General features: G+C 40.7%; 180 protein-coding genes, 5 long non-coding RNA genes and 4 other non-coding genes across 340 annotated transcripts in view; 99 read left to right on the top strand and 90 right to left on the bottom strand.

The window, feature by feature from the left end:
* The window catches only part of SPoCk (secretory pathway calcium atpase), a 57,920-nt gene extending 11,054 nt beyond the window's left edge, over window positions 1–46,866 (bottom strand). Inside the window, exons 1-2 of one of the 3 annotated variants that reach the window (XM_089467530.1) lie at window positions 46,684–46,866; window positions 45,685–46,127 (exon numbers count right to left, since the gene is read on the bottom strand). In XM_089467530.1, the coding sequence (XP_089323656.1) occupies window positions 45,685–46,068 (384 nt within the window). In that variant the 5' untranslated portion in view covers window positions 46,069–46,127; window positions 46,684–46,866. Of the gene's footprint in view, window positions 1–3,068; window positions 3,132–3,542; window positions 3,837–4,742; window positions 4,874–45,684; window positions 46,128–46,683 lie in introns of those variants that run through there. The other 2 variants (XM_089467532.1, XM_089467531.1) reach the window with 2 other exon arrangements.
* LOC149269186 (uncharacterized) lies at window positions 40,228–43,948 on the top strand. Of its 10 annotated transcripts, none has more exons than XR_016269834.1 (6): window positions 40,228–40,310; window positions 40,766–40,871; window positions 40,976–42,081; window positions 43,200–43,298; window positions 43,361–43,510; window positions 43,574–43,948. It is a non-coding gene; the product is annotated as an uncharacterized LOC149269186 (long non-coding RNA). The 10 variants fall into 10 exon arrangements; XR_016269831.1 differs by having other exon boundaries at window positions 40,959–42,081; XR_016269835.1 differs by having other exon boundaries at window positions 40,239–40,258; window positions 40,959–42,081.
* A 622-nt stretch (window positions 46,867–47,488) lies between the features above and the next one.
* LOC108620422 (ras-GEF domain-containing family member 1B) lies at window positions 47,489–54,697 on the bottom strand. Its single transcript, XM_089467537.1, has 5 exons — window positions 53,618–54,697; window positions 49,487–51,118; window positions 48,905–49,048; window positions 48,638–48,840; window positions 47,489–48,569 (listed from the first exon to the last, which is right to left on the bottom strand). Exons 2-5 carry the CDS (start codon window positions 51,017–51,019, stop codon window positions 48,257–48,259), a joined length of 2,193 nt encoding a protein of 730 aa, XP_089323663.1. The 5' UTR covers window positions 51,020–51,118; window positions 53,618–54,697; the 3' UTR covers window positions 47,489–48,256.
* A 159-nt stretch (window positions 54,698–54,856) lies between these two features.
* Window positions 54,857–58,161, top strand: l(3)04053 (lethal (3) 04053). The gene is made up of 4 exons (XM_089467538.1): window positions 54,857–56,108; window positions 56,163–56,953; window positions 57,021–57,226; window positions 57,305–58,161. Exons 1-4 carry the CDS (start codon window positions 55,262–55,264, stop codon window positions 57,420–57,422), a joined length of 1,962 nt encoding a protein of 653 aa, XP_089323664.1. The 5' UTR covers window positions 54,857–55,261; the 3' UTR covers window positions 57,423–58,161.
* A 447-nt stretch (window positions 58,162–58,608) lies between these two features.
* On the top strand, window positions 58,609–64,316 carry LOC149269185 (alanine--glyoxylate aminotransferase 2, mitochondrial). 2 transcript variants are annotated; one of them, XM_089467541.1, is made up of 4 exons: window positions 58,609–58,887; window positions 61,465–61,774; window positions 61,843–62,920; window positions 63,813–64,316. In XM_089467541.1, exons 1-4 carry the CDS (start codon window positions 58,866–58,868, stop codon window positions 63,957–63,959), a joined length of 1,557 nt encoding a protein of 518 aa, XP_089323667.1. In that variant the 5' UTR covers window positions 58,609–58,865; the 3' UTR covers window positions 63,960–64,316. The 2 variants fall into 2 exon arrangements, with proteins under 2 accessions (XP_089323667.1, XP_089323668.1); XM_089467542.1 differs by lacking the exon at window positions 63,813–64,316 and adding an exon at window positions 63,382–63,625.
* LOC149269183 (uncharacterized) lies at window positions 63,987–72,685 on the bottom strand. The gene is made up of 4 exons (XM_089467544.1): window positions 71,354–72,685; window positions 66,669–66,792; window positions 65,137–65,298; window positions 63,987–64,628 (listed from the first exon to the last, which is right to left on the bottom strand). The coding sequence occupies exons 1-4, from the start codon at window positions 72,154–72,156 to the stop codon at window positions 64,509–64,511; spliced, it is 1,209 nt and encodes a 402-aa protein (XP_089323670.1). The 5' UTR covers window positions 72,157–72,685; the 3' UTR covers window positions 63,987–64,508.
* On the bottom strand, window positions 69,229–71,124 carry LOC149269184 (xaa-Pro aminopeptidase 3). Its single transcript, XM_089467540.1, has one exon. The coding sequence runs from the start codon at window positions 70,984–70,986 to the stop codon at window positions 69,391–69,393; it is 1,596 nt and encodes a 531-aa protein (XP_089323666.1). The 5' UTR covers window positions 70,987–71,124; the 3' UTR covers window positions 69,229–69,390.
* Window positions 72,686–72,814: 129 nt separating the features above from the next.
* On the bottom strand, window positions 72,815–74,212 carry LOC108612340 (transcription elongation factor, mitochondrial). The gene is made up of 2 exons (XM_018005219.2): window positions 73,867–74,212; window positions 72,815–73,812 (listed from the first exon to the last, which is right to left on the bottom strand). The coding sequence occupies exons 1-2, from the start codon at window positions 74,058–74,060 to the stop codon at window positions 72,885–72,887; spliced, it is 1,122 nt and encodes a 373-aa protein (XP_017860708.2). The 5' UTR covers window positions 74,061–74,212; the 3' UTR covers window positions 72,815–72,884.
* Window positions 74,213–74,321: 109 nt separating this feature from the next.
* GXIVsPLA2 (phospholipase A2 group XII) lies at window positions 74,322–75,327 on the top strand. Its single transcript, XM_018005217.2, has 2 exons — window positions 74,322–74,571; window positions 74,648–75,327. Exons 1-2 carry the CDS (start codon window positions 74,322–74,324, stop codon window positions 75,082–75,084), a joined length of 687 nt encoding a protein of 228 aa, XP_017860706.2. The 3' UTR covers window positions 75,085–75,327.
* Window positions 75,328–75,420: 93 nt separating this feature from the next.
* Window positions 75,421–77,363, top strand: elgi (E3 ubiquitin-protein ligase NRDP1 elgi). Of its 2 annotated transcripts, none has more exons than XM_089467553.1 (5): window positions 75,421–75,648; window positions 75,713–75,855; window positions 75,912–76,356; window positions 76,427–76,592; window positions 76,665–77,363. In XM_089467553.1, the coding sequence occupies exons 1-5, from the start codon at window positions 75,559–75,561 to the stop codon at window positions 76,766–76,768; spliced, it is 948 nt and encodes a 315-aa protein (XP_089323679.1). In that variant the 5' UTR covers window positions 75,421–75,558; the 3' UTR covers window positions 76,769–77,363. The 2 variants fall into 2 exon arrangements, with proteins under 2 accessions (XP_089323679.1, XP_089323678.1); XM_089467552.1 differs by having other exon boundaries at window positions 76,650–77,363.
* Window positions 77,364–77,653: 290 nt separating this feature from the next.
* On the top strand, window positions 77,654–79,025 carry LOC149269182 (uncharacterized). Its single transcript, XM_089467557.1, has 2 exons — window positions 77,654–78,058; window positions 78,125–79,025. Exons 1-2 carry the CDS (start codon window positions 77,950–77,952, stop codon window positions 78,757–78,759), a joined length of 744 nt encoding a protein of 247 aa, XP_089323683.1. The 5' UTR covers window positions 77,654–77,949; the 3' UTR covers window positions 78,760–79,025.
* Brr2 (U5 small nuclear ribonucleoprotein l(3)72Ab) lies at window positions 79,002–86,038 on the bottom strand. Its single transcript, XM_089467524.1, has 7 exons — window positions 85,858–86,038; window positions 85,067–85,762; window positions 83,645–85,009; window positions 80,199–83,577; window positions 79,962–80,136; window positions 79,613–79,895; window positions 79,002–79,552 (listed from the first exon to the last, which is right to left on the bottom strand). Exons 1-7 carry the CDS (start codon window positions 85,900–85,902, stop codon window positions 79,067–79,069), a joined length of 6,429 nt encoding a protein of 2,142 aa, XP_089323650.1. The 5' UTR covers window positions 85,903–86,038; the 3' UTR covers window positions 79,002–79,066.
* A 75-nt stretch (window positions 86,039–86,113) lies between these two features.
* LOC108612554 (SPRY domain-containing SOCS box protein 3) lies at window positions 86,114–88,083 on the top strand. Its single transcript, XM_018005476.2, has 3 exons — window positions 86,114–86,620; window positions 86,906–87,467; window positions 87,882–88,083. Exons 1-3 carry the CDS (start codon window positions 86,294–86,296, stop codon window positions 88,019–88,021), a joined length of 1,029 nt encoding a protein of 342 aa, XP_017860965.1. The 5' UTR covers window positions 86,114–86,293; the 3' UTR covers window positions 88,022–88,083.
* A 104-nt stretch (window positions 88,084–88,187) lies between these two features.
* On the bottom strand, window positions 88,188–100,192 carry brm (ATP-dependent helicase brm). The gene is made up of 7 exons (XM_089467525.1): window positions 100,037–100,192; window positions 99,427–99,757; window positions 99,280–99,362; window positions 92,009–93,460; window positions 90,256–91,942; window positions 89,403–90,194; window positions 88,188–89,332 (listed from the first exon to the last, which is right to left on the bottom strand). Exons 2-7 carry the CDS (start codon window positions 99,701–99,703, stop codon window positions 88,458–88,460), a joined length of 5,166 nt encoding a protein of 1,721 aa, XP_089323651.1. The 5' UTR covers window positions 99,704–99,757; window positions 100,037–100,192; the 3' UTR covers window positions 88,188–88,457.
* LOC149269181 (inositol monophosphatase 1-like) lies at window positions 93,645–94,806 on the top strand. Its single transcript, XM_089467554.1, has 2 exons — window positions 93,645–94,363; window positions 94,439–94,806. The coding sequence occupies exons 1-2, from the start codon at window positions 93,780–93,782 to the stop codon at window positions 94,716–94,718; spliced, it is 864 nt and encodes a 287-aa protein (XP_089323680.1). The 5' UTR covers window positions 93,645–93,779; the 3' UTR covers window positions 94,719–94,806.
* On the top strand, window positions 95,277–96,464 carry LOC149269180 (uncharacterized). The gene is made up of 3 exons (XM_089467555.1): window positions 95,277–95,797; window positions 95,977–96,080; window positions 96,158–96,464. Exons 1-3 carry the CDS (start codon window positions 95,321–95,323, stop codon window positions 96,426–96,428), a joined length of 852 nt encoding a protein of 283 aa, XP_089323681.1. The 5' UTR covers window positions 95,277–95,320; the 3' UTR covers window positions 96,429–96,464.
* Window positions 96,879–98,039, top strand: LOC108612561 (inositol monophosphatase 1). Its single transcript, XM_018005488.2, has 2 exons — window positions 96,879–97,639; window positions 97,693–98,039. Exons 1-2 carry the CDS (start codon window positions 97,068–97,070, stop codon window positions 97,967–97,969), a joined length of 849 nt encoding a protein of 282 aa, XP_017860977.2. The 5' UTR covers window positions 96,879–97,067; the 3' UTR covers window positions 97,970–98,039.
* Window positions 98,021–99,414, top strand: LOC108612559 (inositol monophosphatase ttx-7-like). 2 transcript variants are annotated; one of them, XM_018005487.2, is made up of 4 exons: window positions 98,021–98,165; window positions 98,231–98,730; window positions 98,786–98,889; window positions 98,983–99,414. In XM_018005487.2, exons 2-4 carry the CDS (start codon window positions 98,251–98,253, stop codon window positions 99,251–99,253), a joined length of 855 nt encoding a protein of 284 aa, XP_017860976.2. In that variant the 5' UTR covers window positions 98,021–98,165; window positions 98,231–98,250; the 3' UTR covers window positions 99,254–99,414. The 2 variants fall into 2 exon arrangements, with proteins under 2 accessions (XP_017860976.2, XP_017860975.2); XM_018005486.2 differs by lacking the exon at window positions 98,021–98,165 and having other exon boundaries at window positions 98,194–98,730.
* Window positions 100,193–100,311: 119 nt separating the features above from the next.
* On the top strand, window positions 100,312–101,469 carry Arl1 (ADP ribosylation factor-like 1). The gene is made up of 3 exons (XM_018005214.2): window positions 100,312–100,496; window positions 100,643–100,859; window positions 100,946–101,469. Exons 1-3 carry the CDS (start codon window positions 100,493–100,495, stop codon window positions 101,265–101,267), a joined length of 543 nt encoding a protein of 180 aa, XP_017860703.2. The 5' UTR covers window positions 100,312–100,492; the 3' UTR covers window positions 101,268–101,469.
* Window positions 101,405–104,953, bottom strand: PolD1 (DNA polymerase delta 1, catalytic subunit). The gene is made up of 2 exons (XM_089467529.1): window positions 104,757–104,953; window positions 101,405–104,700 (listed from the first exon to the last, which is right to left on the bottom strand). The coding sequence occupies exons 1-2, from the start codon at window positions 104,816–104,818 to the stop codon at window positions 101,484–101,486; spliced, it is 3,279 nt and encodes a 1,092-aa protein (XP_089323655.1). The 5' UTR covers window positions 104,819–104,953; the 3' UTR covers window positions 101,405–101,483.
* Window positions 104,954–105,157: 204 nt separating this feature from the next.
* Window positions 105,158–108,613, top strand: Hip14 (palmitoyltransferase Hip14). Its single transcript, XM_089467539.1, has 4 exons — window positions 105,158–106,022; window positions 106,471–107,145; window positions 107,206–107,485; window positions 107,551–108,613. Exons 1-4 carry the CDS (start codon window positions 105,459–105,461, stop codon window positions 107,949–107,951), a joined length of 1,920 nt encoding a protein of 639 aa, XP_089323665.1. The 5' UTR covers window positions 105,158–105,458; the 3' UTR covers window positions 107,952–108,613.
* Window positions 108,614–109,891: 1,278 nt separating this feature from the next.
* On the bottom strand, window positions 109,892–123,148 carry hzg (CTD small phosphatase herzog). 2 transcript variants are annotated; one of them, XM_089467549.1, is made up of 6 exons: window positions 122,689–123,148; window positions 122,233–122,402; window positions 113,985–114,217; window positions 113,737–113,918; window positions 112,975–113,128; window positions 109,892–112,917 (listed from the first exon to the last, which is right to left on the bottom strand). In XM_089467549.1, exons 2-6 carry the CDS (start codon window positions 122,306–122,308, stop codon window positions 112,552–112,554), a joined length of 1,011 nt encoding a protein of 336 aa, XP_089323675.1. In that variant the 5' UTR covers window positions 122,309–122,402; window positions 122,689–123,148; the 3' UTR covers window positions 109,892–112,551. The 2 variants fall into 2 exon arrangements, with proteins under 2 accessions (XP_089323675.1, XP_089323674.1); XM_089467548.1 differs by having other exon boundaries at window positions 113,985–114,220; window positions 122,689–123,145.
* A 133-nt stretch (window positions 123,149–123,281) lies between these two features.
* On the top strand, window positions 123,282–123,949 carry LOC149269178 (coiled-coil-helix-coiled-coil-helix domain-containing protein 7). Its single transcript, XM_089467560.1, has 3 exons — window positions 123,282–123,591; window positions 123,644–123,742; window positions 123,800–123,949. Exons 1-3 carry the CDS (start codon window positions 123,547–123,549, stop codon window positions 123,908–123,910), a joined length of 255 nt encoding a protein of 84 aa, XP_089323686.1. The 5' UTR covers window positions 123,282–123,546; the 3' UTR covers window positions 123,911–123,949.
* On the bottom strand, window positions 123,905–124,799 carry LOC108612210 (distal membrane arm assembly component 2). The gene has a single exon (XM_018005084.2). It carries the CDS (start codon window positions 124,797–124,799, stop codon window positions 123,951–123,953), a length of 849 nt encoding a protein of 282 aa, XP_017860573.2. The 3' UTR covers window positions 123,905–123,950.
* Window positions 124,800–124,949: 150 nt separating this feature from the next.
* Window positions 124,950–130,471, top strand: Pitslre (cyclin dependent kinase 11B pitslre). 3 transcript variants are annotated; one of them, XM_018005462.2, is made up of 3 exons: window positions 124,950–125,284; window positions 127,373–129,710; window positions 129,775–130,471. In XM_018005462.2, exons 1-3 carry the CDS (start codon window positions 125,220–125,222, stop codon window positions 130,312–130,314), a joined length of 2,943 nt encoding a protein of 980 aa, XP_017860951.2. In that variant the 5' UTR covers window positions 124,950–125,219; the 3' UTR covers window positions 130,315–130,471. The 3 variants fall into 3 exon arrangements, with proteins under 3 accessions (XP_017860951.2, XP_089323659.1, XP_089323660.1); XM_089467533.1 differs by lacking the exon at window positions 124,950–125,284 and adding an exon at window positions 125,949–126,252; XM_089467534.1 differs by lacking the exon at window positions 124,950–125,284 and adding an exon at window positions 125,949–126,260.
* Pex16 (peroxisomal biogenesis factor 16) lies at window positions 130,399–131,819 on the bottom strand. The gene is made up of 2 exons (XM_089467547.1): window positions 131,605–131,819; window positions 130,399–131,531 (listed from the first exon to the last, which is right to left on the bottom strand). The coding sequence occupies exons 1-2, from the start codon at window positions 131,717–131,719 to the stop codon at window positions 130,624–130,626; spliced, it is 1,023 nt and encodes a 340-aa protein (XP_089323673.1). The 5' UTR covers window positions 131,720–131,819; the 3' UTR covers window positions 130,399–130,623.
* A 95-nt stretch (window positions 131,820–131,914) lies between these two features.
* On the bottom strand, window positions 131,915–137,594 carry tzn (hydroxyacylglutathione hydrolase tenzing norgay). Of its 4 annotated transcripts, none has more exons than XM_089467551.1 (2): window positions 137,490–137,594; window positions 131,915–132,803 (listed from the first exon to the last, which is right to left on the bottom strand). In XM_089467551.1, exon 2 carries the CDS (start codon window positions 132,769–132,771, stop codon window positions 131,956–131,958), a length of 816 nt encoding a protein of 271 aa, XP_089323677.1. In that variant the 5' UTR covers window positions 132,772–132,803; window positions 137,490–137,594; the 3' UTR covers window positions 131,915–131,955. The 4 variants fall into 4 exon arrangements, with proteins under 4 accessions (XP_089323677.1, XP_017860970.1, XP_017860968.1 ...); XM_018005481.2 differs by lacking the exon at window positions 137,490–137,594 and adding an exon at window positions 133,162–133,316; XM_018005479.2 differs by lacking the exon at window positions 137,490–137,594 and adding an exon at window positions 132,925–133,291.
* Window positions 133,609–134,906, top strand: LOC108612566 (uncharacterized). The gene has a single exon (XM_018005494.2). It carries the CDS (start codon window positions 133,641–133,643, stop codon window positions 134,685–134,687), a length of 1,047 nt encoding a protein of 348 aa, XP_017860983.2. The 5' UTR covers window positions 133,609–133,640; the 3' UTR covers window positions 134,688–134,906.
* Window positions 137,595–138,828: 1,234 nt separating the features above from the next.
* On the top strand, window positions 138,829–142,911 carry Six4 (homeobox protein six4). Its single transcript, XM_089467545.1, has 4 exons — window positions 138,829–139,273; window positions 141,095–141,516; window positions 141,580–142,097; window positions 142,637–142,911. Exons 1-4 carry the CDS (start codon window positions 139,114–139,116, stop codon window positions 142,734–142,736), a joined length of 1,200 nt encoding a protein of 399 aa, XP_089323671.1. The 5' UTR covers window positions 138,829–139,113; the 3' UTR covers window positions 142,737–142,911.
* A 98-nt stretch (window positions 142,912–143,009) lies between these two features.
* Window positions 143,010–144,982, top strand: LOC149269177 (trafficking protein particle complex subunit 12). The gene is made up of 5 exons (XM_089467543.1): window positions 143,010–143,146; window positions 143,215–143,575; window positions 143,634–144,218; window positions 144,277–144,452; window positions 144,512–144,982. The coding sequence occupies exons 2-5, from the start codon at window positions 143,252–143,254 to the stop codon at window positions 144,891–144,893; spliced, it is 1,467 nt and encodes a 488-aa protein (XP_089323669.1). The 5' UTR covers window positions 143,010–143,146; window positions 143,215–143,251; the 3' UTR covers window positions 144,894–144,982.
* A 241-nt stretch (window positions 144,983–145,223) lies between these two features.
* Window positions 145,224–150,721, top strand: Pcif1 (Phosphorylated CTD-interacting factor 1). Its single transcript, XM_089467535.1, has 5 exons — window positions 145,224–145,402; window positions 146,514–148,355; window positions 148,419–148,544; window positions 148,614–148,742; window positions 148,799–150,721. The coding sequence occupies exons 2-5, from the start codon at window positions 146,521–146,523 to the stop codon at window positions 149,487–149,489; spliced, it is 2,781 nt and encodes a 926-aa protein (XP_089323661.1). The 5' UTR covers window positions 145,224–145,402; window positions 146,514–146,520; the 3' UTR covers window positions 149,490–150,721.
* Window positions 145,631–146,516, bottom strand: LOC149269176 (uncharacterized). The gene is made up of 2 exons (XR_016269840.1): window positions 146,217–146,516; window positions 145,631–146,150 (listed from the first exon to the last, which is right to left on the bottom strand). It is a non-coding gene; the product is annotated as an uncharacterized LOC149269176 (long non-coding RNA).
* On the bottom strand, window positions 150,703–152,093 carry Pex14 (peroxisomal biogenesis factor 14). The gene is made up of 3 exons (XM_089467556.1): window positions 151,841–152,093; window positions 151,481–151,768; window positions 150,703–151,419 (listed from the first exon to the last, which is right to left on the bottom strand). The coding sequence occupies exons 1-3, from the start codon at window positions 151,958–151,960 to the stop codon at window positions 150,985–150,987; spliced, it is 843 nt and encodes a 280-aa protein (XP_089323682.1). The 5' UTR covers window positions 151,961–152,093; the 3' UTR covers window positions 150,703–150,984.
* A 180-nt stretch (window positions 152,094–152,273) lies between these two features.
* mib1 (E3 ubiquitin-protein ligase mind bomb 1) lies at window positions 152,274–158,582 on the top strand. 2 transcript variants are annotated; one of them, XM_089467526.1, is made up of 5 exons: window positions 152,274–152,929; window positions 154,815–156,071; window positions 156,138–156,593; window positions 156,659–158,188; window positions 158,250–158,582. In XM_089467526.1, the coding sequence occupies exons 1-5, from the start codon at window positions 152,672–152,674 to the stop codon at window positions 158,388–158,390; spliced, it is 3,642 nt and encodes a 1,213-aa protein (XP_089323652.1). In that variant the 5' UTR covers window positions 152,274–152,671; the 3' UTR covers window positions 158,391–158,582. The 2 variants fall into 2 exon arrangements, with proteins under 2 accessions (XP_089323652.1, XP_089323654.1); XM_089467528.1 differs by lacking the exon at window positions 152,274–152,929 and adding an exon at window positions 154,614–154,711.
* On the bottom strand, window positions 158,508–159,997 carry mRpS31 (mitochondrial ribosomal protein S31). Its single transcript, XM_089467546.1, has 3 exons — window positions 159,838–159,997; window positions 159,304–159,774; window positions 158,508–159,250 (listed from the first exon to the last, which is right to left on the bottom strand). Exons 1-3 carry the CDS (start codon window positions 159,873–159,875, stop codon window positions 158,599–158,601), a joined length of 1,161 nt encoding a protein of 386 aa, XP_089323672.1. The 5' UTR covers window positions 159,876–159,997; the 3' UTR covers window positions 158,508–158,598.
* A 19-nt stretch (window positions 159,998–160,016) lies between these two features.
* Window positions 160,017–161,381, top strand: LOC108612584 (vacuolar protein sorting-associated protein 26C). Its single transcript, XM_018005516.2, has 3 exons — window positions 160,017–160,218; window positions 160,275–161,031; window positions 161,088–161,381. The coding sequence occupies exons 1-3, from the start codon at window positions 160,153–160,155 to the stop codon at window positions 161,207–161,209; spliced, it is 945 nt and encodes a 314-aa protein (XP_017861005.2). The 5' UTR covers window positions 160,017–160,152; the 3' UTR covers window positions 161,210–161,381.
* Window positions 161,382–182,042: 20,661 nt separating this feature from the next.
* Window positions 182,043–200,122, bottom strand: LOC108612586 (uncharacterized). The gene is made up of 3 exons (XM_089466515.1): window positions 199,700–200,122; window positions 191,764–192,037; window positions 182,043–184,132 (listed from the first exon to the last, which is right to left on the bottom strand). Exons 2-3 carry the CDS (start codon window positions 191,861–191,863, stop codon window positions 182,985–182,987), a joined length of 1,248 nt encoding a protein of 415 aa, XP_089322641.1. The 5' UTR covers window positions 191,864–192,037; window positions 199,700–200,122; the 3' UTR covers window positions 182,043–182,984.
* Window positions 189,282–191,985, top strand: Gr77a (Gustatory receptor 77a). Its single transcript, XM_089466514.1, has 2 exons — window positions 189,282–190,801; window positions 191,490–191,985. The coding sequence occupies exons 1-2, from the start codon at window positions 189,683–189,685 to the stop codon at window positions 191,649–191,651; spliced, it is 1,281 nt and encodes a 426-aa protein (XP_089322640.1). The 5' UTR covers window positions 189,282–189,682; the 3' UTR covers window positions 191,652–191,985.
* Window positions 200,123–211,453: 11,331 nt separating the features above from the next.
* cmpy (crimpy) lies at window positions 211,454–217,085 on the top strand. The gene is made up of 5 exons (XM_089467230.1): window positions 211,454–211,687; window positions 214,362–214,916; window positions 215,050–215,180; window positions 216,066–216,262; window positions 216,373–217,085. Exons 2-5 carry the CDS (start codon window positions 214,471–214,473, stop codon window positions 216,511–216,513), a joined length of 915 nt encoding a protein of 304 aa, XP_089323356.1. The 5' UTR covers window positions 211,454–211,687; window positions 214,362–214,470; the 3' UTR covers window positions 216,514–217,085.
* Window positions 217,086–218,014: 929 nt separating this feature from the next.
* LOC108612333 (uncharacterized) lies at window positions 218,015–218,754 on the bottom strand. The gene is made up of 3 exons (XM_018005212.2): window positions 218,680–218,754; window positions 218,304–218,627; window positions 218,015–218,242 (listed from the first exon to the last, which is right to left on the bottom strand). Exons 1-3 carry the CDS (start codon window positions 218,743–218,745, stop codon window positions 218,093–218,095), a joined length of 540 nt encoding a protein of 179 aa, XP_017860701.1. The 5' UTR covers window positions 218,746–218,754; the 3' UTR covers window positions 218,015–218,092.
* A 507-nt stretch (window positions 218,755–219,261) lies between these two features.
* Window positions 219,262–219,936, bottom strand: LOC108612332 (uncharacterized). Its single transcript, XM_018005211.1, has 3 exons — window positions 219,871–219,936; window positions 219,479–219,805; window positions 219,262–219,411 (listed from the first exon to the last, which is right to left on the bottom strand). The coding sequence occupies exons 1-3, from the start codon at window positions 219,934–219,936 to the stop codon at window positions 219,262–219,264; spliced, it is 543 nt and encodes a 180-aa protein (XP_017860700.1).
* A 472-nt stretch (window positions 219,937–220,408) lies between these two features.
* On the bottom strand, window positions 220,409–221,459 carry LOC108612331 (uncharacterized). Its single transcript, XM_018005210.2, has 3 exons — window positions 221,205–221,459; window positions 220,824–221,150; window positions 220,409–220,758 (listed from the first exon to the last, which is right to left on the bottom strand). The coding sequence occupies exons 1-3, from the start codon at window positions 221,271–221,273 to the stop codon at window positions 220,609–220,611; spliced, it is 546 nt and encodes a 181-aa protein (XP_017860699.1). The 5' UTR covers window positions 221,274–221,459; the 3' UTR covers window positions 220,409–220,608.
* A 15,126-nt stretch (window positions 221,460–236,585) lies between these two features.
* On the top strand, window positions 236,586–242,269 carry kni (knirps). 2 transcript variants are annotated; one of them, XM_018005468.2, is made up of 3 exons: window positions 236,586–239,046; window positions 239,988–240,065; window positions 240,185–242,269. In XM_018005468.2, the coding sequence occupies exons 2-3, from the start codon at window positions 239,988–239,990 to the stop codon at window positions 241,613–241,615; spliced, it is 1,509 nt and encodes a 502-aa protein (XP_017860957.1). In that variant the 5' UTR covers window positions 236,586–239,046; the 3' UTR covers window positions 241,616–242,269. The 2 variants fall into 2 exon arrangements, with proteins under 2 accessions (XP_017860957.1, XP_017860956.1); XM_018005467.2 differs by lacking the exon at window positions 236,586–239,046 and adding an exon at window positions 239,113–239,747.
* Window positions 242,270–302,985: 60,716 nt separating this feature from the next.
* Window positions 302,986–306,771, bottom strand: LOC108612330 (uncharacterized). The gene is made up of 3 exons (XM_089468021.1): window positions 306,495–306,771; window positions 305,436–306,438; window positions 302,986–305,365 (listed from the first exon to the last, which is right to left on the bottom strand). Exons 1-3 carry the CDS (start codon window positions 306,568–306,570, stop codon window positions 303,148–303,150), a joined length of 3,297 nt encoding a protein of 1,098 aa, XP_089324147.1. The 5' UTR covers window positions 306,571–306,771; the 3' UTR covers window positions 302,986–303,147.
* Window positions 306,772–319,669: 12,898 nt separating this feature from the next.
* On the bottom strand, window positions 319,670–324,262 carry LOC149269172 (uncharacterized). The gene is made up of 2 exons (XM_089466994.1): window positions 323,887–324,262; window positions 319,670–320,634 (listed from the first exon to the last, which is right to left on the bottom strand). Exons 1-2 carry the CDS (start codon window positions 324,133–324,135, stop codon window positions 320,536–320,538), a joined length of 348 nt encoding a protein of 115 aa, XP_089323120.1. The 5' UTR covers window positions 324,136–324,262; the 3' UTR covers window positions 319,670–320,535.
* Window positions 324,263–325,724: 1,462 nt separating this feature from the next.
* On the top strand, window positions 325,725–355,259 carry knrl (knirps-like). Of its 5 annotated transcripts, none has more exons than XM_089466621.1 (5): window positions 325,725–327,110; window positions 327,252–327,637; window positions 329,770–329,868; window positions 348,857–348,934; window positions 351,898–355,259. In XM_089466621.1, exons 3-5 carry the CDS (start codon window positions 329,842–329,844, stop codon window positions 353,794–353,796), a joined length of 2,004 nt encoding a protein of 667 aa, XP_089322747.1. In that variant the 5' UTR covers window positions 325,725–327,110; window positions 327,252–327,637; window positions 329,770–329,841; the 3' UTR covers window positions 353,797–355,259. The 5 variants fall into 5 exon arrangements, with proteins under 5 accessions (XP_089322747.1, XP_089322746.1, XP_089322748.1 ...); XM_089466620.1 differs by having other exon boundaries at window positions 327,241–327,637; XM_089466622.1 differs by lacking the exon at window positions 327,252–327,637.
* Window positions 355,260–414,860: 59,601 nt separating this feature from the next.
* LOC149269171 (uncharacterized) lies at window positions 414,861–416,871 on the bottom strand. The gene is made up of 3 exons (XR_016270100.1): window positions 416,524–416,871; window positions 415,193–416,397; window positions 414,861–415,115 (listed from the first exon to the last, which is right to left on the bottom strand). It is a non-coding gene; the product is annotated as an uncharacterized LOC149269171 (long non-coding RNA).
* Window positions 415,613–435,971, top strand: Rcd2 (Reduction in Cnn dots 2). Its single transcript, XM_018008106.2, has 4 exons — window positions 415,613–415,754; window positions 417,344–417,504; window positions 429,387–429,434; window positions 434,131–435,971. The coding sequence occupies exons 2-4, from the start codon at window positions 417,441–417,443 to the stop codon at window positions 435,429–435,431; spliced, it is 1,413 nt and encodes a 470-aa protein (XP_017863595.2). The 5' UTR covers window positions 415,613–415,754; window positions 417,344–417,440; the 3' UTR covers window positions 435,432–435,971.
* Nubp2 (NUBP iron-sulfur cluster assembly factor 2) lies at window positions 435,468–437,103 on the bottom strand. The gene is made up of 3 exons (XM_018008108.2): window positions 436,911–437,103; window positions 436,404–436,846; window positions 435,468–436,265 (listed from the first exon to the last, which is right to left on the bottom strand). Exons 1-3 carry the CDS (start codon window positions 437,019–437,021, stop codon window positions 436,025–436,027), a joined length of 795 nt encoding a protein of 264 aa, XP_017863597.1. The 5' UTR covers window positions 437,022–437,103; the 3' UTR covers window positions 435,468–436,024.
* A 200-nt stretch (window positions 437,104–437,303) lies between these two features.
* Pss (phosphatidylserine synthase 1 homolog l(3)77CDf) lies at window positions 437,304–440,777 on the top strand. The gene is made up of 6 exons (XM_018008105.2): window positions 437,304–438,002; window positions 438,945–439,203; window positions 439,262–439,827; window positions 439,888–440,098; window positions 440,177–440,270; window positions 440,586–440,777. The coding sequence occupies exons 1-6, from the start codon at window positions 437,692–437,694 to the stop codon at window positions 440,621–440,623; spliced, it is 1,479 nt and encodes a 492-aa protein (XP_017863594.1). The 5' UTR covers window positions 437,304–437,691; the 3' UTR covers window positions 440,624–440,777.
* A 136-nt stretch (window positions 440,778–440,913) lies between these two features.
* Window positions 440,914–441,924, bottom strand: LOC108614157 (vesicle transport protein SFT2A). Its single transcript, XM_018008115.2, has 4 exons — window positions 441,784–441,924; window positions 441,414–441,583; window positions 441,240–441,357; window positions 440,914–441,142 (listed from the first exon to the last, which is right to left on the bottom strand). Exons 1-4 carry the CDS (start codon window positions 441,853–441,855, stop codon window positions 441,011–441,013), a joined length of 492 nt encoding a protein of 163 aa, XP_017863604.1. The 5' UTR covers window positions 441,856–441,924; the 3' UTR covers window positions 440,914–441,010.
* Window positions 441,925–442,118: 194 nt separating this feature from the next.
* mTerf3 (mitochondrial transcription termination factor 3) lies at window positions 442,119–443,256 on the top strand. Its single transcript, XM_018008107.2, has 2 exons — window positions 442,119–442,911; window positions 442,978–443,256. Exons 1-2 carry the CDS (start codon window positions 442,119–442,121, stop codon window positions 443,253–443,255), a joined length of 1,071 nt encoding a protein of 356 aa, XP_017863596.1. The 3' UTR covers window position 443,256.
* Window positions 443,257–443,401: 145 nt separating this feature from the next.
* On the top strand, window positions 443,402–447,943 carry BNIP3 (BCL2 interacting protein 3). Of its 2 annotated transcripts, none has more exons than XM_018008110.2 (5): window positions 443,402–443,937; window positions 446,324–446,595; window positions 446,675–446,751; window positions 446,836–447,006; window positions 447,080–447,943. In XM_018008110.2, the coding sequence occupies exons 1-5, from the start codon at window positions 443,898–443,900 to the stop codon at window positions 447,129–447,131; spliced, it is 612 nt and encodes a 203-aa protein (XP_017863599.1). In that variant the 5' UTR covers window positions 443,402–443,897; the 3' UTR covers window positions 447,132–447,943. The 2 variants fall into 2 exon arrangements, with proteins under 2 accessions (XP_017863599.1, XP_017863600.1); XM_018008111.2 differs by lacking the exon at window positions 443,402–443,937 and adding an exon at window positions 445,256–445,286.
* Window positions 447,944–448,625: 682 nt separating this feature from the next.
* On the bottom strand, window positions 448,626–456,842 carry LOC108613490 (uncharacterized). Of its 8 annotated transcripts, none has more exons than XM_018006987.2 (5): window positions 455,403–456,691; window positions 452,002–452,808; window positions 450,469–450,911; window positions 449,862–450,398; window positions 448,626–449,761 (listed from the first exon to the last, which is right to left on the bottom strand). In XM_018006987.2, the coding sequence occupies exons 1-5, from the start codon at window positions 456,409–456,411 to the stop codon at window positions 449,177–449,179; spliced, it is 3,381 nt and encodes a 1,126-aa protein (XP_017862476.1). In that variant the 5' UTR covers window positions 456,412–456,691; the 3' UTR covers window positions 448,626–449,176. The 8 variants fall into 8 exon arrangements, with proteins under 8 accessions (XP_017862476.1, XP_017862480.1, XP_017862478.1 ...); XM_018006991.2 differs by lacking the exon at window positions 455,403–456,691 and adding an exon at window positions 453,227–455,326; XM_018006989.2 differs by lacking the exon at window positions 455,403–456,691 and adding an exon at window positions 452,889–453,208.
* A 96-nt stretch (window positions 456,843–456,938) lies between these two features.
* On the bottom strand, window positions 456,939–458,677 carry ND-39 (NADH:ubiquinone oxidoreductase subunit 39). Its single transcript, XM_018007004.2, has 4 exons — window positions 458,479–458,677; window positions 457,927–458,380; window positions 457,508–457,873; window positions 456,939–457,446 (listed from the first exon to the last, which is right to left on the bottom strand). The coding sequence occupies exons 1-4, from the start codon at window positions 458,516–458,518 to the stop codon at window positions 457,053–457,055; spliced, it is 1,254 nt and encodes a 417-aa protein (XP_017862493.1). The 5' UTR covers window positions 458,519–458,677; the 3' UTR covers window positions 456,939–457,052.
* Window positions 458,678–458,912: 235 nt separating this feature from the next.
* Window positions 458,913–469,273, top strand: ZnT77C (Zinc transporter 77C). 8 transcript variants are annotated; one of them, XM_089469092.1, is made up of 5 exons: window positions 458,974–459,192; window positions 459,845–460,079; window positions 464,983–465,224; window positions 467,230–467,944; window positions 468,379–469,273. In XM_089469092.1, exons 3-5 carry the CDS (start codon window positions 465,036–465,038, stop codon window positions 468,948–468,950), a joined length of 1,476 nt encoding a protein of 491 aa, XP_089325218.1. In that variant the 5' UTR covers window positions 458,974–459,192; window positions 459,845–460,079; window positions 464,983–465,035; the 3' UTR covers window positions 468,951–469,273. The 8 variants fall into 8 exon arrangements, with proteins under 8 accessions (XP_017862489.2, XP_089325218.1, XP_089325217.1 ...); XM_089469091.1 differs by having other exon boundaries at window positions 458,974–459,356; XM_089469094.1 differs by adding an exon at window positions 464,814–464,939 and having other exon boundaries at window positions 458,974–460,079; window positions 464,995–465,224.
* Window positions 469,212–471,471, bottom strand: isoQC (iso Glutaminyl cyclase). Of its 2 annotated transcripts, none has more exons than XM_018007010.2 (2): window positions 471,200–471,471; window positions 469,212–470,478 (listed from the first exon to the last, which is right to left on the bottom strand). In XM_018007010.2, the coding sequence occupies exons 1-2, from the start codon at window positions 471,329–471,331 to the stop codon at window positions 469,528–469,530; spliced, it is 1,083 nt and encodes a 360-aa protein (XP_017862499.1). In that variant the 5' UTR covers window positions 471,332–471,471; the 3' UTR covers window positions 469,212–469,527. The 2 variants fall into 2 exon arrangements, with proteins under 2 accessions (XP_017862499.1, XP_017862498.1); XM_018007009.2 differs by lacking the exon at window positions 471,200–471,471 and adding an exon at window positions 470,564–470,961.
* Window positions 471,472–471,522: 51 nt separating this feature from the next.
* On the bottom strand, window positions 471,523–472,348 carry LOC108613504 (vacuolar ATPase assembly integral membrane protein VMA21 homolog). 2 transcript variants are annotated; one of them, XM_089469103.1, is made up of 3 exons: window positions 472,218–472,348; window positions 471,984–472,073; window positions 471,523–471,918 (listed from the first exon to the last, which is right to left on the bottom strand). In XM_089469103.1, the coding sequence occupies exons 1-3, from the start codon at window positions 472,221–472,223 to the stop codon at window positions 471,679–471,681; spliced, it is 336 nt and encodes a 111-aa protein (XP_089325229.1). In that variant the 5' UTR covers window positions 472,224–472,348; the 3' UTR covers window positions 471,523–471,678. The 2 variants fall into 2 exon arrangements, with proteins under 2 accessions (XP_089325229.1, XP_017862505.1); XM_018007016.2 differs by lacking the exon at window positions 472,218–472,348 and adding an exon at window positions 472,148–472,202.
* A 61-nt stretch (window positions 472,349–472,409) lies between these two features.
* LOC108613502 (uncharacterized) lies at window positions 472,410–477,053 on the top strand. Of its 2 annotated transcripts, none has more exons than XM_018007013.2 (3): window positions 472,410–473,180; window positions 474,797–475,009; window positions 476,646–477,053. In XM_018007013.2, the coding sequence occupies exons 1-3, from the start codon at window positions 472,745–472,747 to the stop codon at window positions 476,831–476,833; spliced, it is 837 nt and encodes a 278-aa protein (XP_017862502.1). In that variant the 5' UTR covers window positions 472,410–472,744; the 3' UTR covers window positions 476,834–477,053. The 2 variants fall into 2 exon arrangements, with proteins under 2 accessions (XP_017862502.1, XP_017862503.1); XM_018007014.2 differs by having other exon boundaries at window positions 472,412–473,180; window positions 474,797–475,035.
* A 306-nt stretch (window positions 477,054–477,359) lies between these two features.
* Window positions 477,360–479,551, bottom strand: Tdh (L-threonine dehydrogenase). The gene is made up of 6 exons (XM_018007011.2): window positions 479,103–479,551; window positions 478,779–479,028; window positions 478,588–478,714; window positions 478,346–478,493; window positions 477,923–478,028; window positions 477,360–477,864 (listed from the first exon to the last, which is right to left on the bottom strand). Exons 1-6 carry the CDS (start codon window positions 479,215–479,217, stop codon window positions 477,543–477,545), a joined length of 1,068 nt encoding a protein of 355 aa, XP_017862500.1. The 5' UTR covers window positions 479,218–479,551; the 3' UTR covers window positions 477,360–477,542.
* A 775-nt stretch (window positions 479,552–480,326) lies between these two features.
* Window positions 480,327–491,449, top strand: atk (artichoke). Of its 2 annotated transcripts, XM_089469063.1 has the most exons (5): window positions 480,327–482,738; window positions 486,511–486,708; window positions 486,760–489,259; window positions 489,326–489,449; window positions 489,516–491,449. In XM_089469063.1, the coding sequence occupies exons 2-5, from the start codon at window positions 486,581–486,583 to the stop codon at window positions 491,414–491,416; spliced, it is 4,653 nt and encodes a 1,550-aa protein (XP_089325189.1). In that variant the 5' UTR covers window positions 480,327–482,738; window positions 486,511–486,580; the 3' UTR covers window positions 491,417–491,449. The 2 variants fall into 2 exon arrangements, with proteins under 2 accessions (XP_089325189.1, XP_017862473.1); XM_018006984.2 differs by lacking the exon at window positions 480,327–482,738 and having other exon boundaries at window positions 485,355–486,708.
* Window positions 483,865–485,279, bottom strand: mag (magro). The gene is made up of 2 exons (XM_018007005.2): window positions 484,412–485,279; window positions 483,865–484,344 (listed from the first exon to the last, which is right to left on the bottom strand). Exons 1-2 carry the CDS (start codon window positions 485,228–485,230, stop codon window positions 483,958–483,960), a joined length of 1,206 nt encoding a protein of 401 aa, XP_017862494.1. The 5' UTR covers window positions 485,231–485,279; the 3' UTR covers window positions 483,865–483,957.
* Window positions 491,443–503,880, bottom strand: LOC108613503 (uncharacterized). Of its 3 annotated transcripts, none has more exons than XM_089469101.1 (8): window positions 503,728–503,880; window positions 499,327–499,742; window positions 499,040–499,156; window positions 495,622–495,747; window positions 492,247–494,725; window positions 492,000–492,060; window positions 491,746–491,812; window positions 491,443–491,563 (listed from the first exon to the last, which is right to left on the bottom strand). In XM_089469101.1, exons 2-5 carry the CDS (start codon window positions 499,598–499,600, stop codon window positions 494,625–494,627), a joined length of 618 nt encoding a protein of 205 aa, XP_089325227.1. In that variant the 5' UTR covers window positions 499,601–499,742; window positions 503,728–503,880; the 3' UTR covers window positions 491,443–491,563; window positions 491,746–491,812; window positions 492,000–492,060; window positions 492,247–494,624. The 3 variants fall into 3 exon arrangements, with proteins under 3 accessions (XP_089325227.1, XP_089325226.1, XP_017862504.1); XM_089469100.1 differs by lacking the exon at window positions 503,728–503,880 and adding an exon at window positions 500,022–500,495; XM_018007015.2 differs by lacking the exon at window positions 503,728–503,880 and adding an exon at window positions 500,090–500,495.
* On the bottom strand, window positions 491,629–491,714 carry LOC149269170 (small nucleolar RNA Me18S-Um1356). The gene has a single exon (XR_016270141.1). It is a non-coding gene; the product is annotated as a small nucleolar RNA Me18S-Um1356 (small nucleolar RNA).
* On the bottom strand, window positions 491,878–491,964 carry LOC149269169 (small nucleolar RNA Me18S-Um1356). Its single transcript, XR_016270142.1, has one exon. It is a non-coding gene; the product is annotated as a small nucleolar RNA Me18S-Um1356 (small nucleolar RNA).
* On the top strand, window positions 492,829–494,486 carry LOC108613497 (uncharacterized). Its single transcript, XM_018007006.2, has 2 exons — window positions 492,829–493,553; window positions 493,610–494,486. The coding sequence occupies exons 1-2, from the start codon at window positions 492,829–492,831 to the stop codon at window positions 494,055–494,057; spliced, it is 1,173 nt and encodes a 390-aa protein (XP_017862495.1). The 3' UTR covers window positions 494,058–494,486.
* A 2,315-nt stretch (window positions 503,881–506,195) lies between the features above and the next one.
* On the top strand, window positions 506,196–507,954 carry Hpd (4-hydroxyphenylpyruvate dioxygenase). Its single transcript, XM_018007007.2, has 5 exons — window positions 506,196–506,346; window positions 506,561–506,587; window positions 506,650–507,033; window positions 507,101–507,754; window positions 507,812–507,954. The coding sequence occupies exons 1-5, from the start codon at window positions 506,344–506,346 to the stop codon at window positions 507,884–507,886; spliced, it is 1,143 nt and encodes a 380-aa protein (XP_017862496.1). The 5' UTR covers window positions 506,196–506,343; the 3' UTR covers window positions 507,887–507,954.
* Window positions 507,163–509,724, bottom strand: CtIP (CTBP-interacting protein). Of its 2 annotated transcripts, XR_016270099.1 has the most exons (5): window positions 509,583–509,724; window positions 508,891–509,527; window positions 508,218–508,824; window positions 507,677–508,159; window positions 507,163–507,605 (listed from the first exon to the last, which is right to left on the bottom strand). XR_016270099.1 is itself a non-coding variant. In XM_018007001.2 (4 exons), the coding sequence occupies exons 1-4, from the start codon at window positions 509,668–509,670 to the stop codon at window positions 507,965–507,967; spliced, it is 1,527 nt and encodes a 508-aa protein (XP_017862490.1). In that variant the 5' UTR covers window positions 509,671–509,724; the 3' UTR covers window positions 507,163–507,964. The 2 variants fall into 2 exon arrangements, 1 of the variants encoding a protein (XP_017862490.1); XM_018007001.2 differs by having other exon boundaries at window positions 507,163–508,159.
* Window positions 509,725–509,736: 12 nt separating this feature from the next.
* mRpL15 (mitochondrial ribosomal protein L15) lies at window positions 509,737–510,926 on the top strand. The gene is made up of 3 exons (XM_018007012.2): window positions 509,737–509,874; window positions 509,939–510,043; window positions 510,117–510,926. The coding sequence occupies exons 2-3, from the start codon at window positions 509,939–509,941 to the stop codon at window positions 510,873–510,875; spliced, it is 864 nt and encodes a 287-aa protein (XP_017862501.1). The 5' UTR covers window positions 509,737–509,874; the 3' UTR covers window positions 510,876–510,926.
* Window positions 510,879–513,609, bottom strand: Psn (presenilin). 4 transcript variants are annotated; one of them, XM_018006994.2, is made up of 8 exons: window positions 513,450–513,609; window positions 513,110–513,373; window positions 512,813–513,051; window positions 512,321–512,751; window positions 512,158–512,256; window positions 511,790–512,104; window positions 511,334–511,498; window positions 510,879–511,269 (listed from the first exon to the last, which is right to left on the bottom strand). In XM_018006994.2, the coding sequence occupies exons 2-8, from the start codon at window positions 513,293–513,295 to the stop codon at window positions 511,001–511,003; spliced, it is 1,704 nt and encodes a 567-aa protein (XP_017862483.1). In that variant the 5' UTR covers window positions 513,296–513,373; window positions 513,450–513,609; the 3' UTR covers window positions 510,879–511,000. The 4 variants fall into 4 exon arrangements, with proteins under 4 accessions (XP_017862483.1, XP_017862484.1, XP_017862482.1 ...); XM_018006995.2 differs by having other exon boundaries at window positions 513,110–513,370; window positions 513,450–513,607; XM_018006993.2 differs by having other exon boundaries at window positions 513,110–513,542.
* A 137-nt stretch (window positions 513,610–513,746) lies between these two features.
* On the top strand, window positions 513,747–521,314 carry Glg1 (Golgi apparatus protein 1). 2 transcript variants are annotated; one of them, XM_018008493.2, is made up of 6 exons: window positions 513,747–514,876; window positions 514,932–516,141; window positions 516,196–516,587; window positions 516,698–517,066; window positions 520,290–520,659; window positions 520,735–521,314. In XM_018008493.2, the coding sequence occupies exons 1-6, from the start codon at window positions 514,133–514,135 to the stop codon at window positions 521,010–521,012; spliced, it is 3,363 nt and encodes a 1,120-aa protein (XP_017863982.1). In that variant the 5' UTR covers window positions 513,747–514,132; the 3' UTR covers window positions 521,013–521,314. The 2 variants fall into 2 exon arrangements, with proteins under 2 accessions (XP_017863982.1, XP_017863983.1); XM_018008494.2 differs by having other exon boundaries at window positions 513,748–514,876; window positions 516,196–516,575.
* On the bottom strand, window positions 516,596–520,160 carry Est-Q (Esterase Q). Of its 2 annotated transcripts, XR_016270098.1 has the most exons (6): window positions 519,744–520,160; window positions 519,490–519,633; window positions 518,360–519,011; window positions 518,114–518,304; window positions 516,890–518,047; window positions 516,596–516,816 (listed from the first exon to the last, which is right to left on the bottom strand). XR_016270098.1 is itself a non-coding variant. In XM_018008495.2 (5 exons), exons 1-5 carry the CDS (start codon window positions 520,143–520,145, stop codon window positions 517,613–517,615), a joined length of 1,824 nt encoding a protein of 607 aa, XP_017863984.2. In that variant the 5' UTR covers window positions 520,146–520,160; the 3' UTR covers window positions 516,596–517,612. The 2 variants fall into 2 exon arrangements, 1 of the variants encoding a protein (XP_017863984.2); XM_018008495.2 differs by having other exon boundaries at window positions 516,596–518,047.
* A 112-nt stretch (window positions 521,315–521,426) lies between the features above and the next one.
* Window positions 521,427–524,778, top strand: Hr78 (Hormone-receptor-like in 78). 5 transcript variants are annotated; one of them, XM_089469086.1, is made up of 5 exons: window positions 521,427–521,584; window positions 521,656–521,820; window positions 521,905–522,243; window positions 522,998–523,321; window positions 523,384–524,778. In XM_089469086.1, the coding sequence occupies exons 2-5, from the start codon at window positions 521,787–521,789 to the stop codon at window positions 524,589–524,591; spliced, it is 1,905 nt and encodes a 634-aa protein (XP_089325212.1). In that variant the 5' UTR covers window positions 521,427–521,584; window positions 521,656–521,786; the 3' UTR covers window positions 524,592–524,778. The 5 variants fall into 5 exon arrangements, with proteins under 5 accessions (XP_089325212.1, XP_089325213.1, XP_017864260.1 ...); XM_089469087.1 differs by having other exon boundaries at window positions 521,430–521,584; window positions 521,653–521,820; XM_089469089.1 differs by having other exon boundaries at window positions 521,455–521,584; window positions 521,669–521,820.
* Window positions 524,779–524,922: 144 nt separating this feature from the next.
* LOC108614733 (protein PBDC1) lies at window positions 524,923–525,769 on the bottom strand. The gene is made up of 3 exons (XM_018008976.2): window positions 525,609–525,769; window positions 525,443–525,550; window positions 524,923–525,377 (listed from the first exon to the last, which is right to left on the bottom strand). The coding sequence occupies exons 1-3, from the start codon at window positions 525,618–525,620 to the stop codon at window positions 525,006–525,008; spliced, it is 492 nt and encodes a 163-aa protein (XP_017864465.1). The 5' UTR covers window positions 525,621–525,769; the 3' UTR covers window positions 524,923–525,005.
* Window positions 525,770–525,878: 109 nt separating this feature from the next.
* Window positions 525,879–527,210, top strand: LOC108614732 (uncharacterized). Its single transcript, XM_018008975.2, has 2 exons — window positions 525,879–526,121; window positions 526,215–527,210. Exons 1-2 carry the CDS (start codon window positions 525,998–526,000, stop codon window positions 527,135–527,137), a joined length of 1,047 nt encoding a protein of 348 aa, XP_017864464.1. The 5' UTR covers window positions 525,879–525,997; the 3' UTR covers window positions 527,138–527,210.
* A 102-nt stretch (window positions 527,211–527,312) lies between these two features.
* LOC108614070 (receptor-type guanylate cyclase Gyc76C-like) lies at window positions 527,313–568,757 on the top strand. Of its 17 annotated transcripts, none has more exons than XM_089469067.1 (18): window positions 527,313–527,448; window positions 530,597–531,003; window positions 544,241–544,554; window positions 561,314–561,536; window positions 561,965–562,162; window positions 562,352–562,417; window positions 562,655–562,867; window positions 562,931–563,085; window positions 563,149–563,371; window positions 563,442–563,613; window positions 563,686–563,846; window positions 563,963–564,253; window positions 564,315–564,647; window positions 564,717–564,882; window positions 564,955–565,264; window positions 565,333–565,561; window positions 565,626–565,790; window positions 565,858–568,757. In XM_089469067.1, exons 4-18 carry the CDS (start codon window positions 561,372–561,374, stop codon window positions 567,649–567,651), a joined length of 4,641 nt encoding a protein of 1,546 aa, XP_089325193.1. In that variant the 5' UTR covers window positions 527,313–527,448; window positions 530,597–531,003; window positions 544,241–544,554; window positions 561,314–561,371; the 3' UTR covers window positions 567,652–568,757. The 17 variants fall into 17 exon arrangements, with proteins under 17 accessions (XP_089325193.1, XP_089325201.1, XP_089325205.1 ...); XM_089469075.1 differs by having other exon boundaries at window positions 527,329–527,418; XM_089469079.1 differs by having other exon boundaries at window positions 527,342–527,418; window positions 530,601–531,003.
* LOC108614073 (uncharacterized) lies at window positions 558,211–559,766 on the bottom strand. The gene is made up of 2 exons (XM_018007991.2): window positions 559,457–559,766; window positions 558,211–559,380 (listed from the first exon to the last, which is right to left on the bottom strand). Exon 2 carries the CDS (start codon window positions 559,338–559,340, stop codon window positions 558,543–558,545), a length of 798 nt encoding a protein of 265 aa, XP_017863480.1. The 5' UTR covers window positions 559,341–559,380; window positions 559,457–559,766; the 3' UTR covers window positions 558,211–558,542.
* A 279-nt stretch (window positions 568,758–569,036) lies between the features above and the next one.
* On the bottom strand, window positions 569,037–592,899 carry gogo (thrombospondin-1 like protein golden goal). Its single transcript, XM_018007989.2, has 10 exons — window positions 592,395–592,899; window positions 582,093–582,550; window positions 579,420–580,742; window positions 579,106–579,236; window positions 575,628–575,858; window positions 575,239–575,563; window positions 575,013–575,180; window positions 574,455–574,731; window positions 573,936–574,386; window positions 569,037–573,874 (listed from the first exon to the last, which is right to left on the bottom strand). Exons 2-10 carry the CDS (start codon window positions 582,262–582,264, stop codon window positions 572,990–572,992), a joined length of 3,963 nt encoding a protein of 1,320 aa, XP_017863478.1. The 5' UTR covers window positions 582,265–582,550; window positions 592,395–592,899; the 3' UTR covers window positions 569,037–572,989.
* LOC108614072 (cilia- and flagella-associated protein 157) lies at window positions 575,959–578,039 on the bottom strand. The gene has a single exon (XM_018007990.2). It carries the CDS (start codon window positions 577,855–577,857, stop codon window positions 576,058–576,060), a length of 1,800 nt encoding a protein of 599 aa, XP_017863479.1. The 5' UTR covers window positions 577,858–578,039; the 3' UTR covers window positions 575,959–576,057.
* A 989-nt stretch (window positions 592,900–593,888) lies between the features above and the next one.
* Window positions 593,889–600,627, top strand: Toll-9 (toll-like receptor 9). 3 transcript variants are annotated; one of them, XM_089468970.1, is made up of 6 exons: window positions 593,890–594,791; window positions 597,621–597,851; window positions 597,942–598,175; window positions 598,272–599,890; window positions 599,953–600,080; window positions 600,161–600,626. In XM_089468970.1, the coding sequence occupies exons 1-6, from the start codon at window positions 594,458–594,460 to the stop codon at window positions 600,384–600,386; spliced, it is 2,772 nt and encodes a 923-aa protein (XP_089325096.1). In that variant the 5' UTR covers window positions 593,890–594,457; the 3' UTR covers window positions 600,387–600,626. The 3 variants fall into 3 exon arrangements, with proteins under 3 accessions (XP_017864395.1, XP_089325096.1, XP_089325097.1); XM_018008906.2 differs by lacking the exon at window positions 597,942–598,175 and having other exon boundaries at window positions 593,889–594,791; window positions 600,161–600,627; XM_089468971.1 differs by lacking the exon at window positions 593,890–594,791 and having other exon boundaries at window positions 597,715–597,851; window positions 597,923–598,175; window positions 600,161–600,627.
* LOC149269168 (uncharacterized) lies at window positions 595,196–597,431 on the bottom strand. The gene has a single exon (XM_089468973.1). The coding sequence runs from the start codon at window positions 597,358–597,360 to the stop codon at window positions 595,291–595,293; it is 2,070 nt and encodes a 689-aa protein (XP_089325099.1). The 5' UTR covers window positions 597,361–597,431; the 3' UTR covers window positions 595,196–595,290.
* A 40-nt stretch (window positions 600,628–600,667) lies between the features above and the next one.
* On the top strand, window positions 600,668–602,373 carry Prim2 (DNA primase subunit 2). The gene has a single exon (XM_018008972.2). It carries the CDS (start codon window positions 600,745–600,747, stop codon window positions 602,344–602,346), a length of 1,602 nt encoding a protein of 533 aa, XP_017864461.1. The 5' UTR covers window positions 600,668–600,744; the 3' UTR covers window positions 602,347–602,373.
* A 30-nt stretch (window positions 602,374–602,403) lies between these two features.
* Window positions 602,404–604,213, bottom strand: LOC108612329 (vitellogenin-1-like). Of its 3 annotated transcripts, XM_089468979.1 has the most exons (5): window positions 604,051–604,213; window positions 603,688–603,843; window positions 603,341–603,600; window positions 603,146–603,281; window positions 602,404–603,091 (listed from the first exon to the last, which is right to left on the bottom strand). In XM_089468979.1, exons 2-5 carry the CDS (start codon window positions 603,830–603,832, stop codon window positions 602,523–602,525), a joined length of 1,110 nt encoding a protein of 369 aa, XP_089325105.1. In that variant the 5' UTR covers window positions 603,833–603,843; window positions 604,051–604,213; the 3' UTR covers window positions 602,404–602,522. The 3 variants fall into 3 exon arrangements, with proteins under 3 accessions (XP_089325105.1, XP_089325104.1, XP_089325106.1); XM_089468978.1 differs by lacking the exon at window positions 604,051–604,213 and having other exon boundaries at window positions 603,688–604,002; XM_089468980.1 differs by lacking the exon at window positions 604,051–604,213 and having other exon boundaries at window positions 603,341–603,623; window positions 603,688–603,827.
* A 56-nt stretch (window positions 604,214–604,269) lies between these two features.
* LOC108612778 (phospholipase A1-like) lies at window positions 604,270–605,601 on the bottom strand. The gene is made up of 4 exons (XM_018005777.2): window positions 605,436–605,601; window positions 605,122–605,381; window positions 604,930–605,065; window positions 604,270–604,863 (listed from the first exon to the last, which is right to left on the bottom strand). Exons 1-4 carry the CDS (start codon window positions 605,599–605,601, stop codon window positions 604,316–604,318), a joined length of 1,110 nt encoding a protein of 369 aa, XP_017861266.1. The 3' UTR covers window positions 604,270–604,315.
* An 88-nt stretch (window positions 605,602–605,689) lies between these two features.
* On the bottom strand, window positions 605,690–607,283 carry kin17 (kin17 DNA and RNA binding protein). The gene is made up of 2 exons (XM_018008952.2): window positions 606,137–607,283; window positions 605,690–606,072 (listed from the first exon to the last, which is right to left on the bottom strand). Exons 1-2 carry the CDS (start codon window positions 607,106–607,108, stop codon window positions 605,872–605,874), a joined length of 1,173 nt encoding a protein of 390 aa, XP_017864441.1. The 5' UTR covers window positions 607,109–607,283; the 3' UTR covers window positions 605,690–605,871.
* Window positions 607,284–607,362: 79 nt separating this feature from the next.
* Window positions 607,363–610,450, top strand: LOC108614365 (cysteine sulfinic acid decarboxylase). The gene is made up of 4 exons (XM_018008461.2): window positions 607,363–608,155; window positions 608,392–608,579; window positions 608,636–609,608; window positions 609,663–610,450. The coding sequence occupies exons 1-4, from the start codon at window positions 607,973–607,975 to the stop codon at window positions 609,840–609,842; spliced, it is 1,524 nt and encodes a 507-aa protein (XP_017863950.1). The 5' UTR covers window positions 607,363–607,972; the 3' UTR covers window positions 609,843–610,450.
* eRF1 (eukaryotic release factor 1) lies at window positions 609,938–615,935 on the bottom strand. 4 transcript variants are annotated; one of them, XM_018008462.2, is made up of 8 exons: window positions 615,776–615,935; window positions 614,922–615,241; window positions 613,439–613,614; window positions 612,905–613,374; window positions 612,504–612,659; window positions 612,231–612,428; window positions 612,017–612,164; window positions 609,938–610,309 (listed from the first exon to the last, which is right to left on the bottom strand). In XM_018008462.2, the coding sequence occupies exons 2-8, from the start codon at window positions 615,005–615,007 to the stop codon at window positions 610,227–610,229; spliced, it is 1,317 nt and encodes a 438-aa protein (XP_017863951.1). In that variant the 5' UTR covers window positions 615,008–615,241; window positions 615,776–615,935; the 3' UTR covers window positions 609,938–610,226. The 4 variants fall into 4 exon arrangements, with proteins under 4 accessions (XP_017863951.1, XP_089325103.1, XP_089325102.1 ...); XM_089468977.1 differs by having other exon boundaries at window positions 614,922–615,117; window positions 615,776–615,900; XM_089468976.1 differs by lacking the exon at window positions 615,776–615,935 and adding an exon at window positions 615,432–615,565.
* Window positions 615,468–618,039, top strand: Rbbp5 (retinoblastoma binding protein 5). 2 transcript variants are annotated; one of them, XM_018008738.2, is made up of 8 exons: window positions 615,468–615,607; window positions 616,022–616,119; window positions 616,182–616,402; window positions 616,465–616,671; window positions 616,775–616,956; window positions 617,019–617,138; window positions 617,192–617,820; window positions 617,890–618,039. In XM_018008738.2, the coding sequence occupies exons 2-8, from the start codon at window positions 616,101–616,103 to the stop codon at window positions 617,976–617,978; spliced, it is 1,467 nt and encodes a 488-aa protein (XP_017864227.1). In that variant the 5' UTR covers window positions 615,468–615,607; window positions 616,022–616,100; the 3' UTR covers window positions 617,979–618,039. The 2 variants fall into 2 exon arrangements, with proteins under 2 accessions (XP_017864227.1, XP_089325100.1); XM_089468974.1 differs by having other exon boundaries at window positions 615,551–615,684.
* LOC108614565 (serine protease inhibitor 77Ba-like) lies at window positions 617,986–620,289 on the bottom strand. The gene is made up of 6 exons (XM_018008739.2): window positions 620,166–620,289; window positions 619,704–619,982; window positions 619,132–619,549; window positions 618,796–619,066; window positions 618,365–618,733; window positions 617,986–618,307 (listed from the first exon to the last, which is right to left on the bottom strand). Exons 2-6 carry the CDS (start codon window positions 619,714–619,716, stop codon window positions 618,041–618,043), a joined length of 1,338 nt encoding a protein of 445 aa, XP_017864228.1. The 5' UTR covers window positions 619,717–619,982; window positions 620,166–620,289; the 3' UTR covers window positions 617,986–618,040.
* Window positions 620,290–621,222: 933 nt separating this feature from the next.
* On the top strand, window positions 621,223–629,295 carry Ugt50B3 (UDP-glycosyltransferase family 50 member B3). 2 transcript variants are annotated; one of them, XM_018008827.2, is made up of 6 exons: window positions 621,223–621,527; window positions 626,606–626,746; window positions 627,188–627,371; window positions 627,433–627,729; window positions 627,792–628,579; window positions 628,650–629,295. In XM_018008827.2, exons 2-6 carry the CDS (start codon window positions 626,610–626,612, stop codon window positions 628,810–628,812), a joined length of 1,569 nt encoding a protein of 522 aa, XP_017864316.1. In that variant the 5' UTR covers window positions 621,223–621,527; window positions 626,606–626,609; the 3' UTR covers window positions 628,813–629,295. The 2 variants fall into 2 exon arrangements, with proteins under 2 accessions (XP_017864316.1, XP_089322976.1); XM_089466850.1 differs by lacking the exon at window positions 621,223–621,527 and adding an exon at window positions 624,204–626,478.
* Window positions 629,276–630,100, bottom strand: CRIF (growth arrest and DNA damage-inducible proteins-interacting protein CRIF). Its single transcript, XM_018008831.2, has one exon. The coding sequence runs from the start codon at window positions 630,077–630,079 to the stop codon at window positions 629,384–629,386; it is 696 nt and encodes a 231-aa protein (XP_017864320.1). The 5' UTR covers window positions 630,080–630,100; the 3' UTR covers window positions 629,276–629,383.
* A 128-nt stretch (window positions 630,101–630,228) lies between these two features.
* Window positions 630,229–631,380, bottom strand: Csas (CMP-sialic acid synthase). Its single transcript, XM_018008829.2, has 5 exons — window positions 631,222–631,380; window positions 630,929–631,119; window positions 630,654–630,858; window positions 630,436–630,603; window positions 630,229–630,367 (listed from the first exon to the last, which is right to left on the bottom strand). Exons 1-5 carry the CDS (start codon window positions 631,311–631,313, stop codon window positions 630,271–630,273), a joined length of 753 nt encoding a protein of 250 aa, XP_017864318.2. The 5' UTR covers window positions 631,314–631,380; the 3' UTR covers window positions 630,229–630,270.
* Window positions 631,381–631,888: 508 nt separating this feature from the next.
* fln (flightin) lies at window positions 631,889–633,562 on the bottom strand. 2 transcript variants are annotated; one of them, XM_018005773.2, is made up of 4 exons: window positions 633,438–633,562; window positions 632,699–632,962; window positions 632,468–632,623; window positions 631,889–632,409 (listed from the first exon to the last, which is right to left on the bottom strand). In XM_018005773.2, the coding sequence occupies exons 2-4, from the start codon at window positions 632,956–632,958 to the stop codon at window positions 632,274–632,276; spliced, it is 552 nt and encodes a 183-aa protein (XP_017861262.1). In that variant the 5' UTR covers window positions 632,959–632,962; window positions 633,438–633,562; the 3' UTR covers window positions 631,889–632,273. The 2 variants fall into 2 exon arrangements, with proteins under 2 accessions (XP_017861262.1, XP_089322977.1); XM_089466851.1 differs by lacking the exon at window positions 633,438–633,562 and adding an exon at window positions 633,383–633,405.
* A 585-nt stretch (window positions 633,563–634,147) lies between these two features.
* On the top strand, window positions 634,148–640,450 carry Hip1 (Huntingtin interacting protein 1). The gene is made up of 8 exons (XM_018008552.2): window positions 634,148–634,380; window positions 635,141–635,562; window positions 635,624–636,375; window positions 636,440–636,549; window positions 636,618–637,151; window positions 637,216–637,651; window positions 637,710–638,111; window positions 638,178–640,450. Exons 1-8 carry the CDS (start codon window positions 634,345–634,347, stop codon window positions 638,663–638,665), a joined length of 3,180 nt encoding a protein of 1,059 aa, XP_017864041.1. The 5' UTR covers window positions 634,148–634,344; the 3' UTR covers window positions 638,666–640,450.
* LOC108614430 (cardiolipin-specific deacylase, mitochondrial) lies at window positions 638,851–641,771 on the bottom strand. 3 transcript variants are annotated; one of them, XM_089468738.1, is made up of 7 exons: window positions 641,747–641,771; window positions 640,529–640,796; window positions 640,353–640,465; window positions 640,151–640,289; window positions 639,976–640,065; window positions 639,018–639,718; window positions 638,851–638,956 (listed from the first exon to the last, which is right to left on the bottom strand). In XM_089468738.1, the coding sequence occupies exons 2-7, from the start codon at window positions 640,646–640,648 to the stop codon at window positions 638,872–638,874; spliced, it is 1,248 nt and encodes a 415-aa protein (XP_089324864.1). In that variant the 5' UTR covers window positions 640,649–640,796; window positions 641,747–641,771; the 3' UTR covers window positions 638,851–638,871. The 3 variants fall into 3 exon arrangements, with proteins under 3 accessions (XP_089324864.1, XP_017864039.1, XP_089324863.1); XM_018008550.2 differs by lacking the exon at window positions 641,747–641,771 and adding an exon at window positions 641,413–641,638; XM_089468737.1 differs by lacking the exon at window positions 641,747–641,771 and adding an exon at window positions 641,066–641,344.
* Window positions 641,772–641,878: 107 nt separating this feature from the next.
* Window positions 641,879–643,171, top strand: LOC108612674 (uncharacterized). Its single transcript, XM_018005629.2, has 4 exons — window positions 641,879–642,064; window positions 642,350–642,555; window positions 642,619–642,886; window positions 642,953–643,171. The coding sequence occupies exons 1-4, from the start codon at window positions 642,004–642,006 to the stop codon at window positions 643,138–643,140; spliced, it is 723 nt and encodes a 240-aa protein (XP_017861118.1). The 5' UTR covers window positions 641,879–642,003; the 3' UTR covers window positions 643,141–643,171.
* A 1,645-nt stretch (window positions 643,172–644,816) lies between these two features.
* Klc (kinesin light chain) lies at window positions 644,817–648,004 on the top strand. Of its 3 annotated transcripts, XM_018007711.2 has the most exons (7): window positions 644,817–644,971; window positions 645,089–645,715; window positions 645,835–645,955; window positions 646,017–646,496; window positions 646,717–647,019; window positions 647,088–647,155; window positions 647,278–648,004. In XM_018007711.2, coding segments are annotated over exons 1-7 (1,701 nt in total). In that variant the 5' UTR covers window positions 644,817–644,870; the 3' UTR covers window positions 647,279–648,004. The 3 variants fall into 3 exon arrangements, with proteins under 3 accessions (XP_017863200.2, XP_017863201.2, XP_017863202.1); XM_018007712.2 differs by lacking the exon at window positions 647,088–647,155; XM_018007713.2 differs by lacking the exon at window positions 644,817–644,971 and having other exon boundaries at window positions 645,114–645,715.
* Vps13D (vacuolar protein sorting 13D) lies at window positions 647,812–662,305 on the bottom strand. 2 transcript variants are annotated; one of them, XM_089468733.1, is made up of 19 exons: window positions 661,768–662,305; window positions 660,916–661,706; window positions 659,797–660,861; window positions 658,788–659,731; window positions 657,630–657,766; window positions 657,433–657,570; window positions 656,762–657,374; window positions 656,571–656,699; window positions 656,139–656,499; window positions 655,309–656,077; window positions 654,994–655,246; window positions 654,787–654,931; window positions 651,360–654,725; window positions 651,088–651,300; window positions 650,157–651,020; window positions 649,786–650,094; window positions 649,225–649,722; window positions 648,039–649,151; window positions 647,812–647,953 (listed from the first exon to the last, which is right to left on the bottom strand). In XM_089468733.1, the coding sequence occupies exons 1-19, from the start codon at window positions 661,862–661,864 to the stop codon at window positions 647,894–647,896; spliced, it is 11,865 nt and encodes a 3,954-aa protein (XP_089324859.1). In that variant the 5' UTR covers window positions 661,865–662,305; the 3' UTR covers window positions 647,812–647,893. The 2 variants fall into 2 exon arrangements, with proteins under 2 accessions (XP_089324859.1, XP_089324860.1); XM_089468734.1 differs by lacking the exons at window positions 658,788–659,731; window positions 659,797–660,861; window positions 660,916–661,706; window positions 661,768–662,305 and adding an exon at window positions 658,209–658,278.
* An 86-nt stretch (window positions 662,306–662,391) lies between these two features.
* ND-ACP (NADH dehydrogenase (ubiquinone) acyl carrier protein) lies at window positions 662,392–663,815 on the top strand. Of its 4 annotated transcripts, XM_089468742.1 has the most exons (5): window positions 662,392–662,551; window positions 662,626–662,781; window positions 663,065–663,151; window positions 663,242–663,370; window positions 663,530–663,815. In XM_089468742.1, exons 2-5 carry the CDS (start codon window positions 662,638–662,640, stop codon window positions 663,707–663,709), a joined length of 540 nt encoding a protein of 179 aa, XP_089324868.1. In that variant the 5' UTR covers window positions 662,392–662,551; window positions 662,626–662,637; the 3' UTR covers window positions 663,710–663,815. The 4 variants fall into 4 exon arrangements, with proteins under 4 accessions (XP_089324868.1, XP_089324867.1, XP_017863206.1 ...); XM_089468741.1 differs by lacking the exon at window positions 663,242–663,370 and having other exon boundaries at window positions 663,065–663,166; XM_018007717.2 differs by lacking the exon at window positions 663,242–663,370 and having other exon boundaries at window positions 663,059–663,166.
* msd5 (mitotic spindle density 5) lies at window positions 663,766–664,791 on the bottom strand. Its single transcript, XM_018007715.2, has one exon. It carries the CDS (start codon window positions 664,701–664,703, stop codon window positions 663,960–663,962), a length of 744 nt encoding a protein of 247 aa, XP_017863204.1. The 5' UTR covers window positions 664,704–664,791; the 3' UTR covers window positions 663,766–663,959.
* Window positions 664,792–664,857: 66 nt separating this feature from the next.
* Window positions 664,858–666,207, bottom strand: LOC108613919 (uncharacterized). Its single transcript, XM_018007714.2, has 3 exons — window positions 666,053–666,207; window positions 665,224–665,991; window positions 664,858–665,162 (listed from the first exon to the last, which is right to left on the bottom strand). The coding sequence occupies exons 1-3, from the start codon at window positions 666,059–666,061 to the stop codon at window positions 664,947–664,949; spliced, it is 993 nt and encodes a 330-aa protein (XP_017863203.1). The 5' UTR covers window positions 666,062–666,207; the 3' UTR covers window positions 664,858–664,946.
* Window positions 666,208–666,252: 45 nt separating this feature from the next.
* Window positions 666,253–670,865, top strand: Hmbs (porphobilinogen deaminase-like protein l(3)02640). Of its 3 annotated transcripts, XM_018007709.2 has the most exons (4): window positions 666,253–666,623; window positions 667,465–667,537; window positions 668,639–668,908; window positions 668,966–670,865. In XM_018007709.2, the coding sequence occupies exons 1-4, from the start codon at window positions 666,570–666,572 to the stop codon at window positions 670,465–670,467; spliced, it is 1,899 nt and encodes a 632-aa protein (XP_017863198.1). In that variant the 5' UTR covers window positions 666,253–666,569; the 3' UTR covers window positions 670,468–670,865. The 3 variants fall into 3 exon arrangements, with proteins under 3 accessions (XP_017863198.1, XP_089324861.1, XP_089324862.1); XM_089468735.1 differs by lacking the exons at window positions 666,253–666,623; window positions 667,465–667,537 and adding an exon at window positions 668,057–668,202; XM_089468736.1 differs by lacking the exons at window positions 666,253–666,623; window positions 667,465–667,537 and adding an exon at window positions 668,305–668,578.
* Window positions 670,681–673,651, bottom strand: indra (zinc finger protein indra). The gene is made up of 3 exons (XM_018007706.2): window positions 673,422–673,651; window positions 671,073–673,336; window positions 670,681–671,012 (listed from the first exon to the last, which is right to left on the bottom strand). The coding sequence occupies exons 1-2, from the start codon at window positions 673,560–673,562 to the stop codon at window positions 671,078–671,080; spliced, it is 2,400 nt and encodes a 799-aa protein (XP_017863195.1). The 5' UTR covers window positions 673,563–673,651; the 3' UTR covers window positions 670,681–671,012; window positions 671,073–671,077.
* A 7,117-nt stretch (window positions 673,652–680,768) lies between these two features.
* LOC108613427 (uncharacterized) lies at window positions 680,769–708,653 on the top strand. 4 transcript variants are annotated; one of them, XM_018006876.2, is made up of 5 exons: window positions 680,771–681,104; window positions 688,329–688,677; window positions 707,436–707,696; window positions 707,782–708,196; window positions 708,277–708,653. In XM_018006876.2, the coding sequence occupies exons 2-5, from the start codon at window positions 688,657–688,659 to the stop codon at window positions 708,303–708,305; spliced, it is 726 nt and encodes a 241-aa protein (XP_017862365.1). In that variant the 5' UTR covers window positions 680,771–681,104; window positions 688,329–688,656; the 3' UTR covers window positions 708,306–708,653. The 4 variants fall into 4 exon arrangements, with proteins under 4 accessions (XP_089324223.1, XP_017862365.1, XP_017862366.1 ...); XM_089468097.1 differs by lacking the exon at window positions 688,329–688,677 and having other exon boundaries at window positions 680,769–681,104; XM_018006877.2 differs by lacking the exons at window positions 680,771–681,104; window positions 688,329–688,677 and adding an exon at window positions 700,259–706,269.
* On the bottom strand, window positions 698,610–710,603 carry nudC (nuclear distribution C, dynein complex regulator). The gene is made up of 5 exons (XM_018006875.2): window positions 710,373–710,603; window positions 709,872–710,155; window positions 709,615–709,810; window positions 698,922–699,319; window positions 698,610–698,855 (listed from the first exon to the last, which is right to left on the bottom strand). The coding sequence occupies exons 1-5, from the start codon at window positions 710,445–710,447 to the stop codon at window positions 698,804–698,806; spliced, it is 1,005 nt and encodes a 334-aa protein (XP_017862364.1). The 5' UTR covers window positions 710,448–710,603; the 3' UTR covers window positions 698,610–698,803.
* A 343-nt stretch (window positions 710,604–710,946) lies between these two features.
* Window positions 710,947–729,762, top strand: LOC108613420 (uncharacterized). Of its 3 annotated transcripts, none has more exons than XM_089468093.1 (14): window positions 710,947–711,071; window positions 718,889–719,383; window positions 719,464–719,591; window positions 722,082–723,168; window positions 723,534–723,697; window positions 723,756–724,919; window positions 724,985–725,115; window positions 725,181–725,539; window positions 725,604–725,749; window positions 726,446–726,555; window positions 726,611–726,744; window positions 726,807–728,626; window positions 728,687–729,345; window positions 729,408–729,762. In XM_089468093.1, exons 2-14 carry the CDS (start codon window positions 719,078–719,080, stop codon window positions 729,551–729,553), a joined length of 6,354 nt encoding a protein of 2,117 aa, XP_089324219.1. In that variant the 5' UTR covers window positions 710,947–711,071; window positions 718,889–719,077; the 3' UTR covers window positions 729,554–729,762. The 3 variants fall into 3 exon arrangements, with proteins under 3 accessions (XP_089324219.1, XP_017862352.1, XP_089324218.1); XM_018006863.2 differs by having other exon boundaries at window positions 710,986–711,190; XM_089468092.1 differs by lacking the exon at window positions 710,947–711,071 and adding an exon at window positions 718,531–718,695.
* Window positions 729,763–730,615: 853 nt separating this feature from the next.
* Window positions 730,616–732,326, top strand: eIF3e (eukaryotic translation initiation factor 3 subunit e). Its single transcript, XM_018006874.2, has 3 exons — window positions 730,616–730,841; window positions 730,934–731,326; window positions 731,381–732,326. Exons 1-3 carry the CDS (start codon window positions 730,752–730,754, stop codon window positions 732,200–732,202), a joined length of 1,305 nt encoding a protein of 434 aa, XP_017862363.1. The 5' UTR covers window positions 730,616–730,751; the 3' UTR covers window positions 732,203–732,326.
* A 46-nt stretch (window positions 732,327–732,372) lies between these two features.
* LOC108613423 (acetyl-coenzyme A transporter 1) lies at window positions 732,373–735,227 on the bottom strand. Of its 2 annotated transcripts, XM_089468096.1 has the most exons (4): window positions 735,170–735,227; window positions 734,304–734,525; window positions 732,843–734,236; window positions 732,373–732,777 (listed from the first exon to the last, which is right to left on the bottom strand). In XM_089468096.1, exons 3-4 carry the CDS (start codon window positions 734,226–734,228, stop codon window positions 732,589–732,591), a joined length of 1,575 nt encoding a protein of 524 aa, XP_089324222.1. In that variant the 5' UTR covers window positions 734,229–734,236; window positions 734,304–734,525; window positions 735,170–735,227; the 3' UTR covers window positions 732,373–732,588. The 2 variants fall into 2 exon arrangements, with proteins under 2 accessions (XP_089324222.1, XP_017862362.1); XM_018006873.2 differs by lacking the exon at window positions 735,170–735,227 and having other exon boundaries at window positions 734,304–734,676.
* A 192-nt stretch (window positions 735,228–735,419) lies between these two features.
* On the bottom strand, window positions 735,420–737,187 carry LOC108613428 (cold shock domain-containing protein CG9705). 3 transcript variants are annotated; one of them, XM_089468099.1, is made up of 5 exons: window positions 737,049–737,187; window positions 736,846–736,928; window positions 736,484–736,632; window positions 736,178–736,300; window positions 735,420–736,105 (listed from the first exon to the last, which is right to left on the bottom strand). In XM_089468099.1, the coding sequence occupies exons 3-5, from the start codon at window positions 736,615–736,617 to the stop codon at window positions 735,934–735,936; spliced, it is 429 nt and encodes a 142-aa protein (XP_089324225.1). In that variant the 5' UTR covers window positions 736,618–736,632; window positions 736,846–736,928; window positions 737,049–737,187; the 3' UTR covers window positions 735,420–735,933. The 3 variants fall into 3 exon arrangements, with proteins under 3 accessions (XP_089324225.1, XP_089324226.1, XP_017862368.1); XM_089468100.1 differs by lacking the exon at window positions 736,846–736,928; XM_018006879.2 differs by having other exon boundaries at window positions 736,484–736,769; window positions 736,846–737,176.
* Window positions 737,188–737,250: 63 nt separating this feature from the next.
* Window positions 737,251–739,726, top strand: mus302 (mutagen-sensitive 302). Its single transcript, XM_018006872.2, has 2 exons — window positions 737,251–738,928; window positions 738,986–739,726. Exons 1-2 carry the CDS (start codon window positions 737,428–737,430, stop codon window positions 739,537–739,539), a joined length of 2,055 nt encoding a protein of 684 aa, XP_017862361.1. The 5' UTR covers window positions 737,251–737,427; the 3' UTR covers window positions 739,540–739,726.
* Window positions 739,727–740,489: 763 nt separating this feature from the next.
* Window positions 740,490–768,077, bottom strand: Nrt (Neurotactin). Of its 3 annotated transcripts, none has more exons than XM_089468095.1 (3): window positions 767,800–768,077; window positions 742,968–743,645; window positions 740,490–742,909 (listed from the first exon to the last, which is right to left on the bottom strand). In XM_089468095.1, exons 2-3 carry the CDS (start codon window positions 743,581–743,583, stop codon window positions 740,967–740,969), a joined length of 2,559 nt encoding a protein of 852 aa, XP_089324221.1. In that variant the 5' UTR covers window positions 743,584–743,645; window positions 767,800–768,077; the 3' UTR covers window positions 740,490–740,966. The 3 variants fall into 3 exon arrangements, with proteins under 3 accessions (XP_089324221.1, XP_017862359.1, XP_089324220.1); XM_018006870.2 differs by lacking the exon at window positions 767,800–768,077 and adding an exon at window positions 752,150–752,607; XM_089468094.1 differs by lacking the exon at window positions 767,800–768,077 and adding an exon at window positions 743,717–743,873.
* A 195-nt stretch (window positions 768,078–768,272) lies between these two features.
* LOC149269167 (uncharacterized) lies at window positions 768,273–770,064 on the top strand. The gene is made up of 2 exons (XR_016269946.1): window positions 768,273–769,043; window positions 769,130–770,064. It is a non-coding gene; the product is annotated as an uncharacterized LOC149269167 (long non-coding RNA).
* A 4,990-nt stretch (window positions 770,065–775,054) lies between these two features.
* On the bottom strand, window positions 775,055–780,272 carry LOC108612985 (myrosinase 1). Its single transcript, XM_018006131.2, has 4 exons — window positions 779,949–780,272; window positions 779,015–779,216; window positions 776,005–776,898; window positions 775,055–775,722 (listed from the first exon to the last, which is right to left on the bottom strand). The coding sequence occupies exons 1-4, from the start codon at window positions 780,020–780,022 to the stop codon at window positions 775,225–775,227; spliced, it is 1,668 nt and encodes a 555-aa protein (XP_017861620.1). The 5' UTR covers window positions 780,023–780,272; the 3' UTR covers window positions 775,055–775,224.
* A 2,192-nt stretch (window positions 780,273–782,464) lies between these two features.
* Window positions 782,465–784,789, top strand: Dbp73D (putative ATP-dependent RNA helicase Dbp73D). The gene is made up of 3 exons (XM_018006125.2): window positions 782,465–782,623; window positions 782,683–783,521; window positions 783,580–784,789. Exons 1-3 carry the CDS (start codon window positions 782,601–782,603, stop codon window positions 784,728–784,730), a joined length of 2,013 nt encoding a protein of 670 aa, XP_017861614.1. The 5' UTR covers window positions 782,465–782,600; the 3' UTR covers window positions 784,731–784,789.
* A 693-nt stretch (window positions 784,790–785,482) lies between these two features.
* PGRP-SB1 (Peptidoglycan recognition protein SB1) lies at window positions 785,483–786,484 on the top strand. Its single transcript, XM_018006149.2, has 2 exons — window positions 785,483–785,604; window positions 785,679–786,484. Exons 1-2 carry the CDS (start codon window positions 785,553–785,555, stop codon window positions 786,200–786,202), a joined length of 576 nt encoding a protein of 191 aa, XP_017861638.1. The 5' UTR covers window positions 785,483–785,552; the 3' UTR covers window positions 786,203–786,484.
* A 703-nt stretch (window positions 786,485–787,187) lies between these two features.
* Window positions 787,188–787,792, top strand: LOC108613003 (uncharacterized). The gene is made up of 2 exons (XM_018006155.2): window positions 787,188–787,274; window positions 787,332–787,792. Exons 1-2 carry the CDS (start codon window positions 787,266–787,268, stop codon window positions 787,650–787,652), a joined length of 330 nt encoding a protein of 109 aa, XP_017861644.1. The 5' UTR covers window positions 787,188–787,265; the 3' UTR covers window positions 787,653–787,792.
* A 52-nt stretch (window positions 787,793–787,844) lies between these two features.
* On the bottom strand, window positions 787,845–788,651 carry LOC108612328 (uncharacterized). The gene is made up of 2 exons (XM_018005206.2): window positions 788,382–788,651; window positions 787,845–788,203 (listed from the first exon to the last, which is right to left on the bottom strand). The coding sequence occupies exons 1-2, from the start codon at window positions 788,391–788,393 to the stop codon at window positions 787,901–787,903; spliced, it is 315 nt and encodes a 104-aa protein (XP_017860695.1). The 5' UTR covers window positions 788,394–788,651; the 3' UTR covers window positions 787,845–787,900.
* A 142-nt stretch (window positions 788,652–788,793) lies between these two features.
* On the bottom strand, window positions 788,794–798,889 carry Dab (DAB adaptor protein). Its single transcript, XM_018006119.2, has 9 exons — window positions 798,349–798,889; window positions 797,597–798,246; window positions 796,818–797,535; window positions 795,624–795,899; window positions 792,452–795,560; window positions 792,295–792,389; window positions 791,449–792,135; window positions 791,255–791,384; window positions 788,794–791,192 (listed from the first exon to the last, which is right to left on the bottom strand). The coding sequence occupies exons 1-9, from the start codon at window positions 798,458–798,460 to the stop codon at window positions 790,118–790,120; spliced, it is 6,852 nt and encodes a 2,283-aa protein (XP_017861608.1). The 5' UTR covers window positions 798,461–798,889; the 3' UTR covers window positions 788,794–790,117.
* A 1,830-nt stretch (window positions 798,890–800,719) lies between these two features.
* On the top strand, window positions 800,720–826,935 carry Lasp (LIM and SH3 domain protein Lasp). Of its 5 annotated transcripts, XM_089467180.1 has the most exons (8): window positions 800,720–800,851; window positions 801,138–801,435; window positions 817,103–817,197; window positions 824,023–824,155; window positions 824,274–824,409; window positions 825,143–826,303; window positions 826,480–826,694; window positions 826,756–826,935. In XM_089467180.1, the coding sequence occupies exons 2-8, from the start codon at window positions 801,367–801,369 to the stop codon at window positions 826,933–826,935; spliced, it is 1,989 nt and encodes a 662-aa protein (XP_089323306.1). In that variant the 5' UTR covers window positions 800,720–800,851; window positions 801,138–801,366. The 5 variants fall into 5 exon arrangements, with proteins under 5 accessions (XP_089323306.1, XP_017861617.1, XP_017861616.1 ...); XM_018006128.2 differs by having other exon boundaries at window positions 800,720–801,435; window positions 825,206–826,303; XM_018006127.2 differs by having other exon boundaries at window positions 800,720–801,435.
* A 6-nt stretch (window positions 826,936–826,941) lies between these two features.
* Window positions 826,942–828,932, top strand: LOC108613002 (uncharacterized). The gene has a single exon (XM_089467193.1). The coding sequence runs from the start codon at window positions 826,942–826,944 to the stop codon at window positions 827,314–827,316; it is 375 nt and encodes a 124-aa protein (XP_089323319.1). The 3' UTR covers window positions 827,317–828,932.
* A 206-nt stretch (window positions 828,933–829,138) lies between these two features.
* On the bottom strand, window positions 829,139–831,579 carry LOC108612982 (uncharacterized). Its single transcript, XM_018006124.2, has 3 exons — window positions 829,928–831,579; window positions 829,506–829,876; window positions 829,139–829,453 (listed from the first exon to the last, which is right to left on the bottom strand). The coding sequence occupies exons 1-3, from the start codon at window positions 831,374–831,376 to the stop codon at window positions 829,237–829,239; spliced, it is 2,037 nt and encodes a 678-aa protein (XP_017861613.1). The 5' UTR covers window positions 831,377–831,579; the 3' UTR covers window positions 829,139–829,236.
* Window positions 831,580–831,603: 24 nt separating this feature from the next.
* Window positions 831,604–832,945, top strand: zetaCOP (COPI coat complex subunit zeta). The gene is made up of 4 exons (XM_018006150.2): window positions 831,604–831,763; window positions 831,827–832,194; window positions 832,252–832,342; window positions 832,654–832,945. The coding sequence occupies exons 1-4, from the start codon at window positions 831,704–831,706 to the stop codon at window positions 832,699–832,701; spliced, it is 567 nt and encodes a 188-aa protein (XP_017861639.1). The 5' UTR covers window positions 831,604–831,703; the 3' UTR covers window positions 832,702–832,945.
* A 1,643-nt stretch (window positions 832,946–834,588) lies between these two features.
* On the top strand, window positions 834,589–841,138 carry Galphaf (G protein alpha subunit f). 4 transcript variants are annotated; one of them, XM_018006138.2, is made up of 5 exons: window positions 834,589–834,731; window positions 838,872–839,066; window positions 839,134–839,302; window positions 840,049–840,146; window positions 840,215–841,138. In XM_018006138.2, the coding sequence occupies exons 1-5, from the start codon at window positions 834,709–834,711 to the stop codon at window positions 840,921–840,923; spliced, it is 1,194 nt and encodes a 397-aa protein (XP_017861627.1). In that variant the 5' UTR covers window positions 834,589–834,708; the 3' UTR covers window positions 840,924–841,138. The 4 variants fall into 4 exon arrangements, with proteins under 4 accessions (XP_017861627.1, XP_089323310.1, XP_017861628.1 ...); XM_089467184.1 differs by lacking the exon at window positions 834,589–834,731 and adding an exon at window positions 835,940–836,158 and having other exon boundaries at window positions 840,215–841,137; XM_018006139.2 differs by lacking the exon at window positions 834,589–834,731 and adding an exon at window positions 836,869–836,900.
* A 4,974-nt stretch (window positions 841,139–846,112) lies between these two features.
* Window positions 846,113–849,717, bottom strand: PGRP-LD (Peptidoglycan recognition protein LD). Its single transcript, XM_018006146.2, has 4 exons — window positions 849,576–849,717; window positions 849,075–849,359; window positions 848,437–848,615; window positions 846,113–848,373 (listed from the first exon to the last, which is right to left on the bottom strand). Exons 1-4 carry the CDS (start codon window positions 849,595–849,597, stop codon window positions 848,032–848,034), a joined length of 828 nt encoding a protein of 275 aa, XP_017861635.1. The 5' UTR covers window positions 849,598–849,717; the 3' UTR covers window positions 846,113–848,031.
* On the top strand, window positions 846,748–848,010 carry Cralbp (Cellular retinaldehyde binding protein). The gene has a single exon (XM_018006142.2). It carries the CDS (start codon window positions 846,748–846,750, stop codon window positions 847,729–847,731), a length of 984 nt encoding a protein of 327 aa, XP_017861631.1. The 3' UTR covers window positions 847,732–848,010.
* Window positions 849,718–850,001: 284 nt separating the features above from the next.
* Window positions 850,002–851,537, bottom strand: Pmi (Transmembrane protein Pmi). Of its 2 annotated transcripts, none has more exons than XM_018006151.2 (4): window positions 851,398–851,537; window positions 850,945–851,093; window positions 850,699–850,883; window positions 850,002–850,643 (listed from the first exon to the last, which is right to left on the bottom strand). In XM_018006151.2, the coding sequence occupies exons 1-4, from the start codon at window positions 851,418–851,420 to the stop codon at window positions 850,476–850,478; spliced, it is 525 nt and encodes a 174-aa protein (XP_017861640.1). In that variant the 5' UTR covers window positions 851,421–851,537; the 3' UTR covers window positions 850,002–850,475. The 2 variants fall into 2 exon arrangements, with proteins under 2 accessions (XP_017861640.1, XP_017861641.1); XM_018006152.2 differs by having other exon boundaries at window positions 851,369–851,509.
* Myt1 (protein kinase, membrane associated tyrosine/threonine 1) lies at window positions 851,471–854,102 on the top strand. Its single transcript, XM_018006134.2, has 6 exons — window positions 851,471–851,612; window positions 851,671–851,904; window positions 851,999–852,908; window positions 852,971–853,116; window positions 853,179–853,564; window positions 853,627–854,102. Exons 2-6 carry the CDS (start codon window positions 851,842–851,844, stop codon window positions 853,772–853,774), a joined length of 1,653 nt encoding a protein of 550 aa, XP_017861623.1. The 5' UTR covers window positions 851,471–851,612; window positions 851,671–851,841; the 3' UTR covers window positions 853,775–854,102.
* Window positions 854,103–854,303: 201 nt separating this feature from the next.
* vito (nucleolar protein viriato) lies at window positions 854,304–855,399 on the top strand. The gene is made up of 2 exons (XM_018006147.2): window positions 854,304–854,463; window positions 854,523–855,399. The coding sequence occupies exons 1-2, from the start codon at window positions 854,408–854,410 to the stop codon at window positions 855,253–855,255; spliced, it is 789 nt and encodes a 262-aa protein (XP_017861636.1). The 5' UTR covers window positions 854,304–854,407; the 3' UTR covers window positions 855,256–855,399.
* Window positions 855,400–855,491: 92 nt separating this feature from the next.
* On the bottom strand, window positions 855,492–863,117 carry scny (ubiquitin specific peptidase 36). 3 transcript variants are annotated; one of them, XR_001915797.2, is made up of 5 exons: window positions 861,796–863,117; window positions 859,630–860,399; window positions 857,669–859,558; window positions 856,995–857,312; window positions 856,412–856,550 (listed from the first exon to the last, which is right to left on the bottom strand). XR_001915797.2 is itself a non-coding variant. In XM_018006120.2 (4 exons), exons 1-4 carry the CDS (start codon window positions 862,199–862,201, stop codon window positions 856,167–856,169), a joined length of 3,450 nt encoding a protein of 1,149 aa, XP_017861609.1. In that variant the 5' UTR covers window positions 862,202–863,117; the 3' UTR covers window positions 855,492–856,166. The 3 variants fall into 3 exon arrangements, 2 of the variants coding, with proteins under 2 accessions (XP_017861609.1, XP_089323281.1); XM_018006120.2 differs by lacking the exon at window positions 856,995–857,312 and having other exon boundaries at window positions 855,492–856,550; XM_089467155.1 differs by lacking the exons at window positions 856,995–857,312; window positions 861,796–863,117 and adding an exon at window positions 860,714–861,401 and having other exon boundaries at window positions 855,492–856,550.
* A 60-nt stretch (window positions 863,118–863,177) lies between these two features.
* On the top strand, window positions 863,178–867,323 carry LOC108612986 (TOM1-like protein 2). 3 transcript variants are annotated; one of them, XM_089467181.1, is made up of 6 exons: window positions 863,178–863,390; window positions 864,813–865,264; window positions 865,328–866,046; window positions 866,114–866,276; window positions 866,464–866,514; window positions 866,704–867,323. In XM_089467181.1, the coding sequence occupies exons 1-6, from the start codon at window positions 863,324–863,326 to the stop codon at window positions 866,893–866,895; spliced, it is 1,644 nt and encodes a 547-aa protein (XP_089323307.1). In that variant the 5' UTR covers window positions 863,178–863,323; the 3' UTR covers window positions 866,896–867,323. The 3 variants fall into 3 exon arrangements, with proteins under 3 accessions (XP_089323307.1, XP_017861621.1, XP_017861622.1); XM_018006132.2 differs by having other exon boundaries at window positions 866,114–866,285; XM_018006133.2 differs by lacking the exon at window positions 866,464–866,514 and having other exon boundaries at window positions 866,114–866,285.
* A 44-nt stretch (window positions 867,324–867,367) lies between these two features.
* LOC108612997 (uncharacterized) lies at window positions 867,368–868,287 on the bottom strand. Its single transcript, XM_018006148.2, has one exon. It carries the CDS (start codon window positions 868,228–868,230, stop codon window positions 867,484–867,486), a length of 747 nt encoding a protein of 248 aa, XP_017861637.1. The 5' UTR covers window positions 868,231–868,287; the 3' UTR covers window positions 867,368–867,483.
* Window positions 868,288–868,379: 92 nt separating this feature from the next.
* On the top strand, window positions 868,380–869,276 carry ghi (ghiberti). The gene is made up of 3 exons (XM_018006156.2): window positions 868,380–868,517; window positions 868,665–868,710; window positions 868,809–869,276. Exons 1-3 carry the CDS (start codon window positions 868,464–868,466, stop codon window positions 868,952–868,954), a joined length of 246 nt encoding a protein of 81 aa, XP_017861645.1. The 5' UTR covers window positions 868,380–868,463; the 3' UTR covers window positions 868,955–869,276.
* Window positions 869,277–869,370: 94 nt separating this feature from the next.
* On the bottom strand, window positions 869,371–872,741 carry phol (pleiohomeotic like). Its single transcript, XM_018006123.2, has 2 exons — window positions 872,357–872,741; window positions 869,371–872,304 (listed from the first exon to the last, which is right to left on the bottom strand). The coding sequence occupies exon 2, from the start codon at window positions 872,153–872,155 to the stop codon at window positions 870,038–870,040; it is 2,118 nt and encodes a 705-aa protein (XP_017861612.1). The 5' UTR covers window positions 872,156–872,304; window positions 872,357–872,741; the 3' UTR covers window positions 869,371–870,037.
* Window positions 872,742–872,960: 219 nt separating this feature from the next.
* LOC108612991 (SAC3 domain-containing protein 1) lies at window positions 872,961–874,342 on the bottom strand. The gene is made up of 4 exons (XM_018006140.2): window positions 874,203–874,342; window positions 873,975–874,148; window positions 873,377–873,922; window positions 872,961–873,289 (listed from the first exon to the last, which is right to left on the bottom strand). Exons 1-4 carry the CDS (start codon window positions 874,265–874,267, stop codon window positions 873,007–873,009), a joined length of 1,068 nt encoding a protein of 355 aa, XP_017861629.1. The 5' UTR covers window positions 874,268–874,342; the 3' UTR covers window positions 872,961–873,006.
* Window positions 874,343–874,417: 75 nt separating this feature from the next.
* On the top strand, window positions 874,418–876,034 carry LOC108612989 (GDP-D-glucose phosphorylase 1). The gene is made up of 3 exons (XM_018006137.2): window positions 874,418–874,780; window positions 874,837–875,533; window positions 875,599–876,034. The coding sequence occupies exons 1-3, from the start codon at window positions 874,418–874,420 to the stop codon at window positions 875,742–875,744; spliced, it is 1,206 nt and encodes a 401-aa protein (XP_017861626.1). The 3' UTR covers window positions 875,745–876,034.
* On the bottom strand, window positions 875,750–877,193 carry LOC108612988 (queuine tRNA-ribosyltransferase accessory subunit 2). Its single transcript, XM_018006136.2, has 2 exons — window positions 876,051–877,193; window positions 875,750–875,990 (listed from the first exon to the last, which is right to left on the bottom strand). Exons 1-2 carry the CDS (start codon window positions 877,106–877,108, stop codon window positions 875,798–875,800), a joined length of 1,251 nt encoding a protein of 416 aa, XP_017861625.1. The 5' UTR covers window positions 877,109–877,193; the 3' UTR covers window positions 875,750–875,797.
* A 285-nt stretch (window positions 877,194–877,478) lies between these two features.
* Window positions 877,479–892,640, top strand: LOC108612980 (uncharacterized). 6 transcript variants are annotated; one of them, XM_089467175.1, is made up of 8 exons: window positions 877,479–877,900; window positions 878,488–881,542; window positions 886,326–886,495; window positions 886,566–886,639; window positions 888,813–889,315; window positions 889,587–889,756; window positions 889,825–889,904; window positions 890,057–892,640. In XM_089467175.1, exons 2-8 carry the CDS (start codon window positions 880,301–880,303, stop codon window positions 890,230–890,232), a joined length of 2,415 nt encoding a protein of 804 aa, XP_089323301.1. In that variant the 5' UTR covers window positions 877,479–877,900; window positions 878,488–880,300; the 3' UTR covers window positions 890,233–892,640. The 6 variants fall into 6 exon arrangements, 4 of the variants coding, with proteins under 4 accessions (XP_089323301.1, XP_089323299.1, XP_089323302.1 ...); XM_089467173.1 differs by having other exon boundaries at window positions 889,825–889,913; XM_089467174.1 differs by lacking the exon at window positions 877,479–877,900 and adding an exon at window positions 878,308–878,424 and having other exon boundaries at window positions 889,825–889,913.
* Uch-L5 (ubiquitin carboxy-terminal hydrolase L5) lies at window positions 891,167–892,743 on the bottom strand. Its single transcript, XM_018006145.2, has 3 exons — window positions 892,542–892,743; window positions 891,681–892,423; window positions 891,167–891,617 (listed from the first exon to the last, which is right to left on the bottom strand). The coding sequence occupies exons 1-3, from the start codon at window positions 892,615–892,617 to the stop codon at window positions 891,462–891,464; spliced, it is 975 nt and encodes a 324-aa protein (XP_017861634.1). The 5' UTR covers window positions 892,618–892,743; the 3' UTR covers window positions 891,167–891,461.
* Window positions 892,744–892,852: 109 nt separating this feature from the next.
* On the top strand, window positions 892,853–902,770 carry Jarid2 (Jumonji, AT rich interactive domain 2). The gene is made up of 4 exons (XM_089467152.1): window positions 892,853–893,604; window positions 894,235–901,135; window positions 901,204–901,362; window positions 901,427–902,770. The coding sequence occupies exons 1-4, from the start codon at window positions 893,486–893,488 to the stop codon at window positions 901,736–901,738; spliced, it is 7,491 nt and encodes a 2,496-aa protein (XP_089323278.1). The 5' UTR covers window positions 892,853–893,485; the 3' UTR covers window positions 901,739–902,770.
* On the bottom strand, window positions 902,673–904,231 carry pall (F-box protein pallbearer). Its single transcript, XM_018006141.2, has 3 exons — window positions 904,092–904,231; window positions 903,891–904,018; window positions 902,673–903,832 (listed from the first exon to the last, which is right to left on the bottom strand). The coding sequence occupies exons 1-3, from the start codon at window positions 904,173–904,175 to the stop codon at window positions 902,989–902,991; spliced, it is 1,056 nt and encodes a 351-aa protein (XP_017861630.1). The 5' UTR covers window positions 904,176–904,231; the 3' UTR covers window positions 902,673–902,988.
* Window positions 904,232–904,447: 216 nt separating this feature from the next.
* Window positions 904,448–907,066, top strand: mei-P22 (meiotic P22). The gene has a single exon (XM_018005689.2). It carries the CDS (start codon window positions 904,448–904,450, stop codon window positions 905,798–905,800), a length of 1,353 nt encoding a protein of 450 aa, XP_017861178.2. The 3' UTR covers window positions 905,801–907,066.
* On the bottom strand, window positions 905,782–909,859 carry Cdc27 (cell division cycle protein 27). Its single transcript, XM_018007171.2, has 3 exons — window positions 909,243–909,859; window positions 909,089–909,164; window positions 905,782–909,019 (listed from the first exon to the last, which is right to left on the bottom strand). Exons 1-3 carry the CDS (start codon window positions 909,264–909,266, stop codon window positions 906,342–906,344), a joined length of 2,778 nt encoding a protein of 925 aa, XP_017862660.1. The 5' UTR covers window positions 909,267–909,859; the 3' UTR covers window positions 905,782–906,341.
* A 109-nt stretch (window positions 909,860–909,968) lies between these two features.
* On the bottom strand, window positions 909,969–911,058 carry MED4 (mediator complex subunit 4). Its single transcript, XM_018007163.2, has 2 exons — window positions 910,689–911,058; window positions 909,969–910,604 (listed from the first exon to the last, which is right to left on the bottom strand). Exons 1-2 carry the CDS (start codon window positions 910,923–910,925, stop codon window positions 910,056–910,058), a joined length of 786 nt encoding a protein of 261 aa, XP_017862652.1. The 5' UTR covers window positions 910,926–911,058; the 3' UTR covers window positions 909,969–910,055.
* A 42-nt stretch (window positions 911,059–911,100) lies between these two features.
* Window positions 911,101–919,118, top strand: hob (bridge-like lipid transfer protein family member hobbit). Its single transcript, XM_018007157.2, has 10 exons — window positions 911,101–911,346; window positions 911,418–911,544; window positions 911,610–912,137; window positions 912,200–912,475; window positions 912,540–912,683; window positions 912,746–914,805; window positions 914,863–915,343; window positions 915,397–916,435; window positions 916,492–918,590; window positions 918,655–919,118. The coding sequence occupies exons 1-10, from the start codon at window positions 911,297–911,299 to the stop codon at window positions 918,724–918,726; spliced, it is 6,876 nt and encodes a 2,291-aa protein (XP_017862646.1). The 5' UTR covers window positions 911,101–911,296; the 3' UTR covers window positions 918,727–919,118.
* gry (trafficking protein particle complex subunit 11 gry) lies at window positions 918,689–932,431 on the bottom strand. Its single transcript, XM_018007159.2, has 10 exons — window positions 931,416–932,431; window positions 931,127–931,357; window positions 930,631–931,059; window positions 930,168–930,566; window positions 929,679–930,101; window positions 929,427–929,602; window positions 920,450–920,952; window positions 919,573–920,397; window positions 919,314–919,508; window positions 918,689–919,239 (listed from the first exon to the last, which is right to left on the bottom strand). The coding sequence occupies exons 1-10, from the start codon at window positions 932,165–932,167 to the stop codon at window positions 919,213–919,215; spliced, it is 3,960 nt and encodes a 1,319-aa protein (XP_017862648.1). The 5' UTR covers window positions 932,168–932,431; the 3' UTR covers window positions 918,689–919,212.
* On the top strand, window positions 921,357–922,259 carry LOC108613606 (trypsin beta). The gene has a single exon (XM_018007167.2). It carries the CDS (start codon window positions 921,395–921,397, stop codon window positions 922,175–922,177), a length of 783 nt encoding a protein of 260 aa, XP_017862656.1. The 5' UTR covers window positions 921,357–921,394; the 3' UTR covers window positions 922,178–922,259.
* LOC149269166 (uncharacterized) lies at window positions 922,343–923,632 on the top strand. Its single transcript, XM_089467182.1, has one exon. It carries the CDS (start codon window positions 922,343–922,345, stop codon window positions 923,582–923,584), a length of 1,242 nt encoding a protein of 413 aa, XP_089323308.1. The 3' UTR covers window positions 923,585–923,632.
* Window positions 923,897–924,756, top strand: LOC108613607 (seminase). The gene has a single exon (XM_018007168.2). It carries the CDS (start codon window positions 923,946–923,948, stop codon window positions 924,708–924,710), a length of 765 nt encoding a protein of 254 aa, XP_017862657.1. The 5' UTR covers window positions 923,897–923,945; the 3' UTR covers window positions 924,711–924,756.
* Window positions 924,814–925,689, top strand: LOC108613603 (trypsin-like). The gene has a single exon (XM_018007162.2). It carries the CDS (start codon window positions 924,836–924,838, stop codon window positions 925,607–925,609), a length of 774 nt encoding a protein of 257 aa, XP_017862651.2. The 5' UTR covers window positions 924,814–924,835; the 3' UTR covers window positions 925,610–925,689.
* LOC108613605 (uncharacterized) lies at window positions 925,827–926,872 on the top strand. Its single transcript, XM_018007165.2, has one exon. It carries the CDS (start codon window positions 926,046–926,048, stop codon window positions 926,829–926,831), a length of 786 nt encoding a protein of 261 aa, XP_017862654.1. The 5' UTR covers window positions 925,827–926,045; the 3' UTR covers window positions 926,832–926,872.
* On the top strand, window positions 926,995–928,214 carry LOC149269165 (trypsin-1). The gene has a single exon (XM_089467189.1). It carries the CDS (start codon window positions 927,080–927,082, stop codon window positions 927,851–927,853), a length of 774 nt encoding a protein of 257 aa, XP_089323315.1. The 5' UTR covers window positions 926,995–927,079; the 3' UTR covers window positions 927,854–928,214.
* Window positions 928,388–929,356, top strand: LOC108612208 (seminase). The gene has a single exon (XM_018005083.2). The coding sequence runs from the start codon at window positions 928,516–928,518 to the stop codon at window positions 929,305–929,307; it is 792 nt and encodes a 263-aa protein (XP_017860572.2). The 5' UTR covers window positions 928,388–928,515; the 3' UTR covers window positions 929,308–929,356.
* A 14-nt stretch (window positions 932,432–932,445) lies between the features above and the next one.
* Window positions 932,446–933,671, top strand: LOC108613609 (stress-associated endoplasmic reticulum protein 2). The gene is made up of 3 exons (XM_018007170.2): window positions 932,446–932,585; window positions 932,662–932,772; window positions 933,077–933,671. Exons 2-3 carry the CDS (start codon window positions 932,689–932,691, stop codon window positions 933,185–933,187), a joined length of 195 nt encoding a protein of 64 aa, XP_017862659.1. The 5' UTR covers window positions 932,446–932,585; window positions 932,662–932,688; the 3' UTR covers window positions 933,188–933,671.
* A 281-nt stretch (window positions 933,672–933,952) lies between these two features.
* On the top strand, window positions 933,953–934,538 carry LOC108613608 (UPF0235 protein C15orf40 homolog). The gene has a single exon (XM_018007169.2). The coding sequence runs from the start codon at window positions 934,093–934,095 to the stop codon at window positions 934,504–934,506; it is 414 nt and encodes a 137-aa protein (XP_017862658.1). The 5' UTR covers window positions 933,953–934,092; the 3' UTR covers window positions 934,507–934,538.
* Window positions 934,537–938,286, bottom strand: Hsp83 (Heat shock protein 83). The gene is made up of 2 exons (XM_018007160.2): window positions 938,106–938,286; window positions 934,537–937,120 (listed from the first exon to the last, which is right to left on the bottom strand). Exon 2 carries the CDS (start codon window positions 937,118–937,120, stop codon window positions 934,967–934,969), a length of 2,154 nt encoding a protein of 717 aa, XP_017862649.1. The 5' UTR covers window positions 938,106–938,286; the 3' UTR covers window positions 934,537–934,966.
* Window positions 938,287–938,603: 317 nt separating this feature from the next.
* On the top strand, window positions 938,604–939,816 carry LOC108613602 (uncharacterized). The gene has a single exon (XM_018007161.2). The coding sequence runs from the start codon at window positions 938,797–938,799 to the stop codon at window positions 939,814–939,816; it is 1,020 nt and encodes a 339-aa protein (XP_017862650.1). The 5' UTR covers window positions 938,604–938,796.
* A 228-nt stretch (window positions 939,817–940,044) lies between these two features.
* Window positions 940,045–943,119, top strand: LOC108612326 (uncharacterized). 3 transcript variants are annotated; one of them, XM_089467158.1, is made up of 6 exons: window positions 940,045–940,186; window positions 940,243–940,455; window positions 940,510–940,719; window positions 940,779–940,830; window positions 942,613–942,751; window positions 942,812–943,119. In XM_089467158.1, the coding sequence occupies exons 1-6, from the start codon at window positions 940,160–940,162 to the stop codon at window positions 942,930–942,932; spliced, it is 762 nt and encodes a 253-aa protein (XP_089323284.1). In that variant the 5' UTR covers window positions 940,045–940,159; the 3' UTR covers window positions 942,933–943,119. The 3 variants fall into 3 exon arrangements, with proteins under 3 accessions (XP_089323284.1, XP_089323283.1, XP_089323282.1); XM_089467157.1 differs by having other exon boundaries at window positions 941,683–942,751; XM_089467156.1 differs by having other exon boundaries at window positions 940,779–942,751.
* On the bottom strand, window positions 940,180–944,004 carry LOC149269164 (uncharacterized). Its single transcript, XM_089467192.1, has 4 exons — window positions 943,869–944,004; window positions 943,684–943,804; window positions 943,428–943,620; window positions 940,180–943,364 (listed from the first exon to the last, which is right to left on the bottom strand). Exons 1-4 carry the CDS (start codon window positions 943,974–943,976, stop codon window positions 943,247–943,249), a joined length of 540 nt encoding a protein of 179 aa, XP_089323318.1. The 5' UTR covers window positions 943,977–944,004; the 3' UTR covers window positions 940,180–943,246.
* A 1,408-nt stretch (window positions 944,005–945,412) lies between these two features.
* Girdin (protein girdin) lies at window positions 945,413–952,508 on the bottom strand. 6 transcript variants are annotated; one of them, XR_016269771.1, is made up of 12 exons: window positions 951,995–952,508; window positions 950,671–951,407; window positions 950,532–950,613; window positions 950,275–950,471; window positions 948,167–950,213; window positions 947,864–948,102; window positions 947,731–947,806; window positions 947,506–947,669; window positions 947,085–947,189; window positions 946,521–946,910; window positions 945,670–945,739; window positions 945,413–945,605 (listed from the first exon to the last, which is right to left on the bottom strand). XR_016269771.1 is itself a non-coding variant. In XM_089467154.1 (11 exons), the coding sequence occupies exons 1-11, from the start codon at window positions 952,061–952,063 to the stop codon at window positions 945,727–945,729; spliced, it is 4,119 nt and encodes a 1,372-aa protein (XP_089323280.1). In that variant the 5' UTR covers window positions 952,064–952,508; the 3' UTR covers window positions 945,601–945,726. The 6 variants fall into 6 exon arrangements, 5 of the variants coding, with proteins under 5 accessions (XP_089323280.1, XP_017864139.1, XP_017864140.1 ...); XM_089467154.1 differs by having other exon boundaries at window positions 945,601–945,739; XM_018008650.2 differs by lacking the exons at window positions 945,413–945,605; window positions 945,670–945,739 and having other exon boundaries at window positions 945,793–946,910.
* A 116-nt stretch (window positions 952,509–952,624) lies between these two features.
* Window positions 952,625–958,923, top strand: MnM (myomesin and myosin binding protein). The gene is made up of 3 exons (XM_018008756.2): window positions 952,625–953,142; window positions 953,923–956,109; window positions 956,166–958,923. Exons 1-3 carry the CDS (start codon window positions 953,067–953,069, stop codon window positions 958,220–958,222), a joined length of 4,320 nt encoding a protein of 1,439 aa, XP_017864245.1. The 5' UTR covers window positions 952,625–953,066; the 3' UTR covers window positions 958,223–958,923.
* Window positions 958,924–958,958: 35 nt separating this feature from the next.
* On the top strand, window positions 958,959–959,983 carry LOC108612659 (protein G12). The gene has a single exon (XM_018005611.2). The coding sequence runs from the start codon at window positions 959,103–959,105 to the stop codon at window positions 959,880–959,882; it is 780 nt and encodes a 259-aa protein (XP_017861100.2). The 5' UTR covers window positions 958,959–959,102; the 3' UTR covers window positions 959,883–959,983.
* A 348-nt stretch (window positions 959,984–960,331) lies between these two features.
* On the bottom strand, window positions 960,332–962,663 carry LOC108614468 (uncharacterized). The gene is made up of 3 exons (XM_018008609.2): window positions 962,526–962,663; window positions 960,712–960,898; window positions 960,332–960,645 (listed from the first exon to the last, which is right to left on the bottom strand). Exons 2-3 carry the CDS (start codon window positions 960,886–960,888, stop codon window positions 960,472–960,474), a joined length of 351 nt encoding a protein of 116 aa, XP_017864098.1. The 5' UTR covers window positions 960,889–960,898; window positions 962,526–962,663; the 3' UTR covers window positions 960,332–960,471.
* On the bottom strand, window positions 960,926–962,656 carry LOC108614464 (tRNA (guanine(37)-N(1))-methyltransferase). The gene is made up of 2 exons (XM_018008602.2): window positions 962,526–962,656; window positions 960,926–962,463 (listed from the first exon to the last, which is right to left on the bottom strand). Exon 2 carries the CDS (start codon window positions 962,382–962,384, stop codon window positions 960,969–960,971), a length of 1,416 nt encoding a protein of 471 aa, XP_017864091.1. The 5' UTR covers window positions 962,385–962,463; window positions 962,526–962,656; the 3' UTR covers window positions 960,926–960,968.
* On the top strand, window positions 962,658–964,269 carry Tsen54 (tRNA splicing endonuclease subunit 54). Its single transcript, XM_018008603.2, has 4 exons — window positions 962,658–962,713; window positions 962,764–962,879; window positions 962,945–963,132; window positions 963,198–964,269. Exons 1-4 carry the CDS (start codon window positions 962,658–962,660, stop codon window positions 964,008–964,010), a joined length of 1,173 nt encoding a protein of 390 aa, XP_017864092.1. The 3' UTR covers window positions 964,011–964,269.
* LOC108614467 (adenylate kinase 1-like) lies at window positions 964,082–965,248 on the top strand. Of its 2 annotated transcripts, XM_089467191.1 has the most exons (5): window positions 964,082–964,222; window positions 964,277–964,396; window positions 964,449–964,591; window positions 964,651–964,979; window positions 965,039–965,248. In XM_089467191.1, exons 1-4 carry the CDS (start codon window positions 964,220–964,222, stop codon window positions 964,949–964,951), a joined length of 567 nt encoding a protein of 188 aa, XP_089323317.1. In that variant the 5' UTR covers window positions 964,082–964,219; the 3' UTR covers window positions 964,952–964,979; window positions 965,039–965,248. The 2 variants fall into 2 exon arrangements, with proteins under 2 accessions (XP_089323317.1, XP_017864096.1); XM_018008607.2 differs by lacking the exon at window positions 965,039–965,248 and having other exon boundaries at window positions 964,651–965,025.
* On the top strand, window positions 965,164–970,030 carry LOC108614466 (Adenylate kinase 1). 3 transcript variants are annotated; one of them, XM_018008605.2, is made up of 5 exons: window positions 965,164–965,408; window positions 968,633–968,716; window positions 969,020–969,142; window positions 969,218–969,595; window positions 969,672–970,030. In XM_018008605.2, exons 1-5 carry the CDS (start codon window positions 965,406–965,408, stop codon window positions 969,768–969,770), a joined length of 687 nt encoding a protein of 228 aa, XP_017864094.1. In that variant the 5' UTR covers window positions 965,164–965,405; the 3' UTR covers window positions 969,771–970,030. The 3 variants fall into 3 exon arrangements, with proteins under 3 accessions (XP_017864094.1, XP_017864095.1, XP_017864093.1); XM_018008604.2 differs by lacking the exon at window positions 965,164–965,408 and adding an exon at window positions 968,496–968,546; XM_018008606.2 differs by lacking the exon at window positions 968,633–968,716 and having other exon boundaries at window positions 965,165–965,408.
* On the bottom strand, window positions 967,912–974,315 carry LOC108614719 (brachyurin). Of its 4 annotated transcripts, XM_089467186.1 has the most exons (3): window positions 971,047–974,315; window positions 968,945–970,988; window positions 967,912–968,823 (listed from the first exon to the last, which is right to left on the bottom strand). In XM_089467186.1, exon 1 carries the CDS (start codon window positions 972,983–972,985, stop codon window positions 972,050–972,052), a length of 936 nt encoding a protein of 311 aa, XP_089323312.1. In that variant the 5' UTR covers window positions 972,986–974,315; the 3' UTR covers window positions 967,912–968,823; window positions 968,945–970,988; window positions 971,047–972,049. The 4 variants fall into 4 exon arrangements, with proteins under 4 accessions (XP_089323312.1, XP_089323311.1, XP_089323313.1 ...); XM_089467185.1 differs by having other exon boundaries at window positions 967,912–970,988; XM_089467187.1 differs by having other exon boundaries at window positions 967,912–970,983.
* A 2,765-nt stretch (window positions 974,316–977,080) lies between these two features.
* On the top strand, window positions 977,081–978,572 carry thoc6 (THO complex subunit 6). The gene is made up of 2 exons (XM_018006755.2): window positions 977,081–977,419; window positions 977,474–978,572. Exons 1-2 carry the CDS (start codon window positions 977,307–977,309, stop codon window positions 978,414–978,416), a joined length of 1,056 nt encoding a protein of 351 aa, XP_017862244.1. The 5' UTR covers window positions 977,081–977,306; the 3' UTR covers window positions 978,417–978,572.
* ZC3H3 (Zinc finger CCCH domain-containing protein 3) lies at window positions 978,487–980,830 on the bottom strand. The gene is made up of 4 exons (XM_018006754.2): window positions 979,942–980,830; window positions 979,342–979,878; window positions 979,086–979,281; window positions 978,487–979,030 (listed from the first exon to the last, which is right to left on the bottom strand). The coding sequence occupies exons 1-4, from the start codon at window positions 980,658–980,660 to the stop codon at window positions 978,632–978,634; spliced, it is 1,851 nt and encodes a 616-aa protein (XP_017862243.1). The 5' UTR covers window positions 980,661–980,830; the 3' UTR covers window positions 978,487–978,631.
* Window positions 980,831–980,848: 18 nt separating this feature from the next.
* Pus7 (pseudouridine synthase 7) lies at window positions 980,849–983,802 on the top strand. The gene is made up of 5 exons (XM_018006751.2): window positions 980,849–981,058; window positions 981,111–981,298; window positions 981,357–981,647; window positions 981,706–981,808; window positions 981,880–983,802. The coding sequence occupies exons 1-5, from the start codon at window positions 980,922–980,924 to the stop codon at window positions 983,216–983,218; spliced, it is 2,058 nt and encodes a 685-aa protein (XP_017862240.1). The 5' UTR covers window positions 980,849–980,921; the 3' UTR covers window positions 983,219–983,802.
* LOC108613349 (uncharacterized) lies at window positions 983,523–988,897 on the top strand. 4 transcript variants are annotated; one of them, XM_089467179.1, is made up of 7 exons: window positions 983,523–983,664; window positions 985,260–985,394; window positions 985,457–986,517; window positions 986,579–987,105; window positions 987,181–987,233; window positions 987,293–987,394; window positions 987,459–988,897. In XM_089467179.1, exons 2-7 carry the CDS (start codon window positions 985,318–985,320, stop codon window positions 987,703–987,705), a joined length of 2,067 nt encoding a protein of 688 aa, XP_089323305.1. In that variant the 5' UTR covers window positions 983,523–983,664; window positions 985,260–985,317; the 3' UTR covers window positions 987,706–988,897. The 4 variants fall into 4 exon arrangements, with proteins under 4 accessions (XP_089323305.1, XP_089323304.1, XP_089323303.1 ...); XM_089467178.1 differs by having other exon boundaries at window positions 986,579–987,233; window positions 987,462–988,897; XM_089467177.1 differs by having other exon boundaries at window positions 986,579–987,233.
* LOC108613362 (uncharacterized) lies at window positions 984,344–985,153 on the bottom strand. Its single transcript, XM_018006763.2, has 2 exons — window positions 984,910–985,153; window positions 984,344–984,847 (listed from the first exon to the last, which is right to left on the bottom strand). Exons 1-2 carry the CDS (start codon window positions 985,064–985,066, stop codon window positions 984,369–984,371), a joined length of 636 nt encoding a protein of 211 aa, XP_017862252.1. The 5' UTR covers window positions 985,067–985,153; the 3' UTR covers window positions 984,344–984,368.
* A 213-nt stretch (window positions 988,898–989,110) lies between the features above and the next one.
* GstO3 (Glutathione S transferase O3) lies at window positions 989,111–990,334 on the top strand. Its single transcript, XM_018006760.2, has 2 exons — window positions 989,111–989,351; window positions 989,510–990,334. The coding sequence occupies exons 1-2, from the start codon at window positions 989,324–989,326 to the stop codon at window positions 990,205–990,207; spliced, it is 726 nt and encodes a 241-aa protein (XP_017862249.1). The 5' UTR covers window positions 989,111–989,323; the 3' UTR covers window positions 990,208–990,334.
* Window positions 990,335–990,484: 150 nt separating this feature from the next.
* On the top strand, window positions 990,485–991,447 carry se (sepia). The gene is made up of 3 exons (XM_018006758.2): window positions 990,485–990,589; window positions 990,640–991,208; window positions 991,263–991,447. The coding sequence occupies exons 1-3, from the start codon at window positions 990,562–990,564 to the stop codon at window positions 991,395–991,397; spliced, it is 732 nt and encodes a 243-aa protein (XP_017862247.1). The 5' UTR covers window positions 990,485–990,561; the 3' UTR covers window positions 991,398–991,447.
* A 78-nt stretch (window positions 991,448–991,525) lies between these two features.
* Window positions 991,526–992,650, bottom strand: GstO2 (Glutathione S transferase O2). The gene is made up of 2 exons (XM_018006757.2): window positions 992,461–992,650; window positions 991,526–992,315 (listed from the first exon to the last, which is right to left on the bottom strand). Exons 1-2 carry the CDS (start codon window positions 992,486–992,488, stop codon window positions 991,588–991,590), a joined length of 756 nt encoding a protein of 251 aa, XP_017862246.1. The 5' UTR covers window positions 992,489–992,650; the 3' UTR covers window positions 991,526–991,587.
* Window positions 992,651–993,236: 586 nt separating this feature from the next.
* Window positions 993,237–1,024,060, bottom strand: Oatp74D (Organic anion transporting polypeptide 74D). Of its 15 annotated transcripts, none has more exons than XM_089467167.1 (9): window positions 1,023,957–1,024,060; window positions 1,022,162–1,022,344; window positions 1,004,989–1,005,032; window positions 994,724–996,516; window positions 994,305–994,668; window positions 994,048–994,235; window positions 993,843–993,986; window positions 993,577–993,753; window positions 993,237–993,518 (listed from the first exon to the last, which is right to left on the bottom strand). In XM_089467167.1, exons 4-9 carry the CDS (start codon window positions 996,165–996,167, stop codon window positions 993,340–993,342), a joined length of 2,496 nt encoding a protein of 831 aa, XP_089323293.1. In that variant the 5' UTR covers window positions 996,168–996,516; window positions 1,004,989–1,005,032; window positions 1,022,162–1,022,344; window positions 1,023,957–1,024,060; the 3' UTR covers window positions 993,237–993,339. The 15 variants fall into 15 exon arrangements, with proteins under 15 accessions (XP_089323293.1, XP_089323289.1, XP_089323287.1 ...); XM_089467163.1 differs by having other exon boundaries at window positions 1,022,162–1,022,467; window positions 1,023,957–1,024,057; XM_089467161.1 differs by having other exon boundaries at window positions 1,022,162–1,022,707; window positions 1,023,957–1,024,049.
* Window positions 1,013,725–1,014,330, bottom strand: edin (elevated during infection). Its single transcript, XM_089467194.1, has one exon. The coding sequence runs from the start codon at window positions 1,014,111–1,014,113 to the stop codon at window positions 1,013,787–1,013,789; it is 327 nt and encodes a 108-aa protein (XP_089323320.1). The 5' UTR covers window positions 1,014,114–1,014,330; the 3' UTR covers window positions 1,013,725–1,013,786.
* Window positions 1,024,061–1,031,615: 7,555 nt separating the features above from the next.
* Window positions 1,031,616–1,032,602, top strand: LOC108613361 (uncharacterized). Its single transcript, XM_018006762.2, has one exon. The coding sequence runs from the start codon at window positions 1,031,797–1,031,799 to the stop codon at window positions 1,032,445–1,032,447; it is 651 nt and encodes a 216-aa protein (XP_017862251.1). The 5' UTR covers window positions 1,031,616–1,031,796; the 3' UTR covers window positions 1,032,448–1,032,602.
* A 199-nt stretch (window positions 1,032,603–1,032,801) lies between these two features.
* LOC108613368 (uncharacterized) lies at window positions 1,032,802–1,034,496 on the bottom strand. The gene is made up of 2 exons (XM_018006769.2): window positions 1,034,037–1,034,496; window positions 1,032,802–1,033,950 (listed from the first exon to the last, which is right to left on the bottom strand). The coding sequence occupies exon 1, from the start codon at window positions 1,034,255–1,034,257 to the stop codon at window positions 1,034,093–1,034,095; it is 165 nt and encodes a 54-aa protein (XP_017862258.1). The 5' UTR covers window positions 1,034,258–1,034,496; the 3' UTR covers window positions 1,032,802–1,033,950; window positions 1,034,037–1,034,092.
* A 147-nt stretch (window positions 1,034,497–1,034,643) lies between these two features.
* On the bottom strand, window positions 1,034,644–1,035,452 carry UQCR-Q (Ubiquinol-cytochrome c reductase ubiquinone-binding protein). Its single transcript, XM_018006768.2, has 3 exons — window positions 1,035,311–1,035,452; window positions 1,034,870–1,035,052; window positions 1,034,644–1,034,812 (listed from the first exon to the last, which is right to left on the bottom strand). The coding sequence occupies exons 2-3, from the start codon at window positions 1,035,042–1,035,044 to the stop codon at window positions 1,034,718–1,034,720; spliced, it is 270 nt and encodes an 89-aa protein (XP_017862257.1). The 5' UTR covers window positions 1,035,045–1,035,052; window positions 1,035,311–1,035,452; the 3' UTR covers window positions 1,034,644–1,034,717.
* Window positions 1,035,453–1,035,477: 25 nt separating this feature from the next.
* Pfdn4 (prefoldin subunit 4) lies at window positions 1,035,478–1,036,163 on the top strand. Its single transcript, XM_018006765.2, has 2 exons — window positions 1,035,478–1,035,619; window positions 1,035,734–1,036,163. Exons 1-2 carry the CDS (start codon window positions 1,035,575–1,035,577, stop codon window positions 1,036,097–1,036,099), a joined length of 411 nt encoding a protein of 136 aa, XP_017862254.1. The 5' UTR covers window positions 1,035,478–1,035,574; the 3' UTR covers window positions 1,036,100–1,036,163.
* Window positions 1,036,128–1,037,047, bottom strand: Membrin (golgi SNAP receptor complex member 2). Its single transcript, XM_018006761.2, has 2 exons — window positions 1,036,764–1,037,047; window positions 1,036,128–1,036,706 (listed from the first exon to the last, which is right to left on the bottom strand). The coding sequence occupies exons 1-2, from the start codon at window positions 1,036,898–1,036,900 to the stop codon at window positions 1,036,193–1,036,195; spliced, it is 651 nt and encodes a 216-aa protein (XP_017862250.1). The 5' UTR covers window positions 1,036,901–1,037,047; the 3' UTR covers window positions 1,036,128–1,036,192.
* A 19-nt stretch (window positions 1,037,048–1,037,066) lies between these two features.
* Uev1A (Ubiquitin-conjugating enzyme variant 1A) lies at window positions 1,037,067–1,040,461 on the top strand. 2 transcript variants are annotated; one of them, XM_018006764.2, is made up of 4 exons: window positions 1,037,067–1,037,226; window positions 1,038,228–1,038,370; window positions 1,039,200–1,039,325; window positions 1,039,393–1,040,461. In XM_018006764.2, the coding sequence occupies exons 1-4, from the start codon at window positions 1,037,199–1,037,201 to the stop codon at window positions 1,039,531–1,039,533; spliced, it is 438 nt and encodes a 145-aa protein (XP_017862253.1). In that variant the 5' UTR covers window positions 1,037,067–1,037,198; the 3' UTR covers window positions 1,039,534–1,040,461. The 2 variants fall into 2 exon arrangements, with proteins under 2 accessions (XP_017862253.1, XP_089325418.1); XM_089469292.1 differs by lacking the exon at window positions 1,037,067–1,037,226 and adding an exon at window positions 1,037,791–1,037,957.
* Window positions 1,040,462–1,041,037: 576 nt separating this feature from the next.
* On the bottom strand, window positions 1,041,038–1,043,051 carry Cyt-c1 (Cytochrome c1). Its single transcript, XM_018006756.2, has 6 exons — window positions 1,042,857–1,043,051; window positions 1,042,552–1,042,599; window positions 1,042,258–1,042,406; window positions 1,042,061–1,042,193; window positions 1,041,712–1,042,005; window positions 1,041,038–1,041,647 (listed from the first exon to the last, which is right to left on the bottom strand). The coding sequence occupies exons 1-6, from the start codon at window positions 1,042,926–1,042,928 to the stop codon at window positions 1,041,420–1,041,422; spliced, it is 924 nt and encodes a 307-aa protein (XP_017862245.1). The 5' UTR covers window positions 1,042,929–1,043,051; the 3' UTR covers window positions 1,041,038–1,041,419.
* Window positions 1,043,052–1,043,469: 418 nt separating this feature from the next.
* On the top strand, window positions 1,043,470–1,046,065 carry Klp64D (kinesin-like protein 64D). Its single transcript, XM_018006752.2, has one exon. The coding sequence runs from the start codon at window positions 1,043,652–1,043,654 to the stop codon at window positions 1,045,695–1,045,697; it is 2,046 nt and encodes a 681-aa protein (XP_017862241.1). The 5' UTR covers window positions 1,043,470–1,043,651; the 3' UTR covers window positions 1,045,698–1,046,065.
* A 129-nt stretch (window positions 1,046,066–1,046,194) lies between these two features.
* On the top strand, window positions 1,046,195–1,046,267 carry TRNAV-UAC (transfer RNA valine (anticodon UAC)). Its single transcript has one exon. It is a non-coding gene; the product is annotated as a tRNA-Val (tRNA).
* Window positions 1,046,268–1,046,518: 251 nt separating this feature from the next.
* On the bottom strand, window positions 1,046,519–1,046,591 carry TRNAV-UAC (transfer RNA valine (anticodon UAC)). Its single transcript has one exon. It is a non-coding gene; the product is annotated as a tRNA-Val (tRNA).
* Window positions 1,046,592–1,047,952: 1,361 nt separating this feature from the next.
* Window positions 1,047,953–1,058,469, top strand: LOC149269163 (uncharacterized). Its single transcript, XR_016269681.1, has 3 exons — window positions 1,047,953–1,048,664; window positions 1,056,923–1,056,980; window positions 1,058,254–1,058,469. It is a non-coding gene; the product is annotated as an uncharacterized LOC149269163 (long non-coding RNA).
* A 182-nt stretch (window positions 1,058,470–1,058,651) lies between these two features.
* On the top strand, window positions 1,058,652–1,061,296 carry lama (phospholipase B domain containing lamina ancestor). Its single transcript, XM_018006753.2, has 3 exons — window positions 1,058,652–1,059,050; window positions 1,059,114–1,059,230; window positions 1,059,330–1,061,296. The coding sequence occupies exons 1-3, from the start codon at window positions 1,058,791–1,058,793 to the stop codon at window positions 1,060,951–1,060,953; spliced, it is 2,001 nt and encodes a 666-aa protein (XP_017862242.1). The 5' UTR covers window positions 1,058,652–1,058,790; the 3' UTR covers window positions 1,060,954–1,061,296.
* The last annotated feature ends 28,054 nt before the right edge of the window (window positions 1,061,297–1,089,350 follow it).

The following is a 1,089,350-nucleotide window of genomic DNA, read 5'->3' as shown; positions in this document are numbered from 1 at the left end:
GTCTCCGACTGCAGCTGTCATGTCCAGCAGGAGTTGGCGTCAGTTAAATTGCCACCCACTCGTGATTTCGACAAGCAAATGGCTGAATACGTGACTTCCTGGCATTAAAAACATTTCTTATTTTAATTCCATTTTTTGTGCTCTTCATATTTTTTCATAGATGTCGCTCCCTTTTTTCCCCCCAAAAAAAAAGGGGTATTGAGTTTATCTCTGCACTGCCCGCACCCACAATAAATTCAAATTGTCCACACATGAGTGTGTGTGCGTGTGTGTGTGTGTGAGTGCGTGTGCAGGTCGTAAATTTTAGTCACTCCGTGTGCAGGCAACCAAAGCAGCCAATGTGATATGCAGCTGTGCTGGGAACTTTCAGGACCTTCCAGCTTTGCGGTTGCGTTTTAATTTCGAGTACTCTCAGATTTGGTTGAGGTTTTATTGCACCTCTGCTGCGAAACGCACAATAAAATATTTAACTAGATTGGGAATACGCAACTACTAGCTATGCATAACTTCGTTGTAAAGGAATTTTTTTTTATTTTAGAGTTTATAGAGCCGCTTCCCTCTTAACCCACTCGGCAAGTGAAACTTTCAACTGAATCCCTCATAAAGTCAGAGCTCTGTGGGCACTCGATTAGTAGCCAGGCCAGACCCAAGGGATTGCATTTATCTATTTACTGAATGCAGCAGCATTTCATTATGAACTAACTATGAAAACTATGCGGTGTGCGTTTTAATTAAAATGCAATTTTAGATTGCCTCCAGCCAAATATACTCAAAAGCGAAGCAAATGAGTTGTAATTAAAGCGCTCGCTGCTCCAAGCGCATTCTGCTCGCCAATTAGAATATTCCCAATTACAGTTAAATAATTTATATTAATTAAGGCCAACAATATAATGGCCAGTAATATATAGCCTATTCATTAATAATAATAATACATATAAATATGAATAAGATGATTTTTTGTTCGCTCTAAAATAATTATAGTGATTTTTAAGTCTATTGGGTTTTGTTAAATTAATTTCACGTGCCACAAAAATTGTAGGACTCGCATTTCAAGCGAATTCTGAGTGGAAGTTATTATCGGACAGGTTTATTTGGGTTTCATACATCATTTAATCGTATGAATTGTGCTGCTAAAGCGCAAGCAAAATACTCTAAACTAACTACAGTCAAGCTGTGCTAAGATGGCCAGGATAAAATATGTTTTAAAATTAACAAAATAGGTTTACAAACAATTTTAAATATTCTAAATAAAAAAAAAAAAAATAAGTAAAATTGTTGAGATAAGTTTGGCAAAAATTAGGCAAGTCTTTAAAATACTTGAAATAAATATCGTAAATAAATACAAGCAATAAAAATAAAAATAAAAATAAATAATATAAATAAAAATAAATAATATAAATAAAAATAAATAATATAAAAATAAAAATAACTTTTATTGAAGCTGCACTGTTTGCTACTATTTATTTAATTCACTGTTTTGTTTGGCTATGTGAGCGTGACTTTAAAAGTACTTGGCCAATTGGAATATTTCAAGCAGATAATTGCGAAATTAAATTTGCATTTTGGAGAATTTAGCTGCTGGTTTTATCAGATTGCCAATGCTCCATTTCTACCCGCAGCGCAATTCCATCAACAAGTCAAGTGGCCCAACCGAATTTTAGCTCGCGGGCAGCAATAAATTAAAATGCCAACCAGAGACAGCCTCCGGCTACATATGAAAATAGAATGATATATTGTTGGGGCAAGAGTTGATGTTGACTCTTTACACATGATATTTACTTTACCCTTTAACACACTATAAAAGGGAACAATATTTTGGCAAATTTCACGCAATTTAGGTTAATCTAGAAAGTTTTATAAATCTGCCTTTTATAATGGATTACAATAACAATAGCTTAATGGACAATCTCATTATCCCTGGAGTATACTAATCAAATTGACTAAATTATATAGTTCAGCAAATGCTGATATAATACTATGTTACCCAGATAACTATAGCCTTCTATAACCTTCTCTCCAATCTCATGAAACATAGACTGCTTTGGTTTCTTATTCAGCAGCTGACTGTAGTTATTTTTAACAGAAGATTAATGCATTTAGTTATTAATATTATAAAAATAAAAATAAAACATAGTCTTTTTATCTACTCCGACTATACGTTATTTATGAGAATATGTCACGCTCAGGTGTGGTGTTAAAGACCTCACGTATGCACTTAGTTTACACTGCACAAAATTTGACTTGGACTTGTCTTGTGCAGGTTTTCCGTCCCTTACTCTTACTCTTTTAGCCCGCATTGAACTTTGCGCTCTTGACAGTTGCCCGCCCACCTTTGCTATGCCGCAGCTGACCTTTACTTGGTTTCTCTAATACTTTTCTGTGTGTAATCAACTGTCATATACACAAAAAAAAAAAAAAAAAAAAAAATTAAAAAAAAAAAAAAAAAAACTAGTTAAAGCTATCTAGTCTTGCGTAGCTCCCAAGGTAAATATGTACTTAGTTGCGGGTCTGCGTTTTCACTGGAATTGAGTAATACAAATGCTCCATAAACATTGTAAAGTTGAAAGAGGTGTTTAGCCTAGTAGTACAAATAATAAAAGTACAAAAATAAACTCAATGACTTAGAATTATATAACAGTGAATGAATATCTTTTTCGTTGCCATTAGACATTAAAAATTGTCTTTCATTAATAAATTGTTAATGCCATTTAGCTAATTCATTTTACAGCTTTTCTATCAGCCATTCTCTTGCAATCTGTACCAGCCGGTTCCAATCCTCTTCCCACTGCCTTTCTACGTAAACAATCGATTAGCATACAAACTATAAAATCACTAAATAGAACCTTTTACGTTTGAATACTCTCCCAATGATTTGTCGAGCTGATTAGCAATGCTAAATTATAATGATTCCCAACTGAAATTAAGGCGCATGCAAACACGTGTCGTCGGGCAAAATAAAACCCAGTAGTTCCCCAGAACAGAAAAAACTCACTCTCTAATGACGGGACGTATACAATGTGATTGATCATCATATTAATTTATCTTTATTCTATGGATATATCTTATACCTGATCATCATCAATGTAGATGCTTATGGTACGTCTCGTTCTAAGCATCTTGCAAAGCTGATCCAAGTAAAGCTCTAAAAATACACATGTGATAGCAATATCTGATTGATAACCCGTTCACCATTTGACCAACATAATATTGAGCACCATAACCAAGACATAAACAAGACGAGTGTAAACGACTAGGTGATACCCAGCAAACAGTTTGGAATCACTGCTTTGGATATGATAATTTAAAATTTTTGAATTTATAGGTAAGGAAAACAAAAAACTTTGATAATTTAAAATACAATTTTTGGGTGAAGTATTTGGAGACAGAAAGAGCTGAGATAGAGTATATAAGAAGTAGACATACATAGATGAAGATATACTTTATATCAAATGATTACAAAGTATTCGATTCAAGTATAAACAATAACCAACACCAATAACTAGTAACCAATAACGAGTAACCAAATATTAAATGCCACTTACGTCGGACGTATTGATGACAATCATTTTGAGATAAAGCAGAAACGATGACGTCGATGAGATGAATTGTTATCATTAGTGCGGGTTCCGGACCCACTCACTCGACATTTAACAAATGTAGGCGACACCACAAAAATAGCACGCTAATCAAAACTTTGCCTCTTGCCCAGGGGCCCTGTGTCGAGGGTAGTTTTTACTCTTTATCAGTATTTATTTGTTTAATTGTGAGAGAGCTTTGGTCACGCGCGAGATGCGAACATGAATAATAATATCGTATAAAAGGTGCATATGCATCTACTATAAATATACATAGGTATAAAGAGAGTTTTTTTTTTTTCAATATTATTTATATGTATGTATATACATATATAAATATTATATTTTACACAAGTGTCGTAAGTAGCAGCAGGCAATTCTTCGGAAACAATGCTAATAATACGCTTCCATATTTAATTTGACGTAATGGATATTGATATGCATGTTGAAGGCTTGCTATGTTTCATGGCAATGAAATATAAAGGCGAATAGAGACACATATAATTTTCAAATATATTCAAAAATATATTGGCAATGCAACATCTAAATAACAATGGAATTCTTTATGAACGCTTTTCTTATCATTGATCTCAGCAAAAAAAAAAAAAAAAAAATCGATAAGAAAATATAAAATAGATTTGAATCAGGCGACGTCGTGGGTCATTGACAGCTCTCAAAAAGCACACGTATGTACATTGATATTTATAAACGCCTATCGCATTATTATTCATCAATTTCATGTTAAGAGTTTCACTTCTATGAGAAAGCTCAGGGCGCAGTAAATAACATTGTGTTCTTGTACGCTAAATTGGAACACGCCACTAAGAATGTTGCCAATAAGACAAAATGTAGACTCACTCCAATTGGAGCGATCAGCAGCATGCCGTGGTATGCCAGCTGAAGATATGCACACACACATAAATATTTAGATATACATATAAACACACATCACATCGGAATGGAACATATGTATGTAAGGTATTTATGTATGCATCGTTCAGTGACGTCACGTTTCAGAAGAATTGTGCGAATGCTTTTCTTCTTGAGGAGTATTTACAGAAAACGTTAACGTGGCGGGTTAAGCGAATTCAAACTGTTGCTTTTTATCATTTGTATGAACCACTTTTATTTTAGATGAACGTTAGTTGACTTGGCACAGGAGTTTACACTTTGTTATCTTATGCTGATGCTGATGGGTTAAATTTTGTTTGAGGAACGCAGCCGGCGTTGCAATTGAGAGGCTCCGAACACGACTAAGCAAACATTTACCTATTGTCAGACAATAAAGCGGAAAACGTTGCTATAAAATTGAATTGATGTTTTCTCTGATGGGAGTACATATTTGTGATAAATGGCTGGGAGATACGATATGTGCAGGTATGTAAGTATGTACATGACAGGTAGAAATAGCCAGATAGAACGAGCGACAATCATGGACAACAACAAATAGCGGCATAAAAACAACGAAGAGAGCAGCCAGACAGACAGCTATACATTATAGAGAGCAGAGAGAGCGAGAGCAACACACAAAGAGCGCGCGCTTCAGACGTTGTCGGTTTTTTTACTCACGCGACGAATGGAATATGAAATACCACTTGAAGCACTCGACGGAATTCAATAGCTTGTTTTCTCAATTCGATTTGTAATGCACTTTCTTTTGCGTTACCTATATTTGATTGTTTTTTGTTTAATACTTGGCACCACGCAGTCCACAAAAAACGAAATCACGAATTATAATTCAGCAAAGGAAATGTGTACCACGTACAACACACAACGGCAGCAAATATCGAACTGAGGCGGCAAAGCTGACATGTCAAGAGCATAGCAGCTGGAGCATGAGAGCGATAGAGATGGAGAGGCACTGTGTGAGCGAACGTGGCAACAAGAAGAACGCGCGCAAATTAAGTGAGCGCAGAGAGCCTAAAAAGCACGCGTGCATTGGTAATGAACACTTTAAATTTGCAAGCAAAATTAACGAGCGCACAATCGAATGGTTAATGTAATTGAAATTGATAAACATACATAAACTAATTATTTGTATATATATATTTATAACTTTATGTTATATTATTTTCTTAATAGATTTTTTGTAGGCAAGCAGAACGTGTTTTTGCAGCAGAAATAACACAATATATACCACTGTAAGAAGGCAAATGCTGGTAATATTTCCGCAGGTAGTTCAGAGCAAAAGAAAACGAGAGAGCAAGAGCGATAGTAAGGGACGCCGCTCGGAGAATAAATCCACCGAAAAATGCAAATAAAAAGAAATCAGCAAAAAGAGCGAGAGACCGTGGGAGAGAGAGCAAGAGAGCGGATATTTTCATTAAAATGATCACCAACACATATTTAAAGCATTTAAAAGCGTGGAGCGCTGCGACTCGCGACACTCAGCAATCTTATTGGAATACATTGTTTGTTTAAGTTAGTTGGACCGTGTCTGAGTATGGGTCAAGTTCAAGAGATAATAAAACAATTATCGAGTTGTGAATCGGAAGTTGTATACGCATATAAATCGGCGAATGCCAGATTATTACCAGTTTTGATTACAATTGTTTTGCCTTATCTAATTGTTCAATTCGTAAAATATGACATTTCTCTGGACTCGTCAAACAGTTTCTCATTGTTGCACTGCAAATTCTAATTAGCATGCAATTTGAACCTAGATTTCTATCCCATAGACAGCTACATGTGTTTATGTATTATGCAAAAATACAAAAACAATACAATAATTAAATTTTAAAAAATTGTAAAGATCTTTCAATTTCCCAGTTGGTAATATAAGAAAATCTTTAAGTTCGGACTGACTACAAAACTAAACGCAAGTCATTAGTGGAACTCTGTGCACCCTTTTCCTGTTGTCAACCTGAGCAGCAAAGAGGTCTACACTTGTTGATTAATGCTACAAGCACTTTTTACCCATCCCCTCGCGACTCACAACAAAGTTTTGTGGCTGTTTCGTTTTTCTTTGAGTGCGCAAATAATTAGGAAAATTTTAATCATGCTAATCAACTCAGGTACTTTCTCAGGACAAACCCAACCCAACCCAACCAAACTCAACTCAACTCCTTCCAAGTTTGCTTGAGTTTTTTCTTATTATTTTTCATCTTGCAATCCTATTTGCCGGTAAGCTTTTTACGAGGCACTTTTCATGATGCTGGGCGGAAAACAACTTTGACTAATGATGCTGTCTCGACGGACGATTTTCTCGCTCTACTCCTCCCTCACTTCCTCTCTCGTTCTGCCTTTCTCTTAGAGAGACAATAATAGGACAGCATCGTGAGGTCAAAGGCAGTTGCCACAAACTGTTGGCGCTTCTTGCAAGTCATTATTAATGTATGTCGTTTACGAGGGATCCTGCAGGATGCTACTGGAATTTGGGGGCTTGGAAGAAGCGTAGGAGCGGTTGCAGCAGGTGGTATCTGTCCCTGCTTCTACACTAAAGTTGTGTTGCGCTAAGTTGCAACCATTTCTATTGCCACCAAAGGACGCTTTTTGAGCATAGCTGCAACAATTTCCGGCATCAATTGCCACAACAAGGCACAGTGGTAAATAATGTAGCTGTAGTGTATTCTATATGCATTTATCAGAGCTAAAATTTAATAAAATATGTAAATAACCAAAGAACTTCAACTGAAATTGAAGATAAGAAATTGAAGAAGATAATATAAAATATTTTATTAGAAAATAATAAATTGAAGAAGATAATTAGAATATAATAGCTATCATTATACATGTGTATACAAAAGCTTGTTGTAAGAATTATAGATTAATCACCTAAAAAAAATCTAATTAAAAGTAAATAATAATTTTACATTTCTCAGTTATAAAAAAATTATGTAAACTAATAAACTTATTAAATCTGATTTGATATTTAATATAATATGATAATATATATTTAAAAAAAAATGGGTTATAAAAAAAATTAAATTAATAATAAACTTATTATTTTTATATAATAAATTAATAGTTTCTTTTTGAACTTACTTAAGATTGTATCATAGTATGACAAAAATGATTCAAGACTTTTAAAAGTTGGCTTATTAAATTGAAAATCAAAAGATCCATTGAACAAAATTTTCAATAAACATTTGAAACGGGTAGAAAAAAGTATATTAAATGCTTCGCATTATTAATAATAAACTCTCTTTGAAAATTAAATTTAAAACTTAGTTCTTTAGTTCGCCTTGCCACAGCCAGAGATCTGAAGTAAACCTCTTTGATTGGTTGCCTGGCGACGACTGTCAACAAGGATTGTCTTCAGTGAGCTGCTTACGAGTTTCAGCTGTGGCCAGAAGTTTGCTTTTGTTTTGAGCTTAATTGAAATAAACTAAGTTTGTCTTTAATTGGCATACATATTTAATGGTCATAATGAGAATTGAAAGAGCAGCACAGCTCATAGAGTGAAGCAAAGGCATAGCCAAATCCCACACACACACACACACTCACACACACGTGCAGTAAATCAATTGGCTAGATTGCGAATGCATTTGTGTTGACAGTTGTCAAGCATTTTCTAGCTCAATAGCTGCAATCAGAGCTGGCACTCGAAATTGGAATTGTTTATTTCTGCCTCTGTTTGCGGCTCGGGGCTCTGGCTGAAAAATGCCAATCGTTCACATACTATATATTGTCCTGCTGACAGTTAGCCCGCCTGGCTGCCATCAGCCGTATTGCTATTGCCATTGCCATTGCCGAAATTTGATTTTCGATCCCCAAAAATCACACTTCAATGCATTCGTTGACACTTCAACGAGCCACAAGCAGCCTCGTTTGTTGTGCAATTCAATTCAATTTCCAGCTAGAGTCTCTGGCCTGTCTGTCCGCCTCTCTGCCTGTCTGTCTAGCTGTCTATCTGGCTATCCCCCTGCTTAGTTTCGCTCATTGCTGGCCAAATTATGCGGCATCGCATTTCACGACCAGAAACCATTTGTCTATTCACAAGCTGTTGCATTACGCACATTCGCATTTGATTGCGCTGAGACCTGCTGATTGAAACGCAATCAATGTGGTCCAAGAGATAAGGCTAAGCGGAAATTCTAGAGAAAATGTTCTGATTAGATATTTGGCTGAGGCCAATAAGATTGCGAAACGTTCTCTAAGAGTAGCCGAAGCGCTTTTATTTCTCAGGGTCTTGAAACTTAAAGGAAAGCAGAAAAGCTTTCTGCTTGATTAATTCAGTACAAACTACTATATAATAATAATAATATAATAAATAATTTAGTGAAATCTTTTGCAGACTCACACGATTATCTTTCACTTGCTTTATAGTCTAATTGATTCCAGCTCTAATCAATCATATTCAAGCTCCACTTTAGCTCCAATTTAAAGAGCCGAAAACTTTGTTATCGCTGCAGCACATCAAATCGCATTTTTAGCCACTAAATCACCCAAAAAATGAGAGAAAAAAATAGAACAAATGGCTACTAGACGAGACGCATACATCATCCGAATGTAATCGTTCACAGTGCCTCCGAAAAGCTAACGTGCACTCTGGTGCCCCCAAAACGTAAATGCCCCTGCGGTCCGAACTATGCGTTACTTAATGGTCAAGAGCGAGGCACACTCTGCTAGCCCTGTGGCATAACAAATGGCGAACAAGTGCGCCCATTATTCTAGCCCCCGAAACTGTGAACGTGGATCCATGGAGCTTGTGGCATTCAGTTTATTTTGTTTGCGTAGCAAATGTCGTGTAAAAGCTGAAAATTGTTGAAGCGCCCCAAGAATCATCAGCTACAGCAGTAGCTGTGGCAGAGGCAGAGGAAGACGCAGTGGCAGTGGCAGCATCAGTCGTGGCCAAAACTACTCAAAATTTTGAGCTGACTAACGAGCTTAACGGAAATGCAAAAGAAAATGCAAAAAAAAAAATAAAGGAAAATTAAGCTGGAAATTTGTTAAAAGAGCGCGTAGAATAAAAATAAAGTGTGCAAAAATTGATTTGGTGTTCAATAGAAATACGAGTAGATCAAAAGTTGAGGCCAGGGCAAATAGTCCTGCTAAAGATATCGAAGCGATGAATAGCTAAAAATCTACATAAATAAAAAGAGAATGAAAATGAGAATGAGCATGATGAAAGGAAAACTTGTAATGCAAAGAAAATTAAATTAAATTTTGCGAGAGCGACACTTGGCAAATACACATAAATAATGAATGAATTTTTGCGCCCTTAATCTGAGCCACAAAACATGATTTGGAATTGTGAACAACTCATAAATTGTCAATGCATTCAAGGAATTTGAGCACTGTTAACTTTTTAAGAGCAGAAATGATTTATATATTAATATTAAATATGATGTGCAGGAAATGACTGTCATGTTTATATATATATGTATATATCAATATCTTGACAGATACCTTTCTTGACATATCGCTTTCCAAAGCTCTCACATTAACAATGGGAACTTTGTTAAGCTGCTGCTTTATGTTTGTTAAGCAGCTTATTCTAATGGGGCAGCAACTGCAGTGCCCTCAGCTCATGTTGCGGCACTTGCCACATTTTCTGCGCCATTAAATGCAGCTCAGAGCCAAGAGGTTAAAGCCAAAGCCAAATAGAGGCATGTTTGGCTAAATGCCTACAGGCAGCTATATATTCTTTTCTTTTTTAAGAGCATTTTTTGTTTTGCTTTGGAGCTTGTTTTTCTCAAATCAAAACCAAAACCCAATTGCTGGCAATTCACATGTAAATGCAAACAAATTCAATGCTTTGATTTGCCGTCCAATTTGTTAGCAAGTTGCTGCCAGATTTGTATGCATGACTGCAACAGCCTGCAGTAGGGCTTGGCGCCACAGCCGTTACGATAAAGGGCTTACGATAAGAGGGGCTACGATCAAAATAAAACCTGCAATTCTTGAATAGGCAACAAACTAGAGGGGGAAACTCTAAACGATTCATAGTACATAATTTTAAATGATACACAATAAAAAATAAGAAATTCGTTATAATAAATAATAAATAAAGATTACTTATTACTTTCTAACTATAATAATTATTAAATATTTAATCTAAAAATGTCATAAATAACCTATTTTATATCTATCGGAGATAAAGAAAAATAAATTAATTCGAAATAAACGTACATTAAATAATAAATAATCAAAAACCTAAATAATTAATATACAATAATAATAATAAACAAAATAATAAGTATATAAAATAATATAATAAATAATAAGTAACAAATAAATAAATAAATAATAAAATAAATAAATAAATAAATAATAAAATAAATAAACTACAATAACAGGAAAATATTGTACAAAATACATATACATCAAATCCAATAAATGTTAAAAATATATATTAAAAAATTGGTAAACGTTTACCGCATATTTCTCTCTCATCGAATTTCTAAATAAAATTCAAATTAAACACTTATTCATTTATGAATACAGTGCAAATTTATTTAAAAAATAAACTTCTTCATGAATATATATGGCAGATTTCCCGAATACTGAAATGCCGAAGCACACAAATTTGCATTAAAAGAGAGGAAGGAAAATATAGAAATGCAGTTGAAATATGTATGAAAGCTAAAATATATGTATATATATGTGCATATATAGTGTGTAGCTCAGTGCCTCTGCCTGCCTGCCTCTGACGCTGCCTGCCTCTGCCTCTACCTCTGCCTGCCTTGCTTGATTGTGTGTGAGCTAGGAGAAAAAATGTTTTAAAATGCGGGCTGTTCCTGAGTGCCAGGGCAATTACATGCAACTTCCCTTCTCTCTGTTTCTCTTTTTAAGTGTTCCCATTCTTTGGCAAACTATTTGTTGGCTTTTTCGACCACCTACCTACCTACCTTTCGGGCTGCACTTTATGCAAGCATAATAAATTTGTGAACCTTGCTTTGTTTTACGACACATTTTTCCGTGCTGCGCTCGCCTACTATAAAGGGTGTCGACGAATTGAGTGAGTTTTGGTTGCGGTGAAAGCAATGAGGTGCTTTAAGGAGTTTCTAAACTCGCCATGGAGTATTGTAGAGGGTCTCTCTCTCTCTTTCTTTCTAGTTAGATCTTAAGATATGCTTAATAAAATATTTCATAAAGTTGATCTTTAGCTCTATGCACTTCTCATGCATAAATGTGAGGCCTTTTAAATGTCACCTCTCTTTATCAGAAAGTAATATCGCCTCTCTATACAATTCTCATATCCATACTACCTTCCTGTAAAATTACTCTGTGCAATTGTTTTGTTCATCAAAACATCAGACAGCTCTTTACACAATTCCCATCTCTATATATTACATTTCTATGCCACTTTCTCTAAACTGTCAAACACCTCTCTATGCAATTCTCATGCATCTTTGTAAGCATTCAAGCAGCATTAGCCCAATAAAAAGGATTCATCTTATATCATCAGTTTTGTTATCTAATCATGCGCTTCCAGCTGACTAGACACCCATTATACTTGGGGTTTTACAATGCGCGCGCACACATGCACAGACGCGCACACACGTAAGCATTAATTCGCATTTAGTTTTCTTGTCATTTTGTGCACTGCTCGTTGCTTTCTTTTGTGAGAGACCTTCAAATTACAAAGCCCGACCCAGCACAATGTCATAATTACACTTACTATTTGTTAGGGTTATGTGTGTGTGTGTGCGAGTCGCACTCTCTCTGTCTCTCTCTCTCTCTTTCTGTATGTGCAGAATGCACTGCTTAAAGCTGAACCGACTGTTCCATCGATGGGCAAACATGTTGAAAGCAAACGTTGAACACTCAAAATGAGAAACAATAATGGATTGCAATGGATTGTATTTACATATGGATTTGCCAGCCAGCCAGCCAGCCAGCCAGCCATAGGGAGAGCAGTTTCGATATTGCACAATGCATCGCACTAAGTGGATGGGAATCGAAGCTTTAGACGCTGCACAGTAACTAGAGGCAGTCGCAAAGACCCCGCCCACTAGTCGCCGCACTAGTAATGGAAACGAATAAATCTTGAATGCCTCAAATATTTGCTATATGCGACGCTGTCATGTGTGTTGAACAGACTGTTGCACGGATGCTAGACCCAGACTAGGGTGCTGTAAAACAAATTTCTATACAACACTCTGTGTAGAGACGAGAGAGGGAGAGAGAGAGAGAAATAAAAGAAATCACCAAGTTACAGTTGCCGTTGCCGTTGCTAGTGCGAGGCATTCAGCACCATTATAATAGTTTGCAGCGCCTTCAGCACGAACTGCTGAGAGAAAGGAAGAGACGGAGACGGAGCGTGGACTTAAACTCACTTTGACACTCGAGAGCCGCAACGAGATAAAAATGGCTGCGAGTCCAGGCAGAGCAGCCAGAGCAGCCAAGCACCCAGCCAGACGTTGCCTTGTCTGGAGCTGCACAAGATGGTGGGCGTAGGTGTTAGGAGACAACAACACGCATTGCATGCAAACAGCGAACTTTCTGCGTGCTCTTAAAATAATATATAAAATATGCATTGCAAGAGCTAAACTAGATAACGGCATAATATGATATTGCGCATACGCCCCATGGCCAGCTGCAAATAGCATAATCTGCTTAAAGCTAAAGCGATATCAGTTACAGCAAAAAGGCGTAAACCGAGAGCTGAACTTAATCTTTAAGATCAGCATATGTATTGTGTATAACGATATACAATATTATTAATATTATTATTGTATGATTATTATTAATATGGATATGGTCCACTAATTATACAGTTTATTAAACTGATTTTATTAAAAGAATTCTATAGCATTTAAGCACATTAAAAGAGCATTTAAAGTTACAGCAAACATTTTGTTTATATTTACTGAATTTCAAACCTTTAAGTGTAAAAAATATTTCAATAAGAAACGGATTGTAGGAGAAATCAGTAAGAGATTCGGCTTCTCATTTAAATCAAATGCAACTGGACTTAGTCAAAGCTTAAAGATTACTAAGCTGCCGCCCTCAGAAACAGCTTATGTTGACATTCTCTCCCATCTGCCACTCATTATCCAATTACATCAATTGGAGGTCTCGTCAATTTTCAGCTGAGGTTATAGAGCCAATGGCAGGAGCAAATTTCTGTCATAGCGCTGTCAATGCAAATCAAGACATGGACCACGCCCACGTTGCATTATTCTTTTTGCTGGCTGTCGATTTTTGTGGCAATCTGTTGCGAAAACACAACGAAACGAATCGAAACGAACGGAATGTTGATAAAACACAAATGCTAAACGAAGTTGCCTGAAAAATGCAAAGCGGACGATTGTTGTTCCTGCCTGCTGGCATTGTCTGTTGCAAGCTTCATTAGATGCACGTATCCTGGAGCAGCAGGAAGAGGGGGAGGAGGAGGCGCAGCAGGAGTAGGAGCAGCATCAGCAGGAGGAGTGGGAGAAACAGCAGGAGAAGGAGGAGTAGAAGTAACAGCAGAAGGGGTGGGACTAGCATCAGCAGGAGCAAGAGGAGTAGGAGGGCCAGCAGCAGCAGCAGGAGTAGGAACAGCCTCAGCAGGAAGAGTAGGAGGAGCAGCAGCTGGAGGAAGAGGAGCAGCAACAGCAGAAGGAATGGGACCAGCATCAGCAGGAGGAGTAGGAGTAGGAGCAGCAGCAGAATATAGAGGGAGCCACAATTGTACGAGCACAAGTCAAGCGGCACTAATAGATGTGGCATTCAAATTTATTTCCAATGTATGTGCCAGAGGCAGTGGCACACTCAAAGTCGCAGTCGCAGTCGCAGTCGCAGTCGAAGGGAGTTCGAGGGAACGAACAGAAGCTGCAGCTGCGTGACACTTAAGTGACAATTTAGACGACACACGAGGGAGCCAAAACATGTAAATTCCAATTGTGCGACGGCATAATGCACACTGTACAGTAAAACTATTTAAGCAGAGCAGTTAGAGACACTAAATTGTCACATGAGACACCACAACGAGTGCTGGAAATTGGCATGAAGAGAAATGCTCAAAGGAGAGTATTTGCTATAGAAGGAAACAGAAGTTCAGTTCTCTGATTTCTATTAGGTATTCAAGTGTCATCAGTATAGCCATAATTACAGCATTATACATATAATAGAGTCAGATGCGCGACAGACAATGGAGATAGCATGAAAATTCAAACGTAATTTACGATCATTTATTCAAAGGGGCACAAAAACTTTACAAAAGCCCAACAAATCCACACATTCCCAGCTCACACAAAGCACACCATGTGAATAAAAAACAATTCTCTCTCTAAACTGTAAATTTAATTAATTAAGAGTATGTTCAAGTGCAAACAGCAGCCAAAGCGACAAAGCAAAATGGCAAAAAAAAAAAAAAAAAAAACTGACAACAGACAATAGAGAACACAGCAACAACAACAAAAATAACAACAAAATATTGACAAAGTTTTCCAACTCCGATAACTTTTTCTCACAGCTAAACTCCATAGAGCACAATAATTGCAGCCCGAAAAGGAAGTGAAATCAGCTCGAAAGCCAACAGCAACAGCAGCAGCAGCAGTTGAATTGATATATTACGTATACGCCGCGTGCGACATACAGAAAATTGTGTATTAAACGAATGAAAGCAAAGCGTGAGACACAAACGAAAATGTATATAAGAAGCGGATTCATTAAATTGAAAAGAAATGTAAATATAAACAGGTATATATACAAAAAAAAAAATTATCAATTTGAACTTAAAAAAAAATTATATTTTTATAATATATAATACCTGTTTTTAAATACCTTTTTTAAATAATTTTTTTGTATTATTTTATATGTACATAAAATCAAGTTTTGTTTACGAGTATGAAAATCCAATATGGAGTTTAGCTTGGGGCAAATGCGAGTCGTTAAACAAATGAGCATGGTTTATTTTGGCTTTGGCCAGCTTAAAATTTTTGTTTAAGGATATGAGATATAAATTGAAATATGTATTAAATTAATACCAGTCTGGCTATAAAAAAAAAAAAAAATTAATATAAACAAATACTGCAAAATTGTATAATTATATATATTTTCTCCCTGTTCTTAATAAATAGTAAATTTGAAAAAATCAGCTATGGTACATATAAATAAAAGTAAATATATGCAAAGTATATATTTATATGCAGATATATATAAAATTACAAATTTATATTCCTAACAACAAACTAACAAACCATTAAGTTCCTTCTTCAAGTCAACTGAATTGCAATAATCGCTGAGCTCGGCCCGCAAGCGTGAATATGAAAATTTTATTATGCTCTGTGTTAAATGCTCGCACACACTTTATTATTGAATGTTAAATGGCATTGAAATTATTTAATAATCGTATTGGGGCCAGCATATGGTGAGCGAAATCAGGAAGTGAAATGAAATTGGAAATTGCAGTTGCAGTTGCAGTTGCAGTTGCACAGAGTGATAATTTACATATAATTGAGTTCAGTTCTTATTGGAATTGTATCTGCATGAGCGTGTGTGTTTGCATCCTCTGTGTGCTCGTTTCGGTGTGTGCGCTTGCGTATGTGTGTGTGCTGTTATCATGGCTGGGCTGAACGACATTTATATGCATTCGTTTGTTCTGTGCGTGTAAAATGAAAATTTATGCACACTTAATGGTCGCCTCTGCCGGCAGCAGCAGCAGCAGCAGTGGCTGCCCAGCCACGCCCTCAATACGCCCGTAGACGCAGACGCTGCCACGCCCACAGACTCTGTTGAATGCACTCGTTAACAGAGCAACCTCTCAACTGCTACAGCTATGCAGTGTCCGACGTGTTTCGCTGTCCGCTTTCAAATGAATTATGCTTCTTTTCGTTTGGTTCTTTTTTTGTTACTATTTCTCTGTCTGTCCATCTCACTCACATGGCTCAATCTATCTCTTTCGCACACGCACACATATTTGCAGTTGAATTGGCATTTTTCTTTGCGGTTTGTCGCATTTTAACATATAAATTCGTGACAGGAAAGTTGATGATGAATGCGGACATTAAATTAAGTTGAGATTTCAGTAATATACATATGTATGTATGTGCATAAATTCCATATATACCGAAGACATATAGGAATATTGTGAGTGTTACCTCGAGTAGAACTTTCAAGTCTTTTGCGAGGCAACTAGTCAGGGGTTGCTCGCCTTATTGCCTTGACAAACTTTGGCTAATGGAATGCCAACTAGAGATTTGTGGCACAAAAGAGCACAGAAAATATAGTAAATGAAAAAGAGTAAAGATTTTATATAAGAATTTTAGCTTTATGTTAAATAATATTATGCTAAATATACTTAATTTATGCTCGAAACTTTGTGGAAAAGAGCTCAAACAAGTTGAAACAATGTTTGGGCCACGTCAAGCAACTCGAAATAGAAGTGAACTGAAAAAAACAAAAAGAAATGCAGTACTTCAATTTGTTTTTTCCTTTCTGAAATAAACAAGTTGATGCCAAAGAAAGTTCTCAAAGCTAACCGTGAAAATGCGAAAATAGAAAAATGCGAGCGTTTCAAGTGAAATAAACTGTAGTTTGAGCACAAACGTGAAGTTTGCCATATTATGCTTATTGAAAACTTATGGCAAAATGAAAATTCGCCGACAAAACTGAACCATAAGCAAACAATCAAAATCATAAAAATAATAATATTGGCGAATTCCTTTTCCTCAATGGAAAAACTTGAGCATTTCGTTGCTCGTAAAACTATGCATTGTTATAGACTGTGAAAAAGCTTGCGCCAGGAAAGGTCCAATCATGAGGAAAAAAATAAAGGCCAAATATAAATTGAGTTCTTCGACTTTAAAAGAGAACTGCAACTACACGCCATTTCGTGCTCGCTCAGTTGTTGCTATTGCAAGCGAAAATTCCAATAAGGGAGAACATTCTAGGCAAATACATATTTAGTTGTTGAAGTCGGAAGAGAATTGAGCTGCCATTGAGCGTCAGCTGTGAGTTGGCTTGTCTAGCAGTTAGCGCCATCTGTTGCTAGTTAGCTGAAGCTTAGAGGGAGCTAAAAGAGAGACTGAATGAAACAGATGAAGTCGTGTATAAAGATGTATGCAAAAGGCAGTTCTCAATTATATTGAGTTGAACTCAGAAGAGAAAGATCATGAAATGCCAGCAGTCTAGCAGTTAGCGCCATCTGTTGCCAGGTTGCTGAAGCGTAGAGGGAACTTGAACTCGAAAACGACAAGCTCTCAACTAAGACAATAAAGTAAGCTTTCAATTAAACAATGTTTTGATTATCTAAATATATATAAAATATATAACAAAAATATTTTTAATAGAAGTATTTTATTATCAAATATCAAAAATGCACTTTGATAAAATACAAACTATTATTGCATATCAAAATACAATCTAACTTAATATAAACTGAGTGGGACGTAAATATTTGACAAAACAACGGCCATCAAATAAAATTAAATAACATAAATGTAGTAAATGAAAAGCTTTTGTAACACATATTAGACAACATGTTAGCCAGCATATCAGCTAATTTAATTTAATTTTTTTTCTGAGTTATGCGCCAATATTCGTTTAATTTTTCAATTAGTAAAATAAACAAAAATGCCAGAGCGCATAATAGAGGAATCGACAAGCACATTGTAGGCACACACACACATTCACAATGGCATTGTTGTGCGTGTGTGTGTGTTTTTAATTACATTAAATGTTTGCTTTGGCAGGAAAACCCAAAAAATAAAACAAGCTAGAGAGAAAAGTAAAACTAAGCAACAAAATTGTAATCAAATATTGAAAATACATGAAACAATTTTTGTATGTTTGACAAAAATTATTTATGAGTTTTGATTTCAGTTTAGATTTACGAACAATAAAAATAGAGAATGAAATCTAGATTATATTTTGGTATTTGAAACTAAATTAAATTATATTAAAAATTAATACAAATTTTATAAATAAAGAAAAAATAAATAAATAAAATAAATAATAAATAAATGAATTAAATAATATAATTTAAATCAAAATCACAATACAATAATTTTAATTATAAATTAAACACAAAGCTAGTTGAGCTTTGACAGCGAATGTAAATATTTTAAATATCTAAAATTTAATAATTGCAAAAAAAAAAAAAACAAAAACAGAATTGTATGCATATATATATAATTAATTAATTAATTTTTTTCAACTATTTAACTTTAATTATTTATTATGCTGCAGCTTAATCAATTTGACCTGCAGTAGCTCAGATTTCAATTTGTATTTTAAGCTCTGTACTACTTAAAATTCTTTAATATTCGGCACACATACATATATATGTATACAAGTATATACACATAATTTACATGCGCCTCTCTATTGTAATGCGAAATGTGCATCTGTGTTAATTATTTGCACATTCATCAAACAAAAGTGCGCAACCGCAATTCAGAATTTATTCAATTTTAATTGTTTTCCTGTGCTGCATTAATTTTTAATGCACGCATCGATAAACAGGACAAAAAAACCCTTATTTGTATATTAATATTGAAAAGAAATTATGATTATAAAAAAATAAATTTATTGACATTTACTGTCAGCGTTGCTCATTTAATTAGTTGGGTAGAATCTGACAGCTATTGAAGGGAAAAAGCGTAAATTGATGGCACAACAAAGACATTATTTAAATAAATTGCAGCAGGCAGTTAATTATAATCGAATTTTAAAAAATAAAATAAAATAAAACTTAATTTGAAGGTAAAAATATTTAAGAAATTACAAACTTTAACAAGAATTTTTTGCAGCTTTAAGAAATCATCCTAGTGAAATTAGCAGAGATAAGAAACGAGTGCGCACCCTGGCCGAAAATTCAGGTCAATGCATTTCAAGTAGAACCCCAAAAAGGTGGAAGAAACCCTAGTTTCAAAATAAAATTCACAAATGCTTAGACCCAACTCGGCTGATGAGGCAGCAAAACACGTTAACGATGCACTCGGAAAAACAACAGAGATGAAGCCGAACGAGCAGAGTTAGGATTTGTTGAAATGGAGGCGGACTGTGAACTGTGCGGATAGAGGAGAGTGGGGGCAGGAGGAGGAGGAGGTTAGCTGCATGTAGTTCTTAGCCACTTACATCATCGAGCACACAAGTTTGCAACTCCATAAAATTTTCTTTTCACATGCAGGCTGCCATGAAAGCCGTTAAGTGCCCCATGAGCGGCTCCGGCAAGTTTTCCATTTAGCAGGCGGCAAAGCCGCAAAAGTAATATGCCCGAGCTAAAGCCGAGCGAAACGTGGCTCAGTCGAGTGTTGATTTAAAGGCGGAACAGCAGCAAGGAGCTGAGCTGAGAGCTGAACGCTGAGCTGAGCCAAAAACACCGAGCCAACAACTTGGGCGTAGTTAAACAAAAGAGACTTTGCCGGCAAAAACTGACTAAGCAAAATCAATATTGATGTTCATTCAATTGAAATTGAACCGAAGGTGCTAGAAGCGAAGCGAAGGGCAATTTATACAACAAAAGACACACTCGAGTTGTGTTGTCCGTTGAAGGAGCAAAACTCTGACAAGTCGATTGAAGTGCCTCAAGAAACATTTGTTAATTTTCTAAAGCAGTTCATTAAAGAATCAGCAACAGCAAACTTCCGCCCCAACACAATCATAATCATAATCTAACAGCAGAAAAATGATGTAGCAACTAATGTTACTTGGTGTAGAAAGCGGCTCATTTGAGTTCAGTTGGCTAAGGAAGCTGAGGAGTTGTTGCAATATGATTGATTACGTATGATAACCGCAGGAGTTATAAGAAATTAATATTACATCAGTTTAAGCTCACCCAAAACTCTCATCTTTAGCTTGTTTAAATGGGCTAGCAAAACACAGCTAAGCTTCTTAGCATTGACAATATTTTCTTCTATAGTTCAGCGTTGATTTTCATGGATTTGTTGAAAGTTGGCAACTTTTAATTAAGTTGCTGCACTCATCACCTGCACAACTTGGGCTTCGCTATGTTTTCGATATGCCCTAACCCCGAAGCCTTGCTCTCACTCCCACTCCCATCCACTCCCTCCAACTCTCTCTTTCTCTCTCTGTCTCACTCATTAGCACAGCATTCATCAAGTGTGGAAAACGGCTAAAGAAATTGTTAAGTAAATCTAGTCAAGAAACTTTCACGCAATAAAAAAAAAATGAAAATAAAAGCTACAATATAATCGAAAAACTTTTTAATGTAGCAAACATTTTCTTTTTTTCTTGGCACGTCCCAGCGCTGGCATAAAACTATGTTAGAAACTAAGGATTTTACTCTTTTTCACACTCCTTTTTTCTGCTCCCACCCTATCCCTTTTTTCTTTCTCTCTATCTCTTACAGTCTCTTTCTCTTGTTATCTGTGTATGCATTGCCTGCATGCACAAAGGTCGCATGCGCTTTAACTAATTTAACATATCCGACTGAGTCAGCTCTCGTTTTAAACCTAATAATTTGAGCAGCTCTGCTGTTAATGAGCAGACAACATATGTGATAGGCTAACGGTTACCCTGTACCATAATTAAATTAGTTAGAATTTATAATATCATATATACTATGTAGTGGGCCAATGGTAATTAGGGGGATAGTACTATAGTTAACTATTGATATCAAACTATTAGATTATTCCGATACCTAAGTATAAGGCTAGCTAACTATAGAGCTATTTCCTTTAATTCCTCTTTGCCTACTATAATATGTATAAATGTCTCACAAATATCGCGTGTTGTAAAGCAAAACAAAGCAGTATGTTCCCTAACAACATAGCGTCCTATTATTATTACTTCTTAGTATACTCAAATTAGCACTCAATGAGAGTGAGACAAGTATTCTAGCTGTTGCTAAACGAGGTAACGGGAATTGCTTAGACGAAATGAGATGGCATGCATAAAGTTCGGTGGGTGTTATTTCTTGGGTTCGAGTCGATATAAATAGAGAGCAACGGAAATGGCGAAGCTCAACAAGACAGAGAACTTGTTATAGAGCACGATTGTACAAGCCTTTACTTCAAAATATGATAAACACATATACAGTCGATATTTATCGATATTTCATACATATAATATGCAGTTTATAATTGAATATATAGCTAGACTTCTATTCAAATTCATATTATATGCATTCATATAATCTCATAAGCATCTTATTCAAGAATAAAAAGCTTCAATTAGCGTGCACAAATTTGGCTTCGCGTAATTAAAAATCGCTGCTTTGCCAAGTAATCAATTTATGCTTATAAACTATAGAAATTGTTGGCAATAAAAGTTGGCTTTGCGCTGCTGTCACTTTTCCAGCCAATTGAACAAGTCACAAACTTCAGCCACGAGTGCTGCAGGGGCGGTTATGCTTGTGCCTCTGTCTGTGTCTGGGTATGTGTCTGTGTCGCTGCTGTGTTGGCTTAAATGCCCTTACAAGGAATAAAGTATATATAGGATATATTAGGAAATACGAAGAAGCTTTATAGCATATATAGATATATAGTATATATAGTTATATAACATACAATATATTAATTTAAACATTTTTATAAGAGCAGCAAACTATAGCTGTAAGAGTGGGACAGCCGCTACAATAGTTCTGATTATGAGTCATTAATTAAACAAAGACTTTGTGAAAATGAAAAAAATTGCAAATCGAATATTCAGACTCAGTTACATTCCTAAAAAAGGTTTCAAATTCTGTTATGGCTCCACTTGAAAAACTCGAAAATATCAAAAAAAGAGTATTCACATTTATATATACACTCTTTGTAGCCTCATAGACTGCAAAAAGAGTGGATATTAAAGAGAATATATGATAGTTTAAAAAAATAGAGTATACATATTCTGCGGCCTTCCCTGACTTACTTCACCTTTATGTGCTCTGCCCGCCTCTCTTCAATTTTTGCATATTACAACAAAGAAGGGCATTCATATTCTCATATGGCTCCTCTCATAATCTCATGTTGTCTTTTTGTGTGTTCTTTATGTTGTTTTGTTAATTATTTTTGGTGTGAAATATGCCTTGGGGCTGGCTTAATAATGATTGCTTTGCTTACTTTACCAATGGCAAAGGAACTTTTTTTTACCTGCTCTGCGCAGCGTATACAGGGTGTCTTTGTTGCTCTACATGTTTTTAATATGATTTTCTTTTTCGCATACTCAAATTAATTGCTTGTGGCATATGCAAAGGGAATTTACGTTTGTACATACCTGCAATAAAAGAGAAAAAGAAAAACGTTAATATTATGAGTATTTAGCCGGAATGAAGAAATTCTTTTGATATATGATTTACATAGGTGGGTGTAGGAGACACCCTTTAGGGCGTCTTAGTTTAGGCCAAAAAAGCAATGTTCAATTATGCCAAATGAGCAACAATTAAGTTAATTGGTTTAACGTGTTGCTATGCAGCCTCCGCACACCCAGAGAAAAAAGTGAAAACGTTGAAAATTATGAGCGAGTGGCTGGTGCTGTTGGCTTTAGCTAGTTATATGTCGAATGGGCCACACGTGCAGCTAATGAATGAATTTAATTTATGCTCTAAAATTATGCCAGGACACGCTCCAACAATGGCTCGCTGCCTGCCTGCCTCTCTGCCTCGCCTGCCTTGCTATAAACACCCCAAGCAAATTAGTGAAACGAACTTTTGTCTCTTCCATCACAGTCACATGGCAAATTGACTCAAGTTTCACACACACACACACACACACACACAGAGAGGCGGAGACAGAGTCTCTGGCTTACCTCCATGGAATTTGCCTTTGCCCTCTCATCATCGTTGCCATCCATGGATTTTGTTGTCTCTAGCAAAGCGGTTTGGTTGGCACGGACACTGTTCGCCTTGGCGTCCATGTGGCTGGGATCTCGCCGATTGCGCAAGAGACTTGTCGTTTCCGGTATTTCGTCCTGCGGATCCACTGGATCCAGATCACTGAGTGGCATGAGAGCCGGACAAACAACTCGTGAGATATGCAACTTTTGTGGAGGCATTGTCCTATAGCACAACTTTAATTTGAAGTAAAATACAATGTGCCCCTAAAACGGGCTAACAAAACTCAATCAGTGTGGAACGCAGCGTGCGTTGAACTGCATGAGGAAAGTGTCAAACGGGGCCAACTGGCCACGCCCACACGCATGCCATGTCCTGATAATGGACATTAAATGGCGAATATGTCGTCTGGCCATAAATAAGTTGATTAACGCTGCCTGAAGAGCGGGCCCCAGCTGTACTTAGAGGCAAGGGCTCCTGCACGGCTGCGTTGTCCTGCTCGAGGTAATGAAATTAACGCTGCTCAATGGTATGGGCCAATAGAATGGGTTTTATTTTCTGTCTAATTTATTACCAGCTATATGGGGAGCAAGGCAATGCGGCACTTGCCAGATAAGCGCTCTAAATTAGATAGACTTTGAGGCAACTTAACAATGTTAACAGTGCATGAGCTGGTTATAAAAGGGACAGAACTGTGGCTATTTGGGAAACTCTGATTGATGTAAGTGACTTTCACACTTGTAATTTGATAGGAGAGGGAGAAATGTGTCTATATAAAAGAAAGGGAAAATGAGAACAATTTTCTATAAAGTTGATCTACATACATAAAATATATATCTCTATAGATGTTCTATTTATATATATTATTATATATAGAATCTCAATATATTTGCTAAAAACAGCAATTTTTTCAGTTTCTAGTTATACAATAAATATTATTGTTTATTATTTATTTAATAATAATGCTGTATAGTAAATATAAGCTTTACACTGCTCAACAAAATTTGATGAAAACATAAGCCAAGAATTAGGTTTTTAACTATAGAGTTACAATAACATAAGAACTTGTTGTAATGGACACTCTTTGGTATATATAATAAATAATAAAGTTACGAAAGACCACAAAAAGAGATTGATCCACGGTTGACTGACCCTCGTCTAGATTTTGACAAGAGCTTAAAGTTTCAAAGAAGCAGCATTTGTTTTACCTCTTTTAGTTTACCTTATTCGAATGGTCATGAATTCGTTGAAATAACTGGATAGCTCTGGTTTAATGGAAATTTTATGGCATTTCATTAAAATTCAACACTTAAAAATCTATAAGGAATAAAAAACTGTTCAACTGGTTTATTTTATGCCCTATCTATATATCTACCTATCGTATAAATTGTTTCCTCTATATGTTGCCTATCTACACTATCCTAATTGTAGGTTCTATACCTAACATTTCAACATACGTCTCATTTAGGCTATTTAATAAATTGAATTTAAACCAACACACTTGCAAATTAATTCAACCCAAACACGCATACATACACACACCCAAATATATATAAATTCACACTCACACAACTACACACACAGAGACCTAAAGCTTTCACACAAAATGCGAAACATAACCGCAAAGCAGCTCAAAAGATATGCGAACCACAGACAGAAGACGCAAATGCACCACGTTGAATTTTGCGGTGACAGCGACAAGCAGCATACCAAAAGACAACAACATAGCAACAACAACAAATACTACAATAACAACAGCAACAACAATTAAAGCACTTTACAGCATTGTGCTCTAGGCCCGTGCCAAATCCTTTTCCCATTCGATACCAGAGCAAAATGAGTCGCAACGCAACGAAATATTGAGACAATTAAATTGTCAGCGAATTTTCCACAAATGCGATACAAAAGCACGCATTTAGAGATGTGCTAAAGTCGTGTTTGTTCGGCGAGTAAATATATATATATATATATATATATATAAATTTGCCTCTACTCTAATTACACTGCGAGTTCTTAAGATAATAAATATTTACTTTAAATTTGGTCACATTATTTATCTAGCGGCTCACACTGACAAGTATTTCGTGCCTCGTGCTTCGTGTCACGCTCGACACGCCCTCATCTCTGACCAAAATGACTGCCAGGTGAGGCGGTTAATCGGTGATGCAGTTGTAGTTAGTTTTGGGCGTCAACCACAATGCTCATACTCCACGTGACCACGCCCCTTGCCCTTTGAGCACGCCCCCTCGACCCCGCTCACAATTCGACAGTCGTCGCAGTTGGCGTTACATAAGTTATTTATTGGAATTTGAGTGTCATTGAGTACAAACTGCTCCCAGGCATTGGGTAGCTCCATATGTATGCATACCGAATGCCGATTGCAAACCGCAACTCTTTGAGGTTAGAGAGAGAGAGAGAGAAGGGACTGAGAGTGAGCGAGATATGACCCCGAGCTTAAATGACAAACACTATGGCTGATTGCATGCTGGCAACTAGCGATATCCAATTGGATTTGAGAGGTGGGCGTTATTTACGATTCGTTTGCTCACATTGTAAACACCACACGCACACACACACACACACGCAGAGCTTCGCTTCAAAGGTTCATAAATAACCGACGCCAACTGATTTTGCCATAAACAAAGCAAATCAAGTCAAGTAAACAAATTAGAGAAAAGTTATCGTTTCTTCAAGAATAAAATTTAGTTGAGCTGAGTTAAGGCTATGGTAATGGCTGTGCTATAATATAATATATTATTTATGAAGAAGAAGAGAACTTAAATATATATATATATATATATATATATATATATATATATATATATATATAATTTTTGTATATCATATATATAAACATATTTTATCCACAGGACCAGCAGCTGCTCCTTGAAAGTTTAGCTAGAAAATTTGCAAGCGCCTCGGAGTATGCAACAATTTTCTTAAGCCAAAACTTTCAAGCAAAGCCAAAATCCAGGTCTTAACCTTACACCTGTAACTAATTGCATTTGCAACGTAATGCAATATATGCAGAAATATTTAGCTTAAATTACATTTGAGTTTGTGTTAGGTGCTTGGGTCTTTATCTAAATATTAACTGGCTGCTGTCCAGAGATATGCAACTCAACTCGAGTTTATGAAAATAACTGATGCCAGAGTATCTGCATAACTGTCAGCTGCAGCACACACACACACACATAGACACACACAGACACTCACACAGATGCGGACACCTTCACATAGTTGTCGGAAAATTCCACTTTTAACTTGCAGTTTTTGCAATTTTCGCATGCATTAGACAGAGACTCGCTGTCCATGAGTCCACTCGAGTGGGAATCGGGCATTGGCTGGGCGGGTGGTTCTGGGGCGGGTTCTCTGGCTCAGCAGGAGCAGCAGCACGAAACATAAGCTCTGCTAATGTCTGTCAGCGGCATACCGCACGCAGTCTAGGAAACAGATACAAATTTGGTTAGCAGACAGCCAAACCAACCAGCCCAGTCCAGCTCAGGCCAGAGAGTCACGGGAATCTGCTTCAGTTCGTGTCCGGGCAGCCGCAGCATGTGGGCGAACTTTGCATAATATTTGGCTACATTTTTGCTCGGCAGAAGTTGCCGAAATAGCAAACAGTCTCAGCTACACACACACACAAATAAACATATGTAAACATTTATATAGATACATGCATCAATGTGTGTGTGTGTGTGTGTGAATTTCATTTATGAACTCTAGATTAACAATTTTTGTATCACGTGCCTTCAAATTGTTTGTGAATTGCATGTTTTAGCTATCTTTACGTTCATAGAACTCGTTTTTAACTAATTTTGCATTCATTTTTTTCCTCTGGTTAACCAGACTGCACTACTGAGTTTCCACTGTAGCTCCGATTTCACTCGCTATGTTGGCTTTTGAATCTAAATTGGAAAACTTTTGATGAGCTGCAGCAAAAAAGTGAGGAGAAATATCTAGCCAAAATTCTCAAATGGAGAATTGTTGGCATTGAATTACCCTTTTATCTGGAGTTGGTTTCAATATAATTATTTATGTTTTATTTTATTTGATACTCTACTCAATTTGATATGTAATCTGCATTTTCTCTCTCTCTCTCTCTATGGTTAATTATTTATATTTTATTAATTTCTTTCCAGGCATTTTGTGGAATTTTTTTTTGTATCATATCTTTGACTTGTTATGCTCCCTCTTCATATGTGCAGGGTATACAAAAAATATAATTCTATATTTATGACGGGTTTTCAGCATTGCGCTAGCCAGCGGCGCAGCAAATTTTTGCTTTCATTTGAAACTAGAAAAAACAGCTAAAAATAGCCAACAATAACAGCCATAGAGCTATGTATAAATATAGAGTTTGTATGCAATAAGATTCTACTCAACCGACCACACCCACATTTCCCAATTGAAACTTTTACCCAAGAAGAATTTTCTGTATTTAGAATCTGAATATTTTTTGTAAAATTCATCATCTGTGCTGTCTGTTCTAATGCATATTGTGTGTCAAAACACATCAAACCACAAATGTGCGACAATTTCCATGAAAATCCAACGCACACACACACACTTATACACCTGAGCTTAACATTGCAGCTACATTTGCTGTCATCTTTCGTCAAGTTGCGCATCAATAAAATTTCGCTAGTCAATGGAAAGTCAAAATTCTCAAATGGAGAATTGTTGGCATTGAATTACCCTTTTATCTGGAGTTGGTTTCAATATAATTATTTATGTTTTATTTTATTTGATACTCTACTCAATTTGATATGTAATCTGCATTTTCTCTCTCTCTCTCTCTATGGTTAATTATTTATATTTTATTAATTTCTTTCCAGGCATTTTGTGGAATTTTTTTTTGTATCATATCTTTGACTTGTTATGCTCCCTCTTCATATGTGCAGGGTATACAAAAAATATAATTCTATATTTATGACGGGTTTTCAGCATTGCGCTAGCCAGCGGCGCAGCAAATTTTTGCTTTCATTTGAAACTAGAAAAAACAGCTAAAAATAGCCAACAATAACAGCCATAGAGCTATGTATAAATATAGAGTTTGTATGCAATAAGATTCTACTCAACCGACCACACCCACATTTCCCAATTGAAACTTTTACCCAAGAAGAATTTTCTGTATTTAGAATCTGAATATTTTTTGTAAAATTCATCATCTGTGCTGTCTGTTCTAATGCATATTGTGTGTCAAAACACATCAAACCACAAATGTGCGACAATTTCCATGAAAATCCAACGCACACACACACACTTATACACCTGAGCTTAACATTGCAGCTACATTTGCTGTCATCTTTCGTCAAGTTGCGCATCAATAAAATTTCGCTAGTCAATGGAATTTACGTGGGCTTGGCAGCTGCTGATAAGGCACACACAGTTGCCGAAAGGGAGGGCGAGTGTGTGGGAGAGAGAGAGACAATACAATACCCTTTCTCATATTGACATTAGCAAAGCCCCTGCCAGACAACGGGCAACGTGGAAGCTCGGAAAACTGCTGTGACAGGCTAAAAATGTTGCCGAGCTTTGAAACTTGGTTGGGGCCCCATTTCTGTGGAAAGGAGGAGGGGGCTACATATGGCCACGTAGTTGGGCTTAGCCTGCCTGTTGCTGTTGCTCTCCACTGTTGTCCACTCGGTGCTCCATTTTAATTGTTTTGCAGTTGGCCAACGTTCGCCTACGGCACTCTGCACTATTCTAATCGGAATTCAGTCTCTCGAAATGTTTTTCCACATTTTCTTTTGCCAGCACATTTTCCAACAGGAGTTGGGCAAACGCTTTGTTGTCGCACTTGTAGTTGTGGTCATAACTACATATTGCACATGTTGCTATCGTTGCTCAAAAATAGAGAGAGAGAGAGAGAGAGCAGCTAAAAAAATGAAACAAAAATTATTGTCTGTGGTTCGTGTGGCTTGCGGCGCAATAGGCGAGAACTATATTTGAAAATTTTCAACGTGCTCGCATTATAATATTTGCTTTTATGGCATGGCGCTGGATTCAAGACTCGCTTCAAATGCAATCAGCGTGAAAGCAATTTGGCATTGCCAGAGCCAAGCGGCGCACCACTAATTGGCAAACTGCAAAAATTGTGGTGTCATCAATTAATTTAATGAAAATATAATTAAATGACACAAATTGGGCGAGAGAGGGAGAGAGGCAGAGAGTGGCATGCTAACCTAGTCGAGCATGTTGCAGTCGTGTCACGACACGCAACCATCTCTATGGCGCACGTATGCTGCGCTTGTGTGATAAGACCTAAAAAACATTATCAGAGGAAGTCCAGTCAGGCTGCTCTCCAATTGTCTGTGTGTGTGTGAGTGTGCGTGTGTCAACGAAAAGCAAATACTGCCGCCAGAGGGTTTCCATTAGAGAACAGCAGATGCTGCCAGTCCCCACCCATACGACATGGCTGGCCTCGTGCTTTAGGCCTGTTTTCGTTGGCCACAACCACACGAAAATTTTATACAGGTTTTATTTTTTAATCCGGGCAGTGTCTACGGCCCGTAAAAGCAGCCGTAAGTTGCAGCTAATCCATGTAGGAGTCCCTGACAGCATTGCCAGCCCATTGTTAAGGTCAACAACAACCCATTGACAGACAAGAGATCGTGAGTGAGACAGTGGGAGAGGGGGAGTGGGAGGGACCGAGAGAGCTGCTTGGACTTTTATGTTTGACAAGCCGTTTTTTTAATATTTATATATAAGAGGTTTAGGGCTTTCCATCTTCACCTGAACGTCGCATCGCCAACGTCACGGCACAGTGCAAATATTTATTTTATTCCTTTGGCTGCAGCAACAGCCGCACATCAAACAGAAATTCCCCCGACTTGGTAAATGTTAGTAAAAATATTTGATGCGCTCGCTCTGCACACGCGCAGCGAAACTTTAATTGGAAGCCAAAGCGAAACTTCACAACTGAAGCACCTTGAGCAAATGGAGCTGCGAAGCTCTTAGAGCGACATTTAAATAAACATACAGCAATTGTTTCTGCTTTAATTAAATTATTTTGTCTCTCAGTTTATTTTATTTTTTATTTTTATTTTTTTCATTACTTAAACGCCTCTGACAAGACATTCACTAGTATTAGTTAAAAGTTGGTTTTCTTTACAGTTTTTTAGTGTAACTTTAGATTTTAGTAATAGTAGTAATATTATAAACTTAAATTTATTTAAATAATTTTGGATATTTCTCTATCTGTAGATCAGATTTTTGAATGCATTTTGTAATGATAAATTTATTTTTCTCTCATAGTTTCTATTTACTAGCTTTTTTTTTCTTTCTACAACTTATCATTATTGCTTCACATTTTCTAATTTCTGCGCATTTTTTCCGTGTTGGCTTTCATTTCAAACTCATATAGTTCCTTAATTCTATTCCAATATTCCCATTATCGTTGTTTCAATTCCATTTTTTACATCATACTTCATTATTGATGTATGCAAATATTGTTTCATTTTTCTCATGTTCTTATGCAGAAGAGAGTACTATAATGATTCTTTCAGCTCTTTCTGTGGTTATCCCAATACCAAATATTTTTCTGCATTCTTTCCAAGAACATGATACATAATATAAGAATTATACTGTTTCATTTTACTGTTCCTCTGGTACAACAAGAGAACGTATACTGAAATTGAATACTTAGTCTCTTATGATGATAATAGCTTAATGCTTTAATAGAGTTTCATTCCGCTTTTTTTCTACGTAGCATATTCACAGCTTTCTAGGTGAGAGAACACGATGGGCTCTGTATTCGAACCTCTTGTATTTGATACGCATACTACAAAAAAGCAACAATGGCAATTGGAATTGAATCCTCTCTCCCATCTTTTAGTTGCTCTTGATTTCAATGCATCCATTTACGAAATTATTTCGTTCGATTTTTGGGCAAGGAAAATCCTTTTGTTTATTATGCGCATTCATTTCTATGGGTAATATCAAAAATTGGTAATATTTTACAAACGATTTCATCAGGCACATAATTTATGATAAACAATTAGTTAATTAATGATTTATGGTTACGATAAGAATTTAAAATTAGCAAATGGACTGTTGATCAAGTTTTATAATGCACTGATTAACGCTTACAGACAGAGCGTAAAATTCAAATGAAATTTAATTTCATAATGGATTATTGCAGCTGCAGCAACACAAACAACAACAACAACAGCAACAGCACAGAGGGCAAATATTTACAGTGCCTCACTGTGGGCCATGCATATGTATATAGTGCCTGTTTCATAACAATCGTCAATTGAGCTCTTGGCAAGTTCCTCAATCAATTAAAACAATATAACTGCAAAAGGACGTATGTGTGAGTCAATATGAGTGCCTGTTGGCCTTTCATTGAGTGTAAGTGAAGTGGCGGGTGGATGGCAACCGAAAAATATGAAAACGGGGACACATAGACCTTGACAATGCGCACAATGAAATGAATGAAAGTTCAAAATGGTTCTGACAGCTTTCACGAGAGCTGCGTGCGTCATTTACTGCGCTCACTGTGTCTGTATGTGTGTGTGTGTGAATGTGTGGGTGCACGAGGCAGATTAACAAGGCGAACGAGTAAGAGGGCGGCAACCGAGCTGGCAATGCGACGGCAAACTGAACATTTTTTAATTAATTTATGTCACAGCTCCGACTGCAAACAAACAAAAAGGTGCAGCATATCAACATGGCAAACACAATCAATGGGCAGCAGCAGCAGCAGCACACAAACTTGCGATTCTGGCACACGTCAGCTACCTGTCTCCCTCTCATACACACATGGACTCCCTCTCTCTCTCTCTCTCTCTAGCTGACTTGTTGCCTTTCTCTCAAAATCACTCTTTTACTCGCTCTCTCACTCCCTCTTTAGTATTTGACAAATCATAGAAAATCAATTCCGCTGTAAATTTACGTATTGTATTGACTTTTGGATACCCTGTGTAACATATGGGAAAGGGCTATGACACACTTGCAGAAATGCATAGCATTATTAAAGAGAAACAATAATAGACAAACTATTATATTAGTTAACAATATTGACAAAATAAAGCAACAACCTTAATTTATCGAGTCGCTTTCAATTAAACAATTTCTTAGAGAAATTTGCAAGTTTAATTTAATTTAATATAATTAATTTAATATTTTTTTAAAATTAAAAAGCATAAAAATTACACTTAATTAAAAGAAAAAAGTTTTGAAAAAAAAAATATTGTTTTAAAATTTAATAAAAACAGTATTTAAATGAAAATTTAAAAAATAAAATAAAATAAACTAAATTTAAATTTATAAAATAAATAAAAAGCATAAATTTGGCATTTAATTAAAAATATACAAAATATACAACAAAAATATACAAAACTGAGTAAACTAAGATCTCATATTAGTTGCAACACAAAACATACCAATTGCATCTACATCATTCCCTGTTACAGAGTATTATTTAGTCAGGTGCACCCTTGAACTAATTTATTCTAGTTGCGACAGAACCAAACTTCAACGATTGGTGTGTTGCTCTCTGAGCCTCTGGGACAATTCCCGATAGCAAACATGGAAATCTTTGGTCCAATAAAATATTTATGCACCGGTCCGTAGATTTGACCCAATCAACAAGAACAACAACATCAGCAGCAGCAACAACAACAACAATCACAATATGAAAACATTTGTCCAGGCCAAAATCAATTGCAGTTAAAGTTCATGTTTGTCTTTCGTTAGTAAAATAGAAATTCTTTAGTTTTGCCAAGTTGATTGCTTGCATATGAAATAAATTGGATTTAAGAGAGCTTGAAATTTTAATTTGATATTCAAATGGGAAAAGCAAACAAAACTCAAAATTGATGCAATAATTTGCATACGAGAGAAATGCAGCCAAATTTATTGAATTTACCTTTAATAAAAGTGCAATTCAAATGAAATTCTCTGCTCAGTAATTGCCACTAGAGTGGAGACTCATTGCGACGTTTCGGCATCTCGAGTGCTTAACTTGTGCGCTTCGAGAGCGTTAAATAAGCCAAATTATGAACAGCATTTTGGCCAAAAGAGCGGGCGACGCTAAAGTGTCAACTGAAGGGCAGTTGGCCATGGCTTGAAGAGAGACTTTGATTGAACATTGAATTGTATAGAAAAGTTTATGCGCTTGTTAGTTTGCTGTTGCCTATTTATAGAGTTAACAAAGCTACTGTCACTGCCAATGCCAATGCCAATGCCAGGAGCCACGTTAAGTATACGCCCCGTGCCGCATGAGTTGACCAGAAATGGACACAGCTGCGCATTTCCAGTGGACTTATAATGGGAACTATGAAATGTCAAGCATTTTTTATGCAATGTGCGTCATTTCATATACTCCTTACTCTTACTCTCTCTCTCTCTCTCTCAATTTCTCTCATACGCACTCCCAAATGTCATTTGAAGTGACAGCTGTCATTTGCCTCATTCACTTGTGAAGCGATACACTCTGACAATTTTTACATGTGACAAGCTCGACACATCTCTCACAATTTGATTGAAGCTATTTAAATAAGATCTAAAAAAATATTGCAGATTTATTAAAATTAAAAATGAATAAATGCATGCTGTACTAATTGGACTTTGCTTTTTTTTTTGCGCCCAAAGAAGTGTATATTTATTTTATTTTTATAATTAAGAAGTATTTTCTAGCTAGAAAGCTGACCGCTCAAATATCATTAGATATATAAGATATAGAAGTGAAACTAAAACATTCTAAGTTTAGCTTCAATCATATATATATATTTTTTTTGTAATTATAAATACAACATCCTATTTTTAGAGATTAGTTATTCACTTCAGGAGGAAAGGATTGTAGGTTTCCATATTTTGATATACAATACCTTTAAAAGGATATAAACTGCAATTTTAGCTGCTCATCAAATAATTTTAGAATCTCTATTTGAGGTATCAAAGAGATATAAAAGTCGTTGAGTTTTTGTTCATTTGATACTAAAGAAACTAAAGTTTAAGTCAAAAATTTTCTGAGATTAGGCAAGACACATTCTGTTTTTACGAAAAAACAACTCAGTTATTAATTAAGTTATAAAATTAGAAACTTCATGTGTTCACTATAGCATCTCCTGCTAAGCAAAGACCAAGCTGGTAAGAAGCACAATGAAGTCATAAAGATGTTATACAAGTTTTCTAATATAGTTGTTAGGTTTCAGAGCTTGGTGAAAATGCAGTAACTTACAAAATGAAATACTTTCATTTAAGATGGAATAAAAATATCATATAAATATATAGAGCAAAAGGGGGGCAGCCAAACTAAACTAAACCCTTTCTTTTCGGCAACAAAATGTTAGCTAAACTTTTAAACTTTTTTAAACCCGAACATTTAGAAGCCTGACAAATTCAGCATGAGTCCAGTTGACCATTCTAGCCCAGTTGACCCACATTCGTGTTGTTTGGACCACAAAAAAAAAAAAACTAAATCACAAAATTCTGTGAAAAATGTATAAAATAGTCGCTGGGCAGCTTAAAGCAGGCGTGATAAATGTGCACTTAAATCCCTCGAATAGCATGAAATGAACGGGCCCGAAGTAGGTTGCCATGGCTATAAAGCCTGTTGCCATCGTGGCATTTAAATTAGTTGGCCATGTTTTATAAACCTTAACGCATCATTTAGTAGGATTTGCTTGGCGCTTGGAGCTGAAGCTGGAGCCTCGTGCTAATAGAGGAGCCGATGAAGCAGCAGAAGTCCAGCGGGATGTTTTCCACTGTGTGGGGACCGAGGGGGGTCAAAGTGCATAATCCGCTTAACGCGCGGCGGTGCCAACAAACAAAGCGCAAATGAAGCAAAAGAAAGTTGAGTGCGAAGCCAGTGAAGCTCTTAATGTTCGTTTGTCCAGGATTCGTGAGCTGTGAGCTGTGAGCTGAGTGCTACAACAACAACAACAACCACAACGAAGACAAATAACAATAACAACGTTGCCATAGCAACAGCTTCAATCATTTTTCACGTATAACGCAATTGCATTTGGCTGCCACGCCCACTTGACACTTGGCAACTATTAATTTTCCATTAGCCTGCGACGCCAAGCTCACAAAATGTCAATCAAAATTATTTCCAGCTTGTCATAACATTGCCATATGCCATATGCCATAGCTTTAGCTGCTCCATCCAGCAGCTGCTGCTGCTGCTGCTCCGCCTCCTGCTCCTCCTTTGGATGCAATGAAAATTGCCTTTGCCATGTGAAAAATGTATTATTTTGCTGGCCCTCTCCACTGCCACTGGACACAATCAATGTTGTCTCCACTGCCAACAAGTTTTTCCTCCCTTGGACCTGTCATTAAAACTGTCAAAGTAAGCATGGTAGGGGAAAAACTGGAAAATTCTCTGTGACACTTGCAGCTGTTTCCTCAACGACTTGACACTCAGCCGCCGACTGTCTTTAGTTGCAGCAAATGTCCTTTACGGCTGTCCACAAGCCATTTGATATGTGGGCGTGGCTGGGCTGTGCTCCGCTTGAATGTTCACAGTTATGACTTTAATATTCGTTATGGCAACCATTCATTCACCCGGAAAACTCATTTTCAACCATGCCAAGACAATTTGTGCGCTAGTCGTCAAGACAGCAGGCAAATGAAGGCGGAAGGGGTAAACGATAAGACTTATATATAAAAGTTATCGTCGAAGTTGATTTCAACATTAAAATGTGATAACATTGTGGATGAATGATATGTGGGCGTGTAACAAAGTATATGAAATGGAATTATGAAGGGCTTGAACTAAGCATTAATGTTGCTATATTTATATAATCATGTCAAATCTCTGATAATAATCAAGTAGAGAGAGGGGCTCATTTGATTATCATCATCATAGCTCACAAATAACTGAGGAACGTTGCTCGATGTCTGCAAATGAGTGTATTTTGCTAACACTCTGAGAAGAAACTAAGAGAGCAACCGATTGCTTCGGTTCTTTAACGAGCTCGAACGCTCTGGGGGTTTTCCCGAGGATATTCTGTATGTCTTGGTATACGAGAGTTCCGTTCGCTAAGTACATTAGCTATTCGTTACCTAGTCTCATAGTCCGAGCGTCGATCGTATTACTCCCTAATTGATGTTCGTGAAAAGAGCGAGAGTCAGACGAACAGGTCAACTCAGGGCGCTCGAGCCAAGACCGAAACGAAAAGAAACGAAGAGTTCGCTCAGAGCGAGATGGATTTCTTTTCGGTTGCTTAAGAGCGAAGCTATGATCAATATATACATATATATACCCTATATTGATAATCGAAAAATCTACGATAATAGTCAAGACAAATTCAGAGTTTTAGCAGCATTAAAAATGAACAGATTCCATAGAGAAATTATTTATAACTTAATCGATTGTATTTTTTATTTATCGATAATAATTATTTGTATTTGATAGCTACAAAATATATTTATTTATATTATACTTTGTAAAGTAGTGGAACTCAGTTAAATATAGATATTAGTAAATTATATCTGGTATTTTAAATATTTTTTAAAAAACCAATACATAATAAATTATTTTAGCATTAAAAGAAAGTGTCGCTCGAAATGTGTATAAATATTTATATATCCATTTATTCTTACTTTAAATAAAAAATCGAATATTTATGCAAAAATAAAATTAAAAGACTCACGTTAAATCAGAGTGCACTTTATAAAAACAACAGTTATAGACCTTTGTGCTTTTGTTAATATATGCAAATGTTGAATTTGTTTTATTTGCTGTGCACTTCCTCTTAAATAAATACAACATTTTTTAGCATAATACTTATGTGTGTGTGTGTGCACCGATTTTATATTCACTCGCATTGTTAAGTAGGCAACAGAATGTTTTCAAGTTTCACGCAAAAAAGGTGAAAAATTAAATTTGTTCGAAATGACTGTCACACACACAAAAAATTTAATACACAGAAAAAACAGAGCAAATACATATGCTTTTAGGTTGCGCTTATAAAAAGTACACATTGATTACGTCGATTGGCAGATACCCTGCTTTTACGAAATATTAGTTAAATAAAAATTATTGAGGAAATCGAAATCAAATTAAAGTGAAGCTAATTGCTAAAATTAAAATATTTTAAAAATATACAATTTATTTATTAATTATATACAAAAATAATAAAGTAAGTTATAATTTACTTGATTAATATTTTTTTATTATTTACAAATTTAGAAAAATATATATTCTATGAATTTAATTTAAACAAAATATTTCGAAATGCTTAAAAATTATTTTTTAATGTTTGAAAAATACTTTTTATGTTAAGTATTGGTATTTGGGATTTTATAAAATTAGAAAATATTGTTTAGCTATTTTTAAAGTAATTTTACATATTCAAATGATATATATAATTTTTTTTATGTAAATAAAAATTAAATTAAAATTTTATATTAGTATGTTTATAGGATTTAGAATTTTCAAATTTTTTTTACCACAGCTCTCTGTATAAATACACTCTAATAAATTGTAAAAATCCATACACACAAGTTCTATCAACCCCATTTGTGAGCATAGCTCAGGGCTATAGAGAAACCAGAGAATGTCACAACAAAGCTTTGGTGCCCAAAAAAAAAAAAAAAAAAAAAAAAAAATAGAGAAAAAAGAGAGAAACGCATCTGGGGGGCTCTTTTAGAGCAGATTTGCCACTTGTTGTAGCATGTGGCTGTTCCTACTGTTGTTGTTGTGGTTGTTGTTGCTGCTGTTGTTGTTTGTTATATGGTTGCCAGCCTTGCTTGCCACATCGTTATATGAGTTGCCTGCTGCTTCAGTAGCGCCGCTTGCTGCTCTTACTTTTCAATCGACCATTTTTGCATGTTTACAAGGCAAAGGCAAAGGCAAAGCTAAAGCCAATGGCAGTGGCAAAGGCAAAGGCAGCACCGAAGGCAATAGGAACAACTCCTGCCGTGCTTAGTCCTTTACATATTGCTTCCATACCTTTTTTTTGGCTTCTTTTATGAACGGAAGTTTTTGCCTTTCGGCTCTGTTGCCGCTGCTCCTGTCGACTCGCTGTGCTTACTTCCTGTTGATTGTATTGTTTATGATGGCACATGGAGCTCAGCTCAACAACTATCCATGAATCATAGCTCCAGTCATACACACACACGCACACACATTGTTCCCATAACTGTCATTGGCCTGTGGCGCCATTGATGCGGCAGCTGCTGTTGCCGACTGCAGACAAAATGATGTTTAAAGACCTTTTGGCTCCCTTTAATTGGCGTCACAGTCAGCGTCACAGTTATAATGTTAAATATTATGGTAATTATGTTGGCATTAAGCAGACATTAACACGTATACGCCATGTTGCCGGCATTAGCATGTATACGCCCGGTTGCCAGTCGGCAGTTGCCAGCGGAAGAGTTGGCAAATTCCAAGCGCCACATTCTCGAACCCCTCTCACTCCATTCAGCTGGCAGCAGGAACCTCTTGCCATTCCTTTGAACTCTGATTTCATGCAAAATGTTAACAAAATTGTTGGCCTTGGCTTTTTGGCTCTTTCCCTTACAGTTTTATACCCAGCAAAAAAATAGCTAAGCGAAGTTTGATTAATGTGCGCAAGAATCAGTAACAGTTGCAAAATGGAATTTCTCTATGAAAATATATATGAATAACGAAATTGCAGGGTATCTAGCGTCGGGCAAGAAAACTTTTCGTTGAACTTTTCTGTGGTGCGCGTTAGGTTATTTCTATGTGGTTCTTCTAACCGACATTTAGTGGCTTTTGTGCTCTTTTGGGTTCTTTGGCATTTTGCGCCCAATTATTTCAATTTGTTAAATTGTTAAGCCAAACTGGTGAGCTGAGCAAACTGGATAGAATAATAGTTGTGGGGTATTAGAATTTAATTAAAAAGGTGTAAAAACTAAGAATTATCAGATGATGAGATGGGAATATGTGAAACACTTTTTAAACTTCATTTATGATAAATGCGTAATACTCTGATTAACCAACACCAAAAACAGATCTATAAAACCATAAACGAAACACACTTAAAACAAAGTTAAATCATTTGAACAAAACTTTTATCCAACTAAAAACTGGATAAAAAGCGAGCTAAATATATGAAAACAAAGTTTTGACAGCAATGCGCAGCAAATGTGTTAAAAATCGAATCAAAAACTAGAGTGAAAAACGCCAAAAAGCTTTTCGGAACGATTTACCAGACTCCCGTAACTTCTGTGATTATGGCAAGAAGGCGTGGCAACATTATAATAAGCCGTGAAATAAAATGCAAATTTCGCACATCACAATTGGGCGACAACAATTGCAACACATGCAGCAACAGCAGCAGCCAGCAGAAGAGGAAGAGGAGAAGCGGGGGAGCAGAGCAAAGTTTGGGGGGAAAGTTAGCAACAAATGGAACATGAAATTGTGAAACAAACTTTTGCTCAACGCCTGCAGGATGCGAGCGACTAGTTAACAATTTGGCCAACTGGCGGACGATTGCCTTTTTGCTATGATTTTTTTTCTTATTTATTAACAATTAAAAGTGCAAATTATGTTTGCCAAAGTCACAGACGAATAAATTTTACAATTTCAAACTTTAACTAGATTTAAACAAAAGAGTTGCAGATAATAATAAATCAAATATAATAATTGAATACAAGAAAACAAGTAGAGAGACGGCTTCTGAACCCTTCGAGGTACTGATAGTTCAATACTAAGAAAAACAGCACACACACACACACACACACACACACACACACACACACACACACACACACACACACACACACACACACACACACATGCACGCACACACACACACATGCACGCACACACACAGTCTCATGAGGCATATGCCTGTATATCTATCCCTCTCTCTGTCTGCCTGCCTGTCTCTCTGTCTCTCTGAAGAACTACAGAAGATCACTCAAGTTGTCTATATGTATGCAGCAGTACTCATTTGGTATTTATATTTGAGTAAACCGAAGCTAGAATGCTCGTAGCAACAGAGAGTACTCCCATTGGTCACTCAGAGATCGTCTGCAACGACCTGTCGTCGGGCTTAACATTTGAGCACGATTCAGTCGTAAAGTGAAAGAGAGGACTCAGTCGCCCTATATAAAGGGCAGCAGCTGCAGCATTTCTTCAGTCGCCCAGGCCTAGTGAAGTGAAGTGGGTGTGATCATTCAGCTACGCATTAAAGACTTGGAGGAAATACCTCGAGGCAAGACTTTTACGGAGAAACTACTTCACGGAAAGACTTAGAGGAAATACTCATAGGGAATACTTAAAGACTTAGAGGAAATACTTATAGGGAATACTTAAAGACTTAGAGGAAATACTTTGAGGCAAGACTTTATTAAAAAGACTTATACGGAGAAAATACTTCACGGAAATACTTATAGGAAATACTTATAGGGAATACTTATAGGAAATACTTATAGGAAATACTTAGAGGAAAGATTTTACTGTAAAGACTTAGAGGCATGTCGTAGAGGAAACACTTAGAGAAAAGACAGAAGAATAACATAGAAGATATGCTGATTTTCCATTTGCAATGGGAAAAGAATATAAAAAATACTAGGACCATGCAAATCCTCAATAAATTCTGCTATTGCCGTGACATCTATCGTTATTCATATATAGGTTAATTTTAAATTCCATCCCATACATTTTCAGGACATTTCAAGGCAGATTATAAATAAGGTTGCCGATGCACAGCCAGAGCATAATATAATGCACCTTTGATAGTATATGTACATATAGATTATAAGGATGTCAAAAGGTATATATATTTCTAGACATATATATATATATATATGTATGTATGTACGTATGTATATCTAAAATCTTTGCTCTGCTTCGCTTACAGAATTAACATCCTTTCAGGCTATGCAAATTGTATTAAAACACTGAGCTGAAGACGCTGTAGCACTTTATTGTCTCTCCGTTGCTTTGGCTTTGGCTTTGGCGTGTTTCAGTGTTAATTAGTGTCGACACGTCGCGTCGCCCTCACTCGCACTCCAGGTCCTTAGTATAATGCACATTATATAGCGATGATATTATTATATGTTAGTTTGTGTAATGCGCTTAAATGCAGAGCAGAGCGGATCAGGCCACAGCAGGCGTTTGCACACGAAGCTGGTAGCTGCAGTACCGTTAGCTATAAGACCGGTTGATAAATATCCTCCGCTCCGAGCATTATAAATTCATGTGGCACAAAGCGTTTGCTGCATTTATTTTGCATGTCACAAATGCCAAAAAAAAAAGGAAAGCAAAAAACAAAAGCCCAAACGGCTCGCAAAGGCGAGAGGCGACAGCACAATGCCGACGCACCACGCCCCCACCTCACGCCCATTGGCAAACGCCACAGAAAGCACTTGCCACGCCCCTTTTGTATGCTGCTGCCGCTGCTGCTAGTGCTGCTGTTGATGTTTTTGCATTGTGTTTACTAAAATAAACAAACAAAAGGGAAGCTAAAGCTGTAGCTGAAGCCGAACGAACGGCCAGTGGAGCGCCCCAATGAAGCCCAGCACGTAGTCCGTATGCACAGGGCGTATGCGTGTTGTGGCAGCTGGAACATGCAACGTGCCAGCAACAACGAGGACAACAACGAGGATTGCAGACCAAAACGCCCAGAATGTAGGTTAGATTGCAGCCGGTTTAGCCGAGGCGCTCTCTCATTCATAATGAGCCGCACTTGATGCGAGCCACATTTGAGCCAGGGGCCAAAGCATAAATTAATTGGTTAGTTCACATACACACGCACACACACACATTCACACTGACACACTAGCACAAAGCAAATGAGAACAGGGACAAGGTGGCAAATAGTGCCATAAAGCAAGATATTTAAAGCGCCTACTGAGATAGGAATGCAAATAGAGAAACAGAGTTTGCTCCACTTTCTGAGGGAGTTCGCTTTCTAAAGAAATGGAATTTAATGCATAGAGATGCAAATATTGGAATAATGCGATATTTGTATAGAAGCAGAGGCAAGTTCTTCATTGGGCTTCAATTTGAAATATATATATACGACATATTCCAATGAAAAATTCATTTGATTTAGTATTATATATATATAGTTATACATAAAAGTGAAGTATTGGTATATAATAATAAAAGCCCTACTCAAATCATATTCATTTACAATAAATATTTATATATTTCATATTTCGAATTGGCTTTTTGGAAATTACAAAGTTCAAGTTCATCTTCTACTTTTTTTTTTTTTTTTTTTTATGAGCAGAAAAAAATAACACGCTACAATTAATTAGATAGGTCAAGCATCACTCATCATTAAATTGACTCAACTGCGCTGTTTCTAGCTGCTGCGATAAGAAAATATTGCAAACGAACTATGAAAATTCCCATTGACAACAAACGCCAAAGTGGAAATATGAATTCCAATTTCACAACACCTACACAATAATACATATTTACATGTAATACATATATATATTTTATATATGTCTTATCAACACTGATATGCATATATGTAAAGCATATATAATCTTTCATTTTACAACAAATTTGTTTAACAATAAATTAAGAAAAATCCCATTAATTGCCTTTAATTGCTTACATTAACGAATATGTAATACGCTTTTATAAAATAATATATTTAAAGCAATTCAAATGAAATATAATTGAATAAATCAATTTGAAATTGATGTAATCTCAACTTTTTATATTCTTGTACATAAGACATATACAAACAAAAGAAATATAAGGAATGCAAAAGAATCTAAGGCATCTGCTTAGAGCAAGAGAGATCAAATCCACAGAAAGTAAAGAACGATATTTAATAGTTATTTGCGAACTATTAAAAAAATTAATATAAATATAGTAATTTTAGTTTTGACATGTATAAGATAATATACGCTTGATAAGTTATTTTAGTATATTTTCTCTAACAATATTTTTATATACCAAAAACATATATATTGGTTTAAGCCGACTCATATGTGATTTCGTATTTATAAATAGTTTTTTAAGAAATTTTAAATTCTGCCTTAGTTTATTTCTGAAACAATTTGATCCTCAAAATCCCTTATTTATTTATTTTTGAGTACTTGCTATATTATTTATTTACTTAATTACTATAATTCAGTGCTTCGACTACATAAAGCTGCCAATAGTGAGTGTATATAAAACTGTGTCCAAGGGTCCCCGACAGACGCCAAAGCGATAAGCTATTCGTATATATAAGGTACATACATACATACATAAATATATACCACACAAGTATATACTAAATACTATTTTATGTAGATTACAAATAAATGCGCTGTAAAGAATATGCATATAAAACGAAAATCGTTCGCAGCTCGAGCTGCAGTTGAAGTTAATCGGGAAACTTAAGCAGAATGAAGATTAAAGTCGCATTATTTCTAATAATCGCCTCGATTGCACTGGCCAGCGGTAAGTCCTATAGACATTATGATGGTACATAAATGGGAAAACTAATATGCGCTCTTTTAATAGGTTTTCGAATGCCCGACTGTCCGCATTGGAGTAAATGTTGGAAGGATTACAAAGCTGGACGAATTATTTACTAGATGTAAAATTCGAAAATTCTCTATTTATTTATCACAAAATATGTGTGTGCGTGCGTGTCGAGTTGTATATGTAGTGCCTAGAAATGTCAACAGGATCGGAACTCTCTACATAGAGTAAATAAACAGTTTATTAATCGAAATGGAAATGAATGCAGCCAAATGAGTCATTTAAATCGTTTTCCATTAGGCTTATGTGCTTAATTAAGCGTTAAGGCTATTAGAGCGAAACTTTTGAGGACCAAATAACAAATTTTCCACGCTGAATGTCCAATAAAATAAAGCTTAATGCAAAATAAATAAATATCTGTGCTATGTTACCACTAATTGAACGCACGCATATGCACATGTATATGGATATATGTATGTATGTATATATGTGTATCTACTGCGTAATCCTCTAACAGTGCTTTTCACATGATTCGAACACGCAATGCAAAAATACAAATAATCTGCAATTGGCCTGACAGACTTATCAAAAGATTTTCTACCCCCCACACATTTTCGCAGAGTTTGGCTATAAGTCGTACGAACATGCATAGAGAAATTGATTATCCTATAATTGGGAAATGGCAAAGGAATTGTTAAATAATTGCTCTTAAGAGCATTGCAATAGAAGAAACCTATGCATAAGATTAATTTTTCTTTAAGGCTTTAAGGCTAAGATCTAGAAAAACCTCATCGTACCTCTAAAATTATTTAAGCATAAATAATAAATATGCTCGCAATATACATATATATAATCTCCACAATTCAAATTTCTCATCTATAAGTCTCACTTGTCTGCAGGAAATAACCCAAATCTATTCCAAGCCCAGGTTAAGCTTTATCTGCATAGTGACGCCCCCGTCCGCTAGATAGCGCCACAAAACACACACACGTGCCACAATTTTCCGGCCTTTTCCCATTATGGGGTAGGTTGAACTGAATTTTAAAATGCAGTGTATACTCACATCTGCTATGATTGACATGGGCTTGACGCATTATTGATTGAGCTGTATAAATGTGTGCGTGTGTTTGTGTGTGTGGGGAAAAGCTGAGCTGCGCTAGAAGTATATTCATAGGCTGACATTAAGGTAAATATACGCATACATATTAAGTTAATGGCCAGGTGTGAATGCCTTGTCATTAAGTACGCACAAATGCCGTCCATAACTTATGTATATAGCTAAGACTTGGGTAAATGAATAATAGATAGCTACGCCTATTGATTTTCAGATTACACTGTGAGAAAACAAAAGCTAAATAGGCCGAGCTATTTCTTGAATATTTTATATATTTTTGGTGTAAATAAAACTAACTAGATTAAGGTTTATTAAGCCCAAGTTTAAATTATTCTACATTTAGTTAGTTACCCAATAACAAGTAATCAATTGAGCTTACATACAATTCCCACAGTGTATGCAACCTGCTTTAAAGATAAGCGGCGCGAAAGCCAACTTATATAAACCTCAGCGCATGGCCAACCAACCAAGCAGCCCACCAGCCCAGCCACCCAAAATGTCCACGCACACGTAAAAACCGTGGACCTCACAAAAACATTTTAAGTAGATGTCATTACGCTTTTGCCTCGCCGTCAAACGACTTGGGGAACAACATAAATCCATTAACATCAGCGCATTAAACGTGATTTCCCTTCGAATTGCTAAAGTCTGGCAACGCTTTACCTTTGTTTGAGTTTGACTAACTATTTAAACAATAGCAACGACTTCTGAACTCTTGGTTCAGGTGCGCTAACTTTACCTTTTAAAAATGCATGAATATTTGTTTCTTTGTTGTCTTATTGATTTTCTTGCCGTGTAACATTGTCGATTTTTCGTATTTTTCTTTAGATTTCCTATTGTGATTTGTAAAAGCAATTTGCTTTTGTGTACATTTCATTGTAGCAAAAGAGGATATTTTAAAGGACTAGTGTACAATTTAATTATTATTCTAGATAAACTGCGTCTTTTGTGTCCCTTGACAATTTACTTTGTACCTAATTTGATCACTGCAGTGCACTGATCAAAACTTAGCTATCGATAATGATTGTGGACTTACCTCGATAACACTATCACTGCCGAGTCCGCAGATCTTGTTCTTGTTGTTGTACAACCGCTGCTCCACTTGCTGCTGCTTGCGCTGTTTGCGCTGCTTACGTGTGGCCAGACGCAGTCCGCCGCCGCTGCCGCCACCGCTGCCGTCGCCGCCGCCACCCAACACCTGCGCTGCAATAACAATTTCGTCGTCTTCGTCGTCGTCGTCAGCGCCGGCGTCGACGTCGTCGTCGTCGTCGTTTAGTACTAAACCAGCAGGTGGCGTGCCACTCAAATTAAACTCATCGACATCGATATCGGCCGCTGTGTCCGGCAGCAAATCTAAATCACTTTGAAAGCTCAGATCCAAATCTTGGGGCAATTTTGCATACTTTTGATTATTTTTCATTGTTGCTGTTTATTTGTATGGGCTGCGTTGCATGAGTCATGCCATGTGCAGTTAATGTCCTACGAGAAAGGACACTGTTATCGGGTTATCGTCTTGATTTGTTATTGTTGCAGTTCGCGCGTTGCTTTCGTTGCTATTTTACAAACACACACACTCCCACATTCACACGTACTTGCAAACACATTCAAACACACACACATTTACCAATATGAACATGAACCAAAACAAAAATGAGCACAATCGATTTTTCCGTCTTGTCGCTGCGTTCTCTTTGTTTTTGCCCCACTACGAGCGATAACAACAACTACAACAACAGGTTCTTGTTTTAGCTGCACTCCAATGCAACAAATTGGGCGCAAGTCGTTGACTACACAACACAATCGTCCTGCTCTGCTTGTTGGAAAACCTTGGCGGCACCCTTTCACCTCTCTCTTGCTACGTAATTAACACAAACAAACAAACGCACACACACGCACGCAATTACTCATCAAATTGCAATTGCACTTTACAATGTCAAACACGCTCTCACTTACACATACAGTCACACATTACATACACACAATCAAGCAGTCAAGCAACTTCGCGATTGAAATTCAATTTGATGCACTTTAGTACTCGGTTCAGTTTCCAATTAGATTGTTGTATGCGCTTTTCCGACTTCAATTTTCATTTACTTTTCACCGTCAAGACGTCTGCACGCCACAAAATCGCGTCGCGTATAAAGCACAGCGCCAATGCCGATGCCGTTGCCGCTATTCCCTTATGTCTGTCACTGTGTGCGAATTCGTTTGTGTGCGTGCATATATGATGTAGGGGCTGTATTTGGGGTAAAAAGTTATCGAGTCAAATTTTATCACATCTGGCAGCGCTGTTTATCGTACTTGGTATGCACAGCAGGCAGCTTTTGTCATGTAGCATGCCTAAAAATGAGCCGTAACGCTATTTCGAATTCAAAAGCAAATATGCTGGCTAAATATATATGAATATTAATAAATTAAAACACATTTTAGACGTTGTATTATGAGAATGGCTTTTGATCAGTTGATTTATTCAAAGCATTTTTTTTATCGAATATGTTGGATTTTGTTTTGTCGATTTAGTCCCTTTATAGTTAATATCGTAGAGATATCCATACACATACCATACTATATATAATTGTTTTTGTATTTTTGTTTTCTTTTGAATCATATAAGTTTGTATACTTATATATTGTATTTGTAGTTTCCTTGAATAAAAATTAAATCTTAAAAAGGATAAGCATCATTGTAGCTACCACAAGGTGTACTTTTTGTTTTTGTTGTTGCTGTTTCTCTTATACGTAGATAGAAAACATTTGTTTGTTTGTTTGTTTTGTGTTAATTATGCTGCATGGCTAATAATTGTTCATAAATGTTGAAGCTTCAAAGACAAAAGCGTCGTCGAATGAATCGAATATTTAAAACTGATTTAATTTAGCTATAAAATTGTGTAAATATATAAATATAAATACTGTTCACTTACAAAATAACACGCATACACGCAAGTTTGTCATATGTGGTCAAAATAAATTATCGACATAGTATATATATATATAATACGACATAAATATGATTTGTTTTCCCTTCCAATATTACATGAATTGAAATTAAATAGAGAATATAAATAAGTTGCGGCAATTAAATGCTTTAAGTACATACATTCATTTCGTTTCGCTTCGCTTTATCTGCTTAATTTTTAATGTTTGCTTAGTTTAATTAATTAAAAATTAATTACTGGCAACATTCTGGAGATGCTTCGCGTTTCATAAAATATATTTCGTTCTTTTTTTTTTTTTTTTTTTTTGTTATGGCACATGCGCCACTTTGAGTTGGAAAATAGAAATGAAATCAGTTTGGGTGAGAAGAATATTTAAGTTAGGTCGTTTCCAAAGTCAGTTAATTGCAGAATATAGATTTGGGGATGTTTAGATTGTTTAGTGTTAAGGCAACTGACTTTAAAAGTCATTGTCCAGCTTAAAAAGGGGCAGCGGCGCATGCGTCTTGTCTGAACTAATTGCTGAGCTTAGCCTAAACAATTCTCAACTTTCTCGTCTTAAAATTTATAATCGACTTATGTAAAAAAGTAAGTTTACAAAAAAAAGTAAAACATGGCAAGCGCTTAAGCGTAACTTAAATTAAGTCTGTGTAAAGTCTAAATAGCTAAGATTCAACTATTGCTGATGTTGGTGTTGTTGTTGCTGTTGTTGTTGTTGTTGTTGTTCCTGCAATTGTTGCATCAATTGCTGCTTCGTTTCGGCTTTCACAGTTTTGTAGCGATCCTTCTCCTCAGTATTCTCGGGCGGCTCACACTCAAACGATGCAATCGCGAGCGTATTCTCATTGAGCACCGCATTATGCTGCAGGTAGGCAATTACATTCGGCAATTTCTCAAATGGACAAATGACTTTCTTCCACTCATTGAACTCCATCACTTGTTTGGCGAGTTGTGAGCATTTCTCAAAGTTGATATGATTGTTTGGCAAACTGCAAGCGAAATTAAAGAGAATAGATAATTCGATTTCTCTTGTCGTTTAGTTAGCTAAGCTAATTACCGATTCGAGCAGCCTTCGTTCAAAAAGTATAAATCCTTAACAAATAAACTAAAAAATGGAATGATTATGCGTTCGCGTTCCTCTGTGGCGCCCTCGGAGCGCCACATTGCAGCTTTAAGCGTCGAGCGATAACTGTTGAAATTCGATGTTGGATCCATTTGATGTTCCAGCACGGAGAATTTTGCCGATTGCACTTTAGACCACTGCAAGAGGAGAAAACGAGTTAGACGTTTGCTGAATGCAGTTTGCAATTCTTCAAGAACTTGCCGTCTTTTTAAGTCGGCCAATGGGCGCGAGATTTAGGCCAGCTATAATGGCCATCAGACTGTTGAAGTTGCCAATGTTGAAGCACTCGCGTGCCGTCTCAATCCAGTATTCGATAATACGCACGCGCTGCTTCTTCTTCGGATACTGTGAAAGTAAAGGAATAAACATTATAAATAGGCTAAGAAACATTAAGAAAAACTGGCTATAATCTAAATAAAAATCGCATAGAAGGGCTGTTCATTCTATATTTAAATATCTCATATTTAAGCCGATTCTAATTCATCCTAACTCATTTATATATATACATATTTTTTGACAATTCCAACATCTTAGCTGTTTAGGAAGAAATCCTTATTGATTTTCACATATTTCTTTCTTTTACTATTCCTTTTTTAGCCTTTTTGCAATTGAATTTCATTTTTATGGCTTTGCGCTGGGTAAACATAATTCCATACGTTTATGGCCGGGCATCATTTTCATTTACATTTTCATCCCCTGCCAGCAGCGCATCCAATCATTTTAAGCACTCCCTAATCTCCCCCAAGCCCCACCCAGTAACCACAGGCCACCCACTCCACCCACCTTAACAATTTCGCTGGCCGTCAAATAGCTGAGGCGATTGAACCATTGAACATACGATTCCAAATTGCGTGTCTTCTTCATATCATTCAATGAGGAGCTGCCCGCCGTCGCATCATTTGAAGCTGTGATTGTGTTGCCCATGCCCATGCCCATGCCAGTGCCCGCGGCCTTGGCTTGCTGCTGCTGATAATCCTTGGCAAAGGCCTGTACAAACTCCTCGGGTCCAATGTGCGACAGGCGCTCCAACTCGATGGCCGTTAGCTGATGCGCCAAATGCTCACAGCTGGGACACAAGTCCATGATGCCGAACACCTCGTCGGGCTGCGGAGTGCTCGAGGCGGAGTTGCTGCCGCTGTTAGTCGAGTTGCCGCTGCTGCTGGCCGAGCCGCCGCCCCCGCTGCCGCCTCCGCTCGTCGATAAACCGTTAGTGGTGTGGCCACTGCCCGATGATGATGTATGGGAGCTGCCTAGAAACGTTTGAAACGGATTGTGCAAATGTAGATGATGCTGATGATGATGATGCAACTGATGCTGGTGGTGCATCTGCTGTTGTGACTGCTGCTGTTGGTGCTGGTGCGACTGTTGTTCGATGGCCTCGTTGTTGAGCAGCTGCAGAAATTCCTCGTACTGCTCCAGATCCTTGAGCCGCGCCACGAGCAACTGCAGGATGCGCGACACCTGCTTGCCCAGCGAGTTGTCAATGTACACGCATTTTCTGGCCAAGATGCGCACCTGTTGCATCAGGCGCTCATCCCGAAAGTCATACGGAAAGATCTCAATCCATTCGGAGAGCAAGCGTATGCAATGCTGCGCCGATCGCTGTGTCAAAGTTCGCTGCTGCGGTTTTGGCTCCAACTCCAGCTCCTGGCCCTGGCCCTGCCCCTGTCCAGCCGCTGCTCCAGCTGCGGCCGATCCTTTGCGCTGTGTCAGCGGCGAGGCAGAGTTCAAGTGCAGCGGCAACGACGGCGGCTGGGCAACAGCCTCGTCAACCACATCGCCCGCCGGCTGCTGCTGCAGCTCCCAGTTGCTGGAGATCTGGGCGAGCAGCTCGTACGGCCGAATGAACAGGCGTCCACTCAACAGAAATGCAAACAGAAAATTGTGCTCCGGATAGTAGTCGTGCGTGGGCACCATGTGCAGGATGAGCGACTGCAGTGTGCCGGAGTGCAGCTTGCCCTCGCAGTAGACCAGATGCCCCTCCTTCGGTTCCTTGCTGAGGGCCACGGGTTTGCTTTGCTGCGGCGGGCCATAGCTGAGCGGCCGCTCCGGCAGCTGCGATTTCTCCACGTGCGAACTGTCCCGACGGTGGGTAGCCAAGGTTTTGGCCACAATGCCAATGCCGCTGCCGGCGCTGCTGTTGCTCCGCTGTGTCTTCAGGTCCGGCAAAGTCTTGTGTGTCGTCGTCGTCGTTGTTGCTGTTGCAATAGTTGTTCCCGTTTTGGGCTTGAGATTGAGATTGATGTTGGCGCTGCCAGTGCTGCCACTGCGGCCATTTGTGGCACTATTGATGCCGCCGTTGCTCGACGACGACATTTGAATCCCGACGCTGTCTGCCTCTCGGTCTCTGCTTCCACTGCTGACTGCCAGGCGACTCTCCTATGCATGCGCCGCCTTCGCTGGCAGCGTCAAGAGCTGTGTGAATAGAGAATGCAGAATTATCTATTATTCCAATAAGAAAGAGTACACAGTTGGACTCATTTCCAATAGGAAAAAGGGACATTGTGTAGGAATCCATAGAAAGGAATAGAAAACAAAATGACAGCAAATTGGAATTGGAATTGGCAATTGGCAAATGACAAAAGACAAACGAATACCTGAACAATTAATAGTCCTTAGCAATTAGTCAACTGTCAAAGCGAAAGGCCAGACCAGGTGCAAAAGGTGTGGAATGTAATTTTAACCCTTTTCACTAATCTGCTTTTCCCACATGCCACATTCTTAAATTCAATGCTATTTTAAATGATCTAAAGTCGTTGAAGAAATCATTCATTGCTTAAAGTTTTAATACAATACAGTTTAATATAATTAAAAGCAAATCACATGACATATGGCAGATGTTTTTTATAATTTAAATCTGTTTTTTAGCTTTTACAGAATCAAGACATGCATATAATATTATTTTTGAAACTGCTTAGGCTTTAATGGACTTTGATTTGCTTAAAAGCTTTTATATTATACATTCTAAGTAAACTCTAGTTTAAGCTAAATAGGTCAAAAGCTACGCTAGTAACATATGATGATTCAGAGCTTACAAGTGCTTTAGCTTTAACTGAATCCTGGTTTTTATACCAGCTATATATGATATATATGTATATGTATATGTATAGATCAATAAAATATCAAGCGGATTTTATTCACATTTTATAGAAAAATCAAAGTTCATTAAAGCACTGTAAAACATCTAAAAATAACATAAAAACTCAAAGTTCTACTTATGAAAAGCGCCGAGGAAAGCTAGACTAAACCAAGAAAGAGCGAGACAGCAAGATGCACATTAAAAAAGTAAGACAATTTGTAAAGAAGACACTATTGAGGCTGCATATAAATACATATGTATATAGAAAACACGTCAAAACGTTATAGTGAAAACTGGAAAAGTGTCGCTCGAAAGCAATTCATAGAAAATAGGAAATAACTCGTAAATGTTGGCTATTGATTGCTGAATGCGACACTTAATCACGTAAGCACAACCCACACAAAGACAGCAGCTCTAAGAAAGCCAGTTCAAATAGACGACTTGTAAATACCATATATAATAAAATAATCATTTATGATTAAGTTAAAATAAATTACTATAATATAAATGTATGCCGATTTTGATAATTTGATTTAGATAGAAAACAAAATGTTAACAAAAAAAAAATGTTATTTCCTTTATATGGGAATTTCTCAGCTTAAACTAAAAATATATCTATATTCAATTATTAACTCTTTAGCTTCTATATTATCTAAAATACTCTTAGATAATATATTTTATTTAAAATATATGTATATACTCTATATAAGATAATACTGTCAATCCATCTTTAGCATGTTACAAACCCTCCCATTCTACTCAATCTACCCTCCTCACACACATTTACTATAAACATATAGGGTACTAAACGAAAACACCTTTCCAACTTCACCCACTCCCCCGCAAATTATGGCTCGCCTAAGAGCGGCGGCCAATCCAAAGAAAAGATAATGAAACCATAATGCTTCGTGTAGTATAAACTTTTAATTTCCAGCTGCTTATCAAAGTGAACGAATTAGAAGGCAAGGGAAAACACGAGAATTACTAATATTAATTAACAGCACAATAACCAAAAACACAAGAAATAAAAGAAAGAAACAACAGCGGAAATAGGTCAACAAATTGCTCTGAAGGGTTCCACCGTAACCCTTCAGAGCAATTTGTTGACCTATTTGGGGGTTGGGGGCGACGGATGAAGCTAAATGTTAATTGAATTACCAGCCAAAAGAAGACGCCACAAGGTTGGGCCAAAGGTGCAAAAGAATATAAGCACCAAGACATCTACACCCCACCGCCCAAAAGCCACCCACCCACCTCGGCACAGTTCGATTTTCACTTTTCTTGGCGTATTGCAAGGGCAAGGGGCAATTATTAACTTGTGGGCCAAAACAGAAATCAATTTCGAATGCGGTAGAAGCAAATTAAAATCTATATTTATATCGTTTACACTATATGTGCATATATATGTGTGTGTGTGTATAAAAACAACAAATGAGTGGAATGCACGACGCAGCAGCGAATGCCATAAAAGCTTAAAACAACAACAACTGTAAAAACAAGAACAACATCAGGCAAAGCAAAGCGCACCATAATTTGTATACAAAAGCGGAACAGTGGAAAGGGACGGGCACGGCAATGACAGACACAGCAGCAGCAGCAGCAGCAGCCGCAGTCGCAACAGAAGGCGAAGCAGAAGTGTAGACAAGTCAATAAATGGGGCCGTGGCCAGGTGGCTGCTGCTGCTGCTAAGTTGAATAGAAGAGAATGAAACAACCCCACAGAAAAAATAATATAAAATAAAACGCACAGAGAGTCACGGATGGATGCATGGATGCATGGATGGAAGGATGAATGGATAGGTACTTGAATTTAGCCGGGTCCTAATTGGAACTTACCTGCCTGCTGCAGTCGCTGAAGCAGCTCCGTTGCATTTTATTTAAAATGCGCTCTTTTATTAATTAAATATAATTTGGCACACACGCACACGGAGGAGAGCTCAAAAGAGTATATTTAGCTGCTCCTGATCACTAATACATTGTCATCAATTGATCCGCGCTCTCTTTCGCTCTTGTACTCCAGAGAGTGAGCTTGCATGGAAAGCTGATCACTAATACAAATACATTTTCACTAATAGGTCCTCCTCTTACTATCTTTCTCGCTCTCTCTGTGTTTACTGCATCGAAATCAGGACAGCGTGTGCATAGTAGTAGCAAAAGGGGCGCTGCCTAACGAAAGTGGAACACACGACGATGCTGCTGCTGCAGCGCGGCCGGTCGCTCGGTCGGAGGGGTTAGTTTGTGTGTTTGCAAAAACAATTTACAATACGCGAAAGGTGAGCGTTGTGTTGTATTGCTTTGCGTCGCGTCGCGTCGTTTTAGCTCTTGCTCTCACCACCTTTGGTACGCGCTGTCACCCCCGCAGCCTGAACGACAGACCAAGTCGCTGTCGCATATGGCGGCCACCTTTTGCGTTTTTCGTTTGGTCAGCGCAAATATAAAACACAGTCTGTTATTTATATGTGTGTATTGTACGATTTGCGTACGTTTTTACTTTTTGAGCACACGACGTTTTGTAGTTTTGTTTAAAATGCGTCTTTTGCATACGATATTATATTGACGACGTTTTTTGTATGTATTTGTATGCATGTGTGTATATGTATGTATGTCTGTATGTTGTGCGCCGACCGGTTTGTTTGCTACGCAGAATTTTCTTTTCCACTTTCTTTACGCCGCCCTTGCACTGTTTTTGTTATTTTTATGTTTGCTTATTAGATTCGTGTTAATTTGTATACACTGAACGTTCACTTTTTTATATTATTTACATAAAACATTCACGTTTGCCTTTCGCTTTTTATTACATTAATTATGCATATATTGCGCCAATTAGCAACGTTTATACCCGACTCGCCGTTCTCCTCGGAAGCAATAGGCAAGGAGTGCGAAGACAAAACAAAAACCACGAGAGCGGTGTGATCGTACACTGGTAACGAAAAAATCAAAAATATAAGTCAGTGCTAGTATTTTCTACACATCTTGGTCACTCCGAATATTACAAAAGTATCATCAATAGAGATGAGACGTGGGTGATAGATAATTGTAACAAACTAACATTTGTAACTGAACTTATGCAACATTTATTAAAATTTAACAAATATATGACCAGTACAAATCAGACAGAAACACACTATTTTCTAATTTCTTAAGTTTTTACAAATTTATTACACTTTGTTTCATTTTTATTACAAACAATTTGAATTTTGGTTGCTTCCTTTGCGCTCATTAAGAAAACCCATCGATACGTTAGTCTCGACCCATCGATAACAGAAAAAGAATGCAGAATATCGTTTGTGCCCAGCTCTAAGCAACAAAAACTTTAGTGAAAAGTCGGCAGAGAAATGCAACGCCAAATTAACTAAATTTGCAGCGAAAACAAATACAGAATCCCATAAAAAGTATACACAACAGGGGCACAAGGAGAGCATAGTTTACTCAAACCACTGGCGACGGAATTCAGTGACTAACGGTGGCTGCAACATTTAAATGGCCAATGGCAATGGGAACAATATCAATACGGACGATGCTGCCGCTGCTGCCAATACAGCCACAGCTGCACAGGAGCAACAGCACCTGACCGGCGATGGCAATGGAGCCTGCGGCGATGCCAAGCTGCCGGCAAGTACGCGTAGCGACAATGTCAACGACCTGGTGGCAGACTTATGGCTAAATGGCAGCGCCAGCAGCTCTAGTCGTGGTGATTACACAAATATACGGGCCACGACTGGTTCGGCGACAATGATTGCCACAGCAGCAACAGCAGCCGCAGCGCCCCCAGCTGCAACAGCAGCTGCAACAGCAACAGCGAGTGCAACAAACTGCACTAATGCCACCGCCTCCGCCTCTTCCTCATCCACATCAACATTTTCCTTCAAGCACTTTCTCAACAGCAGCGGCACAATTACAGCGCCAAGCAGCACAGTCACATCCCTTGATGCAACGGGCGGCACGAGTGCCTGCAGCAGCAGTAGCAGCGGCAGCAACACAAATGCAAGCTCAACGTCAACCGCTGCGCTACAAACGTCAACGGGCGCCAGGCCAAAGGTACCACAATCTGCATCCGTGAGCCATATGCAGCCGGATTTGAATGGCAGCGCCACCTCTAAGATGAAGCGTTCGCCACGGTTCAGCTCCTTCGACTCGCAGGCGAGTCTGGCCGAGTATGCAGCGTGTGGCGGAAGTGGCAACAGCTCCAGCTCGACACGGCTACGTCCGGATCTGCGGCTGGAGGTGGAGCGCAGTGGCATCATGCTGGATGATGATGATGACTACGAGCACTTGGGCCTAGCCCAGGTGCGGAACAGTCGCTTGTACGATGACCGCGTCGACGATGGTAAGTTGCTTGCATAAGAATGGAGGAAGATTCTCAATATATTTTCTTTTTTAGATATATTTCCTTCATCATCGTCGAGCTTGCACGCGGCGGCCAGCAATTCGCGCTATGTGCCGCGATCCTATTCCAGCTACGATATGCCGCCGCATGCTGCCTGCGCTGCCGCTGCTGCTGCGTCGCCTCGGCGTCGACCTGCTTTGCGTCCGAATCGCTTGGTTCTGGCTTCGGCTTCACCCAAAATGAAGCTCGATCTGCCGCTGGACACGTCAAACGTGGCTGGCGCCGCATCGGCTCTACCCGACTTTGTGCAGGATCATTTGCCGGACTCGTGGTGCCAGGAGGCGCATCTCAGTTCGCCACCCAACTCGCCTTTAGGCGCTGCCGAGGCGCCCAGCTGTAGCAGCGCCATGGGTGGCGGCAATGGTGGTGCTCTGCTCTTGCCCGCTGCCGCAACCGCTGGTCTGCCCAACACTTCAACGATGCAATCCGCCGGCGATGCGACTGGCTCTACGGTTAAAATGCTGCCCGATTTTCTGTCTGACGGTCCCATTCTGCACTCGTCACAGCGCATGGCGGATGTGGCCATTGGGCTGCCCTCGAATTCCATAGATTCCCCGCCCCAGGAATCGGATGGTGGTGTGTCCTGCACGCTGCGTCAGGAGAACGAGCGGCTGCTGCGCGAACTGCAAGAGATGCGTGTGGAGCTGAATGCGCAAACGCGTCGAGCTCAGGACTATGAGCAGCAGTTGCTGGCTGTGGGCGATGCACGAAGACGTGAAACGTTGGCGGCCACAGCACAAACTCAGAATACGCAACGTTTACGGCGACAGGTGGCACAGCTGGAGGTAGATATGAATGATAACCATGGAAAGAAATTTTTACTTATATATATTTAAATGCATTCCTTTAAAGGCTGAGCTTTTCGAGCTGCGACACAATAGTGATCAGCTAACGGCTGGCGCCGCAGGCGCTGCGGGAGCAGCAGCTGTTGGTGGGGCTTCGGTGATAACACCAGGCAGCAGCCACAGCAGCAGCAGCAACACATCGCGTCCGTCCAGAACACATCAATTATCGCGCGATTTACTGCGAGCTGCGGACAATGCTGAGCAGAATTTGAGGTCAGTTTTGATTAAGTTTGCTGAAATCAATAGCATAGCTAATGTCTCTCTGTCTCTCTCTCCCTCTCTTTATCATAGGCAACTGTTGGCTGGCGTGGATAATCTGCGTCAAATGGCGGCCAGCTTGGAGCCGTCGACAGCGGCAGCAGCCACGCCTCATAGCCCCAATTCGGATCAGTACAGCGAGTTTAATTAGAAACTTTCATTTGGGTGCAGTTGTTGATGATGATTATGATGTTAATAACGATGAGATGATGCTGATGCTGTGTGTGTATGTGTGTTTGTGTGCTTTTTACTCAAAATTTATTCAGTTTTGTTATTCATAAGCCGCCCAACCAACACCACCTAGCGCTTGTTTTTAGCAACCGAAAATAACCTTTTTATATCGAGCTATAAATATATATACATCTACATTTGAAAGTCTATATACAAATAACTCGTGGCATCTGTGAGGGAATCGAATGGCAATTGAAGGAGCATCAAAGCGCAGACTTGTGATGTTGATTGAAAAAACGGATATAAGAATATTTATATACATAAATTATACTATATAAAAGTGTAATATATATATATTTTATTGTGTTATATGAATAACAAATGTTTATATATATATATGAAACACAAAGAAGGAAACTATCAATAATAATAATAATAATAATGCAATTGTAAATTAGCGCTATATGCAAAATCAGCAAATTAACTAAATACACTCGGCACAGTTGTATTTCGGAACGCGAAATGCGAAATTCAATTCAAATCTGCTAACAAGGGAATTCATTCAAAATAATACCTTTCCCAAATATACATAAATAATATATTTTGTTAAAAACAAAAAATTATGATACAAAATAAATAACAAACAACAAGGAATCTGTGCACCTGTGTTCGTAGTTTGTGCTTCATCCAACAAATGAAATAAAATTGTGAGAAACAAATTTTAATATTGTTTTATTTTTTTATTATAAAAATTTTAAGTTAAAATATCTTTTGAAATTTTATTTTTAATATCAGTGTATTAATAGGAATTTATTTAGTATATTTTTTAGTATTCCGATTGCCGTTGAAATTCAATTTAAAATTCCCTTACCTTTATGTAAGAGTAAGAATTGCAATTCTCTCTTCCCACATTCGCCGTCTCTTGTAACATGTAAACGAAAATGAGTATGAGTATGTGTCTTAGTTTCATATACCATATTCCTGTGAAAGCTCATACAAAGATCTCAGCCTTGACATTGCGCGAGCGTCCAATAGATAACAAATCTCCACACACACACACACACACACACTCCCTCTCTCGCTCTCCCCCTTTCTTTCATCTGCTTCCCATGTTCCAACCGATTGAGGACTGTTCACTATTCCAATGACTGCGGACCGCGGCTTTTTCAATTCCACTTAGTTTAGTTGAGGCTCTGTCGTCGTTGAGTGCGCACCGCTTCCACTCGTATAGTGCGAGATCGGCGACTAGAAAAGTAAGAGGAAAAGAACTGTTTTACACAGCTCCTAGGCGAAGGTGCAAAACAGAATAGTGAAAGAAAAAACTGGACAAGGCAATTAATCAGGAAGTGCGGTGTTAGTTTTGCAATATTTTTATAAATAAATAGGAAGTCTTCCCAACTGGAAATTATAGAATATATTTAACATGATGTCGAAGAGATTATTGGGTAAGTGCAAAATGGAATATGCTTAAATATGTAATACTATATAAGAGGCACAAGAAATTAATATTACTGTTCGTATTTCTTTAATCAAAATTCTAATTGCTAATCTTTAAATCTATTTATATCGTTCATATATTAATATGGGTCAACTGATTATTATTCATTATAAATATGATTTAATTGTTCTATTTTCGGTGCTAAATTTGTTTTATTTTTTATTATGACGTCAAAAAAGTGCTTATCAGCATCTTCATTCAACTTTCTTATGTAAATGTGTGTTTTTTTTTTAACATATACTTATGTTTATTGCTAATATTAAAAGCAATAAATAGCAAACGAACTTAAATTATTAAAAATGTAAATAAAATAAAATAATATAAAAATAAATAAAAAAAAGTATATAAAAATTAAAATATATATTAAATATTTAGAAAAAAGGCATAAAATAATAAAGTATTAAGTTTTTTTTTTTATATATATATATATATATAAACAATAAATACTAATTTTTTATTTTATTTATTTTTTCTTAATATAAATTTTGTTTAATTGGTTTATTTCTTTTTTTTTTTTTTTTTTTTTTTTGATGTATGTTAATTTATTAGTTTTTTAATGTTCTTTGTTTCTATTTATTTTAAATATTTAACATAACAAATTTTGCTGCTTTCACCTGTGCAGCTTTTCCTGCACAAGTATTTAAATTGAAGTTAAATGTAGATATGTTTGTTGACCTTCCCGTTGCGCCTATGGCAATGGCAATGACCGCCCCATTCGGAACTGCGCACAAGAAATACGAAACTTGATGTGCGACTTGCCAAACACCCTGCAATCCCAATGCCAACTAAAGATTCGGTTCTAATCACGCCTGTTCGCGTGGACAGAGTGACTGATAAGAGCTCTAAGCTGATAATAGGCAGGTGTTTAAATGATAAGAGCAGAGCAGAGCTGAGTGGCTGGAGGCAGAGATAATATAGAGATAACTTTTAATATTGGGTTCACCTATGCAGGGGGTCTAACGCTTATCACATTGCGCACTTCATTATAATCGGCAACTGTTAAGTGAGGCCGGAGCTGGCATCGTGTTGCTGGGGAGGTGGCGCCTCATATCGCATGTTTTTTTATGGTACCTTTGTAATTAATGTGGCTGTATGTCATATTCAGAGTCTGGTAAGGGTATTCACTAGTTTACCGGCCAAATTCTCTGACGCCTTTCAATTGACAGCAACAAAGTTTACACTTTCTATAGGCGTTTAAATTAAATTAAATTTAAAGTTTCAATTAAATGAACTTCGTTAAGCAACTCAAATCTGAACCCAACAAGAAAAACCAGAAGAAGAAAAACAACAACAAATAGAACTGTGCGCCTTAATCAATAATTAATTGTGTTCAATTACCTGACAATAATAAATAAATGCAACCAGTTATATTTGAGCAACCCACTCGTTATTCTATGCATAAAGGCGATAGTATATAAACATATACAATATTTATATTTATATTTATGGAAATCGGATACTGCGCCTCAGTTAAATTCCAGCCAAACAAATGGTTTCGGTTGCACTGTCTCGATCTTCGTTTACGTTTTCTACGTAACTATTTGCATTCTTAGACGTTGCATTCATTTGCATATACCTACTATAGACTATTTAGACTATATAAGCTATATAGACTATATATGTGGAATTGCTTGAGCTGCTGTCTATTCAAATTTAATCAAATGTCACGTGTTTCAAAGCCTTTTATAATGCCATAACTGATCTCACGCTTGAACTAGCTGAAAGTATTACGAGAGATTGGGCAGATTGTGTTTTCTATGGTCTATTGAAACTAGAAAAAATTGTATAGGGCAACAGATTGTGCAGTGGGAACAGATTTAGATATTTCTTAATTATTTTCATTACAAATTATTTATTTTAAAAATATGGGTAAAAATTAGGAATTAGAGTATCGCTAATAAATAAGTAAATATAATTTATAAAAAAAATTAATTAATAATATTATATAAATTTATTGACTTTAAACAAATTTATAAATTATTATAATTTTATATGAATATTTTTCAATTAATTCTAGTTTTTAATTTTTATTTAATATTTATTTTTATTTAATTTGATAAATTGATTGACTTTAAATAAAGTACAAAATGCTAATAAAAATAATTGAAGCTAAAATAAATCAGATACATATATTTATAAATTATTATAATCTCTTTTTTTGAACAAGCCCAAGCTTAAATTAATTTAAAAACTATATTTTTCAATTAATACTAGTTTTTAATTTTTATTTAATTTGATAAATTTATTGACTTTAAATAAAGTACAAAATGCTAATAAAAATAATTGAAGCTAAAATAAATCAAATATATTTATTCATTATTATAATCTTATTTTTTGAACAAGCCCAAGCTTAAATTAATTTAAGAGCTATATTTTTCAATTAATTCTGGCTTTTAATTTTTATTTAATATTTATTTTTATTTATTTTGTTATGCACTTCAGTATATTATATATTATACAATGGAATTATAAACCTCTATATTCTCTATATTCTCTTCTCCACCTCCCATTGATCTACTTGCAGCTCAGACAACATGCAACATGCTGATCCGCTGCAGCTCGACGCTGCACTCGAAGGCAGCGCCCGCCGTGATGTCCCAGCTGCAGAGCGAGATGCCCCAATCTGATCATCGTCCGGCTGCATACACTGGGCCCAGCTACGAGCGTATACTGGAGACTCGCAAGAACCACCTGACGCCAAACCTGTTGGCGCACTTCAAGAAGCCGCTGGTCATCCATGCGGGCCACATGCAGTGGCTGTACGATCACGAGGGTCGTCGCTATCTGGACATGTTTGGCGGCATCGTAACCGTCTCCGTGGGTCACTGCCATCCGTAAGCTGAAGCAGGCTGTCTTCAATCTATGATGCTATATTGATGCCCTAATCCTTTCATCATTCCAGCAAAGTGAACCAGGCGCTGAGCGAGCAAATGTCGAGGCTCTGGCACACGACCAACATCTACATGCATCCCAAGATCCACGAGTATGCGGAACGGCTGACGGCCAAGTTTCCGGGCAAGCTGAAGGCCGTGTGCTTCGTCAACTCCGGCTCGGAGGCGAACGACTTGGCCATGCTGATGGCGCGTCTGCACACGGGCAACCAGGACATCCTGACCTTCCGCAATGCCTACCATGGCATGTCGCCCTATACGATGGGATTGACGGCTCACTCGACGTGGCGCTATCCGCTGCCCGGTGTCAACAATGGCATACTGCATGTCATGAATCCCGATCCCTACCAGGGCATCTGGGGCGGCTCCGCCTGCCGGGACTCACCTGTGCAAACCACTCGCAGCTGCAGCTGCCCGCCGAACGAGTGCCAGGCCGGAGTGAACTACTACAACGAGCTGGAGCAGACCTTCAAGTACTCGCTGCCGCGGGGCAAGGTGGCCGCCATGTTTGCCGAGTCGATCCAGGGTGTCGGCGGCACCGTGCAGTTCCCCAAGGGCTATCTGAAGCGGGCGGCGGACCTGGTGCACGCCAATGGCGGGCTCATCGTGGCGGACGAGGTGCAAACGGGCTTCGGCCGCACGGGCGATCACTTCTGGGGCTTCGAGGCGCACGGCTACATGCCCGACATTGTCACCATGGCCAAGGGCATTGGCAACGGCTTCCCACTGGCCGCCGTTGTCACCACGCCGGAGATTGCCGCCAGCCTGGGCATGGCGCTGCATTTCAATACCTACGGCGGCAACCCCATGGCCAGTGCCGTGGGCATATCCGTGCTGGATGTGATCGAGGAGGAGCAACTGCAGCGCAACTCCCTGGAGGTGGGCACCTACTTCCTCAACTGCCTCGAGGAGCTGCAGCAGCGCTACGAACTGATTGGCGATGTGCGCGGCAAGGGCTTGATGATTGGCGTGGAGCTCGTCAGCGATCGGGAGACGCGTGCTCCACTCGCTGCGCCGCATGTGCTGGACATTTGGGAGACGTGCAAGGATATGGGCGTGCTCTTTGGCCGTGGCGGACTGCATGGCAATGTAAGTTCTAAAAGTCTGGCAGCGCCAAAGGATTAATGTGTGTCTTATACTTGATCATTTAACGGCTTTACTTTAGCACTAATACATACATATTAATCTGTGTGCATGTGGCAAGTCGCGGCACTCTGGCAACGCCAGACTATTAAGTCGGCTGCGCCTACTTGCATTGTTTGTCTTATACTAGATCATCATATAGCTTTACTTTAACACTAATATAGATCATCTTACTGCTTGAATTTAGTACTTATATTAGCTAGTACTACTACTACTACTAATTAGCAGAAGAGAAGCAAGTTCTGTCTCTCAAAAATCGTAGCTTATCTTATACCTTGCTCATCCAATACTACCTCATCTTAACGTTATCACTTCCTCCTACATACATATCTAATACGTATTATCTTTTTGCTCCTCTTCCCGATTCGCTGCTCCTCTCATGCATCGTACCACAAAACCCTTTGCAGGTGCTGCGCATTAAGCCACCCATGTGCATTAATCGTGCCGATGTCAAATTTGCTGTGGATGTGCTGGGTCAAGCTATAGAGGATTCATTGGCCACCCACAAATAGTCAACGAAATACCGAGTCGAATTGGCACTTGACTAGATGAGAAGACTTAATCCCCCAACAGAATGCATTTATAGATTATAGACTTTATATTGAAAATTTCCTTACGTAATAAAGAGAAAGTAATTTTAATTACCTAAAATACATTTTACACATCATCTATGTGAAATATGCACTTTAATCTAATCTCCAAGCACCTTTTGGGTTTCTCTTCTAACTCATGTTCATACGCAAGTTTCCTAACTGCAAGTATGTATGACCTTATATCTACTGCCACCATTTCTTGATCTATTATTAATACTAACAATTTCGTTTTTCTTATTCCACAGGTTCTCAGCTTTAGGCCGCCCCTTTGCCTCAGCCACGAGGATGTGGAGCTCACGCTGAGTATCCTGGAAACAGTTTTCGTTGAGCATATGAACAAAAGGCCACGCGGCTGGCGAACTATAACAAGTCCGAGCCGTGACATGCATTAGCCATTACCATTAATATAATAACAATAATTATTACTTCTATATATATATTATTTATTACTTACAAAACTAGTTCAATATAATTGAGCATAATTTCAATGGATTCATTTAGAGAGCACAAATCGACTTGAAATGCAAACTGAGAGCATTTTACATTCCAATAACTCTGAGCGAGGCATCAATTTTTAATTTAAATGTAAAATTCATGTACAATATATGTGTGTATGTATGTATATGAACTGTAAATATTGTATGTATATATATGTAGATACTTTAGGCACAGCATTTGTCACTAAAATAGTTGTCAACTCTTTTTTAAGTATAATTCTTATACATAGCTATGTATGTATATTTGCGACATTTCTTTTGGTATTTCTTTCATTTGTAATTTGTAATTTACTAAACTAGATACTAAATAATTTAATTGGCTTGCTAAACAATCTAAAAATAAGATCTTTACATTAATTAATTAACACAATTCCTATTCGCATCATCAGCAGACTCCATCGTCAACTCTAGTTGTTGCTGTTGAGTCGGGCTGTTCTCCTTTTGCTATACTTGTATATCGATGGGTTTGCCGTCGTTCTCATAGTCCGAGTTTAGCAAAGTCTCCGAGAGTTCCTTGCGCGCCTTTTGCACCACCCAAAACATCAGAGCAACGCCACAAATTACCTAAAATAAAGAAGGGGAAATAACATATTTAATAAAAAAATTTAAATAATAATATGAAAATAAAACATATATATATTTCATTTAATTTTAAAGCCCTATACCATATATTAAATTTCCAGGCATTTGGCCGCCACAGAGTATAAGACTTTAAAGCACAGCAGTAGAAGACATAAAAAGCATTGCCTACTTTCAGGCTGCACGAGAAATTCGTGCATTTTCTTGGAATTGATTGCGTCAAGCCACATTTATAATTTAAAGGCAACTTTATGCACTTTTGTGCAATCACCTTCAAGTCATGGAAAATTCTCAACTTAATTTAGCACGCAAGACTATTTTTACCCCCATTATGCAAACAAAATCAATAATTCTTGTGTAACTGAAAGCACAACTAGCTGAAGGTAAACAAACAATACTATATATATATATATATATATATATATATATATATATATATATATATATATATATATATATATATATATATATATACATATATGGAGCAGCTCACCTCGATCACAAAACTAACGTAGCCCGTCACTTTGGTATTGTGATCATTGAGCACCTCGTGCATCGAACGCAGCGTGGAGCCCAGATAAACATTTATCGTTTGAGCAGGCAACAGACCCAGAAATGTGGCCAAATGATAGTCGCGAGCCTTAATGGAACTGATCTGTAAAATAAAATGCATAAGAAATTAGAATGTGTTTATAATCAAAAATATATAAAATATTTGAGTATTATATGAGCATACAGAAAAAGCTGAATATTAATATGAATGAAAAATAATAGGAAATATTCAAAGCAAACATTTATATATAAAAATATGCACACATAATTGCTTATACAAATATTAAAAAAAAAAAATGTAATAAAATCTTGTAAAATTATACAAAAAAAAAAATATTTGCACAATTTTATATTAAAAAAAATTCTATTACGTTGTTTACGAACAATGTTCCTGTCAGTTTAAGCGAATGCGTATAAGACCTTAAAATGTTGCCTACTTTTAGGGCTAACTAAATATTATCGTAGTTACTGGCTGGAAACAGCTAGAGAAGAACGAAAAACTAATGAAACGAATTAAACTATTGCCTAAATAAGATTTTTTTTTTTTATTTTTTTAATATCAAAAATATACTTTTATAAAAATTTAATATTAGTTATTGATCAAAAGAACTTAAAAAAAAAAAAAAACAAATAATAAGTCAAGTTAGTTATTTCTTAATCTCTATATTACTATCTAGTACACTAAAATGAAATGTAATTATATTCCACTTAAAATTCAACTAATTTCATATTTTTTTAATTACTCGTATGACGTATGTATGACAAATAGCTCTGAATTTGTACAGCTTTTGGCTGAACAATAACACCTGTTTAGAAAATTTCAAGTTCAATTTCTCATTCAACTCTCAGCTGTATTTATTGTAGTTAACATTTGTTTTTATTTACTTTGCATTATTTTTGTTGTATTTATTTGTGTTTCTACGGCTGGCAGCAGTTAAAATTGTGCCCCTCTGTATGCCAATGGTCGTCAATGTGACTAATGAAACAGTGTGAAGAGTGACGAATGCAATATATATACATATATTACATTTGGCACGCTTTGATCGAATCTTGATTCAATGCAAAAACTTTCCAAAATGTACGTATTTAAAGCAGCATTTCTTTATATATTTCAGTACAAATTCGTGAACACGTAAAACTTCTCTGCGAACGCATTTCGAGTGAGTAAACAGCTGAATAACTGAATAAATACACGGCAAAAGTCGCCAGAAACAAAGAAGCTTTACTATGCCGATTGAATATATATATATATTTGAGTTTCTATATATATGCATGTACATATGCATATGTACACAGTTGCTCGTCCCTGACTGATAGTCGCTCAAATAAAAATACATAATATATGCTACATGAAACATATGTTCGAGTGCGCAGGTCAAAGACGAACAAATTATAAAATACCCGAGAATTGAGAGTGGGTCTGATACCATTTCCCATCATATCATCGTGAAGTCTAATCGTAGATCAACTTACTCCAAAGATGACGTTCTGCAGTCCGAATGGTATGGGCGTTAGACGCGTAAAGAGCACCACTCGAAACGCTTTGGGTCCAGATATCACGCGCAGTATAGCTCGTCCAGTCTCATTTTTGATCAGTCTGAAAATAGCCGCAAGCAAACAGATGAAGCAATTAAATTAGATTAGAAGACATATGCAAAATGACAACATAAAATATAGTATATAGATATATATGTATATATTATATATATGTGTGCGTTTAGAGTGACAGAGTGCCTTTATTTTAAATAGACTTGATAATTGATAAAAAATAAAAAATTAAATATAAAAATAAAAATAAAAATAAAAATAAAAATATAAATATAAATATAAATATAAATATAAATATAAATATAAATATAAATATAAATATAAATATAAATATAAATATAAATATAAATATAAATATAAATATAAATATAAATATAAATATAAATATAAATATAAATATAAATATAAATATAAATATAAATATAAATATAAATATAAATATAAATATAAATATAAATATAAGTCAAGGTATTTCTACTAGATCACCCACCTGTCTAACTAGTTGCTCTACTCAAATCAAAGTTAAACCAGTTGCAAATTCAGTTTCGCCTCACGGCAGACTCGATTTCGGTTATCATTTAAGTGAAATGCTTTTTGTAATTCAAACTTCTGCTCTATAGGGAAACATGGCTACTTGGAAAGGTAAACAGTGCTTATCGGATTAGCATTAAGCAATATAATTTGCTTTCCGCATGAATAGGCAAGTAAACTGCTACTTGTCTCGACACCTGTCAATTATTCATGCATTTCCCTGTGTGCGTGTGTGTATGTGTGTTTATAGAGGTAATCAGAGTTCGATTTGAGTCCATCAACTGACAGTCGGTTAGCCAACCTATCATCAACTGGCTATACCCAAAATCAAATTGCCCACATTTGGGCCATTTAGTGGTCTGGTCTGCCCGGGTTGGGTCTGCCCGGTAATTTATGATTGCTCAATTTATTAGCCAATTGCCTGATACGATCTGCAGTCAATGTGGGGTGTGTGCTATTAGCTACCACATACATATTGTATATATGTATATATCAGTAAACAGTATTTATAATTATAATAATGTTGTTATAATCATAATTACTCGACTGGCACATACTCTGCAATTGATGTCAGTAAATCAATTGAACTCTGTTAGCCTAAAATAATTATTATGTTCTGTCATATCTCATTTCCGCTATAACGAGGGTTAATTATGAATTAAGGGGTGGCTAGTCGGGTGTGCCTGACTAGGAGTTAACCTGGAAACACATTGTTACTAATATATAATCATATATTTATTTTTAGCCTTGCCCTCCCCACAATGATATTCATTATTGTTACTGTCATTAATCATTTTTCTTATCATTAATCATTTTTATTATCATTATCATTATTACCAAACTTATTCATTGCCATGGTCATTATTATCAGTTCTAAGCAGTCGCATAAACTCATATTTACATTCTTATCATTACATTGTCATTATCATTGTCATTATTATTACCATAATTATTTATTACAATCATCATTATTATTGTATAATCAATCTCCCCTGTTTCTTCCAGTACAGTATATCTTTGCAGTTACCTTAATAATTACTCAATGGACATATTGCAATTATTTCAATAAACTATGAAATGCAGCCAATAAAAGCATACATACAGTTATTTATAGCTATTCACCGCGAAACTTTTGTGAACTGATAAAGCAATTGAAAAGCCATGAAGCAGTGAAGACCTGAAGCCATTCAGTTGGCTACGGAAGCCAACGCATGTCAGCGTTAAATATATTTGGAAAGCTCCAAAATTGATAAGGCACACATACAAATGCATGTATATGTGTGGAAATCTATATATGTATGCATATATAATATGTGTGCAGAACTAAGCAGCCGACTTGGGTTGGGCTGCGTCGCATTGGGGAGCACATGGAAAGTAAATTAGCTTAATTAACACATTTATTCAATTATCAACAAGTTTTTCTGTGTGAAGCTGTGATAATTATGGGAACTTAGAGGTAACGTCGATACATATATACTATATTTATTCTGAACTGATATAGATAGATGACATGTTGAAATGAGCTGTAGCTAAAGAGACATAGACTTCAAATTGCGCTAATATTTGCGCAAAACTGATGAAACTTGAGTGAGAGAGGAGGGGAGGAGCCAAAGCCACAATATACTTATTTATAGTACTCGTAGCTAAACGTTATATACATCAAATAGGTATAAATTATTCAGACCTAATGATATTTGACTTGAACTTAGAGCTGAGTAATCCATCGTTCTCCTAGACTTTATATTCTCTCCATAGTATTCAGTTTTCCTAGCGCTTAATTATATCAATTTATTTGCGTATTACAGAGCGTTATATGGGGATTACTTCTGTTTACTGATAACTACTGATTAACCTTCATGAATCGTACATTTTATCAGTTAGTATTTTAACATTATTTTTGATGTTTCATAAAATATCTTTTCATTAGGCTACTCAATGATTGAACACTCTGGTATTTCTCTATCTGGAAAAGTTAAATTCAATATTTAATTTATAGCGCGTAAGCTTGTCCTAAAACAGTTCAAGTCGCAATATACATACATACGTTATATATACAATACATTTCTGTAGACAACAGGCCAATACACAATTTGGAAATAATTAATAAATCGTTCTTTCAGTTTGCCAACTTGGAGCGCTTGCTACTGTCGCGTAGCTCCTCCACGTCGCGGGCAATGGACACACAGCCGTCGGTGAGCAGTTCGACATCGTGATTGTCCTTGATGTGAACACAATCGTTGAGGATGCAGACGAGGCCACGGAACTCCGGATAGGCTTGCAGGCAGTCACTCGGTATAACGACCGACAGCTGCAGCGAGATGACGTTGCCGGGCATCAGCTTATAGTTGAGCATTTGGTCCTGATTGACCTCGCAGTCCAAGCCCACATGCTTGATGAGCGTGGAGAAGCAAGTGAATCGAGTTACGGACTTATAGCTGCCCGGCCGACGCATCAGGTTGTCCGGCAGCACACGCATTTTCTGCAGATGTGCTGCCAGCAGGATGAGGAACGTGGCATGCAGTTCCCGGGGAGTGCGCACAATGCTCCTCTTGTTGCTCATCAGCAGGCACAGCTTAGAGCGGATCTCGAGCAGCATGTTGTAGAGCACCTTCTGCGGCGGCGAGAAGCGTCCAAGGATGGGCCAATATCTGGCCAAGCCCCCGTGGTAGCCCGCGTATTGACAGGCTCCGTCCATTAGCCACACATTGCCCAGGCCGGCCGTCAGCTTCGGTGCATAGGGCAGCTCCTGGTAGGCGTGGCGCTGGCGACACTTCTCATCGAAGAGCAAACCAATTTCGTGTTTGCCCTGGTAGGGCTCATGCTCCATAATCACCTCCTGCATCGATTCGGAAGCTATCAAGTTGGCACGCCGTATAGCAGTCAGCTCCCGCTTGGTCTTAACGCTGCGCACGCATTGCATCATGTGGCGAGGACAATCGATGTTCAGCTTCAGGTCATAGGCGAGCTCCTTGACCAGCTGAGTCAATCGACTCGCATCCTTGGTGTACCACAATTTCGCGCTAATATTGTGAAGCTTGCGGTACAGCGTCTCCTTGAAGGCCGACAGCGGCAGCACCTTGTCCACATTGAAGCGCTGGCAGGCATAAGTCGTCAGCGTAGGATCTATATATTCTCGCTCCTCCGGCTGGAAGAGTAACGCGCGCAGCTCCATCAGGCGATTACGCACTAGCACGAGCACCATGTCGGGCAACAGGCAATCGCAGAGGTATGCGAATTCGGCCAGCTGTCGAACCGGCTGACCATAAATGGATCTAACGCCTGCTATGATCAGGGCATGGGTGTTGCCGCGCCTGCGCTCCGAATGGCTCAGTCTGTCCATGACGGCCCAGCGATGATGGGCGACCTCCTTTGGTATCATCACCTCTATGCGATTCGGATCGTCTTTCGTATAGTCGGTAGTTCGCCATTTGATTGGCGGCTGACGTTGCCGCAGCTCAGCCACCGAAAGCGGATTCATCATCTTGGCAAATTCCGAATCTTCCATGCTGACGGGCTCTGGCGGCGGAGCTGGAGCTGGTGCTGGTGCTGGAACCTGGATAGGAGCTGGTTCCGGTGCAGGCACGGGAGACGGCGCCGGGGGAGGCGCCGATTGCATAAGTTCACAAAGTTTTTCATTACAAAGTTGACTCTGCGGCAACAAAAAATTGACCCAGGGTCGGAAACCTTTGAATTTTGGCAATGCACGAAACATGATTTATAAAAATAAAATATGATAATAAATAATCTTAATATAAATATGGCAACTTTTTAAAATTTTAACATAGAATGAATACAAATGACAAGACAAACTGAACATTAGTTCAGCCGGAAGTTGTATTGCTACCAAGCAGGCTTTGCAAGGGTATGCTCGACTAGATAGGTGCCCTAGCAAAGTAAGCGAGCTTACGAGCTGATTGATTGTGTAGATATCCTATGCTATAATTGACATAAATCAATTCTCCTTCTGCTCAGTTATACAGGCCTTTGGCAGGTGCGGAAGCCAGGTGAGCTTATGAGCTTGCTCGACTAGCGAGACATCCTGTACAATAATGAACAATAACAAGTTTCAATCTACTCACTTATGCACTGCGATGCGGTGCCGGCAGCTTCTTATGGTGAGATGAGCTATGGCTATGCCCACATTAGCGCCAAGTAGTACCGTTAGCCAGCCGCGCCACCAGCCGAACAGGTAGCCAGCGGTTATCAGCAGCACAAGGTAGCCCACGACAACGGGGAAGCTGACAAGCGTAAAGAGCGCCATGAAGATGATGAAGATGATCCAGTGATTCTGCGTTTCGATCCAGAAGAGCAACTGCTTGGCATAGTTGCGCGTCAGGTAGCCAACGACGAGGATGAGACCCAGCAGGGCAATGGGCACCAAGTAGCTGAGGTACCAGTTGCGCATGATGAATGCGTGCGCACGCAGCCAGCAGGAATTGCGGCGCAAATAGGCGGCGCAGGAGGACGAGGAAGAGGAGGAGGTGGTGCGAGTGTGACTGCGTCGATTGTTGGTGCTGCTGCCAGCGCTGGGATTCACAATGAGAAACGCATCACGTTCGCTGCTCTCCTCAATGGCATTCTCTGCACAGCTGTTGCCATCGGCTGCCGTCAATGGAATATCCAGGTCGCAGCTGGTGCTGACGTTGGCTTCCAGTGGAAAGCGTATGCCTGTGCCGTCGTAGCTGTTGCTCTTTATTAGCTGCGGGCAGTTGCCGGAAACGGCGACTGAGCCTATTCCGTGTACCAGGGAATCATCCATAGTTGTTTTTTGTTTGTATTTGTGCATGTTGTTGGCATATCTGAAGTTGTTTTTATTACTATTTATATTGCTAATGTTGTTGTTGTTGTAGTTCAGTTCCAGTGTTCCTACAGAGGCGCTCATTTTTCAGGCTTGGAATGTGCCCAAAAAAAATGTAGCATTCACAGTTATTGTTTGTATATCCCCTTTCTTCCCCCTTTCGCATGTTTTATTGGCACTTCATTTTCTCTTTCACTTCGCATTGTTTTGCTGCTGTCACTCTAAGAAATTTCACTTTTACATGCATGTGTATGTATATATGTGTGTGTGAATATGTTATAAATAAATAGATAAATACACAACTCGCAAATAGGCCGCCAACGATGCCCTTTTTCACTCATACACAGCGCATTCGCTTAATTTATTTCAATAACAAATTTAGCTTTTATTTCCATTAATTGAATTAAATAAAAAATACTTTCAATTAAATCACTATCATTGGCTTTTTGCTATGAAATTCGAACGGGTTTTTACAAATTTTAAAACAAATAATTTAAAATGCATTCACAATTTGCCTTTAAGTCTACGAAGTTTTTGTTGCAACTAGACAGACAAACGGCCTAAGCGCCGACACGTCCAACTACGTCGAAACGAAATAACAAACTAAAAGCTGCAGTGTGACCGCAACCCACAAGTACTAAAACCTCAGAAAATACATAATATATAAATGGACAATAATGTATGCGCCGAAGCTTGAATACTCTTTTTAAACAGATGGTAAGAATATAGAAACCAATTTCAATTCAATTAAAAGTTTATATACATATATTTTTAACAAACACCTAATATACATATATAACAAAATTACTATTTTATTCCAGTTCCTGTTCGCTGGGTAGCTTCTTGGAGTTCCGCGATACACTTGCAATGCTCACCTGATCCCGCAGAACCACAAGGCGGAGAAAAGCCAAATTTAACAGAAAAGCCTGCCCAAGCAGCTCCCTTTGATAGCGCTCAACCTTGGAGTACATTGTGCGCAAATCTGAAGGAAACTGCACTTGATTTTGCAGATTACTCTGTTCGTCTTGATCTCGATAATCCTCCATATTATAGTACGTCCGCATCATGCCAAGAATTGTTTCCTCTGAGGAAACGCGTTCAGTTCCCACCAGATGATTGAAAAGGCGTGCGGTAAGAAAGCGACGAAGGTAAAAGACGTTTGTTTTGCTCTCGTCGGAACTGGTGCGCGACATCAAAGCGTAGCTTAGCATCGAAGTGACTTGCGCCTTCTGGATGTTCACATTCTGTTGGTCAATGCTGCCGGGATTGCTGCTGGCCTGTGCCATTTGTGGGTTCTCCAGGACATAGCAATCAGCTTGGGGTATTTGATGAGCGACATAAAGGCAACGGCGCACAAGTTCGACCAGATGTAATTTCTTGTCGTTTATTTCGTGATGCTGCCAGTGAGTCAGCAGACTAGGTGAGTATTTAGTCTGTGGCAATTCCAGCCTTGCCCAACTAACGCTCGTAACTCCTATCCGCACTCCAACAGTGGACGAAATGCGCAGCCTTTGCTGCTCATCTAAAGCTGGTGTAATAAATGGCGCTGTCCGGGAAGCCTTTGTAGTTTTAGTGCCACTCGAAGCACTGGGCGCCGGTTCCAGCAAACTTTTATAAAACTTGGTAACCACCTTTAAGCCAAAGCCATCAATGAGGAATATATCACTTAGCTCCCGCAGTGGACCGTTTCGCGTCTTCCAGTTGTTCAGTTTGTTAACACGCGCTTTTGTTATATCATATCTAAAAAGAAAGACAGTAACTAAACTATATTTTTTTAATTTGCTAAATACAAACCTTACTAGTTGCTCAGCACCTTGTTGGTTTATTGCATTTAGAATAAGCTTGCTCTGCTCCTCTGTATAAGGCGGCAACTCCAACGGCGGCTCTGCATCTTCAATTATAGGTTCTGCAGGTGGTTGTTTTCCCAATTGCCTAACAAAATTTGCACTTACCGCACACAGCCTACGTTTTATATTAAAAGCAAGCATTATTTAATTCAAGAGTATATAAAAAAAAAAGCAATTCAAAAATGTAATTATGCAAAGCGAACAGGTTGATTGTTAATAATGCTAGGAGTGTGACCAGCCAAAAAAAAAATATTCCAAAATACAAGCAGCTGATCACAGCTGGTGCAGCCAAACAGCTGTTGGCAGCATCCGAATTTTAGGAAACTTAAATAGTTAGTAAACACGCAGTACTGTCTAGGTGTGTTACATACTCTGAAAGTCGGTGCAAAAATTAAATTCACAATGCAGTTTTCCTGGATGAAGCTGGCTATTTATTTGCTAACATTTTTGACATACGCCTATTCTGGTTATGGATCGAGCACAATTGTGCATCTAAGAGATGCAATTATAGCGGCTGAGGCACTTTTCGGCGACGTCTTCAAGAATTTCATCACAATTGTGCGTAAATTTCGTACCGTACATGAGGTATTCGATGCTGCCGTCGAGGAAAACTGTGTATTTCAGTGCCCAGTGCCCGAAGGTGGCGGAACGGGTAAGTAGTTGACGTACACATAGATATTATTATGTAAATGAGATAGCCTTATACTGACGTGTTGTTTGTCTTTCAGCGCCGCGCGCAGTGCAAAATAAGTTCTATGTGCCCACCGCTGATGGCTGCGGTTCTTTGGGTCTGAGAATTAGTACGGAATACCTACCCGCCGTCGAAATGGAAGCATGCTGCAATGCGCATGATATTTGCTACGATACTTGCAATAGCGATAAGGAGCTGTGCGACTTGGATTTCAAGCGTTGTTTATACAGATACTGTGACAGCTATGAAAAATCTATTGCCAGTGATCTAATGATGAAAGGCTGTAAAGCGGCCGCTAAGATGCTATTCACAGGCACCTTGACATTAGGCTGTAAATCTTACTTGGATTCGCAGCAACGCTCATGTTATTGTCCTCCTAGCAAACCAAGTAACTTCAATGGCAACAAGTACACGAATAGCAAGGAAAAACAGCAGAGGCAGAAGTACGGTTGGAAGGACCGTAACGAAATCTAGCACTTAGATAAATATGTTATTTGTTGTTAATAAGTTCATGTTAGTTTTTAGTTATGGTTGTACTTTTTTACCATTTTGACGAATTTTCCTAGCCTAATACCATAGCTAGCAAAGACTCAGTATTTGTTTACAGCGCAGATTTCATGTTTAAAAATGTATAATTTATGATTCAAGCAAAACCTACAAGTTGGCTGAGCATTATGTTAAAAATAAAGAAATTATTTTTAAATTTGGCTCGTTAAATCGGTATTTCTATATAAGGGTCATAGTTATCGATATTTTTGGGCTCAAGACAATAATAAATTCGTTATCGATTCGTCGATTAATTGCTACATATTTTGTCGTTTGCAGCACTACACTGAAACTCTAATTGCATTAACCAGCACTAAAACAACACAAGCGCAGCAAAAAAAAGATTTTGCAACAAACTGAACAAATTTTTTAATGTAGGTTGTCATTTGAAAATTGTTTGCAATGGGCTATGATGTCAATCGCTTTCAAGGCGAAGTAGACGAAGAGCTAACATGTCCCATATGCTCAGGTGTTCTCGAAGATCCACTACAGGTTTGACAATAACTACACTACAACGAAAAACACATTTCATTTTGAGTCTCAAATTATTCCACAGGCGGTCATGTGCGAGCACGCCTTCTGTCGTGGCTGCATAAATGAATGGCTGACACGCCAGCCCACATGCCCAGTTGATCGTAATGCCCTAACTACTGCAAATCTGCGAGCTGTGCCGCGCATATTGCGCAACTTGTTGTCCAGGTAACTATTTTACACGACTCTTGTTTTTCATACCCAACTAATGAGCGTTTTTACAGGCTCTCGATTACCTGTGACAATGCGCCTTATGGCTGCACAGCTGTGTTGAAGTTGGATGCCTACAATTCGCATTTGGAAGACTGCGTGCACAATCCAAAGCGTCCATTTCCCTGCGAAAAAGGCTGTGGCTTTGACATACCCAAGGACGAGCTCAAGGATCATAACTGTGTGCGTGAGCTGCGTGTGTTGATTGTGAAGCAAACAGAGCAAATAGGCCAACTGAAAACGGAAATAACCGATCAGCAGCTAACTATCAATGAATTGAAGCGAGAACTGCAGCTATTTAAAGATTTTATGCGTGCCATGCGCGTCTCAAATCCGGCAATGCGCGCGATTGCTGATCAAATGGAACGTGATGAAGTGATACGATGGAGCAGCGCTTTAGCCAGAGCGCGTGTTACACGCTGGGGCGGCATGATTTCCACTCCCGATGATGCACTGCAGGTAAATGAGTGAATAATTAATGATAGCAGTTAAAATTGTATATATGTATTAATATGCAACGGTCTTACAGCTGATGATTAAGCGTGCTTTATCGGAGTCTGGTTGCCCGCCACATATACTGGATAGCTTAATGGAGAACTGCCACGAGCGACGCTGGCCCCGTGGCCTCAGCTCTTTAGAAACGCGCCAAAACAATCGACGCATCTATGACAATTATGTATGCAGACGCATACCAGGTGAGTTTGCGTGGCAATTAAATTAATTAGTTAAACAGTGTCCCTGACTAAACAAAGGCTTTGTGATTGCAGGTAAACAGGCAGTGCTTGTGCTGAGCTGTGACAACGTGCACATGACTGAGGATGTGATGGTCGAGCCGGGTCTGGTTATGATCTTTGCGCATGGAATCGAGTAATCGAGTTTCTCATGCGGCAGCTACATTCAACTAATTAGTAACTAAATACTTAATTGTATATCAAACAGTGCTCAGTTTTGTTGTTTTCTCGAAATAATGCATATACCTAAGCATCAACACACTCATACACATACAAACACACAGACACGCACACACCCACACATTTGTCATATTAATCATTTTAGCATTAATATTAACTCGAATGCACTCTCAGAACTAAAAGCAAACAAAATACAAACCATTCAGCGCCTCATGACGACTTTCAAGTTGTAGTAAAGAAATTTATATAGAACTTTGTTCCCCCACAAACAAAACCACATGTCGTTTATGATGTATTTGCACATACGCACATGTATACCCTCGCACATGTCTGTGTTTGTGGTAATCATATTTTTGTAATTAAGCGATCTCAGCAAACAAACTTTTGTTATTGTTCTCTTCAATTTCGCTGGATGCATTCAATTTGTGTCTCTTATATAATTGTGGCTTTTATTTAAGAAACTTAAATAATTTACTTAATGTGTAATTAAATTAAAAGAAATTTTAAGTATTCCATATTTTTATCAAATAAAACAGAATCTCAAGTGTAAGCAAATTGTATTTGACTTTGTTTAGCTCAGCTGCGCAATCGCATTAAAAAAGTTTATTGGGTTGCATTATCTCAGCTTTACGTTGCCCCCACGCACACACTCACACACATCCCAGCACACACAAGAGTTCTGGGCATCATCTGTTCCCGAAAAGGAAATCCAATAAGTCGCCTAACCAATGCAACAGTAACAACGATATCAAACTGGTTCCTGTCTGAGCTTTGAAAAAAAAAAAAAAGAACCACAAACCGGTTTCGGCTTTCGTAGACATGTTTTTTGTTTTGTGCGACTCATTATACAAACAATTGTTTAAATGATTTGTCTTCTGCGTGTCGACGCTGTTTTGCTTTCTTACATATGCCAGAAATCGATTAACGTATGCGCAGATTAGCCAAAATTTAAATATCAATAGCGGTTTTAGCACTTCCCGCCGTCAGGGGGCGCCCCCTGGCGCTTGAAAAGTGAGAGTATCAGTGGAATAAACCGCAATCAGCGCGCTCAGCTTCCAACAGTTGTCTACGCATCGCCGTTGCGTTCGGACGTGCCGTTGGAGTATTCAAAAAGTTTTCACCGCAATCGTTTAATAACGCCATGAATTTGTCAATTTGTATGCTAATCTTTGCGGCCGTTTGCCTTGCTGCGACGTCGGCAACGACACAGCTGAGGCAACGCAACGAGAAGCAGGTTCTGGAGGAATTGCGTAAATATCAAAAACTAATCAATTCCTATTGAATAACAATACTAATTGATGTGTTCGATCGCACAGCTCGAAAGGGCGCTACCATCGAGGAGGTTGTGCTCGAGTCTAATCTGCACATCAGGCCCAAGGCACGACAGAACGTGAGACGTGTTCGATCGCTGCTGGATGAGACACTAAATGAAATCTATGCGGCGCACAAGCGAGTGAAGCGTCAGGGACGCTTCCGTGGTGGATTTGGCAGCAACTCGCAAGTTGACACAAGGGCAGGCGGGGCTTTGAGTGGCGTCAATGTGGGTGCTAATCGTTATGGCGGCACTGCCGGCGCCAATGTCAACTTCCAGCCATTTGGTCCCTTGGGCCCCAACGGCTACAACCAGGAACAGACAGCCTCCAATGGTGCAGCGAGTAGCAACTTCAACGATCGCTTCAATTCCGGCTCATCGGCGGCCAATGCTCAGGCCCAGGGCTTCCAGTCGCAAAGTAATCTTGGCTCTTTCGGCGCCTCCTCCACCAGCACGGCCACTCAATCGCAAAACTTGAGTCCATTCGGTAACAGCAACTCCGCCGGTGCCTCCCACAGCCAAGTCTTCAAACTCCCCAACGGCCAGACCATCAATTTCGCCTCCACCAACAATTTCGCCAATAGCGGCTTTGGTAACACCGCCGGCAGCCATGGTGGAGCGGTCTCTGTGACAGGTTAATGACATTAATATTATACGAAAATGTTGTGCAACTATGTGGAATCGATGTCCAATTTCTACTCTTCTAACACCTGGGGCACTTTCGAATTTTTTTGCAAAATTATTAACAAAAGAAACTGGAAACTGGAATTGCCCACACACACACACACACGCACACACGTAACAGCATATACAACTTATTTGCTTACCAATTAGTGGCCATTAACCGGAGTCTGCCAACTCCGAAATATATCGCATGTCAATTTGATTAAAATGTTTGAGCTTTAGTTTTATTATTGTTTGTTTATGATATCGGCTTAATCGTAACTTAGTCGGATTCGCTTTCGCTCTCTGATTGGAAATCGCCCACTTCAATGGAGAATGTGTACTCCTGATCGCATCCCAGGTATGAATCGCTCATGTAGTACAGCGTATAATCGTGCTTGCCTGGACTGGGCGCCACAAAGTCCAGCTTGACTTTGGCCTTTTGCTGCAGCGTCAGGCGTTTGATGGAGAGAAGCGAATTGGTCTTTGGATCACCGATGACCACCCACCAGCCCTCCTCGCGCTTCTGCGGGAAGAATGGCGCTATAACCGGGCCGGTAACCTCATCCTCACGCTCCAGCTGCACCACCACATTAACTGTGGATCCAGAATTGATGCGATCCTTATCAACAACCTCGTAGTTGAGCTCGATGTTGGGATAGCGATTGCAGAAGCGTGCCACATCGGCCATTTGCACATCGGACAACTGCAGCAGACGTGTGCGATCCTCGTCCTCCAGCTCCATTATGTCGAAAACAGTTTCAATTTTCTGCAAGCATATCAAATGAGAATTAACAGAGATCCAAATTTACTTCTTTCTTAATCTTACCTTTTCTGTGCAGCGTTTTATGATATCAGCATTGAAGTGTGGCAGCTGCCGCAAGTACGAATCCTTGCTCCACATAGCCTGCGTAACCATTTGAGCCAGTTCCATGGCAGCCACAGCTGGCGATAGCCAGCCATTGGAGCTCAGCACATCCACACAGGCCTGTATCAGGCGTATAGCTTTGCTGAGTATCTGCTCCGTGTCACCCTGAAGCTCTGGACCCAACTGCAGACGCGAGAGATGGGCTTGAAGCAACAAGTTGGTCTTAATGTGAGGATCATTGAATCTGCAAGGAATTGAAAGTACATTTAATGAAAAATAGAAGCAAAATTAATTATATTCCAGTATTTACTTGGGTGCTGTTTCATTGGGTCCAGTTAGCTTGTTGGGCAAGCGCTGGGAGAGCGTGCGCAGAACCTGCTCCTCGTGGTGCCGCACTACAACATCCTCATACTCCGCTGCCGATGAAATGATCTCCAACAGGCCTCGCACTTTGGTCTTGCTGTTAAGCGACAAACTGAAGAGCTCTGCAAGAAATTGTTTTAGGATTAGACAGGATTACTAAAGAGAAAACAAACTTAGATCGTACCTATAGTTGTATAGTTGATGTAGTAGTAGGCGGCAATCATGCCCAGATTCAATGGCAACGTATCCATGTCATCCTCAACGCTTATGCACTTGGATTGCTCCAGATCGCTGAGCGTGTTCTCCACAAGCTCCGACAGATGATCGGATAAATGGCGATGCGTCACACCCTGTAGATTGTAGTAGTTGGGATTCTGGGTTAGTCTTCGATAGAGGAATGTCCACGTTAGATAATCGACGGCATCCTGTTTGTTCTCAATGGTTTTGGTGACCACCTCGGCATTGAAATGATCGTGCAAACGGTGATCCAAATGGCTTTCGATCGGCAGAGGCTCGTTGATGAATTTCTTGAAGAAATCCTTCTTGGAACTCTGACACATCAGCACGCACTTAGCATCCGCATCCTCGTTGGGTCTATTGGCGCGTCCAATCATTTGGAGGACATCCGTAATGGGATAGTCTTCGTACGAATGATTTTTGCCATTGTAGAACTGGGTGTCCATGACAATAACAAGATGTGCCGAAATGCTCATGCCCCAACAGAGATCCCGAGAGACAACGGCCAGCTGCACAGCGCCCGAATCGAAGAGCTGCTCGACCAGGCGATGATCTGAGGCAGACAAGCCCTCGTGTAGATAAGCAACGCCCTGAGCCAGCGTCTCCTTCAACGTTTTGTCCGACATGCGCTCGAGGAAGGGCTGGATATCGTCCTCCTCGGCATGGAAGAACCGATTCGGCTGCAGATCCGAGGCAGCATACGTCAGTATATCGATGGCTGTGAGGCGCGCCTGTTTGCGCGATGATACAAATACAATTACGGGTTTATGCGGGCTGTACTTGAGTATGGCATTGTACACGGGCTTGGACATGGTTGCAATGCGTGTGGCATTGTGGGTGACATTGAAGCCCTGTATGTGCAGCTCCAGAGGTATGGGTCGTACGCTCGGATGAAAGTTGAACGTGGCATTGGGATTGCAGCCGAGCCACTGGGCCACATCGCGAGCATCTGTCAACGAGGCGGAGAGGGCCACGATGCGAATCTGCTTTTCAATTTGGGAGCTGATATAACGCATGCGCGAGCAGACGATCTCCATGACGGGACCCTCCTCGCCGCCCACCAGCTGCAGTTCATCGACAATGAAGAGATTGATCTGCTGCACATTCTTACGCTGCTTCCAGCGACGCGACAGCACGTCCCACTTGTCCGCGGTGGTTATAATCAATTGTCCCTTGGCAATGAGCTTAAGATCCGTGCCCGTTTCGCCAGTCAGTTTGACCACCTTGATATCCAGACTGCCAAACTTGGCATGCCAGTCGGCGAAGACCAGATCGGCCAGCGCCTCTTGGGACACCAGATAGACGCAACGTCCTTCGCTGCTCTGGCTAAACAAGCGCATGATGGCAAATTCGGCAATGGTCATCTTGCCAGATCCCGTTGGAGCACCCACAAAGACATTCTCATCGCTGTTGTAGACGGCGTTGAAGACCTGCGTCTGGATGGGATTGAACTGCGGGAAACGTTGCGAATAGAATGCCTCGAACTTGGGCTGGCGCAAAGCGCTAATGGGCAGCGGCTGCAAGTCCAGCAGTTCCGTTGGTGGCATGTTCTTCTCGGGCAAAATGAGATGCCTGAAGGACACGGGCAGCTGTGTTTCGGCTCCTATCCAGCGATCGGAGACAATGCGTAGAAAATATTGTGGGGGCAAAGGCTCAAAAACTGGCACAAAGAACTTCAGCTGATGCTCATCCTGTGCATACTTCTGTTTGAGCAAGAAGAATTCATGATGCAATATCAGCTCCGAGTCCACATCCTCAATCAACACCCAGAAACCTTCCGATTGCCCGTGCACCTTTTCATCCCACTGAAAATCGGGGGTTATTGTTAGCTCCACGCGCAGCGTTGATCGCGTTATGGGCTGGATGTGCGTAGACAGCTCGAGTTTGGGAAACTGATGCACGAATTTGTGTATGGTCTTGCCCAGCTTGGGCACACGTATCAGCTCGCCCAGCTCATGCGGCTCCAGGTCGTACAGACGCTGCCAAGGAAAGTGTTTCTTCTCTAGCTTCTTCGCGATTTCATCAGGCATCTTCTTGAATTGGCGCAACGGCGTCATCGACTGCCACATGCGACGATCAATCATCTTGCACAGCGTCAGCGTTTTATCCGCCAACTGCGCCCAGCCACGCGTCAGCACAATCTCGAAGATGGCGCGCATTAGACGGGCAGCCGATTGTGTGATGAATACCATGTCAGACATCAAGGCGAAACCCTCCAGCTTGAGCTGAGAGATGTACGCCTGCAGCAGCACATTCACCTTGGCGCTGTGCTCCTCAATGGATTCCTTGATGGGTATGGGCACTCGCTCCATAAGCTTCTGCAGCTCCAGTTTCTCCTCCTCGCGTACAGAGATGTGCTTGAACTCCGACGACAAAGAAAACACACGGAATAACTCGATTTCACTCAGAGTTTGCTTTAGCAACTGATTGTAGGTCAACATTGTCTCATGGGTCAGGTAATAGTGGGATGCAATGCGGCCCAGATCCGTGACCTGGAAGTGGCCCGTCTTGCGGTCGTATTTGATCAAGCCACTGCGTTCCAGACTACAGGCAGCCGTATGCAGCAAATCCGCGCGATGCTGCTCCAGTAGCGGATCTGCTTTGATCGCATCATGCGAAACGCCATACAACGTGGGATTGCGAAGCATGCGTATGTAGAGGTATGTATAGCCCAGCCAATTGACTGCATCCTGCAGATGTTGCACGGTGCCAAGCACAATCTCAGCATTCAGCATGTCCGGCAACTTGGAAATGAACTGCGATTCAATGGGCAGCTGCTGATTGAGCAGCGATAGATAAAACTGCAGCTCGCTGTGGTTCGTAATGAGTATGCCCTCGCCCTTGGTGTCATACTGTGGCCGACCGGCACGTCCCAACATCTGCAGCACATCCAAGGCGCTCAACTCCACCCAGCGGCCCTTCTCCGGATTGTACACTTGTGTGCCCTTGATGATGACCGTGTGGGCGGGCAAATTCACACCCCAAGCCAAGGTGGCCGTCGACACCAGCACCTGAATATGCCGATCAGCAAAGAGATCCTCAACTAGCGTACGATCCACGCGCGTCATGCCAGCATGATGTATGGCAAAACCATATGGCAGCAATTCCTTTAGCTCTGTATTCTTCACCTGCTCCGCCTCGGTACGCAGCACTTCCATGCTGGCCGAGCCCTCGCGCAGAAAACTGCCCAGCGTGTCCTGCTCGAGGCACATGTCGCGCACTGCACGCGCCGTCTTGCCCGTCTCTTTGCGGGAGTGCACAAAGACTAGCACCTGGTTGCGACCAGCATGCTCCATGGTCTTTTCATACACGATCTCGTTCATGACCTGTGTGGAAATAAGAGATCATTATATTAACTGGAATTCTATTTTTTTTATAGAGTTTGACACGCACCTGGAATCGCTTCAAAGCCTTCTTCTCGGTCACACCAATATACTGTTGCTCCAGCGCCACCGGTCGATAGCTGTTGTCGAAATAGAAGAGACCCTTGTCGGGCTTCACACGCAGAAATGTGGCCACGTCCTGGTAGTTGGGCAGCGTGGCAGACAGACCAACCAGACGCACATCCTCCTGAGTGGTCTCAATGTTGCGTATGGTACGTGCCACGAGCGCCTCAAGCACCGGTCCACGCTCGTCGTGCAACAAATGGATCTCATCAATGATGACCAAACGCACCAGGCTCACAAATGTCCGCTCGCCACCCTTGCGTGTGATGATATCCCACTTCTCAGGTGTGCACACGATCACCTGTGTTGCGGCAATTTGCTCTCGCGTTAGCTGATGATCACCCGTCAACTCAGAGACAGTCAGATTGTAGCAGGCCAGACGGCGTCCGAAGTTTCCTACCATTTCCTGTACCAGAGATTTCATGGGTGCCACATAGATGATTTTGAAGTCTTGTGCATTGATGGTTCCATCCTCGTTTATATGCTTGCCAATCTCCCGCATCATTGTGAGTAAGGCGACATTCGTTTTACCTGCACCAGTAGGGGCACAAAGCAGCATATTCTCATCGCTGTCCAAAGCGGCTTTGTAGAGCCGGCTCTGAATGCGATTCAAGGTCTTGAAGCCATCGAACACTGGCTGAACATACTTGGGCAATTTGTCAATCGGCTGCAGCTCCTCGTCCGCCTCGAAGGGAACTTGCTTGAGAGCGGGCACATGCACCTCCTCGTATCCCTTGCGCTGCTTGCGATAACTGCCGTCGGGCAGCTGGCAACGCTTGTTGGCCATGAAATGCGAGCCCTGGGTAAAGGCTAGCTCATCCAGTTCCAGCAGTTGGCGTACACCAGGCACTTGACCAGCAGCAGCGGCTCCACCATCGTCAGCATCGCCCTTGCCACGCTTGTTGGCTCGCGCATCCGCCTCCTCCTGCTCATCGGCCTTGCCAGTGTCCAGCTGACGCAATATTTTTGCCAGCGCCGTATTGCCACGCATCTTTTCCCGTATGCGCTGCCTCTCGCTATCTGTTTGTGCGGACGCTAACATGGTACAGTAGAGTATCATCTGACGATTCAATTTCAGTTGCTTAATGAAGTCAAAGCAATCGTAGCCCAGCAGCAGAACCAACTGATTCTCACAGTCGCGTTCATCGGCGGCATCCTTTAGTATCTTGAGGACATCGGCAGCTTTGCTCTGGGAAACCATCGCATCCTTGTAGTACTTGCTGAGGCAGCGCTGCAGCCAGTAGGCATCAATGTCCAATGGATGCAGCGAACGATCCTTCTTTACATTACTTGCAGCCTCCTCGCTGGCGAGCTGTAAATTAAAATAATAAATGTATGTTTTAATATAAGCATAATTAATGCTACTTACATTTTCGGCGTGCAGTGTATGATCAATGCGCGCTTCTTCGCCCTCATCCTGTGCATCGTCGTCACGTATCTCGCCATACATATCATTGTCACTCTCCTCTTCAGACTCCTCGAACTGTACATTAATGCCGTAAGTATCATCAATTTGCTCATCATTATTGGTAGCTGCCGTCAGAGCATTCACTGCATCGCTGCCGAAGTCGGTGATTTTCTTGCCAAGATTCACGAGCAGGGCAAAGCGTTCATCTGTCACTTCACCTAGCAAACTGTCCACCTCCCGTTTGCGATCGCGATCTTTAAGCCGCTCATTTTTAAGCACAGCCAAAATTTCATCTGCAGCGCCACATAAAATGTCGCGTGGCTGATCGCCCAGTGCCTCCTGTATGAAACTCAATAGCACCTCGTAGGTCTGACGAGTCTCCTGCGTCTTTGGGCGATAGACAATGCCTACCATTTCATCAATACCCTCTGATAGCAATGTGGCGCCCTTCATGCGCTCAAAATCGTACTGCGCCTCGTCACGCTTTTGACGCTTGACTTTGCGCTCCTCCGTTTTTTCCGGCTTTGTACGCTGATAGCGATCACCCATGCGAGTGCCATCCAATTTGCCCACCAGAGAGCACACCTCGCCGGTGGCTTCATCACGACGCGGACGCTCGATGAGACGTACATCAGCTTGCAGCACAAGATTCGAGTTCTGTATGGAAGAGAATAGAAATTAAGAAACATTTTTCGGCAAACGTTTACCGCATGTGGTGGCCGCTTTTCTTCCTTTTATTTTTTAATACTTACCGCCTTGTACTCATACTGCAATTGACGTGCTGCGGCGTCCGCCATATTTGTTTAGCTAGTTGTTATCGTTTTAAGTGCCGGATTAACTTATTTTTGCAATTTTAAAGCGGCAAAAATACTTTTTTCGCTGTTTATTGGCTGGCTTTGCGATAAAGATGTATTCGAATCGATAATAATTAGTTATTGATATCGATTATTCATATACATCGATAAGAGTTGTGTTTATTGAGTTCCTTTTTTTCAACACTAGTTTTGCTCTTCGCTCTGGTCACATTGTGTCCATGCAGAAGTAAACAAAACAAACGACGCTCACTCTCTTGAATTTGTAATTTATTGAGCTACAAATCGATAAGCAAATCAGTTGTATTGCAACCTCGTTAGTGAGTGGATCGTTTACGAGAGTGAATAAATTTGAAGACAATATATACATATCAAAATGCTGCCGCTACCGAGTACCGATCAGGATCTACGCTGTCCTGGTTTTTGCGATTGTCGTTTTCCCAGCTGTATCGATGTAGCCAACCACAAAGGAAACATTCCCGATCTGGTCACGTGTCGCTGCGGTGAGGACAGTGGTAATGGCCTGGAGTGGCAGTGGCATCACACAGAAGATTCCGATGCCCAAGTCATAGGCAGAGACATCGTCTTTCATCCCACCTACAGTCAGGGAACGGCCATTGTGCGTGGCGAACAGCCGCTGCAACAGGACAAAGTTCATTTCTGGGAAATGCGTGTAATTACAGTGCTGGCTGGTACTGATGTGGTAAGTTCTAGTGCATTGGCAACTGCATCAAAAGGGATTCAAATAGCTCGGGAGATAAGCGCCACTTAAAAAGATAACACAGCTGTAACGCACTTGACACAGTCCGCCTGTCTCTCGGCATGAGGAAATCTGTGGTGCATAGTGAGTGATGAGTGAGAGCTGATAAGCCAGTTGTGTATTCCTATTTTAACTCGGCCGCCCGGTTTATGAAAAGGTCAATGCAAACGTAATAATTCCACTCGGTTACTATTTATTTGTCTTTCCCTCTCTCTTAATATTTTCTAGATGTTTGGCATAGGCACCGATAGTGTTAATCTGAAACAATTCAAATTCCATTTCGTCTCGGCGCTGGGCACCAATGCCCAATCCTGGGGCTATTCCTACAACGGTAAAATCCAGCATTGTGGCGATCAGTTGCCGTATGGTCAAAAGTTTTCCCAGGGCTGCTTGGTAGGCATCTATCTGGATCGCACACGTGGTCATTTGGAATTCTTTTTGAATCGTCGCTCGCTCGGAGTGGCCTACACGAACATACCAACAGACCCGCATGTCAAAATCTATCCCATGGTCTGCTCAACAGCTGCTAAGTCTGTCATTCGCTTGATTAACTCCACCTCTCAGGCGGCAACGCTGCAGCTGCGCGCATTCGAATCACTTGCTAAGCAGCCGCAAAAACTCGATGAGCTGCGTCAAATGCCTGGCCTGAAAAGAATTATGCAATCATATTGGTTTCTAGCCCCTCCCGTGCGCTACTCCAGATGCTCTACAAATCTGGACTTGGATTTGTGCGATGAGGCGGTACTTTCCAGCTCCAAGCTACGTTTGGGCAGAAAACAAAAATATAGAGGTAAGTTTATTAATTAACTTTCAAAATTAATCATGCTCAAAGAAATCTTTTCGTAAAGCTCTTAATTCGTTCTCTCTGTTTACATCAAATATTTGATAAAACCAAAAAGTATCTCTTATCACTTGTAATTTAACAACTAAAGATAAATGAAGCAAAACAAACTGACTCTAATCGTATTTTTGCCAAAGTTCTCTAAGTAAACTGGAAGATATAAGTTATATACATATATGTATATGTATGTATGTATGTATATATAAGTATGTGTCACCGTACCCCTTCAATTATCTAGAGTTTATTTCAAGCTATGACCTAAATACTTGCCTTTGTCTAAGCCTGAAGATTGTTGTCCGCGCCCTTATTCAATTGCCATTTAATTAAACATATATTATATATATATACATATTTTTTTTTTAGAAACTGATGATGTCAACATCGATGAGGATCTCTACGCGAATGCGCACAAAATTCCGGTGCGCCGCAATGACAGCGGCGATGAGGAGTATGTCTCATCCATTCACGAGTTCTGTGATGAATATTTTCACTATTTGTTGTAGTTGAATATCGGCTTTGAACTTATTATTATATATAAATATATATATACATATTTTGTATTGCATTTCCTAAAATTACAATGTATTTTTGGCAAATACTATTTTGGTTTTTTCTATGTTTTGTAAATTCCAGTAGATTTGTTTTTGTTTTTCTATAAAGACAGTCCGGTTTATTTAGGACAGACTGTGGATTTATTTTAAAAGTATTTGCTTTAAATATATGTGAATATATCATTGTGTTTTTTTGTATGTGCGAAAAACTGTTGAAAGTTTCATTATTGCAATGCTGACGGGATTTGGGATTGGGATACGTGGGGGCTGTGACGCTTGGAGTGGGGTGAACTGAATTGGGGCGTGGCTAAAAGAACTTAAAGTAAACTAAATGTTAGTTAAACTCGGCACCGTTCGATGCTCGTTTGAAAATGACGCCCAGTGGCAGCTAGTCCATGTCGTCGTCATCGTCATCCGAAATGGTGTACTTCTTTTGAGCGCGCTTCCGACGCGTCTGCTTCTTAGAAGTGGTCGCTGCACCACTGGCCACCGAGGCAGCTGCTGAGGATTGTGTGGGCGTGGCTGGCGCACTGGCCAGCGATTTATTAAGTTTTAGCTTCATTTTAACGGCCGCCGCAGATGTGGTGGCTATCTCCTCATCATCGGAACCATCATCGCCATCGTCGTCGTCATTGTCCGAATTATCGGAGCCACCGGCGCCCCCGCCATTGCCATGAGCATCACCAGTGTTCTCGCCAGCGGCCACAGCAGCCGCGTCCGCAGCCGCCGTAACTCTTTGCCGTGCACTGACAAAAATCTTTTGCAACGCTATAGAATCGAGATAGATCAGCGACGCCTCCTCATTGTAGATTTGCGCATTCTGGCAGAGCTGCATAAAGTCCTTCTCCAGCTCATTGAGATCCGCATATTTACAGTCCTCGATGCGCTGCAGTATTTTCTTAATGTCCACCGGCCGCTTGATAATATCATAATAGTCGGGCAGCCGTTGTCGCGAGGGTAGCTTCATAAATGGCTCAGACAGCGTGCGACCATCCTGCGTGTGCTTGATGACAGCGCTCATGATCTTGTGCATTTGCTTCTTGGACCGCTTGTCCAAGTTCTGGCGGCGTCTGCGCTTCAATATGAGTGAATCATCATCGGATTCGTCTTTCCGATTCTTGCGCTTGCGACGCTTGCGCTTGGAGTCGAGATCCTCCTCTTCCTCTTCATCGAATTCAGCGCCATCATCGATAGCCTTCAGCCATTCCTTTTCGGTCAAGCTGTCCGTATAGTCAACTTCCTTGCGCTGTCGTGATCCACGACCTACAAATGCAAGTAAAAGAATTAGTTTACTTTTCTTTATACATACATATAAAAAGGTATATCAACTTACCCAATATGGTATCCTCATCATATTGGTAATGGAAACGCTCCACCTCGTCGTCATCCTTGGTCAGCCAGTCGGGCAACTCAGACTCGTCGATGAGACGTTCTCTGCCCGGATGTATTTCCTCATCCTCTTTCTTTCGTTCAATATCCATTTTCTTGAATATTTCAATTTCCTCTTCACTGCGCGCTATCATCATATTAATCATCTCATCATCTGGCACCTCGTTCTCCTCCTCCTCCTCGTTATCGTCCTGATGCAAAATTGTTTGCAAGAATTGCTGACGCTCACTTCCCGTAGATTTCTGATCGAACATGCCCGCCTGAATGACTTTCTCGTCCATGTTCAGCTTATACCGGGCCGCGGCCAAAATGCGCTCCTCCACCGAATTAACCGTCATGAGACGCAGCACACGCACCTCATTACGCTGACCGATACGATGGGCACGATCCTGTGCCTGCAGATCCTGATGCGGATTCCAATCGGAATCGAATATGACCACTGTGTCGGCTGTCTGCAAATTCAAGCCGAGGCCACCAGCGCGTGTGGACAGCAAGAAGACAAAGTAATCAGAGCCCTTTGCATTAAATTTACGCAGCAGTTCGCCACGATCCTCGGCCTTGGTGGTACCGTCCAGACGCAAGTAGCCAAACTGGCGCCAACTCAAGTAATCCTCAATAATGGTCATGCACTGGGTCATCTGACAGAAGAGCAACACGCGATGATTGGTTGCTTTCAGCTTGGGCAAGATGCGATCAAGCAGCTCGAATTTACCCGACACACGATACAGATCGGGTCCTGCAAAGCAAGCCAAATGTATAGCGAAACTGCTGATAAAAAAATATAGGGGAATATTTACCTGAAACGACGCCATGTCCTCCAGTATGATCGCAGTACTTCTCCTCGATGTGCTGGAACATGAATGGATGATTGCAGAGCTTACGCAGCTGGACGATGGTGTTCATCAGAGCCTTGGCACCGCCCTTGCCATGCTTGCCCTTCTCGGAGCCATCGGTGAGCAGGACGCCCTTACTCTGCATGTGCTTGTAGAGCACTCGCTGCAATGCGGACATATCGCACTTGATAATGTACTCGACCTTGTCGGGCAGCTGGTGCTCCACCTCCTTTTTGAGACGACGCAGCAGGAAGGGACGCAACACCTTGTGCAAACGTCGAATGATCAAAATGGTTTCCTCCTCATTCAGCTCGACCTTCTCGCCGGTGGTGGCGAACGGTGCATTGAACCACTGCTCAAATGTGGAGCACGACTTGAAAATCGAAGGTAGCAAAAAGTTAAGCAACGCCCAGAGCTCGGGCAGCTTATTCTGCAGTGGTGTGCCCGTAAGGAGCAGCCGATAAGGCGCTATGTAGTGCGTGTTGAGCACCTGCGTCAATTTGCAATGATGATTCTTCATGCGATGGCCCTCATCGATAATCATGTACTTCCATTGAATCTTGGCCAGCACCGCCTTATCCTTGATCACATACTCGTATGTGGTGAGCAGCACATTGAATTTGGTGGCTCTCATTTGATTCTGGAGCAGACGACGGCCCTGTGGACTGCCCTTATAGCTGACCACGCCTACGGCAGGCGCCCACTTCTCGAACTCCAGCACCCAATTGGGCAGAGTTGAGAGCGGTACAATGATTAGGTATGGACCCATAACCTTTTTGCGGTCCATTAAATAGGTGACCAGAGAAATTGTTTGGATGGTTTTGCCCAGACCCATCTCATCGGCCAAAATGCCATTCAAATTGTTATTGTAGAGCGAAACGAGCCATTCCAGACCCTTCAATTGATACTCCTTAAGCTGACCATTGACCATAATACTGGCCTGCTCGGTGACCTTTTCGTGCACGGTATGGGCAATGCTGTAATAGGTTTGCTCCTCAGTGCGATATTCATCGTCCTCCACTTTCACCTGATTGATCAAATCATTGGCGCCCGCCTCACCTGGCTGCGCAGATTTATCTGTAGCATCCTCAGATCCCTCGGCAGCGGCATTACGCTCCTGCGGCTGCTCCTCGAGCTTTGGTTTCGGCTTCTTCTCGGGCGACTCGTCATTGTCATCATCATCGTCATCAATCCAATCCCAGCCCGGGTGCATGTTGAGCCAGCGATGTAAATGCTTGAGCATTGGTGCATCATCCCCTGTTAGCTTCTTGCCGCTGCATTGCTCTACGACATGGACGCGCATATCGGCTGCAATACTGCTCTCATCAATATTGACATATTCGCCGCTCATCAACAGCTCCTTTTTGTATTGCTGCAGACGCTTGCCCTCCTCCTCCTTCTTCTTCATCTGGTCGTCCTTATGCTGCTTCACCATCTGGGTGAGGTTGCTAATGTATTCGTCTGTCTGCGACAGCAGGAATGCTAAACGTTTGTCCTTCTTTTGATCAATCAGCTTGCGGTAGCCCTCCTCATCCTCGGCCATCAGACGACGCATACGCTCCTTCTCAATGCGCTCCTGTTCCTTCTTCTGTTCACGCTCCGCATTCGCATGGTAATTCATCACCGACTTGTTCATGCGCGCCAACTGAGCCTGCAAATGGACAATTAAGATTTCATCATCAGAGCACAGCTTCGCCCATGTCTTCTATGCACTCACCTTATTGTTGCGATGATATTCACGCAGATCCTTGCCATGCTGCAGCACAGCAGACAAGAACTCAAGATGCTTCTGCCTACGTTTGCGTTCTGCCTCGAGCTTTTGTTGCTTCTCTAGCTTCTCGGTGGCGCGTGCCTCTCGCAGGCCTTGGCGCTTGGTGCGCTTGTAGAACTTCATGTTGATGGCCGTCTCCAGTGTGGTGTCTCGCCTGGTGCACTGCACAATTTCCATGCGCAACTGGCGCTGGAAATTCAGAACACGCAGTGCCCGCAGCTCAATGGCCGCCTGCAGGCGCAGATCCTCGGACATGGTAGCCGGCAGACGTTGCAGCTCCTGCATGCGCAGCGAAATGCGAGCAGCTATGCGATTCTCACGCTCCTGCAGCAACGTGATGGGATCGAGGCCCACCGGCTTGGCCACAGTGGTCACACGATTCGGCTTGGGCATCGGCTGTTGCTGTCCGGGCGGTGCACCTGGCCGTGGCGGGCCCGGAGGCGCCACTTGACTGCCAGGCAGGCACGGAGCTGCAGGCCGAATGCCCTGCGCCTGCATGGGCGTCGCTGGTATCAGCGGCGGTCCACCTGCAGGGCCCATCGACAGCGGCTTACCGCCATTATGCTGCTGATGCTGCATTTGCTCAGGCGGTGGCTGCAGCGGCAATTGTTGCTGTTGTTGTTGCTGCTGCTGTTGTTGTTGTTGTTGCTGTTGCTGCAATTGCTGCTGCTGCTGTTGTTGTTGTTGTTGTTGGTGCTGTTGCTGCTGCTGTTGTTGCTGCTGCTGTTGCTGTTGCTGCTGTTGTTGTTGTTGTTGCTGTTGCTGCTGTTGGATCTGTTGTTGCTGCTGCTGCGGCGTTGGTGGTGCACCGCCAATTAGCGGAGGCTGCGGCTGCAACGGTTGTCCCTGCATATGCGGCGGAGGCGCTGGCTGCATTTTCTGGCCCGGCACAGGCGGCCCATATGGACTAGCTGGTGGTGTAGAGCATTGAGGCGGTGTGCCCGTTGAGGGCGGCTGCTGCGCTTGCATCGGCTGCGGACCCGCATGCGGCCCACCCGGTGGCGGTCCACCAGGCATACCCGGCGGTCCTATGGGCTGCGGAGGCTGTTGCTGCTGCTGTTGCTGTTGCTGCTGCTGTTGTTGCTGCTGTTGCTGCTGCTGCTGCTGTGCCGCCTGCAGAGCCTGCTGCATCTGCATGGAAATGGGCTTGTTGCGCGACAGCAAGCGATAGGCCGTAATCTGAGTGCGCAGCAGGTTCACCTGAGAAGTACTAAGATGCTGATGCTTGGAGGTGGCACGCATGGCCAAAAGTTGCGAGTATCGTGGATCTTCCTGCATGCCCTTCTCCTCCATCGAGTCGATGGCTCGCTGCAGAGCATGCAGATTCTCTTGCCCAGAACGTTCGGGCGGACCACCGGGCGGGCCACCAGGCGGACCCTGACCACCCTGTGGAGGACCCTGAAAAGACAAAAATTTTATATATGAATGAGGGAATCAAAATATGTTAATTTATATATGTTAATGTTACCACAAGAAACTGTATATCATATATAATCATATAGAGCATTCAAAAGTCATTATCTAATATCCAAAGAGTCTCCCTTTGTTTTCAATTTGTAAGCCAAGTAAACAGAAAGCTTTTGGTATCTCAGTTGCTCAGTTGAGCGAATTTCTAGTCACGGCTGAGTGAGAAACTCGTTTTGTGACTACTCAGTGCAAATTCAGTTCTCGACGACAGCTGACGAAGCATCCAAAAACTCCGACTCAAAGGCAAACAATGACAGCAAACAAAAGCGATATCGAGGAGCTGTACAAGTTCATCTATCCGCTGGCTGTTAGAGCAGGTGAAATACTGTTCGAGGGCTATCAGAATGCGGGCAAAAAGTTTACACTGAAGCGTAACGAGTTCCACAACGTAGTCACCGACTACGACAATGAAATAGAGGAGTTCCTGATGAGCAGCATACTGGCCAGCTATCCGGAGCACAAGTTCATTGGCGAGGAGGATACGCACAAGAACAACAATATAACGAAGGAGCTAACAGATGCGCCCACCTGGATCATAGATCCCATCGATGGGACCTCCAATTTCATTAAACAAATCCCACACGTATCCGTTTCCATTGGCCTCTCAATCAATAAGCAAATCGTGCTGGGAGTTGTGAATAATCCAGCCCAGGGCAAGCTCTACACAGCCAAGCTGGGACAAGGTGCCTTCTGCAATGGTGAGCCCATTCATGTGAGCAATTGTGAGCGTCTGAACGATGCTAATGTTGCCTATGAGGTGTGTTTGCTGCACGAGCCAACGATAAGGAACAAACACATTAAGCGCATCTACTATGTGGGCTCACAGGCGAGACGGTGTGTAGAGCTGTGTATCACTCCTAACAATCTAATCTATATTCAATTTATATTTCTTGCTCCTCTTCTTATCAGTTTGATTGGCTATTCAGCTGTGGTGGATTCCCTCTGCATGGTCGCCGCCGGCAACTTGGACGCCTTTCACATTGAGGATATGTACCCCTGGGACTGTGCTGCTGGCTATTTGCTGATACACGAAGCCGGCGGCGTTGTTACCCATCCCTATGGGGGGCCCTTTGACATTATGAAGCCAGATCTGATTTGTGCCGGCACAGAAGCACTGAGATTGCAAATTGAAACTCTTATACGCAAGGCAGACCAAGCCAAGTCTGTGGGAGGTGAAGAGGATGTTTGAATATATATTTTAAATTGCTATTGACAATAAAAAGGTATGCAATTAATAACGAATGAACCAATAAATGTATATATGTATATTCTATCGATCTCAATTACTCTTTTACTTGAAACATCTCTCATCTTATACATTCCATACAACAATTATTAAGTTGATTGTTAATTGTTAAAATTTAACTTGAAGTGTGTCATCAAATCGTATAATAAACTTTCCACTCCTTATCAATTGCGTTCTATAAATATATCCAAAATAAAGTCTAATTGTTCAACTGGCTGCTTTAAATACCCTACCATATATTATGTTGATTAATTGACGTCTTATCAACTGACCCCATTTTACATTGTCTGAAGCTTAATTACAGATTTAAAAGGAGATGTTGACAGGGTAATCAAGTCGTAGATTAAAATTATCTTTTATTCTTGTCTATAATCTTGTTAAGAACTCAGCAAGAATCAACATGATTCTACACATATTAAAGTTCAAAGTTTCACGTCGACTAAAAGAGCTTTTTGGCAAGCTTTTGCAAGCTGCCTGTTCACAGCTCAATTAGATATACAAATTTCAGTGGTTAGCATCAGTTGGTCGAGTGCAAAGCGAAAAAAATGAGCTCAATGTCTGAGTCAAAATTGCAGAAGTATTACGAAGTGGCGCTGGACTTGGTGAAGCAATGCGGGCCCCTGCTAATGGAGGGCTACAAAAAGCCCAAAACTGATTTTACTGTTAAGAAAGACTTCTATGATCTGGTCACTGTGTATGACAAACAGATTGAGGATTTCCTAACGGAGGGCTTGCTAAAGGCCTTTCCCGAGTCGCTAATCATCGGCGAAGAAGAATCGGCAACTAGCAAACGCGACGCCGAGTTAACTGATGCACCCACCTGGATCATCGATCCCATTGATGGCACCACAAATTTCGTCCATCGCATACCACATTGCTGCATTTCGGTGGGTCTGACCATCAACAAGGAGCTCGTTGTGGGCATCATCTATAATCCGCCGGGTAATGAATTGTTCTCGGCATGGAAAGGGCACGGCCCCTACCTCAACGGCCAGCGCATACACACTTCCAAAGTGACTACGGTAAGTGCTCTCCCATTATCTAATTGCCGAAAAAGAAAAACCCACAATCATCGTGATAACACAGAAATGTTGGTGTCAATGACAATTTCAAATCATTTGATGTTTGCTTGCACCTGCAAATCATAAAGAAGACTTTGCGGTAAACACGCTGAGACTCAAAGCTCTTTTGTGTTCTTTAGATAAATCAAGCTGTGGTCGCCCTAGAAATCTCAGTCATACATGCAGCTGCTGTCAGAGATAAGAATATCAAACGACTTTACAAGTTGGGCTCAAATGCCACAGCGTAAGTAAAGAGAAAGAGAGCGAGAGAGAGAGAGAGAGAGGAGAGCATAAAAAACACTCATACTTTACAATTTACAGCACCCGCAGCTTTGGTAGCGGAGCCCTTGCTCTTTGCTATGTGGCAACGGGACAATGTGATGCCTATCACGTTGATGATCTGCAGCCCTGGGATATTGCAGCTGGCGCTGTTATTTTAACAGAGGCAGGCGGCTCTATATACCATACCAAAGGTGGCAAATTCAATGTTATGAAGCCCGATTTGGCATGCGCCGGCACAGATGAATTGGCCAAGAGTGTGATAAGTCTCATTGCAGAAGCTGATCAAATAACAGAATATACATTCAAGTAAATTAACTGGAAATAAAAACTATTATTCATGTGAACATTCTAAGATGCATTCAAAGAACAAATTAATGCAGGTGCATTCAAGCAATTGTAAAAACTGAAATAAAAATAATCCTGATATAAAAATATATAAATTGATTAATGGCGAAATCGAAATGAGACTATTTAGTGAATGTCTTGAGAAAAATAATTAGTTAAATAAACTCAAGCTTGGTTGGGCAAAGGTCGCAATAGATAGTCTTATCTAGTATAAAAGAATTGTAAATTTATTTACATATATAATATATAGTATCCGTCAATTGAAACCAGTTTCATTCCGCGAATAGTTCGACTACCCTGTACAATATAGAGACATTGTATGTTAAAGATAATGAAATGTCTATTTGTAGTTGTCAGATGCGATAAAACGCAGTCAACAGATTTCAATTGCCAGTTCATCTGTGGAACTCTCCGTCATCATATGCAAGAGTTTTTTATTGAGCGCATCAAGAAAAACTCAAAGTAAACAAATGCGAGTGAGTGCTAAAGCAAAAGCGATGCGAGCATCATTGTCCGGTTTCAGTCGGGAGCTGATGTCCGTGCAGTAACAACGCATATCGCAAGCTCTATAACAGGTCTTTACAAACATTCGTCAGCTGTCAATATGTTAACGGAAATTGAGGAATTGTATAACTTCATTTACCCGCTGGCGCAGCGCGCAGGCGATATACTGATCGAGGGCTACAATCGCACGGAGAAGAATGTGGACATTAAGGGCGCATTCTATGATGTGGTCACCGACTATGACAACAAGATCGAGGAGTTTCTGATGGGCGAAATCTTAGCCAAATACCCGTATCACAAGTTCATTGGCGAAGAGGACACGGCCAAGAATAATAATGTCTCTAAAGAGCTGACAGATGCGCCCACTTGGATCATCGATCCCATTGACGGCACCTCCAATTTCATTAAACAAATCCCACACGTTTGTGTCTCGATCGGGCTGGCAATCAATAAGCAAATCGTGCTGGGCATTGTGAATAATCCAGCCCAGGGCAAGCTCTATACAGCGAAACTGGGTCAAGGCGCCTTCTGCAATGGCAAGCCCATTCATGTGAGCGAATGTGAGCGCTTGCGGGATGCCAATGTGGCCTATGAGGTGTCCCTGTTGCATGTGCATAATGTGGCTAACAAGCATATCAAACGCATCTACCATGTGGGATTGCATGCCAGACGGTAAGCGAGTAATATCTTTTAATATCTTTTAAACTAGTTGAAATATTCGCCAGCTTGTTGGCCTACTCCTGTGTCGTGGATGAGCTCTGCATGGTGGCTGCCGGCAATTTGGATGCCTTTTATATTGAGGACATGTATCCTTGGGATTGTGCCGCTGGCTCATTGCTGGTGAGTGAGGCAGGCGGAGTAGTCACACATCCCTTCGGAGGACCTTTCGATATTATGAAACCAGATTTGATTTGTGCCGGCACCGAAAAATTGCGCAAAGAAATCGAGAACCTGCTCCGCAAAGCAGATCAGGAGCGCTCTGTTGGCGGCACTGACCCTTAGAATCTACTCAAAATATATTTATAAAACCCGTTCAACAAATAAAGTTCTGACGAAAAAAAAGCTTCAGTAATTATTTAGTTGTTATCTGTTTGCATTGCAGAGCTTCTTGAAAGCGAAAGCTCTGCAAGCTTTTTGATCAAAACAGTAGATAAACTAACGGAGCTGATTAGTTGTGCTATAGACAGCAAATCCTACCGTAAGTCGCACTTTACGATCGCTCTAGCATGGGCCGACAAATATTTACTTATTTATATGCTTTAGCTTTTTTACAGCTTGTCAACATGGCCCAGAATACGAAAGAAACAAAGATTAAGGAGTATTATGATGTTGCTGTAGACTTGGTTACCAAATGTGGACCCATATTTATGGAGGGCTACAATAAAAGCAAAAAGGAGGTCATGGTGAAAGAATCCTTCTTCGACTTTGTCACCGTCTACGATCAGCAAATTGAAGAACAGCTAACCGAGAACCTGCTGAAAGCCTTCCCAGAATCCGTTTTTATAGGCGAGGAAACATTGGCGGGCAAAAAGAAGCTGCCAGAGCTGACAGATGCGCCCACTTGGATCATAGATCCCATCGATGGCACCACCAACTACATACACCGGCTGCCGCATTGCGGCATTTCGGTAGCATTAGCCATTGATAAGGAGCTGGTGATAGGCATTATCTATAATCCCGTAGACAACGAGCTATACTCGACGAGGAAAGGTCATGGCGCTTTTCTAAATGGTGAACCTATTCAAGTGACCGGTGCAACAGAGGTATGATAAATCATTTGAAAACCCTATAAAAAGTTAAGTATCACTAAAATTTCAGATGTCTAGTGCAGTGGTTGGACTTGAAATTACTTTGGTCAATGTGCCTCAATTGCGTGATCGGTGTCTGAAACGTGCCTACAAACTGGGCTCTGGGGCTGCTGGGTAAGCTATCTTTAGAACTATAATATAATATATATGCAATTCAACAATATACATATATATAATTATATTGTCTATTGTCTGCTTAAACAATAGCACGCGATGCTTGGCCAGCGCCGCATTGTCTCTGGCGTATGTGGCAAAGGGCACATTGGATGTCTATCACGTGGACTATCTAAAGCCTTGGGATGTAGCTGCTGGCGTTTTGCTTGTACGTGAAGCTGGCGGTGTGGTACATAACACAAATGGCAGTGCATTCAATATAATGAAACCAAATCTTGTGGCTGCCGGCACAGAGTCGCTTGCCCAGGCGGCAATTCAACTGATCGAGCAGGCGGATCATATCAAGGACTACAAATTCACATAGTTAAGAATGTTATATAGTGCACTTACGTTGGGCGGCATGCCGTGCGTTTGATAGCCAAGTGGAGACATATTCGGTCCAGTTGGTGGCATTTGCATGCCCATATGAGGTGCTGAATATAATTGTAAACAGTTATTAAATGTCTCAACAGAATTACTAAAGAATTTTACGCATACTCATGCCCTGATGATGCGGTGGCATATGATGTACTGGGGGACCTTGACCGGGTGGTCCGTGCTGCATGGGATGGCCATACGGTCCAGCTGGATGACCCGGCGGTGGAGGCCCTTGCATGTGGGGTGCACCGGGCGGTGGCCCTTGAGGCGGTCCTTGGGGCGGCTGGTGCGGATAGGGACTGTGCGGCGAGGGCGCAGGACTCTGAGATGGCGGCGCCATGGGGCTGGGTGCTTGTGGTGGCGGCATCGGACTATTCGCCGGCGAGGGCGAGGCCATTTCGCTGCGTTTTCTGTGTGTTCGTTTTGCACTGGCTTGGCCTTAAAATGTTAGCTAAAAAGTTGTGCAAATATAAAAATACGATATATTCGCTTAAATGTTAGCATTTCATTGCTCTACGTTTTGCGCAAAGTCCATTTAAATGTATATAAACTGTATATGTAATCGGTTTTTGGCTTTTGTTGCTCTCACTCTCCCTCACCGCACACACACTTTATTTGCACATGGCTTAAAATTCTTATAAAAAGCATCAGTGGCGCTTATCTACAGCGTTTCAGACACTCGTCATACTATCAGGCAGCATATTGCACAATATTTAAACCGAAATTTTACCTATTTGCACAATTTGAATGCGTTTTAGGTCTCTCGATTTTCACACTTTTTATTTGACGATAGACGCGACAATGGCGGACGTCTCTGTATAACAAAATACAAACTGTGGCAACCCTATGCACCGGCAAAGACTGGTTGCGTTCAGCATGAACATTTTAATTCCATATTCATTTAGAAGATCGTATCATATCATAAAAAGTTAGAAAAATTTATATAATTGAATACCATTTCAAGATTAAATTCCCAAATTAACTATTTGTAATACAAATATTTTTGTTGTGCTGAACGTATGCGATGACACGTCATGTTTACGTCACCGGTGAATGGCAAATTTTTTGTCATCTAGTGAAAACAAGAGCAGAATTTCGTTGGAAAAGCGAAATAACATAATTAGTTAGTTATTATTAATACTTAAGCATTTAGAGGCACTTAGTACGCTGCAATCGAGCTTTAATCATGGGTAGGTGATCCCCTTCAACGGTAGCATGGCTGAACATCTATATACATATATACATATATGTATGATTCTCGTTTATCTCGTCTGTCGCCTGTCATTAAAGTCACCACCTATAAATTTTTTTTCTTACATATATTCTTGTATTGCAGGTGGGGTGCTTAGCTATTTTCGCGGTCTGCTTGGTTCCCGGGAGATGCGTATTTTAATATTGGGCCTTGATGGCGCCGGAAAAACAACAATATTATACAGGCTACAGGTCGGTGAGGTGGTCACAACGATACCCACAATCGGCTTCAACGTGGAGCAGGTCACATACAAAAACCTTAAGTTCCAGGTCTGGGACTTGGGAGGACAAACAAGTATTAGGTGATTGATTATTTAATATATGTATAATATGAAACAAATTCGTTCTAGACAAATTTATGGAAACATCTGTTTTCTTTTTATTGCAGACCTTATTGGCGTTGTTATTATAGCAATACAGATGCCATTATTTATGTGGTCGATTCGGCGGACCGTGATCGCATAGGCATTTCGAAAGATGAGCTGCTGTACATGCTGCGCGAGGAGGAGCTCGCCGGCGCGATACTCGTCGTGCTTGCCAACAAACAGGATATGGAGGGCTGTATGACCGTGGCTGAAGTGTATCATGCGTTAGGTTTAGAGAATCTTAAGAATCGCACATTTCAAATATTCAAAACGTCGGCCACCAAAGGCGAGGGTCTGGATCAGGCAATGGACTGGCTATCCAATACACTCCAAGCTCGCAAATAGTCATGTCCCCTGCCGCTCCCGACGTCCCAAATGAGCCTGCCCCCTTGTAAAATTGTCCAAAGTGTCACCCAGAGATAGTTGGAAGATCTATAACGCTTGCGCAAATATCCAAACACACACATACACACACACATGCATACATATACACAATTTTGTAATAACTTCTAGTAATATAATTATTAAATTATAGGTTTATAATGTATGTGAAACAATCAACTACCATTCGGGCAGTCCGAAGCGCTGCACGCGTCCTTGCTGTGTGCTCAGGTCCATGCGCACCTTCTGCCGCATATAGAAAATGGGACAATCCCGATTCGAGCAGATGACCTCCTCATGCAGTGAGCCCTGACAACGCTGACACTCGGTCCACAGGCGGGAAAAGGTCTCCTCCAAGCCCCGCTTGGCTGCCAGTTCCTTCTGATAGAGCTCGCTCATCTTGGGCTCACAGTGTGGGCACAATGCCCTATCCTCATAGCCTTTGGGCATGAGGGATTTGCAGCCGATACACGAAGCCTTTTTGGTCATAAAGCCTGCCAGTCCACCCACTTTGGAGGTGACCACAGTGCGTGTGCGCGTGTGTTCGCCCTTGAGCAACACGGATTCCGCCTTGTCCCCTAATATAGGCTCGAAGATGCGAAGCAATGGCTTCGATAGCTGCTGCTCCAAATAATAATTGGCATCGATAGGCACGCTATTCTCCAGCACATAGAGCGGATCCTCTGCCTTTTGATATGCTGGGGTATTTTTGGCTGCTGCACAAATCACATACGGCACTCGATCGCCCAGTTTGGGCGCTGTGCCCGCATCGCGTTTCTTCATCTTAGCTGCCAGCTCCACATGCGCCTGCTTGGCTGCATAATCCGTTTTGGCCAACTCCTTGGTTATGACCAACTGAGATATATCTATGCGATTGCATAGCAGATCCGCAATTACCTGCTTGGCATAGTCCACAGCGCCGTCGGGATCTCGTTCGATGAGCAGCTTCTGCAGGCACGAATTCATCAAATTGGCCACCAATGGCGAGTTATCCCGACGCACTGTCTCAATGCCCTTGCAATCCATTTTGTCGTATTTGTCCGGCTTGGTGAAGTAGAGACCCGCATAGCGTTTCTTGTTAATCAACAGATAGGGATAGTAGACCTTCTCGAACTCCAGCTTGATTGGCCGCACAAACTTCGAGCTAACCAAATCAGCAGCCTCCCTGCCCAGCTCCATGCTGCGCTCCAGAGTCTTCACACCAAAGTTAACCATGACGGAATCTGTGTCGCCATAAATAACAAATGCATCATTTTCATATCCATTTGCACGTGTATAATGTGACTCTACTTCATTTTTGGTCAGCTCAATCATGGTGCGTCCGTAAGCGGTGACGCTGCCAGAGATTTCCAGGCAGGGTAATTTGCCAACCTGGGCGCCAGTGAAGCCATAAACCGAATTTGCAGAGATTTTCAGCGCCAACTGCCGGCCATCCAGCACTTGACGCTTGAACGGATCCTGTTCCACTTTCAGATCATTCTTGGCGCGCTTACGAGCCGCCAGCAAAGACTCCAGAATCTCTGGCAACAATCCGCGTCTCAATTCAGCTTTCACAAACAAATTATTAGCAGGTGTGCGCTCCACCTGATCATCGCTCAAGCCCAGCTTGTCCTTGGCGCCGGGCAACAACAGCGTGGTGTAGCACAAATTGTGGGCCATCATTATACTCGGATATAGCGAGGCGAAATCGAGTGTACTAATGGGATCTGCATAGTAGCCCCGCTTCGGCTCTATAACCGTTGCGCCCTCGTACTGCTCATCGGAGCCGCTGGACGTATACGATGGCATGATGAAGCCACGTGTCTTGGCTTTGCGCAACAGCTGGCTGAGCACCTTGATTTGCTGGCCACGCGTGAGCAAGGACTCAAGTGGAACACCTGTGACACGCGCCATTTCCATATAGTTAACAATGGCCATCAGCTTGCCGAGCAGCCGCAGGGGCAAATAGGCATCCTTCAAGCAATACATGGCCAAACGGCGGCGTGTCTGCTCATCCCCATTCTGTAGGTCTGTAATAATACTATGATGCACATCCTCCTTTTGCTCCTGCAGGAAATGATAGCTGACAGCGTTCAGCGTATACGAGCGCAATTTGTAATCCCGGAGCAGCACGAAGAACAAGTCAAACGGCACTCGGCCCTCGAAGTTGACGTATTGATTCTCGCGTCGACCCATTTGCTTAGACTGCAACACCTGCTCCTTGATGACCGAACGGATGTTCTTGATGCGTCCCAAATACTCAAAGTTCTTCACCTTCAAGTGGGCAGCGCGGTTCAGTAGATATGGGACGTCAAAGTTGTTAATGTTATAGCCGGTTAGAATGTCGGGATCCACTTCTCTTACGAAGGCCGCCCACTTGTCCAGCAGCTGCGTCTCCTGGGCAAAGCACAGCACCTGGCTGCCTATGATGGGCGCACACTCCTTTAAGGTGAACACATTCCTAATGAAGGGCTCCGTTTCGCCCTGTCGGATCACCATGTTGGCTATCTGTATGACCGGATCCACTTTCGCTTCCGGAAAGATGCCTTTGCGTCCGGCGCATTCAATATCGAAGCTGAGTATACGCAAAGGCGCCACTTTGGACCATTCGCCTTCAGGCTCATGCGATATAAACTGGTCGTAGGCAACGTCCACTTCCAGCTGGCAACGAGATTCGGGCGCTGGTTTGGAGTTCCGTCCGCGTAGTCGCCAAACACCAGGAGGCAGCTCAATCCAATTACAGCCGACGACCTGTGTGTCCACCATAAAGCGTATATCGAAGTCGATGTTGTTCTCGAAGGCACGACAGTCCTGGAAATCGAAGGAGCTCATGATGATCGTCGTTTTGAGCAGCCTTGAGGCGGCGGCCACAAATCGAGGCAGTGTAACGGTAATCTTGATGTAAGTCTGTTTGGCATCGCCCTGATAGCCATGTATATTAAGTCGCTGTACTAGCTCCACGGCAAGTACGGCCTCCTGTACATTGTCCTTGTTGCTTCGCATGTCGGCGATCACCTTCTTACCCAGCGCTTCGTGCAGCTCCGCGCAGTGCCGCTCCTCGAAGTTGCTCGGCGCAACTATATAGAAATATGGACAGAAGCCATGCACGTGACAGCACACAGAGTTGCCCTCCATGGTGACGCCGAACATGCGGACTACCGGCACTGGGCCTAGCTGGGCGCCCGGCATGCCTGGCAGCGGTTGCCCCACATAGTTCTCCACGTCCAGCTGCTGAAAGATTAGCCTGTCTTCGGCTGGATTCAGCTGAGGAGGAGGCGCACGAGACCAGCGTTCGCTTGTTTGTTGGTTCTCAGGTCCCTCGCCCAGCAACTGTGTTTGATCTAGATCGTCCATTGCCTCAAATGCAGCCAGTTCCGATTCAAATCCACCGCCCATGTCGTCGTCATCATCGTAGGTCCTAGATATTTCATTACAGTTTATTTAGGGTTTTATACGTTAATCTTAATAGTTTACCTGGGCTTTTTAGAATGTCCATTGGACACACCATTTCCATTAAATTTGCGTTTGGCATCCATGCTGCCAGCCTTGTATAACTTATAAACAATAATCTAAGAAATTCGCAATTTGTTGCAAAAAAAAAAAACAAAGAAACGCGGTAACTGCGCGGGATAATCAGAAGATATAACAACTGTTTAATTTACAACAGATTGGCAGCTCTTTCTCTTGTGGTATTTTTAAAGCTTTGTGCATTTCATATTACAATGATAATGTAAATTAGTGAGCATTGAATTTGGCGAAATAAATAATTTAAAGTTAAGATTAAATTATATATATAGGCGAAATAAAAATAATTGTATTTTGTTATGCATGATTTGGTATTTATAATATACATCTGATGCAAGTTTCATATGTGCGCAGTATTTTCGTCGAATATATCAACGGTCACACCGATCAGCAGCAGATATTTTCGTATGTAAAACGCATTAAAAACTTATAATAGTGTAAATATTCTAGAGTTCAAATGTGTGTCTATGTTTGTTCCTTAGTTGCATAAATGAACAGCGGCTGGCAATAATACGCAGCAAAATGCTCGACCTGTGAAAATCAACTGAATACCTTCATTCACCTGGCGGGGGTGTGTATGTGTGTGTGTGTTTGTGGGGGATGTTAAGTGAATCACATTCACAATCACACAATTAAAAAAACGCTGCAAAAATGTACCAAAGCGCCTGCAATGCAGCCACAACTGGCTCGTGTGTGCCCGGTGCTGGCAATCAAATGGATACCGATCGTCAGGCGGCACTGATAGCCCAACAGCCACCCACAGCGCCCGTGGAGCCTGACTACAGTGGCTTCGATATCGTTAAGGCCACACAGTATGGTGCGATAGCACGTGTCCGGGAGCTGGTCGAATCTGGCTGGGATGTCAATCAGCCTGACAGTGAAACGGTGACGCTACTCCATTGGGCAGCCATTAACAATCGCAGAGATATTATACGATATTTTCTGGAAAAAGGCGCCACTGTGGATGCCGTTGGCGGTGAACTCAACGCTACCCCGCTACATTGGGCCACACGGCAGGGTCACCTGGGGGCTGTTGTGCTGCTCATGGCGGCAGGTGCAGATCCGCGCATACGCGATGCAGAGGGCTGCTCCTGCATACACATTGCTGCACAATTTGCACACACTGCCTTGGTGGCCTACTTCATAGCCAAGGGAGTGGATCCGGACTTGCAGGATCGAGGCGGCATGACGGCACTCATGTGGGCTGCCTGGAAGGTGAGTGAAGATATCGATTAAATCAATTTAAAATAAAAGAAAATTGAATTTTCCCCAGCTATCAATAAAATATTAAAGGAATTCTTCCTTTTTATTATAAAAACTTTAATATTTATAAATCCCATTGATTAATTATATTATTTGTAATAACTAAATACTACATAGTATACTTTTGTTAAAATGTTTTTTTTTTTATTTTTATTTTTGGTCTGAAGTGAAAAATATGTTAATTGAAGTATTTAATTATTATGTATATTTATATTACTTTTTTTGTATGTATTTGTGTATATATTAATTTTTTGATAATTTTGAGAATGTCGTGAATTTACACTGTCGAGCAAAACAGCTGTTGAAAACAGATGCTTCCTTGTTTTTCCATACCTTATCAATGTGCCTTACCCTTATTGAACTGAAAGTATTTATAAATATTTTTGTTATCTTGTAACAGGTATGTGCTCTGGATCCTGTGCGGCTGCTGCTCACGCTGGGCGCCAATCCCGCCATGGTTGACTACACACATGGCAATACGGCATTGCACTGGGCAATATTGGCGCGCAATTCCACGGCCATTTCCACGTTGGTGCTGAAGTCGAAAGCTTCGCTGGATGTGCCTAATTTGCGTGCCGAGACGCCGCTTTCGATGCTGGAAGCACAGGCCGGTGCCATCTGGATTGGCGCCAAGGTAATGGATCGGGTCAAAGAGGCAGCATTGACGTCTCAGCAGCGACGATCTCTCGTCTCAAAGCTACGCCATGACAAACGCTTGCGCTGGTGGTCGATGGTCGCCTGTCCATTTACAGCCTTCTATCTGGCTGGCATCGTCTTCACTATCAACACGCTGTACATTATCAAATTTTTCCTGCTGGGTTGCCTGTATGCCATATTCCATACCATTGGCAAAACGCTATTCGATGAGCATCTGATGGCGCTGCTGCCGCTGTCCGTTTATCTTGCGACCAAGGCCTGGTTCTATGTCACCTGGCTGATGTATATCGATGATGCTGTGTCCCTGGCAAATACTGTGTGCTTCCTTATCAGTTCGCTGGCGCTTTGGGTATGCTTTCTAAAGTCTTGGAAGGGTGATCCGGGCATTATACGACCCACCAGAGAGCAGCGATTCAAGGTATGAATAAATCAATTATTTTAAAGACCCTATATATATATTTATATATTTCTTATATAGACGATAATTGAACTCTCGGAACGCGGTGGAATTGGCTTCGAGCCCGCCTCCTTCTGCTCGGGCTGCCTGGTACGGCGTCCCATACGCTCGAAGCACTGCTCCGTGTGCGATCGCTGTGTAGCACGCTTCGATCATCATTGTCCCTGGGTGGGCAACTGCATTGGTCTCAAAAATCACAGCTACTTCATGGGCTTTCTCTGGATGCTATTGATTATGTGCGGCTGGATGCTCTACGGCGGCTCCAAGTTCTATGTGAACGAGTGTAATGTGCACTTTGACGGTAGCTATATTTAAACAATTGCCACTTTAAATATGATAAATTATTAACATATTCTCTATTTCTAGATTTCCTTGCCGCCATGCGGGCCATTGGCAATTGCAATGCCTGGGTGGGCTGGGTCATGGGCAATGCCTTGCTGCACATGTCCTGGGTCATATTGCTCACCGTTTGCCAGACGTATCAGGTGGTTTGCCTCGGCATGACCACCAATGAGCGCATGAATCGTGGTCGCTACCGTCACTTCCAGGCAAAGGGCGGACAGAGCCCGTTTACGCGTGGACCGCTACTCAATTTAATTGACTTCCTGGAATGCAGTTGCTTTGGCTTGGTGCAGCCGCGACGCATCGATTGGATGAACTACTATGACTACGATGCCCAGGTGCATCAGACAATTGAAAAGGAGCCGCTGCTGCGTGCCGAAGGTGCCGATGCCGATGGACTGATCGGGGATCATCAGTATGTGTAGGACAAATCCTATCGGGATGCGAAGACGCTTCAAATGCCCATTGCGCATGTCTAACAACGATTCGTGTGCTTATAACAAAAAGACAATGCTTTAGATTTATATATACATATATATTTATATATATGCCCACCCGATTAGCTTCGTATTATTATGTTTTTTAGTGATTTGTAATTGGAACGCGCTGCTGCAAACACAACGATTTAATAACAACAATATATAAAGACAAAAGACAGAAGCGTCGTCGCTGACCGATATCGGATCCAGTCAATGGGGCCTTTATGATCCCACACACAAACAAACAACTACGTACATTTATTGTGCATGTATTTTACCTGTAATTACTAAACTTTGTACATTTTTCAGCACATTTCTTAATTTAAATCACACACAAATCTTTTTGAACTTCACTCTCAAGTATTTGTTATACCAAAACAAAAAAAAAAATACAAAAAATGCAAAAAAGAAAAACCGAACAAAATATGTAACTAATGCAACAAAATCAAAACAAAAGAGAACATGGAAATTATTTAAAAATGAGTGCAATACTTTAAACTTTTAATTTACACACAATTCAAATTTCTAAAAAAAAAAAATAAGCGCACAGTTGAAAACAAAAACAAAATACGAAACTTTAAATAAACAAATGTATTACAATTTATAAATGATGTGTATTCAAGAAGCAAGATTAAAGTAACATGAAATTCTAGCAGTTGCCTTTGTGTTAGCTTGGTTCGCCAATGTTGAAGCAACTAAAAAACCAAAAAGAACAAACACCAAACAAATACTTTAATTATAGATATATATATATATACATATATGTGGCAAAAACAAAGCGATTTGCATACTTAATGGAAACTTCAATTCTAAACGCGACCCAATTCAATATGCACTAGTCTAGTCAGCAATCATTTAAGTAAAATGTTATAGTGCAACAACAACAACCGACATATAAACAATATTGCATATTACAATATACTAAATATACATATTTATATATATATAGAGAAGGATATATACATATTATATACATATAGTTATGAAATTATGTACACCTACGATCCAAGTATCAAATGAAGGAATTTCTTTAAGTCCAGCAACCTGACAACAAAAATTCAACGCGTAGCTAACAAATATAGATATATCTCTATATATACATATATATGAAGATTGTAACACGTTACTTAAATGCATTTAAATTTAATTAACAAATTGAAAATATATATATACACTATATATGTGGATCACCTAAAGAACAATTTCAACTAAATAATTAATATGTAATATGTATGTAATAATTCAAACAAAAAACACAATTTTCGATGTATTTTGTATTTAAGATTATACAGAAACTTTCACTCTGCGGTTTGCTACCAAAAGTTATTTGTTAAACGATTTTTTTTTATAAATTCTTTTGCTTGCATTGTTAGACGAAAGAAAAATGTGTAAAGAAACGCTTTTAAACAAGACTACAAAGAATTATATAATAAATTACTTCAAACAAGGCGATAAACCCTAAACAAATGAACTTAATCGAAAAACGAATAACAAAAAAAAAATGAGAACATCAATTTGCCTATGTCTTTAGTTTAGCCACTAAGTTCAAGACAAGATATGTGTATTAAATAGTATGTAGAATGAAATGAAATACAGTGCGAGGTGTAATGTGTAACAATGTGCGTTAAAATTTAAATAATAATAAATAGAACTTTATTCCAAATTCCAAAATGAACAAATATGCGAATTCTTATTTTTGTTCCTCAGGAAAATGGATCGGGTCGGGAATATATATACTCTATGGGGTCTGCCACGCCACCATTGCTATCTTTACCTAAATTTATTATTGCTTAAAAAATCTTCAAACATTCTCAGGCATTCAAAAAGTGAATGCAGATTCCATAAAAAAAAATATAATAAAATATAGTTCAATAAAATTCAGTGTCTTGATTTTTTTTTGGGTTTTAATGATTTTGCTTTTCTTCTTTTTTTTTTGTTGTTTAATTTTTTGATGACATAATATTGTAGATTTAAATTGGTTTTGTTTGTTGCATTTTTTCATTCATTTTTTTCTCGACAAATATGCGTTACATTTATTATAGGCTCGTTTTAAAAATAGATTTTTATTTGTTTACTTCATGATAAATTAAGTTTTATATATATATTTATTTTTTTGTTTTATAAATAATTATTATTCACGTTTTTGTTTTGTTTGTTAAGTGTAAACCAGTTTTAATATATATATACATATATTTATACATATAAATAAATATATATATATATATGCATTACTTTTATTTATATCGCATTTTATACTTAAATTTTGCTTGTAATTAGTTTGCTAATGTTAATTACAATTTGTTTTTTTTTTTTCTTTTATTTTTTTTTTTAGCAGCAGGTGTAAATGATATACAATATTATGAATTGATATATGATTTGCTTTTTGCTCTTTAAGTGGTCAATTTACTTGCTTCCATGCAAATCATATGATGAGAATTAATGCGCGTTTACAACGTGCTGAATTTAATTTCTTGTCGGTTAAAATTATATAAAAGCTTACGCACTAGAAATGTTTTTGCAAAAACTAGTTGAGAATTAGAGTGTACGTGTGTGTGTGTGTGTAGACTGAAATTTTGCGATCGGAAAGCCGTGTCGGCACTGGTCGGTGTGCTATATATATATATATATATATATATATATATATATATATATATATATATATATATATATATATATATATATATATATATATATATATATATATATATATATATATTGTGTGGGTCTTTCATCTGTCAACGGTATATAGTCGCATCTACATATATATAATTATATATATTTGATATTTAGGTGGGTTGCGGCATAGCCAGCTTGAGCTTGAATATAAGTGTTATACATAGATACATATACATATATATATATATATATTTAATATATGCCCGTTAGCTCTCATTTTTGGTCGGAAATGTTATCATCAATTGCCTGCACAGTGAACACGAAAAGATATCGCACGGCACATTAAAATTAAGGTTTAGCTCGAAGTAGTAGAAAGAAATATTGCAATGCGTTTCATAAGCGCACTTGATAAAGGAAAAGCAAAATAATAATTAGAGATATATAAATATATATGTAAATATGTGTGTATAAATGTTTAAGTGTTTATAGAAAGCCTTAAAACAAAATCTGTGAAAAACTGCATTCATACGCAAATCAATATCAAGTAGCTTAATTAGTTTGCGTTTTTGTTTGTTTTCTTTGATTCGAGGAACTTGGCTCACAAATATTTTGTTAGATACCCTAAACACGGTCTGTAGTTGAGTCTTTGAAGCTGATGGATATGTTTTGTGCATGTTTTTTGTTTTTGTTTTTGTTTTTAACTTTGATAATGTGAGAAACCTTTATTAATTGTGCTTTGAATGATGCAAGCATAACATGATATTGTGCAACGTATAAACGCAGAATTTCGCAGCTAACTGCGTTCATGCCGCAGACTTTGGATGCCGCAACAAGTGGCAAACGCTTCCATTTTGATTTCATATAAAAATTTCTATTAATTGCAACCTGTGTGTGTGTGTATGTGTATGTGTGTTTGCCCTTGTTGTGCATGTGTTATAAAATAAAATTACGTTTATGCCAAGCTTGTTCTGTATGCGTAATCACGAAATCCAAACACTCGCATAAACGTGTTCATAAATTTACGAAATATTTTATACATGCCTTAAGCTTAAGCAAAGTGTGTATACAGAGGCTTAATCTATACTTTTATATATATATATAATTTTATATATAAGTTGTGTATACATAAATTGTTTTTTATTTTTATTTCTTTTAGTACACGTAAATTATTTTTTTTTTGCATTTGCTTTAAGTAGTTTTTTTTTTTGCTTTTTCAATTTTCTTTTTAATAAAAAATATATATAAATATATGCTATTTTGAATTTGATTTTATCTCTCTGCCCATATGTATAGTTATTCTTTTTTTTTTTTTATTTCTTTTGTATTAGATCTGTTTAGCTTGCTTAGTTTTGTCCCTTTTTGTTTTTTTGTTTGTTATATATATATATGGTGTATATAAAAGTTCAATGATTATTAGTTATACATAGATATTTATGTATATATATATATATAAAGATTAGAAGTGGGGGGATACCCAGTAGATTGGGTAAGCGTGGCCTAACTTTGCTTTTTGTTTTGCTAAAAAAAAATACACACGCACACACATACGTAAAAAACAAATAACAAAGCAAAGAACCAAAACAAAATATAATAATTATAAAAAAATTAAATAAATAACAAATGTGCATTGTAAATAGTTTTAAAAAATAAAAACTAGAGCTTAGTCTAGAAAAAGAGGCGTTACATTGCAATGCCATAAAAAAGGATTTCTCGTTAATATATATATTTTAGTTGTATTTTTTTTTTTTTTTTTTTTTTTTTTTTTTAGAAATGTTGCTATTGTGTCTGTGTGTGTGTGTCTTGGCGCGTGGTTATGTATTATTTTTCATGTTTTTTTTTTCTTGCAGGCTTTTTGCTTGGTTGCTTTAGCTTGGTCTCGTAATATGTATAAACTTTATCATATATTTATAAACATTAATTCCCACTGATGTTACGTCTTCTGCAGCAGCTCGCTCTGTGGGCTGGGCGGACTTGATAGCTGCTGCTGCTGCTGTGTTTGCTGTTGCTGCTGTTGTGCGGCATTCAGCATGGTCGGTGCAGACAGTGTGCTCGCCTGTGTAATAACTGTTGTGGCAGAGATGGTCTGTTGCTGCTGCTGTTGTTGTTGTTGCTGCTGCTGTTGCTGCTGCTGCTGCTGTTGTGGCACCTGCTGCTGGCTTGTTTGATTGTTCAGCGGCTGGTTTGAATTGCAGAGCACCGAATAGACGGAATCAACTTTGCTTAGCTTCTCAAAGAGCGGGATCAGCTCACGCAGTTCACAGTCTGTGACATCGTCGAACCAGGACTTGACGGGAACCTAAAGTGCATCAATTGAGTAATTAAGATGCATTTAAAATGCCGCATGCTGACTTACCGCATTGTCAGGATGAAAGATGTAACTGGCCGGTGAATTATCAACAATGACAATCTTCTGTAAATCCCTACCCAAACGATTCAGATCCTTAATGTAATTACCCCTGTAATAAACGCATGATTCCCTAAACAGTCTTGCGCGAAACACATTCCACCTGCAAAGCAAATTAGATTAGATTAGTTACATATTTTTACATGTTGACAATATATATTATTTCCAATAACTTGTCTTCGAATAGAGAATTGCATTCTTTTCTATATCTGTTCATTTCGATTATATTTATTTTCTTTTCATTTCTTGGCGTTTGCATTTCTATGTTTTCTTATCAATCATAACCACAGTTCTGTTCGTGCTTTATCTTGATTTTTAGCAGATCGCTATCCGAACCGCCAAAGTCATTTTAATTGCGGTCATTGCAAAGCTCTACAATATCATATCTGTCAGCTTATTTTAATCTATGTGATATGATTTGTATGCTCGTTCTTGAAATCACGAAGGGTATGTTGGGTATGTCTGTAGATACTGATAGTTGGGGAATATATAAATACGTGTTTATATGTAATAATTACTGATCCAAATGAATGTATACTTGTGTAAAGTTGAATATATATGTACTTGAATAGTTACACCATTCTAAACCATAATAGATTGGGAATAACTCGACATTCTCATCTGAATACATAAATGTGATCTTCAATATTATTCGAATAGATAAATCTCTATAAAATATTTTTGGCATTTCTTAATAATTATAATACTTACTTATCTAGCAGATCGGCAACAGGATCTGCATATTTGGCTAGTGATGCTGTAAACAAAACGCACTCGTACAGTTCACCCATCTTTTGCAGAAATTCATCGACATGGGGTCGCTTCAGCACATAAACCTGATGTATGGTGCCATCGATTTCCACTGGTACTATGAAATCGGCATTAGGTATAGGCTATAAAAGATAAGTAGAGAGGGATATATTAGTAGCTCTACATAAGAGAGACCTTCTTGACTTTACCTTAAAACTACTGTGCACTAGAGTTTCGTCCAAATCGATGACCATACACTTTTTATGCATATCGGAGTGCCTAATTTGAGGTAGTAGGTACCTTTGTTGGTCCGGTAGGGGCGGCGGTGTTGTCGAACCGTCGATCTGTGTGCCATTCTGGTTTGTTTTCGTTCGATTTCGTCGCCAACAGCAGAGTAAAGACTGTAGAATTCCTCGTTTTTGTGGCTTTAAACGATCCACATCTTCTGTAAGTTAAAATATATGTTTAAATATAGAAAATGTTGTATAAGATAATTAACAATTAGGTTTGCTCTTGTAGGGCTATATAGAATTTATATATAAATACTGTTTAAATTTAAAAAATAACACCCTTTTTTTGGGTTCTATTTAAAGTGGGGATAATAAAAATAAAATCAAAGTGAAATTGCTAAACAAGTAATTATAGATTTGCTAAAGCTACCTGCTTGAGCAGGCAATTAACTGTTGCCTATATTTATAACAGCTACAGTCTTGCTGTGCTATATTTATAACAGCTACAGTTTATCTTTACTACATATATATAGTATATAACAAATAGAGTTAATCTGTGCTACACCTGTACTACCTACATATATACCAGTCAAAATTAGCTAGCTCTGTGCTACAGCTGTACTAATCTATATAACAAATTACAGTTACACTCAAATTTCTCAAGTACACCCCTTTTATTTGGCAATTTGTCTACGTCTAAGGCTATATTTAAACCTTGCTAAAAAAGTCGCTCAAGGTCGCGCCTAACAACTTTGATCGACCAATTAATGCGGCCTATAATAATATATATGTATGTATGTATGTATGTATGTATGTATGTATGTGTACTCAAATATATTCATAAAAGCGAAAAGTATATATGCATATAGATAAAGAAATCAGCATGTAAATGGCTCGTTGTCTTAAAATAGAAAACTCAAATGAAATGAAATGAAATTTATATGTGGCAAAAAGGAAAAACCCACTGCGACATATGTGCGACGGGCTCTTCAGGGGCTGCTGGGGAGTGAGGGGGTTGCAGCGGTTATATAGTCGCAACTGAAGTATATGTGCATGCGTTTAATCGATGGAAAATGCTATTGCTATAATTGCACACACAGACACGCACACACACACACACATACGCGTGCAAACACACTCGTGCATAGACAGCCCCAAGAGACACGCACAGTTAAGAAGGTCGCCGATTGACCTTTAAGCCCCGAATGGTTAGCGCCTCAGGTGTGGGCGCCACGCCCTCTCCGCCCCATCGGGTCCACCCCTAAGCAAAGTCAACTGCATTTGTATCTCCTCTCTACCCCTCTCCACTTCTACTTCGTCTACTTCTGCTGCTTCTGCCTCTTGCTAGTTGCTGTGTGGGGCACAAAGAAAATGGATTTCAAACAGCACTCGAGCTGTTTGCAACAGCACAGCGCATGTAGCTTGTGGCATGTGGCATGCGGCACGTTGCAGCAAGGATTGCAGCAACAGCAGCAGCCGCAGCAGCAGCAGCTAAGCCAGACATTAAGACGCGTGCTTAGTTCAATGAACCGTTAGCTAGCGAAAAGCTGAGCACCATTAGCAATCCGAGCACCGCCCCCTCCCCCTCCTCATGCCCCATTTACAAAAAGGGGGCCGACATTGTGAAGTGCAACTGTACCTGAATATTTGATGAGCGAACGTCGACAGCATAATGAAAGCCCAGACTAACTGCTCAACAAAGAGCTGAGAGCATTTTAAAGACACACACACACACACACAGACGTACACACGCACACACCTGTGCTTATTAGCCAGGTGAAAGGTGAAACGCCCCGCACTTAAAGAAACATATTTTATCATAACTTTACATAAAAAGGATGGCGCGAATCGTTGGCAATTTGTCGCCTACTTGTTGAGCAACATTTCGTATGCCTATTGATACTGGCAATACACACACACACACACACACACACATACACTTGTATATCCCCATATATTTATATTTAGGTCTGTGGGCTCTGCTCCTGCTCCCGCTCCGCGACTGATGCGCACGCCCATCACACGAAGCGCTTTAGCTGCGCATTGAAGCAGAGCCTAACCCCTAAGTCCCCTTCGCGCTAGACACCCACCCGCCCCTGGCCACATCCCTCATCTGGCGGCCTTTGTCCTATTTTTAAGGCTTTAAATTGAATTATTGACTTTGCAGGCTGTGCGTGGGCCTCCCCTTCTTTTTTCTGATTTGCCTGTTTTTTATGTCATCTTTGTTTATTTTGGTTCTGGCACATTTATAGCTCCACTTTATGATCGCAATTTGTCCATCAGTTTTAAATAGATTCCAAATTTGGCATTCAGCCGAACGTAATAATCGCCAGATGAAATAAATAAGATTCAAATCTGTGAGTGGGTACATCAAATGTGAAATGCTCCGGTCACGAATTCCGTGTCTTTGCCGGCTTTTATTTTATTTATTTATTTATTTTTATTTTTTCATTTCTTTTGCTTCAAGTGGTGCCATATAAAAAGCTAAGCTCTTTAAAAGTTCAAAACAAAAAATGAGTAAAAATATTTAATATATAGAATTAAATAATTTACATTTCATATACACGTAAATTGATTGGGCCAAGGTTGTACTCCTTATAAGTATATATAAGCATGTAAAATTATATATATGACATCATATGTTATCATAAAACAGTTGAGCCTATATAAATCTTTTAGAGACTTGAATATTCTTGAACCTAAGAAATTTATTGCGGCTTGTTTTCATTCAAAAATTGTGTTTTTCATTTCGCCCCTTTTATATACTCATTCGACAAGTAAAAAGAGTATATTCCTTTTATGTGAATTATTTTCCCTTTTTTGAAAGTAGCGAAATTTAGTACTTGGAACATATAATCTAATCCCTATATGCATGAAAAAACGATACAAAGTATATCTGATATAGCAAAGAGAACGAGTATTATTCAGAATTAACAAATTCCCGTGTTTCCATAAATGCTCTACCATGTGATTTTCATAGCATTGTAGATTCCATTCAATTTCTATTAATTTTAAATTTTTATTATTATTTTAATTCATTTATATATAACTTATTTCTGTACGGTCTACACTCGGTTTTAATTAAAGCTCTGCCTATTGCAATTACTCAGTCAGCCCTTTCACTTCCTTCTGCCTTTCTATACGCATTTTATGAATTAGTTTGAGCCTTTACACAATTAGAGCGTAATTATTTTCAGATTTGTTCTACTTATGCACATGTTTTCAACAGAAAACAGCAGCTGCCTGCATCTGTGGCTCGTGCATAGAATTAAATAAATTGAGATTTATGTAATGAGCATGAAAGCAAAAGTGATTTAGTCGAGTATGCTCGACTCAGAAATACGCTATATATATACTTTTCCCCTTTTACTAATTCTATACTATTCAGTTTATGAAGACTCTTAACTTGTGTTTGCTCTATAAGTACAGCCATCATCCTTCACTGCTAATTGGTTAATCTATATGCAATTTGTGCAGAGTATTTCGAGTGCATTCATTTATGTTAATCTGCTATCTGAAATCCGCAGCAGACTGTTAAACGACCTTACGCGTCAATTGGGAAATATATTTTCACATTTAAAGCTTGCCGACGCGAAATGGCAATGAAAATGACAAACTTTTCTTTTGTTTTTGTTTCATTATTAATTATATTTCATATATATATGCATATATATAGAGAGAGGGAGAGATATATGGAACTATATAGATATGCACGGTGCAAGTGTGTACTTTGATAATTAATTGAAACTCAAATATAAAAGCAAGAATGAATTAAAGTCATATAATAGCTACAAAGGAGGAAACTAGAGAGAAAGAGAGAGTAGGGAAGATAGTGTGAGAGAGCACGCCCTAACTTTAAACATTTGTGCTGTCCCTTATCTAATCGCGTTCACAATGTTTGTTATCTTCCGCTCATACATATGATATCATTTTCCAGTTCTTTTGCGCGCTGGCCTTAAATGTTGAACGGCTCGACCTTCAGCATATTTCTCGTTGGCTAACAAAAACAAGTAAGAAAGCTCTAGTCGAGACTGCTCGACTACGAGATCCCCTGAACCCTTGGAGCAATAGATATTTCAATAATTTTTCGCGTCTTTTAGCTTACACAAGAAACACGCACACACACACACAGGCACGTACGCACACACAGGCATACATACACACACACACACGCATACATACACAAACGCATACACACACACATACACATAACCACACACATATACACACACATACACAAACACATACACACACAAGCACCCACGCATAAACACGCATGGGCTGCAGTGTGCGCTTACTATGAGAACTTAATTGTTTAATAACTTTTTTTATGGACGTACGATCTTCATGAAACTTTCAGATTATGATTATAACATGGATATGCATGTAATTGCCAAAGCACAAGTCTCTAGTATTTGAAATACGCTTTTTACAAAAGTGATGGTGAGGGGGTGAATTTAAGGGTGGGGGGTAAATTTTAACAAAAACCGAAATTGTATAAATTGCATGTAAGCATACATTAAAAATTTGGAGACTCTAGCAATAAAGGTGTAGAAGATATAATTTTATAACTGGTTTTCGATAAGGTTTTTTATCGATAAAAAAAGATCGGGATGAGTTATCGAATTTTAATGATAAACTTGATATGCGCGCTGTAATTACGGACATTTTAAAAAAAAATTGAAGTCTCTAGCTCTTATATCTTCTGAAATCGACGCGTTCATACATACGGACAGACGGACAGACGGACAGACGGACAGACGGACAGACAGACGGACAGGGCCAAATCAACTCAGCTCGTCGCCCTGATCAAGAATATATATACTTTGTGGGGTCTGCCACGCCTCCTTCTCCCTGTTACATACATTTCAACAAAACCATTATACCCTGATTTCCCATTGAAAATGGGTTCAGGGTATAAAAAAAAAAAAAATATATATATATATATGTTTTGGCGACCTGTAAACAGTTTCTTTTCATTTCTGTTTTTTTTTTTTCCTTCTTTCTGTCCGCTCAACTTTTGCACGTGATATTTGCACACCTGTCACACAAAAGAAATGCGAGAGAGCCAGCGCACAATATTGGGGGTCGACTCTCAGGGGAAGCTGAAAAGCTGAAAGCTGGCGACCCTTTTGTTGCATTCACACACAAAGATGTCGGCTATTTGGGGGTTGGAATTAGCAAATCCCCCACGCAAAGGTCAATGAACCAGTGCCTGTCGCCATCGCCGCCCCTTTTTGTTTTTTAACCAGATAGTATTCCGCTATAGTTCCTTTTATTCAACTGTTGAATGGATCCAACCAGAGCGCCAAAAATAAATTAATTATTGCTTTTTCAGCTGAATATATACATACATCCATCAAAGTGTATATATAGATGGATAGATAGCTGTATCTATATAGGAAATGTGTTGCTACTGAGGCCATCAAAATATTTCTCTTTTCTGTTTTTTTTTTTTTTTTTTTTTTTTTTTTTCTATTTTGCACAGCATATATTCTGCTCATGGTTATATATCTATATGTATACAAAATCTGTATAAATATTTGTTTATTAATATTATGTATATTTCTTTTTAATAACTGCACGAATACATATATATCGAAACTATTTTAACGTCCAAAGCAAAAAATAAATAAAAGAAAAACAGATATATAGATAAAGAAAATGCTCAACGAGCAGTGAAAAGATTTTACTAATTAGTTTGCACTTAGCATTGAAAAAAAATACAAAAAATATGTCTAGTATAATTAAATAAAATGATATATAAATGTCTATTTCTTTTGCTGTTCTTTACAATGTTTAAGATTTTATATGCAATAAATATTATTAATCAATTTAAACTTTTATATAAAATAAAAAATCAATTAAAATTAAATCAATTATACATTTTACATAATATTTCAAGCTCATTCTCTAACTTCTCCCTAATGTGAATATTATTTATGTCACAACACCATACTCATATTTTATTTAACATGTCGAAACCTAATTGCAATATTAGACTATTCTATTTTTTTTTTCATTCTATTTTTTTTTTTTTCATATCTATCTAAACATTTAATTATTTCTTGGCGAATTGTTAGCATTTCATTAACTGGTTTATATGAACAAATGTTTGACCTAACTGGTAAGCCAAATAGTTATTGCAAACAGTGTTGCCCATCACTCAATTGCACGCTCTCTTTATCTCTCTGTCACACACACACACATACTCAAGAGAGAGAGCCAACGCAATAGACTTATTTTTGTCTGTTGATGCACACTATGAAAAACAATTCGCAATAGCTTAATTATAATAATTATTCGTTATCTATTAAAAATTTAATTACAAATAATAAAATTATATACGTTTTGTGAACTTTGCATTAACACCTTTGCCTTAGACAAGAAAAAAAAACTAATGCTTATATACACATATAGACAATATATATATTTATGAATGATTTATTTAATTTCAAAAGGGCAAAATAAGCTTTTGCTGATGTATGTTTGTGTGCGTGCGTAAGTCATTTGCTTTGCTTGGAAGACCTTGGGAAATTGAAAATCACAGACAATCCCAGAGCTACTATATAGCGAAAAATGAGATACTAGAGTGTTTGCCCATAAAAACAAAATATATGTATGTATGTGTGTGTCTATATAAATATTTAAGCACTTAGGCGGCACCCACACTCACAAATAAAAAGTATTAAAAAAAAAAAAAAAAAAGAACAAGAACAAAAAAAAACAGCAACAACATATTTCATCTGTTGCCGGTTCTAATGCTCTGCACCTTCTCACACCCACACATGCCAAATAAAAAGAAAGAAACGAAATAAAAAGAAACGTAGCAATTACTGAGAGACAGCTGTGTGGCATTGATGACGTCGTCGCAGCTCTTATTGTCATAAAGCTCAACAAGTCGAAAGAGGGAAGAAAAGGCCTACAATACACACACATACACGCGCACTAGCATATCTGTATATGCACACGGAAGTGTGTCCCATTAAAGATAAATATTTGAGTTTCAGTTTGAGCTGACTTGGCAGCACTGTCAAAAACGACTCAAAAGCAAAACGAGCAAACTTATTAAGCTAGAAACGAGAGATGTATATTAGCACCTAACCGCAACATTTTTTAAATGTATGTGTTTTATATACACAAATATAATTATATACATACATTGTATATATATATTTGTAATGTATGATTGTTCGGTCAGTTTTTTTTTGTTTTTTTGCGACCGCAGATTAGATTAAATTTTGTTGTTACTTTAAGAAGGCGCAAGTCTCGAGTCGTCTTGCCGGGGCCCCGCCTCGCACTTTATGCGCTCTACTCTGCCGTTGCAGCAGAAATAAAAAGAAATATAAAAGCACACACACACGCTCCTATAAATATACATACATACCTATATATACGCGTGTATATAACTAAAGGCAAACAACACACATACATGCGCACATTCATATGTGCGAGTATGCAACTTTTTTCTTTTTACTTTTTGCTCTCTTTCTTTAGACAAAATTGTGCTCTCTGCAGTTTTCATTCAAGCTTTTTTTTTTTCTTTTTGTGAGCTACGCTTTGTTAATCGTCTGTTGCTTTGTTTGTTTGTTTGTTTTCACGAAAAGTAGTCAATACCGGTTTCGCCCTCTTCCTCTCGCACTTCTTATCTTAATTGTGAATAGTGTGCAATTTAATTGCGGTTTCAATTGTTTTTGTTTCTGCTATCCCTCTCACTCTCTGACTCTATCTCCCTTTGCCGTCTTTCCCGCCGTCCTACCAAGCGGACATGCAAAGGCAGTTAATGTATCGCAATTTGCAATTTGTTCTGCCGTTGATTTTTGCTGTTCGCGTGCACTGGGCAGATGCATGACGTCACATTTGATTACAGGTGGCGCTCTGAGAGTTGCAAGTTGCGACGTCAGAAGCTAGCAGCAAGTGGTTAGATCATTCACAATAGGCCAGAAAACAGCTGCGCATAAACATGCAAACATGCACACACACACAAACACACACATACATACATACATACAGTTTGTGTGCGAGACAGTGAGAGAGCAATACTATAGCTATCGGAGTAAGCTGGTTTGGGGTGGAGGAGCTTCAATAATTGCTAAGGTCAGAGGGGTGGCCACTTGTCCTTTAAGTATTTTTATTTCGTCTTTGTTGTGACGCCGTTTGGGCTGTCGCATGACTCATTGGACTCTCATACTTTCATAGTTTAAGCGTGTGTGCTGTTGTCTCTTACCTCCTTTGTCGCTTGGATAGACATTCAATTGTTCATCATCGCGGGAAACTTGTGTTATTATTGATGTTGCATCCATTACACAGCGTGTTGCAAGCTGAACACTCCTCTGCTTTAATCCAAATAAAGTCTACAGGTCGAAGTTGCAAAAAAGCGTTTATTTGTAAATTTAGCTGCACAAAATAATACACATACACATTATATTAATACATATTTTTTTTGCACACATTTTCCTTAGAAAACTTCATGTTTTCTTTATATAGAAACAACACACAATTATATACACATATGCAAGCATGCATGTACGTGTGTGTGTTTGTGTAGCGCAGACTGCGACGTCGACTGCGACTGCGACTGTTGCCTGTGCCAGACAGTGGAATTTTACAATTACGCTTTGACAGCCTCATTCGTTGGTTTCGTCGTCGCAGAATGCAAATGATTTTCCCTCGCGATATTCACCTTTTGCAGCTTTACATGTAGAAATGCACTTTCGCCTTTCGTTACTTTATTAAAAAAATTAATTAGAAATGTATTAAAAATACAACGGAACTCAGCATAAAATCAGTTTCTTTTCTTGCACTGTTGTTTGGGCACATTCTTTATTTTTCTTGGCGTCTACTTTTTGCACGCAGCTTCTTGGCGTTTTATTTATAACGCACTCACTCGACACACACACAAACAAACGCAAACACACAACACACACGCACACTTGCATTTATACAGCACACAGGCACTGCTATTTGCTTCGATTTTCTCAATTGCTTGCTCTCGTTATGGTAGTTTATTTCGATATCGCACTCATTTTGAGTATTCATTAATTATTTAATATTAATTGTATTCAAAACTCCGCGCAAAAAAACAAAACGTGTGCTCATCGAAAAAAATGTAGCAAGACTGGCTTTAAGTGTTGTCACCATAAGCGGACGAAACTAGAAATAGAGCTGCCAGACACAATAAAATGTAAACGAAATGTTATTAACAGCGACGAGGGCTGGAGTAGCTTAACATCTATCACTAACCAGAGAATCTATTAATTGAATTAAATTTTTTTTTTTTATTAAGAATGGGACAATAAGAAGATTTCTAAATTTTTAAATTATACAATAAGGGCAAAAATATAGTATTACTTTATTTTTTTAGGTTTTTTTTCTTCAATATTGCCAAAATATCTTGGTCTTGTAAGAACTAAATGAACGGCACTCGAAAGTTCAGTTCCATAAAACTTAGTCCGAATGATTTTGTGTAACTAGTGCCCGGTTGACAACCGGCTATGAAACAAAAATAACTTTATATAATATTATCAAAATTAATTAAAAGATGCCGCGCAATCCCAATGCCGAACGTGATAATCCCTGCTTAAAAGTAAGCAAATCGGTAAAGTGGTATATACAGATATAAATAACTATAATTGCAGGAGCAAGAGCTGTCTTTCAAATGCCTAAACAAAAACAATTTTGACCGGGATAAATGCGAGGTCTACTTCGCTAATTACAATAATTGCAAAGAGTTTTGGGTAAGTTCTCAAACCGAACAAATCCTGTTGAACAGAAACTAATGAAATTCTCTGCAGAACAAAGTACGCTCCGATCGCAGAGCACAAGGAATTGTACCCTATTTACCGCCCGTTGAGGAGCGCGCGGAGATAAAGGCTGATTACATGAAAACCAAACCAAAATTGTGATATATAAATAACAAATGATAAAAAGTATATTTCAACAAAGTTAAATTTTGCTATGTATAGTATCAGCTGCCATGACTTTCAGTGGCGGCATCGCTAACTCCAACATGGCAACAGATAATTCCATTTCGAGAGATTGCTTCGGATCATCGATAATGAGAAGCTTCAATTGGGGCAAGCGGTAGAGGCAGGCTAATCCTCGATGCGTAATCGATGTATTTGATATATCCAGTACTTCCAAGTGCGGGTAATCGCCACCAGAAATGCGATCCAAGCACCAGTCATCGAATGGCTTTACGTTGTGCAGGGATAGAAATTTAAGATGCTCCAAACTCCGTAAATTCTCCAAGCCCTCGTAGTACAACTGCATGTTATCGCAGCGAAGCGCTTCGAGCTTATAATTAGCATTAAATTTATTTGGCAAATTAAATTCCCCATCCTCTGAAGCGCGATGCCACCGCTTGTCGTTTAAGAACTTGGCTGCACCTCCTCGATAAAGTACGAAATGGGCCGCGGCCAATTCGGGCCCGAGAATCTTATGGCGTTCGGGCACATATTGTTGCATATGTCGTTCGATTCGCTCCTGGCGTTTGGTCCACCATTTCTTTATGCTCTTCGGACTCAGATCGATGGGCCGTTGCATCATGACAATGAAATCTGATGTTTGCTCTGAATTGGCGAACAGTTTCAATTTGCTATTCCAGTCCTCGGGACGATCACCGATCGGAGTTCTCCAACTAAGTTTTTGTTTGTCTTGTGCGATCTGCTGACGAATCCTTTTTACAGTGGCACTCACTTCTTCCTCTGAATTGTGGCTGGGCAATGTGCTCGTATAGCGATACGCAAGGTGGGCACCTGACTGCAGCCTTCTTAATCGCATTGACAAATACATAACTAGATTATTTAACAAATTTTGTTGTAGTCAATTCAACAATAATATTCCGAAAAACTACTTGCACAAAACGTAGTCAGCTGAGTGAACAGCTGGATCTTAACTTTCAAATGATGTGGCAACGTCTAGCAGACGCCATTTTTTCCTGTCTTATGCAGCCCTGGCCGACTGCGTGAAAAAACGTTTGTGCTATTGCAAACGTTTGTAATCATTTTTAATAAGAAAAACTTGTACAATTCCACCGAAAACTCAACTGAAGGTCACATAAATGTGCAGAAAGTGCTCGCCAATCATTTTGGCATAAAGCGTGCAGGAAGTTTGCATTCAAGCTGCTGGAAATTTGCTGGTGAATCAGCATCTATACGCGGAGGCAAAGGCAGCGTCTTCTAATTAATATCTACACGCGAATCAAAACGCAATATGGTTAATACATCTGGCAGTGAAGATGGTCAGCTGCGCAGCCCCAATGACGGACACTATATCAGGTGTGTAAAATGTTATATATATTATACATATGTATGTATATGTATACATATATTGAAAAGCACATCAAATTGTTGCTGCATACACATACATACGCACGCACGGAGAACACGAATACATTCACATGCATGCGCGCGTGTTGCTATGTGTGTTTGTGTGTGTGTGTGGGAGCTACCGTATTAAGTGCGACCACTAAACCAATTTTCTATTTGAAAGCGTTATTTTCTGATGTTTATTTACGAACAAAAAAAAAAAAATGAAAAACTTTAAAACATAACATTCATGTAAACAAAAAACACACGATTTACTGATCAAGAGGTGGCGCATTCAGCAAGTCCGCTTGTCTGCGTACAAAGAAAACAAAGACAATGATTCCAATTTCGATTTATGTAGCTCTCGAAAGTAATTTCTGTGACGTACACAGAAAAAAAAATTTACATTTGCAACACCTGTAGATCAGTCAATAGTGTACGTTCTCACACCTACATATCCTTTTTTTCGCTTGCTTATCATATGTACAGTATATAATGTACAAATTTGCATCCCGTATACTCTGCTACCCAAATGTTAAACAATAACAACCAAAAATAAATCCAATTTATTGACATTACCATAATTTTTGCATATGTACCGTTTAATTGACTTGAGTTTTTTCGTTGCAAATAGGCCAAAAAGTGTGTACTTGTCCCAAAATGACCGAGGCGCGCGATGGCCAACAACTAAAACTAAACTTAAAATAAAAACAAAAATAAATACAAAAAACAAAAAATTACAAATAATTATAAAAAATGAACGCAAGATATGAAATTCAAATTTAAAGTGTGCCCAGCAGCTCAAGTGTGTAAAATGGCAAATCCACAGCGAACAGCAGGCCCAGGATATGGCCAACTTCTCAAACCCAATATGAAATGACTCAAGAAAATGCCTTTAAATGGCACAAAGACAGACGAGAGAGAGTGAAGATCGTAAGGTCTGGCGGTAAATCGAATACAACTTTCTGTTCAATAACAATGCTAATGCCTTTCCAAGTCCTGTTATCTATATACGCATTCTTATACATATATAGATCTCTAAATCTTTGTCTTTTGTCCCACGCATTTCAAAAAAAAAGTTTTTAAATATATTTCTAGCAGAGTTTGCAGTCGTAAGTTTACATTTTACAGCCCATCGGAATTTCAACTCAATGCCCCAAGGGAATTGTTTGTTAACCAATTGCCAATGTTCAAATGGGGTTGGCCGGACAGGTAAGTACATAAAACAGTGGAATCTTGAATAACTCATTATTATGCCATGTTTAATATGAATAATATTAATTTCTTCAACTTTTTACCAACTTATGGCGGATATAGTAAATGGTTAAAAGGTTTGACTTCTTAAGCGAACATGATGAATCTGGGATCTCTTCAAGCTGAAACTTCACTGATATATTGAAGAAGAATTTTTACAGTGCTTGAAGCTTTTTAATTTCATCCGTAGCCAATGTATTATTAGCCATTATTATTAGTATCTTTCATCTCGATTTTTAGATATATTTATATATATATTTCATATGTCTGCTTTATGTATTTAAACTTCTTGGTCTTTATTCCTTAACTTTTAAATGTTCAACAAGATGTTTCACAATATATCTATTAAATCCCTTAGGTTTCGTAGGTAAGATCTGTAATATGAGTATTATTCAAGGATTCCACTGTATTAATATATACAACTAATGAATGCACATCTACAACTTCGTATTATTTGCTAATATACTACACCGCAAGTTGTTTATTGTTTTTCTTTGATTATTGTCAATTTCCACCCAATGTTCAAGCAGTAATGCGCTCTTCCATTATTGGGGCCTTGAGACTTGAAGCTGAGCTGGGCAACGTAAAATGTAATCAACGACTAGCAAAGCACTGCAACAACATCAGTCAATCGACAACAACTTGAGTGACAAGAACAGCAAACAGTGTCAGAGCGCGCCTCGTGGCATCTTCTTCAATTCAGAAACTGGTTGCACACTTTCGGGAAAAACAACGATAAATTCAATAATTCATGCAATTGGCGTCAAAGTTTGTGTAAAATGTATTTTGTCTTTTCTCTTTTAGCGGCGAAGATGACCACGACGCTGATGCCCTTTACATACAACCGCCACAGGCTGTCAGCAGTCAGGGACGAGACGCTGCGAGTTCGCGGCGAGAGAAGAAAAAGCATTCACGGGACCGGCGCCACAAGGAGCGCAGCAGCCTGGAGGAGCGGGAGCGAGAACGTGAACGAGAGCGGGAGCGTGAAAGGGAGCGCTATGAGTATCGAGGATCTCGTGAGGATCTGGAACAACGTTATCATCAGCACCATCAACAGCATCGCAGTGAACGAGCCAAACATCATCTGAGCCACGCCTATCAATATCAGCAACAGCTCCCCTTGCCGCCGCCTCCCCAGAGCTATGTCCATCACCATCATCATCAACAGCAATTAATGAGCTTATCCCGTGCTGGGGCGCGTGCCGAATACTATCATAGCAGCCGGCATATCAATTACGTAGAAGTGGAGCAGCCGCCGTTACCATCTCAGCGTCGCTCCAGCAAACATAGCTACGAGCAGCCGAAGGATGCTGAGAGCTTGGAACAGGATCTGCGCTCACGACTGCTCAGCAAGCGGCACAAATACGTTAAAGACTATGAGATGGAGGAAAACTACGAGCAACAACATTCACATAGTCGCCGCAAGGAGCGGGAATCTCGGCACAGCAGCCACAGTCACAAACTGCGCCACGGTCAGGTCATCGAGCTGCTGGACAGTCCCGAGTCAGGAGCAGTGCCGCATCAGTCACATCATCGTAGCAAGCAAAGACGTGCTGAGATCGAGGAAGCCGCCGATCCTGTGCAACATCATCGCACAGTTTCTACTGATCCAGAGCTGCTGGCACGACGAGAGAAAATCTTGGCTGCCGAGCGTGAGAATCGCAAGCGCAAGCAAATTGCACGCGAGGAGCTGGAGGCGCGTCGGGAGCAACTGCTACGTGAACGCAATGAGCACAGCGATGCACTCAGTCCCAGCGCTGTGGCAGCCAGTGTAACCGCTGGGCTTAATCCTGTCAAGCGCAAGCAAAAAATGAAACTAGAAGAGGAGTCCTACGAGCATCGAAAACGAAGCAAGCAGCAGTCGGGCGAGGAAAACAAGCGGCAAGAGAAGCCAGCCGAAGATGGCACCGAAGAGAGCGACGACAGTGACTCCGATGAGGAGGACGAAGACGAGGACAGTGGCAGCGAGGAGAGTGCCAGCGACTCGGCAGAGAGTGCTGAGAGCAGCTACGAACAGCAGCCACACAAGAAAAACAAGAGAAAAAACCCCCAACCCGACGATGATGACGATGTGCCACTGCCAGATAGTCCACTGAGTGTGGGCGCTCTTTACAAGTCGCCGAAGCAAAGACCTCGCTCACGCTCCGCCAGCTCCAAGAGCTCGGCGCATAGCCACAGCAGTGCAGCCAGCAGCAAGAGTCGTCACAGCAGTCGAAGTCATAGCAGTCGCAGTCGATCCCGTTCCCGTTCGCCTATCAGTAGCGGGGAGGACCAACAGCGCTCACGTAGCAGCAGCACGCGCAGCGAGGAGCGCGGCATGGCCCAACAGCAGCAGCAACAGCAGCCGCAGCCGCTGGATAGTAGTGAGACCAGCACTGAAGAGAAGTTGTCAAAGGCACCTGTTGAGGATTTGCCGCCATGTGATGACAAGGGTGTGCCGCTGCCCAACTATTATCCGGGCGTGCAGGGCTGCCGTTCGGTAGAAGAGTTCCAGTGCCTCAATCGCATCGAGGAGGGCACCTACGGCGTTGTCTACCGCGCCAAGGACAAACGCACCAACGAAATAGTCGCCTTGAAGCGTCTGAAAATGGAAAAGGAGAAGGAAGGCTTTCCCATAACATCGCTTCGAGAGATCAATACGCTGCTAAAGGGCCAGCATCCGAATATTGTGACGGTGCGTGAGATTGTCGTTGGTTCCAATATGGACAAAATATTTATTGTTATGGACTATGTGGAGCACGATCTCAAATCGCTGATGGAAACGATGAAGCAGCGCAAGCAGAGCTTCTTTCCGGGCGAGGTGAAATGTCTGGCCCAACAGCTGCTGCTCGCTGTCGCCCATCTGCACGACAATTGGATACTGCATCGTGACCTGAAGACCTCCAATCTTTTGCTCTCCCACAAGGGGATACTCAAGGTGGGTGATTTTGGCTTGGCACGCGAGTACGGCTCGCCTTTGAAGAAGTATACCTCCTTGGTGGTCACGCTGTGGTATCGAGCACCAGAACTGTTGCTCTGCTCACCGGAATACTCGACACCCATAGACGTGTGGTCTGTAGGCTGCATTTTTGCCGAATTTTTACTAATGGCGCCGCTCTTTCCGGGCAAATCTGAAATCGATGAGCTCAATCGCATCTTTAAGGTAAGAGAATGTAGTTTAGCAATGCAATGCATTTATTATTAATTGATTCTATTCCCTTTCATAGGAACTCGGCACACCCAACGAAAAGATCTGGCCAGGGTATTCGGAGCTGCCGGCCGTTAAAAATATGCTGAGCCAGAACTCACAGTTCACGGATTATCCGGTGTCACAGCTGCGTAAACATTTCCAGGACAAAACATCAGATGCGGGACTTGGACTGCTGCAGGGCCTGCTCACATATGATCCAAAACAAAGACTGACTGCTGATGCGGCGCTTAAGCATGGCTACTTTAAGGAGCTACCCCTACCCATCGATCCATCCATGTTTCCCACTTGGCCAGCCAAGAGCGAGCTGGGCGCACGCAAGGCGCAGGCATCGTCTCCAAAGCCACCATCCGGTGGCTCGCAATTCAAGCAGCTGGGCCGTGATGAGCCCATGCCAACGGCCACAGCTGGTGGTGGAGCTGGTGCTAAGCTCGCCTCCGGGATCATCACTGGCAACAAGAAGAGCGGGGCAACGGCGGCCAGCACAGGATTTGTACTGAATGCGGGTCTGACGCAACGGCAGCTGGCAATGGGTCCCGGCTTCAGTCTGAAGTTCTGAGACCGATTTGTGTGTGGTGTGTACAACAGATTCGTAGCCAATTTGAATAATTGTTATGTATAGTTTAGCGTGTAAGATGAAAAATGAGGAAACAAAAGATATCGTTTTAATGTATGTGTACAAATATTGTTCCAAATATAATTTAAAAGCCATACAATCACACAACGCACTATAAATAATCACCATGTAAACCAGAATTGATCCATTCATTAAGAGAAAGTTCTTCCATATCATTCACCAATTGCTGATCCATCCATTAATAACTTTGTGTCCTTAGCCTAATATGGAATACTTGTTGCATGCAGAGCCTCAAGTGGACCACAGGTAGAAGTAGGTGTTCTGCCATTGTGGCACGTATTCCTTCAGAGGTCCGACAACCACTTTGGCAATGGGCACATGCTGTGCCACAAAGCCCAAAATTCGTTCGATTCGCGTCTTACTGTACTTATCGTAAAATGGACTTCGTACGAGGAAGTACAAAAGATTAATGCAGCGCCGGCTTAGCTCCAATTTCTGCTGCTTGGACATCAAGTGGCGGTGCTGGCGATACAGATGTACGCTATATAAATCCATGGAAAGCGCTATTATGTACTGCTTCCAGCTGCGCTGCCCAAACAAGCCCATGGCCGCCAAATGGACGAGCGGCTTGGCTATGTACAAGTACTCCGCCTGCAGCAGTTCGCGCGGTATTTGTGTCTTGGCTGCATCCGCATTGTCCACATGCAATTTGAAGTCGCGATATTGAATGGGCGGTGCGCCCTCGACTTTGCGTATGAGGCGACCTGAACGCTTCAGCTTAAACGTTATGGAATGCTCCGACTGGGGCACACTGTCAGCTGCTGCGGCGTCGGCTTTGCGCTGCTTGCTCAGCGCACGTCGATTTACAGCTGCGATGGGCGGTGACGTGATTATGTCAGATGTGGAATGCTTCAGTAAAAATAAACGGCCAGCTGCCTTGCACACTTGTATGAGCGCTATCACCAGCCATTTGCCCGTTTGACCAAACAGGCGGCGCGCTGATATCTCGATAAACACTTCACAATATTCGAGCGTCGTCAGTGTGACCTTTAGACGGTAGCAGAGGCCGGACTGCAGCCGGAGTACGGCGTTCTCGTTGGCGCCACGTGCCTTTTCGATAATGCGATCGTTGTAGAACACCAGCATATTGGATAAGGTGTATACTAATTCGGAGAGGACATTGGAGTTCGATATGCGACCTAATAAAATCAGAAATTGCATCACCAATCCATAAAAAAATAAATTGTTTGCTTATAAATGTTAAAACTTTACCTGCCACAAAGTAGGAGACCCATTTGGCCGTTGTCTCAAAGTCGCCCACCACATCTGGATTTTTGGCCACCCATGCCTCGTAGGACTTAAGTAAGCCTTTTAGCTGGTCCATCATAGAAAGAAAAACACCTCGTCTATAGAGAAAACAAATTCAATTGCCGCTGCTTTGTTTCCTTCTATTGCACTGAAAATACAACAAAACAGTGTCATTCGCCCCGATGCAAGTATTTTCGATAAGTACCTAAGCTATCGAAATTACCATCGATATCTTTAACACCTTTGGCGCTATTCTTATAAGAAAACATACAACTTGTGCTCTTTATCAAGTAAAACGTTTAATATATTTCAAATTTAAGCTTTAAAGTTATCCTTTTCCTTGCGCAAAGCTTCCATGGTGCCAATGGGATTTGCCGAAATGCCAGCATGATTCTGCACGGTAGCCTCATGCACGCGCATAAAAGGATTCCACAATTTCTCCTCGCCAATGGTCGATGGAACTGTTGGGTCTTTGGTTGCGCGGCGCAACTTGGCCCATTCAATGCGATTCTGTACATTTTTATTGTCCGGCTCCACATGACGAGCGAAACTCATGTTCTGCAGCGTATACTCATGGCCGCAAAAGACTTTTGTATCATCCGGCAAAGCCGAAAGCTTAGCACACAAAGCATCATACATCTCCTCCGGTGTGCCCTCAAAAAAGCGACCACAGCCGCCTTGGAAGAGTGTGTCGCCAGTGAAAACTGCGCCAGCCTCATTGCTATTTGTAGCTGTGACATAATAGCAAATGTGGCCGCTGGTATGACAGGGAGTCGACAAGCAGCGCACCTTGAGGGTGCCAATGGTGAATGTTTCATCCTGGCAAACTTTGTGATTCATTGCTCCAATACGTTCATCACCGCCATAGACCTCCAGTTTACCATCCCACATCTTGACCAAGCGCTCATTGCCGCCAGCATGATCCCAGTGATGGTGAGTAGTCAGAACTTTGTTTAGCTTCACATTCGATTCTTTCACTGTCTTGATGACCAGCTCTGGATCCACGGGATCTACGACAGCTGCTTCTTTTGTCTTGCTATCCACAATCAGATACATATAGTTATCCTGTAGAGCAGGCAGGATTTTCACCTGCATGCTGTCCAGCGTGACATCTTCCAAAGAGCTATGCATGCCTCTTAATCCAACTGTTCTCAATTTTTGTACTGCGAAAAAATTAAATATATGTATATACATATATATGGATTAGTTATTGTAATCAAAGTGGCTGCATGCACATTAAACAGATATATATGCTGATTAGATTAGGAGACAAAAAAAGATTACAATTGACGCGAGACAATAACGGGACAACCAGACACCGCTTTAATGATCCAGCACCAGCACCAGGGGACGCACTAACTGCAGCTCCGTGCGCAGTTAATTTGGACAAACCTCGAAAGTAGTAGGAAGTCAATTGGGTTTCAATGTTTCTCCAGACTGACGAAAACATTTAGGCGCTTCAATTTTGATTATCTTTTATTGCTCGTTAACCTAAGGCACAGGATGATGATGCTTATTTACAGTTAAATATGTATGTCACCAGGAAAGTGCCGGAACACTTGATAATATATATATAATGTATATGTGTAGAGTAGCTGTTTTTTTCCTACGAGCAGCTGTCACCTTCGAAGCTTCAACTACTTCGATGCCACAACTATCGATAAGTTATAGCTAAACGCAATATAGTGATGAAATGTAAACCGATTACTTTTTCAATTGGCGCGTTAAATTAAACACTTAATTTATTAAGCTTATTTAATGTGGAGGTTGTAGATATATAAAGTGTGATAAATTGAGCAATTTTTCAGAGAAAATCTATAAGATATCGTTTGAGCAATTAATTTTAAAGAAACTTTGAGTTCTAAGTGCTGTACTTCTCCATACGTATTGCAATTATTCTCAAGAAACAACAAGGCTTCCTATTGCTACACAAGCTGTGCTTCTTCAATCAGTTTCCTGTTTAGCATATTTGTTTTACTATATTCAATAACAAGCTGGGAATGTCTGATGCTGCTGAGATCAATTCGACGCAGTCGCATACCCAATTGATTGAAGTGCAGGTGCATCATGTGGGTGTTACAGCCAAATTGCAATCGCCTTTAAAGAAGTTACTGCCCCAGTTGAGCAGCTCAACGGATACGGAAATCTACCAGCATCCGAAATCTAAGTACAACATGTTTGAAAACGAGGGACAAGGCGACACAACAGCAACGAACACAACTGGGCTATCGAGTCCGCCGTGTGTGCTCTACGAAATGCATGCGGAGCCAGAGAAACGTGTCTCCAAGCCGAATCGCATTGAGTTCCAACGCTACTCGAGGAGCAAGTGCACCCGCATAACGGTGCCGCCGCGCAAACGTGCAACTAGACCACAACCATATGGGTCCAAAGCAAAGGAAATGCAAGAGCCGAAACATCATCATTCGAAGCAGCTGTGTCAGGAGCATCGTCCTGGCTTTCTGGAACGCCTGATGGCCTCGCTGGACAACATGTGCAAGTGCCAGCCTCAGCATGCTCACAGCATCATCGACGATCTGCCCTCGCCGAAGTGGAACAAAAAGGCCGCCGCTCGACACACTTGCATCGGCATCTATCCCTTTGAGCACGGCTGCGCCGACTACTTGAGCACCACGGATACGCATCCCAAGATTAATTCAATTGTCCTGGCAGATCGAGCCACGACATATGCCACACACTTTTGGGCCGAGTTCTTTGGACTGCTGCACATTGCCGTCGCCTTCGTGGTGTCCTTTCTGCTGCAATCCTACCGATTCCTGCTCTACTCTCTGGTCAACACTCTGATTGTGGGTCTTCTCCACACGACCTCCGATTATTTGGTCAAGCCCTTCTTGACGGTGATCTTCAATGGTTTCCTCCAGCCGCCGATGATATTTTTGTATAACATCATGTGCTCGCTGCGCGATATATTAGAGCCCCTCGCCGAGACATTGGCTCACTTTATCAAGCCATTGGCCACACTGGGCTCCAGCCTGAGGCTGATCCATGTCAACTATCGCAATGTGCGTCGCTTTAGCAAGGATGTGTGAGCCGTTCCTTCATTTGTTTTTAATTATTTTGTATCAAATTGTTCTCAAATGTTAAAGAAGTTTAGTTGTTGCTTTAAATTTGCTCTCTGCTGTTTCATTTTATAACGTTTCGCTTGGCATTGCCCACTGTTTCATTCCACTTGGTTCCGGCTACGGTAGGAGGAGCCTGTGCTATCAACCCTCAGGCAGCTTGCTCTCCCAGCTGTCGCTGTCGCTGCTCTCGCACCCAGCAACAGGATTATATTGGACATACCTTGTTCCGCTGCTGCAACACAATCTTACGCACATAGATATATAGAAATCGGATCGGGTTACATTGTTTGCTTCGCTTGTTCATGGAACTGTGCAACCATAACGACCTGGTTGCCCAGCTCTGCCCTCACTCCCGCTCCAGCTCCAGCTCCCTTTCCCTCTCTCACTCCTCTGCTAAGGGTGGTTCGAGCTCAGTTGGGTTTGAGCTCAATTACGTTGAATGAAACATTTATGATTTATTTGCTCATTTCGTGGCTGCGAGCGCACAGGGGGCAATGCCCAACATATGCCCACTATAGCCAACGCCTCTGATTGTTTTAAAGCGACTAATTATATCCCACGAGAGTTTTCTGATATCCTTAATAATTCACAATTTTTGCGCCTAATGAAGCACATTAAGAAAGTTGTAAAAAATAATGAATGCATACAAAAATCTGTTTTCTAAATTTTAAAAACATATATTAATGTATATATTATATTATAATTTAATATAGATAAGCCGAATATTGTAAATTAAATAACGACGATATTACTTAGTAACATGAACTATATATAAATACTAAATTGAAATTATATTTACTTGCAAAATATTTATTATATATATATATTTTTTTACACTACTTAAAATGTTGAGAATATAAATTTAAATATATATTCTATATAATTTTTTTTTTAATTTTAAACAGAGAACCCCATTTTTATATAAATCTAAAATATTAAAAAAATATATAAATATATTTCCTCAGCGAATTTCTTTCTAGCAGCTGCTCTTATTAGCAGTTTTGTTTCCGCATTCACTTTGCTTTAAAAAAAAAATTCGAAAGAATTGGCCAAAACTCCTAATCAATTGAAAAGATCTAGAAAATGATATTTATCAATGGATTATAGGTGCTCTAGTTTCCGTGAATCACTCCCGAGGCCTTCTTTTCACGTTTCACAATGAAATTCTTGGCAAAGGTGTAACCCCATCCAACATCTATATATATATACATATGTACGGCTCCTATAATTTTAGCTTATGCTAGTATACAAATACTAGAAAAACAATTCAAGTTTCGCTCTGTATACAAATAATTGATAGTTTTAAGTGTGGAAAAAGTTTTATTTGTTATTTGAGTAAATGGAAACCTCAAGAGCCAACGACGCTTCATTAATGAGAACTAATAAGATTGTTGTGAGAGAGAGTGTGTGTGTGTAGTCCATTGACTAAGGATCATCTTACAGCGAGCATATATAGATAGTCACAGCCACACAACCCTTGCCAGCCAATTAGCTTTAGACTCTGACTATATCTGAACATATGTTGGCTCGAGACCTGAACATTGATTGATTTCCGTAACTAATTGGTGCACGATTTTCCATTTGAGTGAAAACTGAAGAATATTAATTGGACTTTCGCTCTGTCTTCCTGCCTCTACGCGCTATAAATACATGAAGCTGGTCCACTAATACTCGAGGAACATTTCTATTGAACAATTGTTGACAAGGTGCGAAAATCAGGTTGCTACACGGCACAATAGAAATGCGTTTGCCCATTATTGTGCGATCGACAAGCGGATAAAGGATGCTGCACAGAAGATCAGACATTGTGACTACAGTTCATGAATGGGATAGACAACAGCAACAGCAGCAGCAGCAGCCACATAAATGACAAAACACTTTGCAGACACATTTGTTGGGAATTTTGGGATTAGAGCTGTTTAAGCTGTTTTCCAGTGGGTTTGTCGCTCCATTTATCTGGGCTACGGATTATGATGTCGCACAGGTTATTTCTGTTTAAGGATTGCGTTGGCTAACAGCATGACGTTAGCTAAATTCTACAGCAAATGTTTATGTATCTCATTGTTCCTCTTTGCCAGAAGTTAAGCAATTTGTGTGCACTCGAGTAAAATGACAATGGACTTGGGTTATATAAGAAGTTGGTAGTAAAACGTTTTGAATATTTATATGTATTGGGCTAGAGATTTATGAAACTAAAGGGTGTCACATGACAAAGGGAAAGAGATTAGCCTAGATCAACTTAAGAGTTGGATAAATATTTTTTATGATACATATTTACATAATTTATACATATACTGTAAAAACTACTTATATATATGTCTGTACGTATATACATACAAATATACCCAACAGATCCTCGGTTCTCACTTGTAAATGCATTCTGTGTGCCCGCCTGCATTCAGTAGCTTTAAAACGAACCGGACACCGAGGCAGGCAGGCAGGCAAAAAAAAAAAAACAGAAGCTTTTTTGCTACGCTCGGCAAAACACAATAGTGTGGGAATCAAGGCGCGTCGCTTCGCATGGCTTGAAAAACTTGTTATTGGGCATTGCTTGGCAGCTAAGTCCTGACACGTGATTGCCATAATCAAATAAACAATATTAGCTTAATGCGATTACAAGCCTCTCTTTGCGGTCAATTAGCGGACAACAACACCCACCCAATAGTCTTTACTCCTTTTCTGCTGCCGTCGATATATGAATGTAGCTAGGTCAGCTGCCGTTCAAACAGCATGATATCGTTGATCCGTGTCACCCGTTACATAACTCACGTGTGTATATGTATTATACAATTAGCATAATATCTTATTCTGATTTTCGTAATGGGAGCTGCTCCTGTGACGCAATTTGACTTCTGGAGATGGCCACTTGCAATTCTTTTAATTAGGTGGCAATATCTTTAGATTAACAAGTTCATTTGAACAAAAGCTAGTGTCAAAGAAATAACTATCGATAGTCACATCCTTATTCTGACAAGTTCAAATGAACAGCGAATAAATCTGGCTGCTCTTAAGCTTCATTTTTAGCCACCTCAAAAAGATACTTATTGAAAATAAGAAATGCACCTGTGTTGCTGTCAACGTGCAGGCCGCGTGTTCCTCAATTTATGCGCCCCTTTGGATTGATCGCTCAATGCTATAAAGCTGATGCTGTGTCAAATTGAAAACTCCCGTGTGAGCTGAAATTGGGACAGGCTCGGGGATTTGGTTGTGTGTGACGAAATTGTCAACCCTCCTAATATCAGTCCTAATGAATTCTTTCCAACAACAACAAATATGTTGTTGCTGCTGCTGCTGCCGCTGGCAACCATTGTTTAGCCTTTTTGTGGATTTGCTGCTGTTGTCACCTTTGTCATGTCACTATTTTATCACACCATTTGAAGTGGCGCACACCGATTTTAATGCCTGTGAATGAGAGGAACAATTTTGTAATTGAAATTTGATGCCATTAGATGACAAATGACAAAGACAGCAGCAGCAGCACCAGCAGCAGCAGAAGCAACATTTTTTGCAGCCCCTTTATCAGTCTGTCCGTCCGTCTGTCTATCTATTTGTCTGTGCAGTTCAGTTTTGTTGCCTGCTGTTGCTGTGCGGGGCATCAAATTGCATCGCGTTTTTGGTGACTTTAACAACTGATTTTATATGCAAACTCTAACAAAAATAGCATTTAGCAATGCTAAAGAAATTTGATGTAAATTCTAAGAAATGCACACGGCATTCATCAGCTACCACCATTGAGACGCAAACGAGGTCAACATGTTTTATTTTTCAATTGAAATGTTCACGTTAAGCATTAGATAACATAATGCAATACAGCTTAACAGACGCACACAGACACGCACACACACCCATACAGCTGTGCATGTGTACATAGTCAGGTTTGGCTGGCCTGTTATTGGCAAGCATTGAAAATGGCGCCTGCTATGGCTAGGCAACGCCCATCGTGCAGGACAAGCCAAATGCGAATAAGCCACCCCTAATTAGCGTGCTCACGCACAGCAACCAACTCACACACACACACACAGTCACACATATACGTGCAGCCAGCAGGCCCTTTTACAACGTTTCGTTTCCAAACGTTTCAGGCACAGGCAGCAACAGTCGCCGACGCAGCCTTGAATGCAGTTCCATTTCATTCGTCAACGCGAGCGTCGCGCGCTCTCTCTTTGCCACTTGCAGTTGAGTTTGAAAAGCGAAAGCGTCGCGTTGCTATCAACGGGAAGAAATATATTTGAGAAAAGACCAAGGAAAAAACTGTTAGAATATTACCAAAATTTACAAAAGTGTTTTAATAAGTGAAAATAGTGTGCTAAAATTAAATTTTAACAAGTAAATGATTTAGTTAAATAGTCATATATATATTTGATTGAAAACTGTTCAAGTTCAGCTTTCAAATATGTTCGAAAAGAATATGGATAGCACAAATCTCTCGGTGTCCATCAACGGAGACCTGGACTCGACCAGCTCCGCCGGCACAGCATCCGATCATTCCGCCGTGCAGCACGACAATATTAGCTCGCCCATGGCCTACGGCTCGCTCTTTCTGCCAAATGCTGGTAAGCCAATTTATCAGTTAAGGCAAGCATATATATATATATATATATATAGATCGGATTACATGAAACAGGCGTCAATAAGGCGCTGCATAAACAATTACCATCGGAGACTCTTGTTTTTTTTATGTTTTAATGCTAATTTCCTTTTTTGCTGAAGATTTCACATTTCTCAGACACTGAATGAGCTTCGGAAATGCAATATAATATATACATACATAGCAATTGCATAAATTATTGCCATCAGTCAAATAGGTAAATTGATCTAGGCATTTGCATTCTTCTGGGATAAATATTTGCATAGACATTGTTTTACAATTGAAAAAAAAAAATCGAGAATATTTAAACTAGGATTGTTTTAGAATAGTTGGCAGCACATTTTTGGAAATTCTTTTTATGAAACTTTATAGAATAAGAAGAGAATAAAGAAGAGTACAGCCATAATATGATTTACTTACTTTTACTTACTTTTTAAATAAATAAAAAAAATTGTTTAATCCATTATTTAACAATTAGTTTTCAAGTTTGTTTGATAACAATTAACAAAGAAACCAAAGGCTCTTTGTTTTATGAAAAGTTTCTCATCTAAGCTCATTAAGGTCCTCTCTATACAATTCCTTAGCATTCAAAGTTTGAGTAAATTTCTAAATTCAATTACTCAATTACTTAATTATTTCATATTCAAATATGTTTAGGAATTCAATATTTTCAATATGTTTCTTTAAACTCCAATTCGACTGCGCAGTATTTACATTGGCTTTTGGCATTCCTTGGCGTACTTTCCACTCATTAAACAAAAACACAACTCAATTGTTTTATAATATATTTACATAGCACTAATTATGCATATACAAATCAATATGCATACATGTATGCGCATATTTATGTATATAAGGTGGTATCAGATATCGTTGTATATATGTATGTATATACATATTTTGCATGATGTCTCTTTCTGGTCTATATGGTATTGTTTGCTATGTCTGAAGTCTGAGGTCTGAGGTGTCGAAAGTCAGAATTTTGATTAGTCACATGCAATTCGTAGGCCACGAGGGGAGTCCAAATTCAAGTGGGCTGTGGGAGAGTTGAAGGGGAGTTGAAGGGGAGTAGGAGAAGCCGAGCTATTGCTGAACAGCAAAGTAGCACGTGAGAATGAATTCTCTTGCGTCAATATGTAATGTGTAGATGGAAAACATAAAAAACATAAACACTTAATGGTAAAAAAATATTTAAATAATTTTCACACGTGCCATTTCAATTTTTCGATTATGAATTGGGGAAGTTCTGCGATAAAACTGAAAATATTAATAGAGAAATATAACATTCAAAAGTTCCATTGAGAATGAGAAAGAAATAGAGTGTGAGAGAGAGTGAGGAATAGAGAGAAGGAGAAGGAGAGAGAGAGGGAGAGTCAGTGTGTGTAAGAGTGAGAAAGAGAGGGAAGAAATATTATTGTAAAAAGATCAATTTAGAGAAAGACAAAGTAGGTAGTGAGAGAAAGAGGGAGAGAGAGAGAGATAGAAAGCGGGAGCGAAAGAGATGTCTCACTAAGATTATTTCTACACTCCCTTCGCACTCTAACTATCCATTGAAATTAAATTATATATTTACATTTTTTAGTGTTTTAATAATCGACATATTCATTAATAATTTTTAATCTTTGTCTAAGGAAAACAAAAGGAAAGTCAGAGTAATTATAGACGATACAAATATATATAAATATTTTTGTCTGCTTAATATTATCATATTTCTCAAAATAAATCCCTTTTAATTGACCGTATTTAAAAATCTCTAATCTCATCTCATCTGCTCTATTTATTTCAGGTTACCGTGGCAACATTTCGTGCAAAACAGTTTTGCAGCTGGACAAATTCGCGCCGTATGAGGCAAGTGAAAAGGATTTGATTGAGCGTCGCTTTCAGGACATCACGAATGACTATGACAAGTCGCCGCCGCCCACAGCATCCACGACGCCCACGCACTATCCCACGCTGAACAGCATCATCTTCGAGAACGGCAGCAGCAGCCTGGGCGATCTCAATGGGAACACCAAGTCGGATGGCCTCTGCGGCGGCCTGCAGCGCGGATCCGCAGGCTTGGGCGGCGACGGTGGCGGTGGTGGTGGCGGCCTAGGTGGTGCATCGAGTGGCGGACATCTCATCTCGAATCTGACTGCGGCGCATAATATGTCCGCCGTTGGCAGCTTTCCCATTGATGCCAAGATGCTGCAGTTCTCCACAGATCAGGTGAGTGGGAGATGGATGATAGCCAAAGGAACGTCAGTTGAATATCCGTTTACTCCGTTACAGATTCAGTGCATGTGTGAGGCACTGCAGCAGAAGGGCGACATCGAGAAGCTGACAAACTTCCTTTGCAGCCTGCCACCCAGCGAGTTCTTCAAGACGAACGAGAGCGTGCTGCGGGCACGCGCCATGGTGGCCTACAATCTGGGCCAGTTCCACGAGCTGTACAGCCTGCTGGAGACGCACTGCTTCTCGATCAAGTACCATGTGGACCTCCAGAACCTGTGGTTCAAGGCGCACTACAAGGAGGCGGAAAAGGTGCGCGGCCGTCCGCTCGGCGCCGTGGACAAATATCGATTGCGCAAAAAGTATCCGCTGCCAAAGACCATCTGGGATGGTGAGGAGACAGTCTATTGCTTCAAGGAGAAGTCACGCAACGCCCTCAAGGATTGCTATCTAACGAATCGCTATCCCACGCCCGACGAAAAGAAAACGCTGGCCAAGAAAACGGGCCTCACGCTCACCCAAGTCTCCAATTGGTTCAAGAATCGCCGGCAAAGGGATCGCACACCACAGCAAAGATCGTAAGTATATCGAGTATTCTTTTATATGCATATATATGTTTTCTATGTCGCCCAGAAACTAATTACAATATGTTTTCCACATAACTCGTAAAACAATTCATGTTTCTCTCGCACTCGCTCTCGAAAACCAATTCAATTGTTTTTCAAAAATTGGCATTTAAAAATTCGTTTAAGTGACCGTAAAACACTTGCCTCGGCATCGAAGTCCCAATTCGAGTTCCCTTACGGTTCGCCACGGTCCGATGCCATTTTTTTTCGTTTTTTTTTTTTTACTTAAAGGGCACTTGAGCGTGTTTTATGTCCAATTTTGCAGCTCCTTTTACCCTATTTATAGACGGGCACTGGTCGCCAACGTTGCCCGTTGCCCATTGCCTGGTGCCCGTTACTCGAATGCGCATGCGTGTAGCATGTGCCTCAATTGTTGCCGCATGCCCCGCTGTGTTTGATCACTTACAGGCGTCAAATTCCATACACTCTCTAACACACGCACACACACACACATGCACACATTTAAATATATATTTTTCTTCTCTTTACAGTGATATAATGCTGCCTGTGGGTCAATTGGATGCGAACGGTTTCCCGCGCATGTTCAACGCCCCCAGCTATTATCCCGAATCCATTTTCAATGGACAGTAGAGTGAAGAATGTGGCAAATGCGCAGGCGCTGCTTTGTAAATACATCAGTTTTAATGTTACATTTTTGGGTCATCAAATGACGTTATGTTTCTAGTTTTTAATTTGCTTTATATTACTGTACAATAATAATAATGCAATTGCAATAAATAAATATAGAAAAAAAACAATGTTTAAATTTATAACGTCTTTTTATTGGGCTGGGCAGCACTAGACTCATTTTTAGTGTGCTATAAAAATAAAAAGTATCGATAGCTCTTGTATAAAATTGTATAAGAGTAATTTAAATTTGAATTGTAGATAAGTAGCAATAGAATCGTATAAATAAAAATTCGAATTATATTATATAAATTTGAGACAGAAATTCTTGTTTGAATAAAAAAAAAAAAAAAGTGCAGTGTGACCGTTGCAATGTAAACTAACAGTTTAAAATAGAGCAACAAATCGATTAGATATTCATCGGTTTTCGATTGTGTTGCAGGTGCTGAAAAAAACACAATAAACGTATCGACCACGGAATGACAAATAACTCAAACGGACGACTAAGCGAATATTTCGCCAACGATCCGCCCAGCTTTTTTGATGAGCTGACAAACAATAAATCCAAGCCCAAGGATATGCAGCCAGCAAGCACCGCTGAGCCAACCAACAGTAACAATATGCTGGGCAGCACATTTACGGGCAGCTTTCAGCCTCCTGAATACGTAGAAACAGCTGAGGCTGATGAGCCTATAAAAGTGAGCGATGAGGTGAGAAACCTGTGGCAGCTGCCCACACCAAATGAAGCGGGCAAGCAGGCAGCACATCTGATTATGCCAGGCATACACATAGCTAACGATTTGGTAAGTAATAAGTGTAAACATAACAAATATATCGAACTGTTTATACATTTTATTGCAGCCCGATCCCATTTGTATAGCCGTAACTCAACATTTAGGAGAAGCTGAATTGCAGCAACGTAAAATTCTCGCAGTTGAAGATGTGACGCAAGATGAGCGAGGAATACGTACATTAATAAATGCTGGCTGCTTTCGTGCGGCGGTCAATCTAACAGGTAGACTGCTCACCATCTATGGCCAGGGCTATGGTCGTGCTGGTCAGCCAGCGAAACATTCGCCGCATTCGCTTCAATTGTGGTTTACGCGCCTCGCATTGCTGGCCAAGCTGGGGGAATACGAGCTACTGCAGGCAGAGGCTGAACCATTTGGTCAACTAAATGCACCCGATGTCTTTTACGAGTATTATCCAGAGATGTACAAAGGCAAACATGGCTCCATTGCATGCTTCTCGTTCCGCCTGCTCTTGGCTGAGCTGCCTATTTATCTAGGCAAACCTCATCTAGCGCTGGATCGCCTGTCTGAGCTGCATGTCATAAGCAATGAAATCAAGGAGCATTACGACAGATTAAAGAACATAAATGCAGCAGAATTTTGGCAGCGAAGAGCCGAACGCGTGCTGCAATCAATTATCAATTGCGCTTTAATGGTAAGTCAGAAAATGTGGAGCTTTATAGAGATTCATTTAAAATTCCCCTTTATTATAGATGAAGAAATTTAGTATGATTGATGACATTATGGGTGGAATGCTGTTAACACGCTCTACGCTTAGCAAAGAGGAACAACGCGCTTTGTATTCAGCTTGGGGCCGCATTTATCTACAAATCGGAGATATTTTTGGGGCGGAACAAAAATTTGCTGTCTCTCGACGGCTGCGTGAGATGTAAGTGGCATTTATTTGTAGAAATTATCGTTGATAATATTTAAACTTGACTTTTGCAGTAATATGTCGCCTGATTTGCGAGATCTGGTCGACAAGGGTCTCATAGCTGTAGCCAAAAATGATTTCCCCGAGGCTTATCTCATATTTCAAAAGGCGCTACACTTGGACTCCGGCAATACGATGATATTAAACAATATGGGCGTATGCTTGCTGTATGCTGGCAAACTGAAAGACGCAATTAATTTATATGAACGTGCAATCAATTTAAATCCACAAAAGTCATTGAATGAAAGTTTACTAGTGAATTTATCAACATTGTATGAATTGGAATCGAATAATTCCAAGGCGAAAAAGTTGAATTTGCTACGTTTGATAAACAGATATAAGCCGGATCTCAATATAAGTGTAGAAATTTGCCTTAAATTGCAGGCAACAAATTAGTTACAAATATATGTATATGTAAATACTGTTGGTAAACATTCCACAACTCCATCCAGAATGAATAAAATTCAACCTGAAATTGTACAGTATTTCAAAGATACCACATATTGTATTCATAAATTGATATTACGTGCTGGTATTTTAATTACTGTATCAAGTCATCAACTTATCGATATTTGAGAATGTCAACAGTCGAAAGTTTAATGTACAGACAATTAAGCTCAAAATATAATCTGAATAATTTATTTTTTTCAAGTTATAATTATCATTTAGCCAAACTTTTACAGCTCATGTTTACTTTTAATACATTTGCGATATGTTCTTCCACCAGTTATTACAACACTTACCAGGTCTGGTCACACTTAGCTGGTGAAGTATCTTTGGAAGAAGAGTTTTTCAGGAATTTATTTATAAAACATAAATAATCGTATCAAATAATTACGTACATACGTTATAAATGTTTGGAAACACGTTGTTGGTGTTTTGTATAATAGGATAGTTGAAAATAGGTGAGTTTAGTGGCATTTAAACGCGATTGAAATATGACCATACGAAACAGCAGCAAGCAGCAGCAAGGCGTAGTTTATATTGATGTGGTTGAAAAGAAAGTGTAGAGAAATTTTCGGTGCAGTCACAATGTTGTTTATAAATCTATACAAACGACAAATGCCGAATGGTATGCATGCGCGCCAAAAATGTTGTGTAGCGCCAAGCAATAAACAAAAATAAAATATCAATTTTATGAAATTTTTCTTTTATATATAGCTGCAATTAGTGTGTTCTGTGTTTTGATGGAAAAAGCGCGCCATTATTTCAGTGCCTGGCATGACGTAGCCATGAAACCGCAGAGTAGCACTTGAATGTTGTTAGTGCATTTTTTTTTTTTTCATAAGTCATCGGAATTGTTTATGGCAAGTAATGCAATCGTTATTAGTGTGTGTGTGTGAGCCTGTGCGTGTATGTGAATTGCAGCAACAAAGTTGCCTGCAAATAATTTTTTGTATATTTTTATTTGTGCGGTGCGCATACGCTAGGTACACGCTCGTCAAAACATACACAAGCAGGCAGAAAATCTCTATTCTTTTGCAATTTGTTTTGATTTCTCATTCGTGCCTGTCGTAATGGCTCTCCCTCTCGCTGTCGCTCTCACTTGGCCGTTCTCTCGCTCTCCCTCTCTGTCTCTCTCGCTCTCTCGTAGTTTGTTGCTCACAAGAAAACATGCGCGTCGCTCTCGTTTTATAGCACAAGCAAAAGCTCCTGTTGATTGGTGGAGTTTATTAGGGGAATGCGTGCTTACGCTCACTAGTAACGGCATATTTATACTAATGTATATGTGTACGCATCTATGCGTCATATTTATGACGATCCTGCTGTTCGGCCACTTGCGCGTACTCTCCGGCTTGCGTTGCTGCTTCGCTGAGTGTTTCTTGCCGACTAGTTTCCGTTAAGCTGGAGCCCAAGTATTTCAATGCTTGCCAGACTAGCAGCTGCAGGCGCTCTCACATCTGATACACGCGCGCACGCTCTCGCTCTCTCCCTCTCGCGATTGAAAAACGTAAACAAGAGCTGTAAATAATGTTAAGGTGTGTGTGCGTGTTTCTTTTTATTTTGGTTTTGCAGAGCTCAAATGGCTGCGAACAACAGCAACATGCACAATTTGGGAGCGCTGCAGGTGCCGCCGTCGGTGATCGCCTCCACCGGCTCAGTGGGCTCCATGATGCAGCCGAGCACCAGTGCTCAGAGTGCCTGGGATCACTTGACGGCGAGTGCCTCTAATAATATGACACCGTCGCCTACATCGTCGACGGCAACAACAACGGCAGCAGCCGCGTCTACATCGGACGCAGCTGGACACATGATGAGCGCTGGTAGCTCACCGGTGCCCAGCTGCTCGTCACCATCGACGCCGACAAAATCACATCATGCGCCACCCACGCTGGAGGCAATGGCTCACACGCCGCAGGGCCCACCCACTCTCGGACCTGGTGGCTATGGAGAGGAGTTGACAGGCGAACTTGTTAATCAGGGGTGGCGTAAGTTCTGGTCAAAACGTGAGAATCGACCGTACTACTGGAACAAGGTCACTGGCGAATCGCTGTGGGAAATGCCAGGCGCACGTCCCTTTGATCCACTTACGGATCCGTTGGGCATCTGCCATGGTGGTGTTGGCGGTGTTGGTGGCCCAACGCCCATGACGCCTCATCAGCAGCAACATCATCATTTGAAGCGTCGACCCTCGGATGACATGCACATACACCCGCACCCGCACCATCAACAGCTGCAGCAGCACCCCATGGGTCCGCATGGCGGGCCTCCCATGAAGAAGTTTGTGCTGGCTGGTCCCTGGGATCTGGAGGTGTGCACCAATGCAGTGATTGTTGAGCGCCCACCCACGTTACTGCCGCAGCCGCACCCAGAGATCGAGGCTTTACGCGCTGCTTTTACCATGAAGCTGCTCAAGACATATGAGGATCTTTGCATGCGCAGGGAGAACATCAAGGCGCCGCGGGACTCCTTCAATCGCTGGCTCATGGAACGAAAGGTCATAGACACCGGCTGCGATCCGTTGCTGCCCAGCAACTGCGTGCCTGAAATCTCCAGTTCCATGTATCGGGAGATTATGGCCGATATACCCATCAAGATAGTCAAGCCCAAGTTCACGGGCGACGCACGCAAGCAACTGTCACGATATGCCGAGGCGGCCAAACAGATCATCGAGTCGCGCTCAGCGCCGGCGGAGTCCAAGAAGGTTGTCAAGTGGAATGTGGAGGATACATTTCAATGGCTGCGCCGTACAGTGGGTGCCAGCTATGAGGATTTCCAGGATCGTTTGGCGCATCTGAAGCGCCAATGCGAGCCCCATTTGGTGGAGACGGTTAAAAGTTCCGTGGAGACATTATGCGTTAAGATCTACCATCTGTCAGCGGAGCATGCACGTAAGATACGGGAACGTCATTTGCAGCTGCTCAAGGAGCATGGCATACCGGAACCAACGCCGCCACCGCCGCCGCCCCACCTGAAAAAGGTGTGGTGCTATCCCATACAGTTTGCAGTGCCCTCGCCTCGTATGCCGGCCATTGAATATCTGCAGGATCGTGATCATATGATCATTAAGTATACGCCTGCGACCATTAATCAGCCGGATGCGCAATACATCAACCTCACCTATCTCCAAAAGCTGGAACAGCTTTATCGTCACAATTGCTTCGACGACAAGAAGTTTGATCTGTTCATTGGCCGGGTGTGGTGTCTGCTTAAACGCTACCAGACCTTCCTGGGTAATGCCTTAAACTCATCCCAGGAGGCGGAGCTCACACAGGCCGCGCTGCCAGTGCCCGTCTTTGAGTGCCTGCACAGGCATTTCGGTGTTAGCTTTGAATGCTTTGCATCGCCATTCAATTCCTATTTTCGGCAATATTGCTCAGCATTTGCGGATACGGATGCGTACTTCGGTTCCAGAGGGTAAGTCATATAACGGTTTCTGCGTAATGTGGTTCAATTTCAATAACAATATTATTCTTGTAGACCATTTTTGGACTTTAAGCCTGTGTCCGGTTCCTTCCAAGTGAATCCGCCGCATTGCGAGGAACTTATGGATGCCTGCCTTTTGCATATTGATAAATTGCTTACCGATTCCATGGAACCTTTGAGGTAGCTTGATTTATTTTAATAAATATTCCTTCTGTATATTTATAAACTTTTGTCTTAATCCACTCACAGCTTCATTGTATTTCTGCCTGAGTGGAAGAGTATATCGAAGCTGGAGGAGAGCATGTACAAGCGCCGTTCAATGGTTGTGCTGGGCATGGCGCACGAATATCGACATGGCTATCAGCACATGATGCAAAAGTATGTGGATTATAAAATATATAAATATAAATATTTACTTCATGCACTCCCAACAGGTCTGAGGTGCTCATTAAGTGCATGCAGGGCACTCAAGTGGTTTGGCTGCAGAATAGCGCCGGCTATGCTCGCTGGGGACCCAATGAGAATCGTGTTGAGGCACTACGTGAAGCTTTTCGGCCACAACGTGATCGTGAGCGCGAGCGTGCGGCTGCTGCAGCCGCTGCCACTGGCAGCAATTCCAATCACCAGCAACAGCAACAGCAGTCGCCGCCGTCTTCAACGCCGCAATCAACGGCCTCGTCGTCTGTTGCCACACCGACACCTGCCACGCCCACAACAGCAAATAACATTAATAGCACATCGGCAGCTGTGACCGTTGCCATCACAACGAGCTCCAACAGCATCGGCAGTCCCGTATCCATAACGTCTTCCGTGCTGACGCCCCTGTCGCCGCACACTCCGACGGGAACACCATCGCAATTTCCGCTGACCATAAGCAATACGAGCAGCAGCAGCAATTTGGTAGCCGCCTCGCCAACGATGAGCGTCCAAAGCGACTGCTCATCGCCGTCATCGTCGACGATGTCGTTGTCGCCTGCCCCAGCCTCAGGCGGTTATCCGGATGGTGGCACCACAGCAGCGGCGGCTGCTGTTAGCATTACGGCAACGGCCAGCACTTCGGCTGCATCGACATTTGGACCAACAACTAGCATTAGTAGTACGGCGGTCATCAATTCAGCTGTTTAGAGATGGAAAGGAAACCAATTATTGTAAACTATTCGTCTAAATTCTTTAAGCTAACAGTGCACCATGGGGCTAAGTACCACTATTGTGTTTCCTTTGAATTAGCTATTATATTTTAGGCATAATTCTTTAATTGTATAAAGCGAGGAACTTCACTGTTTAAGACTTTTGACTAATCTAAACAAAAGCCAGTTTCTTGAAAGTCAAGTTTATCTTATCCGAGTGCCCTCGAAATTAATGGTTACAAGTTTAAAGTTGAATAATTGTATATATGTTTTTTATTAATTAATAATTATAAATAGCTGATACTTAACTACGGCCTGGCTGTTGTTAATCATTGCAATTGATCCCGAACAAGGACCAAGCTGGCCCCACATACTAAGCAGAAGGTTCAGTTATGCATACAAAGTATGGGTAGAATGGGCTCCACTTATTATTGATGATTGTAATTAAACAAATTAATTGTTTTCCAAACCCTTTAATACGACAACTAAAACAAACACACATACACATGAAATAAAAATCACGCACTGGCACAGATTTTTCATTCCGTGCTGCACCTTAACTTTATATATAATATATGAGTAAGCCCCAAACAATCTTTTGTGAGACTATAAACGTATAATTTAGGATTATAACTTAAAGCAAAACTAATTTATCGTATGTACAAATCGATAAAAATCTTTAAAATAAGTAGTTGAAAAAAAGATATAAATATACATAAATATAACGGATCGTGCAGAGAACCAAATTTGTAATAAAAAAGAAAGCAAAACAAAAGCAAATGCTACGCACCGCACAATGAACATAATATATAGTATACCTAAAATGGGTTTATCACAACAGAATCTATTGGTAGACCTTGAAACCAAACCTCATTCAGCTCTTGAATGTTCATTAAAGCTGCCAATGGAAGCCATCGTGAATATGCCTAATACATTTTAATGGGAATTTAGCCAATTTAATAGAAACGTAGAAAAAATAACAAAACAAAAAAGTAATAAAAAATAATAAGAATCGGCAACTTTAGATAAAAATTTAATTCTAACTATAAGTTTAACAATATCAACTAAGCTGAACTATCACCCGGCCACTCCAAAAACAACCCCAACACACACCACCCCTCTACCGAATTCAATACGTTAGCCTTTTTTAAAAATACCCTCTTAATTAATAAACCCGGCGCTCATGTCGCATAGATTAACAAATTGCATAATTAAAGTTTTTTTCAATTATTCAAACCTCTTTTTATTATATATATATATTGTATATATTTTTATGTGTATTTTATCTTTTGGTAGCAATTATGGATATGGATAATAGCCTTTGAAAATTAAACCTGAATACTACTAAAAATCTGCAAACCGTCTATCTGATATTCATTCAATGTACACTGGTTACAACTAAAGCATCAAATAATTCATATACAAAATCTATCAATATGTATATATAGCCAGACTACATCGGCTATATATGAAAAGCCTTTTCTTCATAGTCATTACATGATCTCTAAGCTAGAATCACTGTTTTTGGTAACCACCTCTGTTTCGGACGAGCCGGAACCAGAGCCAGCATCATCGGGCTTATCATTGTCATCCGACTGGCTATTGTTACTATGGCGATGGTGATGGGGCGAGCTAGCCAACTGCCAGGCAGGTATAGAGGGCACTGAAATGGGCTGTACGGGTCCCGGAAATTGTTTACGATTCAGCAATAGCCCCTTAATGGCGTCCAAATCACAGCGAAAATTGTTGAATTCGCGAGTCATATGTTGGGTCTGCTCCTTCTGTTGTAGCGTAATCATGTCCTTAACCAATGTGATTTCGTTGTTAAGTGCGTCGGTGCGTACTTCCACCTTTTTGTCAATATCTGCCAAAGCCTCCTCAACTGGTTTCTTCTTTGGCTTACCAAAGAGAAATGGTGCAATGAATTTCTGTAAAGATATTTAGCACAATTAGAGTGTGTTACGATATTAACTATAATCTATTACTCACGCGCCAGAATAAGTAAAGGGCATAGACGAATCCGCTAAATAACGCAGCAGTGTGCAGAATTTCCCGAAGTCGGCCGAGAGCTGTTTGTTTTGGCTGCACCGCCAGTTGAGAGCCAATATTTATGACAGTATTGGGATTGTTTGGATCTTGGGTAAAGACACCGGCTCGCTCACAAGCCAATTGTATCTCATGCGCAGTTAGACCTTTGGACCTCAGAAACTGCTGCTTTTGGACGAGTGATGTGTGGCGAACTTTCGTGTTTTGTAAAAAGCTAACAGCTGTGGTTATCTACCGATTTAAGGTTAGAGATTAGACAAAGTCGAATAGAATTGCTTTGAATGCTTGCTTAAGACTATTTACCAGCGATTCACGCGGTTCCAGTACCTCACCGTCGACAGCATTCGGATTGTAATCCTGTACAGTGGCGCTAGTTGTGGTTGTTACGGTTGTGTCACCCGTGTCTGTATTGCTGTTAGACATTTTAATGTTTACGCTTAATTCAATTTTGTTTCTTTGGACAGAAAACCCAAATGCTAGTGCAGCAAGGGGCTTTGTGCTAGGAATGACGAGTGCAACACAACAGAATAATATATCGAATTAGTCGTCGATATATTTGTACTGAGTCTATCGAAAATCATAATTAATAAATGACACAAATGGAGAAATTAATTATTATTGCTTGCTTTAAATCGTTTTTGTATGTAATGTTTTAATTAAAAATATTTATTTATTCACTTTTTTGAAAATATCGATGAATATATATATGAAATGTTGCAAGTGGTGAAATAATGTTGTGTGACATTCTTCGGTCAGGTGGCAGCACTTTACAATTTCAGATGGCAACTGTCGGGCAGTAGTCACAATTTTAATTATCGTTTTACACTATTTCTTTTATATTTTTATAATCTGCAATTCCGTTAAAATTCGCTGCGTTTTTAATAAATAGACAGTTTATTAAAAGTATCCATGATTTGCATTTCTTGATTACCGTGGCGTAGCGCTTACGTGTTGCGTTGGACATTCAGTGTGCATTGGAATGCAATTGTTTGTGTGCCAGCAGCGAACTTGTTAGCTGGCAACGCTGCTTGCACTCGCTAAAATCTACATGACATTTTTTGTGTGTGTGTCCCAAGGAAAAAGTGAAGAAAAGCAAAAATAATAATTGCAGGGCCCTAACATAGACACGCGACAATGTCTTGTGCCGCAACCTTATCGGCGGCCAAAGATTCAACAAATGCTGCTGCAAGTGGTTCTTCATCCTCTGCCACATCTGTGGGTGTGGTAGTCAGTGGAGGCAGCACTGTAACTGCAGGTGTGGGTAACGGTGGCAGTGGCAGTGGCAGCGGTGGCAGTGGCGCTGGCTCAGCTGCAGCAGTCGCTCGACGTTTTTCCATGGAGGGAGTTGGTGCGCGTGTGATTCGTGGCCCGGACTGGAAATGGAACAAACAGGTGAGTTGCGAGCTGTGAGATGTCATGTTGAGATTTGTAGTTGCAGAAGATCAAGCCAACTGTTAGTAGATAGCATTGGCACTTCACTAAACTGGAACATGTTCAGTTGTGTCTTAGCTCTTACTTACAACGTTTAATTGCATGAATGTGGCCCTGAATTATGCATATGTAACTAGCTGAAAACCAAACTCGCAGAGAAAACAAGTAAGAAAGCTCTAGTCGAGACTGCTCGACTACGAGATCCCCTGAACCCTTGGAGCAATAGATATTTCAATAATTTTTCGCGTCTTTCAGCTTACACAAGAAACACGCACACACACACAGGCATACATATACACACACGCATACAGACACACACACACGCATACATACACAAACGCATACACACACATACACATACACACACACATACACAAACACATACACACACACATACACAAACACATACACACACAAGCACCCACGCATAAACACGCATGGGCTGCAGTGTGCGCTTACTATGAGAACTTAATTGTTTAATAACTTTTTTTATGGACGTACGATCTTCATGAAACTTTCAGATTATGATTATAACATGGATATGCATGTAATTGCCAAAGCACAAGTCTCTAGTATTTGAAATACGCTTTTTACAAAAGTGAGGGTGAGGGGGTGAATTTAAGGGTGGGGGGTAAATTTTAACAAAAACCGAAATTGTATAAATTGCATATAAGCATACATTAAAAATTTGGAGACTCTAGCAATAAAGGTGTAGAAGATATAATTTTATAACTGGTTTTCGATAAGGTTTTTTATCGATAAAAAAAGATCGGGATGAGTTATCGAATTTTAATGATAAACTTGATATGCGCGCTGTAATTACGGACATTTTAAAAAAAATTTGAAGTCTCTAGCTCTTATATCTTCTGAAATCGACGCGTTCATACATACGGACAGACGGACAGACGGACAGACGGACAGACAGACGGACAGGGCCAAATCAACTCAGCTCGTCACCCTGATCAAGAATATATATACTTTGTGGGGTCTGCCACGCCTCCTTCTCCCTGTTACATACATTTCAACAAAACCATTATACCCTGATTTCCCATTGAAAATGGGTTCAGGGTATAAAAAGAGATAGAAAGTTCCAGAATGGGAGGGGGCGAGACAGAGGCCATTTGGGCATTGTCTGAAAGCTTACGGTGATTGAGTTCAATTTTAATTGGCCCGAAATTGTTATTTTTTTCACTAGGAAACTGTTAAGGCATTAGTTATACATATGTAAATATATTTATATGCCTATGTATTAATATTTAAGTGGAAAAGGTTCAGTAATTAACCTATACATTTATTTTAATTTACTATTCACAGTAAATGAAAATACTATAAAGAGTGAAACAAAAAATGAAATAAATATTTTATTTTGAGAAATCATGCATTGGATCCTAACTGATTGCTCAACTTTTAATATATGTTTAGATTTCATTATAAATAAAATATAATGCATATTAATAGATCTTAAGCCGAGTATCACCCATTTAAGTTAGGGCATTTGAGGTGCGCATTCATAGCTTATCAGCCGTTGGTGTTGATTTGTTATGTTTTCAATTAAATTGATGTTGACCTGGAATAAGGTGGCTTTTGGGTGTGATTTGAAGATCGTTTAACTGATTGTGGAACGCACTGAGTGCACCCTTAATAGTTAACAGTTAGTAGATTGTGCACGGCTGAGTATTGAACAGCCTTTTGGGTGGTATCGGGCAAATGCGATTCAATTATAATTTTCGTGTTGTGATTAGCGTGAGTCGAGATGAGCGAGTCGAATTGAATGTGGATGGCGTAAGCTCGAGCTGTTGGAATGAAAAAGTAAATGTTTGTTTTTTTTTTTTTTACTTTGTTGCAGGATGGTGGCGAGGGGCACGTGGGCACTGTGCGCAACTTTGAGTCGGCCGAGGAGGTGGTCGTTGTCTGGGACAATGGCACGGCCGCCAATTATCGCTGTGCCGGCGCCTATGATCTGCGCATATTGGACAGCGCTCCGACGGGCGTTAAGCATGAGGGCACCATGTGCGATACCTGCAGACAACAGCCAATCTTTGGCATACGCTGGAAGTGTGCCGAGTGCATTAATTACGACGTCTGCTCCATTTGCTATCATGGCGACAAGCATCATTTGCGTCATCGTTTCTATCGGATCAGCACGCCGGGCGGAGATCGTACCATGGTGGAGCCACGCCGCAAGTCCAAGAAGGTGCTGGTGCGCGGCATCTTTCCAGGTGCTCGTGTGGTGCGCGGTGTGGACTGGCAGTGGGAGGATCAGGATGGCGGTGTTGGACGCCGTGGGAAGGTGAATGAGATTCAGGACTGGTCGTCTGCATCGCCCCGCTCAGCGGCCTATGTGATCTGGGATAATGGCTCAAAGAATCTGTATCGCGTGGGTTTCGAGGGCATGGCGGATCTTAAAGTGGTCAACGATGCCAAGGGCAGCAATGTTTATCGTGATCATTTGCCGCTGCTCGGCGAGAATGGGCCTGGCAAGGGGCCACATGGCTTTCAAATCGGGGACAAGGTCACTGTGGATCTGGATCTGGAGATTGTGCAATCGCTGCAGCATGGACATGGCGGCTGGACAGATGGCATGTTCGAGTGCCTGAGCAATGCGGGCATGGTCGTGGGCATCGATGAGGATCACGACATTGTTGTTGCCTACAATTCGGGAAATCGTTGGACCTTCAACCCGGCTGTGCTGACTAAGGTGTCCTCGCCAACCACTGCACCGCCGGAGTTCCAAGTTGGTGACATTGTCAAGATTTGTTCGGATGTGGAGAGCATTAAAATACTGCAGCGTGGCCATGGCGAATGGGCCGATGCCATGCAATTGACCCTGGGCAAAATTGGACGCGTTCAGCAGGTGTATCACGATAATGACCTAAAGGTAGAGGTGGGCAACACCTCTTGGACCTACAATCCACTGGCAGTCTCGAAAGTGGTCTCCACCAGCGGCGCCGGCACTGGCGTTGCAACAACGGCCGATGGCAACTGTGCCCCAATCATACCTAGTGGCGAACGCCTCTCTGCGATTCTCAAGAAACTCTTTGAGCCCAATGTCTCCGGCGATGCTACCGAAGAGTTTGTCAAGGCAGCAGCCAATGGATTTGCAGTAAGTTAACTATGCATATTTTACTTCCAATATCCATAATGCTAATTTTTTCTCCTCCCTTTGCAGGCACGCTGTGAGGAGTATTTGGCTGGTGCAGCACAGCCTTCGACGTCCAGCGCAGCGGCAGCCGCAGCTGCAGGCAGTCCGAGCGGCGGCCCTGTCCCGGAGGTGAATGTGAACGGTGTCTTTGCGGGTCACACGGCGTTGCAGGCGGCGAGCCAAAATGGTCACATTGAGGTGATTCAAGTGCTGCTGAGGCACTCTGTCGATGTGGAGATTGAGGACAAGGACGGCGATCGGGCAGTGCATCATGCGGCCTTTGGCGACGAAGCAGCCGTAATTGAAATTCTGGCTAAAGCTGGAGCGGATCTGAATGCGCGTAATAAACGTCGCCAGACGTCACTGCACATTGCCGTGAATAAGGGGCATCTGAATGTGGTGAAGACGCTGCTCACGCTGGGCTGTCATCCCAGCTTGCAGGACTCCGAGGGCGATACGCCACTCCATGACGCCATATCAAAGGTAGAAAGAAATATTTATAATATACATGTATATGGGTCTTCATATAAATATCTTCTCTTTTGCAGGAGCATGATGAGATGCTGTCGCTGCTGCTGGACTTTGGAGCTGACATCACGCTGAACAACAACAATGGATTCAATGCGCTGCATCATGCCGCTCTCAAAGGCAATCCCAGCGCCATGAAGATATTATTGACCAAAACGAATCGTCCCTGGATTGTCGAGGAGAAAAAGGACGACGGCTACACTGCATTACATTTGGCTGCACTCAACAATCATGTGGAAATAGCCGAACTATTGGTTCACATGGGCAAAGCGAATATGGACAGACAGAATGTGAACCAGCAGACGGCGCTGCATTTGGCCGTTGAGCGGCAGCATGTGCAGATCGTTAAGCTGCTGGTGCAGGACGGCGCCGATTTGAATATAGCCGATAAGGATGGCGATACGCCGCTGCATGAGGCACTGCGCCATCATACACTGTCGCAGTTAAAGCAGCTGCAGGATGTTGAGGGCTTTGGCAAGCTACTGATGGGTCTACGCAATGCAAACAACAAAAAGGCATCCGCATCCATTGCCTGCTTTCTGGCGGCTAACGGTGCTGATTTAACGCTCAAGAATCGAAAAATGCAAACACCGCTGGACCTGTGTCCAGATCCGAATCTCTGCAAGACGCTACTCAAGTGCTACAACGAGCGTAAAACCGATGATGCCGAGCTGCCGGGCAATGTGGCTGGCACGAGTCTCAATGCACGCGCGCGTGCTCAAAGCGCTGCGGCAGCTGGAAGTGGAGCTGGTATGCACCAGTCGGCCACGGCAAATATTCCACTCAACACTGTTGCCTCGGGCAGTGCCTTCGGGCTGAACGGGCTCAGTCAGGATATGGCGCAATCGTTGCACGTGGAGAGCAGCAGCAGCAAAAACACGACCGCAGGCGGTGGCTGCGTTGGCAGCATCAGCAACAACAACAACAAGGTCACCAGCGTGGAGGAGTGCCTGGTCTGCTCGGATGCCAAGCGGGACACAGTGTTCAAGCCTTGCGGCCATGTGAGTTGCTGCGAGACTTGTGCTCCGCGTGTGAAGAAGTGCCTCATCTGCCGCGAGACTGTGACCTCACGTGAGAAAATCGACGAGTGCGTCGTCTGCTCGGACAGACGTGCTGCCGTCTTCTTTCGTCCCTGCGGCCACATGGTGGCCTGTGAGCACTGCAGTGCGTTGATGAAGAAGTGCGTCCTCTGCCGCACCCAAATCGATGAAATGCTCTCATATACGCACTGCTGCGGCGGTGCGGGTCCAGTCGAAAAGGTTTATGTGGCCGGCACAGTCTGCTTGACCGCGCCCGAGGAGAAGCTTCTGGAGCCGGCGTGTGTGAACACCTCTGGCCATAGCGTGGCCATGAACAACACGGTGGTCACTCCAGTGGCTGGCAGCAGCAATCAGTTGAATAGCCAGAATAACATATTAAATGCTGCAGCAGCTGCAAATCTCTCGAATTTACCAACGGGCATGGCCGCACCTGCTGCAGGCGCTGTTAACAATTTCCAAATGGACGATGTGCAAAAGCTGAAGCAACAGCTACAAGACATAAAGGAGCAGGTGAGTCAATTACTTACATATTCTCATTATCATTATATTAATGACAAATATATGCTTGCAGACCATGTGCCCCGTTTGCTTTGACCGGATTAAGAATATGGTCTTTCTCTGTGGCCATGGCACCTGCCAGATGTGCGGCGATCAAATCGAAGGATGCCCCATTTGTCGCAAAACGGTGGAGAAACGCATTCTGCTATTCTGAAGCACAATATATTGATATCCATTATTAATGGCACACATTCCGCGCACAGTCCCCGGGCACATTAGCGTGCGAATCGGCCTTAAATTAAGTATTATTTAGATGAAATGTACACTCGAATACATTATACTCATTTTTTCGAAAATATCGTCTTATAAAGCGAAATAAAATATAAATATATATTTTTAAAAAATATTTCACGCCATCCAAATTAAGTTGTTATCTTCTTAACATTATCGCTGCCCTCCTTGCTAATCAGATCTTTCAAAATGTCCTTTTTGGCCTGGAAGTAATCGCGGAACCAGAGAATGTGTTCCTTTTTTTCTTGTGCCGTCACGTAGGGATTCTTGGAGAGACCCACGCACACCAGCTCCATGAAGTGACGAATGGGCCCTTTATTGGGGCACCAGCCCTCCAAATGCTGCTCCAGAAATATATGCTCCGAGAAGTCAACGTTAACCTCCTCCTGCATATCTTGTTCGTTGTCAATGGGAAAACGCCAAACTTTTCCTTGATTCGTCCATTGAATCATCTGCTCAAAATAGTTTGCCGGTGGATGTGCTGCATGTAGTTTCAGTTCATGATCGTTTAGCATAGACCATGTGGAAAGGATGTCTGGCGATTCCTGAAGTTTGACATCACCTTTAGTGAAAATTCCCAAAGGCTCGCCGCCATACAAATTGACACTGCCCGAGAAGGTCTCCGCCTCGCGTTTAACATGTCGCTGCGGGCGACGTGAAGTGAAGTCCCCGCCCGAGGACCTAGAGCGCGATGCCAAGGTGCGACGCACATACTCGCCACGGGTGGGCTCCTGCTGCTGTGGTTGTTGCCGACGATCGATTTTCATGCCCACAATCAATTCGCTGAAAACGAAAAGTTTTTAGTATAAATTCTAATATTTTGAAAACAGCCTTACCTCAAGTTCAGATCTTTTTCTCCACCGGCAGCTCCTGCTGATTGATTCTTGTCCTCGCCTTGTGTTATATCTGATCCGCCCTCGGCATTGTGTCCCAACAGCTTCGCCAACAATTCGGATTCCGTTTGCTTTTTCTCATTCTCGTTTGTGCCTAACATGCTGGCAATATTCTTAGCTGCTGTAATAACATTATTTGTTGCAGTATCTTGTTTTATTGCCTCCCGACGTCTGCGATTCGCATCTCCGGGACGAGGAAATTCCGTGCTAGTCAGCTGATCCGATTGCGTTTGCATTGTGCCCAATAAGCGATTCAATCGTTGCGCCGCTGTTTCTGTAGTTTTCTCTTCAGGCTTTCGCTGCTTCTTTGTTCGTTTCTCATCGTCAGAGGAGGATGAACCGTCATCGTCTTTTGACTGGGAAGAACTGGAGTAGCTAAGAATTCCCACGTTTTTGGTAGTCGGCAGGAATGCACTGTAAATACCAATGCGATTATAACATTTTCCAATATGTTGTTTTCATTAAAGCATCACATACCGTAGACTTAGCTTTTGTGTATTCCGTAAAGCCAACATTTTTGATAATTTCTTTGATAACAATATAAAAATACGATGCAAAAACTTTTCCAAGCACCTTGCGCTCGCGTAACAATAATAAGCCGGAGCAAAATGAAAAAATATGGCAGCGCTGACATTGTTTATCGAACTTATCGATTACCTGTATCCGATATCGATATATTCCTTATTATTATTCCCTTTTCTTTGGCAATAAAAGTTTTACAATGAATGTAAACAAACAACGTCATAAGTTGTAATCAATGCCGTTTAATTAATTTAAGTTCATTTACTCAAGATGAGTGGAAATGCCTTTAACTTTGAAATCAAGCTCAAACGTGAAAACAAAGTGTATTATGAAAATGTGCGTAGGTAAACAATACCAAACTGTTACTCAACTAATTCAATTTTATTTACTAGGAGATGCTCGTAGGCTGCGTGCAGTTTCAGTGTCCGACTGAAACCAAGCACGATGGAATACTACTCACATTGGACGGCGTCGTAAATCTACAGTTAAGTAGCAAAACAGTTGGCCTCTTCGATGCCTTCTACAACTCGGTGAAGCCCATCACTTTGCTACAGAATAGTCTGGAGCTCTCTGCTCCGGGCAAACTAAGTGCCGGCAATTCCGAATTCCATTTTGAACTTCCTTTGGTTTGCAAGAAGGAGCCACGAAGACTATACGAAACATATCACGGCGTCTTTATCAGCATCAACTATCAGCTTAAATGCGATGTGAATGTGAAACGCAATTTCCTAGGCAAATCGTTACAGAAAGTTCAACAATTCTGTATACAATATAAGCCAGTTCCGTTGGGTGATGAGGCAACTAAATCTGTGCCATTCAGTCTGACAATGAGCAATGTCAAGGAACGTGTAACGATGCCCAGGTTTTTAATTACTGGTCGTTTGGACAGCTTAGAATCGTGTGTCACGACTCCTATAACAGGCAGCTTAACCGTGCAACATACTGAGGCACCGATAAAGTCAATTGAATTACAGCTAGTACGTGTGGAGACTTGTGGTTGTGACGAGGGCTACTCCAAGGATGCCACTGAAGTGCAGACTATACAAATTGCCGATGGCAATGTCATACCCAAACTGGAAATACCAATATACATGGTGCTCCCGCGTTTATTTACCTGTCCCACTCTTTTAACCAAGAACTTTAAAATTGGTAAGCTTATAGTCTACAGTTTCTATTATAAATATAATGTATGTAAATACTTGCAGAGTTCGAGCTTAATTTAGTGGTGTTGTTCAAGGAGGAGCACACAGTTAGCGAAAACTTTAAAATTGTCTTAAAACGCGCTTCAGGTCCTCTGCCTAGCAAAATAACAACAGCTGGCCGCTGAACAGCATCGAATAATATTCAAATACTACTATATAGAATACTGCTTAGGGCTAGTTATTTTTGACTAGACCTCAAATGAGTGGAGTGAATAGCATATAGTTTCCAAATTGTAAGCAATATATGCTCTATATCTCGAAACGTCAATGAAAATAAATAGTTAACTATCAACTAAACTAATTTTAAAGATTGCGCGTGTACTTAGCGTTGCCACCTAGTTAACAATCTGCAACTGAAAAACGACCTAAAAAATGACAAGAAAAGCACTCTCAATTTCCTTCCGGTGGCCAAATAACAAAAAACGGAAAGATTTTTGAATGTCCTTAGAATCACATTGATGCTGATGAGTAAATAATAGCTTTTTCTTTTAATATTTTCAATATTGCTCTGTTACGTTTAGCATGTGCAGGTAAGTATTTATGTAACAGTAATTCCCTATTTTACTTTGCTCGAATGCCGCCATCTTTTGTTTTCAACTTGATTATTATCTTTCAATTTACAACAGCTGCCAAAACAAACTTTACCTAAGGCATTTTTACTGAAATAATATTCGAGTGTGTCTGTGTGTGTATTACTATACTATAAATGGATATATATTTTTTTGGGAGCTTTAAGATAGCACCTTCATTATTATTCTTATATTTCGAGATGCTGATGCTGCTGGTGCTGCGACCGGTAAGTGCATATCAATTTCCTGCTTTGCCTCGCTGCAAAAACTTTAAATCTTTAATAATATACATATATACATACATATGTGTGTTTGAGTGTGCCTTCATCGTGCGGTTGTATTGCTGCTCCCACTCCCACATACATACATATAAGTATAGCTTTTTATGTCTGTGCTGGTAAGCTATATGCACATGTACATATATATACATACTTTCCCACCTACCGACAAATATAAATTACTTAGCATACATGCACAGACATACTTACAAATATATATATAATGGCGTGTTCTCTTATTTTTAGGGTGTTACAAGTGTAAGACAAGTATTTCGGCCAGCTCTTTTACATTCGATATACTTTGTATAAATATTGCAAACTACACACATACCCATTTACAGGCATATACATATATATGTATGTGAAGCCAACGCAAATTTCAAGTTCACTAAATTATGTACATACATGCACATATATTGTAGGTACACACACAAATATACACATACCCATACACATGCCCATACATACATATATTTGTTCTACTTGGCGGCGTAACTTTCATCCAGTGTTGCCAGCTTTTGAGCTCCGAAATAAGTTGAATTGTGGATAAAATAGAGCCAAAACAGGAAATATAGGGAAAATGCTGAATTAGCGGGCTAGATGAATATTGAAAAAAAAAAGTACGACAAGTTTAACAATTAATTTGCAGTAACACGTAGGCTAGTATTTCCTCTAAGTATTTCCTCTTTAATGTTTAGCTGAACGATCACTTCACACACACTTCACTTCACTTACAGTGCACTACACGACTGACCCCCACCAGACCTGGGCGACTGAAAAATGCTGCGGCTGCTGCCCTTTATATAAGCAGACTTTCAACGACTAAGTCCTCTCTTTCACATATCGACTCAATCGCGCTCGAATGTTCAGCCCGACGCCAGGTAGGGGTCGTGTTAAATAGCTTATGTACATTAATATGTATAATTAATATTAGACAGCAGTTTCTTCTGTTAAGGACTAGAACTAGTCTTGGGGACTAGGAATTCTCCATGAATTGCACACTACTTTAAAATAGGCTAAATTTGGCCTGAAATAGGCTAAACTCGCAGCACTGCTTTCATCCATAAAGAAAGCCACACACATACCCTCACACTCACACACACTGTCATGCACACAAACGTATTTATTTAAGACAAATAAAAAGGAGGAAAAAAAACTGTTGCTTTCGCCTGCTGGGCTGACTGGTAGTAAAGGTAAGTGTGTGGTGTTAGTGTGTGTGTATGTGAGTATGTGAGGCTTCAAACTGAAATTGAGTTGAGAAGCTGCTGATTCTTATTCACTGGCGGCAGTTCAGTTCTGCAATTTGTGTGTCACCAAATGTACCACTAACAAAGGCACAAACTTTTTTGAGACTCTTGTTGTAATTTTTTGTCATCTTGTTGCTCTGTTTGCTGCTTGTGTTTGCTTCTGTTGAAATAAATGGAAGGACACTTTGGGCATCAACTTTTAAAGTAATATTCGCTCGCACCCACAATTCTGCACCGGGGCCCCGACCCCCCTGCAAATAGAAAGTTTTCACACCAAATGTTGCCAACATGGCTGCTGCCTTGTACACAGATTTCGATATTAGTTGCCATTGTTCATGGGCAGCACTGGCAGCTGTCAAACACTTGATTGTATGTATGTGTTTGTGTGTGTGTGCAGACTGTGGAATTGGGTTTAGCATTAAAGTGCCGTCACGTCGTATAATTGATTTAAAATTAGCACATCGCCTGCAAATTTAAATTGTTTACATGTGCCTGGGGACAGCTGGTGCTGCCATTGCTGCTGCTGCCGCTGCTGCCATGTGGGTGTATGTGTGTGTGTGTGTTTATGCATGTTTAATGAACATGCTGCTACTGTTCCCGCCAGGGTTGCTGTAATCGCATTTCAATATGCTATGTAACCCAAGCCGTGTCCCGTTGCGAGCTGCTCATCGCTTCCGCCTCTTCACTCGCCGGCAGAGGGAGGGGACGTTGTGGACGTAGCCAACGCAACGCAACGGAACGCAACGTAATGCTGCAGACCACCTCGTTCCTCCTGGGTCGCTTGCAGCGGCAATTTTAGTTTGTACGGCAAACTTTTCATAGCTTCTCTGACCCGTAAACGAGGTCAACGCAAAAAAACATTTTGAAAAATTCATATGCAAACGTATTTTCAGTTGCACTTGCACAGGTGCCAGATTGCAAAAAACTGAAAATTCCCCTTTCAAGTGCCCGGGCCATAGAACAACTTTTTAATGGCCGCACATTTTAATAGGTGTGTGGCTCAGGGTTACATCGACTCTCCTCCCTCTCGTTCGCTCGGTCCAATTTGCTGCTAAAACTATGTTTCAAAGAAATTAAATTAACTGTAAATAATTGATGTGCATGTGTGTGTACGCAACAGCTAACAGCTAAAGCCAACGTAATACATACTGTTATCGTAAGGTAGAAGCAATTAATTGGTAGCAGCTGTTACGTTAACAGTGACTATGTTGCACATCATGTAATGTTATTGAACTGGCGACAAAGGAGATGGTTGAATGCTGCAGTTACGTGAATATCAACTATGTTGCCTACACCTATCAAATGCTAATGAGCTGAGGAGCGCATTGCCTAGCGTCGGGCAATATAACGTAACATCTAACTAATTGAAAGAAGCACTAAGTATTACGATAGCAGCAACTATGTTTCATGAAATGTGATGTTATTGAGATGGCGATAGAGTTATGTAAAATTAAGGTAGCTATTATATACATACATATGTATATGCTGTTCATTAACATTTATTATGTTGCATATATACATTAAAAATAAATTGAGCTAGCGTTAACGCATTGTAAAGTAACGTAATTTAACGTAACGTTAAAAACGCAACGTAATTTAACGTAACGTTATTTAACTCAACGTTTTTTAACGTAACGTTATTTAACGCAACGTTTTTTAACGTAACGTTATTTCACGTAACGTAATTTAAATTACCGTTTTTTAACGTAACATAATTTAACGCAATGTTACGACGTAATTCAGCGTATCGTAACGCAGTGGGGCATAATTGAACGTAACGTAATATTACGTAATTTAACGAAACGTGACGTAATGTAACGCAAGGTAACGTTACGTAGCATTGCGTTACGTTATATTACGTTATTCTGCCGTACATTAAGTCACGCACCATACCGCAATGTAGTACAAAGCAAGGCAATGTAACGTAACGCCATGTAACGTAATTAACGTAACGGAATGGGGCGTAACGTACCGTTAGTTGACTGTCAAATCAATCAATTATTGAGCGTTGCCATTCCGCTGTTGAACCGTTTTGCATGGCTAACGGCGGCTTTCCGCCTTTTTAACTGTGCTGCAGACGAAGCTAATTCCACAGTGCATTAGCTAATTGTTTGGCCGCAGCTCGTGCGGAAGTTTCTTGCTTTCAGCTCAAAGTGAAACATTTTTACGTTTCAAGATAAGCGTCGGACCATTGACCATTGAACCTGTAAACCCCTAGCTCAGATTAAGTGGAGCTATCCTCTCGCACCCTCTCTATCTCTCTCTCACTCTCTCTCCCCTCATGCGAAATAAAACTTTTGACTAAACCTGGTGTTGCTAATTGTCGGCCCAGTCCCCCCGGTGCCCTCCACCATCGCCCATCGGCCAGCGCCAAACTAGAAGCCCATGAGTAATTAGGGTCTGGATTAGGTACTGCCTACGCTCTAATAAATTTTGTGCCTAAAGGCCATACCCGGATCCCGTCCAGCGTACGTCCGGGGCGTTGCCCGCAATGTGCACAGGCCAGCAGCGGCGGATGGCGGATGGCAGAATGGGGCGACAGGTGAGCTGGGGATCAGGACAACATCGTCGCAGCTCGTATTATGCCATCTCGCGTCCGTTGTCGCTGATGTACGTACGTGTTTCGGCGTGCTTCCGTGATAATTTCAAACTTTTGCACCAATTATGTGCACGGCAGCGCCGATTCTCTACGTCTATGTGGAAGCTCTACCTTTCCTGCCTTTGTGTGTATGGGTGTGTGTGTGTGTGTGTGTGTGTGTGTGTGCGATGCCTTCGTTTTGTGTGCCTGTAGTTTATGCTCATTACGTGAGTGCTGCGCGCAGCAAACTCACAAATTGCTGTACAAGAAACGTTGCCGTTGGCATAACATAGAGCAAAGGCACACACACACGCACACAACTATGCACACACACACACACACACACACACACATACACCTGAGCAGAAATGCAAAGGAATTATTTTAGCTTTTGCAGCGCATTTTCGAATTTAATTTTCAGGTTAACTGCGCGCCTCACCCAAAAAACTTTCAGCTTTCATCCAGCTATTCCACGTGGCGTATACGCGCTTTTATTTTGTATTTTTTTTTTTTTGTATTTTTTATTTTCATTGCCCATTTCCATCTCGGACAGCCGCGAGGGGCGCTCATTAAGTAGCGTACAGCGCTGGCAGTTAAAAATTAACCATCATAAAACTGTCAAAAGTTTAGCACTTTTTAATTAATTGTCGACTTCATCTTGTGCACTTTTTGCCGTTGATGCTTCAATTCCGAGTGCAGAAATATGAACTTAACCCAAACGGCAGCAACAGCTGCTGCTGCTGCGGGGGCTCCAGTTGCTGCTGTTGTTGCTGTTGCTGTTGCTATTGTTGTTGCTGTGTGCAAAAGGGACTGAACAGAATTACAGCTAAAAAGACTTGTGCTCAAGTGGTTTTGTTTTATTGGTCTTAAAAATGTTGACATGTTTGTAGAATATTTAACAAAATAAAGAATGTAAAAAGATTGTTTTTATTTAAAGACTTGAGATTAAGCAGATAACATAAAAAAGTATGATAAATTTGGATTGGAGTATAAAACTCAACTTTAAATGTTATAAAAATGTTAATAATAAATAAAAGTAAATGGAATGCTGTCGAGCATGCTCGACTGGAAGATACTGTGTAAAATAAACTTAGTAACTTGTTGATAGTTGTCTTTTGGACCTACAATGATATTTATAAAACATAAACTTTAACCATTTTAGACTGCCTTAAGCTATCACTATAGACTTCTCTAAACTTCTGTAAATAAACTAACCTACAGTACACAGATTTCTAGTCATATAATCTAATAAGACTTCAATCGACCACGTTTGTCTCTCCAAATGATCTTAAAGGTAGACATACTCTTATATAGACAATCGCATAGTTCTTCTATTTGCATACTCTTATACAGCTTCTACCGTAGACCTATGCTCCTATACAAAAGATCTTATACAGATAGTCACAGACGAATACGCTTTTAATTATAATCCCAATCCTATGTGTATATTTGTATATACTATCTATATACTCTTATACTTATAATCATATTTTCGTATAAGCTCTCTGACGTATACTCTTATAATATATAGTCTTATACAAGTATATACTCTTATACACAGACATCCAAAACATATTCTAACCATCTGTTTGCTAACTTCCTCGAATTGCCCTCGTTTTGATGCGTTGCAGCTATGCGTGGCATCTGCTTAGCTACCCAGTCCAGCCCAGCCCCGGCCAACCCCGACCAGCCCCGCCCATTCGCTATTCGCTATAACTTGACATATAATTAAGGCACTTGCCAGCGTCTGTGCATGTTCTCGGTATGCTCTGTTTAAGAGCTGATATAAAAAGTTAAGTTCCGCTCGACGCGCTTCCAAATGTTGACACTTGAATATTTTTCGAGGCTTGTTTACCTTCTGGACATTTCCTGGCTAACATCCTGCGGCTCCTGCAACAGCAATAGCAACAGCAGCAGCATCAGCTCAGCACGTGCAGGTTTGCTGAAAGAAAAAAGAAATATATAAAACGTATTACCATGCCTAGGAGATTACTTTAAGCGCTCTTGGTCTAGACAAACAGGCAGACGGACGGACGCGGAGACGGCGAATAGTCAGGGCAGAGCACAGAAATGAAAAAATGGAATAAAATGGAATGAAAATTCCTTCGTTTGTGGCGTCTTTTATGGTTTATAGTTTACGTTTTTCCATTTGCTTACAATTGTCGGCACGGAATTGCATAAACTATCAGGCGGAGAAGGAAAAAAACAGGAGTAGGTGCACGGTGCAGGAGCAGAAGTAGAGCGCAGGAGGTAGAAGATGGACAAGCAATTGGCGAACGAGCAGCAGGAGGAATATTAAGACTGCACCGTTTCCTATTCCTGCGCCGGCTGGTACTTCTCCTATTAGCAAGAGAAGTAGCAGAGTAGCACCAGAAGCATTGAACAGGATCAGAAAACAGTACAGCAGTACTATTGTAGTTGGCTGAGGGTCTGGAGGATGAGGAGGAGCAGCAGCAGGAGCAGGAGCTGGGAGCAACAGAAACGGCAGCTGCAGCAGCAGCAGCAGCAGCTGTTGCAGAAGCAGCCCACAGGGAACCGGAAGCGGGTAGCTGGAGCAGAAATTGGTCTACAGGCAAAGTTTGTGTCGCATTTTCATTGGAGCTCAAACTGTGAGCTGCCACGGCGGAATATATAGTTACATTTTGTTTGTTTGTTTGTTTACTTCAAAATTGTAAATGGATTAGCCGGGCTGAGTGAGCGAACGACTGAGCGAACGAGTGTGCAGCAAGTCTGACAAATTGAATTTGTTAGCCTCCAAAGCGATGAGAAGTTTTCGAAAACTTTTGCTTGCATGGTTGAGGATATCGGACGTGGATAGCAACATGGATAGCATGTTAGAGCTGGCTCCTATCGCCATAAGCTCCAGCCACACAGCAAACTTTTGCAGCGAAAGTGTTGCAAAATAAATTGCACTACGACTAAAGGTGGCCGGGAGGCAAAAACTGGATGGAAAGAGCTTAAGTGGCAAACACACACCATGACTGGCTGACTGAGTGATGCAACTACTGGCAAGCAGCCATCAATAGTTGGGTTCAGCTAAGAAATAGCTGAAACAAATAGGTGATTAAGTTGCAGCTGACGATTGTGCAGGTGTAGCTAAGTTATTTGAGTGCAAGAATTCAAATGGAATGCATCTCGCAACATCTGCTTAAAGCTATTAATTGAAATGTTATTAATGTACATATTACATTAATTACAGTGATTTATGTTAAACTATAGTGAAAGTTAAAATAACATTTATAGCAAAATTGGTGCATTTGCTTAATGTTAACATAACTCACCAAATTCAACTTAAAGTGCAGTCCATTGATATATAACTCACCACTTATGAAACTCACCACTTTGAATTTTAATTATTTCCCATCGAAACGTACATAACTCACCAAATAAAATTAAAAGTTCACCATACTAAATTTAAAGTGTTACCTATCTTGTTTTAGCTGCAAGCCTAGCTTATGCAGCTTTATGTCGTTATTGGACATTAATTAAATTATCGAGTAGACATTCAATTTAAAATGGCTGTTCATTTCACAAAGGTTACTTAAGCAAATAAATTAAATCATATCTTAATGTTAATCGCTTTAGTTATCTACATATAGGTATGTCCATTCCAAATCATCTCACCTGATGCGACAGATTTGTAATTAAATTTTGCATTTTTCTAGTACAACCATTCCGCTTACACTGTTGCCCTTACCGATCAAGATAACTACACATACTCTATATTTACTTTGCTACCCATGCCATGCTTTGCATCATGTAAATCCCTCTCTCAACACAAATGTAATTAAATGAAAGTGTTACCCATCATATAATTTTTATTGCTGCTCGCCTAGTCCCAATTAGGTTGTACAGAATGTTGCCCTTTGCCCGTGTCAAACGCATAACTCAACGCAAATGCAATTAAATGTAAGCCATTAATTTAATTATCATTTCCGCAAGCGTAGAGTTTAATATTGCCCATTGCCCATTGCCCAAAGGCGGTAATTCAATTAGATGTGGCCGATGTACTGTAGCAGGAATCTCTTTAAAGTGCTGCCCATCATTATTTACTCTCTTGGCCAGTTAACTGATTTGATAAATAGCTTTTCGTAATCGCAGCCAAGTGAATATGTTCGCTCGGCATGCTCAAGCTGTTGCCCAAAATCGGCTAATTTGTATTACTAAATTATTAGCACGTACATCACATAATCTACAATATATGCTCCGTTGCTACCGACCACGTCCCGACACTTTTTTAAACCCTTTTGCTAGTTATGTTAAATCCATGTAACGACCACTCGGCCCCCCATTTCCCCCCCTCCACGTCTCTATGTCATTTACATTATTATGATGAGATGCAAATCTCGTTAAAGGACACTTCAGTCACTCCCCTCAGTCGAGGCAGCTGAGCTGCTCCGGCTGCCGGCTGCTGCTGCTGCTGTTGCTGCTGCTGGCTGCTTTGTTGCTCTGTTGTTGCTTTTGTTGGCTGGTCCTTTTGCCATACTTCAATATGTGTGCCATATGCCCCAGTCTGGTGAGCGCGCCATCCGCAACCATGGATGCAGACGTGTGTGTGTGTGAGTGTGTGTGTGTGTGTTATTCTTATGCAAATTACATTTCCTGTGTTTGAGCTACAGCTTGTAGATACATATGTATGTGTGCCCTGTTATTTTGTATTCTATGTAAGTGTGCGTGTGTTCTTATTTTGCATGCACACACACACACACACACAGACGCTCACACATATATTTAGTTCAAAAAATATTATACAATTCTTTTGAAAAAGTCAACGACAAACAGGCCAAAGCTCATAAATGTATGCCGCGCGCTCGCTTTCTCTCTCTCTCTCTCTCTCTTTCTCTATCTCTCTCTCCCTCTCTCGCTCTGTTATTCTTCAGCTGCCCTCGTGCCGCCTCTGTCCCTTTCACACACACTTGCTGAGTGCATATTTGTGTCCTGTTATGACATATTTGTTGCTGGCGTCGAGTTTGCTTAGCATCTGATTTGCATTTGTAAACTTTACTATGTGTCATGTGTCCATTTGTTTTGTTAGCATTTTTGCAGATTTACGTATCAGTGGCAGGCATAGACCAACACACACATACACACATGTACATGTACATATAGATTCCCGCAAGCCTGAATGCCACACGCTGCGTCATTTCCCACAGGCTGTGCGATGGGTTCACCTTTGAGGTTATGGCCGCACACGTGCGCATTTTCATTTTGATTTCCATTTTCATTTTCATTTTTATTTTTATTTGAAACTCATTAGTTGCTAGAGCATTTTATCATTGCTGATGATGCTGGCTCAGCATGCTGCTGATAGATACACTTGCCAAAAGCAGGCACCGTGTAATATATCATATATGTGTGTATTTGTATATATAACGGTAATCAAGCTAGCTAGCTTATATAACGGCACTTTAGCTTAAATAAACTTCAAGCTCCACTAGTTTTGCCATCAGGCGAAATTAAGTTACGGCCTAATCAACTTGGGGTGTTAATTGAGTTAGCAGCCAAGTCGAGTTGTATAAGAGTCGAGCGCCAGCGAGTGTATAAGAGTTTCGTTGCCTCGCCTAGGTTAATGGCTGTGCGGCAGCACGTCTGACAATTGGGAAATTGGAAGTTAAAACCATTAAATAAATGAGCGTCACACAAGAGTCACCGCAGAATCACATTGCCAGTGGATGCTGTAGCAGCAGCAGCAGGAGCAGGAGTAGCAATCGCAGCAGCAGCAGTCGCAGCAGCAGGAGCAGGAGCAGCAGTCACAGCAGCTATTTGGCATTTTTATCTTTTTCGATTTGCACAGTCATTCAATAACCCGCCCAATTCGGGTTGGGTTCGGGTTTCGGGTTTCGGGTCTGGGACTTGGGCTCCTTTTCGGGGACTTTGTTTTGGGTGGGCCATTTCTGATTTGGTAACGCACTTGCCACAAAGGACGAACAGACGAACGGACGACCAGGCGAACAGACGGACGGAACGGATGGGCGGGCAAACAGGATGGCCTGTTTGAAAGTCAACAGTTTTAACCTAATCACAGTGGATTTTATTGCCTTCGCCGTCAAATCGATACGAGCGCGCCCCCAAGTCGCTACGGCAATTGTGGAGCGCCACAGGATGTGAATGTCCTGAAAGTCTAAAGAATCATTAGGACCGTAGCGCTAGTGCTGCGTAAGAATTTTCGAATTTTCGGGTGCGTTAAGTGCTGGCCGCCCGCCCCCAGGCCAAAGCTGAGCTGGAGCCGAGCCACGCGGAAGGGTGCCGCATGTCGTAAGCACCCAATGTTATTTATCTCTAGATTAAATGGATTTGTGTGCAAAATTGTCTATTTAACTCAGCAACTCTGCAACTCTGCTGTGGCTGCTGCCGTTGAGGAAGCTAGTTCATTGTTTGACTGCTCGAGCAACGTTCACCATTTTGATTGAGTTTCGAGCTCAGAGCTGAGAGCTGGGAGCTTGACAAGGCGCAGCGAAGGCAATCTGGACGTGAGTGGATGAGGTTTTCCATGGGAAGTGTAGCTTAACGCTTTACAATTTGCTGGTTTTAAAGGCAATTAGAACTGACAAGTGCCTGTCGATTGATTTGGATTGGACAGCGTTCGGCTTTTGTCAAATGGTTGGCCCCAAAACACGTTCATTGCATTCTATAGAGCTAGCTGAGTGGCTGTCCGTCCCACCGTCCACTTGCCTATTTGTGTGTGTGTGCACAGCCATTGAGTGCTTGTCAACCAAGTTGGCAATGGCGTGGCCCACTTTCGCTTGGCTGTGCCCCATTTTAACAACTATTTCTATTTGTGACAGGGCTTTGATTAAAGCAGCAAAGCAAAGGATAGCGCGATTAACTTTAAGCTATTGGTTTGAGTCCCTGTGATTGGCAAGCGCTGCTTGTCAAGAAACACTATCCACTATGCGATCCTTTGAAACATAAAACCTTATCCGATTCACCTTGCAGCAAAACGGTCTTAAGAGCTACTTAACAAGTATTTGTACTAGCCAGGGGCTAGATAGGTGTCCGCTAGCTGTTTATTGTTTTTATTTATTTGCTCTTGATGTAGAATAACTTATTTGGGGGTATATGAATAGGGCGGCAGGATGTCAGGCAGGATGAGGATTCTCTTTCTACTTCCTCAAGAGATACTTCTACGTTTTATTCATCCTTTGCTTATCCTACTTATTCTAAGAAGTGCCAACTCGTCCTTTATCCTTCTTACCCTACCAACACTGCTCTTCTTGCTCTATACTTCATTTAATACATATCCTTGTCAATCTCTATAAATGCCTCCCACGCTTGTTTCAGCCTTCACATTTTCATCCTTTGTCTAAACATACTTTGCTCCCACTCAACCGGCTTCGGCTCCACTGCCCTATTTATTCCACAACTTCTTTTCTTTTTACTTCTCACTCCCCTTCTTCCTTTCCCCCTACAGATCTACCTTGATTTCCTGAGAATCGCATAGAGCAGCAATATCTTGAAATAATAAATTTATGCAACCATAATTGTCTATGGCAGACAACAATGAAACGCTTAGCAATAACCTTCATATTTCTTGTTTCCTTTCTCTTCCTTTCTCTCTCTTCTTTCCTCTCTCCCTGTCTGTCTCTCTTCCTCTCGCTACACAAGCGATCCAATTGCAATCTTAATGTGAAAATCGTTTTACAGTCGGTCAGAGTTCGCTTTTCGGTAGTCATCGATGACCCGAACAATCGTTGCCAACCTCTCGATTACAGTGCAATGAAACTTTCTCAGTCTCTGCACACGCACACATACACACAAAGAAAGAGAGAGACAGAGAGAGAGAGAGAGAGAGAGCGAGAGACGAACCCATCAGGCCAATGGCCATTCACAATAGACGCCGTTAAAGCTCAGCTTACAGCTTACAGTGGTCATACGCACACACACACACACACACAAACTGACTGAACTCGCACACAATGGGGCCTTTTGGTTGGGGCAATTTAAAATAATAGTCTAATAAAGTTACTTAGCTGGCGCGCAGCTGATTAGGTTGCCACTAGATGCGGCAAGAGTTTTCCACTCTGTGGCGCATCCCCCATCTTAAAGCCAATTTTCCCCAATTTTATTATTGCGCTTTTTCCAGTCGGACAGCCAGGCCACAATAGCTGTACTATCTCAGCCTAGAACCAACAAGAATTTGATAGGCTTCTGGAGCAGTGACTGTGAAATACCCTGCAAAAATATGGGGAGTCGAAGGCATGTTGAACTGTTGAGTGAAGTTAAATGTGACTTGGGTTATATTTTTTGATAGGAATATGAAGAGTTGAAGGTGGAGAGAAGCCGAAATATAATATGGTGGAAAGCTTAATAATAGCTTATATTTATGTATATAACTGATTGATAAATTAAATATATAGATTGACAAACATTTAATCTAATTATATTACTATTAAATATTTATTATAAAACTTTATGATAGGTACTTGACTGTACCATAACTAAAACAAACTATATTCTTAGAAATTCTACAATATATGCCCTATATGTATGATATTATATTTTCTATATATCCTATCTCTTTAATATGCAGCTCTCTTTGCTTTACCAGAATACAAAAATTCTTAAAGTAAATTCCAATTAATTATGCATGTGAATATACCTTGTCATTCGATTGGCATTACAGGGTATGTTGGCGTTGATTCGTTTGCTGGCGCGGTCGTTTGGGTAATGCGCCGCGTGCCTCCACTGCCGGCGATGGCCTTTTTGTGCTTATGGGTGAGAAATGCTTTCTTTATGTATTAATAGTACTCCCTTCTGCACTCGAGCGCCAGTGGGGGCGTATGCGCGCCGCGCCTCTGTCGGCGAGTGTGGGGGATCACCGAGCACATTTATACCGTGGAATGACTTTAGTGTTGTATCACGTAGTAAATAATTCCTTTGTGGCGTTGTCTTGGTTGGCTTACGGCTTACGGCTTACGGGTTTCGGTTTTTTGGCTTTCAGCTTTGACTGCCTGCCCCCTGCCCTGCTCTGCCCTATGCCTGTCCTATTCACCGTTGCAGCCGCCAACCTGGTCTAGCTAGGGCCCTGGCCTGGGTGGTTGGGTTTTTGGTTTGAGACGTCTGCTTTTATTGTTACGTGGCAAATACAACATAAAAGCGAACGTGTAAATGTTATTTCTTGATTTATTTTAGTGGTGCATGCAGATGCTTATGCCACCAATTTTTAAGGTTTTCGCTTTAGTACATAATACACACACACTCACACACACACATACACAGATAGATTGCTATACAAATCGTTGTACAAAATCAGAGAACGACATCGACCTACAAAATATAAAAATTCTGCTTACCTTGCACAAATATTTATATACAGATGTATGTACATATATACATAGGTATATGTACATTCGGTTGCTACATCACATAAAATTACACGTGTGTACCGTCTGTGCGTGTGTGGGTGTGCGGCTGTCTGTGTTTGACATTGTTGAGTTTGGCAAATTCTCGTTGCTTTGGTATTTTTCATTCTTTTACTTGCCCACGAAGCTAAAAGAGTATATTGGATCTCTGCAGTGTTCGTCGATTGGTCTCTTTGTTGTTTCGTTTGTCCACTTCTGTCTGATTGTCCGAGGGCCATCTGTTTGTTCGTTTGTCTGTTTGTTCGTTCGTCTGTCTGTTCGTCTATCCGTCTATCTGTCAGTCCCTTCTATTTGTCGAACCACCTGTCCTCCTGGCCCACTTTTCCTTCGTCTTTCCGCCTGTCTGTCCACCTGTCGGATTGTCAATCTATTGCTCCGTCCAACCATCTGTCTATCCGTCTATCTGCCTGCTCTTACCCTCGTCTAAACAGAGCTCTACAATTTTGTAGCTACTAAAATATATATGGTATCTATTTTATCATATAGTCTTAAAGGTATATTTAAAATTAATTACCTTAATAATCTTAATTTAGCCATTTTCTCATTGTGAACAAGTATTAGAGCAGTCGATATTGCCCAACTGCAACTCAAGTTGATTTTTTCTCTCTTTGTTTTCATTATTATTATTTTCTTTTTATTTAGCATCTGCTGAACATTTTGTAATATTTTCTTCGTTTATCCACAATGTGTATTAAAATCTTGTGACGTCTGCTATAATGCCCATAATTTTGTAATTTCCTATTTTTAGCTACGGGCATTTAAACCAAATTTACTTATGCAGATAAAACTGCGTGCAGAGTTTCCTGGATTTTAATTACAATCGAAATGCGAATATAAATTCAAGATTTTGTGTGAAAATATTTGGCAGAATGCTTCAAATGAATTTTTATATTAATTATAGCTTAAAGTGCATTGGAAAATTTAATTCGCATTGCAAATTAAATACAAATTATTCATATTATTTTATTTATTATTTAAATAAATTATGAAATGAAAGTCAATAAATAATGAGTTCAATCAAATTTGAATTTAATATAAATTTTAAATAATTTAATTTAAAAACATTTTTTTTTTTCGTTTGATAAAATGTTGAAACACTTCACATATATTTCATTTCAATTTAATTTATGCCTAATATACATATATGTAATAAAATTCCAATTATATTCATAAAATCCCAAATGAATATATTCATTAAAATTGAATTTATTTTGCTTTTTTTTGTTGTAAAACTCATTTGGGAAATGCCTCAATTTAATTGAAAATAATATAATATTCAGTCGTTCACAATTATAATGGCTGTCAGCTTTATTTGCTGTATACATTTGAATTTCTTGTAAATTCAATCCACTTCTAGGGTATCTTGGGCCCATTCCAATCTCTTAGCTCTGCTCCCCCCATTTACACATTTACCTTGTTGGAGAGCAAATATTTTTCTTGGATGCAAAAGATTTAACGTACAATATTTGCGTTTGCTCTCAGCTCTCGTAAACGTACGCCACTCCAAAAATATTATATGTATATGCTATGCATATGTGTTTTTTTTATACCCTATAACAATAAAAACAAAATGCGCAAACATATAAAAGGCGACGAAAGGGTATCATAAAGTTCCATATAAAAGTCGGATGTCCAACATTTATGCATGCCATAAATATTTATATTATTAATCGCCTCACTCCCACTCGCATCTTAATTGCGTTTATCTATCTGGAAGCTGCAATATTTATTATTGTTATTAATTTGCTTAAGCGCGTGAAATACGTAATTAAAGGAAATATTTTGTATTTATGAGTCTTGTTTTGTTGTTGTTGTAGGTTAATATTTTCTTAAATGGATAAGAAACATTTTTGTTTTTATTATACTTGTAAATTGTATATTTTATTCTTTTTTACCTAAAATGAAATCTGAACTTGAAAAGAGAAATAGAATGTGAATATGGAAATAATAATAATTTAATAGAATTTATTTCATATAGAATTCATGGCTAGATTTTCTGACAAACTGCAGATTATTTAAAATATATATACATTTTTATTTAAATATATTTTAGCTATATTAAAAATAATTTAAATTTATTTAAAAACATATATTTATGATATAAATTAAATTAAAAAAAAAAAATAATAAAATAAACATGCAATGAATTTTTATTTATTATATATGTTTAGAAATTATAGCTATATGTAGCTATTTAAATATATATATTTAAAAAATTTTTAAAACTCTATTTTATTTGATTTATAATTTTATTTAATTGATTAAAATTTAATTTAATTTTATAATAATATTCAAATAATAATTTAATATTAAGCAAGATCTTGTTTTCTGATTATGAATACTTATAAATTAAATCCTGAGCTCAGCCAAGCTCTCGCTTCAGGCCAGCACTTCATATTAGTTATTCTACTCCCCTGGGTAGGGTATCTGCCAGGTCGGTGGTGTCTGCTGTCGTGCTTGTTCATTGGACGCGTTTGGTTTTCATGTTGTGTCTGTTGTGCCTGTTGACGCAAATTGCCAAAATTGCCTGTGGTTGTGTTTACATGGCGAATGTAACAGACAAGTGACAGCAGCACGCACCAAATTCAAATAAAAGCCAATGCCAATGCCTGGCCAGGATACCAGGCTGAGTGTAAAAGTGGGTGGCTCGGGGGGGCTGAGGCTGGGATGACTTGGGTGGTTGCCAGCAATCGTGCGTTACATTATTTAATTCTGACATGTGCTTGAGGTTTGGCTCTAACTGTGTGCGAGTGTGAGTGTATGTCTGTGTGTGTGTGTCTATCTGTGTTAGCCAATTCAAATTTAGGCTAATATACCTTTGATATATGCCTGCAGCAGATACATATTGTATATAAATATTGTAAATATATGCATACATATATAATATATATATAGCTAGATCTACATGCTGTAGATATATCATGCATTCATCAAATAGAAATCCCCAGCTTTGATGATTGATTTATTGCCTATCAATACAAATTTATTTTGTTTTGACTCACAGTTGAGAGAATATTTTTCAATCTTAAAGTTTTTCTTAAGTTCCTTTTGCTTTTGTCGAGGCTTTCATAGTTTTGTTGTTGTTGTTGTTGTGCCCATCTTGAGACACGAATTTAATTGCTTCGACAATTCGCATTTGCTTTTCATTTTGTGCGTCTCCTTGCAGCTCCTTTGCTTTCTTTTCACTCCACTCTGTGAATGGCATTCAGCATTCAGGATCCAGCATTTAGCATTCAGCTGAGTCTGCCCGATGCCGATAGTCCTTTGCATATATACATTTCACAGCATCAATGACTCGTATACTCGTGCTGTCGGAGCAGAGCTGGGTATACGAGATATCCTTTCACTTCAAATTTATCGTATTCCTTATATATTTGATTGCATCTACTTGATTACACGTATTTGTTTAGCAACTTTTCATCTCGCTCTCGTCGTCGAGCTCTGCTCTGCTCTGCTCGGCATTGGCATTGTCTTTAAATCATTTTGGTTCGAGCATTTTATAGTCGTTCTCTTGCCAGTTTACTCCCTTTTCAAGTAACTCATTCAGTCGCTATCCTTTCGCTCTGCGATACGTTTAACTGTCAATGCCCTGGATTTAGGAAGAGCTGAAATTTGGGTGGCTTTGTTTGTTTATTTTTAGAGATGCCTAAGAATTTATTTCTTGAGTTTGTTTTTATATTTAAACGGCATTTATATTATATAGGTATAAAAAATTAATAAATAAATAAATCAAAAAAATTTTATCTAAATTATAAAATAAATATTTATTTTAAAAAATCGTTAGAAATAATTTAGTAAAATTCAAAATTTTAAAATATTTAATAGGAATTGTAAAAAAAAATATTTATTAAAAAAAATCATTTGACATATTTGTTGTACACATTTAAGACTTTTAAATATTTAATAAGAATTATGAAAAAAAAAAAAAACAAAAACAAAAACAATATAAAAAATCAATAATATATTCCAATATAATATTCTATATAAATGTAGATTCTAAATGCTTTCAAATTCACTTAAAAATGTTTGCCGAAAATTATAAAAATATTGAAGGACAATAAATTTTTAAGGTTACCATATTCTATCATCTTCAAACATTAAATTTATTTCCTGCCTCTATTTAAAGGCTTTACTCAAATATTATTTAGATCTCATATTCACAGCTCTCATTTTACATCAGCAGAGCATCAGATCGTTCATCATTAGACTCTCCCACTCATTCGGACTTGTTGTTTATACACACATATACATTATACATTCTTTTTTTGAAAAGCTTAGCACTGGACACACTCTCTTCAAGGGGTTGCGTTGGCCCTTATCAAACGCTCAGCTCTGGGCAGTCGCTGTTCCACCTTTTTTGCAGTTTTTGCCCTTTCAGTCTTGTGTTCATCTTTTGCGAGTTTTTCTATCTGCAGCCCCAATAAATCTACCATCGCATATCTTAGGGCTCGCTCGTGTTTTTACAGCATCAACAAAATAACTCAAAGTGTCATCTGAGCTCTTGAAGTCTATTGTTGTTCAGCCATTGTTATTGTTCAGCTTTTGTTAGTGGGGCAGGTCCGTCTGAGTGTTTGGGTGGTTGGGTGGTGTCCCCTTCCGGGCTCAGTTTTGAAGCTATTTGCCCCGCAGCTGTTTGCCATTGCTTATCCGTATACAAAACGTTAACGCTTTGAGGCTCGACAATCGTTAGGCGTAACACGTGTAACCTTTGTAACAATGCGAGTATTTGCCTTGCTTTCAGCAAAATTGTTGCGATTGGTCCTTACGCCTATCTGAACAAAAGTCGGGCACCCAACCCCTAACCCCAACCCCAGTTCCAGTCCCACTTTGTTTGAGCTTGCTCTCAAACCGGAAGCAACATTTTTATTAGGTGAGTCTTGCTGCTTCTTCTTCTTCTTCTAGTTGTTCTTCTTCTTCTTCTCCGCCTTCGTGTCGTTCGGAGCGACACGGCACCTACTAGTCCCGACGTTTGTAAATCACTATGCTAGTCAATGAGTGGGCGGCCAAGGGGACGAAGAGGCGTTGCAGCTACTCAAGTGCACACATATATATATATATATATATATATATAGAAATATATACCAACTTCTCTCTCTCTCTCTCTCGCTTCTTCTCTCCTTTTCGCTCGCTGCGTGTATTTTATTCATGACATTTTAGGCTTTGATAACAATCTAAGCAAAATGTACGACATTGTTGGGTTCTCCATCTTGAAGAGCCCCTGATGTGCTCTCTGTGTGAGTGCCACTATGTGTATGTATGGGTGTGTATGTATTTATGTATGTGTGTGTGTGCGCGTTGAGGTGTATGGCGCCCACGCAACCCTCAATTCCCTTGGCACCTTTATGTATTTTGTATTTGATATTTCGCATCCCATACCGACCCGCCCACTGCCCACTTCAACGGTTTTATTTTCCTTCTTACTTTCTGCTCTCTCTTCCTCTCACTCTCTTTTATTTATTTTTTTTTTTTTTTTTGAGTGCCCCGATGCCAATGCATAGAAATTATTATATATTATAAATCATATGATGCCATCACATTATGCCCAGCCATACAATTTCCCATAATCGTCAAGGACCTACGCCAGCTGCCATTGGCTCTGGGGAAATTTTTTGTTGCTTTGTTTTGTTTTTTAAGTCAAATCATTTGTGGCCTTGATTTCGAGCGAGCTCCAGAAAAGGGACACGGCTGATGCGTGACACGAGCGAGCGTAACAGCTGAGCAATATATTTAGGTTTAACTTTAAGAATTTGTGTAAGATATGATATTCAGGAAATGCTGTAAGTATTGGGAAGAGAAAATATAAGAGGAGCAGAGAATCATTTTCATGGATAAGCTGAATGTATATGGATAAGTTTTCATAGTCTCTGGGAAATATAAGTAATAGTGACGTATTCCCCTAGCGTTGCTTAGAGAATCTTATATATTTAGCTTTTCAAGTTTTCCGAATTTGTTCATTTTTCTTCTTAGTTTTAAAAATTTGAAGAAATCATTTTTCAAATCCTAGACAATATGTTATGCTTAATCCCTGTAGATCTTAACTATGCTATGTTAACTGATTTTGTTTAAAATTATTCTTAATCAGAATGAAGATGAAGACATTAGAGGCAGTCAGTCAAAACTTTTATTGATCTTAGCAGATTCTAACTAAGCTATTGAAAAATGTAGTAAAGGTTTATTAACGAGAGTTTCATTTAATTATGGGGCCACAGCTCAATCAAAATAGTCTTGAAACTCATCACCAATCTGATTAGCATTACTATAGTAAAACTGTAAACTAAGTGTTATGAAAACAGAGAAAGGAATTACTTTAGACATTCTTAGCTCTACAAATTTAAAAGATGAATACCTCAATTTTAGGGAGTAAATATATGTATATAGTAAAATATAATAAATAATTTAAATTGTATATGCATATCTCCATACAAGTCTACTGTCTGCATATCCATGCAAAACTCCAATTAAATGAAAATCTTCATTGCATAATTGAAATTTCTTGGAGCTGTACGCAAAAATCCCGCAAACCGCTGTATAAAATGAAATGAAATAAATGAAAATTTAATTATTTATAAAATACATTTTAAGGGGCAAATGCAATACTTACGTCCAAGCGGGTAGTCAAAGAGACAGAGAGAGAGAGCAAGAGAGAGAGGGAGAAGGAGTGGGAGGCAAGACACATTATGCACGCTGAGTGCACACACTCGATGCTAATTATTGCTTGCATTGTATTGTTTGTTATTGATTGATTAATGCAATTCCTGCTTGTTTACTTACCATATACAAGCCGCACACGAATTCGAATTCGAATGCGTTTTCGACTGCGAATGCAAATGTTGAATTCACGTATCAATGAACCCACAGAAATTGGCCATAAAGTGATTCAGCTCAGGATGGACGCGGGCGTTGCAATAAGAAGTTCAATGTGGATTGGCATGATTCGCAATTGCTGATTCGGATTGTTTTTATTTTTTATTTCGACTTTAAAGATAATAATTATGGTATGGTATGGTACTACATTAACGGCAACGATCAGCAGCTGTACATACATATATATCTATATATATACATATGTAAACATTGATTGATACATTTGCAATACTTTTGATAGCTTGCCTGCTCTTCTTCTTATTATTATTATTATTTTTTTTTTTTATGGTTTTTCTTTATAGCATTTGTTTATAACATAAACTTATTAACAAATATCACATAGATATTCTAGCTTAGCTGCTAACTTAATTCGTCTAACGTTTAACGAACGGATATTTCATTTTGCTTTTCATTTAGTTTTAGTTTTTCGATTGTTTGTGAATCATTTTGAGTTTAGTTTCCAACTTGTTGTTGTTTTATATATATATATATATATTTTTGTTTTGCTTTAAATATGTTTTGGCATTTTAGTTCGTGCATTATAATAATAAAACATTGGTGTGCTTAATACTATCCATCCAATTCGATGTACATACATACATATATACAACAAGTTCCTTCGTCTTGTTTACTTTCTATATGCTTTATATATATATATAAATTTTATAACTTCAATTTACAATTTCTTGTTAGGTGTTTTCGATTTTATAGTAACTTTTGTTTGCGCGTAATTTCATAAGAATACTTTGCTTTTGCGTCGGCGTATGTCTGCATGGAAGTGAGGGTGAAATTAAAATGAGATCTTTTAGATACCAAAACAACAAAATATATAGATATATATCTATGGTAATCAAATAATAATAATAGTATTAAAAAAAAAACAAAATTTCTAGTTAATAGTTTTTGCTTGCTATGAAAAGTTGCATTTGAATTGTTTCTCTTTCCCTTTCTCTATTTCATGTTTTGCTTTGCTTTATTCTGCTTCTTCTACTCTTTCGCTTTCTAGACCTTGTCATCAAAGTTGGAGACGGGCCTGTAGGAACGCTGTTTGGCCAGCAGACGCCTTATATACAAGTACTCGGACAATGATATGAGGGTGAGCACTACAATTGCAATGTGCTTAACATTGTTGGGCAAATTATCCCGTTGCACGACCTCCACAACTTTGGGAAAGTCGGGCGGCTGGCAGGGCGGAGCTGAGGCGTCCACCCGGGGAAAGTCGATTAGTTCAGCATTTGGTGTGGCGCTCGGACGACTGGCGGTGCTGCTGCTGGTGGTTGTGGTGGTGCTGCTGACGATAATCTCATCTGCCAGCGGCACCACAGGCAATTCAGTTTCAGTTTCAGTTTCAGCTTCTGTGTCAGTGTCGGCATCGGCATCGGAATCGGTATCTGTTTCTGGCTGTGCTGGCTCCTCGTGGTCGTAGCCATAGCCGTCGTCATAGTTGCTGGGCTTCTCGTGGGGCATGGGCGCACCCTTGGGCCAGCAGACGGGACAGCAGTGGTCCTTGATCATCACCTGACGCTCGCTGGGGCAATTGACATGGGCACAGAGCGGTATCACGCACTTCTGTTCGCCCTTTACGCACTCGCACTGATAGCAGCCGTCCTTCCAGCTGTCGCCGTCCTTGAAGTACATGTTCAGGTTCTTTGACTCGCAGATGGCATTCTTGCCCTCGTCACAGCTCTGCTGGCAAATGCGCGCCCCGGAGTTGCACAGACAGCGCTGGCAGCTCTGCAGCCAGTAATAGTTCGTGTTTCGCACGTCCGAACAGTTGGGCTCCGGCTTGCATTCGTACTTGCCACAGCAGTGGCCCGGCGTGTTCATATCCTCCGGCTGCAGCTCGACCACAACCTCGCCCTCCTCCGTGTTGCAGCCGGGTATGTTGTAGCACGTCTTGCACATGCACTTCTTGGACAGACAACAGAGGGCGAACAGCTCGTCCGGCACCTGGCTGCTGTTGTAGACACTGCGCTCCGTTGTCTCCATTGCCCCGCTGGGGCTGCCGCCGACCGCATTCGAGCTCAACAGATTCACGGCGCTTATCTCGCGCATCTCCCGTATAGCGCTGTCCTCCGGGCACTCCATGTCCGCATCAGCCGGACATTGTATGGGATCACAGAGCTGCGGTATGGGCCTCCAGTCCATCTCTGTAAAAAATACAAAAAAAAAAAAAGAAAGAAATTCAAATAAATATTGAGCGAACTTTTTTATGAGCCGTTGACAAAATCACGTATTTTCTTTTTTAAATAAATCGATGGACATGGCATGACTGATGCAATAAATAAAAGCTGTTCACGTATTCCGCGAATGAGACTTTACACGAAACATGCTTAAATCCTTAAAAACGTTATGCCCGTATACGGGCGCAGAGCTTTATGTATTAAATAGAGGCTGAAAGTGCTTTAAGTAATAGTAGTCGAGTTAATTTATTAAAGCGATTTCTATGGAGATATATATAGGGGTATAGTCGTATAAACAGAGGTATTATAGAGTTATACTTATATATACATATGAACCGAAGGACCCAGTAGGCATTGTTTCATTTTAAGTTATAAACTCCAACGTCTAATAAATAAATGGAGAATGGTCAGAATTGGTTTAGGAAGAGCTAAGCAAGTCCAGAAAAACTAATACTGAGCAAGGTTTTGCTTCAATAATAAGCAAATTCTTAAGAGAAATGCTTGATAAATTAGCTAAGGATTATATAAGGATTTTTCGAGATGTTCTATACACAGAGCAAATATCAAATATTATCTATCTAATATAATAATATGAATTTCATATTTATGTTCAAAATCAAAATTTTAGTTTTAGTTGATATTGAAGCCTGTTACAAAGGCAGCAGAAGGCGTGGCAGTTTTCATAATATATAAATATATATTAGGGCTGCACTCTATTTGTTCTGGTATTTAAGAGCACGCTTAGCTTATGCTTGACACAGTAGAAACTACTCTAATCTCTCTCTAAATGATCGAGTGGTGCAACAAGTTCAGACTCGACTCTAGAGTTCGAGCTCGACCCCGAGCTCAAACTAGACTAGGAATTCGGATATAAAGGCGAGCCAGTTGCTATACGACTTCAGTCGTATTCCTGATCATCTGCTGTGAAGTCACATCCATCATTTTTTTGTGTGTGGAGCAAATATTTAAATAGTTGATAATTATAATGATATTCTTAACTTAATTGTTATTTTAAGAAATTGTTCAACAATACATATAAATAAATAACATTAAAATAATTATTTAATATTAATTATAGTATTATTTATAATCATAGGATAATGAGTTCTATGCTAATAATATTTATGCTAATCATCATTATATAAATAGATTATGTTAGAGTAATCATCATAGTGTAAGGGCGCTCATTATCAGTTTGTGAGAAAGACACCTCTTAGTAAAGCACTGACTAAATCCTAAGTAAATAAGTTTCAGTTAATATATGGGAGAATAAATATGATATTTATCATTATAATAAATTATATTGGTATAATAATTATATGTTAAAAATCTTACTCACAACAGAAAATCTGAAGAGCAGAAAATCTGGCCACATCGTAAGACTGAATTAATTAGAAATTAATTCTGTCCCTTTCTCCCTCTCCTTCTTTTCCTATATCTTTCTATTATTACATTTCAAGACTTTGTATAGACTTTGTTATTATATTTTCCACTTTTTTCTATTCATCACAAGAGTCTGTCCTCTGTAGCCGCATTTGCCTCTATTTAAAGACCTTTTTGCGCACTCTGTGTATTTTAGCCCAATTTAAGTTCATTCACCGGAAAACGCTTATACAAAAGGTACGCACACACACACACACACACATTAACTGATAAGATACACAGCTCTATTGACATCCTTTTTCTTCAGGTTATACATTTTTACACTAGACTGCAAATTCAATGTGCATATATAATTATAAGTTAACAAGAAATTCGCAGCTTTCTTCGTGTCGCGTTATCTCTAATTGAATCGACAATGTCTGTGGCTGCTCCCTCTCTCTCCCTCTCTCTCTCTTTCTCTCTCTACTATCTCTTGTCTCCTGTAGATGTGTGTGTGTGTGCTGGTTGCTTATGTACCCTTTGGCAACCTTTCACTAAAGTCTCGCGTTTACCTTTACACTCAGCCGCACTTTTGTTTGCCAATTGGGTTTGGCAGCTGCGAAACTTTGCGGCTTCCTTTGAGCTCAAGTTAATTTGTCATTTTCACTCGCCCATATAATGGGAATTCCATTTAACTTTTCACTTTTTTACTGCTGTTCTTAAAATTTTCTTTTCTTTTTATTTTGATTATTTTTTTTTTATTTTATTTTTATTTTTTTTTTTTATTTATTTATTTTTTTTTTTCAGTTTCTGCTCTTTGTTTCCTGCAAGTTTTTCACGCTGAAAACAATGAACTTTGCCCTATAGCCAATTCAAAAGTAAATATCTTATATAAAAATCGACTTGATTTGCGCGCAAGTGGAAAGCTTCACAAAGCTTGCACAAATTAGGAGCCACGGAGTCACTATCCCGCTCCCCCCTCTCTCCTTGCTGGCACTACGTTTGATGTACAGCGGAAAATTCACTGAACTTCTCTTCAGCTCCCCCCCTTCCCTTTCTCTTACCCACTCTCTCTTTGAGTGGCCTTCAACAACTTTCTTACACTTTATTTAATTAAAGATTTTTTTTCTCCTAATTTCTTCTTCTTCATCTTCATTTTCATCTTCTTTTTTTCTGTTTTTTTGTTAACTTTTTAGATTTTGTCGGTTTGCTGTCGTCGGGTCTTATCAGCGGGTCCAGCTTAGACAGTTGGGACACTTGTTCACCGCTCTCACATTTTGTATTGAGTGCGCGATTTGACTTTGAAGTGAAGCGCCAGCCGGCCAAGACTGGGGCAGGGGCGTGGGCGGGTGGGGGGTTTAAGGGGAAATAGCACTTTGGTTTTAGAAGTTTTTGTGTGCTGCACGTACACACATATACATATACATAGATAGTTTGGAATAGTTTTGTATTGGGCCATGCTCGACTAATGGATGTCAAGTTGAAGCAGAAGAAGGGTGTGTAAAAATAAGGCTATAATATACAGAGTAAACTATTTTTAATAGGTTTAAGATTGGGGAAATATCTTTATCAGTTACAAGCTATTCATACATACAAATATACAGATGTTTATCGAATTATTTCGATTCGAGTTAATGAAACAACACAAATGCATATATTACAGGGTATCTCAAGCAGAGCATATTGCATATATACTGACAGACTATTTCCATCCGATTTGAGCTCATTCCAAATGCAGGCTTCATAAACCCCCTGTTCAAGCACTCTTCATATTTACAGGGTATCTCAAGCAGGCCATATTGGACACAAAATACAGTTTCAATGGCGCTGCTAAGCGAAACAGCGTAAAATGTGAATGAATTAGCAGTCAGAGTGTGAGACTGCAATGCCAAACAACTGTCAGACTAACTAGTCAGACAGTCAACTAGTCATCCAGCCATTCAGTCAGGCAGTCAGGCAGTCAAACAGCCGAGGAGCTGCACAGGAGCAGGCTAAACCACGCCAAGCCAGGCCAATCCAAGTCGAGACAGGACTCAGCGCAGTCATATAACCAAGATAAAAACCGCACACTCGACGACTATAGAGGGTAGGGCAGAGAGCAGTAGTGACAGTGAGAGAGAGAGAGATGGGGAGGGGGAGGGCAATGAGGGCTGCAGAGTGAGGCGACTGGAGTGGAAGAGAGGAAGTGAGGGCAATAACAGGACAAAGCACACAGAAAGTTGCTGCAACATGGACATATTTTTTGTTGTATTTTTTTTTCCGTTTCTCCAACATTTTTTTAAACAATTTTTTTTTGTTGCTCCCCTTTTTGTTGTTGTTGCTTTTGTTCGCTCTCTGCAAAAACTTATAAACAGCGTGGAAAGTTTACCATAAAGGCTAAAGTACATATACAACTCGAGTGTTTTGCATTTTATGTTGCATGAAAAAGAAAAAGGGGGGAAAACTCTTTAAAGCGAAAACTTTTTTAATAACACAACGACAAACGCAGAGAACGACAACGTTTTGTAGTTTTGCTAAGGGGCACATTTTTCACCCACAAAAGTCACTTCAGACCCCGGATTCCAGACCGAACCAAACCAAACCAAACCAAGCCAAAACAAGCCAAACCAAGCGAAGCCAAACCGTACCGAACCCCGAACCGCCGAACTGTGGCACAAATTTAAATTGTTAGTTTATCTTTTGACACTGATTGGACTCACGATTTAAAAAGAAAAGAAATGAAAAGAAAATAAACGAAATGAAATGAAATGAGAAAGCATGCCTTCGCAGACAGCTGAAAGCCTGGTAGCTTAATGCTCAGCATACCTGAGAATTTCTGGATTGGCATGTAATCAGCGGAAAGTTGCGCCAAGCTCTGTCAGATTAGGCTAATCTAGATGACTGACGGCATCAAGAGTTCTTAAGAAATCGCAGATTTTGCTTTGAAGCATTCACAGCAAAGATAAGACTTACGAAAACTACTGTGGATATATGCATATGTATAGAAAGTTGATGCGAGACTAGCTGAAGATAGCAACAAATTATTCTTAAATGGAAAATTTCATTTAAAAATGTAGTATCATGCTTATTAAATAATTTTAATTTTTAAATTTAATTTTACAAATGTTTAAGGTATTTAAATTACTTAAAAGATTTATACAATTTAAATCAAGAAAATGTTATTATATATGGAATCGTTTTTAAAGAACTTGCGTATAATATATCTCCTATTTCGAGTCCTTCTAAATTAAAGCTCTTACATAAGTATTATTCATCTAAATATATTCCCAATTCTTGCCTCTCGTATAGAATATGTAAACTTTTATCACTCTTTCTTTCTTTCTCTCTTCCTCTCTTTCTCCCTCCTTCCTTCTCCCTCTCTCCCTTTCTTTTCTCTGCCCCTCTTTCGTTTTTCATTGCGCGATAATCGCGCATTTCAAAACTCCATAAACTATTGTTCTCATATTACTCATATTTTGCTTACAATCCCATTCATTGTTCTCATTTCCTTTTGCTCTATAAGCTTAATTCTTAGGCTAACATAAATATTTATGTATTTATTATTTGGTTTATCTTTAATTATCGCCGCTTTAACAAGGTTTAGTCAAGGTTGCGAGTCTCATTACACAAAGGAGTTAACCAAGCTGCTGAGCTGATTTTTCACCCTTTTATATGCACTAAGTGAAGGTATTACAGTTTTGACAGAAATAATGTGATATATATAAATAATATATATAAGTATCTATAAATATAATTCTACAGACTAAATCAAGCCTCACTATCTTCTACAAGACATCAGCTTAAGCTGACTCTAATATTTTTCCCTATAATGGAAATGCCCTCAAAGAGCATTTAATCTTCGATCTGTTTGCAGTTGAAACTTGTTTCTTGTTTGATATTTCATAGAATCCTTTTGTTTCAGGGCCGCCTCGTGGTTGCTCGTTGCGCTGTGCTGGCTCTGGCTCCGGCTCTGGCTGAGTGAAGGCAACGCCTGGGCTAAGTGGAATTCAATCAGGCTAATAGCCATGGCCAGATAATCGTGATTCAATTATGACAACGCATAGCTTGACAGCAGGAGCACAAAAGCAGCAGCAACAGCAGGAGTAGCAGCAGCAGCAGCAGCAGCAGTTAGTCCGAGTAGCTCGATTCAGTTTGTGGCGTTTAGTGTTCGTAGTTATGTTGCTGCTGCAATTGCTAACGAGTGGCACGCTGCGTGTTTTGCACCTGCTGAGCCAGCTCTTGGGCCTGACTGCCGCCTCCTGGCAGATGCTCAGCGGACGTGTGGGCGTGGGCGTGGCGCCTGCCAAGTGCGAGTGCTATTGGCGCCTGCATGGCTGTCTGGTGTTGTTGTTTGTGCTCGGCTTCTCTCCGGTTGCCATGTGGATGGTGATCACACGCATGGATTTCCTGCGCCAGAATCACTTGCTGCTCATGGTCGGCTGCCATCGATATGCGCTGCTGCTGGGCTCAGCTGTGCTCACGCTCTACCGGCACACGAGCCGTCAGTGTCGCCTTATCGCCTTGGCAAATAAGCTGCTTTGGTGTTGCCGCCAGCTGTTCATGCTGCTGCACACGTCCCGGCTGCAGAGCTCCGCCCACCGGCTGCACACGCGTGACCATTTGACAATTTACGCCCTGGCCGTCTCCATAGCCTGCTCCTGCAGCTACACCGTGTTCCTGCTGCGCTTCGATGTCGAGGCCCATCGCAGCTCCCTGTTTTTCTGCGCCGTGCTCTTCGTCTACGTCTGCCAGCTCTGTCTCCAGCTGAGCTTGGCACTCTATTTGCTGGCTCTGCTGCTAATTAGCCATCTGTCGCATCATTGCAATCTCCTTCTGGCTCAACTGCTGGCCGATGCCGTGCACAGCCATGCGGCTTTGTTTACACGCTGCCTGCCCCATCGCCAGCACTTGTTGGACTCGCAGCAGCGCTGGCTCGCGCTGGAGCTGTGGCGTCTGCTGCGCCTGCATCGCCAGCTGCTGAGGCTCAGCCTGCGGCTCTGCTCGCTCCACAACGTTCAGCTGGTCCTATTTGTGATTTTCGTAGCCGTCGAGAGCATTATGCATTCCTTTTTCAGCTACTTTGTGACCTTCAGCAACTGGTGGCTGCGCAAATTTCATGAGCCTGCCCCATGGAATGTCGAGGCGACGGTCTTCAATGTAGCTGTCTTCGTCCAGCTCACTCTAGTCATTGGCCACACGCATCGACTCCAGCAGATCTTTCGGAAAACGCGTTACATATTCAGTGCGGGCGTGAAGGATGTGCCCATAGACTGCAGCAAGGCTCTTAGCCAAACGGTGGGTAAAATTCCAAAAATATGTATATATAGTATAGAAAATATTGGCTTTTGAACTATTATAGAAAATATATTATTATATATGCACTGCTTTCATAATATAACATTTATTTGTTTCACATATTTCTTTATAATTTTTATTATATATATTAGAGATTTTTTTTAGGTTTAAAAAGATATATCTCATTAACGAACAGTCCGATTTAAGTGAAATACATTTTGTTAGATAATAATATTAAACGATTAAATTCGCAAATTTTTCTTGAATACACTTTTTTATTATTTTTCAAGAAAATATAAAAAAGTGTGCCAAATGTGTTTTTCTAAACACAAATGTATTATAAGTATTCTTATATATATATAAATATATACAGCTACTTTAATATGAGCATATACTTAATAATAGAACAAGCGCATATTCTACTGATTCATAGAGCAGTTTGATAAGGAATATAAAGTACATATGGATATATTATATATACCATTACAAATAGTTTAAACACGTAATCACCCTGTCTGTAGATATATATGTATAGCTATAGCTATGTGAGTACTTGTAAATATATTCATATCTATATAGATCAGTTTTAATACATGTATACATATATATAACCTAAGCCCCTTACTACTTCATCTTTATGAAGTATCTTTATATATAAAACATCAATTTCATATTCTGCTCTTTGCAGCTACATCTCTACGGATTACAATTGCAGGTGAACGAACGCGTTTTCCACCTGTTGGCCTGCGGTCTCTTCAAGCTGAACAATAGCCTCTTATTTGGCATAGTGCAAACAATTATAATGTACACAATAATACTCATACAATTTGATAAGATCATGAACAGATAGCCGCAATGAAAAAATAATGATGTTTGCACAGATCGAGACATATTTACATATAGAGATAAATATATACATCTGAGTACAATTTAAACCTGAGGCAAATATTTGGCAGACTTACGTGTCGTTGCGCTGACGACATTCAGCTGGTTCCCGGTATAGATTAGCAGGCTGATGGTTATTAACAGGTGCTCGCACCTGGACTTGTGCAGCTTCAGCATTTTCTCTATGGATTTATGATGTGCTCGCGCTCTGCCGATATCCTCGACTCAATCAATTTAGCCTTGAAGCCGCGCCGTATGAGAATCAACTGTATGTATGTATATGTATATATATTTATATACGTTTGGTTTTTATTGCAAAATCAAAACCAATTGAATTTCGTTGTATTTCATCTGAAAAGAAAGGAGAGGAAATAAAAAATTAATTGTCAAATACAAAAAAAGAAAAAAATGTTTACGCCGTAGTTTTATTCACTTTAAATGGACAACAGAGTGAGCACAAAAATATAATATAGATGAAATACCCTAACCAAAGATGGATATTTCGCTTTGATTGGGTTATTCAGTGAGAACAGTGGAATTTGTAGTTGATTTAATTAAGCTGTAATAATTTGCTGCTTGGCTTGAACTAGTATTTTAGTTAGGGTATGTAGTGGGCTATTATACAATATATTATGTATTTCTATACTAATCCACTTTTTCCCTATATGTAGTCTTTATATTATATATTTGTATACAGGGCATCTATAAGCTGATTTGAAAATATGAAAATGTGTAAATATTTAATGTGAACTGCTTTTGCCTTGAGTTTTTTCTTCAAGTGATCAAAAAACGTTTATGGACCGCGTCTTTCTTCAGAGTCTCGAGGCTGAACTATTTTTTACATCAGACCTTTCTCTCCAACATAAATATAAACATTTTATTTATTTATTTTTTATTCACATTAACTGAAAACAAAAATGCATTTGAATATGTCTTTTTATTTTACAAAGTTTGGAGGTATACAAAAATGTTGTTTGTAAAAAGCCCTAAAATATATATGTATATCTTTGTATATATACTTATATGCTATATACATATATGTCTTCTATATATATCTACCTATATATCGAGCTATATCTTTATCTTCTATCTTCCTTTAATTTATCTATACATATATCTATTTCTGCTTTTCTGTAACTTTACTTGAGCTCAACACTGTTAGCAGTAGAAATATTTGTAGAAATATAATGGAATCTTTTCAGGATCATGGGTTATTGTAATTTAATTATAAATATATTTTTTATATATTTTTTTAAGCCAGCAACTTTTACGTTCAATCTTTAAGCTTTAAATCAACCATAAAAATTTGGATTTTGATAACAAACAATTGATAATATATGTATATTAAATTTATAGCCTTTGAAACCCACTCTGAGTACCAACTTTATGCTTCAGTTCCGTTTCTAACTTATATAAACATGCATTGGATTGTTGAACTGAAACTTTGCCCATGGAATTGACGACAATATATAGTCATAGCATATAACATCTATCTGATGTAAAGTGCTCTGAGTTCCTGCCCGGCAGAGTGTTTGTCTTTCGACCTGCCGCTGATAAGTGTTTAGTGCTGTTTTTATTTATTTTAATTTAATTGCAGTACAAAACAAGGCAGTAAACACACCGAGAAGCGTTACTAAGTCACAGGCGGACGGCCGGCCGGCCGGCGGGTCGATCGAGCGGAGGAGCGGGGGAGCAGAGGAGCGGACAAGCGGTCGGTCCAGCAGACGAGGCTGTTGTATCACTGCTATAAATAGCAACCTTTTTTGGATTTGTGCGAATAGTTTTAATGACCGGAGGCAACCCGAAAGCAAAACCCAGCAACTGGGTAAACACACACACACACATACACACACACACACGCACACACGCAGGCACACACACATTTCACTCTCATGATACTGGCGTATCTCGTTCGAGATGCCGCAAAAACAAAAACTGAAAACTGAAAAGTGTTTTTGGGGGCCCCCAAGTGGCAGCAAAGGCAAGGCAGAAGCTGATAAACGTGCCACATGCGGCATGGGACGAGTTTCAGGTAGTGTCTCAGGTTGAGATTGTGGCTCGCATTAATTTTGTTGCCTCTGCGGCATTTCGTGGGGCTCACAATCAAGTGAACAGAATGAAACGAACGGCGGGACAGATGGACAGACGAACGGACGAACGGACGGACAAACGAATCGTGGGTTATCTTCTTTTCATGCTGCATTCAATCAAATGCTAAAATGATTGAAAGACTTCTCCATGCAATTGATGATAGTGGGAAGAAGAGTCTGTGTGTGCGACAGAGAGAGGGAGTGAGAGAGAGAGAGAGAGAGAGAGAGGTAGAGAAGGAGGGTGAATCAGTAAAAGATGCTCGTTTAATGAAGAGACCAGACTATTCAAATGCTTTCAATCAACTGTTGAAATGATTGGGCAACGAACGAATGCAACTGGGGCTAGAGGTTGAAAGATTAGAGATAAATGTTTTCTCGAGAGCTATCTTTGTATTCTAGTAAAGAGTAGACTATAGAGAATAGTAAAGAGTAGACTATAGAGAATAGAGTAAGTATTTAGTGTTAAATGCTTTTACTCAAATGCTGATAAAATTGAAGAACGTCAGAGAAAAGTGTGAAATTTTTCTTCTTTGAAATGCACTTTCTAGTTGTAAATGGAAATGTTTTCAACCTATTGAAAAATATGGAAATAGTTGTGCTCATTGAAAATTTAGAGAGTTGTAGCTTTTCTCTCTCTTTGGCTCATCCTTCAATTCAATTGCTTTCAATAAAATCTTCAAATAATGAAAGAAAACCCATATGCACTTCCCTCAACTGAAAAGCCCATTAAGGAGAGTAAACAAGTTTGAATTCACTTGTTATGCGAAAAAAGAGAAAGGCGTTTCGGTAGGCTTTCAATCAAATGATTGAAGGACAAACACTGACAGTTGCTACAATTGATGAATCCACTTGAAGGTGACAAAGCTATTCTAGTCCACCTGCAGGCTACCTTAAAAGTCTAGCTGAAACTTTTGCTTTACATGAGCGTGAGCAAGAGAATGGGAATGGGAATGAGTATGAGAATGAGAACTGCGTGAATACAATTGAAAACTATCAATCATGCAGTTAATCGAATTGTTAATTAATCAACAACAATGACGATTGCACACTTCCGACTGCCAGTGAATGAAATGCGAATGAAATGCTGCTGCCCATAGAAAAGTATAATAAATTGTTTCGATGGTGTCGGTGTCGGTATCGGTATCGGTATCTGTATCGGTTTCGGTCTGTTTTGTGGTCACCGGATTCGAGTGTCTCTGAGCTGGATGCCCATTGCGGTTCGATTCTTTTTTTTTTTTATTATTATTTCAATTCAATGCACCGCTTGCATCAGCTCTAAATATTGACGAAATTGATGACTCGATTTAGATTATGACTATGTATAGAATTGCGATTGTGATGCATGACGGGCTCGTTCAGTATATTTGTTTACCGCATCGAGTTAAGGGTATGACGATAGACTGTTCAATTTGCCTGAAATGTGGTCTATAAACAGCGCCGTAGAGTCATAATTCGATAAAAATATTCTCTTTCCAAATTGGCATAATCAATGAATTGTTTACACATTTTCCGCCAGACAATTTACGTTTAAACATAAACAATTTAGCGAACTCTGCTGAACCCATGTTCTACGAATAAAACAGTTTTTAATTAACTCAAAAGGATTTTTCGTTTACAATATCCAAAAATTATAGCCGGTATTCCAGAAATTCGCTAGTTTATTTTATATTTATATGGAAAACGCGAATTCAGTGAGGTAAGAATTTTATAGCTGAACATTATTAGCATTCCTGATTTTTAAATCTTTCCATTTCTTGCAAAATGTATTCAGATTTGTGAATGATATATTCATACTACATTTTTGAGACTTCTAATTCGAATTATTTTTAATCAAACAAATTTGTTTAAACTTATATTTTAAATTTTAGATTTTTTAAAATATTTCAAGAATTTCTTGACAATATAAATTGCCAAAATAAATTGGAATAATTAATTCAAACTCTGTTGAACTCAATCAAGCTTTAATAGCTGAAACGTTTTATTTCATTTATATAGAATCAAATTTGATTTAACTTTTTTCTGTGTTTGAGTTTTATATTTATTAAATACTACATGGACAATATATTGCCAAAAAAAAAAAAAAAATAATCATAAAGCGAACTCTGCTGAATTGAAAGCTTTTAATTTATGTTTAAACAAACCTTTTTGTGATTTATTAAAGAAGGCATTATTCTATAAACTTTTGGAAATTTTGGAGCAACATTCTTTTTAGAAGAAATATTATAAAATATCTTGGAATGAACAAGAGTTTGTAGTAGTTTTATGTAGCTGAAACAAATCAATTTTGATTTATACAGTTTGTTGGCTAAATTGAGCAAAACTTGCCTAAAATATTTGCAGCTAAATTTTCGGCGGAAAATATAATGGGAAAACTTTTCATAATGTGGCGGAAATTGTAGACAAATTTTGTTATATGAGAGTTCAATTATGCGCTTAACTTGGCTTTCTCTTAACCCAACTGCATGCTCTCTGTCTCCTTCCCCCCTCTCTCTCCTTCGCAACACTCCGCAAACTTTCTTATCCAATACACCTTTTCCCATACTCTTTGTCTTTTGGGGCTTGGGCTTTGCTTTTCCATCCAACTATCTAATGGACACATATTTACTCATACTTATTTCCAGCTAATATTTCTGTTTGCACCAGGTGTACTTATGTACGGTACGCGAAACTGTAATCTGTATTTGTGTGTGTGTTTCATTCTCGACCTCTCTTACTGTCCCCTATTTGTCTCTCTCTCTCTCTCTCGCTCGTTGTCTCTCTTTATCGCTCTTGTTTTCTCTTTCACTCTCTCAACATATTTGTGTAGATGACTAAGGTTTGATAGCACTTGAGCTCTACGTAGTACACTTCGTTTCGCTCTGAGGTCTTGAGCGCTATGTTGTCTGCTTAAAAATTAACAACAACAACAGGAACAACTGCTACAGCTACAAAAACAACCACAACAACAACAACAACGATCTATGAGCATAATGGAGCTTTGTAGCCGACAGCGATAAGTACTTGCGTCTGCTGTTTGCGCCGTCTGTTCCCTCGCTTACTCTCCATCTCTATCTCTCTCACTCGCTCGGGCTTTCGCTCTCTCTGCCCACCCACCCTCTCCTAACAGCCTGCTTCAACACTTGGCGTTTCATAGTCAAGACTTTGGCAGCATTTTTTTCGTATTTACTTTTTTGCTTTTTTCTTTTTTTTTTTTTTTTGTAAGTAAGTTTTTACCTCGAAAGCAAGATGAGCTTTATGATTGCCATAAATTTCACTTGAATGCGAAATCTGATGCATCTATTTCATGCCTTCGCTTTGCGCTTTTTAACTGTTGTTGTTGCTGTTCTTTTTTGTGCTTTTGTTGTTGTTGTTGCTGTTGCTGTTTTGTTTTGTTATTTATCTTGAGATGCTACACATGCAAAACAGCAGCAGCGACGTCGAAGTTGACGGTCTTCGCTCTTATGCAAGTGTGTGTACATATGTATGTGTGAGCGAGTGAGTGTGTGTGTGTGCATGTGTGCTGGCGTATTTACTCGTGTTCGCGTACAATAATTTCACGTTCAACAACTTTTGGCTTTTTTGATGAGCCAGCAGCAAAAGCAAAGGCAGCAACAGCAGCACCACTTGAAAGAGCAGGCGAGAGGGTGGCAGCTGCTGGGTAAGAGGGTGTGCATCTGTGTGTGTGTGCTGCTGCTGCTGCTGCTGCGGCTCGACTGTTGCCATAGCTACCGCAGCAAATTAAGTTCGTCATCTCTTTTGCACGCATTGCAACCGGGCCAAAACATAGGCAGCGCTTTGGGCTCTGGGCTGGCCGGCTCATCGGTTATGCTCTAGACATTTTGCCTTGGTCTGTGTGGATCCGATCGCCCCTAAATACATACATACATACACTTGCAGCTGGGCATAATTGCTTTCCTTTCAACTTTGCAGCAACGGCGCAGTGCGAATTGTAAGCCAGAAGAGACTTATCTGATTGCTTATATCAATAAGATAGCCGAGTTGATAGGAATGTATGGCTGTGCGTGAATTGCCATAGATAAAAATATAAGACGTTAATACCAGTAGTAGCTCAGCAGCGCTATGTAAATATCAGTCTGATGTCATCCAAAGGTTAAAACAGGGCAATATCTTTTACATTGCACGGTAAGCTAATTAGCTCTACACACACAGACACACTTATGTATATAGATATAGAAAACCTTTGTTTGCGTTATCTAAAGCTTTTGCCGGAAACAAGAGAGGACCCAAACACAGGGATATTATCTCAGCGAAGAGGGAAATTTATTTAAAAATTTAAATATTTATAATAATTTGTTATCAGACTCTGAACGTCTGAAGATCATTTATCATCACTTGAGAAGGGTTGCCAAAATTCCAAAAACAGAACAGCAGCCGTTGATTGGCAGCGGGCAATGCAAATCTTGAATTTATATAATTAATCATATTAATATAATCGGATTAAGCGCCGATCGCCAATTTAATATGCGCTTAAACCTTAGCTGACACTTTCAATTGATATCAACTTATGTATGTCTCAGTTAGAGTTTTATTTTCGACCTTTACTCTGCCAAAAAATAAGAAGAACAAGAAGAGGAATTTACCGCGCAAAGAGTATGAAAGCTTCGACTCTTACGCGGAGAGTAAGCTTTACTTTCTTGTTGTTGGTGTTTTTGCAGTTATTTTTTGCTGTTCTGTTTTGTATTTGCTCTGGTTTCTGCGACGGCTCAGCTTACTTGGCAGCCATGAAAACCGCCGCCACCTCTGCCTCTGCCACTGCCGATGGCGATGCTGCTGCTGCTGCTGCTGTTGCTGCTACTCCACTCAACTAGTTCACGCTTTACGCTTTAATAGAGTTCCATTGCTCATTTTTGGTACTTTCGGATAATGCGACCACAGCATACGCACGTACACACTCCCAAGCTCACACATGCATACACACACCCAAAGATACATACAATTATTCGATCATTGCTCGTTTATTGAGCGATATATTTATTTGCTTCCACCTTTTACGCATGTCGCTTTGCGCTTTTAACCTTGATTTTGTGTAAACAAAATACAAAAACACACACACACATACATACATACACAGCTGTGCAGCATATTTTCATTTGAATGTATGCGTACCGCTGCTGCTGCTAAGCTAAAAATTTAAAAACTTTTGGTTTTGTGTGCGTTTTTCATATGTGTGTCTCTCTCTCTCCCTCTCTCTGTGGTGTACAATTGAATGTTTGTGTGCGTTTGTTTAGTTTCTCGTTTACTGTACATTTATTAAGTTACCTATTTATAATTTGTTTATTATTTAGCGAAATGCCAATGAATAATGTTTAAATATAGTTGGCGACCAAAAATCAAATCAAAATGAATGAAATGGAATGGAACGGAACTGGAAACCTTAGCTCCATAATATAAACAACATATTTCTGTTTCTTTTAGCTTAGTTTTTCTTATTTCTTATTTGTTTTTGTTAATACACAATCACACACAAACACACCTACATACACACAGTGACTATGTGACGTTATGCGCTGCGCTATGCTCATTTAATTTTCTGTGATATTATTAGATATGCTCTATCTTATCTAAATAGCATACAGTTATGTCTCTCTGCATGCGAGTGTGTGTGTGTGTGTTTATACGTCTGCCTTACTATCCAAGGCCCCAGCGCACTAGAGAATCAATAGAAAAAGAGCTAATGTTGGCTTATATAATCGGCTATAATATGTGCATAGAGAGCACAACATTTATAAGGTGCGGGAGCCCTTCACTTTGCTAACTGTGCGGCGACTGTGCCCATGATTTAGACGCAAACGTAAAATGCCATCTCACTTATACACTTATACTTATATAGATTATGTGCACAATCTGTGTGGAATGTGGCTGTGGTAGCGGGGGCCGGAGTCAAAGAGAGGGAGAGAGAGAGGTAACGAAACGCTCTACACACCTGCCACGTAAATTTTGTAAGCTCTCCCAATATTCAGAGCATAAATATCGTTTCTTTTGTATGTTCGCTTCTCCGCTGCTGCGCCCGACGACTTCACATGCTGCGGCTCACGGCTTCTGTGGCTCTGTGCAGTTTATTCACTTTGCACCTCTATATTACACCTTCTTTTATTAATATTACTATTTTCTTTGCTTGCGCGCTTTTATTTTATTTTTCGCTCTCGCGTCACTGCACTTTCTATATTTTGTGTAGTTGCTAGATTACATTTAGTTACGTTTCTTTATATTTTGTTTGCTGTAGTAGATCTTAGAGCATCTCTCTGCTGTCTCACATCACATCACAGCGCTCACTGACACCGACTGGTCCAAAATTCTTGTGCTCGTGCCCCTTTTGGCTATCACTCGGTAACTAAACCGTTCAAGTTTGCGACATACAATTTTAAGCTCGTCGAGTTGCCCGTCCTCTGCTCGACGCTCGACGTTCGACGTTCGACTTTCGTTGTTCGACGCTCAATGCTCAGCTCTCAACGTTCGACGCTCGACGTGATGATCGCGTGGCGGCAGCGCACAGTGGTTGCGCCTCAAGCTTTGAGCGCACAAAAATTGCTGTCAAGCTTTTTGCATAGGTCAACGGCAGCGAGCTTCTTGCTGCGTCGCAGACGACGCAGAGCAGAGTAGAAAACAATAATAACACAGCTTAGTCAAACGTCAGCTGATCGCCCACTGTGAGCCGGTTTTTGCGCTCTCCTCCACTCATCCACTCCCCCACTCGTTCGCTCTTTCACTCTTTCGCTCCCATTATAAGTGGTCAGTGCCGGCTAACCGGCTACTAGCCGGCAACCTGTGCCCTCACTCTCTCGTGCTCTCACGTTCGCACTTACTCTCTCGCCCGTTACGCTCTTCAGCTGAAAGCTCCCGTGAGCTTCGGATAAACAAAACATTGCATGCATAATTAAGTGTGGACGTTTGTATATACATACATACATATGTACACATGTATTTATGTATTTCTGTATGTAGCTGTGCCTTTGTGTATGTAGGCAATTCTTTTTGGCAAACTCTTAACATGCGTCGCAAACAATTTTCGAGCACGCCATAAATTTTCACACACAACACTCAAAAATGGTGCCGCTAAGGAATTTTTTTGGTGTGCGTTGAGTGGTGCATCACACGCACTCGTCACGTGCATTCATTTCATTTCATTCCATTTCCATTCGAATTCCACGACCGATCGATCAATTACACTCATATATACATGCATATTAAAAGATCGTTGCCTTCATTGCCGATTTCCAGGCCAAGGCGTGTGTGAAATGCAAATGCAAAATGCAAAATGCAAAAATACAAATGCTGCATATCACGCCAACAACAGCAACACCAACACCCTCGCCCTGCCGGATTACTGTACCGAAGAATTACAATCGAATATGCATATTTTAATGTTTTCCTTGGCATTTGCCACAAGTGCCTGCAGAGCGCGTTCAGGTGACTAATTGAGCAGATCAAATCGCCCACAATGACTAATCGTTAGGTGTTGTCATGGCGCAAAAATAAAGCTAGCTACAAATCCGATATGGCAATATGAAGATGTTCTCAACTGTGAGGGATTGAGCATGGCTTGATTAAGATAGATGATGAGTGTCTAGAGAGTAATGCAAGTAAATATTCTATAGAGATTTGCAATAAATGAAGATTAACTAGAATATTTGAGACATTGTAGAAGGTTTCCTAATATCCCATTCGAATCCAGCATTCCAGAAACCCATACAAAAACCATATTCCCGTTTCTTGTTTACAGAATATTCCCTTCCCCTTGTTAGCCTGTGGGCCTAGCTTGATTGATAAGCTATGCTTCATTCATAATTGATACTTAATATGCCTGCCAATAAATAGTTCTCTGCGCAATGATAATAATAATAATAATAATCATAATGAAAATATTAATGATTGAGCTATTGAGGGCATTTGTTATTGTTAATGTCCGACGATTTTGTCAAGTTTCGTTATGGTTATTGTTGAGTTGTTATGATCTGATAATGGCGCTCAGTTGTATTGTAGCTTAGCTCTGGTGTGGCGCCCCCACTGCCCCGCCCTAGTTCGGCTACAATTGCCGTTATATCCATAGTTTATTTCATTGTGCATTTGGCTTAACAATTTTCATGGTCAGTTGCCTCCGGTGCGACATAAACTGCCACAGATAACAGCAAAAAGGCAGCCAAATCCGTATAATGAAATAAAAAGACATAGCCAAATAAAGCGACGACAAGACGACGTTGGCGAGAGGAGGACGGGGTGACAGGGTGACGGGGCGAGAGGACGACAGGGTGACAGCAAAGCCAAAATGAATAGCAGCAACAATAGCAACAGCAACAACAACAACAACATCGATTTCACTTTAACGAGCTTGTAATGTCCCTAAGACGAGAGTAGTATATAAAAAGCGTTATGTATACGCCATGTGTGCCACGCTCAGCTCGACTGCTGGGTGTATCACAGTGTCTTAGTCTCTGTTTCTTCGTGTCTGGCTGTGCATGTGTATGTGTGTGTGTGAATGAAAACTTTGCTGAGCTGCTGTCACATCCTAATAGGATAATAACGAGCCAAGGCAAGCGAAAGTTGTTGCGCCTGCAACTTCCAAATAAAATATGTAGCCAAACAATAAACGATGATAAGGGGCCAAAGAACGTGTCGTTCGCTCAGCCTTTTCCCACCAACACACCCAGAGAGAAGAGAACGAAATGAGAAATGAAGAAGCGAAAACACCAAAGAGCAACGCCTCAATCTCATCCCTGCAGTCATTATATGCCAGTTCACTTAGATGCCGCCGAATTGGTTGCTGGCTGCTGGCTGCTGGCTTGTCCGAAAGGACAACGCCCGCTACAGAAACTGATAAGCAAACGACTTGCGGCAAAGTGCGCGTATAATGCCCAGCCTAGATCCATTCCATAAAGAAAAACACAACTCGGTACTGCAGCGGGTCATGGATGACTGCATAATGCTCGCGCGCTGGCAGAAATGCTAGGGGATCTATGCTTGAGCATTGGCCTAGACTGGTCAACCTAGACTGGTTAACCTAGACCAATCAGCCTATGCGAATTGCAAGACTCTACACAACTTGTATTTAATTAAAATTCACAACTCTACATAAATAACTCAATTTTCCATATTAGCTTGCGCAATCCCATATACTCGCCTCGCTACGCCGAGCGAGCATGAGAAAAAGTCCCTGAAGTGAATGGGATGCGATGCGATGGGATGCGATGCGGCTTTTCCACTTGCCCATATGGTGGGTTAGGCGGGGTTGGGCGTGCGATGTTGTTGTTGATGTTGATGTTGATGTTGGCGTAGTTGGAAGCCGGATAGGCGTTGCTTGTAGCTGCCAAATGGTAATTTATGGGCGGTACGCAGCCAAACGGGTAGGCGGCTTTAAAACGGTTCCCTAAATCGCAGTTCGGTACGGCGCTCGACTGCCGGCTGCTGGCTGCTGTTGCTGCTGCTGCATACCAATGCCAAATTGAATTTGGCCAGGGATAAAGCAGCGCGAACGAATGTCTCTTTAGCGGCCCAAATCCTATTTGTACATCATCTCAAAGGTGGCTTTAAAGGATAAACTGCAAAGTGGGAATTGACTACGGCAACTGGCTAAGGCTTTGTAGAGCTGTTTTGTATCTAAACGCCCCGCTGGAACTACTACAAATATATCCAACTATATGATGCATAGCAAATTGCCAAGTGTTGAATTGTGGAATGTGGGTGTTATGGATGGACGAGGATAAGGTGTAATTTGCAGGGTACTTTTTGGGATAGGACTGCAAATTGGCATTTGAATGGGAAAGTGAGGGGGTTAGCTTGGCTCAGATGAAATATTACTCAGAATATAAGGCGAGACCTAGTTGGTTATCTATAGAGTAATATTTCGTTTGTAATCTAGAAAGTCTAGGCTATCTTTGTATATGGATCAACTGGGAAACAGCTTTTAAGGAAATACCGCTAATTCAGTTATCTCTTATTACAGATTTTTGCGGATAGACGTGATAGGACTTTGGTTTCGATGTATTACTTTTTTGTATAGCTATAGCAGCTAGTTAACTCTTCTATCTCGGAAGTCTGTGAGCTGTTTTAACGGAATCAACTAGAAAGCATAGACCCAATGGCCTCTAGACCTGATAGCAGTTTCGGTAAGCTCAATAAGTTTTATTATTTAATATTTAAGAGCATATATTTTCCATCTTTTTTTCAGTTTTCCATAGAGAACACCTGATGAGTCTTCATTCTTCACTCAACTCAACTCTTCAGCTGCTTAGAGCAAGCAAACCCGTTCAAGTTTTCCCTCGAGCTTGAGTAAAGTCTTGAAACTCACGGATAAATCTGTGAATTACACAGTTAACTCTAATGAGCGCATTTTATCGATACTTGTCTTCTTCTTCTGCTGCTGCTGTTGCTCGCTTCCTTTTTATTAAGAAACCCAACAGATTTGCTAGTGATTACTGGTTTTCCCACCCACACTCAAGGCGGCCCATAGACATCCGCATGGTAGTGTGAGTGAGTGTGAGTGAGAGATGAAGGCGAAAATCATCTCGACAGCTGAACAAACAAGTCATAATTTGACGAGGAAATCGCTGCCATTGCTGCGCATCCTGCTTCCTGCTGCCTCCACAATTTTCCTGTGTGTATCGTCCCTTTTTTTTTCTACTGCCGTCATTTAGCCGTTAGGAAAACCCCTAAACGTTCATTGTTCAAAAATCCAAAAAGGAGTTATTTCTCTAGTCCCACACACACACACACAAACACTCCCCCCCCCCCCCCCCCCCCACACACACACGCATGTGGCAATCCGTAGCACTCACATCTTCATTTCCCTATCCTGTTCATCAGCTAGCAAAATGTCGCTCATTTATTTTGATTACCTTTTGCAGAGCGGGTAAAATGCCAACAGATTTTTCTCTCTTACTCGATGCGTTTTTCATTTCTTCATTACGTTTTATTTTCCAGAGCATACACTTTTAATATACCCTGTCCATTTGTGGATCATCTGGACGAGTCCGATGAGTCCAAGGGGGGCGGATTTCTATTTGGCTTAGTTGTTCGGCTGCTGCTGCTTCTTCTTCTGTCTTCTGGCCAACTTGAATTTTAGTTAAGAGCTGAATCATGGCCATCAGCGTTGATGAGCTCTATTCCCCGGTGACACTTTTCGCTTCGTACAAATTTAGTGTGGCAAATTTAGCACACAGACACACACACAGAGAGAGAGGGAGGAGAGAGGGAGGGAGGCGGAGACACGCGCCACAATGGGCAATGGGCAATAATAAAGTTGCTAGAGTTGAGCGAGGATCCTTGTTGGCTCGTCTCGTCCTGTCTGGGGGTCCATGTTTCCGTTTCGTCTTGACTTTTGTTTGCCATTCTTGCCAAAACGAAATTCCATTATGAATCCTTGCTCATTGTTTTGTGCAATGTCGGTTTGTGGGTTTATCAAGGGCGTGTCGTTCCGTTCCGTACCGGGAGCTCCTGGTTGCTACGGCATACCCATTCCATTCGCTTACACAAAATTAATATTACAATTTTTGCGCTGTCGACTTTCGTTCGCTGGCCCGGTAATGGGTCCGGACCGGGACCGGGACCGGCAGCGGCAGCGGCAGCGGCAGTGGCAGTGGCTGTGGGACCGTGGTAGGGGCAGGAGACGGTGTCTGTCATAAGAGGCGAAATTATTTCAGAAAGCATATTTCAAAATGAAATTTTCTTGCGGCTTTTTGCTAAAACAAATGTTTGGCCTGGCCGGAGCGACGCCTGGCCGGCCGTGCCTTGGCTCTGGTTGGGTGAATCGAGCCTGTTTTATAATGAAATAAATTTCATTTGCTCATTGAGTCGACAAGCCTGCTTGGCCGACATGTGTGGCCAGGCATGAAGACGTTGTGGAATTTGCATGCATGTTGCTTGTGCCAACCACCAACGCCACCAACGCCACCAACACCACTAGCACCACCGAAAGTGGGACGCATTAGGACGGACTTTCAGTTTGTGGCCAGGCGTGTGCTCAGCGTCGCATTCAAGGTATTAGGTTATGGCCGAAATGAAATATGACAAGCCTGACAAAAGGACGGCATCTATTGCCCACACACATGTCGCCTGTCCCAGCAGCAATGAAACGTGCAACAGCAGCAGTTACGGCAGCAGCAGCAGCAGCAGCAAAACCACTGGCAGTGGCAGCAACACCCAATAGCAAATATTTTGGCTCATGTTGCGCACTATCGCTGGCTATAACAAAAAGGAGAACATCCCTACGTCCTCCGCACCCTTACCCTGTTCAGCTATCGCAGCTGTCCGACTGACTGTGCATTAAATGCCACTCTGGCAGCCAGTTCGCTTTAGCTTCACTCATTTCCAGGACGCTGGCTATGTGGATGACGGCTGCAAGGATGAGGACGAGCACGAGGACGCAGACGAGGGCGAGGGCGAGGGCGAGGACGAGGACGAGGACGACTATGACGATGATGTTCCAAGTCCGTCGAGAAATGCTCCCCTCGCTCCTTTCGCTCCGTTCGCATGAAGTGAAGCCAAATGCTGAAGCAGCAGCAGCAGGCATTGCATATTTTTCAGCTTGTGTCGTCGTTGCGTCAGCGTCATCATTATACCCTGTAGCAGTGAAGGGGGTAGGCAGGGGGTATCATAAATGAAACATATGAAATATGCTCGAGGCGTATATTTGCTAAACCAAATTTCAGAAGCAGAAGAAGCATCCAAGCAAGTATGAAATATGCTTGAGGAATAACATTTGTATAAAGTATTGAAGGAGTTGGAGAACATACTCTTTGGGGTAGTCTGAAATATTTAGTATATATATAAATATAAAATATAAGACCTGAAATATAAAAAAAAAAATATTAAATGTAAATGATTAAAAAAAAAAATAATAAATATAGAATATAAATATAAAACATGAAATATAAAAAATAAAATATAAAATATAAAATATAATATATGAAATGAAAAATATAAAGTATAAAATATAAAATGTAAATTATAAAATATAAAATATAATATATGAAATGCAAAATATAAAGAATAAAATATAAAATGTAAGTATAAAATATAAAATGTAAATTATAAAATATAAAATACATATATAAAATATAATATGAAATATGATATATAAAATACAAAAAATAATATATATTAAACAGTAAAATAAACAATATAAAAAAATAAACAAGTAAGAAAGCTCCAGTCGAGACTGCTCGACTAGGAGATACCCTGAACCCTCCAAGCTGATATTCTAATCATTCTGCACTTCTTTTATGCACACATACATACACATGCATCCACACGCACGCATAAGCCTGCGCTCTGCTAACTGCGCAGTAAGCAGCGACTGCGCTTGGGCTGCGCTGCAGTGTGGGCAATATTATGAGAATTTATTTGTTAAATAATTTCTTTTGTAGACATACGATCTTAATGAAACTTTTAGAGCGTAATCATATGGTGAATATGTGTGTATATTCCAAAGCCCAAGTCTCTAGTATTTGAAATACGCTTTTTACAAAAGTGAGGGTGAGGGGGTGAATTTAAGGGTGGGGGGTAAATTTTAACAAAAACCGAAATTGTATAAATTGCATATAAGCATACAATAAAAATTTGGAGACTCTAGCAATAAAGGTGTAGAAGATATAATTTTATAACTGGTTTTCGATAAGGTTTTTTATCGATAAAAAAAGATCGGGATGAGTTATCGATTTTTAATGATAAACTTGATATGCGCGCTGTAATTACGGACATTTTAAAAGAAATTTGAAGTCTCTAGCTCTTATATCTTCTGAAATCGACGCGTTCATACATACGGACAGACGGACAGACGGACAGACGGACAGACGGACGGACGGACAGACGGACAGACAGACGGACAGGGCCAAATCAACTCAGCTCGTCACCCTGATCAAGAATATATATACTTTGTGGGGTCTGCCACGCCTCCTTCTCCCTGTTACATACATTTCAACAAAACCATTATACCCTGATTTCCCATTTTCAATGGGTTCAGGGTATAAAAATATGTATATATATATAAGAAAATAAAATATAAAAAATAAAATTTTAAATGCAAAATACAAAAAAATCAAATATATTCAGAGCGTCTATCACATCTTCCATCAACAGTTCGAGCGAAATTCCCTCGAGAATTGCCATGAATATCCCCACACTTATTCGAAATTCGACAAATTGAAGCTCATTATGAAGCTTTCAGTTTTCATTTCATGTTCGTAATCAAAAATATTGCTAAGTAGTTTGTGGCTTATCATTGGAAAATTGCTTTTATTTCACCTATAAATAAACTCGGTTCGCCTTTGAAAATCTCTGGTCGAGAGCTATTGAAGCATAGGAGATTTTGCGTTGCTTTGAAGGCAATCAAAGCGTATCTTAGCGGCTGGCACACTCGAGTGGAGACTGCCAACTTGTCTTAAAGATAAACAAGTCGACATTTTGACAACCTAAATACGTGCTGGCAGCAGGATGCGGCTAATGTGGCACTGGATATGGCTGGAGCTCTGCACTGTTTTATGGAAAACTTCATCAGCTTTCCGCAAATAATTGAAATCAACTTTGGACTTTAAGTTTGGTTTTGCCTGCAATTTATATGTAAATTTGATTAAGCAAACACTGCAAGGCAGTTAGTTGGCTTCGCCTTGATCCCAAATCCCCTACCCCTGCCTCTACCCCTACCCCTACCCATCCCTCTCTCACACTCACTCGTCCCGCTTCTTCGCTTCTTTTAGCTTGTCGTAAGTAATTGAAAGAAAAAATATGCATTTGACCAGCGTCGTCCTTTCGCTTAACTAATGTAATTTAAAATGGACGAGTGGCAAATTACTTGCCCTTAAAAACGCGCTGGCCCGCATATCCCAACACTAAATCCCCCTCGCCTCTGCCACGCCCCTCGACTGGCATTGCGTAAATTGCCCAGCGCAAATCCCTTGAAAACAAAAATTGTTAAAATAAATTGTGTGGGCACTCGCAAATTGGTTTGGCTTTATGCTTGGCTTCATTTGTAATTCAAATGTTTTTTTTTTCGCGAGTGTTTGTTTAATGCGAACAACGCGATCTGGCAACGCCGCGGATCGTTGGGAGTGTTGGTAATATGCAACAAGAATTTCTGCTCATTATTCACAACATAATTAGTATTCATAGAAATATGCTAGCTGCCGCCTTTCTATGCGATTCGTTAAAGTTTAATGAAAGCTACAAGGATAGAGGAATTGCAAAAGGTAGATAATGAGCAATGGAAAAATTACAAAAACGGGGGAGAGATGCAGGAAATGAGTGGGAAAGAGTGAGCCAGAGAGAACCAGAGTGATAGATCGAGTGAGAGTTAGAAGGATAGATTGTGAGAGAGAGAATGGCAAAGAGAGAGACGAAAGTACACAAAACATCGGAGGGAGAGGGTGGGAGAATGACAGAGCGAGATAATGAATTTTAGAGATAATGTATAAACATTGAGATCAATAGAGATGACTAAAAATATGTAAAGAGTTTTACAATTGAGAGAACAAGTCGAGAAGCAAAATCGTCACAGGGAGAGAGAAGGAAAAAATAGGCATAGAATTCTTTAATACTATGGTGGTGGTAGAGAGAAAGAAATAGAATCATAGAGAGACTGTGGGCTAAAGGGAAAATGATATTATAAAGAGCGAGAAATATTACTTTAGAAAGACAGAGATGGAAACATATATAATTAATGGGTGAGGTAGACAGATATGAAGAGAGAGAGAGAGAGATTGTAAGCAATAATAATAAAAATGAATATAATGCTATAATAATAATAGGATTACATGAAAATCGCATAGAAGAGTGCTCTGCGAAACACATACAATTATACATACATAGATACGCACAGGGAAATCACTGACACAAATCAAACAGGGTACAAAAATGAGCACGCCATGACTAATTGCAGGGTACAGCGGGCTCGGTTCCTTGGCTAAAGATTAAGTTATTCAATTTCAGCAATATAATTATGTATCAAAATTAATTATGCATGCCCCTTTGTAAATAGATTTGTTTCGCTCACAATTCACGATTCACTGTCTCGTCTAGACTTCAGCCCAAGATCCTCATTAGCCGAGCTGTCCGGGCAGCCGACACATTCATCCAATTAGTGGAAGATGCTCGAAAAGTGAAACAATAAATGCCACGAAAAAATAATTCAAGCTTAAAAGCATAGCTCCCCCATACCGCCCCATAGGAGAGAGCAGAACAGAGAGAGGGAGGAGAGTGAAAAGTGGAGATGCCCAAGAGCCAAGAGCCCGAAGCCAAGAGCAGCTCATGCTTGGTAATCAAGCCACTTAGGTTCTATAAAAAATAGATCATAATTCCGTAAGTTACACCCGCCGGCAATATGCAAAGAAATGTATTCCTCTCTACTTATACATATACAAATTTTTTGTTGGTGCTAACAGGAAAAACTGGCTAATAAAACTGTCATCAAAAAGTTGTAAAGCAATGAATGCTCAAGAAAGTGGAATATAACAATTCAGCAATTGAGAAAGTGAAAAATCTGGAGGCAGAAAAAGTTTCTGCCAGAATGTTTTAATAAATAATCGTAAATTTATGCTACACACACACTCACACACACGAACACACACACAAAGTGAATGAGATTTACATTGAAAAGAAAAGTTCATCCGCATTGAATCTTGTTGCACATTGCTTTGCACTCTATCAATTTGTGCTCAAGTAACTGCATATACCCTACACACACACGCATATTGAAAGTGTATGTGTGTGTGTGTGTGTGTATTTATGGATTTTTATTTTGGCATTTTTCGTTCTTGTTCGTTTCTTTGTTATTGTTGTTTAAAAAGTTTGCGCCACTCATAATTCCCGATTGCTCTTTTGTTCAATTGCAAGCGAGTGGCTAAGTGGGGCGAGTGATGGCGGGTGGGAGGGAGGGGAGGCTGGTGGAAAAAGGGGGCCAGAAGCAGCAGCCCGTATCGCCAAGTTGTTTTACGCAACATTTGCTGTGGCCAAGAAGCCCCAAAAGACCAAAAGACCAAAAGACCAAAAGACCAAGAGCCAAGCAGCGAACGAGCAAAGCCCAATGCCAACTTCGACTCGAGATGGCTCGAACGGCTGTTTTCCTTTAGATAGATATATACACATGCATATATACAGAGATATAGATATATATATGTTTGTATATTCTTGCTTCCTTTTTTTCGCTAATTGGAAAAGTTGCAAGTTGTGCGGGCTGCGGCATGTGGGTAAGCCACATAACCGCTCAGATGTTTTCAAGTCCTGAATATCCTAGTGACTGGACGTCCATGCGGCTTTTATGGCATTCGCAATGCTTATTAGCAGCTGACACGGCGTCAAAGTTTATAAAGCATCAGATTTTACACTCGTAATTGCCCATTAGCGTACACTGTCCTACAAAATAGCTAACTCTATGTGTGTGCTAGTGTGTGTGTGTGTTGTGATGTGCCTTAAGCTGCGTCTTCCTGCGCTTTATGCCACTGTAATTACAATAACTGAATGACTTATATTTTGAGGCAAAATGCTTGGCACATCCGTCTGCTGCGTCTGATAATTTTGCCTTCCAGGCTTGACACCAGCCACCCAACCACCCAACCACCCACTCACCGCCAGCCAGATTCAGTTGCTGCTGAGAGTGCGCCGGCGCACAGAGCGCGGCTCGTATACTGGGAAATTGTTGGTCGTTGGCGAAAATGTCCTCGCACAGGACACGACAGGAGGACCAACTGGCAAAAGGTGTTCCGTTGGGCTAGTCAGTCGACTGCCACAAATGGCCGCGTGCGGCAGACAAAAGCGCATAAAAAATTCATGAGCCAAAAGTGCGTCATTATTAAGCAAACGACGAACATCATCATCGCCATCATCGTCATCAACAGAGCGTCGCAGGTCGTCAGAATCGAACGTTGAGCGGCCAATGAACGGCTTTCGAATACCCAAAACATAGAGCTAGTCGAATCTAGCCGCCAAGGTGGGTGTGTGTGTGTGTGTGAGTGAGTGTGTGAGAGACTTGACTTTCAGCTTGTTTAGTTTTTGGTTTAAAAAACAAAAATTGGAAAATGTGAAATGTGCAAACACACACACACACACACACACACGCTCACAAATTGAATGGCAAATCGAAAAGTGCTTGACAAACGAGTGGAAAAAAAATGAAGAGAAAAAGAAAAACACACGAACAACAAGCAGAATAACAATAAATGGGACAACATTTCAAGTGTGTGCTGGTGTGTGTGTGTGTGTGTGAGTGTGCGGTCAAAGGCAATACAAATACACAAGTGCTTTGGCACTCTAAACACAAATAAATATACTCACATTGTACATGCTATATGTACATATATATATATATATATATCCGTTTATATCTAGTATATATGCTCTGTATAAACCAAAAGCAAATGTTGATTATTTGACCATTCGATTCGGCGCAAGTAAACCGCATTAAGTCCGCCAACTAACATCGATTGTCCCTGAAACATATTGAAGTATCTTTGACTATGGTCAAACCCAAATTCAGTTTTTCATTTTCCGTTGCATACTTTGCGGCGCTGCTGGAAATTCATTTTGTTGAAATATCCTTTCTAGCTGCCGCTCGCTGAGCTGTCTAACGCATAAATACTATTAAAACTTTAAATTTTGTTTATATTTTGTTTTGATTTTGCTTTGCTTTTTTTTTTTTTTTTTTTTTTTTTTTTTTTTTAAATAAAAGTTGGTTTAATGTAGAGTTAATTTTTACGAAACAAAAAAATGTTTATTTTTGTGTTTAAGGCGAGAGTTTATGTATGTGCATGTGTGTGTGTGTGTGTGTGTGTGTGTGCCACAACAATACCACAATCACATATGTAAATTAAATGAAATTTCCGTAATTTATTCGCATGGAATTAATTGAATTCAACAAAAATTGCATTCGCTGTCCGAATGTGCAGCACATTTTTAAATGACATATGCTTAATTGAATGAAAATATACATTTATATATATATATATATAAATATATTTTCGATATTCATAAATGACAAATATAAGTTTTCATGCATAAACACATTTAAATTAAATTAAGAGCTAGTTAAACTTCAGTTGATTTAAAATAACGTGGCGGAAAAATATGTAAATAAAATATTCATATTGAAATTATTAAAACATATTATAGAAGCTGTAAATAGAGTTAAAAATTAGAAATGAAATTAGCTACAGTTTTTAAGCAACTTAATGGATTAATTATTAAGCCCAGTAGCTAATGAAGCCCTGCTAATGAATTGTATCAGCATTACATATAGCTAAGCTGGAAGGTCGGGCTCATAAAAAGCCCTAATAGAGTGATATTATTGACATATTTTTTTGTATATATTTTTTAGGATTTACGTTGACACTTTTAGTGTCAATTTTATATTTTCGTGGTAATAAATAACAATAGAAATAAATTAAATAAAAAGTTCAATAAAATATTATATTACTTTAAGTTTATGTTGATCTCCATGTTGACACTCTTTTATGTGTTACTTAAACAATTTTTTTTATAAAAAATATAAATCTTAAAAATTATATAAAAAATAATTAATTAAATAAATCATTGCATAAAATAATTAAATTATTCAATAATTAAATAAATTTAATTTTTGTATAAAATAAATATTATAATATTACCTTAACACTAAATTTTCATTCAGCACTATTATTTAGTGCTTTGTTCATTAGCTATTTATTAACTTATATCAATAAGCTTTAATCAGCCTAGAAGCCTTAGTTGGCTATTTTATCTAGACTAGGTGGACGTAACAGACTTTATAAACGAAATGAATTATAATATATTTATATTTGCCTGCTAACTCAGCTAAGGTAATAACAAGAAGGCAGCAAACTTCAAAAATAAATTCTCAATGACAGCATAAAATTGTGCAACACAGGAATATGGCTCAAGGTCTAGCATAGCAAAGAATATGCTCAAAATTCTATCATAGTCGGACTCTAAATCAGTACAAAGTAAACAAAGTTTGGACTTGTAATAGAACGCGACTCTATCGCGCTCTCTCTCTCTCTCTCTCTCTCTCTTTCTCTGTGTATTTAAATGAGCTCGACTGTCGTCAGCAGCTTTAAGTAGAACTTCAGTTTTGTTTACATCTTTTTGCCATGCAAAACCAAATGAATAATGAAGGAAATAATATCTCAAACAATTCGCTTGAAAGACGAGCGCACGTCGCTCTCTTCAAAAGTTTCGTGAAACAATTTCAGTTTAAATATTCTTCTAGGAATTCTGGGTAATAATTAGGCATTATGCGCACATGCAAATCAAATAAATCAAATCAATCTCAATTTACACAAGCAATTGATGGTCAACTGTAATTAAACACAATTAGCTCGGTCGAACGAAAGTGTTTTGGCCATTCAGCTGCCGCAATGAGAAAGTGAAAAGGCCGACAAAAATATGAACAGCTGAACCAAAAGCAGCAAACAGAAAAACAAAACACAATAAGAGTGGGTAGAACAAAGTATGCTTAGTTGTAATGCGGTAAAATTAGGGAGAATGTCGCTGGCCGAAAAACGGCAAATGCCATGCGGCCGTTACATAAAAGCCCATTAAAGCCCCGGCCACTGGGCGTGGCATAGTTTATGGCATTTTAATCATTTAACAACGCTTTTGGTTTGCAGTCAACATGCAAATTGCTGGGCGAGCAACCGAACAAAACGAACAGAGCGAACAGAGCGAACAGAGCGAAGCGAAACCAGCGCCAGAAACACAATAAAAAATTGCCTATAAATGGGCGGAAGAGCAGAGTCCGATGGGAGCGACGCAGGTGGTGCTGTCGGAGGCGTAGCTGCGGCATTGGGTGGCAGGAATTTAGTCGCACGCACAAGGACAACAACGGCGAAACGAAGGACAACAGACAGTGGCAGCAGCAGCAGCAGCAGCAGCAGCGGCAGCGGCAGCGGCAGAGGCAGCGGCAGCGGCAGCGGCAGGGCACTCAAACAGAACAACAAAGCGAAACTTCCGCATAGGATGCGACGAAACGGAAGTTATTTTGGCCATTTGAACGCACGGATCTATCTCATCTATCTGTGCTGCTATCTGCTGCTGATAATGGCAGCAGCTGGCAGCAACAATGTGGTAAATGGACTCAAATGCTACTGCAATCCAAAGGAATGCGATGTTATACGCGCACTCGACTGCCCCGGCAAGGGCCTAATGCTCTGGGATCCATGCCAGTAAGTTGAATGGCCCAACCCATTCATCCATACATCCATACATCCATACATCCACATCCATATATCATTCATTTAATGTGCATCGATATTCGCATACGTAATCTGTGTTCTCTGTTCTGCCCTCTGCTCACAGATGCTGTCGCATTTGCGCCAAAACTCTGGGCGAATCCTGCGGCGGACCCGGCGGCTTTTCCGGCCAATGCGAGCCGCCCCTGCAGTGTGTCACCAAACTGCCCATTAGCAGCGGCCTGGGCGTCTGCATGGGTAAGCATCTATGACATATCCTATTGACTCGCAAATGTACATATATATATGAATATCTAATGGGCATATGCGCCGGCACGCAACGGGTTAATGTGCATGCCATTTTGGCTAATCGCCTGGAGCAGTTGGCCAAGTCTTCCATTTGACCAAATTGAATGTCATTACTTGAGCAGCGGGAGGTCTATGTTGATCTGAATTGCAGAGTGAATATGAGTTGGGAATAATATTATTTCATTTGTCTGGGCTAAATTGGTATCTATTAGAGACTAAGCTTTGTTAGAGTCCAGAGTTGACAGCTTGATGAGATCTGAGTGAATATTGTGGATATGTCAAAATGCTAGCATTAAGCTTATCTTAGACACATTTAGTAATTATATACGCCACGCCCCTAGTAGGCGTATAGCAATATAATTCATATTCTATAGATCCTAGCCTTCTCATCCGTATCAGATTTTAAGTCTTTAGCTTCGATAGCAATGAAATTCTTTGCAGTCATACGAACAGACCTCAAAGTGAACACTTAATAAAGTCTATAGGCACTTTTAAACAATAGTGGGTTGCATAAAAGGTTCAACTTAATAGAATTGTATAAATCTGCATGCGTAAATAAAGTGCAACAAATTTCAGTCAAGCACTAAAACTGTTGTGATAGGAAAATGCAAAATGCAAAATGCAAATGAAATTTGCAGTGGGCGCAGGCAGGACAATGGAGGCAGGGAGCAGGAGGTTTAAATTAAAATTATTATATATGTATGTATGTGCGATATAATCAGATTTAAATGAGGCGAAATGCTGTTGAAATCGAATGATTTTGCAGCATTTATATTTGATAAATCATATATTAAATGCTGGCTTTTGACGTGGTCAATAATTTATTTGTGACAGACCTGCAACACCTGACGGCGCTCACCTTTAATCAGCTCAGCAACTGCACGCAGGAGGAGTCGATTGTGCTGGAGCCGGGCTGCGAAATAACCAACAAGCGCTGCCAATGCTGGCCCACAATGCGCACCTGTCTCAGCCAATTGTCCAGCGATGGCGGCTCACCGAGCGATTCACGTTGGCATTTCAAGAATCTCGAGGTAAGCCACATATATATATATGTATATATGTATATTTATATACATGTTGATTCATATAATGAAATTTCCATTAATATTAAATCATTGATTTATTTATTAATTACGCACAGGACTGCCAATTAAATTTGCAAAATCTAATTAAAATCGAACAGGAATTCGATGAAGACTATAAAATCTCACCGAGCAAATTCACATACAAAAAGCTGCGCAGAAAGCGAAAATCGCTGAGGAAGCGACTGTGGGTGAAATGATTGCCAAGCATAAATGAGCAATTGCTACACGATTATTTAACAATAATAATTAGCATTATTATTATTGCTCCATTTTCATGTGCAGCATCATTTTGGAGAATGGCGACAGTTCGCATGCCATATAAACGTCCCTCTTTCACATAAATACAATTCTTGTACAGATACTAATGCTTAATTCTATGACATGTGGCTAATATAAATACAATACGATAATAAAGAGCATATACATATACATTATAAATATATAAATAAATATATATTATATATACACGCACATGCTTGCATGCGTGCATGTGACATGTGGCTATTGTATGTAATCCCTAAGGCATTTGTTACTTTATTGTTTTTAACAAAACAATTTGTGCGCATACATAATGTATTATACATTGCAAATTTCTATTCCTAAACTAAAGACAGGAAAAAACGAGAGAAAAACAAAATTACAAATACACAAATACCTAAACAATAAATTTAAAGCATTTTACGAGTGTTGTTGCTTTCAAGAATAATCCGATTATGGAGAAGCATCGAAATATATATATACATGTATACATATATAAATGGCCAACAAATTGATGTGTTTTTCTTTTAGTTTGGGCGTGCTTTGTTAGTTGGCCAAAAGCCAATACTTAAGTCATCATTGCTGCTATTTGAATTACCCGCCCTGTTGACTGTTGACTGCTATGCTAACCGTTTCGTTACCCGTTTGACTTGTTGACATTGAAATTTGCATTGAGGCACTGCACTGTAACTTCGTATTTTATTGCATACTTTTAGGCACTTTATATTATTGAACTGAATCGAGAGCGCATTTGAATGTGATTAATGCGAGCTATTACGTAGACATAAGAACAAGATCGATTGTGGCGTTTCAGGATTGTATAGTTGTGTATTTCATAGAGATGATGCTACTACGTACTCACTTCATAAGCTAGACAGTTTTTGCAAAGGCCACCAGCCAAGTGCGATAATCCATGACAATGAAAGTACTTTTGAGTTATACACCGGTGCTTTTATAGACTTAAATGAAGCCATTATTTTCAATCTTAATTATATATAGCATCTTTAACTGATGTTTAATGCATCACTAGGTTTTCGAAAATTGCTTAACACTTTAATTCAAATTTGAATTGGTTAAATTACTTTTGCCGCCTAGCTGTTGCTATGTTACGCTCGGACCGGTTAACATATAGTCTTTTTACAGCACTGATGTAAATGCTGCAATTCTCTGCACCGCAGCCTGGATGATGTCGACGATTTAGAATTGTAAAAAATGATATAAAACACAATATATTTGTTTAGTTTTAACTTTAAATGTTATCAAAGTTATTGTTGCTATATTGTTGATAATAAACAATCACTTATAGCAACTTTGAATTATGCGGCAGAATTTAATGTATATTCGCAGTGCTCTTAAGCTGACTGCTATGAGACTAATTTAGTATTTGAGCATTTTGACAGCAGCTATAGAAACGGTTAACATGATTTGCAGGTCAATTTGCCTCAGCGTTTATTGCATTTTCTTGAAATCAATTTTCAGAATTTAAATTAAAATGAAAATTGGTTCAGCAAGCACATTTTAATAGATTGTGCTGGCAACAAAGAAGATTATTGCCACAACATTATCATCTTTCAGTATTTTCAATGTAATGCGAAAGGTGAACTCGGGCACAGCTGGTGGATAATCATCCGCTTGGACCGTATAGTTGCGAATTTCGAAGAGTTTGTTCTGTTCTTTTGCAAATTGGAATATTATAATTGCTTAGGATATAGTGAATTGGAGTACTTACGCCAGGTATTGGACACTTTTTTGGCAAATTGCTGTGCTGTTGAATACGTTTGTACAACTTTCCATACATATTATCGTTATACATCAATTTGAGGTATTTGCAGCCATCGACTTGGTTGTTGCCCAATTTAATTATACTGTTGTCCGATTTGATAATGTCCACATAAAAGTGGATATTAAATTTCGACACTGTTTTGACGAGTATGAAGCGCGCAGATAACATAGGTTCGGGGCGCCTCCTATGAATAATACAGGTCAACTCCTTGCCATAGGAGGGATCAACTAATATACAAGTCAAATTGGCAAGATCAATGGTAAGGTTGCGCTGTGGAATCATATTGATATGAAAGCAGTTGAACTAGGATAACGAAACTCACCTTGGCCTGAGCCATGCCCAATGAAGTCACACAACCTATCAGGTATATCCAAGCCCGATAATTCATGATGCTACAGTTATACTTCAATCGACGAAAGCTGCTTCATAACCGCTTTTATATACAAAAATGGTAATAAACTCATTTGCTGCGCTTAATTATAATGTCATCAATAAAGAAATGATATGTTAATTGCATATTTAATATATATGAACTATTCAGTTTAATGGGTTCTATTAACCATATAAAATTTGAATGCTTCATTAGTTTTGTAAAAAACGTTAATTCGTTAAAGTGCTACTGCTTTAAAGCTGACTGCTAAGACACACGTCATCCGTTTCATACACAGTCCTTGAACCGGTTACAGTTTTACATACAGCTCACATGTTAATGCTGTAACAATTCGCTGCACCACAGCCTCAATGCCGCCAATTCAAAATTAAGTTCAAAATGCAATGGGCAATGTAACTAATCAGTCCTCTAATAAATAATCAAAAAATAATAAAAACTCATTAGCAATGCTTGTAGTTCCGCACATAAATATGCATAAAGATTTACATATATATTTTGAAGGAATTACTCATTTTAATACCGAGCTGACGCCACAATGAGAACATCGGCCAGTGCTTGTTTGAGTCGAAAGAATGTGGCCTTGACCTGGAATGTCAAGGCAGGCATAGCCATGGGAATATTTTCCAGCGTAATTGTATAGTTGCGCACCTCGTAGAGTATGTTCTGTAATTAGATTTCAACTAAATTATTATATTAATTTCATTAATTGAGTTAGTTGCACAAAACTTACGGGTTGAATGGGACATTCTCTGGGCAAATTGCTGGCTTTGAAAAGTGTCTCAAAGATGCCGCTTTGGAATTTCTTCTTACACGCTGAGCTCAGATACTGGCAGCCATCGAGTTTGACATGCTGTATGTTTATCTTAGAGTTATCCTTTTTGATAATGTCAAAATCAACCATCAGATTGAACTGCTCAATCGCTTCGCTCAGACTGAAGCGCGCACTCAACATTGCCTCGCCGCTCTTCTTGTTGCTGCTGCAGCTCAATTCGGGCAACAGTGAAGGAATAAAACTCGAGCAGCTAAAATTCCTGATTTGAATTATAACAGGACGTCGCTGTAACAGAAATTACTATAATTACTTGACGTAGAGGGAGAGAGCGAGAGAGCAAGGAGTCTTACCTTAGCCTGGCTGGTAGCCGGCACAGCGACCACTACTAGCAGCCAGAGCCAAATTTGCTTGTTCATGATTATTTCAAAATATTCATGAGAATTCGCGTGTTTTATACCAATAAATTTAATGAACTTTTAATTTGTTTTGACTGGAAAAAGATTTACTAGAGAATCAATGGATTAATTTGTTGAGCATTTTTGATTTATAGATTATTTATATATTTGTTGATTCGATATTTGGAATTTGTATTTATAATATAATTTTGCTATTTGAATGTTGACCTCGTTGGATTTTGGATATTGGGAAATGGGAATTGATTGTCAAAAGGTTTCGATTTAGAGTAAAAGTGAGCTATTAGTTAAATCATTGCATGTGCGTCTCTTCATGGCAGCTGGTGATAGAGAAAGTCTTATTTGGAAAACATTTTCTGTACTGGAATAATTTATTTAATTTTAAAGAACAATATATTTAATATTTAATATTATTTAATATATTTAGGTATTTATGTAGAGAACAGAAGCCTGTCCATATACAGAAAACGCCTGATATAATGGATAGAGTCAAATGAACATTAAATATTCATATTTTAATTAGATAAACTAGATAATTAATAGTTCAGAGCCAAGAACTCAGATTCCAGATTTAAAATCAGACAAAAGCCAAAGCCATAAGCATTTATAATTCAGCTCATGAATATGAATTTATATTATGTATCATATATGCCTTTGCTTGGGCAAGGGCTCATTTCAATACTTGGCCGAAGCCTCTAGGAAAACATCGCCAAAAAGTTGTTTGGCTCGAAATAGTTTTAGCTTGAAGTTGAATGTCAGAGTAGGCAGAGCCATGGGAATTCTGTCCAGAGTAATTGTATAGTTGCGTATGGTGTAGACCTTGTTCTAGAAATAGATTCGAGTGAACAACATTACGGAGATGAGCATTATAATCTTCATCGACTACTTACGGCTAGGAATGGACATGCTTTTGGAAAATTGCTATTTTCGAAAATTCTTTCATAGACTTCGCCAAGAAGTTTGTTCTTGGAGGCTGAGTTGAACTGCTGACAGCCATCGAGCTTGGCATGCATGAGGCTAATCCTCGAATTATCCTTTTTGACAATGTCAAAGTCAACCTGGAGACTGAGCTCCTCCACTGGCTGAGTCACCAAGAGGCTCACATACATGCTGGCCTGGCCGCGTACTTTGCTGCTGCTGCAGTTGAATTCAGGCATGAGCGATGGCAGCATCGACACGCAGGTAAAGTTTTTAATTTGAATTGTCAAAGGACGATTCTGAAATGCAAATTGATTAGCAGAGCGAGCTAATGGAAGTGGAAGGAGCCTTACCTTAGCCGGGCTGGCAGCTAGCAGAGCGATCATCGCCAACAGCAGCAAGGGCCAACATTCGTTCAACATGATTCTCTTTGCGAGAATCAACGCGAGTTCCGCATTTTATAGCAAATGTTCTAATGGGCTTTTAATGTGTTTTGTCTGAAAAAGGAAATATTCAAATAATTTGCTGCGCGTTTTGCTGGCATTTCTTATCTAAAATATTAATTTATTATTTGATTTGTAATCTAGTCTAAAATTGTCAATTAATAAACTGTGTTGAGTATAGTATGTGATGCTGATTATAGAATTGAGATATTAAAATGGGCGTTTCTCTTCTTGATTAAGTAATTTATTGGAATGCTTGAATTATGCCATACACACAGACTTCGTAATGCAATTTTTATGGTTATAATTAATGTTGTATATGCATTTATAAAATAAAATTAAAATAAAAATAAATAAATAAATAATTTAATATTAAAATTTAGCTTTTATCTTAAATTGAAATGAATTGACGTTTTATTATTAAACCTATAAAAGTCGCTTAAATAAATACATTAAAGGGCCATTATGCTTTGCCTCAATTCGCCGCACCACAACCTCAATTGATGCTATGTCGGCTTCAGCTATTTTTATGTTGCCTACTATTAGGCAGTTGAATTTTCAGCATGCGAGATGTATTTTAATCGCCATTGATTATAGTGAATATAGATGTTTGATGATCAATATTAAAAAAACACCAATAGTCTGCAAATGCTTATTTTTATTTTTTTTTTGTAACTCATCTGCAAGCTCTACGTATTCGGGCCAACAAAAGTACTGTTGCTTAGGGCTCAATGAGTTGATTTTCTGAGCCAAGCTGGAAGTCAAGTGGGGTCAGCTGTGCTGAAGATCTGAGATCTACTTCGGCGCTTAAGTGTTCTGAAGTGCTGGCGGTATTGAAATCGTTCGGTTCGTTTATTGAGTTGTTATACTTTTTATACTTTGGGCTGTTGCGCTTGGAGTGCGTTACAAATGATGTAGCGCGCACCTTAGTGGAGCAAACAAAAGCAATTAGACGCCGTCTTTTGACAGGCTGAATGAAATAGTTTGCGCTTGCGAGCCGGCGATCGAGTTGGAGATTGAGATTGAGATTGAGATGAAGGATTGAGGAATGAGGAATGCCAAAGAAACAGGCGTTTATCAACTGGCCACATCGGACAGGTCGATGTCGATGTGGATGTGGATGTGGATGTCTAACTGCCAATGAGCCGGGGGGGACTACTGTGGCTGAGCGCCGTACAAACAATGTGTGGGGAACTCGAGTGGGGATGGCAATACAAAGAGGTGTTAAAAAATTCTACTTTTTATGCTCTTAATATGCTTTGATGGACATTTGCGATATAATGAAAAATGTTTTTATGCCTCGAGGCATTGTTTTTTTTCTCTAAAAAGTTTATTTTAATTTTAACTGTTTTCTATCTCGTTGTTGCTGTTGTTGGTTTTGTTGTATTTATTCCCTTTGGCCCGCCCCACGCCTATTGTCTCAGTTGTTTGACAAGCGATGCGTACAAATCAAAGCAGAGCCAACGAGCTGGACAGCAGCGCGTCGCGCCACGAATCTCTGGCTCGTTTGATTAATAGCCGCACAATTGATATGTTAAGTGGTAAATTACGCCATTGGCACGCAAATGTGTCGGGCCTGTTCGGGATTGCTGTTTGTTTAAGGCGCCGCTAAGGGGACAGCCTACTGAACGATCTTGATCTCAAAGTGATTCAATTTTGAATGGAGAAAGTTGAACAGCAGCCGCACAATTATTCAATTACTTATGTCCAACAGGGCTCCACTGTGGGTGGAACTCGATTTCATTGAGCTTTTCTTTGACCAATGGAAACTCCATCGGCTAGAGCAGCTGCTGCTGCTGCTGCTGCTGCTTAAATTAAAGGCCATTAGTCCAATTTTAACACGCTATTGGGCAGCAGCAGCAACAGCAGCAACAACAACAACAACTGCTAACTACTTTACATTTTATGGCCTCATTTATATTATTTAATAAAAAAGCAAATCAAGTTGAAATCCATTAAAATCTCTTCCATATACATTCCCAATACAATGGGCAATGTCATTAAATTTTTGCCACGCCGTTAAAAATTAAAAGAAAAGAAAAAAAAAGTGGAAAAACAAAAACAAAAGCCAAAGCCGAATTCTCTGATGTGTTATAAAAATCATTTAAATGTCGCGATCGCCATAGAGTTTTATGGAAGCCCATGCGATCGATCTGCCCGCTGAATGCTCAACTAAAATGATTTAATTTCGAAACGTGTCGTGCACATTTGATGATCGATTTCTGTACAATCTGAACGGGTATCGATTGCCATTGTATTGATTTTATATATAAATTGGATATATATATACATATGTATATATTTAGACATGATATGGAATCGAATTTAGAAATGACACCTTTCGCAGACTGACGTAAATAAATTTTATTCTTCTTCTTTCCTATTGTTATTGTTAATTTAATATAAAGTTTTTACTATTAGCTGAACAAATTGTTTATTCTTTTCTTTTAATTTGTATATTCATTATTTTAAGCCAGTTTATTTTATTGTTATTGTTACGAATTTAATATGAAGTTTATGGTTTCAGCATAAGAATTTATTTTCTTTCTATATATATTAAATTTATATTTTTTATTTAACTGTCAGCTTTTGGTGCTAGCATAATAATTTGTGTATTTTTTAGATTTATTTAATTTATATATATTTTATTTTTTGTTTGTTTATTTAGTGAACAAAAAAGTTTTTTTTTTTGTGGCAAGTTTCATCTGCATAACAAAAAAAAAAAATTTTTTTTTTAAATATATTTAATTTATATTTATTAGTTAACAGTAAGCTTATGGCTATAGCTCGATATTTTTATTATATATATTTAAATTTTTATTATCTTGAATTGAAACATAAATCTATGCTCTCAGCTTAACAATTTGTTTTCAATTTATTTATTTATTTTTATTTATTTATTTATTTATTTTTTATATTTATGAACTGTATTTTTTAGCAGCTTTTGCTCTCTGCATGTCAAAGAGCCTTCAACTGATGCTTATCACAGAAATAAGATTTAGTACTCCAATTGGCAATTCAGTTTTGTCTAGGCTGCCCTTATTTCCAATTCATTTAATGAAATTCTCAGCGCAGCCCATAAATAAAACTGTGGCAAATTCTCTAAGCAACTTGTTGAAGTGTCATAAATAAAGCAAGAGGAGCCAAAGCCAAAGCCAAAGCCAAAGCAAAGACAGCGAGCCTTGGTGCACAAAGCGCTTCAAGTGTTTGTCATTTAATAAACTACACACATCTGCAGAGTTGAGTGTGTGTGTGTGTGTGTTGTTGTTGTTGCTGTTGCTGTTCTGCCTGCCGATTGCTGTTATATGATTTCATATATCATCAACATACGCGTCGTAGCATAGGGCCCCGTCTCTGTCTACAGCGCCTATCCCTCTCGCCCCGCTCTTCCCTTCTCTTTCTCCACCTCTCTCGCTCTCGCGGGAACAACTTGTTGAGCATTGCGCAGGCGTGCGGCATTTAGTTCAGGCTGTCCGCGTGCGCCTCTTGTTGTATTTTTTGATAACATTTTATTGTCCGCTTTATAAATTATTGGCGTTTGCATCGTTCCCAGTTGTCCGCGGGCAGGGCGGCAGGGCGGCAGGGGGCGGGCCCTGCGGCGGGATTGGACCAAAAAAGTATCCTTTTACGTGCACATTTTTTGGTATGCAGCGTGTGTCCAAATTTGTGCAGCGCAAATAAATACTAAAGTATATATACTTTACTTAGAGAGCCGTTCAGTTTGAGTTCCGTTTGGGCTCGGCTCGCAGTTCGACTGCGTGTGCGTGTGTGTGTGTGTGCGTGTATGTGTGTTGGGCTGTGCGCGTGTTTTGGCCTTTTAGGGCTTGTCGCCCAACATCAAATTGAGTGTTGTTCTCATTGCTGTGGCTATTATTGTTGTTGTTGTTGTTGGTAGTGTGAAAGTTGCTTTAAATATCGAGCTGGACACTGCAACAGCAACAGCAACAGCAACGAGCTGCCAACAAATCAAACCATTTATGTCCAAACCTCGATCGCAGCTCACAGGCCTTCGCATTCATCATCGTCAAGTAGCAGCAGTGCCTCCACAAATTCAGTCCGAAGTGCTGAAGGTGCTCCCTGCACCTGTCTGAACTTGAGAGCTGTCCTTCAATTATATAGCACACCCGCTGTGCTCTACTGGAACTCCAAGTCCCTCAGTCTCTCCCTCTCTCTCTCTGTTTTTCTCTCTCTGTCTATCTGGAGCCCTCTTCTAACTGGAGTCCATAGTACAATTGCAGCTCATATACACTGCTAGAAGTTTGGAGCTGTAGCGTTTTAATGTCGACTCTGTCTGGTATTTCAATCATACCTAAAAAAGAGAGAAAGAAACGCGAGCTCATATCTCATATGAGACTCACGGCGCATGATCAATCGAAATGATATAATTATATCCCAGAGCCAGAGCCAGAGCCAGAGCTACAGCCACAGCCTCAGCCAGAGCGCTTGGGCTCTGTGTAAATTGATATCAACAAATTACGCGAAAAAATTTCAAAAATATTAACGAATGTGAATGATATAATGATGAGATGACGATTGTGGAATACACTGAACGAAAAGAAAGGGAGGGAGAGGAAAAATAAAGAGGAATGGATAGAGAGAGAGAGAGAGAGAGAGAGACAGAGAGGGAGAGAGATAGAGAGAGAGAGAGAGGGAGGGAGAGAGAGGGAGAAAGAGAGAATGAAGGAAATTATAGATGTATGATTATATTATTATATATATTATTAAATACGTGTGTTTCCTCAAAATGAAAGTAAAATTAAAATTAAATATGAAAAAAATATAAAAATTATAATAATAAAATAAAAATATGAATATTTACTTACATCCAAAAATTTCTTGAAGATTTGATATTTTGATATTTATGAGCACTATAAATATCTAACTGAAAAACTAAAAAAATCTTCTCTTCGTCTCAGCTGTTGGACTGTTCCAGCTTTTCAGTATAATATTTTCGACTCACATTTAATTCGCCCTCTCTCTCTAGTTTACTTGTAATTTCTTTCAGTGTATTGTCGTCCCTAATTATGCCCAATTTAAAAAGGGTTAATTAAGGCACAAAACGCAGCACACGAAATGTCCCCATCCGGGGCGTTATTAATATGCGACATTTCTGATATCTTTTTGCCCCCAGACAGACATGCTGAAGACACAGAAAGAGAGAGAGAGAGAGTGAGAGAGTCCTTCTGTGGGCTCAATGCTACAGAATATATACAATAATTACATACAGCATTTGTCATAACACCAGATATGGACACAATGTTTGCGCTTGGCGCGAATGGCCAACAGATCGCGGCCCAGCACCGAACTATGCGACAAATGTACGCAAAAAATTGTAAATATCATCATCGACAAGATCGTCCCATCGTCAACAGCAGCAGCAGAGGAAGCAGCTGAAGATTGGGGGAGGAGGCTGATGCGGATGCCTATGGGCTAAAATGATGGGCATTTTATAAATAAAACAAAATCATAAATGATGCGCTTGGCCCAGAGGCAAGGACAGCCCCGGTAGCAGCCTCGACAGTTCGTTCCTTCTTCGGGCCTCGGCGGGGCTTTTTTCGGGGTGCTATAATAATTACAGCTGGAACGTTGGGGCCTTGGGGCCATTGGGTAGACATTTCGCGCCGGAATTCGGAGCATTGTGTCATATTTAATACAGAAATTTTAATTAAACATAATTTGTAAGGAGTGCACGTTCGCCTCTTCCCCCCACAGCCTCCTCCTTCGGCATCTGCCAGCCACCTCCTCCTCTAGCTCCTGCATATCGTGCTAGATGCTCGCATGTCTGCGAATGTTCTCCAGTTGTTTGCCTTTGATTGCTCTGCGTTGATAGCTTTGCCTTACGCTCGAATAGAGTAATTTATAGCACTAAATGGTCTCCATGCCGGCCCATGTCCAGGCCCACATCGTATGACAGCAACTTGTGTCTAGCATTCCCAGAGAATGCCTTTGATCGTATCGCAGTTCATCGATTGAGCGATAACAACTGTAAGACGTCTGAAGAGCTCGAGCAACTAACTCTTTAAATATTCATTTACAGCTCTGTATATAAGTATATATACATATATATAACTTAGTCCATCTTTATGTTAGACTACCCCATTGCCAGCATGTACAGAGTATCCAATAGGTCGAGGGAACTGCCCTATCAGCCAGCTCTGCTTGCAGCCTGGGTGCGTCTCGTTCGTAGCTCCAATGTGTGTGATTTTTTTCAAATGATTTGAACTAGTTCACAATGTTGACCCTTCCTGGCTAGCCGGCTTCATTGGGCTGGCCCCACATTTTGTCTGGCTGCCTACCAGATTGAGCTGGGCTTTGGTTCGGTTTGGTTGGCTCAACGCCTGCGGCCGCATTACATTTGCAAGACAACAATGGGCATTTGGCATTGGCAACTGCAGCGGCGTTGGGCGTTTTTATTTTTACAGATATTGTTTACTATTTTCGCAAAAGAGTTGGCCAGCCACAGCTCCAGCTCCAGCTACAGCTACAGCTCCAGCTCCAGCTTGGGGTCCAGCTCGTTTCAGGTTGTGCTCGGCTGTGCCCTCTCATTGTTGTGCGGCTGCTCCAATCATCATTTTTGTAGATATTCGCTTGGTGATATATTTTGGGTGAGCGCTTCCGGCAAATCGGCGCAGTGAAAGGTCAACTTGCGGCCAGGAGAAGCTGTAGCTGTAGCTGTAGCTGAAGCTGAAGCCAACTTCTGCATACTGCTGCGGCTGCTGCCAGGGAGCTTGAGATTCGTGTGGCAGCCAAATAAACAAATCAAAGTGAGCAAATGTTTTGTTTCTGCCCTCCCCCTACCCCCCTCTCTCTATCACTCACTCTCTTTCCCTCTCTCTCTCTCTCCCTGTTTCTCTACATCTTTGTGGCATTGTGTTTTGTGGTATGTGCTCAATTTTCTATAACATATTTGATCGGCGCGATCTTTGCGATCGCCTGACTTTCCATTTTCCACTTTTCCAACTTCGTGTGTGTGAGAAAAACTTATCGAGCCGTTGCTATCGATGCCGCCGAACGAGCCCAGCCAAGTGGAGCTACAGCCTCAAATTAAGCTCAGGTGACCAAAGGCCAACGAGCTGACAAACCTTGGAATTTCAACCGCACGATCGCAGTGCAAAACGGTCACGGATTAGAGCAATGCAGTGCCATATGACAGCGGCTCACAGATAAAACGCTTTGACATGCCATTTCCAGATCATTAATTGCCGATCTCCAGTTTTCAGCGAGCTGAACTGTCCGGCAATGGAATTTTGGAGGCAACTGATCAATGTTTGATTTTTCACATGATTCTCATTAGAGATCCTTTTGATCGAGTTGATCTAGCGAGGCATCTGAGTTGACTGATATACATATAACTGATCATATATCCTGTTGATCCATAAAACAGCTGATCTACAAATGCTTGTCAGCTGTGGTAAAGGCAGCCAGATGTTTCCTGCTCCAACTACCCTACCCAATCCTACTCTCTGTATAGCATTTCTCTGAGCTATATAGTCAACGATCAGCATCTAATGCTCGCATGTCTAACAGCTCTCCTCAGTGTCTAACTAAACCAAATCCTGCCTTAGACTACACAACCCACACACACACCCACACACACACACAGAGGCCAGAAGCATCAAACAATGATCACGAGTGGTGCGGGTGCGGTTGCCATCGCTGCCCAGTTGCCAGTTGCATAGATCGATGCTGCCTGCTTTCTGATCATAGTCAGCTAAGGCTTGAGAGTTTCATTCGGCTTGGTTTTGGCTTGGCTTCGAACGCCCTAAGGGCGTTGCGATTGAACTTGTTCCACATTTTGATTGTAATGCCGTTAGAGAGGCGCAAAAGGAGAAGGAGAGAGAGAGAGACAGAGAGACCGATATCTGTATGGGAAAGCTGGGGAGGGCAAGACAAATATGATTTTCAATTTGCTGTGATCGCTTTCACAAGATTTGCATTCCGTTTAGCCCCGGCTGACCATTAAACACTTGCGCCGTTGTAGTCAAAGTTCAATTGGAGTTCAACTGGGAAGAGCCTGGCATCAGAGAGCATAGAGCAGCGCCTAGCAGAACAGCGTTTTGATGGCCCATTAAATCGTCAAATGGAAACCGCTGCGAGTACTCCAGTTGAAAACTGCAGCGCCACAAATCAAAATATTTATAGCCCCGGCCAAGCAGAGCCGAATGAGTTGCGGCTAATGAGTCTCTACCTCCCTCTCTCCCTCTCTCTCTCTGTCTCTCATTCAGCACTCAGAGCTGTAGGTGCTCGATATACCACCCAAGTTGAAGACGCTCTGTCCGACTGAGATGCACCGCATAAATAGCCACAAAGTGTGTCGTAAATGTCGTCGCGATCATATAATCATTTCAGTGCGGAGAATGGGAATGTGATTGAGGGCAGGACGGGGGGAGAGGGGGGGGAGAGATCATCCAGTTTATCAGGCGCTGTACAAAATGCAAATTTTTAAGTATATAAACTGCTAGAACAAGTGCAAGAGCTGTCGGCCCAGCCGAAAGTCCAACTGTAACTGTGCATCCATTTAGACCATTTCCAGTCCCATTCCCAGTCCCATCCCAGAGCCATTGCCAGTCCGATCGCCGGAGTCAACTGTTGTGTACACTTTGGAGTTTATGTGCTTGGCATTGCGAAATGCGTTCGCATGCACATTTGAATCAATCGTTCAGTCGGATTGAAATTGCGGATTCCGATTTTTATGATTCGTTCGGACCGGTTGGGGAGCGACCACCGAGATGCGCCCTGTCTCAGACTCTGGCTCCGGCTCTGTCTCTGTCTCTGAGTCTCGCTCTGTGGCTTTGGCTTTGAGCTGCACTGCACTGATATCATTCGGTCTGGTGACATTTAGCATCGCTAATTCATGCCAAATCACCCAGAGATTATGTTCATAAGCACACATTACGATTACACGTTTATTATAATTTAGGAGTTTACGAAGTAATGGCTACGCGCTTCGCTTTGCATGGCTGATGGCGAGAGGCAGAGAGAGAGAGAAGGAGAGAGGGAGGGAGGGAGGGAGTTAGACGTGTCTTAGGTACCTGTGCGGCCTGGGAAAGCGTGTGACAGAGTCACCGCCAGAGATCACTTAGTATATTTATAGATTAGCGACCCAAAAAGGAGCCAAGGGAAAGTTGAACACACAAAGTGCTAGCTGCTAGCCACTTGATGGTTCAGGGAATAAAGATAACCAAGACTTGGGCATCCAAGGAAACTACTCTCCAGTACAGCGCTCAGCTGAGTAATGGAGTGCAGATTTGGCAAGGGAAAGCTGAGACCAAGAGACTCCAAGCTGAGTTGCTGATGTGATATTGGAGCAATGTTTTCTGATGGACAAGTGAGAGATTAGACATGCCAAGGAGGCGAAAGATGAAAGCTTTGCTTGGCTAAGACTAGGTGAAGAGGGCAAGGAAAAAAAGATAAGGAAATTGATCTAAAATTGTTTTGAAAATAGTTTATATGGCTTTTAATCTAAGGACAGTGAAATGGTAGATAGGAAATAAAGTTTAAAGTGAAAGCTAAAGGATTTTTAATATACATTATGGTATGTATATATTATGATATTAATCAAAGGGCATTTGGGGATCTTAAGATGAACTTTTATATATAAGAAATACTCATTAGATTTAAGATAAATAATAAAAGAAACTCATTTGAGAAATTAAACAAGAAGAAAGATCTCTTTGGGCCAGATAGCATAGACCTATGGAAGTAAAGGCTGAGCTCTCTTTCAGAGTAATAAGAAGTGATTCAAGAGGAATATGAGTCTCATGGCTTTTACTTCCAGCAGCTGTTTAGCAGTCAGGTGAACTCAGGCCATAAAAAGGATCTCTTTGGGTGAAATTGAGGGGGTTACTTAAGTGGCAGCGCATGTGGAGTCGTTTGAAGTTCGTTGTGCTCGTTTGTGACATGCGCGTGGTTCCACCAATCAAGACAACAAACGATCCTCACATCAAGCGCTGCGACTGAAACTCAAACGGTCGACTCGGGTCTTTGGCAGTGTTGCAGTTGGAGCTGGAGTTGGAGTTGAAGTGCGTCTGCTGCTGCTGTTGTTGTTGTTGTTGTCGTTTGGCTGGTTAGACTGCGCACTAATTGAGCATTTAAATGCAAGGTAATTACTTCTCTAACACCTTCATCAGTGGAACGTCAGTCAATCGGCGGCCTTTGATGCCCACTGCAAATTAGCATATAAATTGTCCCGTGTGAACATTAACTCAAATGACATGTGAGTTTGTCAAAGAGCCGCTGCGAATGCCGCACCAAAAGCTGGCGGAAGAGAGCACCAGGACATGATATGGTGAAAAATCTCGCTGCTCCATCATTAGCATAGCGAACGTGCAACTAATTGAAAATGGAACAGAACAGAACAGTACACGACCAACTCATGAATGGCGCTGCCGAGCCACAACTGAATAGAATCGAACGGCGTCTGGCATTCTAATGCCACTCTCCAGTCTATCCAAAAGAAGAAGAAGACGGTTTTGGTAAACCCCTAAATCCTAACAAGCGGCGCCAGCCAGACGTCATTATGGCCCCTTACTTGTAGCCCTCGAGTTGCATTCGAAATGCGTCCAAGAGGGCAATCAATTAATTAGGCATTAAAACAGTTACACGCTTAGACGCCCAAATCCAACTGCCGCCCGCCCCCCGCCTTCTGGTGGTGCGCCCTCTGTGGGCGAGTTTTTTGACCCTCAGCTGGGCGGCAGGAAATGCAGCGCGTTCTGAATGCCAAGGCGTAGCCTCAACGATCGTCAACAATTGATGGTTCTTCTTCGTCGTTCGAGTCACTCGAGTCGTTGGATCGTTGGATCGTTGCACAAATGCGCTTTGCATAACTGAGTAATTCGTGGCAACTGGCGTTATGCACTTGTTGCCTTACCAATGCCCATTGGCACTGGCCGCCGATCTAAGATCGGTTGGGTGGGCGGCGGGCATGCATCCGGTCAGTTTTGAGCAGCTATACACACACACACACACACACACACCAATGTATTTATATATTGTGACTGGAGAGTGTTGCTATAGCGGGCATAGAAGAAGATCATAACCATTGATAAGTGAATTCGAATTTATTCATCATAATTCATAATCGGTGCGCGTGGCCCACCTACGCAGTTAGGCTGATTCAAATTGCTTTGCACCTGATCGACTATTTTGAGGAATTGTAATTACCTCGAACTGTCTAATTGTTCCCAAGCCGGATATCGAACTGATGCGCATTTCGTGAGAGTCTATTAATAATTAATTTGCCTACACATGCTATAATATATATGGACTTTTATTATTTTGCTAAGAAATGTAGTTTATAAATGCTCATTAGGCAATCAGATTAGCGCAGCAAAGTCGTGATCGATTATTGTCTCTAATTTTAGTCTATAATATATAAAATGAGATTATGTGAGAAATAGTCACGAATTAAGATGGATGAGTTAGATGATCTTCATCAATTGAATGCTAAGGATTTCCCCGTATTGATCGTCTCACATAACAATTTTCGATATTGTATATTATTATTATTGTATAATGTATAAAATGATCTACAGAAATGGAACAGCAAAGATTTTAACGGAATTTTGAATTCAATCAAAATAAATTTAATTCTAAGAATTTGGTGCTATACTTGAGATTGCTCGTTTAGATAGCCTTCATGTACGATCTGCAGTTTCTCTTATAGAATTCAATAAAAATAAACTACAATAGTGGAAATCTCAAGATTATGTGCTATAATTGGCATTCCATTGTATTGCTCATCTTCAATTACGATCTCACATACGATGTTCGTAGTTTGATCACTTTCAATTACGATCAACGATCTATGCGATGATATTTGCATACTTGGTAGTAAACCGCAAGATGTGCGCTCACTGAGGGACTTTCCCAGCGATCTGTTCATTGACTACGTTATTTCCCGTTGGCTTAACTTGCGTGCGGTTTAGATAGATTATCGAGCATTAGACGGGGATCAGCAGCTCGTGTTTTGGCCTGTGTTTGGCCCGTACGACTTGTGCAATTTTTGTAAATTCCAAAGCCAGGATCTAATCAAACAAGTCCCAGACAGCCGAGCCGCAGACCGAGTCGCTTTTCAGCGGATTTAATTGAGATCAGTGCATGAGAGAGCGAAAGTGTGTGAAAAACCGCGAGAGCAGTTGGAAATTCTACACGGCGACAAAACAGATCACAGCTTCGACTTCCGCTAGTTGGTTTTGCCCAGTCAAAATACATTTAACTCCATCTAATCTGCAACATGTGGGTACTGATCGCACTTGGTATATTAAGATATCGTTAGCTAGCCACATGATCTGATCCGTGGGAAGTTTGCCATGGCTTGCTCTGCTTGGCGGTCTGCTGCTAAATCAGTGGAAACTCCATCAACAGTTCCAGAGATTTGCTTGAACAAGCAAAGGGCTAAAGGTCGAACTCATCGACGAAATTTATGCAAATTCCTTGAACGATAAACATATTTCCTGACAGACCAAATGTCATAATTGTATCGTAATTATTATTAATGCTGTCATGCGCGATTATAAATTTCCATCTGCCATCGATGTTTGCCAAAAATATTACGTGCTGTGTTCAACCCCTTCTTTGTTCCCTAAATAGCTGAATAGCTCTATAGGCCGTTTGTTATCTGCGATCAATAATCATAATTGTCATTTGCATAATTTCATAATTTCATTTCATAATTCCAATTCAATACAAACGATGGGACAGTGCGATGATATAATGTTCGGATGCGACGTGTCTCTCTATAAATCGAATGCTTTCAACTAAATTCTTCTTCAGCTTCTTCTTCTTCTTCTACTTCTACTTCTATAGAGCACTAATAAACGAAAGCCATATATCATTGGCCAGGGCAAACCAGTTTATTCTATATAAAACATGCTCAGCGTAATGAACACATTACCCAACACAATTAAACATAGGACATTTGTCAGTTGCGTAACCGATCGAGCAACTTATCGAATTCTGATATCTTGCGAAATTGACCAAACAAGTCTTATCTACGGGCGATTTTTCGATACGAATTTCTTGCAAAAGGTGCGGCCAGGATGACTTCACAAATCAGCTGTAAAAAGGTGCAAAAATAAATGTAAATTAGCTGGCATCTAAAAATTAATTTAATTTTTATAAAAAGCAATGAAAAATAATTTTATGAGCATTTATGCAGTATAATTTTTAATTATCTATACAAACATAATATCAGTCAATATAAAGCTATATGTTGGGCCATAAAAGTGTGCATGAAATTATGAATATATGAATGAGAAATGAGGAACATGATGAGGGCATAAATTGAATATCTCTGAGAATCTAAACTAAAGAATCTTAGGAGCTGGCAATAAAAAAAAGGCATAGATCAAAGCAGAGAATGGGAAGATTCTATAATGGAAACTTAAGGAAACTTAAAAATATTATTTAATATATATTAATATAATTATATAGAGAAGAGTTCTATATATTTATATCTATGTCTCATATATCTCCCCTTTCTCAACCTGCATTTGTACTATGATCAACAATTAGCTAAGTTTTTACATTTATATATAATAATATTATGGCAATAGCCATATATTTATATGGAGAAGAGTTCTATATATTTATATCTATATGTCCTATATCTCCCCTTTCTCAACCTGCATTTGTACTATGATCAACAATTAGCTAAGTTTTTACATTTTGCATTTATAGCTCAGGTTCATTAACTTTATGACGGCGCACGTTCGCACATTAACTAAGGCACCTCGGCGAATATTTCAATATTCCATTTAGCTACTGCCTCTCGAGCTGCAACAAATGTTATGGCCTACATGAGTGAGCCATAGCGACGGCGTCTATATAATATTTGTTTGGAACTTGATAAGTCATTGCAATTAATGAATAAATTAACATTGTTCGCTTGACTAACAACAACAACTTCAAGAAATCTAAAAAAAAAAAAGACGATGCGATGATGCATTGGCTGCGACGGAGTCTAAGCGGTTATTCGCTAATGGCCAGGTTAAGAGCAGTTGCCGCCGGTCAACAAAAATGATATATTGTAAAATTGTCTATAAGCCGTCAGGTCTTATCTTTGTGGACCAAAATGGTATATCAAATGAATGTTAGCGCATAGCCAAATGCAAATTATTCACACATAATTACAATAACAAAGCTGACAAAACGCAAGACAGCCAAACAAAGCATTGAAACAAACAAACAGAGTTTGAAAACAAGAAATGACAGCAAAATATTTAAGGCAGAGGATTCGATACGCTTGCCGATGATGATTTTTGTATAGATGGAAAGTTTAAAGCGATAATGAAAGGAAGTTCAATACCTTTTTTAAAGTTTCTTAATGGAAATTTATCTGAATATAGTATATAAATTTTGGTATGCTTTAGATGATATAAGTTACTTATAATAGAGATATACAACAAACAGTCAGGTATTCAAAGTCGCTCTCTCTATGCTCTTACATAGTTAATATACCCGATTTCAGCTAGTGTATGGCAAGAGCAAAGTAACTGAGCAATCATACAACGAGCTGCTAAATCAAAAATATGCAAATCGCAACGAGAGCCACACGAGCTCAGCGCGAGCTACAACAAACAGCCACAGATACAGATACACCTATAGATACAGATACAGTTGTAGATACAGATACAAAGTGTGTTGATTGATATGTGCTGTTGTTATATGGCCATTTGGCCAAATGATGCAATCAAACTATGTAAATGCGAACGGGTTGACATTTTGACTTTTTGTTCAGCTCAGGTAACATGCGATCAGTGAGATCGTCGATCGTCGATCGTCGAGTCGGGATCTCAGTTAGTGTTACGGCAGTAGGCCTAATGTATGGCCAATCGCCAAGTCGCCTTTAGTAGCTGCCTGCTAGCCACTTCCGATATTTTCTCGCACTCGCTTTTTTACATTTTTTATGGCCAATTAAAAAGTTGACTTTTTTGTAACCGTAAAGTCAAAAAGTCAACGCAAATTGTTTTTTAGCAGTTTTTTTTAGCACTAGAAGCTATATACATATTTATTTGCTCGCAGAGGGCTGAGTGCGAGCGTGTCCTTGATTTATTTCTAGTGAATTCCAAACGCATTTTTTACGCAACTCTCTAGGGCAATTGACTTTTTTATGGACGCTACCAGAACGTATGCTTAACGGTAATTTCGTGTTGCTGCAAACAAAAAATGATGGAAAAAGACTGGCAGTAGAACCGTAAAAAGTGCAAGCCATATGCAGTTCGGGCAAGGAGTCAGTCATCCCTTTTCCACTTAAGCGGAAAGTGTGAGCTCGAGTGTGGCTCGGGTTAGTCGACCTGCTCGACTTTTTATGGTTCCGCTGACTTTATGACTCTGGCTCGGACTTGAGCTGACTGTCTCGCTATTTTTTTAGGCCAATTCTTGCGGCTACCTAAGCACGCGATTCTGTTACCTAATCGCAGGATCAGCATACCTAAGCTGCCGATTATCCTAGGATCATAATTATGATGAGCCAGCCCGTCGACGCGCCGTGCTACGCGTTCAACTCGACAAACAACGATTCGCGAGTTCCAGAACACAAAAACTCGTACCGCTATTTCAGCAATTTTTTTGTGAGAGTGTGTGTGTGGGTGAATGTGTCTGTGTGCGTGTGTGGTGCATGCAAAAAACTTAAGCCGGGGGATTAAACCGGATTAAAAGTCACAATGTCGCACCGTTTGTCCTTATTTTGCAGTTTTTTGTCGCTCTTTCCTTTCGGGCTAACTAATTACTTGGGAAAATTACCCATTTGCTGTGGAAATTCGCGAAATTTGTCTAAAGAATTTCTTCAATTTTTTATTATTATTGTGTGCGAGCGGGACAGAAAATAGCGGAGAGGACAAAAAAACGAACGAACGGGCAAAAGTCAGTTAAATTGAATCGATTAGAAAAAAATGAAGCTGCAAGGTCATTGAGCACATCTGAGAAGTGTCCTCAGTTCTGGGTTCTATATTTTGACTTTTTACTCTGCAAGCCTTTGTCACATTTACGTGGAACATGCAATTCGTTTTGTTTGATGCAATTTCCATTTTTTATGGCCAGAAGCGGCGGCCGGCCGACCCGCTGCTGAGGTAATCATGCCAGGAGTTCAGAGTTGGGTAACTACCGAAAAAATATTTCTAGGAACAAGAAGAGCTGCTAAGACTTAAGTTCTTTGTATGAGCATGTATTAGTTAACATTTACTGACAGCGTATAATAACATGCAGAGCTTTAAGCTCGCACGTGTGCGTGTGCCAAAGCTCCTCTCCCACAATTGATCAATTCTCTGCTTGTATGTATTTTGCCTCTTCTTTACAAAGTCCATTTTGGTTTCACACATTTATTGTGTTCTGGTGCTTGCCGAACAATGGGTAGACATAAAAGGGTTAATGTGCGTATCGCTGCCAGGTAGTAGCTCCGTTGCCCAAAGCAAATATATAATAAAGGTGCATAAAAAGAGTTAACTGATCCTTTGTAAAGAGTGAGAAGAGAAAGGGTCGGGTTGAGTTTGGGAAAGGGTTGTTTCGCTGCCAGCAATAAAACTGAAAAAGTCAATTGATAATAATGAAGAGTTAATTTCAGTAGTTGCAATGGCAAAAGAGTTATTATGGGCTGTAAATAACGGTAGATAATATGGAGAATTTATAGAAAATTTATCAGAAATTTTAAGACGTCGAGACAATTTATGATAGGCGTAAGTTTTGGCACACTCAGACGAAACAATTACTCCATATTGAACGCCTTCTTCCTCTAGTTATATGTGAATATATACATATACATATGTATACATGTGCTTGTACATACATAAATATAGCCCACCTCTCATATAAATTAACAACTTCAACTGTTGATGGCTCCGCCCATGCTAAATAAAATGAGCAACTGTTAAAAATGAAGTCAATGGCTCTGTGTGTGTGTATGTGAGAGAGTGTGAGTGTGCGAGAAAGCTTAGCTGCCCTTAACGTGTGAGTTTTAATAAATAACCGAATAACGAATAATATCAGAGCAATGCAAATTGAGCGAGCTCCAACAAAGAGCGTGCGCGCACGAGTGAGCGCGAGAGTGCGAGAGAGACGGCTGACAGCTGAGCTGAGCTGAGCTGCGCGCCTCATTCATTCAAGAGACTAACAGAGCAGCTAACAGCGCCTTAACAGTCACTCAGGTAAACTGTTGTTGTGAGAGCGCTGCACAATTGAGTGAACTCTGGCTGTTGCTGTTGTTGTTGCTGTTACAGTTGGTGGTGGTTTTAAATGCATGAGCACGATCGAGTCAGATGCTGAGACTGTGATTTATCAGAGAGAGAGACTACAAAACTCGTTGCTACTTCTGGTGGTTAGTGTGTGAGAGTGTATGTGTGTGTGTTTGGAGTACTGCTAACTGCCGTTGCATGTGTGTGTGTATATAGACACTGGGAGTTAGCCAACCGAGCGACACACAGAAATGCTTCTTGCCAGCGACGAGTCTGAGCAAGAAATCAGTCGTCAGCTAGTAGCCCAGGTGTGAGTTACACACATCGTGAGTACAGAGCGCGTTGCGTGTATCTTAAGCCGAAGCAAGCAAAAACAGTTACAGTTCAGCGAGTGTCAGTCACCAATCAAATACAAAAACCACAAACAGACAGAGACTGATCCACAAAGATCAAACCGTGCTAAACGAAAAAGCAAAAAGTGTTGTGAATAGTTTAACTTAAACCTAACGAACTGCCACGTGCAATTAAAAAGTCATCAGCTATAAAAAACACAAACACACACAGAAAACCCAACGGAACCCAAGGTAAGTTCGCAAGATCAAATCAAGAGGAAAAACGCGCCCACACCCAAAGTCAATTCACGTTTTCTATTCTTGTGTTTGTCTTCTGTTTTTTTTTTTTTTTTTTTTTTTTGGCTGAGCCGACGGCATATTTTATGAGCCCTGTTTGCACTACTTTGATTTTTTACTATTTCATGCGAAAAAAATAAAACAAACACCCACACACACATACAGAGAGAGTTCAGTGCAGGCGAACATCTTTTTTTAAATTTTATGATTTTTATTTTGGGCGCAAAAAAATTGCCAACATATTTTTATGACACAACGTCAAGGTCCTAGGACTCTCTACATATTTTTTTAGGCATAATGACTTCATGTAAAAAGAAAACGAACGAAAAAAAAACAACAACAAGAGTTTCTACCTGCACAAATAGGGTTGCATAATCCCCGGCAGCTTAAGTTTTTTGCCTGCCCACGCAGCTGATCGTAAAAAAATACGCAAACAGTCGCCTTGCAAACTATTTCCTATAAATTCTCGGGCTGGACACGGTTCGAGCATCAGTCGCACAGCAGCACAGCGAACGAACAGAACGCGGAAAACGTAACGAAAAGTGCCGGAAAATCGCAGAACACGCACAGCTATTCGCAAAGAAAACAAAACCCAACACAATTACAAATCGCAATCGATCAGAATTGGCTAGCTGCCAAAGATGGTGTTCAACTTGGTTAGTTTACACACAGCGCTAAATGGATTATTATTTATAAAAAAAATAAAATACAACAACAAAAAAGTGCAACAAATTGAGAATGAAATGAGCAAAACTGGAAATCTGCCCGCAGTGAATTCAAGCAACGCTTTCATTCTGATAACTCTTTCATTAGCAACTGCTCAAGTGCCTCAGCTTCCTCTCCCTCTCTTCAATGGACTTAACTAACTATCTCTCTCTCTGTCTCTTGCTTTACAGATGAATCAAACGTGCAAAGTGTGCGGTGAGCCCGCAGCGGGCTTTCATTTTGGCGCCTTTACCTGCGAGGGCTGCAAGGTAAGTTCGCTCTCCACCCCACACACACACAGCCACACACTCAACTGTGTTTAGCTTCCTTAACACTTTTGACTAATTCCAACTTTCCCTCTTCCCCACTCTCTCTCTCTCATCTGCAGTCCTTCTTCGGCCGCTCATACAACAACATCAGCACCATCAGCGAGTGCAAGAACGATGGCAAGTGCATCATTGACAAGAAGAACCGCACCACATGCAAGGCCTGCCGCTTGCGCAAGTGCTACAACGTGGGCATGTCCAAGGGCGGCTCGCGCTACGGACGCCGCTCCAATTGGTTCAAGATCCATTGCCTGCTGCAGGAGCACGAACAGGCGGCCGCCGCCGCTGCCGGCAAGGCGCCTGGCCATGCCACTGGCTCGCCCATGAGCTCACCCGGATTTGGTGATCTGGCCGCACATCTGCAGCAGCAGCAACAGCAGCATCAGCAGCAACAGCAACACCAGCAGCAGCAGCATCAACAGCGTCATCCCCACTTGCCACCGCTGCTCGGCTATCCCGGCTACCATTTGCCCGAGCACTTTGGAGCACGCCATCCCGCAGATGCTGCCGCTGCCGCCGCCGCGCTGCCCTTCTTCAGCATGATGGCCACGCCACAGTCAGCGTTCCAGCTGCCGCCGCATCTGCTCTTCCCGGGCTATCATGCCAGCGCCGCGGCGGCCGCTGCTGCGGATGCTGCCTACCGGCAGGAGATGTACAAGCATCGCCAGAGCGTCGACTCTGCCGCCTCGGCCGACTCACAGAGCCGTTATACGCCGCCCACTGCTGTCCGCCAGCAGCATCAGCAGCAGCATCCACAGCCAGCGGCGTCGCCCATTGACGTCTGCCTGGGCGCCGACGATGACGTGCAGTCGCAGCACAGCCTCACGCTCAGCCACAGCCTCAGCCACAGCCACAGTCACAGCGCCAGCCTCAGCCACAGTCAGAGTCCACACACCATACACACGCCAGTTGCCATACGTGCCACGCCGCCCGAGCCAGAGGCCGAGCAGCTGCTGCCAGTCGCGGCTGCGTCCATTTCCATCTCCGCCTCCAACTGCAGCACCCACTCGAACAGCGCCTCGCCCACACCGACCAGCAAATCGCAGAGCAGCAGCCCGCTGAGCTTCACAGCCAAGATGCAATCACTTTCACCTGTCTCGGTGTGCTCCATTGGCGGCGAGACAGTCACAGCGGCCGCAGCCGCCGCCGCCGCCGCTGCCGCCCAAGACGGCCCCATGGACCTGAGCATGAAAACGTCGCGCAGCTCGGTGCACAGCTTCAATGACAGCGACGTGTGCAGTCTGCAGGATGAGCACGAGACGGCGCCGCGTCGCAAGTTTTGCCAGCTGGAGGCCGAGTGCAGCGCGGCGCACACCAGCAACAGTTGCAGCAGCCACAGCAGCAGTCACAGCAACAGCTCCACATCTTCCACAGAGGCCGCGGTGGCCGTCAAGCGGCAGAAGCTCAACGCCATTGGCGGTGACTCGCCGCCGTTTGGTGGTTTCGCTATGACCCACAATGCGGCCAGCGCCATGCGCTTTGTCTGTGTCTAGTGTGGTTTGCTTGGTGGGTGGAGCCAAAGAGGCAATCAACTCATTTGCCTCGTCGTCGCTGCCGCTGTCGCTGCTGTTGTTGTTGTTGTTATTTTTTTATCTATTTGTTTTGCTGGTGCTGTTGTTGTTGTTGTAGTTTTTTCGTGTGCGGTTTGAATTCGATTTGCGCTGTCGAAATTGAACATTTTATGGACAGGTTTGAGAGCTGCGCCTGCGCTTAGAGTGTTAGACAGAGACAGCTAGTTGCCGCACACACGCACACGAAGACACACACACACACACACACACACACACAGAAAATTGAGCTCGAATCCAAAAATTATTTTTACTACATGAAAATGAGAAAAGTTTTTAAAGTTTTTGTTCAACAGTCGCTAATTGTAAATATGTTTTCCAAATCTTAATCACTCTTAATCACAAATTGTATTTTATAGCAACAGCCCCCCTCCAAAAAAAAAAAAAAAAAAATCAAAAAACATAAACAAACCCAACCCACCTTAAGAGAAGAGCCCTCAATGTATTGTACATAAATTTGTTTAGTCTTAGTTTGATTTTATTATTGTATTAAGTATTCTATTTTAGCTCTTAGTATTTGTCCTAAAGATTGGCGTTTCAATAGATGCAAGCAAAATAAATTAATATGAAAATAATATATATATATTTGATCTTTTATTATCGATGGAGAAATCGGTTTTCAGCTGGGATCCTTGGGCTATCAATACAAAATTGGGGCTGAAAAATATGAAATCAAGTAAAATTTTGCTGACCAACCACAACTTGGCATTTGGATATATATATCTGAAAGCAAAGATGGAACTACATATCAATTTATGAATTGACAAATATCTGCATGAAACTAAACTGATGATGCGACTATGAATTGAACTCTTAAACTCTTAAGGTTTTTTTTTTTTTTTTTTTTCCTATTTTAAAGCTAAATTATTATATATAATATTTTTTATTCTATAGCATTATTATTATTATTATTATTTTTTAATAATACACTTTATATTTATTGTTTGATTATCTGAATAATTTTTCAAAATATATTTCCAACTTCCTTTATATTTTACTTTGAGAATAGCTCTTGGAAAATTTCGTTTTATTTATTTGGAATAATTTGAAATTTATTTAATATTTTATCATAAGATTTTTGGTGTCTTTTTTCTATATTTATAATTTAAATAATTTGTTCAGTATTCTGGATTAATTCATAAAAAAGGTATATTGTTATTCATATATAGATTATTTATCAATTCCAAAGCATTTGCTGTCAAAATTCTATTAGCCTTTTATAGCTGCCATATTGGTGCGATGCGCTATGATGCGATCAAGTCCATTCCAGAATTGATTGCCACGCGGCGAGTTTACTTTGTACTCAAATCGTGGCGTTTGTATCTGAGACACGGGCGACAAATGGGGCGTGGCTAGGTGCTCGGTGCTCGATGCTAGGGGATCGGGGATCGGAGATCGGGGCTGGCGTTGTCAACGCCAAATCGGTTGGCATAAATTCATCAACGTAGCGACCGAAACATTTGTTGCAACTCGATCGACGATCGTGGATGGGCAATGGACAATGGACGATGGGCGATAATAAAACCGATATAGTAATGCTTAAGTGTCGGTCGGCCGTCTAATGCAATGATTGCTGTAAATTAAAAATGCCACAAATGTTACGCACAGATATTTGTCGTAAGGCCCCACTGCTTGATATGCTGGGGCCAGCAATTGAGGGCCTAGAGCCAGAGAGCCAGACAGAACGTACACTGAAAGAAATGGAGGAGAACGAAATCCAATTATATATGAGAAATTTTATTTATTTTATTTATTTTATATTTCATATTTTATAGCCAGCATACACTGAGAGAAAACACAAAATCAGAAGTAGAGAGGATTTCAGGCGCAGTTCCTTTCTCCTTTGCTGAGAAAAGTATATACTTGGAGAGTCTGAGGATTGGGGAAGAAAAGGAAAACGAAGAATGAAAATATTGTACACTTAAGATAATTTACAAATCGTATCATATAGAGCTATAAACTTAAGGCGATTACTAACAAGAAATCCTCTCAGTGTATGTGGCTGGCCGTCTGGCTTATATGGGCTACTTGATGTTCGCGCTGAGCCCGAAATAGAGGCCTATAGACCGACTGACTGCCAGCGCTGACCACGTGCTGCTTCAAATAATAAACTTTATATTAACACATACAAAAGTCATACGCTTCGACGTTGGGCAGAATTTTAATCACTTAATTAGGCAGTCGTCGGACAGCCGAACAGTGGAACAGTCGCCCCCGAACTTTGTTTATGGCCTGCCCCAGACCATAACCAACCAAAGCGGCCAATGATGAATGGTACGAAAACTATGCAGGATCGGACAAACCGACAAGTTGGAGCGATCGACCGATCGAGCGATCGAGCGATCAAACTGCCTGCAAAAATATCGTTTACGAGCTTTGTAAAATGTGGCTATGTCAGAAAAGTTGACGCCTTAACGGACGACAATAAACAATGAACTGAACCCGAGAGAGCAACGCATGTCATCAATATGCATGATGAGCAGCTCGGGAGCGGGACCAGGGCGGGGTGGGCAGAGCCAGCAGCGCACGCCATTGTGCGTTTTGTTTTTGTTTTTTTTTTTGCCTTTTTTTCTTGGTCTTAACTGCCGCCCGATCGCATTCCGATGTGTGTTTTGTCGTCATTGTTTCTAAATTTATTTTTATAGTTTATTAAACAGTCTATAGTGAGCCACAAAGCCAGCCAAAATTATACGCCAAGTGCAGTGTGACGAATCCGTAATAAATACCCTGGCAAACATCAAGTGAAGCAAGGCGACGCAATTGAGAAATAATTGATTGAAATAGTTAATATGTTTATATATACACAATATATACACAACAAATAAAGCTACAAATTTCACTCTGAGCCGATTCTTTTGTCTTAACATAAATAAAGCTTGTCCATTTAACGACTTTTTAATCAATTTTGTTGGAAATAGAGCTATATATCAAGTCACAGCTGTACGAAATGTATAGCTAGGCAAGTTCGTTGCCTAAGTCTTTTGTGTCCATGGTAGTGTTTTCTCTTTCTCTCTGTTGTTTCGTTGCTTCAGCTGTCAAACTGAAAAAGTGGTTCATTTGTATCGTTGCTCCAATCTCTCCAATCAAAAAGCCATTTAGAGAACAAAAGACAAACATAATAAAATCGATGCGACATGGAAACAAAAAAATACAAAAAGAAAAACTAAAAACAAAAACAAAAAAAAAATGAAAAGTATAACATTTCAAAATTTTATTGACTGTCAAAATGCAGGCGCCAAAAATGCACTGAGACAAAATAAATGTATTGGAGGAAGCAGAAAATCGAAAAGAAGCGGGTCCGATCATATTACGTGGCCCATTGGCGCCAGACGGCGAAACGCTGGGCCTCAACTCCAACCTTTAGAGCGTTGAGAGGCATTTAAACGCTTTAAGATGCTTTATTATGTATGCGCCATGAGAGATGCATTATTAATAGAGTTACGACTGAGAGACGGAGCTATCTAGCCGTATAAATATATACACGTTATATGCCAGTTGGGCTGGGCGGGGCATGCAGGGCGGAGTTATGAGCACATCTTTAAAAATAGTGCAGCAGCAGCAGCAGCAGCAGCAGCAGCAGCAGCAACTGTTGCCAGTCGATAGTTAGTTGGGGAACGTGTGCTTATTATAAATTATATATTTAATTGCGCTTGGCGCGCAGCTCTTCTAATGCATCATCCAATCAATTGCCGTTAAGAATTTGCATTTGAAACAGACGGCGTACGAAAAAATTATTGACAGACGATAATGGAAACATGTTTTTAATGAGAAATTATGCAAAACATGATTGGGTCCATAGCTTGGCTTCACAACATTCCTTTCAGCTCCGACGCTCGCTGCTGTGTCCGGTAGCGGCCTTAATTACTGTCCATAGCTTCCTATCGACTATGGCAATGGCCGTAGTGTTTGTCTATACAGTTTCCATATGCCATGTTGGGGCGTGTTACGCTGTCGGACAAATGGTCAAAACAAACTAAGTATATGGATGGTATGTCATATCTTTTTGTAGACAGCTGCCAGCAGCAACTGAGTGTGTGTGTGTAAGTGTGTGTGCTGAAGAGGCGAGATCGTATTATTAAGATAAAACTCAAGTTAATGCCAAGCAAGTGTCAGCCAGACAATGCAGGAAGCAATTGTTATATAATATGCATAATTGCCATTGAGGCAGAATGAAAACTGAAAACTGAAAACGAAATCGTATATAAAAATGATCTCTATGCTAGCCCGACTGACTTTAACCTCCAATTAAGATTCGTAATCTCGAGTGTAAATAGCTCGATATGAACTTATTAGAATTACATTTATATATCGCTTAAATGAAATCCATAAAACTTCTCTCATTAAAGCTAACTCTTGTCAATTCCATGTAATAGCTTAAGCTGCTTTACAGTCGGCCTATCGCTGCTTGAGATATCACACACACACACACACACACATGCACATACGCACACGCACATCAAATTGAGTTAGTGCATTTGAATGCCATCAAAAGCTATCAAGTAACGGTCAGTTCCATTGTTTCACAGCCAAACGGCCAGGGGAACTGGCATTAACCCATTTAAGGGCAGCCGCAAGTTAAGCAAACACCGGACCGCAATCTGGGAACGATCTTTATTGATTTTGGATGGCCAACGAGAGAAAAAAGAAGAAGATGAAGTAAACTTGACTCCATGCAGCGGCGCTTGGCTCACACGATGTCCGAGTGCAGGAGGAGTTGGCTTTGCTTTGGCTTTTCTCTGCCTCCCCCTCTTCGTCTTCTTCTTCTTGCACTTTGTGGCTTGGGCTGGCGCTGGTAATTAGTGATCTGGTGCACTTGATATCCAGCTTAATTTAAACATTTCGTACACACCCAGAGCCAAGCGCACGCACTCCAAATCTCTGACTCTGACTCTGGCTTTGGCTTTGGCTTTGGCTTTTGCTCGGTCTTTGCAGCTGCCAGCTGCCAGTCACAGTTCGCAGTTCGCAGTTCCCAAGTTGCTTGTTGTTTTTGGTTTTATTTTTATTTATTTTTTCTCTTTTTCTTTTGCTCTGCCCTAGCCCTTTCGAGCTGCGTGCAGCGCATGCCATTCGCTTGTTGCTGTTGTTGTTGTTGTTGTTGGCCCGTTCGCCGTGTTCTCGTTTAAACGTTTATTTAACTTAAACGAACTTTGCGTGTCGATTAAAATGCAGCGATTAAGGTACGCGATGCTCAACGTTACCAACAGATCTCAGGCAGAGGCAGCTCTACACTCTGCTGCCTCCTGCCTCCTGCCTCCTGCCTCCTGCTGCCACCTCCAGCCTCCTCCCAGAGTCTCTTGTGTCTTGATCATTGCTTGGCTCGACTTCAGTGCGTGTCCAGTGAACTTACGGGTCAAGCTCAAGTCAAGCTCTTACGCATGCCAAGCTGGCCGCATTAGCAGCATCCATCCGTATACTCTGTATCTGTGAATGTATCTGTATCTGTATCCGCTTTGCTTTTGACCTGCGCGTAAATCCTTTAGTTTGACTTTCTCTCTACGCGCAGAGCAGAGCCCACTCTTAACGACAAATTTGCCCATTGTTCTGGCTGATGATGTCCTTTTGTCTTCTTCTTGTTCTTGTGTTACTGTTTGTATCTGTGTTTGTGTCCGTGCAGGGCCCCCCTGGAACGCAACAGGACCACAGACCGCACACGGCTGCTAGCAGCACCACAAATATTAATTTGTGCTTCCAGCACCTTTCGAACGATGCTCCTAACGAGTCCACACACAAGCGAGATGCTTATCGCAATCGTATTGTCGATCTGGCCATTTGCTTGTGTTTTTGTATTTTTTTTCTGTCTTTTTTTAGTGTTCGCCTTATCTTGTTGGCCTTTGGTTTAGTTTTGGTAACGAAATTAGATTTTGAGGCCCTGTGGTCCACAAGTGATTTTGATAGCTCGTAAAGAACTCAAAAATTGCTTTTTCCCAGTTTACGGGAATCGCGTCGCTGGTAACCCAACACTCGGAGGCTAACGACCACCGCAGCAGGAGCCGATCGCTCGACAAAAATTTATGTTGTAGCTCATTAAATTAGTGTAAATGTGGGCAAAGAGTGGGGGCAGGCATTAGAGTGGTTAGAGGGAGGGTAGAGGGAGTCCCTGAGCAGCTGTTGTCGCAGGTGGCAAAGGCTTGAGCAATTGTGCTTCATTAGGCCAGCCAAACTTCTCATATATGTGTGTGTGTGTGTGTGTCTGTGTGTGTCGCCCCGCTAAAATAAGAGAAAAGGAAAAGGAGAACACCTTGGCCCAGCAATCAGCGGCTCTGACACTTAAAGCTTCTTCAGCAGCTCGCAACACTTAGCCGAACGAGGCACGGTTTATTGTATGGTTAACTGATATGCTTAGTGCACGTATTAAGACCAAGCAGCCAGCAGCCAGCAGCCAGCAGCAGCCAGCAGCCAGCCAGAGAGGCTGGAAGCTGTGCAGCAGTGTCACTGTCAATGTCATTTAGCTGGCAAGCAAGCAGCCGACCCAACCAGGCCACATGCACTTCTTGGCCTGGCTGCAGTCAGCCCCAGCTCGAATCTCTCAGCTGCAGCCGCACAGATCGTGTGATCCATTACCAAACGTGCGCGATCGTTTGCGCCTGTGTTAAGTGATATTTTTTTGTACTTCTTTCCAACGAATACCCTAACTGCAAAGAGCTCGGCTCAATTGTCAAGCAGATGATCACAGTTTGCTTTTTTTTGGGGGCAATCGAAGTGAATATTGAGCAGAGCATTTGGCATTCGTCTTGCATATGCAGATTTATAGCTGTGCAGCAGTGCAGCTTACAGTTCTTCGGCTCTTTTCTGCATTGACATTTGGTAAATATTGCCAAGGCTCAGCACACAGCATGAGTCGAGCCCTGGCAGAGCCAGCGTGCCATTGTTTGAGAGTCGTCTCTCCAGAGCAAGCTGAGTGCATGCGGACTTGGCTGCTGGCTGCCAATGACTTGATTTGATTTTTATACTTGACTTTGGTCTTTTCATATGCAGAGCTGCAGATCGGCAACCCAAAAGCCATGCCCGCGGCACGAAAGAGTGGGAGAGAGAGAGAGAGAGAGATAGTGGGAGGGAGAGAGAGGGCGGCAGAGTGAGCCAGAGCCAGAGGCACTCAATCAAGCCGCCTTTAGCCGGGAATTGTTTGTCTAGCGCACTTCGCTCGGCAACTCAGCACCTACTCCGGCACTTGTGGCCCTCGTCATCAGCCGAGGGCCGTTGATGTTGCTGCGGCTTAAACTCCTCGGCACATTCTAATTAACTGCTCTAGCTGGTCAACACAAACGCGAGCAGCGAGCGTTTTGTTTAGCTGGCTTTTAACTTTTTAACTCCTGCGCTGTGTGCCCTTTTGTTGTTCTTGTTATTGTTGTTGTCGTTGTGTATGCCCTATAGTCATAAAATAGTATCATAGGGTGTATACGACTAGCACCTATGCATTTCTTGTTTAATTTGCCATCAACTGTTTCTTGGTTCTTTAAATGACTCACGTCTGTCTGTTTCTTTGCCTGGCCCACTTGGTTGCAGGGTATCTTTTCGCTTATCATCTGCACTCTAGCTTTTTCCACATTTTTTTTTATGACACTCAAAGTGACCGACACGACGCGTCGCACAATAAACTCCTTTCATGCCCATGGCACCAGCTTGTTAGGCGGGATTCCTGTTTGGTTTCTGGACAGCCTCCGCCCTTTCAGCCCATTGCCCATTGCCCATCGGCCTAGGCATCACTCTGTCTGTCCGTCCGTCCGTCTCTCTGTCCGGTCCGGTCTGTTTGCACAACATGATCTGGGCGAGAGTGCGGCTTATTAGACCAACTTGGGCCACGTATTGTTTGCCAACCATTTGGTAAGGATGCGCGCCGCGTCGGTCAGTTGAAAAACGAAAAGCGAAAACAACAACAGCAACAACAACAAAAATCAAGCCGTTCGCCGACAAAACTATTTGACAAATGCAAACAATTTTCAGTGCCTACCGCACTGGGTTTTCCAAGTAAAAAAATAGTTTTTCCTAGCTTGTTATTAGAACACTTTTTGAACTGCTTTTAACCCGTTTTTGTTGTTTTATTTCCCAGCCGAAAAGGCCACTTAGGCACGAAACGAATCAGCGTTCAACTTCAACCCAAATCGCGTCGCCTTCTCCTTCCCCTCCTCCGACTCCTGCCCCGACTCCGACTACAGCGACGACTTCGACTCCGACTCCGTGTCGGATCTGTCTTGGTGCGTTATGATGTAATATGGCTTTTTGACTTTTGTAGACATGATAAAATACAAAACGTTGCGTGGCAGTTATATTGGCTAATGGCCTGAGCGGCCTTTTAGACCATTTGTGAGTGAAGGTGTCAGTGAGGCGCGAGCTGGCTTCAATGAATGCGCACCAGACGCTTCGATGTCGGCGCGGTGCCAGATCAAAGCCAACCAAAAAGAGCTCTTGTTCTTGGCGATGGTGGCGGTGGTGCTGGTGGTGCTGGTGGTGCTGCGATTGACCACTCGGCCAGTGCCCGTTGTGGTGCATATGCATTTGTTGTTGTTGTTGCAAGTGCCTCAATAATAATGATCCATTTGTCTGAGTCTATTAGCCTTGGAGATGGATGCATCTGCGTTGTATCTGTCTCTGTATCTGTATCTATCTCTATCTGTATCTGTATCTGTATCTGTATCTGTATCTGTATCTGTATCTGTATCTGTATCTGTATCTGTATCTGTATCTGTATCTGTATCTGTATCTGTATCTGTATCTGTATCTGTATCTGTATCTGTATCTGTATCTGTATCTGTATCTGTATCTGTATCTGTATCTGTATCTGTATCTCTATCTCTATCTCTATCTCTATCTCTATCTCTATCTCTATCTGTATCTATCAGCAATGTTTATTCTAGGGTTCGGCTTTTCCAGTAATGCCCATCTTCAGGCCTCATGCAAGTGCATTTGTTTATTGCGAACAGACGTTTGCATAATTCACGCAAAATGTGAAGGGAAAAGGCAACCAGGAGCCGCGCCCTGTTTTAAGTTTGGTTTGTGCCCTGCGCATGTCTAGAAGTTGTCCATTGATTGCTAGCCTCGGCGGGCGCCTCGCTTCGCCGCTCGAGCTGTAGGTGTAATTTGTATGCACGGATGTGCGTGGTGACATGTGCTTTATATATAATTTAGAGTTGTATGCTACCGTTGCAAGTTCGAGTGGCTGGTTCGTGCCGCGTCTTGGCGTGCTTTGGCCGCTGGCCAATAAAGCGGGCCCGAGTCGAGGTGCGACCAAGTTCGCTGCCTAAGTCTTTTGTTTTATTCGCTGGAATTGGCGACTCATTTCCGCAGTTAAACGACTGTGGCATGCTAGTTTTATGTATACGCATTATCAACGGGATCAACCAGCGAGCGCTTCAAACATCTCGAGCCAACAGCGAATAAGCATATATACGGATAAAAAAAATAAAATAAAAACAGGTGCAAAATCGGTAGCCAGTCGATATAGCTCGATATCAGCGACAACAACAGATGCCGAACTGCTGACTGCCGACTGCTGGCTGGCTGAGAAATGCGTGCAACTTGTGGCATGTTGAGACTGCGTAAGACGACAGCAGCAACGACAACAATCGACGGCCCGCTACCGGTGGGACAGTGCGGACAGCGCGGACAGCGGACGGCGGACAGCGGCCAGCCAACCATTTACAAGGCAATTAAATGCCAAGCATAACAATCGCAATCATTTGGGCTGAGTTTGACCCTTGAGAGATTGTTGCGCAGAAAGGGGAGCTAAATGGCTAAATGGTACGGTGGGAGGAGGATGTGGGGATGCGAGAGATCTTTGGCTCTTATCAAATGCGGTCTATCGGTTTCACATTGCCCCATTTGACAAACAATTAAAAACGATTTAAGAAAGTAAAAACGCCCCATTGCCAGAGTGTGAATGGGCACAGCGGCAGCAAATGAAAACTGAAACAACGAGACCCAAAAGCGAAGCGAAAAGACTACCGCATCCCATGTTAATTAGCTGCCTAGGCGCCAGTCTACCAGCTCCCGCTGCAGCTCCAGCTCCAAGTGGTTGTACAATTAAAACGTGATCAGGCAGCAGCTACAAATTTGTCCGACACGCAAAATGTCGTTGCGTTGTTATTTAGCTCTCTCACCCGGCCCTCCGCCTCCTGCCTACTGCCTACTGCCTACTGCATACTGTCTCCTGCCTTTGTGAGTGCATGGCACAGCAATTGTTGCATTGGTTTTTTGGATTTGGTGGATTTGTTTTCGGGCTGATTCGATTCCCAGACATGGCCCTAAAAATAAAACTAGTTTTGCATACATAAACGGCCATGCGACGCCGCCGCCGCCAACAGTCTGAACTACTTCCCTAGGGAGCGACACAGACGGGGCAGCCTGCCGGCCTTAAAGTGTACCACAGTCCGTGGATCAGCAGGGAGGGTGCCCGCAGACATGGATGTGGACGAGTGGCGTCAGTGGTCGAACCATTTATGAATTGTTAAACGCCGCTTAAAAAGAAAACGAGGCAAGTGCAACAACTTGTCAGGGCGTAGACAAACGAAGACAAGACGAGACGAGTTGAGTCGAGAGTCCGAGACGTTCTTTATTAGCTTTTTATTGCTAGCAATCGAATAATTGTTAAGGGTTTCTCTCACCACGGCTGTTGGCCAAATGTCATCGCATCCGGTGCCCTGCCTCGCGCTCGAGCCGAATTAGTATTCTAAGTTGATGACTCCAACTGCAACGGCAACTGCAGCTCCGTCTATCAGCGTGTAAAAAGTGCCAGTTGCATAGGTCTATTGGCCAAGGGGTAAGGGGTAAGGGGCAGGGGCAGGGGCAGAGGCAAGGTTCGGGCCATGGCCAAGCAGTTGGCTGCATTGATTTGAGTACCTGATTCGTATGCATTATTATCATTAATATTTCTGTCGTTCATTCATGGCACTGGGCAAATTTATGGCCATTGACAATCAGTTAGGACTATCGGATATCTGGGGTAATAATTTCTAATGTTGCTACAGCACGAACAGCTGTTGCTGTTGTTGTTGCTATTGCCATCGTCTGTCGTCTGTCGTCTGCCCGCGAGGATGCAACACAGAGTTTTTATTGGATGACAGCGAGCTGAAAGGAAGTTGCAGCGGGAGGGGAGCCCAACCTAGCCTCGCCTAGCCCAGTCTAGCCTAGGGCACCTTGCGCTTCCGCTGCAACATATGACGATGCTTGGAAGTGAGTGCAGAGCAATAAGATCGATAGCCAACTTTGGACAGCAGATGAGTTGAGCCGTGACAAAGTGTTGCATCTGTGTAAGACACATAAAAAGATGGGAAGCTCCAGAAAAAACCATCACAGAGATGCGAACAAAAGAAAACATTTGAATCGACGACATTAGCATGAGGAAAAACTGAAAGCAGGAAAGAAAGCGGAAGGTGAGAAGATAGACTTGTAATTCTTGAACAAAAAATGTAGATATACTATTTAGTAGGAGGATGACAGATCCACAGCAAATAGATTGTTTATAGCTGGATGACAGACTCTTAAAGAAATGCCGGAGAAAAGGGAGCAGTATATGTGTATATATCGTATATATGGCAATTTCTTTATAAATAGCCCTCTTTTGTTCCACTCTCAGTGCGTAATACGGAGAAAAGCAATTCAGAGCACGAGCGCGACGAGCAAACATTGACATGATTCATCATTCGATGGCATTGTCATGATTTTGTCCGAGGTTCATTGTCTGCTCTGAAGTCGGTCTCAAGCCGCGTCTGAGCCTAATTGAAAGCGCCTCAATGGCGAAGCACACTCGCACACCCATACATATGCCAGATCCCAGCCGAGCCCAACCAATTCCATAAAAATTAGCTCAAAGATATGCGCAAAAAAGTGGGAAATATGCCCGAAAGCGAGGTTAAAGAAAAATATTATTCTTAACCAGCGACCGCAATATTTAGCCAAAGTGTCTCGAGCTTAAGTCGCCCCAGAGCCACCGCGCTTACGCAGAGCCCAGAGCACAGACCCAAGTGCCCGAGTGCCCAAAGCCTAACGCGAACTCCTTAAGCGGTGCTCCCCCGCCAACAACAAAAAACTTGAGTAAACAAACAGCAACGAGCTGAAATCAATTTCGAGTTCGAGCTACTTAGATATTTGTGACCGCAGAGCAAAGTAAATATAGGTGCATGATGAACGCTGAAATACCCTGTACATGTAAAAGTCAAGAGAAAAATGCTAAAGAAATGAAAGATTTCCAGAGAGAGAGAGAGAGATAGATAATTGATGAAGTTTATAGAATTTGATATACCCTCTCTGTCGGCTGCCTAAAGGGTAAACTGAGTTGGAATTGGACTTGAGCTTCAGTCAAGTCTCACATACCCGCTCAGTCAGCTGCTAATACAGTTATCAGAGTTCAGCGAATCGAGAGCTCTACAAATGAATTTGCTCTTATATATAGGCATGATATAATTTGTGGTATCCCAGCTTATTACGGACATGATCATGGCTAGTAGCTGCACGAGCTGTTGACACCTCGCCTCGCACTGATTAGTCATGGAATTTCTTGTGGTTTTTAAAGCGATCTATTGATATTTGCTGCAATGTTGATTTCTAGCTAAAGTGGGGGGCCTTTACCTTAACACAGTTGCCAGGCATACTTAGATAGTTGAGGGCTGCGAGTGGCTATTAAAATCGAACGCTCCAGCAATTTTTAGATTTTTGATGATATTAATAATGTGATTGGACAGAGTATAAAAGTAATGACGATACGATGCGATATGAGAGCGGCTTAAGGCAATTAATTGTATAATAATAATAAATGTTCAATGTGGAGCTTTGGGCAAAATTACTGAAGCGTCGACAATAACTTCCCTAACTTGACCTTCAAATATGGGGAGCAAGTCATTAGCGACTGAGCGAGCGAGCGAACGATAAACAGACAGCCAGACGGACTGCTGAACAATGCACAATTTCAGTTTCTGTGTCACTGAAAATACAAAAGTACAAAAAATAGAAAAAATAAATATAAACAAAAATCACACAAGTCAGCCAACTATAGCCAAGTCGTGGGGCATAATTGCCCAGCAGTTGAAGGTGGCAGTGGCATGGCAACGGGGGGGCAGCGGGCGGCGGAAAGCAGGGAACAGCAGAGCTGCGAGTGCAACGTCAATTGCCACAGTCTGTCAATTGCTCGGCCTGGCGTGTGCCTCACTTTAAGCGGGTGAAATTGGGCGCTTGACTTCGGATTGTGCGACCTTACAGTGGGGCAGCACAGCAACAGCAACAGCAACAACAACAACAACAGCGCATACAATTACAAACAATTGCAGAGGAAACAGCCTTGATAGGCATCTGACTTGAAATAATCTAGCAAATGTCGTTGCATCATAATCGTCCATGGAGCTATGGCCAGAGCTCTTGGCTCTTGGCTCTTGGCTTGGCACACTTCTAGATTGCATTGTTTTTTCTAAGACGTTCGACTCATTGGGCCTAAGCACATGCGCATGACAAACTTAACAAGCACACACACACACACACACAAGATTGGCGCCGTTCTTTTGTCTTATTGTTTATGCCTCAACAAAATACGTACAAATTAAAAGAGAAAAACAAAAAATGATTTAAAATTTTTTTTCTGGGTTAATTTTCATGTTTTTTTCTTCATTTATTTGTTTTCGAATACGATTTTCAGCAGCTTTGCTGTCAAGGTTGGAATAATTTTGTGAAAATGCTTGGCGGAAAATTAATAAACACACACACACACACGCATTGACACTCATTATGCGCGCTAGCACTGTCGCCAAACAAAAGACTTAGGCAACGAACTTGATGCGTTTTCAATTCTTTAATTTTTATTTTCTGGCAGCAAATTTATAACAACTTATTTTCGTGGAAATTCTTAGATGAAAATTCGCCCAAAAAACATGCACACAAAAACCACAAAGAACCAAAAATAAAAAATAAAAAAGTAGAAAAACTGTCAACCTGGCGCCAGGCTCGGCCAGCAGAGACCACACAAATGGCCACCTGATCGGAATCGGTAGGTGCGAGCTGTGCAAGTGATCTATTTACGATATTATGTCTTTATGTTCGACAAGCGAAGAGTCAACACACAGGCAGACTGCGGTACAGACACACAGCTGTGAGCACGTCTTTTGTTAGGCAGAAACGGTAGGTGGGCACCCGAGTCAAACAATTAGCTGGCTTCTTCATCTGCTGCTCTCTCGCTTTGTGCGTTTGCTGTGTGTGCTGTGTGCAAGTACATAAATCAATTCTAAGCTGTGTTCTTATAGGGCGCAGCAAATAAATCTCAACTGCGAATCTTTATTTCTTCATTTGTTCGTCCTCCTCTCTTTTTTTGTGGTTCAACTCACCAATCATATTTAGCTAACCGGAAATGGCGCATAACTCACAAAAGGAAATGCGCATATCCTTTCGTTTTGACATTTCTTTGACTTCATAATTTTTCTGTTGAGGTCTTCGTTTCTGTTTTATTCTTGTCCTCCCATAATCAATGCAGTTTCCATGCAGCTCGTCAACGGCGATTAATCTAACTTAAAGTTTGCTCACGCTTCGTACGTGATGAGACTGTGGCTCAAACAATGCAGAGCCAGTGAGAGAGAGAGAGAGAGAGAGAGAGGCAGAGAGAGAGAGAGAGGGAGAGAGGTCCTTTTTCAAACCGTCAATCTGCTTTTGGGCCAGACTTTATCTTTATTAAGAATTTCAGTAGCCCTACGCATAATGTTGATATCTTGATTCGATTCAATTGTGATTGTGTGTGTGTGTCTTTCTCTCTCTCACTCTCTCTCTCTCTCTGTCTCTGTCTCTCTCCCTCTCACCGTGTGTGTGTGTAATCATATGCATGCATTTTGATTTGTCTTGCTTTTCAGTTATTTGTGCTGCATGCTAATGCTCTCAGCTCAGTGCTGTACTCAACGGAACGGAAGCACATTGGGGACAATGACATTCATGTTTGTCTGTTTGCCTTTGCTTGCAAAAAGCAGAAAAAGACGAAGCAGCAAATGAACAGAAAAACAAATTTCTCCAGCTGAACTCTGACCGCTCTGTCCCAGCTGGCACTGTGGGCCGTGTATTCAAATTTGTCAAAACGGATTATCGCCCATTTTCACCAACGGCCAACAGGCCTGGCTAGTATTTAGACGAACCCATTAACCGGCCACCTGATAGACAATGCGGGCTGACGGGTGTGAAGGGGCTGAGGGGGCTGCGTGGGGCTCTAAATGCTCATCGCATGAAAAATTATCATCGACACCCAAAGCCGGCTGCTAGGCCAGTGCACAATGGAACGGAACGGTGCCAAGCCGGGTGCTCAAGCATGTTGATAATTTGAGTAACCGAATGGCAACACATGACCACAGACAGGCCCAGACTCTCTAGCCAACGAGCTGAAGAACTGAAGCGCTAAGGAGCAGGCAGTCCAAGTCCAAGTCGAGCTTAAGATGACATACAATCATATTAAAAATGGTTGCCGTTTTATTTGCAATGTTTTCAGGTGACCTCTTGCGTTGTACCCAGCTCCGCACGGCCACTCAACGGGGTATGCATGGCCAGCAGCATGGCTAGCTGTTGATTTCGAATATATTTATGGTATAGGTATGGGAGCCTCTTAGAGGGCATCTCACGGTTCATCAATTGCTGCTGCCTTTGGCTGGCAGTGCCCACCACAGCGTTGCATGGCATTATTAATAATGGCCAAGTCTGTGCCGTTGTTGTCTGAATGGTGACCACCGCCAAAGCAAAACGAGCCCAAGATTCCCACTCGACCGACCGAACGGACCGAACCGACCGAGCCGACCTCGCCAAAGCAGTTTCAAATGCGACTCAATGCAATTTTATTAACGCAACGACAAATGATCCCCGAGCCGGACACTCTCTGTGTAGCCCGAGAAGTGAAGGCTGTGTATGTGTGTGTGTGTGTGTGCGTGGGGGGGCGCAGTCAGTCGCTGTGTAAGTCTGCCCGGGCACCTGGGAGACCCTATTAAAATTGAAAATGTCGCGAGATCACTTATCAGACGTAATAAAAATGGTGCTTTTAAAAAACAATTTGGCTTTTGGAGCGACTCGACAGGAGAGAGACGCGAGCAGCAGCCGCTGGGGGCAGCAGCCATTGTAATTTATATCAGGTCTGTGCGTAGAGGACGCAATTTAGGACGCTTAGCAGGAGCAGCAGCAGCAGCAGCAGGAGGAGGAGCAGGCTGGGAATTGGAGTGTAAGGGCGTTTGGTATTTATGGCAAACGGTTAACGGTTAACGAATTTAGCAACATTTTCTAGCCACTTTCTTTGAGCCAAAACTCCCACGCATTCATTGAGAGAGCTGATAGAGGTGGGGAGAGAACGCAGAGAAGGAGATTGAAGCGAGCGAGGTCAATGTTTTGTTTTGTTTTTAGTTCGTTTGTTCTATCGGAGCTGCTTTGGCCAGGTGCTAACTACTCGACAAATCCGAAATGTAAACAAACTTGTCCAGATGCTCTTCTAATTTGAATTCCCACAAATGAAAGCTTACGCCTCCCGCCACTGGCTCCCATATGCCGCGGCCATTGTTTAGGGTTTAATAAACGTCTAAATCATACTTTTGTGATGCATGTGCTAAAGACAAACGAATGGCCAAGCCACGGGAACTGCGAGCGGGTCACAGCCAACCTGTGGGCGCGGCTCGGCTGTCGCTCGTGTGTGGTCCGCCATTCGTCTGGGCTGATGACTTCCAAACTAGACAGCAAATTGTGTCAATGAAAATATAGAAATTAAACAAACGCGTGCTATGCATATGGAATCGTTCGTGCGGGGTTGGAGGGGGAATCAACTGGGCTCTGTGGGAAATGCAAGTAACAACTGAGCTTTTTGTTGAACTATAATCAAATTTGAGCCATTTATGGCTGGAAACTATTTCCTTTATGGAGTATGCAAATTTTAGAACACTTTATTTTGGCTCGAATGAAACAGAATAATTAATTCCATAAATATATTAAGGACTAGAAAATTAATAAATAATGCTGTACAAAATATTTTTATAATTACATTTTTATTATTATATTGTTTTTATTTATAGCTAAAAATTAAAAAAAATATATATATGAATAAAAATATTTAATAATACTATTATATTATTAATTTTTTTTTTTAAATTTATCATTAGATTTGAATTCAATATATTATAATAAATATATTATAATAAAAGATAAAAAAATTATATTTTTATTTATTTATTGCATTAAATACAGTGTACATAGTTAGCTAAAATATTATATATAAATTACTAAAAACTAAAAAATTAAAATAAAAAATGCTATAAATAATCAAAAAATATATTTTAGGTATTTGTAATAATTTTATAAAGTTAATAATAATGAAAATAATTAATTTTAATAAAAGTATAAAAATGGAAAATAAGTTAATTTAAAAATGATTTAAGGTATAATCATAAATTTTTATAATAATTAAATTGAAATGTTATCTTTCTTAGTAACTTTTCTCCGTGTGATTCAAATTTGTTCTTTAGAATTTTGTCTAGCACCTAAATTTCTGTTGTTAATTTATTTCCAAGGAACTATTCTTACCTGATACTTGATGATTATAGCCAATCGAGCATGTTTAACTTTAAATCCCCTTTTGCTGCCTGCTGCTTATTCAGGAGATTGGCATTAGTTGAGATCACTTATTTTATGGTTCCAATTAAAGTATCTATTGCTCTTCACACACGGTTGGCATTTCAGTTGAATAACTCGGTAAATGATTCGACGCGTCGTTAGTTGGCTGCATTTGCAATTTCAATTCAATTAAGCAGTTGCATCGATTGTGGGATAGATCCGGCTCGAGCTAAAGTTCAATTTTAATATTCTTAGATTACATATTTTTGCCATTGTTTCAGAGAGTTTTCAGAGCTGGAATTGCCCACTGGGAAATCGCATGGCCCAGCTAAACTAGTTTAGCAATCACTTGGGCATGACTAAGTGCCTTAAATGCATACAAAATTCCTGGACAGACTGGCATTGCTCGGCCCCTGCCCCAGCCCCTTCGCCCCGTGCTCGACTATCTTAATTAAGCGAAGATGATGTTGAGCGACAATTACGTGACCTGCTGAGTGCCGCAGTGTGTGTTCTGCCCAGGTGTGAAGCGCTGCAAGTGCTTTGCCAAATCATGCAAATCATTATCTACTGCATTTTATGGTTCCAATAAAAATATTAGCCAAGCTGCTCTGTTCGGTTCGGTGTATTTGTAGCTCATTTATTAATATTTTTGCCGCAATCGCACGTAATTTCTAAACTTACAACTGCCGCTGTACACCGCAAATGCGATTTCCGGGCGACGCGCCCGCTGGCCACTGCCTCTCGTTGCCCGCCTCCCCTTTGGCGTCGCCAAGCAACCATCCGCTGGTGCCACTGCACCTAGGCCTGAGTCGCACTCGTATCTCGCCGGGCTTGCACACATTGTTAACGTCATTCACTGCCTGAAATATCAAGCGTGAGAAAATCTATTATTATCTATCGCTCGATGTGTGTAGCCCAGCTTAAGCTACAGCTATAGCTACAGCTACAGCTACAACTACAGCTACAGCTTCTAATGCCAGTCGCTCCAAACGGAACTAGACGGCAGCACGTAGGGACTGTTGGGATTGGGAGCGGGAGATGACATAGCGACGACGTCATCGGCTAATGGGCTCGACCAGAGCTAGCTAGCAGCATGTGTGGGGGAGTTTTCAATTGCATGATCAGGGTCTGCGTGTATGTATGTGTGCATGTATTTAATTAATGCAGCTTACAAATTATAGAGCGTATTCTGTGAACAAAACTCGATCACACACGAGCTGCTATATGGCGCAGCGCATGAGAAACACGCAAAACTTTGAACTTGAGCTGTATTTGACTTAAAGCTTACACTAATATAAGACATGCTTAGTTTGTGTGGATGACTATTAAGAAATATATGTGGTATATTGCCTGACTATTTTAGTTGACATATTTAAGTATAGCAAGCCAAAGGGAATAATTTAGTGAACATCACAAAGCTGTTTGGTGATATAAACATTCAATTTGATTATATTATAAAAGTTCGAAATCTAAAATGTATTTTATCGTAGCTTCACATACCTAAAACTTAATAAATTTTAAGCAATCATGATGAAAATCTTAAAATAAAGTAATGGGTTTAATGATTTTATATAGCTACCAAAAGATTTTCAGATATTTTAATTTTTAATTTTTTTTTTTTTTTTTACAATAAAAGTTATGAAACAAATTTTAATGCAAGCAGCTTACTTATTGATGAGCAATTTTTGTGTCTTTTAATTTAGTGAATACTATTATTAATCTTAGATACTGGCTTACAGACATACATATACGTTAGAATAGGCAAAATAAATAATATATATATTAAAAAATATATGAAATATAAATATAAAATTCTATAAATTAACCAAAAATCTTGGGAGCTCTGAATAGAAATAATAATTATTATTATTTTTTTATTATTAGTTTTTTTTTTTTTTTTACAAATAATACTTAGCTAAAGCACAAATTATCTTATTTATATACATATTTGTATATATTTTAGTTTTTATATATTTTTAGCTGTCATATTTTTATCTGCTGCAACATGAAGACATCTCTGGTTAGTTTTACCTATTGAAGACTCTTTGTGCCAGTTAAGAAATTCATTCATATTCACTAACAGTTCAACGGCTAACAATTAATGGCCACAATTGTTAATTATTCAACAATTGACGCCCTTTTCTTGCGTTAGGTTATGGCTTTGGTGGAGTTGGTGGCATAAGATTTATAAATAGTGACATGAGTGAATTGATTGAGTGTGGCAATGATCTCATTACAATTAAATGCACGAGAGTTGCATGTGCAACTCGAGCTGAAATTGAAATCAATTTCATTTAAAAACCACTTAGGCCCACCCCCAAGTCTGGCTGGCTGGCTGGCTGGCTGCGGCTCTCTGAAGTGACAAAGTGCGGCCTGGGCCAACTTGTTAGCATATGTTAATTAAAGCGGGCGAGCGAACGAGCCAGCCGAGTCAAGATCTAAGCCTGCTGCCTGCTGCCTGCTGCCAAAGACTTAGTGACTTATGGGACCGGGTCTTGGCAGTCATATAACTTCATTTTGCAACTGCGACGGCGACGGCTGCGACTGCGACTGCTGCTGCTGCTGCTGCTGTCAATGCAAATGCCAATAGATACTCGCTCGCATGTATCTTTCAGATACAATTCGATTTGCGCCCAATTTCAACGCCTCAACTGCTTTAGCCGAGATAAATCAACGCGGCGAGTGACTCACTGACTGCAACACATGTATCTCAAAGATACAGTATCTCAATCTGTGTCTCACTGCGCGTATGTGTGTGCCACAGATTTGACTTTAACGATTTTCTATAATAATTTTTCAATACTGTGGGCCGCACAACAAAATGCAACTGATTTGTAATGCATAATGCGGCTATGAACCTCTATTGATTTATTTCCATGCATAATTCGCTCATAAACATTGTGGGTGAACTGTCAGCAACTGTGCAACATCCATATACACTGCCAGAAAATACGTAAGGGGTGTTCCTAAGTAATTGAGTTATATATATAAATTAGTTAGAGCAGATAAAAGTTAGACTAAATTGGAGCTCTCTTTATATTTTTTTTCTCTCAAATTCTTTTCTCTTCAAACTGGCCTTGCTCTATGAAATTTGTCCAAGTGTAGCCGCTCAGCTGCTGTTGATATTTGAACTTAATTGGCTGTTTGCGTGCAGGGCTCTGGATTTCACGTATTTGGAGCAGGAAGCGCCCCAAAAGTGAAATTAGAAGCGTTTGCCAGCCATTGTGGCCCGCTGCCTGTTCCCATAGTGCATGAGAAAGAGCCTCGGCTGGCCGAACGTAATTTGGCTGGCCTTTTCGGCCACAGAGGTGCTCGATAGCAGGAGCTGCTACTTACTACTACCGTGGGAGCTATTTAGCTCTCTTTGGGGGCGCTGGGGGCGCTGGGGGCCACTGCTTCCGCTGCTACAATTTCAGCTTCGGCTTTTGGTAACATTGCGATGGCGTGACCACCGAGTCGAGTGGCTCCAATTCGAGTGTCGAGTGTCGATGTCGACACTTGGCTCACTAAATATCTGCTGTGGCACCTCTCCCACCTCTGCTTACCATCACTGGACTGGCAATGGCGATGGCGATAACAGTTTTGCGCCCATGGCGTTGACGTTTTGCACTTATTTATACCAAGGCGCTGTTAACTGGGCCCAGAGACTCGCTGGCTGGAGCTGTGGCTGTGGCAGCGACTGCGATTGGAATCTGTTTACCTTCCCTTTTTTTCTGTGTTGGCAGCAGAATTATGGCTGTCATCAGCCGTGCAGTTGACATAAACACTCACTGCCCGCAGGGGGTCGACTTGCCTGCTGCCCGACTCCTGCTGCCTGCTGTCCGCTGTCCGCTGCCAGTTTGGCTGGAACCCTTTTGTTCATCATCTGTTGGCCATTTGCATGCCCTGCACGCAGCGTTGAGCCTATAAAGCGTTAACAGAGCTGCCTTTTGGGGCCTGCCTCAGTGGTTTATCAGCGCACAACTAGGCCTTAAAATATGCTTTTAATCACATTTCCGTTGTGTGTCTCTGTGGCTGTTGCCTCAACAAATAATTCCACACGAAACTAAAGTAAATCATTTGGAAATTTATGTGCCACCGAAGCGGGCCAACGGGCAGATGGGAGACTAGAAAATATCCTGTAAACTGTGCGGGGCTTGAGCTCGACTGCGTTCAAGTGAGATAAATACAGAGAGTCCTGGCAATTCGAATAGAATTGATTTTGCATTGAGCACTTATATTATATATATATATATCTGGATCATCTCTCATTTTGCTCTCATATATTTTCTGTATATTAAAACTATATACCTTTGATTTGGCTACAGGGTATAGAAATGATGAACGAACGTACGCACGTCTCTGCTTTTAGTATCTAAAGAGTGTGTGTGAGCGAGAGAGTTAGAGATAGTGAGTGAGTCTACTCTATAGAGCGATCTCATCAATATGCGCGCCACATTTGTTTTATAAAATCCATAATTGGTTCTACTGTACTTACGCACTGTGTGTGCGCCCCGTACTTGCTTGCTTATGTATTTGTATTATGATACACAAACAATCGAGACACTTATGGTCAACACTTTAGAGCCAGATTTGGGCCGCCGCTGCTGCTGCTGCTGCTGTTGCTGCTGCTGTTAGCTGCTGCTAGCTGCTTGCTGGCCAAAGCCAAAACATCAAGTGGCTCACAAGAGCCAATGACCCAACTGGCGATCAGCGAGTCGCTTTGGGGCCTCATTCGCGCCCCTATTTGCTTAGGTCGCCAAAAATGGGGCTGGCATACGCATAAATATCAAAGTAAGACATATGATTTCTGACTATATAGACGGCCCATATATATGTATATCATATATATATGTATTTATATGTATATATCCGACTGCTCGACTCGGCTTCGCTCATTTGTGCTTCATTTTATTTGTGGTACGTGTTTGGGATCGCCAATGAGGCGAATCTCGTGGATGCGGCCGTTTGTTGTCCACTTGGATTCGTATTCGTATTCGTATTCGATTCGATTTGATTTTTGGGCATGCTATGTATTGCTATATGGATGGCGTTGCAAAACCTTTCTGTCAATTGTCGTTCGGGCTTTTGCTTATTGGTACAATTATGAAGTTTAATAGACGCCGTTATTGTTGTAAATCAAAGCACATTGTGACACTTATGACAACTAAAGTAGCTCACATAACCGTATACACGGGCGTATTGAAATGCGTGTCGATCGTCCAGCTCAATTGTGCGCTGTTTATGGTAATGAAATCGATAGCCTGACAATCCGCCGCTTGAGTAATTTACAATGCGACCATTTGCCAGGCCCAAAACCAGGTCAATATATTGCTTCATGTGAGAGTTCTAAAGGGAAGGGAAGGAAACCTCCAGAGAAATCGCACTGAAGTTTGAGGAGATTTAAATTCGATTTATTATTAAATATTTTAAAATACTAAAGTAGAGATTATTTCAAATATGAGTGAGAGAGAGAGAGAGAGAGAGAGAAAGAAAGAGAGAGACAGAAAAGGAGAGTGACAGAGAGAGAGAGGGTAGATAGTGGGAGAGAGGCGTCCTTAAACTTCTAGAAAAATTGCGTTTTATTTATTTATTTTTTTCAATTTAATTTACTATTGAATATTTATAAATGCAAAAGTTGAAAATCTTCAGTGTACGTGAGAGAGAGAGAGAGAGAGAGAGAGAGAGAGAGAGAGAGAGAGAGAGAGAGAGAGAGAGAGAGAGAGAGAATGAGAATGTGCGTTTTCTCAAGGCAGCGTAAAAGAAAAAAACACATAAATTTATGATTAAATATTTATAAATATATTCATATTCAAAATATTCTTGATTGAGATAAAAAGCTGCAGCTTTGGTTTTTTTATTGATTAATTTTTTTAATAGCATCTCTTATGATATTTAAATAGAATCCGACTAGGTTCTTTCCCCCGCTAGATAACAAGTTCCTGTTAATTGGTTTTCCCCGATAAAAAATTGCGCTTATTCATAATAATAGCAAACATCTAAAAATTATTACTTAGCATGCTTTTTTGATACCCTCTAAAAATGTTATATACATTCACGATAAAGTACATCAAGTGAAGCACATCAGCATCATTTCACACTTGGACAGCATTCAAAAGTTTACTTTGTATATCAGCTCCTAGCCTCACCCATACATAGCGTATTCACTCTTCGTTCGCCTTCTATTCAATCTATTTTTGCGCTCTCCCACGCAGTTGTATTGTATTCCCTGCATAAGAATTTGGTTTGCCAATTAATCACAACTGGCGCTTGGCCAAAATCGAATCAAGCGATTGATGGTCAGGTCAGCTTCCAGCCGTCATCCATCATGGACGCATTTGTCAGAGGTCACCCAGAAAAGGCCACACACACGCAAACACACACAACGGCATGCAGACAGGTGAGATCAGGTTGCTGGGTGTGTGTTACCTGCCTTATCCACATAATTGATGTCTTACTTTTTCACAATTTTGCTACAATTTTCAATTGGAAATTGAGCGTGCGAATTTCGAAACCCTAATTATGGGATGAGACGCTGTGTGTCTGTGTGTGTGTCCAGCTTCCCAATTGTGCGTGTGTATTTCCGCCGGAATTAAACACATCTTTTAGCATTTCTCTGTGTGTTTTGGACTCTTCTGCACTTTGTTTTTGGCACTTGCCGCCGGCGTCACACATCAACCGACATTAAATTCGGTTAATCCCCTTATATATGTCGGAGGGTTGGACAGAACGTGGGCGTCAACGGAAGTGAGTGCTGGGGCCACCTAGACAGCTTAGCAGCATTTCTCTCCCTCTCTCTCTTCCTGTCTTTCTCTGAGCTGTTGTAATAGATCTAATGAAGTTATTATGGCTCGGTTAGCTGAGTGGATTATTTCTACACTGCCTTCTGCTCAGCCGAATGGGGAGTAAATATCGTTTAGAGGCAACTGTCGAATCGTCAGTATTGAGGCTTGAGTACCGTCTGCCGACTGCCGACTGCGGACTACCGAATCACGATTAAGCAGTTGCTGCTTCCATTTACATGCAAACACATTCAATGGGCTGGCAATGTTTTTAAGGAATTCCAGTAGCAAATTGTTGCGTGCGGGCCACATTTGCACAGTCACAGATGCAATATCTTTCTATCTATAGCTAAGCCAACAGCAAACAGCATCAGCAACGGCAACAACAACTGCACCTGACATTTTACGCGCGGGGGAGCCCGGGCATCAATTGTCCACGATGTCGACGTCGTCGTCGTCTTTGTCGCTTTTGGAAATTTTTGCGCAAAAATACTCAAATTAAATTCCAATTCATTGAGGGGCACACATACACACACACACACACACTCAGCAGCAGCAGCAGAGCAGCAGAGTCGAGCAAAAGAAAAAGTAGCAATTGCCTGGCATGTATTTGAGAATTGCATAGGAAGGCGGCACTCGAATCGTAGCTGAAGCTGCAAACTGCTTACAATGCGCCATGCTCAACATTAACATAAAACAAATTATTCCAACGTGACTTAGCCATAAATGAATGAGCGTCGTCTACGACTCGAGTTTGGATTGGTTTCCTTTCTGCTCGCATCGGCATTTAGAATTTCTTAAAAACCAAACAAATGCCCTGAATGCGGCCCTAGGCCTAGTTTTATATACAGCAATGTTGGCTATCAACTATGTAGGCAATCACTCTTTCATACACTCGGGAAATGCACTTTTCCAAGTTACGATGAATTTATTGGCAAGTTTGCTTGAAGATTGTCTTATGAATGTAAGAGCAACTTCTGTACAAGAAAATCAACTAGTATACAAATGCTATAACACATAAAATGGAAATTATAATTTAATATTTTTTATATGTTATATATAATATAATATAATATTAAAAATATATAAAAATTAAATGAATTCAAGCAATATATATTTTTTCAGAATTAAAAATGTGTTTCTGTGTAATATTAAAATATTTATTTATAATATTTTTATTTATTAATTTCTTTTTGTAATTTTTCAATTAGTGAATTAAGAGGATCTTTTGGTATATATGTGTATATATTATTATTATAATTATTTTAGCCTTTAATTTAAAATTAATTTTATTTGCTTAAAATCTTTTGGTGCTCGATCCATTGCATAAATTATAAGTAAGTTTGTCTTATTTTTAACACAAAAATAATATGTTTTTTGGTTTACTTTATAAAGTGTTAATTTAAATATACTTTGTATTCAATCGTTTTTGCTTTTATAATAAAATTGATTTGGTATTTTCATAATTTTCACTTTTATGATTAAAGATTTCAAGAAATTTCATTTGATCTATTTAAGTACATATTGTTTTTTTTTTTTTTTAATTTTATTAATAATTTATACCTCTATATTTAATGGACAACTATTTATCTAGCTTGTCTTTACCAAAATATTAAACAAAAAATTGTATCGCTTTGGCTGAAAGGATCCAACTCGAGATCTCAGAGGAAATACCAAATAAATATTCACCATACACAACATTTCATTAAAATAAATAATGCATAAAAAATACTCTTCAATTCTTTAGACATTCAGCTACATATAGAATTTATATTAGAGTACTACCAATTCGAATAGACATTATCAGTCAATATACTCTTGTTTAATAACTGCAGCCATGTTATATCACCTTGTGACATGACATCACAACAGAGGCTCAACGGAGGGCAGTCAGGAAGGCAATGCAAGGCATGGCAGGCCGAGAACGAGGCCTCGATCTGTGCCTCTGGACTGTGGATTGAAACTGCGGCACGTACGTCACGATATGAAAAAAAAAAAAATCGGATAAATGCAGGAAAAAATCGGCAAATATGTGCATTAAATGTGCATTGGCATTAATCGATGATGCTGAACGGTCGTCACTGGCAACGTACAGGAATATATATATATATATATATATATATGTATAAATGTATTTATATGTGTATATATATGTGTAACATGTGTGTATATAGCTCGTATAACTGTTAGCCGCACAATATCGGTCATGTTCCAGTTGCCCGTTGCCCGTTGCATCCACCTCTGACTCGGCGGGTGCACCACCGTCGCCAGCTACGTGCAAGGCACCACACAAGCCACCAATGTTAAATAATTTATAAATTTTTGTTGATTATTTGTGCGATCTGAGCGCCGCAACTCTGAACTTCACGTACCACACAGACGCCAGTAAGAGAGAGATAGAGATAGAGGGAGAGGGAGAGCGAGTATTGGCCCCTAAACTGTGCCGTTCGTTGTGTACCGTTGACTCCGCAGGTAAAGGACTCTATGGCACAATTGCATGCATTAGCATGCACAATTAGTCAGCCGAGACTCTGGATTTGTCGTGATGCAAACAACTCCAAAGCGTAGCACAATTGACCGACTACTGTTATTCTTTCATCAGCAGCACAAACAGGATGAGGCAGAGGACCGCTCAGGATCTGGGCAGGATCATTGCCATATAGCCGTGCAGGTGCTAAATTGCTGTCTCATTACGTGACAGCACAATAACAAGCCGATCGCCGTAATTGGCAGCCCAATCGCACAGTTATCTTAGACTGGGTCGGGATCTGGTTTCGTGGTTGTGTGGTCTCGCTCACTCTCTCTCTCTGACTCTCTCCCTGTGTGTGTGTGTGCCTTTCAAATCAAAGGCAACGCTGTCCACTATTTAGCCAGAGGAGCTGCTGCTGCTGAGTGTAAACAGCGGCAGGCGGCAAAAACCGACAACAGACAGCGGAAAACGGGCAACGGGCAGCCAACAACCAAACAAGCCAAACAGCCAAAGATTGCCGGCGATCGGCGGCTTGTTGTCCTAATAATTGTGTAAACAACAATGACGCGTACGCTTCTCTCCTCAATTGAAGCCACTCTGCGGCACTCTTCCTCCGGCTAAGGCTGTGGCTGAGGCTGAGGCTAAGGCGAGTGGGCAAACACCCAGAGCTGGCGCGGCTTTCTTTTAACTTGGCCAAGAGGCATGCCGTCAGTCGCTCGCTCGCTCGTTAGCCAGCCAGCTCGCTCACTCGCCTCGGCTCGATGGCTAGAACCAAATGCATTTGTCTGCCAGTTAGAGTTTGGCTAATTTCTGTGCAGCTGCGGTGGCCGGCACTTCGGGCCTCTTTGGGCCACTTTGGGCCACTTTGGTCGCAGCTTACTTCTTGAGCAATTCAAATACATAGTAATAACAATAATAACAAATACTAATGGTGAACAAATACGGCTGGCCATAATCCTCACACACACACTGCCGCCGCTGATCATTAAAAAGTGTTGGTCATTCGGTTGGCTCTGTTCAAACATAAACCTCGTCGGTTTCACAATTCAAACAAGTGTTTCAGTTGCAGTTGCTGACATAACTGTTCAATCTAATGCAGAAGTGCTAAACTTCAAACGCCTCTAGCCGACTGCCCCAACCCCCCCTCCCCGCCCAACGCCCTTCGAATCGAACTTAAGTGCATTGGCGAACACTCATTTCGCTTGGGAACTTTGACGGCGGCCACGCCCAGTTGTCATTGCCTTCTGATTGCCAATTGCATGATTAAGCTATTACGCTCGATACTTCCGTTCAGCTAGCTCAAGATCTATCGAGAAGCACTCAGCTCGTACATGATCACAGCTAATCGTGTGTGTGCTCCTTATCTGATCTTGTTGTACATTCACAATAGGTCGAGGCGCAAAACCACAATAATTTTTATTGAATTTATGCAAACAATCGAAATGCCAATTGATGATCAACCGGAATCTTTTCCCAATTCTTGTAAAACTGTAAAAGAACATTAGTCAGAGTAACGCGAGAATTTTCTTGTTCTTTCCCGCCAATAAAAATATGAAAATGATATATGAGGTAAATATGCGGGAAATATCCTCGGTGATATCCGGCTTAGAGCTGTTGGCTCTAACAGCTTTTACAGCTTTCGTTGGCTTTGCACGCACGCGCATAAATCTCTCACATTCAAAAGCCATCAAACGCTAGACAAAATATCCAAAATTGTCGCTTCAACTACTTTCGAATAATTTTTGAATAGTATTTATACATTTTCAATGCAAGGCGCAATTTCCTGTCGTAAATATTGAAAATTGTGGGCCAAAGCCAAGCCCAGTCCAGCAGTCGCGGCCACAGCCTAATAGCTTCATTACCACTTCATAAAGTCACGTTATTATTACGCTCGGCTGTCAGTGCGCCTTAACATATATTGTATTGAAGGTACTCCGATTGACATGCGATCGATGTCGATGTCGATGTCGATGTCGATGTTCAATTTCGTTACATCGCTTGCATCTGCCAATTTCAAAGCCAACTGACAGCCCAATAATTGAGATGTGCTGCACAAGAACAACACTCACACACACACACACACATACATTCTCACACAAGCACACATATAACTTTTAGTGCTATAGAAACTTTTAGACATATCATTTATGGCTGTGGTTATTATGCAAAACTTGTTCGTTCGGCCAATGCATTCATCAAACTCTGAGCAACGGACACACACGCCAAGTTATTGAACTCACCGACCAAGCGACCGACCGACCGACCGAGCGGGCCGACATTCGGCAATCGAACAGGTCGCCAGGCAGTTGGACATGTGTCAGAAGAAAGCTTTGGGGCGGCATTTCACAAAAACCAAAAACCAAAATCGAAAAATCGAAAAAAAGCAATACTGAAATAAAATACAATTTGGCTGATGTAACTGTAAACAAAGAGGCCCAAAAAGCGCACTTGATACCCTGTAGAAGTGCATAGAGAACGAGGTAGTTCTTCTAGAAGAAGTCAATGATAGAGATAGAGACAAAGAATTGCCTTTACCTCTGTTTCTAGCTCTGCCTATGTCTTTGCCTTTGCCTGGGAATTTGCCTTTGCATTTGTGCCTGCCTCTGTCTCTCTCTGCCTATGACTTTGCCTTTGCCTTTTCTTCAGCCTCTACTTTTACCTTTCCCTTTGCTTTTGCCTTTGTCTCTGTCCCAGCCTCTACTCCTGCCTCTGCCTATTTCTTTGCCGTTTTCTCTGCATTTGCCCTTGCCTCCACCTTTGCATCAGTCTTTGCCTTTGTTTTTACCTCTGCCTTTGCCTCCCATCACAGGGTATTCGTTAGTCGAGCCACTACAGCCACTTTTACATTATTCTTTCAATTTTGTTAATGAAAATATTGTATGAAAATGTATAAATAAAATATGCTGTCCGTTTATGCTAATTTTGATTCTTTTGGGCCGTCAATTAAATGCACATTTCGTATGGCCGCCATGCACTTTGCCATGCACAGAGCGAACAAGAAATTAATATGCATCGGAGGAGCTTTCCATTGATTCCCATTGAGCAGCGTTTGACCGTTGTTTGGCTGTGCACAGGAAATGAAGCATAAAAATGCATGTAGAAATATTTAAAATTTTATATTTGTAATTATATGCACAGCGCACACTCCGCTTACATCGATTTTAATAGCCAACTGTATCTAAATCTGAATACAAGTACGATACGTACGCCCCCGCCGTACGGCCTGAGCCGGAGCTAAGCTTTATTTAATTTCAATTTTAATTTTCGGGCTGGGCGTGGAGAGGCCATAGCTTGACTCAATTCCCACATTAAAGCAGCGCCAAACGATTCGCAAGGCAAGTTTTGTGATTCGGCTCAATGACACGAGCTGCACCATAGAAAGTTGATCGATGGACAAATACGCTGTAGAAAACTAATCGATCGATGGTCGATTGAAAATGGGCCAGCTAATCGAGACGCTGGGAAAGTTTCCTGCCTGTTTGCTCTGTTTGATTGATAGAGGCAGCGAGTTGCCAAATGGCATATGCTGTATTTACATATTTCAAATAAAACTAGACTTTGGTATATGCTCTATACTCAAATCAGAGACTGAGCAAGATTTACAAGTTCTCTAAATATATTTAGGATATTTTTTAGAAGCAGTCATGCAGTCTATATACCCCATGAAATCGTTAGCAAATTGTTGTAGTACTTTGCATAGCATCTTTAATCACGTTTTTATTGTTTGTTGCACAAATGAAAACGAAAATTCCCGACTCGAAGCATTAACACCAGACACAGAGCCAGAGTCAGAGTCAGAGCCAGAGTCAGAGCCAGGTCTACCAATTATAGCCATTGACCAAGTTGTCTTGATTGGCCTTACATTGCTCGTAATTGTGTTTGTTGCTGTTGCTGCTGTTGTTGTTGTTGTTGTTGTGGCAGATGTCTTGTATTATTTGGTGGGTGGTGTAAAAGAGCTGAATAATGATTGCTGCGAATGGCATCGATGATGGATCATGGGAAATAATTCGTAAGTCCTATATGAAATTTGTGCACAAATCTAAAGCGCAGCAGACCACACACACACACACACACACATCGAGGAGATGAAGTCCCACAGCAAAGCTTTGCAGCCAAGTGCTAACTGAATTGATCAACAGTAAATGCCTGTTACTTAGCCATTACCATTTCGGCATAATTAAAATGCAATCGTCGACAAGCCCCAGGGGTAAAACAATGCAAAGAGAGAAAGAGCTAAAGAGAGTCGAATATTGAATGCTCTATGGAAGAGTTTACAGTAAACAGACGAGAGATGCGATTAGAGTTGACATCCATATAACACTTTGTGGATCTGTTTTATGTCTCAATGAAAGAGTTTTTAAGTTGGCCTGCTGAATGCGATATGTGGCATAGCCATAGTAAAATAGAATCCATTTAGCTGTATGCACATTCGATACGCTTGTTGCGCGCTTTTTATCGATGAATTGTCTAAATTATCACACACAACAGACACCAAATACAATGCACAACACAATACACAACAGCGCGCTACACACAAAACAACAATTGACACTAACAACAAAAATTATCAACAACTGATTGCCTAAGCAAACAGTCAAACAGTGAAGCAGTGAAGCAGCCAAACAGCCCAAAAGAGATCCCAAACATAAAAGGCATACTTAACACTTTTTGGAGCCCAACAAACAAGCAGGCAGCAGTCGGGGTCAGCAGGGGGAGCATCACACATGCCTTATAGATTGGCATTTGTTTCAGCAACGCACGAGTTGAGCCCGGCGACGGCGACGGCGGCAGCCAACAAGAGTTTGCGCATTGATTTAAATTAACTTTTGTGGCTGTTGTTGTTGTTGTTACCCCTTTTTTTTTATAGTTTTTTGGCTCTGGGTGTTAATTTCTAGTGACAATAAGGCTACACAATAGCCGGCAGATGGGGTACAAATTGTAGTTGAACTGATTTAGCATAAGTTAACTGTAAGTGGCACACAAAGAATTCATTGACATTTCAGCTGCGACGAAAGGCGAGAGAAAAAACAAAAGACTTAGGCAACGAACTTGCGTAGAACTCATATATTATTTAGCAGCTGCCAGCGATTGCCATTTGTTAAGTGACGCTGGCTATCATTAGGCATTAAATAATATATTTTCGGTTGCAATCAATTAAACGATATTCTCGATTCTCGATCACAGCGGGTGGCCGACATTCGGTGTCTCGTTAGGCGTTGCGGCCATAACAATTCTATTTCGACAAATAAAGTTATTATATGTATATGACGTTATTATTAAATGCAAAAAAAAAAGAGAAATAATAATAAATAAATAAATAAATAGATACATGTATAAATATATGTATGTGCTTATATATGTATCGCTGCATAAATCAACAACAATCGCGTACTCAGAATTCAAACATAGGTGTGAATTAGTCGTAATGACATCATTGAACTTTAACTTGCCAACTTGCTCAGTTGGCCCCATAGCCATACACGTGTATGTCACTGTGTGCGAGTGTGCATGTGTGTGTGTGTGTATTAACTGAAGCTTGGCTGCAACACACCTTATACAACAAATAAATTGTATATCGCAATTACTGGCTGGAATAGTAGAGCTGGCCTAGACGATTAGATTTCCTGCAATAAGAATAAATGTTCGCTCTCTGTCTCTCTCTCTATCTATGTTCGCTCACCCTCTCCCTCTCTTTATTTCCTACAGTCCAAGTAAATTAAATATTAAACCTATATGAAGCAAGAAAGCATTTCTTTTCAGCATTCTCGCAGTCAAGAGATTTATCCAATATCTATACTTAGTTTTTCATAATATACTATTTTAATAGAGAAGACTTTATAGTTAACTAAAACTACAAGCAGTTGTCTTCACAATATAATTTATGTATAATTTAAAATATTTTTTTCTTTTACAAATATATCGCCTTTTAAATTTATTGATCAACAAATCAAATCTGTGCTTGGGCATACCCATTTTCTCAACACGAACAGGGTATCGAAAGCAATAGCTCAAAACGTCAATTCAACAAAATTTATATGTGCAACTATTATGGCAACAGCGCGTCGATCGCTTTCAATCAGGCTGGCTTTATCAAAATGTAAATGCGTTCAATTTATAATTGTCTAACTGTAGACCCGCCTAATGTTGAAACAAATTTCTGTGAATTCTGACGTGCGATCTACATTGCAAATTGACGGATTGATAGGTTTTTCGCTAATTGATTTAATGACTGAGTTCCGTGGAAACAGGTGCTAAGTGAGGATTCATTCGGAATTGATTATGACACCGAAAGTGCCAAGTGATGCAATTGTGAGTTCGCCTTTCCCAGATTCTCTACAGATCGAATAGATGATATATGGGCCCAATAGCGGCCAGGCGAGAGCCAGTTCCTAATTGACTTTGCATTGAATAGAACAATAGCAAATCGATGCTACTGGCGATAAGAAATCGTCTGCCACATACAAATCTATATGCATATATACCTAGTTGTATTGAATAGATATAAAGGCGTAGCTAAAGCTGCAGCCGTGTCACCAGCGAGATCCTTTTATAATGCAAATCTCTGCAGATATCATTAATATATTCGGACTATTGTTCGGACGATTTATGAGAGCCCGAGGCTCTGCCACAGACTGTTACAATTAAAAGATAAACGGGCACTTTGCATTGGAAACGCACCGCTAAGCATTTATGAATACATATTGTGGCCTACAATGGATGGATGCTGTAGGAGCCGGGCTGCCCGACTGCCGGACTGCCGGACTGCCCGACGAACTGCTTTCACGTTAATAGAAACCGGTTAAAATGCATTTTGTGTAACAATGTGTCAACAAATAATATGAATAGGTGTGGAAAACAAATGTAAGAAAATGTTGGCATTAGAAGGCTTGTCTGTGACCACCTGCCCGGCTGCCCTCCTGCCTGGGCTGCTCCCCATTGGGAGCAGCAGACGAAACGAGATGCTGAAGAAGAGGAAGAGCCAGCCAGCTAAACATTTCAATTTTAATTAAGCATGATAAATGATTTCACTTGGACGCATAAATCTCTTTTACAGTCGCGATGAAACAATGAAGTTCCTTTGTCTGGGCCACGCTTCGAACGTAAATTTGTTCGCTGCAGAGCAGTTTTCAGTTGTTGCCTTCTGCCTTTTGGCGTTTCTCGGGGTCCCCAATACAATGATAAGGGCCATTGAAGCTGTGAAGAAAATTGATTTGAAATTAATGCAAGAATTTGTTATAGAAAAAATAACAAGCTCGCCTTTGAATCGGTCGAGAAAAAGCTGTTACGAGTCAATAAGCCAGCGATTTGAATTGATATCGTTTAAAGAAATATCTATGTGTGTGCCCAAATACCGAATAGACGACGAAAAGAGTCGCTTTAATAAATATGCATGCGGCAAATGAACCAAACCTGATCGCCGACAAATCTTCATCTCAATTGCAACAACAGCAGCAACAACAACAAGGGTCACAGCACATCTAGCTCGTAAATATATATTTACAAAGTAGTTTTCGGTATAGATAACCAAAATGTTTATAGCACTTAACGATTTTGTTATCGCCCCAACTATAACGGATGCTACACGGAGAAATAGCTAGTAGTTTCATACGGAACCAGGCAATATAATAGATAAACTAAGTAGACATTGATTTTGGTATTCTTGGAAATAATATATAGTATATGTTAATAATTTCCTAAAGGTAGAATTAGTTTAATATGTATGCTGCATACCCTGTGTGTTGTAGAAAGGGGTATATTGTTTCCATTGATGTGACCTCGTTTGTTCATGATCTAAGCCTTGGATCTTAGTGATGGCTGATGTATTTACCAACTGATCTCTGAGATACTTAAGAGATACTCAAATCAGACATATTTTATAGACCCTATGGGTTGTTACGAAGTGTACGTTCTTTTTGGAATTGAGAAGCAGGCATTGCTTACTGGTCTATTGATCTTGATATAAATTAGTCTTGTCCGTATGTCTTCCACACTCACTTCAGCCACTTCCATATGAATCCTTAGAGTTTCTTTAGAGACTGTCATATACATATGATCTAGCTCTTGACATTCTTGTCCTATTGCTTGCTGTAAATCAGCAATGTCTTAGCTACTCTCTAATATCTTTAAGATTCTCTCCATTTCCATTTTATTCTGCGAAAACCAACTCTTGAATCTTTGATAAGGCTTATTGTAATAGGAGATCTCCCAGTCATTGACTTTATAGGATAGCTCCCAGTCGCTGGCCGCTACTTCTAGCTCCCTTAATTGTTTTAGTTTAATTTCATGGCGAACATTTTACGCTTTGCAGGATGACAAAGTCGAAGATTGCTGCTTGAATGTGCGCAGGCATTCCAGAGATGTTGCCCAAGGTTTCCGGATAATGGCACTCGCTGCAGATACTTTTTATATGGCCAAGATGTGGTCGGCTCTGGGATGCTCGGATGCTGGGATGTTGAGCAGACGTAAGTGCTAATAAATTGTAATACAAATACATTAAAACTAAAGACTAATTAAATGACTGTACTTAAGCGGCGAATGGACTTGAAGCAGGCGACTTAATCGCCAACTGAAGAAGTCGCCACAGCCTCCGGGGGCCAACTTATGGCGTAATCTATCTCAGTGTGTGCGTGTGTGTGTGTGTGTGTGTCTGTGTGCTCCGCTTTTTGCTGCACTGAGCCGAGATGGAGTTCAGGCCGGGCCAGCCTTTTGTGGTCATTAATTCGCACTTAATATGCTTTTTATGGCTCGGCCAGGTCCATTTGCAACGGTGCGAGGTTATGTGTGCAAAACAATTATTCCGCAATTAAACAGTTTGCACTTTGCAAACGCAGTCAGAGCCGCATTGCCCCGCAGACAGATGGACAGCCGGCCAGCCGGCCAGCCAGCATACATATTAATGAAGGCGCTGCTGCTGTGCCCCTTTCCCCTGGGAAAGCTCACTGAACAAATCACTTAAGCGGCAACAGGCAACGCACAACAGGCAACTGGCAACTGGCAACAGGCAACTGGCAACAGGCAACAGTGCTGGCCAACAGCCAAGAGGCATGTTGCAACCTCGTCGTCGTCACCCAGAGGCAAATGACCACCATGCAGCAGCCGCGACAATGCGACGACTGCGTGTTTTTCTCTCTCTAGTTTGCGTTATCAAAAGGGAGTGTTAAATATGTTGCAAGCTCAGCAGCAAGTCTGTCTGGCTGTCCTTGCCACCCCATCCCCCATCCCACCCCCTCTCCATTCTAATTGCTTGCCACACATCTGGAGCTGGCTACGCCTGAATGTGGCCTGGTTTTGTTGGCCTTTAACGGCTGGTCATCATTGCTGGCCATCAGCTCTTGCTGGTGTATGCGTGTGTGTGTGTGTAACTTAGCATTGTTTTACAGCCTCTTCATCTTATTTCTTACTTTTTTTTGTGGCAATTATTCACTTAAAGCATCAGGCATCAAGTGTCATGCTGAATTGCAAGAGCGAGCAGCGAGCAGCGAGCAGCGAATTGTCGAGCTGAGCAGTTTAGCACATATTTGAGATCGGCCTAAGAGACAGCTGTGATGAGCTGTAAGCTTAAGTAAATTTAACCGAATAAAGTGCTTTATATGTTTCTAAACATATATATAAATCTATTATTTGTTTCATATAATATAAGCAAGAGAAATAGGTCTTGCATATTTATTTCATATATTAGTATATATTAATTTATAAATAATTAAGTAGAACAGAACTAGTGTGTTCTAATGTATACCGAAATTGATTAAAAATAAAGTACTCGATAATAATAATAATAATTATATATATAAATGAAAGAATGAATTTATGAACTAATTAATAAATAATTAACTATTAAACTTTTATATATTATATTATAATATGATAATAATAATAATATATATATTATAATAATAATGCACCATATATAATATATGCTGAATGCCAAGCTTCATCTTTAAACATTTCCTTGTTTATTCTATTCAACTGCCAAATACATCCACAACTTCTTTTATATAGCGGCCTTTCTAGAGTATAAATATTTCTAAGAGTATTTAAATGAAAGTCTCGGAGCTTCATCTCTGAGCTCTGAGCTTATACTGGCACAGCTTATATAGTAAAGTGATCTCTGAAATTCCTTATTAGCATCTCAGCACTCTCTCTCTCTCTCCATTTATATGAACTTACATACTATAGACTATTTCTATAGCTCTCTCCCTCCCTCTCTGTCATCTCATCTCATATAATCATACAACATAACATACTATATTTCTAAAGCTCTCTCTCTCTCTCTCTCTCTCTCTCTCTCATCTCATGTCATCATCCATACCAACTAATACGCCCTTGCAGATCTGCCCTACAGCCGACGAATGTCGCCTTGGCTCAATGCAGCTAAATGCTTTGGGAGCATTTATGACAAAATCGAAAACGTAATAAAAAGAGTGGAGACAAAAAAAAAAAAAAAAAAAAAAAAAACAAAAAACAAAAAAAAAACAAAAAACAAAAAAACGGGCATGGCATGCCCTGACCTGGCCTTTAATTCCGGCAATTGTTCTATTAATAAAGTAATTCCAAAACGATTAAGAGCAGCGGCGGAGACAAACTGCACTGAAACTCTGCATTCCGTGATGAATGCCGTGCGTTTCGCCTCGGCCGGCCGTGGCCGGCATGGCTGGATGGTTGATGGCTTCGCTGGCAACTCATTTGGACATTTATAGCTCGCCAAGATGAGTGGTCACAAATGCGTGGCAGATACATCCAGCAGCCAGCAGTTCGCAGTTCGCAGTCCGGCTGCTGCGGTGAACTTTTACGAGGGGGTAAGCTTTTCGCCAACAGTTATAAATCACTTGAGGCTGCTGCGGTGGCCAACAGTTGCACACCCACACACACACACATATATACACATATGCATAGGCGACGCTTTCCTTGGCTGACGTTGCGGCGCCATAAATTTAATTTGAAATTAATTTTTTTGCTGCTGCGGCTGCTGCTGTTGCTGGCGAATGGGGCAGCTACCAGAGGCAGCCTACTCTATGCCACAGTGTTGCACAAATGGCTGGGTCATCAAAATGCTAAGCTATGTAAATGATAAGCACAATGCACGAGCTGCTCAGCCCCCAACACTGCAGCCAAGGCAGAGGCAGAGGCAGAGACTGAAGCAGGGGCAGACGCAGAGAGACTGAGGCTGAGAGACTTTGGCTTATTTTTGCACGCCAACTAAATATGGTAAGGCACGCATTTGTTGTAAAATGCAAAATTGAATATCGAGTGCAGGAGTTGGGCGAACAGCAACAACAACAAAAACAACAGCCATGAGCCGAAACGAAGTAGAAGCCAAAGTCAGAGTCGGCGGAAGCTGGCTGCATGAGCAGCGACTGCTTTTGGGGCTTTTGGTAATTATGAGCAATGCACTCGATAAAAAATTGAAGTTTTCATTTCGCGAAAGTTGCTGCCACATTTGAATGCCCAAAATGTGGCAGGCCGAACCGGACCGAAACATTTATTGTTCCGCCCGTTAAGGCAAGAAGCGCAACAACAACGGCCGAAAACAAAAGACGTCGCGACGTCGCTGGCTGCAAGTGGAGCCAAAGGCGACCGCAAGGGCATGCGAACTAAATTTCTTACAATTATGAGCGATCCCTCCGAAAAGGATGGAGGGGGGAGGGAGGGAGGGGGGTCAGCAAGATGATGAAGCAACTGGGCAAACGGTAGCAGTAACCGCAACAAAACAATCGAGCTGCATGTGGGAGGTCCTGCAACAGTTGCAACAGTTGCAGTTGCAACTGCTACTGCTACTGCAACCCCACATAATGACAACAACAACAGCAACAACAACAACAACAACCGCAATGGCCATGCCAAGATAGACCACCAGGTGAGCATTGGCTTTGCATGCAAATTTCCCTCAATGGCAGGCGACAAACTTACGAATTGCTCATGTCAATGCACGCTACGGGCAGCGGGTGCCGGCTGGTGGTGCTGGTGGGTGGGTGGTGCGACTGGTGGCGATGCGCAGGAAATGGGCGCCACGATCATAATCTCTATGGGAAGCTGTTGCAGAAAGTAGCAGCTACTGCTGCTGCTCCTCCTGCTCCTGCTTTCCTATGCTGATTGGCATTAATAATGGATTATCACGATCATGTGGCTATGGGGTGTATGGAAATATCGAGCGAGAACAACAGCAGCAGCTACTACGAATTTTGCTTTCCTTAACAGCAGTTATTGCTTTTTGGATTTTTTTTCTTTGTTTTTTTTTTTATTCATATCGTGCGATCATCAAATAATGTGAACGTGTGATCAACGCTTCGGCCGTTGGGCTGTTGGGCTGGGAGCGCTCTGGCACTCGGGCGCTCAGCGTTCTCTCTGCCTCGTGTGTTACACTAACTTATTTATGCGAAATATTTTGAAATCGTGTTTGGCAGTGTGCAGCGTGCGCTCGATCGGACAGAAGGCACAACTGGACAGCGAGCCAAGCGCACTGGGCCCAAACTCTCATACGTGGCTCACTCGGTCCCGGCCTCGGTCAACAGCATCGTCATCGTCTTCATCTTCATTTTGGTACCAAGCTTAAGCTGCAGCCACAGAAGAAGCAGCAGCAGCACCACCAAAAAACAACGTGACCCTCTTTTTGCGCCTGTAGATCACGAATTATTCAGAATTTTTGTTATTCTCTTTGCTTTTTTTTTATGTACTCTTTAAGTGGGGCATGTTCAATAGTTATTGAAGGTTGGGCTGAGAAAGAGATAGCAAATGTATAAGCTTATATTAGAGCCATTTTCAATTCACTAAATATTTATGAAAATTAGATTAGTCAAATATTATAAAAAAATTTTAAGCTTTAAGAACGTAAAGAGACTATAAATAATTTTAATAATATACTAATTTTTCTTAATTATAATAAGTTATACTTATTATACTTAATTATTTAATATAAATGAATTTATTTTTTTATATTTTTCAAATTTGATAATAATAGTTTAACTATTTTTATATTTCATATTACTATTATAATATATATTAATTTATTTTAATTTTTATTAATTAATAATTCTTTTTTTTTTTTAATTATTTATTATGTTTAAATTTTTGGATATTACATGATATTTATTATTTTATATATTTTTTATTCATTTATAATATTAAATTTTTGTTATTTCATGAATGTTTTTTCATGTATATATATTTTATTGAAATATTTAGTATATATTATAAAAGATTTATTTATTTTATTATTTTTAACAAATTTGTATAATGTTATTAAGTTATATTTTTTTTTTTGTATATTTTACTATTTTAATATTAATTGATTCTATATTCTTATTCTATATTCTTATTTTGATATTTTTTTATTATTTATCGCATATTTTATTAAATTTTTAAAAATTATATTTCAAATATTTTTGTCTACTTTTTGGGTCCACTACTCTATTTTGTTCTGTATAAATAAAAGTACATATATATATGTTTTAGAAAAATCTGATCATAAAATTCTTTTTAGAATCAATCTAAAGTGCATAAAAAGTTCGTATGAATCTTTACATTCCTTGCATTTATATGTGCACATACATACATAAATATATATATATTTGTTGTTGTTATTTTTTGGACTTGGATATTTGTAGCTCTTGATGTTGTTGTTGTTGTTATTGTTGTGCGCTTCTGCTGTGCTTTTGCATTTTAAGCGCTGTTCGCAAAATGCTTTTGGCTTGTTATGAGTCATGTGAAAGCGCCAAAAAGAAGATTTCGAGTCGAAGTGGAGCTCGAAGTCGAAGTCGAAGTCGGAGCTTGAGTTGGAGTCAAAGGCAAAGTCAAAGAAGTCGAAGGCAAAGATTTTAGCTAGCGAGCGAACGAGCGAGCCAGATTTTTGGCTGATTGTGAAAATTATGTTTGCTCTGAGTGCAGCGGACACACGAGGACAACAACAACAACAGCCACAGCAACATGAGCTGCAGGTTCATGTGGCGGTGAAAGGCTACCATCATCATCATAAGCAGCAGCAGCAGCAACAGCAACAACAACTGCAGCAGCAGCAACAGCAACAAAAATGTTGCAGGTCCGAGGCCTAATCATCATTACCATTGTTATTAACATGATTATCTGCATTATGCGCCAGGCCCCAAGAGCAAGTTGAAAGTTCAGAGACGGCGTTTAAGCATGATTATGAATTGGGTCAACGTGCGGTCGCCTCTGCCAATGTTTCAGCTGCCTTCTGCATCTTCTTTCTTCTGTTGTTGCGGCCTGCTCAATTATGCCAAAGTTAGCTGCATGCGTTTGGGCCCAAATGGTTTTTGGCATTGGTATTGGCCAAAACGAAGGCCTGCCAGCCAAATCAAATGAAAATGAGACGTATCGCAAAAATGCAAGTCCGAGCAGCGCTACGATTGACAGGTGACATTTGAGCTAGCCTAATCCAGCCCTGACTCTCTCACTCTGTCTCTCTCTCTCTCTCCATCTCTTTCTTTTCATCTCTCTTGTTCCGCTCTCACACACACACCCGCTGTATAAGGCGCTGTGGCCGATGAATCTCTGTGGAAACGTGTCTCGCTATTGATGCGGCTTATTATATGCAAATTTGAACCACGCAAAACAACGATCCGCAGCGAATGTCCCCAGCCAGGAACAGACCGAATCCGTGTGCTGCCCATAAAGAACAAATGTCAGCCAGGCGGTACACATTCACATATCTGCTGCACGGATACTCTGTGCCAAGTGGGGTATGGGTGTGTTAGAAGTAGGATAATACAAAAAGCTAAGGGGTCTGAAGAGAGCTATAAAGAAACTAGCTTTAATAATTGTTGCTTACAATTTTTAAATAATTTTACATCCAAATCCACGTACACAAACTATTGTAATATTTGTTTTATTTTATTATTGTAACCAATTTTTTTCTACTTAGATAAATAATGATTTAATATAATTCTAGGAAGTTTATATTACCATATATATATATATATATATATGGTAATATAAACTTCCTAGAATTATATTAAATCATTATTTATCTAAGTAGAAAAAAATTGGTTACAATAATAAAATAAAACAAATATTACAATAGTTTGTGTACGTGGATTTGGATGTAAAATTATTTAAATAAAATAAAATTATTTAAATATATATATATATATATATATATATATTTTTTTTTTTTTTTTTTTTTGTTATTATATATATATTTTTTTTTTTGGTTTAAAATATTTATTATTATTTTTGTATGTAGGAGAATTATTTATATATAATCTATTGAACTTATTTAATTTATTAACTTTTTTAATTTTATATTTATATATTCCTTTTTTATATAAACTGATTGTAGAAAAATAAAAAAAAATTAATTTTATATTTATATAAATTATTTTATAAAGAAATTTTATTTATTCTTTATTCATATATTTTAAATTTATAATGAACCAATATTGACATGTTATTTAAATTAATATTTATGTAAACTGTTTAATGAAATTAAGCTAATATATGTATAAAAAATTTAATGAAAAATATTAGTAAAATAAATCAATTGTCCTGCTCAAATTTCCATTAAATGGATTTATTTAAAGAGTATTTAAATGTTTGTCAAATTTCCAGCTCTGCTCTGCTGCTTTTCTAGCCTGCGTAAATTCACAAAATATTGACACCGTGTCGCGGCCGACTTGACAGTGATCGAAATGTGTCTTGGCTAGCAACAACAACAACAACAACAACAACAACAACAACAACGACAATCGGCAACGGCATAGGGACAAAAGTAGCATTGCTTGGCCTCTTCTTCTTCTTCTTCTACTTGTTGTTGTTGTTCGTTTTGCTGTTGCTTTTCAGCAATTGCGGGCGGTTTGTTTGTGACGTTTGCCTAACAAGAAGAAAATTGCTGCAATTCTTTACAAGTTTGAGCGGCAGCAGTCGCTGGCCACGTCCAGTTGGGCCATTCCCATGGCCGAGGCGATCCGCTCGGACTGCTCCTGTTAGCCCGCGCCAGAGGTTTTGGCCACTTCAATGCGTTCGCCATGCGTTTGTCATGCCAAAAGTGTAGTAAATTGTGTTGCACTTAAGTCAACACATGCGACGGCATTTGTGCTGTGCCTGTGGCCTGGCTTAGAGCCGATCTCAGTGCCATGGCCCAACTGATTTAGCCAATTTGCATGTGGGGAACGAGTCCGCGTTGCAGGGCTCGAAATAGAAAGAGCAGAAAAACAGATTTCTGCGCTCTATTTTGACTTTGATAGATGTCTGTCAGTTGGCTTTGTTGTGCATGTGTGTGTGTGTGTGTGTGTGTGTGTGAGGAGATGTGAACGATATGATTATGTGTGGGATCATGGGAATCATTCAACCGGAATTGGACTTTTGCCCGACAATGGAAAGCTAAATATTGATAATTGAAAGAGCTACTCGAGTCGAATAACCATAGAACTTGAATAATGTTTACAAATATTAAATCCTTTTCTATACATCTAAATGTTAGCTTATAGTCTTGTGTGAATTATTTATTAATAGAGTCGATTAGTCACAGAGTTTCTCAAGCAGACCTTAAATATTTATAAAAAAATATTAAATCTTTTTCTTTCACATCTCATTTGAAGGGATAATGAATTTTACAGCTTGATCTACTTATTAAAAGCAGTTCACTCACTGCAGTTCTCAGGGAGATTCCTAAGAATAGATCTAATATTTTCAGCAAATATTAATATATTTTCTATGAGTTAGTTAATTCCCTGGCTTGAACTATTTCCTTGAAGGGAATTAATTGAGTCGAATACTGCTAGAGGTTCTCAAGCGGATCTTAAATATTTTTTTTGTTTAAATATAAAAACTTATTCTATTAAATCTACATTATTCCACTTTTCTGTGAATTTTATTTGCTTAACTATGCCGCAATGAGGTCAGTTGCTCTGGCCAAGTCCTGACCTCTGGCTTGTGGCAAGCTAGGGCTCATTATGAGCCCAAAATGAATGCAAAGCGGCTGCATTAATGTCACATCGTTCCACTGGGCATCCACTGGGCAATTAAGTGTGCTGCGTGCCACTCCGGCTGGCTGCCTCAGCTGGCTGTCCGTGCTGTCTGGCTATGTAAACTTTTCCTGCTGCTGCCTATCAGCTGGTTTGTAGGTTGCTTATCATGCCGCCACACTCTCACTATTCAACAGCCGCTTCTCTCTGCATGTATGGGTGTGTGTGTGTGTGTGTGTGTTTGTTGTGTGTCGTTGCACAAAATTTGCAATTATAATTTTGCGCCTTCAGAGTCGCCGAGTCGCCGAGCCGCTGAGAGTGCGCGAGACTCTGTGGCGGTACTTTTTGAGCTTTTGCGGCTTTGACTCTTTCAGATGGTTTCAGACGCTGCCGCAACGATTAAATCTCTTACTTTGAGTTGGTCCACGTTCTGGGGTCCAGCTAGCCAGCCAGCTAGCCAGCCTGCCAGCCAGCCCACAGAGCGTAGTTCAACAATTGAATTTTTTAAGTCTAAGCCGCAGCATGTAGCATCCAGTCCAGCCCCCCATTTGGTTAGCTAGTCCTTTGCATGTCTCGGAGTACCCCAGAGACTCCCTCAAAGCCGCCACAAGCGCAGCTAATTGGATTTCTCTCCTGGGAGAGCCAGTTCGCCTGGCCCCAGCTCCGACTACGTAAACCATATCGATAATGTCTTGATCAGACAGCAGTCGCCGTCGCCGTCGCCGTTGCCGTCGCAGTCTAAGCTCCTCGTCTGTGGCCAAATTGTAATAGTAAAGCACACGGCAAGAAATTGTGGCATCTCTCATGGCAGCTAGCTCAGCTTAGCTCACTAATACACTCACAGCTATCTACACAGTGAGCTCGAGCTCTGCTCATCTCTATTGTGAACTTTTTGTTGGGGGTGCGTGCCTGATGTACAGCAAAAGGTTACAAAGCAATTATAAGGCACTCTCAGTGTATGTGTGTGTGTGTGTGTGTGTCTGTTATGATTCTCTTAGCATATGTGCGCGGCCAGAGCAGATCTCGGACAGCATCTCTCATGTAACCGCGACACGACGACCTCTTTGAATATTAAGGCAAGCCAGACAGCTGGGCAGGCGCAGGCCCAGGCCAAGTTTGGGTCTCAGACCTCCACAGACTGGAGTACGTTGTTGTTGTTGTTGTTGTTGCCTGTGTATATTTTTTTTCTTTTTGTAATCTACGCTATAATCATGCACTGAGCAAATTCGCATAGCCGCCCATTATTCCACCCACTTTTTTTTTTGGCTCGAGTGCAAAGCGTAGCATTCAGTTGTTGTTGTTGTTTTTATTGCAGCAAAATACACTTAATTTTGGCCTTTTTGCCGCAATTCAAGCATTTCACATGGCTGCTCTCCCTCCATCTCTCTTTCTCTCTTGTATCAATCGATCGGCGGCTCAGCGTCTCAGCGCCGCAAGATGATCTACATTAAGAGAGAGATTTTGCAGCAGCAGCAGCCAGTTCACTCTGCACACAGATCCAGCATCCAGCATCCCAGCATTCAGGCAGGCGCTTGCCGATTCACATCCAACTGCAAGTCTCGGCCCGACCTTTTGCTGTAACCGCCCGGGTCTCGGTGGGCGTGTCCTGTTGCTGAACCGCTCAGTGCGCCAGGCCTTGGTACAGTTTTAAGTAATTGCATTATGTTTAAGTTGTACAGATTTTTTATGCTTATTTTTTCATTTTTCGTTCAGCATTTTGTGGAGCAGAGCGCGGCAATCGATGTTTACCTTGAGGTACGAGAGTAGGAGGAGGTTTTCGATTTGCAGACACTTCAGTGGGCTAAGCAAACAGCATTAAAGTCGACAAGATATTCTCGAAATCTAGCTCGAGCCTTCAGAGATGATTTCATTTAAGCAGTAATTTATATGCTCGGCTATGGCGATACCCTGTTAATGGCATCGATTCGGTAATAATGAGAGCAATTCCAGCTCTTTAAGCAACAAGAATGAGAAGAGAAGAAGAGATGCCACAGCGAGTGGCATAATCAAAATGCAGCATTAAACAGCTCAGAATTTGGTCGTTCTTTTAATTCCCAGACCCCCCACAAATCGTTCAGACTAATTAAAACGCATATTACGAATGCCATTAACATGACAGCGAACACAGCGCCATCGAACAGGCTATAAAACGGCGGACAGAGCCTAATGACCAGAATCAGAATCTGAATCTGAGACAGAAACAGAAACAGAATCAGAATCGGAGTCAGAATCGAGTTCTCCGAGAACGATTCAAATCAATGTGCATATTTCGAAATCATTTCGAATGTGGCTCGCACACAGAGGTCGAGACTTGGGGCTACTGCAAAATTGCTTGGCCAGATATTTAATCCAATTAACCAAAAGCTGAAGCGACAACAGAGCCAGCACGAGAGGGAGAAGGAGAGGCAGATGGAGATAGAGAGGCAGAGCATTGAAAATTATCGAAATCAGTTAACCCACACAACAGTGCTCTGGCGAGATATTGTCACTAATGAGTTATGAGGCGCAGACGACATAGGAGCGAACCCAGCGGCAACCTGCAACCAGCTACAGGCAACCGGCAGCAGGCAGCAGGCAACGTGCAACGTGCAACAGCTGCAGCCAGCAACTGACTGACTGTTGAACATTTTAAACCATAACATTTTATTAACATAATAAAATCAAAATTATCAACAAAGTCGTCAATGTCGACGACGAAGTCGAGACGAAACTGAAACTGACAAAGTTGAGCGATCAAGTGATAAATGAAAGACTGAGACATATCCTGTGAAAAACTAATGGAATCAAGAGGCGCTGAGGATATACGAAAATAGTAGAGAGCATGAAGAAAGCTAGAAATGAAACATATGTATATATAATACAAGTGAAGTGAAGAAATATTGACTTGTGTTAACAAATATATAAAAATACATAAAATAAATAATTAATAAAAAAAATACTTAAACTCAATAATAAATATAAAAATATTTAATATAAACAATAAATTTTAAAATATAAAAAAAATCTAATGAAAATACTTCTTTTTTTTTTTAATTAAGCGTTTTTTAATATGTTGATAAAATTTCATAATAATTAGATTAATTTGTATATACAAATATATTTTTATTTTTCATTATAATATAAATATATAAATTTAATAAAAATATACAACTGAATTTATAAACATTTTTTATTCTCATAAGTTTAAGTAACTTTAATAATTTTTTTCTTATTTATCATTCGTTTCTTAATAAATAAATAATGAAATATGTAAATAAATAATAAATAACCAATTAATTAATACAGAAAAATTATTTTAACTTTTTTTATTTATTTATTATTTATTATTTTTGTATTATTAATTTAAATTTTATTTTAACTTTGATTATTTATTATTATTTATATTTTTGTATTATTAATTTAAATATTAAAATTATTTTAACTTTGATTATTTATTATTTTTGTATTATTAATTTAAATTTTATTTTTACTTTGATTATTCATTTATTATTTATATTTTTGTAATATTAATTTAAATATTAAAATTATTTTAAGTTTAATTATTTATCTATTGTTATTATTATTATTTTTATAATTATTTATTTGACTTGTACACCTCTCATATGACTCTTGAGTCTTTTTCTGCATTTTCCCATTCTTTTCCAGGGTATTACGAAATGAAAATGAGACAAGTTTTGGAGCAGTAACGAGCAGTGAGCTCACTGATTGGCATCTTCTGCCATCTAGGTATATCTGTATATATGTGTGTATGTGTGTATCTGTAACTGTGCAGCTGGCCTAAACTGTGTGCAGCCAACTAACTCAAAGAATAATAGCTGAAAAATTTGTATTGGATTTGGAATTAAATTTCGTAGCGCCAGCGGCTGAGTGTGCATATAATATAATATGTAGTAAATGGCCGCATTTATGTCTAAAGAGAAAAGTTAACTGGCCCACACACTCATTGTCAGCCCAGCGCCGTTCAGACAATATTTTTTGATAGTTTAGAGTGTGGTCCGCAGACAGGTCCATATCTCTCTGGGCAGGCACACAGACACAGACACAGACACAGATACAGACACAGCCACAGACAGAGTCACAGCCTCAGCCACATAATGTGCGCCTCATGGGGCGCTGTGGCTGCTCTGTGGAGGAGAATTATGATTTACTATAATGAAGCGTTATATTGTCAGCCGATAAGCATCTCTCAGACGCTGGGCTCGCCAGCTATCGTAAACCTGATGAGTTGTTATAGATTTTTAAACAGAGTTCAATAATCGTAGCTCGCCGAAGTGAATTTCATCTGAAATTAACGCCCAATGCGCATTTTTCTCTCGTAGTCGTCGTCGTCATCATTGTCGTCGTCTTCCTCTTGCTCGCTCTCTCTCTCGCTCTCGCTCTCTCTCTTTCTCCGTGTTTTCTCTCAGTCAGCGCATTGCTCATAAATTTTATTATGAACTTCAACTTGGCTGTCTGTGCACATACGAACTCACTCTCCCGTTGAGCACCCAGATCGATGCGATGCGATGCGCTGCGATGCTCATAAACAACATGCAGAAATTACTTGTTTAAAATTTGTCACACCATTAGTAAAAAAATCGGCGGCGAAAGGACCTCGCTGTGTCCAGATCCCCTACCAGTTCCACATACACATCCACATTCACATCCCAGTTTCAGTTCGACTGATGCAGCTCCAGCTTCAGCTTCATCTTCAGCTCCCCAGCCGTTGCCTTGTTTGCTCTTGATTTTATCAACCGCAAAACATCTACTCAAGTGTCAGTGTCACTCGCACAGCGGGCGGGCGGCGACGGCCGATGCGCGCTGAGGACCCTGGACCATCCCAGGCGTTGAAAAATGAAGAACAGACGGACCGGACGCACCAGACAGTTCACGAAATAACAACAAAACAAACATCTTTAAAAAGGTGCCAAACACTAAATACTCTAGCAAAAACAAACGGTATAAATATTTAGTCCGAAATTTGCAGAAAAATATGTAGACAAGAGCATAGATAAAATATTTAAAAATCATAAACGAATTCAAATTTAAATTGTATTAAAAATTAATAAAATTAATAATTAAACTTTAATTTAAGTTATTTTAAAAATAATATTAAAATTTTTTTAAAAATAAGTTTATATATAATTATTAAATATATATATAAAATATATTTAAAATTTGAAATACTTTCAAATGCATTTACATACGAAATTTGTATACACTAAAAGTTTATCATAGAGCAGAAATCTATTTATATTTCCATCCAAGCAGAAACTCTACATACTCTACATTTAATGAAAGTAAGTAGAAACTTGATTAAAATACCTTTGCACCTCTTTTTTATGTCTTCATCCTGTTTATAAAATATTCATATACATCAACAGCAAAATGCTAACACATCTCATATGCAAATACCATGTTCCAACTTTCATCATCAATTTCAAATACCCTTGACAACAAAGTGTATATAAAATGCCAAAATGCTTGCTTTTCGCGTCTCTGCATTGCGGAGTCAGCGTCGAACTTTATCCATATAATGAAAACACCCTCAACTTAAGTGCATAATTTATAACGAAACGAGGCAGCGAGACAATGAAAAGGTTGAAATACCAAGCAGTTCGAGCCTTGGAATTGGACTTGGAGTTGATGCTGCGAGCTGTGGCTGGACCGGGGCCAGTTTCTGTTTCTGTTTCGGTTTCTGTTTGTGTGTGTTAATAAATTTCTTAATAAAACATGCAAATTCAAATGCATTTATCTAGATCAGCCAAAAGCGACAAAATTTTACGCTCATACCATTTATCAGAACGATTCGCATAATTTTTTTGGCACACGTCTCAACTGAGCTGAGGTTGGGTAGGGCAACAGCTACGCAGCCCTGGACTCGACCAGCAACTGGCTGTCTGTCTGTTTGTCTGTCTGTTTGGCTGGCTGGCCAAAGGAAACCAGTTGAACTCAATAAATATTTTGACTCTTGACAAATGCCCTGAACAATGCCAACAATGCCAATGCCAACCCGACGGCCGAGGGCCAAGCTAACAGTTAACCAGGGGCGTTGCCTAACCGCAAAGATCCCATAAATATATCAGAGAACTCAGCTAAGGGAAGTTTTTCGCCAATTGTGCCAATTGGTTTGAGCGCACAAATTGCGTTAAGTAGGAGGGCAAACAAAAGGCAATTTGTGTACAAGAAAAAAAAAAAAAAAATTGTTATGCTGAAAACATGAGAAATCGCACAAGGATTGCCAAATGGGTGGACACACGATTTGGTTTATAATCGGGGATGACTTAAAGAATAAATTTCAACTATGGCAAGGGAAAAGAAATTCCAATCCAAGTCTAAATAATTATATATGAATACAATGATAGGGTATTCCCAGGCTTAACTGAAACTGACTGGCGCAGCGAATCGTTTTTATTCTCTTTCTCTTAAGACTGAGATATTCGAATGGCAGCTACGATCTTTAGCTCTTTAGCCATGAGCATCACATCTCGGAGCATTTAATATTCCAAATCAAATAGTTCTCAAATCAGTTTACAAAGCAACGCAGCCATATGCGCAGTATGCTTTAAATAAATGGAACTAAATAAATGATTTGAGCTGTCGAGTTGAGTCGAGTCGCGTCGACCAGTTCTCAGCTCTCTATAATGTGTAAACTTCACGGAGCATTGGATATTATCGGTAAGCAATTATTAGTTCACACAAGCATAAAACGTTTATAACATTTCCGCATAAACTTAACACCCGTCAAATATTATGAATTTAACAAACAAAACTCAGATCGAATGCATTTGCATATTTCGTATGACAAACGCTGCGGTGGGTCTCCACTCTGGATGCTGGCCGGGCCTATGGCCGATGGTCGAGATGCGTCTCTTCAAATACGAGGCTCGCTTAGCGTGAACTGAAAAGCGTGTTAATTTTCACTGTGCATTTATTGTGGCCATATATGAGTATATATACCATATGCCATATGCCATATGCTGTATGCTATATGGGGTCGTGGCAGCGAGGGGAGTTTAGCAAGCAAATCGAACGTCTTATGTTAATGGGCGGCTCTCGGTCCCCGCCCCAAAGTTTCACCGTTGTGCTGTAAAGCTGTTAATTAATACCATCAAAAATAAATATTAAAGAGAAAAAATGAAGAAATGTACCGAAAAACCAGATGAGACGAAAAGAAGGACCACACAAACGTATTTGATTCCCACCAAGCCAGTTTGTTGCCTATTTAAGTCTTTTGTTTTACGAATGCACTTGTCGCTGTCGCTGGCACGACTTCACTTGCTGCCCGAATATTTGAGTATTTTGATTTTCGCTAGCCCCCACTCGTTGCGCTGATTGATTCTCCAAAGAGCTGCCACTCCTGCAGTGCCCGGACATGGGCAGGAAGCATAATGAAGATGCTGACTATTGAATACACTAAGCGAAATGAGACTCACTCATAAAAGAGAAGTTTTATTTGTATGCCATATATCAACACAATATTCTTTAAGTAAGAGTATTCAGAGTATGTGTTGAAATTCCATAAAATGTAAACGAAAATGCGAACAAGCTGAGGCAGGTTTGCATCATTTGTGGAGTTATCAATCACACATAGAAATTTTTGTTTTTTTTTTTTTTCGAACATTAGATGAAGCGCGAGTTTGACTCCGACTACGCCTGGGCCGAATGTTAGTCATTAATTATGCGACGACTGATCCAACAGATCCAACAGCTACAGCTGGAACGCAGGCATCAAGCACAAGACTCATCATCGTCAATATTGACAGGCAGCGAACCGCACGAACAACATGTTCTTTAAACTTTAGCCTTGAAATGGCAGCAGCAGCAGCGGCAGCCGGAGCAGCAGCATCACAGTTTGCACATTTAGTATTATTATATCTACGGAAAAAAAAAACAAAAAAAAAAAAAAAAACAATTTCTATTTAATTTTTAAATTTTTTGTTTCGGTTTTGTTTGTTGATGCAGCAGGGTCTAGAGAAGCAGGTCTTACCGGGTCTTAGACTCTTCGACGGTTATTCACATAATTGTTGATAGTTTTTGTTGCTGTTGCTGTTGGCTTGTTTATATTTAATTGCTAAAAACTATAATTCTGTCAAGTTTATTATGAAAATAATTATAATGCACGTTCTCTGTTGTTGTTGTTGGCGTTCTTAGTGTTGTTTGTGGTGCCATTGTACGACCAAGTTTATCTAAGTGCGCATATCTTAAGATTTTCTGTCAAAACAATGGTCGTGGCTTGCCTGATTTAGCGTTATAATTACCCCAGACGTCTCTGCACAACAAAAAACATCAAATCACACACACACACACACACAGACAGTTAGATATATAAATTCTTTGTAAAGTTTTGTAAAGAACTTGTCCATTGGGTCATTGGGTTAGTGTTAAGTCATTTTCATTGAAATTAACAAACACTAAGGAAAAAAAAAACAGACAACGGTTTAAGTGCCAGAAAGTGAGTCTTAAGTTGACATACTTAGGCATTTTGTAGGCAATAAAATTGAGTCAGGAATTTGATTTAGAATTGGAATAAAGCAAGCAGCTGAGCTAGTTTATGGCAAAGCAGTTTAAGCTATTGATTACCTTAACTTTTTATTGGACTTACAAATCGATGGAAAATAAGTAAAGTTTTATATCGAATTAAGCAGAGTTAATGTACATTTATGAAATATGAATTATATTAAAATTCATTACTATTTATTAATACTTTATAACAGTAAATATTATTCTTCTCTACCCTTTCAGCTGCTTGGGCCACACTCCAAGGCAGCTCGCAGAGTTAAAGCTCTCAATATTTTTATATTGCCTATAAAAATACTAAAAATACTACATAGTATTTGGTTTGGCATTTCAAAATTCCTCCCATCCGTCCCTTCAGAGAAGTAATTTAATTGCCGTGGACCTTCTTAAAAATCTGTCTGCTAAGGAACAATTGCTAAGATTGAGTTTATATTGAATAAGCAGCTCGCTGAGGCAAAGTTCTCAATATATGGTATATTGCAAAAAAAAAAAAAAAAAAATACTAAAAACACAAACTAGTATTTGGTTTGCTCTTTTAAAATTCCTCTTTTCTATCCCTTTAAACTAGTAATTTAATTGTCGTAGACTTTCTTTAAAACCTGTCTTCTAAGGAAAAATTGTTAAGATTGAGTTTATATTGAATAAGCAGCTCGCTGAGGCAAAGTTCTCAATATATGCTATATTGCAAATAAAAAATACTAAAAAATATTTGGTTTGATCTTTCAAAATTCCTCCCTTCCGTCCCTTCAGGCAAGTAATTTAATTGTCGTAGCCTTCTTAAAAATCTGTCTTCTAAGGAAAAAGTGTTAAGATTGAATTTATATAGAATAGGCAGCTCGCTGAGTCAAAGTTCTCAATATATGGTATATTGCAAATAAAAAACACTAAAAAAAATACTAAAAATACGAAATAATATTTGGTTTGACCTTTCAAATTCCTCCTTTCCGTCCCTTTAAACTACTAATTTAATTGTCGTAGACTTTCTTCAAAATCTGTCTTCTAAGGAACAATTGTTAAGATTGAGTTTATATTGAATAAGCAGCTCGCTGAGGCAAAGTTCTCAATATATGGTATATTGCGAATAAAAATACTAAAAAAATACTGAAAATATTAAGTAATATTTGGTTTGACCTTTTAAAATTCCTCCTTTCCGTCCCTTTAAACTAGTAATTTAATTGTCGTAGACCTTCTCAAAATCTGTCTTCTGAGGAACAATTGTTAAGATTGAGTTCATATTGAATAAGCACCTCGCTGAGGTAAAGCTCTCAATACATGGTATATTGCAAATAAAAAATACTAAAAAAATACTAAATAATATTTGGTTTGACCTTTCAAAATTCCTCCCTTCCGTCCCTTCAGGCAAGTAATTTAATTGCCGTAGACCTTCTTAAAAATCTGTCTTCTAAGGAACAATTGTTAAGATTGAGTTTATATTGAATAAGCACCTCGCTGAGGCAAAGTTCTCAATATATGGTATATTGCAAATAAAAAATACTAAAAAGATACTAAATAATATTTGGTTTGACCTTTCAAAATTCCTCCCTTTCGTCCCTTCAGGCAAGTAATTTAATTACCGTAGACCTTCTTAAAAATCTGTCTTCTAAGGAACAATTGTTAAGATTGAGTTTATATTGAATAAGCAGCTCGCTGAGGCAAAGTTCTCAATATATGGTATATTGCAAATAAAAATACTAAAAAATACTAAATAATATTTGGTTTGACCATTCAAAATTCCTCATTTCCGTCCCTTCAGACAAGTAATTTAATTGTCGTAGACTTTCTACAAAATCTGTCTTCTAAGGAACAATTGTTAAGATTGAGTTTATATTGAATAAGCAGCTCGCTGAGGCAAAGTTCTCAATATATGGTATATTGCAAATAAAAATACTAAAAAATACTAAATAATATTTGGTTTGACCTTTCAAAATTCCTCCCTTCCGTCCCTTCAGACAAGTAATTTAATTGTCGTAGACTTTCTACAAAATCTGTCTTCTAAGGAACAATTGTTAAGATTGAGTTTATATTGAATAAGCAGCTCGCTGAGGCAAAGTTCTCAATATATGGTAATTGCAAATAAAAAATACTAAAAAAATACTAAATAATATTTGGTTTGCCCTTTCAAAATTCCTCCCTTCCGTCCCTTCAGACAAGTAATTTAATTGTCGTAGACTTTCTACAAAATCTGTCTTCTAAGGAACAATTGTTAAGATTGAGTTTATATTGAATAAGCAGCTCGCTGAGGCAAAGTTCTCAATATATGGTATATTGCAAATAAAAAATACTGAAAAAAAATACTAATAATACTAAATAATATTTTGGTTTGACCTTTCAAAATTCCTCCCTTTCGTCCCTTCAGGCAAGTAATTTAATTGCCGTAGACCTTCTAAAAAATCTGTCTTCTAAGGAACAATTGTTAAGATTGAGTTTATATTGAATAAGCAGCTCGCTGAGGCAAAGTTCTCAATATATGGTATATTGCAAATAAAAAATACTAAAAAAATACTAATAATACTAAATAATATTTGGTTTGACCTTTCAAAATTCCTCCCTTTCGTCCCTTCAGACAAGTAAGTAATTTAATTGTCGTAGACTTTCTTTAAAATCTGTCTTCTAAGGAACGTTTGTAAAAATTGAGTTGATATTAAATAAGCAGCTCGCTGAGTCAAAGTTCTCAATATATAGTATATTGCAAATAAAAATACTAAAAAATACTAAAAATACTAAATATTATTTTGATTGCTTATTGTTAAGTAATTCAATTTCCGTAAACCATTTTTAAAATCTGTCCTCTAAGGAACAATTGTTAAGATTGACAAATATATAGTATATTGCCTGCAAATATTTCTGTACCTATAGAAATACACAGTTAAATACTTTGCCTTTTTGGAAACTTTTTCTGTATTTCTTCAGTCTGTTTAGTGAAACAATTCAATTTCCGTTGAGCAAATGTTCACTTCCTTTTCAAATTTCAAACTAAACTAAGCCCCATATCAGGCAATTAGCGCCTTTTAACGCTTGATCAGTGAATGCTGTAGTCAGTGGACCACAGGCAGAGATTGGTATACCACACCTAATGAATGTGAAAGTGTGTGTGTGTGAGTCTAGGTTAGTTGTGTCTGCATGCCATAAATCTCAAATCCCATGAAACGCAACAAATTAACATTATTAAAATTTGGTTTCGACACATAAAACAAAAGAGCCCAAACAAATAATAATATTTTGATGTTATTTGGACTAAACTAGCAAACGCATGTGTTAACTGCGGAAGTAAACGTTAGCAACTGTCCACTCTCTCTCACTCACACTCTCTATCTTTCTCTTTCTCTCTCTGTGAGTTTACAAGGAAATGCGAAAGGCAAATGCAGTGGGAAACTTGCAGTGGCAGTTGGTGAAAAGTCTTGCACAACTTGGGGAAAATTCAGCGTCGAGCCGTAAAACGTGTCATTTGATGATGTAGAGGAAAAGGCAAAGCATTTGCCATACTGTTTACTTTTTATCGTGCTATAAAATCTACACTCTTTTGATGCCGTTGCCTGCCTTTACTCAACAAACAATTTACGATTGATAATAAATCATTGCCGAGATCTAACTCTGTGTGCCCCGAAACTCAACCAAAAATCAAAAATGAAATCCTGATGCACTAATTCATTTTTTATTAACGCCCCGAGCCGAAATGTGAAAAAGAGAACAAGACGAGCCAGCAGAGCTCTCAACTTATATATATTTATAATCAATAACAAGGCTCGACTGCTGGCACAGTTGGAAATCAGGACAGCAATAAAAAGTGAACAACATTTTGGGCTGGGAAACAGACTCTCATCTAAATAAAAATTTATTTTTCCTTAGTTTTGATGTTTATATGACTGCGATAACTGTGAGTCTCATGCTCGACGGGGCTACACAAAAGAGGCAAGAGACAATGTGATGGGTCCTTTCGGACAGCGCATTGTCTTCGATGGGCACAAGTAGAATATAGGTTGGGCAGGCTCAAGCCTAGTTGGCTGAGTGATAAATTGCTGGCCAGACGCCAGGAATTGTTATGAACTGTTTATGCCCAGCTGGGCAGCTGAGGGCAAACGTAACGCCCGCCGATTAATAGAGGGAGGACTACCCGGTTGTTGCTGTTTTTGTTGTTGGAAATGCGTACAGTTGCTGCATCTGTATCTATCAGAGCTCAATCAAAGTCTTTTCACACCTTCGGGCGACTTATCGCACGTATCGATCAATCGATCGATCGAGCCCAGAGTGATGTCAGCAGACCCGAGTCCCGCATTGCTGCTGAATTGAAATCGGAATTGGGACTGGGATTGTGCAACAGCAACCATAACAATCGTATTAATCGTGCAATAGCAAATTAATGCAAGGCATTGTAAGGCCCGACACGATTCCTGTTAGTAACGCTGATTAGGATCTAGCCGGGGCCTCACGCACACCGCACAAGCATCTCCACACACATTAATGTGTCAACATGTGCGATAAGTCCGCATCCAGCGACAGAACACACAGTAGTTGTCGCTGCTCGCTGGTAGCCCACAAATACAAATAATTCTGATGTCTAGTTCCTGGTAGCGAGATAATGTGTACAAAAGATACGATAAGGATCGCACACACACACACACACATATGCGATTCGTGCGAATGTCACTGCGACCACAACAATGTGCGCATAATGAGTGTAGAGACTGTGGCAGAGTTCTGCCAGCAGCCAGCAGGATCTCAGCACAGATATCAGCAGAGAGAGAGAGAGAGAGAGCGAGAGAGAGAGAGAGAACTCCCGTGAGCCTAATTCTCAAAGTCATAAACTACACTTTTTTTGTGTCCGTCTCTCAATTTGGAATGCCTCCGTTTGGCATGCTACATAAATCTTTTGGGGCAGGACATGCGCTTGAGGAAAATTTCATTGTTGGATTTTTATTGCAATATGCAAATGGTTTGTTTGCCTCGATTTCCACTTCTCAGCCCAGGCTGACCTTCAACCCCTCCGCGCTTAAAGCATGCGGTTGACCGCATTCTCAGCAGCAAAAAGGGTTGCATTCAGCTCTGCCTCGACTCAGTTTCTTGCTCTGCGCACTAACAACTTGATTAGAGAAACTTGCCGTACATTATTCTTGATTAAGTCACATTAATTATGATAATGATGACGACTGTCTCGAATCGGAAAGAGAACCAGACTCGGGGTTCTTCTAAAGAGCGACGCAGGCAATTGAAACGGGAACAGGATATTGTTTGACTTCAAGGTCCAGACAATGCAGCGACGTGTGCGCGAATAAAAAATGAGCACAACAGCAGCAGCAGCAGCATCAAAAAAACGACCATAAAAACAGAGAATAGAGAAGCAAAGAATTATATCTCTCTATATATATAGGTAAATGTGCGTGTGTGATAAATGTCAACTTCCTGCTCAGCATCCGACACGCCTGAACTGCCCTAGCTGGCTGGCTGACTACTGGCTGACTGGCTGATGACTTCATCAGTAGGCCATCTAGATTATATACGGAAGTTATCTAATAACGGCTGACACTTTTAATCCTTTTATGAAATTAATCAAGTGTGGCCATGAAAGATCCCAAATAAGGAAAAAAAAGAGAAAACAATAAAGGAGACTCCGAATTGGGCAGCTGCCAACTGCAGATGCAATTGACTCGCTATTGAGTTTGACTTGGATAATTGTTAAAAAAGAGAGAGAATAAAAGAGACTGATAGAGAGGGTGGCATATAGAAAAAGTAAAAATTGATTTTGCGAGAGTTGCTATAAATATAGTTTATAGTAGATGCCTTTGGTAAACTCCTTCCTTTGCTCATGATTTTCAAAAAGCAGAAATCAGACTTAATATCAGTTCAATAAGTCTTAACCAAAGGATGGCAAAGATATGTATATAGTGGATAGGTCAGTAAAATATGAATCGATTACATATAAATATATTAAAATAAAATAAAATTATAATGCCTTGAAATAATAAGAAATGTAAAATTCCTGTTTTATCAAAGCGAAGATTTGGCTAATTTCACATAAGAGAGAAACAGAAATAAAGCGAGAGGCTGTGTGAATGTGTGTGTGAGAGAGAGGGGGAGAGAGAAGAAGAAGAGATTGATTTTTCAATAAGCTGTTTTACTATTGCGAAAATAAAATTATGTAAAAGCCTTCAAAGCGTAGCTTTCAATCATCAAGAAAGAAAGATAGAGAAAGATGGATATGACATAGAACAGAGCTAAGAGCAGAATAAATAAGAATCTTCTCTGATAAATTTGCTAAAAATATATGTTGAACTAAGAACCTAACAATCGTTCTTAGTTCAACATGATTATTCCTCTCTCTCTCTCTCTCGTTCAGCGCCCAGACTTGATAAGACTGACTCAATTACTAGCAATATTAAGAAATTATGCAAAATAGTATATGAAAACAACAGAAGAGATACCTTTCAAAATGTATTTGAAAAAAGTTTAAGTAAAAAAACTTTTGTCAAAACTCATTCATATCCAAACCGAATTCGAAGCACTGCACTCAGAGGTCAATAGCCAAGCGAGCATGTTACAAATTGATTGATTAAATGCTATATAAAGATTACGAAAAAAATGGAGAAAACTCATAAAATGCAATTTCAATTATTCAACTCACATGATAAGCGAGAGACATTCATAAATTAACCATAAGCCAGACGAAAAATCGAAGGAAAAAAAAATAAATCAAGTAACGAAGTTCAAAAATTTATGGACATTCATTGATCAGTGCATGAAGTTTTATGCTTTATGTTGTGTCGTATGTGATTTCCGTTCGGGAACTGCGCTAGGTGGGCTAGAGTCATCAAAAAAAAAAAAAAATACACAGACACAAAAAACAAAAAAGTAGAAGAATAGAGAAAGAAAACTAACTGAAAATCAAACTAGAAATGCAGACTGCATACTAAAACAATGGAAATAACCGTTTTTCCAGCCAGCTGCTACCGACACAGTGGGCACTCGCTATAGTTGAAATGACAAATGAACTGAGGCGGATCATGAGAGCGACTACTGACAGTAGGCAGAAAGTTGTCAAAACAAATGGCTAAAGGCAAAGCGGATCAACTCAACTCAACTCAGCTCAGCTCAGAAATAACAATTCGAAAACAGTTGCCGAAAATGTGCAAAACTACTTGAACTAACCGTTGATCTTGAATGCCGTCCTGCGAATCATTAATCATGGCTCATCATGCAAAAAAAAAAAAGAGCATCAGGAATAGTTAACGCTTAGCTGAGCCAGAGACGCGCAGAGCTGAAGTCGCCTCAAATTGGGCAGCTTCTTGATCGATTTAGCAGGAGTCGAGCACCTAAATGCCCACTTCAGAGTTTCTATTGATTATGTCGCCGCATTGTCATTAATTATGCCTTTGTTTGGGCCTGGCTGTCACTTTTGTGGTTCAAAAACGAAGAGAACTATACAAACTCGAGTGCAAGAACATTTTCAACGGGTTAAGAGCTAACCGAAAATCTAGGTAGCGAATGCCTAATGCTTATGAATTTCTAATGTTGCGTCATTAATCAACCAGTCAAAAGGTGTTTTGATTTTGGCATACGTTCAAGGCAGTCCAAAACCCAAACAATTGACATGCACACACACACACGCTCAGGCACACACACACGCACTCACATGACATTGGACCGCGTTTGCAACTTCCAGCTACTTGCAACATGCAATCGCAGAAAATGTTGTGCCAAAGCGAAACTAGAACACGAATGAGAACTTTTTTCGTAGTTTATTTCAGTTGGCAATGTTGTGTATGTTGGGCGCTTTGTTTGGCCAAGAAGAATGGGAGAACTCCGAAACGAACCTAAGGTCAGCCGTAATAGGTTCGAGGCACTGAGCCATTGAACTTGTTGGGTAGCACCTTGGCTTCGTTTCGGGTAGCTAGAGAGCTTGCATTAGCACATGCTATTAATTCTTCAGCGCATTGCATTGTTATAAGCCACTCAAGACAGTTCCCGGCGACAGACGGACGGACAGTTCGACAGTTGTTAACAAGCTGCCAAAAGTTGAGGTGAGAATGAGCCTAGCAGCGAGACACCCACCAGTCCCAAGGCAGCCAGAGACGTGCTGCTGCTGCCTTTACAGGGTATCTGCTGGGCGGGTTCGTCTACTGGCAGCACGCACAAAGTGCGTTAATTAACAGAAAATATGCTGCGCCCACTTGGTAACTGCAGCCGAAGGACTGCAACGCCCCACAGCAGCATTCAAATAGCCTGGCTATAGCTGGCCCTACCCCTACCCCTACCCCTACACCCTGTCCCATATATGATGCTATAGACTATGCCTTCGGCTTATTATTTACGATTTTTCGCATAAATTTACGCGAACGCTCGTAAAACTGCGTGAAATACGACATTTTGAGTTCTGTGAAAGTGTAACACGAACGAACTGACTCGAGATTGGCATCCGAGATCCGAGACTGGCAGCAGGAGCGGCAGAGTGGGGGAGTGGGGGAGGCCTGAAGACCTGCAACTGAACCTGGAGCTGAAGCTGAACCTGCGCACAAGGCTGTTCGCTGATCGAAGCGTGTGTGAGCGCTAACTCACCATGAACAATAAGCCAGCATCTCAGTGATTTGTAGCTTTCAGCGTTAACCTGGCAACAATGTTGCTAATAGATGTTGCTAAGCTGCCGACACCAACACCAACACCAACACCGACACGCAGACACCCAAAACGCTGAGCAACAAAAGCTCTAAAGTTCCTTTCGTCATGCCCTGGCTGACAAAAAGCTGCAGCTGCTCGATGTGAGTCTTAAGCTTTTGAGTTCCAGCATTTTAAGTAAATAAGCAAATTGAATTTGACAGAAAGTTAAAAACTTTTCTTTCCTTCACTTTACTCTGGCATAAATTAGAATTAATTTATTTAAGGAATTTTAAAACTGTGAAGGTTGTCTTAAAATTCCTTAAAATTAATTAATTTTATTAGTTTATCTCTGTTCCAAAGTTAAGTTCATTTCACTCTAGCTTTAAGAAATTAAGAGGGGAAATATTTCTTTTATACGTTTTGAAAATCTCTTTTCCTTTAAGAAATTTTTAACCAACCTTCAAAATAGTTCACACAACTTTTCTTAATTAATTTTCATTTCAATAAATTTTAAATTCATTGTTTTTGCTACTCAACTTCTTTATATTTTCATCTACATTTTTTTTTTTGTGCCTTTTCCAATTATACATATTATTACTTTTGTTTAAAAAATTGATTGTGTTTTTTTCTTCTTTTTTCGGTTTGTGCCTTTGCTAGAAATACATTTTCGTGTCAAGTTATGGACTCTAATATTTAATCGTCCGCCAGGTCGCCCACTGTGAGCGTGGCTGGGGGCGCTGTGGCCGCTGCTGCGGTCACACTGAAGGGCAGACCGTGCTGCGTGGCCGAGGCCCAGCTGCGGCGTGGTAGTATCCGGCCGAAGTTGAAGTACTTCTGCCTCAGCTTATCCTTTATTTCGTCCTCGTTCATGATGGCGCTAGCCTCGCGAAAGTTGAGGAAAATGCGACCCTTTTCATCCGTTTTGATGGGCAGAATTTCGGTGCAGACATTGCGCGCTTTCAGCAGGAAACCCTCCTCCTCCTGGGTAGTGCTGATGAGCGCCGCACCGTCACCCTGGCACAGTTGAGCCTCGGGCAGCACGACCACGGTGTCCAGGCGCGAGTCCATGGACTGGGAGCGCGGCGGCTTGGCCACATGGTTCTTCTTCTTACGCAGGCAGAAGGGATCCCGATCGCTGGCCTTAACATACTGCACCACCGGCCGATTGACGCCCCACTTGGGGCGATCGTCCATTTTGTGGCCATCCTTGTCCTTGCCCTGATTCTTCCTGTTCTTGTCCTTCTCCTTCTCCTTGTCCTTGGTCTTCGCCTTGAACGTGGTCGTCGTCGTCGTAGTGGTGGTCGTCGTTGTCTCGTGGTCCTTCTCCGCCGCCGACTCCTTCGCCGGCTGTGTTTGGGTCTTCGACGTCTGCGTCGTGGTCGTGGTGGACACCTCGCGCTTCAGCAGCACCTTGTAGAAGTTGTCGTGGAACAGACACAGATCGCAGTTGAGCGGCAGCTCCGTCTGGGTCTCCACATCCGCTTGCAGAGCGCCCTCAGTGGCTCGCCTCAGCCTGTTCGCCGACTCGCCGGCTGCAGCAGGAGTCTTCACTGGGATCAGCGCCAGTTTGTCCTGCTCGGCTGGCTGTCGCGCAATATCCACCTCCAGGGAATCGGGCGAGAAGAAGCCGCTGGCCGTCTCCAGGGCAGTGCGCCCCGAGCGTGTCGTGTGCAGCAGTTCCTCATCCTCCTCCTTCTCCGCCTGGTAGCCATCCTCGGTGCAGATCGAGGTCTCCGTGCGCTGCGTCATGGTCGCCTTGGAGTAGCTCCGCTCCGTGCTGGCCGGCGGCGGCACCGGCGCCGGCTGCTGCATGAAGTACGTGGCAATCTGCAGATTCCCAATGGCATTCTGCAGTCCGAATATGTCCGTGGTCACGGGCAGCGGGATCAGTGTGGCTGGCTGCATGAGCAGCGCCAAGTTCTCCTTCTCCTCGACAGAGCTCGTCAGCTTCGCCTTCGTCTTCCCGGGTGACTCCTTGGCAGCGCCCTCTGTTGTCTCTGAGGTCGGTTGCTTGATGGGCTTCGTGATGGTGCGCCTCAGATTGATGGGTGTGCCAATGAGCACCTTCTCCTCGGAGACCACAGCTGGTGGAGCAGCAGCTGCTGCTGCTGGTGGTGGTGCTGCTGCTGCTGCTGCTGGAGGAGGAGGAGGCGGCGCTGCACGCGGCGTATGACTCTCTGCATCCGCTGCATGCTCTAGTTGCTCCTCAACAATCTCTTCCTCTTCCACGGAGAGCACCTGCAGCAGCTCCGGCCTGTCGGCCTGCTCCTGGCTCTGGGCTCGCTCGCGGTTCTTGCGCTTCTTTTGCTTCTCCATTTTGGCGGCCACCTCTGCCTTGGCAATGGCATCTAGCATCGCCTGCTGCTTCTTGCGCTGCGCTTCCTCGCGCTCCAGCATCTGGCGACGCTCGTGCTCCAGTCGCTCCTGCTCCAGTTGCTTCTGCCTGCGCATGCGCTGCTCCTCCAGCTGCTCCTCCTGCCTGTGCCGCTCCAGCTCCCACTTGCGTATCAGCTCGCGCTCCTGCAGCTGCTTCTTGATCGCATTGTGATACTCGGCCGCCTTCCGCCGCTTGTCCATGCGCTCGGCCAGCGTGTGCGCGTCAAGCGGCGCATTCTGCCCGCGCAGATAAGTGGAGGATGAGTGCACCGACTGCGCATCGTCCTCGCTGTCCTTGAGATCGTGCATGCCACGATTCAGCCAACCCGCCGGCACCGCCACCGCCACCGGCTGCTGCCCGTTGTAGTTGGCCCAGCGGGCGCGCTCCCGATCCCGATCTCGATCCCGCTCCTGCACATAGTAGTCCCCCTGCTCGCAGCTGTTGCTGATGTGCACCTGGTAGGTGTTCGACGTGGACACGTCGCGACTGAGACTCACGTTGGAGCAGGTCGACGGAGCGGCCACATAACAGCAGCTGCTCAATTGGAGAGAAGCCCATTAGCCTCCACTCGAACTTGGTTAGATTCTAGGAGTTCGCTACTCACCTGTCTGCCAGGTAGCCATCGGCTGCCAGTGGCTCATAGCTGTGGCGCTGTGCAGCCCCACGGCGCGTCGGCTTGGACGCTTGAGCACCAGCAGTGGGCGTGGGCGTAGCCATGGGCAGGGGCTGGGGTAGGGGCATGGCCGCCCCCTGTATCGATCGCCTCAAACGCGAGGCGTTGCCAACGCTCTCCTCGGTCTGGCTGGCGCTGCCCATCCCACTAATGCTCCCATTTTGGCTGGCTGCATCGTTGTACCAAATGTCGGGCGTGTGTGTGTTCTTGGGCGTGTCGCTCAGATAGCCGGAAGTGTCCTCTTCCTGGCAACCAACTGGCGCTTGGCTCCCATTCGGATTGTTTAATCGATGTGGCATGTTGGCGTTGCCGGGATCAATGTTTGTTCCCTTCACGTTGCCATTGACTTGGCCAAGTTGATTGGCCGCTTTTAGCTGCTGCTGCTGTTGTCCCTGTTGCCTGCGCCCTGCCTGATACTCCCGCTGCCTGATTGTGGGTAAACTGGGACTCCTTAGCCTGTGCTGCTGCTGGTGCTGCTGCTGCTGCTGCGGAGGGTGTTGCATGCGCCCTTTGGCCGTTTGCAGCGCCGTGGGCACCAGCTCCACGTAGCGGCCGGGTGGCGCCTGCAGCTGTCTCTCGGACATGCCGGGCGCATAGCTGCCACGCCGCTGACGCCTGTACAGCAATTCATCGTCCTCAAAGTCCGCATCGGCATCCACGTCCAGCTCGTCCATGTAGCGCTCCACCTGGTTCATGTAGTCCTCGCTGCGCTGCCGCTGCACTGGGCGATAGTCCGTGGCGGGCTGCGGCCGCACAATCAACTGCATGGGTGGAGCGGGCGGCTGGCGGGCGTGGCTGGAGGTCTGGTTCGAGGAGCTCTGGCTGAGATCCAGATTGGAGTAGTACGTGCGTATGGAGGTGCGCTCGATCTTGTGGTGCGAGGTGGATGAGGTGTGCTGATGGTGGTACAGCTCATCCATGCGCGCTATCTCCTCTGCCAAGAGAAGACACCGTTAGGAGCTGCTCTCACGGAGGCTGCACTGCACTCACCTCTTTCCTTGGCCCATTGCTGCTTCTTCAAGTCCAGCAACCTATGCGTTTGTCTAGCTTCCGGACCCGTAATCATGTCTATTCACCTAGTTCATTGCACCTGAGAGAGTGAGAGAGAGAGAGAATTGACGTCACTGGAGTTGGACACCACGACGGGACAAGGCTAAGGCGAACACTAAATGCGAACAACTCAACGAAATTCCATCAAACTCGCGACACTGAGCCAAAATTCGATTTGTTTTGCATTGGAATGCCCTGCCAAACGTCGCCCTGGCAACGTGGCACGTGTAAACAAATGGGGAATATGTCCGAAACAGCTCGAATACAACTGTATACCCTTTCTGAAATCAGCTTAGCTAAGGAGAAGTTCAGGTAATTTTATTAAAAATCAATTAAGTTTGTGCTAGACAAATACGAGTTAGGGTTAGTCTACTCCCTCCCACTCCCACACATATATCACCGCCACCTCCACTTTCAGAATCGATATACCCCATGGCAAGTGCATGGCTAAACTTCCTCAATGACTGTGACGGGGCTAAAAGTCCTTGCACTCCACGCGCAGTGGGTTAATGCAATCAGGTGAGCCTCGCGTGCGAATCGCTCATTGTCTGTGAGTTTCGGAAGGTTCGTACACCCCTAAAAATATACGCAAATGGGCTACACAAATAGACATTTGAATAAATTAAGGGTGGAGAGACTTGAGAATGGGCCAGCGCCGTTAACTGTTTATTGATTGGTCGAAATTCGTTAGCCATGCAAATAATTTCCTTGGGCTGGGCAGCAACAAGTCAGGCCGGCCAAGTCAGTGGCCTTATCAACTGGATCAGTGAGTAGAAAGGCCAAATGCGTAGGTGTCAGATGCGGAACGTCCTTCGTTCGTGCCCAAAGAATGCAACTCGATTAAGAGGGTACAACCTACCTACCTCTACCTACCTCGGCCTACCTACCAGAGCGTCTCTGAACAGAAAACTTTATTTCCCATGGTCAAATAGAAATGGCCAAAGATAAAAGGAAGAAATATCTCATAACCCATTTTCCATAAACATACATAAACCACAAAAGCCACAGCAAAAGTTAACCAGACTCATTGTTGTTGTTGTTGCTGTTGTTGCTGTTGTTGTTTGGGTTGCTTGTGTTGTTGTTGCTGTTGGGTCTGGTTTATACGCGTGGGCGTAGAAATCACTGCCAGTCAAAAGGTCATGTTATGATCTTGAGCGAACTATGTGTCTAAGTCCAACGATGACGCTGAGGAGCATGGGAGCCCGAGCTCAGCTCAAGCGATTGCAGTTGCAGCAACACAACACACAACAACAACAACAACAGCAATGGAGATCAAAGACACAGAGCAAAAAGAGCAGAGCAAAACGGATCAGTGTAGAGCGAAACTGCGGATGGTACGGCAATCAAGAAATCCCACTTGATACAAGTGCATTTATAAGACATTATAATGAGTTTTTATAAACTTAAACAGGGTCGCTCATCGCTCGTCGGTCGTCGCTCGTCGCTGCCTTAGGGCGTCACTTAACTAGACTTGAACTTGGACAGGCTCTTGACTCGGGCACTGCGCAGCATTGATCATGGCTGAAGATGATAATTGCTATGAGCTAGGTCAGCAGCCAGACAGTTGGGCAAGCGCAGCGTATGTCACCAATCCACTCTTACCCATAGAAAGTGATCAGTGATCAGCAATCAGTGATCAGCGATCAGTGATTAGTGATCGGTGATCAGTGATCAGTGTGACCAGTGATCGGGCTAAAAATAATCGTGTCTTATGGCAACCATTTAGTCAGCAATTTTCATACATCTTGGCAAAAGATTTCACTCGGTGTCCGAGCGTTCGGGCCAATTGAACGATCAGCAATCATTCGATCGCTCTATCGATCGATCGATCGATCGATCGTTTGTTCGTTCGATGTATCATTTAGTGTGTAACCTCAATACGGCGATCAATAAACAAACAAGCCAAATGCCTAATAATTGTAATTTACCATATTTTTGTCGACTATATGACGATCATAGACGAACCAAACACGATCGGTGGGTGCCCCGTGGCAGAGTGGAAGTGGGAGTGGGAGTGGAAGTGGAACTGGGAGCGAGTGCCAGGGCAGCTCTCTCGGGCAAGTCGCAGAGCCAACACTCGTAGCTTCGATGGGCAATACATATTGATCAAAATTGATGATGTTGACACGAACTTTGAACGAGCTCCAAACAAGCGATGATGACTCTACGATCGGCAAGCACTGTCTACCTCGCTGACGACGACGACGACGTCGACGTCGACTCCACTCCACCTGCTTCTCTTTCAGCTGCAACGATGTTGTTGTTGTTTTCTGTAGTCTTCAAGGGTTTCTTGCCGATATTTTTAAATCGTTGAACGATTTTCCCAAGTGTTTTTCGATTAAGCAACAACAATAACAACTCTATGAATTCTCAAGTGAGAGTATCACACAATCGATACATCATACACTTATCAGCCAGACTCGAGCAGCGCAACTATTCGATAGCTGAAATTTAAGCTAATTGAAGACGGCTCGGCTCGCTGGGCTCTTCAATTCCATTTGACATTTGCCGTTTGTGCTTGTGTTTGTGTTTCTTTTGAACGGGTTCAAGTGTTTCTCTTTCTGAAGCATTTAATTGTTCAGATGACACTTTTGGCTTTTGTCTAGGCAACAGAATTTCTGGCAATACAAATTTGTGGCGGTTTTTCTTTAGCGTGTTGCAATCGAAGCGCGTTCTCTTCGTAACTTTCAATTAATGTAGTTAGTCTCCATCGTTGCCAAAAATGGTTAGCCAGACAAAACGTTCCGAGACGTTCACAACAACAACAACAATAACAATGACAACAAGCAATCTGACCAACTGTCTGCTGGTCACATTGTAGCGCCAACACTCGCCAACAACTGTCAGGTGTTTAGATGCCTACCTCATAGCTCTCTCTCTCTCTCTCTCTCTCTGTCTCTCACGCTCTCGCTCTGGATCTCTCTGTCTATCTCTCTCTCTGTTTCTGTCTAGCGCCACGAGTCGCATTAGTCTAAGACTTAAATGGAGTTTAAGCACTTGGGCAGTCAGCTTGTAATGCTGTAAGATTAGAGTCTGAGAGACCTTGACTCATGTTATATAGAGGGGCAGAAACGAAGTGATGCAATAATCCTTTAGCCTTTTCTCAGCTAAGAGCTCTTTTAGCAATTGAATTAATAAATAAAAAATACTTAAATATTCCCATAAATATGTTTGAGGCGCTGCTATTATGTTCATAAATTTCTTTGTTGGACTCCTATATAACAAAAAGCTAAAATTATTTTTTTTTTTTTTAATTTTATTTATATTGTATCTGAAACAAACCCCCTATAAATCACTGCATTTATTGATCTAAACTATCCTCACATAGATTGCTCAAGGGAACCTTAATGAATAGTTTTCGAAATTCCGTAACATTATTGCAAATGCCATAATCGAAATTCTCCTGGCAATCTCAATCGGTTTTAATAACACTCTACTCAACTATGTATTCTCTCTTCAGCTTCCACATCTCTTCGTATTCAATATGTGCAGAAATGTGCTGAAGTGCAACCAGAGTTCGGTTCAAAGTTGTTGCAGCTTGTTGCAGCTTGTAATTGTTGCCACTCGTCGTTGTCGCTGATTGTCAGTGGGGCTGTTGCTGCTGCTGCTGTTGCTGCTGCTGTTGTCCTCTCTGGCTGACAACATGCTACACTTTGGTCACTATAATGAGCCGTAATTAGTGCTGATGTGTGGACAACTCAGATGCCTTGGCTAACTATTCGCCATGATAGGCCGCGTGTGAAAATTTGCGCGCTTTTTGATAATTGCGACAAAGCGCTGTGAGTCGTAGCTAACTGAATGTTGTTGTTGTTGGTTGCAGTTGTTGTTGTTGTTGTTGTTGTTGTTGCTAGTGATCGTTGGCGGCTCGCTGACATGGCCATGCATCAACGTCGGTGTCGCAGACGTCTGGCTAAATGAAAGGAAAACTGATTAGCCTTGACAAGTTCAAATTGTTTGGCGTAGGGTTGGGATTGGAAACGCGTTGAGTGAAAGCGTTTGGGGGGCCGGTGAATAAAATCTCTTTTCCCCAAAATAAAAAGAAAAACCATGTAAGAGACACAAGCACAAAAAAAAAAAAAAAAAAAACGAAAGAAAAACAAAATATCAAAATGTCCACTGATTGCCAGCGCTTGTCGTACGGCCAGACAGTCAGACAGCCAGCCAGTTGGCTAACGGTTAATACAGTCCATCATTATCAGCCACCAACACCGCCTAGCAGTAAAAGAAATGCGTTGCAGCAACAAGCAGAACAACTGCAACTGCAACAGCAACAGCAACTGCAACTGCAACAGCTCTAAGGTCAGTTAGAGACCAAAAAATTGTTGTGCACACACACGGCGGCAGCCTAAAAAAAATATTCTCACAAGGCTGCTTGCGGCTCAGTGCGGCTGGTTCTGCTGGCCACCGTCCGTCGTCCATGCAGTCTCAGTCTCAGTCTCAGGCTCAGCCTCAACCTCAGCCAGAGCCTGCAACATGAAACAGGTGTGGCACATCGCGTCTACAATGCGCATCGTAACTACACACACACACACACGAACACACCAGGCCGGGCCAAAGCCAAAAACTGGGAGGCTGCCCCAGCCGTTTTGGCCAGGCCATCTCTGCGGCTTGACTCCATCTGAAGCAGTAAGTGTGCACTGAGCGAAATATTTCATATGTTTATGACAAGTTTTTCTTTTTTGGAAGATTGAGAAGCCAAAGAGAATTCTTGCTGCGATAAATATTTAATCTGATGAGTATATAACTAAACAGCTCTAGATTGTAGAATGATGTAGAGAATTAATATAAAGAAAAGTAATATAAATTAATTATGAAAATGTAATTATGAATTAAAATGTCATTTAAATGCGCAATTCTAAATTATTAAAAATATATAATAATAAAAATAAATGAAATAATTAAAATATTATATAAATAATAATAAATATAATTTTAATAAATATATATATAAATAAAATATATTATGAAATGTATTATATTAATATTCAATAACAAATGTATTACAAAATATTTAATAATAATAAAAAATTAATATTTAATAATAAATATATAACAAAATAATTAATTAAAATATATATCATTCAATTATATAAAATATATAGTATAAATAGAATACATATAATAATAAAAAATTCAACTATATTTAACAATAATGTTTTACATTTTTTAATTGATATAAGAAATCGATTGAATAAAAAATTTCCAAGTTATGACCCTAAAAAAATATTCGAATGTATTTGAAATATTTTAGACTGAAATAAAATGAGTAATGCTTAGAAATATTATAATAAAAATAATAAAAGCACAAAAACAAAACAAACAAAAAAAGTAGATTCATGAACATTATTGATTATGATTCATAGAAAGAATTTGTATAAATTAATTTAATGCAAAAACATTTAAATATTTGTTGACGAATAAATGAGAAGAACTGAGCTTACCTAAAATTATATATGGAATATACAATATTCATTTTAACAATTAAATTAACAAGATATATTTACTCCTATTCTGCTTATTAACTTTTTATTATTTTCTTTTTTATTAACTGCCATTTCCATATATTAAGTCCAATATTTTGCTCTAGCATTTTTAGGGACACACCAAAAATATTTGTAGTGTTCCTTTGGCGACGCTTTTACCGCACGTTCGTTATTTTTTCGCAATTTTTGAGGTCACAATATGCCCGACGACGACGACGATGATCATCGCTGGAAATCTGAGGCCGGGTCTCTGGCTGGGTCTCTGGCTGTTGAGGTTTGTTGTTTGTCGCCTTAATGAAACACGCGACATACGCTTACACACATGGCTGGCCAGCGCTGAATGTGGGCACTCGGCCTGGTCTAGTCCGGCAATAGCAGCAGCAACAACAACAGCAGCAGCAGCAGCAGTATGTTGTAGTAGTACACACACACACACAGGCACACACACACATGGCACTCTCAACTTTGACCCGGGTCAGGCCAACTGCAAGCTGAAATTATGTAGCATGGGGAGGCATGGAGCGTTGCGCGAAATTAAAAAGATAACTCAGATGTGAAAACAATTGATAGTCACAGATATTGAGCTTTGACAGCCCAAGCGATAGACAATGCATGATAATTTTCTAGTTTTTCCTCTGCTGCTTCTTCGCCGTCGCCGTCGTCGTCGTCATCCTCTGCATCTGCAGCGTAGCGTCTTCTTCATCAATTCTTGCGTAAAGTCAATTAAGGTTAGATGCCATGAAGATGAAGGCTTCAAGATGCAGCCAGGAACAAGTCTTCGTCGACATTTGAACTGCTCAACTGCTCAGCTTGGCCATATTTGGACACTAAGTGGGCATTTTAAAGCAAACCAGATGCCAATTCACCCAAGTATTTTGGTTTCTGCTCTGGCCTGGTAATCGTATTCCTACTTATCGCTAGAGGCTGTTAAACGAACTGTCTTTGAACTGCGCATTCACTTCGTGTGATGTGTTTTGTTTTGCTTTGCTTGGCTTTACTTTTTATTTGTATTTTTATTTTTTTTTTTTTTTTCTCTTCTCTGATTTCGGCTTTTAATGATTGATGGCCGTGTTGCATTGTTGTGTATCCGAAGTTTGAGCTAATTTATAACAACAACAACGACAGCAACAGCAACAGCAACAGAGATTGGCTAACTGAACGACTCCGCGCATCATCAAGCAATTTGTATGCCTCGCTGTCAATATGGAATCAAAAATATTGAACGATCCTTTTGTTTGGCTCGTTTTGATTGGGCGTTTTTTGTATATTTGTATTTGTTGCACTTATTGTATTTGTTGCTACACCTTCAAAAGCGGAAATCCCATCAACAATGCGTCGTCAACTCTGATGAGTAATGATTGGAAAGTGGCTGCAGGGATCAGCGAGTGACGGGCGGGGCGACGAGAGGCGAGAGGCGAGAGGCGAAAGGCGAGAGAGACAGCTTCAAAGTCAAGCTGTGCAAAAAAAGAAGAAGAACAACAACAGCAGCAGCAAACAATGTATATAATAATAAAAAGAGGAGAGTAAACGGTCGTTGCTACCCCTCAGACACTTTACACCTTCGATGATCCGTCATAACTTTTAACACATGATATAATTTCGTTGCATTGTGTCTGCAGGATCGCATTCTGTCTATCTGTCTGCCTCTATCTCTCTCTCTTCTCGCTTGTAAACATGATTGATGAGGGCCCACAGCTCCATCCCCCTGCAGCTCCCTCTGGCATCACATCTCATTTGCCAGCTATCTGGATCTTTCGCTCCGTCTCTCTCTCTTGAAATTAGTACAACAAACTGTCAATGATCTGTAATTGCGTTCTCAATCATACAAATGGGTCTGAGGTCGTTTTGTGTTCTCTTTAATTCAAAATGTTTTGTGCAAAAATAAAAAAATATACTATTAAATTAAAAATACCAAAAATAAAAAATAAAAAAAAATAATAATACTAATTGAAGTGCCATAGTCGGCTATGTGGAACTAGGAAATAGTTTAACTTCCTTAACGTATTTGAAGAACCTCTAATCTTTGATTTAAAATTTTCTAATATTTTATAATAATATTTTGGCAGTTTTTGAAGTAATTTTGCTTATAAATAAAATATATTTTATTTAAATTTAATGTATTTTTAGTAGAAAACTTGCTTTTTCAAGCGTTAACCCTGGTCTGAAATCGAGCTTATAGATGCTTGTATAGATCAGTGCCTCATATACCATATAGAAATAAGCCTAAGTTATCACAGCCATAGTTGGGTTTTTCCTATTTTACTTAAATACTTTTCTTTTAAGTTTAAAAAACTATCATACTCCGATTGCCCAGTTTCAATGAGTTCAAGCTATAAATAAAATATTCATCAAATTAATTTCAAATGCTGACAAGAAATTCGTGATTTAAGAAAAACACTTTTAGCTCGAATACCCTGCAATATATATGTTTATGAATAGATAGACAAGACTAGGGCATGCTGATCTATATATATTTATAAATTTATATTAATATATACTATGTAAACAGCTCATATAATTTCCACTCCACACTCATCTCTCATATTTCACTTGCTTTATTCAACCTCTTCGTTCTCTCCAGGGTATCTCGCTGAGCAGCCATCTCACCTGCTCTGTCCCGTTTCGCTGCCGAGTGGCGCCCCAAAATGTTTTCGTTCGTTTTCAATCGCTGATGCACCACAATGATAAGAAATCTAATTGATTAGCCTTTTGTTTCAGTTCGGTGTGTTTGTTTGTGTGTTGTTCTCGTTACCGATTCGGCTGATGCTGTTTGCTCACCTTTCAATATTGAAACTATTTCGATGTTTTCAATTCCCACGCCAAGTCATCATATACAAAACATTTGATTTATTATTGAAGGGGAGAAAAAGAGAAAATATATCATAACGTGCTTATAACTGATTGGATCTCGTACATTGCGTTCGTTTCCATCAGAGTTTTTTTTTTCAAATTTTATTTTTGGGTCAATGTCTGGGGCAGCAGTGACTGGACACAGACACTCCGAGTGGATGCTATTTGTACTGCTGCTTGGGCCTCTGACGATTTTTGGGCTAAGCAATGCGGAAATTCAGCTAATACGCAGGTGTTAGCTACCGCCCCGTTAATAACTCGTTGGCCCGCATGATATATGAGCTATGGAAATAAATCCACGGCATGACCTCAGCTATCAAACTTCACACGAAACGTAAATTTATCACCCCAATGCCCCCGAGCCCCAAGTCCCAAATCCCAAACAAAGCGCCCAAGCGCTGCGCTCCAATAGCAGCGCAGGCTTAACTCATCGCACGGCTCATTAACAAGAAGCTGCCTCTTGTGGCTTATGAATAATCAGTTTATTAATCAATGTGCCGCATGATTGCAAATAAACGATGATGCTATTATAATGATCGCACTATTACGGATTACAAATAAATATATTTATCTATAAGTATATGTGTATACTATATGTATGTGTGTTTGTATTGATTTACACTTGCCCAACTTGCTCTCCAATGCCTCGTCACGAAGCTGCTGACCTACAGAAAGCCCATGAAGAGGCTTGAATGGCGTACGATTTTCATAGTTCTCGACATATATTTATATATGTATGTATGTATATATATATTTTATTGAGTTGTGTAAATTTCTAATTTATTTCATTTATTTTCAGGCAAGTTTTATCTCTGCTGCCACATCAATCTGCACATGCCACAAAATGCTTGCCCCGTTCTCAAATTTGTTATACGCTGGCAATTAAGTTGTATTTTAGCTGCTGCTGCTGCTGCTGCTACTCCTGCTGCTGTTGACCCTCACGCTTGGTCACTCAATTAGCTGGCCACACACCAAGTCGTTGCCCTTCTCCCTCCCTCTCACTCGTTCTCTGTCCCTCGCGATCCTGGGCTGCCAAACAGCTGTTGCCGCTGCCCATCAAATGCTGCCGTCAACACTTGGGTCTGAAAATTAAATTTATGATGGCCAGTGGGCGTGGCCAGGCAAAGGGCATCATTAAAATCGACACAAAAAAAAGCAAAAAAAAAAAGAATGGAAAATATAGAAAAAGATTTACAACAAAATGCAAACAAAACTGTCTAAGCCAAAAGATCATAGCAGGATGAGCGATGCGAGACGTGCGTGTGTCATGCGTGTGCGTGTGTGAGTGTAGTTTAAATAAAAATCAAAAACATAAATAGAGAGAGAGAGAGAGAGAGAGGGAGAATTAGAATAACAATTGGCATTAGCCGTCGCCAGGCCTAAACAAGCAACCCCCACAGCCCGCACAAATGTCTATTTGCTGCATTTAGAGCGCTCACGCGCGTAATTAGGAGTTGCCCAGGCTCAAGAGCCTGGCCAACAAGCCGATGCTGGCCAAGAGCTGTGGCTAAGCCGTTGTGCGTCGACTTAGAGAAAAGTCGTTGGATTTCCGTAACCGCAACTACGGCCGGACAAAAGGCCAAACAAAAAGCCAGCAAAAGGCTTATTTAAATGTGCATTAGACGTGCGTCCGTTTGGCCTGCTGCTGCTGCTCCTGCGGCTGGCTAAGTCCTGTCACATGTCAACAATTCTTTTTCTACTCTTTTTTCCCAAAACAGAACGCAGTTCAAACTTCCTGCCGGCGATTAGGAAGTGCTCGTAGACTAACGAAATTAGTCGTCTGCTTTTCCTCTTTCGTTTTTGGGAAATTTCGTTGTGAGTCGGAACATATGTTGCGCACAGTTGGCATCCTGGCAAGTCCTGCCGCAATTTCATGCTCACTCACACGGTACTTAAAGTGTGCTGCAGCGTGTCCGCTAAACAAACAGGCCCATAAATATCTCGATATCTCTCCTACTCCGACTGCTACTCCTACTCCTGCTACAGACATTTTGATACAGTCATTAGGCCACCAGCGTTTGCAAGGGCTACCGAAATACCAAAAACCAAAGATCGATCGATCGACCGATCGACCGACCGAGTGATCCCCTGCCCACAGTCTTGTCTCTCGCTTAATTACCCAGCATGTCTGAAATTAGGCTGTCATCATCATTTAGTATGAGTTAGGAGCAGGCACTCTATAGCACTAACCCTGCCCAAGGTTTCTACAACTTTATTTATTTATTTGTTGTTGTTGAGGGAATTCTTTCGTTTAACTGTCAGCTGAAAGGCTGACTGAGCAGGCACAAAGTACTTGAGATATATTTATATTTATCCATATGAAGTCAACTGGGATGATGATAATAATTTTAAGAATGAAAACAAATATCATTTAAATTATATAAATAAAAAGTAAGTTAGAAGTGAGTGAGAAGGTGTAATTAAACTCTATATTTTTTAATTGTTTATTTAAAATGATATCTGATGTGATCCTTACATATAAAAATATTTTTTTACATTAAAAAAAATTAAATAAATAGAAAATTTATATTGATGCAAATACTTTTTAAGTAATCATAAGAATGAGATATTCTTATATAAATTTAATAATATATCTAGACACATTAAATAAGAATATTTAATTAATTTATATAATATAATAAAAAATAATTAAATAAAAATTTATATTACTTGATAAGAATTTTAGATTTTAGAATTAGATATTGGCATTGAATATTTGAAATATATATTTTTTTTAATTATTAAAAAAAAATATATATATAAATATATATGAAAAAATATTTCTTTCTATATTTTTTTAGAATTAAATTTGAATTTTATTTATTTATTTTTTTTTTTTCTTTCATAGCATATTCTCTCCTTAAATAACTATAAACATTAATTCATGAAGCTATACCTCACTCTTTGTTATTTTTTACCTACAGAGCCGAAATCAACTCGATTACTGTGCACTACATGAACTCTGTTGATCACAATATTTAGCACGCATAAACGTGACGATTTTGCAATCATTATTAATAGATGCCAAGCTTATATATGTGTGTATATATATTATAATCGTTTATAGTAGACAACGACGACACACCCAAAAGTGCATCTCTTTCAAGACGATCGCAACTGAAACTGCATTTGCGACTGTCATTAACAGCATTTAAAACAAAAAACAAAAATAAATAAGAAAAATAAGAAAAATGAGAAAAAAATATAAATAATTTGCATTTGCTATAAACAATAAGGCATTTAAGCGTTTTCAGCTTTGTGCCCGTACAAATGGCCGTAGATGAAGCCATCCGATGCATTGGAGGAGTTCTGAATGCAAAAGCAATACAAAAATGGAGCTCGAACCGATCGATCGACGAGTGACTGGGCAACTGGGCAAGTGTTGAGGCAGCGCTCGAGCTGCATCACGATTTAGCTTTATTGACTGACACACACACACACACACACATACACAGAGAGACAGGCATTTTTTATATATATTTTCTATATTCTTAGCATAAAATATATAAAGAAAAAAATCTTATTAAAATTTTATTGCAGCAAAATGGAAACAGCGCGCGAAAAGCTGCGGCTAAAAACGGAATTCGTGCGCATCAACAGCTTCAATTTGTTGTTGTTGCTGTTGCTGTTGTTGTTTGTTGCATCTTTTGTCTAGCGGAACACCTGCTAAAGTCAAGCGATGACGTCCCAGCCACAGCTTGCAGCTGTTGTGTGATGCATCCGAGGCAGACGTGGAGTCAACTCAGCTCAGCTCAGCTCAACTCGGCTCGGCTCAGCCCAAGTTGAAGCCAAGTCGAGTCAAGACAAGTCAGAGGCAGCGTCGACCTTCTTACCGCCCGTCCAAGCTGAAACCGCCCCTCGACAAAGGCCGCATACGACCTTAGTCATTTGTCAGCCAACAGCCAAACCAGCTGGGAACCGCTGCTGCTGCTGCTGCTGCTGCTGCTGCTGCTGCTGCTGCCGCTGCTGCTGCTGCTGCTGCTGGTGGCACTTTCTTGGAGCAAGATCAAGCCTATATGGCAGAGCAGCAGTGCTGCAATGCCTAACTAAATATCATTGGGTCAAGTTCAGCGCTGCGCACATTTAAAACAATATTTTCTCAAAAGACCTTTCAAATTGTAAATATGCATATATGTATGGGTGTGTGTGTGTGTGCCTAGAATACCCTGTAAACTTATAGAAAGGCGGATATGATTGCAGCATTGAGCTGCTTTATTGGAAGTACTTCACTATTTAGGTACTCTCAATGATATATAAGAGATGCAGAAGATTTAGTTGAGCCACACGATATAATAGAGAGAGGATTAAGAGAGAACAGGGAGAAAAAGACAAAACAGTGACTAAGAAAGAAAAGAAAGATCTAGATGAATTGCAGGAGAGAGAAAGGGAACAAAACTGGAACTAAATGCCAAAATGGAGAATGGAGAATAAATGAAATGAGGAGGAAGAAGAAAGTAAACGAGTGATAGTGAATGAGACAGATATATATATATACTCGTCTATACAGGAATAAAGGACCGAGCGATATTGGGGTGTCAATAGGCATAACAGATAGAGAGAACTGAGAGAGAAATAGAGAGAGAGAGAGAGAGAGAGAGAGAGAGAGAGTGAGTGAGCTGAAGTGATTAGATAATCACTGAGTATCCAATAGTCGTACACTCATTTTATTTTTCATACCATCTGCATTTAAGCGGTGAAAATTTAATTCATATTTTCGTTGAATTGCAGCCGCTTTTCGATTTGATTTATGAATTTCCATGTGGTTTATTATCGAACGCCTCTTTGTGGCACCATTTGGTAGTCATGGTCTATGATTCATTTCAAGCTGATCTCTGATGCCGGCAGAGAGACAGTGAGTAAGAGGCTGTGAGCTCTAAACTCTGTGCTCTGTGCTGCTTGCAGGTGCTGAAGAGACGCCCCATTTTGAAGCTCCAGGTCCTCAAACATTGGGCTTTTATTGCCATTGCGGCGCGGCGACTTTCTCACATCGTAAAATTCATAATGAAGTGGAAAGAGTGAGAAGGCAAGACTAACACATGCCCTGTAAAGTAAAAGCAAATGTACACCTAATAAATGAATACGCTAAGAGGAGAGCGGATATAGCTGGCCCTTACTTCTATCAATACCCTAACTTTTCATTTACCGAGATCAATCAAGAGTATACCCCACCCACTATCAGTTGAGCTCATCTACTGCTTACAGGGTATCAATAGCAGCCCATAGCATAGATCACAATTAGGCCCCGAGGCGGACTTTTGGCATTTGGGGAATAAGTCCATATAGCTGATAGAATGTGGGATTGAACCAGGCTCTCTCGCTCACTCTCTCGCTCGCTCCCTCACACATTTCTCACAATCAGCTGTGAAAAGTCTTTTCATTTATGACCCACTAAAAACAACAAGTGAACCGAACTGAGCCAGGCCGAAACTTGACTTATTTCACAGCCTCGTTTCGTTCGCTCGAATGTCGAATGTGAAGTTCATTTGTTTAGTTATGGATTTAATGTACGTCCATTATGCATAAATTCACGAAATTCCATAGAGTCGCGCATAAGGAGAGCAGCACACAGAGCTTGGGCTTTGTTCGGGCCAGCTTCGTGGTCCATTTGCCAGCTTAAGGTGTTAATAACAATCACAAAGACGTTACAATTACGCATTGAAATCGGTTCGAGTCCGAGTTGGAGTTGGAGTTGGAGCTAGAGTCGGTTGTGTGATGTCAACGGCGTGAAGGTTCCCACAGAGTTCGAGCTTGAAAGAGAAGAAAATAAGAGTGTTGAACAACTGTTGAATTGGTGTTTAGGCGCGTCTCTTTCGTTTTATGACCGCCCAATTTTGGTCCATATGCCCCAACAATGCGCAACTTTTGTGTTAGCCAAATGAAAATTTAGATGGAGATGGAAATGGAAATGGGCTCCCATCAGATGGGGCTGTGCACGGAAGCTGTTCTAGCCGCGCAGACTCTGTGGCCAGACAATAATATTCAATATTATGTGAACCGGTTGTGACCATAAAATGTGGAATAAGCCAAGCTTTCGGGCATCTAAATGTTTTGTCATAGCCAAATGGAGATTTGTTAGTAAATGTCTTCGCTCTTTTTGGAGCAATTTGTTCGGCCACACTCAATCCGATCTATCAATTTATCAATGTCCAAACGCATTGACACACACAAATTAATTTGATTAAATTCAAATTCGCACCACTACAAACTGGAAACTGGAAAATCTCTGTTCACAAAGCGAAACTTGAACAGAAAAGAAATCCCCCACATCCAAATGAAACCAAAAAAAAAAAAAACTGAAAAAAAAACTAAATAAAATCAACTTTTGTCCCAAGTGGTTCACATTTTTCATAGATCGCATATATACGAATATGTGTTTGTGTATGCAGGAAATTAACATTTCTGTCTTTTGGATTTGATTTGATTTTTATTTTGTATTTGTATCTCGTGTGTTTTTGCTGTTTTCGGCTTCGGCTTCGGTTTCGGTTTTCATTATTGGCATGCGCGACCCCTAAGGGTCAAATATGATTTGGTTTCGAGTTTTTATGTGGCACGCTCTGCCCGCTGATGTCTTTCGAAAAAAACCAATCGATACCAAAACAGATCAACGATCTCATTTGCATACGGCATATGGCATACGGCACAAAGCTGCCAAATGTGAAACATGCCAAAGAGCATCCAAATGCCGCAAGGTGGAAATCAATTTCTGGGGCTTTCAATCAAAATCAGAAATGGAAAAAAATGTATAAATACCAACAACAACTACAACAACAACGACAACCGAAACCTGTGGCATTTTGGCACAACGAGCAGCAAATGTTTGCACTAGTAGAGTGGGGCAGACGTAAGAGATACCCTGTAGAAGCAGGAATGGAAAAGAGGTGCTAAATAATTTGATTGATCAACATTATTATATATCGATTAATCATATTGAGCAATGATATTCAGGAAATGAATTTATTAAAAAGTTTATTGAATAAATAGATAATGAAAAATACAGTAAAATAATTTATTAATTAAATATAACTATGAATAAGTATATGATAAGATATATGATAAAGATATATAGATGAGGACAGGAGCTTAAATATGAACACGAATAAGGAAAAGAATGTGAAATAAGATATAAATAGAGAGAAGAATAAGGGTAAGGATAAGAATAAGGATATAGATAGATATGCATATTGATTTTAAATACGTAAATGCTAATCGGATCGGAGTATATGATTGCATGTTTATTTAATAATTTATTTTAAAATATGTATTAACAAAACTAGAGTCAATTTAGAGAGAAAAAAATACGGATATGGATATAAAAATATATGCAGATGGATGTGAATAAACTGTATTCAATAAAGACATAATTAAACATATGAATATATGTATAGATTTGGGTAATGATATTGACATGGATATGCAGGTAAAGATAATGAAATAATATGAATAAAATGAATATAAACATATAAAGTTAGATGTGGAAAAAAATATATCCATGTATCCATGTGAATACGGAAATGATATATACATATGGAAGTACATAATATTTGATATGCATATTTTTAAGTATTCACTATAAGAAATACATCAATAGTTGAAAGTCTATAAAAATATGTTTATACACTTCTCGGCCGCCCCCTCATTAGCATTCGCGCTTTCCAGGGTATAATTGAGACGAGTAAACTGTGTAAGTGAATGATTGGCTCTGGTTGGCAGACAAACGAACAAATCGAACGCATAAATTAGTCAGAAATAAGCGCGAAAACGTGTTTTAAATTTTTGTTTTCATTTCACGCGCGCATCTCCAATGCAAAAAGAACGAAACAAAACGAAAACGAGCCGAAACCGAAATCGAATCGAAACGAGATGAGACGAGACGAGACGAGACGAAATCAACGACGAACGCTCATGTCAGTATTTGTCAAAGTTTTTGGCAGTGATTAATGCATTTATAATTAATTTATTGTATACACACACACACACACACACACAGTGAGAGAGGGGCACACACACAGACACACGAATACACTCTCAGTTATGCTGCTGGCTGAGAGCAAACATTTGCCGACTATTCTCTGGCAACATGACACAAGCTCGAAATGCCTTGGGCCCCCCCCCCCCTTGCTCTCTCTCCCCTCTCTCCATATCTCTTTCTTTTCTGCAAGCCTTTAACCTAATTTCATCCGAAATATTTATATTGAGCAGCAGCCGAAATGATTGATGATTGCTGATTGATGCAGGACAATGGGCACACACACACACACACACTCACTCACACAGAGACAGTGAACATTTTCGCAAAGTCACTTCAACGGGCGGCGGCAAAATGTTTGAGGCGCGTTTTGTGAGGATCTGAGCAAAAGTCACATACATTAGAACGCATTAAAGTGTAACCAAAAAGGGGCGAGTCCAACGGCAAGACGCAGTTGCACGTTCCATTGTATGTGGCAATTGTGTGCCAAAGGATGCGCGACTATTTCTGCAGAAGAAACTGCAGCAGCAGCAGCAGCAGCAGCAGCAGCATCCGAGGCAGCAGCACCATAACAAACAAATCAAGCAAACAATTGCAAGGGATTATCTGTTGCTCAGCATGGATTAGCCAGCACATGAGGGCACACACAGTACACTCACACACACACACACACACACACACTCATGCCATATGCAAATGCCACAAACTGTTTGAGAAATTAAAGCATGAAATTTCTGTCAAAGGCAACCAAAACGAATGCTCTATTGTGGGAGTGTGTGTGTGTGTGTGTGTGTGGGTGTGTGGGTGTGTGGGTGTTGGCCAGTCAATAAAAAGGAACTGAAAAAAGGTAGCTCACAGGGCAACCGCAAGAGCAACCGCAGCGCCGAAAATCACAGAGAACTCGCTGCGACTCCTTGTAATGGGTTTAAACACCCCGTTTTCCTTCTGACCAAAACTCACTCGGAGCGAGCGTCCTCAATTCTCAGTTCTCAGTTCTCAGTTTCGATTTCCGTTTCGATTTCGGGGCGTTTACCTTGAGAGCAGCCCGCCCGTATTTGACTTCTATGCCGGATTGCGACCCTTTCTCAAAGGGTTTCGACAACAAACAGATGATAACGAGTTTCGGGTTTTCGACTGTTTCAACATCGTAAAACTCAACAAATTGGATTAACTTCTGTGGAGTATAGCTTGGCTCAGTTAGTGGAAATATTATGGGATGCTGATGCGTAGATGCGTAGTCGACTCTGCTGCTGGCGTCACGCCCATAATGAAACAAGAACATCTGCAAATGTGAAAGAAATTTGACTTTTGTCAGAATGTGAAAATGGGAGAAAACAAAGGAAAATCTGTCAATTGAAGAATTGACTGATACATTGTATGTATTCAAATGTTGATAAAAGGCAAGGTTAAAAAATAATGATAACAATAAAATATAATGATAATTATAAATGAGCTTTTCTCATTACATATCTTTGGCTAAATTGAAATCTGGTTTTGGCTGATTGTCTTCATAAACAGCCGCATAGCCGATAAATATGAACGAGTTGCTGCTATATTCAAGACTTGAGTGGCGATTGGCCGATGTGGCATGTCGAGGCAGGTTAGGCTGAACAAGTGTTTCGAGTGTTTCAAGTGCTTCGAGTGTTTCTAGTGCTGCTCACAATGCAACTAATATCATAAAATGTCTTATGGCTATCAACAGATAACGCATTTAACGATCACTGCTATGACAACTTGACAACTGCAAATGGCTAAAAAGATGGCGTGAGCTGGCGCCAGACGAGGGCGGACGGGCAGGCGGGTGGGCGGTCGGGTGGTCAGTGCGATGCGATGTCAATTTAACACCGTTAGCAATGCGGGGAAGTTGACCCAAACTAACTGACTAACGAACTAACTAGCTAACTAACTAACAAACTCGCGTGAGTGTTGCCCCAGCCAACGGCAATTGAATCCAGTTCGTGCGCATGCAAAAACAAAACACACACAAAAAGCAGAGCTTAGGCCAAAGGGGGCGAGTGGGGAGAGCAGGGGGTGCCAACACACAAGTATCGATCGATACATGGCAACAGTTGTGCCGCATAAATAGACCACGCCCACGTGCGACAGCTACACTCACATACACACACGCACACTTAGGCGATCAGTCGTCACTCTCGTTGCTATATATGTTGAGTGCATGTATGTGTGTGCGTGTGTTTTGCTCTGCATTGGTCAATGAAATGAGTAAATAAGTTCGCGTTCACTCGAGCAAAGCGGCGCTATATAGTGCGCACTCTTTCTGTCCAACGCTCCGACAGCTGCTCTTCATATTTATAGACCGAACAAAACGAACAGGCAAGCGATCGTGCTGTCTCGCCTGCATGCACGCCCGAGTGTGCTCGTGTGTGAGTGCGCTGTTATACTGGTTTATAACCGGGTGCTCCGATTGTGTTAATCGAGCCAATCAAATGTCGTAACGCTTGCGCAGCCAGAGAGAGCAGAGAGCGAGAGCGCACTGCTGCTGCTACTCAGCTGTTAACGAAGCAAATACAAAATGGAGTGAGAGCGAGTGCGCGCATGAGCTGTGTGTTCGGCTGTATTGAGTGAGTTTCGGACAGAGTGTATATATGTTAAGCGTTTACAGCGCACTGTTAACTGCTAAAAGTGCTCAAAGTTGCTCACTCTCTCGCTTCTCTCTCTCGCACTCGCTCTCTCTATGTGTATATCGCTCTCTGAGTGGTTGTTCATATGTTCTCTATCGTGGGTCCCAGCACCGTTAGAGAGCACGTCGGCTGCTGCTTCTTCTTCGGTTTGTTTGTCTTTTGATGAGACAACCAGTTTGTAGTTTTTGTTTATAGCAGTAGCTTCTTCTCATTGTGGTTGTTGTTGTGGCTGTCGTTGTCGTTGCTGCTGCCGTATGGTAGCCGAAGCCGAAGCCCAGGCTGTCGCTTCGTATTCGCGCCGTTGATTGCAAAGCATCTCAGTGCTCGTGAGCATTTTGCAGAGGCCTCCGCAGCAGCAGCAACAACAGCAGCAGCCGTCGTTGCCGTTGCCGTTGCCTTTGCCGTTGTCGTTGTCGTAGCCGCTACCAGGTGCGGTGTTCGGTATTTTCGTACCCAGAGCATTTTGCAGAACTGTTTAACATCAGTCTTTAGTGATAGCTCGCGCTTCTTGCTCGCACGCTCGAATCGCATGTCGCACGCTCGCACGCTGCGTCGTCGGCTTTTTACAGAAACACCAGAAAGAAACGATTGCAAATTGTAACGTGCGTTCATCGATCGAGACTTCGATTACTCTCGTATATCGTCTATCGTATATCGTATATCGGCTATCGTTTATCGGCTTACAATCCCCCGCCCAAAGTATGCAAAGTGACCCAATAACAACTCAATTCACAGTTAACAAGTTAATCTAGAGTGCTATATTGCCGCAAGTGCTATACTTTTCACACCTCTCTCACACACATACACACACGCGCGCACACACACACATGAGAGGCATAAAAAAGAAAACAGAGGCGCGCGCTTGTTCGCCATTTGCCCAACTCAAGTCCAAGTGCCTTTTCACCACATAAAGGTGTGGCCTAAAGTCAAACAACAACAACAACAACAGCAACAACACGACAACAAATGCATCTTGAGAGTCAACTGAACAACAAGTCAACTAAAACTCATCTTTCACTATGTTCTATATAAATTAGACGGCAGCAAATTGAATAAACACACACACACACACACATACATACTCGTGCAGAGAGTGTGTTATATACACACACTCGCACACACTCGTAAATACAGGGAGCGTAACGAGCGCGTGTTTGTGTCGTTTATAGAGTTTCAGCTACGGTATATAATGCATGTATATCAATGTACATATTGCTGAGCTCTACGCTCGTCTAAAGTTCTAAAAGTCAAGTGCAATTTAGCAACGACAAGCAACAACAACAACAAATGCTAAAATACTGTACGCTTAAGTGACGTTTTATTGGCGCAAGGTGAAAAAAAAAAAAATAGTAATAATAAAACTAAAATAAAAATAGAAATAAACGAGCGAGGAGAGTTTACAATGTGCACACATAACAAACAACTTAAATGATTTTTCGAACCAAAAAAAAAGCAACAACAGCAACAACAACAAACAACAATAATATAGGAAATATAACAAAAAAGATAACAAACTGCAGCCTCAGTGCACTATGAAAATTTGTAACTGAAACACGTGAAAAATCGAGAGACGGAAAGCCGCACGGAATCTCTATTCAAATTTGGATTAAACAAAGTAATTTCAACTCTTTGGCTTCTTTTTTTTTTGGCTTTTGCGGGCAGTTCAAAGGCGTTGATAAGGTATGAGATTTTATGTACAATTTCTGAATCTCTTTTTTTTTCGTTGTTGTTTTATTTTTATGGAGATGCTAAATAGAACTTGAGTCTGTGGATCATTCATAATTTGCTAGAAAAGAATGGGAAGAGTGGAGAAAAAGTCTTTGAAAGCTGCTATCAGCCTCGGCTATTAACATAACCATAAGAGTTCGGGCCAAGTTCTGAGCGTTGACTTTTGATTGGCAGTTTAATGGATGCGGCTGCGATACGAATGAAACATACCTGAGACACATTCATCATACGTATAAAAGTCGAGATGGCATAAAAATTCAAACATGTGAATTTCATTAACGCACAAATTCAGTATTCAGAAAACAACCAAAAGTCGACAAAGACAAAAGACAGACGCAAGCGGGAGAAGATGGCGAGCAGAGATAAAGCATACAAAATTGACTGACGATTGTGGGGCCCATACGGGCCGAGTTGGTGAGAAAGTTTTCCGTTTTGTTGGACAGTGCACTTTTTAGTATGCCCATAAAAGCAACAACAAACCAACAACAGCAACAACAACAACAACAATAAGAACTAAAATCGACAAGGGCAGGCAAATAAACTTTACGACTATATAACAGAATCAATGTAAGCCAAAGCACATACACTGAGCGAAACTAGAGCTAAATGTACTTGAATATATGAGCTGAATCGAATTGGAATAATTTTATGAATTTACAAATTTATATATACAGCAAAATATTATTGTTTACATTTGCTTATTTTATCTCTTTTAAATAGATTTCTGAAAACTTCATTTATAGCTCATCTCAGCTATCAATTAACAGCTCAGCTGTGATCTCGTTTTTTATTGGATCTATAAAAATATCTTGGTAAATTTATTATTTGTATATAGTTTTTATATTTGCCAATAGGTCAGCTCTCTCTCTCTCTCTCAGCGCACATTCAGTCTATGTTTTCTTGCAGTGTACTGCAGCTCATGTTTGCTCTATAGTGTAAACAGCGTGTAAAGCTTTATTTGCTTGAATTTGTTACACAAAACTTGGAACTGTCTCTCGACTAGCCTAGAATTGCAATCAAAGAATTTTGCCAGTCGTCGATGACTGCGATGCCGCATGTTGCTTTTGCATGTGCCGCAAATATTGACAATTGCCCCACTGTCATAACAAGCGTGATGATTTTTCGGTATCTTATGTTCCACAAAGTGTGCACTTAACATGCTCTGCAATCGCTGTGTCGAGTGGGTATATGTGTTCTATAAGCTTTGACTTAGATAAGCGACAGCAAATGGTTAGGGAATATTATAGATATAAAATATTCATATATGAATAGAGTTATATATAAAGGAGCAGATCACACTTACAATGCAATCCTACAGAATAAAGCCTTTTACAGAGTCCTACGGAAGAATGGAAGACTCAGACTGGGTTATGGAAGTTTTGCTGTTAATATTGTAGTAATACATTATATAGGAAATTAAGTATAAACTTAAACAATAATGATACCTGAGGTTACGAAAATGCTCTCCATAGACTCTCATTCGATTTTAGCTAAATTTTTATAATCTAAGCTCTAAGTTATCTACGCAAATTGAAATACAGATTTGAAAGGTTTTACTGGAATTTTACTAAGCTCGTTCAAGGACTTCCGTTCATCTAGAATGTTACCTATATGAACCCAAGTTTGTTATCGAAGTCATCAGCTTGGCTAGCAGCTATTTACCTAACTTTAACATATGAATCCTGCATTACCGATTAACTTACAGCACATTAAAAAAGAATCATTTTCACTTTTAATGATTTTGCTATGATGATAGTTTTAAGCCAAAAAGTTCGTTGCCTAAGTCATTCGCATTTACGCAAACTTCCAGCTAGGTTTGTCATATCAGGTCAATAGCATTACAGGGTAGCCCTTAGCACAATCAATTGCAAACAGCTTCATATTGATGATTTTTAGAGCTGTGCCAAAAAAAGTTCGTTGCTTAAGTCTTTTGTTTGACTGCTAGCTTCTAGTTGAAGCACAGCAAATCGATTGTTGGCCAGGTGTTTAGACTGGCTGCTGCACGACAAATTAACACATCAAGGTCGCTATTGCCAGTTGCTAAGCAGTTGCAACTGTTGCATTTGCTGTCGCTGTAGCTGCTGCATCCTTGGCAAGGCAAGCCGGAAGACAACAATTGGCGTTTCCTATTGCAGCAGAGTTAGGCAAAGTGTGAAAGTATTTAGTACAAAGGTGTTAATTTGTGCACATATTAAATGGAAATGCTGCAACACCTGTTGGCCCCATCAGGTGCTGGCCAGAGATCAGTGCAGGACCAGCGCCAGGGCCAGACAAGGCCAACTGACCGACTCCCTGATGCTCTGATTCAAACTCGCCTGCGCCACGCAATCCGGAACAGCGTCTTTAAGGCAAACGAGCGGCATTAATTGCGACTTTATGGGTGCAGCAGCATTTGCATTCTGTATTGCCATAAATATTGAAATTATGTTTATTAGTTTAAGCTCGACTATATGCCAAATGGCAGCAGCTACAGCCTTCGCTTATCATTGAAATTTATTTATTCATGTTCCCCTCTCTCTCTTTCTCTTTGTTTGTCTCTCTCGCAGCACACACACACATACACACACACGCACATACACACGTCCTGAGCGCACAGGCTGAGCGCATTAGCAGCTACCATGATGAATCAGGATAATCCGTATGCGGTAAGTCAAACTGCGAAATTTCCATATAATTTATGCTGACTTTATAGCAAGTCTGCTTACCTGCGTCTACCTGTAAGCTCGGCCGTAAAACGTCGCATATTTTAACACAAAGGCAGCGCTTGATAAATGCAGAGCGCCAAAATAAACGATAAAAACAAATAAGCAGGACAGCCCAAAGTTGTTCGAATATCAGATACCCTATACCTGAATGATAATGCTAGAGCTGTAGCTCTCTTTCTGTAGTCTTGTAGGCAAGTGCTACAAACTCCTTGTTAAAGTCGAGAGCTCGCCTTTGTTAGCGTATTTTTAACGAGCTCAAAGACTAGCCAAAACTCATTTAAAATCAGATAAAAGATTTTTACGAGCTCCGTAGCCCACAAAACAAATCAAAGGCGAACTTAAATTTTTGATATTTTTCACGTGCCTCTGATAACAGATAAAATGTCGAAAAAAATATACGCAGCGTTTCACTCGATATTATTGATAAGACAAGGCAATGCCCAATGTAAATGTAAATCGATATACAAATCGATATCCAAATCGAAAGCAAAAACAAAAGAGCTTCCGCATCGCGCATCACGCAATTGGGCGCAGAAATTTGTTTGAGTTATGAGCTTTTGGCAGTCCGTGCATAATTACCCAACATTTATGGTGGGGAGAGGAAAAATTCATAATAAAATCATATGAAATACAAATTAAACATACACAGTAAACGAAAAAAAAAAAAAAAAAAAAACTCTGGGCTAAACCAGTTTATACAACAACTTGAGGCGAAAATATTTAAATGATGTCATAATTTTTAGAAAAAAAAAAACATCATATAAATATAATAATCATAATACAAACTACACACATGCACACACACACACACACATACGCGCGCTTCAATGCTGTTCGATCTTCATAAACGGCAGCTGAGTTCGCTTCACCTGTTTCATATATTTATTTTTTATTTTTATTTTTTGTCTCCCTCTTTTAGACTCCATGTCAACTTAAATTAATGCAGATCAATTAGTTAATATTATTAAGCGTCTCTAATGCCAAAAACTGCGTATTTTAAATAGATTTCTATAAAAGAGAGATAGAGGGAGAGAAAAAGAGAGAGAGAGAAAATGTCTCGAATGGGGGATAGAAACGGCACGTAAGTTGTTGCTAACATGGCACTAAATGTCAATATTTGAATATTAAATTTTATTTAAGTGCGTTTTTTACGATCTTAAGCCGATTTTCGTATACTCGAAAAACAGTCGGCGGCCCCTAGAAACGAGGTTGGCCCCAAGAGGCGGCACCCGTCGTAGTGTTAATTAGCTGAAATGTGAGACAATAAACTAAATGTTTGATTTAAACGCCATCGCCCCGCTCGTCCCGCTCGCACAGCATCCACCAATCTGTCCGAGCAATTAAATCAAAATGGAGCTTATGATATATGAGACAAATGGGCGGAGATAAATGAATTACTGCTTGGCCTATAATTTGTGCTATAAACTCACTTCTGACTAGGTAATCGGAATTCGTATACTCGCGGATTAGCAAAAGCTAAAGAAGCATAATAATTATTGAGAAATGAATTTCCGCAAAGTCTATTAACTGGTAAATTAATCAGGAAATAGGTAAAATATTTATATATCATATATTAAAAAATAAATAAATTAAATGAAGTGAAAAACAAATAAAATAAAATATGAAAAAAACATAAATATATTAAAATCATAGCTTGCAAAAAACTGTTAACACTTTTTCGTTGTCTGCAAAAAAGTGTCTTTCAGTGACACAGGCAAAAAATACTCAGACAGAAAGTGTTTTTGTCGCGTCTGGCTTAGCTCTCTCGCGCTCTGAGGGAGATAGTTGTTTCTGTTTTCGTTTCCTCAAGTCAAACACTGATCGTTTGCTTGAGTTAAATGAAGTAACGGTAAGTTGCGTTTGTATGGGTAATCACGCGCGATTGCTGCGTTCTTTTTGTATGTATGTATGCGTGTATTTACATGCACACGAAGGCAAAAACATTTTCTGCTGAGTTTGTTAGTCAAAGTGTTTCTTGCTGAGAGGCTTTGTGTGAGAGAAAATCGTGTTAGTTTTACGCGACACTCATGTGAGTGCGTCACACGAATGAGTCATCGCACTGCGTCTGAGCGAAACAGATGCTGAAGAAAAACAGAGAGTGACGCTCAGAGAGAGACGTGTCTACACAATTTTTTTTGAGTATGATGCGAGAAAGAGAATAAACGAAAAAACGCTCAACTCTCATTTGCAAGCTCTGATTAAAATCATAAATATATTAAAGAAAAATTAAGGTATAACGAATTATAATAATATATTAAATACTAATACTACAAATTTAATCAATCATTATGTTATAATCTTTCATGTTATACATAACACACCAAGCTTAGATAGCCAGTCTTTTATTTAAGGTTAGCTTTTATTTTTTATCAATTCTAGCTTGCAAATAAAAAGTAATTACATATATTAGACACCACAAAATTAATTCATGTACTAACGGAGCACTTCCTTAAAGGCAAGCCCGCACTTAATATTCGGATATACCCACGTTGCAGCAGCATTCCCACCTCTGCCCATCATCTTGCCATAATATGTGATTTAGCTAGTTATCGCTGTGGCTTCTGCTGTCGTCATTTCATGAACCTAAAACAAAATCCGTCTTAAGTATCTTGAGCATAATTTTAATTGCAGCTGCACAACTTTGTTGGCTTAAGCAGCTTCTAGTATTGTCTTTGTGAGTCCGATTTTTGTTGCTAATCAAACGTAAATGTGTGTGTGTGTGTGTGTGCCACGCCCCGACTGGCTAGGCAAGCAAACAAAAGACTCAGGCAACGAACTTGGGCAGCTGGTGAAAATCAACTAATATTCATATTGGCAGCAACAGAGAAACGCATTACAATGTTGAGTTGTGCGAGTGTATGTGCATGTGTGTGTGTGTGTGTGTGCCACTTGACTTGTGGAATTGAGTTGGTGGCAGTTGTTGGCGCGTTGCAGCGTTGCAGCTTACAGTCAAATGCACTTCGACTCCGTCCGCACGCATCTGCAACTCCATTTGCAGCTCCAACTCTTTGGCATCTTTTCTATTTGCATTGGATGGAGCTGCTGCCAGTTTTGCTGCGAGTTAATGCTGATGCGGCTGCCGCTTCTCCTGCTTCTGCTGCTGTTGCTGCTGCTGCTGCTGCTGCTGCTACCGCTGACCATTTTGGTCATAAACATTTGCGTAATGGATTTTTTCATATTTTGTTGGCCGCTGCGAACACACAAAGTAAATTAATTACGAGCTGCTGAGGCGGCGGTGGCGACTGCTGCTGCTCGGCCAACATATTTGCACGCTGGAAAATTCTTGCAGACACAAAAAGTTATAAATGCCTAAAAATAAATAAGCCAAAGCCATGGCTAAACATGGCCAAAATGCAAAAACAGAAGCACAGCCAGCAAATTAGCAAAAGCCCAAAAAGCATTTGCCGCGCTCCCAACACACATACACCTATACATACACACATTCGTTCACAGAGATGGACAAAATGTAATTACAGCAACTAACATCAGCAGCAGCAGCATTGTTGTTGCTGTTGTTGTTCGAGTTGTTGCTGTTTGCAATTTTTGTTGGTTTCGCGGTTGTAGCCATAGCCGGTTGCAATTTTTCACATGCGTAGCCAGTTTCTGTTAGCTCTGTCCGAGTGTACGTAAAAGTTGTTCCGTCTCTGCTCGACGTTGTTGTTGTTGCTGTTGCTGTGGTTGCTGCTGTTGCTGTGGTTGCTCCTTGTTGGAATTTTTGCTCGTGTGGTGTACATGTTGCGGTTGATAACTCAATTAGAATGTTAAATTTATGTTCGCCACAAGAAATTAACTTGCAATTAGAAAATGCTGGCAACAAAACGAAAGACTTAGGACACGAACTTGATATGCTAACATTTTCGCTTATACGTATCTAGTTTTCCTTTTTGCCATTCGCCAGCATAGCGCACTTGGTAATTAAGTAACGAAACAGAGAAAACAAATTGATTCAATTTAGCAAATGGACAAAAAGGACAGACGAGCAGACGAACAGACGGACAGACGGACAGACAGCTGCAGCTGATGATTTGTGTTACATAATTGGCCATGGCCATGGCCATAGTTTTTAGGGCAGCTGGCAAAGTTTGCTGCCCAGCCCAGCCCAGCCTCGCCCCACTCCCATTCCCATTCCCATTCCAGCGTCGTTTGGGCTAGACAAGTCTATTGGCCTGGCCAAAAACTAATGATGATGATGCACTGCACGCATTTGCACTATTTATAATTTCGCAAAGGCAGCCCAGACAACAGCCAGCACCGGCACATGTGCCCGGCGAGTGCCAAAAGATCAATGATCAATCCCAAAGCCAGCAAGCCTGCAAGCTGCGGCTTGATGACTTCACTAGCTTAGACTCCGACTCAGACTCCGACTCAGACTCAAACTCAGAGTCAGAGTCGAGTCGACAGACAACTTCATTTATTTGCAGATACATTTCAGGCGCCCCCAAAATGCAGCCTCTCATCCTGTGGCAGGCATCATTTGGAGATTTTGTTTGTGCCTTTTGGCAAACAACAACTCTCTTTGATTTGGTGGGCCGTGCTGGTCGTGTTGCAGCGTGTGTGTAATCAGTTACATGGCGAATGCGGCTGGCGATTTGCTTTCATGATTTATGCGCGAAATTAGCGAACTGAAAGTCGTTGCTGCAACACACAAATGTTGCACAAATGACTCAGGCAACGAACTTGAACGAACTTAAGAACAATTACACCAGTTTTCAAAACAGCGCACTTCCTCTGCGCCGTCTCCCTCTCTCTCTCTCTCTCCCTCTCTCTCTCTCTGTCTTCGCTTTGGAGATGCTGGCAGCAAACATGCATCAGAGAAGTCATTATATCCACCCGCCGCAACAACTCGCTAACCTTGACAAAATCCTACACAGCTGAATGCATTAGTAGTTCACAAAAACAACAACAGCAGCAACAACAACAACTAAACCAAAAGTCAAATGAAAAGAAAAAACTACAACAACAACAACAACTTGCAGGCAAAGCAAAGTACCGAAAAAGTACCGAAAACAAAACGCTATTAAACTTCTATTATTTAAGTACCACATTGTGCACTGATACTGAAAACGAAAACGAAACGAAACGAAACGAGACGAGACAAGACGAGACGAGCGGGGACGGGACGAGATGAGACGAAACGGAACGAAGCGAGCCAACAGCTACAACAAAAGCAACAAAAAACGAAGAAGACCAAACGCCGACCCGGTCAGCAAAACGATAATGAGGCAGCATTGTGCTGACTGCTCCACGCCCTCCTCCTGCCCCCTGCCCCCTCTCCGCACAGCGCCTGCCGCCCTCCAATACTTGAATCTCGACTCGACTGTAGCTAACAGAGCATAAATCCCAAAGCCAAAGTACTTTGCAAATTATGCAATATTATGTAATTATACAGACAATCAGCTGCGTCGCCTCACCGCACCTCGCCTTGCCGCTCCACACTCCAGGAGGGTAGCCGCAGCAAAACGCAGCCAACTCTCAAGCTTGACTTTTGCTTTTCTTCGTCTTCTCCTCCTTCGTCTTCTACTTCGCCTTCGCCCGCTTTTTATATGTACTTATGAAAAGCAGCCGCAGCAGCTGAAATGTGAAAATGATTGAGCGCATTATTTTCAAATTAGCGCGTGGCTCGCATAGATAAGAAGAGGTGGGCGGGCGGTGCCGCGGTGGGAGTGGCAGTGGAGCTTGGCAAGTAGGGGCATGCCATGCTTCGATAGTAAACACCTTTTTATATGCGCCTAGAAAGCAAACGCGTGGCCTTGTCAAGGTGTTTGTGGTGCATACGAATGGGTGGGGCATAGACGAACATAGGCGGCATGTGGCACGATCGAACGGGAAGCACAAATCTTAGTCGAAGCGAAGTTGTTGTTGTTACTCCTGGTATGATGCTAATGCTAATGATAATGACACTTTTAATAGCTATTGCTAAAGAGTGTGATAAAGCAAGAAATGCGACTAAGAAACATACTAATGGTAATGATAATGATAATGCTAATGATAATGCATAAAATACTGGTAATGATGATGATAAGCGTGTTGGTATTGATATATTAATAATGCTCATGTCAATGGGAATTTAATGATAATGACAATGCTAATGCTAATACTGATACTGCTGCTAATGCAAATGCTAATGTAAATAGTAATGCAAATGCGAATACTAATGCAAATGATGATGCCTTAAAATTATAGATCTAATAAAATAACATCAATTATGATGCAGCTAAAGATTTGGCTAATAAATATGATAATGCTTATTATTGGTATGATAATGGCAATTCTGACGTAGTGTTGATAATGCTAATGCGAATATATTTTTAAGCAATAATATAATGATAATAATAAATCTGATTTTAATATAAATTATAATGATATAGCTATAGATTGAGCATATACTAATGAAAAAGAACACGAATGATTGTCATAGTTATAATCGTAATGCTACTAATATATATGTCTAAGCTAATTTACAAATCATGGCTATCTAACTAAAAATAATTATGTTGATATGATTTTATCTCTAATGCTCAAATTATATTCAATTTCCATTTAAATATCTACAACTCTTATCATATCAATAGTCCTGTCAATACCATAGCCTATCAATAATATTTTCTGTGTACTAATAGAGAATTGATACACCAATTCTCTATACCATTTAATCTGTCTCTCTATATAGCACATCTATCATTCAGTTAGAGCACTTGAAGTTCGTCGTTTGCTTTGCTCGGCTCAATATTTAAGTATCGTAATTCTGTTGTTGTTATCTTCGCCCATTGCCTTTGCCTCCGGTTTTGCTTTTGCTTTTGCTTCAGCTTTCGATTTCAAGTTCAACACTTGCCACAGACGCCAATGTGTTCCGAGTGGTTGCTCTGCCACTTTATTACGTGGACTGCCGACTGCCAACGGTTGGCGCCTGTTTTCTTCCACACACAGATGGGGCAGGAGGGAGGCGAGGGAGCTTTCTTCAAAGAAGCGTAACATAAATGTTATAATGTGAGTTTGTAATCCATAATAATGATAATAATGGTGCAGCGGCAAATGCTAGCCTTAAGGTCAAGGTTGTGCGCCGTTTATTGGAGTCAGCTGAACGATTGTGGTGCTGTTGGTGGTGTTTTGGTAATGAGCTGCCAAATTGTTAGAATTGTGGTTACCAGCTACAACCACAAAGCATTCAATTAATTGGCCAGCCAGCCAGCTGGCCATGTTTATGGAAAATACTTAAATTGAGAATCCAAATGCGACGACCTCTGCACGACTCGCAAGCGATTTAGCGCAGCAAATTGAATTAAATTTATATAAATTGCATACAGACAACTATTTAGCTATCCGTGTAGCTATCTATCTATATACACACAGATCTCGACTCATTTAACTATATAGCAGCAGCATCAACAGATGTCCGCTTACATTAGAGCTGAGCAATGAGCCGAGCAAATTGTGCCCATTGTTATTTGTAAATCGCATTGAGAGTTTTGCTTTTGTTATGATTACTATTTTTGTTGCCGTTGTTGTTTTTTTATTTATTTATATTATTATTATTATTATTATTACTATTTTGTATTTGTCTCGTTTCATTTGTTTTTATTGCTGCACACGTGTAGCCGAGCCCAGGGATGAGCATTGTGTAGCATTGGCTCTGGCCTTCGGCCCGGCTTGTCGAAAATCAACATTAAAGACAAAAGTCTTTGCAAATAATTCCAAGCCGCGTTCCATTGATATCATTGCATCATTTGCCAAGATCAGTTCGCCTCTTCCCACGCCCCAGCTCCATGCGTTCGCCTAATCCCATTTTAATTAACATGCGAAAAATTGTTTGTAATCGAGGGGGAAATATTGGGTTTGTTCTTTTATGTGGTTTTTTAATTAATTAAATACTTATTTAATGTGAAAATATATAATAATGATATGTTCAGAATATATTAGAATATAAATTATATCAATATATAATATTAACATATTTTATGTAAAATCAGATCCCATTTAGATTAGAAATTACAAATATATGAGATAGGTAGATCTTTTCTTGGGCTACTCCATACAGTTTATATTTTCTTGATCCAGTTGAGCAGCTACTTCTCAAGCTATTCCCTCCTGCTCCCACTCCTGCTACTCCACAAGCTGGAAGATCACCAGCCAACTCAAAGCCTACCTGCTACAGGGCATTACGCTCTCAGTCATTCCCAGCTAAGGCACTCCTATTTATTATGTATTTCTTACCAATTTTTTTTAATCCCATTCGATTCCCATGCCTTGCTCTGCATTGCTTTCTGATTAGCATTTAATTATTTATTTACAATATCAATCAAACTGGAAATTCCAAATATTTTTGCATGTTCCCACGCCGCCCGAAACAACAGCAACAACCAAAAAAAAAAAGCTCAAACCAAAAACTCAAATTCAGTTTTAATTAGTCGCATTACGTATACGTAAATCGGTGCGCTGTGTGGCCCCATTGGAGAGGCCATGGATGGCCTGGCGAAAATACTTAATAACAGCAGCAGCAACAGTTGCAGCAGCAGCAGCAGCAGTTGCAGCAAATTTACACCAGGACAAGATGGCATGGAGTAGGGGCGAGACAGGGCAGCACCACGAGGCTGCTTTCTATGCTGTGCGAGAAATGATTCATGAAGTGAGGCAGAGCCAGAGGCAGAGGCAGAGGCAGAGCAGAGAGCGAGAGTCGCTGCAAACTGTAACTCCTGCTGGGTTGTTCGATATTGCCGGGTTTTTGCTGCCTTTACTCTTGTTGTGTGTATGTGTGTGTGTGTATGTGTGTGTTGGGGATCTGGCCAACGTTGTCTCGCCGTGGCGCAGACTATTAACTTTGAAAGTTGTTTAAACAGGCGATGCCAGCAGCAGCAGCAGCAGAGGCAGCAACCTCCACCTTCTACTTTTTGCATGGGGCGAGCATCGTTGTTGCTGTTGCTGTTGTTGTCATCTGCTTTGCTTTAGCCTCAGCCTCAGCCTCAGCCTCAGCCTCTATAGCAGTTGCTATAGCTATTGCTGTTGCAGTCAGTGTCAGCAGCAGCAGCAGCAGCAGCGTCGCCGGCTCGTGGGAATTGGATCATTAGAAGCAGCGAGCGGCAGCAGAAGTTGGTCAACTAGTGTCGTCGCCGTCGCAGTTGCCGTCGCTGTTGACGTAGCTGCTGCAAGCCGTTTTGCATGTGTTTTGTTGGCTGTGTTGCCACCGTTTCTTGTAGTTGTTGTTGTTGTTGCTGTGGCTGCTGCAGCCTTAAAGAGGCGCGATAAGTAAATGTGTCCGCGTCTCTTTTATTTGCACTTGCACAGTGCAGCGAGTGCTTCTCTTATTTTATTTATTTTTTTTTTTTTTCAGTCGTTATTGCTGCTGCTGCTGCCCAGCCTGGGCGACCCCAGCGACGTTGTCGTCATCGTTGTTGCTGTTGTCGTTGTCTTTGTTTGTTTATTTGTTTTGGCTTTTTGTTGCAGCCTGAGCTTCTTGGTGTCTTTTCGGTGTGTGTTGCATGCGATTTATTTGTTTGTTGTCTCGTTGTTATCTGTGCGAGAGCTTTTTTCGTTTTCCTCTTCTTCTTTGGCTTCTGCCCACCTCTCGCCACCTGGGCCACCTGGGCCGCCCATTGCAGTCAGCTACTGTTACCAGCTACTTTTCTGCAACGTTTTTTATTTTTTTTCTCTCTCGCTCTCTGCAGCCATCGCCTGATTTCGGGAGTCAAAAGTCAATTAAATAAGAGCAGTGCACAAGCTTGTACTTGTTATGGTTGTTGTTGTTGTTGTTGTTGCTGCTGCTGTTGTTGGTTTTCTGTTGTTTTCGGAAAACGAGCAATTTGTGCAACTATGTGCCTTTGCAGGCGCTATGGGAACCATTTCACCAACAACTCGGCTGCTGCCGCTGCATTTGAGAATTTGTTGTGTTGATTTATGAAAAGGTGGCAAGTTTGTTGCCCAAGTCTTTTGTTTTCGCTGCCACATAGTTTTGTCTAATTTAGCAGCAGGCGCTGAGCTGGAATGTCGAGGCGAAGAATCTCAATTCCATATGAAAGCGATCAAGTTTGTTGCCTAAGTCATTCGTCACACTATCGTAACGCTCATCAGCCCGAAAATATTTGTTTTCACTTAGCTGAAGTACAACTAACTTTAGCTGCCACACTTTGGAAAGCAAAGCACTTGGCCCAGCTGCCGGATACCCAGCTAACAGCTCTGAATCGATCCAAGCCAAATTCAAGTTCTTTGTCAGGCCCCATTCAATGCGAACGTGCATGAAGCTAGAAAAACTAACTGCAGTAGTCAACAATTAGTTTCCTCGTGTCGCATTTGCGGCAGACACTTCACATCACTCGACTGTCGTTTGTCTTTTGTCGGACCGTCAACTGCAGCACGAAAAAAAAAAAAAATAAGAAAAAATGGAAATAGAAATAAAACGAAAATCACAACAACAACAAAATTATACAAAATGCGATTGCACACAAATCATGAGAAACGCTCCCAACACAGTTGAGGCCCCCCGCTGCCGCTTCTGCTGTTGCTGCTGCTGCTGCATTTAGCCCCAGCTGTCTGCCTATTCGTCTGACTGTCTATCAGTTTGTCTGGCAAGCGCGTCTCTTGACGTGCTGAGCGTCGAGTCGAGTCGAGTCGAGTTGAGTTTTAGCCCCTTTTGATTCGCATGTGTCAAGTCATTGGCATCTAGTGCAGCTAAATGCTCATTGAATCAACAGGCAGCAGCTCCGCAGCCACAACGATTTTATGCCAATTCATGGCCGGCCATTCAAAGTCACAGCAGCAACAACAACAACATCTGCAGGCAGCAGCAGCAGCAGCAACTTTAAATGCAATTTCTAAAGCGTTTACTAATTTGTTGGCCAAGTTGTGTTGCCCTTTTCTTGTTTGTTGTTTCTCTTCTCGTTTTCTCGCTGGTCGTGTGTGCAGTTAGGTTGCGCAGACTTTTCACCTGGGGGCGCCAGGTGACTGCGACAGGCCTGTCAATGGTCGGTCCAATATATTTAGTGTAGCTCGCACACGCGCTCAAATGTCAAGCCAAACACTTGTAGCAACAATTGGCACAGGTTTTGCCTGTCTCGTTTTGCCTAAGCTAACATTTAAAATTGTAACAAATGCCACAGAGCTTGGCGAACGTGTGGCTCCAAGCCAACAGCCAAGTGGTTGCACCACACCACCACCAACAGCAACAACAACAACTACAGCAATGCTTAAAAGTCTAAGGAAAAGCTCGCACATTTTGCACGCATTTGCATAACAAGAAACTGAAGAAGCGACGCCGCATAACGAATATCTAATACTCTATAGCTATAATATATAATTGGGTTTACAGCTCACCATTCAGCAGAGTTCTCTCTCTCTCACTCTGAACAAATCCTGTCTATAGCCAAAAGTACTTCGCAGCAGCGAAGTGCATTCGCTCAGAGACCCACACGTTGTTGATTCTCTGGCTTGAAAATTGTTTTGCAAATTTGTCTTTGTAAATCATATATGTATGTGTGCGTGCGTGTTTGTGCGCGTGTGTGTGCACTCGTATTCTATTGAAAATTAGACGCTGTCTTTTTCCGTATTCCGTCAATTTTTCAGCATAATTTGAGCCGTTTGGCGAATGGTCACAAATTTTAAGCGGAAATTGCACAAGCACTTGACACTTGGCCGTTGCGCTTGCCTCATTCTGGAAAAGAAGGCGAACGGTGCAAGTGCATTTAAATTTCACATGAGCTCATAAAAATAGTTACAAATTAATTATAATGACAAAGATGCTGGCTAAGCTAGCCAGAGAGGGAGAGGTGTGGTGGGGCTGGGACTGAGCTCTGGGAATGAGCATGGGGGAATGCAGTTGTACAACAACAAAAAGAACAACAACTACACATGAGCACATTATAAATCTAAACATTTCCTGCTTGACAGCTTGAAGAGCTTACAGCGAGCGACCGAGACAGCAACGATGATGCTTCAAGTCACAGCAGCAACAGCAGCAGCGCCAGCAACAACAGCAACTGCGATAAATATTAAAAACTTTGCTTTTCATCATCACAGTTCATAATTATAGTGTTTTAGTTTATGTAGTTTAGACAGCGTCTTGACTGCGAGCGGCAGCAATTAGCTAAGTACAAATCAAACGAAAGACTTAAGCGACAAACTTGACAGCAACTACTACAGAATGATGAATGCGCCAGCTCAAGCAGGAAGCAGGATCAAAACTAAATGAGCCCAACTTCTCGACATTAAAAATTGCAAACAATCAAAAGAGTGAGAGGGAGATGAAGAGAGAGTGAGAGGGAGAACAAATGATTTGAGATTGGTTTTCATTTGTAATTGAAGAATCGAAGTATAGCAAATAATCATTTCTAGTCCCCAGTCGAGTTTTTACAGAGACTCGCCTATGATTGATCACTCCCCGAGGGCCAAGTTGTCTCGTTGCGTTAAGGGCCATGAAAATGTGTAAAAATTGTTCTTTTATTATTTTCGTGTGCTGCAGACAGAGAGCGATGCGCATTTGACAAATTGCTCGGCGCGCCGCTGGCCAGGGCAGACCGTGACTAAGTTCGTTCTGGGAGAGGTCGCAGATCCGCGTACGAAATGCGAAATGTGCGATGTGCGATGCGTGTGCAGCTGACTAAAGGCCTCAAGTATTCGTATTTGTATTTGTATTTGTAGCGCGGCAAAAAGAAAGCAAAGCCAGCCAAAGCAGCCAAAGCAGACCAGGCACAACACGCCATATAACAATTTTGACAATTTTTTGGGAGGGGAAGCATCAAGTTTACATAGACGCCGAGCAGCGAACGCATCTCCGTTGATATAAACGAGTTCGCATTACAAACATGACTCATCAGCTCTGTGGAAGATGCCACAGCTGCCCGAGCACAGCTGCCGCCAAGCTGCTCCAACTAGTTTTCTAACCATGCTATAGTGTGCTTGAACAAATCGCGCAAATCTCTGATTTGGGAAAGTTGAAATCAATGAATATACACTGAGCGAAATATTATGTAGAGCAGCAATGGCAATTTCAGTTATTTTTGAAAATTATGAGAGAATAGCTGGAGTGAACTGAAGGAGTTGTCCGTTCCTTTTGCATTCTCTCTCTCTCTCTCGCTCTTTCACTCTCTGTGAGCTGTAAAGTTGAAAATGCATATACACTGAGCAAAATATTATATAGTGCAGCAATTGTAATTTCAGATATTTTGGAAAATTATGAAAGAATATATAGAATGAAGTGAAGGAGATGTCAATTCATTCTCTATCTCTCTCTCTCTCTCTCTCTCTCTAACTTTGTGAACTGTGAACTGTGATCTGTGAACTGTTCACAGTCGCAACAACCTAGTTTTACGCAAATCGTGCATTATAATCTGAGCAAAGTTTTTGCTTTTGTTTTCGCATTAATGCCACAAGGCAGCAGCAGCAGCAGCAACAACAACAACAACAACAACAACAACAACACAAATAGCAACACCAACACGCGGCCGTCTTCAGTGTCGACGAGTCATGAATAAAAAATTGTATGAAAAAAGAAGCAAATTTTTAAAAAAAATATATGTATATAATAATAATAAACAAAAAATGAAGAAAAAAAGATAGACAAAAACTAGAACAATTTGTTTTGAGCATTTTGCGCACAATGAACAAAGCGAGGCAATTGCTTTGTGCATGATTTCATTTTAATTAAATTTTGTTTGCTTGTGCTTTTTTTTTTGCGTTTGCTCTTGCTCTTGCGCTTTTTTATAATTGCATGCAAACAATGCGAGACGAGCACATGGCTGACTTTTATGGGGCCTCGCCCCCTACCCCCAAAGACCAAAGAGCCAGCCCCCTCCACAGCGCGCCCCCGCAGCCCACGGCAAAGTCTTGTGGATGTGCAAAATTTGGTTTTGGTTTGTGATTCTTTGTTTTTTGCTTTTGCTTTTGCTTTTGTTTTTGCCATGCAGCGCATTTGGTATTACGAGCAGCATTTGTGGCAGCAGTTGTTGTACATGCTGCCAAGGTCAAGTTGGGCAATTATCATAATTTTTCAGCTTTTTGAGTTGCGCTTATTTGGCTAAAAGCGAAGCTGGCGAAGCCTTGTTAATGGCACTTAGCTCAGCTCAGCTCGGTTCCGCTTGGCGCGGCGAGTAGCTGCGTTGTAACTGGAGTAAACGTGCCTTTAATTTAATTTTAGTTTATTGGCCGTTGTTGTTTTATTTCACATATTTTTTAAGTGAATTACTTTTAATAATTTCATATGATAATGAGCTTGAATTTTGTATAATTTTTTTTTTTTTTTTTTTTGTAAATATTTTTTTGATATATGTATCTACACATTGCATCATCGCTGCCCGTGATATATTAAAAAATTCTACTTGCTATTTTTGTTTGACTTAAGGTTAACAAGAAACAAGCAACAACAATAGCAACAACAACAACAACGGCAGAAGGCAGCTATAATTAATCACATACAAAATCAACAAGATCCACAAATTTATACAACACATATGTGTGTACGGATATTAGTTCGTTCTCTCCGCTGCTCAGATGACGATGGGGGAAATTGAAGTCTGAACTAATCCAATCAGCTGCAATATGAATACCCTATAATATAGAGAAATATATCTCTTGAGCAATAATTTTCGCTAGGTTATTCATTTAACATATGTGAGTCAGTCCACCCATTCTCAATTACAGGGTAGCTCTTTGCTGTTCACACTCTTCTTTTCACTTTAAGCTCTTCAGAGTATTCGGTACTTTTTTGTAGACAAAACTGCGCTCAAAATATACCAACTAATTAAAATAAATTGGCTGCAGCTGAACTCATCAATATGCCAACTGGGCGAGGAGGAGTGCTAGAGCAGGGGGTGGGAGAGGAGGAGGAGAGGCGCGTGTTGATCAGATCAGGTGTTTGACAAATTGCGATGCTGCCTCTTTGTTCTACACACACAGCCCGAGCAGACGGCTTTATACGTCGCTCGCACATTGTTTTCACGTATTTGTTGCATAATTTATAACACTTTCACTTAATAGCCACACTAATTGTGGCTGGAACATGTTGTTAGCAGCGATCAGAGATTGGCTTTTGTTTGAGCTTGTTACTGTTGTTGTTGTTGTTGGTTTGTGAGCATTATGCAATGGGCAGAGCTAATAAATTTGTATACGAAAACCTGTACCCAAATTAGTGGGTCGCCTGATCAAATGGTCTGCTTATAATGAAGTCATTCGATAAATATGAACATGAAACATGATATGATGGTGATTCTCGAACGGTGGCGTTAAATGTGCTTTTTAAGACCCTTGATTATTCACAAATAGATAGAATTAAATGGGGTGACAGATATTATAGGCGGACATTTAAAAATCATCTTATCTCCTCTCTTGTTTCTATTCGGACTTCCTTAAAAGCCAATTAGTTAATTATTAGCTCGATAGCTGTGAAGAGTTCTGTTAAGTCTCGAAGCGAACTGCTTCAACGCTGACCTTTTGCATATTGTCTCGCAATATCTATCATCATCTCTTTCGATGTCTCTCGGTTTGCTCAACCTTAATATATATCTCTCAGTCTGTACTGTTTCTGTCTAGCTCTCTATTTTAGTATATCTATACACATCTCTATCCCCCTTCCTCTCCTTCCTTTGATTTTTTTTACACTTTTCTCACCCTTTTTCTCTTCTCTTTTATTATCTCATTCCCCTTCGCTTCTCACTAAACCGGCTTTCTCTTTTTCTCTATATTTCTTTTTATATCCCTATATCTCTCAATCTTCCTATATATCTCACTCTCACTCTATCTCCCACTATCTCTATCCCTGTATCACTCTGTCTCCCTCTCTCACTTTTTCTCTATCTCTGTGTCCAAGTGTGCCGCCCTCTCTTTCTCTTTATATTATTTCTATCTCTCTCTCCCTCTCTCTCATTTCTTCTTTGCCTATCATTCCTTTTCTTCATTTCCCCTTTTCTTTCTCTCACTTTCTCTCTCTGTCTGTATATATTCCTCTCTCTCATTCTGTCTACATATATATCGCTCCCTCTCTCTCTCTTTCTTCCCTTATCTTCGCCCTAATCTGCCACCTGTTTAAACTAGTAAACATGAATCAACTCTCATTTAATGAGGCTAAAATGGAAATTGGGATTTTAAATGAGCTCGCAAATCATTTGCTGGCACTTTAAATAAATTCAAACACAGCTCCAAACAAGTTCAACAACAGCAGCTGAGTGAATCTGGTAACCTGTACCGATGCTACACTCAAATTATCGTGTGTGCTAAAACATATAGTATATACTGTAAATATGTATACATATATATTATATGTAGGAATATATTTTTCATTTAGCTTAACGAGCTGCTGCTAAAAGCTAGAACTAAGCAATATTCTGTTTGCCCTCTCTCAATAACTCCCCCTCTCTCTCTCCCTTCCTCTATCTCTTTTCCTCTCACTGACTTAGCTGGTGTCACTTGTCTGTTGTAAAATAAATGTTTATCGCTTTTTAATATTGCACATTGTCTGCATAAATTTCACGGCAGGCGCAGACGCACGGACAGACAGACGGACAGATCGCAGCATCAGCAACTTTGTTATTATTCTCGCTGTATTTTTTCACATTTTCTTCCTCTTTATATTACTTTTTTTTTTTTTTTTTGTTTTTTTGGTGTGATTTAAAATCAAACTAAATCTGCTGCCAATCCGCTGGTTGTTGAAACTTGAAACTCATAATTTTTAATTTATTTTATGTGATTTTTATTTGTCGATTAATCCAAGCAACAACAAGAGCCGCAGCCGAGCCGACGACGCTTTATGAAACCTAAACGTACAAAATTTATTTCCTACCCGGTCGGAACAAATGGCTGGCCTCCGGACAGTCAGCCGGACGGCAGGCCCGCCGGCCGGCCGGTCGGAGCTGCGGCGGCTGGGGAGCCAAACTCAACACATAACACGAAATCAGATTAGCATGTTTTACAGGCCGAACAAGCCAAGGAACTGAGCGAACTAAGCCAATTGGTGTGGTGCATTCTTTCCGATATCTGCCTCACTCCCTACTCCCCATTCGCCCCACTCGCCCCACTCTGGTCCCACTTCCCCCTCAGACAGTCTGGCCAAGTTCGTAGGTTGGGATGCTGGCCAAAAGTGAATGTGTTGAGTGCTTTCTCTACTTTGTAATGTGCCAATTGTTTGGACAGATGGGAAAAATTATTGCCGCGAATTGACAGTGGGGCAATTGGTGCTATAAAACATAAATCCCCCAGCCAAAATGTGAACTGCACTCAACGTCGAGCCGACTGCGCATGTGCAAGCACCTGCTGCAGCCACCTGAAACAATTTCGCTTTAATGAGAGCCACTAAAGATACTAGATCTGGCGATCCTTGAGCTGCAATTGTTATTGCGCTCATAATTGTATTATTTATGGCAAATTGCTCTGAATAAATTTTACATTGGTGAATGGCTCGAAATGAAGACCGGAATGGAAGCTGCTTGGCAGCCATATGATATAGTGATTGGATTTAGCTGAGATCCTAATCTTATGGATTTTATATTTTATATAGATATATCTTTGAGATTAAATTACCTTAGATCCTTTTCATTAATATTTTATTTTTATGTAAAGATTTTTTTGGGAATATATTTCATAAATTATTTGAGAAAAAATATAATATATTAGTTAGACTTTGAGTTTTTTTTCCACATTTTATTTAAATACATCTTTGACAAAATATTTATTTATTTTAATTTTGTTTTATTTTTATATATAATATATCGTTATACGTTGTATTAGTTCTTATATTATCATATTTTGTATATTTTTATATGCAGAATTAAAATAAGAACAGAGTTAATATGGGAGGTAAATGCTCTCTCATATACTCCTAAAATATGATAGTTCTCTTTGGCTGCAGCTGACATGACCTATCTTCAGGCATATATGCATGAACGTATTTGCCTGTCACATAAGCCCAGAGTCAACCATATAGAGCATATCTGTTTGCCTTATGACCTTCTCCTACTCCACACAGACTTCCTTCTTCAAGTCTCCCACGAATCATGCCCCAGCTTTGCGTGTGTGCGTGTCAACAGAGTTTTGCTCCAGTTAAAGCTACAAGTGCAGCGAGCCAAAAACAAAAACCAAAAAACGCAACGAAGCCGCCAAGCCCCAAAACCAAATAAAGCTGGCAACGTAACAACAACAGCAACAACAACAACAACAACAGTAACAACAATGATGGCAATTTGTTGATAAACATTTCGCTCGCAATAAATAAACAAATATACGAGTGGTGTACCTTGGCAACAAGTTGCTAAGGTCTATGGCGCGAGACAGTTCAAAGGAAACAAGAGGCGCGATTGGTAACAGCGAAACAGGCAACAGGCAACGGCCACAGAGTCACAGCCGCAGTCGCAGTCAACATGGCCAACAGCCAACTGGCCATATAAATGCAAATGCTCTACACGCTGCTTGTTTGCTCGCCCAGCTACGATGTTGGCTGTGTGCTCTGGGGCAATTTTTCATTTGATTTCATCTTCATATTTTATTATGCCCCAGCAAGCGGCAGCATCCAGCGCTTTGTGCCACAACATCGTCCATTTCCATTTCCAATTGCCGTATGGCTGGTTTTTCCATAGCTTTTCTTCTTCTTCTGCTGATCCTTCTACTTCGTCTTGATACCAATTTTGCGATATGACAAACTATGTTTGCATTTTAATTTTTAATGCGTGTGAATTTCGCTGGCGGCGCACTTGCTCTCAGTTCTCTCTCTCGCTCTCCCCCTCCCCCCTCTCTCTCTCTCTCCCTCTCTCTCTCTCTCTCTTTATTCTGGCTAGATGCTCGTGTCATGATTTGCTGTTGCTTTTAATTGAAATTTTATGAATTTATTGCTTTCGTTTTTTTTCCTTTGCTTTTTCTTCTTGCACGCAAGTGTGAAAGAGACAACACTAGTCTAGGAGCAGATTTAGAACACGCCAGCCAATGTCTTATAAATGTTATTGTCTGCTCCGTTTCTTTTCAGATGAATCAGACGTGCAAGGTCTGTGGCGAGCCGGCAGCTGGATTTCATTTTGGGGCATTCACATGCGAGGGATGTAAGGTGAGTAAAGGCTTGATATAATTTAAAGTTATCGATAATTGTAGGTTGAACATATTAATTGCATGTGTGCGACTAGTGCTCGGGATTGTGTGTATCAATTTATGAAATAAACTAAATGACAGCTATGTTATCGATCGTCTTATCGATACTTATCGTTAGAGCTTATTCAGATTGATATGTATTTATGAATATAATACTGTATTCTGTGTTTATGTTGTCAAACTAGCTTATTGACTATATATCGACTTTTGTTATCGATAAAATTTAACACATGTATTATTATCGATTAGTGTAATCGATTGCATGTGCCATAAATGACTTGCTCTCGATATTCGACAGCTAACAATAGTTTCACTAGTCATTTGTCCAAATCGATGTCATTATGTTATCGATAGACCCTATTATGCCAATTACGGATTATTTAGTGAAAGATGCTACAGAGTCTAATTGGATAGCATAAAATGCGAATAATTTTCCATGAACTTAATAATAGTAATCGACACTCGGCGCCTCCCTGCCAATATGAATAATAGTTATCGATCGCTATTGGCATTCCATAATAAATCGCTGGCCGCATCGTGACAAAGCCGTAGAGTAAATGGTGCCATACCAAAACTGGAATGTTGAGTTCATTACGAGCAATATTAACCGAGTACCACCAGCAACAGCAACAGCAATAGCAACAACAACAACAATAGCAACAACAACAACAATAAGATAAACGACAACAAAGAATGCCTCAGGCTAAGGTCAAAGTTAAACAAAAAGAGCGCTCCACAAAATGCATAATTGATTTAAACACGAGTACTTTAAATGCCTTAGGAATACGCTGCACTCGTCGCAGGAGACGAGCGAGGGCGGGGGCGGTGTCGGATCGAGGTTTTCTCTCGTGTTGTTTGGCTGGGAGAACGAAAAGGAAAAAAAAAGGTCAACTAACGTACAATTTGTGGGTCAGCATTATTTGATTTGTGCGCCATGGCGTGGGCCGGCTAATTTGACGCCCACCCCAAATCAAAAGGCCCCAAAACGAAACGAAGCGCGTCGCTTGAATGATGATGCAGCACTAGGCTAACAGCCATGAGCCGCCGATGATTGAGAATCGCAAAGAGAGGGGGGCGGAAAAGATGGGGAGAGGGGCGCGCAGACAGAAAACAAACAAAAGTGAATCCGCTTTGGCGCACAAAATTGCCTGTAAATAGCCGGCGCGGTAAGTTCGTCCGGTTCTGCTGCTGCTGCTGCCGCTGCTGTTGCTGCCACTGCTGCTGCCGCTGCTGTTGCCGCTGCTCTTTCAAACGAAACTGAAACTGAAAACGCAGAGCCGAAAGAAGCGCACAGAAAACAGAAAATAAATAAACATAGCCATACGAAGATCCCCCCCGTCCGTCCGTTCGTCCGTCCGTTCGCAACTCTCATTTCCATTTCCGACCCAGTAATCTTGATGCCCAATTAACCTTAAAAGTGGATTTTCGCATTGTTTTTTCTGTTTCGATTTGCGCGTCTGCACGGCAACAACAACAAAAACAACAACTACAACTGCAACTGTAACTTCGTCTTCGACTCGAGCTCCACCTACGACAACCACTGACTGAATACTGACAGAGCTGACTGTCTGTCTCGTCTCCCTCGTCTGTCTGTCTCTCTCGTCCGTCTGTCTTTTGTCCGTACGCCAACTTGATTGCGACGCTCCGCTGTGATTTACGTTCAACATTGCAACTTGGCATAAGTGTTGCACAGCCTATAACCTTTGCAACATGCTGCTTGCCACAGCAACAGCAACAGCAACAACAACAACAGCAACAGCAACGTCAACGGCAACATGTTGTAGTCTTTTTCGTGCCGCATTGAATTAAATTGTTTGTTTGCTTTGTTGCAATTGATTGTGGCCCAGCCAACGGTTAATGCTGCACTCGTAGGTGTAGGTGGCTGCGGCTCTGACTCTGGCTCTGGCCTGTGGATCATGTTCATGTTGCATGTCGATTCGCTGCGCTTTTTACTCAGTTTTTTTGGCAGTGCATTTAAGACTGCACAACAACAACAACAACAACAGCAGCAGCAGCAGCCGGTGATGAATCATCATAAAAATTTAATGAGATATTACTGCTGAATGACATCACGGCTTAAGGGCGATGAAAAAGCTCTGAGAAAGAGAGATAGATAGAGAAAGAGAGAGAGAGTGAGCTTGTAGTTTGATGAAGAGTTGACTTGACTATGCTCAACTAGATGATACCCTATCTATGATATTGAAATGCAATAGCTATAATAAACTTTCTTATATGAGGAAGCTCTGAGACAATGAGAAAGAGAGAAAGAGAGAGATAGAAAGAGTGAGAGTGTGAGAGAGAGTAAGAAACAATCAGCATCAGTAATACTTGTAATCTAAATGAATGATCTACCATGTCAGAGAATAATATGAGCTTTTATTTCCTATGATAGTTAAAGGGTATAACCAATACTTGGAGGCCTTATAAATGGGTAGATACCCAGTACGAGCTATACAAATATAGAGCAAAAGCTATGGTGATATGATATTCTCTTCTATCATTTAATAAATTAAGGGTAAATCAAAAAATCTGTATTACTGTATATATAAGAAACGATACCCCCTGCATAGTCTAGTCTAAGAGCAACGACTACGTTGATCTGACACTTTCAACGCAGAGGCCCTCATTCCTTTATATAACACAGCCCAGGGTATCAGCAATACTTGAGCTCCTTCTGGGTATTTGCAGTAGGAAAGCAAATAAGAGTTGAGTGAGTTTAAAGTAAAGCAACAGTTGATCAAGCAGCAAACAAATAGATCAGTGACTGGAAGAGGTAGAAATGGCAAAGGGAACTGAAGAGAGCTCAAGTTGTCGTTGAGCTGCTCGAGAATGAAACAAACATGGAATGAAACAGATAGTTAAGAGCTCTTCGCTCTGCTCCCATTACTAATCCACGTTTCCACTCCGCTCTCTACTTTGCAGTCCTTCTTCGGTCGCTCGTACAACAATCTGTCCTCCATATCGGACTGTAAAAACAACGGCGAGTGCATCATCAACAAAAAGAACCGCACGGCCTGCAAGGCGTGCCGCCTGAAGAAGTGCCTCATGGTGGGCATGTCGAAGAGCGGCTCGCGGTATGGCCGCCGCTCCAATTGGTTCAAGATCCACTGCCTGCTGCAGGAGCAGCAGCAGCAGGCGGTGGCTGCCATGGCAGCGCACCACAACAGCCAGCAGGCGGGCACGGCGGGCAACGCGGCCATCGGTGGCGCCTCCAATGGCTGTGTGAAGCCGGGCGGGCCGGCGTCCTCGGCAGCGGCTGCGGCGCTGGGCATGCTGGGGCATGCGACGGGCGGCTATCCGGGCCTGTACGCAACGGGACCGCCGCGCAGCAAGGAGGAGCTGATGATGCTGGGCCTGGATGCCAGCGGCGATTATGGCGGCATCAAGCATCCAGCGCTCGTCGCCTCGCCGTCGGTCAGCTCGCCGGACTCCCACAACTCGGACAGCTCCGTGGAGGTGAGCAGCGTGCGGGGCAACTCGCTGCTGCAGCTGCAGGGCGCGGGCAAGCAGAGCGCCGGCGGCGATGCCAGCCAAGCGGCGCAGGGCGGCACAGCGCCCGGGCGACCGCCACAGCTGCGCAAGGAGCTGGCGCCGTTTTTGCCATTGCCGTTCCCGGGTCTCGGCTCGATGCCCGTGATGCCACCGCCCGCCTTTCTGCCGCCCTCACATCTGCTCTTTCCCGGCTACCATCCTGCGCTCTACTCCCATCACCAGGGCCTGCTGAAGCCCACGCCCGAGCAGCAGCAGGCGGTGGTGGCTGCTGCGGCGGTGCAGCACTTGTTCAACTCGAGCAATGCGAGCGGGCAGCGCTTTGCGCCCCAGCTGCACGCCTCGGCGCCCTTTGGCCACGCCGGCCTCAAAGAGGAGTCCGCTCTCAGTCCCAACCACAGCAGCAGCAACAACAACAACAATTTACTGCCCAATGGCAGCAGAACAGCGACGAGTGCTGCGGACGAGCTGACGAAGCGCTTCTACCTGGATGCAGTGCTCAAGTCGCAGCAGCACAGTCCGCCTCCGCTGGCGACAAAGCTGCCGCCGCACAGCAAGCAGGACTACTCCATATCAGCGCTGGTCACGCCCAACTCGGAGAGCGGGCGGGAGCGCGTGAAGAGCAGGCAGAGCAACGGTGAGGCGGACGAGGAGGAGCGCGGAACGGGCAGAGGCAGCGACAAGGCGGCCGACGAGGAACTGGAACTGGAACTGGAGCCGGAGGACGAGGAAGAGGATGAGGAGGATCTGGTGGTATCCATGACGCCGCCACGTTCGCCAGCCCAGCAGCAGTCGGAGCAACTGGCGGACGGGCAAGCCGCAGCGCAGGACAATCCCATTGACTTGAGCATGAAGACCACGGGCAGCTCCGGCTCCAGCTCCCGGAGTTGCAGCAGTATTAAGAGCAGCTGCGCGCAGCTCGATGCAGCGAACTGCAGCGATAATGAGCCAGCTGCTGAGAGGGAGCCAGCTGAGGATGGGGTGCTCCAAGCCAGAGCCCTCGACGAGGAGGACGCCGATGAGCGGGAGTCCACGCAAGCTGAGCTCGAGGATAACAGCACCACGGAGACGGTCAAGACCAGCATAGAGCAAACCCAAAACATGAACAACAACAACAACAATAACAATACTAACAACAACAATAACAACAACAACAACAACAATAGCAACACCAGTGATAATGAGGCCAACGATAGCATCAAACGCAAGCTGAACGAGCTGCTGCAGGAGTCGAACGGCTCGAAGCGTTTGCGCCTCAGCTCCCCACCCGCAGCCGAATTGCCCGTGAAGTTGGCCACCTCGACAGCCCTCGATTTAACCAACAAGGTTTGATCGATAAGCGCGCAAAGTTAGACAAAATGGCGACAGTTTGCCGCTAGGCGTAACACTATGCAACAAAATATGGGCGCGAATATAGAAGAGATTTCCATTGATGTTAAAATTTAAATTTCACTGAGTTAATTTACAAATTTCTATTCAAACTTGCATTTCTTTTTTATTATTTTTTATAATATATATATATATATATATATATATATATATCTATACATATATATACATATTTCTTTTTTTTAGTTCAATTATTTGTAGCATATTTCAGTTTATTTTATCATACAGTGGACCCAAAAACCAAATTTATATTAATAAATTAAAAAAAAAAAAAAAAAAAAAAAAAATTAATAAAATTGCTGTTAACAAGTATTTAAATACTTTTTTCCTGAATTCAGCTCAATTAACTCATAAAATAATTGAGATATTTAATTCATAAGAGAAATCTCAAATGTTGAGCAAAACATTTGTTGCATAGTGTTATCTAAATTATGTATAAAATGTACCATTGACCACCTTTACCTTCCTCTCCTACAACCTCTTCCACTTCCAACCCGCCAGCCAAATACAACAATAACAACAACAATTAAGAAATTTCGCGTTCAATGTTAAGTTAAAGGTTCGAGCCGTTTGTTATTGTTTTTATGTGTATTTTAATTTTTATTTGCATTTGAAGATGTTATCACATCGTTTAAAACAACTAACGAAATGGCAAGAATTGTGAACAAATTAGCATATGTTCGATCTGAAAAGAAGTATAGCAAACGGCGCGAGTCGAGTTCTTAATTAGATGCAAGGCATTAACAGAGAAGAAGAAGAAGCACAACAAATTTGAAATGTTGCGCGTATTTCGGAACTTGTCATCGTTCCGAAATACGCGCAACATTGAAATCGTATCGAATCGAAACGAGATCAGATTCAGGTTGTTGCAAAATTATGCAAAAAAAAAAAAAACAAAAAAAAAAAAACACACACACACAAATAAAATAAAATAAAAAGACAATCTGTATCGCTTGCATAATGAATAGTGGAATTTGTTAATTTATAAGCCAAGTTTTAAGTTATATCTCTAGCATAATATAGTTATAATACAAATATATATACACCTATAATACATATGAATACCTAAAATTTCTTTAATAGGCATATGCAAATTATTTCAAGTATTTCTTAGTTTACAAATTGTAATTTTTAAATTCTATAAACAAATATATATATATATACTACATATTTACTGTACGATGATAGCGAATTTCAACTTCGAGTTATTAGTCACAATTAGCAAATTTGTATGTTTAGCCTTTGCCCTTATACTACGTTAAATAAATCAAATGTAGAGCAACAACAACAACAACATGTATAGCATAATTTATAATAATTATCTAAACTATTTGTATCAGATGTTTTTTTCATGTGGAGCGCATGGGAAATATTGACGATATTAAATAAACACAAATAAATATTTCGATGAACGACTTTGATGGGCATTTCGATGGGTTTACTGGGCGCGTTAGGGCCATGAGAAATTGGGTTAAAGACAACATCAATATGCGCGCCTCAAGCTTAACATATTTATCGTTATAAATGCTGCGAGCAGGGAAAACATTTAGAGCAATGGGCTGCCTAAGAGAAAGTGGATCATAAAGCTAAACGATATGGAAAAGTTGGTTGTATTTATTATTAAAATATTAAAATGATATAACAAAATCAATTTATGATGAGTTTAAATTTAGCGCGAGATATGCACGGGGAAGTACACAGAGATAAGCTAAGGAAATAGAGAAATATAATAATATGGCTGGCATTTATTTATAATAATTTATTTAAATAAATTGCTATAGCTTTATCATTGGGGCTTGTCAATAAATTGACTAAAATCTGAATTAATTTTCTATGTTGCACTGTTGCATCAGATGAGTTGCTTAAACTAAAAATTAAGCAGGGAACCTATACTGCTGCTACTCCTGCTGCTGCTGCTGCTGCTCCTGCTGCTCCTGCTGCTCTTGCTTTTATCTGAGAATCAGTCCCCAGACACTCGTCGGCAAGTGCAAACTGCAGTTCAGCGAAAACAATTCCCACACAAAGCAGCAAGCGGATCTTTTTCTCAGAGCCGAACAGCTTCAGCTGTGTCAATGTGCATACCAAGAGAGCCAATCAATCCGAAATCTATTTCAATCAATCTTTGCGTAATTGTAAATACTTTCAACATATTTCGCTTTGCCATTGGCAACGACTGACAGTCGAGACGGCGACGAGTCGACGGCAAATGGCGCGAAAATTATAGCAAATGCTTCACAGAGAGAGAGAGAGACAGAGAGAGAGATAGAGGGAGAGAATGTCGGTTAGCTTGTTGGGTGCGGGGCATAGGCTATAAGACCTGAATTCGTTTCTATTTATTTCACACTTGAATTGATGCGCTGCTGCAGATTGACATTTTGCAAATGCTGAGCTTGCTCGACTCTTGGTTAGCTGCCTTTTCCAAGCAATTGCCAGCAGAGACGCAGACGGAGACGCAGATGGAGACAGACAGAAGCTGCCTCTGGGGCGCATTGGGTGCAGGCTTGGCCATCGCCGTCGTAGACGCGACGAGCTTGACGAGTTGACGCGCCGAGCGCAAGAGATCTAGTCAGCCGCTGGGGCACTGCTTCCACCTCTTCTTCCTCCTTGCCTCTTTTCCTTCTCTTTGGTGGGGCGTCCCTTGGCGCATTGTCAGCACTGAATAGTAGTGCAAATAAATTTCAATTGCGAGACACATTCTCCCACTGACATTGTTTGACACCTTGACTGCACACACACACACACAAACATACACACGGTGAATTTGCATGTAAATGACAGTTAAAGAGAGTGTGAGAGGGCGGGGGGAGAGCGAGGGGTGAGCAGTATTTGATCTGCAAAGATTGGCCAACACCCAGCGGCGTTTTTTGCTAACAAGCTGGCAAAAAGCAGTTAAGCGACGTCTTCTATAGACGACGCGACGTTGATGACGAAGACGACGCACCCAGCTACCAGTTGATAGTCTGTTTGGTGCGATCCCTAGCTCTGGCTCTAGCTCTGGCTCTACTCCATTTATATGCTCCAAATCCATTAAGTGTTTTAGCGCTTTTATTTGCTGCCCACACACACAGAGAGTGAGACAGAGAGGGGGGAGAGGGAGACAGATGCTGACTACACCCTAAACCCATGGAACACTTTCCGCACCTACGACAACAACAACAACAACAACAACATCTACATCGACGAGCTGTGACACCAACGCCAACGGAGAGTGGAACTCCCAGGTTGCTTTGGCTCTACACGCATGAGTGTGGCTGCCGCTCCAAGCCCCAGTTTGGAAGCGAGCTGTGTGCCAATATTAACACCTAGCTGCAAAAACCATGAACTGTTCCGCAGCTCGAGCTGAGCAGCTCGTTGATGCGCTGAAAGCCCCTGCCTGGAGTCTGAGCGACTACTCTGAATGCATTTCAACGAGCGCTGGCAACTGGTACTTCCATTGAATAATGTAATCAACACGCCCACACGGACAACGCCCAGGCAATTGAGCCGCTCTCTGGCCCCACTGATGCTCATATGAAATCAAGTTTACTCTTAACTGGGTTAAGAGTTGTGCAATCCGGAACGGAAACTGTTGCTCGAAACTGGAGTAAATCAAAGGAAAATGCATGAAAATGTGAGGAAAGGCAAGAGAGCTATAACTAGACATGAAATGGAAATTGGATTGTAGAGAATTAGTTCTGAGATCTTTGATCTTATATATGGTAAGTTATAAATGAATGTTTATCTATATATATTATTATATGTATAACAAAATATATAAATATTAATAAATTTTCATTTATTTCATAGCAATCTCACATTTAATAAATATTTATCCAGCAACATTTGTCTATACATATAAATCCATTCTCATATCATCGAATCTAATCCCTATTATCTTTTTCTGAACTTTCAACTGTCAGAATGGAATTCCTGAACGCTTCGCTGCTCTCTCTATATTTCATTATATATAGACTATCATAGTTTTAATTATGATAATTTCTTAAATGGTGTGATTAAAATAACGATAAGAATTAAAAAAATGGGACCAAGACGTGTGTATTGTGTCACAAAAAAATATCAAGTAGCCGCACTCGGCATTTACATATTGATCACATTAGCTGAAAACCCGATTAGATAGTGAAAGAGAGGGAGCAAGAGAGGGAGAAAGAGAAGGAGAAAGAGAGGGAGAGAGAGAGAGTGAGAGATGCTGAGCAGTTCTTTAGGCGTTTCCCAGCCGTAATCGAAGACAGGGGCAGAAATCAACAAAAGGCCCAGACAGAGATGAAGCTGAAGCTGAAGCTGATGCTGATGGAGATGAGAGACTGTGAGGCGATGTGGCTAAAGCCGCAGCCCAAATGCCGCTAAGTGCCAAAATGACAAGCATAGCAAAACGTTGTGGGGGGTGGGGAGGGGTATGCGGTGGGTTAGTGGTGGTGGTGCTGGTGCTGGTGGTGGGAGCCGCTTGGCATGACTTTGCTCAATGCCAGGCGCGCATACCATGGCCACATTAACTACTCCATAAAAGGTGTAAAGAAATCACTTAAGTACTTGTATGTCACTCCTTTGTCAAAGTAAATCATAGTGCGGTACCGTCCGGACGGGTTTTTATAGCCAGTCACACAGCCAACAGGCCAACAAGCAACAGCCAGCAGGCAACAGCCAACAGGCCAACAGGCAACCGGCCCCAAAAAGCCAAAGATAGATAAAGCTACCAACAGCAGCTATAGCGCAGCTCTATCTCAGTCTATCTGTGTGTGTGTGTGTGTATGGGTGTATAAAATATAGGCGTAGAATGCTTTGGGTTATAAAGAATAAACGGGGGAGTTTTATTGACAGCCGCAATTACCACATAATCATGCAACAAATATGATGCTTGGATGGCAGCCCGCTGATGACGTAGCGTTGTCTATGGAGCATGAAGTAGTCAGAGGGAACAACAACAACAACAACAAGAAGAGCCTAACAAAAACGTGCTGATCCATTACGGGTGGCAGGGGGCCACGGATCTGGACAGCGATTGAGAGTGAGGAAGAGGGGGAAGCGAGCGACAATCAGAGCTACAACACCAGCCACATTTTTGTCTAGACTTATTGAGTGATCGTGGCAGGAGCCAAGACAACAACAACAACAACAACAACACCAACAACAACAGCAACAGTGCAAAGGCGCAGCCGTTTTTTTTTAATGGGGTGGCAATCACTTGGACGACGACGAGTCCAACTGCAACACCCAGTCCCGTGGCCAGGCCCCAGCATCAAATTATGGTCAAGTTGTTCGCCAAGCAAAGAGCTGGCAACAGGCGATGCCAGCAGCAGCAGCAGCAGCAGCAGCAGCCTCGTTTTTGTGCTCTGAACTGGGTTGGCAGATACTTAAGAAATATGTTATTAAATAATAATGGAGTGCGTGGTTAATAGATACAACAACAACAACAATAGCAACAACAACAACTGCAGCTGCTGTGGCAGTGTGAAAGAAGTGTGCGGCCCCCTCGGCGCAATCATTGTTAACAATCAATTAAGGAAATAAGTTGTTTATAAAATGTTGCTATTACTTTTCGAGCGCAGCTACCATAAATACGTGTATGGCATGGCTTTTGACTGCACAGACATTACACTCTCCAACAGTTTGGGTCAGCAACAGGGCTGCAAGCTAAGAGCAGAAGAAGAATATTTGTAGCTTGTTAGAGTCTAGGAATCTAGATATCAGTTTACTTTAATTAGTTTAACAAAGAAAAAGCCAAGTAAAAATCTGGCCATGAAAATATATTGAATATATTGATTACTTTTACATTATAATGATATAATTTATGAAAATAAATTGAATGAATTTATGAATGTGAGACTAGGTTACAAGGCCTATATATGTATATGTATGTATCTAAAGAAAGGTCAATAGCTGAGTTTGCCTAGTAGCTTTGAGGTCAATTTATGAACATAATTTACAAACCTTTAGCTGAATCTAGAGTTCAGCTAGAGTTCAGAGTTCCTTCATTATAAAATCATAAAATATATAAATATTTATGTATATTTCTCTCGCAGATATGCTGATATATTCGCATATCTGAGCTGCGCCAGCAAACAACAAATTTCGAATAAATTTCCATTTTTTGAAATCATCTCAATATATGGAACGAATTGCATCCCTGGGAAAGAATTTCGTGCAGCGCAGTGTCTCATTTGCAGCTGATATGGGAGATGAACCATCACTTTGGGCAATGCTCTTGGCAAATATGTTTTAATTAATGAGTGGTAGACAGTTAATGAAACTGTTATAGTTTGTATATGTATATACAAAGCGAGCTGAAATATCTACATATTGCCATATATGCCCAGCCATATAGAAGAGTTTATTAACCCGCTCTTGTTAGAGGGCCAGAGAAGACATAACAGCAACAACAACAACAAAGCGATGCCACGAGATGCTGTCGAACCCAAAAAAGGGCAATCTTTATGCGAAAGATCATTAATCAAGACACCCAGCAGGTGCGGTTCGAACTTTGGTAGCAAAACTCCGCCAGTTCGACTACCGAACTGTACTACTACCACAACGATGATGGTGAAGTGGTGGTAATTCCAGCCGATGGTCAACTTGGAGCATGTTCAGGCTCATGATTAGTGGCGGTGGCTACTTTAATGAGCGTTAACTGCGCCACAAAGTTCATTAAGTGCAGTTCGTCTCTGCGCACACACATGGCGTATGATTGATGCGCGATCATTTGTTTTTGGGCGGAAAATTCAGAAAATGTTCGGTGCCAAAAATTGTGCGCCCAAATTGGAAAACATTAATCAAACACACAAAAGATTTCGCTGATGAGAAGTTCTTCGTTTGCAATTTGCATTGCTTCGATTTAGCTGAGTTCAATCAGCGCTGCTGTTGCTGCTGTTGCTTCTTCCATTTCGACTTCAATGCGGAAACTCATCCAAAAACTTTTGACTTTGCACACACACAGACACACACACTCATACCTCGGGCAGCGCATGTGGCATTAATTTTGATTAATGGCCAAAATTGCTGGTTTGACCATTTTAAAAAATTTTAATTGTTTTCAAATCGGCGCTGCCAGGGCGAGTCAAAGTCTCTAAACTGCGCGTTCTACAAATAATTATAAGCAGTTTTTAATGATAATAAAAAAAAAAAAAGACGAACAGACATATTCATATGTATATATAGATGGAATGAAGAAGCACACAGAACTTATATTCAGAGAGACAAGAAAAAAAAGTCAAACAAAGCAATCGCCAGCTGCTTTGGCAGCAGCACTAATTGTTACAGATCTTCTGGCGAAGAGGCGCACAAGTTGCTACCAGTTCTGACCCTCGGGCCATTTGTGGCGTTTTTTGCTTCAACCCGGCTATACTTATATATATATCTGCTTTTCATTCTTGAAAGCAAGTGCCGCTAAGTGGCCAACCAGGGGGGGGTGGACACTGGACAGCCGCGGAGGGGTCGAAGCACGCGCTAACACACAAAGCAAAACTCAAAAACAATTAAGAAAGTTCCAAAAAAAAAGCTTTTTGAACATTGAAAGATAATATACCAGCAGAAGAAGAGGTGCGAAGCGATTATTGTAGAAAGACGTGACAGATAACTTAACTTAACGATATCTGAACAGTTATTGCTTATTTATAGATGGACTGCTTGAGTCTGGTGCTCTCTGAATAATAATTATGTTATCGATAAATATGTAACATTAAGGATAAGGTTGAATAAGAGAAAGAAATATTATTATATAATTATAATTGCTAATATTGATTATATATAATTATTAATATTAATTAGTAGCAGATATATCCGGACTACTTGAACTATATGCGGTTATCGATAAATATGTAACATTAATTACTACATTACTAACCGTTATAACCGGACCACTTAAATCTGACTCTGAATAATAATTATGCTATCGATAAATAGGTAATAAAGTGAAGATAAATGGTATTCTAAGGAAGTTATGGACTTTTCAACAGATAATTCTATATAGATAGAGGGAATATCTACGTCACTTACTTATATCTACTTTTTCTTTGAGATCCTAAAAAACTGTTCATTAATATATACAAAAGCTATCGATAGCTCAAATGCAAAAAAATAGTCTCCTCTTAACATTTACTTTATCGTTTCTATGTCTACAGGGTATCAATGTATCAATTCTTTCATTCCTTTATCCTCTTAAGTGAAAATACTCCATCCTCCAGCATTTTTATTACATTTCGCTTTCAGACATTCCCACCACTTGAACAGTTTATATGTTTACAGGGTATTTAATAAAAATGTAACGACTGGCAATTGGAGGATTGTAGGTCAGAATGCCTGCAGTTTATTGTGGGAACGCCAGATATTTGCAATGGCTGCAGCACAAACATTTCAATCCATCAAATCTCGCTGATTGCTCTTAATTGCTCCATAGCTGCGGCTGGCCACCAAGTGGTGAAGTGGTGCAGTGGTGCAATCGAGCGGTGGTGCAGTGCAGAGGTGGTCAAGTGTTCAACTGGTCCAATGGCCAATCGCTCAGTTGTTCCACCACCCATCTCAGAGCGCTCTACGCCTTTGCGGTAGATCCCGCGCACAAACATTTCCGAAACGAACAAAAATTCTCAAAATGACTCCAAAAACAAAAATGAAGGCAGTCAAGTTGCTGCTGCTGCTGCTGCAGTTGCTGTTGCTCTGGCAAAATGCTGTAAATTCCATAAATCTGTCAAGCGAAGCCAACGTCTGCACTTGTTCGGCTGGCCTCGCTGGCCCGACTCGGCCCGGCTCTCTGGTCTGAGCGGGGCAGCGCCTTGCAAATCTTGACATGTGAAATACGCAGATTTGCTGAGTTTTATGGGCCGCACAGACAATGCTGTTGCTATTGCTGTTGCTGTTGCTGTTGTTGCTGTTGCTGTTGGCCTGCCACAGAGATGAGACGCACGCGTTTCGGTGCTGCATTCCGTAACTGCATTCGCCCAGTGCCATAAACTTGGCTAAAGCGCAAAGAAAAGCGGCTGCCTTTTGAAAGTGGCGGCAACAGCAACACGTGCAGAGATGTGCATGATGATGACCCGGCCACTTGAACTGACTGACTAGCTGGCTGACTGGCTGACTGGCTGGCTGGCTGGCTGGCTGGATGGCTAGCTTGGCTTGGCTTGGATGGATGGATTGATGGATTGTTGCTTTGGTGGCATCGTCCAGTGTAAATGAAGACCTGTGCCTTGGCCTGCCACCAGCCACCAGCCACCAGCCAGCAGCCAGTGGCCACTTGTTGCCGCAGTCGGCAGTCGTCGGCACCAAAAAGCACCGAAAAGCTAATTTAAAGCAATTTAGTTTGAACGCGCGCGCATTTCCATGCCAACAGAGACGCTTCAAAAGCTGCACGAAATGAGGCTGAATGATGCACGCCAACAACTTTTGGAACGTTGCCCGGTACGAGCATTTATTTATGATATCAATGCAAGCACCACAGCAACACCGACAACAACAACAACTACTACAACAACTGTAAGTGCAACTGCAAAAAGTTTCCACAGTTTCTGATGGCCATGAGTTGATAGCCAGTCATCGCCGCATTGACACAATGGGCCCACTGCAGCACTAACTGCAGCAGCGGAATGCATCCAACTGCATCCAGCTCCACCTCCATTGCCACCTTCACAGCGCCAATTATTCGATTAGAGAGACCGTTAGACGTCGCCTTTCCTTACTGACCATTAAATTGAACCTTTTCAAGTGAATCTCTCCAATGTGAAGCTCATGTACAGAAGCAAAGCCTAACTGAAAGTCGAAGAGAATCTGTGGAGTTTGTATATTGATATGGATTGTAGTGGCTGACTTACTTAAATAACAACTCCCATGTATAAAAGAAAAGCGTCGTATATAAATGAAAGCACAGCTCAAGTAAAATTTATTTAATGGCCAACTTAAGTCGCACTTAAAGTAAACTAAGCAGAACTTCAATTAATTTCGGTTCTGCTCGGTTATTGACTCAGCTCAAGTATTAGCTCTAGTTTAAACAAAAGCTATTAACACCAGCTTGCCTAATCTGCTAAAAGAGCTCTAATGTGCTTTTAAAGGGCAAAGCTTGAACAACATACTAAAAAGCTCTAATGTGCTTTCAACAATTTACTTGACACAAGTATTAAATAATATATAGTATGCAAATTTCATAAATATATTATATTAAAAAGGTATTAAAAAGTTTTACTTATTAAAACTTGATTTCATTAATTTAAAAGCTTCCAATGTGCTTTCTTATTGGACATGTAAATTAAAAGTTATCTATTCACAAAATTATGCAACATTTAATAGGTAGTGCCTGCCTTGGAAAAAGCTTTGTTTACATACATATATAATGCAAAAGCTTTGAAAGTTTGATTTTACTGTAAATTTAATACATTTTAAATATAAAGCTTGCATTTTGCATTGAAAGAATGCTATAATGTGCTTTGCTGTCCGAAGCGTTCCACCAACTAGCATCCTGTTGTTTTTCATATATCACAGTTGGTTCGTAAAGCTCTCTGAAAGTCCATTACATTTGCCGATTTCCGTATAGTGCCAATGGGTTAAGCTGGCCTTAACCGGTTGAACTTTTGCGAACGGTGAGCGTTGGCAATCAAATCAACTGTGAACTACTTAAAATCAGACACTAAACCAACTAAAGGCACAGAATCAAATTGGCCAGCCACTACCTCAGCTGCTGTGCTCGACTGTTTCCAACTGCAGGGCTAATGAACCAATTACTTGCTGAGGCCATAAAACAGACAGCAATGCGAGCATTCTAAGTGCTCTGCTACGATGATGGCGATGCTTGAGCTAGAATTCCCACCGTCACCATGAACCAACGGCAAAAACAATATGCATGAGCGTACGGAGACTTGGGACTGAGAAACTGAGGCAACTGAGGCAAGCGAGAGACAGATCGGACAGTGGGACGGACGGATCGTGGCTGACCTCTATCTTTGGACAAAAGCGCCCAACTAAAACGAAACCGAAATGCAGCTGAGTGGAATCAACTAGACCGACATTAAAGAGCCGTGGCGAAGACTGTGGAAGAAGCTGGCCTCAAGGCAACGACGGGCAACGACGGGCAACAAGCACCAGTCAGATCGATTCGAAGCACGAAAAATGTGCGCCTCCACAAAGATATTGGGACTGTCATAAAACAATATTATTGGCATTATTACATTTAAGTGTTGACAGCATAATAAAATAATTGTCGACAGACAATTTACAACAACAACGACAGCAACAACTGGTGAAATTCAAGTCTCGATCGAGTCGATCGTTCTGCATTTCATTGAATGGCCAGCCATGGTATAGGGGGGCATGGGGCATGGGGAATGGGCAATGGGGTATCGTTGTCGTTTCCCATGTAAAACACTTTTAAAAATCACACTCACAACTCAAACCGAATGCAAAGTGCAACAAGTCATCAGGACACTGGCTCTGACTCCGACACCGACTCCAACTCCAACTCCAGCTCCAACCCCGACTCCGACTCTGACTCTGTGCAGATCTTTCATGAGCTCTTTTTAGTGGATATCTCTGGACTGTAGTTCGCTTGAAGATCAAACGATTTGTGCGGCGCTTGCAGAGCGGAAGAGAGACGGAGCGAGTGATTGAGAGAGCGAGAGGGCTGCCTAGACGCTCATTCATATAATTCACCCTCATTTCATAATAAATTGCTCTCAATTGATCACGACAATCGACAGCGATGAAAAGTCATGCCAAAGTTGACTCTGGATCGGCGAAACATACGACGAAACGAAAACGAAACACGGCGCATAGCTAAATTGGCAATGGCAAAAGGTGCGACGGCAACGAGCAACGAGCAACGAGCAACGTTCAACGCCATCGATACGCCCCCCCCCCTCCTCATCGATGTCCTCGACGATCTGTTGCCCTGCCGATCCGTTCGCGGCGTTAAGTTGTAGGTGCAAAAGGCTGGACCAATGTCCACTCTCCACCCTCCACCCTCCACTCTCCACTCGAACGGTCTGCAAGGCAAATAAGTCATAGAAAAGCGCCGACTACATAGGAAATTGCTCCAATATTTTGTGAGCGCTGCCTGATTGGAATTATCGCACAGACCTCTGCCAGGCCAGGCGCACCACTACCCACCCATAAGCTGTCTCTGCTGTGGCTCTGTGGCCGCAGGAAACGCTGCCAACATCGACGCCACAGTGTGGATTGATGATGAATTATGTAGAGCACGAAATACGATGATGTTGCTGCTGCTGCTGCTAGTGGTGCCGAGTGGTGCTGGTGGTGCTGTTGGTGCCGAGTGGTGCTGAATGCCACCAAATGGTGTGGGAGTTGCGCTGATTTGGCAGCACAGCTCACGAAGTCGTTGTGGAATTTTAATGAAAAAAATATATGTAGATGAAAAACAATTGTGAAAAATGTAAAAAGGAAATTTGCACTCCATGTCAAATTGCATGAAATATAAAAGAAAATTTATGGAAATCAAAATGATTATATTTATATAGATGTGAATAGAAATTGCAAAAAAATTTATGAAAATTAAAACTATTACACACACTCTCTCTCTTTCCTGATAAGGATGGGATATACCCCATTATCGGTCCTGTCTCTCTCTCTGTCTCTCTCTCTTTTCTGGTAAAGCCGGGATATATCCCATTATAGCTCCTGTCTCTCTCTCTCTCTCTCTCTATCTCTTTTTCTATCTATATGTCGATCTCCCTCTCTCTCTCTCTCTCTCTCTCTCTTTCTATCTATCTTCTTCTCTATCATTCTAACTCTGTCTTCTCGTTTTCTCTACTTTCTCTTCCTTTCTCCCTCTCTATCTATTCTTGAATTGCCCTTAACAAGAAAATTCCAATATGCTCAAACCATCACCTGCTAAATTTCTGCTCCTATCAACTGCACTCAACTCGTCTGTTCTAAATACTTGGCAGAACATTTAAATTTCAAGCAGCAACTAGCAGTTCTTCACCTCAATTAAGTGAGCTGTGATAATTAATCGATAATTGTCACTGTGAGCAGCAGAGATCCGTAACAATAACTGGGAAAAGCCGCTAAATGGTGCCGTGAAATTCATATGCATAATTCCTGAGAAGAGGCGAACGGCGAATGGGCAATCGGTAGGCGTGGCTCAGGCTGCGTAGACAAATCTGCGATCATTTGTGGCCAAGAGACAAGAATTGCAGCATGGAACTATGCCAAGATGGACCCGTTACCCGTTTGTTGTGTGGCTTTGTTATTAGTGGTAATAACCGCGGGACATACTCACAGGCAGCAGCAGCAGCAGCAGCAGCGGCAGCAACTGCAATGGCACCACGCACCACAACCAGCAGCCGGCGGTTGCCAGTTGCCAGTTGCCAGTTGCCAGTTGGCCCAAGATGCCACGCTGAACCCACATGCTCTTTGCGGTAAATGAAGTCTTGGACTTGGTCTGGGCCGCAGCCTCGCACAGGCACCAAATTGTGTTATCAAGCCATGGGAATTGCCCTGCATGCCCACAGACCCATACGGGCCATGGAAATTGTGCAAAAAGCCAAAAACCAAAAATAAAAGCCAAAAGACTCTATACAGGTACAGGTAGCCGCTATGCCAGCGAGACCCAATGAAAAACTCGTTAGAGTGGACCACCACTCTGCGTGTGAGTCTGAGTCGGAGCCGAACGAGAACTCAGTTCCAACACTCTCCAGAGTGTCCAGTGTGTCCGACACTCACCTTGCTGCATTATTTCACCAAATCATTTCATGCCACATTAATCCACTTTACCATCATCATCATCATCAGCTGCGTCGTCTCCGCTTGGACATGATCCAAACCTGGAAAACTGCAATGTCTGGGAAATTTCTGACGATGACGACGACGTGTGCCTAGAGGGTGTCAATTGATGCATATGAAAAATTGCAATTTCTATGCGCCGGCATTTTTGTTGTTGTTGTTGTTGTTGTTGTTATTGTTGTGGGGGGAGGCCTGCATAACAGCCTGTTTGCTATTTGAGCAGCCTAACAGGGTAGGTTGGCTTGGCCATGAAGTATGTTAGCCAAAAAGCTATGCATCAAAGTAGAAATATACGGAGATCTATAAGTTCTTGAGAAAGAATAACTATTAAGAGAAAATTTGACCTACATATGATATTATATTATATGATTTCTAAGAAAGATGTTCTGTAAATTCTAGAAGAAGAAGATGTCCTTAAGATATATGCTAGTATATAGATGTGTTTTCAAATAAACAAGAGAAATATCAAAGGAGCTAGACGAGCTCTTTAAGCCAATATATTTTGGCTTGTTTAAGACTTCTTAAATAGAGATTTCAAAATGTTCCATTTCGTATAGCTAGTATTTTGTAGTGTATCTCCTGCATCAGCATATTTGGCCAGCATATGCATATAGCATACAGCATTCAAGCCATGAATGTTTGGGTACTGGGCTCAATTTACTATTAGCGTGACTTTTGGGTTAGTTTTTCTATTCGTCATGCAAAGCATCGCTTATTGGCGGCATTTGCAGCCTCTCGCTCTCGCTCTCTCCCTCTCTCTATCTCTTCTACTCTCTCCCTTTCTGTCTCTCGGGGCCAAATGGCATCGTCGGTGTTTTAAGTGTCTTATTGCAGCAAGTGATCTTCTATAAAGCGAAGCTCCATTTACATCCAGACTGCTGCGCCAGAGAGCTCTATAATTTTGTTGCTCGATATTTGGCATAGACTGAAGACTGCAGATGGGAATTGGCACACTAATCAAAGCAAATACATCATTAACTGCGGGCTATGGCCGCAAATCATATAAGATCTTATGATGTTTGTGAATGTATAACAGAACCCGTTAGCCAAATAAAATTTGAAACTTCATAAAAAAAGCCCAAAGAAGTAGAGCTGCATGTGTGCAGCTGAGTGAGTGGTAGAAAAACTCTGAGCGAGCTGATTAGATATGATAACCTGAAATGAAATCAAAGAGATGATATCCTATTATTGAGATTTGCATAGAAGGGCGCCCTTACAAAGAGAATCCTTTGTTATTTGCAGCAAAACGTATAAAATTAAAGCTTGCTGAATTTTAATACTAGACAAACTCTATTTTTATCCATTTAAGCATGCATACGTATATATGAATACCAGTTCATATACCTGTGGGAAAATAAAACTAAGTCAACATCTTCAATCAGGCGAATCTTAAATGGTAAAAACGCATCGATCCTAGAGCTGCGAAATATTGTTAAGGATTGTAAATGGTTCGGCTGGCAGCTTCTCAGACAACGATGCTGGTGCCAACGATGGCGATGGCAATGATGATGATGATGATGATGATGATGAATGTAGAACAACGTCAACAACATAAAACTGATTGATCGTTACAAGCTTTTATTAAGTCATAGACGTTCGCTCGCTTGTTTCCTTTTGCGCCGTTGCGCTGGATCTGTTGATCATATGTAATTTATTTGTCATATCACGTGTTAAACATTTAACAACTCATGGGCTAGGCTCAGCCGGAGGCGAACAAGTGCAGTCAGCCAACGAGTCGCAGCACAAATCGAATGAAAAAAAAATACTAAATTTATATATATATAAATATGTATTTATATGTACATATATATTTGCACAAAGATCAATCTTGCTGCTGCGCCAGAGTAGAGTCAGAAAACCGAGGCAATAAGTCAAAACAATGGCCTGTCGCCAATGTCGTCGTCGTAGTCTCTGGAGCTGGAGCTGTGGCTGGAGTGGCCAGCGGGTAAGTCACTCAGCTTGAAGATTAGCCTTTCGTTGAGCATGCTAAACGGGCTGAATGAGTCGGGAATGAGACAGTAATGGGCTGCTCAGTTGAGATGCTGCGACAGGCTCCGACTCTGGCCGTAGGCTGCGTGGGTGAAACGTGGCCAACAGGAGACGGCGACGACAATGAGATGGCTAGAGCTAAATAGCCAACTCTAAATAGAAAAAGTCTCTTAGAAAGTGAGACAGCCTAGACTTTCTAATAAGAACTTGGCTCAATTAGAATAAAGCACTAACCGAATCTAGAGCCGAGCTGTAAAAATGTATTTATCTAGTTTATAAAACTGTTTAGTCTTGTAAACATGCTAGAGCATGGGAAAAGATATATTAGCCAGCCAGTCAAACTATTTAATACGCTGCTCTGGCCAATCACTTTGCCAGCTGTAAATCTGTTTTATTTGTGGCTAAGCGAATCGTTTGCATAGATTAAAATCATCGGGCAGATAAGAGAGGGCAGCAGCGTGCCACCAGCCAAGTGCAATTACATGCGAGTTGGGGAGGGGGCGGGGACGGGAGCAGGGGCAGCGGCTGGAGTTAGGCAACGATGTGGCAGCTGTACAGCTTCTGCGACTGGAGCTGCTGGAGCTGCTGAAGCTGCTGAAGCTGCTCCGCTTTGGTCATTCACACGTCTTGTTAGCGCGTCTTAATAAATTGCACGCAATCAAGCGGCGAGCTGAGCTCCATTTAAGTGAGGCTGAGCGAGTAAATCTTGGCGAGAGCCATAGCGAGCGGATCACAGCATGTGGTGCTAGCCAGCGAAGACGACTTTTACTTATAGCCACAGTGGACAGACGGACAGACGGACGGCGGACGATGGACTGGCTAACAGCCGCCACCAGCCGGTAGGTAATTGATTGCGCTTCAATTGCAATTACCGGACCAAGGTGGACCGTGGCGCACCACGCACCAGGCCAGCACCACTTCAGGCACCACTCCACTCCAGGCAGCACTCCAGCCAACACTCCAGCCACCACTCGAGGCGGCCTATTGGGGCGCCTCCAAGCTTGTAATTGTGTCGTAATAATGCGATCTTCGCTCAAGCAGTTGAGTGCGTTGCATGTTGGCGACACATGTAGCCCACATGCTGGCGCCACCTATGAGTCGTGTTTGTTTGTTGCTTTGCGTTGCAGCTAATCTCAATTGGTGATGTTCCCACGCAGCCCACCAGCAACCACAGCAACCACAGCAACCACAGCAGCCGCCATAGCTCTCGGTTTCAGTTACAGAGCGCAACACCTCAACTTTAAGCTAAATTAAACTTCTTTATTTCAATTAAATGTCTGTCCATCTGTGTCTGCCACACATCCAACTGTCTCCGTCTGAGCTGCGTTTGTCATCGCCGTGCCCATATGTATGTGCAGCCAGGCACACGACGCTTGCCACAAAAACTACCAAAAACAAATCAAAAAGGAAACGGGCCACGGGCCACGGGCCACGGGCAACGGGAATGGCAATGGGAACAACGCGAGCAACCAACTCACCTTCAACTCCAATTGTTACCGTTGCAGTTGCTGTTGCTGTTGCTGTTGCAATTGTTGTTGTTGTTACTGCTGTTGACTCTAGGCTTGGGCCATGCATTGGTCGCCCAGCATCCGTCTCCATCTCCGTCTCTGTGTTGCTGTTGCTGTTGCAGTTGCAGTCGCTTTGGCTGCTTGTAACCTCACCTTTAACATCCCACATGCGTCGCCAGTTTGCCAGACTTGTTACTTATTCTATTTTTTCCTCAAGCTCTTTATAATACTCTACACAATCTATTTAATGAGAATAGTCGAGCACATTGGCTATAAGCGAAAGTTGAGGAGCACTCATATGTTGATCTCCCTACATATTTATGTTATCTACATATTTGTGTTGTTTCATAGACTGATTAGATTACTCAGAGACAGTTGCTCCTATCCCATTAGGTATTGTTGAGGAAGTGAACTTATTTGCCATTGAGATGTAACAAATTATGTTAGTATATTATACAACTTAGGAAATGCTTCTTCTTGGATTCAAGATATATATTTACTCATATTATATATATTTTATTTCAATTATGAATTTTAAGAACACTTGTGCTTGTGTCTGTCTTCTCTTAATTTTTTGCTATTTTACGAGAAGCTAACTCTATAAATCTTATGAATGAGTTGTCAAATACATCAGTGTTGCTAAGCGTCAGTAAAATTTTAAAAATCCATCATATTTATAAATATTTTGTATATTATCAGCAACTTTCTCAAGTGAAGTCTGCAACTCAAGCCTGGAGGTTTTATATATTGGCCATTTCTCAGCTGAAAAGCATTTTTAATTATATTCTGATAATCCAACCTAGATATAATATGTAAAACATGACATATGGAGACTTATCAAACTCTTTAAGCTGTATATATTTTTTATATTTTATATTTATACTAACTTCCCAAGACTTGACTTAGAATCCAAACTAAATGTAGAATATATTTTATATTCCTTTATAATCTATATATAGTTAAGTTATATTAACCAATATTTTTGAAATTTTTTAAATATCTAACTATTCAAAATAAATTTGTAAATTAAAGTTAGATATATATTATATATTTTTAGTTTTATATATATTCTATTTTATATATTTTATATATTCTAGTTAAGCAACAAGTCTATCTATCAACTATACTTGGCTATAAATTTTTTATGACGAAAATTTGCTATATTATTTTAAGCCAAACCCTTTGCATTCTCTTAATTAATGATGATTCAATAGTGCATTGGCTAGTCTTTGCCGCATTTGCATAAGGCCTGCACCTATTGTTGCTGGGTTCCTTGTGAAAAGAGTTCTTGTTGCTGTTGCTGTTGTTGTTGTTGTTGTTGTTGTTGTTGTTGTTGCCTTTGTGGCGGCGTGCAACACGTCATCGTTGATGCAGTAGTTGCCATGGGCAAGTCAGTTAGACCAATTGTCAATTAAGTCAATGCAAAATGTTATATAAATAAAGTATTATATAATTTGAAAAGCTATATATACATATATATTTTTTATTTCCAGTGCGATATTTGATGATGATTATGTCTCCAGTCTTGAGCATCGAGACTGTGGGCGAGTCGTGGGCAGCTCATTGAATCTGAAGTGGAGCTACTGTAGTTGATGCTGACTACGTATGTGTGTGTGTGCGCATGTGCGTGTGTGTGTGTGTGTTAGCTGGGCTTTAATTAGCTGGCCAAACCTTGAGCTCAATTTCTGTGTGCAATAAAAAAGTGCAACATTTTGCCTACAGCTGGGTGGCCCATAAGGCTCATAAGTGTGCACTCTACACACCCTCACACACACACACACACATGCGCACACACACTTGAATACACACGTGAAGGAATGGCAAAGTCCAACAGGAAGTTTGCCACACGCAATCAGCAACGTACTCAAGCCATAAGACGAAGACTTCACACTAGGCCGGGTCCCAGGTCGCGGATCTCCCGGTCTCAAGTCGCTCTACGTATGCCTGGGCCACATTCCAACTCGAACTAGACAAATATTGATGGCCGCTCATCAATAGCCACAGCAGCAGTTGCCGTCGCACCACAAGCACCACCACCACCAGCAACAACAGCAACAACAAGAAATGCAACGAAAATCAAACGCAGCAGAAAGAAAATTTGCAGTGCGATTGATTTATTTACCACGGCTTAGATTTACCGCCTTGCAGCCGAGTGGCATTTTGGCATTGTGCTGATGATGCTTTCCCACTTTTGAAGTCGACCCCACTGCCCACTACCCACTGCCCGCTGCCCGCTGCCCGCTGCCAGCAATCCCCACTCCCCACATCAGTCGCTGCAGCGCAGCCAGCGCAATCCCTAAGCATCAGTCGCATCATCAACTGGCGGCACTCGCGGCGCAGTCAGCTTTAAATGTTGCGTTTGATTTCGCTGGGCCAACTGTTTTTATATTTTTTTTTTTCTCTTTTGGTCTTTTTTTTTTGGAATTTGTGCCTGTCCAACTGCATCGTTACACAAAACCACAAACAATTTATATTCCCATCAAACATTTGACCGCAACGCTGATTCATCTTAATCAATTATAATCTTTTGGATCGAGTTTTTCCGCAGTAATGAGCGAAAAACTTATGCAGTCGCAAGAGGTCGCCGCCTGGGGGCAACGCTGCGTGTAGAGAGATTTGCGCCACAGGCGTTGCACAGATAAGAGAGACAACCAGGCTCCACTCCTCCTCCTCCTTCTTCTCCTCCTCCTCCTGCTCCTCTCCAGCAAAAGGCCCAGCCGCCAGCTTATTCGCAATCGCAATGCTAAACGAGATGATTGCATGCCGACACAATGCGCACAATACAACGAGCAGGAGGCGCAGCAGCAGAGCTAGATGAAACTGAAGAAGATGCTGCTGCTGCGATTGCCGCTGCTGCGGCGGCTGCAGTCAGCTTAGACCCAAATAACTTAGATCTATGGCAAAGTATGGGCATAATAAAAGCATGATACCATCGATCGACCAAATGGCTTGCCCATGCACTTGCCGCACTCATAGCATATGCCAATTAGAAAACATTTTGCTTTTGAATATTTCACTCAGTTTATGGCTTTTCAATAGCTCGTAAGCTGCGGCCAGGTGTTAGTTTAGCAATTGCAATAAAACCAGGTAGGCGTGCTCTCAGAGTCGAGTCGAGAGCGCCTAACCAGGAGTAGCCGAGCTGTGGTAGCCATGCCGATCCCATTTCTGGCAGCATGGGAGAAGTTATGGAAGCAGCGAAAAAGCTTTTCTTTCTCAAGAGAAGATTCCTCTTCAGATCTTTATGCATTTCATATTCCAGCTACTAAAGTTCATTGTGAACTTTAAGCAATTTCCGGGAAGCAGCTGAAGTTTACAATTATGTGAAGGAATTTGCTCTGCGTGTGATATTTATATAGCATTCATGGAGACTGAAGGCAGATCCAAGTCTGGTTTGTTCTTTTTATTTGAAAATAAAATTCAGCTATACAATATTACAGTAAATGTATATAAATTTTAATTGGAAATACACATATCATCGATCGAAATCACATATCATCATGCAAAAAATTGCTCATAGAGATAATGCAATCAATGATCTCATTTAATATTATAAATTTATCCATCAATTGCAAATGCAGTTCCTACATACGATATACGCTAACAATTATAGCTCTACTCTCTCTCTCTCTCTCTCTCTCCCTCTCTCCCTTTCATCTACACCCTCCCAGCAACATGAGGAAGGTCTGCTCTGATCGACACAGCTTTCGACATGCTCAATTTTCAATTAGAATCTGTGGTTGCTGCATGCGCCGCAATTGTTTAATTTACAAATCATGTGAACCAATTAAGCACAAGCAAAGCGAAAGCAATAAAAACAGCAATCAGCAACAACAACACCAGCAACAACAACAACACCGGCAACAGCACGAACAAGGCTTAAATAGACTTTACTTGTTAACAATTATTAGACCGAGAGCAAAGTCGCGTCGAGCCAGAGCCCCGATGCAGAGTCGAGGCGAGCAATCGAAACCAAATCAAATGATAAATGACAACACCAAAACACAACTAGCCTATGGAACCTACAATGGAGGAGCAGGTCGAAACCGAGACGATGTCGATCCATTAAGCCCATAGCACCAGCCACTTGACGGATGAGTTTGAACTCACATGTCTGACCCAGAGCGGCGCGAGACAGATAGAGATAGAGACCGAATACCAGAGAAACAGATAGAGAGAGAGAGAGTGGGATGGAGAGAGAGACGAGGGGGCGCCGTCATGTATCATAAGGCAAATGAAACTTACACCATGGGCAGCCGCATCTACAAATAGGGCCCAAACGCAGAGCCCTAGCCATAGATTGGAGCTCAGCATCTCCAGCCAACTCCATTTCTGGAGCTGGGCAAACGGCCAAGTTACACATTATTTGATAAATGGCACACAACCTTTTCGAGGTTGATTATTGTGTTTTGTCTCACTGTACATGTGTGTGTGCCTGTATGTGTGTGTGTGTGTGTTGTTTTTATTGTGGGACTTCTTTTTTTGATATTATTTTTATTCCCATGTATTTGTCTGTGTGTGCTGATTGCCCCGCGGGGCCACAAACAAAGATCGACCACAAATTTAGCTACAATTTCAAACAGTTTTGGTTTGTTTTTATCGCTTTTGCTGTTGATGCTGTTGTTGTTGGTGTTTCTGTTTTTGTGTTTTACCATAACGGGGCCTTCGTTACAAAATTGGCGAATTGAATTAATCGTTTCCATTTTGTTTATTTGTTGGTAATTAAACACCTCTGCTTTGATTTCTTGTCTGCTGCGCGAGCAAAGCAAATGAATCATTTACATTTTTATTTATTTGGTTTTTTTATTTTTTATATTTCTTTCATTCGTTTTTTGGTGTTTCCTAATGTTGAATCGTTGTAAGCCATAAATTTTGGTTACGCTATATAGCGTTATGTGGGGCCATGGGAATATTATTTTTTATCTCTGTGTAGCATGTGTTTTCCTTACTTTTTATTTTCGATAAATTTACGCATAACCAATGGCGCCTGTTGAGAAATTATTAGGGCAGAATTGTGGCGAAATCGAATCAGCTAATGAAGTTTCTTAACAAAATTTGACGATGAAGCCAAAGTACTTCAGCTATTACAGCTGATTTGTAAAGGAAGAGAGAATAGAATGAATATCAAATATATGTATATATGTTGAATAGGCAGGCACCAGTAAATATAATCAAAATGCTTTTCAACAAAATGGAGATGAAATATTTAATCAGCAATAGAAAGAAATTAATAATAATAAAAATAAAAATAAAATAAAATATTAATTTCAAAAATAATATATATGGAAAACTATTAAATATTAAATTACAAATAATAACAATTATAATAAATAATTTTCAATAGTATAAAAAAAGTATTTATTATAAATATATTAAAAATGAAAAACATTATTAAATAATAAATAACATTTATTTCAAAGAAGTATAAAAAATATATATAAAGTTACATAAAAAAAAAAAAAAAATTAAATAAAATAAATAAATAAAAATATATAAATGTAAAAATAAAAATAAATATATATAGATATAATATGGATATTAAAATAAATAATATATAACGTTTACATATAATATAAATACCAAATATTTTATTTTTTAATATTTTATATGAGCTTGCCAAAACAAATCGTAATCAAAATATTATTATGAATGTAAAAATTAGTAATAAATAGAGAGTTAGAGCATCTGCTCGTCTCTGTCTGCCTGCCTCTTCGCCCGCCTCGATCAGCCGCTTCTCAGCCTTGTTTCGATGCAAGTCCACGCAAAACTTGCTATTTCAAATTTCAATTTATAGGAAAATGTTAGCAGCAGGTGTTCGCTGAACACAAAAGTTGGCGTCGATGCAGCTCATCAGCTTTGGCTGATCATCAACAGCTCCGTGGAGTGGAGTGGCTGCTTGAGTGGTGCTTCCAAAATAAAGCAATTTAATGTACGCCATTGGTGGTGTGGCTCTGGTGCTGTGGTGCTACAGCTGGCCCCATTCGACTCACGTGGTAAGTATATTTTCTTTTTTTTTTTTTGGGAAAGTTTTTTCTCTATTTTTTCGGCGTTTGAAAAATTCTGCAATGTCAAAATGGACAACACAAAAAATTTGCATTAAGCCAAGCCAAGCCGTGGCGCGGCGGGGCAGGGCGAGGCAGCTGGGCAGAGGCGCTAGGCAATAGGCCAGAATGGTTAGGCAGAGCCGCCGCTTGGCGGCTTGGTGAGAGCCCTCAGGCATTCAATTACAATCGATTCTGGTGTGAAAAAGTTCAATTTCTTTTTAGCCAACTGCGACGACGACGACGACGACGATGACTGCGACCCGTTCGCAGGCGAGTAATGAGGAAATGGCAAAACGCAGTCGCAGTCGCAGCTACAGACCGCAGCACGGACAGAGAGACGGACAGTCGAACAGATGGACAATCGGACGAATCGGACGGGCAGTGGCCATATGGAAAATGCAACTCATGCACTTCCTAGATTGAACAACTGGTTGGCTATGCTGACTGGGCTGACTTGACTCGACTCGACTTGACTTTACTTGACTTGGCTGGGTCTCTGTGTGTGCAATATCTACATATGTGATTGCCATATTGTGTAGATAATTGTGAGCGACCCCCTCTGTGCCGATGCTCCGCCAATGCGCTCAGTGAAGTGCTTAATGCTTTGTGACTATTCATGGGCACTCAAAGCAGCAGCAGCAGCAACAGCAGCAGCGGCGGCAGCAACATTCGCATTGCAGCCAACAGAAGCAGCTTCACTTGGCCACATATGCAAATCACACACAGGTGAAGTTCGACAGGCCTGGCCAGAAAAGTGCAGCACTCCAAATGGGCAAACACAAGTGGTATGGGCAGCAGGGGCCGGCAGGCTGGGTGGGGCAACAGCAACCGGGCACTCAAGCATTGACAGTTGAGTGGTCAACGTTTTTAGCTGCACCAGCAGCAGCAGCAGCAGCAGCAGCAGCTCGAGCCACAGCAGCGTCAACAACAATAATTACCCACTTGCCTGCACTTGATATTAAAATCAGACAAAAGGCGCAAAAAAAAAAAGTCAGTCAGCCAGGCTGGGTTAGAGTGAGGGAGGTGCAACGGTTAAGTCGACTGAAAGACGCTTCAGTCGTCACACGGGTCAAAGCGAGCAAAAACCCAACAAAAACGTGCAAAACAATGTGCAAAATTATCAAAAATCGTTCATCAAATTACCAAAAAGAGCGCAACGGGCCACTTAACGACTCTATTACGAAATGGCAGAGAAAAAAAGTAGGAGAAGAGAATTGAAAGAAGCAGCAGTGGCAGCAGCAGCAGCAGCAGAAAAAAAAAATAATAATAATAGAGGCATCGACAGACGTGGCTGGCAAACGGGCGTTTGCGAACAAAAATTGCAAAAGCGTCAACACAAAAATTATTTTAAATTAGAACTCGAAACTACTCACGTTTTGCAATTTTCGCTTTTTGTGTGGAATGCCAATTGAAGTGTTAGGAAAATAAACAAAAGTCTCGGCTAGTTGCAAAAACAAAAACAGAGGGACACAAAACAGAGGAAAAAAAATCCGAATAAAAAATAAGAAAAAAATAAACTGAAGCATCATCCACAAGGTGAGGCGGGGGAGGGGTGGGGGTACTAGCAACAACCAACGGTAGCACTAAAATAACAACAACAATAACACGACTTCGATGAAGACTTGGCTAGGCAAACTTCTCTGTCTTCCTGCCTCGCTCTGTCGCTCTCTCTCTCTCTCTCTCTCGCTCTCTCTCTCTCTATACAGCTGCACTGTTCACTCGTGCTGTGGGCTGGCTTGGCCTGGGCTGGCAATCAACGCAAATAGCTCAAACGCCTCAAGTGTTTGCTGAAGATGTCACCCACACTTCAGGCTCGGGCTGCAGGCAGCAGGCAGCCTTAGTCAAGTTCGTTGCTTGAGTCTTTTGTTTAGACAACGTCAGTCAGCGGTCGCAGCAGCAGCAGCAGCGCAAGTTCCTTCAATCTGAGTTTGGCTTTTGCAATTTGGCACAGCAACAGAAACAACAACAACAACACAAATATTGGCAATATTTCGATGCGACTTCAGCAACTGCTGTCGCCGCTTCTGCTGCTGCTGCTGCTGCTGCTGCTGCCGATGGCTGGCTGGCAAAATATCGCTTACAGTTAAATGGAAATTGATGCACTTAGCTGACTCACTCAGCACTTCTGTTTGGGCTATAGGGGCCATAAGGTACTTATATATATTGGCATACGAACAAGTACAACTCGCTTTTCTATACGTTCTCAGCAACGTGACTTTGAATAAATTAAAGTGCATATCATATGCATGCGCCTGTGCCACAAATAGAGCGAACGTTGCCTCTATAGGAAGCAGCTGCTGACGCTGCTGCTGCTCCAAATAGCCACTGGTAGTCACAGAATATATATATATATATATATATATATATGTATATATATTTGTATTGGAAAGGGATTGCCATGGAATAGACACCACACAATAGCCAAAGGTCAGAGCAGCTGCTCAGGTGATGCAAACAAAGGGGGTTTATGGACTTGCAATCGTTTACTCGCGCAGCTTTGATGAATTTCCCACTTCCAATTTAAACAATACCTAACGGCAGCAAAAAATACTAGAGCTGCCGTTTCAATATATTTATTATTATTATTTTAACTAGTTTAGGGTAATAGAACATTGAGCAAAGCAAACAAAGCCGTTATGGCTTGCCTTTAATTTTTCGGCTAATTTACAATATTTTAAATTGTAAATTGTCAGAATATTGTTTGAATAATTTACAAGGCATTTTTAAATAATTTTTTTAATATATTATGGGCTTAAGGGAGCGGGAAAAAACTCGTAGAACGAAGAGTTAATTTTGTTTGTTAATTAATATTTTTATTATTTCTAATGCAAACATAGCTGGAGCTCTTAAAATTTGTGAAAAATAATAACAAAATAAAAATTCATTCTGAATGCCCTACATATTGTAATATATTAATTATGATATTTAAAAATATTCAAATTTATTTAAATTTTACATTAAACCATATATATTTTTCTATTTATTATTTTTTTATATTTTTTTTAAATATTTATAATATTAAATCGAACAAGTCGTAAATATTGACTAACAATCATAAACGAAATCTCGAAATGCCAATGATAATATTTATTGAAATGATTTATGCGTCGAGTAACCCAAAACCGTGGCTGTAACCAAAGCTAATCACAACTTATGACTAGCGATAACAATCAAGGAGCATAACTCATTTATTTATAACTGGGGCCAGCTCTTCGAGTACTCCAAATGTGCAGCGCATAAATGTCGCTAGTTGGGGCCATAAAAGTTTTGGGCTGTTGGCCAAAGCCAAATGGCTGCGTAAAAATCTTTTTGGCTTAATTATCATTTTAATAAATTGCAATTAATTAAATTTAATTAACAGCAAACACGAGTTCAGGCCAATTGGCACGCCGCAACGGGACACGCAGCACGCAGCACGCAGGTCCGCTCCAAGTCTCATTTTTATTATCAACAGCTGCCAAAATCATGTCCCAAATGCCATAACCTAGCCGATTTTATGCGCGGCTGCAGCGCCTCTCGACTACGACACAACAAATTTGCTGCGGCACTGGTAGCATGCAGTGCCACAGATGAGATGCCACAGAGCACAGAGTCGTGATACCCTATGATGGGCCTATCAAGCTCGTCTGCGTAAGTGTGTGTGCGTGCAAACGATTGTGTTTGACGTGCACTAAGAAAAATAGCTCAAGGATTGTTATGAAAGCTAAAATGCGTTTCTTCATTTTTGTAAATAATTAATACAATATTAAGTAAAAAAATATTTGCAAAAACAATTTTTAATATATTTGTAAATTAAATTATATATAAAAATACAATTAAAATATTTTATAAATAATTTTAAAAATTCATTAATAAAATATTTATGTACACAATTTTAAATACATTTTTAACTTAAAATATAACAACATAATTAAAATTTTTTTATAAATAATTTTCTTATAGTAATAAATAAACAGAAAAATTATTTTTAAATATTTTTTACTAATTTTATATTATTGAAATATTAAAACGAAAAGAAATATATTTCTTATTCTACATTTAGCATTAACAACGTCAAATAGACACTCTTTCATTTATTAAATTTTATTGCCATTACAATTAAGGGGTAATTTAAAGTTTCTCTTAGTGCCAAAAATTTTGTCAATAACTATTTTATAGTTCTTTCAGCATAAATAAAACATGTATATATGTATATATACATATTTACACTCATATTCATTTTTAAGCACTGGCACACAAATAAAGATTGTATAGTTTATTTATAATTGAATCTAATTTATATAATGCAAATTAGTATGCAATTCGTATATGTCATTTTTCTCAGTGTACACATTTGATTTCTTAAAAATCTATTCCAAGTGGACAACTAACAAATTTAAACGCACCTTAATTACTATCAAGAGAAACGATATATAGAGGGAAGTAGACAGTGAGCTATAGATATTATAAAAGAGAGAGATGGGAGAGATATAGAGAGAGAGTGCAACTTGTTCTGCCCAGGCTCTGGCCTTAAGACTCAGCTGCAGCAACAAGTCAACATTCAACTGTAAATTGCCGTTTGCTCAAATATGCGAAATTAACAAGACACAATTACAAGACAGAAGACGCAGACAACCACGCCTAGACATCAACCACTACTGTCCCCCGCCCACCCCTTGCAGATGCTTCTCCTGCTCTGCCTCCTCCTCCTCCTTCTGGTCCAGCTAGCTGGCTGGCTTGCTGCTCCTCAGCCGTGTTATCGTTTAGTCTATGGTTTTATTTTTATTGCGCCAAGATGCGCCACACCACGGAGCCGTGTCCAGTGCGCCCAGTTCCCAGCCACAGCATCGGCGAACAATTTTGCAAGATTTTTATCGGGCGGAGCAACTGCAGCAGGAGGCGTCAGCCTGACCAGCCGAGCCCGGGTTGGGTGAAAACGCAAACACGCGCATGCAAAATGGAATTTATTGTATAATTAGGATTTGTCTTATAGGTAATAAGACGCATTAAGCACAGCCGCACCAGAAATGTGCGTGGAAAGCGACATTTTCAATTGAAAATTTGTTTCGGCCCTGGCTTTCTATGAGTGCTTCGCCTTCATATTTCTGGGCCTAAGCGTGCCTCCTCGCTAGCTGTTTGTAATGTAAGCTCATTACGGCAGACGAGCTGTTGCTGTTGCAGTTGTTGTTCGACTATGTTTTTTTGTCGCCGGGGTGTCGAAATGTACAGCCAATTACATGCGACAACAACAGCAACAACAACAACCACAACAACAGCAACAACGACGTGGCCACAACTGGAAAAGGAATTCAAGGCGATTGCTTCTGCTACTTAAAGCATCGAATTTCATGAGTCGCCTGTGTGTACCGCTGCCAGGTTGCGACCTCTTCAAGAGCCTTTCACACACGCCAATAGAACACTCATTGTGCGTGTAATTATACGGGCATGCAGGGGCCGTGCATGCGCATGCGCCAAGGATATGTTCCGAAAAATGGGGTCGGCTCACTCGTAATGAACATGCAAGCCAATTGGAATTTTTGCTCAAGTGAAGCGAAGACCGAGCAACAGATGGGTAAATAAATTGCAACTATTGCATATGCAAGTGTGTTACATGCCTTGGCTGACGCTAAGAATGTGTAATGGAATGCCTGCAGTCATGTCCCCTGTCTGCCTTTAAATGTAGATCCCAATTCCAGAAGGTAATACGGAGTTGGTGTCGATGGCATCTCTTATTCTCACTTCGATTCTAGTATTCCAAATCATTCCATTTCTTTGTTCCGCTCTCGATATCATTTTATTGCTGATTTCACTTGCTTTCTGTCTCGCCTCATTGCTGTCTTGCTGTCATCCTTTCTCTCTCTCTCTCTCTCGCCCACTCTCAATCTGAATCTTTTATTTTTATTCTCTTTCTCCCTCTCTAGTTCTTTCGCTCCCTCTCGTTGTGCTGCCTTTTATGGATTTTTGCCATTACTCCTAATTTGAGTCTCTTCTTTTTCCCTTTCTTTCTTTCCCTCTTCTGATCTTTATTCCATGCCTCTCGGATCTTATATGTCTATATTGTCTACTCGCTTAGTTCATCTCCCTGTGTTTCTATTGCTCTATTACTTTTAGCTTTACCTTCTCATGCTGTCTCGCTCTCTACCCTCCCTTTAACAGCGCCCTTCTATGCAATTCTCATTAACTCTAACATTCCTCATCCACTCTGCCTATTCGCTTCATAGTTCATTTATTATATTATATTACGTCGCTAGCTGCTGCAATTCTATATGCTAAATTCGATAGTTTATCTCGCGCATCGAATGTCATCCAAGGGCATTCACATGCCTCAACACGACTTCCGCTCTTGTCGACATTTGCCCTCTCGCCTCTCACTTTGCCGAGCAAATGCAATCGATAATCAAAGCGAAATCTCAACGATGTGTGCAAAATGCAAATGCTGAACACGCTATGAACTATGATCATTGCAGAAGATCACACAGCATCTGTAGGTGGGCAATCTCTGTTATTGTTGTTGTTGCTGTTGTTATTGTTGCTTTTTATTATTTTGTATTTTTGGCCACGCTAATTTTGTTGACCTGCTGATTGCGCATGGAAATTGAAAATTATGAAATTATATTTTCTGCACCTTCATAAAGCGCAACACATGCGAGTGCATCAATAACAACAACAACAACAACAGTAACAACAATAGTAACAACAACAACAAATGCATCATGTCAATCGTGATTTTGTTTGCTGGAACTTTAACATTTCATCGACGTGCCGATGTGATCCCATATGATGATGATGATGATGATGATGGGGGATGGCGATGGCGATGCTGATGGTGATGTGTTGATCAAACTGAAGCTGCGCGTCACAGTTGGAGACGGGGCTAGGCCAACCCAGGCCAAGCTCAAGCTCGGGCCAGGGCATGAGTGCTGCACACGCTCCACGGCTCATCAGGCCACACGTCATGCATGCCCATATACAAATTCGTTGCGCCTGATTACAAGATCAGAAAGAGAGAGAGAGTGAGAGAGAGAGAGAGAGCGAGAGAGAGAAGGCCGTGTGACTTCCAATGATGCTATGACCCAAACGTTCAAAATTTGTAGCAATGACCCACGAGAAGATGTTCATGTTGTTGTTGTTGTTCTTGCTCGGGATGGTAATGATGATGTTGATCGAAAAGCTATTCGCACGGCCTAGCTCATTGCAACGATGCCAATGGCTTGAAATCAATTGCCAGAGAGCATAGCGCACAAGAGCTAGAGCTGAACATGAGGAAATGCTGATACTCTTACGACTAGGATAGAGCTATGCAGATCTATGCAAATAAAAGAGAGAGAGAGAGATAGTAGAGTAAGTCTATTGAGTCTACAGGATCGTCCTCAGTCGATTATCTCCCAGCTCAGCTTAACACCAAGAATCGTTAGCATTTATACAATCATCAGTCTCGTCCCAACGTTGCATATTCTGTATGCTATTGAACATACTCTACGGCTCTCTCGGTCTCTCTCTTATAGAGTATGCATCGCGATTCTGTTGCCGCTATTGGCTGTTTATGCTAGCCGCGGGGCAATGAAGATGCCATTGGAGAATGACTTCGTTCCAAACGAGCTGCAAGTGCAAGTCGCAAAAGTTCGCGGGAATATTTGCCGTATGAGTATGCATGTGTGTGTGTGTGTGTGTGATGGCCTGATCTTTAGCCATATTAAATTAGCCAAAGGCTAGCGGGCTATAAGCTATGATTGATCTGCGTCTCGTCGCGGACGATTATACAGTCAGTCAAGTGGAGTTGGTCAGGTCGGGTCGAAGTTGCCGATCGGATCGGATGGATGGGCAATCCAATCGGATCGGCGAGCGGGTCGCGTCGCCTTCCATGCATAATTTGATGTGTGTCGAAGCTGACTCGGCCAGAAAGAAGTTCATGTACAAATTTACTATACGTAAATCTCTAGCTCTCGGTTTATTTTTTACATTTTTTATTGAGTTATTGCCGGCAATTGAAAGCAAGGTACAAATGCTATGCACGTTCCGGCTTAAGGTTAAGTACGGTGGGAATTACTTGATAGAGCTCTCCAGTCGCCTCTTCCTTCAGGCTGCCAGCAGATGTCAAAGTTGAAGTGTGAGGAGCTCAGACAGTAGGCACTTGAGTGCTGTTAACTGCTCTCAGGTTTCTCCCATCAGAGATCAGAGATGGGAGCCATTGGGCTGCCCCACTTCCAAGTGGCTCAGTCAGTTAATCAACGCTTATCTTTCATAACGAAAGCGATCATAAGCAGCCGATTGCATCGATCTCTGATCAGTTTCAATGCTTTCCCGATTAGCGTTTCGTCTGGCCATAGGAGATTTCTACAAAGTCGTTTACGAAAGAGTAGCCAAAGGCTATATACAAGGTATAAACAATATGGCTATTGATTGCAACTAATTGTTGTGGAAAACGTAAAGAAATTTATCAAACGCCTATAAAAACTATATCAGCCTGCCCCGCACGCTTTTGCCCCACTGTGGCAGCGCTTCGAGGGCTTCCAGTAATCATTCAAAACGCTTCAAAAATCGAAGAGCCCCACAACTTTGGCTCAGCCACTCGTAAAATCGTTTATAAATTATGAAAATATATGTACATAATGCATATAAGCATGAGTTCAAAGCGCGCCGCTTACAACAAAAGCAAAATAATAATAAAAGAAATATGAAAAGCGCTTTTTATGTGCTTGATTATTAATTTATTAACTACAAAAAAAAAAAAAAAAAAATAGAAACGAAATACAAGAAAAAAAATCATCATCATAAAAATTCAGATTTCTATGTCGCTGCCGTTTTCGAGTCGCTTTGGTTTCTTTTCGGTTATCCATTTTGTTGGTCACAATAATTAAATTTAGATTAAGTTTAGAAACGAATCGAAACGAACTGGCAACATCGTCCACAGTAGTTTAATGTATGCAAATTACACGCTGCGGCAACGGCCCTACCCCTCCCCCATCCCCTCACCCGTTACCCAAGTGGATCGGCTGTCGACATTGAGCCAAAGCCCTTTAAACGTGACGAATCGATTCAAAACTAGAATTACCTATTATTCATACAAATATATATAAATGTGTATTATTTTTCTCTCTTGGTTCTCAAATTTGTAACACATTTCTCATAAGGCTTTTCCTTTTCGGGCTGCTGTGTGGTGTGCTGGGTACTGGGGGATTTTCATTTTCTGCTTATTTGTTGCAGCTCATATTTGGTTTATGGCCGAACTACGCCCATTTTCTCAACTTTTCGACTTTAATCGTCGTCTGAGGTTTCCAAGTCATTTGTATAATTTGCCTCGTTTTTATTTTTTTTATTATTTTTTTTTTTTTTTTTCGTCCCGAACGCTTTCTATTTTAACTAACTGTACGAGTCTATCGCCTCGCCGCTTCTTGCGGTAGGCATTGCTAATTAGTGTTGGAAAATGCGCTCGATTTGATTTGTGGAAATTTATGTTTAAACATTACCTCGCCTCGACGTAGTTTCGGGCCTTGTTTACGACGTGTGAGCTTTGGGGCTGAACGCATTTTAAATGAGCTTATAAAACACGCAGCGCAATGGGAGGAGCTGCCTGAGCTGCCTGAGCTGCCTGAGGTGCAGCCCGGAGTGGGAGGAGCCGCAGGCATAATTAGGTGAACTCAAGAAGTGTTCAACCATTTAGGCCGAGCTGTGGGAAGCTCTCACTCTTTTGTCTCTATTTAGCTGGACTCAAGCACAAAATCTAGAAAATACATTTGAGTTTAATGTGGAGCATGGCCATATTAAATATGATTAATCCTTTAGACGATTAGGTTAGGAATTCGATTATAACTAGTTTAAGATCAGTAGACTATGGAAGCTTACAGTATATATTAACTTTTTTATTTTTACAAATATTTGCATATGTATCTCCATACATTAAAAACTAAATGCAATAATAAAATCGGAAACTTTGTTTATTTGGAATACTTAAACAAACCCAATAATAAATACAACCTTTCTTATTATCAGCTCAACTTTATTCCGAGTATTTGTTGTAAGCGAATTAAAATATTTCATTGTAGGTCTCAAATGCTTTAAAGTCTAGTCTAACATATAAGTTCCGACTGGCATTCATCTGATTAGAATTAAAATTGCAAATGTGAAAGTTATCTAGATAAATAGCTTATTGGGGCTGGTTGGACGTCCCCTCTAAAGCTTGGCTAGAATGCAGCCGGGCTATAAATATTGCCAGCTAACATGGCTTAGCGGCAATTGAAGACATTTGAGCGAGACTTTAGAAATCAACAAACAAACACATTTCAGCGCCTGCATTCGTGTGCAATCCCCAAAGACGTCAGTGGCACCAGGAGCTCCCCTCCAGCTCTGGACGCCCCCATGGCAAACGCCCTAGCCTGGTAGTTGCTTGTAATTAAAAACGCGCAAGTCGTAAAACGAGAAGAAGCAGACAAAATAACAGAGATCAGTTGAGAACAGGTCGAGCTGCTGCTGCGGCTGCTGCTGCTGATGCGGTTGCTCTCTATGATGAACGGGGCGTAACGCGCCAAGTAAAAATTAATTTTCCATATGTGCAAAGTTTACTTAAGTGTGTGTGTGTGTGTGTGAGTGTGTGTGTGTGTAGAGGCAAATGCGATTTTTCTGATTTGTGATTTTCTGACTGACGACTGACGACTGACGAGCGTCGGCTGACAGCCTTCAATCTCACGAAAAATGTGCTAATTGCAATAGAAAGACAATTTCTATCGTAAACATTTTTCAAACTAATGAAGCAAAAATGTATAAATGCGAAAAGCAAAAAACAAAACGAAAAAAAAAAGACTGAAACAGAAACGAAACAACAGTTGAAATGGCGTAGCGGCTGACTAAAAATTAGTTGTTCAAAATGAATTGCACTAATATCGAATTTCACACTGTTGCGCTAATGGCCAGCAGCAGCAGCAACAGCAACAACAACAACAGAGAGTAGACCAACAACAACAACTGTTGCTGCTGCTGCTGCAGCTGTCAGACGGCAACAACAAAAGCAGCAAAAATAAAATGCAATCAACATGTGTATTTTTTTACGTTTTAGCTTTTTTTTCGTCTCTTTTTTTTTTGCTGCTAATGTGCAAAGCGCTGATTGGACGAAACCTGACCGCAAAATGGAAATTATGATGCGGCCTCGTTTGAGTAAAGAGCACAGCACACAGCGGCGCAACAGAGACAACAACAATCAACGGCAACTCGACAACGGCAACGACAACGACAACAACTTGTCGACAGCCCAAGCCATAAGCGGGTTTCACTTTTTTTTTTTTTTTGCTTTTTGGGCTGAGGAGTTGCTGCTTGAGATTGCGAATTCTTAAGCGGGGAGTGGGGGGTACAGCCCCAGATACGTGTAGTGTGTAGCCAAGCAGCCAGCCAATAACAAACTATAACTAACAGCGTTACCCGATATCAAGCTGCAAGTTTATTGGTCAATCAATGCGGCCAACAGCGACAACTCAGTTGAGCCAGTTGCGCTGTGAGGACACGTTTGACGCACAGACAGCCAGACAGCCAGACCGACGCGTCGCAGTTACAGAGTCAGAGTCAGAGTCAGAGCAAGAGCAAGAGGCAAAAAGAGCGAGAGAGCGAAAGAGCGAGATAGAGATCGCTTTATATATTTTCATATGGCAGTGTATAACAAGTTGACGATCACCGGGGCGTGCATATTACAAAAATGCAGTCAGACGGATGCAGATGGTGGAGTGGCAGTCGAGCAAGTTGTACAATTAGATAAATCACAGCATTGAGAGAGTTGTCGAGGAGAAATTTCCTTAAAATTAAGACTACGGTTAGACTTGTTCACAATTTTGCAGCACTGTTGCACCTAAATTTACCTATTAACAAATATAAGTTTAATTAATTAATATATCTGTTACATGCCAAGAAAAAAAAAACATTAAAAAAAATATAAAATATTTATAACAATATATAACAATATATCGATGAAATATTTCTAATAAATAAAATAAAATCAGAGGAATATAAAAACATAAAAATAAATATAAAACATAAAAATAAAATATACAAAAAATAAAATTTTAAACTGTATAAATATAAAATAAATTTAATATTATTATATATTCAAAATTTAAGCAAATCTAAATTAATTTAAGAAAATAATATTTATTAAGAAAATTAAAAATATATATATAATATTTCAAGTAAGATAACTAATGTGAGACAAGTATACAAAAACTGGAATATTATTTATATTTGGTAAATATAAATATAAATAAATATAAAATAGATTTAATATTATTATATATTCAAAATTTAAGCAAAACTAAATTAATTTAAAAAAAGAATATTTAATAAGAAAATTAATAATATATATATAATATTTAAAGTAAGATAACTAATGTGAGACAAGTATACAAAAAATGGAATATTATTTATATTTGGTTAAAAGGAAACTTTAACACTTCCCAAGCCTCACAACAAATTTAACGTAAAAGTCAACCATTATTAATTGGTAAACGTTAGGCACGTTTCACTGTATGCAAATGCCTGGCCATCTTTTGCAGTTTACCTGTCACCTGTTGGAGTAGCGCAATTCAAGATTTACTAAAGCCATTAAATGCCAACGACAAAATGCGAACTGGCCATCGGCAATTGGCAATTGGCAAACTCTTCGAACTAGGCTTTAGCCTAATGATGGAATTATAAGCAACAAAGATGCTGAGCTCAAGTCTTCGATGTCTCTGGCCATGATGGCTGTGCAGATATGTTGTTGTTGTTCTTGTTGCCGCCCAAAAAGCTGCACGTTTGCTTTAATTTATGTAGCTGCAAAATGCGTCGAAATTACAAAGAAATCAAATTGAAAGACGATAGAGGACACTCGCGACTTTCGATTGGTGACAATTGCCATGGCTAGGTGGAGTCTCTGAAGGCGAGGTCTCCCTTGAGCTGTGAAATGTGTAGAGAATATAAATGAGTTTGCATTGCTTAGGCATTGAGAGATTGAGGCTCTGAGAGACTCAAATATACAGATAAAGACAGCAAATCGACAGCTGATGAGGATTAGATTTATATAACTAATGGGCAGAGATTTGTCTCCTGTTGAGATTTATTTCCTTCTTTGATACCCTACTATATAAAAGGAGCTCAAGTTAGTAAACTTTGAGCAGATATTCTAAATGGAATTTTAGCTCTCATTTCTTTATACCCTTAAAGCTGTTCCACATGATCATTAATCCTGCTGCATTTCTTACAGTAAATCTCCTTTTAAATGAACATCCTTAAACACAAATATTCTCTGAATCAAGCTGCATGCTGTAAACACATTTCAATCAATTGATGTTTGTAGGGTATTATCATAAACCCACACTCGCACACACACACACACTCACATATATGCACGCATGTATATAGAGATATATGTGCGACTGCAATTGCCGCGCCGCACCCAAAACTGACCCAGAGCCAAATCTAAAGCCAAAGCCAAAGCCAAAGTTAAAGTTAAAACGTGGATAGCCCACAGTTAGAAGAGGCAACTTTCCATTCCGACTGAAAAATGTTATCAAATCACAGCGCACAAACGAGCGACCACAAAACTAAGCAAAGCCAATTTTAGCTCATATTAACCCGCAGCACAAAGGCCAAACTGGCAAACTGGCTAAGAGGCAAACAGGCAAAAACAGAAACGGGCTGATGAACGGGCCAGGCTGTATGGCATAAAGGGGGCCATGCTACGGCCTCTGGCCATAGACAGACGGCATGAGGAACGACGAAGGGGAAGGGGAAAAGGAAGGGGAAGTGGAACGGAACCGGGATCGGGACTCGGAGCCCATTTCAACTTTCTCACGCACTTCAAATTTCAATTGGCAATAAATGTAATGCAAAGCAACACTTTAAATCATTGCGAGTTGGCCAACAACGCCAACACCAATAAGCGAATGGCCAACAACCACAGAGAGCCACAGAGGCAGGCACCAGCCGCCAGCCACCAGCCACAGATTGTGGCACAGGTTGAGCCCGAGGTTCACTCTGTGGCCCATGACTGTAGCTGTTGCTGTGGCTCCAACCACTGCAGCGACTGTGGCTCTGGCCCGGCTGAGACAGAGGGAATGCTGCCGCCCGCAGCTGCTGGCGTGGGCTGTCCCGGACACAATGCGTCCACATACTCCTCCAAATCTCAAAACAGGCGAACGGTAATTAAATCTCTTCGCCTAATTGCCATTTCTCTATATCCAGCCAAAAAAATTTGCCAGTCATAAAGCTGCTGCCATAATAAAATAGAAAAAGACAAAAACAAACACACGAAGAAAATATGGCTAATTGTTTGTATATTCAATCGACTGGACGCTAATGCATCCATAAATCGCACTCAAACAATTACGATGGCAGCATATTAAAAAATCAACTAACTTGAGGCCAGGCCAACTGGCCAGATGCATTAAATTATATCTTAAGCACGGCTACTTATATTTTATAGCAAGTCGTTTTTATATTCTAGCCAAGAGAGCAAAAAAAAAAAGGAAACCAGGCCGGCCTCCAAATACCCTTCAAGAGGCTGACATATTTTGGATTATTGTGCCCAGCTTAATCAAGACTTTAGTCTACGCTCCCTTGGCTAGGGTATTTCTTTAAGCATTGCCATAAAGAGAACGCTTCGTAGACTTTTATGTTGATTCGCTTGAAACGCAAAATATTAATGTTTTTAATGCCAGCTCTAAAATATCGTTTGGCACATTTAATGTGTCCAGGTCGAACATTAATGGGCCCAGCGCGTAGCCAGATAGCAAGTGTTATATATAAAGCTCAGCCCAAAGCAGGAGATCATTAAATTAAATGTGCATTAGGCACAGCATAAAATGCACCATAACAGAGCACATAACTATAGCACTGTTTACCGATTAGCATTTTTTTTTAATTCGATTTGCATTCCAGTTTGACAGGGACGTGGAATACTGGAGTATAAAATAAATATATCGCTTTTTTATTTTATTAAATATTTTTATAGAGTAGTAGCTAAAGAGGCAACAATATTTCGTCACATATAAATGTTAACAGCTGTTAAAGCAAATGTTATATACAAATATTTTTACTTTGATTGCCCTCTCTAAATAGCAAAGAAATCTAACCTAAATAAAGCTAGCAAAATAAGAATTTCGAGTGCCTTGAAACTGATTACCTTGTGAAGAACAGTTAACAGCAGCCTGCTGAGGCTGAGTAGGAAGGCAGCAAAGGTCACGTTTGGCGATGCTCGCGAACTTGAACTAATTTACATAAAGATAGACAGGCCGAGTTCCATTCGAGTCTCATGAGCAGCTTCAGCAGCATCAGCAGCTTCTGCTTTCGCATCAGCAGACCCAACGACGCGAGCTGGGACAAATGACTGACAGTCGCTGGCCTGCGGCTGTTGCCACAGTCAGCAAGCACAGCAGCTACTTCAGTAGCTAAAGCCGACAGGATGATGGCAAAAAGAGTTTTTCCAGCCGCGACTTTCGAGAGCAGCAGCCAAAAACAAAAGGCCCTGGCAATGCCAGCATCGAGCACCCAGTTCCCAGTTGCAGTTGCAGTTGCAGTTGCTGTTGCAGTCGCTGTCCTCGACCCTGTCCCAGCGAATGGTAAATGCGCGTTAAATGATGCTTTCGTTGCGCATGCGCTCGAGTGCCAAGCCAGACATAGGGAATGAGAGAGGGAGAGAGAGAGAGAGAGAGGGAGAAACAAAACGCCGACGACATTGCGCTCGTAAAAATCACGAATTGATGGAGTGTTCAAAGAGCGATCAGCAAATCATTTTCAGGCCGCGCAAAATTGCCGAAACATATGCAGATGAGAAGCGTGGTGAACGTGAACGTGAAGCTTCCTGAGCAGCAGCTAACCAGACAGACAGTCAGCCAGTCATCCAGTCAGCCCGTCAAGTCAGCTCAGTAGTTGTAGCACTGAACTCTAGAAGTTCCCAGTGGAGGCCCTCAGGTGGTGCACTTGGTGTTTGTTAAGCTGCGCTGCCTTCGCCTGCCTTGCACTCATAGGCCTGCAGCAAGCAGCAAAAGTTGACTTCATTTGCAATCAATTTTAAATACTCTAACTAAAGTGAAACTGAGCAGTCTAGGTGTACATATATATATAAATATATGATAATAGTATTATGTGTAATGAATTCAGAATATTAGCTCTTTCTTAACATCTTTAACAGAGTTGAAGAACAATTATAGTGTATTTTAGTTTTTCTTTTTTTTTTTTTTTAATATATATATATATATATATTTTTTTTTTTCTTTTTTCTTTTTTTTTTTTTTCTAAAGACCTTAGAATAGAATATGGAATACTTTAACAGTTTTGAGAAAGATAATAACATAGATATGGTAATTTTGTATTTAAAGCGTATACTTAATATTACTTTATATAATATACTATAATCATGTAAAAATAGCAGATTTATATACAGTTCTCATGCATTTCTGATGAAAAACAGTACAGTCGTTAGTTAAAACAAAATCTTTTCCTAAAATTACTTGAATATCTACAGTGCGTATACATAATAACGTATATATTTTAACGATATTCATATAACAAAAAATCATTTAAATAAAAAAATATATACATAAATATAAATATAGATAATATAAAATTATATATAAGAATATATATTTTTTTAACCATGGCCAGATAAAAAGAAATAATTTTATTTAAAAATATATTTATTATTATTGTTATATTTTTTTTAAATATAATTTTTTATAATTATTATTTGGTATATTTTTTTTTATCAAATTCTCAAAAGAATAAACCAAAGAAAAAATATATGATTAAATTTAAAAATGTTGTAAAATGAATTTCAGGTTTGCATTACGTCTACTAATAATAATAATTATATATAATAATAGTCCTTACATATATAACCAAGTCTTATTCATATTTAAAGCAATTCTTAAATCATTTATTTAGCACACATCCGAACTCACTCACCACGCCATGCTACCCCACTCGTAATATAGAGCACGACGAAAATCAATTCACACTCGATGCCTGCCCTGACTCTCGTTCAAAGCTTTTGTTATTTGCTTTGCCGCTATCTCTGTCTCTCTCTCTTTCTCTCTCTCGCTCTCTGTTGAGTGCCATGGCAATGGAATGCCGAATGCCACTTGTCTGTCTATGCCTACCTGATGCCAGTTGCCTCCACAGCTGCCGCTCCACTGATCCCTGCCAGCGCTGAGTGAACTGGGTGCCTTGCTTTCAGTTCGACTTGGCTAGGCTCGGCTCGCCTCGGCTCGGTATGGAACGGTTTTGCTGCTGAATTTATGTAGGGTTAGAGGGCGCAATGCTCGATGAGCCGATGAGTGGAGCTGCCAGTTGAGTCCAAGTCCAAGTCCAAGTCGAAGTCGGAGTTGGAGTCTGGGCTGCAGTTGTAAGCGTGGCATAGCGAAATGATTTACATTTCGCAGCCAACATAAATTTCACATTGCAGCCGTGTAACGACTTTGCGTCTGGGCAGCAGCCAGGGCGAGCTGCACTGCGGCTTGCTTGTAATTAATTCTGTAATTTTATGCATATTCTCCGAGTACAATTTGCCGCTGTTATCGATATGGCCGTTGATAATCGGCAAGACCAGTAGCTCACACACACACACACACACACACACACACACACAGTTCGACTTACACTCTAATAATAAACTTCTATAGATTCATTTGCCACAATTTTCCGGACTGCACAACACGGTGGCATGTTGCACGGCGGCTGTAACATGCGCTGACCCTTTTCTGCAGTTGGCCCCACCACCACGTCCCAGCACCACCGCACCACCACCACCACCACCTCACTGACCAATTGCCATTGTCGTTTCGTTCATGTCGTCTTAGAGCCCGGTTCGAAAAATATCGATTACATGTGAGACGCTGCCCGCCTCCTGCTGCCCACCTCCTGCTGCCCGTCTCCTGCTGCCTGCTGCTGCTGGTGCTTGGAAATTCAATTCCAATGAAAACAGTTAAATTCCGGTAAAAAGGTCTGCACCATGCGAACGTCGAATGTCGAACGTTGCGACGTTCCTCCACCCAAAGTGGGTTTCGCTCGCTGCTATGGCCATGGTGGTCCCAACGATTATCATGAATTGATCTGTAAGATGTCAAAGCGCAGACGCAGCAGCCACAGCAAAATGTGGCGAAAAGAATGGCCAATGTGGAGGTCTCACACACATGGCCAGTTCTAGTGCCGGTGCCGGTGCCAGTCTTTGCCCCTCCGCTCCCCCGGCGCTGCCCCGACTGCTGCCACTTGGCCTGTGACTGCGCGTTCCCATGTTAGCTGAAGGCTTAAGCCACTGTCGTTGCCAAAGTTGAAGTCAAAGCCCAAAGTCTAAGCCCAGTTCAGCTGGCCAGCTAGAACACAATGTTGTTGTTAGAATTGCGCGCAGATAACAGCAAAATGTTGGCAGCACTGTTGACATTATGAATGACAGCGGTTATTTATTATGTCTTGCATTCTAGGCAAGGCGAGGGAGGAGCAGGAGGCTGATGCTGCTGCTGCTTCTGCTGCTGCTCAAAACCTGGGAAACGCTCCACACTCCAGTGCACATAAAACATTATGGCAGCAGCAAGTACTCCACAGTTGTATGTCAAAATCGATGACAAAGCCTATAAATCGAATATATCGAATATATTTTCATATGAATTTTGAAATGGTAAAGGAGTAAAGCAGATGATTTGATATAAGGGAACTTGATTCAAGGTTGTTTGACTTAGTTGAGGTAAGCACAATAAGTAAATAACTTATTAATGGGTTATCGATAACATGTTTATATGATACATTGCTTATGGTACAACTATATCGGTTATAATAGGCATTCACTGAGATTAGCATTATTAGTCGATAGCCTATCGATAAGTTGCCTTTGTTGTTTATCGACGACCTTGCTGTTTATCGATTTCCTCATATATATCGATCGCTTACTTGTAAGCAATAACTTATAAATCCACACCGCTTTCTTTAAATGAAATCGTCATACGATGGAAAGTACATCGATTAATCGATATATTTAATAGACCATACCACTCTGGGGTGCAATGAAGCTAAGAAGCTAATTCATTTGAGCCATAAACTTAGCCACATAGCCGAATTTAACGCTTCATTTGCTCCAGCTGAAAATTGCGTAACGAATGCCAAAAATACGGCGAAGCCACAGAAACTGAAAAGCAACAGCACCACCTCCGCCAGCAACGCGAACCACCGTTAAGTGGCAGGCTCGACTTCATTAGATTGTAATAAACGCGCGCTGGTTGCAGCCCCACAACAACAACAACAACAACAACGAAAAAAAAAACCGACAGCAGCATAAAACACATAAAAACTTAAGAAAAGTCTAAGCTCGGCTTATAAATGCAATTTCGTTCGCACAATCTTCAATGGACTTCATTAAAATATTCGAAACACAAGCAGTTTAAGCCCCAGCCTCCCCCTCAAACAGCCCGCCCCCCTCAATAAAACAGAGAAAAACTTGTCAGACGCACTATAAACGCGATGCGACGCGACGCGAACTCGAACCAGACAGAGAAGGCGATCGCGAGCGAGTGTGAGTGAGAGTGGGAGGGAGAGGGAGGGAGGTAGAGATCAGGCTGAGGCTGGCGAGTGGAGAGTTCAGAGGTCTAATTGAAAATGCGCAAACTTGAAGAAATATTGAGAGAGGCGCAAATGTATGTATATCCATTACCATTAGAACTCAATTTGCTCGCACGCATACACAAAAGACGCCCACGAGCAGCAGAGCCGACCCAGCCATATATACATAAATATATACACATATATACGTACATATGCATATACCCTTCTCAGCAGCTCCATTTATAACGCGGCAGGCAAATTGGGGCCAACCTGTGACAATTTACGATATTAATACTAAACATTTGTGCCCCGTCGTGATTTACGGTCTGCGGCTAAAGCTGAAGCTGACTGAAAAAAAAAAGAAAAAATATCGAATGAATATATATGCATATATGTACATATATATATCGGGATTATTTTGAGCTTTATGCGTTTTTATTGTTTGCTTGCCATAATTTCAGCGCTTAAGCGCTGCCAGCCAGCAACTGCGCATAAAGTGGAGCAGCTCATAAAATTTTATGGTAATTGCAATTCGAGCGAAGCGACTGACAAATGAAGTGATTGCAATCCGGACATACATATATACATATAACTATATCTGGTATCTGGTATTTCTTTTTGATTGCCCATATTTAATTCGCTTCGATTTAATTATAGACGTTGCCAAATCTTGAGTGGGGCAAGCCGCTGCTGCTGCTGCTGCCGCGCCCCATTCACAAACAACCAAAAATTTAAATGTTGATTTTTTTTTTTTTTTTTTGAGCCAACGTACAAGAGAAGATCATCAAAAATTTCACCCAGCAACGCGTAGAAATTTTTGTTTTCGATGCGCAGCAATTAAGAGCTCTCAAATCTGATCACTGGGAACCAAAAGATCTGAGATCCCATAATATGAGGCGTACGTAATGGAAACCCTTTTGGGTCAATGGATTTGTTATCATCAAACTGTAACCGAAACGAACGTCATGCACATTTGCATGCCATGGACCATGGAACGCAAATTACAAATTCGAAATTTACGAGTCCAAAAACAACTTTAATAAGCACAACACAAGAGCTGTAGAAGAAGAAGAAGAAGAAGCAGAAGAAACAATAAAACAACAAACCAACAATATTGACGTGCCTGACATAGAAATCTGCACCGTTGGCTATTAGCAATTAACTGGGGCTATTATAAGCCGCAGCCGACAAAAATATTTGACGTGCTACAAGCAGAAGAAGATCGAAACGAATCGATCGCAGCAGCAGCGGCAGCCGACGATCAAAGGCGGAGTTCGCCATGGAGAGGTGGGTGGCAGCGTGAGAGGAGAGAGTATCAGCTCGGGGGGTGCTGCAAAGGGAGAGGGAGACAGCCAAATCTTGGGGGCAGTGCGCATAAAAAGCCAAATGCCATAATAGCCAAATTAATCAGTCACAGGTAACAACCCAGCAACCAGGCAATGCCAACAACAACCACTCGCACCGCAACGTCCCGTTGTCTGCGCTGATGACTTAACAAAAATGTCAAAATTTAAGCATTGAGTGCAAACAAATAAACGAATTCTTAATACGCTACAAAATGCAATGGATAAAGTTAGAGCAGTAGAGAAAAATGTCACAAGTGAAATGTTGAAAAATATGTAATACATAGTAATATGTTTACTGTAATACAATAAATATTTATAAAAAAAAAAAAAAGAAAAATTAAATTTAAAAAAAAATAAATAAATAAAAAATTAAATATAAATTGTAAAAAATATATGTATTTATTATTTTTTTTTTTAATATTAAAAACATGTATAAAATACCTTTAAAATAATTTTAAAAATACATGAAAGAAATGTGTAGAAATTAGACGAAAGCAATTATTTAAATGCATAAATTAATAGTATTTAATGTAAAACAAAGGGTTAAATATATTATAATAATATTATAAGCAAATAAAAAAATAGATGAAAGACTATGCAAATTATTATAATTAATATACATATAAGAAACACATTTAAAATATATATGACCAAAGTATAAAACAAATATTATAAGGAAAGTATGTAAAATATGTTTTCAAATATTTAAAAAAAAAAATATGCAATCCGTTATCTTTAATTATAATCAACTAATAAAAGTAAATTTATATATTATATATATTGACAGAGCTCCAAAAAATCTATAAATTTCATGACGTTCTTTTCGTTAAAAAAAAAAAAAAAGAAAAAAAAAAAGAAATAAATATTGTAATTATGAAAAATTTTAATAATTCACAGAAAAAACTTCAAGTTACAATATTTAATCATTGTTATCGATCTACGCTATGCAATCGAAGCTTTATCGACTAAATTTAAGCTAATTATTTATCTACTTTTTCATCTTCATAAATTCTCGACTTAATTCAGTTTATAATAATTTATGGTTCCCCAAACCATTTGCGGCCATTAAATCTCTTGCTCTTACACAAATGCTATGCCCGTTTCAGTTAGGGCAATCGAAGTTGACTTATGAACACATAAAAGGGTTTTTTTTTTTTTTTTTGGTCAGACATGTGATTGCCAAGTATGCAAAGTGTATGCCATAAACAGTTGGGGTCTCCATTGTTTGGGTCCCCGCTGAAGGTGGGTGGCTGCTCGACTAGCTCTGCTGTGCTGCCTGCGGCTGTGGCTACTGTTTTGGCCGTCGCTGTGGCTGTGGCTGTGGCTCAGGCTGAAGCTGACAAAATGTAATTGTTATACTATAGGCGCAAAAATGATCTTAGTGGTGCCATCAATAAAGAGCATGCCGTGCCGTGCTGGGCTGTGCCGGGCCGTGCCGCGCCGTTGCCTGACAGCTGGGAACCCAATCCGAACCAGACCCCGTCTGGCCGCAACGGGAAAATTGCGACGCATGAATGTTAATTGAAATATGCGTATGAATGATGGACGGACAGTGCTGAAGCTGAAGCTAAGAGCTGAGAGATGGAAGCTGGAGGCTGGAAGCTGGAAGCCGGCGAGTAGGATTGCTAGCTAGCTGGACGCACTCTGTGCAGCTTTCACAATTATTGATTGATTTATTGATTGAAATCTGTGCGCAGCAAGGCAGTGAAGATGTTGCGACTGTTTTGCCAAGTTTGCTGCCAGCCGTACAAATTGAGCGAGCGGCCAAGTTCGCTGCCTAAGTCTTTCGTTTCGTTTGGCGCCCAGCCGCGTCGCCAGAGTGCCATGCACGAAACCAAACAATAAATAATTAAAGCAATTAAAAATGCTAAAAACAAACATTTAACAAGCAGCGCCAGTTGAAAATTGTTGTGTACCAACATTTGGGCAAACCCAAAAAGCACTAAAAGAAAAACATTCCACAAAGGCAAACGAAAAAAAAAAAGTTAAAGAAAAAAAAAAAAGAGTTTATCTTGGCCCCAAATCGCGTCTAAATGTTGCACATTTATCAAAGGCCCCTGCGTGAAAAAAGCAAACAAAAAGGTCAACGCACAGTTATGCCTTGTTCTTGTTCTTGTTATTGTAATTGCTATTTCTGGTACGATGTACAAACTATTTCCGCTAACACGCTAAAGATCTGGGAAATGGGTTCGCCAACAGAATTAGGAAAGCTTCAAGCTCAGATTTTTTGCTGCTTTGTCTTCCACTTTTTTTGCACATGAAATCTAATTTTTTGGCAATTAAAACGAATTTGTTCGGATCAAGATACAGCATCTGTATCTCTCTAGCCTGAGCTATGCAAAAATTTTAGATGTCTACGCGGAAGAGCCAAGAGACTGAAGGAAGCCAAGAAGGTTTGCTGCTGTACGATGAAGTCGAAATACCCTTAAAGGTGAATCGGAGGAAAGGGTTTACGATGTGAGTGCTTCAGTTATGAAAGGAAGTTGTGGAGAGAGATGCGATAAGAGAGATCGTTATCTCATAATTATATCAGACAAGTTGGGAGAATAGTAAACTCAGTAATTGGGAAGTGAAAGCTAATTTCTTAAAGGATTTTTCCTACGGTAAAAGTAGTATATTAAAAAGTTACTTGAGCCTGCTTCAGACTAGTTTCAATTTATTATAGCCCTATTACATTACAACAGAAGCATTTATCGACAATAATTTCTTTGATAATCCTTAATAATCTATTCCATATTTATGATATTCTGTAATATACAGTTAATGAATACAACTATTAGAATACCCAAACTTAGAGTAGCTTAAGTACACAGTTTAAAGAGAAAACTCATTCAATGTTTAGCTCGCCTGCGAGACTGTCGCTCTCTCTCTCTCTCTCTCTCTCTCTCTCTCTCTCTCTCTCTCTCTCTCTCTCTCTCTCCCTCTCTCTCTACTTTACTCTCTGGTGTTCGAGAAACCTTTCTGGCTGATATGCAAATAAGTTTGATATACAACATAATTAAATTTCATTACAGCAACGCCCCGTCGCCCCGTCGCCATGGCAGCGGTGCCGCTCGCCCCGGGATGGCCAGACGAGAGCTGGGACCTCTGGCATGTAACAAATGGCCAGCAATTAGTGGGGGGTATATATCTGAGCTGCGAATGAGAGTCGGCTGACGGCGAATGGGTGAGACGAAGGAAGCTGCTGGTCGTTCACTCACTCACTCGGCAATGCCCCAGCAAATTAATGCCCGATGCCAAATTGGAGCTGCCAAATGCATTTGGCGCTGCATTTTTGCATATCGCATTGAAGCTGACTTTATATAGTTGTCCAGACAAACGATGCGTAATCAAATGCACAAATTAATTGAGACAGATTGTGGTTGCTTGTTGTTTTTCCTTTGCATAACTAATGAAATGGAGGCTGAGCAATGCTGAATGTGAGAGACTGCTTTATGAATAGCTAAATACCTCCTCTTATAATTTGTAACTGAGCTTATATATTTAATAATATTTCTGGCCTGATTCACTTCTCTGTTCCAGCATCATTCTGATATTAATGACTGCTCAGTGTAATCTATGCGATTAAGTGCACGCGTCGCCCACATACTAGCTCGCATCTTCCACTCCCCCTCACTCCCAGTCCCTCTCCCTCTCTCTGTCTCGCATCTGATATGTTAACATGGAATGCACTCCATTTGGCCAGCATGGCGTACCACGACAACAAAAGGGCCACCTTTTAGTTCCAATAATTTACCAATTAATCATATTACCGATGCTGAATCAAGTCTCGTCTGCTCTCTGCCAATGGACCGCCTCTTGGACAATAGGTGCTGATTGCTGCCCCAGCCCCCACACCTTGCCGGCTCACCTGCTGCCCACATCGCATCGCATGGCATCGCATCGCAGCGTAGCGAACATGAAACGAGTGGAGCCTGACTCTGCCCTGGACGTGATAAATGATTTCGATTAGTTTGTTCTTGTAATTCGACGCCTATAAATGGGTCTATGATTGAGCGCAGACGACTTCGTTTACGTCAGGCGTTGTCGTTACTCGGCTGCACCCTGTATCGAGTTGAACAACTTTGTTGTTGTTGGTGGTGCTGTTGCTGTTGTTAGTGTTGCCTGTAAGTCATTTGACAAATTGTCTATAATTGAAAGATTAGCTTTCCACACACAACGCAGTTGACGTCGAGATGAAGAACAAGTCGACTGAAGTTGAGGTTGAAGTCAGCGTTGCTGTTGTTGTTGTTCTTCTTCTTCTTGCTGTTCCCCTTCTTGTTGTTGCCTGGCTTGCGGCCTGTTTCTGTTTAACGCCAACCGCTTGATCCCCCCGCTTGGGTAAGTTTATACGTTTCTTATCAGCCGAGTTGCATCTGTAGCGCGTTGCGAGGTTTTATTAATCAAATGCACAAAATGGTTTTAGGGGCTGGCGAGTAGGTGGAGCATGTTTACATAGGCAGCCAGACAAGTGCCTGCCAGCCAGCCTCCTGCTTCTACAGTTCCTGCTCCACCTTCTGCACCTCTTTCAACTTCTTCTCACTCCAGTGAGCATCTCCTACTCTCCGTGTGTGTGTATGTGTGTGTGTACACGTAATTGGAAATGGTGTGAAATTCGCGTGCCAAGAGCAATGAAGCCCACTTACACAGAGATGCAGCCAGCTCAAGCAGCGTGTGTCTCTGTGTGTGTGTGTGAGTCTCTGTTGACAGAGTCTCTTTAGGAGCCCACCAAACACGACTCGGAAGGGATCGTAACCGTAGCAAGCCACACGGAACGGAACGAAACGCAAGGCTCATTGGATTTTGTAATGCGTGAAACATGTCAGCGCAATGCGATTGCTTATCGCTGTCAATTATTCAAGAGGCAGTCACTAGACAGCCTTACAAATTACCCTCTTAAATAAAACAAAATAAAAGACAGCCTCAAATGAGCCACAGCATTAAACCACCATGAGAGCGAAGAGCAACGAGTGGACTGAGGAGTGAGTTAACTATTCAACATTTTCAATGTGGTGCGACTTTCCACTTTAACTCGCGACTTGTCTTTCAATTTGTGAGGTGAACTCTGAACTATGAGTATGAATATTATTATGTTTAAAAATGATAATAATTAAATAAAATTATATAATATGAGATGAGATGTTACAGCCACAGATTAAGTAAAGGAAATTTTACTATAAAATGTAGAAACGAAAATAAAATAAAAATAATAAAGTAAAAAATATGAATCAATAAAATTAAAAATAAATATAGATGCTTATATAAATATATGGAGATGAGAGAGATATATGTGTAATAAGATGTCTAGACATATGTATAAATAAATTATTAGTATAAAAATAAAAATTAAAATATGTATAAATATACATATATAAAATCTAGTTAAATGTATAAATAAAATTTAAATAAAAATGAAAAATTTGTATAAATAAAATTGATATAATTAATAATTATGGGTAGATATATATGCCTTTATCTATAGAGCCATATATTCAAAAGTCTATATATAAATGAATAAATAAATGTTAAAGACAATCTAAAGATTTAACAAGAATGGATGAATAGAAAATAAGATGGGATATGGGATGTGATATAATATAGAGACAAACTTTTCTTAATTTATTTCTAACTGGTTCAAGACAATATTAAGAATTAAATATAACAAAATATATCATTGATATTTTATATATTTTGTCTAGAATATATAGAACTAAAATTTAGCCTTCCACAAAGACAACTCTATTTCCACACAGCTTCCCATCTGCCCCATTCTGATCACTTCATTTAAATTGATCAATAACTATTGCTTTCTATTCTTTAGATTCCATATAGTAAAGCCAAATTGATTTTCTTCCTCTAAGCCTTAGCCAGCTCCTTTATTGATTGCTCAGGCAATTCGAGAGAATTGCATTTCATGCTATGGGACATTGTCTTCCAGATGGAACCTCTGTGAGACGCGGCCAATCCTTGGCTTCGCTCATTGTTCTACTTGCTGTTGTGGAAAATGGAATATCGCTGCGATTTGACCAGCTTTAATGGTTGGCATTAATTCAGCGCTTTGATAACTATTTAAGCCAAATTGTTGCGCTATTTTGTGCACATGATTGTTACAAATTGTTCAATTAGAGGCTTAAGCCAAGCCGAGTCGCCCCATCGGTAGCCCAAGCCCCAGCCCCAGCCCCAACCCAGCGGCCCAAGTGGCTGTGATAATGGATGTGCGTTTAAGCAGCCAGCAGATAAATTGCCGAACGAACAGCAGGTGTCGGCGCTGGAAATGTGGAAATGTGGAAATGTGTGTGTGTGGAAAAGTGTGAGAATATTGTGTGGAAAATACGCGAGTTTTTACCACAGTTCGCACAATTTATAAAAAGCGAAATTTTCCTATGAAAATGGAAATAAACTACAACAGCAACAACAACTACAGCAATTGCAACAACAACAACAACTGCAGCAATTGCAGCAAAACTCAACTGCCATGACCTGACTGCAGGTCCAAACGAAACATGGCCAACACTTGCTGTTGTTGTTGTTGTTGTTGTTGTTGTTGTTGTTGTTGTTGTTGTTGTTGTTGTTGTTGTTGTTGTTGTTGTTGTTGTTGGTTTGGCAATTAGGGGCGTGATTTTAGCCATTGTGCATTTTAGCATAATGAAGCGCAATAAGTGTTAATTGGATTTGCATTTTGCCGTCCCCCTCCCCGCCAAAGCCACACTCAATATGTCCCCCATGCGCTATTGAATGGGGAGTGCAAAAAAAAATCAAGCGAATGACTTGATTTAGTGCAGCGAAGCGCTTAATTTATGACTAAATAATAATAATAGTTGCTTTGATTAAAATGCAAAATGCGCCATCAAAATTTAGCTGATTGCAATTGTGAAAAATATTTCGCCAGATATGCGAAAAATGTGGCAATTTAATGCGGGAAATAAAATTAAGAAACGTTTTATTTCAATGAAAATGTTTGCATTCGAAATGCATTTTAAATTGCTGAAAATTATTTAACTGTTGCCTCACAGCGTATTTATTTATAGAGCGTTTTATAGAGGTTATAGAGCGTTTTATTAAATTATATTTTGTGTAGAATATTTTAAATAAGACTAAAAATTTTTTTATATATATTATAAAAAAAATATATTTATATATATATATATATATATACAAAAAAAATTTTTATATTTTTGTAATATATTTAAAAAAAAAAAAAAAAAAAAAAAAAAAAAAAAAAAAAAAAGCCTGACTAAAAGATCTTAATTATTTTTTATAATTTAAAATAATTATTAAAGGCTTTATAGAAATATACAGATATGCTATACATACATATATCCTTATATTTATAATGAAACGTTAAACTAACTTTCCCAAATATTTACCAACTGATAGAAAAAGTCAGAGTGCAGCCCATTTCACAATCGCAAGGTGCAATCAGAGAACAAAATAATCAACTGCAATTAAGTCGCAGTATATTTTTTGGTATATACTAGTAGCGCCTCGGGTCTAATGAAATTTGAGTGGGCTAGCAACAACTAGCGCCAGAACGAACTGGAGCTGCTGGTGGCAATGGCAATGGCAATGTCTGGGCAATGCCATCAAATCATGATCCTCATCAAGGCCAAGGCGCGACAGTCAGCAAGTAATCAGCACCCGGCACGGCTACACTCGCTGCATCAGGTGAGATGCTTATCAGCAGCAGACAGGAGACAGCAGGAGAAGCAGAGCCCCAAAAGGCAGAGACAGGGAGACACAGAGAGAGAGAGAGAGAGGGAGCGAGACCTGTGGACCAATTTATGATCGACAGAAGACCAAAAAGCAGCAACAACAACAACAGCTGCATGAAAAACGAGAGATCTTTAAGCGGTTGCCTGGGTGTTGGCAGGCTGGCTGGCTGGCAACCTGGCTAAGCTGGGCAACCTGGCTAACCTGGGCAACCTCCTTCAACTATGGAGCTGCTGCCTCTTGGTCGCACACTCAATGATAAATTCTCATCAAAAAAATATTTCACACTGCGGGATATCATCAAACCAAGATCAGAATCTGGCCTGCAAGAGGCTGCAGAAGATGCCACAAATATTTCGAAAAATTATTAAAGATCATGCAAAGACCCCAACACGCGCTCATTTTGGCTTAATTAGTGAAACATGCCAACAGCAACAACAACAATACATGACACGATTCCAGCATGTGGAATTTGATTTTGATCTTGATCTGTTAGACTAGCTCTCAAATATCGCTCGCGACTCGTCGCAGAGCACTGATTAAAATTTATATCAATATACTATGTATATAGTCGTATACATATATATATATATTTCTATAGTTTCAAGAAATTCATATCACGTGTTTTCTTTGGCTTGTTCAGCAGCCATTGAACCAATAAATCTTATAGATAATATGATTTTATTAACTTTTAAATAGGCAAAACATTTGGCGCCTGTATCGCGAGATGACCAAAATAAAAAATAAACAAAAAAAAAGAAGCTATTTCTGTTTTGTTTTTGGAATACATTTAAAACTGAAGCCGTTTTGACAACCAAATTAGAGTACTACAAGCCGTGTATTTGGCCAGCTTTGCAGCCAATATTTATCGCTTAGTCGTCGTGGTTGAATTAATTAAATATGCAAATCTCGATCGAGAGTTTTGCGGTACTTGCCACGCACCATCATCAACAAATTTGTTTTTTGTATTTTTTTATTTTTTTATTTTGGAATTTGGGCTGCCCGATATCACATGGAATTTCCTTTGATTTGTTTTTGTGTGTGTGTGTGTTTTTTTCATTGTGGCATTTGTTATTTTTATGAGGTGAGCTCATAATTTTTCGTGTTTATTTCTTCGTATTGGCCTTTTGGGTCAAACCCAGCGCCCAGAGGTGATTAACGTTGGGATCTAAAATGTTGTTTAGAAGAGCGTTTATTTATTTATTGCCGCAGTGTGGCTTGTAAACTGGCTTAGTTCGTTTGTTAAACAAATCGAATCGGAGTCTGATTGGAAACAATGGAACTGTTGTAAGAGTTCTTATCAGAAGTTATCTAAGGCTTGACTGTTTGTATAGCTAATTTAGATCAACTTACAAGAATATGTTATAATTTAGAATATGTAAATATGTATACATATTCGTGAACGGCATTCAGATATAAGATGACCTAATTGTGCACATCTGACTGGAATATCACCTCTATATATAAACATTCGTTCAAGATGATCATAATGAAGATATTCGTCAGTTCTTATGACGATTATTAGTATGCTGATTATCATTAACAGAATGACTATGATATCAGCTTGAAACAAGTTTAAGTTGTCTCTGATCATATTGATGATGTTATTGATCTTAAAGATAATTATGATCCTATTGTGATGCTGATAATTATGAAGATCATCACGGATCTTCAAGATACAGATTATGGTACCATACGGATGATAATGACTATGCTGATTAAGATCATGATCATAATGATGACAATTAAAATGCAGCTCATAAGAAAAATCATAATGATAATATAGCTGAATTTATGATATCGCGATAAGAATAGTAATGTTGGTAATCATTTTTCCTCATAAAGATAATTAAGATCAAGTTTTTGATAATGTGATGATGATGCTCTTTGGCCCTATATATAGGATATCTGATGCTGTAGCTAAACACTTTCACTTTCCCGCCTAACCAAAGCATAGTTAATGAATATTATTTCCATTCCAGCGTGATCTTTATAGATGGTATTATGGAATTTGATATCATAAATGACATCATTTCTAAATTTGGATCTCCACAATGTTTCATCGATCTGTGTTTCCACTTCGTAGCTCCAAATGCGTCTTGTTGACATCTGTCAATTATAAATGTCTCAACTTTTGCATGTTCCTTGGCAAATAAAACCGCATGGGGGCCAGCCCAACAACAACAGCAACAGCAACAATAACGACAACAACATCAGGAGCAAACGGCAACAAAATCTTAGCACATAATGACAAACATAGCAAAAATCAGCGATAAAATGCGTTGGCAAAATTTCACCAAAATAATAAAAACATGTGAAATATGTTCGGGCAGTGCTACGATCGATGCAACGATGCAATACCGATTTTCAGATTTTATGGCCTATTAAAAAGCCTGAATCATTAAGCCTTGGCTTTTTCTCTCTTCGTGGCCAGTGGAAGGCATTGGCATGGACACTGGAGTCAGCGCCCGCCGCCCCCTCCCCCTCTTTCTGCTCCTCTTCCTCCTCCATCGACATCTATTCGCGTCCTAATTGATGTTAGTTCATAATTTTCTTTTGGAAAATGTAGCAATTAATTGCGTTGTCCATAAAACGCGTCGGCGCCCCACTGTGCGAGCCGCACATTGCGCAATGCGCCGCATAAAATTCCCAACGATCGTCCAATAAAAGTTTACAAGCCAACAAGAGTACTACAAAACAGCAAAAATAGAAACAAAAAAAAAAAAAAAACACTGGTTACTACACGGTGGAGATTAGAAAAACGAATTAGGGATGCACTAAAATGTGGAGCTAAGAGGATTACATATGGACAGAAGTCAGTTGAGGTAGTAATACAGCCAACCTAGTATAGAACTAGCATTAGAATTTAAAAAGACTTCCTTAGAAGCAAACCAGGAACGCTTAAGGATATAGCATCAAAGAGTAATGGAAAAGAACGAATAGGGATTGGATTCAAATTGCGAGTGCTTTTGAGAAAGAGAGGAGAGTAGGAGAGAGATAGGTATAGAGAAAGAGAGAGTTATAGGAAGGTGAGAATCGGATATAAAGCGGGAAGGAAAGAGAGTGCGAGGTTGAAAGTATATCCCTAAGGCGGAACGAGCCTGAAAATGTGAGTACGGAGAATTTTAGAAAATAAATTACAGTATATTTCTTCTTTACTTAAAGCAAGCTGAAATGCTGATAGAAATATAAATAAGAAAATATTAAATATGAAATATCAATTCATCTTTAGCATTATCTCTATAAGCATAACATGTATAATATCTCCTCCTCATCCTCCTACCACCTACTCTATAAGCTACCTTGAAGTGTTACCAATGCAACCACATATCGCATATGCCCCACACGAAACAGGCGTTTGGTGGGTGTAGCATGCAATGAAAGAAACATGTGTGGAGTTAACAACTATTTAAAGACCGAAGCGGTCCATGGTAACATACTTTAGTAATTAGAACAACAGAGAGCGACCGCAACATGTCAAATATATAAAGCTTTAGCATGATTTAAGCCAAGGAGTTCGAGGCGGGGCGACTGCAGCCACAGAGCGATGCAACGAGCACTTGGGCTATGGCCTATGGAAAATTCAATTTGAGCAACGGCAAGAGGTCGAAGCATTGCAAGTTAATTATGACTGCGGTCTGTAATGGAGAATAACTATGGTATTAGTATATTATAGTAGCGCTGTCTGTCTGTCTGTGTGTGTGTGTGTGTGTGGAGATGAGTCTATGAATTTATGCATTGCTGGATGAGTTCAGGAGGCATTCGTATAAACGGCAAACAAGTGCGCAGGTTATTTTCTGTTAATTAGTGTTACGTGATGAAACTTTAGAGCTCGAATGGGTGGTGCCCGCAGCCAGCCCGACTAGAGCGAGAGCGAGAGCGAGAGAGAGAGAAGGTAGAGGCAGAGAGAGTGCAGAGACTTTGTGGTGTATTTTAATGATGGGTCAGACAGCCAGGACAAGCAGACGGACGAAGCCAAACAACAGATGGCCGATGTTATAAAAACAAAAAAAGAAGAAGAGTTAAAACTATAAACAATTGACAAGGTGTGTGTCTGTCCGTACATGTGTGTGTGTGTGTGTGTGGCATCCGAGTGTGTGAGCCAACAAATTGTTCACAATTTTCACCAATTTACAATTTTATGATATTGCAATGAAACGAAAAAGAAAAGAAAAAATAAATAAGCAAAAGCAAAATCTTCATTAAAGCGAATATTGCAAAAACAACAAATTTATGTTGGCAATTTAAATACGCAACCACAAAAATATAACCAAAATAAATAGCAAAATAATAAAGGAAGGTGTAAAGACTTAAAGGCCGTAAGCACAGCCGACAACCACAACAGCAACACCACCAACAGCAACACCACCAACAGCAACAGCAACAGCAATCACAACAACAACTAATCGAACTGGTCATCAATTGGCCAAAGCCTGGTAATGGTCGCCCAGCAAGCCCCGATCAGACCCAAGCCCGGCCAGGCCGAACCAAGCCAGACCAGGCCAGCCGATCGATCGCAACGACAACGTCCAAGTCACCTCCAAAGCAGCAGCAGCCGCAGCCGCAGCAGCAGCGGCAGCAACGGTCAAACACAACGACGATCGATCTTAACAGTCGCCGTCGCTGCGTTAGATGATGCAGCAGCCTCAGCCTCAGCCTCAGCCACAGCCGCAGCGACAGAGCCCAGACCCCGTCACAGGCAATGGCCAAAGTGGGTGATGGGACACACACAGGGGACACATGTGCAGACAGCAGGCAGCACAGTGGGACCAAAGCTCTTCGTTTTTAGCTACTATTGGCTACTCCAATATTTGACTTTAATATAAGAGAGATTTCAACTACAAATCAGAACATATACGAATATACGAATAGACAGTAATATTGAAACAGAAATCTGTGCTACACATGCAGTATTTATAATATGAATACTTAAGTATAAACCAGTTTTAGTCGTAAAAACAGCATAAAGTAAAATGAATATTGGAATAATAATATATTTGAACGTTAAGCTCCGAAAATTAAAGCTCATTTCAACAGAAACAATTTCACTTTTTAAATTAATAATATAATATTGAAATATATAAAAAATATAAAACTACCTTAAATACCTTAAATGATTATAAACATTTAAATTAAAACTCAAACATCAAAGGCTTTAAGCCTATTTCCAATTTGAGCTACAAACTCTTAAAGCTCTTATGTATATATAAATCTATAGCATACTTTTGGGTAGAATATTAAAATGATACGAAATTGTAGATGTATAAGAAAAACATATTTATGAATGTCAGATTGATATACATACAAAAAAATAAATAAAATATAAAATAAAATAGATAATATGTTATATTTTTTGTATTTTACAAGATACAAAATAAAAAATAAAATTTAAAAATAAAAATGAAATAAAATAAGATATTAAAAAAAAATAAAATTAAATAAGATAAACTAAAAAATAAAATTAATTAATTAACAAACAAAAAGTTAACAAAAAAATATATAAACAAGAATAATAATAATATTTAACAAAACAAAAATATTTTAATATCCATTATTAAAAGTTACGTAATAATAAATAAAGATTTAGACTAAATATTCGCATAAGTATTTTTATCAATCATTCTAGCGCATAAATAATTAATCAAATTAATATTTTATATTTTTAATATTTTCTTAAAAAATTTATTAAATTAACATTTTTTATATTTAAGATATGCTTAAATAATTACATTAAATCTATTTGTATTCCGTTTCAACTTTCCTTAAATTAATTATAATTTTATCTTTAAATTATCTTGATGTCAGTTTTCAATCAGCCCGCGGCCCACTGTAACTGCTGGCATTCGGCGTGCAACGCCCCTGGCCCCGCCTAGCCACCCACCCGCCAAAGCAGCCACAGCAGCCAGCACCAACCGCCGCCTGCCACCCGCTGCCCGCTACGCGCTACAGTGTCCACACGCTATGGACCCACGGCCCCTGACCGGACCGTATGGGGCAAGTCAACGGGCGGCCGATTCACCTGTCGCTGGGTTTTGTTTGCTCTACGCAGCGACTCAGCAGATGCAAATGGGTGGAGCAGCAGCCAGATAAAGCTGCACAGATGAAAGATTCAGCAGGAGAGAGTAGGGAGAGACAGAGAGAGAGAGAGAGAGAGAGAGAGGGGTGGAGTTGAGGGGGGGCGCGGGGATTGGGTGGAGGCTGCGACCTGGTCGCTGCTTTATGCGAATTCCATGAATTTGATCATTTTGGTGGAAGCGCATTAGATATTTGGCATCTTGGCGTGCAGTCGCCGACACAGCAAAGCAACAGCAACAACAACAGCAACTGCAATAGCAACAACAGCAACAGTTGCTCAAGTGACGGACATACAATGCACAAAACTTAAACATTAAATGCAGCTGTTGTTGTTGTTGTTGTGGCTTTGGCAGAGGTCAGCGCACACACGTGACCCAGCTTGGCTTGTGACTAACTCTGAGCATGTGTGTGTGTGTGTGTGCTGGTGTGTGTTGCATGATCGATGGAATTGCTATGGCAAAGCCTAGAAATAAAATGGATTATAATTATTATGCTGTGCAGCATACAAGAGCCCAGTTCGAGGCCAGCAGCAGCAGCAGCAGAAGTCAGCAGCAGCAGAAGGCAGCAAGCAAACACTTGGCTCACTTTTATTGTCAACCAATAAAATAGCCAAAGACGACGGGCTTACAACTTCGCATGGAATTGATTTGGCCCGCAGCGACTATTAACAGCAACAAAGCAGCGACAAAAAAAAAAGAAGAAGGAGAAAATAAATAAACCCTGAAGACGACGACGACGATGACGATGATGCAGCGCCCAGACGACGAGGATGATGTTGTTCATACAAAAGACGAACAGTCGGACAATTGGACAGCTGTAACTGCAGCAGCAGGACTAGCAGCAGAAGCAGCAGCAGCAGCAGCAGCAGCGGCAGCGGCAGCGGCAACTGAAACAGTTGACATCAGGTGATGGGCGAATACAGTGCAGCTTGGATATGAGCAATGAGAGCAACAGGAGTGAGTGCAATCAAGTTTTTGGTGGTAAAATTTTCGATATACCAGCTAAGTTTCTCTTGAAAAAAGCTTAAGGAAAGTCTTATAAAGGTAAATATATAAATTATTTAATTTCAATAGTTTTTAAACTGATTTTAAGCTACTAAATTTCTTTTTACTATTTTTAAAATATAAATATAAAAAAAAAAAATTAAAAATACATATTTTTCTTATTTCACCATAGTATGCATAATTTATTTTTATTTTTTTTATATTTATTAAAAAATATATGCTTTTTAAATATATTATTTTGTATATTATTATATTTATATCTATAAACAATATATTGTATAATCAATTTTACTTATTAAATATTCTGCAGGTATATTTATATACTTATCTACATATTTTTTACACTTATAGCACATTTTTAACTCTTTTTTATTTATTATTTATTTTTTGAGTGCTTTAAAGACTGACTTAATACTATTCAAGAAATTAACAAGAAAGTATTGATAATTTATATAATCTAAATTGAAAAAAATCTAATATAATATTTTAGTTTACGAATATAAACTATACTCAAAATATATAGCCCTTTCATTCTCAAACTCATTTGGGTAACAGTTTTAAATCTTTGCTCTCAACTGCAGGACTCCTGTCTCTCAGGTCAAGTTTGCAATAGAGTTGTTTGACTGTACTTGAATAAATTCCAGCTAGCATTTTTGTGGCCTAAAATACACAACAGCGCCATACAGCAACAACAGCAGCAGCAGCAGCAACAACAACAACAACAACAGCACCAGCAGCGGCTAGAGTGTGGCATGTAACAACATAAACAACCAAATACTATTTGGCCTTTTGCACCTTTTTGGCATGGAACAACTTTGGCAGTCAGACAGTCAGGCAGGCAGGCAGGCAGGCAGACCCTAGCCTAGGCTCAAGCTCTGGCTATGTGGATGAGCTGCGGTAGCCCCAAGATCTTTATTTCGGTTCGAAGGATGCGACGGCGACGACAACGCCCCGAAAGGCACAATTAAAATTTCACGCTTTTGCGGTTAGCTGCCCAAAAGCAGAAAAAACCGACCAGCAAAATAAAAAAGAAGAAGAAGAAAAGGTAAAATAAGAAGCACACGTTGACCATTTTGGGATTGCAATTCGCAGAGAGTGCCAGCAGCCGAATATGTGCGGCGGCATTTTCGCCTTTGAGGCACAGTAGAGGGAGCAGAAGCGAACGTTTTGCAACACTTGCGCGCACAGAGTGTGCTTTGTGTGTGCCACGCGTGCAATTTGCCGCTGCCGCCGGGGAATAGGGGAACAGAGCAACAACAGCAGCAGCAGCCGGCGCATGGGTCGAGCTTGGCACTTGGCAAGTGTTAATGAGCAGCGAGCAGCAGAGCAGCCGAGCAGCAGAGCAGCCGAGCAGCGGAGCAGCGGAGCAGCGCGTGCTAATTACCAAGTGCCAGTTGCAAATGGCTGGCAACAGCTCAGAATGTCAAGCAAGTGAGTCTGTGCACAACAATTCAATTAAGCACTTATCGATCAACAAGCGATTATTGACTATCGAAGAGCAAGATGTGCTCAAAATATTGCAGCTTAAGAATGTTAAGCGAAATCCATATGATATAAAAGAATACATTACTTTGTGTAAAGTCATCTGCAGATAAATCTGATAAGATCAAATAACTGCACAGGCAAGCCAATGAATGAATGCTCTTAATAATACAACTGTTAAGCCAATACAATTATTTTTATAATACAGTCTTCATTTAAATATATTTTTCAGTCAACATTCAAAGCACTTCAAGCAAGCCGCTATAAATTCAAAAATCCAGCAAATACTCAAACCATAATTTTAGAGCTGCCAGCTAGCTAGAAAAACAACTATGCAGCAACTCAGCCACATCAGCCAAATATCAATTATTTGGCTGCAGTCTGGCAACGCTATAAGCAAGTGTAAGGCATCACAAAACGAGGGCTAACGCAACATAAACAATGCGCGCCGGCCAGCGCACACTCATACGCGCACGCACACGCACAAAAAGACTATGTGCTTGCGGCTTGCTGCTAATACGTATACGCATTAAAGAGAGCAACAGCAAACAAAACAAACATTGCTTATACGTCGTTGGTAGTTTATAAATTTATATATTATTTTGCAAGTAATAAGTAAAGTCGTAAATCTCCCTATGGCTACTGCGCATTTATAAAAATTTATTTACCAACTTTTACGATCTGTACACAAACAAAAAATAATACTTTCTTTTCCCAATGTAACGAAGTCTAAATACCCTAAAATATTATATATTTATTAAAAATATTTTAATGTACAGGGATTCTTGCTGTATGTAATAATATTAAACTGAATAGATAACACTTTACACATATAATAAGATATTTCATTTGTATTACATTATATTAGCTATATCCAATCACATCCTTAATGATCTGAAATTTATATATGTTTGTTAATACTATTGTGAACTTATTCGTATGGGTTACATATCAACTGTCAAAATGCTTACACACTACACTGACACCTGAGCACACTCTCATTCTATCTCGCCTTTTGCTCGTGCGCGCTCGCTCAATTTCTGTTAACTTACTCCCAATTTCGTTACATTTGGCGTTCCCAAAACTAATTCAAAGAGAAATGCTGTGGTACTCGAGTACGGTACATGAGCACCCTCGCTTCACTACTAAAGAGAGCGCATGTTTCATTTCTATATTTCTGTTTCTTTTCATTCCGTGTTCCTCTCTTCCGCTGATACGCTTGCTGTAGCTTTGTTTCGTTTTGGGAGTTCAGTCATTCAACAACCGCCGAGAAGGGAAGACGTGCATATTTCTCGTCTGGTTGGCTATCCGCGTAATTTAGTTAACCGCCGTTATTAAATTAATATTGTTGCTCTTATCATTGATATGAAAGGTGCGAATTCTCGCCATTAAAATGGACAAACATAAATACATTGACAGCAATAACAATGTAATTTGATTGTTTCTCAAAAATACAAATAAAACAACAAACCAAAAAAAAAAAACAAAACAAAACAAGTGCAAATCGAGTCTTCAAAAAAAAAAAAAAAACAGGTACGTACTTATATCCATGTGATCAGCGCGTAGGTCTCATTGCCCCAATTTTTTAATTCCGTCAAACTTTTTCAACATTTTGGTCATTTGTTTGTTGGTTTTTTTTTCTACATTTTATTTATTATTAACTATGACTAAGAGCAGTTTATTACGTTTTTGTTAGATATGCGTTTTAGTTAGTTCGTCGTTAATTTTTTTTCTTTTTTTTTTTTTTTTTTTGATAATGTTTTTTCAACTTGTTCTGTGTTTTCGATTGCAAATTTTATTTCTGTTGCGGTCGCTGCTGCTCGCTCATTTTTTTTTTTTAAGCCGCAAAAAAGTCGAGCGAATAACGAGTGCAAGGCATTTAGCCAAGACATTAAATATCAACATAAAATTAAAAAAAAAAGTAATGATGATGAATTTAAATCAGAATTAATTTATAAATAAGACGCAAGCAAATTTAGTACTCAATAATTGGCCAACTTTATATATATTTTAATATAATGCATATCAGATTTTTAAATATATAATTTACTATATTTATATTTGACATAAAAAGTAAAATATTCTGGATTCCAAATTCTGTTTCAAGATCATCATTCTCGATTCCCGCGTCCCGACATTTCATATTCTCGAATAAATCCCATCAAATTTGGTTGTTCTGCAGTAATTGTTGTTAACGTGTGTTAATTAAAATTCTGTTTGCATTTGAAACTTTCGCAGTTGTTAAACAATTATCGGGTGTGATATAATGAATAACAATAAAATAAATTATTAATATATATACCAAATGCGAAATTCTTGATGAGCCCTTCAGTCAGTGCGACACACGCTTGATTTATGGCAACAAAATTGTTTAAATCAATTACAAATGAATTAAATTTAATAAATAATTCAGTAAATACCAGAAGGAAATGTATTATATGCCGAGTGCAAGAAACTGCTTGCAGCGAATGTATTCAGCATGTTAACAGACCTCAAAAGATACTTTAGTTCGTTTTGTTTTTTAATATAATTTTCTTGTTTTATTTTTATTTTTCGTTGTTTCTTTTTTTTGTGTCGATTCAAGAAAAAGATAGCTTATCACGTTTGCTATAACATACGCCACCGATTTGCTTGATAAGTCCACACAAATACACGCAAAATAACCGAAACCGAAATCAAATACAACACCCAGCAAATACTACATTTTTGCAAAGCGCTGTAATGGAATACCCTGTAATCAGAAAGAACGATATGAAAAGACACGCTCGCTAAAGATAAGCTCACAGTTAGTGCTCTATGGCAACCAAACTAGCCCATGGCAATTGCCACTACAGGGCATGCGCAGCCAAAGCTGTGCAGACACACTTACTGCGTAATAAAAAACAACACTTCATATATATGTATATGCAATAATATATACATATATATATGCATGTGTTTAATGAAAAAAAAATGGACTAAACCGCAACTAGACGTAACTGAACTGTGTCTGTGTCACGCCCACAGCCCGGCGTACGCCCCTGTAGTACCTGGCAACAGCAGCAGAAACTTTTAAATTCAGCTCACATTTACTAATTTCATTTTATCTTTTTTCCCACTTCTGTTTTGTGTTTCGTCTATAGAGCTTGAACGCTTTCAGGATCTCAGCGCGACATAACCTACATCAATATCAAATTTACATAATACAAACTCACTCACACACCACCTGATTATACAGACATGGCCCAGCTGGATCTCATTGGAATTTTGTGCGTGGGACTTTTACTGTTTGCCTGCGCATCAGGTGAGTTCCGATTTCCGATTTCTGAGAATTATTCATTTTTATAGCTGTTTTCTGATATGCACATGTGGAGCATTGTCAGATCGGCATTAACACAACCAAAATAGATAAGAGCCAGATAAATTGACAATCAGAAAAAAAAAAAAAACAGAAACCACAAAAGTAAAAATAACAACATTTTAATCCAAAAATGAACTCATTTATAAACTCATCAGGTGACTCATCGAACTTTTTGTGATGCTGCTGCTGCTGCCATTATTTTGATTGTATTTTCTTTTTTATGGCCAAGCATAAAGACAAAAAGAACAGGCAAAAAACAAAATCTCTGTATACATTTGCGACCTTATTACGCGCCAACAAATTCTCAAGATTCCGAAATGAAAGAAAACAACAAGAACAAATAGCATCATACGTCACTGTGTGCAGTGGATCCATTAGCCATAATAGTTGATGACGTGAAAGCAGCCAGCCGAACTAGCCAGCAGATCAACATTTTCACTATGTATATATTATAGATATAGATGTATTTATAGATCACCGCTGGCATTGCTTTACCTCAGCCTGCGGAGCATACCAAATTTTGGAACAAAGTATGTGGGGCCTATCCGAGGTAGTTTCCGAAATCAAACAGAATATATATTATATATAATTGAAGATTATCAAACTGAGAACTGCAATGTATGTTATTATGCACAGTTTTCCTTATCCAATTTTAGATCTATAAACATCAAACTCTGCCTAAAACTCATGTGGAATGTTTATATTGTAGATGACGTAGTAAAGAATTTGTCTACATATTTGTGTTGTATGATAACTAAAACTGTTGTTTAAGAGTTTTATGATGTTTACCATTTATAAAATGTACGAAGACTATATAAGATAACTCTAACATTTGGCTCTATGACAAAAATCGATTGGGAAATAAGTTTCTCAAGTACATTCTCTATATATGAAATATATATGGACTGCTTGAGAAACAAACATACAATATTATATATCATATATATGTGTAGGTATTTTGCAATTTGATATTTCTTTTGTATTTCCAACTTTGACATTCCGAACTCTTTATTGTTCTCAATCGTATTACGTAACATCCATGACAATCAAATGCCCGGCAGAGTATAGGAATGTCGTGACAGATTTTTCGTTATTTTTGTTTATATTTTGGTTTTCATGTTGATTTTTTTTTTTTCACCTACAAACACATGTTTTTGTTATTGAATTTTGCTCTCTGTGTTGTTTTTGGTATTGCTGTATATTATTTGTACATTTTTGTTGTTATTGTGTGTTTTTGAGGTTTTACTCATACCAAAAAGAGTATATAGGTTTTACTTAGGCGTGTACATATATTAAAGGTTTGATTCTTGAAAGAGATTTTACTGAGATCTGCTTAGATCTCATATCATGAGTAGCTATATATACATACATATATATTTAGCTGAAAACGTATTTTAAGATGTACATGTTACTTACTTAGATATTTTTGATATATATTATATTATATTGTATATATATCCATTTGGGGACTAGCAAACTGAGTATGATCCCCAACGATGTGGTCAAGCGATTTTAAAAAGAATTCAACCCGATTTCGTAATGTGAACGAGTATTGTGCAGTCAGGTGGAGCGCGCTGGCCAAAGTTCTTTCATTCTATAGTTTTTTGTATATTTTTGTTGTAGCTCGGTTTGTTGTTGAGGTTTTTGTTTTTGTGGGTTTTTAAAACAATTGCATTGATAATTTAGATAGCGTGCGTTGGTTTATTTGTTTCTGTTTCATTTTATTTTTGTTTAACTTTGCTGGGCAGCGCCTCAACACGAATTCAATTTGTTTATTTGTACATTATGCGAGAGTTGCCCTTGAGTCTGATAAATTGGAGGGCGCCAAAGGTACGTTGCGCACTCTACCTGTTCACTACACCTGTTACATTACGTGAGGCGAGCCATGGCGTCAGCTGTTGCTGCTGTAACCCAATTAGCTCAGCAGCCAATCGAGATAATGGGCAGCTAGAGATATGTAGTAGCTAAGTATCATAACAACAAGTAGTTTCAGTAAACAAATACTCCAAAGTGGAATATATAGACATTTATAGTTTAAATAAACATAATGCAAATTGCGAAAGAGCTTGAAAGAATTGCAAAATTATCTTAGAAGATGTAAATTAGGAAATGTTTAGGAAAGTTATGTCGGAGGGAAATATATATAGTGCTAAAAGAGATGCAGAGTTAGACAGATAGATGTTTAGAGATCAGTTATATAGAGTACAAAATATATAGCTGGAGCTTCAAATTTGGTAATGAAGTGTGGAAGGGGAAAAACTCATATAAGAGAAAAACTTATAGAGAATGAGTTTGGGTAGGTCAGAGTAGGACAGCAAATAATGAGATAAGAGAAGAGAGTCAAGAAAGTTTACAAAGGCTGTATGCAAATGAAAGAGAGAGAGAATTCGAAATAGAAATTAGGAAAAACCTTCAAATTTGCTTATAAATGTATAATATTACTATAATATATTACTCAATAATAAAGAATACAGAGTTACTAAGTGACCTATTTGCAGAACTCAAACAATTTCAAATCCCAAGTTGCATTCCCTTAGGCCATATACCAGAATATATTATATGTACTAAAAGCTAAGCATAACTCCATTTCAACAATTGGGGCAAGTTCTAACAAAGAGAAACCTGAACGAATGACGAAAACTACTAAAAATATTTGAGGAATATACAGAACACTGCTTTCACCTCGAACCCAGGCCAAAATCCATAAATGGTAAAAGGGCAAGTGACTTCAGCAAATGGTGCAGTCGCCAAGGAGCACGAATCAAAATAAAATAAAAAAGCTATAAATAGAAGAGAAGAAAGCCAGCACTTAGGTATAATGCCAAGGTTGGTTGGCAAGGAAACAATTCGCATAGCCAACCACCGAAATAAACACAAACTATATACATATAACTCATTTCCAGAGGGTTGCAATGGACGTGACTAAGACCCAAGCAAATTGGTGGAGCCAACCATTTGCATAGCGTAAAAGGCGAACGTCAAAGCACATTTAGCTGTCTCAAACTGACAGAGCTCGAAGCTAAGAAGGTCAAAAATGTGCCACAATTAGTCCGAAGCAGACGCAAAATAAATAAAAATAAAAACAAAAACAAAAAACCCTTCAATATGATATATAATCGTGGTAAAAGTGTGCCAAAGAGCCAGTCATATACATATGTATGTATATTTTTATATATCTATATAGTTAACAATCGGCTAGCAAATCAGGCAAAGCATAAACAAAAGCGAAAATATTTCAAATGAAAAACACATAAAGAGGAACAACCCACGCATCATCATTATGCTTGGGTAAAAGCAGCTCATTGAAGTGAACCGGCTCACTCGGTCTTTTTTTTTTTTTTTTTAACTATCACTCATCTCACTCATTTGGCTCACTGTCTCAATGGCTGAAAGCTCATGAGCCGATAGTGATCGCAAGCAAAATGAACTAGAATGAGCTAGTGAGCCAAAATGAGCGAATGAGCCAAAACGAGCTAGTGAGCCAAAATAGGCCATATTGAAGAAGCAAGCTCAGTGGCTCAGTCAACCCAAGTCGAATCATTATAGACTGTAACAATTGTCCATCGTTGAATATATATATATGTATGTATATAGAAGACACTCATCTGTGGATTATTGTTTACAGTTAAGCTATAAATAACTAAGGACTGCAGTACGATGCTGCGATAGACTCTTTGTTTAATTGCGGTTGCTAAGCGGCTACGCTTGACAGAAAATCAAAGAAAAAGCTAGAGATAATTGACTGGGAAACCGTTTTGATTTTTTTTGGAGCTGATTGTGAATTATTAAAATCGATAAGAAATTACAGTTGTCTTGTTGCTTTCAATTTTATTTAAATAACAGAATTGCATTGCATCATCATCTGCAGTGTGTTTCCTGGAGGTGCATATACATATATGCGATAGATAGCCTGTAAGTTACTAGAAAGGCAAGGCAAAGGAAGAAGAAAAATTAGAACTAGCCCAAGAATAGGAGTGAGAATGAGAGAGAAGAGGCCGGAATTAGGAAACAAGACTGAAAGAGAGTGTCTAAAGTCTAAATAATACTTATAGTCTAGTCATTGCACATAGCTCTATATATCGCCTTTAAGACTATTTTAAGACGCACAAATACTTTGAACTTTGATTTTCCTATAAAAACTATTCTGAACATTTTCCCCAACAAATATCATTAATAACAGAATGATAGCTTTGAGCTACTATAATATATTATAGTAATACAATAGTTATATAAAACGAGAATTTATAGTTTATTGAGGCCTCAGTCTCTATATATCAGATATGATATAGTGTTTCATTTGTTGCCACTTCACAATATGCGCAGTTTGTAGCTTAAAAAAATTATTAATCTATGTCAGAATTCGATCAAGATAATTGCGGGAGAGACGACATACAGTGACGAGCAAAACTGTAACACGAATTCATTGTTGCAACTTCAAGAGTCTGTATTTTTGCTTCTACTATATGGATGTTTAAGATCTTAATTTTATTTTGTTAGTATGGTATTTAGCTGTTTTACCTGAAAATTTGAAATCATTCGGTTGACTGGAATAATTATAAGAAATAAAAATGTAAATAAAGTCAAATGTTACAGTTTTGCACCCGGGTCATTTTTCAACAAATGTATTTATTAATAATTTTTTAATAATTAATGCATAGCAATTTGACTTTTTTTGCTCAATAATGTCATTTGCCATCATTTCTGTGTACCGTCGCACCATTTCAGCAAAGTCGCGCACCAAATGTCCTTGTTCCTCTCCCACAGCTCTTTCATTCCATTTGGGGCCACCCATAATTCGCAAGCTGCGATTTCACATGACTCCATATATTTTCAATGATATTCATGTCTGAAGAGTATTCAGGACACTTCAGGGACTTGAATCCTTGCCATATTATCCAATTTTTGACCAATTTAGACGTGTTCTTTGAGTCATTGTTCTGCATTTTTCAGTAGTAGAACCCATATGTTCACTTAATTCTCCCAAATTCTTTTGTAAAGTGATCAGGTATTGCTCATGAAACGTTATTCCATCGATTAAAACCAAGAGTCCAGCACAATTTTAGTTTATTCTCCCCCAAACCAAAAGAGAGCAGCCACTGCGCTTGACAGTTTGCCTTACTGTAATGTTACAGTCAACAGACTGGACTGTAGGAGCATTTAGCTAATGCCAGAATTGTCCATATGACTTGAAACTGTTAATATAGTCAGATGAAACAATGAACAACCATTTTGAGTCATATGGATAATCTCGGCATTAGCATAGAGATCCTACAGTCCAGTCTGTTGACTGTAACATTACAGTAAGGCAAACTGTCAAGCGCAGTGGCTGCTCTCTTTTGGTTTGGGGGAGAATAAACAAAAATTGTGCTGGACTCTTGGTTTTAATCGATGGAATAACGTTTCATGAGCAATACCTGATCACTTTACAAAAGAATTTGGGAGAATTAAGTGAACATATGGGTTCTACTACTGAAAAATGCAGAACAATGACTCAAAGAACACGTCTAAATTGGTCAAAAATTGGATAATATGGCAAGGATTCAAGTCCCTGAAGTGTCCTGAATACTCTTCAGACATGAATATCATTGAAAATATATGGAGTCATGTGAAATCGCAGCTTGCGAATTATGGGTGGCCCCAAATGGAATGAAAGAGCTGTGGGAGAGGAACAAGGACATTTGGTGCGCGACTTTGCTGAAATGGTGCGACGGTACACAGAAATGATGGCAAATGACATTATTGAGCAAAAAAAGTCAAAAGTGCTATGCATTAATTATTAAAAAATTATTAATAAATACATTTGTTGAAAAATGACCCGGGTGCAAAACTGTAACATTTGACTTTATTTACATTTTTATACCCTGAACCCATTGAAAATGGGAAATCAGGGTATAATGGTTTTGTTAAAAGTATGTAACAGGCAGAAGGAGGCGTGGCAGACCCCACAAAGTATATATATTCTTGATCAGGGCGACGAGCTGAGTCGATTTGGCCCTGTCCGTCTGTCTGTCCGTCCGTCCGTCCGTCCGTCCGTCCGTCCGTCCGTCCGTCCGTCCGTCCGTCCGTCCGTATGTATGAACGCGTCGATTTCAGAAGATATAAGAGCTAGAGACTTCAAATTTTTTTTTAAATGTCCGTAATTACAGCGCGCATATCAAGTTTATCATTAAAAATCGATAACTCATCCCGATCTTTTTTTATCGATAAAAAACCTTATCGAAAACCAGTTATAAAATTATATCTTCTACACCCTTATTGCTAGAGTCTCCAAATTTTTAATGTATGCTTATATGCAATTTATACAATTTCGGTTTTTGTTAAAATTTACCCCCCACCCTTAAATTCACCCCCTCACCCTCACTTTTGTAAAAAGCGTATTTCAAATACTAGAGACTTGGGCTTTGGAATATACACACATATTCACCATATGATTACGCTCTAAAAGTTTCATTAAGATCGTATGTCTACAAAAGAAATTATTTAACAAATTAATTCTCATAATATTGCCCACACTGCAGCGCAGCCCAAGCGCAGTCGCTGCTTACTGCGCAGTTAGCAGAGCGCAGGCTTATGCGTACGTGTGGATGCATGTGTATGTATGTGTGCATAAAAGAAGTGCAGAATGATTAGAATATCAGCTTGGAGGGTTCAGGGTATCTCCTAGTCGAGCAGTCTCGACTGGAGCTTTCTTACTTGTTATTTCTTATAATTATTCCAGCCAACCGAATGATTTCAAACTTTCAGGTAAGACAGCTAAATACCATACTAACAAAATAAAATTAAGATCTTAAACATCCATATAGTAGAAGCAAAAATACAGACTCTTGAAGTTGCAACATTGAATTCGTGTTACAGTTTTGCTCGTCACTGTAAGTAGTTTATGTAGAAACAGGCAGAGAGGCCAACAGTAGACTTTGGTAGCTCATGAATGAGTGAGCCAAAATGTAACTGAATTGAGCCACTGAACTAGTTCCTTCAGCTGAATGAGCTGCTTTTACCCAAGTATAGCCAGCAGGCGGACAGCAAAGAAAAAGGCAAACGGATGCACTAATGTGCACACATATACATACATACATAAACATAATATATATAATATATAAAAGGAAAGAGACAACAAAAACGCTGACGCAACAAAACGAAAGACTGCCAACTGTGGCAAAACACGCGTCGACGCACGTGTTAAGCAAAAAACTGAACAAAATTCTCTCTATATAAGCATATTGAGCATTATTATTGCGCCTTAAATATTGCATTTTAATGCACAAAACAATCTTAGATATATATGTATGTGTGTGTGTGTGTACACACACTATTCACTTGATAGATGTGCCTCTGCAGCCCGCAGGTGGCGCTGCTGATATAACGCATTGGAATTCACTAGCCAAACATTTCTTTGGCATTTAGAAAGAAACGAAGAATGAAAACAAAAAAAAAACACACACACACACACACAAAACAATAACAAAGCAAATATTCGCAACTATTGTCGTCGTAACAAATACAAATGCCTCAGCCCCTTCAGCTCTACCTATCTCACTCTCACTCTCAATCTGGCTCTCGCTTTGCTATCTGCGGTGTTAGGCTCTCGAGATACTTCAGATAATGGCTAAAACAGCATTCTATAACAATATCATTTTGGGCTGCTTGTAAATAAACAACTAAGCGCCGCCCTGATATTAGCCCAGAGGCCAGACAACATCTGAATTTCGCGCAGTGTACTTGCCTAAGGCGCGCGACAAGTACATCGAACGCGATTTCGTTATGTCCACAAATCAGAAAATTCTTTACATTTCATTTCCTTATTTTATGTATGTATGTATGTATGTATGTATGTATAGCATGGGAGCTGACTTTGACCATGATATCTGGCGAAACAGAGACGCTTTTTATGCAGAAAAATACATTCTTTCGAGGGTTGTTTCTAAAGGAGGAAATGCGATATGATTTTATAAAATATATAGTATTATATGATTTGATACATATAGTAATTGAATATATAGTATTATATGATTTGATACAAGTAAGTAGTAAGTGACCCCAGTAAAGCCTACCCTAATACGCCTAAGCAAACTGCTTGCCGTCTCTGTTCGCTGTAAGTACTATAGTATTATTAGTACCTATAAAGAGCGTATGTGTTTATATAAACCTAATAAATTTCATAGTTATAAACTGCTTTACAAATAGAAAATCTCTGATAGCATTCCAGCCCCAACAGCCGGCTAGATGGCATAGTCTTTTCATAGCTGTTGCTACACGTGACTCGGTTTTGCGCGCAAGATAACTTAGATAAATATCATCTAAACAACATTCCACAGTACAAAAACAAAAAAAAAAAGGAAAAAAAGAAGAGAACAAAATTGTTGAAGAAATAAAGCAGAAATATTTGCATTCGTGAGTTCCGAGGGCTTGAATCATCCAGTATTTAGCATTTCCAGCATTTCCAGCATTTCCTTTGCATTTCACGAGATTTCACAAATTTCATTACTTCCATACTTGTCATAAGTGTGTAAGTATACACACAATAATATAAATCGTATATATGTAAATAAATATACATTCGAGTATATTCGACTTCTACAGATAGATAAAGCAAAAAAAAAAAAACGATATCACAGCTGGTGAAATTTTGTTGTTGTTTTATTATAATGCGACGTAACTAACAAATGGAAGGTGACCTTAGACCAGATATTTGTATGTACATATACATAGATATGTATGTATTATCTATAATACATACATATTGTAATAGAAATTTATCAAGAATATCTGCGCTTACACTTGGAAATGAATAAATGTGAGTTCTTTAGAAAGATAACTTCGACAGCTGTTCCTAAATTAAAAGAACTGACAATGAAACTTAGCTGTGTCCAAATGTGGATATATGCATATACGTATGTATATATAAATATATATATATTTATATACATATAATGTATATGCAGAATAAGAATACCCTTAATGCATAATTCTATGCATATTTATTTATATAAAGACAAATGTTGGACACTTCCACAGTTAAATCTGCGGGAAAAAAAAAGAATTTAGGAATACCCTTAATGCATAATACCATAAATATATACGATAAATATATCTACCTATATTAAATAATATAGGTAGGTAAACTTATGTATACTATATATTTATATTGTTAATTATTTTACACTGAAATTATAATCTATATCTATATATTATCTATATATATAATCTATATCTGATATAATAATTTCAAACTCTCTTCGCCACATATCGCGTAGTAAATTTAGGTTTTCCCAATAGAAATCAATCTGGAAAGATTAGATATTCTTAAAGAATATTAGATTAGATATTCTTAAATGCACATACCTATCTTATATATTATGAAAGTTATATTATGGAGCTTTAACTCAAAAATCCATTTTCAATTACGTCTTAAATTAATTTGTTATTGCTATGAACTTGCACTCTATATGGCGTACGCTACGTCATTTCTAAATTTATATAGGTTTATTAGCCTAAATACCTTAAGCAAAAGTCAGTTTCACTTGCGTCTAATCTAATAAGCAGTATTTGCAGTTAAATAACCAACTCGGTGTTGCGCCTTTGCGGCTTTATCAAAAACTACACACACAAACAACTGCATTAGTCATTGATATTTGCTCTTTTAAGCATTCCATTAGCGAATAAAGGCTTCCGATTAAGGTGGGCATGCATCAGGGCCAGACATAGTTGGATTTAGTATTTTCAGACGTCTGCCTCGGTCAATCGAGGCCGAAACCATGGGTTTCTGGTGCCAGCCAGTCAGTCAGACCCGCAAACACTACGCCCAATTAAGTGGAAAAACATCTGCGTAGGTGCGACAGACACAATTCAAAATTCACTGTTCTCGATTTACAAATTTATAATTCACAAGGCGAGAAGCATTTCCCTGCCAGTTAATAATATTTTGCAAATTTGCCTTTTCTATAATTGGATCAATGATATAGTGCTATTAGTCAATAAGGCATTGCAACCTCTTGACTTGAACAATGTGCCCAAAATATATTTACATATTTATTAGCTGTGTGTGTATGCCTGTGTGTGTGTTTGCTGGAAATCTTTAAACAATAGTCGAGGAATTTGCCAGGGAAAGTAAAAAATTGTCTGTGGTTCGCTTTCTAGCATGATATATCAGATCAGACAAGATTTCCAAGAATTTTTTTATCGTAGAGAATTCAGGCAGTTGCTCAGATCATTAAGATCTAACTAATAAATAATTTAGTGCAAATTCGATTATGAATCAACTTCCGGCCTTCATTAATCTATGTGGGAATGCTCAGGCCGTGACTCATTCGAAGAGCATTAATACCGCTCAAATAGATATTTACAGGGTATTCGATTTGCGTATCGGTTACGTTTGACTTGACTTCATTGATTACATGGACGATGATATTTAACGAAATTAAATGAATCGTTTATAAAGCCAAAGTCAACACATGTCCAGATATCTCAATGCGCTTCATGTTCAGTTCTGTTCGGCTCTGTTCTGTTCTGTTGGCACTGTTCATGTCTAATATACATAAATCATTTCTGTCCGCTATTAAGTAAAGCAAAATTCGGTTTAATCTTTCGCTGTGTGATTTAATTAATTGTTGAAGTGACAAACAATTAACGCAAATAATGTGTGATGCGACAGGAACTGAGCTGAAAACTTGGCACAACTAAATACGCATAAATTACAAAGAGACAGATTGTGGGCGAAGGAAATAGAGAGTACGGGGAAAACTAGATGTATGCGACGTACAAATGCTCTGTATTTAAAGATGAGCTGAGACTGTACAAGAAAATATTGATTAATTAAATATGTATTTATATGAAATAATATTTCTATATATTTAAGTTATAAAACCTCTACCGAATCTATAGCGTATATATGAATTTTTCGAAAAATGGCATATCACATATATTATCGTAAGAAGTCATTTAAAGGGCAACGCTCAAAATCGCCCACACTGAATCATACGCACTGTTGTACTTATACACATATATATATATATACATATATGTACATATCCAGAGGAAGTTTAGTCTATCACTCGGTCAGCTTGTACATAAAGTTGGCCATCAACTATTGAGGTCAGTGGCCGCGGACAATCTAGACCAGAATCTCGGCAGAAGTATGCGCAAAAACAGGCATTTTAATGGGTCGTCTACATACGTACGTTATTACTCATAAATATATATATATACATAGAGAGAGAGAATATGAAAGAGACGAAGAGATACAGAGAGAGAGAGAGAGAGAGAGCTGTTTTTATATCGTCACATCTGCCGTCACAATCCCAGCGGGCCCATTAAAATGAAATAAATAAATACATTCGTATGCAACATAAACAGATGCTCTAATAATAATAATATTATTTAGCGCATCTGTTCGATGGGATCATATATCATATATCACATTTACGGGCATTAATCAGACGCTTTGCGCCGCTTTGCCTCATAATTTAATTGTAATTGTGCAATTTGAGCAAAATATAACTAAACAATTAGCAGTCCAAAGTTCAGAGCGCCATACCGGCATACAAAATAGCAAACCGCAATCTGAGAGAGACAATGGCACAGTGGTACACATTCCCAAAGTTCATGGCAAATATTTTTTAATTTATTGAGATTTCTAATTAATTTCTAATTAATGCTATGATATACAATATATAGATTATTTAATTGAGATTTGATATTTATGTCATGATATATAATAAATATATTAATTTTATTCATAATATATATATTTATAAATTTTTATGTTGATTGAGGTTTTTCAACACTTTCTCTAATATTTACAAACCTTTTTTTTTCTATATTTTTAGCATCTATCAGATCTTTAGAAGATAACTATGAACAGCAAAACAAAACTGGTAAGTTATACGGGAATATAAAACCTATATTAAAAAAAAAAAGATTTGGATTTATTTTAACTGCTTACCTGTTTTGACATATTCAGAGAGATCTATACATTATATTTTATTAATTTCTGTTAGCAATGCTACAATTTCCTACTTATAGCCCAAATTCCGTTTCTGTTCGCTAATTTAATCCCCACCGCCCATTGTGCGACATTACTCAGAATGTACGCACTCGCCTCTGTCCAAAACGTAAAAAATTTAACAGTGTTTGTTTTGACGCATAATTAATAATGGGAATGCTTCTTGGCTACTAGTCGTAACATTATACATACGTTTTTTTCGGGTTTATAATGTATGTACTTCTGTATATTATAATTGATCTATAATTAAGATAAACTTAAATGCTGTCGACTGTCGTACGACCGAGCGCATAAAAAATATGTTTTGTTTACGCAATATTCAGCGAACAACCTTATATAAACCCACACACACACACACACAGAGATAGGTGTACGTATATATGTGTGATTGCTTCAGTTAGAACAGGAAAAAAAAATAAGAGCTTAATTTTTAATGCTTTAATGGTTCGTGCTAAGCATGAAGCCAAGGACAATAAATACGGAATATCATCGGGGGGTACGAGCCAGCTCACTAATTGATCGCCAGGCGGAACCGAACAGCGCTCCCAAATGCGACCGTGACGTGCTCTAACTGTGATTGATCAATCACACACACATACACACACATAGATAGATAGCGTATATGCATGTATGTGTGGGTATATATTTATATATGCAAGGGGGATTTTGTAATCAGTTTGTTTGCTATTGAAGAAGTGTGGCAACTTAACTTGAACAAAGACTCTTACGTTTCGAGTGACTTTTCTTTAGCTACATACATACATACATATATACGGAGTATTTGTTTTATAAATATTCCTATTAAACTAGCTTTAACTGTTATTAAACTATAAATTCTATAACAAATCGTTGTGTAGACCACGAAAACACGGTAATTGGATTCTCGTATAACATTTTATTTATTAATATTTATAATGATTTTCATTCAATATTTCGCATTGATAAAGTGTATGCAACACTCTTAAATATATATGTATAATATATGTATATATTTTAGTTCAGATTTGCACTAGGCCGAAAGTATTAAGTTCTCCAATCTCACGCTGAAAAGTGAGTTCCGGGTATTTTATAGTCGGGCTTAGCCAACAGGCTTAGTTGTTAGCCATTTAGTTTAGGCTTTGGGCAACATTTTTATATATATTAAATCCAATTAAATAAATGAAGAAACTATATATTGATCTCTCAAATATATATTCAAAGTTAGTAAGACTTCTCTACTATATACATATATATTTCTCTATTTTTAATTATTTAACAACTGTAATTACTATGAAGCGCAGTCAATGTTCAAACGTAAATCAATTCCATAATTTGAAAGCATTGCAAATGAACTTTTAAAGTCCCACAAATTTATAATAATAATATACGATAATTGTGCGCAAATTTACGAAACGTGATTGACGTGTGTTGAGGGAAAATTAAACAAAATTATTTATGTATATACATACTATATATGTACATATGTATATTTTGACAGGCTGAGCATCAATTAGGTTCTTAGGTGTAAAAGAGCGTATGCGCAGTTATGTTGATATCTGAGCTTTAAGGCTACCCAAGCCTCAGACGTTGACTAAGAGAACAACAACAATTACTTCATCAGTTTGGGAGTTGTGGTTGTTGTTGTTGCTGTTGCTGTTGCTTTGTTTGTTGGTGTTGTTGTTGTGATTGTCAACCACAAGTTTGTAACGGCTACATCAACCCGTTTCTCCTCGCGACCTCAAAGCAATACTGTAGTTAAGATACGACAGCGACGACCTCTCCTCTTCTTGTTTGAAGTATTTAATTTTAGTTTGCTCTCCCTCTCTCTCTCTCTCTCCCTCCACATATATTTATTTGTTGTATTTTAAGTAACTTTGCATGTCAGGCTGTGTGAGACTGACAGTGGCGGCATGTCAACAATCTTGCCAGCTAATTGTACTAAAATTTATTTATTTTTTTTAAATACCGATGACGCTAGAAGTTTACGTATAGAGACTCTGGAGCTTATTTCATCTGGAAACTGGAAAAACAGACTCAAAAAACGAATTGCACTTTTGCATGCAACCTTCGACTGTAGATCAATCAAAAACGAAAAAAAAAAATATATACATATATATATATTTAACGAAATATGAAATGTTCGCTTAATGTGTCTAAGTTTGTGTGTGTATGTGTGTCTGTCTGTGTGTTGTTTAACAACAAAACAAGGAAGCTAACTATCAGTATGGATGTACCTGTAGATACCCTGTATTAGTCCGAGGAGACAACTGATCTTTTCTATATACTAATGCAGACATTGGTATCTGCCATTGCTAGCTGTTATCTTAAAAACAATGAGTATAGAAATGCATTTTAAATGTTATCTAACACTTTTATCTCAACATAGGAATCCAAACTCAAGTTCTAACAAAGTAACATATTTTATATATTTATAATATACCTATATGCATATATTATAGATGATTATAATATTCATTATGTCCATATCACACCGGTCTTCTACAAGTTTTTCTAACCATGGCATTTTCAAATAAATGTTATTCACAGCTCATATACCCTAGCCATCTAGCTGCAGGTAGATAGGGTGTATGAAAATACTAACAAGTGACGTAATTAGCACTTCTGGTATTCATACATTTCGCAGATTCGTTATCGCGGATGCCATCCGCCTCCCGCATCGCTTTTGCTAATGAGAGTAGCGGCGCGACCCACTTGCGAAGACGGATATATGCCTAGTTAATTTGCATTAAATGTAAGACCTTTGGACGTGTCGGCAGTGTGTTTGCTTTTATTTAACTGGTTTAACTGCGTATCTTGGCACTTTTCTTCTGTTTTTATTTTTAAAGTTTTTTGCTGACCAATCGGGTCAATAAACCCCAAGCAAAATGAAAATAATCATAATTGAAAAAAACAAAAAAAAAAAAAAAAGAAAGCACAGCCAAAGCCCGCAATTGCTGAGCCCACATTAAAGCACATTGTATAACGCTTTTCCAGCACAATTCTCTTTTGGCTGCAGTATGAATGATAAAAAACAATAAAGAAGAAGAACAAGAGATATTGTCTCAAATATCAACATCATCCTCAAGCCAACACACACATTGATATGCCCTAGAATTCCACTTACATCTCTAACAGATCACGCAAAGTGTCGTGACTTATGTGCGCCCTTCTATGCGCTTCGCAATAAATGCCCCCGCCCCCTCTGTCTGTGTGTGTATGTATATAGATCCGTCTTCTTTGATAGCGTAAGTTATATCTATTTTAAATTATGTTCAATTGAATACGCTGCGCTTCACCTATACGCGGCATCTATGACGTCAATTTCATATAGAATGAAAAAGAAAAAACAACCTACCATATTCATATATATACATATTATATATATCGAAATCAATAGCCTTGTTAATATTTAGGAAAGTTTCCTTATCAATTAATTGTCTTAAAGGGCACACAGTACTCGCGTAATAATAATAATAATAATAATAAAAGTACTTTTGCAAACGAAACGTGATATGGCATATTGAAAATTATTGATTCAATGGAAAGAGATCGCGATATCGGTCGTCGGATAGCTGGATCGATCGATTGCTCCAAAGAAATTCTTGCCCAAAATAATTCATTCTTATTGTTGTAGTTGTTGTACTGTACTGATTGTTGTTGCCTGCCATTCACATTCCCCTTGGGCCCGCACAGTCCCCCCCCGGTCCCCCACGGTCCCCCACGGTCCCTCCGGTCATTTGCTAATTCAATGATAAAATGTCAAAAATCAATAACAATAAATAAACGATAAACGAGCGTGTGCCACTGTACTTTGTATCCCAGCGAAAAGAGATACGATACTTTTTTAGGGGCTGTCCCTGACACTCGGCAGTGCGTCTCGCGGTCTCGTCAAATGTCCACAATCTATTGCTAATCAAATTGCAATTTTTATAAATTTACCTAAAACCCTCTATTGACAAATGCGGCGTCATATTAAATACAATCAGTAGAGAGGAGAAAAAAAACCAAAAATTATATATATATGTATGTATATATGTCTCTTTTTGTATATATACATCATTTCACTCGATAAGAATTGAGTAAACAATTTGCGTATTATCCAACTTCAAATTAAAGTGGAAATAACAGATAGTGATATAGATTTACTTATATACTTATACAGATACATATACATATGTATATGTATATACTGAAATTTATTTTGATATTCACTACTATATTTATTGCCAAGTTAAGCCACAATCCATTGGGATGAATCATTTGGCCCAGTAACACTTTGGCATGCCTTACTAAGTTATACAACTCGCGTTCCACATTCGTTCCACTGACATTCGTTCATATCAGACCGATCAACAAATTCTTTTTTCTGTTTTATCAGGCAACGAGGCAAACCTACGAATTTTTACCCTTCAGACCCAACAAATCAAACGAGATAACAACATGTCGTTTATCAACTTTTAAGGTCAGTTACTGACCTTAGACAATTGTGGAACGTATTCAGTTCACATGCCATCCAAATAGAGCCCCAATTGGAATTTGTCTAATACTGTTTGCTTTTGGCTAATATTTTCTCAATTCTTTCATTGCAGATCTCGAATTAGGCTATCGCAATCCCATACTTATATGCAATACGAGAAACTCGCCTGATTGCCCCGCACATAGCAGACTTGCCTACAAGTTTAACCAAAGCCTTTCCTGCCTCGAAAGCTACTGCACGTGCGACGAATGCTCAAAGAAGCCCAGATGTAAGCCGGGCCTGGTGCTCCATGAACTGAGCACAGGCAACGGACAGCCGGGCAGCTGTTGCTCCAAATATGAATGCGGCCCGATACCGGACTGTGTTGAGGGCAGGCCCATCATCTATTGGAGAGATAATTGCATCAGATGCTCCAGCTGCCATGAAATGTGCACCTCAGAGTGCCAACAGTACGAGGGGCCAGCGGAGAACTGTCTGTCCAGTGATGGACAGTATAAGTCGATCAACGAATCCTGGATCCAGGGCAATGGCTGCGAAACCTGCACCTGCATCGCTGGCATGGAAACCAGCTGCGTGAGTGTGCTATGCAAGACTCCCGAATGCGCCAATCCAAAGAAAGAGCCAGACGACTGTTGTCCCGTTTGTGCTGAGCCAGATATCATTACCACAGAGGCAACACCTTTTATACAGATGAGCTCAACTGCTTGGAGCAGCCCATCCACAGAGAGCAGCTCAACTGCCTGGAGCAGCCCATCCACAGAGAGCAGCTCAACTGCCTGGAGCAGCCCATCCACAGAGAGCAGCTCAACTGCTTGGAGCAGCCCATCCACAGAGAGCAGCTCAACTGTTGAAACTGAATTCAAGGAGGATTCTCAAGAGCTCAACAGTGAGGAGGAATTCGAAAGCACAACTGAGCAGCCGACAGACAAGGAAATAAAGACCATGGGAATGGGAACAACCATACCAGCTTATCTTTATAGTGCGAAGGGGAGCAGCACAGTAAAAAACATGGAAGAAGATGAGGAGAGCAGCATGAGCAGCAGCACAGCTAACAGCATGGAATATACAACACTCTCAGCCACATCGGCCACATCGGCTCCTGCCGCACAGACTCCTGAGTCGACCAGTTGGCATCGTGAGTCAGCCATCGACGATAATGAATATCATTATCCGCAAAATTCTGATGATGCAGTGCGTCCAAGCAATAAGCAAAATGATTTACTTATAGGGCTATCTGTAGTTTTCATCGTCATTATCGTTGCTCTGGCCATGGCATGGCGAGTAAAAGCCCATTGCAAACACTGCAAGAAGTACGATATGGTGCCGTGTTTGGAGGCGAATAAGTCGCAAGATCCTAATAAACGAGGGGATCAGCCGTTGATGGACAAACAACAAAACGAGACTGTAAAATAAATCGATATCATTCCCACATTTACATACATATATTCATAGTAGTAGCATAAATATATACTAATTTATTATTTATAATTTATTGGAACAGTTCGTTGCGAACTCTCCGCCTAAAGACAATGCTCCAGCGAAATCCGCGATTTTTGTAATATTTCATCAACTTTAGCACACACAAAACTTAGAAGGGCATTCTAACTAACATTTGAAAAGTAACAAATATCAATCTGTATAAGCTACAAAATCATGATTATATTTTATATACATATACGATAAGGAATGACTATGTTAGATGAGGCCATGCCCCATTTTACCCACATTAAAAGGGGCTTCTGTGCATTAGAGTACACACAATCTAAGACAGTTATTTCTTAATTAAACAATGCATTGTGATAAATTGTATTAGAAAACATCGAAAAAGTATATATTAAACAAATGAAACAAAAATTAAAATAATTGATATACCAAAAAGATTAGAATAAGAAGCATTTCTAGCATCTCTCCCCCAAATACACGAAAATCAAATAAAGCGAAAAACTGAAGAAATTAAGTCTCTGATATATGGAAAAGCGGGGAAGGGGGTGCCGCTCATTGTCCATTTAAGCGGACGTTGGCACTGCTGTCAATCCATCCAAATGTTGGACAATGCTGCGCAATACCTGCGCCGTGCTGGAATCTGCGAGCTCATTCAACACCGATGCGGTGCTGCCTGCCAAAACGCCAACGCGCGGATCGATGGGCAGGGTGCCCAAAAGTGGCACCTGAGCCAACTGCGCCAGTTCCGCGCCGCCAAACGACGAAAAGATGTTCGTGCAATCGCTGCAGTGCGGACAAACGAAACTGTAAAAAATACCGAAATGTTAATACAAGACAAGAGCTTAGTGAATACTAAATTACTGAGCCTAAGCTCTCTCCCCCTCACTCTCTATCTCTGGCAATCTCATATGCTGATCAATTCACCTGTTGTGATTTACTCACCCGCTCATATTCTCCACAATGCCCAGCACCTTGATGCCGGTCTTTTTGCAGAAGGTTAATTCTTTGCGCACATCATCCAAGGCCACGCCCTGCGGCGTTGTCACAATGATTGCACCATTACAAGGCACCTCGCGCATGCATTCCATAACCGTGATGTGTTCGTCCGAGGTGCCAGGCGGCGTGTCAATGATTAAATAGTCCAGATCCTCCCATTTGACATCGGTAAGAAACTGCTTAATCATCATAGTCTTTTTGGGTCCTCGCCAAATGACGGGATCATTGCGATTCTTGAGCAAAAATCCAATGGACATGACGGCAAGAGTTTTGCTCTCATCCGTGTAAATAGGTACCCAGCCATCGTCGCACTGGTAAATATCACGACCCTCAAGGCCCAGCAAATGTGGCACACTGGGACCGCACAGATCTATATCCAAAAGACCGACCTATCAATAAAAACATACTTCATATGAAATGTGAGAGATGGTAACATATTGTGATATAACTGACCTTATGACCGGTTGCTCGCAATGCTAGCGCCAATTGCGTGCTAACTGTTGATTTGCCCACGCCACCCTTGCCCGAGAGCACAACGATAACGTTTTTTACCTTGTCCAGCATTATTATTTCACAATAAACTATGTATTTAAGGCGAGCACAACAAGTGTCGCAGCTGATGCCCAGGGCTGCAAAGACAAATGACCTGCATACCAGACCCAAGGGAAAATGGGAATTATTAATCACAGAAAAGTCAAACTGACAGCAAAATAAATAATTGCTACATAAGTAAAATAAATTTTTTGTGATTTATATATATCATATATAAATCAAATAAGATCTATTTATATGTAAGCTGAGTACTTGACGAATGGCAAACCCGTCACCTGGCAACGCTGCCACATATGGCAACGCTGTTTGTGACGGCACAACAAATCAGAGCATGTAGTTGCTGCCCGGCAAGTGTCAGATTGGGTTTCTTTGCACTCGTGCTCTTCTAAACGCCGCGCAGCATGCTTATTAATTAACAACAGGGCAACATCAACGCCAAAATCATCAGATAAAACATTTAACAATTGTATTAAACAGTTGCTATAAACATTAAGCATCGTTGCTCGCTACCGGAGCGCTATAACTCAATCGGCTCGGACAACGGAGCATCCCATAAACTGTGGAGCGAATGTTGCGCAACCCTTTGCTCTGTCCGCGTGCTATCATAACAACATTATCACCATAATCACGCCATCAGAGCCGTAGTCTACGCTGATTGTTGAAGTATTGCTGTAGCAGAGACATGGTAAAACGTTCCAGCGCACACGGCACGGCAGCCGCCGGCGATGGGCAACAGGGTGAGGAGCGGAGCAGCTCCGGTGGCGACAAGGCTGCCGCATCCACAAAATACATATCTGGCGCGGCCAGTGCACCAGCCACGCCCACTAAACGCAACGACAACGGCAAAGTGCGAAAGGAGGAAATCGCCCAGACTTTTGTCATTGTCAACGAACGTCCCGTGGATGACATTTCGTTGGATTTCTTTTACAAGCCCCACACCATCACACTGCTGGCCGTCTCGGTGCTGGCGGTCATGTATTTCGCCTTCGTCAGGTAAGTGCAGCTCAGCCAAAGGAGATTAGTGCGGCCGTCCGTCCGTCTGTCCGTCGTGCACATTTATCGATCTTTCTATTTTCGTCAGCCACGCTATGCGCGACTAAGCATCAGCAGCATTTCGCGCATTAACTTGGTCAACGGGCCGTCAAAAAGCAATTGTTGCGCCTGGCGACATGCGCCCGTCAGCCTTGGTTGACTATTTAAGTACTTTCGAAATTAACAAAACAGAAAAAAATTTGTGATTAAAATGTAGAGATGAACGCGTGAGACGCACATCACTGGAAAGTTGTTAGGATGAACACGAGCTCATTCTGATTAAGGATGGACTCCAATAGGAATCTGAAAAGAATGTTGGTTACACATCAAATTTAACGGACAAACAAAACTTCAGATAAATACAAATTAATAATTTATGTATGCAATATATTCAATTTTAATTTTACTATTTCTCAATCAACACTGTTTACATATTCAAAAACAATATCAATTAATACATATGAATATGAATATGAATATGAATTATTCATGAATTTCAAAATGTTCAGGCCTTGCAATAGTTCTTATCAGTTATTTTTCGTGCTTCTCGCGCAAGACCTAGAGTCAAGTGCGCATCTCTAACTTCGAAAAGATCGAAATTGAACAGTAGAACATGCGGTTGCCAAATGTGTCGTCGTCGTTTTCGTCGACGTCGACGTCGACGTGGGCATTGAAGACCCTCCTCCCCATGGTTCCGTAACAAATCTCGTTTTTATCAACAATAGGCGCCAAATCGTTTCGATTTCAAACAAAAGGTCACTTAGCCCAGTACGAAATATAACAATAAATAAATAGTCAAAGTCCGGAACTGATTAGGGCCACTGAAACGGAAATCATTACAAGACTACTTACTATAAGCTATAACCCATTAAGCTAAAACACACAATTTAATTACACTTCTAGGAACGAGGCGAATCTAGATGATAACATTTGGTCGGGCCTGATGTGCATTGTGTTCTTCTTTCTGATTGTTTCGGTTATCGCATTCCCCAATGGGCCGTTTACACGCCCCCATCCAGCGGTATGGCGCATCCTGTTTGGCTGTTCCGTGCTGTACCTGCTCATGCTGCAGTTTCTCATGTTCCAAAATTATCCAACAATACGAAGCATATTCTATTGGATCGATCCAAAGCTGAAGAACTTTCACATCGACATGGAGAAGGTGAGTAGTGAGACCGCTTAAGCAGCTGAGGCAATACTAAAACTATATTTTCTTTCAGGAATATGGTGTCAATTGCTCGGACGTTAGTTGGGAACGTGTCAAGGGTCATTTGGATGTCTTTGCTTGGGGCCACTTTCTGGGCTGGGCCTTCAAGGCCATACTTATACGTCACATGGGCATACTGTGGGCCATCTCGGTGATGTGGGAAATAACAGAGATCACATTTGCCCATCTGCTGCCCAACTTCATTGAATGCTGGTGGGATGCGCTCATCCTGGACGTGATCATCTGCAATGGCCTTGGCATTTGGGTCGGTCTCAAGATCTGCCAAATACTCGAAATGCGCGAATACAAATGGGCCAGCATCAAGGATATATCGACGACTACGGGCAAAATAAAGCGTGCCATGCTGCAATTTACGCCGGAGAGTTGGTCGGCCATCCGCTGGCTGGATCCCAAGTCGACAGCAATGCGTTTCGCTGCCGTGATGCAGTTGGTCATCTTCTGGCAGGTCACCGAGCTGAATACGTTCTTCTTGAAGCACATCTTTGAGATGCCGCCAGATCATTTTATTGTCATTGGACGATTGATATTTATTGGACTCTTTGTGGCTCCCTCCGTGAGGTGTGTAAATTTAGTTAGTTCCATGTAATTGGTATATGTTAATTGAATTGCACCTTTCAGGCAATACTATGTGTACGTGACCGACACGCGCTGCAAACGCGTCGGCACCCAGTGTTGGGTTTACGGCGCCATTATGGTCTCCGAGGCCATTCTGTGTATTAAGAATGGCAAGGAGTTGTTTGAGCGCACGCAAGCCATCAACATTGTGATTTGGCTGACCGTGCAGGTGCTAATATCGGTGTCGTTCGTCTACGTGGCCGTCGTCTGGCAGGTGAGTGCAGTATGCGGAAATGCCATAAATATTATATTCATTATAATCGACAACAACAACTATTTCTGCTGCCCACAGCAACGACAACTGAAGAAGTCCGAGGCACAGGCACAGTCGACGTCAGTTCTTAGTAAACGAGCCGGAGACAGTCCACAGGGCACACCTGCGAAAGGTAAGTCCAGCCTATACTTGAATTAGCGCACCTTTGCACTCGCCTTGGTTTCGAATGTTATATTTGCTATTTTGATGCATTTGGCTCTCTGCTCTCTGTGTAAGCTGCAACTACAACTCATTTCACTCTCATTTCGACTTTTCTTTTACTCTCCGTGGAATTGCATTCTTCGTGTGCCACGACTTAAATCCTTTGATGGACCTGGCACAGCGCACTACGATATTAAAATTAAAATTGTTTAAATCTTTACAATTCACTTTCCCTTTTCAATTATCATTTTCTATTTTTTTGTGTTTCTTTCCATTGTTTTTCTAGGTAATTTGTCGCCGGTGAAAGAGAAGAAAATCAAGTGAGGCCATTTTAGTAAAACCAAAAAATGAATAAGGTAACGAAGAGTAAAGCAAAAAATACGGAGTAATGAACAGAAAAAGAAAATTCTTGAAAAATATTTGTGTGTACATACAATTTATGCAAACTGTACTGATTAAATTAAATTTATATTGTGTATATGTATGTATAATTGATATTAAATCTGTTAATAAGCAAACAACCGAATGAATGAGAAAGAAAACAAGAAATCTATCTCTAAAACTAGATTAATACATTTTTTTAACATCGCCCATTTAAGAGCTGTATAAGTAAATCATATTAATAATAATACAAATTATATTGTTTTTCAAAAAAATACATACTATATATAAAGTTATATATAATTGTAAATTACTGTACAAAATACTAGACTAAACCTCAAAGCATGCCGAAACGGTGCTACGAACTGCGTCTCGTGCATAGGGTATATAAGAGAGGGAATACCAGGTCATGGCCAGGGATTGAATGATTATGAATATAAGCGTGAGCCCGGCCTTTTTTAACTAAAAAAAAAAAAAGAGAAAGAAAAACAAAATAAAGACAACAATCTCAACTCAATAAAGATGTTTGAAAACAACTAAAAAATAAATAATAATCTACCACAATAGCTGAGACGAATGTCATGACAAGTGAGACGATGACGATGCTGGTGGCTATCAGTCGGGTTTCGGCAAACATTTTCTTGATCTGCTTGAGGGGACCCATGAGGAAGCACGTGCTGCAGCAAAGCAAAGTAATTAGCCAGCAAATGCGAAATTTCATTGAGCCACTCACCTGGCCATCGAGATGATATTGCCCAGTGTATAGAATACAGCGAAGACGACAATGCCACGATGCAGAAACAAAGCAATGGAGCCGAGAAAAGACAATAGTATGCCCAAAACGAAACATACACAAAACGCTTTGATGCGAGTGCTCCAGCTTAATGTTGACATATCATTAATCTGTTTGTAGTTGAATAGTAAATCCATTCATGATAAGGCGGTTGAGTCACAGATCGGTCATTGATCGTCGTAAATGGAATGCAATTCAAACACATGTTGGTTCCAGCGATGGTAGCGCAGAAATTCGCATGACGCACAAGCGTAGGCAAATTAATTCAGTAAGTTATAAAAAGTTGATAAATAACTTAGTATGGTTTCACCTGGGTGATGATGCTGCTTTCTTCCTCCGGTGTGCGGTCATCGCCGCTAAGAACACGACGTAACTTATCCATTATTGCGGTCCTTAACAAATTATTTATCTAATATATATAATTGCTGCTATGCAAAAATTTAATTCTATGTGCTAAATTGAATTCTGTTATTGAACTAATTTGTTAGAACACAAAAGAAACACACGATCGGAATGTCTGATTAGAGTAGGTCTATTAGGCGATGTATCGATATTTCTGATACAATATTTGTGCGAATTTTTCAACACTACTTTGTCTTTCATGTATTGGAACTGAAACTTCTGGCAGCTCTATCAGCTGTTGCCATGCTTTGCACTTGGGTACGTAACATAACAAGAATTTCGAAAACAACAAAATGTTATCAAATTAGTGAACAAATAAGACATATACGTGCACTTAAAAGAGTGCAAAGTGATGTTATCGTGCCACTGGAACAATCAGATGTGGCACAGCATGATAAACCAACCGAAAAGAGGCTCGCCGAACCGAATGAGAAACAAAACAACGCTGTCGCACTCGACTTTGGCATCCGGGAGGCGCACGTGCCCACCTTTAATCTAGCTGCCCATGTGAACAACTCGAAAACATTGCAGCAGCTGCTTAGTCTGGGCGTTAATCTGCACAGCATTGAGCGGCGCAAAGGCTTGGGTCAGTTTGTGCTGAAACTGGACTTTGAGGAAAATGTGAAGCCCTACTTAACATTTCTGTCAGACCAAGGAATATCGGCGGATGACTTTGGTAAAATGATCACTAAAAATCCACTGATATTCAAGGAGGATCTAGATGATTTGCAAACGCGTGTTGACTACATGAAGAGTAAACGTTTCTCAGTTGAGGCCCTTCAGCGGATATTCACCAAAAACCCATATTGGTTAATGTACTCCACTAGACGTATTGATCGACGTTTAGGTTATTTCCAAAAAGAGTTTCACCTGAGCGGCCATGATCTACGCTTGCTGGCTACCAAAGAGCCACGTTTGATAACTTTCAACATGGAACATATACGTAAATCCGTGTTCACACTCCGTGAAGAAATGGGCTTCAGTAACAAGGAGCTGCAAACTTTAATTGTCCATACGCCACGTCTGATGATGATCCGTAAGTAAAGCCTATATAAATGCTCCTATATATATAAACTAATTGTATGACTTCTTTTCTTTTCAGCTCCAGATGATCTTGTCGAGCGCTTTAGCTATGTGCACAACGATATGGGATTGAGTCATGCACAGATTATTCAATGTCCCGAGCTCCTTGCCTCCCGAGAGTTTCGTTTGCGAGAACGACACGAGTTTCTAAAGCTACTAGGACGTGCTCAATACGATCCGCAGAAGGACTTGTACATTTCACCAAGTGAAATTGTGCAGGGCAACAATTTTTATTTTGTAAGAAACGTGGCTAAAAGTGATTTAGAAACTTTTGATTTGTTTTTGAAAACACGGTAATTAAAGTTTGTTTGTGCGCGCAAAATCAATAACAGGGCTACACTCTTAACTGTCTGGCAACGCCGTACTAAGTTCGGTATTCTTCCTCGCATTTCGCTTCTGTTTTCGCCTTGTCGCATATTATTGTTGTGCTTGTGGGCAGTCATCTTCGTGTTTTTCGACGAGCAGTTTGTGTTTTCGCTGCATCCAGCAGCTTTAGCTGAACTACGCATTAGGTTTTTGCAGCGTGCGTAAAAGAAAATTGTGTATTATACTTAAACTAAAAGAAAGAGCATATTATAAATTAAACAGTAATACATAGAGCAAACGACAGCCGTTAAATTTAGCTAAAAGCACAAACAAGCAACAGTGCAGACGGAACAGGAACTTTAAAAAATAAAACGCATATTCTCACGCATACACTAACAAGAGACACGACACATATAATACGAAGACCCACTCACACACACATAAGTGCAATACAAGGGCCGCTCTGGCAAAAAGTTTAGTTTAATCTGCATAAATTTATTTGTGCGCCACAACAATAACAAACACGTTATCTTTTGACGACGTGTTTAGTACAAATAGAAAAAAACAACAAGAGAATTTCAACTACTGAACGAACGTAGCATACTATAAATACCAAACACAGAGAAAAACAAAATGTCTACGACACCAAAATCGACAGAAGATTTGCTGGGTGGTAAGTTTGCGATCACACACTTACACAAATACATGCACACACACTCACACGCATACACATCAAAGAATGTGCAAATGTGTGTGTGTGTGTGCTGGTATTTGTCAATAGTAATAATAATAACAATGCAGTGCTTCTAGTATGACGTGTTGTTGTTATTATTGTTTGTGTTCAGTTAAAAATAGATGTTGCTTTTGATTTGTTTATGTGTCTGTATGTATTCATGTCAGTATGTCTCTCTATGGCAGTGTGTGTGTATAAGTTGGTATAACTGTAACCACATCTCCATTGCACTTGCCCATATACTATTTCAAGGCTCCAGTTTGTTATTGTCAGTCATGTTTTGTTTTGCTTTGCTTACGAATATATGTACAAGTGTGTGGCCACACGTACATATCTCTCGCTTGCGCAGCGCAGCAGCCGCCTGTCAGGCGATGACAACAACAAAGACTCGCAACTTCGCATCGAACAGAAAGCAGACAAAGAAGAAGTGGTATATGGAAGCAACGGAATTAGCGCCCCATTCATACATTCATACATACACATACATTTGTATGTACATACGTGTACAATATGCACTTTATATTTACGGTTGTATTTTGTATTTATCTTATTTTGGCAAATTGACGTCACGCGGCTTTTCTGTGAATATGTTTGTTTGTGTGCGAAATTTCGTTTAAAGGCAATTGTCGGAGGGCATTTGCCTTTGATTTGGCACTTGTTCTTGTTGTTTTTCGCAAAGTCCAGAAATTGCGACTTTAGCCTAGCCTATATTCGCTGCGACGCGTCGCTTGGGGTTCATTATCAAAAACGTGTGAGTGTGTTATATACATATGCATATATAATTTATATTTGTATGTAGCTTATTTACGGACACAAATGCGTGTGTGTATGTGATAAAAGTAAGCGAATCTGTGCGCCAATACCTATAAGCAGTCAACAAAAGGCGGTTCATTGGGCTGTACGCTTGACAGCCTCGGATCAGGGTTTAACAGCTGCGCATGATGCACACACACATACGTACACATGCACTCTTCAAGCGAAAGAGATAGAGACTGCAAGAAGAGAGTCGACGTCGGGCACTTTGCCTACGTGCTGTGAGTCAGCAAGCCATGTTTGTTTTGTTTTGCTACCCTTATTGCTGTTACTGGCTTTACCATTTCGCCGTAGAACCTGTTTATGGGTCAGCTTTGTTATTGTTTGGATTTTTATTTACCTGTAGAAGACTAAGACGCAGACGAAATTACCTGTCAGTTCTTGGGTATTTTGTTTTTCGCAAATTTGTGAAAGTCTGTCTGCGAATATTTAGTATAGTTTCGACAGGTCGTGCATCGAGATGATTGGTCTGCCACGTGAGTGTAGATGCGATTTTTTTTTCAGACCGTGGCGTAATTGATTGACAACCCTAGAACAGTTATGTCGATTATCAGCAACTAGTACTGTCACACAGTATCATGTAATTTGCACGCTGCTCTAATTGCAATCATCATCGTTCGCCGTTCGTCGTCTGCTTTATTTGAAAACGAAATTTTTGTTGATAGCCAGTAGACACAACAAAAAACATGCATGGGAAATACACTGAAACGGAAATTGTGTTTTGTTTGCGTTATCAATGGGGGCGCACGCTCGTACACACAAACCCACACACACGCAGATCGCACACATACAGAAAGAGATATATACGTGCATTTATACCTTGCACAAAACAAACAAAGGCAGTGGAGGCGGTTGTTTTGGTAGTTTTGTTTACGCTGTTAAAATTAACAGCTCTGTTAACGTGCAGCGCAGTGGTATCAAACGCCAAAAACAGCCGATAAGCAGACAAAATAAATGGGGCCACGACATCTGCCCACGCGCGGTTAAACTTTAGCATAGCAAAGTGAAGCTAAATAAAAAGCCAAAACAAGCTAAAGAAGTGAATGCTTTTAACTCTAGCAACGGAAGAGAGCGTAATTTGGCGGGCTCTGTTATACTGTAGACTAAATAGCGAAAGCAAGCTAAACCAGTGAATGCCGCCATGTAAGGAGAGAGAGAGCAAGCATTAATGCCGGACTCTGCTATGAAATGAAATGTAAAGCCAAAACAAGCTAAGGAAGAGAGAATCAGCAGCCGGTCTGGCTGCGGCATTCTGTTATACACATAAAATCTATTATACGATGCGTCAGCCAATTTCATCAATACGCAGCTGCTTGAAAATAATAAGCGCTGTTAATAGCAGAGTCTCAACTGCTAATACTTCTACTATAAATATGTGAATTAACATACGGTTAAATAATCATGTTAAAGCTAAATGCAAGAATATGCAGAAATTTGTTATGATGCTTAATCAACTTTTATTATAAATTCATTATCATCTTCATAAATAACTTTGACTGTCCTTTGTTTGCAGAATCTTGGATCGAATTGAGCGCAACAGCTGCCATGGCTGGCATAAAGAGTCCCGACAGAATTACACCTCTGCCATTTGCCAGTGGGGAGGAATATTTACGTTTGCTGCGCGAGGCGCAGCGCGAATCAAATCAGTCCAGTCGCGTCGTGTCTCTGGCCAGCTCGCGTCGCGACACGCCCCACGATAGCCCCAAGAGTCCGCCAAACAGTCCGCAATCGGAGCTGTGCCCGGACGACGAGCTGCGAAATGTTTATATCAATTATTGGACTAAGGTGAGTCAAGAAGATAAAGATTAACTTGACCTTGTCACTTTGGAGCTTGAACTAATTATATATGCATCAACCGAAACAGAATAGCGACAAACAAAACACCGATAATGCCGATTGGTTGCAGAACTGGAACCGCGGCACCGATGAACAGCCACCGAAGTAAGCGACATTGTTGTTTCGCATTATTATATTGGTTTTTTTTTTCAATGCCTTTTATTTACTTCTTATTCACTGCTGCTGCAGAGATTGGAAATTTGAGCGCTCCAATGACGATGATGATGACGAGAAGAAGAAGAGCTCGGGTTACTCTATACGCTTAAAGCGTCTGGGCGCCAACTCGCTGTTCTCCCGCGAAATATTGTACTCATTGCTGGTCACTAATGTGCTCTCATTGCTCCTGGGCGCTGGCTTCGGGTAAATTATATAATTATATTATCAAATTGTGTTAAGTGATACTACAAAACAATTGTCCCTCCTTTATTTATAGCCTTTGGCTGAGCAAGCGCGGAATACTCCTCACCCGCGTGGTCATTGACTGAAAGACACTATAAATAACATAAACACGACGTTTTAATCAACAACAATATGCACATCATAACCATTTACCGACAGGCGAAACAGAACATTAAACGTTCCATTTTGAGTGAAGAAGCAGTGTCAACAACCAGCCAAACGTATTCCAGCCCACATAACACAACGCAACACAAAGAAACAAATAATCTACAGCACATTATGTCCATAAAATACATCTAATGATAGTAGAGTACATAAGCATAACTATGTAATTTGTAAGCAACAAGCTAACGGCTAGGCAAAGGGATTCAAACTGATTTTTCTATATACACATCAATTTTATACAGTTTTTATATAAGGAAAACAACAGCTTCATAAACACGAACTAAACTCAAAATAAACAGACGAGCGGTCTAAAGCTTATTCAATATCCTTGCAAAAGATTTGTCGCTCTTTCAGAGTTTAGACAACTATATACATACAATCATCATTCGCCAAAAAATATATATATAAAAGCAAAAACAACAAAAATGCATTCTAAGAACTTTGACTTTAAATATATACGTATATATATACACACATATATATATTCATATAGACATATTATAGCTGAATCGTGTAGAAAGAAACATATGTATGTATATCAATCATTATAATTTGTCCTCTTATTTTCTAGCATAGAAGAGTGAAAAGTGAAAACTGAAAAGTTCGGTATGCAGCTACGACTATCCCCGAAATAAAAATGCATACAAACCACACACATACACACATTAGCTTTAAGTTAAGAATGTAACCGTTTTTATATTAAAAATATTTTTCAACACGTATTTAAAACCGACTCAAAATGTATTTTTGTTACTTGAACTTGAAGACAGAGAAACAAAATCAAAATAACAGAAAGAGTACATCAGGTGATAGAAGCAGTTTGTATAGATTATATATGTACATATATATATATTTATGTATATATATTAGATTTGTGATGATTCACTTAGACGTCAACAAATGAGTAATAAACAATAATTTGCCGCTTTCGTCATATTCATAGGAAATTTTGCTTTTGCCTGAATGTAAGATATGAATTAGCTATTTATAGATAGATTTTATAGATCTTAATGATAAATTAGATTATTGAAGTTGTAATTGCGTTTTAAATAGCTTCTACTTAGTTGTCAAGAAGTGATTAATCGAAAATTATTTACTTTCGCCATATCTATAGAAAATTTTGCATTTGTTTATAAGATATAATTTAGCTATTTATCAGCCAAGCTCTTATGATTAAATAAATATAATACAAAGAGATTAGATATGGAACCAGTAATTGCGTTTTAAATAGCTGTACTTGACATTTATATATAGTTTGCAGCAGAATTTGTATTGAGGCAGATCAGTGAATAAGAAGCTCAAGAAGAAGAACTCAACTCAAGAACCCAACTCCAGCATAAACGTTAAGTTAGCTGCGGAACGACCCTTATGAACTTCCGTTCATATTGTGTTCAAGTCCCAAAGAAAAAACGTGATTTTGAATGTTGCATAGCATTTCATTTGTATTAAGTAATAATGACTAAATACTTAGGTGATTAACACAGTTCCATAACTCATACATATTTATGTGGCAATTGATGCCAAAAGGGTTAACGCATTAATATCTGACTGCTCCTCAGTAGAAGCGTTGAACCTAAAATAATATTTAAAAATTGTTTTTATATTCCTTCAGTTTTTTTTTTCTTTGTCTCAATTTGCGGACAAAATGAATTTGAAAATGGCGATCGCCAGGTGAACGCCTTTGATTTCTTGCTAGTTGACAGCCTTTGCAAAGGTGAATCGCGGCAAATGGTTTGCCAATTTAAGTACAGCACATGGGAATATATAACTATGTTTTATATAATTGTATATATATCTATATATATATATGTATGTATGTGTATGTAAATAGTGGTGGTTATCTAATAATTGTAATATAACTATGCTTGAGCCTGTTTCGTAGACATCGAGAGAGCAAGAGAACGTGAAAAAAGAGTGCATCGACAAAAGTGGTGTGCCATAGGTGCAATTTGAGCCTCAGCCTGGGCTAATCCTTGCCAGCGTCGGCTGCATTTTGTGCGGTGGGTGTGCTACTGGTGTTGGCGTCCTCTGTGTCAGCTGCCGGCGGTGGCGTTGGGGTGCGCAATGCTCGCTCAAATTCGGCCACCAGCTCATCGTCCTCGTGCCACTGCTGCAGCTCGTCGCTCTGCCAATTGTCCAGCGCGGCGTCCACATCGTATTGCGGCGATTGCAACGACTCGCCGGTCACATCCACCAGTCGTGTGCGCAATCTATTCGAGATCTGCTCCAGCTCCGTGAACTTACGCTTGATTGCCTGTCCCAGCTGCAGGTGACGCAGCTTCAGAGATTCTTCGAACTGATCGATGGCAGTGTCCACGTTTGAGGCGGCGCCACTAGAAGTCAGTGGCCGCACATGCACTTCCAAGCCGCCCGTTACACGACCGCTGAAGTCGACTATGTTGTGCCAGCCATTGGGCCAGCTGGCGCCTGTTCCGCTCTGGTTGAGATTCAAGGCAACGAATCCAATGATGGCATCCGCGGAAGGCGATGGCTCTGTGCCCACGTTTAGATATCTCTTCTTCCACACTTTCAATATAAACAGTTTCTGCGGCTGCAAAGCGAAATTCATTTTTAAATTGTAACTCATTATTTGAACGCCAGCGTTGCCAGATCGTCAGAGAGCTGCAACGGTTATTTGAATTGCCACTCACATTGCTCAGATAATCGGCGCTCACTTTCACCTGGAACTCGCTGTGCCACTGCGGCGTCGTCGAGCGCTCCACAATGGGCGTGGCATAGACCAAGCCCTCGTGCGAATTGTAGGTCTGCGCATCGGTGCAGTCCAAAGCCTGGAAGGTCACATAGGTGCTGGGCGGCTCGTCAGGCAGCCGCTTCGGCTGCTGCTTCATGCAACGCTTACCGTAGCCCCGATTCAGCGGCAGCCCAGCAGCGCCAACAATTTGCAAGCTGAAGCTAAACTGACTCCCAGTGGCGGGTGCAGCGGGCACCGCCTTTGGCACAGCAACGGACGTGGTGCCCAGCGCACTCTGGAGCATGTCCAGCAGATCTGAGGTGCGTCTCAACGGCGGCTGTTGTTGATTGTTTTCCACATCGAAGCCACGCAGCTGCTTCAAATGTGCTATTTGCGATTCGCTGCCAATGGCCAGCAGCACATTCAGCTCACCCAGCTTCTGCTGGGACTCGGCATGCAGAATGGGCGTCCAGCCATCATTGGAAATTACAGGCAGCTGAGGGTAGGAAGATGGGACAGTAAGATAAGAGAGAAGAGATAGATAAGATATGGAGCTCTGCACTCACTTTGCCCTTGCATAGATGATTGGTGATGGCGGCATCTCTGTAGGCTGTAAAGAACTTATGCAGCGGCAGACGCACCTCCCCGCCCAGTGGACGCAGTTCCAGCAGCAGCTGTTGCCGCTCCACGCTCTGCAGAAACTTCTCATCGTTGATGATGGCGAACTGTTCCTGCAGCTGGAAGACACCTTGGGGATTTGCCTCAATAATGAGCTCCTGGGCTTGCCAGAAGGGCTGCAGCACCAGCTCCTTGCAGTTGGCGGCATCTTTGGCCGACAAGTGACACGTCTCGCCAGCAAAGATATAGCCACGCAGCAGACGTACTTTGGTCGTCTCGGCCATGAAATTGACTATATCCAATGAAGCTTTGTTGTTGTTATTGTTGGCAACTAGTGAAGATGTCGCAATACCCCTTGAATTACCCTGCTCGCTGTTGTTCTGGTTCTTGCCTGGGGAAAGAGAGAGAGGGAGTAGAGATCAACGAGATTGCACTTCATGTAGATCATATATAGCTGGACTCCTTGCACCTTGAACTCCCAGCTGCCATGTGCTTAATATTGTATATAGTTTATATATATATTTGAGCTGAATCAGCAATGGAATACGTCGTTATCGCTTGCGTAAACCCATTCGAAGCTCAATGCGCTTGGAAGCAGGAATTGCCGATTAGATCATGTGCGCATCCCGTGTGCGAAAGATTGGGCAGTGGAGCAGAGCGCGAGAAAACACCGTTGAATGAAAGCTAATTTGTGAATTGACCTTGATTAATCAAATCGCGAATTCAATTAACCTATAACCTATCTCTTCGAGGTTTAATATTATTCAAGTACATTGATCATTAAGGATCATTTTTTATATTAAAGAGCTCAATTTATAAAATTGCAAAACTTTGATCAAAAATACTTCTCCAATATCAAAATTTACAGCTTCTCGACATTTTTACATAGCTCAATCGCTACCAATAACATTTGCCTGTTAAGCATGCAAACTTTAACATTCTGAGTTTATGATGCTCTGTTACATAACACTTACGTGTTATTAGCGCCATCTGCTGATAAAATTCGGCGCGCGACTTGGCAACATAACAAAATTCATAAGCTTTCATCCCACTGTGCCGCAACTTAAAATGTATTCATTAAAAATAAGCAGACAATGAAGGAAAAAACGTATGTATGTATGTATGACTATATATAAATATAAATAAATATTGTCGTACGCTGTGTGGCCAAAAGGTAAGTGAATATGATTTGTGGTGGATAATTAAACATAAAAAGACGAGAGAATTGTTCGATTTTTGGTCTTTTGCAAATAAACAAAAAATATTTATTGATTTTAACATGATGGGCAGCGTTTTTATAGTTTCAACCAATTGATCATAGAGCCGTATTAAAAGCAACAACAAAATTGTGATGTTGTTGCTGCTGGTGCAGTAGAGGTGTAGTTGTTGGTGTTCTTGTTGGTTCTGTTGTATCTGTTGTTGTAGCTGGTGTATCTGTTGCTGTTGATCGCGCCCACACGACTTTAGTCATATATATTCACCTGCAGCCGCTGCACCATGGTTGCTGTTGTTGTTGTTGTTGCTTTCATATGGCCCATTAGTCAGGGTCTTGTACATCATCAATTGCTGATCGTTACGCAAGCTGATCTTCAGATACAGACTGGCCAGATGTAGGTCGCGACGCTGAATGACAATGCACTTGCATTGCTCCAGCAGCGATTGCTGATAGAGTTCGGCCAATGGCAGTTGGCCCATGCCCAGCATCTCGTTCAGGCAGGTGCCCGGTTCGCGCCACCAGATCGTGAAATGAATACTGCCCATTTCCTTATCATCATTTTCCATTCCGGGCAACTGTATCTGTCGCTGCTGCGTCTGCCCGAAGCGTGTGCATTGGGTGAGACTTTGGAATTTCTCCGATTCGAATTGCATGATGTGGAACATGGGACCACGCGGCACTGAGGCAATCAGTTCATCAGACAGCTGGCATTCGACAGTGAAAATGGGTCGCACTTCGCTCTGGAGCAGCTCCATGCGTTTGGTGCCCTCCGCCTGGAGTGTCAATGCTTCCAAGTGCAGCTGCAGGGCATTCACCTGCTTGAACAGCTCTGGTGTCGCCTGATCTTGGGCCGCATGGCTCGATGGCAGCTCCTGTTCCGGTAGTACCTGCTCCGGCCACAGTTGCTCCACATTGTTAAGATGCGGCTGCTGCTGCTGTTTCAGCTTCAACTGATCCATGTTTGGCTCAGCGGCTGTGGCGAATAGTGCCACCAGATCGGCATCCAATTTCTTCATGGCCTCCATTAGCTCAACTTTGGCTGGTGCAGCAGATGCAATCGACGTGGCTGTACCTGAAATATATATCAATATATTTAAATATGACATACATATTTATAAATCAAGCGTGCAAAAATATTTCCAGAAGCTTTACAATTTCTTGAGAGTAGTCTCTTTTACTCGGGGCAGCGAGCGCGTGTCCGATCGCCACAACGTGGGTTTCTACAATGACGGCAGAGCCGAGGGTAACTGATATACATAGGGATGGATGGGCCGGCAACAGTCGACGCTAATCGCAGTTTATGCTTTGCTCTTCCGATTCCGAACTCTCGCTTACGCTCTCTGGTTCTCTCTCTTTCGCTCTTACGCTGTGACATTAACCAACGGAAGCTCACCGATGCTCCTACACTCTCTCAAAAGCTACCAATGACTGTTCTCCAACGGCGCAAAGCATGTATGCTTTTGCATAACTGTATTTATGAATTAACTTACATACTGTTCGCTGCCATTCATTTTACCACCATCAGCAATTAAATAACTACAAATTTACTCTCTTTTAAATTAAATATTTTTCATTTTTAATAAATTATTTCTGCTACTCAATAAAACAAAACAAAACAAAATTAACTAGATCAAATTGTTTCCGTCAAACATATCAGCATAGTACATATAGACTTTTTCTCAAAGTGTATATTAGCTAATTTAGCAACAAAATTGAAGACGAATTTCACATTTGATATTCAAATGGTTCTAGAACAAATGGAAATGTTTGTTCGATTTGTGTGTAGGTATGTAAGATTTTTCGAAGTGTATTTCTAATTTAGCAACAGAGTTGAACTCGCATTTGGTTTGACACTTAATTGGTTCAACGACAAATGGAAATTTTTGTATAAATTTGTAAAATTTTTACTGAAATACTATACTATAAATAATACGTCAATAATACGTAATATAGGGAAATGGAACACGTAGTTTAAAAATTCATATAATTAATTTTAGTATTTAATATAAATATTGGCCATCTGTTAATCTTGTTTTCCTTATTATTATTATTTTTTTTTGTATTTTGCATAGCAACAGAGCGAGATAAGCGTCCGGGTTCAACGACATAGCCTGGGTGAGATTCTACGTAAAGTACTACCAGACCTAGACATAGCCAGATAATAGCAGCCACTACCAATTATATGTAAATACATATACTATGTACCTGATTAAAACCCATAGAAATTCGTGTGGAACGAATTAGTCAGCAAAAGGCAATTGAAAAATGAAAGCTAAAATACTTGTAAAATGCTTTATCAAGGTCTTGTCCTATTGATTATGGCTTAGAAAGCTGCACATAAGAATATATGCATGTATGTATAGGATTACCTAAGCACATTGTTTTATATCAGCGTACGTAACAGCTGTGTTTCTATCAGTTTTACAAGATAAATTAACACTCAGAGTAGATAACACTTCGAACATACATATTTCCACACTTTCACTTGGAAATACTATATCTTGGTCTGCGCTCATACCACATACATATGCCATACCCTTGCTAACAGATTAAATTTATCCATTCGCCATTAGCCTTAAATGCCTGAAACACAGAATGTTTTTCTGCTTCTTTTTATCACAGTAGAAAAGCACAGCCGGCAAACTGGTGAGGTTTGTCGCAGCAACAACAACAAAACCACCATGAAATTGAGCATAAGAATGAGAGAGAGAGAGAGAGGGCGAGAGAGATAAAGTTTTTCGGTGTGCGTATGTCTTCCAGCTCTTACTGAACAGGAGCGGACTTTTCGAGTGACAGGTAAAGGTTTGGAGCATAACCATAGGCAAAGATTTACATACGCTTCTGTTAGTTATATATTTATTAAATTGCTGATTTTCATACGCTTCATTTAATTATATATTTATTAAATTGCTGATTCATTAAATAATAAATAGGAAATTGTTCATATCTGAAAGTTAGTGCTACAGCAACTTTTTTGTTGTCGCAGCAATAATTCAGAGCGCTGTAGCTTACGGCTTACGGGTTAAGCAATATTTATGTGTCGCCTCTGTGTCTCTCTTCGTTTTCGATAGGATAGGAGTGTGTGTGTGAGAGAGCCTGCACGTGTTTTCTATATAACACTATATCTGGGGTTTCGCTGTTTCGTTTTCGTTTGTTTGTTCGTATTCTCGAATTGCTTTGGCTGACGCGCCGCAATGGAAAGTTTTGTGCGCCATCTGCAAACTATGAGACACACTGCATACCCAACGTCGAAAACTATTTGAGGCAATGCAATTGTTGTTAATAAATTAAATTTGGCAATGATTTAATTACCAAGGCGAAGGCTGATCAAACAAATTGTCGCGTCGTCTCTTACGTAAGAATCAACAAACTGTTAAGAGCTACTTATTATAGCCATGATATTTATACGTACGTACAAATATTTTTATATATAAACCTATGCTGAATCGTAAAAATAAATAACATAAAAACAAAACAGAAAATATCCAAAATAAACAGAACCTGTGCGTCGGCAGAGACGAAACGACGGCAACGAACTCAAGAGCGTCATTTCGGTAATCATCACTAGTCGCAGCGGTAGTGGCAGAGCTTAAGATTGTGAGAGCGAACGCTCAAAAGCGCGAGAGAGCGGAAAAGCTTTGGCTTGACATGTGTATGTGCACTCACCTGCAATGCGCTCGCCCGGCTGCGTTTTAGAGCAGTTTTTGATGGTCAACTGATGATCCTGGCGCAGCGCAGCTGGCAGCGATGCCGGCGGTGGCAGCGGCAGTGGTGGCGGCACTGTTGAAGCCCCCACACGAACGGCTTTGTTGGCGCTGGCAGCAGCAGCGGCGAATAACATTTTAAAGCGCAATCGGATCTCACCGACTCTCAGCTGCTGTTGCTGTTGCACTTGACCCGACGTGCCACGACTCTCGACGTGACGATATAAAGCATAAATTTCGGTTTTATATTTGAAATTGCAACCGTCGACGTTGTTTGCTGCGTATTTGCGCTGCAGCGGCGCTCGCAGATGTAAACGTTCTGCTCCTGATGCTGTTTCCTTTGCTGCTGCTGCTGTTGTGGGCGGCGGCTGCGAAGGTCGGTTGTGGGCGTGGTCCTTGACGTCGCTACTGTCCACAAACTGAATAGATGGACTCTCGCGCAAACAATCTAAGAATAGCGCGAGGCTTTTACGGCGCACACAATAACGTAATTTATGATGACAATAATGAGGTTGATGGATATGATTATGCTGCTGCTTCTGCTGCTTGTTTGTCTTCCTCTGTCGTCGTCGCTGTTGACTTTGGTTTTGCCTTTTGATTTTATGTTTGTCAGCGCAGAGCTTTTTGATGCCTCTGTAGTTGCTGCTGCAAGCGTCACAGCTGATGCTGAAACTTGCTGCTGCTGCTGCGGCTGTTTCCTGCTGCTCACCCCAGCAGATGATTTTTGCTATTACAGCACCAACACCCAACAGCACCCCCGCACCGTATTGGTGAAATGTCGAGGCTTTCGGTTTCCCAGGGCTTTCGTTTAGGGACACTGACGTTTGCGCTTCGATCGATTTATCTGTTATGAAATTGATGCGGCTCACTTCGATTGCCGAATATGAAAATCTATTTAGCTCTGAATCATTTATTTCATTCGAATAGCAATAATTATACACATTCGTAGGAAGTACATATTCAGCTCTCATAGTTGTCTAACTGCACTTGCCATTTTTGTGTTAGCGCGCCGCATCACACACACATACACATAAACACTTCAGCACACACCTTTACACTCATTGATATGCACATAAATACCGATTTTCGGACTAAGTGCGTGCACTTTTTCACTGGTACTTTGCCTTAAAGAAGTTGGCACTTAAATCGAATTTTCAGACGCTTTTGATTGTGCGGATTTACCGCGTCGCACAGCATGCACAGGCGCAAGGTTGAAGGAAAACTGCAAAAGCTTTTGCCGCTAGGAAATAAGAATTACCTCAAAAATGTTTGCAAGTGTTGTCTGCATCTGCCGAAATGTCGCTTGGTTTTGATTTTCTTTAGGGTTGCGCCGCGATAGCACCATCTGGCAGCACCATTCTAAGTATTGCCACTAACCGGATTGGTTAGTGGTATTGCATAATGTCGCCGCACAGCTGACAGTGTTGGTAAACCCGCGATTTTAAAGTTTAAAAATAAACATTGAATAGCGTAACCGAATAACGATACATATATCGCATAGGTCTATATACATCGACTTTATTGTTTTAAACAATTGTTTTTGAGTTTCGTTTAATTTATAGACAATTTATTTTAATTGATAGACGCACTAAGAATTTCCAATTCATAACGTTTAAGCAAACAGACGCATCTCATCGCGTGGCGCAATTGTTTTTGGCGGCGACGGAGTCTCGAATTCGCCCAACTCCGCATCGTAGTACAGAGCAGCGCGATATGGACGCAGCTCCCAGGGCACCTGATCCTCCATATTCGTTAGCTGCACGCCTAAATCTTCTAACGTTGGCACGCCGGGCAGCACCTTATCAGTGACGGCCTCACGCTCAACGCGATCCAGATGCAGTCCACCAATTGGGGCACCAGGGCAAATCAAGTTGGTGAATTTCACCTTTAGCTTGAAAGTGGGGTCCCAGCGCATATCATAGCGCTGATAGCCCCAACCCTTTTGATCCTTGCGCATCAGGCGATGGAACCAGTCCACCAACTCGCTCAGCTGATACCGCTTGGGTCTGTAATTAATTATAGATATAATTATTACTTTAATTCAATCAAATGCATTTAAGAACTTACCCCACAGCCTGGTAGATGCGGCCGGCGGTATCTGGATCCTTCGCAGCATTGACAATCGCCTGCGCCACGTCCGAAACATACACAGGCTGCTTCACCGTGCGCTCGCCCTTATACCATAGTGGCATCGAGCGGAACTGACGACGCCAGATGTGTGCATAGTAGCGCAAGAACCGATCCTCGGAACCATAAATGTCGGCCGGACGGATGATGGTGGCATTCGGGAAGGCATCGCGCACCATCAATTCGCCTTCGTACTTGGTCTTCAGCCATTGGCTGCCGCCGGAGATATAATGAGGCTTAGGATTGGCCTCAGCATTCAACGCAGACAAATGTATAAAACGCTCCACGCCGGATTCCCGACAAATGCTACGAAAACAAACTAAATTAAATAAGTTTGTCAACTATCTGCAGCGGCTTACCTAGCCAGACGCGCAGCTCCATTGACATTGACATCCTTGAACCTAAAGTTCTTCGTTTCGTAGTCACGACCCACCAAATTGATGACCACATTCGAGTGCTTCACTGCCTCGCGTATGGAGCGCGGATCATCGAGATGGTAAAAATGGAACAGCACTTGGCCCAAGTCACCGCAAACCTTTAGACGAATCGCATCGGAATCATCACCGCGATATGGCAAAATCATTTGACTGCCCGACTTGCCCAGTTTGTTGCACACATAGCGACCCACAAATCCGGTGGCACCGAACACCGTGGCCACAATCCCGCTGAAGCTGCTGCGTCCGCCTGTGCCGCGCTTCATGGCAGCCAGATTTGTTGTCTTCAGCGGGCGTGGTGCATCTGGATCGGGCGGAGCAGCGGCGGCGCTGTAGCTTCGCAAGCATACCACACCAACGATACCGCTGCCATGATGCTCTACAAAGTTAACATTTATATTAAGATCGGCAAAACTTCTACGAACATTACATAATTTTTGCGATGCACCCAAATTAATTGGTTGCTCGGCGACTTACTGGCCAGCTGCATGTTCCTAGTTAGCACTATGGCAGCCATTATTTTGTGGCGCACTCTACACCAACTAACAAAAGTTAATTTGTAATTATTTGAAAACTTTTCCACGCAGTTTCTAATCTGCTTGGTCGGGAGAATGAAAACACAGCCTTAGATGTCAGCAACAGGCCAGTGTGACCGCTTTTTTGGGAGGAAAATACCAAGACTCATCGATTGGTCGATGACAGTCGTAGACAGTGTTGCCACATCTATTAGGCTTTAAGAAATTTAAATTTTGCGCTTGCTGTTGATTATATTATAAATAAATAAACAGAAGGCTTTGAGCTCTACGTTTTTAAACCTGGTTTTTTGCATTTGTGACTATTTTGGTTACACAAGAAACTGCACTTGTGCTACCCTAACCGCATGCCTATTTTATCTAATGTGCGTGCTTATTGTATACTCCATGCTTAATTGCCTTTGATATGGCTCTGAAAGAATTGCAAAGACTTTTGTTAAATACAACGGCCAGTTGTTGCTTAACTGTCGGGCCGACGACAATATCGAGTATGTGTTAAAACGAAAGCGTATAAACCGCACAGAATTAGTTTATACTTCTACACAAATGCGCTTATCGACAGTTAAAATGCGATAAGAAATACAATATACGAACGACGAAATATTTAAACAAAAATCGAACTTCAGCGCCGTAATAAGTGCGCTCCTGGCAACAAATAGTGAGAAAACTAAAATTATGTGATAAAAATTGACGCCAACGCGATTACGAATAGATTAACATATGCTCAATGTTTATGCGGCCGCTTTGAACGGAAAGTCCGTTGGCATAAATAGTTAATATTAGTTTTGATTTGTCAGTTTACGATAAGCTGCACGTATAAACGTAAATGAACATCAAACGCAACATAAATTTGCCAGGCAATAAAAAAAACAACGATCAGCCAAAACCTGCACGCGCCTGCACGCTCATCCTCTCCCTGTCCCTCGCTCTCTCTCTCTCTCTCTCTCTCTCTCTCTCTCTCTCGCTCTTCTTTTCATACATAATAAATCCCTATCTGTCTGGCACTATTCCACCCACTGATAAAACTCGTCTACCTAATGCACGCACTCAACAGCCTACACCCCCAAGCGTGTGCTCTCACTCACAGTCTCCCTCTCTCTCACTCTCTCACTCAGTGTTTCCCACTTGTTGTTTTGATTGCTATTTAGTGCTATGCTCTCACTTTCAATTGCTCGCTTGCCTGTGTCTGCCTGGTTGCCTGGCTGCTCGATTTGTATATATTTCGGTATATTTTCTGCTTTCCATGCTATTATCATCATTGTGTTGCCGCTGATCTGCGTTCGTTGTTTGATGCCAGCGTTTCATTAAAGTTTGAGCCGCAGAGCTGTTAACATCGTGTGAGCGCATTCGGCAAATATTGCAAATTGCGGTCAACAGGTGTCGCCGCGTGCGTGTGATAATTAGCGCTCGAGAAACAACAAATTTGAATTCCAAAACTCAAGAAATAATAAGAAACGCGTATAGAAACTAAATATATGTATACATATACATATATTGCGGTAACGGTGCAAATTGTGAAGTGCTAAAAATAGATATTTAATATTTGTACGTATCAAATTTGTGATTTCTCATACATATTTATTTAATGTGTGCTCGCTTCTATTTATATGTGGAGCAACGTAGTCTAAGTATACCTACTAAAAATTTGTTTATAAACTTTTTATTTGACGCCCGCCAAAAACGGAATGTCCAAACAAAAACGTAAAGCTATATAAAAATCTGATTCAAGTAAAGGTTTGATTTTTTTTTTTTTTTTCGATAAGACTCTGGGGGCTTGTGCCTCCGTGTTGGCTATCAAAATATTCCACAATAGTAGAACTGGATCGGCTTCAATCTGCTGCGTACCTGTCGATATCGAGCAAGTCACAAGTGATTCGTTAGCAAATATGAATGAATTCATTTAGCAAGTGATTATTCCGAGGCGCTTGGCACCAAAAATACAAGATCTAAACGTTTGCCCAGTAAAAATATTAATTCTGCGTCATATGCAAAGATATCCCAAAATTAATGTTAATTCGCGACTATATTTGTCTAGACTCTATACATATATCTCTACATACATATAGACAGGTATGACTAGGGAGGGCTACGGTCGCGATTCAATGCAAATGATGAAACAAACCTTGAAAACAGAAATGGCCTCTAGTCAACAACAACTAACTGTTCTTGATTGTTGTTTATATTTAAATACGCGAAAATGGGAAAAATTGAAAAATGGAATTCCTTATGCAATTTGTATAGAACAATTTACCACTGGCTCATTAACTGTAATTTAATAGCGAATGCAATTGGCCCATTAGAGATGATATTATTCTGTCAATTAGTTTAGTTATTGTAATTGTTTATAGAGAGAAAGTGTTTTTTGTTTATTGATAAAGGCGTAGATCTCACGTTGCATGGATCCCATTTATATATGTATATAATTATATATATATGTATGTATATAATGGCATTTTATTGTTATCAGTTATGAAGAAATGCATTAAATGTGTTTTACGGCTTGACAGGTGCAGTAATTATTTACGAAACGTACTTTATGCAAGTGCCGACATCTCTTACGATAATCGAAACGGTACCAGTACGATATATATGTAAGAAAACACTAAAATATGGTAACATATTGCCTGAACCACAACCTGACAGATAAACTCACTTTTGTACCAATCAAAATTAATGAAAATCAGTGAATTCCGTTGCAAATTACGATGCATTCCTTATTATACACATTCACGACATCTAAATAAGTATATTGCTTTTTTCCAATATCCAATGAAATGTGTAACCCTTTATTCATATACTGTCAAAGCGTAAAATAGATCTGTATTCTGCAGTCGGTAATGCCCTATTGCAACGTCTTTAATTGCTCAAGCACCAAATTGATATTTTTGGCATTGCCACGCCCTCATTAACACATCATATAATGATAAGGTCTATATGTAGAACCACTGAAGAATGCTTATATTGCAAATCTGGTTGAGCCCCCTCTAAGACCACAGGAGCTTTACATACAAATATACAAATTGACTAATGTTAATATTTAATAATAAATAAACCTAGTGTTATGCCCGTAAAATCGCTGACAATTCAATTTATGTTCATTTATCTATCATTTCCTCACCAAGTGTTTGTCTGTCAAGTAAATAGCTCTTAGAGATCTCGCTTAGTCATCAATTAGAACGTCGAAAAATCTTATGCAATTTATGTTCAGACTTTCATATCGAGCTTATCTCTGGGTGAATCCGCTACGTAAGTCCATCTTCTAAATGTGGCACTTCACGTGTCAATTAGATCAATAAAACGAGTCACTTCATCAAGCATTCGCCAGTGCGAAGCATACGAAATGATATCTCAGAGTTTTGGGTTTCCTTACTGTTTCTTTTGATTTATATTCTTTGGATATAAATCCATGTGTGTATATATATTTTTTTTATATATATTTTGTTTACGCTGTAAGCTGTCTATATATTTGTATATGATTTTTTTTTATCATTTGGTCATCAACTGCAGTTTGTTTTCGTTAACTTTGAGCTGAGGCAAATGCTTGCATACAAATTCGATTTTTGCATTGGCAAAAAAATAAAACTTTACAGAAAATTGAATTCCATTTGATTTGAAAATTTCGAAATTTGTTAACGTTGGCCCGTTTGCAACGACGTCGACGGCAATTGAATTGAATTTGATCTAAGCTAAGCCGGTGCCACGCCATACTAACGTATTCAAATACTGTCTATATACTATATAGATTTTGATTTTGATTCGATTTTGACCAGTTTGAACACGTCTACAAGGTCGACCGCTTTACGCACTTGGAATTTTAGATTGATGGAACAAATCAATTACTATATTTTAGCTTCAATTAAAGAAAAACAACAACGTAATATGATTATTAGGTATATGTTTACATAAATATAACTACACCTGTTTAAGGTAAAGCTAACGATTTAATCTGAAAGAATGTTCAGTTCTTAAATAAGGCGTAAGCCTTAATGTATTTAACAACTGCCGCCTGCTACTAGTATTAAATTTTTATTGGTTTGTTTGTTACTCACAAGTGGAGCACAAAGCCGCCTCCTCTCTTTCTCTCTATCTCTCTCTTGGCCTATCTCTATCTCTCTCTTTACGCTATGCTTTATTCAATGAAAACAAAATCTAATTGAGGAAATGAACGTTTAGCATTTAGTCAAACATCCAGAACATACATGGGTCGTACAGAGATCCCAGCCTCTGCATTGACTGTCGATTCTATTATCAGTTGATGCACTTATTTGTAATACTCGCTCATAAAGTCAAAAGAGCATATTTGTGCGCTCGTCTGTCTGATATAGCAAGTAAATAAATGAATGGACTTTGGAATAGATGTATATATATAGTTAGTAGTCGTGTATATGATAAGGTATTAAAAGTTGTTGAGCATGCCTTTTGGGGGGGCGTGGCAAATCGACAAATACTATTGTTTGTATAACATAAACACTATTATTTATAGCATCTTTAAAGCCAGAAACTTGTAATTTGAATCAAGTATATACTTATATATCTAAAACTGTGAAAACTAACTTAACTAACTCTGCCTATTGAGGGCAAGGCAGTTTCTACAGTTTGAGAGCCACTGCTGCTGCTAATGCTAGCAAGTGGCCTGTGGTAAAAATAAATATATATATTATATCGATATATCTATTGGTAATAATAATAATAATTAGAATAATAATAAGAATAATAATAGTAATATAATAATAATAATTAGAATAATAATATAATATATAAGTATTAATTTTCATCGTCTGTAATCGAGTATTATGCAGTCAGTCATATCTCAAACTAAACGAAAACTGTCAGCTGTTTGGTTTTGTTTTTGTTTTTTGATTAGGTGGGTGCTAGTAGATGGATGGTTCTATGATAGCCCCGAGGCGTCACTGAATACTTTGTAATCGATTTGGAGGCTAATTAATGGCGAACAATAGATAGAATTCGATCTAATCAATGCCTAAATACACCCACGCGTGGCGTTTAAAATGCAATCAGCTGCTTAGCCATGACAGCTGAAAGAGGTTGGGTCGTTAGATCTATATACCTGATATATATAGGGGATTACGTAGCACCCAATAGCAGCGAGCTGCTCAGAATATGTAATTGTTCGATAGGGGTAGAGACATAGATTTATATAATATATAAAATTGTTTAATGTCGTAAATTACGCTAAATCTGAATGTGGAAGATCATTCAATATAATATTAATAACCTAAGAATTCTCTTGAATAGAATGAGCTATGCAAAATGTATATTATTTGGAGAGCTATGTCTCGACAGATTTTCACTTGAGCCTAGAACAAATTTGAAAAACTAATGAGCTCAGCTAATTAGCTGTAATTATAAACTATAGCAAATGGTTTATAAATCGTTATATGGACGCACCAACTCGTATCATATCTTAATGATTGTTTTCATGGTTTATCCGATCAATTAAAGTCGCGTATGTGACTCTGCTGTAAAAAGGGTTAACCTTCGCTTACAACCGAATCGCAGCCAGTTGTCACGTAATATTACCTCAATGTCAGCTAATTGAAAGGGGGCTTAGCATCTGCATTTGCATGCTAAAGGCGGGCGGAAAGGCCAGGCCGGGCTGGGCCAGCCCACGTTACCTGCGCCCAGCTGCCCAAATCTGGACATAAGGCTTATCATTAGCATTACGAATGGCAGCAGACCATATGGGCCATCCCACTCTACCTATCTATTCGCATATGCCTATTAAAGCGCGGTTCAATAGACGTTTGCACTTGACACTATTTGGCCTTATCGAACGTTTAGTTATGATCGTTGAAGTATTGTAATTTATATTTAAACAGACAATGGATGGATGGATGTCTACTTTAACTCCATGAATATTTAATAGAAGTACGCTTTTGTTTACAATAAAACTCAGATTGATTTATTTAACTTGGACAAATTTAAAAACATATAAATATTATAGAACTGATTTGATTTAAAGCTCACTTTCTATCTCTGTATCTCTATGTCTCTTTCTTTCTGCATGTCTGCCTATCTCGCTCTCTTGCCGTCCGTATGTCTCTCTCTCTCAGTTCCACAATTTCTCGCTCTCACTATTTCGTTCACTGTTTTAATAACTCCATTCACCAGGCCCTAACTATCTGTCGTTTCATCACTCCACTCTTTTTAAAAGACAAAACGGTTTGTTCAACCTGTTATTAATTATATTAATAGCCTATGCATTCGTTACATACCTAATTAACAACACTTTGAGCATATATATAATTTTCTTTACAGAGCTACTGTCAATTGATAGGATCAATAAAACGATCTAGTTTCATGAAGTTCGTTGACAATTCTGTTGAATGACGCGAGTTACACAGCTTCATCGTCCGTTTCCGCGTTACGCCTTTGTTTAAGCAAGTAATTGGCAAAGTCTATAATTTCTTACCGATCTACATTACAGTTCAAATTCAAGATCCAGTTCGAGGCGTAAACCTGGCTCAATCCCCAGCAAACATGCCGATCAAAGACGTCCTACAGCGCTGCCGGCCTATTCCGCTGTACGTGGTGCTGATCCTATCGATCTGCTACTTTGTACTCCAGCTGGTCCTCAGCCACTTGACGCATGCTTTGACTCTCCTCATGGCTGCCTATCACATGTTGTGCAATATTTTGGCACTAGGTGGCTGTGTGATAACGATTAAGGTAAGTGGATCAACTAAGTAAATCAACTACATCTAAATATAACATATATGGGGGGGTGGGGAACCTAACAAGTTTTCGAGCTGATAAGCAAATCGAAGAAACTGAAATCACAAAAACCAGACGCAGTGCATTGAACTGAATTGTCGGAATTGGCTGTCTGGAAAACAGGTTTCGTTTTCATTCGATTCGGCTTTGATATCTTACGCTTTGTTTCATTTTAAGGCCGGGTAAATATTTGAAATTTTTCGGATTCCCGTCACGAGAAGGATAACAATAATAATAGCATTGTTTTGCTTGATTTTAATTTTAGATTTTATATTTGGCAAATAAATATTAGTCTTATCTATGGCATAGACCTAAAAACACTATTTGGTCAGGTTTGTCTAGCCTCAGCGAGCTCTTATCTCTTATCACTAAATTGTGGTTTAACGACGCCCCCAGTGCAAAGCAGATAGTAACTGTTGTTAACAGCTTGTTTCGAAAATTATGCCCAACTAGCTGATAAACTAATTAAGATGTGTCTGACAAGAGTTATCATGGGGTATTTTCTGATAAAACATGCACAATGATAATGATAAAATGGATTTAACACACTAAAGCCTTCCATTATATACTATATGTTCGTATGCAAAGTGTGGAAATCGTAGTGGAGTCTATAGATTGTACTACACTGTGCAAAAAAGCTACCATATTGTACAAACTGAGCTATTAAACCGAAGTATTATATTCAATTATACAATTATATTGTTATACTATACTGTGCTACTGTGTTAAATAGTATTAATATTCTGAGCTACTAAGTAATACTAAACTAGCTACTGCTACTGGTAATACTAAACTAAATTGTAAAAATAAAAATACATAATTAAACTGTACTAGCATACTAAACTTTTCTATTTTTCCAAGCAGTACTACTATTAACTTTTCTATTATTTTTTTTAGATATTAGTTTTATTTACTTATACTAATAAAGTAAACAATACTCTTATGTTAAACTATGCTACAAGGCTAAACTGTGTTACTATAATAAGCTGCGGTACTGTAGTAAACTGTTCTAATATTAAACTATACTACCAGAGTAAACTGTACTACTATTAACTGGACAACTATATGATTATATTAAACTAACATACTGATTTAAATTTGATTATGCTAAATTTTTCCATTATTATAAACTGTTATACTAAACTATACTTAATTTATAAAAAGAATAGTCGAAGGCATATCGAAGAAAAATACCAAAAAATTCAAAAGTTGCTACTGCTACTACTAATACTAATGCAATCTCTACTTTACTACTTTACTACTAAATTATACTATTTATTTATGTGTCTTTTTTATTTCTCTTTCTTTGCCCCTCTGCTTGCTAATCTTTCTCTCTGCATCGCTCTCGCTTTATTCTCTTCACCAGCTATTCCAGACCCTGATTAACCCTCAAGACAGTTTTTCGTAAGCTCAAATACTAAATACCTATGCAAATTACCCAAAATGAAATCAAAAATATTTTGAGTAGGTGCAAATCTATGCAGACTCGCAAGTGGTCTTTATTTTTTTTATACTACATAAATTTGGGATGTGTGCCAAGCACGTTTTGCGCAAAAGCGAAAAACCGCGAAAGCCATGAAGAGAAGAAAAAAACAATAAATAAAAGTAGAAATATAGAGCCTACGCACAAAATTTTTGGCCAGATATCGTTAGCCCATAAGCCAGACACAGTTGGGTAGCTTTTGACTTATATAATTGACAGACAGTAAGAGACCTTTGGCTGAGTTAAACGAAGCGTTAAATAGTTGACTACAATTTGGCGGACAGGTAACTGAACAGGTGCCGTACCTAATGAACTGAATGAACAGTTCTATAGATCTAATTTAATACTATTTTGTTGCTTGATTCCTATTGATGCAGCTGGCAAGTCACGGTGACAGCACTTGAATCTAAATTTAAATGTTTAAAGAGTTTAACCGCATCTAATGAGCTCCTCACTCTGTCTCTTCTGCCCCCGCAGCACAGCAAACAGCATGAGACGGCGCCAGCCACACCAAAGCCCACGGACTCCAGCTCCTCGGATGACAAGATCGCCGTGGTGCTGACGCTCAGCGAGACGGAGGAGCAACAGCTGGCCAAACGTGAGTCACGAGAGATGAAGCTGAGGAACACCTTCGGCTGGGCACGCATCGATATACTCACCATGCTGATTGTGTTCATCATCTTGGCCTCGTTGTCCTTTTCGCTCATTGTGGAGGCGCTGCAGACGCTGGTCCACATCGATCACCAGGATACGATGCATCTGCCCATACCCGTGATGATGCTCGGGTGTGTGGGTCTCATCTTGAATGGATTGACGTATCTGCTTATAGGTGGCTACAGCCTGCATCAGGGCAGCTTTTTGCACCTGACGACGGGCGGCAACGTTGTCCTAGAGCGTTCCATGTCCAGCCATTCCGATCTGGCCCTGAAGCCCATGCAGCGCACACTGAGCAAGTCGCGCAATGACCGCCAGCTGCGCCAGGAACTGGAGACGGAGGTGGGCAACATTTACCTCACAACCAAACGACAGGGCGCTGTGGAGATGCTGCGCGATGTGTCCAGCACGCTCTTCGTCATCGTCTGTGCGGCCATTGTCTATGTGGCTGAGGATGAGCAGCATACGGCAAAGTTCATAGATCCCGTTTTGTCTATATTCTCTTGTGTGCTGTTGGTGTCGCTGAGTTATCCATATAGTAAGTATAACAGCTGTGATTGTGCTTAGAAAAGAGATCGTTAAGAATATAACAGTCCTCTCGTCGCCATTTCAATGTATGTGTGGTGGTGGGATTCATATATCAAATGTAACTATTTATAATTTGTGTAATTTGTGTATTGCATAATTTTCTGTTGTTTCAGTTTATTATAACACCTAATAGTAGCGTAGCAGCAACGTCAAGCTTTAGTATTACAGAGTTCTTTGACGGTATAACACCTATCAATTTGATTTGCTACCTCACAATTTACATAACAGCAGCAGACGCCTAACATTTGTATATCAGCCACATAGTTCATTCACACATCTATCAATTTCCTATCTCAAAATGTATATAACAGCTGTAGAACTGCTAAGATTTGATTAGCATAACAGTCATGTTAACTAACATTTTTCCTTCTCTTCTCTTTACAGTGAAAGAATCGTGTCTTATTTTACTACAAACAATACCCGCCTCCATTGATCTGGAGATCTTTGAGCGTACACTAGTGAATAAATTTCCCGAGATTGTTAGCTACCATGATCTGCACATCTGGCAGCTGGCCGCGCACAGCTATGTGGCCACCATACACATACAGTTCCAGAATCCCAAGCTCTATTTGAAGATAATTGAGCAGGTGCGTGCCTATTTCCATGAGCAGGGCATTGCCGAGGTGACCATCCAACCGGAATTCTCATCGGCAACCAATAGAGATGCCTCAGCATCTCTAGAGTGTCTTATGCAATGCCAGGCGGCCGAATGCATTGAAAAGGTTTGCTGTCGCGACTCGCGCTCCGATCTGCGTGAGGTCAGCAGCAGTCCAGATGGCAGCAAATCACCCAAGGCCAAATCCTGCGCTGAGCTGACCACCGTTGTAGTCGCGAAACCCAAAGAGCTGAACGCGGCGCAACTCATGCATGGACAAGACAATGAAACGTTGACCACATGTACATCTAGCGTATCTCTGCCTACAGAGGCAAGCCCAACTGATGCCAAAAGCTGTTGATCGTCCATAATTGATATAGTCATAGGAATTTTACGATTTTAACTAGACCTTAAGCTTATTCTAACGATTTCTACTGCATTTAGGCTAGTTTCTAATTAATTTGCTAAGTTAGCTACGCCTGAACATTTCAAAATTTTGGTAGACTATATAGAGAGAGATATAGCATAATTGCAGTATTTGCCATATACAAATTTTGAAAACAATAATTTTGGAACGTGAGACGCTTAACTAGTTTTAAAAGACAACTATAAGATATATATGTATGTGAATGTATAGAGTGTAAGATTGATATATAATATATGTATTTGTACATTTGATTTTAACATTTTCTATATATTTATACAAAAATATGACTGTAGTAGGTAAACTGGTTCCGTGTTTTTGAGTTATTCATTTCAAATAGACATCGTCGGCATGCAGACTGCTTAGGCAGTGAAACAAAGTCCACATAGGATCCACACGCACACACAGATTGTAGGTAAACAATAAGTTGATTTTTATTCTATTATTTGCCACAGCAACGATACCGCGTATCAGACAGGTCAGTATGATAAGGCTTGATAGTCAAAAAGGGATTTTACGCGGCTTTTGCAACGCCGCCTAGCAGATACTCGAGCGTGAAGAGCCGTATAACGAGAGCCAAATTGTTTGTGGTCGCATAATCGATCATCTGTTCGTTATCGTCCGTTGTGTGCCATACGCTGGGAAAGGGAATGGGAATTAAATGTACAACGGGCACATTGCGCCGCAGGAAGGGTATGTGATCGTCCTCCACCTGGCTGTTCCGCAAGGCCTGCGGCTGAAAATATCTGGATGGATCGTGCTGCACCACTCCGCTACTCATATAGCGTTCAAAGAGGTGCTGCTGCGAGAGACGTGTTTCCAGATCCACCAAACGCATATACCATTGCTCCGTATTGGGGAAGAAACTGTAGAAGGAGGGATCTGGTGTACCCAGCAAATCGAGCAGCACCAACATATCGATGCGATCCAATTTGCCCTCCTTCTCCCAGACCTTGGCCAAGTGTCGGGCACCATATATGGAATCGGTCGGACCCCAGTCCTTAAATGCTTCCTCACCGTCGAAGAACAACAGCATCAAACTAAGCTTAGTGCTCTGGAATGGCTTAAGCTTCTCCTGCAGCACCTTGGCCAAATTCAAGAGCATGGCACAGGGCACAGCGGAGTCCGTGGCACCCACAAACTCCTTGCCCGGCATGTACTTGCTGTCATAATGGCATGCCAACACCAAGAATCGCTCAGCATTGGGATTCAGTGTTGCTATAATGTTGCTGAAGTGTAAATTGCCCATAATGGGCGCTGTGTCATGAAAGTTGTCCAGCTCCACATTCCAATCCAAGTCCCGCAGACTCTGCACAATATATTGACGCACGATTCCATGATTTGGTGTGCCCACAACTCGTGGTATTGATATATTCTTAACAGCTTCTTTCAAATGTTGGCCGTCTGATAGGTTGCTGTACTCCAGTAAATGAGCGTCCGAGAGTTGGCTGGGATTGTAGACTATCTGAAAATTACAAAGAATATACACTTCTCACTATTTACACTTGTCGGATTTTTGTTTAATGCTGTAGAGTTTTGGCAGCTGGTACCTTATTGCGGCCAACAAAAGAATCTGATGATGCTGGTGATGTGGCTATAGTTGTCCGCATAAGCAGTGTAGCGATAAAAGCTGTCTTTATACAGCTAAGCCATAATAAGTGTGCAAATCGGGACAGCGGCATCGTGTAATTGCAGTTGATACGTGAAGAACTTTTGATTCAATATGTCTTACAGGTGGTCGCTGACACTGAGCCAATGTGCCATATGTGTACAGGGATATGTATGTGTAGAATGTGTTCTGCAGTAAACTGAAGTGAAGGCGTTCAACTTCATATTCACACTAAACATTTTACCATATTTCATTCAAAACCGCTTACTAAACGGCTAAAGAACAGAAACAAACAATATCTACGGCGTTGCCACATTACTACCGTATTATTAACAGAGTTAGTGAATTACCATTCGCTCTCTGCTCACACTTAACAGAATTCACCACAGCTGTTAAGGAAAACTACATTGCGCATCTCTAACGTGCAATTTTTTTTATTTCATGTGCTTATTATAAGTTATAATAAGACCTGTCAAAATGACAGGTATACGCGGCACAACTAATAAATAACCTAAACACATTTTTAATAAAAGACTGCTTTTTTAACGTTTCATATGTTGCAGCATCTAGTACTCACCACATCGCTACGCTCGAATCTAGCACCCAAGTTGTAAATATATTTCGTTTGTTTGGGCAACAGTTTTTTGATAGCGTCCGTCCAGCCGTAGTTGCGCACAATATTCTTGCCCCAACCGTTTAAGGCTCGCATTTCTTTTCCAATGTATAGTACAGATTGTATATAAGAAGCCACCAACAACTGTTTGATAGACAAACCCAAATGGACTTACATGTTTGCGCGTGTTTTGTTATCGAGAATTATGCAATAAAACATATAGGCACGGCACATGTGTGCATATATGTAGGTCAACTTTCACTCACACTCACCACAAGGCCACAAAATAGAGTTGCCCAATATTTTCGTTTGGGTAGTTTGTAATTAGTTTACTTAACGCTAATGCTTATAACAAACGAACGCAGCGAAAACATAAAACGTTGTAATTGGAAATGATACATATGGAACAGTCGCAATTGTTGCTCTTTTGGAGTCGATGCCAGTTAATCTTCTTTGGATGCTTTTGAGCCACCAAAATAGGCTCGATAGATATAAACGCCCAATGAAACGTGCAGTGCGGCCACAGCGCCCACCGCAGCAGCAATGTTCACTTTTACATCTGACATGGTGAAGAAGCGTTCCAGTACGAAGCCCTTAAGTACGAAAAATGTCACCACGGGCAGGAATACTATCAGAGAGCAGTAGAAAAGGACCACCTTAAAGGCGCTGTAGTCCTGAGAGTCCTAGAAAATGATTACATGCCAAGCAAATAAATAACCGGCAAAACGGGGTCATTGTGTTTACATACATGTGAACGCTGTTTGGCTAGTCTCTGTTGGTTGGCATCACTTGCACCTCCAGTGGCCTTCTTGCTTTTGTTGCTCATTTTCGGTAAATACTAAAAGTAAATTAATTTGACAAATCAAAATATTTATTATATTTGTTGTCTTGTTTTCTTGACGTGCTAATCACATGATACTTTGGGAATCTTATCGGCAGGGGCCTATTGTAATCGAGTATTTTGGATTAGGTGGCAGCGTACCGACATTTAATAAATAAAGGTTTGTGTTGAATAGCTGGCTGACTCTATCAGATATAATAAATAAATAAAAAATTCTAGGAGTTAATTTAAATTAATTTTAAATTTTGTTAAAACAAATGTTGTACAACCAATTGTGAATAAAATATCGATACTATTTTGATACATTACATGGCATATCGATTTATCGATTCATATAACCAATTGTATTTATTTTTAACAATTGGCGTCAGCGTCTGTTTCGATTGGTGCTTTCGTGCGCGCGTGTGTTAATTAAGCTTGTATTTGTTTCTTCCACCATTTCGCTAATGCTGCTATTTTGAAGTAATTAACTCATAGAGAGCGGCTCGTTGCAGTTGTATAGACGCCGCCGGCAGCGGTGCACGTACAGTCGAATAGCGAGCGTCGTTCAATACACAACGCGTTTGTTGTTTGCTTGTGGATTCGTGCATTAATGTGTGCGTGAGTGAATGTGCGCTTAATACAATATATTCTTGGGAAATTTCCACTGCGCACCGATAGCATCAGCGATGGTATTGACAAATTTCGAGTGCTGGGCACATGGTGATTCTGCGCCTGTCCATTTCGAAAGTGGACCGCCGGCGCGCCATTCACCAGTGGTGGATCCCTTCAACGCACGTGTCGTCTCACACATTGCTACCGCATCGAACGGCTACTATGGCTATGCGATTGTAAACAATGCAGTTGCCGCTTCGGACGACAACAACAACAGCTGCAGCAACAACAACATACAGGCAATGCAAATGCAAGTGAACGACAACATTGGGGATGACAGTACGCAAGCCGCTGCCGCTGACGCTGCCGCCGCCGCTGCCGCAACAGCACGCTGCAAGAAGCGCTGCTTTGCAATGGGACACGAAAAGTTGGACATGGAGATGGACAACTTGACGGCCGTCAAGCGATGCCGTTTTGATGATGCCGATCTGGTCGCACAGTATTGCAACGGTAATTATGCGCATAAATCAAATTATAAATTAAATGCTTACATTTAGTGCATAACATATTTTTGCGGTTGGTCTTGAGCTTTTCACACCGCACAGCAACTAAAAATGTTCGCTCTCTTTGACTGCCTCATGCGATGGAAAACATTTCGTAAATTGTGTTACAAAATTCGATTTTGTAACTTGTTGGCAACGCTTTTGTGCGGGCCTGGGCCTATGTGCTTATTTTTTTCGTCTGCAATTTTTCTGGGCCATGCTTATCAGAAATTGTTTTCATTTATTGTTATCTGAAAAGATTCTAATTTGGCAATTGGTTCACAACTGTGTTACCCTAGCTCTATTTAGTAATGTTTGCCAATCCATAAAATATAATATTATGCAAATGTCAGTTAAACAGAGATATGCTAACATATGCATATGTGTGTATATATGTACATATGCATGTATGTATATAGGGACGTAATCTAAACATTTAGTAAAAGTTTTAATCGTTGCAAATACTTCTCTATTGTAGGGTATTTCGGTTATCTCTGTCAATTTTTTATTATATTTAAATATAATTAAGATTTAGCTGATAAAACAAAACTCGCAACCTAGTTTAATAACCTCAAGCGATAAGCCAATCCATATTTTTTAACTAATATATATGTATGTATATAAATTTATAATATAGCACCTATTGACCCTATGAGCAATATGAGAGTGCGCTTACCGGCAGAAAGATTTCAAACATATATTGAGATTATATATGCATATATATACACATAAATACGTATATGTGTATACATTTGTAGCAAAGAATATATATATCGTATATAGATATTTGTACAGTTGGGTTTATAATTTACCTGCTATCGCTGTTTATGACCTCATTGTTAATGTCTAAAATGATCAAATCGACAGTGATCAATTATGAAATACCCTGTATAGAGAATCCAACATTTTGTTCTCGAAAATTGAGTGCAATAAATAATGCGAATTCAGTTAGTTTAAATCTTAAAAATATTTGTATCTTTCAATATATCTCAATGCAACCCAGTTCATATTTGTTTAACTCCAGGGTATTTCATTTAAATGAAAATTTCAAGTTATCGCTGATTGCTCGACCCCAACGACAAGCTTAGATCTATATTTATTTATAAGTTCCGTTTTTCAAGTTCCTCTATCAGCTGTTAGATAGTTCATCATTTGTTATTTAATTGTACAACTAGGTTATCGCTTGCGTTTAGCTAAACAACATGCTTTATAGGTGGCGATCTTTACCTGTTATCGCTGACAACGGCGCAATCAGAGCTTAGTTATGGCAGGGGGAACGGGAGGTATTAGGCCGATAACCAATGGCAGCACTGCTTGTCGCTTTGCAGTCGCTGTCGCTGTCGCCGTTGACGTCGCTGTCACTGTCAACGCTGCTTACAGTATTTACCGGCTATTTATAAATGAACCGTAATTGGGACATATCGGCGCGAACAGCGACGCCGACTGCAAAGCTAACGTCAGCATTTGGAAAATGCTGAAAACGCAATTCCAAATTAATAAATTAAACTGAATGTAGCAATTTGAACTTTTTCCATATATGTATGTTACACACACACACACACTAATGTGGTCTTCTTTAAACAGATTTCTTTTCGATGCCCGCCACACAAATGATTGGCACGCAGGCCTGCCTAATGGACTACGATAATGATGTGCAACAACAGCAGCAACTGCAGCAGCACCAGCAACAGCATGAACAGACGCAACTGCAGCAGCAGCATCAACAACATCAACAGTCAACGCAGCAACAGCAGCAGCAGCAGTTGTTGCATCCACGCATCCATCAACATTATCAAGGTCATTTGCATCGCGCTAACCGTGATGTGAGTCGTTGCATGATGTCGCACATGATCTAGATACATGCATATAGCCTCTACGTATATGTTTATATGTATATATATATGTGTGTGTATGTGTGTACAATCTTTGTATATAGCACACAGACTCACAAACACAAACACAACATGCAACAGTTCACCGACACGTCTCTCTGTCTGTCACCGCAAGAGTAAAAACAAAATATTTCCATTTGCCGCCGTATTCGCTAATATTAAATGTATATCCAAAAATTTGCATATTACTCATACAGAACAACCCATATAAACATACACTCACTCACACACACACACAAAATCTGTAGAAACTGTCGGCGTGCCAACATCGCGTATACTTAATGAACAAATCAAATAAGCAATAGAAATGAGCCAAAGCAATTGTTAAAAATATCCACATTTAAATGGCAAACGTATCAATTAATCAATCAATCAATAACATATATATATGTATATAAATAACTATACATATATTTGTATACCTATTGTGTTTGTATACATATATAAAGTGAATTGTTTTATATCGCCGCATTGTACAAATAACAAAAATAAAAAAGTGAAGAAATAATTGTATCAGTACTCGCAACGAAACTTAAATTACGAATGAACATTTAATAATTTAATTATTATGGAAACCGTTGCAATCAAATTAACTAACACTTAAGCAATATCCTAATTAAGTCTAATCTAGCTGTAAGTTCAATTGGCACAAGCTTTGCAAGCAACTGGCCTTTCACAAAGTGTTTGCTCTACGATTTTTTATGGTGTGCAGTTTGTTGTACCTAAACTCAAACTGCACGTTTGCTTCATATCTCTTAACTCCATTTGCTGATAGCCAAATGATATCATATCCTTATTTTATTTTTATCTTTTATTTTGCTTATCTATATGAAGCAATTGTTGGCGGCCTATTAACAAATTGCATGGCGGTTCGAGCCCATGGAAGAATTCTCTGCTCCTTTTTTCTATTTATTTCTTATATTGCTAAAATTCTCTCTTTTGGTACTTTCGTCTGATCATCTTTATGATTGTGTTTTCTCAACATCTTTTATAATTTATGAAATGTTTTTAGTCCAATCCAAAATTCACTATTTAATTCGAAATTGATTCGCTCAATATGAAATGAATTTGGAACTTATACTCTAAATTATATATCATAAATAAAGAGACGTTATTGTAATCAGCCCAATTTCTATAGAATGATCTTTTATGACTGAAGTTAGAAATCGGAATATTATACTCCTTATATTTTTAATTTTATCTTTAATCCTTTTTTCCTTGTTGAAAAAATTTCGTTTCAATTGCTATTTTCCAGGCCAATACAAAATTTTAATTCATGCCTACCACCGATTTATGCTCATTTTACAGGAATATATTCCTGTACTTTTTACCATCAAGTCGAAATCCAAATACTAATAAATTCTGTACTTAGTTTAAGTCCGATTTATATTTTAAAAAATCAACAAACACTTTGTGAAAGGTTTTGCTAACTAAAACAGTTCGGAGTTGGGAAAACCTTAATAAAAAAAAAATAAATTAAATAAAAATTGAAAAATAAAACTGATAGAAGAAAACCCTCTTTGCTCTCTGCTCGTTTACAGACGGCCAACGACAACCTAAACAGCCACAACAACCTGAAAAATTATGCAATACCTTAGAGTCCCTAAATGATATACTAGAGGCTAAATGTGAATCCAAATTGAGAGATGAGGCAGCCGATCTGTATATAGCCACACATGGCGGTTGTCTTTATCACTACAATGATGCGGCCGAAGAGTTTGAGATCTAACACATTAATTGTCGTACGAAGCACTATATATGTATTTATACATAGAACCTTAACTAACCATAATGCATTGTATAACGTAGTCTAAGTAGATAGTAAGACTTTGAACATAACACTAAATGGATTCTTGTGCAAGTCCCAAAACGAAAGGTGCTTAAATTTACTTAAGTGAAGTGTAATAAAAGAGTTAAGCCCCAAATCAAATATATAATTGAATGTGAAACATTTTAGCGTGAGTTTTTTCAATGATTATTGAATAATTTTAATTGAATATATATTCTATATAGATATTTAAGTTATATCCTGTAAAATCTAAAAGGGATATATTTATATTGTATAGAAACTATGTATTTTATATTCTCTTTATATTTTTTGATAACTCATCCACTCGCTTATCGATAAATGGAGGGTGAATAAATGCTGTGGTGAATATAGAGATTTGAAATATTCAACCTATGAAACGAATTCGGCAATGAATTGCCCATAATAGAGACAAACCTCAATTCAAGAAAACAATACTCAAAAACTATTCAATTCTTCTAATTTCAGTTTTATTAAATTGCTTCTGTAAAAGTTCATAGTGTATATTTGCTATATTTTATCATTGTGTACATAATGAATTGAACAAATTGTACATTGAAATGCTTTTAAATGCCATTAGAATCTCATTTGATGATGTGGAATACTTTGTAGTTGCAGATGAATGCTGCTCTTAAATCGTAAGCGTTTGCCGCTCTCCGTTCTCCACATTGATGTAGTTCTCCTGCACATCCTTGACCATGAAGTCGACCAGGTTGTCCAAGTCGTACTTGTGCTGCCAGTGCCAGTCGCGACGCGCATCCGAATCATCGAACACCTGCGGCCAGGAATCGGCAATGGACTGCCGGCTGTCCGGCTTATAGGTGACATGCAAATGTGGCACGTGCTTGCTCAGCTTATCCACCAGCTCCTCGGGCGTAAAGGACATGGCCGTGACATTGTAGACGCGTCGTTTCAGCTTCTCATTGGGCGCGCGCATGAACTCGAGCAGAGCACTAAGGAGGAGTAATATATAGAGAGAGCTCTAGTCAACCTAAAGATCTCTGCACTTACCGTAGACAGTCCTCAATGTACATCATGGGCAGACGTGTGTCTGGCCGCAGGTAGCAAGTGTATTTGCCATGCCGCAGTGCCTCATGAAAGACGGCAACGGCATAATCTGCAAGAGAGTGAGAGAGAGAGAAAGATGGGGTTAGGTTGGCAGTTAAGATTATGAAGAGGTAGTTAGCTATACTCTTTCTAATATAGACTTTGATAGACTCAACTGAAGATCTACTTTTATTATCAAATTATCGTTGCATTATCAAGCAACAATTTCCTTTCCCCAACTAATGTGATTCCATATGAAAATGCACTTTGTTACGCTACGTTCAACAGCAAAGAGCGTATGCTAATAAAACTATTAAATAATTTAATAATTTAATCAATTTAGTGCACTCTCTTTATGTTAATGATCTTAGCCCGATGTCGACTTACCTGTGGTGCCGCCGCCTGGTGGATCGCTCGAAATGACGCCCGGAAAGCGCAAGCATCTGAAATCCAAGCCGAACTTGTGATAATAATATTCGCCAATGAGCTCTGCGTGCACCTTGGATACGCCGTAAATAGTGCGAGGCCGTTGTATCTGCAAGAGAATGAGAGCAAGAGAGCAAGAGAGAACGAGAGCAAGTCACCATTATTGAACAAACTGAAACGGGAGCAGAGCTTTCGGCACTCACTGTAACGTTCGGTGTGGGATTGCGGGGACTATCGGGCCCAAAGGCACCAATCGTGCTGGGCACAAAGATGCGCAGCTTATACTGTTTCGCCAGCTCGATAACATTGTGCACGCCCTCAATGTTGACCCTGAAGTTGGTTGGGTAAGATTAGGTAATACCTGGAGCTAGCTGGAACTACTTGCGGCACCTACCTCACTGCGAGTGGCACATTCTGTTCACCCACTGCGCTGAGCAGCGCCGAGAAGTGAATGAGCCAATCGATGCGCTCGTTTACGACTATCTTCTGCAGACCCTTGAAGTCCAGGATGTCGGCAAAGATGTAGGGTCCATTCTCCAGCACCGCCTGGCTGGGCTTTATGATGTCCGAGAGTATGACGTTCTCGCTGCCGTACTGTGAGCGCAGCAGCTTGGCGCACTCAATGCCCAGCTGGCCGAGACCACCTGGAGGCAGACAGGAAACGGAAGTGATTAGAATTGACCCATCCATATATATTTATTTGAATCCCTTCACTAACCGGTGATTAGAATTTTTGGCGGTCTGCTGGCGGGCACACGCTGATGCATGAGGCGCACCACCGGCTGCATCTGCCGCTGACTGGCCACCAGGCTGCTGAGGCACTTGCGCCACATTCTGTACTGGGGTACTACGGAAAGGATTGAGCGACAAGCGACACTGGACACTGGACACCGGACCCGCAACGCCGCAACGCAGCGAGTTACAATATTCAACTGATTTTGAATTTCAGCAAATCATATTTACGAACGTCGAGCATCGAATATAATTCACTATATGTTATACTCGCCTATTCGCGCACATATCGGGTGAGCATTCGGATTTCCATTCGCTAGTGGTCGACACTTGGCAAACACTCAATTTTCTCGTTTTTTATTTTCTCATTTTTTTGATTCATTATGAGACGTTATAGTTGTTGCTGCTCTCCTTGTTGTTGTGGTTATTGTTGTTGTTGTTTTTGTCACCATGGCAAAGATTTGCTCGGGCTTTGCCATTTATAATTCAATAAAAGCGAAAGCAGCACGCTGCCACCGAGAGGAGGCCCGCCAATTGACAATAACAATAGCAACAACAACGACAACAACAATCAAAGGAAAAGCAAAAGCAGCAACAACAACAACAATTAACATAGTTTCGCTGTGCAGGTTTCCTTTTGGGAGGCAGGTCTATATCGCTATTTCGTGTGTCGGTTATGCAAAAAAACAAAAACAAGAAAATAAATACATGGAAGCATATTTATACAGGGTGTTCTACATATGACAATAGGCAGTAGATAGCTTTGATCGTATTTGTTACATGTACAATTTAGAAACTTATCTACAATTATATGTAGTATATGTATGTATGTTCACTTTATGATTACAGATTAATATACTTCTAACCTTCTACGCCTAAAAAAGTATCCCCTATTGTGTACTGAAATCACGCCAGTGCTCTTCAGGTCTTTCACCTATATATATACTATAACACTGTTCGACTTTTGCTTTTGCTGCATATAATAGTTCTTGCTATGCTCTTACTATAATGCAAATTTCATTACTAATTTACAATTGTACTCTGGCATATCATATTTTGACATCTTCATATTATTAAAAATTCTATACAATTGTAAATAAGTAGTAATAAATGTAAATATACAAAAATTTTACAAGGAAACGATATGAAATTAATAAAATATTCAATATTAGTAGTAGAAATTAAGATTATACTAAAATGAATAACAGATATTATTAGTCATACTACAATTACTACTACTTTTAAACTTTTTACTACTATCACTCTACATACTATGGTTCTACTCATCATCATCTATTAAAAATTTGAGTAGTTTTCTTATATTCTCATACTTAACTACCATATATGAGCTTACTACTATTTCACTTTCTACTACTACAGAACGGAGCGCCCATCGCCTAGTAGTATGATATACGCTTCTGCTTTGCCTCTCTTCGGCAGAGCTTTCGTATAAATGCTGTTAAAAAGCTCTGTTATTGTACAGTAAACTCAATTAACCTTGACAACCGAAATATGTAAATGCGTAAGTCTGCTAAGGGATCGAGAACTCAATTTAATATAATTAAGTGTTGGGGCAAGGGCCTCTAAATGGAATCGGTCCACATGCTTATGGTTCACACTGTGCAAAAACGTGTGCTACACAATCTGATAATGCATTGAACTTGTACTAATTTTATAGCATGTACTGCAAATTGTTATTCGCAGGGGTTATCAGCATACGGAATGAAAAAACATATAGACTATATTCAAACGAGCGTATAATTGTTTTGCGTATGAGCAATTCAATTATAGAACATTAGAATACGATTTTCTCTCTTCAGCCTTGACAATCCTTAGTTGACGTAGTTGTGTTTTGTGCTTGGAAAATATGAAAATAAAAATACGCACAAATTATTTAGAGACTACAAATACTTGGGCGTGCGCTTTTCTTCTGTGAGAACTACAACTAACGGGCCAGACAGCTGGCAAATATAATTGGATATAAGTATAGCGCATAAATGTTTAAAAAAGAAATATTGTCTGCCTCTTACTCTTGCTCAATGGGCGCCACATATTGGGGAAGTGTTATATGGTCTTTCTTTGGTCCCTGTGCGCATTCCAGACATCTTGGGCAGCCAAGCGATGCCGCAACTAGAGCCAGATTTTTATGTAACTCCCATAAAGAGACAATAATAATGATGACGTTACGGCAGCAACAACAACAACAACGAATAGAAAAACTAAAACACGTGAATCAAGCGCTTTATGAGGCCTTTAATTTAATTTAGCAAAAGTGAGCCGAGCAGAAAGAGCCCCCTAAGATAGCGTGAGATATCGGGCTAGGAAATGAACGACAAACGGTTAGAAATGAAAGTGAAATGAGAAACAGGGCTGAAACAGAGCTAAGAGCATAAGCATGGCTTGGTTCATGGCGCGAACCAATTAGTTGGCTTTAAAATAAGGTTTGTCAAATTCATGGAACATAGATTTGGCCGAAAATCTTTGAATTTGTATTTTTCTATTTTTTCTGTATTCTTTATTAACAATCTTTCATTTGGAAATATACAAAATATTTGTACATTTAAAAAATCTGTTCAATTAATGTTTCATAGCTCTTGCCACAATTTAGCTCATAGCCTATAATTATGTTCATTAAAATTTAATTGTACAGCTTGTAGTAAAAGCTTGTCAGAAAACGCATTCATATAAATAATAGAAAACGGTTTCTAATTGCTAAAATCCCAACTAAATTTCCAACATCGAAGCTCTAGTATTTACATTCCAACAGATTTTACTACACATTCATTCCACATGTTCATTTGGAAGCTCTCTACTCATTTGGGCAATTTTCCCCAATCAGAATAATCTTCAAATAATATCCCAACTCAATGCCAAACTTCTGCCAAAAGTCAGCAATTGCTTCTGGCCTTCGTTGCTGTGCAGGCAATTTGTAAAGTTAATTTGTTAATTTCACTTGCAATTTCAATATCATCTTAAGCATAAACAACATCGCACCGACAGCAGCAGCATGACCAGCCAGCCAGCCAGCTTCGACCCCTGTAGCCTGGTCACAGTTCAGGTATCAACCACGTTCCACATACGATCCACAAACGCTGTGAGTCAAGTTAACTGTGTGTCGCGTCTTGTGCGAGTGAGAATCAGCCAAGTGTGGCGCCAAATGTGCTCCGATATTGCAGAGGCAGGAAGCATTCGCTTCTTGGCGCTACTCCCCCGCATTCCAGTCAATGCTGAACGCTCAAAACAAAACACACAAAACATAAAAAAAAAATAAGAAAAAACGTTTGTAGAAATCTTGAGTAATCCGTTGGCTTCGCATAACGTTTTGAAAACAGTTTTAACGCGCATTCCAAACGAGACGGTTCGCCTAGTTCGGCTCCTTACAAATAAACGTCGAAGCTTTAGTGCATTTTAAATTAAATTGCAAAAAGTTTACAATAAAAGCAAAAGTGCGCTTGAAAGTAAAGCGAAAATTAAGAGAGAGAAAAGAAATTCGTGTTTATGTGAAGGCTATGAAAAGTTAACAAATATTTCAAAAGTGTTTAAATCAAATATTTGAAATCTACATCATAATTAATTTAAACATCAAAACATACACGGATATATTGGATACGCTCTAATTGGAGTAAGCTAGTTGGAAACAAAATATTTGTAGTCAGACAAAAATCCTTGCCTGTTGTCATATACTACCCGGCGATAGAGGGCGCCAGGCAATGCCTGCCTTGCTTTGACTTTAGTTCCTTTTACTGCCAATGGATGGCGCTATTATGATGAAATTGTTGCTCTCATATTTGTTTTGTTTCTTATCTCGCTTTGCAAATCTGAAGCTCTGTCGCATGAATTCCACACAAAACACAGCTTTAATATACTACAGGCATATTCAAAGAACTAACAGTTATTTAATTAGGAGAGACTCAAAAGAAATCAGAGCAAAAATGGTGAAACTGTCGCGTCACAGCTGGAGCTCCAGTTGGAGCTGCAAACAGACCTTCAAGTCACACTTAGTTGCGGCAGGCAGGCATCTCTCGGCAGCTCCCAGGTGTACAGGTGCACAAGTGTACAGGTGGTGCGCCAGCTCTTAGAGCTGAACAGCAGCTGGAAGCCAACGAAATTACAGACAATGATGAAAACGACAATAATTTCAAGGTTCGTTTGATGTAAGCTCGGCGCGCATGCGTACGGAGCGACGCTATGGAGTGGCAAAGAGGAGGTCTACTCTAGCAGCAGTGGCAGCGGCAGCGGCAGCGGCAGCGGTAGCAGCTCTTCAGACCGTTTCACGCCCTGCCTCAGCCACAACTTCTATTTTTCTACTATTTTTCTATTTTTTTTTCTGTTTCTGTTGTTAAATGATTACAAAATTTTGTTGAAAAGCCATGTTACGCTTCTCGGCGCAAAAAAGTTTCTTTTTTTTCTGTTGCTTGCCGAAGTTGCGCAGCTACATCGAGTCTATGGCTAGACATAGGTATACCTGATAGCTAACAGGTAGCCCTGGATTTTAGATATGCATGTTAAGAGCTTTTTAGGCGATTGCACAAGACGTGGTAAGACTTCCTCTCAAATCAAAGAGCTGAAGCGAGATATTTTAATGAAATTTGGTGTATATAAAATGTCAGCTAATTAAAATTTTAAAAATTTATAAATATTGGTTAAAAACCTGGACATTTAATATATATTTAGATTGCAAGAGTTTAACTAATCAGACAATGCATTCTTAATCTTATCTAATCTTATCTAAGAAGAGCCCCAATAAACTAGCTTCAGATATATTTATTAGTTATTTATGTCTGCCCTCATATATCATATGTATATCAATAACAATTCAATCGATCCATTAGCTTGGCTGCTTAGCGCGCTTCGTAGCCATTGATGCGGTCAACAATTAGATCGTTGACCAGTTCCTTCATATTTTTGGCCACAATAAAGTCCAAGTGATTGAAGCTCTCGAGGGGCACACGATGATCCTCAGCCAGGTGGGTGAACTCGGCGACCAAAGTGTTCACATCCTCTGGACCGCACAGCGCATCGTTTTGACTCGAATAGGAATGCGTCTTGGCCGTTATTTTGCTCAAGTCGTAGTCTGGCGGCAGATCCTGGCCATAGAGGTCACGATTCTTCTTGGTGCCCCAGTCGTACTGGCGGAACTCGTGCGAGGTCGACAGCTGCAGGTAGTGAATGCCCTGATTACTGGAAGAGCCACCTGGATGCGTCTCAATCAAGAGCTGCATGGAAGTCTGCCGAGCGAAAAGAATGCAATTTATGGAATATATAAGAGAGTTTGGGATTACGCTGAGCCCTTACCAGATTAATGTTCTCATAGCCGCCATTGGCGAACATCAGGAATCCGTTCTTGCAGATGGAGTCGTAGGGGCTGCCGCTGCCGCAGCCGTTGTCCGCCAGGCGATTGACTAGATTGTTGTACGGTATCAGCTCGGTGTCCACCAGCAGTTGGTTCCAAACGCCGCCGGGAGTGCCCACCAGTGGTCCAAGCAATCTGAAGATCGCGGAACGGCCGTGCGCAAAGAATGCGCATGGAGCCAGCAAGTGACCCGACTTGATCTTCGCATTGTACTCCGGTCGCTCGGACAAGAGCACCAGGTACACCGTGGTGCCCTGCGAGTGGCCGGCATAGTGCAGCTGCTCGTGCTGCGTCTCCTCCAGAATGTAATCAATCATGGCAGCGATGTCGATGGTGCCAATCTCATGCCAGTCGAAGTGCCAGAACCTGGGATGGTTCACTGAGATTTGCTCGTTGGCGCGCGAGTAGATATTGCCACGTGCATTGCCCAGCCAGACATCGTATCCCGCGTCGGCCAGCAGGTAGGCCAACGAGTTGTCCGGCCCCGAGCTCAGCCAGCAGTCCGAGTTGCTGAACAGGCCATGCTGCAGCAGCACCGGCGGCCGCCTCGCGTTCTGGTTGCCCAGCTTGTGGGAGTAAGGAATGCGAAAGAGTTTCAGCACGTAGCCATCCTCGGTGACCACCCTATGGGCCTCAGCTGGATAGCCATGGGAGCGTATACGCTCATCCGAGGGGATCATCCCACGCAGATTGAACTTGCCATCAGCGAGTGCCTGGCTTAAGGCCAGCAGAAGTGGCAACAGGTAGATCAGAGTGCGCATTGTAGAGTCTAGAAGGAACCTCTTGGCTCTGACTGCGGCAGTCGAGTGGGTCACTTATATAGCCACGGCAAAGACAGAGGGAGAGGGGCAGGGAGTGCGCCAAACTCTCCAATCAACCAATGAATTCAAATCGATTTGATTTACCTCACAGCTGATAATGGCCAAGTTAAGATTACCGTGGATCTAAAGTTGCGGTGGAATATTTCACTTGGCTGGGGGGCGAGTCTTGCGATCAATTAACTATTTTTAGCAACATTTCGACTGATTTATGATCCACAAATTCTAAAATATCATTATGAAAACAACAATTCTTTTCGCATTTTGCTTTGCTGATATTTTTTGGAAGGAAAATAAGTTAAGCTACAAGTACCGGCAGGTGGTTACCTCTATTATGATTATATTTCGCCCTAGATTAAAATGAACATATATTAACAAATAATCATTAATACTTTAAGGTATTCCAGACAGCCTGGCCGTATTAGTTAACAGTAACGGTATCTGTTCTAATCTATTCTATTTTGTTATAATGTGGCCTCCAGACTTTTGATACTATTTGTCTATAATAATTACTATATAATACATGTGTGTGGATCGTAATATTATCATTGCTATGCTTCATAGATTTAGCTTCTTGAGTATATGATATATGTAAACGACAAAATATATATTTAAATAATATGCAGATTAATTATAATCAATAGAAAACAGCTGAAAGGAAGTTTGCAAATATTTAGAGTTTTTTCATATAATATTTTTAAAAGATTTTTAATTTTTATTTACACATATTCTGTGAGAATAATATAATAATTGAAGATTTTTAAATAATATATAAAATAATAATAATATATAATAATAATACTACATAAATAATATTTCAAGCTTTATTTTAATTATAAGGTGTGGGATACCACATTTTACACTATAAAAACTGAATCGATCAAAATATTAGAAAAAAAAAAAAAAAAAACAAATTGCTGATTATAATTAATAATATTATCTATTTATAAAAACAACAAATTCACAAAAGTATAATAAAAATTAAACAAAATATTTTCAAACGTAATAAGTCACTGGGACAAATTCAAACTTCGTATCTCCCATAGTTGGTTAGCAATTGATAATTATAAGTACTTTGGTACTAATATTATTATGATTCCTATCTTAAGTAGTGCTAGTAAGTAACAAAAACCTTTAACTGAAGTCAGAGCAGCATCCATTTCCATTGGGCTTTCATTACTCTTGTATCCACTTTGAATTTCTTGAATTTATATTGATTCCAGTTGCTGCAGAGCTTCAAGCTATGTGCCAGTCGGGCATCAATATAAACCCATAATCGAAACGCATGTCAGGATGCTTTTACTGCCGATTCTACTGTTATATGCCGGCTGGACGGAGCTAGTGCTGGCTGACAGCTGTCCGCCGTCGGAGGCCATCCTGCCCTGTCGCTGTTCGCTGCGCGGCAAGGAGATACAAATATGGTAAGTAGATGCAGCTGAGAGACTCACCTGGCTAAACGGCTGTTTGTGCAGGTGCTCGCACAGCAACTTGCCACAGATAATGGATGGCCTGAAGGCCGTGGAGCGGAATATCAAGACCCAAATCGATGAGCTGGTGCTGGAGAACAATCAGCTGCCCGCGCTGCCGGGTCGCTTCTTTGGCAACCTGCAGATCGTGCGGCTGATGCTGCGCTACAATAGCATCGAGCGGGTGTCCAATGGCTGGCTGAACGAGCTGGAGAACAGCCTGGTGGAGATATTCATAGTGGAGCCACAGCTGCGCAGCATCCCGGCCGAGAGCTTGAACGGCATGATCAACATGCTGGCCATAACCATACAGAGCGACGAGCTGAAGCACTTGCCCGACTTCTCGGGCCTGCTCAGCCTGACCTATGTGAGCGTGCAGAGCGCATCGCTGACGGAGCTGCAGCCGCACAGCTTTCGGCATCTGCCCAAGCTGCAGCACATCCACATCACGGGCGGCGCGGGTCTGACGCGCCTGGAGGCGGGCCTGTTCGATGGCTTGATATCCCTAAAGAGTCTGGATCTCAGTCGCAACGGTATCAACTGGATTCACCTGCGCGCCATGACGCGATTGCCTAACTTGGTCAGCCTGAAGCTATCGTATAATCAGATCAGCGATGTGGGCATGATTGGACGCATTGTGAAGGACCTGGAGCACTTGAAGAAGCTGCGCCTCGATCACAATATCATAAACGTCATCGAGGACGGCTCCTTTGTGGACTTGCCCAATCTCTCAGAGCTGCATCTCAATGACAATCGCATCACGGAGCTGCAGTACGGCGCCTTCCTGCGCACCCCCCAACTGAAGACGATTCATTTGCACAACAATTTGATACGGCGCATACATCCGGAGTCGCTGCTGCAGGCCTCTGGCAGCGGCGTGGAGGCCGTGCACATCTACAACAATGAGATTGGCCATGTGGAGGCGCTGCGAGCACTGCTTGACGCCTTGCCCACGCTGCGCTTCCTGGACATGAGCGGCAATCTGTTGAGCGAGCTGCCCTACGGGGCACTGCGTGGCCATGGCACGTTGGAGCAACTGCATCTGAACAACAATCAATTGCGCTCGATCGAGCGCGATGCTCTGATGGCCATGCCCGCTCTCCGGGAGCTGCGCATGCGCAACAACAGCCTCAGCTCGGATCTGCCATTGCCCTTCTGGAATCTGCCGGGTCTCAAGGGCTTGGATCTCGCCCAGAATCAATTTGTGCGCGTCGACTCACAGCTGCTGGCTGGCCTGCCCTCGCTGCGTCGCTTGGATCTCAGCGAGAACGGCTTGGTCGATCTGGCTGCCAACAGCTTTCGGCACAATAGTCTCCTGGAAACACTCAACATATCGTCGAATGAACTGACCCACATCTATCCGGGCACCTTCATGCACTTAGAGCGCCTCTTTGAGGTGGACGCCAGCTACAATCAGTTGACTGCTATGATTCCAGGACTGCCACAGATTGTGGAGCGCATATCGTTGCGTGGCAATCGCATCTCTTCACTGCCCCCTGCGGGCAGCAAATCCCTGCAGTTGCCCAATCTGCGCATGCTGGATCTCAGCCAGAATCTCATTGAGCAGCTGCCACGGCACGGCTTCCAGGCGGCGCCCGAGCTACGCGTGCTGAGTCTGGCGCAGAATCAGCTGCGTCTGCTGGAGGACACCTCGTTCATAGGCATACAGCGGCTGGAGCTGCTGCACCTGCAGGACAATCAGCTGAGCCAGGCGGATGAGCGTGCGCTGTTGCCACTGGCGGAGCTTCGCAATCTCAATCTGCAGTCCAATAAGCTGGAGTCCATCACGGACAACTTCTTCTCGAACAACAGCCGGCTGGAGCAGCTGGATCTGTCCCGCAATCTCATCCGCACCATTTCGCCCACCGCCTTCGACAATCAGCGCTCGCTGGAGTATCTGGATCTGTCGGGCAATGCGCTGCTCGACATCTCCGTGGGTCTGGGCAATCTGCACAGTCTGCGCGACGTGGATCTCAGCTACAATCAGATCTCGCGCGTGCATGCGGATGTGGTCAATGCCTGGCGCAATGTCGTCGAGATTCGCCTGTCCAACAATCTCATCGTGGAGCTGCAGCAGGCCACCTTCCGCAACCTGCCCAAGCTGCAGTATCTGGATCTGAGCAGCAACGAGATTAGCAGCGTGCAGCCAGGCGCACTCAAGAGTTTGCCGGAGCTGCAGGAGTTTGTGCTGGCCGACAACAAGCTGGTGGAGCTGAAGGATCACGTGTTCGAGGACCTGCCCTCACTACTGGCCTCCCACTTCCAGTACAACAAATTGAGGTACATCTCGCCAGAGAGCTTCCACCACGCCAACTCGCTGGTCTTCCTCAACTTGTCCAACAATCACTTTCGCAACATGGAAAACATTGGACTGCGCAGCATGCGCAACCTGGAGGTCTTGGACCTCTCCACCAATGGCGTCAAAATGGTCTCCACAATGCCACTCAAGGCGCTCAACTGGCTGGTCGAGCTGAAGATGGATAACAATCAGATATGCAGAATACAGGTGGGTCTGCTCTAGTGGACCCTGCTCCATATATATTTCTCCTTTAAATATGTTTGTCTCTTTCAGGGCTCTCCCTTTGAGACCATGCCCAGGTTGCGTGTTTTGTCCATGCGCAACAATCAGCTGAGAACCATCAAGGAGCGCACCTTTAGGAATTTGAGAGGCAACATTGCCATACTCGATGTGGATGGTAGGTCTTAGACTACTTCTCCGGCTGTGCTCATTCCATAAACTCACATTCGCCTCTCTCTCTCAGGCAATCCCATTGAGTGCAACTGTGAGATGCAGTGGCTCTCCGTCTGGCTGCAGGAGACGAATTTCCCTTACCCCGGTCCAAAGTGCAAGGATGGTCGCCTGCTCCGCATGGCCCGCATGGAGCGCAGTCTCTGCGCTGGCCTGGAGCTCTACAATGGCGGCGATAACAACGAGCGCACCGAGGCCAATCATCTGCCGCTGCTGAACGAGCACGGCGACGTGTTCCAGCGTGATCTGCCCGAGGAATTCAATGATGATTGCGACGCGTATAACGAGCGTCCGATGGTGGGGGATAGCGAATACTTTTACGAGCAGTATGTGGACTCCACGGATGTGCCGGAATCGACTAATGCGGTGGTCAGCAGCTCACAGCGACCCAAGCCGACGACAGCAGCTAATCCCAACATAGATCTGAACAATACGCTGCTGCATACCAAGTACTTCAATAGGCGACCACAGCCGGCGGCTGGTGCTGGATCTCCGTTCACCTTCTTTGGCTATCCGATACCCAGCCTGAGCCTGGGTCGCTTCTTTGGATTTGGCGAGCGTGGGCGTAAGCAGCGCACGGATCAGGATGATCCGATGCCAGCCACGCATCGCATGGCGCACATCAATTTGCCCAGTGGGCGTGGCAAGACGCGCATGTATCAGCCGAACAGCGCCGAGTTCGAGAAGTACCTGCGGGAGCAGCAGCAACAGCAACAGCAGCAACCGAATGTGCCCAACGCTAGGAATCGCTATGGCGAAACGGAGTCGACCACCAGCTCGGGCGAGGAAGCCGCGAGCAATGAGAGTGGTGCAGCCACCACAACGGGCGTATTTCGCACCACATTCCGAGAGCCAGCGAGCATTGAGCGTGGCGGCTTCCGACCCATTGTGCCGGCACACGTTGGCGGCTTCATGCCAGTGCATGATCCCCAGCAGCGGCGCGGTGTAGTGGAGCAAGTGAATGCCACGAGCAAACCACACCTGGAGCGGCATTTTGTGCCCATCGCCGTGCAACCGGAGCAGGCACAGCCCAGACCCAACCCAACGAGCGGCGCCGAGAGCAGCGAAACGGCCACCTACGAAGTCACCGAAGTGACACCCGATATAACCACTCAAATGCCAATCGTTAAGAGCACCAGACCCATGACAACAGGTCGGCCAACGTCATCCGCAACTACAACTACGACTACAACTAGTTCTACAACAGAAACGCCGATGACCAGCGCCTCCAGTGAGCAACAAACGGAGGATTCCCAGTACGATGATGAGGATCTGGAGGCGCAGTCAGTAACGCTGCTGCGTCCACCGAAGCTCTATCAGCCAACAACAGCGGAGACCATACTATTGATACCGCCACCCGAAGAGCACGTGGCACAAATCAAAAGTCACTCATGGGTGACGACCACGACAGAAGCCATCACTGACTATAAGGCCACACCCAGCAGCGAGCAAGTGGCTGATGCGCCTGCTCGCGGTACTGGAGCCACTGGCGTACGTACGCCTGGTGGACGTTCCACTATCACCAAGGTGTATACACCGCACCAGCAGCATCAGCAGCAATTGGTACAGCCCACAGCCGAGGAGTATCAGCGCACAACGCCCAGTGCGGACAATGAGAGCTTTGCCAGCGAGCAGCAAGTGATTTCCAGACAAGCCCAGAAGCGTACAGACACATTGCCGGATCTATCACAGGTCGCGGAGCGGACGGAGCGCAAGGATGGCATGGACTGGTACTATGAGAGCTTCAAGAAGAAACGAGATTTTACAAATCAAGCTACTGCGGTGCATACGCCTGTCAACAAGGAGGTGTTCTATGGCAATGTCCTGCCAGAATTAAATGGAAGCAGCAGTTGGAGTCAGCCAAGCAACCGATATATAATCCTACTGACCTTCATCTTGCTGGGCAGTCGATGAGGAACGTTGTTGGCAGTGTTAAACAGTTGTTTAAGTTGTTTTATAAGTTTATTTTTACAATTGATATGTATGTATATTAATCTATGTTGTATAATAAAATTAAAACATTAGATTCCTGAACATTCGCTGGGTCAACTAGGAGTGTACCTGAAAAATAAGTATTAATAACAAATTAGTTTCATATATTATAATTGAGGAAAATGCAATTCTCGTATAGCAATCAGATGGTAGTGCATTGTCTGTAAATTTCAACATTATTGCTCTGATTTGCTATGTAGTTATCATCATTAGAAAATATATGGATTTTTAATAATAGATCGAATGCTTACCTTTCAGCAGGGGTTCGGATGCCCGCCTTTTTCCAGCTTGCTCTCGGACAATTAAATGCGTACAGGACTAAAAGTAAATTTACATCAATTAGATATGCCGATTATCAAATAAAAGAGCTAGTTTTTTTTTATATTAAAATCAGATGGTAGTGCATGGCGTGCAATCAATATCAACATAATTGTTCTGAGTTAGTATGAAGATATCATCAGAAAATATAAAAAACGATCAGATATACAATTTAAAGACCACTTACTTTAACTTGTAGGTTATGTGTAACATCTACGTACAAAAATCCAAGTAAATTCCACGAGCAACTAAAACGAAACAAATATGTATAACACTTTTATATTTAAATACACTTTTACATTAGGTACAGCTAATTGTTATCAGTTGCTGGCTGTGGTTCTAGATATAATTCAACACAATTGCTCAGTTATTTAATATAATTTTTATCATCCTTGGAGATAATTTAATGTTATTCCTGAGAGTTGCAGACTCACCTCGCATATTTATCGCGTTGCGTAGAAAAGTTTCAAATTTCCAGTTCGACGCAAAAACCACGTGGTTCAAGTACATGCCTCAGTTCAGTCACCAAAGTCCAGTAGGCCAGCTCTTATATAGTGCAGCCAATTAAAAACGTTACAGTCCTCTAAAGACATTTTTGTTTAACGCTTTAGCAATTAATTGCAATTTATTTTAAAACTTGCAAGTAAATTATTAAAAGCAGACCACACGCTGCCGCTGCTTAAAGAGATTGAAAGAGAACGATGCTACCGGATGTTTTATTTTATTGACAGCTATGTGCAGTGCTACCATATCAGTATTATAAGCATACTCTGACAACTCTATACTATTTGGTAGCCCTGTGCGAGCTTGCCATATGAATTGGCGCAATTTTGGCAAACAAAACTAAACAAAATAAAAATAGTCTAGCAACGAACAAGGTAAATGGTCGAGTCAAGAGCAAATTCAAGAAATGAATACAGAGGTCTTCAAACACAATGGAAACACTTCAGTTGCAGTTCGATGACAGCTAATGTTCTCTATTGACTTTTGCAGCTCCAGCTACTTAGGCTACAATAATGACGACAACGACACCGACATTGCAGACGCGCATGGCATTAGCTGAAATACCCGATCGCCTAGAGGCACTACGTGTGGCGAATACACCAACAAATGCTAATCGCCGTACGCCTGATGAACCGACGCCGGCCACTACAGCCAACACGCCCAATGGTGGAGGCGGCGGTGGAGGACTTGGACTGCGTGTGGACAATGATATGAATGTGGCACAGGCACAGGACTTCAGCTTCTCGCCGCTACCCTCACCAGATGAACTAATCATACGGCAACGTGGGCGTCGTCGTTTCACAACGACCTTCTCGCCGGACAAAGTCAATGGCGGTGTCAGCGGGAACAGCAGTTCAATACGCAGTCCATTTCAGCGTACGCCTACGAAGAACCTGCAATTGACTAGTGGCATGATATTGCGCAGTTCGCCACGCAAACGATTGACCATGGGCAGCACACCACCCGAACCTACACCAATGGAAACATATTCACCCATCAAGTTGACCCACACAAAGCAACAGCTATGGCCAGGCACGCCCATAGTGAAGAAGCAGAAAATGGACGATCGTCCCGTAGCACAAACGAACAGCGAGGTGCCATTGCCAACGCTTCTGATGGGTCTATCACATCAACAACTTACTGACTTGATAATGTGCAATATAAAACAGGAAACTGCGGTGGCCACACAAAGTGCTGAGGAAAAGATTCGCGGTCAGCTGCCAACACCAGATATTAGGTAAATGATGTTTATATGAACTATTGACATATAATTTGTGCCTGAATATTTTACAGTTCGTTGGAGCAGGAGTTGCATTATGCCAAAAGGCTCATATTTAAATCTCTGCCTACGTCGCGGCTGTGCAAGAAAACGGATGCCGCTGCCTACTCAAAGGCAGCCATCCACCTGAACGAGTTTAAGCGAGTGCTGCAAACGCAGGCGAAGCGTTTGCACGATTCCACCCACTGGGATGCTCTGGTGGACTATGTCAGCATGGCCTGGCAGTGTGTGGCGAGCACGCCCAACTGGGAGAGCAACTCCCACAATGCAGTGCGCAGACAGTGCTTCAAGCTGCTCGCCTGCTCATGTTATGCGGCTATCAAGCACGGTGGCATGCGGCTGGGCCAGACGAGACTGGAGACATTGGAGCGCAATTTGCGTGAGTGGTCCAAGGACTACGAGGATGTACTGTCCTGCGTGAATGCACTACAGCGTACGCTGAACAGCCGCACCAGCTTATAAAGCCAAGAGAGGTGGTAGACTTTAAAATAGACCTAAGACCGACTTGCTGAACTCGAGGTTTAGTGGACCGTTTAGACTTAAGTATGCATCTCCGATAAGCGAATCCATTTGCCATTTTTGTAGCGGCATTTCAAGTTGCACACACCTTGAATGCATTGTTTTAAATTTTGTTTATATTCTGTGTTTGTTTTAATTTTCTTCTGTTTACATTCTGTGCACCACACATCATACCCCGATTTTGTTAAATACACATAACCGAGCGCATGCGTCAGCCACAGTTAATTTAGAGATTTAAACCTAAACAAATATAATCATTAACAACATAAATACTATGTACATGGTTATGCATATATACATCATATATTTAGAAATACACACTTATATTTATTAATGCTTATATATATTAATAAACAATTGCTCACCAAGTAAGTTTGATTCGTGTTTAACATTTTCAACTAAGTACACTTATAGATGGCTGGATAATAAATATGTATAGGACTATGACTACGTTTCACTAGATCGTACGCCACGCTTCGGCCCCGCCCAGAATCTTCAACCTAAACAATATTAATGCCTTCTGCTGTGCCAATGTAGTAAACTTAGTATAGCCAGCAGGCAGCTAAGCACGGGTTGTGCCCTGCTTAATGGAGCACTCGAGATGCGACGCCCTGCAAATTAGAGAAGAAATTGCATTTATTTTTGAGTGTATTAAAATTTATAGAATGATTATGAATTAATTGCGAACTTTGTGAAATAATTTATAAATAAAAAGTGAAAGTTGGTAATGACTATGCCAATGTCATTATTAGATTAGATAGATTTGAAAACTCTATAATTCGAGATAAGTTATATTAAACGTGTGATGACAATTCTAAGAACTATAAATAATTTAAAATTAGCAAATATTACTTCTGATAATATATAATTTGTGGACAATGAGCTTCTCTGAAGGACCCTTGTGACGAAAAAATGTCTGATGATAACACATTAATCCTACTTCCGCTCAATAAGTTAATTTTATATATATTCTCAGAATCACATGACTGATACATTAATCATATCATCTGGATTTTTCAATGCCAAATACGATTTTATTTATTTAGCAGATTAACTCTTATTTCATTATGAGTACGCACACTTAATATTTTGTTTATTTGCCTCGAACTGAAAACTTTGCAAGAGAATTTACAATAAACTTTGTGAAAGAATAATAAACATAGTATGTTAATTATCTTCAAAAATTTGATGATTTAAAACGATTCAATGATTCGTTGAGTTAGTTCAATTAGCATTATAAATTAAATCTAATTATCATTGATTTTATACGATTGCGCATGATGAAGATCATCTTGCAGGTCTATCCAGTACTATTTACATTATAAAATTAGCATTGCTTTGTTAATCTTCAACTGGGTGTGTATGAGTGGTCAGCGTTGGCTGCTGAGTGTTTATGTATACACGTTATACATATATAAGTATTTTATTGATCATGGATCTGCTGTGCTGCTGCTGTCCAAATACCAACTTGTTCCAACTCTTCCATAAACATTCCAATGGCACTTACACTCTCTGAGAAAAGCGGATACACAACAGCATTCCTTGACTTCCTCGAAGAAATAGCAAGAGCCTACCGAAGGCTTATAGATCTTCTCCTCCACAAAGCATTTATGGGCTTTATAGGGCAGACCCTCTGAAAGAAAGAAATAAACATTTTAATTCAAATGTAATTAAATTTTGTATATTAAGTTCTCTTATTTATTTTCAATGGAACAAAGTGCAAGGCTACTCATTCAATGTTTACACTTATTATTATCAGAATGTATCAATTGCAATTTTGTATGTTTATTATTGCAAAGAAAAATATATCAAATTTGGCGGGCGTGACTTTGGTGGCATTCAGCATATGTCTTACGTCTGCTGCAGTTCGTCAAACTAAACTTATGACATATAAAGCTGGTAGGGATTGCAAAATTTGTTTAGCAAACACCTTAAATACACCGAGTAATTTTATAGAAATCATGTAAACATTTTAAAATTTGTTTATGAGAAAATACGCAACGCGCTTTGATTGGCTAAACAAAAGCAAAGTCTATGGATATAAAATAGACATCTGGACATGGAACTGATTTTATATGATCAGCTGTCGCTGTCAGTCATAAACAAAGTCAATGCAAGCTGCTGCTACCAAAAATCAATTAAATATTCTAAATAAATTCTCAAAAAGCTAACGAGAAATAACACTTAAATTAATTTCATTTGGTTTTAGTTTTCAATATACATATATACATATATATTTCTATGCTGTGCTATAGCCGTTTTAAGTAGAAACGGAAACTAATAATATAGAATATATGTTTATTAGACGCTGCGCCAATATCAACAAATTCTTTGCCAAAACAATAGCAAACTAACCAAATGACTACAAAAATTCTTCAACTTTGGGGGCCATCATATCATGCCGAACTCTCGAATTCTGTTTACACGAATTGTTTATAAAAACTAAATGTGTTGATTTTCATAAACTTCCATATTCCAAATTAGAATAATGGAAACGAACTCATTGTTTCGCTAATGCTGATGCTGCTGCTGCGTGTCACAAATATTTATTCAATTATGTAATTATCTGAAATTTAATGCAAATCGATATGAGACTCACTATATCTACAATATATGGACAGACATATACTATGAGAAATTCGCTGATCGCAATGCTAATATATTGAGACAGCTGACACTAGCCGAGGGCATGACAAAAATTTCAAATTCAATGAAAATCGACTGATAGTTAAAAGAGCGGAAAAAATTGATATTGAAGTATTCAAAATGATTATGATTGATTATGATGTTGTCTGAACCAGAAACTCGTATTTAAATAAAAAGCCAGTTATTATATAGAGCATGTTTAGGCGGTATATAAAAAGCTAACTGAGTTAGGAGCTAACAACTGTACAATACCCGTTAATGGTGCAACAATGATTAAATAAATTTTCAATATATTCTCTGATTTGTTCCTTAGATTTATAACGCCTCCAATGCATCAGAGCTATGCAAAATTTTATACTGTTAAAACTATAGAATATATAAGACTTCTATGATTTGCCACGACCAAGCTTACAAATAGTATAGTAATAATAGACATTATATTCATATCTATTTATGTACATAGTATACTGTCTCCGAATGAGGTTACACACAAGTACATATGCCAAATTCCAAGTGTCTAGTCTCAGGGTTATAACCCATATACCCTCTTCTTGACTACATGAACGAGTATAATAAATAGTTTAATGATTCATCAAAGCGTCAACACTTAAAGCCATCAATTCAAAAATCTAATAAAATTTGTATGAATGCAAATTATTTGACAACTTTTTTTGCGTGTTCAAAATGTGCAAAAATAAAAGCTGAGCATATAATTGCCTAAAAATTATTTACAAAAGAAAAATAATAATAATAATTATAATAAATACAAGCAGTTCCTAAAAAGGTGCTTAGATGTCGTTACAAGAAACACCAGTAGCCAATAGCCACCCAGAGAGTGGTTAAAACGAACGAGTTTTGTTCATTGATAGAATCGAGTGCTATGATGAAGCGGCTGCTTGAGTATTTCGAATTCTAGAATTCTAGACACGTCTGAGAATTGTTTGTGACTAAGGCTGTTGCATATTAAATAGTACGCGAAAAGATCTAAGCATTTTAGTTCCATAAATAAAAATATATATATACATATACATACATACATATTTGCTTATATTATATTAAAAGCTAAGACTCTCCATTACTGCAAACAGATGATTTTGTTGTATGCAACTGCAATTTTGAGATTTTGCTTATCGATAAGCGCGAAAATTACGAGTGATGCCTGATAAGAATAAGGTTGATAAGGTTAAAGTTCCATTGAGATTAAAACAGTATCATAAATTAATCTGCAGTAAACTGCAAATTTACTGTACGTTTTTTTAAAGGAAATTACTCGGTACAAATGAATTAAAACATCATCTTTGTTTAGTAATCAACAAGAAATAAAACGAACCCAATTAGTCAATAAAAAAAAAACCCGAAACTACTAAAGATTAAATTTAATGAGCGTATTTACTAGAACACACAGAGAATACAATTTCAATGCGAGTGCATTTGGAGAACTGCAAAACGGAAAATTGTGCACGCCTTGAAGAAAACCATTCAAGTGTAGAAAATACGAAGTGCCGAACCCCCAGTGGAACGCATTAAAACAAACATAAAAACAACTTGGAAAAGAAAAGAATTAAATATAAACTGGCGCTTGGTCACTAGGAATGTCAGTTGATGTACAGTGGAGACAGACTAAACTGGATGAGCTCAACAAATATCAAATCTAAAGTATTTCATAGCTAAGATATCATTTACTACGCAAGAATTCTGTTGAGATGCATATATAAACATGCATACACTATAACGGGTAACTACTGTAGCGCTATGCAAGACGATGCAATGGAGCGTAGCTGCGGTTAAGATATGTGGACCACAACCTTAACCACTTACAACTTCCGCAATAGCCACGTGCTAATGAAAAGAGCGAGACTGAGAGGTTGAGTGAGTGAAAGAGATAGCTAACAGAACCCAACCTATTTTCGAGCCGAGTTTAGTGGCGCCACTTAGCTTGCATCATCTCTATTGAGCTGCGCTCATTGCGTGCCTCTCGCTCATTAGCCAATGGAATTATTGTCATTATGTAGTAGGCAAATGAAGCTTTCAGCTTCACTTAGGCTGCACTCAAGTGGGTTAGTGGCACTCGCCAGCGTTTTCATTTTCCATTTAATTCTTGTATTTCTTACGTTTTTCAGCTCTTTTGTTTATGTGTGAGAAATTGCAGAGTTTATAGTCTGTCTGTGTTGTTTGTTATTGTTAAAGCGCCATGTGTGCATGAACGCACCTTGGCGGGCAGCTCATAAATATCATATAATATCATCATTATTATCATCATCCACACATCGTTGGCTCACCTTCTCGATGCTGCAGTTCACACCAGCAATGGTCTTTCTCGAATTGTGGCGTCCAGCAATAATCTAAATATTGCCCACAGTCCATCGAATTGCAAGAGTTCTGTATGCCGGCACGAGCTACCAAAAAGAGAGATGGAACGGGAGAGTTAGTGAGAGACAGCAGCAGCTGCGAGCGAGCACCTGACGAGCAGAGGAACACATGAGTGCATACACATACGCATACATACATATGTATGTGAGGAGCTTCATTCGCAGAGATCTTAAGATATAAGAGATGCATGGCTTACTTGCATTCAGCTTTCGTAGCGCTTGCTCAGCGTCCTTCTCTGATACTTCATGATCAAATTTTAATTCGTCATAGCTTTCACTGATGCCTGACGCTTTGTCGCCGAGCTCATCCAGGGACGAGCAGCGGCTGAACATTAAGAGCAGGCATAGCCACAGGAATGTTGCTTTGGGTACTATAGGTAATCCATTTGGTGTTGTATGGCAGGAACTACGTTTATCACTCGTATTAGAAGAAATCATGCAGTTAACCGAATCCTCTGCACTTTTCCGCATTGTTTTTGAAGTTTTTAGTGTGCGTTTTTACAGTTACATTAGTTGGTATTTATTTTGGTATTTATTTGAATGTCAAGTGCTTTCGTCGTTTGCTCTCGTTACTTGATATGGATCCGTAAGTCGTGCTAAGTGCTGGAGCGCACTGAGGATGGAAAAAAGAGACGTTGTTATAGTACACATATTGAAAATGCGGTCATATAAGCTATAGAGTATGCCAAGCATGTAAAATGTGCATTATATATTGGGTTACAGCTGCACAGCTGATTGGTTCCGAGACTGCAGCTCAGATTCTTAACGCTTAAATTGGAAGCGAAGGAAATTAAAATATAATGAACCTAACAATTAATATGAGCCGTAATATTTCGGTCAAACTATTTGTTACTATAACAAAAATACTAAAAATTATTAGTTTTTTATTTACTTTTTTTTTTTCAAATATTTATGTTCATTTTTTCCTTTTCCATCGTAAAAAATTTGCCCGCTGCTTACTCCATTTGTTGTAATTTATTGTTATTATGTTTTTTTTATGCTTTCTTTCCACATATCACATCAATTATTATTGCACATTTTTTTTCTTTCAGCTCTTTGGTTACGAATAAATAATTTGGAATTTTCATTTTAAATACGAAAAATTTCTTTGGTATTTGGCGTCTAATTTATTGTCCAGCGATTCGACGATTCACCCATTCATAAATTAAATGTTGCATGAAAATAGATGCTTTCAAAAATCTAAGAAAATCATTTTTCAACGAAATCAAGAACTTGAAAACGCGCGCGAGTCGCGACGTCTTTTCGCATAAATTGAACAGCTTAACGGAACGGAGGAAAGACAGCGACTGTGACGTCCGCTGCGGCGCCCATGCGAAATCATTCTGATCGATGCGGGCAAGCGTTCGGAACGCGCTGTTAACTTAAAGTACTGTTAGATAACATTAAAAGTAATAGAACCGCTCTTTGCATACCCTAACACAATTGAGCGAATTATTAAATCATTATAATGCCCGATTTAGGAATCTATGTGTATATAACTAATAATTACCAGCACTTATTTTGTCTACGACCTTTAAATTTAATAACATTGTCAAAGTTGCATTATTTACTGGCAAACTAACGCTTGAGTTAACAGATTACTTTGCATAATCTAATATTACTTAATCGTGTGAAGTCCCTCTATGCGTGCTTTCACTCCTTCCTCTACATTTGCATAATAATTTTATGTATTTGCATAATCATTGAAATTCATTTCATTCCTTCTGAGAGTAGAGTACACCAACTCATGAAAGAGTTTGTTATGCTCAGGCAAGATGTGAACAAATGTTCTCTTTCAAATTATATTCAGAAAAGGTATATTATTTATTTTTATTTATTTATTTTTAACTGTTTGATTTCTTGCCAGCACTGCCTTAAAGTGCTGCCAGTTTAGCCTATTTCAGGCTAAATCTAGCTTATTTGCGAGTGGTCTGTATGTATGTTTGTATGTGTTTGTTTATGTTTCTAAGTCTCTGTCGGTCAGCGAGAGACGAAGAAGTACTACAGAAGCTCATTTAAATTGTCTATACATATGTATGCATGTATGCAGGAGTAGAATGCTTGCAGCAGAAGAGAGTCTTCCCATAGGTCACTCAAAGCTCTCGTTGCTGTCGGCATCTACCTGGTGCCGGCCTCAACATTTGAGAGCGACTTAGTGGTTGAGCGAAAGTCGCCCTATATAAAGGGCAGCAGCTGTAGCATTTCTTCAGTCGTCCAGGTCTGCTGGGGGTCAACCGTGCAGTGTAGTAAAGTGAAGTGAGGTGTGTGTGTGAAGAGATCAGCTAAGCATTCGAGACATAGAGGAAATTCTTGGAGGAAATACTTAAAGGAAATACTTAGAAGAATAACTTAGAGCAAATACTTGGAGGAAATGCTTTGAACTTTTTATCATATCAAGTGAAAAAAATATTTTGTGCCAAATTATTATTTGATTTTTTGATTTTTCATTTGATTATTATGATAAGCTAAAATTAAAAAAAGTCACTGCAGAAATTAAAAAAAAAATGTATTTGCTTCTTTTATATGCTTTCTTGTATTTTCCTCCTTCTATACCTTATTTCGGTCAACACTGCTGCCTTATCATAGTAAACATCCTGGAATGCAGAAATTTTTTGAATTGCAAGGCAAATAAGAGTAAGGCAATATTTAATAAAATAAAGATAAGTCATAAGTAATAAAAACGTATTAACTGCATGCACACACATATGTATGTATATTATTCATGTATGTATGTATGTATAGTTAATATATGATAACTTTTTGTTGCTTTACTATGTAATTAATTGTCTTCCAGAATTCTTTGAATTGAAGTGAGTTGTAGATAAGTACTTACGCCTATATAAGTCATTAATAAACATTACACGATAAAATATTGAGGTATAAGTACTTAACACAGGTTTACAATATAAAAGTAAATTGTAGTTGATCTAAAAATATTTTGCATTATATTCTATTTATATTATTATTATATTTACACACATACATAAATAACTGATTATATCATTTTTTAGTAGTTCACATATAATTGCAGCCAATTAGCTGTTTCTATCAACAGTAATTTAATCAAATTACTCAAGAACTCAAGTGGAAAAGTATTGCTTGGTCCATTTAGAGGATGACACTTAATAATCTTTGATAATTTGTTGAAAATGAGGCAGAGCAGATTGGACAACATTCCTGGGCTGCCTGACACACATTGAAATATGCTTTTATAATTTATGTACACCTAAGCAGACCCGGCGAGGCGCATCCCTTTAAATAGAGATCTGGGCACGAGTCTCATAATTTGTATATGGCCGTGTTTAAAAATAACATAGAAATACACACATCAACTATGTGTCGAGGAAGTTCTAAACCCCCTCTCTACTTTGTTTAGATAAGATGCTGATGATGCTGCTGCTGCTGCAACCTGTTGTAGCACCCCTCCAGATCGTAAATCTTGACAAGCTTCTGCAGTTTTTTTTTAGGTTTTTGTTTTTGTTTTTGTTTAGAAAGCGAAATTTTATGGATGCCACTGTCTAGTATTACAGCAAGTCTATTAAATTGTTCTGCTGGCCTACAAACTGTGGGCGGTTATTGTTTTCTTTTTTGTGGCTGCCCAAAAAGCCTTTGGTTTACCTTTGAGAAATTTCAACAAAAATATATGATGACATCAAAATTATAAAATGAAATGACTTAATTCAAATGCAGGCAACTCAATAAGCAGGATATTGAGGCAAGTTATTTGTGTCAAGGTAAAGGGAGAGTCACCAATATGGTATAAAGTCAGTTCTAATGGGAGGTACAGTAAAAGAGGGATGGGGCACATAGAGAAATAGCAAGAATGTTCATATGACACGCAAAATGAGAATGTATATATAATATATACTAATAATGCTGTCTTCTATACCTACAAAAATATTTTTTTTTTTTCTCATGAATAATTATATTTTATAATTATTATTATTTCTTAAAAATTTTAAAAATTATTTCATTTAGCAAACGCGCGCCTCTCGCACAACAAACAACGCGTTTTTGAAAACGCGCGCGATTTCACAGTTTGTGAGTCATCTGTACAGTTTGCGAAGCACTGCCAAAGCACCCATAGCAGCTGGCTTAAATTGTATTTCATTTCGACGCGCCATGGCAACTTTTCCTTCAGAATAAGACAAAACACTAAAATTTATGATCATTTTCACACTGAACAATCAATCAGCAAATCGGCCTAAATATACATATATCTATATAGGTATATACATATGTAAAGTATATCATATTGAAAACTATTTATATTGGGCCCATGGAGCAGAAACTACATTAAAATGCTCTCAATGCTTGAATTTTTAAATTGTTGCCTAGCTGCGGGGGATTTATCTTTGGCAATAGACTCGTTTCTTAAGATTTTAATCAGAGCACAAATTTGTCAATATTTTCTTCTTTTTTTAACAAACGATTTTCAATTTTCTGTTTTCAGTTTTTTCCCCTTGTGTTTTTTTTTTACTTTGTTACAAAACTAGCGACAGTTCAAGTTCGTTTGGTTTTCAATGATAATAGAGCATAAATAAAAAAAAACGTGCATAATTTGTTTTTGTATTTATAATTGTTATTGTTATTGTTACCCTGCTTTTTAAATGGAATAAACAATTTGTTGTTGATTTTTTTCCGAGATTTTTTGTTGTTGTTTAAGCGTAGCGTAATAAACGAGATTCGGAAGGCGACTGAAAGCGTGACGCACTAGACGACGCGACGATGCGGCGCCGACAGCTTGCGGCTATGGCAACAACTTCGTATATCCTTTGTCCTGAGTCCTGCGGCATATACCTTGCACCCTCTCAAGCCCAAAGGAAAGCAACCCCTGCAAGCAGACTTTGCTTACAGCTGGCAATGCCTTAACACGGAGTAAGAGAGCGTGAGCGAGAGAGAGAGCTAGTGAGAGTGAGCGAGAGAGAAGGGAGCAAGGGCCAGACAAGCTAACGGTAGCGTGTGTAATATAATATTCCTATCATAAGCAACAGGCTACCCACATCAAACCCAAACAAACCTGCGCAACGGCGCAAAACAAAGAAGGAATAAAACCTTCGCCAAGGACAGCAAGTCACAGATATTGAATGCAAAAGCAGAAAGTTTGTTTAGGTTTGCAGAATGTGAGATGGAAGATAGACATATATATATAATATATATTACATAGTGTTTGGGTAGGACGAGCAATGCCTGATTGATGACAGACAGCATGTGTGTGCAGACGGCAAAAGACCTGGCAAGAAATTGCCAAAGGTAAAGTTAATTACGTTTGATTGAGTTATTGGCGTGAGAGAAATCTGGATTATGAATTATGAATGTTGGTTTCAGGGGGCTTGACAAGCTTATTTATTATAGAAATGAGTATTTTTTATTAGAATATATTGATGAAGATATAAAACATACCTAAATAAAATGGGCCCACAGTTCAGGACTACGGCATGGTTACTTACATATATATTAAATTATATTTTGAAGCCTATTTATCAATTTTTCTTTACTTTTGTAGTTTACTTTGTCACTTCTCCTCCACTTGGGATAGGTCAATTATTTGCCTGATCTAAATGTTCCAGCTGTCTGCTCTGCTCTGCATGCCCTTCCATCACTTGACAAATGACGAGCAGTCGGACTGTGTCAGGTGTTGGGCAATAGCTAAAGCTGCCCCTGCTCATAAATAACGCACTCGTCTCGATTTGGCTATAGAATCTATAGAAATACCAAAGCACATATGGCGTATGAGCAACGCATCAGCTCGAGCAGTTAAGCGTTAACGATTAGCCCCAGACAATGAGGACCCCAGTTGATGCTGCTGTTGCTGCTGGCGACTAGCTAATGATGAACTGACAGATCTTTAGGAGGTGGGCCAGTGCTCTGATTCCAGCCAGTGGATGGCGAGCACACAAGTGGCCATTGGCACGAAGCCAATTCGATGCTTGACATTTATTATGATTGGCTTATTAGGGCAGCTACTCGCAGCAACAACCTGGGCCATAGTCGCGGGCAGCTGCCGGAGGTTACAGGGTATCCATGGGTAGCGCCTGTTGCCGCATATGATAGCAAATGCGAATGGGGCCATTAACAAACTGTTTGAGCGAGCAAAAGCACATTTGTAATCTCGATGAGAAACGAGCATAAAAGCAATGTGGAATATATGTATGTATGTATGCATATATTTATATCAATAAAATGAAATTAATTGTAAATTTAAATCTACAGCAAATAATCAGCAGCGTATGCAGTTCCGAGAAACTTATATTTTAGATATGTAATATACAAATATATATATAAAGTTACCATCATATTCTCCGTTAATGTAGAATATTTTACATGCCATAGTTCCACTATTTAGAAACTTAAGAGTTTTTATTTGAATTCTTGTCAAGTTTTGTTTAAGCAAAATAAAATATTTTAATTCAAGCATACAAAAATAAACATTTTATTAATACAAATATCATAGCTCATTTCGTATTCTTAATAGTCGTATACTAATCATTTTGGGGGCTCGCAACAGAAGCCAGTTCAATACAACTTGGCAACGAGCGCGTGGCAAATGCATACATACAAGCACACACTGACACACACACACAAAAAGATATATATATATATATATATGTATTTCTATTACCCCAGCAAACCTGTAGAGCTTATGAATATTTAAGCGCCAGCCGGCAAATTGTTTTAAAAAATCCAAAAAGCAAAAAAGAAATACAACGACTGGATATCAGTAACGATTCGGGTGCTTTGCATAATTATCAAAGTTTACATTGGGCAAAGGGAAAGAAATTTACTAGAGCAACAACATTATAGACGAAGCTACGCTCAAAACATTAATAATAGAACTTGCAATGTAATTGCGATAAACAAATAAACAAATAATATGCAGTTGATGATAACAGGTCACAGCACCTGTTCCAGTAAACAAATTCTGCAATTTGTAATTAAATATGCGAATATATTAATGATTAGCAACAATAAGAAAAACAGCTAGATTCTTAATACTCGTAAACAGAATACTAGTTTGACATATATTTAAATGAGCAGGATTTTCAACTGATCAACAAGATCAGCCGAGATGTGGGCCTATATAAGGCCAGATTTCAACGTGCCGTGGCCATAGTGTATTTGTGAAGATCTACGGATCGCAGCTGAAGTCTACAGAAGAAACCTTATATAACGCGTGTGAGGAAGAGTTTTGCATAAATTGAGTCTGAGTGATAATGGTAAAGATTTGCTTGTGAATATGCCAAGAGTAGTTATATAATCCGACAAAGTGAAGGAACTCACTATGAAAGTGTTTTTTATGAATGACTAAGGAAATACCAAGCTAAATATGATGATCGTCACTTAAAATATAATTTATGTCTACCTAAATCTGCATATTTAGTCAGTCAAACTAAACCTATTACTTTCTTTTGCTCTTATTTTTATCTACAGACCAGCTATACTGACAAAGGATCCAAAGTAAGTAATTCATATATATGTTAATCAATGATCGGAGTTATTAACCTATGATTCGTATTTAGCCAGAAGCCGGAAAATTCTTAAGCTTTGATCATCTAACGTTTTACGTTGGCAACGCCAAGCAGGCGGCCAGCTATTATACGACCCGATTGGGCTTTGAACCACTTGGCTATCAGGGATTGGAGACGGGCGAGCGACGCTATGCGAAGCATGCTGTGCGCCAGAACAAGATTGTCTTTGTGTTTGTATCGGCGTATGAGACCGATAACGAGGAGCATGGCTTGCACTTGATGCGCCACGGTGACGGTGTCAAGGATGTGGCCTTCGAAGTGGAGGATTTGAATGCAATCTTTAACCTGGCGGTTTCCCGTGGCGCTGAAGTTGTGCGCGATATTTGGGAGGAGAGCGATGACCAGGGTTTTGTGAGATTTGCCACCATTAAGACGGTAAGTTGTCGAGTTTAAATTAAATAATTCATAACACAAAATTAAAATTCTCTTACTCTTTTTGCAGTACGGCGATACGACTCACACTTTTGTGGAGCGCAATGGCTACAAGGGCGACTTTTTGCCTGGCTTTCAGCGCGGCATTAAGGATGTGCTGCTGGAACATCTGCCGCCGGCAAAGTTGAACTTCATCGATCATGTGGTGGGCAATCAGCCGGACTTGCAAATGGAGAGCGTGGCTGCTTGGTATGAGCGCATTTTGCAGTTCCATCGTTTCTGGTCTGTGGACGATTCTCAGATACACACGGAATACTCGGCGCTGCGCTCCATCGTCATGGCCAACTACGAGGAGACTGTGAAGATGCCCATCAACGAGCCAGCCAATGGCAAAAAGAAGTCCCAGATTCAAGAGTATGTGGACTACTATGGCGGAGCAGGTGTGCAGCACATTGCGCTCAATACAGATGATATTATTGGAGCTGTGACTAACTTGCGGGCACGCGGCACGGAGTTCTTGACCATTCCTCCGTCGTACTATGATATACTTCAGGAGCAGCTGTCGCACAGTCGCACTAAAATTAAGGAGGATATGGAGATACTGAAGAAACTGAACATTCTGGTTGATTTCGATGAGAATGGTTACCTGTTGCAGATCTTTACGAAGAATTGCCAGGACAGGCCAACGCTCTTCCTGGAGGTCATTCAGCGTTTCAATCACAATGTAAGATTTATATTCAGTCGTCATTCGATTGGTGTTTAATTATCAATTTTATTCTAGGGATTCGGCGCCGGCAACTTCAAGTCGCTCTTCACTGCGATTGAGATCGAACAGGCCAAACGTGGCAATTTGTAACTTACGACTAAGATGTAATGATATGTTCATAGAAATATAAAGCATTTGCCAATGGCTATTAAAATCCATCTATAAGTCTTATTTCTTTCGTCCTTCGACAAAGCGACGATCAACATGAACTTTGCTGCGTGGATCTTCAGCCGTAAACGAAACCATGTGCGGGTTCCAAAAGCCGGGTGGTGTGTTGTTTTCGAATTCCCGTTCGTGTCTGCAATTATTTAGATACATTTGTATCTTTTCGTCATTCAAGTTCGTGCCCATAAATGTGATAAACTGTAAGAAATATATGTATATGAAACAATGAAAATGGAGAAAAGTAAAAGCCATTTACCTTTTCGCACTGTGGGCAAGTAATATTGTAGCGTTGCTTTAAACTTAATTCGGGTTCTTGTTTGACTACAATGGGACGAGGAAATATTTCCTCCTCCTCGTCTGCATCTTCCTGGTCATCGTCCATTTCAAAGTCAGCTGGCAACTTGGTTGATTCATTACCAAAAGGAGTTGGCAGCTCTGTTAGCGGCTCATGTTTCACCCTAACAGCATCAGTATTTGGTTTTACTTTGGCTGCCTCTGATTGACGCTTTCGAATTAGCTCCGCTTCGAAATCCTGTAGTTTTGTCAGCGAAACTTTGTCATCCTCTTTTATGACCTCTTCCATAAAAGCCATAGTATTCAGAGAGGTATTTTCAGTAATGCTATCATCAATGAACACAATATCCTGTGTGGCAGGTGTGAGCAGCACTACGCTTGACGTATCTGAAGTGCCGCTCAAAGACGGTAGAGCAAGTCCTGAAGCTGGCTGAGATGCTGACGGGTCTGGACATAGATCAAAGAATGAATCATCGTCATCCATTTCAAACACGGGAGTCTTATTGCTTATTGGTGTCTTTGCGATGTCGGCGATAGGTTTGATATCTGAGACGCTGTTGTTGTCGACTCTGCAAACTTATTAATGGTTAATTTTTGTTATAATATAGCTTAATATAAAAATGCAACCTACTAACCTCTGTAAAAGGGAACGTGATTGCTTAGCATGTTTTAGCGAAGAATATAAATTCGGACTGGAGTCAATAATATCTTTATCGCAGGATATATTATTGCTCTTGGGAGCATCGAATTGCAAGCGAGTTTGCTTTAATCTTGGTGAATCGCTGCGTATTGTGAGCGACATTTTCGTCTTACCCATTGGCAGTCGGTCTTTGGGTACTTTGCCCATCCAGGGGCTGTTGGCATCTGTTGTTGCTGCAGTTGTAGTAGTTGTTGTTGTTGCTGTTGTGCTAGTCGGTTGTTCATTTTCGCAATTTCGTGTGTTTGACTTGCGACGCGTCTTCCAGGGTTTGTAAGGACTGATAGGTGGCTCCGTTTCTGTAATAATTTCTTCTTCGTCATCATCCGAACAAAGAGCTATATTCATATTAAGTGAGCTCTGACTCTCAGGTATCAATGGAGACGTTTGCGCCTGTTGCGTGTTGCTATGTTTAATTTGAGGTTTTTTGGGCGACAATCTACGACGTTTGGGGCTCGACTTGAGGCGTTGCTCCTGTCCCTGTCGCAGCATATCAAGCGCGGTATGGAGCTTTTCGTTACGCTTGTTTAATTGACTAATACTTGTTTCCTTTTCTGCACACAGACCCTGCATCACTATAAGAAAATGTGTCATATTTAATGTGCTCTAGCTGAGCTATTAGCGGCTTACTTAAAAAGTGTTCTTTAATGGTATCCATAGCTTTCAAAAAGCATTTTATTGTTGCGTCACTTTTGCCTTGACACGCGGTACACTTCATATTAGCAGCAAGAATAAGTATTATTGCTTAGAAAATAAATAAGAATTTTAATCTTTGTTTTTATTTTGAGTGGGAAAATTCAGTGCTCTAGGGATGGAAGCTCAAATAGAATTTTAAAAACGTAAGGGCCATGAATTTTCTGGCAACGCTTGCAGCCAGTGTTTGTTAACAGTTTAGTGCTAGCAGTGCTAATTAACGACAGCGGTAAATTTACTCACTCTCGTGTCGGTTTTTAGTAGAAAATATAATTTTATTAATTAAACTTTAGATGGCACACTTGCGTGAAAGCACAGACAAGGCCTTAAAGCTTTTACGTACCTTGCCGCGCGTACAAATTGGCAATCTACGACCAAATCCAAACTCCAAGCAGAACGTGAGTAAAATCTGTGACCGGTTGAATAACAGTGCAATCAATCCATGTTCTCATAACATTCCTCGATTTGTAGGACAAACGCGGGCGTGCACAACATGGTGGCGACAAGCATGGTGCCGGTAATAAAGGATCTGGCCAGCGACAGAATTTTATGCGCTTGGGCTACGAAACGGGAAATCAACCTTTCTACTTGCGCTTTCCCTACGAGCCCTATTACAAGGGACACCACATGCGCCGAGAATATCCGCCAATTTCGATGCTACAGCTACAGGTGCTGATCGACACCAATCGCATCGACATCAGCCAACCGATTGACATCGCCACTCTGTGCAATTCTGGTCTGATGACTCTGAAACCTGCAGAGCTTCAGTATGGATTTCAGTTGACTGACGAAGGATTGGACAATTTCAAGGCCAAGATTAACATCGAGGTGCAGCATGCAAGTGAAGCGGTCATAGCAGCTGTGGAGCGCAATGGCGGTGTTATCCGCACTGCTTACTATGATCCACGCAGCGTTCACATACTTTCCAATCCGAAGAAATGGTTCGAAAAGGGAGTACCTATCCCACTGCGAATGCTGCCGCCACAGGATGCTATTGAGTACTACACAGATGCCAGGAATCGCGGCTATTTAGCCAATCCTGAGGAGATAAGTAAGGAGCGCTTGGTGCTGGCACAAAAATATGGCTATGAGCTGCCTCGTATCGAGGATGATCCAAACTATGAAATGCTCACTGCAGCCAAGGATCCACGACAGCTATTTCATGGGCTAGAACCAGGTTGGCTAATAAACTTAGTAGACAAAACAATAGTCAAGTTAAAAACAACATAAGCCTTATTTGTTTGTTACTATACTTTGTTAAATAAAGATTGTATTGTAAAACGGTGTTTTGGTTACAGAGAATACTAGTATTTAATATACATATTTATATATATATCTATCCACTAATTGTCATTTTATATAAACACCTGTTTAGCGGACAGTCTCTCCATAAAAGGCTTAACCAAGAAGTTAGTGGCAAAGCAAAAGATCAGACCAAATGTTATAGAAATAGGCAGAGCGGGCAAGGCCTTGCGCCAAATGGCCAATAGCAGCAGGGTCAGGCAAAGGCCAATCAATATGGCCACGAAGCAGGCAATTGTAGTGGTCCAGTCGCCATAGGTGGATGCTTTACCAACCAGCACGGAATAGAAGATGAAATCGCCTAGACCAAGCTTTATGCCACCTATAAATTAGATAATAAAATAATATTTAGCAAAAGTATATCCATATATATACCGTATACTTACGTTCTTCCTGAGGCTCCGGTTGTTGCTGCTCGGGCGCAGGTACTGTGCGGTATTCATTGGCTCGACGTGGATTGCCGCTTTGTGTGCTTTGTACCTCGATTTGGCGACGCGCCACACGATTGTTGAGATTCGAAGACCATTCCTGTGTGAATCCTGCGGCTTCCTCTGTTAAATTGTAGAAAATGCATATTTAAATTATTGTTGGAAGTAAAATTAAAGTAGATAGACATATAGACACTCTAGCACCATTTAAACAACTAAACCAGAAGAAATTTCAACATGCATTAGCATTTGCGCTAAATCAGGCAACTGACAATTCAATCAATGCAGGAATCGAAAGGCGATTCCATATTCTCTAATTTAGGCGCAAATCACAAAACATAGTTTAGAGTACACAAGCGAAATAATATACTTTTAAGAGATTAATAAAATTATAAAAAATAAATGCATATGTACCGTTTCCGTGCAAATTTGTTTTAAATGTCACAAGTGGCATACCTTCAGCAGCCGCCTGATTGTCCTGCTGGCGCTGATTGACGCGTGAAGTACTTGTGCGCGAGGTACCTGGGCGACAGTTGCTTGAGCATGTCGGTAGCTCCGGCGAGGCCAACGAGTTGTGTGTGGTTCGCGTTGTAGCAGTCGAGTTGCTGTTTGATGGCGATGATGTGGCTGTTGACAATGGTTGGGCTTGAGGTTGTGATTCTGATTCTGATTGTGATTGGGGTTGCTCTGGGGCATAGTGTGTACCCATGTAGGTATAAATGACCGTAGCTACAAAGACATTGGCAATGAGAGATCAATCATGGAGAGAGTAGCTCACTTACAGGAATAGATCAAAGCAGGAAAGATCTGCTCGTTGCGCTCCTGTGCAGTCTCTACCAATATACGCAGAGGTCCCCGTGGTGACAATACAGCTATGAGATCTGTAATCAAGAGATAAATTAAAACCGATTTTAAAAATATGGCATATAAAAGACAAAACTATACCCCATACGGAGATGGCTGCTAGCACAGCCCAGGCCGTCCATTCAGGCAGATATTTAATAAACACCAGGGCCATCAGAGCTGCTACGAATATAAGGTAGCCCTGTTGCAATCGCAATGGGCCCTGCCAATGTATGGCTATCATGCCAGCTACGCCGAAGTTCCACATAATCAGCACAGCCGTCGGATAGTCCATGGGAATGTTGTATGCACGGAGCAACTCCTCCAAGTACAAGTAAGAGAAAATAAATAGGAGCATAAACGAGGAGAGTATAAGCCAGCCGTGTATGACGCGATAGCAGCGTTTCTTATATAGGACGATGAGCAATATGGTCATTACTACCACGACGCTCATAAGTATTAAGGAGTTGCCTAAGGCATTCCAAAACTTAATACTCGGCTCCGGCGAGAGCTCATGAAACGGTGTGTAAAGCCTGTCAATGGATGGAGATATGTGAGATATGGAAATATTGATAGTCTATTGAGTATACTCACAGATAAACATCTGTGCTGTTGTAGAAGCTGATTGAGTTAATGGTGGCCACAACGACCAGCATGCATAGCGAAACTGGCACAAATAGCTTGATAACATGTTGGGCACCGTATTTAAGGCCCTGCTCCTCTTCGGCAGGTTGTCCGGGTTCACCATCACCGGCGCCGCCGCCGCCAGCACTAAGTCTTGAAGGCCGAGATGCCGATTCACGGATGACAACACTGGGTACGGCTAGTACAGCCTGCAGATTACGAAAAGATTAGCTATGTAATTAATATAAAGTTTTTAAATAAACTTACCCCATCAGCTTGATCTGCGTTGTTCATTTGCTCCTGATTTCCATTCGAACCGTAATTGTTGCGTTGGTTTGCTTGTTGTCGCCTTGGAGGACGCTCCAAACGCTCTGCTGCGCCGCTCAGGCTGCCATGAGCGCCAGCTGACGCCGCCGACGAAGACGACGAAGATGGGGCTACGTGTGCGTCCATGAGCGGTGTGCGTTCGTTAGCCGACGCCTCCTCAGCTTCTGTAGACGCCCACCGTGATGCCGTAGTTGGAGGACGCTACTTTAAATGTTCGCAATATGGAGTGCGTCAGTATGATGATTGATTGAATGTGATGACTTAAGTATTCTCTACATACAATTACTGGTATTTAAAATTAAAAGCTTGCCAGCTTGAAAAACTTTCTTCAGTTTCTGAACGACTCATAGACTGCTAGAGATGAGCAGCCCAAAATAAGCAAATTTATCGACAATATTAATACACGTAGAATAAAAAGAACTTTACAAATAACGTTTTGAAATATTTTATTTAGTTTTCATGAAAAAAAAAATAGTTTTCAAAACTAAATAATTTGATTTAGTATATATGTTATTGCTCAACAAATCATCGATGCAACATGTTTTGAACATTTTGTTTGCAGCATGACGTCACAAAGTTCGATATGTCTATCGATGTGTTCTAATAAAAAAAAACTGAGAAGATCGTGTAATTCTCTATTGCACAAAAAATTACTAAATTTAGATATTTAAATGGTTATTCTGTATAAAAAAGCATAAGGGTCACTTCAACTCACCGAACGTACACAGTTCGTATTAAAAAGAAATGAAAAATAGTTAAGCGCTGCATTTTCTACCGGTCTTTTGTCAATATCTTGTTGCGCTTGGAACTTTATGAATAGCAAACGTGTAACGAATTGATATTTTAAATTGATATATATATTTTTGTTATTATAATTGTGTACAGTCAGTATACAGTGCAGCATTGTTATATGCACCTGCTTAAATGTCCAGTTAAGATTGAGAGCATTTCCCCAGAACAAATATGAAACTTGAGTGTTTGCTGCTGTTGTCGTGGCTGTGGGCAGCAGCAGGCGACGATGACGTGCTCCCCGCGAAAGTTCGCATACGCCGCGCCTCTGTTGTCGCCGACAATAGCAAGGCAACTGCAGCTCAGTTGCACAGCATCATCGATCTGCCAGGCTGCAAGGATCTGCAAAACTATTGCACCCATCTAAAGTCAACTGACAATTTGGCCATGCTGGAGTGCGCGTTGAGCTTCAGCTCCAGTCAGTTGGAGGCACTGCCCGATGACTGCCAACATGCGCTCTGGCTGCAACAGCGCCAGCTGCAGCTCAACTCTTGGGTGGAGCACATATTCCTGCCTAGCTATTGTGCCGATGAGCAAACAAAGCTATTAACCTGCCTTAACTCGGTCGATCTGTGGTCCTGCCTGGAAGACAAACGTCAACAATTGCCACAGAGCAGCGGCTGCCAGCAGCAGTTACGTCGTGCTTATACGTCTCTTGGTCAGGACTACGCCAGTATTGGCGACTTCTATGCAGCCTGCGGCGGTCAGGTGGAGCAGCTGAAGTGTGGACGCATGAATATTGAGCATTTGCCGTCGATGCTCTCCCAGCTGGGCACGGCCCAATGCCTCGTTGCCCATGCTAGCCAATCAACGATGGACATCAACTGCAAAGTGGCTATCAATGCCATTGAGCAACAGCGTGGCATGTTGGAACTGTTTCGCGTGTGCTCCGGAGATCTGACTGCGCTGTGCCCACAAGTGAGTTGGCTAATGATTAAATTGTAACGTAACTAATGCTCAATCTATTCTGCAGGAACGTGCCGGTTCGGCGAGCTCCTACAAGTGTCTCGTCCGGCACAAGAATGATCCAGCACTAAGCAGCCAGTGTGCAGCTCAGATAACATTGCGTGACCAGCAAATGGGCAAAGATTATCGAGTTTCGCATGGTCTGGCCAAGGCGTGCAAGGATGACATCAAACTGCATCACTGCCGACGCGGCGTCTCCGAGGATAAGCAGGTGCGATTGGCGCAAATCTTGCTTTGCCTGGAGTCTGTGTCGAAGAACGGTACGAAGTTGGCGCCCGAGTGCATCGTTGAACTGGACGATCATCGACGCATGCTCATGACAGACTTTCAACTGTCGCCCGAGCTGCTCAGCGACTGTGCCGACGATATACCCAAGTTCTGTCCCGACGAACACAAGTCGCAGCTGGTTAACGGCCTCTCCAGTTCTGGTGGGGAAATCATTCACTGCCTTATGTATCATGTGCGCGCAAGGCGGCCACAGCGACGCGTCACAGCTCAGTGTCAGCGTGGACTGGAGACATTAATCAAGGCCAGCGATGCGGGCGAGGACTGGCGTGTCGATCCTGTGCTTAGGCGTGCCTGCAAAAAAGTCGTTGATGTTGCCTGCAAGGACGTGGAAGGCGGCGAAGCGCGTGTTATGAGCTGCCTTATAGAACACATAGGCACGACCGCTATGCGCCCGGAATGTGAGCAGGCCTTGCTTATCATCGAGTATTTTGTGGCGCGCGACTTCAAACTGGACCCGCAGCTCTACAAGCACTGCCGCGACGATGCTGTCAAGTACTGCCGCGCCAAGCACCAATGGGACGATATACAGGATGTACAAATGGATCCCGAGCGTGGCCCCATGATATTGCCCTGCCTGCATCGCATGGCATACAGCGAGGACGAGCATCATACGTTGCGCAAGGACTGCTTTAGGGAGGTCAAACGTGTGATGCGGCAGCGGGCGATATCTGTAGATCTGATACCAGAGGTTGAAGATTACTGTCTCTCCGACTTGTCCCAGTTCTGTGGCGAGCTCACCGAGAAGGGCTCCGAAATGGAGTGCCTGCAGAACAGGCTCGAGAAGCTGCAGCCTGAGTGTAGGGCTGTGGTGACCAAGTACACAGAGGAGGAAGCAGCCAACATTGAGATGAATCCGGTCATAATGGCCACTTGCTCGGAGGCAATGCAAAAGCATTGCTCGGAAATACTTAATGCCGGCAAGGATGGCGGTTAGCTTAGCTAGTTTACCAGTTGCTCCGCAACTAATGCTCTCTATCTTTTAGGCAACATGATGGACTGCCTGATTTCGCACAAAAACGATGCTGACCTGAACAAGGGCTGTCGCGCTGCCATCGAACACTTTCAGATAATCTCGCTAAAGAGCTACCATTTCACGACCAAATTCAAGGAGGCGTGCCGTCCGCATGTATTGCGCTTCTGTGGTGCAAGCGCCACCAAAAACGAGGTTGTCGCCTGCCTTAGTGAGGTCATGCGCAACGATACGATACGCGCTCAGCGGCATCAGATACCAAAGGAATGCAGACAGCAGGTCAAGTCGCAGCTGTATCAGCAACGTGAAAGTATTTCGCTTGATCCCAAGTTGGCTAACGTTTGCAAGAACGAATTAAAGCAGTTCTGCTCTGATCAAAATGGCCCCGGTCAGGTGAATAAAAATGCAAGTCATCCAAGTCAAGCCATTATTAATCCACTAACACAACCCAACACCTACAATGATAAACTTATTCAATTCTTTGAGTACAAATTACTAAGACACATTTTTTACAGGCCCTGGAGTGTCTGATACAGAAAACATCACGCCTGGGCAAGAACTGTCATCATGCGATATTCATGATCAAACGCTCGGAGCTGGGGGACAGCGGCACCGACTATACTCTAGTCAACACCTGCAAGGAGATGATATATAAATTCTGTCCCAACACTGAATCTATGCAGCTGCTGAACTGCTTAAAGACCTACAAGGATGATCCCACATTTGATCAACGGTGTCATTTGGTGGTCGTCAATCGAATGATCGAACAAAATACAGACTTTCGTTTCAATCCAACGCTACAGAGCGCCTGTGGCAAGAACATTGATCGCTACTGCTCCAATATTGTGATACAATCTCAACCGAATGAGGAACTCAATGGAAAGGTGAGTAGTCAATTGACATATTTTATCAAAGGAAATTAATTGATTTGACATGCGGTCAAGGCAAACGAATGAGAAAGCATGAGAAAGAATAGGGGAAGCATTTTCAATTAAGATGATAAGGGAGTGTAGAAAGTAGATGCGACTGTATTGGGTTAGCTGATTCTAAATGTGTAAAGTATAATCTATCTTCAAGTAAATATATAATGTATGTACTATATAGTTATTTGCAACTCGTAAAGTGATATCTATCTATAATACCAAAGGTGAAAGCAAGTCACTCCATCAACTTATCTTTAAAGTATTTATATATTATAAACTGCCCTCTGAATAGCAATTCGTAAATTTATATTGAACTCTATGATGCAAAGGATTTAAATTAAGCGCTAGCTGGGCCCTTTGTTTATTCTCATGCTAATATATATACGAGTATAGTTAATATGGTTGGTTTAGTCAGCTCCATTACATTTCCAAGTCTATAAAATAATATATATATACATATACGAAAAAAAAAAACATTTTACCCCGATTTCCTATTTTAATGGCTTCTTAAAACTCCACATTTTTGCGCTGCAAACGCGAATTGTCTGGATCATCAATTGTTGCTGTGAGCGTTTCCAGCAAATCGTCGCCCGTCTTTACGTGGAGGCCGAGGCGATTGTAAGGTCCACTGGCACTGGTCAGAGGATTCAGATCTTTGGGCACACCGTCAATGGCAAACGATGTCCATAGCTCCACCATGTTCTGGGCCATGAGTGTGTCTTCCATTTGCAGTGAATGCGTGGCAAATAGATAGATATTGTCGTTGGAGTGATGCACGCCGCCATTGAAGGGATAATGCTCATTGCCAAACTCGTAGCCAAACCGGGTGTGCTCGCCCTCATACTCGAAGCTGTAGACATAGACAGGAGTGCCCGATCGATGTGTGAACAGCTTGGTGGCCAGGCTGATGACGGGCGACTTCATATAAATTGTCGAAGTGAGCTGAGAAAGAGAGAGAGAGAGAAAAAATCAGCTAAAGCTCAATTAATGACTTCTGCTCCAACTCACATCAAAATATGCAGGCAGCGCAGCCTTGTGGGCGTGGCTTTCCAACAGCTGTCGCGTGAAGAGCAGGCGATATAACAAATTGTCTGCCAAACCTGTGGAGTCCTTAGCCATGTCGATGAGACCCTGGGAAAACTGACGCACGCTGAGATCACTGACATTGACGAGCTTGGCTGCCAAAGCATCGTAATATGCTGCAAAGGATTGGATCAAGAAAAGATTCTGAAATATTAGTCTATGTCCACTCACAGGCAAGCACAAAGGAGCCGTCGTGCTGTGTGAAGCCCGTCATGAGCGGCACAGAACGCTGACGGCGCTTGAGCAGTTCCTCCGGATGTTCTGGCAGTATGCCCTGAAGATCGCCCACAAGGGGAGAGAAACTCTCCGATTTGGTAGCCTGCAGCAGCTCCAGCACCGATGCAGAACGCACACAGCGCAAGAGCTGTTCCTGCTCCTCGCAGCGCTCACAGTGCAACTCCTTGCAGATTCTCTGGGCCTGGGCAGCGGGATCTTTGAGCAGAGCCCAGCTTGCGAATATCGAACCGGATTGCACAATTGCACGTTGAAAATGGTGCTTGGCGGTGCGTGGACTCAGCAGCAAGGCGCTGGTAACGCCCGCTCCAGCACTCTGTCCAAATATGGTCACCTGGTTGGGATCACCGCCAAATCTGTGTATATGCCGCTGCACCCAATCTAAGGCCAGAAGTATGTCGCCTATCGGCGCATTACCAGGCAGCTGCTCAGTGAGTGTAGAGAGCCAGCCCAGAGCGCCCACGCGATAATGTGGCACCACCAGGACAATATCACGCTCCAGCAAATAGTGCGGCGGATGATCCTGCGATGAGCCATTGTAATAGCCGCCGCCATACACATAGAACATTACCGGCTGACGCGCTGTGAGCTGTAAAAGGAGGCACAAAAGTGATTGAATTATACGAATCACCTTCCTACGCGATTTTCAAAAGTTAAAGTCGAAGTTCAATTTCAGAAACTTGGTATAAAATTCTTCAATACTGATAAAAAGCGTTTTAAACCATATTTCAATTTCATGCTTGAATTTAGGTTGACTCATATTAATTCTGGATTGTCAACTATTTATCGCCAATTGGAAAAACAGCTACTGCAACAGCTGTTTATCATTGTTTATATTATATACAATATATAGGGCTATTGAGCTATAACTAAATAAGGTCTACGTCTATTTAGTTTCCCTCTGATCTTTTCTTTTACTTAAGTGCTTGAATTGAAGTTAATTAAAATCCTCTACACTTTATGGCTACTTCAAAAGTCATTTTCAATTAATTAGATGCTTACAAAATCTCAAAAACAAATTCGATTCTAATCTAATTAAATTAAGGTTAAATTTCGATACCACTTACGTTCTTTGTGTAGACGCACAGATTTAGGCAATCTTCTAGCTGAGCGTCAGACATCTTTGGATCCAAATTGGTTATCACGGGGCAGCGTTGGCCAAAGTCCAAGGTATCGAGTGTCTCAGACCAGGGTGAGCGAGCAACCGGTGGCTGTTTTTTATTTTTTTTTTTTTGTGGGAAGGTACAATATATAAATAGCGTCATAAAGGTCGTTTATCAGTTGTCGTATCACTAGTCGACAAATTGGACTATTAACCCACACGAAAGCGCAGATTTCCAACGGGCGGCTCTGCGTAGGGAATGCCACGGAATTGCATGAAGGTCTGCCCCGTCCACGCTGTCTGTCCGTAATTGCCGCGCACTGTGCCCTGTTGTCCGGAGAGCTCCACGGTCAGCGTTGACATCGGTGTCTGTGCATCCGCTACCGCAATCATCGAGACCAGCAGCCAGGCGACGAGGCCAGTGAGCACCAGCCCGCAAAGAGCTAACATCACGTATACGACACGTCTACGCATCGAATTGAACTGAACGGGAAGAACGTGCGAGCCCAACCAGCTCGACAATTGCGATCGTTTATTACGGTTCGTTATCGCTGCAAACAGTTCTATCAACTCAGCTGGCGAAAATATTATACTGTATTCCATATAAATCGGAAAAGTCATGAAAATGAGTTAGCGGAGGCTATTCAAATTGCGGTGAAAGCAAGTCAATTTAAATAGAAATATTCTTGATTAGGAATTCTCTTCGTTAATGGTATTCCTCATAATTGACTGTAAACAAATTTCTCTTACCTTTCATATGAATAGGTTATTAAATGCCTAAAGGAGAAATTCAGACAATCCAAGTTGGATGACAAATGCGCTCAGGAGATGATCAAAATACTGCAGGAGCAGGCATTAAACTATAAGCTGAATCCCGTGCTGCAGCACTTCTGCAAGTCTGAGATACAGGAACTCTGCAAAAAGTATATGGATGCGGATGAGCATGGCCAGGTCGAGGAATGCTTGAAGGCGGCCTTTCTGCGCAAGCAGCTAATTAATCGCGAGTGCCAACTGGAGGTGGCTACACTGATAGCCGAGGCCAAGGCGGATATTCATGTGGATCCCATACTGGAAATGGCTTGCACTGTGGATCTATTGCGATATTGCGGCAATGTGGCTAGTGGCAATGCACGCAGTAAGCTTTCTTAATGGAATTTTATATGCTAATAATTAATATCCATTTTTGCTTTTAATTTCTGCATTCACTAAGAGCTGGATTGTCTGCGTAGATTATTGCGCGAGTCGCCAAAATCACTGGAGCCGGACTGCCGCGACAAGCTGCAGAAGCGTATTGAAATGTTTCGTAATGCGGACGATACACTGGCCCTGCCATTGGAGGATATGGGACAGCTGGTACAGCAGGTGGTCGCATCACCGGCACGGAAGTTCTTCCTTGTGATATTAATGAGCGCCACGGGCTTAGTCTTTCTGACGGGCATCTTCCTTGGTCGCGCCACAAAACGTGCAATGGGCTTAAAGAATAAATAATGTAAACAGACTGTAGTTGATAATTGTGTAAGAATAGTTGATCTATAGTATCGTGAAATGTTTGTAGGTTAAAACTGTGCGCTTCCCAAATTAATTCGCGCTTGTATTTTATGATTTTTTGGACCTCTTCCCATTGCAAGCAGCTATTTTTTTTAGGGCAATTTGTGGCTTACTCGTTAATAAGACCAAAAAAGTGTAATTAATTTCACAGAAAACATAAGTAAATAAGTGATTTGTATGTTTTATTCTTTGTGTAATGATTTCAATTGTATAATAAATTGTATTTTTATAAATAAAATAAACTAGTGGCTATTATAATTTTTAAACTGGCGCGCTATAGGCTTAATTATCGAAATTTCCAATTACGCTGAGCGATTATCGATTCACAAGTGAAATAAGCAATGGAGGGGAAATAACAGCATATGGTTGATGGTCACACAATGTGGTGGCGTTGCCACAAAACTGAAAGTGTTTTATCGAAAGGTTGAAGACTTTTCGCTGTTCCTCTAAAGCTCATTCTAAATGGCTTTAGATATTTAATTTAAGTGACATATTTAAGGTCAAAGTGTAAAGTAAGCATAATAATCGTACCGTGAGTTCGAAAACAATGTTTTTAAAACCTTTCCAAAACGTTTAAAAGCAGTTAATATAAACAGCGCACGTATGCACAAACATACACATACGCACGCACACAGACGTAACGAAAAACAAGTTCTAATAAGAAAAGCAAACTAACACAAAGAAGCAACAGCTTGCAGTCTTCAGTTGGGCTTCATGATGGGCACAAGCAGCGGCATTAAAACCGAAGGTGAGTCAAGCTGAAAAACTTGTAGTGCGTGTAAAAATGTGTGTTATTTCACGATTTTTTTCTCTTTCTTGCTCTGATTTGCAGAGAGCCGAGCCATGGGCCTGAATCACCCAAGCGGCAGCAACAGCAGCAGCAGCAGCAATGCAGCCGCCGTTGCGGCCGGAAATGCGGCCAGCTCTGCGGCAGCCGCTGCGTCTCTGTCGTCCGTAGAGCTGTGCCTGGTGTGCGGGGACCGTGCTTCCGGTCGCCATTATGGCGCCATCAGCTGCGAGGGTTGCAAGGGCTTCTTCAAGCGTTCGATACGCAAACAACTGGGCTACCAGTGCCGCGGCGCAATGAACTGCGAGGTGACCAAACACCATCGCAACAGGTGTCAATTCTGTCGGCTGCAAAAGTGTTTGGCCAGCGGCATGCGAAGTGATTGTAATTTTCGTTTAAGTCGTCGTCTCAAAAATTCCCAATCAAATCAAAACAGACAACATTACACGCACCGCCCCACAGTCCTCCACCAATCCCCCCTTTGCACATCCATTCTCATAAGCGCACACTCACACACGCATTCAGACACTCACGCACTCACACAAAACTCAGCATGGATGGGGCTTTTGTCTGTCTTTTGTTCGACTATGCAAACGCACATCTGGTAACACCTGTTTGCTGACATTTTAATTAGATTGAAATCCATTAGGAAACTAATTTGCAATTAGCTCTAATACTTATCTATGGAGAGCTTATTCATGCAATTCAATTTTAAATATTGGATATCCGTTTAAAACTTGACTGAATTTAAATCAGAGGGATTGATAAAATTATAACTGCTGTTTACGGATATTCTAATTAGACTGTTATTTCAAAGTCCCTTCTATTTGAGAAGTAATTAAACTTAATTTTATGAATCAACTGAATTTAAAAATATTATAAAAATCAGAAAAACAATATAATTGAATTTAAATATTTGATATGGACATTTAAAGACAAAGTCTCAGCTATCCATACTAATACTGCATGCATGCTTACCTGCACACACACAGACACATGCTCATACACATAGACACACCCATTGCACATCTCTCCACAACTAGCTGCACATCATGTACCGTTATTTAACTGCAGCACTTTATAAACGGCTTTCTCTTTGCTTTGCTTTACTTTTCTATGCCATCATCGTCATCTGCAGCCGTGCAGCACGAGCGCAAACCGATTGTGGATAGGAAAGATGGCATCGGCTCTGGTGGGACGGGCAGTGTGTCGGGCTCCTCGAGCAGTGCAGGCGGCCCCACCAGTGTCTCCTCGGCTGGCAAGTCGAGCTATCAACAGGTGCGTGTGAAGCAACAGCAGCAGCAACATGCGTCGGCAGCAGCTGCCGTCGCTGCCTCGGCTGCGTCGCTCTTTCAGCATGCGGCCACGCCCACCGTGGGCAACACACCAACAACGCCCTTTGGGTTAAGTGAGACTCTGTTCCCGATGAATCTGAACTTTGCGGAGCTAACACAAACACTGAGTAAGACCAACAATACCAATGCATGCCAATCAGATTCTAATAAGCAGCCATTTCGCTTTCAGTGCTCGCCTCGCAGCAACAGCAGCAGCAGCAGCAGGCAGCCAGCAGCAATGCAAACAGTCACTGTTACTCACCAGAGCTGGCCAAGCCAGAGTTGGAGGAGGATGACGATGACTCGATGGACAACAGCAGCACCTTGTGCCTTCAGCTGCTGGCAAACAGCGCCAGCAACAATAATTCACAGCATTTAAATTTCAATGCAGCAGCTGCTGCCACCGCTGCAGCAGATGCATCCACTATACCCACGCCCGCCACAGTGGGTCTCATCCAGAGTACGATGGACAAACGAGCCATAGACAAGGCGCTGCAGCTGCTGCAGCCCATACAGCAGCAGCTGGACAGGAATCAGACCGGACAGAGCACAGCTACTGCGCTGAACATCAAACCCGAATGCGATTCGGATGCAGAAGACAGCGGGACAGAGGATGTGGACGCTGATTTGGTGGAGCACATGGACCTTGACTTCGAGTACTGTCAGCGTGGCGATTTTGTGGCCAATGAAGCGATTTTCACACAAGATCTGTTTGCCTCCGAGGCGCAGTGTGGCTTCCACGTGCAGCCGCCCACGCTGGTCCATTCGTACCTCAATATGCATTATGTATGCGAAACCGGTGCCCGGATCATTTTTCTTACTGTCCACACGCTGCGCAAGGTGGCCGCCTTTGAACTGCTCGATACGCACACTCAGATGAAGCTGCTCCGCGGCGCTTGGCCCTCGCTGCTCGCCGTCGCATTAGCTCAGTGCCAGCGGCAGTTGGCGGTGCCCACGATCATTGGTCAGCTGGTGCAGACCGTGCGCCAGGTGGCGGACATCGATAAGATCGAGCCACAAAAGATCGCGAAGCTGGCCCAGATCACGCGCACCCTGCATGACTTTGTACAGGAGCTGCAACCGCAGGAGGTGACGGACCTGGAGTTTGGACTGCTGCGTCTGGTGTTGCTCTTCAATCCGCTGATGCTGCAGCAGAATCGACGCGAACGCTCACTGCGCGCCTATGTGAAACGGGTCCAGCTCTACGCCCTGGCCACGCTGCGTCGTCAGAGCGGCGGCGAGGAGCGGGCGAATGGATTATTTGCCAGCCTGTTGCCATTGAGCGTGCTGGAATCGGAACTCACCGAGGAACTGTTCTTTTCCAATCTGGTGGGACAAATGCAAATCGATTCGATGATACCCTTCATCCTGATGATGTGCAACAGCAATGGACTGTAGTGGAAGGGGCGACGACCCCCGAGCAAGCAAGACTGATTGGAGGCAGTGAACGTGGGTGGCAAAGGGGCCAAAACTGCGCCTAGTGCGGACAATACTTAGCTCATAGCTTATTATATAAATTATATGAAATATTATTGAAAACAGCTTGGAAATTCAGTTTTCTATTAAAAAAAGTTTAACTTTAAAACGCATTTTGATGTCAGATTACTATTGGAACTCGAACGAGAATTCACGAACGACCCGATGACACCAAGACTAGTTAGACTCATGCTAATTAGAATTATACTGATTTCAGTGTAGACAATATTCATATTTAGCAGATTGTCGCAAGTGAGTGGCATATCTTACAGCCGTAAATGCTGCACTTTAATAACTTTAAAACTAAACTAAATCAGCGAAGGCTGATGGTATTTCTCATTGCGTCGTCTCCTCGGTGCTTTGCGTCTTCTTCGTGGGGCGGTGGCTCTTGTGCACCGCATCGTTGTGGCCCTCGCGATTGCGCGCAATCTCAATGGCTAGGAACTGAACACGAAACACGAATATCGAATTGTCTGGAGAGAATTCCTTGCTGGCATCGGCACGCATCAGAGTGCCGTAGGAGTAGTCTTCCATTTTATTGAATTTCTCAGCGAATTGACGCCATTTCAATTTCTCTGTTGCCGACTTGAGAGTTTCGTCGCTGAGTCGAGCCACCTGCAAATCTGGAAAGTCTTGGCGAAATGTGGCGTAGATTTGATCATCGTAGGGTGTCAAACGCAGCTGTGAGGGCGGCACGCTGGTCAGCAGCTATACGATAATAGTTGATTTGAATAGTTTACTTTACTTATCAGATTATTATTAATTCGACTCACATTAAAATGCACTTCGGCATGTTCGAGTGCTTTGGCCGCCCACATTTCTTCCACAAGTGAATCATTGCCGAACTCCTCAGCAGGCCTCGAAAGCAGGGAAGCGCCATGCTGTATTAATTGAATACTTTAATTTACTTTAAATTTACGTTTATTAGGCTCACTATACCATTAATTCCATTTTGTATTGTGTTTATTACAAATCTGCACGTTTCAGCGGTGCCAATCACAATGTACGCCAACAAGTGTACTTATCGATAGTTACCGTGGAATCGATTTGTCGCTTTGACGGGCTAAATTTAAAATACCAATCACTTTGAATTCTAAATTAATTATTAAATCTTATACCATAATCGATAGCTCAATATTACATCGATAGGTTGGACGGTTAAGAATCGTTTTTGAATACAATGAAAACAAATTTTAATATAGCAATCCATGCTTTTCATTTGTTTGTAGTTACTTTTTTCATTTCGGTAGACAAATTCAGTACACTTGTTTATTGATTTAAAAGCAGACACATGTTTTAAACACTATTCCGAATTTTATAGGGCAAATATGTTTCATAACATAAGTATTACTTTTTTGTGCGCCTTGGCATTTATATCCTGGTCGTTGCTGTGTTATTTACATGCAATTGAGGATAAAACTCACTACGATCACAAAGTGAAAATCTTCACGGGTAAAGATATTCTAATTGTCAAATAATTTTATAAGAATAATAATTATTCGTTTGTTTTTTTATTTTTTATTTATTTTTTTATATTATTTTTAGTGAGGCCTACCTACGTAGCTGAGTCAAAATCTTGTCCCAATGATTCTCCAGTAATTCATTTTCTAAAAATTTTCTATGACTTGATTATCAACTATGGGATCATACTTTTGGTCGTTATTGCTATCTCAGCATCTGCGCAATGGTTGGGAAAAACGGCCAGACATTGTATTCAAAATGTCCCGCTTAGCAATTTCACGTCAATGGAAGACCCAGAGTATGCTGATCAAGAGGAAATAGAGGAAGAGAAGCAAATGGAAGTGGAGGAACCTTTTAGTGCAGGAGTGCCAAATAAACATGATTGGAAGGCTGAACAAAAATGGCAAGTGGAATATAAATTGAAGAAGGCGCAGTGGCAAATGGAGAGACAGTTGGAGACTGAAAAAAAATGGGAGATGAAACGAAATATGGAGAAGAAACGTTACGTAGAGATCGAGCCAAATATGGAAAGGAAACAGAATTGGAATTTGGAAGAGAAAACGTTGGTTCATCAAGAAAATATAGAGTTGAGAGAGCAGTTAAATGATTTGCAGCAGCATTGCCGTGAATTGCTTCAGGAACTGCGCGCTGTCAATGACTCTAGCCGTTCGAATTCCTCCAGCAGTTGTTTCAGCAGCTCCGAAGCCGACGATCCAGCTTCCGTTCTTATGTGGAAGCAGCCAGCTACAATGTCTTCGAGTGGTTTGTCTATAGCGCAGGATACGGAATCTTTGAGTTCGATGACACAAAAAGTTTACGTGACTCATAGTCATTACCATTTTAATTTTAATGGACCGGTGCAATTAATGAGACAAAACATAAATCTTAGTACAATAGGCCCTCAAAAATTACTTGGACGAAGCGAATTTTTACAGGTGTGGGGCACATTTCTCTGTGGACCGAAGGAACGTCCCATGCTAACTGGTATAAATAATATTTTAATGTGAAAGGCGCACAAATCTTTATCCGTGAAACTATCTTTTTATATATATATATAAAAAAAAAACGTTACTATTTAAATTAATTTGGTATTTTCAATATTGCTGCCACACTACTTTTAATTCACTGGACGCAACTATCGATAACTTAAATATTAAGCGCGCAGTCGATAGCTCTGCTCACGCCTTTTGCGGTCCATCAAATTTAACTGCCAGTTTGTTTCTTTCGTTCGACGTCGCGTGACTTGTGTGCGCGGACTATTTTTATCAGTAACAGTTCATCTCAAAAAGTGCTGAGTTTTATAAAATTGAGATTAAATGTAATTATAATAATTCATTTCATATTCTCAACCACTCCAATAAACGTTGATTCTATCATACTAATAACTTTTGACAATGCGGACATCGGTCATATTTCAAATTGAAATGTTTCTTGTTTGTGCGATCGTGAATGGAAAAATGCAAAAGTGATTGAAAAGAAAAACAAAAGAAAAGTTGGCGTAAAGTACGCTCGTCACGTTTTCTAAGAATCTGATTGTTCTTGTGATTATTGTTGTTGTTCTAGTTCATGCAGATGCGCCTTTTACGTTATGCATTTGCATTTCCATCAAAGTTGTTATATGATAACTGTTTGTGTTTCTTCTTCTTATTGTTACATTGCGGTGCTAAGCTTAGTTTTATCTCGTTGACTGCAGCGAATGGCATTGTTTGCATTTTATTTGTGCATTATCACTCCCACACACATACACACACACACACACACACACACACACATTCCCAGAACACAGTCGCACACATCCAACCTGCGGAATAATCATTAAAAGCACCAATAATAATGTGCATCTCTCCTTTTGTTGTCTCGCTCACTCTTTCTGTATTCCTTACCAGTGCTGCCTTACTTAAGATCTTCAGATTTTTGTTTGTCAAAACAAAATCAAAATTATTATGATATATTTTGGGAAATTTTTATTTGGATTTTATATTTTTGGTGCTCTGCTGCTTTGTGGTCGCTCTTGCGCTTGTCTAAAAATAGCCGCCCGCCGCTGATAAAGCATCAGATCACTCTCACTATCGATGAGAGCATAAGGCCCTCTGCTGTTGCTGCTGCTCTTTCTCTCTCTTTTGCTCTGTCACTCTCATAATCTCTCACTGCCTCTCCCGCTTTATCTTACTGTAAATGTGTGTGTGTGAGTAATTCTTGCGGCATTTTAATTCTCGTGTTTTATTTGCCGTGGGGCAGATAAAACAGCTGAGCCGTCCTCCGCCCAGGAATGTGCTGGCGTTGCATTTTCCATTTCTATATTTGTAATGCGCACACCGTTTTTGTCGTTTTGCCCCACTGTCAACAGCGTTTTACAATTGAATCATCAACAAGTTGTTGCTGTTGTTGTTCGCTATTTTCTTACCTTCTGCTATTGTTGTTTATGTTTTGTTTTATGCGAATAAATCACATTTGGTTTTGATTTTCTTTAGCCTCTTGCAAATTCTTAGCGGAAATGTCAATAAATAAAAAGTTTTAAAGGCACTCTCACACTTGGATATACATATGAATATGTACATACATATATACACATGTAGATATATATACATATATAATTATGTATGTATGTATATACATACCTATGCATGTTCATATATGCATATGTTTGTATGCAGCTTAACTGCGCTGCTTACGTCGCGCATAATAAAGATTAACGCATTTCTTATCAAGCGTTGATAGCAGAGCAGACGACATCCACAGCAACAATAATAATAACAACAACAACATCAACAACAGTCAAAGAGCAGAGTGAGCATTTGAGCTTCGCTTTTTGCCTCCTTCGCTCAAACACACACACATACACTGAAACATACTCGCATGTCCACTTAGTAGGCACTGATATCTCACGCGTTGTCGTTGACTTCGCTGATTAGCATTAACTAAGCCACACCAACAACAACAACAACGAACGCGTCTAGTTTTGTTGTATTATTTATTTGTTTTCTGGTTTTCAACTGCACACCCACACACACACGCACATGTGTGTACATATACACCTATATAAGTAAATTGCAAGAGGGAGATAGAAGAGATTGGCTGTCGCAGCAGCCGCCGTCGGCGCTTTATTTTCGCGCTGCTGCTGATAAAATAAAGAACAATATTAATTTAAGTTTAAAAATAGAATTTTGCTGCAGATGCCTCTTTTCTGCATGTATGTTTGTACTAATGTATGTATATATGTTTGCATTTGTATCAGTGAGCTGAGCGGCAGAAAAAAAGTTGCTCACGCATACAAAAACAAGCAACAACTCTGCTTGATCTGCCTGCTTGTCTGTGATTGCGCTGCTCTCTCTTTTGGTCACTCGTTCTCGCTCTCGTTGCCGTTCTCTCAGCGAGGCGACGTTGGAGCCAATTCAGCGCTCGTTTTACTTCACGCTTTTCAGTATTATTCTATTCGCCTGCGTTTCAAGTTGATATTCACGGATTGCGGACTACGTGCACGCATACATACACAAACGAGATATATACATACACATATGTACGCATGTATGTATGTTTATTATATATTTTGATTGGATTGGGGCAAAAGAGTGCGCCATCGTTCGGTGTGTTTTTTCTTGTTTCTGGAGCAACAGCAGCAGTAAAGTAAAATAAAATAAAAAACAAACAAAAAACACATTAAAAATATTTATGCAACAATTTTCAAATGTTCGGCAGCTTGCGTATGGATGTGTTGTGTGTATGTGCATTGTTTTGTAAAATACTTGAGATAATTATTAAAAAAAGTAAAACAACAAAATGTGTTAATGAGAATATTTGCACATCAACTAATATCTGATAATTAATATTTAGTATTTTTCTCGCTCTTGCGTTCACGCTCTCACATTCTCTCATTTTCTTTCTCTCGTTACGATCTTGATGTGCATGCGAGTATAAGAGTTGTGTGTGTGTATGTAATCACAAAACATGCGGAAAAGCGCTTGGTAAATAAAAAGAAAAACAAATACAAACTGAATGATTTTTAAAACGCTTGAGACGTAAATGCAAAGATAACAGAACTTTGTGATAAATCGCACTAAAATCCGAATTCCAATGCAAGCCATTTTGTTGTTCCTTATCTAAGCTGTAAATAAAATAGATTTCCCTAAAAAGTATCAATGGGTCCGTGCGAAAGTGAATACAAAATAATCGCAGGGTAGTTATAGGTAAAATATTTGAAGGAAGCAACTGAAATCATTATCATAATCGAGCTGAATTTAAATCACGCTTTATATTTTGAGTTGGGTTTTGAGCTGAGTGGCACTGTAGTCTTCGACTTCAAGTCAGTTGCTGACATTGTTGCAATTTACCGCTAAAAGCATCATTAGCGCTGTTTCGCTCTGTTCGCTCTCCTTTATCTACATATTCGCTCTGTGTGTGTGCATGTGTGTCTGCTTGTCTGCTAAATAAATGCACATAATTAACCAGAATATTTTTCATTCAAAAAGCAAGATTTATAAAAATAAATACCCAATCGAATATATATATGCGAAAAATAATAACAAATCGAATTGCGGCGTGATAACAAATATGTAAAGAAAAAAAAAAGGAAAAAACCAAACAAAAACCACAACAAAGTGAAACAAGTGCTAAAGCAATTAAAACGAAAACCAAAAGGCAATTAGAAGAATTTACAATACTTATGTGCGAATGTAATACGAATGTGAATCACATTAAGAATAAGCAAATCAAAATCAAGCAAACGTTTTATCTACATAACTGTAAGCCAGCAACGTGGGAGGCGTCAAGAGAGTAATAGAAACGAAACGACAGAGAGAGAGAGAGAGAAAGAGAGCTAGCGAGAGAAATTGCGAGATCGTGGCAAGCAACACACAAGGCCATCCCATCGAATAATGTGAGTAACCCATCCGCCTTTGTTCCTATACAATCACACGCACATACACATAAACAATAATCTTTTTGCTCTTGTTCATATATTTATTTGAAATTTGAAAAATAAATTGGAGCAAGGATACGTCTTTTAGATGTACTTAGAGTATTTTTATTTATTTAGAGGATAGAGATAGCATGAAATGAAAACAAACTTATAGAGTAAGGCACTAACTACATATACATACATATGAATATAGTAAACAACACAAACAGAAAGTTATGCTAAAGTTGAGTTATTCTTTTACAATATTTTTACATTCATGTTAACACTAATTAACTGCACAGAAGACAAAGTTATCTAAGGGCAGGCAACTCTCGTTGTTTCTCTTGCAATTATGCAAAGAAAAAGTTTGTCTTTGCTGGCCATTTTTGTTGTCAAATTCTTGTTGTCGGCAACTGTTGGGAATTGTGATGTCAACAGTTGCGGAACCGCTGAGCTAAGGGGTCAAAAGAATTGCATTTCATGAATAGAAACCTTGATAATGCATCTTTGTTTTTTATGTGACTGGGATGCGCTCTAATTGCTACTGATGCTGCTGCTGCTGCTGCTGCCGCAGCTCCTGCTTCTTCTTCTCCGACTTCGACATTGGCATTGGCATGTGGCATCGGCTCCCATTCTGTTTGTGGTTGCGGCTGTTACTCAAACTATTTGCGCAGCGTTTGCAGCAAATATTAAAATTTTATCCAATTTTTTTTTTGCTTCATTTTGTTTTTGTGCATATGAGAATTTTATATGCATACGAAATGTAAATTGAAATGAAATGAATTGAAATCTCTTTTGAATAGCTAATGAAATATAAATTAAACATAGAGATAGAAAACTTAAAAAGCTGTGTTTGCCTTCCCTCTCAAACTTATCTCTTCTATGTATTTAAGGATTTTCTGAGCTTTCTAGAGGAAGAAGACATATTTATAGAGTCTTGAGAGATATCTAGCAACAGTTTAACTGTCCTTTGGTAGAACTTTTATTTTCCTTTATGCCATTGAATCTCACGCAAGCAGTTAAAAATATATAAATTTGCTAGGAAGATTAAAGAGTTCTGCCCCGTCGTTTAAAGAATTTTCTCTGTGAATTCAGCGCTAAAAATATGCAGATGTTTATTTTTGGGCCACAGACAATGGAAATGTTTTGTGTTTGTAAACGACTTTGCATTTATCTTCCGCTGCTTTTTGTTTGCCCACAAATATTATTAAGTAATACATCTGGCTATAAGGTGAATTGTTTCTCTTTTTCCAGTCAACTGAAACAGAAAGTTGAACAGGTGTTTTGTTTCTTTCGCTTCTTTTTGACGTTTGCTTAACGTAAGTTTTATATTCATAACCAAATTCTTTAGGAAGTTAGGCCAACTTGAATGGAAACTGAAATTCGGGTTGAAAATCATATATATGTTGTATATATAGATTATTAATAAAGTCTTATTTAAGTTGATATTTACTTAAATGGATTTTTAAAAATCCGCCAGAAGATTAAAATTAATATAAGCTATCTATTCACTGCTATTAAGGAATCCATATATTTTTCCATAGTAATATATAAGCAGCGAGAGAGTATTTCATAGTCGTTAGCAGCTGCAACTTGTTTAACTTCCTATTTTTATATAAATATATAGATGAGCTTTCCTGTTTTCATTTGCTTTTTGGATATCCGGAATTTAATTATCAGAAAGTTTCTTAAAATTGATTAAGACAAGATATGAAAATACATATTTTTATAAATAGATACATATATACATGTACATACATATATAGCTATTTATATAACTACGAGGTATATTGCTGCAAGTGTGAAATAAAACTTTCGGCTTTTAAAATTCCTGTTTGGCCTGAATAGTTGTTTAAAAAACTAAAAAAAAAAAAATAAAAAAAAAAAATAAAAATAAAAAAAAAAAAAAATAAGTGCTTAAAAAAGAAAATCCAGAGGTAACTGGCAAAAACGAGTGGAACATTTTTTAGTTTTGTTTTTGTTTTTGTTTTTCAACAAAGCTGTAAATCAAAACGCGTTTTAAGCAAAAATAAAAAATGGAAAAAATTGATAGCAAGAAGAGGAGCAAAAATCGAGGCGCAAAAATCAGGGTGTAAACTCTATATATTTTGCTAAAATAAACTTGTTTTCTGTTTCCGCGCCCACCGATTCAAAAATAAATAAATATGCATGCACATGTGTGTGTATAAAAATTTTAGCGTGTGTTTTTTGTTACATATATACTTTTTGCGCTCTAAAACCGCAAAGTTCTGCGCGTTTGGCTCGACAATCTTATCATCTAATGTGCTAAAAATAGATTTGGCCGCCCCTGAGTAGTTCCATATGTATGCGAGTGTGTGTGCGTGCACATATAAATTTGTGTCTGCTATATGCATATGTGTGTCTCTGGAACTTCGCGCCAAACCTTTGTGTCTATTCATATTTCTAGCTATCTCCAGCCGTATCTTTGTGTCTGTATCTGTATCTGTATCTGTATCTGTATCTGTATCTGTATCTGTATCTGTATCTGTATCTGTATCTGTATCTGTATCTGTATCTGTATCTGTATCTGTATCTGTATCTGTATCTGTATCTGTATCTGTATCTGTATCTGTATCTGTATCTGTATCTGTATCTGTATCTGTATCTGTATCTGTATCTGTATCTGTATCTGCATCTGCATCTGTATCTGTATATATATCTATACTTTTGTATCTTAGCATATCGTATATCTGTCTATAGCTGTATATCTGCATCTGTATCTGTGGCTGTATTATTTTATCTGTATATACATATTTGTATTATATACATACGTATTTGTAGCTGTACCATTATATCTCTATCTGTATTTTTTGCTATATCTTTGAATTTTTTGCTGTATCTTTACAATTTTATCTATAGCTGTATTTGCATTTATGTCTTTTCTTGTGTATTTGTATCCGTAACAGTATGTTCGAATCGCTAACTATAACTGTAGCTGCATCCTTACATCGCTATCTGTATTTATGCTTGTATCTTTATCAGTATCTATAGCTGTACCTGTATCTTTGTACATAAAATTCGCTCTGTGTGCACGTACATGGGGTTGTATCGCTGTAGCTGTATTTGAAACTCTATATCTGTAGCTGTAGCTGTCTCTGTATAGCTTTATCTTTACAAATGTATCTATATCTGTGCTCATGCACAACATGTACTTGCTTGTAGATGTTTTTATATTTCGCCCTAAAATTTTCGCTAACTAAATTATTATTATTGGTGTTTTTTTTTCTTTCGTTTTTTTTGTTCTTTCTACATCTGTGTTGTTAAATTTTTTTGTTAGAGCGACCGTGTGATCATTTAGCGCTGTGCTAATTTAATTTGTCTGCGTGTTTGTGCCTCTTGTGTATGGAATTTGTTTTTGGTAGCTTCTGAAAATATAGGAGTATTGCAAAACGCAAAGCAAACAATTCATGAAGTCGAATATGGCCAATAAATTTCTCCATACTGATCACAATATTGAACATCGCTTGGCTGCTTTACGCTCGAACAGTCCCAAATACTTCTATCCTATGCTCTAAAAACTATAATCTGTTTTTCGGTGAGCTGAAAATGTGAGAAGAGAGAGACAGAAAAAAATAATAAATAATCCAGAAAAATGCATCAATAGAGAGAAATTGTTGTCTATAAATTGTTTTAAAATTTTCCACAGCTTTTGCTGTTTACATTTCTTGCTCTTCGCCCTGCTGCTGTTCAATGGTAATAATAATTATATTAAAAATAAAAATAATAGTACACATGTTGATGATATAAAAAAGAAAAAACAAAAATGGAATAAATGCAAACATATATATATATATATATATATATATTTTTTTTTTTTTTTTTGCATCAATAATTTCACTTCTCATTTAAAGTTTGTGCAAAAAGTTAGCAGCAAACTGTGGATTTTTAATAACTCAACTCGATATGTCGTCTCTGCTGCAAATGGCTGTTGCTGTTGTTGTTGCATCTGTGTGTATTAAATATATACATACATATACATATATAGATATTCACCTTTGGGTTTGTGTAGTTGAAATTCCATCATAAATAATTTCACACATTGAAACGCTTTACTCCTAGTTGGAAACAACGTGTTAAAAGTTGAATGAGAGAGACTTGATTGTCATTATGTTTTAACTCGCTGAAAACTGCAGATATTAAAGAACATTTAAGCTTGGAGCTAAGCCTTTGACTTGAAAGGAATTTGAGTTTCGTTTCTTGCCTAAGCTCAGTTAATGCGAATGCCTTCCAAAAGGAAGTAGGATATCTACGTAGTCCTAAAATAATAATTAAAATATTTAGCGTACATTCATTTATTATTGCTGAAATATTTATACTTTAATCATGTTAGATCCTTAACATTTAATGTACATTCGTATGCCACTTAAAAAATAAAACGTTTTCCTTTGATGTATATAATTTCCCAACTCCCTCTCTTTACGCACACACATTAAAAACAATTAAAGTACATTTAAATCTAAGCTTTTATTAAGCTTTTAGTTATATATATATATATGTATATATATATATATACATATATCCCCATAAGCTGCTAATAAACTGCTGTCAAATGCCACTGATGCATTGCCTTGCTCGTTTTGCATGCCCGAAACTGGCGCTCGTGTCGCTGGTTTCTGTGGGTTACCTAAAGCTGCCACCCAGAGTTGCCACCCACAACTGCCTCCCACCCCTGCCACCTACCACTGCGTTAAACTCTTCAATGAATTCGCCAACAATACTGAGAGAGTGAGAGAGGAAGAGGGGAAGAGCGAGACGACGAAACGTGAGCTCACAGTTGTTCCTGGAGTGCGTATTATAATGAATATGCATATGTGTGTGTGTGCAGCGATGTAAACACATTTATTGGTCTAAATTGTCACCAAAATCTGTATTACCTGGAGGGGATTTGGGATATATACATACATATACATACATACATATGCATAGGTATATGACGCAGTATTGCATAATCGAATTAAGTGGTGCGTAAAGCGAATCTGTTTCCACGAATTCATCGGTTTGCTGTGCATATGTTATGCAGTAGCTGGATTGTAAATTGAATAATGCGCAGCCTGGATCAGATTATAGAGCCTATTTGGGTAGAGTATTGAATCTTCGGTGCACTTGAACGTCAATGGGTTTAAGTTGTTAAACGCCACTGGTTGGGTTTTGGCTCATAATTGATTTGGCTTTTGTTTTGCCACTGCGTTAATACTCTACCAACAGATTCAATTAGCGCGCTGCCAGCTGAAGATATGCGTGGGAAAATTAGATTGCAAATAGTTTGGAAAATTTGCATGGGAAAATTAAATTCTAGTGGCATCAGGAAATGTGGATCTGAACCAAATCAAGTGAAATGATGAGAAAACAGCTACGCGTTCTCAATGGCAATGCCAAGGCTTCCTATATACACCCACCCGTTCATACAGCCACACGCACACACCCACATACTCAAAGAATATATATACACACACACACACCCACATACACCAGCTCATGTCTGCTGTTTGTTATGAAAAGTTTTTGGCAAATGCCACATTCAATTGCATGGTGAATGCAATTTTCCTTCCACCTCCATATATGATGCCGTTCTATTTTCCTTTTATGTTTTCCTTGTACCGTAAGCTTCAGCATTTCCATCGTTCTTGTCCACTGACGCCTCTGCGATTCCATTTCACTTTGTTGCCCGCCAGTTGAAGATGAAGAAGATGCCGACTGGTGTCCGTCCACCCTATGGCGTTCACATTTTCCGCATTCAATTAAGTTGAATAAATTAAATTGTACGAAAGTTCACCGAGCTGATCGAAAACTGAACGCGGGTTAAACAAAACAAATCGTTTAATTATTTAATTAAATCTGCTTGCATATCGATCATGTAACATGAGATGTTCATGCGCCGAGTGCAAGATAAACAAATCAGATTTTATTAAGACAATTAAATTAGATTGAACGGGCAGTCAAAATTGTAAATTTCTTAGCTCTCAATACTTGTACAGTTTTCCTCAACTGATGAAAATCTAGAATTATAATGTGTTCATTATATGATAGATAAACCAATTGTTTCCAAATTTGTTTAGTATATTTAGTATTATTATATTTGTATATTATTTTAGTATTTTTAGTTGAGTATTCTAGAAGGATATTTAATTATTCAAGCTTAGTATTTTCTATAAAAGTTTTTATTCACCCTTTCAGTTTTATATTATTAGAGCAGTGCATGCGAACTTTAATTTTATATTATTCCATCCCAAATGCCATACAGGACAGAATCCGCTCAAAAGGATTTTTTTAAAATAATATATGTTTTAGCAAGCTGTAGTCGATTAAAAGATACCTTGTCAAAGATATCTGAAATGAGCTTTTGTATATAGTATGGAATATATGTATAAATAAAATTGTAATAATAAATATATTCACAATAATTATATATACACATATGAGGGTATTTATTTGAATTTTTCGATTTTGAAATCGATCCTTTTTCTCAAAAAACATCCTTTCGTGCTCACTAGCAGATGCGGAAAAGTCCATATACCCTTATAGTTAATTTTCCGCTGGATGCTCCTGCAGTATTTTAGAGGCAGCCAAAAGCTTTTTTGTTAACGAAAGGTTGTGAGCACTGTAGTGCATGAAATGGATTAAAGCCGGAAGCACGCCGGATGCAAGAGGTAAGCTGTCAACATTGGGCGAATTTCAGCTGATTCTGGGAATTGATAAAATGGAAAACAGTTTATGAAATATGTGTAAATAGCGTAAATATTTTGTGTGCTGTACTTTATCTCTTTATCATAACTCAATCGCTCTCTCTCCCTCTCTCTGCCTTTCTCTCTCTCTCTCTGTCACTCTCTTATGACAGCTCTATGTTATCAGAAAATTTGACACGAATGCAAGCGACGGCGATAAGATCACAATTTGAACTCTCTGCGCTCTGTCTCTCTCTTTCGCTTTGTCTCTCTCTTTGTTCTGTTCGCCCCCTTGTGCTGCTCATCTATCATTTGTGCAGCCATCCGGCAAATTTTGTCGTGCCTTTCGCTGGACATTGTTCGCACTTCAATTCGACCTTTTTTGCAAGAAAAGGAGACAAAGCATTTTGGCGTGGTGGGCGGCGACGAACGGAATTTTGAGAGCGCTCTTATCTAAGCGGAGCTGCTGCTGCTGCTGCTGCTGTTGTTGTTGTTGTTGATGTTGTTGTAGCTGCCCCCTTAATGTCCCCTTTTATGGCCCGGCGGCCCCGCATGCTGCTGATAAGGCAAAAATTATATTTTTAGTTTTCGGTCTCGCCTTTGCCTTTGATTACAGTTGCCAAAAAAAGACCGAAAACAGAATAGCAACAGCAATAAAGCATTTTCCTGCGTCTTTCCACACTGGCAGCCTCTGCAGTTTGTTCAACTTAAACGACAAGTTCAGGCATAGAGCAGAAATAATAACAACAACAACACTCTGAAGTGCTGCACTAAGGGAGACTGTCAAAAATAAAACTGTAAGCATCAGCAAATGCCGCTAATGATGAAGAACATGCCGAAAAAGCTACAATAACAACAACAACAGTAGCAGCAACAACAACAACAAGTGAACGACTTCCAAGGCCATTACAGTTCATTGCTCAAGCAACAAGTGTATTCCCTTGTACTCACCCCTATGCCGCTAGCTCGCTTCCTCTCTCTCTCCCGCTCTCTCGCTCTCGCTCACTTACTTTCTTGCAGTGGTTTGTCAGCTTGTCTGCCTCGCTTGCACTTTTGTTGTTGCTTTTGCTGTAGACTTTTAGCTGGTGTCATTTTTGTCTCGATATTATGTAATTTATATACTTTAGCTTGTATAAAATGGAAAAATTGTTAAACCGCTAAAGGGGCCATAATGAACAAATTTATGTAACAGGTGGATGAAAACATCTGGCTATTATTATTATTTTATATGTATATAGAGAGATTCTTTATCAGCATAACGAACTGAGTCGATCGAGCTTGCCTTTTTGTTTTAAAGAGCATCTTTATATTCCTGCTGCTCAATAAATAAGAAATACCCAAACTCGACTCGACTCCAACTCTCTGAGTAAGTTCATAAGTCGTGTGCTCACTGTATGAGTGAGGTCTTGCAACCTATAAAAGGTCGGGTCTGATACGCTCTATGTTCAGTTGCTTGGAAGACCTCGTACTAGACGGAGATGACAGAGTTCGAGTGGGTGAAAATTTTAAGAGTACTATAAGAATAAAAATATTAAAATATTCCTGTTTAATGTTATTAAACAAAAGGATTATTGGAATAATAATATAGAAAATATAATGATGATCCCTAATGATGAACATACAATTTTTATACAAATTATAGATGATAATAATGATAATTAAATGATATTAATGATCACTTTGATAATTATGTTAACTAGAATAAAAATGTATGCCTATATTAATAATAAAATAAATAATAATAATAGCAAATTTTAAGTAGTATTATAATGACTATATAAAGACATACATAATTTATAACTACATAAATACAAAATAAAATTTTAAGTTTCTTTTTAGCAATTTGAATTCATTAATTAATTAATTTTATATTATACTATCGATATACATATATGCACAAATAAGTATTTATGTTAATCTTCGTATAATATCCGTTAAACCCACCTTAAATATTTTGCCCATTCATGTTTTTTAATTTCCTCCTTCTTTCTTTTATATTTGGTTTTTTTTTTTTTGCTCATTCGAATTCAAATATTTGAAACTAGTTAAAATTATGCCTATCACGATAAGCATTCAAAAAACCATCAGCTGTCGACAATGTTGCTAATCTGGTAGCTCCATTTGAGGCAACAAAGTTGCTAAAAGTAATCTCCCTCTTTGTGTTCGTTCAGACAAATTTCCAAGTTTCTTCATATATAAAGAGCTTTCAACACTTTGTCGCTGTGGCTGCATTCGTTTTATGGCTCTGTTGTTGCTGTTGTTGCTGTAGCTGTTGCTCTTCTCCTGTCCATTCTTCTTCTTCTGCTTCCACTTTGTATTGTTACTATCATGGGCATTGTTTATGCTTAGGCCACGGGGCTTGGTACTAAATTATGTTGTTTTAGCTGGGCATTAATGACTCCAACCGACAATGTTTCCCCCGCTTCCTTTTCCCATTCCCCTTCCCCTTCTTCTTCCCTACATTGTCAATTTGGCCGGAAGCACCATCCAGTGCTACGTCCCGCCCCGGGCAGGTTTAATCCTGTTGCCCCCGCTTTAAATGCTGCTGTTGTCAACTCCCACACAGCACAAGGGACTTGATGCAAACGTATAAATTAAGTTTAAGCATTTTAACTAAAGCATAAATCAGAGCCACTAGCTAACTTCTGAAACCCTTTGTAGTCTTTGCAGTCATTTAACAAAATGCTAAATTAATTGCAACAAAAGAGATTTATATGAAATGTTTTCTCTACTTAATATATATATATATTTTTTTTTTTACTTTATTGTTTTTATATTGAACATGTAGTAAATAATTTAGTAAAACGTGACAGGGTTTAAATAAAATAAATTAAGCTAATTGATAGTATACCATAAACATATGTTGGTCATATTTTGTATTAGATGAAGTTTTGTTAGTAATTTTTATATGGTTTTTATTGGAATCTTAAATATTATGACTGTGAATGTAATCTTTCTGATTTTTTCTAGGAAACTGGCCTATCTCCCTCTTATTTTCATTAATTGCCTCTCTCACTCACCTTTCTGTCTTTCTAAATCTCTCTCTCTCTCTCTCCCACTCTCATTTTTTTCTTTTTTAATTTACTCACCCCTCTCTCTACTCTACCCCTCTCACTCATCTCATGCTGTCGCCAAATTTCATACGAAAATTAGTTCAACGTGATTCACGATAATTTTAATTATAGTTGTCTATATAATATACATAATTATAGCAGAATAAATAAACGAATTATACACATTATTTATGTATTTTATTTTATGATGTATTTTAGTACTTTTAAAGCATTGGACTCGTCTGCTCTCATTTATTATATCATGTATATTCAAATATTATGGCACGTGTGCCACTGTTTCTTGGAATTTCTATGAACAACAGCCAAAAGTTCGCCCACAAAGTTTTCATCTGGCGTATTAAAGCCAAATCGAATCGTATACTCATTATCAAGAACAGCAACAACAACCTCATCATCATCATCATCATGATTATCACCTGAGGCATTTTCCTTGGCCACCTTGTTGGCATTAGCTGCTACAACTTGGCCTCTGTGCTGAGCGGCGTGGGCGTGTCGCCAACAATTTGAGTGTTTTTCTTTAATAAACAAATAAGTTAGGAGATTGGCCAACGACGCCACAAAGACGGCGGCAGAGTCCAAAAGGGTTTTCAGGCGACGCCATCTTTTGGGCGGGTCCTATTAGCATTAATCGAGTGTGTGTGTGAGTATGTGCATACCTTTCGATACCACACACACACACACACTCACACACGCACTTAGAATTTACGACTTTGGATCGGTTTTAACAACTGTTTGCCTTGCAATTTTGTGGACACACACACTCTTTCACGCAAAATTTATGAAACGCTTATTTTATGGCCTGTTTGTTAAGCATTTAAGTGGGCGTGGCATGAGGGGTTAAAACCAAAGAAGGTATCTATGTATACATGGAATAGTTGTGCTCTAGAGCTATTTGCAAATTGAATAACTTTGCACATATTCCTAAATATTATAATTTCGTTATAAGTTTGATGAATCTTCTCTGCAAGGCAAATTTAATTTCTGCAATTAACATTTTTTGCGAAGTTTACACTTGAAAATGTATTTTTTGTAGCACAGTTTTTGGGGCTCCCTTTGAGCTGCCATTTGACCCATCTGCAACTTTGCTTCATTTCAACATTTACACTATATTTAATTAGCTTTGCTGTCAGTGGATGCGATGCTCATTGTCCCGGCTGTCTGCTGTCCGTCGCAGATGCTCTTTTCACTATTTAAAGGTCAGCGATTATGTTGTGCACTGTAGATTGTTACGTCTCCTTTGATGCTCTATGAATACTTCTAGCTAAGCTCAATGGAACAATGAGTTACATGGAATACGATTCCATTCACAATTTAATACCGTGTAAATATTTGAATTCAGATTAAGGGTTATGAGAGATATTAGAGATCTGTGTAAGAAAATCTTGGAAGAAATTCTTACATAAGATTGAAAAAATCTTAAAATTTATACTTTTAATCATTTTCAGTTTCAAATAGGAAACATATTAAATTTACAGGGTCTTTCACATGTGTGTTTGTTCATTTGTCATAATTTAGCTGTTTGTGCAACTTATTGGCAGACTCTCCTTCAACACACACACACTCCCTCTCTCTCTCTCCCTTCCTTTCTCTTTACTCTTCTCTTGCCTTTCAAGCTGCAACTTGTGGATACATTTACATTGTGGCTTTAGCATGAGGAAGCTGCCCAATTAATCCGCTTTGCAGCTGCCCTTAACTGCGTCAGTCTGAAAAGGAAAATAAATATATATAAAAAATGAATTAAATAAAATTTAATTGTAACGCTTTGACCATTCCATTTATAGAATTTCTTTTGCCGATTTTTACCTCATAATTTATTACGCAAAAGTGCTGAAAAAAGGCGAAACAAAAATTATAAAATGAGTTTTCAATAAAATTTGTGACGTATCAATTTTCCTTTCCTTTCCTTCACATGAGTTTTCCAGGTCCTTTTGCAGCGATAGCACTTTTGCGTCGCCCTTTTATACTCGTTCACTTAGGTCTAAAAGCGAGTATATGGGGTTGCGTAATGCATATCTGTCAGCTCGTCTTTGTAAGTCTTTCGGAAATTTAAACATTTTATTGTTATTGATTTGTATTTCATTTCCTTATTGACTACTATTGAGTTTCCCTGCTCGCTGTACATAGTATTATGCAGTCGGTATTGCTGATTATTTGTATAATTCAATCAAATATATTTTGGCCGTTCATCTTCCTTATTTTTTGGGGGTTTTCTGCATAATTTAAATGCACTTTATCGACTCGCAGTCCATTTGATAATTTTTTTTATCAGCTATTCGCGTTGCAGGTGCTGACGGCGCAGTTATTCTTTAGCCTCTTCTTAATTAGCAAGTCCGATTATCCTTGCTGGCAGCTTACATAAGCAACAGGATAATGGGATGTCAACTGCAAAAATAAAAGAGGGTCCATGTATAACATTTAAGCGAATTTTACAAACGACTGATTCAGCAACTGCGGCCCACATTTGCGGAGCAGCAGCAGCGGCAGCGGCAGCGGCAGATAAAAACTCTACTTAATTGCATAATGCAGAGCAAGGGAAAAGCAAAGGGAAAGGTCCAAGCGAAGGCTGTAGGAAAAACTTCGTTAACCAGCAGTACGAGGGATTTATCTGTGATGCCTGTCGTGCACATCAACCAGATGCAGGGTATTAAAGCGTATTTCAATGCTGGAAAACGTAGAATTAAATGAAATGAATTGACTTCAGTCACTCTGTCCCTCTATTGTTTGCTTGTAATGGGTATCCTTAAGTTGAGCTGTCGCTTGAAGTTGGGGATTTACTTGTTGACTTTCAGCATTTGGATGGATGGTTAAACAAGGACTTGTTAAACATTTTGATGTAACTAACTTGTTAATAGAAAAAAGCTATTAAGGCAAAGCGCCGAACGTTGGGGAGGAAGAAAGCTAGGGTAAGAGGATGGAATAGAATGTGAGAAAGAAAGAGAGGGAGAGAGAGAGAGAAGCAAAGACAAAGCGGTAAAGGAAAGAGATAGGTAGATCGAGAGTAATCAAAGGACTGAGAAAACTGAATCAACTCAATAGGATATATGTTCATGTATAAATAATAAATATAATAGTTGCCATCGCGCAGAAATATGCAAATTTTAATTTTAAGCAATTCATATTGTTTATATATTTGATTTGCATAACCATTATCGAATGGCTTCAAATTATTGTTGCTTATTGGCCATGTAAAGGGCGAGCAAACACTGAAACATTTATTTAATGATGCAGCAAATAAGGTTAAATCAAATATTGCAATTCGAATCAAAATATAATCTTGCATTTTTGTACTCTCCCATAGGGTCATTCGAGATAGTTGGTCAAGTTGATATTTTAAAACACGATTCGTTTACTTTAGTTAACTGCAGTGTATGTGAAATTCTTTTGCAAATTATTTAATTTTATTTGATGTTTTGCAAATGGAATTTACATCCCGTTTTTTTTCTTAATTTCGATTTGCAGCTATGGATAAAATAACAAGAGAATTTATTTTCATACTGGCTTAAAGATAGCATCTGGGAAAATAGTAAAATAATCAAGACAACCTGAAAAACAGGTGCAATAATTGCAAGAATTTTCCATAAGAACAGCAACTGTTGTTATACATATATGCTGCTACAACAACAACAACAGCGTCATCAGCAACAGCAGCAGCAGCAGCAACAACAATAACAAGCGCAACAAAAACAACAGCAACAACGACGACAACAATCGCAGCAACAATAACACGAAGTGCACAAATAAAATACAGCAAAATATACAACAACAAAAATCGAGTAAGTGTAAATCAAAAATAATAAAAAAAAAAAATGATTTAATTTTTCAGTTTTTATTATTTTCATTTGACTTTTATAATTATGAAAAATAAAGAAAACAGTTTCGCTGCACTTATTGTTATTGGAAAATCCGATGAAAATGTAAATTCTGTTTATTATTAATTATTTTTTAATTGTTGATGACTTAAAATGTTGACAAACCGTTTGAGTTGCGATTTTAAGTGTTTAAACACTTTAAGCACAGCAATTAAATATTTTATTATTTTGAATATGAATTTTAAACAGACTTTTGGGAAATTGAAAGAGATATAATCTATGATTCGACTTTGTATGGGAATGTAAAGGAAAAAATGATTAGTATTAACGATTTTTCTGGGTATAGTAGGCTAATAGTTTTCCCAGCAAAATTGCCGAATTGAAGACTATCGATTTACAAAGTAATTTTTAATTGTTGATTATTTCGAAATCTATATATAGAATAGTATATTATTTGACTTTTCTGCCTGAGTTTCTGCCTATTAAGGCTATAGTTCCAAGCTTACACCTCTACAGGTGTTTCATCTGTATTCGCTTAGGTGCACACATTCTTTGAAGTGAATTCTTTTATGTGAATACAGATTGTAATGCTATAAACTAGGTGCGAAATAGAATGCCTACAGCTGATATCAATTTAATCAACTAAACTCCTTTCAATCTTACACTACAGAAACAAAAGGTTATCTAGCTAACAACAGTGAGCTATTATTTTTAACCATAGAATGGCTTCTGGTTTTCGTAGGCAGAGTTAGCTTAGCGCTCTGCCTCCTGCTCTCCCTCTCTCTCTCTCTCCCTAACTATGCAGAGACTCTGATTGCTCTGAAACTGAAGGCTGTGTCGTTTGCTTCAAATGTGTTAATTGTTTGGGCACTTAAACGTAATATAATGAAAGACACGTGCAAAATGCGCAAAGTACAAAACTCGTTCGACTTTTACTGCACGATATCTATATGCACATATGAGTATGAGTGGATGTGTGTGTGAGTCTATGTGTGTGTGTGTGTGTGTGTATCTTAGCGTTGTGATTTTAGTTTTTATGCCGCAGGCAGTTTGCCAAGCAACAAGCTTTTGTTCGAAATTGCATTTTTGGGAAATTTGCCAAGGAGCCGAGTCAAACTGAAACTTGCTGCTGAACTGCAATTAGAGTGCAATATGGGGAGAACATGAAAAACATATTACGCATACGCAGTGTATTATGAGTTCGGTGGAAAGTGCTTAGCTTAACTTTATCAAAGCTTAACTTTAGGCAAAGACTAAACACAATTAAATTCCAAGATGCAGGAAGTAGATAAAGCGCGGCGCACAAATTTGGCATTCCCTTAAGCTCACTCTCTCGCTCGCTCTCTCTTGATCTTGGTGTTAATGAAAGATCAAGATCAGAACTAGACACAGAGTGAAAGAGTGAGGGTGAGACAGAGACAGAGAGGGAGAGATAGTTTTATACTACGTACAATTGAACTGAGAAGCTGACGACAGCAGTAATTCGCACATATCTAACAGAACGAGTATTCTAGTCGACTCATATATAGTATATATTATTTATAGAGGCAAGCACACAGACACACATACACACACACACTGAGACAGATACCTCTGGACATGGAAACCGCAATTTTTGTATTTTGCATGATAAATTAATGATAATTTAAAGATAACATTTGTATAAACAATAAATTTGGTGCGCCTTGTCGTTTGTTATTGCTCGTGCTGCTTGCTTTTATTAAAAATAGACCAACACGTTACTCCACAACTGAGATAAATCACACGATTTTCAAATCGATTGTCATCAGCCAGTTGCTATTAATATGATTCATAATGGATTAGAAAAACAGCAGAAGACTAATAAATAAATATCCATGGTATAAATGTGTTTATTATTTCGTTGTGCAAGAGAATATTTGATTATACTTGCTAGATATGCAGATATTCAGTAATCCGATTCTTTTTCTATGCTTAATAAATTACATAAGCAGACATTTCTAGCTAAGCTGTACGATTATATTACCTTATTCGAATAATTAGAAACGGAAACTAATCACTTTTTGTATTATATATTGTAAATAACAAGGCTTGGTCAGCCATTGAATTTGTCACTTTGGGCAAATGTTGTTCACAATAGATATTCACCTTGAGTGTAGAATAAACAAGGGATGCGAACCCAAATCGTTCAGGCATGATGCATGACGATGACTAGTGGAAATCCGTGTTCTTAAGTATCCAAAGAAGATGAAATGCCTAAGCAGATGCCCGAAAATAATACAATTAACAGTCAAATGTAATTTCTATGACAATGACAATGAAATAATCAAAATCAAAATTATAATTCTTTTAGAGCATTCATAATAATAATTAATGATGGCATCAATGTAAATAACAATATTTATAAAATAAATCATGTCAAGTTCTTTTTCATATTAATCATTCGTTCAGCTAAAGATTTTGTAGGGTCTCATTAGCTTCAGTTAATTGAGTTTCTAATTGATAATAGGCTCAGTTTTTGGTCCAAAAGTTTTCGTTAGCATAGCATGAAACCGAAGAACCGTTATGCTATTGGAATTATCCGGCAGCTAAGGTTTTTTTTTTGTTTGTTTGTCGCATTTGATTGATGATGTGGCGCCAAGTTATTCAAGCTGGTGTGAGAGCTGACGCTTTTTGGTGTGCAATTAAAACGCCGTCGATATCAATTCGAAAAAAACAGCAGCAACAACAACATAGCATATGAATATGAACAACAAAAACAAAAAAAAAGAGAAGAAAACAATGTCAAACACTTGATAACTGCTTGAAGATAACCAAATCGATTCGTGTCGACAAACAATATAACAATCATATATACTATACACACATATATATGTATATATACATTTATGTACAGTTGTTTGTGCTCGCTTAATAATATAATCACTTGAAAATGCCATTTATAAGAGCTGGTAACACTCGCAAGATCTCTTCAAGTGCCAACATTTGACGTTTAATTGTTCTTTAATAAATTTAGTTTGACAGACATTTTCGTATACCCTTGCCAAGAGAATTTACCTTTAACTTGAAAAGTATTATGTAAGAAATTTATTTTAAAATTGAATATTTGAAACGTATTCTAATATATTATATTATTAATTTCATTAAATTTCTAAATATATTACATATTATTTTTATAAAATATATATTCATTTGTGTATTTTTCTGTAGGGTATCTATTCAGCAACATTCCCGCATTTTATGACTCGTCTAATTTTTCCCGTTTAGCGTGAATAATAAGGGTTAAAGCGCAGACACAATGACTGTTAGAGCCAAATTAATAATTAGGTGTGCTAATAAGCGACTCTTGAAGTGTTTCTATTGTATTGGCCCGCTTGCGGCTATTAAAACCTGATAGATTTGCGGTTATTGGCCCTGGCTTGAGTTAGGTTTTGCTTATGTTTTGGATGGCGCGGTCAATTGACTTCCACATGCTGCTGAAATAATAGTGTCCAAATAAATCCATACAGAATCAGTCTATGCCCAGGGGCTATGAAATGTGTTAACCCCGTTACGGTAGCTGATTGAAAGTGAAACTGAATCGTGGCGGCTCTTGTGGGAAAGGCGACTAAAAAATACCCTGCAATGGCTGTTGTCGTTTCCAACTGGAATTTCGATATATAAATAAAAATATAATTCATAAATTCATCGTAAGCCACTGCTATAGTTAGCAATCATTTTAATTATTGCTAGCCACTATAAATAATAATATATATTCATGTATTTAAATATTTACAGTTTCGTGCTGCGTGTTTATTTAAAATTCCATTAAAAGCTCAATTACTTTTTGATAGTCGACATAAGCCAGCAAATAATTTGTTGATTGGCCGCAAATGAAATGGAAATCAACGCAATGAAATCTAAGCTTTAAAGCCGTGTGTATTGATTGGTTTATCAGGAATCTCGTTTGTATGTATATACAATGTGTGTATATCTTTATATGCATATCGAAAGCGCAAGTCTTTTTGGCAGGTGGGCAAACAATAAAAACAATCATTTATCATGAAATGCCAAGAGTTTTTTGTTTTCTGTTGTATTTTGTATTTTTAGTCTGTTATTTGTTGTGGCTGCTTTGAGCGGCTTTTCGGCTAGTTGAATTGGTCTGCGGACTCTGTTAGCCGCCTCGTTGGCTGAGCACGTTCCGAGCTCATCTTTTGGGGTTTCGTTGTATTCTTTTTATGGGTGAACCCCGGTAAGTGCTTATGGTAATCGTCGAGGCCTTTTAATTAATGCCTTTTAACTTTCCCAAAAAAAAAAGAAGAGAATAGACTCCAAGTGGCATGGTGGAAGCTAAAAAATACCCTGTTAACTAGTCTAACTTTGACTGACTATGGAAAGTCTTTGTACTATTTGTCAATGAGAATATTTCTTATATAACATAAAGGCCTATTTGCTAAAAAATTACCTGTAATGAGGTCTATCTCGTATTACCTCTGGATTCAGTAAAATAATTCATTATTTCAAGAGGAATATTTATTATCTTTTCCTAAAATTCCTAGCAAAGGGAATAAACCCTTATTTTAGTTTCTACGCAATTAAAATTTGATTAAGCATACAACAAATTATATCTAAAATATATTTCCAATATAATTTCACTACATCAGCTTTGAGGTATTTGATTCTAAGAAATCTTTTGCTGAATACAAATACCTTCAGGTTAAAATGAACAATACAGATGAAATGGAATGCACTGACATGCGCTGTAATTAAATACCCCTTCTATTTTATGGTAATCTAAATATAAGCTGATTTCAATATGAATTAAGTATAAATTCCTCAAATGCCCAATTCCGATTTCTGCAGTCCATCAAATTGTCGATTAAGCAGCTACAGGGTATTCAGTGGAAAAAAAAGAATGAATTTTGTTGTCGCGTGGCCAGACAGTGACTAATACATTTTTTTTCCGAAGCAACATTTAATATGTTAGCTATAGTTGTTGCTATGTTTTTTTTTGTGTTTTCTTTTTGGTGTGTGCGTCGCTTTTGCACATTTTAACTTAATCTACGTGGGGGGTTAATTAAGTTTATGCGTAGAGAGCGCCACGTAGTGGCCAATCAGTTTGATCCCAACCTCCCGCGAGCTGGGCAAACAAATTGCACTAATTTGAGTCTTATTATTTAATAACTAAATAAATAGACAAAAGCCGCCAACTTACGACGAGCGCAATTAACCCGTTTTTGTGCGAACACTTGGAGCACTTGGCGCATTCTGCGCAATTATTTTATGTTCTCCGTGTTGAGGTCCTTAGCACTCCCACTGCCATTGCCACCATTCGCCCCATCATATCCTTCAGGCATACCACATTTTTCACATTTCCAATTAGGAACAATCAATGTCAGAGCGAGACGATGGGCGTGTGCACCGCACCATATCAAGTGCTGTTCCCTTGACACACCTTGACCTTTAAGGCGAGGTCTCAACCTGCTTTCCCTTTCCACTTCTCCCTCGCCTACCACTTCATCTACATGCATCTCTCTTACTGTTGGGTGCTCCAGCAGCTCAGCAGCTCAGCAGCTCAGCACATCATCAACATTCAGTTTTTGACAAAACATTTCACACCAATCAATAGATGAGTTTCATTGCTGTTGTCAAGGGCTGTTGGCCAAAGATCTTTCAAGTTAGATTTTCTAGCACTAATTGGATATCAAATACTTCGATAAAACTGAGCATAGAACAACGCTTGTTGCTTGCAGAAATTAATTAATATTAAGTTGGATTACTTTATAATTGATAATTTGTTCCTTTGTTTGTTTATTTATTCTGTTATGTGTTTTCAATTGCGAATAACTAATCTAGCTTAGTGCTCCAATAGGCAATAGGCAGCATTGAGCTGGTTAACACTTTGTTTGTTTACTGCTTTTTGAGGCTTAACAAAATTCGAACAGGCCATAAATTACAGAAAGAATGGCAAATTCATGGAGTTGCCTCTCCATTTAGGGATTCCCACTTGACACAGCGACAGTGTAAGACTCGATATATTCAATAAATTTTGGAGTATACAAAAAAACAATTTAAATTTACTTTTTGCTGAATTGATTTCTTGGGAATAGATAAGGGAATTTACATTTGCGAAAGCTGGCTTGGGTTTGAGATTGGAACGGGTATTTTGTGAGTGGAGCTGACTTACAGATATACCTTATATAAGCGTAGATGTATCTGAAAGTCGGCTCTAGAGGAGTTCTACTCATAAAATCTCTATTCATAAAATCAAATTCTTTATGTCTTTTGTAACTTTCTTTCACTTTGGACAAAATCCAATATCTTTTATCTGACTTATCTTTGCCTTTCTTCAAATATGTAAATAACTGTTTGTAATTGATTAACATCACTCTGACATAGCAGCTTTTGGCATGAGGAACTGTCATGTCATGTCATTTAGCGAGCCAAGCTAGTCGATCCCATTTATATATACGCATATACATATGTATATCACATGAGTCCCAACCCATTTTTTGTTTGGTTGTTTTTGCAACTTGCTGAGTTGCTGTTGTTTAATACCATGTGCGTTGGCCATTAAACCATAAATTTTTATTTATTGCCAACGATTTTAGTGCACCCTGCGTGGCCATAAAAAAATGGATGGGGCTAACAAGGGGTATATGATGAGGTATACAAAAATGAGCAGCTGAATATAGATTTTAATTAATATTTATATATCATTTTAATTATATATGGCAGATGTAAAGGGTAACCGCTCGTCGAGTACCTTTGATCAGCTAACGCTCATTAGAATCTGGATTTACATGATAGGGTAAGTGCTAGTCGAGCAGCTCAGCTTACCTGGCGCCCACTCAAATAATGATGTGCTGACTGATAGCACGGCAGAACATTTTGGCTACAGCCAAATGCATTATGGCCATGTTTATTAATGCGAACTGCAATAAATGAACAAGGCACAGCGAGAGAGAGAGAGAGAGAGAGAGAGAGAGAGAGAGAGAGAGAGAGAGAGAGAGAGAGAGAGAGAGAGAGGGAGAGAGGGAGAGAGAGAGGGGGGTGTAAGAAAAACTCGCGGTTTTTATTGGCTCGTATTGCGTGCACTATTTATAAAATAAGTGTACTGTGCAAAAAAAGTATATTTAGGTATATTTACGTTAAAAATATATATATTTGCCAACTAACGGAACTGCTGTGGGTATACGTAGCGTTGCTAATGATAAGGCCGACACCCAAAGCGAACCAAGTTATGTTGTTTGTTTTGTTTTGATACTTTGGCGCTTGACATTCATACGAATTCGATTTCTATTTATAGCCCCACCGGATAGGCTCATTAATAAAACACATGTATGACCACTCGAATTATTAAATACAATTTCAAAGTGAATTCTAATTCAAGCTCACGCTTTATTCGTACTCTCTTGTTATGGGGGTATATATGAGTTTTATTAAGGAATGTAGGGAAAGAGAGTCAAGTCTTTAAGGTATGACAACTTTACTGGGGCTCAAGATCTCGACTTGATCTGTCCTTATCTCGATCTAAATTGGTCTGTCTCTGGAAAAAATAGGTCAGGATATTTCCTAGTTGGTCCTGGCCCACTTTAAGCACTCCAGTTTATCAAGCTATATATGTGTTTTTTTTCTCCATCCACCATATATATCTAGACTTACGCTAGACCTTCAGCTCGGCTCAGGAATCAGGGTATCAGCTCGTCGAACACTCCGCTCTAGAGCACTCTTACTTGTTTGTCGCCTGATTTCATGCGATACGAACTGAAACAAATTCAATCAAAAGATGCAAAAAGAAAAAATCAATTCCAAAATATATAAAAATATAAAAAAAAAAACTTACCGAACCACCCGGCGAACGGTCGCGAGAACAAGTCGGTCGCATGGTCGGACGATCGTCGATCGTTTGGCTGGTGCTCTTTGCATATCGCTTTGCCTTAATCTCCAGGCCCCGTTGGCTGTTTATATCACAAAAAAATATAAAACGAATAAGTTGTTATTTTTAGCTGGATGTATTTTTAAATGGCCTTGGGCCACTACGCAACGGAGCTCAGCTGAATGAAGATCTTGGGCCAAAAGTTGTATTTCACGAACTGTAGATCAACTCAACTTAACTAGTCGCTGCTTTGTCCCATGCGTTGCATCAGATCTTTTAGCTAAAAGTTATTTGCGAACTGCTGCAGGGCCAGCGTCAATTAAAGACAAATCACTAGTAATTCGAATGCAGTTTAAGAGCGCCATAAAGTTGAAGACCCTAGTCACTGAATAATATATATTAAATTTGAGATTAATGCGAATCGATAGTGGGATATAATTTGGAGTTTGTGCATAGATAAAATCAAGTTCGAGTTATGCAGAGTTTGGAAATTGAAATATCATTTTAAAAATCTTGAAAATGTTTCTTGAATTTGATTCGATATCGAATCATAAGATTAATTAATATTTGTGAAATACATTCACATACAGGATATATTAATTAGAGTGGCTCTTTTCGTTCTCGAGTAATTTTCAACTTTTACTTAAGTCTGCCTTAGATGCGTCCTTTTGGATTAGATATAATAGCTATAATTCTTGTAATTGAAATTATCAATGGCAATTAGAACAACTTTTGCTGCAATTGTGTGTGTGTATGTGATTTGTTTTCTCTTTCACTTGTGACAGCCATCTGACCAGAGCCAGAGTCAGCTCAGCCAGTCTGGGCAGCTCGGCATGCTCGAGGAGAGTAGAGAGTAGAGGCAGCCAATGCGTCGCGTGGCTTAGCTATGCTCCTCTATTTAATGTGCCAACTGGTGGTTGCCTTGGTTGCCAGTTGGGTGACTGGGTGGCTGTTGGCCAGCGCTGGCCGTTGATGGGTCTTAACAAGTTCCCAGGCAGGTTGCTGCCCCTTCTGCCTGCCGCTTATCAAGCCATGTCGTCTCGCCTTTTGGTCTGGCTGCCGCACTGTCTGCCGTTGCACGCAAAGTGGTTTAACTGGTATTATGAATATTACTAATGTTCAACTATATATACATGTATGTACATATATGCACATACATATATTGATATGCACATATGTCTTATATACCTATTAATAAACATACTAGTTTCTTGCGCTCCACTTAAAGCAGGCAAACTATTCAAGCAGCAGGGCATAAATCATGTTCGAAAATTCTTTAAAACGGCTATAAAGGATAAGGAGAATATGTCTCCTCTCATAGTTTATAATTGAAAAGAGAAAAACTTAAATTTTTGTGCTAATTAATTTATTCAAGTCAAGGCAGCAAAAAGTCTTTTTTTTCGCTCAGTGTAGCTTCAGTTTTGATTTATGTTTATTTTTATTATTATTATCATTTTGCTGGTGCCAATGTGAGTGACCTGCCAGCAGCATTCCAAACCGAGGCACACAAGAGTGGAAAATTTCCAACTCCTTCGATGCGGCGTATACGTAATATAAGTTCTAATATTTGTTACTTGGGGCATGCGGAGCTCTGCCGGACAGTGTTTGCCGAGCTCCTTTGTCGGGGCAAAGCAAAATGACAAAATTGCAAAATTGAAACTAAATTCTGTTTTATTATCTTGCAACATATCTAGTTGTTATCTCATTTGAATTGTCAAGTCTATTGGTTTTCATGCGAAACTCTATTTTACGCCTTAGTTTTCTATGGGAAACGTTTTGCAGCCTCTTCATGCAGTTTCAATGCAAACAGGAATTTCTTTTGTCGAAGCGTTCGATAAAGTACGAATTTCTGGCTGCTGTGCTATTTGGTATGCGATGATGAAATCTTTTGGCCAATAGCGGAAATTGTGTTTCCTATCTGTTGTGCCAGCAGCGAGGACCACAAAAACCCTTTTCACTGAAAGTCCTGCCCAACAGGCAGTGATGGCTGACTGCATACTGTCTGGTTGGCTTTTGGCGGCCGTTGCGCGCATGTGGTGCAGATTCAAGTATTTAGCCATGGCATCTATTTTTAGAAAATCCTGTTTTCTTTTTTTTTTTTTTTTTTTTTTTTTGGGAGCTGCAGCAGCGTCCAATGTTTTTGCATGTTGCATGTTGCACAAATTCGATTTTCAAATAAATATTTGAAATGCAGCTCAGTCAGACTCCGACTGTCATTCAATTCAGTTTGTCATTCAGTTCAGCGCCCTTCACTTTCACACAGGCGGCGCCGCTGCTGCTGGGCAGCTCGATATGGACTTCTTAACTGAATGAACCGCATGACTTGAATGACTTGAATGACTCTCTAGTTCAGCCTTAGGCAGTGGCAACAGCAACAGCAACAGCAGCAGTTGAAATGCCAAAACGTTGCAATTGTCGTCGTGTAGCACCATTTAAGGCTGCAACAAGCGCTGCTCGTCGCACAGCATCATCATCATTAACTTCATCATCATCAGCCGCTGAAGTTGAAGTTGCTGTTGCCAGAGAGTCTTCGTTATCTTCTTCATTGTTGTCACTCGTTTGAAAGTGAAATTTGTTCATTATTATGTATTTTTTTTTCTTTTTGGCGGCTGCGTCTCCAGTTGCCCCTTGCCACACCCACTCGTAGCGCTATCAGGCTTGACATTGTGCTGTCGGAATTTCCTTAGCTGAGCAAAGTATTTTAAGCATGTGATTGGAGTTGTGCAACTGACACAATATAAAAGAAAATTGGTTTTCCAATAAAAAGATATGTAAATCCACTTAACATTTTATGTACAAAAATCTGTACACCATTCAAGTGGATATTTCCTTTTTAGAATAATCCATACAAAATGGTTAACAAATTGAAAACGGAACATTAAAATAAAGAGATTTTGCTCATAACGTTTACGAAAAGTCAGAGAATAAATGTAAATATATTTTTAAGGACAGAAAAGAAATTTACTAATAATATACTAAGAGGTATATTAAATACTTGAAAATAAATATATTTTATAATTATATATTTCATATCATATATTCATATCAAAATTTCTTGCCGTCTCTCATATACTCCCACTACAATACATAGATATAATTTAATTCAATCTAATTTAGTTGTTGTCTTCATTTGATTTGGCGACAATTGATTGAGTAGGGGGCAAGAGGACAGGGAAAAAAGAAGCGAAATCTTATTACAGCTTCTGGCGCTGTTAACAATATTCTAATCAACTGATTGTCTGAGCAGAGAACGGGAACGGAGATTGGGCAAATGTGGCATGGAATTGAAGTAGCGAATGGGAATGAGAATGCGAATGGAAATGGAAATGGAAATAGGATTGGGTATGAAATGGAATGGGTAGCATTTGTATATGATGTGTTCGAACTGAGGACAATGGCCCAAGGCAGTGATTGCATCATGGCTAAGAGGACTGGTTCGGGGTCGAGTCCAGACTCAGATTCAGGTTGCTCTAGTCTCTGTTTGGCATAGTCCTCCGTCCTCCGACAAGGGGGAGAGGAGCAAAACGGAGTGTGACACATTCGCAACACTTGAACAGTTCGTTTGCCTTGTAATTTGATTTGAATGTTGTCAAGCTGGTCTGCCAAGCGTTGCGGCATTATCACTCTCGTTGTCCTGGCCATTTGATATCTGCTCCTGGATTATGAAAAGTTCAACGCGTCAATTAAAACAATTCGAACTTTGCTCTGCTGCTCTCGTTTTAACAAACAAATGTCACCCAAATCACGCTCTGGAGTCTCATAATCCTATCAAATAATGCCGCACTTGCCACACGCCACACGCCACACTTGCCACGCACATGCACACACACACACACACTTTGAAACATTAACTAAATGGCCTTCGAACCCTTTACTCGTTTAGGGTCGGCGGTTGTTGGCCATTTGAGCGTCGGCATCGCCTTTCGTTGACAAGGCTCGATAGCTGGCGCTGGCGTTGGGGCGTGGCTGTTTGTGGTGGGCGTAAACTTGTTGATGATTGATGGCATTGAACGAGATGCCTAAAGTTCTGTCCTGTTTAACACTCCACTGGCTGTGAGCGTGTGAGGGAGAAAAAGTATAGGTATGAGTGTGTAGGGGCGTGTAAACAACATAAAACCCAGAAAATTTTCAATCAGTGAGCATATTAAGTAATGTTTGGAATAGATAGGCACTAGGCCAATGAACTTTTATAGCATTCTCGAACAGGAGTTGATGTAGTAAATATTATAATTTATTACCAAATGTTATATAATATTTAGAATATATTAAAGGGCTGATATGTTTACATAGCAATATATTTATGAATTAAGTTATTTGTAATTGGCTTTTTCAAAGTCAACGCTCGATTATCATAGTTAAAAATTGCTTGATTATGCCTATCGATTACTGCTACTAATCTAAATCTCGATTTCGATATGACGAGCTCGAATGCGGAAGTTGTTTCGCTGTGTTAAACTTATAAATATAAAGCTTTATCTGCCATAGGGCTTTTAAGCAAACAAATACATATATAAAACATATGCATACACATATGAATGTATGGCTGCGTGTGTGTATGTATGCATATTAATGGAATGACAGACAGATCAGACTGACAACCCGGCAGTCAGTTGTATTCGTCGCCTCACGCAGGTTTTTCTATTTGTATTTGCATGTACATTTGCTCGTACATGTGTTGCCATAACTTTGTGTGTGTGTGTGTGAGAGCGAACTCCCTCCCTCCCTCGCTCCCACCCTCCTTCCCACCAGTTCTCCTTTGACTAGCTGTCTGTTCGTGAGGTTTATCATGTTTGTTTGTAAAAATATGTAATGTCGTGTTAGTTTATCCAATGGCGTGCCGTCGTGTCTATTTTTAGTGTACAAGCTTTATTTTTAGACTGCCAGCAGCAACAACTTTAACTTTAACTACGCTAAAGTACAAGCACTACAGCAGCAACAACAATAATAACAATATGAAGTGAGCGACTCATTGCATTTGCAACTTGTTGCGCTGCGAGAGCGCCAAAGTAAGAGCACCATAACATCGAGCGTGTGTGCGTGTGTGTGTGAGTGTGAGTGAAAGAGTGCGGCAGAGGGAGAGCTGCATTGGGAGAGCGGTCGCTGCACGTTGCGACTACGTGATGTTATTGTTGGCGTGGTTACACAACTTCCAGTTGTCTGCTCTCGATGGTCTGCTGGTCTGGTCTGTTCATGTTTACTCTCTTCTCTGTCTTGCACGCTCTCTCGCGCTCTCTCTGTGTGCATTTGCATTTGCATTTGTATTTGTTTTTGCATTTGTATTTGTTTTTGTATTTGATTTCGTTAAACGTTTTATCACGTCGTTGCCGTTGTCGCAGCCGCAGCCGCAGCCGCCGTCGTCGTCGTTACGTTTAAAGTTTACTTTTTAGTTGCTTCGTTTCTTTTGATTCTTGTTTTGCTCGATTTGTTTTTCTCATATTTTCTTTGAAATGTGAATTCTATTTTTAGCCCATTGGTCTTTTATTCGCCTCTCAGTCTTGGCGCACATTCCGCTCTCTGTTTACAATAAAAATATTTAAATTGTTGTCACGTACCAAGTTCTTAATAGGTTACGTTATGTGTTTATTTAACTCATTTTGATTAGCAGACGAGCAAAAGCGCAACAAAAGACACGCTTAGTAAATATGCCTGCTTTGCTCGTTATTGCTGTTCTTGTTGTAGGATAGGCAACAAGCAGAGCTCCGTTAGAAAATCTAGGTTTTCCTGCAAATAATTTAAGCACAATATGCAGGAAGCTCTCAAGAACTATAGCTTTTCAGATAATATGGAATTCCAATAGATCTAGTTTTTTCATTTACACACATGTTAAACACGTTTTCTTTTTTTTTTTTTTGTTTTTTGTTCTTGTTTTTTGTGAGGTTAGTGTATAAAATTTATTTCTTTAAGTTTTGGAATTTAGTTGTTTTTGATAATTTTTTTTCGAGCCTTTGAAGATCAACTTTTTCTCTTGAATACCCAATGATTTCAGGAACTAGGCAAACTCTTCAGTCATTATGCAGGTGAATCGGATATATAACCATGCTAATATCATATGTGTGTATATATAAATGAATTTAGAAATATATATATATACATGATACATATGATTTTGCCCGGTTTAGTGTGACTTGGTCGGTTTTTTAATCTCATTCGCAATCTTCTTGATGGCAGGTGGTATGCGCTTAGCCACGCCCGGTTGTGAGCTCAGGAACGAGATCTCGAAGAGGGCGGGCCGGCTGGAGTAGACATTGTGCAGCATACTAATGAACCAGAATAGCAGATCGTCCATATTTTGTATGGTACATTGGGCGAAAACAGCGCCAGCATCGCGGCCATGCTGATGAGAATCGAATAGAGCGACTATTGAGGCGCGAAAATCAAAGGTCATCATCACCGTGCGACTATCCGCGATAATAGCGGCAAAGAGATTGCTGGGCATCTCTCGGCCACCAGAGCCGCCCGCCTGCTGGAATACCTGCAATGTGATCTGAAAGATTCGAGAGAGCTGCATGGCAACGTTGCGATTATACATGGGGTTGCTAGGATCGGCCTCCATATGCGTGTAGAACCACTCCTCCAGCCGGAAGTTCATCTTTTGCTGTGAACGTATCGCCGATATTGCGTCTGGTATATTAAGATTTAGATTGCGCGATAAGGGCGTATGGGCTGTTATAACATTGTGATAGACACTGTTGCCATCGTTCATTGCATTCCCGAAAAGCTCCCAGCCCCGAGGTGGCAATTCGCCCACACGATGATAGAACCTTTCCGCCTTGGCCACCTTATCCGCCAGGATCAGCGATATCAGAGTACACGAATTGGTGCCACTCTGTTGAAACTCGCCGAATCGGGACTGGCAAAAGTCGCGCGGAAACCACCAGATGTTCAGGTTATCGATCTGCTCATGTATGGCCATCCTGAAGTGGGTTTGGTGCGCTCGAAAAGATTGCTAAAATCTGGGCCATGGACGAAAGATGGAAATGGAAGAGATAATAGCCAGTCTAAAGATGGTTCATGCAGCATTAGTATTACCGTGCGCGCTGGGCCCAATCTTTCGTACTGCTGTAGTCACATAATTCATATATAAGAGGTCACCTTCTTAACACTGCACTACAAGAGCGAGCTTCCTAGTTTGTTGGTTTGCTTAGCTAAACATTGAATTTTGGGTGTCTTTTTGCCGGAGGAGTGTTGAAACGAAAACGAAAAATTTTGAAAGGAAAACAACAAAATAAAAGAATTTCTAACAAACAAAAAACATGATGTGTGCGACTGGACAGTAAACTGAATGAGAAACTGAGTACAAAAAAAATTCATCTGACTTTCGGAATGTAATTTGGAACGAAAAGATTGACTGATTTAATGTCGGAATGTGAGAAACTAAAGCATATTTTCTCTGAATACCCTATTATGCAGATAATCATAAAATAGAAGTTACTTTTATGCCTTGAACCCATTTGTAATGGCATGGCTTTTAGGATTTGTTTTTGTTATCCTTAAATTTCATTTAAAACTGCAAAACCCCTGAAATCCAACGATCCTACATAGAAACATCTATGCTGTAATTAACTGGGTGCAAAAAACATGATTGGGATTCTAGAAAAGTGTCTGAAACGATTTTAATCAAAAGTAGGTTTACTGGAAAAGAGGCGAGGAAAGAAATGGGGGAAATAAACAGTTAAATTGAACTTGACTGATAAATATAACGGACAAATTTAGTTGGTATGACTACATAATATGGAAGAAAAAAAAACTGCAGGTGATTGCTTAACATATTCAATGCATTTAACACATGAGCAAGAGCGACTGTTGACAGAGTCCGGATGGAACATACATAATATCACTGTCAATATTATATAATGAGAAAATCGGCTCATGCATAATTAATGCAATAACAAACAATGCACGAGAATGTGGCGCGTGCCTCTGTTGGCGCAGGGTGGACAGGAGGCGGAGAAGTGGAAGCTGGAAACAGGAAACAGAGAATCGTCCTTCTTATATATCGAATGCAAAATAGCTCCTGGCATATACGAATCTCCTTATGCTGATGGCCAGGCACGCATACAAATGTGCTTCTACGATAAGCGCAAAAAGATGCATAAACTGTTTCAAAGCAAACAAGAGGATAAAAAAGAAGAGCGAAAAGAAAAAAAAAAAAACAAAGTAGGAATGCTGGCAAAGAAACAAAAGTGAAATTTAACTTGACATTCCATGTATCTTACTCTCACTTTGAGTGGGTGTATGTGTCTGTCTGTGTGTGTGTGTATGGGTGTCTATGTGTGTCTGTGTGTAACTTTTGACATTTGACAGTCAACTAGCTGGACTAAGTAGTCCGGATATTGCACTCTCTGCGTACTGCCGGCAATCCAATAGAATTTCCTTACTTTTCATTTTTTACACCACTGCTTGGCGCAGTGAAAGAAGACGACACCGAGAGAGGGCAGGAGTGTGGGAGAGGCAGACAGAGATGGAGTGTGTCTGTTTAACTTTAACAAACATGAGGGATACCCTGTAGCAATTTATACATATTCTCAGATATCCATAATACACCATCAATCTATTTTATTCATCAGCAATAAAATAATTTATAAAGTTCGTTGTTTGCTTGATTTGCTCTGCTTTCTTTATGACTAACAGAGCTTGATCTTGATCTTGGGCTTGGTCAATAATGTTTCCAATAAGTTCAAATCTCCAGAATCCTTTATTAGGATAACTTTACTTACTTACATTGGCATTACTATTCCATTATAAACTACCAACTATTCCTTAACATCCATAAGTAGACTACCCAACTTTCCTGTATTTTGCAACTTTTCATATTTTACTCGTTTTGGCATATTGACCTAATGACCCTTTTCTTTTCTCTTTTTTCTTTCTTTGGCATATTTGCAGCGTGTAAATCTGTTAGCACCCATAGGCGTCGCGCTGAACGGCCCCGGCCTAAGGGGCCATGACGCGTTGGCCCTTCAATTTACTACTATTGCTCTCGGTGGCAGTACGCGACTGTAGCAATCATACCATCCTCACTGTTGGCTATCTGACGGCTCTCACTGGCGAGCTCAAGGACCGCCAGGGCTTGGCCATATCCGGTGCACTGACAATGGCACTGGATGAGGTAAGTTGAGCACACACACATATATACATATAAACATCATAAGCAGATATAATCCTAAGCCAAACACGAATTGTAAAAGTGACTGGGCAATCAGTAGCTACAGCACGGATTAGCGTAATACTCAACATGTTAAGGAAGCTTTTATATCTGGTTGCATTTATTGTTTATGCATTTAAAAGTAGACAACTGTTTAGCAATTCTCTTTTATTTGATTCTCAATAATGTAATGATTTAATTTTAAATAGTAATAAAAATAAAAAATAAAAAATTATTTTATTTAAAATAATGTCTATAAAATGTAGTCTATAAATAATGTTAATGCTCAAAAGCCTTATAATAACCGTGTGCTGTTAACACACTGTTAATTAACATATTTCTTAACTATTATTATGTTAAGGTACTGAATTGCTTTCTTTTCACTTTTATAGATCAACAGAGATCCAAATTTGCTGCCAAATGTTACGTTAGCGCTGCGCTGGAATGATACCAAGGGTGATACGGTGCTGGCAACGAAGGCCATCACCGAGATGATATGCGATGGCATTGCGACCATATTCGGGCCGGAGGGCCCGTGCTATGTGGAAGCAATTGTCTCGCAGAGTCGCAACATTCCAATGATATCCTATGTATGTTCTTATATAGAGTATATATGTCAGCTTGCGTCTTGTGTCAGTTGTGGGCATGTTTAAACACGCTCGCTGTCAGTTGCCCTCCAAATGTTTGTTGTATCAAATTAAATGCATTTCTTTTACTCTTCCTCTAACTCTCTTGCAACCGTCGTCTGTTCCCGTCCGCCCCATGAACATTTCTAATAGAAATGCGCAGAGAACCGTGCATCCTCGATACCAACATTTGCACGCACCGAACCGCCCGATACGCAGGTGAGTGTGAACGTGGATGGGTGGGAGGTGGCAGTGGCCCAGATGGCACGTGTGTCGCCTACCTGCAACAGGTGTTGAAGCCCTTGGCATGCTGCCACTGAGTTGTATTAAATATATTGCCTTGGCCTTGACAGCTCACAAATCACACATCAATTGCGATGTGGGTGGCATCTGAAGGCGATGCCGGGCCACGTTCCTAGAAGTAATCCAATAACATTGTTGTCATTCGTGTTACAGGTCGTTAAGTCGGTAATTGCGTTGCTGCGCTATTATGCCTGGAACAAGTTCTCCATACTGTACGAGGAGGTGTGGGGCACCGTCGCTGATCTCCTGAAGGATCAGGCCTCCAAGAGGAACATGACCATCAATCACAAGCGGTCGTTCATCGATGATCGCGCCAAGTGCTGTGAGCAGATGATTTCCTGTTGCCGCTCAGGCTATTGGTATCAGGTGAGTGTTACTTGAAGGTTATATAATTGATTGATATTAATTTATATTTCTATCATTTTCAAGGTCGTGCAAAATACGATGAACCGCACGCGCATCTATGTGTTTCTCGGCTCGGCGAATAGTTTGATTGATTTTATGAGCTCGATGGATACGGCTGGGCTGTTTGCACGTGGCGAGTATATGGTCATCTTTGTGGACATGATGGTCTACTCAGAGCGGTTAGTAAAGACTGTCTGTATATGTATATACTTGATTTTAACGTTTACTTGCTCTATTTACAGTGAGGCACAGAAGTATTTGCGCAAGGTGGATCAAATCAATCGCATGACCAACTGCAAGAGCACCGAGAACTTCAATCAGCTGGCGCGCAGCTTGCTCGTCGTGGCCTCCACGCCACCCACGAAGGGCTATGAGAAATTTACGGAGCAGGTGCGCAATTACAGCTCGATGCCGCCCTTCAATTTTACGGTGCCGCAGCTCTTCTCGCAAAGCAAATTTAGCAAGGTAAGAGAAGAGACAGAGAGAGAGAGGAAGGGAGAAAAAGACTAGATCTATAAAATCTATTCATTTGCAGTTCATATCGATCTATGCGGCCTATCTGTATGATTCGGTTAAGCTCTATGCCTGGGCGCTGGACAAAATGCTGCGCATGGAGGAGCGCGTGCTCACCGATGAGGTCATCTCTGAGGTGGCCAGCAATGGAACGCGTGTCATCGATACCATCATCAAAAATCGTACTTATATGAGTGAGTGCTCCACTGGCTAAGGCTATCGAATATTAGAGATCTGATCATTTGCATTCTGTTGCCCCAAAATAGGTGTCACCGGTTCAACGATCAAAATCGATCAGTATGGCGACTCGGAGGGCAATTTCTCGGTGCTGGCGTACAAGCCCCATAAATGGAACATATCGGAGAATATACGCTGCAATTACCATATGGTGCCGGTGGCGTATTTCCATCAAGGCGAAGAACTTCCAGTGAGTGAGTCGTCTTCTCTTTTTTAGTTTGCATTACTTTGAGTTTGCTCTGAAAATCCGCCTCTAAGCGAGAATCTCACTGAACTGAACAACTCTCGATTGATCGCTGATTGCAGGAATATAAACTGATAAACGGTTCCATCGATTGGCCCTCGGGCGGCGAGAAGCCCACCGATGAGCCGATGTGCGGCTTTGCCAATGAGCTGTGCAAGAAGGACGACACCCACTACACGTCCACTGTGGCGGCGGTGGTGCTGGGCGTTCTGCTGTTCTGCTCCGGCGTGGTTACCATGAGCATCTATCGCAAGTGGAAGATTGAGCTGGAAATTGAGGGTCTGCTCTGGAAGATAGACATATGCGAGATCAAGGATTATTCGGGCAATGAAATCGTCTCATCGCCCAGCAAGGTATGTGAACGGTACATTGACTGATGGAATAGACTGTACTAAATTGAGATTTACTTTGCAGGTCAGTCTGATGAGCGCTCAGAGCTTTGGCTCCCGTTGGTCCCATCAGTTTGTTACCTCGACGGCGCGTCTGCGCGGCGCCGTTGTGCGCATCAAGGAGCTAAAGTTTCCGCGCAAGCGCGACATCTCGCGCGAGATCATGAAGGAGATGCGTCTGCTGCGTGAGCTGCGCCACGATAATATCAATAGTTTCATTGGCGCCTGTGTGGAGCCCACACGAATTTTGCTAGTCACGGATTACTGCGCCAAGGGCAGCCTGTACGACATCATTGAGAACGAGGACATCAAGCTGGATGATCTATTCATAGCCTCGCTCATCAATGATCTCATCAAGGTGGGAGCTATATAATTTGACATGTATATTTGGAGTTGTTGAGTGAAAGATCTGTTCATATCCTTTCAGGGCATGCTGTACATACACAGTTCACAGCTAATCTATCATGGCAATCTCAAATCCTCGAATTGTGTCGTCACCTCGCGCTGGATGCTGCAGGTCACAGACTTTGGACTGCACGAGCTGCGCCAATGCGCCGAGAGCGAGTCCATTGGCGAGCATCAGCATTACAGAAGTACGTCTTAGATCATATGATATAAATATATATAAATGATATATCTATTCAAATTTCTCTCGTCTATTGCAGATCAACTTTGGCGCGCCCCGGAGCTGTTGCGCAATCATCATTTGCATGGCAGCCAGAAGGGCGATGTTTACGCGTTTGCCATCATAATGTACGAAATATTTAGTCGTAAGGGTCCATTTGGACAAACCAACTTTGAACCAAAGCAAATTGTGGACTTAGTTAAGCAGCAGCCACTCAAAGGCTCGGAGCCATTTCGTCCCGAGGTCGAGTCCATTATAGAGGCGGAGTCCTGTCCGGATTATGTGCTGGCCTGCATTAAGGACTGCTGGGCCGAGAATCCCGACGACCGACCCGAGTTCAGTGCCATACGGTTAGTGAAGTAAACTAAAGAGAGAGAAAGAGAGTTTTATAATAATTTAACGTATTTACCTATTCTAGCAATCGGTTGAAGAAAATGCGAGGTGGAAAAACCAAAAACATCATGGATCAAATGATGGAAATGATGGAGAAGTATGCCAACAACTTGGAGGAAATTGTTACGGAGCGCACGCGTTTGCTGTGCGAGGAGAAAATGAAGACGGAGGATTTGCTGCATCGCATGCTGCCGCAATCGGTGGCCGAGAAACTGACCATGGGTCAGGGCGTAGAGCCAGTCTCCTATGATCAGGTACGCCCCGCCTCAAATGCTATTCTAATGGATGCCAATCATAGTGACACATTCTCTTCAACAGGTCACCATCTACTTCAGCGACATTGTGGGCTTCACAGCTCTTAGCGCGGAGAGTACGCCGTTGCAGGTGGTAAACTTTTTGAATGATCTCTACACGGTGTTCGATCGCATCATACGCGGCTATGATGTCTACAAGGTGGAGACCATAGGCGATGCCTACATGGTGGTAAGTGCGCTGTGGCTAGCTCCATTGTCGAATCGGTATATAAACTAATTGTGTCTGGACTTTGCAGGTCTCTGGTCTGCCCATTAAGAACGGGGATCGGCACGCGGGTGAAATTGCGTCCATGGCGCTGGAGTTGCTGCATGCTGTCAAACAGCATCGCATTGCCCACAGACCCAACGAGACGTTGAAGCTGCGCATCGGCATGCACACGGGTCCGGTGGTGGCTGGCGTGGTGGGTCTCACCATGCCCAGATATTGTCTCTTCGGGGACACAGTGAACACAGCCTCGCGCATGGAGAGCAACGGCGAGGCGCTGAAGATACACATATCCAATAAGTGTAAACTGGCACTGGACAAACTGGGTGGCGGCTACATAACCGAGAAGCGAGGGCTAGTCAGCATGAAGGGCAAGGGCGAGGTGGTCACCTGGTGGCTAGTGGGCGCCAACGAGAAGGCCATACAGAAGAAGGTGGTGGATATGACGGATATGCCACCGCCGCTGTTCAGCCGGCCCAGGAAGAGTCCCAAGTTGAATCCGGACTCCAGGCAGCCCAGTTTGCTGGCCATGCACAATTGTGGCACTGGATCGCGGCGACAGAGCAGCGTACCACGTCCAACGGATGTGGAATCCACCTACAGTCTGCAGGGCTCCGTCTGTCAGGTGGCGCGTGAATCGCCGCGTCTGGCATCGAAGAGGGATCGAGAGCGGGAACGAGAACGGGAGCGGGAGCGGGAGCGAGAACGTGAACGGGAACGACCCGTGAATGGACTGGGCGGCCATTTTGTTGGCGGCGCGCTGCTGGAGTCCGCGCAGGCCTCGCTCAGCACGCTGAATCATTCCGATACAAATGAAACGAACTGTGATACTAACGAAGCCGCCATGCTCGATGGCGAACTGGAGTTGAACGGCGGCATCAGTGCCGCTGGCCTGGTGCGCCAGCCAAATGCGCTGCACAAGCCGTTGGCCATGGTGCGGCCACATCGCATCATCAATGCATTGCCCGAGGATCAGGCGATGCCAGCAGCTGTGGTGCATCACAACATTGCGGAGCTGCTGCTGCGGGAGTCACGCTCGCTGGATCCCATGCCGATGCAGCAGCCGCGCAAGCGACACGAACGCGGCAAGCTGCCGCCCTCGAAGCTGTCCAAGAACAACTCACGCTCCCTGGACACGGGCGTCTCGCTGATCAGCGGCAATCCCAATGGCGATGCGGCTGTCGAGGATGAAACGGATGATAATATGTCGGCCAATCCGGTGGACGCCAATGATAGCTACGACGATGAGCGGGGTCTGCTCATGCGTCACGATAACGGGCAGCTGCCCATGCTGCGCTACTCGAGCAGCTTTGCCAACGCCCAGCCCAGCATTGTGCCCGCCGGCGAGAGCAGCAGGCGGCGCAGCAGCAACGTCTCCGCCAGCAGCTGTGCGAAGCACCTGAACAACAACTGCAACGGTGGCATGAGCATCGAGGAGGACATGCAGTCGCCGCTGCTGCAGCGACAGGCTTCCCTAACCGCGCCGCCCGAGGAGCTAATGGCGACCTCCAAGCGCTGGCGGTCGCTGGAGCATATGGAGCCCGGCGTGCCGGGACATGGCAACAGTGTCAGCTATGCTGCTGACATTGATGGACGCCAGGAACAAGCGGGCGGCGATGGAAGTTTAGCCTTGCTGCCAGGCAGCAATCAACGTGGCACACGCGGCGGTGGCAGCAGCAAAGTCAGCAACTGGGTGGTCAACCTGTTCAAGGGCAACGGCATGCGCAGTGGTGACTCCACGTTGCGACGCGTAGGCATCCTGCCCAGCAGTGTGCAGGGCGTGACTGCCACCTCGACGGCTCGGGATCGTGAGAGTATTGTATAATTGGGATGAGCGTTCAAAGGTCATATATAATCTTGGGAGGGGCGGGGGAGAAAGTTACTCAGGAACAGTGCGAGCAGGAAACGAATGTCTAAGGTTTAAATTACACACACACACACACATACACACTCACACATCATTTAAGGAATACTATTTTGGCTTATACTATATATGTTGTATGTTGTTTACTGTCCTTTTGTGTGTTTGTGCTTGTGTTAAACGAAACTCTATACATGTTACATGGCACATATACATACAGATATATATATATATATATATATATGTGTATATGTGTATATGTGTGTGTGTATGTCTGTTGAAAACAATTACTAAATGCATATACATATTAGATTAGCCATTAAACATCAAATATATAAATAATAAAAAAGAAAAAAAAAGAAAAAGAAAAAGAGAACCGTCTAGTCACAAGGTCTTCAGACTAGTTATTGATTTATAATAATAATAATAATGATAATACTAACATAAATAATACTATATGCATACCTTCAAGAGCGCGCGCACTCATCCCACACACACACACACATGCAAACAATATGAAACTTGTAACTTCTCCAATGCGCAGCTAAATAAAAGAAAAACTAAAAACATTTTAAGCATAACATGAAATTAGTTTATTTAATTTGCACAACAAATGAAAAAAAAAAACCTATTAATAATATACATATATAACAAAAAAAAAATCTTATAATATATATGATTGAAATGTGTTTTTTCTAGTATATAAACTAAGTGCGTGTGATTGTACGTAATGTTTAAGCCTAAACTATATAAAATATTTAAAATATATAAATATACATATGTATATGTGTGTATAAATAAATACATATATTTATTTATTTATACATGTTTATATACATATGCTGTTATATATGTGTCTATATATTTATATATGTATATGTATATGTATATATATACGTATGTATTTGCATAATTTTATTAGCTATTTTAATTGATAATAAACGAAAAGAAGAAATGTGAGCAGAATTGCAGTCCGCAATGAGCTGTTTTTTAGCTGTATCTATGTATATTTTTAAAAAATATAAAATTTGTTAAATTTGCCATATATAAATATAAACAAAACAAGAAAACGTGTTTCTCTATTTGTTTCATCCCTTGAAATATTGACATAATTTAAATGCGTGTGAGATCAGCTTTCATATCTATTATAATAATTGATATTATATTTATATTCTTTTTTATTCGTTTTAGAATGTCACATGATTAAAGTAAGATTCACTCTACGTAACATAATAATTTAAAGCATCTATAAGCTGTAATGCTTGCAATTTTCTACAGAAGTTGCACAGTATTAAAATAGCTCTTTTCGTAAATGAGAATAGAAAATCATAAAAAAAAAAAAACTGGCATACTTTTCTACATTTTTATTTAGCAAACAATGTATAAAAAGAGAAAAAATCCCCTAAATCAGTTAGGTTCGTCTTCTATGGTAGTTATTGCGAATATCGAATAGCGATGTCCTCCGAAAATTCAAATGGAAATCAGAAGCTCAAAACAGTCGCGGGGCTATTGACCAAGATCGAGAGAACTGATAGCAGGTCACTCGCTTGGCCAACAGCCCAGAGACATGGAGCCAATAATAACCAAGCTTATCAGCCACTGGACTTGTATCCGAAGGTGCCATTGCTGTACTCCGCCATCGACTTGGACAACTGGTTCAAGGAAACAATTTCGGAGAATGAATGTAACAAAGGAAATTTTTTTAACATACTGTATAACTGCAAAGCCTTGGGTAAAATGACCGATGACAGATTCTCGTGTGTTACTGTGAGCAAGCCTAAAAAGAAGAAAGTATCAAGTGAAGCCAGCAGCCACGCCTTTCCGTTTGGTCCAACAACCCATTCAAACAAGTTTCTATACAAAGAATCAGATAATTTGCAGAGAAAACCAATCAATGTGCCTCGATTGAATATCGTTCAGTATTACAAAACTCCAGTTCAACCTAAGAGACACGAAACTAAAAACAATACAATTTCATTGTCCTCCATCAAGTGGTTGAGGAAATCCATTGATATCATGTCTAAAAGTCTGGAACCCAAGAATGTGCATAAGATCAGAGCTAAGCCAACGAAGAAAAATCGTATGAGAAAACCTTTAATAGATCGGAATAAAAATTTATTAGAAATCAGTAAAAAGACTATTCACACTGAGCAGAGAACGAAACATCCTTTACATAAGAACAAGAAAATAAGTGTATTGAATAAAAATATTGATGCAGCGAGAAAGAGAAAAGGAAAGAGGCAAAATAAGGATGAAGTGAAAGAGGCTATTGGTGGAAACAGAAAAATTCTGAAGAGGCAAGTAAGGAAAATTTATTCTGTACCTGAGAGAAGAAAAAGGACTGATATGATAAGGGGCATTGGCGTAAGGAAAAAAATTCCTCTAGCAAAGGAACGGAAAAAGGGGATTGGTGATGATATTCTGAATATATATAATATATATAAGCAACTTAACAGAGATATCAAAAAAAAGAAATTGGAATTAAAACGAAAAATTCCTGAAACAAAAGAACCGATAAAGAGTCTACCTGATAGGAAGCTGTATAAAGTACCTAAGAAAAGGGAAAGGGGCCAGATAGTGCAGGGCATAGACCTGAAGAAACGTCCGGAAACAAAAGGAGTGAAAAAGCTGATGGCTGATGTAAATTTCACTGGCATTTCGTATGTATCTAAGAAAAGGAAAAGAGATATCAAAGTAAAGGATATTAAAGTAAAGACAAAAATGCTGGAAGCAAAAAAAGCGAAAAAGAAAAAAGTTGGGAATCTAAATTTGAAGATGATCCAAAAAGAGAGGGATAGTAAGAGAGAGGTCATTGATTCAAAGATGCACAGAAAGGATGGCAAACAAAAAATTAGTGATGTAAAACATAAGAAGATCCATCATTTACCTAAGAAAAAGACAAGAGATAATAGCAAAGAGAGCATTGATTTACAGATACAAAGAAAAGATGAAAAACAGAAATTTTCAAATTCAAAAGTTAAGAAGATCCGTCACTTACCTAAGAAACCGAAAAGCGATACCAATAATCCGGACATTGAGGAGACCACAGAACTTCCGCAAAAAAAGATTGTGAAAAAGAAATTTCTGAATGTAATGTTTAGGAAAAGTACTGATAGAGCTAAGAAAATGCGCTCTGAGAAATCGTCAAGCAACAGTATGGTATTGGTTGATGTCGGAAGTACGCTGGACACAATAGACTGGGATCAGTCCATCTATCAGTCTGATGCATTTTTTAGGAACAATGATCGTCCTTTTAAGAAATATAGACCTAGTAGCAAGCAACAGACTCTTGAAAACAAGAGAAAAAGAGAACAGAAAAGAGACTGGAAGAGAATGTTCAGCAATGACAGTCTTGATATCCTAGAAGACTATGAGCGCGCGAATGAATATATTCTAAAAAAACAAACATATCACAAAAAGAGTTTCGTCAAAAAATTACCATCTGGGGAGCTTTCACCGATGTTTAGTGAAGACACATCGAAGGAGGCAAATTTAGCAACGGGTCAGACATCAAGTACCGAAATGATTGAAGCATTTTCACAAAAGAAAAAAAAGTTAAAAATTATCACTGGAGGGTTACAAGTTGTCGAAGATACAAAAGTTGTAAATATTATTGGTACTGGAGAGCGGAAAATTGATGGGGAAGATAGTCTTCCCAACATTGATAAAGAGAGATCTAATCTAAATAGATATAGGGAACTCGGCTATTTTAATGCGTTCGCCAAAAAGAAAAGGTCCTCAATTGATACTTCAACCAATTCATTGTCAGACAACAAAATAAAAAGAACTAGTTCAAAATCTAGTAAACTGAGAGTAATCGAAAGCAAAACAAGCACTACTGAGCTGAGACATTCCAGCACACAAGCGATCGACGCTCATATGAAGAACTGGTGGTTACATACAGGAAAATCTCCTTCACCGGCCATGAGTAATACTTATTCAAAAGGAGAAAAAGGTTCTTTGGTCTCATATTCAGTTGAGGGCCACCAGAACTTTGGCCAGGATTTCCATTTTCCAGGTTTACCTAAAATAGGAATAACTCATAGAAGACATTATTATTATGAGCCTGACCATCTTTTGGCTTTCAAATTGATGCAAAGACCCAACATACTTCAACAAGAATTTCAGTCCCAGCCACCGGTGATCAAATTTGTAAAGCCCTTCTCAGCAACGGAAAAAGCCTCAAGCTTGGAAGAAATAAAGCAAAAGGCTAGAAAGAAATCATACGAGTCTATTCACTCTGAGTTTACACAAAATATCGAAAGCCAAAAGGTCGAGGAAACTCACTCCGAAAAATTAACAGTTGTGGACGTTGATTCCCCCACTGCACCGTTTCTCTATTACCCATATGATATGATATACTCAAAAGATCCAGAGACACCACCAGAAGTGAAGCCAGTCCCTAAAGGAAAAGGTGCCGTCAAACGAAGAAAGGTGAAGAAAGTGCGGTCAGATGCCCAAGTTCATCAGATCAAATCTTGCTGTTGCATTTGCAATAGATTATATCGAAACAGAGGCGACGATCCGTTCATAGCCAAGCTGAAGCGCCAAATGAAACGTCAACAGCTAAAGCTCTACCTGAGGAACATGCAACGGTTCAAGCCAGTTGATGAAGCCACACATGAAACCAAATTGAAATTTCAATGCACAGATGATATCGCTCCGTGTTGTCAAATTGTTCCGTCTGTCTACCGTACACCCAGATACTAGCTGCACAGCTCAAGCGATGTTTGTACAGTATTTAGACGGATTTCGTGAAATTCGTTTATTCGGTAAATAAAAATTTAGTGTATGTAGTTTCGTATATTGTTTTTGATTTCTATAAGCTACAAACTAAGTACAGTCGAGACAAGTTAAGGTAAATCAGCAAGACCTCTATGGGCTATATATATATAAATAATTTTGACTAGATTTTGATAGGTAAACAATGTAATCACAAAAAGGCCGCAATTAAAAGTTTCTAATTATAAATAAAAATATCAAAATAGTCAATGGCTCGACGCTTTAACTTAATCCAAGTGACTAGCATTATAAATTCCTTATATACATGTATATATAATATATCAATTAGTGAGAATCTTTGAGTGCATAATTTATGATGATCATCTATTGAGCTGTACTCGAACCTATATAATAATTGAAGTCGTTTGCTACACTGCCTAAGTCTATTATCTTTAAGTCAACACTTCCAACTAACCTATTGGTGGTCTTATGCTCGTACTGCTGATATATGTATCTACCCGTAACATATACTATCTTAAGGGTTCTCGCCAGATCTATGTACACGCTAAGCGGCCACTCCTTATACGGCAGCCTCTCTCGACTTCGTTCTATTTGCATTCTCCAGTAGGGTTTTGGATGCGGCCTTATTCTTCAGATGGGCTGCCTCGTAATCACTGCCGCTTTCATCGGCGAATTGGATGTCATCCAGGTGTAGGTACTCCTGCAGGTCACGGGACGACTTCTCCACAAGCGTCTCCTTTTCCACGTATGAACCGGTCATTGACTGGTCAGAGTCCATGTGGGTCTCCGCCTTGCTTATGCTCTGATGCACTGGAGCAATTTCAGCTTCTGGTTTGTCGATTTGTCTGGGCCGCAGTGTTCCAGAGTCAGATTCATTGCCAGAGTTTGCTGCATTCAGCCGGAATTGCTGTCTAGCTTGGCGGCGCTGCTTGCGAGACATATATGGAGTTGGCTGCTTGGTTGGCGTGCCCCTCTGGGTCGTCTCGTTGGGTGATGTGGCCTTGGACTGATGTTGGCTGCTGGGCAAGGATCGTTCCTCTGAGCTGGGCGTGTTGTCCGTCGTCGTAGACTTACTACCTGGACATAGGTAGTGACCGTATTTGGGCATTTGTATTTCATCAAAAGTTGGATTCGTTTCATCGGGAATTGACGTAGGTTCGGGTGTCTTATCCTCATCCTCTCGCTCAGGCGTCTCCTCAAACGGTGGTATCCAAATGCAGTAGGCTGGATCCATGCCTAGGTAGGAGCCGGGTGCAGCACCCGCATTGATTACATTGTAATCATAGTAGTCCATCTCAAGCTCCTCTTGATTGCCAAGGGAGAACTCAGATCCAGGTCGCGCCAAGAGCTTCTTGCGGTTCTGCTTCTCCTTGGACTCTTTCGGATTGCTAGTTGTGCGTATGGTGGCCGTGCTGACCACACTCGCTGCCGGAGAGTAGCAGCCCTGCAAGGGAATATACGATGCTATTAAAATCGAATTAATCACAGAGAACTGCATCACTTACATTGGTTAGGGAGGCGCTAACACTGCGTGATCCCATGCGACCCAGGCACAGCGAGCCGGAATTCGAGTTCAAAGAGGCAGCATCACGCAGACTCTCGTCCAGGCGGGAGCTGAGCAGCTTCAATGTCACTGCGTCATAGCGATCGGAGTACTTGCTGAGCCTGTGGCTGTTCAGAGGTGGACTATTGCACAAGGAACTCATGCCTGACGATATGATGGACTCCGAGTCCTTGGCACTGTCCTTGCAGCTCAAAGGCTCTCCACCGGTGTGCGTTGTGGTGCATTTCTCCACTCCATCCAGGCGTTGCAGCTGCAGTTCCGGATCGCCAGATAACGGTGAGCCAACTGGACTGCGACTGTCGGTCGCCGGCGACAAGGACGTTAACGAGGCGTGTTCATTGCGCAAAGTCATCAAGGAAGCAGTGCTACCAAATGTTGCCGGCACTTCCTCGCTACAAAATTGGAATCGTTTGTATGAGTTTCAATCATATACATACATTGTTCATAGGGCAAAGCTTACCTCTTCACCATTTGCTCGTCCTCTTTGAACTCGGTTTCATGGGTCACGTTCTCGACGTCAGCGCTTTCACGCAATATGGAGTGCCGCAGTTGATGTTTGGGCCGCAATTTCACAAGATAAATCACCTCGGATAGAAGGGTGGTCGTTGAAATGGCACGTGATGGCGGGTCATGTAGCGAGCTTAACGATGCTCGTGGCGTGTGCAGGTGTGAACCTTCATCCTGCCGACGTGCCACAGCCAAATGATATTTTCGATACCGCACTACATATTGAGCACCTGTTGAAATAAATGATAGTTGACTATACAGCAAATAATGCAACAAGCTGATGCATTTCCGATTGACACTGACTTTGTGACGTCACGTGCGCACTCTTTCGTCTTTTTTTTGTAACTCGTAAAAAGTTTGTTATGCAGCCCTGGTATAAAACTTTTGTTGCGCATAGCAAATGTGCGTAATTGGCGCCAAATTTAAACTCGAATTTCTCTTAGCTGTTAAACGAACTGCTGCTTTTGGGCAGAATTTTCCTAATAAAACTCAGACTTGTCAGTTAACTTACCTAAAAGCGCGCTTATTATGATTATAATAGTAGCAAATACCATGGCGCTGAGATGGACCAGAGTGAAGCGCATCTTGGCCAGTGATTTTTTCTGCGAATTCGTGCGCCCTTTGGCCGACAGGCGTGTGGCGGCCAGAACTGTGGTGACATTACTACCACTTCTGCCCACTGCATAAAAGAAACAATATTCATTAAAGCGCACTTTAAAGAGGGTTAGTTAACCTACCTAAAGGCTTGACGTTGGCCATGAAACCTCCGGTACATGATGCAGCATCGTAGCCCCCAATTGATGTTCCGTTCGCTGCCACGTCGCCCGAAAATAATTCCACCAGCAGCTGTGCTCCGCTCGACTCAACAGCTAACGGAATGCCAACATGATTGGCGTCGTCAGCAGAGGGACGCCGGATGCCGCCCGCTGTGGCACCATCTCCATTGAGCTCCACCAACAAAGTGGATGACAGCGACGGCCCATCGCGCACCTTTATATACTGCGCGGAGCAGGGCAGCCTCAAAAAACTGAGTTGCATGGAAATGGTTTCCTCGCCGTCAACCTGCGGATGGAAGTGTGATTAAAGAGGGGATTAAAGGTAAAAGCTTTGTTATCCTTTCGCTTACCTGAATTAGCCAGAAGGAGCGGCCAGGACAGCTTTGCGTGGCTCCAGCAATAATTCGCTTTGGCTTGGATGAGCCCAGGTGCACAATGCAGCCACAGCGGCAGCCGGGACCAATCTCCTGATGAACCTCGGTGACATTCGACTTGGTCAGAATGCTGCCACTAGTCTCATAGATGCAATCCCAAGTGTCCGCAATGCTCTTATTGCACTTCTCCGTTTGCACAGATGGGCCCTGAAATTAAAGACGTGGAAGGGTTAGAAAAATCGAGACCTGGGTTTGCTTTATTTATTAGATTTAAATTGTTATTATTATTTACATTATATTTATTCGATTTATATTTTCAGTTTGAACAGCCTTTATTTAGTCCTTATGCCGAAACAAAACATTCACAAGAATATACACAACATTTTTATAACTGACTGATTGTGTTTTAGTAGAACAAGTTGATCTCGTACTCATCCTCCTCGTCGACATTCTCATCCTCGCCAGTTAGCTCAGTCAGGCCAGCGGTGGATAAGCTTTGCATCGACTTGGTGGACTCCGCCTTGACGACGTCCTCAACTACGGGCTTGGCCAACGGGGCAGTGGCTGGTGCTGCGACGCTGCCCTCGCTGCTGGCCTTCTTCACAGAGACGGTGCTGCTGGAGCCCTCGGGCTCTTCGAGCGGCTCCTCTTCCACCTCTATGACGTCCTCTTCACGGGATGAGGACACATACAGTGTGGTGCCGAATTCGACATCATATATGGAGACATGATCATCAACCTTTTCAGTGGGCTTCGCCTGAACCTGGCCCTTCAGCAGACACTCTGGCAGTTTCACCTGCAGGTCCGGCAGTTGGTCCAGCACTTCCGTCTGGAAGAGATCACAGACTGCGGGCCGCGGCTTGTGCGGCATGAAGCCCATTTTGCCCGGCGTGTACAGGGATGAGGTCACAGTGCTGATGGTCTCCAGAGAGGGCGTGCGTGGCAGCTCAGCCGAGTGGGAGCTGACGATGTTCATCAGTGTGGAGAGGAGGTCGCTGCGTGCCATTTTATTCATGTTGATCGCTTCCTCGCGCACGTCATCGATGACTTCTTGTGGCTCGACGTTGGCCTCCTCAAGTCTCTGGGGGAATAGCTTAATGCATTGCTGGCTGACGATGGCATCGCGCACGGTGACCTTGATCTCCTGTATGATGCCGCGCAAGCGTAATATTTCGCTCTCATGCTGGTCATGGATTGCCTCCAGCTGACGCTTCTCCAGCGTCTGGTTCTCGATGCGCCTGCAGAGGGACTTGATTTTGCCAGCAGCATCTTTGTTCCGCGCATCGATCAGCTGATCCGCCTCCTGCTGCTCCTCGTAGGCTCTGCGATACTGCAGCGCCTCCACGTACTTGCACTTGAGCTTCTCATAGTTGGTGGTCAGGCTCTCGATGATCTTGATCTTATTTATGGAGTTGCGCACCAGCTCGTTCTTGATCTGATCCAGGGCGCTGTACTGCACCATGATCTCCTTGTGCTTCTCCTTCTGGTTGTTGTACATTTGCTGCAGCTTGATCTGCGACATCACCAGCATGTCGATCTCCTTCTGCAGAGCGATGTTCTCTCTGATGAGTCGGCGCGTGTAGCCGGCATTGCGAATCTCGCTGGAGCGCGTAAAATCCTCGGAGACCTGCAGCAACTTGGCTTCCACCTCCTTCTTCAGCGCATCCTTCTCCACGACAGCGGCCTGCTCCATATTGTAGAGCGCCTCCTTGTGCAGTTTCTCTTTCTCTCGTATCTCAATTTCCTGATCATCGAACTTGGCGAGCAGGATATCGCGCTGTATGCGAAACTCATCCAGCGAGTTCAGCTTGCCATTGAGGAGCTTTATCTCCGAGGTCAGCTGGTCGTGCATCGCCTTATATTTGCCCTCCAGGTCGGCGATCTTCTCCTGGGCCACCTGCTTCTCCTCGTTGCGTACCTTCGATATCTCCACCAGGCGCTCCTCCAGCTCTGTTATCGTATTATTCCGCTCCGCCAAGGTGCGCTCCAGGTGGGCAGCGACATCAGTGCGGTCCGTGTCGATGTCCTGCAGCTTTGTCTGCAGGATGATGTTGGACTCATCCATGTTGGCCAAATGGGAACGCAGACGCGATAGCTTCTGGTTCAAGTCCGTGATCTGCAGCTCATAGAAAGTGCGATCCACCTGAGTCATCTTGTTGATCTCCGAGCCTTTGCCCTTCGAGGACTTCCTTGGTTTCGGCGGCATCTTGACGGTTTCTCTTCAGACTGTGTTCCCCGTTCAGTTGAGTAAGAATTTTGTGTTTATCAACAATAAATGATGTATTTACTGACTGTATTCGATTCGAGCACTACATTCTCTGAATTCCACAAATTCCTCTAAACAACATATGAAGCCAAACAGTTGTCAAGGCGAAAAACAAAAAGCTTCCCGAGCCAGGCCAAGGAACTGTGAAAGCTTTGCGTTGCCAGGACAATCGGCAAAATGAAGGACTATTTAAAATCACAAATCCAAGTCAACAATCTTTTATTATAGCTTGCGTCAATTGTTCTGAACAATGATGAAAATTAAAAGAAGTGAAAGTATTTCCGCTTTCTTTTCAAATACAGGTGTAACAATTCCCGTTGTCTGACTCGTCCTGTCTGGGTAATGCGTGTAACAACAATGAAACAAAGCCACTGCTTTGTCAGCTGCCTGCATATTTAATGGCAACTCCCATAAGTGTATTAAAAAAGGCAGAAAACCGAGAAAACTGAGAAAACCGAGAAAACTGAGTGCTTAGCCTTAGTGAAAGCCAGAAAATTCGATTTCCTTGCAGCATTTTTCTGGCGCTTCACTTGCGGAATCTGCAGAAACTGTTGGCGCTGTGACCCGTGTTGAATACATTCATGTATATGCTTAAATACACATTTGACGATGGCATAGTTCCAAGAGCAGTGCCCGTCTCTCTGGCAAAAACTGAGAGCGGGAAGTGTTTTTCCGCTTTCTGCTTTCCGCTGCCCGTTGGCAACGTTGTAAATTTGCCAACGCAATCTGGAGCAAGTGTCGCAATATTGTAACACTCTGCCCAGACAGTCGGGACAATAACAACAAGAGCAGGAGCAGAAGCAGCAGCAGGAGCAGGGAACAAGAACAAGAACAAGAACATGTTTGCCAGCAGGAGAGGCAATCCCTTCTACCCCTCCTGCTTCCCTGAGATAGGGATCTCTCTATATGTAAACGTGTCTGCGCCTAGTTTGTAGATATGCTGTGATTCAGCATGCAGAAGCAGCAATGAACTGAATCATGAGCCTCGACTGCAAATTGTCTCTGAGCCGAAGTTGGTGTCTACACGAATTTATAGACCGAGTTAAAAAGCAAAAGTTTGCCAGCGAAAGTTCGACACGTTTAGTTTTAGTTGCAGTTAAAGCGGCCGCCCAAAAAGCGGAGCAAAGTTTTGGAGTAACTGTTTAATAGATGGCATAAAGTTTATCTAAGCCAAAGTTGAGTACATACCTCGCAGAACTTGGCGCCGTAGCGCGGCGGCGGCGAGTCACAGAATCGATAGCGATTGCGAGTGCCGCCCAGGCAGTTGGTGGAGCACGGCGTCCACTCACTCCAGGCGCCCCAGCCACCCGTGTCGGATTCTGTGGAATAGTTAAGCAGATTAGTGATTAGTGAAGCTGCAAAGAGCTAAACGAAAGCGAGCAAACGAGCGAGCTTCAAGCAGCTTAAATGCAATTTGTTCCATGTGCCATGGCGGAGGAGCTCATGCTTGCGCTGTCTGGCAACGCCGTTTGATGGGGCAGCACCGGGAGCGCTTGACTTACCGCTGACAGGTAGCGTGGGCACACAGTCCATGCGCACATCCGCAACGGCGCCGGAGATGGCCTGGCTGACATAGACGAAGCAGTACTCCACGTACTTCTCCGAGAACAGCTCGCAGCTGAAGTACAGTGAGTGCTGGCTCTTGACGACCCGCTGCTCGGCGACGTAGTGCAGCGAGGTGGGCGGCTTGAGCGAGGCCACATCTGCGCGCAGCTTGGCATAGAGACGCACTCGATCGCCCTGCTCCAGGATGCAGCCGGGATACTCGTAGAGGACGCCCACTCCCGTATGTGGATCGCAGGGAAAGATGCTGCGCGCGTAGACATTGAAGACGAACTCATCGCTCCAGTCCACGCTGAGCATACGCCGTGTGGTGGGCACATTCAATGCCGGCACCATGGGACGCAGCTGGACGGCATAGTTGCCGGCCAGGCCGAACAGCTCGCAGCCCAGCTGCACCTTCTTCAGCTTGGGAAAGCCGTGCACCTGCTCCGCAAAGAGGACGCTCGACTTGGAGACATTGGCCATGTCGTAGGAGCAGGTGCGCTCCTTGCCACAGTAGACCAGCTCCAGCCAGAACTCTGGCAGCGAGGGCTCCGCTCCATGCAGCGCCCGCTCGCAGTTGACCTCCGGAAAGCGCAGCGTGACCTGGACAGGTGCCTTGGGGTAGGTGCGCAACGTCACGGGGCTGACCAGCATCTCGGCACTGGGCCATCGCACGTCCAGCGTTTGCAGCAGCCGCTCATCCTGCGCCGGCATCAGAGTTGTCGTCGTCAATGGAGTCGGATCACTGCGATTGACCGTCGTCTTCAGATTTCTGACCACCTGCATCTCGTACAGGCCACCGCCGCGCGCAAACGTCTGGCACGGCACTGTCACCTGGGTGATGTTCTGCCTGGGATCCGGAAAGACTGGAATATTTTGCACAATCTCCTTGCGCCGGCGCTGCAGCACCAATTGGCTGGAGCTGGTCGTCTCGCTGCCAATCTCCCCCTCAGCTGGGGCAGCATCATTAACGATTTTGCTAATGACTAAAGTGCTCATTATGGTGTTCACCATGCCCTCCGCCCCTCTCTGGCTCACGCCCACGCCCAATCCTGTGCTGCTGTCAGTGTTTAAGTGGGCGTCAACACTGCCGTCTGTTATATTGTTTTGATATTGAGGCTGAAGCTGTGTTATATTGGTCCTTTGTCCGGGCTGCTGCTGCGGCTGCTGTTGCTGCTCCTCGTCGCCGCTGAACTGGATCTGCACATGCAGGTCGCCGCTGAGTGCAGTGAATGTGCTCGGGGACATCAGGCGACCCCTGCGCACCGCCAGCACGTGACCTTTTGTTGAATCCCAGCCAAGTCGTGCCACAAACGAAACAAATTAATCACCACATGCAAAGCATACAGAGATAGATAGATAAAGGGAGAGGGAGAAACAGAGAGAGAGAGAGAGAGAGAGAGGGAGAATGAGTTAAGAATTATGCACAAGTCTTTGTAATTTATTTCTTATTGTCTGCCAGCAGGAGTAAAATCCACACCCCCGCCCAAGCCCCTTTTGACGCCTCTTCTTTTTTTTGCTGTTCCCTTTAAGTGCTCCCCAGTTGGCATAGGCGAAATCTCTTTTATAACCTGCTGCCACTCTGCCAGCAGAAACCCCGCATTCAGCATTATTTCGCCTGCTTTGTCGAAGTCAAGATTCTCAATAGGTGAGTGTGACAGGCTAAACAAATGGAAGCGAACAACAGCTAGCAAATATTTATTGATTTCTATTTGGTGACATCTTTTCGGAGAAAAAACATATATACATACATATATCAAATATAGGATTATATACACATATATATGTATATAAGATAAACTGTGTTATAGCTGCTGCTGCTGCGACTCCTGCAGAATTCACTCCCAGCTTCAATCTACAGATAAGAGAAAATTCATTTACTCGAAAAGAGAGTGCGATAGATGCAATAAAGATATGCAGCCGAGTTAATTGAATGAACTTCGCTTTGACAGTTGCTTATAAGGAGAGAGAGAATTTGCGAATTTCATGCGCTACTCTGATTACTTAACTGTAACTCTGACAGCTATTTCTATAGTTAAAATAGTAGCAGAAATAACTCTAATGAGAGACAGCATCAAGCCTGATATTCGAAGCTGAAGTACATTTATCAAGTTAACTCATTTTTGGCTAAAGTTTGCCTGCCATTAACCAAACACCGCAGGGAATACTGAAGCTCTCGCCTTCCCACTCTCTCTTTATCTCTGCTTCGCTCTGCCTGCTATTGACACTCTCAACAATATTTAACTAACTACAAACAAAAAGTAGTTGTAGAGAGCATTAAGTCTAACAATTGCATAAATCAAGCTTAGATAAGGAGCAGGAAAAGCACTTTCGCTGCGTCCCATTCCCAGTTGAGTTGATAACTCCGACTCATAATTTAGTTGAGAACAAAAGAGAGAGCTAACAGCTAAGAGCTAAGAGCTAGAACAAATTGCTATGATAGATGTAGGCTGAATGCAGAGAAATGGCTAAGCAAAAGAAAACGCAAGTAACAAAAGCACACACTCACACACTTACACACACACACACACACACACTTATACACACAGGGAAATTAAAGATTCAGACATCCATTTGGATTGCCATGGCGCGAGCTCGACTCGACTCGCCTCGACTTGTCTGTCACTCACTTGTGCAGCAGAATAGCAGAAATATTATTGATGATATCATAATCTTCCACTTGACTACTGATTCGTGGCCAGATGCTGATGCTGATGATGCTGCTGCAGCTGACATGCCAACTGTCTTCTTCCGCTTTCGATTCGTTGGCATTTTCCTTCTTGTGCGCTTCCTGCGAGCCATTGTCGCCGACGAGAACGACTTGGGTGGTGCTTCTGCTACTTGCCAATAGATGGCGTGCTGGGTGTATGACGAATTGAGCCGTTAACGTTAGTGTTATTGTTGTGCTACGTGGGGCTCCGTTGAGCGCCTTACCATGCACCCCACCCAGCCAGTGGGCGTGGCAGGGTACGCTCAACGCTGTAATTTATTGTAGCGCGTGTTGTTGTTGCTGTTGCTGTTGGGCTTCTGGCCGATTAGAGATTTTCCATTAGAACATAATGCCAACGGTATTGGGCTTAGCATTTTTCTGAAAATAAACGAAAATAAGAAGAAAATATTGACGTTAAACCAAAGGCCAAACAATGGGCGAGACAAGCGTGCAGTAATTGCTGCAAGCTCTGATCAGATTAGAGAGATAGAGAGAGAGAGAGAGAGGGAAAGGGAGTGAGTTTTTCTTTTGCTTTTTTACTGTCTTAATTCAATTGTAAGAATGAGCCCAAAAAATAGAGTGAAAGGAAATGAAGATTGTATTTTATTTGTATTTTCAATTTATTTTTATGGCATGCTCTCTGCGCTATTGTTCGCTATTTATTTATGGGTAATATTTGCCTCTGTCTACCTCCATGTGCCGCAAAGCTCAGCGGAGCCTAACAACCGCAATCAATTGCCATATCCCACATGCGGCCAGGTTGGCCGGCTCGCAAAACCTTTAAAGCCTAATGGTTCATATGTTATTAGTGAAATCGGCTGTCATTGAGCTCTGCCCGGTCATTAATTACACTCGCGTGTGTATGTTCATTTGGCCAGCCGTTCGATGTATCTGTTTAGGCAACAGTCATCTCCCAGCTGGTCTAATTTGGGTCGCGCTGGCCGGCCAAACTGAACCGAGTAGGTCCAATCAGGCGCACGTGCTACAGGGTGCTAATGCAGTCCATAACAATGAGGGGGATGATAATTTAGGGTAGCTCTTGAAGCCCAATGAAAGCGGCAACGAATTTCCAAATATTTAAAGAATTTCAACACAGCCAAACATATAGGGCTTCAATTCATGCCGAAACCGAATTGAAAAACTGCCAGAAAAAATACTACGAAAAATATAATCAATATTTTTTATCGAAACGGAAGCTTCAATAATTCAGTAAAAATATTTGTGAGATAAGTGTTATTTACATGCAAAAATATATCAAATAAAATCTGGAATAAATGAAAAGCAAATAAATATGTTGAAAAATTGTATATTTAATAAATAAAATATTTATAAAATAAAATAAAGAGCAAAACACTGAAAATATTCAATTAAAAACCAAAGCTCATGCCGCTTAACAATTATAATCAAATTACATCGGCATCGTTACACTGTGCAGGTTGTGGAAATGTAATTCAATTTTCTTTAAATAAATAATAAACTCTTTAAGGCACTCAACTAAAAATAGTAAAATAATTTACTTTATATATCAAAGCTGCAGTCTACGCCATCGATTTCAATTAAAATCAACTAATGTTGGCCTACATGGATTTGGTACCAGTGTGCGTGTGTGGATGGGAGCTGCATGCGTAACGATCAAGTGAGAGTCGTAAATTTACAATCAATTGCACATTTTACACTACCCAATCTGCAAATCTCTCTCTGGCACCCGCCCCGCAACGCCATCATCATAAATATTGATGAAACACAGGGGCAGGACCTGGGAGCAGGGAGCAGGGAGCAAGACCAGAACCAGGAGTTCGAGCCGTAAATCTGACTTTAATGTGCGACATGGGGTTCTGCTGCCCGCCCGTTTCTAAACTATTAACTGCACTGTGAGGCCAGGCCAGGCCAGGCCCGGCCAGACCATGGACCGCCCATGGCTGTAGGATGTGTATCTGCATCCTAATTCTGACCGGTGCAGAGATCCAGAATTGTCGCAGCGTGGAAAATCAAAGCCAATGCGATTGCAAAATTGCCAAGTTACACGTTGTTGTTGTTGCTGCTGCTGCTGCTGTTGTTGTTGTCAGCGAGGGCAGTTTGATAGGCAAAATGTCAATGCCCCGCTGCATGACCAGTTGGCGTGTGGCATGTGAATGGCGTTTCCGCCCCTTAGCCTTACTTGATTATACTTTGTGCCTCGCTTTCTCAATGTTATGCACATTTTACAGACCCTTTCTGCATGTGTGTGTGTGTGTGTGTGCGAGGGTAGAATTTTTCCGAGTGCTGAAATGCGGCGCAAAAAGCAACCGCATGCGACAAAATAAAAAAGCGAAGCGGGAGGCGAGAAGAGAGAAGCGAGTAGAGCAGTGGAATAGAAAAGGGAAATGCTCGTTTCAAATATTCGTATTCAAACATTTACACGCTCTGTTTACCTCTAATCAGTAGATAAGGATGGTAGCAGGAGCTGGCTGGAAAAGTCCATTTGTTGGCCCGCATGCGATATCCCCTTTCATTTTCATCGCCAAGTGCAAATATTATTTTAAAATGCTTACAGCCTTAATGGATTCCATACAATGTTATTATGTCATCAATGTGGTTTATGTGCTCAAAATAAACTTAATTGAAGCACTGCAGCGCAAGCAGAAGCACTAAAAGGGATTTCCTTAGTGCAACTCTCCATATATTTACTCTTGTGGTTCTTTTATGGAATGTATCTGAGTAATGTGCTTAAGCTTAAAGTTTAAAAAAATAAATTAGAAAGATTGCTGTGCTTCAGTATTTTGGTAAACATGTTTAAGGAATTTCTCATGATTTACATTAAATTCTAGCAATAAATAAATGTGAGAATAATAATAATAAAAATAACATTAATATTAGTGTAAAATTAATTATAATAATATTGTTGAAAAATACTAAATAAAATGCTCAGTATTTAAAATAAAATACAAATATTGAAAAAAAAAAAAAATGAAAAAATATAATATTAGGATAATAATAATGAATATTAAAAAGTTATCAATGGTAATATTAAAAAAATAATAATGCATAAATATGGATACAATTTATGGTAATTATATTAATAATGGACGAATATTAATATGAAAATATTAATAATAATAATAATGAACATTTAGTTTTCTATTCAGCTTTTTGCACTTCACTTGGGAGTGAGAAGAAAATACATAAAAGTAAATATACATAGAACGACGAGAGACATACCTATGCCTAAATAGAAATACTTAGATCTATATGTATTTATGTACAAATAAGAAAAGAAAGTTTCAAGCAACGGCCAAACTCATGGTTTATTATACAACAGATGTTGCCCCTCTTATATGTATGTCATTCCATTGTAGACCGTTCTGCGTTCGCCTTCAACTACCTTAGTCAACTGTAAATAAGACTTGTGTTTGCTGCAGGTGCATGAACGAGGCCAAGTAGCGAGCGCTCGCCGCTTCTGTCAAAAGAGAGCTTATTTGTGAGTAGATAAACAGAGCTGCACTTGACCCAAGCCATAAATAGCACAACACAGCAGCAGCAGCTGGACATTTGAAAGATATTACGTATACGCACGGGTGGCTGTCTCCACTAAGTGGGAATAATGGACTGTGCTCGACTGTTAATTGAGCAGCAGAATCGACACTTGCATCGCTATCAAATTATCAACTGTTGCCGTGACAATGAACCCGAACGTGTCCACACACACACACGTGTGCACATTCTCTTATATATATTTATTTATTTATATCGTGTGTCCGTGCCAGACCAATTCATTATAATTACGGTTGCTTTCAAGTTGCGCTTCATATGGTCTTGACATGCCGTCGCTCGTGAATACGAACGAGTGCGAAGCCGAGTGCAGCACAAATTATCGGCAAATTATGTGGCAGACTAGCTACGTTACAGGATTTTCCACAACAGCAGCCAACTTGCCAGGAGAGGCAGCGACAATTGACATTGAAGGACGAGGCAGGAGGTGGCGAACAGGAGTTGCAGATGAACTGCAATACAAGGGCGGCTGGTTGTCGAGAAAGCTAAGCACTTCCGCAGCTTAGTTAAAGCAACATCCTCCCACACATACACACACACACATTCACACTGGTCCCTTATCAAAACTAAGTAAGAGTTTCACGTCAACAGAAGGCATATTAAAATAGCTTTGGGAAATGCATCTGACACACACCAACACCAACACCAACACCACACAAGCCACCAACCTACCGCCAACTAGTCCAACAGTTGAGCAATGTTTTTTCTACTCTTTATGGCTGTCGCCATATCACGGCGCCAGGTAAAATAGAAAAAAGAGGAAGCGAACCTGACGCCCACGTCGAGGTCCATGCGAGAGACCATTTAAAGCAACTCAGACAACCAAAAGGGTTGCCTGCCATATGGATATATAAATAAGCATAAAAATAAAAATGAAAAGAAAATGGAGAAAAGAGAGAAAAGCAACAAATGCGAGCATTTACAATGTGCTATGTACACGTTCTATGCTCAGGTGTGTGTGTGTGTGTGTGTGTGTGGCCAGACAGCCGCAGGCAAATGCTAGAATTGCATGCAAGCTGAATGGACTCCGAGACGGGACTCGACTCGACTCGAGTCGACTCGGCCCGACTCCAAACTGGTCTGGGTTAACTCCTTGGGCTACCTTTGTGCTCAAGCTTTATGAGTTTGCTGCTCAACTACTCAATATTTGAGTAGCAGCAGAAGTTGGCAAATCAACAACTAACAAAGTGCACAGGGGCGTCCAAAGAGAGAGTTTATAGAAGGGAGCTGCAAGCTGTTTCGGCTATAAGATAAACTTGCAGCTGTAGTAAATATATAGTGGAAGATAGTTATTAAATAATATATAGAGTTCACTGCCCCAGATGCATCATAGTTTATGGTATAGATATATAGAATATTCATTCAGCTAATCACGAAATCTTTCCATATCTCTTTGGCTTAGTCTGATTCCAGACAGAGTATTAAACTATTTTCTATAATTTCCACATCTGTCAGCACCCCCATCAGCCATGTCACTGACTTCCTAAGACGTTCTCATGGATCTCTGTCGCCGTAAGCGACTGAACCATAAACTTGAATGCTACAACATTTTCTATTTCCCACACACATGTGCAGGAGTTCAACAAGCTGCACGCTCAGCTGGAATTGCTGATATCCTTGTTGCAGCTCTCGGGAAGTGCAGCCAGGTCCTTGTCAATGCATAATGAATGCCGTTCGCCTGTGGGTGTCTGTCGGCTGTGGTTTAGATATTTCAACTTTTAACAGCTCAACGCACAAAGCATTTCAGATTGATTAAATTACTCGGTGCAAATCACTCAGCACTAAGCTATTGGCTCTTATTCAATTTACATGGCATTCTCTCGCCGCACTCCAATCGATATTTGAAGTGTATAAAAAAGGAATGCGCTGGAAAAACATGGAATTGCGGTTTAGCGGGGATGAAACTATGTGAAATAAGTAGGCCAGCAGCGAAATCAGAGTTTGTAAACACACACAGCACCACAGCACCACAAAAGCAAAAAAAAAAAAAAAACTACTTTAGGCAACCGATGGGAGAAACAACAACAATCATGTCATCATGGATTCATATTTGTCTTACGAACCGAATCCCTTCAAGCGCCGCAGCCCCATGGGTGGTTGCTCTCTTCGCCCGCAGACGGGGAAGGGGGCGTGCCAGCATCTAAGTGATTGTTATGCTCGATATCGAATACATAGCGCAGCATAGCATAGCATAGCATGCCATACTTATGTATGTTTATTTATTTAGATTTATTCCAGCATTAGCACAACTTCATTAGAAGCCATTGACATCGAAGCGACTATATACATACATACATATATACAGACATACATACTTATAGATGTCTACTCTGCTTTCACGCTGACTAGTCAATTTTTAAAGGCGTCTTTTGGGCGCCACAGCATTGATTTTCATTAAATTGGAAACATTGACAGACAAACCGAAATATTACATTAAGGCAAACGAATATATATATATATTCCATATGTATATATTTGTACATATATATATATTGCAACATAAAAAACCAATTTAAATTTCTTTCAATCTCACTTCAATTCGCAGCTTTTGAATTCACTGCGCAATATATTGTAGAAAATCTGCGTAGTTTGAGAAGGGAATATTTTGATGCTTAGAAATAATAATAAACGAAACATGTCTGGAATTAATATGGCTTTTAATGAATGCAAGTTATTTATGTAAAATTTATGCACATTTTTATTTAGCCTTAGAGTAATGAGTATCAAATACCCTAAAAGTGAGGGAAGTTCTATAGCAAAGTCTTTTAACTAATCCAAGTAGAGTCTGCGATTGATAATTGATTAAATTTTATTATTATTCTTATTATTCTTCTTCTTATATAAGTATATTTTTCTAGTTTATGCTTTTCAGATTTGTAGTTGTGCTATAGACTATAAATATTTATAAAATGTTTATACATATATTATATATAGTCTATATAATATATATAAACATTTTTGTATACTACAGTGACAAGCAAAGCTGTAACACGAATTCAATGTTGCAAATTTAAGGGTCTGTATCTTTGCTTCTACTCTATGGATGTTTAAGATCTTAATTTTATTTTGTTAATACGATATTTAGCTGTCTTATATGAAAATTTGAAATCATTCGGTTGGCTGGAATATTTATAAGAAATAAAAATGTAAAGAAAGTCAAATGTTACAGTATTGCAGCCTGGTTATATATCATGAAATGTATTAATTTATAATTTTTTAATAATTAATCTATGGTTACATATCTTTCAATTTTTATATACTTTAAATATATAAAAAAAAAAAAGAAACTAAATAAATAATTTTACTTTTGTAAACTTAAAGTGAATGAAGATGGCATGCAAACTCTTAATTTGTTCGGACAGGCAAACGTTTGTGTGGTCAGGCCGCTTTGTTTTCATTTAATTTTGCGGAAACTCATGAATAAAATTACAAAATATTTTTAATATTGTTTTTACAAGTAATGAGAGTGCGCCCGAAAAAGTAATCAGGCGGGCAGCCTGACGCTATTCGGCCATAAAAATTTGCTGTGGATAAATCTAATTTGAATACACGACGAAATGTGCGCGCAGTTTTACAACGGACAGACACGTCATAGACAGGGAGCTGCCGCCTTATCAAGACAACACTTTGAGGACACGCAGCCTGCGGGCTCTGGCCAAGTCATAAATAAGGGGCGGCAGGTGGGGGTGGCAGCAAGCCGGAAGACAGACAAATGAGATTGAAACTTAGGTGAACCAGGAAGCCAGCAAGCAACAAGAGCTCAGCATCTGCACAGAGCAGCAGCAGAAGCAGCAGGAGAAATAGGAGCTGGAGCAAGAGCAGGAGCAGGAGCACGATTTATGCATGCTTCGTCGCTTGGCACCGAAAAGTAAATTAAATTTTTCCTTCTGTATATTTTGTAATGAAATATGTGATTGAATTTTATTGCTGTCGAATTTATGACACACATGCAAATTGTATAAGGTGCGCGGCATAGGTAAACAGTGGAGAGCAGCGAAAGGAGAGGGAGGCAAATACTTTGGCTATTATCCTGTAAATTACTTTCGCTTTAGAAATACTTTTTGAACGCCTTTCAGCATTCCAAAGACACTTTTCGTTTTTATTTTGGTTTACCAAGTTGCATTGCGTGATGTCATGTGAATGTGAATTGCTCTCAGCATATTGCTTAAATTTCCATTCAGTTCAAGTCAGGGGACTAAACTAAAAACTTATGCAATTAAGTCAACAACAAGTTCTTCAAGTGGAAACGCAAACCGCCATCAAGCAAAATGAAATGACTCTCTCTCTCTCTCTCGCACACCCTTGCCCCTCTCGCTCTCCCTCTCTCTCTCTCGCAAAGCAAAGCAAAGTGAGCAAAAGTAAAAACTTATTTCAGCTAAATGAGAAAATTATTGTACCAAGAAAATACCTCTATAAAAGTTGCTTAATTTAGTTTAACTTGAAAATTACAATTAAATGAAAAATGTAAAATGCAAAATGCAAAATGCAAATGCAAAAGGCTAAATGCACTCTCTGAAGCCTTTTAAGAGGTTCGTCCCCCGTTCACACTTGGACCTTGTTATGCGATACTTGAAGCATTTGTATGCAGCCCACATGTCAGGAAGCGGGGCTGCAGCTCTTTGTAAAATGAAAATGAACTGAAGCCCTGCGAGACAATGTAAATTGTTGGCTTAACAAATTACTAATCCAATGCTCCTTGTTAAGCCAAACTTTTCAGCTCCTCTAGCTTCCAGCAGTTTAGCAGGTCAGACAAAAATCCAGCACAGCTTTGCACTCCTCGCCAATTTGCAGTTGGCTGTGCTGTGTTTTGCTTTCACTCAAAGTGTTCTCCTGCTGAACATTGAAAGGACTGTCAGCTTATTTGAAATTAAAAATAACGTAACTATACACCTAGGGTAATGGGCAAAAAGAAAAAAAAAACAAAATAGCATAATAAGTAAAGTTATGTGTTCTTTTTTATGCATTCTCCTTTATTACTACAAACTTTTACTACAATTAAAAGCAAATAGGAAGCCATTGCCAACAGGGAGTAATCGACAGCGTGATACTCATTCATAGACTGGATTTATTAAACAATGCATTTATATCTATGATTTTTTACGACCCCAAGAGGCGAATATATACAAAATACGTGTTTGATGGATCTATGTAGAAAAGCAAATAGTAAGCCATTACAAATAGTAAAAAAACTGTGAAAGATGTAGTCTTTAGCAACTAGAAACGTCCTCATAGAGGGACAATTAATAGAACCATAAATATGTTAGATAAAATTGCCCACAAGGCGTTCCTCGAAATTATTATTTAAAAGTTCCTAATATTAAATTTTAACGCAGTATATATTTCAATAAACGAGCATATTATAATATTTTCATCTGTTATGTATTAGTATATGTAAGTGAAGATCAATATATATACTCGTAGATTACATTCAACATCGTATAGCCATCATTATTAATAGCGATTGCCTTATAAAATGTAAAGTTATTCTTCATTTCCAACTGCCCCACTTAATGTATTCAACATATCCATCCTAATATACCCTCTTCACTTTGTGAGCGAGCATAAAGAGCGACAAGCATCTCCTACGCAGCTCCGCAGCTTAAAAGCAAATTTTGCACATGTATAAATAAAATGGAACCATTTTTTGTTCGTCCTGTCGAGCTGAAGGAAACCCATTTATAATATGCAAACTGTGCAGGATGACAGGAATAGGTTAAACCATAAACACATTTCCTCTAAATGTGGTTAACACAAAAAGGTATACATTTTTTAAAGTACCACGGTCTGTGGCGGCCGCAGCTCGACGCAAGAATTTTCCGCACTTTTTAATAGTTTCTCATTTGCGAACCACTAAAAAGTTTTATGTGTTGCTGTTTTAAATAGTTTTCCTGCTTGGCTGCCCTAACAGAGCCCGCAACACGTTGAACGGAATAATAATTTATGAGTGTTTTGCCGAGTTTTATGTGCAATTAGAACTTATTAAGTAAATTGTCGAGCTGCATACGAAACGTAAGTGTAATAAAGTAATATCTAATATGGACAGATCCTTCGACTTTACTACATATGCTTATGTGCCCTCGTCCTACCGGCCATCGCGTGTTGTCCTTTCATTACTCGACTACCTCACGATGTGTGTGCATTATGCGGTATTCCTCGCCCAGGACTTGGGCAGACATTTGGCCAACCCCCAGCTAGGGTCAGACAGGAGTTCAATGCATTCAGGCGGCCGAAGAAAGGAAAGAACAAAACCAAAAATGGAGTTTTCCTTTCTCGAATGAACTCGCCCGGTTTTCCTTTTGTTCGTGCTGTTCTTTCTCTGTTTAGTTTTGAGATATGCCATATCATGACTCGGTATTGTGTGTGCTTCGATTTTCTGCTAAATTAGACGTGAGATTTTGATCAGCTGTATCAATTTCGATAAGTGCTAAACAAATTTGGGGATATCTGTGCTACAGTATGATGATGGACAGAGAAAGAGAACTTTCTAAGTTACCAAATCGTCAAGTGAAAGTTAGCTCCATTAAAATTTCTGGAATTGATTATCCCATACCTGTGGCCCAGCTAAAAAACACACCCCAAAATGCAGGCGATTTTTAAAGACACCACCAAAACAACAACAACAATCACAACAGCAGGAGGAACGTGCGCGACAGTTGTTATACGGTAAAGTTGGTGCTTTACTGTTACTATTTACCTGCTTTTAGAGCATCCATGCTGCAATCTAGCTGATAGTCCGCACACACACACATAAACGCACACACGCACTCACACAAAGGTCTATTATGTAGCCAAAGTGCCCATTTGAAGGGGGCTTAATTTAGAGACGCACTTGTGTTTGGATTCGGTCTGTATTGTTTGCTTGTCTACGGTTCCGAAAAGACGCCATGACAATCTGAAGAGCCTTTGTTTGCCTTTGGCATTTCACAGCGGCGTTTGGGCAACTCAATTTTCACAAAATCGCACAAATTCCCACAAAACAATTTTCAAGTGGCGCTTGACCATAACACTGGACAGCGCATATATAAACAACAATATTTCCCGGCATTTTTCTAGCGTCTAGCGGCGCTGTGGGTGACTCACAAAGACCGACGGATACGGCACGCTGCTAACAACACGTTGCACGAGTACTGAGTGCTGAGTGCCACAAATCGCAGCGACTTACTATTGTGGACTTTCACCCACGAACGGAGACGCATGCAAACTGACAGCCACGCGACTCGAATCTAACAACCAAAGCACAAACACAGCAAACGAACGAAATGCCGAGCACGAGCACGAGCATAAGCACGAGCCAGCCGATGGCTCCGTTCAGCGGGTCCTGGACGATTGACAGAGAGAGAGAGAGAGAGGGGAGTGAGAGTGAGCGAGATGGAGACAGAGAGCAGCCGAGTGAGAGTGAGTGAAAACAGAAGGTGGTTGTTTAACCAGCTACGAAGGTGGCAGCCAAAAGGGGTGGTTTGGGTGGTTGGACTTAGATTGCAAACAATCTGCACGAGCATTGCGACGACGCGTCGTCTGCTGTGAGTTGTAATTCAAAAATCGTGATCTGGGAGGGTGGGTCTTGGGCGTTGGGTGGTGGGTGGCGCACACTGAGCATTCGCCAGAGCTGTGCGCGCTGCTCTTCTGTTGCGTTGCACAAAAGCAAACTGGACCTACTATAATGTCATGTGCTTAAATAAATAAGTAAATATTTAAATGGGAATATAGTGTAAGCTGTGGTTAAGGCAATTGGGAAATCTATAATATAATTTATGTGAATATGCTTAGCTGACATTAGCAAAAGATCCTTTGCAGCATAGCATTTTGCTGGCAGCAGCGATTACAAATAACGGATTTTTTTTATCGATAATGAAAAGCGTTTTATTTTTGAAAATTTAAAATTCAAGCTTGCTTTATTTTTAAATTGGCTAATAATACTGATGGGTAACTAAATGTTGTTCAAAATGAAATCAAAAATCGCCTATGAAGCAAATACAAATGCTAACTATAATCTTACATTTGCCATTACCAGCTAAACAAAAAAAGGCTTATCATGCTGGCCATATCTATAAGCGTATCAGATTCGCAATAATCTATATTATTGAGCATTATTTACTTCAATTTAAAGTAGTCCATTTAATTTATGACTATATTTAACTCGGCTCTCTTATAAAAAGAGAGTATTTTATTGACAGGAAGAGTAGTGCGTGCTTAGCCCTACTTCAGTATCGAATTGGCGGCGGCTATCATGCCTATTATTTTCCGCAATTATTTACACAATGTTGGAGGTGTGGGAGTGCTAGAAAGAGAGACAGAAAGAGAGAGAGAGAGAGAGAGAGAGAGAGAAGGAGCAGTGTGTTTTAACATAATAATGCGGCTAAACTGATAACCGGAACCCATTCAAAAGCAAAAGAATATATTGCCAAAATTGATAAGGCCTATCGTGTTATAATAAATATTATTCATACTCGCAAGCCCAAAGAGCAATTCATTTCTGACCATTAGTCGCGCTTGTGCTTTCTAGAGTGCTGTATTATGTCGCCAATCGATCGGAAATATTGCAAAATAGTCTGCGTTACCGAACTGAATGTGTCAAATTTGTTTGAAGTATGTGAAGCAAGATAAGTGAAAGTTATAAATAGAAATATTGAACTAAAAGAGTTTAAGCAAAAAAAAGTTCAATGAAAGGCAATATACTAATAGCAAGAAACCGAGAAAATTTAGAAAACCATAGAACTATATATACTTTCGATAAAAGTTTGATGAAATAACGCAAAAATGACAATCGTATTAAGAGCATGTTTGATTGTGCTTCTTCTTCATTGGAATATCAAGGAGTCAAGTTTTCAGGATGCGGAGGTAGTGCCTGAAACTCCTCTTCAAAGTAGTTTACATTTGAGTGAAAATTTAAATAAGCCATTTGAAAATGCTCACCAAAATACGGAAGGCCCAGAGACCAATACAGATTCCACTGAGGATACAGATCTGAACTCGGCATTTGTCAAATACGGCACTGATGATGGGAATACATGTCTTTTGGATAACATTAAACAGGATATACTATGGTGGGCATTTCCTAATGGAACTCTAAAGACCACAAGTGCTAAGTACGGTAAGCACAAAAATAAACGCCACTGATTAAAAATTATAAATTGGTAGCTAATCTACGAATGAACATGCTTTATTTATTATTATACATGTACGTATACTATTTAAGATATTGACAAGCCTGAGAGAGAGTAAGAACTATAGAAAGAGAGAAAGAGGATTGTTGTGCTTAAATAAAGAACTCGCTAGAATTCTACACATTCGCTAATTGAAAGCATTTTGAACATTTCTGATCCATTTTTACTGATATAAACTTAATGTTTGCTACCATATCAGAAAGTTACACAAATATATTCCGCCTTGAAACTAATTGCATGATGAACATCGAGATATGCAGTGATCCGGGGACTGTTTTATATTTTTATTTTCTAAAGCCATTGAACATGAGAAATAAGTAAAATACATGTATAAAAAGGTACACAATTTTTCAAAATATATTTTTAACTAATAATAGATTGTAATTACATACTTTGCATCTTAATTTCTACAGTGAATACTTAAGCCTACGACATATCAATACCTTTTGGGCACCCATGACCCAATAGTTTTTTGTTTGTTCTAAATGATTTCCCGCAATATTTGCACTGATGGACAGTCATGTGGCTTTGAAGACTTGAAGTTCTTTTAAATGTTTTCCGACAGAATGTACACTTATAGGGACGTTCTTCGGCATGGATGTGATAATGTTTGCTTAAAGCAGACCCGGTAGGAAACTTCTTTTCGCACCGCTTACACTGATGAATTTTCTTAGCAGTGAGCTTGCGTACCTCTCTAATTTTAGCTAACTTATCTTTCCAATTAGAATGTGTGTCTTCTTTCTCAGAGAATGCAATGGGTCCGAGTTCAGTCAAAAGAACTCTATTCTTTTTTATTTTATTTAATTTAACTTTACAAGCTTTATTTGTTGCTTGACTATTACCTTTGTTGAGGAAGTTGGGTTTATCTTCTTTGGGGAACCTGTTTCTTTTTGTAATTCCCACATGATCTGAGAATTCGATGGGTACAAGTTCAGTAAGAAGAACTTGATTTTTTGAATTTGTATTTGAAATCATTTCGCAATCAGAATTGGTTGCATATATATTATCTTTTCTGGGAAAGTTGGGTTGATCTTCGTCGGGATGCTCCGTTATTTCTGTACTTTCATCTAAGTTAACATTGCAACTAATTGCTTCAACATGATTTTCGTTGGTTAAATTCTCAGAAGATTCTATGGGTACGAACTCAGTCAAAAGAACTGGATAACTGTCTTGACTACTATCATGGGTATGTCCGTCTATGTCTATCTGCTCCATTTCCTGTTGCCGCTCGTTTTTATCGGAATGCGATTGCATATGTTTTTTGAAAACAATCTCAGTGAGGAAGATTAGAGGACAACTTGGACACTTATAACTAGTTTCCTTGTCATGTAGCTCGCTGTTTGAAGGATCACTCGGTTTGAAGGATTTTGAACTTGTGCCAGAGGATGTGACCTGCTCTGCGTTCAGATCTTTACTTAGTATAGGAGCATTCATTACATCACCTCCGGCACTCTTTCTACATTCCGGGTGTTTTTCCTTATGTCTTCGCAAATAGTTGTATTTTTCAAAGATCTCGCCGCAGTATTCACATTTATATGATTTGCCCCGCTCATGAATATGAAGATGCCTGTTAAGAATGCTACGATGACTGAAGCGCTTTAAGCACTGGGGACATTCGTATGGAAGTTCACCAGTATGTGAATATATATGCTTCGTTAGATTATCTTTTCTTATGAAATCCTCTCCGCAAATGGAACACTTAAACGGACGTTCGCCGGTGTGTAGACGTGTATGAATAATAAGACTGCTATGTGAAAAATAAACCTTTGAGCAGTAGGTACATGAAAAAGTTTTTCGGTTACAGTTACGAGTATGAATGTCTAAGAACTCCTGAGACGCATAATTTCCTCCGCATATCAGACACTCAAATGACTTCTGTTCTTCCGTTTTTTCGGTAGTTAGCTCCTCTTTCTCCTCCTCTCCAGCCTCCTCATCCATTGCAGTGATTATTTCACTATTTTCAATGTTCGTACTGCTACAGTTACGAGAATGAATGTCTAAGAGCTCCTGAGACGCATAATTTCCTCCGCATATCAGACACTCAAATGACTTCTGTTCATCCGTTTTTTCGGTAGTTAGCTCGTCTTTCTCCTCCTCTCCAGCCTCCTCATCCATTGCAGTGATTATTTCACTATTTTCAATGTTCGTGCTGCTACTCTGTTGCTCATATTCCGCAGGCTCCTCTTTAATCTCAATGGAAGAATGCAACTCTGTGTTTTGTTCATCGCAGTTGGGGTCACTCTCGACGCTCAGCAACTGCCAAAAGTAATCATAGCTTTGTTCACACAAACGCTTGAAACGAAATGCACTTCTGGCAGCTGAGCTGCAGGAGAGGCAAATGTTCTGAGGCAATTGATCATTGAGTTGTATTTCACAAGTAACCAATTCACTCAGCATGTCAATCAATGGTGGCTCCATCTCCAGGTGATCCCGTTGATCGAATATATTTACTAGGCTGACATCGTTTCTTGCGCAAATTCGACAAAATTCTTCCATTTTAAGTTTTGTTTTCTAGCGTGAATTGAGAACGCAAACATTTATTCATTAATCGATAAATTGTTGACGGCATCGGTACATCGATAGTATATACTAAGCTGCTTTAGTATCGATAGTATCTCTAATTGCTGTTGGCTTCATTTAATTATTTCAAATTAAATTTATTACAAAATTTGAACGGATGTTCTTTAACAACACATTTAATATATTATCTGTTATTATAAAATCTGAAAATAATTCTCAATTTTTTTTTTTTGCAGCTACCAATATGCATTTAGATCTTTCATTTGGCAATATCTCAGATGACGAAGAATTGCTAAATAAAACGAGATTCGCTCATAGATATAGACTTCAAAAAGTCGAAGTTTTCTCAGCTGCTTACAATTCACTAAATGCAGTACCATTCCAAACTTTGAACACAATGAGTAAATCATTAAAATATCTATCCCTACAAGGTAACCAATTTGCAGCTCTCAACCACGATGTGGAAGGTAAGTAGATGAAGTTGGTTATATATTTCACCGACCACAAAGAGTATTGAAAAACACACAGTTATCTGTAGGAACTTTGTTACATTTCAGCAATTGAGCAATTTTTACATGAAACACTAAACACCAACCCAAACAATGGCACACAAATCAATTGTGAGGTTTTAGCCGACAATAATAATAATAATTATGATCTTTATGATCGGGAATGCTCATCATACCATCAAAACAATAAAAAAATTGACTCTCAAATAAATACACAAGATATTATATATGAGGAGTACATTCGGAAAATTAAAATAAAACACAAAAGATTCGGCAAGTCAAGTAAGGCATCCATTTAGTCAATTAGTTAATTAATGTATAACCCAAGATTGTATCTAATTGTAATATATATTTCATTTTCTTGTTTATTCTTTTCAGAGCAAAGTATTGCTTGGGCTACTTTTCCGAGCCTGCCGAATTTGTTGGAGCTCGAGATTAGCAACTGCAGCATTGAGTATGTGAGCAGAGAGGCATTTAAGAATATAAAAAATCTGCGGAAGCTATTCATATCCAACAACAAAATAATGACTATTGATTTTGATACCTTTTACTATATACCTAAACTACAATATTTAGATCTGTCATTTACAAATGTCTTGAACTACAATTATCAGTTCTCGATGCCAACACTTGAGATGATCTTAAATCTAGTATATGGACTAAAGATACATCAAGCAGCGTTCAAGTATTTGCCGGATCTAATTTACTTGGATCTGTCGCACTCGAAAATTACGAGAAATAGTGCCGTTGCCTTTACATATCTTGGCGATAAGCTGAAGTATCTTAGTTTATGCTACACTTCGTTTCCCATGATGAGCAACGGCTTGTTTAAGAATACAATTCTGGAGGGCCTCGATTTATCCGGCAATCCATTTGTTTCGTATAATATTTTGGACGATGCCTTCGATAGCACAAGCGAAACACTGAAATTTCTATCCTTTGAGCACTCCAATCTCAAGGACCTTGACTGGTTGAAACCCCTGAATAAATTGCAATTATTGTCCCTAGCGGGGAACAATATAAATGCCCTCGACGTTGATATATTCAAGCCTCTGGTTAGTCTGAAACAGCTTGACCTGAGCTACAACCACATTGGCAATTGGTATAAGAGTGTCTTCTCCCATAACAAACAACTGAGAGTTCTCAATTTGCGCAGCAACAATGTCAACATGTTGACCACGGAGATGTTAAAGGATTTCGAGCTATTGGAATATTTGAGCTTAGGCAGCAATAACTTCCTCTGTAATTGCAATCTGCGGGAGATCGTTGAGGTAGCTGCTAATAATAACAAAGAAGCCAGCTGCTCCATTGACTATTTACAAAACGCAGCGGCTGAGCTAATTTTCCAGATCAATGACAGCAACCTGAGTCGATTGAGTAATATCCTGAACAAACATATTGAACGGCAGCTGTGGAATCGAAAATATATTCCGTTGCTTAACGACAGCTATAAGAACATTAAGGACTTCAAACGCCTCAAGAATATCGTCAAACTGCATTTTGTTTCAAATAATATGAGTAGTAGTCAATGCCCTCACTCAAGGCCGACCACTGTGAATGATACGAGACTGAAATTTCAATTACTGGACTATGATGCAAAGAACTATTGGTGCTTCAATGAGACGGAAAAGTTGCAGGTGGATGAATTAGTTTGCCAGAGTCGCAACTTAATTATCCTCGAGAGGGAGCTTCATAATGCAATGAAGATCATCACAGCTACAGTTGGCAGCCTTCTCTTCATGTTCATTCTGGGATTTGTAATATACCTGAAGCGTTGGCACATTCACTACTATTATGCCTCACTTAAGTCAGCTGCGCTTTTATCTACTGCAGCTAAAGATAGGATCCGACATCTAGCTGAAAGTGACCCGAGTGTTATATATGATATATTCATTAGCTATTGCCAAAACGATCGACAATGGCTTTTGGATGAGCTGCTCCCAAATGTGGAGAAATCTGGTGATATTTCAATATGTCTGCATGAACGTGATTTTCAGGTTTGTTCAAAATGTCCTCAACCCTAATGGGGCATGATCTAGTTCTATTATATTGCTTACAGATCGGAGTGACTATATTGGATAATATTATTTCGAGCATGGATCGTTCGCGCTCTCTTATGCTACTTATATCATCAAAGTTTTTACTCAGTCATTGGTGTCAATTCGAAATGTATCTGGCTCAACACCGGTAAGAATTAAAAAAAAAAAGGAAGCTCAACACAAATATAAACATACATTCACAATTCAATTTCATTCTATTCCAAACAGTATCTTTGAAATGAGTAAAGAGCATTTGATACTCGTATTTCTGGAAGACATACCGCGTAGTAAACGACCGAAAACTCTACAGTACCTAATGGATATAAAGACCTACATTAAATGGCCGAGTAAAGGAAACAAACAGCCATCATTGGAAGAACGGAAATTGTTTTGGAAACGTCTAAGAAAGTCTTTGGAGTCTATTGGCATTGGCACAAAAGATTCCAGAGTCTAAGCGCTGTTTAGATTTTAATATACACAAATATTCTAGTCTGTTTATTAAGTACCTGATATACACACTAATTAATTTTATGAAAAATATGAAATCCACTTGACTTTAGTATATTTTAAGTATAAGCATTAAAATAGATTAGATTTAATGAATGATTAATGATTTTTGCAACTTACACTTATCGTTACTAACAATACGCAAAATCTAATAAAATTTAAAAATACCATCGATAATTTTCCGTAATCGATATGTGATGAGTATACCAGGCATGTTTGTTCCATATATATCGATATAATTGTGACAGCTGTTAAATGGTTTTGGCGCCATTTTAGTAAATCGCAATTTGATATTGTTTGGCAACATGGATTTTAATTTAAAGAAACGCGCACGACAAGATGTAAAAGTTGAAGTGATTAGCCTGGAAGCTAAATATCCACACAATGTGATGCTCTACCATTATCCGCCAACAGAGGATATTCACATTGATGAATTCGAGGACCTCGCCTTGGAGCGACTACGCCTGCTGCGAGTTTTCGATCGCGCCACGACAAAGGGATTGCGTATATTTTCGGACGACTGGAAGGAATACGTGAATGCCGAAATGACCAGAGACGGACTCCGCGGATACCTGCGCATGGGCATGCCCAGCAGTGGTACAAAACACGAAGCTGATGTACAAATGCGTCGGCGTGACTATTTGTCGCACTTCATACTACGCTTAGCCTATTGCCGCTCGGAAGATCTGCAACGCTGGTTCGTCGCACGCGAAATGGAGTTCTTCAAATACAAATTCGCCGCACTTAGCACAGCTGAAATCAAGATGTTTCTGGATGCCAACAATTTTCAAATTCACCCATTGACAGAGGAGCAGAAGGACGAGGTCAAGGACGGCCTCTATGAGAGCACAGTGGGTCAGAGTGTGTCAAAAATCGAACTATTGGAGTTCTACAAAGTGCCCTTCACACAAGTCTTGGATTTGGTGCGTACTAGGCGTTGTTATATCAAAGCGGGATTTGCCTATGTTAACACACATGATATGGTGTCTATTGTCGGCGCCAAGCAACTGGAGGAAATAGAGCTTGGCATGCAGGCAGCTAAGGCTTTTATTGCTGATGTCGAAGCAGACGAGCGCATTGCTCGCATGATTAAATCACTGCATAACTCGTATACGGGCAAGGACTACACAGTGTGCAGAGATGAGTCTGTGCCTATTGAGTCTCTGGACCAGTTATCCAAGACATCCATGCCGTTGTGTATGCGTATGTGCCACGAGCACATACGCAGTCAGCACCACATTAAGCACGGCGGACGCATGCAGTACGGCCTCTTCTTGAAGGGCATTGGTGTGACGCTTGAGGATTCGTTACGATTTTGGCGGGAAGAGTTCACCAAGAAAATGGACGTGGACAAGTTTACGCGTAGCTACGAGTACAACATTTATCACAACTATGGCAAGAAGGGATCAATGGTCAATTACACGCCTTACTCCTGCCTGAAGATCATCAAGGAGATGGCCGCTCCGGGTGATTGCCACGGTTGTCCATACAAAACAATGGATCCAACCTCGCTGAAAGCCAAGCTCTCTGCGTATGGCCTCTCAGCGGGTGGGATTGATGAGGTGATGCATTTCGTGTCCCGCAATCATTATCAATTCGCTTGCGGAAAATACTTCATGCTTACACACAATTCCACAGTGGAGCCCACAATTAATCATCCAAACAAATATTTCGAGGAGAGCCAAATCTTGATGGGCAATCGACAGAAACGTGCACCGGGACCTGCTCCAGCAAACAATAAACTTAGAACCGCAATCAAGGGAGGAGCCAACAGATCCATGTTGACTGGCGACGATGACGACGAACTGTGGAGGATAGCTGAAACCCAAGAGAAAGTCTACCAGAGCCAGAAAGGCATTGCAGAGGCCTTCGATGATGATCTAGATCTTACAGAAATAATAGAATAAATACTAAATAAAGCTATTTATAAGTAATCAATGGATTTGAATACACGGCGAAGGAAGGAAAGTTGATACAAAATCAAGCTGCAATATGACAAAGGTTGGATACAGTAAAAAAATCTTTAGGAAGACAGCTTGATTTTAAACTGAAATGTAACATATATTTAACAATTGTTAAAATACTAAGACTTTTGCAATTTACTCAGTAATTTAGAAATGCAACTGGTTTTAGCGCAGTCAGCGATACCTTTCCTTGGTACATTGTAGTTCTTCCCAAAGGGACTTCGGCCATTCACATCCACGTAGAAAACGCCATTGGCCTTTCTGTTTATCAAGTAGCCCATGGTTGAAGTTATGTCAGATTTGCACCTGTGCCATTCAAGCATCTTCCAGGAGCTGCATCGAGTACCCACAAAGCTGCGCTCCTGCTGCGGATAGACACTCTCTGCAAAATACTCAACTGCTCGCGTGTGAGAGCAGCCGATGGTCAGACAGCCAGGCTTTATAGGATGAACACCACCGGGATAGAAGTCTATGTCACCGATTGGATCTCGTTTAGCCAGAATACCATTATTTGTATGTATCACATCTACTAATTCAGCATCGCCTCGCATTAGACCGGGAAGCGACTTTTCATTGCGAAAGCATGGCTTGGCAGGATCCAGAGCTGTAATACGAGACACGCGATATCCCGTCAGTTGTTTGAATGTCCGCCCAGCGGTGCCCATGATGTGTGCGCCCAATGAATGACCTAGAAAACTTCTGCCTGATATCTAATAGCCCAACAATTCAATGTGAAACTTACCTATTAAATGAATATCAATCAACGGGGAGACTTTAATCAAATGCTGTAAACCAACAGCTATATGCTCGCCAATGAGATCAGTATTCAGGGCCGACCACTTGTACAAGGTGTCCACATAGTAAGCCGCATCTACAATCTGCAAGTATATTTATTATATATTAGTATATCCACTTGAATTAACATTTTATTATTTACCACAAAATTCACGCGAGGTCTGTACATAAAAGCCCTCGATATCATCGCAATAGTAGCTGAAGCGTTAACCGTATTTGTCCAGCCCGTAGCTAATATAACCAATTTACGATTGCGACGAAATTGCGGATGATTCCAAAGCTTGTCAGCTTTCAGCAAAGGAACACTATAGTTCAGACACGGTGTCATGTACTGAAAGTGCATTTTCGTTATATCCGGCTGAATTTGTGCTGGTACGCCTCCCATAAACAAAGTGGAGGAGCCTGTCAAGCGTTGAGATGGGATACTGAGAGTAGAGGCGGATGTGTTGCTAAATGACAGCCAATAGCTTAATTAGCCCATCAACTTACACAGACTGTCAATAACAGTGGCAGCCAACTCCAATGGAAACGATGTGAATATATTCATTTTCATGGTTAGGATATCCAGGAGTTTGTCAGAGACACTCGGCCACCAGCTTAGAGTTAAGTTATTCGATTGTTCAGCAGGCTCCATGCTGCTGATGACTATAATACACAAAATTGTAAATCTAAAGAGCAGGGATCGCATTTTGCAGCATATGAAGTCCGCAAAAAACTAATTTTGCGTAAAGTTTTTAGTTAGTTAGTGGCAAAATTATTGCGAAAATTTTTTTCTTTGTATTATTGCAAAAATTAAATGAATTTGAGCCGAAGCATGTATACCCTTGCAAAATTAGTCATCAAAATATATACCTAAATTAATACAAACGATATTAAGAACTCAATATCCCCCGCGAGTAGATAAAATTGGGTCATAAAACATATGTTCTTTACACTTATAGTTGATTTAACCCAAATACCAATCCAGATTAATGTCAATGCCAGCAGCTGTGTCGAATTTAAGGTACATTCAACTTTTAGACAGTAGGATTTCGAGTGGGAGCAAGTGTAAGAGTATTGAAATTATACAGATTATGCCTAAGGGTGTCATTGTTTATTCAGAATCTTCTAAAATCATTTAAAATTGACACATTACACCACGGCACTTGCATTCTTTATTTACATCGTCCGAATCTATAATTGAATTCTTGCCAAATGGTGAATTACTATTTACTTCCAGATAGTAAATACCTCTGGCCTTCTTATCAACTTCATAGCCCATTACTGAGTGGGGAGACTGGCAAGCTTTAGCATGCACATCTTTCATTGAATCACATTTGGAAGCGAGGAAGTTCCGCTCCTGGTCTGGATAAACACTCTCGGCAAAGTACTCAACTGCTCGACTATGTGAGCATTCGAGGAATATGCATCCGTTTTGAACTGGATCATCACCACCTGGATAGAAATCGGCATGACCAACTGGCGAATCCTCTCCCAATAAACCAGGATTTGTGTGTATGACATCTACGAACCGGGCAATATCATTGGCTAAGGCATCACTACGGGCTCTGGCTGTAAAGCAAGGCTTGGCCGGATCCAAACCTGTTAGACGATCCACCACTCGCCCTGTTAAATTTTGATACTGTCGTGCAGCGAACGCCATAATATGTGCACCCAGTGAGTGACCTACAAAATTAGATCGTTAATAATTATATAAATACAGTTTCTAGTTAGTTATTGATCTATGCGAACCGATAAGATGAATCTCGGCTGATGGATTGGCATCTGTCAGTTTCTTTAAGCCGATGCTAATGTAGTCCCCAATAATATCGGTGTTCTGCACAGACCACATATAGAGCATATCTAGGTAGCCCGATGTATCTACAACCTTAAGAGAAATATATATAGTATGTATAGATAGGATGTGCATGCCTTGAAGTATACCACGAAATTTATATCGGGGCGACACATGTAAGCCCTTTGTAAAACGTCCCTGGAAAATGAAAACCTGGAATTTGTCAACCATCCAGTAGCGACAAAAACTATTTTTGTATTCAGATTAAATATTGCATTCTCCCAGAGAGTTTCGGCTTCCGATATAGGCACTGCATAGTTGCAACACGGTGTTATATAATCAAATTTTAGCTTTGTCAAATTCGCAGATCTGGGTTTGGGAACGTTGAAAGTCTCTGCAAACTTGATGCCTGTGAATTAATTGATATATGCAGATTTGGGAGTTTACTGTCGTTCATACTCACATTGATTACTAATTAATTCAGTCCATTCTTTAGAAATAATTCCTCTATTAAAAACCATATTAATTCCTTTCCCAACTTGTGTGCTCACCCAATGGAATATTGAACTTGCATATATTCCGCTGACACATAAGCAGAAAATAGCTACAGAAAAATAGATTCTTTGCATATCCCAGCGAAGAGAGCTCCTACTCACAATAGACGTGTTTCTTAACTGTCTCGCTAAAATTAGAAGCAATTAAAAGCAATCCATCCGATTTGTTTCGCCATTCGGATTAACTTTAATGCGCACCATGAAGAGAACGTGAATTATTTTTTCACAGTATACTCACTTTGAGATGAAACTATTCTACATTTCTTATATTATGTGAACAATAAAACATCGAGTGTATAAAATTAAATCTAAGCCTAAAAAATTAACTTTATCTCTTTACTACTACTACGTGCCATGTATTTTACAAATATCTTCGTACTGCACGTTCTCTACAATTCGTCCTTTTAGTGGACCGTGCAATATCTCTATGGTAACACAATATTTGCTTTCATTTAGCTTTTTTAGCAGAGCTTCTGATCCTCTGTAGGCGCCGTTTACTACAAGCACTTCTTTTCCCAAGGCAGGTATCACGGTCTCCAGATGAGCCTGGCAATAGAAAATGTTATTAATAAAGTATATGGTATAAGCTTTAGAACGTTTGGGTAATTACCTGATCAACTTTACACTTTTCCCCGCTGTCCAAGAATTTAATTTTTGCACGATATTTATCAATAACTTCCTGGACCACAGCCTTCTGTTTGTAGAACTTATCGCCCATGGAGCTAGAGATGAATTTAACTACTATATTCGGGTGGAGCCAGTAATCCTTGCGATTTGCACGTTCCTTCTTCATCTCCTCCTGTTTTATGATCTCATCTAGCGCTGACCTGCTAGACTCGACCGGAACTGGCTTGGGTCTTTTAAAGACTTTTTCATCTGGCTGGTCGGCTGGTCGTTTTGTGAGCAACGCTGATTTACCCAGTATCGACTCCGGCTGAAACTTTTTTTCTAATCTTATATCCAGCTTTAGGGGTTGTTCCTCTTCACGTTTCAGTTCGGTGTACTTCTCTTGCGCTTCATCATCCTCGCCTTCTTTGGACTTTGCCTTCTTAATTTGTTTTTCAATAAACTCGGTCATACGCTCTTCGTCATCCTTTTCCATTTTCTCCTTGCGTTCGGCTTTCGCTTGGCGTTCCATAGCCTCCGGACTGCGATCAATGTAGGTGACAAACCATCCTTTTTCCGTTTCATCAGCCACCACTTGTCCAGTGCGTCCAAGCCACTTGACATAGTCAGAGAGCGTCAGCCAGCGAGTGGCATTCATGTGAATGTGCTCCTTGTGTGCAATGTACTCCTGATATACTTTATTAGCGTTCGTGCGCTTGGTGCCAAAGCGACGACGCAACAGTTCCATATAGCCATCGGAGAACTCCTTGGAAAAGTTGTGCAGAAACTTGCCAGGCGAATCCGCAAAGAGAAGCAGCTGGCGCTGATGCGACTCGCTCATTGTATGGCATTTAAAGCCATTTTCATCGCGGCACTGTTTCTCACACATCTGACAATACCAGCGCAGCTTCTGCAAGCCCTTGGCCTTCATCTTGTTGGCCAAGTACTTGGGCGTACCAACTTCAGCGCGACCCATGTTTCCACTTTATTCGTAATTTTTAAATGATTTAAACAAAACGAGAGATGTAAATAATTCTCCAACTGCTAGTTCCGCTGCCCTTAAACCATATGATATGTAGTTCCACAAGTGAACAGTCAGTGAACTTGTTGCTAGGCGATAACAGTTATTTTGAACATAATATTAATCGCACTGTAATCGATTACCAGTTTTTATAATGAAGATAATTGGGTCACACAATTTTTTTTATCAAAATACATGGGCGCATTTTTTAAAGTTTAAGTTTAGCATATAGTGAAATATAACTCAAGATTTTCACATGTTCACTAAGCTACCAATCGTGTTTACCTAAATTTGATACCGGTTAAATTATGCAATAGAAAAAACAAGTATGCGCATTTTACTTGCATATTGTAATAAATAAATTGATAATTACTAGTCATTCAACACTAAACTTGCTTTGAGCACGATAAGTGTGAAAAGTGCTTGATTCAAAATTGCAGGTATAATATACGTGAGCAAACTAACCAAACGCGATTGTAAAGCTGATTTCGATAAGATATAATCAACAAACCAGCGTAGAATAGGTAGATTCTATAATCTTATTTTTAGCCACAAACACTAGGTACTTAAGAAAAGGTTCACCCTAATGTTGTGGCATACCGGCACGAACACAGGCCAACTGTACATACATATATACGTCTGTAGGTGCCTATGTATATACACATATGTATATTGATCCGTGTATGTACTATGGTTAATTAATTTACAACTCTAACAAGCATTCAGCTCGAACTGAGTTCCAATGCAGCGATACGGCCAATCAGTTCTCATTCCCAGTTGAGTAGCGGTTGGCGAAGGTTCGATCGGAAATATAGTGAAATGGATGGCGAAAGTGAGACTACTGCCTCTATTGTCGATGACGTTCGCGTGAGGTTAATGGACGATTGGAGGATTCTACAGAATGTTTTCAAGTTGGTGCAGCAGGAGGAGACTATCTGTGCCGATCCACAACAATGGCAGCAACAGAAAATAGTCGATTTTATGCAGCCAGACGAGCTGAAGGTGAGTGCCCCCGTCCTTCCTATCCGAGGTCTAGACTTCCGCCTCGTCAAAGTAGCCGAGACAGTTCCCGATAAGCGACTTTTATACTCATCATTGAAAGAGTTCACTATGCAGTTGCTTGATCATTTTAATGATTTGCTGTTTTAATCTTTATATGCACATATTCAACCATGAAACGTCTTCTCTATCATTACAAAGTAATACATTATATATTTATATGTATGTATATTCCATAGAAACATATTAATCTGACTATTAAGGAAAAGGAAACATCCACACTATCCGACATTGAAGAGATCTGTCAACAGGTAATTAAATATTCTGTAAAATCTTCCCATGGACGCTTCCACAATCAACTATTTGGTCAAATGGATCCCTTTGGATTGGCTGGCTCCTGGCTGACTGAGGCATTGAACACGAGCTCGTAATATGTCAAACATATATATAACCTTAAGATATTTTAAATGGCTGCTTTTCTAGTTATACTTTTGAAGTTGCACCAGTCTTTAGCCTGGTCGAGACTGAGGTCATATCAGCGGTTTGTAGATTAGCCGGTTATAGTCATGGCGATGGAATTTTCGCGCCTGGGGGGTCCGCATCGAATATGTACGGCCTGGTTCTGGCCCGTTATAAACGCATTCCATCAGTGAAGTCTTCGGGCATGTTTGGTATTCGACCTCTAGTGATTTTTACGTCCGAGGATTCGCACTACAGCCTGAAAAAGGCTGCCCACTGGTTGGGTATTGGGGCCGACAATTGCATAGCTGTGCGCACCAATGCTAAAGGACAAATGGCATTAGACGATCTAGAGGACAAGATTAAAGCAGCCAAGGAGTCCGGACTTGATCCATTCTTTATCAATGCAACAGCAGGCACAACTGTGCTGGGCGCCTTTGATGACTTGGACGGCATTGCTGATGTGGCACAACGTTACGGCCTCTGGATGCATGTGGACGCCTGTCTAGGCGGTGCTGTATTGCTCGCCTACAAGAATCGCTTACTGCTGAAGGGCCTACAACGCGCCAACTCCTTTGCCTGGAATCCACACAAGACACTTGGCGTTCCGTTGCAATGCTCCTTATTCCTTACCAACGAATCGGACTTGCTAGCACGCTGCAACAGCATTGAGGTCAACTACCTTTTCCAGCAGGATAAGTTCTATGATGTTACTTACGACACCGGCAACAAGAGCATTCAGTGTGGCCGTAAAATCGATGCCTTCAAGTTTTGGCTAATGCTTAAGGCACGTGGTTACGGGCTGTATGGACACTTGGTTGATCATGCCATTGAAATGGCACGCTTACTCGAGCAGAAGCTGCGCGCACGTCCTGATCGATTCAGACTTGTCCTCGATCAACATGAATACTCCAATGTTTGCTTTTGGTACATTCCGAAAGCGATGCGAGTGCCCAGCTCTGAGGAGAATGAAGATTGGTGGGCGCGTCTGTATACCGTAAGTATGAGTTGCCAGATGCGATCGAATTTTTGTTAACATCTCTTCCAATAGGTTGCACCGAAAGTCAAGGAACAAATGGCATATAGTGGCACATTGATGATCGGGTATTCACCGCTAAGTAGCCGCCAGTTGGGCAACTTCTTCCGTATGGTGTTCACTTGCTTCCCTGTGCTCGAAGCTGCAGAGTTGGATATAATATTGGATGAAATCGAACGTCTGGGCGAGCTCTGACAGTGCTGAAATGCATATTTAATTAGAAATCTGTTTATAATCTGACAATACTTTACCCAAAACAATAAAAAATAAAGAAAAAATTATAATACAAATTTGATGCTTCAAGTAAAACGGTTTCTTTTTTATATATGGTTTCTCTTGATTTAACATTTTATCTTTGTTCTTTTTTTAATTTATGGTATTTGTATTATTTGCAATTTTACGTTTATTCGCCAACAACGTTAAATGGAAGAAGGATTGTGTGTGTGTATGTGTTTGTGTGTTCTTTTCGTATTATTAAAATATTCTATTTTATATTGTTTTCGATTGTTTTCTTTCTTTTATAAATCAACAGAATTCAATTTGCGGTCTCATTAATTGATTAAAACAGTGTGAAATTTTCTAGTAGTCATCTAAGTCGAAGCAGTCGTTGTCCAATTCATCGAGCTGCATACTCTGGAAATCCACTTTGTAGCGCAAGATACCTGTGGGAAGCATTAGCAACATATTAAATATTGTATTATCAAATAAAAATTAGCAAAGAGATCAAATAAATCAAATGAGCACAGAACACATTGTAATTGAAAGGATAAAAGCGAAAGTGCAACAAAATAAGCGAAAATAAATCTAAATAATAGCACAACACATTGTTAGACAGAAATATAATATTAATAAACGGTTTAGTATATTCAAGTATTTTTTATAAATATTTCGACAAATATTGTTCATAAATTCTTTGCGTAAGAATGAAATTAAATAAAAATTAGCTTGACAGAATGAAACCCAACAGCAAAATTTCAATTAAAATACAAAATCAGCAAAGTGCTTTGCAAACAGTTTGGAATAGAAGAGTGAATGACTTGAATATAAATTAGGATATAAAGAGATTCTTTGGTATTCCAGTTCCAGTGGTTAAGGGTAGAGCTCATCAGCGGCATCATGAAGTCGGGACTGATGGAACTTCCAAATTTATGCATAAACAATTTCGATAGTAATTTATAAGCAGTTATTTTTTTTACGTTGTCGGGAGGTGTCTATTTTTTATTTATTTACGCTTATTCAGGTTTTGTATTTTCAATTATTGTTTTTATTTCTGTGTGTTGCTTTTGGTTTTATGTTATTAGAATTTTACGCGTTTAACTTGTGTCAAATGGAAACAACGAAGTTGCCTATGTAAATACTTTAAATGCTTCTCAAATACGAGTATATATCTGCATAATGCCACGTTTTCTAGTGGACCTATTTGAACGAGACTCATTAAACAATTTAAATGATTTCGCCAAGTTGCGCTATGGCTTAAAAATATATATCGAGATTTCTAACAGTCGCGCGAATGTGTTAAATACGAGTAAATCAAGTATTATTCCTGCTATACTCGCATGTACATATATTTGTAAAGATTTATGGCCTGGATTCTTTATCTATTTTATGTGTCACGGCAAGAGCTCAACTAATTTGAATATTTACTTTTCTATTTCAGATTTAATGTAATACACAAACATGTGACTATTCCAATAAATGCCGGAATCAATCAAATTAAAATTTGTTCGAACCGAAGGCTTAAATGAAAGATAAATCTAAGGATAATTTCAATATGTATATTGATTTTATGGGCCACATCGAATTACGCGAAGGGATATCAATTAATGTGTTTGTTTTGAATCATTTGTTAAAAACTATGCGTCGAGTAAATTGGTTCCTATCAAGTTTTGAACAATTTATGGCGTTTTAGAAGAAATCAAATAAAGTATTTCGTGTGTATTGAGATCCGAAAATCTATGCAGTGCGAATGCTTTCTTTTTCTCATTTCATTTAATATCTTTTCATTTTTCTTTCTTTCCTTTTCTTAATAATCATCTAGATCAACGTCCTCCAGTGGCTCATCAGCCTGTAGCGATTGAAAGTCTACTTTATAGCGCAATATGCCTATAGATTACATTATTTTAAATAACAAATATATACATAAATATAAGTATATATATATGTGTGTATATTAAAACAAGTAAAGTTTGATGGTTATGCACAAGAGCGTCGTCAAGTTGTTCAAGTTACATTTAGAGTTATGTTTAAAAGCAGCATGAAGGAAGAGGAGTGGAAACAATAGATACGTAATTAATTGTTTAGCTTACACTCGCACTATATACAGATATTTAAAAAATATATAAACCAGAGGCTGTTTGCCAACTACTTACCGCCAATGCCACCGAAACCTCGCACAAACTGGCTGCCCTCCTGAGATTTGTCCGTAATTATCTCAAGGGTGGCTCCAAACATTTTATAATTGTTCGCCAGCCATTCCAGAAGCGGTTGAGACTCAATTAACTCCATTTCAACTCCGCTCTGTAACAATTTAGTTTCAATTAGTTTTTTTTTTTTTTTTAAATATACAATTTTTAATCTGCGCACCTCCTTGTCCGTGAAGTGAGACTTATCTTTTTCCTGCTCGGGCGTCAAATGTAATACTGTCGTTGACGTCGAGTTCGCATGATTCTTCAGTACGTAGCGTTGTATATCCAGATTTTCCCAGCAAATCAAGGTTTCCACAGACCCCAGCTCCAATGCTCGCAAAGTATCTTCAACACCGAAACAGTATTTGCCAGTATCCTTAATATAAACATTATGATTAATATTAATAAGTTTTCTTTTTTTTTTTTTTTTTTTTTATTATTATTTACTTACTTGAGAAATTTCATCAAAGTAACGACCAATGAGTTTCTTTTCCTGTATGAATTTGACATTCTGCAACGATTCAGCGGCTAATTCGATCGCCTGATTGAAACCGTTCTCGCCACCATAGGACACGTCCACCAGCTTAATCACTTTTGATTGTAAACGCTGTAATTGTAGAAAAATATATTAGTTTACATGAAAAACATATGCTGTATAGTATTGCATACGTTTCTGTTGATCATTCAGGATAACAATTGGGCTCCACTGGCTGCATGACTGACGATTTGAGAGCTATAGCGATTGAGCTTACGTAAACTTTGCTAGACGCATTTAACTGTGTGTCGGTCGGTGAGGCCAGTGGAAGTAGCCCTTGGGATCTAGCTATGCTTGAGCAGTGTTGGATTACTTACAGGATCAAACATGTCCGATTGGCTGAGCTCAGTTTTGAAGTCCGCACTACCAGCCAAAATGAGGCCAGCAATGTTTGGCTTGTCATTCGTAATGAACAGCTGAGTGGCAACCTCGGCCACCTTGCGCACATAATTGTGCCGCTTCTCCATACGCAGACGGGCGAAACGAAGTGCAGACTGACCACCACGCCCGTGCTTCTTCGGCAGATCGACAGTGAATTTGTGAAGCACCTCGCGCGTATTTCCCTGCAGGGTGCCAAAGAGAGCTCCGTTACCATCCATCACAATGAAGCCGAACTTGTTGTCGTCGGCAAGCAGGGCAGTGAGTGCCTCCGTATGGAACTTGTTGTCACACAGATATAATGAGGTATTAATGGGCTTGAATGGCTCAAAATCAATGTTCACTTTCTTCTCTTTGCCCTCCTCTGTGACAATTGTGCCGCAATAAATGACTAAACCATTGGGAGGCACTACAAGAGAAAGCATTAATCATTAATTGACTGATATTAATACTAGATAGAATCAACAACTTACCTTTGGTGTATAACTTAAGTCTGTGCTGCACCGACGTGATTGCGCCCAGGACGGAAAGGCGATTGACACGCGACTTGATGTTAGAGGCCGTACCAAATTCATCGGCCAACATTTTGCTGACGCGAGAGATTTGATCTTTAGGCGGAATAATCAATGAAATCATGCTGGTGCCATTTCTGCAAAGAAAATATAAAAAAATGCATTTAATATATAAAGCTACAAAAGTTAATTTCAAATTTATATTTAAAAGAAAAATAAAAAAAAAGAATCCATAAAAACATTACAAATATTACGTTACTTTTCCGAAAAGATCGATTACAAACCACTTGTAATGAGTGAAAAGAAATATTTAAGAGCAATGGGAGAAAACGTCGCCAGTAGTATCAGCTGTTATCAACATATATAAATCAAATACGATCACTATCTGCGTACCCTCCCCACAGTTAACAAACTCTACCAATTCGAACACAATCACACTTTAAGCTATCGATATGCAGATCAAGTGCATACGATATTTTTTCGTGTGACATCTCTACCTGGCACAATGCCGTCGCTTCAGGTGGCTAGCACTCGTTGTGAATGTCAAATTGCAGCACCTCGCAAGATTGATTTGTTATGGTTTGCAAATACAAATTTGACCTTTTTATAGTAAGCCGAATCATGAATATTTTAACAGAAGAGAGAGATAGAGACAGAGAGTATACCATCTGTATATTAATGCAGATAAATTGTTAATGCAACGTTTCATTGCTAAATTCAATATGCAAACGAGTGCATTTCTTACCAAATAAAAGCATTGTTTAATTTTGGTGCCAGCAAGGCATTAGCATTAGCATTAGCTCCACGCATTACTCACAACTCGAATGCTTTGTTGCCTCAGACTGTCTGGTTTGAACTGATAAAAACCTGACAAAAACGTGTTGCTCTCCCCACAATGTATTTTTGCAAAAATAAGAGCGCGAAAGAGCGCCAATAACACACTCCAATCGCTGAGAGCCGTTTGAGCAATGCGTGTTTGTGTGCTTGTGTAGGTGATTGTGTGGGGCAACGCCACACAGAGCAATGGGGCTTTTGTTTGTTACCAATGCCAGCCACGCATCTGAATCAAAGTGGTTTGATCCAAAACATTACTATTTCTAACCAATTCAAACAAGATATTGATCACATTGCTACGTAAGGAGCTGCAATACCTAAAGTAAATCAGCTGCAAGATAATTTATACTCTTTGATGACCCACTCCCTTTTTTTTTTCGCACTTTCATCGCCAATTGACGGCCCACAACATGGGGTGAGTCCAAAATAACAATCGGATATTCGACTCACTCCACTCCTTTTCGGTGTACAGCGACGGCGCGCTGCAAGGCTAGCCTCTGCCCCCCTAACCCAATACTTTCGTATGTACCAACATACATCAACAGAAAAAATAACAAATTCCAGTTGACAAAATATGATAACTACGTACTATATAGGCAGGCTTACTTACCCACGTGCCATCTCTAGGCTTTTGATGAGCTTCTTTATTTTCCATATTTCGACATTGCGATCAGCAGACGTTTCTTCGCCAGACATTTTGCGTATTTATTGCTATTTATTTACGGTCCTTTGTGCAAATTGGGAATCAAAAGAACGGGTCTGTGGCCTGTGCTCCTTTATTTGCCTTTGTAGACTATTCACTTGCACTGCCAGAAGTGGAAATGTAACGAAAATTGTTGTTTTCAATTTAAGTTTCAGTTTTGTGATTGTGTTGCCTTTTTTGTATTCACATTCACGTTCTTCCTTTTAACGTGGTTGGCGATGAATACACTAAAAAATAATTACATACAAAACATAAATATGTATATGTTTTTGTAGATGTATGTGTAGATGCATATGTAGATGTAGATGGATATGTAGGTGTAGATGTTGTGTACATGCATATGTAAGTAATATAAAGAAAGCTGAAGCAAAATACGTCGACAACTGATAGAAAGTCTAATCGGAAAGGGTTATTTACAATTTTGGATAAAATTAAAACACAGCTTTTTCAAATTTGACTTTCTTTTTCATAAAACGATATCAAAATAATATTTAAACTTGAGTTGAAAATCAAATTCATTATTTCACTTCACTAGGAGAGAATGAGAGCAGAAGACTAAACGCGAATAAGAGAGCGGGAGCGGGGCTCCAAAGGTGACGTCGACACAAAAATCATTTCGCAAGCACATACAAAATTAAATAAGTAACCCAAATAAGTTGGAATTTAATAGGTATCGCGTTTTAGAAGATCTTGTTGCACTTTTTTTATATTAGTAATATGATTTAAGCTATTATAATTGAAATATAAAACTTTTTACGTACAACGTGCGCACAAAACCCACTCGGATCTAGTGTGACCGAATGTTGAAAAGAAATAAATACTGAAAGCCAGCGATTGAGCTCATATTTGATTGGACTTGGTTCCATTTCCTATACATTTCTTTTAAAAATGTACAATATTCGAAATTTGGGTTATTTTAATTTATTTAATTTTTTATACTGATAAATTGTAGAACAATTAAGTCATTTATTCCATAAAAGAACATTAAATCACGATTCTTATTTTAGGGAAGCTGTCGATATATAAACATGTCTATCGATTACAAACAATTTAGGTGAATGTCATTAAAGAAGAAGAAACCCAAACATGAATTTAGAACTGCTTGGTAGGTTTTGCGCTAATTTATTAAAATAATATATTATTATACATATTTTTGTTACTTTTTAGAATCTTTTGGCCAAAACTATCCCGAGGAGTTTGATGGCTCCCTGGATTGCATATCGCTAGCTGTTACCTGTGCCTTTAACAAATACGGAACTTTACTGGCCGTCGGCTGCAATGACGGACGAATTGTTATTTGGGATTTTTTGACGCGCGGTATAGCAAAAATAATATCAGCCCACGTACATCCTGTCTGCAGTCTTAGCTGGACTAGAAATGGCCACAAAGTGACAAATGCAATCTTAGTTATTCGTTAATCAATATGTTAAATTATGCTTTTCATTTCTAGTTACTCTCTGCTTCCACTGACAACAATGTTTGCATATGGGATGTGCTTACCGGTGAATTGGAACACAAATATCGCTTCCCTTCACCCGTTCTAAAGGTGCAGTTCGACCCACGCAACGATAGCCGCCTGCTTGTCTGCCCAATGCGCTATGCTGCTGTTTTAGTTAAAATAGCAGGCTCACATCGCTGCCTTCCGCTGGATTCTGATGTAAGTTTTCCTGGCAGACCAACAAAAATTCGGAGTGTCAGCTTTTTGATTAGCTCCGAAAGTAGACGAAGATTTACGTATAACATTGTATTTTCTTTGACAGGGCGATTTGAATATAGTTGCGTCGTTTGATCGACGCGGTAAACATATATACACCGGCAATGCGAAGGGCAAAATCCTTGTGCTGGACGTAGAGACATTTGAGGTAGTCGCCAGTTTTCGGATTATTGTAGGAACATCGAGTGCAACGGCTGTGAAGAGCATTGAATTCGCACGTCGCGGGGAGTAAGTGTGGCATTGCTTGCCCTGTTAACTAATAAACTTAACCACGAAACTTTCTTTTTTAGCGCCTTTCTCATAAACACATCCGATCGTGTGATCCGCGTTTACGATTCTAAAGAGATTATCGCATTGGGCAAAGATGGCGAGCCAGAGCCCATACAAAAGCTACAGGATCTGGTCAACAAGTATGTTCTCCGCCAATTTATCCCACCTCTCTCATAGTAATTCTTAATTGTAGAACAACGTGGAAGAAATGTTGCTTCTCTGGCGATGGAGAATACATTTGTGCGGGCAGCGCTCGACAGCATGCATTGTATATTTGGGAAAAGTCAATTGGAAATCTTGTGAAGATTTTGCATGGCACCAAAGGGGAGTTGCTGCTGGACGTTGTCTGGCATCCTGTGCGTCCAATTATAGCTAGTATTAGTTCAGGATTAGTCTCGATATGGGCACAGAATCAGGTGGAGAATTGGTCAGCTTTTGCGCCTGACTTTAAGGAACTGGATGAGAACGTTGAGTATGAAGAAAGAGAGTCTGAATTTGATATTGCCGATGAGGATAAGTCGGTGGACTTGAATGCTGATGCTCAGCAGGACGAGGAGATTGAGGTGGATGTACAAAAAGTGGAGCCGGTTGCAGCATTTTGCTCCTCTGACGAAGAGGGCGAAGATGAGAATGCCTTACAATTCCTGCCCATGGCACCCGAGGTGGAGGATCCCGAGGATGGCTGGACAACGCAAGATAATCTAGATCCTCCCTCTGCTTTAGTGGGTAGCGATTCACGTGACTACGAAGAAGACATAATGGCTTCAAAGCGCCGGCGCATGCAACCCTATGATGTCAGCCTGCCCGACGCGCCTACCGATGGTAAGTAAAAAATAGCGATTCATGCTACAGATAACACAATCAGCTTCCTCACTTTTGTTTTTCTTTTAGAAACACATCCGCTCATTTCCAGCAAAGCCAGCAAAGACAAACAACAACCGATTGGAGGGAAAAAGGCTGCTGGGCGGGCGAAAAAATAAGAGTTGATTCGCATTTATAGTTTATTTAGGTTATGTCATTAAAACGAAAATATTAACTTGACTTAAGCCGCTTTTGGATTTCTCACTTGGCCAGCGAAGAGCAGCAAATTGGTTGACTTATCCACAATCATGTAGAGGAAGGGCCGGTTTAAGTAAAACTTTGGCGGCGATGACTTGTTGCTCAGCACGGCCGAAGTGACAGCCGCTGCTGTGGTTCCCTTCTCGTCCACAATGATTTTAGTGGCATGCACACAGAGCTTGGCGAACAGGCCATCGGCCATGCGACTCAGATTTGAGCGACTCTGATCAAACAGATCCTGGATGCCCATCTGTAACAATCATTCTGTATATTTAGAGAACTACAACTGGCTTTGATGTCCACTCACCTCTTGCAGTAGTTGCCTTAGGTTAAAGTCCGTCGTTGTTGTAAACTTGGGCAGCAAAACTTCCACCACATTGTCCTCGTCCGCATTGCGGGCAAAGTTCTCCAGACGCCTCAAGATTGGTGATAGACCCAAGTCCATTAGGTTTTTGGTTACATCGTTGAGCTTGAAGCCCCGCTTTGGTAACACAACAATCATGGAGAGACGATTCTGCTCGCCATACGGCAGCTCCAGTACGTAGCCATCCAAGCCTTCAACGTTGGTGACATAGGCAAAGTTGCCCTCCTGCGACATCATCGACACCTGCCCAACGACTTGTCCCTGCTCATTATAGAAGGGCTCCGGACGCGTGGCACTTACATTGAAAGGGTACTAGGAGTAAATTTTGTATTTACGGCATATGTATAACGACATATGGGTAATCTGTGTATCACCTTCCATTGGCCCTTGAAATACAGCGACGAAAGCATAAACATCTTGGCGCCATAAATCTCCTGAGGCAACACCGCATAGGGTATGAGGCCACGGGTAGAGCGATTTGTGGCATCATTGATTAGGAATATTGTCTCGCGATTGTAGAAATCCACCTCCGCGGGCTGCACACCATATGATTTCGAAACCTCTCTGTAAGTGCTCTTAACCGGTGTCTTTGAGTCCGTGTACAAGGCCTGAAGGGAGGCCACCTCAATCGCGGAGCTGTTGGTGCTGCATGGGCAAAGATAATGTTAATAACAAGAGCTCCACAGTTGATTACCAAATGCTGGGCTTACTTGAGAAAGCTGCTCCACACACGGTAGACGGCGCGCAGCTTCTCGTCGTCCACATTGATGCGCAGCGCCTTACGCAGCTGCTCATAAGTCTGTCCGCCAGCGCCCTCGTACAGCAGTATCAGCAGCGACCAGACCGAGAAGGGAGATACCATAAAGTCGACGTTACGTTTGGCCACCACCACGGAGATGCGATTCAGGAAGTCGAGTCCAAACTGCTGTGAGCTCTGCGCCACGCTGCGCAGCGTCTCCTCATCGAAGTTGGAGCGCAGAGCGTATTCCTGACCGCTCTGAGACTGAAAAGCTGCCGCCGGCGTCAGCGGCTGCAGATCGAAGCCAACGGAAAGCTGTGGGAGACGCTGTTGAGCCCAGGAAATGGAGCAGAGCAAGAGGGCTGTAGCTAGAAGGCGGCAGACACGATCTGAAATTTATGAAAGCGATAATATATAGTAGATATAGTCGATGGAAGTCTCCCAGAATCTACATAATCTACTTGCATTAATTACTTTCAAGAATATAGCATTTAATTGAATTAATTCTTGAAAAAAATTACGCAGAGCTTAAATGGGTTTTACCTATGACATTCATCTTGAGATTCCTTTGTGTTCGTCTCAGATATTTTAGGAATTGATATTGATATGTCTCTTATTTCGGCATTGATTCGCAACTCGAGTATGATGTGAGAACAGTTTAATTTATGCGAATTTTTCCGTTTTCGATTGGGATTTTTGTCTTGTTTTGAATTTAAAATAGTCTCTGACGTCGCACCACACGTCTCCCTTGTCTTCGCCTTCGCCTTGTCGTCGTCGTCGATTTGTTGATTAATCCAAAACCGGAATGCAGTGTAGCTCGCACTAAATACATATAATAAGTAAGCATATATACATATATTTATATATATATATATATATACGCAAGTCAATATTTTATATATATGCGTATAAGACGCTAGTATCTTGTGAACTTGTTATAGTTTATATAATATGATTTCTTATTTTTATAAGTGATTCCAAAATATCATCAAACTCCGCACATACCCGAGAGATCCGATGCCGTAGAAACCAATTAAGCGACTGACACTGGACTAAGGCCATTGAAACATATGCTGATAAATGTGCACACACACACGGATTCACACGAGCACACGCAACACATACATATGCAGTCTTACGCGAGATCACAAACAGAGAAAGAGAGAGCGAGTAAGAGAGAGCGAGAGAGGGAGAGAGAGTAGCATGGGAACATTGGTGTTTTGTCTATTAAAAACCGAACTTAAAGTAAATATTAATTGGCTAAACAACAGGCGGGTGAGTAAAGTTTCCGCAATAAAACAAATGTATTTCAATTGCGCATGGTTAGTCACTCTCTTGATTGAAATCAAAGCTCAGCTTCATTTCATGAATGAAATGAATATGAAATTACCATTATATAAGTGGGAAATAGATGGAGATTATAATACAAAATCTTAACCTAATTCAACGTTATCAGTAATTTTAGTATAGAATAAAAATATTTAAAAAAACACAAAATACTTTTAAATAATTTTAAAGTTCCGAGTTAGTTTAATGGTGCACAAAATTAGGCAATCGTTTTTATCCGCTTAGCAGCGCCATCTATGTATCGACAGTAGTTAGTTAAGTTTAAGCCACCTTTTTAGGTTTATGTCTTTGCTTAAATAAAACGGATAAGAGCCTTCAGAATTATTATTGTGAAACGGAAACATGTGGCTTGGAAAGTTAATGTACCAATGATTGTTAAATATATATATGGGAAAATTAATAGATCGTAAGTAACTGTAAGCACATATAATGATTAAAACAATTATTTGATACTATTTATTGAAATATTAATAGATATAAAAATAACAATTTTATAAACATTTTTCATTGACACTTTTATTTAAATATATCTCGTAATAAATATTTCATTTAACAAATCAATTTTGCTCCCAACGTCTTTAAATGGAACTAGTAGCGCTGCTTGCAGAAAAGCGCTAAATAATACCGAGAAAAATACACAAACAACGTAACGTTTTGTTTGTCGTTACATTCAACAGCGTATCTCCGAAAATGCCATAACGGCGTTTTTATCAACAACTTTGCTTAGTTAGTCGATGGGATCGCGCGGTGAAACTACTTACGTGCTGCACAAAACTTGCCGGAGCAAACGGAGTATAAGAAAAATCACTTTGATAGTTAAAGTACACACACGCACACATATGTATGTTTTTATAGTGCGTGTGTGTCTGTCTAGTGATTGTTTCGTTTAAACACTTTGCATATTGTAAAAGAAATAATGTGCGATATTTAGCATATTTAAAGGAAGCGAGGCGACGTGAAGCGAAGCGAAGTGAAGTGAAGTTTTTTATTCTGAGAGCTGGTTGCAGTTAACGGATAACGGTAAAATTAACGTGAAAGTGGACAGTGCAAAAAGAAACAAAATGCTTGTTTTTTGTATTGTAGCTGTATTAAATAATACATTTGCATTGGTGAAAGTATGTTAACTGCTACGCTTATGCACGAGCCCAAAAAATACAAATAAAAAAAATTATTGAATTGAACGTTGGTCGGCCAATGAAACGTGCAACAAGGCACAAAAAGACGACAAGACCTGAACTTCAGAGAGTGCAATAACAACAATAACAACAACAGAAACAACCAAATAATCAAAACTTGTATAAAAGAAATTATTAACTTTGACCTGAATACGTAATAAACATACACACACACACACGTCTATATATAGATTATATATAGGATATTGGGCATAAACAGTTACTTTTTTAATGTGAATGCTGCAAGTGCAATACGTGTTGCTGACCATGTTTGTTGTTGTTGTTGCTGTTACTTTTGTTGTCATTGCTGCTTGTGCTGCTGCTGCTGCTGCAGCAAGTGACTCAAGTGTTACGTTGTCCAAGAAATTGATAACCAGATTTTTCACTCACTCACATGCACATACATATGGGCACACACACGCACACATAGCCATAAATGTTTGGCTGTAAATATGCTTTTCGAGTCATGTGTATTTGCACAACAGACAACAAAAACCGGCGCGAAAGCCAATCGATTGCGCAAAAAAACTGACCCCAGACAACAACAATAGTAGTAGCAACAAAAACAGCAACATTACTGTAAACATAATAGATGCGTTGGGTCAGGGCAAGGTCAACACAATTAATGCAGCTCCACTTAGCTTGAACTTTCAAGAAAAACTTTGCAGAAGTTTCATAAAAATAAGCTTGAAAAAACAAAAGACTTGCGACACGAACTTGTTGCGCAGTCCACACACTTGTTATTTATATCATGTACTTAAGCAAACACACAGGCAAATGTATATAAATTATATAACAGCGGCGGCAGGCCAATTGGAACACACAAAAAATTACAAAAATTGTAAAAAAAAAAAACATTTTGATATAAAAAATTCCAAGACAAATTTGATTATACATATATTTTTCATTTGAAAGTTTTTTTTCTTCACCCAAAAAATATGCTAATTAGGCCTCTGAAAAATATCATTTATAGTTTATATTTCTTTTTTGCTGTGTTTTCTATGCTTTTATTTGTCACAGCTGCAAATAATTTATGTGCGCCAAATTGGCACAAGCTAAAAAGTGGGAAAAAATAAACAAAAACAAAAAGAAAAGAAAGAAACAACAAATTGCAAGTGACATTGACAAAGGAACAAGATGAGCAACAATGCCTCGTTTTTTGTTTAAATGCAAAATTATTGTTCGATACTTTTTTTCCATAGTAGGCGTTTTTTCTGCTTCTTATTCATTTTGTTGGCATTGTCATTGTAAATGCTTAGCTTGTTTGTTATAAATAGTCAAAATATGTTTTTAAATTGCACAATGTTTTTTTTTTTTTTTTTTTAATGTTTTTTTCTTTAATAATTTCTTGTTTTTGGCACATCTTGCGACAAAAGCTGTGTGCAAAAATATCAAAGCACTTTGTTGTTTCTTTATTTTTCAGTTTTATTTATTTATTTTTATTTTTTTGTGCATGTTTCATTATTTAACTGCGCATATAAAATTGACAGGTTAATTAGTTGACTATGTCTAAGACTCAAAATACAAAAGATCCAAGCACATCCATATCTCTCGAAATAAATATGTCTAAAAGTATTCGCCGCATTAACAAAGCGCGTAATACCCTTGTAGACTCGTGTTTCGGAAATACCGCCCGATTTATCAATGATCCACATCACATATGTACATGTGTGTAATACGTTAATCTCTCACGCAAGGTTTATATTTTTTCTTATAGCTCACATAAGTATATGTTTACGGTGATACCGTTAACTCAAATTTAAGCTCTTGTAATGCATATTTGATGTGTCAACAAAATCGTGACAAATTTTAACTACTCCCCAAGCAAGTGTATAAAAGCTCTTTTTCTGCAATTCATTCAGACTATAGCATAGCAAACTGGTTATATTGCAAACCCAAAAACAAAAAAAAAAAAAAAACAAAAAAAAAACAAAAAAAAAAAACAAAAAAATAATACAAAAACAAGGCATTCATTTGTGCTAATCATGGACTTGTGGTCAATTTTGTAATGCGAAAATGTGTGTTTTTTTGCGACATCAACTGTGAAACGCCTTAATTTGATATGCAATTCGAATCTCAAAAGCAATCAAACCTGGATTTCAGCTTTTCAAATCTTAGCAATTTTGAAATTGAAATGTTCTCAAATCAAATTAAGCAAGCTTGCATAATATAGACACTGTAAAAAGAGTTATCTAGCTATAAATAATACTAGTAATATATACTAAATATATACATTATTTAAGAATGCTTAATTAACTCTTATTCTTATACTAATTAAGAAAGAAGTATACAATATAGATTGCAGTTGAATATTCTAGGAACTTTTTAGATTCAATGTGAGCGATATTGTCAGGAGTTCGCTTTAATATTCGAGAATCATCTGCAGAGTATGGAGAGTAGCAAAGAAAACTAACTTAGAAATTCGATAAGTATTTGATGATTATAATAAATAATTCTTCATTCTGCTGTATAAAAGAGGTTGAGGACACTGAGTACTGAGAGCTAATCCTTATAGCAGTAGTTATCCCAACTACTTCATACGGTTCCACTACTCATTTTTCAAGCTCAAATGCTTATTACTCAAGCAAGTTATTAGTTAACTTACAACTATTTTGCGCAAAAAAGCAAAATCCGTGATTTGATAATATTGCAAAATATATATAACATCAATAATATGTAATGTAAAGCGGTCAAGGATTAAGAATCAACCTCGAATAAGAATCCAATTGGAGTTTGTGTTGCCAACTGGTTTGCTGTCACGCTCCTCTTATGCTCTCATAGCCTAGATCCTGTACGATTGCCTTGAACTTAACATAAATATTTATGCATAATTGGCATGTATTGAAAACATGATTAAATCAATCAACTTGCAAGGTTATTTGCAACTCAACTTAGCCAGGCATATTTCTTTATTTTGAGCCAGCAGCTCGTTCTACTCGCTAATCATTTAGTATTTAGGATATTTCCACATGCTCTTAGCTGTACAATCTGCCTTTTTAATTATTCGGAATCATCCATTACCACACACACCTAAGCACCCATATACTTACACTCTGCTGCGTTTACAAGGCCTGCAATTTCAATTTCATTTTCATTTTCATTTTGGTTTTCATTTTCGTTTTCGGCGCATTCAACCCAATGCACGTACAATGATGGCAATTATTTTAGAGTCTTACTCTGAATGCTGGAACTGGTTTCTCGAGTGGAATTCAAGCTCAACCATGGCGCTAGTTACCCTTACTCGATTTGTCTACGGTTAGCTGGTAACAAACGCATGAGCTTTTCGAAAGCCCAGTAGCTGCTACAATCTGCCTAAATTAAGCAGTTGCTCAAATGTACACAAAAGTAGAAAACAAAACGGATAACGAGGTAGACTAGTTAGTGCAGTCAAGTGGGCGTGATAGAGGTAGAGGTCGATCTAAAATTGCAACTAAAAATAAGATATGTCCAGTTACTTCTAGAAATATGCTCAAAAAGACGGCGTATAGGACATCTTAGAGCATATTTGATCTATTTTATTCAGGCCAGTATATTCATATTCAAGAGCTAAAGAGCTCAAGAATCTTTATAAACACTCTTAAATTCATTATCACACATAACATGTTATCCATATTGGCCCACTCTTCCAGTTCCTTCTACCAACTCCTTATAGAGTACGTTCAAGTCGCTGAGTTTTTTACATTTTCTCGGTCGACAGCGTGACCAATTAAAAAGAAAATTCGTTGCCCGTTAGATTGTTGAAATATAGATATAAGATAAGCGCTATTATTTTTTTTCCATTTATTTTCGGTTGCTTCAAGATTGAAAAACGTTTTTGAGACACGCTTGAGTTTGAGTTGGCCATTAAGATGAGTCTCTGCAATTATTTTCGTCTATCTTTCGAATTGTATAATATGTTTATAGAAAATTACCTCATTTATTTATATATACATACATACATACATATTAAGTATATGTGTACGTATTAAATTTGTGGTACATCCGAGTACAAAATACAAAATGCTTTCAGTCCAATAATTTGTTTCGACGTTCATTAGGGTCGTATTCTAAGTATTGTATATTGTATATTATATTGTTTTTTTGTGCCTTAATTAGTTTTTTCATTTTTCATGCATTTCACCCATCACTTAACCCCGCTGAACCTGACGAAAATCAAATTAGGAGCTGCAAACCTGTTGTACATTCTACCCATTTCATGACACTTCTATGTATACCCTGTAACAATTGTCGTTTCATGGTCACTGAAAAATATAAATGTATGTAAAGCATACAGATATTACGTAAAAGAAATTTTAAATACAAATATTTAAGCACAACAATGCCAACAAGCTTAGCTTCTTTACAGGGTATATCAAAGTTCAAGTAACTCATTTTTAGCCTAAATGTTCTTCTTCACATTTAATTATGATGATCATAATATCTTTGATAATTCGCTTACATTTGCCCGTGTCAAAGTTTAGAGCTCAGCGTTGGCACGTGCGCAGACTTTTAGGCAATAGTGTGATTAAAGCCCGCTTTACGATTAGTCTAAAACGCATTTTTGTGAACAACAGAATAATTATATATATATATGCCATGTATATTATTTTGGGTGGAAGAATCAAGAGCATTATCCGCTCGATTACATGCTTTAAATGCCGGAGCTCTGAACATTGGCCACGCTTTACTATTTGGATTATTATGTATATTATAAATTTGTATATACGTCTTTATACTATATAATTAAAAATTAGAACTATAAAATCAAGCTGCTGGCGTATTTGAATTTAAATACGGTTTTGAAGTCGCAGCAGTCGGTGGGTCACTCCAAAGTTCGATAATTAAAATTGTGCCAACATGAATTAAACAATTAAAAAAAAAAAAACAAAAACAAAACGAGAAAAATAATGTTAAATTTAAATTGATTTTATGTTTTCTGTGCAGCAACATGTTAGGAATACGCTACCTGCTAATTGTCACATTCACCTGCCAGGCCTTGTCTGCTGATATCTTAATGGCCACGATGGGTGGCACCAAATCCCACAAGATTCCATTCTGGGAACTGGCCAAAGGCTTGATAAGCAGGTGGGTAAAATTATATACAATTTATAAAACATCTATAACAAAAAAAAAAAAAAAAAAATCACCTAGCATATCACTGTTTATATATAAAACGCAATATGTTGTAACATGTTATATAATTGGCAACGTCAACGTCAGTAAAACTTTCTTAAATGATATAATGCGCAAACGAGGCTAAATAAATTGTAAGCTCAAGCGTGAAAGACTCTAAAACGACAACGAAGGCATTTCGCTGCAGGCATCTAGAAGGCATTTTTAAAAGCCAATAAAATAGCTTAAGAAAATCATTAGTAACGCTCGGTAGTGACCAAGCTTTAAATAATTAAGGGGGGAAAATACGGAACTGAGCATTAAATGAGACTGCTAATAGATATAAAGCTTCTTCTCTATATAAATATAAAAAAAAAATTAATTGATTATTAATTTAACTTCTGACAATTTCAGGGGCCACAATATCACGTTTCTAAGCGGATTTCCAGCAGATTTTCATATTGATGGTCTGCATGAAGTCACGCCAGCCAGTTTGGTCGAGTATATACAGAACTATACGAATTGGGATCTATTGGGTGCCAGAATGAATGGCGAAATGCCCATTAAGCCCTGGGATGGGCTACGATATGCCTTTGAGGTGGGACAACTTACTGATCAGATATATTTCATATGTAAAGAATACCCTTTGCACTTTGTAGTCCTGTGATGCCATGTTGGGTGATGCGGAAACCAAGGATCTAGCGAATCGCACATTCGATCTAGCTATATTGGATGGCGCCTATCCTGAGTGCCTGCAGGGTCTAACGCATCTGTATAAAATACCATTTATGTATATAAATACAGTTGGCTTTTATACGGGCAGCTTGTCCTTAGCCGGAAATCCTGCCAGCTATGCAATAACTCCCAACTTCTACTCCAGTTTCACGGATCAAATGAGTCTCTACGAAAGAGCTCTGAATACTGGCATGCAAATCGGTCAGAATATATTACACAGCGTAAGTGTATAGAGACTTAATCCAAGTTGAACTTAACTTTATCAATCTTAAACTTTTCGTAGTATGTGATGCGCCGCACTCATCGCATTATGCGGGATCACTTGGGTGCGCATATACCCCATCCGTACGATATGTCACGCAACGTTAGCTTCATTCTGCAGAATGGACATGCAGTTGTGTCGTATCCTCGTGCACTGAATCCAAATGTGGCAGAGGTGGCTTGCATCCATTGCAAGCCAGCACGACCCTTGCCCAAGGATTTGGATGACTTCATTTCGGCATCGGGTGCTTCTGGCTTCATCTATGTATCGATGGGCTCATCTGTTAAGGCTGCCAACATGCCGGAGTCACTGCGTCGCATGCTGGTCAAGACTTTTGCTCGCCTGCCCTACAATGTGCTGTGGAAGTATGAGGGCAGTGCTGCCGATATGCAGGATCTCACGCCCAATGTGAAACTTTCACGCTGGCTTCCACAACAGGACATCCTTGGACATAGTCAGCTGAGAGCCTTCATCACGCATGGAGGATTGCTGAGTATGTTCGAGACGGTCTACCACGGTGTGCCGGTGGTCACAATGCCCGTGTTCTGTGATCACGATGTCAACTCGGCCAAGGCGGAGGTTGATGGATATGCTATAAAGCTGGACCTGGAGACGTTGTCCACCAATCAGCTCTACAAGTCCATCATGAAGGTGATCCACGATCCGCGCTACAGAAATGCAGCCAGATATCGACAGAATCTGCTGCTAGATCAGCGATCTACAGCACTGGACACAGCTATCTACTGGACCGAGTATGTGCTACGGCACAATGGAGCTTATCATCTACAGACTCCAGCGCGAAACATGAGGTAGAGATATTTCACAAATTACCATATTTATATAATATCTTACTTATGTATATTTCTGTCTTTGTTTCAGCTGGTGGCAGTACTATCTACTGGACGTTGTTGGCCTCTATTTGTTAGCGCTTTGCGCTCTGATATTAATTCTGAGGCGCTTGGATATTCGATCTGAGAAGGTGCGCAACCCGCACTATCCCAACTTAATACCAACAACCAAAAAGAAGTCAAAAAAATTATAAATTCAGCACAGAAATACCATCTATAATGCTTTGGACGAACTCGAATTACGGCCTGACAAATAATAAGGTTTAAAAAAAATGAATTTTCTATCTAAGATAGACTTAAAATGTTTAAGCCTAAGGTACTTAGTAAACGGTTTTAATATTAGATTAATCTAATGCCTTTGCCTTCCTACCCTCCTTATCTTTTGTAAAAAATGCAGTTTCCTATAGACATTGTGTGTGAATTATTATTTGTCGTCCATCTAAATTCTCTTCACTCTATCGGATAAAGTGCCTTGTATATAGTGTTTATATTTATAATGTTACACTTAAGTAGTTGTTTAAACATCAATTTTGAATATGCTTAAATTGTTTGTGCAAAATTTAAACCAAAGTCTACGAAAATAATCTATTTCTTTTTGTATGTACGCAACGTTTTATGTAGAAATGACTTGGACAATTGAAATAAAATAAAATGGAATTAAAGCTTTTCAATTCAAACTGATCTTATTTATGTAGAAACATTTTATGAATTATGAAATATGACAAATCGCCATCTGACATTAATATATAATTGAAAACAATTATTTTAGCTTGTTTGTTGAATTAATTTCGCCATCATCTTCTCCTCTTTGACCTTTCGCTTGGCCTCCTTCTGTTTGCGCTTGTCCTCCTTCTCCTTTTGTTCGAGCATTTCCTTGAAGCGTTCATCACGTACGTCCACCTTGAATCCGAAATGCCGACGAACCTCTTCAATTAAACGTTCCTTGCGTTGAATGGCAGCTGCGGCATCTGCTCTACGTTTTTCAACCTTTGCGTTTAATTCTGCCTTCCATTGCTCCAGTTTGTCCAGCTTCTTTTGTATGTTCTCTTCGCGTTCATTTATAGCTGCTTGCTTCGCCTCTTTTTTAATGCGAAGTTTTTCCAATAATTCCGGCAAAGTCTCAGGTTGCGTAATGCTTTGCAGCTCTTGGGCTTTTGTTCGTTCGGCTAGTGTGCCGAAACATATTTTAGGATTGACATTACTTTTCGACCCATAACGCCCATACAGGGTTCTTTGATACTTTTCAGTCAAATGTATCCAGGAATGTGCCTCGTCGTATGGCAATGTTTCGTGGAGCACATTTTTGTGTTGTCGCCGCAGTCCAGATTTATCCCGCTCAGGCACATATTCCACATCCTCCACAACAAATGATGCCGGCAGCTCTTCCTTCGCAACGCTGCTATAATATCTCGTACGTCCGATGATACTTTCAGCAGACCGAATTAATTTGTGAAAATTCATATTTAACCAATTCGTTTATTAAAACTAGTAAACATATCAATAATAGAAACAAACTAGAGCTGGTTTAATGTTGAAAATACCAAAAATACTATCGATAAGAATAATGTAATTAATCGTTGAGCATTACAGTTATTTCGAAAACACAATAAGAAAAATATTGGTCATACATCTGATAATAAATTTCATAAGGATTAAGCTTTGTTATCCATAATACAACGTGCTACGGTTAGATCTCTATATGTATCGATTTCTAGGCCATCCTCAGCTGCAATTTCCACTACAGCGCAACTGAAATTCAAATTGGGAAATATCACGTGATTTTCTTTACTATATGTACATATGTATATGAAACTTACTTTTCATTTTGTAGAAGACCCTTTGTTGCAAGCATTCTTTTTGATAAATAAAACATTCCTGCTTCAACCATATCACCTTTCCAGTCTTGCCTTCGTGGCCTAGCCTCCAAATAAAAATTATCAGGCAATATTTGTTTGTCAACTAATTTCCAACGTAATTGATGGGATCTATTAAAACAATATGTTAGCATATATTAAATATACCGTTTACATCTTACCTTTTAACGGAAAATACACAATCATGTGACTGAAATTTATCAACCGCTTCCTTAATATATTTTTCTTTTAAAAAGACAGATGTGCATTGAAACAAAGCAAAATTCTGAATTGTTTGATGAGCTTCTAAAAATTCTTTGATGGCTTCTATGGACGAAGTTTCATCCCTCGCATATTCCTCTGGTCGAATATGCACTAGTGCCCCATCTATAAAGATAAAAATCGATTATTAGGAAGTGTGCATAATAGAAGCATTAAAGATATTTGAAAGGCTCACATTTCTTGGCTTCTAATGCAATTTTATCATCATCCGTGGACACCCATATATGCTTAAAACAACTGGAATTACTTATGGTTATAATACTACGTGACAACAATGATAAGCCATTAACTTCAACTAAGTTCTTAAATGGAATTCCTTTGCTGCCCCCGCGAGCTAGTATTAAAGCATGTAAATCGTTTGTCGAGCTATTTAGACAGATAATTTGGATTAATTTATAGAAAGTTATCACTTTCAGCATCGCTTTCAATATTTGCTTTCGTTATCAAATAGATAATTTCAATTATTACCAAAAGGAATTTGCATCCACCTGTGCAGTAACCCACTGTAACACAAGTGTAAAACACAAAATCTGAAGAGCTATCATGATTATATAGCACATGGTCCTGAGTAAAAAGAACAACTAAATTTAGATACGATTCGGATGCAAAGCTTACAAGAACTAACTTTAAGGTGACCCTAGTTTTCAGTGTTTTTTATTATTTATATTTTGGATATTATTATATATTTGTTCTTATTATTAAATATAGCGATTTATTTGAATAAATAATTTAAAATTATCTTTTTTTTATTTTAGTTTTTTGTTTTATTCAATATTTAATCATTCTTTTCATATAGTCCGGTCCACCTTAATGTTGATTACGTTTTTGTTATGCCGTAATTGACATTTTATATGCATCAAGTATACGCATACACAAATATATTTACGCTATTATGTATATGCTCGTGTGCGTGTGATATGATGCTTGTTGCTTTAGTAATATATGTAAATACTAACTTCCACTACTTTTTTCTGAAAGCAAAAATTTAGTCACAAGTATTCAATGCAATATACTCTTATATCTACTAGAATACAACACTGCAATAGGAATTTTTGATATTATTTTTAACTATTATGTAACCTTCACAAGGTCGCTCAAAGTGCTGTTAAAATAAAACTACATTAAATCATTCTCGTTTTTTTTTTATAAATATTTATTGCACAGTTATTTCATATTGCTCTATTTAGTTGTTAAATTTTTGTTTTGCATGTAAAATTAGCACTTACTTAAATATTTCTTGGCTCATGAGCAAATTTTAAATAAACAAATATATCGTCAAAATAAACGATACAAATAACTTAATCTATTGACAGGCTTTAGGCTCAGGTTCATAATAACTAAAGTTTATCGAATTTCAGTTTTTTATGTCATGATATCAATTACAAACCGGGATATATATAGGTTTTTCCTCATCAATGTATAAATAATATGTACATTGTATATACAAAACTCTTAAAACCACATCCTATAAAATTATTCTAACCGATTTGATATGTGAAAAGTTCGCAAATATTTAGAATTTAAAGAACACTTGCATATTTCTGATTGATATATGCTTTAGTATGATAATTGTATGTTCGGATCGATGCAGCTAATGTTTGAATTAAGTGCTTATCCCGCTTTGTGGACTGCGAGTAATTATCAATACCGCCAGCACTACAAGAAGAGGAAGAAAAGTTAAATAGGGTGTATTACATAATCTCACTAATCTTACTTGATATCTCTTGTGCGCAATACACGTTCTGCCCATGTCTGGGGCCTCGGTATATCCCGTGCAACGCCAACTTGCTTTTTGTCTAGATAATCAATGACATCATCATAATAATTGGTTCTATAGTTGTACATATATTTGTACTGCAGAAATTTCGGCCTTTAATTTACAAATAAAAGAGAAGAAATGATCATATATACAGTAGATATTGCCTTATTTGGTTTTTATTCTTACCTAACCCAATGCCTGTATAGTTGAACTGGTTTCCTGTAACCGTCATCTTCTGGTGGTGGTGGAGGTGCCTTCACTTCTTCGGGCTCGGCTGCAATTTCCTCCCCCGGTACTTCTGCTCCCTGAGGGCCTGCTTCGGATCTTGGCTCAGATTTCACACTCTCGGGCTTTGATGGTACAGGATCAGTGGAACCAGTGGGTTGTGTAGTTGCCTCTGCATCACCGCCATCATCGAAACCCCAAGGATCTTCTTCGTCCCCCATTTTACTGATTAAAAATAATTAAATTAAAATTAAATAGATACTAAATAAAGTTATTTAACCTTTCAATGGTTTAGCCTAATTTAAATATAAAATGTCGCAACATTTGTAGGTTAAATTCTATAATTAGTTTAAGAATAGGAACACAAATAGTTGGCATCGTAATCTTAAAGATCAAAGTATGTATTGGATATAAGTCTATAAAACTTTCAATTCGTCAATAGATTTTTCTTTAAGTAAGTATTTGGGGCATAGAGGCAAATGCTAAAAGATAAAAATACTTTAATTGAACCAATTGTTATTCACGTTAATTTCTTTTTATGGTATCGCATAGTTGTTGAATAACTATATCAAATATCAAAAATCCTTTTCATATTAAATATAGGATAATCAATGAAATCAAGGACATCGGTCAAAATATTCTAACCGAAATTTCTATTTCCTTTCTTAATTTTATTTAATTTTTACTTTTGGGAAAGTACCTGTGATATAGTGTTTATATTGGAGTTAAATTAAAAAGACTAACCAAATAAATTTTCTGGTTCATGCAAGTGCAATTTAAAAAGCTTTCGAGATAAAACCAAAAGCAAATTACATTTATATGTATGTGTGAGCAAAAGCTTTACAAATAAAATAGCTTGCACAACTATTAACACCTATCCTCGAAAACGAATCATAGAGATGGAAAGAAATTAGAAAGCATCGGTATTAAATTTTCTTTACAGAATGATAGAAAGCTTGAAAATAGAACGGTTAAAGCTGGATTTTTGTATAACCTTTCAAAAAGATTAATAAATATATCTATGAATGCTTTTATTGATTATTAAATTAACTTTAAATAATTGTTTATTGCATTCAATAAAGGCCTTATATTTAGATTGCAAATTCATTTGATCCATTTAATACTTTGAAAATTATAAATATTAAGTAACAAAAATTATCATCTTTCATATTACTAACACTTTACATCATCCAGTTAAGAGAAAAATATATATACATTTATATCATGTTTATAAAGAACTTAACGCAATGGAACAAAGCAACAAACATTCAGTATTTTTAGCTGGATTCATTCCACTGTCGCAAAAACGAACATCACTTTGAATGACTTTTTTGTCTGCAAAAAATACTAGCCTCAATTTATCATAATAAATATGAGAAACTATCGTAAATATCGATATATGAAGACACGAATTATTGTTTATATACACACTCGCGTACACATATGTATATATATGCTTGTATAAACAAGTACTCCCTTTGATAAGATTACTAATGTTTCAAATGTATTTTGTTTTTCAATATACACATATACACACACATGAATCATAGTGTGATTCAGATTGCCTGTTCGCACAATAACCAAATTTAATTGTTAAAGGCCCAAAGATGGCAACTCACGCGGAAAAGGACTTTCTTCACCTGGTACGTACAGATCGGCACAGCTGTAGTAAGAAAAACAAACAATATGAACCTGTAATTAATATTTTTCTGATCATATTTTATAAATGAGTGTAGAAGAAAAGTATATAAATAATAACAATGACTGTAGCATAAAATAGAATTTGCGAATGTAGGGCAAAAGTGAAGTGGACTCACATATCACACCACACACACACGCTTTTGTATTTATATACATATATGTACATCCATATATGTACATACATACATATGTATTTAGGTACAAATATACTTACTCAGCATGTTACTCATGTTTATGCTTTGGTTATGGTGCAATGACTTTAAGCAGTAATTTCTCCTGACTTAAATTGAAATTTGTATCTATGTATGTACATATACATATATTTAATTCAGCTGCTGATATTTGTTTGTTTGAGGCAGGCCTAACTTTTGCTGACTAAGCAATAAAATATGTTAATCCTATAGATAGTAAAGTGTATATACTGAGATAGTAACTCTATAAATCGTCGTAGTAGTAGTAATAATAGTAGTTTATTGAGGTGCAGAGTTTCATAGTAATGCGAGTAAGTTGTAAAAGTTTCATTCATTTTTAATAGTAGAGCACAGATGCCAGCTTGATTCATGAATCGTAATTACTATATATGTACTTTGTATATACATACATATATCAAATGACAAGCAAAGCCCCTATAAAACCACGCGCACCTCAATGAAACTGCTGTGACTCTTATGTACATAATTTAATTGCGTTATTTAATTGCAGAATGTGAGTGTGCACAAAGCGCTCAAGGGTATAGAAGCTCCGCTGAAATCGAAGCATGCTCGCTCCATTATCATCATCATACACAGATCAAAGGAGGCGCAAACATTTTGGTCGCTTATAACTCGACAGCCGATTATGGAAAATAGATTTACGGCCTGGAAGTTTTGCCATCTATTGCATAAGGTGTTGAGGGAAGCGCACAGATGTGTTCTACAGCAATCGCAGAAACATCAGAAAATGATTTTGGAGATTGGCAAGTCCTGGGGTCATCTGCACGATGATATCGGCTATTGCATCAAAGCATATAGCAAGCTCCTGGTAACCAAGCTCAACTTTCATGATAAGAATCGTTTCTATCCTGGAAACCTGATTATACCATTTTCTGAAATATTAAAAGCTTCAGATAGGGATTTAAATTACTGGTACGTACTAAGATTATTCTCTCTCTCTATATATATATATTTATACATTAATATCTTCTAGCTTTCAATTGTGCGTGGAAATCTTCGATTATTTGGAGGATATCATTGCTCTGCAAGTGGCAATATTTTCTTCTATAAATACCTATAGGATATCATCGATGACACAACCAGGCCAATGTAGGCTAGCCCCTATGATAACCCTCATACAGGATTCAAATGCCTTGTATGATATTAGTGTTCGCATTATGTTTAAACTACATGAAAAATTGCCCAACGATGTGCTTTACGGTCATAGAGAGAGATTCGCTGGCATATTTGCCAAATTGAAGCTGTTTTATAATAATGTGAGACCATTACAATACTTTAATGACCTCATTACGGTTCCACAATTGCCCGATCAGAGTCCGAACTTTAAGTCGCAGGTCGAGTTTGGTAGCTACGTGCCACCTGTTGTGGTTGTTCCATTAGAGCCAGACCCCGTTGTAGATGACCTTATAGATACCAACTTTCCTAATGCTGAGGACAATACGGATCATGTTCAACAAGATCAAATCTTAAATGCACGTATAAACGCCTTGGAAAATATAGTCGAAGATAAAAGCGATATGATAATACAACTAACAGCCAAGCTGGATGAGTGGAAACATAATTATGAGAGTTTGGAACAGAGTTATAAACAAGATGTTCTTGACCTTCAAAGGAGTAATACCTCATTATGCAACGAATTGGCTTCTGTTAAAGAAATGTGTTCGAATATGCGCATGGAAAAAGATGATCTAGAACTACAGTTGACCAATAATCACATTATAAGTCGTAAGTGAAAATTCTTATGATATAAAAATGCAAAATCTAACAACTTTATAACTTTTACATACAGAAAAGGTAGTCGAAGAGGAGGAGAAACAAAAGTTATCATCCGAAAAGTTCAACAAGTTAAAAGTTATGTACACCCAAATAAGAGATGAGCACATTAATTTACTACGACAGGTAAGAATAAATGCGATATATAAAAATGTGCACTTATTATAAATTACATTTTGTATATATTATTATAGCACAGCGATCATTCCAAATCTTTAAACAAAGAAAAGCAACTTAATTCAGAATTATTGTTGCAAATAAAAGAGCTTAACAATGAATTGTTAAAAAACAACGAGACTATAGAGTGCGATAAAGCAAATAACCTCAAGCTCTTACAGCAAATCGAAGAGCTTAAGGCTGAAAATGCAAGACTTGAAACAAGTGGCAAAGAGTTAGAAAGAAAATATGAGGCTAGAATAAATGAAAAAGAAAATGAAAATCTTGATTTATGTTCAAAGGTAAATATATTAAAAGATACAAATATTGAGCTTGACAGTGTTAAATTAGTTTTGCAAGAAAAAGAAGCAAAACTTGCAGAAGCTGAAAATTTATTGCTTATTAAAAATAAGGAATTTACCGAAAGCCTTCAAAAGTCTGAAGATAAATACTTACAACTCTCAACTGAACACAAACAACTACAAGAAACACTTCATCGAGATGCCCAAGCTTTGCGTGCAACATTGGATGCAACTGATCTAAAACTTAGGCAAAAAGAAATCGAGTTGGAGGTAAGAAATTTATTCAAAAATGTAATATATGCCCAATGATTATTACAACTTTTCCGTTTAATAGGAGCTGGAGGCAAGTTTAACACTATTGAAGGATGAAAAGATCATATCGAATAAACTTTCATTGGATATGAAAGATAAACAGAGTCAACTCGAAAATGATTTAATTCAAGCATTAACCAAAGTGGATTCCATTACAGTATCACATAAACAAAGTGAAGATAAATTGCTGGCAATGAGAAAGTTAACCATACAGACTGTGAAAGATCTATGTGTTTCCAAATTGAATGAAGGAGCTCAGCAACCATTGGAATTTGTACCAAAATTATCCTCGCAAATCGAAGCATTGCTAAACAAATTGGGAACTTCTGCTCACATGCCAATTGATGATTGCGTTGCCAAGATACATGACATTTTACATTTAGGATATTATTTTATAGAACTCTACGAACAATGTGATATAATTTATACAACAACAACGGACATCGAAAAGGGAGAAGGTGAGATTAAGATTCCCTTTCAAATATACTCTTATCAATAACTTTCCCTTATGTCCAGATGTTTTAAAGAAAGTGCGTTCCATATGGCCAGATCTTCTCAAGCTAATCGAAGTTGTTGAAAATGATGATAAAAGTCGCCAATTTGAGTCTCTTGCAAAGGAAATAAAAAAGAACTTAAATGGCTTAAATGAGGTGGTGCAGGGTATACTGAATAACTTTGAGAAGAGCGTGGATCTAGATAAGCTAATCGAAATAGAGCTGAAGGAGATGGATGCTGCCATCGAGGAGGCTGCTTCCAAGATAATTAACCTACTCTCCAAGTCCCGGGAAAACGACAACAAAATCAAACTCGAAGTAAATGAGAAAATCTTAGAGGCATGCACAGCTCTAATGGAGTGCATAAAAATATTAATCTTAAAGTCGCGTGTGCTACAACAAGAAATCGTTTCTTCCCAAAAAGGTCAGTCTATAAACTATATATAAAATGAAAAATCTGCTTTCATATAATATTTCTTTAACCTTTCAGGCAATGCGACAGCCAATGAATTCTATAAGCGCAATAGCCAATGGTCAGATGGCTTGATATCGGCTTCAAAGAGCGTGGCCAAAGCTGCAAATTATCTTGTCGACGCAGCCAACAATGCAGTGAACAGTGAATCGGGCCAGAATTTTGAATTAATTGTTGCTGCTCAAGAAATCGCAGCCTGCACCGTTCAACTGGTAATCGCAAGCAAAGTGAAGGCAAATCGGAATAGTGAAAATTTGGTGAACTTGACCAACGCATCGCGTGATGTGACCAAGGCAACTGGAGTCGTAGTAGCCACTGTAAAGGATGGAAATGCTCGACAGGAGCAACAGCAGGATAATGATTTGCGCAACCTAACACCATCTCAACTTAAGACTATGGAAATGGAAATTCAAGTTAAAGTATTAGAACTGGAGCAATCTCTGCAAAGCCAGCGCTTAAAGTTGTCGGCATTCCGCAGAGAGCATTACCAGAAAACAGAGTACTAATGATAGCCCAACAATATACACTTTGTTATTATATTGATCATTTATTTACTTAAATATACTAATTTTTTATTCATTTGTTTATATTACATAAATTGGCATATGATTATTATATATCCAACTTATAGGCACTTTCCGAATCATATTTGAACTATTATTGCCTGAAACAATCAAAATCATTTTACATATTTTATGTTTACTTTTCACTTTTATTTAAAAGCTGTTGAGAAATCTTTATAGTTTGCTTTCTCGTAAACTTTTTTAGCTCTATCAAAAGCCTCAATAATACATGATCTGTAAACAAATATTTGTATGATTAGATAGATATCGATACATTATCTAGAATAGTTCTTACCGAAACAATTTTTGGTGTAAGACATAGGCGCTCACATGTCCAGCATCTAAATACCTTACTTCAGCTCCTGGCCATATGTCCTCGAGATTCGAGCATCCATCTCGCGGTACGTACGCATCATCTCTTGCACACACTGCTATGATGAGGGAGGTGTCGAAGGGTACGGAGAAGTTCTTCAAATGTGTGCACTCATCCATCATCCCTCTCATAAATTGCAGTGCCTCTCTCTCCCACCAATTCGTTTTGGTGATGTCAATTTTCTTACTTTTACTCTGAGACGACGCGGGCAATATAAATTTCATTAGTTTTGTCAGCGCCGATCGCTCGGCCGTGTCCGGTTGTATTAGAGTTAAATTAGAATTACATGATACGTTTTTATCGAGCATATCTTTTAATGGCACAGGTTCACGGTTCGGCTCCACTTGATTGTGCTCAAGTGATTTAGATAAAAATATTGAATTATTCCCATCCTCAACCGAATTGTTATGCGTCTCACATTGGAGGGACTGTATTTTTCTGGTATCATCAATATCCTCTTTGAGCTCGTGCAGCGATCTATTAAAATTTTGTATAAAATTTTGACCAGCTGTAAAAGCATCGTCAACGATGGTAACCATTTTCGATAGGCGTTCCCTATATTGACCATCAGAGTAATACTGCGTCTCCAGCATGTCCCAATTAATTGATTGACTCATAACTCCCTGTTGAAGCATATGACGAATAATATATATGAATCAGTTGTAAATTAACAATAATTCTTTTTAGGAGTGTTGTTAGTTGAGTTCCAAATTAAATTTGTTAGACAAAACACCTTCCAGCTTAAATGGAGGCTATGCAACCTTTTTTCATTAGCCCATTTACAAAAATTAAGTTTAACATAAAACCAACCGTAAAAGCTCGAAGCATGGATAGCTGAAAGTTTGATGTATTTTAAGTACATCTATTTTGTATTACATACAGTGGTGAAAACAGCGGATGCAGTTGACCAAGATAAGCAGGGGACTAGGACTAAAGGCTTCGGCCAGTTCGTAGCAGCTAAAGATGCCATCTGAAAATATATTGATTAGAGTTCTTCTGTGAGATTTATAATTTATATTGTTAACACTTTTCATATGCTCAAAGCGTATACTTACATGACCTCCCATTGATAAACCAGTAATTCCTAGTGGGCCAAATCCATTCCTTTCACACCAATGCAATAATACAAGGCATTCGAGTATCAGGCAGCCGCCCATAACAAATATGTCCGAAACATTGTGCAAATTAGATCGACTGTAGCAAGAAAATTCATTGATTGTTAATACCTAGATATAGATCCATTGTACATACACTTACATTTGATCGTCTGGTTTACGCAGTCCGTAAAATGGATTTTCTAGTATAATGGATCCAATGTTTGCGTCTTTCAATAAAGGCTTTGCAATAAAGTTTCTTCGGCGCCAAAAAAACTAAAATGATTTACAAATTCATTAGTTTGTTTAAGTGATTGTTGATTCGTTTAATATACTCACATGATCTCCAGTACCTGCTAAATGAATGCATATTGGTTTGTGGTGTTCATCATTCCACTTGTTTGGTAATAATAATTGGAAGTGAGCTTGTTGGGCTGCTTCTGGAACGACTCCCGGCATATGCAGTTCAAGAGGTGTTGTAAAATTACCCTCTATCAGAGTCGAATCAGAATACGTCTTCTTTTTTGTTATCTCCACTGGATAGTCCCGTGGTACGAGTTTAAAACATGTTTCCCGGCACGAAATTATTTTTCGGAACTGAAATACTCTGAAAATAAATAAAAATCAATTAAACGGTTGGAGTGTGTACAGAAAATTGACTGAGCAGTTAGTTAGATTATTTTGTTAAGTCAAAATACCAACAACATATCCTTATCGAGGCTTATGATTTAATCATTCTCCTTATCTAGAACAAAATAAATTCAGTAAATTATTCCCGTGACCAAAAAAAACAGATATTTGGAACAAATGGCAATCTTCCAACACTTAAAGAGAAAATTAGTAAAATAAATATCCAATGCAAAATCTGTGGTTTACCAAAGTTAAAGGGGAATACCCGCACTTGTTTAGGACTATAAAATCGATTTCCGCTTTTTATCGATACGGTCTCGCCTGCAACAAGTTTTATTCTAATTTTAAAAGTCCGCAATAAACAGAATAGTATACAAACATGTCAAGTACTTTCTTCATGGGCCCAAAGCACCACAATAGATGGATGCGCTATTGAACTAATTTGTGTTAATAAAATTTCAAGTGATTTGACTTATTACGTAAAGGATGCAAAGGAATAACAACAATACATACATACATACATACGGATTGAACAGGCCACAAGCTCACATGAATACAATTGTTTATATTTGACTTGCAGTTTGCTAACTTACCTATGTAAGTTTTCAGGCTTGCCCCATCCCTTCTCAAAAAATCTTGTAATAAGCATTCGTCGATAGAGACTGTCAAGTTTGCTGGGAGGCATGTTTTTATAAAAATAGTTGTCAAAACGGTGGGAGGTTTTACTGCACCCAACAAGGTGCCTAATTTATTTTATTGGTTCGTATTAATTGATAAATAGAACCATTTTGTGAACTACTCAAATAAACATTAAAAATTATATCGATATGCTCACAAAAAAATTGTTTGGTGCGATAGTATGACAAATAATTATCGAATAAATTGAAATCTATTAAAAAGCAAGAATTATTTGTTTTTAATAATTACCAAAAATGTGTTAAGCGGGGCATCCACAGTCGAATTGGTTCCAGAGAATTTTATTGTGAATTCACAATACTTAACACAAAAAATACCAAATTATTCAATTTATACGATGATGTTAACGATAGCATTTAACATATTCAATTTCAGACCGGTTCGATGAAGGAACTATTGACTTGTCGGCACTAGCAAGAGCTGAATAATTTTGTGTGTTTACAATTGCATTGTTATTGAAGGAAACCAAATATATAAATTGTATCATTATGAATCCATGTGCATTGATTTTATCATATGGAAAACTGTCTGCAATGGAAATGGTTGAAAGTATGTAATATTTCTTAAGGAAGTGAAAATTCATCAAGTGAAATAGGAGAAAATATATAGTAGTCAATAAGACAGAAACCTGTGATGAATAGCAAATCTCAAAATACGCTTACATTGTGTGCAGTCTTGGTGATAGCAAACTAAAATGTGAATGCATATTAAATATAATTCCGCTGTTAAAAATAGTTTATTCAATTACTGAATATGCCGGTATGATTGACTACATAGCATTATTATTGTAATTATTATTATTATTAATTTCTGTCGGATTCTTTTTTGTTTTAGATATATTAACTGAAATGAAGCAACCTAAATTAATAACGCCAATAACATATGAAGCTGAAGTTATAAATCATTATAAATGTGATATTAGAACTAAATATTACACTACGAGTATATATTTAATCCCTTTCGATGGGAAGATCGATAGAGTTCCAACTGAATTAAAAAATATAATAGAAGCTTTAATTATCTATTTTGATCCATTTGATGTAAGTATAATTAAAATATGTTTAACGAATTAATATCATTGAATTATTATTTAAATATTCTAGAGAACTTTCATAAACAGCCTCTCGGCCATTAACGACTTTTTAATATCCAACAAAATTGAGTTGGGATTTTTAATAACAACTGTATTATCGGATAAGCCAAATGAATTAACATTTGAAGAACTGAAAGAAAATGCAAATGTAGTTTTTGATATAATAACACTGAAAGAAGATGGAGAGGAAGACTCAGAGGAACCAGACAAATATTCAGAAATTGTGGAAGGCTTAGAAAATTTTGTGTGGTCTAACATAAAAACAAAACCATCTTCCTGTAAGTTGTACATGTGATTTACTTCATCTTTTTTATTATTATTAATACACAAATTTTAAATTATAGCTTCGAATCGAAAGCAATCAAATAGTGCCGAACAGCTGGAAAGCGAGCTAAATGATTTTGAAAAACTATTAATTACAGCGCAAAATTTGCGTAGTGATACACATTTAACAAGAGACGAAATATTAAATAAAGCGGAAGAATTAGCGGAGGTTATGTCAGCAATTTTAAATGATAATGATAGTGATTAATTTAAATAAATACGCTATTACCAAAAGAGAATGGTGTTTGAATATCATAGTTCTATATTCCACTCAGTTAATGTGAAATAACTTTTATAATTTGTTTGTAAATTACTTGGAGGGAACAAAAACGACCGGCTTCAGCTTCAGAGCGATTTGCATCCGATATTCATTCGATAAATATTCATACCAAAAATTAGCTGGCTCAGCATACTAGTTTTAACATGCAGTAAATAATACTATTTTTAAGTTTAAAAATACCATACATGACTGAAGCTTTTTGGTATTTTAATAAATGTATTCGATAACATAATTTATTAGGAATTATCTGTATCTTTTTAATCATTATTAGTTCTGTCTCTGCATGTAAGTTTTTTTTTTTTTTTAAATATTTATTTATTATTAAAATCTGGTAAACATGTAGTTTTGTGTTATATTCTCTAATTACTATTCAGTTTTATAAATACAAATATGCGGTGGCGGTAAATTTGTGCAATAAGCAAATCCATATACATGAATATGAGGCAGAAATGTATATGTGATGTACTCATAATTATTTCGACTCAAGAAAAAACATTACTGCCAAAACACGCAAATATATATATGTATGTTGCTTATGTGTGTATGCAATTGTACAAATATTAAAAAAAAGTAAATGGTGACTGTGTCGTTGAAGTCATACATACATGTATAAGTATGTATATACTGAAGTGTGTAGATATGTATGTGCTGTGTGGCGTATATAAAGGCAATATTATTTATTAATATAGTTGTGCGTACATTACATATGGTACATACTTAAGATATGTGCTTATCTAATAATTTATAAAGTCTAAACAGAAAGTCCCAAGCATTTGCTTGTAGTAAATGGCGATTTAAGCACTTGGGCACACCTACACACTTACATCTGAATGCATGTTTGTGTGTATGTTCATATATAATATTTCATATTCATATCACGCCAACAATCATAAAATAAGTATAATATAGTAGTATAATATAGACAGTCGGCGCCTAAGTCGTATACTTTTGTATTTATTTAAATAAGCATGGTATTCCGTATTAAATTGTCTTTCTCTGAGGCAATAAGAGTTAGTCATCAACAATGTGTACCTAGTTTCTTGTGCACCATTCGTAGGTTAATAGCCCGATTTCACTATGTACATACATTCTCTCGACTAACTTAATTTATAATTGCTCTATGTTTATAATGAATGCAAGGCTAAAAGCAATGACTATGAAATCTGTTGCTGTAGTTTATTAGACATAGATCATTATTATTCCAGAATATTGCATGTTTACGTTGGCTAACAAGTGCTTTCGACCATAAATCTCATTCACAACTATAAACTCATCTGTATATAGAAGTTTTGTGTTAAGCAACATATTTTTGTCCTAAGACAAATTGCCTGGCCCAAAAATAGCAGCTGTGTACAGTGATGACACAGGCGGTGTTTTCAATATTATCGATGACAATGCGATGATTAGTATGTTAATATGTAATCAGAAATACCGGCATTCTCTTAGAAATTAGTGAATGTTTACATTCTCTTTAATTCGGGTAGATGACTAAAAATAAGGAGGAACGTATAATAAACAACTTTCTTTTGTTGTGACACTTTAGTAAAACATCGTAATCTTTAACCAAAACCTTAAAAATAGTATATAAAACGCGTTTTGTGTGTAATTGTTGTTGTTAGGGATGTTTCTTTGAAGTTACAAATTTGTAGTTTCAGCGCATGCGCAAGTTTTACATTATTGATTTGTGCAAAAGTATTTTTTTGAGCCACACGCGTTTTGTGAAAATGATTGTTTCAAAAGCTATCAAAAATTACAGAATGTAATAAATTGAAAATCATAGTCAACTTCATTTAACTGTCATATTGTTTCGTTATAACATACAATTTTTATATACTTTTCCACATTTTGTAAGTATACGTTTTTTCTTTTTCTGCAGACAGAAAATTGAGCAAATCGGCAAAATGACGCAGATGTCGCAAGACGAAATTATAAGCAATACAAAAACTGTTTTGCAAGGCTTGGAAGCCTTGCGCGTTGAACATGTTTCGATTATGAACGGAATATCCGAAGTTCAAAAAGATAACGAGAAATCTGATATATTACGAAAGAACATAGAAAGCATTGAACTTGGCTTGAGCGAGGCGCAGGTCATGATGGCCCTAACATCGCACTTGCAAAATATCGAAGCTGAAAAACAAAAACTCAAAACACAAGTTCGCCGTCTTCATCAAGAAAATGCATGGCTACGCGACGAGCTAGCCAACACCCAACAGAAATTCCAAGCATCTGAACAACTAGTGGCACAACTCGAAGAGGAAAAGAAACATCTTGAATTTATGGCATCTGTTCGAAAATATGATGACAATCAAGAGCAAGATGAATCCTGCGAGAAGTCCCGCAACGATCCAGTTGTAGAGCTCTTTCCAGATGAAGAAAATGATGATAGACACAATATGTCACCCACGCCTCCTAGCCAGTTTGCTAATCAAACTTCTGGCTACGAGATACCAGCCAGGTTGCGCACTCTTCATAATCTTGTGATTCAATATGCATCACAGGGCAGGTATGTAATAAGAAATATGAAATATATGATCTAATGGATTAGTAGAATGTATAGAAATTAATGAAATTTTAATTTTATAAAAATGCATTATAATATATGTATATAAATATATTTCACAGATATGAAGTAGCAGTACCGCTTTGCAAGCAAGCACTTGAAGATCTTGAAAAGACCAGTGGTCACGATCATCCCGATGTGGCAACAATGTTAAATATTTTAGCTCTTGTCTACCGTGATCAAGTCAGTATAAATTATAAGTAATCTCATAAACTTAATTAATATATACTAATATATCTTTTAGAACAAGTACAAGGAGGCTGCCAATTTATTGAATGATGCTCTGTCCATTCGCGGCAAGACTTTGGGAGAGAATCATCCAGCCGTAGCAGCAACTTTAAACAACTTAGCTGTGCTCTACGGCAAGCGTGGCAAGTACAAGGATGCCGAACCACTTTGCAAGCGTGCTCTTGAAATACGCGAGAAAGTTTTGGGCAAGGACCATCCAGATGTTGCAAAGCAACTAAATAATTTGGCTCTACTTTGCCAAAACCAAAGCAAATATGATGAAGTTGAGAAATACTATCAAAGAGCTCTTGATATATATGAATCAAAACTTGGTCCCGATGATCCGAATGTGGCTAAAACGAAGAACAATTTGGCTGGATGCTATCTAAAGCAAGGAAGATACGCAGAAGCTGAAATCCTTTACAAGCAGGTGTTGACAAGAGCCCATGAGCGGGAGTTTGGTGCGATTGATAGCAAAAATAAACCCATTTGGCAGGTAATTTCAAGAATTTGTATAGTATTTGCGTTTGTCTTTGATTAAAGTAAGTTGGTGCTTAAATTAATCCAATAGGTACCGAATGTGCATTCTACATAAGCGGTTTATCTTACATTTTACATTTAAGAAATGTGTGATTGTGCTTTACATAAATCTGTTAATAAACATTTTTCTTTATAACTAATTTTCATTAATGCCTTTTCGTTTTTGTTTATTTTAGGTGGCTGAGGAGCGCGAAGAACACAAATATGACAAACGTGAGAACACACCATATGGAGAGTACGGAGGCTGGCACAAGGCTGCTAAGGTCGACTCACCCACAGTTACAACAACGCTGAAGAACCTGGGCGCACTCTACAGACGTCAGGGTATGTTCGAGGCAGCTGAAACTCTTGAGGACTGCGCCATGCGCAGTAAAAAGGAGGCCTACGATTTAGCTAAACAAACTAAGGTCGCACAACTTCTGACGTCGACTGAGAAGCGACGATCGAAGCAGATGAATGATATGGACTTTTCGGATGAGGTAAATTAACGAACTGAAATTAATTTATAATGCATGTTTAATATACCTCGATATATATGAACAAGTAGAACAATCAAGATATTTATTTGCAATTCTGCACTTTTGATGAGTGCGAAGATGAAGAGATGCAGGATTGGTTAGTATAAATGCACATTTATTTTAACAACACAAGTTAAATTCACTTAAAAATAGACACAACAGATTAGTTTAAGTTTCAACACTACCAATAACTAATTTATTCCGTTGTCTCTTTTCCAGAAATCCATAAAGCCTTAAGCACATTCTTTGTCGTCAATCGTAATTGTGGAAACAGTGTGCTCCTTATACATAAGCTAACTCGAACATTAACATTATTTATTCATTCCTTAATATTAATTTCGTCAATTTTCTCAATGACGGTATGAAATCTAAAATCAAATCTTATTACAAATAAAAACTGTGTTTTTTTTATATTTCTACAATTGCTTAAACAAAATATTTATATTTTAACCGATTATTGAGAGAACTGACTTAAGTTGACTCAAGCATAATTAAGTAATTATACCATGTTTTATATAATTTGTTATCTTTACAAAATATAGGAACGGCTTTTAATAAACAACCAAAAATAAGTATCGATAAAATGCAAAAAAAAGTGTGTCTTAACTGGTTAATTGTATTAACCATTTACCTATTAATTAATGTAAAACAGGAATATATAAGAAATTAGAATAAGGAATTTGTATGATATGGGAAATGTTTTCGAGAAAATTTCATTTGGTGTTAGTTTTCTGTCGCATTCAACTTAAAGCATATAGTTCAGTCATTTATTTCATAATCAAAAACCCCATTTTATACATAAATATATATATAAAAAATTAATGTGTTAATAATATTAATTATATTTCAATAGAGACAGATCGCGTTCATCGAAGACACTTTTAGCATAATTAATCTGTAAGGAAAAACATAGTCGTTATAATACAGATATATAAGCAATAGGCAATCAACGTCTTGTTTCTTATAAGCACTCTACTTACACATCTAGACACAGCCTCAGCACATTCCTCTGTTCGACAACGAATTCGCGGTCGGGTAATCTTTGGTAAGTTTGTTGATATTTCAATGTAGTAACTCGATGTTACTTTACTTGCAGATGGGGCATTGCCCGTATTAGTTGTTAAAGGATGACAGGATAGAATTTCACTGAGGTGGCACTCAAACATAACAGTTGGGTTGCCTTCGCATATTGAGAATATGCGAACATATTCCGTTGAAATGAGAAGCCGTAATCTAGCCTCTTTGTCACTCCACAGGTTTGGCTCATAGAATATTATTTTCTCTACAAAGTTTTTGCGGTTTATTATGTAAAGGTACTCTTGCCCCTTACTTTGACGACTGGAGTATGGCGGTAAAAGACCACCAGGCGCGCCTGTCACGCATCTTGGCAAGCGTTTTCTTTTCGGTGCCTGGCGCTGTGAATCTCTGCTAGTTTCTCGAACAGCACTGGCCGTCTCTGAGGCCAGGTCAAGCATTCCGATAATTGGTTTCGTCACAGTGCCCACGAGTCCTTTGCCCAAGCCGCTGAGGAAGCCTGGAACACCATCGGCATGGGCGCCATCGTATGTGTGTCGAACAATGCTAGTGACTCCTCCAAGCAAACCAAACCCAAAGCCTTTTATGCCAGCAGCAAGATGACCTCCAGATGTATTTGATTGTAGCTCCAAAATTCGTTGTCTCGTTTCGTTGTCGTGATCATCCAGCACAACCTTTCCCAAACTATCCGATAAGGTTTCTGTTAGCTTTGCTGTCGAGTTGGAAATGCCATGGGTTACATTTTTAACCAGACTTTTCACAGAGCCTTCAAAGATCAGCCCAGATACACCTTCAGAGAGATCGTTGGCGAATCCCAAAGGATTTCCTAAGAAATCAACACTTCCCAAAATCGCTGCTGCGTGCCACTTAATTTGGTTTATATAGTGCATCTTTATCGCTCGCAGATAAACATCAATTGTCTCAAAATGATATTTATGAGAGAAATGATCGAGCTCTATTAAAGCATCTTCAAATTTGATCAAAGTGAGGCCCAATGATTTTTTGGTTCTTTGTAAATCCTCAGGCAATTTAGATGCAGTATAGGCAGAAAGGCGAACCTATTAATTAATATTAGAAATAATAGAAATATAAGTAAAGAAAATATAAGCTAAGTAATTAACTCTCATTTACCTGAGTCGAACCAATATAAAATTTTTCAAAGTAAAATCTTTTCATATCATCCTCAAATGATCTTTCCTTAAAATCTTCATAGTCCGAAGGCAGGAACGAGTCCTGTAGATTTTCTTTGCCATAACCAAGAAAGGAAGCAATCTTCAGTATCAGCTTCTCCTCTAGGTACATTATGCAGGGCTTAACATCCAACGTCAAGTACTGAAATATTAAAGCATTCTTGTTGGGACTGGGCAACAGCTTAACGGCAAGCAGTACAGCTTCCTGTTTCTGTTCGTCGTCTTTATTTGGCAAGCAGCTATGCAGAGTCACTTGGCTAGCTGAGTCCAATAGTTGATTGTCAATTTGTATGTAGGCTATATTTAGATCGATTGACTTCTGAACAGGTGTATCTATGAACTCGGCTATTATGTTGTCCATGCTAATAAAAATGATCTCCTCACAGGGCTTTAATGTTATTATGGAAATTCCTATGCCCTTAGGCAATTCGACATTTATCTGAAATTTAAAAGATAATTGAATAATCATTTGAATAAAATGTTAAACTATATGCCATGTTACCTGATACTCATGCGAAGCATTCGATTTTGCCTTGTCAACGATGGGTCTGTTATTGAACGATGCATGGGTCCAAAGTAAATCTGGTGCCAGAAATGTTTCATTTGGCTTTAGTTTAATATCACATATTTGAACTGTGCAAATTGGCCCATCCATTTTGGTCGAAATTTCCAATTGCCCAGAGCCAGGACGTAATTTTTGGGCAACCAGATGTTGTTCGCGTGGAGTTAAGTCGCGACATTTTGAGCTATGCCTAATACGTCCGACAACTGCCTCAGCGCCAGCCCTTAGACCATGTTTATGAGGTGGAGACTGTTAAAAGAGACACGATTAGAGATTAAATGCATAAGAAATGGTTATATACTCTATCTTACCTGCACACACATATTCGCATGACACATGAGTCGTCCGTTTTCGAATCTCCACGTCTGAGTCGTGGCCCTCTGTTTATTGGGCGTGCGTACTACTAACGCTGTAAACTCGGTCGGATTCGGTGGTTTTTCTAAATCTAATACCAAACGCACAGCGCTTGCTTCGTTCGTTTGGACCGGTGGTGTTGAGCCCTCATGCTCCAGTTGACCATTCGAATTCATCAACCACAACTGCGAACGATCTCCAGAATTCTTTTCCATTATGACGACCCTTTTGTCATTTACACCCAGCACTAATTGTTTGAATTTGTCATCTGGCTTGTCGCCATCTCGCTTGAATTGATCGAAGGTGTCGTGGAACGCAATGTATATGAAGTTGGAGTAGGTCAAAGTTTTACTCATGTTCGCATTTTCAATTGGAAACTCAATTATGTTTCCTCCGGGCGCTTCCATGAGCAATGTCTTGCCACCCAAGGGATCATCCATGACATATGATAAGGCTGACTGTGGTCGCACAGGCGTAGGCCAAATAGGCTTCGAGCCCTTCTGTGAGAAATTGATAACCACTTCAGAGAAGTTATCAATTCTAATGGGAGGTGGCAAACTACGAGCATCCGTGAACAGAAGTATGAACGTCGCACCTCTCGATATGATTTCCAATCTTAGGAAAAACATTTCACACCATTCATTGCGTATGTTGATATACAAACTCTGGACTTCATTAATCGGTATGCCCTTAGACCAGCAACAACATTCCACATCTGCTATTCGTACACAAATCAATGGCTCTCGATCCCAATTGGCCCAGTGAAAAGGAAAATTGCAATCAACGGGCGCTGAGATAACATGACTGGCATTGGTGACGTCCTAAAATAAAGGAAGTTATTAATAATATTATTAATTCTTAGCTTTAGATATTATTTCAGGCACTTACATTATGCACAATATTACATTTCTGTGTAAACTCCAGCTGGTGGCCACTTTTGTTGTAGAGATGAAAACGCGGAGACAATGTGACAAATGTTGTGCTCGCATATAAACCTCGGCCACGGCGAACTCTTATGCCAATCTTATAGCATCCCGGTCCGCTTTCTGTGCGCAGTTCCCTATATGTTATGTTCTTGATCATGCTGAAGCTTTTGCACCACTGCAAAACAGATATATTAAAATTAATATAAACTTTGCAAACCAGTTTAGTTAACTCACCTGATTGTTGGCACCGAAGGTGTTGCCCAATCTCACTTCCAGATTGGGAGATCCTTCTTGATCGGAAAAGGAGAACATTAAGGGCGAAACTTGTCGTGCGCGTTCGTGCTCCTCGAATTGGCCAGCTGCTATCTTATTGGTGCCCTCTTGTTTGTAAATCAATGGAAGACCGGACTTATTCACAATCCAAATAGGCGCACTTATATATATTTCCATGCCTCTGCCCTTCAGGGATTGTATTGATACGTGGAGATGGAGCTCTCTGTTCTTAGCATCGAGTAGCTTTAACTTCGGCTCGACTATTCCATTATGATTCGTTGGCACCTTTAACTGGCCAGAAACTTGAAAATTATCTAAGGTGATGCTCAAGTTGAACGATTGGTTTATATTTCTATTATAGATATTTATGCTCTCGAAGGCGTTAATACGCCCAGTACTCGATCCATTTATGTTATAACTTAGATCACAGCAGAGCATATTCTTGAGCATTAAAGGCGATAGAAGTGTAATTGAATGGCCGGGCATATTTTGATCTTTATAGGGATACATTTCCCTACTTATGCTGACGAGTGTATACAATATGCTTTTATTGGCATCGTAACAGCTGTACAAGTTTTGTATGCCGTCATTACCGCACTGCTTCCAAGCGATTTCCTCATTGCTGAACCCGACATCCTCATTTTTGGACTTGGACTTAGGATCACATGGTATATGGGAGATATATAGAGCGGCGTCTATAAACTTCAATGGCACGCACTGCTGATCATCTGGCCGAATGGTGGTTATAGCTGAGGCTGCATCGACTTGATTTTTATTTAATACCATCTTCAGGTATATGTCATGATCCAATTTGTTGATCACGCGCAAAGGGGACATCACCTTGATCAGCTTTTGTGCAGAGCCCATCAGGGAAATATCAAAAATTATACGGGTTTTCTTTTCGTAATGTGCGTCGAGTATTGTTGAACGGAAATACATTCCCACCTTATCTATAGAAATGGGACCAATCAAGGTCCAGCCATGGATTTGGACTAGAATCTGATGTAGATTTAATCGATGTGAATCAATGTGCCGCAGTTTACTTTTTTGGCTAAAATCAAAGGTTTTTGTTTCCTCAGGCTGCACTGACGTCCAGTTCTTAATTATGTCCAACTGCTGGAAGTCCGAGCACGTCAAGTCCCCAAGCTGAGCGTAGATGGGCTTGAAGAGTAGCGCAGAGCCAGTTAGATTTTGCAAAGCAAAGGGCACAAAGGGCGCACGTTGACGGAAATTGACATTATCTAGGGAATGGAAATCACTGGTCCAATTTTTGGAGACCATGTGAAAGAGTTCGATCAGAGTGGAAGTTATGTTTATCTTGAGCAATTGTTTGCTATTCAAGAAGACTTCAAATCGCTTCTTCTTATCGAAATGGGTCTTTTTATATTTCCATTTCGCAGCGCATTGCCACATTTCGGCAAGCGGCTCCCAGCCACTGAGTCGCCGATTGTAATAGTTGAGCGTTACTTCAGTGTCCAGATCTCCCTCAGCTGTATTTGAGTTTAGGTTTTCAGCTTCCATCCGGTTCGCTTGGAATTTGTACTTTAGCAAAACCTTCGTCAGTGATATTTCAAGGAGCGGCACATCGGCATCCATGCAATCATCGATTACGCACATGGATATGCAATTGGCATCCAATACTGCAGTCTTCAATTCCATTGCGGGATTTCGCGCTGTGCTGCGCTTCTGCTGGGACAACCATAGAGCAGCATCGTTTAATTTCCAATTGTTTAGTTCCATAGCAACCCAGCAATTCGTTATCTCAAATCCCATAGCCAGGAGCGGGGCGATCTTTTCGAATTCCGAATTCGATTTCGACAAAACAGTCGGCGGCGTTGAGGCCTGCGTTGGTATGGAACTGATCATTCTCAGAAACAGTTTCATGTCGATGTAGGACAATCGTATATTCAATTGCTTTTGCACAACAATATTTAGGCAATTATTTCTCAGCTCGACGTTCAGAGTAAATGGATCGATTATGGACAGCGCACTGTCATCTTCAGCATCCAGAATGCATGAGAATATTTCCAAATGATTTATATTGATGGACAGTGGTACACAATGGTTGTGTGGCTTATACGAAATTACGGTTGTACTCTTTAATATAACGGCATTTGAGTCAAGTCGATTGCACTGTTCGGCAAATATAATTTCAGAGTCTGTCACATTTATAATATATTCAGAAACTGAATTATCTGCCGTCTGAGTATGATCTGTTTGAGTGAGCTGTGCAGCTCTTGGATTTACGGCGGCTGCAGTCAACGGTTCTTCTTCGAAAAACTTTTTTAAACTATCCAAAAAGTCTAAAATTCCAATGACTCTCATGTCGTTCAACATAATCGTATATTTGCATAGATTCAAGCGTTTTCTGCAATGAATTTCCACTTGAGCTGAATGCTTCGGAACTGTTTCCTTTTTAGACGGCTGCAATATGTTTCTAAATACATTCCCATTGTTTGAGCCATCACTTGGTCTCTCATCCACAATTAAAATGTTACTTGATATCAGGTCAATATCTTGTGAGCCATCGTTTAACATATCGATTTCTAGCTGCGATCTGATGAAGTGTATACAAGCCAGCGACTCATGCACAAAGTCTGGCATCGTGTTTGTGTTTTGAACCACCATTATAGAGACATCTTCGAGCAGTATTCTTATCGAAAGTAATGTTATAACATTTGTGGTGTCTTCGTTTTTGGAAAATAGACTCAAGGCAGAAAAGGCTTCAATAGAGGAACTTGTGTTATTATAGCTGTTGTAGTACACATCATCTATGGGCTCGCCAATATTGTTATTTAGCAGGCCTCGAATTAGCTTGTAATTTGGTATATTGAGCGTTGCGTTTAATTTGGAGAAAGTTCCCTTCACACTGATATCGGGACAGACGCGTATGCTATCCGTTGATAGATTCCGTTCGACCTGAAGGTCTAGGTAGCATGATTCCTTAAACAATCGACTGCCCTTCACAAAGCACGTATTTGCAATATTGATAAAGACTTCCTTGTCGTAATTGCTCTCCAATTTATCCACACTACGTTCGCCCGAAAATAAGTTGATGTTGACCAAATCGATGTGCATAACGTCCAAAATTTCATCCTGAGTTTTCGTTGCCTTCCCCTTTTTGCTTATGATGCACTCCTCGCTCGAGAAGTGAAAGCTGTTCTTCAGTGTAAACTGCCCGAGATATGCAATCAATACGTGATTGCTGTTGTAACAGGCGGGTAAGACAATCACAGGCGAAGCGGCTTGAATACACAGTTTTATTTTGGTGGGCTGATCTTTCTGAATCCTATCGACATTGTGTTTCTTCAACTTTCTGATTACGGGCTGCAAATAGGAACTTCAATTAATTCCATATATACATATATAAGATTTGATTAAATATTACAGTTTGTAGTTGCAAGAGCTCCTTGACAAATAAATGAAGTTCAACTATGAAACGTTTGGTGTGAATATAGTGAACCGATGACATGTTTATCCAAAGAACTGCATCAGCATTAATGCTGTTCGGTGTCTCAATATCCGGAATTTTTCTTGAGAAAAAATGAATATGAATAAACCATGTATTAATTTTGTTCTGCTTCAAGTTATTTACCTTTTATATACAAAATTTAAAGCTTCCGAGCCGCTCGTTAAGAAACGTTCTTTATATATATATCCGTATTTGGTTAGATCGTAAACAGCTATGGAGCCCAAGCAGCCTTCAACAGCTTTGTAAGTAGCTTCTTGTATAATCGAAAATGTTGCATTGGATACATTTATTCTAGATAGTACAGCTTCATTGCGAGTCGATGTAAAGTTCAGTGAACGTATAGACACATTCAGTTTGCTGCTGAATTCAGAAACACCTAAATAGAAAACACTAGTATTATATAAAAGAAACTAGAGTAGATTAGAAATTGGTACTCACTTTTTGGCAAACTATTTTTCTGTTCAGCCAGGGACTGTGTTTTTTCCGTATCGGCCACCAAGCCAAAGAAATCAAATATCGTATACCATCTGTCTACGCAAATCATCAAGTTCAAGCAATTGAACTCGATGGAATTCTGCTTTTCAACCTTTAAAAGCCGCCTCGTATGCGATCTATAGATGACTAAATTGTTGCCCTTCCTCTCAGCAATATCATTTGATTTACAGAGACCTGCTTTGTGTTTTTGGATTTCTCGCTGCTTAATGTGCTCGCACAAATTGGATATGGATGTTGATATAGACTTGTGCTTGGCACAATAACTGGGTAAATCGGGACACGATGATGACGTTCGACCTTTCCTTTGATATGACTTCTCGACATTAATCGAGGTAACCATATTTCTAAACGGCGACGAAATTTCTGACTTCAAATCCTCCATTAGCACAGAGTTCAAAACGACTTTCAGATCCTCATCTTGGTCTCGCGTGCGATGCTTCACAAAGAAGTCTTTAAAAGTAACATTTACCAGTGGCTCGTGGCTTTCATTCTGCAAATTGATCTCTAGCACAGGCACTGAGAACTTTACAGTTGTCTTCATACGCTGTACATCAGTTACATTCTCGTTCGTTACATTCGCATTAGTCATTTTTAGTTTCACATTATCCGAGCCACTTGAAAAATTAGTTCCATTTTGTAGGGCCTCCATTAAATTCTTGTATTGCTTTCGATACAGCGTTACTCTTAACGTTTCAACCATGCTGCCCTCAACCTTAAAAATGTTAGCAATATTTTTATTTATACCTAAAAATCCTGTCATTTTAATCACTTACCAATAGAGTTTGAATTTGCCGTTCATCGTCTTTTGTATCGTTGTACCCTGTATACACATTTAATGATATTGCCGTGTCGTGCAATATGGGAAAGGCATCCTGTTTGTTTTCATACATTTTGCTTGCTATGGGTAAAGTGTAGGTCCAGTCTTCCTTCTGTTCATCAATATTCAATGAAAATAAATTAATGTTTTTCACTTCGATAGCATATTTAACTATCACATCCTCGGTAATGTTCTTCATCTTCTGATGAATATCATTATTACGCACACTAATTTTTCCCAAATTAGCAATAAAAACTTCTTTACTATCATTTGAAATGGGCAGAACGATGATAGGACTACTTATAATAACATCCAGTCTGAAATAATGTGTTGAATAATTAGACATTATACAAATGTTGTATAATTATTATGGATTTATGCAACTTACGATAGCAATGAATTTTCTTGATTTTTATTTGGCTGCGGTGGTTTCGTCTGATAATTAACATCTTTGATTTGCTGGACAAATTCTTTAGCCATGTCCGTGGCTTTGTTTCCAATGGAAGTTACAAACTCTCTGTAAGATAAATTTGATGTTGTTAAATTATAAAAGTCTGCGCAACTTTGTCGGAAACTTACTTCAGTCCCTGTTTGAAACTAGTTATACAAAAATTAAAGTCTTGCAAAAATCTCGGACTATGTGTATATGATACAGATGCCATTCGAACACTTAGACTGACAGCATTATTATCGCCCCAGAGATTTGTGAAACTTAGAGCATCGATTTGCTCACATTTTTCATCTTCGACGTTATTTAAGTATATTTCGTTCGAGAGTTTATTTAGCACTGATTGCCGATTCGTTTCTGACTCTGGATCTCGACCAATGGACAAAATTCGTTGATATCGTACACCTTGTGGAGTAATATCAATGATTTGTATGCCTCCCAAAGAGCCATTAATTGATAGGCTTGATTGCATGGAAACATTGATTTTAGCTTCGCTGACTGTCAATGTGCCCACTTTTCGGGCTATTTCATATTTATCACGTTTTATGGTGTAGAGTATTAAGACATTTAAACGAAAGAAATCAAAGATTATTTCGTGTTGGTTATGGTCCAGAGAGCCCTCAGTTTCTTTAAGCTCCAGCGCCGGTTCTCTATCAACGCTATCTCCAATATTTTCGAACATCGTTTGACCACGAAAAATACGTTCAGCAAAGTTTAAAAGCTCCAAAATTGTTTCCTGATTGGCTGTAAAACGCAAAAGACTTAGAATTTTATAAATATTATTACATATAATAATACTAACCAATTATTTCCAAGCTATTGAATGATATTTTGGATGTGTGTAGAAAGGAGGACTTATTCGTATCGGATTGAACAATATTGATATCAATATTAATGAGCGCATTCAATTCACTTTCTTCATCGCGATCCATTGATGTACCTAGAAGTATTTATGTCCATATTAATTGTGTCAATTAGAAACAAACAGATTCTAATTACCACTTTGAATATTTTGCACAGCCTTTGTAATTATATGTGGACTTGTTGGCCTGTGATATATTGAAGAGTCTGGAGATCCTGGAGTAACTGGCGAGCAGGCTGTGCTATGCTTAAGACTTCCAGAAAAACTGTCCATACTGAAATCAAATAAAAGTTAAAGTAAATAAATATTTGTTCAGAAAACTAAGAGAATAGAATAAGAGTGGAAATTACCAGGGCAAAAAGAGAGACCAAATTCTGTCTTTTATATATTCTAAGTATTATACGATACAAGTGAGTCCTAAATTCCATTCAAATTAATAGTTATGCTTAGAAATTCATAACATCATATTTGGTGTACTCTAATAATTTTATAAGACAACTGGCATATGTCTAATTAGACATACAATATTGTTTTACAACTATTTTCTTATAATATTCACTTATATTATTTTCAATAACCATTCACATAATGATCAATTATCAATAATAATAATCAGCAGCAGTGTTCACATACATACATAAATATGCAACAATTATTATACACAATAAAAATATACACTTAAAAATTATAAGTATAACTATTACAATTCAGCTTACTATAATTAATATCACTAACACATCCAGAAGAAGAAGAAGAAGGAACACTGCACTGCACCGCACTGAACCACCGACCCTCACGTCAGAAAAACGACTGAAGAGCTGCTGCTGCAGACCTCCTTTTATATGGGGCGACGCTCTCACTCAAATTCAAACCTTTTCTGTGTTAGTGAGTTGCTCTCATTTGACGCCAAATAATAACTTCGGTGTCCCAGCTCGCTCATTTGTAAACACTCATACACAATTCAACTGTTCCTATTGAACTCTTCTTCTATTTCTACAGGACACCAATACTAGTGAACTCCGACAGCACAGGCAGACATATTTATATACAAGCTTGATCAGTATATGGTCTTGATCAAAAATTGATGTACTTTTTAGGGCATGCCACGCCCTATTCTGCCAGCATATACACTCTATATAAATTTCTCGTTTGCATTTATTTATGATATAAAATTGGACGGAATCTATGACTCAATGGCTAGATTCTAATTTCCAGCAAAACCTTAACTATATGATATTATGTTTTAAGCCATAAACTAATTCGTATAACATATATTACATATATTAAGTACTTACCCCACATTTCGATGGCTAGCAACTAAGAGCTCAAAGTCTGGACCGAAAGACTGAATTGCGTCTACAAGCAGCAGACCATGGACAGACATTGTTATTGTGGTTTCCTTTCCCGTTGTCACCAGACCGGCTCTAGCTCCAATAATTTGCAATTCGGCAATGCTCTTTTCTTTAGACTGCATCTCTATGATCAGTTGCCCAATTCCAAACTGGACAACCAAATGGCTGCCATCTGTATTATAGTATGGCTGACTAGTTTCATCTGTTGGTATTCGATTTTCGGCTTCATTTGTTGGTTTATTATTCTTTAGCCTGGGATTGTGGGTAATTGGATGAATTATAGTTAGAAAGTGTTTTATTTTGTTCTCATTGCCATGTATTAATATCATAGGGCACGTTCCGAACAGCGTGAGAGATGGATATTCCGGGTCCGATGTGAAGACAATACGTTGTTCCACTGTTAGCGTGATGTTGAATTTATCAATTAAATGAAAATTCGAAGAAGTCTTCAAGCTCGCTTGCCATCTCTCCTGGTATTTGCATACTAATACTTGCAAATTAGTAAAGTTTATAGTATATGTATTATAGATTTTACTATGCAATGCCGATTCCAGTTGAGTGTTCTTGTTCAATAAATCCTTGAACATATTTTCATTTATGGTTGGCGTTTCCGAACCACTTTTCTCTGAGCCAGGTGGAGTTGAGCAGGGAGTCAAATAGGTCTCATCATCATCATCTTCATCGATGTCCCCATTCTCATCTGTTGGACAAGTATCCTCTGTTTTCGATATAAATGTTGATGCTTTCTTTTGAAAGTCCGATTTGATTAATTGGAGTTTGCCAAAATCCATTAATACCATCAGCGAATTTTCGATTTTGTAATTTTCCAAAAATATTATTCGTGGTGCAAATACTTCAATTTCAAAAGTCCAAATCTTTCTATTCGCCTGAAAAAAAAGAAAAAAATTCTCTGATATAATATAACTAATATTATTATAATACAAGCCCTTACCTCATTTCCTAGAAACATTTGATTCCAAGAGCTTAGAAACTTTCGCTCTTTTTCACTACTATATTTATCTCTAGTTAAATACTGCACTTTATTGGAAGGGGTAAAGAAACTTAAAAACCAATTAACGGCATCTTGATTGTATATTAAATCCAAACTTTTTGATTTAATTATAAGACGGTATTGTAGCTGATCATCATTTTCATATTGCAATTGAAATAATGGCTCTTGTTTGTTCGTGGAATTAACCAATTGCTTTATGTCCGGCGAATTTATTGCTGTCGATCGATCAGTCTGAGGTTTAATTAAGTAACAATGCTTTGAATCCTTGTTGGTTTTATCTAATAAATAAACTTCTCCCAATGATATGCCAACCACATATGAAGTAAATAAGGGATTCAATTGTAGAAAAGATGACAAATTATTAAATTGCATTTCAATTGATTTGCTATCATCGTTCTTTGTCGATTCTTCGGTTTGTAAGATAATGAAACCCTTAAGGAGCTCAATAGTAAAATATCCAAATATTGTATCACATTTCATGTGAGATTGACTCTGTAGTGAGTGCTCGAGTGCAACCAAAATATCATCTTCTAAATTTTGTAATGATTCATCCTGCTCTGCAGAGGCTGTCGAATTGTTTCCATACCAGCCCATCCAGTTGGGAAACCAATGAAATAGCATTCCCTTGCCTTTGACTTGGTCAGACTTAATTGAAATGCCTTTTGAGTACACTTTATCAAAGCATATTCTGCGCATTATGATTAGATCTGCGACTTTTCTATCACTCTCAATATACGCTTTAAATTCTTTGTCATCATTGGACAAGTTTTCGTTGGGATTCAATATAACTGCTTGACAAATCTTCATGTAACGCAAATTCTCTTTGAGCGTTAGAAACTTTTCATCTTTTGTTTTAAGTTCACGGCCATAACAAATGAGAATATATCTCCACCACATTCTTGGATTTTCCTTAATACTGTAGGTTGGTCTTTTCAAACGAAATTGACAAATTTCCTTTATTTGTTGAATTCCAGCCAATTTGTCCTGTATCTCATCATGCTGCGCCTGAAGCGGAAATTAAGCTGCATTAATTATTTAAACTCAATTCGATTGGCTTACCTTGCTTAGCACAATTATAACTTCAGGTACTAGAAGATCACAAGAAACTCGGGGTTTGTCTTTTGAGCGTATCACTTGGAGAGATTTTTCGCGCTTCCATCTGGCTATTGCACTAATGGGCTTGATTATGAACTCATGTGGGCGCAGTTGGCATGTTGGATTCATATTGGTTAGAAGCTCTTGATTTGTGAACTTCTGACATTTTATGTCATCGTGCAATGTGTCCCAATACAGGGATAGCTCTTTCAGCTCAACGACCTTAAAATTAATATCATTATTAACCGATTTATTGGAGCCCGTCGCCCAGTTGCAATCACAGCTTTGTGCAGTTAGAGAACCAATTTTGATGCCAGTCGCAACTTTGCTTTTGCCCACATCAACAACATCTTCGTATCGAAAGTGAACATCAAATATTTTAAGTTCAATATTATCAATGATATTTGTTGCCATATTCGTGCCATACTTGAGCCAATTATTATACGAAGAAAAGTAATATGATTCTATTTGCTTTCCCTTTTCAGAGCGCCATTTGGCCTCTGCAGTGTCTAACACAGATTGCTTATACTCCAGGTTAAGGAGTTTCTCCTTCACTTCATCCCAGTTCTCGAAGTCTTTTGGCGTGACGACGCAGAAGAGCCCTTCCACGGAAATACACCATGGCGAAGTACGAAACTGACGAACCGGCACTTGGAGCTTTATTTTACCTATGCTACCTGCCGAGACTTCTATGGGCAGGCCGAACGAGCGCAGCGCATCCTTTCGGATGGGAATGTTTTCGAGCTCGACTTCCCCTAGAGTTTATATGATGAAATAAGTAATTTATTTCGTAATAGTATTTGTGTTATTTTGTACCTGATAGCAGTGCAACAGACAGTTGAGCAGAGTTCAAATTTTCTAAATACTTCCCGAGATAGGTATTTAAGACCCACGTAATCAAATCCCTTAACATTATTCTGTTCTTAGAACTTTAGAGGCGCATCCAATATTTAATATTTATATTGATTATACAGGTGTTCCGATATCAAAACAAACACAAAATTTAGTTTTGTAGACTTATAAGATATGAAAAAACATAACATCTGAGCACGATAACAAATGGTGGTGTTGTAAAGTGGTCTAAAACATAATGCTTTTAGTGTGCAAAATGTAAACAACATTTAATAAATATTTAAAAATTATAAGGAACGTCATATTTGCAATACATTTTATATGTGTCACATATGTATTATAAGTGGTAAATAAGCTTTTCAAAAATACATAATATCTGTTACTATTATTCCGATAATAATAAATTAGGCGCGCAATTTAAAACTATATAAATGGTATTAAAAAAAATAAAATGTGTGTATATAATTTATATTTATCTGAATCAAATATAATAAACACCACACAGAAAAGTTTAGGCAAAATATTGAGACACAAATATTTTATAACATAGCAGCACTAGCCAATCAGCAGTAAATGATTTTATTGAATGGCAGCTGTTCGATTTGAGCCGTTCACAACGAATCACAGTCACTTTCATAATACATCGATGCTAATAAGTTTGGTATCGATACTTATTCAACATCTGTGCTGCCTTTGCTCCTCCAGAACTTTTACATAATCTGAGCCCCCGTTTTGTGTGAAATTCGGTGTAAATATTGTTATAAGCGACTGCACATCGCATTGTAGCCAATCAGAAATTACTATATTTCATTTGTATTCCAGATTAAACAAAAGATGTCGTTCACACAAGTCGCACGTAGCTGCGGCCGATTTGCGGCTGCTCTGAACACAGTTCGCATTGCCAAAACCGTTGTACAGACACAGTCTAGGATGATGCACCGAATTGCCATGCCTGCTATTGGCAGTCAACTCACTCAAGTAAGGTCACAATAATTAGCTTAAGACATTTGTAAAAGGCGTTCGGGTTTTGAAAGTTAATTAGTTGCGTCCCTAACCTCATTGTGAAAAACTCGACGGGGTATGGAAGTTATTTACTTAGATTTGTCTAAGGAAGAAATTATATCTAGCAATGGCAATCGTAATATTCCAGCACCTATTTTCACATTCATATTTTTGTAATCAAGCCCCTCTTGTGGATTTATTTACCGGCAATTCTGTAAGGTTGGAGCAAATTTTTAATATTTCATTATTATAGAAACAGATGTTTACAATTCGTAACTACTCGGCGAGGAACACTCTTGAAGAAATTGAGCATCGTGTATTGAAAGTCGTATCAGCCTACGACAAAGTGACTGCCGATAAGGTAAAGTGATCTATACGAGAATCCACTAACTTGGTTTCTTTTGTTCTTTTCTTTTTGGGGCTGCGCACATTGCAGGACAGCAGATGTCGCTGGCAAACGCAATCATTGCGCAGTTATTCGGCGAAACCGCCATTGTCGCTGAAGCTTATCAACGAGCGTGTCTTGCTTGTGTTGAAGCTGTACGATAAGATCGATCCCAGCAAGGTAAAAGACCAAGCTCTTGGCCTAGGCGCATTTAATTCAATAATATAATTGCCTTTGCCAGTTGAATTAATCTATTGTGCCGTCCAAAGAAACGAACAAAGCTGCCATAATTTAAAACTATTTTCTTAATTGCAATTTATAATTCAACTATCATTGCAGCTCAATGTGAACTCTCACTTCATCAATGATCTGGGCTTGGACTCGTTGGATCACGTAGAGGTTATCATGGCCATGGAGGATGAGTTTGGTTTTGAGATTCCAGACTCGGATGCTGAGAAGCTTCTGAAACCTGCCGACATCATTAAATACGTCGCCGACAAGGAGGACGTATATGAATAGATGTAATGCGAAAACCTTCAAAGTTTACACATTAATTTTAAATGAAAGGCATCAAATTCAATTTGAAGAATATATAAAATTTAAATAAAAATCTACGTTAATTACATTTAAGTCGATGAACATGACAGCCATTGGTCGCAGCGCGCCTATCAAACGATAACCGATAACATAAACAGCTGACATCAAAACATTCAAAATGTCTGGATAATATTACATTACAATAAAATTACAGGAAAGACAACACACATATTTAGGGAGTACAGAATGAACTTATTTGATTGAGAGCGTAGTTTAGAACATCCACAAAAGTGTCCTGACGTCCAGTCGTGTCCATGGGATTGACCAGTTGTGTGAGGCTGTTGGCACGCAGATAATTCAATTCCATCATGTTCTCTGCAATTGTGGCAAGTTTGGTCTGCTCTTCAGCCGTAAACGCATCTGGCGCCTCTCGCTCGCAGGGCATCAGTTTCGCCAGCTGTTGAACAAACATTTCTAGTTGTGCGATTTTGGCTAACCATTTAGTTTGTTCCTTTTCCAGGGAAGCAGCTTCGTTGTATGCTTGTCGTAACTTCTGTTGAAACTTCTTATAATCGCTGTACACTTTTGCAGCGCTCGGCTGCTCATCCAAGCGATTGCAGATAGGTGCTAGAGATACATTTGAACTGTTAATAGCAGTTTGGTCCAGTATGGTATCGTTCCCCTTCAGAATTGCGGAGTTCGTGCGTTGCAGATCACGCTTTTTCGGCAAACGCTGAAGATTAGTGGGATATGTGTCAAATACTTTGAACAGCTCTGCATATTCATCCATTGTGCCAAGTTCTTTGTTAGACAAAGCCGGTGCCATTTCGGCTTCCTCAGCTTCGACACTTTTAAAGAAATCATTTGTCTTTATAACCGATTTTGTGATGCACAGTTCTTTCAAATTGATAGGATGCTGCTGGACGTACTCATTACATTTCGCAGAAAACACACTAAAATTAAAGTTTTCGTCCATGTCTGTAAATTTTTACTTTTTCGTCTTCGCTTTCTAAAATATAGGCGCGCGTCAAAGGCTTAGGTGTGTTGCAAACAGATTGTGCTCGATTAATCGATAAGTATTTTCAGCTATCGAATGCCGCGAAGTTTAAAATGTTTATAAATCAATTAAATATTATTTATCTTATATTTTTTATTGAGAGATAATTTATAAATTGGGAAGTATAGTTTCATCAAACTCTTAAATCTAATTATTAAATATTTATCCGTATTCGGACTGCACAGTGAGTGAGAATTGTCCTCTGGGTATGGTGTTAGCATAATACCAAATGCGTGTATCCACCAGTACAGCATCACCTGGTTCCACATAGAAGAAAAACGACTGGCATTGGTGGTCACATTCCGGCGCGGGAGACAAAAACCAACTTTTGTTGCCTTGCAGCTGTGCCTGCCACATTAGACGTGGAATATAGTCCAACTGTGAGAGATAGAGAAACGCTTACATAGCTTGTTCAGGACATGACCTCAGTTGTAATTACATGCATGACGGCGCCCTGCTCATAGCCCATCAATATGTAGTCCGTGCTTGGCATTTCGGCATCCACTGGCAGAAAGTGTGGTCGTGGATACAACTTACGCAGCTCCGCCAGAACCATAGGCTGACAAACGCTCCAACCCACGAACCAGGGCGACCCTTCACTTAGATTTACACGCTTTGGCGACATCCTGAAAACGTCGCGCAATGACTTGAGATCCGAATTGAAATGCTGGAACTGACATGCGGTATCCAAAGAGCCCGGTACGCTCTCATACAGCTCTTTTATAGATGTATAATTGAGACTTTGCTTTGCTGACCAATGAGCAATGGCTTTTTTCACAATTATTGGTCGAGAGGAGTATGCATAGCGAGCAAAGTCTTCGCGAGTCAGATTGGGTAAAATTAGAGGCGCCGCAACACCCTTGCAGAACTCACAATCACTGATTGGACGCGTTGCCTCCCAGACCAGATGATTGTTAGGCAAGAAGCAGCGAACGCCGAGTAGAAACGAAATGGTCTCATAGAAAATAGGTGTCGCTATCATTATGAAAAAAATAATCCCCAGAAGCCACAAGAAGTTTAGACGGTTATGATTGGTGTTCATGTCACGCGCCATGCGATATGCTTCTTGCAAATCTGCTCTGGACACTAGGCCAGTGCGCAGAGCATTTAAATGCAGTTCGTCAAGTTTGTCCAGAAATTCATCTCCTAAGCGCTCACGCACTACTCGCATACGATCGCCAAGCGTCCCCATGGGACGGCTTAAAAACTAGAGTGGATAATTTAATATGCTTTTAATAGTTTACTTTATTAAATAAATCATAACTTACCAAAAACATAACAACAGCGCCTTGTTTTTATTTGTTTTCCAACCAGCTGTTTGGCAGTTATCGATTGGTGGCACTCACTTTATTTCAGTGATGTACATATTTAGTATTTAATAGTCGACACATAATTTCATCTCTAGATCGAATATTATTCAACAGCTATCGAGTAATCGTCTATCAAGGCCCCTGTCGCATGGCAGTGAGTTTGCCAATCACTTGCTGCATTGCTCTTTGCTCGGACGTAGTATCGTCCAGCATAAAACCTTAATTTTAGGTTCATTGGTTGGATTTTTAACCGTCTAGTACAAAGTCTACATGACAGAAAGACAAGAATGTGTGTTTAATACTCAGTGAATTAAAGTTTTCATTCATCGTTCATCGCTGCTACTGTGCAAAAGTTGTGACCCAAAAAGAAACCTTCGGTACTGCTGCTTGTCCTCGCCAAAGACACTTTCACTAAACCACCTCCACACACGCCTGTCTAATAGTAACAATTGTGCAATAATAACAGAAACTTAAGATGTCTACGCAGGACAAGGAAAAGGTCATTCGTGTTGGTTCACGAAAAAGTGAGGTAAAGAATATGTATACAAGTCAAAGTCAATATGTGTGTGTGAGTGTGCTGAAATATGTGCATTCGATTTGCTAAACTTTCATTTGAATTTCAATCATGTCGTATACGCTCATCCGTCTACTGCTTGCACCCTCCCTCTCTATCTCTCTCTCTCTCTTCCGCTACAACTCGCTTCACACATATTTATGCAAGAGCAAGACTTGTTGCTCGCCCAACAACAAGAAAATACCGCTGCTGTTGCTTGTTGTTGCTGACTGGGACTGTGTGTTTTTTGGTTAGTGTTATACAACAGCAGCTCAGATTCGTGCGGCTCTCACGCATTGCTTAAATTTGTTGCTGGTGGGGCTGCTCATGCTGCTGCTGCTGCTGCTATTGATGTTGCTGTTGTTTTTGCTGTTGCTCTCATTAAGCTGGCGCAATAGTAATGTCTAACTGCCCGCACTCGCCTGTCGTTTGATTTGTGAGGCTTTGTATCTTTTTATTACTCTGACCATATTTTGCTGGCCATTTGAGTCGTGCTTGACGCGGATTGGCTTGACTTGGGTCTTAGCCTGCCGTTCAGCCATATCAAGGCCACTCACATATATTTTAAATATCGTTGCTAATTAAAATTCGAATTGCCAATTGGCAACAACAACAAATCTAACAGCAGCTGCGACCGCGAGTCTTATTTGAACCCACCATTAATTGTACTGAATTGCTCGCTCTCACTCTCTCTCTCTCTCCTACTTCCTTTCTCCAATTACAGTTCATTTACATTTAGCATTTGCATATGCAATTAAAAGCATTTACTTACGCTACTCTCTCTCTCTCTTATTCTTTATTCCCTTCTCTCCTACAGCTAGCGCTCATTCAGACTAAACATGTCGTCGGCAGACTGCAGAAACTCTATCCGAAGCAAAAGTTCGAGATACGTAAGTGAAAGTTTCCAATTGGAAATGCATTTTCTCATATTTTTGTTTACACAAGTATTTATGATTCTTGCAAACGTGCGTTACTATTAATATTTTATTATGTTTCACCATGACTCATGAATTCTCTGCGGCCTAGCTCAATTCTCTTATCTATTCAGCAATACTCGCGTTAAATTTAATCAGTTTATGAACTGAGAGTCATTGTTGCGACTGCAGTTATATAGAATGCGAGATATTTAGAGAGGCGCGTTCGATTTGCTTCATTGTATATTCACATTATCTTTTCAATTTTGGTTGCGTCTCATTCGCGTGCCTTTTGCCAAAATTTCGCTCAATGTCAATGTCTTTCTTTCTTTTACTTTTTGCTTTTGTTCCGCTCTTTTGCTAAATAACTTTAACGACTGTTGTTTATAGATTAAAAGCACACTTAACTAGATTATCGCAGTTTGACAAACGTGCTGCTGACATAATATAAGCATCTATTGGAATCTATTTATTATTGTAAATATATATATTGTTATCTGGCCTTGATAATAAATTCAAATAGCTTTAACGTTTTTCCTACAAGTATTTCATTTCTATTAAAATAAATATTTACACAGTAGCACTGGCTAAAATCGACTGTAATATGTTTGTTTATGGATATTAAATTAATTTTTAAGGGTGTACGTCTATCAAAAATAATAAATAATTGAGGCCAGTTCTCGTTATTTCGCACACCATTTAATCATTAAATTTGAGTAATGTTAAGAGCCTTGAGCAGCACGCGACATCCCGTTTAGATATTTAATATTTACATCCAACAGTTGGAGTTCGTAAAGTGCAATTAAATAGCGTCCATTCGTAGGCAAATTCAATGTCTGATAAGCTCCAGAATTTGTAGCATTGCGTGCTGATAAAAGAGTACTCGCAATCGTGTTGTTTAAATGGGGGGAACTGAAATCAGTTCGTTTGCGTGTCACGCCTGATTGAACGGGGCCGCTTTTATCTCTGATTATATAAGAATGATATCAGCTGGAATGTCAGGGAAACACCTATAAAGTAGATCGAAGCGGTAATAAAAAGGAAACAACTCATTTGCATCTGTTGTTGATTTTGCAGATACGATGTCTACATTTGGAGATCGTGTGTTGAACGTTTCGCTGCCGAAGATTGGGGAGAAGAGCCTATTCACCCGGGATCTGGAAGATGCACTACGAAATGGCGGTGTCGATTTTGTCGTCCATTCGCTGAAGGATCTGCCCACAGCGCTGCCAACGGGCATGGCTGTGGGCGCGGTGCTGGAACGTGAAGATGCTCGGGATGCGTTGGTGCTGCGCGAGCATCTTAAGGGTCACACCATTGCATCGCTGCCCAAAGGCAGTGTCATTGGTAAGCTAAGCATTCATATAGCTAAAAGCTTTCGACTGACTCATCTTTCATCAACAGGCACATCTTCGCTGCGTCGCACAGCACAAATTCGACGCCAGTATCCGCATTTGATTGTGTGCGATATTCGCGGCAATTTGAATACGCGTTTGGCCAAGCTGGATGCCAAGGACTCCAAGTTTTCGGGCATTATACTGGCACAGGCGGGTCTCGTGCGCATGGGCTGGATGAACCGCATCAGCCAGGTGCTAGAGCCCACGGACCTGCTCTATGCCGTCGGCCAGGGCGCTCTGGCCGTCGAGTGTCGGGCCAACGATGCTCATGTGCTGGGCATGCTTCAGCGGCTCATGTGCTTGAATACCACATGCCGTATTTTGGCCGAACGCAGCTTCCTGAAAACTTTGGGCGGTGGCTGCTCAGCTCCAGTTGCTGTCTGGAGCAAACTGAAAGGCGAGCCAAGCAACATTAGCAATGGCAATCGACAGCAGCAGCAGCAGTTGAAACAGGATGAGGAAGTGGGCTTGTCGCTTACAGGCGCCGTGTGGAGTCTGGATGGTGCTATTGAGATACGCGAGCACTTGGATTGTGCCTTAAATGAATTGGAAACAGATGTGAATCGTCGCAAGCGTGCCGGCGGCAATGACCAACAGCAGCAGCAGGCCCAGGAAGTGGCAAACAATAATGACAGCAACAGCTGCGACTCCCCGCCAGCTACTAAGCGTGCAAGGAATGGCAACAACACGCTTACCAATGGAAATGACAATGGAAATGGCAATGGGTCTGGCTCGGGTTCCGATTCCAGCACGAATAGCCCACGTCAACAGGGCAGTCCACCGGTCATATGTGAGGATGCCTCTGTTACGGGCTACACCATGGAGGAGCTGCTCGAGCGTCATATCGACCTGGCACGCAAGTGCCCCGTTGTTGGTCACGACAATAACAATGCATTGGGTGCTGGCGGGGATGCAGGTGGTGGCGGTGGCGATGCTGACACCAGCAATGCTAACTCATCGGTTCACTGCCCGCTGCAGATGAACGTTGGCCAGGAATTTATGGGCGAGTGTCCGTTCGTTGACAACGAGACAAAGATTTCGTTCGCCAGTGCGGGGAAGTGTCCGGTCACCCACATTGCCACGTTGCCTGCGCAACCGCCCAGCAGTGGAGACGAGCCGGACAATATATCGACGGCGCCGACACCGGCGTTAGCAACAACACCAACGTCTTCCAAATGTCCTTTCTCTGCCATGCACCAAGGCAGTGGCCTTGAAGTCAGCCAAGAGAAAACGGGTCACGCCAAATGTCCGTTCCTACAGAAGACGGTGCAAATGTTCGACTATGCCGATGAGCAGCAGCCACAGCCACAGCAGCTCAAGCTGCCCGTGCTCATTGAGGATGTGGACAACTTGTTTTGTGGTCTCTATCAGCATGCATGCCACAGCAGGGACATCTACGAGAAGGCCAATTGGCTTGGCCAAACTCTGGCCGAGCGGCTCATCAAGAAGGGCGCACTCGATGTTATGAAGGTGGCCCAAGCTGAGATTCATAGCAAGGTGGGATCCTGATCGTGAAACAAAGCAGTCACCGGCACAGGCACAGGCAAACTCTGCATCCGCATCATCGCACCATCACAATCCATTCAAGAGTACACATTAAGTAGAAAAGTTGAACTAGTAAATTGTTTTTATTATTTGTTGAGTTACGCGCGGGATCTGCGTAAATCATTTTTGTTGGGGGTTTGTCTTAAGGCTACTCATTAAAACACATAGCAACGCATGTAGAGAACAAAAAATATATACATTTAATATATATGTACATATATGGAACGCTCTGCTATACAAACTGCTCTCAAATTATAGTTGGTTTTCCTTCTTGTAAACTACATTTGCGCTTATTGTTACATGAAAGTCGGAACAATATATATCTAAAAAAAAAAAACTAAAAATATATTTCCTTAATTAAATGTTTCCATTTAGTTGACAGTTGTGTTGGGTCATTTAAGGTTTTGTACTCGTTACAAATGGTTTCATTTTCCTTAAAAAGAAATTACAAAATAAAATATTCAGTCATTGGGGCATCTCTAAGGCCAGCTGAATTGATGTGATAAGATCTGAAAAAGTAAAGCATTAAGATCGAACATTCTTCAGACAACATACGCAATATTACTTACCTTAATTAATTGGAGCCCTTGTGTTTCTTATTCAAGTGGGAGCTCAAGAAATTTGCCGCAGCGAAAACCTTTTCACAGTTCTTGAAGCCGCACGGCAGACCATCGACTGCATTGCAGAAGGAGAAATGTTTGACATACTCCAAGTTGTCGGCGTAGGCCACCTTGCAATTGGGACAGGTCAGTTGTACAATATGCTTCTTACGCATATGCGAATCGAGACGCTTGCGGGAGCCAACGACCTTGCTGCAGACGTTGCAGCTCAGCTCCGATTCCAGAGAGTCGAGTTTAATGCGCTTGTGCGGCTTGACATTGGGATTGATCTCATCGAGCAGATCAATGACATCTCCCGCCTTCAATTTGTCCGCCTTAGAATTATTCAGCGACTTCAGCTCTGCAGTGAGGGACACTTGAGACTCGTCGGCCGTATCCGCCTGTGATGATTCCTCTTCTCGCTGCTTACGCTTGCTCGATTTCTTTGGTGATCCATTCATGCTTTCTGATAAGTTTATATCTTCTACTTCTTTTTGGGATTTGAATTTCTTAGTTTGCATGCCGTTCTCTATAGCTTGTGATGAATCTAGCGAATCAATATCTTTTATGGCCCTACTCTTTTTGGTGATCTGTGTCGAGTCCACGCTGTTTTCCTGGGTGGGCGTGGCTGGTATTTGCTCGCCCTTTGATTTTGATTTATTCATGATATCCGATTGAGTGGACTCAGTTCTGGGTTTCTTTTTGATAGGCGACTCCAACAGCGACTCAAAGGTTTGCTTGAGCATTTGTGTTGGTTTCTTAGTCTTCTTTGACTTGTCTGCGACAATTGCACTATCCTCGTTTGATTTGCTCTCTTTTGGCATTGGTAGATCCTCGATAAGTTCGTCAAGGACTTCAACGATGGTTTTATCAATAAGGTAGTCGGATTTTTCTGCTTCTTTTTCCGGATTTTTAGCTGGCGAGTTCAACATTGTCTGGACAGCTGACTCATTCCTTTCAATCAACTCCGCTGCTACAGTCTTGCGCCTGGCTGCAATTTTTACTGGCAATTGTGGGTAGCCGGTTTTCATAGTTTTAGCTGGGCTACGTTCGACTGATACAGTTTTGCGTCGAATCTTAATTTTAGCTGGCGTTTCTTTTTTGATAGCCCCTTCCCCATTACCGGTGATATGTTTGACTTTAATGTGGTGATTCAATGTTTTCTTGTACATAAAGTAACTGTCGCACACTTCGCATTTGAATACCTTGGGACGGTCGACGTTGTGGACAGTCTTTAAATGTTCCTGCAACGACTTGACTTCATCCAGTTCAAGTTGGCATAATTCGCACTGATATTTGCTGGACTGTATCTCTGGCTGAATCGGCTGCCCTGCGGGTTTTGGTGTCGACGAGTTGGTGTCTGTGACGGCGAAAGTATATTCATCATTTGCGACAGCTTCTAGCGGCTTTTGCTTTGGCTTTAGGGCAGTTAAGACTGCCAGCTGTGGATCGGGAGCAATTTGTTTCTCATCTTTCTCCTCGGTAATCCCATGTGTCAACAAATGCGCCTTTAGGGATTTCACTACACCAAAACTTTTGGCACATTTCAAGCAGTTGTAAATGCGGGGACGCTTTTGGCCATGCAATTCCTTTAAATGTCGTTTCATTGGGATAGGATTGGGGGAAGTGAAGTCGCACAGTTTGCACTCGAAGCCAATAGAGATGTTCTTAAAATCTACCTTTTCGATGGTACCTTCTTCCTCTTCTCCATCCTCTTCCTCAGAGTCGGTGACAGTATCGTCGCTTTTACCGAACAGCTGATTGAATTCCTTGTTCTTTTTGGGCACATCCTTGGCCGTTGTTATCTTAATTGAATTCTGCAGACTCTTCTCGAGGTCGTCTTGTTGTTTCTTAGGAGTAGATGGCACTGCTGTTATTGGTGTGCTTGTCTGTGGCAACTTTGCCTTAGCCGGCAGAGTCTTTGGACTCTGCTGTACGTTTGTGGGCGTGTCATTAATGTTTTTAATGATTTTCTTATCTTTTTTGCTGGGTGTCGCCGATGTTGGCTGTTTAGCTGATACTTTGGGACTGTCAACGATTGACAAACGTCTTGTCGGCTCTGTATCGCCCTCATCATCAGGGACTAGAACAGTCTCAATCTGCTGCTGTTTCTGCTTCTTGGCAACTGGCAACAATTTGGAAACCATTTCAACGGCTTTTGCGATAGCGCCGGTTGTGGCATGCAAAGTGGAAGCACATAGACTGCATAACTTAACAGGTGTTGCGACTGGTATCTGAAATATAAAATATGCATATTTATTTATGTACACTTATATATGTACTATATGGAAATCAATTCATGTCTTAGACTGTACTTACGGTCAAATGGGTGACACTTTGTAGAATGTCAACGATTTTGCAGCCAGCAAATTGTTTTCTGGCCGTGTAAATCTGATTTGCATCCTTCTCGATCTGACAATAGTCACAAAGGATTAGCTCCTTTTTCGAATTGCCGCTCATTTTGTCCTATATTTAAAATGCTTAAAATCCGAGTAGCAGCACGTTGTTTCCAGCAATACAATTTGAAATGTCTGGTTACACTGGTTACACAACGTATGTTAATAAAAAACGAGGGCTGCACACTCGATACACTCGTCTATCATCGATAAAATTACAACTATCGATATTTCTTGTTTTGCTGATTTTAAATATAACGATCACTCACATTCAACTGGCTACAGTTGTTAACTTATCGCATTGAGCTGCCCCTGATTTGCGTCTACTTGAAATTAACGCACCCCGAGGCAGCCGGATTTTGTTACCATTTCAATGCCCAAACGTGCCAGTAAATGCCGAAGCTTATCTCTCTGGGCCAGCTGTGAGTGATTGAGCACTCGTTAAGCCTAATTGTCGCCACATTTGGCATTTGGCACGAGAGTCGTTGGACTTTTCGAGGTAGTTCCTCGGTCAACATTTGCATTTTTTTGGCATGGAATTTAGTATCCGATTCCGCTTGACAGTAATTACGTCCGAACGGCTCAAGTTCGCACAGCAAAATGTGTTTGATTTCAATGAAGGTCATACGACAATGCTCGGTACCTAACTAATACCTCAGCGCAATCATTTGTTGATTGATTTCTAGCGACGCGAATTCAATAAGCAAGCTCTTTACAGTAGCTATTTGCCCTGTCTTCCAAACATGGCATATTCGCTATATCAAGTGCTTCACTGGGAACTTAAAGATTTTTTGCCAAATATTGTGTTTGCCCGAACAATTGGCCATTGAAGCTACATAATTTCATGTACTTATTCCGCATAATTGCTTTAAGGAATTTCATTTTTGCATTTAGTTTCCCATCGGTCATTATTTGCTATGTGCTTGAACTCGTTGGCGCAACTTAAAAGTTCAATTAAGAAGCGAATTCGAATTCGAATTCGAGCTTGAATATTATAAATCAACTGGTGGGTGGCGGATTGCGAGAAAGCTGGACTCCGCACTTAATTAACAACTGAATCATTTTAATTACTTTGGTGTAATTGTATATTCACTCGTTTAATGCCCTGCTTGGTCGGCTGTGCCTTATAAGTAAACTTGATTTACTTAACTCGATCAGAGCCGACTTGACCTCCAGCCCTGGCCAGCTGTGGCTTTTGCCTACTATTTCTCTTCTTTTTCTTCTTCTTCAACTACTATTAGTGCTTCTGCTACTTCTATGACTGCTTCTTCAGCTGCTTTGTCGAGCGGTTGGCATTGTGTAAAGCAGAATATACTCTCAATAGAAACCGAAACGAAGTTTCTCTAGCTGTGAAATCTGCCAAGCGGCAGCAACAGCAACAGAAACAGCAACGGCACCGGCAGCCCAAGGCCAAGCAAATTACAACAGCGGCTGGCTATGGCGGTCGTCCGGCTATGATGGCTAAAGCTTTTGTGCCGTAATTGAGTTCATTATCATAATAACCCATTGACCAACTTGTCAACCCAACAATATAGTTGTAAGAAACGCCACAAGCGTTCTACCTTCCAGTGGGTGTTCACTCCAAAGAACTCTTTAAGCCATAAGCAGGCTTTATTAACATTTAGCCAATTTACATATTATAAAAAAAACCTCACTCTAAGTTTGTATACATAGTATATGATTAATTATTTAGTTAGTATATACATTATTAATTTGTTCTTATTTTTAGTGCTTTTTTATGCATACAATATATAGTATAGATTTATTATGTAAATATTCTACAGTTTATCAGGTTTAGTATATTATATAATATATATATTTAGTATATTTTGATACATATTCTCCCTGTAGGGTTACTAACTTTTGTCTATATTCAGTACTATATTTACTGATTATTATACATACTTATATTTAGTATTATATTTTATATTTATGCATTATTCATTCCGCATTTATTTATTGGTTATTCAGTATATAATTAATACATTTTCCATAAATATTTCAAATACTCAATTGCCCCAAATGCAAAAAGAGCTTGCCTTAATTCGCATCGAGGTAATCGATTTTGTCACCTTTGATTAATTGTCCGGCATCGAGTGAGGCATTAACTGCAGCGTTTACGTAATAAATTTAATTAATACACTTAAGCATTTACAGAATTAATGGATTGTCGTTAGGCATAAACAACAGCAGCAGCAACACAAATCGTGTGCACACTTGACCCAAACATTGGCTTGTCCATGTTAAAGGCTATCCAAGTCGCATTCTAAACGGAGCTAAGCTTTTGTAATTTGAGTTCCAGTCATATTTTCAGTACTATATTTTTTGGTTTAATTATTGTTTTATTTTTGCGACTTCCCACAGTCGCGGAAGTTGAGCCAAACTTAAAGTTCAGCTAATTCGTAGCCATTATTTCTTTACATTTATAAATAGAAGTCTTAAATCGGTGTGGAGAATTACTTTAAAAATAGCAACATCTAAAACGCAGAGGTCTCTATATTTGATTTCTAAAAATAAATATAAGCTAATGAACAATATGATGAACAAGAAGAAGAAGAAGCAGAAGACGCACAGCTGACGAACAAATTGAATGTTTATTTTGCTAATAAATGTGTGCATTAAATTTAATTGAACAACTTTAAGCTTGTAATCAAGCATTCGCTAAGCAAAATCAATTTAATTACTCCACTAACTGCCATTCCCTGGGCATGTACGCAAAAAAAAAAAAAGTAAATAGAAAAAACCCAGTGATCTGTTTTTATGTTAATGCGGAAGTTGAATACCAAAATATATTTATATCAAATTGACTGTGTAATGCTATTTAATTATCCAGTATTATCTATATTTAAGAAGAAGTCCAACAAAAGGCCTTTTGCCCACTTATGCTCGACAATCCCACTTCAGTAACAATAGCTAGAGACCGAGCAGAACCAATAGCAAATACACCTGATGCGGTGTCTATGCCGATGCCACTGACAATATCATTAACAACAAAGAATACAACACCGATGACAACAGCAACAACAACAAGAAGAACAGCATCAAGAATTATGACAATAACATTATGAAACTTGCCAGCATCATTTTGCAGCGATTTATTACTAAGCAAGTAGAAAGAAGTGCTCCAGTCGAGCGTGTACGACTGACAGATACCCTGAGCTCCCTGAGCTCATTAGAAGCATAAATAGAAACGTTATTCAGCATTCATTACTCCTCATTCATCATTCTTCATTATTCTCTTCATATCCTTGTTCATTCTGCATTCTTATTCATCATCATCAGATATGCAGTCATATGGACACGAATATATCGATTGAGATCTTTATTCTGATCAATGCCTTTTTTTTATTATTCCATGATACTTAGTGCTCAATTACATTTACCCATTTTGTTCAGTGTATACAAAAATAAAATTTGCCCGCGTCATTTTGTAGCGATTTATTATTAATAAAAACGCAGCCAGAAATAGAAAAGATTAGCGAAAATACATTAAAGAATAAATATATACTTGATGTGTAAAATACATGGAACAAGCGGCAGTAGATTGATCGAGAATAGCTGACTAACAGATGACCTGTATCCATGGTAGCTCCATGCCTCAAGTAGTCGATGTTTATCAGAGCAATGTATAACTCAATGGATGGACAGCAATGCGGAACCAAAAATTATTTATGCACGTAGACAAAAAAAAAAAAGGATTATAAAAGCCAAGTTAATTCGAATGCTGCGCTAAAAAGACTTAAAGGTTTTACATAATAAATTATAGATGCTATGCAAGACAATTATAGCACGACGCATAAAATGTGCCGGATTATGGACGGCTTGTCAGCTTGTCATGTTCCATTGTCTTGGTATGCCATAGAGCAAAGTTATCTCCACTAGAATATGAATATGAATATGGATCGGAACATGAAGCTGCGATGTAAGTGGAACAGCTCCCGCACTTCCGGGTCAACTGCCTTTTTGGGATCGAGAGTGGCGAAGGCATCACGGGTCGCGTGTGTGTGCCCCGATGCTGTGAAGCTGTGACGCTGGGAAGCCGAGATACCGAAATGCGATAAGCGTTCATTAGCTAATTGCTTTGTTTTGCCATGCGATGCGCACTGTGTGACAAATAATTTGTTTAGCTCATTCCGCACGCTTGCCAAAACTCCGAAAAAAGGAGAAAAAAAATTGTGATTAATGATTGTTTGAATATTTTCGGCAGCAGGCCAAGCCAAACCAAGAGCCAAGCCAAGCTAAAGCTGGCAAAGACCAAATGCGCATTGTCGAATTAGCCTTAATTATTTGACGGCATTCGCTGTCATCATTTCGTTTATGCAAGAATTGAAAAGAACTGAATGGCTCAAACTTCGAAACTCCAAATCGAAACCGGCAAATGGGGCGTTGTTGCTCCGGGCGCTTGTACTCTCCCAGCTTTGGCGGCATCATATGTATATGTATTTGGCGTTAAGGAAAGCCCGCTAATCTCTGGTTCCGCATTGCTGTCCATCAATGAATAATGAATAATGAATACATTCGCTGATCTGGCTCAAAGCGGAACGGCGTGTGGCCAACTGCACAGGCATCCCCATAGGCAGGGGCAGCTCCACGGACCACCCATGGGCATAGGCAAAGACCGATTTGCTATGGTTTATACTATTTGCTACTCTAACTCTATAGATCAAGGCTCCTCTTGTGATTCTTCTTTGTGATTTAATCTTGCGATTAAATTTTTAGCAATTATATTAATTGCATTACATTATATTATGCATTATACATTATAAAGCGTAAAGCTGTCAGGATATACCGTACGCTGCTTTATAAATGGCCCTGATTATCAAAAAATTTCCATTCACTGTAATTAGGGATATGAAGCAGCTTAACAAAGCTGTAAAACACTGCCTTCCTTTGTGATTCTCATGAATTGACCCGCCACTTAAGATTAGTAAAACCTCCTCAACAAACTCTAATTGTCTATAATCAGTTTGCTAAGCGACTTACAGCCTTGGTTCTCAGAGATAAAACTATGAACTAGCCATAGATCACATGCTTTTACATTAGCTAACTAGACAGCGAATAGCCTTTTGCTGTTGTTGTTGTAGAACTATATCTGCTTTAATGCTCTCCGAATTTGTTACGCAAGGTGCCTCCAAATGGAAAAGTATTAAGTATATGACTATGACAATGCCGATGTTGGGTTTCTATTAGCGTTTCGTTGTCGAAGTGTTTCAGAATTTCAAATGAGTTGTGGAACCTTCGGTGTGGGGCCTGGGTCTTGTTGCTAGAACTTGTAGCAATTTGTTATTAACTGAACAATAATTGTCAGCATAATGATAAACAGCAGCAGCAGCAGCAGCAACAACAACAACAACAACAACAGCAACAATATCAGACACAATTACCCATATTTTTGCTTAATGTTTGCGCTGCTTTTGTTGTTGAGGCTACGTGCGCGAGGAAGTTCAATGCCAGCCAAGTTGAGTTAAGCTACAGGAAGCAGCGAGGCAAAGTTTTAGCCAAGTCAAGTCAAGCTTCAATATGGCGACCCTGGCCGCCTTATCAGTGCGCCTGGCCTGCTTATCACACATGTGAGCAACTGTATCAATGTCTCGGCCCGCGAGTCGAGTCGAGAATCGCATTTGTTTCAGCTACTGTTTGCATGTCGTTCATGTGTCGAATGCTTCTGTTAAATATCGCATTAAAAAGCCTCATTAATTATAGAAACAAACTTTGCGACTCAGTTTCGACTTTGGCTTTCGGCGTGCGGCATTCGGCTTCGATTTCATTTGCGATATCTGCACAAGCGCACACACTTTGATCATTAACATTGAAATTTATGAATGATCATTTGCAAATATCCAGTTTCAAATCGCAGAGCCGCTCAAATATCGTGCACGGAATTACAAATTCAATCACACACCCACGCAACACTCGCTTATATAACTAGCTTTTTGCATTGTAAATCGTTTTTTCCCCATTTTATTTCGCTCTAATGAATTAATTTTATTATCAAGAATCGAATTCTGTGAGCTGGCGAATTGGCAGCGACAGTTGAGCTTGGCTCAAATGTTTTGTAAGTTTTGGTTTATCAAAAATTGAGTTTAGAATTGGAAAATCATCAATCATTAGGTTAATGGGGCACATGATATTTTATTATAACTGATATGGTATATTAAATTACAAGAATTCGAACTTTCATGTATAACAATTTTTGTTCGTTTTTCATTAATTTTATGATCATCTTTATGTTCTGTGTGATCTTATGGTCTTCCATTATCTTCTATAGTTTCCATGATCTTCACTGATATTGTTTCATCTACAATATAATCCGCAATGATCTTCTATGATAATGATATAATGGTCTTCAATGAACTATAGTCTTTCAAGATTTTCTATTTTCAAAGATCTGCTACGCTATTCAATGATTGTCTAAGATCTTCTATAGTCTTCTATGTGACTGTTCTATTCCATGATTCTATAAACTTCTACAGTCTTCTATAATCTGTGTTTGAAAATATGCAAGTAATAAACGCTCAGTCGCTCCCCATCTATAGGGCATCTGTAAGTCGTTCGCAGAATATAAACTACCCAAAAAAAACCTCAATTATAATAAAACAATACGCGACTAGCTTCCGGTAATGCATCATTTATCGCACTTTAGCTAAAACAGACACGCATAACAAAAGACTTAGGCAACGAACTCGTCGCTCAGTTCTAGTCACAACATTAAACCAACATTGCTGACAATACGCTGACCTTTTTTATACGTTGTGTTTTAATTTTATTTTCTCGAGTCCAGCTCGCAATGCATAAGCAAACAGTAGCTGAAATTTGAGCTCAAATTGGGTAGCCAAGCAGCTCCCACCGCTGCCACTGCTGCCCCTGCCCCTGCCACTGCTCCTGCCCTACGCTGACCCTGGTCACAAATTGGACGCATTGATAGCTTCGGCACGTATGGATAGATCGAAGCAAATTCAAATGGACTCAGCGAGAACTCGGAGTCGCTTCGATCTGCCACGTCATCGTTGAGAGGTGCGCGTCATCGTCAACGGAATGCAAGGTGAAAAGAATTCATTTCGTTTGTTGGCTCTGCTCTTGTCCCTCGTCTAGGCTGTGTGGCTCGATCACGGCTCTCGAGCGACTGCACGTACATAGCTAAATTTAAATTAAATGAAAAATTGATGAGCTGCCGCCTAAGGGGCGTGCACTTGAAGGCGGCTGGCAGGCGGTAGACAGCAGGCAGCTGGCAGCAGTTACCTGACCGCAGTTACCTGCCTGAGCTAGCAGCGCTGCTGTCGAATTTTGAAGCTTGTCGGGTTTATTTGGCCATTAAACGCCTCGAGTGTCGTCCCACCGAATGACAGTTGACGATTGTCGTTGCCCGGCTTCAGCGGCTCATCAGTTTCACGCGCAATGTTGTAAACCGTAAAACAAAAGCTCAAACATTAAACGAAAAAAAAAGCAAATCAAAATTTAACTAAGTAAAAACCCTTTTTTATATAAGGCGCGGCTGCCAAACTCAAGTGCATAAAACAAACTTGCAAAACTCCCAAATAAAATATAAACGAAAAGAAAACATTTCAAATTTCAGTGATTTTTTTGTCGAACCAGCCAAGGTGCAAAGGCAAGTACAACTCTACGGCAACATCTTCACTTTAAACACCCACAAGAATTGAATAATAACAATAACAATAACAATAATAAAACCTGGCCATAAACAACAAAACTCCATAAAACAGATAAAATTTTAAGCTTCTAGCGTTAATTAGTAGCAATTTATATGTGTGTGGAAACAAAAGAAAAAACTATTTATAATTTAATTATAGATGCCTTTGATGGCTTTTAAACAAGAAAAATAATATGAAGCATACGCAGCGTGGTGCGAAATTCAAATAGTCAAACTGGATATCGAATGCGTTCATTGACCAACAACAACAAAATAAAAGCAAACCGAATTTTATACACACTACAATCAAGATGTTATAGATATTAATTTTTATAAATAATTTTCAAAAAATATTTTGCAGCTAGTCAGGTTTTTTTTTTCTAGCTGAGCGACTTTTGGCCTGAGGAATTTTTTTTTATTTATTTCTTGGTTGAGCTGTTTTTTATTTTGATTATTTATTTGTTGGCGCCAGCTGCGTTTTTATATGCGAGATTTCCTCAGAATGCGCAAAAGAATTCCATAGAAGTAACAAAAAAAAAAAAAAAAAAGATAACCGAAAACAGAAAACAAACAAAAAACAACTCAAGCAAGAAAAACAACAAAACAAAATATTTGCATTTTACTGAATCATCGCAGTCGATATGAGAAGCTGACTTGGTAGCGGAGTAGAGGGAGGTGTTGGAGGCATTGTAGGGGGGGCAGCGCAGCTCCAGTTGTTGTCTGCACTTGTAATTGGAAATTTCAATCAAACGAGTCGAACTGCAGCTCAAGGTTGAGACGTGGAAATGCTCAAATCTAAATGCAATTGATTGATATATAATTTGTGTATGCCTATGGGCACGGGGCGAGAGGGGGCAGCAGAGTAGGCGTAAATAAGTGTGTGTGACTATTAAATGCAGCCAGCTGTTCACATTTGCACAGCTCAATAAATATAAATCTCATTCGAAATGCGCACAGCTGTGCCCTAGACAAGCTAAGTACTCGCCAGCCCCCCTCCACCCCTCCCTGGTAGCTACAATTTAACACCAATTAGCACAAAAAGGGTAACTGATGAATATCATTCAAATGACAGCCGGCTGCAGCATGCATTCCGACTCCTGCATCCCCTGCCGCCTGCCTCACTTAATGAATTTCCATCGCCGTCATTTTAGAGCGTTCACATAAGATATATATTCTTTGCACACAAATATCTATATATGAGTGTATATATACATATATATGTATATTCTCTTAATGTTCGTATCATATACTATTTGTGTTCATTTGCGGGCTCTGGCAATCGTGTTTGGCTACAATCGTGTCTAATTTGTCGATTTGCTGTTGTTGTTGTTGTTAGGGGCACATCTGTTGATGCTGATGCACTACATCGATAGAAACTGCCAACTGTCAGCTGAGCTAAGCTGAGCAGCATTGCACATTTGCATTCATAACTCAACAGATGCAAGACAACAGAAAAAGTGTAGAAAAAAATAGAAAAAAAATGTACAACAAAATTGTTGCGTTGTCCAAATGACATATATTTTAATTTCGAATTAGTTACGACTCACACGACAAATACACTGAGCAACAAAAATTGCGAAAATGTAGAAAGACAAAAAAATTAGAGAGGGAGTGAGAAATAGACCGAAGGAAAATGGCTATAGAAAGGGAAAGAAAGTGTAGGTAGAGTGAGAGAGAGAGAGCGAGAGAGATAAGGAGAGAGAGGTGGAGAGAGAGAAAGAGAAAAGAACAGAGAGAAAGAGAGAGAGAAGAGAATAATAGAGAGAGATAGCCATTTTGAGGGAGAGAAAGAGATAGAGAGAATAAAGGGCAGATAGAGTGAGACTAATAGAGATAAAGGCAAAGAAAGTGCAAGGTCAAGTAAAATATTTTACATGCATATGTATATATCAAAAGAAAGAGTAGGAGAGTAAACGATGGTAGTATGCAGCTCATCTCATATAAGAGATAACGAAGTACACAATTACACTCATCATTAAAAGCAATTTCATTGCCTGCAGGACAGTGTAAATTAGCCCAGTTAGCAACAGGTACGGCAGCAGCAACAGTTGGATCAGCAGCTGAAACACAAACAGCTGCAGTCCTAGTCTACACCTGTTCAAGCAGTTGTCTCCCTAACCAATTAACAACAGTCGAGTTCTCGATTCTCTCCAGTCGTATTGAATAATTAACACACACGTTGCCAACTAATTTCGAGGTGGCCGTGGCCCGCACGTAATTGCCATGATTTGCAGTATTTGCGGCGCAATCAACTTGGCGAATGGCCCTTTTCCCTAAAGCTGCATACGGATGGGCAATCTGTGTCTAATTGCTCTGAGCCCGGGGCAACAGTAACACCTGTAATCCAGTTGATTGACTTGTCCCTCTGATTGCCTGCCGACGACCAGATGTGCACAGAAATGGAAATGCAAATAAAAATGAAAATGAGACTGAGACTGAGCGTAGAACTAGTTGTAGAGCTTGGCTCAGTAATTGCGACAAGTCGAAATTGTCTGATGTTTATTTATAAGTCTGGCGAAATATGATTTGAGTGAGAGCTCTGATTGATGAAATGCAAAACTCAATACGGTATGGCATCGGCGTGGGAACTCAATTGAGATTTCAAATCGAGAATCGATTATGGCCTGGCAATTGGAATACTTGATGCAGATGTTAATGTTAATTGATGTCTGAGCCAGAGCCAGAGCCAGAGGCAGAGGCAAAGGCAGAGGCGCTTCAACGCTTCGTTGCACAATTGAAGACTAATTGAAACTAGGAAGCGGAATCGACGTCTAGAAGTGGAAGTGGATTACATTAGGTGCCATTAGCTAAACTGACTAACAACATTTTTGTAATTAATCAACTGGCCGAGCCCCGAGAGACACAGACAAAGACAAAATTCAGCGAGGGCAGCCCTCACACTTCCAGTTCCGCATTAAGTGCGTGTCCAGCCGACTGAAACTTGCACTCATCTAAACAGAACAAAATAACAACAATAAAAACAAACAAACAAACTCTATATCTACAGCCTGTCCCCTTCCCTGCCAGCTGATCGCGAAGGTCGCGAAAATATTAAGTATACGTATGAAGAATGCCATTAAGCGGGCAGTGAAGCTCTTTTTGTTAATGCTTCATAAAATTGAGCATTAGCTCAGCACTCACACGACAAAGAGCAGGAACAACAAATTGAAAATTAATAACAAATGTTTAAGTGTTGGCAAAAATTAAAAATTATAAATTGAATTAAAAAAAAAAAAAAACAGAAACAGAAAACAGAAACGAATTCAAATGCCTGCAAATTGTAACATGGCCAAAACACCATAGGAAAAAAAAAACAATATCGAATAAACAAATGCTTGAAGCATTAATTAAGCATCGTGAAATTAGCAGAGATTAAGCGTGACAATGGGCAGCACGCAGTAGCCAGCAGCTGGGGGAGTAGCTGGGGAGAGGGGGGCGGCCCAAACGTTTAACAATATCAATGTCGCATCGCTTATCGGTTATTGAACGCGCGCGTTTTATTGCAAATTGGAAATCGATTGGCGACGCTCGATCGCAGCGTTTAAATAACTTGATAAATCATATAATTAATAACACCATCATTTTTGGCATGCATGACTATTCGCATACCTGGCATGCAGCTGTGCGGCTGTTGTAGTCGTAGCAGTAGTAGTAGAAGAAGGAAGAGGCCATACAGCTGGCCAGCGATACGCTTCAATTCTGTTTTTAGCCAGTAGCTGAAAACTGAATTATGGGCAACACACGCCGTTGGCCGGCCATAACAATTAAGTTTGTATAACAGGCATGCAAATTATTTACATTGATATGCATAAAATTGCCTTCAACTGTGGTTAGCATTTACGTCAAATTCGTGTTGTTTTCTTGTTTATGCCATTTTAATGAGCTGCCCTTCAAAAGTGGCTACCACTGCTATGGTTCGCAATAGCTCTGGGGCGAAGGAACGCCAAACTGATTTGAGGCGAGAGGCAATGAACGAATTGAAGGATGAACCAATCACAGTTTCTGAGTTGTTTCAGATATAGATGCAACCTAACATGAGTATAACAGTATAGCAATATAACAGTATGACAGTATAACAGTATGACAGTATAACAGTTAATTAGTACAATAGTATAACAGTTTAAGAACAGATCAACACTTCACTTTACTAGTATATCATTATTGTATAACAATTTTAGCAATATAAAAATTGTCAGCATAAATTGCAATAGCTTCTATTATATAACAGTTTTTTGCCAATTTAATAACAGTTTTCAAACTAACGGTGAATTGTATAAACGAATTGGTTGGCCTTTGACCAGCTTCTTACCCGTATAACAATCGCTGAAGTTGCCGTGCTCATTAGTCAATCAAAAGACTTAGGCAACGAACTTGAGCACCTTTGCTGATCTATGCAAATATCAGTTAGAGGCGTGACACCGTTAATCAGAATAAGTGTAATTAAAGCCACCATCATCAAACACACACACACACACATTCACAAACACACAGCTGGTTACCGAGCTTAACCCAGTAAGCCAACGGCAAGGCCGCTGGCATTTCATGAAAAGCGAAAACGCAGCCGTGCCAGGGAATGGTAATCTTGTCCAGCTGTGCAGCTGTAATCCAAGCTGAGTGACATTAATGCGCCGCCGGCCAAAAGGAAAATATTATTTTTTGTAATTTAACGTTTACCGCACCGCTGGGCTCAAGGTTCTAACCCACAGCGAAGGGGTCTGGGTCTGGGCAGCCCGTTAGCCGAACGCTTCGCACTGCCTGGCATTGGTCACATGCCAAGCGCATTTGATGGCCATCAGCACGACTGTTGCTGCCGCTGCTCCACTTAGAGGTGCAAATATTTTGGCAAGCAATTTGAAGTCGCGTGCAAAAATTAGCAACTGCGCGAGCAGAAGGAAGACGAATTAAGAAGCGGCTTAAAGACTCGAATCGGCTTAAACCAAATATTTAATAAAGCCAAACGCACAAGTGGCCAAGTAGATCGGGAAAATGCGCTGCGTCATCTACAAACAAAACAAAACTGACCATCAACAACAATAACACAACAACAACAACAACACAACAACAACAACATCAGTAAATTTGAGTTGCGATGATAAACAACATTTCGGCTAAGGGGCAGCATCGAGGCAGCCACCTCTGGGATTTCCCAAGCAGCATTATCCGATTGTAGCTTCTCGGCTAATATTATGCAATGCGCGCCATGAGATATCCGAAACGTATTGTTTGTATTTGCCAAATATGCGAAATGGGCAGTTGAGCTTCATTGAATTGGGTTAGCAGCAGGTGTAGTACATGGCAATTCGTAGTATATGTAATGGAATAACTCTTTGATTCAGGCACATATATATATATATATGGATTAAATACAGGCATAAATAGAATGCATTTAATAGTAATTAAATATATTATATAATTTTAAATTAAACATGTCAATTATATAAATTTATATTTTCACTTTCACATTTAATATTAGTGTTCTATTTTCCATGTCCCTTTCAAACAATTTTTATATTAATTAAAATACAGAATTGAAATAGCTCTCAAAACGAGTCGATAACTTTTTTGATACCTATATAATTTTTTATCAATAAATAAAGATTAGATTAAAAATATAATATATTTTTAAACGCATATATAAATAAGAATAAATTTGCTTATCGATTTATTTAAGCTTCATAGCAAATCTAAAAAATCATTTTAAAACGTTAAATATTTGCAATACGTTTTTTCATATCTATATATTATATTCATATCTAAATTTCCTAATTAAAGCCCATATTTCATCAATATTCACATTTAAAATCTTACACAATTCCAATTGAAATTTATCTTAATTAAAGCCTAAATAACCATTCTTTGTCTTCATTAGCGCCATCTATTATCAGTTATTACACGCATTTTCTGGCCTAAACAAATAGTTCAAGTTCGTTGCCAGAGTCTTTTGCTAGCAATTCACGCCTTTAAGGCAGCCACTCACGCTGCGCATGGCAAGCACTTTCAACTGGGTCGTTGACTTTACGGTCTGGGAAATGTGTCAAGGTCAGCCCTGCCCCAGACAGCAAGAAAGAAAGAGAAAGAGAGAGCGACTGACAGAGTGAGAGAGAGAGAGAGAGAGAGAGTGAGTGAGAGCGTGTGCTGTATGTAGCCTACGTGCTCAACGTCAGCTGATAATTTCACAATGTGACTCACTGAAATGCTCATCTCTTCTGCATTCAATTGGGGTAGATCTCTGACACTTAAAAATGCATTGCACAATTGCGTTTGGATCAAACGAAGCCGAAAAGCGAGAAGAGCGAGAAGAGAAACGGAAACTAACGCAAATGACCTTGGTCCGTGGCTTTTGTTCTGCTGCTGAAGACTGTGAAATCGGCTGCAGGCAGCTAAGGTTGCTGCTGCTTCGGCTGCGGCTGCTAGGCCTCAACAAGCAACGTGCCGGCTGGCACAACTAACCAGCCGAGCACCCACAAACCACCCACCCAGCAATTGGAGCCACTTAGACTTGCCCACTTGCGGGCGTTCAAAATTCGCTACGTTCGTTGGTTGCTTTTTGGCATTAACACAAAGTTCATAGCTGAAGTTGTCAGAGAGTGTGTGTGTGTGTGTGTGTGTGTGTGTGTGTGTGTAGGTTTACACTAGTGCCTGCACATATAGACAGAGTAACAGTCACTACCACAGCCACAACCACAAGCACAGCCAAAGCCAACCACAACAACAATGCGCGGTAATGTTTAATGCTTTTTAATACTTGAGCCGTCGGGCGGCTGGCGTCTCAGTTAGTCTCAGCACAGCCGCAACGGAGTGTGCACGCGCAGCAGCACCAGCAGCAGCAGCAGCCAGTCAACCAACCAGCCAGTCAGTCATTCATTCAGTCAGTCACTCAGTCAGTCAGTCAGCCAGCCGCAATCAGTTGGCCAGTGAGAAAACGCATGAGCAAAAGTAAATTTTTCGAAAAATCCCCAACAAGTTTATCCATCCGGTGGGGAATGCGAAAAGATTTGCTCAAGTTGCTTGCGGCGGCTCAAAGTGTTGCCCCAAATTGTTGCAAGTGCATCAATACGAATCTGTAACGGTAACACAAGCACAAGTGGCGGCCAAGTCAAAGCTGTATTGCAGCCAGTTGATTTCGCAAAAATATAAAAAAAGCGAAAATAAAGTCTGACAACAATTTACTGCAAATTTTAGTGCAAAAAAATAAAAAGAAACATCAATAAAAACCGAAAATCAAACTACGAACAAAGTAAAGTAACGACAAGTGACACAAATAAACGATAACAACAACAACAATAACAATTCGTGTTTGCCCTTCAAATAAAAATTACAACTAAAAAAACCCAACAAAATTTAAAAATAAAACTTACAAAAAGTTTTAAATAAACACAAACACGCCCAGAGTAAAAGCCGAAAAGAGGTGTAAAGACTCAAAAAGTGTTCAATAAGTGACTCCCCGACCTATCCAACTACATAACTACACACGTCTATATACCTGTATATATACATAAATTTGTCAACGATGGATGCGCCTGCAAAACAGGTAAATCGAAAAACAAAAACAAAAACAAATATTCCAAAATAAATTTGGCAAAAAAATGGCTTTTTGTAGTATTGTATGACAAGTTAACTAGGCTAAGTAACAACAGCAACAACAACGCCATTTACAGCTGCGTGACAAGTTGTACACATTGTTGTGTAGTGGTTCCCTGCCACGCCCCCGTCGGCCTGTGGGCCGAGGCGCAAGAAACTTGTTTACAATTTGTTTGTTTTGCTTAAGGCTTTGGCACTTTATGCACATCATCGTCATTATTAGTATGATCATCATCATTATTATGCAGAGATTTTCGACACCTTATTCGTTGTTGTTGTTGCTGCTGTTGCTGTTGTTGTCTCATCTTCATGTTGCATATTGCAGCGCACGTAAGGGGCAGATTTAAGGAAAGATAAAAGTCTGACCCGAAAAATAGAAGAAAAATTCGGCCTATATGACTTAGGCATTACCTTTCCAGTTGAAATTCCAAAAATTTTTAAAGTTTACAATTATCACCTTTAATTATTATGAAAAACTAAAAAAAAAAAAAAAAAAAAAAAAAAAAAAAAAAAAAAATAAGAGGAGCAAACGGGAAAAGAGAAAATGAGAAAAAAATTCGCTTTTATGACCTCTCTATGAGATTTTCATAAAATCGAAAGGGATATTGTAAATTAAAAGAAGTAAGTAAAAAGATGAGAGTTTATAAAGGAATATTTCTTAATATCGGTTAATATAATATAATATAAAATATCCATAAAGAAAATTTAAAAGAATTCAAAATTCTTTTGTTGTGTGAAAATAGAGAAAAATTCATGATTCTCATATGCTCCAATGGATAATTGCAAATTATGAAGATTGTAATCATTAAGAAGATTTATAATGATTAAAACCGTTAAAAGTGGAAACGGTTAGGAAAAAGAACAAATTAAGTAAAAATAACACAAATATATAAATACATAAATTATATATATTAACGTATATAAATAGATAGCAATTAGAGAAGACAAAAACCAGCAGTTGATAAATGGGTAAATTAGTGAAATTTTACACATATTCAACTTCGTTTCTCTACAATAATTGTTTACATATGTAAATTTGACATTAAGTTATTTATAATTTGATTATGATTTATAAACATTGCGACATATATATATAGTGAAAATTCTAATTATAAAGAAAGTTGAATATTATACGCTAAAATTATTACCCAGAGAGAGAGGAAGAGAGAGAGAGAGAGAGAGAGAAAAATAGACAGAGATTGAATAGATGCAATGGATGCATAGATGGGCGTATTGAACAAAATACTAGATTAAAAGGTCAAATTAAAAAAAATTCAGTTTTACAGTTAAATCGTTAACCGTGTAAAATTTAACTAACAACTTCAGATTTCCTCACAGGCCTTAATGATAATCCAATTATGTAATTATAAACTTAAGAACAAGTGCATGTTCAATATAAACGAATCAGCTGTGGGCAGTGATTCTATTAAACATTGAAGCACACCCAAATGCTGTTGTTGCTGTAATTGTTGTTGTTGTTGCTGTTGCTGCTGCTGTCGGCTCAAAGTGGCAAAATGAATTAAATACACAAAAATTGCATTCGATTATTAAAATTGTTGAACAAAAGGCCCCCAAAAATTTGGCTTTCAATGCAAACTTTAATTGCATTCAATTTAATTTTGTTGTTGTTGTAGTGTTTGTTGTTGCTGTTTGTTTGATAACCTTGTGCACAATTCACAAGCCGACAAAAAAAAAAAAAAAAAAAAAGATTTTTAATTTGCGGCCAAAGTAAATGTTAAATGTTGGCCAATTGTTGCTTAGCATTTTTCATATTGTCTGGCGATTCGATACGATTTTGGCTTGGTTAGCGACCGTCTGGCATTTAATGGCCATTCAATTTGTGATTTGAGAATTATGAATTGTTCAGTTCCTCAATTTGCTTGACATTTTTCATTTCAATTGAGAAAATGAGAAACAAAAGTCTCTCACAGTATTCATACACGTGTCGCTCGATTCGTACGCATTCCCAGACATTTGAAAGGCAGGCAGAAGTTGTTGCCACTCCGCAATTGACAGAAACAACAACAACAACAACGACTACAACAACCACACACCAGCAGCCCGCCCACTGAGCCAAATTTTTGGAGCGAATGGAACGCGAATGGGGAAGCAACATTGACAAATTCGGGCTCCAAATCAGAATGCGGCAGCCAAACAGAATCCAATTTAAGATGAGCTGAACAACAACAACAACAACAACAACAACAATTCTCTTTTAAACTGTAAGAGATACACATATAAGCGCCTTGAAGAGGCTGGCTGGCTCCTTTTTTGTGTGCAACTGATGCTGTGAATGGCAGCTCCGAATATGTCTGTCGTCGGATCTGTCGCTTTTCACTTTCGAAATCCAATTTAAATATAATTTTTATCGCTTTGCCAATAAAATGAGAAGGCGCAAGTTTGTGTCTCAAGTCTTTTGTTTTGTTTTTTGTTTTTATACTTTAATTGCAAGAATTTTATTGCCGCAGACAATTTAAAAATATAATTATTAAAAATACTTTACATAAAAATAAAAATTAAAAATAACTGAAGTGTATTCAAGTGTTATACAATATGAATTAATTAATTATGCAATTGCATTTTGCATAAGTCTAAATATTATGCAATTTGTGAGTCAAGGCAGCTTTACCTTTTTATATATTTAAAGGGATTTTTGGGCCAGATAAAAAGTGACTAGAAACCCACTAAATATATAAGGATATGTTTGAGCAGGAAGAATATTTATATAGCATATATTATTATATAGATAAATATCTATCCCCGTCAAGCACCCCAAACTCGACTACTATTATATGCTTACCTATTCTATTTAAAGATCTCTTAGCATTTTAATAGTAAATGCTGCGTGTCAGGCATAAATATTCTTTTGCTCTTTAATTGGCTATATGGCAGCTTTATCATCCATATTCCAAATATCATTTAGCATTTGCTTTGTCAAAAGAAAAGGAGCATATTTATGTAAATTAATTATAATTTTTAAAGTGTTTTCTCTGGTAATGACAACAAAGCGTGACATTCTCACTGGGATTAGCTGAGAGGGACTTGGCCTATGCATATTTATGAAACGCTTCCACGTGCCGGCTATAAAACATGACATCGGATCGCGTCGCATAGCATCGCATCGCATCAGAGATTGAAAAATGTGCTAACAAATTAATAATAAAAATTGAAATTGCTTTAAGGCAAAAAGCGAAATGGAAATTAATTTGCTGGCCAAAAGATGTGCCAGCCAGCGTGGCTCTGCTACGGTTCTTATTCGGATTCGGGAGATGACTCAATTTGTCGGCGAATCGACTTTGATCTTATCATTGGAACTTTATAGCTAGCTCCTTACTGTTCCTATATAATGAGAAGGCATATATATGTATATATGTATATCTGTGTATATGCACAATGAAGTGTGTTTCAATATTTGAATTGCTAAATTCTCTCGCTTCTTTTGTTAGCTTTTTCGAATCTTATTTAGTCGATTGTGCAATGCATATATTTGTTTATAGACATTGCTAAAGTTCAGAGCGTGCGATTCTTTCGATATGAAACTGCAGCAGCGCTACAGGCAGCGACGCTGACTGCGACGCCAGCAGCCGTTTTGTTTTGATTTTTTTTTTTTTTTAGTTGGCCCCGCACTTGAGCTGTGTTTGAATTATTACGCGAGTCGCTTGATCGCTCATTCGCTCTCTGCGCCTCTCACTCTCCGCGCCTCACACACTTCGCCGTCATCAGCACCTCATGCTCACACTCTCCCTTTCTCTTTCACTCTCGCACTCTATCCAGCTGTATTGTTATCGCCACATGTGCTCATGCTCAAGCCAAGCCAGGCCGCCCTGCTGCCCCGCCCCACCGAGCGGTTTACTGTCGCCCCCGCCTCGTTTGTTTGCCTTAGCTGTTGTGAAACGTAATTGTGTCAAGGTCAAATTTACATGAACACGCTAAGCGCCGGCGACGCAGCCGCTGTTCAGTGGGAGGGCCGGGGGCAGCGAGGCATTTTGGCGACGTCTGTCTCGGTCTCTGTCTCTGTCTCTGTCTCTATCTCTGCTGCCGCCTCCGTCTCTGCCTCTGCCTCTGCCCCTGCGCTCTGCTCCGCTGCTCAGCTGTTCTGTGTGTTCGCTTGGCAAACAGTCAGTCGCGCTCTTTTCCACGCTGTTTGCTATGCAAATGTCGACGGAGAGCAACAAACTGACAGACAGCTGGACAAACAGCCAGAAAAGGTGTCAAAGTAAATAGAAAATTATAGCCACAGCAAATAGAAAATAGAGAAAAAACTAAATGAACTTCAAGTCGAATATTTTTACTCTATTAAAATTAAAATAAAATTGTAAAGGTATTTTCAATATGAATTTAAAAATGAAAACCAGGAAAAAACCTAATTAACTTTAAAACTAATTTTTACACCTATGTAGTTATTTTATGAAATATGCCAATTAGGTTTTATAGTTTTTCCCAGAGACTTTTTGAAATACCTCTAAATATATACAGCTTCGGTCATAAAAATAGAACTGCTGTACAATACATGCTATAAAATAAATAAAACGGTACATTTTCCCTTACAAATTGAGCTGTGTATATTATAAGATATAGATTTGCTAAAATATATTTATAAAATTTATTCAGGCTTTTTTCAAGCTACCCTCGACATATACTTAAACGACATTAAAGAAAAGCTGATTTCTTATCAATACACTCTGCATTTCGAGCTTAGCTATGATTCAGCTTAGATTTAAGCAACTTGATTTACTTTAGGCGATGCTACAACAAAGCCTCAATACACTTCCCTCATTTGGAATGCAAATTTATAATGGTGCAGCACCCACAGTATTTACTCGCTAAGTTGGCACAGCCATTAACTCCCCAACTCTTTATATAGGGATTGTGTGGCATCTGTCACCTTTGAATATCTGGGGGCATTTCCCATGTCAAGCCGAAGCATGGATCACAAATACGCGTATGTTATAGCTATGCATATAAGGCAGTTACGAAAGTCACACTCGACTTAATTTGAGTTGTTTGATTGAGCTGGGAGTGTATAAAAGGTCACTCAGTCCACAGAGCTAAGTTACTGCCGATCATCAGAGACTCTCTAATTGGGGATCTCGTTTGAGCATTGAGCATTTGCTTGCCCATCAATTAGTAATGAAATACGCAAAGGTAGAAATGTTAAATAATCGACACAAGCGTTTAGCTATCGAGTGTGAATTTAGTGGGATATTTGGGTGAGTTACAAAGCTTATCTAAAGTTGAGTGAGAAATTCCCGAATATGTGAATGAATCACGCCTTAAATTAGAGATATTCATTCTTCCCTCCGGCATATATGTATATAATAATACTTTCGAATGTATTCAAGAGTTTAATCAACTTGTTGTCTTCCGTAAATCTTGCACAACTGTAATTACTCGATGATTATTCATTGAATGTGCTCCGAGCCGAGTTCTGCTGAACACATTAGCAAGCGCATCTTCATTAGGCATTCATATTTCGATGCGATGCGATGCATCATCGACTGCCTTTCACAACATTCCCAGACGATTAACGCCAGCATAAAGAACCGCCGAAACGATTTGCAAATGCCATTGTTGCTAATAAAGGCGATTATCTGGCTCAACATGGTGGTCCGCTGCCACCCACGAGCTTTCCAAGTGGCCAACATTTGTATTCGCCTTATCGATGGAATAGCCAATGCAATGCAATACAATACACAATGGCCACTCTAGCACTCTAAATACCTGCAGATTAGTCATAGTTCAGATAGAAGAAAAAAGCCACGCCAAAAACGGACAATCTCGTGATAAATATCGCAGCAAACCAGCTATGCGGCAGCTGCAGCCGATGGAGTTCCATAAAGCTTGTTTAGCAGCCAATAGTATAACAGTTTTCAATTGACTTCATAGAGTCTAGTAATTAATTGTATAACAGCTTAAACAAGAGTATTATATAACAATATAAGTTATAGAGCATATTTTCAATTAGTATAACATTATCAGTTAACTATACATATTTAGATAACAGCTAGAGGGTTTATATTGTATATTCCACTGAAATGTTGCACAGCACTCTGTATAACAGTATGTACATATATTTGCTTTTCATCTTCTTTTGTATAACAGTTTCGACTTCTTTGCAGCTGCCTTTGTAATTGATTAATATATACGACATAAAGCTAACCAGATTTCATTGCAACTTTGTTTTCTGTTTGTATAACAGTTTGAGGTTTGCATTCAGCTGTTATAACAGCGTTGCCAGACCTGCATTTGCCCGCAGTTGCAGTTGAGCCCATTAGCATTGCAAATATTACGGACGATAAGCAAAGCAAATTGCGAAATTCCTGCAGGCAGTCGGCTCTGGCAAAGTGAATGGGATTCTTGCGATGTGGGCGACTGACTGCTCGACGAGGTCCGGGAGCACAGTCACCTATTGTGACTGTCAGCCGGATATGTAGGCATTGGCATGCAAACCAATGCAGAACGTTTGGCTGATGCAAGAGCCAGAACTAAAGCTATGACATTAATCTAGGCGCATCTTCGTCATGGACAAGCTGCCAAGCGGCATTTGCATGCCAAGCAGAGGCGAGGCAGGCCACGGTGGCAGTCGCTGACACTTCACAGTTCATTGGCGCCGTGACAAGCCCACCAACAGGCGGCACACTTGGCAACAGCAGACCTGACGCAGACGACGCTGATCGCGCTGATCGAGCCTCCCATGGCTAACGTTTCGATATCTCAATTCGTGGCGGCGCGGCCAACACACGCCCCAGTTCGAAATGATTCAGACATTGTGTGTGTTTTTTTTTTCGGTTACAGTTGCAGCAGTTTTTGTTGGAGCTTGTAAAGTGGAGGTAATTGTATGGATGGCTGGCTGGCTAGCTGGTGGGCTGCTTGGCTCAGGGCTGACCTTCAAGATGTCAGCGTCTAGTGTTTCCGTTTTAAAACTGACCAACCAAATGTGATGGCAGCTGTCTGCAGACCTGAAAGAAGTTCGTTGCCTAAGTCTTTTGTTTCTGCTATGGCAAAGGGGCGAAGGGACGGTGTGACCGAGCAGGCAGCATGACGCGTGCATAAAAATAAACATTCAAGTCGGTCGACTGTTATAGTTAATGGGCCGCAATGGCTGCGCGCGACGGCATTAACAAGATTTAATGCTAAAAATAACAAATGAGTAGCAATTACGCGACTCCAGACATCAGACAGCAGGCAACAGACCCCAAAGCCCAGACGGAGACAGTCTGTGAAATAACCCACGCGACTGAGTACGCCCCACACATACACACACACACATATATGTACGTATGTGTGTATATAACATTTGATTTGATGATGTGGGAAACACTCGAAATAGCAAATACAACAACAAGAGTTATTAGCACAAATAACACAACGAGAACAAACAACAGCAAAGCCTCGAGCATGGCACAAAGGGTATGGCGGGGCAGGCACTCAACAGCCACAGTCAAAGTCTCTCAGCAAGGCACCCGGATTCGTTATTTATGGCATACGACGGTTGGAAAATTTATATATTTGTCTGTTTATGTATTTATTGGGTCTCTGCCTCTTCACCAGACACAATTCATCACGTGCGTCATTTAACAGTTCAATCGCTGTCCCAGCCTCATCAGCTCCAGCACCAGCCCCAGCATATTCTTTACAAGGAGTTTTTTTTACCTATAGATCGTATGGGGAGTTCAAATGAATCTGAAGGTCAATTAACGGTATAGCGCACTTATGGTTATTTATATTTTCGACAGTCTAGCAGCATCTGTCTCTATCTCTCTCTCTCTCTCTCTCTCTATTCGGCAAACATGTTTTAATTTGATTGTGATTCCGTTCCTTATCTTAACCGCATTTCAATGGCTTTCACTGTAGTGGCTTGACTACTTGGCTAATTGCCAAATTCCCCAAAAAATAAACGGATGCTGAATATGAAAGCAGTCTGTACTTTCGAATGTGTAGCGCCCCATTAACAAGGCAAACAAAAATACAAATAAATTAAAGCAAAGCTACATCTAAAACGAATCCGGTTGAAGGTTGATTCTCGACATTAAATGTTTTATTAGATTTGTTGGACTTGGACGTGAGATATGCCACGATTCCAGCTGTGCGAAATTTGTCAGAACTTAATTAATTTTTGTTTAATTATTAATCAATTGCAGCCACCCACACGCCAAAGGCAATTTAAATGTTGCACTTCTTTTTCTATTTTGCTTCACTCTTAACTCTTCTTCTTATTCTTCCTTTGTTTGAATGCTCTATTCCCAGTGTGTGCCTGCTGGCATCCATTTATCAATTAGTGCTTTTTTTGCGGCTTGTTGAACACAGCTTAAAGTAAATTTATACTTAATTAATGGGCTATTAAACTACGACTTTGCATGTACAACAACGGGGCGTATCTGCCATATTTTCTAATTTGGGGATTTGAGCTGTGATCTAGAGTTGAGCAGCGAAGCGGAACAGGCGGCGGGCAATCGGAAACAATTGCCGAATAGAAATATTAGCCTTGGCCACGCTCCAAAAGGTTAAATATCATGACTACCTAGATATTTATTTTAATTATATGTATAGAGAGATTTCTGATTGTTGATGTAATCAAAGCGTTTCCACTCTATAACATTAGCTTAACCCAATTTGGTTTAAACATAAGAAGAAAATCTGGTACATTGTACGTTGATTGCATTTCGTTTGCGGCATTTTATATTTGTTACTGCCCGCCTTTAATGCATTTTTCATTACATGTTGAAATTGTACACAATAAAAAGCAACGCCATTGCGAATGTTCATTTGCAGCGGTATGCAAATGCGATTGAGTGGCTTTAAGACTGTTACGGATCTTTTTAATCGATACCCTACAGGAGACGAGTACAATTGCAGTTAAACTGAAATTGTTTCAAGAAATCGATATTTCAAAGGACACAAACATCTCTAATGACACAGGTTAACTTAGATACGATATCTACAGCCATTTTAATCGATAGCCCGCAGGAGGAGGCAAAATTCATTAGAAACGATATCTACATCTGTTAATCTGCTTTAATCGATATTCCACAGAAGACATTCTCTACTAATGACAACAATCGTTTACAACGACGATATGCAAATGTAGTTAAGCTGCCTAGATTTCAACCGTCGATTAATTTAACAAATGCGGGCGACGTTCTTCTCTGATCGAGACATTCGATAGATGTTGAATTGTGACGCGTGTTAGCTTTGATTTCTTGCTGATAGCGAAAAAACAAATTAGGCATTTAACAAAAAAATTTAGTTTAGCACTTTACAGCTATTTAAAAAAAAAAAAAAAAAAAACACAAAGAACATAAGCACCACACTGAAACCAAGTAAATTTATGGCACAGCGCTGAAACGGGTTGAATGGGTATACAGATCGAGGCAATGACCCAGAGAACTACTGAAAATACAGGCTGAAGTAGCAAAAACACCTGGAACAGAGAACTATCTATAGAATAGTTCGATCGATCTATCTACCAGCTCGAATCAATCATTAAACATAGCCTGAGAACTTTATACACCGATACGAGGCGACTCAATTCGATATTCTCCATTCGCCCCAACCATGGCCATATCATTTACGGGCAGTCCGAAACAAAACCGCGCTGAGAATTGGGCGAACGAATGAAGGCAACAAATTAGCACGAAATTAATTGCATTTAAGCAGCAATAAAAATGAAAAATTACTTTTATCGCACGGCTAAGATCGTGTCTTCGGGTCGCTCCCACCGAAATCAGTCGAGTTTTTATTTAAATTCCTTATTCTTTTATTTTTGCTTAATCTGTTGATAGCGCGACCCGCCATAGATCTATCATAGAAACTTTTCGCTTTCACAAATAACCCCAACCAAAAAAAAACTTGACTATTAACATATGTAAAACGGCATCGGCATTTGTTCACAATTTGTTATATTTCACATGTTTAATAAATTGCTTTTAATCTAAAAGTGTTAGTGTTAGAAAATGCTAAACACATTTCAAATGTGTGCGTAGGTGTGTGTGTGTGAGTGTTTATGTGTATTTGATTCAGTGTTTTAGATACTGAAGTAGAGAAGATTTGTAGAAACGGAAAGAATGTTCTACATCCTAATTGAATTTGCATTTAGAGAAATCCATTTCGGGATGCTGTTGCTTGAATCTGTGAAGATGGAAGATAAGCATTACTCAGAGCTGAAAGTGAGAGTGGGCGAGATCATTCACTTACTTCTCTAGTATATCCTGTTTCTTGCGATCCTCACTGGTTGGCAAACCCATCTCCTTCTGGCGCTGATCGTACATCATTTTCTCCACCATGCTACGTGTTTCGCCATCCAGATCTGACAGCTTGGATGACTCTGGATTGATTTTGCGAGTGGATATTTCCGGGTCGGTTGTAACCAAACGACTCCACCAATTCATGCGATTGATCTTCTCGAGTGTAATGACCACCGTTTTGTTATCTTGGATCACCCAAAGCGATTCCTCCTGCTTGACCTCGGCATACAGCTCGCCATCGATGACCGGCTCTTGACCTTTGATGCCCACCTTCAATGTCTTCTTGCCGATGTTGACCACAATGTCGCGGGCACGCAAAGCGAACGGCACATTGAAGGGAATCTTCAGCTGCAATTAGAATGTGTAGATAACCAGTTAAAGTTGTTCATGATGATCCAAGATATCTCCGAGTCGAATTCGAGTTCGAGTTTGAGCTCGACTTCGACGTTGACTGCAGAGCAAAACCAATTGCAAACAATTATGAGCACGTCTCGTAACGGAGGCAAACATCTCCGGTTCATGTAATTTGTGATTAATGATCTGAACGCCTTCGACATTCTAGTGGCCACGTAACAAAGTCAACAGAAATAACAATTGTTGACGGTGATGTTGCTGATGATGATGCTCTGATGCTGTTGCTTTTGCTGATGCCCAGTGCTTTGGTCAGCCTTGAGGCAGCTAATAACGAAAAACGGTCTATAAATAAAACTCACACAAGAGGCCAAGAGGCACGTCTTGTATCGCCAGCTGCAATCAGAAAACTGGAGCTGCCCTTCACCCAGGCCCAGACCAGGCCTGCCTCAAGGACTGAGGCTTGGTCTGCATTCAACGGGAATCTAGCTTAACTGCTTGGCATGCCATGCAGAGTTCAAGGACGTACAGCGGTTGTTTTATTATGCCTCTATATATATATATATATATATATATATATATGCACATATGTAGCCAGATCCGGTTGCACACGGTGCACAGGAGCAGTGCTTGGAATGTCGCTCAACAGGTTGCCTGGATTTGCGCCAAAGTCGAGAGTGACGAACAATGCAACGGCAACCGCAACCTCCGTAACAACAACAACAACAACAACGAGGGCAGCTAATTAAATGAGGCCTGTTCCAAAGTTCAAAGCAATTACAGTAGCGTCTAAAATGATATGCCCGCTGTCCATTAATCATATATATATATATATATATATATATATATATATATATATATATATATATATATATATATATATATATATATATATATTAGCGCCTTTTCTATTAACTTTAATAGAAAAATTAATAATGTGAGAAAACTTTAAATGAAAAAAAAAAATAGATAAAAAACGCAGCAGCAGCGGCAACATACATAATTAAAGCTTAAGTTATTAGATACTCAGCCCAACCAGCTGAGAACACTGCAATCAATTAGCAACGACAACAACGAGCGACCCACTTGCCACAGTCGTCGTCGCATGTGGAAACGCAGTCGCAGTTGGTGTCGACAACTGGCAAACAACAATGCTAGCGGCTCACGCGGCTCTTTAATTAAAAATCAGACAAAAGCTACAGCGTCAAGGACGCTTTCGTTCAAGAAGACAAAGTCAGCAGCCGCAGCCGACCAAGTCCGCAGCACGACACGAAGATTCGTGCGTGCACATCTGCTCAAATCTGCGTGTGTGTTTTGTTTGTGTTTGTATGTGTGTGTGTGGGTGCCCAAGGTGCTCCAACAATATAGCAAACAAGTAGCAGCAACAGTAGCGCAAACACAACGGGCGGCCAACATAACAACAGCAGGCGCTAGTGATGAGCATGATTATGATCGGGGCATTCCGTTCACAACTAAAGCATCTCGAATAGCGATGAGCGCCATGCACAATAATCTTCGTGCTTTTTGTAATTAAATCATAAGTTGTTATCGTCTGTTTAATTATATTAGAAATTGTGCGTGTCACTAAGAAAATACTGCACAAACTCTAATCGATACTTTGTCAACACGCAATCAGACGCTCAGCTCTAGCAGTAGCTTCTGTTAATCACTTGAGCGCACTCTGCAACGACAATGTGGAGGCTTCAATCGAAGCTTGTCGCCGACGCATTGCTCACACATTTTTGACAAATTGGACTTAAAAATGTGTCAAAATTGAAACTGAAGCGGATGTCAATTGAGATTTCTGAAGCACGGCGGACGACGCGGATATAAACGGTTGAGCTCAGCAAATGTGTGGGTGATGGCAATTAGCAAGAACAACACTCACACTTAACATGACTGCAATTACCAGAGTATGACTGCTGTTAGCAGCTGTTACTGCATTATGCAACACGTGTGTGTGTGTGTGTGTTTGTTTGTAATGGCTAATCTCGACTCGAAACGGCTACCGATATCGGTTAATGGCCTTTCGGCGTGTGCTGCGATATTCGAAAGGGAATTTTTCGATGAAACTCCGAAGCTTTCACAGTGTTGTGAAGGTTGTGCAAACAACAGTTCTATTCTGTATGGCCATACGGCTCGCTTACAACTAGGAAATTTACACAAATCAGATACACAGACACATACACTAACACTGACAAAGGGGCAAATTAAAACACGGCATCAAAATTAAATGCAAACAATGGTTCATGCAAATGGGCGTGCTGAGAGCTATGAAGACAGCAACAAAGCTCAAATATGATGCGGCTAAAAAAAATGATGCCAACAAAGCTAAAACACAAACAAATACAGCGACAACAACATGGACAAGCAACCATTTAGTCGTCAGTCAAAGTTCAAAGCATACGGAAAAGGTGTCGCATTTGAATTAATGATTAACGTGCCAAAAACCTGTGGCACACTTATGAGCAGCGAGGGAGTGCGCATGTATGCGTGAGCGAGATGGAGATGGAGAAGCGAGCCTCTAATAGACACTGAGGCAGACACCAAGTCTGAGAGTTGCTGATTATGCAAATAACGTCTGCCTGCATTAATCGATAGTCAGCTAATCGATCATCAAGAACTGATGTGCACCAATTCCTCAACTTGGCAACTATAAATCCACGCTTGATTTCTATATTAAGGGCTTATTAAATTTAGATAAAGTGAAAGAAATTTTTACAAAATATTCATATAAAATATGGGGGGAAAAAAATCAGTTAACTGTATTTGTTGTCGCGCTTTGACTAATTCTACGAATTTCGAAACAAAATCGACAACAACTAAAAGTTCGCTTGACTTTTCTTAAATATGTATGTGTGACGTATAATTTATGCTGAAAGAAGCAACACGGTGCCTGGCACGAAACCCCGATCTCCAAACCAGCGTGGAAACAATCAAAAATGCAAAAGAAAAAAAAAAAAAAACAAATAATAAATAAAACAAAAATAAGAATAAAAAAATAAGATAGAAAAAAAATCATTTCAAAACTAGCCGAAGTCGAGTGAGTGGCGCGACTGCGTCGATAACATTATCAGAGCTCCGAAAGGTGCCCCTTAATAAAATAAAACCTGAATCAGAACTGACCGTCTAGCATAGTATATTGGAGTAGATCGGTGTCGTCGCCACTTGACAGCCAAATCATCAATTGAATTGCTTAAATCTGATTAGAATGGCGACCAAGCTGCAAACTAGTTTCAGACAAATAAAACACACCAAAATACGTAGCTCAAGTGCTCAATCTGTCTGTCTCCCTCTGTGTAAGTGTGTGTGTGTGTACCAATTGAAATTGTTGTTCACTCTAAAGCTGAGAGTACGCACAGATCCGGTAGCAGTTAAGACCCCCATAAAGAATTCCCAGAGATCAGTCACAACAGCTAAAGCCATGCGACAGCTTATTGGCCTACTTGGAGACAAATTAGCATAAATGAACGCTATTCATAACTCAACTCCGATTGATCGATAGCCCGGGATTATGCAAACTGGAAAAATGTGATACAAATTAGGCATTAGAAACCAATTAAGACTATTTCTACCAGAAACCACAAGAAGCCAAAACAATAATCACGCTAACACGGATCTCCGGCAGAACGAAAAAGAATAGAACTATAGCACACTACCAAAAGTTCATTTACCTATTTGAGCGACATTCTCCAGGTGTCAATTGGTTGTAATTGTCATTGTTGAAGATCGTTTTGTCTTCGGTCATTCCACATACAATCCATATGGAGCCTTCACTTTAATGCATAACTAACTTTACGAGTGCCATAAAGAAATGCTCGTAAATGTAGTTTCATTTTCTTATTAAGCTGCCTGTTTTGCTCATAATTAGCTAGAAAAACCCACAAAATATTAATGAACAATTGACGTCATTAAGAATTTCAGCGTAGTATTTCCGTTTACCCGATGACTCAGTGAAGAATCAGCTGTGCCTGGCTTTTCAGCATTATTGATTGGCGTGGAGCTCGTGTTCAGATGCCCCTTGGCAAATTTTCTCTAAAGCGCTAATCGCCGAAATTAGCTACGACAAATGCTGTTATACAAAGCGAGCTTCCAACTGCGGCTATTGTGATATTATCTTTCTGTTGTTTTGCTATGGCATTTTGAAAGAACATCGAACGATAAACATTCCATATTATTTTATAATTTTGTGCCTTTTATGCGAACAGAAATGGGAAATTTAGAGGATATATTGTGATAGAGGCAACGATGTACTCAAGCTATCGATAGTATTTACATGCATAGGGATATTTGTTAAATAGAGAGGAGCATTTAAAATTCTAGGCGATATTCTGTATAGGCTAATAAAAGACGGCAAAAGTATTTACTTTATTCCAAAGGGGGAAATTTTGACAATTACATGACATTCTTTTATTATTTGGTCCTTTATTTTAAGTAAATACCCAAATTAAAGTTCCCATGCAAATATTTAGTGCTGTATTCATATTTTCAATATTTAATTTCATATTTATTGTTTGAACGTGTAAGCAGTGACGCGTATCAATGAGCCGTATTGTGTAGTGGGGAATTCCCTAAGCTGTTATAGCGCGTCAAAAATTTTGAACTAATGTCACCAAAAATAAAACTGCTATTAAACTGTGGCTGCAGAACGATTTAATATTAAAATGCCTCACATAACAGCCGGCTAAGGCACGTCAATACAAACTATATATATAAATATATGTATATATATATAACATTTATGTATATATATTTATTTTATGGGCAGATATTCTATTGACGTTCGCTACTATGTATATATATGGGTGTGTGTGCTTTTTTGCATGCTTAATTATATGCAACAAAAACAACATGAAGAATTGTTTGTTTTGGCTCGGCGCGCAGCGAAGAAGCCACAAAGTTAACGTTTTGTTTTTGGTGAATGTTGTTGACTTAACATATTGGCTATGACTGTAGACTGCTATGAATTGGATTGGATTGGTTGCTGTTGCTCTTGTTGTTGTTGTTGTTGTTGCTATTCTGTGCTGCTGTATAGCTTGTGTTGCTGTTGTTGATTCGCTCGCCGCAGCTCTTAGCTGAGCTCAATTCAAATTCATCTCGATTCCATTTGGCTAAAGTGTTTGCTTGCTGTGATTCTGCGCTGGTAACTGGCAGTGTCAGTCTAAATCTTTGTCAACTCAGCTGATTTAGGAGATACATATACATATGTGCACACATACATTTACATTTATGTATGTATAGCTGTAGAGTCAAGCAGCTGGGCAACACTCACTTGTCTCACTTAAAAGGTGATAACAAGCTGCCTGCTCAAGGGGTATAAAACAAGAGAGCAAAAACTGAAGACAAATTTGCTGAATTGTTGTTGTTGTTGTCGTTGTTGGCACAGCAAACAAAATGTGTAACAATTTATTTGCCACAACAATTGACACAATGTGACAATATAAGCAATTATCGAACAATTAATTGAGTCTAACAATCTCTTGGCATTTTGATATAAATATTCGTCTAATTCCTTAATTTCAGACTTTGGGAATCCAGATTTTCAATTTAATTGTCTAGAATTTAGAGCAGGTTTGCTGTCAGCTTCATTTTATTATTAAACGCTTCTCATGTTAATATTCCACAACAGCCATATAATACATTTAATAAACTCAGTTTAATATATTCAAGTTTGCCAAACATAAGAAAACATAAAAAAGAATAAAATAATAAGAAATTAATGATCTATGAATGTATTTTTATTTTTTTTATTTTTTATTTGGAGGCAAACTGTGCCAATTAATTGGCTAACAAGAAAAGGGCGTGCTATGCAGCCTTTTAGCAATTACAAAAATGAAGAAAAAATATACATATCATATACTTAAATCATCTTTGGCTTTATGAAGCCGGATCTGGGCAACAATACACCCACGCTGTGGGCCCTTCATCAGCTCTTGTGTTGGCTGCGCCGTGGGATTCAATATCTCAATATACAACAAAAAGCGATTAAACAAGAGCCCAAAACTACAGTTGAGAGTTGAAATGAGTTGCAGCTCAATTTGCCAGCGAATTTGCCCACGGGCCATAGCAAAAGGGCAAGCGAGGCAACGAGGCCGTCAGGCAGTTGAGATGATGTCGTCTATTTATAGAGAGAACTGAGAAAGTAGCTGAGGCAGAGAACATCAAAGTGACAGCGCGGCAAATTTCAAATTAATACCAAGAGCTAGGCAGAGGGCAGAGGGGAGGCACCACTGCCTGCCTGGTTGTTAAACTGCCCACGCCATCAGGCGGCAATTGATCAAGAGAATGTTCTCTGCTATAAATATAGCACAATGAGCAGTCGCAGCAGCCGCAGCTGTTATGACATGTAAAATCCGGCAAGAAAGTAGCTATCGAGCCACACACAACAAACAACGAGAACAACAGCAAAAAGTTTGCGCATCGCAAAGCAAACAACCTGTCGACAGCTTTTAACATCAACGTTAACGTTAGCGTCAACGACGATGTCGACGCCAACGTCAACGCCAACGCAAGCAGCGCAGCAGCAGCAGCAACAGCAGACCGTTTGCTCTGGGCAGTTCAGCTGCTCGGCGCGCGCCGTTTGCTTCAGTTTGATTCTTGACGCCGTTTAGATCGGTTCTGTTTTTTTAGCGCGTGCTAAAAATAGAAGTTATAAAAACTAGAAAAGAAAAATAAATATATTTGAATACAACAATTCAAGACTATAAAGTCGCCAAGCAAACAATTAACAAACTAAAAGAACGGTCAAAACAGCGACTGACGCCCAGTTGAGTGTTTTGTGCCCAATCAAAAAGACTGACAACTGGCATAAATATCAATAAAAATATATAAATATATATATACATATATTAAGCAGAATTTGTGATATTATAAATAAGTTTCAATCGTGTGTGATAATTATTTAGATAAGCTAAGTAAATTTGCCAAAAACAAAAACACAACAAAAAGTAAGTAAAAAAAAAAAATAAAACAAAAAAATTACAAAGCCTGTTGAAAAACCAGTTGAAAAATTAAATAAATAAAATAAAATAAATAAAAAGAAAAAATGCTGCATACAAAAACAGATACATATATAAATAAAAATATTTTTGAGCGCCGATAAGACTTCCGCATGCTTAAAACGATCTTTACACAATATGCTTAAATCAGAAATAAAAAAAAGAGACTCAAATATATGTGTGCACGCATACAAAAGACTTAGGCAACGAACTTGACAAGTGTCTGTGCGTGCGTGCAACAAATTTAGAATTAATTTCATTAATTGCAATAATTATAAAATAAAAATTAAAAAAAAACAAGAAGCAAGGAAAAAACCAACAACAAGAAATTGTCATTTGCATTTCGAAGAGTGCCTGCCAATAAAATGAGAAAGGCAGAAGATTAAAACCGACAACAACAAAAGCAATCCAAATCGAACCAGAGAAGTTCCATTAATAACAATAACAACAACAAAAAACTAGCTGAATAAATAATAGAATGCGAATCTGCCTTTTAAAAGCCGTGTGCCAGGCAAATATCAGTCCATAAATATCAAACGGGTTGCCAGCCAGCCAACAGACAACGGACGGCGGACAGACAGCGCAGACTCGAAAGTTCACTTTTTATGTTCAACAAACCAAAATGAAAAAGTTTCAAACTCAAACTGTAATAAAGCAACAACAGAATAAAATAAAATAAATAAAAAACACATAAAACAGATTTTAAGTCGAGCGGCATAGCCGACTGCCAAATGACATTTGCAAATTATGGGGAAAAAAGGTCAGGCACTAGACAAAGAAATTATCATAAGAAATGCCAAAGTGCCAAAATCTCGCCTAGTTAGCCATAGAAAAATTCATATAGGCAGGGCCTATATAAGTAGATTACATAAGAATAAAAGCTCATGTATATGAAGAGCCCATAAAGAGTTCAATCGAATTTGAATTTCATATGTTATATGTGTAAAGTGGAATTAAAGAACCCAGAAGAATCTAGAGCGAAGTCTGGGATTATATATGTATAAGTATATGTCCCTATCTTAGCTCCCATCTAATCTCAATTCTAGTTGACTTATATATAACTTCTTGAACTCATATCCAAACTCGCATCTCAACAATCTCTTTTGCTCTCGCAGATGCAGGATTATTGGCACATACCACGCGCCTCGCTCGTCTCCTCTAGCAGCTCGGCCATCAGCTCGGCGAGCTCCTCGAAATCGTCCAACAAATCGAGCTCAAATCCGCCAACGCTTGCACAGCGCAGCATCCACTCCACAGCCAATTCGAATGGAACTAGCGCAGCTGTCACAGCGGCTGCTGCGGCGGCTGTCTTGGCGGCTGCCAAGCGCGGATCACGCTCGTCACAGGGCTCCAGCGACAGCAACAACAGCACACGGGTGAGTAGTGAGATGAGCCACAAATCATCCATAGCGAGCAACCACAACATGAATTGTGACTCATTTGGCATTTTCACCCACACAGAGCGCCGCATCCGGCTCGTTGCTGCTGACGGCCGCGAATCTGGAACGATTCGCCGAGATACACAAGAAACAGGAGCGGCAGCACAAGATGCTGCTGTCGGAGCAGCTGCCCAGTGTGCACGGCCACAGCTCCTCGTCGGCCAATTACAATGCGAATCTGGCATTGGCCAGCCACGCCAAGGATGCAGTTATTCCCATCGATGCTGATCCCAATCTGCAGTACATACGCACCAAAGATCTGGACACCGTGTCCATAGCCAGCTCCATGCACTTCACCATGGTTAACGGCGAGCCAGGCGGCGCCAAGAAGCCCAAGCGTGGCCTCTGCGATCGCGGACGACAGGTGACGGTTCTCATTGTCAGCATGAGCACCATCTTCATGCTGCTCATCATGGGCATGGTCTATGCACTCGAGAGTAAGTTGGCTCGATATACTCAACTCGGTCTCAGCTGGATTGGCTCAACTAACGTATTCTCTTTACTTCTCCATTTGCAGTGCGCGCTCGTGATATGCCCAAGAGCTAACGCAATTGCGTGTCGTGCTTAGAATTCGGAGAGGCGCAACCACGCCCCATATATATATATATATTGTGGCTTCTTAGTTTATTATTTATTGTACTTCCGTGTCAATTATTATTATTGTTATATGCGTTGTCATCGTCTTTTTTGTGCTAGTTGCTTAAGTTATTTATTACACACACCAATTGTTCAGAGAAGCGAAATTTTTGTATGGCCTGCGTCGTACTAGTATTAAGCGAACTTACAATTACAATTAATTAGCGTTAAATTAGTGGATCAACCAACTGTATCACAGCAATGCCCTGGACCATGGACCGACAGATACTGAAGTGAATGCCGAATAGCCAATACACACAAACAAACACATATATATGTAGATACATGTACAGATATGTATGATGATATTTGAAAAATATGATTAGTTCTTTAATGTCTATTCAGAGAAGGAAGTGTATTTTTCAATTAAACAATTAAGTTTTTTAGCCCTGTGATATGTCAAAATAAACAGAATTCAAATTGTATGACACAAAATATGTTGGGAATTCTTTTACTTCTATGAGTCATGAACTCAAGCGGAGGTCAAGCATTCTGCTCTTCTTGTCTACCTATGAGTCATGCCCTCTGCAGTGAGAGGGAGTTTAGCTGCTGAAGCGTTTAGCAGCACCTGCTTTAAAACACGTACACACAGTAGCTGATCACCTTAGCAACAACTAAAGCATACGTAAGAGCAATAACCAACCTGGATCAACAACAACCTGGCAACAGCAAACATAGACCAACAATAACATCTGGCGGAAGCTTCAGAAACAACGTTGCCTATATAAAACTAATTGAAAACTAAAAATCCGTCAATTGGAAATGTTTTTTAACATAAGAATAATTGATTTAACGAGTAGGGAAAATATTTTTTGAATTTCATCCAATTTTGATAGGTTTCTGGGCGTTGGAGACATTAAATATAAATTCTAGTAGCATATTCACGACAAGCTCTTTGAAAAGGAATATATTGGTAAAACCCAAAAACAAATTAAAAGCCGCTAAGACTTTCTCCTCATCAGTACAATGTGCGTCATACATCATTTGGAACAGTTTTTCTTATACATTAAACATAAGCTCAACTAAAAAAAAAACTATAGCATTTGGAATTTTGTATACAGTTAACATAAGATCAAATCCAATAAAACCAATATCACATGCTTAGACCACCAATATACAGTTTTGGAACTGTTGACTAAAAAAGAGAATCTATCTATTTCATACGATAAGAGTTTTCTTAGAGTCAGATTATACTTAAATTAAAAGAGCCTTAACTCACCTCCACCTCCTGCAGTGTCTGTGTCCACATGTATTTGTCTAGAGTGCAGCCATTGCCAGAATTTGGTTGCAATTTGCCCAACTCATCCTTTTCGGTGTCATCATCCACCTTTTCAATGGGCTTGGAGAGTTCCTCATTGACTGTTGTCACACGCGCCGAGTCTCCAGCAGCGCCATCCAACAGCTGCTGACGTTTTCTAGAAGAGATTGGAACACATTAAATTGTCTACTCCTTTATAATATTATAGTTTAACTAACTTGTCCTCCTCCTCCTTGATAATGGCAGCGGCCTCTTCATCGCTAATATCACAAATCTTATTATCATCCATTTCCTTTTGACGCGCCTCGCGCTCTGCTCGCTCCTTTTCGTCCTTTAGACGTTGTGTAGCTTCGCGTGCTTTCAGTTTCTCTTCATGGGCAGCCATGGCCAGTTTGGACTCCTTGCGGAACACATCCAGCAGCATTTTCTCCCACTCAGCCTGCTTGGCACCTGTGTAGAAATCTGTCTTCCGACGCAAGAAACTGGCCAATGTATGCAGAAACTACAAAAAGCATGGAAAAAACGTGCTTTTATATTTGCTTGTCATTGTCGTTGGACGGCACAAAGACACATGGCGTGTTTACATTGCAAATATGCTTAAATGCACTCTGATGTTATTTTTAATCGACTTGCTAAGTATGCATTGGTTTTAACAAAGGATTCGTAAACAATTTCATGATTCTGTGTGCCATGCTTCCAGTTCCAGAGAAAAAACTTACTTCGGGCACTCCGCCTCGATGCTTCTCTGCTAAAGCGAGCAATATGTTGTCAAACTGATCTTCATTGGCGGACATTGTGTTGCCTTCTGTTTTGTAAATAGTAAACTTTTTGAATATTTATTTACGTTAGTTTTGTTCTTTTTCTGGAAATTTCCGAATTTAATATTATTTTGGGGTGACAAGTGACTGCCGGCGACTATGAGTGTGACCAGCTTAATAACTGACAAAAATATCGTTTCCACAAAACAACAAACAGTGCTACCACACCAGTTTACTCTTCTCGATACATGACGAAAGCAATAGATTTTCATATCAGCTAGCTCTTGATCGGCAATTCTATTACCTTAACGGACTTATATTAAAAAAAAGTTGTGTAGCATACATAAAGGTAAAATTAAGCGCTATGTTATTAATAAATAATTCTGTATATTATTTGAAGGAAATATGCTTTTAGGCTTGCACATTTCACATGCAATGTTAAATGCCGCTTAGAATAGTCATATGAGAACTGCGTCGGTCGCAACATCTGCTAGGCAGCAAAAGCTCTCAATTCGAGTTTCGTTCTCACTCTTTCGTACTCCTCTTGCGCTTTTGAGTGTATGAAAATGCGACTTTCGTCCTAGGCTCTCGTTCATTCTCTTTCGGTCTTTTGAAGGAATCAGTCGCGTTCTGAATCCATCGGACGTTGATATAATAAAAGTAAATCGAAGTGATAAAATCAAACGTACATATATACTGAAAAAGTTCTTCATTTTGTGCTTAATGTGAAAACAGTTAAACGGCAAACAACAATCAACGAAAAAGAGTGTGACGGAAAAGTAATAATTCTAAAAATGTTTAATTTAATAAATAAAAGAAAAAAAATGTGATTCCTAAATACCTTAAACAATCGAAAGTGCATTTGAGTTTGGGCACCCACATAATTATTTCCGGCACAGCGAATATGCGTTTGCAAAAATCGATAAACTTCACATAGAAGCGCATACACACTCACATTGTATACTCGCATACGAATGTGTATACAAGCCAAAGCGAAAGAAGAAAATTGGGGAGAGAATGAAGTAGAATGAAGTAGGCCCGCCTACAGCTGACAGTGCAGTGCATACAATTAGATACGCTTAAAATAAATTTGTGGTATCAGGCAGCTACTATTAATATTGCCAGCTACGTGTGTCTATCATATGATTTCAAGTGATTACTTAATGGTACTCTATTTATGGCCGGCTCTGTGACAGCGCAAGCAGCTTGTGCTCTTCACTTACCCCCGTCCTGCCACAAGTACATGGCCCTTGTCGATGGCGAACTAAAGTTGATTGTTCTATTCGTGTGCGTGAGAGTGTGAGTGCTGTATGTGATGTGTGCGAATGCGTTTAGCTTCTGTATGTATTAGCAATGTTTATGCTGCTCTCCCGTTCTTCAGTCGTGATATACGTTTCGCTTTACTATTTTTTTTTTCTTTTTCTGCTTTCTGGTATTCTTTGCACGCGACGTCGACAACTGCGGCGACGACGACGATAACTACAGCTCGATTCGCTATCTTGCCATGTGCGCGCCAAAGCTGCTCTAGAGTAGACAGCCAGGCCTGCTCTACTGCTCCGCTTCAAGGTCAGTGTAAGGTTAGCTCTGCAATTGCGACGCACAGGCCATGGCAGTGATTTTGACGCGGTTGTCGCCGCCACTGCTCTGCTCTGCGCGTTGGTCGTTGTCAATATTGTTGTGTTTGTAGTTGTTGCTGCTGCTGTCGAGTAACAATGGCAATTGGGGGCGCTTGGCATTTAATTTGTGCCCAGCAAACAAACATACACACATTCATCTGAGATGTTTGTGCGTGTATGTGTGTATATGTTTGCTTGCGTGTATCCTTCGTCAAAAAATTTGACATTCCCTTGTGCATGCCTTTCTCAATTTAATTTGTTTTTCATGCCTTTGAGCAGCCTCCTACAGCGTCGGCGTCGACGTCGACAGCGCTCTGCGTACGTGACGTAGGCGTCAACATATCGCCTTTGCGCAAGTGTGTGCGTATGCGTATGTGTACGTTAAAGCTTTGCCAATACCTTTCTACGTCACTAATACCATCATGCCCTTTGACATTTATCTTTTATATAAACAAGTGTATTTATGTATGCATGTGCATAGCATTAATACATAAATGTTGCTTTTCTCTTTCCATTTCTCACTCTCTGCAAAGCTTGTGCTGTGTTATGCTTCACAGCATCTCTCGCACTTTTCCAGCGTATTTTGTGTTCTCCCTTACGTAAGCTTACATAATCAGCTGCAAGCACTTAGCTTGTATTTTTCTAGTCCTTTTCACGCTGTTAACGGATTTTCAAGTGCACTTCAATTTTAAGGATAACATTGTTGTCTTTGTTTTGCTGTATGTGCGCGAGTGTGTGCATGTGTTTGTGTTGCCTCTTAGGCAATGGCGTAAAAGCCATTTAATTGCTCTTCTATCTGTGAGACTTGAGCGAATGCCCTAATTGGTATTCCGCAGAGCGTGTTATAGACCCGTAAAGGGTATTCACGGCCAAATATTTCAAGCCGGTTATAAGAAAAACCGGTCTAAATTGAAATCTAGATAATTATGGATGTGCAGAAGTAGTTGAGCGAAATTCGAAGCGAGATGAAAGTTTATAAATACATTTGAAAAAGAATTTGCAATGCAGAGCAAATAAAATGCCAAGCAAACAAAATTTCAGGCAAAATCTATGGCAGAAGGAAATATGATGTATAAAGCAACAACATCGAAGTACAGTAAAGACTTGTAGACAAAACACATACAGTTTTATTTATAACATTTTAATAAAATTATTAAATATGTTCTTTTAAAAAGCAATCAAACTAAATTAGGGAAATATTCTAATATATGAACACTTTATGAGTCTTCACTGAATATTGAATTTCTATATTATATACACTCATGGTCAAATTAATAGGTGTGACCCAAAGATTCTAGCATATTTTAGAATAATTACGGTTTGACAACCATGAGTGTATATTTTATTAAAGAATAAATGCTTTCTAATATAATTCTCAAGGCAGTTTTATATAATTCCATCAAATTACAGTTGTGTGATCAGAATTCTTTCTAAAAGGTGTGGCGCAGGTGCCCTTTAGCAAAACAACAACAATTTCATTTCCATTTCAATTAGTATTTGTTTTCGAGTAATTCACTAACAAGTCTTGATTGACTAGCGAATTGAGACAGAGAGAAATTGGATACATTCTGTGTGTGGTTAGGCGACAGGCGTCGCTGTAACCACAGCACCAACCACATCCCTAGGCCCCCAGTTCCAGTGCGAACCGGGAAAAAACGTGATATAATTCTGCCCCAATTGCGTCGTAAACAGGGCATCTGCTTAAGGTATGCCAAATAGCTGCAACAACAACGACAATAACAACAATAATGATAGCCAAAACAACAACAACAAAAAATACTTATGATAACAAATTGTTGTTATGTACAATTGATTGAGCTGCATTTGCTGACGCCAATTTCCTTAATTGAATTTTACGTTGCACTTAATGCCCTTTGATTTATATGTGGGATTATGTTCTATATACACATTCACATGTTCTTGACTGCCTCAAAATGCGTCGGCAGCTTGAGCAAGGCATTGCATACTGATATTGTATAACAATGGATGTAGCGCCTGACCGATTCGCTATTACTAGGATTACATCGACCACGCACTGATAAGCTACCACGCCTCAACCTCTTTCAACTGCATGCTAAGAAATCGACATTAAGTGACGTCAGCAAGCGAAACAATGGAGTTGGTGTCCTGATTGGGAACAAAAATTACTAACAGTGTTGTTTAAGATATTGAAAGGAAAGACCATAGAAGTGTAACAGTTCTAGGAAAATCAAATTCCATGGGCCAGGTCCAAATAGTTGCGTGCTACGTAAACTTATTCAAAGTATTAGAGTTGTCTTCACACAGTTATAACCTAGAGTAAATCTTATATAAGAGCTGCTCTGAATATACATTTCTAGGTTGCTCCAGTTATTGTCTTCCAATAATAGCTTGACATAGGGTCAGTTACATAAGCTATATAGGTGAGGCTCCAACATTAAAGGTCTCAGAAAACCTATTCCAATATTACTTTGCCTTAGCTTTGACCCGCGCCCTGGAATGCAAATGCGTCGTTTGTTTATTCGCCTGTGCAAGTGCATTCATTCCAGCCATTGTCTAATTGACGCGGTGTTCGCGCCGGATCGGGGAGGAGCCGCGCCTAGGTCGAACCTGCTATAAATAGACATAGCACGTTATATTATCTGGACAAATGCGATGCGAGTGGGTAGAAAACTGGCTACAAAAGTAGTCTCTTAATATCGAACATGCATACACTGGAAAAAAAAGAGGTGTAACATGCTCATCTGCTCAACTAGCTACCAGATAAGTCTACTACTATTCAGTAGTAATATAGAGGCAAACTATTGATTCAACTGGAATTGTCTACGGTCTCCACTTAACACTTAATAATAGAGCTTAGATCGTGCCATCTCCAGCATACTATTAGCATAACACTAACTACTATATTATATAGAGACTCCAAAGGTAGTTACAGAAACCCTAGCCGCCAGTCCAGTCGGGAATGCTAGACAAATGTATATGCCCGATAGAAATATTTAGTTACAAGCAAACAGAAAAACAGAAAAAATAAAAAATAACTTTTGTTATTTACTCAAGGTAATTGTAAAGCGCAATAAAAAATCGACCGAAGCGTGAGGCGTTTTATAGAGCAAAAATAGAGAGAAGGGAACAGAAAACGGTTTGCTTTCTCTATGAGATATACAATCCATTGGCTAATTAAATAGGGGAGGCAAGCGCAATATCTCGATAATGAACACAAATTGTTACTATTATTAAAATCTTGTGGATTTACGCTTAATTGGCACTATCTCGGTATAGTTGTTTGCACAGCCGGTGCACATACACTCATCTATAATATAAAGCCTATGGCGGGTATATAGTATCTATAACATACCAATAAAGTTAGCAGCTGCTTGAAAACCCAAATGATAAGACGTTAACAGTAGCTCGATCGAGTAAGATAAAGCTAATTTACTAACTATATATCGTAAACGGAAAATCATAATAAAGTTAATATGAGATTTACGATATTTGATTCTAAAATATGGATTTACGATCTACAATTGCTAGTACGATATTTGATTTTCTATAGCTCATGCAAACGTTTTTATATTTAAATAAATTTTCCATTTATAATATTTGATTACTTAATGCTTAAAGCTATTGAGATTTACGATATATTATATTAACGATATGCTTTGTCTCGCACGTTTCTCACAAAAATATTGGCGTCTATTTTTACTGTATGGAACGCGAAACCCTTCGACACGCAACATTGCCCAGTCCCATAATTTCAGACAGTTTTTGTTTATCGCAAACGATATTTATTCTTGTTTGCGTATTTGATTGTTTAACATTTATTCGCTGGGAGGTTATTGAAACTTGTTGCATTCCTCGTAATCGTACCATTTGTTTACATAATAAATATATCATAGGCTAGATATAGATATTTGTGTAAATGTATATCTGGGTATATGTATTTGTATATAACTTTAGTCTATATATAGAGGCATGCAGATGGGACTTTGAACTGACGCGCTGGACTGGCACTGGTTGGCACATCTTCCCCGCCTCTATTCTTAGTTTTTGCCTCTTCCTGCTTATGTCATGTACTCTTGCTGAACCAGAAGGTGCAGATATTTCATTATATAAACTTTGCCTATCTTATATCTATGTTTATAACGCGATTCTTATGGGGTTTTTATGGAACATAGGTCAAAGTTATGTAAGATAGATAATCTTCAGTAGCAAGGAAAGATATAACAGTCAAAAGCAAACCTCTACTTATGAAGATAGTATAACTAGTCATGTATTCTTCGTAAAGTATTCATATATATATGTAGTATATCTCTGCTATCTGATTATATATTTTTATTGTCTCTCTTTAAACTTTTCCACTGTTTTGGCAGATTTTTGGACTCGGGTCCGACCTACATCACGTCCACATGCGCTTCATTGAAATTGTTATCAGTATTAACCACCAATTCCATTAAACACCCATTCATAAAATTAATTTTTATTTTTAGACTAAATACAGACTTGGTTCTCTGCTATCATAAATCTAAATCGCGCAGGTTTATCAATAGTCTGCATTCTTCCCAGATTAAAATCAATCTATTTTAGCTCAATTCGTTTATCGCTTATTGCGCACTTTGTGAAAAAGTCCAGGGTGCCAAAAAACCCGTCGAACGGGATCTTATCGTTTGAATGGGAGGGTCTGCTGCATAGGTATGACAAAGCACATAAGATATGCTTCAGATATTAAAATTAACCAAGGGTTCGACTAACCAATGCCCTCTATTCTGTTATAAAACAGCAGCTACACATAGGCTGTCTACCGACTAGCACTATATACCCCCTTTACTACTGATTAGCTTTATAGAGTGTGAGTTGCACTCCTGACTCCACCCCAGCCGCAGACATTTGCCAGCCGCATGTTAGACACCTGATACTAATCGCAGACCCCCAATAACAACATTCGCACGCGAAGATTATCGTTTAAAAATTGTTTGTTTGTTCTTTTTTTCGACTGCCAAAAAACAATCTCATTCTGTTTATAGTCGTAGCTTCCCGCTCTCGTCTCGGGCCACGAGCAAAGTGCGTGTGTATTTCATCAATGTGTCATACGTCTTACGTCTCCGCCGACGTCGACGTTGTAGCGTGACGTATTGCACTAGCAGATAAGCTCAATTGCTTTCTTGCCGGCCGGTAGGCTGTTTGGCTGGCTGTGCTGGGACTTTGGCCAATTTACAATACATGAGTATGTTTATATGTATATATACATGCAAGAATGACTGATTTATGAGAGACCAAAAGATTGCTTGATAATACGTATCAGAGAAGGGCAAGACAAGCCAATCCACGTATTTCGCTAGATCGCTGAACTCGTAGCTTTGTCGGCATTGATTGATTAAATTTTGCAGAATTCATTAACAAAGATAGCTTGAACGATACCAAAATTATTCACGAGCCACAGACAATTTCTATTCGCTCTCTCCCTCTCTCTATTTCTATCTGTATTTCATGGGGCGCGTGTCATGGAAAATTTTCGTGCGATTTTGTTGTGGCAATTTTATTGTTGTTTTTTTCGCTTTTCGCTATGACAAACAAATTTGCATTTTGTTAAAAATAGATAATTCTAATTTATCTCTATATAGAGCTGCTTAAAAATTAAATCTTATACATGAATTGAAATGCACCTTCTGAAGCTAAGGTTGATAAACTCATCATGCGAAAACATCATCGAAATGAGAAATTTTGTACAGAACATTTAATGCCAAACATGTTTATGTGTGTACATATGTATATGTATATGTATATATATTTTACTTTAAAGAAAAATACAAAACAAATTCAAATTAATAATAATTTGCATTGTTTTTAATAAATTTGTGTTATTTGATTACGAAACTTGCATCCTTAAATTATGAATTTTATTTTGTTACGTATTTGGCGTTGTTATTGTTTGTGGCTGTTTTTCTCGTTTGAGAATCATTTATTTATAATTTAAGCGTATAAGGGCATTTAAAATTTTAATTCGCCCGTTGCGCTCGTAAAGAACATGTGCTGTAATTGATCAATATATATAAATATGTGTAAAACAGTATTAATAAACATATATATAAAGTATTCCACTATTTGATAACGTAAGGAAAACGAACGTTTGATAAAACTGCGAATCTCTTCTCGCTCTTCTACTCAAGTGAAAATTTATTTTACGCAGCAGCATTTGAGCAGCAGCAAATGAAAAATGCAGTAGAACTCAAATTTAGGTATGTAAGAACTCTAGCTAAGGATAGGAGTTGCGAGAGAGAAGGAGAGAGAGAGAGTGTGTCAGCTTGAACGAAAGATAGCTATGCCTGCGCTGCTCTTGCTCAACGAGCGTTTGCTGTTCTTCTCTCACACTACCACTTCCTTACTGGGAGAGGGTTGTTGAGTATACATTTTGTATAGTCAGAAGAGCAGAACAAATACAAATGTAAAATGCAATGTGAGCGTCTCTCAGGTATGCATGCACACCTATTTAAAAGGGTTGATCCACTGATCAACAACTATTGAGAATTTGAGTGCCACACAACGATAGATCTGTCGTTCTGCTCTGCTACTGCGCTGTTCCTGGCGCTATTTCCACTCAGCAGGCACACGCTGTTGGGGGTTAGTCGTCGCAATGTTTCACAGTCAGTATTCAGTCGCTTGTGAGCAGCCGTCAGTGTCGCGTGTGCCCTCGAGTAAGTGCTTGTGTATAAAAAAAAGTTGAGGCTAGCAAAAAATATAGTGAATACATGCGTGAACGTGTACATGTGTGTGTGTTTGCATTTTTTACTTGTGTAGTGATGTGCGTGCATGCAAAATCAAAACTGTTAATGCAAAAATATGTGTCAATTCAATTGAAATAAATAATTTATTTTTATTCTCTTACAGCAAATACAATCACGTTTTCTGTGCCAAATTAACTGTTATAACCAAGTGCAACTGAAAATTAAAACCAAAAGTGAAAAGCAAAAGAAAAACAATAAAGCAAAACTCAAATAAAATAATTTGCATATTATTTATCGAACAGCAACGCAAAGCGAAGAACAGTTTAAGCAAGTGCACCGGTAACAACGTATAATGGCACCAATAACCACTGACAATTGCGAATTTGAATGTGCAACAAGTGTTGAAAGCGGCAACAATACCGATAACTTTGAAAACGATATTAATATCGATAACGAACGTTTTGTGAGCAGTGCATCGAATGATTCGAATTTGAGTCAAGTTCAGGCTGAAGAACATGTTGCAGAGCAGCAGGAGCAGCAGCCGAAGCAGATGCCATGGGAGGCACCTGGTAAACAGGGACTCTACGATCCCCAGAACGAGCATGAGGCATGCGGCGTGGGATTCATTGTGGCCATCGATGGCAAACGCTCTCACAAGGTAAATTTGTTGTATAACTACATATAGCATTATTCTTTGATTTATTGCTACTCTTTCTTTCTTCTTGTCTCTGCTTACAGATTCTTCGTGATGCCCAGACCTTGTCAGAACGGATGAATCATCGCGGCGCCTGCGCCTGTGACAACGACACCGGCGATGGCGCTGGTGTATTGGCTTCCATTCCTCACGGGCTCTATGCCAAGGCTCTGTAAGTTTACATTGTAAATAGGAATAGGTCTGACAAGGGGAGAAGTCATGGGGGCACATGCACTTGGCAACTTTACAGCTATTTGCCGGCTGCCATTGATGAATGTCTTAAACGTTGTTGACGATGACGGCGATATCGCTGCGATCTCGTGCGCGAAATACACAAACAAAACATAAAGTCAAAGCTATCAGCTTTTGTATGCCCTACTTTCAGTTGAGAGTATAATAGCTATGGGGCTTTTGCAAACAAACTGTGCTACATTATACATTCCTCTCTCTCAGTCTCTGTTGAATTTGACGTATGCTATCTAATCTAATGCATAGCAAACTTCTATTTAATTAATTTTGTGATATAAATAGCTATAAAATATTTAAAAATTCTTTTTTAAAAGAAAACAATTAATAATTTAATTTTGCAGAGATAACTGATATCTTTTGCAGAATACCACGTGATTTAGTTTAGTGATTATGCGATATGCGAAAGAACTATAATTTATATATATTATATATGTGATAAAAAAATAATAATTTTGCAGAGATTAGAGATACCTTTCAGCATTTCACGTGATTTAGTTTATTAATTAAAATATTGATATCTAATGGGTATTTGAGGGCATTCCGTGTGCGCTGTTGCTTTTTCTAGAAATGTTCTACATGCAATTTTGTTATTTTACTAATGTATGTACTATACAGATGTGTATATGTACGTATGTATGTGCTTCATTGGCTCGGTCTCGACCCACAAATAAAAATAATAAAAACAGTTGAACATCAGGCGAGCGCGTCAAAAATAGTTTATAATGAAATACTCCTTCACATGTGGCAGAATCATTTCATTTTTTTTTGCCAAATTGTGTTTGTAGTTGGATTTGATTGCCATGAAAAATTCGTTGTTTGCTCGATACGGGCTTTTAGTTCCAGGCACGCTTTGCTTAGCTATTATTCAATAATTTAGACAATTTTCGGTTATATACAGAAAGTACTCAAGGGGTTTTCAGTAGAGAATGCTGCGCAATTCACAGGTAATAACTTTAGCCCAAATTTTTAAATTATATTTATTAACAGTGCAATGCGAAATAAAACAAATGAAATATGACAAGGCTTGTCAAATATGACACATGGGCTGTAATGAGCTTCTTCTTCTTCTTTTTAACGTTATATTTATTTAGTGTTTATTGGGATTTCTACTAGCTTTGAAAACATTTACACATAACGACAGGAATTCTAATTTAACTAAGATTAAAATAATAAAATATGTTAAATTATACTATAATTGCTTCAAAAATATTATTATGTAGAAATTAGTATGCAGAGAGATATAATTATAGAATATATATAGCCGAGGGAAATAAATATATGTATATGGATAGATATTTTTGGAATATTTTGGAATGTGTACAATTTTTTTATTTATTTTTAAAATTTCAAATCTTTGTTTTTCGAATGCTTAATGTTTTTTTTTTTTTTTTTTTTTTTTGTGTCATTTTTGTCAATATAATGCTTAGACTCGGAATCTCTCTGTTTCTTCGAAATAATTCCATTAACATATAATATGAATATTATTATTTTTAGGATTTCGATTATTACTGCTTGACTTTCGGGTCATAAAATATTTAAAATGACCAGAATTTAATCTCAGATCAATCCTTACTCACTTTGGAAATATTTACTTGAACTTGATTTTGGGAGCAATAACCGAACGCGCCCGTATTTTATAACACTTAAAAACAAAAAAAACTTGGACTGATAATTCCCAGTGATTCATTGTTAATTTACTAAAGCGGCAGCTGCTTAGCTGACTTCTAATTCATATTAAATACTCTTTATTTGGCTATAAACAGTGCTTAATTAACACCTAGACCTCGACACCTAATTATGACAAAAAGCTTTGATTGAAAATCCCTGAATCACACTAAAAATAAATTGAAAGAGAGACAGAGAGAGAGAGAGAGAGAGAGAGAGAGAGAGAGAGAGTGGGAGCAAACTTAAATTAGTCTATAGATTTCAAGTCCGCAAGTGGAATGAGAGTGTAGAGTGGATTGGGTGCATGATCATAAAGGTTTTCTATGACTTCAAGTTCAGGAAATGTATTGGGTCAGACACATGAGCACATGTTCAACGAAATTGTGCAATCAGCGAACGAGAGTTCTCTAAACTCGCTGTTTTGTATATTTTAATGCGCGTTTTAAATGGCAAACGGACGACCAACAGGCGACGCTTGCTGCTGATAAGGCGTCAGATGTTTCGTCATTTTGACGTAATGGAAGTGAAATGCACGATGAATGGTGATAAATGAATGGCATCAGCTCAACCGGGCTAGACAAGCGTTTCAATGCGATTGTCAATGAAACCTGCGCAATTTTTAACGTCCCTCCAAGGGTTTGACGCGCACTGGGCGGAAAGCTTAGATTAGAATACGATTCCCTATATTAGTTAGGGTAGTTACATTTTTGCTAACCATACCTAATACTATACTTTGCTTTCTCTACAGTGCTGAAAAGGGCGTAAACTTGCCCGAGTTGGGCAACTATGCCACGGGCATCTTCTACTTGGACGAGGCCCAGGCTGCCTCCGCCGAAGCTGAGTTCAACGAGCTGGCCGAGAGTCTGGGTTTGTCGGTGCTCGCCTGGCGCACCGTGCCAACCAATCAGCAGGCCATTGGCGTTGTTGCACGGAAGTCGGAGCCGTTGTCGCGTCAGGTGTTTGTCGCTCGTCCTGAAGGCTTGGACGAGAAGTCCTTCCAGCGTCAGGTGTTTGTGCTGCGCAAGCGGGCTAGCCATGAGCTGGCCAAACAGGGCAGGCGCTTCTACATCTGCTCCTTGTCGGATCGCACTGTGGTCTACAAGGGTCTCTTCACCTCGGATCAGTTGTGGGAGTACTATACGGACCTGCAGGATCCCGAATTTGAGACCTATATGGCCCTGGTGCACACGCGCTTCTCCACCAACACTTTCCCCAGCTGGGAGCGAGCTCATCCGCTGCGCGTCCTGGCCCATAACGGCGAGATCAATACGCTGCGTGGCAATGTGAATCTGATGAAGGCTCGCGAGGGTGTCATGCAGTCGGAGCTGTTTGGCGATCAGCTGAAGAAGCTTTATCCCGTGGTGGAGCCCAATCTATCCGATTCGGGCTCGTTCGATTGTGTCTTGGAATTCATAACAATGGCAAGTGACCGTTCACTGCCCGAGTCCGTGATGACCATGGTGCCGGAGGCTTGGCAGAACGATCGCACGATGCCCCAGGAGAAGCGCGACTTCTATCAATGGGCTGCCTGTGTGATGGAGCCGTGGGATGGGCCGGCTTTGATCAGCTTCACCGATGGTCGTTACATTGGAGCCGTGCTGGATCGTAATGGACTGCGTCCATCTCGCTTCTATGTGACTAAGGAGAATGTGCTGGTCATGGCCAGCGAGGTGGGCGTCTATGATGTCGATCCGTCGCAGGTGACGCTCAAGAGTCGCCTCAAGCCAGGTCGTATGTTGCTGGTGGACACCAAGGAGCAGAAGCTTATCCAGGACATTGAGCTGAAGTCGCGCATTGCGAAGTCGCGTCCCCACTCCGAGTGGCTGCAGCAGAAGGTAAGTTGGCTCCCCTGAATCCCTGAATCGTAGAGTTCCACCAACATGGTATCACTCCCTCCCCTCTGACACGCGAAGCACAGCTAAACAGGTCGACACTCAAAATTGGTTAATGCTAATATAAATAACTCTCTGTAATTGTAATTGTTGTTGTTATCCATTTCTCTACAATGCTCTCAATGTGATATATGTATGTATATCTGACGTGGACTAATCCTAGATGGTGAGTTGTCGGATCTTGAGCCGAGTCGTAGTCGTTGTAGACATTTTGTTGCTTTACGTTGGGTTGCATCGCATGTCCTTGTTTCACAGCTATCCAAAAACAGTTAGTTTAATCCATGTCGCACCTTGTTTCCGTCCATCAGATCACGCTGGATGAGATTCGTAATGCGAATGTGCTGAACACGCCCATCGAGGAGCCACCGAAGCCGCCAGCATCGCAGCGCGGCATATTCGATCCGCGACTCTCGCTCTTCGGCTACACCACGGAGACGGTCAACATGCTCCTGATACCCATGTTCAAGAACAAGTAGGTGATCTTCGCCCGTTAGTTGAACACATCAACAACTTTTGCAATCTCTTTACAGAAAAGAGGCACTTGGATCGATGGGCAACGATGCACCGCTGGCTTGCTTGTCCGGCTTTCAGCCCATTCCGTATGAGTACTTTAAGCAGCTCTTCGCACAGGTGACCAATCCACCTATCGATCCATTCCGCGAGAAGGTGGTCATGTCCATGCAATGTCCCATTGGGCCAGAGGCGAATTTGCTGCAGCCATCGGCACAGCAGGTCCACCGCATTTGGCTGCCAAATCCCATATTGAGCATTCCAGATACCCAGCTGCTTAAGCGCAACACGCACCGTGGGTGGAAGACCAAGGTCCTGGACATTACATTCCAGTATAGCGAGGGCACTCGGGGCTACATGGAGTGCATCGAGCGCATCTGTCGGGAGGGTGCCAGTGCTGCTCAGGCGGGCTATCAGCTGATCGTTATATCCGATCGCGAGGCTGGCTCAAACGAACGTGTCGCAGTTTCAGCTCTGCTCGCGCTGGGTGCACTGCATCATCATCTGATCGAGACATTGCAACGCATGAAGGTGGGCATTATTGTGGAGACGGCCGAGGCACGCGAGGTGCACCACGTGTGTGTTCTGCTCGGCTATGGCGCCGACGCTATCTGCCCCTATTTGGCCTTCGAACTGGCCCAGGCGCTACGGGATGATGGCGTCATCAGTGCAGATGTCACCGACAAGCAGATCTACGCCGCCTACGCTCAGGCAATCGATACTGGTATTGCTAAGGTAATGGCCAAGATGGGCATCAGCACACTGCAGTCCTACAAGAGCGCCCAGATCTTCGAGGCAGTGGGCTTAGGCAACGAGCTGATTGATAAGTGTTTCCGCGGCACTCAAAGCCGTATTGGTGGCGTGACCTTGGAGATACTGGCCAAAGAGGGTCTCGAGCGCTTCCAGTTGACCTATGGCAAGGTATCGCCCGACACACACATTCTTCGCAATCCCGGACAATACCATTGGCGTCATGGCGGCGAGGCACACATCAACGAACCCTCCTCCATTGGCAGCCTGCAAGAGGCGGCCGTCAACAATAATAAGAACGCCTTCGAGGCCTTCAAGAAGACCACCCTGGAGAGTGTGAAGAACTGTGCGCTGCGTGGTCAGCTAGAATTTGTGACCGACCGTGAAAAGATTGACATATCCGAAGTGGAGCCGGCCAGTGAGATTGTAAAGCGGTTAGTAAACCCTTTGATTTACCATTTTCATTTGGTCCTGAATTTAACGCATTTATCTTCCGCAGCTTTGCCACTGGCGCCATGAGCTTCGGCAGCATCTCGTTGGAGGCGCATCAAACGCTCTCCATAACCATGAATCGCATCGGAGGCAAGAGCAACACCGGCGAAGGTGGCGAAGACTCCGATCGCTATCTGAGTAAGTTTGGGAATAACAAGTCTTACTCAACTTGTAATTAATGTATTTATTTTCAACTATTTCAGATCAAGATCCTAACAATAGCCGCCGTTCGGCTATCAAGCAGGTGGCTTCTGGTCGTTTTGGTGTAACTGCCTCGTACCTGGCCAATGCGGATGATCTGCAGATCAAGATGGCTCAGGGCGCCAAGCCGGGTGAAGGCGGTGAGCTGCCTGGCTACAAGGTGACCAAGGACATTGCCAAGACACGAAAATCAGTGCCTGGCGTGGGTCTAATATCGCCACCACCACATCACGATATCTATTCCATTGAGGATCTGGCCGAGCTGATCTACGATCTCAAGTGTTCCAATCCCAATGCGCGCATCAGCGTTAAATTGGTGTCCGAGGTGGGCGTGGGTGTGGTTGCCTCTGGCGTTGCCAAGGTAAGTTGAAGAGATCTACTCCAAATGTACTCCGTGTCTTATCTAAATTATGACTTCTGTACAGGGCAAAGCGGAACATATTGTCATTTCTGGCCATGATGGCGGCACCGGTGCCAGCTCCTGGACGGGCATTAAGAATGCTGGCCTGCCCTGGGAGCTTGGAATTGCAGAGACGCACCAAGTACTTGTTTTGAATAATCTACGATCAAGGTAAGTTTTCGACCAACAGACCCCTGGGGCACGTTCCACGTTCCCCAACCCCCACTTGTTACTAATCATGAAAGAAACATATTACTGAAGAAGAGCCTGGTTATCCAGATGACAGCGTTGGAAAACGTATTGAGATTATTGAGCTCGTTGATAAACAGAGATTGAGAATTGAGTTTAAAGAGAAACGATCGAACGGATTGATCCACAGATCTGTGTGTGAGGCAAGCCGGATAAAGGAAGGTGATCCATACATATAAACCTACACATAACATTGCATATAGCTCGATGATGTCGTTAATGCCGCTGTCTTTCATACTCAAAATTCAGTCAATGATCATGAGATCAACGGATATATCGAGATATATATATGTATATATAGCCAGATTGCTCACACACAATCCATCTACACACACATGCCACATGTCCAATTCAGACAAAATACAAACCGAAATGATATTGATTATGATCCGAACCGAACTGATCCGATCCGATCCGATCCAAACCGAACCGAACCGAAAAGAACCATCGATCGGTGCCATCTACTCACTTGCTCGCTCGCACGATCGTCGCGCCGCGCTGTGCTCCATTCGTAATTTCTTCTCATTACATTAATCTCGATTTTGAGTATCCAATTAACATTGCATTCCTTTCTATGTCATATCTTCCTACTCCCATGGATCGCTTGTGGATGTGCAGGGTCGTCGTTCAGGCTGATGGTCAACTGCGCACGGGCTTCGATGTGGTTGTTGCTGCTCTGCTTGGCGCCGATGAGTTTGGCTTCAGCACAGCTCCCTTGATTGTTATGGGTAGGCTAACTATTTCCCTCTGCAATGTTCCTTAATCTCTTATACCTTTTCTTAGGCTGTACCATGATGCGCAAGTGTCATTTGAATACCTGTCCCGTGGGCATTGCCACACAGGATCCGGTGCTGCGCAAGAAATTCACCGGCAAACCGGAGCATGTCATTAACTTCTTCTTCATGCTAGCTGAGGATGTGAGTGTGACACTCAAAGTTGAGTTTCTCTGTGCCTTATGCTAATCCCTCGTCATTTTCAGATCCGCCAAATTATGGCCAATCTGGGCATCCGCAAGTTCCAGGACCTGATTGGACGAACCGATCTGCTACGCATGTCCAGCCATCGGGGAATCAAAGCAAGCAATTTGGATCTCAAGCTGTTGCTGCAGCCAGCGCTAGAGCTGCGCCCAGGCACAAACATTGTCGGCGGCTCGGTGAAGCAGGACTTCCAATTGGAAAAGCGTTCCGATAACAAGTTGATCGAGCAGGCTCAGCAAATCTTTAACGGCAGCCGGGACAACATCACCATCAACATGGCCATACACAACGAAGAGCGTGCGTTTGGCTCTACGCTGAGCTATCACATTGCCTGTAAATATGGCGAGGCTGGTCTGCCTGCTGGAAAGAGCATTGATATCTTCCTCGAGGGCTCGGCTGGTCAGAGCTTCTGCGCCTTCTTGGCACGTGGCGTCAATGTGACACTTAAGGGCGATGCCAACGATTATGTCGGCAAGGGCCTCTGTGGTGGCAATGTAGTCATCATGCCACCAGACACCGCACCGTTCGAGTCGCATCTGAATGTGATTGTGGGCAATGTGTGCCTCTATGGCGCCACCGAGGGCACTGCCTATTTCCGAGGCATTGCTGCTGAGCGGTTCTGTGTGCGCAATTCAGGCGTGACTGCCGTCGTGGAGGGTGTGGGTGATCACGGCTGCGAATACATGACTGGTGGATTGGTTGTTATCCTTGGCTTGACTGGACGCAATTTCGCAGCGGGCATGTCCGGTGGCATTGCCTATGTCTATGATATTGATGGTTCCTTCAAGCCCAAGGTCAATCCAGAATCAGTTGAGCTGTTGCCGTTGCAGTTGGACGAAGATGTGTCGCTGGTCAAGCGGCTCCTGACTGACTTCATCGAGAAGACCGGCTCGAAGGTGGCCAAGGAACTGCTCGATAACTGGGCACAAGAGCAGGCGAAATTTGTTAAGGTCTTCCCATACGAATACCAGAAGGCCCTAAAGGACCTGGCTGAGCAGGCGGCACAGGAGCAGCCCGCCAAGGTGGCAGCTGTTGAGAATGGTAACGGCAAACATGAGCCGCACATCAAGGACATCGAAGAAGCCATTCAGGATGTGGCACTGGAACAGAAGCGTGCTGATCGTGTGCTGGACAAGCTGCACGGCTTTGTCAAGTACAAGCGCGAGGCGGCTCCATATCGCGATGCAGGCACTCGCCAGAAGGATTGGGATGAGGTCTACAATTTCCCACATGTGCGCAAGAACTTGAAGATGCAGGCAGCCCGTTGCATGGAGTGCGGTGTACCCTTCTGTCAGTCGAACTCCACGGGCTGTCCGTTGGGCAACATCATACCCAAGTGGAACGATCTGGTCTTCCACGGCGAATGGCAGGAGGCATTGCGACAGTTGCTCCAGACCAATAACTTCCCCGAATTTACGGGTCGCGTCTGCCCAGCTCCCTGCGAGGGCTCCTGCGTGCTGGGCATCTCGGAACCAGCAGTGACCATCAAGAATATCGAGTGCGCCATAATCGATCATGCCTTCGAGCAGGGCTGGATCAAGGCCGAGATACCAGAGACGCGCACCGGCAAGCGAGTGGCCATTGTGGGCTCCGGTCCCTCCGGCCTGGCTGCTGCTCAGCAGCTCAACCGTGCCGGACACTTTGTCACGGTCTTTGAGCGCAACGATCGTGTCGGAGGTCTGCTGCAGTACGGCATTCCAACCATGAAGTTATCCAAGGAGGTGGTCAAGCGGCGTGTGGATCTCATGGCCGATGAGGGCATTGAGTTCCGTACCAATGTGCACATTGGCAAGGATACTAGCGCAGAGAAGTTGGTGCAGAGGTAAGTCATATATGCATAGGCTCTGATTGAAATCCTCAAAACACCTTTTCCACTTTACAGCTATGATGCGGTGTTGTTAACCACTGGCTCTACCTGGCCGCGCGACTTGCCTTTGGCCAATCGCGATCTGCAGGGCATTCACTTTGCCATGGAGTTCCTCGAGGCGCAGCAGAAGAAGCAGCTGGGCGGCAAGAAAGAGATCATTTCAGCCGAGGGCAAGGATGTCATCATTATTGGTGGCGGTGACACCGGCTGCGATTGCATTGCAACCTCATTGCGTCAGGGTGCAAAGAGCATTACCACATTCGAGATTTTGCCAGAGCCTCCAGCAAAGCGTGCCGACGACAATCCCTGGCCACAGTGGCCCAAGGTATTCCGTGTGGACTACGGCCATGAGGAGGTGCGCCTCAAGTGGGGCAAAGATCCTCGTCAATACTGCACCACAACCAAGGAGTTTGTGGGTGAGAATGGGCATATTAAGGGAGTGCACACTGTCGAGGTGGAGTGGACCAAGACAGAGACGGGCGCATGGCGCATGCAGGAGGTAGCAGGCTCGGAGAAATACTTCCCAGCTGATCTGATTCTGCTGGCCATGGGCTTCCTTGGGCCGGAGAAGACGGTGCCCAATGAGCTGGGTCTGGAGCTGGATCCTCGCGGTAACATAAAAGCATGCAACGGACAGTATGGCACCTCCAATCCCAAGGTGTTCGCAGCAGGCGGTAAGTGGAACTGATTGAGGTGGCATGGAAAACGAATAATTTTAAAATATTCTGCTTTGCAGATTGCCGGCGTGGTCAGTCGTTGGTGGTATGGGCCATTACGGAGGGTCGTCAGGCGGCGCGTCAAGTGGATTCCTACCTAACGGGCAAACCCAGCGGCTTGCCTGGACCTGGCGGTGTCATTAATCCAACAGTACCCAGATACTAAGTACCTAAAGATGTGATGCTGGATAGTGATGCGGGGTGTCTGTCTTCTGTCTGTGTGCGTGCGTCGTCCTTAGCATAGAACAATTCGTATGGTTTTCATTTTGAGAACCTAATTAGAATTTGTGATTTTTATTTTCGCGATTTTAGTTTAGTTTACTCTAAAAAAGACTTCAGTTTTTTACACTACATATTAAATACCTTTTAATTATCGTTTTATTTTTGTTTTTGACGGCGCCACGCCCACAATGCGCTCCTGGCCACTCCAGTAGCTGCGATGCCCTCCAAGACTTTGATACGAAATGAGAGAGTCAATTATGAGTGCAAAACAAAATGTGTCGAAAATTTCAGAAAACCCCAAATGTTGGGTCTAAAAATATCCATATTCAAAGGACAATAACTAGAAATTACCGTTAAAGCGTTATAAAAATCAACAACAAAAACAAACAACATATAATATCACATATTAGATATGCATTTGTGTTTCTTATAAATATTGTACTTACTCGCTTTCTGTTTCGAGAATTTAGCCAAAAGTTGGTATGCTGATTCCTTCAATTAACAAAACTACAAGTAATATTGGCACTGAGCACGTATATTTATATTTCTGCAGTTTTCTCAGCTTATATCGAATTGCATTTGTAGGTGTTGTTTGTTTTTTGAGCTAAAACTGATCGTTAATTGCAAAGTACCTCTATAAACTATTTACAATATGTATTAACAAAACAAAAATATTGGTATTTTTAATGCCGTACGTTTAATGACCCCTTGGCAAGATACCATAATTAATCCATATATATACATATATATATTTAACAAAAAGATTATTCACATCAATGTACACCTATATATACAAGCAAATATGTGAATTCAAATGGTGAAGTATTAAATATATTAAAGTGTTGCAAGCAAAAATTCAAAGAGCTTTTTATCTGCCGCGCAAATGTGATGTGAGGGAAAGCTGACTGCTATAGCATGAATCTCTGTATCGATATACGTAAAATATCGTATAGTCACCCGGCTATCGATGTTCAAAAACAATATTGCCTCTTGTCAGTGCTTACATGCTAAAAACATAAAAATAACATTTCTTTTCGCCATAGGGCAGCACTGTGCGTCTTTCGCACGCGTATTTTTGTGCAGATTTTGTGTGGAAATTAATAGTAATTTGTTGATAAAATAGTGAAAATACAGTTGCAATCATGGCACAATTTGATCTAACACGCATCAATTGTCAATATCTGGACAGACATTTGACTTTCCCACTGCTGGAGTTTTTATGCGGCAAGGAGGTTAGAAAAATTCATTGCTTCGTGTCACCGTCATCAAATGTCAAATTCTTCACAAATGACTATAATTTTCGTAATTTACCTATGTTCCGCAGATCTACAATCAGCAGGAGCTGCTGGAGTATATTCTGGAGACGGTGAACAAGACGAACATGATTGATTACACCATGGACACACGCAAGCGTCTTAATCTCAGCCAGGAGATGCCGGAAGAGCTTGTGCAGCGCAAGGCCGAGGTGTTGGCTACATTGAAGCAGCTGCAAAACGAGGTGGCGCCCATCATGAAGGCCACCGACATTCTGAAGAACGGCGAGAGCATGAAGGACTCGAAGACTTTTGTGAATGCTCTGCAGAAGGACTACAATTTCAAGGTGGAGCACCTGGAGAGTGCCTACAAGCTGGCGAAATACTTGTATGAGTGCGGCAACTACCAGGAATCTACATCATACTTGTATTTCTGCCTTATTGTCATGTCGCCAAATGATAAGGTAAGTAAAATGCATTTATCTTTAGGTCTGGTGTCTTATTTGTCATCCTTGCAGAACTATCTGAATGTGTTGTGGGGCAAGTTGGCCGCTGAGATTCTGACTCTCAACTGGAATACCGCACTTGAGGATTTGACGCGTCTGCGTGACTACATTGATAGCGCAAATTTCTCGACCATTCAAGCGCTGCAGCAGCGCACCTGGTTGATCCACTGGTCCGTGTTGGTGTTCTTCAATCATCCAAAGGGCCGTGACCTCATCATTGAGATGTTCCTGTATAAGCCACTGTATCTGAATGCTATACAGACGATGTGCCCACACATTATGCGCTACTTGGCCACCGCCGTAGTCATCAATCGCACTCGTCGCAATGCTCTCAAGGATTTGATTAAGGTCATACAGCAGGAGTCGTACACGTATCGTGATCCCATCACCGAGTTCCTCGAGTGCCTCTACGTAAACTTTGACTTTGAAGGCGCACGCCTCAAGTTGCACGAGTGTCAAACAGTCATTTTGAATGACTTCTTCATTGTCGCCTGCCTCAACGAATTCGTGGAGGATGCGCGTCTGATGATCTTCGAAACATTCTGTCGCATCCATCAGTGCATCACCATAAGCATGCTCGCTGACAAGTTGAATATGAAGCCCAACGAGGCCGAATGCTGGATTGTCAACCTTATACGTAATGCTCGTCTCAATGCAAAGATCGATTCGAAACTTGGCCACGTCGTAATGGGTACACAGCCACTAAGTCCTTATCAGCAGCTGGTGGAGAAGATTGACTCGCTGTCCATGCGCTCAGAGCATTTGGCGGGTCTGATTGAACGCAAGAGCAAACAAAAGAATCAAGAATCCATTGACTCCTGGAAGTACTATTAAGCATAAGATAAACTCGTATTTTTTGTATTTCAAAACGCCGGCAATTATGCCAATAACGATTTGTAGAAAACCAATGTTACGCCACATGGCGCGAATAAAACAACATCTCTATTCGCAGCCAGAATATCCTTTCTTATTGCCCACACCCATGCATAGATATATATCCAAAATTTTATTTTTATGCTAAACATTGAATTTAATTTAATTTCCACGCGGAATAAGTTATTTAACACAATACGGAGGGTTGGGCATAGCTCATTAACAATTTACATCTCGCCTAGCTTACAATGCAGATAGGTCCTAGTCCTAGTCCTAGATTTCTATGTATAGCTTCTTGTACCAATGACTGTGCGCGTAGCGCAGAATGAAGATCAGACGATTAATTGCTACCTCATTTTATTCCTGTATGCGGATGGTTTGACTACCATCCAGGCCTTGGTCGGCAAATTCTGCAGGCGGACTATCCATTTGCGCACCACCGCCAGCCAAATGATTCCATATATCACACACACAGCCGCTTCCAAGTAGTAGCCATCAAATATGATCTCGCAAGTGCCAGAAGCTGAGGAACAGGCCTGAAAGAAAAAAAGGCGAAATTATTGAATATGCAGATAGGTGGATTGTAATGAAGGAGACTTGCCAGCTGTTCTTCCTTATCCTCGCATAGGTTTTCGGGTTGTGTGGTGCACTGCTTTATAGTTAGTACGTCCACTAGCCAAAGCACCACCGTATTCGGCCAATTGCCGCCAAGATTGCACAATGTATTTAGGAATGTCATGTAGGTGCCACCAACGGCAGGATCCGATATCTTGGCAAAGAACGCCATGGCGGCCACAAACATTGAGTACAGGAATACCTGATAACAGCCATAACTGAAAACAAGAAGCACATAGTAGTAGACGGGCACCTCGCCGCCGGAAATCAAATAGGGAGTGGCATAAGCAATAAGCGAAGCCACAGTCGCAAACACGATACGATAGGGTATTGCCTTTAGGTACACATCCAGTGGACGGGGACCGTTGGTATATTTGCCCACTATGAGGGGCAAGATAAGTTGAAGTGGAATCACGGGAATAGCCAGCAGGGCTAACTTCTCCTTGGGCACGCCGGCATCGATGAGTTTCAGCGAGGTAACCGCATCGGAGGCAGCGAATGTTACTTTTACGGTGAGCAGAATGCCAGCTAAAATCTGTACGGGTCGCTTGCGAACCATATCCCAGAGGACCCTGTAGCTTTCGTGTATGCTAAGTTCGTGCTCCTCCTTGTAGCGTGCATCGGTGTGAGCGTCTTCGACATCGTTCTCTCGTTTGAATATTGCCACCAGAGTGGTTGCCACGATGAATGTGATGCCCCAGAACCAGAGGAAACGTGGCAGGGTAACCATGCCCGCATCGCCTGGCTCAGATCGCAAATATGTGTTGCAAAAGTCCTTCGATTCCAGAGCAATGAACACCACATAGCCCAAGAAGTAGCCAGCCGTTTGGCCCACACTATTGCAGGTGGAAGCGTAGCCCACATTACAACGTTTCAGCATAGTCAGAGCCCAGCCGTCGACCGCGATGTCCTGCGTGGCGGCCAAAAAGTTCAGCACAAAAAACAAGAGCGTTAGTAATGGCACATTCGGCTCCAGGTCTTTGCCACCCAGCCAACGATCCACGTGCGCCGACAACAGCAGCATAAAGAAGCCCAACAAATACTGCACAGGAACCAGCCACGATTTGCGACGACCGAAACGTCGCACGTACAGTGAGTCCACAATGGGTGCCCACAGCAGCTTGATGCTGAATGGCCAATAGGCGAACGAGAACTCCGCCTGCTGTTTGTAGCTGGCGCCTCGATTCTGGAGTAGCATGGGCACAGCAGCAATCAAGCCAATGGGAATGCCTTGCAGCACGTACAGGAACAGCAATATGGCTATGTTACGCCTATCGCCCCGCAAATCAGGCTTCTCTTCTGTGTCTCCCTGTGCCATGGTTTCGACGAGCGTTTGCTCGTCATGGGCTTGACCCCGACGGCGAGCGGACATGTTGTTGTCTGCAAATTGACGGACAATGAAATGTGTTATGCATGTTTTAACTCATTATTTCATTTGCGCTCTCACCTTAGCTGCGTCTCTAATCAGCAGCAAAGAAAAAACAACAACAGCTGCAGGTCCACGTCAGTTAAAGGTGGCTAATGTAAGCAACGGGTTTCCAAAAAAAAATTAATTTTTTCTAAACCTTCTGAACCAAACTTCAAATCAATTTATTTAATCAAATTTATTTCAGCGATTTATATCATTGTATGACGATGTGGCGCTGGTTTGTTGACGTTCGCGTTTCGCCTGATCACTGACCAGAGAACACATAGACTAGACATGTAGAGCAACGTTTTTCCACGCCGCAAAATCTGTGTGGCAGGTCCCAGCCAACTTCGTATTCGCTCGGCTTGGTATTGGCTGGCTCGGGTAATGAAAGATAGCACGACGAAATCAGTGCGCTCTAAGCACGCAAACGAAATGGTCATGCATGCACTTTGCGTTTTTTGTCTTACTCTCCCTCTCTCTCTCTAACTCTCTCTCTCTCTCTCTGTGGGCTCTCAAATCATGAAGCTCAGCAGCGCACAAAAATTGAAATTTTTTTTTAAGATTTCGGTATACTCTTTACTCAAAAGGAAAGAGCTGGGACCGTCGTGAAGAAATTTCAATTTTTGTGCGCTGCTGAGCTTCATGATTTGAGAGCCCACAGAGAGAGAGAGAGAGAGTTAGAGAGAGAGAGGGAGAGTAAGACAAAAAACGCAAAGTGCATGCATGACCATTTCGTTTGCGTGCTTAGAGCGCACTGATTTCGTCGTGCTATCTTTCATTACCCGAGCCAGCCAATACCAAGCCGAGCGAATACGAAGTTGGCTGGGACCTGCCACACAGATTTTGCGGCGTGGAAAAACGTTGCTCTACATGTCTAGTCTATGTGTTCTCTGGTCAGTGGCCTGATTCAAGTACTATTCATATTTAGCGAAACGATTCGCTCGACCAACATCGAACGTATCGAAAGCCAGTGAGAGTATCGATAAATCGATTAACCTGCAAAGCTCATTTCACAACCGGTTTTTAGATACCACTTTTTGCTCTTCAAAATATTTACCCCCACATGCATATGTACACATACATATTAATAAATAGCTTTTTGAACGCACTGATAAGGCCATTGTTCCAAATGCAAACAAGAAATTACAAATATTGAAAATTTCAGCTTTTTTATTTTTTTTTAGTAATAAAGATATTCGGTCATTTGCTTTGCTTTGCGTTTACAAATTAGATAATTCAATATGATTCAAAATTAAGCTTTCATATACTGTTACAGGCTCCAAATCAAACCATCGAGAAATTTCTCGATATTTAATAACAATATTCCAGATTACAAGACGAATCCATTACAAATCTTCAAACTGGTCTTTTCAAAAAAGTCTAACACAATTGTGACAAAAGTTAAATATATATTTTTTTTGCTTAGCTTAATAATAATAAAGACTTAATTGAAACTGGCTGGCTGGCTGGCTGTGTGACGTACAATTGATTAAGTCGTTTTGTATGCTTTCATTTGCTGTTGTTTTTATCTCATTCTGTTTGTCTTGATCGGCGTTCGCTGGCCAACTGTTTATTGTTATTTAATATTGTTTTCATTGTTTTCTGTTTTCCTGCTGCGTGCTCCAGTTAATTAAATTTTGTGGAAGGCCTTTACAGAAGCGAGTATCTATTTGGCAGGAGAGCCACAGAAGACGGGTTCCTCCCACTTGTGGTGCACTTCGGGCGTCAAATTGCTTATCTGCACGTGCACGGCCTGGTGTTTCTCAAACTTGGGCGGAATGGCGCAGAGGCGATATTTGACCTCGTCGCCAGGCATGGGCACATATTCGCCTTCGATGCTATTGCAAAATGAATTTAAGGTGTAAAATTGCGTGTAGAAACTTTGAAGTCAACGTATTTAATGAACTTACTCGGAAACATGGCAAAAAACGTCCTCGCCGCCGTCGTGCGGCGTGATGAAGCCGTGTCCTTTAGTGCGGCTAAAGGATTTCACAACACCGGCAACCATTGGATTTTCCATGGCACGCGCTGAGCTGTTTTTGTTGTTGTTGGTTGTGTTTTGTAAAAGTGCGCGCGCGTGTTTGTGCAAGCAAAAAGGAGAAGGAGGAGCAGACAATTAAATCAATGCCAGATGAGAAGGTCGGGTATGCTAGGCTAAAAGCAGAGCGAGAGAAAGAGAGAGAGAGAGAGAGAAGGATAGGGATGGAGCGACTTACGTCGAGGCCGTGCGTGTGCGCCGCGTGATGATGGGACTCGGCAGCTGGAGCGTAGCATTTGGACTATGGCTATTTGGATGATACACCGGTGGTTTAGCGGACAGCATCTTTTCAGGTGTTTTTGCGTCGGCCATGGCTAGTGTATTTTCCTGTTAGCGGATCAGCAAAGGAATGATTTACTATATTGTATGTATGTATTGAAGTTAAATTGGCGCGTCGGCGGCGTCGGCTTTCGCTTTGCTTCGCGTGTGTTTAGATTTCTCGCTGAAATGGACAGCAGCCAAGTCTGTCGAGTTCAAGGACAGAGCGGTTAGTCAGCAAATTGCGTTGCTCTTACAAAAAGTACACGAATTGTCACTTACCAAACAAATGGGCAGTGTGCAGTGCGTTGCGTGCTTTAGCGCCTGCAAAATTTTCGAGTTTTCGAAAATATTTCACTGTGTGCCTGGGGATTTGCGATTTGTATCCAGTCACTAATACTGATGCAATTTATTTGCCGGAATACGAAATATGATTGCCGGCAAAGATGCTCATTTAAAGCAGCGTGACCGTATTAGACACTTACAAAGTATTTTATTTTCACAAGGATTACGGTGATTTCGGCGTTTTATTGGTACTTTATTACCAATAAGCAATGAAATCGTTCTTTCCTTTACAAAACCAAAAATGAATGGCGTCTACAGCGTTGAAATGTTTCGCAAAATATCGATACTTCTGTCAATATACTCATTTCGGTCAATGCCAGTGCTGCCAGACGTATGGAGTTGCCAGATGTCGCATCTTTAGGCATATAAAATCAACGCGCTATATCAATGTTATTACAATCAACAACAGAACAAGTAAATGCAACATAATGCTAAACCCATAGCGACATAGTTTAAATTTTTATTTAAACGTCGCTGGCTAGCATCCACCAAGCTTGATAAATTTACCAAATATAAATCATGAGTGACAGTGACTCGGATGCTGCTGAGCAGGATGCGGACAGCCAGGATTTTCAGCCTGTTTTTCTGAACCGTTCGCGTAGATATCAGCGTATTGGACCAACTCAGAATCTGGACCCTAATAATTTGCAAGAGATGGTCGACGCAGCACCTGAAGAACAAGAGGTCAATATAGAGCCAATTGCGCAGCGGCGCAGTGTAGATGTGCTGCCTATGGATGATGATGAAGATGTAGAGCCGGAAGGGCTCGATGAGCAAGGAGCGTCTGATGAGCCAGAAGCGGCTGATGAGCCAGAAGCGGCTGATGAGCGAGAAGTGGCTGACGAGCCAGAGGCCGATGAGCTAGAAGTGGCAGCCGAACCCGAACCTGCAGACAACGAGGAGCAGCCTGCTGTTGAACAGGAGATAGCTGCTGTGGTAGAAGCAAATGCAGAGCAGCCTACAACATCCCGCAGAGCAGAGCAACAAGAAGATGGCATTATTAATCTTGACTCTCCGTCGCCGCCTAAGAAACGTAAGCGTCTGTCTAATGCCGCCAACAATATGGTTGGTACGCCAGTAGCCAAGGCATCCTCAAATGAAGACGATGAGGATGACGGTATGACGTGCCCCATATGCCTGGAGTCATGGGAAATGAGCGGTGAGCATCGTTTGGTATCTTTGCGCTGCGGTCATCTCTTTGGTGAATCCTGCATACGACGTTGGCTGATCGAGAGCCAACGACAGTCGGCAGTTAAAGTGTGTCCACAATGCAAGTCAAAGGCTGCCAATCGAGACATACGCTGCCTCTATGCGAAGCGAGTGCGGGCCATCGACCGCACGGAGGAGCACGACATGCGCAGGGAGCTAGAAGCGGAGCGGAGACGTAGTCAAGCGCTTACAACGGAACTAGCCACAGTTAAAATGTCGCACTCCCTCACAGTCAACAAGATGAATGCCCTACAGCTTGACTACGACAGACTGCGCCAGATGGTGCGCGCTGGTGGCGGCTGCCGTGGAGCTTACAATGATGACAGTGGAAGTACATTGAAGAGCATCAACCAATTGCCTAGCCATCGACTCTATATGGAGAAGAACTTTGAAATAACACGAGAGCCTGGCTGCCGTGTGTTGCTTTACTCGGCTGCGCAATCGACGTTGATTGCCTCGCAGAAGAGTGCACAAAATCTGTTTCCGGGCTACGGCGTTCGCTTCATCGATCCGCCAAGCTTCAAACCACTGCATTTTCTGCACACCTCGGCGTTGCTAGTGCGAGACATTGGCTTTAGCGAGAGTCAGCGCCTGCTGACCGTGGCCAGTCGTGAGACCCGCATCAAGACCTTCGACGTGCGCACCCGCCTATGCAGCAACATGTTCACGGCCAATGACAAACCGCTCTGGTCTTGTGGAGTGGATCGCAACGAGCGTGAACATTTTCTCTATGCGGGCGACCTTAGGGGTGGGGTCTATGTATTCGATATGCGCTTCCCGGAGACGATCCTCAGCGAGTTTCAATCTGAGGGTAAGCCAACAGCGAATCCCTTCTTACGTCTCTTTTAATGCTGATCTTTTTTTACAGAAAACTTTAGTCCTGTGATAAACATAGCTGCCGTGCCCGCGGGCAAGGTGTTCACCAACGGTGGATTTCTGGTCTGCCAGCTGACTGTAGTGAAATTTTATGAGTATGCCAGTGATACGGCCGTGCCCACCCGCCTCAATGTCGAGGGGCCCTTCCTATCTATGCAATATGATGTGCTGCAGGACACGGTGCTCTTCTCAGCACGTTCCAATGCCAATTACCCCCAGTCGCGTTTCATACTCACCAAACTGGACAAAATTGATGGCGTACCAGTGCTGCAAGTAAAAGCAACAATATTTGGCTCCACTGCCACGCCCTATATGACACGACCCACACAGCTGGGCGTGGAGGATAATACGCTGGTCGTTGGCTACTTGCAGGACAACAAACAGCTAATGATGTACGATGTACGGAGAGAGGAACGCGTCCAAACGATGCCGGTGAATGAGGTTGTCTACGACATCTGTCCAGTGAACACGTCGGCTGGCTCCTATTTGGCCGCCCTAACGGATAACAAATGTCGCATCTATAAGGTCAACAGCAGCAGAAATTAAAGAGAATGCTGATTATCTGTTGCTGTCGCCAAGGCTGTGACATTCCAAAGTTTTTAAGCAGGATTAGCTAGTGACTAGTTAAAAGTTAAACAATTAAGAGTTATATTTCATTATGGTTTTTTATTTAAACATTCTCATGCTTGCTTTTGAGACACAAACTTGAAATAGAAGTACTATATTCATTTAATCATTATTATTTGTATCACTTGAACACACAGATCTTGACCATAATGCTAAATGCTATTTATTTTTGCAGAGCCTTTTTGATTTTAATTTTCTTCTTTTTTATTTTGTGTCTAATTAATTTAAGATCTTTTCTTTTTCTTTTGTATCAATGTGCAAATTACATATACGTTTACCTAAATTATTTCGATATTTGAGTATATTCGAAAAGTAAAAAAAACATTGATGAAAAAACGCAGTAAAAGACAATAAAAAATATGAATATGGTCTTTTAATTTACATTTAAGTTTGCTGAATGCTTGACTAATATACATTTAAAGCTATAGAAAATATAAATTGTGTGTCTGGGCAAGTGAATTTTGGAACGAAATGGATTTTTTATAGTACATATATGTCTCTATGTATAGTACATACAGTCTCAAATGTTAAACACACACGTTTATATATTTTCTTTTTGTATATATGTATATTTTTAATATTTTTTATGCGTTCTCCTGTTTGTTTGCCTTACGAAATCTACATTGTTTGATTTTTTGATTTTTCATTGTTTATTTATTGAGTCTTGTCTTTATGGCGCCCCATTGCTATGTAAAAATTGTATCAAAAAAGATCGTTGGTCAAAGGTTTTGCTTAACGCTCCAGCTATATGTGATATACATGTATATATATATATCTAATTATTTTATAGAGTTTGTGAAAGAGTGTGTGTTCCTGTGTTTTGGATAGTTGAAAGACGTGATGTTTTGTCTATACTTTTCAAGTATATGTTCAAATATATTTTGTCGTGTTTTATTTGTGTGTGTTTCGAGTGTGTTGTTAAGATTAAAGAATACATTATCATAGATATATGCATGTATGTATATGTTTATGTTAATGTTAATGTTTATGTTTATGTTAATATTTATGTTTAGTAGAGGCATACTTAGATGCATTTTGCTGCTGTGGAGTTATGCGTTACACTTAAAAACTTACAACTTAAATAATTGTCGAAACTAAATGTACATTCGTATATAAACACTAGATTCACTTAGGCTAAACTAAACTCATAATGAAATCGGGAAAACTGGAAAAGCTAAAGAGCACTACAAACTCTAAAAAGGGGCGGATACAAAGTGTGTGAGAGAGAGAAAGATAAAATTAACTTTTACAGGACAGTTAATAAACCGTCGAACATTGTCATAGATTACTGAGGTTAGGATTGGGCTTGGGTTTGGGATTAGGTATAGGAGGGATCTTTCTGTTGCTTAATCGACACGCGCAAATCGCGGCACAATATCCTTTCCGATCCAGTAGTTGCAGTGATCGTGATCCTCCTGTGCCTGCGCATCCTGCTCTACGATGATGACGCGACGACGCGTATCAAACGACTGTACCGTTCCATGGGAGACATAGTAGTAGAACAGCTGCTGCATTGCCGAGACAAAGCGTCGCTGCTCAACGGTATGGGGCTCGTAGCGTCCGAGGATGGCCTGCACATCGGCATCCACGGTGGCCAGCTTATCGCTGCCCTCACCCTGGGTGACCACATAGAAGGGAACGGTGGGCTGGAGGCGGGCATTCGTCAACAGCGGGCAAACGGTGCGTATGTCTGTGATGATGGCCACAAGAGCGGCATAGTTGGTGGCATTGTAACGCTTGATGATTTCATCGGTCAAGCCGAGTGCGCCCAGTTGGGAGTTTTGTATATATTCACGCACTTCCTCGGCAGTCCAGTTGGCGTGCAATTCACGAAGCTTCAGGGTGTGTGCCTCATGGGCAGTGGAGCCCATCACGAGGCGTGGCTGATGCAGCTGATTGGCATTGGTTGGGATCGGCGCCAGTTTCCAGGACTCAGATGGGTGCTGATAGAGAATGTCACCATCCAGCACCAGCCATTCGTGACGATTGGCATTGGTCAGCTCTTGGGCTTGGGGAATCGTGGCGGGGAATTGGAACCAGGTGTCCGGCGTGGCAGCCCACAATTTCTCGCTGGATGTTTCACGCAGACATGCCGCATCCTGACAGTCCAAAGTGGCCATGATCTGCTGGTTCAAGCGTTCCGATTCCTGCAGCGGTTTGCCTGGGAAAATGGCCGATGCGGACGAGGCCCAGGCACGCGTGTACAGACCCTCCAGTTTCTTCGAGGTGACCAGAGCCGAGACGAGCGTTGCTCCTGCACGGTAGCCCAGCAGAGTCACAGACTGTGGATTGCCGCCGAAGTTCCGGATATTCAGCTGGATCCACTTAAGCGCTGCAATGATGTCGGTGAGTGCATAGTTGCCCGAGGTGTGCGGATGCGACTCCTTGGTGAGGGCCTCCAATGCGAGGAAACCAAAGACACCCAAGCGGAAGTTCGGACGCACAAAGATCACATCATGGGAGCGGGAATAGCGCGCTGAGGGCCGCAAAATTCCAGGAGAGGGACCAGCCAACGAATCGGCACCAATGAGCACCACCACAGGCAGCAGATTCTCGTAGCGCACATGCGGCGTAACAACATCCAAATACAGACAATCCTCTTCGCCAATTGTTGTGCCATTGCCCAAACGCTGCGTACAGACAGTGCTCCGATTGTGCACCTGCAGTGTGCCGTTCCAGCAGTCGTCGATCTGCTCAATCAATTGCGCCGGACGCCAGCGCAGCTCATCCAGTGGCGGCTTGGCATATGGAATACCACGGAAGGCGAATGCGCCATCATCCTTGACACCCTCGACCAGGCCGCAGCCGGTGACGGTAGAAATGTAGCGGCCATCGCGCAATGGAGGCGACGTCATCGTCTCATGGGTGAGCACATAGCCAATCACTCCCAGCAGCAGCATGAACAGAAGAATGCCGAACACGATCAGCGCATCATCAACGCTGCACTTGTAGCCGCGCAGGCGGCACCACAAGGAGACGGGGCGCTCCCGCTCCTCCTCCTCAGCAGCCAGTTTTTGCTCTGCGGCCAGTTTCTCGTCCTTCAGCTCGCTCTTGAGGTCATCGGCGCCATTGCTCTTGAGTGGCGCACGATCGACAGTGTCCTGATCCTTGAGCGAATCATCGAGTGTCTCCATCGAGGCCAGTCCAGCCTTGCCCAGACCCAGCTCCACATCATCGCCGCTTCGCTTTTTGGGTATCATGTTGGCAATGGGCAGCTTGATGGCATTCAGTAAGCCACGTTTTGGTGGCGGATCTGCATCCTCAGCAGCCGCTGCTTCAGCTGTGGCTTCTATTTGGAATACAGTTCATTAGCAATTGTGGGACAGGTCCATCCGCTCTCTACTTACCCGACTTGGCATCCGCATCGCCGTTGGTCAGCTGCTTCTTCTGCTGTTCCTTGTCAGCGGCTGGTTTGCGCACAAAGAAATTGCGCAAACGCTGGCCAAGACCAGGTCGTGGCTTTTGCTCGCCATCTTTGCCGGCGGCTGCTGCGGCTGCATCGCCATTGGCCTCCTTCTCCTCCGCCTGCTCCTTGTCCTTCTCGAGCAGCTCACCCTCGGCACCATCGCCCTCCGCCTTGGGCTTGTTCTTCATGAAGAAACCAGGCAGCTTTAGGCCACCGATTGGTATTTTCTTCGGCTTCACTTCGCGCTCCTCTTTGCTGATCTTCTTCTCATCGCCATCGGCCCCATCTCCGTTGGACTTGCTGCCATTCTCTGCGGGTATGTCAATAATTTCCTCGCCAGCTGGTTTCTCAGCCGGATTACCCTCTGCCCCCGGCACCGGCGACTTCTTGCCAGCATTTGGCGATGCCGGCTTCGATGTCTGCGGAGTGGGCGATTTCTCTTTGGCTTCATCCTTCTTGCTGTCCAGCATTTTGTCCGTCTCCTTGGGCTCCTCCAGCGTTTCCTGTTGCCCCTGCGATTCAGTCTGTGGCGTTTCCTTCTCCTCTAGCTCACCCATCGTGCAGTGTTTGCTGTTTATTGGCGTTGCTGTGATTTACTTTAGAGAACTCTATGCGAATTCTGAAAGTAGAGCGAACACAGAAACATGAGTTAGTTATTTATATTTATTATAATTTTCGCTTGTTGCCAACCTGGACTTAGTTTGCTTTTATGTTTGATTAACTATGTTAAGCTTTGGTCGTAGTTGCTAAGCAGCTAAGGATCTAAGATCTATCACGATCGCGTGCTGTTTTGCTTCTAGCTACCGGACGCAACGGCGCTTCACATTTATACGAGGAAACTGAAAATGCCGAGCAGCTGAGCTAAATTGTCAATGCCGGCTGCGCAAGTCCTTTGTGCGCATCTTCTACCTGGTGCATGCTGGTTGGCCTACCTGGAAAAGCGTCTCAGGTAGACGTGGAAATTCGCTTGCATGTCCTGGCTGCCGCATGTGATTTTCTTTTTTTCGGGGCGGGAAGACCGCAAATTTATTAAGCAGCCAGCTGCGCACAAACCAAGCCAAACACACAGGCAGAGGCAAACATCCCGCTTCGCTCTTCCCTCCCTTGGCATCTTCCCCTGGCCCTGGCTACGTGCGCTTTAACGGTTTTCACACATTTCCCTAAGAATAACGAAGTCGCCTTCTTTAATTAGCGGAAAACTTCGGACGCAACGTTCGCTCTGCAAACGCGTCCTTGGCCTCAACAATCATTAAGAGCGACGCCGGCTGCGAAATTTCCAGATATTTCTGCCACAGTAGCACGTACCAGATTTCAGTTTTGGCTAATTGACCACAGCGCAAGCGACAGAAGTCATGAGAAAGTCGTTTAAAAAACTCAAAGCGGGTGATTTTTTCTTAAAAAGAATGCAACTTAGAATTGCATTAGGAATACAGGGAGAGTTCTAGACTGAAACTCATTAAAAGGATATTAGCTCGTCATAAAGAAAGTCAAAGTTAATTTCTTTAGGCTCTATTTGCACTCGTGTATATGAATTCATTTCTTTAAAGAGCACTCTTCCCCGCCCTTTCCTACTCTGGACTGGTCAGACTCTTCCTAATCATTTTTGTATTCTCACTAATTCTATCAATACTCTATCAAACATTTTCTTCCTTATCAACTAGTTGCTCTGACATATTTCGAATATGAATATGAATATGAATATATAGAGCATTCCATTGTCCCCCCTCAGCTGCTGTCTGATAAAGACGCCCGAGCTCTGTTCGTGTATAGCTGCTACAAAGTATTGCCACATACTCAATTTCCGACTCAGTTCAGACGAAGCCTCAACAAATCCTTAACATATTGCACTCACACTAAAAACCATACGCACCACGCATTAGTGGAAAATGTAGGGGGAGAAAACGATGCCAAGTCATGAACCCGCCGTTGCATGTAAATCAAACGAAATTCCATTAAAATGTGAACTTAAAGTTCAAATTGTTGCGTGACATAATCTGTGGACATTATCATTATCATTATCGCAGTTTGGTCAACTGCATGGAAATTGTGCAGCCTAGTGGAAAGCAAAAGGGAAAACACAACACAGCAAGCAGCGCATAGAACGCAGCACAATGTTGCGTATCGAAAGTGAAAAAGTGTCACTTGTGCCACAAGAAAATCCAATTGAAGCGGATTTCAAAGCATTAGTCGGAGGAGTAGGAGGAGACGCTGGCAGAGGTAGAGGCAGAGGAGCAGCGTAGGAGGAGCTGGGGCTGTCTGCGTAGTTGCCAAGCTGTAGAATCGCTAACAGAAGCAGGTCAAAGTAATTACGCCGCACTCGAGTTTACTACTTCCATTGAACCAGACATAGTCGAACTATCTGTATCTGTATCCGAGCGACAGTAGCTGCATCTGTGCCTGAGACAACTGCTGTTTTAATACCATATGTATCTATACATGTATCTGTATCTTCAAGTCAATCTGTGTCTCTGTATCTGCATTCACAGCTGCTTTCATAGGGCATCTGTATCTGCATATTCAATTGTATCTGTATCTTGAACTGCATCTGCATTTATAAAAGATTCTGTATCTGCATCCTGTATTTAAGCCACAAATATCTGTATCCTCAATCGCATCTGTAAGAGTATCTCTATCTGTATCAATATGTATGTATCCGTGTCTGTCTGTATCTGTATCTAGAGCTGCATATGTATCTATATCTTTATCTCCATCTGGTCTGACCTGCATTTTTATTGCAATTGCAAAATGTTGCTGCTAACACTCAGCATCATTGTTAATTGGCTGAGAAATGTGTTGAAAGTCTTCGACCAGCCACAGACATGGGGCCAAAGTTGACGCGCCCATTGTCACGCATTTTCCAGTCGGCTGTCCAGCTATCTGTTCATTATATCCGTCTGCCCATATTTGTCTATAAGCGTAAGTGGCATGTGGCATGTGGCATATGTGTCGGAGTCTATAATTTGTCTTGCCTCATAAATTAAATCACAATACGAAAGTTGCGTTTGACATGCGATCCGTTTTCCTGTACTATTTTTTTCGGTTAGGTTTTCCATTGCTTTTTTTTTTTCGTTGGTTTACGCACATGAAAATTGCCGTTAAAACATAAAAGATTTGTGTCGACAAATGCTGCGAACATATTTTATATTGTTTTTAGGGATTTGGCACAGTGGGCCCAATATGTAAACCTACAACCAAAACAGTCAAAATAATATCCGAATAATTTGTGAATTACTTTTATTTTTAATATTATAGTGATATAGTTGAAATTGATAATACTGCTTTATATTTAGAAAGAGTGTTTATAAATTATTCAGTTTTCTACATTTGTGTTATAGTTCGAAATTCTTATCTATTTCTCACCACTGTGCAGCACTAAAAGGCATGCAACATTAAAGCTAAACCACACATAAAACTAATCCCACCCCAAGCAAGGAAAATAAAACAGGAAAAACCAATAAAAACAGGCTAGAACTAACCACGCATTAGCTGAAACCCTAATCAGAAAATACATTTTTGGGCTATGCTTAACATGTCCAAAAAACACTTTGAAACGCATAAAAATGCAATTGTTGTGCACACCCAGGAGTGTTGATGGTACAGTGAGAACTCGGACAACTGCCAGCGAAATGTTGTTGACTGAACTGCCGACAAAGGCGCAACCTGTACTACCAAAAGGCAGCCAGCCATGAAATGAGGGGCGTGGGCGAGGGAGAGAAGGGACTGGACAGGAACTGCGAGTAGTGGAAGGCAGTTAGATTGAAAGCAATCCATTTGCTACTGTTATTGTTATGATTAGTGTTGACTAGCACACGCAAACACACAGGAAGGTGAGTTGAAGAATTGCTTTTGCCAACTTCTGCCAGTAGATGGCGTGTCTTGGTTGTGGGTGCGGAATGGGAAGGAGCTGGAACACCGAGCACACTGAAAAGTTGGTAGATTGAAAGCAATCTATTTGTTTGCATTATGATTAGTGCAGACACACACACACACACATACACGCAAAATATGAATTGAAGAATTGCTGTTGCCTACATCCACCACCAGATGGCGTACCATGTGCGTGCTGACACGCCGTAAACTTAGCGACAGGGCTGTCACACACCACAGGCGGCAGGTAAACAAAGCACACAAGTTGGCGTAGTCGACAGCGAAATACCCTGTAAGCAGCGTATGATATTAAGTAGTTTATTACAGTTATTGAATATGAAATGGGTTGTATATTGCATATATATTCTTTGCATCAGATGTAAATTTCGTTTGGAATATGCACTAGAGTGCGCATCAATTGAGTCAGCACAATCTATATACCCCATTTACACTGGACAGTTATGAAAACCAAGTCCATGCAGTTGAAGTGCATTGCGTGGGCGTCTTTATGGCCAATTGAACAGAATGTTAGATTGGAATTGGAAACAACTGCAGGACACACGCGGACTGCCCATTAAAAAACATGATTGTGATCGAATTTCAAGCGCTTTAACCCCAAAACGCAATCCAATTGTGTATAAAGTTTTTTTTTTTTTTTTTTTATTATATACGAGGCAAATATGTCTAGACAGTAGCAACAACAATAATAGCAACAATTGCGGCAGCAGGAGCAAATGCAATTAACACGCGGCGGCAATTTCCGAGGCGCCGCGCCGTGGGTGAAAAATGTGCAAATGGAGGCAAATTTAGGCGCCACTAACCGAGCTGCAAATTGCAACAGTGCAACAGTGGGAGGAACAGCAACACCAGCACAATCAACACCACCAAAACCACCAACACCACCACAAAGCAATCAAGTGGCATATTCAACGAAACCTGCGGCCAATCATTTTTCAATTTGCGATTCACATTTAAGAGAAGAAATTGCTCTAACGAAGTCAATTTGTCATCCGGACACCGACAAGCGGCTCCAGTCAAGGGCCCAAACAGGCCAAGCTGTTGGCCAGGTCTCTCATTTTGGCTAACAAGCTACAAATGCCTGTGGGCGCTTTTGCCGTGTGTATCTGAAAGATACAATTTATTAAAAATACAAAAATCAAGCAGCGCCCGCCTCGAAATTAACTTTTAATAGCCACCAGCCGCTGTTAGCTGTTATTGTTGTTCTCGTTCTTAATTTCATGGCCATTAATCAAAACCTGCTAAGAAGTAGCAGAAGCAACATTGCCTGCTAATGAACTTGCCCCATTTGCGAATTGTTTGTGCATAAAGCTCATTCGATTGCACGTGCCGCAGAGGAAGGATGTGCTGCAGGAGCTCAGCTCGCTCGGCCAGGCATGAAATGCAAAAAGCCCAATCACTCGATCTTCCCACCAAACAACCCAACCACATTGGCACACGTGCACAGGTCATAGTCCCATGGGGCAGAAGAGCCCTTCAGTAACGAATAGGGCTCAAAGCAACCCATTACCAAGGCGACATTTCCCTAGGGTATCAAACCCCAACGCCAACTTTTATGAATTTATAATCGTGCTTATTTGAGACTGTCAAGTTCTTTGGAGAATTGGAAAATTTATCAAGTGTCGATTAGGCTGCTTTGAGTGTGCTAAATAGAGAAGAGTTATTCTTTTCTAATTATAAACATCATTTCATGAATAATTTATACACATCTCAATTGAAGAGAAATATACCATGGGGTAAGAGTTGTTTTATTTATATAAATTATAGAAAATTTATATTCTAATTTTACAAATTTAAAAATAGTTTATTTTTAATTTATGTATTTTAATATACATTTACTCTTGCAATAACATAAAAGAACAAGTAAGAAAACTCTAGTCGAGAGTGCTCGACTAGATACTACCCTGAACCCAACAAATAAAAATGCTCATTTAGTATGGCTGAAATTTCAATTTCGATGTATTTAAAAATATAAATAAAATACCAAACTCATTTAATAAAATATAAAAATATTTTGAAATAATTAAAAAAAAATTAACATCAGTTGCATCGACCGGGATTCGAACCGCGACTCCTCGGTCGAGCGTCATGCTGCTAACACACTAGACCACCTCACTCCTGCTAGTGGCGCTGGCAAAACTCAAATAGATTCACTGCTGCAGCGCCATCTACCAAAACTAAATGAAACTAACTGCTGATGTGATTCTAAGAATCTGCTAGAATAACCAAACTATTAAAAACGCACATAAAGTATAGTTAAAATTTCAATTTCGGTGTATTTAAAAATATAAATTAAATAGAAAACGTATTTATGAAAATATAAAAATATTTTGAAACAATTAAAAAAAAAAACATCAGTGTTGCACCGATCGGGATTCGAACCGCGACTTCTTGATCGAGCGTCATGCACCTAACACACTAGGCCACCCCACTCCTGCTGGTGGCGCTGGCAAAACTCAAATAGATTCACTGCTGCAGCGCCATCTACCAAAACTAAACGAAACTAACAGCTGATGTGATTCAACGAATGTTTTTGTTGTAGCTGCTGCACGTGCGTTTGTTAATTGGCCAAATATTTGATTATTTTTTATTAATTTTTGACTGAACGGAATTTAATGAAACTTTCAGCATATGATCTACATATTATATTGAATATTTGAGAAATTTGAAAAAAGAAAAATCATTCACAATTAGCTATAGAGGCACCTGATTTGAACTTGAATGTTTTTACTCGATAAAAACATAACGGGATGATTTATCGAATTTTAAAAGCAAACTCGACGTCCGCGCTGTATATACGGTCATTTAAAAAAAAAATTCAAGTCTCTAGCTGTTATATCTTCGGAAATCGACGCGTTCAAACATACGGACAGACGGACAGACGGACGGACGGACAGACGGACAGACGGACAGACAGACAGACGGACAGGGCTAAATCGACTCAGCTCGTCGCCCTGATCAAGAATATATATACTTTGTGGGGTCTGCCACGCCTCCTTCTGCCTGTTACATACATTTCAACAAAACCATTATACCCTGATTTCCCATTTTCAATGGGTTCAGGGTATAAAAATATATATTTTATTAATGAAAACGTTAATAAAATATTTATTTTCTTAATAAAAATTCTAGTGGAATATGTATTTTTATTTATGAAAATATAACACATATATTATTAAGGTTTTTCTATTTCTTTTGTTCTACTATATTTTAATACATAAACAAAATACATTAAATCATTGCCATAGTTGTTTTTTCTTACACTTTACAACTAGAATTACCCATTTATATTTCTTGTACAAACTAAAGACTCCAATAAATATATTTCGTTTATCTGAGAGGGAAAAATCGGATCAATGTACGATTTTATTGCGCACTTCAAGCAAGCAAGATAGCGTTTCGGATTTCCAAGTACAGCTCAGTTGATCAGTCTCTCTCGCTTGCTCTTTTGTGCTATTTGCTGTGTGTTTCGCTCTCAAGGATGCGTTAGTTGGGTTTTTTTATGAACCAGCGATAAGGCATAGATTGAGCCAACGAGATAAGCATAAAAGAAGACGAAGGGCAACAATGCAGGATACTCAAAATGGAAGTTTATGAGCGTTGCCTATGTGTGCGTGTCTACGTGTTTGTGAGTCGTGTGTACGTGTGTGTTTTTTGAGTTAGGAGCCCTTGGAAGCAACGTTTATTCTTTATAGCTCGACTTGTTTACTTTGTGTGTCAACAGTTTGGACAGTGAAATTTATGAGCCGTTCCAATGGCTGCCTCATTAGTCAGTGTCAATAGCGAGGAGTCGAGTGGAAAGTGAGATCTGTAGAGATCTGACTGTGCTCGTTGAGGGATTTATTCTACAGGCAATTGAAATTGATATTGAAATTAAAATACAACATTTGACCATGAACCCGTGCTAGAGGGACCCAAGGGGAGTGGGGCACAACTGTTGAGCGTTTTATTTATCTAGCATTGGAAAGTGTTGAAAATGTTGTTTAGTTTTCCCTTTTGCTCTTTCCCCTTTCCCTTGGCTCCCACACCTCAGCTCCAACCTAGGCCCCAACTGCCAGCTGAGTGCTATCAAAAAACCTTTTGCCAGTTGGAAACTCTAATTGTTTTTGTTTACATTCGCAGTGAAAGCCGTGCCGCCCTAGCACGCCCCCCATCCACCTAGTCATTATATAACACCAAATTTCAATTGAATTTAAGGCAAAGCAACGTAATTTTGTTGTTGCTTTTCATTACGCAGTGAAAATGTGAAAAGCCTCCAGAGTGAAAAACTAATAGCGGCTTTTGTCTTTGAAAGCGGGCAAAACAATCAAATCAACTTGGGTGAAATGAGGGAGGTGGTGAGGGGCGGGGGTGGGAACAGTGGAACTGAAACAGTCGCGGCCCAATAAATCTTGAACGCATGAAAATGCAAATGTTGTTTTCCCTAAGCTGTCAGCTTCTTCTTCTCTCTTTTCTTTTGTCAGATTTCACGGAGTTTGCTTTGATTTTGATTTTTTAGCCTATTTTTTTGTTTTTTGTTTTTCCAAATGATTCCCGGAAGTCATTTGGGCGCCTTTACGTATTGTTGTTGTTGCTGCTGCTGTTGGAGCACAGCTGCCCGGATGAAGTTTTTTGAAGTTTTTTTTTGTTTTGTTTTAATTGCCAGCAGCGATAAATTCGTTATTGAATTATTGTCGACTCGAAGTTGGCTTTAGCTACATCAGCTTCAACTTTTGGATATATTTCTTTGGCTTGCATATTAATTAGGTTCCCTATTTTTAGCTGCAGCCGCTAAAGGCAGCAAGAACTTCAAGCTTCTTTTCATGGGCGAGATTTTAGGCGCTGCCAGATTGACATATGGGAAAAGGGGGGAGCGCAGTTTATGATATGTTCAAAGGATTTTCGAATGCAGCTGTGATAAATGGCTTGCTAATGGAAAAGGGGGGAAAAGCATGGGGTTCCAAATTGTTGTTGTTGTTGTGGTGGAGTGAGCTAATGACACGAGCTATTAGCAGGAATATGGAAAAGCTGCTAACAATATTTATGTATTTCCAAATTGAAATTTTAATTTGAAGATTAACTCTTTCAAAGAGAAATTGAGCTGGAATTTGTATAAAAATATTATACAACACATAAGTAACAATAAGCAGAAGATAAACACAATATAATTAGAAAAATACCGAAATGCTATACATATGCTTATACATATGTACGTATATTTTTGATAATGATGAAAATATATTCTTGTTTATGTCTTACTTGTTTCGCTTAGGGCAAAATATGTGCAAATGGAAATAATCCGAGTGTGCAGCATACAGCGGGCATGTGTATACAGAATCCTTGATGAGCTATCCTGCAGGACACTTTTAGGTGTGTATAACACGCACAGAGATTTCTGCCTTATTGCAATACAAATTTTGCACACAAGCGATAATCACGTATTTTTTGTTTTTTTCTTTCGTATTTTGTTTTTCTTATCCACACGTTTTTTATTAGACACGGCTGTGGCAATAGGAAAAAAAGTTGTTATCCTTTACAAAGCCGGTCGTAGTTTTTCTTTTTTTTTTTTTTTTTTTTTTTTTTTGTGTTCTTTTGTTGCTGTGAGTGAGCTGGAAAGAAATGCTCGTCGCGTGCGCGTTACAAAAGCAGCAGAACCGAAAGCGTGCGGCGTCTAGCAGAGCGTGGCTCAAACTGGCGGCCGAAGCGACCAGACGCTGTCAACGGGAGCACAATTCAGTCAAACTGGAAATGTGTGCGCTCTCTCGCACTCTCGCGCTCTCTCTCTTTGTTGGCGCTCGCTCACTGGAAGGCGAATGCAGAACAAAACATAAACTGCCGGCATAGGGGTTGGTCCATGGCCCATGGCATGAAAGCAGCAGGGCGCTCTGCTGCGCTATCTTTTGCTCTCTCCCTCACTCACTCTTACTTACTCACTCATGCTCATGTTCACTCTCGGCGCCCTGCAGCAGGGATTGTGCATAGCCCGTTGCGAGCAGCAACAACAACATCAACAATTGCGGCACATGGCGACGGCTTCGTTGAGGTTTTCTTCTTCATTTCTCTTTTTTTTGTTTTTTGTTTTATTTTTCCTTTGCTGTGTGTTGTACAGTAAATGCAAAATACATTGTATATGTGCTCTGCGCCTCGCACTATTGCGAACGGGGGGTTGAGAGGCAACCGGTTGGCAGTTCATTGGGATTCCGTTTGAGATTCACCTCTAATGGCACAAGTGTTGAGTGTTGCCTACGTAGATGAGCCTGAGGCCGAGGCTGAGGCTGAGTATGAGGCGCAGTTTGTGCCAGGAAAAACATCTGTCGGGCAAAAATCACGCAATTGATGCGTCACAACAACCGAACCTCGTCCTTCCCGCCAGTCGTACAGCTTTAACCCCTTTGTTATCATTTTTATTTTGTATCGAGTCTACCCCTGAGAAAAACTAACTTTCATTTGTAATTTTCCCTGTTTCCTTTTGTTGTTGTTGTTGCTCTTGCCTTTGCTATTTTTCATGTCAACTGGAAATTGTGATGCGTAGCGAAAGTTATGCTAGAACCGTTTGGGAATTTCAAGTGTGGCTAAAGAAAGAAACCGTTAGCCCACATACATCTGCTAGCTCCTGCCCACATAGGGGCTTCCCCAACAAATTCAATGAAAATGTGAACAGTTCGGTTGCTACTGAATCAATTAATTTTGGGAACTGTTTTGGCAGCAGCTGCACCTCTATGTTAGCGGACCCTAAAAAAATAAATGAAAACTGCCAATGAAATGCGTATTGAGTTACGTATTTCATGACAGCATGACGTATGCCTGTCACGTCGTTTCGGACAGATCCTCAATGGGATCGAGGAAACCCGCCAAATGACGCGACGGGGGCGTTGCCCAAAGCGCAAAGGAAGCGGCGCAGTTTGAGGCAACTGCTGCAGCACATGTGGCATGTTGTTGTTGTCATGTGGGCTGTGTGTGTAATTAACAAGTTCATGTTTAATTTAAATGTGGATCAGCTCGCGTGGGTAACAGGAAGTACGACAAAAATAGTCTCTGCCCGCCTTATAGGTATGCCAAGGCAGACTCTGCTTCCTCCTGCTTTGTCCTTCCCTTTTCGCTGAGCTCGTAATTTAAGACCACAATTTGTCTGTCCCCTTCAATGTAGATGGAGAGAGAGTGAGAGAACCCAAAATCCGCTTTATGTTTAAGCTCAATTATATGGCTTTTTTGTGTGTCTGCGTCCTCGCTTCCAGGCCGTAAGTGAATCCTGGCTGAGCGCCTTGAAGTAGGCCATAAAAAGAGCGTAGCTACAAATACGTTTGATTCGAGGCATGAAAAAACTTTTTGCACAAGCATTGTTGTAAATTTGCGAAACATCATAAAAAACTTAGAGCGACAACCGCATGACGTCTGTAGTTTTATGTGCTCCACCCAACCCACCAACCAGACAACCAGCCCAACCATTTGGCAACCACAACCACACACAAATAATTTACTGCATTATTTAGTGAGCTACATGGTCGTGGTACACGGAACACGGACATGGACACAGACACGGACACGGACACGGACATGGGCATGGGCATGGGCATGAGTAAGGGACAGAAAGTGGTGTCATAGTTAGAAGTTTGTCTGACTGGAATATGAGACCAGTTTAAGTGGGCCTCAGAGCTAAGGTTAAGCACCGCAAAGAATAGGGAACGAAAGGATTTACAAATGAGTCATGAATAAAACAATTTCTAATCAATAATTTCTTGTGACCCTAAGTCTCGCTTTCAGCACATTAGGGTCAATCAGAAGAGGCAGTTGCTTAAGGTTCATTGCCTGGCCAAAGATCGAGTATCTCTCCTATATAGAGATGCACACAGGCACACAGGCACACATGTAAGTACTTGCTACAAAAGATCAACCAGAGATGCACAGCAAAAGAGATGCTGAAAGAGCAGAAAACGAGCCAAAATGATGCTCGTGAATAGCTCTCACTCGACTCTGTCTTTGGATCTTCGGCTATGGCAAAGAGACAAACAACAGGCGCGACAAAGACCATTAAAAGTTACTTAAAATTTTACAACAATTGATGTTACACACACACACATACACACACAACGGCAGTGTGTGCTCAAGTGAGTGGAAAGAATCAGAGAAAACAGACAATGGGGCATGCAACAACTGCGAGCAGTTACCTACAGACAGAGTCGCCTCGAAAGTGCGAAAGCAACTTGACAACGGTTAATAATTGACAATCCGTTGCTGCAGCTGCAGCTGCAGTACTCTGTACTCTGTTCTCTGTTCTCTGGACATGGGACATGCTGATGATGGGGCACTGATGCAGCAGATGCAGCAGCGCAGTCGTTGCACTTTTAAAGTGTTACCCGCACTCGAAAAACACCCACTTGGAGCCCATTTGGTTGCCCCTCCTGCTGGGGCAGAGCAGGACAGGGCAGGCAGGGGAGCTTCAATTGAGGCAGCGCCAGATTAACACACGAAATTGATGCAAGTTGCAGTTGCAACTGCGGCAGGGGCACGGCCTGACATTGACATGCAGCAACGTTGCTCCTCCCCTGTCTGTGTGTGTGTGTGTGTGTGGGTGGGAGGTAGCAAGCAGATACATTCGCTTTTTCGTTTACTCACTGTCTCTGTTTCAGCATAATATGAAACTTCCTACAATTTGAATGCGTAAATTGTATCTCAAAGATGCGAGCTAAGATGTTGGCTTTAATGCGACATAATTGATGCACAAAGCGCGTCCTATTCAGGTTTCATTATGCATGCGCTCGGCTCAACACTGATTTGATTAACAAGCTGTGTGCGTATGTGTGTGTATCTTTCAGATACAACTAGATGGCTCACTGGATGGGAACCATACACGAGCGATACAGATACACTTACAATTAAAGCTGTAGCTATAGAGATACACAGATAAAGATACATGTGTATATAGGAATAACGAATACAAAAATAACGAAATTAAAAATTCAGATACATTTATAGTTACAGATACATTTAAAGATACAGATACATTTAAAGATAGATACATTTGAAGATACAGATACATTTATAGATACTCGTATATTCACAGATACAGATACATTTAAATATAAAGATACATTTATAGATACAGATACATTTAAGGATACAGATACATTTAAAGATGCAGATACATTTAAAGATACAGATACATTTATAGATACAGATACATTTAAAGATACAGATACATTTAGAGATGCAGATACAAATATAGATACAGATACATTTGAATGTATATATATAGATAGATGATATAGATACATTTAACGATACATATAGATTTAAAGATACATAAGTATCGAAAACAACTTTCGTTTGCATTTTTACATTGGCAGCTGCCAATTTATTGATTTTCTGCTGCTACTGCTGCTGCTGCAGTTAAATCGTCAGTGACTGCAGATACTTTTTGTATCTGTGTATCTAACCCTGTTTGAGTATGCGTCGGCGGCAATTTCATTTTCAATGGAAGCCCTTCAAAGTTTTGTTTGCTTTATTTTCTACATGACATCGGGCCAACGACAACGACAATTATCCGCTTAGCGTGTTCGGGCCAGTGCAGCAATGGGCAAAGTATCTTTAAGATACAATTGAGTCACAAGTTACTGTTATTGGGCGTCCGAGTGGCTGGCCAACTGACTGGCTGCCTGCCTGACATAATTAAGCGCTTTTCGCCCCAACTGACACCAGGCGGAAAACACATTTTCCAATTTAATGGACGTCGGCTAGAAACAATTGCTTTTTCATCAAGATACACACAGATACTGCGCGGCAGCTCTAATGAAGTTTGCCGCTGATGACGATCGTAATGATGGCGATGATGATGATGATGATGACGATGCAGCGCAAAAGAAAATTAAGAGCCAAGCTGCAGACAGAAGTATCTGACGGATTGTCGTTGAGCCGACAGCTGAGCAAGAGGGACAGCCGTAAAAACGATAAATAATTACGAAAAGCAAAAACCCACACAGACCAAATGCAGCGCGTGCTATTGAACTTTCCATGCACAGCAATGAGCACAAAGATACTTTTGTATCTGACAGTTGCTCGAGCTCTTTGTAGATACTTTTGTATCTTTTTGTTTGGCCCGCAGCTGAATTGGACATCTTGCACTTGACAATGTGCCGGAAATTGATTTCTTCTACAGTCCCACAGCAGCGCACAGCACAGTCAGCTGCAAAAATTACAATTGTCTCGCCTCATCAGCAAGCGAGCAAAGATTCGATTGCCCCCTTTGGGTACGAATGGTTCATATTACTGCTAATGCAGCCCGCCACTGCTGAGGCTCGATTGCCGACTCCTTCGCGAACTTCGACGCGGGTGGTCGCGTTTAATTAAATTGCCAAATGATGCAACTGCGTGGGTGGCTGAGCCAGAACCAGAACCAGAGTCAGAGCGCCTTTGGCCTTTAGCATACAGCTTCACTGCATGGATTTATTGTGTTTTTCATTAAATATAAATATATATACATATATGTATCTGTGAGCGGATGTGCAGTATCGCCTTAACTGTTAAATGCGCCGCTGCAATAACTGGCCCAATGATCGCATTCAAATGCTAATAGCATACGTGCAGCTATCGTAGATATCTATCTAGCGAGCAGCTGCCAAACACACAGTTCCCAAGCGATCAAGTGCTGAATGTGATTAGCACGTTGTCGCCCCGAGGTCTGGCCGAAGTTGGAAGTTGGAAGTTTGAAGTTGTTGCCGCTGAAGCGTGCGAGAAAAACTAACAAAATGCTGTTGTTGCTGTTGCTGCCGCCCTGCACTTCGTTAACACTTTTCGAATTGGGGGGGAATACATCCGTAAGTGGACGTTTGATGACCGGAAACGGCACTGGCTACGCAACATGTGCGGACTGCCAAGCAAACACCTGAAGCACAGCTCAAAGGGAGCAGTGGAAGATAGAGCGAGAAAGACAGAGGTATATATATACTCTATGAGCAGTTCAGCTAATGATGGCATTGGCCCAGGCCCAAATCCAGTCCCTGCCAGTGCCAAGCCAGTTTTTGATTGCCTCTCGGGGCAACTCCCACACAGAGCGGATGGCGTAAATCGAATGTGAAGGCAAGCTTCGAATGCAGCTGCAATAGCTGAAAATTGTTGCAATTCAAGCGCAAAGCTGCCCAAAGTTAACAAGCAAATTGAAGCAGTTGCAACTGGAACGATGCAACATGCAGCAAATGGGCCAGCAACATGCAATTTCCAAATCGCAGATGCAGCGACAGCAACAATAACAATAACAACATCAGTGTTTAAAAATAGCTGCATGTCACCAACAACAACAGCAACAACAACTGCATCGATGTGGCAATGAAGCAGAAAGCGCACTGAAACTGCGCCAAAAGACAAAAATACAAACAAAACGAAACGAGCGTGCCCCAATTGGTGTCCGACTAGGAGATACCTTTTATGAACTTACAAGAACAGTTACAATCATTCATATTATTTATCTCTAGTTATACATGCGGACGAATCATTTTCCCAATTACACACATTTTACCGAAACCAATATACCTCGAGTTCTCATTTTTAAATATTAATGGGTATTAAAAAAAAAGAATCGCATGATGCTCTTAAAATGTGCATCACACGAGGGAGGAGCACTAAAATCATCTTTGGTTAGCAGGCGAACGAGAGTGCCCTACAAAAGATATCTTATAAATAAAACGGAAATTTATAATAATACAATTAATCGAACAAATGGAATATAATGAAATAAGGAAAAACAATACAATATAATATACATTTTTTTAATATTTAAAATTTTAATGTGAAAATAAAAAACAGCTTTTTAAAAATATAAATTTTTTGTAATATTGTAGTATTTAAATTATTTAAATAATTGAAATTTTCCTCAAACTTCTCAATTTATTGCTAATTCATATTGATAACAAAATCGCAAAATAATAAGAGCAATCGATCAATATTCATCACTATATCAAATATAGTCCCACACAAGTTGAAAGTTTCCCAAAACAATATTGTCTCCAACTGTTGTAGTGAGTCGTCGCAGCCCAGTTTAGGTACCGCTCAAGGTGCTCGCTTGGGCCGATCGTGACGTTGCGATGACTTTGATAATGCGCCCACCAATTGGCCCAACGGATCGCGAATGGCAGCATATTTTGCGCTGTCAAGCTGACTCAGGCGAGTGACGATTAGAAAGGATGACAAAACAGTAAGTGCAAGAGTGGGATAGATAGAAGGGACAGTATGTAGGGCAGGGCGGAACGAGGCAGCAGTGAAACGCATTGAGACAAGGAACTGGGAACAAGGCATGTGCGTGATGCGCATGAGCGGCGCGTCATTGCGCCTTAAATGGGAGTAGAAACAGCAGCTCTTGACGTGCGCCCCATTCGCAGCAGCTGGAGGCGTGAGGCAGGGGGCACTGGAGGGGAGCTGAGCTGCGGCGGATGCAGTACATTGCAATTTTTAGACATTTTTCATTGTTTTGTGGTATTTTTTTCAGTTGTTGTTGCTCTGCGAATGCGCAGCGATGCGTTTATTAAGAGAGGCATAAAAAACGAATAGAGGGAAAGAGTAACTCAGAGAGAGAGCGAGACAGCCAGCGATTGCTGTTGGGGGTGCTCTATGGGAACGGACAACGGGCAACGGGCAACGGGCGCAGGGCCAAGTCAGAGCCAACTGCAATACATTTTCGTTTCTCAGCTAAAATTGTCATTTCCTTTTTCGGCCCAGGCGCATTTTAATCGCGCACTGAAAATCAAAGGCGAAAACTGAGCAACAACAAAAGCAATAAGTGCAGCAGCAGCAACAGCCGCCGCTTTTTGGGGACGCAGTTGCAGTTGCAGTTGCAGTTACAGTTGCAATGTCGGGGACTATAACTCTTTGGGGTCTCCCCCCATTTGACATTGCCTTTTGTGAATTATTGAAATTGCGCTGCGATTCCTGCGATTGATCTCTGCCAGCCCAGGAGTAGCGCAGCCTGGCTCCAAGTCTGCGTCCCAGTCCCAGTCTGAGTGACGCTGCAAGCAATCAATCAATCAACTGCAATAGCCAAGATAACACAGTACGTGCACTCATCGCAGTTGTCTCTGTCGGCTACCGTTTAAAAGGAGCAGAAGGCAGCAGCTCGAAGCAGAGCTCGACTTGATGTCGGGTCACGCGACTTATGAGTGGCTCTGTCTCTATTTCTGGTCACGAACCTGGAACATAATGTTTTTATACGAAATACAAAAAGAGAAAAATGTTCAATTGTTTGCTAAGCGACTTTTGTCAGGCAATGCAATTCCGAAGAAATGTCGATGCTGCTGAGTTATATATGTGAGCCGAGCCACAGCTCGAACAAATGGTAATTGCGCATATTTGAATATTATATTTAAGAAGCAAAAGAAGCAAAAGCTGAATGATTATTTATTATTATTATTTTTTTTAAATATAGTTCAGATCTCTTACAATTCCCATCGGTTTGAGAAAGACAACAATTTTGTGTTGACTAAAAATAACATTGATTTTTTGTTGATCTCATTCTCCCTTCTCTTGTCAAAGGAATTCCATGAAATTGAAATGAAAACAAAACGCGTGAGGATGTGAAATCAGCAAACAGCAAATTAGAGGGGGAAACCCAACACGAAAGAGTTGCCCATTTAATTGGCACGCCGGAAAGAAAAGAAATGACGAGAGGAGCGCAGAAGAACAGAGGAGCAGAGAGCGAAATCTGGGAAATGGAATGGGAATGAACTGAGACCGGCACAGCAGCGGGTTATGGATATGACAGACAACGTAACGAACGTAACGTCATTTAATTCACCGCAGCGGAATGTCAAGTGCCAAGTGCCAAGTGCTGGGAAATGGTAAAAGCAACAACAACAACAACAACTACAGAGGAGAGACAGGCAATATCACAATAAAATGGCCAATTATGACAAATTTTCAAATGAATGTTAATGTGCAGTGGAGAGTGGAGCGGGAAACAGACAGACAGAGAGGGAATGACAGAGAGAGAAAGAGAAAGAGAGAGAGACAGAGGGAGAGAGAGAGAGAGAGGGAGAGAGAGTGAATTATGTGCCACTCAACGTCATCATTAGCACCCGAAAAATGTCAGCAAGCATGTCAAGCTGAACCACTTCAGCTATGCTCCAGCTGCTGCTGCTGCAGCTCCTCCTCCTGCTTCTCCTCCTAATGCCTGTATTTTGTCACACGCTCCAGCTGCTGCTCCCCCTCTGCCCTCGCCTGCACAGGTTCCACTTGATGTGGCCAGTTTTAATGATGCTTAATTGCCAGAGCGGGAGTTGCGCTCACCCACCGAGAAACCAGGAAAAAACCAATCTCAGCCAAAGCATTTAGCCCACATTGAAGTAAATTTCAAGTTCAGATTGTGGGTCAGCTGGAAGTCAATTTGCCTCGATCCTGCCATTATCAGCAATTACCCAGCCAACAGTTTTCACGACTTTTTCGTGTAGCCAAACTGAAGTACTCTCGGCCCCTCTCTCTCGCTCACTATATAGCTCTCTCTCTCGCTCTCTCTCTTCATCTACAAGTGCAACAAATTTATTTGCCCGTACCAAAACGAACATTAACAATTTTTCTAGCTACTAATCTTTGCATCTATTCCTGGCTCCGACTCTGACTCTGGCATTGGCTTTGGCTTTGGCTTTGGCTAATGCCTCGGCTGCCAGTTGGCGGTGCGGCTCATAATTCACCCACCAATAACCGACGGTCATGTTCCAGGGGCGAAATCTGATCGGGCCGGACTTTCCATTAGGATAAATTGCTAGCAAAATTGCGAATGCTAAAAGTGTGCAATGTATAAAAATGTCAAAGATCGGATCGCAGTGGGGAATGGTGGCGACTCTCTTCTGCTCGCTCGAGATTAATGATCGTCCGCTGCCCCGGGGAGAGGATTATTGCGCTACAGTTAGGTAGCCCACTCTAATGACGTCATTATGAGCTAGCACAGCACGTGCTCCACTCTAGTGGCAAGTCGCTGGCGGCTGGCGGCTGGCGGCTGGCGGCTAGTGGCTAGTGGGAAGTGGCAAGTGGCAAGTAGCGTGTGGCAAATGGTGGCAAATAAAAATTCAAATTCAAATTTAAATTCAAATTCAGGCCCAGCTGCGGCTGAGCGGGTGTCAGATTTCATGAATATGCAAATTAGAGTCAGGCCAAAGAAAACCCATAATGATATATGGGCAGGAGTCACAGCGAGGGAAGCGGGAAGCGGAAAGCGGGAGCCGAGTATAGAGAGAGACAACGCTTGAATTTGTAAATAAATTTATTGCGTATGCAGATTTTACTCTTATACTCTTTATATGTACCCTGTAAAAAAATGCAACTGACTCGTTAGCTTGTCAAGGATTTAGATTTTATAAACTCCAAATGTTGAAAGTTAAACCAAGAGAAAGCATCAAGAAGAAACTTATTTGTGATTCGGAAGCTCTTACAGAAATCCTATCAGATATTGCATGTATAGGGTATTTATTAGTTAGGGTATTTATTATTTAGTAAGCGCACTCAAGGGCTTCTTTTGATTTCTGAGCTGTTTATTATAAGATGCGTCGAGGCAAAAGAAAAGCTGAGCTGCGCACATTTTTCAAATGGGACTTGGCAAAATATAAATTATGATTTATTATGATTGCATAAATTATGTCTCTGTGTTTTCCTGCTCTTAAGGTTGGCATAAACACAACTTTTATGATCGGTAGCAAAAATAAGGTAAGTAAATGTTATATAAAGTGATTGAAGCCTAATATTCAAAAGGTTTCCTTAATTTTTAGTTTATATCTAAAATAAATTATAAGAAAGGCATTCCCGTTCAAGTTGAACTCTGATTGACATCGCATGGAGCCTGCGCGACTTCTGATTATATAGAAAAGCAGGATTAAAACATTTGACATGCCTGCACAGTTGTTCACTCTGGAATATAATACTCTTATGGCAGTTGGTGGATAATTTCGTTGCGCTTGGCTTTTAATTGCAATCATGGTCTTGGCCATGGTCAGATGCCTGTGGAGTTGGCATCTGGTATTTTGGTATTTCAATTATAACATTCGCTGCGATATACCTAATTGATTGACTCTGTACCAATGCTGATGCTGTGGCTGGCAGAGGTGCTGATAATATTTGTACCACGTCCCAACCAGGCCCAAACCAGCTATTTAATTGCATTTTCCACAACAACAACAACAGCAGCAGCAACAAGAACAAGAACTGCAACAGCAATAACAATGGAGCAACTTCAATGTTGCAGGCCGTGCACGTTTTCCAGTCTGGTCATTACATAAACCATAAGCAGCAACAGCAGCAGCAGGAGTAGTGGGTAAGTGTGTGAGAGAGGGAGAGAGATAGAGATGGGGCAGCTGCTCCTCTGCGCTTTAATCCAATCTCTTGCGCTCTGTTCTATTCGCTGTGTTCCATTTTCACAGTTTGCTTTTCTAAATTATCTGCGGGCAACGGTAAATGCGCTTCCAGCCAGAGAGCACTTCGGCAATATCTTCTTTTGCCTGTGGCAATTCCCTCGTCCAAACAAGTGCAACGTGGCACATTTTCTGAACTCTCACGATTTTCACCCCAAAGGCGGAGGCGGGGCGGGACTGGGGGTTAAAACCCGCTAGGTAACTTTTTAATGTGAAGGATTATCCACCAACCACAACAACATCACCAACAACAATAACAACATCACCACAAACAACAACAACTACAAGAAGAACTGCATCCATCAACTGGAGCGCCCTTACTTTGCTTTCGTAGTTGTCAACAAAACTTTCAACTAGGAAGCAAAGCGCAAATGGCAAAACGAACAAGAAAATGCATCAAACTACACCGAAGACAGAAATACACTTGCTGGCAAAGGATTGTGAAAGTAGATTACGAGCTGTGTGTAAAAGGGATTAAAATATATGTTGAGTAAATGAATGTAAAAGGAGATAAATATAATGCAGAGAATAAATGCATATATGTATATATAGAGAGCTATGTAAATAAAACTGAATGGATGTATATATCTATTCTATTACAGCATCAGCAGCATTTTCTTCTATGCCTTGCCTAAGTTCATAACTAAATCATACTACCCACAGCTGGTGCACAAAAAAAAAAGGTAAAACGTAGCGAGACTCTCAACAGGCAGCGCCAGTTGAATGAACTCGGCAAGAGCTGATGCTGATGCTGAAGCTTCCAGCTGCTGCCTTGCGGTGCTAGTGTTGAAAAGTGGTTCACTATAATTTTTTTTGTGTTTTATTTTTGTTGCAGGCCTGGCCCACAGGTAATGATGATGTTGTTGTTGTTGCTGTTGTTGTTGCCAGCTCCCTGTGAAAGGAAGCGCAGACGCGCAAAACGGGGCCACAGCGACACAGGGCCAGACACAGAGACAGGAAACGAGGCACAATAGACAACATGGTGCATGCAACAAGAGGCAGCAGGCATCAGGCAGCAAGCAGCTAGCAGCAGGCACTGTGCTGTGCCTTAATCCACAATCAATAGAAGAAACAACGCTCAACAGAGCGCAAATAATATACCAAGAAAGCTGCAGATTTGCGATCGAAATTGATAGAGACGTGGTGTTCAGGCCGCAGCTGAAGCCACTTGGGGGCAGCAGCAGCCGCCACATGAAGCAAACCAACACATGCCGCCAGAGTAGCAGCAGTAGCAGCGGTAGCCGACTGCCCGACTAGCTGACTAGCAAAGTCAGCCGTCAATATTCAGCATAGGAGCGCCCATTTGTAACTCAATGGCGTGTAAAATAGCTGCAGGCCAGCCAACAGCCACCGGACAAACTGGACTGAACGGACATATAAACATTGTGTAGCAGCAGCAGCAGCAGCAGCAACAGCAGCAGAGGCAGCAACAGCAACAGCAGCAGCAGTTCGCAGTTTACGCTCTATAGAGCTGAGCAATTGAATGTGATTTGCATGATGTATTGGAAGATCCCTGATCAGCGGCTGTGTCAGTGTTGAGCAGTGCTCAAAGCTAACAATATTCGTGATTATATTAGCGAGTCAATATGAAAGACTAAAATTAAGAAATTACAAGAGGAATTGAGAAATGTTTATAACAGCAAATCACATTGTAATAAGGTATTTATTTATTTTATTTGATTTATATGGGACACTTTATAAGGTATTTATTATTTAATATAATCTCAATAATATTCTTTTTAAGTGTTGATTAATATATGTTTACTTCTCTATCTAATAACTCTCTAGTAGGCATTCATCTCTAATCTCTTATTACAGATTATTAAAGCACAGTTTCAAGTGTTGTAAAATACATACTTCACTATTTAAGTGATAATAATTCCTTACACTGTGACTCAATCGCACATCTCTCATAGCCGATCTCAAGTGTGATCGAGTGGAGACTATTGCAGTAGCAGCTGCTGTTCGATCTACAGATCTACTTCAACTGCTCCTGCTGCTGCTGCTGTTGATGATGACGATAATTAAGATAATGGTGATGATGATGATTATTATGTACTTTGCTGTTTCAGTGTGCTAAAATTTAATAAGTGCAAAAATAATCGCTCGCTCTATGCAAGCTTCAAATGAATGTGCTTTTGCCTATTGTTGTTGCCGCTGCTGCTGTTGTTGTTGTTGTTGTTGTTGTAGCTGCATTCGCTGTACAGAGTTCAACGAACTGTTAATTTCAGCTGTTGTATGCAGCGTGTGTGTACGTGTGTGAGTATAATTCAAAGCAAAATTATAATGTTGCAAATTGGAGTCACAAATAAAAGAAAACAAGTATGAAAGTCGCACTCAGGTAGTACTGACTGCATAATACTCGCTCATGAGAAAACTGCTTAATAAGTATATTACAATATCTCAAACTTTGCATAATGAGCGAAATAGAAGAGGTCAAGTTTATATTGTAATAGCAAGCCTAGCTAGATAGCCATCTGTAAGCGGGCCATTTCATGCAGCCAATCTACCTACTTTCACAAACGTGAGCGAGTATAAAAAGAAAACCAGTTGATGTTAAAGCTAACATTCATTGCCCCCCTTCGTGGCTCTGCTGCCTGTCTCTGCTAGAAGCGCGTTAAATAATTTTTTATGACACGAAGTGTTCTTGTCGTGGTTGTTGTCGCCGCATTTGTTGCTCTCTCTGATATAATTAAATAATATTAAGTTGAGTTGACAAAGCGACACGCGAGCTGCGCTGGCCAATTCATGCAACAGGAAAAGAGGCCGACTATAGTTGAGATATCATATACATATATAAATGTTATAAATAGTAACCGACTTTATGACTGTGCAGCAAATTAAGTTCCATGTGCACTTGACATCGCAACCCAAGTGGACTGGGTTAGCATAATTTGTTTGGCTTTTGCGTGCAGCTCGCAAAGAGTTCAAAACCAATTTAGATGATGACTTTAAAAATTCCGTTATCCCTATCATCATAGAAGGCATATCAGCAGTGCATTCATTTAGGCTCCCTTTCCAGTTATACAATGAAAGCAATACAATTGAAATATCATCGAAAACAAATTGTCTGCACATTAGAAACGCATAAAACTTCATTAAGTTTTACTCTTCAAAAACAATTAACTTGTAATGCAACGGAGATGGAGTGCAGAGATATGAAAAGACGTACAGCCCAGCCATATCAACTGGAGAGAGCGAGCTGGAGACCTGGAGAACCGTAGAGCTGGAGAGCTCGTTGCGCCGCTTGAGTGCATCCACTTCCAACTGCAATGAATTGCAATGATAGAGTCAGTCGGCATAAAAAAAACAGTAAACAACAAAAAAAGTAGAAACGAATACAACGAAAAACAAAAACACAATAAAATATTGTACAACAATGAGTCGGACGGACAGCGTGTCTGTCTGTCCATTTTCCAGGTCTGTTGAAAGTTAACCCAACGCTGACTGACTCTGACTCCGACTCCAGCTCCAGCTCCAACTTTAGCTCTTGCTCCAGTGGGGGGTTACCAAAGTGCGCATGAAATTTGATTCTCGGAAGAGTTCATTTGCTGTTGCTGCTTTACTAGGAAAGTTGCCAGGTAATGAAATTTACTGCCAGCTATGCTGTAGCTAACTTCATTAAATTACAAACAAACTCTACATAGTTGTTGCACATAACCGACGGCCAGGGTTGCCAAGGGTTACACCAAAAAGATCTAACAGCGCGACTACAGACCGCCCACCAAGCCCAGCTGTAACAGCACTTTGGGGAGTTGTGACTTATGCAAGCAACAAACAGCAAACAGCAAAGAGCAAAAAAAATAAAAATGCAGCCCATTAGACTGCAATAACATTCAGAACACTCTATAATGGCCGAGTGCCCAATAAAAAGGGGCGGCCCGAATTGTAAATTTGATTTTGACAAACATTTTTCACTGCCAAGTTTTCTTTTTTGTTTGTTGTTTTTGATGCTTCTGCGACATCGCATTGAGCTGTTATTGCCGTTGTCAACGGCATTGTCATTGCATCCCCGTGGGAGCAGCGGGCGCCCAAATTGCCAAACCCTGATCAGCTCTGCACATGTTGTTGGCCAAGCATTGTGGCCTTTCTTTACATTGAATCGAATACAAAGCGCAAAATGCTTGCCTTTTGTTTTTGTTGTTGCTCTGAGGATAATAATGCATTTGCTTTTACTGCTGCCCATGGAAGCGTGAAGTAAGACAGAAGCCCTTCCAACTGGGGTGTGCACAATTGTTTGTGTTATCCCCTCACCCGCCATCCCCCAGCACAGACTGCTGTTCTTGTTTTAGCACAGAAGCTATGTAGCGGGAGTAAGTAAATATATTGGCAACGAGAGTTTGCCTTTTGTTTGCCAATTCAATTGATGCAGCAGCCTTCACTTTTGCCTTGCATGTAATTGTAAATGATTTGATTTGCTGATTTAAATAAAAGAATAAATGACAACGTCTTGACGCAATAGATGAATTTAGCAAGGCATCGATACTTATGCTATTATCGATAATGTCAATTGGCTGTTTGTTGACTTACCAACACTGCTCAAAACTGATCTTGCTTTGCTATGATATCCCCTTTTCTTTCGCACACCAATACACTCACACTTGTGAACACATTCACATTGCTATTTAGTATTAACGAATAATAATTTTTGATTTAAGCTGCAATGCTTACAACAATAGCACGATACGTTTTTTATGTGTATGTTATTTTAATTTCAGCAATTTCAATGCAACACAATTGAATAGCGCACTTGCCTCGCGACGCGAAACAAAAAACTGAACTTGCAGCGATGCCGACCACAAAACGAATAAAACGGAACAGAGCGCAAAACAACAGGCGCAAAAAAAAAACGACAGGCACATCGAACGAGCGAGCGAGAGAACAGAGTGAGCTCGTACTCAAACACTTTGCTTATGTGTGTGAGTGTGTCTGTGTTTCACATGCAAATCGGCTTTCATTTCATCCTCTTTTGGATCGAGCCAGTGTTGCATTGCTGCCGAATAGTACAATTTGCTGTTTTAAACAATTTAATAGGAATTGTAAAAAGTTCTGGTAAATGGTATAAAAAAGAACCGGACCCTGGCCGCTTTTCAACCCTTTTTTCGCTAAATATTTCGCTGACCATGCAAACAGGGGAACCATTTGCATTTACATTCGCATGCTGAAAGGATTAGAAACCGGTTTGTTGCTGCCCACACCGCTTGGCACACAAACCAGCTTAAACTGCGGCTGGTCAGCACCCCCTGCGGTGTTAGCTTTGATTTACTTTTGGGGGTGGCTACCACAAGCACACCCAGGCTGTTCAGTGCAGTAATGGCCAAGCATTAGGGCGACACTTGAGTTTGTGTTGCATGTCAAAGTCAGCGGCGATGCTGAGGCCAGAGGAGCACCCCACTTATGCAAATGCAAACAAAGCGGCTGTCGAGACGCAAGAAGTCACGTGCTGCCAACACCACCAACACACACAAAGAGGAGGAAGCAGAGCTGCAGCAGTTGCTGCGACGCCGTCACTAATAAGCGGCAAATAATTGGCAGACGAACTTGAGAGACTACCCCAATGGCTCAATGGCCAGGGGCGCATCGGTGGCAGCACTAAAAATCGATAGAGTGCGCCACCCCAAACGACCAAACCAAGCGCCCGCTGCAGGTTGTCGATCCTTGTGCCGTTGCCTGGAATGTTTGCTTCCAGGCTAGCATGGACAGCAGAGAGTGACTGAGTGAGTGAGTGAGAGACAGAGCGTGAGTACTTTCCCAGCTGCATTTACTGCATGCAGGTAAGCCACAACACAATTTATAGCACACTGCATATGACTCATACATAAAGACATAAACGTTTTTATTATTATTATTTTTTTTTTAGCTCAGCCCCACAAAGGTAAACCTCAACAACGGCAACAATTAGAATTTCCGGCTATAACATTGTGAAACTTTGAAACGCGTTAGCCCAGAACCATGTCAGACTTACCTATGTATGTCCACGTCTTGTACGTCAACTAGTTCTAGCACAAAATGCGTATGCCAGGCGAACCCATAGAGCACGCACGATCGCTTCTCGACTCTCATTAACCACCACGTAACGATCATAATGGGGCACAACCTAGCACAGTCGATGTTGTAGTTGTAGTTGTAGTTGCAGTTGCATTGACAGCCGCCCCCGCCTTTGTTCAATGAGCCAAACGACATGGGCGACAATTAATTTGTCCAACGATGCGCATCTAATAATGTGACTACAATGACGACAATGGGTTGGCCAGTTGTCTCCCTGCTTGCCTCTCGTGGCAGCCAGCTGGCTGTCTGGCAAGCTGGCAAGTGTGATATGTGGCCAGCTCCGTCTATATATCATTTTGATATACTATACGCACGCCCTGGAGGCCGTGGAGCACTTCTCTACCCGGGGCAACGCCATAAATTAACACCACCGGAGCCTGTTCACCGCCCAGGTGGTGGGCGTCGACTGCTCATATAAATGCCCAGCAAAACAAATCGAAAACTATTAAACGTAGCATGTGGCCGAGATCGGAGAGAAGCAGAGAAACAGAGATCGCAGTAGCTGATAATGGCCACCAAATGGTAGCTGGACAAATGAGCGATCGTTTATCTAAATGGATAATGTGCTCACTCGCTGCTATTCAATGCTCAACAAAAGGGAAACTTTTGGAAACTGGATAACTGCTTAGTTGTGGCAGGAAGGAGAGAGCTAATCGAGGCTGCTTAACTAGGAGCTATTTGACTAGATTTCTTTGGATTTCAAATCTACAAATAAAATAATAATATGCTACATTTCTTTAAACTAAATCTGCTCCTTTGCTTCTTCTAGCATTTGCAAGAGGAATTATAGACGATAGCTGTCGAAGCAATTCCAACAAGCTACGTATATCATTCTATACACAATCCTATGCTAATAATACTTATAGATTTTATCCATCATATATTTACAGCTCTTGTCATCAGGATGCCTTAAGCAATAAATCTGTGGAACATATTCTAGCTGAGCTATAAAAACAAATGTGAAAAATCATGCAAAAATCAATGAACTTGAATTTCTGGCCATCAAAATATACAAATAATGGAAATTTATATATACATTTTGTGACACGATGCGCAACATAATGGAAATCCTCGAATTTGATATCCGAAACGCAATCCCGGTTGAGCTGTGCGTCCCACTGCTAAGGGTTGAAAACTGAAAAGCTACCCTCTTTAGTAAAAACTGCAACTGCAGTGCAAACTGCAGCAAGAAGAAGAAGAGCAACCCCTAAGCACCACTGCCCCCGGGCACATTGATGGGTTCGCAATGGTGGCGCATTTGCAGTGACAAACAACAATAAAAATGCGATATCAAGACAATCGATCAATAAGCAGTTACAACACACACGCACACACACACCGGCACACACGCAGGCACACACATAATCACAATTGATGATGAGCCGCTTGAGCATTGCGTGAAATTCAGACAAAGCGGCGCGCGACGTTCTCCCAGCACATGACCGAGATCTGGAACAGCTGCGCAGGCGCAAGCGCCACAGTTGAGCCACACAGTTGGCATTGGCAGCGACATCAACGGTGGTTGTTTTTCTTCGTTTGCTTTTCCACTTCCAAATTCCAATTCCAATTTGTTGTCAGCCAAATTTGGTACAGTTGCAGTAGGCACATCTCGCCAGGTTCTATGGCTCTACGATGTCTGTAAAGAGGTTAAGAGCAGCTCGTTTGCGCAATTTGTTGCGCAATCATTCAGGCAGCGAGCCACGTCTTGTGCTCATATAATTGGTTCGTCATTAGGCGCTGTGTGACTGAGATTGGTGGAGTGCATTGAACTCGCCGAGTGCAGTGCCAAGTCGACTTTTCAGCTGCCTGGGCGAACTTGGCACGTTCTTCTTGGCCCTATTTGTGAACCACCCCGGGCAGGGCATCTCGCTCCTTTCCTTATGTGATCCCTTTTTTCTCGTAATTTATGACTTTTTCCTGCAGCTGAGAATCGTTTCCCGTTTCCCCGCTCTCTGAAGGATCTGTTAACCAGTTTAGTTTTCCACGCGCACTGCTTGATATCGAATATACGTATGGATATGTATATAAATTACAGCATTTCCCATGCCCGGGAGCAAAGTTCGCAGCAGATTTACAACGGAAGCAATTTATATGCTAAGAATATTGAATGGATATCTTTAATGTGCACATCTATAGCTATAAAGCCATTTAAGCAGCGCTTCCTAATGCCAACCACTGAACTCCCAAGCTTCGCTCGTCCACGCCAATTACGACCGACTGCGGGGACAGCTTCCAAGTTCCATTGACATGGATAACATTTAACGAGTGCACAAAAGCACAGCCCAGCGATACTTTATGGGCTGCTTATCGACATAAACCGTATCTACCGAGGGTGCTGGTGCATAAGTGTCTTAATGTAATATTGTGGAACGCAGTGTGGAGCTCGGCATGAGGGGGGATTGTCTGAATGACCGAAACTTGAATTGCTGTTCACATGGGGGCAGCAACACTTGCAAAGTGGCTGACTACGACTGCTGAATGTTTCAATCAGCGTACTCAAAGCCGAACACTTATTTATTCGATTTCCATGTTGACAATTGTGAAATTAAAATTTGATTGGCGGCTGATAAAGGGTTATTCAATAGTATAGATATCATGTTTGTGGCACTTTCTGTAGGCGCCCGCATAGGGAGTGCAGCACTCACTGATTTAATTTTGGGTGTAAATGTTAATCAAATTAGCCACAGACACAATCAGTGTGCACATTGTTATTGCATTATTATTTTGTTGCTATTGAAAAATCATTTTTCTATATTTAACAAATCTGCCAGCCAGCAGATCTAATCTATTCTGTTCTGCTTGATGATCTGTACTCTATGGTCTTTCCCCCTGTTTGCAGTTAATCATTTATTTATTTCTTTAATCCTTGCTAGTGCTGTCAATAGTTTTTCAGCGCTCAGCACGTTTTGGCTGCGCAGCTGTTTGACTACTGCTTGAGTATACTGTTCGCAGGATTAAATACGGTTTATCGAGGGCGTGCCAGTTGGGTTGGCCTGCATGCAGCATGTGTGCTGATTTTTGCTTTATTGTGGCATTTAATCCGTATTAATTTTCAATAAGTGCAATGAGGTCTTATAAATGTTTGATAAATGACTCAGCAGAGGCTGCCAAGCACGTGACCCAAAAGCAGCTGCCGGACAGTTGAGAGGTTGAGAAGTTAAGCAGCCAAGGAACAGGATTTAGAGGCCGGAAACTGAGCGGAGTTTGTCATCTGTTTTAATATGTGCCCTTACAAATATTTCATTTCCTGTATTTAAAATTCTTATAGAACTGATCAAAAATAATAAATGATTTTCACCTATTTTTATCAATTTGATTTAGTTTTTCTTAATTTATATATTTTTATGTTTTTAAATATATTAATTGCCTACTTTTAGGGATCGATTTTAAAATAACTGAAATCAAAATTTTTGTTGCATACTTTCAAGCGCAGCATTTATGTTAAGTTAAAATACAATTCCCTTTACATTATTAGGCATCAGAGCTTAACAGACAAATTTTCGAATTGTAACAGACAGCTTTTAAAGTGATTTATTAACAAAATAATTAGAGCTCGTAATATATGTAATTAAAGAATTCAACTGGCAGCAAAATTCTTTATTATTTACCCACTTTATCTCGTTTTTATTGCCTCTGCAACAGTTCGTGCATTCGTTATGCAGCAGTTCGTGCTGCATAAAATATTTTCGCCGACATGAAAACTGATGTAAAGCACTTGTAAAATTTCATCAGCCGCAAAAAGTTTTCCCACTTGCAGTGCGCCGCATCTTGTTTGTTGGCCTGCCAATTGCTGTTGTTTGTGTTTGTTTTTAACAAAGTTTCACTTCATTTAGCCAACAGCGAGATTCTCTTGTAAAGCAGCAGCTGATGTAACAGAGATGCTCGGCTGCATTGTTGTGGCAGAGTTCTTTAATTAAATAACAAGTTTTCAAAAACTGTTGAGCAAACTGCTTGTTGCTTGCTAGTTGATAAGAGATAAGCGAAATTAACTGTTTTGACTGTTATTTTGTACAACAGCTAAGAATGTCATCAGAGAGAAGGAGGGAAAGAGAGAGAGAGAGAAGCACCTAGACAGAGCTAAAGACAAATGACATAATTCGTTAACATAATAACTGCCATGCATTATATAGCCTTATAAACACTTCAGACAAATAATGCTCCAGACGCTGATTATATATTTATAAGTATGTACATATATCTAGATATATTTATATACACATATATGATTCGTGACTCTCTTGCCAGCAGGTGCAGCTGAGGTCGAGACTGTTTAAAGTTTTGCCTGAACCCCTACTGCCATTGACATTGCCTGTAAGTTGAGTTTGTCACTTTGCGGTTTTCCTACTTTTCACTTACAGTTGTGTATATACATACACATATAAATATACGATATACATATATATGTAGGTATACTTACATTTATTTAATTTATGGCCAACTTTTCGTGTGACCGAAACAATAAATCTAACGAAATGCATATAAATTAGAAGCGCAAAAGCATTGCAGTTGAGTTTAACCGACTGTTAGATATGCTGTTAACTTGAACTTTAAGATTTATAACTATATTGTTATTGTAATAGTCATTTAGTCTTGCATATGTCTAGCAAATTGAATATTCACTTTTATCATCTATTTCTGGGCTTTGCCCATCGCCTAGATCAATCAAACTATTGTCGAATTGAACAGTTAGATTGTTGTGATGTCTTATATACGCCTTTTGCCAGTTTGTTTGCTGGGTATAAAAGAGTTTGAATGCTGTAGGAGCTGCCCAAATGAAAGGCAACTGGTTCTGGTTCCGTCTCGAGCGTTGATTCTATTTCTGGTCAGCTGAAATGCTTTGAAAGTCAACTAGGAACAAACACACAACAAACAATACACACACACATACGAAGACAATGTCATTATCGTGTATTGAAAGCAAAACTGTTGATTTGTTGACTGCAAGCGGATGTGACATATGAAAAGAAACGATGAGAATTAGCCTAGAGCCTCAAAACTACAGCCAGAACCATAACTCGGGATCATTTCTAGACAATTTGCCTACATATATCGCATATGCACAGATTATCATGATTATTAATTTAATTCATTTTTGCTAAAATGTGTTTTATTATTCAGGTTCATGCGCACAGCTCCAGACGCCCCTACAATTAAATGAGTGGAGAGCTCTGGGCCCTGAGAACAGCTGTGGCCCAAGCATTGATCTATGGGGGTATTACATAAACACGATCTGATCTCGGGGCCCATTGTGCTGTGGATAATGGTGAATGGATATTAGATAATGCCTAATGCCCAGACAAAAGGCTGGGCCGAATTAGTTTGTTTGCATTTATGATTTAGTTAGGCGGAAACACTGGACTGCTCGATGGGCCGTATGGAAAATGTCTTTGACTTCTCGATCTGTCCAAGTCGATTGTGTCGCTGTAGAAAGCCTGCTCCTAACTTGATATGTGGCCATGACTTTGCTTTTAGCTTGTTAACAATCGATTAGCCACGACGCACCTGAACGTGTTTTTCTGCTCTAAAGCTTAGAACTTGTCCTTGAGCGCTCCACAGTTCTGGGCACTTTCGAAATCACTCAAATAACATAAAGCTTCACCTCTTACAGTTTTATTATTATTATGTTCTATTATTATAGCCAACTGCGAGTTCCTTAACTTGGCTCAGCTGTGATATCATCTATTGAAATTGGCTTGGCTCGAGCACATTCCTCGTCAGGTATTAAAAAAATCTAATATCCATTTGAATAACTTGCAAATATCACAATTGTTTATTATTAATTTGGATTTATCTTTCCTAAATATACATTCACACACATATATACATACATATACATATATACACAATACATTCCACTTAAATACTATGAGTACAAATACTTTGCAACAATTTGTGTAGATAGAGAGTTTAGCTTCTTCGATGTAGGCAGACTGCCACGCCCAACAGCAAGGCTAACCTCCAGCTTAGGGTAGCGGGACTTGCAGCTGAGCTTTGCTCGGCGGGCAGACGGGCAGCCACGACCAGCTGCTTCTCGTCCAGCGTGGGCCTGTAGCTCCAGTCGATGGCATTTGTCTTGCAGATGTTGGCATAAACACGCGCCGAGATCTTCGGAGTGCGCGTGCGTTCGGGCACCGAGAAGTCCACGTGATAGAGGCCGAACTTCTCGGTGAAGCCCGCCTTCCACTCGAAGCTGTCCATCAAGCTCCAGGCAACGTAGCCACTGACATTTGCGCCATCCTCAATGGCGTCCAGCACGGCGGACAGATAGAGATTGTAGTAGTCCACGCGGGCATAGTCCTCCAGGCCGCCTCGATCGCTGACGCCATTCTCAGTCACAATGATCTCCGGTGCATTGTACTCGCGATGTATCCACATTATCAGATTGTACATGCCCTTGGGATAGACCTGCGGGGGAGCGAGATGAAGAAGGGAGTTTGTGGTAGGTAAATCTGTTTTGTGGTTCATTGAACTCGCGCACCTGCACAGCCACCACCCTCGGCTGGGATCCACCCCAATTTTAATCTTGGCTAAGTAGTGGCGAGCCACCCTTGGCGAGCATGTCCATCATTCACTTACTGTATAAATCTAATTGTGGCCAACCCACTTGGGTATTAGCTCATCCCAGCTAATTAGCGAGTCCGACTCGTGACCCGTTCCCCACTTAATTATAATGCGCAGCTGACTTACCTTAAGCCACACAGATCCAGAGCCGGGCCAGTCCACGCCAGCTTGACTCTCGACGACGCCCATATCGTGATTGAACGAAGGTATGGGAAACTTGCCAGTATTGTTGTGCCCGTTGGGTGTCACCAGGTTGGTGGTGTAGGTATTGATGCCGAAGAAGTCGGAGGTGCCTCTGATGCGATGGATCTCCTCGGTGGTGAACTCGGGCAGACGCGACCGTGCTCCGAAGCCTTGCTGCTTGCTCAGATTGCGGATGCGCTCGATCATCACCTTGGGGTAGTTGCCGTGCTTCGAGAAGATCGGATGAGCAAACCAGCCCACATAGAACTGCATGGCACGCTCGGAGGCTTCGCGATCTTCAGCTGAGTCGGGATCGCGCGGCTCCGGCCAAGATGTGTCCAGAGTGATGCCAATGCGTCCGCCCTGACGGTGCTTGAACTCGTCGCGATACATGTGCACCACCTCGGCGTGGGCCTTGAGCAGATTGTGGGCGCACAGGTAGGCGGGGATGCCTGGGTTGTTGTAGGCGGGTGCCATGAAGTCGACGCCGTAGGCTTGCTCGCAGATATGCCACGGCTCATTGATAGTCGTCCAGAGCTTGACGCGATCGCCGAACATCTCCAGCACGAGGCGTGCATAGTCCTTGAACAGCGGTATTATCTCTGGATTGGTCCAGGCGCCCATCTCCTGCAGCCGTTGCGGCAGATCCCAATGATAGATGGTCACCATGGGCGTAATGTTATACTTGAGCAGGCCGTCGATCAAGTTGCTGTAGTACTTGATGCCCGCCGTGCTCACGTGGTTCATATAGCCCCCAGGCATTATCCTGGGCCACGACAGCGAGAAGCGATAGGTGCTCACATGCAGCTCCCTCACCATTTCCACGTCGCGTTGCCACTGCAATTAAAGAGAATTGTTCGATTGTCGTTAGGCTGACTTGTGGTCAAGAATCTGAAGTATTTCCGAAAAGAAAACCAGTTGACCCCAAAACCGTTTGGCGACATATGCAAACCACCATATGGTCATTTGGCTTGGATGTGAGATCTGATTTGATTCGTTTTGTTGTTCTGCTTGCCAACTGCAATACAATCTGGCTAATTTTGTGTGTTTTCGCATTGATACAACAATTCGTTACGGTAGCTGTTGGCCTACGACTACGGCCCGGACAATGGTCGGGAGGGGCGTTTACCTTTCAGGTGAGTACGCTAAACACCTGGCTCTAAGTGGCATAAGTGGGCATATTATGCCAGCATGGCGTATCACTAATTAAATATAAGCTAGACGACTTGGCACTCATTCAATCCCACTGTAATCTCCACTTGACATGCCCGATGACATTGCCAGCAGCGCAAGTGCACAATGCAGCTCGAAGCAGGTTTCATATAGTCATAGTCATATTCACATTCAGATTTATATTCATATTTATTTTGTTTATATACTCGAGAATAACCCTGACCGCCTCTGCTCGGAATCTAGCATATCTGGCATATCTTTTTGTCAGCATCTACCAAATCGGCAGTTGCTTTTGAAAGATTCTAATCGGCATTCGATAATCGACATATTTTTGATTAGTTTTAGCTACAGGATACGATCTGAGGCCAGTTTCCAGTAGCCAATGTTGATTAAGAACTGTCCATTATATTTTCTAATCAGATATGCCACGCCCCATTAATCGTACCATATAATCTATAGGTGTTTCTCTAGAGCAGGTGAGCTGCTAATGAATTGCACAATTTGTTCCGAAGTGAGAGATATAGATATAGTTTCAACCACGCCCTATCGATCGAATCTACAATAATTTAGAAACTTTAATTCAGGTGTGGCATACACTCGGACATATATCTCAAATTTTTAATCGCTTGCCTCAAGACCACCGTAAATAATATTTATATAATCATATTTATATCGTAAAAGATAAAGTAAGTTTTGATTTGGCACGCCAAAAGTGGGCGTTGCTAAGAAACACTTTATTATATTAGACAAAACACACAAGTTTGTATTGAACGTCAATAACGTATAAATTCAATGAAACCAATATGCTCTCTTTATAGGGAGAACGAGCATAGGAATTCCAAGCATTTCCTCGTAATCTGTATTTGGTGTATTTTCAAGATTTAGCTCTAATTAATTTCTGTGTAGGTTCAATCTTCAGAATTTGCTTCACAATTTTTATCTATCAGGGAGGATTAGGGATATTTGAATTTCGTATTAAGATTACCATTTTTGAGATATATTTAATTAATTTAATCACCATACATTTTTGCATAAAATTTTCTAAATTATATTTTAACAACTTTGCAAATCAGATCTCTAAATTCTCTCCATTAATTCACTCGAAATTCTAATTGCGATTAACTCTAGCTTTAATACATTTTTATGGTAATTTTGAGCAGTTGTAGATACGGATTAATAATTGCCCATTCATTAGATACCAATTCATAAACCAACTCAAGTATTTAATCTGCGAGACAGCGCATTGATAGAGCCAATTAGCGCTAATTTATCAAAGGAGCATGACATTTAGTGTTCGTTTGTCGTAGTTATTAAAGTTAGTTCAACTAACTTGCAGATGTCAGTAGAAGCTCACAAAGCACAAACAAAAATGAGAACAAAGTGCAGCTGACTGAGCGGAATTTGCATAGTTTATTAAATATCGGACATAAATCGGAATCAGTGACACAGGTAAATCAAACACCTGTGCACTCAGTTAGCACGTGTGAGAGAGAGAGAGAGAGAGGGAGGGCAGACAGCTGCTCAGCGTTTGTTTTCAGCACAGATTATTACGCTGATTAATGAATTGAATGCGTATTGCTAATGACTAAGCCAGTGGCTGAGGAAAAGTTTAAGTGTGGGCGAGGTAGCTGTATAAATGAAGTATGATAGGTCCGCTTCGCTACTACATATTATTATTATTATAGTTCCAGTTCGATTACCTCAACTTTAACCCTTGAGCCATGATGCCACCATCATTCAAATTAGAAGTTTTTATGAAGCTATTGTCTGTATGCCTCACCTGATGATAGCTGTCCGATGATACGTCTCCATTCGATTGATCAGCTATCTTCTCAGGACTTTTGTGTGTCATATGGTCCCAGATTGATTCGCCTTTGTCATCTGCATTCCAACCACCTTCAATTTGATATGAGGACGAACCAACGCCCCAGAGAAAATCTTTAGGAAAATGTCGTTTACTGCTCGCTGGATTTTCCACGGTACTGTTGGCAAAAGCAAGCAAAGAAGAAAATTGGATAAGTTGTGTGTATGTACATATATGTATATAGAAATGTATGTATGTGTGTATGTATGTATTTACCCTTTCTTTTGCCTTGCTACTCCTGCTAAACTGTCGTAACTTGGAACTTCCAAATTTTGTTTTCTATCTGATTAGCCTAACATTTACTTTTTGAATTGCAATTGGTCTCTTAGCGACCTTTCTATTTAACAACTTTTTGGGTTTTGGTTGATTTGTCAACAAATTAACAAGGTTTGACAATCAAAATGTGACCAGTTTATCTGGCTATAAATAAAGACAGACCAACATACATACATACATACATACATTGGTATCAACCTATATGAAGTTCAAGTTTTGGCAATGAGCTGTTAAATATGTTGCAAATTCTTTGAAATAAAACCAGCCAAGCTGAATTGTTTGTTGTAAGACAAAAAATAAATAAATAAATATGACAAAATTCATATACATTTACATGTTCATTCATGTTCATTTTTATAATTTACGAACAAGTCATGTCTTGGTAAATTTAAATTAATAACAACAATTGCACTTTATGACTATAAAAATTTGATGCAGCTGCAGATAAGCAGCATGATTCGTTTACACACAAAATGAAGGTCAATATTGAGCCGTGAACATGGTAAATAATTCAAATGAAGCTTCAGTTAATTTTGTGTTTAACTAAGCCTCGATTAATGCCAGATTAACTTACGCAGCATCGATGCAGCGACGGCTCTGCTCCAACACCAAAGCAAAGAGCGCTAGTTTTATTAGTTTAAGCCACATAATAACTAATATTTATTGATTTATGTTTAATTTGTATTTATTATATATATATTTTGTATTCAGATTCACACTTGATCCTTTGCACTACACTTGACACAACTCTGCAGCAACTTCAGCGTTCAAATATTCCGTTGACTTCTGCGAGCTGCCCCACTTGACGCGCGCTTCAAGTTTTGTTTTTGGCTGTGATTTGAGCCCGTTAGCGAAACGTTAGCGAATGATTGCGGCTGCTTTTATATCCTAGCATTTAAAGCACAATGAACGCCCGCTGAGAACGACTCACGAGATGAAAAAAAAAAAAAAAAAAAAAAACAAAAGCAAAACAAAACGCAAATCGACGAGCGTTCGAAACTCACCTCCGAACGAGTTGCGCTCAGCGGCAACAGGTGTGCGTGTTGTTGTTGTTGTTGTTGCTGTTGCTAGTTATATTTTTATTGTTTCTGTTATTTTGTGTTTTGCCGGTAGCCTGCTGGATTAGTGAGATGAACGAGAAATCCCCAATCTGACGACGACAGCGACGATTCACGCAATGGGCGTTGCGTTTCCAATGGAATTATTTAAATTTGTCATCATCTGGTTTTGGTTTTTTATTTTCTCTCTCTCTCACTCTTCCGTATAAATTTCGCGTGCATTCGCATCTATAAGCATAAACAATAAATTAATTTGAATTATAGCTCTTAGTATGAAGTACTTGATATTCAAATTCGGTTTGAATATGGAATAGCTGCCGCCATAGATCTAATTGTTATGCCAATTTTCTAGTCTCTCACACTTTTCCAATTGATTTCATTTGCCTTTTATTCGGGAACAGGCGAAACAGATCTCTGTTTGAACAAGTGACAGATAGCTACATCAGTTGCTCAGATAACAAACAGTATGTGGAGCATCAGCACAGGTGAGCGAGCCAGCGAGCGAATGAGAAAACATGTTGAAAAGCAATTCAATCAACGGACTTCCCTATCGCTGAGATAGCGCAGAAGTCGAGAACTTTTCTACGTCTTCAGGCCAACAAACAAAAATAACAGACTCATTCAAGCTCATAATATATATGAGTACTATTCATTTACCTGTCGATGCTGCAGAGCTTGAGCTGGGTTTTCCCAAGCTTAAGCCACACATTAACCAAGAAGTGGTAGAGTTAATAGGACAGGCCAACAGGATTTAGTAACCATGACGTAACTTAAGAGAGACTTAGGGTAGATTGATAGGCGAGATTGGCGAGGTCAGCTGAAGGTCAACTTCTCAGCTAAATTTAACAAACGAAAATAGCTTTAGACGGCTGTAATTGTATTTTTAGCTATATTCTTAACTCTAATGTTTTGAATGAAAATAGCATCGTTCAATAAATTCTGGCAATAATTCAATTCAATTGCAATTCAATTATAATTTTATTGACTTGTTAAATGATTTCTTGAGCTTGCCGCATTTTGTGGTTTTATAAATACTCCATTTATTTTAAGTTTGTATTTTTATTTATTTTTAGCCTTTTTCTTAATATACGTGCTTCACACTTAAACATTCTTTTAATGTAAGTCATTCAGGCCGTTAACCCACTGCCACGCCTACTCTCACAACTGTATACAGAATAAAATTCAATGTAATTTGCCAAAACGTATCAAGTTTAAACAATTTTATTTTTAAATCAAAAAATTTCCTATCAGCGATTAAATGAATGCAAAACTGTATGAATATTTGCAAAATTTCTCCGATTACCATATCGTTTGAGTTTATGTTAATACCTGTTGCAGTGATTAATGATCATTTGGACTAGCCAAGTCTTATTTTGTTGGCACTCAACGCACTCAACGCATTTATTCAACCGGTTTTTTTTTTGTTTATTTATACAGTGCTGTCGCCAAAGATTGTGATTTTTTTGGTACACACGTGAAGACGTCTTAAAGTGGAAGCTGGTTTGAATGACTCATAATTGCAAACGCGAAAAAAATCACCATGCGCAGAACTTGAGATAGTTAAATACACGCATCGATACAGTAAACACGTCAATACTGACGGTAAAAAAAAAAAACCCATAAGCATACATATATACTAATTAAAAATGTTTTTCCCTTGGTAAAGGCAACTACGAATACAACTACAAATATTTACTTATTAATAGAAACGTTAATTATTCTAGTATATTGTGTCAAACGCTGTTCAGCCAATTTATATTTGAATTTCGTATTATATATATAGTAACATTCTTTATTAGTTAAATGGAATATTACAAATTTATAGTTATAAATAAAAATGAAATTATCTGGAATATGAATAGTTTCAGTTAATGCATGCAGACTTGAAATAACCAGTGGTGAGTGATATTAATTATATTCTATTAATGTTGATTTATTAATTAGAGTTAAATATCATAAAATATAAATAATTGTGACTGATGCAATATGAGTATTTTTTAAATAGCGCGCCGTTATTATTTAATATCAGTTCACTTATCGATATGCCATGCATGAAATCGATGTTAATTGAGATTTTTTGAGTATCGATACTAGAAGTCGATACTTTGCACTGGCAAAACGTAAACAACTGGCAACACGTGCGCGGATTTTACAAATTATTGAATAAAATGGAATTATTCACAGTAAATCGGTAAATAAAATTAATTATTTTGTAATACATGCGAATTTATTTATAATTAATATTCACAGATACACCGAGGATCAGAGTAAACTGGCACAGGGCAGTGGCGAGGCGGCAAATGAAGATGAAATTTTGCAAAAGCTTCTGCAAAAAGCCGAAAAGCGTAAACGGAAACATAAAAACATCGAGGAGGCGACAGTAAAAGAGCCAGAAGCAGAACAATCAGATAAAGCTGTAGAAACAATAGTGCAAACAGAAAATGCAACAGAGCAACAGACAGAAACAGCATCCGCTGACGCCAAAGAAACGGAGGAAGAGCCTTCGCATGATTTCCAAGTGCTCGGAGCGGATTCCTCAACGGCTAAACGACCAAAAGTGGAAATGGTATTGCCAAGCTGGCTGGCACATCCCACAATTATCGAAGGAGGTTTGAAAGCAGCTGACAGTGCCGATGCGGAGGCAGATGCCGCATCCATTAAACAGCTGCCCTACCTGGAGAAATACATCCGCAGTGCACTAAAGCAAATGAAGATCAAACGTCTCTTTCCGGTGCAGATTGCCGTTATTCCTTGGATACTGGAGGCGCAAGCTAAGCCCGAGCCTTTTCGACCAAGGGATGTCTGCGTCTCGGCACCCACAGGCAGTGGAAAGACTTTGGCTTTTGCCATACCCATTGTCCAGCTGTTGGCCAAGCGAGTGCAATGCAAAGTACGCGCCTTAGTGGTGTTACCTGTAGCAGAGTTGGCTTTACAGGTGTATAAAGTCTTCAGCGCACTGTGCAGCCTGACAGAGCTGGAGGTGTGTCTGCTATCCAAGCAGCATCGCCTGGAGGATGAGCAGGACAAGCTAGTGGAACAGTATAAGGGTGTCTACTACTCCAAGGTGGACATTGTGGTCACTACACCAGGTGAGTTGTGAAATTAACTGCCTTACAAGATTCTTTAATTCGCATGTTACTATTTTAGGTCGTTTGGTGGATCATTTGCATGCCACAAAGGGCTTCTGCCTAAAGTCCCTAAAATTTCTGGTCATTGATGAGGCGGATCGTATCATGGACGCTGTCTTCCAAAACTGGCTCTATCATCTGGATGCTCATGTCCGTTCGACAGCTGATCAACTGCTGACCGGTGTGCAGGCGCCGCTTTGTTACCAGGAGCTGCTCAATAGTTGGGGTAAGCAGCCGCATAAGCTGCTCTTCTCGGCCACGCTCTCCCAGGATCCTGAGAAGCTGCAGAACTTGCGTCTGTTCCAGCCCAAGCTCTTTACCACGAAGCTTACTATGCCAGTTTTACAGCCTGCACTTGACAACGCAGAACTGCCTGATCAGACCAGTACATTTATTGGCAAATATACAACGCCTGCGGAACTAACGGAACAGTACTGCGTGACGGAAATGCGACTGAAGCCACTTACGCTGTATGCCATGGTGCTTTTAAATAATTGGAAACGGTTTTTGTGCTTTACTAACAGTGCCGACACAGCCAACCGTTTGGCCTGTGTGCTCGTTCATCTGTTCAAGGACTCGACGATACGCGTTAGAGAGCTATCCGCCAAAATGTCTGCAACAAAGCGAGGCCATCGCCTTTCGGACTTCGCTCGTGGCAATATTCACGGCCTCGTCTGCTCGGATGCATTGGCTAGAGGCATTGATGTGCCAAATGTGGACGTCGTAGTATCCTACGAGGCGCCGCGTCACATCAAGACGTACATACATCGTGTGGGTCGTACGGCGCGTGCTGGCCAGAAAGGCACTGCCATAACGCTGCTCACGGACAAGGATCAGGCGAACTTTAAGAAAATGCTCAACGAAGTAGGCAAATCAATGGGCGAGGAGCTAATCATCTCTCCGGACATTGAAGTCGAACATGCAGCCATCTACAAGAGTGCTCTGGAGCTGCTGCGCTTGCGCCAAGAGAAAAAGAAGAGCGCCATCAAGGTGCAGAAAATGCGCATTAGTCGCAAAGCAGATTTGCACAAGAAACCTGAAGCGGAGATGACTCTCATGGAGAAACTTCAGTTCAAGGTGGGTGTCCAAGAGAGCAAGGTGAAAAAGACGACGAAACATGCCGTTATAAAGACCCAGAAGCCGACTAAACGCCAACCCATTAAAGAGTAAATATGTAAAAGTCTGTCGTGAGGGAATGTTCAATAAACGTAAATCTATAATAAAATGTATTTATAAAGGAATCTTATCTACTGATAGAAACTGGAAATTATAGAGATTTGTAATCCCAGAGTAAGGCAGAATATGAATGAGTCTGTGTCTGGCAACATTTTTATTGGGCAACACATGCGCTTGGCAACATTTGCGCTTTGCAACACTTGTGATTGGCATCGCAACAATTGCGTTTGGGAACATTAAGACTTTGGCAACATGCAAGCTTGTCAACATTCTCGTATGGCAACATGTGAATTTGGCAATGGATGACTTGGAGAAATGCAATAAAATGACGAGAGCTACAATAAAAAACGCAAAAACACGGGTCTTGGGTAAATACCTGTTACATAGAGCTAACTGAAAGTATATTTATATGAATAGCTAAAAGTTCAAATGTATTGAAATATATTATGTATGACTGTCTTATCACTGTGAGAGAGTCAAGAGTCAAGTGATTCCCCCACGGGTACATTACCGAAAGCATAAAGAAAATGTGACAAAGCATAACATATTTTGAATACTCTTTCAAGCTAAGCTTGGAATTTAGCTTATCAAAGTAAATAGTAATAAATAGGGCATAAATGCAAAATTTATAAATACATAAAAGATATCGATATAAATTGTAATAATAAATAAAATATGATCTACTTTGGGATGTGTTGTAATTTACTAGCCTAACAAATAAGCTCTAGCAAAATAGAGTACCTCCGGCTGCCCTTATCGGGCTATTTAAACAGTTCGCTAGTCAGAGCGAATCTCAAAAGTTAAACAGCCAACAAGATGAACACATCAGCAATCAAGTTTCTGACCATTGTAGCGCTCTCCACATTCGGTAATTAATCACATGAACAGTCAGTCGCCTCTCAGGAGCTCTCGCTAATCAGCCAAATCTCTAATAACTTATAGCACTGTGCGCTACGACGCAGGCGTTGACCATTGAGCCGCGCAGCAGTTGGGGAGCAGCGAGTGCTCGTTCGCCCTCGCGCATCAATGGCGCTGTGGAATACGTGATCATCCATCACTCGGATAATCCCAATGGATGCACCACATCACAGCAGTGCCAGCGCATGATCAAGGCCATTCAGTCGGATCACAAGGGCCGGCGCAACTTCAGCGACATCGGCTACAACTTCATTGTGGCCGGCGATGGCAAGGTGTACGAGGGTCGCGGCTTCGGGCTGCAGGGCTCCCATGCGCCCAGCTACAACCGCAAGAGCATTGGCATTGTCTTCATTGGCAACTTTGAGAGCAACGCGCCCAGCGCCCAGATGCTGCAAAATGCCAAGGATCTCATTGAGCTGGCCAAGCAACGTGGCTATCTGAGGAGCGACTATACCCTGCTCGGCCATCGCCAGACCAAGGCAACTGCTTGTCCCGGCACTGCGCTCTACAATCAAATTAAGACGTGGCCGCACTGGAAAGAGATTTAGAGGTTTAGAGAATTCCAGATATTGACTGGACTACGTATTTAAGTAGATTTAAAAATACATATTAAATAAGAAATAAATACTATAGTATATATACATAAACATTAGTATGTACTTGGATTCTATTTCTCAGAAATCTTGCCTAGAACTTAATCCCATCTCATGATATGGATTACTATGAATTCTAAAAGACTCACAGAGCTAATTTAGTTTTATAGCTTAATTCCTTATATACGATTCTCTTTGAACTATGCTCAAAATATACTTTTGCTATAAAAATTAGTATATATTTAGAACTTTATATTGATTAGATCTTGCTTTAAATTGCAATTTCAGAATCTATCTCTGACTATTTAGAAGCTCAGACGTCAGACTTAGAATTTCACCTTTAAGTGTGTTTGCAAGCTGTTTAAATACATATGTATGTGAACATGCAAACAAATTGTTTTTAACTTGATACAGTAGAATCTATTTATGGTTCTACTAACACCTCAGAAAGAAAAGAAAGAGCATGTTTGCTGAGCGATTCTACAGAATATGCTATGATCAGCATCCACCTATTTGCTGAATTAATTGCACGTTTTCCTATATGTTCTGTGTGTGAATTAATTGCAATGGAATTATTTATTTAGCTGTTCATAATCATATTAGAAGATCTCTCTTGAAAGCAAATATTTATGAGCAGCTATTCAATATTTGGTATTTGGAACAGCTGTTAAAGAAATTTAAAAAATATATGTACATATAAAGAAATTTAAAAAATATACATATTTTATATAATTACATACATATGTATGTGTATATCCAATCTTAAAGAAGTCTTGTGTCATCAAGCCAAGCTTAAGCAATGCAAATGAGCTGGCCTTGAGCTGCACTCGGCCCAAATGGGCTCAGCCATGGGTGACGAAAAAGGGCTCAGCTCCTTAAATGGGCGATTGCATTTGAAAAGCAAATGCAATGCAACTGACGTAATGGCAGGGTATATAATTAGCTAAGCTGCTGACAACATGGAACAGTGAACAGCTAGCCAGCGGCAACAGCAAATCCTCGCCAGACACTACACAAAATGAAGCTGGTGAGTGGAGAAGGAAAACGATTGTGGAGCACTTCTTAGCTAATGCACTATTTGCAGCTCATTTTCAGTTGCCTCCTCCTGCTGCTGGCTGCGATCGTGGTTCAGGCCAGCGTTTTACCTGCCAGCACTGGAGTAGCCATTCCGGCACCGGCTCTGGTTCCCGTGGCTGCGAGTCATCAATTTGTGGCGCGCAACTACAATGGCTTCTATGTGCCAACGACGACGACCACAGCTTGGCCAGCTTGGACGTCCTATCCGAATACCTACTATAAGTACAGCGGCGGCTACCCCACCTATACCTATCCCGGCTATAGCTATTCCTATGGCTACTATCCCAGCTATCCCGCCTATGGCTATGGCTATAAGAGCGTTTGGTAAAGGGTGGCAGAAGGGATATATAAATATATTATTGTGATAATCGACAACTTTACCACTCATACAACAACTTTACAAACTCATAAAGTATTATGTACTCTGATAAACATAAAATATATAAAATAAAATACTAAAGACTAAAATTTTCGCTAAAATGCATCTTTCCTTATTAACTTTATTTATTCAGGAGTAAAATGATAAAAAAAACTTTTATTTGGGCCCATAATATATATAATTTAAATAGTTAAGCATTAAAAGATGAAAGGCGCATTGGCTGCAGCCAGTTGTCCAAAGCGTGGAAAACCAAAAATTGAGGGAAACGCAGCCAAGCCCGACGGAGTGGCTATCAGACGAGCAGCTGGTGCGAAGGCAGCATTGAGTTGATTGAAGTAGTCCAAGCGCTGGCTGCTCGAGATGGCCAAAGGAGCAGCTCCTGGAGCGGCGAGACCATTAAAACCAGTGGCTGCCGTGGACAAGCCAGGAGCGGCAGGCAGCAGAGTAGCAGGCTGAGCAGCAGCCAGAGTCGCTACCAAGGCCAGCAGTAATATGTAGAGCTGCAGCGAATCGGAGTAGAATAATGAGGATTTTAGTTTAGATGAAAATACCGACTTCTTGATGTGTTATACATCCAATTGGAAATCTGTATATGTAAGCTATTACAAATATCAGTAAGTGTTAGCTTTCATATATTCATTCCCAAGTGGATATATACAACAGCCTGGATCTGCCCACCTTTTGCTGCATGTTGTAAAGGATATGCCCGTGAGAGACTACGAATGTTGAATGTGCAAAGACTTGATGTGGCCATTGGCTTTTATAACAGCTGAAAGATCTTGCAGTTCCGCAGAGCTCAATCTGGACGTATTTGGTCGAACCATTAGGCAAATTGCATGCCTTTTGATATAGATGATGTGGTTACGACATGGCTTTGTCAAAATTTGGATAAACTCGGATTGAGCGAAACTCAAATGCAGCTCCAAATAAAACGTATATGCAAAATATGAAGCAAAAGAACTTAAGATGACATAATACGATTTCTAAATTGCTTGATAAAAAATATCTATATGTATAATGTAGATATTACTGACTCTTCCATATTTAGTTTACAAAAATAAATCTTTAAATATAATAAAACTCTTTTTGTTTTATATGCTCGCTTCACGTTTTTAATTGATAGAACAAATATAATATTAATAATAATAATCATAATAATAATTATAATAACTATTGTATTCGTATTCGTATCGTATAAATGTAAATCATATTCGTATAAATATCTCGTGTAATATCTCAATATGTTTATAGCTGCTTGGGTTACGTGAGTTACCTGTTGATCGATCAGTTTTGTTCGATTTGTTTGTTATAGGCGCTTCAATATGTATTTATGTATGTATGTATGTATGCAGTTAATTACGTCTATATGTATGCATGTATGTATGCAGTTAAATAATAAACACTTTAGGCTAGTTACACTTTGTATGGTATGTGTTAGACGATGCACTTTGGATAGTTATTGTTGATGATAATTATGATAATACATATGTATGTATGTATATTTATATAACACTAAGCTAGACGACATTTAGCATAGGCATTAATTAGTTGCTTTCGTTACTTAGAGGATGAGTATTTGGATTCAAATATTGTTAATGTACGTAACAAACGCTCTATTAGTTATCGTAATCGTTAGTCGTTACTGTTATCGAATTAAATTTAGCATAAATAACTAGGTTAGTTGGTTGAAATAGTTGCAAATCTCTCAATTTTGCTTTATATACAATCGTGACTCGACTTCATTTAATAGCAATTCATATTTCGTCGGAGCGCCATCTAGCGGTCAATAGACTCGGGCAGCGCAAGTCGTTTGGTTTACCAAAAATCAAAGGAGGTCCGTAGGCTAAAAGCATGTACATAAGATCACAGTCTATTGTTTAGTCTAAAATATATGTATGTATATGGCAAATGAGTTTGACTAGACCAACAGACAGACAATTACTGAATTGGACTGCAGAGGGCAGGGGGACACGAGGACGCGACTTGCTCTACCAAAGCACATCGTAATCGTAGACGTGCTCGGACGAGGCTATGATCAGACACTTGACGAACTCATCAAAGGTGCGTTTCAGTTTCCACTTTCTCGGCTTGCGCAGCAGCTGCAACGGCTTCAGCTTGATCTTTCGCTTCGGCTGCTGATCGTTCGCCGCGTGCCAAGGACTGCTCGGGGTGGATGTGGACTTGGATTGCTGCTGCGGCACATTGATGTAGTCATGCGGCTGCTGTTGCTGCTGCTTCTGCTGCTGCTGCTGCTGTAGGCGCTGCTCCTGATAGTAGTGATTGAGATTGGTCAGGTAGTAAAAGTCGCCATCGTTGATGACATCGATCTCGGCATAGTTGCCGCCATCGCTCTCTGGCTGCTCGGCGAGTGCTGGTTTGCTATTGCATGAGGCCTTGGCAAAGAGTTGATCAAATCACATGTTTTCATCGAACTTTGCGAAATTGTTGTCCTCGTTCCACTGGAATTTATTGGCATCCGCATTGCTGGACTGCTCCTCCTGCCCGGGCAGCGGCTGTTCGTCGGGTGACTTAAAGAACTCATCGTCCTCGAAGGGATCCTCTTGCTTTTTGGCAAATATATTAACCGATTCGGATTTTTTGATCAGCTCCTGGCGCTGCTGCAGCTTGCTGCTTCGCATGTTCTGCTTGCGGCTGGAGGCTGAGGGCATTGCTGGCGACGCCTGCTCCTTGTCGAAGTCGAACGAGGCCTTGGCGAAATCATCCTCAAAGGCGGCATCATCGAACTGCGACACCTTCACGTTGTCGTCGAAGCGCAGCTTCTGGGTTATGGGTGGCGTCTGACTGGCAGGAGCCTCCATATCGAAGTTGTCATTTCGATGCTGCAACTGCTGCTGCTGTTGCTGCTGCTGTTGCAATTTCTCGCGCTCCGAGAAGTCGTTGGAGAAGCGGAACAGCGACTTGGAACCCACCGTGCTGCTGGTCGAAATGAGTCCAGCTGGCGTGGAGTTGCAGCTGGATGCAGTGCCTGCTGGCGCTGGAGGTGGTGAGCTCTGATTGAAATCCGACTCAAAGCCATCATCGAAATTGAATTTTGTGCCACCGCCGCCGCCGCCAACACCGACGCCAGCTGAGGATTCACCGCCACTCATCATGACCGCCGTGCTGCTGGCATTCGATCTGGGCGTCGGTGTTTGCTCATAGCTATCCACGAAGCCATAATCGCTGTTGGCGCCACGTGGCCGGTTCTGCCCAGGCAGCTTGGCCAGTGTGGGCGCATGGCGCTCTTGCTGCCGGCGCTCGCTCTCCAGCATGCGCTGGTGCATCTCGTGGCGACGTCGATTCAGGCGCTCGAACTTATCCTCATCTGTGGGCGGCTCGTCGTCCACATAATCCTCGTCGTCGTCGTCATCGTCGTTGCGCTGGCAACTGATGTAGTCGTAATTATCGCGCACGCCACGCCCACTGCCATAGCGAGCGCCGACTGTGGCCAGATCCTTGGTGCTGCGTGCTCGCGTCTTCTTGCGGAATCTGTGAAGGATGTTAGATGTGAGTTGGGAACAGTTTTGCATGCACTTCCGGCTTCCACATACCTGCGATCCTTCTCGCCATCGGAGGGCGTTTGACCCAAGGCTGCGGCCCGGCGACTCTCCGCCAAACGACGCTCAGTCTCTGCAGCGCTGGCTGGTCGCTTCCACGATTTCTGTCCAGGCGGCGCGGGCTCTGAAGAAATGTGATGCAGGTTGATATCAATATTTGAATAAATCAATTAAAGGTCTTGACTTACCCTCACCATCCCATGGACTGGAGCCGCTGCTCTTGCGTAGACGCTGTGGCGCACCTGGCACCACCTCTGCGCCTAATTGACTGGGTCTTTGCAGGCTGCGCTGCCTCTGGAAGTCCTGCTCCGAGTCCTGTTCGTAGTCAATGTCGCCGGTCACCCGCAGCTTTGCGGATGACGTGGCCGGTTTGCGCAGCGATCGCGTCTTCAGCTCCCGATCCCGCTCACGATACTCATCCCGGCTGTCCAGGCTGCCGTAGACATCGCCGCCACTGCCGAAGCTGCGTCGCCGTCGTGACGAGCTCTCAAATGACTCGACGCTCTCGTGATCGAACGACTTGCGCTCTCGCTCCCGTTCCCGTTCTCTGTCCCTGCTGTCCCGCTCGTATATATAGTCGGGTCGTGATTTATAACCCATTCCCATGGGCGATCGTCGCTCATCGTAGACGTTCTCGTACTCAAATTCGTAGCCCGGCCGCGCATAGTCTCTGTACTCACGTTCCCTATACTTGGAACGTTCCCGTTCCCGATCTCGAGGCAGCGGCTGTCCACGCTTATCATATAAGGGCGCTGGCGGACCATAGCTGGAGCGCTCGTAGGCGCTGCGCTCAAAGGAGCGAGCACGCACACCCTGCTCCATCTCCTGCGGTGACCAGGTGTGATGTGCCGGATGATGATACCAACTGGGAGAATCTGGAAAGGGAGAATTGAAGAAATGAAATGAGTGAAGGAAATGAAGAGGGGCAAGCTGGAGTACTTTAAAGAGAAGGCAATACTAGGAATGAAAAGGAACGTATGTAACGGAACAGAATCTCTGAGTGGCATAAGGGGAATGCTTGCAATGGAACATACCCAATTCAAAGTTGTCCCTGCTGCGTGAGAGTCCATGCTTGAACTTGCGCTGGGCATGCTCCCGATCGCGGCGAGCGCAGAGCTCAGCATCGTAGCTGAAATGGAAAGTAGAAAGGAATAATTTTCGCCCACTTTGGCATAGGATTTTGGCACTTACTCGTAATCCTCGTCGCAGGAGTTGAGACGTCGAGCGTGTCGCATGTAGTAGCCATGTGCATGAGGATGCGGTGCCAGCTGCGAAGGCGGTGGCAGATTGCGGCGCTGCTGTTTAAGATATTCGGGCGTCTCATCATCCCAAGGACTAAGATCTCGCGAGGAGGAGGACGTCTGCTGGCGTTCCTTTTTGGCCCAGCGACGCTGCTGCTGCTGTTTGGACCAGCCGCCGGCATCGTCGCGCGGATCCGAGCTGCAGGGTGACTCCGCGGTGTCCTGTTGCGATGTATTGGATGCGGGTGGCGGTGGCAGGGTTAGACGTGCCTTGCCCTTACCACTGCCAGTGGACGGGCCGGACATCTTGGGTGAATCGAAGGTAGCCCAGGAGGGCTTATCGCGGTCCCGATCCCGGTCGCCCTGCATCTGCTTGGTGGCCGTGTCGATTAGCTGGGACACCGCCGAGAGCTGTGAGGGCACTGGCGAGGCAGCCGCCTGGCTCATTATGGGCGCTGGCGATTTCTGCAGGGGAATTGGCGAGGTGCTCACATCGTTGAACTGCGAGGGAGTGTGCAGACTGTGGGAGGGCGGCCCACGAGATGGCGCCGCCGAGGATGTGGCCGGGGAGGTGCGATCACGTGAGTCGAGCGACAGATTGGAGATGGCACGCTGCATCAGCTCATCGATCTCGATGTCGTCTCTGCCCGCGCAGCCCGGACCGCTGATCACGGTTAGGAATTTGTTGTCCTGCTTAGGGGGCAGCAGCTCCTCGGACTTGAACTCTGGCTTCTCCGCGCTGGTGGACAGCTTCTCGTACTGATCCTGTGCGCTGACCGGCTCTGCATCCTTCTCGTTACTATCCATGCTGCTCTCACCGCCGGCATCCTCATCGTCGTCGTCATCATCATCGGCCACAGTCAGCGCCGAGGATGACGGCTCGGCGGGCAGGCCGCGACTATCGACGAGCCCACGTCTGTCGTGGCCGCTGTCCATGATCTGGCGAATGTCCTGATCCTCGTTGAACTCATCGCTGAACAAGTCCTGCAGCAGATCCTTCTCAGCAGTGGCCACAGCTGGAGCAGCGCTTGGTGGCGGTTTGTCAAACAGATTCTCCACCAGAATTATGTCACGCAGCGCTGCATAGCGATCCTTGGCCTGGGCCACCACTTCGGTGATTTTGGTGTCTATCTTGGGCGGGGGCGGCTCCATTTCCAGCTCAGTCACATCAATGTCCAGCTGAGCAAGCGGCTGTTGTTGTTGTTGCTGCTGTTGTTGTGGTTGTTGCTGCTGTTGCTGCTGCTCCTGCTGCGTCTCATCCACGGGCGGCGGCGTTAGGTCGCCCATGAGATCTGTCTCCTGCTGCTGCTGTTGCAGCTCCTGATCGATGATTTCTCGGAAGACCGCATACCGATCCGCAGGTGGCACAGCCGGCACAGCTGGCACGGCCGGGCAAACAGGCGCCTCGTTGAAGTTAGCAAAGTTGGCCACAAAGGAATCCTGGCCCACATCCTCGCCAAAGGTATCATCGAACTTGGCCACAAACGAGGTCTGCTGGTCAAAGTTGACTTTGAACACGGCTGCCGTGCCGGCGGAGGAGGAGCCGGCCGTAGCCGGTGACTGCAATGCCTGGGCGGGACTCGCCCGGGATTTGGGCTGCGTTTGGTCGTTGCTCGCCTGCAGAAACTCGGACAGGTAGGCGGTCAGCTGCACTAGGGTCATAGTGCTCAGCTTGCTGGCGGGCACATTCAGCTTGACTGCCAGCTCATCCATGCCCAGCGTGAGCAGCTGGGCCAGCGTAATATCTGGCGCTAGTGCTGCTGCCGCTGCTGACTCCTTCTGCGACTGTGCCTGGGCAGCCTGGGCCTGCAGGATCTCGGCTTTGTTCTCGTAGATGTCCTGCGGTCGGCCCAATGAGGCCTGGCGCTGTGGTCTCGCGCGACTGCTGCTGCTCTGCGTGGGCGGGGGCAGCAGCGGCGGGGGCGTGCCGCCCAGGGGCGCCAGATAATCGTCGTCGGTGTGGCCTGGCTTGCGTGGTCGACCCGGGCCAGGAAAGTTGCCATCAGAGCGCCCGACGCGCCGGGAAGGCAGAGGAATGGGCGGTGCATCGGCGCTGCGGCGCAGCTGATTGCTGCTATGGTTCAAGTACTCGTAGCGACCGACAGGTGGCGCTGCGGGTGAGGGCCTGATCACCAGATCGCTGAACTGCTTCTTGGGCGGCAGCGGCGGCGGCTCAGCATAGGGCGTGGAGTCCGGCCGTGGCGGCGGCTCTGGCGCTGCCTCGTTCTCGCTGAGCGAGTCGCTCTCCTGCAGCCGGCGCATGTTGACGCTGGAGCCGATGCCGCTGGCGGAGTCGCCGCGCTTCGAGAAACGCGCCTGGCCAAATAAATGCGGCATCTTCTTGTTGCTAATGCTCGAGATGACATCCAGAGGACCACCCACATTGACGACACTGGCCACGGGCGTTGGTCGATGACGCACACTGCTGCTGTGGGGCAGCGGAGCAGGCTCCAGCCGGGAGATGTCCGCCTGCCAGCTCTCCGAAGACTGCGTCGGCTGCTGCTCTGGCGGCAACTGCACCTGGAGTGGACCATTGAATACACTAGCTGGCGCTGCTGTGCTGGCCACTGGCTGTGGCACATCGAACTCAAAGGCGTCCAGCTTGGCAAAGAGATCGCCATCCTGGAAGGGATCCGGATCGCTCTTTTTACGCGTGGGTGAGAATGGATCGGTGTCACGTGGCAGCAGCACGGGATTGCTATCCTGATGCTCCTCCAAGGGATTGGTGATCGTCGGCTCTGTGGTATAATAGTTGACGGATTGGTTAATAGGCTTGGACAGGGCTGCACTCTGACGTAGCATTAGCTTTAGTTTGGCAGCCGAAAAGTCTTCGACTTGGCCAAGATAAAGAGACGGAGTCTGGGTCTGGGAGTGGGAATGCGACTGGGACAGAGACAGGGACTGGGACTGCGCTTGGTGCGGGGGCGTGGGACTTGGCTGGGAACGGAAGCTGTTGGAGCTGTTTGTTAGTAGCAGGTGGTGTTGCCCAAGGCTTGCGGTGGTTATTAGTGGGTTAGTTGTGGTTGTTGTGGTGCTGCTGCTGCAACTGGCGGCGTTACCTGTGCAAGTGCAAATGTTAGCTGTGTTAGTAGTCGGGACTGTTTCATGGGCGTGGTCAGTACCTGAGCCAGCAACAGTTGCTGCTGCTGTTGTGTTAGTAGTTGTCGTTGTCATTGCTGCTGTTGTTGCTGCTGCTGTTGCAGCTGTTGCTGTGGTGCTCTCCTCAAAGATCGAACTATCCCTGCCACTGAGAAAATCGTCAAAGTTATCGCCCTGACTGGAGCCAAGCTCCTTCAGCAGCTTCTTGGGCGGATTCTTAAGCTCTTGGAAGAAATATTTCTTATCGACATAGGGCCGTGTGCGCCCAATGCCCAGCGGATCCAGATCTGTGAACGCATCTGGCGAGCCACACAATTTCAACAGAAGCAGAGCGAGACAGAGATAGAGAAATGGAGAGAGAGAGAGAGAGAGAAAGATTGGGAGACTTGCATCAGTCACTGTTGGCAGAGACTCCAAGTAAAAGGCGTGCAATTGGTGTCAGAGAACTCAAGAGAAAAATGCAACTGAAGAGCTTTAAATCAAGACTAACTACAAATTGAATGCACAAAAACAACAACAGAAACAACAAAAGGAGCATTGTCTTATGGGTTAGTATTACTCATTTATTTATTATTAAATCTCAATTTTAACAGAGCTGCGCAGCCACGTTGGATGGAAGGATCTAAGGGACTTGGGAAGCTAAGCTAATTAATAGTTTACAGCTATTGTCCCCTGCAGGCTGCAGTTCCTGTCAAGTTTAACACTCAACAGTTTAACATGGCTCTATAACTACATTGGAATGTTATGTTATCTTAAATTTTAATATGTATTGGAAAATAACGTTCTGTTTTAACAGAGACTAGAAAATGTAAATGATCTGCTGCCGCTGTTAACTGAATAAAATTTGAAAGCGCTTGTAAATGAATTAACAGCGGGCAATTTTGATTCGTTTGCTAAATGAATTTTCTTTCTTTTCTTTCTGTTTTCTTTTATTGCTTTCAATGGATGCCAGTTTACAGCCCCGCCCAGCGCCAGCCACGCCTTAAACTGATATCTGTTCGCTGTTTAAGCTAGTGTAGTATTTCGCTATTTCGCTGAACGCAGCCAATTGACTGCGGCTCATTGAGCTCATCTGCTCGAGTCTCAGTTGACAATTGTCGCGGCTGTAAGCCCTGACCTGTAACCCCTCGACCCTCGCCCCTTGCATCCATTGTGAATGGCAGCTCTCTTATGGCAATCATTTTTCTTAACGAACTTCGATTTTGTAAGCAACTCACCCGACATGACCGCTGCAGCTGTAGCTCCCGCTCCCGCTCCTCCTCCTCCTCCTCCTGCCGCTGACGACGTCGTCCCATTGGCTGCGCTCTCCGTCTCTGTTAAACTGCTCAACGCACTCAGCCCCACATCGATGGCTGCTGCTGTCGTAGCTGTGGCAGTTACTCCTGCTGCCGTTGCGGACGCTGCTGAGATGTCGCTGCTCTGCTGCGTGGGCGTGGCTGAGGATTCCCTGGCTGCCAACGGCGCCATTGGCATGCTTCCGAGCACGGCGGCAGCTGACATGGGCGTAGGCGTGGCGGACACCTTGGTGGTATCGAAGACATCGTTCTGCTGCTGCAGCTCATGCAGCCAACTATCATCATCATCCGCCGTCTGCAACGTGGCCGGTGAGCCGCTCGCACCAGGCGCTGGCGATAGCAGCGTATCCAGAGCAGCGCTCTCTGCCGTCTTGTTGGGCTGTTGCTGCTGCTGCTGCTGCTGCTGCTTGTGTCGAGTGCGTCCGGACTCGGGTGGCGGCGGCAAGATGTTGTACGAGGGCACATAGATGAAGGAGTCGCCAAACGGATCATCCTCACTGGCTGACTTGGCCAGGCCATGGCCGGATTGAGTTGTGCCCGGCTCATTGGGCGTAATGCGCTCCATCTGGCTAATGCCACGCTGCAACGAGGTCAGCTCCTGCTCCAGATCAACCAGGTCTGCCACAGATTCCGGTGAGATCTACAAAGCGAGCAAAGGTTAGTAATGGTGGAAGAGAAATGCAGACTCAACTGTCGCTTACCTCCTTGGCTGCTCCGCTCTTGCTCACATCCAGATTGACCCCCAGCCTTGTTAGGCCAACGCCATTCGAGGAGTTCCCGCCGAGCATGCTCAGATTAGCTGCATGCGCTGCGGCAGAGGAGCTGCTGCCGGAGGCGAGTTCGTTGTGGCTCGCTTTCAGCGAGGACAGGGAGGCCAGTTGGGTGGCATGATCGTGCATGGTCTTGCCCTGGATCTGCTGGCGTGCCATTTCGATCTCTTTCTTTTTCAGCTCGAAGACGACCTGGAAGAGATCGCGCATGGCCAGCACCACCTGGCTGGCCGCCTTGTCCGTCTTGATGCCAAAGAATCGATGTCCGCTATCCGGCGAACCAAATATGTAGCCAAACGCACGCGAATCCGTCATGTCCTGTGCTATGAACGAGATCTTATGCACGGGATGATGGTAAAGCGAATCGCTGGTCTTCTCATCGCGCAACCTGAGACCATCGATGGTCACATGGATGATGATGCGCTGCTTGTGCTCGCCGGCAGCGCGTATGGCCATCTTCAGGTCCTGCAACGCCTCCTGGCACATGCGATCGCCACGCGCCTCGCCCACTTCCAAGATGCCAATCAGCTTGGCCTTGAACTGGACGCCATCGCCAAAGAAACGGCCGGGATCATTCCGATCTGCAAAATGCAAATTTATACATGAGTATACACATGCCTATGTATAAGTGTGTGTGTGTATGTGTGTGTGTGTGTGTGTATCTGCTGGAAAAACAAACAAACGTTTTGCGTAATTCGTTTCCTCTGCGCCGCTGCTGCCGCTGCCAATACCAAAAGTCTGCGCCAACGAGAGATTCGAGGATGCTTGAAGTTTGGACACCAGCGATTTGACCATTTTATTAGCCACAAACGCAGCTCAGAACATGCTGAGCCTTCGTGCTTATGTATTGGTGTGTATCTGTGTATTTGCTTGCGCCCCTCTGTGTATGTGTGTGTGTGTTTATGTTTGTTTGAGTGACATTCAGGGCATTTCCATGGCGCACAGACAAAGGCCAACAACGCGCACAAGCACCAACAATAATAACAAATGAAACCGATTTGAACGCGACGTATTTTATTTAATTAAAAAAAAAACTGGCGGAAGAAAAACAGAAACAAAATACGAGAATGCGCCCGCATTCGCAGCCGCAGCGATTCGCGCTCTGGGAATGAATGAATGACGACAGCGCTGCGAACTGCGAACTGCGAGATGCTGCGGTCGCTGCTGTGGGAGTGGGCAGAGCAGAGCACAAATACAAATCACGCACAGGCACAGATACACACACATGCGAGCACACATAAAAGGCACTGGAATTTTACTATTATTGTGCAGTATATTCAATGCAAAAATGAGCAACAACAAAATGTGTGCTTAGAGAGCGGCAGCAGGCAGAGAGAGTGAGAGAGCGAGAGTTGGAGAGTGAACGCGCGCGCTGTTGTTATTTGCTAAAAATCTTGACGCAGCTGCACCACCTGCCGACAACGACAGCAGCAGCAGCGGTGGCAGCGACGCCGGCGCAGCAGCAGCTGTCGTCGGGTAAGTGACTTAACAACCATCAGACCATCACGTCATGCAAAACCTGGAGCAGGTATGTAGACTTGTTATCGATAATAATAATTATTAGGAAGGACGGAGAGGGTGAGAGTGAGGAACACAGGAAACAATCACAATTTTCAGCAGCAGCACAGCAGCTGCTGCCCAAGTCACCCCAAAGTGATCAGACACGTCATGCAACATTTTGCGCAGGTAAACATACTTGTCTTAGATAAGATAATACATACAATGTTACTTTGACTATGATAAATTCAACCAACAACAGAATGCATACATAAATATATAAATCTTTTTTAGCTTAACTATTAGTTTAAGACAACAGAATGTTTGCTAAGTGACCTAAGGAGGTAGAGAGTGAACGGAAGAGTACCAAAAGGGAGCAGGGAGTTTATAGCAGCAACAGCGACGCCGGCGCACCAGCTGTCAGTTAAGTGACGCATACACGATCAGACACGCCTATCGTGCGCCATCGTCTACATGATTAGGTTATCGATACGCTTTAAATCACAATATATGACGTTTTTTAATCAAATTCAAGTGCAACTTACATTTACAAGGACTTGTTTTTTTCCGCAGCGTTTGCATGGTTGCTAATATTAACGGGTTGTTTACATTCGCGTAACGTCTAATGGCTGCGGTTTGCTGTCTGCGCTAAAGGCAGCTCGAAACAGGGGAAGGTTATTGTATTTCCGTGTCTTCCTTTTCAGCTCTTTTTAAACCGGTCACAGCGCAATTATGTAGTAGACGGGGTGGGTCCTTCAAGTCTACAACATGCGCTGACTTTTGACATTTGACCGAGTGAACGTTGCACTCCTTATATGCACTTGTCTCTATGTTTCGTTTCTATTACTTCTACTCCTTTTTGTTATTGTCGCCGTGGATATCTTTGTTGTTGCTGTTGTGGTCGATAATCCCCGCCGGCATAACGCAGACAACAAAAATACACACGTTAAGATTATCGATTTTTCAATCGGCACATTTCTTGTGTCGTTCTTATTCTTAAAAATACTTTGAGACGCCTTTAAATATGCAGCAATATTTGTAATGTTGAATAATCAATAATGTAAACAAGTTTTACACTTGAACCACTTAGATTTTATATGTGTGGCCAATGATGCAATTCGACTTTAACTACATTTTTTGCTAGACAATTGAGACTAATTTTCCGCAAGGACTTAATAGAAAATAATTCTGTTGGTTTCAATGAACATTTTCTTTATCGTATTTAAAAAGCCACTGTTTCACTTGGATTTAAGCAACCATTCCACTATTTTAATAGCGTTTTATTTTCGAATTTTATGATTCATTTAATATCCTTCGCTCTCGGACAAAAAAAAATCTCGATAGTAAACTCCAAGGATACAAAAAGTGGGGTGCTTTTTGTGAAGAGCACCCTGTGCCAACCGGCACTTTTCTTATCGATTGACAGTATTCATTTCCAACACTGAGTGATTATCATTACAGCGCATTAACAGTCAGCACTCACTCTCTCGATAAATGTAACGCTACCATCTGAGCATAACATATTGCTAGCCGCACAGCGTTTACAGCATGTTATTTCTCATAATTGTTGTTGTTTCGGTGAAGTACAGACGTGTTTATGCGGGTGCGCAGCGTGTAAATTGGTTGTTTGGAACAGAAAGTCAACTAATTGATAAACATAAAAGTTGTGACCAGAAATTGTCTTACAAGGTATTCGGCTTTGCATCATTCTCTGTTTCATAGCTCAGCTCAGTTGTACACGCACCTGTCATTGTGCCCTGCCGAATTGGAATCGTGCGCGCGTCGCTTAGCTGCAGACGGTGTTGAATATTTAAAAGTTTACCCGCTTGCAATTATTGAAAAAGTGTTAAAAAGTGTTCGCGAGTGTGTGTGTTTGCGCGCATTCGTGTGTGTGTTTGTGTGTACGAGAGTTTGTGACAAAGCAAACCAGTTAGTTGCCATCCAGTTGTAACAGATTTTTTGTTTTCAATCTCAGTAGCTATGCTGAATTAAATGTTAATCCTGGACACATAACCACATATACTCCATAAATACATTCTTATACTTGGCTAATAGCTTTTAAGCTGTGTGCTCCTGTTTGATCGCTATGCGAAATTAATTTCGACTTTGTTCAAAGTGTTGCAAAATTCTAAAAATCGGTGTGTGTGTTGTGTGTTCCCCAATTGTCCCCCCTTTTGCAAAAGGCTTACTGACACGGCGAGAAAATGAATAAAACCTGTGCGCGCTGCCAAAAGGTGGTTTATCCCATCGAAGAGCTGAAGTGTCTGGACAAGGTGAGTCACAACTTAATAATAATTTTAGCTAAAGGCGTGTAAGAATATCGGAATTTAGTTGTTTTTAGCTATTGTTGTGTGTATTGGCATTTTTTTCTTTCAATTTCAATTTTTGCTCCTTTGTTTTATGCCGCTGCTTCGCACTTGTTGTCTGTGCGCGTTAGAGCGAGACGGCTATCTAGTCACATGGCCCGCTGGTCTCATTGATCATGCGTACCGTTTGCTCTTATGTCCATGTCCGTGCTTGTTTGTTGTTTCTGTTTTATTATCCTACGCAATTCGTGGCCTGTTGTGGGCGCAGCAGCAGCAGCCGCAGCAGCACCACAACGCAGCGCCGTTTTAATAATTACCAACAACAAATGTGTGCGAATAATAAAAAGGAAAAAAAAGCTGTTCAGCTAGTTTGCTGCGACTGCGTAGCGCTTCTTGGAATTTAGTTTAAGCAATATAACGGCACGCAAATTTCATTCCATTATGTGTCTATGTGCGTGCATGTGTGTGTGTGTGTACGATTGCGCGGGTGGTTGTTTGTGCTTGCAACAAATTTTTCAATTTTCGCCAACTCAGGAAATTGAAAATTGCTTTTAATTTGCGTCGCCGCTGTTTCCGCTACAATTCTCTCTTCACTTCCCGCCTATCTACCTACCTCTCTTCTTTGGCAATTGTCTGCGCCAATTTGCGTATATTTTGCGTATGAGCGCAGCGACGACGACGACGAGTGCGACGCCGCCGTCAACGAACCGTTGCAAAGTTGCAGCGCAGCTTTTATCTTAGCTTTCTGTGTTGGTTCTTCAAAAGAAATACTCAAAAATAAATAAGCAACAATCCGTTGACTGACCTTGAGCGCATATTTCGTTTCCAGTTTCGCATTCTCTTTCGCACACAGACACACACACACACGCAATCACAAGCTTTGCGGTCATTGAATTGCTTTCTTCTTGTGCTTATTGGTTTATGCTTAATGCTAGTTTATTTTTATTGACCGGCTGTGCGTCTGTCTCTCTGTCTGAGCTGAGCTGAGCAGCACTAATTGTTTTGCCCTTTCGTTTCTCTTCTACCTATTTTTGCCCATCCAGTTTTAAGCGAGCTTTAGCTCAAAATAGGTTTAGTACTTAAGGAAATGAGTGAATATACATACATATGTATATATAAACTCATGTTTATATTTACAACATTTGTATGCGCTGATAAGACATTGCCTAGAGACACGATTGTTTCAATTGTCATTTCATCATTAGTCAAATTCCATTCGATAGCCTTGCTTTAATCAGCTCCAACTATCAGCAGTTGCGACGTGTGTTCCACATCGTCTGCGGCTGCTGCTGTTGCTGCTGCTCTTAAGCGTTTGTCTAATTATAGTCAAGATGTGCTACATGCTCTCTTTCTATTGCTGTCACTTTCTAACGCACACACTCTTCCAGTCTCAATGTGCGTCTAATTTTAGCCGTGAAGTAATGAAAACTATTTAAAGACAGTTATAAAATATGCATGAGGCCTAATGGAAATGTTGAAACGTGTAAATAACTCGGGAGAGATTTCGAAACTTGACGAAACTCGACAAGAAAAACAATAACAACAAAAACATGAACGAACAGCATACATACACATATTTATTTATTTGTGTATCCAGAGAAATGTTGAATGTTCCTTTTGGTTCGTTGCATTTTAGCTTGCTTACATCTCATTGTTTAACTTGTCTCATATGACGTGTTTCTATATCTCTGTTATGTGTCTCTCTTTGTGTCTGTGTTAGGGCATGCACAGCAATGATTACTGTATTCAGATTATTTGCAATTGTATTTCATAACATTTGTAAGATAATAAACAAATTGACTCATACTCGCAGCGCAGCTTGTTATTTAATAAACAATAGGATTGTTTTATTGTTTTGCCTTTTTTACTGAAAATCAAATTACGAGTCTTATGACGCGTATCTATTGAATGTGAAATGCACAATGTTAATCTCTATTATTTGCTGAGTATTTGATTTAAAAATATACGATTGTCTAGTTAATTATAGTAAGGTGTTTGTATGAACTCCAAGTAATAAATTCGTATTGAAATGGAAATGAAATGAAATTGAATAGAATGAATTGTATTCAATTTGCAAATCTCTTTAAAATCAGGTTAAAAATTTTGAATTTGGTAATTAGAAAATAGAGGAGAAATACTAAAAAAGTAATGGAAATTGAATTGAATAAAAATAGACTTGCATAAAAATAAGAAGTGCTGACGGTCTTTTCATTGAATAAAAATATAACAAATAATTGAATTAAACTAGCAAATTAACCATAACTTTATTAAAAATTAATCTATTAATTAGGATCTGTGGAAGTTAGCGAATGATTACTAGACTATGTACATATTCATATCTGTAGTGTATCTCCTTCTAGAAATCATTATTTATTTATCTTCTTTTCTACTTCTCTGCGTTCTGTTTTTGCTTAGAAAATGCAGCGACATCTGCATCCTTCTTCTCTCTTATTGACGCTCTCCGTCTCTCTCTCTCTCTCTATCTCTCTCTCTCTACCTCTCCCCCTCTCCCACATCTACATTTTCTGACTGAAAAGTTTTGCGCCATTTCGTTTGCGGTTGCCGCTCAATGCACGTGACATATCCTGATATAGAAATCGATACGCGTGACAGTCAATAAACGGGCATTTTATACCAATTATCTACACACACACACATTCTCAAACACACACTGAAAAGTTTTGCCTTGTAAATGAAATGAAGAAATGCTTTTTAAATGCCGTTAAAAGTTAAGCAGCGCTGCTCGCGTTCGCTGCCGGCGCTTTGTTAATCGATTTTTGATACCAAACTTCACTCAACTTGTCGCCGTTCGCAGTTGCAGTTGCAGTCGACGTCAACGTCGACGTTAAAGTCGTTGTCGTTGTCTCTGTCGCTGTCGCTGTCTGCAGCGCTGCTTCTGCTGCTGTTGCCAATTTCATTTATCTGACTTTTTTATTTGGCAAACACACGAAATGTGTGAGTTTTAGTTTTGCCTGCTTGTTATACTCGTTGCCCATTAAAAAATTGCAAAAAAAAAGAGGGAATTTCGCATGAAATTTGAATAATGTATGAGAATAGAGTAAACCATAAAATATGCTTATAAATAGTTGATGCAGAAGAGATCATACAGCTATGATTGTCTACATATTAGTTGACAGTATAGAATTAATTTAGAATTGATAAAAATCGATTTTTAGTAAAAGTGTCAGGAAAAACTACCATTTGAAGCCACTGTGATGCAACATAAGCAAACAATATCATTGAGTTGCATATGCCACAAGCTGAACTTCACTTACAGGGTATCTCATAGTCGAGTCCTAATTGTTAGTACTGCTGTTTTGCTTGGCTGCGGCGGCCGCCACGACAGACGATTATTTTATGCTCGCAACGAAAGTAAATGACCTCTTTGTTGTCAGCCAACCCAGGCTGGGGCAGGCAGGCCGGTAGGAAGAGCAGGCTTAACATTTTGGCCAATTCGTGCAGCGTGGCACGAGTCGACAGTTAGTGTTTGGGCCAGGCCGGCAGCCAGCAGGCGGCAGCAGCAACGAAGCGCAGCGCAGCGTCAAATCCAAAACGTCCTCCATTTGCAGCTACTCCGTTTGGCACTTAGGTAGCTCCAACTGTATCCAGTTGGGGCTCTGCCCCGCCTGTGGCACACTTTTCGGGCTGTCGCTTTGCTGAATATTTTAATTTTTGGCATTTGCGCCATGACAAATGACTACAGCGACAAACTTGGACGGAGCCGACTAGCTGCCAAAAAGGAGAAGAAGAAGATCATGATGAAAAGTATCTTTAGCTCGAAATCTTATCTGAAATTATTTTGCTGTTTGATGTTGCCATCACGTGCGACACTTGAACAACGTTTCCGCTTTCCAATTGCCAACAAGAAGTTGAAGAGCTTTGTAAAGCTAGTGATGAAAGCGGAGACACGCGTGACACGGAATAATTGTAATAGAGAATGTAGTGAGTGAATAAAAATGGAATGGAGATAAATGAGACAGAAAATGCATATTTAAAAGAGATAGAATCAAATCTAGTTTTCAATTACTATAAATATTAAGAGATATACATACATAGATCGACACACACGAGCTCCTCTCTAGAAAAACTCTGGCAACACCGAATAACAACGACAACCGCATTGACAATGACAATTGGTTTTATTTATTTTTTTCCACTCTTGACTGGAGCTCTTCAACTCTGAAAGCGAAGTTCACTTTTGCATGACAAACCATTTCTGAGTGCAGCCCGTTTGGCCCCTAACTGCACCGCTCTCCCTTCTGCACTCTCCTGCCCTCTTTCCCTACTCTCTCTTTCTCTTTCTCTCTCTCTCTCTGTTACTCCGCCTGAAGCACTCGTGAGAGAAGGGCGCTGCAATTTTATAAACAATTCAGGCATGAAAATAAAAGTGGTCAAGTAGCAGCAGCAGCAGCAGCGACATCGTCGACTTTGACTTATCGTTGCTTTGCATCTCCTTATCTTCATTTCCTTTCTCACACACACAAACACACACACACATTGTAATTTCACTTTGTGCTTTGTTATTTCGCTGTGAGAACTTTTTGTGGTATTATGCAATTTGTTGTGCCAGCTTTTACCTTATCTCTGTTTGTTGTCTCTGCTCCTTCCACTCTTCCTCTGCTCACTCACTTTCGCTGTGCAGCGCGCAAATCAAAGCCTAAAGCTCAGCTCTTGGCTTATTTGTTATGCTCCAATTTTTCTTGTAATTAGCCTCGTGGTTGGTCGGTCAGAAGTTTTGCAACCTATTTTGGCGATTGCCAATTTTGACAAAGAAAAAAAAGAAGAAGAAGCAAAACCACGGATTTCGGTTGCCAAATGAGAAAAAAAGGTAGCAGTTGACTAATTAAAGTTGGCCAGAAAAGAACTTAAGAAACTAATCAGAGACGTTTATTGACTTAAAAGAGATTTATTTGAATATAAATAAAGGGTGATTTAAATGTGTTTAATATTAGAGATTTATACAGTAAAACTACAAGTAATCAAATATCAGAATAGCCATACATAAATACATACATCACATTAGAGTATATGGCCAGAAGAGTATTTCAATTGCTGTTTTCTTTATTTTTTGAGATTTTTTTTCTTACTTCGATTTGCTTTGTGGCCCAATTTTTGCATTGAAAATAAAAATGGAAGAAAAACACTAGACTAAAAACGAATTTCTTGTTCGACTCTGAGAGTGGCAGAAGCTAAAGCCGATGTGGAAGGCGAAGTCGAAGTTGAAATTGCTGTTGGGCAAGCTTTTGGGGCTTGGACTTTTATTTATTCTCTGCGAAGGCATTCAACGGTTGGGACTTTGGGGGCTTTCCCTCAATTAAATGTGGCCCATTGTTATTTTTCAGCACAAACAATTTTGACTAATGACCAAAACTGATGAGTGGAGTCTGTGACTGAGTGAGCTTGGCTCATATTATATTTTGGCTACCTGTCCGCTATTTTGTCCCACTGTCTTGGCTAAGTGTATTTCCGGCCATTGATATGTGGGTCAGTACACTCGGCTCACATTGGCGCTTGCCGCTGCTCCCGTTGAATGCATTGGCTTTGTCTTGCTGTCTTTGTCTTACAGTTACGCAGATTCTTCTCTAGCCGGAGCCCCTTCCTCTTCGTCTTCTTCTTCTTCTGCTCGTTGTTGTTCTTCTTGGCTGCCACATTCGCTGCGCTGTCTCTTGTTTCCTGTCATTTCTTCTGCTCCGCTGTTCTGCTCTCTTGTCGTCTTTTAATTGTTTTCTCCCCGCCGCTCGCATTGCTTTTGTTGTTGTAGAATTTATGTTAATGCGCATTTGCTTGTAATTTGTTATGCCACGCCCATTGGCAAGACAATTGTCGTCAGCACCGTCGCATTCATTGCATTTGCTTGACCTCCCTACCCCCTACCCCTACCATTAACATTTCTTTGTTTAAATTCAATTGATCTTTATTAACTCGTCGCGCGGGGTGGCAATCTTCGTTGCGGCTCATGTAAAGTGGCAACCCTGGCGACCCCTCGTTCGTTGCGGCTCTTTTATTTTATTTCTTTTTATTTTTTATTTTTTGAAGCATTTGCATTGTCCAATTGATTCCCGCATGCCACAGCAACAGCAGCAGCAACGCAGCAGCAACGCAGCAGCAGCAGCAACAGCAGCCGCTGCATCGCATCTATGTTTGGGCTCACGCTTCGTATTGTCCATGCATTGGTGTGAGTGCTATTTATAGCCATACATATATCTATATATACACTTAATGCATCTGTATATACTTACATATGCATGCTTAGCAATAACAATTTCCAGCTCTTTGGCTCTTCAGTTCAAGTGGTTGCTTGACTCTCGTCGCTGCTGTCCATCACTTGAGGGTTTTCTCGCCTCCTTCTCCCACTCCATTGTCCCTCTCCCTATCTCGGCTGCGCTCGCTCGCTCCACTGTCAATCATGAAATTCAGCTTTAGATCTCTCTGCTTGTGCTTTTCGCTGTTTGCTTTGCTCTACTCTTTTTTTGTTCACCCGCCTTTGCCCTGTGATTTGTCACTTCATCAGCAAAAATTAATCGTCTCGAATTCGGGTTTTCTCTTATATTTTTTATTTTTTTTTGTATCTCACAAGCTGTGCAAATCTCGTACATTATTCAAACTAAAAGTGGTCGTGCCCCTCACCCGTTCCACACACTTCACATTCCAGACTCCAGTCTCCAGCCAGCACAGCTGCTCCACATTAGTTTCAGCCACATTGTGCACCAAATCCAAAAAGTTTCCTCATTGTGTCTCTTTGCCTTATGCATCGCTTTGTCTTTCCCAGCCGCCTTCGTGCGCTCTCTCCTCAAATATTAACGAAACGTCATATGTAACTTGTCGCTGCTGCTGCTGCTGCCGCTGCCGCTGCCGCCCTTAGAAGCTTTAAGCTAATTTGCAAGCTCTTAAGATGCTGGCCTGCCCATCCCACATGGCGCCTCCTCAGGGGCCACACCTATTCCATTAGCAGCCTGTGGCCTCAAGCTAATTCAATTTACGTTGCAACTCGCAAGACGGCTGCACTAATTATACATATATAAAACACAATAAGAGCCTATTCACACGCCCACAGACACACGGCTAATGGGGGGCGGGTGGGTGCAAAACTGATTGCGTGCATATTTGCAATCGGACTTTGGCATATATTTGCATATATGCATGTAGAGCAGAGAGTTACAAAACGCGAATTCAAATAAAACTCCGCAAGTGACAAGCTTCGCTCTCCATATGCATGTGTGTGTGCGTGTATGTGTGTGAGCTTTCGAGTTGTAATAAATTAAACAAACAAATGGAAAAAACGTTAGCTCAAACCAAGGGGTGCGTGGATAGCGGTGCATACTATTGACTTTGCTAATTGACTGAGTTCAGACTGAGCCGCAGAGTGAAAGAGAGAGAAAGATAGAGAGAGCGAGCGAGCGAGTGCGAGAGCGACAGATTTGTAGCGTAAACTTGACAAGCGAAACAGTGGAAAGAAGAGACACCACACACACATATGTACACACACAGGCAAGCGTTTGCATGCGTCGTTTCAATTTGCAAATTTAGAATGGAAGAGAAAGAGGCGTGGAATACTGGAAAACTGTAAACTGATCGCAGGCATTCGAAGCATGCTATCGAGCTATGAAACTATCGATAACAAAGCTCTAGCAATAGAATAACTAAATTCTTTAAGAATTGAACTTAAATTTCAATGGAAGAGAACTAGAAACTGCTTTTATTCTATTACGTAACAGCTTAAGACTTTAATGCAACAATCCCTACCCATTCAAGTGGATATAAATCTTTACAAATTCTTAAAGTGCACATTTTAAAATTCACTTGTGCCACCAATTCGACATGAAGCGCTGCCCAATTGGCAGTTGTCAAAAGTTTTGCACAATGCACTTCAGCAGAACGCAAACAAAAACAAACAGACCAAAAATGCACATTGTGGATGTCAACAACAAATTCTATGGCCATTCAATGTGGGCCAATGGTCTGTTGGACCAGAAACTAAAAAGAACTGAATTGAACAACAGCGGGAGACCGAACAGTAGGAAGTTGTTTTCATTGTCTAGCACTCCAATCTTGAGCATAGAGAGAAACGTTTGACCATTTACATACAACAACAACAACAACAACAACATCATCGACACCAATTCCAGCATAAGCTGAATGATGATGATGATGATGCTGTTGATGCTGAGGCTGACTAGTTGTTCGGGAAGAAAAGGGGGATAGGGGGCTGGCTAGCTAACCCGTCTTTAAATGCTGTTATGTATCTTTTAACTGGCGATACCGTTATGAGTGCTATTTATCTGAGTAAAAGCAAAAGAAAAGAGAGAAAAAAAACTGAGGCGGAAAACAAAACACACACTTCTCCCATAGCGCAGATACTCCACGATGATTTACTATTTGACCCGACCCGTTCCCGATGCGTATTTCAGCATGCAAAGCCACAAAAAGCTAGAAAAGTTAATGAAACACTCGGATAGCTAGCTAGTCACTACTGGATAGAAAAAAAAAAAACAAAACTGAATTGTTTTTGCAACGTTCCACATTGAATACACTATCGAAAAAATAAAATGCTGAAAATAGTATTAGTAGTAAGTAATGCTATATCATTTGTGATATTTGCTTGATATTTCTAATTGACGATATAGTAGGAACAGATTATGGCTCCTCTAGGAGATATTTGATCTTAGATATTTCTTAAAATATACTTGAATGCAAGTCCGTCCTTTTTTATAGTCCCACTACACGTTTCATGAAGCACACAGCTAAGATACTCCGTAGATGAAGGGCATAATTAAGAAAGAGCTCCAGCATTCGACTCCCAGGTCTGCGGGCTGCTAGTTCCAGGGTCGCTCTGGTGCAGCCAGCAGTTGGCTTGGCTCACACACTGTTGGCTCTGTCGCCTTCAGCGCTTGTGGCATTGCTTCCGAGTGAGTCACTCGGCTTGCGTTGATGTAATGCTTTTTTATTGTTGACGCAAAAAAGAAATATCATAATAATAAAAAAAACAAGATACAGAGAACGCCAGGCGAAGGCAGCTGCTCCATCAGCGCCTCAGTTGGTGGCCGCTTTTTGCACAGCGCGAGGAGCGAAAGGGAGAGAGAGAGAGGGAGTTGCGATGAGCGGGGGTAAATTAATAAACAAATTATGCGGCATGTATCTATGTAGTTGTATCGCAAACACACACACAACAAGCGTCGTATCTATTGGATGCGAACGTGAAAATATGCCACGAAATTGAATTCGTAATCGCAGACGATCCCAATCGAATTGCTGTTCGAGATCAGTCAACAACAGCAGATACAATGCGTATCTGTCAGATACAAATGCAAATTCTAACGAAATGTGTGTGAGGTCTGCAGCTGAGAGGAAATGTTTGCTAAAGTATTGCAAATGGATTTGTAAACGAATTGAAATATGATCAACAAATAAGGAGTGGGAAAAGGAAAAGAAATATTTCGTGGAAGAAACTGAATCAAGTTTATTTTGTTTGATATAGATGTTAGCAAACAGAAAAATGTTAGATAGAAAATAAATGCAAATGATATATCGAAAGGTTTGATATCCCTGATTAAGTTAATCTTAATAGTCCTAATGGAATATTCAAGTCCGACGATCTCGTAATTATATTGGAGTGTCAGATAAATAAATCGAATGACATTTTTGAAGGTTGTTTATTGCTTTAAAGAGGAGGCATACACGATATTTAGAAATAGTCTCATATATAGTTGGGTATGTAAACTGCTGGAATATTCCAATGTGTAGAGATGTCGTCGGTACATTGGAATGCCATTTCAATATATCATTTTTCTGATAAACTATCTCTCATTCTTTTATCATTATGCAAATATGTGAATATTCGCATATTTGAGATTGTTTCTGCTGTAGCTCGGGCGGGCTACTGTTTGCCACACTTTTTCGAGAGTTTTGAGTATCTAATTTCCAGAGACAGTGAGCGACGATTACGTCATTCCACTGGCTGTCAGAGACAACATTTTGAGTGTGCAGATACAAAATAACAGATACAATCTACTCACACATACACTTTATACACTCACACATGCACATACTCGTGCTTTGTGAAACGTGTAATAATTGCAAAATTCAACCGAGAGCAAGTTCCAGTTACTCTGAACAAAGCGAATCAAGTCAGTTATAATAGTAGTCACAATTTAAGTTGACTCGGTTGGGCAACGACAAGTAAAACCTATGCCCCGCCTTTTCTCTTCCTCTCCCTCTCTCTCTCTCTCTTTGTCTGAGTGTAAACAAAATGATATTAATTAGCCATTAGCTGTAAATAAACAGGGAAATAAAAAAACTCAATTAAATGAAATTGAAAACAAAAACGAAACGAACCGAAAGCGGCACAGAGCTCCAAACAAATTAGGAACTTGTCGATGACTGTGAGCGATACGAAAGATCAGGCAAATAGATATAGTTATATACTACTACATACACATAAACAGGGTGTTGACAAAGAGGCCGAGAAAAACTGCTGGCATGGGAACTGATGGAAAAACCAAAATGCAATTGAAAGAAAAAGTGAGAATTGCATAAGAAAACACTCGAATGAATGAGGGCAGGAGGCATGGGATAAGGTATTTAGAAAGGGGGGGACGACAGAGACAGGCATTGTGTACACATTTAATTATAACATTACCAAGTTGGTGAAGTTCCCACTTGATCAACTGATCAACAGTCCAGTCACGTCAGTGGGGCAACAATTAAAAACTATTTGCGGCCCGATAATGACAATTATGTCATGAATGGCAATGAGTGCGAGCGGGCAGGCAATATATGGCTCTCTTTTCCACATATAAATGTAGATATATATATGTGCATATATAACTGAGCCGTAACGACTCAGTGATCCAGCCCAGCCATATAAGGCCGCTCGGAAAGGCGACAATTGCGTGTAACGGCATTCAGTTTGTAATCGCGTAATACAGCTTGAAAAAGGTGTTTGTTGTTGGCTGTTTGCTGTTGTTTTTGTCGGCGTCGTGTTCAGGTATCTTATGACAATGACTCAGATGATTCTTATAGCCATATATGGCATATTCCATTTGGTCATAACAGCGACGGCTGCGAAACGCCTTGACCCCAATGAATGTGACGACGGCGTACCACTACCCGAAATGCAAATTCCAATTGCGGCAATTAAAATGTCAACGAATTTTGAATACGCTGCAAGAAAAGTAGATTGGTTTTTTTTTTAATGGTAGCTGAACTATCATGAATGCAAATTAGTCATAGGAATTTGACTCGGACTGAAATGAATATAGAATGTAATATGAGATGTACATGAAATGAATATAAACATTTGTAGAACTCTATCTGAAGTTCAAGAAAGACAGACTCATCAGCTGAGCAAATATATATAAAGCTTTTTATACATGTACTAAACCTCAAATAATAATAATTAAAGAGATAAATTAAATTAAAGTAGAAGAGTATAGCCTCGCGTGGCCACACATGTATAGCGTTTTCTATATGTGATATCATCTTTTCAGCATATTAAAGAAAATTTAATAGTTTATAGAAAGTATTTACCGTTGAGAGCCCATACTATAGATGAAACATATAGGCAGTCTTTTATTATCTTACATATTATCTTATATTATCATATCTATAATACATTTTGATATATCTTAATGACATTGAAGTATTCAACATTTTAAAAGCAGAGCTAATAGCTTCATATGCTTCGCAGCATGATGACAAGATTTTTAAGAGCTACTGTAGACAAGCATCTGCAACAACAACGACAACCACAACAACAATAACATCAACAACTGGAACTGCAAACAGTTGTAAATGAAACAGAGCGTGCACAATATATGCCTAAACCTGAGCGCTTTTTGGAGAGGTGGGTGCAGACAGTGAGCTTTGGGCATGAGGGGCGTGGCTGGCGGGGCTGGTGGGTGGCAGTTGGAGGAGTCGTGTTAAATTGACCGAAACGCGACGCAACAAACTTGAACTTAATTTGGTGCGCTTAGGAAGGCAAAACCCGCACGTTAAGGCAGTTGCCAAAAAACTTGGAATTTCTGTGTTGAGAACTTGTGAGTTTTCGGTTGCAGTGCAAATACATGTGTGTGTGTGTGTGCATGTATGTGTGTGGGTATGTGTGCGTGTGTTAGACTGAGTCAATAGCAGCGGAAGCTGTGGAAGTCGTTTAATTCTGCCTCTGTTGCTTTCACTTCCGCTTCATCAGCTAGCTAGCTGGCTAGCTGTCTGCTCCCGTATCATCACGCCTACCCTGATTATCAGCCACTGCACTGCAGCAGCATCATCATCATAAGTATCATCATTATGAACAGCATGAGCAGCAGGTTGAGCAAACTGACAGCTGTAAGTGGGTTTCGCTTACAGCACAGACGAAAACACGTGGGTAGCACAAGTATGCTCCACTTCCAACTTGAACGCAGCTCTGCCTACTCCTCCTCCTCTTCCTCCTCCTCCTCCAGCTGCATCTCTAGTTAATAAAAGTTGTGTTTTCACTTCAGCATTTGATATATGTTTCCTTTTTGGAATCTTCATGTAGCATTCACTCCATCCAGACAGTTGATAGGCAACTCAGATGCCATATGCCATATGCCATATGCCAACTGCCTGCATTTCGATTTCGTACGTGTGAATTGTGCTATATTAGAAAGTGTTTTGGCGGCCTGTCTAGAGTTGTTTTCAAAAGAAAAGAAGTCAAGAACGGGCGTTGAGATTGAAGTAAAGCAGTGAAAGGGATATATTAAACATGTGTAAGCAGAGATTGAGCAGATCAGATATTTTAGTTATATAGTTCACTTTTATTTCTTGGATTTTAGAACTAATTTCACTTAAGATAAATTTGTATCCACGCTTTGAGCAAGTCGCATCATTTGACACTTTATGTTGCCCTATAAATAGATTTTAGTTGTTGCTTCGTGCTTAGACGCCATTGTTTTTCTACTATTTGTTGCTGTTGTTGTTGTTGTTGTTGTTGTTTGTGGTGTTGCAGTCATTTGTCATTTGGTTTGGTCGCTTTGACTCTGGTAATCCAATCCGTTCGTGTTCGCAGCTAACCATGCCAAACCCCAAGCGCCCAGCTCGAAGCTGAAGACCAAAGCACCCAAAACCAAAGCCCCAATTCCCGTTCAGTTGGTTTACTTTATGGGTCTCTCTCTCCCTCACCCTATTCCTCCCTCTTTCGCTGTCTGGACTGTGGCTCATGCCAATTGTTAGTTTTTTATTGTCGCGCTGCGGAGACGTTTAAAATGTTGAAAGCGTGCAAATTCGAATGCAAATTCAACACCTCAACAACAACAACAACAACAAGGGAAACAGCATGAAACACTTAAGGTTTTTTATTTTTGGAAATTGAGCCTCAAATTGAAAACCAAGACGAGAAGCGAGCGGCAAATGAAAAGTGGGTTAAAGCGAGCATAGAAAATAAATGCAGTCTGCTACACAAAGCGATTACCTCACACACTCACACGAACACACACACACACACACACCTTAACAGCCACAACTGCATTTTATTGTGAAAGTGAAATTGAATTTTTGTGACGGTCATCAAAACCTCATCAAAAGTCAGAGGGGAACAGATGAGTTATGAGAAATGCTCTTTCATTCTCTCTCTCTCTCTCTCTCTTTAGATATCGCACATTCTCTCTCTCTCTTAATCTCTCTGTGTCATGTTCAATGACTTTCCTACTGGTTACATATGCGCCACACGCAGCTTACAAAAAGTAGACAAAACTAAGCACGAGTAGGAATATTTTAATCGGCAGTGCACGACTTGAAGCTACCCTAACCTAACAAATAAAACAAAAAACATGAGCATGATCACATCTATTAGAGTATTAATATTAACAAAATTAGCAATGCTCAGCTAAAAAGGGTCATCTGAATTCATTTTAGTTTAATATATAAATTGCATATATATACTCTGTCATACGCTCATACCCAGCACTCAGATCTTGAGTCTTACCCTTTTGAGTTCCGCTGAAAACTTTCGAGTCGTCAAGTTAAATCCGTTGATTTATGAAAACTTTTCTTGGACCCTTGTGGCTTACGGCTTTACGTATGGCCATACCGATTCCCATTGCAATGGAGTTCCACTGGAACTGTGGAATGTGGTTGCCTTTAGCCCCCAGTGGGTTGGTTGCCATTGAGATTGTCTGTTTGCGTGTGTGTGTGTGTGTGCTTTTGGCCAAACGGGTTTCCCATTGCCAACTCTTTGACTCTTTGGTGATGAAATCGCAATCACTTCATCACTTTACGTCTGGTTTGCGTCTATGCTATTTATGGTTGCTGTCTATGCTGTCCATGTCTATGTGTGAGTGTGTGTGTGTTAGTGTAACCAATTAACGCATTTTTCTCGCATATTTCGCGCTTTATGCCGCTCGCTAATCCGCAGACAAGTTAATCGTTTGTTGACCCCCAACTCAAGTCTCCAAGCTGGCTAACAGGCTGAGCGCGACTGCAAGGCGGCAGGAATAAAACTTCTCACAAATTTGCATAACGCGTCGTCTGCTTGCATTGAGTTGCCTCCCTTTGAAGCGCAGCCACCAATGACAATTGTGCTCCCCTTCCCCCCCACACACCTATCTCAATCTCAGCTTTTCTCTGCCGGCAATGACAATTATCCCCTCTGGCCTCTCTCTTTCTGCCTCTGGCTGGCTGAGCTGCCTGTCTGCTGCGCATCTCTTGTGCAGTGCACACAAATTAGAAGGCTAAGAATAAGTTGCTGCAGCTACAGCTTATCAATAAAAGTGAGAGATATGACGACTGGAGCCAGTTTCTCTGAAGTTGCTTCATGAAGTGGACTCTGTAGTCTATTTATAGAACTGTCTAATAAGAAAAACTAATAAATTCAGTTGATACTCGTAACAATAAACTACGGAAACTCCTCAAATGCACTGCAATGTATTATAGAGTAACTCACATACAATCAACTTGAATTTTTTTTTGTAACATTTTAAATGCGAACAAGTTTTTAAAGAAGTTTTGGCTCAACCACTTATAAGTGCTTATCTACCAATTTGGCTAGCTGGCTGGCCGCTCTTAGCCACAGCCACTCCCTCTTTCTACGCCCACCAGCTACCGCAAACCGAAAGACCTAAAGACCGAAGACCAATTAGAGACTAACCAGAGAATGCTCGCAAAGCCAAAAAATCTTTTCAAGTTTTAGTTTTTATGCTCATCTTGGGTTTTAGTTTTAGTTTTTGGTTGCATTGCGCCAATTTAACAAGGCGCAAAGAACAATAATAACTGAGAGCAGCGGGCAATGAAACGAAAGCTAAGCAGAAATGCTAGACTACGAGGATACCCTGCCAACTTTAGAATGACAGCCAAGTGCATAAACAGAGGCATGAAAAGTATTTTGTAAATATAGTTTTTGATTACAAGCTCACCTGTTGCTATATACAAATATTTATTTATTTAACTAGCGTACGTTGTAATTTAATTTATAAATATAGTTCTTATTTTCTACTTCTGAATTGCTTGGAAATTCTACATCTACCTCTAAACCAATATACCCGCTTAATACACACATATTGTATATGCCTAGAGTATAAGTACAACAATTTCTTTTTTTCCCCATCCGACGACTGGCGAACAAATTTGCTAACAATTTTCCTCTAATTCTTGTTCTTTCCTTTGCTCTATTCCGTTTCAGACATGGCACAAAACGTGTTTCAAATGCACAGAATGCGGAATGACGCTCAATATGAAAACCTACAAGGGCTACAACAAAATGCCATACTGTGAAGCGTAAGTATGAAAACCGAATGTAAATACCCTACACTAGAAACTGCTTAAGAGGGAGGATTTGGGGTATCGCTAGGGGGGACGGCCTGGGCATGCCAACCTTGACGTACAATCTTCATTAGCGTCGTTTATCTTATCTGCGAGCTGTCCGAACCGAGATAAGTAGCACACCGCGGCAATAGCAGCCACTTTTATAGAAAATCTCGAGCAACAGCTGTCCAGGTAACAGCGACGGCGACGTCGGCGTCTGCGTCGGCGGCTGGCACTTGTCACGTGCTGTTGCCGCACGAATTGCTGAATTGCAGCTGTTAAAAAGGTGCGGAAATGCGGCGACACCTTAGTGAAAGAAACACACACACCTATATAAACACAAACACATTCGCACTGTTGCAATTGCCCCTGCAGCATTGCAGCAACTTTAACCCCGTTAGGAACGCGATTTGTATACCCTGTACGCATTGCAAATGGGTATATCAGGGCAAGAGATTAAACTGTAGAAAGTTATATAGCAGGCAAAGGGAGATATGATTTACAGCATACAGAAAAGAAATGGAATTATTCATGTTATTTGACGTCAGTTAAAGAAGAAGTGATCTAGCTTCCCCTTCAGAACATATCTATATATTATATGTGATATATGTGAGAGTCTAGTGTCTATATAAGTTCTTAATCCTTATTATTTGGATACCTTCTACAATTTTCGAATAGGGGAACCTACTTCCCAAAACCCAAATTATGTCTACTTTCGCTTGAAATCACTTGGAAGAGTATATAGAAATAGTAGAAATTGTTCGCCTACTTCACATGTGCAATCTCAAATTGAACGGGTATATCGTAGTCGGACACACCCAGCTAGACCGCTCCTACTTGTTATCGTTGTATTCACTCTACGAGCGTGTTGCACAAGGGGCAGGCACTGTGCCACTGCCACTGCCACGCCCCAATGTTATTGTTCTAGCCAACGTGTTGTGTTGTTGGTCTCTATGCTCTCGCTGCTGTCATTGTTGTTGCTGTTGTTGTTGTCATATATTGTGACCATTGTGCCTAGTGGTTATCCAGAGTTTGCCACTGCAGTGCGTGGCGTCCGTTCCCGTTTATTGGCCTTGAGCCAAGCGGGCTGCAAACTGCAACAGCAATGGGCCACGGGCCACGTTCCCTAATGCAGATTTATTGTGGATGCCACCGCTGCGGGAATAAAAATTCCATGCGGATTGAGTTATGCGTCCGTTAGCTTTTGCTCTGACGCAGTGGCCAGCACGCAGTACCCACCCGGCACCCAATACGGCTCATTGCTAACTCCAATCCTGGATGATGTCATGTTGGCCCCAATGGGGCGTGGCTTGTCTTCCGTTTCAGCACTTTCACTGCAGTGAACGCCTTTGAGCCATTTGCACCTTACGTGCTGCCACGTTCCGGCGGAATCTACAATTTCTGTGGCTGCCACGGCTGGTGGCTTTCTGATTCTCTCCTGTTTGGGATTTTATAATTGCTTGAGAAGTTTTTCCAGCAGTTTTCTTTCTCTGACTTTGCAAAGTTTCACAGCCACTTTAGGGTCAGCAGAAAAGCCAAAGTTTTCCTGCCCTCAATGGAATAACGATTGTAATAAATTATGAACTACGAAACTACTAAAGAGATTTAAAGCGCCGGAGACATGCAATTATACTTGCCACATGTGGAGCGCCACATGGAATTGGGATTTTAATTGGATAAACGAAGTTCGAGGGCTAGAATTTAAGCACTGGAAAAAATCAAAGAAACTTATTTATAAATATAAATTGAAATAATAATGATAGTAAAGTTAAATAAAGAATAATTAATAAACATTACAAAAAGATAATTAATAATAAATAATGAACGCTTAAAAGAGATTTTAGATATATGAAATAAAAAAATTAATTATATTCAATATATATTTATTTTATTTTCTTTATTTATTAAATATGTATATAAAATTTATTTAAGTGTACCATCAATTATTTGGAGTTAAATATAATAATTCATGAGCAACAGCGGGTAAATTCAGTTCGGTTTGTGAACACATTGAATTGTTTTTCTTAAGGCAGTTGAAAGTAGTTCGAAAAGCTAATTGGAAGTCCTGACAATAGTTTCTGAAATGTCCAAAGTCCAAAAAGTTCACATTGTTCGCATTTCTAGGCATAGAAATTTCTTCACATTTGCTGCTGCAACTCCTCGGCTCCCTTAACTTTCTCTCTCTATTATGGATGTAACCCAATTGTGTCTTATAGAAAAGCAAACCTGCACATGAGCCACAGTCACAGGCAAAGGACACACAACCCAACACACACACAGACACACACACATACACATACCGAAGCAACGAAACTTATTGAAGTCATGTATCCATTACATTACCAGGTTCTTCCATTTAGTTGGAATTGAACTAGAAAACGAGTTGTGTTTACTAGGTTTCTGTTGGCCCCTTTTACATTTATTATATATACACAAATATATGCCTACATGCCTATATATATATATACGTATTATTCCTTTACAAATTCTGAATTTCTGTGGCTTTTCACATTCATTTTTTATGTGAACACAAATTGAGAGAGAACTGACTGAAAGCATCTGCAATACACAACGAGCGCATCTTTCGCATTCCGTATTATATTCACATTTGCACATTTATTTATTAACATAAAAAATCAGTGAACCATGGCCATGCCCTCGGCTACCAAAAATTCCAATTCCAATTTCTACAATGTGTGCTCCACATAGCTCAACTCAGGCTTTTTATTTCATTTGATTTTGTTTGTGTATTCGAAAGTTCTTCTCATTTTGTGTGTCAATTCTTTTCGCTTTATTTTCGTTCACTTTCATTTGTAAGCCAAATGTGAATTTCTAGATATTTTATATATATGTATATACATAACTGTGCCCCATTAGCTGCTTTTTTTTTTGATTACTTAAGCCGCCTACAATAGAAAGCCAAAACCTTTTCAATTACCCAAAAAAAACTGTAAAGCTGTTGGCCTGTTGGCTTTGCCTCTTTTTATGCTAAACAACACATGAACAATAGAGGAGAATACACACAACACAAATGAGAGCTGGGTGTGTTACCTACAGCACAAATACCCTACCCCTATACCCCTCTCTCTTGTTTATGTAGCTGTCTTTGTTTCTTCTCATATGATATTTAAATCTCGACCTAGAGTTTACCATATTCCGGATTCCCTCAGTCGCTCTATCTCTCTCTTTCACTCTTCTCATATGGCATTTAAATTCTTGACATACGCAACCCGTTGCCCACCCAAAATCCGATAATGCATTTCAAGCCCCACATAACGCAGCTACCCCACAAATTCAGTTTGGCTCTTTTGAATCTTTGCAGCTCCATAATTGACTCGTTGCTCCCTCTCGCTCTCGCCTGTTATACACCCTCGCACTCGATTATCGTGCTTCGGCTGATTATGTGCCAAACTGTGCGTTTAATCGCATTTCAATTCATTTTTACGCTCTGACCTGGCAATTATCGCAGTTTCCCCCATTGTTAAATGAGCTTCTCCGGAAATTTGCATATCCCAAAAGTTTCTCTTGCTCCATTTGCATTTAAAGCGATTCGAAATTGATGCATATACATGGATATACGAATTTCGAGCATCGTCTAATGATTGCAATCGGATCTCTCCTCTCGGCAACGTCAATTTTAATTAACAGTTAATTAAACAAATCAGCGCATAATGCACAGTTTGTGTAATTCCCGATGATTCCCTTACTCTTTGCTCTTTTCCTAGCCGCTTCCTGCTTAATTTCCTCGTGTTCTTTGTTGAGGCTTCGCCTGGTGTCCTGTTTGCCCGGCCCATTGATCAAAATGTTGACCAACAAAAGGCTTGTCACAGCAGAAATTCCACAACAATCCACAAATCACATGCAAAAAAATGTGGACATCCAATGAATGTCCAGCTCCTCCCTTCCTTTGCACATCCCATTTGTTGGTCAGTTTGTCGTGGACTACATTTTGCTCCATGTTCCCTGCTGCCTGCTGCTATCGAGGCTCCCACATCAACTGCAATTTACGTTTAACTTATGAACAGTACACAAAATGACATGCAACGTCTGACATATGACAGCTTGAGCGACTAACAGATGCGCTGCAATCAAAGCATTAAATCTAATGGGTATTGTAGATAAGTTCAGCTCGAAATATTGTAGGGTAAAGGAATAATATGAAGTAGAGTATTTTATTCTGAATGGGATATTTATTAAAAAATTTTAACAAGTTACACTACAAATTTAAATCTAATTAAAAATGATTTCCCATTGAAAATGGGTTCAGAGTATAATAAAGCAGTATGGTATCTGTTAACAGATATCTAGCTAACATAATGTTCACATTTTCCACAATTCAAAACACTTACAAATTGCCTGATTCAATTGCCTTAACATGGCTATGCTAATAACAGTGCTATAACTAGCATAAACATGTTAATAGCAGCGGACAGCAATTGAATAGCCTTTGGCATGTTTAGGCTTAACTGATTTATTTATTATATTTAGTTATTTGATATATTTGCTGATGCAATGGAATGACTTTACAGACTTTATACATACATCTAAAATGTCACTTGGTCTATAAATATATTATGTCTACATATACAAAATGCTGTTTACAGGATATTAAAATGCGATGACAACAAAAATGTTTACACTATATGAAGCGCGCGCTGCAGCAGTTGCTGCTGCTGTGTGTGTGTGTGTTGTGTTTGTATATATATATTGTTTACAGATAAATTAAAATTCTTTGATAGTAAAAAGTAAAGCAGCAACAACAACAACAATAGTGGCATGTCACGCACAGCCGCTGCTCTGGTTGCTGTTGTTGTTGCTGGCGTGCGTGTTGCTGCCGTTGCTGCAGTTGCTGCTGCTACTGCTGCTGTTGATCTATTGGGAACGTGCCGAGACATCCGCTGTTACGTTGCTCTGGCCAATGCAGCCGCTGGCGCTTAAGCATTGTTATGTCATCATCAGCCAGCTAACAGCAACAACAACAACAACAATACAATGTGTGCCAGCAACAACAACAACATAAGCTTTTGTTACAGCATTAAAGCAAAGCCTGCAACAACAGCAACACCAACAGCCAACAACTTGCGCCGCAGACCTACATGCATGAGCGACCGGTCATTGGTCATTAAACGGCCTTGCGCCACTGCACCACTGCACCACCCACAAATTGGAATTGAGGGTTGCATAACTAGCAGCAGCAGCAGCAGCACCACCATATGGAATTAGCAGCTGCTATGGAATTTGCACAGATACAAATACAATTAATAAACTAAATAATTGTAAGGCAAAGCCGCTCTTTAAATCGTTGCGCCCCTCCCAGTCCCCCCTTTGCATTCCAATGTCGTCTACAACAACTGGCGACAGCTGTGCTCGATATACGCACGATAAATCCATAAATATTCTATAAGCCAATTTAGTTGCGCGCAATTACAATTACACTATGAATGGGGCATGGGGCATGGGGCATGGGGCGAGGGAAGTGCCCAAGGGGGTGGGCAAATTGAAGCAAGGGGAAGGGTTAGGGAATGGGTTTATCAACCTTTGGCTAGCTGTTGTTGCAGACATTGCTGTTGCTGTTGCTGTGGTTATCAGTCGCTGCAATCAATCGATCGATTAGCCAACTGATAGGTTAAAAGACTCCACAGCATAAACAAACACACACACACACACACACACATACACATACTCTCCCTATATATTGTTGTCCATGTGTGTGTGTGTACTTTATGGTTACATATTGCGCTTGTGTACCAAGTTGTTTGTTTATTTGGCTTTGGTTTTCTCTTCTTTCCATATTTTTTCGCCATAATTTAATTGATGTATTAGTCCATGGGGAGCATTAATCATATCAATAGATTGCATATTCCTGGAATTGTTGTTCAATATATGGGCTTATAAATATAATATGTACATTTCTCTATCTTTCTTCTGTTTTGATTACTGGTAAATAATTATCTTCATTCATTATCATTCACTTTCTTATTTTGATTCCCCTAACTTGAAGTCCATCTTTGAATTGCTTAATAAACAGTGCCTCTCTAAGCAATTCTCAAGAATTCAAGTTGAGCCACATATAAATTAGCTGAGAGTTTCTCAGATAATCAAGCCACAAACCCACAAAGATTTTCCAATCTTATGCTAATGCCTTCGCACCTTCCCCAATATGCCAAAAAGCACTCGAAGCGAAAAGTAATTGCTGTAGAAATTAAGTCTGAGCCACAAAACTTTTCTTCGGCTGTGGTGGCAAATTGCATTTAGCTGCGCTTTAATAATTCACTAGCAGCAACGTGCATTAACCGTTAGCTGCCCCAAGTGCTGGGGTGGGCAGTCAGTCATAATAATAAAAAAAATATAAAGACCGAAATGAAACGAAACGAAATGCCACAAATGTGGTTTTAATTGATAAAACAACAGGCCGTGGAGGAGGTGGGTGGGTGAAGGGGCAAGGGAGAGGTTGGGAGCTAGGGGTCAGAGGTGGGTGCTTCACACGAAACTAAAGACGAGCGAACGAAAAACCATACGTTCAAGTGGGGCTAAATGATATGCGCCTGATGCCCAGCGGCAGCCAGGGTGGGCGGAGCAACAACAACAACAGCAGGAGCAGCAACAGCAGCAGCAGCAACATCAGCAGATGTTTGTTGCTGTTTCCGCAATGCAGCAGTAGAAAATTTTGTAGCCAACTGTCCAAATCGAAATTGACCGGCGGCAAGTTGAACTTTATGCCGACATTTTTGCTAGATTTTCTGTTATACAAGTTGTGAGAATTAATCTCTCTCTGTCTCTCTCTTTGACTATTTGCAGGCACATACCCAAGGCCAAGGCAACGGCGATTGCGGATACGCCCGAGCTGAAGCGCATCGCGGAAAATACGAAAATCCAATCGAACGTTAAATACCATGCAGACTTCGAGAAGGCCAAAGGCAAATTTACACAGGTCAGTTATGCGAGTCGACTATATATATATGTATATATATATATACATATATATGTGTGTGTGTGTGTGTGCATTTCCATCATGATAATTAACATTGAACTTCTTGAACGCTCGACAGGTGGCAGACGACCCGGAAACGCTGCGCATCAAACAAAACACGAAGCACATATCGAATGTGGCATATCACGGCGATCTGGAGAAGAAGGCAGCTATGGAGAAGCAGCGCGGCTCCGCCGAGGTCTCTGACAGCAGCAGTGAGTAACCAATTTTCCTATCTCTCTGTCTGTTTGCCCATTTCCTGCTATCTCTATCTCTCTCTCTGTCTGTCTCAATATATCACTATCTCACCTGTAAGTGCTGGCAATTGTTGGCTAAAATGCGTTTAGAGTGAAGTTAATTTGGCTTTTGAATTTGTTTGCGCGATTACCAGCAATTGTCGTCAATTCATATGCATTAAATGTGACTAAACAGATTAAATTATCATTTATAATGCTCATTAGAGCGCATTATGCGCGCACAGTGGTGTGAAGTCTGCTATGTTTGCTATGAAATGTGGTTAGAGCTCGGTTCACAAACACACTCGCATGCACACACAATTACCAACACTGTTTGCCAACACTGTTCTGTACATATAACATTTTGATTCATTTCATTTCATTTACTAACCAAAATTAACCCTGCACCACGGTGCAGCAGCACAGGCCACAGCTATCTATCTGTCTCGCACATTGTAATTAATTTATTGATTATAATTCCTTTTGTTATTTTTTTCTTTATTTGTTTTTATCGTTTTCGCTTATCATTTGTTGCTCATTCATCAACTCCAACAACAACAACAACAACATTGAACGCGCTCATAAATTGTGTGTGCTTTCTGAACTACCGTTAACCTAACGTTACACAACACTCTTAAAAAAAACACCAACACACACACATGCATAAAAAATCTAACTCTGGGGGAATGAACTAAAAACTTAATTGGTGCAGACGAATCGGAATATTTCTCTGAGCAATTGGCAGCTGAACAATTCTCGCAATATGCACCCACAGCCTCGCCCATACCGCCAGCAACACTGCATCAACAGCAGCAGCAGCAGCAGCAGCAGCACCAACAATACCAGCAACAACAACACCAACACTATGTACAACAACAACAAACGCTGCCACCACCACCAATACAACACCAGCAATACAATACGGCGGCCATAACGCCCACATATCAACACCAACACCAGCAGCTGCCACAGCAGCAGCATCAGCTGCTGCAGCAACAAAATCACAGGCAGCAGCAGCAGCAGCAGCAGCAACAGCCGCAGCACGATCCATACGCACACTATCAACAGCCACAGGCGCTGCGCCAGCAACAGTTGCTGCAGCAGCAGCAGCAACAACAGCAACAGCAGCAACATGCCATTAAACAATCCTCACATCTGTATCCCACAGCAATATCGCAGTCACAGCAGTCGCAGCAGCAGCAACAGCAACAACAGCCGCAGGCGGTCAATAGCTACAATCAGCTGCGCTCGGCCATTTTGCACAACTCACATCATCCCAGTGGAAATGCGGCGGACCAGTTCGATCACAGCCAGAACTCGGCAACGGCGCTGCATCAGCAACAGTTGCAACAGCAATTGCAGCAGCAGCACTCACAGCAGCAACTGCAACAGCCAGCTATCCAGCAGCAACATTCGCACAGCAGTCTGCTGAACAACAATGCCAGCAACGGCAGCATTCACAGCAACAACAACAACAACAACAATGGCGGCCTGGCACATCCGCATCCGGCCAGTTTGAGCTACACACAGCAGCAGCAGCAGCAACCGCAGCAGGTGCGCTCCCAGTCGAGCGTGCACAGCAACAACTCCAAGCATCAGCTGCAGATGCAGCAACAGCAACATCAGAGCAACACCAATGTGCAGCAGCTGTATGTGGCATCCAACTATAGTGCGGTAACGCCTTCCGAGAACGCTTTGGGCGCCAAGCTGCAGGCCAGCAATGGCCATTTGAACGCACAGCAGAGCAGCAACAACATTGGCAAAATTGCCGACTATGATCCGCTGACGGACGGACCACGGCCGATGCCAGCCACCGGACGCTCTAGCACCACTCTGGTGTACAGCTCCGATCAGCGCGGCGCCGCAGCCGTGGGTAAGTAGATCAGACTGCTGTCGAGGGGGTCAGTGGCAGGCTAGCTGGTAGTTCGGTAGCGCTCAGCTTAGCTTAGCTCGATGTGCATCACCGTCATCTTGTCCTTGTCCTTGTCCCCCAATGTAAATTGATAGATGTGCTAATTCACAGTCTAACAAATTCGTTGATCCCAACAGGTAATAGCGTTTATCCCAAACGCATTGGCTCCATCTCGGACATAGATCCCGCCAATGGCATTTACGGCTCACTGACCAGCGAGCAGGCGCAGGCCCAGAAACAGCAGCAATATTATCAGCAGGTGCAAATGATGCAGCAGCAGGAGCAGCAGCAACAGCAGGCGCGTCAACAGGCAGCCCAGCTGCAGGACAAACAGTCGCGCCAAGGCAACTTGGTGAGTAATGCAATTCAATTATTTGAGATTGGAGCTAATCGAAGACTTCTTCATTTATTAGCGCGTCTATCGAGCCATTTATGACTATGAGGCACAGGATGTGGACGAGGTTAGTTTTCGCGAGGGCGATGTTATATTCGAGGTGGAATCAATTGACTCCGGCTGGATGACCGGACGTGTGGAGCGCACCGGCAAGACCGGCATGCTGCCCGCCAACTATGTGGAGCAGGCGGTTATATAATAGGGAATGTGCTACTACTGCTGCTGCCGCCAGCAGTTTGTGGTCATACTGGTCTGCCTGCTGTATATATTGCTCGTGCTGATCTTCTTCATCAATGTCTTTCTGGCTGATCGTAATATGCACACGAATCTAATGCGGGCAGGCGGCAATCCGATGATGGGTGGCGGCGGCGGCGGCGGTGGTGGTGCGGGCATACATCCGGGCATGCATCCCGGACACCACAATCCATACGACATGCATGGCTATCATCACTACAACAATTATCATCCACAAGTGGATCCGAAGCAGCATCAACAGCAGCCAACACGAAAGACTCCCCAACAGCAGCAGGCGGAACAGGATATTTACTACTATTTCAACCACGTATTCAGGCGGCGCTGAGATATACCCACACACACACACACTCACCTACTCACGCCTAATCCCACACATACACACACACCCATATAAAAATACATAATTTCATAAATATATATATATAGAGAGAGTATATATAGTCGACAGGCCAACATGTAAAACAAAGGGAAATGAGAACGAACATAACACAGAAAAAACTGAAGAAAAACAATTGTAAAATTTATAGCATAAAATTGAATGTGAAATTGAACCATGAAAAACAAAAAACTATAAGCCATTTATAAGAATAATATCCATATACAATAAAAAAAATGAACAAGCCACAATAACAACAACAATTTGAGAGCAACAAAACAATGAGCGAAAATTTTTGTAATTTTACATGCTGAAAATGGGCAAAAACATTTTCCAATTTAAGCGACCAAGCTAACCCAGCCAAAATTTTTGCATTTATCTACAAAAGAAAAGGCCGTAAAATTTAGGAAAATATTTATTGAATTATATACAATAACTGAATAATTAATCAACTATCTAAAATGCCAGCTAACCAATAATTAATTGGATTCTACATATGCCTAGCCAAACATTTTAACAAATTCAAATTGTCACACAATATATATATATATATACATATGTCTATATATATAGCTTCTAATGGAATTAGAGTCTAGTATTGGTAAGAGATATTGAGCAACTAAATACTTGATACACAATAACAGTGAATGAAATAATCAATGCAGCATAGTTAATATAATGTTCGGGCAGCCTAAGCTAAACTTGTGCTTTTTCAAAAAGCTTTGCGGCATCTAGATGGAAGAATTGGATGCGTATCCCTACAATTTTGTCAATTTAACTAGAAATCGTAACTGAAGAAAAATGAATATGAAATTATGCGTGTTGCATAAGCTCAAACGCAGGTAGGCAATTAATTGCGATTGATTTGCTCACCTGCCAAAGTGTTTCTTCAAACTCTTTATTCATTATTATATAAATAATATAAGCACTTGCAATTTGTTTTCGTTTCTAATAATTCTAGGATATTTGAAATTGTTTCGTTTATTAAAATCCTTGAAGTGCCTTTAATTTGCTAAACGTGTTTTTTAGATAAACCATTTACTAGGCTTATCGTATAATACACTAAATATAAATATAGACTATATATGGAAATATGACTAACAAATCGAAACGAATTTCAAGCAAGCCTAAAATACCGTTTGATAAATAATTTGTTTTATTATAATATATATATATCTGATACGACATACAATATTACAATATATGAATAATATACAAATATGTGATGGTGTTTATGGAGAAACTTTGTAATTGTTGTCATATAATATACACGCGCGATAGTTTATAGCCAATAAATGGTATTACATACACACACACACGCGTACACGTACACAGCTGCAAGTATGCAATAATTAACTAATATAAATACATATGCATATTCACACATAAACTTAAAGCCACTTGCAATTGTACTATGAAATATGCCTAAATTTTAAACAATTATATAATTAATACAACAACAAAACAAACTTAACATAACAAAAATCAAGTGAAGCAGCGCCAAAGGCTTCGTTTTCAAAGTGTTACAAATAAAACTACAAAATTACAAAAAAAAAAAAAAATAACTATATTTATATGGAAATACTTTAATGTGTCTAATTGGCTTGACTTTGATGAAGAAACAGATTTATATTAAATTGAAAGCCTTTATACAGACTTACAGACAAAATTCAGTTTGTTGCTCTAACCTTATCTACTTTACTTTGTAGCCCCTGCCTCGTTCTCAATCCAACTTATCCTTTCTTTTGCTTTCCTCGAATCAAATTTAAGCTTTGCTTACATTTTTATCATTGAAATTTAATTCTGCCACATGGAACATGATATAAGAACTAAAGAAACATAACTAAGACATGAAAACATTGCTCGGACTCAAGCATTGTTAATGACAGGCAACTCGAGCTGTCCTTCCGGTTTGTTGATTGTTGGCTGGCTGACACCGCTGCGAGAGCCCAGTATGGTGTCCAATATGATATTCTTGGAGTTCAGCATTGTCTCCTCGAAGAACTTGGCATCGGCGCGTTTCTCCTCAGTTATATACTCCAACTTTTCGGTGAGCATGGTGATCTTCTCATTGGCCAGCTCCAATCTGTGCGGGAATAAAAATTGTATAAATATTTCAAGTGATGTGTGCCACTTACTGATTCTTCATATCTTCCAACTTTGACTCGTCGCCCACTGAGTTGAACGAGGTAACCGATGGGCATTGTGACTGATTGTCAAAACTAAAGGAACTGATCGACCCGGTCAATGGAGTGCGTCCGAGTGCATTAGCATATTCGGTTATACGTTGAGTGCGCTTCTTGCGATCCGACTGAATATCGAGCTCTTTCTCGAGCTCACGTATTTTGGCGTCCATGCGAGAGATGCGTGTCTTCTGCTTGGCAATCAGATCGGTAGATGAGTCGTTCTTCAGGCGCTCTGCTGCAAGGCGTTCGTCCAAAGTTTTATTCAGCAACATCATTTGATTCTTCTCCACCTCTAAAGCATCCAGTATGCCCACAAATTCTTCCTGCAAAGAATTTTTAGCATTTTTTGGTATACATTTCTGTTTCTGACTCACCTTACGAAACTCGCGACAAGAGAAGAGAAAGCCTCCAGTGACAGCACGCAAATCTGTCTCCAGTTTCTTAATCATCTCCTGAAGAGTTTGTATATTGCAATCCTTCTGCTTCAGCTGGGTTTCCAACTCCAGGTTCATGCCGCTCAGCTCCTCCTTCTGGCGCTTGGCAGTGTCGCGTTCCTCGCTGATGCGTATGACATCATTCCGCATCTCCTCCAAACGGCTTTCATATTGATTTCGCTGACGATTCAATTTATCGTTCATGGTGTTGGCATTGACGCCACTGCAATCAGACAGCTCCTCCAGTTCGTTGGAGCGCATCTTGTACTTGAGCATCTCCTCGTTGAGAGTCTTGTTGCGCACCTTGAGTGCCAGATTGCGACTGCGCTGCTCGTCCAGCTGTGCCTGCAGTGCCGCGATCTCCTTCTCCATGGTCTCAACCTTGGCCCGGTGCAAGATCTCACTTTTGCGCACGCCCGGCGTAAAGCGATCAAATGTGGCTCCACCAGTGTCGCCGGCGCCCAGGCTAACACTGGAGCTGTGTCTGCCCGGCGAATGAAGAGCCTTCACACCACGTGGCGTTAACTTCAAGCTGTGGGTGCTGCCCAGTTCCAGATCCGTTCCAAGTGGCAATGGCATAAAGTCAGCACGATCGCATGCACCATTCTCATAGGTATCCAGGCGTGCCTTAAGCTCCTGGAGCTTCTGTTGCAATGCTAGAATTTGTTGAGCACGACCACGCCAGTTGGCCTGATTCAGATTATTGGACAAGATGTTCACATTGACAGCCTCCCCAATCTCGTGCTGCAAACACTTGTGGGCCAGCTTCAACTGGTTCTGCAGCTCAGTATTCTTGTTACGTGTCTCGAAAAGCTTCTGCTGCATGCTGGTAATCTTTGCCTGAAGCTCTTCTGTAGCATTGCCCTTCTTTAGTAGCTCTCCGGTCTGCTGCAACTTCTCTTCGTTAGACTTTAGTTCCCTTTCCAATTTCTCAATTTGGAGATCTTTTTTGTTTATGCGATTCTTGAACTGCTCCAATTCAGCGCGCATTTGACGATTCTTTTTGCTTAACTCCAATATCTTGGTGCCGGCAATAGAGGAATTGCAGCGCAGCTCATCGATGGGCACTGAATTGAGCACTTCATTTAGTGAGTCCACTGAGCGCTTGAGTGCACAAATCTCTTGGTTCTTGTCTGTGATAGTCTTGGCCAGCGTTTGGTTCTCTTGCTCGAACTCCATGAGCTTCTTGCGCAGCTTTTTTCCGTCTGATTTAAGGGACTTTGGACGGACAGCTGCGGTACCTACGACGACATGGCAATCAACTTTATCGTTCTTACGTCGAGGGGGCTTGCGTGCTCCGACAAACCCAACGTCCTCTTTAGCGTGCTTTGCCTCTTTGGAAAATTCTTTTAACTCTTGATATGCGCCGTTATCTGGCGAACTATCCATTACATCAAGCTATCAACAAAAATATAATTCAGTGGAGATGATAAATTTCGTTTGCAAGCTCGCAAAAGTGTTTGTGTGTGTGTTGTTCTAATTTCACAATTTAGTACGGTATAGGTTCAATAATATTTTTGTTAATTATGGTTGAGCACATAACATTTGAGGAAAAGCATTGTTGCTACAAAGCCATAATTTCAAAAGCCGTTAAACTGTCAAATCGATAACAAATTCAAGTTAACAGAATAGAAACAGCATAACATAACTAGCGTTCATCGATAACTCAACAATAAACAGCTGTCTCTTATCGAATAAACAAACCAGTGCTGGTAAATGCGTAGCGGCCGTAAAGAATTGTGTTTTGCTGGCAACAAGATGGACGGATTTATGATGGTAATTGTGAATTTAAATGTTGACTATGGCTTAACTAAAATATGACACTCCTTTGCTGTGTAGGACATTATCAAGGGCATGTGCATTATGGATAATGATGGCAACCGGATACTGGCTAAGTACTATGACAAAAACATTCTGTCCACGTTGAAGGAGCAGAAGGCGTTTGAGAAAAATTTGTTTAACAAGACGCACCGCTCCAACACTGAAATCATCATGCTCGATGGTCTGACGTGTGTTTACAAGAGCAACGTGGACTTGTTCTTCTACGTGATGGGCAACGCGTACGAAAATGAGCTGATATTGCTGTCGGTGCTCAACTGTTTGTATGACTCCATAAGCCTTATCCTGAAAAAGAACGTTGAGAAGCGCCTGGTGCTGGATAACCTGGAGATTATTATGTTGGCATTTGATGAGATTTGCGATGGCGGGTAAGTAGTTGAACAACTAAATAAACGATGCGATTTATATATGATTTGTTTTTGCAGCATAATTCTGGATGCGGATCCATCGTCTGTGGTGAAACGTGTCGATTTACGCAACGAGGATATTCCAATTGCCGAACAGACCGTGGCTCAGGTAACTAACACACTAAATGGTCTATTTTGGTAGCACTAGCACAAACAGTTTCCTAATCCAACTCTATGAACAATATCTAGGCATATCAAATGCTCGCTCTTTCAAGTTAAACTAGATGTATTTAAACCTATGCAGCACTTATATATATTAATTTATGTTATGTTAGAGTTTACTCTATTAGTTGTATTCCTTTCGTTTGATCAAAATAAATGTGTAGTATTGGCTCATTGACAGCAATATGCATTTTATTTCACTTATCATTTCTGAACAAGTACATTAGTTAATTGCTTTCTGATGTTTCTCTATTTCAGGTGTTGCAATCGGCGCGCGAACAGTTGAAATGGTCCATACTGAAATGAGGTCAGGTCGGTCGCAAACGTAACCAGATTCAGTAATACTGTCAATACATTCGATTTATATCTATTAAATTTCGCCTAGAGTGTAATATACATATACATATAACATATATATTTAACTAGAGACAATGTCGTTCGTTCTATATAATGTTTGCTGTATGCCAATGTACAATATTTAAGACAAGCTCTTCAAAAGACTATGAGTAAGCTGTAAAATGGTAATTAACAATAAAGTTTTCTAACTGTATGAGAAGTCAGATACCCTGTACTTACAACGCCACAACACAATAGACAACTACAATAAGCTCCTGTTAAATATATATACTTGAAGTACTGGCAGTAAAGTGTGTAGTAGGAAAGGCGTAAGCACTTGATCAAACTTAATGCTGTTAATTATAGTCCGATTAGGTCATTTGTATAATCTCAACATCTTTATTATGCGCTCCATAAACTGAGCTCTTCTAATTTTAGACGACGCAGAAAATGTTTGCCTGGTAAATGGCGCCTTACCACTTACACAAGGAGGATGTTTTTGATAAAATTAAGTAAATGGATTGTAAGAATGGTCACTAAAATAGGCTTAAGTTTGCCAATAACTTTATTGACTAGGATTTGTCTTGAAACTAGTATATACCTGTTTGTGTTTTACGACACTTTAGACTTATAAAACGGTTCTTTTTTGGACTGGATTAACTCTATATACGTATAGCACCATATTGCGTAGCAGAGTTAACGTCAGCAGTCTTAGGCAATAGGGAGAAGATTTTCCTCATGGAGCTGATGATTCAAATGTTGTTGATATAATTGCTATCATTCAACACCAGTTTCATCCATCATCTACCCCACAGACATGTACCGCGTACGTGTTAGTAGACTCTTTAATCAAATGCTTGTCAACATTGCAAAAATTCCGATTTGCCCCCCACTCCAAATAGCGGAGTTCCCATCGCTGGGGCCGATAGATAATCAACGCCTTGTTTTGTCGCCTGTTTGTCAAATTAGACAGAAACAGGAGCGAGAGGCAAACTGGAGCCTTATCAGACACATGCGGCTGCAGCCTGATACGGATGTATCATATATAATACTCGCATACACACTCACACACACACCCACCTGCAACATTCATTCCCTTTTGACAGCTGTCACTAATTATGGATCTTAGATCACGTTTCATATTTGCCCCTATACCATATTTAGAGCCGACGTAACCTGCTGATTACGTGAGTATTCTCAGCTTACTTTAGTTTTTTATATGTATCTGCAATAAGGGGCTCGCCAAATAGTATAACAATTAAAATGAGTGTCTTAAATAAACAACTTAATTAGTTGCTTAATCGTATAAGTAAAGATTATACTAGGTTCGGTTTGGTTAAAATTACTCTAAGCCCGTAGTCCTAATGAATTACATGAAGAGTTGGTATGGTGCCGAGAGAAAATGTAGGAGAAGAAGAGGAATGAAGTAAAATGTGAAGAGGAAATCCTATGTTCCCATGCGATACATAGGACAACAAAGATGTATAGCTAGTATTGAAAACTAATAAATTCAATGTACAACCCTCAGATAAACATTGCTGTCTTGCCAATTGAGTAAAGAAATTACTGATTATGATAATTTTCTTGTTTTTGCGTACACACCGAAAATTGTTGACTTTTCAAGAGTTCTTGGAGGACGGAATGCATTGAAAGCTTTATCAATTACCGATTACCGATTAGCGCCATGTTCGACTCTCCCAGCTCTGTTTTTGTTGTTGTTATTTTATTTTATTTTTTGCCAAGATCCAAATCGGCAAAATTTATGGCCACGCCTCAAATCTGATTTATATAACATAAACTCATGGTTATACAGCTTAGGATCCGGTTATATTGTTCATTAGCCATTTGAATAGCTGAGTAATTGGTGTTTGGAGCTTCACGTAGTTAGATCGTTATTTTTTCGCGAGTTTCTAGAGAATCGTCGAGCAGATCTTCCAATACAGATTATCAAGTGAAGGAGCCAATTGATACTGGGAAATGAATGGCGACTTGTTTTTCGGGTTTGTATTGTTATTGATAATTGAACTTCAAACCAAATAGTTGGCATTCCAAGCATTACTAGGTAATTATCTAGTATTGACTAAGCTTGTTGTTAATTAATCAAATTATTGTGAAATTTGAGTCAACGATAAGTACTAGGAGGTAAAAGTTTCGTGTCAATTTATTGGTGTTCTTAGGGTTCTTTAGGGTAGTTATGAATTTATCATGAAAATTGTAACATTAACAAGATATCAATGATATCATAATAGAATAATAGAAAAATATATTTATGACGCGGAATTTCTATCTAGATGCGGTTCGATTCCACCATTGTATCATGCTGGATAAGCCGTCCGAGCTTGAGTTCTATAAAGTTCTTTATCATTCGAGATATAAGGAGTCTTAAAATTCGCTTATCTGTTAGGGTATTTAATCTTCGGAGCATGTTTTCGTTATTGCTTTTATTTCTTAGTCACCTGAGAAGGTATATGAGTGAAAATTGTATCCATGACTGGGCACGTTTGGGTATCGTGCGAAACTCATAAAGATTATATGATTTGAAGGAAAATTTTTTGCAAATAGATAATAATTGCTGCATTTGCCTAGCCCCAAATATTCAACAGATTTCAGTTCCAGACAAGCAAACAAATAAAATCATATAACAATTACGGTATTGATAGCAAACCCAATCACAGTGAGCATTGACTGGGCAATTAAAGAGCTGATCGACTGACCTTGCCCCGATGACTTGGATACCCCCTTCAGCACCTAAAGGCCGCTCGAGAGTTGAGTTAAGCAACCACTTGAATTGGGTTCAACGAATTGTTGTCTGCAAAACAGAACAACACAATGATCAGTCTGAGTACTTTTTTGGGTGGCATTGAGTCTGCCATTGACACTCATCATTCAGCAGTCGGTAGACATTGTGTTCGCCCCTGAACCAAGAGCAATTGGTTACACATACGCATCGTTGGCTGGCAACAGGCTGCTGTCAGTGATGGCTATAAATCGTCCCAGCTTATGCTGGTTAGGGATGACAGAGCCTGTATAGCCTGCCGATTAGTTCGTTACACAGCAACAATCGACAAACAATAATCGAGTGACATGCACGATATCACGAGCTGGTAACAGCTTTTTGGGATGGTATTTTAATTACATGTACTTTCAAGTGTTTCGATATTGTTGTTTTTTACTGTTGCTGTTGCTCTTGCTGTTGCTATTGCTGTTTTTGTGTACCCACAAATATAAAGCTGCTAGCAATCCATTTAATCATATATAGTGCAAATGTAAACACTAGACAATGAGTATCAGAAAACAACGATTCATAAATTTGCCAGCGCCACATTTCCATGGGTAATTCGTGTAATCCATCGCTTCGAGTGCATCTGCATATAGCTCACGTCCACCAGGTAGAATTCCATTGGCAAGTGGCCAAACAATGTGAGTGGTAAGTGGGCCAGGGCTTAATCAAACACTATCCTGTCGAATGTCAAAACTAACACCTGAGCCAATGTGCTCAGGTGTATGCCGGGGCAGTGGAATCTAAACAGAAATAGGATCAAATGTTGTTATTGTTTTTGTTATTGAGCCACAAAAGGCAGGCGTGATTATGGCTGGCTAAACTCTCGTGATCTGCTTCCGCTCTCCCTCTTTCTATATAGCTCTCTCTCACTCCTCATCGATAAAGCCGCTTGGCTCTCGCCCTCCCAGATAGTGGCCACTATATACATATGTGCACAAATTGGCCAGGTTATCTTATCGCAGCTATTGTACATTCTCACTTCGTACAAGCAATTAACAAACGATTGCAGCTCGTCCGCACGGCACAGGGTTCGTCGGGCTAGGTATTTAATAAATAAGACCATTCGCTCGGAGTTCCAGTACTGTGACACCAGAAAAGAACGTTAGACGTGTCGTGCGGAGCTCTTCAACAGAAAGTGAAATAAAAAGTCTAGCTAAATGGACAGCTATTTGAAGATCATCCGTCGAGTGCTATCAAAACAAAGACCAACTCTGGCATAAACATAAACTGTCAACAAGCTAAAGAATTCAAAGTATTCAAGTGAACTGTGTGCAATAAGAAGAGAGAAAGAGAAATAATATAAACAAATAAAATTACAACAAGCAATAACAGCTAAAGAAACTTAAGCAATCAAGATTGAAGAAACATTAATCAACATGAAACTGAGGTGAGAAAACGTGCCATTTTGATCAAGGTTTGATAAGCTACGATTACTTTTACTAGAAAATCCATTCAAAGTCAATTTTGAATTGCAGTAGACAATTATAAGCTCATATAATATTATATCAGCGTGATATGTCAAAAAACCTATCAACCCTATCAGTGGAATGGAAATTGTTCCCTTCCCGCTTACGTTCACCTGCATTCATAAGTAGTTAAAGGTTAAAGGTCTTTTGTTGCTAATTACATTACATTATATTTTAAAAGATGATGCAACTGTTTAGGAATTTTACATACAGAAATATAGTATTTTTAGATATTACCCATGTAGTACATACATACTATATATTTATCATACTTGCCATTCACATAAAGTATTTTTGAAGCAATTTGAAACTGAAACTTAAAATTGTATTTTAGCAAACTATTTATCACTTCTCTATCCGACTTGTTAGAAAGCTAATATGTTAAAGTAATGTTCTTCAAATATCTGCCTCTAAGAATAGTCAAGCAAAAAATATTTCTATTTCTAATGTCTCCTAATGCCCGTATGAAAAGCAAACCAATTCGCTTCACAATCAACGACCTTTAGTAATATAAATGTTTGCAATATCTCTATTTGCAGTATTGGCACATGAAAATAATTAGTCAAATGTACAGTTTCTTAATTTTTATAGCTTTTTAGATTAGCACGGGACTTGGTTAGTTGGGTTAATAAGGAACCAAACGCTGATAGTCAAATAGTTGACCATAATAGCTCTGTTGCTAGGCTCAAATGTTGTAATAGAGTTCAACGGACAGTATTTGAAATTATAGTCATAAATGTAAGGCCAGCTAAATCAATTTCCTGGCTATAAAAGTAAATAAAATACATACAAAAATAATTCTAATTCGTTCGCTAGGCTGACTCATCATCATAGGCAGAGACCGTAGAATGATTGGGGGATAGGTTATGGTTCCGTTTAAATAGTAAACATAGGTATTGCGACACACGGCCGGACAGGTAGACAGTTAGACAGACTGACTTCCAGTGAATAAGACATGCCCCAAAGGCTAGCTTCATCATTATCACTATAAATATTATGTGGAGCACAAGGCGAGAGAGCTGAGCGCCGGCAGTAAAGTTGATGCCAGTTGCCTGATAAGTTGTTGTGCTATCTGGAGAATTGTTGGGGCGCCCGACACTTGATAACGGCCTACTAGAGGGCGTGGCCACTGGTACGGTTGGCCAGCCAACCAGCCAGCAATAAGTCCCATAATTTTTTTTTATAATATTGCCTTTATTTTGTCAATTGCCAATTGAAATTGGCGCTATAAATTCTGCAAATGAACTCTCTGCGGCGCCCCTGTTCGCCTGGCACTTGATTCATTTGTTTTGTGAATGATTAGTCAATTGACCAGCAAATTGTCCAGAGCAAAGTGCATAATATTTATGACAATCGTTAGGCCAGACTCCTCCTACAATATGCAACAATTAGGGGCTGTGTCTCGGCTAAGTGGTTGGTGTGGTGATAAGAAAGACACGACACGTGCCTTCTCGGCCCGATCTGGGCTCGATCAGCAGGCCAATTAGCAGCGCAAATAGTTGCAGCTAATTAATGTTTGTACTCGCTGAAATTGCCAATTGGTGTAGCATCTAGAAACAAGCAGACCGAGACAACGCGCCAGCCAGACAAACTTTTCTTCTTCTTTTTTATGACTGTATAGCACAATTGGTGCTCTGTGCTCGTTTTTATCTATTGCGTATTCTGTATCTATAGGGAGTGGGTCGATGTGCGAGTGTGCGTGTGTGTGTGCTTTTAATTAAACATACATCAGAGCTAAATAAATGTGTGCTCTTTAATTTAGCAAAAGCGTATCGAGATTGCAAACATTCGCCCACTTCTATAAATAGCTAATTAGACCTTTGCGGGTATTTTCTTTGGAAGTCATCTATGTAAGTAAATATTTCATTTTCCGTTGTCTGTTTGCATTGCAGACTTTTGCGCTGTTTGCGCAACCCAAAGCAATCAACGCGGCAGAAGGAGGAAGTGCATCATCATATGATCACTGACATGTCCTCCAACTTCAAGGATACGACGGTTAAGATCCTGCTGCTGGGCACCGCCGAGTCCGGCAAGACAACGATCATTAAGCAGATGCGCATACTGCATATCAACGGATTCACAGATGAGTAAGTGAAGCCTAACTCTGGCCCAGTCGAGTGAGTGGTCGCTATAAAGTATTCATCTTAACTTTAGTGAACGTCGCGAAAAGATACCTGAGATCTATCAGAACATCCATGACTCAATAAAGCAGTTGGTGCTGCAGATGGAGCCGCTGGGCTTGCGTTTTGGCAGTGTCACTAGCGAACGTAGTGCTCACTATATCCTGGCCCTGCCAGTTGAGGCGCCGGAGTACTTTACAGAGGTGAGTGATAGCCATAGACGTACGTGTGAGTGTGACAGCAATTCAATAATCCCACCTAAAGCTAACGGCTCTGCCAGTATCTTATCCTACGCAACACACTTCAAACGCTGTCGCAGTTAGAATTTCGTTAGTTCTTGAGCCGCACAATCAACGAAAAGTGATTTTCCATACACTCGAAACTTGCGTCAAAGCGGCACGTTTTGCCCACAAACAAAACAACACAAGACACAAATACTTGCTCCTTCAACAGCGGAGATATCTCCTATTTCTATTGCAGTATTAGTTTCATTCCTATTTCCATGTACATACAAATATATGTGCATACATACATATGTATATGACAATTGATCGAAGAGCAATTCGTTGAGCGATCGGCAGTTGTTATCAGGCAGAGCGATTTGATTGATTGCAATGTCATTAACTAAATGAGTTGGTTAAAAACTTTCCTACAAGTGTTTTTTGTCTTTTTTTTCATTAAACACTTCCTGGGAATGGAAGACCTGCAGACGGTGGGAAAGTGTAGAGCGAGTTAGTCACATTTTTGGGAGCCGGTCAATCAATTTATATAGCCAGTGCCACCAGAGGCGAGCAATCGATAAACATTGATCGATAAGATAAATGCCAGTCAGTAAATTCAACAATGTTTTCGTAGTCCGTTTTTGGGTTTTCTCCCCTTGTCCAAAAGCAAATGAATCACAATCGCGACATTGAAACTGATTTTGGATTATCTTATACATTTATTACAGGAGTACTGCGACCATGTTGTGACACTCTGGAATGATGTGGGCATACGCGCCTGCTATGATCGCTCGAATGAATTCCCACTGCTTGATAGTGCCAAATAGTAAGTTCCTTTAGCCAATGCCCAAACAGAACTCGTTTTTAACATCTGGCTTTTCGCATCTTCTACAGTTTCCTTGATAACTTTGCGAGAATATCTGAGGAGGAGTATATTCCCAGCACTGAGGACATTTTGCACAGCAGAAAGGTAACCACTGGCATCTCGAAAATCACCTTCCGTGTGCCCATACCCAAGAGTCTGGGCGGCGGAGAGCAGGAGTTTCGCATGTATGATGTGGGCGGACAGCGCGATGAGCGAAACAAGTGGATACAAGTATTTGAAGGCATTCAGGCGGTGCTGTTTCTCATTTCCTGTAGTGAATTCGATCAGAATCTACGGGAGGATCCCAAACAGAATCGCCTGCAGGAGGCGCTCAATTTGTTCCGTGCCGTTTGGCAGAATCGCTTCCTCGCCTCCGCCGGCCTCATCGTCTTCCTCAACAAGTATGATATTATGGAGCGGAAAATACGCGCTGGCAAGCATATAGTGGATTATTTTCCGGAATTCGAGGAGTTCAGTAAACGGCCGCAACAGCAACAAAGCTGCTTTGATGAGTGCGACTGGACGAAAATGTTCATCAAGCAGAAGATGATTGACATCACTCACGAGCAGTTCAAGCGCAACTCTCGCAACCAATGCGACGTCAGTTACTCAGAGAGAGAGTGCTATTACCATTTCACTGTTGCCACCGATACGCGTTGCATTCGTGACGTGTTCAGCGATGTGCAGCAAATGATTTTATCTGAAAACATAAATATGGCCGGCTCTTCACTCTTCTAATGAGCAAATAATTCTCAGTAAAGAGCATTCTTTACCAACTGTGATTTTCTATGCTATAATTTATATTGTAAGCACCATATTCATATATAAATCTAAAATTACAGATTACACAATTAGCAGCTTTAATCTACACATATATTTATAATTTATTTACATATAAGAAAATACAGAAAATACCAACCACTCAGACAAAAACAAACACGTCTTTCCTTATCCCGTTTAAATAACAGTGCTGTAAAGGAGCACAAAAAGCTCGCTTGCGAGCTTTGCAGCGCCAAAGGTGGACACGAGTTTCTCGATAACTTCGATAACCAAATCACGACTTATTGCTTTTATTGAGCTTGGTGTTAAGCGCCAACTTGAATTTTATGATTATACATGAATTAATTGATTAGATAGTATTGCTCATTGAAAAGAAGTGATTAATCATTTTTTTATTATTATTTTATACTTAAATAAATATATAGAATTTCAAAAGAATTCAACATTGAATTAACAGCCATTAGTCAAACTCTGCTAAGCAGGCAAGCATTTTCAAGCCTGGCTTTTTGTACTTTAAGTTGGCGATTTGTTCGCTTTTGTTTGATTCTGCTTCGAACTTTTGTCAGCTGCAGACGTTTCAAAAGCGGTTTTGCGAGGTTTTCTTGTGTTTTGTTTTGTGGTTTTTGCCGAAATTCAATCTCGTGCGTTAACGGAAAATCAACGTCAGTTGGCTGCTGAACACTAAAATCAATTAGGTAAGTTTTTTAATTACACTCTTGTGGGCATACAAGAAATACGACCGAAAAAAAAATAACAAAGACACAAGAAACTTTGGTATTATCTTGTGCAATTACAACCGAGAGACCGTTGTTGAAACCCAACAATAACAATTAAACAATGCAGTGGCAAGTGCTAATGTCAACGTGTAAACCCAAACCCCAAACCCGAAATGTTTACCCGTGTACATTCGCAATGACTACTTATGATGTATGCCGCTTAATTAAACATGTTCTTTTGCGTTTTAAGTAAACATAAATGTAAATTGTAGCGATGTTTGCTGGCAGTTGTTGCTAAGGTGCTTAACGCCCACTGCTATTGCCAAAAAAAGAGATCATAAATTACGTTCTTACTCTGTACATGCTCAAAAACATATGCAAAAATGTTTTTGCCAAATTCGTCGCATTCAAAGTATTTTTTGTATATTTTTGGCAAGATCAACTTTGTCTTAAACAATTCCATTGCTAAACATTTAGATAATGCTAGAAGCTAAGCTTAATAAGAAGTGGAAGAAGATGAAAAGAGAAGCCCTTTTTGGTAACATAATTAAGGTATAAACCTGAAATCTTTGTACCGTTTTAATTATTGTTTACAAAAGAAAAGGGCAAAGACTGTTGCCAATCAAACTTGAAGTATTTCAAAAAAGGTCTCCCTAACTCGAAAAAGCTTAGTCGTATGGCTTGTTGAAGTTGTTGCGAATTCCTATTGTCATTGTTATTGTCTATCTTTCAAAGTTGGCCCTCTTGCTTCAGTTGCTGTAGTGCGCTGTAATGTGTTTATTAAAAACTATTATTGTTCACATTTGAGCGGCGGCATCTTTATGGCCATGTGGAGCAATTGGACGAAGTTTCTGTTGTAAACTCGTTATGAGCGCGAAAATATGTATGTGAATAAAGGCAAAATATATATATAGAAATAAATGAATATATATAAAGTTATATATATATATGTATATTAAAAAACGTGCCAGCGATGAGTGCGCACATTACACAAGGCGCACAAGTGTGTGAAAAAAAAGTAGAAAAAATGTTTATAAGTCGTTGAGTAGGTCGATCAGCTGCTTTGAAACCTGCCTTGAAGGTCGAAGCCTGTAGGAAAAAATGGGTAAACAACTGAAACCAAACAAAAACTGTTAATGGCAAAAATGTGGTGAAAATCAGGTGGAGCTCCAACTAAAACTAGAGCAAAACCCATTAGTTGTCTTAGATACAGATCAACAGGCTATTAAACCAGTTAGTCTTAAGAAAACGCATGATATTTCAATTACCAAAGTTCATCAATTGACATTGAAATCGCGCTCTCAATTCCATTAAATTAACAGACATATAACATTTTTACACTGCTTAGTATCTGAATTTAAGATACTAACTAGCCTATTTTTTTATTTTTTTTATTCCATGTTAATTTCATTAGACTTTGAAGGGCTCGTGGAATGTAGCTTGAGAGATCTACCTACTCGCTATGCTAAATAAATAAATAATGTTGTGTAATACCAAACCCATTTCGTATGGCCGCGAAACAAAAGGTTATGACAATAAAATAGCCAACGCTTTTCGCTTTTCCTCTTTTCAAAATAAATAAAAACACAAAATCAAAATACTAAAAACTCGACCTCAACGCCCAGCTAATGCAATTGTCTAACATCGAACTTAAATTTCAATCAAGCAATAATATGCGGAGAGCTCAACAAACATGTTTCCAAGCGGATGACGATTCGAGATTTTTTTCCTTTTTCATTTGCCTCAAACTTTATGTGCATCAGCAACATCATTAGCTGTAACATCTAATAACAGCAGCAGCAGCAGCAGTAGTAACAACAACAACAACAACCAGCAATAAACATAAGAGCAAAGCATTTAGTTTTCAAGGTTCGAGCTGGTGTTGTTGCTTTGGCTGCTGCTGTTGGAAATGGGCGCCATGAAAATGCAAATTTTTGCCATGAGCAATGAGTTTCGACGTCTTTCAATGAGCCTAATCATTAATATGTTTACAGCTCAACAAATCAGTGGAATAAACAAAGTGAAAAAGGCATGAAAAGGCAAAAAACCGCTAAGCTAAAAAACAGCTCGATTTAAGACAACTATCCAGCCAAGCAACTGACTCAGTGGCTCACCGACTGACCAACTGACTGAGATTGCTCAATAGCAATAACAGCAGCAACAGCAGCAACAACAACAACATTTTGTGCCGCTACCTTTGATTGCTGTTGACTTGGACTTGGGCAGGCTAACAGCCTAGTCTGGCCAAAAGGTTTGCCTGTCTACATGCGCACTTTCGGTTTTCTGAAAAAAAAAAAACTTGTTCGCTGCCATGCAGCAGCAACAGCAACAACAGCAACACCAACAACACCAACAGCAACCGATCAAATTGCATTTCGGATTCGGTTTTGGACAGCCTCAGCTTCAGCCTCTGCTGCCGCTGCTGCTGCTGCTGCTGCTGCTCTCAGTGCTTCGCTGTGTGGCCATTATATAATCCAGTTAATTTCTTTAAACATTTTTTCAAGCCACTTTTTGTTGCTTTGCGTCATTCGTTGTTCAGAGCTCGCGCTGCTCAGTTGTGCCGTTACGCGACGCGCCAGTTATCGACTGGATATATAACTAAATAGCTATAGCTATAACTGGACTTTATATACATTTATATTTATATTCATATTTATACAGAATATATTTAAGAGCAAAGGATACCAAGTCCTGCAGTGTAAGTGTGTGTGTCTCTGTGTGTATCTGTATCTGTAAAAAATCCGCAATAAACAAAATATTGCAAAAAATTACGAAATATCAAAGCAAAAGAAAATGAAAAAACAGACATAATTGAATAGTAATATTTATGAAATTAGCAAACTGCAGTCGAAGCTTCATATTGATGTCTTCAGTTGCAGTACGATATTAGCCTGGCACCGCAGAGCCACGCAATAGCCAGCAGCTCAACCACAGCAACCACCACAAGCACAGCCACTTGACAAGCCCCAAGCGCCTAATAAACATGTTGAAACCCCTTCCAGTAGAGAGCTGCATTGGTCATCGAGTGGCCCAATGTGGGGAACTGTGATGGAGACAGACCATTGGTAGACGCTGAATGTTTGTGGGTGTCATTGCCCAATGACGACATTTTTCGAAATCCCATTTTCGACTGATGAAAACTCGAAAGAAAATGCAAATTTTTTCGATGTTATTTTTAGCTGGAAATGCATCTTTTGGTCAGATTTAGTTAATGATTGCATAAATCCATAAACAAGAAACCCACGCCAAACATGAATCAATTAAATGTCACAGTATTTGCATGGGAGCCCACTGATTTGCATATGTATCATGACCAAATGAAGTCAACAAACGAAACGAAACTGACAAACGAAACAAACAAATAGGCAAATATAAACTTTAAAGGCGAATAATTAATTCATTTTTGAACCAAAGGCGAAAAAGGTCAACAGAACAACTAAATTTGAAATACTCCTACAATATTAGAATGGATTTTTTCAATTATGAGAGTATGGGTTAATAACATGATTAATATGAGTTAAAGATGGGGGCAGATGAGAGTTGAGATGGAGCATAGGAAAGAGACAAGAAGATGGCCGGCAAGACAAAATGCCAATGAAAAGGTTGGATATTATAACTGAAGAAGAGATAAGATGAAAATAAAAAGGGAGTTAGATAACAGGAAGCATTTATATGTAGTTATAATAGAAGAAAATAGTAACAGAAAAAGAGGAAAAGCAAAAGATGATTATGATAATGAATAAGGGAAATAAGAGACCGAAAATTTAACTTTTATATACTTAAAGAAAAAAATAAGATATATGTAAGTATCTTGCTAAGTTTTTACCCCGTAAGGTATTAATAGAAGAAGATTGAATAAGTAAAAGAAAAAGTTAAAGAAATGACTTGCATATAACTGTATAAGATGTCAAATTATTAGGTTGTATCATATTATGTATAAAAAATGTTGGAAGACAAAATATAAAGCTTTGAATGGAAAAATAAATAAATCTGTCATATGAACATACATACATACATACAAGTATACAAGAGTACACAAACTGTGGGGGAACAGAAGTGTTGAAAATCAGGTAAATCTGCCTCCAGCTGAGACTGTGACTGTTACTGTGATTGTGACTGTGTTTGTCTGGCTTTCCATAGACACATTTTACATACATATGTACAATAATTATCTGTGTGAATTTGCATGTGCACAAAAAGTTAAAAGCAGGAAAACAACTTATGTAATGGTAAAAAAAACATAAAACATATTAAGCTTAAGTCTGAAGCCAACAAACAGCTGCTGCAAAAAAAACAGTTGAACTCTTTCTTATGGCGGGGACAACGACTCGAGTTCAAAATGTTCCACATATGTATATAAAAAATATACACATATAATTTATATATACATATTTACATATATTTGCTTGACCCGCTTTCAGGCAACAAAAGTTTTTGAACTTGAACCAATTCGCATATATATATTTCTTTTTTTTTTTTGGTTTTTTTTTTTTTTTTGCTCATCCGTTGTGCGCTTATAAAATGATTTGAATTTATTGTCCGGCAAGAAAATAATTTACATATGTATTAAAAGCTACTTTAAGCAGTCGCTGAATCAGACTCAGTTTGCGATTGTTTCTATTTCTCTGCAGATGGGTAAATATATGTGTATATATATATTTTATATATTTGGTTTTTAGGCATAATTAGCAAATATTTATTTGCCAATTGAGCCTTGAGCCAAGACCTTGAACCAATTATTTGCAGTTGTGAATAGTGTCTTTGATTGTCTTAAGTTAAAACAATGTTTAGAGTTGATTAGCCGATGGAGATCTGTGAGCAAAATAATGAAATTAGGGCTTTTATATTAACATCGTGATAAAACAATTGATCAATTGGTCAAGTTAATTAAACCAATACACTACAAAGCTTTCTTTTAAGTTTTGGCTAATTTTTAAACTTATAACAATTATATAAATATTCAGCATATCAAAACTAATCCGTTGCCTTTTCTTCTCTCTCTTTCTACAGCTAAATAAGATTGCGTATACGCCACATAGTACAGCAGAAGCGAGTGTCCAGTCGCCATGAAGGAGACCAAGGTATTGGAGGAGGGCGACGCCTCGTTGCTATCCGAATCATTGCTGAAGATTGCCAAGCGGGAGCTGCGCGAGGACAAGTGCACGCGCGAGCAGAGCCTCGAGCAGCTGCGCAACTGGGTGCTAAAGAACGAGGATCTGCAGAATGTGCGCTGCGATGATACCTTCCTGTTGCGCTTTCTGCGCGCCAAAAAGTTTAGTGTGCCGATGGCGGAGCAGACGCTGCTCAAGTATCTGAACATTCGGCGCACATTTCCACACATGGCCACCAAGCTGGACTTTCTGGAGCCGCGTATGACCCACCTCATCGAACAGGGTTACATATTTGCGGCGCCGAAGCGGGACAAGCACGGCCGACGCGTTGTGATCATCAATGCCAAAGGTTTGAATCCAAAGTTTCACACAAGCTGCGATCAGGCAAAGGCGCATTTTCTGACTTACGAGTGCCTCATGGAGGATCAGGAGACGCAAATCACGGGCCTGAGTCATGTGGGCGACTTTGCGGGCGTGACTACGGCGCATGTGACCAACTGGAATCCCACAGAGTTTGCGCGCGTCTTCAAATGGGGCGAACAATCGCTGCCCATGCGCCACAAGGAGATCCATCTGATCAATGTGCCTTCCACGCTGAAATGGCTGATTGACTTTGTGAAGAATCGCGTCAGCTCCAAGATGAAAAACCGCCTGAACATCTATGGCAGCGACAAGGAGCTGATGAAGAGCGTCGATGCCGAGTGCCTGCCCCAAGAGATGGGCGGCTCAATGCCCATGCGTGAGATGATCGAGCTGTGGAAGCAGGAGCTGGCTAGCAAACGAGATCTCGTTCTGGCCCTCGATCAGAGCACCTTGCTCTCCGATCGTGGCATCCAGCGACGCAGCAGCTACAATTCCGAGAAGACCAGCACGGGCACCAATTTCGTCTCACAGATCGAGTCCATCGAGGGCAGTTTTCGAAAACTGGAGTTCGATTAGGCACAGCCGGATACCCGATCCAATGGCCCTTATGCTATTCGATATATATATATATATAGATAAGATTTAGTTGTAGGCATTATCCTTAATTTGTAATTTGCACACGCAGCGCTTTGCTTTGTTGTTGGCTCATCTTCCCGGCTGGCAGCTACTGTTCCGCTGGACTGGGAGCGGGCACTCGCTTTCGCTTTTCGGTGGCACCCCGCTTTAATAATCCTGCGCTTCTTTTGTATAATATTTTTTGTGTGGAGTACAATAATAAAAGAGAACAAAACGAGAGGAACGACTGGCCAGCGTCATTTAGTTCACTTCCAGCTGGCCGGCATAGAACGGCCAGCGCTGTAGCTGCCGATGCAGTGCGTCTGCATCCCTCGCACTGCGACTCACATTGCGCAGCACATACAGCTGATAGCCGGGCTGCAGCTTCAGGCGCCTCTGCGACTCCCAGAGCAGCGCCTGAGCCATCTGCAGCTGGCACATGCTAGGCAGCCACTGGCTGAACTCCCCAACAAAGGCCAGCACCAGGGAGCTCGACTGCGGCAGCTCGGCAAAGCTGCTCACATACTGCCAGCCCCGCGCCTCGTAGGTCTCGCAGTCGCCAGCCAAGAGGAAATTAAACGGCAGCTCACCGATGTGTGCGCGCTGTAAACGAAAGTTATTCAATAAGTGCCAGCAATAAATAAATGACTTGCACCTGTGACTCACCTGCAGACCATGCAGCAGACTCGCACAGTTCTCGCTGCACTCATCGCTCGCCGTGTGCGTAATGTAAACATTGACAACTTTGTTGGCCTCCAGCTGGGCGATATCATGCAAATATGCGCCACTCCATATATCATGTCTGATCAGATTCAATTTATAGCCATTATAAGGCACAGCAATTGCTGAAAGTATAAACATAAATTATATATTAGTATTAAATCTGAATATTTGGATATATATTGCATATATATGTATATAGGCGTAAATATTACATTTCACTTTTATATTGAAAAAAAATTATCAGTATATCGAATTAGGTTTCTCTAACTAACATTCAGTCTCTTGATATTCGTTCAAGGTATACAAGTTTTTTTTTTTTAAGTGTAAGCGCCCAAATCAATAAACAAATTTGTGTTGACTTGTTAACTAATATATTATTCAAATGCGAATTAAAATCTTCTCTAGTTAACCGCCTAGCTGATTCAGATTCAACTAAGTATTATATTTATTTGCAGCCACATAGTGAATTATTTTTATATCATTGTTTTTTTTTTATTAAAAATTAAATTAAGCAACAAAGTAACATTGATTCAATTAACAGCGGTTTCCTAAAATACAGTAAAGTCTCTCACATCACTTACTTTGTTGCCAGAGCAAATAGGTGGCCATCACCAGTCCGCTGATGAACATCAAGAGCAGTCCGATGGTGCGCCAATTGATGCACTCCTTTGTGTATATCGCTGGAGACAAGAGAACTGTAGCGGAAGTGGACGATGTTTCGGATGTGGAGGATCTTCCACTGGGCAGCAGGGGTGTTCGCTCGGTGGGCTCCATGTAAACTTCGATATGCTGATAATTGTCACATGAGCCTGTATATTTTGATGATGTGTAGCTCGGATGTAGGCCACCGCCAACGGTCGCATGCACTATGATTATGCGAAATGTTAAGCAAAAAACAAATAATTACGATAAAAACAACAACCCGAAACGATAAGCAATGTGACACTATTTGTTCGCTTAAGCTGCGCATTTAGTTGCTGAAGAGCTGACTCAGGCTGCGTGTCCGGGAGTAACCCACAAAAGTATATTGTACATAAGAGGCAGCTTTCCAGAGAGTCTCTTCAGTTGTGGTCATCACCTACCCACATTCTGATTGACTTCCATTGGACTTCCAGTAGTCCAGCGCAATGGCAGCCCTTGCTCGTTCCGTTCTCACTGGAATTTGCTGGATGATCGTTTTTAATCGGGATTGCACAAAGAAGAAACTGCGACGGCATCGGCAAGCTGACTGAGCCACAGACTGAAGCCGCAGCCCGCATGACGTTTCATTACAGCTGTTCTGAGCACACACACACACACACACACATACATACATACATACAGAAATGTCCATGTACACTCGCCCTCGGTATGCATGCATGCAAATATATATGTGTGTGTGAGTATAGACATAAACGGACCCTGTATTTATGTACATACATATGTAGTAGTTAGATTACACGCGCTTGCGACAATTGCTTCCATTATGAACAGTAAATATATGCATATATATACATATTAGCATTCGATTTAAATAACATGTTCCGCATTGAGTTTATTTAGTTTCTTGCACTGCTTTTAATTTTTGTTTTCTATACTAATAACAATCACTATTATTATTTATACATACACACAAAGTAATTTTGCTTAATTATTTGTACAGTGCTTCACTTGAACAATCATTTAACTTAAGACTTTTTAGGGCATTAAATACTAGAACATAAATATATGTCATTCATTTATAATGCAATCGCGAGTGAATAGCTGCCAAAAATGTACACAACTATAGAGAAACATTCATGTTGACATTTCGGACTCTGAACCACTTTAAAAATTTAACTAGGAAAAACGAAAAATATCGAAATTCTAAAAGAAATGCATACGCCACAGCGTTCAACTAACTTATAAAACCAAATACTTCGGGTCAAGTTCAAGATTACGTGCCGCTTCGTTGCCGCCTGCATTGGCAGTGGCTGACTTATCCCATTCAGAGTGCTTATCGTTTACTTATATGACCGCCATATCTGCCAAGCACACAAAGCCGCCGATAAGAAGGTAATGCCACGATGCAAGTATTTGGATTGAGTATTAGGCGCATAGCCCAGGATCACAGGCGAGGATACATCTGTTAACGGCAGCTTGTTTAATGCAACTTCGTTATTCTCCTCCACCTAACAGAATACATATTAATATTTATTTGATTAACTAAAATCAAGTTCACATTACCTGATATTGGCAGCAAGGATCATAGTTCCAGGAAACTGTATACAATCCGGTACAGAAGAGCGACATTGCACAAATGGGAGCCGCAATCACTGGACGGTCGTACCACAACAAGCTAGATATTAAGGAAACAACGCCAGTTGCCACTGCAGTCTTGTGGAGGCAATTGCCTACCCATATCCAGCGACCTAAGTGTACCAAATAGTTATTAAATCGACAAAGTATTAGGTAAACCTATTTTTAATTTACCTGTCTCATCGCCTAATCGCGGCGGCTCGATGATTATAAAGTCTACTTTCGCCTCAAGCGCCTTTTCCAGCTCTGCTTCAAAGCGTTCGTGTGCATTTGAACTGTCGTAGACTTCTCGAATTACGTGAAATGTTGGCTGCTTGCCTGTACTGTAATAAAAAGTTGATATGTTTAAAATATATTTCATTTTATACACTCAACAGCACAAGAATTTAAATTCAAATTTTTGAAATCTAAACGGAATTCGATTGTGTTCAATTGGTATTTATTTTGCGCGTGAATGCGGTCACACTTATATGCAAATGTACATACATGTGTGTGCAATACAATTACATACTTATACACAATATGAAACCGCATCGCAAATTGCATAACTTAGTGAAGATTGCACCATATTTTGAAAATGGCTCCTTGCTGCTTTTACCTGTTTCTGTAAATGTCGCGCATATTTACCTATCAATGCTCTTGCCAAGCATTTTGCTGCATTTGTTTTGAAGACTATAACTGCGCGTTGTTTTTATGGACTAAGCGATACGATAATATATACCATCGGCAAAATCGAGGCACACATATAACATATCGACGCTCCGCCGCTAAATATCGACATAATAAATGAAACTATGTGGCAGCGCTGAAGTGGATATATTTTCCTGATAATTGTTTGCTTGGTAAATTATTTATACAATTATTAAGGCAATAAAATGCTTACTTTCTTTTAATTTCCAGCCCCCAACACAAAATGATAATGATCTACATTGCGCTTCTTTGTGAAATAAACAATTTGACACGTATAAACTAAGTTGAAGCTCCTCGTGCGAACGAACTAGTTCATTAGTTCAGTTCCCGATTGCTCAACTTCAACATAAGAAAAACAATTCAATAAAACAGAGAAACAACATGGACAAGCAACGATTGCCGATGCCGGAGATAATAAATGATGATAAGCACCGGCATAAACAGGTGAGAAGGACTCCAGCTACAACATGCAACCAAAGTTGCATTCAGTTTTTGTCACGCCCTGCAATATCTGCAACTAAAAATTTCTTTGTGGCAGTTCAATGGGCATTTCGACAGCAACCGATTTCGACCGCCCAAAGTGAAAACGCGCTATATTGCAGTTGAGAATAACAATTTGAATCGCAGTCAGTCGTCCGGATCCTGCAGTGCAAACAACTCACAAATAGCGCACGCGATTTCCTTTCGTGGCGGCTCAGAGTGCTCGGATGCCGGTATATTACCAACGTCGCCAAGTGCTGCTGCAGCTGCCTCGTCCATGTCCACGACGTCCTGCAATATGAGCCACTTCGAGCAGTGTTTCGAACGACTGACAAAGCTGGGCGAAGGCTCCTTTGGTGAGGTGTTCCAGGTGCGAGATCGTTCTGACAGCCGGCTGTATGCGGTCAAAATCTCCAAGCAATTGTTCCGTGGCGAACAATATCGAGCTGAGCGACTGGAGGAAGTACGGCGATACGAGGAGTTCTCTGGCCATGAAAACTGCATTCGTTTCATACGTGCCTGGGAGCAGTACGATCGGCTATTCATGCAAATGGAGTTGTGCCGCGAGAGCTTGGAACAGTATTTATATCGCTGTCGACATATTCCAGAGGATCGCATCTGGCATATATTACTCGACTTGCTACGTGGCTTGAAGTCGCTACATGATCGTAATCTCATACACTTGGACATTAAACTGGAAAATGTGCTGATCGATGATGACGACACATGCAAGTTGGCGGACTTTGGGTTGGTCATCGATGTGGACAAAGCGAACAACCATCAGGCAACAGAAGGTGATTCACGTTACATGGCACCTGAAATACTGCAGGGTCACTTCTCCAAGGCTGCAGACATTTTTAGTCTGGGCATTGCAATGCTGGAGCTGTCATGCTACATGGACTTGCCATCCAATGGGCCGTTGTGGCATGAGCTGCGCCAGGGGAAGCTGCCTGAAGAGTTCATCAGCAGTGAGTACTTTAATTCAAACGATATTGAAATATAAATAATAACTATTCCTTTGCGTTTGCAGAAATCTCAGTGGAACTGCAGCAGGTTATTAAATGCATGATGTCGCCAGATCCACGACAACGACCAACGACGGAACAGCTATTGGCGCATCCTCGCCTTGTGCGAATGCAAAAACAGGAGAAGTCCATGGTCACATTAAAGCTGTTGGTAAGTGTATATTCAAATTTACAATATTCATTTATATAATTATTATCTATTATGTTTTCCAGTCGAAATGCTTTCGCCGTTCGCGCCGTGCATTTTGGTTAAAAATGTGCAATCTAAAGACGGCGGCGTATCGTTGTTTATTCTACTTATTGGAAATCTTGCATCTGTACAAGCCCATTACATCTTCACAGACTCCGATGTATAATGGCAATACAGCAACCGCTGCGCCCTCATCACCATCCACATCAGTGGCCGGTGTGCCGCGCCTAGAGTTTCAGCTCGTGGGATCAACGCCCATTGGTAATCGTGATTGTTATATCTCCGATTTTCTATTAGCCATGGATATGGATTTATCACAGCACGGCACACCGACAGCCTGTGAACGAGAGAATCTGGTGAATTCGACGCCCATAAATCATAATCATTTAACGGCCAACCGTCAAAGAAGGCAAGTAGCTGTCTCATAATCTGTTCGACTCTCATATTCACTTATATACTCTTATAATATAGCTCTTCCGCACGAAAGACTCGCCCAGAGAAGAGCAACTTATTATCTGTAGATGAAAACTGCTCATTTGCCTCGTCCCCATCAAAAGTATTGGAAACGTCTTCGTTTAGGGGCAAAAAACTATTTACATTAGATGTTGATGAGGAGTAATTGATCCTCAAGATTGCAACGGAATGAATTTATGGTTACAAAGCATATATATACAGTATATCAGCTACAAAAAATGCAACCCATACATATGTCAAAAATATATCGTTATATATATTTAGAGTTTAGTTCGTAGTCTCATAAATATCCCTAGTTATTAGGCCCAACGATTGTATAATGTTAACGCTTCTTTAGAAGAACTTGTTAAAACTAAACTTTGTTTTTATAAAGTAATCCGAATTGTAAAAGATAATACATATAAGCATGTGATATATATACGAAGTGCGATTTGTAAAAGCCGCAAAATTATAAAGAAAACTTATCATAAAAATTATCAATTTAATTGCAATAAATATTACACTGAAACGAACGAATATGTTCGTATATTACATATAGACAATAAATATTAAAATATGTTTTAAACTTGGCATTTAAAAATAATAACAGCAAATTAACAGAAATATATGTTTAGCCGCCAGCATTTTATGATCAACTCGTATGTGCGTTAACATTATGTTTACAGGCGCAAAATGCAACGCTAACAGGAGTCTAAAATTGCGTTTGTGAACACCACATGTGGCTAGTTTGTCTCCAAACGTAAACAACGAGGTTTTTGGAAAACTAAATCAAATTGAGATGGCGGCTCGTAAAAAGAAGAAAGTTGAGATTGTATTCGATCCACAAAAACGCAAGTGAGTAGCAGTAGCATTCAAGTCAAAACTATGTTATTAACTTGGATCACACAAAACAGAGAATTTTTGACTGGCTTCCGAAAACGCAAAAATGAACGCCGCACTCGGGCAAAGGCAGAGTTGGATCGCAATCTTAAAGAGGAGCACAAACGTATACGAAAAGAGGTGAAAGATAGTTTTAAACATCTCAAGAAATCGTTTGAACCGCTGCGGGAACTTACTGAGGAGGATAAGATTGACGACTCAGAGCAAACTGAAGCGTATGAAGATGACGAAGTGCAAGTTAAAATCGTGGAGCTTACCACGAATGATTTAGCTGCTCAACGCAACATGCTGGGTGCCAACACAGCTGAGGAGAGCGAAGAAGAGGAAGCACCGCAGAACAGCGAAGACGATGACGAGCAGCAGACCAATGTCATACCTGGCATGGACTTCGATGTGAATGCCAAACGCAATCGTAAATCGGTAACCACAGCTGGAGAAGCAGACAGCAAGGCTATGGAGGCAGATATAAAAAGCAAAAAGGACCTAGACAGACTGATGAAAACGAAAACGCTGAAGAAAATTAAGAAGAGCAAACTGTTCAAGCAGAAAGAGCGCATGGACAAGAAAACCAATCTACAGAAAACGAAACGTGACCGCAATAACACCATCCGAAGCGTGCCCAAGCACCTGAGAAAGAAACTGAAGCATGGTAAAGCGACAGCCGGCGGACAGACGCGCTACCGCAAAGGTCGCCTAATGAACAAGAAGGAACTACGACGCAAACGAAGCGGAGGCGGCGGCGATTAGCCATTTAGCGTTAGCCAAAAGGTTAAACGATGTAATTTACATAGTAGATAATACATAATGTTTAGTTATTTCTTTTTTGTTTTACGGTTTATTTACTATTACACTATTTTGATCGAAATAAACTGTATAATATAATTTTGCTAATTCGCCGACGCCGGCCGTTTTCTTTGTTCAAATGCCTTATTATTTATTCGTAAATGTGTGTTTCTCTTTGTTTGTATAATATAAATCCAACGTTTTTATTTTTATAATTTGGGTTATATTTTAACACTAGCAATCGGTTATTGCCGCTAATGCTATAAATAAAAGTGGCGTTCAATTGAAATATCCGTTCAGTACGCCATCTAACTTAGACCGATGTTTAATCTACTCTCATTGTTTAATATATAATATGTACAGAATTTGTTTGTTGTTAGTTACTTAAAAATATTGTTATTTTATTTTGTGTATTTCTTATAAGGTTTGCATCAATGTGTATCTTATTTTCTTTTCTCCTTAAAACAGTTTTGTTTTGGTTTTAGGCATAAATGTATTTGTTTTTATTTCTCTCTCTCTATCCGTTAATGATTTCTGTGTTTTATAGTTATAATCATTTTTTTGTGGGGTTGCAACACTTTTTGAAAATGTTTACAGCCCCTGCGACATTACGTTTAAATTATGTGTATTCCAAAACTCTCATTTAAAAATAAACATAATAAATAAAATGCCAAACACGTTTACAAATTAAACCTGTTAGAGGTTGCTCTAGCTTATAGCTTACATGTCCTAGTCCTAATGTATGCATCAGCAGTTAAAAAATGTTTACAAAACTCGTGTAAAATCCAAGCGAACACGTTTGCCAGCTGCTGAAAAGCGTCCCCCACAGCGGCAAAAAACGCAACTAATGCAGCGAAGCATTCATCAACGTCCAGTTACGATTGTTGCTGCTGCTGCTGTTGCTGATGGCCTGTCGATTGATGTTGACGGCGCGTGAAGCTGCCGCCAGACGCCAGATGGCGCTGCAAGGCACGCTGCTGTTGAAATTTGGCGCCACCGCCGCCAAATCGATTATATTTGAATTTGTTGCGCTGCTGAAAATTCTGTCGATAATTCTGATAGAAGCGGGGAAAAGAGCCAGACTTGTTGCCGTTCCAGCGCTTCTGACTCTCGAACTCCTGGAATGGATTGTAGCCGGGTATACCGTTATTTGATTTGACTGACGCCGATTTGACCTTGCGCTGACGTCCACGATCCATTTCATTCTCTTCATCATCTTCTGCATCACGCTTCCGCTGCTCGCGCGCTTCAGCCAGCAACTAGGGAGAAAAATATGTTCAGTTTAATATATTTCGGTCATCTCAACATAAATCTGCTTGACTCTAGGAAGGGTCTTTGGTAATGAAGCTTATGTAGATGAGTTAACGAGCACAATTTTCATGCGATTTATAAATGTAAGAGGCTGAAAGGCGCACTGTCAAGCTATCGATTAATAGAAATCGATATTGATAAATGCGCATGTTTTTCATGTTCTAAAATTGAATATTCAAATTCGAAGTGAATATGGCACTGAATGCTCTTAATCCTATCAATAATTCAATGAATATTTTATCAGTTACATTTATCTATCAGTTCATTTGGCAAAACGGAAACGGGCACGGTTGAATTTATGATAACAACTGGAATCAAACTGGCAGTCAAATCATAAGCTTCATTTATTAGATGGAGGATAATAAGGTGGATAACTACAACAGCAGCTTTACCTATTGGGCGCTAGGATTTCGACGAGTTCTTGAAACAGGTTTTTGGGTGGGGAGTATTAGGCGCATTGAAGTATCCACACGCAGCATGGAGACTTCAACACAATCACAGTTCGAGGCGAATTGGGGAAAATTGAGATATACAAGCACTTCTTGCAACAACGGCTAAAACAATTTATCGGTTGGAGCCGTCAAGCTCTTCATGTTGCTGTTGCTGTCAATGTTCTTGTTATTGTTAATATTACTGTCACTGCTGACGCCGACAGACCCATCCATATCGCCGTAACCAGCTATCCGTTTCGCACAAACCAAATCAAAACTCTATATGAATGTGGGGTAAAATGGTGGAAACAAATGCAAAAATTACAAAACAATTTTCGTAACAACAAAAAAGTCATCATGCAATGAATATTTACAAATACAAAAAGAAAACTAAAAACAAAACCAAAAACAATCACCACATATACATAGATACAAACTGAAAAGCATAGTACAGAGTACAAAATCTCTCATAAAAATGCGTTGTTTTTACTGCGCCTCGGTGTATTTATCAATAGGGAAGCCCGCTTTTTAACTGTCTCGATTAACTAAGCAAAAACGACGCATCTTTAATCAACTAAAGCCAAATTACAAGCTACAATGTAATGCATTTAAGAAGCGGGTGTTCTGGCTCTTACCTGCTTGTCCAAATCGGACGTTTTGCCGGTCCAGCTGAGCACCGAAGTGCCATAGCCACGATGGGTCTGCTTTAACAGTTCGCTGACTGCATTGCCATTGGCCGTAGCCTCACTTTGATAGCCATTGCCGACGCGAGGCGCCTGCGCCGACTTGGCGCTACCATTTAGCAATTTCTGGCGCTTGGCCCCAGGCATGGCATCTGCTGAAGACGGTTTGCTGGCAAATGGATTGTTGAGATTTTTAGTCGTGATACTCGGTGTGGGCTCCTCCACGACAACGACTTCATCATCGTATTCTTCCTGTTCTGCATCAGCGTCTGCGTCATCATCCTCATCCGCATCCTCATCATCATCATCGTTATCATCATCCGTGCGGGTTATTTGCCAAATGCCAGTCTTGGATTTAATCACGGCTGGCGAGGGCGGCGTCTTTGGCGATGCCGGCGCCTTGCCATTTTGTGACTGCCAGCCATTTTTGCTGATCAAGCTGGAGCTGGAGCTAGAGTTGCTTGGTTTTCTTGTGACCTGCTGCTGCTGCTGCTCATCCTCGTCTGCATCAGCAGTCGTAGTTCCTGCTGCTGTGGCTCTGTGTTTATTTTTATAGTTGTTTAGACTTTTGAATATCTCGTCTATGGCATCAGTCTTTTGTTTGTGGCTGTTAACATTGGCCGACGAGGCATTTGAGGCGGACTTGTTGGATTTGGTGCTGGACTCATTCCCACTGCCATTGCTCTTGGCATGACCATTACGCATTATGGATGGTTGCTCATCCTCCGATTCACTTGAATCGGCGCCACTGCGTCGCTTGCGGGGATTAGCTGGCTGTAGCTGTGGTGACACTAGCAGCTGTTGTTGTTGTTGCTGCTGTTCCTGCTCCTCCTCGGAGGCAGACTCATACGGCACCAGGCTCTTGAGTGGCGTCTTTGGCTTCAACTTGGCAGTTTGTGCAACACTCTCGGCATCCTCAAACATTTTCGGCATGCTCGGCAGCTGAGGCGCTGTGTTGGCTTTCACATCAACATCATCGTCACTGTCCTCATCCTCATCCTCCTCATCGGATGATATTGGCAGAATATGTTGTTGCTGGTGTTGGCTATTGGTTGCTAAAGTGTTGTTGTTGCAGGAACTTTTGTTAGAATTTGCATTTGCAATTGCATTTGCACTTGCATTTGCAGCAGTTTCTCCCTTATGCAATGACCCAACCAGTGAATGCTTCGATTGCGCAGACTCCTGAAATTTATTGGCCCCCATTAGGAGGCCATTATGCTGCTGCTGTTGTGGCTGTTTCTGTGGCGATGACTTGAACTGAATTGAAGTGTTTGCAGCACCAAGTACATGGCCATTGTTGTTGGCATAGCCATTAGGCAACTGTGGACCAATGAAACGCGGGGACACGGCAGAGGCAGATGTTGAGGTGGCCGTAGCTGCCACAGCTGTAGTGGCTACCGACGGGCTGTGCTGTCCATTGAGACGAAGTCCGTTCAGCTTGGGCACAGATGTACTGCAGCTGCTGCTGCTGTTGATGCTGCTGCTGGCCACGTCCAGCTCGTAGAACATGATGTACGCATTCGTATTGCAGACACTTTGCATCGCAATGGGCCGTACATAGCTGTCATCAAAGTTGTAATAGCTGCCCGACTCGGTTAGCCCAATGGCCGTATAATGGCCACAGTGCTGAGAAACGCCCAAATGGGTGACCATCGATACCAGGCGATAGCTCAAGGGCTGGGTTGACGCCGCTGGGCTGCGTGCCGCGAACCGGCTGAGGTCTATGCGTGGCTTGAAGCTAATCTGTTTGGTCAGCTTATTACCCATCATCGAGAAGCGCTTCAACTGGATGCAGAGCGTGATTGGAGCACGTTCCAAGCTGAATTGTTTAGTAGCAGAGACCTTGGAGAAGAATATATGTAAATATGAATTTCAAATCAAAATACTCTTATGGACAACTAGACTAGACTCACCTTTTTCTTGCAGCCCTCGCACTTGTAGCCCATGTCCTCGAGGCGCTCACGTGAAAAATAGCCATCAAACGCCTCCTCCAGGGTGTCCGCCTTGCGTATGTCCAGCAACAGATCTTGGAAATGTTGAAACGTAATCGAGACATGATTGCAGCTAAGGCAGCGAACCTCGCTACGCAAATAGCCACCAAAGATTTGACTCAGCGGCGTCGTCTCCTTCACCAGCTGATCAAGTTCTTTGTAGTTGCGAAAGCGCATCAGATACGCCTTCTCCATAGCCTCGACCAGAAAGCGCAAGAACTCATGGGCATCCTCCTGGCGGCCAACGACCATGTGTTTGCATATTTGGCGCAGCTTTGTGTATATGAGAAATGGTCGAACCGCCGTCTGATTCGACTGTGTTGTCTGCAACGTCTTGGCCATTGCACAAATGATGCAGCCACCGCTACCACATGACTCGCTTATGTTGCAGTTCTCCACGTGCGCCGTCTCCGACACAAGCCAGTTGGCTAGTGCTGGTATGTGGAAAAGAGCCTGTAGCGTCGAATTGAGGTAACACGTATTGCCCACATTCAGCATTCCGGCTCCCACTTGCCACTTCCTATCCGACTGCTTCCACCCGATGCGAATGTTCTCGCGCGGGTACAGCACCCGCTTGGGCTTGGGCAATTCATTGGGGTTCGTAGTGGAATTCTGATTGGACTGCTCCACTGTCTGTTTGCGATTGCCATTCACAGTCGCAGCACTGCTGCCGTTCACACCGTTCGTATTGTCTGTGAATGAAACAGCAAATTTGTGCCTGGGCATTAGCACATGTCGAAAGAGTCGCACCAGCAGCAGCAGACAGGGCAACAAAATCAATTTATAGAGCAGCCACAGTGCGTAGCTGCTATCCGCAATTAACACAGTCATTATAATACATTGGACGTATCCCAGTTGTGGCACACGAAAAATTAGCTTTAATACTAAAATTAAAACGAATATGACGGACACAAATACTGCCAGAGGCAGCGAGCGCTACATACACACACACAAATAGATATATACGTATGTATATAGAGAGTTATGCACATATATAATTGGTCACCTGTGCATTTGTGTTTGTGTTGTGTTGATAACAGCGAGCGTTTACTTGACGTACTCGTTAGCTTTACAAAAAGAAATGAGAAAAAGAAGAGTGACCACTATACACTGCGTCGAAACGTATTGTCGTCCCGTTTTAGCGCATGCAAATTGCAAGTTCCACGATTACGTTGAGTGTTGCCAACTGAAATTCGGACAGCTCGTTGTGCAAATGGTACAACTTTGGCGCGGTCCAACAATGCCTGTTGTTGTAGGTGTTCTGCTTCTGCTGCTGACAAAACATGGCCAGGCAGAAGTCTTTGACCATTTGTCTGCAATATCTTGCGCCTTTGTTTTACTTCCTGCTTTGCTCAAATGATTCGCAACGCGCGTACGTGTGTCTGTGTGTGTGTGCGTGTGTCTGCGTGCGTGCATGACTCACAAACACAGATAAATACTTGTAAGTGTATGCACAAATCCATACATACATATGTTTGTATATATGCTCATTCAAAACAATCAGCGAAATGTGAAGAAACATTTGCTGAGAATCGAGTGAATAAATGAAGGAAAACCTCCCATTGCAACACAACACAATGAGTGCGAGAGATAGCGCACAAGCGGTGTATTCGTGTGAGTGCGAGCGGGCGCAAATGAGCGACCGCGTGTAAAAATGTTTGCCGCGACGGCTGCACGTTTTTTTCTGCTTCTGCTATGTGATTCAGAAGTAGACAGTAGTAAAATTTTGTAGTGGCTCGCTGCTGCAATCGCTGTCGCTGTTGACGTCGCAGCCTGTCCAACTTACTCTTTGTGATCGTATACTTGTTTTGCTTGCTGTGTCTCTATTCTTCACATTCTGTTTATATATGGCCACCACGTAAACCAGCCCAGTTTTTTCACAAACATACAGGGCCACAGAAGGTGCCGCTGAGACGTTGGTGGCGACGTCGACGTCGCCTTAGAAGCTTATAAATGTTGCAGGCAGACAATTATGTTGAGTCGTTCACACGTGATTTTGCGCTGAATATGGCAAAATAAACATAACGCATACACATACACACATACTTTATATAACAAACAGAAAAACAAAAGAAACAAAACACTTACCATGCCCGTTCGAGCTGAGTGCTTTGCCAGTGCTAGTACCGTTAGTTTTGTAGCTGCAGTTGGCAGCTCCACTGTTATCCGGCTTTATGACGATGTATTTTGATTTGAGTTTGGCCAGCACAGATTCATGGTAGTTCTCCACCTCCTCGTATTCGATTTTGGCCAGCAATACGCGTTTGGCGTTTGCCACAATTTGACTCTGCAGATTATCCGTGGCCGAAGAATCGCCAATTTTGGCCTCATCAGCAGAAGCAGCCGCAGCAGCGGTAGAACTCGAACCAGAGCCGGATCGACCGCCAGCCGCGGCCGCTGCTACGCAACCACTGCCGCCGCCGCCACCAAGCGATTCCCGCAGCGCGGCGTTCACGACATTTGCTGTTTCGCACACAGCCAACGAGACGGGCATGGCGCTCGCACTGGTAGGCGTTTGTGGTGGAATTTTGAAGGATTTTGCGCTGCGCTCCCCCGAAACTCTGATACTGATAATGGACGTCAAATTGAGTTTTGGGCGGGGTTGTATGGGTGTTATTGGGAATAGGCGATAGCGCGTTAAATTCAATCGCTTACAGCGGGATTATGGGGGGGAGTGTCGAAAAGGAAATGAAAGCATTCGATTCGCTTTGATTTTTTTTTTTTGTTGCTGTTGTTGGTTATGTGGCGTAGGCGGCGGGAGTGTTGCGCGGACTCGGACCCAGACACGCACCAACACACACACACACGCACACAGCACACACGCGCGCTTTGCTTCACAGCTAGCTGTTGTGCATTTGCGCAATCTTCAAGATCCTCCGCCCGGTCGACAACTGCACACGTTTTTATTATGGCTATCGTTGCTGCTGCCGCTGCCAGCGTCCGTTCAGCGACCGCTCGTCGTCCTTCAATAACGCTGAACGTTCGTTGCCCGCGCGACTACTATGTATGTCTTTATGTTCTTTTTCTTATATTTTTTCGTCTTCAGTTTTCGTTTTACTGCTTTCGGCCAACACACCAACCAGCCAAACCGACGCACGCACACTAATACAATTACACACGCTTTTTTCGCTTTATACTATTGCTATCCGAAATCTTCATGAAAGCCAGTTAGGAAACACGAAACACGTCGTAATTTATTTGCAAACTGCACATTACGATATTATCAATTGTATTTGCACATTTCGCGAACGAAAAGTTGATTTTAGAAAAATAATGACAATTCCTTCCCTCGTGTTTCTTCCGACTGTCGATTCTCTTTCGCATCTCTATTCGCTCAAGTAGACTGCCCACTTATTAAAATTAGATGGCAGCTCCAAGTGAACTTAGCTGCGCACAGTCCGGCCTTTACATGAAGTTGGCTGCACGCGAATTGCCCCTCATATTAAGTTGGCAGCTCAGTAACTTTGGTAACACTTTGGTATTTTCGGTTTTATTGATCGTGGTCACTCTGCATGACAAGTGCAGCAGATGTAAACGCATAAACATTTGCGCTCTTTACTAGTGAAAACAAAATAAATAAATTTAAGACGTGTAACACAAAACACAGTGCACCAAAATGGCTTCGTTCTTCAATGTTGGCGCTCTGGGCAATGTTTTCTCAACACCTATCGGACAGCGTATCGGTGAGTAAATGACAAAATAGCGGTCGCATAATGTGTGTAATATGTGTGGGTGTGAATATGAGTGGGTGTAATATATATGTAGGCATTTATTAAATTGTATCACTTTTCAAGCAAGTAAATGTTGTGTGTGGTTGTGTTTATTTGCGCATTTACATTGTAGCTGCAATGGATAGCATTCAAGCAGCGCATGAAAATCTGTTCATGGAAAATTGAATTTTCCCAACTTTCTTTTGGTCGTTTTGTCATTTTCTTATTGTCACTCACACATACGCACACCAACCGCTTACCGCAAAGCTAGATTTGTTGTTGCCATCTGAATATTATGGCGAAAAGTAAGCTCGTTATCAGGTTAGTACGACGGCAATTCCCCTTCCCCTAATTAGCCCATTGTCTGATAAGATTGCAGCTACACATACCGTACATATTTAATATGTGTATGTGGGTGTGTGAGTTGAGTATGTATGAGTGACAAGTAGTGATGAAAAGCGGCCTATTCCCTAATGACACATAGAAACACATATGTATGTACGTAAACAACGAATCATTTTCATGTTAATGGATTTTTGTTAGTCATCGAATACACGAAACCTAAAACAAATAGAAATAAAATATGTACATTTAATAATAATTCGACACACGCACCTTTCCGCCCAATTCCTTGACCAGCTCAAAGTGCGCTGCACGCAATTAGTCATCGAGACTTACGGCTGCCTCTAGTTGGGTTGCTCGTTACATAAAAGTGTTAATTTATTCATTTTTACTTTCTGCTCATTTTCGTAGTCACTTACTGGTATATATACCTGTATGTGTGCGTGTGTGTGCTTGCTTTTGTGTATTAGCGCTAATTTTCACTGGTTTACTAATTCACTAATTTGTTGCTTCACCTCTTCTTTCGTTCCACTTTGCTTTTCCTATCTCTTTTGTTTTGTTTTGTTTGTTGTTGCCTATTGCGTTTCTTTTAGGGTGGGCAGTGCGTTGCACTCAACAATATTCGAAAGTACTCTCCCTCTCTGGCTCTCTATCACACTCTCTTTCTTTTGCTCATTCTCTCGTATATAATATGATCGGGTTACACGAAGCAAATGTCTTGTTGCGTTAACATGATTTGAATTTCAATGCGAAGTAACTTCTGATCAAATTAGAATTACATATTCATATATGCATATATTTATGAATATACTATTGTGGTTTTTATAGTAATAAAAAGATCTTATTGCTTGCAAAATTTATTTCTGCCACATGATTTTTTTATTGTTGATTTTTATCGCGTAAACAAAATGCGATGACTCGACATAAAAATAAACAAAACAAAAAATGCTCTTGATTGCTTAAAAGACAAATCAAATATTTAAACAAATTGTTTAAATGCTAACATCGCCAAAAATGAAATAATATATTTATATCATGTATGTTCATTTGCAGAAGCTGCCACCGACGCGAGCTTAGCTTCTGAGAATTGGGCAGCGAACATGGAAATCTGCGACATGATCAACGAATCCTCCGACACAGCACGTGACGCAATGCGTGCTATTCGCAAACGCCTGTCACAGAATGCTGGCAAAAATAATCAGGTGATCATGTATACGCTCACTGTGCTGGAGACGTGTGTAAAGAACTGTGGCAAGGCGTTCCATGTTCTGGTTGCCCAAAAGGACTTCATCAATGAGCTGGTCAAATTGATTGGACCCAAAAATGATCCGCCCGCCATAATGCAAGAGAAGGTTCTTAGTCTGATACAGATCTGGGCAGATGCATTCAAAAATCAGCCCGATCTTAATGGTGTTACCCAAATGTACATGGAACTGAAGAACAAGGGCATCGAATTTCCGCCCACCGATCTGGATGCTATGGCGCCCATATATACGCCACAAAGAGTGAGCGCATGGACTATTAACTATTAACAACAATCGTAAAGTATTTATATATTTTGTTTTCAGAGCGTTCCAGAAGTGCATCCCTTGCCGCATCCACAGCTGATGGGCGCCCAACATACCATATCGCCTCAGCATGCGGCAGCTGCTGCGCCAGCCACTGGACCACTGCATTTAACGCCCGAACAGGGCGCAAAACTACGCTCGGAACTGGAAATTGTTAGCAACAATATGAGCATATTGGCTGAAATGCTGAGCGTGCTGAAGCCGGGCCAAGAGCTGCCCGATGACTATGCCCTGCTAAATGAGTTGACTGCCACCTGCAAAGAGATGCAGTCACGCATCGTCGATCTTATTGGACGCGTACAGGACGATGAGTTGACAGCGGAATTTCTGCGCATAAACGATGAGCTAAACAATTTGTTCTTGCGTCACCAGCGCTACGAGAAGAGTCGCGCGCAGAGTACTGCGGGAGCGGCAGCTGTAACGTCTCCATCTGCTGTGCTAGGCGCTGCGATGGGTGTTCCGGTAGCAGGTGTGGCAGCAGCGACAGCTGGAGCAGCTGCAACTGCTGTACCAGCCACAGCCGGAGCTGTCAGCAATACGCCACAAAGTGATCAGCTGCTAATCGACTTGATTGAGAGCAGTGAGGATAATTTGCCTCAAGCCTTTGGACAGATGCAATTGGGCGCAGGTGGCGGAGCAGCAGCTGCGCCAGTTGTTGGCGCAACAGGCGCTGCGGATGAGTTTGACATGCTGGCGCAGTCACGCACGGATGGCAACCAGTGAGAAAAATATTATTTATATTGGTCTTATACATAAATTGCTAAATTCATTTCTTTGTGACTCCAGCAAAAGTGATTTGCTACGCGATATACCTATTGTGGATGCAGCAGCTGGCAGCGTTTCCTCGCCGTACAAGCAACCAAATCCAGCACTAGCAGGAGCCGCAGCAGCTGCTGTAATACCGCCACAGCAACAGCAAACACAACGCTCAGCCGGCGATCCGCCGGTGGTAAGTAAAGTGAGTAATGTGAACGCCTTAGATCCGATGTAAATTAATATGTCGCTCTAATCTTTGTTTGTCTAATCCTTAATTTATTTCATATTTCAATTTGCAATACTGTTTATTTATTTACTTTTATGTTATTGAATGCAAATTAAAATTTGGTTTGTTTTTGGTTTCGATGGCGCCCATATAGTCGACGAAAGAGAACGAGATCGACGAAATGGAGGCGTGGCTGGGCAGCTCAGTAAGTAGCAATGCAGCAAAACAGCAATTTCACCAAATTTTTCCACCCACAAGCTTGTTTTTCTTTTATGCACTCATGGCACATACTAGCTTTTAAATTGTTCGATTAATAACATGAATTGCGTTTGCTTTTTGTTAGATTTCTGTCGGTGCAAAATGCATTTACTAATGTTTTGTTTATTCCCAACAGAAAGACATTGATGGCATTGAGGAGTTGACAAGCTCCGAGTTTGACAAATTCCTTGAAGAACGTGCCGCTGCCGCTGAAAATCTTCCAACGATCAATGCATCGAATTCCGCGACAGGATCTGCTACGACAGACAACAGCTTACGACAGACACCAAAGAAACCAGGCGCTGATGAGGATCTGCTCGCTCTTTGAGTACGTTCGCGGCAACAGCTCCAATTTGTTTACTCTTTCCGAAATGTTACACACGCCTAACATAATTATACATACAATATATATAAATATATATATTTATAAATAGCGCATACATATAACAATTTATGTAAAATGTTTTAATTTGTTTTCCAATTGGCTTTCGTATTTTTTTAATTCATTGTCACTATCATTTTCTTAACAAGAAATTCCAAAAATATTAACTGCAACGACAATTGTAACGTATTCCAAAATGCAATTTTATTTTGCTCTAATCGTAAGCTAAACACACACATACACATTGACTGTAATTGTAATGTATATTATGTTAAAAAAGTCTATTTGTTGTTTATTTATACATATACACATATACCTTATAAAGTTAATTTATTAAAGAAAAGAAAAACGAAACTAATCACATCAGTGGAAAATATCTGAGCGTTTGGTATTGAGAGGGAATGTTTACACAAACTCATATATTTAAGCAATATTTATTATAAAATTCCATTACATTATATGTAAAGGTAAGAGGTAATACTAAAAATAAGACAGTTGATATTTTTTGTTGGACTTTTCTATGGAATGCTTAGCCTACTTTGTGTTTTGGGCTATTCTTTGTCGTTCCTGCATGAGTTCCCCTTGGGACATGACTTGCGTCTCGCCACCGTAGTCATCGTCATCGTCATCATCATCTTCAATTTTGTCAGCCTCTTCATGGGTGCCTGCATTAGCTGCAACATTATTGCGTTGCTCCAGCTTTCGCTCAAGCTCCTCAATCCGCTCCTTTTTACTATTCATTAATAACACGAATTTCTGGAGCAATTTCTTTTCGCATAATTTGGTGTCCTTAATATACTGATCGTATTCTGTGCGCAGTTCGTTGTACTGCTCACTAGTCTCCCCAGTCCAAGAAGCTTGGGCAGCAGGTGCTCGTTGTGCACTTTCAATGGCTGCATCTAGCATTTGATAGCAATTTGATACCTTCCGCAGAGGCAAATCTATATAAAGCGTCTCATAGCCAGTGCACTTGTAGAGCTTAAAGCAAGGCTGCTGCTCATTCAGTTCGTAGTCGAAGCCAGGCAGACCCATTTGAGTTATAAGAGCGTTTTTACATTCCGCAAAGAACTCATCATAGGGTTGCTCCAGTTCTTCCGCAGCGCTCTTAATTTCATCATGCTTCAAAATCGCTCTATAACTGTTATTACTCGTTGTGAGCAATAATTCCAGCTCAGTCACATCCTCCAACCACTTGCTGTGTATATAGATAAAATGCTTCACATCCGCTTGGCTGTGACTTAGCTGGGAGCGCTGTAAGACTTTAACGATGTTATTCGTCATTTTAAATTTTAGCAATTAACAAAAAGTCAAAAACAGCTGTTCACGATGACGATAACGATGACGATTTCTATCGAGCTGTCTCGCATTGACCAAGTAGCCGGGGCATTTTGTACGTTGTCAACACTGAGCCATTTAGTAATAAGATTAAACAATTAATTGGTCATACCAGTCAATTACAGTTGTCCGCTTTTGTTGCTGCGATCTTGAAGTGCTTTTAGCTGATATTCGATAATATGCTTAATAACATTGTCAATTTCGCCAATTACTGGTGGTTTCGCTATCTAATGGTGAGTAATATATGTATGTATATTTATTGTGATATTAAATTTTAGTTTAGTGATGCTACAGTGGACACATGCACATACAAATGTGTGTATGTCAATATATTTATCTATATTTTTTTTATCATTCTGACCATTTCTATTTGGCACCAGGTGACTGAGCTCTATGTAGTGGAAAAATGGGAGCGTGTAACAATACGTAAGTAATAAACCAACAATCACAGTGATTCGTCATGGCTCATTTCAAGTAATTATTGACCACTGCTTCCTTCCTTCCACTAATTCCATTTTCCACAGACGCCATATTTATGATTCTGTTCTGTGTGTTCTGGTACTTCAACTACTCTGTGCTGCTTTCTTTGACTGGAAATCTATTTAAATACACGCCGATTGGAAACATTTTGCCTGCAGTGCCGCAAACTGCGGACATCAAAGTCACATAAAAGTATTTTGATGTTAATACACTTTCTCCAATTATTATTAAATAGTGCTTCGATGTCCAATTTAACTATAGAGCGAATACATAATATATACATATGTATATATCTTGTGGAAAACAAGTTCAAACTCATAAACTCGGCGTACGCCGTTATTCCTATCTCGCATAAATTCTGCCTAACTGTAAATGTGACCAAGCTTTATATCGCATAAGGATCGGAATCGATGTGATTCGCCCTTTAAAGTACCAATTGCACAGTTCTTTTTAGGCTAAATTAGAATTAAGCTTTAGGATTGCACGTTCAAATAAAAGCTGTAAATTTCGAATTCATTGATAATATCATTCTTTACCAAATAGTCCATACGCAATCTACGATAAGCCTTTTATCGAGCCATGGGCAATTAAATAACGTTATCTCAGTTTGTTTTTTGTTTGTTTGATTTTTGTTTTATATACTTTACTTTTGCACTTCAATGCACTAAATATTACAATTTCATTACAAAAATATATATAGCCTATTTGTTATTAAATGTTTATGTGTATTAAATAGTAATTGTATTTGTAAGATTTTATAGAAAAGTTGTGTACTGCCTTTTGTTATTCGAGTGGCCGCACATTTAAGATTTACGATTAGAATCAAAATGCTAATAGCATTTCACAGCAGGATTCGGGAAGCTAGATGCTAGGGAAAGGTGTGGGACTGGGTGGGAGGGAGAGTTGTTGGGGATCTATTGTAGGGGCTTACATACTTTATACTTAAACGCATACAAAAAACTAAATTCTATAACTTTTTGACCATCGTGCCGGGCATTCCAATCAACTTCATCAAAACTTATAATTCTCGATAGCATTAAAACTTAGCAGCTAGTTTTTTTTGTTTGTTTGTTTGTGGGCCAAGTAGCAAACAGCAGTTGAGCTTAGAGCAGACTTGGGGCACCATGTGCTCCTCTGCTCTGCCCTAAACCCGTTCTGTGCCAAAGCCCGCTTAGATAACTAACGCAGTTCCTTACAACTAACTGTACAGACACACACAGAAGCTACTAGTTGCATCCCAAATTCAGATCACGACAGCCAGCGGCATTGCTTGTTAGGAAGGTGTCGACGTGCTATCCAGCAGCACCGACGCCAGCTCCTCGTTGGACTCCACATATACCAGCGTGGGATCCTCGCCAAATTCCAGCCGTCCGTATCGCGCCACCAATGGAGATTTGCTGCTCACCTGCGGGGCTCGAGGCCATTTGCGTTTGGGTTTCGTGTGCGTCAACATGTGGGACTTCAGATTTGTGGACTGGGCAAAGCACTTGGAGCAGCCATCGATGGGGCAATGATACGGCCGATCTCCAGTGTGAATCCGCACATGCGTGCGCAAATTGAAATCCAACGAAAAGCGTTTACCGCAGCCTTCGAACGTGCACTCGAATGGCTTCTCTCCAGTGTGCACCAGTTGATGGCGCTTCAGCTTTGAGCTCTCCACAAAACTCTTGCCGCAGACGTTGCACACATGGCCGCGCGGTCCGTGCGTATGCATATGCTTACGCATGGCCGAGTGATTCCGAAATTCCTTATTACAGCCACGATGGGTGCACCGAAACTTTGGCTCCTCATCCTCATCCGTTGGCGGCATTGTGGATACTGCGGCAGCACGTTGATTTAATTGCTGTTGCTGTCCATTAGCACAACTACTGCTGCCGCTACCGCTGCCGTTGCTGGTGTTAGTGTTGCTGTTGTTGCTGTTATTTGCTGGCACCAGAGGCGGAGGTTGCGTGGTCAACTGACGTTTCGCCGCTTTATTGTTCACATTATTATTGTTTGTTTTCAGCCGAATATTAGTGCTGCTGTTCTGCAGCACCAGCTTGGGCACTGCCTTTGTTGCTACTGCCACGGCTGCTCCTGCTGCTGTTGGTGCTGTTGCAGGCGTTGTTACGGGCGCTGCCATTAGTTCAACAGGTTGTGGCATATTCTCAATTAATTCAATGCTGCCATAAGCCTCATCCAGTTGATATTGTTCGCTTAGCGATTGGCTGTCCTCCTCATCCTCCTGCTCCTTCACATCATCTCCGTCGGCCATAAATGCATTCACCACCTCCTCGACGTCAGTGACAGCAGCCGCACTGAACGGATCCGGCAATATGACATACTCATTGCCGATGCCGTCGCTGAGCACATCGTGATGCATCATATGCTCGTCAATGATTAGCTTTGGCATTTCGTTAGTTCTATTCGTTGTACTGCTGATTACTTGAGGTGCTGACAGTGCCTGCTGATCGGCTGCATGTTGCTCATCCAAATCCAATTCCTCTTCATCCTCATCCTCCGAATTGAGCGATGACCAGAGCGTCACATTAAACTGATCCTGTGTGATTCGTATAGGCACTTTCGTCTGCTTCCAACGCTTCGCAGTGCCATGACCATTGCCATGGCCATTGATGTGATTATTATGGCTGCTGATTACGTTATTGCCATGACGTTGCGGTCTACCAAATGGCTTAAAATCCTGTACGTGGCAGCTATTGGAATCATCTGCGGACTTCATATAGTAGTCATTTTCCAGCTGCTCCTCTTTAATAGTCGCTGCTGTTGATTCAATTGTTGTTAACATTTCTGAGGCTATTTCAAAGGCATTTGTATCGCGTTGCATGATCGGCGTTTCATCCTCTTCGTCTCCGGATGATAATCGCATCTCACCATCCACTTCTTGGCCATCATCTTCATCATCGCTATCCTGCTCCTGTTGCTGCATTATTATTGGCGGCGGCAAAGCGTCTGCTGTGGCCATGCCCATATCTATGCGGTCCACCGAGCAGAACTCGTAGACATCGCCAGATACGAAAAACTCGCCAGTATCTACAACAATATTGGCATCTTCATCATAATCATCAATGATCTCTTCAATCAAGAAACTTTCGTTGTCTCCGGCACTGGCCATGTGTTCCGTACCATCCAGGTCGGTGCTGTACGGATGCTGATTCTCCACAATTGCCGTCGTCGGAGGCAGAACGTGTGTGAAATACAACGGCGACGTTGTGTTTGTATTGTGATTGTGCACTGAGGAGGAGGAGGATGAGGAGGCAGACATCGACATCGGCAGGGACAACGGCAGCGACAGAGGCAGCGGCAGCGGCACTGCGGCTGCGGCCAGTGATAGATTTTTAACGATTGGCGGTGCTCTGGCTTGAAAATTGCCGCCTTGATGATGACTTGTCATCGTTTTGGCGTGTTTGTTTCGTTCACGTACGCCTCAATGTGTGTGTGTGTTTGTATGACTGCGCGCGTCTGTATGTGTTTGTGTGTACAAGTTGTTGTATATGTAGGCGCGCGCGCTCGTGTGTATATACGTCTGTAGATTGGGGCCCACTGAAAATTGCCAATTAGAGAGCAAATCATTTTAGAATATCATTAAACATACCCGATGGCCAATTTCGTTGCCAGTCGCTGTTGTTTGCGTTGTTTGTATTCTCTACTGCTGCCCTATTGACATCGGTGCGTGGGGCGCTGCGTCGACGACAGCAGCGGCAGTGGCAGACGTTGTCTGTCAAATTTGTCGTTTTTTGGTCCGTTCGCGTTGTCACACGGCCCGTTTAATGCACAATCTTGTTGATGTGCCGCTAAATATTTATTAGCAATGTAAATATTTTGAATTTTGCCGGTAAATATGGCGGAATTGTATTTTCCAAAATGGCTCAAGCACTTTCTCTTGCGTACAACTTTTATTGGTGTTAGTGACAGCAAACCGATAACAATAAAATGCAGCCCTGCGCGCGCTTTATGTATACATATGTGTGTACAACAGCGTCCAGCCGGGGGCTGTGAACTGTAATTAATTAATGTTCTGCATTTTAAATAACGCGACAAAAAAAGTGCCGATTATATATGTAGCCCAGTCAGCAGCAGTTTTAATTACGTATATTATTATTTATTATTATTAATTATAGTCGATAACGATAAATACTATAACAGGGTTGCCTCACGAACCGCCTCTTAGACCGGCTATTAAATGAAAACTAAATGGCTACTTTTAGATGCATTTAATTAATTAAATACTTATACAAAATGAGATCATATCCACAATTTCTTTAATAGCAATACCTCGGGCAGATAAATACGAGACAATTTCTGATCAATAAAAGTTTCTCGATGCGCTTTTATTGTCTCAGCATCGATCTTAAATTCAGTCTTAATAAAATGCACTGCCTTGCGATCGGGAGTCTGGGCTATATTATAATGTCTACATTGTTCAGTAAGCGATTTAGGCTCTAGCAAAGTCAAATGCAACAAGTACGCAGTCGGTACCGTAAGCTGTTTGCTATTGTAGGCATGCGTAAATATTTCCAAAAGGCGTCTGAGAGTAAACATAGAAATAAAATCAATAATAATATGTACATACATGAGTATACATACATATGTAAAGTTTTAGTTACAAATTTACCTTCGTATTGTCTGTAGCTTTGCTCCAGCCACCGCACAAATGATATGCGGCAATTTCGGCAGACCTTTAATGACACGATAAAGATTTCCTTGATGATAGTTCAGACAGATGCTAAACGCCAACTTAAAGATTTCGTTCTCTCGTACTTGGATGGGCAGCATTAACCCGCGAACTAGAGCTTCTGGTGTACCCAAGTTGAAAATTTGATACAGTGCCTCAATAAAGTAACGTCGCTCTGCCTCACGTATGGTTGGCTTCTTCTCATTCATACTTTGTGCCTCCTCATCCAGCTCATCGTAACAGCAGAGTACAACATTTAGGCATTCCTGCAAATGCTGATTGCAGATTTTCGGATCAAATTTATCGATTGGGTCCTCACACAGGCGATAGCGGCTGTAAGCCATAAACATGATCATCGGCTCAATAAGACAAATGGTTTGTCGGGGATTGTACTGCTGTATGACTATTTCCCGCCGCACACTTCGCAACCGATCGAATATAAAATCATAGACGAAATGATAGGGCTTACGTTCATCCATAAATATGCTAAAAGATTTTAAATGAATTCCAACATTAAGCCAATAACAAGGATTCTTACTCTTTAAGCAGATATTCAACCGTTCTCGTTAGGCAAAGCTCAGTACGCATATCCTTGGCTTTTGGCACCTTTGCATCGGCAGCGGAACGCGTAAACTCCTTGACCAAAACGCCGGGTACATGTTTTTGACCATCTTTGTATTCAAAGTAGTTCAGCAATTTCTTTTGTATGCGCCTTTAAAGAAAAACTATATTCAAGATTAAACACCAACTTCTAATCTTTGCTTACATTTTAGCTTCTCCATCGGGACAAAAGCGTTCACAGGAACCGCGTACAAATTGAATGTTTTCCATAATTTACAATCAAGAATTTGTTTATCTAATAAGAAAATCAAAACAAAAACTAAACAGCTGGCATCTCTAGAGTTGTCGCATTCATCAAAATGTATACAAATTGATTAATTACAATCATTTTTATTTATTTAGGCTTCGTTAGTTACCAACATGTCTTGGATATTTCACACGGTCAAACAAATTTTAAGCCAAAATCATATTTTTTCCCGTGCATTATATGAAAATGTCAGAGAGACTGCATCCAAGGCAATCAAAAGCAACAGGCAGTTTTTTAGTGTGGTAGCCCTGCTGCAATTCGCCGTTATTGTTGGTGAGATGGAGCCAAAGAAACGTACACGACATGTTAGCAAGGCCAAGTACGAGTCGACACTGGATTCCAAGGCGCAACATTATTTAAATGCACTCAAAGTGCGCTGGATGCAATTGCACGATATCCCCGGCCTATTTGCCTATCAGCTACAAGAGTCCAGGCCAGGACGCAAACTGCCAGGCAAATGTGGTTTCTATGCAGAGGTGAGTGTCCAAGTAATCTTAGCAATAATTATTACTTTGTTTATTTTGTTTTTCAGTTAAATGCGGATCGCACATTGAAAAGACGCGTGCCACAAACCATAGAGAGCTTAAGTCCCACATTTCGGCCCAAACAATTTAATTTTAACAAAGTGGATGCAATGGAGGTGATGATGACTATCGATGAAGAGAGAGACAACGCCGAGGTGCAGATGATTATCAACAAGAGTCCCATTACCAAATATCACACGCTCATCTGCCCGGAAGTGAAAAAGGAACTAGTTCAACGAATCACCTGCTCGGCGCTCAACTTTTGCATTACATTCATGCGGAATATCACTGATCCAAATATGCGACTGGGCTATAATAGTCCAGGTGCTTTGGCTTCAGTGAATCATCTGCATTTTCATCTGCTGCACATACCACGCAAGCTATACATCGACAATGTGGAACTGAAGCCTCTGGCAGGAAACTATGTTTATCGCCTAAAAAACAAGGAGCCCACAGAAGCGATTTGTTTTGTGATTGGCGGAAGGGACAGCGATGAGGATGTGAGGGAAAAGGTTCAGCAAATTCATCAAATCACGGAATGGCTATGCAACAACCAGTTGCCACACAATCTATTCATGACACACGACCGGCAAACAAACGATTTGCGTGTATTCCTCTTTGTACGATCGAAATATTGTGTAAACAAGGATGCATGCATATTCAATGTTGGCTTCTGTGAGTTGGTCGGCTTTCTGCCTGTGGGTGGTAAGTAGATAGATGGTAGATAGCACTATATATACCACTAAATCGATTGTTATATACTATTGCAGATGAGGAGAAACTGCAGAATCTGACAGAGCAAGTAGTGATCGATAGAATCAAGGATCTGACTGGCGATGCTTTCGAAACGGCTTACAGGCAGACAAAACGCATCATCGATGGCAGCAACAGCACTCTATGGCCTATTTTGATATAAAGATATTTCAAGTAGTCCAAGTTTTATTTTATGCCTTTAATCATGTAAGACAGCTAATTGGCTGCTGTGATAACTCCTTTGCCCATGGCTGCCTTACCCGCTACTTTGGTATTGGGTTCAATGCAATAGTTGACATCGTTTGGCATATTTTGGCGTCTCACATAATCCAGAAGTAATGGCAATTGATCCATTGCTATGCTCTGGCGTATCACATCGAAGAAGCCCATGTAATGATGCAAATTGTGGCTGTTTGGTCAAATAAAAATATGTCAATACAAAACTAAATAAAAGCCGGTTCATTCTTACATCATTAGCAGAATCGGACCCAGCAGCTCATTCGTCTTGTATAGATGATGCACGTAGGCGCGCGTATGTTTCTGGCACGCCAAGCATTTGCAACCTTCTAGCATAGGCTTAAACTCCTCCCTAATCGCCTCATCCGTAACATCTAGAAATACAGAATGCTCCTCCTTATCAATAGTGTAACTAAAAGTCAGCGCCTTATAATTGACGGCTGCGCAGTAAGCGTAGGAGGTATCAAATATATCGATGCCCAGGCGTATTAGCTCCAACATTAGCACAGGTGTTAAAGGACCTGGCATCAGGCGTGGCAACTCCTCCTCAATCTGTTGCACACAATGCTCAACAATGGGCAGCAGTTGTGATGGGCTCAGACTCGTAGCAGGTAAGCCATTGGTGTGGAATCCCTCAAATATGTAGCCACCGTAGCTTCCCTTTGGCTGTTCGCGTGCATGCTTAATGGACTGTGTGCGGGCATATGTGTTGTAGCCGCCCACAATTGGCGCAAGAAGCGTCGAGTCTTTCAATCTATCAAGCTCTCTGTGCTGCTTGTAGCAGTGTTCCATAAAACGTTCGGTTCGATCCACCGATTTTTGTACCCGCTTCTTGGTGCTATCTTGATTAGTGTCGGCATCGCACAAGCCCTGATACACATCCGGCGCAAAACTGGACACCAGTTGCAAATAACGTTCCGCGGTTAAAGACTCCTTGCCTCGTCGTGTGAAAAGTGGAACCACATCCCGATCATTGCCACCCGTTGGTGTGGCTTCGCATGGATCGCGCAACAGCAACACTGTATTGCACTCCGGATAGCCTACATAGGCGCCCAGGCTGCGGTTCCACTGTGCCAAAGACTCGGCCATTTGATCCATGGTGCATAATGTCAACTGCAGCACTTGTTGCTCCTGGGTGACCATTCCGAAAACATCGGCGCTTAAGTATGGAATGCTGCCGCCTTTTGTTGTTTGCAGCAGTAGCGGCGTTTGTAACTCCTTGCTGTCCTTAATCCGCAACTGACCAAGGCGTCCGGAATTTTTACTAATACTTTTTATAATAAACTTCATTGTGAAGAGTTTTTACTTATTGTGGTTTGCGCACGTTTTGCGCCTATCCATGATAAGATACTATCGATAGCTATCGATTGGGTTTGTTATCATGCGCCTATCCAGCTGTTTGTAATTTAAAAAAAAAATTAAAAATATTAAATTTAAATCACTAATGAAAAATTAAGTGTATAACATAAAATAAATATAAATAGATAAATGTGGGTTCAGCTTTAATTTAATTTTGTCGTTGAGCTGAAACATATTTTATTTACAGCAGTTGCAAAGTGGCTCGTAACAGTTCCTGTTATTGTGGCGTATTATGTTAAACAACATTTCTGTTTTGCCATCCGTTCTTTCCTGCCCAACGACAACAACAATATATGTATGTTATTCAAACAGTAAACTAACTGGGGGCACATAACGCTGATGCTTTTGCTGTATGCGCAGCGCACTTGAGTATTATTGTCATTGTTTTTGTTGCCGCACCGTTCTAGTTATGCATTCGCTCGCTCGCACTTGTTGGTGCGACTTTTCCCCAATTGTGTTTGTTTGTTCCGTTCGCATTCGTTCATTGATTTCCTAATTAAGTTTATAATTAAAATTAATTGAAAAATTACCCACATACATATGAGAAGTGTGTTGTAACATCGAAAAATGAAATAAAGTGTGTGTCTGTGTGCCTATTAAAGTCGAATGAAAGCACGTTAAAAATTTAAATGCAAACTTGTGCCAAAAAAAAAAAAAAAAAAAAAAAAACAAAAACAAAAACAGAAACAAAACAAAACATGACTAGCAGCAGAAGCCAAAAAGGTAATTATAATAAGCCACAGTGTATGTTTTTTTGTTTTTTCTTCTTGCTTAATTGATGACTTCCCTGCCGCGCTCTATTTATAATTAAAACCGTCTGCAATAGCAATTATATTTATTGAACAAAAGGCGAATGTACATAGCTGTATACAAAAATGTATATATAGTATATTAAAAAAAATTTTTTCATATGTATATGTTTAATATATATATGGATGTATATGCATAAAACAACTATAAAAATTCTTTGCACAAATTTTAAATGGCCATAAATTTTTGCTAAAAGTCGCGCTGCGGCTTAAGTCAGTAGTAGGAGAGTGGGAGAGGGGCGAGAGGAGGGATGTGTGGGTGCTTATCCTATTTAGTGACTCTGCCAGGGTTGTCAGCATGCGCAAATTGCAGCCATGCTTTATGTTTTTGTTGTGGCCTTGAGTATCTCTTTACCTGCTACCTGCTCCGTTGTTCTCGCTTGCAAACCATTTTTTTTTAATGTGTCGAACTAGCTTGCGGCGTTTTACGAAAATATTGTAAATGAAAAATACCAAAAATAAGAAACAACTAATACAGAAAAAATGTTTTCTGCTTTCCAGGTGGTCTCGTTAAATGTTGCAGTGTATGGCAACTCTAGGCAAATGAACTGTTTTACCTGCACACATACAAGCGTATGTATAGTCAACACAACGGATAATTTAGTGGAATTTTCGAAAATAGCAAAGGAAAGGCAGCCATAATCCTCCAGAGCAGCAGCCGCAGAGGCAGCGCCAAGAGCAACAACGACGCAAGCAGGCATAATAATCAAAGATTAAATCAGGTTTATATGGAAGGGTTAAAAAGAGCAAAAACAGCCTGTCACAGGAAGAAATACACGTTTCCTAGTCGCTGAGGCACGTCTACAACAACTACAACAACAGCAACAACAACAACAACAAATCAGCAACAACTACAACGAACAACTGATTTTGATTACAACTACAAGGAGCGCGCGCTACACACACATATTCAATCACACGAACGCACACATACATGTTTTGAGCGCACTGAAAGAGCGAGAGAGAGAGAGAGAGATAGAGAGCGAACATGCTTTGAGATGGTGAGAGAGAACATGCACAGATTAACTAGCGCGCTCAGTTTTCCGCTCAGTTCTCATTCGAGTGCGGTACGGTTACGTCGCATTGCTCCCACTAGGCAGCGGTGAAAATACAACAGAAGATTTTCCGTTGTCCGTTTTCCGCTAGGCGACGGCACAACACAACGTATGGGCGGCATTTGTTTTGAAAGTAAAGTAAGAGGAAAACGAAATATAAACCAAAACGTCGCGACCGCACCTCGCTAACTTATGTTTTTGATTGTACGTGAATGTGTGTGTGTGTACATATACATATATGCTTTGAAACGATATATCACGAAGAAGGAAGCATAATCAAGTGAAAAATAGTGCAAAAATATAAAGCAATCGAAAAAAGAATTATTATAATAAGATAGCCAAAAGACGGGCCCAGAGACCAGTTTGAAATCGCCGCCTATTTGCAGGGCAACACACGCGCCACAGCCGCCGTTGGCAGAAGCAGTGCATATGCTATGTGTTTGTGTGTGAGCGAAAGAGCCCGCGATAGTTTTGAGTGTGGAGCAGGGGCAATGGCAGTGGCAGGCAATTGAACGTACACACACACACTCACAGATATTCATACACACACACATGTGCACATGCTAGCCAAGACAGTACTACAACAGCAACAACAACAAGAAGCGACCACATACGGTGAAAAGGCCGCGTCGCCGTCTCAAGGAGCGAAAGGCAGTGAGAGAAGCAGAGAAAGAGAAAGAGGCAGAGGCAGAGGCAGCAGCGGAGCGAGCTATAAGAATAATAAATTACACTTTGCTTTTGCTATAATAAGAAGAAAAATTTATATACACATACACACACACACACACATATATATATATATATATACACATGTGCAAGTAATGTTTTTCTTGTGAGTGTGTGTGTGGGGGAAAATTGTAATAAAATATGAACGCAAGAAAAACGCTGGAAATGGAAAACTAAAAGTAAATTTCGAAACATCAGCAAGCAGCAGTAGCAGCGCAGTGGCCGCGGCAGCGCAGATATGCAGCTGTATGTGTGCGTGTGTGTGTAAATTATTAACAGTTAGGCTGCGCAAATAAAAAGCAAACGGAGAAGAAAAAGAAATTAAGCAGCAGCAAATAAATAAAAGTGAACAACAACATTCAATGTGCCATCATTTTCAACAACAACAACTACTACTATAATTAAGCAAAAGGAGCAGCTTTAAACAAAATATAATAAATAAATACATACATATATACACATATATATTTATAAGCGTTATATATATACAGTATTAGCAACAACAACTGAGAGAAGAAAAAATAATATTAAAAATGTCCTGCATATCGAGCAATTTTAGCTCATTCTTTCTCAACTCCTTGAACGATCCTTCAGAGTTTTCCAAGTACTTGAGCAATGGCGAGCTGAAATGCTCGAATTTCGAAGAATTTCAAGTGTTTGCTCAGTCAACGCAACAGCAACAACAACAGCAGCAGCAACAACAACCACAATCACAGTATTCATGCACAAATGGCATCGGCGTCGGAGGCGCAGAGCTCGGATTTGAGACGGCAGCGACATTGCAGTTGCAGTCGGCGCAGCGGGAAGCTGCGGAAACGCCGGCAGTGCTAAGCACACCGTTGCCCAGCAACCGTTGGCCGACAGCGGTGGCAACGCCAAACGGACACGTGCCCGCCTCTGCCGCCGCCGCTGCCGCTGCTGCCAACGCTCAGCATTTCGATGGTTCCTTTGAGTTTATCAAATATCTGCGTCACTCCACAGACTTTACGCCTAGCAGCGGCAGCAGCAGCGGTGTCAGTGGGAGCAATAGCTCCGTCGGCGTCGGCGTCAACGTCAGCAGCGATGCAGTTGACAGCGCAGCATTGGCAGCACCGGCAGAGAAGAGCAGTAAATTGATTGGAGCGGGCAGGATTGCAACACCGCCGCCAGGGGGCGCTATCGCTGGTGGTGCTGGTGGCAATGGTGGCTGCAGTGTGGGTTTATTGGATCTGGACTCGGCAAACCCATCGCAAAAATCACGTTCGGCTTCACGTAAAGTTGCCGCGCTGCTGTCTTCCGTATCGCGCTCTTCCAACAGCCTGGACGCCAGCACCTCCGCCCTGGACGCCGTCTTCGATCACGATTCGAAGCAAACAATCTTTGAGCTGCAACACCTGACGAGCACCTCGAACGGCTCGAATGGCTCCAATTCAGAAGAGTCGTCCTCCCTGGAGCTACTCGCCTTTCCCAGCTCCCATCTGAATGCTTCCAACTCGAATACCTCCTCGGAGGAGCATTGCGGCAGTGCAGCAGAATTCGGTGGACTGTTGGGTGGATCTGGATGCTCGGCGGCTTCGGGCGCTGGTGGCGCGCCCAAGCTTCTGGGTAGCTTTGTGATCAAGGAGAACTTCGATGTGCACCCCTCGCATAAGGTGGAGGAGGGCATCTTCCAGCACATGAACAAGTTGCCGTCAAAGAAGAAAGATACCCTCAAGCAGTTGGGCGTACGATTCACGGGCCAAATGACATTGACGGATAAATCGATTGTGGTCGAAAATTTCATCAAATTTTGCGAGGTGAGTTTGTTAAATAACTTGGTATATAATATATAAAGACCACATAGACTAGACAACAGCTGTTCTTTTCATAAAATTCTATAGATATATGCAGATGCAGATAGCTTAATTAAACAAATCCAACAATATGAAATTCATTTATTTTTTCAATTTCAATTACTGTTCAACATTCGCTCTGTCATTATAGTACATATGTCAGATACAAATATATATATGAATAGAATTTGATTTTCACTAACATATACAGAATATACATACGACACTTATATAAATATATATACATATACCTACATCTGAATATATACGTATATATGCATATATATTTACATATATATATTCATAACGCGGATACACCGTTCATATCCTTTACACAAGCGCATTTCTCACTCTATTATATGCCGCCCACATACATACATATGTACATATATCAAACCCATACTCCCTCACGCACACACACATGCTCACCCAACGAATGTCATTATAAATTGTAATAACAGCAGCAGAGACGCCAGCGTCGACAGAGCGGGGCCAACCACAAATTCAGCATACAAATACAACTGTAATCATGTGTGGCACCAATGTGTGCCTGTGTATTCTAAACACCTACATACAGCCAAACATAAGCATGTACATTTGTATGTAAACACACATATATATATATATATACAGAGATATATACAGACAACTCACTCCAACACATTTGGCGCCTTTTCAACACTATGCTAGGCAACCCTCCCAACTCTCACACACTGACACATGCTCATTACGCTCAGCTTTATCGGAACGCACACACACACAGCCACACACATACAGAATCAACTAGATTTGGTCGAAGCAGCACCCGCACAACCCACACACTCAAACTATGTACAAAACGGCATTGATGGCATAATACAGGAACAGCAACAACAACAAGAGCAAGTACAACAACATGAGCAGTAGCTAGAGCCTAACCTTATTTCAACATGGCTGCTTTCTCGGCCCTTCGGCCGCTATTACAACATTTTAGTTTTAAGATGCCTAGCTTTGATGTTGTCGTTCTGCTCTCCCTTCCAGTTTAACTCAAAATTGTTGCGCGCTCTCTCTCTCTCATACTCGCGCCAGCGTTCACTCCTTTGCTAGTAAGAACTTTACTTACAGGGAGCATCGTCGGCGGCAGTGGCAGCGGAACAGGCGGTGGCGGTGGTAGTGGCAGCGATAGCTGCCTGCTCAAACTACAAAGTTTTGTATATGTATGTGTGTGTGTATAGTTATGTGTGGGTAAGTGGGTCTGGCAACCCCCAAAAAGCTCAAGCGGGCGCTATTGAGTAATTGTATATGCGCCCCTCTCTTTCTCTCTCTCGCTCTCTCTGTCTCTCTCTTACTCACACACACATACTCTTACACATTCTCTCTTGTGTTACATACATATATACAATCATCAAGTTACTTGGGGCGTTTGTTGGACTGTCCATTGAGTTGCCTTCGTATGTCCTTTATGTATGTATGCGTGTATATGTGTATGTTTGTTTATATGTATATGTACATTTTAGGTGTGTGGTACCCTAGCGGCGTCGTTGAAGGCTACTAAATGCGCATGCAGTAGCAGCGCAGTCACCAATACACATATGCAATAAGTTTGCCAATCTGTGTGTATGTATGTAAACATACATATACATTTTTGGGTGTGTAAGGGACAGCAGCTTCAGCTGCGGATGAGAACGGGTCGTATAGGGGGCCGCAGGACGTTGGGCGTTTGGCTAGGGCAGGTACAATGTCTCGGGCTCGCACAATTTACGCGCTCACACAGAAACAGCAACTGTGAAATACATGTACATTGATTATAATTTTAAATTATATACACATACATACGGACATAAATTGCAATGTAAATACATACTTATATACGAATAACTGTACTTGCCAAACTTATATGATGACTATATATAATATATGTATATGTATTTGTATCTGTATCCACTGTCAACACACATTCAAACGCACACACATTCAGATGGATATAAAATATTTAGGTTTATGCGTCGTTTTTGCCGCCTTTGGGGCCGCATTAAATTAGTGTTGTATAACGAGGCGAATACAAGGGGTCACACGGAAGGGTATGAGCATATGCAGATTATTGCCAAAAATGTAAAACATATACATACATACATATATAAATATTAATTCAGATGGATAGTTATAGCTGAAGGGCAAAATATGAGGTTATGTTCTACCCTTCTACTGGGCACATTAATTAAGGCTCCAAAGAAGTTCGTCTACAAATGTTAAGGCAAACGACTATTTGGGCAATAATTAATGAGTCGTTTGCAACCCTTTTTTCACACGTGCGTCGTTCAAATTGTTGTTAAAAACCTGTTAAACGCAAAGAGTGAAAGTGTGAAAATTGTTGCCTCCCCTCACACACACGCACACGTAAGCACGCTGGGGCGCACACGCAACCCTCAAAAATCAAAAAATCATTGTCGGGCGACGGCAGCACGAACAACTGTTGTTGCACGCACAAGCAGGAAAACAGAAACAGAAAGAAAAACAATTCACACTTGTCTCAATAAAAACAACAACAAGCTGCATCACACCGCTCGCACACACGCATAGACAGAACTCACACACACCACAGACAACAACCGCAAGCCGCCACACATAAACACGCAGCCACATACAAACACACGCACACGAAGCCAGAGAGCTGGGCAGGATACGTCACGCACAGACACGCACAAACACAAACAGTCTGCGTGCTGTCAATAAGTTGCAAAAAAGAAGTAAAAAAAAAAGCAACAGTCAAAACAATAAAAGGAAAAGCAAGAGCACAATGCCGCAACACATTGCTATTGCTGCCTTCATTCTTTCTGCTTGTTTCTCTTTTGTTTTTACTTTTTTCTTTTTTTTTTTTTTTTGAAACAGTTAAGCGGCTATAGGAATGTAAACACACAAAACGCTACCCCTCCCGTTTCCGCCCACACATCGCTGCAGCCAAAACAATCAAGCAGAGACAGCAACAGCAACACTTGGCTTGACAGCCAAGCTCGGCTCTCTCTCACCTATATTACTCTCTCATTTTTGTGGTCTTTCTTCCTTTTTCTTTCTCTCTTGCACGCATGCTGCTGTTAATGAGTCGTCACCGACACGCTGCCCTCTTCACGGCCAACACCTCTGAAGGGGCCTGTCATCATTGAAAAGGCGTTGAATTGGTTGCTCGTGGTCTGAATTTCTCTCTTTCGGTCATAATTTGACATACCCATACACACACCATCATAAAGTCAAGCTTTAAGTATTTTGGTAAATTTGACTTGTTCCACACCTCCTTCTCCTCATTGTGCTCATTCTACTGCTGCAGCATGCTTGTATCCAGTGGCTGGGCGTCGTCACTCCTTTTTGCTCTATTGATTTTTAACATAATCAAAACCCCAAATGTATGCACACATGCATACACATGTACAGTTATAAGTACATGCACACACACCCATGTGGGCATTTTCGACAGCGTTGCCATATATGCTTAGAAGTCGGCAGGCTGATGCTTTGGGTGGGTAACGTTGGCGTCGCGCTGATTATGAGGATGTTGATAAGTTTTAACGTCGACGTCGCTGTCGCTGTCGACGAACGAGCTCACGAGCACGAGTCGGCGATGCTTGTTGACTCTCTCAAAGTACACACACACACACACAAACACACATGCACAGGCACAGGCACATAGACACGAATACGGACACAGACGTCCGTCAAGCTGCTGCGCCTATTTTAAACACACACACATGCACACCCAAGCCCATGGGCAGGCGACAACCCTTTTAGCTCCCACAAGTTCCACTTTGTACCCCGCTCTTCTCTCGCCAACATTGTTGAAAATGGCTTCATTGAAAATGTTGTTTGCTTTTCTATTTGGGTTTGCTTTAGCTGCTGCTGCTGCTGTTGGTGCCTTTCTCTTTCCCGTTTTTGCTTTATTTTATATTTTTACACTATAAAATATACATTGTGCGAGTGTGTGTGCGTGTGGGGCTGGGGCTGGTAATGGGGCTGCATGTGTTTGTGTGGGATTGTGTGTATGGCATGCTTTTAGGCGCAGAGTCCTTTCTATGATTGTGTTTGCATTTTGGGGTCTGCAAGTTTTTGGCTTTTGTAAAATTTTCGTTTACAACTTTTTGTTGTACACGAATTATAAGTTTTGATTAGTAGTGGGCAAAGTTTTCATTTGCATTAGTATAGGTATATATGTATACATGCATACATATTTATGTAAATGCACGTGTGTGTGTTTTCCACTCGGTGGTTGAGCTTAGCTAAATATATGTAGGTATACACAAGTATATAAGCTATATCTAATATATAGAAACATTTATATGCAGGAAATGAGTTTCAGCTTTATAATATGTATGAAAAAAGGGGTTCAGCTAAAAGAGAGATTTCATTCCTGGAATGAAACTTGGTATATGAATATTTTATTTATACAAAATAAGTTTCCTTCGGGTTTCATAAGTAACAAATGTTTGTCTAAGTATAAAGGATGTTTGATTAGGCATATAATGAATACTTTCTGAGGTCACAAAGAGTTTAGTTTATATGCATAAGATTTGTACGCAGACTATATATATACATATTTCTTTTACCAGAATATGACTATGTGACTATTAATTATTTAATTTATTACAAATTGTAATATGTATATTATAAAAAAAAAAAAAAAAAAAAAAAAAAACAACTTGTGCAAAAAGGATGTATCACAGACTATATAGCATACTTTTAAGAGTATCAGGAAATATATTTCAAATTATATATATTTTAGGAATACGATATTAAGGATCATCGACCCTGGTTGTCCTTAAATCAGTGTGGCCTCAACAAACCTGAGCAAATCAAATTCGCACGCTATTTGGGCCAAGGATTGCCAACGTTTACGCTCTTCTGCATTTATAGCAATTTTAAAAATCTATTTTGCACCAAACGCACAGAAATGTAAGTGTACAATCTGCATATCGGTAAATATGTATGTATATATATGTATATTTTTAAATATATTCTATAGCTATACCAAGGATGGCTACAATCTGCCTTATATACTCGATAAGACCAAGCGCTTCCTGGCCAACACAACAGCTGGTAAGACACTCTGAACCTCTCTCCCCTCTCCAAATATATACAAAATTTTTATAGTGCAAATGCAGCAACGAAGAAAAAATTTAAAGACAGGCGAAAAGAATCTATATAAATATAGCTAAATAAAAGAGAAAAATAAATAAAAATAACCTCAAAAATAGTTTCAAGCGAAAATGTGCTAAATTTTAAAAATATATACACAAAAAGCAAAAACCAAATTTCTATTTTACATTTTTTTTTAAGTTTATGATATGTTCTTTTTCTTCTATTTTTGCATTTTTCTCATTTCACATTTCTCATTTGCTCTATATATACTATTTTTTGGTTCTTCATATGCACTTTCTGTTTCGCTCTCTCGAAAAATGAAAAAAGAAAACTAAAAACTGAAAATGAAAAAATCTGAAATGAATAATTGGCTGCCTATCTTTGCTCTCTATCGAAATCGAAGAAAAAAAAAAACTGAAGCAAGAAATAATTTTTTAATTTTTGACTTTCAATTTGTTTGTGTTTTTCTTCTTCTACTTCTTTTTACACGCACACGCTTTTCAATCACTAGGCGAAAATACCAACAACAACAACAACAACAGTAACAAGACCAACACAACAACATCCACACAGTTGAAACAAACACACGAGCAATGCGAATCAGCGCCATCATCGCCCATAGCAGCCCCAGCAGCACCAGCCGCATCAACAACACCAACAACACCAAACAACAATAACAACTCTCACGCAACAGGCAACAGCAGCACACATTTACACACGCAGCAAGCAGCGCAGTCGCAGTCGCAGCCTCAGCCGCAGTCGCAGTCACCGTTAGTAACAGCGCCCAATGGCACACCCCTGCCCAGGCCTGGCACGCCCACAACGCAAGTTAGCCAGCCACATACGCATCTAATGCAACAACATGCATCGCATCACCTGCAACAACAACAACAACAACAACAACAGCAGCAGCAGCAACAACAACAACAATCATCCACGCCCACGCGTGGACCACCCCTGACGGCGCATCATCATCAGCAACAGCATCCACAGCATCTGCATCATGCGCCACCGCATCCACATCACTATCAGCATCCACATTCGCATCCACATCCACAGCAACATCCGCATCCGCATACGCATCCGCATCACTTTGCCTACGCACATCCGCATCATCCGCATTACAACCTGCCGCCACCACATCCGCATTCACATGCACATCCGCACCCACATCCGCATCCACATCCACATCAGCATCAACATCAACATCCGCACGCTCATATGGCAGTGCCACACGGCTATGGCCAACAGGTGGCGCCAACGGCGCCCCCAACATCAGCTCAGCCACCGCCACCGCCGCCGCCACATGCACTGCCGCCCAATATGTGAGACTGGCGTCGGCGTGGCGCCAAATATGGCGGCAATGGCGCCACCTGTTGACAATCATTGGCGGTTCCAGCTACCTACAAATAAAAAGAGGAAATTAATCGAAACGAATGCCCCAGCAACTATTATTAGCTTTTAACTCTTCTATTTACACCATTCGGTTTTATTTTATATTATTATCATGTTGTCTCTGTCCCATTTACAAAGTCTTCTGTTTTGCTCATAGCATATGTATTTCGTTTGTAGTCTAATTTTACACGCTTATTGCCAAATTTTTTAATATGTATTATGTTATACGACTAAATTGTTGGACGATAAACGCGCCCTGAACTATGCAATGTTATTCCTTGAAAAGAGATTATTACAATTACAAACACACAAAACACACATGTAAACTGTCATTATAGAGAATCAAGCTAATGCGCAACTATTGAAAGTAATATTATTTAGACATATACATATATATATATATATATATAGTAATGAATATATATTTTAGTAAGCCAGATACAAATAATATATATGTGCAAAACCCATCCTAAATATATATATACTATTATATATATACAACCTCTACATATATACAAAACATATAAAGCGAAATTTTGTTTGCAACAACAAATATACATATATATACATACATAGCAAAAAAGAACAAAAATATGTTGACTTTTTTATTATGCCTGTTCTCGCGTTCGCCTGCATTTGTGCTAGCCAAGCGTCACATTTCTTTAGCATTCGGTCGTCGTGTTCCCTTTCTCCCTCTCACTCTCTCTCTCTATAAAAATGCAACTCTCTCTTGTAGACCTCAAGAATATGGCGGCCGCCAATGACGGCACGCTCGAGTTTGCCAGCAATAGCAGCACCAGCAGCAGCAATAGCACCAGCAACAACAACAACAACAACAGCAGCAGCAGCAGCAGTCTTAACAGCAGTATCAGCAGCACCAGTAACAGCAGCAACACTGTTAACAACTATGTAACAGCAGCAGCAGCAGCCGCGGCTTCTTCTCAATCCTTGGACACACGCTATGGCTGTGTGGCGCCGGCATCGATGTCCCTGTTACCGCCACCGTCGCTGCCGCCACTAGGACCACCGCCACGTGCGCTGGAACAGCTGATCATCTATGAGAATTTCAATGTGCATGAGACGCATCGCATCGAAGATGGCGTCTGCACTCACATCAGCCGCCTGCCGCCCAAGAAGCAGGAGCTATTGAAACAGTTCGGTATACAGAGTAGTAGCCAGCAATGTCTGAGCAATTATGAAAAGTGCATACTCATCGAGAATTTCATCAAGTTCTGCAATGTGAGCAATTGTGTATCGACGACGTGCTCCTCCCAAACAGCCAGAGCCCTTGGCCGTTGTGTTCAGCGGAGATTTGTTCTTGAGCCTCGATCCTCTACCATAATTGGCTATATATAAATGAATATATACACATTGGCATTGTTCATTATGAATTTCAGTAGTTTTCAAAATTTCACCTTCATTCCTAGAGCATAGAACAAAACTCTAGCCGACCCTTAAAATGAAACGCATTATTTAACAGATTTCCATTTACTTTTGTTTGATAATTTAGGAATATCAGATATCCGATCATCGACCCTTTTTGGACTTCCACGAGAGCGCTTTATCCAAATGTGAACAACTTAAATTTGTACGATATCTGGGCCAGGGGCTATCCAATCTGACGCTAAACAAGATATATGTGGCATTTAAGGAGTTGCTGGGGAATGGCCGACCGGATAAGTGAGCAAATTCAACAAACCTAGATCCGTGAATTAAAATGATAATATATTTGTATTTCAATTTATTAGAGCCGGATCGGATAGCTACAATTTGGATGCACTTTTAAAAAAGAAACGCAAGAACCTTTATAATCGTCTTCATGCGGCTGGTAAACCATGTTCGTTAAATTTTACTTTCGATAATTTTTTAAAATATTAGCTAATAACAGCACTGATTTTTCAAAAATAGTAGTTTTTGCACCACTGTTATGAACATATTTTAAGCCCATTTTTGTTCTCCTTTTCCTCTCATTTTACACAGCAACAAGTGTCGATCTAACAACGTTCGATTCTACTTCCCAAGTATCTCAGTCCATTGGAACAGCATCGCAGCAGTCTTTGATTACGCAAGCGCCGCGGCCACAACACGCCTTTGCTGCGTTGACAGCAGCCACACCACAGCAGAGCGAATCGCCATACAGTTATGTGCCACGGTAAAAGCAATCCTTAGCGTTGCACAGCAACAGCAACAATAATAACAGCAGCAACATCAAGAAATACACCTACACACGCATACATATTAAATATACTTCCTGGAACTGGACCAGTAACTGTTGTGTCTTCAAAACGAAAAATAAAAACAAAAACAAACAAAATTATACGCAAAATGAGGAAAAGTGTTAAGCGAAATGATGCTAAGTAATTAAAGTCAAAACTAAGTGCTAAATTATAAAGAAATATGAGTAACATAGAGAAAAAGTTAGTGTAACAAATTGAAATTAACATAAAGGTAATTAGAATGCAATTCCAATTAGTAAACAACATAGGAAATCCAATAGGAAGCAGTTCATGTGGCAGCTCTTGGCCTATCTATAGAGATATATATATTTGTAGATCGTGCTTCGGTTTCCGAAAAAAATAATTTTCCTTTCGTTTTCCAAAAGTTAAACAAGCATAATATAAATGTTTATATATATACATACATGAATATATCTATATACAGTGTAGAGAGTTAAGATAGATTATAAGTGCAACACCAAAATTCAAAAATAAATCAAAGACCTCCCAAGAAAGTTCCCTAATATGCATATACACATCAACTATAGCATATAGAAAATAAGTTGAGTGAACAAACATTTATAATACATAATAAATACACATACACACATACAAACAAGCACAACACTGAAAGTAACAGTAGAGCAAAAACATAGAAGATTAACAAAAACAATTATTCCTATATACAATACTTATATACAACAAACAATATAGATGCATAATAAAAATAATATAAACGGAAACGCAAGAATCAAATACCAAGCATAGCAATTGTAAATTCAATATACATACGTGAATATATATATACACATATATATATATAGTTTATAAAAACAACATAAACAAATATATTATATACTAAAACGCCAATCACTCGCTTTGTTTCTCTGTTAATTGTACGGAAACATTTTATTTCATTGATTCAAAATTATGTTTTCTGTATACGAATATTAATTTGCAATTTATAGACATTTTTGAGGGGTACAAAATAGCTAAAATACGATACAAGGCAGTTTATTTGGGTGGCTTAACTAACACACACACGCGACGCCTTAACAAAAAAGATTTGTTTTACTTAAATATATCAATAAGAATATGTTTTGTATATTTTTCCCAACTAGCGCGCGCAATTTTGAATTGCTCTTAAAGAGAGTGTTGGTAAACGCCTATTAATTTGTTTCTTTTTTGCTCATTTTCTGTTCGCGCTCCAGCGCCCGCTGCTTGGCCTTTTCATAGATGGGCAACAATTGTCCAGTCTCGCCCAGCATTTTCAAGAGCTCCACAATAAACGGCAAATAGTTGTGTTTGCGTCGCACGTTCTCTATCTGCAATGAAAGAGTTTAATTATTAACTTATTCAACAAAATATGATTTGAAATTTGTTCTTGCCTTGTATCGTTTTTTCTTCTCAATTTCGTACTGTATGTACGAGCGTAAGCTATTGATTTCAGTCTGACGATCTTCTGCAGTGTCCATGGCATCGGCAGCCGGATTGAGCAGTTTTTCAATTTGTTTTTCATAGATTCGCTGTCTGTCGGAGATCAGTGCCATTAGATTGAAATGTATCTCACCATCGCTGTAACGCTGCATGCGCTTCTCAATGATCGGTCGCACCACATCAATCCAATTTTGGTCTGGCTTGATCTCGCCCAAATCGATGGGTCCCTCGCGCAGACCGTCCAGCTCATACAGACGCCCGGCAATGGGCATATAGCCAACAAAATGATAGACATCTTCATCCTTGTTTTGATTCTTCATATCCAGCTCAAAAAGCGTTTGCCGGGCAAATGAATTGTGAACCGTGCGTATCTGGGAGGCATTGCTCAGTGTGAGGCCCTTGTTGTAGGGATCGAAGCACTGGCAGAACTCCTTGAAATTAGTAAGTGTTTCGCCCAGTTTAATATCCTCATGATTGAGGTTCAACAGCAAGCTAAGTATGGCTTGCGTCGCACAGGCATTGTTAATCACTTGCTTGGCAAAGAATATGTGATCCCGATCCAGGACAACTTTGCCAGCGGGCTCGTCTTCTTGCACCCATTTGAACAAAAATATCAGACCATGTATCGGTTCTAAGTCTTTGAATGATTCACTGTCCAAGCTCCAGATTTCCTCCACCTGTGCGCCATCGCAGCCTACATAGCGGAGAAAAACGTTTCATTCATATGTGAACAATGTATAGCAATATTTGATGCCGGCATTGGCATCCACGTCTTCTTGCAAAAAAAAGCGCGCGCTGTATTCTTAACCTACCAAATTCGCGTATCAGCTCTGTAAATACGCCTGGATCACTTTCTATAAGACACCAATTGCCTGCTCCTTCGCTCATTGTGTGAAGCTTCTTGTCGTCGGCTTAATTTGCAAAAATTGCTACTACAAAAATTTTTGTCAACTCACAAGCTACACGATTAATGTTAGGGATGTTAACAAATTAACGATATAATAAAACGATACATTAAGCGACACGATAGGTTTCCGCACTTGTACACATCGTGTTGATTCTCATTTGACGATAATATCGATATGCAACACATGTTGAACCAAAAGCAAACATTTCTATAACGGCATATATTAATTTTTAATTTTCTGTTGTGTAACAATAAAAAATTTTGCTATATCAATAAAAACCAATTTAATATACAAAAATTACAAATTGAAATGACATAAATTGACTTCTGCAGACACAGCTGCAAAACGATTGTCAAGAATGCGTTTAGCGACGATGTTTAAATTATATGTACATCTCTAATGTCATGGCGGACACAAAGCAAAGCGGTGGGGAAAAAAAATTATGTGCAAGCAGAATGGAAAATCTCACATAAAAAATTTAACTTTTCTGCAGCCAGTGAAATGTAAACTAATAATGTGTACGATAACAGTAACAGTGAGACAATAATATATATTTTAGTATATCAATTATAATGTGTACGGCTAGGTAAAATAACGAAAATATGACGCGAAAATATGATTTCAACTTCGTGCAGGCGCCACCAACAAAATCAGTGTTTGTAGTGTCAGTGGAAAATTGGCAATTGCGTACGTTTATGTAAATGCTGAGTACGGGGGAATAAACACAAATTGCAATTATCACCAAAATATTAAATTTTATATTAACTGTGTATTAATAACGGTCGCATTTGCACGTCTCAAAGAGAAAAATATTGGGGGAAAAAGAGGCGCGAAAAATTCGCAACAAAATGGTTGTCTCAAAAGACAACAAGCGTCGCCGTAAGGAAACGGAGACCCCGCCAACGTCATCGTCGTTGGCGGCAGCGGCGACCGTTGCTATAGAGTCATCACCTGAGATGCCCAAAAGGTGAGCCAATGCCTCCCCCCTATCTATTTAGTCGATCGTAGATGACTGCATATGTGTGTAAATTCTCTACAGAGATGACGACGCAGTGGCAGTCACTGTTAAATGTACTAACAGCAATATCGCCCTCCCCCTCACACCCACACCTCTGCTCAACGTGAAGTGCGGTGCGCTATATTGTATAAGCAACAGTGTTTTTGGCTTTACATTGAAAATAATTCAAAAACAATTTATTTTGAAATACAGCAAATGAGTATTGGTGGCAGTCTTTTAAATTCTTAAAAAAAAAAAAAAAAATGTTTAAAGTAATAATATTACTGTATACAAGTTATAAATCTGTTTATTTTAGCTATTTAGCGGTTAAAAGAGCGCATCACTGTCGAACACGCTTCGTGGCGCTGTTGTTGCACAGGCCAAGGGCTGATTCGCAGTTGCTTTAGGGTAGAGCAGGTGCCCATGTGTGTGGGTGGGGGTGATTGTGCGTGTGTGTGGCTGTGTACGTGTTGGGAAATTCGATGCGTTTTTGTTTTGTTCTTTGATTTTGCATTTGATTTGTATTCAGTTGCATTTGTTACCAATTAAAATCGACTCACACTTGTCTTTTGCGTATCTATGTCCTACCCACACCCACAGAACAAAGGTGCAGGCGCAGCGTAAATTTGCACAAGGCCAGAGCGCGCCCACCGCTGCAGGCGGTTTCAGTGCGGTCAACGTTGCAGCAGCAGCAGCATCCTCAGCATCAGCGTCTGGACCCAGCACATCCACTGAAAGCCACCAACCACCGATTGAGATATTGCCAAATAAGTGTCCCAAGGCACATGATTTTGTCACATTTCTCTGTCTACGCGGCACCTCGGCTTTGCCCGCCCATTTGGACTATTTGAATCAGGGCAAGAGCAAGGCAAATGAAGCTCCACCAGCCAGCGACACCAGCAGCAACAGTAAAAAAAAGAATATTGGCAAGAAGAAACGCGGCAGACCCGCCAAAACAGCAGCAGCAACGGCAACAATCACAGCTAAAGCTAAAGTTGAGCAAATGCAACAACAGACGCAGCAACAACAGCAGCCGCAGTTGGTGCAGCCAGAACTGGGAACAGCGGATAAAGCAGCTAGTGATAAAACTGAATCTGTGAAGCCTCTGCCAGCAGCTCCTCCTCCTGTGCTCCTAGCGGGCGCAGTGCGCAAGCGTGCCGAAGTAGTAGCCGAGGGCAATAGACGAGGCGCCAGGCGCACTGAGATCTTAAAGCGACGCTCGAATCGCGCCAGCAATAAGGAAAAGGAAGATGAATCAGAACAAACTAAAGATGATTCCGCTCAGCAAGGGGAAGACGAGGAAGAGGACGACGATGATGAGTTTTTCTCGGCCCACGATGCGAGTTCACGTAATGGTGGCGCTGATGAGACCAAGTCGGAAACGACACACTCGAATGCCAAACGCGGACGCAACCAAGCAATATCAGCAGCAGCGGCGGGTAGAAAATCACGAGCGGCTGTTTCTCCAGCGGTGACCGAGAACAGCAGCAGCAAGGATAAGGAAAAGGGTCCTGTGAAGCGGGTGCGGCAACGGGAATCGCCTATATTCATACCCTCGCCAGAGTCGTCGGGGCGTATGACACGCCAGCGGGCTTTTTTTGAGCCCGTCAAGGTGCCGCCCAAGCAGGAGCCGGACACGGAGGATGAGAAGGAGAAGGAAAAGGAGGTGCAGGAGCAGAAGAAGACCGCTGCAGCGACCGAGACCAAGAAGCAAGCAAGCAAGATCAGCAAGGAGAAAACCAACTCAAGCATTTATGCCAAAGATGCGGCCAAGAAGCAATTAGAAAACGGAAGCACAACCTCAACTGTGACAGCGACCGAACAGCAGAAGGGGCTGAATGTATTTGATTTCAGTTCCGACGATGAACAGCCGCTGGCCAAAGCCATAAAGCTGAAGAAGGGAGCTAAGAAGAGTGCAGCAGGAACAGGGGCAACTGCAGCAGCAGCAGCCGCCACAAGCAACGCACGTGGGCGCAAGTCAGCAGGCGGATCAGCAAAAAAACAGCAGCAGCAACGAGAAGAGGAGAAGGCAGAAGCAGCTAATGCAACGACACCCAGCAAGACGGAGGCGGAACAGCCCAAACCGAAGCGAGGAAAAGCGCTCAAAAAGAAAGCCGAAGAGGATACTGAACAGCAGGAAGAAGGAGATGGAGAGTCAGAAACGTCGCCGCCCTCGCCCAAAAAGCTGGCCCAGAGTGCTCGTCCCGTGCGTCGTCAGGCGCAGTCAAAGGCAAGCAAAGCCGAGCGATCAGTGAGTCCCAGTCCGCAGCGGAGTCAACGGCCGTCGCGAAAGACGAAGGAGGCGGCGGCCATCTATATGGGCATCATTGGACACAAGCTGCAGATGGCCGACGATGAGGAGGATGACCTATCGTTGAGCAGCTTTCCAGACATACCTAATGTCAAGCAAATGGAGAAGATGGAAAAGGAGATGAAGAAGAATGCGTCTGGCAAATCAGGAACAGCAGAAGCTTCAAAAAAGTCTAATAAATCCGCAGCTGCAGCGGAGACGGAAAATGCAGCAGGAGCAGCAGGTACAACAACTGCAGTTGCAGCTGCCGAGCATACTCCGGCTCTATCCTCCCCAGAAGCGACAACAGCAGCAGCGCCACCAGCCCCAGCGAGACGTGGTCGTCCGCCCAAGCAGGCAAAAGGGGCAACGGGTGGTGCGAGTGGATCAGCGGCTCCGACTGGCAAGCCACAAATAGAGGGCATGCTGGTAAAAAAGGGTGCACTGGCCCTGGCCAAAGCCAAGTCCGAACAGCAACAACAAAAAAACCAACAGCAGCAACAACAACATCAGCAGCAACAGAAAGACGACTCCGATGCGGAGGAGGATTTTTTAATTAATGAGGAGCTAAACGAAACCAAGCGCAAGCTGGAAAAGAGTTTTAGCGACTCAGATGATGAGCCATTGGCCATTAAAGTGCCCTCAGCAACAGCCACAGCAGCGGCAGCAGCAGCAGCTGCAGCAGCAACAACAACAGCAGCAGGAGAAGTGACCACAACAACAACAACAGCAGCAACATCTGCAACAACAACCAAAGCTAGCAACAACAAAGCTGAAGGTCCAACAACAACAGCAGCGGAAGCAACAGTTGCAACAGCAGGCGTAGCTGCAACAGCAACAACAACGGCGGCAGCAGCAACAACAGCAGCAGTTGCAGCAGCAACAACAGCAACAGTGGCTGCAACAACAACAACATCACCCACTCTTAAGCCTTTGACCCCGCAACCCAGTTGTCCACCCACTGCGCAAGGCACCACGCAGCTAACGATGCTGCCACTGACCACCAAGCCCATGCCTTACTCCATATCGCCGCCCAGCTATGCGTCGGCTGCAGCCACACTGAAGGCCATGGAGAAGAAGTCGCCGGTGCCCACGTCGAAGATACTTAATGTGCCCGCCACGTATGCGCTCCCAGGTGCTGCGGGCGGCGGTCTAAGCACGGCAGCTGTGGGATTCGCGAAGACCTCATCGTATTTGCCGCAAGCATCGCCGCATTATCATACGCCGTATGTGCGACCTTCGACATTTGGAGTTGCTGCAGCGGCGGCGGCAGCAGCTGCTGCTGGCAACAAGACGCCCCAGCACCAACAGCAGCAGCAGCAGCTATCATCAACATTGGCCACAGCCAGCAGCGTGACGTCCCCGCTGAAATATCAGACGCCACCCACAACTTATCCGCCGCCCATTGAGGCGTATCAGTGCCCCAAGATAAATCCCAATTTTCTAACGCCCAAATATGAGCGCAGCAGTGTTCTGCCGCGTGCCAACAACATTGTCAACAACAACAACAGCATCGGCAGCGTGGCAGCGAGCAATGCGCTGAGCAACAGCAGCTTTACGGCTACGACAGCAGCGCGCTCCACGCTCAACAGCCTCACGACGCCTGTGGCAGCCGCACCAAAGAGCGTAACAGTTAGTCAGAGTCAAAGTCTCAATCTCAGTCTAAGTGCCACGCCCTCGCCGATGGCCTCCACATCGGCGGCGGCAGCAGCTGCAGCGGCTGCTGCAGTCGCTTCGCAGCAACACCAACATCATCAACAGCAACAACAGTTGCAGCAGCAGCAGCAGCAGCAGCAACAACAACAACAGACTCAACAGCAGCAGCAAGCGTCGACAGCGCCAAGCCAACTGCAGCTGACAGCAGCAACAGTTGCAGCTGCAGCAGCAGCAACAACTACCACAACAACACCTGCAACACAGACCAGCAACAGCAATGCGGACCCGCTGAAAGATGAAATCGGCAGCATCCTGGCACAGGCCACGCTCATGCCCAGCAAAGAGGAGTCGGGCAAGATTTTTGGCATAGCCAGTGTGAGTTTGGCCCAAAGCTCCGGGCCGGACAACACCAAATGCACGCTGGGCAAATGTGGTTCCATACACAAACCGGTGCTGGGGCCGGTGGTGCCCACCGAGGGATACTTTGGCGATCAGCTGTCGAGCAAGGAGCGACGCAAGGCCAAGGTGAACATGACGCACGAGCAGATACAAAAGTGGCTGATCGAGTGTAGCTCGAATCCGGATGAGATCCAGGATGATCTGGACGACGATTACGATGACAGCTTACGGCCGCAGCAGGCGCAAACTCCACCAGGACCCACCACCCGCGATGACAAAGAGAGCACCAGCTTCAGCAGCTCCTCGAAGAATACTCGCGGCGAGCTGGGCAAGAGTGAGAGCGCCTGGTCAGCCAAGGGCCCGTCCCTGAAGGCGACCCCAGTGCTAGTCAGCAGCGCTACAGCGGCGGCAACAATTGCCGGCAATCGCAAGGATACAGAGGCAGAGCCCGAAACGCTGGACTTTGACAAGTGCATGACGCCCGTGAATCTCACCCAGAAATCGCAGCTGGAAACATCGGCGGGAGACAAAAAGCCGAAGAATGCAGCCAGCAATAGTGCAAAGGCAGCTGCAACGCAGCCTGCTGCAGCAGCCGCTGGAGCGGGCAGCAAACGAAGCGCCACTGCCACGCCTACGCCCAGTGCAACGCCCACGCCGCCACCGCCGCCGCCCAGTAAACAGAAGACAGCTAATAAAAAGCAGACAAATGCCGCCGCAGCGGCAGCAGCAGCCGCTGCTGCAAAACAAACAACGCCACCGCCCAGTCCGAGCAACACTAAAGCAGGAGCGTCAACGCCAGCCACGCCTACCAAGCGAACGCCTGTTTACCAGAGCCAGAGCAAGGCCAAGGCCCAAGCCCAGGCAGAAAGCAAGCAGCAGCAGCAGCAGTCGACCAAAGTTGCCGAAAAAACTTCTATTTATGCCTTTGGCAAGGAGGAGGATTCAGCAGCAGCAGCAACAGCTGGAGCAGGTGGAGCTGCAGCAACAACTGTTGCTGCTGGCAAAGCAACAAATCGTCGTCGCAACGCAGACAACGATACAGCAGCGCCTCCGCCGGCGCTCAGCGAGCGCTCCCCGACGAAAAAACGCGCGGCTGCAGCGGCGGCAGCGACGGCAGTGCAGTTGACGCTCAGTCCCACGGATAAGCTGGAGAAGCCCAATAAAGCAGCAACAGCATCAGCAGCAGCGCGAAAGAAACAACAGCAACAACAACAACAGCAGCAGCAACAGCAACAAGCAACAGCAGCTCCGGCAGCCAGCACAGGTGGAGATTCTGATGCTGAAGGCGCCACCTTCTATATACCACTGCTGCAGGGTGCAAGCGGCGGTGGTGAGGGCGGCATACAAGGCGTGGCCGTCAAGCTGGGCCGTGAAGGTCCCGACGGGCCTAATCAGAAGGTCGTGATGCAGGCAACGCTCGTAACTAAAGCGCAAATGGACACCAATTCCTCAAAGCCGCTGCCGGACAATGAGCTGGTCAAAACGCTGCTCAATGCCGCCAACACGAGCAGCGATGCCGTTGCCGCCGTCATAGCAGCCACCAACAGCCTGAAGGCCAGCACATCATCTGCAGCAGCAGCAGCAGCGACAGCGGCGGGCGCTGCAGCAACGGGCCTGGTGCGCGTCAATTCGAATTCTTCGCTCTTCTCCGGCTCTGGCAAGTCGCGCACTGCTGCAGTGACTGCCGCCTCGACAGCTCTGGCCAAGAAGTACAAGGATGATACGCCCATTAAGATGGCCAATAATACGGCATTTCCGCGACACGATGACCCCACACAGATGGTCGAGGCGCCTATATTTAAGCCCACCGAGAAGGAGTTCGCCGATCCCATTGAATTCATTGAGCGCATCACACCGATCGCTGCCCGCTTCGGCATCTGCAAGATCATACCGCCGGCCAGCTTCAAGCCCGAGTGTCGCATCTCGGATGAGATGCGCTTCACGGCGTACAATCAGTATGTGCACAAGATGCTACACCGCTGGGGGCCCAGTGCCAAGGAGCTGAGTGCGATCAAAAAGTACTTGGCCACCCAGAGCATTGTGATGAATCATGCGCCCTGGATTGGTGGCATGGAGGTGGATCTGCCGCGTCTATATCACACCGTGCAGGAGCTGGGCGGCCTGAAGGAGGTTATCGAGAAAAAGAAATGGGCCCGTGTGGCCGAAGAGATGTGCATACCGAAGCTCGCACAGGATCGTGTTACCAAGCTGGACGACATCTACTGCAAGTACTTGTTGCCCTACGACACCCTCTCACCGGCAGAGCGGCAGAAACTCTTTGATGAGGTCGAGGCGGATTGGGCGAAGCGAGAGGCACGCGCTCGACGCAATGCGGATCGTTTTGTGAATAGCACCGAGAGCGTTTCGAACGAGGAGGACGATGTATCCACGGACGAGGACGAGGAGTCGGAGGAAGAGATCGATGGCGTTTCGATGGAGTGCATTGTCAAGGGCCGCAGCATGGCGCTCAGTCAATTCTATCGAATAGCGCGCAACACCATGGCCCTGTGGTTCAAGAGCACCGATCCGACGGTCAACGAAGTGGAGGCTGAGTTCTGGCGCCATGTAGCCGTGCGCGACAGTCATGTGTGCGTGCATTCGGGCTCCATTGATAGCTCGGGCTGGGGCTATGGTTTTCCCAGTCCGGGTCCCAAGGGCAAGGGTTCAAACTATGCGCGTCATCCGTGGAATCTCAAGGTTTTGACCAATAATGCGGGCTCCGTGCTGCGCTCACTTGGACCTGTAATGGGTGTCACAGTGCCCACGCTCCATGTGGGCATGCTCTTCTCCGCCTGCTGCTGGTATCGCGATCCTCATGGGCTGTCCTGGATTGAGTATCTGCATACAGGTGCCTCCAAGCTGTGGTACGGCATACCCGACGACCAGAGCGCCAATTTCCGTTCGGCGTTGACGTCACTGATACCGACGCACTGTCAAAATAAGACGATTTGGTTACCCTGTGATACGGTGATGGTGCCTCCACATATGCTCACCGATCGCGGCGTCTCGCTATGCCGCATCGAGCAGAAGCCTGGCGAGTTCATTGTAGTTTTCCCGCGCGCCTATACCTCCAGCCTTGCCACGGGCTATGTGGTCTCTGAGAGCGTCTATTTCGCAACTATGTCGTGGCTCGACTTAGCCAAGGATGATTTCAGGGTAAACCTCGAATATAGCTTGCATATTAAACAAAATTAAAGCATTTAATTTATGTTTTGCCGTTGCAGGACATTCATGAGAGCTGTGAACCGGCAATGTTCTCCCTGGAGCAATTGCTCTTCGCCCTAGGCTACGATCAGCGCGTCAATTCGGATACACTGCAGCAGATGCTTCCCATGCTAAACGAGGTCTGCGAGAAGGAATCAGCGGCACGCGAGCAGCTCAGGGTATGACATCATTAAAATGGAGAAGAAAAATAATTGATAATTGAAAATTTGCATTTATTTTTAGGCCGCTGGCGTCACATCCACCGAAAAAGTGCAGGCGGAGAAGGGTCAAAAGGCCAAGAAGCAACAGCAACCGCCGCACAAATCAATTGAGAGCGAATGCGATCTATGTCGAGCCAATCTGTATATATCAATGGTGCGCACCGAGGAGGGCAACGTCTACTGTTTGCAGCATGCGCTTAAAAATCTCAACAACGGCAACATTCAGGCCAAGCAATGTAAACTAATCTATGCGTACAATGTCGACGATATTCAACAGCTGATACGGCAGCTCCAGGAGAAGATTCAGCACAAGGCAGCCGTTAAGAAAAAGTAGCAACGTCGGCGACGCTACTAAATGAGCGCAATTATGATATAAACGATCTAAAACGATTTAAACGGCAGCGTTTAAGTATCTTTGTACATAGGAAATAGCATATATGCATAAATGTATTTATAAATCTTGTAGCATATAGATTATATATAGATTTATATATATATGTGTGTGTAGGGTTTTCATCGTGGCAATGCTTGCAATTTGACTAGTTTATACAAACATAAATATATATATATACATATACGTGTATAGATATATATTTATAGGCATGCATCAACAATAGGTGTATATAGCAACTAATAATGTTTAAGTAACGCGTATGCAATGATTTTGTTTTCCATTTTCTTTTGTTATTACTGAGTATATATATATATAGATATATCCTGTGTGTTATTGATTGTATATGTATATATACTTATACTGAAAGAATCAACTTAGGAATTAGTTAGCTTACAATTAAGTCAAGAGCTTGCGCTCGCCGTCAGTTAATACAAAGATTTAAGCACACTGCTAACGAGTGGCAATTTCTACTACCTTTTTTACACTAAAATATGTACGATTAACAATTACTATAAGCAACATATAGACATCTGATATGAATGGGAGACGTACTCTTAGATAGCAATAGCAATAGAAATACAAATAGCAGTTGGCCCAGCGCGCTATAACCAAACTAATCGAATGCAAGAATAACTTCCTAAACTCCTGGCAAATCTTGCAGCTGATAGATTTTATAGATGTTCCAGTTTGATGTAATGTACTTTTTAAATATACATGTATGCATTATTTATCATCTACCAGTGCTATATATAGTAAATGGATAAACACACACGCAATCACACAACTCTTGACAAAGCAAACCCACAAAAAATAGTAATGAAAAGTAACTAGACAACAGTCCATATTTCAAGTCAAATGAGGTATGAATGGGAAGTTTAATATAGATGTTCTATGTATTTATATAGTTGTAAAAGTGTAATACAATATTTAATTAACAAGTGCAACAATAAATCTTAACTCGAAATATTACAAGTTGCACGGTATAGTTTTCACTTTCGCCTGATTATTGCTATATAGTACACCTATGTATTTAATCCGTATCCTAATTAACGGCAGCAGCTTTATGGAGACTACGTTATCTTACCACACGATCACATCCATTTATATTCATGTATATAGTATTCGAAAGTACAGTGCTTAACCTACGGCCACATCTTAAGTACGATCTATACAGCCTACATAAGGCAGCACTAAGCCTTCGGTTTTTTGGTTGGCTTCAAACAATCCGTAGTCTTTGCTGAGCGCTTTAGAGCGCCACTTGCAACATTTGGTTGGGTCTCCATGGGCTTGCCTTTGGCCATGACATCCTCGAGTTGACGTTTGAGTTCGAACACTTGGGTTGCCAGTTCTGTAATGCTGCCCATCGCCTCCTGCAGGCGTCGGTCCTGTTGTCTTCGTGAATTTTCTAGAAGGCGCACTTTCATCGTCAGCATCTTTTGCGTTTGCAATTGGCGCTGCAGCTGTTTCGCTTGATAGTTATATTTGCAATGACATTCAGTGGCATTTTTAACATTATCGGTGGTGGGCAGTGATTTGGCCAATTGCAATGCTTGCAGCAATGCATTATTTTTGTCGTTCATACAATGCATATTGTGACATCGGGCTGGCGGAAGCAACGGTTCCCGGTGCGCCAGTGGCTGCTGGATCATCGGTTGCTGCTGGTGAATCTTCTTTAAAGCACTGACCTTGACGCCATTGAAGCTGATGTCACCCAGGGAGCCGCAGACAACAACGCGCGCGTTGGAGGACTCGTTCATTTTCAAGGCTGTCTTAAAGTTTATAGCAATTTTCTCATCGAAGTGCTCAATTGCCATTGAGGAGATGTCGCGCAATTCCTGTAGCACTTCATGCGGACGCAACGGCTTGGTTGTGCCTCCCAACAGTTTCAATATATTATTAATTTCATCCAGGACGCGACCGGGTATAAAGCAGCATATCTTCAAATCGATAAACTTGGAGTACGTCATTGTGAGCATTGAAATACGTGTCTCGATGGAAGTCAGGATATCCGAGTGACGTGCCAGCATATGGTTGCTGAATAATACAGATATTTTATCAAATTCCACAATCAGTTTAATATTGTATGACCTACCGACGCTCTGACTCGCGACGTGGTAGTAGTGATTTAATCCTTTTGAAATTCTTGGCATGCTCCTTCACAACTCTATTAAATCCTGTGTTCAATACCTGTTGGCAAATATAGTTGAAGCGAGTGCAAACCTAGAACATCGCAGAAGTTTATGGAAGCGTCTAGGAGTTAGTTACGATTCACGAGTTGCACTTTATTACATACCTCGCGCTTTTTGGCTACCTCATCGTATGAGAGTAACTCGAAAATGTCCATTAGCACCGTATCTGGTAGATCTAAGATATGCATTATTCAGTTTTACTTCGATGCGACTGATGCGAATTCAGTTAAAGATTAAATATAACACCCAAACGATTCGGTAGCAAACACAGCAAATGGTAGACGAAAACAAACTAATGAAAAGAAAAATTATAGGCGTTGCCAGACTGCCTGTTGCTTGCGCGCAAATGCTGAATAATGTGACACGAATGGAGTAACTGTAACGGCAGTTTTGGTTTTGTTTTCTTTAAATGGTGGTAATTTGAAAAAAAAAGGATTTTATTCAACAAATTTGTTGAGCAATGATTACGTCGACTGAAATAATAAACATTAGTCCAGCTACTACACATTGCTCGGAGCTTGAATACTTGATAGCATTACAATCAGAGGAGGCGGGTTCGCAGCTGCGTCGCTCCCAACGTTTACGTGAGAAAAATTCGACTAAGGATGCTCTCGAATGTGCTACAGTTGCATCAGCTGAAGATAGAGCTGGCTCGCCTCAGCTCTTTGAGGAAATAGATGAAGAATGTAGCCAACTGGCTCAAATTCCACCCAACCACATAGACACACCAAAAATTTCAAGCAAAGGAGCGCCAGAAAAAACTCTGGAATCAGAATTAAAGAATAATGGATTAGAGAAAACTCGCTTTGGCCGCATTCGCTCAGCATCGAGAAAAAGAGGAAGGCGTCCGAAAAAGAAGACTGAGACAGCTCAGGCGGTTACAGCACAGATTGATCCGGTTTCAGCGTCGGTCAAAAGACGTGGACGCTCGAAAAGGAAGACTAAGGTAGCTCAGGCGCTTACAGCACCGCTGTCTGAGCCGGTGTCAGAAATAATGCCTCTGGACCGCTTTCATCTAAGCTCCCAGCAGCAGATAGCAATATCAATGCCAGACAAATCCAAGTCTAAATCCAGGACTAATCGAAAGCATTCTAAAAGCCAAGCAAAGCCTGTGCAAAGCCTTCAACTAGAACAACAACCAATTATGACTTCTAACGCCGGCAAAGAGAGAGATTCAGCAGGGATTTTGCAGTCCACAACGACTAATCCATTGGCAGCTGTAGTCCCACCAAAGGTGTCCACAGTGGACACCAACTCGACTCAATCTCATTCATATCAGTGTGTGAATTTAACTCAGACTCTCTTGCCGGAGCGTTACCCAGCTCATTTTATCCATCAGCTACCATCGGCACCGAAATATGCGACTGGAACCATTATTTCGGGTGAATTACAACGTGTCAGCTCCGCAACAATGGTCGATGAATCAAATCAAATGTCTGATTCGATATCTACTGATAGCGAAAAGCTTTCACCATCCCCACCGAACGTTGAATCGTGGGGCTCAACGACGCCATCTTTAAGTGAATCACTAACCGAGGTGTTTGGTACTAGGAAAATTCGAGATGCGTTGAATATAGCATTGCCACGCCAGTATCGAGTGCAGGAATCTCAGCTGCCCGACATTGCATTCATGCTGGGCGTTAAAGTCGAGCGCCTGCGCAACGTCTTGGAGTTAACTGAGCGCTTGACTCTGGATGAACTGCAGCAATCGCGATATGAATCGCATGACTTGTCTAGCGAAGAGGAGGTGGAGTTAGTAGGAAAGTCATGTCCATATAAACTTACAACAAAATCTTATAAAATTGTAGGTTAATTTGTATATTATTTTGTCATTTATCATTTGGAGCAGCAGTGACGCATCCCCAAACGTCGTCTTTAGGCTTAATTTAAATAATCAAATGTGAAAGCATCATCTAAATCCTGATTCACATCGAGTGGCAAATCTAAAACTGATATCGATTACAATTAATTTCGTCAATCGAGCATCGAAAGTGGGCAACGTCACTGCGCGCCCATTTTTTGAAACTAAACTGATTGTTTTCTTTGAATTTGCATTTGGTTTTCTTGATTTGATTTTTAACTTAAGCGATCATTTAAATTGTTGTATTTTGTATAATTTAGTTGGTAATTGGTATATAATGCATTTTTTTTTGTTGCCTAAGACTTTCAGAGTGCACAGAGACAGAGAGAATTGTTTAAACCTTCATCATCTTATTTTTGTTTTTGTTATAAATATCCTAAATCTAATCGTTATCTAAACTTCAATATAATTCATAATTGTTTTTTTTTTCTCCTTCAATATGTATGTATTAATTATGTAATTATATACAAGCGCTCAGACTTGGAGACATTTTTTAGTAGTCGCTGTCGTAGCTAACATCCTGCTGCGCCTGCGTTGAGTCGTCGGAACGCTCCGATGTTGGTTCAAAGTCAACATCAAGAGCATTGTCATTAGCTGGACAGCAATTGGGATGCGCCATTGAATCGAAGGCATCTTTGATTTGATTGTTGGCCCCCTTGGGATCCAGATCGGTGGCCCAGCTGAAATGCATCAGTGCCAAATCCATGTTGCCCAGCGTCTTGTGTATTTTACCAATTAGATAAAACACAACTGACTCCTTTGGCACAATTTCCTTCAGCTCCTCCAGCTCGCGCAATGCCTCTTGATATTTGCCCAATGAGAAATATATTGAGCCGCGATGGAATCGGGCCAACGGATTTTTCGGATCTATCGTAGCTGCCGTATTCAGCGTCTGCAGTGCCAAATCCTTCTTCTGCATGAAAAACTGCATCGCTCCAATGTGCACCAGAATGACCGAGTTCTGCGTATTGATCTTGAGTGCCTTGAGATAGTGCAGCTCGGCCAGTTCGTATTTCTCCTGCTTGGAGTAAATGGTGCCTATGCCAAACCAGGCATTATAATGCCGCGGATCGCGTACAACTGCTGCCCTAAAATAGTCCATGGCCTTGTCAAATTCCTCGGTAAGTACCAGTTCGTGGCCCAGGAGCGTGTAACTGTAAACGAAGTCGGGATCCACTTGCACCGCCCGCTTAAAGAATTTGATGGCCGTCTCATGCTCCTTGTGCAGTGAAAAACAATTGCCAGCCACACACCACGTAACCGGACTGCGCTTATCCTGTGCAATCAGGTCCTGCGCCAGGGCCGATAACGCCACCTCCTTTTGCAAGTGCCATAGGGATGTGGAATAGATTTCCATGTACTCCAGGCGACGTGGCTCCATTTCGTGTATCCGCTTGAATATGACCACAGCAGCTTCGTATTCACGCAGCTCATAGCGACACAAGCCAATCAGCGATTGCACCCAACTCGAGTTCAGATGATGCTTTGGTATAGTTGACTCCAGATGCATAATGGCCGCCTTGCATTGAAACGACGACAGTAGTTTGTAGCCCTCGGCAAGGTCCCGGAGAAGCAGCATTAGACCGTCTGCCGATTGCTTTTTCATGGTTAGCAACTGATGCGCCAGTGTTTGGGCATTATTCAGGCTATTGTTTAGCAGGACTTTGGCGTCGTCGGCGCTGCGATTGTTTACTCCTGTTTGATTGTTGCCGCCGGCTGTCGCAGCCGATGTGATTGTTTCTACTTTTTCTTTCTCCTTGCGTGATTGCTTTTCGCTCAGCTTCTCGGCGAGATGGTGATGCGACTTCTCATCAATGAGCTCGTTGCTTAAACAGATTTTCGTCATGCGTGACGATTTGGTTTTACGTGGCGGCGATCGCGGCTGAACAAATTTATTGTTATTCGTGATGTTGGGCGATTTGTTATTCTCCTTGACCGAGTATGCCGAATTGCTGAATAACCGCGAGCTGCGACGCACCGCCGCATTAGGATTGGGCGGACCATTGCCCACCACATTGTTTGGCGTACGGGGCGTTATATTGCCAGCCTGCGTAAAAACGGCGGGTTTACTCTTGTCCTGACGATTGATGAGGCCACCAACATGCGCCTTAAATTTCTTTCCCATCATTTTTGGCTCTTGATTAACCTCCACAAGCATTTGGGGCAATGGCGAATACGCAGACACACTCAAATTGGCTTGCAATACAGCTGAGCCGCCATCGGAGGGACTAGTCAGCGGCATAACGCCAAAGCTGGGAGTTAACGGTGATATTGCAGACAAATATTTGAATTGCTTCCGAAACGGTGTGCCGCTGTTGGTATCATACAATTGCTGCGGGTGCTGTTGATGCAGTTGTGTGGGAGCATCATGCGTTGCATAACCCATAGGCGTGTCCTCGAGCAGCATCATACTTGAATTGGTGTTCTGCTGCTGTTGAACGCCACCGCCGCCACCACCTCGCAGCATGGTAATAGAGCTGTTGAGATTGTTATTGTTGTTGTTGTTAATGTTGTTGTTTGGTGTCATCAGATTCTGTAGGGTGGACAAGCTGCTGCCGTTGTTGTTTTGCTGCTGTTGCTGCTGCTGCTGCTGATTGTGGTCCACTGGGGTATTTAGTATATAATGTGAATTATTGCTTATATTGTTTAGCAAAATATTCTCTAGCTGTTGTTGCTGCTCGTTAGCAGAGCTGCCGCTGAACAGCACCATCGAATTGGCGTTGGCGCTGCTGCCTTGGCAAGTGTTGAACACATCAGTGCTTTGAATTTGGAATATTGCCGCGGTATCCGTGTCCTGACCCAGCAGGCACAGATCGGCAAACGCATGCCACATGAAAGGGTTCAGTTTGAGCGCTCGCCGTAGTGCATTCACCGCCAGCTTCTGGCGCTCTGTGCGCATACAAATCTGCGCCACCAATTGATAAGCGAAACAGGCAATATCCCCAAACTCACGCTGCAGCTCATCGAAATGTTTGCTATCCGCAAATCCACTCGAAACCAGAGCACTTTCCGCCTCTGCGTACTTTTTCAGCTCGTAGGCGCATTTGGCCTGCAAGTAGCGGCATTGGGGGGAGCGTCGCGACTTCTCTTGTAGCAGCCAATAAGCTTGATCCAATTGATTTGAACGATAATAGCTGGTGGCTAACAAATATATTGTCTCATCGCTTTCCACTGCAAGAACAAAGCCCATCAACCATACATTTTTTATATGTAAGTATAAGAAGTGAAGGTTTTACTAACCTTCTGAGCAGAGCCGTTCCGCCAGGAAAACTGCATCCCTATTATCGTAGTGGTTCAGACAGTGCCATATGGCGGCCTATTCAAAGCAGATTGAAAATAAATATAGAAAAAATGTATGATTTTTTTTTACTGTAATCGTTTGCTATCGATTTACCTGTACAGGCTCTTGTATCATCATGATTTTTGAATTTAATGTCTAACTGTTTGTAGAAACTCTGTATCCGCTCCGACGCCACGACGCCACGAGCTTTTCTCTTAGCTAGGCGCCCTAGTTACACTTTTAATCCGGTTTCGGTAACAGTATCAGTTTTCTAGGGGCCTTTTTATGCTTTACATACGTAAACTAGATACACGCAATGGATCATGCTGCAGTCAATCCGCACGATGTGCAATTTTCCAGAAATTTAATGGAAAAATAGTGTCGTGTGTGTGTAACTTTAATGCGGGGTGTGCTGCGGTTCCGCTGCTTCTACTGCTGCTGTTCCCTGACCACCACCTCTAATATTGCGCTGGCGAGGCTTCTCTTCTTCTTAAAGCACGTACCTCACCACTCCGTACGTCGTCAGTCAGTTTTTCGTAACAATTTTCAAGGCCTTTGCATTAGCTATACCGCAAACACACACACTCACACATTACAGAATAGACTTGTTTTATTGTAAACCGAGTTATATATCATATACAGGCAAAATTTAAAGCCTTTCTGGTTCCATTAAAAAACTAAAATTTGTCGAATTATTTCCGTGTGATTGGCGATGCCAGCAAATTAATTGCCATTCTCTCGCGTAACGATGTGTGAATGTCGATAACTATGCAAACACCATAAGTCGCCATCGATATCGCGAAAGGATAATTTTTAAATAAATGTTTACCTATGTAGACATTTACATATATAAATATTTTTGTTTTTTAATATTACGTATATATATATAAAACTATCTTAATTGCTACACTATTACTATTTGTGCATCTATTGCGAATCACTTGAACTAGAACTTGAGCTGTCTGTGGACATGACCTCAACATCATCCTGAGCTGAAGATTCTTTGTGTGCACGTGTTTCTAGAGCAACAGAGTTGCCAGATGCTCCCATCATATGCAGTTCACCAAGATTCCAACTGAATTGATTTTGGAATGCGTTTGGTACTTCGTTTCCACTGCCCGCGCTGCTGCCTCCAGTACCGCTCAAATTGCGCTGGGCATCTGACTGAATAGCGCTATTTTGATGCGTGACAAGTCCGCCGTTTATGTTCTGTTCAGATTTACCCAAGAGTCCATTCCGCATTTCAATGTCTGTAGGATATGGCCTTCGAAGATCCCCAATGCACCAAGTCAATGGAGCGCTCACTGCATTTGCTGAACTAATGCGGTGTGCGTATTTTATGAGTTCCTCAGATGACACCGGGCGCTTATTGGCCTGATTAATGCTAGCCAGCTTTTGGCGTGCCTGAAATATGGCTGTGGAGAGTATAAGCTCTGCGTCTTTCAGTGATTTTTGTAGTTTTTGTATTTCACGATCCTATAATGAGATTTTAGTTTTAGATCAGATGTATATCAGTTGTAACAATTAGACCACTGACCAGAGAACAGTGATTAGACTTACATGTATTTCGACTTTAGCACGCAATTTGTCCATTGCTTCCTCCACTTTAGCCTGCTCCTCTGCCAACTCCAACATTTTTCTAAACTCCTCATCTTTGGAAACCAACAAGTCGAGCAAATCCGCCAATTCGGTGCTGGATATTTTTTGATGCGCTTGTTCTATTAGTTCCTTAGATATCATTTCAATATCATCAATTAGCAGCAATAATCGCTCTTTAGTACTTAAATGAAACGACATGTTTTGCTGACTCGAGTAATATTTTTCTTATTATTGTTTTTATATTCTCTACTTTTACATGAAAATGTCGAAAGTATTTGCAAGACCAACTAAAGTATCGATGCCATAAACAAGCTTGGACGATAGCTTGTTATCGATATACTTACATATTGTGCCAAATCTATCCGCTAAATATATTACTTGGTCACACACAAAGTGACATAAACATAAACAGCTGTTTGTTGGGCTAAATCTGCCCAAGCAACAGACGCTAAAATTGGAAGAGCGCAAACGAAAACAAATTAGTTTATCAAAATTTAAGCGATATATTAGTTCCATTTAGATTAGCCTATTAAATATTATGGGCGTGCAATAATACTTAAATTGTGAAAATGTTACAGTTACTAATAGTAGTTTTACTTATTTTTCTCTTTATTTACTGGTAAGTGCAACCGCACCGATGGAAACTCAAAAACAGCTTTAAGTTTATGGTTTTTCTTATTATCTAATTAGGATTTTACCCACGGGCATAAGTTGGTATTTAATAAAACGTTTTCGGGTTAAAGTTCGTATTGGTCGCATTTCGCTTCCCTATTTATCGCTTAAGAATGTCCACATCAGCAAAAGCGGTTTCTCAGTCGTAAGTGCGAGTTAATTATACCGTAATGAAACGCCCCTATAATATGAAATTGCTCATGCTTTCAGCAAATCGAGGAGGTTTGCCTGCGCAGTCGATTCTTCACCACTGAGGTGACCAAGCTGGTGTCGATTTATGTGCGCGACATACGTATCAATAAAGATATACACAGCAATCGGCAGGCTGACGTCAGTGATGGCTTCTATTACGAGCCGCGAAAACAGAAGGCCGAGGGCAGGGCTGTACCCGACTTCCGCGAAAGCAAGGTGCCCGCCAGCATTATAACATTTGCACAATTTATGGCTGTGCATGTGAATAACATATCAGTGGTGTTAATGAATAATGACTTCGATCCGGGTTGGTTTATACATGCCACAGCCAAGGAGCTGCATCTGGATGGAAGCATTGTGCAAAATGCGAGAGTTCTGCTCGTCAATGCAGCGCTGTCTGAGGCGCAGGCTAAGATGTTAAGGCATTGCAATGCTAGGCGACAGTCCTTGGAGAATCTGAATAAAATTCGACCCTGCTTGGGTGAAGTTAGCTTCGATGTAGCACTTGACGCTTCTCTCTTTGCCCACGGACCACTCTCAATGGACGTAAGTGGTGACTGGTATTAAATAAATATGCATTTATATCGACTAATGTACTCTCCTTTTAGACTCTCAGCTTGGTCATTAACAATTGCAAGTCAGTGATACATGGCGGTCTCTACGAGTTCCTTACCGAGGCCAAGCAGCGCACCAATCCTGGTCAAAAGTCGAAAACTTTACAGCAGGCATTTACACCCAGTGCAAGCAGTTATGACAACGACAACTATGAGAGGCTGGCGCCTATTATTCCAAAGAACTTTAACTTCAGCGTTAAGGCAGCAACGTTTTCCGCCGTCAAGGAAAACTCACAAAATGATTTTAGTGCTAAATTACAGCTTTTTACCGTAGGCTAAATTGCACTGCCAATTGCGTTAAATATGGCTGATAACAACTGTTTTTATTGTTTAGATAACGGGCAAATTCAACTCAAAGATTGTGGATGAAAAGACTCTGCTGCCCTCGATGTTGGCCAAGTTGGTTTTTCAACATCTGGACATTGATACCAAATACGAGAAACTGCTATTCGTGGAGCAATTTACTATAGACTCAGTGGTTAGTTAGCTACTCATTACATATGGCTTACTGCATCCTATACACTATTTTCTCTTTTTCAGCTGGAAAAAGACATATTCAATCTATATGTGAAGCTCAAGACATTCCAAATTATTTACAATCATAGCGAGATCTATGATTTTGTAAACAATAATTTTCTGGCTCGACAGCGAGCAAGCAGCAGTCATCAGTTACTGCAGTTGGGCCATAAGCAAATGTCGCTGCCGGATCATTTATGTTTGGACGCACTTACTCCACTAACAACGCCAGCCAAACAGCGTCGTGATGGAGGCATTCTAGAGTGGATTATGCAGCGCATTGTGGTCAAAGGCTGTGCCGAGCTGTGGAACGTTTCGCTGCTCATGAAACTGGAAGATGAACACATAGCCATGAGCGTTAGTCACACGCGTTTTCTGCTCGAGCAGATCGAGGAAAAACGCAGTTCTCTATATCGCAATAAGTTTCTTAATTTGCTGCTCAATCAGCGACAATGGAGCATGGAGCTAATGGTGGAAACGCTGTGGTCTAATCTGGGCAACTCCAACAACGACACAAACAATTTGAAGAAGACGCATTCACCGGGCTCTCCATTCTTCCTGGGCGTCAGCCTAGTCAAGTTGTGCTCCTATGCAAATACCACAAAACTGGACATCTCTGTTCATACGTTCCGCACCGAGTACAGCATGCAATTGGCTGAATTCATTGTGAAGTCGATGTGGTGTGTTAAGCAGTATGGAGGACTAGGCACAAAGCGTGCCAAGCAATCACAACATCGACCTAGCAGCGTAGCTGGAGAGCAGCACAGTGGCATGGCGCTGCGTGTTTCTGTTAAAGTTAAGGATATTACGGCATATTTTGTCAACCATCATAATGTTTACATGCTGCTGAGCTTCTCAGAGATTAATCTGACTCGTGCCCATAATTTCGCAACTCTTAAGCTGGAGGAGTTCCAAATGGCCATCATGCGTTCGATGACTGCGTCCTCGCTGTGTCTCACGGACTTTTCAGATGTGTTTGCCAGTTGCAAAATGATACGGCTGGAGCATCAACCAGCGTTTGAGTGTACGCCCGGCAAGCTGTCGATTTATATACCCGGCAACACCGAGGCCATGTGGAGCTCCAATTTGCACATGCATCTGTTAACTCTTGTGCGGGATATGAAAGACCTCAAGGCAGAGCTAGCCATGCCGCCATCCAGTAGCACAGACAACCAGAAGCCGAAACGTTCGCTGATTATTGAGCTGTCCGCGGAGCGTAGCACTATTTTTGAGTTGAAGCTATCGGAGCGTCATTCAATACAGCTATACGTTGAGAATCTCTTCTTTAGCCACAAGGAGCGCAATATTATCTACGCGGAGAAAGTCTTTGTCAGAATCGATGACCAGCATATCTTTACGGTCAAGGAACTGGACATGCAGTCCCTGTCGCATCTGGAAACGCTTAGCCATGAACGGCTCAACTTTCCAGGATTTGTGCTGCCCACCAACAAGGTGTGGGTAACCACCATTGGTTCCTTCAAGGCGATTTTCCCATATGATCATGATTTTTATGATGCCATCAACAATGAGTGTGTCACCCACTACAAATGGCTGAAGCTGGTGCACAACTACAAGAAGAAGCCGTTTACAGTGAATTCTCCTCTTCCCAGCGATTGGGTGATAAAGATCAAAGAGTTTCTCCTAGAGATCAGTGACGATCCGTTCGAAGTGAAGCTGCGTGATAACTATGTGCTCTTGGTCGACGAATATCTCGAAAGTCTGAAGCGGAAGTCTTTGTTTGACATGAAGATTGCTGAATTGTGCTCGGAACGGTTGCTGGTGCCCGCAGGCACCATCGAAAGTCTCTACGCGAATCTGGTCAAGAAGAACTCAGAGATCTACATACAACGCTCTAAGAAAATACGGGAAAGTGGGCCAGTGCGCACACGCCTGCTCGCTTGGATCATGACCGATGTGGAAATCTTGGCCATGGCGGATACCTCAATACACGGCTACGACAATGTGACGCGTACCATGCGCGAGATCGACTCGGAAAGTCCGTGGCCAGAGGAGGGACTGCAATTTTCCACGCTGTGGTGCCGTGGCGTAAACATCAGCTGCTCCGAATGGAAATTTATGCTGCGGTAAGTTTGGATATCTATATGAAATCAACCGATTATATATATATTTATCGCACGCAGAGACTTTCCTCAACCCATGTTCTATGTGAAGAGCATGCGGCTCTATGGCAGCCTTTGCGGAGCAGAGCAGATGCCCTCAAAGCGTGCAAAGCGAGACGTCTTCGTCGAGGTGGGCGAGCCCTTCCAAACGGATGTGGTGCAACGTAGCATGCCAACGATTAAATTCTATCACGATTTCGACTGCGAGCTGGAGAGCTGTAGCTATGCTTTTGGCCCCTGCTGGGAACCCGTGATGGCCCAATGTAATTTAAGCTTTGAGAAGATTTCAGCACCATCCAAGGATCCAAGTCCACCTCTTCCGTTTTGGGATAAGATGCGTTTACTGCTTCATGGTCGCCTAACCCTGATTGCCAAACAGTTCACGGTGCTTCTGCACGCTTCGCTCGATCCTTACAACACAACTGAGGAAATGGAGCTGACATGGAACAATTGTGGTATTGTCTGGACAAATGCAAAGATTATGTTCAAGGGCGAGCTCAATGTAAGTGTGTGGATGGAGTCTTTTAGAGAGTCCTATAACACCAATTCTCTTAGGTGACGGTGCGAACTGCGTCTCGCTATGACGATTGTCGACTGCTGCATTTTCCTAACCTGAAGCTGACTTTCAAGCTGAACTGGATTTGTCTGGCCAATCCCAACGATCATCATGCTGTCATGCCCTGTGCACCCGACAAGCTACCGGAATATTCCAGCAACCAGGTGCATGATTCATTTCGGGCTTTCCGCTCGCTCAACCTCAATATCTGGGCATCGTTCGAGACGAAGCCCAAGGTGGCTGAAGAAATGGAAATCGATATACCCAGCTTGGTGCTGTACGGTAGCACGCTGCGCTGGTTTGAGAGTCTGAAGCTCATTCTGTCAGGCGTCACGCGGCCCACACGACGTGGTCCAGTCTTTAACAATGTGCGCCCACGCAAGAAGCAGCTAAGCCGGCACTACAAGAAGGCCAATCTGCAGATGTGTCTGCATAAGTTCCAGGTGCTCTACTGGATGTCCCATGCCCTGCACAAGGGCTTCCAGCTGAACGGACGTCGTGTATCCTTCAGCTCCGAGTACTGTCTGACGTTGAATACCATTGATGATGGTCTGATACATAGGCCACGTGCAGATTGGTCCACGGTGTATATGAACTGCGAACTGAATGATGCGGAGATCTGGCTGAAGAGCATAGTTACAGAAAAAATGGACAGCAGCTCTGAGAATTTGGCCAGTGCTGCCGATGCTTTTAAGATTGTGCGTTTCTACTTTCTGAGCGTGGCCAAGGTGTCCTATGGCAGGGAGGCACTGATGCCCATAGCGGCCAGCAATGCGGAAGAAGACGCAAAAGCCAAGAGCACAACGCCCACACATAAGCTGGTGGTATACGATCTAAAGGGCGCTTGGACCAAAAGCAATCGGGATGTGGCATTCGCTCTATTTGACTCCTTTATGAAATCGCAAAAGCTGAAGAACAATTTATCCACAGAGGCTGTCAAAAGCTATCGCAAGGAGGCGGCGAATTCGGCTATGTTGAAGCACAAGCGAAGCGATAGCACCATCACTCTGGCCAGCACCAGCACCGAGGTGTTGCCAAGTAGGTTTCCAAGTGATTTCCATGAAAATCTGTTAATGTATATCCTTTCCTTGCAGTTGCCAATGCGAATACCGCGCTGAAAAAGGCACCGGGTCAGATTCATGCCACCGCCATGCTGCAACAGCTTATCGCGGAGGCGGATCACAAGTTCAATGTGTACAGCGATGATCACAGTACACAATCGAGGGAACTGCAGCTGCAGGGATTGCAGGCCTGTTCCGCGCAGGATATTATACACGAAAACTGGTCCATCAGTCTAGTCAACTCTCAGGTATTACTTAAAGGCTGTGAGACATCGGGATATGTAATCATCAGTGCTGCCAAGGCAGAAATATTGCAACGCGAGCATCGACCCGTGTGGCGGGATCGTTCGCTCATCTCGAAGACGACGTGGAAGGGATTGCTAGAGTGCATGCAGTACTATGCAACAGTCAGTGCCGGCGACAACGACTCGCTATTGGAGAAGGAGATCATGTGGCTTACCGTCGACAATATACAGGACAAAGATGAGACGGTGATTAATAATCACCTGCCCGAGGACATCTCGCATCTGGTGGGCAGTGGACGTAGTGTGGGTGGCGTTGTTTCCGAAACCGTGGGTGCCTTCCTTAGCGACAACTCTGGACAGGCACAGCCGGTGCAGCTGCAGCGCATCGTGTCCAAATGTAAATGCGAATTCTTCTACGTAAGCTACGGCGATGCCATCGATCCGAATAACATTATTGAAGTGCCGCCGCCACCATCTGAGGAAACCTTGTCACCGTGGGAGAAGCAGGATGATCCCGTGGATGCCTTTACACTGATGCATCATGACCTGGACGTGTGCACCAATTCCCTACAGTACGCTATGATCTTGGATATAGTCAACAATTTACTGCTCTACGTGGAGCCGCAGCGCAAGCAGGCGGCTGAGAAGTTAACCCGCATGCGCTTCCAGCTGCAGCTGCACTCCACGGAGGATCAGAAACGGCCTATCCAGCAGAAGCAGACAGTCATACGCAGCTTGCTGATGAAGATACGCTCACTGGAGAAGGACATACACCTAATCAGCAAGGAGCGCATCGAGGAGGGCGACACGCTAGAGCTACGCGCTGAGTTTGAGCGAGTGCAGAAGCAGATTCGCGAGAGCAAGGAGGAGTTGAACACTTTCAGCGAGGAGCTGGACATGATGCTGCTGTGCTACAAGGAGACCCAGCTGTCCCAGCTCAGCAAAATCTCCAACGTGCGCTCGGACAAGTCAGTGACAATGGTGCGAGCCAACGAGATCTGCTTTAAGCGTGCCCAGTGGAGACTTACCGAAACCGATGGCCAGATTGGCATTGCAGATTTGGTGCTGAGTGCTTTCCTTTACACGAAAAAATCCAAGAGCGATGATTCCGTCGAGCATCTGCTGGAGCTGGGAAATATCCGAATGGAGAATCTGCTGCCGCGTGAAATATATCGTGACGTTCTGCTCGCTACGGAAATACAGAAAGACATGCCCGTGGATACGCATAAGCGTGTGCTACGCATCTTTTGCCGCGAGAAGCCGCCGGTTGGCGGCATTTCCGTAAAGGACCACTTTGAGATCAATGTGGCGCCCATTACCATAGCGATCACCAAGAAGTTCTACAGCACCATGTTGAAGTTCTGTTTCCCGGATCGCGATGCTTCCGAAACGGAGGTCAGCGATGAGCTGGATGACAATGCGTCCACCAGCTCAGCATCTACAACGAATTTACAGTCCAAGTCTGCATTATCGTCCAAACGTGTTGCCAAGAGCAAGAAGAGTGCCAAGGACTCCGAGTTCTATGTGAAAATCGAAAAGGACGATGTCGAAAAGATGAAGGAGCGCGCAGAGAAAAACAAACTCTTCATATATATCAAGATACCCGAGGTGCCGGTGCGTGTCAGCTACAAGGGCAACAAGGAAAAGAATCTGGAGGACATTACCGACTATTCGCTAGTGATACCCACGCTGGAGTATCACAATGTCACCTGGACCTGGCTGGATCTCTTGCTGGCCATGAAGTCCGTCAGCAGGCGCGTCATTCTCTCGCAAGCAATCAAGCAGAAGCTGCAAATCCATCGACGCCAGCCGGTGCTGTCGGCAGGTGAGCGTGCCACGCCCCAAGAAGAGGATAAAGCCAAAATGCTATTTGGCAATCGTTTGCTGGTAACTTGACATTAGCTGAAAACTAGAAATTGTGAACTGTTATTAATCCATGTTTATGTTGCAGAGCGAGAATCGAAACCAAAGAAAAAGCGGCGGCGTTTTCAAATTTCAATCAAGCGGCAAGAGAACAGATTAATGCCTTTATTCAAATCATATTTATTTATACATATATATATATATATTGATATATATCTAAATATGTATGTATATGCATATCGTATTACGTTTGGGAGACCCGATACAGGCCCGGCCAGGCCAGGCTAGGCCAGGGCACTTGTGATCAAAATATCGCAAGCCCTTTCAATTTATTTTTACAAACATACACACACACGCATACACTACAAATACAATCACAAGACACACATGCACACACCCGCAGCAGAAGTATTACGCTATATAAATCTATAAATATAAATAATGCATGTGTGTTTGTCTGTCTGTCTGCCTGTTTAACTATTATAATTAATTTTGTTGTATACTTCTTTTGTTTAACTTTAGCAAATAAACAGAGAGAAAATCTAGAATCAATTGAATTTTTAGTTTCGCTTTTTACATACAACAATGATATAGTAATAGAGGACTTTAAAACACTTAAATTAGCTAAATATGCACAGGATAACATTTACTTGGTCAGCTGCTTCAGCGGTGGCTGAAATGAAATTCAAGTTCATGTTGAGGCCAATATTTTGGATGACTATATATTCATATATAGGGTTTACTCACCAGCACAAAGACGCGCTTGGGTAGAGCTCGCTGCACCAGCTCGTCGAGCAGCGCATTTTGGCTGTCATGCTTTTGAGGATCAGCCTTGGTGTTGTACTCCAGCGTGAGGACGGGCAGCTCCTGCCAGGCCACCTGCAGCGGATACAGATTGTAGACCAGCTCTTTCTCATCATACGCCATTATCGAGACATCCAGCTGTGGTAGAAATCACATTGAATACCCTCAAAGAAATGTGAAGTGGACTGTGCTGCTAACTCACCTGCTTGTGGCCGGAGCATATAAAGTTATCAGATTTGCTAATAGACAACGTGGCTATCAGATGCAGGACGTGCATTGTTGGGTTCTTGAGCACCACCTTGAAGGCCATCGGCATTTTGACAAACATCTTCTCCTCGATGGTGCAGTATATGTTCAACGGCGGCTCCGCTATATCAAGGCCACTTATGATAAATTTAGATTCGTTCTCCTCCTTGCCGCCTGCTCGACGCCAGCGTATGCAGAAGACGCCAAAGCGAGGTATCGTTGGTGCTCCTGCTCCTGCATCCAAGGTATAGACGCCTTTGATGAAACCGCGACAATGGCCCGTAGCCTGCACCGCTTCCAGTGCCTTGTTGTACACGACGCGCATGCTCTTGTGCGCCTCCTGCCCACTGGCAGGCAGCGTAGTGCCTTCGTCCGTGCCCGCAACGGTTAGCTTGCCATCATCGGAATGCAGGGAGTTGCTCAAGGCGCCCACTGTGGATAGCTGCAGAGCATTGGGGTTATTATTGATGATGGTCATCGATGTGGGTATCTTGCCCAGGAGACTCTTGCTCATAAAATTACTCTGGGCAACATTTGGCGCCTGGGGCGGCGCATCTCCAGCTTGGCCGGCTGCAAGCTGTGTCTTCTGCTGGCGACTCACAAACTTATTGCTCACACTCTCCTCGGACTTGGAGCGCTCCAAATCCCGTGCAGTCGTCCAATCCTGCAGCGTGGCATTCGTGCGCAGCACGATGACGCTCTCCAGCTGATCCCCAGCCCTGTATTTGTTGGTATACTTCTTCCGCTTAAAGCTGTAGTTCGATTGCACTAAATTGTGATCCTGCAGAGAAAAGTTAACACGCTGCAACACTCTTTGGGGCTCGTTCACTTACACATATAAAGAAGCTGTCCAATATCTCCACCTCGTCCACGGCCACCACCTCCGTATTGGCGCGCAGCAAAAAGTTCTCCCCCCGATAGACCTGACTCAATGGACGACGGTTGAGTGTGTAGAACCGGGCATTGAACTTAAAGTCGCCGGCACAGCGCACGGTCAGGGTATCCTCCCGGGACTTGCGCAGCCTCGTCTCGTCCAGATACTCGATTTGCACGGGCGATATGACCGCCAGGCTGTTGGTGACCAGCTGGTTCACATGCTCGGGCGTTGTATCCGTGCTGGTGGGCGTGGTGCTGTGACCAGCTCCGCCACCACTTGCACTTCGATCCACATCCAGCGTATAGCTGAGTCTCTGCTGCAGCTTGATCTCTGCCTCCACCAGGCTGAATATGTAGTAAGTGGCGGTGTTGCTGCCATGGGCAGACAGTTCACCCACATCCACCTGGATCTGGGCGTGCAGCTTTTGCCGATTCGATGAAACATCCGTGGTGAGGAAGACTGTAAGAAAAGAAGAAGAAGATTATAATTACAGGAAACCCCTTATTTGAATGAATTGTTAATCAAAATATATAAATAAAATAAAAATCAATATTTAATAGTTAATAAAAAATATAGTAAATAAAAAAATCTATAATAAATAATAATAGACAAATTTTATTTAATTTATAGATAAACAGTATACCCCTTTAGCAATTTTTCAATGGGTACATAAAACTCAATAGTCGATGGTGTAGCTGGCCAAGTTCAATGGTGTTGTATGTAAACAGCGGGCACAGGTGTTTTACCTGCAGCTGTAATGTGAACACGATGTTGGGTAAGGTAAGTAACGCAGCCTCTCGACCTTTTCATATGGTTTTCCCAGCCACACCAAGTCCATATAAAGGGCGGATAGGTGCGTCGCGTGCGACAGTTGATTCATAGCCTTCGTTACAAGCTGAAGATGCATATTGTCTTGGTGCTGCTTCTATTGGAGAGCTGCTGGGCTCTTAGGCCGACGGCAGCTGAGCGCAGGCGTGAACCACGCGTGGTGGGCGGGCAACGCATCGAGGTGAATTCGCAGCCGCATATGGTGAATATCAGACATCGTGGCGGCTTTCAGTGCGGTGGATCTTTGGTGACTCCACGCTGCGTCTTGACCGCCGCCCACTGCCTGCAGTCGAAGCAGCACAGACCGTCGGATTACGTGGTGCGTGGCGGCGTGACCTATTTGACAGATATGAGCAATGGACGCGCCGTGAATCGTATTCTGATGCCCCGTGGCTATAATTTAACCACTTTTGACCAGGATGTGGCACTGCTGCAGCTGCAGAATCCACTGCACGGTGAGCACATTGAGCCCATCCAGCTGGCCAGGCAGCCGCCGCGTCCGGGCAGCTATGTGCGTGTCTCAGGCTGGGGACTGACCGATGAGCGTTCACTCCAGCTGCCCAATCAGCTGCACAGTGTGCAGGTGAAGGTGCTGCCCCGCCTCAAGTGCCAGCAGCTCTATCAGGGCTACAGGAATATAACGGATAGCATGTACTGCGCCTCGGTGGCTGGCTATAAGGACGCGTGCAATGCGGACTCCGGCGGGCCGGCGGTCGACATGGATGGCCAGCTGGCGGGCATCGTCTCCTGGGGCAAGGCCAATCGCTGTGCCCACGAGGACAGTCCAGGTGTGTACACAAGCGTGGCGCACCTATACGACTGGATAGTCCACAATATGCTCAGATATTGCCACTGATATCTGTTCGAGTTTTAGGATTACGCCTTTAAGTATTACAACGAATGAGTATAAAAATAAAGTAGAAGCTTTGCAGCCATCAGCCCTGATTGTTTTACTTTTATATGTTGTTGTTTTCAACATAGGCGTTTCATACATTGTGTTAGAGTAGCGGATCGCGTCATCATGCGCGCAAGACACAAGGCCCATCTGGCTCAATCAACCCGTTGCAAAGCCAAACTCTCTTTTCTTATCCAACTATTTACACAGTTGTACGGCCCGTTTGGCGTGTGCTGTTGGCCAGGGCATAAAAGACGGGCCAAGGTAAATTCGCGTACATTTCACATCGAGATGCGGTTGCGCTGGTTATACTTGGTCTTTATTCTGCTGCTGCTGGATCGACTAGCGGCGGCACAGCGTCGTAGCCGCAATCAGAGAAACCGCAATACAGGGCTTGCCCGTGCCAGGAATCAGATCGAGCCTCGAATCGCCAGTAATACGGACACTGCATCCATTAGACGTAACCGTCTTCAGCCTCGCATCGTCAACAACAGCAATGGCAGCGGCAACGGCAATTGGAATCCCCTCAACAATCGCCGAAGGAGAGCGAACCGCTGGAGAAGATTGAATAATAGCAATAGAAATAGAAGGAATCGTTTAAACAGGAGGAGCCGTGCAAACCGAAGGAACCGGGCAAACAGAAGGAATCGGAATAGAGCTTCAGCTCGCATTGTTGGCGGTGGCAGGGCGCGGATTTTAGGCGGCCCCACTGCATCCATAGCCACGATGCCATATCTGGTGCAAATACATCGTGGGGAAAGCTTGTGCGGCGGCTCATTGATTAGGCCCGAATGGGTCCTGACTGCCGCCCACTGCGTATCGGGCATTGATGCCTCCGAATTTTATGTAGTCGGCGGCACATCCACGATGAATGGAACGGATGGCGTAGGACGCACTGTCACCTTCACCAGCGTGGCGCCCCTCTACACCAGAAAAGGCTTGAATATGGATGCCGCACTGATGAAGCTAAACGAGACGATGACGGGCACGAATATTAGAACCATTGCATTGGGTCAGCGAGTGCCACGACCGGGCACAAGGGTGAGAATCGGTGGATGGGGCGCCACCAGGGAGGGCGGCACTTCGGTCACACAACTAAGATCGGTTCAGCTGATAGTGGTCAAGCAGAGCGCTTGCCGACTGGCCTATCAAGGAGCGACGACCACCATAACTAAAAGGATGTTCTGTGCACAGGCCAGGGGCAGAGATTCCTGCAGCGGCGACTCGGGCGGCGGTGCCGTGCAAAACAATAGGCTGATGGGCATTGTCTCCTTCGGCACGGGCTGTGCCAGACCTGAATATCCCGGTGTCTATACCCGAGTGGGCAACTTGCGTAGATGGATTAACAGAATCATTTCAAGTAATTAAATTGAACAAGGAAATATATCTGTACATACAGACGGCGTTTTGAGATAACTTTTCCATTAAGTTTCCTCACTTTGTACAGTTTCCGTCTTTAAGAGTAATAGAAAGAGAGTATAGAGTCTAAAATGCTGTTAGCTCTTCGAGTAGAGAACACTCAACACTCTTAAGTAATCCACTCTATAGCTAATAACATTATTTAAAGTCAACAATGAGCAGCCGCCCTATGGGTGGAAACAATTGTGCAAATGTTGATATATGTTTCAGATTTCGGATTCCAGATTTGTTGATAGCGCAGCCCAAAAGGTATAAAAGCACTTGGCCCACTGCCTCAAATGTAGTTGGTTAGTTCCTCCTTATATAGAACATGATTGGATCACAGTTTTTGCCACTGCTCTTGGCCAGTGTTTGGTCGCTCGAGGCAAATCACACATCATCAGACATCCAGCCTCGCATCATTGGCGGCTACGTCTCAGACATAAGGGATCTCAAGTATCTGGTGCAAGTGTCGTCGGCTAAAGAGATTTGTGGCGGCTCGCTGATCACCACACGATGGGTCATCACTGCTGCTCATTGTGTGGACAGAGTGCGCATAGCTGAGTTGCGAGTCTATGGCGGCACATCGGAGCAGGGTGCTCAAAACGCCATTCAGCGCTTGATCGATCTGATCGTGATACACCCGAAATTCAACAGTAAGACAATGAACATGGACGTGGCCGCCTTGTATCTCAACGAGGACATGAGTGGTGGGCAAGTGGACACGATTGCATTGGCCACTCGGCCAGTGCCACCAGGCCGCCTGGTCAAAGTCTCCGGCTGGGGTGCGGTCAATCCCAAATCCTCGGAAACGGCACGCCATGTACACAGTGTCATCATGCCCGTCTGGTCGCATGCAGCCTGCCGAGCGGCCTACCGTGGCAAGCAATTCATCAGCCGTAACATGATCTGCGCAGCGAAGCCTTATAAAAGGGACTCCTGTGACGGTGACTCCGGCGGCCCGATGGTCTACCAAGGTGAGCTGGTTGGCATAGTCTCCTTTGGTTTCCAATGCGCCAGTCGCTTGCCTGGCGTCTACACCAACGTACCAACGATAAGAAGATGGTTTATGGCCACCATGGCAGAGTATTCCTAACTTTTAGCTGGTTGCATTCTAGACATAATAAATTAGTTCAAGATTACGCTTATCACCAGTCAATTAGCTGGGGAATGTCTGTCTGTTGGCTATATAAGCGCTCATTTCGTGCGTGCTTTAGGAAAATGTGGCTAAAACTCGTAACCTGGCTAACGTTGCTCCAGCTGCTAGCTGGCGCGCCTAGCCAGCAGGACAAAATCTTTGGTGGACAAACGGAGACGATTCGGAATTATCCATTTATGGTGAATTTGCGACGAGGTCCGTATTTTAGATGTGGCGGCGCTCTCATTGCGCCTAGCTGTGTGGTCACAGCCGCTCATTGTCTGGAGGGTCATCCGCAATATGTCGAGGACTTATACGTACATGCCCAGCAAGACTGCCTAAGTGATTCAAGTCCAGAAGCGCATGTCCGTCAAGCCTGGTTTGCTTGTGTAGCTCCACAGTATAATGGATATACATTCGATGCGGATGTGGCAATCATCAAGCTGCGTCAGCCGTTCTACACAGCGGGCAATGTGAGCACCGTTCCCATTGACTTCAACGACCTGCCGGAAGGGGCGAATCTAAGGATTCTTGGCTGGGGCATGACCGGTAGTGGGGGTCAGAATTGGGGGCAATGCCTGCAAACAGCCAACGTCAGCCTGGTGAGGCGAGACCAATGCCAACGCCAGATGAACTCGTATGGCCCAATAACGAATAATATGCTCTGTGCTCTGGGTCCAAATGCTACCGATGCCTGCCAAGGCGATTCCGGAAGTCCCATTCTGTATGCTGGTCGCCCTGTGGGTGTAGTATCCTGGGGTGAGGGATGTGGCAGCGGGCTACCTGGCGTCTACACACGCTTTGGCAGCTCAGCAATGTCGTGGTTCCTTAAAAGGTTCATGGATACACACTGCTAGTATAAGTTCTGATCTATCGAAATAATTTACATTAAAACCTACTATTTCTCTAGCTCCAATTGAGTTAGTTGCGATTGCAATCGTAATTATCTCATTGTAAAGATCGCACAAAAAGATTGCATTATCTAGATGGAATCCATTGACTGGAGCAAAAATCCCTATAGTCCGTCATCTGGCCCGTTTTCGCATGACAACTGCAACTGTTGCTCGAAGAACCGTGATCAAAGTTTTTATACCCGCAGCCTTTGCCCAACCATGGTCTGTAGCTGCGAAGGCGATTCGGGTGACCCAGCCGTCTATGAACTATTCTGGCGTTTAAACAAGTGTCAAAACATTTAGGATTTAGCTTTAAGCAAATTTTCTTACAACAAAAAAAAAAAAAAAAACATTTTCAAATGTGGATGACAATTTTCCATTTAGTGCGTGATTTTGGAATATGTGGCTAAAACTCATAACATGGCTAACGTTGCTCCAGCTATTAGCTGGCGCACTTAGCCAGGAGCTCAAAATCTTTGGTGGAGTAACGGAGCCTGTTCGGAACTACCCATTTCTGGTGAATTTGCGACGAGGTCCGAAATTTAAATGCGGCGGTGTTCTCATTGCGCCCAGCTGTGTGGTCACAGCCGCACATTGTCTGGAAGATAGTGTGCAAAATGTCGATGATTTATATGTAAATGCCCAACAAGACTGCCTAAATGATTCAATTCCAGATTCGAATGTACGTCAGGCCTGGTATGCTTGTATATCTCCAGAATATAAGCCAATGAATTTCGATGCGGATCTGGCAGTCATCAAGCTGCGTCAGCCATTTAACACGTCAGATATTATAAACACCGTTGCCGTTGATTTCAACGATCCGCCGGAAGATGCACGTATGAGAATTGTTGGCTGGGGCATGACCAACAACGAGGTTCAAAATTGGGGGCAATGCTTGCAATCAGCCGATGTCAGTCTGGTGCGGCGAGATCAATGCAATCGCCTGATGAGCTTTATAAGTCCAATAACGAAAAATATGTTCTGTGCTTTGGGTGAAAATAAGATTGATGCCTGCCGTGGCGATTCCGGAAGTCCCATTCTGTATGGAGGTCGTGTTGTGGGTGTAGTATCCTGGGGCAAAGACTGTGGCAGCGGGCTACCTGGCGTCTACACACGCTTTAGCAGTTCATCAATGATGTGGTTCCTTCAAAGCTTCATAGAGACAAACTGCTTGGACAAGATCTGAATTTTTAAAGTATTTTACATTAAAAAACTATTATTTTTCTATGAGTTTGCCTTTGAATTGATTTAAGCGAGAACTTCTATTGCTATTGCAATCGTAATTATCTTATTGTAAAGAGCGCACAATAAGTTGGCATTGTCCAGGTGGAATCCATTGAAAAATTTCGACGCATATCAATTTATATTGTTATGGTGTATTCAATAGAATGATCTGAAAGTGAAGTGGTGCACTCTGCACACACTGTTCAGTTGATGTCTGAGTCTGGACACGCCATGTGTTGGCTAGAGTTATGTTGGTTGTTCTGGTTGCTGCACGCTGCCGATGGACAAAGGATTATTGGTGGCCAGGAGACAGGCATCAGTCAGGTGCCGTATTTGGTGTATATGCGGCAAGGCGGCAGCTTTATCTGTGGTGGTTCCCTGCTCACGCCTAGCTTTGTGCTAAGTGCTGCACATTGTGTCTATGGCGCCAGGGAGCAAGATTACACTGTACATGCGGGCGCCAGTCGACTGGCGCAAAAGGCACCCGTGATCCGTAATATTGCTCGATTTCACATTGCTTCAACCTACTCCCCTAGCAACTTCGATATGGATGTGGCTATGCTGCAGCTGGAGCTGCCTGTGCCGCTCACAGCTGGTCAAGTGGCCACGATTACACCCTGCCAATCAGCAGCGGTAGCTAATAACTACGTTCGGATTAGCGGCTGGGGTGTGGAATATGAGAGCAGTCGCAAGCCAGCGGCCCAGGTGCGCACAGCTGTCATCCGTGTACTTCCCTATGTAGAGTGCCAACAGGCTTACGCTGGCCAGGCACAGCTCACTGATTCCATGATTTGTGCCGGTGTGCGTGGCATAAAGGACTCCTGCTCCGGCGACTCGGGTGGTCCATTGGTCTATCGCGGTGAGGTCTGCGGCATTGTTTCCTGGGGATTCGGTTGTGGGCGCGCTGCCTATCCGGGCGTCTACACCAATGTGGCCAGCACGCGTGTAAAACGTTTTATAGATCAAACACTGAGAAAGCTTTAGGTTTAAAGCCGCTCCTGATAAGATGTTAATGATCCGTGAAGGATCTACATGAATATTTCAATGATCACACTTATCACTGGAGAGTTATTAACCAATTTTCCAACTGCTCTTATTAAGCTTATTGAAAACATATATGTATGTCAACTATGATAATTTTAAAATAGTAAACATTATTAAAGAAATAACCAGTAATAGGCATTATGCGATGTTTTGGCTGAATGGTGATCCAAAATAAGAAACATCTATAATTGAGTAGAGTTAACTAATTTACAGAGTGCAATGAAATATATAATTATACCAAGGTCAAAAACCATTTGAACAATAAAACATATGTACATTCAAAAATATATGAAACCCATTTAGATACGTTTATCTGGCTAGATATTTAATGGCTTTGTTACACTTTCGATGGGCTGCGCATGATAGAACAACAAAATGGTTTATTAAAAATAATTATTATTTGAACAATAAAACAATGTTACAATTATATTTCCTCAAAAAGCGCCCGTATATAAAATGGCATGCAAACAAACGCGCGAGCCGACTCGGATCTGGAAACAGTTAGTGCTCAGCTCTTAACTCTTTCGACTCTATTTGAACAAGTGATCTGCTGGCAAATATTTACGCTATGAGCGTAGACGTCTGTTCTTGCTGAGAAACCAATGCGACTGCTGTCGCTGCGGCTGCCACTGCCACTGCCACTGCTGTTCCTGCTCCTGCCCATGTTCCTGCTTCGGATAGCCACTGGCAAGGCCGCCAATGATGTTGGCGCACGCATTGTGGGCGGCATACCGGTGGATATAAGGAGTGTGCCCTACCTGATCAATCTGCGCATTTCCGGCAATTTCATTTGTGGCGGCGCTTTGGTTACGCCCACTCATGTGGTGACGGCAGCACACTGTGTAAAAGGCGTGTCTGCGAGCAGGCTACAAGTGGTGGGCGGTGCGACACTGTTGACGGATGCAACAGGTGTGCGAAGGAGCGTGGCCAAAGTTTTTACACCCAAAGCCTTTAATACACGCACCCTGCACTCGGATGTGGCTGTGCTAAAGCTGAAATCACCGCTGGAAGGCAACAACATTGCGACCATTCCATTATGCAACTCCAGCTGGCAACCAGGTGAACTGATAAAGGTCTCCGGCTGGGGTAAAACGACCGAGGGCAGTAAACGAGTCTCCCAGCACGTCCGCAGCGTGGACGTGCCACTAGTCTCACGGAAGAGCTGCATCAGCCAATACAAAATGCGAGGCACCATCAGCTCAACCATGTTCTGCGCCTCACTGCCGGGCATTAAGGATGCCTGTGAAGGCGACTCTGGTGGCCCGGCAGTCTATCAGAATCAACTGTGTGGCATTGTCTCTTGGGGCATGGGCTGTGGCAGACGCAACTATCCTGGCGTTTATACAAGTGTCAAAAGTGTTAGGAGTTTTATCGACAAGGCTTTAAGCAAATAGGCTAACCAAAAAAATTAAACTAAACAATAAATGTGAATGATCAAACGAATCACCAACTATGCCAATCTATATCGACTTATCAGACAATTGCGCAATAATTTAATTCATGTTGCACTTACCGCTATTGCGCAGCTCCTGTGGAACGCTAATGTGCACGCCCACATTTTGTAGATAAACATTATAGGGATTGCTAATGGTAGTCACCACTGGATAGTATTCATTGACCAGCATTGTTGTCGTGGTCGGAGTATCGCTCAATACATGGCCAAGGTTTGTTTGAGTACTCAAATGGAAGCTGCAATGGAAGTTCAACGGAGCGTTAAATGAAGGCTGCATACAAATGCTTATGGCTTCCGGTTTTTGTGACCTACGTGGGCGCAATATAGCAAATAGGGTTTATCGTCATATTATCATCCAGATCGCGACTGCGCGTGTGATGCCGAAATGGTTTGCGTGCATAGTTTGCGCTGCACGTGAGCAATGCGCCAATTTGTTCGGTGCCCATAAGCGCTTCCAGCCGCGCGATGCGCAGTTGTGTATTCTCATTAAACTGATGCGCCTCCGTGCTGCAAATGAGCTGGTAATAATAGCCAGGCTCTAATCGCATATTCTTCTCAAATGTCTTTGGCTCTATGTGCTCCGATTCGAGAGGCTGCTGATGGGTACGCAACTGCAGCAGACTGGGAAAGCATAAATACTTTAGCGCTTCCAGTTTGTAGCTTATTTGAGGATTACTGGCATCGGCAAGCAGAACTTGAAAGCTGCGAATGCGCAACGGCACGTCGGTAAGAACGCTGCGAGAAAAAAAATGGGTAATACAATAAGCATATTTGTATGAATATATAATCTTTTTAACTGACCGCACTATTAGATTTAGCTGCAGCACATCGCTATTGTTTAGTTGAACCTGTTGGAATGTAGCGCAGAGCTCCAGCACACCACTGACTTTATCTAAATCAATTTGAATCGGTGATTTCACGCTTGCCAGCGCGTTACTCCACAGCGCTTGCACTTCAGGCGTCATTTGAGTTTGTGGTATAGGCGGCACACTTTGAAACACTTGCCAAAGATTCTCTAGCAGCAGTACGCGCTCTTTCTGCTCACCATGATGGCGCAGAGACAGTGCTTCAATGCTGCAAGAAATGTAATCAGCCACTGAGGCGGAGAGCAGCGCACAGCGTAGAGTCTTTAGCAGCACATCACTAAAAATGGTCGTCCATTTCTCCTGACGGTAGTCGGGCAACATAAGAGAGTACAGACTGAAAGTGAAACAGATCATGGATTAAGCTTAACTTTTAATAAATCTATTAGGCAGTCACTTACGTTAATGCCTTGGCGTGATCGCCACTGCGTAAATACTCTTCGGCCATGTCAATGGCCAGTTTCTTACGGAATCTCAAGCACTTGTAGATCTTAAACTGTGCCATTGCCTGACTGAGAAGCGATATGATTGCCGATGAATGATTAAAGTTGCGCTCCTGCTCCACGAGTTGCACATTTGCCTGCTGTTCGGCAACAGGATCTCCCGTCTTAATTGCACGTGTACCAAAGAACTCGGTGTACAAGCTCTGATTTGGCGTCACATTCGTTGTGCTCGATCCTAAGAGCGTGGCACTGGCCTGTTGAGCGGCTTCACGTCGCTTTATCACATATTCGGCGGCCTTCTGGTAATAAATACCTGGATGCTGCGTCTGCAACGCAGGCAAACCATTCTTGATTGCCTCACAGAAGAGCTCCGCGAAGACTGAATGTCTGCAAAAGGATTTGGATAGCAAATTATGTCTTCATCCTTAAGCTAATATATATATGCCCAGCTTACTGCGTACTTAGCCAGGCGTGATGCTCAAAGGCTAAATCCTTGAAACCCAAACAGTTTTTATACTTATCAACGTGAATAATAAACTGATTGATGGAATCCCTTGGTGTTTTTAACTTAAACATAAGCCGGCACATTTTATAGTTGAGAAAGCCAGCAATTGTTTTGATCTCCATGCAATTAGTATCTGTGATCCGTATTTCATCTAAGTTACCGTAAGCCTGAAAATAGTGTCTATAACCACAGTATTTGTTATTGACTGGATATTAGTATTTAAGCATTTTTAACTTACTTTTGTGCCGTGCTAAAGTCCTGACGCATCTCAGCCACAAAACCCAGCTTAAATTGATGGCGTATCTTGAGTGTTGTATGGGCAGCAGAAAGCTGATCGCGATGAGTACGTATACGTTTCGACATGAGTGCATAATAGGACTGAGCCATATCCAAGAACGCGGACTCTAGGCGCATCGTGTATCCCATTAGATGCTCCGTGTGGGGCAATATGAACAGCATTTTGCTCGTAATTCCGCACGCGGTAGTTAGACTAGCGGCACGCTCAGCTGCCAGCATATCCTCGCCTGCCGGCAGTGGCGCTGATTTCTGGAGCAACACCAAGCACAGCCTTGTATTACGTTCTTGCAAAGCATTCTTAAGGCCCTGAACAATAGCTGCACACTGCACTTGCTTCTCTGTCCATTGGCTGTCGTTCCATTCGATGTCTTGGAAGAGCACCACCACGGATGGCAATACATGCAAATGCTTCAACATCCAGTTACGCTTAAGTATTCCTTTCGGATGGTACCACTCGTATGAAGCGCGCTTTGGCTTAGCAACCGGAAACTCATAGTTGGGAGGTAGTAGTTTATATTGCACGGCAGCCCGATCCCTGTCCCGATCCGCTGGCTTCCGTTGAAGGGTTCCGCTGAATGCATCCCAAATTGATTTGTGAACGCTTTGGTTCGCGATATCCAATCCACAGAAACCTATTAGCGGTTGTGGTATTACGAGCAGCTCTGAAGGCAGAGTTGTGCCATCAATCGTCATAGTTTAGTATGTGTAATAGATATAATTTGCTTCCCCGCACACTGCTGGCAAACTCTGTTTCAAGGCCTATCGTTGGTTGTTAACTGGGAGTGAATTTTGCGTATTCAATGTCTTCGCCGCATTAGGCACACGTAATACAACAATTTGTGCGTACAACAAAGCTGTTTTGGACAAAAAATCCAGCAAATTTTACGGTATTAAATGTAAATAAACGCCGCCCCAGAAAATGCAGTTTTCAATCAGCTGTAGTTGTACGTAAGCTTATAATCGATATCGAGCATCGATAATTACTAGCATATGCATCCCTGAGCCTAGCTGTCAGATTGGCACGAACTGTCAGTGAGCTGTCTTCGGCTTTGTTATACGTGTCGTACTACGTACTTTCACATTCGTTTTGTTATTTTCGCTCTAACCACAGGTAATGCTCGCGTGCGCTTGGTAAATTAATAGTAGTCAAAACTTAACATTGTATTTTTTTCATTTTAAAATTCTAGTGTTAAAACGCTACAAAAACCTATAAAATGGCCCCACCACAGAGAATGCGCGTCGCCAACGAAAAGGCCAGCAAGTATGTGACAATGCGTGGCAATGTACCCAAATCCTCGGTAGGTGTTAAAATCTTGAACTAAATTTTCTGCTTTTTGATGCAGTTGTAAATTTAATGACTGCCTCAACTGCAAAAGAACAGCAAGAGATAATGACACCTGCATGGGTCTCATAAAAACAAATCCAATAGGAAAAAGTGCCACGCCGTCATTGATTTTGTTGCAGTGCTGATATGTGTGTTTGTATGCGTGTGTGAGAGTTGAATCGAGTTATCGCTGCTTCTAGATTTTCCTAGCTGTTGCTTCAGCTATCTTCTGATTAATGTTTTTTACTAATCCGTTTCTCGTTTTTCGTTTCTTTCAGAAAACGAAAGAGGGACAATACCCGGTTGGTCCCTGGCTTTTGGCATTATTTATCTTTGTCGTGTGCGGATCAGCAATTTTCCAAATTATTCAGTCCATTCGAGCTGCGTAAACCTGTACAGATATAAATACAAAATTTTATAATATTATGCTAAGCTCAGAACACACACAACCACTCTGACGTCTTCTTTCAAAAACTTTCGTAGTAGAACCTTCCCGACATTATGTGCAACGTCTGTAGAGATAAAGCTCGAACGACAACCAGGCTTTTTAGTTAACTCAATTTTTAATGAAAAATGTATTTCTATGTGCATGCAAAATTTAAGTTCATATTTTGTATACTTTATATATAATTAAGCGTTAAACCCGAACTGTCTGTAAAAGCATTCCCGCACACCTATACATTTCTTATATACATATATGCTGATTGTGCTAAAGTGGAATGAACAAGTTGCAAAAACATTATTTTAAAATGCTTTTGCAGCTATTTAAATAGTTCAAGTTTAAATGTTGTTTTCGGCAACGAGGACGATTAGAAGAAAATAACTATGAGTAAATACAATTATGAATATATGATAATTTTTTACCTAAAACAACTTAAACTTGTGTTTTCACTTTACTGTTACGGTAAAACAAACCAAACAAAACACTGATGTGAAAGCTGTATAGTTTGTGTAGCCCTGGTAGATTTCTCTCGAATGTCCCCGAAACGCTACGATAGAATGAACGGCATTATATTTGTCAAACATCTTAAGTCCAATAAGTTAAATCGATAATAAAGTAAAATGTGATAAATTGAAGAAGCAACTGATTTTTATGCGAGCAATTAAGAAATTTTTGATTTGATTACAAATAAAAATAAATAAACAAATTAACCAACAGCGTCATGCAATTGTAGCGTGTTTGGACCTCATAGCAGTTAAACAGTTGCTTTGGCCGCAAGTGTTAGCAGGAAACAAAAACATAAAATCTTTTTAAAATGAATCTATAAATCTATGTAAAAGTTAAAGAAACCTAATGCGACGCATTCATACAGCGGTCTACGTACACATCATGTCGAAGAACAAGGGAAAAGGCAAAGCAACGAGCAAGCCCGGTGAGGCGACCACACCACCAGTCTCCAATACGCCGGTCACACTGGACAAGAGTGGCAACATTGCTATCAAAATTCTGGCCAAGCCTGGCGCCAAACAGAATGGCATCACAGACATTGGACTAGAAGGCGTTGGCGTACAAATTGCAGCACCCCCCAGCGAAGGAGAAGCCAATGCCGAACTGGTGAAATTCCTGTCTAAAGTGTTGGGACTTCGCAAGAGCGATGTATCGCTCGACAAGGGCTCCCGTTCCCGCAATAAAATAATACTCGTTAGCAAAGGCGTCACCACCGTGGAGGCTATAGAACAATCATTGCGAAAAGAATGTGAATCATAACCACACTTTGTAAATAAACGACTAGAAAAATACTTTTTTATGCTTTATTATCGATGCGATCATCCAATCTTATTACATATTCCATTTAATACCTAACGCATATGTAGTCTTTGTGTGTGTGTGTTTTTTTCTTCATTACATAAATTACTTGGATTCTAAATTAGGAATTTCTTAACGACAACTGCTCTTACATAGTGAATGTGTAAATCCTATTATTACATATTTCTTGAATTTTTTTTTTGAATGAGTTAAGCGTATTACTGTCGCATATAACGCGACACAACGTAAATACAAATTACAAATGTCAACGAAACATTAAATAACTCTGCTGTCAAGTCTAACATAAGAGGTTCCGACAATGGAAATGAAATGTTTTTAACTTAAGTAATTTTGTATCAAATGGTGTGAAGAAATGGTTCTGGTGGGGGTGGATGAGTAGTTTTTGGTTGAACGGTTGTTTTTAATCGACCTCCTCCATGTGGGATGCATCCTCGGTGTCCTCAACCAGAGATGGGGCATCACCAGCGCTTTGAGCATCCTCTGTGGTCATGGGTTCATCCTCGTCGATGCCAAGACCCAGCTTGATCATGCGATAGATGCGGCTGGCATGCACCTGTGGGCTGTCCAGCGAGAATCCAGATGACAAAAGTGATGTCTCGAACAGCAGAATGACCAGATCCTTGACGGCCTTGTCATTCTTATCGGCCTCGGCCTTCTGACGCAAGGTCTCCACAATGGGATGGTCGGGATTGATTTCCAAGTGTTTCTTGCCGGCCATGTAGCCCATGGTCGAGGTATCACGCAAGGCCTGAGCCTTCATGATGCGCTCCATGTTGGCGGACCAACCGAACTGCGAAGTAACAATGCAGCAAGGTGAATCGACCAGACGGTTGGACACGACAACCTTCTCCACTTTGTTGTCCAAGATTGATTTCATCAACTTGCACAAGCTCTCGAATTTGGCCTTATCCTCCTCGCGCTTCTTCTTTTCAGCCTCATCCTCGGGCAACTCCAGACCCTCCTTGGTAACGGAGACGAGCTGTTTGCCCTTGTATTCCTTCAGGTGCTGGATGACGTATTCATCAATGGGTTCAGTCATGTAGACCACTTCGAAGCCACGAGCCTTGACACGCTCAACGAAGGCCGAGTTGCTGACCTGATCCTTGGACTCGCCAGTGATGAAGTAGATGTGCTTCTGGTTCTCCTTCATCCTCGACACGTAGTCGGCCAATGAACAGAAATCATCGCCGGAGGCGGAAGTATGGAAGCGCAAGAAATCGGCCAACTTGGCGCGGTTGTTGCTGTCCTCATGGACACCCAACTTCAAGTTCTTGCTGAACTGGTCGTAGAACTTCTTGTAGTTCTCCTTGTCCTCTGTAAGCTCCTCAATCAGCTCCATGGTCTTCTTGACTAGATTTTTACGGATAACTTTCAGCACCTTGTTTTGCTGCAACATCTCACGAGAAATATTGAGTGGCAAATCCTCGGAGTCAACCACACCCTTGATGAAGTTCAAGTACTCGGGAATCAGATCTTCACAGTTGTCCATGATGAAGACACGGCGCACGTAGAGCTTAATGTTGTTGCGCTTCTTCTGGTTCTCGAACAGATCGAAAGGTGTGCGGCGTGGAATGAATAGCAGAGCACGGAACTCCAACTGACCCTCAACAGAGAAGTGCTTAACAGCCAAATGATCCTCCCAATCGTTGGTCAACGACTTGTAGAACTCGCCGTATTCCTCCTGGGAAATATCATCGGGATTGCGTGTCCAGATGGGCTTTGTCTTGTTCAGCTCCTCGTCTTCGGTGTACTTCTCCTTGATGGTCTTCTTCTTCTTGCCATCCTTCTCTTTCTTGTCGGCATCTTCATCCTCGCCAACATCCTCAATCTTGGGCTCATCAGTATCCATATCCTTCTTCTCATCACCCTCCTTCTTCTCATCATCAGCCTCATCATCGCTGACCTCCTTCTCACGCTCCTTCTCTACCAGCAATTTAATGGGGTAGCCAATGAACTGGGAGTGCTTGTTGACAATCTCCTTGATCTTGGCTTCCTCAAGGTAGTCGGTCTGATCCTCCTTGATGTACAGCACAATCTTGGTACCACGGCCCAATGGCTCGGAGTTATCAGCGCGAACGGTGAAGGAGCCACCGGCAGACGATTCCCAGATGTACTGTTCATCATCATTGTTCTTCGAGGTCACTGTCACCTTATCAGCCACCAGATATGCCGAATAGAAGCCAACACCAAACTGGCCAATCATGGAAATGTCGGCACCAGCCTGCAATGCCTCCATGAATGCCTTAGTGCCCGACTTGGCAATTGTGCCCAAGTTGTTGACCAAATCAGACTTAGTCATACCAATACCGGTATCAATGATGGTCAGTGTACCAGCAGTCTTGTTTGGTATGAGCTTGATGTATAGCTCCTTGCCGGAGTCAAGTTTGCTGGGATCCGTCAGCGATTCATAGCGGATCTTGTCGAGTGCATCAGACGCATTGGAAATCAACTCACGCAAGAAGATTTCTTTGTTTGAGTAGAATGTGTTAATGATCAACGACATAAGCTGAGCAATCTCAGCCTGGAATGCAAAAGTCTCCGCTTCTTCAGGCATCTGCAATAGAAAACAAAATTTAATTTAAAATATGCCACCTCTGAAAAACATTTATTTTACTTTTCATTTAATATTTCCCGGTCACTTATTCTACCCCCAAGAGAGCGTCTCAGTTGCTTGCTCCCTCACTCCGTTGATGACAAGCGTGTACATAAGCAATGTACACCTATGTATGCATGCATGCATGCACATTAGTAAATTCGAGAAGCGTCAGTCTTGCCAACTTAGAAAATTGTCGAAATGTTCTAGAAAAACTCCCTTAAATATAACAATACACATACATATGTATGTATGCCATGTATATATATATATATATATATATATATATATATATATATATATATATATATATATATATATATATATATATATATATATATATATATATATATATATATATATATATATATATATATATATATATATATATATATATATTTGCATTACATCTTTTTCAAGAAGACGCTTTCTAGAACAATTCTGGGTCATACATATACATACACAAATATCTTTCGAGAATGAAAGAAAAATTTGCAAACACGTGCAATTATAAAATGTGCTTAATCGTAAGCATCATTACTTGCATTTAAATGGACGTCTTAAATGGATTTTTACATATTAATATATAACTGACGTATTCTCTAGTAGACTGTCTCCAGAAGTTTCGGCAATTTTACATTGCCGGCATATTTTGCGACAGTGACTCAACTTAAAAGCGTGCTCATAGAATTTGATTGTCTTGCTGGTAAGCAAGTCGAAATTTGCTGCTCTTGAACATTTCTCTAATTATAAATGAAAATGTAGTTAGTTGGTCACAATTTCTAGACCCTTCTGCAACCAATACAGCATTAATCGTGTCAAGAGTTTTTCCGCTGCACATACACACATACTTTCGCTTTAATTCATTAACCGAAATTCAATTGGTTTTGGCACAGCTTCCCCCTTTTTGTGCAATAGAAATATATTCTATATTAAATTTGCTTACCTTGTATTATTTTATTTCACTGAACTAACTTCAAATATGATATACTTTTTCACTTTTAGCGCAGAAAATAAAATTTTCTTATTTTTTGTTGTTTTTGCTTTGCCTCAGGGCAGACTCTTTTTATGCTCACCGCACGAATTTTGTTTCAATACTGACAAGCCGGCGTCTGCTTCCTACTGCTTTTATAGGGGTTGAACAAAATTCTACGAAGCTTCTAGATTTTTCGAGAAACATCTAGTCGTCAGGGCTACCTCTTCCGGTTTTCAACGCAGTGTTGCATTGAGCCAATTGACATTGATGTGAGTCGATGTTTCTGTAATGTTCTAGAAACTATGTTCAAATAAATTTATATTCCATTAATATTGAACCATGTTAATGTTATTATTAAATACTTTTATTGTTTATTTTGACATCACTATTGAGTATTTAGTTCAATAATAATAATTTGGGTAGTATAAATAAATAAACAACCTTTCATTTTTCTTCAGTATTTTCATAATGTCATAATTTTAATCAAATTTGAACTTTTCAGTATATTTTTTGACTTGCCGTGATTTTGGGTGACCAAACTTGTTAAAAACAAAAAGTGTGACCAGATTGCGTTAGCCTATAATTTAGTACCAAACTTAATAGCATTTTGTTTATGTTGTGTTTAAAATAATAAGAGCAAATTAGAGAATCTTATGATAAAATGGGTGGCACGCGATGCGTATTTCGTGACTGCCAAGTCTCAACACAACGCAATCCCAAAATGCATTTTTTCAAACTGCCAGTTCGTGATCCAGTTCGCCTGGAAACTTGGCTTAAGAATTGCGGCAACGCTGACATTTTAAATGTTGCAAAGGAGAAATTATCCAATCGCGCTGTTTGTGCGCGTCACTTTCGCTACGAATGCTTTATGAACTATAAATTAGATCGACTAATACCAAATCAGACGCCCACTTTGGTGCGCGTCAGTAAGGATCTGGCCTGGGACATGGAGCACCTCGACGAGAATGGTGAGGCAACAATGGTGAAGCTTTCCATGCCCACATTGGAGCATTTAATACCTCCCCCAAATTTCGAATGTCCACTCGGCTTCACCGATGACGCACGATTTGGACGAAAATACGTAGCGAGAAGACGAACGCCACCCAAGCCCCTGATCCTCGAGCCAAATAAAAGACAAAAACTTGGGCATGAGCAAGGGAATACAGCTGAATCATCTATAATCGTTGACACTGGTAAAGAACAGCCACTGAGTGGAAAAGACATTGATATGGGGCCTCTAACAGACGCAAATGTAACAGAAGAGATGCACGAAGACTATCAGCTTAAATATGAGCAATTGAGAACAAACTTTGAGCAACTCTCTAAAGAGAATGCCGATTTAAAGCAAACAATCGAGAGACTAGAAGCTCAAGCTGAAGTATTAAAGAGCTCCTCTTCCACCTCTGTGGCTCCACAATTGACCAAGTCTCAGCTGTACAACGGCATTAAAAAGTATCTGGGTGCAACAATGGCTGCACTCGTGCGCATGGAAATGTTCGGCGGCGCAGAGCGTCCATGGAAAGAGGATGAACGGGATTTTTCCAAGGAGCTGCTACAGTTGGGCGAGCACGTCTACACACACTGCTGTGATGAATGGCGATTTCGATTGCCCTCATTGCGTATGGCACGCAGTTGGCTGGAAGATAAACACACCGAAGAAAACGAAGGAGAACAGTTATAAAAGCTAGATAATCATATTTTCATATGACTAAATTAACAGCAGCAAATGTGCCTTTCGCTTCTTATATTGGCAACTATCTTAATTAGATATATATAAAAAACTTACTCTTATACGACTGTCTTACTTAGTTTTGGCATCAATGCCAAACATTCAAATTGTGACAAAGGTTCTGAAGAATTTGAATTTATGTACCTTCAGCAATCTTTATTACTTTTTTAATCTGTGCACAAGGTCTTCACGTAAATCATAATTGCTCGTATTATTAAAATGCGATTCGGAATTAAGGCATATCAAAGCAATTTCGGTCTCCTTACTGAGCAGACATACCAACGAAAGTCTCAAGATGAAGTCGTATTTACAAAATTTACTCGTAAGTAAAGACACCATGTGGTTATTATTTTATTTTTAACCTTTAAATTGTTACAGCTATTAATGTTCTTTGCAACATTTCCAACGTTGCATTGTCAAACGTGCTCGGATTGTTCATTGACCGACGGAGTATATGCATGTGTGGATGAGTTTTCTTACGGCATCTGTTTCAATCTTGGAGCTGTTGATACTAACACAATTCGATCATGTGGAGATGGCTATTACTGCAATGTTGACGGCTCGTTTTGTTCTCCCCAGGAATCCTCTACCGTTAGTTTAGCTCAAATCTTTATTATTTAACATTTTAACATAGTTCTGTTGCAGCCATCATGTGAAACTTCTTCTTCAACTGCAGCTGTGTCCACCTGTTCAGATTGTTCGCTGACCGATGGTGTCTATGCCTGCATGGATGAATTTAGCTATGGAGTCTGTTACAATCTCGGCTTTGTCGATCCAAACGCCATTCGATCATGTGATGATGGCTTTTACTGCAATGTGGATGGCACATTTTGCTCACCCCGCGATACATCTTCCGTAAATTTGATTGAAATTTCTTGTGTTTACATATTTTCATTTGTTGTCTTTTATTACAGCCATCGTGTGTATCGTCAACAACTCCAGAACCTACTACAGTATCGACAACAGGTAAACCTACTGGATCGACTACAGTTTTACCACCTGCTTCTACTATCACACAGTCTCCAGAATCTTCAACCACAGTTTCACCCCCTGAGTTTTCCACTGCGCAGTCTCCAGAACCTTCAACCACAGTTTCACCCCCTGAGTCTTCCACTGCGCAGTCTCCAGAACCGTCAACTACAATTTCACCCCCTGAATCCTCGACCGCGCAGTCTCCAGAACCTTCAACAACAATTTCGCCGCCTGATTCGTCAACCGCGCAGTCTCCAGAACCTTCATCTACAGTTTCACCCCCTGAGTCTTCCACTGCACAGTCTCCAGAACCTTCAACCACAGTTTCACCCCCTGAGTCTTCCACTGCACAGTCTCCAGAACCTTCAACCCCAGTTTCACCCCCTGAGTCTTCCACTGCGCAGTCTCTAGAACCGTCAACTACAATTTCACCCCCTGAATCCTCGACCGCGCAGTCTCCAGAACCTTCAACAACAATTTCGCCGCCTGATTCGTCAACCGCGCAGTCTCCAGAACCTTCATCTACAGTTTCACCCCCTGAGTCTTCCACTGCACAGTCTCCAGAACCTTCAACCACAGTTTCACCCCCTGAGTCTTCCACTGCGCACTCTCCAGAACCGTCAACTACAATTTCACCCCCTGAATCCTCGACCGCGCAGTCTCCAGAACCTTCAACAACAATTTCGCCGCCTAATTCGTCAACCGCGCAGTCTCCAGAACCTTCAACTACAGTTTCACCCCCTGAGTCTTCCACTGCGCAGTCTCCAGAACCTTCAACTACAGTATCTCCTCCTGAATCCTCAACCGATCAGCCTCCAGAATCCTCAACCACAGTTTCACCTCCAGATTCTTCCACTGCGCCGTCCCCAGAACCTTCAACCACAGTTCTTCCCCCTGAATCCTCGACCGCGCAGTCTCCAGAACCTTCAACAACAATTTCGCCGCCTGATTCGTCAACCGCGCAGTCTCCAGAACCTTCAACTACAGTTTCACCCCCTGAGTCTTCCACTGCACAGTCTCCAGAACCTTCAACCACAGTTTCACCCCCTGAGTCTTCCACTGCGCACTCTCCAGAACCGTCAACTACAATTTCACCCCCTGAATCCTCGACCGCGCAGTCTCCAGAACCTTCAACAACAATTTCGCCGCCTGATTCGTCAACCGCGCAGTCTCCAGAACCTTCAACTACAGTTTCACCCCCTGAGTCTTCCACTGCGCAGTCTCCAGAACCTTCAACTACAGTATCTCCTCCTGAATCCTCAACCGATCAGCCTCAAGAATCCTCAACCACAGTTTCACCTCCAGATTCTTCCACTGCGCCGTCCCCAGAACCTTCAACCACAGTTCTTCCCCCTGAATCCTCGACCGCGCAGTCTCCAGAACCTTCAACAACAATTTCGCCGCCTGATTCGTCAACCGCGCAGTCTCCAGAACCTTCAACTACAGTTTCACCCCCTGAGTCTTCCACTGCACAGTCTCCAGAACCTTCAACCACAGTTTCACCCCCTGAGTCTTCCACTGCGCAGTCTCCAGAACCTTCAACTACAGTATCTCCTCCTGAATCCTCAACCGATCAGCCTCCAGAATCCTCAACCACAGTTTCACCTCCAGATTCTTCCACTGCGCCGTCCCCAGAACCTTCAACCACAGTTCTTCCTCCTGAATCCTCGACCGCGCAGTCTCCAGAACCTTCAACAACAATTTCGCCGCCTGATTCGTCAACCGCGCAGTCTCCAGAGCCTTCAACAACAGTTTCACACCCCGATTCCTCGACAGCACCGTCTTCCGGGTCCACGCAGGAGTCGAGCTCAGAGCCCACAAGTACAGAGGTGCCAGAATTCAATGCCGATGCATACTGTTTGAGTCTCAACAAAGAAGGATATTTTAGGGTCCCGAGTGATCCCACCTGCAAAGAGTAAGATGCGTGTCTCTTGGTGCATATTGCTGACTATATTTATTTATTTACGTCTTACAGTTATGTGAACTGTTACAAATTGTCGGGAGATACCCTGGGTTGGCTTTTTCATTGCAACACTGACGAATATTTTAACTCGGAGACAAGTCAGTGTGAAACTGAGCGACCTGCTGACTGCTGACACATTGAATTTTATTTAACTTTCGCAAGCATGAGTAGAAACATGTTAAAAACAAGAAAAAATATAATATTGTATAATAAGAAGGATTTATTTATGTATATTGATTACAGTTTTGTATTCTTTTATTGGTACGATTAGTATTATTATTAATATTATATATTTATATATATGATCGAAACAACCAGAATTTCTCTTTTATTTGTATGTTTATTTATATGAATGGTCAAAAAGGATATATTGACGTTAACAAAACCTCAAATATAGGTTAATAATGTAGTATACATATTCAAAATTTTGATATGCATGCAAATTGCTTAAGTGCAAAGGTCTGGTTTAGGGGACGTACAGAACTTGCCGTTAAACCACGTCTCTGATGGGCATTTCAGTTCACGACCCCTCCAGACTCCATTGACAAGCGCGCACTGGATATACCTATAAGAAATATAAAACATATATATATATATTCAATATATCGATAAAAATCGATCTCTTTACGTAGCACATGAGGGGTCCAATTCATTTGTCAATTGGTTAGTTGTTTGGGTCTCTTGACAGAGAGTGTCTGGATCCCGAGGGGTGTTATTAGGAACACAATTCGCCTCACCAGTCGATTTCGGATAGCATATATATTTACCGCCAGTGCAATGATAGTCTTTGGGACATTCTATATAATCCTTAGATGGAGCGCCTGAACAATGAATATACTATTAATTGGTGATTTTGTAGATAATATATAAATATATATGAATACCATTAATGCAAATCGAAAATGTGGTTTCACTATGGCAAGCAGCTCGAACGTCAGTCTGGCAGACATCACACTGAGCTAGTAAATTCTGGGGCAGTGCTAGGGAAACTAGAAGAAAAGCTGCCTAAAAAATATACAGGAATTTTAGTAAATTTTGTGTATCAGATACACGGTTTAACAATACTAACGATCTTTGACAACTGAAACATTTCTGGAGCATGTGCAGTGGAGCAGCAAATTTGTAAAACTGGCCAAAATTGATGGAACGCTTGATTTATATACACATTTATAAGCATAGATAAGGAGTACTACCTTGGGTTAGATAACATAAAGAAATTGTTGACTGCAGTAAACCTTGACAGAATCATAAACCAAAGGAGATGAGAAATATTTTATTTAATCTGAGATAAAGAAAATTCGGAGAAAAACAATCTTTATTGGCATATTTTTTGTTTTTATTAAAAACAAGATTGGTAAAATTATGTACAGGAATCTGGTTTCACGGCATCGCATTGAACTCCATTGAAATAGGGTTTGTTTGGGTTTGTACACTGGTATATTCGTCCTAGTAGTTGACCAGTAGTACCATTTTCGTAACAATAAATAAAACTAAAGGAAAATACATTATAGATTTCATTACTGCGCTTGATGCTGCTGCTCACCTTTTGCAGGTGGGATCATCCTTGTTTTCATAGCTGGTTGCCTTTCCGATAGCATTGCAATATGCATTCAGATCGACTACAGGTTTACAAATGGGATCATTGTGGCTTTCCGGATAACATATATATTTTCCTCCCGTACAAACGTAATTGGTTGGACAGGTAATAACTTTTTTTGATGCCTCACCTTCGATCAGAACGGGTTTTGTGAGCCATTCGATAAATAGTTATGTCATATGCATAATTACCATTGATGCAGATCGAATAAGTATTCTGGGAATGACAGGCAGCCCTGTTTGTCTGACAAACATCGCACTCGGCATTCAGATATTGCACCAATATCTATTGAGAAATGACTTATACATAACTATCTTTCTTTAAATAGGTTTAGCTAGCAGCTCTAGTTACCAGTGATATAAGTATTCGTAGCCACATCTTGTGTTTATCGCTCACAATTCACAATTCGAACTGAACTATTCCTTGCAAAATTTGGACAATTTATAAACATTGTTTATCACTGATAATCTTATATCTTATCTCTGGCTGGTTTATGAACTATTCACGTCTGCTTTTTATTATACCCTGAACTTCAGGATCAAGTGTCCAATATACAAATTCGGTTTTTGTTAAAATTTACGCCCACCCCTAAATTCACCCCCTCACTTTTGTAAAAAGCGTATTTCAAATACTAGAGACTTGTGCTTTGGCAAATACATACATGCATATTCATGTTATAATCGTAATCTGAAAGTTTCATGAAGATCGTATGTCCACAAAAAAAGTTATTAAGCAATTAAGTTCTCATTGTAAGCGCTCACTGCCACCCATGCGTGTTTATGGTTGTGTGTGTATGTGTGTGTGTGTGTATGTATGCCTGTGTGTGTGTGTGTGCGTGTTTCTTGTGTAAGCTGAAAGACGAGAAAAATTATTGAAATAGCTATTACTCCAAGGGTTCAGGGGATCTCGTAGTCGAGCAGTCTCGACTAGAGCTTTCTTACTTGTGTAGACTCTTCTAATATTACATCTAATATTCATAAAAATAACAGATTTTTTTAAGTTAAAAATTATTTTATATAGACAGAGCTTTCTCTTCTTCTCACATCAGATGAAACTATAAATAATAAATAAACAGATTTCGAACAGGGTCTCCATTTGGTATATTGCCTTTTTATATGTTGCAGTATATAACTGGGTATTCAATGTGAGCTTTATTTTTTGCATTATTTCTAAAATCTTTGAAATAATCTGATTGTGCAGAACGTATATCTATAAAGAATATATTTTTAATAGTATTTGATTGTTGGAATGATTAATACATATTTGAAGATACCACAGTTCGGAATAGCCTTCTTCCACAGTTACGATCACACCTCTGCCAAATGGAATCTTAAACTAAAATGCTGAGCAGAAAAAATAATCTTAATTTATCGTACAGAGACTCAAAACACTTCAATTATGTATAACTTTATGTTTGTGGTTTATTGCGTATTTAGGTATTTGTCAATAAATTAAAGAATTATAGCTTTTACTGTGTGTTTAGTTATTACCGCTTAAACTACTTTTAGTCTTACAAAAATATATATTTATATATATATGTGTGTATTCACAAATTAAAGGCGCATTCGTTAGCTGTTAGCTGTATAGTATACAAAATGTGTAGGAATATATTCGAGTGTTTGAGTTTTTAATGTATGAAATGCATAATAAATACAATAATAGTTCATCTTGTGGACGTAATATGGACTTACATTTCGGTATTGGTATACACATACATATAAGTACATGGATAAATGTGGGTGTGTATAATTTATGCTAAAAAATAGTTTTGAATTCGCACAGTTGCCGTTTAGTCTTCGTATAGTTATATATATATTTATATATATATATACGTATAAATTGTATAACTATTATTTAAACTATGTCTAAATGTAAAACACAACATATATATAATATAGATGCTACGTATTAAATTGCAGACCTTTTTGTATGTAGCTTAAGGCAAATCATAGCATTATAAGAAGCACTTAGTAAATTTCTCTTCTGTTAAGCTAAGGCATAAATTCGTTACTTTCTAAAACGAAATAATACTTCGTCGTCAGCAAATGCAGTTTGTTTTTGTTTGTCTGTATGTTTCATTGTGTGTTTGTGTTCGAGAAGCTCTAAACGCAGCCGTATTCATACCAAATGCTATTGCTTTTATCTTCGTTTCGTTTGCGCAGTGTTTTATCGTCCTGATTAGTGCTGCCGGCGACGCTGCCGCCGCTGCCCGAGGCCTGTAAGAGTGGGCTCTGGTCGTTGGTCGTCCCAATGGTTGTATTGATGCGATTGTACATGAGAAACGTGGCTGGCTGATTGTCGTTCTTCAGTGGTGTTTGCGGCTCAGCGCCAGTGGTGGCAGTGGCGGCTGCTGTAGCATTGTTGTTTGGCGTAGGCGTTGAACTTGCCTGCGGCTGTTGTGCCGCGGCGCTGGAGCCATCGGGCAGCTTCTCATCGATCAAATAAACGGTGCGTCGCGAGCCAGCGGTACCCAGGGTTAAGCTGCTGCCAGTTACGTCGGGCGGTTCAAGTCTGCTGAAAGCAAAAAGGAATTAGTAACCAGAAATACCCAGCAAATTGAAAGTAAAAGGGGAGGTATCCACAAAACACAAACAAATATTGGCATAGCTTTACATTTAAGGATTTGGGAAGGTGGGATACATTTTTTATTGGGAATTTCTTGTATGTTAAACATTTAAAAGCGCATACCCGTGCACGCTATTTCTACGTGAATTACTCAAATCCGTACGTTTCTGTGCCTGCAGGCTACTTCGCACAGTGCCACCGCGTTGTATGGAGCTATCCAGCAAATCCCTATAGAGTACATGTACAATGCATACATAAACAGTGTGTGCGAGTGTGTGTGCAAAGTTGATGGTATTGTTGATATTGTTGTTGTGTATATACATGTAAATAAAACAAGAGCCATAAACCAAAACTAAATACATCATTTAACCATTAAAGCAAATGCATTTGGCCAGCCAAAGCTGAAATAAGATTATCTTCCATTTTGCAATTATTTGGTAAAGTATAGCATAAATAATTTAGTACTATCTCTACTCTAGCAAATGTAAATGAAATCTTCCACAGATTTAACATTAGCCCATAGTCCGAATAATATTTGACTTACCGCTGTAGACTCTGACGCAGTGGTATGTTACGCTGTAACAGATGCGTATCGGACGCAATGGATAGTGGCTCCTCATTGCTATTATCCGATTCATTGCCACCCGATTCAGAGCCAATGACAAACTGTGAATTGGTGCGAGCATCATCAACCCACGAACGACGATTCTGCAATAAATCAAGATTTAGCTAAGCGCTCAAGCCATGCAAAGAATTACTTTACTCTTACCCGACTTGGCACTTTGTTCATCAAATCGGAACTGGCCTTCTTCACACGTCTAACGAGACTGCTGGCAAATGGTTTTCTGTGGAATATTTGGAATTAGAAGTGCTCCGCTTAGATTTACTATCTTGTGACATACTTCTTTTGCACTGTGGTCTCCGATTTCTTATAGTGCTCCATTATCTTCTCCTCCAGTTTTTCCTTTTGACGCTTTAGGCTGTGCACTCGTTCTGTGTAGTTCTTTTCCTCTTCGTGGAAGTGCTTCTTGTCCTCCAATGAAATGGCCAGCAATTCTTGGTATTGCGACAGCAGCTGTGATACATTGTCCATTAAGGCCTTGCGCTCCGAGTCCAGGTCCGCATTGTTTTGTATAAGCATCTGGTAGATGGAATGCATCGATTAGTCGAATGTAAAATGGGGTAAAACAAAAATAGCAACTCACCTCGCAACGCTGCTGAACCTTTGAGTATTCGATCTGCAGTAGACGTACCTGATCCTGTTTGGCATTCAGCTCGCCAGTCAACTCGGTATTTTGCAATTTAAGACTACTGTGCTCCACGCGAATCATTTTGTATTGTTCCTGAATGTTCTTGTATTCGTTCTTGAATCGATCGCTAGTGGCGAAGAGATTGCGGAAGTCATCAGTCAACTTGGAGTGCTCAGTGCGCAGTATGGCAAGATCTTCATGGCAGGATTTCATGCTATTGGTCTGTGCGACCAGTTCCTCGATGCGCTGCTCCTGCGATTGGATTGTCTCGCGCGCATCACGCGTCTCTTGGCGCAGATCACGCACAGCCGCCTTTAACTGTTCCTTGTCCTTGTTGAGCGATTCATATTCAGCAGAGAGTTGATCGTGCAGGCACTGCAATGTCACCTGATCTTGCAGCGCGTGCTTGTGCTCCTGCTGTAGCGCATCAATTTCCTTCAACAGCGTATCCTTCTCAGCGGCCAGCTGCGAATTAGCCAATTGCAGTGCCACATGCTGAGTATTGAGTGAAGTGATTTGTGAGCTCAATGCTGCCACGTCTACACTTAATCGCGCATTCTCCGTTTGTAACTGCGTATTACTGTCCTGCAAACGTGCCATTTCCGCTGAATCACGTGACGGCCTAAGATGCAGTTTGTGCTCGAAGCGCAACTCCTGCGCTGTGGGCCCTTTAGGCGTTGCTGACAGCTCGATATTCTTTTCCACGGTAAAGATTTCCTGGCGATGACATAGTACACACATGTCCGACTTGACGCCCGCCTCCTGCTGCTGCTCACGATTGACATTCAGCATAATTTCGCGCACAGTCTTAAAGGTTTCTGGATTGCGTACCAGCTTCTCCACCACATGCTCTACATTTAGTTCAGACGGTTCACCGTCGACCTCGTTGCCATCCAGTCCGAGTTTTTCCAGATTGTGGCGCACCTTCTTGGTGACTAGCGTTCCATTAACCAGATCGTTGCGTAGCGTGCTTATCATTTCTTGATCAATGTTGCGCTGCGAGCATAGCTCTTGGTTCTGCTTTTCCAGTTCGACAAGCTTTTGCTGCACTAGCTCCGCCTCCTCCTGTACTTTGGCGAGCCTCATTATATCTTTGGCTTGGGTGTCCAGCCTGTTGATGCTCTCGTCCAGTTGTACAGACTTTTGTTCACTGCTCTCCTTAAGTTTTGTCACCTCTTTCAGTAAGCTGGCATTCTCGCGCTCGTACGTACATACCTTCGCCTCAATCTCGTAAAGTTTCTGTTTGGTCTGCTCAAACTGTTGGGTTTTTTCAATATACTGTTCCAGCTCCTTTGTCTTGGCTTCTGCGAGGCGTTCCAAATCATCGGCTCGACGCTGAATGCTCTCATTGAGAGTTTGAATGCGCTGCTTCTCTTTATTTAGTGTTTCTACGTACTGTTCGGCATCCGCGAGTTTTTGACGATCTGCCTCACGCTCTAGACTCTGGCGATCGTAGCTCTTCTGACGACTATCGACGGCATCCTGCAGCTTTTTGTTCTCTTCTAAAGCGTTCTTAAACACGCTCTCCAATTCCACATTTTGTTGCGTCAATCTTTGTATGTTCTCTTGCATCTGTTCAATTTTCAGCGACAATTTCTTCTTCTCTTTTTCAAGCTCTAGCATTTTGCTCGTTGATTCATGGAAGCTGTTCTCTTTCAACTGCTCCAGAGCAGCAGTCAGTCGACGATTCTCTAGCTCTAGCTTAAGAGCACGTGTTTGTGCATTGTTCGTAAGTTGCTCGGACAAACTATTGTCACCTGAATTGCACTCGTCCTCATTGTCGGAGAATGATTTGTCGACTTCCTGCGTGCAATTGAGATTCTTGGCTACCAGCTGCAGTTGAGCATTTTCTTCGAGAAGCTCTTCTAGCTTGGCTCGATCCACATCACGCTCGAGCGCCATGTCATTCAATTTCTGTTTGTACTTGATGATTTCCGACTCCAAGGTGATGGCATGTTCCGAACGTTTACGTGAACGTTGTAGCTGCTCCTCCAGCATTTCTCTGTTAAATTGATTCATATGTAAGTAAAGTTAATTTATTTTATGTATTGTGCTGCATATACTTAGATTCAAGCAGCACACGATTATCCTCGCGCAGCTCTTCCACGCGCGACTTATAAAAGTCTGAATCCCCAAGCTTTTCCCGATATTTCTGCACCTCAATCTCTAGACGATCGGCACGTTCCGCACGCTCACGCAATATATCCACTTCATCCCGATAGGCAGAGGCGCGTTTTGCCTCAGTAAACCATTCTTGGCTCTGTAATAGAAACAAAGAGCATATTAGTTTGTTTATACTAAGCAATTTAAAGCAACTTACTTCCTGGCGCAGCTTTTCAAAACGCTGCTTTTTGTCATCCAGCTCTTCACGTAGCTCGAGCAGAGTCTCCGACTTCTCCTCACTGTAACCGGAAAAAATTTAGTTATTAGGATTTTCATAATTGGATTAAGTCACTTACAGTTCTTGACGCAATTTACGATTCTTAGATCTAAGATCTGCGCACTCCACCGCCAAATGATTGCTTTCTGAATTGGAAGATGAAGAGGTTGTCGAGGTGGCTGTACCACTGGAAGGTGAACGGGGAACACTAACACCTTGTCCGCATTCGACTCCATCAGTTGCACTAAGCTCTGGCTCCACGCACACTGTTTCGATCCACTTCAAGTACATTTGATCACGCTCCTTGGTTAGGCGGATTATGTGTCCATACATATTCTCGGCCGACAGACGTTCTATTGAATCCTCGGTGAGCACCAGGCTGTGGCTATCCGTCACCTGTTTGATGAGCGCCACAATGCCATGCTGAGTCTCCAGATCCAGTTCCTTAATGCGCGCTATGAAAAGCTCTTTGTTGGGGCATTGCACTGCTGCGCCCAGCAACAGTGTTAGCAGGGTTTTCATCTGTTCTAAGCCCTGCTTGCTCTCCGGATAATAGCCCAGTATATAGGCATCAGGCAGCACCAGTATAGTCTGTCCCAGCTCCTCTTCGAAAAGTGCTTTTAGGTTACGTACTATGCACTCAAAGTTTTTGGCTCGCGCAATGCTCAGCGACTTGCCGCTTAGTTCACTGAGCAGTTCGCTGGGATTGTTCTGTGGTTCCGGATCGATTTGTAACCAAACGCTGTGTATTATGTGGCCATCCAGCAGCGAGGTATAACCAGCGAGCAGCTCGGCACGAGGTAAGCATGATTCCAACTGAAAGTGAAAGATCGTACAAGATTAGGTTGCCATTGACTGTAGGTATAGCCCTAACAATAATCAAGTTTAATATATTTACAAGTATACCTAGTACCAATTGGCGAATGAATTTTTTCATTGAGGAAAAGAGAGCATTCTCAACATTAAGTACACATCATTATTCGACATACATTTACATATAAGAATAATAAATACCGAATATATTAATATTCCCTCTTTTAGCATGCAAATTTGTCAAGGGTATAAAAGCCGGTCGAGCAAAACTCAGAGTTCTCGTAATTGACAAACAAAGGCCTGCCGACGGGCCGCTGCTAATGACAGCATTAAAAAAGTAGTTTTTTGTTTTTGTACCGTAAACGGTAGCAATAGCCAAAGCCACAGTTACAATGACCTTGGGGCTAAGCGTCGGAAATCTCTGTGGCTATAAATATGTATGTACGCATGTATGCTTCTATGTATTTTCATACATACCCGTATGTGCGGGCGCATGTAAATTGAATACTTGAATATTTATGTATGCCAATCACGTTTTTATTCAGCTGCCCTCTTATGAGCATGTCGAGCATGTTTATCCACTCACTTACCCAAGAGACGAGCGCTCCATTTATGAATTCGTCAATTTCCATCGGTGTTGCGGTTGCCGTGCCAGCCATTCTTGTTGTTGCTGCTGTTTTTCCAGTGCACGCGTGTGTGTGTGAGTGTGCCTGCGTGCGTGTGCTTATGGGGCTACACCTGCACCTGCCGTCAATGCAATAATTGTAGCGGCGACACCAACGACAGTGGCGGCTGTGTCTTTGTTTCTAATTTAATTGCCGCCGTGACAGCTTCACAGCTTCCAAATCATTTTATATGCAAACACACACACTCACACACGCGTGGATAGAAACTGTTTGCCAATAACAATAACAGAAAACTTGAGAAGATCTTATATATTTGTTCTTAATTTTAAATATAAACTGCGGACAAGCGACCAGGTTGATTTATCTAACATTAACAATTAACAATCTAAAGTTTTTTATTTTTATTTTTTATTTTTGGCGAAACACCTGCGCTACGCTTGTTGTAAATTTGGGATGTAAGAAATAAACATCTAGAGATGTGCTTAATATATCGATACAGTTCATTTGATATCGATAGAAGTCAATTTTAAAATTATATATTGTCATAAATTTATGAATTTGATTACGTAAATAAATCGAATTCTACAATATTTAAAAAATTTATTTGCCTCTATGTCCTTAGACTCAATATTGGTTTCTTATCGGAACAGTAATAGTATCGATCTGTAGGCAGCTGTTTACTATTTTGCCACTACTGGCAACGCTGCAAGTTAGTTGCCGTTGACATTTCTTAGCGCCCAAAGCTTACTTGTGTGCGGGAATGCCTGGCTATACTGGCGAACGGATTATTTAACGCGTCCGTAAAGATGGCTTCGATTGCGCATCCAAAATTGCAAATTACGAAAATTGCACTGTTAAATTAGTTAGTTATATGAAAATAAACGGATTCGAAACGCATTGAAAACGAAAATATATTAAAAAAAAAAAAAAACGACCCGAAGAGTGCGTGAAGTTAAAAGCGGCTTGCCTATATATAGATAATTCTATATATATGCACATTTTGTTGCAAATAGGTTAATATATTTAAATATACGATATGGGCAACCAACCGGGTAAACTGCAGACGCCACAGAGTGGACGGCCCAAAAAGAATGTGCATTGGAAATCTGCAGGCAAGTTAAACGGAAAAGCCCGTTCTAAATTCCATCAAAATTCAAGTAAAATTCAAAAATATATTCCCGAATTTCCACACACTGAAAATCTTCTCTAATTGGCTGTGAGAGCTCGCACACACATAGTAGTAGCAGTCCACATAGTTGGTGGGAGCGCTAGAAATATTCCTATTTTTAGCCACTCGCACATTCAAGTGGTTGCCGCGGCCGTCCATTGACGCGACGCCGTCCGTCGGCCCGTTTTTCTGTTTTGTATACCCATTGAAGATCGATCAAAAAATGAGTATGATAATTGACTGAAAAATTTGTAACAACTATTATATATTTCTTCTTAATCTTTTTTGTCTAATTAAAAAAGTTAGTCTCACATGATTTTACTTGTAAAGAAATATGCGAGCTTTGAAAGTTTACAGGGTATCATTTCATGTCTCGCGGCTAATATATTACCTAGAGTATACCTTATGAAGTACAATAGCAGTCGAGTACTGCATTTTGTAGATTAGAGTATGGCAAATGCAAGATTAAGATCAAATTATATATGTATATTACTTACGATTAAATATTTTCCTACAGGGCATTTGCTAGTCGGTGCCTTCCGACTCTAGTAATCTTGTTTCTTCTGTTTTTCTTGAATCTTTGGCCTAAAATTTGAAAGAACTACAAAGTAATGTTTTCGAAATAGTCTATTTTGAATACTGCGCAAGCGCTTGAGTTTCGAGATTTTAGAATGTATTTTGTGCATTATTTACCTGTGATTAATTTGCTCTCTCTATTTTATAGAACGGCCCTCTCCGCCGGGTCGTCCCATATTGACGCCACTGGCGCTCTCCGAGCAGCAGCCCGATGTGGTTAATCTGCGCTGGGAACGCCCGCTGCTGGACGGTGGCTCGCCTATTATCGGCTATACGGTGGAGCAGCGACGCGTCGGCTCGCCCCACTGGGTGCGTGCCACACCCACGCCCATCTCCGGTTGCGAAATTCAGATCAGTGGCCTGGAGCCGGGCTGGCGCTACGAATTTCGTTGCTTTGCCGAGAACATTGTGGGTCGCTCGAATGCCAGCGAGCTGTCCGATCCGCTGACTGTGACCTTGCAGAGGAACGCAATCAGTGTGCCCCGCTTTGTGGAAGAGTTGACGGACATGGATGCCGTCGAGGATGAGCGGATCGAGTTCCGCGTGCGAGTTCTGGGCGAACCGCCGCCAGAGATCAATTGGTTCAAGGATGGCTACGAGATCTTCAGCAGTCGTCGCACCAAAATTGTCAATGAGCTCGATTGTAGTGTGCTGATTATACACCAGGTGGCGCTGACCGACGAGGGCGAGATCAAGTGCTCGGCCACGAATCGTGCGGGTCATGTGGTCACCAAGTGTCGCCTGAAGGTGCAGGCACCGCCCAAGATTCGTCTGCCGCGCACCTACGAGGATGGCCTCATCGTGGAGGCGGAGGAAGTGCTACGTTTAAAGGTGGGCGTGGCGGGACAGCCAGCCCCAGCCATCACCTGGCTGCACGAGGGCGAGGTCATAGTACCGGGCAGTCGTTTCGAGGTCACCAACACGGAGAAGAACTCCCTGCTGAAGATCGACAACGTGCAGCGCGCAGATCGGGGCGAGTATATGGTGCGAGCTTGGAATAAGCTGGGCGAAGATATCGCCTCCTTCCTGGTCACCGTGACGGCCAGGCCGAATCCGCCAGGTGCTCCACGCCTCAACATGTCCTTTGGCAAGTCGGCCACGTTGTCGTGGACAGCTCCGCTGGACGATGGCGGCTGCAAGATCGGCAACTATATCGTGGAGTACTTTCGTATTGGCTGGAACGTTTGGCTAAAGGCAGCCACCACACGGGCGCTGAGCACCACATTGCACGATCTGATTGAGGGCTCCGAGTACAAGTTTCGCGTAAAGGCGGAGAATCCATACGGCTTGAGTGAGCCATCGGAGGAGTCGGAATTGCTTTTCATACCCGATCCGAAGCGTGGCATCACCAAGCCCAAGTCGGCCACCAAAATTGCTGGCGATGAACGCAATGACGCTGGGCATAAGGAGAAGGACAAGGATATATCAAAGCCTGTGCCGCCGCGCCGCAAGACGCTGTCGCCGCCACGCCCACAAGCGGATGCGGCGACCAGCATGTCCGCTTCGCCCAAGCAATCGCCGCGTGGTTCGCGCAAGCCCACTCCACAGCTGGTGGACAGCGAGCAGCTGCGCCACGAGATGTCCTACGGCACCTCCGACCAGGCGCTGAAAATGAGTGTACGCAAGAGCCCATCGCTGAGCAGCGCCGACTCGGCTGCAGTGCAAACCAAAGCCACCAAGCCCGACTCCAATCCCAAGCTCAATTTGACGCTGATAACAACAACAGCGCTGGCGGACAAGCCGGAGCCACAGTCCAAGCCACCCAAATCACCCCCAGCTGCAGTGCCGCTGAAGCTCTTCAATGTCAAGCCGATGACTGACGCCAAGGACAAGTCACCTGGTCGCCCATCACAGAAGTCGAAGCCGCAGACGCAGCCGCAGCCACTGCCGCAGCCTCCGATAGCAGCACTGGAGCCTGCCTTGGATTCGTCTCAGCGTCAGCCTGCTCCACTGCGAAAGAGTCCAACGCCGCCGCAGCCCATCAAATCGACGCCCGCCCTGCAGCGCAGCGCTGAGCCCGTCCAGCTGGGCGTCAATCAGAATGTGAGACGCTTCTCTGGTCACTCCCTGAGCCCGGCCAAGAATGTGCCGGCTCTGGCAATTGCCATAGCCACCAGTGCCCACATTGGCGAACCGCTGCCTACCATAGAGATCAGTGCCCCGCCTCCTGCCCAGCCTGAGCCACTTGTGCCGGCGACTCCCACATCGGAGCCGACTCCACCAGTGACAAAGGTGCGTCCACCGAAGCCAGCGGATAAACACGACGAAGTCCATACGAGCAATGAGTTCATGCTAGTGGTCTTCGACAAGAACAGCAAGGTCAAGGATAAGGACAGTAAGTAGCTGAAGTATTTCCAAAAACTCCCATTGATATTGATTTGCCTCGTCTAGAGCAAGATTCCTTTGAGCTGGAACTGGAGGACGCCATACAGCCACCGCCGATCTCCATCTCTGCACCGGATTTGGCCTTCTTGGAGTTCACCAACTTGCACACGACTTTCCCGCTGCGCCGCTCGGTCAGCTCCACGGAGCTCCTCTACGAACGTGCCATGGCGCGTTTCTATGAAGCCGTGGAATTGGAGCAAGCCTCCAAAGCAAAGGCGAAGACTGCAAGGGCCCAGGAGCCGGCAGCCATAGCCGTTACCGCTCCGACTACGTTCCGCAAGCGCCTGGGCTCTATGACGGAGGCGGAGCGTGCTTCCTTCGAGCGCCGCAGCGAGCTGAGACGCCAGTCGGCTGACATGGTGCCCATGGGACGTAAATGGGACTCACGGGAGAACGTGAACCTCGTTGACTTAAAGAATCTGACACGTGCTAACACGGAACAGCTGCTCAATCTGCAGGCAAGAAACACTGATAGTCGTGAACAGGATGTGGAGGATTACGACGAGGATCGCACGGAGAGCACAGCCGATGACAGCGAGGACTTGGACATGGACGAGGAGCAGCAGCAGCAGCAGGGCTTCGACTTGGGCACTGATTATACCGAGAGCACCGCCACCTCCGACCAGGACTCCATTGAGAAATTCAAAATGCAGCTGATGGCGCGAACTCACTCACCCAGTCCACGTGATCTGGAGACGTATCATCCGCGCAACATGGGCACTGGCACCTTCACCCCCTATCGTGCACCCACACCGGAGCAGGCAGCTGTGGTGCTCAATCGACCAATGCCTCTGCCCAGTCCGGACTTTGTGCCAAAGCCCATATTGAAACGGTCATCCAATGAGCACGTGGAGCTCACCCTTAGCCAGCCTAGCAGCCCGGATGCACAGCAGCAGGAGCTGGGAAATGGCGCTGTCAGCAGCCCTTCCACTCCTGCTGCAGCGCCCAGTAATTTGAAACTGGATCTGGCAAAGGGCATCAAGTCGTTTTTCAGCCGGGACAAGCGCTCGGCCACCGAGAAGAACACCGAGGCCAACGAGGAGATCTCGAATCCGCTGGAGAAGACCAACGCTGCTGTCATCGCTGCGGAGCTGGAGACGAAACGCAAAATAAAAGAGGAGGAGGAGCTGCGGCGCCAGGAACAAGAACGATTGATGCAGGAGGAGGCACACGCAGCCGTGGATCACTACAGCGACCTGGTGCGCCAGGTGAGCAGCACCCACAAGTACCACACGCCGCTCTACCTCGACCGAGATGAACTGAAGCGAGCCGCTGCCCAGGCGGGGGAGGACGACGACGACGACGATGGTGCCGCAGCGGAGCATCAGCAGCGTCGAGCACGCAGTCCCGATCAGGATGAGCTGCTGCTGGCTCCGCCTACCGTAAGTCGGGAGCGACGTCTGTCCATTTCAGAGCGGGAGCAGCTTGTGCATGTGCGTGATGCAGCCAGCAAACATGCCATGCACAAGGCGCCCGAAACACCTGCACATGAGGATCAGCGGGGGGAGGAGGAGCCGGAGTTTCCCACTGTGCTGGTGGTGCCGCCACCCAAGTCCAAGAACAAAAAAGACGCCGAGGAGTGCGCTGAGAGCGTGATGAGCGAAATAGTCGAGGCGCGTCCGGATGCTCGTGGACGTACGCGTCTGGTAAAGGTCAAGCGTGTGATCAAGCGCCGTGTGCCCTCGCGCACGCGCTCCCGCGACGTCTCACTCAGCAGGCCACAGCAGCCGCTCGCAACCGGAGGTAGCTCGTTGTCTCAGGAACACAGCTCCCAAGCGGCATTGCTGCTGTCCGCCGCGGATCGTGAGCTGCTGGAGAAGGCAGCCAGCTTGGCGCTGCTGCAGTCCTGCTCCGAGGAGCAGGCGCATGAGAAGGTGCGCTCCGCCTTGAGCTACTCCACGGATCTGGTGCTCTTCCTCGTAGCCTGCTATGTCTATTTGTTCAAGGACGCACGCCTCGTCCTGCCCATCTTGGCGCTGATGATCTATCGCCAGCTGGGCGAGGCCGTGCGTGGTTACATCCCCAGCTGGCTGCGACGCAAAGGCAACGATGGCGCTGCCTGAGTCACCCGAATCTCCAGCTGCCCCCCAGTTCATCATGCGTTTATCAGTTAAGTTAGCTCTTATCAATCTATCAACTTGTATTTTAAGCTTAAGTCCCCCAAAAACTTCGGATCTACTACGAATTTCTTATGGATAACCCTGTATACGTATACGTTTACTTAAATTATATAGTTAACCGATCTTAGACTTGTTGCAGTTAGATAAAGTTTTTGATTATGTGAAATCGTCAATATCTTATTTGTCCGATTGAAAAGCTCTGTTAGCATTAGAGTCTGGAATTTGTGATTCATTTCTCTTGTGTAAGTAAATATATATTTTATAATATGCTTGTCTGATTGTCTGATATGCTTCCTAGCTTCTTACATGATGTTTCCAGTTAAATTATTAAAATGCAATATGTATATATATTTATAATTTTCATATTATTCATATTTGACCTCTATTTTATAGAGTTTTAGCTATGAGTAAATTATGGTCAGATTATAGCTAGCTGCTCGCCAAGCATCGGTTTACTATATCTATTAAAATCACTATACTTAGGCTGACTTTGTTATGTGTTGTGGTACTCTTCCTCCCAATCAGTGCTCGCTGCTTAGGCCTAATAGATTATATTTTGTGTTTGTTTACGACTTATTTTGTCGGTCTTTTCTGGATTGTTGGTCAATTATTTATTTGAGAAATAAAGCACACAAAAACAAGAATCTAGTCAAGTTCCGGTGAGACGTCAGCGCCATATCCAACTATAAACAGATCGAATCGGATGACTTTCCTTATCGTTCGGTATGTCAACAGCAGTAGCAGCCGGTGCTGCGACAAATTTCATGGAATATTCTTTGGGCTTATCTGATCTATGTAAATATATATTTGGCATAAAAGAGGGATGCTGAATTGGCCAGAAGCACATTCCATCCTCTATATTCCCAACATGTCTGCCACATACGCTTGGATTTTTGTGCTCTGCTTGGGCTTTGCTCTGGGCAACGCTGCTATAATACAAGGTCAGGAGGCTGCGGTCGGACCACCGCCAAATCTGGCCCAGGATCTAACGGATATCTATGGCCAAATACAGTTTAAGCCCATGCAGAAGCTGTTTGTGCGCTACCTGCTGAACGATGGACAGTTCCAGGCTTTCGTGCGCATCTTGAACAGCAATGCGGGCTTCACGGCCTACTGGCGCCTGCTCGCCCAGCCGGAGGTGCTGCTGTTCCGGCAGTGGGTGGATCAACAGCTGTTGGCTTCCTCGGGCAAGTTCGAGCTGGAACCAGTGGAAGTGTGCACCTCACTGCTGAATCGCTATCCGTACCTATCGGGCACCGTCTTCGGCTGGCAGGGATTCCTCAATGAGCTGGAGATGTATTTCCCACTTTATGCCATCAACGCCCAAGTGCAGCTTAAGGTGCAGCAAGGCGGCATCTTTGCGCAGTTCTATCAGCGTTTGAGCGCCCTGAAGGTCGTCTACGAGCGTTGGCTGGCCACGCCCAGCACCCAGACGGTGTTTAACCAGCTCCAAGCAGAGGGCATTGACACTGTCCAGCTGGACGCGATTGTGCGGGATCTATTTGGCTGGCAGGTAACCAATACAACAGCCGCAACACTCACACCCACGCCAACTGTTCCAGATGGTGCTGTGATGATGCCTGGAGCTCCACTAGTCCTTTAATGCCTAGTATAGGGCGTAATCCCTGCTCGGGTCGAGCTTGGCTAAATATGGTGTATGGTTTACTTATTTATATATAAATATATATGCGCAAATATTTATCAGTTGAATCTTTTATTTATCTAAATTGGTTGCCAACGAAAATATTTTAAATAATAATTCTCTAATAGATAGAAATGAGTGAAAAGTTTGTTGGAGTGACTGAAAGTTCAATAAGAAAAGAAAAGTAAACGGATAGACTAAGTTAAGCTTCTTATCAGTCCAATTAGAGAGATTTACACATCAATTCAAGAGCATTTTACAGTAGCTATAATTGTAGATTAAATACAATCGAATTTTATCTAGGTGCTATAAAAACGGCTTCTATAAAAATTGCAATGCTAACTTGACTTGCTAGGATTCATATGAGACAAAATATCCAATACGTTTTCTCAATATAAATTCGAACTCAATTATAGAACATGCAGCTGAACAGTCTGAACGAACAGTTTTATATATATTTATATATATATATATATGTACATAGATATATGTGTAAAATCTTTTGAACTAACATTATCAACAAATCGCATTGATTGACTTGAATGCTATTTTAGAACTTTAGCTTGCCCAGCGTATCGGAGACTTTGCTGGCATTGCCTGCGGGTTTCTTTTTGTTTTTGATGGGCGTGGCAGCCGGTTTGGGCTTCTTAACGACCATATCCTTGTGGAGCACCTTCAGTGTTTCGTCCACCTTCTCCTGCTTGGCCTTTACAGTCTCCTTGAGCTGAGAAAATTGAGGTAGTTTAATGTCTGGGAATCATGGTAGATCTGGATGATTCGCTTGGCTCACCTGCTTGAGCTTGCCCTTCACTTCCTTGGGCTTCTTTTTGCCCTTGTTGTTGGCCACCTTGAAGACGTTTTTGGCCTTCTTGGATTTATTTAAAGCAGGCTTGGCGTTTGCTTTGCCAGCAGCTGCACTTCCGCCCGCTCCCGCTCCCTTCTTGGCATTGGCCTTGTTGCGACCCATGACGACGTGGCTGTAAATACAACAGAAGAGACACGAATTCATTTTTTATAGAAACTTCATAAACTTTATTTTTAGCTTAGTCAAACACATTTAACTTTAGTGGCAGCAACAGCCTGCTCCTCCTCTGTTTCCCCTGTGGAACAGGGGCGCTTGCCCAGCAGCTGCTTGGGCGTGGTTAAGAGCGTTCGGGTTAGCCTAAAGGAAACTCTATACATGTCCTTGTTGGGCGCTACATTCCGAACAAAGCTTATCCCCTGCAGCTCGTCACCCAGTGCTGCGCCTAGATTACTTTCCACCAGCTGCTGCACCAGCGCCTTGGTATTCTCTCCCTTGGCAAAGGAATAGACATGTACTAGTGGATAGCGGGGTTCCTCTGGCAGCTCCTCCGGCGTATATAAGCCACGAAATGCGTCCAGGAATTCCACAGCCATTGCTGGTAGATTCATGGTTATATGAATGTTATAAGGCTCAGCTGCAGCTGATGTGCGCCAACGCTCTAGCAAATCCTCCCGCAAGTCCTTTAGGATAAACTCTCGGCCATCCTTATTAAACATTTTGATATGTGTCAAGCACTTGTTGCGCTTGGCATTGTGCTGCAGCCACTGATAGCTGACGGGATTGAGGTCATTGGCCAGCACCTTGCAACGCTTCTTGGCCGCCGGCACACTGAAGGGACCAACGCCAGCGAACACGTCGTAGAGCACATCATTAGGCTTTAGTATGTTAACAATCCTCTCGTGCTCAGTTGACAGACGTGGATTCCAATAGACCTTCGAGAAGTCAAATTCAAAGGGCACGCCGTTCTCTTTGGTCTCCACCTGGTAGTCTGGCTCACCGCAAATCAGCTCCAGCTGAAAATTGCGATAGGTATTGTCAATGGAGGCCGCCTTGTTGACCACGGTGCGACAATTGGGCAGCTTATCGCGCAGCACCTCGCCGATGAGCTGTTTGTAAGGAAGCAGGTGATCACGCAGATTTAAGTGGACTATATGGCCAATGCGCGAGAAGGAGGAGAGTCCCTCCTCGTTCTCTGGCAGCACACTCTTCAATATCTCATTGGCGCTCCAGTTCTCGTAGGTTAACTCGAGATCTGCATGGCTGAAATTCTCTTGCGTCACCTGCTGCTGCTCCAGCTCGGCGGTGGGTAGTGACTCCCAATTCTTAACAGGTATTGGATGCAATAGTATTTCACGTTGATTCTCCACAGCCCGTACTGGGTGCAGATGCTCCATTTTGAGTAGCAGCTTCTTTACCAACGGGATCACACGCTGCACCTGAGATTCAGGCACTCGTAGTCGGGGGATTTGCACATGTTTTTGAAACTCCGCGCGCTGCAGCTCACGCATGCCACGTACTGAGGCAGGTGGCGACAGCAATGTGCTCTCCATGTTGCGGTAATAGTGGCGTAAACGTTTGCTTACTAACAGCAAATTTACGATTTTGGTAAGGGGTGGGGGCCTGGTGACCGCGGAAAACATTAACAAAAAAACGTGCATGCAATCAATGCAGTCTCTTAGAATTGGTTTTACACGTTTTAAAATTGTTATGGCAGTCAGCACCAATTAACCAATATAGCTTTAGTAAACACAAATAAACATTCAGTTTATGTAAAAAGCACAATTATCTTCGGAAATTACCTTATTTCTCAAATATTATAAAGCCAGCGAAAAGAAATGAACTGGATGTTCGCTCCACCACGAACTCGTTCCACATTTACTTTTGCAATTGGTCTGGCAGCGCCGCAACAACAGCTGTTTGTGGCTACGAAAATGAGCGGCGCGCAAGAAAACACAATTGAAATTTATCCTAAAACTCAATATTTAACGTGAGTACTGAATGAAATATAAAAGAACTACATAATAAAAATGTCTATAGTGCTTCAGAACTTGTAGCACAACGGCATCCTGAAGTTGAATCACCAAGAAACGGGCTTAAGCGCACCAGCTTTGAAGGCAGTGCAGAGGAAAATGAGGAGTTAAAAAATACCTATGGTGAATTTGGTTTTTAGTTTAGTATATAAAATGAATAAAATAAACATTTGGTTTTGTTATTACAGCAAATTTGCGCCTGCAATTATCTGCTAGACGTATTGAGCGCCAGGCAGGTCGCGCTATAGCCATATGGAGCGACGATCAACAGGCTGCTGAAGTCGTGCGTAAAGATGGAAAGTTTGAGAGCTTTGGCTACAGTCAACAAGGGAAACTCTATTTGGAATATTACGAGGCTTTATTTCTGCTGGAACTAGTGTGTATACTCTTTTCATATTATATGATAATATTTGCTAAACATATTGTCTATTTTCACAACAGAATCGCCTTCAATTAGAGTACTGTGGATTGATTGTATCCATCGAGCAGGCCTACGTCTTGCTGCTTGGTGAGGAGGCTAGTGAAAAGTATAACAATTATTTTGTCTACTCGGCTTTGACACGCGCCGGTTATATAGTTGTCAGGCATCAGGAAGGGTATCGAACAGCCTCCAGCGACGTGGTCACAAAAGATGACTGCATTTGGGCTCTGTTGGATGCTTCTCTAAGTAATAAGCCTGTTCCCCTGCACATCAAAGTCTCCCAATTTTACAACGCTACGTTCGAGCGAATGGTGCAGCTCAAGCAGCAAATAAAAAATCAATGCTCAGAAGCAAGCACAGACGAGATCAGCATAAATAATGAGCCTAACGCCTTCAAGTTTGACACACGTAAGCGCAGAGCGCAGTCAGAGCCAGAAGAAGAGCTAGCTAGCAAAAGGGCAAGCACGACAGGGAGAAGCCTTATAGATGCACTAAAAGATGAGGCAAGCTACAGGAAATTTCAACAAACTTTCGAAAAATTGGACATAGTACGGCTGCAAAGCGAGGACTACCACTGCGATGTAGACTCAACAATCCGCACCTTTAAGATCACCTTTGATTTGCATCTTCATAACGACGGTTTCCGGCGAAGTGCACCGAAGACACCCACCTTCAGCGTGATTATTCTACAGCACGACGAACCATTTCCCACCCACATCGAGATGCTCCACTGCCAACGGCAGCAGATGCGAGCAGAAGAGCGAGCACCGCTGCTCGTCATATCCGTAAGCGAATCGAAACACATACAAGCGTTTCTTTATTATATCAGTTAATAACTACTCCGGTAGATGTATTTTGTATAACCATATAGAAAATAATAATTGCTATTTTATATGCGTGTCCATAAAAAGCTCTTTAATTATTTGGTTGACTTGCGTAGCTAAAAACTATTCAATCAAAAAATTGTCATCATTGTCTAGGCATTTTTAAAATTGTTAAAATTGTTTATATAAAATACGGAAATTATTTATTTTTTTTAAATATGGTAGAGTTTTTATTAAGCTGTAATTAGACCACTAATTAATATTTGAATACACAGAATGTGCCAATTGTTTGGGTTATGGGTGGACCCAGCAGCGGTAAGACTACGCTCGCTCAAAGTATAGTGGAGAAGTACGGATATAAGCACGTGGATATCAATGCTATTATAGACCATGAGGCAAGTGCTAAAAGCAATCGATAATCTGTACTTAACATAGAATCTGTCGCAGATTGAGACCGACACGCCTAAGGGTAAACAATTCGCTGAGGTAGTCAATAATGGTCAATTGGTGCCGTTAGCTGAGGTCATGCCGTTAGTGGAACAGGAACTAATGAGTAATAAATCGGGACTTCGAGGCTTTGTAATAGATGGGTAACTATGCAGTAGGCAGCGTAGACAGTTGTCCTATACAGCCTGCGAGAATTCCACAGTTATCCTACAAACCAAGCCGATGCCGCTGTTTTGGAGCAGCAGGTTGGCACTCCAGATTTGGTAATTGCTCTGAGTGTGGGGCAGGAGACGATAGACACGCGCCGATCCTCACTGAATGCACGAACTAGCATTACGGCCCAGGCATATATGAAAAATGTGAAGCCAGTGCTGGATCAGTATGCCGCCAAGACGATGCAGATCGATGGCGATCGCGATGCTAATGCTGTCTTTGAGGATGTGAAGCCCAACATGGAGATAATCAACAAAAATCATGGCCCAAAAATCTCAATTGGCCGTTAAGTGATGTAGAAATTATAGCGCTGACAAAGTAATCAAAAATTATAGTTTGAAATTAAAAAGTTAAGTATAACAGATTTTTTTTGTTAGTTTTCATATACATACATACATATGTATATGTATGCACCATAGTGCGCGATAAGCAGAACTAAAAAAAACTAAAAGCTCGTATAGCAAAGCTGCATGGCATTAGCTTGTCGAAACCGTTAGCGAAAGCTTTGCGCTCAGTCGCTCCCGACACACGCTGCATTAAGGGTGGAAATTCGACATAACGGAAAAGACGCGACCAAGCGAATCAAGTTGAAGCAATAGCAAAACAAAATCTGTGCGAATTAGCAACAACAACACGCCGAAGCAGCGCGACTCTTTAACGAAAAGCATTTCACGATTTATTTTATTAACAACAACAAAAGCACAAGGCTCACAGCAGCGTCGCATATACCTCATATACATCGTCATGGTAAGTCGGTGTGTGTGCGTGCGAGTGTGTGTGTGTGTGTGTACTAGTTTACTTCTCTAAAAACAATTTATGGCTTTCCCAATTGTGTGCGATTTGCGATACCAGAAGCAAAACAAATGCAGGCGAATTGTTGTTAGAGAGATTAGTGCAGTGCAATCCTCGGCTCGATTGACCTTCGCACCTTCCACTCAAAGCTCTGACTGCATTCCCACACACTTGACCTTGTGCTCACATACACATGCACGTACAGTGTACCAATTGCAAACAAACATTTGCAAGCAAATCAACTTTCCTATGCACCGACTTTTTTCCCGTTTTGCTTGGGCTTGCGCGTCAGCTGTTTGGCTATAAATAACAGAGCCGAACACAACAAAACAGATGAATACCGGTAACCAGAGTGCCTGTGAAATTCCCACAACAACAACTGTACAAGAAACAGCCGTAAAAACAAACAAGAAGAAAACAGTTAGGCAAAGAAGGAACCGAAGTCTGAATACTCTTGCGGCTAGAGCGAGATAGACAGAGGTTGTTATTATAGCAGAATGTGATATTAAAATAATTGTATATAAATGTGTATGATATAAAAATTTAGACGTATGGCAAGGTGAAATGTTATATTCAAATCATTTTTTTTATCAAATATAGTATATAGAGGAACTATATTTATAAACTATTAGGTCTGCGCGATCTATATAATGATGCGATCGATGTGACGCACCTATGAAAAGTTTTAGCATGATTATAGCTTGAAATCTGACAGACTGAGGATAGACATTCCAATATGAGCTCGATTGATACAGCTGAATAGCATATACAGACATATATACATAACATTATTAATAACAAAATCAAACGATCGCCACTGTCGGTTAGGGCATTCAAATAACTGAGCCACAAATTAACGTATCAAATGACAATAAAAGAAGAAGAAGCAGCAGAAGAAACAAAACACAATTTCACATTCCAAGCCAAGTCAAGTTTCATGACGTCAAAGTCAAAAAATTTGCATAAATCGCACGACAGGTGAAGCTGGTCCCAGGAATTTCTGGCTGGGCTTGATTCATTAGCGAGCGCTTTGCCTCGAAATGTGTTTATTGAAGAACTACCATTGAAATAGTCGAGTCAACCGGGCTTTTATGAGTCGATCGATGGCGACTCCATGCCGGACTCTTGGCATTAGTAGTTTGATAGCAAAGCTGGCTTTGATTTTAAATATTGTTTAAGCATCGGCGACGACACAAAGTCGCGACGCATGGAATTTTTGCAAGCAAAACAAAAACAAACTTAGTGGAGCCATAATAAAAATTCCTTCAGTTCCGTTTGGGAGCTATAAAAAAAGTAAAAGGTTAAATAGTTGAGAACCTGAACAACTGTTTCATCAAAAATTTACAATGCATCGCGTGCCAAAGAAAACGTTCGATATATCCTTGCAAATGTCATTCATAGGTCACTGAACCAAATCCAAATCGGAATCTGAACGAGTTACGTAAATGCCGTGCCATTGAAAAATCATCATTATCATCATCATTATGATTTTCCCACACCTAGCTGAAAAAAGAAATATGTGAAATGATGTGAAAGACGTGAAAAGAACTCGTGCGAGCTTAAGAGAGCGAGGTCCAAATTTATGCGCCGCAAAATACAAAAGTTGAAATATTTTTATTTATGAGGAAAACAACCTGCACATTATCAACTAGAGCAAGAAGAACTTGAAATTCATTCATATTGTTGTTTTCATTTCTATATATATTATATATAAAATTTGGTTAAATTCTAAAAGAAATTCGTTCAAAAGGTGCGACAATGCGGAACAGCCGAAGCAATAACCAAGGGGAGGTTATTCTATATTATATGTGATATATACAGAAAACAGAGCAGTAGCAATTATATATATAAATATGTATACCGGCTATACACCCACATAAAACTACATAAACAGCGGCAGCAGTAAAACTTAATTATATTTGTTTATCAATTTTGATTTGTTTGGTTTAATCTGAACAATAAACGGATATATAAAACAAGTGCTATATAAAGTCGATGAGTTATACGCTCTATGGGGCGCTAATTGAACCGTTAACTAGGTGGTATACATACATATATACATACATAAATATAATAGATCCAAACTCGCACAGCATCCAACAATCTCAAACCCTCTCACTCTTACTCAATTATACAGTTATGTGCGTTCAAGATCAATGTCAATTTGTAAACACACGCAATATACATAATATATATATTCTATATATATGTACAACTATAATATATATATAGAGAGAGAGAATAATTGTATATATAGCGCATATTGAAGGCTGTACTAATTGTGTATATTTCAAAGTTGGCGTCAAACAATTTTGTTTGATTATGCTCGCTCAACGAGCAGACTGGGGTATATCGGTTTTGTAAACTTAGGGAGATTTTATTTTTAAATATAACTACATATATCCATATTGAATGAAGTGTTTTGTATTCTCTTTCTAGATAAAGCTCTTTAAATATCTTTATAATAAATTTAGCGAGTATTATGCAGTTGTTTGCGGTTGGCCATTGGCGCTTTGCCAATATAATTAATAACTATATTTTAACAATAGCTCTGACTTAATAACACTCAAGTAGATGCAATATATATTCTGTTTGCACCATATAATAAATGAGATCAGTTTTATCACTAGCCATATAACACACAAACATTTGTTCCACATGTCCACTCTATATGGTTAGTGATTTTATCGACTTCCATATAATTTATTATGTAGTTTAAATAGTATACATTGCATTTGCTTTATACATTGCCATCATAGTTATTTAGTATTGATTTATGGGCCATAGTCAGCTAGATTTACAAAGTAAAACATATTAAGTTAAAATTTTAAAAATAAATTAAAAAAAAGTCGTTTGTATTTAGAATTTTTGTACTAAATTCATAATCGATGCATTTGTTTAAATAATAGATAAGTAAAACAAAAAATAAATGTAATAATCAAAATTTTCAATAGACTCCCACTATATTCAGTTTAGGTTTAGCTTTCTATAACTTTCTCAAATTAGATTTTCCTAATCAAAATTTCCTTATATATTTAAAAATATCGTAATTGCAAAATGAAAGTTGTAAGATTCCAATTTGTCATTGGCAACGTAAGAGAATAAATAGAATAATAAATGCATTTGATTACGTATACGCAACATGTGCCCCTTTTCTTACATTACCTATTCGTGTGTAGTTGTTTATGTGTCACCAAATGGCCATGAAGAAGGAGGCCCAAGACAAACAGAAAGCGGAGCAACGCCGTAAGGCCCAATCCGTCGTAAGTAGCCCCACAACATATAGACGCCAATTATATATGTATATTACGATATCTATATTGATGTATATCGCATGCGATGTGGCGGCTGATCAAAAAGAGATTAAAAACTAAAATAAAAAATAAAAAAAAAACAAAAAAAGAGAACCAATTCTAAATCAAAGATAATGTTCTTGAAACTCTGCTCGAATTAACTCGACTAAGGCTTTCGTCCGACCAGTGTACACTAACCTGGCTAATTGCAATTGCTCGCCGTTGGCTCTTTGTGTCCTACTAATCAATCCCGCTTTTGCTGCTCTCTTACAGTCTGATATACCCATCATTTGGATTCTGGGCGGCCCCGGCTGCGGCAAGGGCACCCAATGCGCCAAGATCGTGGAGAAATACGGTTTCACACACTTGAGCAGCGGCGATTTGCTCAGGGATGAGGTGAGTTGAGACAGCCTGGAACAGCCTGGGATTGCTATGCTAATAACTCTCTCTTCTCTCAACTTGCTCTGCCAGGTCGCCTCTGGCTCCGACAAGGGACGCGAGCTGCAGGAGCTGATGGTCAGTGGCGCTTTGGTGCCCAATGCGGAGGTCCTTTCGCTGCTAAATGCAGCCATTACCCGGGCCAAGGGCGCCTCGAAGGGCTTCTTGATCGATGGCTATCCGCGCGAGAAGAATCAGGGCATTGAATTCGAGGCACAAATCGCGCCCGCCGATCTGGCCATCTACTTCGACTGCTCGGAGGAAACGATGCTCAAGCGCATCCTGGCACGCGCCGCCGCTGCCACAGTGAAGCGCGCCGACGACAACGAGGCGACCATCCGCTCCCGCTTGCAGACCTTCAAGCGCAACACGAGCGACATCCTCGCACTCTATGAGGAGAAGACGCTGACGGTAAGCAGATCACCCTCTGACTGTATATACATACATACATACATACATTCCCTCTATATATTCTGTTCCGCTGCAGATCAATGCTGAGCGCGATGTGGAGGACATTTTCATGGAGGTCGTCGAGGCCATTGACTGTGTGCTGCAGAAGAAGGAGCGAGAGTCCAAAATTTGTTAACCCAGTGCACAAGAACAACTTTTCTAGCACAAGAATTTGCACCAATGAAAGCTACGCACCAGAATATATTTATATACACAGATATACATATATGTATATATATCGATTTGTGACCTGCTTATGCCAGGCGAAGAGCTTTAGCCGCTTTAAACTATGATAAATACCAAAAGCAAACCAAAAGCAATCCAAATTCTAAGTACTTTACACAATAAAAATTATATGTAAAAAAAAAAATTAAATAAAAAATAATTGAAAACAAATTTGAAAGTATTTCTCATTTAACTCAACTCTTATTAAACAATTGAATTTTTTATTATCATTAATTAATAAAATGCAAATGTGTTTTGTTTCTTTTCTTTTTAAGTTCGAATCACGTTTTTACTAATTAGCTAGTTATATGTAAGTTTTAATAGAGAACTCAAGGGCACACTCGATATACATATGCATCTGTAGTAGAAAACATCACAATTCAATTACCTTGACTTGTGAACAGTTCTCCACGTGCTACTTGGCAAACATCAAGAAAATAACCTGTTTTTTAATAACTGAAACTAAAACTAAAACTAGAGTTATATCATTTATAAATGTGGAGTTGCACCTGTTCAAGTTGAGCTCTTAAAGGATATGACACAAATGACTAATCAGCTCGAGTTAAGCTGGCAGCAGATTGACATCAATTGATAAATCAATGAGTACGTCATCTCCAAAATAAATCCCGATACAGTTCTAGCATGGAATTCGATTGGCATAATTTATGACAGCGCACATAAATAAATTCATATATAAACAAAACTGAAAGTCCGTTTGAGTTTGTTATTCTCGGCCAGCGGAATGGAATGGAATCATCATCATCCGGCTGTTTTATCACGGAACTGCGTCATCTCTGCGTTGAAGTGGGCACAACTGGAGTGGACTTTGAAGTTCTGGCTGATGATCTTTCAATGAACAACTCGACTGTCAAGTGCTAGGCAAATAAACGAACTCTATGTAAAACAGTGTGTGTCAAACGCCACATAAAAATAAAACATTATGTAAAGCTCGCGCGATTTAAACAGTTAGCTGGAGAAATTATCGTATCGGCAACGTAAAAGCTTATTTTCTTCTTATCTCTAGCGATCGCTGATCTTGCGGGAATTCCGTTTGCTTCAAATCACCATGACGAAAATAAACAAGCAAGAGTTTGCTGCTTGGGTATACCTGACTTCAATATACGCTAAGCTTAGTTGATATGAATTTGATTAGTATTCTTCTTACTTTCACTGCGACTGCGACATACCATAATCAGTAACGTTATTGTGATGTTCACCGAGCCCTGCTACACGTCTGCTCTGCAACAAATTAAGAACTCAACTAAGGGACCACAGCTGCAGGCTTGCACTTTTATAGCTGATCAAACGCCACTCAAATGCCTGTTGCAATTTCGTATGCTCAACAGAAAGCTCTCACTTTTATAACTGATGTCGTTCAAGCGCCCTTTGCTTATTTGGTTCTTATGCTCATCTACAAGCTCTCACTTTTATAGCAGACGAAATCCCTGTTATGCTCACTAACACGCTCGTCGTTTTAAAGCTGATACAAAGTTACTCAAGCAGGCTCGTCGTTTTATAGCGGTCTTTGTTTCGCTCTTTTATAGCTAAAGAGGCTCGCCATTTTATAGCTGCTAAAATGTCACTCAAGCACGCTCTGTTAAGTTAGTTCTGCTCTATTGGAAGTTAGTGAGCATATTTGGAGTAATTGGAGTGAAGAGAACAGAATGCATTGAATATGTATTTGCTCAGTATTTGCATAGAGTAATTCATTGAGCTGATTCGACATTTAAACTGAGTAATAGGAATTGAGAGAGAAGAAAGCTGCCTACATAATTTAATTTAGTCTTTATGAGAAATGTGTCTCTTCTGTGTGTTACATTATATTGCACAAAACCAATATACCCTCATCGACGTTAAGCAGGTAAAAGTAATACAAAAATGGGATTTTTTTTTCTTTTTTTTGTTATTGTTGTTTAAAATGTTTTCAACCTTTTTTATTTTTATAGCAACTTTTGGTTTGTTGCTTTCTTTTTGTAGAGGGAAGTTCGCGCTGATCGCAGATTGACGACTTTTGACTTATAATTAGAATAAATAATAGATATTTAAATAGTTATATACTAAAACAAATTCATGCCACAATTTGGAAATTAGCTAAGTGAGAATTGGAGTATTTACAAAATATCACACGTTCTATAAAGCTAGACGATTCAGTCAAAGTTCTGCTCTTCACTGGCCACAGGGCACAGAGCTCTAGACGAGATTGTCATCCCGATAGATGTGATGCTGTTGCTGTGAATGCTGCTGCTGCTTCTGCTGCTGTTGCTGTTGCTGCTGCTTCTGCTGCTGTTGCTGTTGCTGCTGCTTCTGCTGCTGATGTTTGTGACTGCCAATTTTGCTCTCAATCCAGTCCAGGTAGTAGGTGACCCGTGTGAAGCCGCCGGGCACGGTGGTTCGCTCGCAGCCGCCGCCAGCCTCGCCGTCAGCTGGGCCAAAGCTCGTGATGCCCACCAGCGTGTGGGTGCCCTTGAGAACCAGTGGGCCACCCGAGTCGCCGGTGCAGACTGTCTCATCCTTCAATCCTTTCGCACAGAGCACTCCCGAGGTGACGACGTCGTACTCCTCGGCGCACTCCGCATTGGAGATCACCTTCAGCTCGGTGTACTGCATGGCATCCGAGTTGGTCATCTCGACTATGGCACCCCAGCCGCTGGCCACCACGCTCCTGCCCGTGAACTGATCCGCATGCTGTCTGCTGGGCAGAGCAGCGGGTCGAATGCGTGATGTGAATACCACATCCTGTGGCAGCTTGACCAGGGCTATGTCATTGGCCGCCGTCTCCGGATTGAAGCGCTCATGGACGATAAACTTATTCGTGCGCAGCACGAGGCCATTCAGCTGCTCGGTGGCCTCTACGCTGCGGGTGCCCAGGTACACGTCGAAGTGGGTGACGCCCATGGTGCAGTGGCCGGCCGTGAGGACCCAGCGATTGTCCAGCAGAGTGCCGCCGCAGAGGATGCGCTTGCGCCACAGCTGCTTGCCGATGAGCATCACTTGGTAGGGAAACTTTTCGATGTTGCCGAACTTGGCCTGGCCAATGGCATAGCCGGAGCTGCTGTCCAGCTGGCACATGATAAACAGGCCGACAATCAGCGCACTCACACTCAATGTTTCTTTGCTCAATTCCATTTTACTGTTGTCTCACTTTGTTGTTATTTGTTGCTTTTGTTGTTGTTGTTTTCTGTTCTTTTTATTGTCACTAGCACGCGTCGTATACGTAATATGATTCACGATTTGCTTCTGCACGCTTCCAACGTTCGTCTCAGTTTGAATTCATTCTGACGATGTCGTGATATTTTATATGTGATATTAGAAGACAACAACAACAGCAAAATCAGCTTGTTTTTTTCGCCTTTTTGTGTTTTTGCTTTTTGTTATTTTGTTTTTGCCGGTTAACTGTCTGAGCCGCTCTTTGCGCCGCTGACTGATCAGATCACAGCTGAAATCTGTGCTCTCATCTCTGCTCTCTCTCGCACTCTCTCTTTCGCTTGCTTGTATAATCATGATGACGTTGTCCTCTACAAAGCGGTAGCTGCTTGTTATAACAACAAACAAGTTGTCTGAATATTGTTTTTATTATTTTTTTTTTTAATTCGTCATATCAGAGAAGAGCTCTTATCTCTTAGCCCTAGGTTCAAGTATTTTCCTGTTTGAATCAAATCCCAACGGGGGTTTGCCTAAAGACATGCGTAAGCTTCCAGGAAAATATACATGTAAAGAAGACAGAGATAGAGAGTGAGTAAGGAAGAGCAAGAGAGGAAGAGAGAGAGCTAGAGGCTAGACAACGAAACAGGTCTTACAGCTGTTGCCAGCCTAACCACAGCATTTCGTGACAAATTTGGCTTTAATTATGCGAAATTCGGAATTCTTTAACAAAGATTTTATATACAGAAATATGACAGTTGGGTTTGTTTTTGTTTTGAATACGCGTCTCTCTCTCTCCCTCTCTATTTTTTTCTTTCTTTCTGCTGTTGCGCATTTTTTTTTTCTTGATAAAAAAACCATGGGGACTCCGTTTAATATTATTAATTTTCGCTCAGTTTTTTTTATTAATATTAATTTACGTCTCAGGCTGAGTCGAAGTTAATTTCGTTTGCAACTTTCATACGAATTTAAGCGGAATTCGAAGATGAATCAATATTTGGTTTTATAAACAAATAAATACGTATGTAAATTAAGTTCTAGTTTTTTCTTATTTTTGTGTTTTGTGTTTTCTGTGATTTTTGAGTTTTCCAGTTTGTTGCTTAGCTGCGCAGATTGATAAAAATAAATAAATAAATATATAACAACAAAAAGAAACAATAAAGACTAAATGCAATAATTAAACTGAAATGGAAGTTAATTAATTTGGCGCCGACTTGGAATGTTGTTAATGAAAGGCGTCGACGTCTATCGCATTAATAAAATGTACTAAATAAACAAATAATATATATAAAATAAATAAACAAATGCGATACAAAAATGTAACTGGCATTTTCGTATGTACGAAAAGCCCCTTCAATTAATTCACACCTCAACTAAACAGGTGAGAGAGAGCGAAAACCCAACTAGTACTGTATAAGTGGGAAATTTAAAAATACATATTTTAAAATTATTATCTTATATATATTTAAGATTATCAATACATAGTTGAGAGCACCTTGTCCGTAGTTTTCACATTTTAATTCTAAATAGTTCCCGTCAATATATGTATTTAAATATTTACATATTAACATCGGTGCCTACTTAGAAAAGTTTATAGCTAATAATAAAAACGTTCCCATTAAGCTTTAACAGTTTGCTTCATGCATGCACACACTCATGCTAGCAAAGGAGCTATTCTAATTGGAATTCTATAAAAAATATCCAGTTGCAATTGTATTTAATAGGAGTCTATTCTAATTGAAATTCTATACAAAATATCCAGTTGCAATTGTATTTAAGATGTATTTATTTAGTTTTTTTTTTTTATTATGTGTGAGAATATAAAACAAGCTTTACAGGCTATCTGCGCGTCGAGCACTTCCCACATGAGCACTCTGAATTGTTTTATTTTATTAAATTTGCATAAAATTGTTTGACGATGCGAGCATTAATAAATATTCAAAGTAAATACTAAGAAACAAATTAGAAAATATGCAAAATACTCTTGATCTAGCTCTGGCTCTAGCCTAGAATCCAGTATTTAACATTTCACTTCCCGTTCTTTAGAAACAGCCGCCAATTTGTTTTATTGGCACATCATAAAAGTTTAAGCACATATATACATATCTCCTAATATATATCTTTTGATTCGGAGACATTATTCATTTTCGGCGCATTAAACTGGTTGATCGAGCTGCAATAAAAAAATATTTACATTCAGATCTTAACGAATTAAACCAATTTAAATGCCTTAACTGAAGCAAAATTCCACAGACAGAAGCCAAAAAGATTTATTCGAAATGTCGCTTTTAAATTGTATGTAAATATATGCAAATCTCTTACCAGGGAAACACCCAGCAGAAATTTGTTTACAGTTTCTTTTTTATTTGATTATTATGTATTTATTGCTGTACTTTTGTTGTTGTCAACGGTCGATGGCTGGCGCCTTACATGTTGTTTACCTTGCCGGAGAAAGCAGTTGGCCTTGACAGCCAACATTTTTTGGAAATACCAAAACATGGCTTAGAAAAGGTAGATGCACCCGAAAATTCCTGGCTCCCAACTCTCTCAGACTAAGCGCAGAACTCTAATGGCATTGAAGGTGTATTCACCCCGTGGCTTCGATTGCAATTAATTTGCCAGCCAGCCACGCCCACAACAAATGAGCAGAACAAATCGAATGTTGACGTCAGCCCAAAGCCACTGATTTAATATTTGATATAAGCTAACTAATTAAAGAAATGAAATGCGAAATGAATATGTACAAATGTGAATGCGTATAACCAGTAGTCAGCAGTGATAGCAATTTAGCTCAGCGCTGTTCAATGCTCGATGTTCGTTCGCTTAAATGCTTTCTAGAAGAAACAAAAGACAAGCAACAAATTAGAATGCTTAAACTCAAACTAGATCCGGTTGGATTAGTTTCAGTTCATGCTCGAAACTAACGATTCTAAACAAAACAACAACAAAATAGAGAGAAAAAAAGTAGAGAAAGAAGAAAGAAAGAGCAACAAACAAGGCGAAAGAAATCTAAACAGCTTGGGAATTCCCATAACACAAAACCATATTATTAATAAAAAAAAAAAAAAGAAAAGTAAAATACTGGGCCACTAGCCAATAACAAACTCCCATGACGATCCGCTTTACAAACAGATTATTGACTTTATCATTAGTCAAAGCTGATCGGGCCTCAAGGCAAAGAAATTGATTGGCGCCAGACGGCTGCATTTTTTTTTTTTTTGCTTCGCTCTTTTTTGTTTAGCGTCTGGTATTTCCCAAGACGTGCGAATTCGCTTCTCTTTTTTTTTTTAAGAAAGTCGTTAAAACAAATAATTTTAATTAATTTGCCAGACGATTTCAATTTTGATTTAAGTTCTCGAGTAAATTTGATTTAAATGCGTAAAAACTTGTTTATTATTATTATTTTTTTTTTTAATTCTAGAAAACCGCATTTACGCTTGAATAACGCACAAATTTTATATACTTTACTTTACGCCTTTTGTGGAATGTTTTGTGTAAGCTTTTTGTTCTCGTTTATTTGATTTTTGTGACGACGTCGGCAATTTGGCGCCACTTAAATTGACATCGATAATTAATTATTAAGCGCAATGAATATGTAAATTCAAATTTGCATTTAAATTAGAGCTGTCAAAATACTAGAGTCGTCAGCCGACTTTAGATGAAAACAACAACACAATTAGTGGGCTCTAAAACCAAAAATTGGGCGATTAAATTATACAGATTGTAAACAAAACCAGATGAGGAAAATTCTGAACAATCAAATTAAAATAAAAGACATGAGCGTTCATTAAATCATTAGCAAAAACGTCTTGCCTTGTCTTGTTTACAAATCAATACTTATAATGTAAAATAAAGAAACTTCCTCCAGCAGTGGCTACAACGTCATCAGCAGCAGCTCACCTTTGCTCAGGTTTCGAATGTCACTGAACTTCGCTTAAAACAAAAACGCATTTTTTCGGAAACTGGATTTTAAAATTTATGGTAAAAAAAAAAAATAATAATATAAAAAGATCATACTGTAAATGCAAAAATTGTCAACATATCCTGTCCATTTAATATTTATTGGTTGTCAAGTGCAATGACATGCAAGAAGCACTTATTGTTATTAAACTTAAAATATTCATTTAAATTGACTACCAAAATTTTTTCCAAGGCTGCCACCTTGTTGATATTATCAACATATCGATTGGCAAAACCATGCTAGCTCGATAGCTAGCTCGATAGTTTACGGGTGTATTCGATTATTAGGAACAGCCGGCGTAAACAACGCGTTTTGGATTGGATTGCTAGGAATATATCAACAAAAATGAAGGAAACAGATTTAAAACGTGCATATAACAATGTTTTGGCTCAAGCTATATCAACGTCACAGAAGTTCCTGTTTGCTGGCAACCTGTTTGGCGACATTTTTGTTCTAAGGTAAATTGTTTGAGATCAAAGCATTTTTCTGTGACTAAAGAAATTTGTTTGCAGTTTAAATGAATTGAATAAAACAAATGAAGAGCCGCCGAAAAAGCTGAAGGTATTTCCACAGGGTTGCGATGTGGACATCAACTGTCTTGCCTTTCATCGCGATTTTCTAATCGTTGGCGCCATTGGACTCATTTATGGAATCCAGTGGAATGAGGAAGAGGAAACATTGAGCACAGAACGTGCCTGGGAGATCAAAATACCCATGCAAGTGGATGCAGTAGAGGTGCCAGATGTCAACTCTTTTTGGCTATGCACTGAAACGGATTCCTTGTATGCTGGCTGCGGCGACGGCGTCGTCTATAAAATCGATCTGGAAGACGGACGAATTCAGCGCGAATATCGCGGACACACGGACTATGTGCACTGCGTTGTCGGCCACCCGGATGGCCGGATCTACTCGAGTGGTGAGGACGGCACTGTGCATTTCTGGTCGGACAAACAAAAGGAGCCAACCGCAATTTTAGAGCCGCACAAGAATGCGCAACTACTGCGTCCAGATTGGGGCAAATGGATTGGCGCTGTGTCCGTCAATAATGACTGGCTGGTCTGTGGTGGTGGTCCACGTCCAGCCATCTGGCATTTGCGCTCAATGGAATGCACACGCACATTTGATTACCCTGGTCGCGTCCATGTCTGTGAGTTTGTAGATGACTCAGTGCTCATTGGTGGAGAGCACAATCACGTGCAGTTCTATACGCTCAATGGAGCGTTGCAGGCCAACATTCCTGTGGAGCACACAGCCAGCTATTCGGCCGTGTGGCAAACGAATCCCTTCAACTTCATGTCCATTGCCGGGTTCAGCAACAAGTTGCACATACTGAAGGACTTTCGCTTTCTGGACAGTAAAATTGAAATGTACGGCAATGTGCAGGGCGACGAGGTGGAGAACGAAGAGCAAGATGATAATGATGACGACGATGATGGCGAGGACGATTCGTTTTAGCTAAATACCTTGAACATCTCTCTAAGTGTATAAATATATTTTTGTGACTGATAAATGCCACATTCAAATGTTTTCTTTTGAATATAGCGTGAACTTTATTGGATTTGTTTTTGAACCTATGAACTAAGGAAATTAAAACTTATGCCAACTACTTAATTATATACTTAAAAGAATTAATTTGTACCTGAAACAGTTGTCCAAGGCCGTCATCTGGTTCACTGCTCGCTGCCACCCAAGGGTATAAATGCGGGCAGTTGGCCCAGTTTCGGCCTTTGACGCAATCCACTGCTGCTGAGCGAGGCTTCTTCATCCAATTCAGCCTCAACTTCCTGCTCATCATCCTTCTGCTGACTGTCTGCCTCTACCTGAAACTTATCATTTTCGCAAACAAAATAGCGTGAGCTACCGGGCAGTTCCTCTACGGCAGCCTCAGCAATAGCTGGAACGGATTGTACTTTAGATTTGGGTTTAGGTTTAGTTTTGGATTTAGGTGTAGATCGCACTGCAGATAATTTTGTTTGCTGTTTCATTTGCTTGCAGTAGATGCAGTTGGTCAGCTCGCACTTGCCGCGACGCGCATATTCCGGACAGACAAATTCATGTCGCATATTGCACTTGAAAATTGAGAGGAGTTAATAAGAATCGATTGGAAAATGGAGCAAAACTTACATCAGCGGCACGCGCGCAATAGCCACGCAGAAAGTCAATGCATATCTCGGCCTTACGGCTCAGTTTCTTATGCAGATATGGACAATCCTCGCGCACACAGACGCCCCGTAAGAAGTAACGACACACAGGCATCTTCTCCAGCGTCACGTTATGTGAGAGCAGGCACTCCTTCTTGGTGCACTCACCTCGCAGAAAGCTGCAAGAAAACCATGAGCAGGAGTTCAAGTCCACGTCTAGAGAGCTAATTTTTTCTTACCTTGGACAGATGGCAACCTGTCGCTTGTCGTGCAGTCGTCGACACTTGCCTCGACTGTGAGCCGCACACTTGCCCAGTCTTTGGTAGATAGCACATGGCACATTTGTCTTCACAAGCGAGCGATTCAGCACCTGAAGACTACGCTGCTTGGCAGTCATCAAATGGGCACGGGACACATGATTTGTGGTGCGTATGAAAACATTTTGTGCCTTCGGCGAGGAGACATAAGTCAAGCCACCAATGTCGATGCGCCGACGCAAGCTTTTATTAACGATCAATGGCGAGCTGTGAGCAGGCACACGGGTCAATCGGCAGCCAGAGGGATCCAGGACGAATTTGGTGCCACGCACAAACAACGTGCGACCAATCGAGCCATTTGCCTTCTGCTGCTGAGCTGGCACAGACTTTTTCGCTGAGGCATTAGTATCCAGTTTGGTCAGCTTATTCTTGGCTGTCTTCTTGTACATGACGCCATGTATGCTCACCATGCTTAGCGATTTGTTTACGCTGGGTTTGAGAATGCTTGATTTCTTTAAGCTGCGGTAGAGTTGGTTAGCAGAACTATTTCAGGAGACTGATGAAGCTATGTTAGAGACTTACCTCAATTTTTTGCCAGCGATTGCATCATTAGTGCGTCTCAATGCGTAGCGAGCCACAAATTCTTTAGTTCTACGTTTCTTCACCAAGGGCGTGCTGCTGTGTGCGGTTAGGGATATGGCGCGCACTAGCTTGTATTTGGTTCGCTTGGCGGCAGTTACAACTGTAGTTGTGGGCTTGGCAGTTGTAGCCACAGCTGGTTTTACTATGAGTGCACTTTGTCTAACGAGCTTTCGCTTGGTTATGCTAACTAGAGGAGGTTGTACACATCGCTGAATGGGTGGGGCTGCTTGCTGCTTGCGTACCAGGCAGGTGCTTGCTTTGCTTATGATTTTCGCGGGAGGAGGCGGCGTCAATGCAGCAGCAACAGTTTGCTGCTGATAATACGTAACATGCTGTTGTTGTTGTTGTTGTTGTTGTAGCATCTGTTGCTGCTGTTGTTGTTGTTTTAGCATCTGTTGCTGCTGATGCTGTTGTTGTATTTGTTGCTGATGCAGTTGTTCTTGTTGAAGCTGTTGCATTTGCTGTAACTGATATTCACGCTGCCGCTGCAGAAAATACGGATTTATATGTATGGCTGGTCGTTCCCATGCTTCAAGCGCATGACTCTGTCGGCCTTGAGGCTGCAGCGCACTCGTCACTTGACTATGAAAATTCGGATTTATATACACTTTTCGTCCCACGGGTGGAATGTTCTCTTCGGCACTTATGTGTGGCAGCATATTAGGGTGTTTTTGTTATCACAATTTGTTAGCAAGTTCTATTTTTGTTTTTAAGATGACTTTAATTGCGTGGCTGAGTGTAATTATGTTTTTGTATTATCTTTTCATCAACTTTTGTCATCGCAGCTACGTAACTATCGCTACGCCTCGATTACAGCTACGTACTTGTGTGAATGGCTAAAATCATCGAAACGCGGGTATGAGCATTTATCGATATTGTCAAAGAATAAGAGCACCAAGAAACGTTTGTACAAATTAAAAATGGGTAAAGAACGTGGACGAGGACGAGGACGAGGACGTCGGAATTTCCAATCCAAACCGTATAACAAGCAAAATTGGCGTGGACAAAAGAAAGAGCACTCAAAACATAACAATGGCCAATCACAATCAGTCAACAGGTGAAGTTTTATATTTCTAAGATTTCAAAGAACTCACCGGCTTTCCTTGCAGAGTACCACAGCAGAAGTGCACACTGCTTGAGACTCAGGTGGGCATTACGGAATTCACAAATGCAGATATTGCAGGCTTTACGGGCATTCTGAAATCTCGTTTCTCCGATTTCCATGTGAACGAAATCGACACTGACGGACACGTGCTACAGCTGAATGATTTAAACGTGCCAAAAGCGGAAATTGAAGGTTTGTAGCTACGGTTAAGGAGAATTAATTTAAAACTTTAACTGCTTATTATTTGCAGCCGTGGATCCTACTGTTTTGGACGAATGGCGCGATAAGCTGGCCCCAATCATTGACAAAGAAGTGTGGCAGCAAATATCCGACTTGTCCACACTCAAATATGATAATAAGAGTGAACAGAAAGTGGATATAAACGTTAGCAGCCTCACTAAGGAGGAACGTACTCTAATCCATCATCTTGTGAAACAGCTCTACAGGAACAAATTGGTATCAAAAACAATTGACCAGTCGGCAGATCAACAGGTGGAAGAGCAGAAAATAATACGCATAGCAAAGCCCAAGCCAGGCCGCTGTAAGTTATTTCTCCAAGGCATTAATCAAATCTTAACTTTTTCGTATTTTACCTGTAGCTGATAGCCGCTGGAATTTTCCACATGACTTTGTTAGCTTTCTGGTGCACAAAGTCAATATGGATACGAGTGAGGTGGCTTCAACAATAGCAAATCGCTTGAAGTGAGTTCCGACATATTATTCTAAGTGCGTTTCAGATCAATATCAGATAATTTCCACATATTTATCAACAGTCTGCATCCATCGCAGGTGAATTATTGTGGCACCAAAGATAAACGCGCAAAAACCACGCAACGCTTTTGCATTAAACGCCGTACTCCCGAGGCCATCGCGAATGCTGCGCGAGGCATAGGCAATGTTCACATTGGTAACTTTTCCTTCCGGCCTGAAACGTTGAAGTTGGGCGATCTTAAGGGCAATCGCTTCCGTATTGCACTGCGCCACATTACACATCCTCGAGAGCACATCGAGCAGGCATTGGAGTCGCTAAAAGAGCGTGGATTTATCAACTATTATGGCCTGCAGCGGTTCGGCAATAGCGCCACTGTACCCACTCATGAGGTGGGCGTGGCGTTGCTCAAACGCGACTACAAACTGGCCTGTGAGTTGATATTAAAGCCACGCGACAATGACGTGGAGTTTATGCGCGCTATACGTGAAGCTTGGTGGGAGAATCGGGATTCAGCTGCGGCTGCAGCCAAGTTCCATGGAAATAAGTTTATTGAAAAGAAACTCTTGGACGGCTTGGCCACATATGGCGAGAATGATTACGCTGCAGCTCTGCGTCGCATTCCACGTAATATGCTACTCCTATACCCTCATGCTTATCAGAGTCTTATCTTCAATCGCATCGCTTCGCGACGTATCAAAGAGTTTGGATTAAAGCTGATTCCTGGAGACTTGGTTTACGTCGAGGAAGAGAATGATCAGCAGGTTAAAGCTCCAGAGGAGTCTGTGCCTCCAGCTGAAACCGACGAAATCATGGAGGATGTGTTGGAAGGTGAAGGTGACAATCCGCTGGAAGAGGAGTCGATCTTCAAACGTAAAGTTCGGCCACTTACAGATGAGGACATAGCCGGAGGCAAATATAAATTATCAGATGTTGTACTCCCACTGCCTGGTTACGATATAACATATCCGAGCAATGAGTGTGGTGCTTGGTATGACGAGATGCTCGCGGAGGTAGGGTTAACGTCAGAGCAATTACGACACAAGGAGAAAACCTATGCGCTTGGTGGTGCCTATCGAAAACTGCTTATAAAAACGGACGACTTGAAATGGAGTTTTCGTCGGTACAGCACATACGAGGACACACTGATAGCCTCTGACTGGGAGCAGTTGAAAAACATTGAGATTACACCTGAGCCCCCTGAGTCAGAGAACTGCTATACGGCTCTGCTGTTGGAGTTTACTTTGCCAACAGCTGTTTATGCCACAATGCTTCTGCGCGAGCTATTTAAACAGGATACCTCAACGGCTACACAAATGCAGCTGGAAAAGGAGGAGATCATTAAGAAGCTCGCACAAGAAGTTCCCATAATTGAAGCCGAAGCGCAGCCGCAGCCAATTTGAAAAAAAGCAGCTACTAAGACAACAAATCGATAAGAAAAATCAATTTACGCGCCTTCTATATTAGTGTTTGTGTGTGTGAGTGTGTGTGTGTTACTTCAAACCAACCACAACAATAACAATGCGCACGTGAGTGCACGGCGCGCTATCTTATGCTCACGTTCTCTCGCTGTTGCTCTCTTCGGTCTTTTGTCTGACGCTTTGAGTGAGTGTGTGTGCGTCCGGCCAGGACTAAACTTAAAGTCCTATTCTCTGGCCATTAGTACGCTGACAAGCGAGAGCTTTAGACGCGCTGCGCAACATATAACGTCGCCGTGTTTGTGCGTGTGCCTACCATTAATGTTGTAAAAGAGGAGTAACAATAACAAATAAGATCCGAAGCTAATCAGAAAATAACTGTAAATTTGTTTTGACCGTTACAAGTAATCGGAACAAAAGGAAAGAATAAGGTGAATCATACATGAATCATATACACATATTAAATATACTCACCCGAACGCACACATACACATTGAAATTTAGGCGCGTATTTTTAAACAGAAATCCTTTATTAGCAATGAATAAAAGAGTGTATAATTTTGCAGTAATTAACAGTATTGAACAGTATTTAAGTAATGGAACTATATTTATATATATATATACATTACTTTGCATTGGCTTTGCATGCTTATCGATTTTTGTGCGTGCCTTTGCCCAAATCAATCGATAATGTGGTGTTAATGCGCTACAGCTACTACACACACATCAACTTTAGAAAGGTGGGCGACGACGGGCATGATGCATGAAGTATTAGTGGTTCATATTAGCTGATAGAGCGGCAGTTAGTCGGGTGTTGTGAGGGATTGGGGTGGGCCTGGTGCACTGCGTTGCCCTTAAGTGTAACCATGCAGGACAGTGTCATCGAAATTAATAAACTAAATGCTTGTTTGGCGTCGTCTACTCACACACCCAAACACCAACCCACCCACCTAAACCAGCCAGACATGGTTATTGGACATGTTATTGCTTGCGCGCGCACTCTTTGACCAGCAGTGAGACGAAACGTTTCAACTAACTGCGTCATAGTTGGAGTTGCTTTGCGACTTCGATTTTTGCGCCCAACACCTAAGTGAAATAAAATACTTACAATTTGACTTATATACTCAAGACTTATTTAAATAAATATATCATCGATTTGCTCGTCGTTGAGAGCACGGAGATTGCATTTGCATAAATAGGCCAAAATCTTTTTCTCAGCCTTACTACGATTGGCGCCCAAGCCCTGCAGCAGAGCCTCAATGCGTTTCATGGCGCCGTCACTGAACGATGTGTCCGGCGGTAGTGGTGGTGGTGCTAGCGGTGGTTGCACATTAACTGTGGTTGCATGCTGTTCGTCCATTGCCTCCTGCAGCGCATCTTCATCGTTTTCGATGAGCTCCTCGGTGCCTTGCGAATGCCAATTAGCAGTTAGAGGTGCCGTTATATTAACAACTTGTCGTTCACCACTGTGATGGCCGTTGTTGCTGCTGCTGTGGTGTTTGTGTTGTGCAATGAACTGTAGCTTTGGCAAAAAGTCCCAATCGGAGTGATCCTTCAGCAGTTCTCTGCGAAACTTTTCGCGAAGGAAATTCCATCGTCCTATGCAGGTGTTAACTAACAATATGAAAATGTTTTAATATATAATCTCATAAACATTACATAGAACACTCACTAACCATCAGTTTTTAAGGATGTTGCGATGCTGCACCACAATTCAGTTTTCTTTTTCTTACTGGAATCATATGGTGATTTACGCACTTCGCGTTCATATAAACTAGGATTGGAGCGCACCAGTTCTATAAGACGATTGTCAAATTCAGAACACGTGGACATTGTAAACAAAAAATATAAACAAAATTTTCCCAACAACTCGCACAGAGTGCATCAAAACAAATACAATTTGATAGTTCGATAGGCGTTTCGATAGCAACACATTTGCAGTGTTGCACAACGTTCACTAGTTATTTCATTTTTGCGCGCCACTTATCGATTTTATTATTGATTTTGTATTTCTTTTCTTATTTAGTGTACTTGACAAATAGTAGACAACAGTTGCGTTCAACTAACGCTGAACGGCCTCGAAAATGGCCGCCGAGAATTATCATCTGAAATGGGACTCGCATTTGTCCTATTTGAACACTTCCATAGCGACGCTCTACAAGTAAGTACACATTTATTGAGAGAAAGTAGTTAAGCTAATCAAGTTCCTTTATCAACTCGCAGAAATGAGAAGTTTGCCGACGTTATGCTATACAGTTCGTATAGCAACAGTGGCATCAATTCAGATATACCCACAGTGGGCATATCAGCGCACAAATTTATTTTGAGCTCCTGCAGCCAGTTCTTTGCCACCATGTTTGAGACAGCGCCAATTACAGCGCCCAATGGCGTTCTCTATATAGTGCTTCCGCCTGATCTGAGTCATCGTGCCATACAAATCCTTGTGCAGTATATGTACAGTGGCGAAGCAACGGTCTCCAATGATATCTTAAATGAAGTGTTGCGCGGGGGAGAAATCCTGAAGATACGCGGCCTTTGCCGGACGAGCACCTCAAGTGGTGCCAGCGGCACTGGACACCACCTGCATCATCAGCGTGAGCCCAGTGCTTTGTATGTTTCAAATGGCACACGTTCTTCACTGGCGCCGCCTCCGCCACCACCGCCCATGTCGTCCGCACAGCTTCCCGGTGATATGTACAGCAACAAGCCCAGCAGCAGTAGCAGCAGCAGCAGCTCTGCTCGTTACTCGCTGGATCATCTGCATACGCATCCACATTCACATACGCATCCGCATCAGCATCATCATCATCAACAGCAGCATCAACAATTTCGCGGCTTGGGTGCTTCCGTAATGCCAAAGGACAGTCCGGTGATTGTGAAGTCACCTAAAATGGCCAGCCACACGGGTTTGCTCAGCGTGGCGAGCAGCAGCAAGCTGATTGCTGGCGGCATCTCTGTCAATAAGGAAGTGGCCATTGACCCGGAGGACAAGTGCTGCTATGCAGCAGCGAGCCAAGTCGAAAGTCTACCACAGTCAGCGACAGCAGTTACAACCACAGTGGCTGCACCACCACCACCACCACAAATGTCCATTTGCACAGAAGTCGGCTGCAACAGCTGTCCACTGGCTGCGCCGGCCACCGAACAAGCGGACTCCACATTACGCCGTTCGGACTATGCAGAACGGGAACGTCTGGTGGAGGAGCCGCTGTGCGAGCGAGAAAGAGACGATGTGGGCATGGTCTACGAGAGACGTCTGCGCCGCGAGCGATCCTGTGAGCGAGGTAAAACTTTGGTTCTCTGATAGAAAAATACTTGTATAATCAGATTTCTATCGATTTGTAGCTCCACCCCACGAATACTTTGGTCACGATGCCCCGCACTATGAGCATGTGGTCAAGTCTTATGAAGTAACGACTGCACCACGCCTGGCCACGCCCCCACATCCACATAGTTTTCTGACCATTAAGCAGGAACCAACCGATTGGTCAACGGGCAATCAATCAGGAGCGCTGCCAAACGACAACCACGAGCTGAGCCAGGAGGCGCAGCTGTCGCCCAAGCAGCCGCTGGACTTTAAGATCAATGCTGTCAAGCTGGAAGCGAATTCTACGCCACAAGAAGATTCCGAGGAGCATACGTTGCGTGATTACAACAATTTCAAGCTGCTCGTTTGTGAGATCTGCCAGAAGTCGTTCGAAGATACCAAAATGCTTGTGCGTCACCTGGGCACCCATGCCGCCGAGCCAACGGGCAATGTGATGGGCAGCAGTGTGAGCGGCACGGGAAGCAGCAGCAGCTCCACAGCCAATAGCAATCTGGCGCTGAGAGCATTGAAGACCTATGTGCCAAAGAAGCGACGCAGAGTGTCGGTGAGTGCCGTTGGATCCATTGGTGTATTGGACAAGCCCTTAACTCTTCCCATCCCTCATTCGCATGTACAACAGCAACAGGAGAACAACATGGATCATGTGACACTGCTCTGCGATCTCTGCTCCACGTAAGATCGAATGGCAATCCAAACCAAATGTGAATATATAGCGTTTCGTTTCGTTGCAGTTCCTTTGAAACGCCCGCGGAGTGGGTGCGTCATATGAATAGCCAACACACGGAAATCGAGCTGGCCATGTTCAATAGCAAAAAGGATGGCGAACAGAAGGGGTGTGTGTGATAAAGCCCTGCTTAATCGAGCATTTGTTGAACTCTCTGTTCACTCTGTTCACAGCAGCAGCAACAACAACAACAACAACAACAATTCTTCTTCTGCCTCCGTTAGCCAAATGCAGCACACAGTCGTCAGCTCGGCAGTCGCCAACTCGCCAGGAGCCGCAGCAGCGGCAGCAGCAGCTGTGGTGCATAAAAAGTACTTGAGTGCCAGCCGGCTGGGTGGGGGACAAGGACAAGGCCTTAGCAACAGGGGAAATGGCGCTACGACCGCATCACCGGGGCTGGCCAACAGCTCAACTGCATGAGCCCAGGCAGAAGCACAACTCCAAAGACAACAACAACTAGAGCAACAACAAGACCACCAGCAGTCAGGCCACGAGTGAGAGAAGCAATAAGATGCAAATTTTTTGAACAAAATCAAGTCGTTCCAGAAATCAAAAACAAAAACAAATTATAAAGAAAATTTATTTATACGAAACAGCAAGAACCGTGATCAAAATGCAGCAAACACAGCATATTTTATAGAGCAAAAAAAAAAAAAAAAAAAAAGAGTTGAAATTAACTAAAACAAAAAACTACAACTTAAAACGAAACTGTAAACGAAACTTAGGATCGGAATCGTCAGGCAACGATGCAAAACAAAAACAAACAAAAAACATACGATTAATACTTTAACTCTGTAGTATTTTAAAATCTATTGTAGTTTTAAACTTTATTCCCCACTCGCGAACCGCAAAAGGCGCAAATATAACGAATCCCAAACATTTGAAACAATTTACAAACAAAAATAAGCGTTTCTATCAAATGTAATATTCGAGGCAAACATTTTTGTTTAGTGATAGAACTAAAAACTTTAACAACAATTATCTAACTAATTTTGATGGAATTATTGATAGAGATCTTTTGAGTCCAATGAATGATTTTTCAATTTTAAACTGAAAAGCAGCTTTCAATTATTTTTGAATTAATATAATAATAGCTTAAACTCATTCGAATGTTTTATATGTATCACATATTTTGTGTTTTTTGCTGCATATATATTTTTCTATTTTTATAAACACTTCTTTGGGTAGAGTTTTTAAACATTTTGTAAATAGGATAAGTTAATTTTTTTGAAGGGCCGCCGAAGCGAACATTTTTGAAAAATTACAAAAAACAAAAAAACTACTTATGTATCTAAATGTGTGTACTTAGAAGTTGACAATTCAATTAAAATCTAAAAGTTGTAAAGCGGAATTTTCCCCAATATACAAACATTAATATATATACATATATATATACATATATACAAAGCAACATACATAAATATGTATTTGCAAATCATCGTGATTCTTAACTAAGTAAATGGATGCGCGTATGTGTATGCGAAAACAAACACAAACACAAATACAAATACACCTACATACTTAAATACGAAAATGGTGTACAACTAAAATCGAATATGTAGCAAACGCGTTTTATTCGCATAATAAACAACAAGAAATCGTTTTTAAATAAGCACAGAGCAGCGTAACAATTTAAGAGAGACTGAGTGAGGGAGAGAGAGAGTTCGCAAATATGGAATGTGAAGAACGTAACAGTTGGAGCGCGCCATGTTTGATGTTAAGCGCAAAGAGCAGCCGCTACGCTCACGAGTTTCATAACGAACGGTTGTTTGCCGCTCACTATCGCTTGCTTTTTGCATTTGCCTGAACGGCCTTAACTAAAAGGAATATGACATATGCCAGCTATGGCAACTGAGAGCAAAAGTTCGACTCTTAAAATTTTTACAATCAATGCCATTTAAGTAAGAGCAGCAGACGCTTTCTTATTTAGTTGCCTTTAGCATTCGTGAGCAAGCGAATCAATTGCTGGACAAGGAGTTAATTAATTTTTTTTTGCAAAACGTCTTTCTTTGGCCGCATCAAACTTCAACCATTAATTATGAGTGCTGGCAAGCATTTGACGAAAGGTACGTCACTTATTAGATGGAATTATCACTCATTGTCTGCGTGTTTTGTGGAGAAAAACAAGTTTGAAGTATCAAGAAATATTTCGAGACATTCTTATCGGTATTTTATTTTTATTTTTATAGAATGACTAATCATTATTGAAATGCTAATGTTGTAGGTTCTCCACGGCCGGCGTTGCCTGATGATGGTGTGCCACGGCTATATTCAATGCGCTTTTGCCCATATGCCCAGCGGGCTCATTTGGCGCTGAATGCCAAAAAGGTGCCTCACCACATCATTTACATTAATCTAACCGAGAAGCCCGAGTGGCTGGTGGACTATAGTCCTCTGCTGAAGGTGCCGGCACTCCATTTGGTTGGCGAACGCAATCAGCCATCTCTGATTGAGTCGCTCATCATTGTGGAATATCTGGATGAGAAGTATCCGGAGAATCCATTGCTCCCCAAGGATCCACTGCAGCGTGCCCAGGACAAGATCTTGGTAGAGCGCTTTGGCGCAGTGACCAGCAACTTTATGAAGATTATTGTGCATAATGCAGAGCCTGATGAGCTCTGGACTGCTTTCGATATATTTGATGAGGAGCTGGGCAAGCGTGGCTCGGCCTATTTCTCTGGCAGCAAGCCAGGCTTCGTGGACTACATGATCTGGCCCTGGTTTGAGCGTCTGCCTGTGATCAAATTTGTACTCGAGGATCGCTATAACTTTGATGTCAAACGCTTCGCCAAGCTCAATGCCTGGATTGAGCTCATGCTGAAGGATGAGTGGGTTAAGTCCTTCTATGTCACTCCTGAGCAGCACGTGGAGTTCTGGCGCACCCGTAAAGCCGGCAATGCCAACTACGATATGCTTGCTTGAGCCATAATTACAGATTTATCTTGTTGTTAATGTTATCGGAGTTAATGTAAAACATTTTATTTTGTTTAATTCAAATTTAATCTTAATCCGGGTTGAGTTAATACAAATAAAGAGTGGAATATTTTAACTATTGTCTACATGTCTAGTTATAGTAACTTAGTCAGGCTTCACTGTACCGGTTTTATGTGTGTCACACGCCGCAATGCACCCCCAAAGGTTCACACACAGCCCACCAAGTTCAGCCGCGGTAATGCACACCTTTCGGCGAAGGGCACCTCAATTGAAAACCTTATAAAGGTGCTGATTAAGTGAGCTCCAAGCACCAGTTGCGTCTCGCATCAAGCAGCACACATCATGAGCAGCGGCAGACACTTGGCAAAAGGTAAGCAGCTCCGCAGTCGGTCCTAGTTGCTCAACAAATCTGATCTGCAGGCTCTGGGACGCCCGATGTGCCCGAGGATGGCATCTTAAGGCTCTACTCCATGCGCTTCTGCCCCTTTGCCCAGCGCGTGCATCTGGTGCTAGATGCCAAACAGATACCCTATCACAGCATTTATATAAACCTCACAGATAAGCCAGATTGGCTGTTCGAAAAGAATCCCGAGGGTAAGGTTCCAGCGCTGGAGCTAGTGCGCGAGCCAGGCCCGCCCGTCCTTACCGAGTCGCTGCTCATATGCGAGTACCTGGACGAGCAGTATCCACTGCGTCCGCTCTACCCACGTGATCCGCTGAAAAAGGTGCAGGAGAAGCTGCTCATCGAACGCTTTGGTCCCGTTCTCGGCGCCTTCTTCAAGGCCTCTGATGGCGGCGACCTGGAACCCTTCTGGAGTGGCCTCGACATATACGAGCGAGAACTGAGCAGGCGTGGCACACTCTTCTTTGGCGGCGAACAGACGGGCATATTGGATTACATGATCTGGCCCTGGTGTGAGCGACTAGAGTTGCTACAGCTACAGCGCGGTGACGACTACAACTATGACGAAAAACGTTTTCCAAAGCTGGTGAGTGTTTAAGTCTGCCAACTGGTGCTCTCAAATCTCATCGTTGCGTTGCAGACGGAGTGGCGAGAGCGGATGAAACGTGATCCTGCTGTGATGGCCTTCTATATGGAAGCCGAGGTGCAGGCCGAGTTCTTGCGCACGCGCAGCGCCGGCAAACCAAACTACAATCTGTTGGTCAAGGATGCCTAAACTGTGTCCATGTCTAAGGGAGCAATAAATATGTTTGAGCTAATCTAGAAGAGCACGACTATAATTGGGTTTCCTTAACAAGGGAATATCAATGTTATTAAGGCACATTACAGCCAAGACACATACAATCACATTTCAAGAGTAATTTATTATTGGGCCTGTATTATTCCATAAGTTCTTTTGTACAATCTCATTCTTCTGCAGCAACTGGGAAAGCTATATCATAGTTGGGCTGGCCTTCCTGGCGGGTGACCATGAATTGGGCATGGGTCTGGCTATCCAGCGCTATTTCCTTGATGGCCTCATCCTTGGCCATTAGATCGACCCAATCTAGCAGTTTAGCATAGCGAGCTCTGTCCAGTTCATATTCCCCGGGCACTACATGCTTGAGTGCTGGGAATCGTTCGAACCAAGGCCAGATCATATAGTCCACCATTCCAATTTGGGCGCCACCAAAGTAGGGCGTTGCACGGCGGGTCAGCTCCTGCTCGAACACATCCAAAGCATTCTCGAAATTAGGCAATGCATCCACTGGTGGATCTTTGGTGAACAACACGGGATACACGGCATCGATAGCTGGTGACAGGCGCTGAATGAGTATTTTATCCTGAGCCTTCTGCAAGGGATCTTCGGGTAGCAGTTGACGCACCGGGTACAGCTCATCGAGATACTCGGCGATGACTAGAGATTCCACAAGAGTCGGTTGGCCAGGCACAGCGGTTAACTGAATAGCGGGCACCTTGCCCAGCGGACTGAAGTCGGTGTACCACTCGGGCTTCTCGGTCAGATCAATGTAGATCTTGTGATGTGGAATATGCTTGGCAGCCAGCACCAACGAAGCGCGCTGTGAGTAGGGGCAGAACCGCATGAGGTAGAGCCGTAAGACTCCATCATTGGGCAGCTCAGGCTTGGGCGAACCTGTTGGTGACGCATGCACAAGGCAGATCAGATAGGTGAATGGTCTGTGATGTGTGTCATGGGAAACTACGTTTTGTAACTGTCTCAAAAATATCGGTAACGCGAAGCCGGCGTATTGATATTTTTGGGTGACATTGAAACTTACCTTTCTTAAAGTGCTTCAGCACGTCCATGATGTCAATGATATCGTAGCGCTCACTTTCGTGCTCAGCTGCTATTTGATAACAAACTTTGAGTTTTTAAACAATTTATAATCTACATACGAATTTTTTCTCTCTGGTTTTGTTACCGAACGAAGCTTTTATGCCTAACAGCTGAATGCTAAGACAGTAAGCTGTTAGCTTACAGTCTGTTAACTTGAGCAACATACACGAGCTATCGATATAAGTACCTTATCGATAAGCTTAACAGTAAGCTCAAATTCAAATGCCAAATAATCGTTACACTTTAGATATAATTTATATTTCCATTAATTTCTTTTCGTACTTCTTTTATATGACAAACTTATACATTTATTTTGAATTTTAACTAAAATTTAACTACCACAGATAGGTTGCAACTATATATTAAATGTATATATAATATAATTTGATACATACATAAAAACATACATATATTTATATAGATTTTCGTATTGTGTGTATATGTATATAATAAATGTTTTACTTGTAAATTATGGTCGCTGATATAATTATATTAGATGTAACTCTAAACAGATGTAGTTAGACAATTTCTACATTTCTATAACGTTGAGATTTACATGAATAATTGGTTTATATATATAATTGTATGTTATAAGCATGTACGTACGTATTTTATGTATGAGCGCATTTATAATTTTAATTGAGGTCCAGACATGACCGCTTAACTAAATACATAACTCTTGCACTAGGCTAAAAAACTAGACAAAATGATAACTAATTAACAATTAAGGTAAACATTTATTGGAAATCTTGCAATGTGTGTGTGTGTGTGTGGATGTGGGTTCTGTTTTTTTGTTTCCTTTTTTTCGTATTTGCACGACCTAGACCGTCGTATCCGGTGGCGGTGCAATGGGTTGCTTGGACTCGGAAACATCCAAACGTGTAGCTGTCGCATTCGTTGTGCCGTCCTGCTGGTCCGGCGCAATATCAATGCGATGCGCCTTCCGCCAAACGACCAAATCCATGAGGAACGCCAAAAACATAATGCCAGCCGTAATGCCTGCAGTAGACAGAGAATTGCAGTGACTGTTACCCTTTGGCAGAGCTTCGGAACTTACCCAAAAAGTATTGCCGGAAGGTGTCCGCATCGTAGAGCGAACAGGCGCCATGTTTGCCACAAACCGATTTCCAGATGAGACAGGCCGAGTCCACCACAGCGCCATAGATAATCGGGCAAGGAACATTACCAAACAGGCCAATGGCTGACTGGATGACGCCCATGGCCATGGCTTTATCTAGTTGGGTAAAGTAAAGTTCATGAGATTTGAGATTCTATGCCTGGTGGATAGGCAACAAAATGTTTGACAGCTGAGCTTGGACTTACCCTTAGGATGTGTACAGCGCATGACGAGCAGCATGCTGCCCACCTCAGAGGTGGAATGCATAAATACGCAAATGGCAAAAATCGCTATAAAGTAGATGAAGTTCTTGCAGTTATTATCACAGTAACCAGTGACTGCCTCAGCAACTGAAATGTGACAAAAATTTAAAGTGGGTGTCAGGCAAAGGATTCGCATGTCAAAGTTTACCATTTGGAATGCAAGCACAATCGGTGTAGAGTGTGCGATTGTCGCTGAAACGCAGCTGGGAGCTGCTGCAGCCGGCATGGCAGGCCGAGATGTACATTTTGCCATCGGTGCCGCAAATGGGCGCGAAGTTCTCCTTATCACAGGTACAGTTGAGCACGGCGCTGCAGGCGGGCTCAATCATGGCGGGGCTACAAAAGGGAAGGGAATATCATGAGTCACTGTTCTAAGATTCACTGATCGTGAGCTGTTACTCCCACCTGTTGGCATCGCCCGGCTTGTAGCCAGCAAAATCGTTGGTGCTGCAGCCGATGAACATGAGTATAATCATTCCGGCGGAGTAGACGAGCGCTGTGAAGGCGATCCAGGCGGCAACGCCGCGAGCCGTTGGCTTGCGCTTCAATATGAATAGACCTGAGATGACGATGCCAATGCCCATGACGAGGATGCCGCAGAAGGCGGCGATCATGTTCGCATCGTAGGTGGCCAACCGGAACTGCGTCTCCAGATACTTGGGCAGAAATGTATAAAGTCCCGCAATGGGCAGCAGGTGAAAGACGCACGAGGCTGTGCGAAACATGAGTATATCGTTGCTCAGCTGGCGGCGCACAGTCTTGGGGAAGTCTACAGAGGATTACATACATTACTACAGTTTTATATCAATCGTAGCTTCGCTTACCCTTCAGCTTGGGTTTCTCCTCCGGCTCGGGTGCAGCGGCGGCAATGGCGGCAGCTGCCTGCGTCTGCTGCTTGCCGGTCAGCTGCTTGGGAAACGAGAACATGGCAATGGAGGCGAGCAGCATGAGGCTGCCGATGGCAACGGGTCCCAGCCACCAGGCGCCGATCCAGCGCGGATCGCTGGCATCGAAGCCCGGATTGGCAAAGTTCACATACCAGCGCGTGCAGAAGCTGCCCACAATGAAGCCGGAGGCGGGGCCCAGGATGCGCATGCCGATAGTAACGGCCATGTACATGGGCGACTGCTTGCTGCCCACGTTGTCATCGATGTAGGGTATGCCCAGGGTGGCCACAGCCGTCTGCCCGATGCCCGAGCTGAGCAGGCTGCCAAAGAAGATGCAGAGCACGATGACCGTGATCTTGGAGTGCGAGGCTTGCTCCAGCTGGCGCTGCTCATTGCATTCGCTGCCAGCCAGTGTGCCGTTCCCGCCCAGCGTGCAGAGATTCGGATCTGTGGCATTGCTCCACAGGGGGGACGAGGCGGCGCTAACGGCCGGCGTCTGTGGCTGCAGGAACACGCTCGACTGCATCAGCTGCTCGCCGAAAATGAAGTGGGGCAGGGCACAGGCGAAGGCCGCGATGGAGAACAATACCATGCCGCAGGCGATCCAGCGCGGTCGGTGGCCACGTCCCGCGAAATAGGTGAGCAGCATCGCAGTGCTGATCTGGCCCATCTCGCTGGCGCTGAGCAGAAAACCCGTTGTCTTCGACTTGATCTGGAAAAGCTTCTCGATGGTGGTGATCACGGAGACGAAGTACGTCATGTACATGCCCTGCAGTATGTAGGCCAGCAGGAACACCACCATGAACACGTGCGTCGAGGCAAAGCGGCGCGCCCATCGTGGCCGGCAGCCAAAGAGTCCGCAATTGGAGCCCTCATCGCCGCCGCCATTCAGATCCGAATCGAAGTCGGATTCTTCGGACTCACTGCCGCGTGCCCCGCCACCGGCACCGCCGCCAGGAGGCAGCTTGTAGCCGCCAGTCAGTGGTGCCTGCTCGTGCGCATACTTTTCGCGCAGACTGTGCCCGTTGCCATTGTTGTTGCTCAGCAGCCCGTTCTTCAGATTGTTGATGTCCTCCGACGCCTTCCACTCGTTGTTGTTGCTCGGCGTGCTCTCGTACAGCATTGTCGTTGGCGCGGTGGGCGTGGCGGTGCTCCCGTCGCCCCCATTCGTGCTGTTGTGCTGTGCGAGCAGCGGCGTAAAGGCCTGCGTCGAGTCACGCCTGCCGCCCCCGTTCTGATGGTAGCCATTGCCATTCGTCTGCTGCTGTTGCTGCTGGTGGGCGTGGCCATTGCTGGGCCTCGACTGCTTCTGTTGTCCATTGGCTGCAGCTGCTGCTCCCACCACAGGCGGCGCCTCAACATCGCCTTGACTCTTGCTCATGCTGCACGTTGCGTATACGTAATGTGGGACGCGCTCGCTAACTGCTGCTACTTTTGCTACAACCGATCGTTAATTAGAGCACTCTCTTTACTTGCAGTTCCTTATCTGCTGCTTCTTATTCTGTGTGATTTTTAGTGACTCTGGGATATTTGTTGTTCCATTTTACCTAAGCAAGTGGCGGCTGCAACTACATTAGAAATGCATCAAAGGCAATTCTTCTGCTATCCTGTGTGGTGTGAGTTGAGTGTGTGCGCTTTATTGTTGTGCCTGGCCAGCAACGAGGTAGTTTCGGTTGTTGTTCGCGTTGTTTGTTGTCAGTTACTTCAGTGTTGCAATATGGCAGTGTTATCTAAGGGAGGAAAACAGATCAGAAGAAAAAGAAATAAATAATTAAAATAAAATGATTATCTTTAGAAAAAATTTAATATAATCGAAAAAATATATTTTTTCAGAAATATAAATTGCTTATATCAATATCAGTCGATTTCTACACACGCCACACGTGAGAATTGCATAGAAAGGTCTTTTGCACACTCGCGCCTTTTGGCTAGGCAACATAATATTTAACGCCAGATATATTTACATATAATGATAACTTAAATGCTTTATCTATTTGTCTATATTTACTCTAATACACTCAGATAATCGGAATTCAATTTTATACTGTGTAATTACAATGTATTCGGTAATCGATTATAAATCATTCAATTTCAAATTCACTAAACGGCAAATCATGCACGTTCGCTGTGGGGCGTTAAAATCAAACTAAGCGAACGGAGCTCAAACGCAGACTGCAAAAAGCGCAACGGGGGAAAAATATAAATATGTATAAATAAAAAAAAAAATTGTAGCACAAAAAACCAATTAAAAGCGCGTTCAAAGTAAATACTGGAAGACGGCAGCAGCAGCAGCAGCAGTCGCAGTCGCTGTGACTGAGACAGCGGCTTATCAGCTCATGCACACACACACACACACACTTATAGATATACATATACACAGTGCGTCAACAAAACGCAGCGCACAGCTACAGCTACAGATACAGTTATATATATGCATATATAGTAACACAATTCGTACAGTCCATATCAAAAATAAAAAACAAAAAAAGTAAAAGCAAAAGTTGCAATACATTTTTTTTTGCCGAAAAAAACGTTTTTTTGTGATAAGCTTTCAAGGTTAATTGATTAGAAACTTTTGTTTATGGCTTCTAATAATAACACATGGTATACTGCAAAGGAATTCCCAATTGAAATTATTGCAATTTTGGAGAATGAGAGATGCCTGGAGAGAAGTCATCCAATCACTATGAATATATAATATAATGATATAATGCAATAATTTTCAAAAACATTTTAAGGCACTAGGAACAGTTTCCAGTTTCAGTATATAAAAATATATACAAAAAGCAAAGATTAGATCATTAATCAAGATTGGCACATTTGAATGCTGAACTATATATAATATAGGTATAATCATTTTATAAATTTCATTAACTGCTTACAAAAGCAAATATTAAAACAGTTTGTATAAATCGCATTTGGTTCGTATCTCTCGCTGACATGTATTTTTTTTTTATTTCTTTTGCTTTTTGTCTATTTTTGTTTTTGTTGTCAACAATTTCAATGTCAGCCAAAAAAAAAAAAAAAAAAAAAAAATATTCGCAGCTATTTTAGAGAGTCTCAACTTTTTTTATGGCCCCACTTCTATGCGACATGTGCATATAGCATGTGGAATATCATTTGGAATAGCTATTATAATATGTATAAAAAGCTATGACACAATAAAGTTCTGCTACACCTCGCTCCCCTTTCATCCTCTTGCCTATCTTTCATATACTTTCTCTGCCTTTCTCTGCAAACGCAGTTGCTGCAGTCCAAATCTTATCGAAATAACTGAGCTGATAAAGAAAATGAAACTTGCTACGCTCGAGTGCGAAAGAGATGGCAGCTAGATGAAATGCAATCATAAATGGAATGTACAGATACAAACGCTTTATGCTACATAATATACTCGTAATATCTAGAGAGCTCATTATATGGCTCTATATATATACATACATATAGTACGTGCAGGCCATGCTGTTAGAATTTGATATCTTTTTGGCAGCTATAGGGTATAGGTTAAGTCGTTCTGCTGAGAGTTTTAAAGCAATTGCGCATTTTACGCAAATTTATTTTGCGTTCTTCAAATTTGAACATTTGCTAAAGACATTTTAGCTTTTGCTCTGCATAATTAGAATTTGTTTGTCTATGTTAAGCCTATTGATTCATAACATAGATTCCAATGTTAACATTAACAGCGCAGCCACTGCAATCGCAAGCAGACCAAGATTTGACTGTTAAAAAGTTTCATTCAACTAGATTCATCTAGAACTAAAATTCGTTTGCTTAATTTATGTTCTGTTTGAGCTGTAAGCTAAGCCTCTAACTGCAATTTGCTGATTACACTTGATAGCAAACATTTAAAGTGATATGAATGCCCCATTCGCTGCAGTTGCAGTTGCAATTGCAGTTGGCAAATATGCAAAGCAGATTGCGTTGCCTCTGCTGCAGTTGGCCTATGCACTTGGCCAAGAAGGGCTGACTGGTTGGCTGGTTGGCTGGTTGGTTGGTTGGTTGGCTGCCCAGCTACCAGTTCCACACAGTTGAGAGGAGAGAATGCTGCCCAAGTACCTGACCATTGAGGACAGGTAAAGCACATTGAACTCATCCTGGTCACTGAACGAGCCGCAAGCTGCTCGTGCTGCACGCTTTAAGCAACCTATACATGAGTGTGTATGTGTGTGTGTGTGTGTGTGTTTGTCTATTATTATTTTAAATTTGGTTTAATTTGTTGGTTAATTGCTGCTCAATTTGTATTGCTGCTTACATAAATGTGACACTTGATATAGACACTAGATGGGTTTGATTTGCTGCTGATTTGCGCATGTCAATCATAATCAATGCAATTAAAGCCTTTTACGAAACCTAGCCACAGTCACTCACATACCCTGGGTATCCATTTCAATTGAGCTGGGTGATAAATATTGATGCCTAGAATCGATATATCGATGGCAAATGCGTTAACCGGCGTGCTGCAGTTGAAGGCGGTTGACGACGACGCTGGCGACGACGACGGCGTCTTAGTGCTTGCCACACTCAGTGCGTGTCGTTTTTCCGGTTTTTGTGGCCACGCCAGCTGCTCAGGCAGCGGCAGTTGGGGGCAGCAGCCAAGTGCTTGCCACATCTTCCGTCTTCCGTCTTGGCCAAGACGACGTAACTGCTGCGGCTGCGGCTGCTGCTGTTGTTGCTGACTAAGTTATTACGCGATCTTGTTTGGCTCAGGTGAGTGTGTGTGTGTGTGTATGTGTGCGTGTGTGTCTGTGTGTGCATTTGAATTGCGCAAGCGCAACTATTGCAAATTGCATGCCAAGCAGCTCAGCTGCCGCTGCATGCCAACATGCAACAAACCAGACACACAGGCAACACCGACAACACCGACAACACCGACAACAGCGACAACAGTTGCTGACAAGCGGCAACAAGTGCCAGCCAACAAAAGCCACAGTAGAAAGCTACAACAACAATTGTTGTTGCCGCTTAGAAGCAGCATTGAAAGTAAATTGCAGACTAGCATAAAGCAAAAGCCACAACAGAGTCAAAGTCGAAGTCAAACTAAGAATTGTTGTTGGCAGCCCCAGACCCAGCCCCAGCTCTAGCCCCAGCCCAAGTCGGAGTCGGAGTCAGAGTCGTGGTTGGAGTCCCAGCGCTGGCCATTATCATGCTACCATCTTCATAATGAGCTAAGTTGAAAAAAAAGTGGTTTAGCCACATTTCACTTTTAGCATAGAAATCATTTAGAACTTGTCTGCAACTCTTGCTTTATGTGGCCATTTATTATTAGTCGAGAAGCTCACCAAGTTTTTTCTATTTTCTATTTTGTTGAAAATGACTATGGAAATGTATTCTATTTTAGAAATAGAAATGGGCAGATGGCTTGAGACAACATTTTGGGTATATGAGAGAATATTAAAGAAAATCAATTATTTTTGCGGCGTATAATATAAAAAGACGACAGACCCGGAGCTAAGCAGTACAAAGCAGTAATAGTTCAATCTATAGAAAAACTCATAATGGTTTTGCTAAAATATATAGAAGTAAGTATGATATATCATATCCTTTATTATATTATTATTATATAAATTATATGTAGCCCTTTTCGTCAGTTCATCGTATCGAACTCAGAGCTAAGAGCTAATTTTTGGAATACAATTAAAAACCAAATAGATCAGTGCTCTTTTCACAAAAGTCTATTATAAGAATCAATATATAATTAATTATAATTATTTTTTTTTTACCATAATGACTAAGAGTAAGACTAAGGAACAGCTTTCAAAAGCATGATACGTTCATATATACATATATAGATATTATTTTTCAATTAGTTAAAATTATAAACAGCTTGAATCACCTGCAGCGTAAGCAATATATATACATATATATATTTATAACTATAGTAGGAAATAGGATAGTCATAGGGCAAAGTAGCTTCTTAAATGCGTCGCATTCCCTGCTCAACTTCATATTTGAGTGGCTATCAGCAGTTTTGTTTTGTTGTAGTTGTTGTTATTGTTGATATTATTATCTTTTTTTTCTCTGGCTTTGTCGCCTTGACTTTGACCTTCACACCGAAAGCCGAAAACCGAAATTAAAACCAATTCAACACACAACAACAAAGTTGAGCGGTTTATTTTGTTGCGAATTTATTTTGCTTATTTATTTATTTTCATTTTGAACAAAACTTTAGACCGACGCGTCGGAAGCAAGAGAATGCCAAAAAAAAAAAAATAAATAAATAAATAAATATATAAAAATAAAGTCTCAAACAAAATTTGTATATCACATTTACATATGTATATAAGCGGCATTTATACATGTATAAGTATCGTCTGTATTTTATAATTATAATTGAAGCCGCATTTTATATGCTTATTATGACAGTTTTATACACTATATATGCATAGAGCATAATCTTGATCGGGCTGAAGACTTGAGTCGACTGTTGGGTCTCTGTACGCTTGCTCTTAATATTTTGTCTATAATATTTTCATACTCTACGTTTGCTTACTCCTTACTCAAAGTAAATACAGAAATCGACTCAGTTCACGATTGAGCAGAAAACTCGAACTGACTCAGAGAAGGGCTCTTCAGCTATTCCTCTATTTTGAGTGACGTTGGCTGATATATAAGAGGCTAGCCTGGGGCCGAGCTCCTTTAGTCGCCTTCCGGAACTCCTGGTGATCAGTGGCTGTGCAAGGTGTATTTTTTGTTTAATATTGAATATATTTTATATTTATATGAATAAAATAATTAATATATTTTAATTTGTATATGTCATTTTTATTATATTTAATATTGTTATTTATTTAAATATTAAATCAAATTTGTAAAATTATTTAAGAACTGTGAATTATTTATGTTATTTATATATTTAATATAATATAATTTTTATATTACTCATAATGAATATGATAATAATATTGAGAGCTATCATAATCATGCTGATGTTAATGAAAACGATTTTAAATGACAATTAAATGTTGATGATTATTATTATGATGATGTTTATTTTCCTGATAATGCGTAATCATTATTTAAATATTTATGGCGATATTTTCTTTAATAATTATCATGATGATTATCAGCTAGAGTCTCAGTATATCTCCTAGTCACTGACACCCGACAAACGTCCTCTTATTGCTGTCAAGCGTAAAGTGTCAAAAAATAATAATTGGATCTCCCTTTATTTAACAAAATTTAATTTGAATTTTATTATAGCTTTTTTTCGGAGAATGATTCATGGGCTTTACATATTTTTTTATGGGATTGTAATCCTATTATGGCAAAACATGAAAATATGACCAAAATCCAGAGAAAAACATTAAACAAAAACTCGGATTATAAAACAATTATTTTTATTGTTATTCGAGCTGTTTGGAAATGTACGATCACGATTAACTGACTTACCTATATGTACATTTGGTTTTTAAAGTGGAACACGCATGTTCCGACTCAAATGTATATATCTGTGTGTATGAATATATGATTCATGGTACGATGACAAAAGGTGCGGCAACAAGAATTGAGAAGAACAACAACAAATGGAACAACAACAACAACCACAATATAAACATGCATGCGAAATATTTAAATTTCAATGCAATCGAAATTTGTATACACTTTAATATACATTCACAGATGTATAAATACATGTATATGTGTGTAAATACAATTTAAATATATTTTATTTGCCTTTTCGAGAACAAGTTTTTAATTATTTACTCAAATAAATTTTAAACCAGTTTCCATATAAGAAGTGTATATTTTAGTGTTGTTTCTAGAAAATGCAGCAAAACACATATCAGAATCAATATTCCTCGCTCTATAGGGCAGACATAAAAAAAAAAAAATTCAAATATATACAAAGAAGAAGAAAAAACCAAACAGAAAAAAGTTTTTGCACATGGCTTTAGTTTATATATTTTATTTATTTTGTGCGCAGCAGTTGCTTTTCTTTATGCGTACTTTTAACAACAACAAAAACAGAGAGAAAACAAAAACAAGCAAGCCACAGTGAAGCAATGAACGACTGGCAGACACCCCGCAACTCACTTGTGGTTTAGTGAGACTGATTAGAGCAGAAAAATGATATCTTAAATAGTGTCTTTATATATATGAATATATTTTAATTCATTAGCAACAATAAATAATTTTTTTTTTTAATTTTTTAATGGAAGTAAGAGGTTTAATAAGAGTAAGAGGTAAGATCAAGCATTTCTAATACTCCTTTTAATGAGTATTAAGTATACCCCATTATAAGAATTCGATCAATACAGTTGTCAACTCACATTTATCGCTTAAATTGGCAGTATACCCCATTGTAGGCATTGCCAATTTGTACAGGGTATATAAAGAATAAATGAGAAAAAACAAACTTCCTTTTTGGCGGCGCTTGTTAAAAATGCCAAAAAAAAGCCAAAAATGAAGCGAAAGAACAGCAGCCGCAAAACGAAAGCTAAAAAAATAAAAAGAGTATATATGTATATATATATATCGGAATATATATAAATACATATAAATAAGAAGTGTACGAAAAGGCGAAAAAAATTAACAACCTCAAAATGGCAGCGAAGTGTGCATAAATTTTTGAAATGACTGAAAGAGCCGAAAAAAATTAAATAAATAAAGATACAAAAAATGTAGAGAGACAGAGAGAGAAAGAGGCAGGGAGACATGGTGAGTTAGAGAGGGGTAGATATAGAAAACGAACCAACCTAATGAAATGCAATCAAAAATGCATTTTAAAAGAAGTCTGCATTAAGTCGGGAGCTGCTGCTACATGGCACCAGGTATATATATAAATATATATACATATATACCTGGCCGTATCTGGCGCGCAGATCAGACGAAAAAGAAGCTGAAGAAGATGGGAAAGAAGCAGATCCACAAGCAGCAGCAGCAGCAGCAGAAGAAGTTGTTCAAATTTATTTAAGCATATTGCCGACAAAAATAAAATAAATTCAAGCGTTTGCCTTTTGCTTGCCCGCCACAATTTACATTTGTCATTTCGATGCACAGTGGTACGAAATTGAAATTTTTAGAGAAATACATTAATTTAGAATTTCAAATATTTGAAAAAGCAGGGCTGCCAAATGAAGCAGTTAAATTAATACGATATGTGTGGTCGATATGTGTGACCAGGGCTGCAAAATGTAGCAATAAGAACTAAACATTTGTTCAGCACCAGTTCAGGCGAACTATAAACTTATCGAAGCTATCATAGTTTACAATTAAAAAAAAAAAAAACGTGTAGCTTATTGAATTTTTAATTCACAATTCATTTCAAAGTAAGCTATAGGAATCAAGTGATATTTCAGCTCATAAATTGATTATATGTATATAAAAGCAATCATTCTGAACCACTGTGCTGTCAACGCTGTCTTCGTCAAAAGGAAAAACGAAGCAACGAAGCTGAAGCTAAAATATTTGTTCTTAATTTAAAGAGAACCTTTATTCTTCTGATTGATTGAACGGCTGATTTAAGCGGCTTTTTCTTCTCAGCTTTAGGTCCTGTTCAAGGGGCCCGGTGAGTGCACAAGGTGCGTTGAGGTGTTAACTTGACTTAAATGTCGGTACCGTTATAATGCTAATTGAAGTCTTATAAATTGTTCAACATTTTCTTTTGGCTGCTTCCTTCTTTCTTTTGCTTTTTTCATTTCGCAAAAGACTCGTCAGTTTTTTTTTTATGTGCATTGATTTTTGCAATTAACGCCTAATTAGCTGCCAGCGTACACAGACCCTCCAAATACTCTGAGTTTCGCATAATATTTAGTAGTTGGCAGTCCATGAAATCCATTCGCATCGCCACTCAAAGTGTCAAGTGCGTTTGCCTAGGGACACGGACTGAAGCTACGATTTCCCACATAGAACTAGTCGACACTCTGTGGCTCTGTTTGAGTAGGTCTCTTATTCATCATCATCATTGTCATTATTTGTTTATGAACGTACTTAACAGTTTTTGCGACGCACTTTTTTGACTACCTGGCCCAACTCTCTTTCTCTTTCACTCCTTTTGGCCACACACTCACTTCAACAATATTTTCAATTGTTTAAAAATTCTGCGTGCGTGAGTTGATTTTTTTTTATACTTTACTTTGCATTGTTGTATTTTTTGGGTTATTGCTTTTTGTATGAATTTTTAACTGCCTTTTTTTGGCGTTACATTTTAAATTAAGTGTTTATTTAAGGCTGGGTCCCAATAGGGAATTGTATTGTTTACTTACTTATTGTTTACTTTAGTTGAAGTTGGCATTTGTTGGATTGTTAGCTGCAAAATCAACGAAAAGTTTCAGACGATTAGAGAAATTGATGAGTAATATACTCTAATAGAAAACATATATAATTTTGTGTAATATAGTGTATAGTTAATAAAATATGTAAATATGTCAAGAAAGTTCATGAGTTTTGAAAAGTAAATAGACCTATTGATTCTGTAGAACTATGATTAAGCTAAGAATTATTTATATTTGGATTCGTTGGCCTGGTGCTAAATAAATTTTCTAGGAACTCAAAATGAAATTGATAATTTGTTGTGCTTTCTGGCTTTTGACCTTCTATGGAATCATAGTTACAAGAGTTTAAATTATTTATTTCTGCACTTGCTGCTCTCATTTAAATGAAACCATAGATATACAAAATACTTAAGTGCCCTGTTAAATAGTTTACGTTTGCTTTTCCAGCCCTGGCATTAAATGAATTCAATTTGAGTCGCTAGGGCTGGTAGCTCTGCTTTCTAATTGTCTTAACATTGAATCCTTAGCTAGACTTTTAAGTCATTTTCCTTGTTGTAAGCAGCCCTGGCTCTAAATTAATTTATTAAAAAAAAAAACTCCTTTAACAACATCAGCAAACGCAATTTAAGTAGTTAGCTATATTAAGCACAACTTATTTTTAGGGCTTCTTCAGATTTCTAAATATGTAGTGCATATATGTATGTATGTATGTATGTATGGTCCCTCCATCTTAATTAACTGCTTGTTTCGCAGAGCAGCGTCATTTAAATGCAAAATGCTGGCCATAAAATAAAAAACACCAAACAGCAACAACAACAACAACAGTAAAAAGCACTACAAACTGCACGTTTAGTTGGCTCATAACAATTACAGCAAAAGTGATTAACAGCTATAAAAAGCCAACGACAACAAGAATCAACAACAACAGCAACAACAACAACAACAACAAGCTGAGCTGATCAGCAAAACAAGTTCGTCGCTTGCATTGCGTGTGAAAACAATTTATGAACGAGCATTTAAACAATTTTTTGCATTGCAACAAAAATAATATTGCAATAAAGAACGCATTACAAGGGGGCAAAGTGTACAATGAATGCAAATGTTGTCTACATCAGCAGCAGCAACAACAACTGAAATCGATGTGCACGAGCAACAACAATGGCTGCACGCCAGCAACAACTACAAATGACGACAACAGCTACAACTACTATAACAACAACAACAACAATAAGCTATATAAAAATAAAAGATAAATGAGCGCAAATGTCTGTCAGTTTGTCTGTTCGTCTGTTTCTCTCGCTCTGCCATATGCGTGTGAGCAGTGTGTGTGTGAGTGAGTGTGTTTGTGTCTGTAACAAAAGCAACAGCACAACTCGCATTGCATTGAGATAGGTCAGTCACATACAAAAACTCACACACACATATACACACACGAAGAGTCTCACAAATGCAACGGTGCACTCGCTGCCAAAGCTTTACACATGCAGTTAACGCAGCAGCGCTGCCGCAGCGACGCCGACGTCAGCGCCAACGGCAACGTCAACTGCTCTAATTACTCTGGTCGTAAATCGTTGCTAGGGGTGGCCCAGCTGCATCGTTCTCTGCCTCCAGCTTCTGCTCTGTTGCCAAGCGTTGCATCAACAACAACAATAACAACAACAATAAACACAGCCGTAACAACAACAACTAGCTTAACATTAAACAAGTTTTTGAGTTAATCTCAGTCTCAATTTCAGTTTCAGCCGCAGACGCTGCGGCCGCTGGTTCAGCCTCAGTCGCTGCCGCTGCTGCTGCTGCTGCCTCAATGTAAAAACTTACACAATCGCCGCATAGCGCACGCACACCAATGCAAAAGCATCTGTGACTCTGAGCTTCCCGCTCAACGATTCACTTTTCTTTGTGCAATTCCAATAATTTAGCCAGAGAGAGCATCAGCAAGAGAGGAAGAGAGAGAGAGAGAGAGAGAGAGTGACTACGCACACAGCAGCAGCGCAAAGAGAGCGTGAGCATAAGAAATCCAAAAAAAAGCTTCAATGCAGTCACCGGTAGCAGCGCAGTCGCCAACTTGCACTTTCTGCTGCACTTTTCGTCTGTTGGCGAAGCAAACACAGAAATAGTAGTAGATTTTTCAAGTCAGCCAATATGAAATAACAGAAATCGAGACATGCGTAGAAAATGCTGATAATACACTCTGAAAAAGCTTTTGCCACTGCCTGCTAGGTGCGGTGCCTAGTCAAGTTCTGTTATATTTTTTTCGCCTGGGACCTACGACAACAAAATAAATAGTGCGCCGAAAAGCTAACGACGCAATTAAAGCGGCAAACGCCCTACACAGCTTTGCAACCCCCTAAAAAAGCTTGAAAGCTTGTGCTATCTCACGCACACATACGTACATACAGGAGAAAAGAGGGCGTCACATTACATGATACACAACATAAGGAATATTGCGCAATTGCCAAAAATACAAAATACCAGACAATTGTCTAGACAGCACCACAGCAGGTGGTCTAAGCGGGAGAGAGAGACAGGCAGACAGAGAGGGAGAGCGAGTGAGGCAGATGAGTTGTAGACGGGCTTGGCATTATGAGCTCTTGCTCTTGCACTCAATAAACGTTAATGATCATTAAGGCGCTTGGCCATTTGCTTTTATTGTGACATAATTAGTGAAAGTGAAATTGATCAGCAAAATGCAGCAGTTGCGCCGTGCTGCGCTGCGACTGCGACTGCGGCGCTGTGCATAGACGCAAAAGCAGCGCAGCGTGACGCCGGCGCCAGCGTCGACGTTAGCGCATTGAGAGAGTGCGCCGCAGCGAAATGAAAATGAAATTAAAATTCGAAATGAAAATGAAAATATTGCAAAACTTAACACGCACACACACACACACGCACAGACAGGCAACAGGCTCGAGTAATGCATTTGTGTGAGAAAGTGCATTGACTTGGGACGAGCCTACCTTGACAACGTGTGTGTATGTGTGTGATTGATTGAATGGGTGTGTGTGTGTGTGTGGCTAACAACCCACATTTACAGTGAGGCCAATTTGTATGATTTCAAATGCTGCATTTTGTTGCTGTTTATTCATTGTTGAGCGCAAATGGCAAAAGTGCTTTAAATACTGCTTGCTATATATAGACAGCTATGGAATATATATACATACACACATATATAGTTATTTATAGCTTGGCTATGCACATATGCGTTTCACATTTCCCATAATAAATTTTGGCTGTTATTAAATATGCATAAAAGTTAAATTTTATATGGAAATGTTGGGTTTCGTTGTTTGCTTCTCTTGAAATACGATTTAAGTACTATATGTATAGCTGTGGCTGTAATTTAAATGGCGTGCCAACCGCACCCCCGTACGTACGTACATATATAATTAGATGGGCGTCTGCCAACTTGGCGTATGCGCAATATTTGTCCAAATCACGTATACGCCACTTGTGCCGAATGCAATTGGCATAATTTGCGAGCAACTACTACATAAATATTAGCAAATAATGCAAGTAAAACACATGCATGCGCTTGATTTGCGGCTCATTGTGCCGCTGCAACAATGTGGCAAGCGCAAATTGTGGCAAATTGTCAACGAGACAAGAATATGCACTCAAAGGCGAAAACTAGTTTAGTAGGAATTATTCTTATATATATCTCCCTTGTATCGAGTTACGTGGCAGTCAATTGAATAAATAGCGAGTGGGCGATGGGCGGTGGGTGAAGGATGTACGGGTGACTGCAGTGGGGTTTACTTGTGCAAAATGTGTGTTAAATTGATTGAGCGTCGTTGAGCGATTTACGAGCTTAAGCAGCAGTCGCAGCCGCAGCAGCAACATCAAAATGCCATAAATTAATGCACAAACATAAAACAAGTCTACTTAAAAATTGCATTTCGTATATAATTTTCACAAAAAAAAAAAAAAAAAAAAAAAAAAACAACAAAAATGAAACAAGACGATTCCGCACCAGATACAAAGACGAGCCCCGTCTTTTCGCCTCTTCGACTGCCTGCCTGCCTGCCTGGCTGAGTATGAAAAGCGAAAACTGGGTCAACCTGATGCAGCTGCCTACGCAGCGTCGTCGCCGTTGCCGTCTTCGCCGCTGCTGCTGTTGCTGCTGCTGCTCGCTGTCGCTGTCTATCCGGCAGACGCAGACGCTACAAATATGTAACTCAAGAGATATGCAAGCCAAAATTGTATCTGTATTTGCAAAACACAAAAATCCGTCCAAAAACAAATCAACTTAAGGTGCAAGGGTATTCGCAACGAAAAGATACCCTATAAAATGCTTGTAATTATTGTGCTACCTCACTTAGCCATTAGCTAGAGGTACGTAAAGGACTTTCAAGCTCTTAAATTTGATTCTGCTACTGTCTAGCCAAGTTTGTTATACCTACTCAAATACACTTTACAGGGTATTACAGCTTAAAAAACGAAAATTCGCATACAAAAATATATTATAAATCATTTGTAGGCGCGTTGGAAAAGTAAAAACAGCAGCAGCAAATGCGATGCCAAAAATCATATATGTATCTCGTATCTCTTGGATTTCACCCACGCTGCTGTTGATTCAACAACAACAACAACAACAGCAGCAGCAGCAACAGCCCACAGTGTAGCAACAACAACGTGGGTCAAGTTACAACTTGTTTTTTGATTCGGTTTTTCGTGCGGAATGCATTCGCCATTGCGTTTTAGTAATCGCATTCAATTGCTTATCAGCAGAAGACACGCGACAATAACAACAACAACAACGACAACAACAACATTGTGTGCAAATGATAACAACAAATCACGACACTGCTTGCCTGCCTATTTGCATTTGCCCCACTGTGCGAGTCTGCCAAGTCGTGATGCCGATTCCGATTCCGCCTCGCACAAACGTTCACTTTCAAAATCAGTGAAATGTAACCGACGTACAAGCAAAAGGTAGTGAATTGATGTTGCATTGTTGCTGTTGTTGTTGTTGCTGTTGTTGCTGTTCTCTCACTGTTTTTTATACCCTGAACCCATTGAAAATGGGAAATCAGGGTATAATGGTTTTGTGAAAAGTATGTAACAGGCAGAAGGAATCATCGCAGACCCCATAAAGTATATATATTCTTGATCAGCACGACGAGCTGAGTCAATATAGCCCTGTCCGTCTGTCCGTCCGTCCGTCCGTCCGTCCGTCCGTCCGTATGAGCAAAAGAATCTCAGAATATATAAGAGCTAGAGAGCTGAAATTTGGCATGCATACTCGTGTATACCATAGGCAGTACAAGTTTGCTTTATTTTTTCGATAACTCGTCCGATAACTTTTTTATCGAGAATAATCGAAAAATCGACTTGGTTTTTTCAGCATAATTTTAACACTTTTAGACCTGGAGACTTCAAATTTGGGTTGTATATAAAGTTAATGGATACAAAGATTTTGTAATTTACAGATTTTGGATACCACGCCCCCTTCTCCCCCAATTTGTAAAAAACGCATTTCAAGTACTAGAGACTTGTGCTTTGGAATGTACACATATTTTAACCATATGATTACGCTCTGAAAGTTTCATTAAGATCGTATGTCTACAAAAGAAATTATTCAACAAATAAATTCTCATACTATTGCCCACATTGCAGCGCAGCCCAAGCGCAGTCGCTGCTAACTGCGCAGTCAGCAGAGCACGCGCTTATAAGTGCATGTGTATGTATGTGTGCATAAAAGAAGTCCAGACTGATTAGAATATCAGCTTGGAGGGTTCAGGGTATCTCCTAGTCGAGCAGTCTCGACTGGAGCCTTCTTACTTGTTTTTTTATGCTTTAGCTATACACATTATTCATTTGGCTTACAAATAGAGGTTAACTTATAGGGATGCAATTATAATTAAATGGGACAAAAGCTGCAACTTTTAAAAATACCTGACTAGAGATGAGACATATTTGATTACTTATGTTATTTTATGCCCACAGCCATCGATAAATGACATTTTGGGAACTTTGGTATTGGCGCTGCCACCTGGTTCGACAGCTTAGCGATGTTCTAAATGATTAGAGATGTGATCGACTTACAGGAACTAGTTCGTTGGCTCTCAGTTGTTAAGCAGCTGCATGCATTGTTAGAGGCTAAAACTGGTGTGATTTAAACAAGTTTCGCTTTAATAACAAAGTTGCTAGAATGTGCAATTTAAATCGAAGAGCTTTATTGTCTTTAGCCCTACCGCAATGCGAATAAACAGCAGCAGCAGCGGCAGCTCTCAATGTCAGGCATGTTATTGAACCAATAACACAGAGATCCCATTCACATGTAGATACATAAATACATATGTACATATATATGTGTGCATATGTGTCTGTGCAATATCAATAAATACTTGCATGTATCTTTGTGTTGTATGCAGCAGATAAAAACTTCAAGTGCAGAGAAAACTGCAAGCGGCCTTCAATGCTGATCTGACATTGAAGTGCTTCTGCATGGCGTATGCATAAAGATACATTTGTATCTTTGTAGCTGTGTGGGTGCTGCTGCCGATGCTGCTGTTGCTGCTTGGCGTTGACATAATTCATCAATGTGTATGCAAATCGGCAGGCAAACGCTTTTCTTGCCAATTAACGTTAAATGCCAAATAAGTCAGCGACTGCGGCAGTCGATGACGCGCTTGCGCTTGCTGCGCTTGCATTCCGCGCAAGTTTCTTACCATAAGTAGCAGTTGTAGTGGTATATGTTAGTGTGTGTGTGCTTGGAGTGCGTGTCTGTGGCACTTCATGCTGCAACAAACGGCAAACTGCACTTGACTTACTTGCCACAGTCAAGCTATCTCACTCGCTCCCCCACTCTCTCTAGCACTATTTCTCTCTCCCTCTCTATCACTGTCAATATCTCTCTCTCTCTTTCTCTGTCTTTCTTTCTCTGTATATGTGTGTACTATCTGGTAACTGGCATCGCGCTGCCATCTGCGCAATGCATTTCACTTTCATTATGATGCAGTCGCCGCGTTTTTGCCACTAAAAATGGCAACGAGCGTTGGTTTTTCCAAGCCCAAAATGAAAACCAGTTAACGGCACACGGATTTTCCCATTTGCCATCTCTCTCGCTCTCACTTTGCCTCTTGGCTGCCTTGTCTGATTGGCATCAGCTGACAGCTGCGCCCCGGCTGCTCACCTGGCTGCTCACCTGGCTGTCTCACCTGGTGTGTAGGAGGCGTCTCTGCCTTTGTCTTCTCATTGTGTTTTGTTAGTTGTTTTTACTTTCTTCTAATAGATCGTTAGCTTTGCTTTGAACTTGCAGCCCGAGTCGCATTTGTTGCTGTTGTTGTTGTTGTTGTTATTGTTGTTGTTATTTGCAATTGATTGCTTATTGTTAAATGAAAATGGAAAGTCATTTGCTTGCAGCTGCCTCCTTTTCGTATACACCCTCCGCTTGGCTCGGTCCGGCCCTGCCCTGCCCTGCCCCTGCCCCTGACTTTTCTTCCCCTCCACCAACTACACTTTCCCGAAAATAATTCACGGAATTTGTGTCTCAATTGTAAATTAGAGAGCGGGGTCAAGCATTTGGGCATTTCATTGCTTCAAATTCTTGAATGAGGCTCGTTTTTACTTTTATTGATCAGCCAGCTGAGCAAACGGAAAGCGAAAGTAATTACTGTTAGTCATGCAATCATCAAGAACCCCGCTCCAACCCCCTATATTTGTGCATGCGAGCATTCAATGTGCGCCGTTTCTTTCTAGATAAGTTCCCATTCAGTGTTTGTCTATGTGCGTGTGTGTGTGTGCATGTGTGTGCACTGCCAGAAACGAGCAATAAAGCCGAATGCAACCCCAAAGTGCAGTCCAGACTTTCTCACAGTGTATTTGTTGTAGCTGCCCCTGTAAGTCGCCTCCGCCCGCACGCAACAACAGAATCAATTTTTATTGGTTACACAACGACGTCAGCGCCAGTGGCGAGTGCATTGAACCCAACGACTCATGACTTTTAGTACTTCTTCGTATACTCTAAATACTCTATAGCTGTCGCTGGGCATATTAGCTCAGTGTAAAAGCTGGCAGTTATCAGACTTGATATAAGCGATTCTTATAGGGAAATCTAGCTCATCTCTGAATAGAAGCTCCTTAAATATCGCACTTGTTGACAGTGCTGCCAGACTGTGCAGAGTTCCTTACGAACTTTGCTTTATAGATTTTCAGTAGCGTTGCCAGACTGTGCCAAGCCATATAGCTTCACTGCAGTAAAAAACTCCTGCCTTGCTTTTCATATAAATGAGATGGACTTTAAAGAGTATTTAAAACTCTGCATGCCTAGTTGATATACTCAGTCTTCCTTTTTTATGTTTCCCCTTTTTTTTTATTATTTTTTCCCTATAAGCTGCTTTGTTTTTGTTGCTCTAAGTAAATAGCCAATGCATTTTATTGATATGCTCCAACATAGGCGTCTCTCTATATAGACATTGGGGATATTCTATAGACAGACGCATTAAGACTTCTTCAGGTTTGAGCCTTAGGTCTACATTGAAAGTGTTTCAATTGGAGCAACAACAACTTTTCTGCCTGTGTCTTATCTGCCAATCACAATATATTATATAGGCATATATTCCATTTATTTTATGTTCCATGCATCTCAGACTTTCTTATCAGAGGAATGGCCTCAGAGAGACCTCACAGCATAATCTGTGGACTTTTTCGAAATCAGAAATTAGCAGTTGGAACATAAATCACGATTCACAATTCCACAATTCCGATTTAAGTAAATAGTCACGGCTCTTCTATATCTATTTGCACTTTATTATTATCGTCGAGCATATGAATTCGTTGAATATCGTTTATTAGAAACGCCAGCTGCCTTGCACGCCGCCACCGAAATTATTGCGATTCTGGTCGAAGTTTCTATTGGCATTGGCGTAGGCATCGATTCTGCCACGCCCATCTCGACTGGTATAGAGATTGTGATTGTATTGAACGCCCGCCTGGCGGCCTGACTGATCCTTGCTGGCCGTCACCACCACCGAACCACGCTGAGGCGTACGTTCGCTACGAATTATCCGGACTCTTGGAGAGCCGGGTCCTGCTTCGGGAAAGTCCAATCGAGCAGTCACCAGAGCTGCCAGGCAACTGACCAGCAGCAGCAGAGTCAAACACCTCTTAAAAGCCATCTTCGCTGAAGTTGAGAATACTTTGAATTGCAGAATTCAACTGTGCTCAGATGTGGCCAGAGATGGGTCTTTTATAGTCCAGCGTGGACAAGTGGGATTCACTTTTGACTGAACTGTTGTTCTCGCTTGACCTACGAGCGGTACTTTTTTCTGAGACCATGTAGAGTCCCGTCTATGTTCTTATCAACGAATGGTTTGGATTGTAATATATATTGTTTATATATATTTTGTAATTTACGCTTTGTTAAAGATGATTTAAGGACAGGAATATTTCTGCTCTGGATTTAACCTCTTTTCTCGATATTCACAATTTCTTGTGATTATTAAATTTTTGCAAGATATCTTAAATTTTTAAATGTTTTATTTATCCATATTTATTTCAAAGTAAAAATTTGTTATTTACATTAAATTTTTATAGCTTCCTCGACCACACACGCCTCTTCCAATAACATCTAACACTTTCTGACACATTTACAGTGCTTGTGCGACCTCTTGACCCCATTTCACAATCAAATCTGAGCGCTATCAGCGCAATTAAATAGATTTTAAAAGCACTTTTCAGTTATAGGCGGATTTGTCATAACTTTTCTTTTCTAAACGCATTCCCGCATGGCCTACGCAACATTGCTTTTGCGATAAGGCACGCACAAAAAAAGATAGAAATAGAAATGAAAATAAACGAAAATTAAATAGGTCTAAAACAAAGAGCCAATAAAACTAAGCAGCATAAAAAAAAAAAAGAATTTAGTTCAGTCGAGTTCATTGACACACAAAAAGAAATCAAAATATTATAGACGGTGAGCGCCCACACAATCTTGCCTCCCTTCTGCGCCCCGCCCCCTGCACACGCACTTTTCGGAGAGACTGTGCAGAAAGAGAACTTTTACTTATCGATGTCTAATGATGATAGCAAACGTCATAGATATGTGGGTGCGTGAGTGTGTGTGTGTGTGTATGCGAGTGCGTGTGGTCAGGCATAGGATGTTGCCCTGAACTTGAATTTGGCTTTTGTGAAAGTAAACTGCAAGTTCTCATGGACGAGCGCGGATTTCTAATCAGTTTGATTTCATTGTAGTTTATTTTTGGGGCTTTTTCTCCATTTCCATTTGTGAGCGCAATTAGATGTGCGTACTTGAAGGCATTTGGCTACTGGCTTCATCGATTTGAATGCGAAAGTCTTTGACTTTTGTGTTCATAGATCATTTGCGGGTGAAAGTTTTTATTTCAGCTCACGAGCACACAGATACACTCACACACGCACACACACACACTGCCACACACTCACACACTTAGTTGAGTGGGTTTCATTTACTTTTATTATACGAGCTCTGGATCAGCTTATCTATTGAATATCAAGTTATGCATTTGAATATCGTTTTGTCACCTGTGGCTATTTATCTTCGCGCTGCGTGCGCTTTGTATTTTGATTTTTGTTTCTTTAATTCTTTTTTATAAGCCCACGGGGCGTATACTCTACACAGAGAAAGAGAGAGAGAGAGAGAGAAAGGGAGAGGGAGGGAGAGCTTCACAATACCTGTCTATGTATTTCTCTTCGAGCTGCCAACGAACCTATCGAAATAGAAAATCGACACGTGTTGCCAAGTTTGCCGAGTCATAATTAAATTTTTATAAGCCTGCTCAAGCTGGAGGCGCGCTCGACTCGAGGCAACCTTTTCTTAAAGCCCATTCACACACACACACACACACACACACACACACAGAAGCACAAACACAGCCACATTCATTGACGCGCACTGAATGAAATGCTCGCTACTTGGGTGCTTAACCGTGTCTATATATATTTATATATATATGTATATATCCACCTATATCTATATTTTTATATATATGCTATATACATGCTTTGATGTCTGATCCATGAAAAATGCGTGGCGCACGCATGCCTTCAATATAAATTATATATATTACAGTCATCTACGTGTCGCTAGCTACATTTTGTCTTCATATTGCTGAAGATTTATTTTTTGGCAAAAATAATATGACGACAAAAAATTATTTCGTTATTGTCGAAAAGTCGTGAATAAAGCAGCCACGCCTCTGTTCTCTCGTTCTCTCTCTCTCTGTCTCAGTATCTGTCTCTCTTTCACTCACTATCGCTCACCCTTTCTTTTGCTCTCTTTCTCTCTTTCTGTATAGCACTCTTTGGCTGTCTTTATTATTTGCTTTTCAAGTTCGTCAACTAATAGCAAAACATGAAAATGCAAAAACGAGCGACTAAAAAATAAATTAAGACAGACATTGAATGCTCTTTCTTAAGTGTTCTAGGTGCGTATTGCACAATAGATCTTAGTTAAATTTATATCGAGAATACATGTAAGAAAAGTTAGTTAAAGTCTTTAAAGACTCTAAATGGATAAATGTAGATAAGATATAATAAATATAAAATATTTCCAAATAAATATTATTTTAATAATATATATAATAAAGTCAGCTCATAGCTCATATGCCTATCCTTAGAATATCTGGAAAAAAAACCCGCTAAGTCGTTTGAATACGTATAAATTAGGAATAAGAAAAAAAATAACAAAAACAACAACAACAACAATGAAAGAGCATAGCGCACGCACAAATAACAAAAAAATGTTGTTATTCTTTATTTTTTTAGCACGAAAGTTTTTGTTTTTATTTTTTGAATAGATCGTAGAAATTCATGGAAGTCAGAAAGAAACAGCAAGAGCTTTTGACATTTGCCAGAGAGTTCTGCGAGCAGCAGTTGGAGCTGGGAGCTGGTAGCTGGAGCTGGAAATGGAGATGGAGATGAAGACGATGGAGCATGGAACAGCAGCCGGATCAAGAGGAAGGCTGTGTGGCACATTGAAATGCCGGTTGTTGCAGATGTTGTTGTTGTTGTTGCTGTTGTTGTTGTAGCTGTTGTTGTTGCTGTTGTGTTTGCCTTTAAGTCAAGTTCAAGGACTGTCAATTAAATTGAAATCACTTGCTAAAGACGCGATGCGAGCAAAACAAGATACAGATGCGTGTGACTGTGAGCAGACGAGTGGCAGAAAGAGAGGGGGAACGAGAGAGAGAGAGAGGGAGAGGGAGAGAAGGGCAGTTGTGGCTGTGGAGGGTGTGGCAGTTATCGATGGGCTGCCGAGCTGCTCGTCTTGTGGCATATTTTGAAATCACTTAGAGCACGCAATACACACATAAATAAGTGTGTGTGAGCACTAGTGTGTGTGTGTGTGTGCATGTTTTTCTGTAGTTCCTTTAGCACGCAGCCTCATCCATACATTGTTGCTATCTTAGCTGATGCCGACAAGTGCTGCGTAGTTTCAGCTTTGCAATTGCCATGAAATTAACCAGGGCTGCAAAACTATGTGGAAATGAAACGAATTGAAAATGGATCAAGATAGAGCAGAATGTGACAAGCCTGGGAATCGAAGCTGTTCTGATAAGTGGGTGAATGAGTCCGAATCATAAATAAACATTTGAAGTGTTATGGCTTTGTTGTCAAGTGCTTAAATGCAACTTTTACAGATCTTTCATATTAATATTATGGTATATAACTCTCAATTTCCCTCAATAGCTTTTCTTGTAACAAAACACGCCCCACGAGCTTAGAAAAAAACAGAACAACAACAACAACAAGCAGCTGCATAAAAAGCATCGAATTGGAAGCGTGTTTCGGGGCCAACTTTCAGTTTTCAAATCGAATCGAGGTTTTCGCATATATCGCATCGCGTCTGTGAGACGATAAAGTTTGGTCATAGCTTGCGGCATTCTGATACGCTTTTAAACAAATGCATAATTAATGCCGCATTTTATGATCTCCGCTTTGGTATTTTTATTCACAAATTAACATATTACCACGACATCATGCATAATTTAGTTTGTTTCATTTCCATTTTTGGGGGCTGCCGCTGCCGCTGCCTCTGCCTCTGCCCCTGCCACTGCCGCAAGGCCCACAGAGTTTTCAATGCACGTGCTCGCTAAATACTCAACTAAAATTTAGTTTTATTTATTTTCCATTATAAATTGAGACAAAATGTTTTTTAATGTTGTCGAGTAAAATGTCTTAAATAGTTTATAAATAGCAAATGGAAAGGAAGCGGCCGGCTAGCCAAGCGGAAATTCGCAGCATTTGTCACGCACAAATACAGAAAGAAATGGAGAACAGAGAGAGAGGGAGAGTACTCTATCTCTCTCTTTCTCTCTCTGGCGTTCTATAAGGGCCAGTTAATATGTTTTGCCAATAAAGCCATTTCGCTGCGTTTCCAAACTCAATTTAAAGTTGTTGTTGTCTTTGTTCGCGTTGTTGTTGTTGTTGTCGCTTTTGTTTCTTTTTATTTATTTAGAATTTTGTTTTTGTATGCCAAGAATTTAAATTAGTAGTAAATCTGGTTTTTATTCATTCGATTTCGTGTTTCGCGTCTGCTGCTCAATTCTCGATTTTGTTGCTTTAGCTCTTTTCTGCGACGTTATTACAGGTGGAATTTCGGGGCTCAAATGTTGTTGTTGCTCTTGCCTGGCTCTCAGCAAAAGCCAAGTCGACTCTGGCTGGCAATGGCCAAAAAACAAAAGTAATTTCATTTATATAAAAGTAATTTCTAGTTTTTGTGTTGGGCAAATGCCGAGTTATATTATTTATGCTAGACATCAGCTAGACTGAAATATTGCAGTAGCCTGAAGACTACAAAAATTTCTCTATTTAAAAAAAAAATATAAAAAAATGGCCATATAATAATGAGATAGATTTGTATGCAGCGTATATGTTCCATAAACAATTACGTTTACTTTCTCCCAAAAGAAAAAAATAATAATAATGTTAAAAAGAAATAATAAATAAAATAAAATAAAAAATATTAAATAGATAAATTTATATACAGATAGATATATATATATAAAAAAAAATATTAATACAAAAATAAAATTCTAAAGATATAAATTTTCCTTATCAAGATAAAAATGATTCTGTATCGCTTTAAGCATTTGCATTATGTACTTATATCTTGCTGCAATTGAAATCTTTAATCTTTAAATAAATTAATGATTATGTCCTCGATGTGGGTCATATTTGTGCAGAACCAACTTGTAAGCGTTTAATCTCTGGCTTTCTTTTTATTAAAATCTCATTTCTTTCTTCTTATTTTTTGGGCAAATTGCTAAAAAGTGAAATTTACTCAGAGTCAAACAACAATATGGCGAAAAAAAAAAAATACAGTAAAACATTTCACAGAGTTGCAATATAAACATTTACATTAATTTAAATGGAATTTTTATTGATTTTCGACTGGTTGCATTTTTATGCATGCTGCACTTAAGAATTTATTTATGCACTTTTTCTTTTACTGTTTTCTTTCTCTCTCTCTCTCTGTTTGTCCGTGTGTGCGCTTTATTTCGCCTTTGTCTTGTTTTATACGTATATAAATATTTGCATCCTGTAGCTATATGTTGTATCTTGTATGGTTATCTCTGTCTCTGTATCTATGTATCTGAATGAGTATGTATCTGAATGAGTATGTATCTTTATATGTATCTGTATCTGTATCTGTATCTGTATCTGTATCTGTATCTGTATCTGTATCTGTATCTGTATCTGTATCTGTATCTGTATCTGTATCTGTATCTGTATCTGTATCTGTATCTGTATCTGTATCTGTATCTGTATCTGTATCTGTATCTGTATCTGTATCTGTATCTGTATCTGTATCTGTATCTGTATCTGTATCTGTATCTGTATCTGTATCTGTATCTGTATCTGTATCTGTATCTGTATCTGTATCTGTATCTGTATCTGTATCTGTATCTGTATCTGTATCTGTATCTGTATCTGTATCTGTATCTGTATCTGTATCTGTATCTGTATCTGTATCTGTATCTGTATCTGTATCTGTATCTGTATCTGTATCTGTATCTGTATCTGTATCTGTATCTGTATCTGTATCTGTATCTGTATCTGTATCTGTATCTGTATCTGTATCTGTATCTGTATCTGTATCTGTATCTGTATCTGTATCTGTATCTGCATCTTTATCTGTATACTTTAACTAAATTTCGACGTTTATCTATAGATTCATTTGTAGATGTATCTCAGCATATTTATATATGGATATGAAGCTGTATCTGCAGCTATAGTTTTGCCAATAACAGTAGATATGCATGTGTAGTTTAACCTGTCTTTTGAACTATATCAGTTTCAAACTACGTCATTATCTGAATAAAGTATACGTATCTGGATTCAGTATCTTAATCTGTATCCTCATATATTATATATGTTTGCACACATATGTAGTATCTGTAGCTGCATCCCTGTATTTGTATCTTTATCTGTGCGTATTTATTTTGCCTTTTACACGTTATTTTTTTAGCTTCTGCCTGCACCGGCTTGTAATTACAATAAAAAACAACAACAAAACGAGACAAGAAAACGAAAATGGAATGTTTTTGATGTTCTGTGCCTGCTTGGCTTTGCTTTACATTGCTTTTCGAATTGCTGTGCATATATAAATTGTTGTGTCTTTATTTTTCTTATCGGCTGTACGAAAAAAGGGACAGTCGCGCGTTTAAGAAAAAATTTCTTAGCTCATTACGATTTCACTCAATACGGCGTATAATTTTTGGTTGTGGACCGACGCCATCTGCGTTCCATACAAACATTTATACACACATACACGTATACATACACATATAATACACACACTCTTTCAAAACTACATGTTTCACTTTCTCTGGCGCCTGAGAAGACAAAAAAAAAACAAGTAAGAAGGCTCCAGTCGAGACTGCTCGACTAGGAGATACCCTGAACCCTCCAAACTGATATTCTAATCATTCTGGACTTCTTTTATGCACACATACATACACATGCACGTATAAGCACGCGCTTTGCAAACTGCGCAGCTAGCAGCGGCTGCGCTTGGGCTGCACTGCAGTGTGGGCAATATAACGAGAATTTATTTGTTGAATAATTTCTTTTGTAGACATACGATCTTAATGAAACTTTTAGAGCGTAATCATATGGCTTAAATGTGTGTACATTTCAAAGCACAAGTCTCTAGTACTTGAATTGGGGGCGAAGGGGGCGTGGTATCCAAAATCTGTAAATTACAAAATCTTTGTATCCATTAACTTTATATACAACGCAAATTTGAAGTCTCCAGGTCTAAAAGTGTTCAAAATAAGCTGAAAAAACATTGTCGATTTTTCGATTATTCTCGATAAAAAAGTTATCGGATGAGTTATCGAAAAAATAAAGCAAACTTGTACTGCCTATGGTATACACGAGTATGCTTGCCAAATTTCAGCTCTCTAGCTCTTATATCTTCTGAGATCCTTTTGCTCATACGGACGGACGGACAGACGGACAGGGCTATATCGACTCAGCTCGTCGTCCTGATCAAGAATATATATACTTTATGGGGTCTGCGATGATTCCTTCTGCCTGTTACATACTTTTCACAAAACCATTATACCCTGATTTCCCATTTTCAATGGGTTCAGGGTATAATAAATAAAAACACAAAATTTCCATTCAGCATAATATCTACGAGATGCGCTTGTTCTTTAAACTATTTTGTAATAGTAATCATTATAATAATAATCATTTATAAATTGTTTAGAAAATAATATGTTAGTAAAGTAAAGCCAAATATATATTTCAATGCATCCACTGAAAATAATGTTCAACTCTATTTCGATAAGTGAAAAACGAGGCTAAAATGTTTTTGATTCATGAAAATTTGGTTTCATAGAGCTCACAAATTTAGTAATATTTTTTAGTAATTTTTATTTTTATTAATTTTGTATAGAACTTTTCTTTTTCACTTTTGCCATCTATGTATCCATTATAATTTATAAATTTATATTTACCAGATATCATTTATAATAAATTTTTATTTAATGCTTTTGCACGCACAGAAACCAGTTTAAGTTAATTTCTATGCCATAAAGCTACGCTAATTCGATGATACTAAATGTACAAATATTTATACACATATATATGTGTATGTGTATGCGTGTATATATACTATGTATATTAATGTTTGATATCTGTACGCCTATTGCTTATATACATTTCCAGATGTACTTACATTTATCGCCTGTGGCTCGGTCCGCCCGTATGACTCGATTTTTTCATTCAGAACTTTTGCTACGCAATATATGCGTGTAATTTCTCTCTCTCTCTCTCTTTCTCTCTTTCTCCTATCTCGTTCTCTCTTGCTCACTTCCTCTTTCTCTCTCTCTGACTGCCCACAATATTTTACGATCTGTTGCTGTTGTTGTTGTTGTTTTTTATTCACACAATTTAATTAGTTTTTTCGTATTTTGTTGTTGATTATAATTTATTTAGTAATTGCACATATAATGGGGGAAACAAAAAAATTTAAATGCTGCGGCTGAGGGATTGAAATTTTTTATATTATTATTTTAATTTTTTTTCGTATTTCACTTGAATTTGTTGAACATATTTTATTGTGTTTTTATTTGTTTTTTTTTTTTTAATTTTTTTTTTTTTTTATTTTGATTCTTTTTTTTTTATAAAAATCGTAAATTTCCAACAGATTTAATGAATTCTCAAATATTTATTTCATTTTCTGGGGGAAACTCTCAGTTCAACGTATATTTCGTATTTCGTTCTAAAAATAAAACAATTTTTCGCTTTGAAATATTTTGTGTGTTGGGTGTTTTCTGTGTTGCACTTGTATCTTTCAGCTACGTACATATATATTTATTTCAGATACATTTTATTTTTCATTGAAGGAATTGCTTACTTTTTAGCGTTTCATGATTTTGCTTCTTTTTTTTAATTTTTTATATGGCCAATACAGTTTCGAAAGTACTATATGTTCTTTGTATTTTGTTATTTTCTTTTTTGTTTTTGATAAAACGCGACGCGTTCGCTGCGCAGCGCTTGCAGTTACAACGACGACGTCTGAGCGGCAAAAACTCGAGAATAAGCAAAGTGCGGCTCAATTTATACGACAAACAGACAACAAGAAGATACACACGAATGCGGCGCTGCCGCTGTTGCTGGCTCGCATTGGTATTGGTGTAGCCGTCTCTGTAGCTGTTGGTGTTGGTGTTACTGTTGCTGTTGGTATATCTTAAAGATACACACGATCGTCAGCCAGCTACAGATAACAGCGTCGTCGCCGCTAACAGCAACAGCGACGCGCACGCAATTAGAACGCTGCCAAACGGTCGCTGCCACTGCCACAGCCGCTGCCGCAGCTGGCTGCACCTAAAATGAGAGCGTGCGCCGGCTGCGAGCAGCGCAGCGAGAGTGAATTTTTTGGGTATTTCACGTTTTCGCTCTCTTCGGGGGTGGCGGCGGCGGCGCTGTTGCTGTTATCGCAACCGTAGGCGCTATGCGTCGGCGTTTCAGTCTCTATTCGCTCGTGTGTGTGTGTGAATGTTTGTGTTTTGTATTTATTATTATAAAATAGTAGTAGATGGGGCCACAAGAAAAAAACGTAGTAGCTTTTGGTGCTAGCGCTCGCCTGTTTCAATACGTCTGTTTTATTTGCATATATTCAATATGCACGACCTACATTGTTGTTTTTCGACGAGCGACAGACAAACAAAAACGAAAATAAGTATTAAGCTACATACAAACATATATGCATAGATACAGACGCACAAAATATACAAAACAGCGCACAGCGCACACCGCAAAGCGCCGTTGAGCAGGCGAAGCCGCATATAAATAAAAACACATCAAGTGTACATATGTAAGTAAGTATTACCGCTGTCGCTGTCTCTGCCGCTGTCGCCGTCGCAGTCGCTGCGGGTACCCCCCACACACACATACACGCAGAGAGTGGCGCCCGCACTCATGCAAGAGGTAAACGTAGGGGAGACAAACGCACAGGCACACGCACTCACACACACAGACAGAGAGACACTGCACAGAGTGTCAGTGGAAGCCGACAAAACAACAACTCGCTGGCATCGCCGTCCGCACGCGGTCAAAGGCAAGTCCAAACTGAACCGAAGTGCTCGAAAAAAACTTTTTCGCTTGGCCCCAAACAGCTGCTGCCGCTGCCACAGTCGACGTCGCAGCTCGCAGTCAGCTGCGACAGCGCAGCGACTTTGGCGCTCTTTGCATTTGCACCGACTGTTACAGCTTAACAGCGCTCTGTTAAAGCTCTCGCCTCTCTGTTATGGGTGTGGGCGACCGACCAGGCTCGGCCCAATCGTTCTTTAGGCATTTGTTTACTTTGCATACATACATTTTATTATTTTCTTTTTATCTATTTATTTATTTTTTATTATTATCTGCGTATCTCTGACAGCTGTTGAGCTTATTAATTTTCCTAATTGGGCTACTAGTAAGCTTTGGCCCAGCGAAAAGCTTGCAATATGCAGCTTTTGCTTTCAACACTGACGTCATCGTCACATTAAGAAATTCCATTGGCTAGGGCCGCCGATCATTAAGATATATCAGCGTTCAAAAGCAATGCGTCCTGTTTTCAACACTAGTAGCCTGATGAGCTTTTGATGATGGATGATGGAGTCCGCATGTTGAAGACCCGCAACAAAGTCTCACACATCAATCTAAATGCTCGGCCATTAGTTTAAATTTGACTGAAGAAGGCAAAACCAAAACCAAAACGGGAAAAACAAAGAAACAAGCGGCAAAAACAAAAGACCAAAGCGAAACAAGATTTTAGAATTTCGTTTATGGCTTAATACAGATAAGATAGATGTTAATTTCAAAAAAAAAAATATTACAATTAATTTGAACTGAATACTTTTTTGGATTATTTGCGCATAAAGTTTAAGCCAACGAGTTGGCAAAACACTTAAAAGGTGGATTACGACTAAATATATATATAATATAATAATATATATAAATAATATAATAAAAATAATAATATATATAAATAATATAATAAATATAATAATATATATACGGCTGTAATTTATTTCATGTAATGTGATTTACTTCTTCATAGTGGTTTTTCTTTAACCCAACTATATACTCAAAATTTGTTTTTGTTTTTTTTTTTATGTTATTTAACATATGTAGATATAGATAGCAACATATTCATATATGTACATGTAAAAGCTTGCATATCAATTACACATTGAGCGCAAGGCCGACCAGAAGGCAGACAGACAGACAGACATTTGGACGTTCATGAGTGTATTTGAGTGCATTTTATGAATGATCAAAGTGAATTGAAACCAAGGCAATAATCATGCGACGCTACTCCATATGTAAACGTTTATATGACATAGTACAGTATAGTATAGTATAGTTAGGAGTAGTTTCTCTATATGTATAGCTATATATGTCTAACACTAACTTATTGGCAGACTGGGCACAGTTAATTACGTGACATGTCAGAGCCGCAAACGAGTTAAACACGCTTCGATCGATGCATTGCAATTGCAATTGCATTCACCTCGAAGTGTTCATTGAACTCTTACAACAACAACAACAAAATAACAACAACCAACTGAAAATAACATTCAATTTGCTATAATTGATGAGTCTAAGCTCTATTTAGATTGGATTTCGATTAAAATATAAAAACAACATCGCGCCCTCCTTCTGCCAGTAGATATAACGGTAAGTGTAGTTAGTATAGCTGTATCTGTATCTGTAAGTGTAACTGTATTTGTATCTGTATGTGTGTGCATGTGCGTGCGTATTTGTGTAACTGTTTCAGCTTGTCAACAAACGGCAAGCAAATAATACGAGAAATTTTCAACAAAAATTTATGTTTGCTGTATTGACAACCATGGCTGGGCTTATCTGCAGTTCAGTTCAATTTTTTTGTTTTTTGTTTGATGTGTAAACGTTAACATATTTCGGAATATTCGAAAGATACTTTTTTCCACGTTCAGCTGAGCAGAATTCTCAAATTTCTCACGTAGGCCAAGCGAGCGCAACTCGCTGAACCAGAGAGCTACAGACTTGATACGTATCCAAAACTTTTATTAACTAGAGGGAGAGAGAGTGAGAGAGAGTAGCATAGAGTATGTGTGAGAGAGCGAGAGAGTGGGCGTGAGTGAGTGCCTGCTGAAGCTGTGTCTTCTTATCTGCTCGCCCACAATGTATGTCATTCCTGATAAGGCAGCATTTAGAATTGCCTGTCTATATATGCAACTGTTATAAACATACACATACATACATACATAAATAAGCATATATGTATATGTATATTTGAACTCCTGCTAACTTTCATATACATATGTCTGCCTATATATACATACAAGCGCTGCCATGACTAATTAAGCAAAACTCAATTTCTCAGCATAAAAATTTGCCGACAACTTTGTAAAAGGATTGCTGAAAAAGTTTGTTGCGCATCTCTTGGTTATGTGGGCAGAGCAGGCAATGGGGTGTATTAGCTGGCACAGACAATTTGTAGAGTGGCGTATGTGAATTACTGATGGAATGGTATTATATATGGCATGTACTTGTATTTCTATTCTTTTGCCTAACTCGGAAGGCAGCATGAAATTCAGAGAATTCCGAAAAATAATTGATTAAAATTGAATATTTGCCATAGTCGCACATATATTATAATATATGTATATATAAATTTTTAAAAATTTATGTATATATTCTATAATTAACTTAAGTTTCTTTTTTACAATTCTATGAATAAGTCCCTAACATTAATTTATATTTTCAATCGATTTACTCCCTGCAAGGATATTCATTCGTTCACATATATATTTATTGATCAGCTCCGGTTGTTGCTTTGTTGTTGTTATTGTTTTTTATCTTTACTGCTCTTCGTTTTTCGATTTCGTTGCTTTTTGGCCGTGTGAATCATAAGCATTAAGCATAAAACCGACATTTAGCTGATTGATCTTAATAAGAATTCCAGGCTCGGGTGGAGTTGCGTTTTTTGGCTGCGTTCGCTAACGGATTCATGCGGCGGGTCAATAACATTTTGTTGCCAGTGTGTCCATACCAAAGCCCACCAGGCCCCCACTACCTCTGCCCCGCCCCCTTTTTGCAGTCATTGAGGGCGTTACTTGGGCTGCGCCTTGCGCAACATAACAAACTTTGTGTTTGTTTGTCTTAATACCCGTTTGCGATGTGAATATGGGTATATTGATTTCTTTGTGAAGTGTTGGTCAATCTGGGCGTAGCAACAAGAACTGACACTTGGGTATGATCTCCTGCAATCCATAAGTTTAGTGTTTTCCTTGGACAAGTATTAAACTATCGATTATGCTCGACTACAGCTTACATACATGTTTATTCTTGTTTCCATGCATTCCCATTGTTCACTTTTAATAAGTCCCCCAGCCAATCTTCTCTCAGAGAGCGAGAAGGAGTGAGCCTGTTGGAAATTGAAGTTTGCTTTTTATTTTTGTAAAGTTCTGTTTCATTTGGCTGCTTTTGGAAGTCTGTCTACACAAATATCAGAAATAATTGGATTGCTCTGTTCACATATGTATATAGAAACATATATTGGGATCAGATCGTTTGGAATTCGCAAATGTTGTGCTGTGGAGCGGATGTCTGTTGCCCAATTCATGATTGAAAAGCGTCGCCAAAAGTGCAAAATTTGCAAAGCTAATATCGAAAGACCTGAGCGAGAGAGAGAGAGAGAGAGACAGAGAAAGGGGGTGGTGAGGTCTTTACCCCCATTTCGTGGAGTCTGGGGCATTCTAAGAACTGTTGCATATTTCATTCACTTACATAAAAACAAAAAATCACTTTTAAAGTCAATTTGATGTAGATGTTGTGTAGATGAATTACTTGTTGCGTACCAGTGTGCACACTGGGTGTCTCCTACATACATATGTATATGTGCATATGTATGTACGTATATGCTCACATTCGCACATGTATTTTGTCAAACCATTTCTTAACTAATATTTGTTTTGAAGCACTTTAGCAAATGGCAGCGACAACCTGTTTAATGAAATCCAATCAAATATGTCTGACACGCAAATTGCAATTTTTTCCTAATTTTGTTGTAGAAAGATACACAGGGGAGTATTGGCTGTGTGTGCAGTATGTTGGTAGCTCTAGCTCTAAGCATACTACTTTTTCGAATACTGCTATATACTAGTAAATAATACTAAAACTACTACTATTACTGGTAATACCATTGTGTACTCCCACTTGTACTGCTAGTATATATATTATTCATTACTACTACTATTTACAAAATATTTCTACTATTTATAACAGTTGCTAATTCTTCACCTCTTTAAATTTCCTACTTTTATCTATTACTACTATTTTAATTTCCTACTACTATCTACTATTTCAAGTTCATTTTACTCTACTATATGCTACTGCTATTTTAATTTACTTTTACTATCACTACTATTACTACTAACTTCACAATTTATATTACTACTACAGCCACTGCTATTTCAAGTTACTTTTACTATCACTACTAACTCCACAATTCCTACTTTTACTACTACTACTTCGTCAATTCATACAATATGGCCCTACTTCTACTATCAAATTGATTGAGTCAATCTACTACTTGCTTTCGGATAATATACTCACTATTTATTTATATATTAAATAGAATTTCAAATAATTGTAGAGTATTCTGCAGTCCTTTACCGCTGTTTGCCAAATTACTACGCATTGCGCACTGCAAAGCCCCAAAAATTGGCGACACTTGCGACATTTTCGTTTCGTAATGTCTGGTGTCTAGCAATCGAATTAAATCAAATGCAATCGACTCTCACAGCAATTATGAAATATATATGTATATGTGTATATAGGTATAAACAGCATATCAAAGTCTTGTCTGCAGTTCAAATGAAACACAATTTGCGTAAAATTGAAGTGCTTCTGCTTCCACAGCCTTTTACTACTAAGTAGCGCACTTGATCAGATGCCACGCCCTCTGTCTCTCAACAGGCTAACACAGCCTTCACTCTGCTGCCCTTTATTATGCTTTTGTTTGTTGTTTTTGGTTTGTTTTGTTGTTGTTGTTGTTGTTTTGCTTCTTTTTTTCTGTGTGCAAACAAAAGGCGTCTAGATTACGTCTACGTCGTCAACAGACCCAAAAACCCAGACAGACGCTGCCTCAAGCTTTCTGCTGTCCCTGTCCCTCTCTCCATACCCGTATTCATCTCCATCTCTATCTCTGTCTTTGTCTCTGTCTCGCCCTCTTCCTCGTTTCTGGTTGCTCGTCTCTGTCTGGAAATTGGGTTCGCCTTGTCTGCTTTTTGTCTGCGGCTGCGTCCTTAGCCATTCTTTCGTCTTATTCCCCGTCTTCTTCTTCTTCTTCTTCCTTCTGTAGATGTTAGTCAAGTTTTTATTATTATTTTTTTCTGCTTAGGTTTATTGTTTGGATTTTGCATTTGATATCAGTTTTCGGCACATGGCTCGTCTGCCCTGTCGTCGGCTGGGCCCAAGCGAAATCAAAAGTGCTTCAAGTCGTGTGAATTTCGGATAGACTTTCTGATGACTCTAAATGACTTCCAAATTGCGGTATCTTGAAAAGAGTACAAACTTAAAGAAATAATGGGTGAGAACTTGTCTTTCTATTAGTTTATCACCATTTTTTTTTAAATTTTATTTAAATACAGAAGTTTAATAAAATATTTGCTAAATTTATATTAAAGAATTTCTCTTAAATTATTTCCAAACTTTTTAAGAAATAATACCAGAAATATGTATTATATATTTATATTAATATGAAAATAAATTAAGGTACATCTCGCTAGATATTCATCTCTCATTATTTAAACAAATAAAAACAATATATGTATATTTTTAAAATATTATTTCAAACTTTCTTTTAAGAAACTAGTAATAATAGTATAGTATAGTAATAATATCAATTTTAAATTCTCAAAAAATTTTGAATTTAGAAATTTGGAAATGTTTTTTAATCTCCTTCCTCTCGATATTATACACAGTTGAATTTTGCCACACAATCTGACACAAAACTTGCCAAAAAAAAAAAAAAAAAAAAAAAACGATAGACAGACACACACACAGACAGACATTCGCACACACACATGTATGCATATCACACAAATCATGTCTGGATCTTTATTGTGAGAGTGACCTTGAATTTATGCAAATTGCTCAAGTGGGAAACAAAGTTTTTTGTCAAATTGAGAAATCAAGCTAAATAAAAAGAAGAGAAAAAAAAACAAGCCGCATTTGATTCAGAAAGACCTTGACATTGAGCTCGAAAGGGCTCGCCTCATATTAAATTATGTGATATCATCGCAGTTAGGCAGAATTTGCTTTCCAAATGAAATATGAATGCATTATAAACATACATATTTGTATAAATAGTAAATAACTGGTAATAAATAAATAAAACAATAGTAAATAACTGGCTTATGTCATTCGATTCACTTTTTACTTAACGCCCAGTGCAATCGGATGTGCTCAATGCTATTCTCATCTCTCTTTAAAAGGCAGACGAACATACTTATGTCATAAAGCCTTTATATATCCTTATATGTGTACATGTGCCACAATATGCAGCATCGCAAATTAATTACAGCTTTAAAGACAATTTGAAAAAGATTCTCTCTTGGGAAGTAATCAACTGGAAGATACCCTGCATTGCTTGCATAAAGAAGTTAATTATGGGCTTTCCAAAATACTTAATTTCTCCGTACTAAAGAGTTTCCGAAAGACATGTGACTCGCTTCACTCTTCACGAGAATCGCACAGAAGTCCCATTGCCATCCAGCTAAAGATGAATCCTGCGATACCCATTCAATGCAAGCAAATGCTTAAAGGGTATTCAAAATCACCAAAAAAACACATAATAAGCATCTGGGTACGGTCCGGCGGACAGCGTATCGATAACCCTTATCAAAAGTGCGGCATCTCGAGGCGAAAAATACAAATTATGCTTACAAACAAAAAAACGAAACATCGAAATGCTAAAAGTACACAAAATGCAACTGTGTGAGTGTGTGTGTGTGTGTGTGTGTGTGTGTGTGTGTGTGTGTGTGTTTTTATGTATTTGCTTTGCCATTGGAACTCGACTGAACGTTTTCGCCTTGGGGCCCACCATCAGAGCTATGGGCGTGGCACGCTTAAATCCCAAACGCCCCGCACTAAAAGCCTAAAAGAGAACAACAAACCCAAAGCTCTGAGATGCAAATTATGCGATATGGAAAAGTTCGATCAAATTGCAGTAATTTGCCCCGATGAGCGCTACCCGAAGAAGTTGCAAAGTAAAGCTCAAGCAATTGAGCTGAACAACAAATTTAGGTAGCCGTCTATATAAATGGCTTTTGAGAGACTTTATTTACTTATAATAAGCGGACACGTGCTAAGTGAACATACATATATTTTATAAAAGATATTTCCATATTATCGTAAAAAAAAAACAACGGGAAGATTTTTTATAAGTAGAGCTGCGAATGAGTAGAGCTTATGAAATGCATTTATCTTTTGCTATGCGAGGCTCGACAGATATTTTTTCTCTTTAAAGACGGTTCGCTAGGTCATTTTAGAAATAAGGGAGAACCTATTCTAAAGACAATATATACTCTCCAAACCATATACCATATCTATGCATTTTGAATGAGTCATATATATCATATCAAATATTTTTCAAATTAAACATAATTTGGAAATTTGTCTTGACTTTCGTTTCAAATTCTTAACTTTTCTAAGCTTAATAACTCAAATTTATGATTCTGAAAAGGTCTATACCAAATTCTCAAAAGTGCGAGCAAAATTTTGTTAAAAAAAATTTGTGTGTTGTCCACCACTTTATAGAGTAGAATATCCACGAAAATGACCAAGAGTTCCCGGTTGCAACAGGAGATTCAGCTATTGCGAAATGAGTTGGCGATGGTACGGGGGGAGCGGGATGAGCTCTGGCGGAAGCATGATTCGCACTTCCAGCTGTGCAGCGGTTGTGCGGATAGCTCTGTAAAAAATGGGAATAATCCGAGCAGCAGAAGCGACAGGCCCATCACTCCCAATCAAGATTTATATATTGCATATTTGGAGGAACAGATACAGCGGACCCGATTCAAATACAAGAAACAAATGGGCGAAGTGAAGTGCAGCGCCAGTCTATTGGAGACAAAGCTACAGAACGTTCGGATGGAAATGAACTACATCAGTGCCAAGGCCCAGAAGGTGGACAAGCTACAGAAGAGCATTAATGAACTTAAGTCAAAGCTCAGTCGTCGGGATATGATCATATCTCGCTATAACGAACAGCATGCTGCCTTTCTTGAGTTAATTAACAATTTGGATAAGGAACCAAATGCCCTGCGTGATGCGCCACAGCAACTTCAAAAGATTGTTTCAAAGAGCGTTGATGGCTGTGAAGAAAAGAGAAAGGATTCGGTAATTCGATCTAGATGCAAACCTAACGAATTATTGAACTTTTCATGTTTGAGCACAGCACTAAAAAACAAACTGGCGCGCAAATAATTTCATCTGTCTTTTTGTTTTTCTTTAATATATTTGACGAAGCAAATCTTGAAAGCTGTGTAAAAAATTCATATTTATTATTGTTTGATGTTTGTAAATTTTCTATGTTCAGATTGGATATATCTAAAGTATTAAAGTGAAGTGCAGATCAAAAACGTTGCTTCTAGTTTATGTAATTCTCTTTGTGGGAGCTATCATTCATTAATACTTCGCTCAGAGCGGAACTTCGGTCAGCAATTCGTTGGCTGGAAATTCGTAGAATTTCACTTACTCCAAGTTCAGTGACAATGTTGCCTAGGTTATTGCACTGTAATTCACGAAAATATATATTGTATAATCAAACTCTGGGGCGGTGTAATTGAAGACAAATTATACTTATTTGTTTTATTATTATGTACTTAATTGCTTCCTATTTCATCCAAATTTACATTAATTCATTCATTAATTTTATAATTCATTTCAAAATATTTACATGTTATTTATATATATTTAAATCTGATGAAAAATAAACAGGTCATAAAATCGCAAGTTAGCTGGTTTCAAGAAGTATGTATATAAGAAAGTGGCTTACAGACTAGATTGCTTTATCCGATCCTATAAAATCGCTCAATGTGTGTCTTATAAAAAATGGTTTGAAAACTTAATATGGCAATCTCTTATGCAAACAGTTTATACCGTTATACAAAAGATTTTTATATTTTTATATTTTAGTTCAGTATGTAGAGCATCAAATTAGGTATTCAATATTTTGATTAAATTCACAACAATTTCATCTTACTCTGCAGCTGAACAAATGGTAAAAATGTCACGTTTTGGTCTTTCGATTGGACTTTCTTGACAGCAATAAGTAAGACTTGCTAGCGTTTACGTTTACTTTGTTCGTCGCTGCAGTCGGTGTATCCTAATGCGAAATTTGTGCTAATAAGCACGTAGCATATTTCCCATAAATACTGCCAGCACCTAGTCCAAAAATGACGTAGGTCACGCCTCGGAACGTCTATTGAATTCTAATGGGTAATGCAGCGATTGCACCAGGAAGTGCGTGCAGCAAGCACTAAGCGATCGTTGGTCAATTGAAGTTATTTGTGGCAAACATAAACCAAATGCAAATTGAAATTGATTGAGCGTAGTTGACAGTGATGAGAATTTTTAGAAAATAAAAAGAACTAGGTCAAAAGTTCAGAGAGTATCCAATATAACTCTTAATAGATAATTAGTTAATTGCATGACAACTTCCACTTGATGTATAATCTTATCTTTGAGTCTAGCGTGATTCAAAAACCTATGATGAAATTGACCGTTACGCATTAATTTAAAAGGCGCTAAACAATTTCAATCGGCCTTCATTTACAATTAGTATGCATTATATTTGCCTTAAATTTTAGGTTTATATATGGCGTAGAGGTACATATACGACGACCCTGAGCCGTTTTCGTAACGTGTTTGTCTCTTTCGTCGCTAGCAAAGCCAACGAGTGTGACGTCACTGCCAACGGGCTCCACTCTAAGAACAATTACAAAATAAAAATACTGTTTTACATTTTCTGTTCAATTATTATTATTAATGCTTAGCTAAATTGTGTACATTACATTATTACATTAATTAGCGACTAAGTTCGGCAGTGGCACTTTGGTGTATCTTTTTCTTATGTGCCCGAGAAGCTTCTAAAATTATTTTTCAGCAACAGCACAACAAAGAATATGCCCACAGCGATGGTAAACAACTGGACGTTGATTACTTTCGAGTCGACTAAGGCCTGCAGCATATTGTAGATGCTTTCGCTGCGTACTTCGCCACCACAGCAGTCCATATGTATATAACTAATATTAAGTACGTTGGTCGATATTTAAAAACTACAGCTATCCTCGCGTTATATGTGTCCAAAATCAAGTCTTTTTCTAACTTTTTTTTGTATGGGGAAACAGCTGTTCCAACTGAGTGTTTACTAAAGCAGTGTTGACGAATGTGCGATAGCTCGTTGGATATATGGCAACGCTGCCAACAGCTGTTAACTTCAATTAATTGTGTATATCCAAAATGTATTATTTAAATAACTTTATCTTAAAAGTATTTAAATACGCAACCATTGCAAAGAAAATCTTGCTATGAAATATATAATTATCTCAACAATACCTCCAATTTAAATGCATTCCACCCACATACTCCACAGGAGCCGAAACAAAACTCAAAAGCAAATAGCATCTCATGAACTGTGGGTTTTGTTTTATTATTTAGCTTAACATCACTATTCGCTAACTAGGACAGTTCGTTTATTCGTCATTCTCATAATCAGCAGGATTCTTACGCAGCAAAGCTGTGTGCTTGCGTTCGGTCAAGTCGAAGATCAAATAGCCCACAATGAAGGCTGCAAGTGAACGAATCATTAGATCAAGAAAGTAATGAAATTAACTAAGAAACTTACGTGGCAGCACACGGAAGATGTTAGAGCGGATGCGGCGCATAAAGTTGGGTACACCATGGCTGATCGCACCGGCAAAGGCGCGCTGCTCGAAGGGCGACAGTTTGTAGGTGACAATGCCGTGAACCTTGGCGAGGTTGCCGAAATGGGCGCCGTTCAGGATCGATGATACACGCATGGTTCAAGCTGTGGACATGTTGAGGAGAGAGGGTTATTGATATTGAGTTTACAAACCACATATAAAGCCAACAAGGATTTGGATAAAAACACAAATAGTTATTATAAACATTCTGCACTTAGCCTCAAAGAGGTTATGTAATTTTTGCACTGCGAACGTCTGCAACAGCGGATAGTTGCCTGCACTTATGCTAGCCAATAATGGGTCATATTTATAGTGCCCAGCACTTGGCAAATTTTTTGGCAATTATTACGTTAATTATTTACCTTGACAAATCAGAATTTGTGCCTTAAATTAGAATAAACGCTCGGATGACGTCTGTTTGCTTCAGCTGCTGCTTCTGACAGTGCTATATAACATCTGTTAAATTGACATGAAACTGTTAGCATTTCGATAAAACTAAAAAAGTTGTCGACAGGCCACCACAATACCAGGCTACTTTTCAGCTCGAACAACAATCCAAGTTGCGAACGCCAACTGTTTGTAAAAACATTAATTTATTAAAGAAAACCTTATAAAATTGAATCGAAATGGCCGCGAAAGTAGCTAGCAGCACAAGCAAGGTGTTTCAAAATGTAAGTATACGATTGGCAACTGTTGGCATACCAGAGTAACCTCACTTTGCTCTCTTACCTGCTGAGCACATTCGAGGCGTTGACTAATCGCATTTGTTTCTGTTTTATATATAGCACGACGATGTGCATATTTCCTTTGAGGATCAACAGCGTATCAATCGCTTTGCCAAGCACAATGTGCGCATGGATAACTTGAAAATGGAGCTGGAGATGAAGAAGAACGATCTCAAATGCGTGGAAGAGGCACTGGAAGAAATTGAGCTATTCGACGAGGATGAAGATATTCCCATTCTGATTGGCGAAGTATTTCTCTCACACAAACTGAACAAAACACAACAACTGCTCGCTGAGACGAAAGAAGAAGCCATTAAAGAAATTGCCAGCATTGAGGCCAAGGCAAAGGTCATCAAGGCAGAGATGGATGAGCTCAAAGCACATCTCTATCAGCGGTTCGGCAGCAACATCTCCCTGGAAAACTAGGACTAAGCAGACGATAACAAGTGAAACATTTTCAATCAAATATATATACTAAATTTAATTTAAATTCCGATCATGATATATTTATTCGTTTGACTACAGCACTAAATAATATATTATCAGTCCAATTATCAGCAATGTAACCACCATGCCACCTAGAAAGATTCGCCGATCCTCCACCAACCTCCGCTCGATCAACTTCATTGTGTGATTGGATAATCCCAGTGTGCTGCCAATAGCCTGTATACGTTTATGGGCACCGCTTAGCGTCATTCGCTGTGATATAAGACTTTCCAGTATGCCACTGCCAGATGCAATCATGTCGTCTACACCCCGATGGGCGTTGCCCATCTGTGTGTGATGTTGCAACTCGTAATCTAGTTGGAGGCACGTCTCCGATGGAGCCGTGCTGTTTGCAGCGAATCTATGGTTAAGCAGCTGCTCCCGCTCACTTATTTCCTGCAGCCGACGCTGGCGACGATCCCGTGCGTGCTGCAGTGATGTTTGCAAATGCCTCAAATCATATTTAAGCTGATCTATCCGCAGCTTTGAGCTCTGTCGCTGTGAGGGCGGCACCTTGAAAAGCAACACATCGAGCCGGTCGCAGTTGCTATAAAAATTTAACATATTTAATCAGCTGTTAGGGATACGCACACAGGTGACTCACGAGTTAGCTTGGGTAATTTTAACTTGTATTGCATTCTCCACGTCAAGCGCTTCTTGTGGTGTGATTTGGCCAAGTCGCTGAAAGCATTGCTCAATTTCCTTGACCGTGTTATTTGTTTGGTGGTACAGTGTTTCCATTGTCTGGTAGGCAGCAGGGTAGTCGTCTAGATAGACCTCTAATTACTGAATTATCTGAGAAATTAACACGTAAAAATTGATTCGTTTCAAAAAGCTGACGCGTTGCATATAGTCCAATTGGTTAAGTGCGTTGTTATCGTACTAGCCTATCGGTAATCGACATTTCGTGTCACCTGCCGTCTATATGTCTGGCAACGCTTTTCTAAGAAAATGTGCTAATTAAAACCATACCTAAGTGTGCGATCAAAGAATACGCTAAAATAAGCCAAAACACACACACACTCTAGGATAAACCACAATGGCGCATACATCTAGTACCGGCGTTGGTAAGAATTTTATTTGTAAAATTAACAATTTGGCAACGAAATTGATTGAAAAACACGTGCCCGCGAGTACAGCCAAGATGTTGGCAGTATTTTGTCATCAAAAAGTGCGAAAGTTCGGCGTAAAACGAGTGCGCAAAACGTCTTTTTATTGAACGATGACGGGCCGCTGCCGCAGCGCTTCCACTGCCCCGCTCAATGTGAAAATGAAAAGAAAGCAAATGGCAAAAAAAAAGTCCGATAAAGCGCGAGCTCACATTAAATTCATATTGGAAAATAAGCAAACAAACCATTGTCTATTGCGTTTGTCTCCCAGCAAGTTCCAATTGCAGTTGCCGTCACTATGCAGCAATTTTTCTTCGTGACTTGACAATTTCGGTGGGGCCCGCACCCCACACACACATACACGGACACCCCCTTTGCCGTTCGATGTGTCCCTTTTCAATTGTTGTATGTGTGTGTTTTTTTGCTCGTTTGCTCAGCCACTTGGTTTTATGCTCTTTGCCTTTGCTGTTAACCAAAGTGCTTCTTTAATTTCTAATTAAATTAGTTAGCCTGCTGCGTCTAAGAGTCTGGCTGCAAATTTCGCATATTGCGCATAATATCTTTAGCATTTGCCTGCAAATTATGTCGTGTGTGCAAGTGGGCAGGAGTCGGGGGAGCGCAGTGGACTGTTGGAGCTAACCAGGCAACCAAGCAACTAACCAACCAATACCACACCCTACGTCCGTCCGGTATTCGTATTTAATTTTTTATTCTACTTACGAAAATGAGTGCAAAGCAAAGGAAGAACAACGCAAGACACACTGGCCAATAACAACAATAGCAGCAACAGCAACAACAACAATATGAGCTTTGAGCAAAAGAAGAGCGCGAAGAGAACGTCTACTAAGAAACACATGACCTCCTCGCGCTAAATACACGCTTTATGCCTTAATTACAACCTTCGGCCCATGCAAAGTTAAATGGAAATTTATAGTTGCCTAAATTTTGTTGATTTTCAGTGGTGCCACGAAATTTCCGCTTACTGGAGGAGCTGGATCAGGGCCAGAAGGGTGTAGGCGATGGCACCATATCATGGGGTCTGGAGAACGATGATGATATGACACTTACCTATTGGATTGGCATGATTATCGGCCCCCCTAGAGTAAGTGTACCCAACTAACTGATGAATGCAAGCGTCATCACATTCATCTACGTCACGTATAAATAGACTGCGTAACGAATGGGTTTCTTATCGGTCGAGATTATTGTTATGAAAGATATTGTATAGATATAGATATTGGTGATGTTAGATATAATCGATTGCGTAAATGCAAATTATGTCCGTGTGAAAACTATGCAAATGACAATTAAATTTGATTAACCAATATGTGAACTAGATGGAAACATGTTTTTGAAGATTAATACGATTCCCAAATAAGTACAAAAAAAAAAAAAATAATAATAATAATAATAATAACGATATTTTAATATGTAAGGGGACAAATTAAAAGCTTATAAGAGTAGATGTATAGAAGAGATTTTAATTAAAATTCAATTGAAATTAGTTTAAGATATAAATTAAGAAAAGCCAAAAAACTTATCAAGCCAAAATGTAACCAGACTTATAGACTCATTTCATTTGTTATATAAAATAGATTAAAACATCCTATTAGAACAGTTGATAACAAAAATTAAGAGATAAGCTCTATGCAACGAATCATTTTGGGCGACAACAAGAAATTTGAAATTCTTTTAGAAATATTTAAGCTATTTAAATAGGCACTGAGTCTGGTATGAATCACGAAATGGTGCAGTGGCAGCACACGCTGACTCATCGATAGAGCAGGAGAGCCTGTCCGGGTAATAATTGCTAGTTGATGGTAAGAGTGCAGGGAGATACATACGTGCATTGTGTATAATCGCTAGTTATTAAATGCATATTTCTAATACATATTCACTGATTCGCATGACTTTGTCTTTTTCTCTTGTAGACACCATTCGAGAATCGAATGTATTCACTAAAGATCGAGTGCGGCGAACGTTATCCGGATGAGCCACCAACGCTCAGGTTTTTAACAAAAGTTAATATAAATTGCATTAATCAGAATAATGGTGTGGTAAGTAGAGCATCGATCACTACTCTTATATATTGATAATCTAAACCAAATGTGTTCTGTGTAACAGGTTGATCATAGATCAGTGCCCATGTTGTCCAGGTGGAGTCGGGAGTATACCATTAAAACGATGCTTCAGGAAATACGTAGGATTATGACCATGAAAGAGAACTTGAAGTTGGCACAACCGCCAGAAGGTAGCTGTTTTTAGTTGGCAACAACGATAAAAACAAAATCAACAGCAACACAACAACAACCTACAACCACAACAGCAACAACAACAACAACAAACTGCAGCAGCATCAACAACCACAACAGCATTACACACAACTGCCACTGCAACAGAAACAGCAACAGCAACAACTACACTCGGCTGATTGTGCATGAGTGTTAAGAGGCGCGTGCCGGCCATTGGTAAGTCGCCTCGATCCTCTACAGAGTTGTGTGTAATGTGAAAGAGAGACGGGAGAGAGATAGAGAGAGAGAGAGAAAGAGGGGGCGGCCGTTAGAGAGGAGGAGCCAAGTAGCTGCATTATTGTTTTTGTTGTCTGTTGTACTTCTTGAATGTGTGTGTGTGTTCAGCAGCAGAAAGAACTAAAGCTAAATATCTATACTATAAGTGTAAACAACAGCAACTGCAACAAGAAGAAGCAGGAGAAGAACAGCCAGAGCAAACGTCACTAAATATAATAAATGGTCGTCATCCCTTCCGTCATCGATCGTCGTACGAATGTCATCATGTTTGGTTACAAAACCCATTCTTAACTAAGAAATAAAACAACTCAATGTAAAAGAATGATTAAGAAAGATAAAACAACAAACACACACACCTACACCCTTGCTAAACAAAAAAGGAGACATTTATAATTTTAATCAAGCAATTTACAAAAAAAAAAAAAAAAAAAAAAAAAAAAAAATTATAAAAAAAAAGTTAAAAAGCAAATCCGTATAAGATAAAGAAATTCAGCGAGTTCTGTTTTCGTTGCATCGAAGAAGACGAAACGTAATTATTGTTTTGCATAACTAAAAAATTTATTAATTATATATATATATACAAATTTAAGCGAATTTTTTGTAGTAAAAACAAAAACATAAGCAAAAAAAAAAAATAATGAACCGAACCGAGGCGATTATAATAATTTAATTAGTTTTCCTTCTTCAAATGGGACGTGAGACACGATTTATATCCTCGAAACATTGCGGTAAATATCTAAAATACAAAATTTTAAAACAAACAAATAAACACACACACACACATCCATAAACACTAAACTGATGAAGAAGTCGAACGGGCAGAACGATGAAAAAGAAAATGATTAAAATAATATTTTAATTTAAGCTTCTAAATAAAACAATTAATAATCCAATAAAAAAAAAAAAATGAAAAGCCAAAACGCTTTGAAGTGCGCATCAGTCGTAATAGGTTGAACATTCAATTCGAAATTTGTATATAAGCAATATATGTTTAGATCTTCAAAATTCTAAAACCAATCTCGACTGATCCACCTGAGTATATTCTTTACTTGTATACATATTGAACAGTTGATCGAAGAGATCTATATATATATATATTTACAGAAGATCTCTATATAAAATAGATCACGTTTTCACTTTTCTATGTGTAATAGCAGTTGCTCAGCAAGTTTCGTAAGCCCCATTTATGTATACACCTAAAGTTCTTTCTTCGCGTATATAAAACTGAAATCATATTCGGGTTTTATGTTTTCAATTGTTTATTTAAATACATAATTTGAATTTAAGATTTATACACAATACATGTAATAGTTTCCATGATTCATTTTGTCTAGGCTCTTTGCTTTCGTTGAACTTCCCGCTTTATCCTTGATGTCCTTTGATCTTCATCCATTCGTTATTCTAGGAATTTTGGTATTTGTTTACTCTGTTCTGGCATGTTTTTTTTTTATTGTTAGCTGTTACTATAATTTCTTTAATTGAACTTTGTGTTTGTGTTTTCTGTGTGTGTGTGAACGGACATTTTTTTTTGGGTTTATGCTTAAACTTGATTTATTTTTTATTAGTCGATAAAGTCGCATTAACACTGCAGTTCTTCACGCCAAATCAAATTCAAACAATTCTCTACTTCTCCTTGGGCACAAAGACGATCTTTCGGGACTTGAGCGCGGACCACTTGTGCCGCTTAATGTAATACGAGATGGCAGTCAGGAAGCCAAGAATGCCAATCACCTTGATCAGCAGCTGCTTGCGCTCATCGTGCTCCGGCTCCGATGTCCACTTGAGGAACGTGGCCACATCCTTGGCCAATTGACTTTGTGTTGGTGGTGTGCCATCCTCATACTCAATTACCTGTTCGGCAAATAATTCAAATTATTAATCGAATTGAAACCACGTTACTTAGATCTGTGCTCACCTCATTGTACAAGACCTGGGCCATGGATATGGCACCGCCAGGGAAGTACGGATTGAAGTACTGGCCCTCGCGTAGCACGACGCCAGCTGGCGCATCATGGTAGCCAGTTAATAGCGAAAAGATGTAATCCTCGCCACCCTTGCGAGCCGAAACGATGTAGCTCAAATCTGGTGGATAAGCACCGTTGTTGGCAGCACGAGCCGCTTCCTCATTGGGATACGGCGATGGGAAGTAGTCCGACAGCTTGCCGGGACGGTCAAAGTAGTTGCCGGTATCATCGGGACCGTCTCTCACCTGGATCAATTCAGACGTAAATACAAAGTTCTGTCGAAAAGTAATGAATTCTCACCGTGATCTGCTCAGCCTCGGCCTTGGCCTGTTCTTCGGTATGGCTGACGCCAACCAGATTGCGGTAGGCAATATATTGCATCGAGTGGCAAGCAGAGCACACCTGCTTGTACACCTCATAGCCGCGACGAATGCTGCAGATCGTAACCAATCAATTGATCTATGCACTTACACTTTAGCTATATTTGAATTACGCACCTCTGGTGATCCAGCGAGGAGAACAGACCCCTATGGGACCAGGGCTGAGCGGGTGCGTGCACTTCAGTGCCAGAAGCCTCCACCGATTGCTCCAGAGCAAACAACAGAGCACCAACGCCGCCGGTAACAGCGCCGATGGCACCGATCAGCTGTTCGCGACACGCACACAACAAGCATCGAGCGTCGAGCGTTGATCGTTGGTTGAAATGAAAAAAATAAGTAAGCGCAAATTTGAGGTTAGGTCCGTTCGGGTATTATGAAATGGTCGGTGTCCATTTGGTGACTTGTGATTACCTTTTTGTTGTTGCTTGCCCAGCTTGAAGCGGAGGACAGGTTCTTGGCCTGTGAAAAAAGAGAGTATTGATTAGATTTAACAGCTCTGCAAAAAACTGCACGTATGGGTTTTTGCACGGAGTTACATAATTGTGGGTCGAGTGTAATCTACCGTTTTTGGGCCAATCAATACCATACACTTCGATATGGACATTGGATGCAAAATTAATGTTGTAATGATAGTGAGCTGGATGGATTGTTGAGCGCGTTACGGAAAATTTTCTTTCGTGATGCTTATTGGATGGGCGGGTGGCCGAGTGTTTTACCTGTTGCAGATTCAAAGCTGGCGTAGATTTTAGCAATCTCAAGCCATTGAATCTTCGCAATGTCGCTGCCATTCTGGCCGGAGTTCAATTTTATGCGTCTGGTCGTGTAAGGAAACTTAAAGGGCAGCGCGAATCTATCTATTCCACTGGCACGGAGTCGCTCGCTTCTCGCTGGCAGATGTTTACTCGCTGCTGCTCAGTCGTTGAATTTAACAGAAATTACTCCTCTTCAGGTAACAAATGTGCTCCTCCGTGTGTGCACCCACGCAGGTTACAGCTTTGCTCCACATTTAACATAAGTAAATCTGTTGTAGCTAACATACAATTTGTGGGATTTACCTATTGTTAACTCTTTTATTGCTCATCTCTTAACAGTAGCTGCTCCACGGTTAACATAGCGTACCTTTGACCTGAAGTGTATTCGCTGATATTTAACAGAAAGTGTACGATATGGCTACTCGTCACATGACAACAACCACTAATATTAACATAAAGAAAATTTGCCCTAAGAAACATTTAAGATATTTAACATACATGATGACCCTGCTAACATGAATTACGTTTAACAGAATTTACTCCTCATTTATTATAACAGGTTGAACGCCCCCGCAACTCCACACACAGCCTCACAAACTGTGGTCACACTGTCTGAATTTTGCAATTATTATTAGCAGACGACTCATAGCAACGGTGCATAAACAAATGTGAAGAAAAACGCTCTTCATTGATTGCCCATACCGAGTACTCAGCAGAACATTTTGAATTGTTGTTAGCCGTTAAGCAAAAGTGTAAAAAATGCCGCAAGAGCAGCCAACGGCGACTACGTCGCAGCAGCTCGATGACGAAATCGAAAATGTTCGCGTTGTTGTTCGATCCAGGCCGATGGACAAGAATGAGCTCGCCTCGGGTGCGGTGAGCGCCATCCAGGTGGATAATATCAATCGTGCAATAACCGTTATCAAGCCGAACGCCACAGCCAACGAGCCGCCGAAGACATATTACTTTGACAATGTCTTCGATGGTAACTCTAATCAGCTGGATTTGTATGTGGATACGGCTCGTCCGATTGTCGACAAGGTGCTGGAGGGCTACAATGGCACCATCTTGGCTTATGGGCAGACGGGCACTGGAAAGACATACACCATGTCCGGTAATCCGGACTCGCCACAGACCAAGGGCATCATTCCGAATGCATTCGCCCACATCTTTGGGCACATTGCCAAGGCTCAAGATAATCAAAAGTTTCTGGTGCGCGTCAGCTACATGGAGATCTACAATGAGGAGGTGCGCGATCTGCTCGGCAAAGACGTGAGCAAGAGCCTCGAAGTTAAAGAGCGTCCGGACATTGGCGTCTTCGTCAAAGATCTCAGCGGTTATGTGGTGCACAATGCGGATGATCTGGAGAACATTATGCGGCTGGGCAACAAGAATCGCGCTGTCGGCGCGACAAAGATGAATCAGGAGTCTTCGCGATCGCACGCCATCTTCTCCATCACCGTGGAGAGCAGCGAACTGGTCGAAGGAGGCATGCAGCATGTTCGAATGGGCAAGTTGCAGCTGGTGGATTTGGCTGGCTCCGAGCGTCAGTCAAAGACGCAGGCGAGTGGCCAGCGGCTGAAGGAGGCCACCAAGATCAATCTGTCGCTCTCGGTGCTGGGCAATGTGATCAGCGCTTTGGTCGATGGCAAGAGTACGCACATTCCCTATCGTAACTCGAAGTTGACTCGGCTGCTCCAGGACTCACTTGGAGGCAACTCGAAGACAGTGATGTGCGCTACGATTAGCCCAGCGGATTGCAATTATGTGGAAACCATTTCCACGCTTCGCTATGCGAGTCGAGCTAAGAACATACAGAATCGCATGCACATCAATGAGGAGCCGAAGGATGCGTTGCTGCGACACTTCCAGGAGGAAATTGCACGATTGCGCAAGCAGCTCGAGGAGGGTAACTTCGAGGAAGAACTGCTGCCCAGTGGCGAGGGCGAGGATGAGGAGGACACCTGTGACGATGAGCTTGAGGCGCCTTTAGATATTGAACTGGAGTCTGCGGCTTCAGCTGCAACCAGTCCCACTGGCAAGAAGATACGAAAGAAGCGCGAGAAGTCAGACAAGGAGAAGGAAGAGCTGGCCATGCGCAAGAGCCAGCATTTGCGTGAAATCGAACATGCCAAGACGGAACAGGAGCTGTTGCGCAACAAGCTCGTCTCGCTGGAAGGCAAAATTTTGGTGGGTGGCGAGAATCTCCTAGAAAAAGCGCAAACTCAAGAGAAGCTGCTGGAGCAGTCCATAGCGGAACTGGAGGAGCGCGAGAAATCTGAGCAAGCATTACGGCAAACACTTGAGCAGAAGGCCACCGAGCGCATTGACATCGAGGAACGCTACTCCACGCTGCAGGATGCCAGCACTGGGATCACGAAGAAGATCCATCGGGTCATGCAAATGCTGATGGGCGTTAAGTCCGAGCTGGCTGATCAGCAGCAGGAGCATCAGCGCGAGAAGGAAGGAATCTATGAGAACATACGCAGCCTCTCTCGGGAGTTGGCGCTTTGTGAGCTGGTGCTCAACTCGTATGTGCCCAAGGAGTACCAGTCCATGATAAATCAGTATACGTCCTGGAACGAGGACATTGGCGAGTGGCAGCTCAAGTGCGTCGCTTACACTGGGAACAACATGCGCAAGCACATCGAAGACAAGAACAGCGGCAAGGAGCCCGAATATGTTGATCTCTCTCACGTCTATCTCAGCTATAATACGGAAGGTGTATCCAATTCTATGGGCGCCAAGTCGGCACGTCCACGCACCTCGGGTGTGCCGCGTCCCACAACGGCGCGTCGCTATTGAAGCCATCAGTCTCTAGTCCAGATGCAGGACCAGCTCCCGCGTGTCCATTATCTGTTCGGATTTCGTGCACAATTTTGGTTTCTTTTGTTTCTGCTTTTGCTTTTTTATGCTTTGAAGTTCATTGCTCAGCGATTATCTGCTTTCAACTGTATTATATAATTTGTTATTAATTTATTTCATTATAGGTGTCTGCAGTAGTTACTATTCATATATTTTAGGTTGAACAACGGTGCAATATGTTTAATTTGTATGTAATTTTAATTTATAGTATCTCACTTAGCAATACATTTTTTATAAATAGTCACAGATGGCATAAGATAAAATGTGTGCTTTTGGCTTTTTAAATAAATTCATTTAGTACTCAAGTATTTTACTAATAAATGTACTTCTGCGTTTGGAATAAATAAAAAGTCTGGACGTGCTGAAAAGTGTGCTGTGGTTTTCGTTCTTTTCGAATTGTGGAAGAAAACTGAAATTTGGCTCGACACGTAACAACTGGTTCCATAGTGTAGCGGTTATCACGTCTGCTTTACACGCAGAAGGTCTCCGGTTCGATCCCGGATGGAACCATGTGGGTTTTTTTTTTTTAATTGAATATTTTTAAAAGCATAGCCATTGTTAGAAGTTTTTTAATAGAAAGCAATAAAAAATGAATAAGCAACTATTTAATTTAGAATATAATTCAATTAAACAACTTTTTATTATATTTGTATCTGTTAATATATTTTTTTAATATTTGAATAACTCTATTGGAATTTCTTTTCTAAATTACAATATAAAAAAATAAAAATTAAAATTAAAAAAAAAAAAAGAAACCCACATGGTTCCATCCGGGATCGAACCGGAGACCTTCTGCGTGTAAAGCAGACGTGATAACCGCTACACTATGGAACCAGTTGCAAACCGCTTGCTTATTTGATAATTTGAGATTCTGGAACGAGTTTTCGTTTATTTCCAAGGGATTATTTTCAAAATGTATATTCAGGAAGTTTGCACACAATTAAATTTAAAAATAAAAAACCAAAATACAAAAAAAAAAATAAAAATAAATAAATAAAAATATATACAAAAAAAAAAAAAAGAAAATACAATTACAAATCTTAATTTATGGCGGGCTCACTGTCATAATTTCCACATGTAATTATCTTTTATTTATAAAACACAGGGGAGAAAACTTTGATAAGTGATTATATACTGTCCTACGGTTATACAACTTCCGTTGATATAACTTCATGAATCTTGATGCTATTTTCGTAATGAATGGCTCATCGTAGCTGTCTGTGTTTCGCAATGCAGGTAAATGAACACGCTGCTACCTGCACCTAGCTGATAACATCCAACTGTACTTTTCCGACATTATATGGTATTATAAATTACAAACCAACTTTATCTTTTGTACTCCCCAAAGCCAATTATCGTGGCGCGCTTTATTTGCACATGTCGGGGATTGGGGGAAATACAATTTGTATTTGCTGCTGTCAAAATCAAAGGGGCGTATCCATATGGCCGTATGTTCCACTCAATTCATTCCCTCTCACTAGCTCCGTTTCAGTCAGTGTCCAGTGTGTTATCAGTTTGTGACGTGACGTCACGATTAACAGTTCAGCATACACACTCAATTGATTGGAAACTGTGAAATTGTAAGACTGGGAGAGCAGCTTTCTGTTGCTATGTCAATGATCGTCCAATGACTTACTCTCCGCTCTCTCTCTTTTTAGTCTATAGCGGTACAGGGCTGGAGCGACGAATGCGTTGCTCAGTGGGAAGCAAATTTAGCGTGGCAAGAGTGCGATTACACTGCACAACATAAGTAAGTTGTATAACGAATTGAAAACGGATATATAAATATTTGAATAAAGCAAGATTCATTGTCCATTAAATCTTACATTGAAAAAATATAATTCTTAAAATAATGAAATAAAAGAAAAAATAAATACATGAAGTGCTCTGGATGCAATGTAAGAATAAATAAAGTTTAAGACTAAGACATTAAGATAAAGCTTGTATAGTTAAGTGAAGTACTTTATTAGAGTATTGACATACATCAGATTTATTTTGTAATTCTATATGTTTTCCTATATTTTTGTTAACTTTTCCGTCTGCGACAATCAAACTTCAGTCATGTAGTCGAGTGTAATTGAGCGGATCGGCTCTCGCCGTGCCAGTGAGATATGCAACACTTTTGTTGGATTCGTTTGAGAGATCTGGTGGTTGATTTGCTTTGGTTGGGTTCGGTTGGCGCTGTGCCGGACTCAGTTGCTCAGTACTCACTCAGTTGATATTCGTTAAAGGTGATCGTCGGACGTGATATTGTCGTCCAAGGCAAATATATCGTACCCTTTCTTTTATTATTCGTAAACTGTAAATCGTGTTCATTGTCTGTCGATTTCACATTGATGTGCAATTGTTGTTTAACTAAAAGTTAATGCATTAAACCAAAAGTGTTGCAGTCTTAAGAGCTACAGAGTTGATAAAAAGAAAATATAAATAAAAGAGAAACGCCACGTTCTCTTGCTCTACAAATACATACGGGTGATACATACTTATATATTTTATGTGCAATACATACAAGCACCGTGCAGAGCTTATAATTAGTTAGTTGCCTCGCATAGCAACAATCGGATTTTTTCACAACTATCAAAAGTCTTTACACACTTTCGTTAAATATACTATAGTACAAATCATTTTCACAAGCATTGCGGAAAATTTGTTAAGCGAGTTGAAAGTGAAAAGCAAGAAACAAAATCACCCAGTGCGGTTCCAATGTAGCCCTTCATGGTTAATTAACACGAGCTCGTTGTGTGACTATATCGCTGTTTCGTGTTAAAACTATATCTATAAAGGTGTTAGATCCTAGAAAATCGAAAAATAGACTAAATACAATCCACATAAATACCATTAGTCAACAAATACCAAACAATTAACAGCGCAGACTTTGCGTGACTCAGCAACCAATCAAATTTTCCGGTGAGTAGATCATAGCATATTTCGATCAGCTGCTGACATAACTATGGGTAGTATCTAGAAGCAACTTAGTATACCTTCTCAAAGTGTTTCAGGGGCTTGCCAACACGCGCGCTCGTGCACTTAAACAAATATTGCAAACCTGGCGAGTAGGAAACGTGGGTAACCGCCGACTCATTCCATTACTATGTATATAACTAGGCTATCTGGAATCAGGTCAATATTTTCATAAATAATTCGCACTTCTATTTGTTCTGTTTAATTCAGTTTCTCTATATATATTTTTATTTTCGTTGTGTATTCTTAAACGTTTTTGTCCGACGGGGAATGCAAATGCGCATATTCAACGGGATGAGATTACAGATCAGGGGTTTTCACTTTCTACTAACGCACAACAGCAGACATGACTAAACAGTTTTGGGGGTTGTTCGACGAGTGTGACCTGTAGCTCGAGCTCAATGGGATTTTCTACTGTTTTTCTAGTCTAATGAAATGAATTGACAATATTGAGATAACGGCGGATTGGAAAAACTAGGAAATTTTAGATTGGGACGCTTTTAATGCAAATTACAGACGAGGCTAATCTGTTTTATAAGGGCTCGTCTAAGCGTTGAGTAATGCTGTTATATAAAAATATATGTCCTCTATAAATTATTTTGATCTCATTATTTAACAGATCAGAAAGGTGGAGATAAATTAAATATAATCTTGATTTAGTCTAAAGACCACATGTAGAGCTCTTGTTCCATTAAAGTATAACATTCTTTAGAACGGAGCTTCATCACGCTCAGCTTTATCTATACTCCGTTGAGAACATTCCACTCTTTTCTACTGTTCTACGTTGCAAGTTTCCTAGCTTATCTCTGCCGATCGGTAAAGCTATTTCGATTACATATATTATTTGTTTGCTAATTTAAGTCTACACTGATAGGCCAACACGGCAACTGGAACTGAGTCAAGTGCAATTAGCTGAAGGCCTAAACGCCGTGTGTTCGAATCCCATTTGAATTGGAATTCGCAGTCGGAAGTATGATAAAAATGAGCAAATACACAATGAATATGTGTCATCGATAGACCTTCAGGCGTTATTTAACGTGTTAGCAGACTGAGACAGGTGAATAGGGTCACATGAGGCAGCGTGACAGAGCGACAGACAGCGAGACAGATCTCAGTGCAGGGCGAAGCAGCGCGGCGCTTATCATTGCAAATATTTATACAAAGCGGCAGCTCCACAAAAGCATTCAAAAATAAATGAAGTATTTACGCAGACAGCTGTTTGCTACTCCTGTTGCTGTTGCTGTTGTTGTTGTTGTTGCTGATGATGCTGTTTGAGTAGATAAGTGATGCTCTGAGGAGATAAGATTCTTACAGAGCACCTGTTTGACGGAAAAACAAAATCTCATAAGATGTACATTTAGTTGAGATTCCACAACGAAGCTGCAAAGTATAGATCGAGTATCAAGCTGTGAAAATTATAGAAAAGTGTTTCATTATGGCAAATCTTAAGTTTGGGTAAAGCAACTGAATATTACTTAAAAGATATTGGTAAAAGATTATTGGTATTCAGCAAAAGTAAAAGTCAAAGGCAATGACCTAGAATATATAGCGAAAAACCCGACAATAAATCGTCTCAAATTACCTCGAATACGAACAAGTCTGCATGGATACCTAAGGCTGCCTGGCAACAGAGGGTTCAAGTCGGTTAACTACAGATCTTAAGAGACGTATACCTCAAGATGCTGTTGTTGTTGTTGTAGAATTGTCTGTGATCAAGGAAAAATAAATAAAAGACAATTATAAAGAACTACTACAAAGGCAAACCGTGAGCCAAAGCCAGGAGTAGAAGGCAAGGAGAGGGACAGATCAGACAACAAGAGCGAACTAGAGTGAGAAAGAGGACGACAACAAGACCGAGCGAGGTTGTGGGGGAGAGAGAGAGTCAGTGGCATGACAACAGCTTCATCACATCACACTCAGGCAGGTCTTTTCAAAGAACTTGCCAGGCGGCTTAAGCAGACACAGGCAGACGAGCGCAGACGGAGAGACAAACCGACGGACGGACAACGGCAGACAGCGTGATCATTGGGGGCAGCTATTGTGTCTTACAAATACGCAGACAAGAAATGAGGTCAAAATCCTTGAGGTTCTTGTCCCTCAGCATGAGATGAACTGCAGTTGAGACTCACTTAAGAGTAGAGAGCAGAGCTTAAGGGTTAGAGCTGCCAATTTAGCTGTTGAGACTCTGATATAGAGCCATTAAGTAGATATATCATACAATAATTTATTTATGTATGTTTATCATATAGTGTATATACACATGTCATATGATCATTCATTGTTGCATACATTTCATTTAGAGTTATGTAAATGCCTGGAGAATTCATCAACAAGCCGCCTTTAATTAGTTGTTAATTGAAGCTGGCAGCCAGACAGAGAGTCAGCCATTCAGGCCCTCAAGAGAAAATTTCACGTCAATTAAAATGTCTCATGATTGACCCCAACAAAAATGTCAAAGACAATTTATTGTAGATGGTAGAAAGTTTTGCTGGAAAAACAAATACGTAACAAATAATTTTCCTATACTTTAATTGCGCATTCAACTGAATGCCAATTTCCAGCTATGCGGAACGCTCCATACTCGATTCAATTCAAAGTCAATTGTGGAGCTGATGCTAAATGACGCTGTGCATAATGAAACCTAATGGAAATGCGAAATGCAAACGATTCACTAAAAATCATCATTAACAGCTTTGACTGTTCTATTACGGGTCGAGGCAACTGCTTTTAGCCATATGCCCTAACGTTTAGATAGATTTGTTAGCGTCTTCATGGCGAACCGGTTGCAAATTGTAGACTCAAACTGATATTTAAATATAGCTTAAATTGTTAACTCAATTAAATTGTATTTTTATTATATTGATATAATTTAGTTCGTTTTTGAGCAGTGCTTACGAAACTGGTTAAAAATTGAATTAAGTTGAAGCTAAATTTTGGCTTCAGAGATTAAGTATTAATCCAATATATAGCACAAATAATAAAGTGAAAAGCCATTAACTCGAATCTGGGAATATTCTCATAGCAAAGCTTATGCTGCAGATCAATTGAAAGAGTTGTAGATCGAACGTGATAAACTGTTTCATATGTATATCATATCAAGCTGAAGAATTGACTGAAACTAAACTATCTACATGTTGTTTTAGCTGAGCTTGAATTATTTTAATAACATCATTTCATAACAACATCATTCTGAATATACCTATATCTGTGCAATAATCTGTCCTAAAAAGATATCGAAGAGACCTTGAAGTCTTCTCAGAGATATTTTTGACCTAATTGTGGTAGAACTCGTATATGTGTAATTTAAGAATGATTTACAGGGATGTTCATAGTATGATCTTCATTATGATTTAGATTACATTTTAATAGCAGAAATTTGCCAAAAATTTAATGAAATTTTAGAGCAGATAACAGCTACTACTAGCTGCCTTATAGCCTCTTCAATAAGTATTGATCAAACGAAATTTTATGAGTATTAGTATTAGGTCTGCAGATCATCTATAGTTTATCTTCAATTACCCAAAGATCTTAAGATAATATATATAATATTAATTAAACATAATGACTGCTCTCAGCTAATATACTTTTGTTGCTTCTGCTGTATAGGGTATTTAACTGAATGCTCCATTAAAAATGCGCTGTGGCATAAAAATGCGAATTCTCGACAGTTGGCAGATGGTCACGTGCGCTGGTTAGCCTCGGTGCAAGTCGCCATTGATAAATGCATAGCTCGTCATATTAATGCGCTTTGAAGATATGTCAAGAGTGCTCAGAGCTGGAGATAGCTACACCTGCCACGTGCTCAAACGTTGGCTATGGCGCACCACCTGACAGGCTGTACGGGTTGGATCACTCGCTCGAGGGTCGAAGACAGAAGCGGCCAAGTTCAATAGAACAACGTTGCTCTGCACAATTTCAATTCGAATCGTTTGTCGGATTTTCCGCTCGTTTCGCTCGCCAAAAAATTTCGAACGCTGTCAGTTTTGGTGGGAGCGTCAAGGCAATCGGTTGAGATCGCGCGAAAATTCGTTTTCACAAAAATTTTCTTGCGCATTGACGTCGTTATTATCTTCGAAGAAGCGCGATTACATGCAATATATATAATCTTTTGACATAGGCGGATCTTTCCGGTTCTTGCGATCTGATCTATTTACGTGTTGGAATAACCAAGAATAAAATTTAAAAAATATATTTTTACATAAATCATAGTTGATAAATATTTGTTGGTGTGTGTACAACAGCTGAGTGTATCTGATAAAGGTAAATAAACTACGACGACTCAAGAAGAATTTTGCTGGGTTTTTCAGAAATTTTATTATTGACTAAGTACTGAAAACAGCTGCAGATGGAAATCTATAATCTAAATTTTTCCATATTTATTTTCTAGTAAAAAATGTATAGAAATATTATTGGCGGAAACAGCTTTGACTATTTGCAAAGAAAACAATTTAAATGTAATATTTCAATAGAACTATTGAATATTTATGAATTAAAATTGCTATATAATTTTATCTATATAAAAAATCTTTCGTTCATCACCACAGTAAAAGTCGATTGTTCTTTGATGAACCTTTTGTTTATAGACAAGCTGATTAGCATTTCATCATCAATAGTATCTCAGTCGAGATCTGTTAATTGCGTGCTTCAATCACACCGCATATAGAGTATAACTTGTTAATCACGCGAGTAAAGCTGTCAGCGCATGCGATCTGCAGATGCTTGCCAAATGGCTGGGTGGCTCAGCGATATTGCCAGTGTTGAATAACGGTTTTGCCACGTGTGTCAACACAGCAGTCGTCGCGACGTCTGGACTTTTTTCTTAACAATAATGTCGACTAGTCTGATATAAGTTGAGACAGTAATCAGTTGTCGTTGCAATTCTCGCTCAAATTGTATTTGCAGTAGCAGTTTCTGATTACACTTCTGATACCCTAGGCCTGCTGAGTTTGTCTGAATTAGGGTATGCTGTTAATGATCATAGGTTTGTAGCAGGCAGATAGGAGATGTACCTGGTGTTATTAGGTATATTTATTATTAATTAGGATTCATAAGTTATGGGTAAGGAGTAAGGAGAGCTCGGTGCTTCTTCTTTTTACTTGCCTGCTTGCCTTACGATTCTCTTTCTTTCTTTTTTCTCGAGGTTTATTATATCTTAAATTTCTATACATACATAATTACTTGGATTTCTATGAAACCAACTGCAATCGTTATTAAATTTAACTTATTCGAGTATGTATCGAACGTTTCAAGATCTAGATCAACAAGATATATAAATTGATTCACCTTAGTTCTATCAAAATAAGAAGCACTCCGTCTCTATATTTTCACACTTTCCTCCAAAGCATTGTAATGCTAACATTACCATTCTGAGGCTGGGCAGGGTATCTACCTAGTCGTTCACTTAAACCTACTCGTTATTCTTTTTTTAGCTGGCTTAGCTGTCTGCTGTAAGTTTACTATTTCGTTGAGTTTATCAACGGATGGCGCGTGGCAGCGGCTCAGCTCAGCGGACTTTTCCCCCATTGCATTGGATCGAGTGGCCGAGCGCAATTGATTGACCGATATGAAGCGATGTCTGGATTACAATATTTTGCATGGGCTTGCATATTTATGCTCGCTTAGCTCTTTACATTCAGCATAGATTGAGGTTCCCACATCAGCGACAGGTTGCCTCAAATACTCTGGGAGTTGGAGCTGTTGCCAAGTGAGTGGCCGATGTTGAATTATTTATGAGACGCGTTAGCAGATGATCTGCTGTCTGCCTGAGGTTCCTAACACGTTTTGGATACATGAACTGCCTTGAAATGCTTAGCCCATTGAAAAATTTGAATACATTTGCTTTTATTTGCATAGCTAAATAAGTGGGCTGCTCTTTGCTTTTTTTAAGTACCGTAATTAGTTAAAAATTATTTGTTGGTACATGATTTTTATTGGTAGGAAAATTTGAAAAATTTTATGATTATTTTCATAAATGTTTTCCTTTATTTCAGATCTGTATACGTAATTAATTTATTGCTATTCTTGTTTATCAAAAGGCGAGCATATCGAACTTGATTTGTGGATAGAACCATTTAGCATAACAGTGAATTATTTGACTGCTCTACTAATAGGTACAGTTAACACAAAAGCTCAACATTTTGAATAGGCCCATAAATCATAGACTCTGATATTGCTTATGTGAGGAAAGTTCTAGGTAAACATTTATTAAATCGACCCGAATGGAATGTTCGCCACTGTCAGTTGATTCAAGACTGTCTAGACTGACAAGAGCATATCTAAATATTTGCACAGCATGTGTGTGTAATCTTATCAATGTTTCAATATGTATGCATATAGAATTTCAGTTTCAGTTCAGGAAATAGCGTAGCTTCTATCTGGACATATTTGGAGCACTTTGCTATCGACTAAGTCAATTATTTACAGTCGACTTAAATGATTGATTGGGCTGGAAAGATTGAAAATGCGCTGCAGTTGCCAAGGCGTATTACATGATAATATATATATCTATATATACCTAGATAATATCCACATAATATCTGGTTGCTGCATTGCGCACATTGAACTCTATAAATCAGCCATGTAGGATGTTCACATCTAAGCGAAAATTATATAATACAAAAACAAGAGCAACTTTGTGTGCTGCACAAACAAGAGATGATAACGATAATAAAACTTAATTAACTTCAGTTAGCTTTCTTGGAAAAAATACGCAAAATAGACGTCAAACATTTGGCTAAGCTTATAGACATTAGAAGGCTACCTTAGCTCACATGCCATTGACGTCATTGGAGGGTTTATACTTGGCTAGAACTTTGTCTAGTTCAACGTGCAATTGGCAGCGCGTGAGCAGCTGCATGATTGACAGATTCTTCTGGCCTTGACGCTGTTCACTTTATCTTTCGTTTACAATGCAAATCAATTTGGTCAGAGAAATATATAAAAACAAGTGAGAGTGCGATTGGCGGGTATGCCCGACTAGGTTATGACTGGGCAGGAGCTGATGCTAATTATGGTTAACATATATTTTAAATAGAGTCTTGAGCGATCCTCAAACAAGTAGAGCTATCGATATTTATCGATATTACAAAACTGAAATGAGATATATATAACTCACTTTACCCTATTCACTCATTTTAGCCAGGGTATTCGAAATATTGATATATATAGACAGCATTCAGAAACAACTTTATCGGACCGGCACGGTTTTCCACTGGCTGCAGCCGTTTTTCACTTGTTTATTTTCACAAGTGAAGCGAAAATGAAATGAATTTCATATCGGCTAAATGCAAAAAGCAAACAATCGGTGCGAACTACAGTCCACAGTGTGATTCAGGGAAAGTCCCATAAAAAAGCAGTTATAAATATTTTAAATGTGTTCAGTAATCATCGTTCGTAATGACTGCAAGCGTAATGAATTGCCAAGATCCAGTAAGCCATAACTCGTTCATAAATATTTGTATATATATATTTTAATAACTGGTCAGCTGATCAATTTTGCGACAGGTTCAGCGAAGTAAAGTGCAAACGGAATTAATTTAAATGGGGACTGCCCAGCACTTGACATAGTGAATGCAATTAATCATATGCAAAACAGTTAAAGAGCTTAATTTAGTTAAAGTCGTTAAGAATACAATTTTAACTTTACTTGTAAGCCCCATTCCACTTTATTTATAGTTGAAGTGATATAATATATTGCAATATGTTTACTGATTACTTTCGCTGCGATTACCAACTCTTAGCTCAGGCAGGTGGATTTGTCTAGCAGTCGATAGACCCTCAACAGGCAGCAGCTGCTGGTTTGATTCGTTGCCATTCAAGCCAATTGAGCTTTAACATCACAAGACATCAATTCAAGTGGCCTGTGCTCCAATTCAAGTGTCGCCAAGTCGCCGAGCTCACTTAGCTGCCGGGGACCACCAATCAACTGGCCACGACTCATATTTCATCTCAATAAACAAATAAATAAATATGCACAATTCGTTGAACTTGTGCGCGTGCGCAACGTTTTCATAAGCGTTTTGCATAAACAAAGTCTGGACGTCCAGAAAGCTGGCTCTGTGGATTGGAATGAGAAAACAAACTCAAAAATGATGATCTTATTGATTTACATGTCTAGAGGCGCAGCCTCTTAAGATTTACTCAGACTAGACTAAACACGATATTTATTTGATTAACTTTATTTTTATTTGTCTTTCTCTTTGCAGTACTTCAAATGGGTTGACTTGGGATATTTAAGCTTCCTGGACCCGGGAAACAAAAAAGGTAAGCAAAACCTAAGCATTAAGAAGTAAGGACTAAGAGCTGAGATAGAAGCACTAAGAATTATTAACTATTAAGAACTAAGAGAGAATCAGAGCTAAAAACGGAGAGCTTTAAACATATTTGATAACTTGATTTAAAAGGGAAGAACTAAGAGCTTAAAATTAGGAAATGAGAACTAAGAACTAAAATACAAATACACATTCATTGCTATATTTATTGCTATATACACTATATATATTTCCCTTTTGATGATATACTAGAAAAACCTCCCAGAGAAATCGCTAGTTAAAGCCAAAATACCAAATATTTTCATTTTATTAATAGAGCTTCGATTTCGTTTGAATTCCTGATTGATTGTTGCTTAGTTCTGCAAAATATTTGGCATTTCAAAGCTGACAAAAAAAAGAAAAGATTCGTATAAACACTCAATATATGTAGAGGGAAAATAGCTACAAAGTCGTGTGATATAATTTGCTTACATGATTTTCATATCAACTAATTCTACGTGCCCGACAATTCCCAAACTGTCGAAAATAGAACGAGCAATGGGGCGTATGCGCAATTTGTTTATCTTTGTTAAACAGTTGCACAAGTTGCTTTCGATTCGATTCAAAATTCTAATTACAAACGATTATACTTTGCCTTTACAAGGCCTTGAGCTGCCCAAAGCAGATATTATTGAAAGTGAGGCAAATACTTTTGCAATTCTTGAGCTGGACTTCTCTATGCTTTCGCTATTATTTATGATATCATGTGCTTTAGATAATTAAGTATACGCCCAGCTGGAACAGGTGGGTGAATGTTTATCGAGCTGTGAGTGCCATAAAAGTTAGCCACATCAAGATCCACTCGGAGCATAAAACAAATATATACAATATATATAAATAAATTCAACTACTAAAATGTTTATTCAAGAGAGAAATAGAAAATGTTGCCAAAGTTCAGATTCCGTTGGACAAATTGAGGTATTTTGATGGGCATCTCTTGACTGAATATGAATTACAGTTAGCGATTCGAGCCAAAAAAATCGAATTGAGACGTATTACAAACTGAATGGAAATAAAAGCGAATTGTTTATTATTATTGAGCAGCAAATGCGCATTGTATAAATATTTAGAGTGAGCGAATAATAATGGGCGTTCTTTTCATTTAAATACACGCGCCGACGTCATAGAGAAATGCCTTTCATATGAGCTTATATGGGCTGGTTCTCTTTTATAAATGACTTCAATTAAATTGACTTAATATTTCCTTTTCGCATCTATTTTGCTAGGGATAAACTTTGAACTTCAGTAAATTGAAATAGTTTGGACGCTCAATAGATACATAAACCGCATCTGCTGCTACTGGACATAGCAGCGAGAAGGCAACAGCAACCACATACATAAGCAACCACCTATACACATCAGGCATTAGCATTCGTTTTTGAGAAGTATTCACTTTTCGATTAATCACCGTTTGAGCCACTGCCCAAGAGCAGCGACAACCCCGATGAACCAAAAGGCCGATTCGCTTGACAGCGCGGCCACCGTGAAGAACAGCAGCAGCAGCAGCAGCAGCAGCAGGAGCTGCAGCAGGAGACAGGACTCGCATCCTGGCGCTATTGGCCAAGTGATTGCCATCAAACTGGGCCACTCCTACGCGGCACGCGCCGATCTCAACTATTGCCGAGCCGAGTGAACTCCACACTGACAGATTCGCCCAGAGAGTAGAGTTGGCCAGGAATAAGTCTGCATAGACCATATACATCTATACATACATATATATTCCGGGGTAGTGATTCGAAAGCGGCTTCAAGACGGACGGCACAATGCTGAAAGTCGTTGGTGCATCATGGCAGAAGACGCGTATAGGGACGTATATACTGATCGGCGCCGGCTTGCTGGTGATCGGCGCCTTCTTTGTCGGCTATATGGATCGGCCCGAGTACGATGGGACCTACTGTGCCACCGCCTTCTGGACGAAGAAGGTGGGCTTTCAAATCGAGAACTGGAAGCAGCAAAACGACCTGGTTAACATACCCAAGGGTGTGGCTAGGATATGCTACAAGGACTCTGTCTATGAGAATGGGTAAGTTTTGATCTACACTCTCAGTCGGGTACACTTTGGCTAAATGATATGCATCTCCTGCAGTTGGGCACAAATCGAGGTGGAAACGCAGCGCAGTTACCCGGATTGGGTGCAGGCCTATGCTGCTGGCATACTGGAGGGCTCGCTGACCTGGAAGAACATCTACAATCAATGGATCAAGTAAGTGTGACAGCCACCCCATCATATGCCTACAGCTGCTCATTGCCTCCTCTCTCTCTCTCTCTCTCTCTCTCTCTCTCTCTCTCTCTCTCACTCCAGCACAATCTCGTCGTCTTGTGAACGCGATGAGAGCTCGGAAAAGTTTTGCGAGTGGCTGCGCGACCTGGTGACCCGCAACTACGAGCATCTGAAGCAGCAGGCGGCGGCCAAGGCCGAGCACGATCATTACTGGCATCAGGTGCACTTGGTGCTCAATCAGCTGGAGGGCATGGAGACGGGCTATATACGTGGAGCCACACGCGCACGCTCCGACCTGGAGGAGGAGATTCCGTTGTCCGACTTTCTGCTGATGAATGCTGCAGCTGATATCCAGGATCTGAAGATCTACTACGAGAACTATGTGCTGGCCAGTGGCAATGGCACCGTGGAGGCGGGCAGCAAGAATTTCTTCCTGCCCAGCGCCTCGATGCTGACGAAGCTGCTGCGCCAGGAGGAGTCGCCGCAGATGCTGCAGCTGCTGTTCGGTCACAGCACGGCGGGCAGCTATTCGTCCATGCTGCGCATCCAGAAGCGCTACAAGTTCCACTATCACTTCTCGCCCGACACGCGCAGCAATACGGTGCCCGGGGTGGACATCACATTCACTGGCTATCCGGGCATCGTGGGCTCCACGGATGACTTCTATGTGGTCAAGGGACGGCAGGTGCAGTCCATTGTGGGCGGCGTTGGCATCAAGAACGAGAACCTGACCATGTGGCAGGCAGTGGACGTGGAGAACATGGTGCCGCTTGTGGCGCGCGTCATGGCCGCCAATCGCATTGCCCAGAACCGACGCACCTGGGCGCGCGCCATGTCCCGGCATCCGATAACGGGCGCCAAGCAATGGATCACCGTGGACCTGAACAAGCTGGGCACCCAGGACAACCTGTACCATGCGCTGGACGCGGACGAGAAGCACGACGATGCGCCGGTGGCCGTGAATGAGAAGGACAATGCCGCCATCAGCGAGCGCCACGATCAGCTGAAGAATATGGTCTGGATAGCGGAGCAGCTGCCGGGCCTGATGTACAGCAAGGATGTCACGGAGCACTTCCTGCTGGCCGGCAACTCCACCTGGCTGGCCAACGGCGTGCCCTACTTCGATGAGGTCCTGAAGGCCAGCGGCGGCTCGCGCGAGAACCACAGTGAGGATCACACAATGACGGCCGCTGAGGAGGCCGAGCTTACCAATCTGGAGGCGGTCGATAAGTATTTGCGCAATCACGGCTTTCGCGGCGATCTGCTGGGAGATGAGTCAATTGCCTATGGCAACATAGACCTCAAGCTCTTCTCCTACAATGCGCGGCTCGGCATGAGCGACTATCACGCCTTTGCCGGGCCCATTTTCCTGAGGCTGCAGCATGCGCACGCCCGTTCGCTGGAGGAGGAGTCCCACGTCCAGGTGGCGGCTGATCCGGCGGAGCGGGCGGATCAGGCAGCGCCCGCTGCCATGGGCGACGAGCGGCTCAGTGTGACCATAGACGATGCGGCGGCTCTGGCGGAGCTGGAGCTGATCACGGAGCGGCGGCCGGTGCGGAACGATATGAGGGCCATTGCGATGCGAAGGATTGGCAGCGGCCCGTTCAAATGGTCGGAGATGAGCGGCGTGGACGATGGCAACAATCACGAGGGCCATCCCGACGAGTGGAACTTTGACAAGGTGTCGCCCAAGTGGGCGTGGTAGCCTGCCAAAGCTGAATTAATCAAACAAATAGCAATAGAACGTATTCCCAATCGAATTTCACGAGCGACCCCAACTGCGAAGCAATAATTGTACCTAGTTATGTAATCTTAGAATCTTCCCCTGTGTGTTCCTAGCTATTAAATCATCCTCTAATTCTGTGTTGCGTCCATAGTCGTAAATTGTAGTTGTGCCCACGTAACATATCAATGTCAATTATTGTCTTCCAGTTGATATTTGTTTAATTATTTTCAAATATTGTAACGCCTATAGTCTCAAATTTTAGCTAATAGTAGTCACTTTTATACATATAAACTGAAGCGAAATTGCCAACAACAAAACAGAACATGTGTATTCATTTAATTTTGGGAAACACAATTTCGAAATCAATTGAAATTTCAGTTTGGCTTGCTTTAGTGAAGACCAGAACCATGATGAACAGCGCCATCTAGCGTTAGCAATAGAACAGTGAAACTGGCCGAGTGTGGAGTGTGGACTTTGTGGATTGCATGTGATTTGAATTGACTGTTGAATTTAAATGAGATTAGAGCAGGCGTTTTGGGTATATAATGTAAATTGATATTATTTTATATTTATATATGTGTGATATGCCGTTTAATAAGTGGAATTCTAATTGGCATTGATTTTAAATTGGAGGATTTATAAAAGGGGGAAATATGTTCGATTGACAGAATGTGACGCCTTCTTATCAATTATTTAGAGGTAAACAAGCAATGCTTCTAGCAATATAAATATTAAGACACCTTCTACTGCACAGCTTCACTCCCTCCTCAGCTTTCCTTATATCCCCCTCAGTAATATCTTTCTTTAACTCCAACTATACATCGATTATGACTTTGGCAAAGTTCTTATGGTTTTTGAGATATCCCAAATATAACAACTCGCTCCATTTGTCTGGCCAAGTGCTCTGCTGAGATGCGCATTCATTATTCACATTTCGATATAGATTGCCACGCATTGCATTCAGTTAGCCAATAACCGCAACGCGCGAAACTTTTTGGGAAACAATTCGTGAAATGTTCGCATCAATTGCTATGCCATCGGGTATATTGATTTCAAAATTGAATTTGCAAGTTTTTCATTTCATTTTTTTTTTTTTTTTTTGTTAGACAGACGACAAACGAGGCCAATTACTTGGAGATATTTGTGTCGAAAACTTTGGGTGAAACTTTACAAAATTTCCCTTTGTCTAACAGCGACAACAAGACAATTGTGAATGCAACATGCAGAGAAAGGGAGAGAGAGAGAGACGGGGAGAGTGATAGAGTATGGCATCTGTAGAAAGCAAGAAAAATCCCCTTTTATGCTTTGATTATGGTAATTTTGCGATTTGTTTTCATTGCAGTGAAACATGCAATTTTCCTATATGTATGGGAGAAGAGCAAACTTCGAGCTGTTCCCACACAGAGATATGTATTGGACTAGCGCTCTATACAGATGTATGTATATATCTATATATATATATATCTCTCCTTCTATATATATATATATATATATATATATATATATATATATATATATATATATATATATATATATATATATATATATATATATTGTATAATATGCATTGCGCCGTAAAAGCAACTGCTTTGCTTACGCCCCCAAACTCCGAGTCCGGCATTTGCATAAGTTGTGCAGCGAGCGAGCGAGCGAGCAAAAGGAATTACGGCCAAGTATTTTGCATACATTGGGCCCAAAGCACATTCAAACTGACTTTGGCCAGCGGCAAAGACGCCTTGCACTGCCTTTTATACAAATTACAATTTATATATATATATATTTATATATATATAGCGCATATATAGCTGCTTGGCCAATTGCTGAGTTATGGCCAGTTGGCTAGTTGGCCGAGTGGGCGGTTGCCCCGCGGCTAATATCAATATACGTAAATTTACTTTGATGCTAATGATTCGGTTGATGGCGTTTGTCAGTCGAATGCATTTAAATACTTGCCACGCTTAATGTCGTTATTGATATTGATCAATCCGTCAATATGCCAGAGGGGCTAAATTAGTGCGTCAGCGCATTGCAAATAGCCGCAGGTCAAGCGGCGCTTTAGCCACGCCCACTCACTGATTTATAGATGTAAATTTGCTGTTGTACTTGTTGTTTTAATTTTTGTTTTTGTTTTTTCTTATTTTTGTTTTTGTTTTAGCCAACAGTTGCTGCTGCTGCAGCTGCAGGTGCTCGCATTGTATTGGCTTTGCCTATTTGATTTATGGCCCAAAGCGCGACCAAAGCAACCAGCAGCACATTTTATGACGTCACACGCCCCGCGTATACGCAACGCGCTGGTCCACGCGGCGTATGCTTGATTTAATTATGTGCGTGCGCGTGAATGGCTGAAATGCTCTAACTGAATGCGAGTTGCTTAGAAATGTTGATTGTTACGATTTATGTGAATATGTATAAGCAGTATAAGTTTACTTTAATTCACTCAGGCATACATAAATAATTGCAAATCACAAATTATTCTCTATTCCCGAAATCAAACTTAAAATATTATATCGTTCGCTCACTCTCGCTCCGAGCGGAGCACTTCGGTTGCTTTCGTTTTTCTTCGCTGTTGATTGGCTTAAGTTGAGCTACTCGTGTAGTGCTCTTTCAACGAACTTCGTTTAGCGAGAGATACGATTGACGATCGCAGAAAGAGGCTCATGAACTGAGTCAATGCAATCGGACTTCACTTTTACATTCACACTCTCACATATGCACTCTCCATTCACGAACGCAATTGATCTGCTCAGCGGATCGTGAACGGAGCGAAGCCGAGCTGTGCCGATTACTTTCTGAGTTATTTCTCAGAGTGCGTATAAAATACAGTGAGAAGCATTTAACAGTCATAAATTCATAGCTCGCCTCTAACTGTTGAACGTTTCTCACTATTGTTTACACGCACTCTGAGAAATAGCTCAGAACGCAATCAGCACAGGTCGTATTTACTTTATTCAAAATTTTAACACTTTTGCTCAAAATTTTCATCTTGTATATTTCAGAGCAGAGTCTTAAGACTTTACTTAGCCTTTTGCTCGCAGCAGCTAGCATTCCTTTTATTATGAGTTATGCTCATGGAATCGGTTATTGTATAATTGTTGTTATTGTTAATTGTTAAAGCATATGAAGAGAGTCCAATAGGATACAGGAAATGTTTCTCATTCAACCATAATTAATAACTTCAATATATAAATTTAATGGTTTATTTTGTAATACTTTATTTCTATTTTTTCTGTGCATGCATAATTAATAATTTACATATATAAAATTTATAGTTTATTTTTAAATACATATTTTTTATTTTTAAAATCAAACCTAATATTTTATACATTTATTTATGTCAATAACTATGCTTCTTTAACTTGCATTATTTCCCTTTCACTTTTCAATATTTTTACATAAATTTATTAATTTTCTTAGCGCATTTGTGGTTCGTCCTTCAGTTGCAGCCTCCGCTTTGCACTGGGCATCAAAGTGCAAATTGATTTATTATGAGCCGTAAATATTTGATGAAATTAGTTTTCGATATTTGTGCGCTGTTGGGGCTTATGAGCAAATTGTTAGAGCCCGGGCAGCTCCAAACCGGCTCCAACTCAGCCCAGCCAAGCGCTGATTCGAGCATATAAACATATGTCTGACAGCTATTTCTGTCTCACTCACCATCTCTCTCTCTCTCTCTCTCTCTCTCTCTATCTCTGCCTGTTTCGCTCTTCCATTTAGCCGAAAAACACACAAAGGATGAAAATCATTTTATATATTTGCTCGTTTATTTGGCCCAATTTTTTTGCTCTTGAAGGCAACGGACCAAGACACCAGGAAACCACGAGACCAGGAGACCAGGAGACCGAGAGACCAGGAGACCGAGAGACCAAAAACCGACGTTTGGTTAAACATCTTAATAAAGAATTTGTAAGGCTTAGGGCTGCAACAACAATGATAAGAGCGGCCGAGCGGACTGTGAGCCGCTCTACCTACCTCTACCGCTCGGCCAGCCGTTGATAAGCACGCGTTGACTTTAAAGAATTTGCCCAAATAAATACTCGGAGACATCTTAACCCAAGTGCCAAACAATGGCCAGACAATGCCCTGCCGCTGGCCTTCACTCGATTGCACATTATTTTCGTTTTCATTTTCTCTCCCTCCCCCCCTAACCATATTTTTTGTGCTGCTGAGGTCATGAGGTCATCAATTTTGTGAAAATAAGAAGAAGCAGAAAAAAACTGTGTGTGACGCAGCTTGCGCTGCCGGCACGATTGTGAATTAATAAAAAAAAGCGTGCCTCGAAGCTGGCAGCTGCGGGCAGCATCAAAGCGTGATTTGAACCCATTTTAATTGTCGTTTATTAATGGACATTTTCGGCATTTCTCGCTCACTTTTTTGTACTTTTTTTTAAAGCGAGCAGAAAGCTGCGTTTCAGTGGGAAAAGAGAGCGTATTGGTTGTGAGAGAATTTATTTTATTTGTGCATTTTGAATTTCTTACTCTTTGGCTGCTAGAGCAACGATTGAAGCTACGAATTTGGTAATAATTTATTTATTATATTCATTATAATAATAATGATAATAATACAATTTAATAGTGTAATAATATTGTAATATATACTAAAATCTATTAATAATGTATAGTATAATAAAAATATGTATATATATTTTTATTATATGAACATATATTCGTGAATAGAATAGAATAATTACGACTGAAGCGTGGCCCAGATGAGAGATTTAATATTTACTTGACAACTTAAGAGCTAGGAGCTGTGAATGTTTTATATATATATATAGAAAATATTTTATAATCCTATACAGCATTATATAAAAACTCTAACATGTCTTTATAAAAAAAACTCTCCCAGTCTTAAAGCAAAGAAGACCTCACTCTGTGCTCTTCACTTGCCCCACAAAGATGAAATTTTTTATTTAAAAGTTTTATATTTGATTAGCTTTAACCTCATTTTCTAGCATCAACGAGTATCACGCAGTCAGTTACGCCCGCTTGGACGAGTTTTTAGAAAAATGACAAAATAGTTGCTCGTGATAAATGACTTTTGAGTGCAGTCAAATTGAAGAGGACAAAATTAAATTTGAGCTGTTATTTATGTGCTGAAATTAATCAATAAATTGAAAGAGTCGCAGCAGCAGGAGTAGCGCCTGGTTATGGCATATTTACAATTATATTAGCCTTATATTTTCAGGTAACAAGAAAAACAAGTTAATAGCTGACTCAATAAACTGCAATAAACTGTGGCATCAACGAACCCAAAAGTCAGCCAAAAGCCACGAGCTGAGCTAAATGCATACAAGCCAAGGCAAGACCTAAGCCACTTCAGGTCTTATGAGCTGCAGCAGCAAAACAATAAACATGTCGATGCCACTCAAACCCACTCAGCCCGCCCAGATTGGCGACTGTCATAAAGATGCATAAAAAAGAGGAAGACGAAGAAAATATATATTGAGTAGATGATTTGAGTGACACAGTGAGAGAGAGGGAGAGAGGGGGAGTGGAAGAGACAACTGTGACAAACCAAGATGACAGGCAACATGGTGCATGGAACAAGCACTTAAAAACAAAATCATCAACGCAATTGAAGTTGTTAACAACTGCATGCAGCGTGCACAACGGGGGGAGTTGAGGGGGCGTGGCAAATAAAAAAATATACATATATAAAAAGTAAGCTCAAGCAGCAAGACTAAAGCATTGACAAGGCAACATGTTTTGCATTTTTCAAGTATCTATGCATGACTGAGACTCTCTGTGTGTGAGTGTGTGTGTGTGTTGGTGCGTGTGTGTTGGTGTGTGTGTGTGCTTTGGTGTGTGTGGCAGTTTATGATTAAAGTAAAAGCCTGAATATCGAATACTTGGCATGACAGGGCGTCATACCGCCAGGCTCGCATCCTGCTACACGGCGCACGCTTCTGCAACTTCATCATTGTGATAAATGAGCTTTGGATGTTGTGCGCCGGGAGCGACAATAGCAAACAGCAACAACAACAACATTGCTATCAACAACAATAACAACCCAAATGGCTGAACATTTTTCGAAAATATGTGAATGTATATAGAGAGGAGCCAGAGATGAGAGAGAGAGAGAGAGAGAGAGAGTGAGAGTAGTGTAAGTGAGAGACAGAGTATAAGCAGAGCTGTAGAAAAATAGGAAAAAAATTGTAAAAAAGTTTCGCCGCTCGAATTGTTATTAACAAGTTTTAAACAAAAAAGTTCAAAGCTGAAGGATTTATGCCACAGCCCACACACACACACATACGCACACACACACACACAAGCCACCCACTCGACTAATAGCAAGCAAACGAGTCGAACACTAACTAAAAAGCAAAACTTTAAACATTTTCATGCGTTTTGATGACTCCCAACAAAAACAACAACAACAGCAGCAGCAGCAATAACTACAACAACAATCGCGGCCAAAGGGCGTAAACAGATCAGCCAAATCAACTGCTCACCCATCCACAGCTCAGCTCAGAGCAATGCAAATGTTTGACACAAATTTTATAGCACGCCACGAAGATTTGGCAAATGGGGTGTGTACGACGTGCAGTTACCCAGTAAAAGCATTTGGGTATATAAACTATATTGACTATATATTAATTGGTAAGTGAAATTTGTAGTAGTACTTGGATTTAGATTGGGTATATATATATTAGGCATCTATTTAATAGAAGAGTTTACTGGATTTTCCCTCATATCAGCAATAAATCTGACATATCTCTCTACATTGAATGCACAGCACTTTCTTTCATTTTCAACCGATTACCCTACATATTTTCGGACTAACAACAGAGTTCAAAGAGATCAATCAGTTAAGATCAGAGTAACATTTGACATATGACAATCTTCACTCTCATCGCGGTCTGCTCATTTAAAAGCGATCGACTTACAGAGTGAAGCTGCAAGTTTGGCGAGTTAAGCTACAAGGTTTGCTTAGACATGGGGTATCTATAGATCACTTCAACTAAGCAACTCTATAGTGCTACCATTTGATGCCCTATTGCTCTATAGATTTTGTGTTTCTGAATGTTTCGACTTGTTATTAATAACCGATTACAAAATCTTACAGAAATCTCCCACACCTCTCTGCCATAAAGTTGCCAATATCCAGGGTATACTAAGACTGAAAAAAAAATTGCAAATTTTAGTTAACTGGTAAAGAATGCGTTCTATGTGGGTGGGTGTGTGTGCGTGTGTGTGTGTATGCTGCTATGGCAAACGACTTTGCCACTTTGCCTCAATTTTTGGCACGTGCCGTTGCTGCTGCGACTCCTGCCACGGCTGCTGACTCCTGCAGACTCCTGCCGCAGCAGCAGCCTTGGCTGGCAGCTGCCACAACATTTGGACAGGCAACCGCCAGCCGGCAGCCGGCAGCCGGCAGCCGCCGCAACCTTTAGCCTTTAGCTTTCAGTCAGAGCTGGTGGAAAACTTAGTTAGTTTGATTTTGAATGGTTTGTTGGTTTGGCTGCTTTGCTCAGCGCCGTTTGAGTGCTGTTTGCGTGGCTCCTCATTGTTATCAACCAATTTGCCATGCGATAGTGCGTTTCCCCATCCGCAGCACGAAGCACGGGGCCAAGGGCAACCCAGCTGCATAGTCAACTTGGCAACTAAAAGCGCGTTGGCGGTTCGTCTTTTTTGGTTGCATTTGCAAACAGCATTTTGAGCGATTGCCAAGAGCATTACGAGCTCAGCTCAATGTGTGTGTGGGAGTGTGTATGTACGTATGCAACTATTGAAACCTCGTCTAAATGGCTTACTAAGTTGGTGGTATTTCAGGAATGCGAACTATGCTTTTGTCACAAACTTATTTCAACTGCAATCAAATGGCAAAGCTGCTGCAATTTTCTTCAATGTGAGTTTAAGGTTTTCTTTTTCCTTTTCCAGATATTTAAAGCTAAAGCAATTAATTAAATTAAGCCCATTGACTAAACGTATAGCCTGCTTGTTCAAAAGTATTTTGATTAGATTTATGCGTCAAATAATTCATTTAATTTCTTTAAATAGAATTCAGAGTTTTTTTTTTTCCTTTTTGTTCTTTTTCTTTTCTCTTTTTAATTTAAGCCTGTGGCCCCAGTGTCAATGTAATCTTGGGTAATGTGATGAAAATCTAACAAAAAGTCAACGCAAATTGCTGCAGGTGGAAAAACTTGGAAAATATGTCCATAGACGTTGGCGCGGTCACAGCTCTTCAAAAATTATGGTCCGACCGCAAGGTAATTAAATTCCTCAACGCAAGTACACTTGCAAACATGGGCTGCCAGCTGTGACCACGCCCCATACCACGGCCAACCTGCACAGCCATGCTCCCTCCCCCTTCCCCTCCCCCTCTACCAACTGTCTTCACTCCATTCACATTGGTCTCCATTTCCGCCTGGGGTCGCCGTCGTCCTTGATGCCAGCCGAGCCGCCCGAAAACGCACAATGAATGTCTCTGTGGTGGCATCTTAACTCGCTGTATGTGTGTGTATTTGTGTATGTCCGTGTGATACTGACAGCGGCAACGTTGTAGATTTCGTGGTTAGCACTTGAGCATTTAATTGAATTTTTTGTGCGCGCTTCCGACGACATCCGACGGCATCTTGTGCGTGTCCTGTGTCCTGTGTCCAACCCGCTGGCTACCCCCGCTCAGAGCTGAGCACTCAAACGCCCACCCTCTCCCCAAGGACTGTGCTTTACATAGTTTTCCAGCAGCGTCGCACACACAAAACGTCATAAATTATCAAATAAAAGTTTTTATTTTAACGAGCGCAATTTTTACACTACAAAAATTTTTAATTACTTTCATAGCAGCCCACAAAAAAGCACACAAAAACAAACAAACCGAATTTACTGTCAATTTCTCCAACTGTCATTCGCTCAATATTAATTGAATAAGTTGCAATTGGTCAAACCAAATAATCAACAAGCAACCACAACTTGCATTTGCAATCTCTGGTGGCCCTTGGCAAAGGACAACCAAAAATGTCCTTTGCAGTCTGAAGCCTGTTGCAGCTAGCACTTGGCTTTAAATATCTCTTAAAGCATTTCTTGTTCCGAGAGTAAAGCTGAAGTTGAGCCAAGCTGGCGCTAATTGGTTTTATGACCTAAGGACCTTACTGGGAATTGTAATTTTAATTGGCGTCGCATATGAGGGAGAGTGAAAAAAATGAGGGTATATATATATAAATATTTATATGGGTAGTATTTATAAATATATATATGAAATTGGCTTGAGAAGCGCTGTGGCATTCTGGTTATAAAAAGTAAGCAGGATGCCAATGCCAATACAGAGTAGGAATTTGAGTAGAACTTTGATAGAGGCAAGACGTATAAGTTAGTGGTTTAACGTAGTAGAAGTAGTCACAGTCTAAAGTTGTCTAAAATTGTTTAAGTTGAAGTCCCAATACTCCGCTTAATATTATTAAACTCCGAATTATTTACATAATAATATAATTCAATATTTATATATAAAAAATATAAATTTATGCCCACTTACTGGCTTTAATTCAAAAGTAAACAACGGCCAGAATTCAATTGGAATTTAAATTAGATTCGAGTGCTAACTTAATAGTCGAGTTCTTATCAGGCAGTCGTTGCATTTGCTCTACTTTGTCTTCGTCCTGCGTATAAACTACAAAGAGCTGTTCATGAACTTTCTTTAATTGATGGGACGCACTCACAAACACAAACACACACACACACACACACACACACACTGTCATCCAGACTCCTGTTGATCCCATTGTCTGTTGCAGTGAGTCTCATGCCACCTGCCCTATGCGAAAGCTCTTTGAAATGTCAAGCACCTCTCGCCATACGCATTTTCTTTTCTTTGTTGTTGTTGTTTTTTATACCCTGAACCCATTGAAAATGGGAAATCAGGGTATAATGGTTTTGTTGAAATGTATGTAACAGGCAGAAGGAGGCGTGGCGTGTATGTATGCCTGTGTGTGCGTACGTGTTTGTGAAAGACGCGAATAATTATTGAAATAGCTAACACTCCAAGGGTTCAGGGGATCTCGTAGTCGAGCAGTCTCGACTAGAGCTTTCTTACTTGTTTTTCGTTTCTCTTGTTTTCTCCAGCTTCTTCTTCATCGCTAACGAGAGGAATTCATAAGAGAAACGATTTTGCTGTTGCTTGAAAGACAGGCATAAAGCGCGCTGCACAAACACAAGAAAAATGGAAAAGATGGCAAATGGAAAAGCAGAGCGAGAGAAGCATGTAATCCAATTGCAGAAGTACAGCAGGCAGCGTTGCAGCATTTAATTTTGAAGGCGTGGCACACACACACACACACATATGCACACTAGCGCTTTTTAGTGCAAAATGTGTTAAATAAATATGAGCGGAAAAAAAGTTAAAGAAATTTACATGGCTGCCTTTGCTTTGCTTTTAAGTGGTTTCCCTTGTTGCCATTTGGGTGTGGCTGTGTGTGTGTGTGTGTGTGTGCGACTGCGTGTGTGTGTGTGTGTGTGTGGTCGTACTTTTTGGCTCAACTCGTTGCGCAGCATTTGTTGTTGTTAGGGGCTTTGAAGTAAGTGCATTTAACTTTGTTTCCAGTGCCTCACAAAGTGCTAAGTGCGCTCAGCATTCGCCTTGGCGCCCTGCCACGCCCCCTTTTCCGCGCTGCCCGCCTGGTTGCCATTGTTTATGCTGTTGACTTTTGTGTGCAAGTGTTAATGTTTTTACGCCCATATTCTTGAATCGTAATTATAATACAGTTAAACACACACAAAGAGTGAGAGAGTGAGAGAGAGAGAGAGAGAGGGGTGGTGAGTGGGTTGAAATGCATATTTATTATGCAAATTCCATGAGTTGACCCATTGGCCTCGGCTTAAATGTCAATTTGATTTAACGTCAGCTCGGCTGGAAGTTTTCTTAACTTTTAGCCTTCTGTCTTTATATTTAAATGTAAATACAATTCATATTTGATGGCAGGAAGCGTGTCAGGCTGCTTGACAATCGGAACACGTTGCTTTTAACTCGGGATTTCAGCTGACCAGAGAGGAAGAGGGAGTGAGTGAGAGAGAGAAAGGCAGAGCGGGCAAAGGGCAGTCAGCCATCAGAGATTTCGCATTTGTATTGCATTTAAATGAAATTATGCAAATTACAACTTGATTTTACCCATATGAAAAGCCAAGGCAACACAATTTGCCAAATTACCTTCTTTTTTTGGTTATGCTGGCCAAATTAAATTCTGTTGTAAATGTTGTCCGGACTTGATTTACAAAATGTGGAAGGTGATTAGCATGTAATTTGTGTCAAGCTGTTGTTATTTGCTTTTGGAACTCATTTGCATTTTGCTGACATCTCTGAAATGACCACAAATCTGACTAGCTCACTCGAATGGACACAGAATATTTGGGGCTTGCTGGAATTTTAAGCATATTTAGGCAGATTATATACTAAATATATATATGTATATAGTATGGAGTAAAAACTCTATATTTGGTGTGTTTAGTTGTGAAACATAAAAATCTGTAAAATTTTAATATATTCATGTCTTCAATCAATGGCAAGCTAATTATGATTTAAGTAATTGTGAAAATATATGTTAGTTCAATGTTAATTGAGCCGAATTTCTATATGATAAATATTTGTATCCTCCTCTAAAAGTACTTTCTTTTTATATATTTTTTTGAAAGTATTTTTTCATATTCCTTGTTTTTTTTTTAAAATTTTATTTATTTATTTAATTTAATTTTTAATTTTATTTTATTTTTTTTTGTGTATAAAAATCTGTTGACTTTTATTGAGTTTTTTTGCTAGTCGAAAATTCAGTTTGAAGTTTAACTAATTATGACAGAGAATTGTCAATCACGATATCATTTATTTATTATTATTATTTTATTGTCATTTTTGGCACTGCAGCTTTATTATACAACTAAATCATTTATTTATTATTTTTATTATTTTATTTATTATTGTCATTGTGACTGCAGCCAAATTTCAAGGAATATAAAAATAACAATTTTTTGCTTACAAAATAGAATTTTTGGTATATTAATTGCAAATTTATTGCTGATGAATTTGTGTGATTAATATTGCATATTCATTTAGGCGAACGGCGGGCGACTACCGCAAGTTGTTGCACAACGCTTTAAAAGGGGCCCCGTTGACAGTGGGCGTGGCATAATTTTGGCGAGCACAATAGTTGTAGCTGTTGCTGTTGCGGGCATTAGCAGCTGCCATTGCTGTTAAATGTTAACAAATTAGTGCCGGCGGTTTAAGCCAACAGCGCGCGTATGTGTGATTGAATGGTTTGGGTGGCTTTGGGTGGCTCGAATGCGTTTGGCCACTTGGTCAATGCTGCGGTTGTCGCTTGTCGTATGTTGGTTGTCACGGATTTAGAAGCACACTCACACACACACACACACAGCATGGGCAGCTGTCAGTGCTTGATTAGTTGCAGTTGGATTGGAACAAAGCTCTCCAGCTAATTATAGTGAACATTTGTTATTTTTGCCAGGGCCATTGTTATGGCCGTGTGCTCATTTCAGCCAATTTGAGCCATTAAAATGGCTAAAGCAAGGCAAACACATCTCGTTGCGACTTTTTAACAAGTTTTAAAGAAGCACAACTAAAATGTTTCGCATTGCGAGACAAGTTCCCATTGTGCGTAGCAGCTCATCCTGTTCATTGCCATTGTATCCTTTCGCTGCTCAATGCAATTGTAATCCTTTAAGCATCTTGTCGAACAGCAGCAGTATCAAGAGATAGCAAGAGAGAGAGAGAGAGCGAGATGGAGAGAGAAAGCTGAAAAGAGTAAGAAAATAAATGCATTGCGCTTCATTTAAAATTTCCTTTTTAAGAGCCAACATCTTATGCAATCTACAGTACGTTTTGTTGCTTGTTAATGCAGGTTATTCTTGTTATTCTTCTTCTTCTTGATGTTGTTGTTGTTGTTGTTGTTGTTAAATTCCTTCTTCTTTTTTATTTTTTTTGTTATACTGACTGTCGGTTGTTTTTTATGGCCCACTCGGGCAGCTGTAGCTGTAGCTGATTGTTGTTATCACAATTGACTCAGATTACGTTTATAGTGCACCATAAAAAGGTCACTTAGTTTAGTTAAAGTTGCGCGAGTTTCGTTTGAGTGGCTTTTTTTTATGCTCTTAATGTCACTCGAGTTCCTCTTATTTATTGCTACGTTTTTTATTTGCTGCTGTTTACACACGCTCATTAAGGGAAAAGGAGTATATTGGTTTGCTTGGGTCCTGCTCACCTGGCGAACGGTCGGCTCTATCTGTCTGTGCTGGAAGCTTGAAATATATGCTTGGGGCTCGCCCATTTAGCTGAATTGCTGACATTATTTAAATAAAATAAGCTGACCCACTGGGCGTGGAAAGGCTACATCTGCTTGAGCTAGTAAATATGTTTAATCATCATCTTTTATTTTATATTTTATTTTTATGTATATAGAGGTATTATATATTTAAGCATATACTATATCACTTCCATACTTTAGCAGCTAAAGTCGAGATCTTGAAGTCTTGGTAAGTCAGCCTTAAAGCCAAGACTTTGAAGCTGTACAGGCTCATTAAGGATATATGTATAGCAATAGCTGGCTAAATCCACCTCAGCCTTTCAGCCAAAAATTTCCGAAAATTTGTAAGCAAACAGCTATTGATTTTTATAGAATCTTTAAATGTAATAAGGATATTTTAGGGCTGAGCTGAGCCGGGTAGAGTTTGTATGCTATATTCCTTATATGTCATTCATGAGAAATTCCCGTTATCAAAGAATTTTCCAGCAATTGAGTGAGCCCTTACTTCAGTAGAGTCTCGATGCGTTAATCACGAATCGAGTCAAGCACAATCAACTTCAGTTTCCCTCTCTAGCTCTCTCTTTCTCTCTCTCTAGCTTTAACCCACAAAATTCGGATTCATAAATGTTAAAAATCGTTTGCTGGCAGTAGGAGTAACATTGCTGAAACTGGCAAAAATTTGTATGCGCTTTGCAGTCATGTTGAATGCAACTTGTGTTCGCCTAGAAGAACAACGTGCAACAGGATTTTCTTGAAATTTCATGTGCTCGTTGGCTTTGCCTTTATGCAGCTCGTTGAATTATTTATGGGCAAAAAGTTGTTTCATTTAATTGAAAAGCATGCAAAACTATTTCAAAAACATTTTAATACATGTTTTCATAACCCTTTCATATAAATTCCTATATATGTGCATATATGTTTGTTTATTGGTATGCGCATAGCAAATAGCAGCTGCAACAAGTTGCGCTTGTGTGTGTGCAGCATCTAAATTCTGTACATACACATACATACATATAAGTATGTATCTCAATTGCAATTTGTGTCGTTTGTGCCCACAATTTTTGTCTTAATTCATTTATGCTGTGAATGGCCAAGCGAGTATTGCATTATTCATTGAGCAATTGCTGTGCGATTATTTGGACTCCATTCGGTCATTTCCAGCTGCTTCTTTTGGGTGCATTTCGAATTGGAATTCAACTATTAATTTCGCTTAGCTTATTAAAAATGGAGCCACCATATTTCGGCAGCTCCCTGCCATAAATCAAATCGAGAGTTATAGACTGAGCAACCGCAGACCACCCACGCTATGATGTGCTTTGACACATAACCATTTGATTTATGGCGTCAATGCAATTCCTTTTCTTCTCTTTGAGTGGTTTTCGCAAGTGCACTTTTGGCCCGGCCCGAAACAGAGACTGCTCAGGGCAGGGCAGGGTAGGGCAGGGCAGGGCTGGGCTGGGCAGGGCTGGGTCTGCTATTTAGAGCACTTCATAGATTTGCGATATTTTATCGTGTACGACGTTGACCATGTGGCCAAAAGTGCGCAGTTTGGCCAATGCCAATTGCCAATTGCCAATCGCCATGTTGAGTTGGCCAACTGCAGACTTCAGCCAGAGCTAGAGTTTAAGACTGCGCCAGCAACTTGAGCTAGGGGTAAGCGAAGAGGAGTTCATACCGTAAAAGCCAAATGTCCCACTTACTTACCTTGAATAGAAGTTAAAGTGAGTTAGGCGAAATTCTTAAATCATATTTTGCTGCTGCACAGCTATTGAGGCAAGAGTGCCAAGCATCTTGGCAAATAAAGCTCAACTCTATGAATGTTCATAACTCTGTGCATTAAAATTTATTCATGTTGAGGTGAAGTTTAACGTAGATACTTGAGTTTAATAAAAGGCACAGTCCATGCGTCATATGTGTCATCTGCCCTGCATGTTGCACTCACTTAGCTGGAATTTTATTTGAATTTATATAACATACGCTCTGTATGACCCACTGCTCACCTTGACTATAATTCAAATTTAATAAGGCAGAGCTCAACTAGCAACCTCCGATATTGGCTGATATTTTATATTGATTAAGCGTTCATTTATATATTTTACTTATATTTTTTTTTTAATATTTATATTATTTAGTTTTTTGTATATGTTTAATATGATTTTTATATAACAATAAATTTTATTTTATTTTTTTTTACTGCGTAATTTTTTACATTTCCTAATTTCTTTTTCTATGTGCTTATTTATATTATGTTTTTTATTTATTTTTTCTTTTTTAATATTTATTATTTATATAAATATATATTTATATTTATATATATTTATAAAATATATATATAAATATATATTTATATATATATTTTATATAATAATAGTTAATTTAAAAGATATATTTTTTTGCATACAATTTTTTTTTTAATATTCTATAATTTTTAAAATATTTTTTTTTTTATTTACTTATATATTTATTTTATTCCTCCTGAATTTTTCGTTTTCCACAATCACATTATTTATTTATTTTTTGTGCAATCACTTAAAGCTTAATTACGAGCTTTCTTTTCGACGTTAATTTCCTGTTTTATAAATACAATTTTTAGTAAGCTTGCTTCATGTAAGTACAGCTGCTAAATGAGTTTAATTTAAGGAGAATTAGGTTTGAGGCACACTTCAGTTTATCTACTGTAAGCTCGACTACTTATGTGAAGCACAGACTTTACATTTACTTTTTTCTTAGCTTGTTGGCTTCATTATGGCACATTTGCAGAACAGAAAAAAAAAAAAAACTAAAAAAACACAAATAGAAAATAGAAACTGTCTGACCAACTGGGCCGCTTGACTCGTTGGCTGGCTGCTCGATTTGGTTGCTGGTGCGGATTTTTGTTAGTTGCTGCCGCTGTTTAGTTGTTTGGCATTTGGCCAAGCGTCATAATTCGATGAAGGATGAAGGATACTTTAACTATCGCATTACGTGTGTAGAGTGTAATTGAATAGACATTAATTGTATATGGCAATAGGTGTGAAGCTTTAAAGACTGAAATTTTATATATCATATTCTTTATATTTTGCTTCAAATTTAGCATTTTATATTTAGCGTATTTTAAATTTTTTTTAGTATTTTTTTTTTTTTTTATAATAATTATATATATATTAATAACATTTCCATGGAATTAAGTAGCCCGAAGTCAGGTTAATTAATTTTTAATAATAATATTTTTAATTATATATTTATTTTAATAATATTTTTATATTTTTTCATCTTTCTTTTTGATGTACTTATATTTCTTTCATAATACAATTCTATATATGTATTCTATATTTCTATAATGCTATCCAAGAATCTAAATGGAAATCCTCAGGCACCAATTCCACCCAAAATATCTGAAAAATCATATTAGTTTAAGCCACAATTCCAAGCAATTTGACATCTATAAAGCTCAAGCTCATGTCGAACTATATTTCTTAGCTTATTTCATAAAAGGCTATTGAAAATTCGGTCTGCTGTTGTTGGCCTTGTGTGTCGTTTTTTATTTTGGCCATCTCTCGCTTGACTTTGGCCAGAATCAACGTTGCCGATAGCCGAACTTAATTGCAATTGAGTGAATTTTTATGGCCAGTGCCCATTGTGAGCTTTTTGTGGCTCGCGTGTTTCTGGCATATTTCACTGGAATGGATTGGCTCAACTGCAATTGAATTGAATGCACATAAATTTTGTATGTGTATTGTTTGGCTGTTCGGTTGTTCGGTTGTTCGGTCCGTTGTTGTATTTGTTAGATGCGCTCCATTTGGCCAACGTTATGGCGTACGGCCTGTCTATTTGGCTGGCCAATAGTCCTTCATAGCTAATTAACTGCACTTTTGCGCATGTCATGCAAAAAGGATGCGAAGGCGATGCCATTGGCGACTTGTCGCATACAATTTTGAGTGTAATTAAGGTCAGCAGAAGTCAACTAGCAACTTGATGTTGCCAACGCCCCCCTCTCCAACCTCCTTCTACCGCACACCATCCCCTGCAATGCCATTTAAAAGTGTCAAGCGTTGGGTCCAGCTCTTCTGCTCCAACATCTCTGTGGACCCCGATGGCTTTTGGCAATTGGGCCAACGCTGCAGACCACAGACAATTTCTGTGCACACATATCGGTCTCTCTCTCACTGTGTGTGTGTGTTTGTGTGTAGTTCGTTATCTCGCTGTGTCGCATACTTTGCACTTTTCGAGATGACAAAGATTTCACTTGCGCTAATAGTCATGGCCACCCTCTTGCTCATGGTCTCATGGTCTGCCCCCCGCCTCCTGCCGCCTTATATCTCTCCAGCAGCAGCCCTCACTGATTTGCGCTTTTGCTCAACATAATTGCCCGTTTTTATGAGGCCACAAATAATTTGTCATTGCAGCTGCAAGTTGTTCCTTATCGGCGCGACTTGCAACCAGCAACCAGCAACTCGCAACTTGCAACTAAATGTGGCAACGCCTTGTAGTTGAATGAACGATAACGCTAATTATCTGTAAGCAAACAGCAGCTTAGCAGCTACTTAACGACAACTCGAGGGCTGCTAGCAAAGCTGACTTTAGCTCTTTATATATATATGATTATATATATATAGAGTTGAATTTTTCAAGAATTTTATTTTCACTTGAGTTAAACCTTTGAGTGTAAAGTGTCTTTAATGGAAGATTATTAAGATTAAGAGTATTTTTTTTTTTAAATACAAAAAATATTTATGTCAAAGTAAAAGTAGGTAAAGTTTAAGTTAGTTAAAGGCTAATTTTGAATTTTGAAGTAATTGCACTTGATATATCAATATCATCATGTAGTAGTGCAGGCTTGGAGAGGACACTCTTTAAATACCAGACGAACAAAGCAGAGCTGTGAAGCTAAAATTTGGCGACTCAGTCTACTCATAATAATGCGCTTTGATATCTCACTAAAACTTCGTTAAAGTTAGAGAGTAAAAGACGGGAGAGTAGATCCCAAGCTCCGATTTTATTATCCTAGTAATTCTAAAAATCTCAATGGCACACACATTTATATACATTCAGCTATTGCCATATCAAATCAAGTCAAGTCGCGAGTCTTGCGTGCTTCAGTACGATTTCCATAATGATTATGGCTTCTATCAAAAGAAAAAGGCTATGGGAATTCGTTACAACTCTATTGAATATTTGTGGGTTATTCGCTCTTAGCGATTATTTCGTGCTATCGATATAATCTTAATCAACCATCAAATATTCGGCTGCGTTTATAACCATCTCTTATCTCATCAAATATTATTATAGTATATCTTCACGAATCTGCCATAAAAAAAACTGTGCTTCAATATAATTTGCAGTTTCCCATTTTGGGGTTTCTCTTTTTTGTTTTTATTGGCGAGGAGCCTCTAGCTATGTACACCCTTTCTTTTTTGTTTCTGTTTCCGTTTCAGCAATGGGTGAGCAGGAGCAGCAGGAGGTGTGGCAGAAGGAGTTTCTGTTTCGGGGTTATTACTTAGTTTTAATCATAAATTTGTGCGCTGTAATACCGCCGAAAGATAAACAGGAAAGTTAGCATCCGTTTTACGATCAGCTTAAGGTCGTCTTATCCAGCATTGCATTGCACTTAACGTGGCTTGTTTATGGGACTTTTGGCATTTAATATGCAATATTAAACGTCGTTTGCCAGCACTCAATCAGTGTTGGGCAGCCAGACGGACAGACAGACAGAGGGACAGACAGACAGTCACTCAGTCAATCAGTTAGTCAGTCTCGCGTCTCATAAATTTGCTTAATAAAGTTTTCATATTTGCAATTAATTTCATTTCATTTTGTATGAATGAAAGCCGTCGACGATTCAGACTTTTGGTTGACTGCTCTGCTCGCTCCGTCTGCAATTTGTGCGCCATTCAATATAATCAGGAGTGCACCGGGCAGCTGAAACGTGGCAAGAAAGAAAAAGGAAAAAACAGAATAAATATTGCATTACACCATGGCGTATGCGTAATACGCATTTTGAATGAAGCTGCCAGACTGTTGCGTATTAACGAGTTTCCAGATACGGCCTTCTCTTCTCTCTCCCTCTCTGTCTCTCTCACTCTCTCTGTTTTTATCTCTTAAACATTTAATTATTTAGCCGGACTCGAACTGGAGCTGGAAACTCGGCTGCATTCGCTTAACGTGTGCAATTGCCGATAAATTAAAATCGTTTAATTAAAATATGCATGCGCTGGGCGTGACGGCGCGTCCTGTCGTGTCTAGAAATCACTATTTAGCTGCTTAACTATTTACATCCAGCAAAATGTTGCCTTCTGTTTGACTTGTCATTAAATTGCTTGCCTACAGATACACACATCAATCTCCATATCGCTCTATCTCTCTCACTCTCTCTCTCTCTCTCTCTCCCTGTGTGGCTGTTGTAATTATGGCGCATAAATCGTGGCATCGTCGGTCTCTTTCCCTCAGCTCCCCCTCTCTCTCTCTCTCTTTCTCTCTGTCGTTGCCAGCTAAATTGCTATTTAAACATTTTAAGTGCTTTTGGTGTTAATAACACATCAGCGCATGTTTCATTTGCCTGAGTCAACAGTTTAATTAGAGTTTGTGCATAAATCATCATCATTCGGATCATCATCATCATCATTCGCTTCATGCTGCTGCCACAGATACATTGCCATCTGCAATTTGAAGATGGCAGATTTTGGTTTCCTATTCGGTCCACTCATTGGGCCACTTTGCATTGAGTGCCTCCCGACGGATTTGTTTGCTCCCAAATATGTCAAATAGATATGAAGATGTTCAGCGTGTGAAGAAGTTCCATTTAATTTATTATTCTGTGGCCTTTCACAGAAATATTTGCCAAGCAATGAATCGATGTAGAAATGGCAAATTGTACTCGAAACGCTTCCAAGAAATTGCGATTATTTTCAGGAAATATTTATATATTTGAAGTTTGACTGAACGATGTTGCCTGCTCGATTAGCTAAGTCGTTGATAGCCAATTATATATACAAAGTTTACCACAAAAGTGGAAAAGAATATATATAGTTGTATTAATTAGCTACAGCGTAATTTAATTAACTAAAATCGATGGGCAACAAGTTAGTTATACTAGCCAAAAAGAACTTGACTATTACTACAAATATCTTTGATTATGTGCAGACCTGTTAGAGTGTTTTATTCTATCTCCTAAATAATATAAAATATGAGAAAATTCCTAAAATAAAATATAAATTCAAAATCTATACAAAATAAATTTTATGGAAATAAAAACCGGTACAAATTATAACAAATTCCGAATATAAAACTAGAGTCTAGATTATACATTTTTAAGCTATAAAACGTATTCGAGTTGCTCAAATGAAATGGTTCTAAAAGCCTGTGCATTTCCCAACTTGCACGCTGTAACAGCAACAACAACAAAACGCTAAACGCCTTTGTGTGATTGCGTGTGTGCGTGTACGTGTGTGTGTGTGTGTGTGAGTGTGTATTAATGGACCATGGCAAGCAGTGGCCGTGGCAAGTGACAGTGCTAAAATTAATAGAGCACCTCGACTTTAGTACGCTGCCAGTGGCTCTTCAGTTGGCCACGTGGCGTATGCGTGATTTATGCCATGGCAACCGCATTTAATTGAAATTGAGCTGAATCGTGTCGGTGTGCGTGTGTCTATGTCCATATGTGTGTGTGTGTGTGTGCGCGCTAATAGCTGTAGTCGCGGCGTGCCGCCATCATCATGCTTGCAGATCTATGATATATATGTTTGTATCTGTGCCACATGTAAGCCGGGCCTGGCACGGCTTCTCGATTTTGATTTGTCCAATGCCGAAGCCATGAATAGACAAATATTGCGACTGGCTTATTAATGGTAGCTCGAATTACGATAATGGCGCACACACGCACAGCGGGCAGCCTAGCGCGCCGACGGGCTTGTCGCTCGTCAGATTCGGTCGTGGCTAATTAAAGAAAGCCGTGGCAGCAGCCATAGCAGCAGCAGCAGCAGCAGCAACAGCAGCAACTCTTGACGTCACGGACGACAAAGACGTACAGGCAACAGCTGTTCAAAATGCAGTCCCGCCCAGCACACAGAGTCCAGCGACGTCTCTGCTAGGCAGACGCCTCCGCCACCCACGCTGCGTGTGTGCATGTATACGCATTTCAGTTGTTGAGCCTCGGCGTAGCAGCCAAACAACTCCCGAACGGACTCCCGGCATGACGCGGAGCGCAGGCGCCTCAAGTCGCCCACAGCAGTTGCTCTCCGACGCAGGCGTCTGCCAGCTTAGCTTCCACAAATGCTGCGCTGCATCTGCAAAGTGAGAGCGAGATTGAGAGAGAGAGAGAGAGAGCGAGCAGGAGAAGATTGACACAGAGAGGGGCTGAGAGAGTGAGCAAGTTAGCAGCTCTCTTGCCGGCTTTTGGACGCTCTCAAACAGCATTCATATTTAATATATGAAACATATATATATATACATACATACACACATACATACATACACACATACATATCTATATATATGTATAGCAAGAAGGAGAGAAAGATGTGGTGATTTTTTTTTTTTTTTTTTTGTATAAGTTGGACTGTTGCTGGCGCTGCACAGTGGCGCCATCTGGCGCCTCCGCCCACTGCTTTGTGGGCCAGAGCCGGCATCAAAAGTTAATTAAAACGCATACTTAATGCGCGGCCTGCGTTTGCCTTAGTCGGGGCTTTTGGGTTTGCTTCATGGCACATGACCAGGCGACAGAGGCCCAAAAACAATCCGAAACCAAAAACCCAAACGCGACTCTCCCAAATGGTTCCCAATGCACACATTCCCAGCGATATGTGCTTTGCTTTCTCTCTCTGTGTGCGTGTGTGTGTGGCCGCATACTACTTGCAGACACTGTTTGGCGTTTTGGGTTTTGATTAATTGGAGTGCCGCTTGAGTTCTGCTCGCTGCTGCGGGCTTTAATGCGCTGCAAAGTGCTCAAAGTGTTGAGCCGTATGAAATTAAAGGTGTACCCAGAGGCGGGCTCAGCGGCTGGGCGGGCGGGCGTCTTTTCATTGTAATGGGGCTTAAAAGCGCTGGGGTCTGTTTGCTAAATTAATGGTTGATTAAAACATGATTTGTAAAGCAGATCAGTTGGCAGAAGTGAATGAAGATTAGATGAAAGCAAAGTCAGCTCAAATGTAATAAGCTTTGCAGATAGATTACTCTATAATCACGTTAAGCTAACTTGGTTAACTTTTTGGAAAGTTGTTGCTGCCATAAACCAAACTCTTTTTTAGATTCGGGCAATTCCCAAAATAGCTAAATACTCGGGGAATTCACCTTTTGCATCATAAAATCCAAAACGATTTCTATGCTAACGAGCCGAGGTCTGCCCTGAGTAGGGATCTCACGGTCCGGTCCATTGGTCCAGTGCTGCTTCAGTTCCGTTTGCTATCGCCACATTTCCATTGCCCATAACGGTATACATTTTTTAAAATCGCCCAAGAGACTATTAAAACTATTATCTGAGTGTGTGCGGGGGAGGGCCGGGGAGTTGAGCGCAGTCCGAGCCGTCTCCTTTGGCGCCCGTTGCCCAGCTCTCTGCTGACATACGTTCCTTCGTGCTGTCCGCTTTCTAGCGCCTTTCTCTAGTTTATTTTTTTCCGCTCTTGCGCTTTTTGCCAGGCGAAATTAGCCAAGTGCGCAAAATTTAAATTAATTTCATGCTTCTGCAAGTCGAGCAACTAAAACTGGCCAACACAAACGTCTAGCAGTGCGAAGCGACACACAACCATTTGCACACATCACACAGACACACACACACCTGCACTCTCACACACTCACACTCACACTCACATACATATACTAAAATTTTTACCGCAAACATTAGCAATTCTAATTTCTCGTGCAACGCTTTGCTCCCTCATCGTCCACATTTTGTCCAGCGGTTTCGCCTGGGTCAGTCATAAAAAGGTTAAGGGAAAGCACACACACGCAGACACACACAGCCACATACATTGTAGCGCGCAGAAATTCATTGTTTAAAATGAAACCACAGCATATACACACATCCGGTTTCACGGGAAACATTTAGCTGTCTGCTCCAAGCCGATATACGGCCTTATTATATGATATGAGATTTGTTAGTAGCCGAAAAAAAAAAACAGATTTTTTATTAAACATGCTATATAAAAAGATACAAAATAATAAATTAAGAAATTTTGGTTATACTTTATTAAATATCACAAAAAATACATACAATATAATATAATTTATATTTATATTTTAACATTTTGTTTAGCTCAGAAATCTTCAGGATTTTTATGAATTAAAATGAAATATATAGGATTTTATAGTAAAAAAAAAAAATAAATAATACATATTAATATACAAGTAAATTATCAGTAATTAGCTCTAAGACTAAATTTATATTATTATTATTATTTTTTTTAATTTATAATAAATAATAAATAAATAAATGTATTATAATTCCTAGCATATTAACTCTTTCAACTTATTCTTATAAGGCAGATTCGGCTAGATCGTGAAGCTTTGATAATTCTCTTAAATTGTACAATTTTGCCCAGTCCTTCACTCTCTCTCTCTCTCTCTCGCTCTCTCTCTCTCACTCGCTCTCTCACTCTCTCTTCTTCTATCGAATACCCCCATCTTTTATATTTATAGCTATTTATGTTTGTAGCTCTTAAAATATTGGTATAATAATTTTGGTTGTTTGGTTTTTGGCCACATTACGCATACGTCCAGTGCTGGCCCGTCCGGCCATTGTAATTGGCCTCGTCGCAGCGACGGGCGAGCGGACAAAGTTTGACCAGGGAGCGGAAGACAAGAGCCAAAAGTGGACAAAACTGCGTCAGCTGCAGCCGAGGCAGAGATGCGGCTGCTTAATTGCCATTGACTTTTGGCTAAGATTGCATGGGGAATGCACAAAAAACAGCGCAGTCAAAGGCAAACAATGCAATGCCAGACTATGAAGGACGCGGGATGGGAGAAGGGCGAAGGGCGAAAGGGGACGGGAGACGTTGGCCGGTAGGTCGCCGGGTCGAGGGAGTGGCTGAGTTTGGGCGACGACATCCTTTTGGAGATATTTCACAGCCCTCGGACATGAATGAAGGATGGCAGCGAAAGCAAAGTAATGCAGTCAAATGGTCGCGCCATTTTTAGCAAGACCCAAATGGCTCAGCCAGAGAGGCAGAGAGGCAGACGAGGTGTATGGGGCGGCATAGAGTGAGTTTTGGCTTACATTTCCATTTGAGAGCGAAATTTATTTGACTGCGGCACAAGGCAGAAGAAGAAAAGTTTGAAGCAGCCTCCCCGAAAGCGGAAACGCTGCAACGGAAGTGCAGCCAGCTCTGTCGCTGCCACTGCCACAGTCACTGCTGCTGCTGCTGCTGCCGCTGCCGCTGCCGCTGCTGTTGCTGATGCTACGGCTCTTCTTGTTCTTCTACTTTATGCCATCTTCTTTGTTGGCCCGCTTTTTGCCCACATTTTGGCGGCTGCTTTATTTGCTGTTTGTCTGTCTGCAGCGACTTCGCCTCGTCGTGGAGCGAGCAGCGAGTGTGCAGTTCGTTTTGGTCATTTTAAAGAAATGTGACTTTTACTGCGACAATTTGTGTATCCGCAAATTGTGATTAATTACCCGTCCGTTCTTAGTGGGGGGAGGGTGTAGGCGAGGGCTGCTATTGTGGGCAGGCGGACAGACAGCCGGACAGTAGTGACCAACGGTTTTTGGGACTAATGTATCCTTCGGCGCTTATCCTTGTCATCGCTGCTGTTTGGCTGGCTTTATGGCCATTAGCCCGCTGTCAGAAATTATTTTGCAAGCCAAAGAACTGCCTGGGATAAGAAAAATAAAATGGAAAATTGCTTTTCTGCATGCACAACAAAATCAATAGAAATTTAATTAAGTTCAAGCATTTTACTTGATTTTTGAAATAAATTGATTTATTTATTGACTTTGGTCGATCTGCACAAAATATGCTTCATTTAAATATATTTATTCATAATTTCTGAAACTTGTTTCTACGTTTCTCTACTTCCTAAATAGTTTGTGGCGAAATCAGAGCTCTGGCTGGTGCCCAAGCTAGTTATTTCAATTATTTGCGACAGCTTGAGTATGTGATAAGGTTCTAAGCAAATTCATTATTATCATATTAAATTCACTTTCAACTCCCACCGTGCGCAGTGGCCTTCGCTTTGAGCGCACACACGCACACACATACATATACATATATGGCTGAGTGAGGAATATAATACAATTGTGCTCTTTCGAGATGCGCTCGTGTGTAGAGATATGAAGCCGCAGCTGCGGCTGTCGCAGCCAAGAATGTTGGGCATTAAAAGCTTAAAGACTTAAAACATTAACACACACACACACACACACAGTCACATGCACACCCACAAGCATTCCAGGACATGGCCAAAGAAAACTATTTACTGCAGAGACACAAAAACCCAGCTGAGCAGAACGGGCACGACCGTGGGTGCCTTCATGATAAAATTTAAATCCGTCAGGTGTTTTTAGATATATTTCTCGGTTTGGCAGTCGCACACAAGCACGCACACACACACACACACTCAGTTCAGACAGTTGACAGACATGTGTGTGCGCCCTGGCGTAATTTATTATGCGCCAAATCATGGCAAATGCATTAAAATTTCGTCTACACCGTCACAATGTGGCCAAAAAGTATCTGAACTGAGTTGGGTCTGGGTCTGCTCTGTGGAGTCGGCTGCCGGATGGAGGAGCAGCAGGCAATGGGTAGCGGACAGCGGACGGGGGGGAAACGGCTTCCAGGTTGCGGGTTTTGCAACTACGTTGGCTTCAGCCACTGTTTGTCAAATTTCTTTGCGTGCATGAAAATTATGCGGAAATAAGTTTGAGGTGGAAAAGCAGCAATAACAAAAACCATAAAGATGGAACATAGAGAGGGAAAGACAGTGGTGCAGCGAGAGAGAGAGAGAGAGAGAGACAGTGGGGGACTCTTGGTTCTGTTGGACTATTAACTGCCCTCTAAAACTCTAGAATAAGTGAATTCTTATGATGAATTTATAAATATATTTCTTAAGTGCGAATTGGTTAATTCTGTTTTCTTCCCATTTCTACTTCAGGCTGCGAATATTCATGCATGCCTTGTATCACATAAGCCTGTAATACCCTCTCTTATAGAGCATTTAGGCTTCGTTGTGAGGTGCATTGTATTTCTTACTTGTTTTGACTATTTTTGGGGCACAAAGTATAAACAAGAACCCTCAGCTCAGCAACAGACGCCAAAGCAACCGAAGCCGTGTTGGGCTTTCTATATGTGCATGTGTGTGTGTGGGCGTGCGTATGTGCTAGTGTGTGTGTGTGTGTGTGTGTGTGTGTGTGTGTGTGTGTGTGTGTGTGTGTGTGTGTGTGTGTGTGTGTGTGTGTGTGTGTGTGTGTGTGTGGGCAGAGTTTGGTTGCATATTGTGGGTGGCTCGGCTGACAGTTTGGGTCTGTTGCTGTTTGTGTGCGGGCACAAATGTCAACAGCCAGATTATGACCATATACACATAGTTGCCGTTGCCGTTGTTGTTGCTGTTGTTGTTGTTGTTGTTGATTCTGGTTAGCCAGCAGCTTAAGCATAAAAAGTTTGCTCTGCACTGCCCAAGCAAGCGTCTAGCTGGACATCCTTATATACTCCCAGCTACATATATATAGGCTATGCAGTCACGTATACGTAATCCATCAATTAATAGTCCCGACAAGCGTCTAATTAAATATGTCCGGCCAGCTGAGACGCATTTCTCATGCGAGTAGGCCACAAAAAAAAAAAAAAAAAAAACAAAAACCAGCTACAAATTAAGACAACGCAAAGGATTTCCTTGCGAAAAAGAAGAAAAACTGCGAATCTGCCGTCTGCCGTCTGCAAGTGTGAGATTTGTTCGGAATTCATCAATAGCTGAAGGACTTTATCTCCGGGTTAAAGTTAACTCTGCGCCGGGCATCGGGCAAAAAATATTTAATGCCTGTTGTCAGAATGCCAAAGGCAGCATTTCGAAATGCTCGTTTGTCATGTATATTGACACCAAGAGGGATTGGTAAATGCTAAAAGGAGCCAACGACAACGACAACGACAACAACAACAACAACGCGATCAACCTTATGGTCATTTAGTGTCTAACACTCTATGGTATGCGAGGGTAGTCTACATATTTTATGGGATTTGCCAACGTGGCATATAAGGAGGAAATATATAAAATTAGTCTGGAGGAGGAGCTTTTGATATTTTAGCAGATAAAGTTTTCAGAAGAAGATTTCAATAGTTGCTAAAGAACTTTGGGCATTAGTTAAAGATTTAGTTAATATAGCATTGAGTGGAGAATATTGATGATTAATTGATGCGATAAATATTTGTTTATATATATACTGAATACACTCAATATGTGAAATCAGGGTTAATGGCTCAGCTATACTATTAATATTATAAAAAAAAAAACGTTGAATGAATAGTTCAATTTCTATTTCCACTTTGGAGCATTTTAGTTTTTATTATTAGTTACTGAAAATAATTTTTAAATAATTGCAGTAAAATAATGATTATCTAATTTAGTGATTATCTAATTTACGTTTTAGTTATGTTTTACCCAGCCTTCAATCAGAATGCATTCTCTCTCTCTCTCTCTTTCTCTTTATTGCTCTCTTTAAAATCTTTTTTGCCAGATTCTTAACCTTAATCTTTTTGTTTTCCATATTCTTTTTTTTTTTTTGTTACCTCATATATTTATATCATTTCAATCAATCTTCCTCTTTCTCTCTCTCTTTATCTCTCTTTGTCACTCCCTTTTAAATCTTATCATCCACAATAAATATATATGATTTTCTTCATTTAATTCAGGGCGTATTACAAGCGAATTTACTTTTATATTAATTCTCTTTCTTGTCTTGTCGCTTATAGCTGAGGCATTCAGGACTTGGCCTGCGACTGCTGTCTGATGTCTGCTGTCCTGGAACGCATTTCGTTGCTCTTAATCCTTTATGCACACTCTCTTTCACACACACACATACAGACGTGCAGTCAAACAAAAAACCTTGATAATGGCACACACACAGACCCACACACACGTGCGTACAGTGTCTGTCATACATATATGGGCAGCGTTATATCCGTTTGCGCATATATGCCAAGGATTAGTGAACATGAATGTTGATAGGCGGCGTTTCAGTGTT

Source organism: Drosophila arizonae, chromosome 4 (assembly GCF_054131065.1).
Source record: "Drosophila arizonae isolate 15081-1271.41 chromosome 4, UAZ_ARI_1.0, whole genome shotgun sequence".
Taxonomy (NCBI): Eukaryota; Metazoa; Arthropoda; class Insecta; order Diptera; family Drosophilidae; genus Drosophila; species Drosophila arizonae.
Note: the sequence above shows the minus strand (reverse complement) of the source record. Positions and strands in the feature narration are given on the sequence as shown.

What these genes read in the sequence shown, in the direction of transcription:
- LOC108612778 (XM_018005777.2), bottom strand. Translation starts at nt 605,601, where the DNA reads ATGCAAAGAATCTATTTTTCTGTAGCTATTTTCTGCTTATGTGTCAGC. An exon ending in TGAATTAATTAGTAATCAAT is followed by an intron (nt 605,382 to 605,435) that starts GTGAGTATGAAC and finishes ATTAATTCACAG; the next exon opens with GCATCAAGTTTGCAGAGACT. An exon ending in AGCCGAGATTCATCTTATCG is followed by an intron (nt 604,864 to 604,929) that starts GTTCGCATAGAT and finishes CTAATTTTGTAG; the next exon opens with GTCACTCACTGGGTGCACAT.
- Rbbp5 (XM_018008738.2), top strand. An exon ending in GGACTAGAAATGGCCACAAA is followed by an intron (nt 616,403 to 616,464) that starts GTGACAAATGCA and finishes TTTCATTTCTAG; the next exon opens with TTACTCTCTGCTTCCACTGA. An exon ending in GCCTTCCGCTGGATTCTGAT is followed by an intron (nt 616,672 to 616,774) that starts GTAAGTTTTCCT and finishes TTTCTTTGACAG; the next exon opens with GGCGATTTGAATATAGTTGC.
- LOC108613497 (XM_018007006.2), top strand. Translation starts at nt 492,829, where the DNA reads ATGACGACAACGACACCGACATTGCAGACGCGCATGGCATTAGCTGAA. An exon ending in CTGCCAACACCAGATATTAG is followed by an intron (nt 493,554 to 493,609) that starts GTAAATGATGTT and finishes AATATTTTACAG; the next exon opens with TTCGTTGGAGCAGGAGTTGC.
- LOC108612554 (XM_018005476.2), top strand. Translation starts at nt 86,294, where the DNA reads ATGCTGCCGCTACCGAGTACCGATCAGGATCTACGCTGTCCTGGTTTT. An exon ending in TGCTGGCTGGTACTGATGTG is followed by an intron (nt 86,621 to 86,905) that starts GTAAGTTCTAGT and finishes AATATTTTCTAG; the next exon opens with ATGTTTGGCATAGGCACCGA. An exon ending in CAGAAAACAAAAATATAGAG is followed by an intron (nt 87,468 to 87,881) that starts GTAAGTTTATTA and finishes TTTTTTTTTTAG; the next exon opens with AAACTGATGATGTCAACATC.
- LOC108614464 (XM_018008602.2), bottom strand. Translation starts at nt 962,384, where the DNA reads ATGCACGTTTTTTTGTTAATGTTTTCCGCGGTCACCAGGCCCCCACCC.
- fln (XM_018005773.2), bottom strand. Translation starts at nt 632,958, where the DNA reads ATGGGGGACGAAGAAGATCCTTGGGGTTTCGATGATGGCGGTGATGCA. An exon ending in CTATACAGGCATTGGGTTAG is followed by an intron (nt 632,624 to 632,698) that starts GTAAGAATAAAA and finishes TGTAAATTAAAG; the next exon opens with GCCGAAATTTCTGCAGTACA. An exon ending in TTGCGCACAAGAGATATCAA is followed by an intron (nt 632,410 to 632,467) that starts GTAAGATTAGTG and finishes CTCTTCTTGTAG; the next exon opens with TGCTGGCGGTATTGATAATT.
- LOC108612210 (XM_018005084.2), bottom strand. Translation starts at nt 124,799, where the DNA reads ATGTATTTGTCAATGCGATTAAGAAGGCTGCAGTCAGGTGCCCACCTT.
- cmpy (XM_089467230.1), top strand. Translation starts at nt 214,471, where the DNA reads ATGGGCGGAAGAGCAGAGTCCGATGGGAGCGACGCAGGTGGTGCTGTC. An exon ending in ATGCTCTGGGATCCATGCCA is followed by an intron (nt 214,917 to 215,049) that starts GTAAGTTGAATG and finishes CTCTGCTCACAG; the next exon opens with ATGCTGTCGCATTTGCGCCA. An exon ending in GGCATTTCAAGAATCTCGAG is followed by an intron (nt 216,263 to 216,372) that starts GTAAGCCACATA and finishes AATTACGCACAG; the next exon opens with GACTGCCAATTAAATTTGCA.
- pall (XM_018006141.2), bottom strand. Translation starts at nt 904,175, where the DNA reads ATGCATATCTTAGATCTACCAGATACGGTGCTAATGGACATTTTCGAG. An exon ending in AGGTAGCCAAAAAGCGCGAG is followed by an intron (nt 904,019 to 904,091) that starts GTATGTAATAAA and finishes GCGATGTTCTAG; the next exon opens with GTTTGCACTCGCTTCAACTA. An exon ending in CGTCGCGAGTCAGAGCGTCG is followed by an intron (nt 903,833 to 903,890) that starts GTAGGTCATACA and finishes TGTATTATTCAG; the next exon opens with CAACCATATGCTGGCACGTC.
- ND-ACP (XM_089468742.1), top strand. Translation starts at nt 662,638, where the DNA reads ATGTCGTTCACACAAGTCGCACGTAGCTGCGGCCGATTTGCGGCTGCT. An exon ending in TTGGCAGTCAACTCACTCAA is followed by an intron (nt 662,782 to 663,064) that starts GTAAGGTCACAA and finishes TTATAGAAACAG; the next exon opens with ATGTTTACAATTCGTAACTA. An exon ending in TCGTATCAGCCTACGACAAA is followed by an intron (nt 663,152 to 663,241) that starts GTGACTGCCGAT and finishes CGCACATTGCAG; the next exon opens with GACAGCAGATGTCGCTGGCA.
- vito (XM_018006147.2), top strand. Translation starts at nt 854,408, where the DNA reads ATGGCGGCTCGTAAAAAGAAGAAAGTTGAGATTGTATTCGATCCACAA. An exon ending in TTCGATCCACAAAAACGCAA is followed by an intron (nt 854,464 to 854,522) that starts GTGAGTAGCAGT and finishes CACACAAAACAG; the next exon opens with AGAATTTTTGACTGGCTTCC.
- LOC149269164 (XM_089467192.1), bottom strand. Translation starts at nt 943,976, where the DNA reads ATGCTTATAAATGTGTATATAAATCAAGCGTTCCATCAATTTTGGCCA. An exon ending in TGTTTCAGTTGTCAAAGATC is followed by an intron (nt 943,805 to 943,868) that starts GTTAGTATTGTT and finishes TATATTTTTTAG; the next exon opens with GCAGCTTTTCTTCTAGTTTC. An exon ending in ATTTTCGATTTGCATTAATG is followed by an intron (nt 943,621 to 943,683) that starts GTATTCATATAT and finishes TTCATTGTTCAG; the next exon opens with GCGCTCCATCTAAGGATTAT.
- LOC108613502 (XM_018007013.2), top strand. Translation starts at nt 472,745, where the DNA reads ATGGTATTGACAAATTTCGAGTGCTGGGCACATGGTGATTCTGCGCCT. An exon ending in GGTCGCACAGTATTGCAACG is followed by an intron (nt 473,181 to 474,796) that starts GTAATTATGCGC and finishes TTCTTTAAACAG; the next exon opens with ATTTCTTTTCGATGCCCGCC. An exon ending in CATCCATCAACATTATCAAG is followed by an intron (nt 475,010 to 476,645) that starts GTCATTTGCATC and finishes GCTCGTTTACAG; the next exon opens with ACGGCCAACGACAACCTAAA.
- Vps13D (XM_089468733.1), bottom strand. Translation starts at nt 661,864, where the DNA reads ATGTTAAGGGATTTGATTACGTGGGTCTTAAATACCTATCTCGGGAAG. An exon ending in GGCAAATTCAAACTCTATTG is followed by an intron (nt 656,078 to 656,138) that starts GTAAGTGATTAA and finishes AACATTTTTAAG; the next exon opens with GTTGAGGGCAGCATGGTTGA. An exon ending in TTTATATTGGTTCGACTCAG is followed by an intron (nt 649,152 to 649,224) that starts GTAAATGAGAGT and finishes ATTAATTAATAG; the next exon opens with GTTCGCCTTTCTGCCTATAC.
- Tsen54 (XM_018008603.2), top strand. Translation starts at nt 962,658, where the DNA reads ATGAGCGGCGCGCAAGAAAACACAATTGAAATTTATCCTAAAACTCAA. An exon ending in GGAGTTAAAAAATACCTATG is followed by an intron (nt 962,880 to 962,944) that starts GTGAATTTGGTT and finishes TTGTTATTACAG; the next exon opens with CAAATTTGCGCCTGCAATTA. An exon ending in CTTTATTTCTGCTGGAACTA is followed by an intron (nt 963,133 to 963,197) that starts GTGTGTATACTC and finishes TTTTCACAACAG; the next exon opens with AATCGCCTTCAATTAGAGTA.
- LOC149269165 (XM_089467189.1), top strand. Translation starts at nt 927,080, where the DNA reads ATGTCTGAGTCTGGACACGCCATGTGTTGGCTAGAGTTATGTTGGTTG.
- LOC108612980 (XM_089467173.1), top strand. Translation starts at nt 880,301, where the DNA reads ATGTCCTGCATATCGAGCAATTTTAGCTCATTCTTTCTCAACTCCTTG. An exon ending in ATTTCATCAAGTTCTGCAAT is followed by an intron (nt 889,316 to 889,586) that starts GTGAGCAATTGT and finishes TTGATAATTTAG; the next exon opens with GAATATCAGATATCCGATCA. An exon ending in GGGAATGGCCGACCGGATAA is followed by an intron (nt 889,757 to 889,824) that starts GTGAGCAAATTC and finishes TCAATTTATTAG; the next exon opens with AGCCGGATCGGATAGCTACA.
- edin (XM_089467194.1), bottom strand. Translation starts at nt 1,014,113, where the DNA reads ATGGCTTTTAAGAGGTGTTTGACTCTGCTGCTGCTGGTCAGTTGCCTG.
- isoQC (XM_018007010.2), bottom strand. Translation starts at nt 471,331, where the DNA reads ATGCGAGCCTTAAACGGTTGGGGCAAGAATATTGTGCGCAACTACGGC. An exon ending in GATTCGAGCGTAGCGATGTG is followed by an intron (nt 470,479 to 471,199) that starts GTGAGTACTAGA and finishes TGTAATTTTCAG; the next exon opens with ATAGTCTACAATCCCAGCCA.
- indra (XM_018007706.2), bottom strand. Translation starts at nt 673,562, where the DNA reads ATGAGCGGCAATTCGAAAAAGGAGCTAATCCTTTGTGACTATTGTCAG. An exon ending in AAAGTGTCACCCATTTGACC is followed by an intron (nt 673,337 to 673,421) that starts GTAAGTACAGTC and finishes TTTATATTTCAG; the next exon opens with ATACCAGTCGCAACACCTGT.
- LOC108613503 (XM_089469101.1), bottom strand. Translation starts at nt 499,600, where the DNA reads ATGCGGAAAAGTGCAGAGGATTCGGTTAACTGCATGATTTCTTCTAAT. An exon ending in GCTACGAAAGCTGAATGCAA is followed by an intron (nt 499,157 to 499,326) that starts GTAAGCCATGCA and finishes TCTTTTTGGTAG; the next exon opens with CTCGTGCCGGCATACAGAAC. An exon ending in ATCCGCTTTTCTCAGAGAGT is followed by an intron (nt 494,726 to 495,621) that starts GTAAGTGCCATT and finishes TCTAATTTGCAG; the next exon opens with GGCGTCGCATCTCGAGTGCT.
- LOC108612559 (XM_018005486.2), top strand. Translation starts at nt 98,194, where the DNA reads ATGGGCCGACAAATATTTACTTATTTATATGCTTTAGCTTTTTTACAG. An exon ending in AAGTGACCGGTGCAACAGAG is followed by an intron (nt 98,731 to 98,785) that starts GTATGATAAATC and finishes CTAAAATTTCAG; the next exon opens with ATGTCTAGTGCAGTGGTTGG. An exon ending in CTGGGCTCTGGGGCTGCTGG is followed by an intron (nt 98,890 to 98,982) that starts GTAAGCTATCTT and finishes CTTAAACAATAG; the next exon opens with CACGCGATGCTTGGCCAGCG.
- Galphaf (XM_018006138.2), top strand. Translation starts at nt 834,709, where the DNA reads ATGAATGGCGACTTGTTTTTCGG. An exon ending in AATGGCGACTTGTTTTTCGG is followed by an intron (nt 834,732 to 838,871) that starts GTTTGTATTGTT and finishes TTTGCATTGCAG; the next exon opens with ACTTTTGCGCTGTTTGCGCA. An exon ending in ATCAACGGATTCACAGATGA is followed by an intron (nt 839,067 to 839,133) that starts GTAAGTGAAGCC and finishes TCTTAACTTTAG; the next exon opens with TGAACGTCGCGAAAAGATAC.
- Prim2 (XM_018008972.2), top strand. Translation starts at nt 600,745, where the DNA reads ATGGATTTTAATTTAAAGAAACGCGCACGACAAGATGTAAAAGTTGAA.
- kin17 (XM_018008952.2), bottom strand. Translation starts at nt 607,108, where the DNA reads ATGGGTCGCGCTGAAGTTGGTACGCCCAAGTACTTGGCCAACAAGATG. An exon ending in AAAAGTGTAAAGTTGATCAG is followed by an intron (nt 606,073 to 606,136) that starts GTAATTACCCAA and finishes TTCTATTGCCAG; the next exon opens with GCTCATCTGGAGACCGTGAT.
- Hip14 (XM_089467539.1), top strand. Translation starts at nt 105,459, where the DNA reads ATGTACCAAAGCGCCTGCAATGCAGCCACAACTGGCTCGTGTGTGCCC. An exon ending in CCAGAGAGCAGCGATTCAAG is followed by an intron (nt 107,146 to 107,205) that starts GTATGAATAAAT and finishes TTTCTTATATAG; the next exon opens with ACGATAATTGAACTCTCGGA. An exon ending in GTGTAATGTGCACTTTGACG is followed by an intron (nt 107,486 to 107,550) that starts GTAGCTATATTT and finishes CTCTATTTCTAG; the next exon opens with ATTTCCTTGCCGCCATGCGG.
- LOC108613362 (XM_018006763.2), bottom strand. Translation starts at nt 985,066, where the DNA reads ATGTCCACGTGTTCTGAATTTGACAATCGTCTTATAGAACTGGTGCGC. An exon ending in AACATCCTTAAAAACTGATG is followed by an intron (nt 984,848 to 984,909) that starts GTTAGTGAGTGT and finishes TCATATTGTTAG; the next exon opens with TTAACACCTGCATAGGACGA.
- LOC149269166 (XM_089467182.1), top strand. Translation starts at nt 922,343, where the DNA reads ATGCGCGCAAGACACAAGGCCCATCTGGCTCAATCAACCCGTTGCAAA.
- PGRP-LD (XM_018006146.2), bottom strand. Translation starts at nt 849,597, where the DNA reads ATGGAAGTCAATCAGAATGTGG. An exon ending in GGAAGTCAATCAGAATGTGG is followed by an intron (nt 849,360 to 849,575) that starts GTAGGTGATGAC and finishes GCATAATCATAG; the next exon opens with TGCATGCGACCGTTGGCGGT. An exon ending in CTATTTGCTCTGGCAACAAA is followed by an intron (nt 848,616 to 849,074) that starts GTAAGTGATGTG and finishes TTATACTTTCAG; the next exon opens with CAATTGCTGTGCCTTATAAT.
- LOC108613607 (XM_018007168.2), top strand. Translation starts at nt 923,946, where the DNA reads ATGATTGGATCACAGTTTTTGCCACTGCTCTTGGCCAGTGTTTGGTCG.
- mRpL15 (XM_018007012.2), top strand. Translation starts at nt 509,939, where the DNA reads ATGGCACACTTGCGTGAAAGCACAGACAAGGCCTTAAAGCTTTTACGT. An exon ending in ATCCAAACTCCAAGCAGAAC is followed by an intron (nt 510,044 to 510,116) that starts GTGAGTAAAATC and finishes CTCGATTTGTAG; the next exon opens with GACAAACGCGGGCGTGCACA.
- LOC108612561 (XM_018005488.2), top strand. Translation starts at nt 97,068, where the DNA reads ATGTTAACGGAAATTGAGGAATTGTATAACTTCATTTACCCGCTGGCG. An exon ending in GTGGGATTGCATGCCAGACG is followed by an intron (nt 97,640 to 97,692) that starts GTAAGCGAGTAA and finishes AATATTCGCCAG; the next exon opens with CTTGTTGGCCTACTCCTGTG.
- mag (XM_018007005.2), bottom strand. Translation starts at nt 485,230, where the DNA reads ATGCGCACTCTGATCTACCTGTTGCCACTTCTGCTGGCCTTAAGCCAG. An exon ending in GCTATGAGAACATTAATCTG is followed by an intron (nt 484,345 to 484,411) that starts GTAAGGGCTCAG and finishes TTCGCTCGGCAG; the next exon opens with ACTTCCATGCAGCTCTTGAT.
- Psn (XM_018006994.2), bottom strand. Translation starts at nt 513,295, where the DNA reads ATGGACGCACACGTAGCCCCATCTTCGTCGTCTTCGTCGGCGGCGTCA. An exon ending in AACAGCACAGATGTTTATCT is followed by an intron (nt 512,752 to 512,812) that starts GTGAGTATACTC and finishes ATCCATTGACAG; the next exon opens with GCTTTACACACCGTTTCATG. An exon ending in AGCAGCCATCTCCGTATGGG is followed by an intron (nt 512,257 to 512,320) that starts GTATAGTTTTGT and finishes TCTTGATTACAG; the next exon opens with ATCTCATAGCTGTATTGTCA.
- phol (XM_018006123.2), bottom strand. Translation starts at nt 872,155, where the DNA reads ATGACAAGTCATCATCAAGGCGGCAATTTTCAAGCCAGAGCACCGCCA.
- Klp64D (XM_018006752.2), top strand. Translation starts at nt 1,043,652, where the DNA reads ATGCCGCAAGAGCAGCCAACGGCGACTACGTCGCAGCAGCTCGATGAC.
- mRpS31 (XM_089467546.1), bottom strand. Translation starts at nt 159,875, where the DNA reads ATGTTGGCTTTACGGAATACACAAAAGCTAAGTCTACG. An exon ending in ACACAAAAGCTAAGTCTACG is followed by an intron (nt 159,775 to 159,837) that starts GTATGTGATGCT and finishes TGGTATTTACAG; the next exon opens with TGCATTCCTGCCGACTACCA. An exon ending in GAAAAAGATCTGAACTTGAG is followed by an intron (nt 159,251 to 159,303) that starts GTAAGGCTGTTT and finishes TTTCGTTTTCAG; the next exon opens with CGAATTGATTGTGGGCATGA.
- LOC108612566 (XM_018005494.2), top strand. Translation starts at nt 133,641, where the DNA reads ATGTCTGATGCTGCTGAGATCAATTCGACGCAGTCGCATACCCAATTG.
- Hpd (XM_018007007.2), top strand. An exon ending in ATACTGACAAAGGATCCAAA is followed by an intron (nt 506,588 to 506,649) that starts GTAAGTAATTCA and finishes ATTCGTATTTAG; the next exon opens with CCAGAAGCCGGAAAATTCTT. An exon ending in TTCAGCGTTTCAATCACAAT is followed by an intron (nt 507,755 to 507,811) that starts GTAAGATTTATA and finishes ATTTTATTCTAG; the next exon opens with GGATTCGGCGCCGGCAACTT.
- LOC108614732 (XM_018008975.2), top strand. Translation starts at nt 525,998, where the DNA reads ATGTTTCATAACATAAGTATTACTTTTTTGTGCGCCTTGGCATTTATA. An exon ending in CAAAGTGAAAATCTTCACGG is followed by an intron (nt 526,122 to 526,214) that starts GTAAAGATATTC and finishes TATTATTTTTAG; the next exon opens with TGAGGCCTACCTACGTAGCT.
- CRIF (XM_018008831.2), bottom strand. Translation starts at nt 630,079, where the DNA reads ATGAATTTTCACAAATTAATTCGGTCTGCTGAAAGTATCATCGGACGT.
- Jarid2 (XM_089467152.1), top strand. Translation starts at nt 893,486, where the DNA reads ATGGTTGTCTCAAAAGACAACAAGCGTCGCCGTAAGGAAACGGAGACC. An exon ending in TCACCTGAGATGCCCAAAAG is followed by an intron (nt 893,605 to 894,234) that starts GTGAGCCAATGC and finishes CCACACCCACAG; the next exon opens with AACAAAGGTGCAGGCGCAGC. An exon ending in CGGCACGCGAGCAGCTCAGG is followed by an intron (nt 901,363 to 901,426) that starts GTATGACATCAT and finishes ATTTATTTTTAG; the next exon opens with GCCGCTGGCGTCACATCCAC.
- gogo (XM_018007989.2), bottom strand. Translation starts at nt 582,264, where the DNA reads ATGGCTCGCAGGAAGCGCACAAGAAGGAAAATGCCAACGAATCGAAAG. An exon ending in GCCCACGCTACCTGTCAGCG is followed by an intron (nt 579,237 to 579,419) that starts GTAAGTCAAGCG and finishes ACTATTCCACAG; the next exon opens with AATCCGACACGGGTGGCTGG. An exon ending in GACGAGCAAATGGTGAAGAG is followed by an intron (nt 574,387 to 574,454) that starts GTAAGCTTTGCC and finishes CCAATTTTGTAG; the next exon opens with CGAGGAAGTGCCGGCAACAT.
- MED4 (XM_018007163.2), bottom strand. Translation starts at nt 910,925, where the DNA reads ATGTCGTTTCATTTAAGTACTAAAGAGCGATTATTGCTGCTAATTGAT. An exon ending in GTGCTAAAGTCGAAATACAT is followed by an intron (nt 910,605 to 910,688) that starts GTAAGTCTAATC and finishes ATCTCATTATAG; the next exon opens with GATCGTGAAATACAAAAACT.
- ZC3H3 (XM_018006754.2), bottom strand. Translation starts at nt 980,660, where the DNA reads ATGCTGCCACACATAAGTGCCGAAGAGAACATTCCACCCGTGGGACGA. An exon ending in CAGGTTGCCATCTGTCCAAG is followed by an intron (nt 979,282 to 979,341) that starts GTAAGAAAAAAT and finishes GTTTTCTTGCAG; the next exon opens with CTTTCTGCGAGGTGAGTGCA. An exon ending in ATTGCGCGCGTGCCGCTGAT is followed by an intron (nt 979,031 to 979,085) that starts GTAAGTTTTGCT and finishes TCAATTTTCAAG; the next exon opens with TGCAATATGCGACATGAATT.
- GstO2 (XM_018006757.2), bottom strand. Translation starts at nt 992,488, where the DNA reads ATGGACGTGCTGAAGCACTTTAAGAAAG. An exon ending in GCTGAAGCACTTTAAGAAAG is followed by an intron (nt 992,316 to 992,460) that starts GTAAGTTTCAAT and finishes CGTCACCAACAG; the next exon opens with GTTCGCCCAAGCCTGAGCTG.
- Hip1 (XM_018008552.2), top strand. Translation starts at nt 634,345, where the DNA reads ATGGCAACTCACGCGGAAAAGGACTTTCTTCACCTG. An exon ending in ACATTAATTTACTACGACAG is followed by an intron (nt 636,550 to 636,617) that starts GTAAGAATAAAT and finishes ATATTATTATAG; the next exon opens with CACAGCGATCATTCCAAATC. An exon ending in GGACATCGAAAAGGGAGAAG is followed by an intron (nt 637,652 to 637,709) that starts GTGAGATTAAGA and finishes CCTTATGTCCAG; the next exon opens with ATGTTTTAAAGAAAGTGCGT.
- Six4 (XM_089467545.1), top strand. Translation starts at nt 139,114, where the DNA reads ATGTTCGAAAAGAATATGGATAGCACAAATCTCTCGGTGTCCATCAAC. An exon ending in GCTCTTTCTGCCAAATGCTG is followed by an intron (nt 139,274 to 141,094) that starts GTAAGCCAATTT and finishes TATTTATTTCAG; the next exon opens with GTTACCGTGGCAACATTTCG. An exon ending in TGCAGTTCTCCACAGATCAG is followed by an intron (nt 141,517 to 141,579) that starts GTGAGTGGGAGA and finishes ACTCCGTTACAG; the next exon opens with ATTCAGTGCATGTGTGAGGC.
- zetaCOP (XM_018006150.2), top strand. Translation starts at nt 831,704, where the DNA reads ATGCGTAGCGGCCGTAAAGAATTGTGTTTTGCTGGCAACAAGATGGAC. An exon ending in AGATGGACGGATTTATGATG is followed by an intron (nt 831,764 to 831,826) that starts GTAATTGTGAAT and finishes TTTGCTGTGTAG; the next exon opens with GACATTATCAAGGGCATGTG. An exon ending in CCGAACAGACCGTGGCTCAG is followed by an intron (nt 832,343 to 832,653) that starts GTAACTAACACA and finishes TCTCTATTTCAG; the next exon opens with GTGTTGCAATCGGCGCGCGA.
- scny (XM_018006120.2), bottom strand. Translation starts at nt 862,201, where the DNA reads ATGCCCGTCTCGTTGGCTGTGTGCGAAACAGCAAATGTCGTGAACGCC. An exon ending in GCGAGGGCTGCAAGAAAAAG is followed by an intron (nt 859,559 to 859,629) that starts GTGAGTCTAGTC and finishes TTCTTCTCCAAG; the next exon opens with GTCTCTGCTACTAAACAATT. An exon ending in CGTCCGATTTGGACAAGCAG is followed by an intron (nt 856,551 to 857,668) that starts GTAAGAGCCAGA and finishes TTTTCTCCCTAG; the next exon opens with TTGCTGGCTGAAGCGCGCGA.
- MnM (XM_018008756.2), top strand. Translation starts at nt 953,067, where the DNA reads ATGGGCAACCAACCGGGTAAACTGCAGACGCCACAGAGTGGACGGCCC. An exon ending in TGTGCATTGGAAATCTGCAG is followed by an intron (nt 953,143 to 953,922) that starts GCAAGTTAAACG and finishes TCTATTTTATAG; the next exon opens with AACGGCCCTCTCCGCCGGGT. An exon ending in CAAGGTCAAGGATAAGGACA is followed by an intron (nt 956,110 to 956,165) that starts GTAAGTAGCTGA and finishes TGCCTCGTCTAG; the next exon opens with AGCAAGATTCCTTTGAGCTG.
- Cralbp (XM_018006142.2), top strand. Translation starts at nt 846,748, where the DNA reads ATGAAGGAGACCAAGGTATTGGAGGAGGGCGACGCCTCGTTGCTATCC.
- LOC108613423 (XM_089468096.1), bottom strand. Translation starts at nt 734,228, where the DNA reads ATGTCCGCTCGCCGTCGGGGTCAAGCCCATGACGAGCAAACGCTCGTC. An exon ending in AGGATAAGGAAGAACAGCTG is followed by an intron (nt 732,778 to 732,842) that starts GCAAGTCTCCTT and finishes TTTTTCTTTCAG; the next exon opens with GCCTGTTCCTCAGCTTCTGG.
- LOC108612332 (XM_018005211.1), bottom strand. Translation starts at nt 219,936, where the DNA reads ATGAACAAGCAAATTTGGCTCTGGCTGCTAGTAGTGGTCGCTGTGCCG. An exon ending in CGGCTACCAGCCAGGCTAAG is followed by an intron (nt 219,806 to 219,870) that starts GTAAGACTCCTT and finishes TTTCTGTTACAG; the next exon opens with CGACGTCCTGTTATAATTCA. An exon ending in GAGAATGTCCCATTCAACCC is followed by an intron (nt 219,412 to 219,478) that starts GTAAGTTTTGTG and finishes ATCTAATTACAG; the next exon opens with AACATACTCTACGAGGTGCG.
- ND-39 (XM_018007004.2), bottom strand. Translation starts at nt 458,518, where the DNA reads ATGGCTGCCATAGTGCTAACTAGGAACATGCAGCTGGCCA. An exon ending in TAGGAACATGCAGCTGGCCA is followed by an intron (nt 458,381 to 458,478) that starts GTAAGTCGCCGA and finishes TTAACTTTGTAG; the next exon opens with AGCATCATGGCAGCGGTATC. An exon ending in GGAGCTGCGCGTCTGGCTAG is followed by an intron (nt 457,874 to 457,926) that starts GTAAGCCGCTGC and finishes TTGTTTTCGTAG; the next exon opens with CATTTGTCGGGAATCCGGCG.
- mTerf3 (XM_018008107.2), top strand. Translation starts at nt 442,119, where the DNA reads ATGCTTTGCACTTGGGTACGTAACATAACAAGAATTTCGAAAACAACA. An exon ending in GCCACGTCTGATGATGATCC is followed by an intron (nt 442,912 to 442,977) that starts GTAAGTAAAGCC and finishes TTTTCTTTTCAG; the next exon opens with CTCCAGATGATCTTGTCGAG.
- LOC108614466 (XM_018008604.2), top strand. Translation starts at nt 968,511, where the DNA reads ATGAAAGTTGTAAGATTCCAATTTGTCATTGGCAAC. An exon ending in TCCAATTTGTCATTGGCAAC is followed by an intron (nt 968,547 to 968,632) that starts GTAAGAGAATAA and finishes ATTCGTGTGTAG; the next exon opens with TTGTTTATGTGTCACCAAAT. An exon ending in GCGATTTGCTCAGGGATGAG is followed by an intron (nt 969,143 to 969,217) that starts GTGAGTTGAGAC and finishes TTGCTCTGCCAG; the next exon opens with GTCGCCTCTGGCTCCGACAA.
- Pmi (XM_018006151.2), bottom strand. Translation starts at nt 851,420, where the DNA reads ATGCTTGGCAAGAGCATTGATAG. An exon ending in CTTGGCAAGAGCATTGATAG is followed by an intron (nt 851,094 to 851,397) that starts GTAAATATGCGC and finishes TTTTTATTACAG; the next exon opens with TACAGGCAAGCAGCCAACAT. An exon ending in GCGATTAGGCGATGAGACAG is followed by an intron (nt 850,884 to 850,944) that starts GTAAATTAAAAA and finishes TGGTACACTTAG; the next exon opens with GTCGCTGGATATGGGTAGGC.
- LOC108612586 (XM_089466515.1), bottom strand. Translation starts at nt 191,863, where the DNA reads ATGCTGAAGCTGCACAAGTCCAGGTGCGAGCACCTGTTAATAACCATC. An exon ending in TGTCGTCAGCGCAACGACAC is followed by an intron (nt 184,133 to 191,763) that starts GTAAGTCTGCCA and finishes TATTTTTTACAG; the next exon opens with AGATGGACTGGAGGCCCATA.
- Girdin (XM_018008650.2), bottom strand. Translation starts at nt 952,063, where the DNA reads ATGGCTGGCACGGCAACCGCAACACCGATGGAAATTGACGAATTCATA. An exon ending in CGTGTGCTGCTTGAATCTAA is followed by an intron (nt 950,214 to 950,274) that starts GTATATGCAGCA and finishes TCAATTTAACAG; the next exon opens with AGAAATGCTGGAGGAGCAGC. An exon ending in CTGCGTCAGAGTCTACAGCG is followed by an intron (nt 947,190 to 947,505) that starts GTAAGTCAAATA and finishes TGTACTCTATAG; the next exon opens with GGATTTGCTGGATAGCTCCA.
- LOC108613504 (XM_089469103.1), bottom strand. An exon ending in TAGCCAAACAGCGTTCACAT is followed by an intron (nt 471,919 to 471,983) that starts GTATGTAAACAC and finishes ATCATTTTCTAG; the next exon opens with GACTCTCAGGACTACAGCGC.
- GstO3 (XM_018006760.2), top strand. Translation starts at nt 989,324, where the DNA reads ATGAGTGCTGGCAAGCATTTGACGAAAG. An exon ending in TGGCAAGCATTTGACGAAAG is followed by an intron (nt 989,352 to 989,509) that starts GTACGTCACTTA and finishes CTAATGTTGTAG; the next exon opens with GTTCTCCACGGCCGGCGTTG.
- LOC108612986 (XM_018006132.2), top strand. Translation starts at nt 863,324, where the DNA reads ATGGCTTCGTTCTTCAATGTTGGCGCTCTGGGCAATGTTTTCTCAACA. An exon ending in ACCTATCGGACAGCGTATCG is followed by an intron (nt 863,391 to 864,812) that starts GTGAGTAAATGA and finishes GTTCATTTGCAG; the next exon opens with AAGCTGCCACCGACGCGAGC. An exon ending in ATCCGCCGGTGGTAAGTAAA is followed by an intron (nt 866,286 to 866,463) that starts GTGAGTAATGTG and finishes GCGCCCATATAG; the next exon opens with TCGACGAAAGAGAACGAGAT.
- Uch-L5 (XM_018006145.2), bottom strand. Translation starts at nt 892,617, where the DNA reads ATGAGCGAAGGAGCAGGCAATTGGTGTCTTATAGAAAGTGATCCAGGC. An exon ending in AGAGCTGATACGCGAATTTG is followed by an intron (nt 892,424 to 892,541) that starts GTAGGTTAAGAA and finishes TCCGCTATGTAG; the next exon opens with GCTGCGATGGCGCACAGGTG. An exon ending in AGAAGAAAAAACGATACAAG is followed by an intron (nt 891,618 to 891,680) that starts GCAAGAACAAAT and finishes CTTTCATTGCAG; the next exon opens with ATAGAGAACGTGCGACGCAA.
- Gr77a (XM_089466514.1), top strand. Translation starts at nt 189,683, where the DNA reads ATGTTGCTGCTGCAATTGCTAACGAGTGGCACGCTGCGTGTTTTGCAC. An exon ending in GCAAGGCTCTTAGCCAAACG is followed by an intron (nt 190,802 to 191,489) that starts GTGGGTAAAATT and finishes TGCTCTTTGCAG; the next exon opens with CTACATCTCTACGGATTACA.
- Ugt50B3 (XM_018008827.2), top strand. Translation starts at nt 626,610, where the DNA reads ATGTTAGGAATACGCTACCTGCTAATTGTCACATTCACCTGCCAGGCC. An exon ending in GCCAAAGGCTTGATAAGCAG is followed by an intron (nt 626,747 to 627,187) that starts GTGGGTAAAATT and finishes TGACAATTTCAG; the next exon opens with GGGCCACAATATCACGTTTC. An exon ending in GTCAGAATATATTACACAGC is followed by an intron (nt 627,730 to 627,791) that starts GTAAGTGTATAG and finishes AACTTTTCGTAG; the next exon opens with TATGTGATGCGCCGCACTCA.
- LOC108620422 (XM_089467537.1), bottom strand. Translation starts at nt 51,019, where the DNA reads ATGTCGTCGTCGAGCAACGGCGGCATCAATAGTGCCACAAATGGCCGC. An exon ending in CGGCCAGCGAAATTGTTAAG is followed by an intron (nt 49,049 to 49,486) that starts GTGGGTGGAGTG and finishes TTACTTTCACAG; the next exon opens with TATCCGAAGAAGAAGCAGCG. An exon ending in AACGAAGGCTGCTCGAATCG is followed by an intron (nt 48,570 to 48,637) that starts GTAATTAGCTTA and finishes TTTCGCTTGCAG; the next exon opens with TTTGCCAAACAATCATATCA.
- hzg (XM_089467548.1), bottom strand. Translation starts at nt 122,308, where the DNA reads ATGGATGCAACATCAATAATAACACAAGTTTCCCGCGATGATGAACAA. An exon ending in CTATCCAAGCGACAAAGGAG is followed by an intron (nt 114,221 to 122,232) that starts GTAAGAGACAAC and finishes TTTAACTTACAG; the next exon opens with AAGATGTGGATCGTTTAAAG. An exon ending in GTTGCCGATCTGCTAGATAA is followed by an intron (nt 113,129 to 113,736) that starts GTAAGTATTATA and finishes TTTGCTTTGCAG; the next exon opens with GTGGAATGTGTTTCGCGCAA.
- LOC108613603 (XM_018007162.2), top strand. Translation starts at nt 924,836, where the DNA reads ATGTGGCTAAAACTCGTAACCTGGCTAACGTTGCTCCAGCTGCTAGCT.
- eRF1 (XM_018008462.2), bottom strand. Translation starts at nt 615,007, where the DNA reads ATGTCTGGCGAAGAAACGTCTGCTGATCGCAATGTCGAAATATGGAAA. An exon ending in AGCCTAGAGATGGCACGTGG is followed by an intron (nt 613,615 to 614,921) that starts GTAAGTAAGCCT and finishes TTTTCTTTGCAG; the next exon opens with AAATGGCACCAGCATGATTT. An exon ending in AATCGGACATGTTTGATCCT is followed by an intron (nt 612,660 to 612,904) that starts GTAAGTAATCCA and finishes CTACAATTACAG; the next exon opens with CGTTTACAATCAAAAGTGAT.
- Nrt (XM_089468095.1), bottom strand. Translation starts at nt 743,583, where the DNA reads ATGGGTGAGCTAGAGGAGAAGGAAACGCCACAGACTGAATCGCAGGGG. An exon ending in CGATGCGGATGCCAAGTCGG is followed by an intron (nt 742,910 to 742,967) that starts GTAAGTAGAGAG and finishes TATTCCAAATAG; the next exon opens with AAGCCACAGCTGAAGCAGCG.
- Brr2 (XM_089467524.1), bottom strand. Translation starts at nt 85,902, where the DNA reads ATGGCGGACGCCGCAGCACGTCAATTGCAGTATGAGTACAAGGCG. An exon ending in ATACACTGCACGCCGAAAAT is followed by an intron (nt 85,010 to 85,066) that starts GTAAGTAGCATT and finishes TTTAATTTACAG; the next exon opens with CTCGCCAGCGAGGAGGCTGC. An exon ending in AGGCTTTGAAGCGATTCCAG is followed by an intron (nt 83,578 to 83,644) that starts GTGCGTGTCAAA and finishes ATTTCCACACAG; the next exon opens with GTCATGAACGAGATCGTGTA.
- LOC149269184 (XM_089467540.1), bottom strand. Translation starts at nt 70,986, where the DNA reads ATGTTTCGTGCATTGCCAAAATTCAAAGGTTTCCGACCCTGGGTCAAT.
- Tdh (XM_018007011.2), bottom strand. Translation starts at nt 479,217, where the DNA reads ATGTGGCGCAAGTGCCTCAGCAGCCTGGTGGCCAGTCAGCGGCAGATG. An exon ending in ATCCCACACCGAACGTTACA is followed by an intron (nt 478,494 to 478,587) that starts GTGAGTGCCGAA and finishes ATTCTCTTGCAG; the next exon opens with ATACAACGGCCTCGCACTAT. An exon ending in TACATTGAGGACTGTCTACG is followed by an intron (nt 477,865 to 477,922) that starts GTAAGTGCAGAG and finishes ACTCCTCCTTAG; the next exon opens with TGCTCTGCTCGAGTTCATGC.
- LOC149269181 (XM_089467554.1), top strand. Translation starts at nt 93,780, where the DNA reads ATGACAGCAAACAAAAGCGATATCGAGGAGCTGTACAAGTTCATCTAT. An exon ending in GTGGGCTCACAGGCGAGACG is followed by an intron (nt 94,364 to 94,438) that starts GTGTGTAGAGCT and finishes TCTTCTTATCAG; the next exon opens with TTTGATTGGCTATTCAGCTG.
- LOC149269182 (XM_089467557.1), top strand. Translation starts at nt 77,950, where the DNA reads ATGAATTTGTCAATTTGTATGCTAATCTTTGCGGCCGTTTGCCTTGCT. An exon ending in GCAGGTTCTGGAGGAATTGC is followed by an intron (nt 78,059 to 78,124) that starts GTAAATATCAAA and finishes TCGATCGCACAG; the next exon opens with CTCGAAAGGGCGCTACCATC.
- LOC149269168 (XM_089468973.1), bottom strand. Translation starts at nt 597,360, where the DNA reads ATGGAAGAATTTTGTCGAATTTGCGCAAGAAACGATGTCAGCCTAGTA.
- LOC149269177 (XM_089467543.1), top strand. Translation starts at nt 143,252, where the DNA reads ATGACAAATAACTCAAACGGACGACTAAGCGAATATTTCGCCAACGAT. An exon ending in TTATCAATTGCGCTTTAATG is followed by an intron (nt 144,219 to 144,276) that starts GTAAGTCAGAAA and finishes CCTTTATTATAG; the next exon opens with ATGAAGAAATTTAGTATGAT. An exon ending in TCTCGACGGCTGCGTGAGAT is followed by an intron (nt 144,453 to 144,511) that starts GTAAGTGGCATT and finishes TGACTTTTGCAG; the next exon opens with TAATATGTCGCCTGATTTGC.
- se (XM_018006758.2), top strand. Translation starts at nt 990,562, where the DNA reads ATGAGCAGCGGCAGACACTTGGCAAAAG. An exon ending in CGGCAGACACTTGGCAAAAG is followed by an intron (nt 990,590 to 990,639) that starts GTAAGCAGCTCC and finishes TCTGATCTGCAG; the next exon opens with GCTCTGGGACGCCCGATGTG. An exon ending in AAAAACGTTTTCCAAAGCTG is followed by an intron (nt 991,209 to 991,262) that starts GTGAGTGTTTAA and finishes GTTGCGTTGCAG; the next exon opens with ACGGAGTGGCGAGAGCGGAT.
- LOC108612208 (XM_018005083.2), top strand. Translation starts at nt 928,516, where the DNA reads ATGCGACTGCTGTCGCTGCGGCTGCCACTGCCACTGCCACTGCTGTTC.
- LOC108612659 (XM_018005611.2), top strand. Translation starts at nt 959,103, where the DNA reads ATGCTGAATTGGCCAGAAGCACATTCCATCCTCTATATTCCCAACATG.
- Cyt-c1 (XM_018006756.2), bottom strand. Translation starts at nt 1,042,928, where the DNA reads ATGGCAGCGACATTGCGAAGATTCAATGGCTTGAGATTGCTAAAATCT. An exon ending in GGGCAAGCAACAACAAAAAG is followed by an intron (nt 1,042,407 to 1,042,551) that starts GTAATCACAAGT and finishes TGTCGCGAACAG; the next exon opens with CTGATCGGTGCCATCGGCGC. An exon ending in CCCAGGTCTTGTACAATGAG is followed by an intron (nt 1,041,648 to 1,041,711) that starts GTGAGCACAGAT and finishes TTTGCCGAACAG; the next exon opens with GTAATTGAGTATGAGGATGG.
- LOC108612674 (XM_018005629.2), top strand. Translation starts at nt 642,004, where the DNA reads ATGAATCCATGTGCATTGATTTTATCATATGGAAAACTGTCTGCAATG. An exon ending in TGCAATGGAAATGGTTGAAA is followed by an intron (nt 642,065 to 642,349) that starts GTATGTAATATT and finishes TTTTTGTTTTAG; the next exon opens with ATATATTAACTGAAATGAAG. An exon ending in TCTATTTTGATCCATTTGAT is followed by an intron (nt 642,556 to 642,618) that starts GTAAGTATAATT and finishes TAAATATTCTAG; the next exon opens with AGAACTTTCATAAACAGCCT.
- brm (XM_089467525.1), bottom strand. Translation starts at nt 99,703, where the DNA reads ATGGCCTCGCCCTCGCCGGCGAATAGTCCGATGCCGCCACCACAAGCA. An exon ending in ACCGCATCATCAGGGCATGA is followed by an intron (nt 99,363 to 99,426) that starts GTATGCGTAAAA and finishes AATTATATTCAG; the next exon opens with CACCTCATATGGGCATGCAA. An exon ending in AATATCATCGCAACAATAAG is followed by an intron (nt 91,943 to 92,008) that starts GTGAGTGCATAG and finishes GTCCATTTGCAG; the next exon opens with GCTCAGTTGGCGCGCATGAA.
- Nubp2 (XM_018008108.2), bottom strand. Translation starts at nt 437,021, where the DNA reads ATGCTGGACAAGGTAAAAAACGTTATCGTTGTGCTCTCGGGCAAGGGT. An exon ending in TGCGAGCAACCGGTCATAAG is followed by an intron (nt 436,847 to 436,910) that starts GTCAGTTATATC and finishes TTTTATTGATAG; the next exon opens with GTCGGTCTTTTGGATATAGA. An exon ending in ATTGTGGAGAATATGAGCGG is followed by an intron (nt 436,266 to 436,403) that starts GTGAGTAAATCA and finishes TATTTTTTACAG; the next exon opens with TTTCGTTTGTCCGCACTGCA.
- LOC108613605 (XM_018007165.2), top strand. Translation starts at nt 926,046, where the DNA reads ATGTGGCTAAAACTCATAACATGGCTAACGTTGCTCCAGCTATTAGCT.
- msd5 (XM_018007715.2), bottom strand. Translation starts at nt 664,703, where the DNA reads ATGGACGAAAACTTTAATTTTAGTGTGTTTTCTGCGAAATGTAATGAG.
- Pus7 (XM_018006751.2), top strand. Translation starts at nt 980,922, where the DNA reads ATGGGTAAAGAACGTGGACGAGGACGAGGACGAGGACGTCGGAATTTC. An exon ending in GCCAAAAGCGGAAATTGAAG is followed by an intron (nt 981,299 to 981,356) that starts GTTTGTAGCTAC and finishes TATTATTTGCAG; the next exon opens with CCGTGGATCCTACTGTTTTG. An exon ending in AAAGCCCAAGCCAGGCCGCT is followed by an intron (nt 981,648 to 981,705) that starts GTAAGTTATTTC and finishes TTTTACCTGTAG; the next exon opens with CTGATAGCCGCTGGAATTTT.
- Arl1 (XM_018005214.2), top strand. An exon ending in GGAGGACAAACAAGTATTAG is followed by an intron (nt 100,860 to 100,945) that starts GTGATTGATTAT and finishes TTTTTATTGCAG; the next exon opens with ACCTTATTGGCGTTGTTATT.
- LOC108613609 (XM_018007170.2), top strand. Translation starts at nt 932,689, where the DNA reads ATGGCCCCACCACAGAGAATGCGCGTCGCCAACGAAAAGGCCAGCAAG. An exon ending in GCAATGTACCCAAATCCTCG is followed by an intron (nt 932,773 to 933,076) that starts GTAGGTGTTAAA and finishes CGTTTCTTTCAG; the next exon opens with AAAACGAAAGAGGGACAATA.
- LOC108612326 (XM_089467156.1), top strand. Translation starts at nt 940,160, where the DNA reads ATGAAGTCGTATTTACAAAATTTACTC. An exon ending in CGTATTTACAAAATTTACTC is followed by an intron (nt 940,187 to 940,242) that starts GTAAGTAAAGAC and finishes AAATTGTTACAG; the next exon opens with CTATTAATGTTCTTTGCAAC. An exon ending in CACCCCGCGATACATCTTCC is followed by an intron (nt 940,720 to 940,778) that starts GTAAATTTGATT and finishes CTTTTATTACAG; the next exon opens with CCATCGTGTGTATCGTCAAC.
- elgi (XM_089467552.1), top strand. Translation starts at nt 75,559, where the DNA reads ATGGGCTATGATGTCAATCGCTTTCAAGGCGAAGTAGACGAAGAGCTA. An exon ending in TTCTCGAAGATCCACTACAG is followed by an intron (nt 75,649 to 75,712) that starts GTTTGACAATAA and finishes ATTATTCCACAG; the next exon opens with GCGGTCATGTGCGAGCACGC. An exon ending in TGTATGCAGACGCATACCAG is followed by an intron (nt 76,593 to 76,649) that starts GTGAGTTTGCGT and finishes GACTAAACAAAG; the next exon opens with GCTTTGTGATTGCAGGTAAA.
- LOC108613368 (XM_018006769.2), bottom strand. Translation starts at nt 1,034,257, where the DNA reads ATGGACTGCTGTGGTGGCGAAGTACGCAGCGAAAGCATCTACAATATG.
- LOC108612997 (XM_018006148.2), bottom strand. Translation starts at nt 868,230, where the DNA reads ATGACGAATAACATCGTTAAAGTCTTACAGCGCTCCCAGCTAAGTCAC.
- Glg1 (XM_018008493.2), top strand. Translation starts at nt 514,133, where the DNA reads ATGAAACTTGAGTGTTTGCTGCTGTTGTCGTGGCTGTGGGCAGCAGCA. An exon ending in CCGGTCAGGTGAATAAAAAT is followed by an intron (nt 516,588 to 516,697) that starts GCAAGTCATCCA and finishes CATTTTTTACAG; the next exon opens with GCCCTGGAGTGTCTGATACA. An exon ending in ATGAGGAACTCAATGGAAAG is followed by an intron (nt 517,067 to 520,289) that starts GTGAGTAGTCAA and finishes TCATATGAATAG; the next exon opens with GTTATTAAATGCCTAAAGGA.
- Hmbs (XM_018007709.2), top strand. Translation starts at nt 666,570, where the DNA reads ATGTCTACGCAGGACAAGGAAAAGGTCATTCGTGTTGGTTCACGAAAA. An exon ending in TTGGTTCACGAAAAAGTGAG is followed by an intron (nt 666,624 to 667,464) that starts GTAAAGAATATG and finishes TCTCTCCTACAG; the next exon opens with CTAGCGCTCATTCAGACTAA. An exon ending in GAAGCAAAAGTTCGAGATAC is followed by an intron (nt 667,538 to 668,638) that starts GTAAGTGAAAGT and finishes TTGATTTTGCAG; the next exon opens with ATACGATGTCTACATTTGGA.
- LOC108612329 (XM_089468978.1), bottom strand. Translation starts at nt 603,886, where the DNA reads ATGCGATCCCTGCTCTTTAGATTTACAATTTTGTGTATTATAGTCATC. An exon ending in CACTGTTATTGACAGTCTGT is followed by an intron (nt 603,601 to 603,687) that starts GTAAGTTGATGG and finishes AACGCTTGACAG; the next exon opens with GCTCCTCCACTTTGTTTATG. An exon ending in GATTGATATTCATTTAATAG is followed by an intron (nt 603,092 to 603,145) that starts GTAAGTTTCACA and finishes GAAGTTTTCTAG; the next exon opens with GTCATTCATTGGGCGCACAC.
- tzn (XM_018005479.2), bottom strand. Translation starts at nt 133,090, where the DNA reads ATGTTTTCGTCAGTCTGGAGAAACATTGAAACCCAATTGACTTCCTAC. An exon ending in GTTATTGTCTCGCGTCAATT is followed by an intron (nt 132,804 to 132,924) that starts GTAATCTTTTTT and finishes ATTTTTTCGCAG; the next exon opens with TACAAAAATTGAGAACAGTT.
- mei-P22 (XM_018005689.2), top strand. Translation starts at nt 904,448, where the DNA reads ATGATTACGTCGACTGAAATAATAAACATTAGTCCAGCTACTACACAT.
- Pfdn4 (XM_018006765.2), top strand. Translation starts at nt 1,035,575, where the DNA reads ATGGCCGCGAAAGTAGCTAGCAGCACAAGCAAGGTGTTTCAAAAT. An exon ending in CAAGCAAGGTGTTTCAAAAT is followed by an intron (nt 1,035,620 to 1,035,733) that starts GTAAGTATACGA and finishes TTTTATATATAG; the next exon opens with CACGACGATGTGCATATTTC.
- LOC108613919 (XM_018007714.2), bottom strand. An exon ending in AGCAGGGCGCCGTCATGCAT is followed by an intron (nt 665,163 to 665,223) that starts GTAATTACAACT and finishes TATCTCTCACAG; the next exon opens with TTGGACTATATTCCACGTCT.
- LOC108614072 (XM_018007990.2), bottom strand. Translation starts at nt 577,857, where the DNA reads ATGCCGCCGAAACCAAGGAAGTCCTCGAAGGGCAAAGGCTCGGAGATC.
- Lasp (XM_089467180.1), top strand. Translation starts at nt 801,367, where the DNA reads ATGAATAAAACCTGTGCGCGCTGCCAAAAGGTGGTTTATCCCATCGAA. An exon ending in AAAATGCCATACTGTGAAGC is followed by an intron (nt 817,198 to 824,022) that starts GTAAGTATGAAA and finishes GACTATTTGCAG; the next exon opens with GCACATACCCAAGGCCAAGG. An exon ending in GCGCGGCGCCGCAGCCGTGG is followed by an intron (nt 826,304 to 826,479) that starts GTAAGTAGATCA and finishes TGATCCCAACAG; the next exon opens with GTAATAGCGTTTATCCCAAA.
- Hr78 (XM_089469086.1), top strand. Translation starts at nt 521,787, where the DNA reads ATGATGGGCACAAGCAGCGGCATTAAAACCGAAG. An exon ending in CAGCGGCATTAAAACCGAAG is followed by an intron (nt 521,821 to 521,904) that starts GTGAGTCAAGCT and finishes TCTGATTTGCAG; the next exon opens with AGAGCCGAGCCATGGGCCTG. An exon ending in GGAGCTAACACAAACACTGA is followed by an intron (nt 523,322 to 523,383) that starts GTAAGACCAACA and finishes TTTCGCTTTCAG; the next exon opens with TGCTCGCCTCGCAGCAACAG.
- Est-Q (XM_018008495.2), bottom strand. Translation starts at nt 520,145, where the DNA reads ATGACTTTTCCGATTTATATGGAATACAGTATAATATTTTCGCCAGCT. An exon ending in CGGCTCCTTTGTGCTTGCCT is followed by an intron (nt 518,305 to 518,359) that starts GTGAGTGGACAT and finishes AATCCTTTGCAG; the next exon opens with CATATTACGATGCTTTGGCA. An exon ending in CGCTGCCTGCATATTTTGAT is followed by an intron (nt 518,048 to 518,113) that starts GTGAGTTGGAGC and finishes TCTCTTTCTCAG; the next exon opens with CTCACTTCGACAATTTATAT.
- atk (XM_089469063.1), top strand. Translation starts at nt 486,581, where the DNA reads ATGCTTTTACTGCCGATTCTACTGTTATATGCCGGCTGGACGGAGCTA. An exon ending in GGCAAGGAGATACAAATATG is followed by an intron (nt 486,709 to 486,759) that starts GTAAGTAGATGC and finishes CTGTTTGTGCAG; the next exon opens with GTGCTCGCACAGCAACTTGC. An exon ending in ATCAGATATGCAGAATACAG is followed by an intron (nt 489,260 to 489,325) that starts GTGGGTCTGCTC and finishes TGTCTCTTTCAG; the next exon opens with GGCTCTCCCTTTGAGACCAT.
- LOC108613420 (XM_089468093.1), top strand. Translation starts at nt 719,078, where the DNA reads ATGGCACCAATAACCACTGACAATTGCGAATTTGAATGTGCAACAAGT. An exon ending in TCTTCATGCTAGCTGAGGAT is followed by an intron (nt 726,745 to 726,806) that starts GTGAGTGTGACA and finishes CGTCATTTTCAG; the next exon opens with ATCCGCCAAATTATGGCCAA. An exon ending in CAAGGTGTTCGCAGCAGGCG is followed by an intron (nt 729,346 to 729,407) that starts GTAAGTGGAACT and finishes TCTGCTTTGCAG; the next exon opens with ATTGCCGGCGTGGTCAGTCG.
- GXIVsPLA2 (XM_018005217.2), top strand. Translation starts at nt 74,322, where the DNA reads ATGCAGTTTTCCTGGATGAAGCTGGCTATTTATTTGCTAACATTTTTG. An exon ending in GCCCGAAGGTGGCGGAACGG is followed by an intron (nt 74,572 to 74,647) that starts GTAAGTAGTTGA and finishes TTTGTCTTTCAG; the next exon opens with CGCCGCGCGCAGTGCAAAAT.
- Cdc27 (XM_018007171.2), bottom strand. Translation starts at nt 909,266, where the DNA reads ATGATGATACAAGAGCCTGTACAG. An exon ending in TGATACAAGAGCCTGTACAG is followed by an intron (nt 909,165 to 909,242) that starts GTAAATCGATAG and finishes TGCTTTGAATAG; the next exon opens with GCCGCCATATGGCACTGTCT. An exon ending in GGAACGGCTCTGCTCAGAAG is followed by an intron (nt 909,020 to 909,088) that starts GTTAGTAAAACC and finishes TTGTTCTTGCAG; the next exon opens with TGGAAAGCGATGAGACAATA.
- LOC149269185 (XM_089467541.1), top strand. Translation starts at nt 58,866, where the DNA reads ATGATGTCGAAGAGATTATTGG. An exon ending in GATGTCGAAGAGATTATTGG is followed by an intron (nt 58,888 to 61,464) that starts GTAAGTGCAAAA and finishes ATCTACTTGCAG; the next exon opens with CTCAGACAACATGCAACATG. An exon ending in TCCGTGGGTCACTGCCATCC is followed by an intron (nt 61,775 to 61,842) that starts GTAAGCTGAAGC and finishes TCATCATTCCAG; the next exon opens with CAAAGTGAACCAGGCGCTGA.
- mib1 (XM_089467526.1), top strand. Translation starts at nt 152,672, where the DNA reads ATGTCTTGTGCCGCAACCTTATCGGCGGCCAAAGATTCAACAAATGCT. An exon ending in CAGCAGCCAATGGATTTGCA is followed by an intron (nt 156,072 to 156,137) that starts GTAAGTTAACTA and finishes CTCCCTTTGCAG; the next exon opens with GCACGCTGTGAGGAGTATTT. An exon ending in TCCATGACGCCATATCAAAG is followed by an intron (nt 156,594 to 156,658) that starts GTAGAAAGAAAT and finishes TCTCTTTTGCAG; the next exon opens with GAGCATGATGAGATGCTGTC.
- Pex14 (XM_089467556.1), bottom strand. Translation starts at nt 151,960, where the DNA reads ATGTCTAACAGCAATACAGACACGGGTGACACAACCGTAACAACCACA. An exon ending in TGGAACCGCGTGAATCGCTG is followed by an intron (nt 151,769 to 151,840) that starts GTAAATAGTCTT and finishes TTAAATCGGTAG; the next exon opens with ATAACCACAGCTGTTAGCTT. An exon ending in CCCTTTACTTATTCTGGCGC is followed by an intron (nt 151,420 to 151,480) that starts GTGAGTAATAGA and finishes ATATCTTTACAG; the next exon opens with AAATTCATTGCACCATTTCT.
- LOC108614073 (XM_018007991.2), bottom strand. Translation starts at nt 559,340, where the DNA reads ATGGCCATACATGAGCAGATCGATAACCTGAACATCTGGTGGTTTCCG.
- Klc (XM_018007711.2), top strand. Translation starts at nt 644,871, where the DNA reads ATGCGCAAGTTTTACATTATTGATTTGTGCAAAAGTATTTTTTTGAGC. An exon ending in GCTATCAAAAATTACAGAAT is followed by an intron (nt 644,972 to 645,088) that starts GTAATAAATTGA and finishes CTTTTTCTGCAG; the next exon opens with ACAGAAAATTGAGCAAATCG. An exon ending in CTCTTGTCTACCGTGATCAA is followed by an intron (nt 645,956 to 646,016) that starts GTCAGTATAAAT and finishes TATATCTTTTAG; the next exon opens with AACAAGTACAAGGAGGCTGC.
- Csas (XM_018008829.2), bottom strand. Translation starts at nt 631,313, where the DNA reads ATGTGCTATATAATCATGATAGCTCTTCAGATTTTGTGTTTTACACTT. An exon ending in TGCATTAGAAGCCAAGAAAT is followed by an intron (nt 630,859 to 630,928) that starts GTGAGCCTTTCA and finishes TTATCTTTATAG; the next exon opens with ATGGGGCACTAGTGCATATT. An exon ending in GGTCTTCTACAAAATGAAAA is followed by an intron (nt 630,368 to 630,435) that starts GTAAGTTTCATA and finishes TTTGAATTTCAG; the next exon opens with TTGCGCTGTAGTGGAAATTG.
- BNIP3 (XM_018008110.2), top strand. Translation starts at nt 443,898, where the DNA reads ATGTCTACGACACCAAAATCGACAGAAGATTTGCTGGGTG. An exon ending in ATATCAATTATTGGACTAAG is followed by an intron (nt 446,596 to 446,674) that starts GTGAGTCAAGAA and finishes CAACCGAAACAG; the next exon opens with AATAGCGACAAACAAAACAC. An exon ending in ACCGATGAACAGCCACCGAA is followed by an intron (nt 446,752 to 446,835) that starts GTAAGCGACATT and finishes CTGCTGCTGCAG; the next exon opens with AGATTGGAAATTTGAGCGCT.
- eIF3e (XM_018006874.2), top strand. Translation starts at nt 730,752, where the DNA reads ATGGCACAATTTGATCTAACACGCATCAATTGTCAATATCTGGACAGA. An exon ending in AGTTTTTATGCGGCAAGGAG is followed by an intron (nt 730,842 to 730,933) that starts GTTAGAAAAATT and finishes TATGTTCCGCAG; the next exon opens with ATCTACAATCAGCAGGAGCT. An exon ending in TCATGTCGCCAAATGATAAG is followed by an intron (nt 731,327 to 731,380) that starts GTAAGTAAAATG and finishes TCATCCTTGCAG; the next exon opens with AACTATCTGAATGTGTTGTG.
- Pcif1 (XM_089467535.1), top strand. Translation starts at nt 146,521, where the DNA reads ATGGCTGCGAACAACAGCAACATGCACAATTTGGGAGCGCTGCAGGTG. An exon ending in GCGTACTTCGGTTCCAGAGG is followed by an intron (nt 148,356 to 148,418) that starts GTAAGTCATATA and finishes TTATTCTTGTAG; the next exon opens with ACCATTTTTGGACTTTAAGC. An exon ending in GATTCCATGGAACCTTTGAG is followed by an intron (nt 148,545 to 148,613) that starts GTAGCTTGATTT and finishes ATCCACTCACAG; the next exon opens with CTTCATTGTATTTCTGCCTG.
- PGRP-SB1 (XM_018006149.2), top strand. Translation starts at nt 785,553, where the DNA reads ATGAACACATCAGCAATCAAGTTTCTGACCATTGTAGCGCTCTCCACA. An exon ending in TGTAGCGCTCTCCACATTCG is followed by an intron (nt 785,605 to 785,678) that starts GTAATTAATCAC and finishes AATAACTTATAG; the next exon opens with CACTGTGCGCTACGACGCAG.
- Pss (XM_018008105.2), top strand. Translation starts at nt 437,692, where the DNA reads ATGGTAAAACGTTCCAGCGCACACGGCACGGCAGCCGCCGGCGATGGG. An exon ending in ATGTATTTCGCCTTCGTCAG is followed by an intron (nt 438,003 to 438,944) that starts GTAAGTGCAGCT and finishes TTACACTTCTAG; the next exon opens with GAACGAGGCGAATCTAGATG. An exon ending in ACGTGGCCGTCGTCTGGCAG is followed by an intron (nt 440,099 to 440,176) that starts GTGAGTGCAGTA and finishes TGCTGCCCACAG; the next exon opens with CAACGACAACTGAAGAAGTC.
- LOC108612331 (XM_018005210.2), bottom strand. Translation starts at nt 221,273, where the DNA reads ATGTTGAACGAATGTTGGCCCTTGCTGCTGTTGGCGATGATCGCTCTG. An exon ending in TAGCTGCCAGCCCGGCTAAG is followed by an intron (nt 221,151 to 221,204) that starts GTAAGGCTCCTT and finishes TTTGCATTTCAG; the next exon opens with AATCGTCCTTTGACAATTCA. An exon ending in AAGCATGTCCATTCCTAGCC is followed by an intron (nt 220,759 to 220,823) that starts GTAAGTAGTCGA and finishes ATCTATTTCTAG; the next exon opens with AACAAGGTCTACACCATACG.
- LOC108614467 (XM_089467191.1), top strand. An exon ending in ATGCTATTATAGACCATGAG is followed by an intron (nt 964,397 to 964,448) that starts GCAAGTGCTAAA and finishes AATCTGTCGCAG; the next exon opens with ATTGAGACCGACACGCCTAA. An exon ending in CGAGGCTTTGTAATAGATGG is followed by an intron (nt 964,592 to 964,650) that starts GTAACTATGCAG and finishes AGAATTCCACAG; the next exon opens with TTATCCTACAAACCAAGCCG.
- LOC108613602 (XM_018007161.2), top strand. Translation starts at nt 938,797, where the DNA reads ATGGGTGGCACGCGATGCGTATTTCGTGACTGCCAAGTCTCAACACAA.
- LOC108612991 (XM_018006140.2), bottom strand. Translation starts at nt 874,267, where the DNA reads ATGGAAAACATTCAATTTGTACGCGGTTCCTGTGAACGCTTTTGTCCC. An exon ending in CCCGATGGAGAAGCTAAAAT is followed by an intron (nt 874,149 to 874,202) that starts GTAAGCAAAGAT and finishes TTTTCTTTAAAG; the next exon opens with GCGCATACAAAAGAAATTGC. An exon ending in AAGCTACAGACAATACGAAG is followed by an intron (nt 873,290 to 873,376) that starts GTAAATTTGTAA and finishes GTTTACTCTCAG; the next exon opens with ACGCCTTTTGGAAATATTTA.
- mus302 (XM_018006872.2), top strand. Translation starts at nt 737,428, where the DNA reads ATGAGTGACAGTGACTCGGATGCTGCTGAGCAGGATGCGGACAGCCAG. An exon ending in CAGCGAGTTTCAATCTGAGG is followed by an intron (nt 738,929 to 738,985) that starts GTAAGCCAACAG and finishes CTTTTTTTACAG; the next exon opens with AAAACTTTAGTCCTGTGATA.
- Pex16 (XM_089467547.1), bottom strand. Translation starts at nt 131,719, where the DNA reads ATGATGGACCAGCTAAAAGGCTTACTTAAGTCCTACGAGGCATGGGTG. An exon ending in GGTCTCCTACTTTGTGGCAG is followed by an intron (nt 131,532 to 131,604) that starts GTAAAGTTTTAA and finishes TGATTTTATTAG; the next exon opens with GTCGCATATCGAACTCCAAT.
- LOC149269172 (XM_089466994.1), bottom strand. Translation starts at nt 324,135, where the DNA reads ATGTTCTTGTTTCATTATGGGCGTGACGCCAGCAGCAGAGTCGACTAC. An exon ending in ACGGGCGGGCTGCTCTCAAG is followed by an intron (nt 320,635 to 323,886) that starts GTAAACGCCCCG and finishes TTCTCTTTCAAG; the next exon opens with CTCGAACTCTGTGGGAACCT.
- Oatp74D (XM_089467167.1), bottom strand. Translation starts at nt 996,167, where the DNA reads ATGAGCAAGAGTCAAGGCGATGTTGAGGCGCCGCCTGTGGTGGGAGCA. An exon ending in TTGTGCTTGCATTCCAAATG is followed by an intron (nt 993,987 to 994,047) that starts GTAAACTTTGAC and finishes GTCACATTTCAG; the next exon opens with TTGCTGAGGCAGTCACTGGT. An exon ending in CTTCCGGCAATACTTTTTGG is followed by an intron (nt 993,519 to 993,576) that starts GTAAGTTCCGAA and finishes TGTCTACTGCAG; the next exon opens with GCATTACGGCTGGCATTATG.
- ZnT77C (XM_018007000.2), top strand. Translation starts at nt 458,941, where the DNA reads ATGGCTCTGAAAGAATTGCAAAGACTTTTGTTAAATACAACGGCCAGT. An exon ending in GCTGTGTGATAACGATTAAG is followed by an intron (nt 465,225 to 467,229) that starts GTAAGTGGATCA and finishes CTGCCCCCGCAG; the next exon opens with CACAGCAAACAGCATGAGAC. An exon ending in GTCGCTGAGTTATCCATATA is followed by an intron (nt 467,945 to 468,378) that starts GTAAGTATAACA and finishes TTCTCTTTACAG; the next exon opens with TGAAAGAATCGTGTCTTATT.
- LOC108614070 (XM_089469067.1), top strand. Translation starts at nt 561,372, where the DNA reads ATGACGCGTTGGCCCTTCAATTTACTACTATTGCTCTCGGTGGCAGTA. An exon ending in TGACAATGGCACTGGATGAG is followed by an intron (nt 561,537 to 561,964) that starts GTAAGTTGAGCA and finishes TCACTTTTATAG; the next exon opens with ATCAACAGAGATCCAAATTT. An exon ending in TAGGCGATGCCTACATGGTG is followed by an intron (nt 565,791 to 565,857) that starts GTAAGTGCGCTG and finishes TGGACTTTGCAG; the next exon opens with GTCTCTGGTCTGCCCATTAA.
- LOC108613428 (XM_089468099.1), bottom strand. Translation starts at nt 736,617, where the DNA reads ATGGCCGACGCAAAAACACCTGAAAAGATGCTGTCCGCTAAACCACCG. An exon ending in CGCACACGCACGGCCTCGAC is followed by an intron (nt 736,301 to 736,483) that starts GTAAGTCGCTCC and finishes CAACAAAAACAG; the next exon opens with CTCAGCGCGTGCCATGGAAA. An exon ending in GTTTTTTGCCATGTTTCCGA is followed by an intron (nt 736,106 to 736,177) that starts GTAAGTTCATTA and finishes ATTTTGCAATAG; the next exon opens with CATCGAAGGCGAATATGTGC.
- LOC108612985 (XM_018006131.2), bottom strand. Translation starts at nt 780,022, where the DNA reads ATGTGGCTTAAACTAATAAAACTAGCGCTCTTTGCTTTGGTGTTGGAG. An exon ending in CGTCGCTGCATCGATGCTGC is followed by an intron (nt 779,217 to 779,948) that starts GTAAGTTAATCT and finishes TTTTGCCAACAG; the next exon opens with TACCGTGGAAAATCCAGCGA. An exon ending in CATCGGACAGCTATCATCAG is followed by an intron (nt 776,899 to 779,014) that starts GTGAGGCATACA and finishes CTTTAATTGCAG; the next exon opens with TGGCAACGCGACGTGGAAAT.
- LOC108614468 (XM_018008609.2), bottom strand. Translation starts at nt 960,888, where the DNA reads ATGGGTCGCAACAAGGCCAATGCCAAGAAGGGAGCGGGAGCGGGCGGA. An exon ending in TGAAGGGCAAGCTCAAGCAG is followed by an intron (nt 960,646 to 960,711) that starts GTGAGCCAAGCG and finishes CAATTTTCTCAG; the next exon opens with CTCAAGGAGACTGTAAAGGC.
- Rcd2 (XM_018008106.2), top strand. Translation starts at nt 417,441, where the DNA reads ATGGCCCAGCTGGATCTCATTGGAATTTTGTGCGTGGGACTTTTACTG. An exon ending in ACTGTTTGCCTGCGCATCAG is followed by an intron (nt 417,505 to 429,386) that starts GTGAGTTCCGAT and finishes CTATATTTTTAG; the next exon opens with CATCTATCAGATCTTTAGAA. An exon ending in TGAACAGCAAAACAAAACTG is followed by an intron (nt 429,435 to 434,130) that starts GTAAGTTATACG and finishes CTTTCATTGCAG; the next exon opens with ATCTCGAATTAGGCTATCGC.
- kni (XM_018005467.2), top strand. An exon ending in TTACCTGCGAGGGCTGCAAG is followed by an intron (nt 240,066 to 240,184) that starts GTAAGTTCGCTC and finishes TCTCATCTGCAG; the next exon opens with TCCTTCTTCGGCCGCTCATA.
- Myt1 (XM_018006134.2), top strand. Translation starts at nt 851,842, where the DNA reads ATGGACAAGCAACGATTGCCGATGCCGGAGATAATAAATGATGATAAG. An exon ending in ATAAGCACCGGCATAAACAG is followed by an intron (nt 851,905 to 851,998) that starts GTGAGAAGGACT and finishes TCTTTGTGGCAG; the next exon opens with TTCAATGGGCATTTCGACAG. An exon ending in ACGGCCAACCGTCAAAGAAG is followed by an intron (nt 853,565 to 853,626) that starts GCAAGTAGCTGT and finishes CTTATAATATAG; the next exon opens with CTCTTCCGCACGAAAGACTC.
- LOC108614733 (XM_018008976.2), bottom strand. An exon ending in ATGCCGAAGTGCATTTTAAT is followed by an intron (nt 525,378 to 525,442) that starts GTGAGTCGAATT and finishes ATTATCGTATAG; the next exon opens with CTGCTGACCAGCGTGCCGCC.
- LOC108612989 (XM_018006137.2), top strand. Translation starts at nt 874,418, where the DNA reads ATGTCTTGGATATTTCACACGGTCAAACAAATTTTAAGCCAAAATCAT. An exon ending in AATGTGGTTTCTATGCAGAG is followed by an intron (nt 874,781 to 874,836) that starts GTGAGTGTCCAA and finishes TTTGTTTTTCAG; the next exon opens with TTAAATGCGGATCGCACATT. An exon ending in CGGCTTTCTGCCTGTGGGTG is followed by an intron (nt 875,534 to 875,598) that starts GTAAGTAGATAG and finishes ATACTATTGCAG; the next exon opens with ATGAGGAGAAACTGCAGAAT.
- LOC108613361 (XM_018006762.2), top strand. Translation starts at nt 1,031,797, where the DNA reads ATGACCAAGAGTTCCCGGTTGCAACAGGAGATTCAGCTATTGCGAAAT.
- Uev1A (XM_018006764.2), top strand. Translation starts at nt 1,037,199, where the DNA reads ATGGCGCATACATCTAGTACCGGCGTTG. An exon ending in TACATCTAGTACCGGCGTTG is followed by an intron (nt 1,037,227 to 1,038,227) that starts GTAAGAATTTTA and finishes GTTGATTTTCAG; the next exon opens with TGGTGCCACGAAATTTCCGC. An exon ending in TGATTATCGGCCCCCCTAGA is followed by an intron (nt 1,038,371 to 1,039,199) that starts GTAAGTGTACCC and finishes TTTCTCTTGTAG; the next exon opens with ACACCATTCGAGAATCGAAT.
- ghi (XM_018006156.2), top strand. Translation starts at nt 868,464, where the DNA reads ATGCTTAATAACATTGTCAATTTCGCCAATTACTGGTGGTTTCGCTAT. An exon ending in GGTGGTTTCGCTATCTAATG is followed by an intron (nt 868,518 to 868,664) that starts GTGAGTAATATA and finishes ATTTGGCACCAG; the next exon opens with GTGACTGAGCTCTATGTAGT. An exon ending in ATGGGAGCGTGTAACAATAC is followed by an intron (nt 868,711 to 868,808) that starts GTAAGTAATAAA and finishes CATTTTCCACAG; the next exon opens with ACGCCATATTTATGATTCTG.
- CtIP (XM_018007001.2), bottom strand. Translation starts at nt 509,670, where the DNA reads ATGAAGTGTACCGCGTGTCAAGGCAAAAGTGACGCAACAATAAAATGC. An exon ending in TCACGTTCCCTTTTACAGAG is followed by an intron (nt 508,825 to 508,890) that starts GTTAGTAGGTTG and finishes ATAAGTTTGCAG; the next exon opens with AGTCGACAACAACAGCGTCT. An exon ending in CTTGCCCACAGTGCGAAAAG is followed by an intron (nt 508,160 to 508,217) that starts GTAAATGGCTTT and finishes TATTTCTTACAG; the next exon opens with TTTATCACATTTATGGGCAC.
- Membrin (XM_018006761.2), bottom strand. Translation starts at nt 1,036,900, where the DNA reads ATGGAAACACTGTACCACCAAACAAATAACACGGTCAAGGAAATTGAG. An exon ending in AAAATTACCCAAGCTAACTC is followed by an intron (nt 1,036,707 to 1,036,763) that starts GTGAGTCACCTG and finishes AAATTTTTATAG; the next exon opens with CAACTGCGACCGGCTCGATG.
- LOC108613490 (XM_018006987.2), bottom strand. Translation starts at nt 456,411, where the DNA reads ATGAGAGCTGAATATGTACTTCCTACGAATGTGTATAATTATTGCTAT. An exon ending in GCCGGGCGAGCGCATTGCAG is followed by an intron (nt 452,809 to 455,402) that starts GTGAGTGCACAT and finishes TATATATTTCAG; the next exon opens with GTACAGCCACGTCGATTGCA. An exon ending in CCATGGTGCAGCGGCTGCAG is followed by an intron (nt 450,912 to 452,001) that starts GTGAATATATAT and finishes CTCTTTCCCCAG; the next exon opens with GCAAGAACCAGAACAACAGC.
- Dab (XM_018006119.2), bottom strand. Translation starts at nt 798,460, where the DNA reads ATGGTCAAATCGCTGGTGTCCAAACTTCAAGCATCCTCGAATCTCTCG. An exon ending in AGCAACTGTTGCTGGCTCAG is followed by an intron (nt 795,561 to 795,623) that starts GTACTGACCACG and finishes GCACTTGCACAG; the next exon opens with GTAACGCCGCCAGTTGCAGC. An exon ending in CAGTCCATGGGATGGTGAGG is followed by an intron (nt 791,385 to 791,448) that starts GTAAGTCAAGAC and finishes ACATTTCTTCAG; the next exon opens with AGCCCGCGCCGCCTGGACAG.
- LOC108612988 (XM_018006136.2), bottom strand. Translation starts at nt 877,108, where the DNA reads ATGAAGTTTATTATAAAAAGTATTAGTAAAAATTCCGGACGCCTTGGT. An exon ending in GGTCCGATTCTGCTAATGAT is followed by an intron (nt 875,991 to 876,050) that starts GTAAGAATGAAC and finishes TTGACCAAACAG; the next exon opens with CCACAATTTGCATCATTACA.
- LOC108612584 (XM_018005516.2), top strand. Translation starts at nt 160,153, where the DNA reads ATGAGTGGAAATGCCTTTAACTTTGAAATCAAGCTCAAACGTGAAAAC. An exon ending in ACAAAGTGTATTATGAAAAT is followed by an intron (nt 160,219 to 160,274) that starts GTGCGTAGGTAA and finishes TTTATTTACTAG; the next exon opens with GAGATGCTCGTAGGCTGCGT. An exon ending in AACCAAGAACTTTAAAATTG is followed by an intron (nt 161,032 to 161,087) that starts GTAAGCTTATAG and finishes AAATACTTGCAG; the next exon opens with AGTTCGAGCTTAATTTAGTG.
- LOC108613427 (XM_018006876.2), top strand. Translation starts at nt 688,657, where the DNA reads ATGGATGCGCCTGCAAAACAG. An exon ending in TGGATGCGCCTGCAAAACAG is followed by an intron (nt 688,678 to 707,435) that starts GTAAATCGAAAA and finishes TTGCTCTCGCAG; the next exon opens with ATGCAGGATTATTGGCACAT. An exon ending in CATGGTCTATGCACTCGAGA is followed by an intron (nt 708,197 to 708,276) that starts GTAAGTTGGCTC and finishes CTCCATTTGCAG; the next exon opens with TGCGCGCTCGTGATATGCCC.
- PolD1 (XM_089467529.1), bottom strand. Translation starts at nt 104,818, where the DNA reads ATGGATGCCAAACGCAAATTTAATGGAAATGGTGTGTCCAATGGACAT. An exon ending in GGACATTCTAAAAAGCCCAG is followed by an intron (nt 104,701 to 104,756) that starts GTAAACTATTAA and finishes TGAAATATCTAG; the next exon opens with GACCTACGATGATGACGACG.
- LOC108613606 (XM_018007167.2), top strand. Translation starts at nt 921,395, where the DNA reads ATGCATATTGTCTTGGTGCTGCTTCTATTGGAGAGCTGCTGGGCTCTT.
- LOC108613349 (XM_089467177.1), top strand. Translation starts at nt 985,318, where the DNA reads ATGGCCGCCGAGAATTATCATCTGAAATGGGACTCGCATTTGTCCTAT. An exon ending in TCCATAGCGACGCTCTACAA is followed by an intron (nt 985,395 to 985,456) that starts GTAAGTACACAT and finishes ATCAACTCGCAG; the next exon opens with AAATGAGAAGTTTGCCGACG. An exon ending in CTCTGCGATCTCTGCTCCAC is followed by an intron (nt 987,234 to 987,292) that starts GTAAGATCGAAT and finishes GTTTCGTTGCAG; the next exon opens with TTCCTTTGAAACGCCCGCGG.
- knrl (XM_089466622.1), top strand. Translation starts at nt 329,842, where the DNA reads ATGATGAATCAGGATAATCCGTATGCG. An exon ending in ATCAGGATAATCCGTATGCG is followed by an intron (nt 329,869 to 348,856) that starts GTAAGTCAAACT and finishes GTTTCTTTTCAG; the next exon opens with ATGAATCAGACGTGCAAGGT. An exon ending in TCACATGCGAGGGATGTAAG is followed by an intron (nt 348,935 to 351,897) that starts GTGAGTAAAGGC and finishes TCTACTTTGCAG; the next exon opens with TCCTTCTTCGGTCGCTCGTA.
- UQCR-Q (XM_018006768.2), bottom strand. Translation starts at nt 1,035,044, where the DNA reads ATGCGTGTATCATCGATCCTGAACGGCGCCCATTTCGGCAACCTCGCC. An exon ending in CATCTTCCGTGTGCTGCCAC is followed by an intron (nt 1,034,813 to 1,034,869) that starts GTAAGTTTCTTA and finishes GTTCACTTGCAG; the next exon opens with CCTTCATTGTGGGCTATTTG.
- Pitslre (XM_018005462.2), top strand. Translation starts at nt 125,220, where the DNA reads ATGGTTAATACATCTGGCAGTGAAGATGGTCAGCTGCGCAGCCCCAAT. An exon ending in AATGACGGACACTATATCAG is followed by an intron (nt 125,285 to 127,372) that starts GTGTGTAAAATG and finishes TTTCTCTTTTAG; the next exon opens with CGGCGAAGATGACCACGACG. An exon ending in AGCTCAATCGCATCTTTAAG is followed by an intron (nt 129,711 to 129,774) that starts GTAAGAGAATGT and finishes TCCCTTTCATAG; the next exon opens with GAACTCGGCACACCCAACGA.
- LOC108612982 (XM_018006124.2), bottom strand. Translation starts at nt 831,376, where the DNA reads ATGGATAGTTCGCCAGATAACGGCGCATATCAAGAGTTAAAAGAATTT. An exon ending in CTTGTCGCGAGTTTCGTAAG is followed by an intron (nt 829,877 to 829,927) that starts GTGAGTCAGAAA and finishes AATTCTTTGCAG; the next exon opens with GAAGAATTTGTGGGCATACT. An exon ending in TTGGAAGATATGAAGAATCA is followed by an intron (nt 829,454 to 829,505) that starts GTAAGTGGCACA and finishes ATTCCCGCACAG; the next exon opens with ATTGGAGCTGGCCAATGAGA.
- LOC149269178 (XM_089467560.1), top strand. Translation starts at nt 123,547, where the DNA reads ATGCCGCGCAATCCCAATGCCGAACGTGATAATCCCTGCTTAAAA. An exon ending in GTGATAATCCCTGCTTAAAA is followed by an intron (nt 123,592 to 123,643) that starts GTAAGCAAATCG and finishes CTATAATTGCAG; the next exon opens with GAGCAAGAGCTGTCTTTCAA. An exon ending in ATAATTGCAAAGAGTTTTGG is followed by an intron (nt 123,743 to 123,799) that starts GTAAGTTCTCAA and finishes AATTCTCTGCAG; the next exon opens with AACAAAGTACGCTCCGATCG.
- LOC108614565 (XM_018008739.2), bottom strand. An exon ending in GTGTGGAGCAGCTTTCTCAA is followed by an intron (nt 619,067 to 619,131) that starts GTAAGCCCAGCA and finishes TTGCCCATGCAG; the next exon opens with CACCAACAGCTCCGCGATTG. An exon ending in TAAGGCAACTACTGCAAGAG is followed by an intron (nt 618,308 to 618,364) that starts GTGAGTGGACAT and finishes TGATTGTTACAG; the next exon opens with ATGGGCATCCAGGATCTGTT.
- LOC108614719 (XM_089467185.1), bottom strand. Translation starts at nt 972,985, where the DNA reads ATGGAATTGAGCAAAGAAACATTGAGTGTGAGTGCGCTGATTGTCGGC.
- LOC108612330 (XM_089468021.1), bottom strand. Translation starts at nt 306,570, where the DNA reads ATGATTACGGGTCCGGAAGCTAGACAAACGCATAGGTTGCTGGACTTG. An exon ending in GCAATGGGCCAAGGAAAGAG is followed by an intron (nt 306,439 to 306,494) that starts GTGAGTGCAGTG and finishes TTCTCTTGGCAG; the next exon opens with AGGAGATAGCGCGCATGGAT. An exon ending in GATGGCTACCTGGCAGACAG is followed by an intron (nt 305,366 to 305,435) that starts GTGAGTAGCGAA and finishes CCAATTGAGCAG; the next exon opens with CTGCTGTTATGTGGCCGCTC.
- hob (XM_018007157.2), top strand. Translation starts at nt 911,297, where the DNA reads ATGTTACAGTTACTAATAGTAGTTTTACTTATTTTTCTCTTTATTTAC. An exon ending in ATTTTTCTCTTTATTTACTG is followed by an intron (nt 911,347 to 911,417) that starts GTAAGTGCAACC and finishes TTATCTAATTAG; the next exon opens with GATTTTACCCACGGGCATAA. An exon ending in CTAAATTACAGCTTTTTACC is followed by an intron (nt 912,476 to 912,539) that starts GTAGGCTAAATT and finishes TTTATTGTTTAG; the next exon opens with ATAACGGGCAAATTCAACTC.
- LOC149269183 (XM_089467544.1), bottom strand. Translation starts at nt 72,156, where the DNA reads ATGAGCGCCTCTGTAGGAACACTGGAACTGAACTACAACAACAACAAC. An exon ending in CACCGCATCGCAGTGCATAA is followed by an intron (nt 66,793 to 71,353) that starts GTGAGTAGATTG and finishes GGCTATTTTCAG; the next exon opens with ACTGATCAAAAATGAGACTG. An exon ending in TGCAGAACGTCATCTTTGGA is followed by an intron (nt 65,299 to 66,668) that starts GTAAGTTGATCT and finishes TTTATTTTACAG; the next exon opens with ATCAGTTCCATTAAGGCTCG.
- LOC108612340 (XM_018005219.2), bottom strand. Translation starts at nt 74,060, where the DNA reads ATGCTTGCTTTTAATATAAAACGTAGGCTGTGTGCGGTAAGTGCAAAT. An exon ending in GGTGCTGAGCAACTAGTAAG is followed by an intron (nt 73,813 to 73,866) that starts GTTTGTATTTAG and finishes CTTTCTTTTTAG; the next exon opens with ATATGATATAACAAAAGCGC.
- Dbp73D (XM_018006125.2), top strand. Translation starts at nt 782,601, where the DNA reads ATGGAATTATTCACAGTAAATCG. An exon ending in GAATTATTCACAGTAAATCG is followed by an intron (nt 782,624 to 782,682) that starts GTAAATAAAATT and finishes TAATATTCACAG; the next exon opens with ATACACCGAGGATCAGAGTA. An exon ending in CATTGTGGTCACTACACCAG is followed by an intron (nt 783,522 to 783,579) that starts GTGAGTTGTGAA and finishes TTACTATTTTAG; the next exon opens with GTCGTTTGGTGGATCATTTG.
- nudC (XM_018006875.2), bottom strand. Translation starts at nt 710,447, where the DNA reads ATGTCCGCCAATGAAGATCAGTTTGACAACATATTGCTCGCTTTAGCA. An exon ending in ATCAAGGAGGAGGAGGACAA is followed by an intron (nt 709,811 to 709,871) that starts GTTAGTTAAACT and finishes AATCTCTTCTAG; the next exon opens with AAAACGTCAGCAGCTGTTGG. An exon ending in AAACAGGATATACTAGAGAA is followed by an intron (nt 698,856 to 698,921) that starts GTAAGTGAATGA and finishes CCATCTTCACAG; the next exon opens with ATTCAAGCAACAGCATCCCG.
- lama (XM_018006753.2), top strand. Translation starts at nt 1,058,791, where the DNA reads ATGCTGAAAGTCGTTGGTGCATCATGGCAGAAGACGCGTATAGGGACG. An exon ending in GACTCTGTCTATGAGAATGG is followed by an intron (nt 1,059,051 to 1,059,113) that starts GTAAGTTTTGAT and finishes CATCTCCTGCAG; the next exon opens with TTGGGCACAAATCGAGGTGG. An exon ending in ATCTACAATCAATGGATCAA is followed by an intron (nt 1,059,231 to 1,059,329) that starts GTAAGTGTGACA and finishes CTCTCACTCCAG; the next exon opens with CACAATCTCGTCGTCTTGTG.
- LOC108612333 (XM_018005212.2), bottom strand. Translation starts at nt 218,745, where the DNA reads ATGAATTATCGGGCTTGGATATACCTGATAGGTTGTGTGACTTCATTG. An exon ending in TGGGCATGGCTCAGGCCAAG is followed by an intron (nt 218,628 to 218,679) that starts GTGAGTTTCGTT and finishes ATGATTCCACAG; the next exon opens with CGCAACCTTACCATTGATCT. An exon ending in AAAAGTGTCCAATACCTGGC is followed by an intron (nt 218,243 to 218,303) that starts GTAAGTACTCCA and finishes GCAAAAGAACAG; the next exon opens with AACAAACTCTTCGAAATTCG.
- LOC108614157 (XM_018008115.2), bottom strand. Translation starts at nt 441,855, where the DNA reads ATGGATAAGTTACGTCGTGTTCTTAGCGGCGATGACCGCACACCGGAG. An exon ending in AATATCATCTCGATGGCCAG is followed by an intron (nt 441,358 to 441,413) that starts GTGAGTGGCTCA and finishes GCTTTGCTGCAG; the next exon opens with CACGTGCTTCCTCATGGGTC. An exon ending in CATTCGTCTCAGCTATTGTG is followed by an intron (nt 441,143 to 441,239) that starts GTAGATTATTAT and finishes TTTTTTTTTTAG; the next exon opens with TTAAAAAAGGCCGGGCTCAC.
- LOC108614365 (XM_018008461.2), top strand. Translation starts at nt 607,973, where the DNA reads ATGGATGGCGAAAGTGAGACTACTGCCTCTATTGTCGATGACGTTCGC. An exon ending in TGCAGCCAGACGAGCTGAAG is followed by an intron (nt 608,156 to 608,391) that starts GTGAGTGCCCCC and finishes TATATTCCATAG; the next exon opens with AAACATATTAATCTGACTAT. An exon ending in GGTGGGCGCGTCTGTATACC is followed by an intron (nt 609,609 to 609,662) that starts GTAAGTATGAGT and finishes CTCTTCCAATAG; the next exon opens with GTTGCACCGAAAGTCAAGGA.
- gry (XM_018007159.2), bottom strand. Translation starts at nt 932,167, where the DNA reads ATGACGATTGATGGCACAACTCTGCCTTCAGAGCTGCTCGTAATACCA. An exon ending in ATTTGCTATATTGCGCCCAC is followed by an intron (nt 929,603 to 929,678) that starts GTAGGTCACAAA and finishes CTTCCATTGCAG; the next exon opens with CTTCCATTTGAGTACTCAAA. An exon ending in CCAAGCGCGTCTTTGTGCTG is followed by an intron (nt 919,240 to 919,313) that starts GTGAGTAAACCC and finishes ATTTCATTTCAG; the next exon opens with CCACCGCTGAAGCAGCTGAC.
- Hsp83 (XM_018007160.2), bottom strand. Translation starts at nt 937,120, where the DNA reads ATGCCTGAAGAAGCGGAGACTTTTGCATTCCAGGCTGAGATTGCTCAG.
- Toll-9 (XM_089468970.1), top strand. Translation starts at nt 594,458, where the DNA reads ATGACAATCGTATTAAGAGCATGTTTGATTGTGCTTCTTCTTCATTGG. An exon ending in TCTCAACCACGATGTGGAAG is followed by an intron (nt 597,852 to 597,941) that starts GTAAGTAGATGA and finishes GTTACATTTCAG; the next exon opens with CAATTGAGCAATTTTTACAT. An exon ending in TGCATGAACGTGATTTTCAG is followed by an intron (nt 599,891 to 599,952) that starts GTTTGTTCAAAA and finishes TATTGCTTACAG; the next exon opens with ATCGGAGTGACTATATTGGA.
- LOC108613608 (XM_018007169.2), top strand. Translation starts at nt 934,093, where the DNA reads ATGCGACGCATTCATACAGCGGTCTACGTACACATCATGTCGAAGAAC.
- thoc6 (XM_018006755.2), top strand. Translation starts at nt 977,307, where the DNA reads ATGAAGGAAACAGATTTAAAACGTGCATATAACAATGTTTTGGCTCAA. An exon ending in GGCGACATTTTTGTTCTAAG is followed by an intron (nt 977,420 to 977,473) that starts GTAAATTGTTTG and finishes ATTTGTTTGCAG; the next exon opens with TTTAAATGAATTGAATAAAA.
- LOC108614430 (XM_018008550.2), bottom strand. Translation starts at nt 641,504, where the DNA reads ATGCCTCCCAGCAAACTTGACAGTCTCTATCGACGAATGCTTATTACA. An exon ending in TAGCAGGTACTGGAGATCAT is followed by an intron (nt 640,466 to 640,528) that starts GTGAGTATATTA and finishes AAATCATTTTAG; the next exon opens with TTTTTTTGGCGCCGAAGAAA. An exon ending in TTACACCAAAAATTGTTTCG is followed by an intron (nt 638,957 to 639,017) that starts GTAAGAACTATT and finishes ATTTGTTTACAG; the next exon opens with ATCATGTATTATTGAGGCTT.
- LOC149269180 (XM_089467555.1), top strand. Translation starts at nt 95,321, where the DNA reads ATGAGCTCAATGTCTGAGTCAAAATTGCAGAAGTATTACGAAGTGGCG. An exon ending in ACACTTCCAAAGTGACTACG is followed by an intron (nt 95,798 to 95,976) that starts GTAAGTGCTCTC and finishes TGTGTTCTTTAG; the next exon opens with ATAAATCAAGCTGTGGTCGC. An exon ending in TTGGGCTCAAATGCCACAGC is followed by an intron (nt 96,081 to 96,157) that starts GTAAGTAAAGAG and finishes TACAATTTACAG; the next exon opens with CACCCGCAGCTTTGGTAGCG.
- LOC108613002 (XM_089467193.1), top strand. Translation starts at nt 826,942, where the DNA reads ATGTGCTACTACTGCTGCTGCCGCCAGCAGTTTGTGGTCATACTGGTC.